At 39.7% G+C, this 1,153,433-nt stretch overlaps 5 protein-coding genes and 1 long non-coding RNA gene across 45 annotated transcripts; 2 read left to right on the forward strand and 4 right to left on the reverse strand.

The window, feature by feature from the left end:
- Positions 1–267: 267 nt before the first annotated feature.
- LOC109444706 (carbonic anhydrase 13) lies at positions 268–29,570 on the reverse strand. 5 transcript variants are annotated; one of them, XM_074318782.1, is made up of 8 exons: positions 29,372–29,570; positions 27,135–27,281; positions 20,129–20,326; positions 15,769–15,887; positions 11,868–11,963; positions 10,766–10,828; positions 10,047–10,202; positions 268–2,299 (listed from the first exon to the last, which is right to left on the reverse strand). In XM_074318782.1, exons 2-8 carry the CDS (start codon positions 27,172–27,174, stop codon positions 2,180–2,182), a joined length of 792 nt encoding a protein of 263 aa, XP_074174883.1. In that variant the 5' UTR covers positions 27,175–27,281; positions 29,372–29,570; the 3' UTR covers positions 268–2,179. The 5 variants fall into 5 exon arrangements, with proteins under 5 accessions (XP_074174883.1, XP_019581829.1, XP_019581826.1 ...); XM_019726270.2 differs by lacking the exon at positions 27,135–27,281 and having other exon boundaries at positions 29,372–29,566; XM_019726267.2 differs by lacking the exon at positions 29,372–29,570 and having other exon boundaries at positions 27,135–28,840.
- A 201-nt stretch (positions 29,571–29,771) lies between these two features.
- Positions 29,772–37,381, forward strand: RBIS (ribosomal biogenesis factor). Of its 10 annotated transcripts, none has more exons than XR_012491706.1 (6): positions 29,772–29,920; positions 31,736–31,852; positions 33,432–33,548; positions 33,841–33,952; positions 34,055–34,250; positions 36,872–37,381. XR_012491706.1 is itself a non-coding variant. In XM_019726276.2 (5 exons), exons 2-4 carry the CDS (start codon positions 31,739–31,741, stop codon positions 33,910–33,912), a joined length of 303 nt encoding a protein of 100 aa, XP_019581835.2. In that variant the 5' UTR covers positions 29,772–29,920; positions 31,736–31,738; the 3' UTR covers positions 33,913–33,952; positions 34,037–34,249. The 10 variants fall into 10 exon arrangements, 8 of the variants coding, with proteins under 8 accessions (XP_019581835.2, XP_019581836.2, XP_019581837.2 ...); XR_012491705.1 differs by lacking the exon at positions 29,772–29,920 and adding an exon at positions 30,263–30,390 and having other exon boundaries at positions 34,037–34,250; XM_019726276.2 differs by lacking the exon at positions 36,872–37,381 and having other exon boundaries at positions 34,037–34,249.
- E2F5 (E2F transcription factor 5) lies at positions 33,954–48,741 on the reverse strand. The gene is made up of 8 exons (XM_074318781.1): positions 48,436–48,741; positions 42,203–42,312; positions 41,184–41,345; positions 39,916–39,962; positions 38,944–39,008; positions 37,596–37,863; positions 35,684–35,731; positions 33,954–34,689 (listed from the first exon to the last, which is right to left on the reverse strand). The coding sequence occupies exons 1-8, from the start codon at positions 48,622–48,624 to the stop codon at positions 34,580–34,582; spliced, it is 999 nt and encodes a 332-aa protein (XP_074174882.1). The 5' UTR covers positions 48,625–48,741; the 3' UTR covers positions 33,954–34,579.
- Positions 48,742–50,928: 2,187 nt separating this feature from the next.
- On the reverse strand, positions 50,929–79,743 carry LRRCC1 (leucine rich repeat and coiled-coil centrosomal protein 1). Of its 5 annotated transcripts, none has more exons than XM_074318778.1 (20): positions 79,522–79,743; positions 79,033–79,206; positions 77,414–77,619; positions 77,032–77,097; positions 73,113–73,280; positions 70,974–71,149; positions 70,678–70,884; positions 67,621–67,817; positions 67,212–67,359; positions 66,115–66,263; positions 65,306–65,510; positions 64,664–64,803; positions 63,175–63,376; positions 62,466–62,651; positions 61,511–61,685; positions 60,509–60,672; positions 56,857–57,065; positions 56,636–56,773; positions 54,594–54,729; positions 50,929–51,614 (listed from the first exon to the last, which is right to left on the reverse strand). In XM_074318778.1, exons 1-20 carry the CDS (start codon positions 79,608–79,610, stop codon positions 51,492–51,494), a joined length of 3,258 nt encoding a protein of 1,085 aa, XP_074174879.1. In that variant the 5' UTR covers positions 79,611–79,743; the 3' UTR covers positions 50,929–51,491. The 5 variants fall into 5 exon arrangements, with proteins under 5 accessions (XP_074174879.1, XP_074174880.1, XP_019581831.2 ...); XM_074318779.1 differs by lacking the exon at positions 79,033–79,206 and adding an exon at positions 78,702–78,909 and having other exon boundaries at positions 79,522–79,735; XM_019726272.2 differs by lacking the exon at positions 79,033–79,206.
- Positions 79,744–79,892: 149 nt separating this feature from the next.
- Positions 79,893–94,308, forward strand: LOC141568555 (uncharacterized). Of its 2 annotated transcripts, XR_012491708.1 has the most exons (4): positions 79,893–83,421; positions 87,944–88,071; positions 88,834–90,965; positions 92,732–94,308. It is a non-coding gene; the product is annotated as an uncharacterized LOC141568555 (long non-coding RNA). The 2 variants fall into 2 exon arrangements; XR_012491707.1 differs by lacking the exon at positions 79,893–83,421 and having other exon boundaries at positions 85,738–88,071.
- A 23,591-nt stretch (positions 94,309–117,899) lies between these two features.
- Positions 117,900–964,079, reverse strand: RALYL (RALY RNA binding protein like). Of its 22 annotated transcripts, XM_074318480.1 has the most exons (11): positions 597,855–597,986; positions 596,992–597,080; positions 555,473–555,549; positions 359,140–359,418; positions 214,384–214,459; positions 193,782–193,814; positions 175,751–175,798; positions 164,826–164,989; positions 153,303–153,416; positions 140,788–140,960; positions 117,900–118,881 (listed from the first exon to the last, which is right to left on the reverse strand). In XM_074318480.1, the coding sequence occupies exons 4-11, from the start codon at positions 359,393–359,395 to the stop codon at positions 118,864–118,866; spliced, it is 882 nt and encodes a 293-aa protein (XP_074174581.1). In that variant the 5' UTR covers positions 359,396–359,418; positions 555,473–555,549; positions 596,992–597,080; positions 597,855–597,986; the 3' UTR covers positions 117,900–118,863. The 22 variants fall into 22 exon arrangements, with proteins under 22 accessions (XP_074174581.1, XP_074174590.1, XP_074174580.1 ...); XM_074318489.1 differs by lacking the exons at positions 555,473–555,549; positions 596,992–597,080; positions 597,855–597,986 and adding exons at positions 871,370–871,455; positions 964,013–964,079; XM_074318479.1 differs by lacking the exon at positions 555,473–555,549 and having other exon boundaries at positions 597,855–598,044.
- Between the last annotated feature and the right edge of the window lie 189,354 nt (positions 964,080–1,153,433).

Below are 1,153,433 nucleotides of genomic sequence, written 5' to 3' on the forward strand. Positions count from 1 at the left end.
CTGAAGGAAATGTGACCCCTGACTGAGCGAGTCGCTCTCGAGAGGGGTGAGTGGGAATAAGGCGATGGCAATCCCGCTGTGTGAGCTGTGCCACGGTCACGTAGGGAAACGTCCTGGCTTGTGGGACACAGACCTGCAAGTGTGCAGGACCCTCAGATGAGTCAGGACAAAAATGGTTTTTGCGGTGAGTTTGAAATCATTTGCTAAAGAAGAAGTGTGAAAACGCCATCTCATCCTGTGTCTCGCATATACAAGTCCCTGATACGGTTCAACACTTGTCTCATTTTCTTTATTGTGGTTGAATCCAATTTAAATTAAAATACAAAATGCTTAACAAACATACATCCAACCCGTGTTGTGGGAAGCAAAAGAGATACTGGTACTTACAGCTCCTTAATCTTCTCAACAGATAACACGTTAACACACACTTAGACCTTTGCCTCCAAGAGAGAAATAAATTAGCAATCTTCAAGGAAATCAGGGCTGTGGACAAGTTTTTAGTCTCCCGGAGTCCAATGTGTAATGGAAAGCACACCTTCCCATTGCAACACTGGTGTTTTTAAAGCCATTACAACTTCTGGTCACACAGGTAGATTTGGTAAGTATTCATTTAAGAAGAAACAATTTTTAAGAGATAACTTCCATCTTACTTGTAACGTTAACGTATAGTACATTTGATCACAAGTGGCAGGATAATTACCGAAGATAATTTTTTTACATACTCAGTTCATTAACTATTTACTATGTGCCAATCTCCTGCGAGGCCTGAAGCTGTATCTTGTGAGGAGAAAGTGAAAATGACCTAAGTATCCGCTTCAGTCTTTGGAAGCTCATCTTATGCAATTATATGCAGCACTGTTACACAATTTCCTGATACTCAGTTATCCTGTCAAGAAAACTATCACAGGATAATTCAATTCTTAAACTCTCCATCCAGAGGAAGAGCGGTGTCTGAAACAAACCCTCACAATCAAGGAACCTCAGTTACACGTCACTAGAAGTTGGCAGGCGTGTTAACACGTGGCCAAGTCTTAAAGGTGGTTACTAAGTTAACACTTAGAGACACTTCTTGTACCAGAAAAAGCAAAAGGACCCCCGTCCCATCCTTCTTCACCAAAAACAGAACCAAAACATGCCAGAGGAATAGGTTAAAGGGAATATCGAGAGCCACCTCACACATGACCTAAGACATCGAGGGACAAGTGTAAAGAGGAGACAAGCTTTGCCGTGGAAATGGGTGGGTTTGTGGGCAGCTCGTATGTTCATAGGAGGCTCAAATAACTTCCCCCCAGTCGGCAGAACACTGACCTGCCCGGGGCTGCTCCCTGCTCTGCTGCCAACACACAGGGCAGAAGTAGGCGACCCTTCCGCATGCCCGTGGGCCGCTCTGCTAGACCTTGTGGTCTGTGGGTTTCAAGCCACGTTAGTGCCATAAATTGGTGAGGAGCACGTCTGATCGATCATTAGCCAGTTTATCATTGACGTTACGTGAGGGTAACACACGGCACAATTCATTGGAGCTTAAGTAGCCATTTCTAACCCGAGGATGTTCTCGCCGAAACTGCGGGGGCTATTTGTGAGCAGTGCAGTAGCTCTACCCCCCTCCTCCCACCCCCCGGCTCATTCGATCAAACGCATCGGGAAGGAGAGTCAGCAGCATAATCAAGACAAAGCTGTGCTTTGAAAGGAAACATGGTCAACTTGTTATAACCGGCAATGATATCAAGACACGAAGCAGAGTCACTTGATTAGAAAAGGTATCACAGTTGTATCCTTCTAGAAAGGGGTTTAGTTTTCTCACCAAACACCACAGAGAGACGTGACTGACTCAGTCCCGACGACAGGGGAGCGTGCTTACTATGTTCTGAGGTTTGTGATGGCGTCATGCCTGCCCACAGAGGGAAGCAGACGGAGGGAAGCAGACGAATTTCACGGGTTTTGATGCAGAGCAAATGCTGTTTACTGCCCGACTGCCCGTGAGTGCAAAGCTGAGACACAGGAGTCCAGTCAGTGTGATGACAGAGATCCAGTTTTCTTTGTGGTGCTGAAGCTGAGAGCAAAATGGTACCGCAAGCTGGAATTCTAGGGAAGAACTGTAAGGAGAGATTCTTGCATTCGGTTTGGTGTTGTCCCCTCTCCGCAGACATGTTGGGGGGAAGGGGTCCGCTGGTGACAACTTTTAATGGAAAGAGGCTCTCACTCTTCGGCCCTTCAGAGGCTGTGGAGGACGATGGTTGCTCAGCAGAAAGGCGGCAGCTTCGCCCTCGGCTGTACAGAGCAGCGTGCGGAAGGTGGCCAGCTGTCGAAGAAAGGGGAAGACCACGTCTCAACACACAGAGTCATGTCAGCGTTTACGAAGCGCCCTGGGTAGGACGCTGACAAGCGTATAACCTTCCCTCTACAGGAAACTAAAAATATTGCACTGCGATTTTCCTAAGTTATGGGTCACACGTAGTAAAGCAGCTCCTTTGCTCAGTTCTCACCACTATACAAATACCTACGGCTGCGACAACTAAGTGTTTGAAGAGCAAAATAATGAGAGGAAACAACATTTGGAGTGTGGTTTAAAGAGTATAGTTTGTAAAAATCAGAGAACATCGCCTACACAGGCACAATGGAACGCTGGCTTCCAGAATGAGGTCTCGTTCCTGGTTCTGCCACGACCCACCATGTGACCTGGGCCAAATCACCCACTGTCTCCAGTCCTCAGTTTCCTCAACTAGGAAAGGAAGCGTTGGGTTTGATCACCTCAGTAGGGGTCGTCGGCTCCTGGAAGCACACTGACCATGCACAAGCACCCCGATATCACACGGCCCAAGTCTCCTGGGAGCCACGTGGTGTGCAGCCTGCAGAATTCTGATTGCCTTCCTTTAGCTAGAAATGCTCTTGTTCTCACCATACTTGTACCTGGTAAACAACCACCCATGGAAAAAGCCCAAGGTCATCAACCTCTGATAACGTTCCAATACAATTTAAGTCGTACAGACATATTTCTGTATGTCTTCATCTACATGGCTTAATTTTTCTTATTACAACAAATACCTATCCTGCAAACTTCAGACAATACTAAAGTACTAAGAAGAAAACGGAAAATACTAGTGATTATACCACAACGTATAAGCACTATTAATATTATAGCGTATAGCCTTCCAGATATTATTCTGTATATAAACATACACACATACACTTGAGATATTTTATTGCAAAAATGAGCTCAATTATGCATCTCTTTTGAAACCTTATTTTTTAAATAGGTAAATGTGTATATATATGTATATATATAATATATATTAGACATCTTTGCATGTCAATAAATATAAATACATGTCATGATTTTTCATTGCTAAAAAGTTTTCTGTTGTAAGTGTGTTTTCTAAATTATTTAGCAATTCCGTGGGGATTTAATATTAATAAGATTTAGCGCAAGTCTACAGTAGTAAAATAAAGATCGAGTAAATTACTGGTATAATTCGACTGTCTCAAAAACATTCACCCAAACTATATAGCCTATTAACACGAGTAAGTTTTTTGGTGTTTGTTCTGCTGTTTTGAGTGAGGACAAAATTCTTAAATTTTGGGGAATGACAGCCTGCATTCTCTAAACTTTGCTGGTCCCTTAAGAGCAGAGCCACGCGAATTCAGATTGCGACACGGCCATCGGGACTCCATCACCACCACGAAGCTGCTCTGCTTCCCGCACAGGCTGGGGGTTGGGGGTCTGGGGGGTCGTCAGAGCCAACAGGCAGCAGCTTACACCCACGCTCTGTGGAGATGGACGAGCAGCCCTGAAATTCCACAAGTGATGCTTCGATGTCTTTCAAAGGGGCATAGATATGGGGAAGGGAAGACGAAGATTTCCAGCGTGCTACCACCCCCGGTTCACTAGACCAGGTCATTGTAGCTAAAGCCAGAGGAGACTGAGGTGATTCTCTGGACATGTCAACCCTCTAAGCTCTGGGACCACAGGGAAGACACCCAGCCCTGAGGGGGTCCCCTGGAGAGCTCACTTTATTGATCCCTCTACCCCCTGTTGCCCCCTGCCTCTGCAACACCTTAGCCTCCTGGGTCTACAGCTGGAACTCACTCTAGAGCTTTCTCTGACCAGCCTGCTCATTTCAGCAAGACTCCCTCAACCCATCCTGATGTGTCATGGAGCCCCTTCCCTTCTTCCCTTCATGGCTCCAAGCTTCCTCCCAGTCACTGAGCCCAGGGAGGCAGACCTCACACGCGCCAGTCCCCACTCGGGTTTGCTTCTCCAGCTGCGGTGTCCTCTGCCACTGCCCTGGCCTCACAATGCACAGCCTGCTGCACCCCCAGTGTCCTCGCCTCACCAGCCACTGGCTGCGTTCAGGCAGAGAATCTGTCCCTCTGTCACTAGGGCTGACTCAGCACCCACTCAGCTACGGGCAGGGGTCTCCCAAGTCAGCCTGGAAGCCCAGGTGGCTGGGACCTGCTTTGCTGTTTTCTTTGGCTCTAATCCTGAGATTTTCTTGAGTAGTAATCCCAGTAAGCAGAATCACCCTTTTCCAGTGTTTTGTAAACAGTGACATTATGTCACTCTGGTGCTCAAATGTCTCCAGTAGCACTCCACTGCCTGCCAAAGTTGAGAAATCATAAAACAGGTCGTCTCCTATGGGACATGGGGGGCCAGGCACTGGGCGAGGGGCTTTGTGCTACATGAGCTCAGTTTCCCCCTAAGGCGGCCCCATTATGATCAGCAGTATACAATCGTCCCCATGGAAAGATGAAGAACGTGAGGGATGGCCAGGGAGCTTCAAATAAGTCATGAGAAACCACACACTCCAGTGCATCTCTAACTTTGTCTTGCCATTTTCCCCAATCTCTTTTTATTTCCTTTTTGTTATGGAAACCTCCAAATGTACACAAAGATAGAATAACAAACCAATTTGAACCCACCACCAGCTTCAGCAGTCATCGACACACAGCCGAGTTCGTTTCATCCTGACTCTCACCCATTCTGTGTCCCCACCTCCCATCCTGTCCAACCTGAATTATTTGTCTGCGAATTCCAAGGATCATTTCATCCCAGGTGCAAACACTGGAAAATAGATCTCTAAAATAGGTAACATTTCTAACCCTAGGAAGGCCCCCCAACAAACTTGTTAGTGTGGCTTCTGAGCGACACCCCGCTCGGTCCACCACTCCTTTCTAGATGCTCTCCTGTCAGCTCCACACACTGCTCCACTCTCAGCCACGTCTGGGAAGGGCAGGCCCCGAGCTTCTGAATGAAGAGACGCTGATTGGGTGCTTCTAAAAAATTCTGGTCCCTGGGCCCTACCTACCGCAGAGCTTCTGAATGGGAATTTCTGATAAGGCCCAGGGACCCACATCTGGGCACGCTTCCTCGGGCGGCTCTTGTACCGCGGGTACTGGGTCACCACATACTCTGTACTTCCCTTTCCTGCCTTCACTTGTGCCCTTCCGTCTTGAAGCTCCCCCGTCCTTGGTTGCCGCCAACCCGTCTCCCTCTCTTGACCAGCCCACGTGTCAGCTCCTTCAAGAAGTCTTTTTCTGATTTCTCCAATAAAAACTAGTCTCTCTCCTTCCAAAGCTCCCTTACACCGTAGGTTCTCCTGCAGCCACATTACAGCTTCCATGCATTTATTTTATCCCCTCTGTTAGATTATACATCACTGGAGGACAAGGGCCACTCGTAACACTTCTTTGTCTCTTGCCTAGGCCTCGCGAGAAGTGGCAATTTTTAAACGATTCTAGAATTGGCTTGCACAGTCTCTCCTACAGCTTAGACCTTCGATTTCAAAACAAATTATACAGTTCTATGGATTGAGTCAAAATTAACGTTCAAGTGAATGAATTATTTCCTCGTTTCACAAATAGTCTAAAGATGCAGAAGTAGAGGAAAACATTTTTAGATTGTTAATCATCACGAATTACAAACTACAAAATTTTACTATGAGAAAAGGATATTAGAGTTTTGCTTCCAGATGTGCTGGACCGAGACCCTGCAGACAACAACTCTAAAAGCAGACATAATACAAACACAGCTGGCTACAGGTACTGGGGACAGGGAAGGGGGCGGGGAGCATTCACGGTCACGTGAAGCGGAGACGGGACCTGTACAGGTCAGGTTTGTCGCTCCAGTTTTTCACCTGGAACCACAGCTCACCTGGGACAGAAAAAGCCAGAGAGGGGATCCCCAAACTCGGTACCCAAGAATCACACACGAACATCTCTGAACTAAGACCAGAGATGCTGCACAAGAAAGAGAATTTGCAGTTCGAGTCCAGGCAAGAAAGTTACCTGCTAACACCAAGGAAACAATACTCATCAGAGAAAAATAACAGAATCCAGAATCTTCACAACGTAATGTTTATAGCATCTAGAATACAATTAAAAACATGTCAACATACAAAGAATCAAGAAAATGGGACACATTCTCCAAGAAAGAAACATCAACAGAATCAGATGCAAGATGAACCAAATTTGGAAGTTACAAGGATTTTAAAGTGGCTTCTGTAACGATTGAGGGTTATGTGAAGTTAAACAAAGCGTCTTTTTAACGCCCGAGAAACCTCAGCAGAATAAGGTAAACACTCAGCAGAAAACTAGAAATAACGAAAGTCCTAGGCACTGTCACAATATATGAAAATGTGTCCACACAAAAGTGTGTATGGCAGCTATTCCTAACATTCAAATATGGATAACTATGTTCCTAACAGCTCAAAATTAGAAGCCACCCACATGCCCATCAATTAGTAAAGAAGGTCTTTTTAAACAGTGGTATATCCGTACAACAGAATATTACTCAGTAACAATACATACATAAAATGGGTGAATCTTAAAAACATTAGGCTGAGCAAAAGAAGTCAAACACAGAAGTCTTATAGTGTACTATTCCACTGAAATAAAAATCCTAGAAAAGGCAAAATTCGAGCGACAGCATCTCAGTGGCTGCCCGGGGCCGTGGGTGAGAAGAATGGAGAGCGCAAAGGGGCATGAGGACCCCGTGTCGGCCGGGGATCTATTGTCCATCTTGATTCTAGCGGCAGTAGTTGGTTTCCTTCTGTGTTGTACGGTTATACACGATAACCCAAATCATCAACTGTTCACCAAAATTCATGAATTTTATTGTATGCAATTTCATAAGAAAGGAAAAAATGGAATTTCAAAAAGAGCATAGCACGAAAGCCAAGTATTCTGCACACTGAGTTTCAGCAGATGAGTAAGCCCTTTTAGACAATTCAGGATAACCCAGAGATACTTGGCAAGAAACAGTCAGCCTTCCAAAGACAATGACAGATCTGTAACCCAAAGCATCAGAAATAGTATATCTGGCCTGGCAGTTAAATCAAGCATTTCAGTAAGTGACTCTGGGGAGAAAAATGGACTTAAATCAAGAAAAAGAAAATGAAAACCATCTGATTTACCCTTTCGGTCAAACAGTGACTTGGCAAGAAATAGCAGTAGAAAAAAAAAATTGGCACCGACTTACTAAAAAGAGGATTTAATCTTCACAGCTAGTGACATTATAGGGTGGGATTGGAAAATAAATAAGACTGACGTTTTCCAGCAACTTCAAAAATAAAGAGCTGCCAAAACTGAGATTAAAAACCATCTTTTGGAAAGCAGCTCTGAAGTTGGTGGTACACACAAAAGATGTTTTCATTTCACTTTGCATGAAAGAGCTAAGCAACTGAATAATCTTATCAACCCTCTTGTGTTTTGAATTTTTTTAAATAAACTTTTTATTTTACAAGATTTTCAGGTTTGCAGAATTATTGCAAATTATTGCAAACAGTTCTTGAGCACCCCACACTCAGTTTCCTCTACTACAGGCATCTTACATTAGTGTGGTCCATCTGTTACCACTAATGAGCAAATATTGATATGTTATCACTAACTGAAATCCATTCTTCACTCAGATTTCCTTTGTTTTTCCCTAGTGTCTTTCTCTGCTCCAGGATCACCCCAGGAAACGGCCTTTCACTTAGTAGTCACGTCTCCTTGAGCATTTCTGGATGATGACAGCATCTCAGACTTACCAAGGTTTTTGATCACCTTGACAGTTTGGTGGGTAGTGATTAGGTATTTTGCAAAATGCCCCTCACTTGGGCTTTGTCTGATGCTTTTCTCATGGTTAGACTGGGATTAGACTTTTAAAATATCTTTTGCTTCATTCTTTAACTCTTAAAAATCACCATCACATCATATTATAATAATGTAGATTACCATTCATTATCATTTCAATCTGGTTTAAAATGAAAATGTCTCCAAGTGTTCCTGCTACAGTAGATTTAAGGGGATGCTTCAAAGTGAATTACCAATCACACTAAAGCTTTAAAATACAGCTAGTATTTTATATACTCTCCTGCACAAAAAAACCCCAAAACCCACATTAATAATTAATATTAATAAATTGAGCCTCAGATAAGATAAGGTAGTGACTGCACAGCGAGGCAGTCATAATTCCTAGAATTACAGGGAGATATTTTGGATTAGGTTAATGTCATGCGTTTTAAGGAACTAACACATAGTTTGATATATTCTCATCCAAATCACAGGCAAATTTTTAAACAGTTCTCTTCCAAGTGGTTTTATGGAACACAGATACCCTTGAACTAGGAGGAAAAACATGACGCACTTATTGCTACTTCCTCGTTATAATGTATTAACTCTTACTATTACTCTAACATGTAACAACCGCTGCAAACACTTCAGCACATGAAGGGGAGAAAAGGAACTCCCCTAAAAAGCCACTGACTCAGTGACAAGTCATTGTTCTCATGACACAACTCACCTCATTTGTGATGGAAAAAAATCCACAGGCCTTTTCATGTCAGCCAACCTCTGGATTTGTAACCAGACCTTTACAAAAATTTAATCAGTATGCCCCGGGTTATGATTTGGCTTTCATCGTAAGGACAAGGTCAACAGAGGTGGCACGTGTTCCGCAGAACAAGGGGAAACACTCCCTGACGTGACCTTGGTGCACGGGAACCCACTCTAGTCTCTCACTGGGGGGAAAACAAAGAACGAAGCAGACGGGCCCGCCCAGAACACAAGGGCTTTAGTAGCTGCAAAAATTATTAGACTGTGTTCTTGCTAAGATTTTCACAACACCTGATTCAAAGGGAAACCAAACCAAACTGAGTAAGCACTGCATCCCAGAACACACACCGAGCGCCTGTCACAATATCCAGTCACAGGGTTCCTGGCTCTGAGCAGAGCTTCTGGGCAAACAGCCTGAGCCTGCAGACAGCCTGAGCCTGCGGGAAGCTCTCCAACCACAAATCAGAACAATGAGTGGGGAACCAACTGACTTCTGAGAAGAGCACAGGGGCCACCCACAGCCTCTAGCAAAGAAACTGAAAGCCCCTCAGGCAGCCCCACCAAAGCCCAAAGCTGACAGACAGACGTGGTAACCTCGGCAGGCAGCGCGTTTCTCAGGGCTGCCACTTTCTGAACGTGAGATCTGTAGAAGCAGCACATGTAGGACTGAGGAAACAGGGGAAGGCCCATCTTGATGCAGCCTGGTTCCTGATTTTCCCGTGTGTGGCCCAGCCGTTTATAGCTCAGACAGAACGAAACAGAAGCAAACGGCGATGGGGACTTCACTTCCATGAGTGACTACACGCACGTTACATTTCGAAGCCGTGGGGAAGAGATCGTCTAGTCCTACAAGGTCAACTAAGAAAGGGACCTGTGTCTCCTCTGGGCCAACCACACACCTGACTAATGAAGGGGAAACAGCAGAAATTAAGGGCACGGTTGTTTTGTTGTTTGTTTGTGCTTTTTTAAAAGATTCAGCTCTTCCTAAACTAGCTGAAAATTGCACATTCTCACTTCTGAAATCCACATTCCCCCCACTTTCTCCTTTGTTCAAAATTATCATCTATGCCCAATGTTGCCTCACTGTCTTTGGAACTTTCATGCTTATGTGAATCCCCCACGCGCACATATTAAACATTTGGTTTTCGCCCGTTAAAAGTAAATACATAAAAATAAAAAAGATCCAGCCCAGTTTCCTCTAAGCTATCAGGACCAACCCGGAGGGAGTGACGTACCTGCTGAGAGCTGATATTTATAGGTTGTTTTAAAACGATCCATGTGACGCTTTCAAGAAGAGGTGGGACTGTCAGAGAACCAGGGTACGTCCAGTAATCCCACGACGGAGGAAGCAGCGACAATGGGTCAAAATTCGTGAATCGAGTTTGTTTCCCCTGGGGAAGAAAAGAGAATGCCACAAATCACAATCAGAAAGCTCTACACAGACTTCGAAGAAAACATAAATCCCACGAAATATTTCTTCACTGGAATGTATTCATTCATGGAATTATTTAGTACCTGCTTTGTGTATTTTTAAAAACGTATCTGAAAAAAAAAAAAAGAAAAAAAAACAAAAACGTATCTGCCTTAATCTAAAACTTTTATAGGAAGTAGGACATCGCTTAGATTTGTTTAGGAATCACGAGATTTGTTTTCATATAAGTGGTCTTTCAAATGCATTGCCACTGAAGGCTTATTCTGCGAAACTCCAATAACAGAAACTAATCACGCATAAATAGATGTGTCAGTGATCATTTCAGGTAATGGGAGACAACTCCCAATTTTCAGGAGATAAGTGGTAACCAGTTACTTCTGCTCCATTGGTGAAGGTCCTTGAAACCCACTCCACACAAGGGAGAACATGCTATGTCTCAGGCCTCCGCTGGCAAAAGATGGCAAGAGAACTCGGGAAAAACCAGGAACGTCTGAGTCATTAGTAAAGCAGGATTAATTTTACCTTTTCTTTAATGGAATCCAAAATGTCAGTAATCTTTTGCAGTTGAGGATTAAGTTCACCAACCTGAAAACATGAAATTTCAAAAGAAATGATTACTGTTCCCGATCAGGTCTGAATCACCCCATTTCAGTCACTGTTTTAAAATTCTTTTTTTAAAAAAACAAAAAACAAAACAAAACAAAAAAACCACAAACCAAAGACCTATGCCAGCCCAGAACAAACAGTGATTGTCCCACAATGCAGCTCTGTTCCTCGGGCCTTATCATGCCTGAGGAATCTGAACAAGATAACATTACAGGGCAGCTTGATCCCCAAACCAGGAGCGATAGCTTCCCATTTCTTTAGCTTCAGGAATGTTTAAGATACAGGTTTTGTGAAAGAAACCCTGCTTAGGATGCTTCCAGAATACCTGCGTTATTAAACCAGATGAGACCGTCAGAACCTAGATCCAAACTATTGTGAACATGAGAGGGAAACAGCTCCCACTCTCAGCCTAAAATGATTTGAGGTCTGCCTTAAGGCAATCTAACACTGTGAGCAGAAATCTTCAGAATAGTGCCGGTAGCTTTTTTCCTTAGTGGAATGGGTGGCAAAACAAAGGTGCACACCCTCCAGGAATGTGGTCGCAGTGGGAGCTGAGCGGCCCCACCCACCCACAGGTGTGATGACAGCGATACCTGCCTCGCCACATGTGAAGGCAAGACTAAAAAAAAGGCCGCTTCATGTAGGACACCGAACCATTGTGGTCCAACTCATGCCTGAAGCTTCAGGAAGTTAAACTTGACTCTGCCTCGTATCTGTAAATATTGCGTAACTGGGAAGAGCTGAGAATACAGACTCCCTTCTCAGGGCCTCAGTTGTTATTTCAGCTGCTGCTGCTCTTCAGGGAGAACGACCAGGGGACAAGAGACAACAGTGCTCCTGGGGCATTCTGGGCCCTTGTGAAAACCATGAACATGCAAATGTTTAACGTTTGTTCCCAAAGGAAAGCGTCAAACCTAGAACCAGTTTGTTATTAAGACGGTGGAGTGTCTGCTCCGTGACTGAAACTCTACCCAACATGGCTGATTCCTTATTTCAAATGAACCCAGTGGGTCCTGACCTGTAAAAATACTCCCAGGACAGCCAGTCCGTCGGGCTCATGAGCTGCCTCCACGAAGCTGGGGTATTTGTCTGAATTCCAATGAACGACGTGGAGCTGAAAAGGAGGGACACACGTAAGGCAAACGCTCTTTTTCCAAACACTCTCAAAACCCTCAGTGTGAGTAAAGCATGTATGTATTAGGTTGGCACAAAAATAATTGCGGTTTAAAAGGTTAAAAATAATTGCAAAAACCACAATTATTTTTGCACCAACCTAATAGATGTGCTGGCACTGCGTACTTTAATGTGTAACATGTTCGTTGCCAGAATCCGGGACAGAAACTGCCTCTTTAGTCCAAAAACTACGGTATAGGAAGGGAAGGCCCACGCCACTCACTAGTCCGTGCCCAGCTATGTTGAGGCATAATGGCTGCTTAGAAGGTTCTGGAGCACCCCCGTCACGGCCCTCTAGCCCTAAAAATCTCCAGCCACCATTCTCTAAGGACCTGGTTTTTGGCCTTCTGCAAAACCCAAAGGTGTCCCAAACGTCCTGCCATCATCAACAGTGCAGTGTCCCAAACATACAGACAACTGGACGAGGCTGTAGAATAACAGTCATGCAGAAAACCACCCCGGAGGGTCTTCGTTCCTGGTGAAGGGAAGAACAAACTGAGCTGGGAGCTACAGGGCAACGTGACGTACCGAATGGCTAGGCCAAGACCACAGCCAAGGAGGCCGTGCTATGTGAGGCACTGGCTTCAGGTAAGATCTTCAAGTGACCCCCTTAGTCCCTCAGGGAGGAAACCTGTGTGAAGGGTTTCATGCACAATCACCTTTCTCGCTGACTGATACACAGACGGTTTCGTCCATTGAAACACATTTTTATCCCATCCTTTGAACACAACTGCATCTTACAGGCAATAGTATGGGGGCATTTCTGGATAAAGAAGGATGACCATAAACCGTGAACTGTAAAACTACAAACCAGTGCACCGCCGACCAACACTGCGCAAGATGGTGGGCTCCAGACGGCCGTGGTCGCCGTGTTCCTCCCTAACTATGCAGGTGTGACACAGTCGGGGAGGAACGAAACCTGACAGCACTGCATGATGAAACAGACCTTGCTCAGCCCACAGGAGATGCAGATGTTCCACAGGGAGGGGCTGAAAAGGACGTTAAAGTCGATTCACATGGCTCCCTGCCAACTCACCACTTCCCTTAGGGAGAGGTGACACCACAGCCACAGAGAGATGTGAAATGACTTCACGTCACAACCACAACTGAAACCACTGTGACACTACAGACGCTATATATCCTTCTGCTGGTTAAAAAACAACTGTTTGAAGTATGATGGGAAACCAGAGCAAGAGAAAACTTTTGCTTGCTTTAAACACGGCCTTCTCTCAGCCACACACCCTGTTTAACTGGCAGCGGCAGCTTCTGAGGAACTGATATCACTTTTATTAGCACTTGTATTTGAACTAAAACTCAAACAAAGAAACGACAGTCACCTTTCCTGACTACCAATGACAGATGCAGTGATTTGAGCTGAATGTCAAGAAGTGATTGCAGCCACTGCAAAAGTGGAGATAAGATTCTTCGTCACTGGAAAACGATGGCTGAATAATAATATTACTCAACTTCAGCATTTAAAACTGCATCCACTCACACATAAAATATGCTGAGTATGTCCCAAATTGCTGTTAATTTTGAAATCATAGGTTTACATCACCTACACTTTTAATACACATACTAAAATGTGGCATAGACTGTAACCAGATAAAGTTCCCAATACGGAGCGGACTATTAGTGTACGTTTTGTATATGCACACATCTTGTTAAGATTTAGATCACTTTTCTCTCTCTCTTGTCATACATCATCAGATTTGGCCCCCAAATTAAATTGTTATGTAACTTTCAATGTTTTTTTTCCTGTCATTTCTTTTTTCTTCGTTTTTAAAATTTTTTTTAAGAGATCATAAGGTGATGACAGTCCTGAGGTTAGGGACAAAAGTGGCTGGAAAAACCAGCACTGTCCAGGTCAGCCACTTCCAGAACCTTCTAACTTGTGTCCCGGCTTTCGCATTCACCCGACCTCTTCCCCACCAGCAGCTAGTTGTCGCTCATACTATCCACAGCAGGGCGGGCACGTCGTCACCCCGCTCAGAACCTCCAACTGTCTTCCTCCCACTGCATTAAGGACGGGCTCGGAACCGATCGCCGGGCCCCACATGGGGTGTGGCCCCGGCTGCGTCCCTAGGACGTGGCTTCTAACTTCCCCTCTGTCATGACTCCCACTCCTAACGCCCACACCTGTCACCTGGAACAGGCCAGTCTCGTTCCTCCATGGGCATCTGGACTTGCTCTTCCCACCTGCTGGGAAGCTCTCTCCAGACTTTCTCGTGGTGGCTTCTTCTAGTCATTCAGGCTCAAGTCACGTATCATCTCGAACAGGCCCTTCCTCACCACCCAGTAACTCTCGGATCATGTGCTATCACTTTACCGAAGAACTTACCACCTGCCACTTGTCCCTGTCTACCTCGAACAGGCTGGACTTGCTCTCTCTCCAGCAGCATTCCTACCTCAACCCAGAAACACAGCCCCTTCCCCTCCCTCAGCCTCAAGCCCAAGTCGCCAGCAAACCCCACGGAGGCTGCACCTCCCACCAGCCCTCCAAACGCCCATCCTCTGTTACCTGGAACCTCCCAAAGCCTCCTCACTGACCCCCGTTATCTACTCCACTTCACTCCAATCTATTCTCCAGTTGTAGCCTGAATGGTGTTTTCAAATGAAACAACAGCCCCTTTCCAGTTCAAAGCCAGTCAGCGCTTCCCACTGCACCTGCAGGCAACTTCACAGTCCTACCAGGACTCCCCGGCCGCCAGCCTCTCCCACCGGGGCCTCCAGCAACTCCCCCTGTGGGGCCTGGGCTCTGATCACACTGGCCGTTCTCTCCTTCCAGTGTGCGAGGCTCGTTCCCACCCCTAGTCCCCACGCACGATTCCAGGCAGGACCACTGCTGTCCCTTCCCTTTGCTCCTCCACAGAGAAGCACCCCCGAACTGTCCTTTGTCCCTTCGGGACGAGAAGGAGTAAGCTGAGCAAAGACTGAGGACCTGGTGGGAGCTCAGCGAATTCTTAAAGAGGGAATGAAGGAGGCAGGCATTCAGGGACAAGTGACAAACGAAACGAGAACCAGCCTGAAATACATATTAAATAACGGTTCCCGTCGAAACTCTGCCCACTGCAAGGAGGACCGTCCACTTGCGAGTCAGGACGGCGAGGCTCTGGCACGTTTCAGGATCTGAGCATCCTTTTCAGGAAGCCACAGGCCAGCTAGCAGGAACCCTCTCTGAGCGTCTATATTCAAGTCTGCCGAAGGTGTAGCCATCAAACAATGGACCAGTTTTCCTGAGCTGCTGTGAGAAGTGACAAGGCAGTGACCCAAAGCCTGTGTCTCATGCCCACAGCGCTTCCGAGATGTGGGGTATGGTAGGTTTAGAGCACAAAACTCTAGAAGCAAACATGGGGACTGTTCAGACCAGACCGACTGAGGTGGCCTTTCAGAAACATGACAGGTTTTGTAGAAAGAGTTTGTAATTCAGTGTCAGGCAGACCTGGTTCAAACCCATCTGTACCCTCCCGAGGGTCTCAGCTGCCTTAGTCTCCAAGTGCCCGGCTGGCTCCCTGGCACAGTGGGCATATAACCCTCCCACTTACAGTCGCGTCAAGGCTCAGCGGGGCCACTTCTGTAGCTGTTCCCCGGATAACAATAGTCTCATACGGATGACGAAAGCAGTGTCATACACTGTGACACCTAACTGGCTCGGGACCCATTTGGGCTCCAGGAAGATGTCATCTGTGTTTTCCCTCCCACCAGCGAGGACACCTCTGAGCCAGGGATCCCGCCTGCTGGCTTACCTCGGCCGCATACCTCACGCCGTCCACCATGTGCTCAGAGCCGTGGTCATCAGCGGCCCCCCAGTGCAGGTGGAACTGTCGCAGCCTGTAGGTTCCGGTGAGCGGACCCCCACGCAGAACTAAACACGGACACATTGTAGATCGTTAGCAGAAAACATGATCACGCGTGCTGCCCCACCCACAGCACCTCCCCGAGTCACTCTACACGTCAGGTCCTCCAAGGAAGTTTTACAAGCGTGTGGTTGAGCTTGCTCACAGGAATCCAATGTTTAGGTGTGTAAGGAGCAAACATGAACATTTTCAAAGGTGAGAGGCCCCATCACACAGATCTGCGTGGAACAGCTGGGGAATCACCACAGGCACACTGGTTAGAAAGCTGGAGAACTCAGAAGTCAGAGTTCTTGGAGATAAGCACTCCTCTGCTTAAAGGAGGATGGCACCCTGTGTGAAACAGGACGTGATGTGCGGGGTCCGTCCTGGGCTCCGCAGAGCAGCCAGCATCTGGCTAGAAAACAGCCGTCAGCATTCCTAGACCTGGGCTCACTCTCTCTTCACCAACCCTGGTCTTACACCGACCCCCTAACTGAATGAAGCTTCAGCTTTCCTGTCTCCAAGCTCAACGTAATAACGCCACCTCCTCCCAATGCCGCTGTGAAAACAAGAAAAACTGAACACAAAGCGCTCCCGTCTGCCCCGCACACAGTCAACAAATATGACCTCTAAAACGACGGCAACAGAATCACATCTTAGGGATGTAGTAGAAAAGCTTCTTAATGGAAAACGTGGTCCTAAAGTATCTCGTCCAAAGTAGTCTTTATTGGGCAGGCTTTGGAGGACATGGGAGGTGAGGAAGCAGTGGGTGTGCAACACACACACACACACACACACACGGCCAGCAAGATTCATCTCCCAACAAGGCCCAACAGGAGTAAGTGTTGGACTGGTGAGGTGCAGTCTTAACAATGGTTTGATTTAAATTGCCCTGCTCTTCAGAGATTATATATATACATTCACAATTTGTCACGAATGACCCACCTACATAAGAAGGAAAAGGTGGTAAGAGGTTTCACATGCACTTTTCTACAAGCAGCAAGAAAGAAAAGGCAAAGAATATATTTCCCACGGCACACCCCTCCGAGCTATACTGTCGGAGAAGGGAAGATCCAGACCGCTGTCCGTATCCACCAGCACAGCTGGACTCATTTTTCCCAGAGCTGAAGCTGGACAGTGGGGACTAAGAGCTGGTGTCCTGGTTGGATCAGCAGAGATGGGAATAATCCCAGCTCAGCCACTAAATTCTGTGGTCTTCCAAAACTCACTTAAGCCTCTGTGGGCTCTGGCCTTCTTGTCTATATTTGTGTTTGTCTATTTTTAATAGGACATTGGACGGGGTGTTCCTGAACTTCTACAATTCTCAAAAGTGCACGAGGAAGAAAATTGGGAGCATACATAATAAAACATCTTGGAAGGTTGAATGGTTGGGGCTTCTTTTAGATTCATTTGGATCCAGATTTCTTCACAATAAATAAAGATAGCTATTTTAAAAGCCTTCTAAAGAGTGAGAAAAAAAAAAGAAGAGAGAACCACTCACACCAGACTCTAAAGGTGTTCTTCTGTGACCCTGTTGCAAACAGAATCATGTCGTTGGTTCTTCTCCCCTATACAATGTCCAGAGGGCAGAGCTGGCTTGTGTCCCTGCTGTACCCGTCACCTAGCACAGACTGTCATGAAGGAGATGCACGGTACGTATTTGATGAACGAATGAAGAAAATATCTGATGTGTCTCTAGACAAAGTTTCAGAGACGTCTCCCAGGTAAACTAACTTCAGAGGCCCCGTCACTAAGTGACTCCACGCAGCACGGGTGGAAGGTTCCAGATGACATCGACGTCTCTGTTGTCCTTGCTGTTGCACAATAAGACCTGAGCTGAGCCATGAAGTCTTCCCTTCAGAGCTAAAGAGCAGGTTGGAGACCTGGAGTAACCCGTGCGGCACTGAGTTTGGGAAGAGACACACACAGGCTGGCTCAGGAGAAAGCCCGTGGTCCCCAAACACACACCGCCAGGGACAGGCCCCAGAATCATGGCTGATCTGTGGAAAGCCTGCTCACAATCCCGGGTTTAAAGCCAGATTAGCATAGCTCTGCTTGGTTAAGCAGCAAAGCTTGCTTTCACTCCACACAGCTGGCTCCACATTTGGGAGTTTCCACTAAAATACCCAACCTGGGGCTACGGTCAGCAAATGTCTAATTGTGGAGACCATCCTCTCAGAGGAGCGCTGTACACAGGCTGGGCAAAATGAGTCAAATATCAAGGTTAACGTAACAGTGACTTTGAAATAGTCTAGAGCAAAACAGCAAAACTGTGTATAAAATGAACAGTGGCAGCAAGGTATTTTTCATGAGTGACTTAGTGTTTTCAAGTGTCAAGTTATTCACCTCATTTTCCAGCCTCGATGAGTAAATCAATATTATTGTCTCCATGTGAAGTCTGAAAACAAGTGATTGTTGCTCCAAAATCTCACTACATACATGGAGTCCATTTATCATTTCATTCAGGACTTTTTAAAACAATCTATTGCTGACACCTGCTATACGCTGCAAAGCCCAACGATGCTGTGAAAGTGGAAAGAAAGATACATGCTTTTCTATTGCCTTTGACTTTTAACATTGTTCGCCATTTGCCAGCCCCACACATTTTCTGAAACTACTCTATAGTTGGCTGCCTTGAATAATGAGCACGGATGGCAATGAAATCAAGAAAACAAATTTAATTAAAAAGTCACCACAGTGGTTCAGGCACTTCCTGTCTATCCCACTGGGACACAGAGTCCTTTAAGGCAGATCGGTCTTTTCCTTTTGGTCCCCAGGACCAAGGAGAGTGCCTGGGTCAATTAACAATACTGACATGAAATAAGAAGGAGACCTCACCTGGAGAAGCACTCCCCCACATACGTCAGTGTGCAAGGCTGCTACTGACGTGCCCTGGAAATCCCTAACGGGCATATTCCTAGGACCAGTGAACGTGATGGAGTGACGGCCTACCCACTGTGTGACACATGTCCTCGGAAGGAAAGCTAGGTGAACAGCACCCCTGTGGTTTGCCTGGAATCTACGCAAAGAGCACAGATCTGCCAGGGTTAGACCATGAGAGAGAGGGAGTGAAGACATGGGCGTTCCCAGGCGCTGGGGCCGGAATTCTTTATGGAGCCTGGAGAACCTTCCTGAAGCCTGGGTTTTTTGTGCTCTGAGAAGATGCACACCGAGTTACTCTCCGGTCGATCACTCATTCAGTCAACAATTCCTAAGAGCTTACTATGGGCTGGCAACTGTGCTCAATGCCAGGTCTGCAATGGTGAGAGGAAGAGAGAAAGGAAGAGGAAGATGAGGAAGAGGGGAGAGAGGGGACCTGGGCCGTCACAGAGCAAATCAGAGCAGGAATTGGTTCTGACCAAGGGTGCCGTGTTACAAGGAAAACACAGCTTCAGGGGAAGAACAATCTAATCGGTTCTTATTCTAAAGCTAGGAGTGTAGCCTCAGTGTTTGTACACCTGAGGCGTTATAAACAGTATCCAAGTGCGACTGTGGGTGCTGGACGCTTTGTACCTGCAAGCCCTGGGCTGCGACAGCGCCCATTCCATCAACCGTATCTACTGACTCAGATTCACGACACTGAGGGCGTGGAGGGAAGGCAACTGAATATACGTAAAAAGCGAGGCCCCTCCTTCCCCCAAACGTTGAACATAAAGATAAGAGTGTTAATCTTTCTCTGTTCAATTTTTGCAATGCTCTGAATAATATGAATCACTTTTATGAATTTGACGGATATGAGGAAGAACTTTTATGGGTTATAATTCTTGCTAACGATACAGCTGAGCTTAATGAGTAAGTGAAAACTTTTTTACAGTTTAAGGGTTTTTAAAGTTTAACTCTCTTTATCATTAATACGGCAAACACAGCGTCACCCTAATATTAGACAGACATTTAAAAAAATTAGTCAAAGTCTTAAAATCTGATTCTAATCTTCTGTCTCATCTTACTTTTAAACTTGACACCATCTACTCCTTGGGGTGGACGTGAGCTTGAAGAAGGACTCCATGCTCATGCTAAGGAAATACTTTTTCTGCTTTATTTGGTTAATTCATTATATATAAATGATACTAAAGTTTAACTTGGTCGGTCCCTTATTTATCGACGGTGTGAAAGACACTCTCCCCTGAACTAATCAAACACAACTTTTATCCCAAGTTCTAGCACAGTAGTAACGCACAATGCATAGATGTTTCAGATACCGGAGAAGAGAGTGTCACTGAGTCAGTCACCCAAGTCCCGCACCCCCGACCAAAAAAAAAGAAAAGCCAACCTGATTTGTCCTCCGTGTCATCAAAGTCCACGCTGAAGGAATGGCCATTGTTACTGATGATTTTCGCTGAGCTTGGGTCATACTTGATGCTCAGAGGCCGGAGGGAAGAGTCATACTTCACTTCTTTGGTTTTAATCTCAATCGGCGATTGCTGATCTCCGTCAGCAATGGGGAAGAACTGGTTCCAATGAACAGGACCTTGAAAACACAGGGCCGAGAAAAGAACAAGTGAGTTATTTCATCCAAAATACTTGTTGAGAGCAACAGACTGTGCTGGAGATTGAAGAGGAAACTAAGATTAATAAAATAAGATCTTCATCCTCAGAACCTCAGCATCTAGCTGGGTTTGTTTTTTTTCTTTACAAGCCTAGTTGCTTTTCTTACAAGTATGGAAGCCTTCTGGTTTGCCTTCATTCACATTCAGAATTAAACTAACCCTTGTAGACAAAGAGCATGTAAGTTGTATAAGGGACTTTCTGAAGGAACTCTTCTACCAAACTAAAAACAACAGTACAATTCACTATGGAAAACAATGAGGTTCAGTGTCAAGTCCAAGAAGGAGCCGGGGTAGCTGTGGAGGTCGTGAAGTTTAAGGGCTGAAAGAACTGATGGAGCTGAGAGCTGTGAGGTGCAAAAAGGCTGTGGTCCTACTTCTTTCTTCTATCGCTCACTGGTGTCGAAGGGGGTCTCCCAGGCCTCAACTCAGCTGTGGGGAGCAACAGGCATATTGAGGAAATACAGAAAAGTCCCACGTAGGAGAACCCAAACGAAATGGCTGCACCATGTCAGGAAACGTAATAGTGCTGATTAGCGGCAGTGGAGTCAGGCAGCAATTTATTTCTCTTTCTACATTTCAGAAAGTCATTCTGTGCTTACTTTGCCAATGCTACATTTGAATTCCAGAGTGGATCACGACAATCCTCACCCTGATCCTCTATTAAATGAGCCCAAAGTGCATCAAGTTCCCAATCAGACACGCGTTTGGTAACCGGATGTGGACCAATACGTCGGCAGTTCTCTTGTCTTGTCTCTTCACGTCTCTGGGAGACTTGATTCAAATTCTGCCTGTCAAAAGCAGCCGTGAGGTGGCAGCTCCAGGTACGTGCCAATTCCTTCTGCAGACTTGAGTCACTGTCTGGGTCACAGGTTCTTCTTGTCTCCTCCACTGTACCTGCAACTTACACAGTCACCACTGGACAAGGAGACAGAGCCACCACCGGGGAAGGAGACAGAGCCACCACCGGAAACACAGCCATCCCCAGGCAAGGACATGTCAGGGCGACTGACTAAACCTTTCCCTGCTTCACTAACCAGCTGACCTAATTTCTCTAAAACTCAAGTACTTATAAAAATGCTACAGCATGACAATTAACTACACATTAGTGATTAACAGCAAGTATTTTTAAAAGATTTAGAATGAAATTTCATGAAATGCAAATATATCACAATCATCTACAGCTTCCTTCCCTAAATCTAATAGCCCCTTTTCACTCTTCATTTGTGCAAAGGAGAAAGCATAAATTTCTTCCTTCACATACGTATGCTTCGGGTACAAAAAGTCATGGCATGTACACCTAACCACACACAGAACTTAAAAGTTGTTCTCTTGTGCATCTGACACTTGGGACTTCAAAGCAACTTGACACATCAAAAGTCCTGGCTTACAACGTATTACAGGAAAGGCCTTACATTTCCTTACATAGTACTCTCATTTACCTTTCTAGTCGTCTTTCCGAATACAACCGAATCCAATTTTATGTGAAAAAAAGAGTTTTCTGCCTCCCTGCCACCACGTATGAGCTAACCTAAAGATAATTAGATTTCAAAAATGCAGTGCATGTGTCACAGATGTTGTTGACTTTTTTCCAATCAGGAGTTTTTTTCTTCTCCTAATTCATGTACTCTCCTAGTTCCAGTCCTTTATAACCATGAGTATTTTTTAAAACAGAGGCAAACTAAAATGAAATACAAATAATACCCCTTTACATCCAATACTCAATATTATATATATTAAACACTATGGCAGGTTCATTTCCCTGCCTCTTAAGAGCCCCCCCCTTTACATTTTCCAAACATCCAACTTTAAACCCATTTAAACACAGTTCCTAAATAGAGAGAGATGACGTTTCTTCCATTGCTTCAAGAACTTTTGAATGGCCACAGTGATACGCAGTTTTCAGTTTTGGACACATTCCCTAAACTAAACCCATAAAACTATGGAAGGTTCGCGGAAGCAGTTACAGGTCATTTGTGAAGGTGCTACCCCCTTCCAAAGCCTCTTATCTGCTCATTCACCGCCTTTGGCCGTAGAAACAGAAAACACGCAGGAGTGGCCAGCCCAGTGAGGACACATTTCCAAGGGGATTTTGCCACAGTTGATCCACTTAAACGTGTGGTCCTCAGGGTGTTATTGCTGCTTTGAGCAGGGAGCCAGTGAATGGCCCCGCAGTTCTTCGAAGAACTGCAAAATCACTCCTCCTTAATGGCTTGCTTTCCTGAGATGGAGTTTTTAGATTTCTGAAGAGGAGCTTCGATGTTTTCTAACACATTGAAGAGAAAACAGTACTCAGGGATCGGAAACACCCTCCTACCTAACCGTAGTTATTGGCACGCAGTAACTATTAATTAACAATAATGCCCATTATTCCAGCAGAGAAGGACATTGAACGAAATTTATGTCAGAAATTAGCAAAACGTACTCAGTCAAAAATAAGCCCACCTAACTTATACTTTGCATTACTGAATTCCTAAATTTCACCAGCTCCCACTTTTAAACTGGTAATTTAACTGTAATCTCAAAGGGCTACAATTAGAAATGAAACTTTCTTGTTTCTTTGTGAAAGTAAACTCTCTATAAAACTCGACAATGCTGTTCCATAATATACACATTAACCCCAAAACCATCACCACCATCATCATTATTCCCAGACTTAATGTTGACAGTGATTCACTATGGGCTTTCTTGGGGCCACTCCAATTAGTTCAAATAATCTGCATTTGAAATAAGTCCAGCTTAATGAAAAGAAAATGGTTTACTTTTGATAAGTTAGAATATACAAGAAGAAAAGTATATATCTTATTACTGTTGCTTCCGTCAGTAAATACATGTTGGCGACGTGCTATAGTCTAGCCGTCCTTTCTAATCATGTGCGCCTGCACGGATGAGTGTGGAAGGAGAGGCAGAAAGAGTGAACAGGGGCCCCAAGTCCAGCTTCACTTTCCAGTGAGAAGCTAAAGCCTTTGTAAAGCCCGCATGTCAGCCAGCCAACCGCACGCTGTGTGGGAACAGTCCATCGTTAGGAAGACATTCGCGGTCTTTTGGTTGCCAAGAAGGCACCCTGAATTTTCCGTTGCAATGCAAGGCATTCAAACTTCTCCAATGCAGTTGCAAATATTTTCCACGACTGGGTTCCCCTGAGTGATGAGCTTAAAAGCCTGAAAGGGAAGTTGTCCTCAACTCATTAAAAGTGTGTCCTTAGCCTGCCCTTAACTGAGAAGTGCGGCCGCCAGGGAGTCCCGGGCTTTCCAAGGGCGGTGCAGGGCGGGACAGGACGCCTGGGGTCTGGGGGCCCCACTGCCCACACCCCAGGGGCGGCTCTCCGAGTGCACACGAGGCTGCCTCCCGCACGCCGCTCCCGGGCGGCTCGGTGGAGGGGACCAGGTCCCCGGAGTGGGATCGCGCGCGCTCAGCGGACCCCGACCACCCGCCCCAACCCACCCGCGGGGGGCGCTCACCGTTGTGCTCCGCGTACCCCCAGCTGAGTCGAGACATGATCCTGGCGGCAGGCGCGGAGGGAGAGGAAGGAGCTCGGGCGGTGGCGGGCGGGCTGGGCGGGACAGCGGCGGCACAGGCGGTGGCACAGGCGGCCCGGAGCCCGCGGGATGCTCGCCGGCCGCCAGGGGGCGCGCACGGGACAGTCCCCGCAGAAGCGCTGCCCGCAGGCCGTCCCGGGAGTAGTGAGTCACCGGCCCGGGCCGGCCCGGCTAGAAGGGCGCCGGGGGCTGGCAGCGGTGGCGATGGTTACAAGCTCCAAACAATGAGGAGCCACAGAAGGAACTGCGCTGCGACTCATTAAGGCTTGGCCAACCCGCGTGCCCACGTTTTCCATTAGGTCCTCCGGGCATCCCAGGGTGGAAGCTGCTCCGAGTACCCAGAGTTAGAAATGGGGAGCTGAGAGCGCACCCCACATTGCACAGAAGGTAGGGCCTGGAGGCCCCTCCCGCGCCGCGTCCCGCTCCTCTGGCACCCTCTGCAGGCTATGGCTCGGGAGTGAGGGCACCCAGGCTGGGGACTGATCCTGGGTCCCCAAGTTATGCCGCCCTGTGCGCCCCGCGGGCAGGAGGGTACTCGGGCCCTTTTCCTGGATGCTCGCCGGGCTTGCTGCTGTGGACTGGCTACGGGGCCGTGACTTTCCTTCCCGGAGGAGGGGGTATGCTGGGCTCCCAGGGAAAACAGAAGGTGTGTGACCCGCTGGGAGTATAATTACTGTCCCGGCTGTGTAAGACTTTGATTTGGGTCAATCTGAAATCTAGAATTGAACTGCGCAGTGTTACTTATGGACAAAATGATGCAAAGAGCTTCTTAATGAGCACGAACCTTCCGTAAAAGGCCCAGGTGTGGCCGTTTCACTGTGGTCTCTCAGCTGCTCTTGCGGTCCACACAGCAGCACATAAGGTGGTAATCGCAAGTCCCGTTTAGGGACCACTAAATAAGGTTCAAATTGAACTAGTCTTTAGATGTGGCCCAAATACCCCCTGGTGCATGCAGCCCGTACCTTCTGCTTCTGCAGTCCTTAATGAGGCTGGAATCCCGCGGGAGAAATGGTCCCTACAGCACTGACCACAGTGCGCTTTATGCTCCTGCATCTCAAGGAAAGGCCCGGCCTCCCTCATCCACGTTCTCTAGCACGTTTGGGTCCATTTATGCCAATATAAAATAATAGGAGCCAAACTTTTAAGAATAAGGTCTGATCTGTAATCACTTTCATCACAGAAGATAATGTACATACATATTTATATTTAAATACACACATATAATAAAGGACTGTTATCCAAAATATATAAAAAGCTCTTAAAACTCAACAAGAAAACAAACAACCTGATTACAAAATGGCCCAAAGACCTTCACAGACACCTCACCAAGGAGGATAGAAAGACAGCAAATAAACACATGAAGATACTCTCGGCATCACGTCATCAGGGAAATGCAAACTGAAATGACAGTGAGACCCCACTGCACACCCACTGGAATGGCCCAAATCCAGCCACTGACACCACCAAATGCTGGGAGGACATGGAGCCACAGGAAGTCTCACTCACTGCTGGTGGGAATCAAATGGTGCAGCCTCTCTGGAGGGCCGTTTAGTGGTTTCTTACAAACCTAAACATACTTGTACCATATGATCCAGCAGTCACTCTCCTTGGTATTTACCCAAAGGTGTTGAGAACTTACGTCCACACAAAAACCTACATGCATATGTTTATATTTATTATTACTCAGAATTGCCAAATTTTGGCAGCAAGCAAGATGTCCTTCACAAGGTGATGGATAAATAAACTGGGGTCCATCCAGACAGTGGCATGTCATTCCGCACTAGACAGAAATGAGCTATCAAGTCATGAAAAGACACGGAGGAAACTTAGATGCATATGACTAAGTGAGAGAAGCCAATCTGAAAAGTCTGCACACTGCATGCTTCCAACTCTGTGACATCCTGGAAAAGGCAGAACTGTGGAGACAGCGACAGACAGATGGTTGTCAGGGATTGGGGGTCGGGGGGCGACTGAACAGGGGCAGCACAGAGGATGTTTGGGCAGTGAGACGACTCTGTGTGATGCCATAATGGTGGATCCATGTCGTTACACATCTGTCCAAACCCACAGAACGTACGACACCAAGAGTGACCCCAGTGGAAACCGTGGACTCTGGGGGATGATGACGTGTCCGTGTAGTGTCATTATTGTAAGAAATGTACCACTGGTGGGGGGTGATGATAATGGGGAGACAGTGCATGGGTGGGGGCAGGGGTGCTTGGGGATCTCTGTACCCTCCTCTCAGTTTTGCTGTGAACCTAAATTTACTCTTAAAAAATAGTGTTTTTTAAAAAACAAAGTAAACCCACAAAAACTAATAAGATTATGTCAGATACACAACACACCCATGAGCTAGCTTGTAGGGTCCCGTACAAATTTGGGACAGTTTGGCCATCAAAAAGAATAGTAATTGTAATAGAGTATAACTTCCTTCCCCCCAAATATCCATGAGTCGGGAGAGAGCGAGAGCGAGAGCAAGAGCGAGAGATGGAGAGAAAGAGAAAGAGAGAGAGAGAGAGCTTCTCTATGAGAGAATGCCAGCTACTGAATACAGATGAAATGATGGAATTTTAAAAGAACCATTTTTTTGCAAGGCCAATGTAATATTTGGTTCAGACAAGGATCAGTAATGGGAGCTAGAACTTCTGGGTGAAAGGTTATTGGGGGGCAGGATATTCACAGTTTAGGATTAAGAGACAAAAGATATGTAAAAACCAAACGCCATGTGCGGCCCCCAAGCTCCTACTTTGGGGAAAAAAGCTGGAATAGATGCTTTGGGATCAGTTGGAGAAATGTGGACAGACGCAGCATGTAGGTGATCTTAGTGAAGTGATGGTGACCTTTGTACGTGTGGTGACGTGCTGGGAAGATGAGGAGATGAACGCTGAAGCCATTGGGCGGCAGTACTGAAGGCCGTGATGGACCCTCAGATGTCTCAGTCAGCAACTGGGGCATTGAGTCGAGGGATGTTTCTGTGCTTGTGATGCTATCTTTACATTTTATTTTCTGTACATTTTACTTTTGTTTTTTCAAAAATTGGAGGGACAGAAATCATGCACTTTCTCAAATCAGTAAATCCTTTTACTCGCTAAATAACCCTTTATCACTATTTGTGGGTTTTCTCCTTAACAAGGAATCTCTGTCTCCATGTTCACAACCATCAAGTACAAACAAGTCAAAGATGAGCACTGACCAGAGAACACAGGAATTCTGACCAAAGATACGGAGCTCATGTCCACTTCTCCTGAACGAGTTCAATCCAGCTCGAGCTTCCTTTGTAGCAAAGCATGCTTCATGGGCTCTCCTCTCAATGCCTTAGACAGTGTGCTAAGAGCAGCATCTGTAAGTTATAACTCCAGCCATAAAAATACTAGTTTAGTAACATGTTAAGGAAGAATCGAAGTATGAATTGATACTGTTTTATTAGGGCACATGCACAGACTCTGTCTGAAAGGCACATTTCCCCAAGTCTTCTTAGAAAGTCTAAATGTCAACTCAACCCAAGTGGCTACTTTCACCTAATTTTCACTGGGCAGGAAACTGAGATGAACAAGATTTCCAGTTACCTAGCAAGGCAAGCCACACAAAGGGGACACAGCCCCAGTCTGCAGAGTCCCAAGTCCGAGGTGCTCTCCAGGTGAGCCCCACTTCCTTCATTCATCACGTCCTGTGATTTGTACAGCTGGGACTTACTAACCACAGGAATGTACCATTTGATAACTTGTGGAAAGTGTTGATTTTACAGAGCTGATACCATATGGGGTTGGATTGCTGTACCTTCCCATTCCTAAGGTTACCTTAAGGTGGGGGTTGCATAATGCAAACTGCCCAGACGAGATCGCCCCAGAGATTACACGAAGGCCGAAAGGGGCTGACCGACTTGCTCAATGCCCTGGATTGCAAGCCAGGAGGAGAATTCTCAGACCAAAATTGAAAGGCTAATTCCAGTGAATCACCTCTCAAGTCATGTCTCAGATTACAGCTTTCAGAAACCGGAGCCACACATTTTGTCCCTTATATTGTCAGATAAGAAGACATCACCAAAACCCTACGTTCCACATTTTTGTTCTGTTTACTCTGATCCCATTTTCTAATAATTTATCCAGCTTTTAAGGTGGCAAACATTTGTGAGGACTGAGTTCTCAGCATGTTAGGTTGTACTCGTCATAGTAATTCTTAGCAAAATTTCAGCACAACAGCATTCTTATAAGACAGCACTAAGAAGAGAGTCAAAAACTGGCGACTTTGGTCTGTGTAGACTCTGAACATAACAATTTCAACGGAAAAACAGAATCATTGTTGAGCTTTAGACAGACAGCTTGACTGTTTACTTATGAAGTACACTTGATAATTACAAAGCACAGCAGCCCTTCCTTTTTTTTTTGCTCTAAACACTGTTGAAGTTTGGGGTGTCAAATCCTAACATAGTAAAACACTGCCTCCTCCACCTTTGCCAAGTTTTAAACATGCACCTGCTAAATATTTCACAATTCCTGCAATTTTTAACCATTACTTGCATTTTAACCAAGCCTCATAAAAGATGTGAAAGGACGTCATGTACCCTTTGAATATTTTTATGGCCTTTGTGATATGTATTTGACCGTTCTTAACCTTCAGTGATTTCACACGCAAGCCCTCCTTTGTGACTGTCATTAGTTCAAGTTCAGAATGTCTAGGCATTTGGCCAGGGGATTACTCTGGATAAAACCTGCTTCCTTAAACTGAAAACATCTGTCAAGCACCTATCCCTTTAAGGAGCAGAGCTGCAGGCAGATAAACAAAAAGGGTTCCTTTAGGTATTTATCAGTCGTGCTCAAGATGATACAGCCTTACAGCCATTTTTGATGGACTGGCTACCATCCATTGCCTACTTTTTACACTTGAGGGACTGTCACTCAGCAAATGTTTATTTCACATGCGCTGGACACATACGTGACTGAATCAGGGACCCGGCCCCTGAAGGGTGTGTGGATTCGTTGAGAGACAAGCGAGCACACATGCAAGTCATCTGATGTTTGAATTACAGAAAATACAGACTGAACAGCTAAAGCCCGTGACCCACATCTTGCGGAAATGAGTCATTTTCCCTTCACTACAAAGGGTTAACCATCTGCATCCTCAACATAAAATGCCACGGAAACCTCTCAGGACTCCTACGTTTGCTTAAAACCTGGCTTTTCCTCTGAGCTCCACAGACTGAGCAGAGACACCTGTGCAAACCACGTTACAGCAGAGAGCCTCTGGGAAGAGCTGAGTCAGTTTTCTAGGAAACTGCAATGCACGCCCAGACACGCAACCGGAAGGCAAGCACGTTTTCCCTAAGTTTTCTCAGTTCCTTGACACTTGTCTGCCAACGTTCGTCCCTGTCCCTGCGCCCCTGCCACGCGGTCAGAACCTGCTTTGGAAGCAAGGAAAGGAACAACATTTCACCCTGAGAAAAACGTTTCAGCTCCTCGCCTGCTGGTCACCGTCGCGAGGTGCGAGGGCACAGCCGGAGCAGCGACCGAGGGCGACAGCTCGTCTCCCATCTTCCTGGGTGGATGACAAGGCGGCATCTCTAACAACCCCCGCTCCCTGGAGCCCTGCGGACCGCAAGCCCGCGCCAGCCAGGGATGCTGGGGGCGGGACTTCCCTGGTGGGCGGGGCGTCACTCGGTGGGCGGGGCGTCGCTGTGATTCGGGGACGGGCTCGGCCAGGAGTGGGTCCTGTGGGCGGGACTACGTTAGGGGGCGGAAACCGACTCGTGGGCGGAACTACGTTTATTACGACGTCCAGTGGGCGGGGTTCGTGTGTCTCCGAGCCGAGCTCTTGAATGGGACTCCGTCTTGTGGGCGGGGCTCTGCTCGGTGGGCGGAACCACGACATGGGTGAGGACGTTTAATTGGCTGCCTCCGCGGAACTTCCGGGATCCTGCGCGTGCAAGTGGCGTCACGAGCAGAAGCGGCTGCACGGGTTGTACCTACGTCGGCCTGGGGAGAGGTTAGTAGGACGTTTTGGGGGCTGGGGCCGGCCTGGCGGGCCTCGCGCCGCTGCGTTCTGGGCTCGGGGCTGCCGCTCGCTGCCTCCGGCCGCGCCCGGGACCAGGCTTCGGTCGAGTCTGTTTTCCTCCCAGTGTCCTCTGCCCCACTAGGGCATTGCCTTCTCCACGACCCTTCCTCGGGTCCCCACTCGCACGCTGCCCGCAACAGCTGTCACTCTGCGTCTCGTGTCGGTGCTTATGTCACGTGCGTGTAGCTATCACTCCTTTACCGCAGGTGGTAATTGATTCGTGAATAGGTGTGTGGCTGGGTTGTGATCACTGCTGGGAGGATTAGGTTATTTAATTAAAGCAGGGGTCCCGCGTCGGGGCAGAAAAGCGTTGCTCTCCGCTAAGTGGTCGCCAGAGGCTAGACATGGAGGGAGGATGTCGTTCCGCCAAGAGCTGCACTGTGAGCAGAGGGAGAAAGGAGGCAGGTGCCCGCCCAGAGCCGTGGGTGGCCGGGCTGGGGGTGGGGAGGGCGCGGGAGGTGGGACGGCGGTGCCCGCAGCGCACCCGGGCAAAGCGCGGTGCCCCCGAGTCGGGAAGCTGGGCAGGTTCGCCGCAAAGCACCGTGTGGGCTAAACCGGATTGCAGGCGGCTCGAGACAGGGTGGCGGTCTTTCTGAAAGGACTGGGTAGAAATCGCGTAGTCTTTGCCGACCAGTTGTAGCAGGAAAGCACCCAGAAAGTGCATAATGAAGTGGACACAGCTGTGTTCTAATAAAACTTTATTTACAAAGGCAGGCGCCTGACCTGATTTGGCCCATGGGTGTAGTGTGCCGCGTAGACCTAGGGACTGGAGCAGAAACCTGAGCCTGAACTGGGCAGCACTACGTCATGTGTTGTATTGCACTGGTATTTGTACCTGAGGTGCCACGTCACGTAACGGGGTCTAGCTCTGGATCTAGTTCTCCTGGCTTTGAATCCTGGCATTCCGTGATTACCAACAGTGTGACAGTGGGCTAATGAATTTATCTTTGCGTCAGTTTTTTTTTTAAATCTGTAAAATGGGGAGACAACAGTATCACACCAGTGTTGTTGTGATAGTAAATTAAGCACATAGGATGTTAGCATAGTGCTTGTACATATAGTGAAAGCTCAATAAATCCTAGCTATTGATATTTTAAAAACTTTTTCACATGCATCGTTAAAAACAAATTTGAGATGTGTCTAAGGTGCAATTTACAGGCTTAGTGCATGTTTAGCTACAGGACAAAGAGTATCTAAAGGTTCACACAGAGCTGATATGAAAGTTGTGAAGGTAACTTCAGGGAGGGGGAAAGTAGAAAGTAGGATTAAGGACTGATTTGGAGGAGGTACACACAGGAGAGAACGTGGGGCAAGGAAAAAAGAATGAAAAAGGAAGGAGACAGGAGTCAGTGCTAGTGTGTGACGGAACCGGAATGGCATGTGAACTAGCAGGATGGACGGTGATGGTTCCATTGTCAGCAGAGAGCTAGAAAAACAAGTGTGTTGATAATATTAATGGGTTCACCAGCAGAAGTTAATGTGGCGCTTCTGTGGACCAGGTGCTGGCGATGCATTAGAGTTAGAGCCCTACTCTGCACAGCAGAAAACCTAGGCGGGCCAAAGACATGGGGCAACTGGTCATACACGCAGCCACATTAAAAAGAATCAGCAGTTAGAAGTTCTTAGAAATTTCTTAGATTCACTTGGTATCTTTACTCTGAAAACTTGAATTGATGTACAGTTCATAAACCTGGGCAGCTTAACTTTCTTTCTTTCCCAGACCATGGCCTTTTCTTTCCTTCCCAGACCATGGCCAAGAACAAACGGAGAGGGCCCAAGTCCAGGAACGTGTTTCACATAGCCAGCCAAAAACACTTTAAGGTGAAAAGCAAAGCAAAACCAGTCACCACAAACCTTAAGAAGGTGAGTACTATTAGTGAAGCACTCTGACTTTCTATCTTACAGGCAAAGCGCAGTGGTGAAGCTGCTGGAAAACTGAATGCTATTACTTAAAACAGGTCCTTAGCCTTTTCTACAAAGGCAAGAGGATTTTAAACATTGGATTAAAAAAATGGAGAGAAGTAACATCCCTTTCTTGATCCAAATGTACAAAAAGAAAATTAACTGCAAATGTGTGAGGCTCCACATTACGAGTTTTATCGGTTTATCAGAGCACAAAAATCATAAAAAACATGGTAGGAGAACCAGTTCTTATCTCTGAAGTCAAATATATTCAAGAACCTCTCAACAGAGCCAGGACGTGGAATGTCAGGCAGCACCCATTTTTCTCCTCAGTACCTTATTTCTCTGAAAATGTGGAATGCAAACAAAAACCTGTGAAATGAAAATACAGTATTTTGTTTCGTAAATGCAAAATTTATAAAAGCGTTTATCTTCTTTGTTTTCACTTCAAAATAATTGGGAAATTTCTTCATCAAGGTTAAGTAGGTTCTTTAAGAAAATGTTTGGAAGTTTATGTAGCAGGTGGAGTCAGCTCTCCAAGACTTAGTAATGATCATCATCGTCCATAGACAAACAACGTTTTATTTTTCAGTTTGTGTCGCCTCAGTGATTGAGCAGTTTTATGACTTTGGAAAAGCCGTAAAGGGACTCAAACTAGGTGCTAGATGGGGGTGTGGGGTAAGTATTCCATGGAATTGTCTCCGAAGTTGACACTGAGTGATGAGGCGCTCGGAATGCAGAGCTGGAATGTGCTGGGAGCGGCCTGTTCCAGGCAGAGCCAGTGCGAAGGCCCCTGGGGTCCGGGCAGTGATGGCAGGAGGAGGAAGTGAAGTCCCAGCAGAGAGCACCTGAAGCCATCCCGAGGCCGTAGGATTAGACTTTTGTTGAAGCTACTGAGCAGTGACTCCAGGCATAAGAGAGGTCAGCGAGCTGAGGTTTGAGGTCTTGCACGAAAGAGCAAGTCCTCACGGTGTTGGCAGGTGACAGCGATGAGGAAAGGGCTGTCAGAACGTCCTGGTCGGGAGTGCACGGAGGCTGAGAGATTTGGAGGAGACATGGTTTGGGAGCAGCAGCGAGGAACAGGACCACCACCCCACGGCGTAGATGCAAGAGAGGGAGCTGCCTGGGGGGGGGGGGGGGGGCTGTTCTGAGATTGCCAGGGGCTGCCATCAAGGCAAGAAAGTCAAGGACGGGCGCAGAGAGGTACTGTTAGCGCAACACTAAAGGCATCGGACGCAGGTTGCTCGTCTCACAGGTATGATGGCTCTGTCTCCTAGAAAGACTGGTGCCCACTTCGGCCTCCATACCCGTCAAGTCAGCATATGGGGCGTGGCCACATGATTTTTAAGTTTTAAAAACCAGGACCTCTAGTCTAAAATGTCCGCATAAGACTACAAGAGTTACTGTGAATCATTCCCGCATATTGGTACGGTGACGTTGTTTTAGATTTCTAGGTTTAATAAGGTTCAATTAAGGTGGAATGTATTCTATCCTGAATGGCTATGCGATCGTGAATTACTGCTTTGTTTTTTTTTTCAAGATAAACATTGCGAATGATGACCAAGTTAAGAGAGTGAATAAAGCTTTTATAGATATCCAAAAGGAACTCGCACACTTCTCAAAAGGCCTTTCCCTTGAACCTCTGCAGAAACAGCTGGTGAGTAGAAATCCTTTCTTTCTGTTATGGGTAATGAATTAAACTCCAGCTTTTCAAAGCCTGTGAGTTGAGTGTCATTTTAGTACTTGCCTGTCTGCTGTACGTGGCTGTGCAGTGTGTACAGCAAGTTCAGTCATATTCAGACTCTAAAACACGGAGTCTAAAATCAGAATTTAATATTCTAGCTGCAAAGGGCTGACTGGAAGTTAAACTGGGTAATAGATCATCTTTGTCCCTGTTCACTATTGTTACTCGAGTTTCACAGACCCGTCTCATACTTTCCTCCCTCCAGATTCCTCAGCCGTGCCAGGAAAACGAAGCCGTTAATGTTGACGAGGCCACAAGGTTAATGGCTCAGTTGTAACACGCTGGTGACGCGTCAAGTCCCACGAAAGACCAATAAAGTAAATGTTTTATACAACTTTATTTTTAAAAATCTTGTTAATGTACAGGCATTGGCACATTTTAAAAACCAACTACATAAACAGGTCTTTCCTAAAATCAAGGAAAGTGGAATGTCAGAAGTCAACCGAATGTGAGCAACTTAAAGTGCGGAAACAGAAGGCACTTCACCAAGTGTTCACTGAGAGTTAACAGATCCTGTCCCCACCCGTCCCTGTGTACGTGGCAGTGAGCGGGTCTGCACTGGAGCAACACACACACATGGGCAGTTTCGTGGCAGTAAAAACGTAAGACAAGCAGGTGAGGCGTCCTTGGCCAACCGTTTTGTTTTTTGGCGACCTTAAGTCTATTTTAACTTTCCTCTCTAAGAGGAAAAATCAGAAGGATTCAGACTTGGAAAAATCCAGAATGCAATTACTTGGGAGTGGGGGTGGGAACTAAATCACTTTTTCCCCTTTGTTTTTATGGTTGAAATTTTGTGAAGTGAAAAAAGAAAGTACTAGGGAAGAACACTTCAGAATCAGTGAACTAAAAAGGTGTTACATTCATTATTTTAAATACTTAGGTTATTAAAAGTCTAAAATGTTACATAGTTAGAGGTAGATAACAGTCCCGGGTCTCCATGGAATCTAATAATTTAGTATCTGGACGTCAAAGAGATCACAAACTCCTTCATTATCATCTAAATTAAAGTTGTAGTCGTCTGCTGGGGTAGGAGAAAGCCGTAAGAGAGGAAACACTGCAAGCAAAACAAAGGTTCAATGTTAGCGATGGTTTCTCCATACGTGTAATGATGCTTAACATAAAACACCCTCCAGTATATCCATCCAGTTAAATTCTTCCTGTGTTACACAAGAACGAAAAAATACATGATAGGAAATGTAATGATCAAATTAATGACTTGTGTTGAGTGTATAATTTGAAAGACTTGTTTAAAAGACAATTTCTGCATTGACTATAGTGATTGCAGGTATTAGCTTGAGAAATAGAGGTTAAAAGTTTTATTGGCTGAACTTCTCACTGAAATACATGATTCAAAAACACAGGTCAAAGTACTTCCTCTGTTCTGCTATACAAGCCACTATGAAAAGAGTAGGAATTAGATGTATGTTGATAAATTTGTTGCTGGTCTCTGCTACTTCAGCAACCCAAGTGGTGACCGTACGGTTTGCTAACTGAACATCTGCCACTAGGTCCCGGCCATATCAGAAGCCAGGACTCTGAGCCCCAGAACTCACAGAAAGGTGAAGCTGGGGGAGATACTGTCAGAGCAGTCACAGTATTGCAGCTGCATTTCAGGTGCGATGATGACACAGCTAATGTTAGGGAGAGTTAAGTGACTTCACTCTGGCAACTGGAAAGTGGCCGTGGGGGTAATTTACAGAGCTGGGTTTTCAGATGACCTGTTGTTGACTTAGATTATTTTACTCTTCTTGGCCCAGTTCTTCAAGAGTGAAAAGAGCTAGTGTGCTAACAGCTTAGAAGTTTATTCTTCTGTGCGGGGCCAGTGCCCCCGTATGGGTTCTTCTCCCCCGAAATGCAGGTAAAGTAAAATGCTGCAGGAGGCCTATGATTTACTACAGTTACTAAAGGAGATTTTTTTTAAGAACTGTTATAGTACATTAAGCAGTTAAAAAGTATAGGTTCTTCAGTGTGTTCTGTGCCACTTACAATTCTAGAAAAGCACTGCTGATGTACAATGAAGGCAGTTAGTCAAATTTTAAACTACTCACCATCAGAAGACATTAACTCATCAATGATATCTCCACTAATAGATGCCGCTGGACACAGAAACGTGAGAAGGTTTTGTTACATTTCTGTTCATAGATTTTAACAGTAAAAGGCACTTCTATTTAAACACAGTTATATGTAAACATTAGCTTGGTTAACACAGTTATATGTAAACATTAGCTTGGTTAACAGTACACAGTTAAAGCCCTAGGATTTGTGGCCAGGTCGTTTTCACCAGCACCTGCTCTGTGCTTGGCGTTACTTTTCAGCTTCCAAAGGCAACATGCAGACCAACGCACACATCCTCCCAAAACTCCGCCCTTGGTTTTATGGTCAGTGGGACAGTTCTCTTAGTCCGCCAACCTTACACTTCCACCCGCGGTCCAGTCCTGGGAACTTCACCTCTGCGTCTCACACGTCAGGTGTTACTCAGGGTGCTGCCCCAGTATTTCTCACAGGTGTTCTTTGTTTCTCCTTCCAACCCCCTTTTCCTCACCCATCTTAGCCTTAATGTTCTCTCCGAAGCGCGTAACTGCAGACACCTAGCCGCCAGCCTCCGCGGCCTTGCCACCTGCTCCCCGGGCACCTTTCCCGTCGTGCAGCGCGTGTCACTGCCCGGCCACAAGCCCTCACTGGTGTCAGCTAAGCCCCAACTAGCCCGACATCCACTGCTCTCTCTAATGTGGCTCCAAATTCCTTCCCTTACTATTTCCAAATACAAAACCATATACAGAAACCTTTTTAGTGCTTAGAGGGGCCGATGTACTGAGTTAGACCACAGAGAGCTCTGCGCTGCACGCACCCCCTACATCAGCCTGGGCTGCTCGCTCGCTGCGTGTCCGCAGGGCCCCTGGGATGGAGTGCGTCCAGGGGCGCAGAGGCGGAAGGACAGGGGCGCAGGAGGTGCACGAGCCTCCGTGCACAGCTAGGCCTTGACAGTCTGTCTCTGCTGGTGTCAGCTCCCCGACATCCCGAATGGCAATGGGAAGCTGCACCACGACAGACATCTGCAGCGTGACTGTCACCACTGACCAGCCACCGCACAAGCCCTGCTATGGCACCAGGGAGGGGTCGCCAGGGACCCAGCGTGTGACCAGTGGGAAAGACGGGACAAGGACGCTTATACATCCAGGAGGTGGCCCTGACCCCGACGTCCGGTTTTCAGAGTTTGAGCTATTTTCACTCCACAGGGAAACTGAGATGGCCGCGCTCCCTAAACTGGAGCTGAGACTTGTCAACTCTATAAAACTCAGCTTTCCAAGTCAAAAGCAGAGCAACGAAGACTGAAGGAAGGGGAGGCAGGCGTCACCGGGTGACTGTCTAAAGGCTTAGCACACATCTCCGTGATCCGCCCTGCAGCTACGAAGAGGTAACCTTACGAAGTACACCTGGATAAAAAGCTGACGTGCAAATAGTGAACGTGGGGGGTGGGGGCAAAGGAACACACGTGGCTCGCTTCTGAAAATGGAACCTCAGGGAAAACGGTGCATCGGCCCCATTAAATCCTGTCCCCTTGCTCCACTCACGGTTCCACACATGGTCTTAACCACACGTTCTGCCGCCCCCGGTATGTTTCTGAATATACAGTCAGATTATGTGTGCCTGAAAACTACATACCTTAAGAAATCTGCAGCAATAAACATACTTAGATATATAATTACAATCACATAATATGCAACAATAAAGAATGTAAGAAGACAGATCTGTTTTTAACTTTTCCTTATCAAACCTATCCCAGGGCCGGGCACACAGAGACACTAAATGAACAAGTGTTCATTAAACTCAGCTTACTGTTTTGCCTCTGGTGTCAGATAACAGTCCCAGCACAACCACACATTCAGAACAGCTCCCCAGCTTGTTTACCACGGCTGCCACACTTCCCCCCTCGACTCTAAACCCAGGCTCAGGACCCACCTGCAGGTAAGTCTGTGGCTGCTGTCTGCTGCAGACTCTGGCTTCTTTCCGAGGCGTGCTGCTCAGGCAGACTCTGAGTGGCCGCGCTGGCCTTCTGTGGACTCAAGGGCGTGGAGGGCTGAGAGGAAGGCTGTGTGAGGTCGTCGGGTGGGGGCACAGGAAAAACCACAGGCTTGGACGAACTGGACTCTTTATTTATAAGCAGCACGTGGATGGGTCCCGAATGACTCTTTAGATTGATCTGGTATTTCTTTTGTCCATTCTGACCCTTTGAAGTTATTGGGTATAATAAGCAAATGAATAGACTAATATTAAAAATAAGGCAGAGCTACCAGAGACTAACTAAATCCACAGAAAATAAAGGCATTATGGCAAAACACAAGAGTAGAGACAAAGAGCAGTGTGGGATATTCAGGGCTCTAGCCACTTGCCCCTAAAAGTAAGCTCTTTTCAAATACTGATCGTGAAAAACTCAGTTGTAGAACCCTGGCAGCCGTCCATGTTTAATGCAACCAGACATGTGGGCACGTCCGTCACGCTGTCTCCATCTGTGTGGACCCGACCCAGGCATGGGTGTGGTCATCTCAACATGCCATCTTAAATGGCAACTATTTCACAAGTCAAAACTCCTCTACCCCATTCAGGAGGCACAAAGACAACTCATTTCTCCTACAGAGATTCCAGGGTCAAGTCCCTGCATTTCAGAAAGTTATTTGTACCCTAAGGCGTCAGAAGCCCATCATGCAATGCATAAGTACAAACTTCTACAGCAGCTGGGGGCAGGAGGTGGATGATAACAGCAATCTTTTCCTACCCCCCCTTTTTGGTTGGTATAGCTTTCAAATCAGTTTTAGGAACTCTGAATCCAACAACTACACTCATGAAACTTACACACGCACACGGCAGAGTCAAAAAGCCAGAATGTTTTTAAAAAGACCTAATTTAAAGCAAGACATTGTTGATAATTTAAATTGAGCTTTTTCCTCAGTCAGGACTGTCCTATCAGTTATACAGTCGAATTGATTTTTTAAGATTATGGACTATTATCATTGACTATATCGACCATTTTGACAACTACCCAAAATGAAAAGGAGCTAAATATTCCAAAAAAAGCCACTGTAGATTTCATATCCTCTAGCTCAAATTAAATCAAATAAAAAAAAGTAAAATATTCAATAATTCAGTTACAGCTGCAATTTTACCAAAGTACTGAATACACAATTTCAGTAATACTCTTCTCAAATGGACTCCTTGAAAGTGTTTACACACAATTAGCTCATTTCAGCTAAAGAAAATACATCTGTCCCTCTTGGACAGCAGACCCATTTTAACAGGTCACCACACATACCATTTCCGGAATAGGTACCTCCAGCTGTGTTCCCGAAGGTGCTTGAATGGCCAAAAGTGTATCACCTGGTCAAAATAATTAAGAAAGAAAGATTTTTAAATTTGAGAAAACACTACCAATCCTAGAACACAGTGGGCTCTGGAATCAGATGCTTGGGTTTGAACGCCAGGCTTGGTGATTGTGGCCTGTGGGTCTTACTTCTGTAAAATGGGGCACTATAACTAACTGCGTAGGTTTGTTCTGGAGATAAATAAAGTAAAAGATGTATTAGTAGATCTTAGAACAGGGTAAATACCCAGTGTTAGACTTGTTATTCTTATTAACACATTTAGCTCAAGTTAATTTTGCTTTCACTCAGTTTCATGTAATGTCTGAGATTCTCGAAACCGTTTAGCTTTAATTCAAAGAATACTGTTTACTTGACATATTTAAGCTACTTAAATGACTGGCGACACTAGAGGTCAGGTATGACGCATTGAAATCTTGAGCTGAAGTGAGCTATTGTAGCTTACTTGGGAAGCCATTTCCACAGCACTCTCTGCTGAAGGTGAACACTTCCCAAACCTTTTCGGAGAAGTAGGGCCCCAGGCACGCATGTCACCAACAGCCTCAGGGGATGAGTCAGAGTCCACTTGGCGAGGTGCCTGGTTGACTTTTCTGTATGTGCACCACACACCTTTTACTAGGTCACACAGAATTAAATATAAATGCGTACGCACAATTTCATGTTGTGCTACACATAATTACGGGAATGCAGCCCCAGTCTTTTAATTATTAACACGTTATATTGTTATCTCAAGGGGGGAACATGGAGCAGGGGACAGAACGGGGTTCTGCACGGCAGATGGAGACGAACTGTCCACATTCCTGAGAATAATGATGCAGGGCGAGTGCAGGGGGCTTCTGGGTCACTCTGTGCCCAACGCACTGATCAGAGGAGGGACGCAAGAAAAAATGTGTCGCGGTACTCACCATGAAAGCAATTGCAGATGTCCTCATGAGTCACATAGGAAAACGTACTGTCGTAAGAGTTAAAGAACGTGTATCAAGGCATTTCCAATGAGCTATTACATCTGAGGCCAAATAAGCAGTGACCAAATGCTTGGGGGAGGGGGGAGCGACTGTCACACATGGTTAGATAAAAAAGAAGTCTAGTCTGAAAAGGTCAAGACAATCAAATAAGGTCCCTCAGAGGGTCCATCCTGTGCTCTAAGAAGCCACTCTGATTTTTGTGATATCTGAGGTCCCTTGGGAGACAGATGTAAACACGTTTGTCAAGGAGACGGACTTTGAGGGGAAGGATCCTGATGGGGAAAAGGGTGCTACAGCATGTGAGCCTCCCCCACCCTGAGAACCATCCTGGCCATGTTTGGGGAACCGGGAGGGGCCGACTCTGGAGAGCCGCGCAGCAAGGCCCAAGGCCAGTTGGTTCACTGGTTTGACTCTTGGGGCTCCACAGGGCAGTCTGGAAACCCCGGGTCCCAACATTAGGGAGCTCTGATCCACGGCGAGGAAAGAACGATGAGACAGTGGCCTTGTGCACCAAAGACAACATGAACACTAGATCGTAGCCACTAATCAAAGCCCATGAGGGTGCAAGATAAGGTGCAGTTTACAAGTTCCCCAGGAGTACAGGTAAGTTCACAAATCGAGAGCATCACCAGAATCTAAGGAAACAGTGACTAAGAAACACGGAGTAGCTCACTTCTGTTTTTCCTCCCCCATATGATATGGTAGGTACCCCACCTGGGAACCCCACCTTCCAGTAAGTACCATCTTTGGGTTGCTATCAGGCAGAAAAGTGTCCAGGACTGATGACAGGCCCGTGATATTTCATTTTGAAACCAAAGTTCAAAACGTGGCGAGTTGCTGGAGTTTTATGACGTCAGAACACGGAACGCAGTGACGTGAGTGCACTCACGCACTGCACAGTGACCTGGAGTGGCCGCAGGGCCCTGAGCACGTGGGCTGGCACGTTACCGCCCATCAGGATGGGCTGGAAGTAGATGGACCTGCTTTTCTCAATGCACCACCTAACTTAAAAAGGGAACATTTGTAAATATTCATAGAAATGATTAGGAACGTATTATAAAATTAAAACGTTACATCCACTTGCAAAACTGAAATCTCTAAAAGCAGCAGAATCAGGTGCCCGGCCTGCAGCCTGCAGGAACGTGCCACGTAGACACACACCCTGCAGCTACCCGCCCGGGGCCGGCACCGCTTGTGTCAAAGGATACCTATTGCTGACGGAGGCGTCCATCACATTCCGGACGCTCTGCTGTAGCCACAGCTTGTGCTGGTCAAGCTCTCTTTCCTTCCGTTCCAGATCTTCAATTTCAGCTTTGAGGCATCTCAGTCTATCTATGACCTCTTTAGTGTTACAACCAGCACCTACACCTCTTCAAACAGAGGAGAATTAGTGCCCTGGGGTCAGGCCCAGCTTCATGTCACCTGATCTTCACAGTAACAGAAACCTTTACACGCTTCTAAAAACCAAGGATTCAAATGCTTAGAAAATTCCCACACCATACCTCTGAACAGTCCCGCTGACAAAACTTCTTGGCAAGAACAGTCAAATTACAAAAATTCTCGGTATGTTTTAGAGTGTTTTTTGTCACCTGGAAGGTCGGGCTGGTGACTGAGGCACCAAAACGAGGTCACAGCCAAAGAGTCACACCTGGGAGTCTCACAGGCAGACCGAGATGCAGGTAAAATAAATTATAACCTTTCAATATTTTGGTGGGATTTTGGCGACAAAAAGAGAAAAAACTCAGGCCAAAGGGGACAAATGCAAAGAATAGACAGTATCTGTCACATTCAAACACACAGCCATACAACAGTTACCAAACGACAGCATGCATTTCAATCAACTATGATGTGGGAAGTACATTAAGACGTAGTTCCTGTTCTCAAGTTTATATTAGTTAATCGGCAGATAAACAGAGAGGGGTTACAGAGGGGTTAATAATACAAAGCAGGGTGCAGGGTGTGCCACATGAGTGGCTTGAGGGAGAACATAAGTTTTGCATTTTAAGAGTGTCAATTAAATGGCAGAGAGAGCAAACGACTGAAGGCAGCAGTGACATCTAGGGACCTACACAGAAGCCCAGAGGCAGGTCCAGGGAAAAGTGACTCCAGTGGGGGCTGAAACAGAGGACTTGGGAGAGATATGAATACAAAGCAGAAAGGTCAGAATTCACAGAGCACTGGGGAGAAAAATAAAGGATTCAGAAGAGAGTCCTGGTTTGTAACTTACTTCCATTGGATACTGTTTTTTGACTTTTTTTCAATCAAGTCAATTCCTTCCAAGACATTGGTGATATCATAAATTCTTCTCTTTTGCCGCACAGCCAAAGTGTCTGCAGCCTGTTTTAAACAAGGGTGGGGTGGGGGAGAACAAAGAACAGTGGACTAGATTACAATTCATATGTGAAAGCCAAAAAGGGCTGGTGATGAAGTTCACAGCATGAGAACCCACCCCAAATCTGGCCCAGTCAGCTGCTGGGGAACAATAGCTGGGTACATTCAAAGCAGCTCTCAAACCCTGCGAATACCAAAGAAATTATTCCAGCTAAACGCCAGCAGATGTTGGGACGCAAAAAAAATGAAGAGGTCACGACACATAGCAGCTCCCCCGCACCCCCCCCCACACACACACTAAGAATACTTCATGTCACCTTCTGGACTAACCCTGGCGGGGGCCGTGAATCACTTGCCCATGTCACTTCCCATCTAATGTCTCTGTTTATTAAGTCTTGTCTAAAGACCACGCCTTAATTCTCTTCTGAAATGTTGAAAATTATATATCAGCGATTTCTGAATAATTAAGTCAAGACAGCTGGGGAGAAATTCTGAATTATACACCCAGTGTCCCACGTTGAAATACACTACCTGCACTTTTTAAACTCGCAATGAACATGACGAATGGATCACGCCGACCCACCCACGGCATCAAATCCACAGGAACGCCAGCGAGGAGGGGGTGCTGGCCAACGGCCTGCAGGAGCGCGGTCGCCTCATTCACATGAGGTAAGATCCACAAAGACACTTCAAGTCACCGTCTGAGTGAATGCAGGAATGCTGCACAGTCCCTCTAACTGGTTCCCGCTCCCATGTCTGACATTTGTTCCCCACTAGAACAAACAGAGCCTCAGCAAACAGGGCACCCGAAGGCTCTCCTTCAGAGGGGATGAGACCACAGAAGCCACATCGTACGATTCCGGGCCACCACGAGAAAGCACCTTTACGTCCTCACTGACTAGCTGCTGAGATTACTTAACAGCATTTAGCTTCACATCAGTGGTGACCAGCCATCCCGGGGCATCACTACCTCATTGATTCTGGACCCGCCTGCCACAGGGGCAAGTGCGACCAACAGCTACTGCTCACCTCACTGCACTGGGCAGGCACCTGAAGTGAAATGTCGGTTCCAGCATCCAAAAATACCGGGTGACTACTGGGCAGTCACTCGATTGTTAGGAAGGGGACCTGTGCCTCAGAGGCGGACCGGAGAGTAAGTGGCATGTGGCAGAGAGAAGGAAGACACGGAAAGTGAGGCCACGTCTGAGAGAAGGGACAACGGCTAAAGAGACGGCTGGAGGCGGGCAGGGGGTGACCTGGCCACGCCGAGGGCCGGACACGGGCAAGGCCAGCAGCGTGCCGGGCGGTGCAGACGCGGTCGCAGACAGGCAGGGGAGGGCCAAGGCATCTCCTTCTGCTTTTTATTTTCTCCTCAGTGGGCGTGGGGGGCAGTGAAGGGACAGGGGGTGTACTTGGCGGAGAGGAGAGGAGGACTGTGAGGGTCTCCTCCAGGACAGCGGGAGGAAGCACTGGACCCCAGGCCGGTCCTTTGCAGGGGCAGGCAGCGCACAGAGGGCACGTCCTCACCGCACGCTGCCACAGCGGCTGGTGAATAAAACACACATGCAGACGCATCAAGTTTACGGGAAAAGGTTCTATTTGCTGTTAGAGGCCTTGCCCTATACAGCCATAAAGGAAACCTCTAACGGTACCACACCAGCTCAGCTGTTCAGGAAAACTAAAGCACAGCTCGCCCCAGAACACATCTTCCTCTTCTAGCAACACGTCACCATTGATGAGCAACGTGATGAGTACAGGGAACAAAGTGAAGGTGGGCAGGACAAACCAGGAGCGCTGAGAGGGCGCATACCCGGGCTGCCGCGGGCGGGCTTTCCTGACTGTCCTGGCCCCCACCCGGCACTTGAACAAGTGCGTGTGAGCTCCGGGAGGAAGCGGCGGCCGTGAGCTTTGTTTGGTTAGGATTAGTTGCAGCCCTTTGCTCATGGATGGTCTTTGATGGGGCATGAGGCTGCACAGAACGTGGGAACACCACCTCCCAGGTTTTCCACATGCACAGCGGCTCCCTGCCTCTCTACCAGGACCCCCTGCTCTTAGGGTTTGAACTGCTGGGCTTCAGAAACCAACTCGCCTGCATCCCAAACCAGTGTGCAAGAGCACCACACATTGATCCATAAGTTACAAACACACACACACATACAGTGACGGGTCCTGAGATTAAGATAGAAGGACCCCAAGTGACATAGGAAGATTGCCTGTGAAATAGTGGGAACTAAAAAGAGCAGCATGAACCCACTTTCCACTGTGCCCCTGACATGCTCTGTCTATCTGTCTCACGGGAAGGTTTACACTAATTTTAGCTCATTTCAAACACTGTTAAAGATAATTAAAATGTAGAATGCTTGATGTCAACCCACAGCTCAGAACCTTTCATTAGGCAGTAACGGGGCAGCTAACTGTGTTGTCGGGTCTCCCACAAACGTCACCTAATTGAACGCTCCCTGCCGCTTTGGAAAGTCAGTGTCCTTCTTCCGGTTTCATAGGAAACAGAGTCAGAAAGCTAATGAAGAATGAGGTGTAATTTGGGATTAATTACATAGTCATGAAATAAATTTGTGGCAAAACATTTTCAAATGTGTTTCTGTTAACTTCAAAAGTTTAAACAAATGGGTCAAAAGTTCCCAAGGATATACTGCACTGCAAAAGCTATTCAAGTACTAGTGGTCCAAAGGTGGTTTCATCAAGAGCGTATAAAATGATCTGAAAAGCAATCTTCATTTCCATTTATTTACTGATTAAAAAACAATAAACAGTAACCAAAACATTATATATACAGGGTCCAACAATTAAGTTTGCAAACTCATCCTAGTGAAAGTGCTACAGACCTCATTGCTGAATATCATACGGTCACCTTCAAAGTACTCCCCTTGGGGAGCTATGCACCAATGCCAGTGCCTGGTCCACCCTTCAAAGCAATTTTGGAACTCTTTTTCTGGAATGGCCAACAGAACTGTCATTGTATTACCCTTGATGTCCTGAATGTCATCAAAATGTCTTTCTTCCAATATTTCCTTTCTCTTCGGGTAAAAAAATAAGTCGTTGGGGGCCAGATCAGGTGAGTAGGGAGAGTGTTCCAATGCAGTTATTTGTTTACTGGCTAAAAAGTCCCTCACAGACAGTGCCCTGTGAGCTGGTGCATTGTCGTGATGCAAGAGCCATGAATTGTTGGCAAAAAATTCAGGTTGTTTTCATCTAACTTTTTCATGCATCCTTTCCAGCACTTCCAAATAGTAAACTTGGTTAATTGTCCAGTTGGTACAAATTCATAATGAATAATCCCTCTGATATCAAAAAAGGTTAGCAACATGCTTGCAACGAGTTCGCGAACTTAATTGTCAGACATCGTATGTCTAAGGCTTTGGGACTGTGGCTGACAAGCTGTAGAACAAGGTTTAAAAAATGAAAGCCCCACAGGGCAGAGATAAAGTGTACTAAGAGGTTCAAACAAGAGAGATTACCTAAGGTGGGGGCCAAGGGGAAACAGTGCTTGCATTGGGGCTGGAGAGGACATTGAAGCAGCAAGGAAATTAAAAACCAAGGAATAAATAACTTACTTCAAGGATACAAAGGAAGCAGCATGTAAGTGCTTTAATTCCCACTCAGCATTCTGCCCCAAAGTTCTCTACCCTAAAAACACCTCCACGCTTTCACTGCCCCAAACTATACTCAGTATGTCTGCAATGCACAGGCTTTCTATTTGTTCTAGTTTTGATTTTTTGATTTTTAATAAACTCTGCATAAGCTTTTAAAATGGAACTTCACTTTTATTGTCTTACTCAAGAAATGCATCACTACGATACAGCCATTATGTTCGTATATAATACGAATATGTAGCATTTATATATAATATATAGAATAAATAGCATTTATGTGGTCTTGGATATTTTATGGATTTCCAAGACATTTGGATGTGAAGGCTGATATAATTTTTTATATTCATGATATTCACAAAAGTGATGTTCCATTAACTGCTTCTTAAAATATATCAAGTGTATAACTCAAAAGTATCAATAACTTATGCTGAAATAACCTCCCCCCCCCAAGTAGGAATATAAGAAACAATATGATTTGATAATTTCACATTAGAGGAAATTGTAATTGTCAGGGTTAGTCCATCCTCAACATGTAATGGCAAGTGTCAGAACAACCTTTTACTATGCTACACCAGAAGAAACATCATTGGAAAGATTTCAATGTAAGACTTTTACATAAGATTTTATATGTATATATGCAAATACATGAAAAGTATATGTAAATAAGAAAACATTGTTTTCCACATATACGTGAAAAAGAATGATAAACTGTCCTCTAGGGGTAAAACATCATTAATATAATGACATAATATTATCGCAGACACCTCTGCACTTTTAGGAAAGTTCCAGGATGAATGAGTCAATGCGGAGAGGAAATAGGAAACCGACTTCCTGCGCAGGGCCCATGACTTCCCACAGATGACACAGGAAGCCAAAGGACATAAGGGCACAGGGCGCGGTACTCCAGGCAGGTGAGGGTGAAGCCCTCCGAGCCAGCCCTCAGGGTTCAGTTCTATCTGGAAAACCCCAAACTTGCCTGATTGCTTTTACTGAAGTCACAGGCGAAGGTCGGATTTCTAGGTTTTGAATCATGGTTTGCAAGCTGTGTGTGGAACACCCTTTCTCTGATGACCTCATGACTTCCTGGCATTCCTTAAACAGAATCCATTTTGGCTCAAGACGGTTTAAATACTATCTGTATGTGCTATACAGCAGCTTAGGGAGGGAGGAAGGGGCTGTGGGGAGAAGCAGAGAACAAGGAATTTCCAAAGGTGGGGGAAATACCAGGGATAACACTTCGAAAAGAAGATCATAGACTCCACTTCCCTGAATGCAAAACAGGCGGCTCATGCCTCATTTGTATCAAGCAGGACAATTCAGGCAACTCAGCATCACTTACTCCGCACCTCCTACGTCCAGGACTAGGAGTGGGCCTTCAAGGCCCCCAGCCCTGGGCGGGTCCGAGGCCCTGCGCTCAGGGGGGTGCAGGATGCTTCGGGCTCTGCAGACCCAGCCCAGGTGGCTGCAGCCAGTCTGCAGCCAGGCAGGGTCCTGCGACCACCCCCAGCGGAGGCCCAGGTTCAGGGGCACGGCCCGTCCGGGGGGCGTGTGCAGTGATTACGCCCTCCTCCGCACTTTTGTTCTTTGGCTGGTTTTTAAAGCTTGGGTTCTTACAGAAACTTGGTGCGCCACTTGACTTGATTCAAGTGACCGACCACCCTGGGTTCCTGGGCGCTGTGCATCTTTCCGACTCCTGCCTGAAACCGCCAAGTCACTTTGTGGACGTAACAGCAGCCCCTGCACTGGAGCCAAAGGCGAAGCGCGCGCGCAGGGAGCCTGGGGAGCCACGGAGCTGGACAGCTTGCGGGCGCGCCCACGGCCTCGCGTGAACGTGACAAAACGCGCTCTTTGCGTGGGACGGCAAACCTGCATCAGGTGCCAAATGCAGCCCCACCGAATAGCCCCTCGCGACCACCGGAACGACGACAAGTGGGCGAGGAAGGGGTTTTGCTGCTACTGGCGCTTTAGCGCGGAGGGGCTGCCGAGCCCAGGCGTCCCCGTGCTTCCTGCGAAGCAGGCGGATCCGCCGCTGCTGTTTAGTCTTTCGGCAGCGGGACACGCCGTTCCCCGGCGCAGGCCCCGGGCCCCGCCAGCCCCGACCCGAGGGCCCGCGGCGCGCGGCCTTTGTGGAGCGCGGCGTCCGCCGGCCCAGCGGTCACGCGGCGGGGCGGCGCCCGGCCCCGCGTCCTCCCTGCCCGGCCCCGCGTCCGGCCCCGCGTCCTCCCCGCCCGGCCCCGCGTCCTCCCGCGCCCGGCCCCGCGTCCTCCCGGCGCCGGGCCCCGCGTCCTCCCCGCGCCCGGCCCCGCGTCCTCCCGGCGCCCGGCCCCGCGTCCTCCCGGCGCCCGGCCCCGCGTCCTCCCGGCGCCCGGCCCCGCGTCCTCCCGCGCCCGGCCCCGCGTCCTCCCGGCGCCCGGCCCCGCGTCCTCCCCGCGCCCGGCCCCGCGTCCTCCCGGCGCCCGGCCCCGCGTCCTCCCCGCCCGGCCCCGCGTCCTCCCCGCGCCCGGCCGCTCGCGCTCACCGCCTTGAGGTCCAGCACGCCGTCCTTGGCCTCCTGCAGCAGCGACACGAACTTGCTGGTGAGCAGCCCCAGGCTCTTCTCGTGCCGGCTGCTGCCGCCCGCCGGGCCCCCGAGCTGCGCCGGCCGCGGGCCCTGAGCCTGGCCCGGCGGCGCCGGCTGCCCGGAGCTCGCGGACTCGGCCGCCGCCATCGCCCCGAGTCCGGCCCGCAGCCGACCGACGCCGCGGCTTCGCCGAGCCCGAGCGCCGACGAGCCCGCGGCGGGACGCGGGACACGGCGACGCCGGCGGGGACCGGAGTTTAAATGGCAGGAAGTGACGCCGCGGCCGCCGTTGCCGGGAGACGCGTTTCCCGCGGGAGGGGCGCCGCCTGCGGCCCCGGCGGCCCCGCGGCCTCCCCGGCTGGCTCCCTGCTCGGTCCCCTTGGCCTGTGTGCCCACCATGGTGCCAGTGTCTTCATGGCTGGTTTCTGCAGGCTTTGAAATCAGGGGTGTGGGCTGCCCAACTTCCTTTTTCTTTTTCAATATTGTTTTGGCTGCTTTAGGTCCCTGGAGTTTCTTTATGAATTGTAGGATCACCTGGTCAACTTCCACAGACCAGCTGGCTGGGATTTTTATAGGGGCTGCATTTAATAGATGAATTCGGGGACAATGACCATCTTAACAATAGTGTCTTTCAATCCATGGATATTAGGTCTTTTTGCTTTCTTTCTATGTCTTGTAGTTGTCAGAGTGTAAGATCCGCACTGCTTTTGTTAACTTTAACCCAAGAATTTTACTTTTTGATGCTGCTGCCGTGGATTGTTTTTAAAGCCGTAGGTGTAATTCACATGTAAGAGATGCACATTTAACTTACATGAGTTGATGAGGGGGCCTGAGTACACTCCCAGGAGGTCACCATCAAGGCCATAAGCATTCCCATCACCTCGTTCCCTCCCGGCCCCATTGCGTCCCTGCCCCTAGTCCTGATTTCAGTAATCTGAGCTTTCATGGTGGGTCCAGCTCAAGGTTGAATTTCATCTCTGCTGCTCAGCTGGTGGGGATGAGAGGCTGTGGCCTGCCCACCCCGAGGAGGCTGGAGGCGGAGGGGAATGGAGGAGAGGGAACGGACTTATCTTCCCGGCCACAGCCATTCATCCTGGGCTTCCCATCCGCTGACCTGGAGGCAAGGGGGACCCGGCCATGGCTTAGTGCCACAGGCTGTTGCTACTGAGACTGAGTGCACTTGGAACAAATGAAGAAACACTGAGTAAATGTTTCATTTGCTCAATGTTCTCGGGCCGAATCTCAGAGACTTGACTGGGTGTTCTGAAATCCTTTTTGCCGGTTGTGGTGGCTTTGGCAGGAGACAGGTCCACAGTTCTTGTGCTGCCTGCCATTCCAGAAGTGGGGCCACCTCTGACGTTCTAACTATACTATTGGGGTGTTTTCCTAGTGGCTGTTCTAGGGACTATAATGTGCACTTTGTCAGTCTCCCTTAGCTTAGTGTTAACTTAATTTGGTAACATAAGCTACTAGGCTATAGCTGTTACTTCCTTCCCCCAACTTTCTACTTTTGTCACACATTACATCCATCTATATACACTGTGAATTCAAGTGTTATCATTGCTTTGTCTCTTACAATAGAAGACACATATATTCCTAGTCTCATATAAAAACGTACCATCTGTTTCCAGTGAATTTGAGTGATTGGTGTCATTTCCTTTCAGCCTCTAGGACTGTCTCTGAACCTTTTTCAGATAGCTGGCTAGCAGTAAGCTTTCTGTCTTTGTCTGGGAATGCCTTTACTTTGAAGGGTAGTTTTGCTGGATATAGAATCCTTGAGTGACAGCTCCTTTTCTTCCCAGACTTCAAATATGTCATCCACTGCCTCTGGGCGCCATTGTTTCTGATTTGAAGTCAACTTAATTATATTGCTCCTCTATGAGATAAGCCCTATTTTCTTGTTGCTTTCAAGATTTTCCCAACAGTTTGACTGTAAAATGTCTAGGTGTCGTTCTCGTTTTTTATCCTGGGTTTTACTGAAGTTGTTGGATCTGTAGGTTCTTTTTCATCAAATTTCGCAAGTATTCAGCTATTATTTTTCCATATATATACATATATATATCTTATGTCCCCCTCCTCCATCACACGTATTGGTATGCTCAATGCTCTCCAGCAGATTTCAGTATGAAGCTTGCCTATTATGAAATGCAGCCCTCATTTAGAAGCATTTACATTTTTCCTGATTCCATTTAATTTTTAAAACTTAGTTCACTGGCTATTAGTTAAAACCATGGTATTATATTCTTTTAGAAACGAGAATAGTATTTGTTTTTGTTCTGCATACATGGGAACATAAGAGATGACAAAAGTGAAATAGTAATAAATGACCTGATATGAAAGAAAACTGTTGCCAGTTGCAAGTAAGAATTCTCTATACATATAGTGATTAAAAAGGAAAATGAAAAGAGGATGAAACAGCACTGTTCCTCTTGAGGAACATACGATGTTTACATAACTTTAAATGTAATCTTTAATGAAGTCGTATGCTTTATAAAAAAGGGCCATTATAAGTGGGGTGGAGATGGCTACATATGCTTTCTTAAGAATGCCCCATCTCTTATCATACAGATTTCAAATACTTTCTGGCTATACTTATGAGCATTTTAAAAGAATGGAGCTACATCAACTAAAGGACAACCAATAAACATAATTAGTTCTTCATCAAGACAATAACAACAATCATTAAAATACTTTCCCCACTATAGTCAAATGCTAAATTTTCATTTACATATTCATAGGCAAATGTGTAATTACCAAACAATGTATAGCACAGAAACAAGAAAGTGTCTTAAGTCTAGTTATTTTGATAGGTTTTTCTAATACACATAATTATCAACAATTTATTATAAAAACCTACATATACAATTACTTTATCAAAAGTCTTTTAAATATAATTAGAATGAAATGTGTACAAAGAGACATTTCAAAGTCGTAGCAGTTACTACTATTACAATATTTAATCATTTTTACAATAGGTCTGCTGGTCCATTTCAATTAAATTCGTTCTTAGAACCATCACATATCTTGCTGAATTTCATTTAGAGCAAAAGCAAGTTGCTTAATTTTTGTTTCCATTGCTTTTTTGTTCTTACATGTTTCTTGCAGAAGTCCACGCATTTCTTCTTCAACTTGATAAACCTAAATCAACATGTAAATTTTAGACTTAAATTTCTTAAATAAAATTATTTTAAAAATGCATTTTGAAAGAGTCAAAAATTTATTCTTATGCGATTTGTAATTTCTGACATTTATTTAAAGCAAAGAAGTTAGTAAAGTGTCACCTATTCAAGCGCTAATTGGGAAAACATCGTTTCTGCTGTATACAAAGTACTTACATGCATATGATTTGTTTCTTTCTTAAAGGTAATTGTGGTGAACACATGGCAATTCATTTAAACTGTTTAGAGCTCAAAAAATCTGGTCAGGGCTGCGCCGCTTCTCAGGAGCACATGTGGACAGAAACCGTCTTCTGACTTCAGCCTTCTACTGTCCTGTGCTGCCGTGAGTTCACCTTCAGCACCAGGCGCTTCCAGACTGGAGATGCCCTCGCTTCCCAAAGGGACCCTTTACTAGAGCCCCCTACTGCATTTCTCAAGTTGCTGCTGGTGGTTGTACTGTGTTTTCCCGAAAATAAGACCTAGCCAGACAATAAGCTCTATTGCGCCTCTTGGAGCAGAAATTAATATAAGACCTGGTCTTATTCTATTATAAGACCAGGTATAATATAATATAGTAATATAATATAGCAATATAATATAACGAATATAATAATATAATACCGGGTCTTATATTAATTTTTGCTCCAAAAGATGCACTAAAGCTGATGGTCCGGCTAGGTCTTATTTTCGGGGAGACACGGTACATTACCATCTTTTTGAGAGATCATTTCATCATTGACTGCTAGTCCAGGATTCTGTGTCTGATGTTAACTTCTGCTTGAAACTGTCCTACGATACAGCACTCCTGACAGTGCTGTCAAACCATCTCTTTGGTTACTTCCCTCTTCCCAATCTCTGAGACAGGTTTCCTAATCTTTCTCCCTCAGAAAGCTAACATTACTCCGAATGTAGACTGTTGTCTCTGTGTTATGCCTGTTTTTTTCTTGACCATATTTAAGCTCTGATGCCATTTCTCTAACTCCCGACAGATATTACATCACATAGGCAGGAGTTTCAAAACTGAACTCAGGATTTCCTTTCAGCTAAGGGCCTAATCGTATACTTTATTTAGTAGTACCTGATGGACTCTGGAAAAAAACTCGGAAGATTTTAAATAAAACAACTGAAACATCTGTGGACCTGAAATAAAGAACTGAATTTTGAACAAGTTATACTTCCTTATTCTTTGTAATTATTTCCACTGCCCTTATCCGTCTTTCTCCTGAGGGTAATCAAACGACCTTGATTATAATCACATGGAGTATTACTTTCCCTTTATGTTGCTGAGCTCTTCCAGCTGATTCTGAATCTCCAGTCTTAAAGATAACAGTGGTCCCCCCCTGACCTGCAGGGGACACATTCCAAGACCCCCAGTGGAGGCCTGAAACTGCGGTGGTACCAAGCCCTATGCTATGTCTTTCCTGTACATACACACCTATGGTAATGTTTAATTTATAAACCAGGCTCAGTAAGAGACTGACAACAGTAACTCATAATAAAATAGAATGATTGTAATAACATACTGTAATAAGGTATGTGGTCTCGCTCTCTGTACTCACCCTTCTGATTCCTGTGATGACGTGAGACGATAAAAGGCCAAACCTACTCCTGAGTCTGTGTAACTGTCCCTCACTTGCAGTAAATGCTCTGGTGTCACTCGTTTCAGGGAGTCCCTTGCTGAAGTCCCCGTAGAGGCTCCATGGTTTCTGGAGCCGCACTTTGCCGTCAATGGAACACGTTTTCTGGTCACGTCTTCCACCCAGTTTTAATGCCTTTTCCATCTTAACTAGCACTCATCACACACTGGGGCTGTACCTTCTGCATTTTGAGGTACGACGGCAAAGCTAGCACGGATTTCTTTTTCCTTCACAATTTCACAATAGAAGATTCTTTCTTACCGTAGATTTTAGCAACCTCAGCATACGATTTTTTCTTTCTTATTAAGTCCAGAATGTTCACCTTTCCACTCAAAGGAAGCCCTGAATGGCTCCTCTATGGCATCTCCGAATTGCCAGCACCACTACTCTGATGCTTTGGGACCGTTAGGAAGTGGAGTAAATGTTACTTGAACACAAGCCCTGCGGTAGATAGTCGATCTGATAACCAAGGAAGCTACTAAGGGACAGACGGGCAAAGTGATGCGCCCCGTTCTGGGCAGGACAGGTGGGCGGATTCCATCACGCTACTAAGAATGCTGTGCAATTTAAAGCTTACGAATCATTTCTGGAATTCTCCATGTAATATGTTTGAACTGCGGCCAACTGCAGGTGACTGAAACCTCGGAAAGCAAACCTGTGCGTGTGTGTTGGGAGGGTTACTGTATCTGTTTATGCCACGTCAAAATCAAGGAAAAATGGAATTTCGCAACTGTCCCCTCAGCTAGTGGATCACAATAGAGGGGTCACATCAGAATCACCTGCTGAGCTTTAAAAATACCTGGGTCTGACCCCAGCATTAGTGAGTGAAAATTTCAGGGCAAGTTCACGCATGTGTACCATCAAAAAGCCCCACAGGTGGTTCTGATGTCTGCCTCTGAGTTAGCATCACTCTAAGCTTGTTCCTTTGTCAATATGAAAATGACGAACTTGACAGTCCTGAGCCCTAATTATTAACAAAACACTGCTCCTGAGAACTTCCCCAGGCAGTGATGGGTCGTATTGGGTACGTTCACAGTCTCGCCCCGCCTGTGTGTAGCCAAGGGCCTCCGTCTGAGCCTGGCCAGGGAGATGGCAGGTTGTACCCAGAGATCACGCGGCAGGTCACACCAGGATCCAACAATCCAGCTTTGGGTTTTGTTAGAATTACACTCTGCACCAATCTAAGTATTACCAATATTATGACACAGCTTCTGAGAGTTTTGGCAACATTCTTCATACCGAATGGTCATTAAATCACACTGACTTTCCTCTTTATAATTCTCAATTTATTTAGCTGATAAAGTGCATTTTACTTACAGTACCTTCAAGTTTGCAGAATCGATGTACTTCTGCTTTTCACTTGCCAGTTGCATGATTTCAGTTTGATGAGCGAGAACGATGGCGTCGACCTGCTTTTTGAAGGCATCATCCATGCTGTGAAGCTTTTCCATCGCATCCCTTCAAAACAGAAAGCAAAGCCACGTATCTGTGTGAAAAGGGTGCTTTTTTCCTCTCGTTCATATATAATGGAGACGTAAGTCCACCAAAGAGCAAAGGGCTGTGCTGGGTAACTCAAGATGCAAGCAGTTCAGCCTCTAGCAGCTCCGATAGGGGAGGGTAACGCCAATGGCAGTCTGTTACACTTCCACCCGTGGAAAGGTCAAGTTCTCTGAGTCTCGCTTGTTCTGCGTTGCAGGACATGGTTTATAAGCCCCTCACAGATGAGCACCGTCAGTGCTTCTTTCCTCCATGTCCCTGCAGTGTGATACTTGAGAAATGCACACTACAGGCAGGTTGAAGTTTATAAACAGTGTGTCTGCTGACTCCCCTGTGCTAATGCTCAACGGATAAAACTCTGTTAATACACACATTAAGCCATACTCACAAAATTTTAGTGCTAAGTTTCTTAGAGGCAAAATCCCAATTCCTTTATATTAAATAGGAATAATTTTATTCAAAAAGTTTAAGTCCCTAACGCACACATTTCCCAGTTTTGGCCTCACCCACAGTAACAGTGGGCGGAGCTTTGCGGCCACGAGTCAAAGCCTTCCTTTTATTCCTGTCACAACACGCAGTGAGCACCTGAGTCAGTCCAAGTCAAACTCTAACGTGTTCCAGTAACATATTCCTGCCTGTTCTGCCAACCGCACAGAATTACTGCTGGGTGCAAAATAAAATGTAAGAAAAAAATCAATTTATACATTATTAAAAGCCTACACAAATAAAATCTGTTTTATTAATAATTTGCTTATGTTATTAAAATTTCATTAAATTAAAAATCACATACCCCAATCTTAGTCATAAAGCATCAAATCAGGTCTTTAATGCTTTGCTATTAATGACATTCTCAACAGTGCAATATAAGCGGTTCTAAAACTTGGCAGGTTTTCTGATTTTTAGTAAGTTTAGGAATTGCTATTTATAGGAAATGCCTGTTTCGGATAGGAGCTGAGGACCTCCAAATAACCAAGCTGTGACCAGCAGGAGAGACAGTTGCAGCAGGTTCCAAGCCATGCCCTGTATTAGTGCTTGGCTGACATGAAAGTCAAGTGCAACAGGATTGGTTACAGACAAACGAGTAGCCACTCTCCATCAAAACCTCCTGTGGAGTATAACCACTCCCTTCCATTTACATGGAGTTAAAATATAAGAAGGCACGTCCAGCTTCTATCAGATTTGCCCTAAGGGGAACCCACCCCTATGGGGTTTCTGGGCTACCCACGTGCCATGTTGTTTATACCACCCTGCATCGACATGAGACTGACCAGCAAACTGCACTACCTATTTTCCAAGGCACTAAACTTAAAAATATTTTAACAATGTAGTTATATAGTTTCCAAGGTAAAGCCCTCATTTGCCCTAGAGTGTTTGACAAAATCTAGGAACACGTTCTCTTCCCTCTGTTTACAATCAGCTCTCACCGTCAGCATGTGCAGGTCAGCTGCGGCCAGAGCTCACTGCCCCCAGCAGTCAGTCACTTACTCCTCTAGCGCCCACGCAGCAGCACAAACACCACGAGCCACTGTCAATGCAACAGTGTGCAAACGATCACAGTAACAACAGCTTCACACAGCAGCTACTGTGTGTCAGGCTCTCTCCTCATACACAGACACACACACACACACAAGTTAAATCCTCACATCCAACACTGAAGGTGGGAGCTGTTCTCTTCATCTTAGAGATGGGATGAAAGAACGGAAATCAAGTATTTGGCTGAGCTGTGTCCAGCACGTTTTGAGCCCTCCTTCCTCCTTTCCTCTGCCTCCCCCCTCCCTTCCTCGCTCCTTTTCTGTACACACCTCACCCACCCCACTCAGTGTTTCTGTTTAGAGATAGCCCACATGCTTCAGGACTTAATGCTTACTTTTGTAGTTCAATACTTTTGTCTCTTTCCGCTTTAAGTTTCCTTTCCTTGTTTTCAAATTTTTCTTTCACTTCTTTTACTTGCATTTCAAGATTACATAGAAGTTCTCCTTTATCATGCCACTTCTGATTAAGTGTACTAATATGAGAAGAAATGATGTTAGAAATCAAATATGAAATTATTAAGCCATTTCATTTCTCAACAGGAGTACCGTATAATACCTGTAAGCTTTTCTGATTTCTTCAAGCTCTAATTCCTTTACTTGCAACTGCTGTTTTAGTTTTTCTTTCCTTTCATTGTGTCTTTCTAGTTTCTCAATTATGTTATCCAGTTCTGAGGATTTTTCATCAAGTTGTTCCTGAGCACATTTCTGTATTTCAGTGATCTTTTCCTGTAACGTTTTGATTTGTTCCTCTCTCTCCTGTGAACACTTCAAGAAAATAATCCATATTTTATTAATCCTAAGTGTCTCATTTCCTAATGGATTCACTATGGTTTAAAATTATTAGAAAAACTACAAATTAAAAAATAAATTGATCATCAGGGAAATGCAAATAAAAACCACAATGAGATATCACCTCACCCCAGTCAGAATGGCCGTCATCAACAAGACAAATAATAACAAGTGTTGGAGAGGCTGTGGAGAAAAAGGAACCCTCATACACTGTTGGTGGGAATGCAGACTGGTGCAGCCATTATGGAAGGCATTGTGGAGGTTCCTCAAAAAATTACGAATAGAATTGCCATATGACCCAGCAATCCCTCTCCTGGGTATCTACCCAAAAATCTGAAAACATTTACCCATAGAGACATATGTACTCCAATGTTCATTGCAGTTTTATTTACGGTGGCAAAGACATAGAAACAACCAAAATGTCCTTTGATAGATGAATGGATAAAGAAGTTGTGGTATATATACACAATGGAATACTATTCGGCAGTAAGAAAAGATGAAATAGGAACATTTGTGACAACATGGATGGATCTTGAGATTATAATGCTAAGTGAAGTAAGTCAGACAGAAAAAGCAGAGAACCATATATGATTTCACTGATATGTGGTATATAAACCAAAAGCAACTAAAGAACAAGACAAACAAATGAGAAACAAAAACTCATAGACACAGGCAATAGTTTAGTGGTTACCAGAGGGTAAGGGGGGTGGGGGGTGGTAGATGAGGGTAAAGGGGATGAAATATATGGTGATGGAAGGAGAACTGACTCTGGGTGGTGAACACACTATGTGATTTATAGATGACGTAATACAGAATTGTACACCTGAAATCTATGTAATTTTACTAACAACTGTCACCCCAATAAACTTTAATAAAGAAACTAAAATAAAAAAGTAAATTGGACTAAATAAATAGACAGAATGTACAGTTGAGTGTTTCAGTCAAGATTTACAGGACACTGTGTCTCGCTCCACAAGCATCACTACTACTTACAGTGCTAGTAAGAAACCAACAAATTTTGTCCTATTTACAATTTTACTTCAGTAAGTTAGTAATCATTAACCACACAGAGGGACTAGAAGGGAAGGAAAGAAAGAGCACAATGAAATGTCAATTACCACAATTTTGCATTGGAAAGGATCTGTTTTCTTGATAGAACAAAGAATACGGGGCTGACAGCAACACAGCAGGGGCTGGTGTCCCCGTGGGTGTGAGGGCACATTTAACTACCTCCACTGTGCCAACCTGAAGTGTCTTCTGCAGGGGAGGAGCAGATTCTTCCACATAAAGTGTGATTCCATCACTATCAAAGTGCCCGTGAAAATAGGCTTTACCCCCCCAACTCCCCTTTATTCCTCTGTACTGAGTCAGACTAGCCTCTATCCTCTCCATACCGCTGGTCAGAAAGGTCAGAACCCGCCGGGTGCTGCTAAATGTTTGCAGGCTCCGAGGTTTCAGGCCCGTGAACGTGTGTTTGCTCTCTGGGGTCTGCCCGGATGTCTGGAATAGCCCTGCTGCAAGTGACAGAAGGTGACACTGGGGGTTCTTACTTTTGCCCACCTTGCCTTTTTTTTTCCTTTTGGGAAGGAGATGGAGGCAAACAAATAGTGGGCAAGTGTGGATTCTTACGTATCAGACAGAATGTGGGTCAGTTCCTCAAAAATGTTTAGGTCTAAACATTCTAAGCAAAGCCATTCCGGTAGTCTTCTAGTCGTGGCCAATATTTGCATAAAAGTCATGAATTATTTATTTTCTCCCACAACGCCCTGAAGTACTTACGAGGGGGCAAACTTGACACATAGCATCAGGAATCCACAAAGGCTATAAAAGATCCTTATGAAATAACCCTATTAGTAGAAAATAACACTGCAGCATGAGAGTCCTGCGGCCTGCATGTACTGAAAAGTTTGTCAAAATCATACATGGGGAGGAAACAGCATTTCAAAAAAATTCCTGTGTCTGACTTCCATAGTCAGAAGCTAACTATAGAATCTACTTAACTGAAAACTTCAAATTCCAAATTGTGCAGATTAAAAGGTCATTACCCCTTTAAGTTACTTATTAGCTATGTTGAATTTACTGCTGAAAGAAGTTATGTCTGGCTATCACTGTTACATGATTAGTTGGAAATCACCATTAATGCCCATAACTTTGAGGCACATACAACATCCCTTAAAGTAAATGTATTAAACTTGGGGAAAAAATGTTGGGTTGAAAAACTAAAAACTTTTTATATTTTTTACCAAAAATCTGAAACTAAAATCTGTCTCTTTTGGCTCCACTCTGTCATTCATTCAGTCCTTTCTGCCAAAACTCTGCCCAGGTTGGTCAGAAGGCAGCAGCCTTACTGTGAAAGCCCTTAAGCCAAACATAATGCATCTTTCCAAATGTATCATCTGCTCTGCCCTGTGAATTAAAATGCAAATCACTGTCTTTCTGTTTCATATTGACCTTAACTCAAATGAAAGTAAGCTTGGGTGGGTTTTTTAAAAAACAAAAAAGGCTTTCTGCTGAAGAATTTCAGTAATTTTCAGTGCAGACTGGCACGTATGATAGACTTTAAACTGAAGCCAAATTTCTATCGCAGAAGCACCAGTGTTGTGGTTCAGGGCGACAAGCACTGACAACTGTGGACAGCGCCACGTGGCAATGCTGATTTTCTGTACTTGACGAAGTTAAGTTCTCAAGGAGTTTTGTCAAAATGACTAGGAAAAAGAAATCTTACTAGTTAAAATTTTTCTAAAGAATGAGTTCCTAACTTTATAGCTGGTAATCCCATTTAGAAGTTTCTTAAAAACCTTTTTCTCAGTTATTTTTACACTTTAAGATAACCTCTGTAAGAAAGTTTTGGAATTCAAATTGGATTCAGAGCTGAAGACAATTTTCAGAAAATCTGTCTGGAGCATTTTCATGTGAGATGCTTTGGAACAAGCCATCCTGTCAGTATTCTTGCAAGAGAGGCCACATCCAGGAGGAGGGTCAAAATGGTGTCCCCTGGGGACGAGCATGAATTGTTTAGTCTGTTCATGTACCTTTAAGGAGACGATAGTAGGTTTTGCCATTTGTTGAGAAGCGATTTAGCAATATTGGGAGATACTAAACAATGCTTTTAAAGGACATTTTAAACATATAAAAACGTTAATTTTTTTGATTCCTAACCCTTCATTGACACTATTGCCAGTTATTTTAAGGGCCATAACATTCTCCATAAAATTCTGAAGTAATAGCAATTTTTAGTTAGTAAATGTCACATACCACTTTTCAAAGCAGAGGGACAACTACTGGAAAAGGAAACACATGATAATCTGTCCTAAACTTTACAACCGTTGGGATTTGAGACAAACATTTACTGGATACTCTGAGTCACAGATTTCTAACCTACCATATGCTCTTTTTCCAAAACAAAATGTCAAACTTACAACTTTCAGTTTTCTGATGGTTTCAGTCTGGTCTTCTATGATTTTGCACTTAATTCTTAATGCATCATTGTCACGCTCGTTGGCCTTCCGCAGACATTCGTTCTCTTTACGTAAATTTTCAATTTCAGCCTCTAGTTTACCACGATTTTGGGCTAGACAAGATCCTAAGAAACAAAATCACCAGTCACAAATTTAAAAGAGCGTGGGTGGGGGATCTGTATTTGAAGAACATTTCATTTATAATGTGTGCTACAGTACAGAAAAAGACAAAAACTGAATAAAGAAATACAGAAGAGCACATGACAAGGAAAGGGGAAGAGACAGAAAGGCCTTCTAAACACCTGTGGCTGTTTGAAAACCTAAGACCACAAACCAAGAACAAGTAACCCCGACACGTACTAAGTCTGTGGTCAGGTTAAGGGATCCAAGCAAACAAAGCTGTGTGAAGTGGTCCTGCGTGGAATGACAGATGAGCAGAGCTCCATAAGCCCACACCTAGCTGTTCACAACTTGTCAAGTGTCGGCCAGGGCCACACGGTGCTGGTGCTGGCCTCCCGCTTCACAGGGATGGGGGGGGGGAGCGACTGAGGGAAGCCCACCGAAACCTGAAGTTGTTTCATCCACACACTACTGCACATTTCTCCATGCACAACCAGATCAATGCCGCCAGCATTTTTAGAAAAAACCTGAATGCTGCACACTGAACAAACAACTTAAAATCACTGCATAAGAAAGAATTATTTTCAACGTCTTCAGCTGTAGCTTTGGAAAGGTATACTGGTTCAGAAAAGCAACCAAATTAAACTGACAACAAAGAATCAGACCCATAACTTCACAACTGAGGTAACAAACTTTCCCGTTTCCCAAGAGGCATTTCATTCCTGCGTGGCACAGAGGGTCACATACGTGGAGGCAGGGAGGCCCTTCCTTTTCTCTCCAATATACAAATTTGTTGGTTTAGAAAAATGGGCTCCTTTCCCTTTGAAAATTTGAGAATTTTACCCTGTTGTGCCAGCTCCTGTCCCCATACTTTTCTTTCTGTCCTTAAACCGTAAATTAGCGACTCCTTGGCTGCTAGCTCGGAAATGAGCTGGACTTTTTCATGCTTGAGGAGCTCAATTTGAATACTCTTCTGCTTGTCATCTTCAATCAAAATTTCAAGGGTGTTCATCTGATTCTGTATGCTCCCAAAAAAACATTGAAAAACATGCAAAATAATTAGTATATTTAAGTGCTTCTTTATTTTCTACTTTTCGTATTTTATGAAAAGAAATGTTCTTTAAGCAAATACAAAGTAAATGTTGATCAACTGTACGTCAGAAAAAGTTTTAATTTTGTTAACTACAGATAAACATAGGTCAGGAAATAGAAAGTCCAACTGGAAGAGGCTACTCCATCAAACACTGGATTTTATTCTAATATTCTACAGCAGCAACTGCACATGTAATACTCAGAAGTTCTCACCAAACGTTTATGTCAGTAGTCTAAAGGTCACTCACTTGAAGTAGGTTCCCTTGGCCACTATATCACTAACGTTTGAAAATGAGACAACAGCAATAAAGACATTCATTGAAAAATTATTACAGGGAGGTATATTTAAAAGACCACCACTACCACAAAGCTAGCACCGGCAATTCACATGCTAGTTCCCAAACTTCAGCGATTTGAGTATCGCTGTCACAATTTTTGCTCTATCAACTGTGCAACTGCCATCTATTTCTGTAGTACGTTTCTTAAAATTAATTCATTTATTTTATTTAAATACAATTTTAGTGAAAGTAACGCAACCTGGGAAATCAGTTTAATCTCCTAGTTATACTGCTTTTCTCACACACATCAAATATGTAACTTGTACTGTTTAAAAGTCCATCACTGTGAACTTCCTAAAATCATTACAATGCACTTGAGAAAACGATGTAAGAAGTTAAAAAGGAAATATAATGTAACAATGTCTTACCTGTAAATTTGTGGCTGTTTCCTGTTTTAATTTGGAGACTTCCGCCAGCTTTGTTTTTTGTTCCTTCACCATACAGGTCAGATCTTTAATTAAAGAGGAAGATTCGTTTTCTTTTCGTTGGGCCCAAACAAGAGCGTGCTTGCTCTTTGCTAACTCAGTGGCAATGTTTTCAAAAGCTTCTTTAACCTATATTTCAAAAGTGCATTATAAATAGCAGTTCTCCAAACACGTAGAAAACATTTTGGAAAGAGCTTACTTCTTTCATTTTTAGTGTCACAGAGGTCTAGCAAAAGAAAATGCCCAGAGAACTGGTTTTGCAGGCTGGGCCATATGGTTTGTGCTGCAAGTCCCCAGGCCTGCTGCGGTGACAAAGGCCACCACCTACAGTAGGTACACAGTGAGCATGGCGGTGGTGACAGAACTTGACAGGGACGGGGGCTGGGTCTGTGGCTCCCTGTCCCACGGCAAGGACTGCAGCCAGCTTCCCAAACCTGTTCTGGCACCATTTACGGGGCCGCCTCGCTTTCCAGCAGCACCGGCCAGCAGCTACTGTTGCAGGGAAGACACCAAGGCTCTGGGAACTTCAGCAATCTGTTTAAGACCACAGAGCCAACACGTCCTCAGCACTACAACTCTACAATGTGCTCCGTTCATCACAGCACATCTTGCTGATTCTGTTTTCAATAGAAAGCTAGAGGCCAATTCTTACATCTTTGAATCTCCTGGCTTCCACGGTTAAAGCGATACGAAACTCATTTTCCAAGTCCAGGTACTGCTGGTTCAAGGTGTCAATCTTCCCTTGGTGCTCTTTCAGCTCTTGCTCGTGCCTTGACTCTGCTTTAGCGACCTCTTTGGCTACGGCTTCCTGGAACTCAGCATCACTGAGAAACTCCCTGGTTTCAAGTTCTTTCCTGGAAAGACAAACAAATGCAGATCATAGACACTGTTCACCTGGAAAGAGAAACTTTAAAGGCCTTTAAATAGTCGTTAAATGGTCTATATTCCCTAATGTTAATTTCAGATGCGCTCCACACTTTCAAACACAGAAACTGGGTCCAGGACGAAGAAAGTCTGAGTTTAGTGGGCAGTGGTGGTGGGGATCAGAGGGGTGAGCCGTCTCCTAACTTCACCGACAGTTCTGGGTTGTTCTAGGCTCTGGGTCCACCTGCAGATTCTGTCTGACTGTGTTTTCTACTCCGGCTGAGCCTTTGACACATAGCTAACAGTCTGACTGGTACTGGTGGTTGGTTAGTGGAAAAAAGTCAATTAAAGTGTGAAATTATTCACCCATCTTTTCATATAGGGCCAGTTTTTACTTAAATGTGAGCTCATGTCTTAGAGTTTTCCACTATTTTTCTTGAATAAATCAAGTCCATAATACAAACTCCATTATTTCCAGTTTTTGCTTTTTAAACTAGAACACAAAGTTAAAAGATATCTATCTGTATAGGACACTAAGTACAAAATTTTACATTTTTGTGATTTTTCTCCCTCAGTTTTTTACACTTATACCGCCTACACATATGGTGACAACTTTCCCCAGGGCATCAACATTTCATTTATACATTACGAATTTAATTTATGTAAGGATGAAACAAAAAGGTTTGGGAACAAACACAACTAACCCGTGGCAATCTCATACCCCATCTGGCAGGGCAGTGAGGAAGCAAGCAGCCCAATGGGCGCCAGAGCCAGTGGGCAAACTCCAGCCGCACACCATGCCTGGCCCGCTGACCTTTTTGGAGATAAATTCTTATTGGAGCACAGCCGCCTATGGTCCTCTGGTGCCACAAAGCCATAGTCAGCTGCGGCCTGCAAAGCCTGCCATCTGGCCCTTCACAGGAGTTTATGGGCACTTGCTTCACAGGGATGAAGCATCCCGACTGACTGACCTAACAAGCAATTACTGGGAGGTCAATTAAAACAGTTTTCTGTATAGTACAATGGATTTGCAGAACTGCAAAACGAGTTTCACTGTTGTAAGCCAGCACCTCAGGAAGTCACGGCTTTGTTTTCAAGCTGCCAGTTCTACCTAAGGCTGCCTCTAGTGCACACAGCGTGGCACCTCCCGTGCGCTAACGCCGCCAGACCTCAGGCGCAGCGACAGGCTCATTTATTTTTGAAGTGGAGCGTGGGGAGGAGTCGAGTCGCGTGTTCTGTTGTTAGAGGTCCATTTTTCTGATCTGTTCTCCATCTACCTGTGTTCCTGTTCTTTCAGTGTCAGAAGCTCATGAAGCTGCTGCACCTGCTCCTTCTCCTGGTGAAGGGAGGTTCTCAGTAAGTTTATTTCTCTGTCGGCAGCTGCAGCTTTGAGCTCCACCTCCTGGACAAGCCGCATCTGAGGAAAACACAGACAACTACAGTATTCAGGTATTCATCTGCCGGCCTCTATTTCAACACCAGCTCCCCGAAACGTGCCTTCTACATAAGGAGCGCCGTGACTAGGCTGATTTCCAAGTTCGCCATATCCCATGCGGCACTGCCGGGAAGCATTGGACACATCGGCATGCTCTGCTACTTACTGGCATCGCAGACCTTAGAGACTCCCACTCAGAAAGAAAGCGCGAGAATGAAAGCCCTTCCAGCTCCCCCGAGACTGTGCACCTGGCTCTGAGGACACGGGCCTACCACCCTGCGGTATTCCCAGCATGCCCTCTTATAACTGCTCGGAGGGCCAGCAGCCTGAACTCAGAAATAATCGCACAGGTTCCATCAGTTGATACTTAAATCCATGTTTGCAGACAGCCTGGCACCTCTGCGTTTACTGCAGCCAATACCATGTGCTTCAGGACAGAAGCTCTGAGTGTGTTGGCTCATGTGACTGACAGAGGAAGACACACCTGTGCCGCTTGCTGCTGCCCCTTCTGACTCTCCATTTTCTCCAAGGCTCTTTCCAGGGTTCTTAAATGTCTAATGTGGTCGTCTTGTTGATCTCTTGCTTTAATTAACTCAATAGTTAGTTTTTTAATTTCATTTTGAAGTTTGTGAACCATAATTTCAAGTTGAACTTTGGAATTTCTCTCTTTAAAAATAATTTCCTTTAGCCTAAAGCAGAAATAAAATGTGGCTTTAAAGTATATTTTGCATAAGAAAGGATAAAAGTTGCAGTCAACATCACAGGTTATAGTAGAGAGGATTAGAAGTATGTTTCGAACTCTCATTAGATTAAAAGATGGCCGAAAACCAGAATACTATGTCTCTTGCCAACCTCTGAAACTGTCATGTGCCCAAGAGGGAAGACATTCCACCTAAGTGAGAGAGATCTCGTCCTACGCGAGCTTCACTATTGCCACCGCCCACCTGACTGAGCTCACAGCCTGATTTCGGCATCGTGCTGGGTGTGGGCTGAGAAGCCAGCAGGATGAATAAGGCCCGGCCCATGCCTTCCAGGAGCTCAGGCCCCCCTTCTCTCGGATACTTATTCATCTGTCTGACACCTGCCAGCTTCAGGGCCCCAAAAAACGTAGCCTAAATTCTTTGTTTATGCAACAAGCTAATAATTCACAAAACCTTTAGATAAAATTAGTTCAGCTCGAACTCAAACCACACAGTTTGCGCACATGTTAGCTGCTTTAAGTGAAGGTGTTCCAGCTCCAAGTTCATACCTGTGTGCTGCAGGTAGCCGCAGGTTTCCAGACTTTCCCCTTACCTGTCTGTGGTAAGCAGAGCCAGGCACTGGATATCTTTTTTTTCATTTGCTTGTTTACGCAGCTCATCGATGTAATCCAAAAGCTTCTTTTCAGCTTGTTCAGCTTTCCATCTCTTCTCTCTCTCCTGGTCTAATTGTTCAACAAGTATCTGAAAGAAAACAATAGTGTCATGTGAACTTGGAAAAGTTACCTCGCCTGTCACTGCCTGAATTTTCTCATTTATAACATGGGAATAACAGAATCTTATTCAAAGAGCTGTGATGAGAATTAAACAAGTTAATGGAAATATACAGAACGGTGCCTGGCGTATCATGACTACTCGGCAAATGTTAGCTGCTATTATTGTCACCATCGTCATAATCACTGTTATTTTTCTCCATGTTCAAGCCTCTATACTGAAGAATAAGAGGAGAAAGCCAATGGCATGAAAGGTGTGAAAGCAGTTTAAAAAGCAATTATATATTTTTGGAACAGCAGTGCATAGTACACTCAAAACTAGTACTTCACAAGTAAAATAAGGGCAAGTTATTAAAAATAAATCAATAAATCAATAAATCAGACCTAAATATTCTGAACAACATGAGAATGATTAAGGCAAACAGTGAAGAAGTTTTAAATTCTTAAATGCCTCTTGATCTGGAATCCATGGGTCCAAAGCTGGGTTTCAGAAGTCCATGAAAACCATGACATTACAACATCTTGTGCGTGTGTATAAAAGTAGAATTATCTGAGAAGACGCAGAGATTTCCTTAGATGATTAAAGGGTTCTGAGACCCAAAAGGTGGGAGCCATTGCTTTAAGAAATAAGAATTTGAAAAGGTAGGCCTGTTTCCTCCTCCGCAAGTATTTAAAATGATTTCACTGAAATCTGATCTTAAATAAACGTGTAATTTCCATTCTTTTAAAAATTATAAAAAGAGTAACATCACATAAAATCTGGAAACCAGGAAGGTAAAAATAAACCAATCTCATCATTCCAATAAAAATACACACCAATATTTCTTGCTCATAAAGAGACGCATTATTTTTCTGGGACCCGCTATGAACTTCAGAGCTAAGTTAGTCACATTCCTTGTTTCTTAATCTTCAATCCTACCCGGTAAGTGTTGTCTTCTGAGCTGCTGTTGTCTACTTTCATTAGTTCAGTCTTCTGCTCTTCTGATTCTTCTAGTATATTACAGTTCGCTAAAGATGACCTTACATATAAGTCTTTAAAGAAAGGATGTTTCATTTTACGATTACAACTGCAAAGAATAAAACACAGGAAGTGACCGAAAGACATGTACAGTGTTTATGTTTTTCACAATTTAGGTAATCACACTCTACCAGCGATAGGGATCCAGCTGCACACATTTCTATAAATGTACTAAGTCTGAGCCGGCAAGGCTGGAAAGTCACACTGCTGACATCAGAAAGGAAATCACTACGAGATAGCTTTAATCAGGGAGGAAGCCAGCAGCACTAAGTGTGTGCCGTATCTGAGTGTGTAAAACCGAGACAAGTACCTTAGAACAGGGTTGCTGTTCTTACTGTGGTGCTTAATAGTCTGAATAGTTTTGGAATAATAAGGGATTTTGGACCTCCGAGGAATTTTTCTATTACATTCTTTCCTGTTTCCATAGTCACTTTCAGAAGTCACATCTGTGTCTCTTTTTGGTCTGAGGTCTTTCTCGGGAACATTATCCATTAAAGAACTAGAAGTCTAGAATAAAAATACCAACAAAGTTTGTCAAAAGTTAGATTCAGCATAAAAGATTAAAATTTGAAATTTTGTAAAGTATTATGACTTTTAACAAGAGTAAGTCTGAAATTAAACACAGGATTCAGCTTTGGTATGGGTAAGTAAGCTCCTACGTGGTTGACTCTCTCAAGATAAGTATAAACTGGGAAAAATACAAATAAAAGAACAAACAAAACGTATTTGGAAGCCCTAGAAAATGAACAAAAGCAGGCTAATTCTAGAGGAGACTTGACACTTGAAAAAATAACCAAAATAGGGTGTTTCCATCCTTATGGTTTTTAACCTGAGAGTATATCACAATGAACACAATGTCAGGAGTATTAAAATTCAGGCAGAAAAACCAGGCTTTTGGGCCTGGAGAATCAGAGGCCAGTACACAGTAGAAGGCAAGTAGCCAAGTGAAGGACAAAAGAAACGGACTGCTGGCCATGGGACAAGTGACAGTTTAAGTCAAAGCAAGTGAACTGCTTGGTACAACAAAAATATCAACACTTCTTGAAAGCCCAGAACAGCATCTCGAGTCTCCACCACATAACACTCACAATGTCCACCATAAAACCCAAAATACTCAGCACCAGAAGAGCCAGGGAATGTGAGCTACTCTCAAGAGAAAAGGCAATTGGTGGAGACCTAACCCAAGGACCCAAATGTTCACGTTAGCAGACCAGGACTTTCAATTACTGATCACAGCTATGATCACTGATATAAAAACATGCTTGTCATGAACAAAAACAGAAGAAAATTCAGCTGAGAAACAAATTATTTTTAAAGAAGAGGAAATTGTACAACTGAAAAATATGAGGTATGAAGTAAAAATTGACTAGCTGGGCTTAACAGAAGAATGAGGCGATAAAAGAAAGAATAAGTGAACTTGAAGACAGAGTAGTGGAAATTATTCAATTTGAAGAATAGAGATAAAAAAGTTGATAAATGTATAGAGAGTCTCAAGGAACAGTGGGACAATATCAAAAGGTCTAAGTGGAATCTGAAAAGAGAGAGGGAAGAGAGAGTGGGAAGAAATACACTGGAGAAGTGATGTCCAAATTATCCCCAAATAGGTAAAGACATAAATTTATAGATGTAAAGCTCAGAGAAAGCTTAAGCAGGATAAAGATGAAGAAAACCATCCTTCCCACAATGTAGCCAAACTGCTGAAAACCTAAATTGAGAAAATTAAAGGGAGAAACAGACAAATCCGCAATCACAGCTGGACATTTTAACACCTCACATGCACCTGAAAGAACTAGGAAACGAATCAGCAAGGATATGAATCATCTGAAAATACTATCGACCATTCCATCCTGACATAACAAGTGCAGGGCACACAAGAACATTCCCAAGACAGACTGTACATTGGGCTATAAAATAAGTCTCAGCAAAGTTACAAAGACAGAAATTACCCAGAATACGTTCTCTGAGAAAAACAGAAGTCGATTAGAAACTACGAACAATAACATATCTAGGAAACCACAAATACTTGAAAATTAAATAAACAAGATACTTCTAAATAATCTTTGGATGAAGGAAGAAATCACAGAGTAAGAAAATATTTCTAGCTAAATAATAATGAAAACAAAACAAAAATTTATGGAATGTGGTTAAAGCAGTGCTTAAAAGAATACACCTAGAGAAGGGCTGATGAGAGGAGCCCCTGAAAGAGGACGGCCACTGCAGCGTTTGGTGGGGTGATGGAAACAAAAGGGGGCCCATCTACTTTCTCACTATTTAAAAAGAAAAAAAAAAAAAAGAATATTCATTGCTTCAAATGATTAAATTAGAAGATAGGTCTAAAATCAGTAACTTAAGCATTTACATTAAGAACCAGAAAATGAAGAGTAAATTCAAAGTAAGTAGAGAAAAATAATAAAACATAGAAATTGACATCGTGGAAAACAAAAAGCAGATAAAATTAACAAAACTGATCTCTGGAAAAATCAACAAAACCCATAGCTTAACTGACCAAGGGAAAAAAAAAAAGTTGCCTTATAATTATTAAAGAAATTGAATTCATTATCAAGAACCTTCCAGGCCCAGATGATTTCACTGGTAAACTCTCAAACATTTAAGGAAGAAATAATTCCAATCCCACAAAAACTCTTTTAGAAAATAGAGAATGAGGGGGATGTTTCTCAACTCACTTCCGCAGCCAGCATCAATCCTCGTATCAATCTTAGTATTAACCGTGATACACAGGCTGCAGATCAGAGCAAGAACGAGAGAACAAGGGCTGGAGACGCCAACAGCAGTCAATTATAGGAACTATAGCTCATGGAACAGTTCAAGGACTCTCAAAGCGAGCGTACCAGCATCAGGGGTACTGAAGGAGAACCAGTATCTCAGGAAGTAGAGGTTCACTTGACGAAGGTCTGCTGAAAACGGAAGTCGAAGCAGGAACTATGGAAACTAACTTGCCATTCAGCTGGAAGGCCTAGGAGTGCTTCCGACCATCCAACACCTGAAGAGACAGCAGAGGCCAGGAATGACTCATGGGTCCCCTGTGTGAACAGACAGAGCCCACGGAGTTCTGTTTACGTTGACTTTGAAAGAGTAGGCGGGTCGGTGGCCATAACGTGCAGTGCCACAGAAGAAATCATATTGTGAAGATCGGAAGATGACAAAGGAAACGAGCGGGAAAAGCACGCTTCCTTCTACCACTACTTCTGTGACAGAATCCTATTCCTGTACAAGACAAACACACAGACACACCGATGCACTAAGTATAGGCTCCTTCTGGTAGGTCAGCTAGGACGCAGTTTTTATTTTAAAATCTCTTAACTACTTTTCTTTAGCACATTGCTTAGAAAGATTAAGAAATAGTTACCTCATTGAGAAGCTGTAAAAATTGATCATCTAATTTCTGAAGTTTCATCTCATTCTGAAAATCATTTTCATGATTCACTTTCTCTGGCTGAGAAGATGGACACGCAGACATGAAGGGCAAACCAGTATCCGCGGGTGCGCTTGCAAACTGGCCCAAGGCAGCCACGTCATCGATGGGCGGTGTCACCACTGGTACACTGTCGACGATCTACGGCAGACACAAACCCAAGTCCTTACACTTCACATCTACTAAGTAAACTTAAGTGTCTTGGTGTTAGGAAAAAAAACATACTATACCTCATCTTCACTTATATTTAGGGGAGAATCAGATGAAACTAAATTATCCAAAAGGCCTTCAAAGCACTGCAGACGTGACGAATTCATTTCTGATGGATTTACTGGTTCCCCAAATATATTCTTGCAATCTAGGATTCGAAGCTGTGGCAAAGTCTGGAGCATAACTGCTCTGTACCCTTGGAACAAATCATTCAAAACGAAAACTCACACACTAAAAACAGTTGGGCAACTTATTTCTACTAGAATAAACTAAATGTATCAGCTACCAGGTATATCACCTGAATGATGAAATTAGTCCTGGAATGCAACTAATAAGTGTGTCCTAAAAGCTACTTGTTCCTTGCTACGTAGTCATTAAATACAAAACGAGCACAATGCACCCTACTGAGGTCAGAAAGTTAAATTCATCACTGCTGGATTTATCTTCCGTAAAACTGCTTTAAAGCCGTAAATGCACGGAACAGCTGCGATGTATTCTGGACAGGAAGCCCGACACGCCTTCTGTCTGAGTGTGATTGGTACACACACGAGTCAGGAGGGTGTGGTTCCAGAGAGCCAGGATTTGGCTAGTGAGGCCTCAAGCATCAGTGGAATTAAAGACCCATTTTTCCCCCCTTAAATTACATAAAACTAAGGTTTGGACAGGCAATCTATCAAGTATTCAAGAATATGTTTATTTTCCTTGAGAACAATTAAATATGAGAAATCTGGCAACTTAATATTAATTTGGTGCTTAGGCTAGAAACACTAATTTTGCTTGGCTGTAATTTTAAAACCAAGCAGTATTTCTTACAAAGACCAATAAAGTGTTTGGAAGAACTCCAAAAGAAAGAAACATGTCTGGCAAATTAGTGTTACACATTTTGAGGAGAGAAAACTAACTTTGGTAGTAAGTATCTCTTCAATTCTGGGGGGAGGGCAGCTGTGTTGAGAGAAACACCTCATCTAGGAAAGAAAGTGAAAAAACAAAGATTCTAGGAACAAAAACTATAGGAACTAGAGGTTCTTGAGGCAAAATTCTCAGAAAAAACATCCAACTTGTGGGACAGCAGAGAAAAAAACTAGGGTTGTTTTAGAAATAAGGTTTTCTTCTATGAAAATGGTTTCCCCAGAAAACTGAAATCTGCCGATTTTCAGGGAGACTCTCATCATTAAACGGCCTTAGGAAAACAGCTGATTTCAAGACCATTATACTCTTCCGTGAAATAAAATGATCCAAACAGGTTTGCATTCTGGGAAAAGCCTTCCCACAGCTGCGCATTAATGATGGAAAGACGCCTGCGCAGCCGACTTCTACCCCAGCAGACCTTTAGGACGTAGTGTATTCTCACTCTCCACCTGTGTCTCATGCTGGGCCGAGCGACTCCACTGAGTGATTCTAGGAATGGCAGGCGGGGCTGCTTTATCTTTGTCAGCTTCAGTGATTCTCAGATCAAATGACATGTCAGCAGCATTTTCTACAAATCGTTAACTTCTTCAAAAATTAATTCGTTTACTAATTAAAAACTACTGACTCGATCCATTCACATGGTGGACAATTCAAAGGGTATATACGCAGTGAAAAGTTTTCCTAACATTTCCTAATTCCCAGCTCCCCTTGCCATCCTCTGTGTATTTCCTGACCCCTGGCTATGTAGGAGGGGGGTTGGCCGTTATCACCAGGATTCTGTGCATCCTCCTAGATGTTTTATGTATGTATATACATATGTACATATGTGTGTCTATTTTTATATACACACACACTCAGCATAGACAGACACACACACACATTACACTATGAAATGTTTTTGTAAGTTGCTTGCTTTTCTTTCTCTTACCAGTGTATCTTGGAGATCACTGCATATCGGTAGTTAAAGCAATTCTTTATTCTTTTTCCATGGCTGCATAGTGTTATACTATAAGAATTTATCATGACAACTTCATTTTGAGGCATTCACTCATCAAATATAAAACTGTTTTGTCAGAATTCCTTACCTGTTCACCTGTGTTCTTAACAGCAATTTGGTTTGCTTTGTCTTCATAAAATAATGTACTTGCCATTAGGTTTTCCCAAAGCCACCCTAACACGCTGCAAAGCTTAAGACAAAGCAGCGCAGGTCCCCAGCAGCCGCGGGAGCCCTGCAGACTGGCGGCTCCTACCTGGTGCCCGACACACGGGGTTATCCTGCCCATCCTTGTCCAGAACGAGGTTGGTGAGGAAGTGCAGCCCCACCACGCACTGAATCAGGTGGTGAATGCTGTCGATGCAGTTGCGGTGCAGGTCAATGTATCGGAGTTTGTGCCTGATTCCGTGAAGGGGCATCAGACCTGCAGGACGAAAGAACCCGCTGGAGGCCACAGCAGCCACTTCCCAGCAGCGCCTTCCAGGTGCTCCTCGGGAGGTCTGTCTGGAGGAGCGAAGGCGCGGCGCGGCGGAGGGCTGGCTGTGGGCAGCCACGTCTCCTGACAGGGGTTCAGTAACGTCAACAGCTGTTTGGAAGCAATGCAGGTGGCATGTGAGAGGTGGTTCCCCGGGGTTCCCGGTCTCGGGTCCTTGTCAGACAGAACACACGGGCCTCGCAGGCCACGCGTGTACTTCATGAGGAAAGGCATAAAGCAATGGCTCGAGGCTCCCAGCCTCCCGTCCTTTCTGATGGCAGACGTAAGCGGACACTGGGGTCTGAGCACAAACACAAACGGCCCCCATCCGATTCCGTTCCCTGGAATGTTTCCTGCCGGAGCTTATCGAGAGCACAACAATGTCAGGACGCAGGTTTGCGGCAGATGCTAGTGGTGCGTGGCACACCTCCGGGCAGCCTGCCGACCGCTGCGGTGGGCCGGGGCCACACACGGCGCTGGAGTGCCCCCAGCACTGGCTGCTTCTTTTCCTGCCTCAGAACGTTCTCCAAATGGAACCTGAGCAAAGCGCAGCCTGCTTTGGATGGAGCTGATGGAGTGTGAGGAAATTAACACCCCACCCACCGTGGGCTCCTCCCAACCACAGCGGAAGTGTCAGCAGATGAATGCCCTAGCCTCCCTCTGGTGGAAGGACCATCTGAGATGCCCCCTGCACTGAAAAAGTCCCTGTCCCATGACACTGCTTTTCCTCTTCCGTTTCAGGTTCGAGTGCCACAGGCCTCATTCTGGGTGCCCGCTATCCACGTGCTTTCCAGAACCTCCTATCGTTTCACGGCTTCAAATACCACTGATGTGCCACAGCTCCAACCCCAACCAGGCTTCCTCCCCAAACACGCAGGTCACACACACACACACACACGTGCACAGGGCCCTCAGGGTTTAGACAGAGCCCTCAGTTCTCATCCCCTCATCTCTACGTCGGGTCCTCCCCAATCTGTACCACGTCAGGAAACAGTACCGTCATGCACCTGCTACTACAGCGAGAACGCGTGTTAATTATGATTCCTCTTTCCTTCATTTCATCTTAATCCATCAGCAAGTCCTATGAGCACCACCTGCGAAGGTATCTATTTACTTCTCTACACACTTTCTGCCTCAACCCAAGTCTCCATCGTCTCATCTAGACTGCTGGAGTAGCTTCCTAACTGGTTGCCTGACTTCCAGTCGTCCTCCTAGAATCCATTTTTCCTCACTCAGCCAAAGTGGCCCTTTACACACATTCTGCCACTCACTTGTTTAGAGCCCTCCAATGGCCTCCTACGAACCTGTAACAATACGCACACCTGAGCCTTCTGACGAAGCCCTCTGGGACCTGGCCTGGCCCGCCTCATCTCTCCGTGCACACTCACCACACTCCTGCTGTGCTCCAGCCACATAAGCCTCCTTTGTGGTCCTTCATCGTGGCAAGCCTGATCGTGCCTGAGTGTCTTTGTGTGCTCTTATCACATCTATCGAGGTGTTTCTGAACATGTGTAACATTATCCTTTTAACAATTATCTATTAGCACTTGCAGGACTACCTATATTTTCTCCATATTTCTTATCATTATCTGATATTGTCACTAAAATTCACCCTTTCTAGGTTTCGAGTTCAAAGCGTTTTACCAACACACACAGTGTGTGACCGCTACTCCACCTGACCTATAGGACACCTCCCCAGCCCAATCTGTGTCCTCATGCAGCCAATCTCCCCATCATCAAACCCTTGCAACTGGTGACTTGACTTCCGCCCCTGTACTTTTGCCTTTGCTAGCACGTCATATAAATGGAACCACACAGTGCAGGCGCTTGTGTCTGGCTCCTTTCACTGAGCACAAGTTTTTGATGTACCCAGGTTGCTGCATGTATCAGTGGTGCATTCCTTTCACTGCCGGGTGGTACTACTCCACAGTGTGGGTGTGTGACACTTTATGTGCTTTCCAGCTGAGACACACATGGGTGGCTTCCAGGTTTTGGAAATTAAGAATAATTGTATATACATGATTATATAAAAAGCTATATAATCACATACACACTGTGTACAGGTCTTTGACAGACACGTTTTCATTTCCCCCAGGTAAATTCCTAGAGTGGACTACATGATAGAAGTTTATACCGAACATGACAAGAGAACTTCACACTGATTTCCAAAGCAGCTGCACCCTTCCGCAAGCTCTGCTAGCTCCCCACCTCCCGGCACTGTGCACGGGGGTGCTTACAGCTAGTGCGCACTGGGTCTCAGCATGCGTTCATGTGCATTTCCTCAGTTACTAAGGAGGGTCAACATTCTTCTTCATGCGCTTATTTAACACTCAGATATCCTCTTGGAAGTCTGCTCAAAGCTTGAGCTTATTTTCAGGGGGTGGACCTGATCTTATTTGTTTTTCTTCCCACTACAATGTAAGCCCTGCAACAAGAACCTTACCTGTTTGTTGGTGTTTTTCATCACTACAGAACACTGGATGGCACAGTCATCTTCAATAAATATTTATCGAGTAAATAAATGACCTCGCTTACCCAAGATTCATTTCTTCAGATAAGGAAATTGCATCCAGAAAGTAATACACTTTGCTCAACAGCACACAGCAGGTAGAGACCTAGAGTTAATACTCAATTCTAATATGGTCGTATCTTTGGGAAAAAAGTTTGAAAAAAACTAAAATATGCTTGCTCCTTCAGCTTAAGGGTAGGAACTACCGTGTTTCCCCGAAAATAAGACCTAGCCGGACAGTCAGCTCTAATGTGTCTTGTGGAGCAAAAGTTAATAGAAGACCCGATACTTATTATATTATATTATACTATACTATATTATATTATAAGACCGGGTCTTCTATTAATTTTTGCTCCAAAAGACGCATTAGAGCTGGCTGTCCGGCTAGGTCTTATTTTCGGGGAAACACAGATCATTTCATTTTAAGTTTTTTATATACTAAATACCTGGCATAGCGTAGTATTTTTCTAGTAGGAGAGAAAACAAACAAATGAATAAGGCTGTTTCAAATATTGATAAAGATTATGAAGCTAATTAGAAGAATTCTGCTGGTTCCAATCAATAATTCTAAGAAAAATTATGAAATTGTTCATTTTATCAGTGTATTGGTTTAATCTGGTAAAAAGTAGGTAACAGTTTTTAACCATCTTAGACTTTAGGCTAAAGTCCAAAAGAAAAACCACATATTTGATCCTCAATGTGCAAAGCCTTTGGGATGCTGTGCACCCCAAATACACCCATACTGACCAACATGCTCCCACTATCACAGGTGGCTTTGTAAGTTTAAAACTAAAATTAAAATTACAATTCAGTTCCTTGGTGCACTCGGCACATTTCAGTGCTCAAAGGCTGTATCTGGCCATGGGTTGCCATACCAGGCAGCACAAATGTAGAATATTTTCATCATGGTAAAAAATTCTATTGGAACTCTTCCTCTCTATATAATAGTATATTGATTATCTAGGATTAAAATGTGATTCTCCCAGAGTAGGACCTTCCAATCTAAGTTTTTTCTGTTATGGATCACCCTAGCTTTTATTCCTATTTTTCACTTGGTTGTAGCTTTGGCACCAACATACTCTTTATAAGATTGTTGGTCAACAATTGGATTATTCAGTTTTCAACTTAACTCAGCCTAAATCATCACATGTGCAAATATTCAGCATTACAAAAATTAAGCCCATCTACTTACCACTAAGATCATTTATGTGGTTGTAAGATAAATTCAGTCTAGTCAGATTAATCAGTGCTTCAAGTCCTAAAATAAAATAAAATAAAATAAAATACGGCTGTTACAGGATTCAAATAATCAATTAATTAGACCTATACAGTATTGCAATACTATTTCAGACTGTTTTGAAGCAAATCTACTGTCTGAAAACAGTGAAATCCATTTTATTGGTACTTTGCAAAATACTTGACAAAGATTGATAACTTTTCTAGAAGAAAAGTTTTTATATCGTAAGTTTCAGGGTCAGGTTGCAAAAATTCATATTTATTCCATTCTTTAGGGAAGAAGATGGACTTAAATCATCTTCCTTATTCAAAGTATTACATGAAAATCACTTACAAACCTTCTACTCTTGTGATCAAATTGCAGGATAAATTTAAAGTGCGGAGTTTTGTGAGTGTGCTTAGGCCTTCGATTTGACTGATTTGATTAGACGACAGGTCTAAATGTTTCAAGTTCCAAATGTGATCAATGGCTTCGATCTTCGAGATGTTATTGCAGTGAAGGTTGATGGCATGAAGGCTTGAGTCTAAGGATAACTCTGATATGCTAGAAAGAAAATATATATTATGAAAAACAAGTAAAAAATAGATTTTGAAATCACGACCGAGTAATTAAAATGAACCCAACAGCATGCAGATAATAAGTACGTGCTCTACTCCTTCTGTAACAAAATCCTGCCTACTTGTGGTAGCCTTGAAATGTCTCAGTGCTTCTTACCAGTGACCAGCATTTTGGACCATTTATGTAAACAAGAAAGCCACTCAACAGAGGCAAGTGACCCTGAGCCTTGCTAGCTTGTACATGCAAACTCATCAGCATATAGTGAAGGCAGTAACTGGAAATAGTGCAAATCTGCACTCTTGCACTTTTCTGTAAAAAGCGTCTCTCAGCTTCTGTTTCGTTTCATTTAATCCTCACAACTCGAGCAGTAGGCATCATAGGACACTGAAGTTTACAGAAATTAAGCAACTTGTCCAAGCGCTGGTAGTTATTACCTAACTGAGCTGGTATAAACCCGGGTCTGGCGCTGGAGTTTATAACCTTACGTTCTCCACTGTTTGCAGGGCTACTTCATACAGAATGTAGTCGATTTCAAATAAACCAGTGGGTATTGCTATTTCTAGTGAAAAAGTGCCTGTCCTCCCTCATTGAAATCTGGAATGCGCCTCCTGTAAAAAGAACTCCTGTCTTTGTTCTCAGTCACTGCTTGTTCAGTTCACATTTAAACTGAACCTTTCCTGAAGACTGACGTCCCAGGAATCCAAACTACAGGGCACACAGTTCAGAGGACTGGCGGGGGGTACAGTCAGGAACTGGGACACCATGTCCCCAGCATCTGTTCCATGCTCTGTGTACCCCTGGCAGAAAAAGATAAAGCATTTCTAGATCTCAAACTAGCAAATTCTAAACGTGACTGAAATATTTCCCAATCATCTAGCTTCTTTCATTGACTGAGCTGTCAGTCCACACCTTATACTATTAACACGTGCTCTTAAATGACACACATTTATTTTCTGAAACAGTTCTGCTTCTGGAAATCAATACTGTGCAAATAACGTGGCATGGTGGAAAAAGCAGAGCGTGAAGTTAGACCGAAATGGGTATGAATCCGGACTTCGATCGCTCACCAGCTGCATGAAGTTGGGCAAGTTCTTTAGATGCTCCCGAGTCTCAGCTTTGTCACTTGTAAACTCACTCCCTTGCACAGTTGTGAGGATCAGTGATAACACATGTGGCGTGCACACAGACAGCACTCAGGAAACGACAGCTACTATTACATTACACAGAACTGTCAACAGCCCTCTGAAAAACATCTTCCTGGAGCCTCGGGCAAACCTGGGACCAGGGTCCAGAACACGATGCCTCAGTCGGCAGTAGCAAGGCTGGCACCACGCAGAGGCAGCACGACAAAGGCACAGGGACGCCTGGGCTGGAACTGCCACAGCTCAGCACGCTCACCCGCGTGCAACTGCAGCAAAGGCAAGAGGAACGACGGACAAGGCGCGCAGGGACCCGGGGACGCAGGGCCAAGGGCCCGGCTGCCGTGCACACGCCGGGGCTGCCCGCAGAGGGAGCGGTGAGCTGCACAGGACCATGTCAGTGCTTTGCAAAGCACAGGCGTGTGTCAGTGGCCTGCAAAGGAGGAATCAGAACGGCGGTGAAGGCACCTGAGGCGGAGCACACGCAGAGCAGCCAAGCCTCGCTGCACCCACTGTGTCAGGGGAGGAGCAGCAGAGGGACCCGACAGGACCCGCGACGGCCAGTGATGACGGGCAAGCGGAGGAATAGCCGCCGCGGAGCAAGGAGACCCAGCAGAGGAGGGGGGCGCGCGGCGGTCGGCAGGGAAGCAGCCTGCAGGCGACTCAGACGTCCGGGGGCGAGGGGACGCGGGACCGGGGACGGGGTCCCTGCGGGGTGCACCGCCCACCCCCGCGGAGCGCCCTTCACCTCCTCAGGCCTTTGTCCATGAAGCACACGTCCCCGAAGCTGCTGTCACCGTCCTCATTCTCGACTTCCGCCGCCTCCGGGGCCTCCATGGCACCTGCGACCGGGAACGAGGGGTCTCAACCGGCAGCGGGCGCTGGGTCCGAGGGCCCGGCACACGCCCCCCGCTGAGCGGAAGTGCGGCCCGAGGGGCGGGGCCAAGGCGCCCTCCAACCGCCGGCCGGCACTTTCCCGCCCGGCCGGCGTCGCAAAAGCCGGAAGCCGGGCCCTCGCGGCCTCCCTTTTACGGCATCGCTGGCGCCGCCGCGGGCACTGCCGTAAAGCGCACACCTGTGCGCGGCGAGCTCGTGCGGAAGGCGCGGGACTCGCTGCGGCGCTGCTGTGGGGCGTTTGCGTGGTGGGCGCCTGGCTCCTGAAGGCGGTGTCACAGCAGCTGGTGCGGACACTCCTGCACCTGACACACGCATAGTGGCCCCGCGCCGGCCCCTGCGACGGCTCGGTCCACACGGTGGGCGGCCTGCCTGGCCGGGCGCTTCCCTCTGCCACGAGCGGGGAAGCCCGTGCTGCTTCCCGGAAGCGCTCACAGTGCGCGGGAGGAAACGGTCGCCGTGCAGCACAGCAGCATGGAAGCCACGTGTGCCTTGCCGTGGGCAGTGGGGACGGTTTCCGACAGGAAGCTGGTGGTGACAGCAGGGTCCTGCGGGGTCAGGGCGACGTCTGGGAGGGAAGGGCCCTGCAGAAGGAGAACAGTGCTCGGCTGAGGTCAAGACACCGCCTCCTTAGATTGCGCCTCGAGTTGCGGGAGTGTTTAAAATTGGAGACACGAGGTCTAGCTCAGCTCTGAACCTGTCCCTACTGAACTGAAACCGAATGTGGCCTTTCCTTGGTCATCAAAGGCCCAAGTTTCTAATCGTAGGTTGAAGGTGTTTCCAGGCTTCACTGCCATTGGTCTACTGTTTAGCTCTATGTGTCGTATTCTGAGACTTGTAACCACCAAGTGCTGTTTCCTGTAAACATGCTTTTGCGATGTGTCTGCAGCTACTTCCGACAAGGGGTGGAGTAGAAACTCTACTGGTTTCTTGATTCTGGGCTTGCTTGTGACTTTTTTTTAACGAATGGTTGTGACCTCCGTCCTGCCCCCCCCCCCCAATAGAATTGATTGGGATTCTAGTCTAGTCCCAAGACAGCTAGTGCTAAGCCTCAAGCCATCGTGCACGCTTCTGCTCCCCTTGGAAGGCTGTCCAAGCTGCTATTTGAACAAGCCCGGGCTAACCTCCTGGGTCAAGAGAGACTGCGTGGAGCAGAAACAAGTCACCCAGCTGAGGACACACAGACGCACGCATGAGCCCAGAACTGCGTAGCTGAACCCAGCTCAAATGGCCACACAACAGAAATAGGAGCTAAATAAAAGGTTTTGTTTTAAGCCAGTAAATTCTGGAGATGTATTATGTAGAATTGGATGGCTGATACGGTCCTTAATACTATAACTGAATATCAATTAAAATAGAGATTTTTCAATGGGGTAAGTACTATACTAGAGTCTTACCTAAGACATATCACTGATAATAATAAGCAAACTGTAATGATATTAAGTGTACTGGATCTTTCCTCCAAAATTATGTGCATTATGATTAATCAATATGTTGACTATGGTTAGTGGAGTTCAAAAACTAGGTTGTATCTGAGTTGCCTCAGCGCTTAAGGATTGTCTTTTTAAAATGAATAGTTTGGTGAAGTAATATTTATTGTTTGCCTGGTGGTGGTTGTTTTTTGTTTGTTTTGTCACACATGCTTGGAAACTTGCAGTTTGGTGCCTATTCTTTTGAAGATAGTTTTATGCTGCTACAAAGTTGCAGCTCTGATCTTGTCCATATACCCATTTTCATGGAGGACACTGAGGACAAGGGTTGTCCATTTACCCTAGTAACCATTTACCAAGTCGTATAAAAACATTTCAATGGACTGGTGTGTGCTGGCCGAGATTGAGACCTTCTTATGGGAACAGTCTCTCTCTGAGGAATGCCGTGCTGGGAATGTATGTGGATGTACCATACTGGTTCCGGAACCCTCTCCTCTTGCCCATTTGTGCACTCATGCAAGATCGGGTCTTGGATTTGCTGTTCAGAGTCAGATATCACCGTGACGTGATCTTATGTTGCCTCTACCCTGCACCTCATGTTTTAGGCGTTGGTGGATCAGCTGTCTCTGCTATTCCAGGTGATTGACCTCAGTTTATTGCTTGATCACTTTGCTATAATTTTGGCGGCTCAAAGGATGCTACTACACTATACAATGTAAGGCAAGGAAAATATAGAAGTAGCATTGGGGCCTTAGAAAGTTAAAAGAGAGCTGCTTTAGATGCAATTGGTATTTTTACTCTGGAAAATACTTAAATCTGGGAGACAATAAGTGGTCATAAATTTTGACATACACACACACACACACACACACACACACACACAAAGACTTGCTAAGTCTCCTGCTCGAATAAAAGTTTAATTAAGGGTGGTTTAATTAATTTAAGGATACTCAAAATTGTAGTTATATTATTTTCAGTCTTGCTTTGATTAAACACTTCCCAAGTTACCTGATCATAAAATCATGTACTTATTATATAATCAGGTGCTTATTAAAAAATATGTATATCCAGGTCCCTTTCCATACTTAATGAGAATTTCCAGGGAAAGACCTCCTGACAATGTGAATCTTAAAAAGCACCTTGGATTTAATCTTATGAACAAATGTGGAAGACACTGTTCTGCTTTGTAGATCATGTCGTTCTAAGCCAATATTGAAGAACAACCAGAATATTTAGTAGGGTACCCAGGAAAAATACTTGCTACTAAATTTACAGAAGTAATATTTTATGGAAAATGCACTAGTTCTTTAATATGTCAATGCATTAGAATGATATTCTATAGGAATTTTATAGGAAAAATTGTAAAACTTAGAAATGGGCAAAAAATTATTGGGTGTCCTCAGTGGAAAACTAAGCTTTGTCTAACACACATTTGTAGGTTACGTATTGTAGATCTAATGCTCTTTTACAGGTAGCAGGATACTGGTAACTGTGTGACTGGGTCTTTTCCATAGAAAGGTAAATTGTGTTCCCTGGAGATACCATTCATTATTGTCCTATTGATATTGGCCAATTTTTCATGTTTTAAGCAAATTTATTATTTTAACCTATCTATCGATCTATCATCTATCTATCTATATCCATCTATATCCATCTACTAATCATCTATCTCTGCTCTTTGCATTATCATTCAAATGGTTTAACCTCTCACTGATTTTTTAAGAATTGAGTCAAATAATATCTTTGACATGTTCATTTAATATTTATATGACTTCCATATAAATGCCCTCTTTTAGAAATTACCAGTGAACAAGATGCTATCCACATTACTTTTATCCTCCACGAGGACAATAACCGAGGTATCAGTTTCTCTAATGCTGCTTTCCCACAGGTGTCACATACCCAAAGAGTCCACATAGTGCCTAATTGAAATTAAGCAGTAGAATCTCCATATGACCCAACAATCCCTCTCCTGGGTATTTACCCAAAAAATCTGAAAACATCCATAAAGATTTATGTGCTCCAATGTTCACCGCAGCTTTATTTACGGCAGCCAAGACATGGCAACAACCAAAGTGTCCTTCCATAGATGATTGGATAAAGAAGATGTGGTATATATACACAATGGAATACTACTACTCCTCTATAAGAAAAGATGAAATACCATTTGTGACAACATGGATGGATTTTGAGATTATTATGCTAAGCGAAGTAAGTCAGAAAAGTTGAGAACCATATGATTTCACTCGTGTGGGATATAAAACTGAAAGCAACGAACAAGACAAAAACTCATAGACACAGACAACAGTTTAATGGTTAAGGAGGTAAGTGAGGAAGGGGTTGGTAGATGAGGGTAAACGGGGTCAAATATATGGTGATGGAAGGAGAACTGACTCTGGGTGGTGAGCACACATGTGATATATAGATGATGTATTACAGAATTTTACACTTGAAACCTATGTAACTTGACTAACAATTGTCATCCCAATAAATTGAATAAAAAAAATCAAGCCCCTCAGAACCAGCCTTTAAAAAAAGCCACACCTGATCGGAACTAGGTAGGCGATGTGGCAAGTCACTGAACCATTTTGTGACGTCATCTCCTTTTCTGTAGAGTGAGGTGCTCGCTCCAGCTAATTTCTAGGGTCCATCTCAACCTGACAAGTCTACGGCTCTTCATAAGTGTCACTGGACAGTATGTTGGGCGGAGTCATAGCGCACGGGAGGCTATTCATCATTTCCGTTTTAATCTGAGATGTGATGAATGTCTTTTCTCTGTTTCTTGGGCATTACCCATGGTCCTTTAACACAGGACAGTACACTGTGGTTGCTTCCAGGTGATACTGAAAAATACCTCGTAACCGCGTTGGCACACGCACTGACATAGCAGGAAGGACACTGCTGTCACAGGTGGAGAGGTCACCTGGTACACACTAGCCAAGCAGCAGCCCTGGTTGCCTGCACGTCCAGCCCTCCTCTAGACTGACTGAGCTAACTGAGTATCTTTCTAATTTGGGGTCCAAGTGCCAAAGCTGTGCTTGCCTCATAGTAGGTGCCCAATCAGTATTTGTTAGAAGGACACACAATTTCCAATGCCTGCTTGGTGTTTGACAGGCACCTGTGCTCTATGCATGAGCTTGGAATGAGAGAAAAGGCTGCCCGCCTAGCCCCGCGTTTAATAGGAAGCTGTGAACCCGGGGCAAGCAGTCCCAGAAATACCCAAGCTCCTGGACACTCACTAATTCCCAGTGAGCTCCTCCTTCCTTAGAGAGTCAATTATATCATAACATTTGAACTACTTACGTTTTATCTTTTTTCATTAAAAAAAAGTATTTCAAGGGCAAAAAACACATTACGTCTTCAAATTCACTGTATAAGCTGTGGCATTTTCCCAGTTACAGTTAAAAAAGTGCCACTGTAGGTTTAAGTCTTATCAGTGTGTCAGGGCTCTCCTTGCTTAATCTCTCCTGACAGTTTGTCCCTTCCCTGATTATCGAATCATGTTACAATGAGATCGGGAGACTTCCACGGCCCAGGATGGCTGAGGTATCATTCTGAATTTATCTTGGAAGCAGCTTTAAGATAAAAAAGAAGAAAAAAACCCTTGGCCGGCACATTTAAACTCCTCTTATTTGTACCATGAATTGTATAATGTCCAGTGCCCTTGTTTCCAGACGGCCCTGGGCCAGACTGGTCAAACAGCTGCACTGAAGACGTGGAGCTCCAAACGGGTGCTCAGGAAACACATTTTCAAAGCTCTAAGGACGCCACGTGGTTTTTTCCCCCCTGGTTTTTAATTCTACAGAATAGAGTCACTGCCCATTTCTCCTCTGTATTCCAATATTTAGATTTCCCCTAATGTAAACACTTGTGAATTTTTAAACAGGACTTGAATGTTCTCCAATTGTACATGTCAGTATCTGTTACAGACTTTTCTCCAAATAGATTTAGGTCTTCTGTGCCTTGAATTAATGGCATGCTTGTGAGCTGAAATGTGATGACGGACGTGTGACGAGTGAAACAGAAGGATACAGTGTGTCTCTAGCTCTCACGCACGATTCACTTCTCTCTGTCTTGGCCATTTTGGCTATTATCCCAAGGGCTTTATTTTTCTAAACACATTTTTCTCCTTAAGAGAAAAATCGGCCTCCGGCTTTAAAATAATATTCCCTTATCACCCTTAACTCCAAGATGAATAAGCTGTAATTCTTGCTCTTATAGCCACAGTTTATTCTCAACAGAGTAATACTTAAAAATGTGCGTCAGTTCACTCCAGCCCTCTGCGCACAACTCTGCCCGGCTTCCCAACTCTCTCGGAGTCAGACTCAGGGTCTTCGCAACGTCTGCAGGGCCTCAGGACCTGCCTGGTTGTCTGTCTCGTTCCACAATGCCCGGCTCTCCTCTTCCCTTATTCTTCTCTAGCAGCACTGGCCTCTTTGCTGTTCCTCGAACCCGAAATCTCCAGTCACCAAACATATTTCTACCCCAGGGTCTTTGCACTCACCATTCCTTCCATCTGGGAAGCTGTTCACTGCAAAGCTCTCCAGAGACGCAGCAGTATGTGGAAATGCATGAGTGTGAGGTGCTTTTTTTTTTTTTTTTTTTTTTTTTAACGTGGTGGAACTGTCAGTTCTGTGTGGACGCAGGCCAGCATGGCTCCAAGTAGCGGCCACGCACCTGGGGCCCTGGTACAGGTTTGTGGATAAATGAGCAAAGCTCTCGCTTCCTCACATGCACGAACTCCTTTCAAGGACTCGGGACAGGCCTTATCAATGCGTTTAGAAGGTTGTGTGTTTTCATAAAATTTGCAAAAGTAAGGTATTTTAACCACAATCAATTAAAACGGTGGTGTCTTCATTCTGCCTCACCTTTGTCACTCTTCTCACGTTGGGTGGAGTTGGAAGAGTCGCAGGCAGTTTCGGGATCTGGCGTCAGAGAAGGTGAGCTGGGGACTCTTATTTGACTTCAGTGGAATGACATTGTGTGCCACAGTGACTTCTGTGTGTGGCTGAGTGTTTGCAGCTGTCTCTGAGTGACATGCAGGAACGCTGCGCCCCCTGTACCAGCTCACTGAGCATCGGGAGGTGACCACGGATGCAGGCCCAGGAGTCACACGGTGGTGTGAGTGTGTCCTTCGGACAAGCAAGACATCCTCAGACCTCAAAAACTCAAGATTACATTTCTCCATCTTGAATTCCTTTCCCCGAAGCCAAGTTTGATCGATGGTCAGACCTCATGCAGTCTGACTCAGAAAGCTGTCTTGTACCTGTGTTTTGATTTTAAATCCAGCCCTCCTGCTCCCAGCACCCTGGGTTAGGTCCTCATGACATCAGACTAACCTCCGCCCCAGCCAATATTCCTGCTTCTGCTTGTCTGCACTCTGCTTGCTTAGATGGACTTTCGAGCTGCTCTAGCACATGACCCTCAACTACGTTTTAAAACCTTCCTCCTACAGTGTTTCCCTGAAAATAAGACCTAACCGGAAAAGAAGCCCTAGCATGATTTTTCAGGAGGACGTCCCCTGAATATACGCCCTAATGCGTTGCGTCTTTTGGAGCAGAAATTAATATGAGACCCGGGCTTATTTTCGGGAAACGCGGTGGCAGTGAGCTGAGCATACCTGCACTCCTCTGCAAGCAGCCCTCCAGCAACTGCTCACGTCTCCGCAGAATTAGCGTCCTGCCCTTGCCCCAGTTTTCCTCTCCACGTGGAGTGACGTTCTCCCATCAGACTGTGACATTTCATGTGGATAACACATCTGATAGCTTCCAAATCCCTCATTGCTGGAGCCTCTGGCCGTTTGCTTCTCTTTCTTTATTTTGTCATCCTCAGATGGTACACACCATAAGACATCCTCATGAAAATAAAATTCGGAGATGGCTGAGAGTGCTTCAGACACTTTCCTCTGCTGTTTATAGTGACAGGTGCCCAGCTGAGGCTCAGTCAGCGTTTGCTGAAACACATTTACTTTTTTTAAACTGTGTGTGTTCCAGACCTGAACCATTATTTCAGAAGCTTATAGAATTACACAGGTTCCTATTTGATTAGAACGAGGCAGCAGCTTAGCGAAGCAAACAGTCACCAGGTGGCAGTGTGACAGAGCTGTTCCCGACCTGCCACATTCTCAGGTGAGCTGGATAGAAATAACTCACGAGGACGTTTTCTGTCCTGGTCTATACAAAAATCACAGCATCAGAGCTGTGAGCATGGGAGGGGCCTGATGACGCTTCACTCCTAATCCTCATTTCAAAGACGAGGAAACTGAGGCCCCAGGGTGTAGAAATATGTATATGTACAATAACATATTTGCACTTATATTCATTTATATTTAGAGCCAGAAAGGATATTCAAGGTCATTTAGGTTTTTTACAGGTAAGGAAATGAAGTCATCAACATAGACATGATATTAGTTGGAACACTTCCGACTGTGTCATAAATTCAGCACAAGTTGGTTTTTAACATAAAAAAAGAAAGGAAAGTGGTCATTAGTTCAAGTGTCTGAAGAGTCCAGGGATAGACTCAGCTTCAGGCAAGGCTGGATCCAGAAGGCTAGTCTCTTCTCTAGCTCTTTATTCTGCTTTTCTTTTGTGGTGGCTTTGTTTCAAGTTTTGAAATAAAGAGTGGCCCCAGCCACTCTCGCCTTACCCTATCTTTTTACTGCTAGAACTATCTGCAAAGAAAGTCATTTCTTTTTCTACCAGTTTCAGCAAGAACTCTGGCACCGAGTCTCATTAGGCAGACCTGGGTCATGTTGCAGCTGGAGCAAGGGGAGGGGGGGCCCCATTCACATCTCTGAGGAGCGGAGTGGCCTGGGCAAAGGTTGACATGTGTAGTTTCTCATTTCAGGATGGTGCCCAGCTGCGGTGGTGACTGGGGACTGAATTCCAGCCTGGACTGCACTTGCCGATGTCTGATACTTCGAGACTTCATCTGCTTAGAGGGGAAAGTTGTACTAATTTGCCTCCAGGCACTGGGTTAGTACCAGCTCAGCTTATGAGAAGAATGAATGAATGCTGGGGTGACCTAGACAAAAATGTGCACATCTGGTGGCAATTAAAAAAAAATCATTACTAAATATGATTTTGTTTTTCTTTATTTCTTGCTCTCTATTTTTAAACAGGAGGCTTATGTCACACAGGTGTGGGGATTTACAGCTGTAATTCTTAGGCTGGAAGCTTGGCTTTGCCTCATGCTGGCCGTGTGAATCTGGGAAGAGTCTGAATATTTCTCAGCCACAGTTTACTTGTATAGAGTAACCACATTTCAGGGAGGTTGGAGGATTAAGTGAAACATGTAAAGGCTCATCACAGAGCCTGGGACATAGTAGCAGCTCGACGAATGTTAATTAATTGTGGCAGTTTTGAAACACGGGCCTGAATTCCTTGACAATCCTCTCAGAGAGAGATGGGTTCTGTTCCCCCTCTCCTAAATGAGGAGATGCTTGTGACATAGGCATCCGCCAGTGGAATATAGAGAGGTGATACCACATGATCCCTGATCCTAGGTCATAAAATGTCACCTTGCTTCCTCCTGGACTGCAGCTTGAAATGCTGCCCAGAAGCTCCCTAGTGGGACATCTCCTCTGAATGGAGCCCTCAGGCTGGGAGGCTCAAGTCACGTGGAAAGATAGACTTCCCTGTCGCCTCTCAGTGGAGTAATGTCACGGAATTTCAGGGCCATGTTTTTAAAACGCCCCATGTTGTGGAAACACTACCATGAGTGTGATTTTCCTGCAGGTACTTATTTTCTCGATGATCGGAAGGACGTCTATAACTGTCATTGTCACATTTATGTGTCCATTTGGCTAGGTGATCAGGCCGAGCTGTTTGGCTAAACACCAATCTAGATGTTGCTGTGAAGGTATGTTTTTAGATGCAGTTAACATTCACACCAGTGGACTTCATGTAAAGCAGAGTGCCCTCCGTCACGTGGGTGGGCCTCGTCCAATCAGAAGAAGGTGTTAAGATCAAAGAGTACTGCGCTGAATTGGAACTCAGAACAACCTCAGCTCTGAGGACCTGAATCTCCTGTTGGCCTGCTCTGTGAATTCCAGGCTTGCCAGCCCTGCAACTGCATGAGGCACTTCCTCGTTTCTCATTCTTTAACATCTCTTCATTTTCTCCAGGGAACCTGCACTGATACAATCACTAAGTAATAGTAACAGAGACACAGCCATCTTTCTAACATGGAATAATTTCATTTCTGTACTTAGGTGATTTGGGTACTTGATACCAGAACCCCTCTTTAGAATTTGGAGAGTACTTATGCAATCCTCAAATGATGCTACACGTATTGGGCTCTGCAGCCCCAGGAAGCACGTAAGCCCCATGTGTCCTCATGCCCATCTTCTCTCTCCCAGAACTCCCAGAGGACGGAATTCAGCTCAGAAAACCGCTGGCGGTTATCCCTCCTCGGCGTGTGTGACAAACTTGCCACGAGGAGAGTGAAGCTGTCATTGTGAGCACGTGTGCCTGCCAATCACATTCCTACCTGACATTGTTTGTTGCACTTTCTCACTGAGTCATTATGCAAATGCCATTAATGTGCAGTTAGTATTTGCAGGTATGTGTGGGATAATAGTCTCTCCAGTTTCCAGAGAGACTTGTGATCTGATGAGTGGAGGTGTATGGTGATTCATTTGCAGATGTTCTCGCAGGCGTGTGTACCAAGTATGCAGCTTCGTGATTTCACGCATCGGCAGAATGCATCCATTCTTTCCCACCCTCTTGACCTTTCCGCTCCTGGGTCTAGCTGCCTTCGTTTGTCTCATCTGAGTCTAGCAGATGGAATCAAAATAATTTTCCCCCCAAGTTTCTGTGTAACCCTGTTAAAAAACACTCTACACTTTGTTAAATTATTCTGAACCTTTAAGAGGAGAAGCATATGGCATGATGCAAAGCAATGTGCAGATTTAATGCAATTCCCATCGAAATCCCAGTGGCATTTTTTCAAGACATAGAACAGAAAGAAGTCATCAGATTTATATGGAGCCACAAAACACCCCAAATAGCCAAAGCAATCCTGAGAAAAAAACAAGGCTGGAGGTACCATACTTCAATTTATATTACAAAGCGACAATAATCAAAACAGCATGGTATGTCAGATAAACAGACACATAGACCAATGAAATACAATTGAAAACCCAGAAATAAACCCACATATTCATGGACAGATAATTTTCGACAAAGGAGCCAAAATCTTACCATAGAGAAAAAAAAGAAAGCCTTTTCAAGAAATGGTGCTGGGAAAATTGGCAAGCCACATGCAAAAGAGTAAAACTACACTGCTGTGTCACTATGTGTATTAAAATTAACTAAAAATGGATCAAAGATGTAAAAATAAGACCTGAAACAATAAACTGCATAGAAGAAAGCTTAAGTACTAAACTTATGGACCTTAGGTTCAAAGAGGATTTTATGAATTTGCCCTCAAAGTTAAGGGAAGTAAAAGCAAAAATAAAGGAATGGGACTATATCAAACGAAAAAGCTACACAGCAAAAGAAACCATCAACAAAACAAAGAGGCCACCAACTTAATGGAAAAAGATACTTGCAAACAACACCTCTGGTAAGCAGATAATATCCAAAATATATGAAGAACTCATACAACTCAACAACAACAAAAACCAATGCAATTAAAAATGCTCAGAGAACCTGAACAGCCACTTCTCCCAAGAAGACTACAAACGGTCAACAGATATATGAAAAAATGCTCAACTCCACTAGCTATTAGGGAAATGCAAATCAAAACCACAATGAGACACCACCTCACACCTGTTAGAATGGCTATCATCAACAAGACAAGTAATAACAAGTGTTGGAGAGGCTGTGGAGAAAAAGGAACCCTCATACACAGGTAACATACACAGGTAATTCTGCAATGACTAAATTAAAAATTGTAACATTGGCCTTTGAGATCCTTGTTTCATTAGAAAATGTGTTTACCTGGGCTAGAACTTTTAAGGCTAAAGTTTTGATAGACTCCAAAAGGTACAACTGGAGAGCAAGTACTTGGCCTAAAGAGTGACTTTGTAATAAAAATCACTTCATGCCTGAGAGACATTTATATATAAGATATTTTGCAATTTTAAATGTTCAATATACCTAATGAACAAAGCACCTCTCTCTCCCCATTCAACTGTGAAGGGAGCTCATATATGTTATCTCTAGTTTTCTGGAAGAATCACTTAACATCTGATTCTGACAAACAGAGTGAAACTATTCAAATAACTGTCTCTAAAATGATCATTTGTATATTCATGGTACTTTTTGAGTATGACTGCCATATTCTCATGTGATGGCTTGGATTGACAACATGGAGAAACTCGTTTTCCCCCTGATTTACTTTTCATGGTAGATTTGGTTCCAAACGGATCTGTTTACCTGAGTGTTGAAAGGTACCGTTGAAATGATGTGAGAAAAATCCCATTTTAAGAACTATGTTGTCAGCATACTTTACTTTTCTCCCAATGTGTTAATAAAATGCAGAGCTGGAATGAAGCCTTTTTTGTGCTCAAGGCAAATTTTCTCTAGAGCTTTCCTCTTCCTCTGCTTTGCCTAATGCACTGTCCAAGGGTCGAGCTCTTTGAAGCAGGACTTTTTTTGCTCACCCTTGAATACGCAGGTGACGTGGCCATCTGTCTTGCTCGAGAGATCTTACTTTTGATCATCTTTCCGCTAATAACTGCTGTGGGCAGGTATTGTGTGCGTCATTTTTCAGCGTTATCATAGCCCTGTGAGGTAGGTATGTTGTTACCCTCATTTTGTAGAAAAGAAACCTAAGAATCAGAGGTGGTGAGGACTTGCCAGACTTCAGGCAGCTGGAAAGTGGTGGGCTTTTAACCTCTGTGCACCGCTGTCACCCAGGGCCGTGCGCCGCTGTGTTTCTTCACAGGTCTGTTGAACTCAAGTCTCCCTTCCTGAGACTTGCAAGAATGATTTTACATTTTCTTTGTGGTACTTCTTACATTTTTGCTTATAAAATGATGCTACTTTCTTAGTTGCTTCTCTCTCTCTCTCTCTCTCTCTCTCTCTCTCCAATCTGAAAGAGTGTTTAGTATTCAGAATTAATTTTAGGGTTTTTACAAATATTTTGTTTGAGCTTTTACACACCATGTTCTTGGCCTGAGTACTTTGTCTTCTGTGACTATTTCTTATATGTTTATCCCTGACTCACTGAGCAGGCAAATACAGTTACCGAATTGAAAAATAATACTAAAGGCATAAAACGTAATGAGTTAATTTAGATTTTTTTTTTTGTTTGTTTCAGTCAAACGTTTAGAAAATTTTAGTTATTTCTGCAAAAAAAGTTTCATATGATAAGAGAAGTGAATGAGCTATTACATAAAGTATGAAGTCAGAAGTCATCAGCCTCGGGCTCTCATCTGAACTTTCCTCTGCAGGCACTTACTGTTATACCTGTTTGACGAAACAAGCCAACCAACCAATAAAAAACTTACCTCATGTTCTCGGGTTAGTCTTTTAATAACACAGCAGCATTCATAACTCTATTATTGAGTATGTTGTTAAATAATTGCCATATGTCAGACAGCACGACAGGTACTTTGTGTGCAATACCTCACTTAATTTACAGCAATTATGCAAGCTAGGCAGTGATGTTCCTTGTATTTTACAGATGGAGAAACAGAGGCTCAGCCCAGAAGGTTGGGTGATGGAAGTTCCCGTACATGTCAGTGGCACAGCCTGGACGGGAACCCATGTCTGTGCAGCACCCGACGGCCTTCTTCCTCTGCCCGCTCTCCATCAGGGCCATCACAGCAGCCTGGAGGAAAACCGGGACATCCTAAAGTTAGCCCGTTTCCTTTCGTGGGCTTAAAGATACACTCGGAAGTGAGGGCTATAGACCAGGAGAGGAAAGTCTTTTAAGGTGTTAGAAATACATTTCATCGAAGAGCTCGTTAATATGGGAAACTAATAAGCATTCAACTATGTTGACTTAAAAATGTTTTTGAGATGTCCACAAGGAAGAATTAAGCCAAAGCTAATCTTTTTCACTTAAGTGCTTAATCTTTTCACACTCTAAACAATCTATTTCCTTAATGTGCATTTGTACATGCAAGTGGAATGTGTGGTTATGTGGTCTCCCGGTGGAAGGTGACGTTTGTTTTCTTGGAAATAGTATTAATATATTGTTTTTGTCTGTGGCAGCAGTTAAGATGAGCTTGGGGCTTGTAGCTCAATTCGTCGGGAGATACGTTTATCTTGAGTGTCTCTGTCTTGTTCATACAAAAATCATTTATTTTTGTCTTTGATAGATTGTCTTCCTTCTGAATACTTTGGGTTTTGATGAATATAACTTCGTCGGTTGTTGCTTAGCCACACTGGACCTCCCATTTTTCGTGTAAAATGAGACTAACAGTAGTTGCTTCCTCAGAGGCTGTTGTTTGCATGAAATGTATTAATACATAGAAAGCTCTTGGAACAGAGGCTGGTCCAGAGTGAATCAGTGCAGGCTTTATAACTGTTAGTGGAAGTGGCCGGTGGAAATGCTGCCACAACAGAGCACCAGTCGAAATAACGAGAACCACTCAATAGGCCTGATTTCTTCTTACAGAATCTATAGCAACAAATGGTCATTTTGCTGACATAGAATAACAGTTGGGTGATCTTTCTTCCCCTCTCTGTTCCATGAAGACTCCTGGGTGAAGTAAACGTTCAACCTCGGTGGACAAAAGTGTTTGAATGAAAGCCATACCAACAAGGAAAAATTTGCTCAGCCAGTGGAAGCATATTAAAAGTAGAGGAATTATATTAAAATCTTACTTTTCTCATATATTTACTTTCATTTTTTTAATCATGTCATTAACATTCTTATTTTTCTCAACTGCGTGGAATTCTATCTCAAGTCATACAACATCCTGACCTGTTGGTCGGTGCTGTTGAATGAAAGAGCATTTTCTAGAGCTACTGTGCTAAAACCAATCACAGAGAGGCTGAGCAATTCTACTTGGGGCCGAATCAGTAACATGGTGATTTATTTAGAAAGGAATGAAGACTCTTCACACTGCAAAGACATCTAATATTAAAGTCCCAGAAACTTTCCACATAGACTGAAAAGCCAAGATAATATCACCTTTTTAGAAAAAAGAGTTTGTTTACTCTAGTAAGGATCTAATATACAATGTAATCCATCTACTATTAACTGTAATGAATGGGTGATTTAATTCTAAATAAAATGGAACTGTAAACAGAGATGATATTTTTTTTTTTCCCTTGGCTTAGGCTATCAGAGTCTTCATAACCACTTTACAAAATATCACACGTCCTGACTTAGGGAAGAGTCACCAGAAGATTTTAGGTGCATGCATGGATTTAAGAAATGTTTATTGAGAAACTCCCTGATAGGTCCCAGAAAATCCACTTGTTGCCTGTCTCCCAGAGTTTATTATTGTGACGGAGAATGATATTTGTGCTTTACAAGCCTGACCACAGAAATCAGATAGGAAATGTCTGTATATTTGAATAGCTTTTGTTCTTTGGACAGAACTGCCCCCCCCCCCACCGCCCCAACCGACACACATACACACACACACACACACACACACACACAACAAAACAAAACAAAACTTATAGCTGTCAGGACTAGCATTCTGTTGAAGACTTAGTTTTCTTAACTCTTGAGTTGAGATGCCTTTGATTCTGAGGAATAGACTCTAAATATAACTCAATAGACTTCCCATTCTTACTAGACTTGGACACAAATGAGTTTTTTATTGTTCCGCAGATAAAAGACTGCCAAATGGATGAGCACTTGCCATCACTATACTCATTTAAAAGAATGTGCTAGACTTTGAAAGTAATTCTAAAGGGGGAATAGAAACAGCTTGAACAATGGAAGTGTTACAGGATTGAGTGTGGTGGGCTGACATCCACTTTTCATTTGTGCGTTTTGATTCCACCTTATTTCCAAAAGGTTTGAGAAAGGCTAACACTTATTTGGAAATACAAGTTCTGATATTTTAGAAAAGATGGTCACATAACCTTATTACACTATCACCACAACTAAGAATTTTTGCCACTCCATATTAATAAGAAAAATGCAACAAATTCTTCCAATATATTACTCTTCCTTTTATTGTTTTGCCTATGGATTTATGGAAGAAACATTTTTTGGTACTTTAAATGATTATTTTGGGAGATAATTTGATGAAGGGATTCATCCTTTTTGCTTGCTTGCTTTCATCTAAGCCAAAACGATACATTCATAGAAACATCACTTGCAAAGAAACAAGAGTACAGTCTCTGTTAAAATATTGTTTACCGTAGTTTTACTGATAACATTCCTTAAAGAAAACCCTTTGAAAGAAGACTGTATTTCAGTCATGACTCAAAGATGTTCTTTTAGGAAATTCGGCGGCTGTGCTGTTGTGAAAGCAATGCCGTAGCCCCGTTTTAGCAGCGCTGTTCCTTGTTTTCCTGTGATCAGTAAGAGCAGAGCTGTAATTAATGAGCTTCTTCTCCTGCTCTTTATCTCACCTGTGACACGACATAGTACATTTTGCCATTTCTCCAGCCCTCCCAAGCTCAATGACTAACAGACGAAATTTCTGTGACTGCTTCAAAACAATTGAGGCAGAGAGGAGTCAAAATTCTGGGCCACTTCCCAGATCATAAATGTATATTCATTGACCAGCATTAAGACACCATCTCCACTGACACCCTCCTTGGATTTTTAAGGAATATAGGTCCCTCAAATCTTGGAGGGATAGCTAGAAAACCTATTTGTAAGCCCTGCTATGCTTGCTGCTTACCTTTGTGACTGTGGAGGATGTTTCTCCAAATCTTTTGTGTCCCAATTTCATTAATTTTGAAACAGAAGTGCTAATAGGCAAGTGACCCCATCGGCAGCTGAGCTTGGGATTGTGAACATGCTTTGTAACTGGAAGGCACCGTGAGTTGCTCCTGATGTCACTGGATAGAACAACTCTGTTTCTTATTTGAAAAGAAATATGAACCCCTTGGGTTCACAAGTTTTCATTTACAATCTGCTATGACTGACTCAAAAGGGCTGATCTTGTGCCCCTAGAAGGCAAATGCATAGTGACACAGATGATCTACTGAGCTCGTGAGAGGAATCACATTCCTGACTGTTCTCAGTTCCTAGACTTTGGGAAAAGTTGACAGGACCTCCCCTCCTCAACTTCAGTATTAGTACCTGAAGAGGTGGTGAAACTGGCTGCAGCTTAGGTCTGCAGATCTGAGTCAGAGGGTTTTACATCTTTTGGGGTCAACATGCTGGCTTTTCTTAGATTGGGTCCCCGAAGAAAGAAGAAGGTACCAAAAATTGTGGTTTGAGTTCAAAGAAGGATTATTGGCTAACTTCAGGAAGATGTTGAAACGAATGACCAATTTTTATAAAACACACCTGAAAAATGTGCTGGTTAATGACAGCATTGCTCTCCAGAGGGGGACATCTCTTTCCAAAATTTGTTATCTTGGAGGCTTGGACGTCTGTGCTCACGAATTTCCAGGTACGGTTGTAGCAACACCTATTTATATGCCACTTGTCATCTGAGACTCTCAGAGTGGTAAACAGTTGATGTTGGGAAGCTGCCTGTCGTGTGAGTACCAAAATGGCGGCACAGTCCCAACTTCATTGCCCACCTGAAATCTACGTCTTATTCACTGTTGGAACGTTCTAAGCTCCATTTTCATGATAACAGCAGCTAAAGGGAGTGCTATGTTCTTTACTGACTGGCAGAGCTGCATTCACAACCCAAACCCCCTTTTTATAAAGAAAATCGAAGAGTGATAGGATCATTGTTGCTTTTTCGTCCATAGTTTTAGCAACTACAGAGAAGCTACTATGAATTTGGGTATTTACTTTCTTCTCTTTTCTTCTTTATTTTTATCATGCTCAACATTGCTTATTTTTATAATTTGTTAGTCTCTAAATCTAGAAGGAAAGGGACTATCTTTATATTTCCCCTCCTGAAAACAATAATCAGATATCTCAATTACGTCCAGTTTTTCAAGATGACAGTGATATGCTGGTAGAATGATTAGAATAATTGTATTGTCTTCTTCGGGGTAAGGGAGAAGAGAATTCTATACCAAACAGTGGAAAGGGAGGTGAGTGGGAGTGTGTGTGTTTGTGGGCAGGAGCTGCCAGCAAATCTAAGATGATCGAGCAATAATCCTGTACGAAGGCTTAAAAAAATCCTGCCTCACTGAATTTATCTATGTTCACCTAGCAGTATCTAGTGGGTTATTTTTGTATGTGTGTGTCCGTAATTTTTTTCTTTTTGTAAATGTCATGAAATGAGTGATTCAGTTTTTAAAATCTACATTGTCTAAGAAGTGATGTGCAAGGAGAAATAAAGTGACTGACTGCGATTGTACTGTACTATTCCCAAGCTTCCTTATCTACCCACAAGATAGGTTAGCAACTCAATTTTCAAAAGAATGTTAAAAAAGGTGGTGAATGTTACATAATGATATGACAATAAGAAAAATTGAGCAAAGACGGTAATATTTGTCATTTTAAAGTCTTCACTGCGAAATGGAGTAAGGAATGACTACTACTACCATCTAATTTTTCTAAAACCAAATGTGGAATAAAACAATCAGAAACAGAGTTGGCAGTGGGCTACAAAAAGGATGATCGTTTTCTTTTAAATATAACAGGTCACTCACTATTTATGATATGTGAGCTACTCCTGCTTTGCCTGAGAACAGAATATAGAGTTAGAAGAATGTAGGTAGCAATGAATGATCCCTCTGAGGTTCTGTATTTCCCCCTGGGAGCTGAATTCTGCATTCCTGAGGTTTAGTTCCCCTAGAAAGTAACTTTGAGGAGACCTTCTTATTCTCTTAAAATACTGAGGACCCTAAAGAGCTTTTCTTTATGTGGGTTATATAGACTGATATTTATTCTACCAGGAATTAAGAGCCGTGTTGAAAATATTTACATAATAATTCATTTGAAAGTAGAATAATACATCCATGGCACTTCACATTTTTATTAAAAACTAACTATATTTTCCCAAACAAAAGAATTTTAGTGAGAATGGCGGCAGTACACATTCTCACACATTGTTTAAATGTCTGGTTTAATAGAAGACCATGAATTTCCATTTCTGCCTCTACAGTCAAGCTGTTGCAATGTTATGACTGGTTGAACAACAGGAAGACATTCTGGGTGGAGTTTATGAAATATAGGTATTTGAAGAAGTTTATGAAGAAAGTATTGTGCTCTGGAATGGGCACCATCAATTCTGCTATAATGGCACACATGCGTTTCTAGAAAGTACTCAGCAATGTACTACTGAGTTATAAAAACCACAGGGTTTTGATAAGAAAATCAGGTTATAAGAAAATGAGATTAGGGACATAACACTTCAAAACTCAATGACACCAAAAAAACTGGATAGGAATCTAATTGAAAACGGATGGAATCTAATAAAAATCATAGCACAGTTTTACACGTGAAATATTTAAAAATGAACAAATACTACAATCAATGTAGACCTTTACCTGGAAAGAGACCTGACGTTTGAGGAACTTGATACCTGCAATCCCCCAGACCCACCCACCCAGCTCCCATCTCCACCACCCTCTGGGTGAGAAGAAGAGAGCAAAGGAGAGAGAGAAAAAGAGTGAGAGAAGGGACACAAAAAGAGAAAAGAGAACACAGAGGAAAAATACAAAATAGGCTGAGTGGAAACAGGGAAAATGAAAGAGAGGAGAGTGTGGGGGCCACATGTCCTTGGTAGTTGGCAGGGTTGCCCCTGGTGTTGCGGTGTCAGCATGGAGATGTGAAGCGGAATGGAACATGGCGACACTGGATGAGAACAGGGCATCTCGGTGTCCCTGGGAGATTTCTTGTGCATCCTGCACCGCTCACTCTGGCTGCATGGTTTTCTGCATTCACCTCGGGGTTCTTGCTGGAATAAATCCCGATTTTTCAACACAAGCGTTAAAATAGAACTGACTGTATTTTTATAGCCTTTTTAGATCACTGTGGATAGTTTTTGATTTTACACTGAAATTCAGCAAGTGGTAGGTTCTTAAAGGTCCCTTGCAGTGTGGGATGTAAACCCACGTCAGTGCGTTTCCCTGCTCTTCCATTAAAATCCACAGACTGTGTTACACGTGGGAATTTTTTACCCATGTGTGATTTTGTGACGTCATCTTTTGGTCATTTGGAAAATATTGGTTCACTGAGTTATGCAGCTCTTTCAAATGGCAATACATTTCACTGTACTGTATTAAAAGAATCACATTTGTTAATATCACCACTAAAACGCAGTTCATCAGACAAGTCATTAAGGGAGAGCCGCATGGTGGCAGACCAGTTTCTCTGAATTCCCAATATTTAATAAAATTAGTGTTACTGCTTCATCAAGGACATTCTAAAGTGAATTTTTTTTTTTTTTTTTTTTTTAACTGAGCCTATATGGAGGTGAAGAAAACAACAACTACTGGTTCAGCTTGTGCCACTGCCTTGACTCAAGCTGAAGCATCAGAATCCTCACCCACCGTGGCTTTTTCACCATCCGAGCGCAAATGTCAAGGTGGTGAAAAGGATCAGTAATGCCTTAGTAGTTCCACGAAAATATTTTTGACCTTTCAGAGCCGGAGAAAGCCTCTCAGAGTTTGCAGACCACAGTTTGAGGGCTGATGTTCTGTACAAAGGAGTCTACCATCCTTTATCTCTAATCTTATCGACGATGGGAGGAAGCTCTGAAATGACAGCACTTCTTAACGAGCTTTAAATACCCACAGGAAATTCTTAGGGTGGTTCTCGATCAATGCTTTCCAATAAACTGTCTTGGAAAACGGAAAGGAGGATAATAGAATTTTTTTTTTTCCTTCCAATTAAAATAAATAGTTCCAGGATTTTAAAAAATACATGTAGGAAAAGTGTTATCTGTGCCCATTTTTTTATTTGACCTGAACATTACATTTTAACGGTCTAAAGAAAGTATTTTATCACTCTGTTGAGTTATATCTGTTAAAGCTGTTTCAGAAGGTCTTACAGTCTGACAAAGAGGACCCTGAATGGTGTTTCGAAGTATCACTTTCTCCCCATCACCCCAAGACCAATGGTTATTGTGACAATGGACTTCCCAGAAACACTGTACTGAAGCTGGAAAAAGTAGGAGAAAGTGGCCCAGGGATTCTTACATGTAGGAAGAAGAACGACGAGAAAGAAAATATTTCGGCAATCTTCACTTTCTCTTAACTGGTACTTAATTAAAAGTGAGGCAGGAGAGCCAACAACGCATCCTTGGTAATTTCCACCCACATCCAACACTGGGAAGGCAGGATTGATTATCTTGGTTCCCATAGTTTGTCACACAGGTTTGTGTGCATCTGTGTCAAGAAGTGAGCATCTGAAGAACATCCCAGGACTTCTCTGCAGGCATAGGGCTGGTTGAGGCATGAGGACACAGTTGCAGTTAGGTAGGCGAAGACCCATCAGTCTGTGGCAGACATACAGGCTCAGCAAAGGACAGACATACAGATTCCAGGCGGCTGGCCGTGGGCATCTCGGGGGGCTGCTGCTCAGCCCACCACAACACCTAACGTTTGCAAGTCTGTGTGGAAATGTGTTTATAGGCTAATACCCAGCAGATGTGTATGGTATGGATATACTGTCGATGGATGGGCTGCATTTATGAGTAAAAAGAAAACCAAAAAACAAAAACAGCCAGAAGGAGACTGGGTGTGGAATGAGACTGGAGTAGGGCCTGCTGGGCCCGTCTGCAACTCTGAAGACTGACTTCACCTTCCGAAATGTGCCCAAGTTCCTCTTTTGGCTAATTCTAACCTTGAAACGTAATTCTCATCTTTAACGACGTGCCACAAGAGAAGGATAAAGTTCTGCAGGGATGTACAAATTGGACATGAAACAGAAGTGAAACTTTATTACAAAATTAATCGAATGACAAGAAGGAGACCTAAGGAAGTCGCACCAAAGGGACTAGGTTGTTTTATTTCCTAGACAAGGAAAGTTAATAAAATGATCTATAGCCACACAAGGCTTATGAGAAAGGAAATAAGCACTGCCTGGGACCTGAGAATAAAGACTAACTTCCTCTTTTGGAAATTGAATGTAAAATTTAGGAGAACCAAATTATGGCTTTCATATACTGAGACACTGATTAGCTCAGAATAATTCAACTTATATTTTTGTGTGTCAGATTTTATATCTGACTAAAGATTCTTAACCAAGTCTTCCCCTTTTCTCTTCGCTGCTTTCTCATCCCCAAAGACCAGGACTAGGTCACTGTATTAATCAGAGTTCTCCATAGAAACAGGACCAATAGGATCTATCATCTATATCTATCTGTCTGTCTGTCTGTCTGTCTATCATCTCTATCTATCTTTCTATCATCTATCATCATCGTCATCATCAATCATCTATCATCTATTGCTATATCCTAACATTATTGCTGTTAAGAAAGCCTGCCCTATAATCCAAGGGAGAATTGAATATCAGTGTCAGCCTACTGAAAGGGTTCTCTTTGTTCACAGAATAAACACAAAAGTGGAGAGACTAAATGGTTTCAGGAGCTGAAAATTAAAACAAAAATAGACCAGGCAGGACATTTTCATCAAGGAAGAATCCTGATAAAGATGACCAGGGGCAGTCAGCGCTTTCTGAAGGACATTTTCCCGCCAATGCTTGGCTGGCTTCCATTCCCAGCTGGTTTACCAGGTCTTAGTTCCTTCGCTCAGGGTGAAAGCCCACAGATTGCATGAGCCTTGAACAGGGGATGCTTCACTCCTAAGCCAGTGCTTTAGGGGAAGGGGATCCACTCATACCAGTGTCAGGTAGCTGCAGCACTCATGTGTGACTTTTCAGCAGTGGTGATGGCCTGCCATCTTTTGAGTGATACTTGAACCAAGCACGTTATAGTGGGGTTGTGTAACGTTGTCTTGTGTGTCCTCCAAATGATTTCAGGGGGAGGTACTAGAACAATGGCCACTTCAGAGGCCTGGAAGCTATTTTTGTGGGGTGTCTCAGGGCAGGTGTGAGAGGAGGGTGTGCTATGGGGATGCTGTTACATTTCCTGTCCACACTGCGTTTCACCATAGCCTCCACTACACATGCACACACACATACACACACACACACACACACACACACACACACACACGCTGAGAGCAGGGCTTACATTGTGAATGTCTAGTTTCAGAACCAAATGGAAAGTAAGAACATTCGTTTGTAGAGGAAAAAGTAGTCCTTTATAGAATAATAAGACTTTTAATGACCTTTCTATTTTGGGGATGCATATAAGCTATTCTTTGCTTGTAATGCAAAGAACTAGCTCATTAGAAAAGTTGATCAATTTACTTTGTACAGCACAGGTAGAGTTTCCTCTTGTCACTTTGGAGGCTCTAATGACCTAATTTGATAAGTTGGAGAGATATCAAGGTTATCATCTAAGTATTTCATTTATGTTAGTAAAGGGTTTCTATTCTAAATTTCATCTAAAATTGAAAGGTTTGTATTTATGTTTTGATAGTACAGCATCGTATTTATGGAAATGGCTGTATTGTAGATTTCTATTCTTGGAATTGGAAATACAGATAGGCAAGTCATAAAAACAGCAGAGCATTTATTTCACGAGATACCCTGAATATGGTAATCGGTCACTAAAAAGATAAGGTTATAATTGAGGCTTTTCCGAGAAATGAGAACCTGAGGATTTTATAATGAGATCATTTCTTCTACTGTCTGGCAGGCTTCATTTTCACAAATTCTGTTTTAATGTACATATGGATTATTTCATTCTAGGTTATTTTATTTCTACTATCTAGGGGACTATAGTCTTTCTTTCACCTATGAAAGTAACTGTACAATATCCTGATAAATTTATTATACTCTTTATATTATGGTGGTAGCCATGCAGAAAAGCACATAAATAATTGAAATATCTTCCCACTAAAAGGAGACATTGTATTATAATTAGATCATTAACTGCAGTGAATTGCTTATATTTGCAGGAGAAGAAAATAATCTTTGTCTTGGTCATGAACTCTTAGCTTTTACCAAAAAAAAAAAAAGAAATTGGACTTCATAAAAATTTTCTGACCATCTTGATGAGAAATTTGGTTCTGTGTTCTTCTACTTCTATTTAATTCCAATGAGTAAACATTAAATAGTTGTCTGCAGGTCACCTTTCTGGGAGGCCAGCCCCTTTAAGATGCTTTTTTCCACCATGAATTTCTTCACATTTTGGGGCTGAGTCGATGTAGAAGGCATTCATGTAATGTTTTTTCTCCTTAATATTACTTTCTTGTTCTATCAGCATAGTATTTTACAGTGACAAGCTCCAACAGGTGCCAGAAACTCAAAGAAAAAAACCATTTCTAGGACCTTAAACAAACTATTTACAGTCACTTTTAAACAGGTTCAGCTCTTTGAGCTTAAACTCATGACTGTCATTCCTGGAGGCCGGAGTGTCACAACTAAGTTTTCTCGGATGTTTTTCTACGTAGAACGCAGTGTTCATAGGATTTTGTGCTTTAGTATTTTTAAATGGTGAGTTATATTTTGCATTTTAAAACTTCTCTTGCAATACTGAGAAATACTCTATGTGGTCATGCTAGATTTTGTGTGATTTAATTTTTAAAAATTTTAGTTATGCCCTGCTTCTACTCCTGTTCTAGAGATAGCTAACTTTCCATGAAAAATGTGTGCTTTCTTTTCCATAGTGTGGAATTTTCACTGGAAGGGACCTCTTTTATGTCCCTTTATTATCTACCCAGTGTCCTGGTGGGACTACTAGTTCTCCTTAGTGGAATTTAAACAAAAATGATGCAAGTCACCTATCAGTCAAGCTAGTTAAAAGTACCTGTCTTTTTTCACTTTCTGTCTTCCATCCTGTAGGCAAACTATGGCCTGTGTGCCAAATCTGGTCGTTGGCCTGTTTTTACAGTTTGTGAATTAAGGATGGTTTTTACATTTTCAAGAGTTATTATTTATGTATGTATGTATGTATTTATTTATTTTTAAAAGAAATATGCAGCAGATGCCATATGTAGGCTCAAAACCTGAAATATTTACTATTTGGCCTTTTGCAGAAAAAGTTTAGTCTAGATGAAGAAGATTCGTAAGCCCTAGGGGGTGTTTGGGCTCCAAGATGGAGGAAGTCTGGCTTTGAAGAATATCTACACACAGCTAGGAGACACTTTTCTTTGTTAAGTCACTGACATTTTGAAGTTGATTAGCAGGCTAGCATTACCTAAACACTAAGTTTGTCATTGCTAATATTGCTAATTTATCTGTTCTCCGTTTTTGCATTGTTCAATTATGTCAGAGATTTGTCTGTTTTATTAATATTTTCAAGAAACATCTTCCGTGTTTGATACTATTCCCTGTCATCCCTTTGCTTTCCATTTCATTAATTTACACTGCCTTCAAAATGTCTTTCCTTTTATTTGGGGTGAGTCTTTGTTCTTCTTCTAAGTCCTTGAGTTGCTTATGTAGATCGCAATTTACGATATTGGTTATATTTTAGTATATGCATTCAAGCTTATACATCAGCCTCTAGGTATTAATTGAGCTGCATTTTACAAGTAGTTCTAATTATTTAATAATATTTATTATGATTTTTTTTAACCCATGATTTATTCATGTGTGTGCTTTATTATTTTTCTAATGTATGAGCTTTGGCGGCCCAGTTTTGTCATTGCTTTCTACTTATACTGTGTTATGAAAAATAAGTTTTTCAGTAGTTTTGTTGAGGTTTGTTTTGTGGTCTAAGCCCTAGTCAGCTTAAAAATGTTTTATGATTGCTTCCAAAGCGTGAATGTGTCCTGATTTCTTGGTGAAGGTGTACATATATATATTTCTTAAGTCCTTTGTTTCTGACCCAGGAGTCTTGTATCTTCTGTCAGTATCAATAAAATAATAACAGGCTAACTCATTAGAGTAAAATTGGAGACTGCAGTTCTTGACAACGATGATTCATTCTGCCGTTTGCTCTAAATAAATTCTTTAATAAGTCATGTTTTTATTAACATGAATTTGCATTTTTCTTTTTTGAAGTGTGCTTTGAAGGTAGTATATTTTAAGATTGCAGTTGAAATTGGTAAATAGTACTAAATTTATTGCGAGTTAATTAACAACTTGATGTACGTAGTTAAGTACTTGAGCTTGTGCAGCAAGTAGCAATGACTCAGTAGCAAATAATCAAAAACTTTGGGTTTACGTAGTGATATAAATAATTCTGTCCCGTTTCTTTCCTTCTGCAGTCATCCAAGGTACAGCAGATGGTTTTAAGTCCATTTAGTGGTTTAAAAGGAGAGATTTATTTCACCCTTGTGTGGCATTGTTCTCCCCAGTGAATTGTTCACTTCAATGAGTTGTTCACTTTTCTGTCATTACTCATTGCAGAATATCTTCTATAACTCTATTCTAAATACATTTGCTTTTCTATTATTTAAGATAAAAAATAAGTAATTTATTGAGGCGTATATCAATTTTATATAGGCCTGTTGACAAAAATTGCTTTTTAAAAATTGATGTTTATGGGAAAGAAAATAACTATGAGAGTGCAGGATTTGGAGATAAAAGATACTCTATTCACTATGACATACAGTGTCCCTTGTTATCATTTTCTTGTTTTGAATTTGGTTTGGGAATAAATATCTAATCCAAATCTTAAGGATAACAGTATTAATTAGTTAAATTAATAAAATAGGGATAGTTTTTAGACCTCAGTGAGACTATGGATAGAACTGAAATCAAATGAATAACACACATTCATGTAGAGTTGACTATTTGACAGATCGGTCAGACACCAATGAGAAAACTAAGGCACAGAGAAGTCAAGCAACTTGCTTCAGGTCACACAGCTAGCAAACGGACCAGAGGCGTTTTGACCCTAGTGTCCACATTTTTCTCCACCTCACATGTTGCCTCTCTGGAATTTCCTTCTTTTTCCACACAAGAAACACAGAAATCCAATCCGTTTCTATCTTTCTGTCACCCTGTCTTAAAGTATCCTGTTATTATCCACCTCGATCTACTTCCCCTTCCTCAACAAACTGTGTCTTTTATGTCAATTACTCAGTGTCATATAACTGAACACAAAACTACAAAGGGTATATTCATGCAAGACTTTGACAAAGCATATGGCACAGCAGAAGAAAGATAACACAGAGAAATATTGAAGTGCGATGAAACTCCCAGGCACAGCTTATGGGGCTCTTTCTTTGCACAAGGTGTGCTTCCAGACTGTAAACCACCGAGAGAGGGCACGAATCCTTGGTCCCAGGGGAGCCAAGGCACACTGTTACTGTGGGGTCTTTGCAAGTCACTGGTCACCTAGCTAAAGCAGGACGGCATAACTGGTTAAACCAGGTACACACTATTAATGCTTTGTAATAATATATGAAAATATTGAAGCAGGGTAGCTTCAATTGATATGTATTCCAATTCACTAATCTTTTCTTCTGCCACGCCTAATTTGCTGTTAATCCCATTTTCATCTCGGACATTGTATTTCTTTCATTTCCAGAAGTTTGATTTGGGTATTTTAAAAAAACCTCCCATGTCTCTGCTTAGAACATTCAAATTTCTTCTAGCTTCTTGAACATGAGGATACAACATAATAACTCTTATGCTGTCCTTGCTTACTAATTCTATCACCTGTCTCATTTTTGGGTAAGTTTCATTTGATTCACTTTTCTCCACATTATGGGTCATCACTTTTGTATTTTTCATGCCTGATGGTTTTTGATGTACTGCCAGAAAACAGTTCGATCTTTTGGGTCTTAGTTAAGCTTTGTTAGGTGGTGCCAGGGCAGCATATAGTCTAGGGCTATCTTTTCGCCACTATTGAGGCAAGAGCCATTCCAATACTGCAACCAATATCCAGTGGATGATGATGTTTCCCCCTGCCACTGTGGGGTGCTGGCGCCATTCGGCACTAGGGAGATTACCAGGCCCCAATTCCCATTTTGGGTGGTTCTTCACACTCAGGTGGCTCCCTCATAGGCAAATGCTGATCGGCACTCAACTCCAGGAAGAACCTCTGGTGGTCTCTGGGGTCCTCTCATTCACGTTGTATCATTGCATTTGTCATATTCTATTATAATTGGGTGTGTCTATGTCTATCTCCCTATCTGACCACAGGACCCGTGCGTGCAGAGACTATATATATCTGTAGCGTCAGTGCCTGGTACTCTTTTGGTGCTTCATAATTATACCTTGAATGAATTAATGAATGAAATGAATGAATATTTGAATACAAATTATTTTGACCAATGATTTAGCATAGAGATATTTGGAAATTAATATTAGAACTGTCACACGGAATTTTTAAGTTGTTGCATGCAGTTATGTTTAGAAGAGCCATATTGTATGGACAGATAATTTTTATTCCATTAAATTTTTCCCTTGCTCACCAAATCATTTTACAGTTTCAAGAAATATGGCCTAAGAGAACCCTTCCAGGTATTTTATATTTCAGAGACTGGACTGGGTGAATCTTCTCTGATCTTAAGATTCTTCTACACAAAGTGGACATATTAGATATTACTGTCACAGTGTTTGTCGTTTTGACAGATCATAAGTCAGGTGAAAAATAGGATTTTATTTTATAACTAAACACATATATATATATATATATATATATATATATATATATATATATATATATATATATTTCTCCTTGTGTCCCTATTTCTCCTTAGCAGCAGAAAATTAATCTTTCAACTCTCTGGTACTTAGTCCAATCCACAAGTTCTTCTGCCATATTTAAACATTATTTAAGTCAGTTGGTTTCACAAATGTCAGCTGGTTTGCTCTCCCTTTCTCATCCTCTGAGTTGCTCACAAGCCAGGCAGAACACAGACAACAGAATACAGATTATGGATAAGCCTTAGATGAGTTGGGGAGGGACAGAAAATGGAGGAGGCATTTTGGATTTGCTTGTTGGTATCTCTGTGTGACTTCAAATGTCCATTAAATTATTCTCTTGGCATGGGCCGAATGTCATGCTGGCTGTACTTGATGGCGTCTGGGTAACCTACTGATGGTCTGTGCAGCTTTCTAACAGAAGATTCTGTGAAGCTTCACACAAAGGGGGCCCTTCCCTGTGCGTACTGAGCTGGTCTTGGCTGTAATTTGGCTCATGCCCCCAGCTGACACCTACCGCTTTTTCTGGGAGAATGCTGTGCTGACAGCAGTCTCATTAGGAAGATGTCTCAAAAAGCTTGTAGGATGGGACAACTTTTTCCTGATCACGGACATGCTTACACTTCTTAGAAGAGCTCATTGGGGACTGTCCCCGGAGAGGGTGGGAGCTGGGCAGGAAAGGGAAAACACCAGCCTGCTTTGCTCTCATGCTGCCCCAGAATTCCCGTTCTCGTTACCCTTCCTCTCCAGGCGTCGTGTACCCGCAAGTACAGGCTCTGTGAGCACGCATGCCTTTTCAGATCTCTGTTTTCTGTTCTCACACTGCCTGTCAGACTTGTGTTGGTGTGGACGGACTAGCAAAGCTGCTTCTTGGAACCAGGAAAGAAAGGAGAGTAGTAACCACTAAACTATTGTCTGAGGGGGCAGGGGGATGGTAGATGAGGGCAAAAGGGATCCAATAGCCGGTGATGGAAGGAGAACTGACTCTGGGTGGTGAACACACAACGTGATATATAGATGATGTATTACAGAATTGTACACCTGAAATCTATGTAACTTTAGTAATAAGTGTCACCCAAATAAAATTAAAAATAAAGTAATGCCTGGCATGTACTCAACCACCTTATGACTGTGAATTCTTAAAACACACAATGTGATACCTAGATGATGTATTACAGAACTGTACACTTGAAACCTATGTAACTTTACTAACTATTGTCACCCCAATAAATTAAAAAAAACACACAAACCAACCAAAAAATCAGAAACAGTCTTGGCCTTACCAGCCTTTGTGTCTGCTGGATGTACTCGATAAATGTATATTGAATCAATGAGTGAGTGAATAATAAGCAATTATAAACAGTACCCACCTTAAATCCTAATAAAATGGGGTATATGTGAATGCATGTGTACACACAGAATTTTATTAAATAAAGGGGGGGGGGGGATAAGAGCATTGACAGCTGTCAGAGCAGAGAGCTTTCTAGCCAGAACAATATAGTTAGAATGGACATAATATGAATATTTAAAATATTTAATTCTAACATGTGTTGGTCTTTGCCAAGACCATGGAGGGAAGTAGGAAAAGAGAAGCCCAGGTGTGTATGTTGATTCCAGATTATTCTGGACCATTAATGCTGGGTTGAGTATTGAGATAATGGCAAGTCATCCAGGTTTTGAAATGTATTTTTGTTTTTAAAAGGAAAGTGATGTAATCATACCTGCATGATGGAGAGATTTAGATGGCAAGAATCTGTATTCTATTTAATGGAGAAGGCTGCCGATGAATAAACTGAAAATGTCCTGAAATGATAAATAGGCCTTTTTACGTGCCTTGCCAGGCTGAGTAACTTCCACAGCACTACCAGGTAGCAAAGGTGGTAAACTAAAAAGTATCAACATGAATAAGCGTCAGTAAAAATACATTTGGTTTCTGGGAGTTTTGATAATAATTTTGAAACTTTTTAGAAGATAAACCTTTTTATATTAAGTACAATGAACTAATCTCATTTGAATTGCTTTGAATTCTACAGTTGTCAAGAAGGAACTTAATGCATTAGCAAGAATAATTCAGGAATGCTAAAGAGAAAGACAGTCTTCGTGGTAGATGTAGGACAATGTGTCAAAAGACAGTGGCGATGGTGTCATGATTTTTCTTTGTTTTTTTTTCTTTTTCATTTGTCTATAAAGAATAGGTGCTTTCGGCCTTAGCGCCTGATAAACAAAAATCATTAAACAGTTACTACTACTTTCTCCCAAGTGTAAGGCTGAAGCTAGCATTTTCAAGATATCTACAAATAACATAAACAGAACACAATCATGAAGGAGAATTATGACTCCACAGAGGATTTTTACATCAAAGCTGCTTTTGCCGGAACACAAAATTGACAGCAAAGCCAATTGTGGAGAGACGCTCTCTTTGTTTGCCTGTTTGGAGGTGATCAGAGAGACGTGAAGTCACAGGGCTGAGTGGCTCAGAATGGGGCGTTCTTTCTCAACTTTTTAAATGAGTCAGACTTAAATAGTAGTGGTGCTGTACAGTAGGGGTCAGAGGGCGTGAAACCCAGGAGCGGCTCCAGCCGCCCCCTGGAGAGGAGCTGTCCAGTAGGTTCCTGGGGTGTGGGACAGGGCGTGGGTAGGATGGTATTTAGAGGACATAGTCTGAGCAGATTTCAGGTCATCCGGCATTTCATTAATGACCAAAATAGGCAGAGAAAATACGTTTTTCATTGGGCTAGTTTTACCTGCAGACCAGACCCTCTAGGAGGTATGTAATCTGGTTATGTACCTGGGACAAGCTGATAAGTTTGGACATTTGCTAATAGATGATCATTAATGATTTCTTTGTCACAATTGTGTGTGTGTGTGTGTGTGTTGATGTGAAGGTGAATGAGGGAAGGACGGAGAAGGATATTTGGAGGCTGAACCCTCGTTTAAATCCTCCTTGAACAAAACATCTCCATCAGTAGGATGCCAGCTCCCTCTTCTTTATTACTGCTCTTACTCTATCCAGTTGTCTTTCTAAGAGAAGTCATGGTAAATAAAATTCTATCCTTCTTCCATTTCCTGTAAGTCAATTTAGCACATTTAAAGGAATTTTGCCTTGTTCTCTTGACCTCGTCTCCGCACCCCCCCCCCACCTTAATTCAGCCCCGATCACCAGAGAATAAGGTCTTCTTTTTCTGCACAAGGTTACCTTGGGTGTTGAATGGGTCATCCTAGACAGGGTGTGAGCTGACGGGTAGTCAGTGCCCTGCCATCTATACTAATTGGAAACATTGCTTGTGATGTCTCTAACCCAAGAAGACATTCATCGCAAACGTTTAGGAATTATTGCAACAGTTTATAACAAACTGTTGAAGTCTGCTGATTATTCTTCCCGACAGATCACTTATCCCAATTGCACGGATATTATACAATGACAGTCTGTGGGTTCAATACAAAGGTTTTCAGTTCAGTGAAACCAACTCGTCCCACTAATACAGGCGGTTAAGGGTACTGCAGGTATATCTTTGTATTTTGATCACCAACTTTTCTACCTTCTCCATTCCTTCCAGTAAGATTTCTAGCCCCCTGGCCCTCTCTGTTCCTAATTCATTGGGGGGTTTTGTTTATTCTTTCATCTTCTTCATCTCTGTGGATGGTTTTTAAAATAGGGCTTTCAGTCCTGGTCACTTTATGTATAATATTCAGTCCTGGATATTTAGTCTACTTCATGCTAGGAAATTTCACATTGGCTGTGTTATTGATAGTCTCTAAAATACAACAAGTCTAAAATCAGATACACTACCTGTCTCCCAATCGCTTCTTGATTCACCCATTTCTGTAAACAATCCCACCTTGCAGTTACCAAGACCTGAATGATATTTTCAAAGTGCAAGAAATTGTACAGATAGAGAAAAAATCATTTATTATTCTACACATTTTTTTTCTCAATGCATTTTTTTTTCTTTATGAGGGGGAAGTAATCTTGTACATACAATTTTTATCCTTCTTTAATCCTAAACTTTCCACCATGTCATTAAAAAGTCTACGTAATTATACTTGTAATGGTTACATAATTTGTTGCACTTGAAACATCCTGTCAGATTCATCTCCAGAAAGTTTGCCAATTACTACTCCCACTAGCATTTTATGGGAGTGATTAAATATAAGACTGTAAGAGTTTAACCCCCACGGCCTCCTAATCACAAGGGGATATTACTGTGCATTAATATTTCCTATTTGTATAGTTGTAAAATGGAATCTCAATGTTACTTTAATTTGCTCTTATGTTTATTAGCTATTTAGTCATTGCAGTATTGCAGTTGTGCTAGGGGGAAGTCAGCAGAGAGGACAAACACATTGCTATAAAATCCCAGTCTGGCAAGGGTATAGAATGTACCAGAAAAGAGATGGCTACACAGGACAGAAGGAAATGAGATGGATCGTCACGCAATGTTTCATTACTCCTCATGCTTTTGTCACTGGGCTATCATCAAACAGACGCTAACATTTCTCAACACCTAAACGGTATCATGACCTATGCGCTGATAGGAACTGAAAAGGATTCCGACCACAAAACGAAGAAGGCCGAATGCAGAGACCAAGGTGGTGATGGGCCATCATGTGCGAAAGGGACCGTGTGCAACAGAAGAATAATTACACGTAAAAAGAATTTAATCACCCCACGCCGCAGCCTCTAAATAGAGCAGGCTTCTCCGAGCTGGGAGAATGAGCCCTCAGAGCATGGGCTCACCCTTCTCCTTTCCTTGATCAAAAATCAGTGTCTGCTCTGCTTTACCGAACTATTGGCACCAACAACACTGGGCAGAAGGACCTGGAAAGGTCAGGAGCAGCCTGTGGGGCTGCTGGTTGTAGGGTTTTTCATACACTCGCGGATAACTGTAGGGTTTTTCCAAAGCTGAGAAAGCCACAGAATTATCACTTCACCAGTTTCTCTTATACTCAGGATGACACCACCATTGCTAATGAATCATACTAACAACTTTTCTATAGCGTCATGTAGACAAATGCCAAGATTTTAAACTCTACCCCGGTGAAGGGTTTCATCTCTTTTGTTCACTGATGTAGCCTAAGGACGTAGATCAGTGCCTGACACATAGTGGGCGCTCAATCACTAGCTGTTAGATGAATGGACCCGTATAGGAGGAGGCCTTTGACAAATTCCCTTCCCGTGTCCTTGCTAACCAATTGTACTAATTCAATGGAAACGATAAAAGCAGGTTGTTGTCTACCAGCAAGTATACTTACATATAAATCTTGTTTTGAAGAATGTTTTTGTTTGCTATTTTTATATTCCATTTTATAAGTATCACTGCAACAATTATGAATATGCAGTTTTCTGATTTACTGAATTCAATAGTTGTCATTAGATAGTTTTCCTATAAGTGCCTCTTGCATTTTTGTTTTTAATCATGCAAGGTATAATATTTAATCATGTGGTGTAATATTTCAGGTACATTGTCCCAGAATGTTTTTAGGAATTCAGTATGAATAGCATATGGTCTGAGTATATAGCTGGTGCTTTTACACACTAAGGCAGGTTTGCTGGGTGTAGCACTTTTGAACATAATTTTCCTATCAGAACCTCAGCTTTCCCTATTTTGGAGAGACTGTAACCTATACTTAGTTTCATTAAACCTTAACATTTGATATTTGTTTGATTCAAAACATCGATTCAAATATTTTTTCCTAATAAATTAAATATTACAGATGCTGTTGAATACCTCTATTGCGTTCTCCCTTTTCCTCACCAGAGATCATATGGAATTTGTTATTTCTCATTATTGTGAGTTTGCTTTTTTAAGTTTTACAACTATTAAATCCTGGATATAAATCACAGATGTGGTTTCATTCACCTTCAGATTCATATTAAAACAAAACAACTCCAGTTAAGATGGCGGAGTAGGGAAATGTGGTACTCACCTCCTCTCAGGACCACATCAATTACAACCGAAGCACAGAACAACCATCATTGAGACTCACCTGAAGTCTAGTTTAACCAAAGCCCTACAACTAAGGATATGGAGAAGCCAACTCGAGACTGGTAGGAGGGACAGAGATGTAGAAACGGCTGGTCCCACACCCACGTGTGACCATTAAAAATCAGGAGGGATATCTCAGCTTCAGAGGATCCCCCCACCACCCCACAGAGCAAGGGGTCCCAAACCCACACATAGCTCCCCAGCCCAGGGGTTCAGTGCCAGGGAGAGAAGTCCCCATAACTCTGGTTGTGAAAACCAGCTGAGTGAGACGGAGAGAAGCCGGAGTCCCAGGTAATTGTAAAGGGCCCACGCATGGACTTACCCTCTGATGGATTCACTTGCTCTGAGCTCCAGTGCGGGGGCAGCAGCTCGAAAGGTGCCAGGGACATAAGGGCAGGAACTCAATTGTCTGCCTTCAGGGTGAGGACTGGAGAGGCAGCTTTCTCCTGGGTGGAGGAGCTGGTGGAAGCAATTGCTTCTTTGTTGAGCCCGCCCCCTCCCTAGTGCAGACATAGGTGAGCGTCATATCTGAGTCTCCTTCAAACTGGCCATCACCTTTTGCTGGCCTGGCCCTAGTGATTCTCTGAGTTCCCTCCCCCCACTCCCCACTCTCAGGCCCAGCCAAGCCACTTTCAGTGGCTTTTCTGCATAAATGACCAGCTTTGGCTCATGCTGCAGACTTTCCTAAAATCTCTCAAAGATTCACAAAACGCAAACAAGCAGCCTCTGTCTTCAGCCTGGCCCATACCTCTGGCTGGGTAGCTCTAAGCCCAGCACTAGCGAATGCCAGCCTTGGTTCATGGCTTGGCCTCTTGAGGCACGTCTAAGCCCAGGGCAGGTGGTGGCCATCTGCGGATTGCTTTGTGACTCATGCCAGGTGGTCCTGAGCAGGTCGGTTGATTTCTCAACACCAACTTTGCAGGTCAGAGGGGACTGGCACAAAATATTCAAAGTGATGAAAAGCAAGGCTATACAACCAAGATTATTCTACCCAGCAAAGCTATTATTCAGAACAGAAGGAAAGCTAAGGGGCTTCCCAGACAAGAAGCAGCTAAAGAAGTTCATCACCACCAAACCAGTATTACAAGGAATCTTAGAGGGACTCCTTTAAGAAAAAAAGTAATAATAATAAAAATATGAATAATAAAGTGGCAATAACTACATACCTATCAACAATTACTTTCATTGTAAGTGAATTAAATGCTCCAATCAATTTGGCTGAATGGATAAGAAAACAAGATCTTTACATATGCTTCCTATAAGAGACTCATTTCAGATCAAAAGACACACACAGACTGAAAGTAAAGGAATGGGAAAAATGATATTTCATGAAAATGGAAACAAACAAACAGAAGTTGTAGTGGCAATACTTATACCAGACAAAATAGACTTTAAAACAAAGGCTTTAAGAACAGACAATAAAGGACACAGTAATTCCACTTCAGGGTATTTATCTGAAGAAATCCAAAACGCTACTTGGAGGGGATGCTCATCCATATGTTCATTGCAGCTCTGTTTACCATGGCTAAGATGTGGAAGCAGCGTGCATTTACCATGGCTAAGACGGATGAATGGATGAAACGGAGGTGGAACATACGTACAATGGGATATTGCTCGGCCATGGAACAGAATGGGGCCTTGCCATCTGCGGCGTCATGGATGGACCTGAGGGGTACTGTGCTGAGTGGAGTGTCACACACAGAAAGACAGATGCAATGTGATTTCACTTATATGTGGAATCTAAAGAACAAAGTAAACAAACAAAACAGAGACAAACTCAAAGGTACAGCGACATTTTGATGGTTGCCAGACAGGAGGAAGGTTGGGAGTGTGGGTAAAAAAGGGGAAGGGATTAGAAATACAAATTAGCTGTTACAAAGTAGTCATGGGGATGTAGTGTTTCCATAGGGAATATAGTCAGTAATATTGTAATAACTATGTGTGATGTCAAGTGGGTATTAGATTGGGGTGATAGATGGAAGGGGGTTCAGAGGCAGGGTGAAAAAGGAAGGGCTAAGAAGTACAAATTAGTAGTTACAAAATAGTCATGTGGATGTAAAGTAAAGCACAGGGAATATAGTCAATGATATGGTAATAACTACATATATTGCCTGGTGGGTACTAGTCAGGGGGATCACTTCTTAAATTATACATATGTCTAACCACTGTGCTGTAAACCTGAAATTAATGCAAAATAATATTAAATGTCAACTGTAATAGAAAAATTACAAAAGGGGTTGGGGAAAGAGGTTCAAATTTCCAGGTATGAAACAAACAAAGCACAGGGAATATACTCACTAATATTGTGATAGCATGGTACGGTGTCAGACGGTTGCTGGATTTATCATGGTGATCACTTCTTTAGGTCTATAAATGTTGAATAACTATGGTGTATCCTGAAACTAATATAATATTGTATGCTAGCTATATATTAATATAAATCTTTAAAAAAACAAGCAGATAAAACAAAGTAGGATATCTCATTTAGAAGTCTGGACCTCTACCTTGTCTGGAAGAATCAAGAAACCTGGCCCGTTGGGACTGCGTTTCTGAATCAGGAGACGCTGGAGCTGGGAGATGGCAATCTCGTCGTGGACAGTCGCATTCGAGGTCCTCTAACTTACTTCAGGCCTGTTTCTTGCATTTATATTTCTTATCAGGCCTCCACAGGCATTTGCATTTGTAATTCCTGTTCTCTTAACATCAAGCCGTTTAAAATAGTTTCCTCTTCATTTCTATCTTAATTTATTGTGAATGTCTGCTCTGCAACTGTCCTTTTGTTGAAGATGATGGAAGCAGAATTGGTCCTTTCCCCTTCACATTGTCATCAGTGACTAGTTTATATCCCTGCCCATGCAGTGGGCCTATTTTCCCATATTTTTCTTGAATTGAACACAGTAAGTAATGTCCCTTTTCTTTCCCTTACCATTTCTTTTATGGGACTGATTTTATTTGGACTCAGAAGTCTACACTCTTCTCCTCATCTCTTAAAAGCTTCCTTTTAACGTTTAAAACAAATCCTTCAGGGATTATAATCCCAAGTAATCTATATTTTATTTCTCTGATATATATTTTCTCCATCTTTGACATCAAAAGACATCTTGAAGCCAGGAATGTGTAACAAATAAAGGGAGAGACCCATGGTGTGAAATGAACTCCAATAACAGAATTATTTTATACATTTTAATTGTTCATCTTACTTTGAGAACAGTTCATGAATGTCTGGGGAAGGGGGATATTCTTAACTTATGAAAACGCCAGATTATAAAAGCGATACCATTTTTGGACAATGAGGACAGACAAATAACCAGTTGGGAGAAGTGTTCACACGTGTATTTCCTGACACTCAGCACTTGGAACACTTCCTTTCGGGAGCATTAGTCCAGCCAATGTGTCTGTTTGGCAGCAAAAAAAGGAATCACTTTGCTGAATTTATTGCCTTACGGAACCACAGACAAGTTCTCTTCAGTTTCAGAGTCTAATCACGACCGTCACAAACGTTCCACTTCTCACTATGACCCCAAACTGCACACATGATGGTTTTCAGGTTTCCCCAAGTGGGAAGAACAGTCCTGATCTGGGTCCCAGGGTCTGGTGTGCACAGTTTTAGTTTTTGTTTTCACATTTTTGGTTTTTGGTAATAACCTTCGTTTGGATGAAATCATGTAATTCTCATAATTTATATTTGAAAGGCATACAGGGGATACATTATCTTAAAGACATTCAAATAGAAAAATAAAACATACCAAGGTGATTTTAGACTCTTGGTTTCTTTGAAAAAAGGAGGCCTTGATCCCACAAAGTGTTTTGGTGACATGACACGTTTTCTCTCTGCTCTGTAATGAGGAGCTTGCACATTTAGTGGGAAAGTTCTAGTCGGGCACAAATGCCGATGAGGACACAGTTTTGCTTTTTCTCCTGAAATAGTTTCTTAAAATTCTGTATTTGGAGAGAAAACATGCTCTTAGAAACGTAACCCAGAGTGCGGCTTCCGTCAAGGTCTGAGGGCCACCTGGCTTTCCACCACATGGCAAAGTCACGTGTTCCAGGACACACGTCCCCCAACCAAGAGTGTGGGCACACAGGGCACATGACATACCCTGCAGTAAAGTTTGTCTACTTTCATCAGTGCACCGATTCTGTGGCAATACGGTGACTTAAAACTCAGGGCACCCCAAAGCAAAGGCACACACCAATTTTGTTTTAAAAGAAACAGAATTTATTAAGAAATTATATGCTGAATTCTCCTACAGTCTGTGAAGATGGTGTCTTCCATTTCCATAGCACAAGACAACAGCTAAGAGCTTCTGGAGAACACTTGCGATGTTCAGGAATGGAGAATTCCTAGGAGAGGAAATGAAGGGGTGTACGCACAAATTCAAACTTGTGGATCCAAAGACAAGACAATCGTTTCCCTGCAAATCTCATTCTCACCTGTACCGGCACTAAAACCTGTCCAACTCCCACCGGGCTGAAGTATTGGGTAATAATTGGGTCACTTCAGTTCTATAGAGCTGAAAATGCTGAATTTAACCACAGGTCAAACCAACAGTCCTTTATCTACTTAATACCATCTGGAATATTCGCTTTCTATATTAATAAAAATGGTGCTTATAGAGGGCAGAAATATAACCTTTTCAAGTATTTTATCCTTATGGTCTGAAGTACTTTCAACTATAAATTATAAATAAATTACAAAAACTAGCCTATGATGTATCTTTTCTTACATGATGTTTTTGGAAATAAGCTTTAAACATAGAATTGCAATATCACCTGACTTTATATATGATCAATGGTAAAACATGCTAATCATAAAAATAGCTTTTACAAATATACATTTGTATACAGTGTCTCCCTTACCATTCATAAATATTCTTCACATTTTAAGACTTTTAAGACAAAAAACAAACCAAAAACTAAAACATAATTAGCAAAGGGAAAAACACATTTACAATTCAAACCATAAAAATCTGACAGTTATACAGCTTAGAACATAAAAGAAATGGAATTTCTAAAATTGAACAATATAGTCCATTTATTTGGGTTTTTATAGAAGTTGCACCAGAGCTGTTGCTATCTGGTACGAAACCTCCTGTCGTATTTCTGGGGGTTGTGACAGTTTCTCTTTTCTGCCTTGCTGGCGTCACTCGTTACTTCAGATCACTTTATCTGTAGAAACTGAGAAGAAGAAAAAAAAAGCGTTTTAAAATACGGAGATTTGTGTTTCATTGTCGATAGCAGGCACGAGTGTAAGTCAGATTTGTCGATAGCAGGCACCAGTGTAAGTTAGATTTGTCGATAGCAGGCACCAGTGTAAGTTAGATTTGAAGGCTTACCAGGACAAGGAAAAAGAGGAGTTAGGTTTTTAGGGCAGACACCTCTGAGAACTTGAGGTGCTGAGCTCCTCTGCTGCAGGGCTACCCTGGTGTTACTCACATTTATAGCGTGCTGGGTTTTTACGGCCAGCTCATTCACGACGCAGGCTGTGTGGGATTTCTTAGAAGTGCCCCAGGCCCAGCGCCCATTCGGAAGAGGCTGAGGGAGGGGACAGTGTGCACATTTGCTGGCTCCTGGGAGTAGCCAGGGGATTAGGTAACTTGACCTTTCATTACAGTTTTGAAGACCATAATACAGAGATTAACAAAAACATTGAGTGTGGCAGTTGGGGTGGTGAGATATCTGCAGTTCCAGACCTCACGCTGGGCCAAGATCTCAGGTAGAAAGGACCTCAGTGAGCCTGGATGGTTCTTTCCCTTCCTTCATGGGTGTGCCCATTTCGCCCACAAGAATGTACAGCTCTCAGTAATTTTAATTAACTGGGATATCGTCTCCCTTAAGGGGGCACGTGTCTTTTAATTCTAGAAAGATTTAGAATTGCATATAAAATGTTTACAAGAATAGAAACCAGAATACTAAAATTTTTGTGTTAAGAAAAAAAATATGTGAACATTTGGTAAATACTTGTGTTATTTAAGAGAATTTGGCCTATTAGTGTGTCAGTCTAATGATTTCAGTTTAGAGCATGCAATTAAAAATTGATTGAGATATAGGATTTCAGTTTTATGATTTGAAATCTTATGTTCAAATCTTATGTTTGTACATATTTGAAAGCCTAAGAAAACTTTAGGTCATCATATTGATACATTGAACTTATTAGATTTTAAGAATTATTTCATTTTCAGAAAGATTTTGTTAAACCACACACAATATACCATTTACAAGTTCCATATACAATATTTGCTTAACCTGGGACAGTTTTCAAAGTACTCTTAGAAGCACTTTGTAAAATTTGCTATACTTTTAAATAGAGTCCTAATAATGAAAGCCTAACAATTTTAATTTTAAAACTTTCATACATCAAACAACTAAAAATAAACAAAATATACACCCTTAGTCTTTCCTCCAGTTGTAAGCATTAAAAAAACGTATATCCCTAGGAAAGAAACTTTCATGGATAAGACCTAAGTACATTTTCATATTTTGATATTGTCTCTCTCAGTGTTTGCTTCTCTCCTCTGTCTCTTCCTCCTCACCTCTCTACTATGCTATATACTGAGCACACATATGCGTATTTTTAAAAATGAAAACAGTGTTCAAATATGTTCTCCATGCAGTTCCAGGCTGTGTTCCCAACTGTGGGAAGAGTTGATTCACCTGTAAAGAACGAAGTTTTGGACTCACAGTCCAAAGTCAGTGTGCTACTTTTTGTTTGGTGTAAAGAAGTGTTGTACATTTCCTGTATGCACAGACCCCAGATTATCCATTATCCATGTGCAAATGAATACTTTAACAAATGAAATTACATTTTGAATGATGCTGACATGTAAAGGTAAGGCATTGTGACTTTTGGGTTTTGATTGATGACACTTGTGTGCAGGAAGGAAGTAAAGCTCTTTTTATGATGGCAACTGCACTCAGTATTCCAAGCCCGTTGAATGCTTTCTTATTACAGATGGAAGATGCTTAAAATGCTGCAGCAGCTGTGTATGTAAAGTTTCCTAATCATTGTGTTTCTTCAGGTTAAGTCATGGCAGATGACATTAATTTAGTATATTCTTACAGCATTCTGATCATCTCAAAAGAGGTAATGAGAGGTTGTTTAGCAACTGCCCATTTTCTTAAGAAGAAAAAAATAGCCTGCAGATTTTTTTGTGCATATTCCATTCCCCGTAGTGTGATTTTTCCCTTACCCTTTCCTGTGCTTCTCGATTGTAAATGATTACATGCAATAATTATCCTGGGAAGGAAAAAGGTAGGTTTGAAAATAATTCATCCAAGTCTTATTTCCTTGCCATAAAGCTTCCAAGTATTTGCCCGTCATGAGTACAAAACAAAAGCGTCATTAACTGCACTGTGAAGTAGGTTTTACTAACCACATGGATATAAGTCATCATTATAATTCTCCTTATCTAAAAGTCAGCAAATATATTCACCAAGCTGCGCATAGAATTTTTAGTTTGAGAAAAGGCTTGCCGTTTGCTTCTAAGGTGTGGGCGAAAGGGGACGGCTATGACATTCTTGCTGGCTTTTTCTCAGGAACGACGTCACTGCAGGAGCCAATTGGTTTAGTATAATGTGAAACTAATTGTGCTTTCCTTCTCTTGAATAGTGGGTAATTTATTTACTGACTGTGTGGCTGCGTGGATGCTTTTAAAACAAATTTTCCTGATGATGAATGCTTTTTCAACTCTCACTCCCTCCCGTTTCTGAAAAACCACAGAAAGAGCCACTCAGATGAGTCTGGGTTGTACTGAACCAAGCAATTTACTTCTATTTGACAAAGATGAAAAGGACGGTACTAATCTCCAGGGTAAGCACATTTAATAGTAAACCTTGTGAATTAATCTATTGGAAGTAAAATAATAGGTACAGCAATACGTGAAATAAATATACCTTCTTTACAGCTGTACTGAAAATCATGCTTTGTAAGTTTCGTGACTTCTTTATCAAAAATGCTTCTGTTACCTTTTTCCTAATTGAAATTTATAACTCATAGTTAGACAAATACAGATAACCTACATTTTTAAGTAGCATCGATAAAAGGAAAGAAGGTGAAAGAAAAATATGTGGATAATACGGGGTGTGTAACATTTTATAGAAGAACAGAGACTCATGAGCAGGAATTATCTATTTTTGTCGTCACCACTATTGCCCTTAAACAAATAGACAGATATTTCTCCAGCAAAATGGGTTCATTCAGGAACAACAAAGAATTGCAATTAGGGGCATGTAGTCTACTGGCGAGCCACGTGCAAGCCCTAAGAAACAAAGGCGAGGAAACACTTTTAAGGAGGAGAAGAGGAAGTTGGGGGGGCTTTGATAAACAGCTCTCCGTGTTGGGCTCCATCAACAACGTGGGCTGTGAGAGCGCCCCCTACAGGCCCTCCCAACTCCAATTTAAACGACGCTTCTATTTATTCATTATAACATCACTGATCATTTTTACTGAGTAGTTAATTGTTCAGCCGTTCATTTTTTATAAACAATGTGAATTCAGTTGGCTTTTACAAATCCCTCATTACAAATGAGACGCAATGCAAATTTCTAAACAATGTAAACAGATTCCCAGAAGCTGCTGTGCATTATAAGTTTAACACTTACCTTCTATTAAAAAACTATTGAGGCCAAAATTGCACTATATTTTTTGGCTAAAAGAGTCACACCAACAAAACTGTGACGGAATGAAAATCAAGGTGGCTAGTGACTCTCTGGAATGGTTACACAGGAAGGCAACTACTCCATGTAGCTTAATACTCTCCATTCCTGAGATGACAGCCATTTAGGGTGTGAGGGGGAGGGGACAGGAAATGCAGGAGAAAACAAAAATATAGTAACCTGCCAGAAACTTGGAAATAACACCATCAGGTTTTCTTCCGAGATTTTAACTCTAAAATCAAGATTTACACAATCAGGGCAGAGAATGTGCAATGGGCCAAAAATTAATGGGTCTTTGAGGCTTGCCTAGAACACAATGGAAGTTTATTAAATCAGCCAATGAAAAAATGTGTTGATCTGAAAAAGATGTGTTTGGCACTGCAGGTACAGAAAAACACTAGAGTCCTGGAGGGCAAGGTGACCTAGGATTGTTGGGTGATGTTGTCTAACCTCCCAACCAAAGCAGCGGTGCCTTATATAGTTATTACTGTTGATGGCTCTGGAGCTTTGGCTTGATTATTTCAAGAGATACACAACTTTTTACCTCACAAGACATCGTGCTCTGCTTGTAGATAATCTAGGCTACAAGAGAATTTGCTACCTCAAGTCTACATCTGCTAAATGGCTGAACTCTATATATATTGAGCCCAAGTCTGGGGAGCATGGAGACAAGCCAAGCAGCCTGGCAGAATGTGGAAGGAATGGAAAGACCAAGAGAGTCCCGTCTATGCAACATGGTCTCAGGTCAGAGCTTCTAAGGTGATGGGAGAAAGGAAGGCAGAGATCGTCCAGATGGAGGCGGATTGGTATTAGAACACTGAAGCAGGAATCTGAAGAATAAGACTTGTTTTGATTTACTTTCTGGGACCCTATTTGTTCCCAGGAATAAAGCAAGAGCCAGTTATTAAAACAAAGCTAGAGCAACAGTCATATGCTTACAGCAAGAGAAACAGCAAGAATGTCTTCGAGGCCGAGGCATCTGAATTACTCACTAAGGCTTATGTTGGCTCGAAGTAGAGACTGGGTTTGGGCTCTTCTCCGAATCTGGGCTAAGACTGTGGGCATGGATCACAATGATCAGAACTCTTATTGGCACAGTGTGTGGATGCTTATAAGACACTTTATATGTGTATCCTCATTTGATTTTCATTACAAACCAATGAGGTAGGTTGTTGGGCAAGAACCATGTTCATAGCATTCTTTAACCCTGGATCTGAGAGTGAGTGTCTTGCCTAAATCCAACCTGGGCTGCCTTATTTAAGACCAGTGATTTCCTTAATATTCCTTTCTGCCCACTTGTGGGAATTGGGGACAGTAGGGAGGCAGACTGGGATGTGAAAATACACGGTGCCCTGATGACAAGTGAGAATAAAGAGACGGAATTACTGTGAACGTACTAGGATTTGCACATAATTTATCACCTGCCTTTCTCTGACTTACCTGATTTTTGTTTTTTTAAATTACATCTTGAACTAAGTCAAAACTATTTCAATTAAAAAGTTGTTTTTGGAATCTGTCTAAAGGAGACCTTTTATGTTGTAAAAATACATTTGATTAAGGAAAAAAAATTTAGTAAAATTATCTAATGTGGTTTATATAATTTTATTTAAATTGTGTAAAAATTTAATTAATACTGAAAAAATTTAATCACATTGCTCAATTATATGATTAGCAGAACTTGGATAATCTGTTACACATACATTAACATTTCTTTTATTGTCTCCCAAAATGTTCCGATACTTTCTGAAGATAATTATGGTTGCGTTCAAGTGTTTTGGGCTCACTGACAATCTTATTTGACCAGCTGAATTGATAAATTATAGTAATTGCATTTGGTGCATGACTTATGTTTGATCAGGCATCGATTTCTGATTTGTCAGTGCCTAGCAACCTTTAGTTACTCCCAATGCTGGAAATGCTAATGATAATTTTTGGATAATACTCCGAATTGCTTAAGTTAATTCCAGCCAAATGCTGAGTAACGCTAAGGTTATCATGAACTTTGAAATTTCACACATTTTACTACTCTCTACAGTTCTTTGGGTAATTACTTTTTGCACTGCAAGAAGAAATATTTTAAAAATCGTTTCACATCTAACAGAAAAATGGGATTTAGGATTGTTTAATTTAAAAAGTGCATGGACGTTGTGTAGTTAATTCATGATCATTCAGAATATCTGGGAAAGGTTGTCATGGTTATTTAATAATTCTCATTTAATTTAATTCAAATTACTGTATGCACCAGTCAAAAAATTAGAATATAATAAAATAGCTTCAACTTTAAAATTGAGTAAAATTAATCCAAGAGAGCAAGTGAAATAGTCTAACGGGATTTTGGTAGGTGAGTGTTGGGGTGCCGATAGGGAGGGTTAACCCATGACACTATTTTGGAGATTTGATTTTGCTGCTAATAATATAGGCAAGGGAATTAGTCTCTGGCTCACAAAGAAGAATTGCAAATATTTCCTTGTGTATGTGCTCATAGCCTTAATACATTTTAAATAAACTTCATTAATTTATTTTCAGGGGGTGATGGACAATGCTATTTTATAACTGGATTTCTATCTTGTTCTTTCCCCAGATAGCTCTATGGATGCCTATGGGCCTAAAGCACTAATAATTGCTAACAGTTAGTACATTTCTTAGTATAATCACTTCACTGGCCAAATTCATCTGGGCTATGAAAAGGAATAACCAATTTCATCGCTTTATATACCATAAAAAAAAAATGCCATACCTCACATGGGAAAAAAAATCAATTAACTTTCCAACCTAATTTACCTCCCAATATAGTTACTCAATTTTGTTTACAGAAATAGTGCAAAGAAAAACGTCCTTGCTTATCATCAGTACAGGAATTTTCTCCTGAATATACCTGCTTCTTTATATAGTTTGGTCACTGTTTTTTTTTTTTTTTTTTTTCCCTCAACAGTCAAACGTTTAGGCTTGATTTATCTGATTAAAAATGAACACGTACTGAGGCCTTACTCTGTGCCAAGCACTCTTTTAAGTACCTTAAATGTGTTATCTTATTCATTATTCACACCCACATCAGGAGGAAAGTGCCGTTATTATCCCCATTTACAGATGAGAACTCTGAGGCACAGAGAGGTCACTCACTTGCTCAGGTCGCATCGCTCTTCACATGTGGCAGACCCTAACCCACAGCTCTGTCTGTACGTCTTACTCCTCTACTCTGGGCTCCGTCCACTCTCTCCTACTCTGTGCAAAGTAATTCGGGGTGCGTGTAAGCTCTCAGCCTCATCGTTGCCTGAACAGCATTATATCTTAGCAGCTAATGCTCAACTATGTCTGTACAATATCAGTCTTCTGTGTGTCAGTATTTCTGGAGTCATTTTTCCCATCCCTTTGGACATGTCTATGATGTCCTGGGAAAGCTGAGACTTCACATGTGTGCAAAGGCCATCAGAATGGCCTCTGAGGAAGGTATTCGGGGAGCAATGCAGGAGCCTTTGGACGCCAGGCTGGCAGCTACTCCGTGGGCAATTACCTGTTCTACGGCAGCAGGAAATGTTTACATCTCTACTGTTTTCAAGTATTGTTTTCATTGTAGTGCCATAAACTTTCTCTGTGAGAAGAGCTGAGAGGGCAAGGCCCTATTTTGATGGATATTATTTGGCATTTCCTTAAAACATGTTCTAGAAAGTGGCAAGGTGAGGGCTTCCCAGCTGCCAGCAGTGGGCAGTGACCCAGAGGGCAGCTGCCACCTGAGAGCATCTGGGCATGAAAACACGGCTTCGTTCTTACAAACTGTGAGGTCTCCAATTCTGTAAAAGTCGGGGCACTTTCTGAATGCGACCTAACAAGCCAATCTGCAAGCAGAGCTTCCCGCAACTTCAAAGAGGAAGTTGTTTCAGGCGTGTGGCAGCAGGAGGGTGGTGCCCATCAGATGTAATCAGGACCAGCCTCCTCATCAAGTGTGAAGCAGGATGGAACTGTGTGTTCCCACAGGCGTGTGCAAACTGCCAGAGGTGCTAGTGCTAGTCAGATATTGCCTTTGTTTTGTTTTTTTTAAATGAGAAAGACAAGCAGAAACAGGTTTCTTTTTCGTTTGTTTGCTTTTTGTCATACAATAATACTAAGCTAAGTTAAAAAAAAATTTGTCTTTCGTTATATTTAGTTTAACTCTACTGTCCACTTATGAAAAAGGATATGTGGTTTTTCATCTATTGGCATGAACTGAAGTTTAGTTTAAAGATACATTTAAGTAAAAAAAAAAAAGTTCATTTATCAATTTAAGTTAAAAATACTACCAGTGGTGTATAGATATGGCAGAAATCATAAGGACACAACACAAATGAAAATGAATAAAGTTTATAAACAATAATATGTGAACATATTAAGATTTCAGGGTTCTGGAATCCTATAGACACTGTTGAATCTTGATTCTGCCTTTTATGAGCAGCATGACCTTGGGGAAATTATTGTATTTAGCCTTTCTAAAATCAGTTATTTGTAAAATACCTACTCCCCAAAGTTATTTAGATAACAAATGAAATGATGTATATAAAGAGAACTTCCTGGAAGGTAATGAAAATGGAAGAAGTACTATTTTCTTTTCCCCCTTTTAGTTTTGTCCTAGAATGAAATTGGAATCTTCTCCGTCTCTCCCACTACATGCGTGTGTATATTATGTCCTACTCTCTCAGCTGTCTGCCTTTTTAAAGATAAGCCGTTTTTCCACATTCTTGAGACAACAAAGGCCCAAAGAGATCCCACAGCTTGTCCAGTTCACCCACTGTAAATGGCAGGGGGAGATAGTACTTCCAGTAGACCAGCAGACCCCAGGCTAGCTAAGCCTGCTTTTAGGAAATGGTACTGATTATTAAAACGTATTTCTAAAAATGCGGTGAGAGAGAAAATATCAAATGTGCGGATGGTATCCAGGATACTTACCTGGTTCCTGTTGATAAGAGTTCTTATCAGGTTTCCAAAGCCCTGAACTGTTTCATCTCAGGCTTGTGACTTTTCCATATTCAGAGCCATTCTAAAGACAGTGAAGGTGAATGAGGGATGATGGTTAAGTGGAGTGCAGCTGATAGGGCCCTGGGGTGCACCTGTGACAGGTTCAGTGCATGGGGAAATGGTAGGCCCCGACTTCTGGGGGGCAAAGGCCCACAGTGCAGCTGGGTGAAATGAAAGAAGCCTCTTTGCAGCTCAGATGCTGCCTGGATAGAAAACTTTGTGCCATCCCATGAAAACGCATTATTATTATTATTATTTTTTAAGGAATTAACTTCCAGAATACGGACAAGCATTGCAAAATGGTAGCACCATTTAGTCCCCTTTCCACTGTGATCCTGCTAAGCTATGAATAAAATTGAAAAAAAGAAGTCACTTTTTCCTTTCTTTCAATTTCTGATTTAATGAAATGCTTTTGTACCTTTTCCCATTTCTCTGTCACAGATTATGAGTCTCAGTGCAGTGTGAGCCGGTGTCACATTAGCTTCATCGGAAATACTGCTGTTAACGACGTTTGCAGCTCAACTACAGATTTCCTGCACTGATATTTATCAAGCGAACATAGTCTTTTATCTATTCATTTATTTTTATTCTGAAGACTTTTTAAAGTTCTTCATGCTCAATATTTTTAAAAGTAGCTAGGAAAAAAAGATCAATCAAGTCCTATGCATAAAACACACTTGGTAATGGATCAGCTATATTTGAAGCATTAAAAAAAATCTGAAACTTGAAAAAAAAAATCATTGGTAGTTTGGTGGATAAAATGCTTTGGCACTAAGTTCAATGGCCCCTGGAAAGGCATTGGGAGATCGGGTTCGATAACCAACTAACGCTTCCATAAAAAGTTTATTAATCTATCCAGTAAATCCAATGATGGAAAACCGTCTCGTGTAATTTGAATACACGTTAACATGTTAGATGAAAGAACTGTCTGATGTATTTAAGAAATCGCTTCTGATATTTTCCTATAGAACACTACTTGTGCCTAACATTTTAGAGCTAGAATAAAGAAAACATAACTAAAGGTTCCAGTGTTTTTATAGATTCAATAGTAGAGAAAATAGGAAGTATGACTAACATGCAGATCTGAAAGAATAAAATGGTACTTTAAAATCGAATGGTAATCTTAGTGTTCATATAACGTGAGCACCAGAAAATTCAAGGGATACGTCACATTGTGTCAGGGGTGTCACATCACTTAACAGGATGAGGGGATGACTTCTATGTGATTCTCTGACTATAATGATAGGTAGAAAGGTCTAAGACACTGATTTCCACCTGGTGAAACTAATGGGGGAACATGGTCACCTGAGCTGTGTCTCTGGAGTTTTCTCTGACACCCCATCGTCCATTCAAAAACAGTAAACAATGAAAAGCTCCTGAGAATTTAATGGCATATGCATACGACATGCCTCAGTGCATCCAGGCAGCGTTAGAAACCAGGAAGCGAATACAGACAAAGTGTGGTTAAAATTTTATGATTCTAAATGATGTTTCCATGGTTACAGAGCCTTTTTTTTTTTTAAATGCCCTTTTAACCAATGCAATTTGTAGAGTCTTTACGTTTCCCCATAAACTGGAGGTAATTCTAGTTAAAATGATCCTTTAAAAGTCAAATGAAGCAAATCTACACCTACTAGGCAATCAGTGAATTCTTTCTTTCTCTTGAGTGGCTGACAGAAAAATGGAAACCTTTACAAAAATATGTAATGAGTTTTGCTAAGGACACCCACACGTGTTCACACAGTACAGAATTATTTTCTTGTAGAAATAAAATTCTTTATTTTGGTTTTCTTATGCTTTACATTATTTGCTCAAACTATTTTTACTTCTTAAAAATACTGTGCAAATGTCAGCATTTTTTTAACATCACATATTGTTTAAATTCCTTAAATCTACAAATTTAGAAGTCACTCATTAACTATAGGTGGTTAACAAAAAAATCACCTACCCTTAACAGGCCCTCTGTTTAACATATCTGTCATATTATTTTCTTCAGTGAATTCCAAATAGACCTTTTAATTGGCAAGTTCAAATCTGAGTAACAGTGAAGGGTATTTAACAATGAAATAATACTCTAGTCGTTGAATTAATTTTATGCAACCTGTTCAGATTGAGGACTGTTTTAGAATGTAAGCCTCTAACTCAAATGTAAGCTTCCCTCTGAGAAGGATGAGCCTTCCACCCCCCAAAGAGCCTTTTTCTTTCTTATCCACCACCTCCCACTGCTGCTTAGTATGGCGTCTGCACACAATAATCATTTACTAAGTATCTGATGGCTGACTGAATAAACATGGCGCGAATGGAAAGACACATATCTAGGTTAAATTGCTTCTGTTGCCTAAAACTCTAACCATCACTAAGACCCTCTTTCCAATAGTTTTTGCCCTTTGGGATTTGGGGATAATGTGCAGGGAGAGAAAGCGGAGTTTGCCTCTCAGAATCTTGGAAGAGTTTATTGATTTGGTGTTGCTTGGCTAGGCAACGTCAGAACTACGGTTGGGTTTTGTTCATCTGCGCAGAAAGAGGCGTTCTGAGCAAACCACATGCTTGGGTAGTTTTAAGAACTGAGTGCAGCATATAGTTATTGGTATGTGGCATCTTACTCATCCTTAAGGGAACAATGGCAGTGACCTCCTAGGCAGCCGCAATATGACAGTTCTAACCCACAGAGCTCCTTATGTTGTGTGTGTTGGTATTTGATCAGTTGGATGGGAATCCCTCCCCACAAATGGTCCAGTCTCAGGGTTCAGATCAACCAAGGTGAGGGGACCAAGGTTCCAATGGTGAGAGTTGGGGGTGGGGATGCAGTGAGATCCAAAAAGGAAAACACGAAAAGCTAGAATTTGTTACGTCGGATTAGGAATGGTGAAGTAACTGATCAATCCTTCTCCCTAAGTCGGACGATCACTTCTCCACCAGTTCAGTTCTTAGTATCCCCATCGAAATGAAAATAAATTTCTCCAAATCTGAAACCACTGTAGCTTTTCTCAAAGGTTTCAAACGGTTCTGCATTCACCTGCAAACCCTGGTACTGCAGCTCAACAGAGATGATCTCAGAAGAGTGTCTTGAGGTGTGAGATGCTGTTGCTAACAAAATATGCCGGAATGTGAGGAACCTGACATTCAGAAGGGAAGTGTATAAAGAGTGTAACCAAATCATTTAATTTTTTTCCTTTCAAAGTTATTAAAATTTCCTGCAATTGGCATTTTCACTAAGTTTTGTTACTGGAGGGGAGAGATTACGTTTGCCATTCACATACTTACAGCAGAGATTTTTTTTATAAACCTGAGCTTATTTCATCCTCTCAATAACTTGCTAAAACTTCCTTTAACAGATGTGGAAGCAAGCCTCAGAGACTCGTGATTTGCGTAAGTCTATTAAAAGATTTGTCCATCCGAATCTAAAACCCAAATGACCTTTCTTTGAACTGAATGCTACACTATATCTGCACTTTGTAAGAGCAAATGAAAGTGCTTTTCTCCATAAAAAAGGCAAGAGACCATTTCCCCTTAGTGTGTCTCTTTGGAGGTCAAGTGAATCTGGCTCCTTCTTCGTACTTTTGACATAGAGATAAACCCCAGGAGGGATTCAACCCATTCTCCAGTGTTTACGTGTAGACATGTCTCCATGATTTTGGGCCAAATAACCTCTAGATATATGATAACGTTGAATTTTCCTTGCCCTGTTATCCTGAAAAAAACAGTGAAGGTTAAGTCCGCCCCCCCTACTTCCCCCCACCTTTTTATTCTGGGCAATGTCTTACTGCAAAGAACCGCCCTTTGCAGATGATGTATGTAAGACTCACTGATCCCCGCTTGTTCTGCTGTGACACAGCCAGACACAGACCCTCCACATGCGCACACTTGGTCCCATAAATGATTAGCTGAGCTGTTTATCCCTGCTGATCAATGAGCATAACATGCTTGTGAACCAACGTTTGCTGTAGCGTCTCTCTTTCTTCCAGGACAACGAACTTTGGCCCACCATCAGCCTGAGCCAGTACACAGCCCTCCAGAGGGGTCTTCCTGGAAAACAGGCTGGCCCCGGAGTAAACCATGACCTGATGCACTAGCCACGTGGCACCCGTCCACCCTTGTCCCCACATGCAATTCGTTCTAGCCTTCTTTTCGCCTCGACACACAAGGAAAAACCCCTTTAGCCTAACTCTTGAGACGCATGCAGACCCCATGGTCAAGGCTGTCTGCTGTCATAGTCCCATCTTCCTTTGCCATAATCCTGTCCAGCGAAGCATCTCCTAAGTTCATATTTGTGTTTAATCCGACACACGCAAAAGCATAGCTCTCGGATCTCTTAGGAGCTGTAAGAGAGTGTTGTGAGGTTCATTTAGCCTTTTAGCTTAAGGGGATGTATGCCTCCTGCTTTGCTGTATAAAATGTGGGAGATTTTGTCCGAATGACCCAGGCGCCTTAAAATTCTCCTCAGCTTGACTAAACTTCAGAGAGGTTTCCTCCTGACTATTGGTCTGCTGTTCCCTAGAGCACTGACTTTCTTTCTTTCTTTCTTTTTTTTAAGGAGGGCACAGCTCACAGTGGCCCATGCAGGTATCGAACCCACAACCTTGGTGTTATTAGCACCATGTTCTAACCAACTGAGCTAACCGGCCACCCATAGAGCACTGACTTTACACAACAACAACTGTTACAAGAATATGGAGAACAGGGAACCCTCACATACTGTTGGTGGGATTGCAGATGGGTGCAGCCGCTGTGGGAGACAGTATGGAAGGTCCTCAAAAGCTTACACATAGAACTGCCCTATGACCCAGCAATTCCACTCCTGGGTATTTATCCAAAGAAATAAAAAACACTAATCAAAAAAATATATGCACCCCTATGTTTATTGCAGCACTATACACAATAGCCAAGACATAGAAACAACCAAAATGCCCATTGGTAGACGACTGAATAAAGAAACGGTGGTACGTTTATACAATAGAGTGTTACTCTGCCATAAAAAAGAATGAAATCTCACCATTTGCAACAACATGGATGGACCTAGAGAACATTACGCAAAGTGAAATAAGTCAGACAGAGAAAGACAAATACCATATGATCTCACTTATGTGTGGAATGTACAGAACAGAATAAACGAGCAAACAAAACAGAAATAGACTCATAGATACGCAGAGAAAACTGATGGTTGCTAGACGGGAAGGGGGTTGCGGGGTAGGGGAGAAGGTGAAGGGATTAGAAAGTACAAATTGCTAGTCACAAAGTCACAAAATAGACACGGGGATGTGAAATACAGTGTGGAGAATATATTCAGTGATGTTGTGAAGATTATGTAGGGTGTCAGATGGGCACTGGACTTATCAGGGGGATCACTTCATAGACTCTGTAGACACTTGACTAATAGGCTATACACCTGAAGCTGGCGTAAAATAGTACTGAATGTCAACTATAATTACATATATATATATATATTCATGGGATATAAAGTACAGCATAGGGAATACAGTCAATGGTAGAGCAACAGCTATCTACGATGTCAGAGGGGTAGTAGATTGGGGGAGGAGGGTTATCACTTTTTGAGGGGTATAAATGTCTAACCATTATGTTGTTTTGTACACCTGAAACTAATATACAGAGGGTGCCAAAAAATGTAGACACATTTTAAGAAAGAAAAAAAAAAAAACTATTAAGACTGTAATACTCCATATATACCAATAACAAAAGATGAGTACACGTCATGTGTATACATTTTTTTGGCACACCCGGTCTATATAAAAGAACTTGCAAGCGTAAATTCTGTCTCTGACCCTTTGAGATGTAAATCTTCTTCCAGCCTCTTGACAGTTTCACAGCTTGGGTACTGTTCTCTCAAGGACCTGGGAGCCACCCCTTTGAAATGTAACCATTGAAGGAGATGGTGTCCCTCGCTCCCAGTCTCTATGAGAAGGTAGGAGTCCACTTTAGGTAAGTGACAATGAGCAAATCTGGACATTCGAATCACCTTGACCAGCCTCCCCTTTAATGCCCCAGTACTTTTGCACCAGCTCACCCTAGGGCTTATAAACTGTGCTGCCTTTTACTTCAATGGAGTTGAGTTCACTCTGTCTCCCATTGCAATAGTCTTGAATAAAGTCTTCCTTGCTTGTTTAACTCCATCCAGTCCGATTTTCATTTGACATGGTGGTCACTTTGGTGTCACCTGACATGCATGGAAATCTGTGAATGTTTACTCAAGAAGCGTATTTCTGTTCTATATTGGTAGGAAAGGGTCTTTGTTGGCACAATTGCTTTAATTCTCCAACAACTACCATCACTAGCTGTTTGAAATCTGACAGCATTAATACTTCGGGTTGCTCTATTTTCCTCTAGCACATTATAGCATTTCTAGAAAAGTGGCTCTTTCCCTGTTTTTGTATATTTAAGGCTTATTTTTGGACTGCCTCTCATTTACAAAAGACGTGGAGCCTTTCTGTTCTCCTTTTTTGTTTCTCTCTGTATAGAAACTCTGGGATAGTGAAATATTTTATTTTGCTTGGATTTATACTCTAGACTTACAATTCCACTTTTTAACATCATTCGAAGCAGTTTGGAAATTGCATGTTAAACAGTACTTTTCACATCTCCACACCCCATAGCTCTAAAATGTATTTCCTAACGACCTCCTCACTGCAGCTGGGATCACAGCCTCTGTGCTACGTCTCTGGGCAGATTTTACTTCTGAATTCTCTGAAGATTATTTTATTATGACCTTGTGACTTTCAGCTTTTTCTGTACTGTTTGGGCTTAACCACTGCAGATCGGGGGTGAGAGAGAGGCTTATTTTCTGGTTTGTTTCACACGTTGGCGATCTAGCTTTGCTAACTACATTCAGGTTACTTCAAATTTGCATTTTTATCACTCATGGAAGGCAATAACCAGCAAAGCAGAGTGGAGACTGCTGTGTTGACTTTGACGTTTGGTTTTAAGTCTCCTGTCACTCCTCCTCAGTGCCTCCTGGACGCAGGGAAACAAGTTATAATGAAAACCCTTTCCATCTCTGCTTTGGACAATAATCCTTTAAATCACGGAGAGCAGGCATACAGGAGGAATGTTTAGAACACAACCCGGTTACAATACACAATAAAAGGGGCTTCCAAACGATGAGGGGCCCAGAGTTGGGGGTAATCTGAGGATGTTTTCCTCTCTTTCTTTAACAAATATTCATTAACATGTGCTAAGCACCGCACGAAGAAAAAATACCAAATAAAATAAGCCCTGAGAAATTCACAGATCAGTGAGCCAGAGAGAAGGGAAATCACTAATCAAAACAGAATAAGTTAAGTGTGATGAAATAAGGAGTGTGGTCTAAAGACAGAAGCAAACCCACAGTGTCCAGGACAGGTTGGGGGCCTTGCTTGGGATGGATTCATGACAGGTGACAATGGTCTTGAGACATGGGATGTGTTGACCAGTCAGACAAGATAATGACTGGGAAGGAACAGCACGCACGCACACACACACACACACACACACACACACACGACACAGTGTGTCAAAGACCGCCGATACTCCAGCAACCCTCCACATACTCCCCTCGTCCATCCCCGTATGCCCCACCATATGCTGGGCACTGTGCTTTGCAGGAGGGATCCCACCCCAAGAGATCACACAGCCTGCAAGGGGTTCCCAGCCTAGCTGGACAGACAGACATTTGTATGTTTAAGTGTACAATTCTATAACACATCATCTGTATATTGCATTGTGTGCTCACCACCCAAAGTCTAGTCTCCTTCTGTCATCCTATATCTGACCCCCTTTACCCTTTTCATCCCTCCCCACTCCCTTCCCCTTGGGTAACCACCATACTGTTGTCCTTGTCTATAAATGTGTTTGTCTTGTTCGTTTGCTGCTTTCTGTTTTATATCCCATCTATGCGTGAAATCATAGGGTTCTTGCAAGACAGACATTGTTAAAAAAATAGTAGCAGCAAGGAAGTGAGTGTCCCAAGAGGGTCTGTGTGAGTTCTGGAGAACACACCTAACTGTAACAGACTCTCAGGGTGAGGCCAGATGGCATTCCAGCAAAGTTCATCCCTGCCCCTGACTCTCACCCTCCAGGTTACCTCTGTTCCTTTGGGGGCAATTGTACAATACTGTCCTCTTTTGTACAAAACCTCTTCATGCAGCACAGTGTTTTTAAGGTGTGCCCAGACTGTTGCAGGGAATAGCTTGCTGCCTTTTATTGCTGAGTGGTCTCTCTTGCATGACTATATCCACCTCTGTATATCCATTTTCCAGCAGATGGATGGTTTCCAGTTTTTGGAAACTGCGAGTAAAGCTGCTGAAACATTCTTACATAAGTACTTTCGAGATGTACATTCTCTTGAAGGCTTAGGAGTTGAATTGCTGGTTCATTATGTCCAGTTCTATAAGAAATTGCCAGCTATTTCTAAATGGCTGGAGCATTGTACCTGCCTACAAACCATGGTGGAGTGTCGGCACTCACATCCTGCCAACATTTGATTCTAACAGTTCAGTTTGGCCATTCTGGAGGATGTGCTGTGTTACCTTATTGTAATTTAATTTGTACTTTCCTGAAGACTAATGATTGTGGGTGACTTTTCACGTGCTCACTTCCTCTTTGGGGATGTGTCCACTTCCCCTCTTCCTCATGGACCGTGAGCTCCACCTCAAGGGCTCTCAAACATCTCTGGGCCTTTGCTGGGACGCCACCCCACACACTCTGATGTAATGGTTTAGGCGGATGCCCCATCCTTGGTATTTACAACAAAGCACCTCGATGAGTCTGTGGGCTTCGGGCTGGAAGCCCTGTTGCCGTAGTCAGGGTCACAAGGTGTCAGGATCACCAGGAGGCCTTGTTAAAACACAGAATGTTGAGGTCTACACCCAGAGTTTCTGATTCAGTGAGTCTGGGTTAGAGCCTGAGAATTTGGTATTTTCTGAGCATTTGCATTTCCAACAAGTTTCCACACATGATATGATGCTGCTGGTTCTGGGACCACCCTGTGAGAACCACTGCTTTAGCCAAACCAACCAACCAACTTTTCAGCAGACGCTGAGTTCTTTCTTCCTGGTGCATTCTATTACCTGTTGGTGACCCCACCTAACACTTTGGTTCCCTCACACACGCTGCTTCATTCTTTAAGAACAAGCTCAAATGTCACAACCTTTGAAAAGTCTGTTCTGCTTCATATGCTTTGTCATTTCACTTCCCACTCTGTTGTCATGATTCATGTGATAATTGCACGTATCGCACGGCTTTGTTCATATCTGTTTATTTGTTCTGGCTGCAGTATCCCCTTTCCTACCCAGGAATGTGACATAAAATCAGATACCACCATGCCTCGTTCTTTGAATCTTTAGTGACTGACTAATGATATCTGGCACATTACTGAGTTGCCACTATTTTATTTAAATTTTTGGTGGTTGTGTTCATCAATGTATGGCTGGATGATTATAGAAAATGTGACATATACAAGGCTTCTTACACATGCAGATTCTTTAAAACCATGATCGACCACTTGTTCCTGCACTGGCGGCCACATCACATGAGCCAGAGAGCAAAAACTAAAAGAAAAACCATATATCATCACAGGCTAGAGTTAGCAATATTACTGTTTTTTTATTTTTTTTAAATATCACATGAAGGGGACTTGAAAAGGAATTCATTTGAATTGAGTCAGCCAGCAAGCATAAAATTGAAGAAAAATTGAACAAGATGAAAGTGAAGCATGATTCTTCTCAGAATATGGCATTTGTTTCCTGAAGCCTTTCTTATCAATAAGAAGTGCTTCTTAAGAAATCTGAATCTCTACAGACTTGAAAGACACAAAATTCCATGTGAAGATTGTGTGGCTGCAAATGTTGGAAGGGTTTATTGAAAGGTTCGCATGCAAAACGAGATGATGACGATAATTGCAAGACTGATAACAATGGTAGCAACTTCCTTGCTCACGCTGGGACAGAGTCTTGGCTCAGCGAAGTTCACGGGTATCTCATTGAGTCCTTCCAAGAGCCCTACAAGGAGGGTGTGTTTATTCCAGTTTCACAGATGACAACACAGAAGCTGAATAATCTGTTTAAGGCCAGTGTCCAAGCCCATTTCTGTGGAGCGTTGACAAATGAATTACAGGACGTTCAGATTGAATTTCAGATAAACAACAAATAATATTTTGTTGTCAGAAAGATGTCCCGTGTAATAGTTGCGGCATGATTATATTAGGAACTTACTCATTGCTGATCTGAAATTCAGATTTACTTGGGAGTCCTGTATTTTTATTTGTTAAACCTGGAAACCCTGCTTCTATCTCATTCCAGAACAATCAGTCTGCCTCAGACCACTCGGTTGCATTGCATCTTAATTCTCTCTTCTGTCCAGGCAATTTCCAATTCACTTATTTGAAGTTAAGGAGGTAAACTTTAAACATTTAGCAGGACATCAACGCTATTTACGATGTTGGCCCCACCATCCAGTTCTGCACATTCAGGGGTCCAGCAAGTGCAAAGGCCCTGGGGCAGCCGCTGAGCACTGTGCCTGGAGGCCCTGTCGCTGCTGCTGGGGGAGTGGGAGGGAAGCGGAGCCTGGTCCAAGAGGGAGCAGGGAAGGTCTGAGAGGGAGCAGGGAAGGTCTCAGGGGAGCAGGGAAGGTCTGAGAGGGAGCAGGAAGGGTCTCAGAGGGAGCAGGGCTCCGGAGACCACGGCAAGGACATGTCTCTACTCTGTGTGAGGCTGGCGGCTGTTGGAGTTTAAACAGATGACGTGCCCTGGCTTGGTTTTAACGGGATGGCCCTGACTGCTGTTTGGAGACCGATGCGCAGAGGGACAAGGGTAAAAACAGGGAAGAATTACAAATATTCCGGCAGCAGCTCCTGGGAAGCTTTTCCTGATGGCTCACGCTGTGTCCTGGGTTCTGGCGGACAGTCTCCAGGTTGGAGCGGGGGACAGGGGTCGGCATCATTCTTTCAGTGGTCATGTGGACCCGGGCTGTCATGGTTTCACACTGACACCTGAAGGGACCCTGTCCCAGGTGTGCCTTGTGGGTGCTGCATCTCTGGGTGTGGAAGAGGCAGAGAGCGTGTGGTCTTGCATGAAGTGTGGCAAGACCCTCCAGGGGAGAGCAGGTGGCTGGCAGGCAGTGGGGTACATAGTCAGACATGTTCCTGACATAGTTGAGACACTTCCTGGGACCCCCAGAAACAGCTGGAAGAGGTTGAGGGTGGGGGTGGCAAGGTACTGCCACTAGGCAGGGGTTCATATGAAGCTGGGGCAGGCATTTTTGTTAGTATCATGCGGCCTGATTTACACCTTCCCGAGCAGGCACAGAGAATTAACTGAATGTCTCCGCTGCGCCAGGCTTGTGCTTCTTGGACACACTGCAGCTCCTCCTAGCAGCAGTCCTGGGTCAGGTATATGCCGTTATCAATCCCCTTTCTCTCTTCACCAAGTTGTCTCTCTACCAGCATCTTGCACCCCACGTCATTGCAATTTACAGTCACACACTTGCGATCCTGATTCTAAGTGGGATGAAAAGCACCGTAGAGTCTTAAGCAGGGGAGTCGCATTATCTGATATACATCCTTCTTGTGTGGAACATGGATTGTCTGGGCTGAAGGGGGGATGGGACTAGCTTCGGGCTCTGATGGGGAGGTAGAATTAGTGGGGAGGGTGGAGGGGACCAAAGGTTATCTTCGTCTTTTTGGTTTTAACAACTGTGCGTGAGGATGCTGTTTGCCAGAATGAGGATGACAGGGAAGAAATGAGATGGATGGAAAACAGTCAAGACTATTGCTGGCAAGTTACATTGCAGTTGTTGGTTGGAGATCTATGAGGAGATGGGCATTTCTTAGGTTGGTGCAAAAGTAATTATAGTTTAAAAATTGCAAAAACCACAATTACACCAACCTAATAAAAACCACAATTGTACCAACCTAATAAATGCTCGAGTCTAGAATTGCAGAAGGACATCAGGAGTAGAAACATCAATTTAGGAATCTCTGGCCTATAGATAATATTTGATGCTCTGGTATTTGATGAAGTCGCCTTGGGAGAGTCTGCAGGAAGTGGAAGGAACCTAAGCAAAACCCTGGGTGGCCACAGTATTTAAAATGGGAGTGTGGAGGGAGTGTGGAGGTAACCAATCCTCAGCCAAATTCTGCTGAGAGATTAAAATAAAAATGGAGAAGTTTCCATTGGACTTGGCGGCATGCAGAGCCCTGGGTGAGAGCAGTCACACTGCACGGTGACAACACTAGTCTGATCAGAAAAGGTGATGGAAATCAACGCGGTTGAATGAAAGCCCTGCCTGAGGAGAAGCGGAGAAACTTGGTCCTTCATTCATGCTAGTCCGTGCTTAACAGATTCCTACAATCCAAACAATTCCAGACACAGGTGCTTCAGTCCTTCAAACCAACGCAGACTTCTGTAGACATAAAAGTGATTGTTCAAAGCTCACCTTGGAAAGTTTAAGGTGCCATGCAATTTAATCAGTGCTGGAGAGTTAAAAACCAATGTAGGGTTCCATAAATATAACTATGATCGGGTGGCCACCACAACAGAACCGCCACCATGACCACACAACTGGTAAGTAGCAAGAGGTCTCACAACAAACTGGGGTCTGATATTACCTTGGATAAGTCAAGTTAAATAGGATTATTCCCCAGATGCTTGAGACTTGGCAAAACAGACACACACACACACACACACACACACACACACACACACCCATACCCTTTCATCATTTTTCGTAGTCAATCCCTTAAGACAGAATATTTAATTTCATGGCTGATAAAATATGAGAAAAAGCACTGTCATCAGCATATCTTTACCAAGCCCCTGTTGTGGTTACACAGGAAAGGATATCTGCAAATGAGCAGTATAATGATTACAGCACGGGGAAAATAACACCCATAAAGAATGAAGTCTCAGCTAAGTACCGAGTCATAAAAACAGACTTTCCAGAAGCACAGGTACAGAGGAAGTGAGCTGGCCACACAGCAAAGGGTCGTCTTAGTGAGCAGACCTTAGGAAGGACCGTTGGCCACGCAACTAGTATAGACAACGAACCTCAGCGAATGACACTAAGACATAAGGGGGGCACTAGGGATCTTCCCGCAAATGGTCATTGTTACCGCAATATTATATCCATGTGCTGTTCACACATATCTACACAGGCAAGATTCCTTTCATGATGGAGTATTTGAGGAAAACCATCGGGTTTTCATTTGGGACTTTCAATATAGCTCATCTCGTATATAGTACATCTGTTCATTCATCTCCTCACTTCTATTTCACATTAGCCAAAAAACGTATTGAGCACTTATTATGTGCAAAGCACTGTATGGATGCTGCCTTAAATATATGCACATAAGAAAGACATCAGCTCCCAACACACCATCTTTCTTCTAGAATGAACAAGCTGCTGACATGCGGTGCTGTTCCCACAGGGTGTGGGCACCAAACACTGAGTTCCTACCAGCTCACGACCCCCATCTTCAGTGAAGGCCGCCTCTACCCCGTCAGCCATCTCCTCTCCGTCCGCGTCCGGCCCTCCTTCTGTGAGCTCCTCTGTCGAGTGATCTGCGTTCTCTGACACACACTCATCTTGGATCAGCTCTATACTCGCCTCCAACTGCTTCTTCTGAGCTTCTGGGGGGGAAAAAGCAAATGACTACCTTGGGTTGCTCATGAGCCATTTGGATAAACCACGAAAACACAGCCTACGAAAGGTTTAAACTCTGTGGACTATTAAGGGTGTGAGGAAGACACGGACCAACTTAGTCATGTCAATCGTGTACTTCGTACATTTACATGTAAGCATGTTTGTCTTTTAATGCAATTCGAGAAAATAGGGAATCCAGATGACACTAGTACGGAGACAAATAAACACTCACACAAACAGATTGATCTTTCTGGCTATATATAGTCCTTTATAATAAGGATGTTCTCTTTGAGGAGAAAATACAGCAAAAAAAGGGGAGAGGGTGAAGCAAAAAGCAGATAAAACACAGAACTTGTTCACTCAAAGGAGGAGGGGGAAGAAAGCTCATTGACAAATTCCAACTAAGTGAAAAAGACAAAAACTCACAAAAAAAGCACAAAAGCAGGTATGTTGTCTTTTAGACATGTTTATATACGAACAATCCTTTGAAATTTTAGGATACGTTCTGTTGGCAGATGTGGTTCACTGCCATGGTTAAGAATAAAATTCTGGTGTTACACGGCCTGGGTTCAACACCAAGCATCCTCCCTTACGAGCTTTGTGGTGATGTGCAAAGTGAAATGTTAGCCCCCCCGTGAGCCTGGGTTTTCTCATCCACACAATTAGGATCACTACTGCTTAACTTGCAAGATTTGGAGTCGTAAAGTGAAGTGTCTGGGATAGTGATTTGCCAATAATAAGTGCTCAACAAATGAAGCATAGAAAGTCCTATGCAGGCTATACAGAAGTTATTGTAAAACTTAACCCAGATTTTTTTTTCTAAATCTAGAAAATTACCATCCAATTTAAATAGGGAAATAGGGAGTCAAAGAAAAAAAAAAAAAAAGGTTTAATCTAAAGATGCCCCAAGTATCTGGATTAAAAGATAGGCAAATTAGGCAAAAGATACAGAGCCCTACACCCTGAATTTAACTGTTACGGAGCACATCATACTAAATGAGCTAAGTCCCACCGAGAAGGACAAGTGCTGCATGTGGAAGCTACAAACCATACTTGTGAAAACAGAGAGTACAGTGGTGTTTTCCAGGGGGTGGGTGGGGGAGGGCGAGATAGGAGAAGTTTAAGGGTACGAACTTGCAACAAGCCCTAGAGCCCCGATGCCTGTGAATACAGACAACAGCCAGATTGTATTCTAAGCATCAAACTTGCTAGGAGACTGGATCTTAATGATTTCAACCACTAAAAAGAAAAGATCCTGGTGTAAGCTGATACAGGTGCTAACTGACACTACAATGGAAATCATATTACAATGTACAGAGGTACCCAATTAACATGTTGTATACCTTCAATTTATACAATGTCATATGTCGAATATATTTCAATAACAAACAAACAAAACCCCCAAAACAAACCGACAGAATTGCTAGGTTTATTCATCTCATCTTCCTTCCACACGTCACTTCCACAGTTCTAGACCTTGAGCCTAGGCTGGCCGACCTACACACTCATGACGGGCACCCACGGGACAAAGCTGGGACGGGCAGGCCAGCTGGGGCGCTGAAAGGCTGGGAATGCTCTGACGGGAGTCACGCCTCCCTCTCCCCCACTTCCTCTCCCACCCATCACTGAGGCTTTGGACCTCACAGTGGTCTGGCCACTTTGGTTCTGACCTCCCACGCTTTCTCCTCAGACTGTTTTCTGTACGTTTCGCCCAACTCCCTCACTTTTAGGCCTCTAGGTCACCGCGGTGCTCATTCAAAGGCTCTGCCTCTCGAAACCTGGTGTTGGTATTTCAAGAAAGAAAGGAATGGAGGTTTGGGATTGGACAATTATTATTCTATACCACTGACCTTGGAAAGCTGTGGGAGTGAACTGCGTGGGTCCACTTATACATGGATTTCTTTTTTCAATAAATACGTACAGTACTGTAAATGCATTTCCTGTCCTTAGCATTTTCTTAACAACATTTTATTGTCTCTAGTTTTTTTTACTGCAAGAATACAGTATATAATACATGTAGCATATGTATGCAGGGGGGTTGGCGCTTTAAACCCCCTCATTGTTCAAGGGTCAACTGTACCTTGAAAACTTTCCCAAATCTTACAACTTTTCCTGTTGTCACACAACAGCCTAGCCGATTGTCCCCCCGTGTCTTTCCTTGAGGAAAGAAGAGTCTGTGAGACTGTGCCTCTTTGGGACTTTGCTTATCTCAATATTTTTCACCTCATGTCTCTCTGTCTGGTCCCCAAAAGATGGTTTGCAGCCAAAGACTAGTAAGATTTCCACGTGGGAAACAACTCAAGCCAGGCGGAACCGAGCGGGGACCCCCAAAAAGAGCTGCCTTAGAAAGATTTGGGAAGAGGCCTTGCCTCCCCTTTCCCCTGCCTGGAAAAAGCCGCTACTGGTTCTGGCTTTCCCCTCTCACTTAATTGTGAGAAGAGTCTTTAGAGCGATAAGATTAAGCTCTCTCTGCTCAGCTCTGCAAAACAATTTCAACATGTGATATTTGTCCCTCAAGGGAGTCACATATCTCACCTCAAGGACTTCCTGCTTCGGCTGTTTAAAGATCAACATAATTGGTTTGGGTTATTTCTAAAACGTGATAAATGAGTCTCACAGACTGTATCAAAAACAATAACATTCCCTTGTGTACTTACCAATAAAAACCATCATTTTGCTCAAATCTGGGCTCCAGTCTTTCATGACTGTGAGACTCCTGGCCTTCTGAGATTTAAACTGCATTAAGTCTCTGTTTCTTTCTTTCTTAAAAACTTAACCCAAAGCTGCCCCTTCTCGCACCCTCACTGCCCGTGTTGCACTGGACGCAACATTTTCCTAAAGCCAAACTTTCTCAATTTTAGGCCATTGTGTTTATTCTTTTGTTATAACACATAAATGGACTTTTGCTTAAAATTGACACTATACTGGAAACCCATTTGGTCTGGCATATCCATTTCTTCTCTAATGATTACAGAAATATTTTTTCTCTGAGGACCATCCGTTTTTGATGTTGAAAGTAATATTCTTTTTTTTTTTTTTTTTTTCTCTAGAAACATCTCCGGCAGAAGCAGCATAGTGGATTTTCAGAGAATCCATGTAGGACCAGACCTAAAAGATTCCTAGCCCTCCTTCGACTCTGAGGAGGAGTCTGTTTCCGTTATCTCTGGGATGCAAGCTGACTTTTCCGAGCTTCCTAGCTGAACGTGGTGTCTCTTCCTTTGATCAACTGAAGCCCATATCAAATGCCATAGGTAGTTCCACTGTAGTTTTCCCTTTTCTCATTAGTGTTTAAGTTTCCTGGAAACTTGAGCAATTGCCTTCTGAGTTCATACTGTCACACTCACAGGGGATAACACAGATGTTGACCTTTTGTGAAGTGAAACGTACAAGTCAATTTTCAAGAAATATTTTGATGTGCTGTGTACCCCTTACTGAATGCCTGATCCAGAGAAGAGATAACATAAGGTATTAGAGGGATATACGAGTTGAGATCCATACTTTTGCTAATGACTAGTCCTATTAACTGTAATTTTCTTCTCTGCAAGATGAATATAAAAAAAAAAAATCACAGAGTTTCTGTCTGCTCAAATGAGGAAAAAGAGGTAAATGTTTCTTAAATTATAGAGGCCACACAAACATGTTATCGTAAAAGACTCAAAATAGTTCTTGAGTTGAATCTGTAGTGATTACTTGTCCAGAGAACTTGTGGACAAAATAATTCATCACTATTAATCATTAAGGATCATATAATCTAAAAACAATGTTGGCTTTGACGTGGCCCCTGAATTTCGGTTTGGACAGACACAGTGTTTTAAGTTACTCTCCGGTTTTTATATTAATATACAGCTTACATGTAATTCCTCTCAGGGCCTATTTCAAAAGCAATGGTGTTTTAATATAGTTCATTGCAAAAAACTCTATAACTTATGCTCATGCATCCATTCATTAACTTAAAAGCTAAATGCATGGAAGACATTATCTGGGTTGAGAAAAAAGGCTTTAATTACAATGGTAATCAATTCATAAAAGTTCAATGGCACACAATCAGCATGTGCTTTAGTCATTTGTGACGATCACAGATTTTTGTCACCGCCGCAGTGGGAAGTGCTAAACAATGGAAGCTTCCATGAATAAAATCACACTTGTTTATTAAACTGCTGGTTCACAGTGTAACAAGCAGTTTTGATCCAGTAATTATCTTGTTGAAATAGAAAGAAGCAAAGCAACTTGTTCTATTTTTATGAGTATCTCATTTTACTTCTACTAGAAATGAGCATTTTTCAGATTCTTCTTAACTTTCTAACAGTCTCTTTGCCTGTGTAATTCTTTTCCTACCATCACTTTTACTTCTCATTGTGAGTGTGGATGTGTTGTGTGTGTGGATGTGTGAGCGTGCACGTACACACACATTTATGGCTCTGCTACTAAAGCTCCTTTGGGGCAGAAACATTTTTATTTATCTTTGTATCCCTGGTGAATAACTCAGGGTCTTCCATGCTGAATATATTCAGGGTCTTACTTGCTGAATATATTCACGAACTGTCGTGGAACTGAAACACGAAAATACATGTCTGGGTGTCAGAAGATCTTCATAATCAAAGCGGTTGTTGAATTTGGCACCATGGTAACAAGGAGAGGAATCTGAACAGAAGTTGGAAGAAACCTCTCTGCCACATTCTACACCGCAGCCCCACACCCGGGCCAAGGCAAATGTGGGGTCTGAGAGTTTCCTAGAAGACAATCCTTTCTGTCTACAGGGACGAGTCTCCAGGAGAAGAATGAAACATGAATTCTCCCACCGCTTACGGGAGGCAGCTGCCTGTGAACCCCACATCATTTGGAGTCTCTGTTGACTGAAGTGAGAGTGACGGGTGACCACAGATTTCTTTTGTGAGCAAAGTGAGCTAGTTGTAGAATTTTTAAAAAGAGTGTATCAGGAACCAACAGGCCAGCAGCTCATGCCTAAAAGAGCTCTCTAATCTTATGTAAGTCATGGATTTTGGCAGAAAGAAAGGTTTCTGTTATTATGGCTGCAAGTAAGCAAGTCTTACACAATGCTGACCGTGCAATATTCACTAACTTTAGACCTTGAAACACCATGCAGGGGAGGCTTGTTATCATTTTACAGGTGGAGAAACTGAGGCACACATCCACCCAGTAAGGTGTCCACGGTCATTCAGCTAGTAAGTGTGAGAAATGGAATTCCCACTTCAGGTTTTCTTGATTCCGTAGCCTGGGCTGCTTTCGAATATACCGGGGTGCCAAAAAAATGTATACACATGACTTGTATTCATCTTTTGTTATCGGTATATATTGAGTATGACAATTTTAATACAGTTTTTTCCTTTCTTAAAATGTGTATACATTTTTCTGGCACCCTCGGTATCTTTAGACAAAAGACCTAATTGGACACACTGAGAGTGCTTTGGTTCTCTTCAGTAACCAGACCACTTTAAATTAAAAAATGAAGGAGTCTGTTTAGTTTGGGGTATGTGCTGGAGCTGAACAATGGTCATCAAAGGTGAGACGTGCAAGTGACAGGTGAATGCTCTATGTAAGGGGAAATGCCCCAGGCTCCCAGAAGCCACGCCGGTAAGAATGTGATTTTCAGTTTCAATCCTCACATTCGACTATTTTTTCTGCACATCTCATTTCAATTTCAGAAGCTACACATGATTCAGAAAACAAGTTAGAATTGTTGGAATTTATGTTCAAAGCATTTTTATTCCATTCAGTGTGCTGCATAGCTATTATCATTAATAGAACTCCGAGAATTGGTTGTGTTGGTAATTCAGTTTTTTGACATGCTGGTTTAATTGCAAGCTAATTGCCAGCTGAATTGTACTTAGCAGATGGTTGGAAGGTGTTGACAGGAAAACATCACATTATTCGTCAGAGCCAAGCTAGTATCCTGTAACCATTATATCAACTGTTTAAAAATTCTACATTTCAGCTCTCTCTCTCTTTCTCTCTCTCTCTCTCTCTCTCTCTCTCTCTCTCTCTCTCTCCCTTTCTTTCATTAGTTTCAAGTGTACAAAACAATGTAATCGACATTTATACCCCTCACAAAGTGATAACCCCCTGTCCCCCAATCTACCTGACTTCCTTTTACTTACAGCACCGACTTCAGAAAACTTGCAATTGTAAATTCTTTCTATGCCCCTTTGAAATGTGAATATTTTACAATTCAGAAGTATTTTTCTCAAGATCTAGAAGCCATTCCCTTGAAATGTAATCATCAAGAAAGATAGGACCCACTAAACTATTGTCTGTGAGTTTTTGTTTCATTTGTTTGTTTTGTTCCTTTGTTGTTTTCAGTTTTATATCCCATGTATCAGTGAAATCATATGGTTCTCTACTTTTTCTGTCTGACTTATTTCGCTTAGCATTACGTATAATCTCAAGATCCATCCATGTTGTTGCAAATGGCATTATTTCATCTTTTCTTATGGCAGAGTAGTAGTCCATTGTATATATATATATATATATATATATATATATATATATATATATCTCACATCTTCTTTATCCCATCAAGTACTGACTCTGGGTGGTCAACACACAATGTGATATATAGATGATGTATTACAGAATTATAAACCTGAAACCTATGTAACTTTACTAACAATTGTCACCCCAATAAACTTTAATTAAAAAATAGAAAGAAAGAAAGGAAGAAAGACAGGACCCCCGTCTCCCAGTATCAGTGGGAGCCTAACTTCCATTCGGGTCAATTAGCAAACACAAATGACAGAATCCTACTGACCCACCTCCCCACTCACGTCCTCCGGTACTTTACAACTAGCTTACTTCAGCATTTAGACATTCTCCTGTCTTCTGTGTTAATAGTTGAGTCCTGTTTCCATCCATCGCAATAGTCTTGAATAAAGTCTTCCTTGCCATGTGTTCATGGGCCCATCGCAAATTTTCTTTTCCCATTATCTGAGGAATAGCAGCCACAGAAAGCTCGCCACAAGCACTGGTGGAACTTTTGATCCAGTCGCTGAAGACAACTCAATCTCTTTTTCCTCCAAATTTTGCTTCTTTTAAACATTTAATCTTTGCAGTCCTACATGGCTACAAGATATGTTGTGAAAAACAGCACTCTTCTGTTCCTACCTGCTCCTCATTTTCAGCTCCTTAAGGCTTTCCTCTCACTTAGCTGATTCTTTTAAATAAATGCCGCATATTTCTAAACAACACGTTTATATAATCAGTTCTTGGCCAGTGTTATGCTGTATCTGCTGGCACTGTAGTTAGGGACCTGAGGCTCACACAGCCCCGACTCACTTTCCCTCCTGTTTTCCATCTCGGTTTTCTTCTGCATTTTCCGGGAGAATTTCTCCAATTTCTCTTCCAATCCCACACTGTTATTTATTCGTGTCATCACATGTTATTTTCTAAAAGCTCTTTTACCTGCCCTCAGATGACTCAGTTTTAGTTTCATGTGCTTATTTCATGAGTGCAAGATCGTCTTTTTCTGGAGGGTATCCATCAGTGGTTTTATTCATTTATTTATTAAGTTTTACTCTTCCTGCATAAGCTCTGTTTCCTCTAATTTCTTTTTCTTTCCTTCTTGGTGTTTGCTTTTTACATTACACCTTTTCTACTCTCTGGGGATCCTTGTCAGTTCACATAAACAGTAGGGTTTTAAAGGACTGATGGGAGGTTTGTAAGCACTGGGGATACTGTCTCTGCAGGGTTATTATCTAGTTGGCTATTTCGTTGGGTGGCACCCATGCCAGCATCTTTAAATCTTCCCTCTTAGGCTGCTCACATTTCCAATGAAGACCTCTTCTGTGCCTGACAGTAGTCTGGGTACCAGGGGTGGGGTGGGGTGAGAACACTTGGAATTTCTACAGTCATTGTATATATTTACCCTTCTCTCCCTGTTTTCAGCTGTTCTCCAATGACCAGCCCTGAGATCTGCCATTTTAGCTATTCTAGAGGAAACTTCTCCAGGCTTCTACTGGGTCAGGAGCTGTTGGGAGGACAGTACAGGAATCTGTTTCTTCAACAGACTTTCAGCCACTTACACCCTCTTTTCTGGAGGAAGATGAGGCCTTCAATTCTAAGCCCTTTGAGAGTTCTGTGGTTAAAACTGCACTCAGATTTCCAGGATGAGCTCAGCTGGCTTCACTTCTCTAGCCGCTGTCCAGCGCCTACGATTTTGGCCCCATTCTCTTTAAGACTAGGGGTTTTCACTTTTACATCCATCTTTACTTTCATACAATTTCAGGAGGGAGCAGAGCTCAATTCATATGTTTAACCCAACATCTTGGCAGAAACATCAGCAATTTGACCCAAAGTGTAAACAATAGTAAGATTTTCAGAGCAGAAACCGTCCTGTTACAGACGGCAGCTGGAGCAACGTTTTCCACTCAGAGTATCATAGTCTGTGGTTGACAAACAGCAGGATGAGCAGGGTTCAAGATGCAAAACCCAATTACAGGAGAAGCACATGAAGGCATACAGATATTTATGTGACGAAAAGGAGGCCTCCCACATACTATGACCACAACTGGACTGCAGTCAAGTTCAACATCTGTGGGCCAATTACATCGAGTCCCCGTTCAAAGACCTGGGGAGGGTGAAACTATTATAGCTCCTTTTACGTATTTTATTGGCTGTAACATTCACAAGGGACTAGATGTCAAGCTTGGTCTCAGGGGACATAAAAAGGATAACTGAACCAAGTGAAAGCAAAATACATTTGGCTCAGGGAGAGGAGAACCTATGTCCTAGGAGCCTGAGACACAAGTGTGGCAGGGACCAAGTGAATCGCATCCGTGTGTGTGTATGTGACTGTACAAAGGTGTCAGCACACTGAGACCTGCCCGCCATGGGTACAGTGAGTAGCAATACTGAACCTTCAATTTCTGAAAAGAAGAAGTATTTGTAATATTCCATTTACTTGTAATAGTCCAACTCTTGGACATTAATGTACGGGAAAAAAATCTGTATCTTTTACCAGTCATATGGGCAGGACAAATTTATCCTCGGGGACTGTGGTTTGAGACCTTTTAATGCTTAGGTCTGACATTATCGTTATCATTATCTACTGTCATTGGAATTGCCTCAGTGAGACTGGCTGGTCATGTGTTAGACATACCCCTGAAAACAAAGTGGAACGAAATAATGTCTAATCGCCTTTTCACAGCAGAGACTCTATGCCTGAAATTTGATTTTTTTAAAAATATGGTTGCCCATGGAGGGAATGTACTCATTGTATGACATCTGGTCTTTCGTTTTGCTTGTTTCTCCCTTCACCCTTTTGGGTCATTTAATATCACTGTGTAACCCACACATAAATTGTGCTATCCACATGTGGCAATTTGTATGGGGTTCTTTTGAACGAACTGTCTAGGAATGAGGCACAATTATAGGGTAAACTGATAAGAAGTTGGTCTGTTGTTTTCAATAATCTACATAGTTACTCTACCCCAAAGTTGTGTTATTTGAATTAGCCTATGGGAAACAGTAACGTAAGCATGGTGGATCCATACTAGTCATAATCTAAAAGCTGGGAATACATTTGAGGCCGTAATCCATTCCTCTAGTTTACAGTGTGGGGGCTTGAGCTGGAGAGAAGTGAAAGACGTGCCCAGTGGAGCCCGGGGCAGTGCATGGTGGGGGGAGGGGGTTACAAAGGAAGAGAAAACATGACCTTGTCCTGGGAAATTTCCAGTCTCAAAGGAAGAGTCAGGAGACCACACAAATATCTATTCAAAGCAATCTAAGGTACAGAGACTCCAAAATGATGTCATTACACATCATTACAATGACTTCTGATAGCTTAAAAATTCACTTCCAATAAGATGGAGAAAACAGGTGATACTGTGAAATGGACTCGGGACAAGCTTCGTACCGGGCGGCTTTCCCCAACTTTTGTTTGTTATCCTCCATCTCTTCCTTGCCACTACTTTTATGCTGGACACTTTCATTGTCAAATAACTATGAGTAAATTGGGAATGAGATGCCTGTAACAGTGATAATGAACAGTCAATGTTAGCTACTAAATAATTACCTTGCAAGCAAATATGCATTGATGTGAGTGCCCCATACATTTAATAAGGAGATACTGAGTATTTTAAAGAATTTTATTATATCTCTATAATGTAGTGTTGACTCTTTCCATACAACCCTGATTTCTTTTCATAAGGAAATTATAGAAAAGGACCACCTGTCTCCATGAAGGCAAATACCGTTCAGGAGACAATTACTAAGAGAATGCAATTACAAATTAAATAATTCCATTTTCTTCCTAACATGTGAAAGTAAGAAAGACACAAATATCAAAAGCCTAAGCCTAGCATTTGAAAAATAACTGTCTCATGCCTGGGAAAGTTGACGCACGTACAAAAATAAGGTGACAGCCTTTCACGAAAAGAAAACGCAAGCCCTGAATTGTAGTGTTACATTTACAAAGGGTCTTCTAAGAAGAGACTGTGGAAGGTCTTATCCATTGCAGGAAACTGGGAGGTATAATATGATGGAGTAAGTATCACATTTTTCTCTTTGAGGTGATTTATATTTAAATGAGTCCTCCACAATCCTTTAAACTGAAGTGCAAATTGGTTATCAAAGTCCTTTGCTGGAAGGGTTGTTTTACATAATAATGAATTTCACAGAAGTTCCTCAAAGGAAAATATTGATTTAGGCACAACACAGGCTATTTCAGCTACAGTAACACTTTAGATTAGTGCCACAGACAGCATATGAAAACCTTTCTAAAGTCTGCATTTCTCTAGTAGGAAGTGTGGGCAGCCTGTCTTTCCCCAGCAGAAAATGTATTTAAAAGAGAAATTTCTCAATAAGAATGATGGTATCCTTTATCGTGTCTCATCCATATTAACTGAAAACATGCTCGGGAGAGGCTGCCAGGTGCTGGGTCCATGCACAGGCTGCAGGAAAGGAGTAAGAAACGCCATGTGCCTGTATGTCTGTGGCACGGACCCCAGAGCTGTCTGATCACTGAGCGTCCCCTCGTGTGATGGCTGTGCTACAGGACTGCCCCAGGCTGCCTTCCCACGCCCTTTGGTGCAACGTCTCCTAAACCAGAAAGCTGAGGTGAAGGCTGTGGTGGGTGACACTGGAACCCGATTTATTTCTGTCACCCCCACGCGATGCGGCCACCTCCCAGCTGTCTTCCTGCACCCTAGAGCCCCACATGCCTAGTCACAGAAGGGAAGCTCGGGTCGTCCCCGCAGGGACAGGACGGTCACCAGGGCCCTCGTCCCAACGGGAGCTCCTCAGTGAGGAGCTACCCAGGCAGCCAGCCCTGCCTCAGGGACATTCTGGGCCAGGACCTGGGGATCCTGAGACTGAGGCTATAAACGGCCTTGGGTCACTCACAGACCTGGGCTTCGGACCTAATCTCTCACTAACTAGTTATGTGGCCCTTTGCCTCTTTGAAACTTTGTTTTCTCATCTGGGAAGTGAGGAGGTTGGGTTTGATAATGGCTTTTGAAACAGTTATGTTTTTTAAAGTGACACGTTTAGCAAGCAAAGTCTTACGCTGAATCCCAGGGGACAAAATAGACGTAGGCCATGCCACCCAGCGGGGAGCAAAGGCTGGTTTGCAGGAGGACGAGTTCATCCACCCCCGGGGTCCCTTCTCAGCTTATATCATCGCCAAGGAACCCGGTGGCACCTGGGGCCTGCAGGGCACACTTGTCAGACTGTCCACTAGCTCATCTCTAAGACCATCCCATTTCTCCTAGTCTGTGATTTAAAACAAAACATCTGCTGCCACAGAAAATAGACATTAGAATGGGACGAGAGTCCGGGTTGATAACGCAGAGAGAGGACGTCACGTTGTAAAGAACGCAATCAGTAACTTGGCCGGGGGTGGTGCCCCGGTGGGGACGTTCCGCAACTGGGTCCTGAAGTTCCTTCCACAGGGCTTGGGCTTTGTAATCATGGGTTTGAAATCTGTTAAATGTCACTGCAGTTAATTTAATGAAATGTGAATATTACTTTAGCCTGACAGTGTTATTTCATCAGTTCATTTTCTTAAAGGCTACTTGATTGTGCCGTATGAACTTTCAATTATGATCCAACTATGACTTATTATTAGCATCAAAATCCTTTTTGTTTTTTTCTTCCTTTTGTTAAAATATGAATTTTAGAGAAATTGCTTCCTGTTCTCTAAAAGGCCACAGATCAGACACGGTTGCCATGCTAGGCTTACATCCAGGCTTCCCTGGCGGGTCTGCAGCAAACTCGATGAAGCTCAGCCCGAGCCCCAGGCCCTGCCTGCCTCGGGGATTGACAGCATCTCTGGATGAATTCCGACCTGTCTGTGGCCGCAGAGCCTTTTCACTTACCTGCCTCGGCCTTCTGCTGCTTCTCAATCTTCTCCAGGCGCCCTAGCAAGGAGTCAATCTTAGTTTTGATCTGGGTTAATTCCTTCTTGATGGTCTGTAACTCGTCTGATTTCACTGGAAAAGGGGGGAAAGGACAGAAAGCAACAGAAAGTCAAAGGCTCCATGACTCGCTTAGAACACACCTCGTAGACACCCCGCGTTTTCCCAAGACGGCGCCAAATCACATTGGATGCTCCCAGTCCCTCGTGACTTCCAGCGACCCTGGGCTCCCCCACGATGGGGCCAGGTACAGCTGTTCTCCGTTAGGCGAGCATTTGATATTGTGTCTTTTCACTGAAGGTTATGAGAAGGGATAGAGGGGCCTCAAAATAGTTCATAAATGATCCTAACCTCAGTTTTGGCAAGCGGGAGAGTAAGTCTGTACCACCGTGGAGTCAGACTGAGGCCCGGTTTAATCATGACAGTTGTGTGAACACTGATTTCCGGACGATGTTATAATATATGCTTTCAGGCAGTGATAGTTTCAGTCCGGTTCTTTGGTCATTGACTGAAACCAGGATACAACATTTGTCTTCTAAAGAAATCTCTTAGATGCTAGAGAACTTTCTCCAACTCATAGAACTTTGGGGTTCTCCTGGGCTGGGCATGCTCCTCCTGAAGCCCTGGGGCTGGAGGGAAAATAAAGTCATTCAAGTTCCCATTGATGTTTTCTACAGCAATGGTTCCCACTCCAGGTTTTCACTGCTTAGCATGGTTTTAAAGATCAAACAATGGGACTGACATAAGATTGACCACTTTTCATTTTGTTAAGTAAGGATGTTTAAAACACCAACATCCTGTTATCAACTAGAATAACTATGGAGAAAAGGGCTTAAGAAAAGGACAATCTCATATTTTCAAAACAATAATTTAAATGAAATATGTTTACAAAAAATTCACCGCACGGTTCTTATTTTCTCATTTGGATGAGCGCCGTTGGAGACGTTGTCACAGACGCCCCAATGACAGAGCCTGAAGGTGCCACCATGCAACAGCTACACCTGCCTGTGCACTTTCATTAGATGGGTTTGGGGTGTCCGTGCCTCAGCGAGAGCTGTGCTCAGAGCACAGGACACAACTGTTCACATCAGCGATTACTCTTCTCAATCCCTTTTCCTTTCAAGTTTATAACGATCTCAGCTTGGATAGTCCCCAGAAATTTTGGAAGAAATTGAGGATTTAACTTGATTCTTTAGTTTTCAGGAAATTTATTATAAATAATAAAAACAAACTAAATGCAATCTATGCTTGCTTGAAACAGAGCTACTTGTCAACTAAGATATATGATACAATATATGTGATAAATTATGCAACAATATACACTAATTGCTCAAAGGAAGAACAGATTTTTTTTCCAATAGAAAAATGAGAAAACATTTTCCATTATAAAATCAAACATTTTTCATATATTTTTTTTTTTACTTATAATGCAAAGTAGTTTGCAAAATAAAAACTGTAAGAATCGGGCATCCCATGGAGTGTTCCCATTATGAACCCAACAGCCAACAGAGCACAGTTTAAACTAGAGAATTGCTCCTCATGTCAATTATTTCAGACATAAAAGTGTCATTGCTGAACTGCAGCTAAATTTGCAAAACATCATCTGTCACAACTGCAAATTGATTCTGCTTTGAAGAATGATTTCCATTCCTTTTGATGAAAGCATGTCATGTAGTTTTACTAAAACCTATCAAATTTAATAGAAAATATCTTATCGTATAACATGAGTTTTCAGTGCAGGAAAAATGGGACCGTGGCTGGAAAGTCACAGAATAGATTTCTTAGGAAGTGGAACCAACCCTCCATCCAGGGACGCAGCTGACTAATTGAAATTTATTTATCACCTTCAAAAACATAAACAAATAAGCCCCAGATGCCTCATTGTATAGAAACTACATTACAAACCAACCAGAAATCTGGATTCACCGAGTAGGAACATCTAGGTGTCCAGGGCTCCAACGTTTCCTTTATATATCTAGACTCGTCTAGCACTGTAGGAATGCTCAAGGTCAAAGCAAGGTCGTTATAAAATAGGGGTCTCATTAATGAATTCTCTCCAGGCTCAGAGACAACCAGCATGGGAGCGGACAGGTTCTGTCCCTATGTCCCGGCCCACCAGGACACGGTGGGCCTGTCTGCAGCCCTGAGCAGGTTGCCGGCCCCTTTCTTGGAGCAGGTCCCGGAGAGCACTCAGATGGGCTAGACGGCTCTGTGTTTTCCTGCCTGGCGTCCAGGTGGAACTCCTGGGATGAGTGAGCCACCTCTGTATCTGACAGGCTTCTCTCTCTCCCCTCTGCCTTTTTGCTACTTTTTGGGCCCTGTTAATGTCTCTCCTGCTTGGCGGGTTACAGCAATTCCCTGTCTGTTTTTACTGACTCTATCCAACTAGATGTATATATTTATAACGACACATTTCTCAACTTAGAACTTTCAAAATCTTAGCAACTTTGATTTCTGATATTTTCCCCCAAACAAAAGTTACTTCAGGCTTAAGATGAGCCTTAAGTTCCAAGGAGCCCGTCCATTTTCTGTTCACTGGGCTCTTGCTTTCCGTCTGCCTGGCCTCTTGTTGTGCCCTCAAAGTAATATTTCTCAGCCATCAGCCTTCCTACTGACACTTCCAGAATGTCCCCATATCTACGAAAAAAACCCAGAAACCCTCGCACATGCACAAACCGACTCTTTAAACTGGAATTCAGGGCCTGCTCCAAAGTATAGCTCTAGGTATGTATTCCCTTTCTTTTCAAAGCAAAGTCTTCACTTGCACAGAACAGTTAGTGCTAATCAAACAGTGTGTGGAACCTGAGAAGCTCTGGTTCTGGGAGTCACTTGTCACCGCTAAGATTCAGGCTTGTCATCTGTGTCACTTCCATCCTCTACCTGAGGCCTCTTCTAAGAACTGACTGAGGCAAAGCCCACAAGGCCCCACGCTCACAACACCCTCAGGCCCCACCAGTCTTAGGAGCAGGAGACACTAGTGTTGCTAGGAGATGATTTTTGTTCTTTACATGTTTACCCCAGCGAAACCTCCCTCCTTCCCCCGAATATGTCTATCAAAACACCACATGTTTTTTGGGGCTCGTTAGAAGACTTGCCTCTTTTATGAGCTCTTCCTCCGCCCAGCAGGCGAGGCATGTCTCAGCTGTCACCCACCTGAGGGCACCGCACGCTTCCTGCCTCACACACACACTACTTGTGGATGTTTCCTTTCGTGTCTACTCTTCATATTCAGCTGTAAGCTCCTGGTGAGGGGCGATCTGATCAGGCATTGACTTGCAGGGGCCATGCTTTCGAATGTTTTCTGTGTTTGAATAAGCGCCGTTTCTTCCTGATGAGGCCCCTGTAGCATGAAGGCCTGGGCTTGAGGGTCTGCCCTCCTTAATTAACAATGACAGTCACATGTTTAAGAGGAGACCCTGACTCAGGTTAGTACTTAACGGAAACTCTGTCATCTCATCCTAGACCAGACCCATGAAACATTCGTCAGATTCACGATTAATAAGCTATTCTGGTCTCTGATAATCCCACAAAAGAAGGACTATTGGACAGTTGTCTGGAGCGAGACATATTAATGGATTTACCCCATCATAGGCTCTCTACAAGGAAGCTCTGGAATGGAGAGAGGGCATCAATTCTTGTTTTCTCTCCCTCCTTCCTTGCCTCCCCCCCTTCTCCTCCCTTCTCCCTCTCTCTGCATTCTTAATAGAACTTAGCTCAGTGTCTTACACATAGTAAGACGTTAGAAAAGCCAGAAAATGTGTAGGGATATTGTCACACAGGGTGTCATGCGGGGTCTCTGGTCCTGCTCCCCACATAAGAACACAGGATATGGTGAGGCCCAAAAAGGAACACCCACGGAGCCATAGGTAGGGGAGTCATACCACTATATTCTTGCTGGCGGTTGGGTTGGAGACACAGGAGCCACAATGTCCGCAACCCGCCGTCCTAACTGCAATCCGTGCTTGCCAGCCACCATCTTCTTGCTAGCCCCCATTTGCTGCTAGCGTAGCCACAGCAGTTATATTAGTGGCCAATGGCTCACTGGTTACAGCTGACAGCCAACTAGCCACAGCTGATGGCCATCCAACCACAGTTGATGGCCATTTACTACCTGAGCCACCACCTTTCTATGTGAGGCCGAGAGCCTGGAAACTGCTTTCTGGGGCTCTGTCCCCACAGATGTGTACATGTTGATATGCTCAGTGCCCACCCATTTCTGCCAGACCAACAACACAGCTTATTGAAAGCCATGGTGTGCCGGGCACCAAACTGGAGCTGACTGTCTAATGCTGAGAGAGAGAAGCAAGCGGGAAGGAAAGAAAATTCGTGTGGAAATACGCCTCAGGCAGAAGCACTTTGATAACAGAATAGGGAAGAACACATGCCTCTGGCAACAAGCTTTTGCATTTTTTCCCAATTCTCCCTCAATTCTTCAAACTCTATCCTCCTCTTTAAAGACACATCCGAGTTAATGCCTTTGTTTACATAGCACATTAGATAGCGAGAGTGAGGAGTGTCTGTTTCCCTAAGAATAGTACTGAATACTTTTAATCAACTTGCTGTTATACAATTGTTATGTAAAAGTCCCCCAGGAGCTTGGGAAAATTAGATCTAATTACTGAAGACTATGAGATTGGCAATTTGCAGTTGTGAGTGTTAGAATCAGAGAAAACCACTTCAGTTCCTGGGGGCCCCCAGCCACCTCCCTTCACCTCCCGTTCTGCTGTGTTCTGGATGCTCTGCGGCCTGGTCACCGAGCTCGTCAGCCCTCTTCAGGCACCCACACCTCTGCCCATCTCCTCCACCTGGTCATGCCCTTTAGTCCCTTCGATGCCCAGCTCAAATGCTGCCAAACTGAGAAGTCACCCTCAGCCCTGGGGCCGTCTGCTCAGCAGACACATCCTCCTTCCACAATTTCATCCGATGACCCTGAAGGAATGTTCATTCCAGCGTCTCTCTCCTTGACACGAGCAGGAACTGCTCTGGGTTTTGAACGCAAGTGTCTAACTTCTTTACTCAACAATAATTATGGAGACCCAGGAGCAGGGCATACATTAGCAGAGGAGAGAGACGACGTCCCTGAAACCATGGAATGCCCACCGAGGGGTGGGAGATGACAATACACAAAAGTATAAACTAGATAGCGCCAAAGAAATATACACATATTTTAAGAAAGGCAAAAGTTGTATTAAACTTGTAATATTCAATATATGCTGATAACAAAAGATGAAGACAAGTCATGTGTATGCATTACTTTTTTTGGCATGCCGGTCTATCTATCTATCTATCTATCTATCTATCTATCTATCTATCTATCTATATCTATCTATCCATCCATCCATCCATCCATCCATCCATCTATCTATCTATATAACTTTTAAGGTTTGCAACTATTTTATTTATAAGTGTACATTTAACACCAATAAACACCGATATATCAAAGCCTAGTGAATAGTAGTGTAACAATATGTAGCATTTGGTGGTTATAGTGTTTTAAACAACACACTACACTGTTTCAAACTGTAATGAACAGATCCACACACACCCACACACATGGATGGAGAAAATAATGCAGACAAAAGGTTAGAGAAGATCTGACTAGGGAGTGAGACCTGTCATCTTATAGGGTGGACAGGGACAGTTTCACTGATAAGGTGACATTTGAGCAAAGTCTCAGTATGGGGGGGGGGCTGGGGCACGAGTGATGGGACGGCCTGCGGGTAGTGGGAGGGACACGGTGTGAGGCAGAGGAGCCATAAGCACAAAGGCCAGAGACGGCGTGTGCGTGGGGTGTCCCGGGACAGCAGGGAGGCCGGGGTGGCGGGAGCGGGACGAGTAAGTGGGAGAGGAGCTCAGGCCGGCAGAGAGAAGGGCGCAGGGGTGTGGAGAAGACTGCGCAGAGTCTGGTGCTGAAGTAACTACTGTGGCTTTGCCTCTGGGTGACATGGGGGCCACATTTGTAGAGCATCCTCTGACTGTGAGCATGAAAAGACAGGAGCGGGCAAGGGTGGAGTCAGCGAGATCCCTAAGAAGGCCGTGGAAGTACCTCAGGGACAGATGATGGGAGGCTGGATGGGACCAAGGCAGTGGCGGGTGGGTGATGAGAGGTAGATGGGACCCGCGGATATTTTAAAGATTGAGGGCCAAGGCTTCCAAGGGGCTCAGGTTGAGGGGAAGGTTGGAGTTTTTAGACTTGTTAACTGTGAGATGCCAAATACAGGTGATAAGCAGGCCGTTGGGTACAGGAGTCTGGAGTTTACGGGACAGATCAAAGGTAGGAAAATAAATGTGGGAGTAATGAGTTAGAGATGGTTTTTTTAAGTTAATACAGAGGATGAGTTTGTCCGAATACACAGCTGAGGCTCCACGCATCACAGGTGTTTTAGTCACACTATTTTCAAAAGATAAAATGTCGTGTACCCCTTTCCTCTACATAAATTCTACAACAAAAAACTGCAAACAAATTACAGACCAAAAAAAAGCACACTGTCATAATAAAAATCTGTGGCTGTCCAGTTGAATATAAGAATTCATTTTTCTATGAGTGGTTATAGGGCTTGAATTTAGAATTATTCTTCAAGACCAGCAAAATGAGAAATGGGGAAAAAAAATAAAAAACTAACAAAGTTCCTAAGATAAATTACTTCAGCTTGTTTTCAGACACAAGGAGAAGCTAGGAGTCAGGTTACATCATACAGATAATCTTAAACATTTTTCCTAAACTGTCACTGTAGTATTTCAGTTAGGAAAAAAGAAAAAGAAGTCGTATTAAACCATTTCAGACTGTCTCTCTCTAAATAGTTCATCGATTTGGTGACACATATTATCATATTCCGGTACAGTCAACAAAGTCACGTCTGTGCCTCTTGCTGTGACATGAGATATAGTCTGAAAAGGAGTTGACGCACACGGGATGATACCATCTGCCGATATGGAAAAACATGTGCCTCTCAGATTTACGTGGTGGAAAATATTCCGATTCATTTTAATCATCCGCAGGTCAAGTGTCTTCACAGACAAATAAAGGCTCCTCAGCTCCCTGTCCCTATCAGTGATTCTTAACAGAGGGTAACAGAGCCCTGGAGGGGACATTTTCAATGTCTGGAGACAATTAGGATTGTCATGTCTCAGAGAGGGCGGTGCTCCTGGCATCTAGCAGGCATCTGGCCTAAGTGTCCTACAAGGTCCAGGTCAGCCTCCAACGCCACGCCAGAGACTCATCCGATGCAAACGGTTGCAGTGCCACGTCTTAGAAACTGTGCTCTAAATAATCGCCTGCCATCCCTCACCAGCACCCTGCTCACTCTGAGCTATTTAGAAAACTTAAAAAATGTTTGCAACCATGTGGACTTCAGCAATGATAGGACTCTTTTTATTTATTTCCTCCAGCCTTTGATAACTTATTTACATAAAAAATAAAGGAATACTATAATTTGCATAGACCTTAATTCATCAATCACTTTTACATACCCTACGTCATCAGTAAGAAACCTGAGAACCTGACAATCTACACGACATTCTCAGAGCCCTATAATGACTTCACATAATGACTTTATGAGATAGAATAGTCTGAACAGGTAGAGTTCAGGTTCAAATGTAGGTGGGCCTTTGTAGTATAAACTCAAGATAGTCTATAACTAGCTTTCTTTTAGTTACAGCGTTTCTAAAGATGTAGCTCACAGCCAACAGTGAAATGGGTGAAAAACACAAAGTAAAATGCGAAAAGCAAAAATAATATTGGTGACACATATTCCATAAATATGTAAGATTAGATGTGCATACAAATAAGTACATGAGGCAGATGGCCTTACGTCCCACAGAGGGAAGACAGATGAGCAATGGGAAGACGAACGATTGGTTCGCTTTAGAGGACAGATGACGCCCTTGTAGCAGAGAAGAGTGAAACTTGTTTCATCAGACGGGCATGACCTGAGTGGGACTTGGAGAGACCCTGTCCCGGCAAGCCAGGACGAGCGTCGGGCGTGGGGAATTGGGAATGGAAGTACCACACCTGGTATACCTTGGGAAGTGCACGGAAGAGCGTGGATTCTTACCTGGTAAACGGTAGTCATTTTTAATTTTGAATGAGGGATTGACAATGCAGTTAGTTTAGAATAATCCTGCAGCTGGATGTGGGATTAATGGGGTTTGGGGAGGACGTAGGGTGAAGACAATGAGGTAAGAGGCTACGAGGGTGGCTGAGGCTCTGCTGATTAGGACCCGAGCTCGGCAAAGAGCGGAGAAGCAGCAGCACAGGTAAGAAACGTGACTAAGATTTGTCGACAGGACGTATTGCTTACACGCTTTTATAATCCCACAGAGGAAAGATTTGACCCTTCCTGGAGCTGTCAGTGGAGCACAAAGGAAAAGGTAGGACTGAGAAAACCATCTTCGATGATAGATATTGTTGGACATTTTGTTATTTGCCTTTCTTCTATGTTAAAATCTGGTTTTATTACGGAGCCACATAAAACCCTGGTGAAAAGGCCCAGCAGAGAGGCTCACAAATGCATGTATTTATTATAGATACATTATAAATGTTTTGGTTGGGCTGCTGTGTATCTAATACCAGGTTGGGATTTGAGCAGGGTTCACCTTTCTCTTTATAAAATTTCCCACAACAACCTATTGGATCCACAGTATTATTGTTTCCATTTTCCAGATAGAAAATAGAGGCAGATAGGGGGTTAAAGGATCTCTCCAGGGCCACAGTAACACTACGCTGTGCAACATGGATTCATCCCAGGCCTCAGCGATTCTCCACCTCCATTCAGTCTCCCGGAAGCAGCAGCCTCTCTGCTTCCTTCCTTCCAAATCCACCCGCCCTTCTCAAGTCAATTGAGTACCCTCGGTGAAGACTTGTCTGATCCCTCTGGCCAGCGGGAATTCCCTTAGGACCTGAGAGCAGAATATACACTTTGCTCAGGATAATGGATGCTGATATTAGCATTGCTTCTCTGAATGATGCTTTCACTCCATATTTAAATCACAGGCTATTTTGGGGGAGAAAAACCCAACACAACACCATTTCCTTAGAGTTGGGGTAGGTTTTCAACAACTATGTCATAAATTCAATTGAACTGTCTTTAATTTCCTGTTTGGTGTCACCTATTCTGTTATTGAAGGGCATTAACAGGACCCCAAAGGCATTGAAACCTACCAAAGTTTTCCTTGTGAAACATTAGAATTTAAATTCATTATTTAAAGACATTGATTGAATCGGTTATCTTTCCCAGAGGGCACTGATGTCTTTCCCACTAAGAAACAATAGCTAAAGCTCACAGGTAGGCACGTCTTCTCTGCTGTAAAATGTCTCCTCGCAGCATCACTTCTCTTGATCTTATGATGCCACGATGTGGGATGGGACAAGCTGATGACAGCACTAGTTCACGTGGATTTGAAAAGGGACAGAAATGGCGAGTGGCAATCTAACTTTTAAAAGAGTCATCCGTTTTAGACACTGGTCACTCTTTAACATTGGAAAATTATCGCATTCGTATATTTTTTCCTGACATGGTTTTCCTCCTCAGTGGAATTTAGTCATATTAAAAATTCTGAAAGAAGAATGGAGAATTGTCCAAGCTGTACCGTGGACTAGGGTGTTTCTAGTTGCTACAAAGACTGAGGAGTGCTTCTGGCGCTTCCGGGAGGCCAAGTGCTCTCACAGCTCAGAACACTCACGCCACGTGGCATTGCTGTGGCCAAGGGCCCAGCATCGCTCCCACGGATAAACTTTGTTTTAAAAGTGACCACAGGGCAAAGAGGCCATAGATGCTTAAAGCATTTCTATTTCAAATTAAGTTAATATTATTATGTGGGAAGAGTCTCCTATAAGCCAAGCAGGCCATTCGATGTTCAATTTTCCACAGCAAGAACCAAATTCGAGAACTTTCTTAGCTTTAGGCAATAACATGAGAGGACATTGGACTCTGTTTAGAGATTCCCTCAGCAACTCATTTTCTTTTATTACTAACACTCAAAAAGGGAATTCCTGTTTGTCTATTCACGCACTAGATGGATAAATGGGTAAGTAAGGACACAGGGACCTGCAAATTCTATTTAACTTGCTATTTAGGAATATTAGGTAAGTCTAATTCTCAGTCACAGTCTGAGCACGCCATACTTTTGTCAGTCACCAGAAGCCTCAGTGCGTTTCTGCTTCCCCAGCTACTGTCTGCACCTTCTCGTGTCAAATTATTTCCACAGTGATTCCGTCTTAGTATGTCTGACGGTGCTAAAAAGTAAAGGGCAGTGTTCCAGTAAATAGAGCAAACGGCGTTGAGAATGAGGTGGTCTGAGTTGCATTCTCGGCTCTACCATTTACTAGTTTAGTTACATGACTTTGCATTGACTCATCAATAAAATCGGGTGAGAGTATTTGCCTTACTTCCCTTAAAGGGTTGGGGTGCAGAGTAGCTACAAAGCCGCTATGATGGCCTGGCAAATTGCACTGGCTTCTCTCTCCTCCTCTCTGGTCTTGTTCCAGCCACATTTCCCTCCCTTGCTTGGCGCACCTTGCTGGCTTCCTTGTTGTTCCCTGACTTCAAATTTTAACGTGTCCGTGGTGGTCATGCCCTCTGCCATGCCAGCTGCAGAGCGCACCCTCTCACCTCTGCATTTCCTCCAGGTCTCTGCTCAAATGCCACATCCTCTGAGACATGGTTATAGGACTATCCTGAGAAATAGGTCACTCCCACTTTCTCTGTCACTTCATTGTACCTTATTCTTTGACACAGTGACAATCTGCCGTGTAACATCTCACATTTTCATTTGTTTGCTTACTGCCTGTCTCTCCTCTGCTAGAATGCAATCTCCAAGCATGCAGCAAACATTGCTCTCCTTTCCTTATGAATAATATTCTAATAACAAAATTCAGGTTTTTCCTGAGTCCATCTATGTAAAGATTTAGAAGCGGGTTTAGTTGGAAAGTTTGTGTCTCTGCTTTTTACTAATGTAACATTACGTGAATACTGTTTTATTTTTTTATGACATTAGTATGTTTTCAGACATAACAATAATGACTTAGAACAGTATGTCAAGTTGTGCTTTTAGCATCTCTACTATATCCTTTGCCTATCTTAATTATCCCAGTGCATTTTCAAATATTCAAGCATGCACTAATTTTGCCTATGTGTCTCTGAAAAGACAGTAGGTTCCACTTCTTCAGAAGTGGAACTGTTTATTCACATTTCAAGACTGTAACATGTCACACGGTAAGTGGGCCAAGAGTTCATTATTTGTGCTGATGAAAGAGCTTTCAAACTGGTCCTGGGTTTTTGCCCGTCATGTTTGTGTCTCTCTCCCCCTACAGTGTATTGTTGTGGAAAGCAGATGCCCTTTCTCATCCATGTTATATGTCTCTAGTCCTTAGTACACAGCAGACACTCCATAATTATTTGATTAGTTTATTGTCCGTAGGTATTCGTGCAATGACATGCATCCCCACCCTTCTTTAAAAGGGAACAAAATCAAGAAGTGACTTACATTTAGTGCCGGATGAAGAAGACCCACTGACGGTTGGTCTCGATCCCCCTTTCATGGAAAACACTCCTTTTCCCCGGCGAGTCGTGGTGACAGCCACTCTGGGGCGTTTCAGCGGGATTACTGCCCGGGGAGGTGGGGGCACGCGGCCATGGTAATCGAATAACCTTCACAAGACACAAACACCGTGAGAGTTGGCTTATGCCCCATGTGCCATCAAATGTGTGAAATGATTAAGAGAATGGTCTTGTACAAAATTCCAGTAAAGGGCTTTCTGTTATCGTGGCTGTTCTCTCATATTCAGAAACAGGTATTTATTGGAAAATTCATTTTTCAAAAGAAATGAAAATCTAGTCTATGTGGACAATAGCATGTGACTCTCCTGTGTGAACTCATTTGGAAGGTGTGACAGGACCAGGGGCTTTGCTCCCAGGGTGCCATGCGACCCACTGAAGTCACGCTGACCTTCCTGCTCAAGGCTCCTGCTTTGCAAGCAAAGTTGAACAGCTTTACCCTTCTTAGGAACAGAAATCTTCCTCTCACATATCACACTCATTAGCACACTAGTCTGAAGAGAGGAAAAGATCACGCAGAATCGGGAACAAGGCAAAAGATTGTTGTCTGATCAGAAAACAGTTCATAGGAAAAAAAAAAAGAAATTAGAAGTGAGACTCAGGTAGAGAAAAAGCCGTGAGAGACAGATGAGCACAGTGCCACCCCATTATCTCAGGACTTCCTAAGTAAGGGAAGGCTCCTCTGACTATAGGAAAAGGGAGACTGAGTTGGACTGAAATGGCGTGAAGACCAAACTCTGTTGGGTAAAGTACTGGTGGGCAATATCCATCAGGGTATCTTTTGATTATTCTGACCATCTGCTAGATGTGCACATTGAGACCAGAGGTATTTGTGTAGTCAGCTACTGAAAATTTCTCCAACCAAGAGGAATACCAATGAAACTCTTAGACGCTTTTGCTAAAAAGTGAAAAATGATATTCACCACAATCAATGCATTTCCATTAAACAATGAGAGGAATACAAGTATAAGAGTATTTACTCATGTATATAAATATGCAATTCACTGGTTCAAAAGCTTCATTTTATATGGTGTACACACAGATGACAACATTTTGTGTGATTGAGCACATTTGAGAAGCATAAAAATGCAGAGAAAAAATATGAGGGTATATATACTCATTTATTTTCAAAACGATTTGCCAGTGAACCAGATGTGTTATTATGTTATCCATTATAAAGAAAACAGTATTATTGACTTAGAAGGATGATAGTTACATATTTTTCTGTGACACCATTACACAGATTACGTTCTCATAATTGCTTTAAAGCGGTCAATAAAAATAACCCAATGCGAAAGTCAGAAATGAGAAAACCAGAACAGAAAGAAAATGCAAAAACCATTTATAATAGGTTATTCCATAATTACATCTTATTTACACATACAGATGAAAGTGGGTCAATTCCTTTGTGGAAAGTAAGATATGAAATACCATAACAATTAAGATAGGCTGGTTTCCAAATATTCATTCATTCATTTTGGGAAAAAGTAGTGTATAAACCACATTTAAAGCAGAACTTAGTACAGGAATGTCTCTAGCATTAGAAAGCCAAAGTGGTCAAAAATGTTTTGGAAACATGCTGGGGAAAATCTAAGAGATGTCTGGGAAACAGAAAGAAATGAAATGAGAGAGTTCAAGGGAGATACCATGCTCTGCGAATAAGCCAAGTCCATTAGAGCCGAAGAACTCGCAAAGAACAGGTCGAGGATATCACCACATACTCCTATTTCAAAGACTGTAGGCAGGGTGAGGCTGGCAAGGGTTATAAACACCACCTGCACCACCAGGGGCGGGAAGATGAAAAAGGTCAACTACACCTGCTGCTCATTTCCATCACAAAACAAGGTCTACGTTACTTATTTATAAGTTGAATTCACAGAGCACCTTCAGTCAGTGAACCAAAACACGAAGGTACTTTTCCTGAGCTACAACACCCAAAGCTATTGCGGGAGAAAGAAATACGGCCACTGACTCATCTCTTCCAGGGTGGACGATGCGGCTTGAGATGAAAGGCAAGGTGTGTTGGAAGGACCCTTCCCAGGCTGTGAAAGTGCAATTTAGCAGGTTCATTCCATAAGCTAATCTATAAATTGGGTTAAGAAAATACCTAAAGTACACTAAAATACGTAACAATGTAAGAACGCAATAATGAAACTGCAGGCCAAATAAAGCCACCGCATTCATTCTACTTCAGTTACAAGGCAATTCAATAATATTTTATAGGGAAAATAAATGTCTATCAATATCTCTATTGCTTCCCCCAGCCCAGGTTGCAAAGCCTCCAGGGTTGGCCAGGCCTGATACGATGTTGAGAAAAGACAGTTGTGTTTGTGACATACTTTTTGTAGGTGACATACATTTTAGTAACATACTCAGTATGTATTGTGTCCTTTGTTGGCAATTCCTACAGAGGCTAGCACCTTTTCTCTGGGTATTTTGGTGAGCTGCTTCAAAGGAGGGGCGTGACTCCTTTCTCACCAAGGAATCCGGAAAGGTTTTACCAATTCTTTCTGCCATTCTGATGGGAGGATAACACAGGACCAGAACTTAACATTTTAAAAGTGATATGTAATTTACAAAACAAAGCTAAAGAAAGGTATGGGAACTTCGCATGAGGGCATAATATTTAATTTTACAAAATTTAATGGCGTTGGGGAGTTTCTTAATTTTCATTGGGCACACTCGAGTTGACCAGAAATCAAAGTTAGGAAGACTGGATATTATCCTAATGCATAAAAACATAACAAGGTAAGGACGGGAAGGGGCAGGGTTTCTGGGATTACAAAATGAGATGTCGGGGTTCTTCTAAATGCAGGGGGAAGTGGTTGAGAGACAGCTTGTGAAGGAGACCCAAGCATTAGTTTTCTCATCAGAATTCTGTGTATCGCAACCCAAAGAAATCTTTCCTTTACAAAGTATTAGATTGGGAAATAGTGTTGAGACAAAGGAAACGGTCCATTTAGGATTATAGAAGGACAACAGAGATTGCACTCCAATTGAATTAAATGGAATCCACATCTCAAAGGCCACTTAAAAACTTGACATTTCTTCCTTCCTCCTCTCTTTTTGTACATTCCTCTCTTAGAATTATATACCCTCTCCTTCTCTTTAATGGTTCTTCATTTTCCCTAATATTGCTTCGTCAGAGCACTGTTTTCCTCTGTATTTATGGGTCAGATAGCTAATGATTTATAATGAAGCCAAACACATAATTGTTCCTTCCCCAAGGTCTATTTTAAAGTGAAAACTCTAAAAGACCCAAGAGTACTGTTTTTCCTTTAATATTTACCAATCAAGTAGATAATTGTTTATAATGAAGCCAAACATGATTCTGCATTCTCTAAGGTCTATTTTAAAATAAGAACTCTAAATACCTTCTCTCAAACAGTAAATAAAATCAACATAGTCAGGTTTTAATAAGAGCGACCCATTGAGGAAATTTGAGGATTTAAGTTGTTTCATTTAATGAGCACATCGTGTGCCCATTTCTTGTTTGGAATTTTGTTTGCTTTAATAATATCTGAGACATGTAATTTTATTAAATACCAAGGGCTGAAAACTGGTAAATAATTTTAATATATTAATTTATTCGATAAAAATAGACGTAACTTGCCTCTAGGAAGAATAAAGATATTAGCTATCCAATAATAGCTACTTTTTGGACAAAGGCAATTTAATGGCATACAAAATGAATATAATTGACATACAAAATGAATATAATTTTGAATCCTTGTTTTTTGTAAAGCTTGGTATTATTAAGCTTTAACAATAATAAAGCAACATTTTAAGGAAAAATACATGAAAAAAACACAAAAAGCAAAAAATCCACACTCCCAGTCTCACACTCTAAAACAACTGCTACCATTCTCTAATCTTTTTTCCACAAGTTATCCACATTTTTCACATAATTGAAAAAATAATATATGTACAGTCGTGTATTCTGGCTAATTCTCTTTGGTGTATATTAGAACCACTCTTAAGCCACTCTTAATGTTTACTTGCTGTGGTGCATTTTCTCACGTAGACGCCGCACCTTTTAATAAATCATTGCCTGACGGACTTTCGACTCAACACCTGTTTTTCACTGTCAACTCATGTGATTTTAAAATTCAAGAAACATTTTTGAAGATGTAATATTTACATAGTCTTTTGTCACTGAATACTAAATGTTCGTTTTAGAGAAACTGATTTCAAGAATTGGCAATTATCTTTTTTCTTTTAAATTTCCCTCAGCAAAAGAGTTCTTCATTTTTCTTACTGATGAATCAACACTTATAGTCACTGGTGGTTTAATGCTAACAAAAAATGTGGTGTGGACTAGAGGCTACGTCACTGGGCTACCCAGAGCCAAACCTTGAGAACAAATACATGGCCATGTTCTCTGGGCCCATCAGCAGGGGTATGAAAATCAATAACCAGAAGACCAGAGAAGTTCTTCCCCTGTGTCATGATTCAAACTTGAACTCTCCTCTTTGGTTTGCTTAACTTCTGACAGACTAGGAAACCAAATTAAGGTGCCTAATTATTTTTAAAAATTATTTGAAATCCACATGAATGATAGCTTCCCACTCTATCTGTTTTCTATACTGTTTGAACTAGTCAAAAATTCATAAAAATCTGTCTATAATTTCCACCCTGACTTCAGATAAGCTTTGGTGACAACTGATTCAAAACATAATTTTTAAAGGCCCACTTCACTTGAGACCAGTAAATGAATAATTTCTTTTTCTGTTTTTTTTTTTTTTTTTGGTCACTAAACTGTTCCAAGATTTTCAGGGAGGTCCCCTCTGCTCCTCAGACCTTGTGTAAATATTTCCTGAACACGCTTTTAAAGGCAAGCTGATTGAAATCTTGAATGATCTTTTTCTTGCAATATGTTGACCTTACTAGAACCTTTCTACTTTGTTTTATACAACTTTGCTATCTGCTATTGTTTATATACAGCTTTGAGTGATGAAAAACATACATTTGAATAGCAATGAAATGATTCTTTAATTCTTATAATTCTGCAACGTGGGTATTGAGAAGCCATTTTGACCATGAAGGAAACCTGTGAAAAAGGGCGGAGGTGACTTGCCCAAATTTCACCAGTCAACTCATGAACCTAGACCTCAAATTCACATCTTCTGCCTCCAAATCAAGCCCTTTGTCAACGGTGCCATGCTGCTATCTCCAAATGTTTTAAGTGGACTAGCACTCTACCAGATGGTCATTTAAATTTACATAATGAAACAGACGTTGCCTTTTGCTAATACGGTTCACTAAGACATACGGTGCTCTGTAATCAACGACCAGAAACAACCGCAACTGGACCTAGAGTTTTTGCAGCAATGTATTCCTAGCAGCTTCTCTTCTGTTAATTTACAGGAGGTTAAAGCATTCCAGAGTGGAACCATGTCCATTTGAATTATTTACGAGGGACACGTTTTCTATGCGACAATGTGCCTACGGCATGTCTTCTTCTTTCCATTAGCAGAAGTTTCCTAGTTCCTGGAGGTGATCAACTGATACTGTGGAAAAACCAATGGCTTAAAACTGCTAATATCTCAGAAATGGAAAATACTCCCTGGGGGGACTCAATATAATTTTAGGCACACATCTCCTTTTACTTTACTGGGAAGAGTATAAATATTTACGTTTCGTTTTAATAACACGTAATACTCTTCATTCAGAGCCATACTTGACCTTTTCGAAGAAAATGCCATCGAATGCTGTAAATTAATTACTGGGCAATGCTTTGTATAATATAAAAAGATAAAAGTTTAGAATAACCGCACGGAGTCTATTATTTAGTGATACGCTTCATGACCCCTGAAATTATGGATATAAAATTAGCCTTTGGAAAAGTTACTGCAGGGCTAATGTGTATCTAAGCAACCACAATAAGATGGAAGACGTTTTCTTAATGTTTAAAACTAGCTAAGCATTGGAAATCCCCAGTTATGCACATTAGAATCCCCAAATGAAGCAGAGAGCTGATGGCAACACTGAAGACGCAGAAAAGGGTTAATAAAAGTGAGCCTGAAGGGGGACTGCCCAGGCCTGCATCCCCTCCCCAGACATCGCCCAGGCTCATGCCCTAGAAATAAGTCTAAGATGTCTAAACCCTCATAAAGAGGAGGTAACACCGAACTGCCTTATTATAATGCAATTAGAATGGAATGAACATTAACGCTTGTCCCCCCTCCCCCATGGGTTTTTTCTCTATGCATTCTGGGTAAGAGCCTGCACAGAAAGAAACCAGTTATTTAACCAACATATGTCAATCAAATGACCCCAGTCTATGCATCACATCTCCTGCCATAAGGAAATTTGCCTACACTTTCCTATATAAGGAAAAGCTAACCTAAAGTTAGGTGCAGTCCTCTGCCTCAGCAACGTCTAGGTCACCTTCTTTCTTCTTGAATAAACTTACTTCCTTGCTCTCCTCATTTCAGGCTGAGTCTGTGAACTTTTTTTGCCTTTTGCGAATGACCAGAGGTTAATTCCAATGACACAACAAACACGATGTGCATGTGTGTCAGTTCCTGAGCTCTTATCTGTCAGCTTCAGTCCCACCTTGAGCCACAGCGGGGTCAGGAGGCTGCAAACCACACACTTCTGAGGGACCACCGGCTCCTGCCTGGGCGCAGCCTATCAGGGACGTGAGGGGACACTGCCACACGGAGCCAGAAGAGACTGCTGGGTCCTTCCTGTCGGCTCCCTGCTTCAGTTTTGGCTCCTGCTTCCTGTCACCATCACGCCTGCCTTGTTGCCTCCCCCTGGTAGCAGCAATTCTTTCTAGTAGCAGCAGCTAAATCCAGTTTGAGGCACTAGGCAACCCCCGCAAAACAGCCTCTCCTTTCCCTCGCAGAGGTGAGGGTTCCAGCCCCACAGATGCCCGCCCTGGGCTCAGACACAGCAGGCACCAGGTGAGCAGAAGCTCCTACTCACTGCCAGTTCTCCAAGTCCCTTTTCGACCTTAAAATTTGATAGTCCCAGCCTCTCTCTCAGTGTCCCCAGCCGCAGAGCGGGCTGGCCATTTCCTGCAGCTGCTGGCTGTACTGGGTCATGGTTTTCAGTTCCTAACTACCTAGTTAGATTTCCACACACGGTTGCCCCTGTGAAATACAACTATGCGATTTATGTTTTCCTGACCCAAAACGAAAGAGCTTGGGGTTAAAGGAAATAGCTGAATGCTCTCTCTCTCTCTCTCTCTCTCTCTCTCTCTCTCTCTTTCTCTTTCGCTCTGCAGGTCACTTGCATGTGGAGTGCTCTGGGAGCAGGAGAAGGAAAACAATAAACACAGAACAATCCAGAGGCATTACAATGGACTATTATGGAAGGACAGCTGGCCATCCAGCTTACTTCTCAGTCACAGGGACACTGCCACACGGGTAGAAGACACCCACTCACCGTCACTGTCAGTGGCCACTGTTACTGGTCTGAGAGGCTAACAGTGATTAAGCACTGGAAACATTCCAGGCATAACCCAGCCTATGAGGCAGGAATTCATTTCATGCTCACTGCATGGATGAGACAACAAGGTTTGTGGTATTAAATAACTTGCCCAAGTTTGCACCACTAGTTAAAAAAAAAAAAAGAAAGAAGAAAGGAAATTAATCGTGAATATACGCAGTGTTACCGAAGAGGAATCACTGCAGATAAACTGCCAGCACAACTCAGCTGTTTATCTGGTCCGGCCTCTCCACTCACGGGAACCCACACTCACAGGGCACTCCCAACTACACCGCTAGTGGCGGGTGCTTGGGTCTTTCTCCGCCAAATGCAAGAAAAGGGGAAACAAACGGATGAGAGCACAGACTGCTCAGACAGTCCGGTAGTGAGACAACCACACTCATCTGTACACTTACGTGCCAAGCAGATTTTATGTAAGACAAAGCAGTGATTTGGAAATTGTTCAGAGCTAGCTTCTTTGTGTAGTGGAGACTCATCTAAAAACTTCGGGCTCTGTAATTATTTGGTGATTAAAGCTCTTGCTCTTTGGTGGATAAGATCTATCACCTGTCTATTTATCTATCTATCAATCTATCATCATTTATCTATATCCTATATCTATCTATCTATATCTAGCTATAATCTATTTATCTTATCTATCTAATATCTAATCTAATTAATGATTTTATTGAGTTACAATTTATACACAGTAAAAAAATATGTAGATTTTGGCCTCCCTTTAAAGATGATAAAACTGAAACCTGATTACTTGCCCAGAAGTTGGGTCTTTTGCCATCTAGACCAAACTCCATTTTAGCTAGAAATTCTTTAGGCGTGAAAGGGAGACACATGTTAGAAAATATTTAAGAGATTATAATGCTAAAACAGTTTCCTACTGACAGACTAAGAAACAACGTATATTAATTGAAAACTTCATTCATAGCAATGAAGACAGTGATCTGCAACTTGCAACAAAAGCTGTATTAGAGAAGGTCTTCAGCATTGTCAAAAACTAAAATGTTCAAATAGTTTGAAGACTGTCTAAATGTTGTCTTTTCTTAATAGTAAATGGGGTTATGTTAAGGCTGCCAGAACTTCATGTCATTTTTAGGATAAGTGATTGCAAGCTACTTAATATTTAAAATAATATACTTTGTAGAAATGATGGAAATGACTTGAGAAAATCACCCTTAAAGGTTCATATTCAGAGTAACCAGTGGAGTGACTGGCTAACTCCGCAGGTGACCACAGCAGGGAAGGGATGGGTGTGGGCCACCCCGGGACATTCAGGAAGGCTGCTTCCTTTATGTTTAACCTCGGAGCCTGAGATCGCTGCCCTGTTGTGCATGTTCACACAGCTGGTATTGAATCTAAATAAGGAGGGTACGATTGTCACTAATTAACTGTGGGATCTCAGGAAACCCCGCATCTTTCTGACTGTAAGGAGATGAACTGATAATAACACAATTGAGTGTCCACTCTGTGTGAGACATAAGGAACGTGCCGAGGAAGCACAAATGAACGAAACTGAGCACGTTCCCTGCCCCCCCGACAGGAAGGAAGGGGGAGGCGAATCAAAGACTGTCATCGCAGAAGGAGACATGGCAGAAGGGTCAAAAAGAAGTGCAGAAGAAACAGGGGTGCTGAGAGAAGGGACTAGAAGGCCTAGTTGAGTGTGAGAGTGGTGCTTGTGCTGAGAGCTGCAGCATGCAGTTAGGTGGAAGGAGGGGTGAGGAGAGGGGCACCTCAGAGGAAGGTCCTGCGGCAGGAGGGGACCTGGTGTCCTTGTGGGACTTGGGAAGGACCCGTGTGGCTGGAGCAGAGGACCAGACCCTGACAAGGGGTCACAGAGTATTTTCCCTATTTAAATGTCTACAAGCTCTTTCCCCAAGTTTGACTGTTTACACCCTGGGATTTTTTTCTTTGTTTGACTAGAACTTATAATGAAAAGCTTCAAAGATCCAGCCTAATGATCTATGTCTAGTCAGCCCTCTCTTTGCCCATGTCTGAATTTCCACTGCCACTGTTTATTTAAATAACACAAGTCCCCCACCCGCAGAAATCAAGTGTCAGTTGCGACAATAATGGTGAGTCATTTCATAAAGTCCAACATTGGCTGCTAGGTTTTTAGTCCACAAATCACTATGCAAATAACAGACATGCCCTACGGTCAGCCATCAGTCACCACTTCCTTCGAAGTCCCTCAGGGACCGGTGGCTGTGCCTCTGTCACTCAGGTCACAAAAGACTGCAATATGGACATTGCAGTGTCCCCTCAAGGTGAACCATGTGGCACTTTACAAAAATGGATAACCCAAAGAGGGAATTGGTCAACAAAGATGAAAGTGCAGCAGAGAATGGAAGATAACACTGGAACCGAAATTAAAGTGAAACGTAATGGATTATGGGAGAGATAGCTGGCTGTGGAATTGCTGACACACTTCCGTTTGAGACTCCAGATATGGAGCCGGAGGAATCTAATAAAAGCAAACATAGTGACATAAATATGGAAAGTGGTTGTGACGTGATGAAAAGGGCTAGAGGTGTCCCAGAAGGAGGAGCTGGCAAAGCGCTACGCACCGACGACCTCTGGGACAGACTGCTCAACAGTGATAAACCACCCAAGTTGATCCAACCTCGCAAGGGGTCCAACAACTCACCAAACATCAAAACACACTAGCTCTGTACCTTAAGTTACACCAGAAGAAAGAGAGCACCGCTCAAAATACTCCTGATAAGTCTTTTTCACAAAGAAGTAAAACACATTAATTCTCAATACTTTTACTGCTTTACCTTACAGTGTACTAAATAATGATTAGTTTTACTGTAATTCCCTTATATTTACCAACAGTAAGAGAGTTTTTGATGTTATGACAAACATTTTCAAAGATCATGGAAAAATCCCACTCCCCCCTCCCACTGATGACATCACTTTGCATGGTTTCCTTTTATGGTCTCACAGTACTAGGCAAAGCAAGAGCTGTCCATAGTTTTTACTGAATCTAACCAATCTGGCATTTTCAATGTGTCATATGAGTGCAGATGCATTTTAGAAGGTTACAGTCATTTTCTGAGTTTATAAAACTCTCAGTCTTGAAGAATTCTAAGTCAACAACAGACCTGGAAAATAATATTGGTTCATGAAACCTCTGGAATCTTATCCAAACATCAGAAACCAAATTTGAGGCTTAAGCACCATCCAAGTCTGAAAAGTCCAAGAAGCCCTATACTTCAGTAATTTTAATGAAAATAGGAAACTCTGTCTAGATTGTATTTTTGGAGACTTAGCATTTTATTTTATTTTGACGATAAAATATTATTTTAAACATGTCCATCAAGAATGCCTGTGAATAAAATGTACAAAATAGTTAAAAAGTCATTTAAATCCAAGGGAAACGAAGATGAAAAGTTGACCTACCGATTGTAGAAATCATCTCTGTAGTAATCATAGTCAAAGACGTAACCACTAGGGGAGGGGCAAAGAAAAAATTAGTTGACATTTGTTTCCACCACACTGATGTTGGTATTAATTTATGATGTGATAGCAAGAAAGTTAGGTTACTTTAAAAATATTTCTTTTCCAACGTAATTATGTATCCCAAGAATTTTACAAGATAACGTTGCTTTGGATACAGCACCATGTCAAACAACTGCGAGATCCCTGACGAGGAGGTTTGACGAGGGTTTTTGTGGTTTGGACTGGAATATGACAGCAGGTAGCAGATCACATTTTTTAATACCCGAAGCCCATTTTTTTTAGACAGGGTATAATATTGTTAATCTTTCTTCCTCAGGTAAGTACAATGAAGCGAAATAATGAATAGAAGGCATAGAAATAACATAAATGGAAAGGATTACTGACCCATTCACTATCAGAATGGTACACAGAAATATGGTGTCCTCAGAAATTCAGCTTTTTTTAATTCTAAAAATGTATGATTCAATACTTTACATAGAGAAACATTTTTTTAAAAAGCCATTTTGGCTGAATCTCACCAACAATAACTTCATATTTTCAGTTATATAAATAGGAATTAATAATTGCATTTCCGTGATAAGATTGTTATGATTGATCTCTTTAAAGGAATATGTAATAAAATTTGCCCCCATTCAATCATATAGTTGTTGGATTTTACAAAACACTTTATAGGCATTATTTCTTTTTAATATTAGTCCTCAAAACAACTCTGTTGGATACTGTAACTGGAAGAAACTAAAGTGCAAAGGACCTCAGTGACTTGCTTAAAATTTTATCACTAGTAAGTGACAGAGCTGAGACTGGAGAAAACATACTCTGAACCCATGCCTGGGGCTTTTTTCATGACACAGTGTCACCCTCCCCAAGCTGGAAGAAATTTAATCTCATTGTGAATGGACTAGCTGTACTACAAGAAAGTAATTATTTTTAAAGTTCAGTCATTTATTTTTATATTGTCATAAAATTGACTATCCTAGTCCTTTTAAAGTATATAATTCGGTGGCATTAAGCACATTCACAATGTTGTGGAAACAGCACCGCTATCCGTTCCCAGAATTTTTCACCATCCCAAACAGAAGTTCTGCACCCGATAAACAGTAACTCTCTATTCTCCTTGCCCCCAGCCCCTGGTAACCTGCATTCTACTTTCTATTTCTATGAATTTGCCTGTTCTTGGTACCTCATCTAAGTGGAATCCTACTGTATTTGTCCTTTCAGTCTGGTTTAACTCAGTTATAATGTTTTCAAGGTTTATCCATGTTATAGCACATAATGGAATTTCATTCCTTTTTATGACTGAAGAATATAACACTACATATATATATATATACACACACATATATATACATATATACACACACATATATGTACATATGTGTGCATATATGTGTGTGTATATATGTATATATACATATATACATATACATATATATGTGTGTGTGTGTGTGTATATATATATATATATATATATATATATATATATATATATTATACTGGGGTGCCCAAAAAATGCATACAAGTGGACACTTTGGTCAGTGTTGCCCAAGCACTATTTTGCCGTCATCAGAAGTGTCTGGACACCAATGGTAACCACTTTGAGCACCTCTTGTAATTGCAGAAGTTAAATGTGACTTGTACTCATCTTTTGTTATCAGTATATATTGAGTATTACAATTTTAATACAGTTTTTTCCTTTCTTAAAATGTGTATACATTTTTTGGCACCCTCTGTACATAACCACCTTTTGTTTAAATTTATGCTACTTTTACTCACATTCATCATGAGTAATCCCCATTTTATCTTCTGTTCAATGATTTTAAAGTATATGTTCATCTTATAACTGGAAGTTTGTACCTGTTGACCCACATGGCCCTTCCCCATTTCCCCACCACTGGTGACCACCTTTCTACTCTCTGTTCCTGAGTTTGCTTTTTCAGATTCCACCTGTAGGAAGCATCATACGGTATCTGTCTTTGTCTCACTGACTTGTCTCACTTTGGCTGATACCCTCAAGGTCCATCCATGATGTTGCAAATGGCAGGACGGTCTTTCTCCTAGCTGAATTACAGTCTTTTGTATGTGTACCATATCTCCTTTATTCATTCATCTGTTGACAGACACTTGAGAAATGGTAATTATGTTTTATGATCTTTTCGCTGAGACTTTTTTAAAAAAAATTATAATGTTAGACAGCAGAGCTTAATAGCAAGAAGAAAATATGACACATGGACCAATTAATACATGTGTTGCTAATGTAAATGGCAGCAATGATTCCAGATGTGTCTGATACTATTAGGGAATACTTCAAACGTTTAAAAGCCTTCCAGAAATTTAAAAATGCATGAGAAAAAAAGAACTCATTTTTATTTTTCTCAGTGGCTGCGTAAACCCTCTTGTCCAGCCTGCTTATTTTTCATTCGATCCTGACTGCTAAGGCGTATTTACAAGAAAGAGCAGGTAGCTCAGCATACCGAGTGGTCTGACCTCCAGGTCCCACTGTCAGCCATCAGGAACTCAACTTCACCTGCCGAGTTAAAAAGGTAATGACATGCACAAGCAGCCTTTGGTAATCATGGCAAGCCTGCTTTTGTCTCCCTGGTCTAGACTGTTAGTAGACAAGTCGTCACGGCTGTCATTGGCTCAGGTCATGAGCTGGAAAATCAAGCTGGGTTTCCACGGAAGGAAGAAGAGATTCAAGTTGATGAAGAGACATCACCGTAGGCCAAGTCTGATTCATACCACTTAGGCTTTCCTCCATGTTCCTGCTGCCCTCCTCAATCGTTTTCCTTTTTTTTTTCCTCCCACAGATTCTATCGCTGTCATAAAAATCCCTCCCTTTTCTGTCTGAGTGAACCTCTATCAGAAAGGAGCTGTCAAAAATGGCATTTCCAGGAGTCCTACTCAGGTTTCTAAGGTATTTTATGGATCCTAGAATTTTACTGCCAAAAAAAAGCTTGTCTTTCTCATTTAAAAAGATCCCCCTCTCTGCCCTCACAAGCCCAGACTGGTGCTATTATGTGGAGGGGCTAATCTATTTTGTTTTTTAAGGAGGAACTTTTGCAGTTTTCATTCAGTAGTTTTGTAAGACAATCTGGTTCTTAGGCCACTAAAAACAAAATGACAATACATTAGATGTTCAGGGCATTGTCTAGTAAATGTCAAAGTTTTTGTCGTTTGGGGGCATGATTAGTGGCTAGGGGTAGGTACTTGACTTTGTAGAACAGTGAAACAATAGTTTTGAATATTTAACACAAACGAATACTTTGTATTTTCATTTTTGTATCTGGTATACGCTATGACTTTTATTCTACTTTTCAATGTACCTTTACTCTGCTCGGATTCTCTCAAAATTTAATGAGATATCAGAATTGGTAAAGTAATTGCTTAGAGACACACACACATTCTCTTTATTACTGAAGATCAAATGAGACCGAGTAAGTTGCCTGGAATTTCATTTAAACTTTTTCATTTATGGAAGAAGAAATCACAACTCATTGGGTTTTGCGATATATGAGATCAATTTTATCTAATCCCTTTGAATTCATAAAACTGGCTTCATATGAGTAGACTAACACACAAAAGCATTTCTTGTTATTTTCTATCACAAAACTTCATTAAAATATAATCTGAAGAATATTAATAAACTTCTTAGCTCCAGGAGGGAGAATTTTAATGGTTTCTTAACAGACATCCTGCCTTCCAAATTACTGTATCTGGCTCTCTAAATTAAACTGAATAATCAATTATTGAGCACTTACTGTACGCACAGTCCTGGGAGTTGTGGGGAATATTGGCAGAACACAGCTTCGACCCTAAAGGAATGTCAGTCTAAGCATAAGGGACCAGACAAATGTGCGTAGGACCATAATTCAAAGCAGAATTTGATAAATGCCAGGATAAAAATGAAAACTGCTATGAGAGCTTATGGGTGAGAGAAGTAGGAGTGGCTAATTGAGCGCTGGTATCAAACACGGCCTGGGTCCTTGTGAAAGAAGGGGGATTTGACAAGTAAGTGTTCACCAGGTAGCCCACGATGGTCAAGGACTAGTGGTGGGAAAATGTGGAGCAAGTATGGTGGACCGTGCCTCCCCACGTTGATTCCCTCCCTTTGGCACCGCTATTCTTCAGCATACCTAGGGGAGTCAGGAAGGCAGGAGTTAGAGCACGGGCCAACCGTCCGAATGTCCAGAGCGGACCTCTCCATGGTGACGGAAGTGTCCTCAGAGACATCTACAGATCCTGGTTCTGACTCATCATAGATGAAGTGTAGGTTTCCAACTGTCAGTGTATGTACATACAGTAGAACAGATTTATAAACTTTGCTAAGATACTATGTGCACAGAACTGTCCATTTTCACTGTAGGGAAAATTACTTTGGAGTTGTGTGTGCATGTGTGTGTGTGGTAGATACAAGTAGACACATAGATTCAAAATTCAAAACCAGTGAAATAAGTTAGTCTAAATTTCATTGACAAAGTATTATTTACTACTAAGGACTTTTGGAATGGCGGAGGTGGCTAGCAGGAACCTAAAGGATTTATAAAATTCCAGGCTACCATGAGAGTGAAATTTTATTTTTTATAAACATCCTGATGCACTGGGCAAGAGAACTATAAGTATAAAAGCAGGAGAACCAAATATCTAGCTGTTTTGAAGACTGGCCTAAAGATACACAGTCTTGCCTGGACCAGTGAAATTGTCTCCCAACCGGTATTCCTGGTCCCAAGTATCTCCACATCGCCTATCCATCATATATGCAGCTAACAATCATTAGCATTATTTCTACCAAATATCCAAAATAATCAAATAACAGCAAATTCTCCAGTTACTCTCCGAGGCTTACAAGGTGATGTTCAGATTCTTCGACCTTCAGTGTTCTCCAAAATGCATCTCCTGAAATCATTCAGCATTGTCCAGCTCCTACTCTCTGTGTGGCACAGAAAAACCCCTTGCTCTCAGAGGGAGAGGTATTCTTGCATCTCTGCACAGTCTTTTTTCATCAGCCCAACTGGTTGCCCAACAGAAGTTTCCTGTTAGGGGGCTTTGCTGAAGGTCTCCATCTGTCCACATGTGTCGTATGTTCTTTCTGTTGAATATGCATCCATTCTTACAGGCCCAACTCAAGCTCCACATCTTCCCCAACTAAAAAGTTTGTTGAGTTAGTCTAAATTCCACTTGCTATTCATTGATTGTGGTCTTTTTGTACTTGTATTGGACTCATGCTCGTCAGCTCCCTGATCTTCTTGGCTCATAGCTAATCATATAGATTGATTTCTGTTAGCCTTTCCCTTCACAAACCGATCTCTCGATTCCATTAATCATTCCTGTCTTCCTTCTTTGGACTTAATCTGCCCGAATTTCTTGATGCTGGAGTTTTTATTGTAAGGTACTCCAGGAGGATTCATGTCAGAATCCGGTAATGTATAATTAATCTCTTTGTTTTAACTGAGTTTAGCCGTAAGTGTATAGAGCTCATTCATATTGCTTCCTGTGCATACTTCTGTCTGAACATATTATACTGTCATTGACCACTTAGGAGTCTATCTCACTACATTGTGAGCTCTGAAAAGAAATGGTGTTTGTGGGCACCCAGGAGATATTTTTTTGAATTGAATGTTACACGTCTGTGGAACTTTCTGCTGTAATATTTATCATTACTTTTTTTGTAAGAAAACAACATGTCTGTATTAGAATTTTCAAACACCTGATGGTTAATATTAGAATTTTACACCATTATAATTGCCATGTTGGGTTGACCCCTTCTGCCAGAAATGATCAATTCATTGCCTTTGAGTTCTCAATCTATCTTTTTTTCCTCTCTTGCTTTGTGATAATGGAGCTGGATCTCATAAACTTGCTCTTTTGCCATTGCCAATGTTAGTGTCTGCCAATAGGGGGCGTTGCAGGAAAATTGAAAGGCAGAGAAGGGGCTTCCTTTTCCAGGTATCCCGTGCTTTTCTTCTTGCTCTTCTTGCACAGGGTTTAGGTGGTGGTGGAGGGTGTCAGCACCATGTGGGGGGATCACTGATGCTCACTGGCGCCCCAGCAGGAGGGTGCCATTATCCCCAGCCCACCAACACCCAACACCCTCCTCTGCCACGCAGCTGGCTGCAGCCACACCCGCTGCAAGGAGCTGTGATTCTCAGCCTAGGAAGCCAGGCACGTCCAGATGCTTTCTTCCTTGGACTGTCTCCCTCAACCACAGCAACAGTAGTGCTTCCCGGCATTTTCGACTCTAATAGTCCGTTGTAGTCTCTTTTACCCTTTAAAAGTAGTTAACCACATTTTCTAGTTCATAGTTCCTCATATGACATTTTCCTGTGCAAACCACTGGTGTAGTGCTGTCTGTCTCCTGTCTCCTGACAACCTTGACTGATACGAGCCATGCAGGCATTCTTGCAGCCTCCAAGTTGGAGACTGACCGTGTGTGACATGCAGTCAAAGGGTGCATGCTGCCTATTTCTCAGGAAACCTTTCGTAGTCGGTGCAGTTGACATTATTATTATTATTATTATTATTATTATTATTATTATTTAACTTACTGGACTATGATGATTTTTCTAAAGAGTTTTCCTTCAAAGGTAAAGATATCAACTGCCCATGCTCTTCTTCCTGGTGGAGACTAGCTTACGAAGGTATGAGACTGAGGTCAGAAGGAATAATAATAATAATGATGATGCTAACAGTTGACATTCACTGAATGCTTAGCATGTATCAGTCACTGTTCTAGGTGCTATCCATATACCAAATTATTTAACTGCCTTAAAAATCCTGAGTTAGTATGACTATTATACTGATTTTATAAATTGGAGAACCAAGGCACTGATATGACCAATTAAAGTCCAGAGCAGAACGCACAGTGTCTATGACTTACCAGATATCAGTGTAAGAAATATTTAGGTATTTTTGTCCATATTCACTACTAAGGTTTCACTGCCATAAAGCTAATGAAATGAACTGTAGCATCTTTGAGAAAAGGAGGTTAAGAATTCCACTGGACTTTCACTTTTGAGACACCCTTAGAAATAGATTAGTGTGTTTCAGGGAAGTTTCAGAAGAGTTTTAACCAACTGGAATGCATACAAATGAAGGAAATTAGAGCGGCAAGAAGCCTCAAAACAATGAAAATGGCTGAATTAAATAAGGATGTTTGGTCTAGAGAAAAAAGCTTTGGGGAGGAAGCCAGCTAGTTGTAGAAATATTTGAAAGGCCGTCTAGTGTTAGAGGCATTGAATTTATTCATCTTGGCTCCAGAAGCAGAACAAGTATTGAAGAGTAGTAATTACAAGGAAGAACGTTCCTGCTAAATGTAACAAAGAAAGAGAACAGGAGTTTCAAATACCTTGGGCTGCTTGTAATTTGGGAAAGACAATAGAATCGTAAGAGGGAAGATAGCATGACAAAGCATTGTATGAGCGACAGACAAACACAGATGTCTCAAGAAGAGCCTGAAAACCTTCTGCTAGGGATTTTGCAGAGGAAAGAATTAATGCCTTCCATAGTTCTGGGCGATCTTCCAAGTTGAAATTTCATGATCTTATTCAAGTCAAACTGCATGGTCAAAACATAACATTTAGCTTTCCTACGCGGGTTTTGGGAAGGAGGCCACCTGCCCTGGGCTGTGTTTTCCTTCATCACCAGTGGCAGTCTCTTGGTCTCTCGCTGTTCACGCTGATGCAGGATTGAAGAGGAAATCAGAATTGAACTTTCCTATTATCTAGGAAGAAATATGAACGCTTCTTCCAAAACTCATGGGGCACAGTGAGAACGCGACTCAGAAAAAGGTCGAGCTTTAGATGCTTTCCTTGTTAAAGAGGAAAGATGAAAAAGAAAGGAACTCGGCCTTCATCTCATTTGAAAAAGAACAACACAACAAGCCAATGGAAACAACAGAGAGGAAATTAATATCAGGTCAAAGTCTGCAGAGAAGGAAAAGGAGGTGGGGAATGGGGGGATGGGTAGAGGGGAGCTGAAGAAATGTTCAAATATAGTTAGGGCTTTCCAGTTTCTCTCAATGTGGTTAGTGTTTAATTTTTCAGTTATGTCCCGCAGTGTCTCTCCTAAGACACCCTTCCGTGCAGCCCAATGGAACTACCGTCCTCCCAAAGAGAAACGCATCCCATCACGTAGTAATAGCCCCAGAACTCTCTGTTCATAGCATGTCTCTCAAGAGTTATCAGGTTATACCTTATAGTACAGATTTTTGCCTCTTTAAGCTTTGTCTTTAGCAGACTGGAGTTACCAAGCAGTGCCCTGTGTGACAGATGCCAGCTTCTTTGCTTTTCTTCTCTTCGTTAGCTGAGAATGTCCTTAAACACAATGGCTTAGTCTTGTCCAAGGCTTCTCAGTTTACTATGTTGAAGGATCAGTTTTTATTTTTAAAATTTCCAATCCATCACAGGCTGATAACGTCCTAAGATACAAAACTGCACACTTAGGTGTCATAGCAACATCGAAATGCTACGAAGTTTCTACATGCTTACTCTTCCTTTTGTATTTCACTAGTCACAGACCAGTAAAAGATAGTTCACGGACTGGCACCATTTTACTGAAGCCGCTATGGGAAGCAGTTTGGTATCTTGCTTTGCACCCAGCGATAGGACTCGTATAGCATTTTGCACTGAATAAATCTCACACAGATATAATTGACACAGAGAAATAAAGATAAAGATCCTGGGAACGAAGCCTTGATGAAAACAAAATGGCATTATAAATCCCCTTTCTGTTTTTACCCCTTGGTTTGTACTTTGAAGGTTTAAACGTCAATCAATTGACAGTGTTCTCAAACATAACATGAACTGCAGAACTTTCCTCAACATATGAGATATTTAAGTCTAAATAATTGGGTACTGCCCTCTTCATCTGTCAATGTCAAAAATAAATGTCTAAATACCTTACTAAACTCCCCAGCAATGATAATTCGGAGTTACGATCTTTGGAATGTGGGAGGAAGCTCCCTATTCAGACACACGCCCTGTGTAATAGGCTGGTTTAGAGCAGCAGCTGACATTATCATATCATACTTTGCACTCCCTCACCAAACCCTTCAAACAGTGAACTGACGCACTTCATGGAATTAGAGAGCGGCTCCCTGCAGAAAGGGAAGCAGCGCTAGTGCATTCTTTCTCCAGAGCTGCAGCCCCCAACCTGGAGACTCAAGACAATTAGGGACAAATGCTTTGAGTCCCTGTGCAATCCCTGATCTGTGACTTGGTGGTCTTTCACGAAATTTGGAGGACTCAGCCTGCCCCGGGCCTACTGCGATTACTGTGGTTAACCAGGGGCCTAGGATAAAGGAACACATTTTAAACAGGACTTCTCTGGTGAGCCTCACTTTCTGAAAGGCTTTCAGGAGTTTTAGTATCCAACTGGGTATAACACACACTCCATTGAAATGCTGCCTGCTTGTCAGGATAATTTAGCCAATATCTGGGACAAATGTCTCCTCAAGCATTCCATCTTTGCTGTGTTTCTCACTGAAGCCAATGAAAAGCTAGAGTCAAGGGTTTCCTATTGTTGAGTCGAACCTGTTAGGTCATTTGAAGTTCAATGAGGCCTGTAGGTAAGTTCTAATGGTAAGTTCTGAAGGTGAGCCTCTAAAAATTTCACCAAAGAAACAATAAGGTTTCTAAAAACATGAAACATTTGGGGGGGAGGGGTGATTTTTTTTTTTTTTTTTTTTTTAAGCATCTACCTTAGCATGCCAAAATATAGCTGCTCAAAGCATTTTTTCCCCCTGATAAGCTCTTGAAGCGTAAGTCATGCCTGGCTTTTGCTAATATTTGGCAGTGATCGGTTATACTGTGATAACTGATTTGTTCTGCAGAGTTAAGTAGGAAATCTTTTGAATCAAAAAGTATTCTGGACTTGGAAAAGATCATATTTTCAGATAGATAAAATAAAGATCAGTCATTCTTGGCTGGATGGAGTTTAATTGGGAACAGAGGCTTTAAAACTTTGCCAAGACTTTTATATGCCAGTCTGGGATTCACAATTCTTCTAAAAGCAACAAATAACTTTTTTATGTACATAACTATTTTCCTCAATAATTAGAGCTATTATTTAGATGTTCGTGATGATTCAAATAAATATGAACTCTAAAGAGAGGGTGTAAAGTGTTAGTATGCATGAAATTGGCATCTTTTTCAGCAAAAGCCTCAGGCTGGATTGTATTATGGCTGCTAATATGCTGTGTGTCTTTATGGAGGTTACACTACATCTCTGTCTCTGTTTTCCAGTATTAAAAAAAACTTATAATATTTGTTTTCTCTACATGAGACTCAGTAAAGATTCATTGAACAACAGAAAATAAAGGCTCATCAATACTTTGAACCCTCTCAGGAGAGTGTGCTGTTTGCATGGCCAGGAAATTACTTAGTGAAGTATGATTCCATGGGAAAGTCAGGTTTAGGTATGTTTTATTAAGTTAGAAAAAGGAGACGGGATTTACTCTCTTCAAGGAAGCTAAGTTTTCCTTCCTTAGAGGTGGGTTGATTTCAAATGAATGACATCAAAGCCCTTTCTTTATTTTGCATACTTATTTCTAGTGAGTGACTGTTCTCAGGACAGATTTTAAAAGTATCGGAGACCAAGACCTTATTTCAAATAGGATAGCAGCATCTTCATGCAGTATTTCTACATACGACATTGAAATAATCTGAGCCACCATTTCTATTTTCCTCATGTAGACACTCACTATGTTTCTTTCATCAGTCAGACTGTACGCTCACCTTTTGCAAGCGGACCTGACACTTCACAAAACTCATTTTTGAAAATGGCACTTGTAGGAAACACTGGTAGTTGTCTGAGTTGATACACCCGTCAAAGCTGCGATGGCTGGAAAATTGATTCCATAATGTCACTTACGATCAGCTCCTCTCAGAAGTCAGAGTTTAGACATGCCAAGCGCAGTTATTTATTTTCTCATGCAAGGGTATTTGATGACTATACATTCATTTAGCTAATTCTGAATTGTGTGATAGGAAAGGACCACAAATCCTCCAGATTTTCAAGGACTTCTCACTAGACTTGCCTTTTTAAAATAATTAAGTGGTGAGGGCTGCTATGGGTAAGAGGTGACACGGTACAGTTATTTGGCCCATATTACTCAAGTTACAATCGTAACAGCATTTTATCTTGAGTATACATGCAGCCTGTATGACACCAGGTTTGTTAGTGGGTTGAATTAATGATTGAATAGGTGTTATATGTACATCTCAAATGACAGACTGAATTTTAAGCACCTTATTTCATGACGATTAAGCTGTCATCCAGATTTGGGACAGAGGCTGCTATGATACATAATGATACCAGTTCTCAAAATAAAACGGATACGGACTGTGACATTTGGCTTAACACGACACTTTGTTATACGAATGAATTGGATCGTAGCAGAAATGCTGATAACCCTCTTTTGAAGTATCATCAGCAACAAAATCCTGTATCACGGCGTTCTTTATAAGCAGAACTTAAATAAATCTATTTAATGATCCCATGTATTTTCTTCCTTCCAAGTAAGACTCTCTTCCTGCCCGCTGTAATCTACAATTACTTGCCTTTCCCCGAGGAGAACGTTTCACCGAAGAAATAACAGTTGTTTCGGTCACGTTCAGCGCCTCTGCTTCCTGCGACGTTTGTACATTGTCAGGACTGAGGAAGACTGTTTTTGATGACTCTCCTGTATTTCACGACTGAAGAGCGATGAGTTCCTCTTTCTGGAAAGAGCGTTCTGGAACCCATGCATCCAAGGCACCACTGTCGAACTATGTACATACATGATTGATGACCCAATTTATCGGTGATACGGTCTATGCCATCAAGGGCAGTTTAAATGATTTGGACGCGTACAGAAGAGTGTCATTGACAGGTCTGGCAGTAAGCGATGGCTTTCAGCTTTCATGTTTTACCAGCATTTTGCTGAGTGGCAGGTTGATAAATTAAAATGGCAATTGTAGCGTCAGGCCTGAAAGCAGGGCTGCTTTCGATTACAGAAACGCCTGTGGCAGCCTTGTGCCCTCTCCAGAGAAGGCGCCTGCAGGCCTTGCAAAACATAAAACAAGCACAATTGCAAACGCAGTCATTAACTTGGCAGTAGCACTGAGTCTAAAAAATAAAAGAACAGGCTTCTAGAAGGGGGACATTGGCTCTATTTCCTTATCCCTATTTCCCTAGAGACTTAAAGAAACTGAAACCACATCACCAAATGACAGGCATTCAACTGGCCTCAGTGGTTCCATGGTGTCAGAGGGGTGTGTTTAAAGCTCGGGGTCAGTTTCTTGTTCGCATTACCTCAGTTCTGACACTGTACCTAGGTTTTAGCTCATCAAACCGTCACCACGATTCCACAGAGTTCAGTGGATAAACCTCAAGACGTCACTGCATCACTCACGAAATCTGATATTCTTAAAGAAAATGATCTTTTCACCAGGCATTTCCTTTCCATTCTTTGCTCTTCTTTCACAGATCTTATTTTTTTGGCAAATGAAAACTGTGTTACTTAGTGTGTACCCTGGGGTATTTTGGTCCGGTTGCATCCTGTGACACGACTACCATGTTCAAGCTGATTAACCTATGCGTCCCCTAACATAGTTACTTTTTGTGTGTGTGGTGAGAACACTTAATATCTACTTTTTTGAAGTAGCAAATTGCAAGTACACAACACATACTATTAGCTACAGTCACCAGGCTTAGATTCCCAGAGCGCACGCCTCCTGAATAACTGAAACTTTGCCTCCTCACTTCCCCTCCACCATCCTACTCTCTGTTTCTGAGTTCAGCTATTTCAGCTTCCATGTGTAAGTGACATCATGTAGGATTTGTCTTTTTATGTCTGGCATCTGATTTATTTCATGCAGCATAATGTCCTCCAGATGGATTCATGTCATCACAAATGGCAGGGTTTCCTTCTTTATAAAGGCTGAATACTATTATATATGTAGATATATAGATCATGTCTCACATCACATTTTTCTCTATCCATTCATCCATCTAGGGACACGTAGGCTGACAGTGTATTAACGCCTTCTGAGTAGAACAGGTCCAGTACAACTCAGGCATTGGAGGTCCAGGTTTGTCAGCCTCAGCTCACGCACAGAGTCTGTGCCTCAACGGAGATAAATATAATAATTGGGATTTTTATCCTTGATGTGTTTTTGAATGTCTTTCAGCCAAGCTTGAAAAATAATATATCTTGAGCTATATCAATATAATTTCCAAATTAGTCTGAGTTATTTAAATTATTCTAGTACAGTGAAAAATTGTGAAACTTTTTTGACCCATGTAATAAATAACCATTCTCATAATAAAGCCATTCATGCAAAAATTCATCAATTGAAAAACCCAGTTCCAAAATACAAGCGATTCGTATGAAAATTCTTCTTTTAAAAAGGTCAGCTTCACGCTGAAGAAGTAAAAAGAAATAAGTCACATGGAAATTTTCATTTGGTGCCTTGAGTATAGCTTTAAAGCGGCTCAGAGTCTGCAAAGTGTCACCCGCCACGTGTACTTGCAGGGAACTCACTCATACCCTGCCTTGCGATGTCCTTTACACGGCGTCTCTCAAGCGTCAAAAGAACAGACTTCCTTTTCCCTCCTCCGTGCTTTTTATTAAAAAGCGGTGCAGAGCTTTTTCAAGGCACGACTGCTTTTCCGCCAAGATTTCTAGCTCTGAATCTTGACTGAAATGACCACTCTGTTCTTGTGTATTTTCCTTAATGCAAACTCGATGCCTGTTTTCTGCCAGTTTCCTTCCCAAGTCAGAATCTATCTGACGCTGTGTACAAGGAATCGTTTGCCAAGAGAGATTTTTAATTGCTTTAACATGTAACGTTTGGAGGAGGAGGAGATTGTCAGCCATATAGCACTCACGCAGCGCTCAAGCATAAGTCCATGTTGAAAATCAGGTTGTTGAACCGATATTTTTTACTGTTTGGTGAGTGAGATGGGGGGAAAAATGTAGTTTTTAAATCTATCATTTAAATTTATATTTGTAATAAAACATATTTTATATTGTATATTTGCAATAAATTATACATATAATACATATTACACATAAATAATACATTTATGTGAGCTACCTTTATAATAATAATTTAACATAGAAAACATTGTTATTAATATTTAATAAAATAACTTATTAAATATTTAAATGGTATCATTTAATAATTTAACATTTAAAATTTAGTGTGATCCCAGGCTCAGGTCTGGGACGACATCTGAATGAGTTTTATGCATCTGAGCACGGGCCGTGTGTGTCCCGGCCACGCCGCAGACACCAGGTCACACCTGCTCTCTTTACCTCTGTCCTGTTCTCACAAGAGTGACCTCCAAGGCGGTTCTAGGTCAATGAGTCCGCCTCCACCACGTGCACCCCAACGGGAGACTATGGGAAGTTACGTGGCAGCGATTTTCCGAGGAGATGCAAGAGACCAACGTCTGTAAGGGCAGCCTGCGCGTGGGTAAGGAAAGGATTGGGGAGGCAGCAAGCATGGCGTAGATAGCGGCTTCCGGAACCGGTGTCAGCATTGCTAGGTGGCCGTGGAAAACACTGCATCTATTGACCCAACCTGGGTGAACAGCATCAGACTGTGGGATGAGCCTTCAGGCCTCCCGCTAGGCTATATAGTTCATTATTTAGTTTTCCTATTGACCTTATTTTATCAATCACTGGCTGGTGCATATGAAAGAAAGTTCCTCTGATATCGATGTAGAGTTGGATGTCTGAGAACTGAGGTTTCACTTAACTTCCTTTCACAATTCCTCGATCTTTTCCCATAAGCAAATACTTCCTTGTGTTGTCACTTTCTTTGACAACTTTTTTCTATTGGCATAGTCAAATTGAGTTTATGTTGTGACATTTAAAAATGTTATTTCGTGATTCCTGCAGCACATTTGTCAAAGGAGAAATGCTGCCCCCATATTTATATTGAGACAAGATGCACATTCAAATGTATCAATATTTCTTCTCATTTAAAAATTTATCTGACAATTACTAGTGTTCATCATTGAAATATGAAACAGAATGGCTAATCATCTCTTTGATAGCTTATTCCATTCACACTTTTTATTTTTTTCTATCCATTATAAAAGCTTCTCTTGGCTTCCACATGTAACTCAAAGCACATCCTATAAAAGTGGAGTTTTATCCTTGGATTGAATTTTTTAGAGCTTTATACATGAACATGCTTTCTAGAACTATGACAACAGCGAACATTTACGAGCAATTCCTATGTGCCAAGAACAGTGCTAAATGCTTGATCTAATTTACCTTCTTTAATCTCCATTTCATAATTAACAACGTGACGCTTGGAAATTTAAGAAATTGCCTAAACTAATGCAGCTAGTTTGTAAGTGTCAGGGGCTAGGAGGGTGAAAGCAATTTCTAGAAGCACATATGAACAAGTACTTTAAGACACTGGCTGGCAATGGACCCATGTATGTGATAGCACTGATTTATTCATTAATATAATTTTTTATTCAACAAAGAGTTAAAATTTATGTATAGGAGATGTGCAGGGTCCTAGAAAAATTCAATGTGTCAACCACGTGTCCACTAATACCACAGACCACACATTCTATGCATTTAATCCCTCTGGCAAGTGACTGACATAAAAGTCACAAATTTGAACAATGGTTCTTACAGATTACCCATTGCCTGGTAGGCTCATGTGTGGCCCTTACGTTCACTGTCACCCTGGTTTCTTACTGAACAGGGTCAGGAGAGAGATTCATACATACTTTTGGACAATTTCCTTTAAAATCATTTTCATGGAGGGGGATGGAGAAATTTAGCGATAACATAAAATATCCAGTCAGCAGAACCATTTGGGTTGCATGTTTCACCCCTTTTAAGTCTGTCTAAGGAGTAACAATATTTTCTTCCCGCCAGGTTAGTCTTCCCATTGTGCTGAGTTATAAATCATTTTTCTTTGGAAACTTTTCCTCCAGAACTCTCTGCTAGTGAGCTCTAAACTCCTGGTATGTTTAAAACAGAGATTACTTATGGTCTGCCCTGGTGAAACAGAGCAATGCAATAAAATGTGACTCCCATCTCAGAGCAGTCGGAGGACAGGAAATGCCTCGGAGAAGCTGCACTAAGTGAGGCATGAAGAGAAACCATTTCAGCCTTCACGACTTGAGGGCAGGACTTGAGCTCATGCTGCATTCCAAATAAAAGATTTCTTCAGCCTGAAAGGTTTTTAACAATAGCAGCTGATGATCGAGGAAGGAAAGAAGCATGCTCTAACGATTTCTGTGGACCAGATCAACACGACCTTTCATCTTTCACGACGTCCTCCACTAAATGCACCTACTCCATTTTCCCTTCCCAGCGTCCCGAACAATTATTTTGATTCCTGTGGTTCAGACGCCTTCTGAAATGCTTTTATGAGGACTGGACGGGGAGAGGGAACCATGACGCTCAATGAGTGACAGACATATACAAAGGCCACGAACAAAGTAATAAAAAAAAAAATGATGTGATTGTTTAAAAATGTAACCTCATTTCGTTTCTGGCCATTAACCATGGGAATAATGGCTGCCTAGACATGACTTTTTTTTTTTTTTTTTTGTCATCAACTACAGCATGACTTCCTGTAAGCCAGACATCACATCTTCCAACAATTTCTTCTACTTTACAGTATCAACCGTAATGCTGAGAGTGCAAATGTCCCTTAACCAGATGTTTTAATGTATCAGTCCAAGGGCTGTTTGATAGATCAGTTAAAAATGACTTTGGTCATTCTTAATTAGTTCTAAATGCCTGGAAAGAGGCCTGAAAACAGTACATGTATATTCTTGTCAACCGTGTATTATTAGTAGAAGAGAACAACACCAACAGAGGAGGACGGGTACTCTTACTTAATCTGCTTCAGCTTTGTGGTCAGAGAAGCTGTCAGTACGAATGTAGTGGAGAAATAAACGTGAAAAGAGAAAAAAGCAGAAATGATACACATAGATTTTGGAGACAAATTTGGAGAAAACAGGGAAAGAAACATTAAATAGAGTAGACTGAAAGGAAACAGTACAAAAAATGAGGAGACAGACTAGGAAATAGTGGTGCAGGTGAAGTTTTATTTTATTTTATTGTTAGTTTCAGGTGTACAAAACAATGCACTGGAAACCTGCACAGACACATGCAAAAAAATGAAGCTGGACCACTTCCTTACACCTTACACAAGAATAAATTCAAAATGGATTAAAGACTGAAATGTAAGATCTGAAACCATAAAACTCCTAGAAGAAAACATAGGGAGAAAATTTGCAGACAATACCCTTAGTAATATAATTACTGCTATATCCCCTCGGGCAAGGGAAGTAAGAGAAAAAATAAACCAATAGGACTACATCAACCTAAAAAGTTTTTCCACAGCAAAGGAAACCATCAATAAAACAAAAAGGCATCCCACTGAATGAGAGAAGATATTTGTCAATGAGACATCTGATAAAACATCCAAAATTTATAAAAAGCTCATTGATCTCTCCACCAAAAAAGCAAACAACCCAATTAAAAAATGGGCAGAGGACATGAAGAGACAATTTTCTAAAGAGGACATACAGATGGCAAACAGACATATGAAAAAATGCTCAACCTCACTAATCATTAGAGAAATGCAAATAAAAACCACAATGAGATACCACCAGGTGAAGTTTCAAAACCATCTGAGCATATGTTTACGTGATGAGACCATAAATAAATACTGCCTAACCTATTTGGCATTTACTGAGGGCACAGGATTTCATATACATTCTTTAGCTGAATTTCTGAGGTCACTGAACAGCTTAGCGTGCATTTTACTTAAGCTTTTATAAAACATAGCTAGCAATGTTGCCTAAGAAATGATGTATTCAATCACACATTATGACTTTGAACATGGGATTAAATGGCTGAAAATACCATCTCAGAAGACCTTGTTAATTGGAATTCAAAATCGATTAAAGAAGCGAGATTTAAAATATTTAGACATATACTCACCCAACAGACAGGAAAGGCTCCTTTGACTCAAGTCTATGAAAAAAAAATATGAAAAAAAATTAATATAATAATATGTTATACACTTAAAAATGCTTTTGTATAAATCTGACAGAATTATTATAGTTGTTTGGATGAAAATTTAGCACCAGTAAAAAGCTATAAATAATACATTAAGCCCTAATGTGGACTAATTCAAATTCTGGCTGGATTAATGCAGAGGCTAAAACAAGTGAGAGAGACTTGGTGTGGGGATGCAGCATGTAAACAATACATTAAGATAATAATATTGCTAGTCTAATTCTGATTTGCACTGTCTAATTATTTTCTGCTTTTTATAGTAATTTGTGGGAGCTTCTATATAGCTATTTGTGGTTGTTATAGTAGTAAAACGTTACCATGTGTTGGTTAAATGTTAACTGAATAATTTATTTCCAGTAAATCTTCTGGAAGGAAGAGAGAAGCAGCACATCAGCCGTGGTCATTTAGTGGGGCAGGGGGAGTGAGGTGACAGACCAGGGTCTCCTCTAAGAACCAGGTATGTCTGTACTTCCTCCCATGTTGAAGTAAAATTCTAATGTTGCAGCCACTGCTTGGTTGTGGCATTTAGAGCAAGCCACTCAAGAAACATGCTGGAGTTTACTTTTCTCATGATAAAATAGGCTAGGATTGCATCCAGCTAATTTTCTAATTTCATAAATTAACTGTATATTCTTTGCCAAGGGTAAGTCAGTCAGGAACGAATCCCCTTCTAAACATTCCCTAATTAATAATTAAGGAGACCAGTTAGTAGGTGTATCTTAGCCACTTTAATTTCATGTAACTTTCCTATCATGTGATCATGGATTGAATGTAGGCAAATATCGAAGACATTTTAACCTAAATCCTGGTGCTTAAGATTTTTAAGAAGCCTCCTTGTTGCAAAGCACTTTAGTGTCTTGTATGTCACCACCTTTCCTGACAGTTTCGACAGCCACAGGATGATGCCCATTTAGTCATGATAAACACCAGCTTTCCACGTCGTTCTTCACCAACCACTTTATTGCAGGGAACTTGTCTACTTATTGCCAAATCTGCTTTAGCTCTGCTTTGGTGCCCTAAGTTTCCGTTTCTATACCAGAATACTGTTTCTTTTCCCTTCCATTCCCCGTGCACGGTCTATGTATCTTTTGAGGTTCTCTATGCCTTCAGAAAGCCAATCTTGACACCTTCATCTTAGGGGGGCAGTCTTGTTGCTGCTTCTATTTGGTATCTCCATCATCGTGATATATCCTCAGGACAACAGTCCTCGGTGAAAAGGTGAACCTGGAGTCCCCTAAGACTGGTAGGAAAATGAAAATCACATCTTTGCTGAAACAAGGAGCTCCTGATGGTTCTATTTCAAGCCTTCGAATGGGCCCAGGTGGGAGCAGGTTGGTGCTCTGTGAGCCGAGCAAAAGGGAAAGGCAATTGTCCGTAGGTCAATCGAAGCCACTCAGTACCAGGGCTCCCAAGCATTTTCAGCCCTGGACATCTAGGCGGGGAGCCACCACAGGCCATCTGACCTCATGTCTCATCCTCCAAAGGGTGGCCCACTGCAGACGAAAGTGACAACTGGCCCCCATGGAACAGTGCTCGCTTTGTGACCAGCTGCTCAGCTGTAGTTCACGACATGGAGTAAGCGTGCCTTCCCTGGAGATCATTCAGAGGGTCCTACATTTCCTTTCTTGTTCCCCAATTAATTTTTTTAACATTTATTGGGGTGACAATTGTTAGTAAAGTTACATAGATTTCAGGTGTACAATTCTGTATTACATCATCTATAAATCCCATTGTGTGTTCACCACCCAGAGTCAGTTTTCCTTCCATCACCATATATTTGGCCCCATTTACCCTCATCTACCACCCCCCTCCCAGAGGGTCCTACATTTTTCTCATTAATTATATAGCAAGTGTCGTAACCAACTCAGGGGGATGCTGTGAAGAACGTGAGACTGTGTATTTGGAGCAAATTGCACGGTTCCTGGCACAGAGTGTGCCGAAGATGGGCTGTTTCTCTAAGGGCCGGAATGGCTGGAACACATGAAAAACTCACTTTTGTACTTTTAGTCTTGAAAGGTGAAATGGAAAAGCAAAAGAAGAACATTGCTAGGAGAAACATCCATTTGGAGAAAACTGTTTATGAGTTTAAACCTTAGAGACAGATGGTTACATTGAAGTATGCCCAGAGATAACTTTTCTGAGGATTAAAAAAAAAAAAAAAATTTTATTAGGTAATTGTTTTGTGAAGAAAACAATTGATTTTATCTTTCCTAAGATTTACTTTTAACAAGACATAGGTAGTGAATTTAATAATGTTTCTTTCCGGACCCACTAGAATTAGGAGTAGAATAAGATAAACAAACCATAGCCTTCAGAAAAAATAGGCACAGTAGAGAAATGAAATAGAATGCAAAATTAAGATCAATATTTGGGGCCAAAGCATTTTTAATACTTTGTATTTAATGACAAAAACAACAAAAAACTAAGCTGTATTGACTGGGGGCCAGGTATTATTCAAGACGCCTTCTAAACAGTGATTTATTTAAGCATCATACCCTCTGAGGGGGACCTAATTTTACAGCTGAGGAAGCTGACACCCAGAGATGCTAAGGAGCTCGCCCAAGGTCGGTCTGAAACATGCCTGAGCCAGGCATTGAGGTTAGGCACTGGGGTCCCAGAGTTCACGTGCTCCCCTCGTGTGGTGAGCTGCGTCTCCTCAGTCTACGTTGTTTGTTGTGTTTTGTTTCCGTGTGCCTTGCTTCCTGCTTTCTGGAGCCTCCTGAGAGATCCTGTCTGATGTCAGATGTCGTGGACGTGCCGGGTGTTCCCAGACTTCATCTCCAGTGTGACCCCAGTTACGATGCCCGCCACCCCCCGCCCCATGGCAGGCACCTATAACTCAACACCCCCGGACTAAATGCACTGTCTTGTCCGCGCGTTCTTTATCCCTCCGTCAGCGGCATACTCAGCCACTCCGGGGACCAAAGCAGCACTGAGACACTGTGTCTTGAACGCCATTTCAGCAACACTCCTGTGCAGTGGACGCTCCCAGCTCTGCTATTTCTACGGCCAGCGTCCTCTTCAATGCGTTCTTATCTCTCAGTTCTTATTATGCCCATTCCCACGGTCACTGGCTTTCATGTGGGCTGTTGGAGAGCTCTCAGGACCCCCTTCTGCTGTGTCACCTTGAAACAGCCACACCGACTCGCAGAACCATCCTTGTCAGCCAAAGCTATGACCACGCAAGTCCTCTGCGTGCCTCTGGGTGGCTTCCTCATAAGGTGCCTCGGTTGGTTAGGGGGGCTTCAGAATGGTCTCAGGGCACCAGCAACGCGTAACAACTGCCAGTGCATTTTCTAAGCTCCCCATGAAGAGTGTGTGTTCCCTGAAGATGGGACATGCCCGCATCACAGGAGGTGCCGTCATGATGCTGTCCGATGAGCTTCCCCTGCCTCACGCCCCGACCCCCACTTCCGTTATTTGCCTACAGAGTGAAGTCCAAACCCTCCAGCAGAACTAAACGTCCACTCCCATGGGGCTCCAGTGCACCCTCCCAGCCTTTGTCTTCTGCATGTCAGCCCATGACGCCTGTGCCCCATGGCTCAGGGTCTGGGGGCATCGCATGTACTCCGTTTTCACAGAAATGACTTCCACTACCTTGTTTTTGGAAGTCCGGTGGTGTTTTATGACTCCAAAGGACATATAATTCTACTTCCTTGCAATGTTTACAGATTTTTGGCATTAAAACGGCTGATCAACAACACCGCTCACTGCCATCTGATCTGTCACTTTCAGCAATGATGAGTCAAACCTGACCTACATTCAAGATGGATGCACCAAAGGGCTGAAGGGTGGAGTCTAGACGCAGACAGCCTGACAGTCCTGACTGTACCACCTCCTGGCTGTGTGGCCTGGGAAAAGGGAGGGATTCTTCTTTGTGTCTCAATGATCCCATCTGCAAAATGGAGGTAATGGTAGACCTAACTCTTAAGGCTGTTGTGAAAATTGGATAACAAAATTAATGAATTATCAGATAACATCTAATGATTGTTAGTGTCACTGTTATTATTTTTGATCGGTGAGTCCTCTGGTTCTCGCTCCTGGTTCATGGCCAGGTACAGACAGAGGAAGTGCTGGTTGGGAAACAGGTTGGTGTAGAGGTGACATGCCAATGAACCCAGTTGGGCCATGCTGGTGAAGATATGCAGGAAGAAACAGATGGAAACGATGGCCTGGAATTCAGGCACGTTGTCTGGGCTGGAAATATGGATGTAGGAGTCATGTGGTGAATGCAGAATTAGTATGTGACACCCTATGAGAGAAGAAGGCCCCAGAGAGAGCCCGTCGAATGGTCAAACAAGGTTGAGGAGAGACTCCCTGGGATCACGAACAGGTGTCTGGTGTGGAGATGAAAGTTCTGAGAGCTTTAGTCCTTGTATGGACCTGTGGCTGACACAGCACCCAGCAGGGAGTGGAAGCCCCCCATGGGGCTGACTGAGCAATCTGCCTACATCAGTGTCGCCAGCCTTCCTTCCATCTGTTCTGTAGGACACGAGTAACTGGAGGAGGTTCTCTCCAGAGCAGCTCACGTGTGCTGAGCCAGAACGGAGGAGGTTGGAGGAGGCTCGTTTCTCAGATGGAGGCCAGAGCATCCACAGGCCAAAGCCAGCGTTGGGATCTAGTGACGTCAACACACAAATGAGTGACTTCGTGCATTAAAGGGGTGGAGGACCTTTATTACTGCCCACTTGTTTTCTCAGAAAGGGGTGGTCTTCCTCTGCATTTCAGATAGTGTCCTGAAGACATAGCAGGTGTGAACATTTTAAGTAGAGTATTGTCTCACCACTCTGTTCACAAATGCCGAGAGAGTCTAACAATCATCGCTGTAGTCAGAGCAATGTCAAGCCCTCGAGTACATGTAATGTTGATCATAGCAGGTGAGAAAACCAAAGACCAAGTCATTTGCTCAAAGTCACACAGCAAAGTGATGGAGTCTGAGTTCAATCGCAGGCCTGACTCCGCCCTCTACACTCTTAGCCTCTGCTCTGTACTCTAGGAAAGGGCAGAGAACATAATGCACTCTGCAATGGCAGGGCGTTGGGTCTACCTGGCCCCACCAGGGGCATGGTGGGGTCCAGGCCACTGTACGTTAACGCTTAGCTAACCAGTTGTTTGTTACAGGACTATAGGAACCTTATTTTGATATATAAAATTCCATCTCCATTTCATCACTGACCATTGATAGTCTAAACATACCCACATGACATTTTCATCACTCCAAGGCCTTCTGATTTAAACAGACTTTTTTGTCCCCCAAGGTAAGTGACGAAATGTGTGCACAAGAAAATTTTGATCAATGATAAGCACTAGTAAGGCATGCTCAGATGTCTTCCTTTACTGAACACTGTGCGTTTTAAAATAGAACACGTCTGTTAGTATTCTTAAAAATTCACCTGTTGGTAAAAGATTGAAAACAACAACACACCAGACTAGAGTCTTCCTTCTGTAATAGGGACAGAATATTCAGAGGTAACTGCGGGTGAATTCTTTGCCATCCAGTGACAGTCAGAATCTGTCTCAGTCTCTTGAAGAAACAAAAGGAAACGCAGCCCAGGCTCTGATCTGGCCAATAGGGCCTGGTGCCCAGGAGCTTGGGCTGTGGGAGCGAGGGGCTTGCTGGGAAGAACAAACTTCTTGGGGTTCGGCGTGGGGAGAATCACTGGCTGTCACAGGCACCCTCTCCTCACCTCCGCATGACAAGGGAACTCTGAGTGCGACTCTTCCAACAAGAGTTCCAGATGCTGTAGCCCACTGCCAAGTGCAGGCGCCCGCAGGGACCCTGGTGCCAACCAGAGCCCTCTTACACGTTTGGCCATGAACACGGTGTGGTGCTATGACAGACACATAAGCCTCTGATGGTGGCCTGTCAACCACACTGAGCCTGTATGACAAAGCAGGGCTCTGGGCAAGACTGTCAGAGCAATTATTTCCCTAAAAGCTCGTATGCTCCAAAGCTGAGAGGTCAAATAAGTTTTAGCTTTCGTGCCAGTTCTGACTAATTGATGGTGGCTGCTGGGAACAACGTGTGGACAAGACATCTAAAACCTACCCAGGCCTCGGGGTGTAAGAGGGCTGCAATTAACCCACATCTGCCACAAAATGGGAAAGGACAGATCAAGAACGGTGTCCAAATGTCTGTTTGCCACCTCGGTGCTAACAGAAGGTACAGAAATGCTCCACGTTACAAAGGAATAAGGTATTAAGTCTGCAGCGGAAGCCAGATCTCTAGACATACAGTCCATCTGCCAATGTACACAAATAATGCTGTGTATTTAATGCCCCGTATATGGTTAGTAGTTGGTATTTGGAATCTGACACTGTCCTAAGCACCTTAGCATGTTTAACCCTCACTGCCTGCCTGTGAACTTGGTGCCAGTATCATTTCCATTTCATAGGAAACTGGGCAGGGATGGATGGAGTCACTTTCCCAAGATCTTTAAGCAAGAACGTCTGGGAGCAGGGTGATCACTCAGGCTGTCTGATTGAGACCTTGCGTTCTTAGCAGCATAGTACATTTGTATCATATCCCTATGAGCTGCTTGCTGGCCAGTAGAAGACCATCGGATTCACCTCAAAGCTGAGGAAAGGCTCCTTCACCCCTCTGGTGGAAAGTGCCCATGATGAGTCCATTTCTCTGGAGTAAAAAGCAGCTTTCCCGATCGTTCCTGTGATGCCCCCTTCACGGGCATTCACACCCAGTGGAAATCTCTGGCAGGCTGTCATCGGTCCCCTGGTAAGACCCGTTTCCAGTTAGTACCCCTCCGTGTGCCTCATCCCAGGGACAGGTTAGTTAATGACGGCTGCGGTATCAGCCAGAATCTTGGCAGCAGTTTTGACACTCACAGTCGTGACTTGTGCCACACTGGAAATGCAGGCTGTAGTGTCCGTCTCCCAGGGACAGGCTGTAATCTTGCACCTCTCCCAGAAGGACAGAAATGCGGCAGGAGGCATGGAAGAGCCTCCTGGCAAGAAAGGTCATGGGCAGCTTTTCCTGGGAGACCTGCAACACTTAGTCTGACCGCCCTGGGGGCATGGCCAGGGGTAGGGGTGGCCAAAGCGGAGAATAGGGTCATGCTTCCTCCACGATGATTCCAGAATTAACCTCATCATGCATCACATGGGAAGGCAGTGCACACGACGCTGTGGATCTTTCCACTAAAATCAGAAAAACGATTTTCTGAAAAGATACTGTCAAACTCAATTCTCCCCTGTTGGCAGATTTGCTCATGTCAGTTCCAAACCTGTGCAGCGAGAGGAAGTCAACAGACGAAAAGCCAGGGCGTGGCTGCTCCGAGGTCCCTTCCCATTGTCCTACTTAGTTACTGGCTGACAGCTGTTAAATCCCGCAGAGCAAACGCACGTGCCCACAGTGCAGACCGAGGAAGCGGGTCATCAGTCACTCACCCAGCTTCGGGGCTCAGTCTGCAGTCCTGCCTTTGCAGAATTCTGATGTCATTTCTCTTGCTTCCCTCCATTTTAAATAAAGAGCTCTGTCAGTACACTCCTGTGCAGTCTTCTGAGGGCCAGTGACAGTAGTTGTCAGTGAGAACGCTGCTAAGTGACATAACACACGTGGTCACAGGGCAGCCCTGGTAGGTTGACAAGAGCAGGTGACTGTCCTCACCCTGTCACACCCGTTTAGGTGCCAGGTGCCACCGCCCTCTCCCCCACCTCCTCTTAGGGAAACAACTGGAAAGTCCTCAGTCTATGTTGTAGCCGATGTCTGATACAGGCGTGGGGGGCGACTCGTCTTGGCAAACGTTCTGCTTGAGGGAGCTCCTGTGGTCTTCCCGGTGACACGCTTGTCAGGCAGATGGATCTCCTGCCCCGGTTCCCGTCTTGGTAACCTCAGCCCCCTTCAGAGCCGGCTTCTTTCCCTCTTCACATCTTTGTAAAAATGAAATCCTGGCACGAATGCCCTCAACGGCCACACACTGACAGAGTGGTGTGATGCCAATCGCCGGCCGGGATCAATCATGTTCCTTCCTCCCGGACATGTTGAAAGCGCCGCCTGACTGGTAGGGCTGCCTGGGACAGTCCCTCTAATGCGGCAGCTACAGGCTTCTCACAAGGGCATGAGTTTGTGATTCCAGGTGCCATCTCTGGCTGGGCTGCCCCCGAGTTCACTGAGCAGGTGGGGCCATGACCCAGACCTGACAGATGCAGTCTCGTCTGTCTCCACATCTCCACCATGCTGAGCGTGCACTCACTGCTCTCTCTGCCTACCTGAATCGTTAGTAAACAGGAACTCCGAAGAACACTTGCCCTGATGAATTACTTCCTCCTGCAAATACTGCCATCACTGGTCTCCTGCCACGTAGCCTAACTACCTCCCTAGTCGTTTCCTGGAAAGTCGCCTCTGCCACTTCCTGACTTCAAATACCAGCATGTTCTGGAGCTCAGTTCTTGGAATTCTTCTATTTCTATCTTTAATGACTCCATTTGCATTCATTCTCTTCCAGCCTCATGGCTGTGAACACCACCCACGAGCCGGTGACTCATCAGGGAGCACATCCGTCCAGCCCTGTCCCTGAACCCCAGGCTGTCTTCAGCTGCCCGCACGGCATCGCCCCTCAGCCGTCTAACACACAGCTCAACTCTAACATGTCCCCACGCGAAACTCCTCATCTCTACTGTGGCCCACCCCAACCCGTGACATGAGTCACGCTCGTCTCACCTCCTGCAAGTTCCCGTGCTCCGACACGGGTCTAAAAGCCTCGGAGATGACCTGTAGTGGACAGCCTGGCCACCATCAGTGCCTCCCTCCACCCATCCATCCACAGGTGGAGTCCAGGTGCCCCCCTTCTTGGACATGGACTGGCCTTGTAACTCGCTTTCCTAATGTAAACTTGTGGAACTTCCAACCTACACTTTCGAGGGCATGGGCAGCTTTTTCCTCTTTGAACTCAGTCACTATGTAAAGCTCTGATTATCTGAGACCTCTGTGCTGTGACAAAACCTGAGCTTGCTACATGGAGAGGCCATGTGGAGAAAGATGTTGGGCCCTGCAGCTGTTCCCGCCACCCCACTCAGGCACCAGCTGTGGGACGCACAAGCCATCACAAACACTGCACAGAGTAGGACCGCTCGAGCCACCCCAGCTCAGGTGTGCATAGGACGCACAGTAAGTTTTTTCTAAGCCGGTACATTTTATCTAGCAGAACAGAGGAAGACTCTGTTCTTCCTCTCACTGTCCACACCCAATCTGTCAGCAAGTGTGTTGGCTCTACTTCCAAATCCATCGGTGCCCATCACCTTCTCCGGGTCTGTGTTCAAGGGTCTTCTCAGCCAGGTCTTCACCGACCCCCAACTCAAAGCAGCCGCACTTTGATCTTCCCACTCCCCCTGCCTCTTCCCTTGTTTTACTTTTTCTGTGACACCTCCCACTTTCTCACATATGGTTAGTTTAATTGGTTATTTTTGTTTATTACCGTGTTTCCCTGAAAATAAGACCTAGTCGGACAATCAGCTCTAACACGTCTTTTGGAACAAAAATTAATATAAGACCCGGTCTTATTTTACTATAAGACTTGGTATAATATAATATAATGTAATATAATACCGGGTCTTATATTAATTTTTGCTCCGAAAGATGCATTAGAGCTGACGGTCCGGCTAGGAAACACGATACCACTTGCTTCATGCTTGAAGGCAAGGTCTGGGATTCTTGTCCATTTGCTTAACCAGTGTGTACTCAGAGCCCAGAACAATGTCCAGTGGTGTTAATTGCTGGTGAGTGACTCAGTTAGTGAGTCTCTGTTTCTTTGTCCTCCACCAGACCCATGGAGAATCTCTAATACAGGCAGAGTTTGGTCAATCCTTGAGCCAGCTCTGTTAACGGAGGCTTTGAGGTAAGTTATCCTTGCAGGCTGGACACCGAGTGGTCCACTCAAAATTGCTGAGATCAGAAACTCTTCTCCGAGTCTCCTCCTGCTCCACAGGGCTGACCCCATGAGACCCTCTCATTCTGGCCTTCGTTTCTCCACCAATTTGTGTTGCTTCTGTCTTGGCTCCTAGTAAGTTCCAATGTCTGCCGTCCCCAGATCCCTCATGGAGACCAGCTGACTGGGTTGCCCAGCTGCCTTTCCAGCCTTTTCCACTGACATTCCGCCTGGACCTTTGCTCTCGAGCTCCTCCGGCCAGATTGTCCGTCTGTAACTGACTGTCCCTCCCATGCCCCACCCACGCTAGACCTGGTTTTTGCTTCTTCCGCATTACATTTGAAAATATATTTGATTTTTCAGTCGAAATGGATGCTGATATTACTTCTTTCACAATGTCTCTGTGTACTGTCTGTCAAGTGTTTTAACTTTCTTACACTCAATTGAGTTCATAGTTTCAGATATTGGTTGTACAATATTTCTTTTGTCAACCCTCTAACCGTGTGATTTGTTAACCTGAGTTTATATAATAAAGAGTAAAAAAATATGAGAAAAAGACAATCTTCAGCAAACCAAGAAATTAGAAGTCACAATGCAACTAAACTTCTAGAATTCTCATGCTATCACAGTGCCATCTCCACCCCGTTGGCATGGTTTTAGTAAGAAAAGAACTTAAAGTTCCTATCTCAGCTGCTCAGCAATCCAGTCCAATCCAATCCAAAATGCTCTTTCACACATGATTTATGTATTTTGTGGGTCATCCTCTATTCCTTTTTGAACTCAGCTATCCGTTGGTGGATCATGTCTTAAAACAGCGCATTCTGACACATCCTTATGCTCAGACTCATGAGCACAGCTGCCCTGCACTGAGCATGTCACTGCTGAGAGTTGGGGATGCAGAACCTGTCCGTCTTTCAATCCCGTCCCGTCCGTGCACTAACTAAGCCTCTCCCCTGGGCTTAACAGAAACTATTCTGTGACTACTTGTCACTCACATACACTATGCCCTTTCAAAGCAGCAGCAGCAGCAGCCATGTGACTGAATTACGGCTCTAAACACAACGGGGGATAGTTGCTGTCAGACAGGCGCCATTGCCTTGGTACTGGCTCACTAATCTGTAGTCAGAACAATGGCCATCACCTGATTACTTATTTCATGGCACACTTAAGGGCTCATCAATTTTGACTTTTTCATTTCTGAAAATGCGATGGCTTCCGTGGCCCTCCCTGGCACCCTGCTCCTTCTGCCTGCCACCCTGCAGCCTGAGGGCCTGAGCTGCTGTGCAGTGACGGACCGGCCACTCCCGCAGCTGGCCCTGGCTGTGGCTTCCTCTCCACATGGGCTGCTGGCCGGCGTAGACCTGTGAGACAGATGTTAATGGAGTCACCCTCCTAGGAAATGGAGGTTTCTAATAACCGTGGTGACTAAAGGAGTGCAGTTCTGAGGAAGGAGGGCTGTGTCTGTTAAGCACCTTTGCACAACACCAAACACAAAATGACTTCACTGCTGCCTGCTTTCGGGGGAGAGCTACCAGCTGCCACTGGAAAAATCTGACTTTCAAGGAGCCTTCTCATTCTTGTTTTCTTTTTTGGTTACAAAATTCTCATTAAAGAAAATCTGCATTAGGCATTAAGGTTACCCCCGAAAATATCATCTACATTCTCACTAACAACAATGACAGTTAGTTAATACTTTGTTCTCTATTTTGTTTTTTCAGCATGTTTGTTTCACTTACTAAATAGTTTTGGTTCTCTGTTTATATGATGTATACTGTTCATGTAACAAATGCTGCTACACAGTATGCTATTTACATAATTTTACTTTTTTTTCACTGCTCAATCTGGACTGTTTTCCCATGTCATAACGAACACTGTGAACATTCCATCTAATCATGTGCCATATGCATTATTGTGTAATATTTTGGTCAGTTCAGATTACTCAGTAGTATAAATAAAACTGCAAAGAACATCTGGGGAATAATTTCATTTTTTTCTTTTTTTACATTTAAAAAAATATTTAGGATTATTTTCTTAGATATACTTTCAGAAATAGAATTACTTAGTCAAAAGAGATAAATATGTTAAAATACTGGATAGAGTTTGAAGAAAAAAAAAAGGAATAAGCTTGATAAAGTACCTATGCCTCACATTAGTCTCTGAATTAGGAAGGAAATAGCAGAATCCCAGAATGTTATAAATGGGACTACACTAAGAAATGGTTTACCTCAACTCCTTCATGTTTTGTGAGAAAACTGGGCTTAAAAGAGGCTGGCTGCTTCTAATCACCTAGATGGGGTGGGCAGATGGTAGCAGACCCACCCTGGGACTGCAAGTTTCCTGGCTTCCAGTCCAGCTCCTTCTAGAAGATGACTCTGCCGTCTTTCAGGACTGAGCAGTTCTGACACATCAGCAGAGATTTTCCCCGAGAGATCAAACAAACATTAGCGAGCAAACTACGTAGCCTCTAGCTTCATTTGCAGTGTAACAAATATGGTTGGCTCCAACGAGCCCCTGGTCCTTTGGTCCCACAGGGGCTCGTTTTGTCCCACAAGGACCGTCAAGGAACTCAGTGTCAGTGCTAGGAATTGGAAGGAGAGCCTTTTGACTCGGAGTATTCTGGTTTGTAGCAGTCCCAAAAAGGATGGATGATTAATCGTGCTATCATTCCACTAGAAAGAAAATTTGAAAGTTTAATACAGTTAATTAATTTCCAAAAGAACGAATTTTGGGGAGAAGCATTCATCATGCGTGGCTGACATAACCTAGTGGGGTTTTGCTGCTCTGGTTCCCTCATTTGTCTAGACATCGAAAAAGGAGCCATTTTTGCTTCCCTTTTAGTACTTTCAGTTCAATCAGAAAAATTATTCTTGCAAAGACACCAACCAGTTTATATGATTTTTACCATAAACTTGTGGACTGCCTTTTAATTAATATTTTTAAAGACAACCGTAGTTAATGAACTTATAATCTTTACTTTTTTACTGGGTAGAAGTTACTCATCATCAAAACTTCAAAAAAATCTCTCTAGAACTCAACATATTCTCTTAGCTTATAATTTGTCATTGGTATTTTCACACTTGAACTCACCAGGAGAAATACAGTTTTATAAAGATAATGGAACCACAGCATTTTATGAAGTACTTATAATGGGGTTAAAAAAGTCATTCACATTGCAAAGGTGAGACAAGATGACAGAGGAAACGAGCTGTCTGATTTCTCATTAACCCATCACACCCATCTATATGATAGATATTCACTCTATCTTTTCTCCTCTCATGTTCTGTTTGGGCTCAGACATTCTTCCACGTCGTGACGCATTTCTTATCACTATTTTTGTCTAGTTGTTAGAAGATAAGAGGTGAGCCAGGTCACAGAGCACCCTGGGTGCATGATGGGCGCTCACAGGGCAAGCCTGCATCAGAGGAGCGGACAGTGAGGTTGTACGAACCCTCACCCTCTGCGGATGCGACTTTATAAAAGGGATCGCCTCTAAGTCTTTCGCAAGCCAGTCCTTACCACTGTTAACTGCACTTAAAAAAAAAAAATTAAGGCAAAAACCTAAAAACTTAAAACTCAGTACTCCCTCTTGAAAATAAGGCTTTTTCTTTGAGCATTTACTTTAGAAAATTTGTCATTTTAAGGACTTTCTTCTCTCTTTGAAGATACATAAATCCTTTTTGAAGATTAGCTAGGCCTTTAAGATGACCTAGGCATATCTATTCTTGAGAACCTGGGGACCATCTCTTCGAAATGTGAGCATCAAGGAGATGGTTCCCCCCCCCCCCATCTCCCAGTTTCTGTGGGAGGGTAGGGCCTCACTTTGGTGGACACCTGGCTCCAAGTTGCAAAACTACCACCTGTCCTAAAGGTATGAGAAGTTCAATCTTCCTCTGGATAAATCCAGCTGCCAGTTGGTTAACACAGATGAATCTAGGATGAACTGCGAGTGACAAATGGTGCTGTCCCACCCTCTTACTTGAGGCTCACTTGGTTATTGTTTATCTCGAGAACACGTATGGGATAAAACCTATCTGCTTCACTATTTCAAAGGGTGAGGTTTCTTTCTGTCTTGGCATCTCCAAGTAGATTACCTATGATATGTGTCACATCCTGGGTTAGTGTTTCCCTAATACCAAAGGTGTTTTCTTTCTCGACTATCTTTGTGGAGAGGATTTCTGGGCTGGGAGAAGATTGTTTTTAATTATATTGAAAGCAGTGTAAAGAGAGGGTACCACTCCCACACGAATAGTTTTTTTAGTCTTTACTCTAGTTTGATTCAGTTAAAAATAGGACTTTAGACACATTTTGGTTTCTTCACAGTCCCTTCCATGTAGCCTCATGGAATGAGAAACATATCCTGGACTTTGAACATAATGTGTGGACTGAGAAGACAGAAGGGATAGGAGTGCCTGGTGCATAAAAAAGGACTAAAGTAACTCTTCAACATCAAAAAGAACCAACTTATAAATACATCTTAGGTTGGAAGCTCAAGGCCCTAAATTCTCTACCAGGGGCTGTCCTAAAATAACAGGTCACTGGATCTAAAGATAATGACAAAAAAAAAAAAAAAAAAAAAAAAGTATGGAAACAAACTAAACCAGCACTGACAATGAAGACACTCCATGTTGTGAACCAGCAAGGGCAGTGTCATTTGGAAGATAAAGTCCCTTCTTCCCAGGCAGGAACCCGGGACAACGATCTAGAGATAGGAGATGCCTGACCCTAGGACCTCCCCTCCCCATCCCCGTCCCAGTTTCCACCTAATTCTTGGCGCTTATTATTTACCTCTTTTTAAAAATTAGTGCATGGTTTTGCTTTCTTTGATTTTATCATAAATTATCTCCACTGAAACAAACAGAGCTGTTGTCTTTCAAAAAGCCTTAGGAAAGGGTTCTCTGCATTAAGGAATTGTATGTACCACCATCCAGTCTCCTTTTACTGCCACCATGCTCTTGCCATATTCGAGAAGGTATTTGTGGATGTTTATGCATAAAAATATAACAGAAGATTGCAAATAGGCCATTTTTTAACCTACCAGAGAACTGCCTGCAGGAGAACTATTTTAATGGATATTGTGTCAGCATTTCTTCAAACATTTTAAATTAAAAGGTTTATAAATTACATTTGCTTAGTGTGAAATGAGTGACATACTATAACTGAACATAATCTTTTCTAAAAAATTTTCTTCTTTAGGCAATTATAGGAAATGTTAATGTGTTTAGTTGACTGTAAATTTTAGCAGCATTATCATAGCTCAAGGCTCATTTAAAATAACTTCTTTAAATATTTTATTATAGACCTTTTGCTTTGAATAATCATAATAAGAATAACTAAAATTTGTGGAGTGCCTGTAACAGTTCCAGGTTCCTTAAATATATCATCTTTCAGGGAACTTTTATTCTTCCTTTCGGAGCCAGTCCTGTCTAACACTTTTTTTCCACCGAACATACTCATATAAAACAGTTGCACAATTTTAAACCATCCACAAAGTGAAAGAGTGGGACCTTTTCTGATTCAACAGCAGTTCAGGTTCTATTGGGAAGCGTTAAGTTAATGAGCGCTCACCCTCAATTACCCAGATGTGTGGATATTCAGCTTCGAGTGTTACAAGTGGACAATTTTGGGTATTTTCTCTTGTGGATACTGGAAACCACACTTTTTCATGCAATAATTTGGTTGGAAAGATTGGTTCAGGGGCAAAAAGACTGTGATGGCCACACAGACCCCACAACAAGCCCCTCTGGAGCTGACCCTCGTAGGCGTGTCAACGCTGGGGCTTGTGTCCACCTCAGAAGGACAGGATGCAGTGCAGGGCAAGGATGACCTTGGCCCTGACCCCTCACACAGAGCCCACTCCTGGATGGCTTTCTCAGTGGCCCACTTGACAGGGTAGGCAAAATGGAAGCCTCTACCAGTGCAGACGGAGCCATCGACATGGGAAGAAATGGAATGTGTGTTATCCTTGAAATTATAAAAGGAGACAGAAAATACATAAAACAATCAATAACTAATTGGTAAACACTTCTCAGCACACAGGGCGCGTCAATGCAGCCATGGCCGGGAGACTTTTCCTCCATATTGATTTTTGCTATTTAGCATTAGCGGAAATTAGCTTCTATTGCTTTCGTTTCTATTCAAGGCTCTAGGGGACATTTTGGGTCCTCTGAGGGTCCCCCTTTCCCATGATATGACAGAGTCACCATGAACGATGCTGACAGGACTCCTGCGGGTCAACGAGTAAACAAATCACCGGTGAGATTTTGCTGCAGAACCACGTTACCTGGCCCATCTCGGCAAGGTTTCTGATCACTGAGGTTCCTATCATGGCACCCACATCCATGGCTACCGCCACTGATTGCGGTGACCTTAACATGGTGTACTACAGGTTATCTTGTGACAGTCTTACAGTTTTGACGTTACTTGCAGTGACAGTCTTGCTTCCCACAGTTACCTTTGTGGAGTGGAGTGGGAAGTTTGCTATGAAAGGCATCTATGGAAGAGCCGTAGAGCATAGTTCGGAATGATACCCAGTAAGAGCCATGCAATGAGCGGGGTGAAACGCTCTGCTTTCCGGGTCCTCCTGTACCATGCTCCCTGTGACCGGGACGGCTGCCATTAAGTGAAAGGAGGCCTGGACTTGGTCAGCTCTGATCAAGTGTCAGCTCTACTCACCTCAGAGAAGAAAGGTCTGTCTCCCCTACAAGCGGAAGCAACACCATCACACCTTTCCTCTCGTTGAGCAGTGATTTAGCACTACTTGGAACTTGGCATGCTGGGAAACTCACTTCCTGGGGGAGGATAACTATTTCGGAGCACCACAGATGCTGTGTGATGTGTACCACACATCTGAAGCAGCGATTTATTAAAACTTACAGGATTTTCACCAAGAGAATGCATCTGCTATCCACCATTTGGACTAAGTCCAATATTTATGGAATGCTTACAAATGACTAATTGTGGTTTATATACAAAGAGCTTCTAATGGGAGACATTTTTATTACAAGTGCTACTTTAATGAATTGTCTGCCTTTATGAATTCATGTCCAAGATGGAAATCATTTCTTTTTGCTTCCTTCCGCCAACCCTGAGCCTGTGATGTCTTTCCAGTTTCTTCCACCAGTCATGGGATCATTCCCCCCATTGTCTAAGCTGGAAACCTTGGATGTACCTGGACGCTCAGCCCTCCTATACCCCATTTCCAATCACTCACCATAGGCGAATGGCTCTTTGGTGCCTGCAGACTACAGACCGATGGTCTTAATCTGATAAGCAGGCCTGTGGGAGCCTGACAGCCAGGGCCACTGTCACCTCCCAGTGTCCATCTTCACAAGTGGATTTTCCTAGCTCCCACCATGATGTGCTCTTCCTGATCTGCGTGCCTGTGACACACATGTGTTTCTGTGCCTGGCATGCCCTTCTCCCTCTGTCGGCTGAGTGAATGCCTGCTTGTTCAGAAGACAGCTCACGTGTCATCCAGACATCCCACCCTTCTCAGCAGAATCAGTAACACTCTCCCTTCCTTTCTTCTAGAACCGGATGCATACTTCATTTATGTCCCTTATGTATATGTCCATCCGATTAATGTATAAGACAGTAACTACGTTGCAGCTTCACTGTGTTTTTAAACCATTTTTGTGTCCTCCGCGTACACCCTGTCAGTTTAGTGCACGACAGGCTTCGTGCAGGCTGTTTGGCCGCATCAAAATCCTCTTATAAGAAGTAACAAAGCAAGTGATGCCGCAATGGGCCCTCCGTGCAGACACCGCTTTGCGATGGACAATGTAGAGAAAATGGACCTAGGTGAGGAGGAAAGCTTGACAGCACACCATTTACCTCTCCAACTGAATAAATGATCCAGAGACACAGCAGGTTAGGGCACGAAGGAAAGTCAGAGGTTACCGAGACCCAGACCCATTAATTACTTTTACTGTCTTCTGCTCGCTCCTTGCCCTGCAGCCTTGGCATTTTCTGTCATTTGCCAAGAAGACCACCTAACGTAGAGCCCAGACTACAGTAAACACACAATAAGCATGTCTTGAATGAATGAATGAATGAATGAATGAATGGAATTATTCCAGCTCTTTCCTTTCACAGAGAAGGAAGTGCCCAAAGATGCAAGCAGGAAAGCAGAAACCACCCCCTTGCAAGCGGCTGCTATATTCATACTCCCCACACCCTCATTTTTACCCTATAAAGAAAGTGATACAACTATTATGTTAGATAAAGCACTTGAAGCTCCGAGCTTGTCCCCTATGATCATGCGAATCAGAGGTAGTGCTTGTTCTCATGTGATGCACAGTGTACAGTCTTTCCATTGCCGCCTGCGAGTCACAGACAGAAATATACCTGGTTATGGGTCTCTGCCTCCATAATCGTACTGTTTAGATGGTGGCAGGTGAACAACTAGGGGCGCTGTGATCTAGTGGTGAGATCTCCAGACTTGACGGCTGGAAAGCAGAGATCAGTTGCTAATCTTGTTACCTTACTGCAGGCAAACCCTAGCCTGTCCCAGGAGCATAGTTTTCTCATCTGGAAAGGCAGCCTCGGGGATTTGTATGCTGAGCAGACGAGTAATGACTATGAAAACACAGCTGGTCTACACCTAGGTCAGGCGTCATTATTATTACTAAGCTTATGTAAGAAGGAGAAAGCATGCAGAAAAGGCTTTCTCAGAGGCACGTTCACTCTTTTGTTCCCTTTGTTACTGCTTGGCAATTGCAGTGCATCCCGGCCTTCATTTGTATAAACAGATGAAACTAGGATAAATAAGCATTTCCCCAGTAATGTTAGTCGTGTACAATATATCAGATTTAAATGAACTTCTGCTTCTAAATCTTTTGAATTCATAATTCAACATAACTTAGTAATAGAGAAATAACAGTTTAAAAGACATTTGTTTCTTGTCACAAGCTTCTGTTTTCATAAGCAAATCAAAACACTCCCAGAACAGGGAAAACAGGAAAATTAGCATCACTGCACAGACAGTGGTAACTCTTTGATAAGAAATGAGGCCATCGGCAGTTTGTTCTGTTAATAACTGAAACAGGACTTTTCAGATGTTCTGTATTAGCTGCAGCTCTGTGCATACATTTACAAATGAATCTGATCAGAAATAATTTGCATTTCTTAGTCGTATAAACACTGTCTTTTACTTCAAAGTACAGAGAGGACCATTTGCCTTTTGTTGGGGATTTTATCTCTACCTTTTTGTATCAATACTGCCTATGATCAATTAACATTTGCTAAGTCCCACAGATTTCCAGTTTTAGGCAAAAATTGAGATTCTAATGAAATAAATTCACGCTGCCAAAATAATAAGAGCAATTAAGACACATTCCCAATACATCTTTAAAGAGCTATGACGGTCATTCGTTAGAGAGCGTTGGGGCAGCAGGTGGGAATGAGACCTCAGAAACAATCTCAGCGAGGCGGTGAGTGGCTGGAAAGGAGACAGGCTAGTTTTCAGAGAACACAGTCAAGGACACAGCTCCCCGCTACCTTCTGAGCACTCTTCTTCTACATAGTGTCAGAACATAATCAATTTTGACGTGTATAACTCAATTCTCCTTCATCCAAATGAGATCAGGAAAAAAGGGGACTAGCTGGATGTGGAGAGCGCCGAGTGGCGATAAGGATCTGGGGCCGGGCCGGATAAATTGGCTGATAGGACCTCGCAACCGGCTGCAAGCGGCTGGCTAAGCCTTAACAAGACGGAACTTAGCCGAGAGATGCCCCGTCAGCACTTACGAACACCGAGGGCAAAAGTATATGAAGTAGGACACACGGCTTAACAGCAGAATGTGATTTCCTCCCCCCCCCCCCAAAGTGGCTGTTTTTAAAAAACTGAAGTTCCTTAGTTTTCTTTTATCTTCCCCAAATCGACTGAATTCGACCTAACCTAATAGAAGTACATACAGAACAATAAAGATGCTACCTACAGTCTACTCTCTCCGCTCGGAACTGAGATGGTCGGTGCAGACAGTGGGGCATGAAGAACGGGGCGACCAGAACGTGAAATGGGTGTGTTAAAGGCAGTGGAGGTGTCTCTGTCGTAAGAGGAAGACTGTACTGCTGTTTTAGAGAAATGGAGGTGAAATGAATGTGTACTTTGCAAAACGAAAGAAAGAAGCTGCTTAATCCAGTAGAAGGAATTTGGGGTCTGACCTCAGAAAGCGTGAGTCTGACTGAGTACTGTGCCATCATCTATGTCCCAGTGGCGGGACCCCTCAGACTCTGCGTATCAGGTTCTCGGTCTGTGAGGTGAGAGTAGCGCTACCTACATTGCAGGATTGTTGGGAAAATCAAATTAAATTAAACACCATGTGGAAAACACCTACATGGTATGCAGTAGTCAACACACAGACCTTTCCACCATGTCAGGTAGAGTCATGAGAGATTTTGATCAGATTTTGTTAGAGGACGCTCTTGGAGAAGGGCTGTTTACGCAGAGACAAGCTTAGGCATCTGAGATGCCAGCGGATGCGGTGCGATATATTTGTATGTCGGCCACCAGCGTTTTCTTGTACTTTTTACACCAATAGGACTGCTCCTTACTTGACTCCTTGTAGTTTACATGTATTGCCTTTTGAAGTTGCAAGAAATTTTCACTACTATATATCATAAAATAGTGCTCGCTTACTTACCTATAAAGTGCAGAAAGGGGCCTCTTATTTCCAGGTTTTGGTCTGTAGGGTTTGGGTTCTCCGGCCATGTTGATATCTGAAAGCATAAAATAAAACGGCACTGATTAAGAAAATATTACACCATTTGAGGGAAGTAAATCATAAGGTTTTATTTTTCTTCCTGCCATGCGTCTATGCAAAGGTCCTATGTCATTCATTCATTCAACAAGAATTTCTGGAGCACCTACTCTAGGCCAGGCACTGTTTGAGATGCGTCATGTACCAAGAAGGTTAGATCCAAGGCCTTGTGGAATTTACCTTCTACTAGGGGGAGACAGACTGCAGTCAACAAACATAATACTTAAGAAAAATACAGAACATATTTGAAGGTGGCAAGTAGTATGAAGACAGAAAATGTTGAATAAGCTGGGGGAATCAGGAATGCCAACTAAAAATGAAAGAGAGAGAGAGAGAGACAGAGAGAGAGAGAGAGAAGAGAGAGAACGCACATCCTTTCCCTTCATTAACTAGACCTATGATCCAGTCTCTAAGATAAAGCAAGAAGAAGCTCAAGTGTATGACAAAGGAGTATTTGCACAGAATTGACCAAACTCAAGCTTAAAAAAAAATGTGTAAACCCGTTAAGAAATTGGAATGCTGGGTGGCAAAGGTTTGGGAGACAATATAAACAACTTGATGTAAACAACTAGATTTAATAAAGTTGAAATTTCCAAAGGGTGATAGAAAGGAAAATCTAAAGGAGGAAGACTTCAAGACACATTTGAAAGACGTGAGGGACATTATTCTGAAAGGAAAGTCCGTTTCTTGGAGAACGGACTTAATAGACCATATTAAGGATGGATGAGCCACCCATCGGTGAAAACAACCAAAACTTTTAGATAAAGTATAACGTATCTCTTTTTAAAAAAGTACATTGAGTTAGCAAGAAAGGTCCTTATAGAAACTAAAGAGTGTTCAGGTGCGTAATTTTCCTGTGAGTGTACAGAAATTTAGACTGAAATATGCACGTGTATAGATTCTACCTGCTAAGGTGAAGTTCATCTAAAACCTGGTGGCAGTGGTCAGGGATGAGGATGGAAGGGGCCGGGCATAGTTAAGGGAAGGCACAGTAGGCAGGGAGCTGAGCTCATCAGTGAACATCAAGACTTGCCAACGCCTGGATGAAAGGGCATTCTCCTTGCACTGAACCGTAAAAATGCAAGATGTAATTGTGTCCTCAGAACAACTCAGCTTCCTTGGAGACCAAGGCTCAGGTTGTCATGTCTCAAGAGCTGTTGGCTTTGAAAGGAACAAACAAACTGGGGAATTGGCGTCTGAACTCCGTGGTCAGTGAGAGAGACCCCTCTGGGCCTTTCTTCCCAACTGTCCTGGCGATGCGTTAGTGACCCACAGGTAGGGAGAGGAAGAATGGCCAGGGGTTCACTTTCTGCCACTATCATAAGAAAGAGGCTTTGGAGTAAAACATTGAGATGGAGAAAACAAAGCGTCATTTCTTAAATTCGCAAGTTTGCAAACGGATTCATACCAAATACTAATATTTGGAAATCTCATGTTATCCTCAAGAACGGATATAGGTTAAATCCTATATCTTTACTTGGCCAATTCTCGTTCGTGCATTACCACAGGAGACAGCAACTGCGTTTCGGTTTTCACGCCTCTGACTCTGGGGAGGACACCTCCAATTCTACACCCAAACAGATGTGACTTCTCTCTGCTCCCCCGTTTTACTTTATTCCATCGTCTCCATGCCGCCGATGACTGACTGCCCCCTGTGACTTGGGACTTCCAAAGGTCTGTCATCACTTCACTTAGGCCCTTCTGTATCCTGCCCAGTGTTGTTTATCCAACACTCAGTGGGTCTTTCAGTCAGTCAAGTTTCGACAGAGCGGCAGGTGTATCCTTGCATGGCTTGTTGTGTGTCTAGCCAAACACACTTGGTCGGCACTTTCCCAAAATGGTGTTTACCTAAACAATCTTTTGGAAGATGGTGACAGATATGTTACCAAACAAATAAATGACAGTAAAATAAGTTTGGTAAAAATGCCATCATATATCCATTTGTTGAATATTTGTATGGCACAGTAAAGGAAAAAAACATCAGCTGTAGTTTGCTCAAATAAATAAATATACACTTGTATGTGTGTGTGTGTGTGTGTGTGTGTGTGTGTACATATCTTTTAGATGGCACACCAGGTCACATCCAACCAAACAGCTCCCCCCATCACCCCAGAACACTGGTTTATGAGATACCCTGAAATATTTAGAGCAATATTTTACATTTATTTCTTTGCCATGTGTTCAGTCAGGAATATCCTCATTTAAAAAGATACTTTAGTCTTGTCAATCACATATGATTGACAGTGCTACAATAACTGGACACTTGCTACCCACCTCTACCACCCGTGGTCTCCGCTGGCATTAAGTCACGCCCACAGAAATTTAACCTTGCTATCAAAGTGATGTCTTCCTGATAGTATAATGAGGCATCCACGTTACCAACTTGATTATTTTAGATGGAGAAAAAAAAAGAAAAGAAAAAAACTTTCCTAAAGGAATTAGTGAAAACTGATATCGTTATTCTTGGGATATTTTTGTTTTGTTTCCTTCCCCAGGATTAAATAAAAGTTTAAATAATTCAGCCATGGCATAGAGACTGCCAGGAAAAGTCATTCAGAGTCTTTTATTGTTCACATTTGGAAGATTTAGGGATTCATTACTGTTCCGTTGAATAAAAATTCAGGAGATAAAGGAAACAGTCTGTTACGTTTGACAAGCGAATGCATAAAACCATACATTACCCTAGTATAAGCACCATACCATTAAAATGTGTTTTTTGTGGTTATTATTAGCGTAGATCCTCAAAACAACCCCGGGAACTGAGTAGAACAGGAATCATGATTCCCATGTCATGTATTTAGATGCGTGAGAGACTGAGATATTAAGTATGTCATTAGCTCAGTTCACAGCTGTCTGTATTCCTGAGCCCGGTCCGTTGCCAGGCACTGAACTAGTGGGACAGGGGATCCCTGCCTCACAGGAGGACAGTCTGAGCGTCAGCCGCAGCCAGGACCTGGAGCTGCACCGATTCACAGTCTAGAACTTTCTCTACTGTTTCATTGCTCTCACCCAGATTTCGGACGTCACATTTTCTATGCCACTCAAACTTGGCTTGGCTGTGGAAAGCACCATGTAAAGTGATGCACTCAGTACCCAGGAGATTTGGCATCACGAGGGAGGGTGTATGATTAAAGAAGAGCTGTGGTGACATTGGTCTGGCAGCGATGGGAAAACGCATTCAGCCCTCACCTGGGCTACCTGACAGGTGTTGGCCAGGTAGGTTCAAAACCCTGAGGTTTGATGGGGCTGCTGGGAATGCTCTTCTCTAAGGAAAAAATGCACCCGACCTGCCAATGCAAGCCTAGCCCACCCTGGCCTCTAAAATAGGACATTTGAAGCATTTTGAGCCTAAAGCTGAGAGTGGAGCCCATTTCGTACAAAAGTAAATGGCTTTCTAATGTTGTTTTTCCTTTCCCAGAACCAAAGCTAGTTTTAACATCTGAAATATGTCCTTAATAGAATGTTAAAATATTCACTGTTATGGGACTGAAACTATAGTCTCATTTTACTGGGCAGTCACTGAATTGTGACCATTTTAATGAGCCTTTGGACCTCGTTTCATAAATTAGTTCTGACACAGCACTATAGCACGTTGGCCTCTGGTTATTAGAATGCTAATGGAAAGATCCCTGGATGGCCGGACTCCCATTTGTTAGCAGAGAACATGCTATGCTCCAGACTCTGTCTGCAAGGACAAATAAAAGTGGGAACCTGAGCTTCCTGCTAATTACCTGGTACGCGGATCCCTCACTGTCTGTGACTTATTTACATTCAAACTTTCTCCCCCAAAGAAACGGAAGTGAACAAGTGGGCACGCCTACTCGGACGTCCTTTTTCACTGCCTGTCTAGTGTGTTCAATGGTCCTATTAAGAAGAAAATAAAAATGCCGCAAATCGTTAATTTCCATTGATCACAGAGTTATGGAACATGCAGAACGCGCCACGAACTGTGCTCAGTACTTGGGAAATGGACACACACCTAATTTGTTCTCTGGGAAATCACGGGGAAGACACACCTGCAGCTAACTACAGCCAGTGTGACAGCGTCACAAGAAGGATGCTCTGGGGGCATGGTGCTCATACTTTATTGCTGAGAATGCCCTTACGGGCCCGTTCCTCGTGTGTGACGGCGTGGTTAGCAGTTTCATAGACCCACGCCCACCAGCAAACTCTGCGATTGCCTCTGCTCTATCCATTGAGCTAAGAGACCGGCTTCTTTTCATTTGTTTGCTTTATTTTTCCCACCCACACTCCATTAGCTAACTGTCAAAATACCTTTGATTTGCCTTGACACATACGTGGCCATGAAACTTGATAAAACTGTAAATCAATGTGCAGTTTACAGTTATTTAGAAGAGGGCAGAAGTGCACAGGTGCAAAGCTAACACCAAATAGGAATAGTTACCAAATGGGAATTGACTTAATTCCTAAAACTTGTATCATTTTTCTCCCATCATGTTCTCTCTTATTTCATCTTGGATAAACTTTTAGAAGAATGTTTTTCTCTATTCCATGAACATCTCTCAAATCTCTCCAAAGGTCAAAGTGAAAGACATGTCTTTTTGAGATAAAACCTCCAGAAACCGAATGAGTCAAATACGGAATGCGGATAAGTGTTCGCCAGCAGCTCCATGAATGTGTTTAGGACCTTGCTTGACAATTTTAGAAATACTCTTACTGCTGTATTGACATCAACAGTGGAGACAACCGTTACGATAATTAACGAAAAATACCTGGTGAAAAATAATCGTAGTCGCATGTTCATTATTAATGCATAGCCTTGCCATCATTAATTTCTTTGCATCCCAAGGCTCTTAGTTTCATATTTGAGGACAAAATATTCTGTAAGAAGAGTGCAATTCAACCACAGAGAGTCTGGGTTCTGTATCCATGAGAATTGTCAGAGTCCCATCAGCGAAGTGAAGCAGAGCCCAGGTTTGGGTATGGCTTCTCTCTGTTCCCGCTCTTTTCTAATTTCTCACTTTTCATATATGTATAGATGGACTTACTTTCTCAGGTCCTTTTTGTTCTGACTTTGTATTCAGTGTCTAAAATACCAAAGCTACTGTGCTGGGTATATTATAAGCCATAAGTACAATGAATGCTAATGAAATGCCAAAGCTAACGTCAGGTGGCTGAGGGCATTTTGTATGGAGAGTAGAGTACAACTTGAACATGCAACGTTTGGTTGGCAGACAAGCAGTGTCTGTATCATGTAGGAACTGTCAGAAATAAATGCCAAACCCGGGTTCCATCCCAGACTTAGCAAATCTGAATCTGCGTTTTAACAAGGCACCAGGTGACTGCAACACCCATTCACGTTTCAGAAGCACTGACATTTGACACGTCTAGCTAAAATCCCTCCCTTCAATTATTTTTAAGGATTTTAGTTTTTAAACTGTTTTGTAAAGAAAATAGTGAGAATTCTGAGCAGAAAAAGAAAGCTATTAGGGAAGAAACTCGGAAAATTGAAGTTTAAATGGAAGTTTTAGTTTAAAGGCTTAGTTTAAAGAATGAAATAATGCTATGTTAACACCATCTTGATGATAACAGTTGCGAGCATGTATATCACTTAACAGTTAATCACATTTTCACACATACTAAAAAGTAATTTTCACAATAATCTCATATGGATATCTTTTTGAATTAATGTTTTTGCTTCCTTTGGGTAAATACGGAGAAGTGGAAATGCTGGGTCGTGTGGTAGTTTTACTCTCAAAAGGAGTTCTTGATGTCTGGGACAGGAACCTGTTTTAGGTGCTCAGAGGCACAAATCACTGGTAAAAAGTCAAGGATATGACTTTAAAGAAATATTGTTTATTAGTGACTTATGGGCATTAGAGGAGAAAGGTAATATCGCAGGTATGTAGTGATGTTAAAAGTCAGCGTTTTATAAAAGTATAGTAGACCTCACACAACAGAGAAGACTGACCAACTAATGACTTTCTGAGGTATAAACTGATCTGCACGTCCACGCAATATCAATATCACTGTCCCGGTTTTACAGGTGGCAAAACCTTACACAACAGAGATGGTAGCCTGCGCAAAGCCATCCAGTGAGTATTCTGGCAGGATTCACATTGGAACCAGACTCCTCTGATCCCAGAGGCACATTCCTCCAACTATACCCAGTTACCTGCTCCTGCTTAAAGGGAGACATTTCATCCTATTGCTCTTGGCAACCACATGTGCCTGAGAAAGAGAAAGGCTGGGATGTTTGTCTGCCCTGGACATTGAATGATGCAGCAGTAGCACTAGAGACAGGAAGTAGAGAAGGCGGGAGTGATGCAATGTGAGGACTCAGCTCACCACTGATGGCTTCAGAGGTGGAAGAAGATGGCCATGAGCAAAGGACCTTGGAAGATTCTAGAAGCCGGAAAAGACACGGACGCATCTTCCCTGGAGCCTCCAGAACAAAATGCGGCCCTGCTCACACCTAGCTTTCGTCCAGTGAGTCCTGTGTCAGACTCATGACCTACGGGATTCCAAGGCACCAAATTTGTACTGTTTCGAGTCACTACGTTTATGGGAGTTCATTACAGCAGCAATAGAAAACTAACACAATATTCTTTCCTGCAAGGTAGAGCAGAATTGAGCTCTTCTTGAGTGTGGGTTGGACTTAGTGACTCACTTCTAATTAACAGAATATGGCAGAAATGGGATGTCACTTTCAGGGTTAGGTTATGACAAGACTGGGTCTGTGTCTTAGGTGAACTCTCACTTTCTCTTGGAGTTGTCCCTCATTCTGAGGGGGCTGCTGCCGTGTCATCAGGCACCTGTGGGGCAGCCCCATGGTGAGGAACGCAGCCCTGCCAGCAACCACATGGGTGAACTTGAAAGAACAGCCTCCCCAGGCAAACGTTTGCATAGTTGTAGCCCCACCTGACACTGATGGCATCGTTGGGAGGAAGACTAAACTGGAGCCACCTAGGTGAGCTACCTCAGATTCCTGACCTACGGAAATGGTGAAATAATCAATGTTATTTGAGGCTGTGAGGTTTTGGGATAACGTGTTACGCAGCAATAGATATCACATACGATTATTCTAAGGTTTTTACTTCCTGACCCAAAGAAAGAAAATAATCAGAAAGGAAAAATGTTAATTAGAGTGATAGTGCTGCAAATACACTTTGATGTAAATGGCATATTCCAGTGGGAAGGTATGAGAAAATATTCCAGTATTTTTAGTGTAACAATGAGCACATATAAAAGCTGACACTTCTGTCAATATAATTTAGTCAGCTTTTATTCAGATTATAAATGGAATTACAGCCTCAATGTTCAGAATAAAATTTCTCGAAACACACCATCTTACTAAGAATACATTCATCCATTTTTACACATATTTTAATGCAGCAGAGCTGTCAGAAGTATTGTGAGATCAACAAAGGCAATTAACCTCTAATTTTTTCCTCTGTTCTTTCTTCTCTTATATTTTTGCTTTTTCCTGTGAAGTTTATACTTGGTGGAACAAAGCAAGTCATACACAGGGTGCAATTAACGGGTTTTCTACTTTGCTACATAAAAATATTCTCTCGACTGCAATTTACAAAGTTGAATGACTTGCATATATTTGCATGTCTACTAAATAAAGAAAATAACCATTCCCTTCATGAGGCTTTGACGTTGAATTTCAACTTGAATATGATTATTGAATTAAAGCATCATTTCCTTTTTTCCTTTATGAGTGTAATTTGTCTCAGCTGAGCAAATACATGTCCAAGCCACACTGTAGTACATGACAAGCAGCCAGGTTCGCCCCGCCCTCTTCTTAAAATTCCGCTGACATTCAGATCACAAATTCAGTGCTCACAGCTTCTTTCACGAGGAAGTGTTAATCAAATCCATTGCTCCTGAATTGCTAAAATATAATCCCCCAAATCTGGCTTAATACTGACTGGTATACAAATCACCTCTGTGTACCAATACAGAAGAGGTGGGCACCCTGGCGGGTGTTTTTTCTCCATCCGGTTGAATGAATTTCCTCAGTAAATGATGCAGTAGAGGAAATTGTATATTTGTATAAATTCACATCTGTTCTTATTTTCTCTGTGAAATCAGAACTGATTTTACCTTTGAAACTAACTGCTAAGGAATTTTTCAGTGGATAGAGATGATGTATTTTTACTTTGTAATGGCCTTTTTTGCTACAGAGACAGTTGATATCACATCTGATCTGAGCTTAATTAATAGCATATAGTCCACTATTCATAAGTTATCAAACATATCTCTAAATTCTACTTAGAATTCAGCAATAACAGATTAGGTCCTTCTTTCTACACAGAGGATAGAGAATTCTACTCCTCAAAGGAACTTTTTCTCTTTCATTTATATTTTCCCTTGTTAGTGTGGCAATACGCACATCATCACTGCTTAATTAAGGGGTGGGAGAGGTAGATAGAGCATCACAAAATTTCAAATAAGAATGGTTGCGTTCACATTCATTGTCCCTTAATCAAGTAAGAAATTGGTAAAGAAAAAAATAATCTTTGTACATTTGAAAGAGAGAAAAGTAACTGATTTTATTCAGAGTAATCCAAATACGCTGCCGTTATGTAACTGAAAATGTGCTCATCTACAAATCAATTAGTTCTGCTAATGAAAAGCTCGAACAGCCTTTTATAATGTGTCTGTTATAATGTCTTTGCTGTGCATATGAAGCTTAGATAATAAATCATGACAAGAAAACATCATCAGCAATATGAATATTAAAAATAGGAACATAACTAATCATGCACAACTTCTCCTCTCCTCAGAGGGGCTCCAGGATCAGCAGGGGATGCTGTATAAGTTACGTTAGTGTCCGACTATTGTATTACTAGTAGGTTCCTAAAATATTAGGTGGGTGCAAAAGTAATTGCGGCTTAAAAGGTTAAAAATTGCAAAAACCGCAATTATTTTTGCACCCACCTAAGATGCACATCACGTGGCATTCATGCATCAATATTTATTCTTAGAAAGGTGACAATTCAAAGATGGCAAAGCAAGCCCTTTTTTCAATTGGAGCTGTGATTTGTGACTAGGATTTGACTGTCATGAGAAAGTTTTAACATGTGTTAGCTTCTCTCTGTGGGAAAGGAAGGGAGACTGCCCTTGAAGGACTGCCCCACACAGTTCCCAGAAGCTGTCAGGGCCATTTTGGGTGCTGACCCCATCATCCTCTTCCTTCGTTTCCAGGGCCATCGATGGATACAATAAATTTGTGTCCCCCTTCCTCAAACCTCGGTTCCTTACTTTATTGTTTCTTTTCTCCTTTAGTAGAAATTAGGCATCTGAAAATATGTCTGAATCATTTTATCTCTCATTTCAAATATTCCTACTGGCTTTTTTTTTGGGGGGGGGGGAGTTGCAGACACTGTCAAGGTAATAAAATCCATGGCATATTGATCCAGATAACACATGTCCCTTACGCTTTACGGGTAGGTTACTAATCTCAAACATTCAGAAAAATGTACGTTGCCTCTATTTGTTCACGGCAACAAATTATAACAAATTACCTGTAAACCTTTTTGGAAAAGCCCACCTGAAGCACAGCTCTGACGATTTAAAATTCTATCTTTAGTACTGTTAGCATAATGGTATTGTCAAATGTCAAGAACACTCAGTAAGAGGCTATTTCTTTCTTTTACAATATGCCATATTTTACCTCTTTATAAAGCTGTCAAGTCAGAAAATATTTGCAGGAAAGCATGAGTAAACTAAATGGATTACACTTTTAGTCACAATATTATACAGCTAGAATCTTCTTGGATTTCTACTGTGGCCACATAAGGCTATTATTGTTTTTGTATTAATACTTAAGCTATATGTGGTTCGCTACTATAAAATAATTTAAGACTGACAGATTATTTACTGTTTTTTAAAGAGGCAGTTCACAGAAACAACACTCATACCCACACTCACTGATTCAACCAAAATCTACTAATTCCTTAAACACAACAGTTTGCCAGTTCTATGTAGAAAATATTTATGTTTTAGTTTGACGTCACAAGACTGAACTAATATGCAGTTTATTTACAGTGACAGCATTTGTCAGCTACGTGGACACAGTGATCCAGGAAACATAAAAGGGGGACCACTGAGATTTAGAGGACCCGATACACATCAGCGTCTTTGACGCCTTGAGAAAGTGCTTCGGTTGACAGCATGTTAGACACACGTATAGCTGTGACAGAAAAGACTGACGTGACTTCCACGGCATGTCTATACCCAAAGGCTGTAGTCAGTGTGGGAGACAGCACGTGTTTGCAGGAGACGTGACGGCTCTGTATCTGAGGGGCCCACCAGCATTCTGTTGCGACCCAGCCCCTCTCTCGTGGCTTGGAGCACACTTGCGTAGCTTTGGTTGGCCTGACAGCTCCTTCACACGGCACACCTCTGCTCTCCCTGTGGCATGTTGACAGTTGGACTTCAGTGTCCCCTGGTGCCTAAGTATCGGTATCTTCACAGCTGGTCTTAGAACCAAGCCCAGGACACAGACTGCCTGTGATCAAATCCTAGCTCCTATACTGACTAGGCTGGAAACTTGGGCAAATTACGTCACCATTTAAAAAACTGTGCTATCCCAAGTAATGCTTGGGGGAGGAATGAAATGACATAAAGTGCGTGAGGCAGTTGGCGAGAGCCCGGCATGTAATGTACTCCATGTTTAGCTGGTGTTGTGCTTCTTCCCCTCCTTTAACTCACTGTCACTGGCCTCCCATGCCCACTGGGTGGTTCCCTGCACGCGTCTTTCCTCCTCTTCTCTCTGTCCCCCATTCAGTAGAGGAGCTGTGGGAGGGGGACAGTTGCCTTTTGGGTGGTGTGCCGTGTGATCCATCTCCTGCTTTCATCTTCCCAGTGAGAAAGGAGAGAGCAGTACCCAACTGGTGTACGTCTCTGCACCCAAGGGCGGGAGACACCAAGAAAATTGCGCACAAAGTGTGATGATTTCGACATGAAAGGAAGACTGATACCCAGCTGCACGCTTGGATGACTACACGGTCACTCTGCTTGTGTCAGCTTCCTGGTGCTTCCTGCAGAGCAGAAAGGGGAGGGGGAGAAGCTAGGTGGGATGGCCAAGTTGAGACGGCCAAGAATCAATGACCTCTTTGAACTCGTAATTCAAATCCAGGTTCTGCACGGGCCCACCGATACCGAGTACGAGCAACCTATGAAGAGCGATGGGGTGTGTGGCCACAGCCTTGCCTAAAGTTGTTTCAACCTGGGGGGCAAAAGGGGCACACATCAGAACACTTTGCAATGGTGCACCAACTGGGTCTCAGACCAAAGGCCTGGTCTCACCACACACCAAACTCCTTGTCAAAAGAGCCTTTTCAGGCCGTCACTCATATTTCTCCTGATCTCATAAAACAGGCTGAAAAAGCAGAATGATGCAAACACTTTTCCAAGGTCAGATATGTAAGAAGACTCTGTCCTTAGTCCTGTGGTCTCCTCTTCTCCCCACACAATCAAAGTAAGAGCAGGGGAGAGAGACGAGGCACGGCGGGCAGGTGGGTCATGGGCCCACCGCTGCCGGAAGGCCTGGTAGGCCGTCTTCAGCCACGGGCAGAGGCTAACACTGCCGGTAAAGGCACAGCAAGAGACAAAGTGCCTGCATCACCACACAAGCTACCACCTCAGTCCAGGAAGCCTGTGTTCAGACTTTCACGTGTGAAGGTAATTTCTGTCTCGTTAAAACTACTGCATTTTGTTATAGTTGCCTAATCGCTACCTAACTAATACAGTATGGATGTGTCATTTTAAAAATGATTCTTCTTCTCTTTATTTAACCAAAAACTGGTCCCGATAACGTTGAATTAAGAGGCTTTCAGTGTGTTGTAGATGCTCTGCAGATACCCAAATATGCTAAGTCCTTTCTCTTGCTAATATATGCCCTGCGATTTTTTGCCTGACTAGTTCAAAGTGCAGTTTAGCTCTCGTTTCTTGTGGACCATTTTCCCCGATTCCTTGGTAAGGGTCCTTTGACTGTTCTGTTTGGATTTCCCTCTTTCCTTATATTAGAACATTATATTTATTAGTCATGTTCCATAAGAGACAAAGCTTAACAGTTTTACAGTACATAGTAATAGGTGTTCAAAACTGATTAGTGAAATAAGTAAATACATGACTCAAAAAGAAGGTGAATAGATTCAGAATTGTTTAAAGTGATACAGCCATGGGACTAGAGGAAAAGTGTTATAAGCGATGAATTACGCAGAGACGTCAGTTGAGACACTAATAAAATAATGTGGATGAAAGTGAGAAGGTTTTAAACAATGGCAGTATCTGGGATAAGGACACTGGACAAGGTCGCGACACAAGTTCTTTCAACTCCCATGACCTGCTAGCAAAGACTTACTCTGTCTAGAGTTCACCCTACATTTCTTTGAACATTTGGTACATAATTTTGTTTAACTTCACTGTCTCGCCTAACTAGTTATTGGACAATGGGGAGCTTAATGTATTGTGGAGTTCAAGTCTCAGGATAGCACTTCTCCCACTACAGAGAATTTTCTTGTCAGAACGTAGCAAGAACAAAAATGATTTTCAAGCTAATTGCAGGGAGTCAGGCGCTAGGGCAACTGAGGATTACCGAGGGAATAGAAAGGAGACGGAGGACAGTAAGGACGTCCTGTGCGATGACACTTCACACCGGAATCAAACCAATATCAAAATACAATCAACAGGTTAAAAAGTAATATTTTGTATTAATAACAATATGTGGAAAATTTTGATTATGGTTAGATAGGTCCATATTATGGAACAAATATTAATTAAGCATTTGCATTCAACCTGGGGCAGATTCCAGATTCTGATGAAAGGATTCAATACTGGCATAGTTTGCGGACAAGATTCAAAGTAGATCTACTTGAAGGGATTCATTCATCCAGAATGCTAACATGACAGACATGTTTCACTCTTAGCTACACTTGTTTGCTACCGGTTTCAAAACCATTCAAGAAAATACATTACTTCCTTTGCTTTTATGTCACTCAAAAAACTGCAGATATGGGGACACCAGGCAGGATTATAAGAGGTCATTTTGTTCTTAGAGATTTTTGCAAAGATTAAAAAGCAGAGGGAGACTAGACCTCGATAACATCAAATTTCATCTGAGCTGTTCCTTTCTTATCTTACTTGTCTGCCATCCATATTATTCAAATATTATTCCAGCTCACACTGTCATGCCGGAACACTGCACATTTTATTTGACAATTAGGTAAATTGTGCTGAACATTCCACTCTTCCTACCTGCAAAAATATGCTTGTGTTAATGAACACTCTGTTGAGTCGTGGCCAAGACTTAGAAGAGAAAAAAAATGTGAAAAGAATGCAGAATCCTCTCCAGAAGTAAGAAGCTGAGGTGAACTCATTCAAGCAGCACTGGAATTTACCTGAAACTTAAATGGGGTTACAGAATCATACTCCCCTATCTGATCAGCTGAAAACAGTCTAAAGGGATTCAGATACAATGGGACAAGTTTTCTCTAAGTGGCAAAACTAGCTCTCAGCTGAGATACGTAGACTTTGCTTTTGACTTAGCATACAGAAATTAACGCTAAGGAAACTTTCAGGGTGTTTGCTTGTGATTTGGTTAGAAGCTGAAAGAGTGTAGGGTCCATGGATTTTCTCTTTGCCCTCAGATATATGATTAAGGGAGAAATACCTGTATCATCATCTTGGATTTTGTCTGCCTACAATGATAACTGTTCTCCTTACCTAACCATTTTTAAAACCCTGAAAAGATGAAAAAATAAGTAGAGAAATAACTAATTAAATCAAGACATTACTACTATTTTTCTGTTAAATTTAAATATTCAGTGTAATCTGTTAAACTGGTTATTTAAGGTATTTGAAACAATGATTATACTTTAATAATATTTATAAGAACTGCTTAGGAAAAATTTGCATGCCACGTTTATAAGTCTTCCTTTTGATACATTTAAAATATTGAGAGAAACAGAGGTACTCGAGTTATATATTTAGTGTCATAAATGTTCAAATGAACATAATTAACTGTTTGTAAATGGGATTAACTTTATAGGGGAATTCAATCTCTTAAAAGAATGAATTTAAACATTAATCAAAGAACATGTAATCATTATTTTAATATAATTACCAAATGTATAAATTGAATTTAAAAGTATGTAAGAAGAATGAACCTAAATTATTAAGAAAATTAAGACTTAAATGTGTAACTTTAATAAATTGCATATTAATTTAAATAAAAAATAACTTAAAAATATCTACATTCAAAATTCAAGTTAAACATTAAGTATCTTAAATTGTAGCCTATTTTTTGGTTACTGAGTACATTTTACTAATTGTTTTAAGTGACTCTATTATTGCTGAGTGTATGAGATTCAGGATCGAGGTATATTCTGACAGATTAGATTTCTCTGTATTTCTTCGACTTTATGCATTGAGCTCATTTCTTGTTGAGCTAATTTGGGGCTACCCTATACCATTTTTATGTCATTTCTTATCAGGGAATAAATATAATTTCCTTTTCTACCTATAAGCTACACGAGAGCTGTGTCTAGTGGCTTAATCTGATAGAATAACAGAATTGAAGGGCCACTGTTTATGGATCGGCACTGATCCCCTTATTTTCTTTTCACTGAATGCCATGCTTGGCTTATGATTTGATGAAGAAACTGCGGTGCCCTTTCTGGAATAGGTAATTATTCTTAGCAAAATGATCGGAGTTCACTCTGAGAATTTGAGAAAGGTAAGATATTGCTCAGCGTGCTCAAAGAAAGCATTACTAAAATTTCAGAGTTCTCTGTTTTTCAACATTCTCATTTTTATTTCTGATATAAGATACTGCACCTATGCCAACCTGAAGAGAAGGTCATATAGTTGAATTAGCACTAATATTTGTTGGGAAAAGTTAATAGTATCATTATTTTACATTTTCTTTTGGGTGACTTCCCCCATCCTGTGAGAGATGTCTACTATCTTCAGAGACGATTCTATTTGCGATTGCAAAATGCAGAGAGAAAGACAGTCTACTTGTAAATTTTGGTATCTAGAGTAGCCATTTTGAAATTGCAGCCAGAAAATAATCTTGAAAACCAGGCTTTGTCGAGAGATAAAAGGATTTCCTCTACTAGTAAATATCAAGAGACACCTGCAGACTCACCTAGGTTCTTCCGTAGCTGGAGTGGCTATGGTTCCACTGATCTGCTGAAGCATGAGGCTGCTTGCCTCTGGAAGAGGAGTGATAGGTAAGAGAATTGCCTTCCAGAAAACACAGAAGTGCAAATCACACTCTGTGAGCCCCAAGAGGCATAGGAAGGATGACACAGGGACAGAAGTAGGATGAGGGCAGTGACATACAGACATCGTAAACCCAATAGCTGGCTTGAAGGAAAAAACAACATGAAAGAGTTTTTGCTCAGTTTCACGGAGATTCTGGAAGGAGAGAGCCTAGGAGGGTATTCCTTGCTTAAATGAGATGCCTCACCGGAGTCCAATTCTATATTCCCACTAGCAAGTGGGAACCTCACGAAGAAAACTGAAGAGTTGTAGAAAACTAAAGAAGCCATGTGTTCTTTGCCCTGCTGAGCCGTGGAGAGTAAATCTGCGATGCCAACTTATACAATATGGCACTTGGTCACAGCACACGTGTGTCCCTAAAAATGAGTGTACTTGCCACATTACACTACAAAACACAGGATTTATGGGAAAAATCATGTTGTTGCACAGCACTCAAAACTTCCTGAGGGACACATTAAAACAAACAGAATCCTGACAAAACGTAGCACGGTGTCATACATGCGAAACCATGAAGAGATACGTACGCATTACAGTCAACAGGGCACTTTATCAGAAGATGTGACCCTTGCATGGGGTAGGTGGCCTTGGTGCGTGACATTCAAGAGGTGGAGGAGGGATCTGAAATCACACTGACCATTGTCACACCAGATATGGTGGGTCTGAGGTGGCCGGTAACTGAAGAAGTGGTAGGTGTGTAAGGGATGTGTGTGTTTGAGGTGTGTGTGTGTGTGTGTGTGTGTGTGTGTGTGTGTACATATGTTTGCGGAGGGGGTGTGTTCCTACCTGGCTAGGCTCAGCTGGGTGAGTTTTCTATGTTCACCTCATGCTTCTCCAAATGCACTAACTGGGGAAGTTCCCGCCATGCGAATACTCCTTACTGCCCCACTTACTTTGGAGCAGAGACACTGTCTCTGAACAAGCATTGTGACAGAACCGCCCACACGACACGGTTCTGGCAGCATCCTCCATTTTTCCCCATCTCTCTGAACCCCGAGCACCACCCCACGCCCACCCGCATCTTGGCTTCTCCACGTGGAATGCTCCGCTCCAATTTCAGCATCTGCAGAACAGAAGGCAATTCTGGACCAGGGTTAGGGACCCTGCTGGAATGACCTTGACCTTGTTGTGTGTGGTTTAGGTGGGCGACTGTCAAAGTGTGGGTCATGAATAGCACTCGACTGCCTCACTGGCTGGGGGCTGTTCTTGATGACTCGGGGGCACAGCCACGTGGTTCTGGTTCCTTCCCTCCAGGTGGGCAGCTGAGCAGAGGGAGCCAGTGCAGACACTCTGTTCCTGAAGTGAGGCTTCCTGCTTTGCCTGCGTGCGGCCTCCAGGGAGAGGCCGTGCAAGACAAAGCCTCAATCCAGCAGCACTTTTAAGCCAAAGAAGCGACCCTTGGTTTGTGTCTGGGTGGCACACCGTTGTGCTCAGACTGGCTGGAGTGGGGACCTGTGGGGTCAGGGTGTTTCCAGGGCTTGGAGCTTAGAGCAACGGAGCTGCGGAGTGAGCCATGACCAGGAAAGGTCCACTTGGTCTCCCCTCATTCTCATAAGTCTCCAGTCTCTCTCTCTCCTCATTTACTTCTATTTTTACGTTTTAAATTGTGATACTATACTATACATACATAATACATACATACATATGTAATAAAACTTTGCCATTTTAAATGTCCGTTTCCATGGCATTATGTATATTCACATTATTGTGCAATCATTCCCATCATCATGTCCAGAACTTTCCACCTTCCCAACTGAAACCCCACATCCATTAAACGCTCATTCCCCACTCCCTGCCTCCCTCCCCACCCCCCAGCCCCTGACAACCACCCTCCTACTTTCTGTTTCTCCATGTTTGGCCACTCAAGGCACCTTGTCATCCTGGCATCATACGACACTTGTCTGTCATCCTGGCTCATCTGTGTACGAGCCTGGGTCACGACTTCTTTTTAAGACTGAGTAACAGTCCCCTCTCTCATCTTCCTCTAATGTTGACTAAAATGGTCCACACTGCTTTCTAGACGTTCTACGTCTTCGTCTTCTGGGTTGCAGCATGGACGTAGGTATTGTCTTAATAAACTTCCAGCCCTGCAGGTGGCCTTCAGGCTTTTCTTCCACAGCTTCTCCGACATGTGCAGCGACTCTCCAGCTGTGACTAAAACTGGTGACTGAGATGCCGGAACCCTTTCCTTAGACCAATATATTTTCAAATATGGAGCATGAACTGACAGTGTTTCCACAAGAGGCACGTTTAGCCTGGTGCTGGGAAGACAACCAGCAATAAAGCTAAAGGACATTTCCTCCGTCGTCGTTGCTTTCATCTTCTCACACTCACTGTGATGAAATTGCTTCCCATGAAGGAGCAAGGAGGAAGGAGAACCCCAATGCAAAGTGACCTTTGAAGCGGAGGGAAGAGCAGAGTGAAAAATGTCTCCATTTAGCTTTATCCTGTGTCGGGAACCACTATCTTATTTTAGAATGCTGTCATTTTAAAGCTTTGAAATGCTTTCTATAGAAATGATGACATTAATCCCGCAGTCAATTTGTCTGAAGTTAGCAAGTGCTACAGCTATCAAATGTGCTCCAAAAATAATTGAATACATTTTTAAAACTAGTCGATACTGTGACTGTAATTTCTTTTTCTCGGGATTGCCATGAAATAGCAGAAGAGAAATCACTCTATCAGGCACCAGAAAAGGGATGGAGAAACGGAGTGACGCCAAGCTTAATGTAAATTGACGCCCTCACTTGGTTAATAAGTAGCTTTAACCTCTGCTTTCAATGATTTTGCACCCTGGGAGCATGTGGAGTTTAGGACAGCCAGCTATTGTTTCCTGACTCAAATTGTGTGCACCAGTCGCGTGATGGATAACCTATCCTGATGGCTGAAGCCCACCCGAGCCCCTGTAACACTTCCCCAGGACCCACGTGTGATGCATTGTCCTGGAAAGAAGATTCTCCCCCGGGAGCCGTTCCATTATACCTGCATGTCCTCTCTTTTAATGCTTGGTGCATATCAGTCATCACCTGACCTGGAGGTTTGGTGTCCACCTCTCCCAATTTTCTCTAGATCTTTCCTACTCCCTGGAGCCTCAGTTGTGACCCACGTGAGGAAGGCAGAGACTGAAACAACTTGAAAAAAGAGGTAATGGATTATGTGGATGGATTCCTCTCTCTCTCTCTCTCTCTCTCTCTCTCTCTTTGGCATATAGTTAACTTCTTAGGATTAACCTTTTTTTAAACAACATATATTTTTGTTCCGATTAACTTCCCGGACTATACGAATAATTACATTTTAAAAATGTATTGGTCCTTTATTCCACGCTTGTAATTGTATATTATTTGCTAAGGACATTTCTCCAGAAAAGAAAAAAAACACACTAATGATAGTTTGAAATGTCTCAAAAAAAAAAAAAGCACTGTGTGATCTGGACAGCTGACTCCTTTTGTTGGCAGCAGCTTTGGCTATTATATATAAAAATGCTAAGCAATTGTCCATGAAGGTATCCGCTGCTGTGCTGTGTATTTATCCGTTAAAACCATCAGGCTGTGGTCTAATGCCTTGCCAGGGTTTCTCTATCTCAATGTGCAATAGACAAGGTTGTCAAGGACATTAGAGCTCTTCACAATAATTAATCCTTATCTGACTCTCAACGTCTTGTTTGCATCTTTTCGCCTCTTCTTTATCGACCCACCTTAATTGTCCCTCATCTTCAGCAAACCCCCACCCCACCCACTACCCCACCTCAGGCTCAGGAGAAAGGGAACCCACATGAAAAAGAAAATATGGCCTTGGATAGCCTAGGACAGTCTAATTTCCCAACCTGGGATGATACCGGCCCACGTTCGTAGTCAGCTAGCAACTAAAAGAATATGCAGTAGTAAAGGTTGTAAAAATGAAATCTCATTAAACTAAGTATTTCCTTTGACAATGAAGGACTGTGGGAGGGGTTGCTTTCTGTGGCACAAATTTTGTTTCTTTTCAAAGTGGCATTTTCTTCTGTAGGTGACAAAGGCACTCTGGGTGACACCACTGCGGGAGCCACCATGGGAATGGAGAGATGGGTCATAGCCTGGAGGGGATACAACAGGCAGTGCCCCAAGAGGGGCTGATGGGACAGCCACCACCGTCTTTCCACCTCCTACCTGAGACAGGATGGCCTTGCTTTTCCAGGCCTTGTCTAAGCCTCGTCCAGGGTATGGTACTAACTATTCCTGTAAATAACCGCTCTTCCAAGTCCATTCTGGGGACTATGGCTCAGTGAACCAAAGCTCCTTTTCTGATGGCCCCTTCATTAAAAACAAAATAAAAAACAAAAACGCTCTCTCTCCTTCCTTGTTTCTTTCCCTTCCTCCTTCTTTTATTCTCCTTGCAAGACACTTCAGGCCTCAGAGGACATAATGTGTTAGCATATAAATTATCACAACAACCCAAACAGGTGTCCTCTGGCACTTCAGTTATGTTAGGAACACAATCCTCTCATCACCTACGTTTTTACAGGAACTTGTCATCTCTGAACCATCTAGGTGAGACTAGGCTGGCTTTTGCTTACGAAGCTTGTGCCAGAACAAAACAGAAACTTCTTGGCATTTATGCAGAGCCATCAACCTTACACAACACGGGACTCAGTTTTTGTGATTCATTTTTTTTAACCTCTGGAGTTATAATACAAGTACGAAAATGTGTTCATGGGTTGTGGGCATATCACTGAAACCTGAAAGTGTTTCCTTTAAGTTACTCACTTTTTTTTTTTTTTAAAGAATAAATTATACTCTGTTGGGTAAGTCCTTTGCACCTTTAACAATGACCCTCAGGTACTTAGTCTTTTGTCCTTTCTCAGCGCTTCGGCCTGCAGAGTGTAACCGACGCTCCAAGTTTCAAAACTCTCATCCCACAGATGATGAATCTAGATTGTTCAAAATCTTTCACTTAGTTTGTAAAGTGTCCTGTTGCCAGAGGGACACTGTGCACAGCTAGCGTACAAGGTGGAAAGCTGGTATCTTCCTGCCCTAAAGACACCTTTTCGTCAGTATTAGCACTAAGGTCCTCCCCAAAGGTCTCCACTCTGTTAGACCACGACTCTTTGACTCATTTTTCATCTCTTTATTTTCCACATTTATGTTGGAACTCAGCCCTGATGACACAACCCTTCTCTATTGCTCTAGACCCCACTCTCAAACCTTCACAACACACACACCTGAGCTATGTAATACTTGGATTTCCTCTTCTGTGCATCTTATTTATGTTTATTTTGATCCCTTTTTAATATCATTTCATTCTTTTTATTAAGGCATCCCAGTTCGTTTCGACCGTCTTTTGTACCAAAGTTGAATCTTAAAGAGTCCCATTGAATCATTCTCAACCGATAGTTCTCAGCCACATTTTCCCAAGGTGATCTTTTCATTATTATTAAAAATGACTCAGCGAAATAAGTCAGACCGAAAAAGTCAAGAACCATATGACTTCATCCATATGTGGGATATAAAAAAGCAACAAATGAGTAAGACAAACAAAGAAACAATAACTCATAGACACAGACAACAATTTAGTGGTTACCAGAGGGTGGTGGGGAGGGGGGACGGTAGAAGAGGGTAAAGGGAGTTAAATATATGGTGATGGAAGGAGAACTGACTTTGGGTGGTGAGCACTGCAATATACAGATGATGCATTACAGAAATATACACCTGAAACCTATGCAATTTTACTAACCATTGTCACCTCAATAAATTTAATAAAAAAAGAAAAAAAAATGACTCATTTGCTTCCTTCAAGTGAACCACTTTAATCCATCCTCTAAACATACTGCTAATTGTTCCAGTCAGGATTTTGCTCAGTCTCTTCTACCTGAAATGCCACTCTCTCCTGCTCAATAATTTCCATTATTTTCTTCAAGACACAGATCAAAACACTTCTCCTTTAACAAGGCCCTTTCATTCATATTTATACTCATTTTCTTGGCATTTACTTAGTTATTTCCTTATTTTATTTTACATGTTTCTATTTGATCTTCATTTTTCCTAGCTTCTTTTGTACTAAACTATAAGCTCTTTAATTCAATTGATTAATTAATATCTGAGACAGTTCTCTTTCCAGTGATAACACAATGGGAAGCATTTGCTAATTGTTTATGAATCCACAAAAGAAAAACATAGCATAAGACCTGAATATATTCAGCCAAGTGTAATAACATCCCAATGAGCTGAATTCTCAGTGGGAACTATGGAAGAAGTAATATACAAATTTAAACTTTCGCAGTAAAAATTGTATCTTAATAGTGGACTCAAAAATTATTTGTAAAATTTCCATTATTTAATTTTAGATCTTTGCTGGTAATTCCAAAATCGTCTTCAAAATATGGTATGTATTCATATATTAACAAGATAGTTCCAATCTTATGGGCCTTTCATCTCTTACTCAGCTTCATACTGACTGGTGAGTTTAGGAATAAATGCTTAATCTTACAATTAAGTTCCATCAGTTAAGAAAATAATCAATCCTAAATCCCTCAAAACTTACAAAGATTAAACACTTATTAATAAGTTTGCACAGTTACTATAGACCACTCAATTTAGTTTCACATTTATCACAGTACTATAGTTATTTCTAAGACCTTATGCACACACATGATTAGAGTTGTGATTCTGAGTTATGGTTCACAGTACACTAAACTATGTCCAATTCCTATAGAGAAATATGTTATTATCTATGACACTCACGTTAATCACTGTACATAACTGTTTGTGTTCAAGACGTAGCTATGAAGTTAATATCATTTATGCTTCCCAAAATGATTTTCCCACTTAGGGAGGTGATTAAAAATATAAAACAAGGGAGGGCATGAAAAGTATCTGTAAGAATATTGCTGACAAGGATGCAAGTTCAAGTTTGAACTGTGTCTGTACGTTCTATCCCCACTTGCTGCTAACAGGTCTGCAATGACTCAGGGATTTCAGGGGAGCGTTGCAATGTTCAGGTTGGTACGCAGATGAATTGCAGCCTGGCTCCTGCTTACATCTCTTGAGGACTTCTTGTTTATGCGTCTCCTCTATTTTCTCCAGGAATGCCCTCCCCCTCTGCTGTTTCTTCTGAATTCCTACTCTTCAAAACACAACTCAGCAGCAACCCCCAGCCTTCCTTGAGGTCACTATCTGATTGGGATGGTGTCCCTCTGGCCCCCATAGCACTCTTGGTTTCCCTCTATCACAGCACTTAGTACAATTATTGATTCACATATCTGAATATTTTATTTGGCTGCACGTTCAACAAAGGAAGAAATTATAGTTAGTTGACCACGTATCATCCATCACCTAGCACGATGCTTCCACAGAGTAAGCAACCAATACAATTGTTAATGAAAATATGTGACTTATTTTCATAAACCAGATTTGAAAATTAGTCTAATTATCTTTGAATTATACTATGCACATTTCATATGGGCATGTTTTTTATTAGCTATGTGTTCCCTCTGATGGCACTAGTCTTCGTATATTATACAAAAGTCTGAAATGACCTTTGGTTCTATAGGGAAATCTGCTAGATGTAGATTATTCCAATTGAAAGGAAAGGAAATGTTATAAAGTATCTCCCTTAAAAGCTTGACTATTAATTATACATAGGGTAATATTGAGCAACACTGCATAAAGGTCAATATGATATTAATATGATATTTATATTTGTTGACATACTTTGAGTTAAAATGAAATCAAGCATTTATTTACTTTTAACAAAAAGTTAAGTTCAACTGTTAATGATAATAACTAATAGTTCTCAGTGATTCAGAGTTTTAAAAATATTTCTGCCTAAACGTGTGGTGATTTATACCATGGCATTTAGAATCAGACAGAAATTCCATGTCTTGGCCTTTTCACAGTTACCTCTTTGAGCTACTTAACCTCTTAACCTTACGTCACAATTTCCTCATCTGTAAAATGAGAATTGCCGAGTATAGAACCTGGCAGGTAAGTATCCCATGAATGTAGCACTATTTTAGTACTAATCTTAAGACCTCTCTGTCTTTCAAAACCTGTAGAAGAGCTGGATAGCACTCAAGAAAACACAATGACATACTAATTGTAAAGATGTTTTCATATTAGGGGTTGGTGAAGGGATGTATGATATCTACCATGAAGGAGATAACAATAAGAACAATAATTGCTCTAAATAGTAGGTTAAAAAGCTTTAGCTATGTATAGCAAGCAAGTCTGAACACTAAGAGATAATAAAAAAATGGTTCACTGTTTCCTTAGAAGGCATAAAATTCCAAATCAGCAATCAAAGTCAATTGTAAATTACTTGAGGATGGACTGTGAAGCATTTTGTTTGGAGGAATTATAGCTCAATGGAAATGGAACTGTTTACCTAATGATATTCACACATGGTAGAAATTATGAAAATCTGATGTTTCAAGTGCCTAAGCTATTCTTACATATTTTGCATGTATATTTCATATTTTGTGTGTCTCATAAAACTTATTCAATCTCTCAGTTTCTATAACACGGAAATACTACTAAAATTCTCAGGGGGCTATATTCTGTCTTATACTGCCCTTTACTTTGTTTTAGTTATTCCTCAAATTGTACTTTCTTGAAGATGAGCTTTTATATTATCTTCTTATCATAAAGATGCAAAAATTTAACTGATGTATCAAACACCTTGCCCAGAATTGGCTGTCAAGACACTTAACACATACTTTTGTGCTGATGTGGAATTCAGGTGTGCAAACAACACTAACTCATCCCAGTATATTCACTGCACTGAAAAAAATAATCAATTGGAATAGTGTGCTCATTATTGTAATTTTTTGCTCCCGGTGAAATTAAAATGATCTGGTCTCAAATCTTCCTCTTACATCTCTCACACTGCTAGGAAAGTCTGGCTATAGTTTCTGTTTGAGTATTGCAATTTTGGAAGAGACTATTTTGAGGAAATAATGTGTCATAACTGCATGTGTTTGACTTTGTAGTATTTTAGGACTGACTGGCAAGGCTTGGCTCAGGTCAGAAATAAAAATTGGAATGTTTGAGGAGACACACTCAATGACATCTCTGAAACTGTATCTTTCTGTCTCAGTGCTTGGGTCTTAAGGAAAGGAGCATGATTTTTACTCACAGTTGGGTAGTAGCGTCCTCCTTTTAGGGAGATTAATTCAAATTCAACCTGAAGCTTAATTCCTGGTTGCAGAGCACCTCAGCATGTGAGTGTCCTGATAAAAAGAGTCGATAGTCAGTGTTCCAGTCAAGTGGACTGGGTTTCAGGCTAGCACACCAGCCTAAGGAAGAGAACGGAACACTCAGGAACAAACAGGTTAGAATCTCAGTCACTTAGACTGAGGACACACAGATGGGGTGAGGCTCAGCTGGCTGCTGGCACATGGAAAACTCCTGCCAGGGTACAGGGGTGGACTGATACGTGGCTAAACTGGGCTCCCTTTGGTTTTAGGAGCCTTGCCTGGTAGAGTTCGTAGACTCTATTGAGAGGAAACTGTAAATTCTTTGTCTATAAGTTGTACTGCTTTTTAACTCAAGAAACTGTATTATGAGTTGCTAGGATTTTTCTCCTGTCCTTTATTAATTTTTATTGCATGACTTCTTTGTGGCAGACTCTGTTCTAGGTCCTGGGGCTACAGATGAAGAACCTGAAACAGCAATGCAGGTAAAAGTGCTGAGAATTCATGATTCAAGGTGCTGACATGCCGGCTAATTTTGGGGGGTATTGTTCCTTTCAGTACTGAGAGGTGTCTGACGTGGTAATGGAGAGTCCATCAATATGACAAGCGAACTCTGCTTCTGTCCATCTGTGGCAAGAGCGTCACTGAACTTCCTGATAAATGACGATTATATATATACATATGTACCGTGTTTCCCCAAAAATAAGACCGAGCTGGACGATCAGCTCTAGTGCGTCTTTTGGAGCAAAAACTAATGTAAGACCCGGTATTATTTTAATATAAGACCGGGTCTTATATAATAATATAATATAATATAATATAATATAATATAATATAATATAATATAATATAATACTGGGTCTTATAGTAATTTATTATATTAATTTGTGCTCCAAAAGATTCATTAGAGCTGAGCTGACGATCTGGCTAGGTCTTATTTTCAGAGAAACATGGTGTGAAACTCATATAAAAGAGAAACTCATATAAAAACATATGTATTTATATGAGTATATACACACACACACACACACACACACACACACACACACATATATATATATATATATATATATATATCTCACATTTATATATTTATTGTGCTGTAAGCCATGACTTACAACAGCAAATTAACATTAGTCTTTTCCAGCCCATATGTTTAACTTGAAATTCATTTATCGAATGTTGGCTCTTACCATTTTTATCCCTGGGTACCTTGGTGTAACTTATCATGATCCCTTTACTGTGATAGCTCCCACACTATCCATGTTCTTACACTTATCTGTACCTTCAGCATTCACGTTACCGAATCCCCATGCATCATTTTCCCGTTTCACAGACAGCATTATTTTCAGTTAGAACAGCCCAAATACAGGTATCTCTGATCAGATTGCTCTTATAAGAATAATCAACACTGCCTTAGTGGCTGACAAGAACAGAAGACCACGAAAAAATGAGGCGCATTTTGGCATCCTAGGACTAGCTATATTACTTCTAAAATCCTATTTATAAGTGGTGCATGCTATACAATTCTTTGCTTTTGCAACTGGATAGTTCAATCCACAATACACAAAATATAACTCAGTTACATTATGCAATTTTAACAATAAAAAATAGCCAGGGAAAGATGTTTCTAATGCTATGCCTTAAAAATGAAAGAAAAATTCACCTTTGTCATGAACATTCTCTTAAGGTCAAACTAATAAACACAAACTATTGTCAAGTTTGTTGCTTTAGCCAATTATAATTTTTTTAAGGATAATTTTTTTCACTCTAAAAACTATTTGTTTGCCAGAAATTTAAATGACGTGGTACAACAGGAACAGAAAATGGAAATAATAACTGAAGTGATTCAAGGGTAGGCGGAAATAAACCTGGCTGCCCATTCGCTCATTCAAATAGACTGTGGAAGTTGTATGGTACAATCTGTGTACATAAATCATACAGTTCGCACACAGAGAGTAAGACTTCTTTGCAACACAACCCCAAATAAAATAACTGCATACCGTGTTTTCCTGAAAATAAGACCTAGCCCGACACTCAGCTCTAATGTGTCTTTTGGAGCAAAAATTAATATAAGACCTGGTATTATATTATATTATATTATATTATATTATATTATATTATATTATATTACATGACCTGGTCTTATATTATAGTAAAATAAGACTGGGTCTTATATTGATTTCTGCTCCAAAAGACGCATTAGAGCTGATTGTCCAGCTAGGTCTTATATTCCGGGAAAGATGGTATACTTCAAACAAAAAATACTTTCTACATAGGTCAAAACTCCCATTTATTTTGTAGCAACAGCAAACGATCGTCCTGCCTTTTTAATCTGTTTCTTAGTCTCCTTTGAACATGTGGTCCCAAGGTGGGTGACGCTTACGTTGAGCGCAGGCCAATCATCGTATCTCCAGGTGTTTTGGTGCTGACCACCGTTTGACACGTGACAGCTGTGGGCATGCGCAGTGCTAAGAGTTTTTACCAACACTCCCCGTTTAACAAAACAACCATACGCTGCATATCCTGTTGCCATCCCTAATATACAGACAAGCAAACAGGCTAGTGGGGATAGAGAGGCATTCCACCTTTGGGCTGCTTGGTGCCAAGACCAGCACGTTGAAGCTCAGGCTAAAATGTGGATTTTTTTCTTATAAATGCAACTGTGTTATTTCCCTACTTCTTGTATCTTTAGGACTCATTGCATCCTTCTGTTTCCAGTAGTAATACTAATGTTATATACTTTTGACATCATAGGTCCTCACATAGACCATCAGGCTGATAAACTCCACTTGACAGGATAGAAAGATCAGGAATAAAACCACGGACTGTCAAAATGGAAGGGAACCCTGCGGCTAGATGAATTTCTGAATTTGATGCCATGAGGAAACCTGGGGATGGGCTAAGTGAATGAGAATGTGTATCGTAGGGGTGTGACAGATGACACACATGACAGATGACAGGCCAAGGGCTGGGTACAACACTAGGGTGATTGCCTCTACCTGCCTCCTGAGCCATAAGCTGGTGATTCACCTGATTTTTCCTCAGTTTCCATTTACCCCATAGCAGGAAGCATCAATACGGGCCAAAGGTAACTTAGCAGGATGGTGGGCCACCGCTGCCATTTTTATTGGTCATTCTGACTTTCCCTCCACTCATATCTGACTCTGGGCCCCAAAAAGACCAGGATACAAGTAGATGAATTTTCAAAAGAGGCATTTAAAAATCATGATTATTAAGTTGTCAAGTAAATTATACCTTACACCCTTTTTAGGTGCTACCTAAACATTGAAACGAATTTTATTTTTATTGATTTATACGACAAGACATTCCCCTTTCAATAAATGTTCATTTTATTTTTTGAGATTGCTGATATGTTTGTAGTATAATGATAGGTTTCTTTTTTTTTTTGTACTCTCTCTGTGTTAAATGTTTTACAAGAATAATTTCACTCGCTATATTGTGACTATGCATTTTTATCTGATGGGGAAAGAGAAGCTTGTGGAGTTTAAGGAAATGACCCAAGGCCTTGCACTTAGTCAGTGGAGGGGCTGGAATTTAAACACAGACAGGGCTATTACTCATTCACGGTCCACTCCACAAATATTTACTGAACACCGACTTGCTCCTCCGTGCAGATTCTAGGAACAAAACACGATTCCTTTGTCCTGGAGCTAGACACACAGGAGGGGCAGATACGAAGCATGAAAACACACTTGTGAATACACATGTCCCCAGAGGTCAGGGCTACACAGGGAAAGCCAGAGCTGTGACAGCCAATCAAAGGGACACCTCCTCTGCCCTGGGGCTCAGGGAAGGTACCCGAGGCAGGTACTTCTGCCTGAGGTCTGAATGTGTGGCAGACAAAAACAGCATGGAGAGTGGGGGTGGGGACTGGGGAGCGTGTTCCAAAGGTCAAGGCATGAATGAAGTCCCAGCCTGCAGAAGGACCAAAAAGAGCATCCCTGTGACTGAAGTGCAAGTGCCAGCAGGACACAGGCGGAAGGTGCACAGGTGGACGCGTCTGCCTGTAGGGTACCTTCTAAGTTGTTCAAGGATGTTGGTCTTGTTCTGAGGGCTGTAGAAAGCCACTGAAGGTTGTTCTGTCAGCATTTTAGTTTTGTTTTGAGGAGCTGTGTGTGAAGAAGAGGTGTGGGTTTGCAAAACATCACTGGCCAGAGTACGAGATGCATGAGCTCCGGTGTCAACTCTGCTTCCTGTCCTATGGGCTGGGCCGCCACAGGCCAGCCAGGCTTTCCAAGCCGTCATCTCCCCTTTACAAATTAGAGATGACAATAACACCTAACACAGAGGGCGGCCATAAAAAGTAAAGTATTCCGTGTAGGCTTACTTTCAATCAGATGGGACTTTCAACAGATCAATACTCCCTCTCCCCCTCCTCACTTTCTCTTCTCGTCTGGCCCCGATTTCTTCCGTCTGTCTCCTCCTGAATCACCTCCTTTTTCTCCTCCTCCCGGTCCAAGCACCCACCGTCATGAGCACCCTGCTCCTCTTCCTCCTCCTCTTCCTTCGTTTTGGTTTGTTGACATATTCATCCATCTCAACATGATTTTTGTCACTCCTTCCTTTGTATCAGCCATTCTCTTTTCCAGTCCCATCACCACCACTGACTACTAGCCTTTGTGATTTTTCTCCTCTGTGAAGAACTGTGTGGTTGCCTCTAGTCTCGCCACCTCCAAATCAAGGAGGACGCTCCTGTCAAATGACTGTTCCTGGACTACTACTAGATCGGGCCCCGCCGACCTGCTCAGAGCCTGTTGCAGCTGCTCATGGATGAAACGTGGGCTGGGCACGGGGTGAGGGGCGAGGCCTCTGGAGCTCCAAGCATTGCCTTTGGCTCAGGCACCTGTCAGTTTGGGCGCCTTCTCAGCATGGAGGTCCTACCTCCTCGAGGCTTCTCGTGAGCATCAGCTGAGATGTCGCGTCCGGTGCTCAGCAGTGTGGCTCACGCGTGTCAGGAGACACTCACTGTCATTATAGAACGTCTGTCTTGTAAGTTTACCACTGAAGACCTTCTACTCTGATGTCTAGTTATGTTCACATCTCATAAACCCCCTTCAGTGGAGCTATTCAACAGGAATGCTAGCTTGGGAACAGACTTAAGCCCTCCTCATTCTCCAAACACACCTCAGACCTTCCAAGTCTCCTTTTCTGTTTCATTCTGTACCTTCCCCCCCCACTTCTAGGGACCGCAGCCTACCTGTCCTTCAAGCTTTAACCATGGCAGAAAGAACCTCATCTCCTCAGGACTGCGAGGGAGTTGTATACCACCATGTGCTGTGTTTCTGCAAACTTCTTGAGGATGGAGACCATCTCGTGTATATGTACAGTCCCTACCAGGCCTAGCATTTCTCAGTGAATAAATGTTTGCTAAACACATGAATGAATTTAATGCTTTTATCACTTAAGAGCTGAAAGTAACTTGGGCTGGCGCCATGAGAAAGACCTGGTAAAATCTGGCAAGGTCAGAAAAAAAAAAGAACAATTTTTTTGGCATGTGGCTGTCTTATACCAAGAGTAATAAAGTAGATTATTTCTAGATCATATTTTTTTTTGGGGGTATTTTATATAATATGGCATGTTTTGCTTTCAAATATGGATTTAAGCTGATTTCTGTTTTATATACACTGTTGTTAGATATGGAATGGCGCTGTTTTATTTCTCTCTTTTGAAAGTCTAAACAGGGTTTAAATCATCTTAGGTTAATGATTATCCTTTAGTTATGGTTCACAAAAATCAAGTAAACTGCTATGTAGTAATTAAAACACCTCTTCTGGACTTTCCCTAGTTTTTCACCCATTGTCCCTAAGAAAGACATTACAAAGGACCACACCTCCCACGAGTAAGTTACGTAGATTAGTTACGTCACCAGTGAGCAGGCTTGTCAATCTACAAAGTTATTCAAAACGAAGGTTGTTCAAGGATTTCTTGATTTTACATATTCCCGTGGCTCTAAGGCCATTTTACATATGTGGGTTTACCTGTATAACAAAGGCAGCCTTCAGTTGTCTTAACATCTAATGCAGTGGCCATATTTTATTGTTCTATATCCAATGAAAATATAAGCCTACTTGCGTGGAAAGCATAATTATTTTCAGAATACTCATTTTAAATTTAAAGGAAACTGATGATTTCAAACTAAGATTGCTTGGTGTTATTAAATGTGTTTGCTACTCCTATATGCATCCAGGAAAAAAAAAACAACCCATAAAATATATTTATGCAGGTTGTTTACAACTAGATTAAGCTTTTCATCATTTGCAATGTTTATGAGCAGAATATATAGGAATCTGTATCATTCCCTACGAGCTTCACTTATCTGGGTTCTGGCAGTTTTATTATCTCTCATAGCAACTCATATTTCTAAATTGAAGGACCTGTAGACGTATCCTACATAATGCTCACACTCAGCGAGGACGTGGTGAGTGTAAAAATTATGGTTGCTGAAGGAACTGAAAATTAAAATTTTTAAAGAAACATCATTCTTTTACGTGTGAACAGATGTATTATCTACCAAAGGACATGACAACACAGCTTTGATTAAAGTGCGCCTCCAACTAATGAATGTATTTTAGTAGTCCGTTCCGATCTCATCGAGGTTCTTGTGTAATGCCATCCTTTCTCCTTGGTGAACGGACTAGATTGATTTGGTTCATTGTTCAAAATAATTAACTACCATTATCACTAATCACATTTCTACAGTAATGGGAAAAGAAACAAGTGTGGCCCATATCCACTCTTGGCTGGTCTTTTGACATACCAATGTATCTTCATATATTATTTAATGACCTTGGTAATTATGTTATATATAGAAGGAAAAAAAAAACTGTGCTTAAGCCCCTTACTGAAAGATGAAAATGACATTTTTGACAAAACACACTTAAATAACATCAGTACTCAGATGACTGAAAAATAGAACTGATTTAAGCAGATCTTAGGCAGTGGGGAAATTATAGAATATTCATTAAATACATACAATTAAAGAATATATAACTAGCTTACCTGCCATAAAATTTAGACCATGATAAATCGCAGGTTGATTGCACATTAAGAAAAAAAATGAAGGAAGGAAGCTGTGCTTCATAATTAGTAGGTGATTTCAAAACAAAATATTCTTAGGTCTAATAATACTCTTCCCATGAAGAAAACAGCATTGAAGTGTTCCATTGGGAAAGATTAATTAAGCATTATAAAATATACAGGGTATTTCTTCTCAGAGTTTCATTATGGACTATTGATTTGATAGTTATCTGGTGAACTTCCAAGCATAAATTCCAGAAAAATGAGGGGCTTGTCTATAAAATCTTAAAACTACAGAATGTGCATAGTGTGGGGGAAGTGAGGAAATAAGATCCAAAGGAATAATGGAGAATTTTAACCAATGTAATTGGTTATTGCATTGATAAAATATGGAGGAGGATTTTTAATTTATTTGGCTTGGTTTTAAAAAGATTTGGCAAGTATCAGACTAGAGGCCAGACACGTTGCTTTATTAGTCCTCAGTCAAAGCCCGTGACGCTGGGCTTTGAGTCAGAGGATGAGGAGATGGACCCCACATAAGTGTGAAAGATGGTACCTTTGAAGTTAGTCAGAAACTGGAATAATAGGTCAAGACATTTTCCCTGCAACATAGACAAATAGATGGCTGAGTGAATACCTTTAAGAAATGTGCTTAGCACTCTAAAGGGGTAATAAATGATGAGGAATTACTTGGAATTCAGATATGCAACCTGTCTTTTACAAACAATGCATTTGCAACAGTTACTAGATTGCCAACCATGCCGATGAGTATAGGTTTAAACTTTTGTAGTCATGCACCTTTTTGGAAACTGCCTAGAATACCAAGGGATAATTTTATTAGAGGTAAATATATGTGTTAATTTATTTGTCTTACTGAATGTGAGCACAATAAGTTTAGAAGTGTAATAAAATAGAAGATAAAAACTAAACCCAAAGACTCAACAATATTAGTGAATTCATTCATTTACTCATCCACCAAATGCTCACAGATCCACCAGGGGCTGGGTGCAGAGTCAGGTAAGATGATACAAAGATTTTTGAAAAATGTGATTCTAGTTTTCATAGTTGACGGGAGAGAGCTTTGCAAAGAAAGAAACATGATTTACAGTATGGCACGCACTTTACTAGAGATGATAAAGGAAGATGGGAAACTATGTAGGAAAAGGCTGTGTGGGGGAATTGTATAGAAAAGGTGGCTGTAAATAGGAAGACAGAACATCGCGATAATAAAGAGAACTACTAGAAAATTGATGCTAGTTATTTAAACATAAGACAAGAATGTTTTCATGTGGATTTCTATTAAGCCTTCCTTTACCAGTAATGAGATTATTATTATTTTTTTAGAATGACATTACGAGTGCTAAGTAAGCTCCTAGGCCCCCAAAGAAAGAGGGGGGCAGGTACATTGCTCATCGCTTCGGGTGGGCAATATAACAAACCCTGTCCTCCTCCACGAAGAGAAGTTAGTCTAGGCCACGCTGCAGTCTGTTAGAGTCTCTGTCATTGTTTGGTTGCATTTATAGAAAATAGAGCATAGCATCAAATGAATGTCTGGACAATTCTGTCCAATCAGATCCAGGTCTACAAAACACCGTGATTACGTGTGACGAATGTGATAACTTTAGGTCCAAACTGGAAGTACATGGCTAGGTTTGTGCTTTGCACTGTACGTGGAGGTGTAACATACATGCGTAATAAAAAGCATAAATAAAAAATAAAAAAGTAAAAAAGTACTGTCATCCTAGCTCGACAAAACTGGAAAATTCTCTACTAATTTAACTCATAGCAGTATCTTAATGCATGCTAAGTCTTCCGCAATGAAACAAGTCTTAGATTCGTTCATGGCAAGCAAATAACGTTTCTTACAGAAGTTCTGTCACACTTATTCTGCTGTCTTGAGGGAAAAGACAACACACATTCTTAGATCAGGGTCCTTTAAATTAAGATTTAACTTGTGTCTGATAAAAGGAAAAGGAGATAATGAAAAATATTAATTGAGACCAACTTCACATCCTCCAGGACGCCTTTTATGAAATTGGTGATATTTTGTATTCTGTGAAATTCTAAGTGTGTAAACTTGACACTTGATCAAAAAGAAAACTAAACTGGTTAAATTGTATTGCCTTTCTAAAAGAAAATGAAAACAAATAATGGTTTACTGAAATATAGGTGCGTTCCCTTTTGTATATGAAGATGTCAGAAGCAGTACCGCACAAATTCTATATGCATAGACATATAAATACATAAAATAAATAAACATAGCAATATGTCCACTTTCAGATGCTGTAGCTCGGATGGCAGTGTAATGGCCCTGCTCTGGTCTATCATCCAGTGTGAGCTTGCAACCAGGTCCTTCTCTGAAGGAAGGCTGGTCAGGGTGACCACAGGGGTCCACGATCCAGAATAAGGACAAACCACCAGAGCCACGGTGGAGCCATAGATCTCAAATCTATGACCTGGGTGCTCTAACCAACTCCGGTAAGAAGCTTGAAATAAACTTACGCAGCACTTATTTGGCTCTCAATTCTTTACTTTGCTCCTCTAACAATTTTATTTATTTATTTTCATTCATTCATTCATTCATTCATTCATTCATTTATTTTCGTTTAATTACCAAGTCCAGAAGGTAAAATGACTCTTCAGTAAAAATTCTTGGAAATCTCAATTATACTCCAAAAAGAAAAAAGTGTAGCATGAAGAGAGATCCTTTCAGCATCTCCGCATTATTCTAATGGCTTTTTGTCAACCGTTCCCTTCTAAGCTTTTATGTCAGAAATTGGCCAGTGCTGAGAGGAAAGTTTGTGCTCTAAGCATTCAGGTCAATGTAACAGCCAGGATTCATTACTGACACAGACAGTGCATATTGGAAACACTGAAAGCCCTTCAGAGAGCTTTCACCTGCAATGCCTTTCAACGTTCTGGAAATGAGGTCACTTTTAGTTACAATCCAAGAAATTCCCATTGATACCAGTACTGAGTCGCAGGAATAATGGAAAGGAGGATGAAAGGGGAGTAAGAAGGTGGGCAGTGAGGTTACTGTATGTGACCGTTCTACTTACATCCCCAGATTTAAAAGTGGCACAACAAATTAGTGACACAGATGTATTGTACATGACACGAGGTCTTCATTTTCATAGATTCAGCCAGTATATCCTGGACGTGAGTCAAGTTACTCATTCTATGTCTTCGTGATGTTGAGGTCGAAAAAAAAAAATCAATCACTGAGTTACTGCTGAGATTAATAGCTACAGATCGGTGGAGAAACAAACAATTTGTTCCTCTAAGTGATGCAAAATTGATTTAAGGAATCATGAAACCTAGCAGCACAGCCAACCCTGGAGAGGGGGATAAACTGAGACTGGAGAGAGGCAAGTTTTAATTCTGAATGTGTTACCACCCAAAAGTCTTCAGTTCTCAAAACATAATGACACAGCATCTTTAAGCTTTCAATCTACTAGAAATCAGCATAGTTGCTCAATGATTAGTGCAACAGAAGTCCTTGGGAGAAAGCCACCATATGCATTTCATGTCGCTTCCAAAGTGTGCCTTCAATTTTGGGTAAATACTGTTAAAGTACCCAGGACATAATATAAGTATTTTTAGGTTCTTTTTACCACCTCTTATGAAATAAGTAAATTAGCGCTGTCAGTAGACAAAATAACTCCAACAATTGAGACCAAAAATGTCTTGGCAGATGAATATCACTTATGGACATTTATGAATCTAAAAAGGCAAATGATATTTTATCAATAGACTATGTCAGAGTGATTTATTTGGGGCAAATGACTGCCATTTCTAGTTGCTGAAAGAGGTGCCTAAGTTAAGCCACCTGTTCCTTTTAACCTTCAGCAACTATTGATCAGCGGCTCCCTAGGGCCAAACCACAGTGGGGACACTAATGAAAAAAGGGATCTGGTCTCTGTCGTCCAGGGATGTTACAGTCAAATGACTGACGCATTATAATTTCCACACAGTGCACATGTGGGATACAAAGGAACACATAAAAAGATCAACTCTACTAGCCATGAGGAGCTTAGAGAGATTAGTCAGTAGGAGGCGACTGTCTAAGCCTGCGCCAAAGGATGAGAAGGAATTAACTAAGCTAGGAGGGGTGAGTGTTCTAAACAGAATAAGCAACATAAGGGGTTAGTGATGGAGAGAATGCCTCAGAGAACAGAAAGAAAATTCAGTAGCATACATACACTCAACTGGAATATACATACGGAGTAAGATGGCAAGAAATGAATCCACAAAGTAAGATAATATCCAATCAAGAAATGCCTTGAAAGTCTTTTTAAAGTCATAAAATTAGACAATGCTTTCTTAACATATGTTTTTGTGCAATGGTTGAAAAGAACCAGTGAACGGATTTTCTAATCATTGCACAAAAACATATGTTAAGAAAGCATTGTCTGACTCTGGGTGGAGAACCTCACATAATGCAATAGATGGGTGATGTATTATAGAATTGTACACTTGAAACCTATGTGATTTTACTAACCAATGTCACCCCAATACATTTAATAAAGATACTAAAAAAAAACACAACCCCACCAAGTAATAAAGTCTACATGGATAAGTAATATTCGGACTTCCAGTTAATACTGACGTAGGAGCCGACCCAGAATAACTCAAAGGAACAACCAATAAAACTTTTAGTCCCTAACACAGGGATGATGCTCCCTTGTCAACTGAAATCACCTTTAGACATATTTGGTTTTTCAGGAAATCTGGTAGCTGAAGTTTATTTAAATTAGGACAGATAATGGAGATACACCCTGCCATTCAATAAGTACAACAAAATCTGAACGATTACATAATAACCTGATTGGAGATCTGTACTGTGTTACATTTCTAGATGGAAGTTAATAAAATATCCAAGGCAAAACAACCAAAAGAGTTCTACGAATGTCAGTCATGACAAATAAACACAGCGGAGAAGTTTATCATTTTTCTTAAGTCATACCATTTTGTAATGGTCATAAAAAGCTCAATACGACTGAGAGCCATAAATAACTTCATAGAATACCTTAAACTAACCTTTTTACCACATCAATATGGAAATGGTTAAATATTTGTTCTAAACCTATGCTGTTACTAAGTACATGAAAATCTACGACGACGTACAAAAAAAGTGTCCCCTAGAAAATCTCCAAAGACAAAACTTCCTTGACAGTCTTATTTCAGGTATGCCTCCACGGGTGATGAATGACAGTTACAAAGATTAATGGGCTGGAGTAATCAGTGCGGCGTGCGTCATGCATTCCCAGGTTTGATCCCCCTCCCCAAATGAAGTTATAGTATCATAACTTATGTGATTCCACTGAATTACAATATTTGGAACACGGCTTTGGAAAAAGACAACACAACAGATATTCCCTATATCCTGCAACCCATTCCTAAGATAATATGGGTAAAAATTAATAATGCAGGTAACGTACTGAGAATTTCAAGCCCCAAACCACTTGATCTCTTAACACCCAAATAAGCAAGGCAGGACTTACTTAATTGGGCTTGAAGTATATGGCAAATCACCGCAACTGTTAATTACTGTCAATTGTAATCTAGGAGAAATGGTATTACTAACGATTGGTGTCTTCCCAAACAACTGAATAGGTGAGCTGTCTGTTTCCACAGGACAAAATCAACTTACAGTGTCTTTAACCTGATGGACAACTGTTTTTAGCATGGTTCCAATGTCTACGGACTCATTTCCATAGACCCGAAATAAATCTTCAGCAACCAACATCTGTGATCTTCATGGCACAGTTTTTTGCATCTTATTCCCGTGCTGGCTTACTAACTTCTTTCTTAAATATCCAAGCAACAAAGAGTATTTTTAAAGTAGAATTTTAAATGGTTTGTTTTTCTTTCAATTTTAAATAAAATTTTCATGTCCATTTCAGTAGAATCCCCTCTCAAAATCTAGCTCGGGTTCTGGTGAATAATTTGAAAAATATTTCTGTCTAAATAGTGAATAAACAAACACATGTAGAACTTTCATAGAGGGTCACTGCCACAGCCTTTTGGGGAGATTCTGTGCCCATTCATCAAACCTGAGTGTGTCATCTGTGCTAGAAATGATCATTAGGAAAAGGCGAGTTTCATATAAATAGCTCTAGGAGGACAAATTCAGTGCTGAGGAAAAATTTTACGACCACTTATTAAATTCAAGTGACCATTTTTCTCCTGTTACCTTAGCAAAGCCAGAAGTGAAAAAAAGTAAATGCAATTTTCCTTGCACTCCAATTAAAAAACGTTTTCTGATTTTTGTATGTTTTTATTTAATTGTGAATCCACCCCTCATTAATTACTGACACTATAAATTAGATAGAACTCAACGTTCCAGGTGGCCTGCAGGCATTTACAGGTGGTGTCGTGTGTGGTATTTTATTTTATGTTCCATTTCATGATCATATAAAATACCTAAACTGTCATAATCTGAGAGTACAGATAAGGGGTCAGTTATGACTATATGCTGTATAATTAAAGACAAATGAGTTGAAAGAAGCTGTTCAAGTACGGAAGGAAAAAGGGCATAAACTAGTCAGCCGGCTACGTGAACCCAGCAGAGGTGACCCCAAAGTCAAGATTCCCACTGCCTGCGGAGCCTGTTAAGAAGACAGACAGGAGCAATTTGAAGAACAATGTGTGTTTGTTTAAGGAAATACATCCAGCTGTTCCTCTAAGGCAGTTTCAAGTTCATTAGGGGTCAAAAGAATCATATAACATAAAATACACTTATAGCGCTTTCTGATAATAAGCAGCTGGAGGCATGACATATATGCCACACTCTCCAGAAGGGGTTTAAAGAAATAGATGTGGATTTTATCTTTATTTTCAACACACATGAAGTTCTGGGGTTTACACACCGTCAATGATAAGGGGGCGATTGAAACCTTGACTCAATATTAACACATATATACTGCAGCCCTATATAACGAAAGGTGTCAGGAATTCCAGCGTCAGAATAAAAGTGCAATTCAGAAAATAATGCCAAGAAAATCAATAACTACAAAAAGGAAAACGAATCAAAAGGTTACGTCCCCCTAGTTTAGCTGTTCTAGACCAAGATGGGTAGAGTGAGTCATTCTGAACTAGTCAATGCCAGCAGAGTCCCCCGCTTTTCTAAGTTCTGGAAACCTCCATCCTTTTGCAGAAGGACAGAACAGCAAGCAGATGCATTCATATGTGACTCTTTCATCTGCATATATGGATGGAAAACATCCCCTCAGGATATGGCTTCTGTTTTTGTGTGATTCAAAGAATAGCGATACTAGTCGAACAATATATTTTGAGTTCTAAAGTTAATTCCCTCATTTCCTCAAGGGACTTAGAAGCTGATTCTTGCACCCTAGCCAATATACATATTTTCATCTAACTTTATGTGTTCAATTTCCTAGAGATTAGATATCAAAACTATAGATAACATTTTGAAATTGCAATGAAAATTGAAAGTGCCATAGGTTACTAGATTCTTGTTTTTACATATCCTATTAATTCTGTTACAGAAAATACATTAGTCATGTATAACAAAATGCTTAAAACAGTACCTGGTATATACCAGAATTCAAGAAATGTCAAATACTATTTTCATCATTTTTGGGTTTACAATTAATTCATTTACAGCTGCCCCATTTTCCTACTTGGATGAAAGCAAAGTTCTAATAATAAAACCATGTAAAATTGGAATTCAAATTTTTACAGTAACCATTTTAAGTTTGGTGGACGGTAGGCAATTTCTAAACTTTGGTGATATTTAAAGCCTAGTTAGATGTGTCACTTGCAGAAAAGCTCATCTAATTAATCTATGTTGACAAGCCTGAATATACTTTTTATTTCTCTGTGGCAGATTTAACCGATACACTCGTACCCTGAAAAACAACAGTTAACCCACTCCCTTATTTAATTATATTCTTTTAGTACATGAAATACTCAGCTTCAGCTTAACTATAAATGCCCTTGACTTTTAATGCCAAATTGTGTTGGTGCAATGACGTTTCATTGGCTTCCCCACCCCTTGGCAGACTTCTGCGATAGCTGGTACTCAGATTTCACGATACAGCACTACCAATTCTGACTTACAAAAATGACAATCGAATGTGGCTCAACCAAATAGGCAGACTGTCCAAGAAGCATACTTATACCAGATCAAGGTTTTAAAGAAGTTACTTTCTAAGCTTCCAAAGGCAGGGCACATTCGACCATACAAGCCCACTTCTTACCCCATCCCACTTTCCAGCAGTGCTTTTCCATGGCCATTTTTTCTTATCAGCATGCAAAAATCTGTACATTCAGGACAGGATTTTACAAAGGTACATTGATATCTACTTTAACACCAATTGTATTTGGCTAAGAGCCTAGTTGCTTTACGTGTATCATTTGTTCTCAATAAATACAAAGACACAATATTTTAACTCTAACATACTTTGAGAGGGAACTACCATTCTGTAGAGAGCATTAACCTGAAGAACTGGGGAGGTGGGAGGTCAATGCCATGGTTTCTATGTAGGTCTAGACATAAATGTTGCAGAGTCTTAGAAGGGAGGAACTCAAAGAGAAGGTGATGTGTGACATTCAAGTTAAAAGACAATGCACAAATCATCACCTTCCACAAAAGTGACCTTTGCCTTTGGGGAGCATTGTGAACTAGAAGTATGCATGAGATAGACAGACAGATAAGTGATAGGTCGATGGATGATAGATAGATGATGGATAGACAGATAGACAGATAGATGACAGATAGATGCTGGGTGATAGATATATAGATATATAGATACATAGGTGATTTATAGATGACAGATAATAGGTAGATGATACATGACAGATAAATGATATAGATGATAGATAGATGATAGGTAGGAAGATAACAGACAGATAGATGACAGATAAATAGATGATAGATAGGTAACAGATAGATGATAGAGACACAGCATGAGGATGAGAATGACTAAGTGTTCCCGCAGGCAGAACCGGTCACAGGAGGCGCCGGTAACAGCAAAGCAAATGATGAAGGCTGTGAGGCAGACCAAGGTGTATCAGCGGTGTTACCTGTCAGCCCTTGTGCACCTCTGCTCCCGAACTGGCAACTACGGTCCCGTGGAGTGTGCTCAACCAGACCATCCTGACTGTCTGTGCAGACATGGTGCCGTGGAGGAATGCGTAAAGAAACCCATTCTCAGTCCAGACCAGTACAGACGTCACATAGGGAAGCTCCTCTATATAAGGAACTTCATATCAGGACGGGAGAAACTGCAGATGTCAGATCAGAATTCCCGACAGGCGTTCATCACAGAGAAATCACGATGGACTTTAACAGTGTGCTCCAGAGAGCCTCGCCTATTAAGCCTCAGATCATTTTATTCAGTGTAAACCACAAAAAAAATATTTTAAACCTAGGACGTATGGCGCTTCAACTGGTTCTGTAGAAAACAATGTCAACATTTGAGATGTGACATAATTTGGGAATTAAAGAGTCCAGCTACTTTCATCTTCACAGTTACATAGGGTATCAATATAAATATGTATTTTGAATAATAATCCATTTTTATCATTGCTATTCAATTTGCAATAATTTCAAAAAATAACTTCAGTAAAGATTTGTATAAGAAAGAATGTAGTAACGAAGATGTGTGTGACAGCTAAGACAACTCATGTTCCAACAATCATAGGACATCAAGCCAATTATCCATCTTGACCACTAAAACACAAATGCTACCTTGTTAAGACTGGCAGCAGGCTTGTTCCTTCCTGCCAATGCCGTAAGAAGCCTTACAACAATTCTATCTAACTATACATTTATTTTTTCTCATAGCAAAAATTTTAAAGACAGAGAGGGTTAATAGACACGAAATAAGGATATTTATAAGAAGATAAATAAAAAATATTCTCAATTAAATAACTTTCTGGCCTCTGGATGACCACAGTTTGATTCTTTTTCAATTAATGATTGGCTGCCTTCGCTAGTATGAAGTGTAATGATTTTAAAACATCATTCTTATAGTTTTCATTTGAATAAAAATATTTCATGAGTCAGAAGTATAGATAATATTCCTCAATAGTAGACACATATTGGATATGAATTCAGTTACAAATACAATGTACTGTTCCATTTAATTATATGTCTTATTCTACACATCCAATGCCCCTGAGGCTCTTTTGATCTTGTATCTTTTCATTAACTCTACTTGTTGCCTCCTTTGTGGTCCTCCAATATCTCATGCACCCCAGGGACTTTGCACATGCTGTTTATGCCTGGAGCTATCCAGAAAAAAGCAGAACTTTCCCTCATTTCCTCTGGGTGCCTGATCAGATATCTCCTTACTCCCAGTGGCTTTTCCTATCTTCCCAATAGAAAATAGCGATTCCCCACTCCTCCTTCCCAAACTCCCTTTCCCTCTTGATTGCTTTGTTTCTCTCCATAGTACTTAGCATCACATGGCATATTATACTATTTATTTGCATTTCACCTTCCCTTCCCCAGTAGAACTTTGTTTGGTACATTGCTGTAGTCACAGTTCTAGAGCCATGTCTGGAAAGTAATATGCCAGGTGATCAATAAATCTTTCATTAAGTGAATAAACTTCATTAGATGGTTATGGATTGCTCTGGGCAAAGCATTGTGTTATGCTCTGGGAATGCTTCAAACAAGAAGAAAAGGTACCCCAAACGAAAAAAAAATACTGAGAGATTAGTGTAATAAACAGATCATCTTCAATGTCTAGGACAGAACATAGAAAGTAAAAGAGAAATTACAATATATTTTTTTGAAAAGAGAGAAGAAGAGGAAGAAGGCACATTTGAGTGGAGAAGACTTTTATGGAGGACGTGACCTTTGAGTGACACCGTGCATGACGAGAGACGATTTCGATCCTCGCAGATGCTGGTGAAGGCACCCGTCTCCAGGAAGACATGTGGGCAAAGGCAGGAGAGAAGAGAGTAGGTGAGTTGTGGGGACACCCCAGTGGCCTGAGAGAGCCCAGGACACAGGTGACATCCGATAGGAAGCTTCAGTCAGTGACAACGATGTCTGTGTGGCAAGGTCATGTTTGTGTCTCATTGTCCAGATCAGTGATTCCCAACATTCGGGAATCTGAGAACCCTTTCCTCAAGCATTGAAACATAATGAGAGCCTGTGTGATACAGTTTTTAAAATAAAATATAAAATATATGGCAAAAGTTACTACTAATTTAGTACCACATTTAAATACATTTTAAAATTAAACATACCATTTTAGAACCAAAAGATGTCTATGTGTATACATACCTGCATATCTGATATACATACGGGTGTGTATACTTTTTTTTTTAATCACCATACAGGCAATGATATATTCATATGGGCTCAGGGGCCACTGGCAGTAAACCCACGGCCACATGGCTCTGAGCATGTGAGCTCAGGGCCACAGTCTACGCCATGGGAACCATCCAATGTCTTCGGGGAGGAGAATGATACAACGAGAGCTATGCTTGGGGAGTGCTGACAGCTACAGGTGGAAGCCACCTTAGAGAACACAGTCTGTGCAAGTCACAGAGGAGACGCTGGGACCCACAGAGATGACACGCATTGGCCAAGATTACAGGTCGGGACGATGGCTAGGATTCACGTGCATGAAGTGATGTCTTCAAGTGTTCCCATAATAAGATGGATAAGGTCACCCAAACGTATCATTAGCAATCAGAAGGGAATATCTGCTCCCTTTTAGTGAAGTGACATAAGCGTTACACATCTCAACTTAGATGTCCACTGTTTTCTTTGCTGGGCCATGGGGATTGTAGTATTTTCAAAATTCGTCGTCTAGTATCACATGGATCCTATGCCAGTTTTTTTCTAAGCAATATATTCAACTTTAAGAATTTATCTCTATGTACTTTTCAAAAAAAAAAGATGTTTTCTCAAGGTCGTCTGGACCTTTAGCAAGGGAGTTGAAGGTATACCTTGTTTTATACACAGTAGCAGTTTTTGAAAATGTAAACATCGACTGCACACTTTACTAAAGAGAATGATGCAGTATGCGGGGGGAAAAAATCTATATTGCAACTCTAAAGGGAAAAGTTGTTCAGACTCAGGATGATTGAGCCGCAAGCTTAATTTGTAAAAACAGGTTTCCTTATATTAGAGTTCCGTAGCGTGGTTTCTACCTGTTTGGCTCTTTGGCTCTGGCCAATTCAGCGTCTGACGAAGGCAAACATTTTTTAATACCACTTCACAAATGCTGTACGAAATTGACAGTCATTATGCAGCTAATGCGCCGGTAAGATCTGCGATGGGAATGAACACTCAAGTTGCTTCGTCTTCCATAGCGATTGCTCTATCTTCCGCCCCTCTCCTCCTTCTCTTCAGGGAATTACACATCACCAGGCTAGACAGGAGTGAGGAATGGATTTCAAAATCCCGAATGAACTTCCAGGGGCTTCGTGCAATGCACACTTTAAGATGGGTTTACAAGTCGATTTGCTCTCCCTCTGCCTCCCGTTAGCCCCCGACAGACCTATAGGAACCCTTCCCTGTCCTCTTGTCGGGTTCTCTAAAAGAAAGTTGCATTATTTTTACGAGAGGATATTATATGAAATCTTTATGGAATGAGAAAATTGGAAAGTCTATTCATGGACGTTTTCAAAAGAATCATAAGAATGCTTTCCTTCTTTCCCACATTGAGATTTTAAGTGTGCAATTATTACTTTAATTGGATTACAATTGCCTCTAGGTTAGTTGATGCCTTTACATGATCAAAACACACATAAGAGATAGGATTGAAAATGGAAATGCACTGGATTTTGGTGATGGGATAATTCAGACACTTTTATATCCCCATTGGAGAGCAAACAATTGTATTACCTTTCACTTCTGCAAATGTTATTAGTGTAAGATAGAAATTCACATAAGGACTATTTGCTTTTAGTACTAAGCTTTCTTTATACTTTAATTTTATTACATTCCTGCTCTCCAATATTTTATCTGCTTAGCATAGAGAAACAGCTAATGCAATATAATACAGCCAAGTAACACAATTAAACGTAAGCGACACAGTAGATTTTTAAAACTGGACCGTTTTGTACACCCTATTGTGTTCATGGCTGTTTAATTACACCTCTCCTGACTCACCTCACGCAGTTCACCAGCTCTTCCTGCTTGCTTCATCGCAGACTTCAGCAAGCACGTTTTAGGAAGAGAGACTCAGTACAATTTTTCTATGACTCTTTTATTTGCCGTGTACATGGAGGGGATGATGACCCATGTGAAAAAGAAATGAGGGGTTATAGAAAGACACGGGAGCAAAGGAGCAAGATGGTTTCAAGTACATGCATGCATCATTTACATTCATTCTTGGAGAAGGAAATAATCAGCACTAGATGTGTAGGCTTTGTACCAATCATTTTCACAGGAAAAAGGAGCAGTTATCATACGTTGTTTCTGAACCACAAGAAAGAAAGGGCATGAAAAGGCAATCGGACATTTAAGGATGACTGGCCGTCCTAGCCCTCAGAGTGTTCCGTGGCGCATAGAACTTCTCTGAAGGAGAGAAATGTTAGTGTGCAAGCTGTAAGTGACAACAGGGACCAAAGAATTCATGACTGCACTCAAAGCAGACTGTATTCTATCATCCTTTGGCCTTTGAGAGCGGAACTGCCGCTGATAGCCTTTCTGTGTTTTAAAACAGTGGATAACATCTCAAGACATCAGAAAGCATAATAAAAGTGCTGACTCTGACTACAGAACAAGTTGTAGCTGCCTGTCCACGATGGGGGACAGAGCCCGTGATAGCACACACTGGACTAAACACGGCGGTATTTCCGTCAGACAGCAGGAGAGAGAGAAAGTGAGAAAGAGTTGGGCTTCCCAGGCAGATGTGTGTTGGAGAGCTTTTCACGACAGGCACATTGCTTTGCCATAAAACAGCTTTATTCTAAGACGCTTTGATTTTTCACTAAATCCTAATGGCTTTCAATCCCCTCATCATCTTTGTTGTGGACTTTCACCCAGGGTCACCGTGCTGATCCTTTTCTGAGAATCAGTTCCTCTCGGATGGATTACAGATGACTCCTTTTAACCCTTTGAAATGGTGCCTGTAGTGAATTATGTTACAAACACGCTCTGGACCAAGAAGTTTGGCAATGAATTTCCTGTGAAATACTCTGCTTGCCCTGCACAATTACCTCTCTCCCCTCCATTCTGAACTGTTTTATTTCCTCTGAGGGTTATAATTGAGATTGGATGAATAAATAGAAGAGTTAGGCTTGCTTCCCAAACCTTTCGGTAGACTTCCAGGAAAGAAAATCTATCAGTCTTAGAAGAGAGAGAGAGAGAGAGAGAGAGAGAGAGAGAGAGAATCCAGTAATCGTGCCTGAATGAAGGACGCTGAGCTAGACTGAAATTACATTTGATCTGTTTCTCTGTTGATTTTGTCAACCTTTCTGAGGGTTTCCATAGTAACAAGTGAATTAGCCCCTCTCCCCCCACAACATCTTGCAAGCATGTCACAGGGATAAACGTAAAGGTTAGGGTGAGAAAAACTACAGTATCTTTTCCTCTCCTTGCAGGGTCTAGCTGAAGAAGTCATAGCTAGCCTTGTAAGAAACCAAGGAGGTTTCCCCCACCACCGTCCTATGAAAAAGTTGGGTCAGAATTTACTCACATCTCTGCTGTCTGCGTTTGCTCCTGCACATGGTCATTCTGAAAACCGCCGACTTTCTATGAAGTGACTGCTGAGACCCAGGGAGACAAAGAGAGGGGTGGTGCGCCCGCGTTGCAGGGACTGCTGCTCGCTGACAGAAGGTAAGCAGCGATCACACAGTGAAAGCAGGGTAATACCATTCTCCGGAAATTACAGGGGAGACGCCACAGCCTGTCACTACTCTGCGGGAGGCAAATCTGCCGGAGAAAACTGTATTCCCTTCACTGCTTCCAACCGCCATCAGGGGAGTTCTCCAGTGAAGCCTGCACGACTCACGAGCTGTGCTTGCGTCTACGTGGAATTAACAACGGGCTCATCTATTCAGCAAGAACACCAACACTGAAAAACCTGAACCTGAAAGATAAACAGAACGCTGGTCCAATAGTGACAGGTATTAAACTCTGTCCTTTAGGTTCTTATGTCTTTTAGCCACTCTAAAACATGGAGGGGTGTGTTTTAATTTTGCAAACCAGCTAAATTCTTTCCTTCTCTGAGATCCCACTGCACTTTGTTCAATTATTAGAGCTGTGATCACTCTGAGTTTTGCCTATTTCTCTGGAGCCACGGCTTCTCAGGCAAAGCAGGAATTGCCTGTTTACCTGCGATACCCCCAAGCCTCATCAGGGAGGGGAACACACTGAGGTCTCAGGCTCCGAGCGTGCCCACTATGTGCCCAGGGCCCGTCCTCAGAGAAGCCTTTCACGCAGCCTTCTCCCACCTTCACCCCTGGGGCCTTGCTGGAGTCCTCACACCTCTCTTCACAGTATTTGGGGCACATGCTGATCCGCACGTGTTTGCCTGTGTCACCTCAAACGGATGGGGGACAAGGTCTTCTGCAGTTTGGCCCTCTCCTCTCTGACAGCGGTGCCAGGCACTCAAACACTCCCAGAGTGCCTGCTTTCAAATCTCCTTTATGTGCAATTACGGTGTCTGAGCTGCAGATTTTCCTTGAAATACAGAAGGATTTACACACCAGTGGAGAATTTCTCTGCCCTCAGACTGCCCGATCATGCCCCGAGTCTCACTGTCCAGCCCAAAGCAGGAGACATTTTCCGCTGTCCAAATCCTTTTTGAGTGTGAACGCACTCAGGATCCTTACTGACAGCAGGATGGATCGTCCCCACAAGTCTTAACAGAAGGATTATTTCAGTGTCGAGGGTATTTTTAGACTTAAGTAATTACTACATTTCATAATCACAGAGACAAGAAGTTTTCAGCAGGATTCCTGTCCAGCTGCCTTGACTTTTCTCTAACGAACTGTTTAGTGAGACTGCGTCGTTTATAGCTCACTGTACTTATCTGCACATAACTCGAAACACTAGCGAGGTTTCCTTGTGTTTTCTCTAACAGTGAGAGTAAAATGTTTCAATACTGAAAATAAGGAAGCTGTTTCTGACCGATATGGAATACACATCACATTCCACTTGCCCTCCCTGCTTCCTTTCTCTCCCTTGCACTTTATAATCACCTGAAACACGCAGTCCGTATTTGCTTGCTTGTTTTTCTCCCGTTGGTCTCTGCCTACTAGAACAGAAGTTTTCTGAGGACAGGGCTATCTTTTTTTTAGTGATGTCTGTCCAAGTTCAGATCAGCTCCTTGCACAAAGTAGCCTCTTGGCAAATATAATATTTGCTTGAAGAAGTGACTTTTTATAACTAAATGTAAATTATAAAGACAATACAACCACAGACTATTTTTCAATGAATTCAGCCAACAGCCAAATTCACGCTCATTGACTAAAGTTATTTTCTTACTTAATGCAAACACTTGTCATTTTAGGTCTATCTTTTGGTCTTAAGGTTAATTTGAATGAGTTCACTGATTTGAATGAAATTATACATAGTCACAGGTGTGGAGATATATTTTAAATTTACCAAAACAAAGTCAAAACCAATAAGCAAATTCCCCTCATTAAAAGGTACCTACGCCCTAAGACCAATAAACCATAAAGCCTATTATAATGAAACATTTCACACAGTGTTTGTGTTACACATGTGGGGTATATATTTAAGACATGAATAAATACGTCATTGATGATTATTAGGCTGAAACATCCTAGTGGCATAATGACACAAATGATATTAATGTGATTATTACAAAGTACAATTAAATTTGTACTTTTTTACATCGTTATTTTTTATTCTAATTCACACCAATCTGAACAATTTTTGCAAAGACCATGCAACAATTTGACTTCGTTCACTGTAAACAACCCCCCACAGAGCCTCACCAATCATCACACATTGACAGACACACATCAAAGCAAACATCCTGACTCCTACTCATCAGTGTAAATTTGTCCTGGGAGTCTTGTACCAGAGTTGACTTTCTGAGGGTCCATATAGGAATTTCCATCTTATCAACCCCTTTCTACGTTATTTTTCTCACCTCAGGGCATATAAAGCATTCACGCTTGAATTTTTACATCTGGGACTAGTTGCTTGAGTCCTGAGGGCTTTAAATCATCAAAACTGGGGACCGCAAATACACCTGACGAATTAGGGCCAACTTCCCGGGTACCTTCTGCAGGACGGGTAGGGAGATGAGAGGAAAGCGGGGCTAGTGGCAGAAGGAGAGAAGGCTTTGGTAAAAACGGAACCTGAGAAAACTGTAGCCAAGTAAATATGGAGGCAGAAATACTTATATAAGGGACAGAAGGGCAGCTGAAGAGAGAGGACAGCTCCAGGCAGCCCAGCCTTCTTTTTTCTACCTTCCTCAAGAACCTGGTGGAACCACAAAAGACTCTCAATAGCCACAGAAATCTTGAGAAAGAAGAACAAAGTTGGAGGTATCCTGTTTCCCCGAAAATAAGACCTGGCTGGACAATCAGCTCTAATACGTCTTTTGCAGCAAAAATTAATATAAGACCCGGTATTATATTATATTATTTTATATAAGACCAGATCTTGTATTGTAGTAAAATAAGACAGGGTCTTATATTAATTTTTGCTCCAAAAGACACATTAAGAGCTTACTGTTCGGCTAGGTCTTACTTTCGGGAAACACGGTATCACACAACCTGATATCAAACTATATATGCTACAAGGTTATAGTAATCAAAACAGCATGGTACTGGCATAAAAACAGACACATAGTTCAGTGGAACAGAATAAAGAGTCCAGAAATAAACCCATGCTTATATGGTCATTTAATCTATGGCAAAGGAGGCTGGAATCTACAACGAGGAAAGGGCAGTCCCTTCAATACATGGTGCTGGGAAAACTGGACAGTCACATGCACAAGAATGAAACTAGACCTCTCTCTTACACCATACACAAAATTAGCTCAAAATGGATTAAAGACTTGAACGTTTAAGACTTGAAATCATAAAACTTCTGGAAGACAACACAGGCAGTAAGCTCCGTGACATCAGTCTTGGCAGGGATATTTTGGATTTGACACAAAGAACAGAGGCAGCAAGAGCAAAAATAAACAAGCAGGACTTTATCGAACTAAAAAGCTTCTGCACAGCCAAGGAAACCACCGTCGAAATGAGAAGGCAGCCTGCAGAATGGGAGAAGATATTGGCAAGCCATCGTATCTGATTAATATCCTAACTACATGAGGAACTCATACAGCTCAATAGCAAAACACTGACAAACAATCTGATTAAAAGATGGCAGAGGATCTAAACAGACATTTTTCTAAAGAAGACATACAGATGGCCAGCAGGCACATGAAAAGATGCTAAACATCAGGGAAATGCAAATCCATACCTCAGTGAGACACCACCTCACACCTGTCAGAATGGCTGTCATCAAAAAGACAGGCGATAACAAGTGCTGGCGAGGACATGGCATGGCTGACATCGTTCTGTTGCGAGTGTTGTATTTCCTTGGGAACTAGGGCAGTATGACTTCAGGGCCTTGTGAAGAGGCACTGCACTGGGGGGGCACTGGAGAAGACTCAATAAAGGGACAGGACCATGCCATTCGTGATGTACTGCAATCGAGGAAAGGATGTCTCCTGGAGCTCGTCCCAGGGAGGGGAGACTGCGTGGTTTAAGAAGAGCTGAAATGAGAGCGAACGTTATGTAGGGGGTCACATGGGGTGCCAGGCTTTCATCAAAGAGTTTTATGCGGACCATTCACTGAATACTGAAAGCGATCCCATGATGGGTGTGTGTATTATTATCATTGTCATTTTATTGTTCTTCTTCTTCTTCTTCTTCTTGTCCTCATTGTATGTTTCAGTAAAATGAGGCTGAGAGATGAAGGGTTCTCAGGATAGTTTCACAGGGAGCAAGTGGCAGGGCCCTGCTTCAGGCCAGCTGATCTTTCTCCAGAGCCAGGGGCCATAAAATGCCATGGGGCCACTTCCGCAACAGGAGGTGGGGACCCATGGGGACATGCTTCTATAACAATGAGTGCTGCCAAACTAACTTCTCAGGGGTGGATGCAACGAAATACAAGGCTTTGGCAGGTTGGAAGGACATTCAAGTTCAAGACCACAGCAGGTCGCTCAGCTCTGCAGTGGTGACGTCCCTCCCTCACCCATGTCACCTGGCCTGCCTCGCCTCCCTGCCCCAGCCCTCACGCTTTCCTCCAAATAAACCTCTAAAAGGACATTTCAGGAATACCCAGGAGTACCCAACTAGTTAACTTGAACGGTGTGATACTCACATTTCAGAGAATGACTGGAATAACAGAACACTAACACTGAAACGGTGTGAAGAAGTGAAGCTGCCCAGATTCCTCACTCACTGATGTCTGCGCACAGCAGACGGCTCTCACACGTCTGCCATTTGCCAGACGGGAACCTGGAGGCATCTGGAAGGCCGGACCTCAGGAAACCTGAACCAAGCACCTCCCGCGGGTCTAAAATGCGGGGCTCCCCGGAGTTAGCCCAGAGAACACGTGATCCCCAGCGTGATTTCCTTCCCTGGTTCCTACAAGCGGTACCTCCACAGTCCTTGCGTTAGCTTTTCTCAGGTTGGATAGAAAGTGGCCCGTGAAGGCGTCTCTGACGTCCTTCTCATCACTCTCCAGTGCAGGGTACACAGTGGGCCTTCTCTACCCTCTTCTCGCGTCAGGCCAGCTGTCCCTGTGGTCACTCTGCCTTTTCTCCTCTCAAATACGAACTCTGTCTTCTTTCTTAAAACATCTCCTTGCTAGTACAGGCCCCATCCATTCCTCACAAAAGGCCTGCCATCAGGTCCTTTCAGGGATAACAACCAAGCCATGTCCAACCCCGGAACAATCTCCAATCCACATTCCCAACAATTTAAAAAAACAAAACACATCTATATCTTTTTACCTGTCTATGTGAAGTGAGCTGCTGTCTTGCCAAATGCCTCTGGAACTGGACCCACACCTATTAGTGGGTGATCTAAAAACAGTTATTAATTAAAATATCCAGCGGCTATCATATTAACATAACAAATTAATGTTGAAATGAAAGCTATTTTATTTTAAAAGATACAAGTTTTCTTGTCATTTCATTTACTACGTCAGTTTATTAGTATATTTGTGATTGCTCTTTTTTAAATCTCAGGAAACATAAATTTCCTAACATTTGCTCCAAGTTACATTTATAATAATGGTCCAAACCAGGGAATTAAGCATCATTCTAAATTTTTTTCCCCTAACTGGTGGATTAAATGGTTTTATGTATGTGCAGAAGACTTTTCTAAGGTTTTTTTTTTTTTTTTTTTGTAAACTGTAATTAGATTTTATTATTAAGACTTTATTCATTTCTTTGGATTTTCTCTAGTTCCTTAGACTCTAATCTGAAAGAAGTCTTGGACATCATTAAGTTTTTGAAATATTTAAAACTTGTAAGCATTAAACTCAGTTGACATATTTCTCCTTTATCACTCACATTACAATGGACTATATTTTCACTGAGTCTGCTCAGTGGTAATTATTTCTGCGCGTCCTCACTTTTGCTGATCCCTCTTCTTTGTATGGTTTCCTTTCCATCTTACTTTCATCTTTTCTTTTAGCCTCACTTTGATTATTCAGACAGCTTTTTCTTCTTGGAGGTCTTATGTTCCCATTTACAGCTGGATAAATTTGCATTGTGCCAAAGATAACGGCATTCTATCTTTTTTTAAATCTTTTTTTATTTTTTAATGACATCCTCTGGATAGGTCTAAATATTTAATGGTTACTAAGACAATTTCTGAAAAAAGAAGAGTAAAGCATATACAATGAAGTTAACCTTGAATTTCCTAAAGATCATAATTAAAAGTATAAACTGAATTATTTATGCCTATTTAAAGAGTTTTCCTCCCTTCATCATATTTTAACAAACATTCGTCCTTACACACTAACAACGAAGCAATCCAAAACCTAAAGAAGCACGAAATGTCTTTGGGATGACAGTCACATAAAAGGTACTATATCTGTTAGAAGTGACCTCACAGACACGTGAACACAATAGTAAAGGTTACTGGAGGTGGGCATGATGTGGGCAACTGCTGAGCCATGTCCCCTGCAGGTGTTTTATTCATGAAAAACACTTCCTCAGTCGCTCATACCTGTATCTCAGACCCAGCATTTGGACTGTGTCTTGAGATGGAGGGATACCACTGAGGTTACAAGGAATCATGGTGAGAAATTAAAGCCCCCTTGAAGTCTCAGTGGTTTCCGTGATTATGAAAATTATGTGCAGAATTTCACTATACCAGAATTTACAAAATAAGAAAGATATACTTTATTATTCATTCATCTATCCATTCCTCCCATCCCATCCATCCCATCCATCCATCCATCCATCCATCCATCCATCCATCCATCCATCCATCCATCCATTTTATCACTTTATCCCTCCCTCCCGCCCTCCCTCCACCTATCTATCCTAAAACCCACAGAGTTGTGAGCTGTAGCACTACCCAGCAAAGCCATGTCAGATGCATGGGGGACGCATCCTACTCCAGTAGCCAGACTGCAGCTGGAGAGATGCTTAAAAGAGCAGAGAAGATGCAGGGCAGGGGTGCTGACCGGCAAGTGGTATCTGAATCGGATAAAGGCAAAATGCAGCCGATTGTCACGGAGAAACGAAGCGTGGGCAGCCCTATTGCACAAATTGCTGATTCCCAGGGTGCTGCCTTGCTTTTTTTCTGGCTGATTCTATCTTTGTTAACTTCTTCCACCAACTTGCCCTGACTCTCTTCTTTCTCGCCTCTGAACTAGAGCATCTGGTTTTATATTTCTATTCTATTAGTTTTTTCCTTTTCTGTCTTCTAGCTGTATAAAATTATACTTGAGTGTAGCTATGTGGTCGTGGAGTGTAAGTAGGGGGTAAGTCACCTCAGGTTCCTATGGTGTGAGGCAGGGAAAAGGTACATGATGCTAAAAAAAGGCTGGACCACAAGATCTAGCACTACTGTTTGATGCTTGCATTTTCTGCTTTAAAGAAGTATACTTTCTCATGCTGAGGACCCAATGTTATTATTTTACATTATCAACCCTTGTGTCCACCAACATGAGCTTTGTGATGTAAGCAAGGTAAACACATATGAGATATTTGACTTAAAAACAAACTCCCCTGATTAATGAAAGAAGGTCAATGGACCCACATAAGCAATTATTTAGTGTTTACTTTGTGCCACGGATTTTACTTGTGTGACTGTATTTGGTCTCAAAGCAGCTATGAGAGGAAGGAGTCATTATCTCATTTTACAAGGGGACTAAGGTTTAAATGTCAAGTTCACAAGGCTGACAAGAAGCAGAGCTGAAAATCGAATCCAGGCCTGTGAACTGCACACGTCACGCCCAATCCATGATACCACTATCTGTGGATTGAACAAGCTGACGTCAGACAACGAAACCAAATTCAGAAAACAGTAGAGAACAGAGAACACGATTTGGATTTCATTCCAGTTTGAACTGCTGGGATTCCTTCCATCACTTTGGAAAATACACCTGCTTTTAATGTGTGAGACAATGGGAGCGTAAATGTGCTACCTGGGATTTCAATAGAGAATGCGTTCTGATACTGCCCCATCCCACTGCTCCAAATAGCGGATTCTAGAGATGGCTTTACAAGGATTCTAAAGAAACTTATGTAACGGCAGAATAGGAGCCTACTCGATGCATATGATATGTGGTACCAACCTAAAGTCCACTGTGGACTTAGAGAATGTTGCTCAGGGATATGAATGAAGTGGGTTAGAATGACCTGGAGAGAGCTTCCAATTAAAAATAGATAAAATTAAGTCAGAAAGTTAAGGGCACGCCACACACACACACACACACACACACTCACACAATCTTGCACATATTGGCCTAGACTTGTGATGGTTTGTGCATAGTTCAAAATGGTACAATTTAAAGTGGACAAAGCCCAGTACCATCCACTGTGTGATTCCTCACGGACTTTTAAAACGAACTACTAGCTAACTGTAAATTTCCATTTATGGATCATAGTCAGCATATTTTGTTTTCTAATGATAATATCAAAATCGTTACTCCAAAACTTCTCATCATTTCTATGTAAAATGTGCATAAAATTTCCATTAGTCATACATACAGAGGGTGCCAAAAATATATACACATTTTAAGAAAGGAAAAATCTACTGAAATTGCAATACTCAATATATACCGATAACAAAAAATGAATACAAGTCACGTTTGACGTCTGCAATTACAAGAGGTGCTCAGAGTGGTTCCCATCAGCGTCCAGACACTTCTGATGATGGCGAACCACAGTGCCCACATGTACATATATTTTTGGCCTCCCTGGTATTAACAATATTCCTTTCATCCTGTTTGCAACGTGGGACCCACAGCAGTCCTGGTCCCCTAATTCCTTTCCTGTTCATATTTCCTTGTTATCATCACACCAATGAACTTCTGCAGCCTGCGGAGTTGAACAAACTGAGTTTTCAGGTATAATTTAGCATTACACAGCCCGAGGGCATTTCCGAATCCAGCTTCTATCCTTACTTTGTGTGTGTGTGTGAGTGTGTGTGTGAGTGTGTGTGCGCGCGTGCTAATGGGCTTACAACCACCTGGATGGTCTCTGACCTCAAATGTGGTCAAACACAACTATTTGAGTAAACCCTGCTTGCCATCAGCAGACCTCCTATGTGGACAGGACCCATGTGAAGGCAATTCCTGATTCTCTCACCATTGTAAAAACCACTTTCAGATGTTTCCTTAAATGGCCATGGATGCAGAAACCGGAGCTCTAAGGTGGAAAAAGGAGTCTCACCATGTATTTTCCAAACTGCCTCCTTTAGTTGGGTGAACACCACATCGCGTGCTATCCTTAATCACGCCTTGGAAAGCTTCAGAAAGCCCACGTGGACTACTGTGCAATAAATATTCAAAGGTGTTACTAGGGGGCTCACAAAACATGAACACAAATACGGCATGTTGAAAAGGTGATTGTTCAATTAAAGTAGGTTCCCAACTTCTAAGACGACAAAAATAAATGTTCGTAAGAAAATACTCTAACAGAGAGGGAACTGAGATATCAGCTTGGACCTATCTGATTTTGATTCAATGAGAAACACTATTTCTGTTTGACTTTTGATGTTTTCTGGAGGCGTAGATGGTACGTGTCTCCATAAAAACCTATGTTTTCCCCTGGATTGAATTAACTTTACTCTTCACTATAAAATTTAGGACGCCATCAATGATCCTTCATTGAAATGAAATTTAACTTTAATTCTTTTTATATATCCAATACATACACTTTGTGCACTCACATTGTGCCGCTTGGATGAGGAATCATGTAGTTTTTATTTTAGTGGGGAATACAGACATCAGATGAGTGCTAACAGGAGAGAACCTATTCTTTAAATCCATAATAGGGGCTCTGGAATTATACGTGTGGCCCTGTGACAGGGTATAAGCAGCAGCCCTGGACAGTAAGTTGGAACAGTCTTCTCAGAGGCTACGTGACAGTGCTGTGCAAGGAGCGTTGAAAGAGTCACAGGTGACCACAAAGTATCAGTGAGAGTTACTGAGATCGGCGGACAGCTTATAGGAGTCTGTTGATGTAGGAACGGACGATGGTGCACCATTGGCATTGGACAAATAACGCTGATAGAAGTTATTCTTAGGTTGTTTGCTACCAATGTGTAATCCTACTCCAAACAACTGTTCATTACTCAAATTGAGACAATAATATTATAGTTAATAGAATTCTAATAAGATAGAAACTGCCCAGGTCCTTGCAACTGTTGATACACTAGCACAGGGCGAATACATTGACCTGTCGTGATGAGCAAAAGGCAGAGGGTAAGTCACACCTGCAAGGACTCACTACTTATGGGACAGTGACACTTACTGGGTGCCTTTCTCATGCAGACGTGGAGGATGCTACTGGACGTAATAAAGGCAGAGCCGGTGGTCTGAAAGTTTTCAAGAGTGGAGATGGAATTGAACTGACAAAATTAGTTTCAGTTTCTATTCTGCACAGATAAGTGTGCCAGGACTAAACTCTAATTACAGGACAGGATAAACGTCATTTATCCACTGGGTTCAAAGCCTTGACCCTCATACAGAATGCTGACCATGTTCTTTCCTATCAGTTAGGAATCAGTTGCAGAGAGCAGACTCACTTCTAGGTACTTTATACAGAAAGGGATTTACTCCAAGGCACAAAAGAGCTTACAGACTCACTGAGAGGAATGAGGAAACCGGCTTTCCATGGAGCTTTCCTCAAAGTCTCTCAAAGCCACACCACACGACTGATCAGCCAGATGGGCCGCTGCCATCTGGAGGCTAAGGACCCATTTTGGGAGGGTGCAGTAGGCTGTGTCGTTGTGTTAGACGCATGCCCCACTGCCACCCATTGCTACAGCTCACATGCCTTGAGACTAGGAAACAATAGTTAGCTCTGGAACCAGGCTGTGCCACTTACAACCTACATCAGCAAAAGAAATGGCTCGTGCTTTGCATTTTTAACTTCCCAGTCTCTGAAGCAGAGCAAGAGACTGAGATGGATACTGTATGCCTGTCTATTAGACTCACCATCTGTGGGGAGCAGCATAAAGGAAATGTCATATCACGTCCACTTAATGCATTACTTTGCCTCAACAGAATAAAGCAGAGAAAATTATGAAACTTCTCTGAATAACAGTGATAACAGTTTTTAAACAAAAACCTTGTCATGTTTCTCTCCATTCTCTCCACTTAAAAATGTCTAATGGCTTCCATTCAGTTAATGAAATCCATGGGAATAGTAGCGATGGATTCACAAGAGGGACAAGTTAGTCCCTGCTCATACAAAAGCGAGGGGAACAAGAGCGACAAACCCTCAGTTATAAAAGAAAGAAACCATGGAGATGAAGTCCACAGTGCAGGGCACACAGGCCACAATATCAGAATAACTCTGCAGGGTGACGGATGGGTATCAGACTTACCGTGGTTACCACACCTTAAGGTACAAGGCGTATAAATGTGGAACCACTATGTGGTTCACCTGAAACCAACATAATGGAATATGCCAACTATTCTTTAATGAAACATTTTTAAAAAGTTTACAACTTATGTGGGGCAGACAATAACTGACAACACGATTCCCCAAGCCCAGAATGATACTTCTGTATATGTGAAATTCATGTGCGTAAAACTGATACCGTGAAATAAATTCACAGAGAAGTGTACAGAGGACCAACGTGGGGCTCGATACAGTCACAAAGTGAACACACTATTTAATCAGTACCCAGGTCAAGAAGCTGTCCCCTTCCTGTCTCTTCCCAGTCACCTCTTCCCAAAGTTTGCCACCATATTAACTGCTAACACCATATATTAGTGGTATCTGTTTTTGAACGGTATATACATAGAATCATACCCTGTGTACCTGTGGCTTCTTGTGCTCAAAATTATGTTTGGGCATTTGGTGGGGACCACAGTTGTCTGTCCATATTTATTGCTGCATACTATTTGATTGGATCAACACACCACACCATTTTTTTGTGTGTGGACATTTTTACTGTTGGACTTTTGGGTGGTTTCGAGTTTGCAGCTATTAGAAATAACACTCTTATGAATATATTTGTGAAAACATATATATTTGCTTTTAGGGTATATATATTTAGATCTAGGCGCAGAATTACTAATTCATAAGGTAATGGATGATCAGCCTTCACAGGTATAACCAAAACCCTGCTTTAATTATTGTAGAAATATGTTTTCTAAAGTGCATCTATCAAATGGCTCTCTCACTGGCAATTCATGGGTGTTCCAGACATTCCTCATCCTTGCTGACGTTTGTCAGTGTGTTTATTTTAGTCATTTTGGTGGGTGTATTCTGGGATATCACCATAGTTTTCAGTTGCATTTCCCTAGTGACTAATGAGGTTGAAAACCAGTGTGTGTTTGTTCATTTGTATATCCTCTTTTCAAAGAGCTATTTCAAGTTTTTCCACATTTCTCTTTTGTCAGTGTTTTTTTTTTTTTTTTTTTTTTTTCAATTTGATTTGTAGAAATTCTTTACAAATTCTGGATAGGAGTTCCTTGTCATACGTGTGTGTGTGTGTGTGTGTGTGTGTGTGTGTACACACATACATGTATACAGAGGGTGCCAAAAAATGTATACACATCTTAAGGAAAAAAGTGTATTAAAATTGTAATACTCAATATATACTGATGAATACAAGTCACATTTGACTTCTGCAAGTACAAGCGGTGCTCAAAGTGGTTACCATCAGCGTAATTTTAATACAGTTTTTTCATCTCTTAAAACATGTATACAATTTTTTGGCACCCTCTGTATATGTATATATGTATCTATATATGTATGTATGCACGTACACATGTGTATGTTCTTCTATACTATCTGTGGCTTGCTGTTCACTCGCTAAATAATGTACCTGATAAACACAAGTTCTTATTTTTAATGAGCTCCAATTTTTCAAGCTTTTTCCTATTGTGGTTATTATTTTCTGTTGTCTTTAAGAAACCTTTGCACCCACCAAGATAATGAAAATATGCTCTTACAATTACTTATGAAAGTTTTATTATTTTCACATGTTGATATCCAATTGAAATTAATTTTTTTATACGGTGTGAGATGCGGGGGGTCAAGATCAGTGTTTCTATCTATCTATCTATCTATCTATCTATCTATCTATCTATCTAATCTATCTCTCTCTATATATATATATATTAATTCCTGTTGCAATGCCTTGGACCACCAGTGAATTACTGGATATGGATGGTGAGTGGGGGCATCCTTTTCTCTCTTTTGATTTCAGGGCTAAAAATTGTAATAATTTACCACTAAGTATGAGTTTGCTCTTGTATGCATAATTTTTATTTTTAGAACCTCCTCACTGCATTAAAGACTTTAATTCACTTCTATTTCCAAGAGTTTTTCACATGATTAGATGTTGAATTTGGTTAAAATCTTTTTCTGCATCTACTGGTGCATACAATTTTTCTCAGTTATTCTAAAATGTTTGAGTTGATCTATAAATGCTATACCAGGCCTGCATTTCTAGAAGAAACCCAGTGGGACCCTGACATGCCATCCTTCCTATGGCTCCCGGTATTTGATTTGCTAGCGTTTTGTCCTATTTAGATTTTTGCATCTATGCTCAGGACAAAGCTTAGAGCATATCTGAGGTCACCTCTCCGCTTGTGCTTGCTTTCTGTGTGGCATCTCTCTCTCCTGCCTTTCCTCTAGGAGAGTCAGAGCCTCTCTCGTCTGTGGTTTGCACAGCACCTGGGGCACCCGGCTGTTCCAGGCCGCTCCATCTCCACGCTAGACTGCGAGGGGAGAAGAACGCCGTATGTGTAGCTTAGGAGGTACACTGTTAATCTTTCTTAAATTAAATGGGGCTGCACCTAATTCCTTAGGGATATCATCAGATAATCATTTGGAGGTCTTACTCTTCACTTTTGAATCTTATTATACCCTTGTTCAATTCACTCTCACTTCAACTACCTAACAATGAATATAAACTGTTCGTATTAAAATGCACAATTTAATTTTCCTCCAGCAAAGAGATTCAGAAAGATCAAGCATAATCTATACTTTCAGTTATTCAGAGCTGGCTAGAATATCCTCAATTTGCTCTCGAGAGAGATGGGAAGAGAAAGATAACCCTTATTGTAATCCAGAATACCATACTTTATAGGTGACAGAAACCAAAATCCCTTTGGCTTTCCTCCATCACAAGCACATTTATCATTTCTAGATCTTTTATAAAGTTATCCTGACAAACAATACAAAGTGTGTGTACACCAATAAAACTGAAGAAAGTGATTTTAACTTTTAGGTTTAATAAATACCGGCCATGTGGAAATTCTCCGAACAATGCTTTCACTTGCCTATTAAATGTTATAACTACAAAATGCTTACAGATGCGAGATTGCTTTACCTTTTAATCTCCAAGATCACTTTTACAAAGATAAGAATTTTGTTTAAAGCAGTTATGTCTTCCCCCCTGCCCCCCATAGATTCGCTTTTCTCTGACTTAGCTTCACTGATAAATTTACAAAAATATATGAAATAACAGACGCTAGTTCCCAAAATTGAGTCCTATGTCATCCATGTTTCCTCTTCATTTTCCTGGATTTGTTTTAATTATTTAGTATTTGGCTGTAGAACTTAAAGACTGATTCCAGTTTCTGTGTTATTTGTACATGATAATGACACATAAGTAAAAATATATATATAATTATTCTTACATTAGGAATTTCTGATTTACTCTATTTGCATCTTATCCTGGGACATATATTTGACTTTATTATTTTGTCAACTAACATTCTTAGATCATAAGATTCCAAGGTCTCTTCCAGATAAATTCTACACTAATGAACAACATATTATTTGAAACATGAAGGCAACTTTTATCCAGAACTGTCTTCTCTTATAAATATTCACTCTAAAATTAGAGGAAAAAAACTATGAGGATTTAACGAATCCAAGTAATATAAGAATATATGAGGAATGGAGAAGTAACTGAATTAATCAATGGTCTTTGGAGAGAAGAGCTGATTAAAAGAAACACTTAAGAGTTCTCATTTATCCATTTTAACTCCTTTTCTTTGATGTGACCCAATAAAGAGTAGCAGGATAAACTGATAGGAATTTCTTGTCTTTCTCACGTTGTTTCCAGGTGTCAAGTACCAAAATGAGTAAAGTGAGGAATGTGAAAACAGCCAAAGGGCAGGTGGGAGAGTGGAAAGGAAGAATCCCAGGGTCTCCATAACAGTCCTGAAGAATGAGTGTCTCCAGCAACCGTCTCAGAGACCCGCGTGAAACACGTGCCCTCAACATGTAGCTGCAGTTAGTGCACACCCAGAACGCAATGATATTACAGGATGTTTGCAGAGAATGAGAAGGATTTAGCATGCTTCTGCAGAACACTTCACAGACCCTGCAGGACAGCGTGTGCCACAGGGAGTGTGAATAGCTTCCGTGCTTCGGCTGATTGTGCAACGCATGTGTTTTATTACTACAATGCGCTGGATCTCCAGTGACAGCTCCATCTCAAAAAGATATAAAGATATTTATCACTCTGAAGCAGGAAGTTACGGAAAAACTTAGGCTGCAGGGTCCTCAAAGGAGCAGACTGTAAAATACATTCGATCATCCATGTGGAACAACACGGCCCGTGTCTGTCAGGAATGCATTTAACACAATCACCTGAGTGTGTTAAATAACACTATTGTTTCTCAGTGAAGTGTTTTCCTGTTCTGTGTGCCACCGCGGGGACTGTTCTGAGTCCCCACCCTCCCTACCCAGCAAAGGAGGGCACACTGGAAATGATAAGGTATGACCTGCAACGGAACAAAACTCACAGACCCAAATATCATAGTATACAGATGGAAGGCTTTTCATAAGTGGGTGTGAATTGATTTAATGACTCCATGTGATATAAGAACACAGCTTCTATTTTATTAACTATTAGTAGAGTAAGTTAAATTAAACCCCTAGGAACAGTATTTCTTTAGCTGAATTAAAAGTTCTAACTAAGATTAATTTTAGCCTTTAGTTTGTAATATTTCAGAATACCGATAAAATGAAAACACGATTATCCCCGGATTAGAATTCATCAAGTTGCCGGTTTAGTCATTTCAGGTATGTGAATGTTGTTTCCTTCTTTCAGGACCCGGTAGGACTATTTGTAATATTTCACATCAAGGCAAAGGCAATTCAGTTTTAGGAATAAAGGCATTTTTACAGTTCGCAATGTTGTCCTGTTGTCTGGTGAATTATACAAAAACAAAAGCACATGCATAAAATGAAGATTTTAGACGTTTAAATGAAGGGAAACCACTTTCCCCCAAATAATGAGAAATGAAGACTCGAGTGCCAGAAAAGGGGGCCAATTAGGACAATTACTATGAAGAAAATAATTTTCAAAAAAGAAAAACAAAACAAAAACAATATAATGAATTAATACAGGAAAGTCACACATGGGGCAGCTTGCCAAACATGACATTCTCCTGCACACCTGGTCGTCCTTTCTGCCTGGTTCCTTCCCTCTTTGCTGCTGGCACACACTTTGTCATGTTTCAGGACCCGGGCCACGTTCCCACACTTGTGATGCTTTCCCAACAGCTCCAGGCACAATTATATTCGGCTCTGCTATCATGCTTGTTTTGAAAATGTGAATTTGTTCCAAAGCAATCGATAGATGGGAACAACTGGAGATTGCTTGCTTACGTGTGATTTCCTTGGTGAGGAACATGAGGTGCATGCAAAGAAACAGCACCAGCCGAGTCAGAGCTGAGTGGAAAGATACAACCTGGGCCCACACAGCTCAAACACGCTCCCTCAGTTCACATGTGCGTTACATCCATCCACGTCTGCTGCAAACTCCCTCCGGTTTCAGCTCACCATCCTCCCTTTTCTCATAGCCAGTCCCAGCTGCAATCCTCCAATGCCAAAAGCAAATTTCAGATTTTCAGGTAAAAATACCCGACTGTATTATTTATGTACTTCTTTAACTATTAACATATATATAAACAACGCTACCATTTTCGTATGGTTGTTATCATTTAAAAACAAAAACATGTCACTAATGCAATTTTTGAATGCTGTGCTCCAAACCCTGATTTTCTCATTAGTGCTGTGGGTTTTTGTTTCATTGCACAATTTTGCACAGTGTGGTGATTTTGAGGAAAGCACATATTCTGTGATAGCAGAACTGACCGTACTGCCATTAGTTGCTGCCTCTTCTGTGATTCAGTTGGATTGGCATGTTGGGGTGCATTTCTAGCTTCTCCACTAGAATGTGGAAATGCCCTAAGTGGAGAACAATCAGGGAATTGAGAGAAACTGCTGAGGAGGGTGCAGGGGGACAGGCTGCAGTGTAGAAACGGGGTGAGCTGGGTGAAGTGTAGGGAAGGAACCTGGTTCAAGGTTAAGGCCGTAGCCTTGCCTAGTGGCTTGGAGTTGCTGCCGTGTTTCTCCCAAAATAAGACCTAACCGCAAAAGAAGCCCTAACATGATTTTTCAGGATGACATCCCCTGAACATATGCCCTAATGCGTCTTTTGGAGCAAAAATTAATATAAGACCTGGTCTTATTTTGGGGGAAATACGGTAGGGCTTATTTTATATGACGAGTATCCTGAAAAATCATGCTAGGGCTTATTTTCCGGTCTTATTTTCGGGGAAGCATGGTAAGTGACCATGGAGATGGGGAAAAAAAAAAGTGCTGAATTTTCTTCCTCAGTTCCCAACAGTCAGTCACCCAAACTCATTGATTTCACCTTGTAACTGTTCCTTTGTTCCTTTCTCCATGTATCTCAAGGCTTCACTCTCCCTCCCCTTTATTATGACAACAGCCTTTTTCTCTCCTGTTAAGGACTGAATGTTTGTGCCCTGCCCCCCAAATTCACATGTTGGAGCCTTAACCCCCAATGTGATGGCATTTGGAGGTGGGGCCTTTGGGAGGTGATTAAGGTTAGATGAGTCAGGAGGGTGGGGCCGTGTGACAGGATTAGGGTCCTTATAAGAAGAGACACCAGAGGGCTTGCTTTTCCCAAGCTTGGCTGCACAGACGAGGCCCCATGAGCACGCAGCCAGATGGTGTCCACCTAGAAGCCAAAAGCCAAGGGAAGAGCCCTCAGGATGGACCCTGGCCTCCCAGGGCCTTGATCTTGGACTTCTCAGCAGCCAGAGTGTGAGAAGGAAATGTCTACTTTTATGCCTCCCTTCCCCAGCCTACGGTAATTTATTTGGGCAGCCCTAGCGAATATGTCCCCACACATACAAACTCTACCCTGACACGTATATAAGATATGTGCATAAGCTACGCAGAAACTTGAAAACTCTTGGTTGGCTTCCCAAAGCTATAGGATCAAGTTTATGTATCTTAACATATCACGCCAGTTTGCTCATGATTTGACCCCTACGTAGCTTCCCAGCCTTAAGTCTTACCGGTCCCCACCTTCCCAACGCCAAATTCTCTGTTGCTCCGTCAACACACAGACTATTTTCCCATCAGGGCGTACGTTCACACATGTGCAAATCGTCTCATCGTTTCTACTGCGCAGCTCAGTTCTCAACTTCCCCAGAAAGCCTCGCTTTTCTATGTCACAGCGTACGAGTACGTCTTTATTGTGGCCTCGGAAACACCGCTTCTCATTTCTGATCATAAGCTCCTTGAGGACAGTGACCACCACCTGTCCCTGCTTCCTTCTGTCCTACCAGGTGTATAGCGGGGACCCAATGAATAGGGATTGACTAAACAAATGCGTGTGCCAGCATGGGACTTGGCACAGTGTCATGTATTCATGCATGACAGTCATTATCATTACCGCTTTTATGTGCTAACGCTACTGTGCTTCCTCGAAAATAAGACCTAGCCGGACAGTCTGCTCTAATGCAGCTTTTGGAGCAAAAATTAATATAAGACCCAGTCTTAACTGGGTATAATGTAATGTAATGTAATGTAATGTAATGTAATGTAATGTAATGTAATGTAATATAATATAATAAATATAATAATATAATACCGGGTCTTATACTGATTTTTGCTCCAAAAGATGCATTAGAGCTGATTGTCCAGCTAGGTCTTATTTTTGGGAAAACATGGCAGTTCTACATTAGCTTTCATCAGGAAGTGTGAAAATAAGAAGGGGACTCAGGAAAGAAGTCCATGTGCAAGTAGATCCAAATGATTTTTCTGACCTTTTGTGGCCTCCTTAAATTCTTTACCGCACACCTATTGTTGGTTGTATTAAAAAAATACTACACAGATGTGTTCCTTTGTGTCAGAGGCACTCCATAACGCTAACAGTGCAGCCGTAACAATTAGGGGGTGCCCTTTCTCATCCAGACAATGTTAAAAAAAAAAAAAAAGTGAAAAAGCAAAGTGCTCATGTGTAACTTATAATAGAGCTGGAATTTGGAACTAATGATTTTTTTTTTTTTTTTGCAGTTGGCTGGCAATTTGAGAGAAAAGTCCTATCACTTGACTTCGCTCTGAAGCACACATTCTGAAAAATCTATAGCTCTGACAATCCGAAGAAGTTCAACGTCCCATAAATGGAGAAACAGCAAGCAGTTTTATTTTTCTACTTGTGCTGTACGTGTTTATTTCTTGCAAAATGCTATCTGAAGTGGGTAACGGGAAGGTAGTGCAAGCTAATAATTTAGACTGGAAGTACATGAACTGAAGGGACATTGAAATGTCATAAAAAAGTCATCTTGTGTGGGGGCCCGGTCAGCCATTGCTCTGAGCAGTTTTCCTTACAAACAGCTTTAACTGAGAAAGCAGCTGAAGTAATTGCATCTTTTATTTTCTTTTATTGCACAAAATATCAATAAATACTGCTGGTTTTAAGCATTTTCCATTCAGAAGCAATCTTTATTCTTTTCTATTTCCAGGTTTATCGCCACTTTAAATTGTTAGGCAGAACATGTTGTAGGTACACTTTTCTGACTCAAAAAGTCTCTGAAAAACACATTTGGTTGTGATCATTAAGGGATAGGCAAATTATTTATTCTTGATATTACAAAATGCTATTTCTTGGTAGGTAATCTCTTCTTATTCCTACTTACCACGGTTTCTTTTATTTCCTTCTAAGGTTGTAAGTAGTACCCTGACCAGGTTTAATTGTTTATGTCATTTCCAATCTATGCTTAGTACTGTCTGAAAATAACTGAACCATGTTATTTATAACGCATTTTACTAATGTAACAACTTTAACTCCTTGTTAGCCTATTTCATAAAATCTGATTTTATCCAGGACACTGCCAGCTAGAGGAAAAACAAATTAAGTCTTCGAGGCTTAACTTAAACCTACATGAAATTTTCTGCTTCTTCATTACTTTAATTCCTCATTTCTTCCTCCAAGTGTGAGAGTCCATTACACTTATCCACAAATGTAATGAAGACTAAGTAACTGACGCCATTTGAGAGGGTTACAACTTCTGCATCATTTTTGTGTCCCTGTAACTCACCTGGGGCCTCACCGCGGCATAACTGGCTGCCACTTAGCTCTATAGAACCCACAGCCTTGTTTTTTGGGGGGAGGCGGGGGCTTAAATAATCATCTGTTACTACACACAACACAGTGAAATCCATGGGAACAGATTCAGGTATCTCATGGATTCACTGTCAAGTCAGTTTGCTCACCTGAGAAAATGCTATTTAGGACATGGAGCACACTAGGTGGAGGGGGGTTGAGGTGTGAGGACATGGGTTTGATTGCAATATCTTCATAAAAAATCCAAGGAAAAAAGATATTATGTCTGCAATCAAGCTTTGTATATTTACATGCAAGCAACAAACTAAGACCTATTTCTGACATAGGGACATCCACAGAATCTCACAGCCTACATGGAGGAAGGAACAAACTGCACTTCTAATGTCATCATAGTATAAGAACCCAAATTTAATATCCATCATTCTAAACCAATGATTCCTTGACTTTGGGATTTCATGGACCGGAAAAACTCCAAAAGGGCAAATAAGAACATTAAAATAACAATATTGCCTATCATTTCATTTTGTAAAGAAAAGATCATCCAATGTCTATAAATTATGATGAAAAGGCATAGATAGTGTGACATCTGTGGAAAATGGGGGCTAGGAAGGCAGACATTTCATAAGTGTCCATAACCTTGAAAAATAAGGGGATTCAACAGAGAAGACAAAATTGGTCTTTCAGAAGAAAAGCTATGTTTGAATTTGATAATATTTGTATTTGAGGCATGGATAGCATCAAATATTTGTTCCATAAGTCAAATACCAAGTTCTAAGATGTTAATTCATAATTTAGTTTTGAAAATATTCCCTAAATTTTGAGTGGTAATTTTGGAAGTTATGAAGTGAATTTTAAATTAATATTTGGGGAATCAGGCAATTCCATTCAGTTCACCTCAATACTACATTTAAGGGTTATTTTGTAAGCCTCCAGTAAGACAAATTAGTTTTAAAAAATTTGTGGAAAAACAATAGAATTGGCAAATGGTTCTATTTGAATACTTATTTTAAAAAAAAATAAATCCCTTAAAGCAATCTCTGAAACCACCTAAATTATTAAAAGTTACGTTATAATTAAAAAACAAAAAAATGTTTAAAAAACATATCTAAGAAGGTTCGTGGCAAAATGCAAGTTAATTTTCAACGGAAATATTTGCTAAACTTTCAGAATAACGTATATTTCTCAAACAGTTCAGATCTGGCAGTACAATAAATCTCATTTGTTATAGGTTTTACTTTTTTAAAATCCTTCATTTTAAATATTTAACAAAACATATTTATGTTTTAAGAACTCAAGGCTACTTAAAAATAGATAGAACTAAACTTTGTCTTCTTTTTTCCCCCTTCTAAAACATTGGCATATACCTTCTTATAATCAAATTTTAAGCACAAATAAAGACTAACTCTAAGGAACAAGCTAAGTCAAACTGTCTTTCCTTTAAGAAAATCTTCTAACATATTCAGCCATCTTAAATTGTTCCAGTAAGCAAGAACGAACCACACCAGCAGGCAGACAGGGGTCATTAAAGACCTATGTATTGAGTACCCAGTATAAGCTAAAAATAAATAAATAAATTAATGGCAGGGATAAAAGATAAATTGTCCTGTCTGCCAGGCTTATTTAGTCTTAAATCTCTATAACGACAATAAGAACTAACTTTTTAGTATTTCCAAGTCCTTTGTAATCATCCCAACTGTACAGTTGACCCGTGGGAGACGTCGGAGGCCAGAGAGAACTACAGAGGAGGTGGCATTTGGACCATGTTGGAGAATGTGGGGGGCAGAGAGAGCAGTGGGCAGGGACGAGGAAACCAGGTCTCCACCCAGCCCTCCCCTGGAACCTGCACAGTCGAGCCGCGTCCCCTTTCTGTAGGCCTCAGTGGTGTCATCTGAGAAATGAGAGGCGTGAACTGTCACACGTCGGAGATGTCTCCCTCATTCTCCCAATCTGTAACTCCCTGTTTATACCATCATTACACTGGTGAGGCAAGGTCTTCGCAAACTGAGTCCGACGGCATTAGATGAAGACATTTCCAGAAACCAGAACTTCTGGGTGAGAAGACATTATGAGGGCCCTCACATTGTTTGCAGTCACGTCTCTAAGAATGGTGAACCCCCTGACGTTTCCTTCCTAAACCCCCTCCCAAAGGGATAGTCCAATCTGAAATCGTTCACTGCTTTATAAGCACTGTTCAATGCCAGGCCGAAGGAGCTATGAATAATTCTTTAAATCAGAAAAGTATAAATATAAAACAAAGACTTTTTGACATCCTTTACGAGTCTTTTCAGGAGAAAAAAGTCAGAACTGATTCCGGGCAGAAATCCATAACCGGGACCCTAATAGTGGTGGGCAGTCAGGGCAAGAGATGGAAGAAGCCGGGCTTATTGTTTTTCGTCAGTGGGAAAGAGTTAGAGAAGATGCCTGAAAGTGACAAAATTAAACCCCGCTGCAGAAAAACAAGCTCTCAGAAATTTTGACGTCAAGTAAGCAAGAGCCACCACCAACCGCCTGGGGGTGTTTGTTAGGGAAGATGAATACAGAAAGAGTAAAAGGCCTCACCGTCTGGCTCAGTGCACACTGCTGGTGGGGGAACTGCTCTGTTTACAGAGACGTATTGAGAAGCAAAATATTTAAAGCTAGTGTTTGATGGAAAATCAAACACTAGCTTTAAAAGATATGCTTATTTAATAACACACTGTTTTTTTAAAATTCGTCGTTTCCTAATCTATGGTATGAAGTCAGGGCAAGAGCTGCATACACCTACTGCATTTTAGAGGCTGGACGGTAGAGGTGAGCTGTCCACTATACTGAACTGGTATTATGCGTCCTCGACATTCGCTTTGGGCAGAGATGATCAGAAGCACCTTCTGAAATGGGAGTGCCCGAACGGCCCTGCCCACGCACAGAGATTATTCATGTCCCACTATAAAGCCAACCTGTAGCAAAAGCGGGCAACTGGCATGCTACCTTTGGTTTAAGATACAGAGTCACTGCGTGAGGAGCGGGTCTGGTAAGATGCGTCAGAGGAGGGGTGTTGTGACAAATCCTGCACAGAGCCGAGCGCTGGCTTCTCATCCACGCGTTCTGCCCCTGCCAGCTGTGGTTTACCACCTCGTCAGAGCGCCAGGCAGGACCAAGTTTATTTTTCTGTGTGTTTCTTGCCCATAGCACAGTACCACGGACACTGCAATGGTTACAACACTGAAAGAGTAGTGGATGCCGTGTCTGTCGTACAAAGTCCCCCGGGTGGGAGTGTGAATATGACGCTAAGACTGATGCTGGATGCACAGGTGTGAAGGAATGAATGTCATGCTTCATTCACGTGAATGCATTCGATTCATTCAAACCATTTCCTATAACAAATAAGCTAATAAGGAAAAAGACTCCGAAACATAGTAAGGCATGGAACAGGAAGGAGGATTGTGTGGATGTCACACGCATGCTTTCATGTGCACAGACAATTTCTGGGAACATACACAAGAAATGCTTAAAATTACTTTACATATGTAAATGTGTAGGGATTTAACTAGTATGAAAAGCTTATGAATAAAAGCGGTCATTCTGTGTCTCCCTCCTGTCTACTTGGTATTGTTCCTCACGGATAACCACTTTTGAAGAGCTTCTCAAAATCCTCCAGGTAGTTCCTTAGGTGTCTCTACATGACGTGATTCTACGGCTGCTCTGGATTTAGCTCCTTTCCACTGTATCTTTTCACTTCCTGCTCTCACAAAACAAAGTAGGTCCGCAATGCCATCATCGTTTCTCACTTGTCCTTCCCTTCACATCGTCTTGTCTCTTTGTTTGTTTCTCTCCTGGAACCATGTAAATATGAATAATTTACTTAAAGCTCCATATCTTGTCCTATGAATATAGACGTCCTAATACTATAGAGAATACACTTGCTTTCCCACTTTACCTTGTATCTCTACCCTCTCTGTCGTTCCTCTCCCCCTGCTAACCCCGCACTTTACTTATCTATAGTTTCAAGTTTTAACCATCACTGGGGGAGCGAATGCATTTGGTCTTGTAACCACAAATCTTCTGAATTTCAAGAGGTTGAATGTAAAAGCCCAAAGCAATACACAATGTTTATATTGCTGTGACTGTAAAGCCAGATGGTTGTAAGATTTTCTTTCAGACAAAGGGGTTTGCTCTCCCAGCAGACGTGATATCAGCTCTGGGTGGTCAGCTCTCCACTTGGGCCATTTGCATGACCCATCACCTAGCACACGCTGTCGGAGCCTCTGGCTATGTGACAGACGCCCTGTCTGTCCTTGGCACACTTCCTGCTGTTCTTGAAACTATGTGGCTTGTCCCCAATTTCCTGTGTGAACACTTACACTTTCAAAAGTACTGAGAGAGAGGGAAAAAGAGTGAAGAGAAAGATGACCTCTTACAGGGAAATGCTATCTGTACTTTAAAAACAGACACACTGAGGGCAGCCATCAGTAGAGGAAAGCCTTTCTGTTGCCCGAAAGCTCGCTAACATACATTGTACTCTTTAAGCCTGTTACTGACGTAGTACATTGAGAGAAACGGGACCTGTGTGGGTATGCTGCCAGCTTGAAGTCTTCCAGGAAACATGGATCCTAGGCGGGAACCGTCCTTCTAATTGCAATTCTTTTGAGCTGTTGGAAATTTTTATTGTCAGAACACCTTTTTTTGTTCGTCAATAAAAGTAAACCAATTGGACAAATGGACAAACATTACTAAGCAATTACTATGTACCAGACATGGTTCTAGACAGTTTTTGAGGGTACAGGAGACTGAGGAAAACCCAACACCCATTATCCAATTTGAAAAAGAAGCTGTCATCGACATAGCACAGCAGTTTCTGGGTTTGTTGCTATATGCTGTGTCGGTAGAAGCTTATAGATTTTTAGTACGCTTTGAAAGCACAGTGAAAACAATCTTTCCAGTGGAGGCAACTGAAACTTCTTGCACTCTCATAATGTGGCCTCAGAAATAATCTTTAGCGTTATGTAAAATCTGAGTCAGTACCCTTAAAGGAACCGTGTTTGCCACGTAAAGCATTTTCCCATTGTCCTATGCATTTTAGAATGATTTCAAGCTATAAAATTGTAATCAGAGTCCAGGAAAATGGAGGAGAAACCCTTCCAGGCTACTTTAGATATTCAGTGGGAAAATGGTCAATTGACGAATCTCATGTGGTTCCTGAAAGTGAATGCATTTGAAGACATAATGAGTTTCATTTATTTTATGCACATTTAAGGCACATTAAAAATACACAGGTACTGCCTTCTTTAATTTTTACAAGTTACAGGAAATTCACACTCAATGTTGCATAAGGTTATATGTTCACATTCATGTTTCCAGTGCAACAGAATGCGGGAACTCTAGGTGGGCAGGTACGCCATGAAGGCACTAACACCTTTTGAATGCTTACTTGTTACCAAGCACTGGGGAGCCAGTTCCTGTGACTTCACGTAGAAGCCACATTTCTAGCTTTGCAGAGAACTGAAGCCATGTCTGAATCTTGATTACATAGCTCTGGTTTCTTCGTGTGATCTCGAGTGACCTTACGATTTATTACCCAGAGTAGGACACTTTGGTGGAAGACAGATGCTCAAGTGGGAGGACGTAAGTCAGAACTGTGTCCCAGACACCAGAAGAGATGGGAGAGGGTTCGGGAGTCGGGCATATCTAGAATTGCATCACACCCTTAACTCCTGCTGCCTTTATGGATTTCAGCACATAACGCTGTCTTTTAGACCCATAATGTGGAGGCATGAAACCTAACTCATGGACACTGGGGACCATGTATTCAGATGAAAACATGTACACGGCCAGTACAGAGCCATTTCAGGAATGAGATCTAAGCAAAGGTGGGGAGGTGAGGAGAATGATGCTCACTTCCTGCAGAAGTAACTGAAAAGGGATTCTGGTATACCTTCCCTGGGCTAAGTTAGTCTAAGGCCATAATGTAGACCTAGTTACTCAGTGACCATCAAAGCAACAGCAGTGGCTCTGAGCATACCCCGGCATACACAGGAGTGTGGTCCTTATTTCTTTAACTAAAATCATGATAATTGAGGTGATGCAATCCTGAACTATAGCAGCCATTAGTCCTAATGTTAGAACAATGCACTGTATAACAGAGAAATGATTTCTAAGTTCTTAGGTATCTGATTGATTGCTTTAAAGTGGTAACTTTTGACAACAAAAGTTTCTTTGGTAGAGAGACTTAAACTTTTTCCTTCTTCTTAAAATTATAGACCCAGGTCATATCTCCTTGTAGAAACACACTTGACACCGAATCCCCTCAGCCTGCAGATGGACACAGGTCATCACGGGAAACCTCACGGGCACTCAAGGTTCTTGACGTTTAAGAAGGTTGTCACGTTACGTACAAATGGGAGGGTGCTGGCAAGGATTCTAAGATGCTTTCTATACAGAGACGTGTTGACCCAGTCTCCGCTTCTGAGAGGCAGTGCATGCAGGCTCTCTCGGCACTTTTACGTTACTGTAACCCAGGCCACCTGCTCTCCTTCCCAGGCCTTATCCACACCCTTTGTTCCCCCGCTCGCTCTCAGCGACACCTGGCTCAGTGCATCACCTACTTTGCTCCCCAAATCTACTTCAGTGGGTGCCTTTATTTCCCCATCTTTCTACTAAAATGCCTCTTTCTACTTTGAACTAGTTTTCCTATAACAACGTTTAATGAAATTGTCATAATTTTCAACAGTGATCTTAATTTTTGTCAACTTATATAGTCTCTAATGTATTTCAAATGACAAATTTGCATATCCTATTGCTTATTTTTGAGGCTGAAGGCTTAGCGATGACATAACTTCAAATACTCTATTACATGGAAAGCATTTGCTTCTATCGCTAAACTTAACTGCTGCCAAAACTTGGAGTTTGAAGTAAATTTCTGCATTTCTATAAATTTTCCTATTTGCCTTATAAGTAGAATGTATTTAATGCAACATATTTTTTTATGTATTGCCTATTGTGCATAGAAATAAGGGATCTGATATGGTGTTCGGTATACATTATTAATCACATTACAACTATTAACAATATCAATGATATTAACTATATTAATAAGACTAATAACACCATTTATATTGTATTCTCCATGTTGCCTGGCATTGTTCTAAGTGAATTTCAAGGTTTTTAGAAATTCATGTACTAGATTTGTAAAAATATATGCCATCACTATGGATAGCTAAGAAAAGGTTGAATATTTTTAATTATTCAACTGTTTTATAAAAAATACTAGAAAGGGTGAGAGGTCTTGAAGACAAAGTATCACTGTAAAAGGATTTAATTCGACAAACATTTACTGAGTGAATGGACACCACGCTGTGCGATTACACCTGACGGGCTGGTGGACGCACCACCAGGATGATTTCCACACGGGACACACTCCAATGAGGAAGGATTCAGTGACGAACCCCCCCAGAAGGTACTAGACCCACCATGCGTGCTCTGCTTAGCTTTTGTGAAGCTATTCCAATATTATGAAAATATGTGCGTGTGTATACCTGTGCATACAAATACACACCTGTGGCATCACAACTCAGTCAAATACACTGGATATATATTCCAATAATAGGTATGTAATATTTTTTACTAAATTATTGAGGGTGTTTATCTGATGATTATAAAGCATTAGAATTAAACTTGTTCCTTTCTGACTCGTTTGAAATTTGAAGTGTTTACATACACTTTTTGAAGAGATTTGTTAAGTATTTATTCCACGGATGGCAATGTGAATCTAACAAAGTGTTAGATTTTTCTTATGCTAATAATTCACCAAGTATGAGAAAAGTTTACCAGGGTCAGAGAAAAGGAAGCAGAATCCCTGCACAAGACATTATCCAACAAACTGACTCTGACCTCGCAGTAAGACCAACCCTCTGGCTCCATCTACTGACTGCATGGCTTTACTTTCTAATCAACCCACATGCAAATTCGCGCTGAATGAATAAAACATAAACGTTTCTTCCTCATTTTCCCCATAATGATGACTCCTCTGAGCCATCAATACTGACAACAGTCGAGGGTTCTAGATACATCTGAACGGGGTACATTTATGCGGCACCCTGGGAGTCTGATGTCACCTTCTACTCACTAATGACAACTCGCTTTAATGTTTGTGCAGGAACCCTCCTCCACAGGTGACATTCACGCTGAAACGTCTAATCAGAGGCCAGAATCATCTTCTCATCTTCGACAGGATTAACAGGCTCGGTCACATGTCTGTTTTCTTAAGCATTTAAACTCTGCTGGGGAGCCACTGACACAATCCTCTGTGGTTCTGACTTTGAACGTGGGCATCAAAAAGACAACTATGCAAACAGCAGCAGTTAGGAAGCATTACTCCACTAGATATATTCAATTTAGCCCTTCTTCAAATTACAGGCGGGAAAACTAAGTGCAGAAAGACTCCACATCTTAGCATTAAGCCCTCACATACCTCAGGGTTTTAATTTAAAGGCCACTTTTTTGGTAAACCCTTCCCAAGCTACTGTGCCCCAACTTTTTAACACACGCCCTCAATACTTTTGATCCCCTGTCACTGTTTAGTGATTGTCACTATAACATACTATATTTTACACATATGTCTTGTTTCCTGTCTCTGTCTCTCCATAACATGACGACCAGGAGTTTTATCTGTTTTGGTCCTGTCTGCCACCCTAGCACCAGAACAGTGGTTGGCATGGAGGAGACACTCAATAAACTCTTGTGAATGAATGAATGAGTAAATGAAATAACATTTAGTCCGTGGTGAAGCTAGGATTCGAACCCAGGACTCTTGAAGTGCTCTTTCTACAGCCACAAACTATGACACTTTCATCCTCTGCACCATGTCTCCCGCTAACTGAAGTCACTCAGGAGAACCAAGTTCTCTTTTCTTTCAATTCTCCTGGATTAACTAGAAAAAGGAAGCAGCTGAAGTGCTCCTTTGTGACCACTCATTTCTCCACATTTAAGACGGTTCTGCTGTAGAACCATCTAGTAACATGCGCCCGGGGCAATGGTCCCTGCCACCGGTGCCCTCAGTACGTGAGGGCGTGCCCCTGTGTAAGCACCTGGTTCTTTGACGGTTTTCTGTAATGTCTTCTCGCAGGACACAGAGGGAGACCCACAGCACAATATTCCACCGATATAATATGGGGAGAGGGAGGTCCAGGACACAGCAGCCTGACTCGTCTGACCTAGAGAACGGGGGTCCCGTCTGTGCCCCTGTGTCCAATCACAGCACACACACTGCCATCAAAGGAAACTCTTAGTCTCTCACACGTGGTAGAATCATAGCTCATACAATGTAGGAACCTGCAAGACAGAAACCTTTAATTCTATGATTAAATTTACCGAGCATACACTTAGCTCCACGCATATTTTCTGAAGGTTAAAGTTGTTTGACTGTCTTCGCATTTTAATTTTCAGATGTGACAGTAAACTCCAGCTTTTCATGGATGAAGACGAGGCACGACAGAATAGTTAGAAAGTCAGGATAACAGCCATCACCGTGGGGTGAGAGGCTGTGAAATAAGCAATGAGGGTTTTTTTTTCCAGATGGAGCCTATGATAATATCTTATTTTTAAATAGGTTTGAAGATGCATTTTAATTCTGCTATATACGTCTTCTTCTCACTCTGCATGACAGACTTTTATGGTAGTGGAAGGATTTTCTTCATGAAAGAGAAACTAATTCACAAACTAAGTGTGGGATCGCTCTGTTTGTCAACAAGACAAATGCTTGTAACACATGCCAAGAACCAGCAGATGGAAAAAGTTGACGAGCATTCAGGTGACAAGGAAAGGAAGAACTGAAGGGGTCCTCTTGTGGGGACGTGCTGCCAGCTGGCCGGATGTGGTGACACTGCCCCACTACATGTCGCCTGACTGACAGGACTGAGATGCCCCAAGAGGAGAGCTACTATGGGGCTTTCTTCTGGACACCTTTGCTCTGACTGATGGAACGTGTCCTGTGTATATCACATCTCTCAAGGGAGGGTTCCCCCGTGACCCTGAGGCGACTTGGTGGCACTTAACCAACTACAGGGAGAAACATATGCTTCTGACTTGGAATTTCTATCATCTACAAAGGGATCACAGATAAAGGTGACGATTTCACATCTTAGGGGAGTACATGGCAGACATTTCAGAGCAAATATAAGAATACTAACTTTAGACAGGGTTGTGGAAAAGGAAGGTGGCTTTTGGTGGATATGTGCAAAGCTAAGTGCTGGTAAAACAGCCAGATCAATCCTGATAAAGCGATGCATAAATCATTAATGCATCGGCCTTGGAAAGGCAGACACGAGATGGGGAGGGGATGGGAGGCAGGCAGACAGAGCGTGCCGGTCCAAAGCCTGGAGAAAGAGGCTTTGGATACGTGAAGAGGGTGTGTTTAGGAACAGCTTCTAATCTGTGTGACGCGAGCATGCGATGGCAGTGTTCATACGTGTCCTCTCACTTTGGTTTGGAAATCATGCACGCAAGAAGATCTATTAATCAGCACCTCTAACCTAGTCGAATCTAAGTTCACATTGAACTTGTCTTACTCGATTTTCAGTAATTAAGGAAGAAAATCGGTTGCATTTTGCTGAAACGCAGACATACCATGAAGGCACTTATCTGAGCTACCAATCCAGTGACACCATAAGAAAAGGAAACGGAGCGTGGGGCTTGCGAATGGTTTCATGCTGCCCTCTCGTGATCCCCACTTTTCTTCCAGGATGTTCCTAACACAAGTATATGCCTGCTAGAATTTCACTTGGATCAGTGTTCATTTTTCTTTGAATTGTGGTAGGAACATGTAACATGAGGTCTACCCTCTTAACAAAGTTTTAACTGTGCAATACAGTGTGGTTCACTCTCAACATGATGGAGGCCAGCAGAGCTCTAGAACGTCCACCATTGAATGGAAACCCCCACTGCCCCTTCCCCCGACCCCTGGTAACCACCACTCTCCTCTCCCTAGCTGGACCGTTTCGGCTTCTTCGTCTCAGTGGAATCCTGCAGTATTTGTCCTTCTGTGACTGGCTGATTTCACGTAGCGTAATGTCCTCCAGGTTCATCCATGTTGTCACATGTGGCCGGATGTCTTTCGTTTTACCCCTGACTAATATTCCTCTCCATGTGTACGGCAAATTTTCTTTACCCATGCACCCACCGACGGACGTTTAGGTTGTTGCCACATGTGGCCGCCGTGAATAACGCTGCAGTGAACACGGGAGTGGAAATGTCTGTTCGAGATGGTGATTTCACCTCCTTTGGATAAACACCCAGGAGTGGGACTGCTGGGTCATATGGCAGCTCTAGTTTTAATTTTTTAAGGACCCTTTATATGTGTTCCATAGTGGTGGCACCATTTTACATTTCCACCAGTGGTGTATAAGGGTTCTCACTTCTGCACGTCACCAACAATTGCCATCTTTTGTTTGTCTGGTAACAGCCATCCTAACAGGTGTGAGGTGCTCTCTCACTGGTACTTTGCTTTTCCTGACTAGTGATGCTGAGTGCTTTTCCATGTGCTGTTGGCCATTTGTATGTCATCTTTGGAGATCTGTTTATTCAAGTCCTTTGCTATTTTGTAATTGGGTTACGACTTTTTTCTGTTGAAGGAGTTCCTTATATTTTTTCAACATTAACCCTTATCAGATACATGATTTGCAAATAGTTTCTCCCATTCTGTAGGCTGCCTTTTCACTTTGCTGATTATTTCCTTTGCCGTGCAGAAGCGTTTTAGTTTGATACAGTCCAACTTGTCTATTTTTGCTGTTGTTGCCTGTGCTAATTTTTCCCCCCAGAGGAAGATTCTGATAGGTTAATTGTCTTTATTTACATCCAGTCTTTACCAGGATGGATATTAAAAGAAAACCCAGAATAAGGAAATGTGGAGAAAGGGCTCCCTCGTGTGGTCAGTAACTAGTAACACAACAGCGGTAGGGAAAGGGCGTCAATTTTCTCTGTGTTCTTTTTACATCAGGCCTTTCACTGACAAATCTCTCAGAGGAAAAGGAGGCGGGAAGACACAGCCCTGGACTCCTACGTGCTCTGTGCTGCTGTGCTCACCAGGGCCTTGGTTTCTGCCCTCCTGTGTTCTCGAACGTGCGACGCCAAAATCCCTCTAAAGAGCCATCTGTAGTTCCTGTCCTGCGAAAGGCATATCATAATTTTTAAAAAAAGGTATTTTCCCCCCCTGTACATTATTATATGGGATCAACAGAGATCTGTAAGTGGTAAGAAAACAGTATGGATACGGTAAGATGAAGAAAGTAAAGCTCAGCGAAGGTTAGAAACCCCTGCAGATGTCCAAAGAAAGAAGAGATTAAACCAGATGCAGTGGCTTCTCCGTGGCAAGCGCAGCAGCTGCATGAACCTGACCCCAGTGCTGCCATCATTATGACAGTGTGAGCTCACCACTGCCCCTTACAGCTTCTACAGTGACTGACAAGGACGTCCAGGGGCTGAGAGCCTTGCCCATCTCGCTCTCAAACACATGACCACTGTATTTTAACGGAGAGGGTTTATCTAACGCCCGCTCGTCTTGTTTACACCTGACTTTCCTCTCGCCCTTTCTAGTAAGACAGATCCCTCTTTCATTTGTAGAGAGAGTGCAAGCAGTTTCCCAACAGGGCATCAGTTCTCTCTGTGAGAGGGCCCCAGGAAACACACCTGCCTAGGCCACCTGCAGAAAACCCACCCGAGGGCTGGGACCCCCAAGCCAGCTAACTCAGACCTCTAGTGATGTGGCCCTGGAAACCTAATTTTACCAGTATTCTTATCCGGGAATTCTTTTATATAATACAGTGAAGGAAAACCATCACTCTAGGGGTGTCTCTATTTATTAAAGTGCAGTTTCAATAAATCAGAAAAAATAACTGATGAGCTAGGAGGAAACTTTTATAACTTTTTTCTTCTTTTTTGGATTGCACTCATCAGTGGCCCAGGTATACTCTCTTTTTATTCTTTCCCAGTCTTATAAATTATACAGATTAGTTTATTGGCACCAGTCACCAACTACCTACACTGTCAACTTGTTACTCTGCAACCTCAGGTAGGTCACTTAACCTCTCTGTGTCAACATCGCCTCATCTAACGAGGGGGTGACATTAGCAGCTCCTTCACACAACTGTCACCAGGAGTCAGTCAGTCACTGCATGAGAGTCAGTGTCTTGCATGTAGCAAGTACTCCGTATGTTCTCTCACTGCCATGATCATCATCATCAAAGGTCAGGAAGATGCCACAGGAGCTTCCTGACAAAACTGTGATTTCATTTAGGATCCATGAGTTCTTGAGAGAGTCAATTCCCAGTAGAATGTTCAGAAGTATAATTTTTAAGGAAGTACAAGGTCTGGCAATTAAGTTCGCGAACTCACCCTAGAAAAAGTGCAACATTCCTCATTGCTGAATATTACTACTGTCACCTTCCAAGTTCACCCCTTGGGAAGCTGTGCACTGATGCCAGTGCCTAGTCTACCCTTCAAAGCAATTTTGGAACTCTTTTTCTGGAATGGCCATCAGAGCTGTTGTTGTATTACCCTTGATGTCCTGAATGTCATCAAAATGTCTTTATTTCAATATCTCCTTTATCTTTGGGTGAAGAAAGAAGTCACTGGGGGCCAGATAGGGTGAGTAGGGAGAATGTTCCAATACAGTTATTTGTTTACTGGCTAAAAACTCCCTCACAGACAGAGCCGTGTGAGCTGGTACATTGTTGTGAGGCAAGAGCCATGAATTGTTGGCGAAAAGTTCAGGTCGTCTAACTTTTTCATGCAGCCTTTTCAGCACTTCCAAATAGTAAACTTGGTTAACTGTCCAGTTGGTGCAAATTCATAATGAATAATCCCTCTGATACCTAAAAATGTTAGTGACATCTCTGCAACGAGTTCATGAACTTAATTGTCAGACCTCATGTATCTTTTTCTGTCTCTCCTCTGCTCCCAAATAAGACTTTACTGTGCTAAACTCGGCTTTTTTTTTTTCAAGGATTCATTTTTAGTTATTATGAAAATAGAAGCTTTAGGGCAGCTGACAGTAATTCTGTAAGACAAGCATGACTATGCCCGTTTGAAACCTTTTATATTGAAATTCAGTGTTTATTCCAATATTTTCTATTTTCCAGGCTTTGATGGTCTTCTTTACCTAAAGCAGCTCATAAGCCCCTAATCTCTTTGAGAGCCCTGCACTCTGTGAACTCGGCCCACAAGCAAACACACTTTGCAGACACCTTCAAAGGAAAGCATGAACATAATCCATTTTGTACAGTAAAACTTACTACCATGGAAAAGACAAGCAATTTACACACAGTGACATGTTTTTTTCTGTACAGTGTCACTCTGGATTCATAAGCATGCATTTGAAAATGACACGAGCACCACTGCTCCAAGCATATTGCACACAAATTGCCTGATGCTTTGTATACCTCATTTATTAAGAGGACATCTAAATGATTTCTGTCATTCTCCATTTCACACACCAAACCACACAAACCAGTCCTCCCAGTAGCACAGGCTGTGCATTTTCCAAAAGGTTTTATATTGTTGTCACATAAAGAAAATTAGATACCCCAAGTAAAAGAACCAGTCTCTCAAAAAGGAACAGTGAAGCATAGTAATTTTCAGAGTCCCTTTATGTCCCCTTCTGGAGGACAAAAAAAGCAGGATCCTGTCACAGCTGCTTAGCAGCTCTCTGAAATGCACTAATGGTCCTGTGCTGGCCCATGGATCACACATGGGACATGTCATCACACGGGCTATGCCTGTCTCTGATTCTGTGCCGTTTGCCATTCTGGTAACTGACACTCCGGGTACTCACGACTTGGGTAACCACAGTCAGCCACCCGGGCCATTTGGATACTGTGTTTGCAACAGGTAACATTATTTTAAAGTCTCACAAACAACACCAGAGGTAGAAATCATAAAGAAATCATAAATATATATATGGCTGGTAGGAATAAACAAAAGCACAGCCCCACAGCACCTGCCAACACCAGTTCTGAGGTGGCCTGTCGGCCGAGGGCTTCCTTCGCCCCTAGAATGAACCTGGAGGAGAAGTTCCAGGCCCTCCGAGCTGGCTTGGGGTTTTGGAGAGGGAATTCGTGGGTTCCAAATATTGGGGTTGTAGTTTAGAACAGTGCTCCCCAGTTTCAGTCAACTGGTACTGGAACTCAAGGAGATTGCTCCAAAAATGGAGAGTAAGAGTTTAGAAACTTCACAGAAACTTGACAGAGTAATTTTATGCCGAAGCGAAGACTAAAAATTTGCAAGTCTGTAATTTATATCTCTCTCTCTTTAAATAAATTTTATCTCTCTAGGAATTATTTTTTTATCAGTATTTTATCAAAGTGATGTCCCTCCTCAGAGTGAGGGACAAAGACTGGTCCTTCCCCTTAGAGAGTCTGAGGAACACCTGCTGAGAAGACAGGTGCAGGCTCCGAGCACGTACAGTGTTTTCACCAGGTGGAGAGAAAAGCAGCCAGTGGGGGACGCATGGGGTTCTAACACTCAGGGTTCACGGCAGGTGAGCCAGTCAGTTCAACATTTACAGATGTTCCAGAAGTTAGCATCAGAGGGACTGCAAATCACGTCTATACTCTGGCCAGAGCGGGGCCAAAGGAAGTTAAGCAACTGGTCTATAAGCATGTAAAGCGTATGCTTCTTTTCCACATTCTGCTGCTTTTTAGGAGAAAGAGAGGCAGGAAAGAGAGGCAGAGAAGAAGGAGAAAGAAAACAACTGGAAGAGACATCGGAAGGGAGAAAAAAGTCAGAAATGATGCTTTTGTCTTATTCAATTGAGTTAAAAATTTAAAAACAATCATTGTAGAACAAATATATTGTAGCAGTTGTGGGCACGACACTTTAGATCCATCATCTTCAGTCACACACACATGCACACACGTGTAGACACACACACATGCACACATACACACCACATGGACACACACGCATGGACACACACACGGACACACACACACACACACACACACCACATGGTCACACACACACACACACTTCCAGAAGAAGAGCGTTACTGTCCCAATTCACATAAAATGTTCTTTCTGAGAGAAAATGCTGGAAGTCCTGAATACGTGCAGAGCAGGATTAGAACTCGCTCCTGTGACTACACACCTCCCCCCACCGCGCACTGAGTCCCCTGTGTAACACCCTGACACCTGTGTACGAGCATTAGCGTGTACCTGTCCTTAATGACTAGACTTTGTTGTATCTCCTCGCGAAACAAGGACCATTATCACAAGATGACACATCTTCACAGTATGAAAGCAGGGCCACGCGTGAGTCGCTGCCCCTGTGACGGCAGGTCGGCTGAACACGAGAAGAACCCACCAGCCATGTGCTTGATGTGAGTGTGGGGGGGAAAGGCCTCCTACTTCTGTGCAGGAAGCTCAGATGGTGTCGGAACCCTCAAGGGAGAATTAAAATAAATAATACTCAACCAAATTACTCAGGATTTTACATGACTTTCTTTATACGTAGAATGATGCTAGGCTCTAAAGCTACCGTACGTTCTTGTGTTTTATTTTTTAACTAAAACAACATTAAAAAACAACAAAAAGCAACAACACCCTCAGTCTTTCTCAATTCCAAGATTTCAGACACACACGCAACAAAGCACTAAATTAGGGGTTATTCTCAAGACAGGGTCACTGGTACATGTGGCACGGTCCTGCCCAAATGATGACGGGATTTTAGCTCAGCGACACATCCCATGTCCTGTGACTGAAGCAACTTGGTCCATTGTCCACGTCGGACCAGGTCACCGGCTCCGTGAAAGACGAGCCAACCAGGCACACGCCTTAAAGGACGGGAGCTGTCCGACGTGTGCGCGTGCAGTGTCCTCGTGGGGACAGAGATCTCCTCTCGCAGGGCAGGGGCGGTGACCTTCTCTGGTCACAGGGGCCCACAGGGTGCGAAAGCTACTGTGATTCCCCAGCACGTGCTGAGGAGCAGTCGGGGGGCGGCGGGGGCCAGACCGGACCCACGTGGGGCTGGCGGGTGCAGGGAGCCTGCAGACTAACGAAGCCTGCGGGGGCGCTGGCTACGTGAGCTCCAGCTCGGCTCTGGGAGCTTCCGTCTGGTCGCGGGGACATGTCAATGGAAAGAGGCACGTCAACTGACCAGACATCCTGGTTCGGCCTTTCAGAGGAGGTCAGAATCTTGCGTGGGTTCTTCCCAGTGGGGGAGGGGTGTGCTCGGTGACCCTGGTAGGGAGGGGGTCCATGCTGGTTGGGCCAACGACTCAGCGAGGGGACTAGGTCAGCCAGTTGTCCCCGGTACCACAGCATCTAGGTTTGGGGCAACAGGACTAGTGACGGGTCCCAAGCACAGAGTGACACCATGACCGCCGACGAGGACGCTGACCACCCCAGGCAAGTCACCGAAACCACCCAACTGGGCTGGCCTGCAGGTTGAGCATTAGTGTGCGTGGGAGGCCAGCTGAGAGGCTGGCAGGCCGAGCAGCAGGTGAACCCGGGCCACGTGCGGGGGTGGGTGCGGGTGCGATGAAGGGCGCTGCAGAGACTGAGCTTAAGTGCGTGGAATGGGGGTGTGTTCCAGCACCTACCGCCAGGGGTCGCAAGGGGACCACATGCCAGTTTCGGTGGCTTCCTTAGGACAATGCCTCGTTCTCAGGTAGCCACCTTACTGTCTGTAAGGAAAACAGCCAGAGGGACGCCCTTTCGGTGAGAGCGCAGATACGGGCGCCTCAGGCTGTGAACTATGGTGGAAATCTAAGCCAAAGGTGATTTACTGTGTAATAAAAATTGACCTTTTCAAGGGTAATGGGAAGCTGGAGTCTAGGAAGGTAATGGAACCAAAATTGTGTGCAAGCAGAATGTCAGAACAGGCGAGTCTCACGATGGTTTCGGAAATACCCAAAGGTGACCACACGGTGGCGCCAGAGTGCTGCTCGAGGAGTCACCTTTGGGCCTCTATGCTGCACTCACTGTTCCTTCATCCATCACGGATAACAAGGAAACGCTACAGCCAGCGTTCTTCACGCTCTAAAAGGGAACAGGAAACCCGGTCAGCTCCTCTTGGTAACGAATCCCGAATGGGACACGATGGATATATAATTGACATGAGGTCTAGGTAGGGAACAAGAAGAGATGGACAATAACCGTGTAAAAACGATTACATTGTTTTGTACACCTGAAACTAATAAAACAAACAAACAAAAAACCCTTAAGCTTAAAAAACAAACAAACGAAAAGAAAACATGCTACAATTCCAGAGACGATAACCCGCTAGAGGGTGTGTGGTAAGTCTCCATGTGGAGAAACACCACAAATGCTTCTCAGAAATTCAAATAAGAAGGATGAGACATCCTTGCAGGGAAGCATACAGGGCTGGCAGAAGTGGGGACACAGGGCTGTATTTTGGGCACTAGGGGTACAGGCGGCCTCGGGGCACCTCACATCTGCACGGAGGGGACTCTGTCATTCACCTCCTGCACCGGTCAACATGTGCCCTTTGTTAGGCAGCAAAGGTCTGAGATAAAGGTGGTGGAGATAAACAAAGGCAGCGGAAATGGAGATGCTTTATGGACAAACAGCCTCCTGTATGGACAAACAGCCTCCTGTATGGACAAACAGCCTCATGCTACTTAGTATATTTTCCCAGCTTACGAGCAACCCCCCAAAAAACAACAACAACACTGGAGTAAGAAGGACATGGGAATTCACCATCAGAGGTTTGAATAGATCAGTCTACACCTGTGCTGTCAGGAGAAGGGCACTGTTTTATAGGCGGAGAAATAGCCATCTTAGCTACAGCTGGTCCGGGAAAACCTTGTGGGGGGAGGAGCTGTGTGTTGGCTTTTCCTCATTCACGTCACTGGCTCCATAAAGAGACAGAGTCCCAGGTCTGCTCTTATAAGACCTAGGTGAGTGAATAGACAGTGACAGGTAAGGATGAGTGTTATGGGGGGGAAAAAAGGCTGGAAAAGAGGGTCCAGAGCGGGGATGGTGGGCTTCTCCTTACTGTGGGCTCAGGGAGAGCATTTCTCAAGAGGTGACATTTTAGCAAAGACCTGAATGATGTGACACTGAGACACCCAGCTACTAGACTTAATCAAATTATAGCAAGAACAGCCTATCTGTAGGTCAGAGTGCAAACGTCCCAGTGTGTCAGACACAATGTGACTTAGTATGCAAGTCTAGTTTTCTAAAATGAGGGTGGCACTGGCTTGCAGCCAGCCAGGCTGGGGGGTCAAATCTCGCTCTCACTCGCTCAGGCCAGTGGGGTGGGCAGAGTGGTAGCCCCGCCCCGCAGCCCGACTGAACTCTCACACCTACAGCAGAGGCGCCCCCCCCCCCAGATTCTTTTACTGTTTTCTCAACTTGCATGCGGTAGGCAGATTAGTACAATGTCAATTATTCATCATTCATCCGTTTACCCCACATGCACGTACCAGGTTCTAACTATATCCTGGGTTCTCTGCTAGACACCTGGGGCCTGGGATAAGCCCAAAGGAGGTTAGTCTAATGGGGGAACAAACACATCATCACATTTGAACGAGGTGATTACTATCCGAGTTATTCACAGTGTGACCCAAGTCAAAGGAGGGGTGCTTAATGCCCATCCCAGAGGCATTTGAAACTGCCTCTCCTGTAAAATGGGGTAACTTGTTATAAGGTCAAATTTAGATAATATATCAAACACTGTAGTGAAATAATAATCTATAGTACTAAGATGTAAGTGGTATCAATGCTAGTAGGATGCGACTTGCATGTACCAAATGCAATTATATGATTCTCTGAACACGTCTTAGCTCTGCCACGCCTAGTATGGAACCTTTTTAAGGGAAAAAGACACATCTGAGATTTTCCATAACATTGCTTGATACATTATAGGAACTCCCTAAAACTTTCCTGAACCTGTCGTTGAATTTAATTGAATTCTTGATGATAACATCACCATGATGGCGAAAGAACCAGGATGCAAATTGTTGAGCAGAGGCACATAAAACATTAAATCTAACACCTTCCCAACATAAGTGGACATTTCAGCAGGTTCTGCTTGGTGTTTATTTCTAAAGCCATGTGGTCAGATTGCTCAGGATGGCAGAGTCGTGCTCGCTCTGACCATGAGGCTTCGCCGTAAAAGCAGAAACGATTATGGAAGAAATTTTTCACACGCCCTCTCGTTTCTCTGAGTCATATCCAAAACTGCTTGGCACCGGTCTCCCCCAACAGAAGTGGGGCCCCAGGGGCCGCCAATTCAGACAGTGGGACTGGGAAAGAAAGCAAATGTCAGCAGTGAGGACCCTCCTAGGAAAACAGTTTGCCTCAAATACCAACCTCTCTTTGCCTATTAACTTCTTAAAGAGCAGACATTGCCACACAGCGTGTGCTCAGCAGGCAGACAGCAGAGAGCAGATGACGACCAGGTAAACACGGCAGCCGAGGGTGGGGCCCTGGCAGGACCTGACAGGTAGGGGAAGACCTTGCCCTCGGTCCATGGTGTGTCTGAGCCAAAAGAAACCAGAGGCTTCAGCTCAGCCCTGGAGGCGTGTTGTGATCTCAAGAGGTTAAAAAAAAAGAATCACATGTGACAAACTTTGGACGAGTCCTACGGAAGCTACAGCGGGCACATACAGGCTGCACTGGCTGCTTCCTTTTTAGACAAAAAGAGAAAAACAATAAAGCCAACATGTAAGCAAAATCGTCATGGCAAGTTTTCAAATGAAGAGTCTCAGGAATAAGCATGCATATTTCTTGCTGCAATGTCCCCAAAGGGCAAAATCACATATTTTTGTGTTGTTTTATCAGAAGTAAATGTTTGACAATAATTTTATGTTACCTTCTTGATAGACCATCACTAAAAGATTTTGAGCAGGGGAAAGAAGGGGCCGTCTCTATGCTTTAGAGCAGAAGTGTACAGACTTTCTTCAAAGGGCCAGATAGTAACTATTTTAGACTTCGGGGACCCTCTGGTCCCGGCCACAGATACCCACCGGCTGTCCCACTTCAGGCGGAACAGAAACAATAACGCAGGTAAGGCCAAGGAGTGTGGGGTTACGTAATCGGCAAGAGGCACAACTTAAAAAAATGCATGAGGGAAGGAGGTGTGGCCCAGACTGCTTCTCCTAACCCTGGAAAACGGATGTCCCCAGCCCAGGCTCCCCTGAGAATTCAGAACCAGGTGTCAGAGGGGCATCCACGAGACTGCCAGGGAGACGAGAGACACGGTTTCAAATCACTATGTCACTGAAAAACCACCACCTAAGCCCCCACAACTGAAAGAGCTAAAGTGTGGACCCACAAAGTACAGCACGTGACGTGAGCAGAAAGCAACAGGAAACTGCCAACAACAATGAAGGCACAAGGACAGTGGGACAGTAATTGCAGAAAGTGACAGTATATTTGAGCTGAACCACAACGCCTGTGCTTCCCTCCCTTTTCACACGGAGCCCATGTAAGCAGAGTTGTGATTTAGGTGTTGTCACAACCATGTGGCTGATGTTTTGTCCATTTAATCGCAAACTAATGGGGTGCCGAGGAAATTCTTAGCTGAGCACCTTCTAATGTCATGTCTAAGGAACATGTGTGTCACTTGCAATGTGGAGATGAGGAGGAAAGGAGAGGTCTGAGTGTCCCCTGTCCTTTCCCCGGGAAGGGTTACCCTCGCTTAACATCCCTGCCCAGTTTCCATGAACATTATTTTCTGTTTGGGAGATGCACGCCTAAGACACGAGGCTCGCAGTGCAAATCCCTCTTGCTGATTTCCTGGGCACGAAAAAACAAACAAAGAGACAAACAAACAAACCCCCAAAACTTCTGATTTTAATTTCACTCCCTGTGCTTTTCTACAGAGGGAAAAATGCCGTTGCCAGAAGATGGGAGATCCCCCCGCCCTTGGCAGTTACGCTTCGTGTTTTATTGCCACTGTGTACAGAGCGGCTCCATTTTGGAAAGCACAGTCACAAATGTTCTAAGATTCAGACCCATGAGCCCTCAGGTCATCCACACTTCCAAGGGCGAATGGAGGTTAAGAAACTTACCCAAACACACATCATCTCAAGCGCTGCCGCCAGGTTCAAGACTCTTCCTGACAGGCTCCCAGTCGTCATTCCAGCTTCTCCACGTGTAAACCAATCAGTTTGCCTTCTGCTAGGTATTCCAGAACTCTGTGCTGCTAAGACCGAGAGCCGCCCCATGTCCAGTTAGTGCTGAGCGCCAAACCCTGCAGACCCAGGGCAGTCAAATGCCAACCGTGCCCTCTTCTCAGTGAGCTAAGAGGCTACACTCGTAATCAGTTGCTTGTTTCAACTCTTCATAAACACGATTCAGCAATTTATTAACCAGAGATGTAATAACTTGGTGAAAAAAAAGTAACCATTGGGGAATTACTGTTTCGACTGCCGTTTTTTTCTTTTCTGTTTTAGATACCAGTATGCACTGTGCCCTGGTAGCTTCTCAAGGGCACTCACTTCCTACTTCCTGCTCTGCATGTTATCAGCTCACGTATTGAGATGTGTGCATTGTTCATTTTGCTTGTGCGTGGGGAGGTTACGTGACACAAAGTTGCTAGCACCATGGCCCATACTCCAGCTCATCCATGATATAAATGGTTACTCGGGATGCTCTCTCTCTCTCTCTCTCTCTCTCTCTCTCAAAAGCCACCATACTCTAAAAGCCCAAGGTTAATAAAAACATGATGAGAAGATCAATTTTCTAAATGGAGGTGGTTCATTCAGGCTGAAATCCCAACCTGACAGACGTCCTTGGTTTGAATATGCCATTTAATGAAATAAATCAATTTTACTTGGAGATTTGGATCTAAGATCAATAGGATGGAATCATTTAAGGTTAAAAAAATATCAGGGCTGTGAACACGGAAAGTCTCCTCTCCTATGTCAGCCAAGAGCATATTTGGTTTTAAGTGAAGGAATGATGGAGGCAGACCAGAGAAATAGTAATTTGTGCTATGACAGAAAAATTATTCTCTATTCAAATTGTCAGGGTGATTGTTGTTGGCACAGTTTTTAAGGTAAAGTAGGAAATTAGAAGCCTGGTACTTAAACAGAATGAGGATTGCACTTGAGCTGTGGATATGAAGGCAGCTAAGAGGAAAATGTTGAAATGTGTAGGAAAACATGATACGAATTGAGGTAGAAAGAGCTCCAAGGGGCATTGAAATGGGCACAGATGCAACTGCAAACGAGACCATGCAGAACAGTGAGGCGTGACATGCAGCCTCACGGAGGAGGAGGAAAGCGAGCAGGACAGAAGGTTTAAGGGAGATGCTACATGTGAGGGTGTGTTCAATCTAGGAGAAGGCAGGGAGACTAACGCTGTACTCAGGCAGCTGTGAAGGAAGACACCCACTTTGCAGAGGAAACGTGACATCTCAAAGCAAAGAAAGACGTGCACTACGCCACCAGGCTTCAGAGAAAGATGCAGAGGCTATTCTGGCCTCTGCCTGAAATGAGGGAGTTTGGAGACAATACATTCCAAGCTATGAAATGACAAATGATCTGTGTACAGAGGTTTACACTGGATACATACAACTACAAATGCGATATGTGAAGCTTGCCTTCTGACCTGTCTGTGACCTCTGCTCTGTGAGAAAGCATATTGGCCACATATTGTTCAATATACTAAGTGTTCACATTCCGTTTCTTATCATTTCCTATTGCAGGGTACATGCACAGAGTGAGTGCCTTTAGTGGAGAAAAGCCAGTTGATAGGCTGCCAGGGACCTTTTCAAAAGCTCTGCCCAAATGGAGATCGCAGTGTTTGGTGTCAGCCAGATTTTGCTTTTCAGGACTCTGAATTGGAGAGTGAAGATGAATGAGAAAGTTTATCATTTGATAGGATAGAACCCAAGGATCCTTAAGACAGAACACAGACAATATGAAACCGCTAAAAGCTGGAGTTTACAGAAACTGTGAGCAATTGGGAATGACTAGTGAGCAGAATCCATGATGCAGAGATCAGATACATAGGGGAGAGTGAGAATTAGGTTGCTGGTAAAGTAAGAACTATAGAAGAAGACTGCATTTGGACCCCTACCTCACACCAGATACAAAAAATAACTAAAATTGGAGCAAAGAACAAAATGTCAGAGCTCAAACTATGAAACTCGTAGAAGAAAACATAGGTGTAAATCTTCACGATCTTGGATTAGGCAATGTTTTCTTAGATGTGACTAATGAAAAAATAGATAATTTGGACTACATAAAAAAAAAATGTTCTTTGAAGAACACCATCAAGAAAGTAAAAAGTCAACCCACAGAATGAGGGAAAATATTTATAAATAGTGTATCTGATAAAAGCAAGCATTTTCCAAAGGGGATATGCAAATGGCCAATAGGGGCATTAAAAGATGTTCAACATCATTCGCCAGCCAGAAGGGAAATGCAAATTAACATAATAAGGATATACTATTTCACGTCCACCAGGATGGCTATACTCACAGTAAGACAATAATAAGTGTTGGCATGGATCTGGAGAACTTGGAACACTTACACGTTGCTGGTGGGAATGCAATATGGTAGCACTTTGGAACACAGTCTGGGACATCCTCCAAAGACTAAACAAAGTTACCATTTGACTCAGTTCAATTCCTGAGTGTATACCCAAGAGCAATGAAAACTAGTTGTACACAAATACATGTTCATAGCAACATTATTCAAATAGCCAAATAATAGACAAACCCAAATTGACATCAACTGATGACGGGATAAATAAAATGTAGTATAACCACATGGTCCCTCACAGGTGAACCCTGAAAATATTATGCTAAGGGGGAAATGCTTGTCACAAAGACCACGTGTTGTATGATTTCATCTATATGGAATGTCCAGAAAGTGGGCTGCTAAAAGGTATGGGCTTCTTTGGATGGTGACAATGTTCTAATACTGACTATAATGAGAGCTGCACAACCGTGTGTCTATACTAAGAAATCACTGCATTGTATACTTTAAAGGGATATAATACACAGTACACGAATTATCTCTCAAAAAGCTGTCATCAGCAGCAACGAGTAAAAACTGGATCTATTGGTTTCTTAATGACAATTTTAAGTGTCCATAAATTATAGCGATGTGCCTTTCCCTGTTCTCTTGAATTCTGGCTTTGTGACACGGATACCTGTCTGCCCCATTTCCACCTCTTCCATTACAAGAATCGCCCTTGTTACCACAATTATGGTAATTAATATATTTATTTCTAGTACATGCATCTGGCAGGTGCCTGGGATTCAGAAGGGTTTGCATGAAGCTATCTGCAGTTTCCCAGTCAACACCATCTTATTGTGTTATGGAGCTTTGTTATTATGCAGAAAGATTGATCCTAACAATTAAAGGGAGAAATCACAAAGTGTAAGGAGAGGAAACCACTCTTTCCTTGGGTGTTAGTGGTGGATGTCCAACAGTGGTGGATATCGTACAGACTTTACCTCGGTTAAAGTGGAGATTTCATTATTGTTATGTCATTTCAAAATTTTACGTGTTAAGGAAGAATCAGTGTGTCAATATGTATTATAGGCATTTTCCTGGACTTCTTTTTGAACAGATTATAGAAGGGGTGAAGAAACTCGCCTGGGTTTCCTTATTCATATCATCAAGAGCCTCTTGTACTGAAAATCAACGACTAGACCTCATGTTCCACTATCTTCCTATAAAACCCATTAATTCATTTAAGAGTTTTCTTTGTTTGTTTAGAATGCATGCTATACCCAGCTGTTTTTCTAATATACAATGGATATACCACACACAGAGACAAAGGCCCTGAAACGCCAACAGTGTGTGTTACTATAGTTACAGCTGTGATCCCCAAACAGGGTCTGTCTGTTTTTCCGGTGCAGGAGTTACAAACACTGACTCACCTTTTAGTGGTGCCTGTTAGGGCTTTTTGTGTTCTAAACACACATGTTTTGAATGCACATGTGTTTGACACATTCCTGTGACTGTGACCAAATTTGCAAATAGGTTCTTTGGAGATGAACATGAGGTAAAAAGGAGATCCTTGGGTGAGCCCTGACCCGATGTGACTGGTGACCTTGTACGAAGGAGAGGCAGAGACTCGCAGGGAGGTCATGTGAGAACAAGGCACAGGCTGGAGTGACGTATCTACATGCCAAGGAACGCCAAGGCCTTTCGGCCCCCGCCGGAAGCTGAGAAGGAACCGACCCTGTTCACACCTTAATTTCAGAATTCTAACCTCCAGAACTGTGAGAAAATACATTTCTTTTGTTTTAAGCCACCCAGTCTGTGGTGATTAGCAAACTAATACAGTGCCCAAAGCTGACGTGTCCGACATAAAGTAAATCCACTGTGGCCTTAACTTTCTTTCAATGGATCCTATTTGATCTCAGGAACCCTGAGATTTATAGCTACACGGTTTTTCAAGTATGGTATTAAAGATATCATGGGAAGAAGTCTATTGTATAATTTTAATTTATGTCAGCATTTTCAAAGTCCCCAAGTCCCAAAATAGAAAACGTCTGGTCAGTGTATGCTTTCCCTGTCTTTACTATACAAATCATTTAAGATGAAGAGATACATTTTTATGTGTTTGGCATGGTAAAGGATAAGTGTTTTGAGAAGCAGATATATTCTATAACCTCATGGTGGTAACAATGCATTGATTCTGAGAAGAGCAAACACAATTCTTTCCCTTGGGAATAATACAGGGGAATGTTATCAGAGGGGCTGATTCTTTGCACACAATATTTTGTAGGTCATAATTTTTCAAGTACTCTATTGTGTTCATTGTCATTTGGGCTGGATGCAAGTGAGCCTAAGAGAGCCTGTGGCTTGTTTGTCCCTTGTCCTCCCAGTGATATGCTAATTCCAGGGCGCAGGAGGGGACCCTCACTCTGACAACCATGAGGTGTCAGTAGTTGGCTGAATGAGGTGATCCACAGTCTGATAAGGGAGACAAAGATAACAGACTGGAATACAAATGGATGACTGCTTAGAAGACACTGTTAGCTTAGATGGGACATTCCAACTAAGTGGTCTGGGGCAGCAGGAGAGCCTCACGGAGGAAGGGGCATGTCATGAAGTTTTTGGAGCAGGCAGGTGCATTCTCCATGTCATGGAAGGGGCGAGGTGGACCAGCTTACTTCTGACATAACACAGAGCAGCTGACACAGAAAGTACTGGTGGTATTCTGACTACAAGCAAGGAAGAAAGACTCAGTACTGTTCAAATGCACCCACAGGGCCCAACCTCAGTGGGAAGACCCCTGGAGATGCTTTGGAGAACCCAGACCAGCCCTTCTGTGAGCAAAAGTGAACGTCAGATTCGTGAAGATATTGTAAGAGACACTAAGATATTAATAAGAGATGTTAAGACGACTTTTGAAATTTCTAGATCAAGAGAGAAAATCCATGTTGGACTTTACCTGGTTTAGCACACACTTTCTCAGGGGCATGGAGGTGGGGTTTTATGTGTTCTGCTTATATCGATGATGGAGCCATCACTCTAGTCACTTAGGATCTAGGAAAGCAAGAGGAACATATCGACAATGATCTAACATAAGTCCCGACAGTGTAACTACATTGGGAGGCAAGAGAAAAAGCCATCGGGACTTCTGTAAAGCACAGTGGCCGTGAGTCCACTGATAACTATTTATGTGCACGCGTGGGGTTCTCCCTTCTAAAACATATCTGCAGTGATGACCTCGAAGAAAATGCACATCATTTTTTTATGAAAATAGGTAATTATTGCATCGTTTCCCACCCCTATCAATTCCAAATGACCTCTCTGGCACTTTACTCATGAAAGGTCTTAGAGACACCACTAATTGCTATTTCTCATGCTGAAAAAGAGTCTGTAAACTACTCTAAGTGCCCAGAGTAGACATCAAATAATGTCTAGACTTTGGGAGACGACTGAGTAGTAACATTTGCTCAATTGACCTTGGGAAACACGGGGCTCTTTCGTCACGTCAGGAGCTGCTTTGAGTGCAAACAGGGTCTGTATCCCAGGACTTCAATTCTGTCAGATGCCCGTGGCTCCTGTCCAGCCCTTTCCCTCCTTCTTTGAAGTCGGAACCTCGGTGGTGCCTGGTGGTGAACCCACAGGGTACTCAGTCTCTCTCTCTGGTTCTCATCACTGGTTTAGTTATCCACAGTGAATCAGAGCCAGGAGGGTGGCAAGAATGGATGAAAAGTCTGCATGGGCCCTGCCTGGATACTGGATGTGTGCCATGAGGGCATGATACACGTTTGTGGTCATAGCTTTGGGTTCTGGCCCTTAGGTCCTACACACTCAGTGGATGAAAAGATAGCAGAACAGAGCCTGAGATGATAGCAAGTGAGGAGCCCTACGTAAGTGTCCAAGGAGCACGGTTCGTACATGAACTCAGAGTGGAAAGGCCTGAGAGATCGCATGGTCTATTCTTACTTTTGGAGTGAAGGAAATGAGATGCAGAAAAGCGGAATCATATAGTTGAATGTATGCGAGCGCCTGTGCCCCGTCCGTGTATATATGGTCTCCTGTGACCTGTGACCCTAGTGTGGTTGTCATTATCAGTAGTAACAGGAGGAAACAGGACTGAACTGGGGTAAGTCATCCTCCCAAGGTCACACAAAGAGCCAGGGGGTAGTGTCAGGACCCAAAGAGCTGTCTTCTCCAAAGCCTATGCTCAGAACCACCCTGTTACACTGAAAGGATAAGAGACTGTCTGAAGCTCTCTGGGACAATGTCTAGCCTTTAAATACACCACTTGCTTTTTCTGAAATAAATAAGATATTCACTGAATTATATTTACTGGAAAGTAAAAGAATAAGATGCAAACAAATACATCAGAAAATCTACTGTAAGGAGATGCTGTGAGAAAGCAGTCGCACGTGACAATATCATATGGAGTCTAGTATTGGTGCTCTCAACGGAGTGCTGGCGCTCACCCACGCAGCCCACTCACCCACGAGCGCTCAGTGATTTCCAAACAGCCTTTAGGCTAAAACGTATCTATTAGATGAAACCATGTTTATCTGTTAGTGGACAATATCCTTATCCTGGTGCTCAAATCACAGAGTGATGAAGGCAGAAATGATAAATTTCATAAACCAAATAGGAGAGTCAGTTCTTCATATGATTACTGGACCATTTTATGACAGCTGTAATTTTTATTGTTTCTCCTCAGAAACCCAGTCTGCTCAGCTCAACCGTAAGTCGTTGGGTATTTCCTCTGTTCCAAGCACTACTGTGGGGTAATAGATCCCACTATAATCATCTGCTTGATTCTGGTAAGCGTTCATTACCTGTGTTCAATACCATTCAAAGGCCCACCTTTAATTACATATTGCATAAATAGCATTTGATGTTAATGCTGAAAACAGGTTCAGGGAGGTTAAAATTATTTATAAAGTATTTATAGCAAAAAGTTCCACAGTGTTTAAAGGAATTTAAACCACGCATTTCAGGCAGCCTACATACACAGATCTGTGTCAATTTACAAACCTTGCCTATCTACAGCGGAAGAAAAGGGAAGAGGGACAATGGAAGCCTTGGTTGTTTCTGAATAGAGTGAACATCGTTATTTATTTTTAAAAGGAACTAACTATCTCTCAAACTTTTAAAGCAAAAAAAAAAAAAGGTCTTGTTCCTGTATATTTCCATAATAATATCTACTATCATCTTTCCACAGCTTTTAAATAGATTTGCTGGTCTCCGAGGTATGGGAACCAACCAACTTACAGGAATGTTTCTAGAGGACTTGGCTTTCTGAAAATTGTGTTTTACAGGCCAGTTTTTTTTTAAGTCTCCCATTCTGATTTTGATCACCATTCCCCCAAATGCAGTGCTTAGCTGCTCATGTGCGTAGCCAGTAAAAAAAGAGCTACAGTACAGATGAACAAAGGTACAGAAGTAACAACTGAACAACAAAGAAGAAACAAACTATTGTGAAGATAGAATCAAAGGTGTCCTAACAATAAATAAAAGCCACCAACATCATGAAAGGGAATCGATAGCTACTATCTAACACTATGAAGATTATTTATCTAAAGGGAATTCTTTGTCTTGAGGTCACTTCTAACACACCGGACCTGTAAATTTCACTTTCCATGTTCTTTGTTTTCCCACCTTGTTATCACAGTGCCATATGGAAGTCTGGCCTCTTTCATTCACAACAGAGAAACATTTTTTGAGAAATATTGTTGGGAGGCGATTCTCCGTGGGTCTTTCGTGTTTCTGCATGTCTTGTGTGAGGCACTAACTAAACCTTTGAACTATCTTTTCAAAGATATTTGTATAGCAAACCATCTAGGATGATGGAGATATTTTCTCCATCTGGAGGAGAGGAAAAACATGGTTACTACTCATTATAAAAAATTTGGGGTTATCTATGCAAGCTCCAGTTTCTTTCCTGTAATGCAACCCACTGGGCATGAAAAGTGCACCACCTTGGCCCACCTGCATGACCCCCTGAGATCTGGTGGCAAGGGGCACTGACACATCTCCTGATGCTCACACTCTTGGCGTGTTGTGTAAACTACTTTGTCTCTAACCCAGGATTCTTGGGTCTCCTATTGACATTCATGCTCCTGGGGTCTTCCCTGACCCAGAAATCTTGGGTCCTCAGTCGGCATCCATACAACTGAGGTAGGCTGACCTGTTAGCATGCAACACTCGCCACAGTTCTCGAAAGCTATCCCTCATGAAAATGTTCTTTTAACACTATAGGAAAGACTTCCCTTCTATGTTGTTCAAGGAAGTACTGTCACATATTGGTTTCATAACATACTCAAATATTTTTGGCACGTGTATATGTTTAAGGCTTCTAGATCTACAGGAGATAAAAATATAAGTAACATGCAGTTCCGAACCTTACAGAATTCACTGTACAGGAAAACGTCTAGCAAGGGACTACACACGTACATAAATGCCTATAATTCACAAGAAATTATAAATGCCAGTGAGAGAGCTGATGGATTATATAAGCAAACAAAAATACAGTCTAGAAATCTGAACCTAGGAAGGGACCTCAGAATCATTTATTTCTGATTTGATGGCAGAAATGCCTTTTATACAATCTACTTTTCGGACCTACTTATATCATCATTGCTTAGAAACATCCAAAGACAGCAGGGGCAAAGGACTCACCACCCTGCCAGGGCGCCATCTCCATATTTGATAGTTCTGGTTGTACACATGTGATTTCTTGAATTAAAAAGCGTCTAAAAATCCATTCCATAGTTTCACCTGACTAAAGCTCGAATCATCCTTCCCTACGAACATCCTTCAAATGTCCACCATTTTCACTTCCCCCCGAGCTCCTGTCCAAGCCATTCATGCATCAGCATATGTCTCCCTGAGCCTCATTTGCACCAATGACCATTTAAGCCCAAATGCACACAGTTTTATGTCCCTTGCTAAATTTCATCTTACTGACTTCAACCTTGAATCCCAGCCTTAAATTGAAATAATTTCGAATCTTGACTCTGTTTTATGGCTACAGCAGGTTACAACATAATTCCATGATCACAAGCTATGCTACTGAAATTACTAAAGGAGTTTTACATTTATACAAACTTAATGTTTGTTACTTCTGGAAGGTTAGCAAGGACTTTAAAAAAAAATGGAATAGAACACCTTCGATCACCATTGAATGGATTTCATGAGATATCCCACTTTTGGTAGGAGGATGATAAATGAATTATCTGATCTCTTTCTAAAGAAATGAATTAGGACGGTTGTGAGCTCCAAAATGTAGAGAACGGAGGAACGAAGCCACAGAGGTTCAGTGTTCTTAATGATAATGTATGGCCATTGGAGCTAAAGAGCGTCCAGATGTCTTCGCCATTCATCTAAATAATGACATCCTCTCATTAGAACAAAATCAATTTATCATGGTCAATGTACAGATAAGACAATGATTGATGTATTTGCCACCAGCAACATGATATAGAAACATTATATATGACTTTTTAATAATTTTGCAAAACAGTGTCTGAGTTTATTTCATAGTCGTATGTTTCTTTTCCCCCTTTGGCATTCGTACTGTTCCTCTCTTAAAATTTAACACAGATGGTTCATTTAAGTTGCCATTAGCCTTCTGGTTGTGAGATTACTAGATATGGTCCGTTAAATATGATGCGTATAATAATTGGGCTTTTCGCTATGAATTGGGATAATAAAATATGATATTAGCTGTTTAAAACTATTTTCCTGACAGGTAGTCTGATATTCGAGAATATGTATTCTCACAATGAATTATGTTCATCCATGTTTCATAAGCTATTATATATAAATTATACACCTGTACGTGAAACACACTCATATGCTACTTCTAAGTTTGTGGTACAATTAACCTCATCTGAAGTTAGGAAATTTGTATTATTGTAATTAATTAATACAACAACTTGATAATTCAACATAAAATTAATTATGAGGAAGCTAAACCTAACATCTGTAACTGGCATATTGGACAGGCTGAATCAAATGGGACACAATTAGAAAAGGACATTATTTTTCCCGAATCTGTGTGCTCAGTACGGCCCTTGGGACGGATCGCAGACCTTCACAGTCACTGTCGACGAGCAGAACAAATTCGAGGTCAGGGGATGATGGCAGCACCAAACAAAAGCAACTCTTCGTTATTAATAACTCCAGTCCTAAACGATACAATAATCCGCGTTTACATCTGGTTGCATGCTCTGCTTTCCCTTCATTTGAAGCCTGCCCTTTGGTCTGGAACCCCAGTGGGGACAGGAGTGTGGCACATTTGGGATTTTTCGGTGACACTGCATATGACCTAGGGCCTGTGCCCAGTACTGCAAAGTTCCCTTAAGTGAGGTGGGTACACCTGACGCTCCTCTCGCCCTCAGCCACCACCCCAGGGCACACCTGACAGCCTCTTTCTGCCTCAGCAGGTGGCCCGTGTGCATAAACCATCCAGAGGAGCACTTGTACCACCTGGCCCTGTAAACTCGTACATCCAACATAGGCTGGAAATGCAGAAACACAGACCTCGTGTCTTATCCTCCCCCACCCCACCCCGGTGTTTTCCCAGAACTGCCCATAGCTTGGAAAATCTGAGGCATGAGGGTCAGGTGCTAGTTAGTCCCTATGTTCACGGGTGTTCCTGACTTAAGGACCTCGATCGAGCTCCCAGGAATTTCCTTGTCATGTGTCCCTCCAGCGCACATGTCAATCCTGACGTTTCTCCAGCTCAGCATTTCATCAGTTCAGGAAACCAGAGCTGCCCTGGACCTCTGAGCAGAACTCCACGTTGGAAAGCAGTTCCCTTGGCTGAGGGGAGGGAGCCACTGTGCCCTTGTGTGTGTGTGTGTGTTACCAGAGGGGAACAGAAGTGTGCCCATGAAATGGCATAATATTCCTCATGAGGCTGACAAGTCTACTTCCATGGTGTTTGGCCAGCATCGTGTTGAATTTCTGGCCTTCTCATATGTGGATTATAGGAGAATTCAAAAGTGCTGAGCACATCTCTCATGTCCTCAGCTATTACGAACGTGTTTAGCAACTCTTGGTAGACTGTGAACCAGTCATAATCTATTCTTAGTTTGAATATTTGGCATTAGTCTGAGACATCTAGAAAGTCCCATTCAACTGGTCCTTATGTTGTATATGTTTTATATACAAATAAGTATGTAATTTAAAATTTCAGTTAATAACTACAATATATTATGCATATCATAGTGCTTTGCCTGGGAAGTCCTTAATTTTGGTTTTTAATCAAAAAAGTTTCCCCAGTCAAATCAGTTTGGAAATGCTGGATACTACAACTCTTCCCTGGCAGATAAAAAAAATTCCAAAAATGTGTTATACAAAAAAATGTACTTATTTAATTTTGTTTACGCAATGCAACATTTTTCTACATACACTACCATTATGTCTATGGAAGAAGTGCCTCTGGAACACAACTCGGGGAACAGTTAATTTAACATATCATTTAAAAAGAAATATAAAGCATCCTGAAATTCAGCAGGCTTACTCTGAAGCAGGAAGGGGCTGTAGGTTAAAGCAGCTTAGCAATGACTTTAGTACTGAGTGACGGTCCAGGACTCACTCTCCTGCTAGTCTTTCTCAACAAAGCTTGCAACCTCAAGTAAATCTAGAAATTAAGAGAAAACCTAATCTGATGCACTAACATGTAGCTGAAAATGCTGTATCTCAGTTTTGCCATCAGAATCGGTGAAGAGAAGGTCCGTTTGTAATGCATCGCTATTCCAGAACCCTATGTGCTCTGGGTAGATCAAACGCAACCTCAGGTAAAAACAAATGTGCAGTTGACTGGGCTATAGCTGTGCTTTTTTTCTCCTCCAGTGTGAATACAGCTACTTGCAGCCTGTGCTGAAGTAACTGACTGCTGTGTGTAATGATACGTTCAGTAACAATCCATTTTCCAGCCTTGGACAGCTGAGACACCAATGTCGCCCTTTCACCCAGACAAAGTGAACCAAAATGAGTCATATAATTTTCTTACAGTGATGTAGGGATCATAAAACTACATTATGTGGCACTCTAACAACACTGGGTCACAGCAGAAGAAAAGAACAGGCCTCTCCTGTAAGTCCAGAGTGTTATCAGGTCAGAAGATCTATTTTTTTAAAATAAGAAGAATATGAGATTTACCTCTAGCCCTGGGATTATACAGAAACACGCAATGGACAGGTTTTTTGTTTTTCTTTTTAGAAAAGAACATATTACTCAGTATGATTTCTGAGCTCCATTTTACCACATGAGCTTTAGACTAAACATCTAAATACTACTCGCTATTCTTCTATGGATAGTAACTCTCAATACTTCAAATTGTAGGTCCATTATTCATCCATTAATATATCAAATGAGGGGGAGACTCCTAATTGATCACTTGGATCTTAAGCCTTAGCCTTGGGCATGGCAGACAGACGTGGATTCAACTCTCGTCTCTGTGCCCTGGACAGGTAGTCACCAATTCCCCTAAGTTTCAGCGTTTTCACACGATAATGGAAATCAAATGCCTCCTGAGATTTTTGAAGATTAAGTTTGGCTAGTACAGAGTCATGCTCCACAAGGCGAGTTCCCTTCTGGAATCAGGAAAGCATCCTAAAATGCAAATTTCCTACGGGATTCCTGCACACCGTTCCCCCTTCCTCACCAGACCCGGCTCAGCAGTCAGCAGCCTGGACAGCAGGTGCCTGCTTGCACGTGTTGGGCAATCGGAAGACCTGGGCTTCTTGCCTCTCCTTTGTCTCCAATATGCAGCAGACTACTTCCTGCACTTGGCATATATGCTGATATATAAACAAAGGCATTTCTGAATTAACTCAAGTGTCAATGTAAATCACATTTAGAAGTTATTTTGCCTATTTTCATGATTATTTTCAAGTACACTTATAGGCAGTGTAAAATGTTTGTCCAATATATATTGTCTACAGCAACGTGAGCATGAAAAATAATAATATGTGTATGCGTGTGCTTTTATATACGATGTACACATATATGTATAAACACACACATTAACTGTATTCCCTCATTAAAGAAACTTAGGTCTAGTTACCTCCTTCCCGCAATAACGCTTACCATCACTACTGTGAATCCATACTATCCGCTACTAATTTTGCCAATTCTATTCATTAATAAATATTTACAGAGCTCATACAATGACTTTAGAGTGTGCACAGCACTGAATTAGACTTTTCCCAGAGGGCTTTTATCCCAAATTAGACAGACCAGACACAAGCACAGAGAATGAAGGTTAATGCATTCAGTGGAGGAATGAGTGACATCATGGCACGTCCATAATACCTGACACTGAGGAGCCAAGTGAGATATTCTGAACTGCTTAATGCAGTTTCATCACCGTCATCAAACATACCTGTAACCACCACAAGGTCTCAACCTCATTCTAAGGAAACATTGAGTTGACTGTCTCAAGTCAAGGAAGGACCAGAGATATTAATCACAGAACAACTAGCGAGGCAGAAACAAGGGCTAAAGTGAACAGGGGGGTCTGGAGGAAGCCATTCATAGAAAGCTTTTAGGGAGTGAAAAATCATCTGTCTAGAGTTTCTTTACGATCCTAAGAAGATGTGAGGGCATGGAAAGGAGACGTGTTTTGTGATCTATTAGCTCTATGCGATTGTTCTTTTCTTTCTTTCTTCTTCATTTTTTTTCAACTCAGGGATCTCAGATCTTTAAACGAGCTTTAATCAAGTTGTTTTGCTTCAGCACACCTCAGGTGATTACAAAATGATATTATTTCATGGAAAAAGAAACTTGAAAGAAAATATACTTGAATATTAATAACTTTTAAAAATAACAACAAATAATAAAAGTGATTAAATCCCTATTAAATATATTTAATCCCTAAAGAAATTTGTTAAATATTAAATCTCTAAAGACATTAAAGAAAGGCGAGCAATTCTGTGAATGTGACACATTTGTTTCCATTAATTCCTGTGTGTGTGTTCTCCCATATAATCTGTTCTGATATCATCCTGATTTTTTCTAATTAAAAATATATCCATTTTCATCCAATACATGGGTGAGCTAAACTTCGCAATCATAGGTTATATTCAAGCTCTAAACCTTTCCAGCTGAATAACCGTGACCAATAACCCCCATTTCTAAGCCTCTGTCCAATAACTTACTTTTCAATAACTTACATCACAACTTGTTGCAGGGATTTAATAATGTAAGATATTTTAACCTCCAAGTAATGTCTGGCATATACTATGTCATTGAAAATGCTAGCTTTTTTTGTTTTGTTTTGTTTTGTTTTTGTTTTTTTGTTTTGGAATAAATTTTACAATGATGCAGGGATGTTTCTTTTACTGTTTCAGAAATAAAAAACAATTTAGAGATGATTATAAGATTTGAAAGTAGATAGGGAGAAAATTCACTATGTATACACATAGCTTTCATCAATTAATTTCATTACTCATATTCAGGAATTCAACAATTTGGAAAACCATCGAACTCAACAGTCTGGAGCCATTCCTAGCCTAGCCAGCCACGGGCCTGATAACAGTAAGTTCACGTGTGAACTGAAGGACCAACAGTCTATAAAGTTATTTTATTTCAAGAAAAGAACATTGTGGTTTGTCAGAAGACCATGAAAATGTTGGATCAGGCTTTACCAGAAAAACAGAATACGGAGCAAGTAAGTCAAAGGCCAAATCACTATCACTGATCTTTGTTACTAAGGCGAAAGATGGAACCAGGAAATGAGTCAAGAATGTCACTGATTATTTAGGAATAAAGGAAATTTAAATTAGCGTCTCATAGCATTCCAAACACTATTTAGCTTTTAGTCTTTGAAAATTGTGTATTTAATATTGGGCATTACAATGAGACACAATGCTGTAGCAGATTTTATGAAATCAATGATATTTGTAGGTAAATGCCATTATAGATTCTAGGCCATGCCGACTATTAGATACCAAACCAGCCTGGAGGGCTGGGGACCTGCTCAAAATCGGCTACTTTGCTCACAGCTGAGGGAAGACTAGGAGTCAGATCTCCAGTCTCTTTCCTCAGCGATGTTTTCACTGAACAGCTTCATCTAGACCTTTAGATAGTTTTCTTAGCATCATCTGTGAACTATAAACAGGAAGCTAATAACAATGTTCCAGAAAACCTTATGGACTTGTAGAAATACATATCAAGTGGGTCACATGAAAAAATGATGGGCGAGAGACCCTTTAACATGTGCCAGACATGACGTTTTTTTTCATTGGCATTGTAGAGTCAGGAAACAGCACCAGTCTGATCGACCATTTCCATGATGGCACGACTCATTTTTGACCTACGTCTTTGCACTGTTCAGAAAAAAAAAAGTAAACTTTGTACAAAAGTCCAAGTTACATGCACTCTGACTGTACTCATCATTACAATTCTAGCACCCCTCAGTGTTAGCTGGTAAAATCAACCCATTTTAAACTCTGAGAGTCATCCCTGGCGTACGAAGTTATGCTTAAACATATATGAACAGCAAAACCATCAGCGATGTCTTAGCCACTTCGAGAGGACGCGGAGATACTGAAATATGTAGATTGGGAAATCACAGGAAGGCATTGTGGGGTGTGTGGAACTCTTTTTTTCTTAATGTTCTATACGAGGTAAGAACCAGTCATGTAAGAAGATACCTAATTATCCTAATTGTATTAATTATAAAAGTTGTCAATAAATGCCCAATGATTATTAATAGCAATATGGAAATGTACTTGATTTGATTAGTCTTAAACTATTTCAAGAACACAAATGATCTTACATAATAAAATAAATCTTAATTAAACTGCTTCAGAATTGTTCTCTCTCTGTTGATTGAAACAGAAAACTAACTCTTCCTCTGCATTGTTGATTGAAAGCCCATTCTCCACGGAAGAATAATCCATGGAGAAATTCGTCAGCGTTAAGATTTCTGGACAGATTTTCATAAAATACTTGGCTGACTGTGTACCAGACACTATAATAAGCATTTTATATGGATTATTCCATTTAATACTATTAATTGCCTATAAAATAGACTATTATTACCTTCATTTTACAAAAGGGAAACAGAGGCTTGGAGAATTCAAGTATCTCAGTCAAGGCTAAACATGTTGCAAATGCTGGAGCTGGAGCTTAAGCAAAGATGGGTCATAGCGACAGCTGTCTGAGAGCCTACAGCCACCGGCACTGAGCACACACTGTGCCCAGCCTCTGCAGGCACCACCGGTTACGGTGACTGCAATCCTCACAGCTCTAGATTGTATGTGCGATAGGCGGCGTTATGTCACATGGGGCATTCAGAAATGAGAGGTCCAAGGGCCAGTCAAGTCTGCACGTGCAGCAGATAAAGACCAAGGAGAAGTCATCGGTGACACGTAACCGTGGACATGGGGAAGCAAAGTCTCAGAAAGCGAAATTATGCAGTGCTTTCAACGCACGCTGTCAAGGGCTCTGACACCCAAAATGGAGACGTGAGCTCTCTGTCACCTCCATTTGAATGACCTCAACCGACAGAGTGGAAATGACACTGTGGGACTTCTGAGGCTGAGTCCTACAAGGCAATGCAACGTGGGTGGTGTCTGCTGGACATCTGGAGCCCTGAGCCCCTGAGAAAAGCCTAAGCCCCCTGGCGTCCTGCTGCGAGGAGCCAGGCTCCATGGAGAGGCCGTGCTGAGACGCTGAGGCTGGCAGCTCGTGTCTGGGCACCGGACGTGGGAGTGGACCAAGAGTCTAGACACCTCCAGCTCCCATACCCCGAGCCATTGTCCAGTCTGCCAGTCTCATATTCAAGGCCCTAGAACTCGTGTGTCAGACAGAAGCCATTCCTGCTCTGCCTTTGAAAATACTGACCACGTGACCTGTGGGCATAAAAATGGTGGTCTTAGCCTGATAAAATTGGGGGTCATTTTTTATGCAGTAACAACAATTGGAGCATTTTTTAACAACCTTAACAATATTCAAGAGGATAAGCTACACCTGAGATATACCTCTAACAGTGGACATTTTGTAGCTGGGAAAGAGAATGTTACCAAAAAGAACTTGATAATATAGTTTAGTACGTAATAAAGACCATAGAAACACATCTGCCATTGATTCATATTTCATTATGGGTTTCAAGCACACAATAATGAAGGAATGGAATGGAGGTGAAATTATTGAGATCTGTGTGGTTGGTTGTGATGGTTAGCTGCTACTGATCAAATTGAGAGGTGCTCTAAGTGTAAAACAAACAAGCTTAGCAAGAAAAAAGATTTTTAAACAATTCTCATTAATAATTTTATATTGACGAGCCAGAGAGTAACATTCTGGATATCACCTCAATAGTTTTTATATTGATTACATGTTGAAATGGTAGTAATTTGGGTAGCAGTTTAAATAGAATACATTACAAAGTAATTTCACCTTATTTTTACTTATTTGTGTTAGATTGACTCCTAGAAAATTTAAAATTTAACGGTAGTTCACAAGGTATAGCTATTGGGCAGAACTGGACTAAACTATGATTTTTTTTCTTGAAAAATGGTTAAATACTTATTAATGAAAGAAATCAGCTCAGAATCTAATTCATAATTCCCATCTTGCCACAATATCCACCAATTCTGGAAAGCAAGATGAGTGATTTTAGTCTATGATTTCTATGAATTAAATCATATGTATAACCCAAGTCACTAAAGTATGAATTTTAATTGCTATTATTCTAAAATAAGGGGAGAAAAAGACTTGGTGTTAGAAGCACACGTACTAAAGCTAATTGTGTCACGTGAGATGCTGAATTTTATTAAAAGATGCTTCTTTTACTATTTTGTTGTACTACTTAGAAGCATGATTATTTTAAATTATTTTGTAATTTTCACAGTAAAATACCATGAATCGTAACTTTTCACACATTTTCTCATTAACTTTAAATTTATTTTCTCTACTCTCTGAGTTCTTATCAATACAATGCATTTACATTTTCTTGGATTTTCACACCTCTTAAAGTGGAGACTGGAGCGATAAAATTTTAATAAATAAAAACACCTTCAAACAAAATCTCAATTATCTTGGGAACTGTTGGTTAAAACAAAGCGGGGGGTGGGGTGGGGATTCATGTGAACATTTCAAACGTAAGGAGATTTAAAGTTTTTATTTTAGAAAACTCCAAGAAGTTTTTCTTTTCAGTGATTAAATAATTGTGCAAACATAAATCAGTATACGTCTTAGGCTTTCTACCCCAATCAAAACCCATGTATACCCACACCACCGCCCACTTCCCTTTCTCTGGCTGACACAGGCTTCTCTTTACCACGTGCCCCTCCTCTGTCACTCTGAATTCTAGACTTCACTCGGTCTGCCAGGCTGCTAGAGAGCTGCCGGCGGCTTCATCTGAGAAGCCCGACATTTAGCCTTTCCTCCTCAGCTTCAGTCAATCAGCTATTTGAACTTCGCGAAAGAACCTTGCAGAAGAGGTGGCTCGTGTCAGCCTGACTCCAACCTGTGAGATTGACTAGATCCCTCCCCTTGAGAAGCATGTAATTATGCCAAGTACCTCTGTTGGCCTGCTTGTCTGATGGCCTTGCCATCACGCGCTCTCCTCAGAAAGACCTGGGAGCTGTCAGATAACAGCTGCAGGAAGCAGTTGCTGTCACCTCTGGGAAAACACCTGTCAGCTTTTACGTACAGTCAGACGTTGAGTGAACAAGTAGACAGTCAAGGTGGGGGGATCATGAAAGAAGTTCTAGAAACCTGACTCAGGTGCAGAGCTTCTGCCACAAATTCAAAGGTCTTCAGGAGCCAGGCGGGGAAAAGAGCCTTGCAGGGAGACCGACACGACTATCACAGTGGTTAGTGCTGTCACAGGTGCTGCCAGCTTCCCACCTGCTCACCACAGGTATGGTTTCAAGCCATAGTCACACATCCATTTAACCTTTACGAAGACACTGTGAGGGGAATACTGTGCTTCTCTTCAGCGGACAGACTGAGAAACGACGGCCGAGACCAGTATGCCAAGGTCACACGGTGAGTCAATTTCAAGTTGTCTCACCTCAGGCCACACTACTCCCAGGACCCATGGCACCCATGTCAGTTGGAAGAGCACACGTATAGCCTGAAGGCATTCAACACTGCTCACAAAATCACACACGCATTTGCCATCCAGTTCAGCCTGTGATTTGTCTCCAGTTATAGGCAAAAGAAAAGGTGGCACCGTTTTCTAAATTCCAGCCATGCCTTCTCATGCAATCTGAAATTAAGTACAAACATATAGCTCTAAAACGGAGTTTTATCTACAGCAATCAACCCACTTGCTTTATGAAGTCTTCTCTATGCTTAGGACTCCTTCACTGTATTCCTTACTACGGAAGTTCACTGCCTGCTTGATCGATACGTCCACAGGGTATATAAGAAACTAGGAAAATTTCACATGTAACTTACTCACATTCCCAGCCAAAAATACAGAGTTTTAAGGAGCCTTTTTTCCCAAGCACACAAGTAAATGATTGACAAAAAAGTACACTGATGGCCCCTTATGGGCAACCATTTTATGATCAAATGTGTGACGATGACACTTTGCTTTTTAATGACAACTACTGGATACACTACTATAAAATACTCTTTCTGTTTTATAATACAGGAAGGGTGTGATGGGCCCATCACACTCGTTCTGCATCTGGTAGTCCCATCTCTGATGACCGTAGGTGACAGAGCTGGGGTTGCCTTCAGTCACTTGCTGTCTCAGAAGCAGGGGTGCTGACACCACTTACCTTAACTGGCCGATATGCAATGAGGGGATCTCTCCCATCAGATGGACTCGGCTGATTAAGGAGAAAGGGCTGTCTCTGCCTGTCCCTTGGGCATGTGTGTGCTCACTGACGTAGCTGAGCTTTTGCTGTATCAGCACGACAAGCCCCAAAGAGTGATCCTGTATTGACTGAACTGTCCCCCTCCATCCGGGAGGCGGGGAACACTTTCCAGGCTCACTAGACAATTATTGACCAGCACTGATGCCTGAACGTGTAAACTCAGCTGTGTCCTGGAATAATGCATTCTCAAACCAAAGTAAAGCAAAACAATTGTCTCCCTTCTGGGATTCTAAGGAAGGAAGCAAGTCTTTCAAACTACCTTTAGTTACATGTTAAAGGATTTTTAAAAAATGAGCTTTCACTGTTTCATATAAAGACATATATTTCAAACACTCCTATTTTGTGTTTATATTTGATTATAAACAAACAACAGGCACATTTCTAGTTTATTTATAATCAAGTATAAACACAAAATAGTGTGTTTAGTTTGGACACAACAAGTAGGAGGCATCCGTGAGATTTTCATGGGAGATGAACTGCCAGCTTCAGAGGCACTGAAATGAAAAGAGTGTTAATTTCTACTGCAGAGTCAAAATGTAATGCTATTATTTTAAACCACAGCCAATTTTTTCTTTTTTAATTTGCAGATCTGAGGTCAAACACTTCTGTATCATCAAGGGAGTGAAATGAAAGCAAAATGTCATTATGATTATTGTGACACTGGGTAAAAATAACCAAACTTTTCTCCATTCGAGGAACTTTTATCTTATGTCGCATAAACCACTATGGTTCAGCTATGGACGCAAAAGAAAATGATACGATGAGACTCTTTAATCAAGTTTTAGTATGATGACAGAAAAATGAAGACACACCCAAATACGTAGGCTTGCTGACGGTTTTAAAAACGCAAACAAAGTGTTATTTACTCCCATTTTCAGCCATTGGCCGTTACTAACATCACCCTGCCCTATCGCCATAACAACTGAACACCTGAACAATACATGTGGAAAGCGCAGGTTCAGACGTTGACCAGTACAGGGCACGGCGCTGAGTGTACAGAGGAAAGAAACAAGGACAGGCTCCTACCACGCCATCCCAGGGTTCTCCCAGGAGGCACGTTCCAGACCATCACACAGGAAAGGTAGGACGGGTGCAGCTAAGCAGAGACAGTGGGTTTTCCGAGTTGAGGAGGCAGACGTTTACGAGGTCTAACAATTAACATCATGAACTTGTTGCAACCATGTTGTAACCTCTTTTGATATCAGAGGGATTATTCATTATGAATTTATACCAGCTGGACAGTTAACCAAATTTACTATTTGGAAGTGCTGAAAAGTCTGTGTGAGAAAGTTAGACGACCTGAACTTTTCACCAACAATTCATGGCTCTTGCATCACGACAATGCACCAGCTCACAGGGCACTGCCTGTGAGGGAGTTTTTAGCCAGTAAACAAATAACTGTATTGGAACACCCTCCCTACTCACCTGATCTGGCCCCAATGACTTCTTTCTTTACCGGAAGATAAAGGAAGTAGTGAAAGGAAGACATTTGGATGACATTCAGGACATCAAGGGTAATACGACGACAGCTCTGATGGCCATTCCAGAAAAAGAGTTCCTAAATTGCTTTGAAGGGTGGACTAGGTGCTGGCGTCAGTGCATAGCTTCCCAAGGGGAGGACTTTGAAGGTGACCATAGTGATATTCAGCAATGAAATATGTAGCACTTTTTCTAGGATGAGTTCGCGAACTTAATTGTCTGACCTCGTATGTTTGGGAAGACTGAGGCAGCTGGCATATCAGGGCAAAGACTGGAGGACCTGGAGCTATGTGGACAAAGAGACCCAGAAACCTGCATGTGGGGGGTCCCCGAGACTGCTGGCCACTCTCATAGACGTGTGGTGGGGACATCGCATCGGTATTTTACTTTGCATTTCCCTGAAGACACGTGATGTGCGGCATCTTTTCATGCATTTATTTGCCATCTGTATCTCTTCTTTGCTGAGGTATCTGTGAAGGTCTTTAGCCATTTTTTAATCAGGTTGGTTGTTTTTGGCATGGGCTTTTAAAGAAATGTTACAGGTAGGTTCAAGATGGAAAGGAAAACATGAATATAATGAAGAAGGAATGAAAGGTGTATAAAAGAGCGAACTTGAACTCCTATGGATTAGAAACACATACCAGAAATGAAGAACTCAATAGATGATTTGACATCGTTATGAGCTGATTTGACACTCTTCTAAAATACTGTATCAGTGAAGACACAGAAATATCAAATATCCAAATTGAATCACAGAGAAAAACAAATGAAAAAAAATGACAAGTACTTCAGAAACCAGCTAAAAAGATGAAAATGTTTAACATACATGAATTGGAATTCAAGAAGGCAGGGAAAGCAGAAAATAGGTTTGAAAAATATTCCAAATTTCATGAAAGCAATACACTTACAGATCCAAGGCCCGCCAAAACCCTGAGGTCGATAAATTGGAATGGAGGAGGTAGAAGTTTGAGGAAAATATTACATAGTTTGAAACACCTATGTAAACTGATTTAAAAAGAAGTTTACCTCCTTTTTACACAAGAGGAAAAAAGTTTCCCGATTCTCTCTTCAAGAAGTTTCACTATTTTGAGTTTTGGGAGGTCCTATACAAAAGGTTATGTATTAAGTGTTGGTTTATTTGAGAAGTCCTGTTTTATGCCTTTCATCACTCAAATGAGCCCCAATTTACAGAATATATGTTCCGTCTAATTAAGTGGAATGATGTGCCAATATTTAGGCTATAAATATTCATTTATGGCAACGGGTAAATTTTGATGCATCAGAATCTTCTAGGCAGCCTGTGAAAAATACAGCTGTCTCGAACCCCCCAGCCCCTTTGTCCCCCAATCCCCTCGCTGACCCCAGGAAGTCTGGGTCAGGACTTGGGCCTTTAACAATTTAAGATATTATTTGACACAACTCAAATTTTGAGAACTACTAACCTCTCTATTACAAAAACCTTTTTTCAGTTAATTCTTAGGCTGATGATTTGATGTACTCTAAGATGTAATTCTGTCCACATTCAATGAAAATGAGGAATGGGGAGACGTTGTTCTAGAGCATGGGAGAATTTTGAAAAGAAGTCATAAATGAGACAATTAGAGTCAAATATATGAACACAGTCACTTTGAAAAACCTGCTCTCATCACAGACAGCCAAGGATGTCAGTGCTAGAAAATAGCGTTAAATCTCTTATTTTAAAGAGTTGGGGACACTGAGGTCCAGTGAGTTTCAGTAACTTACATGACTTAACCCAAACATAATTACTGGTTTTAGAAAAAAACTATGTCTATGTTGCCTGGCTCTTATTTCAGTTTTCTAAAAATCCTATATTACCCAGTAAATCTTGGATGCCCTCCCCTTGAGATTAGCTGCCTGATTCCGCTTGTTCATTACCGCGGAGAAGTGAACCATAACGGCCTGCAACCACTGAAAACATCATGGCCAGCGTGTCTCATTTAGTTACGGAATTTCTGAGCAGACATCCAGAGGGTGAATATGCATTTACTGCACAGGAAGGAAGTGGCTGTGCAAAGCACAAGTGCCTATGGTATGCAGGAAGCATAATGGAATCCAGGCAAACATTAGGGGATCCAGCAAATATAGAGAAGGAAACGAACTCCTTGGCTGTGCCATCGCTTTCGAAAGTCTCAGTCAATTCAGTATTTAACTCAGTGTCTAATTCAGGTGCGTACCCACTGGTTTGCTTGTTTCTGTCTTTGCACACTCCCCAGCGCTGCCCCACCATTTTTCCACAGTGTGAATGCATTTGGGTATTTGCCTTGTTGTTTGTTTGTTAGTTTCCAATGTAGCAGGATACCATCAGGATAGAGTTTTAAATTTCTCTTGTTGCTGAAGGACTTTCTGTTAAACAGGCAAGGAATAAAGGCTAGAGCATGAGAAAGCACGAAATGTTCTATGCAATTCGGCATCATCAGTCTTTCCCCTAAAGACACCCAAATGGCTTCCAGTCTAATGGCCCCTGTGAAAAAATACACACCGTGATAGTCCATTATGGATGGGCACGAGGAGCGAAATGACCGGACTTTTGCCTGACCTAATTCAAATGGATCGGTTTTGTGTTCAATGTACTAAGGCACAAGGCAATTAATCCTTTTCATCGTCCGTTATTGGGGGCGGGATGGGATAAGGAACAAAAGAGAGCTAGTGATTTTGTGCTGTTCTATGGACGTTCTATCCATTACTTTGGTGGATATCTTACTAATCCTCTGAGATGGGTGGTATTGCCCAGGTTTTACAGATGAGGAAATTGACGCAGCTCGGAAAGGTGGTGTGAAGTATCCAGGATTCAGAGCGAGTACACAGCAAAGGTAAAATTGGAAACCAAGGCAACGTGAGTCTCAGTTCCCTGACCGCATCCGGCCAGAAATAAAGGGACCTCGTCCCTAGGTACTGCAAGGTTCAGAGGTTCCTATGTCCTTAGAAAGGGCTGTGCTTCAGCTAGCCTTACAAATACTTAGTTAGGATTGTTCCATGGCTCATGTCAAAGGAGCCTGAAACACGTATTCTTGCAAATCACCATACCTTCCAGAAGCTCCTGGATCTGCCCACTCAATCATCCTGTTGACACCATTTGCATTTCACGGCAGCCTTCTGGCTAAGTGGGTCAGACGAGGCCCACCTCACGCATGGACCCTGGATGTCTCCTGCTTAGGTGTTCAGTGTATGCCACAGCCCCGTTGCAGTCCAGGAGCTTCCTCAGAAGGAGGGGGTCGTAATCTCAGAAGAAGCCATCTGTCTGTCCAAATCCTCGAGCTCTTCTCCCAGAGGCCCACAGAGCAATCCTTTGCCATGGACACATCAGTACTGTTATTTCTGCCGCATCATGAGGCCTTTAAGGGATTGAACCTCATACCGCAGCCTGAACTTTCTGTGGAGTCTTCTCTTTTTCTGGTCCCTCCCCAAAGCCTGATGGGATGCTTTGTAAGCCTGAAGTTACACACTCAAATGCGGTATTTGTAATTGGTCCACGTCCCTCTGGGGAAGTGCTGGAGGGAGATTTATGGTGGTACTTTCACCGTGGTGCCACGTACTTCCTCAAAGGGCCATGGCCTCCCCTAAATCAGGGACTCTGGGTCTGTGCCTGACCGAGGTCTGGGAAGGGACTGAGAAGCCGTGACTCCTCACTCTGGAGACTTGAGTCAGGTTTGTGGCTCTGAGACCCAGAGCTTTCAAGTTAAATAGATCAAGTCCTGCCTAGGCGTCTGCCAGTATATTTTGCTCCTAGGGACACCATGACAAATTACTACCTGCAAAGATCTCCAGGGCCAAGGGCTTCTGAATGCCTGTATGTCCCGCCCTTCAGAGTAGATGTCCCCACCTGTCGTTGGCAATTAAATGCTGCCACCAGCTTCTACTACTCTGGGTCCTGTAATTCCCACTGAATCACTTTTATGGCAGTGTGGCGGGCTGTATAATGCCCTCCCCCCCATCCCTCCCTGCAAAGATGCCCATATCCTCATGTGGGGAACCTGCGAAGTGTCACACTACACAGTAAAACGGACTTTGCAGATGTGATTAAGGAACCTGCGGTGGAGAGATTATCCTGGGGTATCTGGGCGGGTCCAACAGGGTAACAAGGGTTCTTTGAAGAGAGAGACAGGAAGTCCGAAGGAGGAGATGCTACATGGCCTCTGAATATGGGGAAAGAGGCCATGAGCTGTCCCTAAAAGCGCAAAGAGACAAGGAACAGATTTTCTGCTGGAGTCTCCAGAAGGAGGCACTTCTGCTGACACCTTGGTTTTGGGCCTGGAAGACTTACGTCAGACTTCCGACTTCCAGAAATGTAGGAGAATAAATCCATGTTGTTTAAACCACTAAATATCTGATAATTTGTTACAGCTGTGGTAGGAAACTAATACGTATAGGCATCACCCTGCAGAACAGTGGCTAAGCCAGGATTAATTTGGTTCCCTCCAGGGCCCGTATGACAGTATCTGAACTTGGGGGAGGGTACTACCAGCATCTAGAGGGCAGAGACCAGAAATGCGGTTAAACACCTCACAATGCACAGAACAGTCTGTCAGAACAAAGCACCATCCTGGGCAAAATGTCAGCAGTGCCCCGGTTAAAACTCCCGGCCTAAAGACCTGGCCATGACAGGGCAGTAACCACAGAGCCTTGCAGGAATGCAGGATTTCCTGCACTGAGGTGCTCTCGGCGCCTTACGGAGGGCCACGTCTCCTGGGCCTTGTCACAGAACATACCACACATGGTAAACCCAGTCCACGCTCCACCCTCCTGCTCTTTGGATCCCTTCCTCCTCATGTTCGGGTGGCTTCAGCGGCTTAACCTCACTAGCTGTGGGCTGGTGCTATGGGGTCCAACTCCCAGTCGATGGGCCAGGGAACGTGTCGGAACCTGCTGCACAAGCTCGCACTTGAAAACCAGACTCTCCTTAACTGTCCGCACCCAACACACACACACATTTATGTGATGCGACAGAGTGGCTAGCTAACACAACACGATAATTTTAGTGTAACATATAAATGTTGTACACCTCAAACTTACACAATGTTATCTGTCAATTATATTTTAATTAAAAAGAAATCAAATGTAAACCCCAGAATCTCCTGCAGGTACACCTGTATCAATGGATTCCGCCAGATTTGGGTTGTTATTCTGCTCTCCGTGGTCTAACATCCTTAGAATCCATTCCCACTCATCGCCCAGTTTTCTGCTGAGAATATCTTTGCAAAGACTTGCAATTCTTTTGGTGCATACGTTAAGTCTCCCCAGGTAATATTATGTGCCCGTCCACCTGAGAACATACTGGGATTTGATCTTAGTTGTCTGTCTAGTAGCAACAGGAAGTGGTAGGGCTTGAAAATTGGCATCTTTTTTCAAGATGCTCACCCCAGAAGAGGCTATCAGAGGGTTTTCAAGCAGAGGGAAGGTAGTCTCCTCAGATCTGGAGGGAAAGGTATGTCCAATGGGAGGGGAGTGTCAAAGTGATTTGTCAGCTTAGGATTGTCAGTCTCCTCTGCGTCCAACAACAGATGTACCCATCCTAAGAATCAGAGTCCTGTTCGTCACCACTCAGTGCCCTGACTTTCACAGGAGAAATTTGCTGAAACTGAATTCAACTAGCATCCCACACGATTACCTTTTGTGTTTGCATTTCAGCTCTATCAACCCTGCAGCTCCCAGAACCAAGGCCTTGGCTGAGGGCTGTTAGGGAAGTTCTCCGCTTCTCAGACAGCGATTTCAGTTAGAGTGAGGAGACCTGAGCTTCCATTTACTCTTTGCTGCCCCCTAAGGGACTCAGAGGACGCCACCCCACACCAGTCCTGGTACTGCTCCTTGGTGCCACCCTGACCAGTTAGAAGCCACCTGGACGCCCGCAACACATGCTTCTGTTGGCATTTCATTATAATCAATTATAGGCATTTGTTCATGCATCAATTCCATCCATATTTATGGAGATTTATTGTTTACTAGTTCTTTTCCTAGGAGTTGTTGGCAATTAGAAAAACTCCTGATCAGCATGTTTACTGCTGTTTTGAGAAAAATTTGAGCACAGTTTATTAATACACAGATCTTATTTTCAACCCTTTGTAATCCTGTATAATGCACAGTGGTTATAAAATGCATATACCTTTTCCATATACAGCATAATGTTATTTGTTTTCAGAGTGCCCTCGAGAAACCAGCAGGAGTTTAGGAAGGCTAAATGACATTAAAGTAAATATTTCTTGTTTTGATACGAGAAATGGTCTATAACTTAAGTGCTACAGAAATTAGAAACCTTGATTTGGGCAAGATATTTCATGATTTTCCTATGCTCACCAAACAGGCAGCATTAAAGAAATTTGGCTACATAAACATACGGTTTGGCGGATTTACAAGTCTTGAAATTCTATGCTCAAACAGGATTAATTAGCTTATTCTATCATCATCTACCTGTACAATTTATATAGTCCTGGAGAGAGATTTTCTAGGATGTGATTTAATATGGTCCCATTCATTAATCACCGGAGGTAGGTGGCTCACACCTGGGGGAGGCTGCTAGTATATTAGAAAATAGAATAAAAATGTTAAAATAATTTTCTAAGGGGACATTATGAAACAAAACTAACAAAATAAATGTCAGCAGTGATAAATATAAAGCCATGGTTTTACCTCCAGATAAATGAATTATATGAACACAACATGAAAGGGCGCTTGCCTAAATAGTATTTTCTATGAATGAGATTTTAATACTTTTTTGATGGAAAAATCACTGCAATGTAAAATAAAAGCGTCGCTAAGTTAGGCGTCCATTAAACTTGGGTCATATTAATATAAATACGATAAAGTACAGCTTGAGAGATTCAGGGCCCAGGAAAACCTTCCTTTCTAGCATTCTGATAATAACTAGACAAGTTTTTATATATTTAAAATCCCCACTGTTCACAAAAGTCACCAACAATTTGGGGGAATCCAGGCCAGGGTACGCAGCAAGACAATAAAAGGTCCAGAAACCATTTGGGAAGAATGGTGAAAGGGATCGGGGCTGTTTCACAGACAGAAAAAAATGTAAGACTTTCACAGGACAATGATGGTGGCATTTAAATACCTGAACAGATATTTTATGGATAAAGTGTTAGGCTTCTCTAAAGATACAGATGGCAAGCTTGGGACAATAGGAAACATTACAAAAATACAGAATTGCGTTTAGTCCAAGGATATATTTGACAATAATAGTATGCATCCTTGAAAGTGTCAAAGAAAAGTGAAATTACCATTTGTAACAGATCAGATGCTCTACACCGAGTACTAGATCACGCTAGGGCTAGCTAACGTCCTGCTGCTTTCTAAGGTGCATTATTCTGAGTACATGACAGAATCTACTAAAAGGAGATTCATATCAAGAGATGACTGAGAAAGGGAAAGCTGTTTAACTTGTATCTTTGGACCACTTTCCCCATCAATTATATTGATCTTAAGGCTGGGATTGATAGAACAAACATGGTTAGAAGAAATAAATCTGAGAGAGAAGATGGTTATAAGATAATACCATCAACTGAGAGTAATTTATGTGAAGACATTTTTTTCTTTTTGCATTGTATAGATATATCCTCAATTTTCTAGAGAAATTTTCAAATACACATTTACATAAATGTAAAAATTTAGGAACTTATGAATTCATATGGAATTTTTTTATATTGTTAAAATTATGACCCTCAAATATAGGAAAAAAAAGGACTTAATGTAACATTTGGCAAACCTATAATAAAATGTATCTCCCAAATATAGTGCACAGAATCATAAAATAAGCAACAGATTCATAATATCATAAGCCTAAAAAGTGAAATAACAGAGAGACATCCCTTTAAAACATTATTTTTAACCCAAGTTTAAGGGAAAACAAAAAATGTTTATTTTTAGTGAAGCAATTTCCTGAACATAAAAACAAGAAAGAAAAGTTCTAAGCTCACTATAACACACTGGCGGCTGGGAATTAGAAAAAAAAAAAGAAGTTACCCAATTTAATCACTCAGCTTTTGTTTACAAGAAAGGCTCTAAATTTGTCCCAAACTACTGGTGTTTCTAAGATAAAGCAGAGCGTTTTCCCTCAGGTTCCCTTGGAACCTGAAGTTACATCTCTGCACAAAATAGTTCCAGGACACTCAGATTAAACACACACACAGAGTGCACCTCTCCATATGCGTAACAGCTATTTAAAAGACACCAAATTAGAGAACAAATAATGGTACTAATCACATATAATTATTTTCCATTTGTAACATCATTTTCCATGAGCTGTTGACACCTGTATTTTCTATGTTAAGGGACCCAAGTTGACACATGATTGTGTGGGGTTGCTGGATACAATGGCTGGCTGATTATGTGAACTGTAGAGTAAGGAAAATATTTCCGCTTTTGATCAGCCACCCCCCATCCCTACCCCAGGCCTTCCATGTGGTTGTGTGATTTGTGGTAAATCTGTGGGTAAATGGATTCCTTCCCATTCTTGAGTTTTCTCCAAAAAAGGCATCTCTTCTTGTTCCTCTTTTTGAAGATATGCACTTCCTGCATTCCTGCAGCAGACTTGGTCAGGGCTTAAGATGATGAAATGAGCCTGACACAGCCCTACTGAAAAAAATGCCTTATCTTTTCGGCCACTGGGGCCTTGGAGAAAGTGACAGAGCAGCTGGAGGCAGCAGACTCTGAAGCGAGGAGGCAGATTGACTTAGATTGCCCAGAGCTCTTCACACTTAAGCCATTATTCCCATTTCACAGATGAGGCAATGAGGCTTAGATAAAGAAATGTGTTCATATATATTATATCCCATTGGAAAGTGCACACTTGATTTCCTGAGAAATAAACTTGACTGGAGAAGTTAAGCGTCAGAAGATTTGCATCGAGAAGACGGACAACCATGGAAAATAAGAGGTTACCATTGGACAAAGAAATCTGAACAAACCCATGAAGAGTTTGGAATCATTTCAGATGTGTTCAAAGATTCCAACCAGAGATACGAACCATAATCTCTTGCACATAAGTCATCTGATAACCTTCACTCTGAAAAAGGGCATGGCGTCGCTGGGGGCCTCAGTGACGTGACGGTAGACAAAACCATCTCAGCTCCTGAAAGCAGAGGGTGACTCTTGGGGAGGGGGAATCTGGAAGGTCCAGGTGGGAACAGTGCATAGACACAGGCTTCCGTAACACTTCAACGTACCTGGATGCCTTGCTAACGAACTTGGCCAAGGTAGCAGTTCCTTTAGTAATTAACTTTGCAAAGAAACAGAGAATGAAACACAATTTCTATGTTTGCTAAATTTTTCTCTACCAGAGTCATTACCTAGACATTCTGTTTTAGATATTCTTTAGGCATTTGTATACTTAATTCTAATTAGCCAGTACAATTAAAAATTTAGATAAACTGATATTCATTAACTTTGGTATTTTTGAGGAGAGGTTTTCATAGCTTTTTTGGTACCACAGCCATTGAACAAAAAATGCAAGAGGCAACATATTCAACTAAATACTGCCATTATTGGGACCTGACATAAAAAGGATGTGATTCCCAGAGACTGGCATTAATTGACACAATGCCTGATCTACTATGAGCATTGAATAGAGACTTATTAAAGAAAAAACACAGAATCTTCTGAAAAAAATACAATAACACGTCTAAGATTTGGGAATTCCCTCTATTGCACTCAGCCCCCAAATTATTCCTTTGCTGCATAAGCACAAAATCTGGCAGAAAAGAGAAGGCACCATTTAATAATTAGAGATGATCAGAAAAAGAGAACAGCTGATTAGGCCAAGAGCACTGAATCGGAAAGTTCTCAGACTGACCTGAAAGCACCTCGTGGAATTCTCACCCCCCACCCCCAAGAGATGAGCTGAACCATAGCTGCCTATCTGTGAAGACCCCCCCCAGACATCTGTGCCTATCTTACCCTCTCCTCTTGACTTAGGGATTTGGTGTCCAGTCTCAGGTACCACGGAGTTACAGTGATTTACCTGGATCTGTATCACCCTGAACCACAACTTTGGTAATTCTCTGGCACAGAAAAGCATCTGGTTTTAGGGGAAGAAAAGCCGCAAAGAGTAATGACAATGAAGAAATGGAACTAGCAATGAATTAGTGAGTGAATGAACACAGGATGGAATCCTACCAAATACACCTTACTCTACTGTTGTATGAGTCCTCCAGAAGTGGTCAGGTAGCTACAGAATTATCCACGGCTCCAGGCCGTTTCTACCTTTTGCTGCAAATGCTATTATTATTTGTTGCTATTAGTGTTTAGCATCCATTTCACCCACTTTGGTATCTTCTTCTTTGGAGAAATCCTCTCTTCTCTTGCTTGCAGCCCGGGAGAGCTTCACTCAGGAGGAGCTGCCCTTTGGTAGCCAAGAGGCGGATGGGTAGGCCGAGCCTGGCATGGGGACCCTCTCTCCTTATATCCTGAATTGGACGTGAGAAGGAAAATTGAAGCAGTCATACTTTTCCAACCCTGGAGTCGTTCTGGATTTAGTGTTTTCCATGTCTGGGTCTCCAGCCTTCTCATGGAAACTGTAAGCTCCCTTGCAGCCTCTCGCCACGTCCTGTGTTTGTTTAGATTAGCCAGAGTTAGTATCTGTTTCTGGCAATGAAAGAAAACCCTACTGTGCTGCTCCTACACGCCTGGAGTTCCGAGTTCTCGCTCACGATGCCTCTATGGTGCCCTTGGAACTCACTGCCTGACCCTCAACGTTTCCTGGCAGCCTTCCTTCCTCCATCTCTGCGTCTTCATAGCTGACCTATGTCACCGCCCTGGTCTGACCTGATTTTATCTAAATACCTGACTGCAGCCTGGTCACATCCTGAGATGTCTAACTTTCCCCACCCGAGACCCCATATTCTGAAGTTATCACTGCCATTCACAGTATTTCCATTTTCATCGGCCACACCTTTGCCTTATTACTCTTTATTTGGTAATCATTTTTAGTTTTCCCATTTCATTACGTCACTCCGAATGCTCCCAGGAGTAACCAAAATAATACTCCAATTAAATCAGGTAAAGTCACAATCGTTTACATGAAAAATGGATCAGCATGAAACGCTATTTCAATTCCGTCAGAAGATTATAGCAAAGGCTTTGTGGATGGCTTAAAAAAAAAAAAAAAAAAAAAAGCACGGGTCTCGTTTCTCCGTTTTGAGATTGTCCTTACATGTATTTAGTGGTTGCATAGGAGGTTAAACAAAATTCCTGTCCATTTCTGTGTCTTTATACTGTGGGCTTTTATGGTCTTAATAATTCTTACATTAAATACTTATAAACTCTCTACAAAAACACTTCATTAATCAAAAGACCAATATAAAGATAAAACTACAATTTAACATAATTTTTCCAAATAAATCGAAAAAATAGGCTCAGTAATTTCAACAAAAATGTTAGATGAATGATCACCCAAGTGAATGAAAAGTGCTATTTTGGCTCTTTGGTAACGAAGATTCAACTGTTGTTCAGAAAAAATAAAAAAAAAATCTGATGCTAACGACCTGAAAATGTGATTAATGTTTAATGTGATTTTATTGTATTATTTAGAGTCTAACGTTAGTGCTGATTGCTTTGTGCTCTCTCGCAGTCTCATCACAGAGCAGAGAGTACAGCCTAGTGACCTGCTCCAGAGAGAAGAGAATGATGTTTCGTGTGCCGCTGGACTCAAAGCCAAGGACAAAATCAGAAAGTGCTAAAGCAATTACAGAGGACAACCCTCACTGAATTTACACCACATATTGAAAAACTCCAGCCATACTTTCTAATTACCTCTGTAGGAGAACTTTCATCTCCAGCGACCAGAAATTTTCAATTCAAATATATATGTACACATAGGTCAACATAAACCCGGGGGTGGCGGTGGGGGGTGGGGAAACCAATAATTGCAAAACTGGGAACTAAATTAAACCCACAGAAGTGAGTTCAGCTAGAAGAAATAGTACAGAAGTGATGCAGCCACCAGGAACAGCAACTATCATTACAAAACAAATTTTTAAAAACGATTCTTACATGGAACACAAGAAACCCTGCAATCTTGTACAGCTGCCGGAAAGTCTATAAAAGAAACAGCCAGCCCAGCTCACGAACTGTGACTTCTCCCCTTTTAAATGTCAGTTTTGCAGGGCCGTGTCTTTTCACAAAGGAAATGAAAGGCTCAAATGAATCATAAAGGTCATTTGAAAGAAGAGAAAAAGGAGTTGAGGCGTTTTTCTCTTTTCAGGGGAGAAAGGTTTGGTTCCCTTGTGATGAGAAGGAATTTGGCCAGGGACACAGGTGCACTGGCTGGATCAGTTTCAAGAAAGAAATTTCCGTGCATGAAATTCCTGGACTAGTAACACTTTGGAGAACAGTTTAAAGTGGTCATAGCAAGAACCTGGGCTAGTTTACTCCCTAAATACTCAGACACTCCACGAAACAATTCCCACAAATCCAGGGGGAAGAGGGCATTGCAAGGGACTGTCACTCACCGAGCTATGCAGGGGCCTGGGTTGTAGTTCAGAGTGTCACAGAACACCTCATGGGTCCCAGCTGTGCAGGACAACCCCGGACAAAGCCAGCCTGGGTTGATGGGTGCAGCAGTGGACGGACTGGACCTCAGACAAGTAACTCTCCTCAGCACTAGAGACTAAGCACTTTGAGTGCATGCCCATAGTCTCAGAGTGTGGAATAAAGATGCTGGTGTGTGTGACGAAGCCTTTTATTGCTGCCATTGCATCAAACTGAATGATGATGGCCGTTAAGGGATTCTGAGTTTCATCAGGAGAGACTTCAGACAAACAAAAAAAGAGTCATTTATCATTAGGTTAGCTGCTATTATTCGATATCATATGTCACGTAAAATGAAAACAGGGCTTTCTGAGAGCGGGCTGCGTCACCACCACTCCCCACACTTCCTGGAACTGCAGTGGGTGATGGACCCAGGACGCCCAATCTCATGGTCTCTAAAATGTTCACGACCCAACACACACTCTCCACCCCAGGGCCTTCTTCCAAGAAGACAGCCAATTTATAAAGTAATCACCTGAGAATCTCAGCTGGAATTTCACAGTTTGCTCTCTTTGTAAGTTGAAGGCTATATATGCCTTGAGAATAGTATTTTTGGTAACAAGAACTCTATAAAAGCCAAAGCAAAATTCTTGCAGACCTCAGTGTTGAGTTAATTACATTTGTCACATTATTACACTATTCAAAACTACATAACATGAAGCTTGGTATAAGACTCTTGATGCTTACAACCTACACATACAAAACTGACTTATAAATTAAATAAAAATAAAAGCATGTCAATAAACTCAAACTATCTACATTAATTTATTACGATGGATAATGTATCATGAAACTAAGTCGCAGTGCACAAAATGAACATATGACTTAACCATATGGTGTCGCGTCTTTAGAGCCCAATTATTGTCCTAAACCCCAGAGCTATGCTCCTAGGGACAGCATTTTATGGTTTTTCCTGTTAAACTATGACAAAAATCTTCCTCTGGGCAGTGGGACTTGAAGTCTTATAACTTTTCATGTCACTCAAATGTTATCAATGGCCTATTCCTTCAGCATTTGGCCCTTTCTCACTAGCCCAGGAAGTTCTAGCTGTGACACTTGGTGCCACTCCACCGTAAACAACAGACTTCTGCAACGTGGCACCGAATCTGTGTGATATACCCACTGAAAAGGTGGTCATTCACAAGCTTCGGATTATGCAGGCATCATTCTTATTCCCATAGCATAGCAAATAAAATGCTCACAAAGCCTGCGAAAGCTCTGAGAATGTATTTGCTGACTCCAGACTGATATACAGGGACCACAGTGACATAAAGGAATACGTCACCACAGCCCTTTTGCTCCTCTGCCTTTAGAGTCCTGTCCTGTCCCTTCCGTCCAGTGACTACTCATTGCTCTGGGTCCATGCCAAGCCTGTCCCACCAGGGAGAAAATTCCTCTGATGCACACATGTGTAGTAAACATTGCTTACGTCATCGGGAACCGCTCCCAGGATAATCATAAAAGCTGCCTGCAAGGGCACGCCACGCTTAAACGAAGTGAATGACTTTCCACCTCCTGGCATCGTGAGGACGTATATTTCCATAGAAGCCCTTTCTTGGGATCAGGGCAAACAAACCAGGCTTAAAAAGTGTTCGGTCTCTGTAGAATAAATATCTACTTTTTTTAGAGCAACATTCTGCTTTCCACACACATTAGAAGAGAACTGTGACAAGTTGGGCTTTCTATTTGAAATGCTACCAATTACCAGTTTAGATCTGAGACTCTTTCCTACGTGCTTGGTAAATGAGTTTGATGTCTCTAAGCTTTGGTGTCTTTCAACGAAACCTCAAATATTTGTGTGCCACTCAGATTACATGCTCTGTGCCTGTGTTTCAGGCTGTGATCAGTAGGTCTGTTCACGTCTGCGCCATGGTCTTCTCAGAGACTCAGGTGGAAGGGCAGCCCTACCCAAGATGTGCTGCTGAACTAACAAAGTCAGGGACAGAAGCAGCAGAATCAGAGCCTAGGGGCACATTCAAAGCTTTTCCTTCAAAGTAGCATGTATTGTGTCCACTCGTGCTCTGCTCGTTAAAACGAGTTTCATCGGCAATCCTAACACCAGAGTGCAGACACAGTCTGTCTACAGGGAGTCAGGGCAAAGGCACGGAAGAAGTCAAAATGCGAGCCCAAAGTTGCAAAAATTACCCCGTAAGTAGTATGTCAAGGATGTGATGAGGCAATAAAGATAACGGGCCTGTCTTTTACAAATCCATCACGGCGGCCAGAACTCCGTCCTTGGAGCCAACCGGCCTTGAAAAGACTGCCACTCGGGCAGGCACTCATTTTGGATTTGGGGCAAAGCCTCTCTGCCTCACTTTTCTCATCTGAAAAGATAAACCAATAGTCTCTGTCTCACAGCTTTATGCCGAGTATTAAATGAGGTTGTAATGTACAACCCTCGAATATCCTTTCGGAACTTCTAAACTACCTTTCACATTGATATGCTTCTCACCTCTCTGTCATCCATCATCTCTACACAGCACTTTGTTTTAATTCTGAAAAGGATAGGCAATGTGCAAATCAAATAATCATTTTTAATATTATTTTGCATAAATCACTCTTGTCCTTAATCAAATAAAATGACCTTATTTTGTTTTGATCATTTGTCACATTGTTCCTGCAAGTGAATATGATATGAAAGCAATTAACCTGGGAAGGGAATGCCAAAATTCTGCAAAAGAACCTGCTAGAAAGGCAAGCCCAAGCGAGCTGGTCATTTTACGTTCTAACATTGTCTAATCCTCATGATTGTTTACAAAAGCAAATTATTCCGAACAGTGAAAATTATGTGTTACCTTTGACCTGTTCTTTCTAGTACAAGTCTCTCCTTGTTATATTTGTTTCACTCTGAACTGTCAGCCAGTAGTTTGATTGCTATGTCTACACTGTTATATCTCAATGACGAAAATGTCATATGAGCTACAATAACCCTCACACACGTAGGAGATGGTCTACATGTTGGGCATGAGCATGGGACTGACCCCAGAAAATCAGAGGCCAGATTTTAAAAGCTAAACTCATTGAAAAACAAAACAAAGAAACAACAACAAAGAAAAAAACAAACAAACAAAAAACCTAAAAGAAACCTTAGAACATATTATTAAATAGAAATTTCTAACCTAAACCTTAGCATTACATTTACTCATTCAAATGTTCAATGGCTAGAAAAATGGTCCCTGGAATATAGTTGTACCAGTCAGTGGAAGAAAGGGGGAGATTTTCCCCAATGAGTCAGTGACACGGGACAGCCTTGTGAGGTTCTACAGGGTCCAAGGAGAGCCCCCCGAATGAACATGGATGCACAGCGGCTACAGTCTGACAATTAAGTTTGTGAGCTCAACCTAGGAAAAGTGCTACATACCTCATTACTGAATATCACTACAGTCACCTTAAAAGTACTCTCCTTGGGAATCTATGCACCAACACCAGTGCCTAGTCCACCCTTCAAAGCAATTTTGGAACTCTTTCTCTGGAATGGCCATCAGAGCTGTCATCATATTACCCTTGATGTCCTGAATGTCACCAAACTGTCTTCCTTTCAATATGTCGTTTATCTTCAGGTAAAGAAAGAAGTCATTGGGGGCCAGATCAGGTGAGTAGGGAGGGTGTTCCAATACAGTTATTTGTTTACTGCCTAAAAACTCCCTCACAGACAGTGCTGTGTGAGCTGGTGCATTGTCGTGATGCAAGAGCCATGAATGGTTGGTGAAAAGTTCACGTTGTCTAACTTTTTCACGCAGCCTTTTCAGCCCTTCCAAATAATAAACTCGATTAACTGTTTGTCCAGTTGGTACTAATTCATAATGAATGTTCCCGCTGATGCCTAAAAAAGGTCAGCAACATCGTTGCAACAAGTTCACGAACTTCACTGTCAGACCTCGTATGTGCTAGCCATCAGGAATGGGGGGCTGTACAGGACACAGAACCCTACTGCCAAGGAAACTACTGTCTCGATGAGGAGGGGACTGCGGAGGCCGTGATTACAGGGCCGGGGACCTGTGTACAGAGTGAGGATTGGAGACAGACCGCACAGAAAGGCAAAAAATGCCATAGACTCCAAACTATCCTTGAAAAATTCCTTAAGTACACCAACACATAGCACTCCCCTTAGGAACGCCGACACTCTCCCATACTCTTTATTTTTGTGGAAGAAATAATAGATCAGAAATTCTGTGGTAGGCCTAAAGAATGCTTCACACATTTCGCTTCTATGGACTGATTTGGACTTATCCATCCAGGGGGGAGGCCCAGCTGTCTGTGAGGACTTGTGACAAAGGAATTCATAAGATGGGGTGGAAATGATTGTGAGTCTGTTTGTGAGAGGGAAATGGACTACGTCGTGGGCAAAAGGCTTCTCCTGAGACAGGAGAGTGAGACGCCCAGGAACTACCAGATGCTGGGGGAAATCCAGAGGACCAAAGGGTTGTAGTTTTTACCAGAAATATGTGTCGAGAGTCTCTTTGGCATCTGATCAACAGCAAAAGTGAGTGGAGTGTTTTGGAATGTTTTATATTTCTGCTTCTTTGGACTGTGTTTATTTGATAATAATCCTCGCATAGACAAATACATGTGGTAACTGGGTTTGTAATATTTATATTTATGTAAAATAGAAACACTGGACAGTAATTAACACAGTCATTTTAATATTGTTGTCTCTTCAAAAGATACACACTCACATTTGAGTGAACATATTCTGGCTGAAAAGCAAACTGCAATGAATTGCCAGAAATTGCAATAACTCGTTATATTTCCAGGTTCTTAAATGTGTGATAGTCTAATCAAGTTAAACTGAAAAATACTGAGATGATTTCAGCTAATGATAAAATATTGTTGCCTATAAACACGAATAAATGTCCTTCAGCCACGATTACTTAATTTTGCAAGGAATTTTGTTATTATAAAACCGCGACTGCATCACGATAATCAAGTTTCTAAAAGAAACCTATTAAGTTTCAATTCAGTAGGAGAATTAAAAGAATATGAGAAAATAAAACTCTATTAAGAATGTGATTATGTCACATTAACTCTGTTTTAGAGGTTTTTTTTAGAGTTTAATTTCGGAGTCTAAAGTATTTTAAAATAGTTCTATGTGTGGAAAGATGCCACATCTCACAACCAATGTTTGTACAACAGTTACTTTTTCTGCCTCCACCACTTCCTATTGCTAGGCTAATAGTATATAAATACCTACTAACAAGATACACACATAAAGGGCAAGCACATTCATTTTCCTAAAGGTCCCCTGTCACCTCTGCCTTGATTTTTTTACTTGGCTTTATGACCTGGTTTTCATTCAATTCTCATGCATTTTTTCCCTTCCCAGGTACAGAGTCTAGGAAACAACTCACTTTCATGCTGTTCTAAACAGCTCAAAGAAAGATTATGCTAGTTCCTTTCGGAGGTTACGAAATCATTTATTAAATACTCTTTTAGGAACACTTCTAATGTTTAGTTTTGCTATTTTTACCTTGAAACGATTTGAGGTACAGCGTTCAGTCCCCACCACAGGCCACACCCGAGGGGTGGTGTGAGGCCCGTGGGTGACAGCTGCAAGGAGCCATGCCCTCAGCACCACCCGTGCCACCGGCCTTTCCTCCACGCTTGGCAACCAGGAGTGGTATCTTTTCCTCTGCAAATTCTAAAGATTTGGCTTATGGGAATCTGAAATTGTTTGAAGTCTATATATGCTAACATTTAATTATTTTTCCCATGATGCATAAGACTCCTTTTTTCCTCACGCAGCCCATTTGTGTGTGTATATGTGTGTGTGTGTGTGTGTGTGTGCGCGTGTGCATGTACCTGTGTGCATGTTTTTCTCTGTCCTGCCCTCTGACCCCTACCCCTACTCCAGCATGTTTCAGCACTTTATTCGCTAGCCACTCCCCTGTTAGCCCTCTGTCTTATGTTGAGGATGCTTTAACTATAAAAACTTGCAGATTTACAATTCTACTTCTTAAAGATTTATGCAAATACTGTAAATGGGAGGCTGGTGAAGTGGGTTGAATCAACATGAGTGCCCTGATACAGGAAGCTGCAACAAGATGTCAACAGTGTGGGGTATGAAGAAGAAAGTGGGTCTAATGAGGCAGCCAAAGTCAAAACCAAAACCCCCAATCACAGTACCAGGCTAGACCAAGAGCCAAGATTGTGCGACCAAGCAGCGTCAAGAAATCGGACTAGGACGGTTTGTTTAGCTAATGAGTGGTAGCACTCTCATCTGGAGAACTGGGCTGGTTTGCTTTATCTTATAAGAACAGGATGTTATATGGGGGTGGGGGGGCTTATTGGGAGACAGACGGACCTAGTTAGTCAGCCCTCAACAATGACCTCACTTTGACACAGCTACTACTGCTGTATCCCCATTTCCCAAACAAATACATATCTCATTGTAGTTTGCATGAAAGGTATTTTTTTTTTTAAGTTCTACATGTCATTAGAAGTCTAACCATCTTATTTCTGCTTCCCCAGAACTTTTCTGAAATCACATTGCTCCTAGGTCTACACAGCTTTGGAGTGATTTTCAAACTCCTTCCTCTCACTTTTTTTTTCTTTTCTTCCCCATTCTGTATCTAATAAAACTTTCTCTCCTACAACTTCTGACAGTTACTCCTTCTACATTAGTCATCACTCTAATTTTTATCTTATCAAAATGCACTGAAATTGTATGTATTCCTGTCAGTCTGCAGCCTCCAGGAAAACATGAAGATCTGCAGAACGGGCCATGTTTTATTCCCTTTGCAATGGGCATCAAAGCAGAGCTGAAAATAAATGAGTGATGAAATGTTTCCTCTTCATTTACACAGTGACCATCTTGGTCCAATCCTGGAAGAAATGCCATGGATTTATCTCAATATTTACTCAACAGTGAGCAGTGTCCCAGGAGATGGGATTACGGCCATGAGCAACGTAGATGTGGCCCTCTGTCCCCAACAGGTCCCACTCTCTCTAGAACTCTCTCCTTGTTCTCTAGTGGAATCTCTCACTGACACTCAGTACCTCCATGTGAAATAACCTATTCATCCCAGGACTGTGACTAGGTCTGAATTTAAATGATACTGAGTACAAATTAGATCTTATCTTATTCCCATCTTCAAACCAGCAACCACTAAGCTGATCAACAAATAATTTTTTAAACAAGCTTGTTAATTGAAACAATGAAAAATTATAGTGTCAAGAAAAGCCTGATGTTTCTGTTATAATTATTTAAAAAGGCTGATGTCATATACCATTTGTATTCTTCTCTAGATCTTATCAGGTGTAAATCTAAATTTCAATAAGAAATCAAATAACACAGGAAATTATAACAAACATAATAATTTAATTGTAATACAATTTCTCTTTTGACAAAAAAACAGTCATTCAGTGGACAACCTGGGAAAACATTGCCATGTTCTCTTTTCTAGGAATCTATCCCAGAGTATACTGAGTAAAATATGAAAGAACATCTCACAAGGCTATTTGCTGTAGCATTGTTTATAATAGGAAAAGACTGGGAAAACACAAATACCCATTTTAGAGGTCTGACTGAATAAACTGCACTACATGGAATGTGTGCAAGACCGAGGACTATGCAGGTCATGGGTAATTTCCAATCTTGGTTGTGGTGATGGTATCACTGATGTACACACATGTCCAAACTCATGATTTACTTTTCAAGAGTGTGCAATTGTTTTATATCTATTATACTTCAATAAAGCTAAATAAAGAACAGAAATGCAGTCCCTAATAATCAAACATTATCATCGTGTGTCTACTTGGTGATGTAATCTGACAGAGAAGAACCACCTCAAGTGACTTTAAAACATAATAATTTTGTTTTTCTTATGTAGTAGAATATTCTTATGGAAAGAAAAAAAATGGGCAAAGTAATGAAAATATTTAACTATTTTCAGAAATTATAATGGGTTGGTATTGTCAGCAATGATTTTCTGAGATTCTTATATGTGTATTGTTGGGTGATGAGATGAATACAGATAGATGAGAGAGATTTCTGATAATACTGAAAGGAAATGTAGATAAAAGATGGATGAGATTGACTACAATTTCTGTAGTTCTGACTGTTCATAGAAGTATCAGTATAAACTTGGAATGATGTTTTTTCTTGTGTGCATGTGTGTATGCGTGTGTGCATTTGTGTGCGTCCTGGCTCTGACAACTGAAGCAACTGAGAAACAATAATAAATAAAAAAAATCAGTAGCAATGAGCCTCCTTAGCACTCAGAATGTTAGATCCAATAACATTTCCCACTACGTGGCCCAGAGCTCTATGGAGAACTGGCTGATTCCCAGTATGGGGCAAGAAATTAAGATCCTGGAACATTTTGTCATATCTGAAATAAAAGCAACTATCCAAGACGACTAGCGTTATGTCAAAATGACCCGGGTGACAACATGAAAATGGCACCACAAGGCAAAGTCAGGATAATCCAATCACTAATTCAAACTATAACTGCAGGGATGGAAACATATCAACTATGTTTAATTCTTGAACTCAAAAAACTATGAAACATTTTTTAAAACTTATTTTTAATCTTTAGTGAATTAGGGAACAACTTTGCTAATTCACTAAACCAAATCTATGATGAAAGAAGTATCTCTTTGTAGAATAATTACAGCTAATAAGCAAAGAGAAAATGATAGAAATAGATTACCCTATTCAGTGGCGATGACGATGACAAAAGAAGAGAAAACCACATTTGTACCTTTTGACGGAAGTGCTTACAATCACATATGAAGAAATCTTTAAAATTTCTACCTGAATCTGGTCAAGCCTCTGGATATGACTAACAATTTGGAGGAAATATAAGGAACAGAGAAGCATGTCAAATGCTACCACGGGGATGTAATCACCAATAACAGGACCAGTGAAACTTTATAGGACCAATGAGCCAGTTCTTCCAATAGATGAAATGCAGGGGTAGATGGGAATATATTAGGAAAGCTTATGGACTAGGGATATATCAATGAGTCTCAATCTTGGTATCTTCTTTGAATTCCAATTCAAAGAAATTAATTTTAAATAAAACTATAAGACAGGGGATTGTGAAAACAGGGAATTATTACTAGATTGGTATTAAAGAACTGTAGCAATTATATTTGGTGAGAACATGGTTATGTTTCCTTTAAAAAAGTCGTATTTTATATATTCAGACTGAAATATTTGTAGATTAAACGATATGTCAAGGATTAGCTTCAAAATAATACAGCAGTAGAAAGGAATGGTTGAGGTATAGAAAAAATAATATGCTTGTAAATTGCTAATTACTAAGAGGGGGTTCGGGGGACATCTAGTTCATTATACTATTCTCTCTACTTTTATGTATGTTTGACAATCTCCAAAATAAAAACGTTAAAAAATGAAGTGAAAATATATGCAAAATGAAAATTCATGACAATTACAACCTGAAAGTTGAGGAGGGATGTAAGCATTGAAAGTATTCCCTGAGCGTCGGGTTGTCAGGGAAGCACTGTGAAGGGTTATATGCATTAAACTAAGAAATCACAGATACCTGCTACCATTTCTAGGGTAATACTGAAAGAAAAATTAACAAGCAACCCACAGAAGAGAGAGAAAAATATAGTAAACTTGTAGATATAAATTCAAATATATAACTAAGTGCAAATGGGTTATCACAAGTAAGACAAAGGCTGTCCGACTGCATTTTTAAAAGATTATATTTTGCTTGCAAGAAGTCTTTAAATATTAAAAAACAGAATCGTTGAAATTAAAATAGATGAAAAATGGCATACCAGAAAATATTAATCAAAAGGAAGTGAGTTCAGCTATATTAAGATTGGACACTTTTTTCCCTTAAGACAAAAATAATTACTAGAGATAGAGATATCGCCTACTAATAAAAGGATGAATCCATTAGAAAGATACTCTAATTTCAAGTGTGCCTTTATCAAATATTGCATCAAGTATGTAAAGCAAAAAACTCAAAGAACTAAAAAGATACACAGATGAATCTATAAGCATAACGCACCTCTCTTACTAACTGATGGAAAATAAGACAAAAATCAATAATGATAGAGAAGGTAGAGGATGTCAATTAGCGATTTTTGCCTGCTCAACATATTATAGAAGGTGGCATAGAATAACAGCCGACTACACATGCTGTCTGCCAACTGCATAGGGGATACATCAAAACTGACCACACACAGAGCTAGTATATAAAAGGTCTCTGTGAATTTCAGTTCATGTATTCTCTGGTCACAGTGAAATTTAGACTACAGTCAATTTTTAAAATTATCAATTCAGTAACAAATTTTGAAAGAACCAATAGACTAAAGAAGAAATACCAACGTGAATTACAAAATACTTATCGACGAATTGATTCTGAACGCGTGATGTGTTAGAATGTGTGGTACGAAGTGGAAGCTGTGCTCAGAATTACGGAATGAAACGCGGTTTTAGAAAACACGAAAAGCTGAAAATAATCTGTCTTCACCCACGAAGTCATAGAACGAGTAGCAAACTAAACCAAACAGATGAGAATGAAAGAAATAATAAAGAAGATTACCAAAACAAAAAGAGCATTAGAGAAAATACACAGAGCCATAATTTGGGTATGTAAGTGGATGAGTAAACTGACTATGGAAGAAAGTGGTAAGCCCAACATTACAAACATTAGCATTAGAAAACCGACATCGCTGAAAGTTCCTAATGATAATAAAATATGAGAATACTACAAACAGCTTTATGCCAATACATTTGAAAATGTGTGTCAAATTAGCACATGCCTTGCAAAACTTATCTTTCCCAAATTGGCACAAGATTAAATTTAAAAATCTGAAGAGTCCTACGTCTATTAAAACAACTGATCTTTGTTAATGTTCTTTCCACAAAATATTCCTGGCTCAAATGGCTCACTGGTGAATTCTCTAAATATCTATGAAAGCGATAACATCAATCATACACAAACTTCTAGAGAACAGAAAAAGAAGGAACTCTTCCCAGTTTGTTTAACGTGGCCAACATCTCCTCAATGGGCAAACGGGTAAGACATTACAAGAAAATGAATTTGCAGGCCAACCTCCAAATCTCTACTATGAACACAGAAGTTAAAACGAAAACCAAACCAAACCAAAAGATAATACTTTATTACCATGTTGTGTTGATTCCAGGCATGCAACATTGATTTAATGTTCAAAGATCAATTGCAGTTCTTCATATTAAAAAAAATAAAGGAGACAAATCAAATATTCATTTCCATATATACAGGAAAAGTATTGGATAAAACTCAATAAAAATAAATAGCCAACTAGAAATATAAGGAGAAATTGCTTAGTATGATAGGGACTTTCGTACAAAAATAAAATAAAATCCTGTGGAAAACGATAATAGCAAATATTGACAGCTCTCTCATGAAATGAAAAATAACATATCTGCTACCACTACTACACGACTACACTTCAGTATTATTCTAGAGGTGCTAGCCAATGTGATAAGGCAGGGAAAGAAATGTATACATAGTGGAAGGTGAGAAATAAAACTGTCATTATTTGCAAGAGACATGGTTGTACATAAAGAATACGAGAGAGAGAGAGAGAGAGAGAGAGAGAAAACTGTTAGAATTAATAAGTGAATTTAGAAAATATGTGAGTATATTAATAAGTATACCAATAATGAACAATTAGAAAATGAAATGTCCCCAAAGGTCCTATTTATTTATAGTAGTATCAGTACTATATACAGTATAATATTTATACCACATATGTAATTATATACATCAATTGACATTAAATAAAATTTTATATATAATTACATATAAAATGTTACACACACACACACACACACACATACACACGGTATATTAATTAAAAATGAGCCCCCAGAAGGTGGTGCCATCCTGACATATGGAATATTTTGAGCTGAAGACAACTGAGGCCCAAAAGGCTCAGGGAGAACTTTTTACCTCTCCATTAATTGCCTAAAAGAATTTAACTAAAGGGCCTGGTCCAGGAAGATCACTCTCCCATCACAAGAGATAACTACTGAGAATGTGGGTAGGTGTGGGGGTGGGGGGAGACCTGGCAGGGCTCTGAGAGCAAGGTCCTCTCTATGTCCCACTGTCTCTGCATGACATGGCAAACATTTGTTTTTCCCTCTCCATGGGAATTGCCCTCCTCTCCTTGGAAGTCCCAGGCCCCTCCCCATTCTCCTAGGTTCACAAAGGCATATAAGCCCCAACCACCTGACTGCCATGGGCCCTCATACACTTATGCAGCCCCTCTATGTACAAAATTAAATGTGCTTTTTCCTCCTGTTAATCTGTCTTATGTTAAATATGATTGCTAGACTAGCTGAAGAACCTCGAAGGGTAGAAGGAAACAATTTTCCTCCCCAACAATATAAATATATATATAACATACCACTTGTTCTATGTCCAAACCGACATTTCAAGGCAATGAGGAAAGAATAGTTTTCTCAAAAAAATGGAGCTCATTGGCTATTCAAATGGAAATAAGTGAGGATGTTCCTTAACACACACCATACAAAGAATCCAATTCCAGGAGTATTAAAATCGAAATGTAAACGGTAAAATAAAACAAAACAAAAAGCCCTTGGGAAGGAAACATAAAAGAATGTCTTCAGGACCACAGAGTAGGCAGATTTCCTCCACAGGACAGAAAAAGCACAAACCGTGATGCTCACTTACGAGGAGAAGCAGCGCCCAGAAAGGATAAACTCTTGTCCAGGACCTACTCCTCCAGGAAGCTGGGAATGTAAGGGTAAGACCCCAGCTTTCTGAATTCCCTTGTAGAGACACCGAGGGCCTCCAACAACAGCACTTAACAGGATGCTGCATCCTTTCACCTCCCTTTGGTTTTTACAGCAGTTTATGGGTCCCAGGTGACGTCTGAAGCATTTTACACGTACTGATGCATTTAATCTTCACGACAACTCGACAAGGTAGGTCCTTATACGATTATCTCTATTTTACAGACAAGGGAACAGCACCGAGACTTTAGTAACTTGCCCCACATCACACAGCCAGTAAGAGGGGAGTTAGGCTTCTATCTGAGGAAACCCGAGTCCAGAGCCTACAGTCTTAGCTGCCATCTTTCGCAAACATTGGCCAACATTTTCAATTTCTCTGTTTTAGTTTCAATTCTAGTAAATTAGGCATCTATGGGTTTTCTTGAAGATTGACATTGTAATTTTTTTTTTTTTTTTTTGCCTACTATTGTCGATTAACTGTTTCTGAGTTCTTAAAACTGAAATCTACAGTTCCCAAAAGAACTTCTCCAAACAACCTTACAAGACAGTATCCCTTTTTAAAATTCAGGTAGCACTGGAGGGTGTGTGTGACAACGTGCTTTGTCTTGTATTTCCCACCTCCTAGTGTATATTATTTCATACGTGCATGTGTCACTCCACAATTGTGTGGATAAACTTACAATATTTTATCCTTTTATGGCACTTGACCTGCATTGTATCACGTTTTTTCTTGTATCTGCCATCTCCATTTGCATAGTATTTTACATATACATATTTTACTCCACAATTAGAATATTTTCCAAGGGCAGTCATCTATTTTACTTTACTGTATTATTTTACTTTACTTTAGATAAGGCTTTGTGTTTCGATGCCCCTTCAGAGCTGAGATGTTTTGGCAAGCATCTAACACAATACCACACATGCTGTCAACAGAATAAATGTTCCTATTAGTGCAGTATTCTAAAATCCGTTTACAAGTGACTTTCGGACACTTCTTAGTAGGATGAAAGGGTAACTTGAGGTACTGGGTTTTACCTGTTATTAAGTCCAGATTTGTTCTAGGGGAAATGTTAGAACAAGTTAGAACTAACGAGACCCTTCTGAACGCTGCTTGGACCCTCCCAGGGACGGGATTAGTGAAGAAACTGCTCACGGACAGTAGCAGCCGCCAAATGAGGTGTTCACTCATTTAGGTTCAGCCTCTGAGGCAAGGAACCAGTTTCAGAGGCATGAAGAAAATCCGCAGGCTTTCTGTCACACGCGAGGACGTGTATCTCCTTCGCTGACAGACCGTTAGCTCTGGAATTCACTCTCTCAGGGAAGTTTGCTAATTAGCATTTGTCTATGGCATATTAAGTAGCTCCGTTTAATTACTGAAAACCTGAAACGTGTACGGTGCCTGGCAGCCCACAGAGTGTTGTTTTTAATACTTATTTTCTGACGACAGTGGAAGAAGGCAAGAAAGACTTCTGAATCAACTCCCACATAGCAGATGGATGCTTTCACAGTAGAATCAAGGGGAATCCACAGTAATGGTGAAAAATGTTAGAAGGAAGTTCCGAGCATTTTGTCCCCATGAAACATGCTCTCTTTAATATTCAGGACATTATTTGTAAGATGGGAGCAATGAAATCCATTATCTAGTTTCATGAAGGATGCTGGAAAGATAATTTTTAAAATGTAGTAGAGTGTATATTAAATGTCTTTGGGAAGTTTGATAGCTGAACATAATATATAAATAAAAGTATTATGACTAAAATCTGTTTTAGGATGGTGACCTATTTCTGTCAACCACCAGAAGGCAGGAGTATAAGTGACTTCTAGCAAATATCATCTTCTTAGTAATTCTTCACACCTCCGCTCATGTATACCATTCGACACCCTTCACAGCCTTGTGAATAGATTTAGAAAACAAACATAATGGCCATTTACATATAATATTTTGCCATTGATAACCACTTTGAATATCCGTATAACACAACATATGTTGCAAAATTGGTTGTTTAAAAAACAGGGATGTGTTCTTGGGCATTTCTTTAGTGGAGAAAGAAAGCTGGAATGGTAAATAGCTTCAGAGGAAGAAAAATTCAAATATTTAGTAATTCAAAATTCACATTCTCATTACAGCTAATGTTGAAATGAGCTGAGCAATGAACTTGTGCTTTATATCTTGGGAACTGACTGCTTTGTCAAACTATCAAGTTGAGAAAATATGAGGACAATGCATTCTTTAGACATAGAGGCAGCAGCTACATTTTGTTTTTCTTCTTTTTTTAAAATTTTTATCAGTACCAGTGGTAATAAGTTTCCCTAATGGTGCCTCGCTAACAGTGGTTTTCATTATCTGCAGCATTCTTGGGCTGTTTTCTACAAGACTGTTAAGACCCAGAAGCCCCCACAAAATCTGTGCACTTCTTAAGGGGGGTTCTGCCCCAGACCGTGTGGTCCAAATTGATGGCCGGTGCTCGTCCCTGCAGCCCAGGCTCTAGGTCAGCGTGCTCTCCTGCAATGCAGACACTGCATCTCTCTCGTACCTGACGGCACGTGCAGGAGAGATACCCACCCAAATGGAGCAGGACAGGCGTAACGGAATATCTATTGTGTCTGTTAGAGAAAACCCCAGTGAGGGATGCCGCGCTTCCTTCTTCCTGTGCGCTACCAAGTTTTCAGTGGCCTTGTTGAAAAATACATATTTGAACACCGTTCTGAGCATCTGAGTCGTCTCAGAACTCAGTATTTTTCACTTAACACTTTCACAAGGCTTTCTTTTTCTTCATAATTTCTAGGGGTGCTCTGAAATGTCTGGAATGGAAGGATTTAATGAAGAAATGATCTGAATGAAAGGATTTAATGGAAAAAAAAGCACATCTCTAAAAGGCACTATATTGAAAGATGTGGAGAAAGAGGGTTTTTTTAAAAAAAAAAACACACAAAAATGTTTTTCTATTTAAAATCAGTAAACACAAAAACATGTCAACTATATAGACAGATCAATTTGTCTCTGGTGTTTGTGTTTTTAAGGATTAAAACAAACTGGTGATACAAGTCGTAAACTACAGTTATAAACACATTCTGGTAATTGCTCTGAAGTGCATATACTGCGTTTTGTTTTGTGGACAAATGGAAAAGATCTCTCCTTATTATAAATTATGAGTTTGTCAAAAGAACACAAAGCACTGTTTTCATATACTTTATCTTGATTAAAACTATTATAACAGTTCTGAATTAAAGGTGTTTATTTCGTTATGATTATTCTAAAGCGGTGATTCTTAACCAGTGGTGATTTTATCCCTTTGGGCATTGGGGACCATCTGGACACAGTTTTGGTTGTCACTACTGGCAGGGGGGAAGCAGAAGTCAGAGATGCTGCTAACCACCCTACAAACCACAGGACTGGCCCCCAAAACAAAAGCCCCAAATTCCAACACTGCCACGGTTAGGAATCGCTGCTCTAAAGACACGTATTGCTAGATACAGCTCACCAGAAAATGCAAACTATAGGCACCATTTTACTTAACGACAGAAAATTATATTTTAATAACAAAAAATAAATAAAAAAATCAGCAAATAACTTGTAAGAACCCACTAAAGGTTTCCATTCTTCCTGCTTCCAGGGTTACCAGTGGGAATGGCCGCCCAGCCCCACGTGCCTCCAGGTGTGGTCAGCAGAACGTGAGCACCTGGGATAGGCACCACTTGTGCTGGAAGCGCACACCTGCCAGAGTACCATACTCCCGCTCTTGGCACCCGTCTGCGGGTCGGACGTCTTTCCAAGTCCCTGGTGGCGACTCACTGAAAGATGTCAGAACTTACTACAGTCTGGTTCCTGGATGAGAGGGGAGGACAGAATCTCCACCCCGCCCCATCCACTCCTTGGGTATGGGTTATGTTTACGTGATGAGGAACTCCATTTCTATCACATTGGCTACTGAAATGTCAGGGTTTATGGGACACTGAGGATGGCCTACTTTAACTAATATACTCTGAGAAAGACCAACAAAGTTGACAAGTCTGCTTTAAGTGCACGTGTCTAGATAAGAAGGACCATGCTTTCCAGTTTGCCCAGCGTCATCTGGTTTAAGCGTGACATCGTGGCATTACCTATTATCGCACCCCTCCTCACTCTCAGAGGTATCCTGGGTTAGATGATAAAGTGTACAGTCCCTCTACTGACACATGGATATGAAAAGAATTGCTGGTAAAAATCAAAAGTGAAAATAATTAGGGTCAGACTATGTGAGGTGGGCATCCCACACCACCATTTGTGTGACGTAAGGTGAGCCAATTCCTGAGCTTCAGTTCCGAGCCAGCAGAACAGGCGTTCAAACTCATGCTACTTACCTCTCAGGATTGTGAAGATCAGAGAAGATAAGCAGTGCTTGAAAGAGCTGCGACAATGAGGAAGTGCTGTGCAAATACCTCTCCATTAATAACAAAACTATGAAAGGAAGCCATTTCAAGGAACACAGCGGAAGGTTTTCACAATGAAAACCTTTCTTTAAACCAACGTATCAGTTACCCTAACGTTGGGATACAATATAGATATGGTGACATCTGATGCTTATTAAAGACTGGGTTACATTTAGAGAAAAATGAAATCAGGCCTATTAAATAGCTATCTCTGTGGTGCTGATTTTAGAGGGACTGAGTACCTGGTCACCCCACAAGGAGACCACAGTGCCTTCTCTTTAAAGGGACCCCAAACTGTAGCCACTCGCTTTCTAAAGAACTTCCAGCTGCCCCATCTCCTCCCGTCCTCCCCTTTTCCTCCTCCCTCTCTCCAGCTTCCTCTCTGTCTTCCTCTTCTTGTGATGGAAGGGATGGGGGAGAGCCCTTTAGCGAAGTCCATCCACCCCACTGACCATCCCACTGAAGTCTATCCACTCCATTGACCATTCCTCCAAAGGCCATCCACCCAGCAACCATCCCACCGAATCTATAAACTCCACTGACCACCCCACCAAAGTCCATCCACTCCACCGACCACCCCACCAAAGTCCATCCACTCCACTGACCGTCCCACCGTGCGCCCAGCACACACACACTGAGCATCTGCCATATAAGTATCAGCACCCTGCTGGTGCTGGAGTCACTTCCGCAGGCACAGTCTCCAGGACTGTGCTCAGAGGGGGAAGGAGCAGAACCAACTACAACAGCAAACACGGAAATGTAAGTAGAGAGATACATGCTTGAAAGGGAAGCAAAGCATTCCCACGAGGTCTGAGGGATCGGAGGAGGCTCCCTTAAAGTGATGACATTTGATCTGAGAGCTGAAGGATGAACAGTCAGGTGAAGGGGGAGAGCGGTGAGGGGGTGAGGAGCTTGGTGGGGAAGGACATTCCACACAGTCAACCAGCAAAGGTCCTGGTGAGGGACAAAAGAGAACCGTTCAAAGAACTGAGAGAAGTCAAATTAGATGGGGACTGAGCAAGGCTGAGAGGGTGGTGATCTAAAGGTGCAGATGAGCAAGGAACAAGTCATAGGAAGATGTCTTGGTCCCAGCAAGGGTTTCAGTCTTTTTTTCTGAGAACAGTGAGAAATCACTAAACATTTTTATCAGAGGGTGACCTCATTAGATTTGTATGTTGAAAAGACCGCTCTGGATGCACAATGGTAGCTGAGGATAAAAACACACTTGAAGCCCACTATTCTTTGGGCTGATGGACAGCGACAAGCATTTGTTTGTTCCCTTATTTGCCCTCAGTCAGGACTGCGCTCCAGAATCTTCCTTCCTACCAGTGCATTCCCATCGCTTCCTTCATGATCAGGATTAAGAACAGCACCAGATTCATTTTAAAATTATTATAACGACCTCAACTCATCACGCTCCTCCTTTGAATTCCTTCACCATCTCTAAAACGCCTATAAAGTAGTGAAACTAATTTAATTCTGTATTTTATGTATTCTTTTTCTAAGCTAGACTTTACTTTTCAAGAACGAATGGGGACCTGTATACAGGTTTTAGAGCGTCAGGGCCCAGGGCAGACTATACCCAAATATCGCAAAATGGCATATTGATTACTTTGTATTAAAGGTACTTGACAAACAGCAAGTGCAAGAAGGGCACACTGACCCTCCTCTGTCTCCTTGAATGAAAGAAATAAATCTCCACTGTGAAAGGTACCTCTTTGCTGCACCCTTATCATGAGAATTCAGAAACAGAGGGCCAAAAAGCCTGTATAAACAAAGCTTGTTACTCCTTTACTAATTTACGAGCCTCAAGCCCTCTGTCTGTTTAGATTCCTCACCAATGTGCACCCCAACCTAACCTCCTTTGTCCAGTCAAATCGTCACAAATGTATTGTTTCTTTGTCTCAAAAGCATTAAAAACTGCAGCTTTGATCATTTCTCTGAGCACCATTTATGCTCTCCCATGTGCACATAGTAAACTGAGTTTTCTCCTGTTAGTCTTGTCTTACGTTATTATTAGCCCAGCCATAGAACGGAAGAGGGGTAGAGGGGGGATTTCTTTACTGATGCGAGCAAGGGGAGTGATTTTTATACGTAAGTTATTTTTCAGAGTTGAGTTCCTCCCACTATTAATAACTGATTCCTGAAGTTCATAAATTGTGTCTTTTGCAAGTATCATAACAGTGAAAGAATCTAGAAATAAACATATAATAGACGATTCTTTAAAACATGTGTGTAATCAAGCCAGTATAATCAGTAGAAATTGGACTGATCTAGACTTAGTCTCCAACCTCTCTGCATGATATTTTGGTACAAATGGGCATTTTATATGTGAACTGTCATATAAAAATTGTTAGTATTAGACAGTAAAAATGTTTGTTTCACCTTTCACATAATGTGTTTGAGAAGAAAACATTCCAATGATGAAATTTAGATGTAAGACGATACAATAAACATTTTTAATATTAACAAAAATTAAATCCAAATTCAATAAAAGAGTAAGAAGAGGATACGTTAATATTTCACCTTTTTAAATTTAATTGCATATCCGAATTGCGATACATTTTTGTTAGGAGAGTCCCATGATAGAAATTGTGATTTGAAGGAAAAAAAATGTTTTTAAACTTCAGAATAATTTCACAGCTAGATTCTGATTTTTTAGGAATCTCCAAATAATGCAGACAAATGCAATCAGCTGTTCTTTCCCACAGAGAGTTGAGGGACCCCCAAAGGCAGAAAGCCAGGGACAAATTGCAATATCCCTTCTCTGCTGTGGTACCAAAGGAATACCAAGGAATGCACATGTATAAAAGCCACTAAATTAATTTAAGGCCAAGATCCCTTTTCTGTCTTATGTCCACAGGGCATGTTATTCCATTTTAGACAGGTTGGTCAGGATGTGACTCTCTGGGGAAGTAAAATTGGAGTGCAGCCCACAATAAGCAGGGCACAAATAATTAGCCAAGACCTGTCTTGTAAGCAGAGGGACGGCAAACCCAACGCCTCTGAGAAAGGAACGATCTGGGAATGTGTGAGCCATCACAAGTTCGCTGGTACTACCGCCATGGCCCAGAAGGTACAGAGACAATGCAGATAGAGCTGAGGACATGGGAGTGAGGGGCACAGTAGGTGGGACAGAATGTGCAGGTGAGACGGAAGGTATTGGAGGTATAAGAGCAGATCAGCAGCATAACCTCATTTATGTTTTTAAAGGGACACTGTGACAAGAGGGGAAAGAACTAGGCCAGTTACAGGGTTACTTCAGTTGTCCACTGGAGATATAATGGTGGCCGTTGTGAGATGGTTATCGGTAGAGATTTAACCCGTGATTGGGTTTCGGACATATTGATGGCAATACATTGATGATGAATTATTCATGGATTGCGGTGGAGAAAGAAGAATCAGGGTTGACCCCTGGGTTTTTGTTTGGAAAACTGGACAAATAAGTGTTCCCATTATTGTGATAGAGACCATGGGGGTGGAGCAGGTTGGGGGTACAGGAAATTGAGTTTTTTCTGGGCATATGCTGCTGAGATGCCTATATCTATCCAAGAGAAGATGTCATATATTTAGTTTGATATATGAATCTGAACATAAATTAGGGAATCACTGATGTATTAATTATATATTTTCCTCATGTAGAAAAATAGATTTTATTTTTTATCTATATATTAGTTACAAAATATTTTCTCCTGAACATTTTCATTTTACTTCGACTATATTCTTCTCCTTTGTTTGAACAAAACATATTTATTCCTTGACTATTAAGCATAATTCTGATTATTGTACAAGACTGAACAGGCATGACACACAAGATTGCTTAGTAGATAAGAAAGAGTGGGTTATATTCCCTTCTAGTTCTCAAAATTTATTTCCTTTTGCTATTTTTCTAGCCTTTCTCCCAGAAAAGTGGAAACAAGAAATGAGGAAAATACATTAACCTATCAGAGCAAATGCTGTAGGTATGTAGGTGAAAAAGGGGCTCTGAAATAAGTCTGACAAGTTCAGTGACCGATAGTAAGCTCACGGTGAGATCTGATCATATTCCTGCCTGGGCAGGTCATGGTGGGTAGTCACGCCCCAGACACACAACTTCTTTAGTAAGCCCTGTCCATTGTTCTGCATCTAGGTGAACACACCTTTGAGATGCCACAGTGATCCTCTTCTCCAGACCCCTCAAAGGCATAACCACCCCCAAGGAGCACATAATCTTGTTACCTATCCTGTACTAGGCTTTCTCCCACCTTAGTCCCCTCCCTAATTCCAAACATATTAAAGAAACTCCAAAGCTGTCATTCTCTGGAGCATTTGAGATCTTGTTTTTCTTTTCCTTCCTTCCTTCCTTCCTTCCTTCCTTCCTTCCTTCCTTCCTTCCTTCCTTTTTCTTTTTTTTCTTTTTTTGCATACCATAGTGTTTACTGGAATATAGACACCATTTCAAATCAAATCAAGTTAAACATAATGCCTATTTTTTTTATTTGCCTGGCTCGGTTAGGGTTGGTGGAGGTAACACGTATTACAAAGCAGACTTGATTTCAAGCTTAAAAATTTGTTGAGAAAATAAAGACACTTATATGTAAAAGGACATGGAAATAATGCAAATTATAAGTAGACAAGCACTATACTTGGTTAAACAAGAGATAGCTATATTATGGCTGTGACGGCTTTTAAACAGTAAGTCCATACTCAATACGTGCAGATTTTAACACCAGTGTGAAAACCAAAACTGAGCATCACTCACCGAGGGGCTGGCCTGCGATAACCCGGGCATTTTCTCCGGCCACTGCTGCACGTGCGTGTCGCTCACTCATGTACTGGACAAACGCGTAACCTTTGTGAACCGAGCATCCGACGATTTTTCCATACTTTGAAAAGATGGCTTCGATGTCAACTTTCTTGACAATGGCTGTGTTTAGATTGCCAATGAACACGCGGGAGTTGATGGACTTGGGGTCATTCTTATTGGTGACGTTGCTGGTCTGTGTTTTTCCAGTCATGGTTGGGTCACCTTGTTTTAATCCTGAAACAAAGAAACAAACAAACAAAGACAATCCAAAGGTGAATGATCAGACGGAATGGATATCACTGGCTTTTAACAGTTCTTCAATGCCTTCCCAGGTATTCACAAATGCCTAAGTATGACTGATTTTCTTGAGGAAAAAAAACATTAGTAAGATATAAAGTGAACACTGCACAGCAGAATGTGGTAGAAAAATACTTATAATCATTTAAGGTATAGTTATAAATAACTTCTTGATTTATTTATCCAAAATTTAGTGCTGCATAATGACTAAAGCTTTTGTAGTTGTTTTTATTTTTATGTCTATCAATTTGTCACAAGCAAGTGCAAGGAATAAACCACCTTATTCTATCAATGACAAGAAAAATCCAAAATGGCTAAGGTCTGATGGTGGGATACGGGAATGTAACCTCCATCTATTGTTGAGAGCATGCATTTTTATTTCTACATTTTCTAGAATGGGTAGATGCACTGTCTAGTTCATTCCCAGAAGCCTCCTCCCAGAAAGTAACAATTCATTCCATTAAATGCTGTAGAAGAGGGAAACAAGGAATTAAAAATAAAAAATTCAATTAGAGAACATAAGAAAAACATGTTTCGGAAAATAAATGAAGTAGCATAAATTCTGTACATTGTCTTTAACTGAACTGATATCAAATCTCAGTTTTAAAAAACACAAAAAACAAAAAAAAAAGAACAGCATGTGTAGCCAGTTTTCATCAATAATCAGAAAATTAGAGGACTAGGTATCTGTGCCGAAATTCCTATTCTCAGCCTCATTTTTAATTATTTAACTAACAATTCCTACGCTACTGATGCCTAAGGAATGCTAATATTTCCAAACACTGTTTTCCGAGCTTGGCACCGTGTTTAATTAAGCTCAATGAAACTTTCATTTCTAAGTAGTCCAGCACTTACAGATTTATTTTTTAAGGCATTAAAAAGTCACTCATTCATTCATTCATTCATTCAACAATATTTATTAAGCAACTATTTTTTACTGCCAGATATTATCTTCTAAAGTGCCTAACAATGAAAGACACCAATATGGTGAAACTGAAATTCCAACAAGGGCACAGTCTCTGATATTGATGACCATTGCTGAACATTACCTAACTGATGCATTGTTTATCAGTGACTGTATTTTTACAGGAAGAATCTCTTTTAAAATCTTACAGCTTATAAAAATACTAAGTGCATCTTATTTTTAAAAATCATTTAAAATGACATTTCTCAATTGAGTATTAAATGGTGGAAGTCTTAATTAAAGACGTAAACTGGATATGCTTGAAGACTTACTATGCATCTAACCCAGTGACTTCGGAAATCAGGAGCCACCAAGTAACATAAAAATGTTTCAATTGAGACTTAATTATTACATCTTGGATTATTAAATTTTTAGTAAATATTGGACCCTCAACATTATTTGGATCGCCTTATAATGAAGGTGGATTTCAGAAACATGTTACTCACATAAAAATTAAGAATCTGGCATCATTAAAAACAAGGATTATATTTTGCCTTGCTTTGTTTCAGCTTAGCTACATTTAAGCAGTTTCTTTATGAATTATTTAAGGTTATGGTTGAAGGAAAGCTGATAATTTTTTTTTAATTTTGCAATTTGAGCTATTTCATACCTCAGGACAAATCACTGAGAATCAATTGAAACAAGCAAAATCAAGGTGTATATATGTATTTTAAACAAACATTTAGCTTCTTCATATAATCTAGTATACTTTAATCACACTGAGGGAGGAAATAAACTACAAGATCCACTTTTTGGCTCTGGAATGGATTGACGGTTATATTTCTTACCACTCTAGGCCAACATCAGTAATATAATCCACAGAAATAATATTATTTTCTTTTTGGCCTTATGTGATCGTTTTAGAAATATTGTAGAGTTACTTTCAAGAATAAACAATTCTTATGGCTGACATTTTATTTCCTGGACAGGGATAGTTGGTTATAATGCAAACAGAAGAATAGTTAGATTATGTTAGATCCATGGTCACAGAACCCAGTGGCGTGTCTTTGACAGGGACCCTGTGTCAAATTTAATCCTCTGAATTTTCACTGTAAATGTCAACACACTCTCCCTGATGCCACGCTTTTCCTCTTCGTGGGTGCCTCTCATAACTCCAACCTGCGAGGGAGTAATTCTGCTTCATGACTCTTCATCCCCTTAAAATCTATATGCATCTACGCTCTCACACACAGACTGCCCTGCCACCTTCCGTCACTGTTTACAGTGATGGAGAGTTCTGTCCTAGTGTTGTTCATTATCGTTTCACACTCTCTGCAAAACGAGGCCTCAGCGCAGTGTAATATGTAGCTTGTGCTTCTCTGTCATCTGACTCTTCAGCCCATTGCAGAAGGACATCCACTTTCAGCCGTGAGGAGCAACAGGGGTTAAAGTAACCCTCAGGACGCAAACAACTAGGAAACCAGGCTAATGGAGATGAAACAACTGTTTCTCAGACATTAAACCACAGGCAGTGTGGAGCCATTCTGTGTGAGAGGAAAGAAACAAAGGATGGTCCACTCTCTGCCAGGAAAGCGTTTCAGGTCACAGAGCTGGTGTGTGTGTGTGTGTGTGTGTGTGTGTGTGTGTGGGCGTGTGTGTGTGTGTGTGTGACTCAAAGTTAAGTGACCTTACTGAGCGAGGAGACACAGGTCAGGGTCCAGGGTATCTGAGGACACAGGCATTTGTGAGGTTTCTAGAGAAGAGAGCTATGCAGAAAAGGAACCAGACATCATCTCAGGGGTCCCTTGACGCCAGTCCTAGGATATGCATGCAAAGGGGAGACTTATCTGAGGTTGGTGGAAGTCCTGGAAAGTTGGGAGCTGAATGGTTCCTGACCCACAGAAGGCAGAGAATCACTCGAGTTCCCACTAGCAACAGTGGGGAGTCCCAGCTGCCTCTCTGGATCATGAAGTGAGAACCAGGAGGACCAGGCCTTAGCAATGAGGAGCAGTGGTCCCTGCAGTGGAAGGACCCTCACAAAACCTCCAAATAAGTCTTGCGATGATCACACTCAACCCCAAACACCCTGAATATCTAGAAGCAAAGCACGATGCTTCTTTAAACAAATTATAACTGAGACACTTGACAACATGAAACATAAAATCTTTAGCATCCAATCAAAACCTCCTAGAGATCCCAAGAATCAGAAAATACGACCCCAAATCAGGAAATTAAAGATATATAAAATAATCAGATGGAACACCTAGAGATGAAAACTGTACTATCGAAAATAAAAAAATACACTAGATAAATATTATAAGTGATCAGACTCTGACATAGAGCAGATTTATGAATCTGAAGTTGTAGAAATAGAGAGTATCCAAACTGTGTGGAGAGATGAAACACTGGGAAAAATAATAAACAGAGCATCAGTAACCTAAGTGATGAGTATCAAGCCATGTAACATACATATGTAGGGAGTCACAGAGCAGCAAAAATAGTATTAAAAAAAATACTGCCCAAGAATCTTCCAAATCTGATGAAAATTATGATCTCTCAAATCCAAGAATCTCATTGAACCCCAATCAGAATAAGCATAAAGAAAAGCACATCCAGACACATTATAGTTAAATTGCTGAAAACCAGTGATAAAGAAGAAAATCAGGGAGCTCTCTGACATTGGAAAAATGCTTACATTCTAAAAAAGAGAGAGAGAGAGACAGAGAGAGAGAGAAAGCAACAGTTCAGGAAACGTTACAACTACAAAACAAATAACAAATGACAAGGGAAAAGTGCAACTAAACCCAGAACTTGTCAGTTTTTAAATTAGAAGTTAGGGTCACATGTCTGTGAAAGCCGCTGTATAATAAAAGATAAACTGTGATCACTGCTGTTCCACAGAAATTTCTGTAACAACGGAAACATTTTATATCTCCACCCGAAAAGGAAGTCATAACCCCAGGTGACTCTGAAGACTGGAAATGTGGCTAGTGTGGTTGAGGTACTGAACTTTTAATTCTACTTAATTAAAATTAAGGCAACATTTCACTGGAGTGCTCTACCTAAAATGCTAAGAGGGCTCTGGCCCTTTAAAAATAGGGTAAATGTAAATCAGAAATAATTTGGCTATTTATGGATGTTTTTGGTCTCCGGAACTTAGGAAAGATATGATGGTATTAGATACATTTCAGAAGAATAACAAATAAAAATTTCAAGTAGCTGCCAAGTGAGGACTAATTTACAAGTAGGGTTTTCCATTTCAGAAATATCAGACTGAGATGATAAATGCTCTGTAAAATCAAAAAGAATGTTTTTTGAATACATATAGCCTTTTTCTTTGTGTTTGAAGGAGATTTCTACCCCTGAATCTAAAAGGGACACATAAATTATGAATTAAAGGTAAAGTTAAAATATGTTTTAGAGAAAACATTTTTGGAGCAGACAAAATTCTACCCTTCTCTTGCTTTCAGTGGTCCTGAACTGCCAATCTAAATTTGAGATTCATCCAGAAACTTGTACTAAATAAGTAATGAGCAACAAAAACAATAATAACACAGTCAAGAAATATGTAGTCAAGAAAATCAACCAATGACAGGAGTACATACCACATTCAAGAACCTGATGAAATATTAAAGGGATAAAAAATGAGTAAGGAAGAACAGATTGTACCCGAGAAGTGATCAACTGCTGAGGTCTGCATCTAATACTCAAATAAATGCTGTAAAAAAGGTGAAACCTGGCAAAGGCTGCAAGATGGATGGCATCACAATTTCTGAGAGTGAAGGAGAGAGATCATGTCCATTTCAAAAGACCAGATGAAACTTCTTGAAGCAGATGAGGTTTGGGTTAATCATTAAAGGATGTGGTAACAAATCAATGGGCATACAGTTACTGATGTATTGAAGCATCTGTTTTTGGACAAAATAAACTAAGAATCTCAAAAAAGTCTGAATTGATTCTTGAGAAAAATCATCCACAATTTAGAAAGATACCTTATCTCCACCAGGGCCATGACAATCCTTTAATAGATCTTCAGCACCATAAACACTATTTTGTGAAAATTCTAATGTCCAATTTTTTCATGGGGAAATCACCAAGTATATTTGGTGATAGAATAAAGACAAATATTATAGCTTTCATGAAGATTCAATTCTTAGGCCTCAGCGTGCTTCCTGAAATAAGCCAAATTTAGCTTTTTAAAAGTCAAGATTTTAGGGAATATGTATATACGTACTCTAATATACACACACGAAGAAGGGAAAAATGTAATGCCAATTACAGATAATTACTATTACATTTTTTTTGGTATATTTTCTTTGTCATTTCTTTCTAGTACTTAGTAAAAAGGTTGCACATTAGAAAAAAAGTCACTATAATCTACAAAGTGCTGTTACTTATGATTTGAACACCCACTTTACTATGTTGTTAAATAATCTTATTGGCTATAACTTCAACAGTCGCATAATAATAAAGCTATACCATCATTTTCTTCATGAGCATTTAGCTTGTCTCCAACTTTTTTTCAGATTGCAAAAATATCACAGATGAACACTACTAGACTTAGTACGGCTACATTCCATGCACTATAATTCCTGGGTCAAATAAGAAGGGAAAAGTTTCTAGTTTAGTGATCAATCCCCACCTATTTTCCAGGAGGGCCGAACACCCTTCGTCTTCCACCAGCAGAGAACAAACACACTGTCTGTTGTAGCTTACTCAACGTGGCAGTTTCCAGGCCTGCCAGGCCTTCCCTCAGTACTGCATTCCAAGTGTTCTCTGATTCATTAGTTTGAACAGGAGGAGTGGGCAGACCGTAAACTAAGTAGGAAAGGGATGCTCTGATCTACAGCAGTGAAAGAAGTTGGTTTATGAGGTTAGCTCGGCTGGTGTGAATAACAGATACTGCCTAACGCCTTTGTCCTCCGAGAAAAATCAATTAGTGTTCGGAGCTTCTCAGGCATATCACTAGAGTCATTATTATTTCAACAGATAATAAAAATTACTCTGGTTTCCTTTGTTAACTGTACACTTAGTTAAATCTACAGATTGTATTTTAATATATTGGGGTGTTACAATAGCATGTGTTCAATGTTTATTAAATTTTTTTAAAATAGATGAAGTTTATTATGAGAATTCCAGACACCTCCTGTCTGCCCTCTCTTCTACCCAAACCAAGGACGATGTTTATTAAAATTTTAATGGTTGATTATAAAGAAATTAAAAACACTGCACGCATATTAAAATTGTCTTTTAGCAGCCCTTTTATCTTAGTATTGTAATTCAGTGACTACAACTAAGAATAACATCAGAGCAAAATGTGAGGTTTCCCACATGGAAAGTTTTGGAAAATATATTAATTATATTCACATCAAATTATTTGTTTTACTTTTTTAAAACTATGTGCCTCAGACACTGAGTACAGTATTGTGGCAACAGCACCATGTGAGAACCTAGAAACCCAATTTTCATTTTCCTTTCGAATTACTCGTTTATGTGTAAAAAAATATAAATATATAAAATATTTCCTTTTAATAAGTATCCACTGATAATAGCGGTGATATGATCAGTTTCACAGAAAATTGATTAATATGAGAGGTTTCAGAAAGAAAAATGGTTTAAAATATGATTTATTAGGATGTGGAAATTTTTTTAAAAATTAGGCAAATGATAGTATTTTATTCAACAGCTCAAGGTAGAACACAAAAATGTAATAATGTTATTTAAGCAATAGAAAATATTACTATATAAAAAATAAGACTAGTAATCATTTTGTGAAGCAAATAGTACTATCTAAAATATCTTAACAGCAGTGATTAGTTTTGAATAGAACTAGTAGCTACAAAGAAATAAGTATTTTCTATCTGGAAATTGAGATTAAGTTGTTGACTGGAGAGCAAAAATAAATAAATAAATAGTTATGGACAACGATACATGTAACAGCTATAGTTACAAAAAGATGATTTGCACTGGTTGTCGTAAGTATAAAACTGGACATCAATGGACATTGGTAAGTCAACACTTCAAAATGAAGAATCTGGAATATTAATAAACTTGTGTTACACTTCATTAAAGTTATTCTGGAGGCTATAAATTAGTAATGGACTGAAATTTTGTAAACAGGAGTCATGACGTGTGTTAAACCGTGTTTTGGGAAATGTGTACTGAGGTCCTGCAGCTCCAGCCACTGTCTGGCAGAGAGTATGGTCTACAAGGGACCATCACCGAGGTTCGTGAGGGGTCAGACACAGCCATGTGGAAACTGACCAGTCGGAAAGAACGCTGGCTGGGACAGGCCAAGTGTCCAGAGTAAAGTAAGGAACAAATAATCAGCAACTGCTTCCTTTTCTCATGCATTAGTCAACTCAGGCTGTTGTAACAAAATATTAGGCTGGTGCAACGGTAACTGCATTTTTTATAATTATTTTTCACCTTTTAAACTGCACGTCCTTTTGCACCAACCTAATACCGCAGCCTGGGGGACTTAAACCACAGACACTTATTTCTCACTCTTCTGGAGGCTGGAAGTCCACGATGAAGGTGCCAGCTGGTTGAGTTCCTACTGACAGCTCTCTCCCTGCCTTGCAGATGGCCTCATCTAAATGACAAAGTCTGTGCAGTTTGTGGCTGATCCTTTCAGTACAACATGACTAGTTCTCTCAGTGAAGAACCCTTGGGCTCTGTAGGGAACTGCGGTCTTCCTTGAGTAACCTGGAACACTTTTCTGGAAATATTCCAGATCCCAGAGGAAATTGAAGCAAAAGGTGGAATCCTCTTTTGGCTGCTGTAAGTGAATGAATATTTAACAAGCAATTGAATTAATGGCAGGTTGATAATAAGTGATCCGTGCTTGTTAAATACAAAGTAAGAGTTGCAGAACTGCTTTTGGGATGGTTTGAATAATTTATAGACTGTCTTTTAAAATTCAAAGTCTCCTAACTGGAACCCCTTTTAGCAATGTTTACAACAGGTACTAAAAAAGCATTATGTGACAAAGAATGAAGTGGCACTGATCGCTTGTTCCCTCCTTTATTTTCACTGCCTCGCCCAGCCCTGTGAGGGATCTTTCCAGATAGGTCTTGGTTTCTGCATGGATATGGGTGACCAGTCACAGACCGAGGAAATGGTGCCTCACTGTCCATGGCCTTCTGCCAAATAATGACTCAAGTAGCAGATGATGCCACATGGTTGTGTCTGCCCCTGGGGCACAATCACCCGATAGGACACCATCATAGTGTCCCCAGCGACTCAGAGAAAGTCAGCTTCTTAATTGCTCCGTTCCCCACGACCCTTATATCATAAGTGGGTACTAACCCTGAGTGATCCATCCCCCAGGTCAAGTAGGAAGACTTGAATTGTCGTTGATTTGACTTCTCTACACGACACAAAACATGCCCCTGCCTAAGTCACGCTGACCTGTGTAAAGTTATCTCGGAAGCGCAAAGACAGGCAGCGTCTCAAAGGAGAAAGCTTTTATGAATTCCGCATGCAGTAAACTTCCTAGAATTATATCAATTTGCTCAGATTATAGAGAATGTGACTGTACCTCAGGATAACCCCATGGAATGAATACTTTTGAGTTATATTACCATTTGGTTTTTATCTCTTTGAATCGTTTTGCTTCTAATTTAAAGTTGATAATTTTCCTTGTTTGTAAAAATACCACTGGAATCTTTTAAATTGAACTCAGTTGTCCGATAAACAGATAATGCTCTCATGATTCCTGATAGAATAGATATGGCACCGTCACGATGTCTACGGGCTCAGAGGAAGCTTGCTCCATTTCCCAAAACTCCAAACCACGTGTGTTCTTAGCCTTGGGTGATGTGAACGTCCGTGGACTAAATGATACCTCCTCACACATCCTACGTTGAAGGCCTCACCCCCAAGGTGATGGTATTTGGAGGCAGGGCCTCTGGGAAGTAACGAGGTTTAGGTGAGGAGCTGAGGGTGGGGCTCCCATGAGGGATCAGGGTCCTTACATGAAAGGAAGGGAGGCCAGAGGTCTTGCTCTGCCCCCACATGAGGGCACATAGTTCATGTTGTAAAAGTGTAGCAAGGTGACTAGGGACATGCAGGAAAAGAGCGTCCTGATGTTCATGTCTGATGGTGCAGGGAGGGAGGCCAGCCATGCAGAAACAGGAAGAGCATGCTCCCTGGGTTTTCACTGGAATAAAGCTCGGCTCCAGCCTCCCGAGGCCTCTCCTGAAGAAAACACCTCCCTCCATTTCCAAACTCTCAGGTCCCTTAAAGCTCAGCAGCGGGAGCTACACATGGCCACACCCGCGGGACAAATGCCCTCCCTCCTAGTTAATAGGCCCATTCCATCCCGTCTTCTCTGTTCAAACTGTCAATCAGGGCAGTTCCTTCAGGAGTTAAGTTCAGCCTGCTAAGTGATTTCAGGGAGGCGACCAACTGCCCGCGGAGATGAGCAGACTTTCAATCATTATTGATCCGGCTTGGAGAAGACTGGCCCTCGAGTGAAAGGTCTTAAATCCCACAACCAATCCCCTGAAATGTCTGGACTCTCTAAAATATAAATCAATGCCCTCCAATCGGCGCAATGGTGAATTTCTTTCCACACACCGGAATGTTCGGGGTTGTATTAAGTAGCAATAACAATGATATAGTGGAAATGCCTATTGTATGTCTAGATCAGATAAAATTCCTGTTTACCAATTCCTCAAATTCAACGGCCATGAATGCAGATGCAGTGTTATAAATGATAGCATCTACCCACCCATGCACTGCAAATAACACGCTCACAACATCATTTCTCTTTGCTGGAACAAATCCTATCTCCGTTGACACTATTCGCTATGACGATATCCAAGACTTTCTAACTCTCTTCTCCCCTTGGAGATAGAAGGCAGAATCTCCACAAAACGGTACAAAATACCAGGGAAGTAGACATTTAAAATTATAGGTATGGAATTATTATTCATGACCACCCGTTTATAAGCTTAGGAAACAATAAGATTTGTTAAGGTCTTATCCCAGAAATAATAGTAAGGAGAAGGGTGACTGTAGGTATCAGATAACGACACCACTCAAACGTCTTAATTCACTCGATATTTGTAGTCCCCACACAGACTTTCCACTAGGTTTTACTGTATTAGTGTCATTGGTATGATTTATCAGACCTGGGGAAGAAACGTACGTTTGATTTAAAGAATACTGCTGTTACAGTTACACAAACAAGGATTCCCATCGTCTCAGCTCTGCCTCTTCCTAGATGAGTGAGGAACTGTGCAGTTGTTTAATCTCTGTGATGCTCCATTTTCTATTTGCAATTTAGGAATACTAATAGCAACTCCTGGCGATGACTCTTAGGAGGCTTAATGAAACACAGGGAAGCACGAAGCACAGTGTTTGGCACAGAGGGACCAATTCTAAAATGTCAGCTTAGCTATCTTTCCGAATACATGGATAGGTTAGAAAATCCTGCCCTCGACGGTTTTCCTCCTGCAAAAGTTACATTTCTCTCTATACAGGTACACTGAGTGGAGCCAAGGAGCATTTACGAGTACATCTCCCTCAGGCAGTTCTTGGGTCATCAGATAACTTCTCTGGATTTGGACACTGATTTCTAGAGCTTTCCCGGGGCCCTCTGTAGACAGGACATAGCTTCTAGTAATGTTGTATCTGAGACCACTGCTACTGTGAAGTGAGTAAGTTGTTCTCAACAGGGTTCTCGTGACTCCACATCCTGGTGAGGTTTTCACTACCAAGTGACTTATCACAGCCCCGGGTGAGATTTGCCTTGCACTCAGGAGCAATGGGAATCCTACAGTACCTGCCCTTTGTGTCCTGACCTAGTCCTTGAGTGTCACCTGCACACTCGTGTTAAGGAGCTGATGTTACAGAAGTCCCGTGTCTGGATCTGCGCCTGCACCTCAGAAATGACCTTTGTGTTTTCTGCATCTTCTCTCTGAGGCTTCGGTTTTGCGACAGTCGAGGTCAGGAGATCACACGGGTCTCGGCTTCAGCTAAGGTGACAGGGTAGTCCAGGCTCTGTTTGAACATTTACCTTAGAAATAGCTCCCACCAGGATATGCTGCGACAAATAATGTGCTAATTTCTGCTACAAATAATGAGGGAATCTGTGGGGTGATACCCCAGGAGGTCAGATTCTGAAGATGGGCGAATTCTATGCAGACTGCTTTCTTGACTCAGAAACATGCTGTATTGGGCTATTAGCTTCCCAGCTGGTGAGACAGACAGAGATTAATATTCACGTGGTAAATTGCACACACACTAATAGAAATGGCTTTCAGTTTACAAATGTCAGCACTAGACCCACAGGACAGGATGTAGCCACAACTGCACCATGTCTCAGAGTCCTAGGAAACCTGGCTCGGCAGCTGGAGGGAACGCCACCGGCCCAGGGTCCAGCGTACAGTGGGACACGCTCTTGGGGACTTGGTGAAGGGCAGCTTGCACCTGAGACGGGGCAATGGTGTCCCAGTGTTATCCAGCCTTGTCTCGCAGGTAAGGCCGTTTATCCTTTCTTCCCAGGAAACAGACTCTTAACCCTTGCTTGGCTTGTTGATGTCAACTTTGGTACAAGACAGTTGTCACTGCAGAGCTTCACATGCAAATTCTTCTCAGAGCGTGTTATGATTTAAAATGTCTGAAATAGTAGTGCTGAGATAATGCAGTTCCAAAATCTAAAGCAACAAAACAGCTTCTTTCAGCTGGTTTCATTTAAGATATTTAAAGACTGGTCCATGAATTACAGACAACATTGCAAGCAGGGAGAAACTGCTTTCACATTAGACTTTTATAGGAACTTTTAGGAAACATATGTAGGAACAGAGTGAACTACTTAGGGTCTGTATCTCTCCTTTCAGAAATCTCTTATCTGCATTGTATTTTTTTACTAAGTTAAATGCAGGGGTGACGTATATTCTATCTTATATGTGTATATGTAACATACGTTGTCACGCTTCCTTATATAATTCAGCTCAGGATTTTGAACAAATTAGGTACTTACATCATTCCAATGAGTTCATTTAAATTTGTAATAACCATTAAAAGTGACCGAGGTGCACAGAAGTTTATCAGTGTTTTTAGTTCTTACTGATGACAGTGTTTGAGTTCAGTATATACAGCGGCATTGACTGTACCACGCCAACGCCCCAAACAGGCAAACAGCAACTGGGTTATTTTCTTTTTATAATTTTGAGATAATTTTATAAGGCAGTGTGCATTGAGCAATCCACTGCTTTCAATGACTGGTATGATGAATTTTGTCGAGAGTTAAAATTTCCGGTAGAAGCAGTCAGAGATTCTGCTGGAGAAAATCTTTTTGATATGCTAACCTCTGTAAGAGGTTCTGTCATCTCGCAGGGGCAAGAAATGTTTATTTTGCCTTGTTGTGTCAACTGAAAATTGATTCTCTCTCTGTGTGTCCTCTACATGCAAAGATGGTGATCACTGCCCTTCTGGCGTGACCATCCATCTACATCAAATAGGAGCGCCTATGGAAAGTAATTACAAACGTAAATTAAATAGGTTAAGGTCAATAGTCTGGCAGGGATTGCCATATTTCTAAAAAGAGCAGAAGCACAATTTTGAGAATCAGAAATTGTAAACAATTCTTTTGACTACTGTTGTCAGCGGTGCAATTTTAAACCTCTTCGCAACTTTTGTGAACAGCGTTGAAAGGCACAGATGCTCAGAACTGAATTAAGGACAGACAATTCTACATTGGGAATGGATCTCATTATTTTTAAATGGCGTATAAAAACACTTCTCTCTACGAAAACATTTTAGCCCCCACGAAGCACAATAGATTCAAACAGGAAAGAACTATTAAAAAAATTGGATGAGGAGTGTTTCCCTCCATTTATAATAAAAAAGCTGTATTTTACTAAAGTATACTTAGGAATAATAGCTCTCACTGTGTAGCTATTATTTAGTTGATAGTGGTGTAGTTTATTCGGGAAAATAAAACTGAGTATCGTTTAGGGTCATAAACACAAACAGTAATGACCTCCACACTGCAAAGATTTATACAGAAACGCGCAATAGTGCAGCTACATAAGCAGGTTTTATAGGCTTAAGTGTCCGGAAGCCAAAGTGATTTTTGAAAGAGTGCTGATACTTTTCTTACCTGCTGCGTATTCAGCAGGCATTAATTATAGCGTTATCTGATTATCTCTACGTTTCCATAAAACACTTTAGCTATACCAGCCAGGTTCAGGGGACCATCTGCCAGAACTCTAAGCCTCTCCACAGGACTTACTCATCTGAGTGACACCGGCACCTGCAAAGGCCTCTCTCTTTCAGGGAAAGCCCACATCGCTGGCCACTCAATCCACACAGAACACAAAGGCTGCTCAGAATCATGGCTGACACACCCAGTGCCTGTTCTCAGATGGAGTCGAAACTGATGCCCATTGTTAAATTTCTGAATGTCAACTATAATTAAAATGTGTGTGTATATATATATATATATATATATATATATATATATATATATATATATTTACAGGATATAAACACAACATAGGAAATATAGTCAATGGTATTGTAATAGCTATGTACGGCGTTAGATGGGTAGTAGACATATTGGGGTTATCTCTTCATGAGGGGTATAAATGTCTAATCATTATGTTTTATACACCTGAAACTAATAATAAAAATAACAAACACTGGAGATCAAACAAAATGTAACATTCGAAAGATCTTAACACATTAACATTCTCATGACGCTTCCATGGCAGCAAATTGCTAAGTATGCTGCTGTTTTTAGAAGCAGTGTTGTCTTTCCTTACTCTGTAAAGGTAGAGTCAGAAGCGCTAGGTGAGGCCACACACCGGTGGTTCCTGTCTCCAAAGAAGGTGTTTATACCAGATAAGTTTCCATTAGCATTGAGTTTCTTCCCTATTTTCTATCTTATGGGATAATGTATTTGTATCTATTATAGTGATTAACAAGAAAGTTAATTATAGAATATATGCACAGTTAAAATAACTAAACCACTGAAACTTTTTCTAAATGTAACAGCATATTACTCTTTCTGATATCAAATCTCAAAGAAAGGTGTTCAAAAAATGGCGCAAGCTCATGAGCTCGTGCTCTGCAGAATAGAAACCTTGGTGACCCGCAACCGCCACGTCTCCCCTGGACACTGGGCATTTGTTAAATATTGTCTTTAGGCTGGTAAGTTACTTCACTGAAGCGTTAAGGTGAGAACTGCAAGATGCTGGAAAACTAATCCTTATCACCTATAGTCATTCCATATACTTTAAACACTTAAAAAAGTGGTATCTCAACAATGTTGGGGCTTACAGATGCGTGGCTTTGCATGTGTGCTAGGACAGAGAAGAGGCAATCTAAGTTGGATGTGTTGGTCACAAGTTAGAACCTGTAAGCAGAGAAATGAGTGAGAGACGAGGCTTAAACTAAAATGAACAACAACAATAAAACCCGAAAATACCAGAAGTAAGAAAACCTTTTAGATATCTGAAAAGTAGGAAGAGGAAAAAAACAAACAAACAAAACAGCCAAGGGGAAAAACAAAGCAAAACAAACAAACAAACAAACAGAAAACCAAGAGAACTATCAAGGTTGTAGCTCAACTTTATCACGTTGCCTCTCCATTTTGTTATTCAGAGCTGCCCCGTGTCAGGCCCCAACGTTTGTCAAATTCTGTTCCAGATAGACCATAAGTGGTCACTGAATTCAAAAGCACAGCGAGCAAGGTGGTATTCACAGTCTACAGATCCACAAAAGGATATACACCGAGGCTAACTTGTCCAAGGTGACACAACTGTAAAATAGTGGAGTCTAGATGCAGACCAACGCCTGCCTCATCCGTTCTATCATGCCCTTTACTGTAGCACAACTCATGGCAAAACGTCATTATTGGAGGATGTGACAAGGAAGCAGAGCAACTCAAATGCACATAATCTCAGGTTATTCCTTCTCTTTCTAAAAAGACCCCCTTCTTCAGGCACTGATTGACACATTAGCATCACACCTGGTGATCCGCACATCAAAAGATGGTCCATTTTAATGGTGTCAATTCTTCCAACCCATGAACACGAAATATCTTTCCATTTCTTTGTGTCTTCTTCAATTTATTTTAATAATGTCTTGTAGTTTTCAGTGTATAAATCCTTCACATCCTTTGTTAAGTTTATTCCTAGATGTTTTATTCTCTTTATTGCAATTGCAAAATAATTTTTTTCATTTCTTTTTTTGAAATTTCATTTTTAGTACATAGGAATGCAATAGACTTTTGTACTTGATTTTTAATCCTGCAACTTTGCTGTATTTGTTTATTGTTTCTGATAGTTTTTTGGTGAAGTCTCAACTTCACTAGCTATTAGGGAAATGCAAATCAAAACCACAATGAGATATCACCTCACCCCAGTCAGAATGGCTATCATCAACAGACAATAACAAGTGTTGGAGAGGCTGCGGAGAAAAAGGAACCCTCATATACTGTTGGTGGGAATGTAAATTGGTACGGCCACTATGGAAAACAGTATGGAGTCTCCTCAAAAAATTAAGAATAGAATTATCATATGAGCCAGCAATTCCTCTCCTGTGTATCTACCCCAAAAATCTGAAAACATTTATCCGTAAAGGTATATATGTTATGATGCTCATTGCAGCATTATTCACGGCGGCCAAGACATGGAAACAACCAAAGCGTCCTTTGATAAATGACTGAATAAAGAAGATGTGGTACATATACACAATGGAATACTATTCTGCCATAAGAAAAGATGAAATAGTGCCATTTGCTGCAACATGGATAGCTGTTGAGAGTATCATGCTATATGAAATAAGTGAGGCAGAAAAAGTCAAGAACCATATGATTTCACTCATATCTGGGATATAAAACTGAAGGCAACAAACGAATAAGCCAAACAAAGAAACAAAAACTCAGACCCAGACAACAGTTTAGTGGTTCCCAGAAGGAAAGCGGGAAAAGGGGATAATAGAATAGGTGAAAGGGGGGTCAAATATAAGGTGATGGAAGGAGAACTGACTCTAGGTGTGAACACACAGTGCAATGGACAGATGATGTATTCAGAATTGTACACTGAAATCTATATAATTTTACTAACCAATGTCACCCCAGTAAACTTAATAAAAAAATTGCCAGTCCAGGCAGATAACTCCTACCTGTATAGGCTGTAGCAGACAATGAATTGTATTATGTTTAGGAATTTCTCTTTCTCCAACCAAATACCTTTTATGTAATCAAGATGTTATGGACTTTTTTTCCCCTAAAAGTATTTAGGCGAGCAAATATGTAAGTAGCCAAATATTTTTTGAATTCCCAAGTTTGCACAGTACTTAGCATATTTTACTAGTTTAATACATGGTAATAATCAGTATATCTGTCACACTACAGTTCTTTGCAATATTTTTCAATTCAAGTTGTTTTGTATTTATATAGCAATTTGAAGCTCTTAAAATGCTTTGTTATTATTGTCTTGATTCTTGCAATAACCTTGTGAAGCAGATGGGATTTGTATCATCGGTCCTGGTTGTACATCAAGCATCTCATGCTCAAATGTCCAGTGACGTTCATCACAGAGCTACAGGGATGAGTCCCAGAGCAGCTGACTCCTAACTCAGCAATTCCCTTACTTGACTCTCCATCTATTTGTGACGCATGTTAGTATACACCGCTGGATTCCTGTTAGTGCAGTTCTCAAGCACTTAGAAAGCTGGTCCCTTGTTCATGAATTAGAGGATCTCACTTCCTTTTCAGACTGTGCAAACTTGAACATCACGTGGCATTGGAATTCTATTCTGAGGGATAATAATCTCACAAAACAGTCTTTCCAAAGCACATAAGACATGCTCAGGTGACTAACACATTTTCCTTCCTTTTTTCTCTGAATCATTTCCCTTTACAATGCAGAGAGCAAGAGCACATTGACTCTGATACATCAAGTTAACAAATTTATTGAAATTCTCGGACTCAGACGATGCAGAGTCTTAGAAACGTCAGTCATTACTCTACTTCCAGGTGTCAACTCGTGAAGTGTGCCCTTACTTTTCTTCCTCCAGAAAGGGTCTGCATGGTACAAAAGGCTCGCTACAATTCTACAAAACCTACAATTCTCTTTCAGCTAATTGTGAAACAGTCATAAGGACTTAATAATTACTGTGCAAAATGTAAACTCAAGCCCACAGTTTGTAATTGTCTACAAAACGTTCAAAGTCAGTGGCGAGAGCCACCTGTATGAATACAGCATGAGACCGTCTCTGTGCCAAATACCTGCCCTGCTAATGGAGGGAAAAATAAACCTCCAGTAGCTATAAAGTCACTGGCCTTATCTCCTGTGTCACAGAGCAACAAAGGGGCAAACAAAAAACCTACATGCTTAATGAGACTTGACAACCCATCCTTGATAGCAAATTAACACACTCTGTACTTAGGTAGACCTTTTTAATTTCCTCCTAATTGCAAGATCCTAACTGATGCCACAGCCTGCATTTCAGGCTGGCAGCCTATTAGTTCATCCCACCCAGCCACGATTTCTGCACATTGATTCACTGTAGAACTGCACACTTGGAGGATCCATAATTACATCTCGGTATCTGATAACTAAATTATTAATTAGAATAAGATGGATCACGTGTGGACCAATGATACCTGTGCCTCACGAAGTGAGAATTATTCTTAATTCAATTCTGTGCACCTGCAGTTAATGAGGTTAACTCAAAGCAGCATGTTACATGCAAATAATTCTAGATCTGATGGATAGATAGGCTCTGGGGACAGCAGCCTAGCAAATGTTCTTTTTTTTTTTTTTTTTTTAAGAAAGGGACATGGGTCAGGGGAAGTAAACACAGCAGAGGATAATGCAAACCCCAACACCATTACTTTACCTGGTTAAAAAAAAAAACACTAAAAAACACACACACACAAAAAAAAAACAACAAAAAAAAACAACCCCAAAAAACTAGTTCTATAGTATGTTCTAGACACTTTTGTCAAATACAGTGGTTTCTAGATAAATACCAGCTAGATGACAGCTTTTGTCTGGTTTCATAAGTATATACAATTTTAGGTTAAATTGAGCTCTGCCTTGTGACAGGTTTGAGATGTAGAAATTTATATTACCATTGTTACCTTTAGAAGAGAGCAAAATACTTGGTATCATGAAAATTGAAAGAGCAGATTGATTTAGGCTGAAAGGATTCAATCTGAAAATGATATTTCCACCAGGTAAAGTTTTACTTGCATTTTAGCTCAACTAAACGTAACACACAGTGTGGAGATCCTATAAATGTAGATTCATTTCTTTACCTGCTGAATAACTTAAACCACATTTTTGGATAAAATAAAGATTAACTGGAAATTAGTTGACTGAGACCTAATATATTATTTTACTTAAGTTTCAAAGCCATTTTTAATTCTAATGGGATTCGGAAAGCCTAAATACTTAACTTCCTTCTCACATGAAAAATCAGTATTTCATTTAGCATAGCTAAATATATTTCCAAACCTAAAAAAAAAATCTAAAAACATAATACTTCACAAAATAAGTTTGATTATTAGTGTTTTAGAAAACAGTAATTTGAATTGTAAACTTTGTAATAATGACAGAGATAAGAACTTAGAAAAATCCAATTTTCTTATTTCACTTAGCATAATAATCTCAAGATCCATCCAGGTCATTGCACATGGCACTATTTCATCTTTTCTTATGGCAGAGTAGTATTCCATTGTGTATGTATGTACCACATCTTCTTTATCTAATCATCTATCGAAGGACACTTTGGTTGTTTCCATGTCTTGGCCACCGTAAATAAAGCTACAATGAACATCGGAGCACATATATCTTTACTTATAAACATTTTCAGATTTTTTGGGTAGATACCTAGGAGAGGGATTGCTGGGTCATATGGTAATTCTATTCTTAATTTTTTGAGGAACCTCCACACTGCCTTCCATAGTGGCTACACCAGTTTGCATTTCCATTATTATGCTAAGTGAATACGTCAGACAAGAAAAGTGGAGAATCATATGATTTCACTAATATTTGGGATATAAAACTGAAAACAATAAAGGAACAAGACAAATAAAGAAACTCACAGACACAGACAACAGTTTAGTGGTTACCAGAGGGTAAGGGGGGAGGGGGGTGGGAGATGAGGGTAAAAGGGACCAAATATATGGTGATGGAAGGAGAACTGACTCTGGGTGGTGAACACACAATGGGATTTATGAAGATGATATATTACAGAATTGTACACCTGAAACCTATATAACTTTACTAACCAGTGTCACCCCAATAAAGTTTAATTAAAACAAATAATTAAAAGGAAAAGTATACATTAATGTTATCTTCCCAAATGGCAAAATTTTCAAAGCCATTTCTTTAGTAATATGATATTCAGTGAAATTTTATCATAGTCAGTGACATTTAAAGTTTTTGTGAATAAATTAACTTCCATAAATAATATTTGATATAATTTGTTATTTTTTTTGACTTGTGATAAACTCATGTGTGTTTAAAAACATATGGAAACTGAGAAAACCAAAAACCCACAGGAATAAAAGTAGCCCCCAAATGTATATTTAATTTCTGTCATATTTCCTTCCAATTTTACTCTTAATCATATTTTACAGATAAAATTTTGATATTCTATTTTTACACTTTATTCTGTATCATAAAAATTAATTATTATTGGAATTTAATAGTTGCTTATTTTTTACTATTACAAATAGTAATTAAGTCTCCATCTTTGTGCATTTAATTTTTAGCTTTCTTACGGATTCTTAGAATAAACATGACTTGGTCAGGAGATATATGGGATTTCTAGATTTTTATCACATTGAGTGATCTGATATTTTTGAGCAAAATTCCAATATATTTTTTAATACAGATTAACAAGTTCCAATCTTAGCTGTACAAAAGAACCATCTAAGGATTTTTAAAAATTTCTTTTTATGACACCTGAGAGCCATCCCCCAAGACTTTGATTTTATGAGACAGAGAAAGACAGAGAAAGAGAAATGTAGATTTAAAAATAGACATAGATCAATATAATCTGACTTTCTTGAACACTCATATTTATTCTAGTCATTTTTCAGTTTGTATATTGGTTTTCATGTAGTCTGCAGGAATCGATCATTCTGAAAAATACTATTATGTTTATGTCTTATTGCATGGACCATAGACTTACAGAATAATATTAAATAGGGAGCATTTTGACAATTTTAATTGAAATATCACCAGTTTCACAGTTTTATGAAGAATTATGTTGGCTAATAAATAAAATGTGTGCATGTGAGAGTGTACATTAATACATGATTCATTATTTCTAGTGATCTGAAACATTTATGAAGAAAGTTCAATTGGATGTGTAATGACATTTGAAGGACAAACAGAACGTATTTTTAAAACATTATCTAACTTTGGAGGGCAAAATAAACATGCCAGTATGCATAACTGTACCATCTTGAAGAACTTCAGAAAATAGATTAAAATTTGAATACTGGCTTAGAACTTACCTCCTGGTGAACTGCAGTGTTTTATAACAGCACTAACACTTCACACCCCCCCCACACACACACCACACATCACACACACCGCATTCAATGATTACAGTAAGTATTCCACATATAAAGGGCATCATAAATAATAACTGATACGTCTCCTTCAAGGTTATTCACATGAATCTCAGAAGTACCAAAAGAAATGATCAGACCAAGTTTGACAGCCAGAATTGAAGATTATTGTTTCATATCATCTTGTCATTCCAAATAATTATAATATATGTGAGGGCGGTTGCATAGCTCAACGTAGTCCTGTCAACAAAATTAATTTTTTGACAGAACTAATTATTTTGAGAATCAAAATTTGCTCAGCGGGGATAGAAACTACAACGTTACATGCAAACCTGGCTCTCAGGCCACACTGCCAGAACACCTAGCATCACGCTGAATTTCCATTAGTGAAGCCAGTCATTATTTTAATATGATTACACAGTGTTATAAAATGTCCTTTTTTTATGAAAAGCAGTTAATTTTCACTTAGTAATGTTTAGGACGCCAAGTATTTAGAAGTGACTCCTTAGAATGCAGTTTTCCCTGCAAATACCTGTATTAACCCCCAAAGCAGTATCAGATTGAATATGAGAAAGAAAACAGAACATAAAGACCTGGGTTTGAATTGCCATCATTAATCCATTAATTCTGAATCTCCCATTTATACCAGGGCATCAATATACAAAGAACTTTCCTAGTTCTCTAGCTCCATGACACAACGTTAAATAGCATCATTTAAAAGTAGTTCATTAAACACACACACACACACACACACACACACACACACAAACACACACACATATAGGAATGAAATAAGCATGTGTAAATGTGTTTTTCATCAGATTTGATTACATACTGATTGTAGATGTTATAAATTATTCAGCCTTGATTATCAGCAAAGTTTACCAGATGTCATAAGGAAAAGGCCACAAAAAAAGGTTGCAAAAGAAACACTGCAGCTCTAAAAGACCCTGAAAGCAACCATTTGCACCCTTTAGAAAACTAGGTTTTTCAGTTCTAGAAAGTTGTTTTACATGTTACATACATGGTGATAAATGGACACTGCTTCAGAGCATCCCAGATGTAAGAGAAAATAAATTATTTAAAAATCTTATCTGTAAACTCTCAAATCGGGAGGATTGGTTATTCCTTGAGAAACTCCAATGGGCTTTATGAGTCCTCAATTAATTCCAAGGTTAGACCCTTTCCCTGGATACGCAAAGAAACACCACCCTTTCTTCTGATTGTCTGCCTGCCTGCGAGCTCCTCAAATCACATGGTGGGAGCAGAAGCCACAAGAGTCTCCACTGTCTGTGTTGAATGCTTAAAACACACAGCTGCTTAACTGCTTAAAAGGTACTAATATGGGTAAGTACAATTTAAATAAAAAATAATTCTCCAATCATATTATGATTTTTAATGTCTCTCAATTTGTTTCCTTTTTTCAGTGTTACTGGGGTGTAATTGACAAATAAAAACTAGATATGTAAGGTGTACAACTTGATGTTTTCATGTATGTATACGAGTGATTCTCACTGATATATGGAATCTTAAACAGTCGGACACCTAGAAGCAGAGAGCAGAGTGGTGGTGGCCAACGGCTTGGAGGGAGGACAAAATGGGGAGATGCTGCTGAAGAGGTACCAAGTTCCAGGTATGAAGATGAATAAGTTCTGAAGAGCTAAAGAACAGCCTGGTGACTATAGTTAACAAAATTGGGTTCTAGAGTTGAAATTTGCTAAGAGGGTAGGTGAGCATTCTCATGGGTGGAGGATGGTAACTAAGTGAGGTGAGGCATATGTGAATTTCTTGAATGTGGTGATCGCTTTGTTTTGTTCAGATTTGCTAATAAACTTCACAATTGTCTAACTTAATTTAACTCCTATTTTCCGTAAACCAGTATTCTATTGATAACAAGGAGGGGCATTTAGTTTGAAGAAGAGATTTTTAAAAACTACTATTAACGATCTCCTCCACCACTGTTTAAGCTACTGAAGAAAGCTGGTTGCATATTCTCCATACTGCATTTCCACCTTTTACTCACAAAACTGTTCACACAGTGAATACTAATAAAGTTTTTCCTAATAAAGCATTCATTGATAAAGTAGCATAAAAGGAGAAAAACATCAGTTTTTCTGATAAAAAACACTTTTATCCCCTGAATAAGTAATAATTCAGTAATCATAGGTAAAAGAAAAAAGCTATGGATATAATTCTCATGGTTATATATTAATATATTTTGGACTTGTTCTTTTGGAATTATACAAAGTTTTTCCTATCCTCAGGAAATGTAACAATTCAACTTTCTTAGTCTTGTGCCTATGGTTTGCTTTCACATCTTTGATGAAAAGTATGTCATCATTACCCTGTTCCTCTTAAAATAATATATGTGTTTCCCCAGCTTGGTGAAAATTTGTGTTATTTGACTTTGCTTTTACAAAAGAACTACATTAGCACCTATTTTTGCTGACTGAAATATAGCCAAAGAGGACTTCTATGAAAAAAAGCAAAAAAAAAAAAAATGAAAATAGTATTTAGAGTTGGTTTTGCAGCAAGCAAAAGAGAGCTGTAAGCGTGTTAACAGTTAACAGAAGATTGATCATTTCGGTTGTGGGGAACGAAATGAAGACACTACGTGTGCTGAAGTTTGTGTCTGGGCATACTTGAACATCATTCCATGTAAATTCAGGGTAACTGCTTCTTCAGTTTATGCATTTCTGCTTACAAAAGATTTCAGAGGGACACTCGACTTTCGGAGAGCGGCGGAAATCTGTACTGGAAAAAGGCAGTTTCATTGGATGTGAATAAACACAAAACTTATAGAGCTTTACGAAAGTTTTGTTGATTAAACGTAAGTAGACAGTGATTCCAGTATCTCCTACTTTTCTCACTAGAGGTTAAAAGTGTTGCTGATGGGTATACCCAACCTTACGAGGGTGAGGCATCCTTCTGGCTACCAGACACTGAGGGCTTTATAGGAGGTGCCTTGTTAACAAGCCCTAAAAGGGGATCCATTAGCGGCTGCAATGAGGCTCTTTAGTCAAAGTAATTAACGGATATTATTCCATTCAATCACAGAAAATGGCATTAAACATGAAAAGAAGGATTTGATACTACTCAATAAAGTAGCCAGGCTTTTGAAGAGCTAATCATATAATGGAAATAATATCCTAGGGTGAAGATACTCAAGTCTACAAGACAGAAACTCGAGAGAGCTTACTAATTTAGAGCATAATACTGTTTCATGAATTTCTAATTTATAAATCTGGGTATTAGGTGGTACTAGCTTCTACAGGACATGTTGTGAAAATCATGTGGCTCTTGGGAATTGATAATTACAACGGAGTTATGTTGGCTTCCAGCACATAGAAATGGGATGATTTGCTTACCGGTCAAGAGTAAAAGTGAACTAAGTCATTCATTTCCTCTTTTGAGATTGTGTGTATGACACAGATGAAAGAAAACCCTGTTTATCTATGTGTTATCCTGACTCACACAATCATAAGAGTTCAGTATACTATGAAAGGGTAGAAAGTTAACTTCCTTACCCAAATCCCACTCTTTCCATATTCCATATATGTACAGATCAGGACGGAGTAGTTAAGTCTATTGGGGTTGACTAGGAGCCATCTGACAAACCACTGTTACTGGTAGGTGTCCTCACCATGTTGTGAAAGGTATATAATCCCATACTTTGCTCCCTTCGGGAATTCCAGTGAGAATGAGAGGGAGGGCTTTGTTTTTTTGGACTCCAAGACCATAATATCATGGAAAAATATATCAAAACTCTCCTAACATTACACCGATTCCTTATAATAGTTACAGTACTTTGGTTTAGAGAATTTCCAAATGCCATACACCTTTTATGAGTAAATTAGTTATATGTCCCTAAGAGCACCCATTTGCCACGTAAATAAGGAAATTTATGAAATTGTACATTTTTATTTCAAGGCATATTTCTTTAAAATATTGTATTTGAGCATGTTGCCATCCACAATTTCCAAACATACAGAATAATGAGTACTAAAAACAGGAAATAAAAATGTTTTAATCGAGAGAGTTTTTAAAAAACAATCATGATTTCAAAATGGTGTCTTTTCAAATTGATGTCTCAAAATATTTTACACCCCTCTGACAGTGTTCCAGTTACTGTGGAAAGAGACAGAACCATGTACTCTATTAGGGACATTTAACAAAGGCATGTAAAGTAGGCACCATTTGCTAATTTGTGGGTCAGTTTTTTGTTTTTTTTTTAACAGAAACTTGTTCCCCAAGAAAGAGCTGGAGTGAGGATATCAGTCTGTATTATGTATTTCAAGGATGAATGTACATTGTCTCTAATCTAAGTATGTGTTCTGGTGTGGAAAATATATAATAATTGGACCCCTCTGAACGTTTGGAATCTATTTAGGGGCAAATGTAACCATAAATACAAATGTAACTATAAAACAAGAAACTATATTTTGCATAATACCTTATTAAAAATGTTCATGCATTAATATAATGTGTACACATTTGCATTATGGGTATTCCTATGGGAGAAAAAGACAATCCTTCTGGTATCCAGTGTACTTTATAGAGATGGAGGCATTTGAATGGTGAGTTAAAGAGACAGGATTTCAGCAGATTAAAAATACATGAGTAGCTTCATAGAATATTCAGTTTGATGACTGCACTACATACATATAAAGAAGCCGTTTGGAGAGCTGCTGAAAAGATAAATTGAGGTCGGACTGGAGATTTTGAATGCTAAGCAAAGGAAGTTTGAATGTAATTCAGAGAGCAAGGAAAATTTACTGAATTTTTTGCTTGCTTTTGGAGCATGGCTATAGCATTATACCTAAATATTTGCAAAGGTATTTTGTAATCAAATTTCTTTAAAAGCTCTGCTACAGCTATACAATTGAAATATATATATAAGTTAGGTTTCCTAAGAGTGGTTGCTTCTAAGTACAGGGCTTGTTGTTCTGGGCTTGGAATGGAAAGTTACTTTTTATTATATACCATTGATTTTTATTTTTTTAAAACATGGGTCTGTAATTACCTTTGTAGTTAAAAAAATAACATGGGAAAGAAAGGGAAAAAAGCTTTCCTATATTATACAGTGTATATTTGAATCTTGAATTCTCTCAAACTAATTATTTGTTTTTGTCAAGTAGCAATGTTAGAATACTAAAAAAAAAAAAGTTGGCTATATTTCTAAGTTAAATACTGATTCTCAAATAGAATTTTTGTGTGATTTCTAGAAAATTTCTTCATTTCTATGAAAAATTTTGCATCTAAAACTTGTATAATGCAAATTGCCATACTTATTACTTGCCATAATTTTATTAAAAATAGTAAAATGATGAGGATTTAGGGAGTAAAAATCAAGGATTGACTAAAACTCCAAAAGAAACCCCCCGAAACAAACAAAAAAACAAACAAAATAAAACCCCCCACAGAACAGGAAAGAAATCTACAAGTGCTATGAGACTAATTGCTTCCCAATGTAGGAATTGATTCTATGGCATACATGAGACATAGTCAAAAATATGTACGACTACACACCGGTTAGAATGACCAAAATCCAGAACACAGACAACACCGAACGCTGGGAAGACAGGAACTCTCAGAGCAACAGGAACTCTCACTCGTTGCTGCCGGAAATCAAGTGGTCCAGCTATTATGGAAGACGGTTTGGTGTTTTCTTAGACACCTAAACATTGTCTTACCATACCATCCAGCCATCATGCTCCTTGGCATATACCCAAAGGAGTTGAAACTCATGACCACACAAAAATTTCACATGTATGTTTATAGCAACTTGATTCAGAATTGCCAAACTTGGAAGCAATCAAGACGCCCTTCAGTAGGTGACGGATAAACAATCTGGCCCATCCAGACAGTGGCATGTCATTCAGAACTAAAAAGAAATGACCAGCAAGCCATGAAAAGACATGGAGGAACATTAAATGCATGTGAACTAAGTGAGAGAAGCTAATCTGAAAAGGCCACACACTGTATGCTTCCCGCTGTATGACATTCTGGAAAAGGCACAACTATGGAGACAGTGAAAGATGACAGGTCGCTAGGGGTTGGGAACGTGGTGAATATATGGATCACAGATGATGTTTAGATCAGTGAAACTGCTCTGTAGGATATTTTAATGGTGGGTACATGTCATTATTCATTTGTCAGGACTCACAGAATTTAAAGACTCTAAGGAACCTCCTGGGAGGAAAGGGAACGAGGCTGAGGTTCTCCCCAGGGTCCAGAGAAGATGCAGCTTCTCTACTCAGGAGCAGTTTATGGCAGTAGGAACCAGGGGCATTTGCAAACAGAAACATTTTGGGTACCAATTGGGCTCCCCAATTATCCATCTTTAAACTCGGAAAGCCTCTGAAACCATAGAATTCTGGATGTTGAGGAGGCCTTAAAAATCTGACATTAAGCTTTTGCTAAAATGGATAGGTGATAACTCATGCAATTAATTGGACAAGTACAATATTCAACCACATTTGCGCCACCGAGTTTGTGAAGCAGGTCACACCACTTATGCTGAAGGGAAAAAGATCCCATTTGCTACAGTCATTTCCAGATATGAAGTATTTGTACCATGAAAATAACTGTCTCCATAAAGTGACGCTATAAATCATCTCGTGATAAATTATTTCACGTTACTCCACCTTGCATGGGTACTAGCACTTCAATCATTCTTTCCCTATAAATGCTATTTTGCTTCCAATATTAATGCAAACACAGAGTTAATGTTTCATAATCTCATGCCATGGATATAAACATTTTTCCTCTGTTGACTTCACAGTCATGTTAAAAAACACTGTTGCCTCAATAACACTTTCCTCCAATAGTAAATCACTTACTGCATATATCCTAGCGAAACTACATCACTATTTTTGCTTTTCTGTTTCTCATTAACCCAGTTCAATAAATTCATTCTAAAGGAAACTTTAACATCTAATTCTTTGTATATGAATGTAATAAATAAGATGTTTGCAAATTTTTTCTTTTTTTATGTGAAGGGGCAGAGAGTAAACATTTTAGGCTTTACAGGCCATTTGACACATATTTCAACTACCCAATTTTATGCTTGAAGCTTAAATGCACAGTAGAAAATATGTAAATAAATGAGTCTGGCTTTGTTCCCATAAAATTTTACCTATAAAACTGGTGCAGGCACATTTGACCTATGGGCCACAGTTTGTTGACTCCTGCTCTATGTTAAAAGACAGAAAAATAATTTCACACTTTTAAGAACTTTTTCTGTTAACCATCAGTCCAGAGTATATTGGATATGAAAGATTCAGCCAAAGTAGAATGTGACTCCTGCAAATGTGTCTAAAGAATTCTATTAAATAAAGTCTATTTATCTTAGTTTTCTATTTATCCTGTATCCTATATCCTACCTAGGGTAGAAAAGTGGGTGCAGTCCACCAGGGTGCAGGCAATTCTAACCAATGTCACTGAAAAATCCTTTCTTTGAAAAGATTCTTTGTTGGCCTAAACTTTAAACAATTGCTTTCATCATTTTTAAAAATGTAATGCTTTATTTGTAAGTTTCTAATTGTCATGTTTTATAACTTATTCTTAAAAGGAAAAAAAAAAAAAAAAAAAACCTGACAATCTTTTTTATTTTTTAGTGGTTTTTCCCTTTTTTTTTTTTTTTTTATTTGACTCCAAAAGCAAAGGCAAGAAAAGCAAAACCAAAAAGTGGGACTACATCAAACTAAAAAGGTTCTACTCAGAAAAGGAAACCATCAACAAAATGAAAAGGAAACTTACAGAAAGGGAGAAAATATTTGCCAATCATATAGCTAATAAGGGGTTAATACCCAAAATATACAAAGAACTCATACAACTCAACAGAAAAAAATCTAATTAAAAAATGGGCAAAAGATCTAAATAAAAATTTTTCCAAAAAAGACATGCAATGGCCAACAGATACATGAAAAGGTGCTCAACATCACTCATCATCAGGGAAATGCAAATCAAAACCACACTGAGGTATCACCTCACACCTGTCAGCGTGGCTGTCATCCAAAAGACAGATAACAAGTGCTGGCGAGGATGCAAAGAAAAGGGAGCCCTCGTGCACTGTTGCTGGGATTGCAAATTGGTGCAGCAACTATGGGAACAGTATGGAGAATCCTCAAAAAATTAAAAATAAAACTAACTTATGATCCAGCAATTCCACTTCTGGGTATCTATCTGAAGGAAATAAAATCACTATTTCTAAAAGATATCTGTACCTCCATGTTCATTGCAGCGTTATTTACAATAGCCAAGACATAGGGATGATGTCAGTGTCCACCACGGATGAACAGATAAAGAAATTGCGGTATATATACACACACAGCAGGATAGTATTCAACCATGAAAAGAAGGAAATCCTGCCATTTTCAAAAACATAGACGGACCCTGAGGGCATTATGTTAAATGAAGTAAATCAGACAGAGAAAGACAAATACATATGATCTCACTTATATTGTGTTTTTCCAAAAATAAGACCTAGCCAGAAAACCAGCTCTAATGCGTCTTTTGAAGCAAAAATTAATGTAAACCCAGTCTTATTTTACTATAAGACCCAGTCTTATAATATAATATAATATAATATAATATAATATAATATAACATAACATAACACTGGGTCTTATATTAATTTTTGCTCCAAAAGATGCATTAGAGCTGATTGTCTGGCTAGGTCTTATTTTCAGGGAAATGGTATGTAGGACCTAACAAAAAAACCAAAACACAAAAAACTCATAGATACAGAGAAGTGACCACTCATAGACTGGTGGTGCCGGAGGAGAGGAGTGAGAGGGTGAGTGAAATGGGTGAAGGTGGTCAAAAAAGAAATAAAACATTGGACTTTACATGGGTGTTAATTCAGACAACTCCATTATATAGTCAGTCTCTGAGACACCTACGAGAATACCTTTCAAGAGTACATTTGTGAAGTTCTGGGTCTCGTGAACCTACTTGAGGCACAGCCCATTTCTCCAATCCCAGGGGCCCCACATGGTGCTGCACTGAACAGTAGGTCAGCTGTACGCAGGAATGACACTGTTCCGAGAGAGGAAGAGACCAAGTGTGAGGTACCTCACTTCCAGCTTGATGAAACTCCTGATATTTTTATGTATTTGTAACTTTTCTGGAGTTTATTGCGCACCTCTTTCACAATTAGTCTGATGTTAAGAATTTTTTCTAACTTTGTGCATGTCATTTCATGTGAAAGAAATTTTTCGAAATTAAAACTCATCAAATGTGTTCCTTGAGCAACTACGAGCATACACAAAGAATATTAATTTGGACAAAGTCATTGATGATTTACAGAATTAACACTGGAAAACAGAATGTTACTATTTATTGATTCAACCACTAAAATGTAGGTAGAAGTTTTTCTTTTTCTTTTTTTTAATATATGAATAACTTAGAAGTATTAAGCATCATGTTTTGCTTTTCTGTACTGAATAATTGCTTTATTTTTAAATATTCTTTATACTCACTGGCATGAAGATATACACGAAGTTGAAAAGTAAAAATTCACTGTTTGGGTTTCTTTTCCGGCTATAATTCCTTGTTTCATTTCATGGTTATTACTAAACATATTTTGTTGTACTGAGGAGGGGTGTTTGAATAATGCCCTATGTGCAGCAAATAAACTAGATACACTGCTGCCGAACTCCACAATATGGAGAGTTACGGGACGGGTCAGGTGGAGCCCTCTAAGCTGTCGTCAAAACGTTCACTCTTACTCAGAAAAAGAAAAAAGTAAGCTTTCTTTTTATTTTTTACATTGGAAGAGTGACATTAAATAACATACACGATGAAATCACCACTCTGGTAGCTTTCTTGAGACTGTATTGTAATAGATTAGCGAGTACGCGTGGAAGCATAGAGCCTGATTACGAGGAGACATGATGGTGACGTGAATGACAGTCACAAGGGCAGAGGCTGCGAGAGCAGGCTTCCTTCTCAATATGTTTTGAAGGCAAACCTGTTTCATTTTCTGGAAGATTTCAGATTGGAGATGAGAGGAAAAAAATAAGTCAACAAAACCTCCAAGTGTCTTGTGTCTGGAATGACTTGAAGAATAGAATTGCCGTCTACTGAGAGGATGAACACTGTCAAAGGAGCAGGTCTGGCGAAAAGATCAGGGATTCAACTTTAGATGTGCTGAGAATGAGGTGTCCATTTGCCACCCAAGGGGCAATGTCCAGCAGGTAGGGTACATAGGAGTCTGGAGTTTGGCAGAGAAGTCTGCATTGCATTGGGAAATGGGATGGTCTCTAGGAGACAGGGACATGGAATCCATGGGACCCAATCAGACCAACCCACCGAGACACAAAACTTAGGCTGAGTTTCTGGAGCACTGCAACATTAGCAACTTAGAAGAAAAAGGTACCTCAGCAAAGGGGCCTGAGGAGTAAGGAAAAATCCAATGGACGACTTACGTACGATGTATGGAAAGCTGCTTGAAAACATCTCTGCAAGAACAATACGGAAAACATGCCTGGAAAAAAAAGTAGGTATAGGGCTGGAAACATAATTAGGACTCAATAACACTAGCCATTTTTAGTCATAATTAGAATGATATCATATTTTGAGATATACGTAAATTGACTGGCCTACCCAATTCACACACCATTGAGTGAGCCAGTTAAAAAACGCGTTTGTGGCTTAGTTGGAGCTCGCTGTGCTCCAAAATAACACTGGCAGATCACTTTAAATTCATGTTGATAATTTGATTTGAATCGGTTTTGTAATTTTGTTCCTATTTATGGAATAAATATGTTTTGCGCTTTTTACTGTTGTAGACTAGGAGAAATACCACATATATAAAAGTAACAGTAAGAATCATTTGAGTCCACCCTCAACATTGGGAAGGTATTTCTTTCCTGGTGAAGGGTTCTGGTTATGGTTCATGCTCAGAGATGCTGCACGCGGACTAGCTGAGCAATCGCTCCCTGTACACGCCTGACCTTTCACACGTCCTGCCTTTGCTTATGTTCTCACCTGCCTGGTACCCTGAAACTGGATGAGTTCTTTCTCCTCTGAATAGCACATCCAGAATTATGGACTCCCTCTTTGGTTAGCCTACAGCATTTTAAATATGTCTGCATTATGCTGCTGTGGTCATTCACTAGATTTTATTCTATTCAATTGTTTTTAGACTTATTTTACCTGTACGAACTCTAAGAAGGTTGAAACTGTCTGTCCTTACTGCATCTTTCTTAACCCTCTAGCCTTATCCTGGCAGAGCAGGGGCTCAATAAATATTTGTCAAATGAACGAGTTTACTGAATAATCTTTTTTTCTTGATTTCTAAGGTGTGATCTATTTCAAAAAACACAACAAACAAACAAAACAACAAAACCTGCCGATTCAATGAAAGTTGTTCTCGAAAGAGAAGCTGCATTAAACATGTGCCAATATAAAATGCATCTTAATTTCAGAGACATTAAAATAGAAAAAGTATTTACATCTCTGAACTGATGTCATTCAGTAATATCTATCCAAAAGGAGACATAAACAGTAAAACAGAAACAGAAAACACCTAAAATGAGTGAATGAAAAATGCTATGAAATATTCCAAAATGAAACTGTCTATTCTGTTTCGGAAAATGACACTGCATATAAAAACAGCAAGCTTTTGTTCAGAAATGGCTTTCAATTCCAGTGCAGACTGTTCTGTCTCTTAACGGCTTTCCAAGGGTATAATAGCTTCTATCTCCCTGTTCTTCCTTGATGATAACTGCCCTCCCAATTAATCATCTCATCCTTCATCAATTATTCCCTTCCCTACCCTCGAGCTGATGACGCCCTTGCTTGGTTGCATATAGGCTGAATCAAGCTTCAGGGCAAAGTCACATCATTTAAGCGATTTCCAATCATTTCTGTGATTATTAAATAGAGAGCAGAGGATTTTTAAGGTGACGTTGAAATTTTCAGAGTATTAGCATCCTAAGAAAGTGATTAACCAGGCTCAGTGTCACGGCCTGATGGACCATAAGCACTCAGAGGTCTTTGGTGGTTTCAGTCTCCACTGCAGCAGGAGCTAACACTACATCTCAAGGAGATGCTCAGAGGAGAGTGATGGACCCACTCCAGTGTTTAAAAATCTCATGTCTAATCTCCAGAGGAAACAACTTAAGATCTACCTTTTTAGAGTATCAGCAAAGAATCATACCGTGTTTTGTAGCTATGTACACTGGAGGAAAATAAAATCACCTTCAGAGGTAACACTGACATCTGCAATTTGGAATTGGAAGAAATAATTTTATCTTTATCTTAAATGCTATATCTCCACAAATACTGAATTTCATGTTGATTGTAATTTGAATTCTCTGGTTTGTGTATTTTCAAGATCTTTAGAAATTATCCCAGACAGAAAAGAGTCACAAAATCGTAATCTTTTACATGCGGAAGTTAATGTAGATACAACACAGAAAAATAATTTCAAATATAGTTCATACATTAAGTGTCTTACTGATCTAGGCACAAAAATCACAGGTGCTATTTTTTTCACTGCATATCTACTTAGGACTTTGATTTATCAACAGTGAATCAGGGATTTGTGAGGGTGTCATTATTTCTGATAAAAGTGCTGATACTATTACACTTCTGCCATGGCACACCAAATTCTCTGGTTATAATGCAATGCTTGTAATCATAAGTGATTAGTGGTAATCATCTTACATCTACAAGTGCAGGAGATGAAAGAGACATACAGCTGCCTACAGCTATTGTAAAAATGAAAGCAGGTACTGTAAACCACTACTAAAAACACACACACAGCTCTGTGTGCGGGTCTGTGTTCTGTAGCTCTCTTTTCATGAGCATTTTCAGCAATGTGAGTGTCGCCAGTCACAGACTGATGGAGATTTCTGAGGTTGCTAAACAGTGAATGAAATTTAAAAGTGGCTAGTTGCTTGCAGATAGGTACAGAGAAACAGTTTAATTGTTAAGTAGCAAAAAACAAAACTATTCTTTGAGCATAAACGAACACACAAATATGTCACAAACAAAACTGGTTGTGCTAAATATTCATTATCACCAGGCCAGAAAAAACACTTTTGCTACCGACCATAAGATTAAAGACGGAAATAACTTTGTCACACAGGATACTTTCTCAAAAATGCTATCTAATATGGGAAACTACCTGTATCCTCATTTGAAAAATCAGAAAAAGAAAAAAAAAAAGTCATTTCTCTGTTTTCAGTAATGTGGTCCTACCAGTTGATTCTGGTTTTGTCAAGTACTAAAGGACCAGGGCAGCGTATAGTAATTGAAAAACAATCCACTACTGAATAAACTGAGCAATTTTCCTTATACAGGGTTAGATATCAATATAGGAAGAACAATATTAGAACACACTTTCTTTTTAAATTTTCAGGGTTTTTTTCCTTTTTATAACTAGGCATTAGTCACATACAGTAAAATTAGCCCTTCCTTCCTTGCTCCCTTCACTTCCTTCTTTTTTTTAATGGAAACCTCCAAGGAACTACCTGTGCCCAGTATCTCCATTCTTGGCGGGGAAGTACGTGCTTCCAGGTCCTGAAACAACCATGGAAGAGTCGATTGTGGGGCTTCTGGTCTCTGCTGTGAGAAGTCTGCCTCAGCTGACATTAAATGTTTGTTGTCTCCGGATACGGAATGACAAAGCAGTTCTTGGGTAGACTGTGGCCCCTTTTGAGTCAAAGGGACATTTTGATTTAATGAGCTCATTTTGTTGATAATCTATTCAGAGCAAAGATTTTAAGTTTTAAAGTCAAACTTCATCATTTTGGCTAATGCTCAGGAATTTAAAAAAAAAAAAAGTAAACTAGAGATTATTTGAGGACATAGTATTGTGTTGGTTTCAATTTCAAACATCAACACATTGAACTAATAATGCAGTGAATTCAGGTTCTTAAATTTTTTTAAGCATATTTGTACTTAGAACCTGAAACTTTGCAAAGGTTCTGAGAATTAGAACGTAACCTGGGTATCACTGGAAATTTGTATCTATCAAGCGATGCTCAGTCATGTTCTTATTTTATTTATTTGTTTAGGAGGTCACTGACATTATTATTCTTTTTTCAATCAATTTATTTAAACTGAAAAATAAAAACAAAAAGAAAAACAGTTCTCCCATTTCTTCTCTTGTCAGTTCCCAGTCATATCCTTGTACCTGGCCTCAGGCAATTATCTGTTTAACTTCTAACTCCATGAATTAGTTTTACTTTTCCAGGTCATTATACAAATGCAAAGGAACATGAACTTTTTTCTATCTAGCTTCTTATGCTTTGCATGATGTCTGCAAGGTTTAAGATTTATTCATGTGGCTACAGGTACCAGTGGTTCCTTTTTTATTTCTGAGCATTCTATGGTATGAATATACCATTATTTTTATCCACTCATTTTTTTTTTACTAGTTCTCTTATAGGTGAACATTTCGTTTTGCTGATTAGAAATAGCACTTCTGTGAACAATGATGAAAATATATTTTTGATAAAATGCAAAATAGGAACAGAGAGGAAGCCCCTCAATCTGGTACAGGGCACCTATGAAAATCCTAATGTTACCAGACGTAATGGTGAAATATCTGTCCTTGTTCCCCTAAGAGAAGGAACCAGGAAAAGATGTCTGATATTGTCACTTCTATGTCAACACTGAAATTTGTAGCCAGTGCAGTACTCTGAGAAAAAGAAATAGGAGGCATCGAGATTGGAAAGGAAAATAATGGTCAGTATTCATAGACAAACATCATCACTGTTTATGGAAACTGTTCTTATTCGTGTTACTAAAACCCAGAAAATTAACACATCAATTTTTTTAACGTTATAGGTCAACATGCAAAAAGCAATTGCATTTCTATGTAATCTATTATAGTGAACTAGAAAATGAGATTTAGAAAAATACACTTGCAATAGCCATAAATCCCTTCTTTTAAAACCACTTTGTTGAGGCATAATTGGCACAAAAAGCTGCACATACTGAGTGTATATAACTTAATGAGCTTGGAATTAAGTATAACAAATAAGATAGGGAGGAGGGAATTTTTAGAGGTGATGGATATGTTTATGGTGCAAATCACATCTTAAAAATGGACTGTTCTCAACTTCTAATTGTTTTTGACACCTTGCTCCAGCCAAGATTTCTACACTTCCTCCTGTTAACACAAGGAACCCCATGTCTGCCCTTCATAACTGGCTATGGTAACAAAGCATCTATTGTGCAGCAAACATACTTAGAGATCTGTAAACTCAGGTGATACTAAACATTATCCTAATATTAAGAAAAACAACAGAAAAAACATGATAGGAATATGGAAGTATTCAATTTCCTTTAAACCTTTTTCACCGAGCACCTTTCTTTTACTAACTCCTCACTTTATAAAGTGAGGTCATCATTAGTTGCAAATGAAACTAATCACAGCCAAGGTTATTACATCCACCTCGGGCACACTTTCACGGCTGTGCTTTATTGGTCGGAATCAGCAATCTGTCAGGATATAAAAGTCATTTCTGCTCTTACAGGTCCTTCTGTCTCCTCCTAGGCTCCCTGGAAACCGGTGTCTGTTTTTAGGCCAGAAGATTCTGAACTCTAGCCTATTACTGCATCTCTCAACTGTCTTCTCCCCACCGCCTCCTGACTCACTTGCCCCCACCCTCCAAAATCCCCTGTATATTTTGCTGCAGAGTAAGTTCTCCCATCAAGCTTTTAGTGGTCTGCTTTTCTTCATAATCCAACAGAAGTCCTCACAAAGCCAAGGGCACTCATTAAGGGGTGTTCCTAAACAAAGACAGTTGTTTTCCTACGGGAATCCTATAGACAGCACTTAAAGGAAGCATTTTTCCCCCTCACTGAGGCAAGATCATTAGCAGCACAAATGTACAGTTGAACTCAAGATCATTAACCCATTTTAGCTTCCTTTGGATACTGGTGAGTCACAGTCATGTTCCTCAGAACTCAAGTGCACCTTCCTATTTTCTCTTTTCCAGTTATTCTTCACCATGTTCCAAATTTGAAATATGCATTAGATGGACATCTCTTGAATAGTTCAGAATCGCTTTACTGTCTATATTCAACTTTGAATATAATGAATTAACAATCAAAGCCTATTTGTTTGAAAACAATTCTTATTTCAAGGGGTCAACAGTCAGGCCCCACTGATCTACTTGTTCATGTCTGTTAGATGATTAAATAAAAAAAAAACACATTAGGAACTATTTCAGGCACGACAGCACATCCTAAGGACTCAGTAAATATCTGTGATTTAATTACGACAATTCCTTTGGAAACAAAAATAGTTCCCAGCATGCTCTCTCTCTCCATCTCTTTTCAGTAAGATTCCTCTTTTCAGTAAGTTTCAGTAAGTATCATGGGATCACAATCCATTTGATCAAGTCAGCTGTGACTTCCAAATCTCAGGATGTGATTTCCAACTTCAATCACATTTAGTCTCCACGCACTGCTGGACATTACATGGTGCCCTGATGATCTAAGTGGTTAAAATTGCCCAATTCTCAGCAGATTCAGTAATCTACTCTGGGGAGACTGGCTCAACTGGGAAACAGCTGGATTGTCATTCAGGGAACACTCGAGGATCAGGATACACATTTTTAATGTTTAGAAATGAGACCTGGCAGGCGGCCGTCAGTATAGTCCGTCGCCAGGTGATCTGAAAAAGAGCAGGCATACTTCTTCCCACCTCCATTTTCCCTCTCCTGTCAGAACCATCGTTAACTATACAAACAATACCCTGGCTTCCAGACAAAGACACCAAAAACTCTCAACCGATCGACCATTTTAAAAATATGAAATAAAGTGATTTGAAAATAGCTATGCTCATTGCTTCCCAAGGTGAAAATGATCATTAAGTTTGGAATGTCAGACACTCTTTGAGTCCTAATCGCAGGTTCTAGTCATTTTGGGAAAATAACCTTGGGCCATTTTGGTGGTTAATGAAAAAGGTGGCCCACATTCTCCTTGTGGTCTTTGCTACGTGGCCCATCTTTGATTACAGTGTCTATGGGCAGAAGCGGGGGTGGGGGGAGACTGATCTGTGCATTCAAGTCAGGAAACTTCTTTTAAGCATCTGGTCATCACATGACCTTTATGTGGAATGATAAGGAGAAGTCAAGGTCAGCAGGAAAAGGAAGGCACACTTACTGTGGCACAGTTTGAGAGATTTTGATAAAGGGATTGTTTACCAAGCTTTATGAGGGAGCCACAAGGTACATGCCGAGCCCAGAGTGCAGTGTATGAAGACATTGGGACATAGGGACATGGCGGTAACAGCCTGAGGACACAGACAGAAGGGGCGGGGGGAGGGGGGCAGGGAGAGCGCTAACACTCTCCTGGACCAGCAGGATGCATGAGCATGTACTTAGAGACCTTGTTAAAACAGAGGAACAGTTTCCACCCCAGGAATTCAGACTCACTAAGACAGGGATGGTTACCTGTATTTTTTAAAGCAAAAATAGATGTCTCTGATAGTTAGACCCTATGGGTAGACTGCTTAGTAGTTTTGCTTGTGCAAAAACTGAGTCTCAAAGGAAAACTTCGTGTTACAGTGATTTTCATTTGGATGTTTGATTAGATTTCCTTTCCTACCTGCCTCTGCCGCTCAATTGCTTGCCCCCTTCAGAGCACAGGCTATACTGCTTTGTACCTTTCAATTTATTTGTCTATTTGTCTCTCCTGCACTTGGCGGTAGATTCTCACCACTGAGGGCAATACTTTCACCTCTCTAACCAGGACACATTGGGGTCTGAACGGTGTCCCTTGGTATCTTCTCGATGGACGTGGGGTGGATTGTGTTAAGGAAGAAAGTCTTACAAAGAAGAGATATGCATACCAACGTCTATAACATTCTTGGGTTTTCAATCGTATTAGTAATCCACGACATTAATGCATATTCTGGACCATGAAGGCTTTTCTTCTAGCAATCGTTTCCTAAGGCTTTATGCACAAAAGAAACAAGAATGGAGCTTAAAGCAGAAAAAGAAATGTTGCTTTATCCATGACATGTTTAGACACTTCTTTTATTTGACAAATGTTGTCATTGGAGACGTTAAAAATGAGCTGATATGGTTCCTCACCGATGCAGAAATGCAGTGTCTACTGCGATATCCTCCTGTTGGACTGGTGTGGGCCACGGCAATTACCACTTCAGCCGTGCTGACAGGTGTCATGTCTCCCTCGGAATCGTGAAGGCATTTCGGGATATCTCTGGTCATCAATTTATGAGAAATAGTGCTGGCACTATTACTGTCTTGGTTCTGAGAGTCAAAATGAAATGTTAAATGTCACTTTCTGTGAGGCTGTTGATCTAATTCTTTCCACCGAAATTCAACTTTCAAACACTCCTGAGTACTTCTGCCATCGGAAAAAGGGGTCATGTGAGGGGATGGCAGAGCACCAGTATTGATTTGAGACATGTCTAGAGAGTGCTTGTGGTGAGAAAGGCACAGGGTGACTTGCGAATAATGGAGACAGTGTCTCCTGCAGTTCGAATTTGGTGAACACAAACCGGACCTGGGTGCATGAAGCAAAGAAGCAGAAGGTCGTCTGTGAGTTAGGTCACAATGCCTAATACAGCCATCGTGTCGACAATAAGAACCAAAAGAATTGGGATTTCATCTGGAATATAAAGTCTGAGTGAGATTTGGTCTTTACAAAGGGCTATGGGAATCGGACGGAAGCAGGGAAATGGCATCGTGGGACCCCAAAACTTTTCTCACAGTGTTTGTGGCCTGTGTCAAAAGCACCAAGGACCCCTTGTGTTTCTTCTATTCTAAGTTTTCTCTCTAAATCACGCCATCTTCCAAAAGCATGCCTTAAGTACCACGTGAAAATCTGAGGCTGCAGAATCGGCTTTGCTACACACATGGGCTGGAAGAGACAGTAGATGTGAGATAAGAACCTTCTGGTATCAGGAGGAATGACGTTGGTTCAAAACCTTCAGAGATTTCTTAGCAAGTAAACCTCTCTTGTTAACCTCAAGGGAGGAAAGATAAAAGTCGAAGGCACAGCAATTTGATGAGATTAAAAATAAACCATGAAGACTCAAACACTGCCAACTTTCTTTTGATCTTTTCGGGAAGCAAGACAGATTTTGCACAGAAGAGTTTAGCCATTGTGCATGGAAGTGGAAACTTGAAAAGTGTTTTGACTATTTAATAGGATGTGCGTGGAACAGAAAAGTGTTATTGAGAAGTGACTCAATGCTAACTTTCCCTTGACATGTATCGTCAATTGGACATATGAAGTAGGATGACCATCATTTCACATTTAATGAGCATAGCCTCTGACCACCCACCTAGGTCAGAAACCCCCACCGCAGGCTCCCCTAGTACCACATGCATACCTCTCATTGGCAATTTTCCATATGGACTATTCCATATGCTTGCCTGTCTCCCCCTCTACTACCTCCATCTCAGACTGTAAGACGCAGGAAGCCAGGGGCTTGTGTCCAATTTCATCCGCCATTTCATCCCCGACGCGTAGTAACAGTAACACAAATAATTGTTGAATGAATGCCTGTCATGAGTCTAATCTTTCTGACCTCTTAAACTGATGTATAGCTCACCTCATATCACTTAATAACCTTAATGCCAAATTGAAACTCTTCTCTGTTGCAGTTTCTCGGACAAAACAGTTATCACTTTGATATATCATATCATGCATTCAACCTAGAATATGCCAACCTATTCTGCTTTCTGGAAAGTGTTCATTGAATAACGCAAGAGACTTGACCCACCCCAAAGTAATGAGACAACAGCAACCAGAGTAGGTTTTTAAAAAAAAAAAAAATCCTGGAGACCATACCTCCAATAATTTCTTTAGCCACTGTGTACAAAAAATACTTCTTCCAGAAACTTCTTTGAACACTATTTGTCTAATTTATCAGCTAACAATTTACCACAATTCACAATCCTCATAAAATATAAAAAAAAAACCAACTGCCATGCCCTCTCTTTAGTGTATGTTGAAGCAATTTTTCCATCTCTGTAGCCCTTTACTAAGCTAGAGCTAGTTTCCTTGAAAAGTTATATTTTGGACATTTTTCCAATCTGTTTAACCTCCTTTTATACATTTCGACATGTCTTTAAAATGCAATTACCTCTACATGAGTGTTTTCTTTTTTCTATTTCATCATTTTAAAGAAATAGATAGCAGAGTATAGTACGTATGACACTCACCACACAGAACTTGGTGTAAGTGAATAAAAATACTTCCAAAAACCAAGGTTTCCTCGGCAAAACCCCTTGCAGGAAGTACATTTGCAGAGAAGTCTCTTTACAATGCCATGAGCCTTAACTTTCACCTTCAAATTCAAGAGAAAGCCTGAGAAATCATTATACATGAAAACTGCAAAGGTACTTCCTAGGCCGTCACCTACAGAGATTGAAATTCCATCGGAGGAACGTACTCCACGTACACAATGCTTTAAAGAGCTGGAAAATATACCGCAGTACCACATCATTGGCTCGTAAATGTGGAATTACCCCATTTCTTGGTTATAATAATAGTTTACATCTAATTAACACACATTTTTAGTAGGGAAAATAATCGCAAATTTACTTTTCCTTGAGGGGTTCTTACTACTTTTATTAAAAAGATTTTTTTTTTAATTCAAACAGTTCCAAATATTTCCACAATTTTGGGCAAATAACAAAAAAACCTTTTACAGGCAGAAGCATGAAACTCCTGAAGTGGAACGTAGGCAATGGCATAATTTTGTTCCCAGCTGATTTAACCTTCCTACTTTGAAATCATCTTTTTTTGTTGTTCTTTTTTACTACTAAATTTTACGACTAAACCTCCACTTGTTTCCCATTTCCCAAGGTAAAGATGGAGCCTACAGTGGTGAAACTGGCAATAAATCACTTATTGAAACAGCAAATAAACCCATCTTTTATTTTAGTTTATACCTCATTATAGACACTACTTAATGCGTCAGAAACAAAAACTCCCAGTTAGAAATCACTTTAACTAATATTAAACCACATTCATACCAATAAACCAAATTCCATTTTATTCTTAGGGCAGAGATTTTTAAAAAATTAGTCTTCTCATGCTTAATAGTAGAACAGTATTTATAATATTAAAACCAATAACCCAAACACTTTATACAAAAGGAACTTGTTTGAATAATATGCAGGTATCACATGCTAGATCAAGGTAATACACACGTCGGATAAATAACAATGGCTTAAAATGCATAAAAATTTCATTTCTTGAAATGGCACTGATTTTATCTAATTGATTGAAATGTTTGCATTTCATCAACTTACAAGGGTTTTCCAGTAGTTAATTAATGAAAACTCAAATGACATTGTCTAAAGAAGAAACATACATAAAATGAACAGATACGAAAACATTGCATACACAGAATGTTGCCTACGTGTATTACATTGAAAATACTTTACTACATGAGGACTATTTTTCTTAAAGCAAAAAGATTAATTAAGGTAGCTTTCATTCTGTAAAACATCCAAATTTTGAAAAATAATCTAAAAGAGTTTGATTAGTAAAAGTAACAAATAAATTGAATGTGTACTTGAGTATTTTGTACTAAATGTTGCTGACTGCATAAATTCACTTTTACTTTTTAATTTAGCTCCTGATGAAAGTATTTTAAAGATTATTAAGCATTATTATGACACTGTTAGCTTTTAAAATCTAACCCGTCCCTTCTAGAAGAAGCAAAGGTACTCTAATGTCGTTGACCTAACTGGATTACCTGTTGAATGTGAATTTGTCCTTTGACATTCTTTTGTTTTTAAGTATTTAAATATGAGTCTTCTTAAAAATTTGTAGCACAAATATTACACTACAGATTGAGAGTTTAATTCTTAAAAGAAATCTGAAGAAAGCAGTTTCACGAGGCAAAAATAAACCAAACTATGAATATACAGAGTGTGCTAAAGGAACCTAAAAACTGACTCTCTCTTATCTCCATAGATAAGCACACAAATGTGAAAGATTACAAGAAATTCATTTCAACCTTCCTATTGTTTTTCCTCATTTTTGGCTGAGAGATTCCTAAAGCTGTGACTCCCCAACGTCAAGGAGTTTGTTCTCACAGATGCCACAAGAAAGATTTTGCATCACAGTTTCAAAGACAATTCCATCTCACGGACCCCTGGTAAGTGAGCAAGCTAGTTGGCCATCCACATAAAACAGCTCCCCGAGGAAAATATTTTTGGAATAGTTAGAGACTTTGGGAAAGTAAGAAGATATTTTTGATCCTCATTCAAGCTCCAAATGCTGGTCATGTTGATTTCGCTAAAACAGCTGAACACTGACTTTTCTTTCCAGATTCGAGTGTACAGTCTAGGAAGACCCACCTGTGTCCACTGAATAAAGCCAAGTCCTCACTTGCTTTCAAGGCTGTTACCATCTGACCTATGTTTCCCATCTGACTCCCCCCAGCCCTTCTTCACGTACTTTATGTATTCCAGTCAAATTTCCAAACACTAAGAGCCTATTCGTGACTTCTGATTTCTCAGGTTCTCTTGGCCTGGGATTCTCTGCCAGACCTTCCATTTCTTCAGCTCGATTTAAAGCTGCCCCATCCCTGAGAGAGAAATACTTTTCTGAACTCCCTTGGGGCTCGTCTCTTCATCTTTTTCCCACCATCAGACATTTTCTTTTCCCTTTTATCATAAAAAAAATCATGTATTTGCGTCCCTTAAAAGAGGACATGAGAGGCAGCAAATCTTACACACAATGACGTGCAGAGACAAGGCTGCGTGCGATTGGCTCTGAATGACTGAACGCATGATGAATGAATGAAGGATAAAACGAAGGAACGGACTGGACAAAGCTATAATATTTCCCCACGTCGTCTGTGAGTGCTTGGCTGCTGCATGAGCCGTGGATGAGAAATGAGATGATCTGGGGTAAACCATTAGAATATTCTGTATAAAAGGACAAAGACTAAAGCACCCATCATGAGTAAACCCAAAACAGTGCTGCTGTGAGAAGGGTGTGGTTCTGTGCCATGGACATCCTGAGCCTCTTTTGTCCAATCCAGGATCATCAGATGATTTCTTTCATAAAACACACACACCGCAGTGTCTTTTACAAGCCAAGTAAATATCTCAAGAACTTTACTAACAGATAATTCACTGGACCCTCACAAATTCCTTGAGGTTTGTATCTGTGTTTTACAGCTGCAGAGCTGACGCTCACAAAGGTTAAGAAATTTGCCCAAGGTCACACAGTCAGGATAAGTACCATCTATGCTGCATCTTTCAAATACTTTACAAAATGGTTTGCTTTAAAAAATGCTTATTTGTTTATTTTCATAGAACGTTGGCTGTATTACAATCCTATATGTCCTAATTTATGGTCATATAACATGGGCCACTGAGAAATGTTTAGTCTTTGTTATTGTTTTCCGTCTTACCTTAAAAAGCCTCCAATTAAAAATTTTATTTAAAAAATCCATACTTCTGTTTATAGCAATAACTTTGCAATATACTAATTCAATATATTTTACACCAGGTATGGTGTCATTTGATTTTCTACATAAACAGAAATGAGGAAATCACCACAATTTTTCGGAGAAATCATACATTCTGATATCATGCCCCTGTGTATATCCCAGTTTTACAAAACGATCTTAAAGCCAAAAGACGATGCCCAGTGTCACAGAAAAGTAGCCATGATGGAAAGGACACCAAAAGCCTATTTCTGGACCATCTACAGGGTCTGATGTGAGGACCTCTATGATAGGAACGTGGTACCTGCATTTCAGGGAGGGTGAGCTCCCACGGAAATGCCGGCAATTACCAACCAAAGCTTGAGATCCTCACAAGCCAAGTTGGATTCTAATTCTTGGCTATGCAATCATCCCTCTAACATCTGATTAGATACAATGGCTCGGGAATTAGGCACAAACAAACAGAAAGGCACGGAGTCACCCTCGGCTTTAAGAGGCCGGCTCTGGAACAAGCTGGCACTGTGCCTGCACTCTGCTGGTGTCTTAAGAGCTACTCCAAGCTCACGCAGACACTCACGGGGGGAAAAATAAGCCGCCTTCACATCTGACGCACCTCATCACAGGCTGTCGGGCCACCATGTCAGTACAACATCAAATTGCCAGCAAGATGTCACATTGCTACTAAAACGTGAAGTGTGCAATTACTTTTAATTTATACCTTTCTTGTTCAGCACAAAAAGGCTTTTTTCTTTTCTTTTTGGCAACAGGAAACAAACAAAAATCCTACACAATCAATCACACTTTGACCTTTCAATCCCACACATTTCAAGAAAACAACCTCCTGTTTTTAATTTCATCTCAAACTATGTGACTACAAACATTATCAAGTTATATTTTTTTGAAAGCTATGCTGTTGGGAATTCACTTTTCATATGGGGGGAAAAAAAGATCAGTATTTCCAAAATCACGGTGCAGGGTTTAAGAGAACTATGCAAATGCCACTGACTATATGCTATGCTAATGGATGTATATCTTCACTGAATCAAGTCACTTAATATTCATTTATGTTACAAAAGAAATAATTATAATTTTTCTCAAAATAAATTGGATTTCAATACAATTAAAAACATCGCTTCTTCAGATATCAATAAAAAGGAACAAAGTATTGATGAATCTAACAGCATGGATGAGTCTCCAAGGATATTATGAAAACCGATGGAAGCCACGCCCAGTATGGTTTCACTTATACACTATTCTGCAAAGGCGAAATATAGGAACACAAAGCAGGTTGGTGGTTGCTGAGGGGGGACTGTAAAGAGGCTGGTGGGGCTATGTGAGGTGGTGGGAATGGTTCTCCACTTTCGCGGGGGTGGGGCCTACAAAGCTATAGGATGTGTCCAAACGAATAGAACTCGACATTAAAAAGAGTGGTCTTTACTGCATGCAAATTATTCCCTGGGGAATCTTACTTAACACATACTTTCATATGTGTTTCCATATTCATTTCTGCAAACTCACTAGACGATAGATTGGGAAAATACTGTTATCTTGAGTATTTTACAGAGGAGTAACGTGATGTTCAAAGAAGTGAACTAACTTACTTGAGGGCAACCAGTCCATATGCATCAGATATCGCCCAAGTCTGGGCCTCCCAAGGCCAAACCCAGCATATCTCCTCTTATAGCACAATGCCTTTTGGGATACCTTATTGTAATGTGCAATTCAATTAAAATTAGCCAATTAAAGTTGTCCCCCATTTGCTCACGGCACCTCGCATTGAGATTTTCCATACTTAAAAAGCAATATTGAATATGACCACCAGGCATATGTGAATTTCATCATGAATTTAATATGATAGTACATTATGCCATCTTGGCAGATAAAGTACCAATGATTTAAGGTTTAATTAATAGAGGATGTTTTCCAGGTCGCAGAAAGTAAAGAGACCAGATGGATGACTTCTAGTCAAATACTTCTAATAAATATGATTCCAAAAATCATAAAGAATGAAAGTATATATGAGGAAATCGCTATGCAAGTTCCGTCTCCATTTCTGTTCTTCAAATTCTGTTCTCAACTGCAATTAACAACCTTATTGTCTTATAAATGTATCTGAAAATAATTAATGCATATACATGTAAATATATGCACAGACTTTCCCTTTTTATATACAGAGATGGCATTATATCACATACTCTGTTCTGAACCTTGTTTCTCTTTTTAAATTAACAATGTATCTTGGAGAACAATTCACATCAGTAAAGAGTTTTCACATTAGTTTTTTTTTTTCCTCGGCCTGGCTCTAGATGTATTTTCTCTTGAGGTACCAGTAGGCAAAGCAGCCCATCCCACTCAGGGAGCCCATGAGGAAATTCTGGAAGGCAAAACGTTTCTGGACCCTCTAGAAGGAAGACTGCAGGTTGGGCCAGCTGCCGTCTTCGCAGTATTTCTTGGACAGTCCTAGGAACCTGAGGCGGTGCAGGGTGGCTCCCAGAAGGACATCAGCCAGGGTGGAGGCACAGCCACGGGAGGGGACAGTTCACATTTCTGTCCCTCCCTCTCGAGCTTCCTCTTCTCCAGCTCAGCCTCGACCTGGTCCAGCACCACGGCCAGCTCCCCGAGGACCTTCTTCAGAAGGGGAGCTCACATCCTCGAGCTCCAGGCTTCTTCTGCTCAGAGGGGCAGGGCTCTGGCAGCTGGGGTTCCTCTTCAGGGTCGTTTCACGAGGTCAGTGGTGGCGCTGGCTAAACGTCCTTTGGTGTCACATTAGCTTGTACAGCTTTATAGTATCCCATTTAATGGATGTACCATAATGTACCAGGCAGTTCCCTCCCTACTGATGGGCATTTCACTCTTACAGGCAATGCAACAACAAAGTACGTGGTGCAGTCTTCATTTTGCCCATGGATAAATATACCTGAAGGGTGAATTTCTAGAAATGGAATTGCTGATTGAATGGCATTTACATTTAAGTTGGATGGACAGGGCCGCACTGCTTCCATGAAGGTTCTACCAATTTATACTTCCACAAATATTTTGATTTATCAAATTTAGGGCTTTGAAGCAGGAATTGCTTCCTGCCCATTCTGGGGAATGTTTTTTGCTTTCCTGTTCCCGAATCCTGAGAAAAGTTGGTTGGGAAATCTGGAAAATTGGCTCCTTGAACCCAGTAATACCCACAATGGGAAATAAACGTACTATCACAACGTATCTCTTAGATATTTTTCCTATTTATCGCTATCTAAAGTTAGAATGTTACACGCCATCAGACATGCACATGCGACACCAGAATCACATATCACATGACCAGCTAATTTTAGCTCTTGTAAATCCAGCACATTTGATCATGGAGGACAGAAAAGTTTGTATTTACAGAGAGAAATATTTATTTTCATGACCAGGATTTGATTACAAAGTCATCTTCAGGTGAACTAACTAAGGAAATCTAAGGTAGTTTACCTTAATATGACATTGTAGTCACATCCTGGGTTGTGAGAATAAATATTTCTCTGTGTAAATACAAACTATTTTCTGTTCCTACGATGAATCATTTCCACAAAGTGACGGCCATAATACCAACCACATTTGATCAGTTTGTTTGGCTGACGATTGTGATGTATGTGTGTTCTTGGCTCTCTCAGCTGCTGTGGGTAAGTCAGTCTTTTTAAAAACAACTTGCACTGCTAATATTTTATTCCAATATTACAATAATTCCCAATCTCATATCATAATGTTTTGTGGCACTTTTTAGCTATAAATATTTGCTGCACGATATAGGTCTTTCTTAATTTTTTCTTAATGCTTTCAGAGGTTTCGAGATACTCCTATATGTAAAAAGTCGGCACTAAACTTGAGTAAATAAAATTTTCTAAATGGAGGTCAACCAGAATTTCATGACTAGAGCATCTCTTGCCCTGAGCGCTAAACAGGGTTCACTATGGTATCATTCTGGCTAGGTTTCTGTTATATTTCAGGTTTTCTCAAACAATGTAATTAATACAAACTTTATTTAACCAAACCAAAAAGGAAATAAAATTTGAATTGGTTAAACGTAGAAATAGAGAACTTGTGTCGCTCACAAAGTACTTGAGCAACATTAGTTGTCTATGTGAGATGGAAGGGGATGAATTTTTTGCCTTGTCAAGTAAGAATGAAATTGCACGGTTGGCAAAGTCATTAATGGAAAGAACTTTTAAAGGAACATTTCCAGCAGAAGAAGTTCCAAGAGAAGAAATAAAGGAAGTCCTTACAGAGAGTTCTGCCATTAAATCAGAATCTGATCTGAAGTGTGAATTGACTAAAGCAATATCAATTTTGACATCAAAGCCTAGCCCTATGCATGGAGACAAAACATTTGCTTCCCTAAGGAAGGAAATGAGCTTATATGAAGCAACACATTCTCTCACTCCCAACTTGAAGATGCTTTTAGATGCACTCAAAACAATTCGACCAACGTCTACAGAAAAGGAAAGACATTTTTCCACATCGAGTATATTTGTTACAAAGCGAACATCACGCTTGTCTGATCGGGCAATTAATGCTCTATGTTTCTTACAGTTTCATTTTAAAAATGGCAAAAAACTATTTGAAGTATTCTTTAAATTTTCAAGCAAATGATATTTGCTTTTGTTTTCTATTAATATTTAATTTAATAAATAAAATATTTAAATGAAATTGGGAATGTTAATACATTGTGTGATATATGTAAAAACTCACTGTATACTATAAGGTTTGGTTAAATACAGTTTGTATTAATTACATTGTTTATATTTTGAGAAAACCTGAAATACAACAGAAACCTAGCCAAAATGATACCATAGTGACCCCTGTTTAGCGCTCAGGGCAAGAGATGCTCTAGTCATGAAATTCTGGTCGACCTCCATTTAGGAAATTTTATTTACTCAAGTTTTGTGTCGACCTTTTACATATAGGAGTGTCTCGAAACCTCTGAAAGACTGTGCCAGGGCCACGAACCTCAGTTGCCCCATCTTCTTTACCACTTTTCTGTTTATTAACATTTACTGCTACAGCCATTATTACAGATGATCAACGGAAATTAGATAAAAAAGATTATTTCGGGAATTCTTGGGAAATACGATTTCCCATTCTTGATTCCCGAAGGTTCCAAAATGTCGGAAATTTGGAAACCCTAATCATACTTTATTTAAGCGCTCCTCTGTTACTGCACTTCTGAGCTGTCTGCAATCACTTGCTATTGTTTACGAGGCTTTGATGAACACCCTAGCTTTTTAATAATGTTGGTGCTACCCTAAATTATTTCCTGGTGAATAAATCGTAGAAGTTAAAATGACAGGATTCTTTCAGACTACTGATTGTTTAAATTAATTTTCACTGTGTTCTTTTATGGAATTTTAACACTGTTTCTAGTAGTTTTCCAGATGAATCTCTTGGGCTTTTCCAGAATTTCTACACCTTTAAGAAATTTTAAACTCCAATATTCTACACTTTCAACACATCGGTCTGTCCTTTCAAGATTCTCATGCTCCTGTTCCTTCCACACACGCTCTGGGCGACTTGGCTTTAGATATCTAATGCCGAATCTGCTTCTTTTTATCTTCACTCCCTCCTGTATCTCGTCAGGACCCCAGAGTTCATCACTTTCACTGCTTGCCAACCTCCTTAACCCTTGTTCATGTTTCCTATATCTGGGGAAAACTAAATTTCAGATCGACCTAATAGTCTAGATTTCTGTGCTTTAGGGACCTGGTGCCATGGATACCTGAAGAGAAAGGTCTGCATTGTACCAGGGTCATGTGTTGTAGTTCCCCCAGTCAGTTCTCTGTCCCATTTCCCCATAGGTGGGATTTTAAGGCTTCACCACATTCCGTAAGCACACTATTACGCCCCTTTCTTCCTCTCTCACAGGAGATGATTCCAGCAAGTTATTTATAGAGAGAACAGAAGCCATCAAAGTGGAGGGCGTCCTCTCCCTTCTCTCCAGGATCCCCTTTGCCTTAGTTACAATTGCCTCCATGCCTCCAGTGAAAAGGGTGTGAGATGGACATGGGCACTTGACTTTGACCTCTTTCAGAGACTCCCACTGCTTTTAGGAGGAAGTCCTTAAGGTTTGTACCCTGGCTACCTCATTTTCATGTCTCTTCACTACCATTACAGCTTGTACTCCCAGCAAGTCCCTGATTTGCCATGCTTTAACCTTTTGTTTTAACCTTTTTTTCCTATTCACCTAGTTCTGCCTCCTACTTTCTTGAAGACTCAACTCAGATGCAACATTTTCCCTAGACCTCTCAATCTTGGTTAGGTGTTCCTTATAGGGGGTGCCCTGGACCCTTTTGTAGACTTTAATCATAGAATTTATCACAGCAGATGCAATCCCCTTTATGTAGGCATCCATTCCATTGTATATTACATACAGAGTGGAAGCTTGATCAATATGTTATAAACTATTATATTTACGAACATATTGGCTTGGAGTTTTTTGGCTTTATTATCCTTTTTTTAACCTCCTATTCTCACTATGTCTCAAGAGTTTCTAATACCAGATGCTTCAATTTGAAAACAATCAAATTAATTTCATCCTAACACTTCATTTGGGATGGAGAACAATCTGCTAAAAATCATCCGCTTACAATATTAGATAGCTTTACAAATAGTCATTTATCAACACTAATGTTTTATGATTTTCTATTTTAATGTTATAATAAAATTGAATCCTATTATTTTTTCAACTTAACTTAAATACTCTGCACATGATACATCATTCTTCTGATCAGTTATAAACTTAAAGACGAGTAACTTCCAACTTTGACCGACCTTTTATTTTTTATTTTATTTTATTTTAATTAAAATTGATTGGGGTGACAATTGTTCATAAAGTTACATAATTACAGGTGTACAATTCTGTATTACATCATCTATATATCACATTGTGTGTTCACCACCCAGAGTCAGTTCTCCTTCCATCACCACATATTTTTATAAATTTGTGAAACATTTCATGTTTGCAATCTTTTTTTCTTCAAAAGAAAGAAAAGATAATGGAGCATCTCTATATTAGGACAAAGCATAAAATAGTGTCATGTGATTACACATTTGAAAAGAGAAATGAATTTCCATTACAAGATTCAAGATTTGACATAATCAACAATAAACATAAGAATAATTTTAGATATATAGAATAATTTTAGAGGTATAGAAACTTAACAGTGTCCTTTGAAATGAGTGGTGAAAAGACTTCATTCTGAGTCATTGTTGGAAAGGTAGATTTGTACTTTTGTGATTCATGGGTTTACCTATATGGAAATTTCCTTAACACCCTATACTTGACTAGGATATGAAGATGTAGGACTACTCATTTATATCATCTTTGACAATTGTGATATCATTTAAATAGCAAAAATGTCAATTATCACATGCAAGAAATTATTGGATAAAAAAGATTACTTCAAACAATTCAAATGTTATTTCCTGAAGAATGAAAAGATTACATTGAGGTTAACAGGAAATTAATTTATTTGGCTATAAAAATTAATTTTTGAGCAAATGCCTAAGGTCTTTTATGCAATTTACAATGCAAGCTTTAAAAAAAGAAAACTTACTGAAGACATGCTATATGCCAGACACTATCCTTGGCACTGGGGCTAAAACATAAATAAGATAGAGTTTGACATTTTGTGGACATCAGCGTGTACTTCTGAAGACAGATATCTAAATAAGTTCAATACCACATGGTAAGTGGTAATAATATAAGAAAGCAGCAAGAGTTATAGAAACAACAAGGAAAGATAATCTAACTTTGTCTTACTTACAATTCAATTTAAGAGGGTGATTCATTAGTTCTAGATAAACGGAAAGGAGGAAGACATGTTCAAATGAAGAGACAGGCTTAAGAATAAGATTTAGGTACCCAAGACACTGTCATTCAACATGACCCATAGATAGAAAGATAGATGGATGGATAGATAGATGATAGACAGACGGATGGATCTGAGAGGCTTAAAGGAGTTAAGTAACTTCTAATCAACACCCAAACACACATATCGATCATATTTGCAACAGTAACAATCTGAACAAAGCATTCAATCTCACCTATTACCTTGCTAGCTGCCACTCATAATCGCAAAATGTAAGCTTATGATTGTCATGAATAAGCGTTTCCATGTAGGATTTAAAAGAGTATATGGATACAGTCAAGGCTCTCTTTTAGAGGATTTACTTTAAAAATAATTTCTTAAAATATTGCCTAAGTAGTAAATTAGTAAAGAATTATAATTGCACTTTGGCACAAAATTGTGTGTCATCAATACAAACTGAAAGGATGGGATTAATGCTGAGAGAAAAAGATATTAGGAATAAGAATAGCTGAGTGATTCCCATAACTGGGGTAATGAAATAAGATGAGGCACAAAAACAGAAGAGAACGCAGGAAGTACACAAGCTACAAAGTTTCATAAATCTATAATGATGTCATGCCATGTACAATCTTAAGGAGATTCTGTTCCTGGGGGAAAAAGTGTTTCTAAACATGGAAATGTTAATGTGTCCCTTTCCTGCCATGCTGTAGGGTGAGTCACACATTATATGCAGTTAGATCTGAGGACATTTGGTAAAGAGTGAAACGGCTACTAGATTAAAGCTAACTTAAGAAAGGAAAATGCTACCAATCAAAACAAAAACAAAAGCCACTCCAGCCATCAAGGAGAGTGTAAAAATTTAAAAGTATGCTGCAATGTTTATATTAAGTTTAGAAAAGTGGCCACGAAAAGGGCATCTTGTAATATCTCTTATCTGCTCTATGAGTCATCGCTACTACATTTACGGATGGGGCGGGATGGCTTTTACTGCTTTTATTAATGCAGAGTAAATACAACTTCCAAATCCTGGATTCCATTTAGTCTTCAGAATGACTACTGGAAAGGAAACAAAGATTCTAGAAGTGTCACAGTTGTGCTTGGCTGTGAAAAGGGACTAAAATAAGATTTTTTAGGTAACATTTGCATTGTCAATATAAATAAAATGGAGATATTTAATTTTAGATTAGTCCTTCTATTTTTCTGATAGTTTTATAAACTCTGTGCATTGCAGAGAAATGTATGAATGCTCAAAGCAACTCCTAAAATTGAGCATCTATGGAGGGCAATTATGATAATTCACCACAAAATGTACTTTAAAATCTTTGTCAGCATCAAATGCCTAAATGACACAGAGTGAAATTTTAAAACTGTTTTCTGAGTAATATCATTGTAGTTCTTCTGAGATGATGTAATATACATCAAAAGTTCCCATGATGCAAAGTTAACACAATGCGGAATGTTAGTGTGTTTTGCCCTCATGGATGTCAGTCACCTGCAGTGAATTTGTCTTATTCATTTGTATATTCCCAGTGCCTGGCTCATAGTAGGGATGCAATAAAGAGTTACTGAATTAATGACTGGAAAGAGGTTAATCAATACTTAACACATGCATAATAGGCAATGACTCGGCCCTTCAGTGTTCTCTTTGGAACAAGGTCACTAACCCTGTACTGTCACTGTCAAAGATGCAATCGGGTCAAAGAATGGCACAGAACATGCCAGATGCCGAGGGTTGGCACTGTGAGTGTGCCAGTGACGAGCTGTCTGACCTCAGGAAAGCAGCATAACCTCTCTGAACCCCAGTAGCCTCTGGCTTCCTCTCGGGTGTAACAGTGACAACAAGTTCAGACAGATGCTGGATCACATGAGTTAAGAAATGTCAAGGGCTTAGAAGAGGCATAAGATTGGAGCTGGTGCCTGAGGAGGTTTGAGAACCTACAATGGTCCAACATCTGTGCTCGGCACGGCACTCGGGAGTAACCCCTCGCACAGGCTCTGTCTCAAGGAGCCCATGGGGGGCAGAGGCATTCAGAGTTGTCTACATTTGGCTCAAGGACAGAGAGGAGATACATCTCAATACCCTGAGGGAGGAGAACCGGGACACTTGAGCTGAGTTCTGAAGGAGGAGTAAGGGCGGGATGATTATCGGACCAGGTAAGGGAGGGTTGAAGTTAGGGTTCTAAGCAGAGGAAACACACAGTGGGAACTGAGATGCCACTGGGACGATTTGAAGCAATCAGACTGGATTAATTGACCATGTGTGGCCTCTCATGTAAATTGTTTTGGGGACTAATAAGTTTCTAAGACCACAAGTCTGAGTAAAAGAGACGTGGAGGTTTATGCAGAAACTGACTAAGGATGAGTTCAGCCCAGGTAGCTTAGAGTTCCGAAAAGCAAGAGATTGGGTAACTGAAGCAACTTATTAATGTTTGAGAAAATAAGCAAATATAATGAAGCATTTGGTATTTGGTGGTCATGGTTTTTTGTGATTGGGTTTGTCTTCTATGAGGTTTAGGTTCAATCTATTTTGTTGAGATTTAAATCCTAAATGGTGTTATGCTTTGATATAAAGGAATTCTATAAAATACTCTTATATTCTCTGACATTCAAATCTGAGAATTTGGGGTACTACTTTGAGCAAAAATCAGTACTTTGGAAAGATGGCTAAGTTGCAGATTTATTCTATTTGGAATTGTTTTTCCTTACTCTGATTAAAGACTTCTTTCCTCATAATAAATGTGTGTTTTTTTTTTCCCTATTGGAAGAAAATAATCCCATTTTTCTGGTTTCATATTCCCCAGTGAATGCCTTATCTTTTATACCAGACTTCAGGTACACCTTATCCAGTCCTGACATTCCGGACAATTTCAATAAGAAAAAAAGGTTAACGTGCAAAAAGCACAATCTGTTTTGAAGTGACATTAGCGAAACAATGAGGGGAGACTGATGAACTCAGCCTGAGATTTACTCCCATAATACTCCTCCATTTCAGAGCTGTTCCCAAGTTCTGTGCCATGCGTAGCTCATTTTGTTCCCTCTGCATACAGTGCCGTTTATATGATACTTTGTAGTTATTCCAGCTCAATCCCTATAAAGTAACTTATTTCAGATGGTAAGAACCTTTAATGCATTGAGTTGGTCTTTCTGAAGCTGTGAAGGGTGTCCTAGCAATTTCCAGCCCAGAGCAAACAAACCCTCCTGGACATACCTGTTGGCTTTGATTTATCAGATAAAGATTTCCTGACTACCTCCCATGTGCCTGGCCCTGTGCTGGGGACAGGGGTTGAGAAATGAATGACAGCCCTTTCTCCAAAAACGCTGTGGCTGTATCCTGGGAGAGAATTATGGGATAAAACGGTACCGACGCTGACTGTTCAGGGAGTTTCCTGGAGGATTCCACGTGTGATGAGTTCTTAAACTACACGCGGAGGACTCGCCAAGTGATCCCCAAAGGGTGCCGCCAAAGATTCAGCGGGGCCTGTGGCCAGACCCACGTGCTGACCGGGGCCTCAGCTCAGGGTTCCCCCCCCCCACACCCGGTTCCATCGGGGGACCCATCGCACCCTGAACACCTGATGGGAGCGCTGAGGCTCGTTACCCAGTAAAGGAGGCCGCCCTCCTTCCGCGCCGCTGCCTCCCCTAAGCCACCGGTGCCTGATGTGTTCAAGCTTCCAGGGGCCTGAGCAGCCCGTGCAGCTGACACAGCCGTTTGCACGCGCGTTTTCTGGGGAGACTTCACAAGCTCACTTCTGGTTTTCACAGAGTTGGGCCCCACGGCCCCAGACAACCCAGGACTGCCACATCCAAGCCTGCCTCTGCCTGAGGCCGGCCCCACTCTGCGTCCCTCGAACACGACCCTGGACTGGCCGGGCATTCTGTCCACCCACACCGCCCGCCTTACGGGGGTTCCGCCTCCTTCTCCGGGTACCACCCGGGGCACGACCCTCACAGGACAGCACGCGCACGACTGTCAGCGGGAAACACGCAGCCAGCCTGGCCCGGAGCTGTGCCCCCGCTGACCCTGGACGTTCACGCAGCGCGTTTATCTGGTCCTCCGCGTGGCGTTATTCCCCATCGCGACCTCCGCCAGCCTTTCATGTCTCAGACTGAGTTCCCTTACACCTGCGTTTGGCCCAAACACATGCGCACCCAACATGGTGCAAAAGTCTGCGAAGAGAAAAGCAGTCAAGTCTCACGCCCACGTGAGGCTCTAGAAGGTTCCCCTTGTCTGCTTATACCCCTGGGCTTTTTTGAAGCCAACGCAATGCATTGGAGATAATATTAATGAGACGATCGGGCTTATTTATTCATTTCTGAACAAGGGACGCCCCTGTCGCTGACCCTGCTGGCTGAGGACAGGGTCGGCGTCAGTCCCAGGAGCTGTCCGGAGCCGGCCTTTCTCTGCGCTGTCCGAGCACTGAGTCCTTTGCTCCAACGGCTGCTTCTTATGCCCCTGTGTGCAAAGCACACGCGTTCACTTTTCTCTCGCTGGATTCTAAACTCTCTGTGGGCGCACCCTCTGACTTTTTCTGGTTTATGCTCCTTGCCCCTCAAATGCATTCTTGGTGTGCAGCTCAACATACTGACCGGGACAGATAATAAAGAGAAGGATGCAATGTTGCTTCATCACCGATCATTACACCCATATTCACTCCGCCATCAGCGCCTTGCTGTCACAGGGAGCATGTTTGAGCGGACAAGTCTCTAGCTCAGGGAATCATAAATGTGGATGGTGAACTTTTAAACCAAGCACACTAATCGTATACTCATTTGCACACACACACGGATGTGAGTGTGTGTGTGTAAAACTATTACTCATACAAGCACGTAACATTTGAAGGAATTATGAGGAGAATTCTTAGCACTCAGAAGCATCAAACTGTATATCAGTCTAATTAATTCCATAAAGGCACGATGAGATGCGGCATGAACACTGGACTTCATCTATTTAAAGCACTGTACTCAAATTAGATAAAGGTGGTCCCTGTAAGTCAAATTGATAAGCTCAGGAAATGGACTAACTTTTCTTCTGCTGAAAAATGTATATCTCTATATGTTACTATATATTAAATAAACACACACACAGAAATGCAAAGAATAAATTTTCCCCTTTTCTTTTAGGTATTTTAATCTAATGATTTATGCAATTTTATATTTAGAAAAATAAAGGTCAAGAAAGAAGTGGAGAAAAATACATGAACATTTCAACACCACATACAGTAATGTTCTGTGAAAAATGCAATTGTCAGAGCCATGCCAATATTTCTTTCACCCTTGAAAAAATTTTCTGCTGGCCAAGACTTATAATGGAAACACAAGATCTATTCTAAAGAGCTCTATCAACGACTAATTTTTATTTTTTAACATACAATGTCTCTTGATAACAAATGTTTATTTATTTATTTATGTTCTGCTAATGGAAGGAGGACCGAAATAGTTTCATAATATAGACAAAAGATAACATATACTATTACTGGGCTTTATAACACTGGCAAAAGTCTAACCACATGTAACTTTTATCTCTAACTTATTGCTGATACATTTATTCACTTTGTAACAGCCGCTTTTTAGTTTAGAAGATGAAGCATTTGTTTTGAAACAAGTGAAGAGGACTGAACTACACATCTGAAGACAGTTGAGGGGCCTCAGATTGGCAGCAGAAAATTCTGTTAGCTCTAGTTAGCACTTCGGGGAAAAACAGCACAACCAGCCAAGTGGTGCCCGCACAAAGTTGGAAAGGTCAATATGATGCTTTGATGAAGAGACAGACTGCCTTATGGGTAAGAAACTTTAAAAAAAAAGGCATCTGTAGAAAAAAGGAAGAGGTGCAGTGCCCTGTCTGTGGGAACCATTTGTTAAATGGGTCAAGGAACACATATTTCATGTAAGACTGGTGGCAATAAAGGGCATAGACTCCATCGTAATAAACACAGCCTGGCGTTTGCTGAAATAACACTGTCAGGGCTGGCCTTTAGAGCATCGATCGAAAACTGGTGAGTATCAGGAACAGCAGCAACACAGCAAGTCCAAACCCGGGCTTTCTGTAACCGTGTTACAGTGAAAACCACACTGCCACGCCGAACACCAACGGCAGTGACCGGTCATGCCAAATCGTCTTGATTTTAGATGCCAGCTAAAACCTCTTAGCCCTAAGGGAATTGTGACTGGTGGTGTCAGCTATTATTAAAGGCGCTCATTTGCATAGAGTAGGGATGGCAAAACCAAATCATCCAGCATCTCTTCCTGACGAAATCTGACTTTTAAATGTTGTTGTTTTAAACACGTCGCTGCTCCCTCTCGTTGGGGAAGTTAGCCAGTCTTAATTACATTGACCACAGAGTCACAACTTTTCTCCCAGCCACATAGAATTCATAACCCAAAATCTAAATATAGCATATTTTAAAGTCCAGTCTTTATTCATAATATCAATAGACAATTTGGCAAATGTGTCCACCAGGTACACAAATGAAGAAAATAAACACATGATTAAATTGAAGTTGTCATTTGAATTTAATCAATTAAGTTTTGGGCAGCAGATCTGAAATTATATTGGAATAATCAGATATCATGATACCAACTTCCCCCTCCCTCCTCCTCCTCCTCCCTCCTCCTCCCTCCCTCCTCCTCCTCCCTCCCTCTCACCATTATCTGTAGGACATAACCTAAAGGTTAATGGGAATGATGAACTAAAAGCAAGTGTTTATAAAAGACAACACAATATTGTAAGACAACCCTATTATCTCACTATAAAACCCAGCAAGGGAGCTGGAATTCTGGAGAATAGCAAAAGGATTCAAGAGAGACTGACCCAAAGGCCGAATGCTCTCTGACTAGAATGAATCATATCTACTCAAATACAAATAGAAGATAATATTAGAGTCTTCCTACTATCGGAAGTTCTTGACCTGTTCGTACACCACACCAACCCGGTGGCAGGGAGTAGGGCACAGCTGTCCCCAGATGGCTACTCCGAGGTATAGAGAAGAGATATCCAGGCATAAACAGAACTCAGCTGTGGAGTAGAAATGCATAAAATGGGAAGGTGGATTACCAAATGTTCACTGTCTTTCTGGAACATGAAATTTGGCAGCTGTTGAATTGAGTCATTTGACAGATTCTTTTTAAAAAAATTCACCCCTTTTGCCCATGACATTAAAAATAAAAATTAAGCATAATGAAACAGGACTTAATAAGATGTTATTTTCCTGCAGTTGGAAGTTAAGTAAAATTTCATGAAGTGCCTAACTTTTGCATGAAATACGCGTGGAAAAAAAAAACACAAGGAGTTTTGCTCCTTTGTAAGCTTCCAAAAAAGTAATTTAACATTGAATAAAAGAGAAAGCTAGGCTGGGAACTGTAGGTATTGTGAAAATTGGGCTGCGAAAATTAAAATACTAGTTTGTGCCACAGCCATAAATTACTCAACTAATTATCTAGTAGCAGGCATAACCGAATCATTCAAAGGGGTAATTAGCAATCAGACGTAATGAGCACTGCTACTATTTCCTGTCATACTGTATTTAGCTCCCATGCAGCCTGGGGGACTGACGTATTTCCCATCCTTCTCAGAGGGCATTATGGCTGCATTGAGTGCATCGGCCCATGTTATTACTCGCGGTGGTTTAAGTCGTGTCTGAACAGCACGGTTCTGACTGCCCCTGTCAAAAGTGGCCCGGTTCTCCCAGACCCTATAGAACAGTCAGCTCAAGTCATAATACCTCAATATCTATGTAAACTGCACCAGAACCGAATTATACATTTCCTTCAGCACCTTTACTGAACCCTGGTCATTGATGCTGTATCATTTTGAATGGTATTTTCCGGAGTGAAAGTTTTAATTGTACGTATACATTAAAATATTTCTAGAACTGTTCATATATATGTTAAACCAAAATCTGGACAGTGATATAACTCATCCATTCATACTTTTTTTCCCTCTTTTTGTTTACTGAATACATACAAGTTCTGACGGAAGCCTATATCCTAGGATGTGGAAAAGAGTAGGACGTGGGCCCTCCATCAAGGATCAGACAGATGCTGCAGGATGTAGGCACTTATTTTCCCTCCGATGTGGTAAAAGTGATAATGAAGCAAGTAAGAGATGCTGTATCACCACGCTACCCTCCCCCACGTCCCCTCTGTCTCTCGTCTCATCAGGAGCAGATTCAAAAGATTAGATGGAAGAATCATAGTAACAATGCAAATCCGTTAGGGGAGAGAGATGTTTGAGAAAAATAAATAAATTCAGTCCGTTTTTGTAATCAGTTGAGATTTATGAGATTTATGCACTGGTTCCGAACCGTAGCTTCCAGAGGCCATGGTTCCGAGTGAGACTGACAGTCAGGTGGGGTGCCAGGAAGGGAACCAGCGCCCAGAGCTGCAGATCCCTTGCTCAGCCCTAGCTTGAGCCAAAGAGCATGTGGGGACCTTTACGGTGGGAGATGGAAGAAGGAAAGGGTGCCGAGCAGCGGGACAGAGCTTTGCAAAAGCGCTCCAAGAGGGTCACGTGCTTTTTCCTTCCGGAAACCATCAAGGAGCCTGACAGCCTTGTCCCCCTGCTGGGGGGTGCCAAGTGCTTCAAAGCATCGGGGACAGGACCGCACTGCCTGCTGTCCTGCCGTCCTGAACCAAAACTGCCATTAATGAAAACGGAGAGATCGATGGACAGGCAGACGCGTTTTAGGACAGACGCAGTTCTGTTCTTTGAGGACTTATTCCTGAACCTGCTGAGGGGCGATCGTCCTGCAGTTAGCACAGGAACAGTGATGCCAGGACGCACAGCACACAGTGTACAGCCCTGTACTCTGAGCACAGGCTCCACCATATTCTGGCCGTGTCATCAGGATAGGACGGGGTGCCATGCTTGCTGGGTACTGCGAAGTATCATTACACTCGAGGGTAAAATTCCCCTTCACAGCACTTCAGTTCTGAACATCTTTTGGAGGAACACAGAGCAGAGTGGAAGGGGAGGGGACGATCGTGAGCCCACCATCCAGTCTGCGCCAAGCACGATGCTAAGATTTCAGACGTGGACGGTGAGAGGCCGAGCACGAAGGTCACATGTCCTGTGTACCCTACGCGCGTCACCTGTGATGAGATGCTCAGTCCATGCTCACAGCTCCGCTGCTCACTGCTGGGCCCCACAGAAGCTGCAGGCTGGGCGAGGCGAGCCCCAAATAGTAACTGGACGTACAAGCCCCAGGACGCAGGAAAGGCATGCTAGGTGCTCCCCGGCTCTGCATTTGGGGCTTTTTACCTAAGCAGCGTCAACGATTCCCCAACTGCAAGTCACAGAGGCAATACTCTGAAGTTATTTCCCCACTGCAGACAAACAAAACCAAACCAAACCACAGCCTCTAGCAGCGCTCTGTTAGGTGAGAACAAATTCGAGGGTGTGAATAATCCTCTGCAAAGGTTGCCCATCATCTCTCTCCACAAATTGATTCTGCTCTGCGCAGGGAGCCAGAAACGGACGGGAGGCAAACACAAATCTATTTTTCTTAATTGACATTATTTTTAACAAGTTATCAAATGGAAACTGCATGAATTCAAATATATCAACAACCAAACCAGAAAACCTCTAAGCTCTCTGCCTAATACGCGCACACACACACACACACACACTCACACTCACATATGCACACACACTCAAGCACACTCACACACACGTGTGCACACACACAATGCTTAGAATAAGAAATTAGGTGCGTGTGGTGGGGAGGGCGGGCTGCAGGGTGGTTGCTTGGAAACGGACATCTCCTCCTTCCATGAGTGGCCCCTCCCAAGTAATTTATTCTAACAACCACAACAGCTAAACCTTGACTTGGACTCTGGCTCTTTCTGTGGAAACTCACATACCGAGCCACACAGACCCTTCCCGAGTGCAGGAGCTGCCAGGCAGACCGCAGGCTCTCGAGCTGCCCACTCACTGGCCTGGACTGGTTCTGCGACCACTACTCACCATGGAACGTCAGTGATGACCAACGCACTTCCTCCGTGTCTGTCTTTCTCAGTGGAACCTGAAAACAGTACTCAACACACAGAGGGCAACTGGCAGCTGCTCTTGAATGAACAGAAACACCCGTGTATGTGGAGCTCTGCTTGTCCCCACTCATCCACCACGTGTGTCTTCTTTTTCATCCCCCTGGACAGTGAGAACAGGCTCTGGTCCCCAGCGTCCCACCAAGGGCCTTCGGGCCCCACTCTCTTCCTGACCTAGAACAGTCAGCACACTGGAGCCACTCAGCTCAGGATTCTTAGGCCAACTGAGGACCGAATGGTGCCAGCGTTATACCACACATGGCTACGGCTCGTCATTGGCTGGCCATCTACCCTTGGAGATGAATTAGGACTTGGATAAAGTACAGGACAGAGAAGCACTGGTCGACAGGCCACAGACCACGCATGCTGACATGTGGTGTCCAGAAGGAAACTCAGGGCAAGGCAAGGGGTCCCCCAGGCAACAGCACAAGAGAGGGAGGACCAGGGTCCACAGAAGAGCGAGTGCCCAGGACGTCCCTGAGATACGATGCCCACGCTCTCCCTGCAGGACCCTGGGCTCACGCTGAGCAGGTCCGGGTGACACAAAGGGCTCGGGCCAATGCCAGGGACACAGGCCATGGAAACCATCACTGACTGCCCATTAGGGCCACACAGGGAAATGGCCCCTGGTGTCACACAGTAACACACACAACTGAAGAAGGTGCGTGTGTTACCTGCGTGTGGCACTCCTGGCGGGACTTGGGGTAATGGCGCTCGGCAAAATGCCTGACCATGTGTGAATTACAGAAATAAAAATCGTCACATAAGTAGGAGAGTAAAATCCCGGTCCTGGGCTCATACTGACTGCCAGTCTGGCTTTGCTGAAATGAGTCAGCCTTTTATAGACTTGTGGAAAATAAAACAGGGTCCCAGTGTGTTTGTGATGCATCAGTGGGGAGCAGCCCTTACAGGGCACCCCGTCTGCCCCCCAACATCAGGCTGTGACTGCACAGCCCTCATCCCCGAGCCTTCACATTCACCACCATGGTCCCTACCCACAGACACAGCCTCAATAATTAATTGAGTGAGCCACGGAAACACGGCATTTCCCTCTGATACGTTCTTGCAGAGAATAAGTTGAAAAGCACAGATTTAGTCCAATTATCTTATTATACAGAGGACCAAACAGACATTCCGAGGAGGACACGACTTGCCCAAGTCCGTGTGTGTAGTGCACGAGACAGCCAGCAGGCTCTCGGTCCTCACCTGGTATTGGGGTGCCCTCAAAAGACCCTCAGAGCTCAGCCCCAGATGTAACTATTATGTTTCTTTCTTGTTTTTTTCTTTTTTTTCCCACTACACACTCTCTCACATACATCCCCCACACACACACACACAGGCACAAAGCGTATAATCTTCATTTTCAAAAATAACTGCAATTTGTATTCTTTCTTGGTTAGACCTCCCCATTGCGGGCAACCCCCATAGGTCGGCGTGCATGCTGCTTGCTGAGGACTGCAAACAAAAACACACAATAGTTTGCAGAGCAAGACAAACACCATGCATGTGGGGAAAGACGAGCAGACCTACAAAATATCAAGTAAACCACGTTCATGGCTGGGGGTGCCAGGCACTCGACGTTTTACAAGGATCCACTTATTTCTCCAAAGAGTTTCAGAAATATCCAACAGCACGTGGGACATACAAAAGAAGGGAAGCCCAATTTGGTCTTTCTCTGATATCCTCAACACAATTTTGAAATTCAATATTTGAAAATATTATGTACATTCTAAGCACTAGTGACAGTCAAATGTTGGTACACATTTTTAAAACTGGAAAATTAATTACCAGAGATAAGAATGACATTAAATATTTAAATAATTTTGTACATGATAATATTGAAAAACAATTAAATGGGCATAGATAGGTGATTTGGTTTGGCACCAAAAGAAAAAAAAATATTTCAAATCATTGATTTTGTCACAAGAGGGAGCCCATGTTTTTCAATGAATTCAAATACATTGTGAATGAATGAAATGAGGGTAATTTGATCTTGACTGTATGTGAAGCTGTAGATTTTATAGCATAATCCATTATTGATAACAAAATACAAATTTATATTAAATATCAGCAGTCATCTCTCCTCTATTTTGGTTTATTTAGCTAGAAGAGGGAAAAAATAATTTTTTAATGATTTATTTCCCAAACAAAACTAGAACTATATGAAGGACGCAAACAAAACATGCAACACAGTTTAATACAAATGTAAAACTCATATATATTGTTCTAGTAATGTGTTATAAAGGAAAGAGTAGAGACTGGTTATCCCCTGACTCATAATCTACTAAATGTCCTTCTACATTATCCTGTGTTTCCCCGAAAATAAGACTGGGTCTTATATTAATTTTTGCTCCAAAAGACACATTAGGGTTTCTGTTCAGGGGATGTCATCTTGAAAAATCATGCTAGGACTTATTTTCTGGTTAGGTCTTATTTTCAGGGAATCACAGTCTTAACTTTTTCTGGACAGCTGTTGGGTGGATAGCAAACAAAAGGAAAAAAAAAAAAAACTCATCCCAAAATAATGTAACTTTCTGTAAGACAGTTAACATCTAGAAAACTGTATCCCACATCTATAATAGACGGATGTTTAGTAACCTTGCGGCAGAATTGTGAAAATGAACGAAAAGACATTTACAAATGGAATTTGGTAATTGTTAATAAAAGACAGTCTCCTTCTACTTTTTGATTAAACATTATAGAAATTTCCCTGGTAAAAAAACACTCTTAAGTCTCATTCATAAAAATAAACCCTTTCCAGATACCAAATGCCTCTCTTACTCACTGACTTAAATACTTATTCTTCTTTCCTTTGTAATCTCAGCTTCTTAAAACAATAACACATACAGAAGGTGCCAAAAAAAGTATACATATTTTAAGAAAGGAAAAAACTGTATTAAAACTGTAATACTCAATATATACTGATAACAAAAGATGAATACAAGTCACGTGTAACTTCTGTAATTACAAGCGGTGCTCAAAGTGGTTACCATCGGCGTCCAGGCATTTCTGATTATGGTGAACTACTGTTTGAGCAACGTTGACCAAAGTGTCCACTTGTACACAATTTTTTGCCCCCCCCGGTATTGGCCACTACAATTCTTCCACTCAACCAAGCGCCTTGCATTAATTTTTCAATATAGTCAAGCTCCAAAACTGAAGAATGTTTTTCAGTCCTTATCTTACTGGGCCTTTCTGAAGTTTACGATGCGTCTTCCTTCTTAAGCGTATGTCTTGTTTGATCCTTCCTTGTGTTCCTTCCATGGTCTCTTCTTGAATTGCTGGTTGTGCCCAGGGTGCAACCACAGACTCCTGATGTGTTCCACTGTATCTAAGTCTCTGGAAATCTTATCTTCTATCCTGGTTTCACTACCACTTTTGGATAACACAGCTAGAAAAATGGGTCTGCTAGAATGATCTATGTAGCATGCAAATCTAACCATTTCTCTTTTTCTGCAGAAAATGTTCCTGCTAGTATTCTCCTTGCTTAGCTAGAGGTGTGCATCCAACGATGTGTTTGTTTTGGGTGAGTCACACGCTGTTGGTCCACGCAATGTTTTGTTTTGTGTTTTTAAAAATTATTTATCCTCATAAAGGAAAACTAAAATAAAACATGAATTCCACTCCTCTGGCTTTCATTGGAAAATGGAGAAAGTGAAAATACTAGGTTCCCATCCATTGGCAACGAGGCAGAAGTACCCAGTAGGTTGTGTAGCTGTGGCGTGTCTTCCCAGGCCATCGGCACCCGCACCATATACTTCATCACCACACTGGCTGGCATCGGAGTGACTTTCACCACCCACTTTGTGTTATTTTATTTATTGGGATAGAATTAAGGAAAAAAAGTGAAGCACTTTTTATAACCACGGCAATCTCAAAAGTGGGGAAATTAAAGCTAAACACAGGGGCTATGCACTTCAAAAAAAATAAATAAATAAAAAATAAAAGACACTCTTGTCCAAAGAACCAATTTAGGAAAGTTATGAATGAAGCCTGGGCATCACTGTTGGCCTGGCTCCTAGGGGCACTGAGAGTGTGGTCACAGGGCATGACCCGAGCACCCACTCTGCCCCATGCAGGAAACAAAGGGTTTCCATGCGGATGGTGAGTGAACATGAGAGAAGCTCATCCATCTCAAGCTTTCATCTGTGATGAGGTGCTTAGTCCATGTTAACCCCACGAGGCACCCGGCCAGCTGCACTGCTCACTGACAGGTCAGACAGAAGCTGCAGGCTGGGAGAGGCGAGCACCAAACATTAACTGAAAGTGAAAATACCCAGGACGTGCTAGCTGTGCTCCTCGTCTTAATTTTGGGTGTTTTTTTTTTTTTTTACCTAACCAGGGTCAGTGATTCTCAGATTCAGAGAGTTGTAGGGACAATAGCATCTTAAGTTATTTTCCTATTGCAGAGAAAGATGGCCTCTAATGGTGCTTAGTTAGGGGCACCATTACTTCTGGTGAGATGCGGGATTGTCAGGTAACCTCCCTGCGTACGAGTTTCTCTTCCATAAAGTCGAGCACTAACACTCAGCTCATCAACATTGTGGGGAGAGTTCACTGACCAGGGCAGGGATGTGATGATGGGAGATGGTTTGTGCTAAGTCCTAAGGATGCGTCCACCATCTTCTCATCCTTACAGGTGTTAGCACAGTTAGCCCTCAGGCCACCTGGTCAGGTAGGTCTGGGCGGCCACCTCCCTTTACGGAGGCGGAAACTGACAGGCAAAGGGGCGAGTCACACAGCAGAGAAGCGTCAGGACCAGCGTCAGAAGCCAGGCATTTGACCACAAACCAAGGTCCCAGCCACGGGACCAACATAGCGTGCTGAGCTCCACTGAGCAATGTGGGTAGACAGGCATGTATGTAGCATGACATACAAGCTGTTTCATGACCTAACCCTGGCTGTTTTCTGTTAATCCCTGCCTTGATAGTCACAGTCCACAAACACGCATGGAATATCGCCTCCCCAAACATGCACCCACCCACACATGCCACTCAACACATGTTCGCCTCTTCACGTGCTGTCTCCTGCACAGAAATGTCTTTCGGTGCATCCTTCAACACAACCCAGAACCTAGCATCAGCTTCTGTCTCTCCTTCCATGAGGCCCCCATGGAAACCTACCCCACACTTAACAGTGATACCTTGGGGTCAGGAACGAGGGATCTTAGATACAAGGTAACCAAAAGCGGTCACTGCATGAGGAATAAGGGAATGGGCACATAATAAAAGCCCTGCAAAGGCTGTTGTGACACTGAGGTAAACAGATTTTATATGCAGCATTTAAATTTAAAACATTGATTAGAACTCAATTGCCAATGCTAAAATAAACTGATCCTAATTTAAAAACAGGATCCATTAACTATTTTGTTACCACTTAAAATTAGCTGTGATGTATATTGATAGCCTTTTTTCACATTTATACATCAATGAGTATGGCAAGACAATTTAAATTTTGGAAGAGTTTAAAAAGTAAAACCGGGTTGCCTCCATCTTGACTATTCCACGGTGTCATATGGGCACTAGATTTACTGACGTGATCACTTTGTAAGTTATATAAATGTCTAGTCACTATGTTGTACATCTCAAAATAATATAGTGTATGTCAAATATAACTGAAAGAAAATATTTAAACAAGAAATATGAAAAGTAAAACATGCAAATCCACATAGGAGAGCAACAGACATCTGAAATGCATCCCCATAGCTTTTCCTGCTTTTCTTTCTTTTTATCTTTTTTTCTACTGTGTAAAGTCTAAATGTTCAGTCATATGCCTTTATGTTTTAAAAGGGCATTAGTTTTAGAAAGTACTTCTTTTCCCTCATATTTTCACTTAATGTTTGTGATCAGTTCATTTTAAATGGTGGTTAGAGGAGCACACATATCTGACTATGAGTCAAACCTTGGCGCGCACTTTGACCCAGAGCAGAACCTTGAAAAGCCAGTTGGAAGTTGCTGCTTGTGACTTAGCGAATCAAGAACCCACATAAATGACTGCAGGACAATTCTAAGGACAAAGGTCAACAGCTTAAGCACCGCAGTCACAAGTGAAAGCCACCGATCCTGCAAAAGTCCCCAATGGTTATCATGGGATATGAACCGTGCTGAGCAGTGAGCTGAGCAGTCGAATTAGAAGACATTATAAAACAACAGAAACCCTTAATTTTTGAATTCAGATAAATACTCAGCATCACTAATCACCAGGGAAATGCAAACAAAAACCTCAATGAGATACCACCCCACTCCTGTCAGAATGGCCGTCATCCATAAATCAACAACCAGTGCTGATGAGAATGTGGAGAAAAGGGAACCCTCATCACTGCTGATGGGATCGCAGATTGGTGCAGCCACTATGGGAAATGGTTTGGAAGGTCCTCAAAAAATAAAAAATGGAATTACCTTACGACCCAGCAATTCCCTTTCTGGGTACTTATCTGAAGGAATCCTAAACATTGACTCGAAAAGATATTTGCATCCCTGTGTTCATTGTAGCATTACTTACAACAGCCCAGACATGGGGAAAAACCTGCGTCCATCAATAGATGACTGGATGAAGAAGAGGTGGCATATTTATGCAATGGAACATTACTCTGCCATAAAAAGAATGAAATCTGGCCTTTGTCACATGGATGGACTGTGAAATAAGTGAAATAAGTCAGACAAAGACAAATACCACATGACTTCACATATATGTGGAATCTAAAAAGCAAAATGAACAAAACAGAAACAGCCTCATAGATACAGAGAGCGCACTGATGGTTGCCAGGGGAAGCAGGGCTGGGGGAATGGTGAAAAAAGTGAAGGGATTAAGATGTGCGAGTTGGTAGTTACAAAATAGTCCTGAGAATGTAAAGTAAAGCATTTATGTAGAGCTAGGCGAATATAGTCAATCATATTCTAATAACGAGGTATAGTGCCAGGTGGGTACTCGACTAATTGGGGATCACTTTGTAGGTTACAGAAATGTCTAACCATTATGCTGTACACCTGAAACCAATGTGATATTACATATCAACTGTCATTTAAAAATAGAATAAAGATGATGAAAAAGAGTGTTCACCTAAAAATAGATACCGATAGTGGCTCTGTTCCAAATCACCCTAAAATGGGAACTCAAATACCCCTTCGTCAGGAATGGACAGCCTGTGGCCTAGCACATGATGGAACATGACTGAGCATAAAAAGCAACGGATTATTGATACATGGAACCAAGTGGATGAAGCTCAAATTCTAAGTGAAAGAAGAAGCAAGACTTCAAGACGATGGCACGCCGTATCCTGTGTCTATGCGACATTCTTGCAAACGTGAAACTACAAGGACAGGAAACGGGGTTGGCTTTGCAGGCACTGGAGAGCACGGCCGGAGCATTATAAGAGCAGCTGCATTCCTGAGAGCTGGCCGGGTGCCCCGTCTTATTCCATCCCCCAGCACAACCCCAGACGAAGTAGAAACTCTATCTCCTTTTCTCAGAAGACACTGAAGTTTTAGAAAAGCCAGAGTTTGCATTCAGGCTCTTGCTGTTAATCGCTTGGCGATTCGATCTGTCAGAGAGTGAGGGACATGACAGTGCCCTAGATGTCACTGTGACCACTAACAAACAGGTCTTTTTCTCGGTCCTTGAAGAAAGTATGCAGGCAAAGTCATGAAAATAAATTTCGCTAGTGTTGGCCAATTAAATACTCCAGGTTGTTGCCCACCTAAAACTCTAATATCTAAAGTCACTTGTATATGAAATGCTCTAAGCATTTTCTCTCTCATTAAATTTCATACTAAGTTCCTACATTCTGCCTTAATTAGAATGATTTACGAATGCAGAATAACATAGCTTGGAGATATTATAAGTTAATATTGATTCTATTACATGACTGTACTGATTTAAAATTTGTTTCTGAAAGTAATTACGACTGCATATGGCATTATGTGTTGCTTTAAAATACTTGAAACTTGGGGTACACAGTGAAGATTATTGGTATGGATGAATAAAGAAAGGATTACCAAGTATATACCCAGCACAGCCAATGAAATGATTTTTTTAATTGTGAAGAAATCCAAATATTAACACACTTCCAAACACATTTGTTTTAAATATGACTATAACAATCTGACACATTATTAAATTCAGTTGAAGAAAATACTAGCTAGTATGATCATTCATGTTTTAATTATTAAAATCAGAACTATAAATCAAATGGAATCTATGATTAAAATAAAATCACATATATATGAAAAATAACAAAATACCAATCACAATTAATCCAGCCTCCATGATGCAGAAAAAAAAAATGCTGAAGACAAGACTACAGATGACACAGTGGCTTATGGGAACCAGAACCCCTCAAAAGGGATGAAATGAAACCCAACTAAAGCCACGATTACAAGAAAGTCCATATGGAGAAAACCTTATATCACAGCACAACTGCTTGTATTTTGTAGAGCTAGGCTTGAAATGATCATTTCATTGAGTCAGAACCTCCATGCACATCCCCTGTGTCATATAAAACAGGGACATCCCTACCAGGTCGGTGGGGAAGTCACATCAGAGAACAGGGGGCACGCGCAAATGAAAAGTCCTCCTAGTACTGCTGGGAAGACATGCACACAACCACGTTTCCAGAGATGAAAGCATCCTTCCTGTCCAATCCTGCATCTCCATCAGCTCTCAGGGCATGAGTCTGGGGGACGCTGTGCCCAGAAGATGCAGGGAAGACTGGACTTAACACACAGATCAATGCCTGGTTTTCAGGAGTGAACGCAAGGCCAGTTGTAAAACTGAGGGTGGACAGGCTTCAGGGAGTCAGGCTGGCCTCACTCTCTGGTAAGCATGGCAGTGACTGCCTTGAATATTTGATTCCTGGGAACAAGGAAAATGAGGGTCTAGGATATGCTTAGATAAAAATGACAAAATCTAAGTGAAGTGCTTCAGATGACCCAATCCTGTTATACTGAGGGTAGCGTAAAATAATTGTGGCACGTGACTAATTTTGTTATATTAACATATATACCTGGAATCAACTAAAAAGTCCCTTTTGAGAATAAGATATTTTCTTCTATTTTTTTCTGAAAAGTACAATTATTTAATATTCTTCTCAGATAATATCGGAAGTAAATCGATAAACTCAGCACCATAAATTTGCACTCTGCCAATAAAAAAATGATAAGGTTATGTCTACACTAGCCATTTTTTTTTTAGAGATGGGAATCGCATCCCATCTCACATACAGAAATCAATTTCAGTTACATAGAGCCATGAATTCTGATATTTGTGTAGGCTACTAAGCCTTGGTACAGACAAGTAGTTCAGATCCTACACATCAAAGAATGTAAAAGCTTTCTTGTTTCCAAACTGTTTTTCTTCTTCGTCAAAGTTCCTCCGACTGAGACAGAGCGTCCTTTGAGAGACTAATGCATTTTCATTCCATCTAAAATCCAATTGAAGAGGTCATGTCATATCCTTGGAATAGCCGTGTTAGTGTCTTCAGAATATCAGTTGTCTCTTTCTCTCTTATTATTTTTCAGATATTATCACTTAAAAATAATAGAGATTACTACAATGAAATCACAACAGACATTGTCCGTTTGGTCAGGTATTTCGACAAAATAAACATCAACAAGAAGAAAATCTCACATCTCTCAAATAAGTTCAACAAACATATTCTTTTTGACCTCAAGACCATTACCAGGTGGAGAACTCATTCTGCTTCTAATATGGTTTGACTTTTGTTGGAATGGTACCAAACTTGCTTCTACAGAAAACTGTTAACTACCCACATCATTCTACATTCACATATTGCACTGGGTTTTCTAGTTACGTAGCTCGTCAGGTGAAAATCTGTACAGACAAACGCTATTTTATGCTTTCTGTTTTGGGCTGAAGTGTGTCCTCTGCCTCCCTGCCCCAAGTATACATATGACACAAGCTTAAGCCCCAGGACTTCAAAATGCTTCTGTGTCTGGACATAGGATTTTTAGGAGGTGATGAAATGAAAAAGAGGTCATTAGGGTGGGTCAATGTGATTGGTGTCCTTATAGGAGAAGAGTACGCCACTGGGATGCACAGAAGGCTGACCCTGTGAATACAGAGAAGACAGCCACCCTAAGCCAAGGAGAGGCCTCAGAAGAAACCAACCCTCCAGACACACCGACCTCAGACTCCCAGTTCCCGGAACTGGGAAGCAATACACTTCTGCTGCGTAACCCTCCCAGTCTGCGGTAATCTGCCATGGCGGCCTTAGTCTACTGATGCCCCTTCCTGCCATGTTCTCCTCAAGAACAGAAGGCACCGCTAAGCTGAACAGGGATGGCCCCTCATCCAAATACCGGATGTGAACATCACAGATTGAGAGAAAAGTTCTTGTCACAGTATGAAATTAGGGAAAAAAAAAAAAAAAAAAAAATATATATATATATATATATATATATATATACATACACACACACAGCATGTATGAACATCACCCTGTTTTAGGTGGTACATATTTTACAAAAGCATAAAATATAATTTCTGCTTGCTAAGAATTTATAATCTAAATGCAGACAGAAAAGAACATACGTGAAATAAAAAGAAATCCTATATGCCAGGACAGACCTTTGTGCTCACCTGAGAGCCACCAATGATGAGTGCTGTAGGAATTGTGATTGCAAGTCCTGCGTCCTGGGTACATGTGCTACTTGGCTGAAGGGGGGAAAAAAAGCTTGTGTCTACAGGGATATATATCTCTCTCCTGATGGAGTGTACAGGAATTCCAAGGTTTTATAGATCCGTTACCTTTAGAAAATGATATATAGGGAGACTGATTTTTAAAAGATTTCCCTACGCACAGATTTCTAGACTACTGACCTATAAAAAGGTAGGAAACAACATTTATTGAGTGATTATCATACCTGACCCGTTGCTCACAATTTGTGTTACGTTATTATGTTACATTATATCATATTACATCATGTATTATGTTGTTATACTACATTGGGTTAATATTAAGTAATTATTATATATGAGTTTCCTAGAGCTGCCAGAACAAAAGATCACAGAGTAACAAGCCAGGTGGCTTCCAACAACAGGAATCCATTGTCTCATGTGGAGTTGACAGTTTGAAATCCACACGTCAGCAGGCCCATTCTCCCCGAGGCTCTGGGGGGAGGCCTCCTGTGCTTCCTTTTACCTTCTGGTTCCTCCCTGGTGGCTTAATGACTCCATCTCTGCCTCCATCTTCTCCTGGTGTCTCCGTTCTGTGCTCACATTGTGTTCTCACAAGCACAGCAGTCCCCCTGCATCAGGGGCCCTGCCTACTCCAGGGTGAGCTCATCTCAGCTATGACATCTGCCATGACTCTCCAAAAATGAGGTCCCATTCTGAGGTCCCAGGGGTTAGGATTTCAACGGATCATTTTGGAAGGCATAATTCAACAATTACTGGATAGACTCATGTGTAGATACATAGATAATACAGAGAGAAATATTTTAAAAATGAATTTAGTGTGCTGGAGGTACTGGCCTAGCACGTTATGTTGGTCCCATGGCTGGGACCTTGGTTTGTGGAGTCAAATGCCTGGCTTCTGATGCTGGTCCTGACGCTTCTCTGCTGTGTGACTCGCCCCTCTGCCTGTCAGTTTCTGCCTCCGTAAAGGGAGATGGCCGCCCAGACCCTACCTGACCAGGTGGCCTGAGGGCTAACTGTGCTAACTCCTGTAAGGATGAGAAGATGGTGGACGCATCCTTAGGACTTAGCACAAACCATCTCCCATCATCACATCCCTGCCCTGGTCAGTGAACTCTCCCCGCAATGTTGATGAGCTGAGTGTTAGTGCTCGACTTTATGAAAGAGAAACTCGTACGCAGGGAGGTTACCTGACAATCCCGCATCTCACCAGAAGTAAGTGGGACAGCATGAACCCCAGCTGAGTGTCTCTGGAGTTCAGTGTCTGTAGTCACAAGCTGCCTTGACAGTGTGGCAGGCAAGGTCCCATCTCAGGGGACAGTGAGAAGTACAGGAAATTAACCCAATTATGGAAGGTTATGCTAGACACACCTCTTCATCACCACTGTGATCTGCTCTGAAAGTCAGTCATTCACATACATTTTACTCATTATTCTGAATCTATCTAATGAGGAGATTTTAAAGGAAATATTGCTCACGACACTAAAAATTCAAAACGAATATTCATGATTTTAGTGTAAAAAGTACATTTGTGTCTGCTGTGGTGTCATTTGATGAGTAACATGATTCTCTTCCATAGCCAAATGATTTTGATTTCATGTCCCAGAATACTTTTTTTTTTTTTGAGAAATAAGGAAGCACAAAAATATTCCTCAGGAAAAAGAGAAAATTGTATTTGAATGTTTTGCTTCGAATGGGCAACTAATGCTGGTTATTTATGCACTTAAACCCTCACTTGGAATGGCAATTCATGGATAAAACATGAAGCGTCTAATTTCTAAAATGTCCTTCCTGAAAATCCTTTTATAAAATAATTTCAAATTTGGCACCCGAGGAACCACTGCTCTCCTGGTTGTCTCACAGGTCCTCACTGAAGCTACACAGCCAGGTCTTGGGCACAATAAGCAGGCTTTTTAGCCCTCGCACGTGGCCACCACATAAGGGACTTTCTTTCGTCTCCCTGAACCGAAAGAGGAGTACATCTGCATTTCAACCTAACAACAGAGCATAGCAGTAAAAGGACTCTCCAGAAAGCAATGAATATTCCCCAAAGTAAAAAATGTCGCCAGATATAGCTGATGCTTAAAATATGCGACTGCATGATAGAGGGAAAATAATGCTTTTGAGTCAGATAGGATTGGCTTGAAATGCCAGCGATGGTGTCCCTGGGACATTTTTATCACTCTCTGGGTCTTCCACTCCCTCACTGCAAAATAAAGAAAAGGTTATTGTGAGGACTACATTCCATCTATGACGGTGGTGGCTTGCAAATTACCTAGCATAGGGTGTGCAGGCAACAAATGCTCCTTCTGTGGCAAATTGAACAAGAATAAGTAAAATTTATATTCGATAGCTCCATGAAAAATGGGACAATTTGTTTAGCAAACGCTCCTAGAAATTATGTTCTGTTGTCTCCTCCTGTTTCTTTCTGAGCAAAAGGCTTAAAGGTAGGGTGGGAGCAACACAATTAAGTTACCTGAAAGAAGAGTGTTGCCCTATTCACGACATTAAAGGACAAAGGTGGGTGGTGTTGAGAAGAGGGTTAGAGGACGTGTATTCAACGGTTGGCCTGGTGAACTCAATGCTTTCCTTACCGTGCCTGATGGAGAACCAAACCGGAGAGTTTAAGAGGTTAGTATGCAGCTTCTCCCCCACCTCCTGCATCTACACCTCCCGTAGCCCCCAAGAATAATTTTAAAATGCTGACTGTCCAGCCATTTACATGAAAGGTGGGGCAGAGGGGTTGTCTCACATTTTAAGAATGGTAATTTAACAGCCTCAGCAGTAAACACGTGAAGGAAACTAAAAATAGAGATGTACTCGTATACCTGTCCATATCTATTTTTCTTACAGAAATATAATGTAGGCTTTGGGGAGAAAAAAATGTAGTTTTTTTCCCCCTTTTTTTCTTTTTCTCTAAAAGCATTTAAAAGGTCTCATTTATTTCAGCTCTCTTTAAGATATTGGTCCAAAATGCATTGGGACTTTATTCAACAAAGGAATACAGATCAAAACTACAGCTACAATATCAAGTTTGTAAAGATGTCAAATCTCAACAGCACTAACCCCGGTCTCCATTGTTCCTTCCATTATTCTTATTTTGTAAGTACTCAAACGCCTGTGCAATTCTTCACTGCTTCTTTTCTGCAATGATTTCCTTTTCAATGATTTAAGCAGTCTATTCTCAAAAGCAGTGCTCAGAAATCCAATTACCATTCCAACACCACGCTTTTGTAAGCCTGGAGCATTAAACCACAGCACATGCTTCTTCTTGTCCCTCTCTTATACCTCTCACTCAGGCACTCTGCGTTCTCCTGTCAAAAAGGGTTTGGGGTTTGTTATGCTTTGCTTGGCTTTCCTTGGATAAGGAAAAGTGGCCATAAATTACCTTAAAACAAACAGAAAAAAACAACAACTATAAATCTTTCCTGTGAAAAGAAGTCCAAGAAAATGTATATAAGAAGAAAAATGGAAGGAGAGGCCATTTCTCCCTTAAAACAGAGTTTGTCTCTCCTACACGAAGGTGGTTTATGAATTATGAATCCCAGTGCTTTAGTGGGCAAATGCAACTCCTAAAATCTTTCACATTCAACTTTTGTTTGTCAGATAAATTAGGAGATTGAAAGTAGAGGGTGACTATGGCACACAAGGCACCTTCCTAGTTGTGCATGTTTTTTTCTGAGTTCCTTTATCTCATGAATATATAGTGTGTGTGTCTGTGTGCTTGGGAGCATGTCTGCAGGAGCCAATAAAAATAAAGGATGGAGAATGATGGAGATATTAAAGCAAATTTTCTAATTTAATTTCTGGAAGCTGTAGACAAAGACAAAGGGTCAAGGGAAGAGAGAATCTTTAACTGGATTAGGGCTGACTAAATCCATTTAGAACAAGAACTCTGCATTTAAGATTTTGTTTAACCCTGAGCCATTTCAGATCAACCATACTCTGAAAAAGACAAAAGAACTTAAGTCAGGTGAACCCTAAACCTGAATTGAGACCAATTTTTCAGAGCCCTTTTTCAGATGAAGCCAAGATATTGTAAAGAACTCCTTGGAAATGAAGGGCATTTTATGAATACAGAGTCAAAAGCACTTAGGATCAATGACCACCTGGCCACCTGAACACCTTTTTAGCCTAACGTTAACTTTGGGAAAGAAAAAGATGTTAAAAAATAAAAGGAAACTATTAGGAATACATCAAGAGTTTTTATGTCCCACAGAACTCTTCATTTTTAAAATAATTTCAATATAAACAAAATATACTGAACCATGTCATGTGCGTACGTGCGTATGTGTAAATACATACACATGTGCACAGATGTATACACAGTCGAGATAGAGCCTGGGAAGAGAAGTAATACATAAACAGAGGATATATAAAGGCGGTAGAAAGTAATATTAAAGAACCAACTTTGACAGGTCTCTTGTTTTATGTAAATATGTACGGACATCATACTGTAGGTCAACGTTTTCGCAAACTGTGATTTTTGCAGCAGCAGCAATGGAGACAGAAAATGCTTAATTAAAATGCAGATGACTGGGGCAAGCTCAGAATCTAATGCATTGTTTTACCAAATTCCTCAGATGCTTCTGTGGAAGTTTAAACTTGAGAGCCACTCAGAGATGATACAGGCATGGCATTCCATCTGGAACAAGAGACCCTGGAGTCAGTGAGGAGAACGGACTGGAGGGGTGGAGGTCAAAGGCCGGACGAGTAGGGGAGAGGCCATTGCACCAGTCAGGGAGCCAGGAGGGGCGCCGCTGTGTGAAAATGCCCAACACACTCCTCACCCCCGTACGCATTTGCTGTTTTCCATTCTGAATATCTGAAGTGAAATCCCTCTTTGGGTTGTATCTTAGTAAATAGGCCTTCAAAATTAGTAAAATGTTTGGCTCTCAGTTCTGGAAATATTTGGAGAGATTTTCAGCCAAAGATGAAGTGAAAGGATACAGTGTTATCCTGGATTTCTGTCCACTGTGCGTAACACACGTGCAGTTCATCTCCTAGTTTCAATACCCCGAGAGACACTATTCAGGTGTCACAATGGCAGCAACCAAACTCAGATTTCTTTCACTTCCAGTTCTGTTTATTTGCTGATGTGTTACTCTCCAAGCAACACACACAAACACACACACATACCCCTTGCTTCCTGATTGATGATGTGACTGGGTCCCACTGATGGGCTGACAAACTTCCAGTGGTGTCAGGATAGGATATCAAGTGTGATATGAGTTGGAAAGAAAGTTGGAATCAGTGCTTTGCATATTAGATGAGAAGGCGCTGAAGAACGTGGAAACGTTAGGATCATGTCGTGTTAGAACTTCTAACAGGCCTCTCAGTCCAGGATTAGACAAGCGACTTAGGAGATGGAGGCAAGTCTGAAGGATGATGGTGCAGAGGCAGCCTCGGGAAACGGCGGGACTGACAGGGAATTCCAGGCCAAACCCGGGAAGCAAAGTCAGGGTGCCAAGACGGAGTGAGTCTGCGAAAGCAGAATGGATATTAAAGGGGTCCAGGAAGTGACGGCATGACACATGGTGACAGTCCTGTGCTCCCTGATTCTGAATAAATAAAGATGCATGGCTACAGAGCATCCGCCATGGGGAAGGGGGCTAGATGAAAAGCTGGGACGCACGCAGCCGTGGGATGGAGTGGCTACAATAGCCCCTTTGCACAGAAGGTGTCCTGATGTGGGACTGGAGGGGAAGCAGAAACGCCGCTGAGGGCTGCAGAGGAAAGGATCTAGTGAGGGGCCAGGTTGCACCCGGCACAAGACAGTGTTGGAACCTGTCAAGTAGCCAGACAGACAACGCAAGGGAGGCCCGGAAGGAGGTGTCAGGCGGTACAACAGACGACACTGGAAGACGTCAGCCCTTTGAGACAGGTAAGGAGCAGAAGGACGCGAGAAGGTGGTTTCTGGAGGAGTCAGACACTGAATCAATGGAACTTATGGATCTTACTGGAACCGCATCAAAACTTGAAGCCTGAATTTGGAGTCCCCCTTATAGTCAAGTGAACATAAATTTTAGTTAAGTATGAAATTTGGAGTTTATAGACCCCTGACTGTATTCCCCACTGGAATTCATTTCCACTGGAGAGAGGGAGGTTTGCGGTCAGAACTGTCCCTTTCTGCTAAACTTGGTCTACTCAGACACGAGCAGTTCTGGGAGCCTGCAAATTACGCTGTCATTCCACATCTGCAGGACTAGCGAACGTTGACTGAGTGCTCAATATGTGCCAGGAACCGTGCTCTGTGTTTCACATGCATTACATCATTTCACCCCCTTCAGAAGTCTGTGGGAAGGGCTCTGTTAGTACCTGTACTGTATGGAAGCAGAAGCAGATGCAGACAGAGGCTAAACCACACGCTCAAAGTCCTATACTCAGTAACTAACTAGAGTCAGAGTTCAGACCCAAGTATTTCATTCCAGAGTCCACGTTGTAAGGCCAGCATCAGATGCAGTAGATCTTGTCAACAAGAGCCCTTTAATCAGGGAACTTTCATCAGAGTTTGAGGGGGTCCATGATTACTGCTTGCCGAAACCACCTGATGATGCATTGCAGCCTGAACTTCTACTCTTGTATTTCCTTTAGGCCGTTTGATCATCCCCTGTGCAACCACTTAGGGGGAAAAAATGCCACAATATCAGGAAGGCTTCCCTCCCCCTCGTCCATGCTCAGCCCTGCTCCTGCCAGACAAGTCAGCTCCCCGAGCCATGGCACTCGCCACAGGCTGAATTCTACATTTATTTGCGTTACATTTAATGTCTGTCCTGAGCAGTGCCTCTTACGTGTAATGAGGACCAACATGAGGCATAGTTTTGCTTATCTCTATATTCTCAGCTCTTAAGTTGCCTTTTGCTCAAATTAAATGCTCCACAAATACTGAGTGAATAAAAAGTCAGTGGACAGCAAAACACAGGAGACTCTTTCATTGCCAAAGGGGGATTATTAGGTAGGGAATCTCAAAGTGCCAAATGAGCACTACACTTACCTGATGCAAAGATAGCTACAAACTTTAACCCACCTTTAAATGATCTTTAATCACTTTTTTTGATGGCACTGACTCGTCTCACATTGGTATCTGAGAGTATAGAAATGTGTTAGAAGTTTAACTTTTCTTGAAAGAATGAATGAATGAATGAATGAATGAATGAATGAGAAGGGAATGTGTTAACAGAAAAATCAGTGCATAACTTATAAAAACAATATACACACAAAAATTTTATATACACACAAAAATTCTATATACCATACACACATTAAGATGAAGTAATTAACATTCCTAAGGCAACTCAGGAATTTGTTTTTGGTAACTACACAAAAAGCATCAGTCTTTCATTTCCTGATGTGTTCTGCACATGAGAGCAGTGCTCTGAGGGCACAGGCAAGTTTAATATTCAGTCAGAAGTGCACAATGGGCTGGTGGATCCAGGCAAGGACAGCGGTTACCAGGTTCCTGGTTTACGTAAAAATGTGTCTACAAAGAGAATACTTCTGTCCTTTTGAAAACAGAGATGGTTATTACAGTGAAGAGAGTATCAAGCCGCCTCATTCTAATTACAATTCTTCTAGTAAGAAATCACGTGACGCCTGTCTCCCGGAAGACGAAATGCGACATTAACTCCAGCTATTTTTTTAAACGATTAGATATTTAATTAATGTAAGTGTTGAAAGTTGAATCTTAAATATGTCTGCACATCAACCATATTCCAAATCATTTATTTAAAATGCAATAACATCGTAATAAAAGGGACAAAAATAACAGGTGGTCTAACTTCATTCCACAGCAATCGGTTGAAACGTCAGCTCTACCTCTTCATCCATTTCCCTTTCTGCCCTTGGGGACACCAAAGTGCGCAGTCATTTGAAACACAGATGCGAGTAAGTGCTCTAAGCCACAGTCCCGTACAGTAACAGAGGCTATTGTTAGCCAACTTTCTCCTAGGAAAGTCACATTAGTGAACTATGAATAAAATAGAAGTACTGACCATCAGAAAGAGGTCAAAAGTGAATAGGAAAATATTAACTTTTCTTTCTTAACTTATTAATTTTAGTACAAAATGGCCACTAATGTAAAATTTATATTATCAGAGATTAATATGATTTTTCAAGGAAAATTACAGATTAATAAAATGTTACGATGAAATTATGAGACAACAATAAACCTCATGGGGGAACACATGGGAGGAGGAATGTGAGACCAAGCATATATTTTTATTAATCCATATTTAGATTCCTCTATTTCAACAAAAAGGGTTTGAGGCTACATTAAAAAATAATGGGGAAAAAACAGCACACTCTAATGAGATTTTCAACAAATAGGAAACCCCTCTGACATATATTCCATACGGGAAAATTAAGAGTAGAAATAATAATGTATGCCAGCCAGCAAAATATATGCTACAGTCTTGATGTTGAAGAAATTGGTTCATAACTTAAAATAGGAAACAAGAAACTGATCTTGATTACATTAGGAGCTCCCTGTAATAACACTCATTCTGTATGCAAATCATTTGCAAAATGAAGATTATCTGTTCAATTCATAGAAAAGCTTATACCTTTTCCCGTCACTTTGGATGCATAAGAAGGAGCTTGGAACAATTCGCACCTCTATGTCTGTTCTAATTGAAGCTCAACTGTGTTTGGTAACTTTAAAAGGCTTTTCTACAACTCAAAATATATTCCAGTGAATCATTAAAAATAAGGCAAAGTGAAATAAGTTCCCTCTTTTCACATGCAAAATACATAGTGAAAGATGTTGAAATATCCCACTAAATTAAGTAGCTCACCCAAAAACATCTAAATATATAGAATTTGATTATCAATATAGCTGTGTCTGATGAGAGGAAGGAAATTTTTTTCTGCCATGTGTAAGCAGAGTCAGAATAACAACTTTTCCCTAAAAAACCGTAATCCTTCTAAATAAATATCCATAATATTCAGTTATAATTCTTTAAATTAATGGAAATGTTGCACAAGATATAAAAATATTGGTAAGTAGATAACTGAAAAAATATTAAAACTTTAACAAGTGTCAATTTTTTTTTTTTTAATTTTCAGAACTTGTTCCCAGGGGTCTTGAAAGTGTCCTATGGTTTGGTTGGAGGCTTCTAATATTGACAATGCATTTTGAAGTACTAGAAAAATTTCATTTCCAATATATATTTCATACTTATTAGTTATTCTATGATTAGGAGTATCAAATACCAGTGAGAAAGTAATTGTAGTAAATATTTGTTTAGCAACACCTGTATTACTCCTTTTTGCTTTGTCTTTTGTATTCTTCTCTCTTTTTGTTTCCTCTTCTCTCCTTTCTTTTCAGTGAGCTTCCATCTATCCTCCAAAATCTACAGAGCTTTTCTTTCATAAGCTCTTGTAAGTTCACTGACCACTGAGGACACCTTGGAATTTGGGGTTAAAATATTTTCACTTTGTACTATAAGCCTCTAGTTGAGCCAAATCCCTTGTACCATCAACTGTTAGGGGACCGCAATTACCTGGGCCCTTAACCACAAAGTATTCCTTGTACCTCTAAATCTTTTCTCTCTCTCCGGAGCCAAGAAAGTATCTCCCTAATTGCTTTTAGCATAAAAGTTATTTGAGAGAGATCACAGGTTACTTTTATCATTCATACCAAGGCTGAAATAAAAGGAAAGGGAATCTATAATTAGGAGGTTATTAAAGGAATAAAAATGGAACCTTAGTACCCCGACTACTAATATCATCTTAAAATGTAGAAAAGCTTTTGGGATTAGCAATTCCACTGGGACACACAAATGAAACCAAAGTAAAATCTCCCTAGACCAAAAATGTCCCATTTTCCTCAATAAACTACAATCCCAATCAATCTGAGAAGGAGAATCTGTGAACTTTCTGGTAAAGCACATAGGTAATACTTTGGCTTTTATGATATTCAGAAAATTAAACACTACCAACTGTCAGAAAAAACAAAACAATTCTAACGAGCGCCTCATCGGTAGGCTCTCAGACTTGCTTTACTTCCAAATTTGATGAGACCCCCTCAGTTCACTGGACACTTTCCTTCCTAGCTCTTAACACAGTTTGTACTCTTGTAATTATCTGATGAATACTTGTTCCTCTCTAGATAGAGCCTCAGAAATATATATTCCAATTGCCTTTGCACTCGAAAACCAATCATTAATGAACCAATTAGCTGATCAAGAATTCACAGGGTTTCAATAATTTTTGCTAAACCGATGAATGCTGAATACTGTGAAACTAGCGATAACTAATACTTTTGAGTGAAATGCAGGACAAAGTTTAAAACAAACGTAGAACTCACTGTTGCCCAGATTTGACCTGAGTTTTTAAGAGATAAATACTCATCACTTATAGAAAAGAGCGTTTTTGTGCATGAAACATCTCCATTTTATACGTTCATTATTGTGTAGTCTACGTTTTCCAGCGAGATATGCACCTTAAATTAATAGATTGGCATGCAATCCTAGTCAGATCAGGAATATTGCAGAGATTAAAACAAACAAACAAACAAACAAACAAACAAACAAACAAACACTCTTGATGGTAAATATCACCAATGTAGTGTTTTCCAGGAGGCCTGGCATTCATCAACCTGCTTAAAGATAGATTTGACTTGTTCACCTTTCTTGCTTTGTGAGGTCCCCCAGTGAGGCAGATGACACATGACTGCTTCTTTTCCAAGCCAGGTGTTGAGGGACGAGACTTAACCTGCCTGGGTGCCTGAGTGACTGAATGGATGAGAGCTGCCCAGACACCTGTCCACCCACCAGGCCAACAGAAGGAACAGGAAAGAGCTTTTGATTGTTTTGTGTCATAACATGTATCCAGATCTACTAGGATAGTAAGTGGTCTAGGCCAAAAAAAATAGTTTATAAAGTGGTATCATTACAGGCATAATTAAAATGATAAATACATCGAAAACTTTCTGTTTAAATAAGGTAATATTTCATAGCTTTCTGATTTCTGTATTATTAGACTAATGAATGTAAAATACTTTGAGCTACAGCATAGTGGTTCAGAGTGGTCTCTGGAGACAGCCCCAGATTTATAATATAGCCCTATCTCTTGTCTGGGACAATTTATCAACCAGGAATAAGCCTCAGTTTCTTTACCTATATGATGATAATTAGATACTCCTTAATAGGGTTGCTGTGAGAATTGAGATGATGCTGAGCCTGGTTTATAGTAAACAATCAATATTTACAGCTAACATTATGTTGAAAGACGTATCAACATGTTTTATTAATAGAATCAGTTTTGCAAACTGCACCAATTTTAAAAACCTATAATTTAAAATTCCATTTTCCAGTAAAAAGTTGATTCTGCATTCAGATAATTTATTTTCCCCATTCCCTTCTGTCTGAAAACAGAACAGTGGCAGTGAACATATTTCTTTGTGACAGAGACATAGGAAAGTTTATTACATCAAGGGACATAAAATGCATGAGACACTGAACTTGTGCAGGCTTGAGTCAAGATATAGTACAGTTGCCCCCCTTTATCTGTAGGGAATATGTCCCAAGACCCCCCATGGGTGTCTGAAACCGCAGGTAGTACCAAACCCTACAAATACTATGTTTTTTCCTATATGTACATACCTGTGACACAGTTCAATTTATAAATTAGGCACAGTGAGAGATTAACAACAAGAAACAATAATAAAACAGAAGCACTGCACGGCTTCTCTTTGGCGTATCTGAATCGCCAGCATCACTACTCTTGTGTTTTGGGGCCGTTATGAAGTAAAAGAAGGGTGACTTGCACACGAGCCCTGCAGGACCTGGACGATCCATTCGATAACCCAGAGGGCTAGTAGGTGGCTAAAAGGCAGGACCATGGAACGCTCACCACTTCTCGGGCATTCTTCCGCCAGACATTCACGCTGATTCCACCCTCACCCCAAACCTCCGCTGTGCGCTCATCCTCTTTCCACAGAAAAGGAAATGGAGGGACGGCGAGGTGACACGGCTCACCTGAGGCCACTGAGTGTGCGTCATGATTCTAAAACTAGCACTAGGCGTGTCAGAAAGAGAGAGTGACAGAGAGAGAGAGAGAAGGAAAAATACTGGCAATGTTCCTGGGTTACTATGCAAGCTTTCTTCTCTGTTTCCAGATGTTTCAAAGTCTAATAAAATTATTCTGTCTGCACCAGCAATCCTTTGAAGATTAGACTGAGAACTAGAAGCTTTGACAGTGTAATCACTCATCATCTCTTTTCAATGCCAAAAAGGACCCATTCCAGCAAATACTGAATACTGAGCCTCTCTAATGCTTCTAGAGACCGGTGGTATTTTATTTATTTCAATGGGCCTTAGACTCATAGGCCCATGGTCGTTGAAATGTTCCTGATCATACCAACTTAATTTAACAATTCGCTTTTGATGTTCCTGGGTAAGAGGTTATATGTATATATTTGTGTAAACAGCTTATCCAAAATGGTAATATGATAGCCAAAGAAAAGGCCCAGCACTGCCATCTTTCATTTTCCACTTACCCAGCACTTTCTGATCCAGAATATTTTTGAATATATTTACCTAATATTATATTCCCAAATGTGACTTAGTAAAGCAGCAAAAAGGAAGGGAAGAGTTTGTCATTGACTTTCATGGCCTCCCCTCACCCTCGTCACCCCTCCCGCATGACCTCATATCGCCAGATTGATTTTTGGAGTGGGTGTACAACCCAAGGGCTCCAGAAGAAATATAACTGGGCTTCCTAAATTCTGAACAATCACACTCTCACTGGAAAGCAGAAAGAGTCAACATCTAGATATACACACAATACTGAAATATACATACAGAATTCCAGAAGTGTTAATTCAGCCATTCAACAGTCATACCCTTTTGTAGCCATTTACAGATGTGGTAACAATCAATGTCCTGAAGATGCTTTCAGTAACCCAAACATATCCAATTGTCTCTTATGAAAGCAAAACACTGGGACCCAAATTCAGAGTCAAATAGGTGGTACAGTTAATTACACTTTTTCTTCTTTTTGTTTTATTCCTTTTTTTTTAGGACTTAAACAGAAGAGAATCCTCTTGTTTCTTTCATCTTAGCAAAAGCCTATAATTCTTGTGCATTGTGTTTCTAGCTTTGGGTCATTATCCATCAATCATGAAAACATACAACATCACTAACTAGCAGAGAAATGCAAATCAAAACCACAATGAGATATCACCTCAAACCTGTCAGCATGGTTATTATCAAAAAGACAAGAAAACACAAGTGTTTGCAAGGATGTGGAGAAAAGGGGACCCTCGTGCACTGTTGGTGGGAATGTAAATTGGTGCAGCCACTATGGAAATCAGTATGGAGGTTCCTCAAAAAATTAAAAATAGATATACCATTGATCTAGCAATTCCAATTCTGGGTATTTATCTTAAAAAACCCCACAACATTAATTTGAAAATATATATTGCACTCCCACGTTCATTACAGCATCATTTACAATAGCCAAGACATAGAAGCAAACTAGGTGTCCACTGATGGATGAACGGATAAAAAAATGGATGAACAGTTATACTCACGTAGGTATGTATATGAATATTATTCGGCCATAAAAGAGAAGGTAATCTTTCCCTTTGTGACAACATGGACAAACCCTGAAGGCATTATTCTAAGTGAGATAAGTCAGACAGAGAAAGTCAAATACTATGTGATTTCACTTATACATAAAATCTAAAAATAACAGAAAACAAAACAAATTAAAACAAACAAACAAAGAAAACAAGCTCATGGATTCAGAGAACAAACTGGTGGTTGGTGGGGGTGAACAAAATGGGTGAAGGGGGTTAAAAAGTACCAACTCCCAGTTGTCAAAGTAATAAGTTATAGGGATGTAATATACAGCATAGTGACTGTAGTTACAATGGCATATTATAAACTTGAAAGTTGCTAAGAGAGTAGATCTCATAGTAAGGGGGGAGGGGCGAGACAGAAGAGGATAAAGGGGATCAAATATATGATCATGGAAGGAGAGCTGACTCTGGGTGGTGAGCGCACAATGTGATATATAGGTGATGTATCATAGAATTGTGCATTTGAAACCTGTGTAACTTGACTAACCAATGTCAGCCCAATAAATTTAATAAAGATTTAAAAAATGATGATGAAACTATCAAAACAGAAAAGTAAAAAGTTCTCACAGCAAGACCAAAAATTTTGTCACTACCTGTGGTGATGGATGTTAACTAGACTTACTGTGGTGCTGATTTTTGCCATGTTATCAAATATCAAAACATTACGTTGTACACCTGAAACTAATGTTATATGTGAATTTTTATTTCAATAAAAAATAATGAAAGCATGTGTGAATCATCAAACTAACAAAATTAAAATAGTCTCATCATTATCTATAATTTTAAACAACACCCTACAAAAATAAATTAGTATAGTCAAATAAACGATTCTATTCTCTTATTAAATCTTTAAGATCAAAGTCATCTTTCAAACGGTAACTCACAGGAAACAGTTATCTTTTGGAGATGAGTTGAAAATATGCAAGAGCATGTAGTTTCCAGATGTGAGTCCTGAGAAAGACATTGGCAGCAGCTACTTGCAATGCCAACATCTGGCAGGAGTCAAGCACTTGCTCTTTCTTAAAGAAAACATCATGAGGCTATAGATGGCGTGGAGTCCGGTGCTGAGTGGAAACCCAGACAGTTGACCGATGATTCCTGGTCTTGTTTCGATCAACTGGTGGGTAGCTGATCGCATATTTTTAAAGTGTTTTAAGAGAAGCCCTGAAGGCTACCTTTATTTCTAGGAAAATCTTTACTACCATAGGATACTCCATATATTGAACTTTCTGGCATGAATTCAAGACATAACCAACAAGGAAGGCTATTAAAGAACAGGTTTCAGATTCCACTGTCCATGCAGCTCCTAAAGTGAATTACCCACAAGTGAATAAAGTTACGTCAGGCTCTCAGGCTTGTTTATCATCGGCAGCATGTTCCACAGGGTGATGTGTTTGTGGGTGAGGATGAATCATTATTATTTCATTACTTCTTGTCCAATTCTCTACAGGAGCATCGATTTCATACAAATAAAGCAAAACAAAATAAAGCCGTATCTCTTGACCATTTTTACAGGGCCCTTTGCCAAACCTGATGCGGAAAGCAGAAACGGAAAAGTGAGTGACATTTTTCTCAAGTTGCCCAGGTCTTTGGGGTTTATTCAAGCTTGCGTTCAAGAGAGAGATTACATAAGGGGCATTAAAAAGTAGAAAGAACTCTGAGAGGTTTACAAGTGACTTCCTAAAGGAGATGAGATCCGAAGCGAGCCTCGAAAAACAAACAGGATTTCCACAGGGTAACCAGGTGAGACGGTCAGAGACAGAGAGGTAACCCAAGAAATGGAAGCCCTGATCAGAAGAGAGATGCACTTTACCGCCCTGTGCTGCAAACTTCAAGGGCATGACCCATTACAATATTTCTCAGAAAGGGTGTAATCGGCCTTTTGGAGAAAATTGTCCTGTCTACAGTAAGATGTTTAATGTCTGGCTACTAAATGCTAGTAGCAACGTCCCCTTTATTCCTTTCGTTATGGAGAAAACCCCCACTTCCTTCGTATGGTTTCAAATGACCCCAAATGGTGAGTGAGCCTTCCCCACACCTAACCACTGAGTCAAGAATTCCACGAAATTCATTTTTCAATAGAATGCAATAGAATAGGGAGAAAATAGAGAGAAAAAAAGGCCTAAAGTGCACTATAGTAGAAACAGTGACACAGCAATGTGGCACCTGGTCCTAACTGTTGACCAGTTGCCTTTGAGAACCGGAGGGGATCTGATCAAACAGTGTCAGTGATTTTCAAATTTCCTATTACATCAGCACATTCCATGAAGAAAAGCTTATAAATCACACACCCAGCTTCATGAAAATTAAAGACCAGAGAACTTAAATAACTTATCAACTTAAGGATGCCTGCTGCAACTAAAATGAGAAACTATTAGAGATTTCTGAGAAGTGGTAACTTAATTAAATATATCTCTCCCAAAATGTGTTAATCCACAAACATTTATTTCTTGCTTAAATAATCCAACAGATACCAAATGTTTTCCCACCTGTCTTTGTTCATTGACACCTGGGCAATGCCAATCCCTTAAGTGGACACCACACCTAAGGAGACTCATGGGACCCACATGCTTTTCCTGAGAGAATCGCAACACCTTTTCACCCATCTTTATTTATGTGAAAAATTTACATGCACTTCATTCCATCTCCCTCAAAACTGACCCACGTGTGCCTTACACCACGGCTGCGACAACTGCCTACAAGATACAAAGCTGGCTTAGCAGTACTGCCTCAGTGCCCTGCATTCGCTGCCCTCATGCCCGTATTCACGGCCCTAAGACAGCTAGTGGTGCAGGCTAGAGCCTACCACTGTCTTCCAGCACCTTCCATGGACGTGCCCTCCTCAGAGCTCAACTTCTGTGCGGGGTTTTCACTCTGAACATTCCTCTGCTTCCAGAGTCTCCCCCAGGTTTGGATAAGAATCTCCTTCTTCTGTCCTGAGACCAGACAGACCCCAGGACTGGGCTAAAGGGGAGGCTTTGCCGTGAAAGGATAGTAGGACGATGTAGTTCTGCTCACATTCCCTGATAAACTGTGAGTGAGATCGAAATGAATAAAGGAAGGTTTATGCGTACAAATGTGTACTTTTGAAACTCTAGGGCTTTGTGTAGAGTTTAAAACTAGAGGCTAAAAGCTGAGTACAGCCCACGAGCATGTCCTGGCTGCCCAGTGTGTAGTTTAAATGTATATCCATTAAAACTGGGGATGTGTTGCCACAGTCTCTACCACTCCACGTTGTCTTACAGTGGGCAACTTCATACGGCTGTGTCCTAGTGCATGTCTGAATTTATGGTTGCTGGCAGAGAATTTAAGAGCATGGGTTTTGATGAAGAGTGTACTTCAAGCAACTTTCTAGCGACGAGATGCGATACAGAAATCACAGAGCCACGGTGAGTGCTACCTTGGAGAACGCATGTAAAGCAGATAGAACGCGCTCTAGCATCTATGTAGTAATTAATAAATGCTAGCTCTTATTATGCTTTAGTAAAACAAAGTGCTGCTGACGAAATTGGGTTAGAGCAGAGAATGTGAAGGAAACGCTTTGCCTAAAAGCAGTACCACCTGGCCATAATTTCACGAACACGATTTTATTGGAGGCACCTTTAACAAAAACTGACATCAGGGAAGTGAATCTTAGCAGATGACAGAACTATAATAAGATTTCCTTGGATTGGTTTTTAAATGTGCTACATTGCACTGAACCAATTCTGCCCATTAGTTCCAAAGCAATGTAATTTTCAGCCATGTTTTCCATATATTACTTTTTCAGGTCTGTAACGCCATGAGCTAAGTGTTCAAACAATTATAATGAGGACACAGAAGCCAAGGAAGAGATGACTACTATGAAAGAGGAAACTGGGCTTGCCTTGAGTTTCGTAAGCATGAAATGTTTCCTGGGTCCTCTTAGCTTTCACATTATGTGTTGAGAGAAGAACTCGAAATGTACCACCTAGTTTTATCCTGGGGAAACAGGCAGACGAAAAGTGTTTTGTTGCTTGGCCCATAATAACTGAGAAATAAAAGAGGTTAATACTGCTCTGGCAAGGTGCCATACAAAGGATAACGCCACCTTGTAAAGGCGAAAGGGGCTGCGCTGACTGAGAAGTGGGTTAGCATATGCAAGTGCTTGGGGACCAAGCATTCTGCAAAGTCTGATGTATACGGCGGCCACCGGAAGGCCTACCTACTTCAGAGTGACAAATAGGACCCAGCTCAAGTCGCAACAGCGACCCAGAGTGTCACCAGCAAACGTCTTCCATCTTAATAGCCCAGTCTGTGCTGCGCCACACACTGAGGCTGCGAGCATTTAACACTGCTCCGTGCATCTAAATCCAGACACAAAAACCCTCCAAGCAAACTATTTACCTCAGCTGAAATCTGTCTTGAATAATTCATAAGACGGAAGAAAGTGAAGAAAGGCAGAGAGTGTTAATGAACTCCAGAGTTTCCAAAATAATGGCATGGAAGCTTTTATGGCTTTTGTCTCTGGCAGGAAGTGCTCCCGGGAAGCAAGGGCAGGGCTAGGCTTCTTGTCCCCGCTGATACCCACACTCACCACACAGATCATGACCGAGAGAGGCTGTTCTGAATGGGGGGCAGTCCAAGAAACATGTAAAATATTCACATGCAAATGTTTTATTCCTCGGCGGTTTCCTAAAATTCCAGGGGTATCTGGAGACTCCCTTAGAAAGAAATGACAACGATAAAGGTGATGGCTCCAGCCCAGGTGACCCCAGCACCTGCCTTTATGTGGCTTTGGTGCCCTTCAAGACGTAGGTGGTGTGATGGGCCGAGTTAGCAGCCATCCTCCTTGGGTTTCCCTGGACATAACAAAAGGGCCCTCCATTCTGTGCTCATAAGCACCAGCATCTCACACTGATCCACCTGCACGGAGGTCCCTGGGAAGGTCATCACTGTGCAGGGGTGAATGTTTTCCATCGCTGCTGCACCAAATTCCCACACCCAGTCACGGAAAACAATGTGGAAGTATCCCCTACAGTTCTGGAGGGCGGAGTCCACATGGAGTCTCCCGGGCTGCTGTTAGGGTACAGCCGTGTCACACTTTCCTGGAGCCCCTGCACCAAGGATGCGACCCCTTCTGCAGTGCGTGAAGCACGTCACTCCTACCCTACTTCTTGCACCGTCCTCTCCTGCCCTTGACCTTCTCACTTCCCCCTTAGTGCCCTGTGATTACATTGGGCTCCACTGGGTCATGGGGATTGTCTCCCCATCTCAAGATCCTGAATCTAATCACATCAGCAGAGACCCTACTGTTCTCCTCACAAGTGCTGGAATTGGGGAGAACACCTTTGGGGGGCCTTTACTCTGTCTACAAGTTTGTAGCAACTAAGTTAACTGCTAAACAGAAATACATTTACACGTTAGAAAATGGGCCCCATATGGCTTGATTATAAACAACACTGGAAAACAATCTCAATAATTGCAACGTGACCAGCTTTTTTCAAAGGGATATTTTTAGAAAACCATATTTCACGAAACTTTAGAAAGCTTACAGCCTCCTAAAATATATAAATTTCTGAGTTGTTACACTCTGTTAATTAAGAATAACCAGACATTTCAAATGCAGGCAAGAGCAAAATATCTATAATCAAAGCAATTGTCTTTAATTATTTTTATTTTATTTTTGTGTGTCTGTCATTTCCCTTTCTGGTCTAGTGTTTGGATTCCCAGTGTCTGGAACAAAAACAAGTGCTTTTTAATGTTTATTGAATAAATGAATGAAACTATGGCTGCCTGTTAAAAGTAAAAAACCTACTTTTATCTTTCCAGACTTCTTAAAGCAAAATAACATTGCTGGTTGAAATATTAAAAGCAGACCTGATATTCACTCAACTTTTGAGAACTATATGAAGTTTTTACACAATGTTCATTTCAAAGATATGCTAGTATTCTCAAAGATGTTCTTAACAAAACAAGTCAATCAACTGAAGGAAAATTTTTCAAATAAAAATGATCTATAAACACTTGTACTTCCAGGTAACTCGAAAGCATCCTGCCCTGCCTGGGACCTAGCTAGATGCATAGGACATGCTCAGACATAACAGCTACCTCCGTCTGTGAGCAGTTAGTACAGTTTTTGCAAAAATTATTATCAAAACACAAGAGAAATATTTAAATTGATACATAATCTATGTATAACAAAGCAATATATTAAATGAAATAAGCACATTAAAAAGGTTTTAAACATACAATTACTTTTAAAACTGCTTGTCCAGTTTCCAAATTACAATGTAATCATATTAAGAATTGTATGCTTGTCTTAGATGCAAGTGCATCCTACCATGTTTCCCCGAAAATAAGACCTAGCCAGACCATCAGCTCTAATGTGTCCTTTGGAGCAAAAATTAACATAAGACACAGTCTTATTTTAATATAAGACTGGGTATAATATAATATAATATAATATAATATAATATAATACTGGGTCTTATATTAATTTTTGCTCCAAAAGACGCATTATAGTTGATAGTCCGGCTAGGTCTTATTTTCAGGGAAACACGGTAACAAGTGACCTATAAATTCAGATTAGTACACTTGAACTTACATCCTGGGAAAGGATTTATAAGGTAGTTTCCTTGCAGGTATATTTAATTTTTTAAGTATGTTATCCTTGATAGTTCTCATTTAGGAATTTTTACCAAGGACAGGGTACTTATTTCACAAACAATTTAAAAAACAAAAGAGAATGCATTTAAATAAAATAGTTTATTCTCATAGGAATGTTCTCTGTTACGAGATTCTACCTCAGGATATCACTGCACATTACATTTGATGATTATAAGGAACATTGGTGATCATGTTGATATTTGTACTACATTAAATGTTATTCAACTGAAAAATAATAAAAGGTCTTTGACCTGAACTTCTACTGTCACCAAAGGAAAGTGCCAATGTGGACGGTGACTTATTTCATTTACAGATTATATTGAAGAGCTTTTAGAACTAATTAAGTTAGCATTCCTTCTGACAAAAAAAAAAAAAATACATATAAGTATTTGATCACAGGAATTCAAGTAATTTCAACTCTAAATTCCAAGTTTTGAAAATGACTCCTGCCCAAAATTCATTAATAAAATACGTAGAAAACTATTTTAAAATAGTTTTACCCTATCTTCTTATTGGAAACAGAGCAGTGATCGCAGGAAAACAGTGCCTTACCCGTGACAACAAAAAGAGAACCAAAGAATGAATAAAGCTGAAATCTTCACTTTCTGCATGTGTACGTGTTTATATAGCAAAGGCATTTTTAGAAATCATTAAATACTAATATCCCAATAGAAAAAGTGGGCTCACCATAACTGTCTAAAAATATGCATTAAATGTGGACAGTGGCTGTCTTTGGGTTACGTTGATTTTCATTTCATCTTTACATAGTGGGTCTGTCTGAATGTTTTGCTTGAAATGTATTATTTTAACAAGCAGAATTAAACAATGTTGATCTTTCCATTGAAATATATATTTTGTGAGTCAAAATAAAAATGAACTTAGTTTCATTAAGTTTTCTAAGGTGAATAATTAGAAAACACTATGCCTTATTTCTTAAAAACTTTAATTTTTATGTGTATGTGAACTTGTAAGAATTATTCACTTATGGAAAAAATATTTAGATCTACTTTTATCGTGTTTGTGAAAATTCTCTGCACACAATGGTGAACTATCAAAGAAAGTATATTTTATTAAGTCATGATAAATCATTGTCAAAACATATAGATTTATCTTTAGTAAATAAGCATCATATATATATCTGGTAAAGATTTCATTATAGCACACTGATTGATACACATTGCATATTTATAAGAAAAATCTATCTGAGCAAGCTATTAAATGCTTTTACTCAACGACATATTTTATTCAAAAGAAATGTCTTTTCCTGTGTAGAAGGGAGTACATTACAATTCAACATCAGGAGTTGCTTTTAGGCTCATATTAATATTGGGCAATGGTAGAAATGGGGAATTTTACTGTAAGTATCCTGATTATGTTATTGCTAAATCATCTGACTTGTGTTAAATGAAATATAAAAGGAGAACCTTGAGGGACCAGAACTGTATTTCTGCACTTGCTTTCAGCTTCAGTTTCTTGCCTATTTTGACTAATCTTGGTGAAAATAAGGAAGGAGTTAAATAATATTAACACCCTCCATTGGAACATTTGTAAAGTACTATCATTTTCAAGAAGAACATTCATTGATATGCCATTTAAAATCTAACTACTTAAATTTGTTTGAAAATTACAGAATATCCATGCCCTATCTATCTATCTATCTATCTATCTATCTATCTATCTATCTATCTATCTATCTATTATCTATCATCTATCTATCTATCATCTATTATCTATATATCTATTTTTTTTAATTGAAATTTATTGGGTTGACAATGGTTAGTAAAGTTACATAGGTTTCAGGTGTACAATTCTGTAATACATCACCTATATATCACGTTGTGTGCTCACCAGCCAGAGTCAGTTCTCTTTCCATCACCATATATTTGACCCCGTTTACCCTCATCTACCAACCCCCGCTCCTTACCCCTGGTAACCACTATTATCTGTGTCTATGAGTTTTTGTTTTTTTGTCTTGTTTCTTTGTTGCTTTCAGTTTTATATGCCACATATCAGTGAAGGCATATAGTTCTCGACTTTTTCTATGTGACTTATTTCGCTTACATAATAATCTCAAGACCCATCCATGTTGTCGCAAATCGTACTATTTCATCTTTTCTTATAGAGGAGTAGTATTCCATTGTGTATATATACCACATCTTTTTTATCCAGTCATCTACTGAAGGACACTTTGTTTCCATGTCTTAGCCGCTGTAAATAAAGCTGCAATGAACATCAGAGCACATACATCTATGGATAAATGTTTTCAGATTTTTTTGGTATATATCTATTTAATAGCAATCCCTTTTGCATGGGCTAAATTATACCTGAAACTTATTATTCAGTGTTGTGTGATGACTTATAAATGGATTATAATCTAACAAGTGTGTGGAGAAAAGAGTGCCGGCATGAAATCACATTATGTAAGGACCGTTTGTAGAAATGGAGAAGCCTCGAGTGCTGGGAAAGGAGAAAGAGATGGCGACATATAAACTGTCTTCTCATTGAAGTTAAGGACGGGGCTAGCATTTGAAAGGGATGTGACCATTGCATGTTTTTGGTTCCTTTGTCGAAAAGTATCTGTTCATATTTATGTGGGTTTATTTCTGGGTTTTCAATTCTATTCTCTTGGTCTGTGTGTCTGTTTTTCTGCCAATACCATGCTGTTTTGATTATTGTAGCCCTGTAGTACAAGCTAAAGTCAGGGAGTGTGATACCTCCAGCAGTGTTCTTTTTTCTTAAGATTGCTTTGGTATTTTGGATCTTTTGTGGTTCCAAACAAATCTAATGATTTTTTGTTCTATTTCTTTAGAAAAAGCCATTGGGATTTCGATGGGGATTGCATTAAATCTGTATATTGCTTTGGGTAATATGGCCATTTTAACTATGTCGATTCTTCTAATCCATAAACACAGAACGTCTTTCCATTTCCTTGTGTGCTGTCTTCAATTTCTTTTAAAAATGTCTTGTAGTTTTCATCATATAGGTCTTTCACATCCTTGGTTAAGTTTATTCCTAGGTATTTTATTCTTTTTGTTGCAATTGCAAAAGGAATTGTTTTTTTATTTCTTTTTCTGAGATTTCATTGTTAGTACATAGGAATGCAATGGAGTTTTGTACGTTGATTTTGCAGCCAGCAACTTGACTGTATTCGTTGATTGTTTCTAATAGCTCTTTGGTGGAGTCTTTAGGGTTTTCCATATATAGCATCATGTCATCGGCAAAAAGTGACACTTTAACTTCTTCCTTCCCAATTCAGATGCCTTTTATTTCTTTCACTTGCCTGATTGCTCTGGCTAGGACTTCCAACACTATGTTGAAAAGCAGAGGTGATAGGGGACAGCCCTGTCTTACTCCTGAAAGTAGAGCGAAGGGCTTCAGTTTTTCATTGTTAATTATGATATTAGCTAAGGGCTTGTCATATATGGCCTTTACTATGTTAAGGTATTTTCCTTCTATACCCATTTTATTAAATGTTTTAATCATAAATCGATGTTGTATTTCATCAAATGCTTTTTCTGCATCGATTGATATAATCATATGATTTTTGTCCTTTATTTTGTGTATGTGGTGTATCACATTAATCGATTTGCGGATGTTGAACCATCCTTGTGCCCCTGGGATGAACCCCACTTGGTCGTGATGTATAATCTTTTTAATGCATTGTTGCTTTCAGTTTGCTAGAATGTCATTTAGAATTTTCTCATCTGTATTCATCAGAGATATTTGTCTGTAATTTTATTCTTTTTGTGCATGTTATCCTTACCAGGTTTTTGTATCAGGGTAATGTTGGCCTCATAAAATGAGTTAGGGAGTGTTGTCTCTTCAATAAATGGTGCTGGGAGATTTGGAAAGTCACATGCAAAAGAATGAAACTAGACTATCTGTCACCATGTACCAAAATTAACTCAAAATGGATCAAAGACCTAAATATAACACCTGAAACAATAAACTGCACAGAAGAAAACATAGGTACTAAACTTATGGACCTGGGGTTCAAAGACGATTTTATGAATTTGACCTCAAAGGCAAGGGAAGTAAAAGTTGAAATAAGTGAATTGGACTATAACAAACTAAAAAGCTTCTGCACAGCAAATGGAACCATCGACAAAATAAAGAGGCAACCAACTGAATGGGAGAAGATATTTGCAAACAATGCCTCTGACAAGGGGCTAATATCCAAAATATATAAGGAACTCATGCAACTCAACAGCAACAAAAAGAAACAATCCAACTGAAAAATCAGCAGAGGACTTGAATAGACATTTCTCCAAAGAGGACATACACATGGCAAATTGACTAATGAAAAAACACTCAACATCACTGATCATCAGAGAAATTCAATAAAAACCACAATGAGATATTACCTCACACCAGTCAGAATGGCTATCATCAACAAAACAAATAATAACAAGTGTTGGAGAGGCTGTGGAGAAAAAGGAACCCTCATACACTGTTGGTGGGAATGCAGATTGGTGCAGCCGCTATGGAAGGCAGTGTGGAGGTTCCTCAAAAAATTAAGAATAGAATTACCATATGACCCAGCAATCCCTCTCCTGTGTATCTACCCAAAAAATCTAAAAACATTTATCCATAAAGATACATATGCTCTGATGTTCACTGCAGCTTTATTTACAGTGGCCAAGATATGGAAAAAACCAAACTTTCCTTTGACAGATGATTGGATAAAGAATATGTGGTATATATACACAATGGAATACTATGTTGCCATAAGAAAAGATGAAATAGTGCCATTTGTGACAACATGGGTGGATCTTGAGATTATTATGCTAAGTGAAATAAGTCAGACAGAAAAAGTCGAGGTTGCTATGACTTCACCGATATGTGGGGTATAAAACTGAAAACAACAAAGGAACAAGACAAACAAACAAAGAAATAAAAACTCATAGACACAGACAATAGTTTAGTGGTTACCAGAGGGTAAGTGGGGAGGAAGACGGTAGACAATGGTAAAGGGGGTCAAATATATGGTGATGGAAGGAGAACTGACTCTGGGTGGTGAGCACACAATAAGATACTGTATTACAGAATCGTACACCTGAAACCTATGTAATTTTACTAACCATTGTCACCCCCAATAAATTTTAATTAAAGAAAAAACAAACTACCAAAAACCAAACAAACAAACAAAGTGAATATGAGTTGAGTAGTAAGTCCCAATTGTTTCAACTAAGTTAAACAGGAGGATGTTCCAGAGAACTAGATTTCAGGTCAGGAGTAAGATTTGTACAAGAACAAGAACAAAAACCACTTAGCATTTACCAAATGCTCACTATTTGCCAAGTACCATGCTCAGAGCTTTACGCTCACTACTGTGTTTAATTTTCCCAACAGGTTTATCAGGTGTGCACTCTTTTATGGTAAGTGAACTGATGCTTAAGTGATTATTAAATTTACAGACACATGGCTAGTGAGGGGTAGCACCAGAAGCAGAATGAAAGAGTGTGACGGCAAAGCCCCCACTCTCCCACACTATCTTACGAAGCACTAGCAGGATGTCTCCTGGACGGGTGAATCCCGGGCAGTGGAATCAATGAGGCTTCCTATGGTCGGCAGCCTTTATGATGCTGGCATCAGAGCCCCCCCTCCTGCTTGCATGTCCCTGTTCATTCCTGTCTCAACGAACTTGCTTCTAACCAAGATTATATGGTGACGTTAAGGCGTGTCATTTCTGTGACTGGGTTATAAAGACAGTGACTTCATTTTCCCATCTGACTCTGTCCTGCCTCTTCCAGCTAGCTCCTTGATGAAGGGGTCAGATGGGTGAAGGTCACACATCACGGAATTGAGTGCAGCGTCCAGTCAACAGCCACCCAAGAACAGAGGCCCAGGTCTGACAGCACTCAGGGTACGAGGTCTGTCAACAGCATGTAAGTGAGCTGGGGAGCAGAGCCTTTAGCAGCTGGGCTCTGCGATGAGATCCCACAGCGGCCAAAATGTTGAGTGCAGCCTCGCGAGACACCCCAAGACTGCACACCCAGGTACGAGTGTCTGGGTTGCTGCCTCACAGAAACTGAATGTGTTGTTTTAAGCCACTGAATTACAGGGTCATTTGTTACACAGCTACAGATGACTAACATACTTGGTTAAACATCCAGATTATCCAAGGCAGTCACGTCTTATTCAACTCACTGTGTCCAGCAACTACGTGAAAAGCAGCTCATGGAGGCCACTTGACTAAGTGAAGAGTGAATGAAGGAGGGATTAGAGTAAATGGTCTGTAAGAGCATCTGAAACTTGAGATTTTACTATTATGCCCCGTAGAATATAATTAAAGTAGATTGCCTGACACGGTCCTATCCATTTTATCTGAATAAAAGCTATCACAAGTAAACTGGCCTGAACTTGATAACATAGATGTGTTCTTTCCGTAAACCTCCCCAGGTTTGTTGAAGTAGAATATAGACGCAAAAGATTCGCTCTTTGTAAATGTACCATTGACATATTTTGGCAACTGGGTAACATTCATGTAACTCCCACTGCAGTGAACATTAGAGTGTTTGGAACTGCTGAAAGGTGTTCCAATGCCCTTGGCAACCAGGCACCTTCCCGACTTCCTCAGGCAACTACCGATTAGCTGTCTCTCACTACAATTTTACATTTTCTAGAATTTGCTATCCGGAGATGTGTTTTTAATGTTTGATGTGTGCTGCAAATGCACCAGGGGTAAAGATATCTGAATATATAAAGCAACTATAGTAGAATTTAATATTTTCATTTTTCACTCATAATTTTACATGCAAATCTCTTCAACAGATTCTCTCTACAAATGAATAATTTTATCTATAAGAAGTGAACATTTCCAATGGCATTTTTACTAACTGATCTCTTTAATAAACTAACCTGACAGAAAGAACCATTCTACACTTCCTTCAAAATTCCTGAGATTTATCCTGGTTTCTTTTCCCTCCGAGCATTGACAGAAAAAGTAAAAATAACTATTGTGCTATATCAAACTCTTCTTCAGTGGCCATTTATCAGCATTTTTTTTTTTTTAATTTAAAAGCTGAAAGAAAGTTGAGTGTATAGTGAAGCAGAAAAGGATTTTACATTTAAAGTTAGAACTGTCTAGATTTTGCTACAACTTGGCTCTTTTAAATTGGTCCTTGCTGGTTACATTTTCACCTGTGACACAATCAGGCTGTGTCCCAGGCCTGGTGTTTCTCCTGGTTGCTTGTAAGAGACATGCAGTCATCCACTAAAAGTGCTAAAAACATTTCCTTGAATGTCAGGGTTGATGATGGATGGATGGACAATATAATGAGAGCAGTGGAAAGACCTCCAGAGCAGTCACTCTGCCGGGAGTGGCTGCATGTACTGATTCTGAATTTGGGCAGCCTTTCATTTATCAAATATTTATTGAATTCTCACAGCGGGTAGGCCCTGCACTACCTCTTGTCGAATGTTCCTTCACTGACTGGGGGGAAAGACTAACAGTAGAACAAAGGCAGGAGTCAATTAAGTTGGATAAGCCCCGATATGCCTACAGCATCGAAGCTCTGTTTTATGTGGTATCTAAATGAAACCCAAAGAGTGCCTCTGCTGCCCACCGCCACGTGTGGGCACCCTGGGAACCACTTACAAGCGAACCGTCACACTGCAATGTAGATGACGCAGTGAACACAGCAGTCCAGGTGGGGCCAGACTCAGTGAGATGCAAATGGGGTTTTGACTTTTACTAAGTTTAGTGGCCACAGGAGAAAAATCACCCAGCTCTAGAGTCATGGTTTCCTCAGCCGTAAACGAGTGCTTTACGTCTAAGATGTGAAGCAGGACTTCTGTTTACTTCAAGCACTTCAGGTAAAACCCTAATCTGAGGACTATCAGAGGAAGGATTGTAAAGAATGGCTGCTAGCCACCTCTGCTGGGGTTTCCCAACAAGCAGCCAAACTGGGTCCCAACCTCATCTGGCCTCCCCAAAGCAGAATTACGGCATGAACTGGGAGAGAGAAGCTCATCAAGGCAATGAGACGTCATCCCAGGGAGGCGACGGGCTCATCTCCTCTCCTACTCACAGGCTCCACACACACACCCAAGCGTCAGCTCCGAGACATCTAAGGGTAGTGAGTGGGCCCTCTTGTGACAGAAAACTAGAGTCTCAATTCCGACCACAGGCCTGTAAGCTGAGAAATGCACAGGCCAATCTCCCAGTGACCACTGTGATAAAGATTCTGGAACGTGCCTCCTAGAGTTTGAGGGTACACGTGAACACTGAGCCCCTTTCCATCCTGGAGAGTTCAGAAGGCAGGATGCTGGCTAGAGCAGAGCAAATCGAGGCGAGAGGACAGCGGGGCCATGGCAAGAATGCCTGCATTTCCTATGTGCTAGGGGCATCCCACAGCCAGTAACTGGCTAACGTTACAGGATCCCACAGAAAAGAACTTCCTGCCAACGTAAGGGAACCCCGGCAGGAGGCGGTGGGACCGGCTGCTGCGGGCTGGAGCTGGGTGGTGCCCCTTGTCAGAGAGCTGAAAACCCAGCTAGCTGTGACATGGGAGGGAGAGGAAGCAGGGCTCGGAGACATCTACCAACACACCCCGCAAGGCCCTGGCTGCTTCGAGACACTAGAAAAACCCGTCAAGTCAAAACCTACCCCAAAAGGCAGGGTAAAAGCTAAGTGTCAGGCTCGAACTGAGGGGCAGGGAGACATTTTGAATTTTATTAGAATTCCCAACAGCCTCCAAATTTTAATAACTGAAAATCCATTTTAATTATTGAAACTGAGCTGTTGATGACGGAAGGCCCGAAAAATGATGGTGTTGGCTCAACGTGTATCAAAATCATGGGGTCAAAAGAGTGGAGAATGTGGCTGAAGAGAAAAAGGAAAAGTATTGTTGCTTCTATTAGCTTTGAGTTTAGGCCACAGAATAAAATCATTACATAAGGATTGCAGATAATACATGTTAACTGCCTACTGCAGTACCTGGCACACCGAAAATGGGTTTAATAAACATGAGTTATTGTTCATTTTATTACCATGTCGCTGGCACTGTTAGTTACTTGACTTACATACATTACCTCTACGTCTTCCAATAAATCTACACGGTAGCGATTATTATATTTAGTTTACAGATGAAGAAAAAGAGGACAGGAAAATGGTGGAGACAGTCTCCACTGGCAGAAGCTTTATCTAAGGGAACCACGGTGATACCTCGATGGTAGGATGGCCTGCAAGAGAGATTGTGCAGATGCCATCAGAGGCCAAGTCAGCCCACACTTGGGCTTTCTGGAGCGATCTGGCCCCCAAAGAAGGAGTCAGCTGTCCAGGTGAAAAGGAGGGTGCTCTGTGAGAGGTTCAGAATGGCTGAAGTGCAGGCAGAGCAAGGAGCAAACAGGAAGGGAGCTGCGGATGGATACACAGAATGCAATCTCCTCGGCTGTTTAACCTGGACACAGTGTGAAGCCCAGGAATGAGTTTAAACCAGGAGGTGGCCACTGCAATACAGGGACCTCTACAGGGGCCCAGAAGTAAGGTATTGCTGTCTGAGAGTCCCCAGTCACTGAATCAGGGACACAAGTGACTCCCTTGGATGTCCTCATTATAACACGGAGTAAAGGTACCACCTACCTCATGCAATGTACCAACGTGCCAAGTTACAAGCGCTACATAAGTCTCATACTATGAGCTCATTCACTGAAGATGACAGTCTCTTCTCCCCAATTATTTGTTAAAATGAACAATTAATTACAGTGCCACCCATTAAATTTCTCCTCTGCCCTTTGACGAATGTGAGATTAAAATATATTCTTTGCACTCACCTAAAAACCTTCAACTGGCCTTTAAAATGTCTATTTCTACTATCGATCCTAACAAAGGCAAAAGGAGGAAACTATGGTGGGGACGTCAGGATGGAGAGGGCTAAGGCTAACAGCGGAGGCTTCACGTGAAGTCCCCAGCCTGGTGACAGTAATTACAGGTTTGGAGCTTCTGGCAATTACAGCAAACCCCCAGGTGTAGCACTTCTCCTCTCTAAGTCTAAGTGACTTGGTGACCTCATCCAAGCATCAGAAAGACCCAGCTCTGACAGGATGCCCCCTTCCCTAAGTGGCTGTTTGTCCTTCTTTGTGTAATTGCCAAGAAAAGAGAGAGAGGGGGAGAGTGGAAGTTATCAGGGTGAAATAGAACGAGGCCATTCTGAGGCCGCAGAATGATACAGCGGGAAGAATGAGGTGCCCTGTCCTGAAGCCAACCCCTCCCTCACCAGGCCCTCTTAGGTGGGAAGCGTGGTGGGCCTGGCCGTGGGGTTTGGGGGAGGCGGAGGAGTGGTCAAGCTCATGGCTAGCCACAGAGCAGCATGCAGGGTGCTGCGGGCTGAGGGATGGCTGAGCTTTCTCCAACACCAAAGGCGGCCCCCACGCCCCAGGTGGGGCTAGGAAAGCCCTGGAGCAGAGTTCAAGGAGCTGCATAAAGTGAGAGATGGTTTAGTTAGGTTCTCGTACACAGAGCATCAATCGTGATTCCAAGACAGGATAAGGGATGTACGCAGAAGCTGTGTGACGGTCTGGGAAGTGGTGGCCATTCCTCCCTGGACCAGGAAGTGTGGAGGAAACCGGTCACAATGGAGGATGGAGAGCAGAGGGTGGGGAGTCAGAGACCATGTCCTGTCATTCTATCATCATCCCTTCACAGAGGACGCGAACTAAGAGTAATACCTAACGTTCATTTGCATTCCGGTTGTTTTCTCTCTTATGTTTAGATGGTTTTTAAGGACATCTTTGAAAAATAACAACGCATACCTAAAATTTGGCTTGTCCGAAAGCCCTATTTACGAAGCTCTTAGAAGCTGACAGAATTTAACCTCTTGCATTTCATAATCTAACTAGCAATGTTTTTATTCTCTAAAAGGTTTGAAAAGTAAAATTTGTCCGGCATTGTAACAATTACACATGCTAATCCTTCCTGCCCGCCCCACCAAACAGCAATTTTAAGACATTGAAATGGAGCACGTGTTTACTCATATCCATGTAAAATGCTCTTATACCAGGTACCTGGAGATTACTGCACTGTTCCCTTTACTTTCCTGGGTGTGTGTGTGTGTGTGTGTGTGTGTGTATGTGGGGGGAGGGCAGAAGGACTCAGTCTCCAGAAAGCCTGGGTTCACCCACAGGATTGGGCCACTCTTGTTGACCTTATTATGTCACTGGCCACAAAATGAACATTGCAAGCATTGGGGACGTACTGATTTGATGAAGAATGAGAGAGGCGTAGAGATGTAAGTAAAACTAGAATTGTCTCTGACAAGCACGGGAGCTTTTGGGTCTGGCTGGTACCAAGCCCACTTCCAAGTTGCACGAGACGAAGATGTAGACAGTGCTGAGTTCTTACACGTTCAATGTTAGGTTTAATTCCTTGGACAGGCGGGTGCCTGTGGGGAGAGCCCCAGACGAGGCTCATCAGAGAATTCCAAGTCAGAGACTGGAAAAAGGTGAAGTCCAGGGAAAGGAGGCTGGGACTGCCAGTTGGCATTTTTATATGGTGCTTTACCTGATGAAATCATTTCCCTGCACCCATGTAACACGAGGGAAAGGCAGCTATAAAATAAAAGAGATAGGAAAAAAAATTCTCAGAAGTATAATGGTCCTTGAAATGTGTATTACTCTTCATCCAGAGTTCAAAGAATATCTATTACAGACACAATATTATGCTTGCATGAAAATGCATTTGTGGTTGATTAAAACAGAGTCCTATGATAAAAATCTGGTGGGACATGCTCTACGGGAATGAGAAGAGTGGCATGATAGATGAAAACTGTGAATTGTTTCAGGTTCACACGGAGGGCACTGTCTAATCACGACGATGATAGCTTGCCTTTGTAGAGGAGTTTAGTTTTCAAAGTGCTTTCCCAGCTGTCATCTCTCCTGATCCTCACAACTATGCTGTGAGCTGCGTAGGGCAAGAATTATCATCCCCGTTTTAAAGGAAAGAAAACCTCATATCTTTCTCAAATAGGTAATTTTGTATTTAAAATGAGTGTATAACACCTCACCCTCCTTGATAGCCACACTAGCCTCCTGACATACTCATGGCATTTAGAACATAATTCATAAAAATGAGAGTTAGTGAAAACTAGTAAAATTTATAAGATGGAAATGTCCTAGAAGAAACAGGCACGATTAAAGAGAATAAGTTGTGTGAATATGTATGTAGGTTTGATATGGGCAGGGGGACAGGGAACTTACTGTGCAAAAAATAATTTACATACAAGCCTTATTCTTTGGGACACTTCCATTGAGCTATCTGGCTGCCATCTCCAATTTCATGTGTGGAAAAACTAACCCTTGTCTCTCAATTTTCCCATCTCCAACGACAGAACCTCAGTTCATTTCTTGATCCAAATTTGACAACTTGATTTTATTTCGGTCACCTCCTTTTTCTACAACTATTGGAAGTCAATCACCCCATCATTTCTTCTTTTCATTCCGGCCACGTCCACCTTAATCCAGGTCTTCATTCACTCAGTGCCATTCACTCTGTCCTTCAGCCTACAGTCTACCTCACATACAGTCCTCTATGTGAGGACATTCTCTTCCTCACAAATAGTCACTAGAGACCTATTTTCCTTCTCCCTGAGGTAAAAAGTACTTCCCTTGCCTGTGAGATTCCTTCCTTATCAACATGCAAATGACATCCATTTTCCAGCACCTTCTTTTCCTTTTCAATGAGCCCGGATCCCCCAGCCCCTCCCCCCAATGTTTTGTCATCTCTCTTTCCTCAAGTTCTCACGGTCTTGCTCCATTCACGTGGAAAGCAAAGTTTCCTTGTTTTACTGCAAACATTGCTTCTCCAAGGTTTACTCAACTGTCACTTCCATGATTCTGGTTCTCTGTGGAAGGCCCTCTTTGATGAATATCATTATGATTTATATGCTGTGATGTTCAGAGATAATCTTACTCATATAATGTCTTGTACTAACCCATACACATGCATTCATCTGCATCTTGTTACCCTGAAGGCCTCTGACAAAAGCAACACGTGTTCAAAGTCCCCAGACACCCTTGGGCACCAAGCAATGAGGAGGAAACAGGGGTGAGTCATTTTAAGTTATAACTATATCCAGAAAGATAAGAACAAAATGTTGGAAAATAAATGCGTTCCCTCATGTCAACCACACATTATGTTAAGTGCTAAGACTACAATTGTAAATAAGATAAACCTGTTGTCTAGTCTCATTTGGGCTCCTGGTCTCCATCATGGAGAAAGCAGAAAACACCCCCGATGGGGAATTCTGACTGTCGACCATCTTTTAAAGTCACAGAGAAAAATGAGAGAGGAGAGCTGACCAGTTTTATGATAAAAGCTCACAAATGAAATCACACCTTTTGCTTCAGGAAGCACAAAGGGTTGAGCAGTGTTGCTGCGTCCCATATGGCAGCACAGAACCCCCAAACGGTCCAACATCACATGAAATATGAAGATCAGTGAAATACTTGGCATTTCAAGTTGGCAGCTGGAGGCACGTGATTTCTAAGTCAATGATACATGTTTTCATATTCATCAAACACTGCATGTTTAACATCACTTAACTTTTAAATAAAAATGGGTCATTACAATGACCCTAATAAGCATATAAAACACATGAAGAACTTTAAAATTTTGGTTATTCACTGACAGAACAAATATATTATATGTTAATTTCAGTTAATTAATTCTTTCAATTTATACAGTAATATTGAATTTAACTTGCAAATGTTTGATAATCCAAGCCATCATAGAAAAATCTGCTTAGTTGATGCATTTTCTTTACTCATTAGTATGTATTATGTCCAGATTTTTTTGCAAGATGAAGACTTATTTGGGAATGTTAAAACATGGGGAAAAAATAAAGGCAACCTATGAATAATTATTTCAAAAGAGATATGTCAGTCATATTTCAATTAAAAACAACTTCATGGTAGTATTTTTTTATCTTAGTGCTGGTTTAATGTTGATAAAACACACATATTTAATTCTCATCTCAAATGTAAATATTTTCAGCAGCACATGTTCATTTCTTGACATTCTTATGTACAATCATTAGAGACAAAAAAGAATGAAAACATCTCTAATGCAAAAAGAGTTATAATATTAATTTGATCACATGATTCCTTTAAAATTTAATGGCATTCCACAGCCACATTAAACAGAGATTATATTTCCAATCGTCAGTGAAACTTGGGTAAGCAACAGACCTTTAATGTTTCAGAATATGATTTCTAGTTTTTTCTTGTGTACAAATTCATTAATATTTAGAGAGGAGAACAGCAAGGGGAAAAAAAAGCTACAGAACGAATGATCAGGTAGCGAGAAAGAAATCAAAGAACACCAGTGCCACAGAAACTAAAGAATAAAACCCTGTCAAGAAGACACAGGCCGTGTTAGATGCCATCAAGGTTAAATTGAATGAAGCATGAAAACAGGTTAACTGGCGAAGTAATGAGATCGCGGGTAGACACTGCAGTTGGCGTTCAATGAGAGGCGAGTAGGCGTCCTGAGCACTACGCCTTCTGCACTTCTTCAAAAGATTTGATGTTAAATACAGAAAACAGTGGACCACCTCGCCTCTACATGCAGCTCAAAGGAATTGCAGGGAACAGGAACGCCATCGTGTTTGGAGACAAAGAATATGGAAAGAATAGAGGAAAAAGCTATAGATCAAAAACAGAATAGAATAAGGAACGGAGCAAAATCTTGAAGATGGTGGAAAGATGGTGAAACAGAACAGGTGGAGGAGTTAGCATTAGGAAGGACCCTTCTTACTTCAAGTTAAGAAGGAAGGTTGGAAGAAGGAAGACAATGCACATGTAAATTTCCGAGTGTGGAAGACTATGTGTGCAAGGCCAACGGCTGAGAAACGGGGGGCCCGAAACAAGTTAAGCATAGTATGCCAATAATTACAGAGAAAGAGAATGTGCATGCAACAGATGATAAAGTAATATTGCAATTAGAGTATGATTCAACACGAGAAAATCTACTAAAGTAACATTTCATTTGATAGGTGAAGAAAGGAAACCCATGTAACAATCTCAATAAAAGGCAAAAATACTGAAAAAATATAACATCTAATGGATAAAAACACTCTTAGGAAAGAAAGGAAGTTAAATTCCTTAACTTGGTAACAAATAACTATAATACAGTTATTTAAATATAATCAAAAATATAATCACCATATTTAAAGGAAGCATATGAAGAAAATTCCCATAAAATCAGTAACATAATAAACATCCATCTATCTAAACTTATTAATATTAAAATTGTAAAGAAGAGACAACTCTATCTGTAAATTGTAAGTTTACTGACATATATGCAATACTCAGCCATAAAAAAATGATGAAATAGTGCCATTTGCGACAACATGGATGGATCTTGAGAGTATCATGCTAAATAAAGTAAGTTAGATGGAAAAGTATAAAAACTGTATGACTTCACTCATATGTAGGATATACAACAGAAAGCAACAAATAAACATAAAAATAGACAAACTCACAGACATAACCGACAGTATGGTGGTTACCAGTGGGGAAGGGGGTGGGGGAGGATGAAGAGGGTAAAGGGGGTCAAATATATGGTGACAGAATTAGACTAAACTTTGGGTTGTGAGCATACAGGGAATATGCAGATAATATATTATAAAATTATAGATCTGAAATTGATATAATGTTATTAACCAATGTCACCCCAATAAATTTAATTTTAGAAAAAGACTAGAAAGGAAGAAGTAAAAAAAAAACCAAACTAAAACATCCCAGAGAATTAGTAAAGTATCAGAACTCGTGAGATGCTTTGTACAATATCAACCTACAAAACCAGTAACGCGCAAAAATAACTGATTTGAAAGAATAAGTGGACAAAACCCCATTCTTTCACAATGGCAACAAAATAATAAGGTACCAGCAATGTCCAACAAGAGATGAGCGAGCTGTCCTTTGGAAAGTGAGAAAATACTACTGAGGGACTTTAGCAGACCACAGAGAGGCGAGTGTGGGAGTATCACGCCATGGCCTTGGACGGAGTAGGACACTCAGGACTGCACACATGCCTGCTGTCCCCAAATTTATCTACAAATTGACATCAATTTCAATCTAAATCTCAGCAAAGTTTCCCACGGAATTAGAAATCCTGACCCTAAAACTTATAAAAAAGCAAACCGCCGAGAAGAGTTGAGACATTTTTCAAGTTTGAAGAACAAAGTTAAGGCTCACTCTCTACAAGACACCAAGTTTAATTTTTAAACTGTGGCAATAAATAAAGAGGTGGAGTGAGTTACATAGAGGTGAACATAAGACCACTGGAGTAGATTTTAATCCGTAGACAGATTAGATAGATAAAATAGAAAGATGGTAGATAGATGATGGATAGAAAGATGACAGATGGATGATAGATGATTAGATAGATGATAGACAGATGATAGATAGAAAGACAGATGATAAATGACAGGTACATCGATGATGGATCATTTAGAGAGAGAAATACTGTTGGACAGTGGTCGCATTGCAATTCAATATGGAATCAAACACCCTTTTTCTGGAATATAAAGCTCTTTAAAGTACAGTTGACATATGCTATCATATAAGTTTCAAGCATACAACCCAGTGCTTTGACATTTATATACCTTATGACGTGATCACCATGAGAAGTCTAGTAACCATCTGTCACTGTACAAAGTTGCTGCGATATTGACTGCACTCCCTCTGCTGTACATTACATCGCCCTGACTTATTTATAACTATATTTTTGTACCTCTCCTACCCTACAATTCAGTTATTCTAGTTCTGAGCATTTATCTTGAGAAAATAAACAAAAACTAATTTGAAAACATATCTGCACCCCTCTGTTCACTGCAGCATTATTTACAATAGCCAAGATATGGAAGCAATCATATCATCAATAGACGAATGGCTTTAATTTGTTTTTATTCCAGGGGCTCTTCTTCAGCTTCCCTGTATTTCTCTCTATATCTGAGTCTACGGCTGCTACCATGACCCAGGCAGGTGAAAGGGACTGGCGTGGATGCTTCTCCCTGTCACACCAGTCTGTTCTCAGCCGCGGTCCATGATGTGGGGTCCATGACGTGGAGTGGCGGACTCTGGCTGGTCTCCCAGGGTAGAAACTAATGTGAACTTTAATCACAAAGACAGGAAGATGCTCTCGATGACTGCATGAAACGAAGTTCATGAACACGGGGGAAGAGAATCCACAGTGAGCTCTGCTCCAACCATTTCTCCACTGACTCAGCCATTCTGTAGCCACATTCCTGTAATTCAGTTTCTTTGTTACAGTCCACTGAGGCTCCCTGTTTCCTTCCTCACAGGGAAAGGCCAGACCTTATTTGTGTCGCACGCCATGACCTGTGCTTGTGTCACCATCTTACTTTCTGTCACTGGCCCACTGTGTGTGACTCCCTCTGAAGAGCTGGGCAGTCACCTTCTGGGCTTACAGGGTCAGACAACTGAGTTTGCAAACTCATCCTAGAAAAAATGCTACATACCTCATTGCTGAATGTCACTACAGTCACCTTAAAAGTACTCCCCTTGGGAAGCTGTGCACTGATGCCAGTGCCTAGTCCACTCTTCAAAGCAATTTTGGAACTTTTTCTGGAATGGCCATCAGAGCTGTCATTGTATTACCCTTGATGTCCTGAATGTCATCAAAATGTCTTCCTTTCAATATTCCCTTTATCTTCTTATGAAGAAAGAAGTCACTGGGGGCCAGGTCAGGTGAGTAGGGAGAATGTTCCAATACAGTTATTTGTTTACTGGCTAAAAACTCCCTCACAGACAGTGCCGTGTGAGCTGGTGCATTGTCGCGATGCAAGAGCCATGAATTGTTGGCCAAAAGTTCAGGTCATCTAACTTTTTCACGCAGCCTTTTCAGCACTTCCAACTAGTAAACTTGGTTACTATTTGCTCAGTTGGTACAAATTCATAATGAATAATCCCTCTGATATCAAAAAAGGCAGCAAAAGGGTTGCAAGAAGCTCGCAAACATAATTGTCAGACCTCGTACACATACTGCCTGCTTCCAAATCATGATCTTCTATTTGTTAACAATAAAACTCACATACAGTTTTATTTTATTCACTCACACCCTCTTGAAATATTTCTGGCTTACCTGGAAATCCTTGGTGTTACCTGCCAAATTACAAATTATACTGGGCACACACTCTGCCAGATGTTTTGAACAATGTAAAAGGAAACTATTCCCAGGACTAAGTTTTAGTTCACTTTTTTTTTTTCATGCGAAGAGGCACCAGTTTTATCCCTTGTTTCTTGCCCATAAGTCCATTCTGAACTCATGACAAAAGAAGCCATCTTACAGTGACTTCCATTTTCCATGATCTGCGCTGTGTGGCCTGCATAAAGGGGTTCTTAAATATATTATGTTCAGCACATCTGCCTTGTAAACACATTTACTTGTCCCTTCAAAGAGCTCTGGAAGCTTTCCCCTGGCTGAAACTGCTACCTTTCCTCAATCGATTCTGCTGGTTTTAGTCCACCAGTTTCCAGAATAAGAAAATGGAAATCGCTCGTCTTTTTGGCATCGAGATGAATGGCAGTCACTTTGCTTAACCAGCCAGCATATCCCTGTGCTAAGCCGTCGATGCCTCTGGGCTCAGCACCTCTTCACATCTCACCCCCACGTTTTCAGAGTCCTTTGTTGGATGACATCTTTACCAATGATGTCTATTCACTTTAGGAAACTGGGTGGAATGGTCGTTACTGTTTATTACAATATGTATTAGCAAACGATCCAAACTCACCAGCAATGGCAATCTGCAGGAAAGCACATGGAATCCACTACACACCGCTGTTCCACTGTTAACATCCCGATACCCCATTTTCACAAAGATCACATAACTCTCTCCAGTTTCCTGTCACGGGCTTCCATATGTCCTATCAAATGGCTTTTGGTCTTTGAATCTGTGTGGACAAACGTCCCCGGAATGATGTATATGATGCCGACTTCATTCTTTCACTCAAGGAGGATTTACTCAAGGTCACTCTGTGCTCTCGTCTAGGCTGCAAGCAGTAAACACAGGGTATGGTATCTTTCTAAACTTGACGAAGCTCGCAGGAACCAAGACTCAGAGATCTGGCTCCCAGTGGAGACCAGGGCAGTTTGTACGCACTGCAGTATTTGGGTCTTCTACCTGGATTGCAGTCAAGATTACTAATGACAAAGAAAAGAACATGATTCTGGATAGCTCGAGCAGAAAACGACTTTCATGGACAGGTGATGGGTGTTCAGAGAGTCAGTGGGAATGAGAACAATACAGGCTTGGGAATGTGCAACCGTCGAAGGATGCATAGCGGTCAGAGCCTCAGCCACGATGACCTCACAAAGATGGTTTTAGAACTACTTCTCTCTCCTCTGGGCCAGCTCCACTCCTGGACACAGGGAGCTGTTTCTGCTGCCATTTGCAGAAGGGATTTTAAACTGTCCCTGTTTCTTAATGATACATCCAGACTAAATAAACAGCAGGGTGTGCTTACGATCGGCTGAGTGTAGGTCAACGTCTCCCTCATCCTCCAGGTTCTCAGAAGGCAAATTCCTTTCTTTTTCTGTAGCGGTAGATTCTAGCCATCCACGGTCATGACAATGGGCCCAGCAATAAGTCTTCAATGTGGATCTGTCCAGGGACCCTGGGCTTCCTCCTCCAGCCACCGAGAATATCACGGCATTACTGTTATCCCTCGTCTTTAAATCTTGAAATTGCTAGCATGGTTTGTACATCAATCACTTCTGTTGCTGCAAGGACTTGAAACACCTTTCGGGTGGCTTTTGTGCACGTTTTTACGTTTTTAAAATTGATGGGGGAAGACTTGCCACACTCGCCAGGCTTTTCTTCTGGTGGTCACGACTAAGTGTCTTGTCAGCGGGAGGCATAAGGAGACATCATCACCTTCCACACACTGAATTGTCACGGACCGTGTGTGTCTGTTTCTCACGCCATCAAAATTCGCATTTGCCCATTTTTGCTGCTTTTTCAAGAATGTTGTCCATTAAGGGCTAACAACATCAAACTGTAAATACGTTGAGGCACAATTCTCCAAACTGCTGCTGAGTCTGAAGTTTTTCTCAACTCTAATGGTTTCTTTTCTTTTTTGGTTATTTGGGCCTTGGGTCTTAGTGTCCAGTAAGCTCACTTAAAGATGTCCAGAGTTTCCTTTGTATACATGTGTATGATTGCTACAAATTTATTCTCTGTTTTTCCTCAATTTGACTTCCAGAGGTTTTACATTGTTTTGCTTTCTCTATAGCTGCTGTCGAAATTACAGAAGAGCCAATGTAGACATATAATGAAGAACTAATAAATTATTTGTTTGTTTATTTGTATGTTTGGTGGGGAGGAAGAGCGAGAGGTACAGAATGCCAGTATCTTACACTAAAAATCTCAAAACATCTCCCTTCTCAGATATTGTTTCCAGATATGCTTCACAGTGAGGAAAAAAATAATGTCAATGCCTGTTGTCACAAATGTGTTATCATATAAAATTAAACACATTAGTGTGTTTATCCCAGCTCTTGGCACATAGTAAACATGGAGTAAATGGGAAGCAGAGAAGTTTCTTTTAACGGGACTAGAAGACAGTAGGTGTAGAGATTCTGGGAGACTTTCAGGAAAGTAAACATGGTGCGAAATCCACGGGCTTCTGTGCGGAGGCCTGAGGGAGATGGGTAAGGAGGAGCGGGGAGCAGCGCAACCAGCCCTGTCCTCCGCCTCACAGACCAGGCTGCGTTTGCCTCATTATTCAATCCTTCAGAGCTGGCGCTGTTTGGGATTCTCACCCAGAGATAATCATCATCACCTCATTAGAGAGACTCCCTTTCTCTCACTTGTCTGGAGTGAGGCAATTCTGCGACGTCTGACAATCTGAGGCTTTCTATGCCCACTGACCACACAGCGACCCTCACCTCTTACTCCCACAGACTGAAGACATTGTACTCCCCCATCCCACCTGCCAAGCTCCTGCAAGCTCGCTCATTTACACTATGGACGGTATTTCTGCCCATCTCTCCATCTGGAGTTTGTGGGTTATCAATTCACACAGGTGGAGGGAACCCCCCACGCCAGCCTGTACAGAAGACGCTACACGGAGTTAACTGCAGCACACTGAGCGTGTCACACTTTGGAACCTTCTTTGGTTTCCTCTGTTCCTGTTTCTGGCCTTTACCAGTCTAAACATGAATTTTACCAAGCAAGTCACATGGCTCCCCATTTACAAGACTCATGGTTGGAAGACACTCAGACACTTTAGGTGTATATGGCACTATGCGTGCAGTTGCCCATATCAGTTCTAACTACTCTGAAAACACTCATTTACGTGAAAACACTAATGTCTTCTTCCTGAGAACCCTGTTATTCCAGCAGTGGGTACAGAAGCTGAGGTAACTCATGTAGTCTTCTGACTTCCACAAACTTTTATTCCTAACCAAGTGGAATCCTGTGAAAGATATTTCCCTTATTCACAGAGAAATTCAATACTCATTGTCTTTAACACTGAATCCTTCTAATGCACACTGGGAGAAATACTGAGTCATTCATCCCAGCGAAAGAATGCAAACACACACCCTTAGAAACAAAATGATGACGTAGGCCAGATTCAGAACTTACAGGCCTGGTAAAGCATCACTGTTGGACGTTTTTGTGTCCAATTGCTGTTCACAGAAATTGAAATTGATGGAATTAAAATGAAGAAAGGCCAAATAGGACCCCCTAATGAAATCTCAGCTTGTGCTGTGAGTTTAGTATCTGAAGGTCTCCCACCCTCCTGGTTTGAAGCTGCCAGCAAAACAATGTTCTATTTTAATCCATTAGATGAATTGATTGGAAGCTTAACTAGTTTTCTTTGGGAAGAAAAGGATCCATTAGACATTTCTGTAATGGTTTGCTATAGGCTAATGTCGTTTAATAGAAGAGCACATTCCTATGGTGACATAAAGCACAGCATTATGTGAGAGACTGGCATTTTCCATTCCCTAGTGTCATTTGTTTTCCTTGTTCTTCCAGAATATAAAACTCAGCTAGTTCATGGGCAGTGCTAGAAGGTTCAAAATCAACAGACTTCCGATGTCAGAAAGTCTAAAGCAACACGCTTGACTGAAAGTAAACCAGTGATTAAAGGAAAGAGAAACCCTCCCGGAAATGTTTCCACAACCTGCTCCTTTCCCCCAAGTGCCCTTCATCTATCCTTTAAATCGAGATCAGAAGACCTTCAGGCTGTGCCAGAACAGGGCTGAGAGCAGCGTGCCCACTCAGGGAGGAGAAATAACGTGTGGATGCCGGCACTGCGGTCAGAAGTAATGACGGACGGAACGCGAGCGCACGGGCTGCCCTCGAGGCTGCTCTCTCACAAGCTCCTTTCCTCTGAACTCCATCAATTAATTCTTTTCAAAGAACCAAGTTTCGTCCATCACAATCACGTGTGAGGCCAGTCCCCCAAATCCAGCTCTTACTGAATCCCAAGAGAATGCAATGGACGTGGTCCCTACATTACTCAAACCTCCCTTTGCACTCAATCGAGTCCCTGCCTCCTTCTGGACAATAGGCTGGGCACACAAGTGAGGTGTCACACACGGCACAAGCACTGCAGTGCCAGTGCCTGATCCCTCAGTTCTCTCCTCCTGCCCACAGTGGTCAGGGGCCACATTCTCCAGATGGTGCGAGAAAGACATGGTGGAGCCTCTGCCAGCCTGGCCCGTGAGTGGCCATGGGAACCAGAGCTCTCTGCAAACTGACTGAGATGAACTGTAAGCAAGAAACCTCTGTTGTGTTAAGTGAAGGAGACGTCCCAGTTAATCTGTTAGCACAGCATTACCCATGATTACACAGACATGCCATTGAGAGGAGGAGGGCATTCACAGGCACCTGGGTTACTCCTCCAGGCTCTAAGAGAAATCCAAGTGCTCCACTATCAATACGGATATTTGCAGCCCAACCGAGGTATTTCCATTCTCAGGTGGAGCTCTTCTCAATGAATGCAACTGAAACCCAACTCAAACATTTATAGGTAAATGGAAATACAGTGGTTCATTAAATCCACAGGAAGCACAAAACCATTGGGAAGGTAAGGGTTGCCAACAGGTGCTTCAGGAACAAGAACCAGAGACGACGACACATGATGGACTTTCCATCTCTCCCCATTGCATCGCCACACAGGTTCCCTTCAGTCTCTCTCCAGGCAGCCAAGCAATTCCCATGAACCAAGGAGCATGGCTCCGGATGGCTTTCAAACCTCTGCCACCAGAGAGCCAGCGATGGATGTGCTCAGTTCTTCGGGCCCCAGTTTAGAACTCCCGAGGGAGGATGTTATTGTCCTAGCGGGAATGAGGTCCCAGGTGGGCCAAGCAACCATCCAGCAAAGGCTGTGCCCTGCAAACATCACTGAGCTTCAATAAAAACACAACGTCGGAACAGAAGCAAACCCTGGACTGTTTCCTAAATGAGGGGATTTCTGGACAAACATTCTTATACATGTTCAAAACCCTTATGCACATAACTGAAATCCAAAAGTCTCTCAAAATCATACGTTGTGTTTTCTGATTCCTTTGATGGCAACACTTGACCTGACCTGCACTAATTTGCAGACAAACTTGGCATGAAGTTGGTGTGAGGTTACGGGAGTTTAATTTTTAATTTGAAAACATGAAAGTTTTATTTTCTAAAGACAACATTCTGCTTTTTTTAAAAAATAGGATTTTGATTTTAAGAGTAACACATGCACATGGTAAAAATTCAAATGCAATAATATTTGGGAATATTAAATACATAACAATGTACCTAGAAATATTAATTTGTTTCATTATGGGTTACTATCCAAATGCTTCTGGCATTATATTACCTTTCTAATTATAAATTCCAGAACGTGTCTCTAAGGGTTTTAGATAAGGAACTGTGTATCAGAATTATAGGAGGACAAATATAAAAATCCATAAAAATCAATGATGTGTACCATAATTTAAGAAAACGACAGGAAGCACATATGTAGACAGCTACATGGATTTTTGTGTTTCTTGCACATTTCCATCCTGTTTTCAGCTACAAATTCTCAACAGGAAAGTTTAATTTGTCAAGAAATGGGAATTCGATGCAGCTATTTTTTGCACACGGTGCAGGTGTGTGACTGGCTGTAGTAGGAAGTGGTATGAGAGTCACGTAGGTTTAGAGGTGAGAGTGATCTCAGAGGTCACTTAGGACACTCCGTCATTGTCACTGAGGAAACAGAACAGGGAGGGAACAGCGACGTTTCTAGGATCAGAGTTGTTAACAGCGTGGGTCTGGAATCTTTTTTTCTAAAACTTTCCATCAATGAAACACAGTTTGTTAAAATTTGAGTCCATTGTGGTTCAAGTACTTTCAATATCAGTTATTTGCTTAGACACTTTGATGAGATAAAATGATGGGAGGAAATTATAATAAATCTGAAGTGGTCTGGGATAAAAGGTGCTATTAGCGTTACTTCGTACCAGAAGAAAAGTATGGGAGAAACTGTTATCTTTTGAAAAGCAATGCACTAAAAACCAAGATTCTGAAAAATACGCGAGTACTTCTATGCTGAATCTCATCTTTGGATTTCCCAAGGCATCTGAAAAATAGTAATTTTTCTGACGGATGTAAACTACATTGAAATACAGGAAATATTAGGAGACACCACATAACGATATTATGAGAAAATGAGATACATTTCTCTCAAATGACTAAGTAGGTGGCTTTGTTTCAAGAGAATTTCTACACAGTGATTTCCCTACAAACTCCACAATACAGTTTGCCCATTTTCTGTTGTGAATTACCAGGAAGACTACTCTGTTATGTCACATAGAGTCTGTTTCCTACTATTCTCCAATTCTCTCATCTTGTTCATCACTCTTGTGGAAATCTGCTCTAAAAGTAATAATATCAGGCTGTTTTTATGGGTGGAGTGAAGAGCACACATCATACAGATGCAGAGCTAACCACTTTCCACCCACGTTACCCTGGCTGGACATCCTGTAAACTTCTTCTTTCATCACTGATATTGCCAGTTATCAAATGGTGCAAAAATGTCCCTTACTCTCTACCATTTTCCATCCCCACGAGTTCAGCTCCTCATTCATTGCTGTTTATCTTTTTTAAATGAACTTGAAACCTGTGCCATTTTAAGGCAGAGCTGATCAATGCCTCAGTCTTTATTTTACTGGTCTGAACATTCCATCCAGAATGGAATGCTTTGCCCTCTTAGATCACAGGGTGTTTTAGTGGTGCAGGCGCTCATTCGTCATTTGAATACACACACACCTCCTTCTGATTTTGAAGACTCTGCCTTCCTACGTGATTGGTTAGAGGCTGGGTCTTTCTTCCTACAGCAGAACCTGAAAATTCCAGTTAATTGCTCTCTCTGGCGCCCTGCATCAGAGCATAAACATGTGACTCAGGTCGCCGCCTGGAGGACACCACCTGGGACTGTGTCCCCAGAGCCAGCGACACCATGAATTAAGGGCCGTTAATCCACGTGCGGTGACAGGGGCCACGGTGTCAGTGGGGTCAGCATGGGTCCAGAACCAGCAGCATGAACGTCCCAGCCACGATCCCAGAGGCATGACTTGGCCAAATAGATGGTTTGCGTTCTAACCATTTCTAAGTGTGTGGTTTCTGCCAATTTTCCAGCCTTCCATTCAATTCTATGAGCTAATCATTTGCTTCAAAAAAAAAAAAAAAAAAAAAAAGTTTAAAACCCATAATTGCTTCTGTCGTTTGCAACCAACAACCCTGATTAATATACCATCAGTACTGAGTCAGGACACAGGCTCATCCACCCTTACCAAGCTTTACTCATCTTCCACTGTATGTACCTCACTCCTTTCATAAAATGCAATTTATTGTAATTTTCTAGACACTATCAGTAGTAGGTTTCGCTGCCAGTAATGTCTTTTTAATTGTTCAATATTTTACTCTTTTATTTATGATATAAATTGGATTATAATTACTAACATCAATTTTTTTTGTATAGAAATGGCTTATAGACTGTAGGCAATATATTGATTTTTGTGGCCAACATTAATTTTGCAACACTGTAAATGTGTGTTATCCTACAGATGAGGATTGATTTATCGGTCATTAACACAACTTGCAAAGGAAAAACATGTAGTGTCTAGCTGCAAATGAGGAAAACGTTGGATGAATAGATGAGTGAAATATTTGTGTCTTCAATACATAAGAAAAGACGGGAGGAACCGCATGAAGTACAAAGTGCTTTACACACGTATATTTCAGAACTCCAGTCAGCTATTTATTTTAATAACTGACTAGTCAATAGTTTCCCATTAAATGGAAGACTAACTAAATAATCAAGGGGTAGGAATTGTTGCTTTATTTACTTAGTCATTTATTCACTGGTTCATCAGCAAACAATTCTGAAGCACCCACCAGGTGCCAGCTGTCACCCTTGGTTTATTACCAATAAAAGTGTAATAGTGCTTCTCCCTGCCAGAGGAGGTTTGTGCGTGGAAGTGCATGAGAACAAGATAAATAATTATTCAAAACTATGTATTTGGCTCTGAAAGTAAGATTTTCTCTAAATTTCTGTATCCCACCTATGGTAGAGTTTTCTGAATCCTACATCACTGTCTCTCAAAAGGTATTCAATTGATTTTCTGATGTAATACATCAACATTTGAAAAGCTTAAGCTGAACAACCAGAAAAAATTGTGCACTTAAGAACTAGTACAGAATATACTTTCCTAGTAAGTATTGTTTGTAAAATTAAAGAAAACCGCAATGCAGTATTTTATAGCTTAGCCTATGAAATGTAAGTTTTTATGACATAAATAATTTTTGCTAACAGAAGCAACTAATTCAGTATCATTTACTCTTTGAGTAACTTAATCTAATCATAATAGCAGGTGACATCTTATTCAGTCCCAAACCACAATCACACTTTCAATGGCATTAAACTCCTAATCTCATTAGTTTGGGGGAAAGAATAAACCAGTACACTTCTTATCCACCCCCAACTTATATCAATATATTTCCATAAAGGATTGTTTTAGTAGGCCACATGCTGCTTCACGGAAACGGCAGAATAGGTGTGTTTCCATTAGAGCGTTTTTGTCACAGCTGCATTTGGGGCCGCTCGCGAGCATCGTCTGCACAGCACAACCCACAATCATTCGCTCCTTAGTATATGTCAGATTCAGGGAACCTTGGATTCCCAGTAATAACAGTAAACTTCTTATGTGAAAATGGCAACCTCTGCCATCTTCTCAGAAGTGACGGTAGGTGGCATGTAGTGGCCTCCAGCTGCAACTAAACCAGGGGGTGGGGCAGGTGGTAGTGGCATATGCCTTTTACATGGCCGCGCCCCCTACAATCTCTGCCTCCCCTCCCTCACTGGAATGGCTGTACCTCAGGTAATACCTACTCTATCTAGTTCTGGCACTCAGCCCCACCATCCCTTTGTCTCCCATTGGTGGTGTGTGTGTGGCCCTTGCGGGCACCTCACCTTGGGAGCTGAGAGTCACTGAGGAACAAGACTACACCTACGAGTTGTAGGGGAGTATGGAGGGCAGCAGAAAAGCTACATATGAGCTCTTCCTGTCCGTAAGGAGCCAAGAATCCCTCAGCGGGAACAACTCCTACTACGGATACAGCCAGACGTGGTTCTCAGCTTCCTGCCACAGAGACAAGCCCGATGGAAGGAGCATGTCCCCAACAGTCTCAGTGACGTGCTAGGGGGTGTCTTTTCAGCACAACAGGGTGAGTTCTTGATCTGGAAATCAAAACCCATCGTGAAAATATCTGGGTGTTGCGAGGTGATGAAACAGAAGCCGAGGGGAGTTAGGAAATGCCCCCCAAGTGATTCTTGGGGGCTCCCTCATTCCCCTGGCTCTGCCCTTCCCAACCTCTCCTCATGCCTCCTCTGAGAAGCACTGGTACAGAAAGAGTTAAACAGGATCGTGCTGTACAGAGCTGGTCAGTGAGGATAATGATACCACAGGTCTTCTCTCTTCTCAGTGGTGGTCTGCGCTGGGCCCACCTAGGGAGGCGAGACCCCAACTGCCCAGCATTCCACTTCCTGGGTGGCCCTGGTGGGCTGGGCACACAGGGGTATGCATGCTGCTTGGAGGTAGACATCACTCAGCAGCCTCATGAGGTTTGCATGGGTCCCCGGGAGCCCCTGCATTTCTCCCACCAACTATGATTGGCAAGTGACAGCAGCTGGATGGCGCTTCATCACATGCACCCTTCTCATCCTCTTCCAGCGTCTCCGTGTCCTGGGGGACGTGTATCTGCAGTCTGTGGTGAAGGCCACCAGCCCTTCTGCACGTATCCAACGGCATTGACTTTAGATGGAGTCACAGACAGACATGGCTTCCGGTTCGTCCCAGTAGGTTGGAGCTTGTGCTTGTGGGTTCCAGGGTGTCCTCACGGGTCCCAGCTTGTCCTTGCTTTACATCCAGCTTCCAGCTGAGCTGCGATGACTTCCTGCCCAGGTAGCAGCTTTCCACAGAACTTCCTCACATTTGTGCTTTCTCCTGATCTTCCAACCATCCCTCGACAGCCCTTTCCTTTCCCAGTGTTTATACTACAGTTGTGTCATGTTTCTCAGTAATCAGTAAGTCCCTTAGGACAAATCGCTCATGGTCTCGGCTTTCCGACTCTAACTCTGATATGTCATGTGTATACGAAAGCCCCTAGACGCTCCTCTGCTCCTGGGATCAGCTAACATGATACCACAGGGAAGAAGAATTCCCTCCAGAAGGAAGGACTGGGAACACAGGAGATGGTGAGATGCCTGAGATCCTTGCAACCCCAGGATGAACAGGTACACAACTCAGCTGCGAGTGCTCTCTGGAAGTCACTCCATCTTGGTGCCTTCCTCTCCACAGCCGGTACCAGGCGAATACTTCACTACCCGTGATCATTTTCTAAGGAAAGTTTGACCATGGTCAGGCAACCAAAGAACGAATAAACTGTCCCCTGATTGTGTCGTCTGCCCCTGGCACTCCCTGGCATTCTGAGTATATGGGGCAATGAATGAATGAATGAATGAATGAATGAATGAATTGAATGAATGCTATAGGTAGCTCCCATCCCAGACGATCACATCCATTGGTTCCTTACCACCTTCCCAGGCACAGTAATGGCCCGACTTTAAATACACCAACCTGGACGATAAGGGCTATTACTGGGGTTTTGCAGGTGAAGCAGCAGAGATGAGGTAAGGGTCTCAGTCAGAGCGTCACAACCCGTGCGTCCTGCTCCGTCAGGCCACCTCTGAAGGACACTGTGGTGGAGCCCCAGACTCCCTCACTCAGCCGTCACCCTCCAGAGCGTTCTCCCTCCAGTGTCAGCTTCGTCACTTTTCTTCAGGCATTTGGTCAGCTATTCTCAAACACAGTTTCCGCAGATTTAGGAGGCTGTCTGCCTCCAGCCTCTGATCTCTGCTTCCCTGCATCTTGCCTTGTGAATATGACTCAGCCTGACCTGCTTCTGCTTTCCATTTTAAACCTGGCTAAGAATTACATCAATGGCTTAAAAAAAAAAAAAAGTCACAGGCTTTTCAGGCGAGTGGTGGCTTTAGATTTCTTTGATGTGCAGGACATGTGACCAGAGGTGCTCACACTGGTGCAGCCCTGCCATCCTCCAGGCCCCCTGTCACCAGGTCTCTAAGGATGCCTCCTTTCTGCGATACGTGGACCACTTCCCCCTTCCGGGTACCCTGTGGCTCTGCCCTGGGCACCCACCCTCCTTCCCAGCATGGCCACAAGCATGAACATTGGGGTGACTGGAACAGCAGATTGCTGCAATGCTGATGGGAGCTTTGGACACACAGTGGCAACGGGAGCTTATGGTGTGTGAAACAAATTTTGTCATTCAGATTAAAGGCCCACATCATTATTTCATATGTATTTTCAAGCCACAGGAAACACAATCTTCTTTGACTCAGGTGCAGAATAGGAATTGGAGTTTCCATCCTGGTGCTTACGCTAGGACCCAAATCATTTCCTTCTTAATTGGGGAGAGGAAATGCTAATCCACCTCAAAAAACACTGCTTCGTAAAATGGCAAAACACTGCCATTTCATATTTTTCAGGTTTTTTTTTTTTTTTTCTTCCTTTCTTGTATTTGAAAAGTTGTTGAATGTAAGGTAGGATTTTGGCACTGATTCACTGTTAGAATAAGCAGTCTGGAAACTGGACTCCCTGAAGAACACAGTGAGAATTATCCAATTTTATTGCCCTCTACAGATTCATAGAATGGTTGCTGGGAAGAAAAAAACCAAAAAAAAACCATGGCAATGAATCTGATCCATCCCCACACTCGACGCCTGCGGGCATATCACATACCCCCCTAGAGAGACCAAATGTATTCTATTTTTAAAGATTTCCCCAAATCCCACAACCTCACTCAATAAATCCTCCCAAAGCGCCATTACTTTCCACACCAGGAAACATTTCTCTACATCCAACTAAAACCTCTTGTTCTATAGTATTTTCATGCCCTCTGCTTCCTCTTGTCCTATTCATGGTCAGGATTAAGAATGGATGCTTACCGTATTGTCTTATTTACTGACCTTCAATCGACACTGGAATAATTAATAACAACTTGCTTGAACATTTCAGTGTCTCTTTCACTAGAGTTCCTGCATACTTCAAAGTCTCTTTACAAGTAAGGCGTTCTTAAGTGACTACAATGTCTTACAAGATTCCTAACAATATTAAGGCGATTAATGCAAAATGTTCACGTTTATCATCCAGCACATGTTTACCTGGGAGGGAAGGTCTCAGAAAATATTTCTTGATAGTTGATGAAGGTATGGGTTTTCAAATTCTAGCATTGGCTCCAATGAGTAAACTCTAAAAATATCAGAGTATTCAAATAACACTTGTGCTCCACACACGAGATGAAAGCAAACTATTTTAATTGCATTTAATTTTCATCAACTTAAGGGAAATCAGTCACCTGTAGCTGGTGGCTACTGGATTGCACAGTGCAGGTCTAGGAAATACACCCATAATATTGCACATTAGACATTTTATTTGGAAATGATTAAATTTTAGAAAAGTGAGGAGTCAATTTCTTTTTCTTTCAGAACAGATCTTTTCACTGCAAGAGTTAATTCAGATTCCAAAAGGGAGTTTGCTCTTTATTATACAATTATTTGAGTGAAATTAGCCTTTTCAGTCATTGGACATAATATGAAAATATACAGGCATGATTATGAGCTATGGCTAAAAACACTTCTATTTTAAAGTAAAGTAAAAAGAACAGTTCCTGGAGATAGTTAAGGACATTAAAGATTTAAATATTAAATCCATATGTAAAATAAGTGTATTATTAAAAAAAAGGGTTTCTTGCTTTCCTACAATAAATTTGTCTTTGAATCCACAAGTAAATCATTACTAATCTAGTAGCTAATTCAATTACTCCTTTTATTCCCATCAAAAGGATAAATGATTTATTTAACAAATGTGGTTTATGCTGATTCAGTACAAACCCCTAAGACAGTACTGCTCCGCAGTGGATTTTTTTTTTTTTTTTTTTTTTGAGTTTGCACTTTTAAAACTATGTCTCAAAATAATTTAAGGATTTTTACCTTATAATTCAGGGTCCTTCACTCCCATCCCTTTCCCTCCAAAAGGGTTAGGTACTGTGAAATGGTGGGGAGAAATCATATTTGCTTAAGTCAGGTTAAATAAAATCGATTAACATGTTTACATAGTATATACATGTATATATGCACACACATTTTTATTTTATTTTTTATTTTTTCGTTACCAGGCTCTACTTATATCATCTGTTTTGTTGCCAGCAGTCTCATTAGCTAGTCCTGGACACCTGACGAAACTACTTCAACACTGTCCCATTGGTCTGGCTCCTTCCAACGTGGCCCTTCTCTGATAACAGCCCGTAAAAACTACGGCACTTAGAGCTCTTGTCACCCCACCCTAGTAGCTACAGCATCTCTGGAAGCTCTGTACATTTTGTCATCTGAACCTAGGACACTAAGTCACCCACCTGCTCACTCGCTCAGCCTTCTTATTTGCAAGCATTTTCAGCTCCTCATTTTCACCGTTTCACCGATGGGGCCACGCCATTCTCACCTGTCCGGTTCAGGACCGCCTTGTTTTCTCCATATTTTCCCCAGCCTGCAGCATCATCTCTGTAGCCTCACCTTTGCACCCCCATTGTCTCCTTCAGGTCCTTGCAAAAAACCATGCTCATCGCTTGCTAAGCCATCATCCTCTAATCTCTTCTTTACTCCTTTGCTAATCAGGCCCACGTTACAGTTCCCTTCTCTCAAACCTCATAGCAATAAGCTACATAATGTCACATACTCATAACGGCACACTTTTTCTTATTTTATAGGCTGCACATGTGCACACACACACACACTTCTTTTCCTGTCAAAAAGCTCTGATTCTGGGCTATTCTCCAAATTCCACTACAGAGTCATGCTTCCACGGTGCTTCAGTTTTGCTTGATAAATTAATAAAATGGACATTTCTTATCTAAACTAAATTTTTAAATGGGATTAAACCATTTTAAGACCAATGGCTTCACTAAAAGATTCAAAATGAAAAACAATAAAATATGACTCACATTTAATTCATTCTTTGACATTTGTTTCTATTTGCTACTTGAAATTTCTTGACTTGGTGAAATAATTCAAATTTACCTTACATGCGAAATATAATTTGCATGGCTTCTAAGAATACAAATGTGTTTTTCAAAATTAGTCTCCCTTCTCTCAGTAGGCTGTTCATGCAGATGGAGAAGCAGATCATAGGGGAAAATTTCTTTCTCTCATGTTGCAGAGGAAGAAAAGTCAAACATCTAAACTTTAATGAAGGCAACCTTTATTATACTAACTAAAATTCTGTGGTTTCTTAGTTAACCATTTTCAAGATTAACTTTTGATTTCTAATGGCCAAATAGCCATCAGCAAAAATGTATGACAAGTTAGATTAGAATGAATAATAGCAGTCGAAGTCTGGCTCATTCAGTACAGAATAGTAAAGTATAAGAGCTAATAATTTAAAAGAAAACATTCTCAAATGTTGAAAAAATATTTTAGAGATCCAAAAAATATAATTTAGGTATTTCATTGAAAGTCCCTAGAAATGCATTAAAAGGTGGTTTTTTGTTTGTTTGTTTCTTTTTTTCTTTTCTTTCTTTTTCTTTTTTTTTTTTTTTTTTATGCATTTTGAAATCAGTGGCATATATTTTCCCAGTGCCTAAGGTACTGAGCAAGATTTCCCAAAGAAACCTTAACCTTACAATGAGTGTTATCCTGGATGGAATTAATCAGGCTCCTTCGGGCTAGAGTCATAATGAGAATTAGTGCAGGGTAACCTTTAATTTAACTTTGTGGTGAATGTCTGGAGCAGCTCCAGGCAGTGCGTGGGAGTGTAGGAGATGCCACTCAAAATCAGGGAAATCAATCTTTCTTTGCCTTCAGTTGATCTTATATTTCTATTTTGATCTACAGTGTGTCGATTACACTTTTTTCTTGGAAATTTGCCTGTCTCAATGACTAGGGGCCCTGTGGGCATAGGTTGGTGGAATCCAGCCTTCCTGCATCGTCAGGGGTAGCGACGTTTTATGCACTTCACACCCTTGTCACTGTGCCACGAGTACTGCAACTCAAATGTGCACCAAGAAAACAGTAGGGTTTGCTTTAGAGTCGCTGTTAGCAAGAACTGTTCAACGTTTATCAAAGGTAATGGCAGCAACATTCATTGTGTGTGTGACACCCACGCAGCACATGTCAATCCCCAGGACCATTGCTGGGCGGTCGCGAGTCAACGTATTGCTGCAAATATCATTTACTGCATTTTCTATATACAACAGCAAACATCCAATTACCTCATTTTGAATTTGGCCTGAACAGTCAGACATTCATGTATTCTTTTATTTTTCTATTTGATGAGGGAGTGTTCTTTTTTCTTGTGAGGTTGTATATGTAGGTAAATTCTATTGTCTATGAATGCCATTTCAGATGACTAAAAGGGGGCTTGGTGTTTCATAGGGTGGGGAGCAATGCTCAAAAGCCATCCTGATGAGCCCTTTCTTTTTTTTCCCCAAACACTAAAAACATCCTTTGCATTTAGAGGAGACCAAGGCCACTGGGAAACCTGAAGGAAGACTTTGGTGGTTGCTTCTTCTAGAAGAAGAAAGACCAGGAGGACCTTGGGGCTCCTCTCCCAGGCTTCTTGATATGGGGGTGGGGATTAGGAGACTGTACATGGTTTAAATGACTGTCATTCCGATTTTATGCGGCCTGAATCAGGTGCATTGGTGCAATACTGAATTTAGCATCGTAATGTCACACACGGTTTTTATCCATTGTCCCAGGCCACCATGTACCCAGGTGTTGATGGCAACAACTTTAGTCACTGTTATCACTATCTATCCCCCAGGTCTATTCAGTCTGAAATACTGTTGATCTGATCTCATTTACATGTGGAAATCTATTTACATTTCTCATTTTCCACTTTCAACACCTCATGTCAAATGACCATCACATTGTATCTGCACTTCGTGCTCCAGCCCTCTAATTGGCCTCACTGAGTTCCCCTCATGTTCTACCATATTCTATTTTAAAATACAAAGTTCATCGCATTAGTTCTCTCCAGAAAAGAAGCTTCCTCCAGCTGCAGCCCAAATCCCCAAATCATTAACCGGGCACATGACAGCAATCCCATGATCCATACACGAGCCCCGCTGTTCCTCTTGGCTGAAAAACTCTTTTTCCCACCATCACCACCAGCCCACACACAACCTCGATAATTCACAGTCACTTTCGGGTGAAGTCGGCTATAAACGTCACTTCCTTGGAAAAGCCCCTTTCTAACCCATATAGTCAGTCAGCCAGGAGTTATTCACTCTCACTGCACACTCTGATTTTCCTTTGAAATTAGTTTTTGTAATTCTTACTTTAGTGCTGCCTCCTCCACTAAACTCAGCAATACAAGGGCACTGATGTGTCATATTACCACCGAGGTCGTAGTTACCCTGTTGAGCCCTTTCTAACACTAAGTGATCAAATGATACCAGTAGAGTGGATGGAAGAATGAACTACGCGATCCGCCTTGTTCTGATTCTCCACATAGCCAACGATTTCCCTAGAGTAAAATTTGTCTCTCTCCCTAGATCTTCCTCAGGTTGGAAATGAACTAGGCACGTCAAACAAAGAGTCAGGTCGTCTTACAAACTGTATTTGCCAGAGCATGTTGACTATGCTGACTTTATTCATTGGTCTCATATAATGGTGCCTGAGTATGATAGAAGCACCCTTGGTATACTGACAAAAATCAGGCTTTATAAACTGAGGGCTTTTCCCTGGAAGGTGGTAAAATTATGCAAGTCAAGCCATCTTGTGAGGCCCTATTGGTGTGGCCATCCCAAAGGTCTATTAACCAAAAGTGAACGGAAATCTCAAACTCTCACTATGATAAGGACAAAAATACCAAAGTATAAACAGATCCGAGCTTTCGGCTATCCATACCTTCTAAGGAGGACATTTCCAGTGCTCAGCTTGGCTCCAAGGCCTCTTGTAGTGACAGAGGAATTCAACGCAGAGAGGAATCAGAAGCAGCTCTGAGAGGCTAAACCGATTTACACAAGAATGAATCACATGCCATAGAAAAAGAAAAGTTAAGAATGTGAGAAAGGGGGTCCAACTGGAAGGAGAGAGAGGCCTGGGTGGACAGCTGGGATTTTGAAAGAGATGGAAGAGAAATCGTGCAGACGTGGCTCTGGAGAGCTGTGGGATGAATCCGACTCTGGAGAGGAAGAGAATAGGAAAAAGGATCTTAGGAGCTTTGCTTTTTGGTGTATGTTGTATAATCCTACGCCCCCAACCAACACCAAAAGTATTAAGTCACAACTCATAAGAACTGTCCAGAGTTGGTTACATATTTTATTTTAAGGAAGACCATGTCTTAGGGCAGAAGTGTAGGATTACAAAGTTTGCCCAAATTTAGTAAAATGTCTTCTAGAAACCAGAAACTTTAGCAAACTGTCTACAGTCAGCATGGGTTTACCTGAGTTGAGTCAAAATTATCATTACATAGAAATATAATCCTTAATATTATTTCTAATAATTTTTAAGTAGCCCCAGTGAATTCTCTTTTAAAAAGGTATGTGATATAACAAAGATCAGAGCAGAAATAAATGAAGTACACAATAAAAGGAATAGAAGAGATTAACGAATCTAAGGCTTTCTTTTTTAGAAAAAATAAACAAAATAGACATACCTTTGGCTAGCTACCAAGAAAGAAGAGAGGAAGCAAAGAAATAAAATTAGATATAGAAAAGTAGACATTGCAGCTGATACTACACAAATACAAAGGATAATAAGAGACTACTATGAACAATTATGTGCCAAAAAAAATTGGATAATCTAAAAGAAATGGATAAAATCCTAGAAACATACAACCTCACAGGCTGAATCATGAAGAAATAGAAAATCTAAACAGACCAGTTACTAGTAAAGACAACTGAATCAGTATTTAAAAACTCCCAACAAAGAAAAGTCCAGGAAAAGATGGATTCAGTAATGATTTCTACCAAACATTAAAGAAGAATTGCTACCAATACTTCTTAACCTCTTCCAACAAACAGAAAAGGAAGGAAAGCTTCCAAACTCGTTTTATGAGGCTAGCTTTATCCTGAAACTAAAGTCAGAAAGTCACACTACTAGAAAATAAAATTAAAGGCCCATATCCCTGATATCATAGATGCAAATTCCTCAACAAAATATGAGCACACCGAACTCAACAATATATTCAAAGGATCACATTATGATCAAACTGTACTTATTCCAGAAGTACAAGGATATTTCAACATACACAAATCAATCAATATGACACAACACACACGCAAAATTAAGGCCACACATCATATGGTCCTCTCAACAGATGCAGAAAAAAACACTTGACAAAATTCAACATCCATTCATGATAAAAACTCAACTAAGTGGTATAGAGGAAACTTATCTAAACATAATAAAGGCCAATAATGACCAGCCCGTAGCTAACATTATACTCAATGGTGAAAAGCTTTTCCTCTAAGATCAGAAACAAGACAAGGGTACCCACTCTTGCCACCTTTTTTCAACCCAGTACGGGAAGACTTAGTTAGGCAACACAGAGCAATGAAAGGCATGTACTTGAAAAAGAAAAAAAAAATTCCCTATTTGCAAAGGACATGATCTTATATGTGGAAAACACTGAAGACTCCATAAAAGAAAACTGTTAGAACTAAAAAACAATTTGAGTAAAGTTGTAGGCTACAAATATCAATACACAAAAATCAGTTGCATTTCTGTACACCAACAAGGAACCATCAAAAAATAAATTAAGAATATTATCTTATTTAAAATTGCATCAAAAAGAATAAAACACTTAGAAATAAGTTTAACCAAGAAAGAGAAAGATCTGTACACTAAAAACTATAAGACACTGATAAACAAAATTGAAGGAGACACAGATAAATGGAAAGTTATACCATGTTCATGGAGTGGAAGAATTAATATTGTTAAAATGTCTATATTACTCAAAGCAATTTACAGATTCAATGGAATCCCTATCAAACTAATGTCATTGTTCACAGAAACAGAAAAACAAACAAAAAACAAACAAACAAACAAAACACCTAAAATTGGTATGGAACCACAAAAAACTAAAGCAATCTTGAGAAAGAATGACAATGCTGGAGGTATCACAGTTCCCGATTTCAAACTATAGTATGAAGCTGTGGTATCCACACACTATGGTGCTGGCATAAAAACAAACACATAGATCAATGCAACAGATTAAAGACCTAGAATTAAACTCATACATATGTGGTCAATTATTTTACAACAAAGGAACCAAGAATATACACTGGAAACAAAAATCTCTTCAACAAATGATGATAGGAAAACTGGACAGCCACATGCAAAAGAGTGAAACTGGACTCCATCTTACACCACACACAGAAATCAACGCAAATCATTACAGACTTGAACATGAGATCTGAAACCATAAAACTCCTAGAAGAAAACACAGGCAGTGAGTTTCTTGATATTGGTTCTGGCAATTATTATTATTATTATTATTATTATTATTATTATTTTTGGATTTTACACCCAAAGCAAAGGCAACAAAAGCAAAAGTCAGCAAGTGGAATGACATCACACTAAAAAACTTCTGCACAGGAAAAGAAACCATCAGCAAATGAAAAGATAACCTATAGAATGGGAGGAAATATTTGTAAATCATATATCCAACAAGTAAATAATATGCAAAATGTACAAAGACCTACAACTCAATAGCAAAACCCCAAACAACCCAATTAAAAAATAGGCATAAGGGTTAAATAGGCATTACTCTAAAGATATACAAATGTACAACAGGTGTATGAAAACACGTTCAACACCACTAATCATCAGGGAAATGCAAATCAAAACCCCAGTGAGATATCACCTCACACCTATTGGGATGGCTGTCATCCATAAGTCAACAAACAATTTTCAGTGAGGACGCGGAGAAAAGGAAACCCTTGTGTTGGAGGGATTGCAAATTGGTGCAGGCACTATGGAAAAAAGTTGGGAACTTCCTCACGAAATTAAAAACGGCACGACCATGTGATCCAACCATCCCACTTCTGAGTAGCAATCCAATGGACATGAAATCAGTATCTTGAAGAGATACACACACTCCCACGTTCACTGCAGCATTACTGACAATACTCAAGACATGGAAATAGCCTAAATGTCAGTGGACAGATGAATAAAGACAATGTGACACACACACACACACACACACACACACACACACACACACACACCCCAAAATAGTATTCAGCTGAAATGCTGTCGTTTGCAACAACATAGATGAACCTGGAGGGCATTATGCTAAGTGAAATAAGCCAGAAAGAGACAGACAAATACTGTGTGGTATCACTTACTGTGGAATCAAAAAGAAGGAAGGAAGGAAGGAAGGAAGGAAGGAAGGAAGGAAGGAAGGAAGGAAGGAAGGAAAGAAGGAAGGAAGGAAGAAAGAAAGAAGGAAAGCAAGCCAAACTCATAGAAACAGAGGGGAAAAGTGGTTATCAGGGACTGGGGTCGGGGAGGCTGGGCTGGGGGTGGAGGAAATAGGGAGAAGTTAAAGGGCCCAGCCCTTCAGCTGTAAGAGGAATAAGGTCTGAGGGTCTGATGTGTGACACGGTGACTGGAGCTGACAGCACTATTGTATAATGGAAATTTGCTTAGAGAGTAGAACTTAAATATTCCTACCAAACAAACCAAAAAAAAAAAAAAAAACACCCAAAAAATTGAGGTGATGGCTATGTTAATTAACTCCATGGAGAGAATCCTCTCCAATGTATCAAATATGCTGCCCACTTAAAATATCATAATTTTTCAACTATACCTCAATAAGCTTGAAAAAAAAATCCTGAAACGAAGGCCACTTGAAAAAATTTTATTTTTTAAAAATAGTAACTGCCTTAGGCACACACATAAAGACCTACATGGAAGTACTTTGCCATGGTTACTCAATAACTGCAGACTCCCAAACTTTCCTGGAATATTTAATACACTGAAAACCTTGGTGCAAAATAATTGTTTTGTAAGATAATAGCTTTTGAAGAGGAACAAAGATATTTTATGACACCATCAAATAGGGAGGAAAATATTTGATTTCATTTTAGAAGACGTTACTGAAAACACTAAAACATTTCCTCAGCACTGTTACCCCACTCCGAGGAGAAATCCCCAGGCAGGCCCCTCACACCTGCTCACAAACCCACTCTTTTCAGGTGACTAAATATTTCTCCTAAGTTAGAAAGTCAGCCAACGTTCAGTGTCACACCTTGTACCGAATCCCAGGGTGCCCTACACCAAAGGATGAATCATATGTCTGAGTGACTCATTAATTGCAAATTTGCATTTCTAAAAGTTGATATTCAACAAAATTTCAAGCAATAGACACATTATAAACATTGTCACAGCTGGAGTCTATTTAAGTGGAGGCGTGGATTTTATGAAACTGTGTGTTACATGCCTGTGACTGAAAAAAAAAACCCACAAAAAAACAAACATGTAAAAGAACGCGTGCGCTGGGAACCGCTGTGGTAGGTGTCTGCGGGAGATACAAAATGTAATAAAACACAGGGTCTGTCCCATGGGGCATACAATCTCGTAGGAGAGGGAATGAGTACACATAGAATCAAGACACTGGACAAGTGAGGGCAGTAAGAACAGCACAAACTCAAGGCCTAGCGTTTGGTCTTTATGTTCCCCAAAGCCTAGGACACGGCCTGGCACATAGTAGGTGCTCCCTAAATACATGTTGAGTCAATGACAGTTACACGGGAGGAATACACATGCATCAGTAAATATATGAATGTGCCTGGGACGTTATCTGTCATCGCAAGTCCTAACAGGCTGGGGTGGCCTGAAGCAGCCCGACCGTGTGCACTCAAATCCCTACCACCCCCCGGCGAAGTCTGGGACGGCCAAGGAACCAGGTGATGGGGACCTTACCTAACAGGGTTTCTGTGAAAAAGTTTATTCGAATAAGTATGTTCCCACTTAAAAGCCTTTGCAGTTCTTTTGCAGAGTGGAGGGCATGGGTTTTGCAGTCTGAGCTGCATGGTCTAATGCTGGCCTCACCCGCACCAAGTGGCACCGTGGGGGTACTGGCGGCCCCCCCACCCCCTGCCCGGCACCTCACTGTGTCCAAATGGAGATGAGGCGATCTAGTCCAAGGGCTGAGATGACACACAGCTGAGCATCCAACAACAGCAGACTGTCAGGGAGTCTTCACGCTACAGATATCAACAGCCTTTTCATTTCACTAGTAGGTTTTAAAAGCAGCCGAATTCCACATTCAATCTGATCGTTGAGTCTCGAATGCCTGCCAGTTGTGTGGCTCTGGGGAAATTGTCTCAACGGTCTGATCCTCAGTTTCCTCACGTACAAAATGGGAATCAAAGTAGCGCCCACCCAGAGGTACCACACGAGCACACCAACTGGCCTTTCAAGTGTCCTGGTATTATGTGACCTCTGCCTGTTGGGAGTTTTAAGGACTTGTTTCCTGTCAGTATTTATCATTCCTGTATCTCCTGTTGATTAGTTTTCGTTTCTCACTAATGCTGGTACAATTTATATAAATGAAAGGAATATACTCAGAATAGCAACGTGCTGAAGGGGCACCAGGTTTGCGGAGGTTCTGCGTTACTGAGGAGGACAACCAGAGACAGAACCAGGAAACAGTGAGGACAGGGGGGCTCTTTTCCTCCGGACTGAACACAGGAGGATTTGCACCAGCACAGGAATGGACCTCCACTAACAAAGCAACACTTAAGGTACGAGATATTGGCAGATACCACCTTCTTAAGTGGAAAGCTCTCCAGATCAACTTGCACTGAGGTCAAGAGAGCAGCGGTGTCCAGCTCCCTCTGCACGGCAGTCAGGCTCGCCCGAATGCGGCCCATAGAGCAATGAGCAATGACTGTATGCGGTGACCTTCCCATCTCTAGGTCACCTTGCAAACTCTCATTCCCATCCCACTCAGTCCCTACCAACGAAAATTCTTTTTTTTCCTTAAGTAAACTCAAAATGTAAATGACATATTAGAAATGCCCAAAGGTGTATTGTTATGAATACACAAGCACGTGTGTTTCAAGGTACTGTACAGTATCAGACGCCTTATCTACCCGCCAATAAAGTTGGGGAGCCACCACATCATGCCTCTAACAGCAAAACAACAGACACAAAAATTACTAATCTTAAGGGAACTAAGTAGGGCAAATGAGAAAGTGCTGCCAGGAGGAAAATAAAAAACGCTTATTAATGTCAGGAGAGTTTAGGACACAGCGAGAACAGCCGCAGGGGTAGCGCCACCGGGTGGGGATGGTGGCGCAGCGAGTCAATGACCCACCAGCCAGTGACGTCACAGCAGGAAATGACGTCAGCCCTGACAGGAGGGCCCCTCCCTCTGGGTCATGCGATTCAGCAACGCTAAGGACAAATACTACAGAGCTCTGTAGGCACCTTCCAAGACGGGTGCACAAGTACAAAATGCACATGCAAAGGAAATCACAGTCAGAAACAGCCTGAGGAATCGGCCCTGTTTCTACTGAGCAAGGTCGTAATCACTGTTAGGAGAGGAACGTGGGGAAACGAATTCAGGCATTACGCTTCCTCTTAGCTATTGATCAGTTTGGGACATTCTTAACAAAATATCTCCTCCGTCCGATTCAGGGTGACAGCACGTTATTATCCAGTATTGAACAGGTTTTCATCGGCTATTGTAAATAAACATTTCACTTGACTGTAATATTGTAAGATATTTAAAGTTCAAAGAAAGACTAAGCCAGACCACACAGCAGGGAATAAATGATTTACCATTATTCTTTCTGATGGTTTGTTTTGCTGCTTAACAACATGAATTCAACAAAACCCAGGCCTTAGCTCCCTTCCCCCAAAGACACGCTCCCCATCACAAGACAGTCTAAGGCCTTAGAGCCCAGGGTCATTTTCTACTCCAAAATAACTCCGTTTTACCACTGAACAAAGGTAGCTGAAACAGCTCTTCTGAGCAGAGAAAATAACTTCTATCGACCCTTCTCAGCACAGGGCTGCAAACCCTCCCTTCTAATTACAGCAGGTGAGAGTCCCCACAAAACTCCTCGTCTCTAATTGTTCTTAGTGTTTTCCCCTGGGGAGTTTCACTGGTTGTGGGGACAGAGCCCCAGAAAGCAGTTTCCAGCCTCTCGGCCTCACATAGAAAGGTGTTGGCTCAGGTAGTAAATGGCCATCAACTGTGATTGGATGGCCATCAGCTGTGGCTAGTTGGCCATCAGCTGTAACCAAGTGAGCCATTGGCCACTAATATAACTGCCGTGACTACGCCAGCAGAAAATGGGTGCTAGCAAGAAGATGGTGGCTGAGCTGGCAAGCGGGGATTTCAGTTAGGATGGCGGGTGTGGACGGTGTGGATCCAGCCTCCAGTAAGACTATAGTGCCACCAGCAAGAATATAGTAGTATGACTCCCCCTTCTACGGCTCTGTGGGTATTCGTTTTTGGCCTCACCATCTCCTGCATTCTTATGTGGGGAGCAGGAGCAGAGACCCCGCAGGCCACCCTGCACGACACATGGTGCAGCGAGCAGGGTCTCCTGCATGACACTGGTGTTTTGCTTATGTGGTTTTGCTGTCACAGTAACGAGAAGGGCCACTTGTTGTACCCGGTGCAGCACCCCCAGGGGTGTGCCTTTGGGACGTTTACTGGTGCCCTTTCTGGAGCAGTGTGCCAGGGCTCGTTCTTACCCCTCACCTTACCTGCCACACCCACTCACACTTCCTTAATGACTGACTTATTTCATCTGAGGGGGGCGTGTGGCATGGGTGAGCCAGGGACAATAAAGATGTCAAAAGAACATTATCAAAACAAGAAACATGTAAAGCTTGAATTCATAGGCAACTATTAGGAACCGATTTCTTCCTTTCACAAGAAGCCCTGCAACACAGCAGCACACAGCGTCTGCAGAGTGTGGCAGGATAGCAGGTGATTTTTACAGCTCGCACCGGGGCTGGCCTGCGTTTTACACCCCTGCGATGGGTCGACTGGAGGAGACATTGGGACTGAAGGGGTACACAGGGGGGTTAAGTCACAGGGCTGGCTAACTGCGGTGGAAGCCAGTCACACATGGGGTACACACACTCTTTTGAAAAGCCCTTTGGTGCTTGGAGAAATGTTCACAAGGCGAGCGTCCCCATCCCCATTTAGAAGCCCAAATGGCAGTTCCCCAGGTACCTGACATGAGGTGCAGGCGTGGGACACAGGCTCCGGCAGAAGTCAAGAGGCTGGCGTTCAAACGGGAATCATGTCAGGAAGAAACACCTACTCCCGCTGGGGGCTTGGGATTCTGCAGCGGTGTCTGGACATTCCTGGTGACAGCAGCAGGGACAATAAGGACCCAAATGACGCAAGGTGAAGGTCACGTCACGTTAGTGCCCAGCGGCCCTAACAATGCGTGTGTGGCTTTGCGGCCAGGCTTCTCTCCTGAAGCCGCAGCCTCAGGCCTGCTTCGCCAGGACGCTCGTGAACTCTGGGAGCTACTGGATCCTTTACAATGAACACCTGGCTACTGAAGTCTGCACCTATTGACGGCAAGGAACAGTGACTCTTACTGACCGAATACAAGACTGAGCTGGGGGCCGAGAACATGGCAAGGCAGACTCCAGCATCTGCAGCTCAGGTGACTGCACACGACTGCCCTGCTAACCACAGGTGAGCATCTGCTCAGGACGCCGCAGCAGCACACGTGCAGGGGCCCTACCGCACCACCCGAAACGAAGTCGGAGGCGGACATGGGCTGGGAGCTCAGCTCTGCTACTTGTTCCATGTCTTAAATTGTAACGTAACGTTCTAGTGAGAGCTGCCCATGAGCCATGGAAAGTGCTTAGTTAGCACAGTTTTCAGTGCAAGTTGTTACGCAGAAGAGAAAGGGGCACCCGTGTAGTTCTGCGTGAATCGTCCAGGAGGGGGCGGGTGGCAAGTACTCAGCAGAGTACCTGGAATCCTAACCAAATAAAATGGGTTTTAGGCCCTGGGCCTAGTTTCAGATGTGTCCCCAAAAGACGAAAAGAACAAAACCAAAACACATGGGTTAGCAGGCAATCCCAGGAGGAGTCAGGAAATGGGGTCTCTGAATGGTTGCCTCCTGGACCCGGGAGCACCCAGAGACTGACCAAGGCACAGAGCAGCCAACCTGCAGGGGGGCTGTCAGGCTGCCCTTGCTGGCCAGTCGGTGTCGGGGCTCAGCCGGCAGGTGAGGGCAACTTCAACCAGAGGTGAGTGGGCCACACACACGCGCCACAAACCTTCACCCTCACAACTTTGTATCATAGACCTGGTTTGCTCAATACCTGTTTGTAGGGCAGGTTTAAACGTTGTAATTGATTACGTTTGAGAAGCTGGTATAACATGGTTTTCCGGTTACTGTGAACTCCAGGACAATGATGAGGGTCGATCAAGCAGTAATAGTTCCTGGTGGTTAATTACCTGGCATTGTGTGATGATTTGATTGGCTCTACCCAGACGCTTCCGTACATGAAGGGACAGCTTGCTTGGGTAAGGGGACGGCTGTGTACAGTGACGCTCACAGCAACCTAGCGAAAATGGCCTTGGCGGAACAGGGGCCAGTACAACCTTCGAGGGGCTTTCTCAAGGTGAACTGAAACGGTGAACACAGGACAGAAGGGAAAAGGTAAGGAAGACAACATCACGCGCAGGGGTAGCTCCAGACACCAAACTCAGTTTCTGGAAGAGCCACAGCCTTTGACAAGCTGACACAAGACGGCCTGGCAGAAAGACACCAAACGGCGAGTTCTCTGCTCAGAAGTGACTGACGCACTGGAGCTGATAATGCTGCAGACATTGACCCTCTGCCGAGAAGCTGGATCTGTCCATTCCAGGCCGAGCGAGGCAGCAAGATGATCAGAAGACTCGAATATTCTTTCTGCTCGGAAAACAGACAGTCGGGACCTCTGCCCTTGCCTGGATTAGAATGAAGGAGGCCCTGGAGATCAAAAGGTCATTTTGGAGGAAAGAAGAATGTGCTAGATCGAAAGGAAACAGGAGCAGATTCTCACCAATCAAGTAGGGACGGGGTGTTCCCCGCAGAGAGGACGGAGAGGAAAGCTGCTGTGAGCCCCGGGAGCTCAGATGGAGGAGGCAGGACAGAAAACGGCAGGGGGGAAGAGACCTAACAGTTACTGTGAGATACCCCGCGGGTGTGACGTGGCCGGCCTGGCAGGGTATGGCCGGGTCTGGAATCTGCACAAGGAAGATGAAAAACTGGAAAAGACAGCACAGAAGACAGGAGCTTAGACGTGCTTCGTAATTAATTACAAAGAAGGGCCCCAAAACAGTGCCGTCGCAAACATGCTTCCTTCTTACGAGTATTTCATAAACGGTCAGCCCTTATTATTAGAATGTCTCCTTGTGCGTGCGCTTGTGTACTCTGACATTTGATTTTCAAGCTGTGACTGTGTTCATTTTCAAGTCTCCAATGAAATCAATATTTTGGCGTGAAAATTCCAGGCCTGAAAGGAGCATCAAAAACGTTCATTTATCCGTTTCCCTTACAACAACAACAACCATTCACTCACTCATGCGATACAAGTTTATTAAATCCGTACTATAAACATAAATATTGTCTCATGATGAACAGGAACCACTTGTAATACAAAATTAACATGACTAATAGAATTGTGGTCAAACAAAGGCCAGCCTGTCACTCCATCATTGCCACCATTACTAGGAGCATCTGAGGTTGTAAAATCGTCTGAATTGGGCAAATCTAGTCTGATACTGGGTGCTGATTTGTTTAAATATTTATTTTTATATTTTTGAAAATTAAACGATGCCGTATTTTGTGGCTCCAACATTCACTAACTACGGACCGTGGGACCGTGCAGCCAGGCACCTCACCAAAGGCTGTAGAAGATCAAACAGCTTACTCTTAACTAACACCTGTCTAGTGTGGAAACAACCACGCAAGGCAAGCACTGCGTTCAGAGTGATTATGGACAAGCAAACTAACAGACATGCACAGAAGGTGCAACGGGGGTCCCAGACAGGGGAAGACGGATGCAGGTGGGTGGTGAGAGCAGGCTTCCCAGAGGAGAAGGGCAGGTACCGGTAGTCACAGGAGGCCACACCTGGAGGGCCCCGACCTTTTCCACAGCCTGCCCCGATATTATCACGTCACCCTCACTGGCCTCTGGCAAGCTCCCCAAGAAGAGGAGGATTTTTCTGGGTCACTGAGGTCTCACACCTCCCCTAGCTTGGCACCTGGCTCATCGTTGGTGCTCTGTTGCCATCAGTGGAGAAGTGAATGGATGTGTTTCTAGATTCTAGAACAGAGAAGGAGGACAGAGAACAGGAAGTGGGGGTGACAGGGACTGGCTGGAGTTCAACTGCTTTTAAAAGGAGATTTTGGTCACATTCAGGAAGAGTTTAGACTTTTCTTGGAAGACGACATCATTTCAAGCAATTCAATGCATTAATGACGTAGGGAAGACGTGAAAGGACGCAGGTATCCAAAGGATAACACTGGGGTAAATGCAAATTGTGTATGAATCGGAAAGAAGAGACTTAGACACCTGTCAGTAGTGTAATTATGACAGTGTGTTATTTCTCTTCTTTGATGGTGCTTTTCCAAACTGCTTCTGTGAGAAGAGCTAATATTTCCAGTGAGAAGTACACAAGTACCATGGAACTAAGAGGCCCTAGTGACATCTTCCCAGTAGCATTAAGCAGGAAACACCAGTCGCTGGCTTTACCCAGCCCAGGACACACCATGGATACAGTCTCTGTGCGTCCCAAACAGCTGTGACAGTAAATATAATGAGGCACGTGCGACGCTGGCCAAGCTGCAGCCAGGTTGTGCTGTAACCTCCAATAAATGACCCCCCAGATGTCATTTATTCACTGGCAGGCCCCTGAACTATTTAAGTGTGTTATCCCATTTTACATAAATGACTCTTTAAAAAAAAAAAAAAGAAAGAAAAGGATACTGCAGAATTTAAGAAGTATGGTAACAGAGTATTTCTTTCCAACTTTTGTGTCACAGAAACTGTTTCTTCCTGATTAACTGTCAGAATTACATGCATTTCTTAACAGGTTAATTTGTATTATAGTTAATCATATACTTTGTTGCCTCTGTTTTATTTCCAATTGTAAAAAATGTCAGCTTGTGGTTAGTCACCTGTTTAGTCTCCTAGAGAGGGTGAATTAGGAAAAAGAAAAAGAAAAAGAATTACTCTGAGAGCAGAACTACTTAATTCCGTTGTACCCTTAAATATTTCGATTACAAAAATAGAAGACTGCTTATTCTATTTGGCCTTCCAGTTTTTCAATTTTATATTATGTAGACGATGCTTTGCTGAGCTAGGTAGAGAGGGATCAATGTCAGGATTGATAAATGGACGGACTTGATGTGCTTTTCTAAGTGCACGGAGGAAGTACCCGAAAGTCCGCACATGCACTGCTGGGTATTACCAGGGTCTGCAGAAGCTTCATCAATTTTAGGCAGCGGACAGAACTCACGTTTCATGCCACTGTGACTATAACTCAGTAAGTCTAAACCTATTGACAGTAAATATCTGCCGTCCCTTTCTGTGAGAGGATGTCCCCATGAATTTTCACTAAGAAGTAACCTATAGAACTAAATCTTTAAAATACACTCCTCTGATGGAAATTCTTCTTTATTGCCAGGAGGTGCAGCTGTCAGGTACCCACGTGAAGCACTCTGCACGTGGGCGATTGAACGCTTTACTTCTGTCATGTCTGCGAAGGCACTGATGGCGCAGCCCTTTATGTAACATTGCAGAGCTTCCGTGCATTTGAAAATGTGGGAGACTTATACTTCTGTTGTGACCCTCACTTCAAATTCTAAATAGCAGAAAAAGCTAGAGGCCTAACTGCTTGTCCACCCATTATAGACAACGACCACCGAGGGACAAAACACTGGTTTCATGAGATGTTTCCATCCGGACCATTTGTCTTCTCTGCAATATACCGATATACCCAAGGCAACAAAAGCGAAGCTCATGTTCACAAAACACAGTATCACCCAGGCCAGAGGGAGCCCTGAGGTGAAGCACCTGGGCAGCTGGAGCCCTCTGAGCCACGTCCAGGGTTTAGGGGTACAGGGAACCCAAGTCCCACAGCATCTATTCGGGAAGCAATTCCAGGAGCCACTGGCTTAGCCACCGTCATTCGGAAATAAACACCGACTCCCGTGTGGTTTCTTCAGATACGGGAAAGTTGCTCCTTTAAATGCCAAGGCTTTGGGTTTGCTTAATTTTCACCTTCTGTGAAATCTATGAAGTATGATTCCTCTGTTGTCTCTGCGGATGCCTTCACAGCAGTTACCGTGTGCAGGGCTGGCTGTTCTGCTAAATGCCGCAGGAGAACTGTGCTTTCTGAGATTTGTGTGCAATTTGTAAACACTGCACTGGACCCTCACTCACAACGTTTGCGACTGTGAATTAGCCTGACTTGAGAACAGACTCTTCTTCTCTCTTTGTCCTTTTTATTTTCTGAGTAATGGTTTCCTAAACAACAGTTTCATTCTCTTCAAGTCAAGTACATCAACTTCAGAGAGAGAGAGAGAGAGAGAGGCTAAAAAAATGTGGACACTTTGGTCCAAGTTGCTCAAGCAGTAGGTCGCCATCATCAGAAGTGTCTGGACACTGATGGTAACCACTCTGAGCACCTCTTGTAATTGCAGAAGTCAAATGGGACTTGTATTCATCTTTTGTTATCGGTATATATTGAGTATTACAATTTTAATACAGTTTTCCTTTCTCAAAATGTATATAATTTTTTGGCACTCTCTGTATATGTATACACACACACATATACATATAATTGTCTTAAGCAACAATTACCCCAATTTCAGAGTTAAGGCACTGGAGCCAGCACTTGAACACCCAAGTTTTCACAGAATAAACTGCATGATTGGCCCAGGTAAGAGGAAGGTAGTAACCATGCTTCTGTAACAGTAAAGACCATGCCACATAAAAATATTTAAAGAACATGGTAATGTTTAATCTAGAAAAAGATTAACCATGTACTTTGTTGCCTGCTTTATTTCCAATTGTAAAAACATCAGACTGTGGTTAGCAGAGACATGCTAAGTGTCCTCACCAAGCGATGGACCAGACTTACATTGGGTCTTCCCGCTGGCAGGGCCAGGAGTAGATTTCAGCTAACTGCAGGTTTCCTGGTCATTTCCCTGTGCTGATGAAGGAATTTTCTAGTCCATCTAGGTTGCAGCGTTTGGATGGTTCCAATTATGCAGCAGGACTAAGCTGCAGTTTTGTTCACATCAGCAAACAGGGCGTCACCAGCGCCTGGACTGAGGCTGTCCCTTAATTATTTGTGAGCTCACCTAGGCCTTTATAAATGATGTTTGTTTTATTTAGAATTTCTAGGCACTTGTTTTGGAAGAGATTTCAGGTTACCAATTCAGGGAGCCATACTGTGCTGGTTTTCATAGAAATCTTAATATATGTTCCCCCAGAGAATGAGTTGGCTTAATATCGGTAATAACACTCCGTCAGGTCTGAAGGTGTTTTGTAATTCTAGGACCACAGCCGATGTCTGCCTCTTGGATTGGCTCCAGCATACTTCCTGGTCCTTCGGTCTTAACATCTTTCGTTCCCTTTGGATAATTCTTACTCGACGTGCTTCCACGTTCCCAGTGCAGTTAGATGAATTCCTCTGCATCACTTAGGAGAACATTATATATTACAGCGAGTCGGCACTAACTCTGCTCACTCTGTAACGTCCCTCACCTACCTGGTGGGAATAGTGCATACACTTCCTATGTCACAGGATTGTTGAGGAGATTAGTGTTGCGAAGATATTCTTACAGTTTTATAGAAGTTGGAGGAATGTAAGGCATCTTTTACTCTCTAAAAATAGTTTACATTAAAAACAACGACAAAGAAAAGTATATCATATGGAAACACTTCCAGGAATTTGTCATTTCTTGCTGCATTCGTTTACTATTTTAGTCAAAGCAGTTTCCTGTTCTTTTTCCTTGGAGCTGATTTGAGCTGTAAAATTATCCAATGGATGGTATATATGGTGGTACCTAGAATGATGCTAGAGTTGATTAAAGGCTAGTGAATGCTAGCCTTTCTTTATATTATCTTCTTTTTTTTTTTTTTTACTTTTTGTTCTGTGGATGTTGAGATGATCGTTCTTTTTTTCTTTTTTCTTTTTTTAATTTATCTTCTCTTAAAGGAAACTTTGATGGTAAAACTTAGGGAGAGAAAGAGAAAAAAGAGAGTCCCACGTGCCTAACAGGTGAGCTGAGGATCTTTTACCAGTTTTTACAAGGTGTATCACAGGCCTATTTACAAAAGTGAGGAAACTGTCAATTTGATGAAGCACAACTCACAACTCATTAGGGATGAACACAGAAGAAGTATTCCACATCAAAAATGACTGCTGAAATATTCACAATTACCAGCTGCTCAGAAACCATTTTATATGGATAAAAAACATGTCACATTTAATTTATCAGAGGCTTTCCACTGTCATACTTCCCTTCAGTTCAATGTACTAAAAAGTTATAAAAACAACGTCAGTCTCGCTGTAGCCATGTATAGACATTAAGAATCACACAAATCCATTATCATCCACCACAAAATAATTGTATCTGCGTGGATGAATAATCTTCCTCAGCTTCTCTGCACTCAATTCTGAATTAAGTATTGCTTTAAAGATATTTGAGTACACAGCATTCAGTGTCTCTATTAGAAAACTACCATTTCAATACAAAGGAAAAAAAAAATTATTGCTGAAACTCTATTCCTTGAATGAGCTGGCATTATCAGCCCCATTTTTGTAGTGACTGCAATGGGAAATAGCATCAGAAAAATAATGCTGTATTAATTTTCTCGCAACATTGAAATGATTCAACTATGCACTCAGACATTTGTGAAAATAAAATAGCAATAGTCTAGCTTTCTATTGTGTGCCATCTTGTGATGCAGGGTTCAAATACAAACGTAACAGAGTTGTCCTTCGGTATCCTCGGGGCTGGGCTCCAGGGCCCCTGTGGATCCCAACATCCCCGGATGCTCAAGTCCCTTCCGTAAAATGGGGGAGGAGTGTCTGCCTGTCACCTACGCACATCCTTCCATGGACTTTAAATCATCTCTAGATCACTCATAATCTCTAACACCGCGTGAAGGCTCGGTACATAGAACAATGGCAAGAGTTCGTGTACGTGTTCAGTAGGGACCCAACCACCGGAGGCCTAACCACACTGCATGTCGGCAACAATGTAACTTGTTCTGTTTTGGAATATTTTCCACCTGAAGTTGGTTGAATCCATGAATGGAGAACCCTTGGCTATGGAGGACCGACTACACCTGAATTAACCCTTTTCTAAGATTACCAGACATCTGACATAGCCAATTGCGGTAACATTCTAACTCTACTTTGAAAAGCCCCACAGTAAGCAGACTAAAACAATCTCATACACATACACGCACACAAAATATAATTATCCCCCCAAAAAGCAGATAAGCAGGCAAACAAGCCATGTGCAGGTTTTGGTCTTACATTTCATCACTGTGAACGCAGAGTTGTTCAAACAAGTGTCTGGCTGGGTCCCGCTGTCCGGTACCCGCTAAGCGTGTGTGCCTATCCTTCCTGCTCTGCGGCCCTGACACCACGGGCAAGGTTCAGTTACGGACTCTTAACGGGTGGCCTTCACTTTGTGCTTTCTGTGTCAGCTGCAGTTAGGGTTATGGCTCTATTTAAACTGTCAGCAGACGCTGTTGAAAACCATGAAAAAGAAATAAGGCCTGTTTCCTTAGAGTCTGTCTTGTAAGGAAACATGAACATTTCCTAACAATTACAGATTTGTCTTGTGTTATTTTTAAATGATTCCCCAACCACTCTAAAAAGATATATATGAACATTTAGCTTTTTATATACTTTAAAAACATGCTCTCCTGTCCTGAATGTGAGTTCATTCCGTGAATGAAATAAAATATTAATACCTATCCTTCCAACAAATTTATGCATGCTTTCCTTTGTAGCAAAAATGATTTTTTTTTTTTTAATGCCAGGCTATAAGTGAAGAAAAACATTGAGGAAAACCAAAGAAAGAAAAAAGAAGGAAAAGGAAAACAAATCGAGCCTGGGCTGTATCTGTAGACATAACCTGTATCTTGCAGTTTTGCACAATTTCTGGAAGGGAACAAACATATTGGCGCCAGTGGACAGAGCACTCATCGCAAGCGAAAACCATTCAACTGTAGTGTCCGTATGTCAAAAAAAATTAGCTACTCAGGAGAAGTATAACTCTTCCTGGAACTGAAGACAGGGAGAAAATTCTCCGGGGTAATGGAACCAAACAATCTCTAAAAAATACAGAAGCTTCCGGGCTGTGTGTGTCCCCACGTCATGTCCACGCTGGTTACTGGCCAGACTGCCAGGATGGTTAGTCTTAGTCTTACTTCTGTCCAAGGCCTTCCCGCCAGAAAGCCAATTTCATGTCTGTTTTTCTCTCTGGAAGGACAGGAGCCAGAATGGTTTACTTCATTGCTTTGGAAGAACCAATCGCCATGCTAGGTATGACATGGGCCTTTTTCTGTATCCGTTTTGACTGAAGCCCCAGAAACAGAACAAAACCACAAGGCATGTGCTCCCACATTCCAAAATGGAGTGTTCGATCACCTCGGTGGGGCGACGAAGTATGGTGCAAAAGTGGGCACTGTGACACTCAGACCAACACTCCTTTCTCGGGTATAGTTACAAAGGTTAGAGGAAGAAGGATGTCAAGTGTGGAACCGCTGCTGTCTTTGGAGTAGTCAAAGTGCAGTGGTATTTTTGTGACCCCCTTGGGGACTGCTGCGCCTCGGCTCCAGTCAGGAGAGACAACTCGGTGAGGCACTCAGAAAGCGCGACGTTGTCCCTTGAAGTTTGGGGACAGGCTCCTGACACATAGCCCCAAAGGATTTTAAGAGAAATTGAATGAAACTGTCTGCTCAGCTGTAGAGGAAGAATAAGCAGCCATATTCGAAACCAGCTGCACTTCCAATGACATCGGGGAGAAGACGCTTATTTCCCGGGGACCCAATGCATGTCAGCCACACAGGATGATGCTGACCCAGACGTATTCCTCCAGCAGCAGGTCACATTATATGAGAAAGACAGAGAGCTTGGCTTGTTTTGTTTTTTTTAAGTTCCTTGGCTAGAAAAAGCTGAACTCTCCAATTCCACAAGTCAAACCAGATTGGAGGAGAGTTACACTAAAGGTACAATGAAGGTGAAAAGACCATGTTTTCCCAGGACCACAGTATCCGTTAGAGGACAGCACGAGGTAGAGAAGAGCTAATTAGTATACAATCAATGAAGTTGACTTCCAGGATAAAAATACTGTAAGAGTTTCTTCTACATTTATCCCCTATGCAAACCATTCATCAACGCCAGATTATTTAAATGTAAATCTAAAATGAAATTTTCTATTGTGATTAATGCCTTTAAGTAGAAGAATGACCTAATTTTTTTTTTCTTTCCTCAAAATCTCCATGCCCCAGTGTACCCAGAGCCAATGCAGAGATAATTAATTCTACAAAAGTGCACGTAGAACAAGTCAGACTTCCTGTACGTATCCAGATGTCTATACGAGTAGCACGGGATATATAAGGCAGAGGGTCGGCGTCCAAATGAAACAGTGTCAGCTTGACAGAAACCAAATGCAATCATGAAATGAGATTCCCCCACATCAATCCAGAGACCTCACCAGCCACTCTGCTGAGATGAACAGCAAGAAGGAAGCATGTTAGAGTCAACTTTCCACCTGCCAATACTGTTTTTTCTGATGATTAAATATATAAATGGTGTCAAATGTTGAACAAGGTGATTGAGAATGCTAAAATCTGTTTTCAAAAATGATAAAACATGGACTCCTGAGAGCGAGCATCTCTGATCAAATTCTTTATATATTATTGAGGTGTATGCTCTAGGAGATAAGCTCTATCTGAAAGGATACGACCACTGACTCTCCCAAAGCTAGCTATCACAGCCCCCAACTCCCACATAAGCTGTCTGACTCTATTCTAGGAAGTGAAATTCGTCAGATCCACACCAGAGCTTGTCAGAACTTTTTCTAGAAGTAAAGGTGTCAGCAAGCTTTTTGGACCAACCCATCTGCATTAGGGACGTGGTCATTGACCCAGCCAGATAAGGAAGATAAGGAAAATCCCGATGGGCTATTGTTAGGAAAAAGGGGGTAGACCAGGCGTGCTCATTCCAAGTCCAAGGCTTTATCTGAGTCCATCCTAATATTTTCCTACGTTAGGTATTTCTCATACGCAGGCAATATTAGTCCTCATTAGACTGCGAACTTTCTAAGGATAGACTTTGCTCTTAATTCATCTTAATAGTATCCACAATCCCTAACATGGGCTCTTTTACATGAGGAAACCAGTCAGTAGTAAAGCCCAGGCACCCGTGCCCTGTCTGGTCCTTCACTGGACGCTCTCAGATGTGGCCTCACGGATACTCATAAAAGGTCAAACAACTACAACAATGAAGTTAGGGGTCCAACATCAGTGTGCAGAAGGAAAGCCATGAACTGGTTATTGAATTGAAAGGGGCAGGAGACGTGGGAGTTATTCACCACTGGGCATGCAGTTTCGGTAGGTAAGATGAGTGAGCGCTCAAGATCTGTTGTACAACACGGCACCTATAGCCGACAACGATGCTTCGTACACGTAAGATCTGCAGAGAGGATAGGTCTCCCATTCGGTGTTCCTACCACGACTTTCAAAAGCTGTGTTAACTCAAAACCAGGCTTGAGACCATTATCTGGCAGGGGAAAAAACAAAAGCAAAAACAAAAGCACAAGGAGCACATCATTAACCAAAGGTAAAGCGAGTCTGAAGTACCTACGAGTCCTGACTGTTCTGTAAAATATTTAAGAGTATTTCTGTCTTCTTCTCTCCTTCTGGAAATTTTGCTCCTTCGTTCAGGAAGATACTAGAGTACTGTTTGCCTAAGTGGCTTGAAATAGCAGGACCACGGATATATTTTGAGGGGAATCACCCAGGGACCTTCTGTAAGATGTAAGTGTCTGGGTTCACTGCTAGATCTCAGCTTAGTTTCCAGGTCACCCCTCCTCTCCTCCTCTCTTCTCTGAATCCAAGGAACAGCCCCCAGGGACCCGTCCCTGCTGTCATCACCTGTGCAAATGTCCATTAGAGTCTCTCTAGGCTCTTCGACCCCCTTTTCGAGGTCCCTAAGAAGACAGACACAGCAGCCAACAATGATAGGGAAAGAGTTTCAAAAAAATGAACTAGGAGACATTTTAAGGGGAAATCCTTGAAAACCTAAAACACTATTACCTGTGATCTTCACTAAATCCTGTACAGTCACCAGGACCCTCCAGTAGCTTGTTTCTCCATTATTGTTTGGTTACTTGTTTTCAGTTCCTTCGATTTTATTTTTTTATAGGCTCAAACCTGATGCAATCCTTGTGTTTCCATTTCTCATGCTCCTAAGTGCCTTCCCCTTCCCGTTTGTCTTGTCTTGTCTTTTGAATCGGACGACGTACACATATTAAAATGGTGGCACTCGATGGAGCCTTGGGCAACCCTTTCCTCCCCTTTCTCAAGCTGCGGGCTCTTCCCCCTGCAATGTATCTTCTGTATTTTCTTCAGAATCAGACCCTGAAGATACTTTAAAAAAAAAGGTGTGTGATAGGCAACCAAACCCATAAGTCTTAAAATAAAGTGAGATGACACCTCTAACTGACATTTTAACAAAACGCTGTTCTGTTTTACACTCAGAAGTCATCGTCTTTTTCTCACAAGAAAAGGCATTATTTGAAAAAGCCACATTGCCTGAGCACTAAGAGAAAGTGAAAACCCATGAGGCACGGAAGGCAGAAAAACCTATAAAAAGTAGATTCAAGAATCCCAAATGTCGGAGGATGGTGAAGTTCAATATCGAGCAAAGTAGCTTGAACTCTTTTAAGACCTTCATGACATAAACACGTAATGTCACATGATTCAAGGAATATAACATATACCCGTCTGCTACAATGCATTCTATGAATTTAAGGAATTATTGTGATTGGCAGAACTATAATGGGGACGCTAAATCATCAAGAAAAGATGGAAGCTATGTGTTCGATTACAGAATAGTATTATTCTTACTAAGTCACGGCATGTGTAATACATTTTACAATTTATTCAGACATGGTCGCTGATCGGAGAAAATAAGACAATGATAAACCGACCAACTCTATTTCTGTACTACTCAGTCCTACCTAAATTTACTTCTATGACAAACATTTTGGGAGAAAATGAAGCAGCACAGGGTTTTCAGATAGGTTTTTCTTATTCAGCAAGCCTTCCCCCACCCCTGCCATGGACGCTGGCTACGTGCATAGTACCGACCCAAACCTCAGGATCCATCAGGAAAAACATTCGGGGGTTTCTGAAGATGGCATCCAGAAAAACGTGCACTTCAAGCTCACACTAGCCTAGAACCAGTCCAATATAATAACTTCTTTCAAAGGTAACACTGGGTTTTAGTTCATCTAAGTAATGTGAGGATGACCATCGTAAGTTGCTGCTGCGGCTTCTGAGTTCAGTGTAAGGTAAGATGAACACCATTCTTTCTGTGGCTCAGACACATGTGCTCCAGGCTACTGATTTAATAGTAAAGATCACAGAGAGTTGTTCTAAATGCATCAGCCCTGAAAACACAGTCACCTCAGACTGCTCGAGTGGGTCCTAATAAATTATTCACACAAGCTCAGTCTCATCAGACGTGTTACGGTGAACGTGCATGTCATCCTGGCCACCAGCATACGTTAGAGTCCTCGGAGTATTTCCAGTAAATGGAATAGGGAGGCACTGTTCTTCCTGCTTATAAAGAGAGTCAGCAGATTAAATTCCCCCGCAACAGCCAGCCTAAAACGTCAGTGTCTCTTCATCATTTTCACGATAAGACACTATCCGTTTTGCACAGCATGCAACGTCCTTCGTCACCAGCCTCAAGCCCTACAACTTGTCCAAGTGGACATAATGGTTTATTTGCACAGAACTTCTTGACATTCCCCAAACGTACCACCATTTCTGTACAACCCAGGCAGCCCCTTCGCAATGCATGTGTCACATGTTGGTTACTACTCATCATATTGATTTCATGCCTGGTGACTGGGTCACCACCCACAGTTTGGAAAAAAAATAATGTGATTGAAGGAGAGAATATGAGAGAGGAAGGGCATCTCGGGGAGAACTCTGTGAAATTCAAAATCGAGCGCCTAGTTCGAGGAGGCGTGTTCAAAGCGAGGCCGAATCCACGGCATTGGAGGTCAGTACAGACACACTGCGAAGGCAGCAGGGGGAAGAGCATTTAAAAAAGGAAGAAACTACTACTTGTACTCAGGACTTCTAGTACCTAAACGATGTCTATTTGATGAATGTACCACGTTCTGCCGACTCCCAGGAAATGATCGCTGTGGTTGTTTCCATCTGATTCCCAACCATGCTATGGCGACCAATCTTATGCACACATCCGCATTCCCGGTTTTACTCGCTCCCTAGCATCAGTCCCTGTGTACTTAGAAAAATGGGGATGCAAATAGCATAATGCTTAAAATGTGGCACATACAGCCAAACTCCTTCCAGAGAGGCTGGAGAACGTCCACCTGTGAACGGCCGGTTACGGTGCTCACATCTTCGTGTACTGAAGCGACGAGCAGACCTAACACCTTTTGTTCACCTTTACCATCATCAGGTAAGGACAAATGTCGGTATTTCATTATGTCTTTAACATGCATTTCTGTTACTCCAGGGAGGTTACGCATCTCTGCACATATTTGTTAGTGATTTGTATCAACGCTGTGAATGGAATGTCCATTGTGTACATTTAACTTCTATTGAGACCGTCTTTATTTATGATTTTTGTGAGTTTTAATTATGAAACAGCTTTAATAATACGTCTTGAGGGGACTGTCCCATATGGTTTCCAATCAGGCAGAGCGTCGTTGACATAGAAAAACTCAAGGCTGCATCCAAAGACATCAGATCAGTCCACCCCCTCACTACGCAGCACAGAAGGCAGATCTATGGATGGACAGGTGAAGAGAATTTTGGGAAATAAAATACTGGGAGGAAGCTGCTTCCTTTATCACAGGTCCCAGTGACTTATATTGCATTAATAAAAGAGGACATACTTTTGTTTACAAGGATAGTGTAGGAAAAAAAGACACAACTGACACTAAACCGTCAAACCTTATGAAATAAAGGATAGTAGCTAAAGCACCAGGGCTCGTGAAAGCATCACCACAGTCCAGTACACATATGTCAAGGCTAAGACTAGCAAATAGCCCACTCCAGAGGGATTACTGTTGACATGTGACATTACGCCCGCCAAAGACAAAGGTAAAGCAGGAGGCAGTAATTATTGAAGTGTAATGTCTGTCAGGTTAATGGAGACGTAATGAATGACACTCATTATGTACGAATACCGTATGACACCTTCATGAAGAGCCCTTAAAGAGATTCGAGTTGAAGGAAACCTGCGGTGCCATGGTTTTGAAAGAAGTCATTTGGAAAGCGGACAAATGTCTACATCTAGAGATGGTGAGCTGACCCAAATGTCTCTGCCATTCTTCAGTATTCGTCATGGCCCAGGACGGCTGTCTTGTAACCACTCCTACCGTGCTGGTGTGACAATAGTCCCCCAAAGGAACATCACTGTGAAAGTTCTAAACCAAAGATAGACTCAAGGATTCATGAAAACAGCAACCAAAGCTCATCCATTTTGTTCAATGTAAAAGTGTTGGCCCTTCTTGAGCAAACGCTAATACCTTTCTGGCAAGCTCTGTAATCCCTCTTTGAATTGCTTTTCCCAGTGGTGGTAAACAAACTATTTATCATGCATGCTCTTCTGATTCTTCTGTATTCTAATCTCTAAGCATAGCCTATATCCACAATAAAACAAAAACAAAGCAAAAGAAAAACTATTTTATCAAGATATCAAAAATAAGTATGTTGTTATTCACACTCTCTTTCTCTCTTTTTTAATTGAAGTTTATTGGGGTGACAATTGTTAACAAAGTTACATAGATTTCAGGTGTACAATTCTGTAACACATTATCTATATATCGCACTGTGTGATGACCACCCAGAGTCAGTTCTCCTTCCATCACCATGTATTTGATCCCGTTTATACACTCTCTTAAAAGAGTTCTCATTAATAGATTTCTACTGCTTTAAAACCTCCAAAGATAAATTGATGTCTACACCTTGGGGGGTTGACCAGTGAGAAACACTTTAGGCTGTGGTCTTTCCTGGATCTGACACAACCACTCACCTCTGCCACTGAGGCGTGAGGACCTGAGGTAGACATGTGGGTGTGACTGCGTTCCAATGAAACTTGACAAAAATGGGCCAGGTGGGATTTGGCCCACGGGACCCTCGTCTGTGGCCCCCTGACCTATATGATGGAATTCAGTTACCTGTGGCCCTTCACATCACACCACCAGGTACTTGTGCAGGCCCCCTCCCACCACAGCCTTCTGGAAACTCTCCATCCTGCCATACTGGACTCTGCCCTGTTCCCTACGTTCTACTACTCTGTGATGCAGCTTATTTCACAGTATATCTCACTACTATAGGAGAGGAAAACACATTTCCCTCTATACTTCTGAGTTCTTGTGTAAGACTCCTAGGATAAAAGACAGATTAACAAGGGGAAAAACACAGAAGTGTATTAATAGGTACACCTCATGTACACATGGGAGGCATTCAGACATAAATGAGTCCCCTAGGAGATGGGTTAGAAGCTGGGATTAAATACCATCTCGACAGGAAAAGGGGAGGGTTCTGAAGGCCTCTTAGGGGACAATAAAGGAGTTTTAGGAAAGATGAATGTGCATGACAGGTGACAGGTGTGACAGTTTGTGACAAAGTTTGTCTGGGGTACATGGGCGTCCAGTCTCCCCATAAACGTCCATCTTGCCTGGTGATTGAAACTCCCAGGGAAGGGACTGCTGACAAGTGATTTCTTTTTGGAGGATCTGTCTGTAGGCAGATAAGTGGTGTCCAGAGAGAGCCTCTCCCTCCATTGGCTGTTTATCAAGCATCTATACCTCAAGATAATCCATGTATACCTAAGTGGCATATTTTGAGGTAGCATCTTCTGGTACCCTGCGTCACCTCGAATGTCTCAGCCCACTCTTCACCTGATTATATGAAAATTCTTTACTAATGACCAATCCTCTCTGAAGTGTGTCCCATCCCCTCCCAGCCCACACTGAGGTCTAAACCACCCCCATTCCCGAGCAGACACTGCACTGAACTCCTGTGTGCTCTACATTCCCTGTCACAGCGACGTCTTACTGTCTTAGGGAAAGATGACAGCCGCTCATTTTTGAATCTTCTGGGTCTGGGATATGGTAGGCGAGCAACAATGTTTTTCTTTTTTTTCTTTTCTTTTCTTTTCTTTTTTTTTTTTATTAACATGGCTGGAGACATCTTATTAACATAGGAGGCTGAGATGACCAGTTTCTCCCAATATCCATGGACAGTACTCCCCAGTAGCAGCTCTATTTTAAGCCAAGCTCATGGTTGCCTAGAAAAATGACTCTTTAAAGTCTCCCTTGCAAGTAGGTTCTGTCCGATAGGATCAGCCCAGAAGTAATACATGCAAATTCTGCTCTTGTCTTCAAAGAGAAAGGACACAGATTTTTATGTGAGAAAAAATTATGTCTTTAAGTCACTCTCATTTTGGTGTCTGTCACCCATGATTACACGTTTATCTTAATTGTGGTAAACTTAATATAGTTGTAATTAATATATTTAGTGCCAATCTTTTGATCTTAAAATATGTTGTTACAGAAATCTGAAAACATTTATTGAGCTGGTATGTTATGTTAAATTTTTCCTTGCTATTATGATACTATTCCTAAATTTAAAAACAAAACAGCAAAATGTTTAGGCATCAACGAAAGAAATAGAAATTTCAACTGACTACCTAATGTACAGATTATTTCAATTAGGGAAAGGTAAGCAATTAGCTAAATACAACGAGAAAACACTGATTTTTATCTCCTAGAAAAGGAGTGAATGGTCCAACTAGGACAGTAAGCTATTAGAAAGAAGCAATCAGAAAGGCTAGAATCGGATGTAGTTCAAAATGAGACAATTATCTAAAACAGTAGATTCAGGATTAGGGTCCTATAGAAACAGAATTTTCATTGAATTCTAGACACCATAATTTGTGTAAACCTATGCAATTGTATATGTCTACTAAATTGTTAATATGAAATAAACCTAGGTGTTTATAATAAGTGTTTACCACTTATTGTTCTTAAATTAATAAAGGGCACCTATATAGTTGTTCTTTGGATTTTTCCCCCCCCCAAGAGATACAGACCAAAAGGTACCTGCAAACCTTGTAGAATGGTGCTAATGGCGCACAACTTCTGAAGGCTCAGCGGGAAGCCATCCTGAGATGCTAACTGGGCGATGGTGAGACCAATTAGCACCCTGTCTAGTGCAGGAATACAGGCAGATGAACGAAGAAGGGTATACAGGAGGATTAAATTCAGGCTCCGATTTGGCAGTTGTCCGTTCAATGTTTGTCAGTTGTCAAGAGAGCGACGACCTACTCAGTGGTCACTCTATCCCTTGGAGACTGTCACCTTGAAGGAGGAGTACGCCTGGGTGGTGTACTTTTCAAGACTCGGCATTGCCACCGGTGGGTCAAGTGAAGGAATGTCAAAAGCCAGAGGAGCTGAGGATATCAGGGGCCTATGAGTGTAGGATAGTTTACTGGTTATGAAGAGCGATTGTGCAGTCCCTCCAGAGGCTGTCAGCAGAACAGCACAACTACTGAATTCATCCAGGAAAGGGAAATCTGAAACTCAGGGAATGAAATTGAGTAGGACAGCAAGAATGTACCATGGGAGAATCATTTGGTGATTAAAAGACAATACATTGTTGGGTGACGATGAAATGATGCAGGTGGTGTTCCAGAGTGAGTTGTGAGGCCCTCCCTCCTTGTATCAGGGGATCTATAACTGGACCTGTTGACTCCACTGGAAGTTCCACAAACACAGATGTAGCGGATGTTAAGAGAATTGGCACTCTCTTGCCACAACGGTGACAATCCTCATGATAAGCGAGAACGGTTATCCAAAGGCTGGGCATAGAGGAAGTATGTGCAGACAACTAGACCCAAGCCTCACAGAAATAAGTCACATGTGGGAGGTGAAGAGGAAAGAGCCTTTGGTGACATGTTTAGGACAGTTCCTGATGAAAGCAGGGGTTATGCAGGAGGCACGTGTTTGTGACAGAACCGTCGATGGAACCTCCAGAATCCAGTCTGGAGGTCAAGTGGCTACAACGTGTTTCTCCCAAGTTAGAAATCTGGCAGTTCCCGTTCCCTGATCTGTGTGGTCGGAAGGAAGGAAGACCTGGGGAAGCAACAGTAACTCTCTAGCAGTGATAAGAAGTGATGTCCTGCCGAGGCATCGTACCAGTAACCAAAGTTATTTGTAAGTGCTTACTGAAAAACTATTATCTACTGGAAAAATTATACACAGAGACTTGAAAGATTCCAAAAGGAACATAATCCTTGCACGTAATGAAATTCCACTGAATTGGTTCTCAATCTATTGAGAGTTTTAATATATTTCAGGCGTTCTTCAAAAGAACTCAGTGAGGTTGCTGCTAAATGAGGAAACCGAGTCGTGAAGTGGCTAAGACAGAGCTCTAAACTTTACATTCTCACTCAAAATTCATCTTGTTTGAACTAATGTTGTCCACAATCACAGGAGAGAAGGAAGGAATGGGGAAGGCAGGGAGAAAAGTTAACTACATATGACATTAAAACGCTTGATTGATTCAATAAATAACCAAGATACTCAGTAGTCAAATAGCCCGTCCACATAGTTGAATAGCACAAAGCACAAATCGACTCATCTTAAACCAATCAGAGAAATAGAAAGACCTTTTCATTCATTAACATCCTTGTTTATTAAAGTATCATTATTCACAATCCACATACTATCACACACACACATGTGATACTTCAAAATTCACTGCTTCACTGTTCTATGGTTTCAAATATGCTATTAACTCTATTACGTAATCCAACTATATGACTCAAGAGATTCCAAAAGAAAATATTTTGAAATATGATTACATAACCGCTGCTGTGACACTCCCATCTCTCCTGCCACATGCTAGCATTCCAGCCCTGGGATTGTCAGAAGAATCGCTGCACGAAGTCACTTTGTAGCGCTCGTGTGCTGTAAGATGGAATGTTTAACACGTTAACCAACAAAACACTAGTGTGATGGTGAACGATGGAAATCCTGACACAGAGGAACTTCCTTTGATACTAAGTCCCTGGAATTGAGTATGTGTGGCCATATAGGCAGCCCACGATTTTCCTCATTTGGTTTATTAGAAGATATTTAACTTCGAACTACATTTCAAGTGCCTTTACGTACCAATATGCTGGTCTACCAATTTAACACGGTGCATTGAATTGCAAACAGGAAAACAGACTTATGTTTTTAGAGAGCTCAGCTTTAGGCCGAGAAATGGAATAACTGTTGAGGGACATATGTTGAAATCAAAGGAAACCATTATTCACAGTCCCAAGGACAGCCTTTTTACAGAATCCTATGTCATCGGAAACCTTCTAACAGAATTTTAAATTTAAAGAACCAAGAACATGGAAATGCTTTTTGTAGCTCTCTTGTTAGATTTAGGACAAATTTATGATACAAGAGTTATTTGTGTGTTGTATGAAGAGCATACTGCATTTCTTTGTATAGAATATATTTCATTTGTATGCCGTATATTTATATTTATGAGCATTTCCTAAGACTGGAGGCATGTTTCACTAGTTTAAATGATTACGGAGGATTATAATCAAACGCCAAGTTGGAGGAAACAAAGATGAATAAAGTCACGGTTCTGATCCTTGAGAATCGTGCCATGTACGTCAGTAAGTTTTTGCTTTGAGGGATGTTATGTCACAATTTAGGGGGAGGAAGCCTTTCTTATTTTAACCATCTCTTCTAGCTAGCTTCTACCCAATCTCAATGGGTCCCATTACCCAAGAATAACTGATACTTACAACACCTGTTTGCAAAGTCACCGATCTTATTATAAAAGTGTTTTCACTACTTTAATGAACCCAGTGAATGCACCCAGTCTACACTGGTGCCGTCTGCATCACCTCACAAAAAGTAGTCTTAACCCCATCTGCAGAATCAACAAAGACAAGTCTTGGGTGAAATAGGGTCTCTGGCTGTGGAGCTTGGCTCTGTCCCCCTGAGTCTCAGATGTGTCATCTGCCAATGGTGGCGGAAGCCCAGATCAGGGTGTGTGAGGGTTAAATGAGATAATGTGTCACCAGGTCTGCACAGACCCTCACATACAGGGCAAGCTCAGGAAGGGGCAGCTCTTGTTACAGATTTTTTCTCTTTGCCTGCTTTCTTCTTCTCCTCTCTGGCCTATAAATTTTCTTCCTGCTTAAATTATTTCCAGGCAGATTTCTTTCTGTACTATTTTCTTTGTTCATTTTGTGCCCGTCTTTTATGGGTCCAGGATGTGATCTGTCACGGAGAATGTTTCACATGAGCTTGAGAAGAATGTGTCTTCTGATGTTGTTTGATGGAGTGGTTTTATAATGTTAATTAGATCAAGCTGAATGATAGTGCTACCCAGGAAAGCTCCATCCTTGCTGATTCTGTCTGCTCAATCTGTCGGTTACTGAAAAAGGGGTGTTTAAAACTCCAACTGTAACAGTGAATTTGTCTATTTCTCCTTTGGGATCTATCAGTGTTTGTGTCACAAACATGTTTAAGATTGTTATGTCTCCTGATACAGTTGATCCGTTTATCGTTAAGCACCTTTATCTCTTTACTCCTGATAATTTTCCCTGTTCTGATGTCTGCTTTGTCTGAAATTCAAATAGCTACTTCTGCATTCTTTTGATCATGGCATATCTTTCCCTTTACATCCGAGTCTGTGTCTTGAAGCCCTTTAAGCTATAATCTATTTATCTATCCATCTATATGTCTATGTATCTATCTATTATCTATCATCTATCTATCTATCTATCTATCTATCTATCTATCTATCTATCTATCTATCTATCTATCATCTTTATCCATCCATCTACAGCTATACTGGATGGAGTGCCGTTGGCAAGTTGTGATGAAAGACAAGAGTTCTAAATGTCAAATATTTTCTAGAAAAAACCTTTACCATCTGAATTCACTACAGAGTGCCATGACAAAATACCGAGAAATTCTTTCCAGCTGTCTTAGTTAGCATCATAAATAAATCCCAGGATTTCTCCATTTGAAATATAAGTGGAACCAATCTCTTCTACGAATGCAGAGGGAGAAGAGCCTTCTTTAGGATACGCACTGGAACACTATGTCCCAGCTCCTGATGCCGCTGTATATTATAATTGGACAAGACTCCCACAGGGGGAGGCACGTGCCTCCCTCAGATCCACGTACGGCGATTACTTCTGGTCGAGTGTGAATGTGAAGAGTGTGTTACGTGCTTCAATTCATGGCCTACCCTGAGCAGGACGGTCTTATCCGTATCAGAGCCAATGCATGCAGGCAGGTTTCTCTATTCCTGCAGATAAAGCCCATAAGAATTCTACAAAGAGGAAAGGATGGATACACCATCCTTCATTGATTTAATTTAAAATGTTTAACATTTAACAGATAACGAAACCAATGTATGAGCTTCCTAAAATCTCACTGTTAGTTGTGCCTGTATTGTAAATATTACGACAGCAAAGGCTATACAAGTATTTGTCCTGTTTCCTGTTCTCCCCACCACCAAACTGCCACCCAATTGTTGAGTGTTTAGGGAGACCTTCCTGTATGTGTGGCCAGTGAGCCAGTGAGGTTTGAATCAACAAATGAACACACTGGATCTTCCTGACCCCATGGCCAGTAATGTGGTAAAAAGAAAATTAAAGAAGTGTGTCAAAACACAAAAAAGAATAAATGTATTTATAAATGTTGCGATTGCTATAGATAAAAGCACCCCAGGATGGAAGTTGCCACAGTTGTGACGTCGGTGAAGGTGTGAAGAGGGTGTGATGAATGAGCTGAGCTGAAAGAGAGAGAGCACGTGTAGGGCAGGCAGACCCGACGGCGTGTGCCAATGGCCGGTGGCACGGGAACCATAGGGGCAGTGAAAGAAACAACTATGGCTGAAGAGCAGAATGAAGATGGCGGGACTTGCATGTTGTAGATGCAGATGGAGAAGTAATTAGGTTGGTAACTCTTAGCTCCCATTTAGGACGTAGGTCCTCATGCTAAGAGCCATTGAAAAGATCTCCTTGGGGAGAGGCTAGAGGACAAACTCCGCAGCTGGGCAGCCTCACGGGCCTGTGGTCCGTGCAGCTCCCCTGGGCCACGTTCCTGCTCTCAGGCTTTGCTGGTGTAAGACTTTTTGAACAAAAGCCTTGCCATCTTCGTTTTGCACTCAGCCTCACAAATGACACATCTGTTCCCACTGTAGGGGGTTCATAGTGGACTAAGGTAGACATATTTTACGGCTATTTCACTTGTCTACAAAAGAAACAACGGTAACAGACTCGAGTGAAGATGGCGGGAAACAACATTTAAGAGGAGAAAAGAGGCAAGGCTTGGTCACAGATATAAATATGTAATAATTTAAATAATGGTTCATTGAAATAATAAAGAACAAAGGATGGGAAGGCAGAAGAGGAAGGAAAGCAGAGAAGCACAAAATAGCCAGCATCCGTGAAACCTGGAACTGGGCTTTTGCAGCCATACCAAGTTACATGTCACCTGCCAAGAGAAAACGCACGGCTCTGATCATGACACTTGTCTCCTCAAAAAATGGCAGACACAATACATTGATATACTTATCCAAACTAAGGAGCAGATAATGAGAGTCGCCTCAACGAAACCTACTCCTTCCCCTTCCCTCTGTGCGAGCAGAGGCCTGGCTCTGCTGCCTTGAGGACCCTCTCTACAGAACCACACATTTTAGAACACCCGGCAGGGCAAATCCACCCCCTTTGGTGGCTGTTAGTTTAGAAACAGGTGAGGGCCAATTCTGACCAATATGACGTGGTGAGAGGTCTGCCTGAGAGCTTCTGGAATGATTTTCTCATTAAGAAAGAAACACGTCTAGTGTGTCCTCCTTCCTGCCAACACTTGACTTTGCCACCTGGCCCCAGAAATAAGGCAGCCATCTTGACATCACAAGAAAAGAGACAAGCTCAGGGTAACAGAGCAGCAAGATGGGAAGCGCTCACATTTGGCTGCGGAATCATGGAGCCTCTAAGCACCGACTGTGGAAATTCAAACGTGCAACTGTACATTTCCTTTTGTTGCATCCTAGTAGATTGATAGCCTGGAGGTCAAGAGGTGGTTTAATTCATTTGATGTGTCCCGAGCACCTGACAGTGCTTTCAGTCTCAGAGCTGGATCTTATTTGATGAATTATGAGTTAATTGGGGAGCTAAGGATAATGTGCAGCTAAAATATCACAAAATAATAGTTTATGCTGATTCCCATGTGCTCCATCCCTGCTGTTCTCACCATATTCCATCTAACATGGGCTCATTACGTGGGACAAGAAGTGGCTATTTTTGCTTCTATGAATCATAAAATCTCGCTTTGGAGTGCTTTTGAGAATTCCTAACCTAATTAAATGAAGTGCTATTAAATTTTAATTAACATGTGCTATTCAAAATTAATCAGATCCATAACTAAAATCGTCCTTAGCAAATGATCTCTCTCTCTCTCTCTCTCTTTCTGTCTCTCACACACACAATGGAGTTCCTTAGTAACCAAGTTACAGTCTACTTAGAAAGCGTTTAGTATATAATTTTTTCTACTAAATAGGGAGTCTCTTACTTGTGCCTATGTTTTATCTGGTCAGAATAGAGACAGATAACGTCTAGATGTGAAAAAGGGTAGTCTCTTAAATTTCAAATTTTTGAGAGATGCTGAGTTTAAGTGATTGAATTTATAGGTATAGAATGAGAATAAACATTTGAACATGCTGAAATAAAATAAAATAAAATAAAATAAATGGATCTGCCAGGAATTCAACTACAGTTAAATTTAACAGTGTTTAAGCAAACAGTAGAAAAGATATAGGCAAAATAATAAATCACTAAGATTTTACTTTTGCTCTAACAAGTATGATCAGGATATACTAGTAATAGGTAAAAACTACCCATCCTAATTTTCAACCTAATTATCTTATCAACTAATAAAGCATGCTAATATAAGTATCAGTAATCACTTGACAAAACTTATGGAAATAAAATAACGTATCTTTCTACTTTTGAGCATGTGTTACACAAATACTTTTTGAGAGAAATCTAATGAATGATTTTGAGCACAAGGGATGTGCTTATCAAAAAGCACACCACCGGTAATCTTCCGTGTCTTAGCCAGAATTTCTGTAAATTGCAAATGTAAATTGCAAACCAGGCAATTAGGCAGATTTAGGATAGAGATGCTGAAGAGTAAGTGGATTAGCAAGAGAAGTAATGGTAATTTCTGGGAAATCAGAGTAAAAATGGCTTTGCTAAAATCGTGCTAAAAACATGAGTATAAAGGAATTTCTAAATGTACGATTATCTGGGTCTGAATTAACAGAAAGTGGAGGACACAGGTTTTATATATAGTGGTACCTCGGCTTTCGAACGTCTCCGTTGACGAACATTTCGGTTTACGACCGCGGTAAATTTTATGGATCTATGGTATCATTATATAGTAAAGTTCATGCTAAATTTGCAGTTTTAGGGGTTGGTTTTAAAGGTCTGGAAATGGATTAATCCATTTTGCATTACTTTCTATGGGGAAACCATGCCTCGGTTTTTGAACGTTTCAGAACTCGGGCTTCCGGAACGGATTACGTTTGAAAACCGAGGTACCACTGTACATTGGTAAATGTATGCATGTGCAATTCCCGAAACTGAAAATAATAATTTAACGAAGTATTAGATTCTTTGTATTGTAGTCAAGAAATGGGACCGAACATCAAGTCTTCCTCCAACTTTTAACTAATGATTGTTATCTAGGCAAACTGCAATTTTCATTAGGGTTAAAAATTCAAAGAGATATTCTGTACAATTTTAATATGTCTGTCCTTGAGTCAGAAAAAAAAAAAAAAATTGCCAGGCAGTGGGCTAGCAGAATGTAGGCAATTTCTCGCTCAGATTAGCTATTCAGAAATGGCTATAAACTACACAGCTCATGGGCTATCATTTGCTGTTGGGTTACATTCCATAAAAAGGCTACAAGAGTCCTCATTGAAGTTTAATATGCAAAGTCTATTTAACGGGGCTTAGATGAACAAGAAATTGGGCAGCTAATTCAACCCATTTTGATTGATGTGTAGATTCCTCCGAAATCAGTAATCTTCACTGATTTGTTTAAGGTAAAACAACAGCATGGTCCAGAATTCAGGAGGTACAAAAAAAAGGCCCCATCTGAAGTCTCTTAACATAAAGTTCTCCCTCAGACGGGCAGGTCCTCTCCCCACAAAATGCAAACTGCATTGCATCAGTGCTGCCGCATATATTTTTGCACATTCAACAAAGATGTAGAAATATTCTTTGTCTCCCTCTTATCGAGATGGTACAAAACTAGTGAACACACTGTTGACATATCATTTGATATACCTGGGCAATTATCCCACATTAGCACATAAAGACTTCCTCAACGCTTCTACAGATTCGCCTATTATTTTATAGTGTGGACAAATAAAATAATTTAACTGTGTTTTCCTTGTACCTATAGCGTGTACCTATAGAAAAATTCTTCAATGCCTTGGGTGAAGAGAATGTGATTTATTTAACCACTGTCTAATTAAAGGGCAGTTTCCAATGTTTTGTTGTAATTGACAATATGGATTGAATAAATTTTAATCTATAATCCCTTATACATATGGAAATGTATTTGTGGGGAAATTCCTAGATGTGCATGATAATTTCAACTTTGGCTGCCAAATTGCTTTCCAGCCATGCATGAGGGCACCTGCCTCTCCAAAGCCACACCCGTAGAGTGATTTCTGAAGCCATTTGATATGTTTCAGAGCTATTTATTTTTTGTGAACTGTTTGATCATATCTTTAGCCTATTTTTCTACTGAATTATTCATCTTTTCTTACCAACTTGTATGAGCTCTTTCTATATATCTTAGGAAAATATGTATCACAGTCTGTCATTTTGTTAACTTGCATTGTGATTATGGTAATGTGTCTGCAGATTTTTAAATGCTTTTATATATTATTTGTAAATTGGGTTCGAGTTTTGTATCCTACTTACAAAAGCCAGATACACACACACACACACACACACACACACACACACACACACACACGTTTTTTTGCTCAATTTGTAATGCTGAGGGTTTAGCATGTTACATATGGTCCCAAATTTATTTTTTGCCAGGTAGACACAAGATTATTTCACCATCATTTATTATTGTATGATCCATCAGACTGAAATGTCACTTTTACTTTATACCAAATTTCTGTGTGCATTTGCTGTATTTCTGCTTGTTGGGTTTTTCCCTCCCTTTGGTGTTGTTCCACCAATCTCTCTGTGTATATACAGTACCAGGTTCCTTAAATGACTGAAGCTTTATAATAAACTTCAATATCTAATAAGGCTAGTTTCCCCTCATTACTCTCATTCTCAATGTTTCATTTCAGCTACTTATTCTGGTTTCATTATTTAGAAATAATGCCATCAGTCATTAAAACAATCCCCATGGCATTTTGCTGGGACCACATGAATTTCAGAGATGAATTTACAGATAATCAATCTCTTTTTGGAAGTTCAATCTTCCAAGTACATACAATAACCTTCATGTCAGTCTTACCCATTTCTGTAAATTTATTTATAGTATTTTGGTTTTGCTAGTAGAATAAAAAGAAGTCTTTTATCATTTTATGCTAAAACAATGCTGTTTATGAATTTAAAAAGTTATTTATTTTACTGATTAAATTCTTTTATTGTTAATAAGAGCCTTTCTGTGTATTTTCTTGAGGTATTTTTCAATTAATTGGTTATTACTTGCAGAGATAATGATTATAACATGTGTAATACATGTAATATGTGAGCATATGTAAATAACATATGTACTGTGTTTCCCCGAAAATAAGACCGGGTCTTTTATTAAGGTTTGCTCCAAAGGACGCAATAGGGCTTATGTTCAGGGGATGTTGTCCTGAAAAATCATGCTAGGGTTTACTTTCCGGTTAGGTCTTATTTTCGGGGAAACACGATATGTATTAACATTTTCAGCCTTGTGATGATTATTTACCTCTAGTTATTTATTTGTCTATTTATTATTTATGTACTTCTTTATTTTTGGTCATAATACTTTCTTCTTTTTCCTTAATTAGCTCAGCCAAATTTTTTTCTTTAAAAAACAAACAAAAAACTAGCTCTGAAATTTCTCTTAAGAAGTTCTGTTGTTTTTGTTCTTTTTTCAATTCATTATTTTCCAATTTTACCTTTATCAATGCTTCCTGCTTTTATTACATCCATTCTGTTCATGAATTAGATGCCTTAATAATTATTTATTTTTTCTTTTTTATGAATATAAATGTTAAGGTCTGTGAATATGTGTGTGCTTTGCTGCCTGTATTCCAGCAATTTAGATTTGACCCAATTCCATTTTATTAAGTTGCTGGAATAGCTACAATGTTTCATTTTAGGATTACTTTTTCAAATAGCAGGGGTTTTCTTTGGGTTTTTTTTACAGGCTATTTTTTGTTTTTTAATACCCAAGTGATTAGACTCTTACTTTTTAATGTTATCAGTTTCTTTTTTGGTGTCATTAGAAATGCTTTCTGTTCTGCTTCTGCTTTGCCTAATTGATTCTGTCTTTACAATCTAAGATGATATTAGTCACTATTAATTTTACATTGATACTAAAAAAAGGTTGTAATACTGCAGCTACTTCCCGTGCTCTTCACTGACAAATGCAGGCACTTCCGTCACAGCCGTCCTGAACTGAGGCAAAGTGGCAAGACATTTTGCATGTGTCAGCTTGGCAGGGGTGGGGTGTCCCCGTGAAGGAGGTTCCATCTTGGCCCCCGCGGGCCCCTGAATTTGAAGTGAGGTATGGCTGCTGCTACCCCGGGTACTCAGGGGTGAAGAGGGACCCAGCAAGATTGTCACTGCAGGCCCCATGGCTGCAGGGCCTGACCTGTCCTCCAGGTAGACAGGGCTCCAGAATCAGTCCAGCTAGCAGACCCACCCCAAATCTAGCAAAGCTAACAATATTTCTCCTTTTTACTGATTATTTGAGTGTCCCCAAAACCTCATCACGATCAATATATTTGCATAAGAAATCCAATTTGGGGATAGTCATAGATATCTAAGATTCACGGTCAACACTGTTGGGATAATTTTTACCATTTGCAAAAGGTTACTAGTTTCTGCCAATCTCTCTGCCTTAGGACACTGGAGTCTCATGCTCCTCTTCTGTTTTCTTCCCTTTCTGATTGTGGAATGCCTTCCTTCACTTCACAATAACATTCTGCTTTACCTTCAGTTTTCTAATTCAAACCGTCCCCCTGGTGTTGAACTGCTCTGTAAAGGAGGTGACGTCACTTCCTGGAATGAATGCTCACTGTTATAATTCCATCACCAGCCCGTGAGGTTTCCCTACCATTCATGGAGGCAGAGTGGGAATGGCATTCAAAGGTGGAATATAAGATTTTTAAATAAACTAGATGACAAATGTCACATTGTGATTCCAATTTATGCTCCTAAATTAGCTATAAGTAATAGGAAATAAACCCATGCAATTCAAGGAACTTGGAAAACACGTACTTTTTTTTTTTTGCTTGTTTGTCATGCAATTTCTGTTCCTTTTCCTCGCATTTCACAGAATTAAATCTATGCAGATTTTTTCCCTAATTTTCCCATATATATTCCACTAAATTAAAGCTTATTCATATTATCTAATAACTCTGTATTTTTCATCTCTCCCAATTCCTGAACATATTGTTTCTTATTTTATGTAGATGAGCATCTGTTGCTGAATAAATACGCACCAAATGACTAGATGAATTACTAAAGGGAGGAATCAGTGAGAGCTGGAGGCACGGGAGAGTCTTTTATTATTCCATGTTAAGAATTTTTAAATGAAAATAATTTGCTCTCTGATTCAATTTTCACATGAGCAAACATTATATGCTTAATAAATATTGGTTATATGCTTGGATGAGAGAATGAATAAATGACTTTATTTTTTTCCCCTCAATTGTTCATATATTTCCCAGATTTTAAGCTTAAAACAGCAAGACAGAAGCTATTTTCTAGTTTTATCATCGCGGTTCATCACTGTTAGCTGCAAGTACTTTTCACAAGTCAGCTCTGTAACTTTTGTTTCCCAAAAGTCATATGAAAAGAGTTAAAAAAAAAAAAAAAAGTAACTTGACAATAGAAGCCGTCATCATGAGTACATAATAATTCCAAGACCAGAAACTGATTCATGAGGTTACTATAGTCAAGTAAGAATCTAGAATTTTCAAGAATAAATGTCATCCCAATGTTTATAACTCAAACCTCAAGATAGTCACATGCCATTATCATTCTGCTTTGATTATTGCACAATCCCTTCTATACTGATGTATCGTGAGAAACAAATTTTAAGAAAAAAGGGGCAGCAAACCATCTAACAAAATGTACAGTTATGTTGAACAAGCAAAGTAATCCTATGCCTTCTCTTTAAAAACTTGTGTGACTGTGAGAGAAGCAGAAAATTAGAAGTCAATCCTTTAATAAAAATTATGTAAAACATTTGTGGGAATTAGTTTCATGTAGAACAGAGAAGAATAAAATTTAAAGGTGCCAGTGGCTTTGAAATGATTTTAAAAAGAGGGAGAGAAGTAACTCATTTTCCAAAGAAGGTAACAGAAGTTAAAGAATTGCTAGGTAAAGGATTCCACTCATATCACATTATATTAGTGGCCAGTTGAACGAAACTCAAAATTGATTGAGATTTAAAAACACAGCATTAAAACATGATGACTTTTATATTTCATCAATATGTTTGTAATAAAAAGAGAGAGTGTCAGAACCGCAATGTGTTTAATACACACAGGTCATAGAAACGTGCATTTACTTCTGTTGATCTATTATACAATTTGGATGGAAACTGAAATACTCATACAAGCACAGATGTGGACACGTGATATCCTTCTCTACCCAACAGACCAAAAAAGAAAATACTGTTATTCTGAAGAAGCAAATAGAAATACTAGACTGTAACCATTTTCCTTATGATTGCGTATTCCATTGCATCCATCGTTCATTACGCGTTAGCTCCAGGCCACACATTTCTGTTTTAAATTTCTCAGTATAGTTCAATGACAGACTCCTAAACACCTGCATCTCTCCCTGATTAGCTATCTTGGGAAACTAATTAAGTAATCAATAAACGGAACAAGTATAAGGCAATAGAACCTCTGATAAGGTTGCATGATCTTCCACATACAACGCAGTTATCAGCAGTTACAGGGGACGCTGTAACTTAAAGTTCATTAAAACTCACTTGCACGGCTATTAAAAGTTATCTGGAGATGTTTCTGTACTATTTACAGTGCAGCTCTTCACTGCTACATTTTAACTCGCACAGTTTATTTTTCAGCAAGGTAAATACCAGACTGCACATTTTCTTCAATTTAAGGAGCGTAATCTGAGTAACAACTATATGTTGCGTCTGTAATTCATGCATTGAGCTAACATTTATTTATTTTGTTTCTAGCACGTGGCAGATGCTGTGCTGTTAGGACGATGACAGAGACAGTACACCACTGTATCTACCATCACTCACACTGCAGCTCAGAGAAACAGACAGACACATATGGAGAATAATTTACTGTCTTAGTCTAAGTGAAAGTACACCATTCATGTCCCTCACTGCAACAGAATTTTGGGATATTCACTTTCTCTGGCTCATAGACTCCTATCTATATAACCACGGGACTTAAGATGCCCCATCTGAAAGTCTCCTGAATCGTTTCTGGGGGTCCTCCAGGCATCCAACCACTTGTCACAGCACCTTAGGGGTGCTCCTGGCCTCAAGAGGACTTCCTTCGGGGGGCGTCCGCAGCCCGTGCTCTGTACAGAACACAGTGTCCCCTCCCTCCCGTGCTGTCGCCTGTTTTCCCAAAGCAGCCGAACGTGGCGATTTCACTGCCCGCTTTTATTTGGTACCGGGATGGTGAGAACACTGCTGGCCCAAGCTCTGGCCACCCATCGTCCGTCACCTGGGCATGGAAGCCTTGATATCTGTGTTATCTCGTCCCTCGTGGAAAAGCTCACTGACCTTCCCTACAGCCCTCCTTTTTTTTCTCTAAGGTTCTGACCTGGTTTTAGGGTGGAGTCAAGAAGCAGACACCATGTCTCTACATCATCCCTGACTCTCTGTGCATAAGAATCTCAGCAGAAAAACAGCCTCTTTCCAGAATTCCCAAACCCACCCCATTCACACACATCAGTACATGCTTATCAATATCCTATCAGGTTGGTGCAAAAGTAATTGTGGTTTAAAAGGTTAAAAATAATTGCAAAAACCGCAGTTACTTTTGTACCAACCTAATACAGTCATTTTGCTCCACAAACCTGCTGAGTTTCTTGCTTCAGTGCATAGCACGCAATCTACTCCACTGTCTAAGCCCTATATGTTGTATTCTTTATTCTTCTCCCCTTTCTCCTATCTCCCCCATTGGATTCATAATTAACGCCCCTTAGTCCGGACTCCAGTGCCCCTTAGTAACCCCATTTTATTTTCTAAAATGCTACACAGATATCTTTACAAAAATGAGAACTACGCTGCTTGTTTCTCTGCCTACATAGAACCCTTAAATAGCTTCCCATTGACCTGATAGTTCAGCCTCCAGCTTCCGTTAAAGAAATTCTCAGATACATTTGATGATCAGGCAGGTGCAGCAAATAAAATACCGGACCTGATGCAGCCTCAGAAGGAACATGACAATTTGTTGAGGCCTGGAGAAGGCGTGCACTCGGTATCATGAGCGATATGATGAGAACAGGAAGAAAGTACTGTGCGAACGGTAATTAATACGTCCTTTAAAAGAAATGACACTTGCTCCATGTTTCTAATATTTCAAATTACAGCATCTAAGGAAATGTCAGTTTTACCTTTTTTTTTTTTCTAAATCTCCATATACATTTACAATTTAGAATAAGAGAGGTTTTCATGCTCTGACAAAATTGTCAAGGTCCCAGACCAATCCGAATTTTCCCCATGGGGTTTTTAAGATCACTTTGCAGTTTCAGCTCGCACAGTCTTTTTTTGTGGTCTCACAGCACCATACAAAGTAAGTCTACTGGAAGTCTCTGAATTCTAATCTTGCCCCACATTAACCCACAAAGCCTTTCACTTTCTCCCACACTGTCCAGTGTAGGATCGAGGTCACATATTGATCCCTCCCATCCTGGGTGCACCTGTTCCATGACCTCATGGTGCCGACACTTCTAAGACCCATCACACAACAAACCAAGGAGAAAGTATCCCTTCTATTGTCCGCAGGACCAAACGAGGTCAAGTTCCAGATGGCACAAGGAGTCTTAGACCCACCTGGGAGACCTGAAGAGAGTGTTTGCAGAGAAAACCAGCTGAAATGGCCCACAGGGGCTACTGAACACGGCTATTGCCTATATTATGCAACCTTCAATACAGGACGATGGCATCTAAGGGAAACAAAGATGTGGTCCACATGAAAAGAGAGGACAGAAACTGTTCTCTCACTCTCAGCCTGCACAGAGAACCAGCACACACCTGGCTGTCATGACAACATGGATTTGCCAGTCCTTCGTCCCATACCTCTTTCTCCAGGAGTCTCCTGGCCCAGAAAATGGTTTGACTCTTCGTTACAGGAACTTCCCTAAAGATCTCTTCAGTGAAAACACCAGCAGGCAGCACAGTCATTCACTTCACATCCTTGCCGTGCTGTTAAACCAACGCTGGACTCTCTAAGTATCCTCATTCAATTCTAAGTTTTCTAAGTATCCTCATTCAATTTTAATCAACCCACCTCCCACTTTGAAAGACCAATCGAAATTCTAATTATGAGTCTAACTCCCCCCACCCCCAGAACAGGGTCAGAGCTCAGAGGCAGCATTCTCCTGACCCAGACAAGCAATGAACTCAGTCTGTCTTAGGCATAGGTTCTGTTGGTAATGTTTGGGGAGGGGGCCCCATGTATGACGGTAGAACCCTGACCCACAGCCTCTGCAGCGACCAGCTCAGATGGGTCTTTGACTGCCAGCTTCCCTAACTGGCCCTGCTTCTAAGTCAGGACCAACCAGATAGTCAAATAGGCTCCCCAACCAATCGCAAACGATGATTCCAGATAGCTCATTTCCGGCCTCTAGTCAGCACACTGACACCTCCGCAGACGTTTTTTTTCTGTGGGCTTTCCCACGCCCATCTGCTTCTGAGTGTCCGCCAAACACAGGTGACGGTGGCTGACTCCACTGCTGAAACAAGGTCTGACTGAATGGCCTCCACTTGTTCCCGTTTTGATGGCCCCCTTGCTCTCCACAGGAGCCAGCTTTTGATGACAGGATTTGAAAAGCACAGGGAAAGCTTTTAGAAGAATGAATTGGCAGCATGTTCTTCAGAACTATTCATTTTTCAGTCAAGTTTTTAACAAATGTTGGTGAGCTCCCTGCCTGTCCAAGGGTGTAAATATCAGGTGAGCTCTAAAATTCACCGTCAAATCCTGCCCCTCAAAAAATAAAATAAAATAAAAATAAACCTGTCTTCTACGCCCTCAATTTTTCATTCTTTAGTTCAACCCCTGGTTATCTAATCACAAGTCACTTTCACCTCCTTCAGCACCACTTACAATAAAGCTCAACTGCCCATGATTACTCTTAAACCTGAAATGAAAATGTCGGTGACATTTTCTAAGTGCCTATTTTTGAAAAAGGTACCAAAATAAATTAAAAAGTAGAATATAAAGGACTATATATATGTTTTTTTCTTATATAGAGTGGAGAGGGGGAAAATACCGTACAATCATACACTGCACCTTCCCAGCAAGGCACTTCCTTTTTCTCCAGGGTGGACGACTACTCAGCGAGGTAAGAGGACCAGGGGTTGTTTTTGTATAAATAGTCAGAGATTCCTGCCACAAGAAAAGCAGTGAATTTCATGCATAACAAAACGTGGGAACCAAACATGTGCGAGAAGAAGGTGGAACAGTGAGGAAGGTCCAGTGCTTGGAGGTTGGGGGTCTCGAATCTCAGCAACCATCACAGAAGTCCAGGAGATGAGGACACCAATGGCTGAGGACAGTGACAGCCCGTGAGAATTCCCGAGTGGGAGTGACTGGGGGACTGCTAAGACTGATATTCCAATAATCAGTTTGTTGTTTTCTGTGCTGTACTACCCACAGTGGTTTAGGAAAACTGTGCTAAATTCAAGAGTTTTGTGATCACAAATGATATGGAGAACCAAAGAGAGAAAAAAGAAGTGTGTTTACATCCACATAGAATGTATGAAAGACACCAGAAGATGGAGAATTCAGGCTTTTTTTAATAGTAAGTGGATGGACACTTACCTAAATTTGAATTACTTATGAAAGGAAGCAAAACCTCACAAAGCCAGAGAGTTTGGGAACCCCCCAGGAAACTGACCTTTAGGTGACATGGGATGCAATTATGTAATTATCACCATATATATGTTAATTCATAAGCAAATAAATGCACTGGTAATTGGAAATGTGATGTTCCATTTTTCACTTATAAATGGTCAAAATAAAAATAAAAGCTGTAAGTAGTCTACTTTAACAAACCATGTTGGCACACGTATAGGAGAATGGAAACCCTCACACTCTACTAGTGAGAATATAAATTTAAAACATTCTGATGGTAATTTTCTAATATGAATCAAATGTTTGAGAGACATTCTTGCACTTGCCTAGTAATTCACAACTCTTCCTCATGAAATATTTGGAGATGTGCACTGATCAGAGTGGCCTTAACCTTCTCAGCTGACTGCACTTGAGACAGGTTTCTGCCTGACTCAGGGCTCTAACCTCCCTTTCCTTAGAACTTTTACTGAAGAAAACCCACCATTGTAAATTCTCTCTCTCAGAATTTTGAGATATATGTCTTTTTTACAAGCCTCTTGCCAGTTTTACAACCCAGGAATGTCTTTCTCAAGGACCTAGAAGCCATCTCTTTGAAATGTAATCATCCAGGGAGTCAGCTCCCCATCTCTCAGTCTCAGTGGGAGGGTGCGAGCCTGACTTCTGCTGGAGCCTGGCTCCGAATCATAGAAATACCTCCTGTCACAAAGATAAGAGAAAGTTTACTTTTTCTTTGAGGAAAGACAATTTGTAAACACAGATGGCCTCTGGTCCCCCTCTCACTCAGGCTCCTCAAAGTCCTCTGCCCTTTGTTAGAACTGAATTCCATTCTGTTCTCTCTCCATTATTGCTATAGCTTCAATAAAGTCTGTCTTGCCTGTTTACCTTGGTCCAGGGCAATGTTTTCTGCAAAAGCACAAAAAGGTATGCATTATTATATGCATTAATGTGTAATTTGTGATAGCAAAAAGTAAATGTTTAATAATACTAATTGCTTTAAAATGATAAATATTGTGAAGCAAATAAAACACATCAGAGAAAAATACTTTCCTTTTACAAATCTCCACACCCAGGTCTCTAGGTGGGGAAGCAAACAGGTTTCAAAAGGGAAAGATCTTGCATCTATTCTCATTCTTGGGGCCAACATCTTTGTTGGCTAATTATGATTTCCCACAGGGCAATAGAACACATTAGAAGAACAATATGCAACTAAAATGCAAAAGGAGCACAGTATGACATTACAAAGCTCCCACAGATGCGGAAGTGCACGTAATGGATGAATGTGACTTTCCGCAACTATTTATATAGCACACTAAGCCATTGAGCAATGAGGCCTTGTCACAGTTTGAACAGGTAACAACTGAAGTAGAGAAAATCAGTGATAATGACATGACAGATGCTTTCAGTGATTTCAATATCACAGGATAAGAAGACACTGTACCACAATGGTCCTCAAACTTGGCTGTCCATCGGGTCCACTCAGAGAATATTAAAAAATACTGATGCCTGGGGTGTGGCCTGGCCTTGAGATTTTTTAAAGCTCCCAGATGTTTTTAACGTGCAGAAACATTACAGAATCACTGGTATATCTAATATTCTTGGTGTCCTGCACACCTCCCTCAACGCTCAGCTCATAATTTCCACACGCACACCCCCTGACTTCCCACCTGGGACTCAGCCCGAGGGCTGGAGCTACCCACTGGCGCCAAGTTGATCTCCTTATTCTGTATATGTCAGAATACCAGCGGGTCTCGCTCCGCACACGTCTGTAGTCACTGAACTTAGATGGTAACATGATTTGACCTCAGTAACCACAGAACAGGGTGAAGGGAGGGCTGCCTGCATCAGTCATCACAAGACGCCCAGGACCCACGTCAGCCCTCAACCGCGAAGGAATCTGCATCCCCGGCTTGTTCCCATCATCCCCTGCTCTCCCATCCTGAAACCACTGGACCTTCTAGAGTTCAGGCTCAATTACAGCTAAACCCGTTACCCACACACCCTCTTCTCTGAACACTCCTACCATCCTCTTACTCTAATGAAATCCTACCCACTCCTGAGAGTAATACTTCTTTTGTAATCCTATTTAGGTGGTGTTTTCTCTCCACATTCCTGGCAACAACAGTTGTTGTTTTTTTGTTTGTTTGTTTCTTTTTGCCACTTCCAGTCCATTTCTCTCCACTCTTCCAAAAACATCCACTTTTAAACACCATGGGATCAGATACCACCCACGACCTCCATCACTTGATTCATTTACCAATCACTTGGTGAACGGCCTTCTCTGCCAGAGGATCTCAGTGCCCGGCTGGCTGTCACTCTGTCCAGGACTAACTCACAACTGTTGGTTGTTCCCAAGACCTCCGCAGTCACCTGGTCTCACAGTTCCGTGACTGCTCTTTCTGCATGATGCAATCTCCACCCTACCCCATCTACTCCCAGTCCCACCATGTCTTCACTTTGTCACTTATCCAGATCAAATTGTTTGGTCCATTGCAATGATGTCTTTTAGGCACATTTACTCAGCTCCTTAACCTCTCACTCACATAGCAGTGGGTCAACCTTGGTCAGTGCTGACTCTCACCATACTTTGTTTCTATGTGCACATAGCCAAATGTGACCACAGAAGAAGACACAGCCATGCCATCTGATGGCACCTCCATCCTTTGAAGAATGCAAGTCAAAAAGAGTCAAGTCATCCTTACCTTCACTTTTTCTCTTAGTCCACAAACTCAGGTGTTAGCAAATCCTGCCGGTTAGACCCGCAATGCGTATCTGCAATCTGATCATTTCTCACCACTCCACTGCAGCCACTCTGGTCTAAACCATCACGATTTCTCACTTTTATTATTGCAATAACCTCCATGCTGGTCTCGCTGCTTCCATCAACAGAGCACCCATAGGTATTCTTTCAACTATCAGTCACACTGCTTTATTCCTCTACTAAAAACTCTCCAATAACTTCCATTCCCACTCAATAAATGTCTTCAACATTGCCTGCAATTGCCCCTAGGATTCTGTCTGACGTCATTTCCTCTGACTGTTCTTCTTTACTTACCCCCATCAGTCACACTTCTTGTTCCTCCAACACGTAAGACATGCTCTCACCCCAGGGCCTTTGCACTTGCTATGCTTTGAGATTAGGGTCCTCTTCCCAAGACAGCCCTAGAAGTCTGTCACCTCCTCTAGGTCTTTAACACAGGTCAGCTGCTCCGTCACTGCCTCATTTAAAATGACACCTCCCTACCCCAGCACTCCTGAGCCCCTTCCATGCTCCACAGCATTATAACCACCCATCACACGATGTGGTTTATTTTTGTTTACTAGTATCCTTGTACTTCGCTTTAGTCCCCTCACCTAAAAGAGTGGGTGAGTGTACATCTTTGGAACGCAGGTCATCTAACAGTTAGCCCTCTGTGCATTATTCGTGAATGCTCACTCTGAAATCACAAGGCATGTCTTCTAGTCTATGAAATCACAGTTAAACGGATATACTTAAATGACTTCTAAAGTCTTTGAACTCTTGTAAGAAGTGTTTCATTGTAGCATTAGAATGCATCGTTGCATTAATCAGAGGTACGGAAGGTTTGGTCAGAGCCCCTGGACTGTCAGAGGCAGAAGACAGAGCCAGGTTGGCAGTGCCACGGCCAGAGGGAGAATTAATGTGCTGTAATAAAAGACAAATGCACTCACCACGTGTTTGCTTTCCAATATCATATCATACACAGTATTTCTCTCCACTTATTTCTCCTCTCCTGTCCCGTTTAACTCTCCACTCCTCCATATTTCGCTTTATTTACTTATTTTGTTGATAGAGAAAGAAATTCATTTGAATATTTCCACTGAAATAACGACACCCAAGTAGGCCTGGTGTTGAATATGCTCCTCGCATTAGAAATGACACTAATTTTAGGTTTCCAAATGATCATCTCTTTCACTGTAATTAATATAATTCAAAGTAGATATTTTAAGATAATGGAAAAATACTAGTTAGAAATAAAGAGCTTGGCCTAACCATCTTTTGCCATTCCAGGGTCTATGAGGTTTAAGTGATTTTTCACCCATGCCCTGTTTCATCTAATGACTCTGCAGGCTGCCTTAATCCAACACTCTCTGGGGAACGTCCGGCCTGGCTGTGCTGAGCCAGCTGCTGTTAAAGACCCTGGAATCCCAAGCACTGCCAATCTCTCCCAGCAGCACAGCTGTCCTGGAACCATCCTGTATGGAGAGGCACAAACGCCTGTAAACAAGGAAAAACGGACAGCCACATAGCTGGTCCTTACACGTTTCTAAGTGCTGTCTTTAACAACCTAAACATTTCATTATTTCGCTGGCAAGGAACTGGCTTGTTGAACAAAACACCAATGTCACTACTATAAGAGAATAAAAATGAATTGTATATAGCCTGACATTATACGTTTCTCTAATGTTGAACTATAGATGACTTTCGAAGCTAAAAAACAATCGTTCAAACAGAGCAATTTTCTGCACTACTGCTTGACTTTCCGAGAATAACTAACCTTTTACATAATGGAAAATTGGAAGAAAACAATATTATGAAATAAGACATTTTCACACCTGGTAATCTGGGGAAGGAAAGACTTCATGCTTCTCACTGTAGTATTTCTTTACACACATTTTCTTATATTTTCTTATTTTTACAGAGGAATACAATTTATTTAATTATAATACAGGAATCATTCTCTAATGCCAACTTGGTTGACTATTTCTATTTAATTTGTAACTCTATCTGCGTTTTTTTTGTTGTTGTTTTTTTTTTAGCTAAGACAAAATTAGAGTGTTCACTATAGAATGATATCCTAATTTAATTGATGCCTTTAATTTTATGTTCTACCATCTCTTTTTAATTTTTTAACTGGTCTGAAAGTAATGCTCTGTTTAATGAATATAATCAACACCTATTATTATCCCAGTAGAATGTGTGTTCACTTCTGGGTACCAACCATTTCACTCACCATGACAATTACGTGACATTGCATGGGTTCCAAGCCTCCGCCTCTGAGGAAACTCCAAATCTCTCAGATATGTTACCCCCACCCATGTCTTGGGCAAGCGCAGAATCCTGAGTGATCAGGGCAACAAATCTGTAAGGGATGCTTTTAGCTACAAATAATAGCCAATCCAACTACCTGTGGCCTGGATCATAAGAACATTAACTGAAATGATGTCTGGGTGCAAGGTCCATTCAGTGATTGCACAAGGACCTGGCCTCTTTTCATTGGGTGGAACAACATGTTGGAATTTCTTCCTCAGGTCACAAGATGGATGCTCTCTCTCCAGGACCATGCCCTCACACCAGCATCCCACAAACAGAGAGGGAGCAGGGGAAACAGCTTTCCTTGTCACGAGACTATCTCTTAATATAAGAGGGAGCTTCTGCCTGTTTCTTCCACAACCCCATCTATGGGGGGGCTGCTGACAAGCAGAGCAGGAAGATGACTTGGATATGCAAGTACATGACTTTGCATATACTGACTTCACTAGAGTCAAGAGAAAAAGCAACAGGGTAGCAATGCCCAGGGAGAGTATCCAAGAGCGGGCTCAGGTTAACTCTTTCATGCACAAGCCAACACTGACACATCAACTTCTTATTCTTTGTGGCACAAATTCTTTCCAAATCCTTTCTCTAACCTCCCCCCACCTCCCCAAAAGAAAAAGCAGCTCCCTGGAATACCAATGGCTGCACTTCTAATTACTGTTTACCACTTTTCTCTGTGGATTTTCTTACAATGCCATTAAAATCGGTGAGGAGAGGTGTCTGACTTTTATGCCAACCAGGACGGAGGACACGATTTACATTTAGTTGAACGCTTTGCTCCATTTTGTCAAGCGCCAATGGTTTTCTTGGCTCACCTCACTTTTGCAAACTAAAAAAGAAAATTATAAACATTCTGTGATTTCCCTTCTGTATTTAGCTGAGCCCATAACGTCTGGGTGACCTACATAGTCCCCTGACTTTGGGGACCTCACACGTTTTATTTTTATCTCTTGCTTGAGTATCTGCTCAGACATGACAACAGCATCTTCCTTTGATCAATAGTGAAACCTCCACAGAAATGGCAAGAAAAAGAAATAAATGAGACCTTGCAAACTGCGGCTGAGTCTTTGTGCGTGGAAGGATGGGCCTTTTAGTTATAAGCCACCTCGCACCTTCCACCCTGATGCCTTTTTATTCCCAGCAGGCCCCAACATTTGCAGCACAAGAGGGATGCGATTACAGAGTAAGGAGAAAGAAAACAAAAATTAATACTGTTCCACTTACTAACTCACCCCAACACGCGTGAGCAGTTACCATGTGCCAGCCATACTTAGCCCGGGGGTGCATACAAGAGAAAAAGCGATAAGGTCCCTGACCTTGTGCAACTTACAGTCTGGTGAGAAAGAGGAGCTGTCATCAGCCTAACAAATCCATTTGCACATCGGTCATTTTTCCAGTGCTGTATACGCAGTCCAATAGGTCATACAGCACGTATAGAAGGTGGGGGGGGCACCCAGAAAAGTTTCCTAGGAGAGGAAGGTCTCTAGGAGAATGCACTTCGCAGACAAGGGCAGAGGGAGAGCAGGGAGGCAGACGCCTACCAAACGGGGGAGAGGTTTCCAAGGAGAAGAAACATCACTGTAATTCATGAGCCAGCAGAGGAGCTGGCATGCTCAAAGCCGGAAGGGCACGGCCACGGCCACAGCACAGGCCCCAAAAAAAGAGGACGCATGATGAAATGGGAGGGCCGGTGGTGGCCAGGTCCTGGGACAGCCGGTTTCCTCCACGCGCAGGGGACACCACCGGAGGCTTCCAAACGGGGGTGGAGGCCAGGGTACAATTGCCTGATATATGAGTATATCCCTGAATTTGTGCCTATGAGTCCTTTACTCAGGTGGGCAGATGAAAGAAGGAAAGTGGGGGGTGGAATTCAGGGCAGCACAGCACCCGCTGAGCATCCCCAAAATGGACAATTCAGACACTGGAGCTCTGAAGAGGGGAATCCAGCAGAGAAGGGCAGAATGAACACCAAGGGGGGGAAGTCCGAGTGGCACCCACTCAATGGAGGGCATCTGGCTCGCCATGTTCACGTTTTTCATTCATGTTGTAAAACCCTACAAGTGTTTTAGCCATTTTTTGAGGAAAAACAAAACACACACAACAAAATACTCAGATATCTTAGTGTTTCCAAGTGTAGAGACTTGAAATATCCCATCCCACTTTTCCCTGCCAGGGAAGATGATACTTAAGACACAGCAAAATTGGCATGGTTACCTCAATATTAGAAAAAAAGTTAAAATAACCTTGTGTGTGTGCCTATATCTAGAAATTCTCCAGGGATATTTGGGATATTCCAATGTCCCATGTGGTTTTCAGAAATCGTTCCGCTTCCGTCTTCAGCCCACAGTAACACTTAGTAAGCAAGTCAGGACTTTGCCTGTGTACACACACGTTAACATCCCTTTCCGTGGTGATGATTGACAGTGCTGCAGAGCTGTCATTGTGAACTTCACACACACACACGCGCGAGCACCTCTATCCTGGTGATAATGCACCCCCTTCTCAGGCACACAGGGTGTGAAACACGGGCTCACATCGCCCCAGAGTTTTCGCTGGAGAATAAACCTAAGTGAAAAAAAAAAGCCATTCATCTCCTCTCTGCGTCTTGAACCTCATGGGATCACAACAAAAAAAGATTCTCTCCTCCCCAAACCATATGTTTTCATTCAGACTCACCACTTATGGGAGGGAACACACCATTTCTCTTCTAGTTTAAAAGACATATAAATAGATACATGAAACCTCCCCCCAAATTTTCCCTAAGACGTGGTTGTGTGGCTCACCCTGCATGCAGCAGTGCCCGTGTGGGCAGGAGGAATTCACAGTGAAGATCTGATGTATGGAGGAAGCACGACCAGAGCAAGGATGCAGGAAGGGTTTCTGACACCTCCTGGGCCATTAGTGAACGATACAGTGGGCATCGTACGCATGGTGGGAAATGCACAGATAATACTTTCCTATAAGCCTTCCACTGGAAAATTTCCAACTCCTTAAATTAGGAACATAAACATATGTTGTTACGTAAACTTGGGAAGTAAGTAAAAAAAAATAATGATATGGCATTATACATTTTGGTGTTTGGGGGAAAGGAACTAGATATACTACTTGTTGGCTTTCAATGAAATTTTGAAAATCTCTAAATAATAATTCTATATGGAAAGTCTGGCATATTGTTTTCTGCCAACGACAATGTATCTCGCGATGACCTCAGCAATATCGTTTGTCACTGAGGTTAAAAGTAAACTTTTTACTGTGGAAAACTTTCAAGGGCAAATGAAGGGTACCCTACTGTGTATTCGTGAGACTCCAACATACTGTTTAGTCACAGGGGTACACACTGTCCTCTCACAGGTACCAATGATGCTTCTCAGAGAAGCCACCACGATGTGAGCACTGAACCTCCATAACTGACGACTCTCACGTCCCCGGTACAACCATTAGGGCTCAAGCCTTATTTCCTGATTCTACTATCAAAATGGTGGCCAAGTCCAGAGAACATATTTTTTCCTATGAAGAGTAGTTTACCATGCACAAAAGCTTTACATACATATCCTTTCAACATTTAGACCTCAGCTCAACTGTTGTCTCTTCAGATAAACCACCCATGATGCCCCTATCTCAAGGTGCCCGCCCATTCTGAATCATTCTCTCTGCTTCACCTGCTTGGCTGAACGAAGGGCCCCCACCCAACCTGTCCGTGACCTAATCCCAAGACTCTGTGAATGTTACTTTACTTGGAGAAAGGGACTTGAAAGATGAGATTAAGGTCAGGATTTTGAGCTAGGAGGTTATCCTGTATTATCCAGGTGGACCCCGGATATAATCACAGGGGTTTTTGCAAGAGGGAGGCAAGACATTCAAAATCAGTACTTGGAGATATAATGATGGAAGCAAGAGACGGGAGTGATGCAAGGAGGGGGCCGTGAGCTACGGGAGGCAGGTGACCTCTAGAAGTCGAGAAAGGCAGGGACACACACATGCCCCCGATGCCTCCAGAAATGACACAGTCCGACCACCATTTTGCCGCTGACCTCTAGACCTGCAAGACGATAAATGTGTGCTGCTTTCAGCCACTAAGAGCCAAAGAAAGGTCACACTCCTGATCGAGGACGCGGACACACTTCATTTTCATGTTCTGCCTGACACTTACCCCCATCTGAACCTGCCTCATTTCTGATCAATACAAGAGAAGCGGCCGGCACAGGTGGGGGCGATTACAGGGTCTAGATTCTCTGGACACAGGTGACATGTCCCAGGTGACTCCCGACCCGAACCTGACCTATCAGAGAATGTGTCTGGGATTTTCACTCCGGTGGTAGATCTAAATTCTAAAGCTTTGAAGACGGTCTCTCTCATACGCCATATGGTGAAAACCTACTGTGGGAAGAGATAAAACACAGAGAGTTCTGGCACGTTCTAGACATTCATGACGCTTTGCTTTTGAATCCTCTCTTCCATAATGTAGGAATCGCTCAAGTATCAATCATGCCTATGCTCCTTTGATTGGATTTCCATGACTTACTGACAAGCAATTCCTGAATTACACACAAAATATCAAGACCAAAGGAACAGTCAGCCCCTCATAGTATCAGCAAGTTTTATTAATATCGGGTGTGAGGTTTTGTTTTTCATGGTTTTGAAACTGCTCTGGTGTTCAAAAAAGAAATCTTAGTTATAAAATCTTGTGCTTTTAGTTTTACCTTAGAGAATAAAAATGCAATTCTTTCTCCTCGGCGACTTGATCAAATATTACCTAAGAGTGAGCGATCTGAGTTTCACTGTCCCATGTAGGATTTTGCAAAGTACTTAGTACAGAATATTTCTGAAGTTAACTGAGAGAAAACATCAGTGCATTTTCTCTCCCAATTCTTATATTTTAATAATACTCATATTAAGTGACAAAGCATAAAATGATAAATAAAATAGGACTAAAATTATTATGGGGAAGAAAGGGAAGGCCTTTTGCTCAGACTTGGAACGTGTATCAATGCTTGTGAACTAAGACACATACATGCACCCCCACCGATGCTACCACCACATTTAAGTACTAAGGTTTTCTTAAAAGTTCACATTTCGTTTTTATATTTGGGTAAAAATGTCATTTTTGGTATGTGATCATGACCCTGGATTTGAGGGGCTTTGCAACAGCTTGATGGGAAAAACATGTCTCTTGCCAATGAACTAATCAAAAAGTAGGTCTGAGTTTAGAATGAGAAAGGAGAAGGGAATTAAAGGACAGTAGACAAAAATATTTCTCTTTTATGGTTCCTTGTTCCTAGTTTTCTTATGTCTTTATCAGACTGACGATCAAGAAAAGACTAAAAACGTACATGGCGCAAGACACTTAAGCTATTTTGATAACCCTCTAGCTCTCATTCCCTTCCACCAAACAAAACAAACCTCCTGTCTTGAATGGGGATATGATGACTCATTTCTATTGAACGTGATGCAGCAGAGGCAACAAGGTTTACTTCTGAGATTAGTAACGGAGCGACAGTGGCTTCCGTACGAATGTCCTTTCTTGCTGAGGGAAGCCAGCCACCATATTGGGAGCTGCCGTCTGGAGAACCCACTGGGCAACTACCTGGCCTGAACAATGCAAATTCACCTGAGCAAGCTGCAAATGTGCTAGACTGCATCGATCCAGCAAGTGCATGTCACTGTTTCTGTGTGCCTCCGTCCACATCTGTATCTAAGCCTCTATCATCTGCCCGGTGGGCCCTGGAAAAGACCATCCCCACTGTGCAATGAACTGAGCAAGCCACTGGCACCTGACACCAGGAAACATCAACCTCACCTAATGAACTGCCCTAGTTCTGTGTCTGTCAAGCAATTTTCTGATTATGATGTAGCTTACGACCCATTCATACAGACTGAAATTCTGTTTTCTTTTTTATTTCCCAGGATACCCCAATATAGCGCCATGATAATTTATAAATGGAATTGTCATTCTCCTTGCTGTGCAGTTCTGGCTACAGCAGTAAATAAACTAATTGTGCGCAGACTAGTCTTCTAGCCCGTGTCGCAATGCGATTGCTCATTTTGCTGATGAAACCAGGTTTCCCTCAGCCAGATGTTGCATCACGGAACATCTGCCAAGTTAATGAACGTCCCTCTGAAGGCTTATAGGTAGTGGCCTCCTGCCGTCTCTCCAGATGGATGCTCCTGCCTTCAGCATCTCTCCTTTATACGTACACCTCCCCACTGATAATACTAGAAAATGACCCTAAAATCTCACTTTGGGGGTAGCCTACTAATTCTTAACAGCTCTACTCAGTTAATATGCAGCGTAATAAAATCCACCTATATTAGGTGCACAATTTGATTTTAGGGCATGTGTGTAGGTGTCCAACCATCACCATAATACAGATTTAAAATGCTTTCTTCATCCCCAAAGTGGCCTTGGGCTCATTTACAGGCCATTCCCACACCCACCCCAGCCCCAGACAACCACAGGTCTACTTCCTGCCTCTCCAGCTGTGCCTTTCCTAGAACGTCAGTATAAGTGACATAACATGATACGTGGTCTCTTGGAGCTGGCTTCTTTTAGTTAGAGTAGTGTTTTTGAGATTCATTCATGTATCAGTCATTCAGTTTATTACTGGGTAGTATTCCATTATTTACCCAAAGGAGTTGAAAGCTTACATCCTCACAGAAACCTGCACATGGATGTTTATCGTAGTTTATTCATACTAATTGCCAGAACTTGTGAACAACCAAGATGCCTTTCAGAAGGTGATGGATAAACTGTGGTCCATCCAGACAGTGGCATGTCATTCAGCCTTAAAAAGAAGTGAGCTGTCAAGTCATGAAAAGACATGGAGGAAACTTAGATGCATATGACTAAGTGAGAGAAGCCAATCTGAAAAGTCTGCACACCGTATGCTTCCAACTCTGTGACATTCTGGAAAAGGCAGAACTGTGGAGACAATAAACAGACCAGTTTTTGTCAGGGGAGGAACAGGCAGGTCACAGAGGGTTTTCAGGGCCGTGAAATGACTCTGTACAATTTATGATGGTGGATACACGTCATACTTCTTTACAAACCTGTAGAATGTACATCAAGTCTGAGCCCCATGGTAAACTAGGAACTTTGGGTGACAGTGATATATCCATATAGGTCCATGTTTGATTTGAAAACAAAGTACAATCTGGTCAGTGAGGTGGACAGTGGGAAAGGCTGTGCTGTGTTGGGGTAGGAGGCATATGGGAAATCACTGCACCTTCCTCTCAGGTTCACTGTCAGCCTAAAACTGCTGTCAACATTAAATCTTTAAAAAACTTCTTTATATAGTTTGGAATATAAGTCCCTTATCAGATACATGTTTTGAAAATATTTTCTTCCCCTCTCTAGCTTGTCTTTTTATTTTCTTGTCTCTTGAAGAGCAAACATTTTAAATTTTGGTAAAGTTCAATTTATCATTTTTTAATTTTGTCACACTAGAAAATTGTTGCCTAATCCCTTGGTTACAAGGATTCTCTCTGTTTTCTTTCAGAAGTTTCATAATTTTCCTTTTTACAAGTATATCTTTTAAATGCTACTGTAAACGAGATTCTTAATGATTTTTAATGTTATTTCTGGATTGTTTGTTTCTAGTTTCAGATATACTCATAGGTCTATGTGTGTGTATTCTGTGATCTAGTCTGACATAAATGTTTTTAATAGAAAGATACAACTGTTTGAACACAAATACAGCATACAAAAAAAGACAAAATTAAACACACTTATCTTTAATCATGCAAATCTACAGCAAAAAAAATGGATTTCTTGTAACATTACAAGAAAAAAAACTATGTAATTTGAAAAACAAAATTGAGTAAGGAAAGCTGTAAGGGAGAAAGGAGAGTGTCCCCAATCACACTGTGGGTTAATGGCAGTGTCTGCGAGGTCAGCTCCCTGAGACTGTTCACGCCGGCGTGGGAGTCCCTCACCGACCACCACGTTCTTCCTTCACTGTAATTTCTTAGAGTCAGCCAGGAAGAGTGACTTTTAAATTTAAACATGTTGAATTTCCTATCTTCAAAGCTTTAAGAAATGTGCAAGGAATTTCTTCTACTTTCCCATTTTAAAAACTAATAATTAAGAATAAAAAGTGTCGAATGTGACCGTCTATATGAATATTTTAGTAGTACAGCGTCATCCTAAGGCCAGTACATCACATATTTTATAGAAAGATATGTAAAATGATACACACACACCTGCACACACCTGCACACACGCGCAGACTTCATGTCACGTGTCGTCGGCTGAAAACTCCTAACGTCGCCCTCTTACTGCTCTTCAGGGCTGGTGTCCTCTCCTTTCTCCTCCGAACAATTATTTTAAAGACTTACGCTTTCACATGTTACCCTTTATTTTTTAAAATTTGAAATCTTAACCTCTATCCAATCTCTGTTTGCTTTCGTCTTGTGTGAGCCACGCAAACCCTTTCCAAGAGCATCTCTGACCCCTGTTGTTTCGGGATGGGTTCCCACGTCCCCACTCCCACTGCCTGTCCTTTGTGCCACTTCCTCCTCCCCAGAGAGTGACCCTCTCCTGCAGATGGTCACCAGGCAAATCAGAGAGGAGGTCTTGCGATGTGCAGCCGAGCAGACAGCCTGCTCTCCTGACGAGGTAAGAGCTGGGCTGTCATGCTTCGGGCCTTCACTGGGAGTGGCCAGCCCTGCCTTCACGGACTGTCACTGTCACACAATAAAGGCCAGTGTCAGCCTGCGGTCTGCTGTCAACACAGTGGGATATGGAAAAACGGTGACGTGCTGGTTATGACGAAGGCAACTTCACAGCACATTACACAACGCAAAACTCATTTACTTGCATCCTTACCCTCAAGAACGTCTGGAAATGACCAAGATAAACATTTCTGCTGTAATTTAAAAAGGTCATTGATCAAGAAAGTGTGCTTCAATTAAATGCCCACATTATTATTTTCTTTATAGTTTTCCAGCAATATACCTGGACATGTATTTCTATGATTCAAGTATTAAGACCTAGTTCTCCCAGCAAATATTTACAAAAATTGGGGAAAATAAATATAGAGTTGACTCACAAGCACTCAGAATTGATGGTCTTTCTTAAAATAATAATTAAGTTGTCGGCACACATTAAATATGTTACTGAAATCCCTTTTATACTGTTACTCAGCCATTGCTAATCAGTCTGAACTATTAATTCCACATAATGAGCTATATTTTCCTGTCCTCGATAACATGTGGTTTCTAATTCCTACAGAACTGAGATAACAGAATTGAAATGGAAAGGATGGAAATTCAAAACAAGTAGTTTTAATTCAGACCACAATTACATAAGACATGTCACAAGATGAGGTCATGCAAAAGCGACTGAAGAATACAGCTGCCTCTGACTCCATCTGTATCACGACAGGAGACCTGCAACCCCACCTCTGTTGGTCCCTGCCTGCAAGACCTCTGCTGAATAAGCCACTGCTTACCAAAGCTTGCACCATGCTGTGGCAGGAGTGGCTGCCAGCCATACGTTTCAAATTAATTGATCTTTAATTGACCTGCATTCACCACTATGCTCCCAGTCTCACCATGCAGCAGTCGTCTTTCCCTTACAGAGTATGAATGACGTCTTGCTCTGGAAAGAGCGAAGCATTTAGAGGAAGAGTTACCAAGTCACAGTCATCACCAGGGAAGCAGTGGGGTTGGCGGTTTCTTCCATTTGCCAATGCAATGCGACTCCACCATGTATGCCCAGCGCTAATTACTGGGTACTGTTTCATCTTCTGGATTTTTGTGCGTAGTAGTGAGAGTGTTTTAAGGACTTTTTAAAATGTCCCTAATTTAACTCTGTATGCTGACAGATTGCTTAACACTCAAGCCGTTCTTTTCCCTTCTGTGTTAATATGCTGCTCCTGCCTTACGAGAACGTCCATGCCAAAGCCACTGGGGGACATTCCCTGAGATGTGAGACAGCAAAGGACCCATCCCGTTTGTCCTCTCCTGGAGAAAGCTATGGCACATGACTGCTAGTGACAGTTTGCTACACTATTGCTCGGGTGGACTGGACAGAATGACCCACAGTGAAAGGAGTCCTGAGATGGCTTCTCTTCTGGATGTTTACTTCCTGTTTGCTTCTGCGGGTCCCAGGCGTATCCTGTCCTTCACTCTGGGGCCCCCATGGCCTGCAGTCAGACTGAATCAGACTGCACATTCACGCAGGGCCCAACTAGGGGCTGAAATGTCCCCCAGAATCCCTTTTACCTACTCTGAGCCTGTTCCAAGCCTCCTTCACTGGGGGCCCCGGCTTTATGAAGGAGGCTCAGCTTTCTGTTCCTGCCTCATGTAAGCCCATCACTTGTCCCCCTCCGGGCATTAAGCCAATGCACCCTGGGACACAGCATCACCCTCGCTTACTGTTCTGCCTGCGGTTTCCCGTAGCCCTTCTTGCACCTGGAGATTTCCTGTTTTTCCTTTGGAGCTTAGTTCTGTATTATGCGTTTCTATGTGTTAGGATGTGAAAGACTCACATACTACGCACACTGAACCTTGGGTGACGGATTGCTTTTAAGAGTGACGCCTCGTATGGAGGTGCTTATGATTGTAAGTATATGGTATGGCTGAAAAGGGCAGACGATGGCCGGCCTTCTAAGTAGCCGCTATAAATAAATGAAATGTCACCAGTTTATGATGACAGCTATTTGAAGAAACCCTCATGGTTATTTGTCTCCTAGAGTGCGAATGTCCTGAAGCATTTCCTAAAAAAGACGGACTCCTTTTCTGATCACTTCATTTCATGTAGGATTAGCCGTATGGTTCACAGTCACGGCTTAAGTTATTCTCAGGGATCCTCACAGTTTTCCCTCTAATCCTCCCTCGAAACCATCCTGCCTTTTATCCATGTTTTAACGACCTGAAAAGATGGCGCATTTGAGCCTGGTAACAAGCCTCTAGTAAAACAAATCAGCAGCAGGGTAGCCTACCACCCGATACGAACCTGAAATAGCCAGCATTCTCGGAGCTCTCTCTGCTCTGAGTTCAACTGCAGCAATGGTGTTTACATAAACCCTGGTGACAAACAGGCTCTCAACTGTTGAGCCTGAACTGGGCTATTTGGGGCCAATTAGGTGTATTATAGGGTGTTCTGGATCCAGCGCAAAGATGGCCGTGAGCATGCAAGGAACAATCGTTGTTTTGGCTGCAGGGTTCTGGGGCTGCCTTGTTGCTAACAGATATGTTTACACGGCACTGTAGAGATGAGAAAAAGAATGGAACATAGGCAAGATGTGGGTGTCCACAGGAACGCCTGATTCATAGTAAATGCCAGTAAATGCTATCTGAGTAAGAGCTCTGGGCGAGCGTCTCTGGAGATACAAGAAAAAATCAGGAACGGTGGCTACCTTCGGGGATCTTATCATTTGGTTAAGGAGGTGTGACAAAAAGTAGGTTAGAACTAAAACATGATATACAAGTTAGATAAGAGTGGAGGACTGAGAGATAACTAAGTCCCTCTGATTAATCACCAACACATGCTTTAGATATGACAGGCTTCACTCAAGGGTTCAGGAAATGTGAGGAAACAGAGCTCAAAGGATTTAGAACTAGAGCTGGATATCGTGCAGGAAGCTCAGGGAAAGAGTCGAACGGGCCCTGCCACTCATGGATGAGCATGGGCGAGTTTGTCTTTCCTGTGTGGAAGACGGAAGGGATGGATGCTGCTGCTTCGCCTTTATCAGCACGCCCGAGATCCCTGTGGGCTCCCGCGTGAGACCCGGCAGATCCACGCTGAGTGGGCGACTACGGGCACATCTGCTGCTTCCGGCCCCTGCTTACGCGCACTCTCACTACAAGTCCCCACACACTGATTAGGGCAACGGGGTGCCCTCTGTTCTCAGTGCCACCTGTAAGGACTGGCATTTACCTACTGAGGCTGCAATTTGATTTCACCAGGAACTCTCAACCTCCAGCCCTGGGAAAGCCATGCAACACAAAGGGTCAAAACACCGCTTGCGGGAAGGCCAGCCTGAGCTGGCTGACCCAGCTTTGAAGTCTGGAGTAGTCTGATATTTACAGATTGTAGTTCTCTGGATTACAGATGAAAGTGATATTGGAAAAATCCTAGTATTATCTGACGGTGCATTTGGTAGGGAGGGAAGGAAATCTGCTGTCACTGGTCTTGTTCTCCTGGAGCTCGGACGTGTCCTTTCCACTGTTGTTACAAGAATAGCAGCACAGGCTCTTCCAGAGGCAAAGCCTTTCCTGGTTTGAGAGGCGCTCAACAAAAAGGCCTAGGGCTTGAGCAGGCACAGAGTGCCAGGGTGCACACTGAAGGTGAGAGGACTGCGGCGGGCAAACACCCTGGCAACACACCAAGGGGTATATGTACGGGGATTGGAGTGAGCCAAGTTGGCTGGTGAAGACGTTTCTGTAGGAACATAATGGGGCACGAGGCATGATAAATGGAAGCTGGAACTGGGCGGCAGAGCCTTGAAAGCTGTACTCCCCAGGAGCCTATCAACGTCAGGGAACCATTTCAAGTTCTGAAAGGATTGTTGCGGGGTTCTATCTGGGTGAGACTAGATGGAAAGGATGAGGGAGTGGGGCCTCACGCAGCTGGCAATGAAGACACATCATCAGGCCAGGGTTAGGACTGCAGGCAAGAGAAAGGGAGAAAAGACTGAACACGGGAGCTGGCACTGCTCAGAGACAGAACCAGTACTGACAGGTGCTGGCAGAGGGCTGGCTCACCAGGGAAGAGGTGGTACCTATGAAAACCAATCGCAGCGCTAACATCAGCTACTGAACCATCAACTGACTGACGAAGCCACCAAGACCCGCAAACTGAAGACACCAGGAACAGAAACAATGGAGACTTTCTTCCTATAGAAGGACACTGGCCTGGGACAAGACACCCATCCCGAGTGCAATTTCTCCCAGTGCTTTCATACAGGGGGTCTTGGCCTTATTGGTTATCCTCCCACCTTGCTGTCTTTTTCCTTCTCCCTTTTGGGTCCAGTTTCCTCATTCTGGAGTCTCCACATTAAACCACTTAAACCTGCTTTGTTGATGACTACTCCTGCTCAGGTTCTATCGCAGCTCGTTGGGTTTTAAGCAAAGCAGACTCCCTTAAACGAGCTACAGGAAAAAGAGGTCTGTTGGAAGAACACAGTGGGAACCGGGACCGGGACAGACCCCTCTGCCCACCCCCGCATCCAGGACTGGGAGGTCTCTGCTGTTATCTGCATACCTGCCTCAATCGTCCCTCCCTCCTGACAACCAGCGCCTGGTGGCACCTCGTTTCCTGCTCTCCATGACGTCATCTTGCACCTGGACCATCATGGACCTCAGCTCGGACTTATCTCCTCCTGACGTTTCAGCCAAGCTTACATCTCAAATGACAAACATTTTTTCCTGCCCGTATTTACCAGTACAAAGGCCAGAGAAAGACACAGAGAGGATTTAGCTGGCCAAGTCTGTTTCTGAGCCAGGACAGGTTACGTGTCCCTGTGTGACCTAGAGTCTGTAGACCCCTGGCTGGCCTGGGGGTTGGATGCCTGTGGGTCAGGCCTCACTCTTGTTGCAGAGCTGCAAAAAGGGGTGAGGTGGTGTTCCCAAACATACCTTCACTGCGTTAGTCCATGCAGCTGTCACAAGCTACCACAAACTCACTGGTTATGTCACACCACTTACGTTAGAGCTCCTCCTGTACCAGAACTCTCATACAGGTCTCTCAGGGCCAACAATAAGGTGTCACGTGGCTGGGTCCCTTCCCAGAGACTCTACAGGACCCACTCTCCAGCTCATTCAGGCTGTTGACAATTTATTTCCATGTGATTGAAGATCTGAGGTCCCTGTCCCTTCCAGGCTGTCAGCTGAGGACTGATTCCAGTGTTTAGAAGCCACCCACATGCCTTGCCTCTTGGCCCCTTCCTCCAGGTTCAAAGCCAGTCATGGCAGGTCAAGTCTCCCTCGTAGTTTGAATCTTTCCTCCTTTTGTCAAAGCGCTTCTCTCTGACCATCGTCAGAAAAATGACCTGCTTCTACGGACTCGTGTGACTAGTTTGGGCCCATCTGCAGAGTCCAAAACTACTTCTGCATGTCAAGGTTTACGCCCCTAAACATATGTTCAAAGTCCCTTCTGTGGGTAAGGTGACAGTCACAGGTTCTGAGGATTGGCAGGAGACAACGTTAGAGCACTGCTATTCCCTGCTATTCCACCCACCACGGCCCCCTCCGTATCAGAGCCTCAGAGAAAGCTGCTTTCCTTTAGGGGAGAAGAGGTAGGAAAGGACACGCTTTACAGACACATCGCGTGTGTGACAGCAGTTCGGCTCATGGCATTCCCCCGCCCCCATCCCAGAACCCCCCCCTTTCAATCCTCTAAATCCACCTGTAGTCTGATCTCCTTCAGAACAACCTGAGCACATCCTTTCTCAAACACGCGTTAAACTCACAAGCAATGCCACAGTTTCCCCTGTATTATTTAAATTAATGTATTCATTCCTTCACTCATTCAGCCATTATTCTGAGGTGTTGGAAAAGGGACTCCCAAAGGTGGAACAGCACAGCGGTAAATAAGAATGGACACCATTTAACTTCAAGGTCAAACTGCAGGAGGATTTACTTTGTCTCCTCAACTAAAATGCTGGCCAGCGTCATGAAGGAAGAATCATACCTTTGGTGCCTCAGCAAAAGGTGAAAACCAAGGCACCAACACAGAATCTGAATGGCCAATTACCAAAGACAACTCGTCCGCCCTCAGCACCAAAGTGATCTATTAATCTTTAATTGACAACTACACACATGAAACTAGGGATCTGAATTGCCTGTGGAATGGGAGAAGTGGCGTTATGCACAACACAGATTTCTTATAGACATCATCTCATTTTGATAAAGTACCCTGTCAGTTCATGCTTATGTAAAATTAATAGAACCTTGCTATTTCTTAATATTACAACTCTTCTGTCCTGTAAATCAATATATTTACTCTTGTCCATGGGAAGTTTCCTGTCAAAATACTTCAGGAATGATTGACAATTGTCCTATGGTTAAGAAGAATGAATTGAAAACTTAGAGGTAAGTCAATAGACGAGTCCTAGGCATTTGAATATGAAAGATAAGCATTTAATACAAGAGGCCAACGTGGAATTAAAACTTGTAAGACCCAAATTTCACACTTTTTTGTGTGATTAAAAACAGCTCATCTTTAAAGTAATTTGTGGTTCATCAAAATACAGTTGGGGACCCTCAACGCAGTTCAATAGTAAGACAAATTTGTTGTTGAAGCAGTAAATAAGTTGCTTCTGAACAAGTGGCTTTCAATCTGATTTTACCAAGCAGTTAGAGGCATATTTAAACTGTAATCAACTACATACTCATATAAATACAGAAAACTGAAACAAAGCTTTTACGAAACATCTATTCTTTTTCTGTGCCTATACACTCTATTTTCTATTTAATCGATTTTACTCAATTCTATTCCACTGTTTTAAAAATGCTGAGTTTAACCTAAAAAAACACACTGATTTGATGACCCATTAATAGATCACCAATAGGTTGGAAAACTATAGTTCTAGAACATTCTATTAAATTCACTTAAGAACTTAGAAACTTTTTCTCATTATGAATTCAAAAATCTATAAAAATAATTTATGGTAGTTACTTCACAGAACAGGATAAGATGATTTGTTTAATTATATTTAAATGTATGCCTTTTCATTCTAAATCATAGTTATAGGAGCAAATAAACTATAGTTTTATTTACTTTTTATTTATAGAATTGCTCAAGAATCAGATTCAGACATTGTTCAATATTTATTATTTTGTGTCTGTCACCTGGAAAATAAATTATAAAAAAATTGATACACACTTTAAAAGACTGTTTTCAGTTTAGATTTGTAAATACTCTCTGCTCGTAAGTAAACTGGGAATATCGTTTTGAGTCTCCAGTGTGAATCAGAACATTCTTATGCATATAAAAGCCTCCATTACAAAAGTACACTACATGTTTCAACTAGTGAAATAACACAGTTGATGAAATGAAATGTAAAATCAGAAGCCGAGGCTTGAAACACTGGAATTAATAACATGTACAAACAGAAGACCTTATCAAAAACTTTTGATCTGGAACCACGACTTCTACAGTCACGGGTGTCATGCAAATTTCTATCAATAGAAAAGAACTGACTTTACTGCCGTGGAAATATTCTAAGTATGTTAGTGATGAAATAGAAAGATTTCTAAAATATAGCTTTAAGTTTACTAAATGATGACATAAAATCTCCTGCTTTATTATGTGAAATCTATTTCCAGTCAATTAATTTATAAACATATATTGATTTTATTTTTTAAACTTACAAAAACCTGAACTGATGCAATGAACTGTGAAAAAGCAATCTATATAACTTAAAATCACTAAGATGGTATCTTAATGCCATGTTATAGACAAAGCAGTAAAAAATATGTTAAGAATAAAATTTCCAAATATCAAATGCACAGAAAATTAAGGAGTTCATGTAGACTTCATGAAAGGAAAAAAAAAAAAAAAAGAAAAGAAAAGAAAGAAAAGGTCCAAACAATTTGGACTAATTGTAGAGCCACATTTTCAGGTTTCAAAATAGTACATAGAAAAAATTACACTTTCTGTTATTTACTGATCAGTAAGTGGTAAAGGAAACCAAGTATGACTCAGGATTTTGCTGAGATAACTTAGAAACAAGTCAGATATTTACTGAAGAATCTGATTTAAAATTCTGTTTAAAATTAATCCAATTCTATCTCAATAAAATTCAATAATCAATCAAAAAATGAAGCAATGCATTACAGTAATAATCAGTGAATGTATCGTGGTTACACAGAAGCTATTGGGACTGATCAATAGTTACACACAATTAAATTATCTTAAGGCAACGCAGTTACATAGTCAATATATGAATGATAAGAATTTGCGATCCCCAAATGATCATCTGCTGTATTTCCAAAAGTGTTTATCACACCCCAAAATTACAAAAAAAAAAAAAAAAAAAAAAAGCTAAACAGATGGAAAAAGCATCATCATAAATGACTGGATGAATGGTTACTCAGAAAGAATGGGGACTGTCAGGGCTTTTACTCGCTATAGAGGGAAGCGTCATCTGTATCACTTTTAGGTGATTGTGAATTTCACAGATGAGCAATTCCAGGGCTCACACCCCCGTCTGCATGTCACTATATTCCTGGCTGGTCACTGTAACAGGCTGCATGCAGTATGGTCGCCCCCCCACGGCCACCAGCCACCTGCCTTGCTACCCTTTTCACGGTTCCCACCACCAAGGGGTGCAGTCAGTTCTGCACCCCTTTCGTCTGCGCTGGCCTGTGAGCTGCTCTGACCAACGCAATGAAGCCACTATTTCTTCCATGGGCAGTGCCATTCCTGGACTTCCTCGGAGCCCACGGACCACCCTGCAGGCCCCACACGGGAAAACCAAGGGTCCAGACTGAAAGCCCAGCCCCACCACCAGCCGAATGCAGCTCAGTGAGTGGTCACAACAGGGACCAGCAGAGGGACAGTCAACACACAGAATCACGACGAAACAGAACTGCTATTGTATGAAGCCACTAGCTTTTCGGGTGGCTGGTTACACAGGAACAGGGAACTGAAATGACCACTTTACATTCCTCATACAGCCACAACCTCTCATCAGGAAAAATATAACTTTCAGCACAGCCCTTCTTGGTAGCCACCACACTAAGAACCCAGAGAGAACCTCACAAAATGAAATGCATAACACGTAGGCATTGAATGCAACCTGGAAAGACTCCTGTCCACGTCTAGCCTTCCCAGGGAAGCTAGATGCGGCCAGGAGCGTCTGCCAGATCCGATCACCCACCTGCACCAGCCCGGGCTCCCGCCTTGGGGTCCTGCCACGGGGCACAGTGTGTGTGCTCAAAGTCACACTTTGTCCCCGCCCAGACCTTTGCAACACGTGGTGTGTTGTCACTGCTTCCCCTGCACTGTTTCATGTTCCAGGTCTTTCAGTTTGTGTCCTAGCTGTTCAAAATCATGCTGTAAATACCCTGTTTCCCCGAAAATAAACCTAGCCCAACAATCAGCTCTAATGCGTCTTTTGGAGCAAAGACTAATATAAGACTCAGTCTTATATTTTGTATTATATTATGTTATATTATATTATATTATATTCGGTCTTACAGTAAAATAAGACCAGGTCTTATATTAATTTTTGCTCCAAAAGACACATTAGAGCTGATTGTCCAGCGAGGTCTTATTTTCGGGGAAACACAGTAGGACAGTGAAAAGTGGCCTGAGAAAGCCCAACAGTCGTTTGATCATTTGTAAAACATCCAGCAGGTATGGAAGGATAAGCAGGTCAAAGCATGGCTTCATGAGTAGTTGAATGACTATGTACCCACAATCTCCAAACCGGATCATTTCAGATATTCTCTCTCTAAAAAAATAAAAACACAAAACCACCACGAGGATGATCGTCTGGCCTCACAGTTCCTGCTGACGGAGGGAGTCTCTCTGTTCAAGCTGCTAACGTCTTCATGCCTCATTTTGCTGAACAATTAGAGTGATAATACCTGTCCTACATCCATCACGGGAAAGTTGTGCAAATAAATGAGATAATATATGTGAAAGTACTTCTAAAGGCTACCCAGGAGGGCAGTTAATGACACGTGAGGAACATGTGAGTCAGAGGACACAGCAGTTGGAGGGGCGTTTAGAGGTCAGGCTGGGCGACCTCTCCTCCGTCTGCTGTCACCTCGTGCTTGACCTACGTTGTACAGGCAGGTCATTTCATTTGCAGACAGCGCTAATTATTAGTCATGAGCTTAAATCATCTGTGTCCTTGTCACTTCTGCCCTTTGGCCCTATTTCTTTCCCCCAGAGCACCAGGGGACATTTCTATTCTCTCTCTAGTGCAATTCAATACAAAAGCACATTGTCAGACATTGAACTTGGGCTTCAGACATGAATGGCGCATTAGTGAGATGAGTTCTGTGCTCTCACGTCCCTCCCAGACTAGTGGAGACCAGCACACGTGTCAATAAGTCAATGGCCCTTCAATGTGGTGAAACTATAAGGGTGGGACAGGGACACAAGGACACAAAGAGGGAATGGACACCCACCTGGAGCATCAGGCAGGTCCCCATGGACAAGGTGTTTCTAGAACTGAGTCTTGAAAGGCGATTATGAGAATAAGTTTCTGGGGAAATATAAAAAAAAGGAAATTTGTGGGGAAAGAGAAACAGTAACAACCCCTCAAATACTTGCAGGTAGCTAAGATGTTCCCAGTAGCCCCTTGGTGAACATTTCTTAAACAGGTTTTGCATAACTTTACATAATTTACACATTCACTCGTCACCCAGTCAGACTGGGATCACTTTTCTGAATGTGTAGAAGAATTAGGAAGGGGTGACAGAAACAATAAACCAATTCCCAGACACAGACTTTACAGAGAATGTCTTTTGTTGAGAGACTCCAATACTGCAACTCGTTTATTTGGGTGGGAGAGAGGAGGGCAGCAGAGTTTCAGAAGGAAGTAGCCACTTGTGTACAGAAAAAATACCTACTCTACCTTCACACTAAGCCTCATAAAGCCTGGCTTTGCCATCCTTTCTGTATTTAATATTTCAACCTAAAGGTAAAATTCAATAATTATTCTTCTAAATTTTCATTTGGTTTTTAGACACCAATTCAAGTCAAATGAAAGTAACTGAATTCTCATTTTTTGCATCTAGTACATTAATTAGGCTCATTTTGATGATATCTGAAATCCTGACACACCCGCCCACCTTCTACGTGCTCATCAAAATCACTGATTTCAAAAATAGTGAAAAACAGCCATAAGCAAATCACATCACGATTCTCCACCTTCTTGAAAATCCAGTAAATGACATTTGAGTCTATCTACCTCAGCTCCCATACGTGAGGCACCAAAGCAGCTGGTGATTTTCAAACCAATGTTTAACATCACTACCTATCCTCTAAGTTCCAGAACTGTATGTCTGGTTGCCTTGCAGAAATTTTACACAGATACCCAATGAGACCTCTAACCTCAATGTTCCAAAACATTTGTCCTCTAAACCTCCCCCCCGTCCCAGAGTCTATTCAATTTGTTAAAGGCAGCGTCATCCTATGAGTTACATCTAGAAATGATGATTCATTAAAAAATGTTTGTCACAAAATATGTTGGTCCCCAAATAATAAATGAGCTTCAAATATCCACAAACCTGTATCCTTAGCAAATATTTCCTCCTCTTTTAAATTTGGACTGGGGAAATCAAGCCAATGCAAACTCGGGAAACGCATCTGTCCAGACTGAAAGCTATGGAATCACACAGAGAAGTGATGCTTCGGGTATAACGTGAGGTATTACCTTCTGCCCTGACTCTCACCTAGCCAGCCAATAACTGACCACCAACCAGGCGTGATGTAATGTCTGACCTGGTATTGGAAGAAATGTGTTAGTATCACCATGACGATGCTGATGAAAATCTATAACACCAAAATATTTGTCTGCTATGAACTTTTAGCATTTTATGGCTGTTCTTGGCATTTTGTGGTCCCATGGAATAATTAAGTGGGTCTTCATTTCTTCCAAGTGTCACTGCTCTAAGTGTGACCCTTTAAATCTAGGCATAGTCTTTGGTAATTGGAATTGAAATAAGAAAAAGACAATGAAATCCTGCATAAATTTCCCTCTATAATTAGAAAATCCAATCATCTGTGACCTAATGCTCCTTAAAGTAATTCAGGCTGAAAGCGGGGTTCCACCAGTCACCTGAATGCGTTCCAATCACCGTTACTGACCGGGTTGTTCACACGATATTTTTCCAACAAAGTTTTCTTTATTTTATTAAGAACCAAATTGTTTTTCGTTAAAAAATAACAACAACAAAAAGAACTCTTTTTTTAATCTCTACTTCCCAAAAGTTTATACTCAAAGTCAAAACCCATTTAGTAAATGCCTACTTTGTTCAGATATTACCTCATTTAATCCCCCAATAATCTTATGCAGGACTACTGGATAGGTACAGAAGTTAGAGGGCGAGGTTATATTAAAAGCTATGAGGGCGGCAACCTGCTTCAATTCTAGGCTTACATGCTATCCAACTGGGCAAATTAACCTCTGCACTTGACGTTCCTAATTTAGAAAGTGGGGAGGCTTATGATGACACCTACCACCTCTAGTGGTCTAAACATGAAATAAATAATTTACTTCAGTCCTTTAGAGCAAGGAAAGTTAATCGAGACACAGAAGTCAGATCGCTCGCTGAAAGTTGCACAGTCAGTAGTATTTCCCTGATTCAGAGTCCAGTTCTATTTCTCTACCACAGTTTTATGAAGATTCCATGGTTCTAAGAATGTGGACAAGATGGGACATCAAGGAGAGCCAAGATGACTAAATGGTTCTCTGTCAGAGACTGTCTTTTAATGTTCGTACTCCCCCGTGTTACATAGGTAGCCCTTTACCTGCTGTTCACGTTGAGAATGCACCCTGACTTAGCGAATACTGATATAGGTCAAAACACAGGTTTCTGCTGGGGGGAAACATCCTTTTTGGAAATGAGAAAAGTTCTGCTTTGTGGGAGAGCGTACATTCAGAGAAAAACCTGCACATACTTTTGCACACAACGTCACTCTTGCCTAGATCTTTGGAGGCTATTGTACGAAGGTAAAGACTGGAACAGAAAACATGGCACCCGAAACAGCTGACAGATGTTAGCAAATGAACCAACACCTCTGACCCTTTGCAACCTCAGAGATGCCTTTGGCATCTCTGGCCTCCGGTGGACCTCTGTCATGTGGAAAATAGCTGTCACGTCCCCTCCATTCCAGAACAGCACCTTACAAGGTACTCACTCATTCAGTAATTTTTGAATTAAGTTTCAAAAATAACTAAGACTTTCAGTTTAAGCATGCCACATTTTGTGATACAAAATTGATGTACCTTCACTTTTTCATTTCATTCAGCAGACCGACTTCAGAATTCCCCAAATCCAGACAACCCTCTAGCAACACAAGTTTGAAGTGAGTGGGTCCACTATATATCCGGATGATTTTAAGTAAATGCACTCTGGTGTGGGAGTCATAGCCGCTGATTCAACAAACCACCGGTCAAAAACAGTATTTTCCCATTTCCAGACAGATTCCCAACCGAAATACCATTTTCCACCAGCAGTTGGATGAATCTGTGGATGCTGAGGGACAACTGTAGTTAAGTTTCGGGGAGTCAAAAGTTACATGCGGATTTTCGACTGTGTGGGGCTCAGCACCCCTAACTCCCTATGTTGTTCAAGGGGTCATCTGTGCTGATATTCTAGAACTCAGGTTACCTTTTCAAAAGCCAATGGTAGGTGGAACCCTAGGAAAGACACAGGCTAGACCCAAATAAAGGAGAATTTACCCATCTCTCCCCCTGCCCAGGGCATGTACCAGTTTCAAAGGTGCAAGGGCTTCACTCATCACAGGGCCTGGAGATCCCCACAGACTTTTCTAGAACAACTCATTTAAAAGATTATAATAGTCAGGGATCTCCAAAGAAACAGAATCAACACACACATACACACACACATATGCGTGTGTGTGTGTATATGTATAAAAAATGCAGGGACTCAGCTCCTGCTCACCGCACAAGAACGCAGGACATGGTGAGGCCAAAAAGGAACACCCACGGAGCCATAGATAGGGGAGTCATACCACTATATTCTCGCTGGCGGCTGGGTTGGAGACACGGGAATCAAGAGTCACACGATCCACAATCTGCCGTCCGCTGCTCTGACAACCAACCAACCATCCAACCCCCTTGCCAGCATAGCCACAGCAGTTGTATTAGTGGCTAATGGCTAACCAGTAACAGCTAATGGCCATCTGATTACAGCTGATGGTCATCTACCACCCGAGCCAGCACCTTTCCACCTGAGGTCGAGAGCCTGGAAACTGCTCTCTGGGACTCGGTCCCCACACCAGGAAGCACTGAAGTCCAAGGACAGGAGCAAATGCATGTCGGGGCTCCCACAGAGAGTGAAATGGCACTCCACTTCCTCAGCAGGCCCTCAACAGACTGGGTGTGGGCCACCCGCACTGGGGAGGGCCATCTGCTTCGCTCAGTTCACCCACTCAAATGCTAATCTCTTCCCAAACACCCTCTCAGACACACCCAGAAATGACGTTTTACCTGCCAGCTTGGCATCCCTTAGTCCAGTCCAGCTGACAATAAAATCAACCCTCATAGGGACCAAATTCACCTTTCCATCCCTTCCATTTGTATTTGTCCATCTATGTCATTTGAGGGCAGGCTAGGCAAGCATCCCCATTGCCTGGGTTGGAAAGATACCCACAATTTGAATAGGTATATTCAATATGATGTATTAACCTTATATCTTTAATACAAAACACATAGTTCATTGATTTCAAAATATAAACAAAAGATAAAATCAACTTGGCCAATGTTGATATTAAAAGAATAAACAATTTTCAATGGAGTTAAAACAAACATGGTCCACTGGAAGTAGCAGAATCTCCAGAAAGTTTGGAATTTCATGTTTAATTAAAGTTGGCATAGCTTGCAAATAAAGTGACCGACCTTTCCAGTGTGCCTGGAATTGTGGGTGTCCCCAGGACATGACACTTGAGGTGCTGAAACCAGTCAAATCCTGGGTAAGTTGGGACGAATTGGTTTCCCTGGTTACAGAAGAATGAGCAACAATGCTGTCATCCATTCAAGTGTGTTACTTCCCCCAAAGACACTGCGGATTGGGCGGAAGTGGAGAAACAGCAGAGGGCTGGATCTTGGGACGAGGACATGCTTTTCTGAATCAATGATGTAAGAGAGAGAAGTACTGCTTTACATTATCCAGAGATAAATTCTACTTTACCTGGCCAGAAAGTGTGAGAGAGATTTCCCAGTTCACCTCCCAACTCTCCACTCTCTGAGTTTCTAAGCGTTCTTCTTCTCTTTTAGATTCCACATAGAAGAGGGATCAGATGATATTTGCCTTTCTCTGTCTGACTTAGCTCACTTAGCATAACGCCCTCAGTGTCCATCCATGTTGTCTCAAATGGCAGGATTTCCTTCTTTCTCTTGGCTGAATAATATTCCATTGTGTGTGTGTGTCTGTGTGAGTGTGTGTGTGTGTGTGTGTACCACATTCTTCACCTATTTACATTCCCACCAACAGTGCACGAGAGCAAACCCTTCATGGATGTGTTCCTGTTTCCGTTTTCCCAGTTCTGTAAAGACAATTGTATCGTCCTCATCTACATTTTTACGCGTGTGGTGAAATAAGAAAGGCATGCCAGGGACAATGACATGTAAACGTTACCTAGATCTTCCTTACAGTCATGTCGCCACTGTACACACTCTTTCAACAGGACTCCTCTTAGAGCTTTAGGACTGTATCTGGTATTGCAGAAGGGAGCAAACGGCTTTGTGAAGAAAGTATAAAACACACCTGACATCCTACAGCCTGAGCACAGGAGAAGAGCAGCTACTGCTCCAATGTAGAGCTTAAGAACAGGTACCTCCTAACATACTAAGGTGAGGAGCAGAAACCGGGCTGCTCCGTACTCTGTTTTCTACTCTTTACACCTTATTCTGCCGTCAACTTGCAGATAAATATGTAGTAAGAGTCTCTAAGAAAGCACATGACAGACTGTTTGAAAAAAATCACCTTTTGTACTAAGGAAAATCAGCACTGACTACAATATTAAATTTTGCATACGATTTTCTTCAAGCAATTCAACAGTGTGTATGTTACTTGTTTCCATGTTTTCTAAGCAAAATCCATATAATTCTGTGTTTCTATCTTACGATACCCTACGTTTAATATACTAAGCAAAATTTGTTCCATAATAATATCAAAAATAGCCATTATGTCTCTGGGCTAATAGGAAAAACTGGAACATAACATCGCCACACTAAATTTGCATATAAATTAAACAGATTATGTATGAAACATGAAGATAGGACACACCTGAAGTTCTGCTTTGTAACAACTGCTCACTTGCTTATCTGAAATTGGAGTTCAAGAAGAAATTATTTTTTTAATTCCAAAACAAGATGTTAACTGCTATTTGACTATCGTAATATTCAATTTTTTTGAGTGCCAAAAAGCCCGTTTCCCTAAAATTAAAGAGTATATATGCAGGTAAATTGATTTTTAGTTTCCTTTCTGTATTACCTTAGTGTTTAATGAAGCAAGACATTGCCCTTTATAATAAACTAATTTAAAATAAGAATAAAATCAGTTCTGGACAAATAGTTTTATAAAATTTTGGACTCGTTTTCAAAACATTTTCCTTACTGTAAAAAAATTAGCTTTTTACAGTTTCCTGTTATTGGATTAGCATCAGTATTGTATTATATCTGTTATGTGTGTATAATTGATCAAAAAGCTTGAACTAAAAATAATAAATTACCCAGGTTATACTATTTTTCATATTTTCTGTCTCTGGGAAACATTTTTTCAAGACTCAGAATCTTCTTCTAAATATGTAAGGAGCATAGTGGAAATACCGTCTCTAAGACATCCAGGATCCTGAGCTCAGGCCTGGCTTTGAAACAACCTAAAGGCATCCTTTGGTTTTCTAGAACTCAGTTTAGTTTACTATGAAATGCAGAATACTCAACTCTTTATCAATTTTAAGACTACAGGATTCCGCGTTCACCTTTTGTCACTTTCTCAAGTCATTGCCTCTTGAACTTTAAAATTAGAATTGTAAAAATAAAGTTGAACACTCACTTAGTATCTCAGAAATGTGTTGATAAAGTTATAAATTTTAATAGCATATTGATAAAATTTAAGTTGCTGGACTCTTAAAGAAAAATGCTTAAATGAGAGTTGGACTATGGTTTGTCCTGCTGGATGCAAATCTCAGATAATGGGGAATACATGTTTATGCAATCTCTTCTACCACTTCTGTCTCATTGCAAAATTTAGAGAAATCCTCACGGGTGTCAAATAACTGTGCCTGTTAACTGTAGTGAATTCTAGTTGGGCAAAGGAAGAACATAAGTAACTTTTTAATTTCTCAAATTCCAGCTATTCTTCTCAATTTGGTAATATCAGGCATTTTTAGTATCTTCTTTCTTACTATTTTTATATTGAGCCATCTCAATGTCCGTAAAGTTAATCACTGTTCATAGTCTCCCTTTTATCACAATGAATGAGTCCTTTTGTTCAAGAAATAGTCCCTCCCTGACTATGAAATAAACAAATATATAAAAAGAGAGACATGAATACAAAGTGACAATTCCTCCCCGCTCTTCTCTATTAATTCTCAACTCAAAATCTCCTATAATGTCGGAAGAGGTGAGAGGAAGAATTTTTCCCATGTGCAGCTTCACAGGGCCAATCTATAACCAGGAGAGAAAGTTTTGCAGGCCAACACACAAGGACCAAGAACTATGCGAAAGCATCTATTAACGGCAAGAGAAGAGAGGATCCAATCATTGCTGTTATCACTGGGGATAATGGTCCCAGAGTGACCACTGGTGATGTCCGAATTCTGACAACCAGAAGCTCCCGGGTGTGTTCAGAAGGAACCATCCGGTGTTGGCCCCAGGAAGGCATGGCGCTGCTCGCCTACCAGCAGACTGCTTGGTCCAGGCTTCATGATTGCTGAGTAGGGACCACTCCTGATTAATCTTTATGTTAATTACCCCCATGAACCCTTGAATCATTCCCTAAGCTGTAAGCCTAGACCAGGCCAGTCTCCTTTGGAATATCCTGAAAAGGTGTCTCCTGGCCTGGTGCAACCAACCACACTGGTCCCAGTGGGCGATTTCAGTACCCAGCATGCAAATGGGTGATCCTACGTTTCCCTCTTAGGTACGCCATGGATCCCCTCTGCCGACTAAGGGAGGAATGAAGCGCCACGTACCTTACAGATGATGATGATTGTGATTACTCAGATAATTGCAATTTATTAGTTCAGTAATCAGGAGCATAAAAAATCGTTCATATTTTGAAAAAAAGCTTTAATAAAATATATTCATTGGACATGACAATGCACAGAAGACCTGTTTCAATGTGAGCGTCCTTTTTAAGAGTTATAAATCGCTGCAAAGCAAGGACAGTCTGGGTTCCCCCATTTATTTTCTGTGTATCACTGAAAGGCTGGCAGACTGTTTTTCCCTGTGATTCCTGCCTAAATTGCAGAACTGTGAGCAGATGGTGCACTGCTTCACTATGTTTAGACATGTCTGGATTATTACACTTGACGGGGTCCTTTATTACAGGTTCTTGGAAAATAACAAAAGAAATTCCTTTTAAAAAACAGTTTTAGAATAACTAAACCACAGATTTATTTAAGAGTTCACTAATGCTTTTACTAATAATTAAAGTCTGAATTCTATTCTGTATTACAATTTTCCAGGTGTGGGCCAATCTTTTTATACCAATTACCTCACTGACTCATTGCACAGCTGCAGGAAGAAACTTGGAGCATCCCTGCATCTTTGAGCTGTTAAAGAACACACAGCTCATACGCTAACCCTGAAAAACATGTCATGATACACTGGGTGTGTTGGTCCCAGTTACACACACCTAAGTAGCAATATGTAAGTACTGGAACAAGACACAAGGCTTTAAGGCATCACAGAAGAAAGGCAGTCCACACGGAGAGAGATTTGATGGCCAGGTGGACGCTAGGGCACATCTGATCTACCCAATGCCATGGGACACTTGCTCCTCTATGGGGACAAGGGGAAAAGTCCTCTGCTTCGTACATGCATTACCACCCAATTAAGTTCTTGTCAACGTCCTACAATTAAAGAAACTTGTATATTTTGCCTTCGGTGTCTTTCCACAAAGTACCATCACCATTTTCACAACCTGGAAAAATGATAAAACAGGCACCTCTATGCAGCTCCTTTTACACATGAGGGACCTGGAGGCAAGACTCACCCACGTTCATGCAGCTAGAAAGTCGGAGAGGTGATGTGGACACAGCCTGTGTCACCCCAGAATCTGTGCTCTCAACTGTCATGCTTTCCGAGGGCCACATACAACTGACGGGAATTAGAAAACAATACAGGTGGATGGTCATCTTTCTTGAAGAATGGGTCAGTTCATCTACTCAGTGGTGTTGAAAAGCATCCACCATTGTCCCTTCTCCTCCAAGGCCAGCACTATGATCCATGCCACCCACATGGTCCTCCAAACTCAAAGGTCTCCTGCATCAGCTTTGCTCCAGCCACAGAGGAGGCCTTCCGGCAGCTTCTGAAGGTGCTAAGGTCGTTCCCATCACATCTGCTGTGACAGCCCCCCTTTCTTTACTGGGCAATCCCTTACTTATTTGGCTTTAGATCTCAGCCTCAACGGCACTTCCTCAGAGAAGCCTTTCCATTTTCCCAATCTCACTGAGCTCTGCCCTAGAAATCTCTTTCATGGCAGCCTGTTTCTTTCAGAGCACTTATGATTTGTGGTCGTCGAGTTGTGCTGTTTCTCTCACTACATTGGAGGTTTCCTGACAGTAAAGACACAGATTGTGTTCACTACTCTCCCCTTTGCTTGGAGCAGAGTGCCTGGCACAAAGTATTAATAGAAGTCTATTTATATGATGAAAGAAAAAATACAAGTAAGTGAGAAAGGGAGGGGAAAGAGATGGAGGGAGAGAGGAAGGGAAGGAGGAGGGAAAGGAGGGGAGGTGAGAGGAGGGGAGGGAAGGAGGACAGGAAGGGCTCACTTCTGAGTCAGCTCCAACTGCCCTCACTGCTGTGGTCCTTAGCCTCTCGGAGTCCACACCGGTCCTTGCAGTTAACTTCAGGACACTGGGCTTCTCGAGTGTGTCACATTTGAGCTGAAGCTGAATAAAAGCTCGCCACTCTCGCCAAGAGTGGTTCTAGGGCCTCGGCCCTGCTACCCTTTCACGCCCTTACTCTGGGTTCTGATCCCCGCCCTGGATGTCAGGGGATTCAGCTCGTGGTGCCTCATGCTCTCTGTTCTGTGATGCCCTCGGCCTCTGCCTTCAAAGCTGCACTCTCTCTTTGTCAATTAAGATTCCTCCCAGGCTGTGCCTGAATTATTGAACGGCTCTTCTCGGTAGGGAGAGGAAGGCTGCGTCCTGGATCCTCTGTGCACCGCGCTTGAGGCTGCCTTTGGGAGCTGTCCAGCCCCACACAGCACCCGTTCAGATCACGTACACGTGGCCCATGCTGGCCCCCGGCCTGCCTTCTGCAGGCTACACGTGTACTTCAATAGGAACAAGCACACTCAGGAAAACGACTCAGCCTGGTGGCTGTGGCCAGTGACACACATGCATTCCAGCAGCCAACGCCGATGAGAATGGCAGGAACAGCTGAGAGTGTGCAGGTTTCCTCGGTATCTACTTGGCTCCCTCCAAGCACCGTCTGTGTGTAACCTTCTCCGAGTCAAAGCCTACGAGCAGAACTTGCCAGATTCCCTTTAGGTCACCGACGGAAGAAGTCCAAATGCCTTTTGGTAAAATCGTCTGTTCATCACTCAGTCTGTCCTAACAGTGTGTCAGAAGCAGAAGCGATTCCCGTTGTCGTCTCCTTCCTTTGTGGAGAGGAGCTTCTCAGCGGGGCTGGGCTTCTGCACACCTTCCCAGCAGACACTGGCGGGCCTTGGCCCCAGACTCTCTTTACGAGGCTGTCAGTGCAGCACACACCTGGGCAGATGGAGCGTCCCTCGGAGCAAGGCCACACCTGTCACTGCTCCATCTGGTAATGCAGACTATGCTGCCCGTGGGACCACGTTCAGGCAGGTTTGCTTGCACCCCATGGAAAGATCGAGGTTTCCTGGGCTCGGGGACCCCCAGCTGTGACAGACACACTGTGCGTGCAGCATCCCCTCGAGTCTCTCCATGCCCCCCCCATGGGTCTTACGGAAGATGGGAACTTTATAAAGCAGCAGCTTTATTCTCGTGGCAACGAAATCACCTTGTAATAGTCCTTTCTCGTAATCGCCTTGTGACAGTCCTTTCATGTTGAAGAATGAAACTTCCAAACCATCGTGCATGTTCTGTGAGGACACCTTTCATAACAGTGTCGCACTTAGTATGTGCTCGATAATTATCCGCTGATGGGAATTGATTGTAGGGAAGAGGCCAGGACTTCCGATTGTCTAGCTCTCAGGAAATCACGGGGTCAGAATCAGCAATACCTCAGCTGACACTGGTCAGAATCTTGGAAGACAGCCTAACACACCAGATCAGAGCTCACACAACTCCAGACAGAACACTTTTCTGGACAATCCAAGTTTCACATTGTTTAGTTTCTAAATACACATAACTGATAAAAAAACAACTGCTGTTTAAGTGTATACTTTTGTTAAGTTAGTTAAAATCACAGACCAGGTAAAACACGTTTGTTATTCATTTGTCTCAATTCTGGTTCAGGACATATTTAACTTGAAATCAGTCTGTCTGCAATAACATCAACAAACACTGATAAATAATTTTAGAAACTTCATCATTACTGCTGGCGGTTCTTCAACAATGAGTCACAATATTGGCTTTCTAAGAGTCATCCTTCACTTTTTCGATGTAAAATCCATTTTGAGGAGAGGAACCAAGTATGACGTAGTATCCTGGCGCATATACAGCCAGGTTTGGCGTGAACCTTGGCGGCTATGAGCTGAATGATCCTGCATAAGTGAACTCACTGTGCCTCACTTTCCTCACCTGTAAAATGGGAACAATTACCATGTGAGACTGCCACGAGGACGTAGTGAGCTGACATGTGTCAAGGTTTTGAGCAGTGCCAGGCAGGCACATTATAAACACTATCTTTCTTATTATCTGGATAAAGTTCTCTCCAGGTGAGCACATTCTGCTTTGGTTTTGATACATGTACCGTGCTGATGGAATTACGTATGACGTGACTCACTGGTTCAACACATAGGGGGGATCAACTCCCGTGATCAAACATCAGAGTATGTTTTGAGTTGTTCCTGAGTGAGTTGTCAGCTTCATAAATGCTCGGGCGGTGAGAATCTGTCCTGCTCTCCATCATGAATGTGTCTTCATTTTTGAAAAGACACTAATTCTGAGCCACGACTTCTAACAGGAGAAACAAGACGCCGGCTATAGACGGGAGTTTTACTACATTGATTCCAGCTACGGAATTAATGGACTGAGAGCCAGCCGCTGGCCCTGTGCCTACCTTCTGCTTTCTGGCTGCTGCCACTATACCTATGAGCACGTGTCAGCCACACTAAGCGAGGTGGTAGGGGCTCTCAGCGCCCCCGTCCATCCTCTCTCACATCCTGGCACTGCCCCATCAGGCCTCCCCACTCTCCAGTCTGTCTCCCTGCTAAGGGCAGTGAACACCAGCTCTGGTCCCATTCACTGGGTTCGTCAGGCATTTCAAGACATAAGCAAAAGAAAAGCTCTCCTGTGCTGAAAACGGGATTCTTTCTGCTACACGGTAAGCAAGCAGCAGTGGTTGATCGGCGCTCTAGTTCATGTAACAAAAATTATCTGTGCACCTAGGATGCACATGGCATTGTGGAAAGTTCTGGAAACAGACACATGCCAGGACAGTCTGCCCTCAAGCCTTCGGAGAAACACACACACACACACACACACACACACACACTCAGATAAATATCACACAATGAAAATATCTGCAACAAAATAGTTCCTCTGGTATTATGCACATGATCAACCTACGGAAATCACCACAGAGATATTTTATAAATATTTCACAATGTTTCATTCTCTACCGAATGTCTGACTGTCTGAAAAAAACGTACCTGCATTTTTGGCTAAAAGGTCATTATAGTTTTATGAAGGAGAAAGGGTAGATCACACTGAGAAATATTTTAATCTTACTAAATGATGTTCACGCAATTTCAGTTTAACATCGTGATTATAATTAATGTCTTTCTAAAAGTTCACACTGTAATAGCTATTTTCCAACTACTTAAATTTTTGGAAGAAACTTTTTCCTCAGATGCTGTTACTTTTTCTTATATTTTCTGATTTTATCAACTCTTGTTTCATATGCTCTATTTTTTTGTCCACTTGTATTCTGAGTTTTGGAATTTCCAATTTTAAATGCTGTTTCACAGATGCACCTGCTTGTTTAACCATATTTATTTAATGTCACATTTTCTTCTGCATTGTGTGTGGTATTGGGGCGTGAAATCATCAGATAAAACGTCTTACTTTTTCTTCATATTAATGTAGTTTGCATACTGCCTGGTGTTGTCTATTCACTTAAAATTATCTTGGGATTTTGTGCATCAACAAGAAAATGGTTCTATCCAGTAGTGAAGGGTTTGAAATTTTGTATGACTGCCTCCTTTTTTGGTAAAATGAAGTGTATTTTTAAAAATTAACTATTAGACAGGAAGGAGGTGATGCAGCATATGGTTTCATGATGTTCTTTCTTCTCTCAAATATTCTTAATTTCTCCCTGCTGCTTCTTTCTGACCCTTCCCCTCGCACCTCTTGATGCATTCTCCCTCACTTCTTCTCCCCTAAAGGCAGTGCCGCCCCAAGGTGTCCGTCTGTGCGTCTCAGCACCTTTAAGATCTTTCTCGTGATTCACAGCCAGTGCTGTGACTGACCAGGGGAGACAGAACATTCTAGAAGGAACAATCTCTATGTCTATGAAAGAAGAACGCTAAAAGTATAAATATCCACAGTATAAATATCAATGTTATTATCTTGTGATGTTCTAATTATACTTGTTAGCCTCAGAGAAGAGAAAAGCAGTCCAGTGAGTCCATGCTAAAGGGCTGCAGCTGGGTGGGGCTCGGAGGCAGGGAGGTGGGAGGGAAGAAGAAGGATTATTTCTTAACCTGGGTCCTGGTAGATGAAGTGAAAATGGCAGACTCTGAGACTACACTGCAGGAGAGGGATGGCTGAGAATGGATTCCTATGTGTAAAGCAGTAAAGGTTCCCTAAACCACTTTGACTAAATGACTTCTTGTCCTGTATGTCACACTCTTCTGAATATTTTTCTATTAATAAAAATGTCTTTGAAAATTAAATTACATTAAAGTGGACTGAAAGTAAAATTTATGTTACAATGAAATAAAAATAAATACTGAAGAATGCAAACATCGAATGGAAATTTCCTAAAATAGAGAAATGGAAAAGCTCAAATAGAACAAAACAAATCATTTCTAATATTTCTAAGATGTTTCAAATTCGGCAAATTATTTAACAAAATTAGATCATGTGTCCTCTGAGAAAAACTGATTTTAAGATGGAGCAAATTTTATAAACTATCAACATAATGAAAAGGCAAAACCTATGGGATGGGAGAAAATATTTGCAAGTCCTATATCTGCCAAGGGGTTAATACTAAGAATATACAAAGAATTCCTACAAATCAGCAAAAAGAAAAAAAACAAAAAACACTCCGATTAAAAAATGAGCAGAACTAAAGAGACATTTTTTCCAAAGAAGACACACAATGGCCAACAGGTACATGAAAAGATGCTCAACATCACCAAGCATCAGGGAAATGCACATCAAAACCACAGTGAGCTACCACCTCACACCTGTCAGCTTGGCTGTTGTCAAAAAAAAAGACAAGACATAACTATTGCGAGGACGTGGAGAAAAGGGAAGCCCTGTGCACTGTTGGTTGGAATGTAAGTTGATGCAGATAAGGAAACAGTATGAAGGTTTCTCAAACAATTAAAAATAGAGCTACCACATGATGTCGCTTCTGGGTGTATTTCCAAAAGAAATGAAAACTGGACCTTGAAGAGACAGCTGCACCCCCATGTTCATTGCAGCGTTGTTCACGATAGCCAAGATACACACATGACACGAGGGTCTGTCAGGGGAGAGCTGAGAAAGAAGGTGTGCTCATACACAATGCAATTGTATTCAGCTACGAGAAAGAACTTCCGGCCATTCATGAGAACTGGGACGGACCCTGACGCATCCTGTCAAAGGAGGTAAGTCAGACAAAGACAAAGATGTCCTCACCGCACACCTGGAGTGTGAAGAAGCTGAGTTCATAGAAGGAGAGGGAATGGTGGTGACCAGGCCCTGAGTTTAGGGGAGATGTTGGTCAAAAGGTAAAAACTTCCGGTAACAAGGTGAGTAAGGTCTCGGACCTAATGTATAGCACGGTGATTATATAGTTAATAATACGATAGCGCACACTTGAAAGTTGCTAACAAAATAGATCTGAAATGTTCTCACCACAAAAAAGAAGTGGTAATTATGGGAGGGGATGTGGGTGTTGGGAAATGCTATGGGGGTCATTATTTTGCAATATGTAAGTGCATCAAATCAATACATAGTACACCATAAATTTACACAGAGCTGCTTGTCCATTATAGCTCAATAATACTGGAAAAAATAAATAAGAAATCTCACAAATCAATAACAAAAGGACGACTGCATTATAAGGATAAACAGGAACAAAAGAGAAAATTTACAAACTGAAGAAAAAAAAAATGTTGAAAAATGTAAAAAGCTTGACAGAAAAGACATTCCATATAAAGGCAAGAATCACTCAAGTGTTAGCTCTTTCCAGATGAGGAAAGTGAAGCTTAAAGAGGTGAAATGACTTGCCCCAAATCATCGGTGATCCATCTGGATCAGTGATGGCAGAGATATTTCTGGCTGTCAAATCTAGTAAATCAAGCTCTCCGTTATCGTCACAGGTCACATGTTTAATCCCTAAGTCACACTGGATCTTGGTCATCAGATGTTCACCTAGGCCTAGGGATATAGGTGAAGAAACCTGGCAGGATGACATATTTCTGTTAGAGATATGAGACAGAAGCATGTCAGGACCATGTCATTTGATTACATAAATTAGGAAAAAAAAAAAAGTTATATTTGATACTGCCCTTAGAAGCAAGAATTCATTTTTTTCAGGTGGATCAAAAGACAAATGGACAAATGGTATAACCTGCCAAAACTAAGAACCGGTGAAGTGTAAAGGGCTAATTAACAAAGACTAGACTCTTGAGACTATATGAGCAATTGAACCATGGAGTTTTTCCAACAATCCCTAATGCACTGAAAATTAAGGGAGCTATCTAGCTTTCTTTTATGATCTTTCTGTTTGTAATTTGTTCCACGGAGAGGTACAAAAAAGAAAAAAGCAAAAGAGCTGGAAAAAAAAAAAAAAAGAAAGAAAGGCAAGGTAATCAAAATGCAGCAGGATATTCCAGACAAATGACACTGGAAGCCAATGGTCCAATGGCTGCCATACCATTGGTCTAATGGCTGCCCAACTAAAAATTTCAGTCAACACACAAAAATGGAAGCCACTTTCCAGCAGGTAACAGAAAGCGACTAACAGTTTGAGCTGTATAATGACATTTTCCACATTATTTTCGTAGTGGTATATTAGAGCTGATGAGAGAGAGAGAGAGAGAGAGAGAGAGAGAGAGAGAGAGAGAGAGAGAGAGAGGGTTTGTACACCTGAAACTAATAAAAACATTCAGAAAAGTAAAAAAAGAACTAAATACAATACTGATATTCCAGCCACTTCCGGCGGTAAATACACGTTGCAGGGTTTTGCCAGCTCACACCCTTGGGCCCAGTGTCTGGCTTATGCTCCAGTTAGGTGCTCACTCAGCCGCCTCCTGTCACGTGCATGTGCATTGCTCTCAAAACCCAATGCTGACCATCTTGTATGTCCTGGATACGCTTCAAACCTCCCCGGTGGATCCATCTTGTGCCCATCCAAGCATTTGCCCCACTGTGAAACGGCATCTGCTTGCCAGTCCGTCTTTCCCACTTACCTGCATGTTCCCCAGGCTCTAGGAAGTTGTCTTTTAACTTGCACTGGCAGGCACAAAGTTCCTTGATTCACATTTGATATACGGACACACAAAGGTCCCATATGATACTAATTATAATTTAAAAAGTCAAAGAGGAAAAATTGTTTTCTAAATGACTATCACAGCAATAATGAAACTAATTTCTAAGACTTGACGCATGATGCCTAATGACCCATAGCTGTGGTGAACACAATTAATTCTTATCAACGTCACATCATCCCTTAACAGTAACAGGGGAGTCGGGGGGACAGCTAATTGGGGAAAATACCACCACAGAGTGTGGCTCGGATATGATCAAATGATTTTCAGATGAAAACATCAAAACACAAGTATTTGAAATACACTTAAAAATTATAATTGTGGAAAAGAAGACTATATAACTTTAGCTTGGTAAGTCCAGATTGATTATTATTTTCTAGTTATATCAGCAAACAAATATTTGTTGCATTCCCTCTTAATATAACTTTGCATAAGACTGAGCTAGCAAGAATTATATGTGAAGTTTTTAGAATGATAGCACCTAGAACAGCAGCTTTCAAACATTTTTTATCACAACGCTTTCAAGAAATACATTTTTTCTTGAGGCCCAACAGAGACAGATAACATAAATAGGCAGAAACACATAACGGGATCAGGTTTTATGAAACAATACCTAACCCGCTACAGGCAAGGTAATCTATTTTCTAACACAGCCCCTGCAAACATGCATGAATCATGATAGTTTCCTAACAGGTTTCTGAACAATCATTTCTCCCAAATTTAAAAGTTTAAGTTGGATGATTTTATGTTTCCTTTTAGTTTTATTCTTTGTATTTTGACCAATGAGTTGAATAACAGCTGCTTTGTTTTTAATGAGTCATAAGAACAGACTGAAATAATAAGGATAAATGCAACAAATATCCAAATAAAAGACTAAGCTCTAATCGATTAAACATATGAATTTTGTGAACATATAAAGATTGAGGTCGTACCCAAAGAAACGCAGCATGTCACTGACCTAAATACACAGGTAGTCTTCTTAGCCCGCTATGCATTAGTATTAAAATTATATTTTTGATACACTGCTGCCCTTATCAGACCAGCTCTTCTGCTCCTATTACTCTCACCACAAAACCTACTTCTCATTTCTTCTTAGTCATTCATTCTTCGAAAAGCATGAGTGTGCTAAAGGCCCCATTGGTGTGTCGGTCACAGCAGTCATACTTTTAAGTGTTCAGTAGCCACGTGTGGCCAGCGTACTGGGCAGTGCAGACAGAGACCACACCCCTCATCGCGGAAAGGTCCATTGGCCAGCAGGAGTTTAACTGAATGTGTCCCCAAAGCTCAGCATCTGTGCCTCCAGGCAGAGCAGGTGACCACAAAGCCCAGAAGGATTCGGCAATGCCTCACGCCCCCTTTACTGGCTTGGCTCAGCCGCTCAGTCGTGAAAGGTTTCCCAGGGCCTCTCCCTGACCTGCCTGCCTTTTGCTCATCTGGGTAACTCAGGGCATCACCCGGTCCTCACGCCACCTTGCACCTGCCCCACCAGCAGTTCTTCAGGTTAGTTCTTACCGTTGTGCTATCACTTCTCTATTTATCAGGAATTGTACATTACTGTTCAACTCTGCTGAGATTTTTACTAAAATCATGCTATTTTTCTTCATGATCTGGTGACATAGACGTCCAGCGCTGTCATCGTGGGTCCATTTTCCCCACGAGCCCTATACATTTTCACGCATTATGTAGCAAAATGTTACATTTTTCAGAAATGCAGGTACCGAAATGTCTGTGGAGCCTTTGGGAACAAACTCTGGGACCTGGCGTCCCTGCAAATTCCACAGGTGGAAGGCTGACTTCTACCTGGGCAGCAGGTGATGCGCCAGCAGGGGACCAGAGGGGTTGGGCCTCACAGACAGCGGTGCAAACACGTGGAGGTATTTACAGATGCAAGCACTGACCTTCAGCTGTTTGTCTGAGACTGTAAATTCTGATGCGTTTTTTTATGAGGCTGTGTCTTCATGTGGGAGACTAGACTTTCTCAGATAAGAAGCTGGAGATAGTTTTTTTCCAGGGAGGGGACACTATGATGAGAAGGGAGACCTAAATTTTAGTTTATACCTTTATTTATTTATTTATTTTTGCCTCATGCCTACATTATAGTTATTCAAATGGATCATTTCAAAAATATTATTTAAAGATCCTTTGTCTGTGCTTTGTGCACTTTGGGGACACCTGTGTCAATGTGGGTAAGAATGGCTGTAAAATCACAGAAGTCAACCAAACACCTCCAGAAGTTGGGAATACAGTATCGGTTGGCATACAGATGAAAGATAAACAAGCCGCTGCCTCTAAGGCAGGAAAGACTTATCTAAGCTAGCAAGAAAAAGTGAAGGCGCCATAGATTAAAAAATGAAAGAGCAAATTGCAGAGGTGATAAATTGAAAAATAAAGACCAGGATTTTTTTCCATAAATAATTAAAATTTCAGTTTATCTGTACTTAATATATTCACTCCCCTTAAAAGAGTAGCACCTTTTTAAATGTAAAAATCATTTACATTATTCAGAATCAATAAATAATAAGGTGCAAATATTTTCTTTATAAACAGAAAGCATCCATTTTAGTGCTGGTGACCATTTAGATAAAATGTCATTTGTTACTCAAATGGCAATGCCAGTTTTTGCATTTTATATGTCAAAAAATCATCATGGGCATGACATTTATCCAAATAGAGAGTTCTTCCAGTAACTCTAATAATATTAAACTTTGTATCATATTTTGATTATTCTTGGTATTTTTTGAGTCATGGGCCAGATAAATCAGTGCATTTTCAAATGAAAGATCAGTCTTCCCTCCACCCCTCCGCCCCCGACCCCAACGTGCTGTGGATTCTTAAAATACAAATTAATTACTAGGAAAATAAATAAAACAAGACGTACAAAAAGACAAGCCAAAATGTTTATCAGACTCAATCAGTAAAAATGACTGTCATTTTACTATAAAAATTCTTAAATGCTAATTTGGTTTCTATCTCCTGCAGACCCAAAACAAAGACTGATGGAGTAACTGTAGTCCCCACACCACTCTTTGAGTAGCACTGAGTTGATCATAGCACTTCTTTTTCTTTTTCCTGGGAAGAGGGCTAACATACAATTCAATGAAAATGTTTCAAGTAATTCCTGACTTGTGTGTATGTGAGAGAGAGAGAGAGAGAGAGAGAGAGAGAGAGAGAGATACTGTTATGGTAAGTAATATTAAATGACTTCTTTCACTATATTTGAAAATTTTAACACATAGCTAAAAAGGCAAAATAAATTATGATTGCTTATTTTAGAAAGATTCTGGTAAATGGGCTTTTTTGGGTAAATACATGATTGCATTTGTGCCACAATAAAGATGTATGCAAACATAGTATTTACTTAGTTTATATAAACTCGATAAAGCACAAAGACACTTTCCATATCAATCTGCACAAGTGCATCTACGTATTAGAAATAAAGTTTGACCATAAAAACATACGCACAACCTTACTACCTGCCTAGTTCATGTATATGAAATGATCCAAATTTCTTACATGCTACTTAACCAATTTTCATTATTCAAAGTTGATTACATGCTAATTATCTTGCCTTATCTTTTCCACCCAGGGGTAACAACTGTCATATGGCCTGATTTAGCACGTTCTGTAAATAATTGGCCCAAAATATTAGGCACAGGTGATGACAACTGGTAACAATGATGGACCACAGCCACAGCCAACGACATTAGCTAAAGGCAAAGAAAATTGAGGGGGACTTATAATTTAAAAATAAAACAGGGGAACTTTAACAACAACAGTGTTGTTTTAATTAAAACTGGTGAACATATTTTTCATTGAACTTCCAATGACATCAGTGAAAAGTCCATACTTGCATTTATAAGGAAATCATTCTTCCATTAACACGGAATGTGGAGGACATTTATGACACACGCATCCATAACCATTCTATACATAACTGCCCATCGTGTATGCGTGCCAATTTTGAACATTCAAATACATATTCTGAGGACGGACTCCAAATGTGAATATGCAATTATTATACTTCTCAAAGTGTAATTAATGGGAAACAGGACATTCATGGCAGGAATTTATTTTGCAAATAACAAACATGAATTCATGGAAGTTGATATTAATATGTATATTTTGTGTCAATCTTCAAGTGATTACTTTTATCTTGCACATACACATGCACAATTTCCTTTTGAGGAGAAATGTAACAGAGTTCTTCCAAATAAAATACATTTAAGAAAAGTGGGGCTGCTTCAAATGGAATCTGATGCATAGTTTCAAAATAATAATTAATTTACACATAAAATGACTTTTTATTGTATGCAGAAATCTGTTTTCACAACAATAAGACAGTTAGTTACCAATTATCTCTCTGTTCTGAGACTAACCCAGGAAGTAAGGAACAAGAACACAGATAATTCTTGAAGGACATTATACAGAACAATTTCTACAGGTTAAAATAAATCTACTTTGCTTGGTAAGTTGAAACAAATGGACAACACTATCTCATTACTTAATTACTCCTGAGATGTCTTACATACTAAATCTCTTATGAAACTCATCATGATAAAAATTGCCAATAAAACAGTTTGTTTGAACATATGAAAAGGCAATGGAAGAAAAGCCTGTTTAAGGGAAGACATAGCTGTACATTGACAGAGTGTATTTTTAGTGAAATACTAGAACTATGTCTTATTTGTGCAGTTCTCACATTCCCTCACCTCTGCTACCTGTACCCACTTGCGGCTGTACATCTTGCTCCTGAAACCTTGTTTCCTGAAGCCTCAGACTATCTCACCCACATTTACAGGACGCAATGGCCTTCGCTCCTTCAGCGAGCAAGCGTTTGTGCTCATCCCGAGCCTCAGATTCACTGGCTGGTGACTTCCTGCTACTCATTACATGTCCCTGCAATTCATTTCTTTAGTAACAGATGGAGGAAACAGCGGCTGCCCCCAGAACACAAAACTATTTCCAATGTGTAGCAAGATCACATCAACCTACACGTTGGAAGTAGTTTTGTCCATATAAACCAGAAAGAAACAGAAGACAAGGCCATTACGGCAGGACGGAGGGCTAGAATAGCACTTCTCATGTTAAAACTACAATGGGGCATAGATTCAACGTCCATGCATTTGTCAGGAAACTCTCATTCATGGAAAATCTCATTTTTACTCAAAATTTACATTCAGAATTAATCTCTGTGCTAGAAATCCTCAGGTAAATGAAGTTGGCAATATAGACTCAGCACTGAATTTACATCTACATGAGGTTTTCTGAAAGACAGATTTTACAGTGGTTAAGGACACAGCATCTTGGGGGATGGATATGTTAAATGGTTTGATTGAGGCGATCATTTTGTAATGACCACATATATCAACTATATGTACATCAAAAGATCAAGTTGTATACCTTAAATATATAAACTTTTATATGTCAATGGTGTCTCCATAAAGCTTACAAACATATGGAACACAGCATCTGGACTAAAAGTGTCTGAGCTGTAATTCTGGCTTTGCCCTCTGTCACCTGGGCTCACCTTCCCTGTACCCTACTTTGCTCACTGGATATGGTGATTATTAAAGGGGATCAGGCGTGCAGTGTGGTTACAACACCACTTGGCCATAGACAAGTACTAAATACGCTTCTGGTAATGTTTTCATTACTACCACACTGTCTCCATAGGTTTTTTTTCCGCCCTACGAATGGTCCTCCAGCTCCAAGAATTCTCCCTTCTAGAATTCTCAATCTATTTTCCCAGGCTTCTGATGAAGTGGAAACATGTACCCACAGCCGTATGAAATCACAGCATATCTTGATGTCCGCCAACAGAGCCATTGCCTGAATTTCATGGAATTGATCGCCATTCATCAGTGTATAATTTTGGATCAAGGTACAGACAGTTAGTGGATTAACCCGGCACCCATCTTCCAGTGTGGAAGAGAGAGTTTCTTATTGCTTAGAGTGGGGAAACTATGCATGCTAATCACCGACATTGTAATCCAATCACCAGATGATAAAAACATAACGGGAGGAAGCAAAATCTAAGTGCTGGGTCTAATTACATTACTATTCAGCAGCTTGATGGAGAAGATGGGCAACTTCTACAGTCATTTCCACAACCAGACACTGCACAGCCCGTTTCAGGCCCCAGTCCAAGCTGCGACTGGAAAGCTAGTCGCTGTGCATTTCAAATCGAGACGCGTTTTTAGAGAACGGACTCAGGGCTCCGGGAACTCTCCTTCTAAAGATGTTCAGAGCACAGTCAGCGCAGATGATGACGACGGAATAGTACGGTGTGTGAGAAAGAGGTCAGCAGAGAGCCAGACAGGCGTATTTTCAGATCTGCTCGGCCACTTGCTGAGTGACACGGACAAGTGACCTAAGTTTTCAGTTCCCTGATCTCCAAAACGGGGATACAACAAGATCAGTCTTTCAGGGCTGGTGTCAATACCTGACAATCACTACGGAATACCTGGCCCACAGCACGTATGCAGGAAGCCATGCTAGAACTACGTAAATGGTAGGGGACGATGCACACCGCGGGGAAGGGGACCGGCTATGCTGGGGAGGCAAAGTGTGGACGCAGAGTGAATGAATAATCCGTGTGCACCTGCCTCTCCTACAGGCATGACGGCGACCGACTCCCACTTTAGAGAATACAGTGTGTGAAGGTAAAACGGAATAAAAGGGTGTTCGGGAAACTGCAAAGGCATCTTTCAGTGGCCGGTGACCTGACCCCTTGGATTCTGCTCATGATTCATACAAACACAGTATGTTATGAACTCTTCTCCTTTCCCTGCACTGGTGGAGGGGGTGGCAGGTGATGCCGCCTCATTTCTATGTGGACTCTCGTGACTGCATGTTGTTGTTTTTTAAGTTTATTGAGGTGACAATTGTTAGTAAAGTTACATAGATTTCAGGTGTACAATTCTGTATTACATCATCTATAAATCCCATTGTGTGTTCACCACCCAGAGTCAGTTCTCCTTCCATCACCATATATTTGATCTCTTTTACCCTCATCTACCACCCTCCTTCCTCCTTACCCTCTGGTAACCACTAAACTATTGTCTGTGTCTGTGAGTTTTTCTTTGTTTGTCTTATTCCTTTGCTGCTTTCAGTTTTATATCCCACATATGCGTGAAATCATATGGTTCTTGTCTTTTTCTGTCTGACATATTTCACTTGGCTTGATAATCTCAAGATCTATCCATGTTGTCACAAATGGCACTATTTCATCGTTTCTTATGTTTTGTTTACAGTTGCAGTAGCCTTCTTGTGGTTCATGGAGGCTACGCGGGTACTGTCTTTGTGGATATGTCACTAACAGAGAAAGAGAAGAAGCTCATGGTGACAGTCACAATACTCAGGCCTGCCGTGATGGAAGGAGGCTGCTGAGAAACATCCATTCTGAGGAATCTGTAATGTCCTCAATCACATTTATCAGAATGTTAAACACAAGACCTAAAGGCTTAGCAGCTGTCAATGTAGAGATTGTATAGACATAATAAATAATTTGAAAATGTATATATGCATACATTTATGTGCCTTAACGATTTCTATAATTAATATACATGTGTATTTACATATGCATATATGCATTATACACATACACATATGTGTATTTATGATTAAGCTTATACAATTCTGAAGCTATAAAAGGACACAGCATATAAAGGAGTGAGACTCATGTTGAAAACCTATCAGAATATCTACCCCGAGGTGTATGTTATCAACCCAAAGTTGTCAGCCTCGGAGATACACACTTATTCCACTGATGTTGTCACCACTTGTCCTTAATAACTGCCTTTGTGTGGGTTTTGACATGAGAAAATTAGCTGCATCGATTCAGAATCACACTATATGAGCTGTCAGCCCAAAATAAGTGAGATAAGAAACACAAAGTAGCAGCATATTGTCCAAATAATGTCCAAATAATGAGTTGCCGTGTAAGAAGTGGTCATTACATTGCAGCGCAAACAGGCACACACACACACACACACACACACACACACACACACACAGTGGGTGCCAAGGTGATGGAACCCACACCAGAAGGTTCAATCTACTGTGTAAAGGTTTTGATTTAGCTGATGGGATGGTTCCCATCCCAACAGCACCTTCAGAGGAACTGGGGTACTTCTAACAGGCAGAATTCCAAGTTCCACACTAAATCCCATGAATCCGAGTCTCAGGCTGTGGGTAGGACACCGAGATTTTTTAAAACTCTCAGGTGACTCTAAATTGGATGGCAGGGCCACTGAGAGAAGAGAAAGAAGCCATCATCGCCTGAAAACACTGCCATGTGGAGGCTCGGTTTACTAACAGCAATCCTTCCAGCAGCCATTACGGTTAGAGTCATCGTCCCTTTTCCAGGTGACAAACGGGAGCTTGGGAGATTGGGGGGCAAAGCCAGTATCTGAGTCCAGATCTCTGATGTGAAAGGTGTGCATTTTACGCTACACCAGACTGACATCAAAAAGCTTTCACAGAGTTTACAGCTGGGGCCACAAAGTGGCCAATGAAAGAAAACTCACAAAGAGCCAGCGGTCATGTTCTGCTCGGTCAGCAGTTGCGAGCTTCTGAAAAGTGCATGCTACTCTGCTGGACATCGGGGAATGCTGAAAAGACAACAGCTCCTGAAACAACAGTCGCCCTGTAATATCTTGCATGCACAGCTTTTGGGGGACGAGGGGTGCAGCTCAATATCTGTTACTTGGACCCTTTTAAAGTTCCCATTTATTATTATCATCACCATTATTTGTATGTGTGCATGTACACACAAGCCCCTCCAACTCAGAATGAAAGCAGAGGTCTAAATAACTCTCAAAGCAATGGGAGCTGCACGCAGCCAGCGCAATCTACCAACTGAATGGCCTCCCTTCTCATTATTTATTCACCTTTTTGGCCCTGGGCGGCTACACCCAGTAGGGCTCACATTTAGAAAGGGCTGCTGCTCTCAGGTCGCTACACGTCAGAGAATCCTCTTCCACCACAAAGGAGCTGTTTCAGTCTTGTCTGTGACTCCTGCTCTAAAATGCCCGTTTTTTTCAAGTTAGAAAATTAAATAAGTAAGAATAATTTATGGGATAACACTATCTAAAGTGTTTCTTCCTGTCAACCATCCCAATAGTCAAACAGAGCAAAAGAATTTACCACTCCTTTCTACCGATGGGGAAACTGAGGCTCAGGCAAAGAAAGTGCGGAGCTCAAAAGTCTGCTGCGGCCCTCTCTACGGCTCTGCTTTCCCAAGGTGCTGAGAACCTTCTGGAGAGATTAGGAACCATGACAGCTACAGATAATAGGGCCAATCAACTGACCAGCTGAAAATTTCTCCGTACACAATTACACTCTCCAGCTCGGACAGTAAGTCCAAACAGGTTAAGTACTAATCAGATATTGAGGGGAAAAGGTTAACTCATGATCATTTTTCTAATTTGTTATGATACCCAATAGAAAGACAGAAAATCATGACATCTTAAACAAACAAACAAACAAAAAAACAACCCATAAGTGTTTTGTAAAGAGAATGGAAAAAATAATTGCAAACTTTAAAAGGTTTCAAGGCCCGTGGTGAAGACAACTTTCTCACGCAAATATGCTCATGATTTATTTCACGAAAAGTCGATATTGGACAGGGAAGAGCTTCCATAGCTCATCAATCCTCCGTGTTCCTAGATTAGTGTGGGGTATGTGCATCACCACACGGAGAAAACTCCCATGGGTGGTGGGAAGGGGGGAGCTTTGATCTGCACTCGCCAGTTGCTAGTAGGATTTTGTGGCTAAAACCTTCCCTCCCAATAACACTATAATAACCAATTAAGCGTATTTATAAACGTCTTAAACAGCCCCTTGCGATCTCGCTTTGACAGACCTCCTGTGCTTGGTAACGTCTTCCTCACAGGTTCCACAGGGGGAACGCCAGTCCTCCCAGCATCCTCACTGGCTGGCCTCGCTTTGGCTCACTACCATTGGGCATAACTGCTCTACCAGAAGCTCCTTCCTGCTCACCATTCCTTATTCTCCATCCACTTTCATCTCAGCTAGCACACAGCGCCTCCACTGAAGTAATGCCAAATCCCCTCTCTTTATGCCTGACCTCACCCCAAAGCACGCGATATTTCATCTAGGGACACCTGAGGTCGTCACTTGAAAAACTGCATTCCTATTGCCCTCTATATACCACTCACTCCACACTTAATCATGTCGGCCCACTGACCTGTGTCCCCAGCATCTCATGCATGTAGCCCTGATGAAATAATTACATTTTCTAATAAGAAAAGCGCCCTCTTGAAGACACGTACGTAGCTTTTCAGTGACTGAGGGAAGGATGCTTTCCCAGCTACTCAAATGAAGTCACCTGATTTTGGTGCCATGAGGCTGGACTTACGACCAGACCACCCACTCACTCACATCATGGCTATTTCACCCTGTCCCACCCAGAACTGCAAACTCCTTGAAAGCCAGAACTGTGATCCATTCCCCTGGTATTTCCCACAGTATTTAGAATAGTTGACAGATACCTGTTATGGACTGAATTGTGCCCTCCTGTCCCCCCCCCAAAAGTCATACATTAAAGTCCTAACCCCTAGTGCCCCAGCCTGTGACTATATTTGGAGAAGGGGTCTAGAGAGAGTGAATTAAGGCAAAATGAGGTCACATGGCTTGGCCCTTACCCAATATTATTGGTGTTCTTAGAAGAGATTGAGGTACCACGGATGTGTGCTTATAGAGGAAAGACCACGCGGAGACAGAGCAGGAAGGTAGCCGTCTGCAAGCCCAAGAGAGCGGCCTCTACACAACCAAACCTGCCCACACCTTGATCTTGGACTTCCGGCTTTCAGACTGTCTCACAGTCTGTAGTATTTTGTCATGGAAGCCTGGGCAAATTAGTCCAATACTCATCATTTATCAGAAGAATTGATTAGAACTTATAATTTGCTGTTTCTTTCTCCTTCTCAGACCATGCTTTTTAAGGCAGACACACAAAGATAAATTCTTTGAAACCATGGATTTTTCCTTTGTTCTTTTTATTGTTAATTAAGTGTTTTAGAAAAGCACTGCTATGTCCAGCACTAACCCTCAAAGATATATTGAATTTCAGTTACTTGTTCCTTCAAGTAACATACTTCCATTGGAAGTCAAGCAATATCGAAAAGACAAAACCTCCTGGTAAGAAGTGGCAGTGGCTTCTCCTTTTAATACTGTGCATACATGCTGGAAGGGGATCATGTAAATATAAATATTTCTGGTTATAATAGGTTTGAAATCCTTTGCAATTCAAGCTTAAACAGATCAATGCTGAATTCTTCAACAGGAAAGGGTTTCATGTGATGATATCCAGCCTATGGCCTCCTTCATCCTGTTTTGTGTATTTCAAAATAAACAAAAGCTATAAGGGGATCCTTGTACTTTACGCAGTATTGTCTCGTGAGCTGGCTGGAGCCAGGGTAGCAAGTGTTCGGTCACTGTCTATTGAGAACACCCTCTGAAGTCAGCAGCTTTGAAGACATTCTGAAGTGTCAGCGTACCTTTTGTTACCCAGAAAAAATTATCACCATCAAATGAAAGGGTGTTATGGTCTGAATGTTTGTGTACCCCCTATTTATATGCTGAAATCCCAACCGCCAGCCTGATGCTGGTAGGAGGTGGGGCCGCTGGGTGGTGATTAGATCCCGAAGATGGACTGCTCAGGAAGGACTGGGCCTTCATATACATGGGGCAGATGCTCTCATAGACCGTTTCCATGGAGATTGTGAACCCACTGAGGGGCGGTGTTTCATGCAATTCTGTGGCTCAGTAACTGACACTGTGTCAATTGATAAATGTTCATGAATGAATGAATGAATGAATGTTAGTTAATGACTGAACTACACAGTCTACTTTTAAGAGCCATGTAATCTGCAAAGGACTGAAAGCGCATAAGGCAATGTGCTGTGTTTTGTACCAGTGCTTGTCAAGCAATCTGTAGTGAAAGAGCTTTTAAAAAAAAACCCTCATGCACTGTTGGTGGGAATGCAGATTGGTGCAGCCACTATGGAAGGCAGTGTGGAGGTTCCTCAAAAAATTAAGAATAGAATTGCCATATGACCCAGCAATCCCTCTTCTGGGTATCTACCCCAACAATCTGAAAACATTTATCCATAAAGATATATGTGCTCTGATGTTCATTGCCGCTTTATTTATGGTGGCCAAGACATGGAAACAACTAAAATGTCCTTCCATAGATGATTAGATAAAGATGCAGTACATATACACAACAGAACACTATTCTGCCATAAGAAAATATGAAATACTGCCATTTGCAACAACATGGATGGATCTTGAGATTATTATGCTAAGCGAAATAAGTCAGACAGAAAAAGTAGAGAACCATATGACTTCACTGATATGTGAGATGTAAAACTCAAAATAACAAAGGAACAAGACAAACAAATGAAGAAACAAAAACTCATAGACACAGACAACAGGTTAGTGGTTACCAGAGGGTAAGGGGGGAGGGAGGTGGTAAATGAAGGTAAATGGGATAAAATATATGGATGGACGGAGAACTGACTCTGGATGGTGAACACACAATGTGATATATAGATGATGTAATACAGAATTGTAGACTTGAAACCTATGTAACTTTACTAACAATTGTCACCCCAATAAACTTTAATTAAAAAGAAAATTTGAACTAATAATTTATAAAATACAATAAAAATCAAGTACTAGGAAAAAACGAGTAAAACCCAGAAAGACATACAATGAGATGTAAAATGTTTCTGTGAAATTGCTAGGGAAGTCCCGATTTCTTGTCTCCAGCGAGCAATAGATAGGTGAGGAATTAAATTTCAAGTAGCACCATTGTTTACTACTGTTATCAATAAGGTGATGGGAGAAAGCTCTAGTTAACCCATGAGAAATGAAAGAAAAGCATTTGAAAACGTTCACTGAGTTCAGAAAAATCTTCTGGGAAGGTGATCATGATCTTCCTGTACTTTCCAGAACTCTGGGGTGATTCACACAACAGACAAAGCAAACAAACAAGCAAACGAAAACACACAGGACACCAAAGGCTTCTTTTCAGCAAACTCTAGCCATCCCAGGATGCAGAAGGAGGGTATGCATGTAATGCAATGTGTGTACACCGTCTCTTCTCTACAAAAGATTCATCACACCAGGCACGCTCCTTAAGGCAGGTAAGAAACCCAATTCACCCGAGTGATGGATGGTAACTACCACACGCATCGTTCTCGTTTCCATTTTGTTTCTTTTTGGAAAGGACCAGGCCTTGGTCATGTTGCTCGAAATCATTAATTTATAGCTGCAGTAAGTACTGATGTCTCTACCCTTTTCCCACGTGATACTGTCCTCTTAAGTTAATACACACATATGGTGCAAAAATATTAAGAAATCATTTAACACAGTCAATTTAAATTCTAAAATATTTGGCAGTTGTTTAAATTAAATGTTCAGAATGCCATTTCCTGTGCAAGAAAAGAGTTCCACCAAATGCAATTGCATTGCGCAGGCTTCCTGGTGCTTAGTTTCTCAAGTCATCATTAAAGGTCTGTAAAAACTGCTCCCGGAATACCTTCAGTAGCTCACATCGTACTTATGCATGATTTTGTGTTTTTTATAGCATCTGTAAGTCCAACCCAATCAGCTTTCCTACCAATATTGGACAAGAGGACAAATTCCTTGGTTGAACACAGGGTGAAAACCTAGGCATGTGTTTTCACCAAAAATATAACCAAAAGATGTCTGGATTCATGTAAATTAAAAGTATATATAACGCTACAACACTGGAATAAAACTAATACAGAAAGATGGTCAGTATGGAAACACCACCCAGAGTCCACCAATCCAAAGAAAGAACCAGCTAAAATATTAACAATGGGGTACAGCAAAGTACATTACTATAATGAAATACGATGTAACCATTAAAATTATATTGCAAATATAATAATAGTTAATATGAAAAATTTTCAAGTGGAAAATTTTGACTATATGTAATATATATTATACATATTTATATGCATGTGATTATTATATATATAAGCTATATATTATATTAAGCTATATAAATTACATGATGTATTATATAATTACAAGTGTTTATTATAAAGTTATATCATTATTTACTTAAACAAAAATCAAGACACTATATATCAAATAATATAAATGAAGGATGTGTAATTTTGAATCTTCTCACTAGCATGTGATTATGATTTCCACATCTACACTACCCTGTGTTCCCCTTTAAGACTTTTTTGAGAATTCTTTAGCATTTTCATTTCATTTTTTAAAAGGCATGCATTTACTTAGAATATATGCATCAATTTAGTTGTTTGGAGAAAAGTCATCTAATAAAGTATAAAATTTAAAAAAAAATGTTTTTGGAGAATGAATACAATTCCGTATCTAAGTTCCTGTTTCTTACAGTGAAGGAAATCACAAACCCAAAACTGTCTGTCTCCCAGGTGTGTTGTAAACCTAATCTGAGAGGCTGGAACTTCAATATCTGCTGGACACATTAAACTGTTTCTCCTTTACCAGACAAAATCCAAAGGGACTAAGGAATACTCCCCAACTGAAGACCTGATACACCAATGCCACACTCACTAGATTACTCATGGTACCAAGTTCATGATGACGTTTTTGACACGAAGGAAAAATACAAAGTATGACTGGCTCATTCATATTTTGAAACAAATTAGTCTTGTAGTTAGTTCCACAACTGAATCAAAACTGAGGCACATTCGGTCAAACGCTCGGAATCCAAAACCCGGAATTAACATGCTTTGAGTATTTCCAGCTCTCTTCCAAAACAGAAAATCCATCTCGCAGTAAAGTTTGTTTATATTACATGTATGTCATGCATCTTTTTGGCACAGACACATGGTATCAAAAATGTGAGGGAAAAAAAGAGAACAGACTTTATGTGGCAACTAGATTCCTAACACCATTTTGTAAGGCTGTTTATAAGTAATTAATTCCCTCCCTTGCCCCCTCGCTCACACTCACAGGTCAGGGTTCCCTCACTCACACACGACACACCCTGAAACACCTATACAGGGAACATGGACACATGCTAGCTCTGAAACCACCGGATGATAAAACATAATGGATCAAAATTCAATGCTTATATTCCCCCATCAAATTCTTGATGATTCCCAAATTTTAACCAAAGATACTAAATCACTTTAATCTTGGAGATGACACAAATTGTTTAATATTCTATAAACTTGAGGTCTTTCCTTCCATTAATGTGTCATTTTCAACATAATCCTCCAAAAGTGGCTTGACTTTTTTTACTTTATAATGAGTCATATTTTGTGAGTGAAATTACACAGGGAAATTAACCCTCTGATTTAAGACAAAACAAGATACCATTTTAACCCTGAATTTTATTTTCAGCTCTTACGGGGTTTGTCACTGTATCCTTTCTACCCTGAAAGCTCCATTCTCGTCACACACAGAATGATGAAAAAGCACATTTTCAAGAAATACTTATTGCATAAGTATTAATATTTTTCAGCCAGCTGATCAAACTTGGGGATCACATTTAAGGAAAAAATGAACTTCAGTGGATGTCAGTTTAGATTCTTAATAAAAAGTGAAAGCTAAAACTGAGACAACCAGAGAGTACTTTGGAGCTATTTCTTGCCTAATTTCTAGTAAGGAACAAGATGCCAAAAAGAATTTAAAAACATGGCATCATCCCGAGAGTATGACCCGTCTGGACCTGCGTTTCCCTATGTGGTTACCACTAGCCTGTGTGGTTACTGAGCATTTGAAAGCTGACTAGGCCTACTGTACCGTAAAATGCAGACCGGATTTCAAAGCCTTACTACAAAAAGTTACAGAATATTAAAAAAAAAAGAATTTTATATTGACTACATGTTGAAGTGCTCATGTGTGATAGACTGGGCTCCATAAAACATTATGAAAATGAATTTCACCTGTTTCTGTTTACTTTTGTGCTGTATTTTCTAGAAGATTTAAAATTGCATATGGTGGTCTGCTCACTCCATCCCTCCTGAGCCATGAATCGTCTCTTATCCAGTGTGTCCCCACTGTGTCTGCTCAGACAAGTCACCTGTCTCATCACCGGACATTCGTCACTTAGTAGGGGTCCTGGTTATAATGTCGCCTGTTGCAGTATTGGTCCTTGTGTTCCAGTCACTCTTACTTTACTTCCTAATGGCCCTAAAGCCGTTCACAACACTTTTGTTGCAGTGTATTGTTATAACTGTCCTATTTAATTCTCAGTTATTCTTGTTAATCTCTTACTGTGCCCAATTTATAAATTAAACTTTATGATGGGTAGGTAGGCATAGAGAAATCATAGTATATACATGGGGTTCAGTACTATCTGTGTTTTCAGGCACTCATTGGGCATCTTGGAATGTGTCCCCCACAGATAAGAGAGGACAGTTGTATATATCATTGTCCACCATCCCCCAAAATAAAATCTAAAAGCAAAGACAGCTCTGAACTCATTTTATATGTTTGTATAATATTGAAGAGTGTCTCAGAAGACATTTTCATTTGAAATTTTGAGTAACCTCAATATATTCCAAAACAAAATTCATTTTCCCAAACAATGGACTCTATTTTAGGGCATAAAGTACATATGAATACAAAGTCACACAGTCATATTCACTGCACCTTTTTACTGTTGTACCTCTTTTTTTTTCCCCTCCAAAAGTTTTCATTCCTTTTCATCTCTTACTTTTCTTTGAGTTCGCCCTCCCGACATCTTCTGGTTGCTTTTGTCATCTTCCTTGGCCCTTTGAGTTTTCCTGCTACGCATGTGCCCTGTCTGTTCTCATATAGTCCTCACTTTGGAACGCAACACGCAGACAGCACGGTCAAGTTCCCCTCCTAAGGACCTTTCCACATCACTGGGAAAGAGAGGCCTTGCATTCCAAAATTATAAAGTGCCTTAGGAATCTAAGTAACCCTAAATGACCATCTCTACTTCCCTGACTTCTGAAAGCTGTATCCATTGTCACTTTTCATGTGTACCTTTTCCTTCCCCGAGTAGACTGTCAGTTCATGAAGGTGCATCCAGTGTCTTGTTTGGTTTTCAAACATTTTTAAATGTCCTAAAACTCAGTGACTTAGATATAGGAGAATCCCCAACATACAGAGGTGGAATGAACGCACACGTGTTGGGAATTTCACCATCGTGCCCAGAGCAGAAACACCACAGACGACTCAGAAGGACAAGAGCTGGAGCCTCCTGCGTCTTGCAGCGTGGTTCTAGATGAAGGCATTGGCAAGCCACGTGTTTGAACCTCTTTCCTCCCCCGTGTTACCATCTGGGATAATAACACACTCTTGCAGGGTGTGACGAAGATGGGGCGCTCGAGGACCACACGTTTAGAAGTCAGTCTGGCCCAGGGGATGGTTTATAAATACAGGGGCAGTCACAGCCACCCCAGAAGCAGCAGGAACTGTGGCTGCTACCTGCCAGTTACCGGGACTTGGTTATGGCAGTGTTCATCCTAAACCTCCAGGGACGTCACTGATACTTTAGCACATGCTTTAAAGTCTGCCTTCCCGCCTTTTCCCGGGTCATCCCATTATGGATTTAAAAAAATCCCTTTTCTCTAAATTACACTTGAACACTCAGCCTCTCCTCACAACACCAACTTCTCAGCATCAGCAGTGGCTGCCCCACGCCTTCCCAAGCTCGAAAGTGTGTTCATTGTTTCAGTCTGCTCCACGTTCAAAATCAGGAAATACAATATTCTCCTCGGATCAAAACCATCCATCTCGTTCCGTGAAGCACAGTGACCTTGCTCTTCACATTCGTCATGACCTCCGGGCTCCTCTCATCTGTTCCTCGGTCCCATCCCCGGGCACAGCCCTTGGCCCCTTCCCAGCCCAGGCTGAGGGTCCCTCTATCCTACCGCACTCACTGTCTCAAGAAAACCCAGCGCTTCCATTCCCAGGATGCATGCCTTGCTAATCTCCAAAGTTCTGTGCCGGCCCAGCCAGATCACAGACTTAGGTGTCACCCGAGAAAGGGATGAAACTGTGTCCACTCACGCATGTGACAACAAACAGTTGTTAACTTTGCCAAGTTTCCCCTTATGGCTGCAGAATCTTTTCATAGACTTCTTGCGTATTCTCTGCTATGTCCCCAAGCTGCTACTCCCATGGAGTTCACCCCAATCTATTACGACCTTGCACTTATCTGAGGAGACTAAACTCACAGTCAGAGGGCAACCCCCTGCAGGCAGGGTCCTCACTGGTGGCATGTACCCCAAGTCCTCTCCAGCACAGGGCTGAACCAATAATGAACTCAGTTAACTAAGGAACCGATCCCATTTCCTTCCTCTTCTAAAAGGTCAGCGATGTTCTTCTTTGCAACTACTGATCACAGCAACCCTTCTTAGAACATTCTGAAATTTGCTCCTGAGAATTACATTCAGTGGTTACCCTCCTCCTTTTTTTATTCTGCCTTTAAGTAGCTCCTTTCACATCCACTCAGAAAAATGCAGGTGTTTCCCTGCCTTTTTTTTACCTTTCGATGAGTTACTGCCTTCAGAAGTTTTAATGCAGATGATTTCCTAATATCTCTTTCTAGCTTGCAGTGTGTTTTTCAGCTCTAGACCTGAATTTCCATCGCACATCAGTCATCTCATCCAGAAGCTAATGCTGGAACTTTAAATGCGTGACCTGTCCCAAAATGAGCCATTCTCCCACCGTCAACCACACAAGGCTCTCCTCTAGGTATTTTCATTATCGCTTGTGTTGTTTTATACCACTCGTTTTCTAGATATCCAGATTCCAAACCTCAAAGGCTGCATTTCATAGTCCCCCGTCGTGACCCCCCACACCCGCTGACTGTATAGACTTGCAGAGCTCCGACTGTCTTTGAAATCCATTTCATCACATTCACTCACATTGCCTCCACTTCATGTTTCCCACTCTTTGTTGAAAAATATCCCCTTTTTCAAGTTGCGAGGAAACTATTTAGTAAAGGAATACGTTTTCACGCATATGAAGAGGCCTTTAGAAGTAGCACCCTAAAATAACATCTTGCGGTTAGATGTGTTTCGTGCTATTTGCAAACAGATAAAACGAGCTTGGAAAAAGTGTCACGTCCCAGTATGTGCAATGGTGAGATTCTGAAGTGGAGGTGATGCTGGCAGCAGGGAGCTGGGAGACAGAGGTGACACCTGTGTTTATGGACTTGCTGGGAGAGGAGAGAATAGACTGCTCAGTGTGTTCCTTGTCAAAAGACTGACTTTCCACATCGCACTGCAAAACCTGCCCAAGTAGAGAAGGCGTTTTGTACTCAGGAGGCGAGTATTTGTTGAATGCTCTGGCCAGAGCCTCTGTAAAGCCACTGTGGACACGGAATCATGTCCTTTCCCCAACCACTGAGCACCCGTGGCCTCTCCCTGATTTCCACTTGTTGGGCTCTCTTCAGAAGCCCTGGATTCCTGGGGGAGAAGTGCGATGGCACAGTTACCCAAAGTGTCTGTCAAGGCCTCCCAGTAAATGCTGCCATGTCCTGTCGTGTGGCCACAGCATCACTAGTGACAACCTGCCAAAACACAGTCATTTTCAATAATGGACCAAGAATAAAGATAGTGTAGTTGTTTTGCATGAAGTGAAACAAATGAACAATTTCCTCTCCACAAATGGAACGTCGCTATACAGAAGGAGACACGTGACGTGTGGATTCACACATTCCTGTCACTTGTCCCTGGACTGCCTGTGGAGCTCTGAGCACATTACATCTCTCTCCCAGTCTCAGTTTCCTCAAAAACATAAAATAATGGTGACACCACTTACTTATGGAGGGAAGAACAATAGATGTGTATTTACTTGGCCTATCGATAAACAGTAGTCCTGCTTTTCTTTCCCTTTCACCATGACTTAATGAGAAAATAGCCTTTCCCTTCTCCAGCCTGTTAACAATTTCCAAACGGACTCAAAAATAGGGTGCCCCTGTTATAATTTAGCATATGGCTCTCAGAATGTGTATAAATATTTTCTCCTAACACATGGGTTATATAAGAATGCAATTAATTTCGGCTGTTCAAGTTAGACAAACTATTCAACTACAGTATTCTAAGCAAAGAGAATATGTTTTGATGGGTTAAATGTAATTTTGTGAAACACATTTATGCAGCTAAAACCTCTAGGTTTCTTTAGAATGAAGGTGCTTAGTGATGCCTTCCATGCATCTTCCAGACAACAGGACGGAATTCCCATGTTCTCACTGTAGTTCTCCTCTCCTTTCCGACTCACACGTGGCCCAGGAAATCAATCTCACAGCCTTGACCCACCTGAGGAATCTCCAAGGTCAGTCCAAAAGGCACTTATCCTGAACTCTAACTCAGGTTTTCCCACTGCCCTATCTGTGACTAGAAGTGCTTAGAAAAAAGTAAACCAACAGCTCTATGTTTTCCAGGACTCAGTCCCAGAAAAAGAGCAAGCTAATGTGAAACAGACAGCCAAAATCTTTAAATTTATGGGAGAATTTAAAAAACACAAAATCAATTTTCCACAGTGTAAGTTTGCGATATAATGTAAGTCTAACAAAGCAAATGAATGACAACAAACATTCCCCAATATTTTCTTGCAAACTGAAAAGCTATGAGAAAAAGCGAAACTATAAAAAGGTGCCAAAAGCTAGGTTACATACATGTATTCCACAAGTCAAAATGTAATAGTAAAAAGAAAAGTAGAACACTTGCTAAATGTGTAACTAGCTTTCATTCAGAAATTACCTATTACTTACATTTTATTTAACAATTATTATGCTCAAAAACATGGTGTAGCAAAATTAATTGTCCTCCTTGTCACGAATGGGAAAGTTTATGTTGGCCACTGTCAATCACTGAGAGAAATTTGTTGTTTTTAAAAATCATACTATTTATGACAATGGAATTATAAAGGCATTTTTGCAAGTCACTAGAAGTAGCAAATAACAATAACAAAACAATAAGAAAATAATAACAATAACATCAGATCAGTGAAGTTTTTTTTTTTTTAAATTTGTTCTTGATTACTTTCCAGAGGTCCAGAAGCAGTTTGAATAAAAATTCATTACTCCCTCAGTTTTTTATATACACAAAATAGTATTTGCTTCATGGCAATGTGATCAAATAAGCGAAAAAAAATAATCACTGTAGTTTTTAAAGTCACCACTAATCACCATTGAAAAATAAAAGTTTTCAAAGTCAGAGAGGAGAATGAATTCATTAAATGGTAATTAAAATGTTTTCTTCAATTTCCTTTTCATCATGCAAACAATTCCAAATATCCACTCACTTCTCTTCTACTTCCAATGAGTTGTATTTGATTTGATGCACAGAATAATTAGTTACAGTGCTAGTGAGCAGTAAGCAAAGTAGGTCCACCCTGACTCAGGAAAAAAAAAAAAAGAAGACTATTTTACTTAAGAAACAGTTATCTACATAGCACATAATTCTTTTAACTAGGATAACATATTTTTTGGTGTATCAAATGTATGTGTATTATTTTTATAGCCCATTATTTTTATAGCCCAAAGGTGTCATTGATTTGCATAAATACAGTAGCTCTTTTAACCACTTGCCTTTCGTAAAAGTTCGAGAAAATAAACCCACCATATTTTTTAAAAAAGTAATCTGTCTTCTTTAGTTAAGAATATAAAAGAGTGCCTTTATGAATACGGGGTCGAAAGTTCCCCCCTTAAATATAACATCACTATTGTGACTGCTTTATGCAGATAAGTTGGAAATCTGTGTGCTGCTTGCTTGCTTATAACCAGGGAAGGATATATATATATATATATATATATATATATATATATATATACACATACATATATATACACATATATATACACATATATATATACATATATATACATATATATATATATATATATATATATATATATGTGACATGATTAAATGTTTACTTTTCATGATGAAAAGTTCTTCATTTAAATATTCTTGGACAGACCACATCACTCAGGACAGAAATCCAACTAAGGTTTTCTTTGTCTACCATGTTCAAGACTGGGACAGAAATTGTGAAATTAATTCAGTAATCCAGGATTTTTCAAAATGTCCAAATTTTGGCATCCTGTAGAAAACTTCTAGGGTACTTAACAGGTTGCTTTAACTTTGTGATGATTTCTTTGTTGAAATTCACATAAAATATTTGATTAAATGAAATACTTGAGGCATTTTATTTAATCAGTTAGTGGTCCAATAGCCAATTTAATTTATGTGTTCTTTCCCTCACACAACCCCCACCACCCCACCTTCACCTCCCAGACCCTCTCTACTTGCAACATTTTTTTTCCTCACTCTTGCTCTCAGTAAGCAGCTGAAAATTATTTGCATGATTAAGTTGTTCAGACTATGGGTGGGTTGCTTGCTGAAAGAAGGAACAAGGTTATTTTCCATGATAAACCAGTAGGCGGTGCTAACTATAGGATACTACATTTAAAGACTTTTACCACAAAAACTAATAGGTGATCTGTTTAAAGAGTTGCAGAATCACCAACATGACGCATGGAGGAGAAAATTTCAAAAATTTGGATGCAATAGATAGAAATTCACCAAAAGCATGAACATACTGAACAATGAATATTAAGTGAAAACCTAAGATGACGACAGCTTCTTACTATGATCTTTATTTACAGAATTGGAAGCACAGCTATGTATTTGTTCCCACATCAAAACCCTATGAACATCTTCTGCCCCATTACAGTTTCAATCTCATTTGGATACATCACACAGTACAGGTCTGGCTGTGCCCCAGTCTTAAGACACAAGCACCCCCAGCTTAAGGCAGGAACTGGTCCTCAATGAAAACTGGTTTGGTTACTCAAGTTTCTTTTCCTTTCTTTTTTTTTCCTCTCGTTTTTTTTTTTGTTTGTTTGTTTTGTTTTGTTTTTTCCTTTCTCACTCAGTCTCTCTCTTTGCAAAGAACTAAATGACTTATGTGGCATACAACCTGCAATGAAATATTATGTGCAGGCATTATCTTGCATTTTTTAAATAAATGAACATTTCTACTTACAGACTTTAATTATGGTAAAAAATGATTTAGAAAAACCAGAATGTTGCAAGTGGCTCTTTAAATGTTTCTGTTAGCTGTGTAAACTATAGGACAGGCAACATTTTAGCAATGTGCTCACAAAATCACTATTTAAGTTCAGTAACATAGTATCTGAGTTAAATCTCAGAACTGCACCCTTTACCACACCAGGTCTGCTGTTCCACAAACAGGACCTAAACTATCTTCTTTACGTAAATGCAACAGGACCCTCTAAACAGAGAAAAGCCACCCTGACTACAAAAATAACTCCCATTGCAACTTCCAAAGACCTCTGATGAGAAAGCACACCATGAATAAAAAATGCACATCGCTTTCTAGTTATTACAATAAAATTTAATCTTCTACAGATAAGCAGTCATTTGCACTCCCATCTCTATTAATGCAAAGAGTAAAGAAATACAGGCATAAAGTGCATTCTAGATTGAGGTTACAGGCTTGGAAACACCACAGTGTGTTATTAACCTGTGTGTTATGGGCCCTCCGTGTGCTGGAATTCGTTTTTATGTCTATGGGTAGCCTAGAAGAAAACTTAATCTGAGAAATAAAAAGTTATTTCATTTGCTTTGTATTCATTTTAACAGACTCCAAATTACATATGCACGATAAATTTAAGGCTGGACTTTCCATGTAAGGAAAAGAAAGAAAATCAAAGCTTTCAAAATCAAATCATTTCAACAATAGTTACCCTCCAGATTTTAAGATTTGTAGTACGACAAGAAATGTTTGGGCAGCAAGTTTTCCAGCAGATTCTGTCACTATGTTCAGTTCAGAAAAGGCTTTTTTTTTTTTTTTAATTACCAACCGGTTCGTCTCCAAAAAAGTAAATCAAAGTAGACTGTACTGGAAACATGTAACAGGACAATCATACAATATCACAAACTCCATAGAAACATGCAACACTGTACTGTAATGCTACCCGCACAGAAAATCAACACCATCACCAATCCCTGAGCCCAGTGGTCAGGGTGAAAACCTTTGGAACCACTATCAGGTGGTTAAAAAGAGGGGAAACGCTATCCCTTTAAAACTCAAGTAAAAAGCTATTTTGCACCTTTGGGCGGTATAGGCTCAGGAACGGAAACTAACGGTTTCGTTCTCAACATGATATCCAGGTGCCCATCGTAGAGAGTAACTATCCCCCCATTCCCTGGAAGATGTCAGCAAGCCCTTAAAGCCGAGCAACACACCAAGGAAAGAAAAGATCCAAAAACAGCGCCACTAAGACAGCAAAACCCTTCGAAGGAGCTCCCAGGCTGGGAAAGACCTACTGCGTTGTTTACTCCGGGCACAGCCAAGGAGACAGAGTTGGGGTGCGGGGGCTGGTGCCATCCTCAGGGATCTGGCAAAGGTCTCCAGCTCCCGGCCCCCGTGGCCAGCGGCCAGCGCCCGGGGAAGCCGCTGCCCTGCCGCGCGTCCCCATCTCCCCGGCGCTCCGAGGGGCCGCCCCACCGGCCCGCGCGGCGTCCTCGGCCCTCGCCCCTCAGGCTCTGCAAGTGGCCCTCGGAGAACTTACAGGGCCCGCGGGTGCGGCGTCCCCGGCCACCGCCCGCCCGCGGCGCAGACGCCGCCGGCCGCCGACCCGATCTGGGCGCAGCCAAGGCGGGGCTGTATTTTGCGCACATTCAAAACCGATCGGAAGCAGGGGACTTTCCCCAGCGCCCGGCACGGCTGTCCCCACCGCGGGCGCGAGCTCACACACACACACACACACACACACACACACACACACACACACACACTTCCTCACCAGGGCCGGCGTTGCCATTGCAAACCCGGGAGACGCCTCCAAGGGGACCAAGTACCTGCTCTCTGCAAGCTGCTCAGCTGTTCACTTCATCCTCCGTTGACAAGGAAACCAAACCGCACTTCATTTTTTTTTTTCCAGAAAAACCTTCCATTGCCATCACATTTGAAAATTGATTTACGGGGAGGGGAGGGGGAAGAAGAAGGGATAATATAGATATAGATATCAGGATATCTATCATAAAATTATCTCCGTTTCTTTTTTTAAAAAGTCAAATGTGCAAAAGTCATCGTTAATTTAAAGGAGAAAAAAAGTGTTTTGCTTAAAAATAATCCCAGTAACCAGCTGCAAGAAAAGTTTCATGTTATCAATGGGTATCAAAAAACAGGAGGGAGAAAAACGAATTTGTTCTCACCGGCTCCAAAAAGGGCACCAAAAAATTAGAAAATAAATGTCTTTGCTCAGTGGTTTGTACCAGTATCGCAAAACCACAAACTTGTAAACACTGCGTAAAATCCCACCTATCCAAAAATCTTATCAGAAAAAGAGTATGCCAAAAACAAAAAGGAGTTAGAAACATGCTTTTTATATTTTACAAAGGAAAAAAAAATAGGCACCATACTTCACATCGCTTTCTCCATAAAACCAGTTGCACATTTCGGTGGGAGTCGCTCCCGCGGGCACGGCCGCCACGGACTCCCGGACACAGCGCCTCGTCTACGGAACCATCGCACGCTAGAAAAACTTGGATTCAGGAAATGGCTCAAAACCATGCTCCTCCAGCTTTCCCAAATACAAACAATAATCAAAGAAGTGGAAAAAAAAAAGAAGAAGAAAAAAAACAAAAACAAAAAAACAAAAAAAAAGGACAAAAAAAAAAAAAAAAGAATAGGACAAGAATGGCACTGAGAAGGTACTCACCGAGCGGGAGTAAAATGTTGGAATAAAAATGAGATTTGGTATAAAATACAGTATGGCGGTGGAAGAAGGAACGGAGCGCGTTTTTCTCTCGGTCTCGGCCTCGGGCACTGACACGTGACAGCAGCGTCTCCGGCCGGGAGGACCCGCTGCCGGGGGCGCCCACGGAGCCGCTGCGCCCGCGAGGCCGGCTGGGCGCTGCGCGCAGACGAGCAGGGGCCCCGCGCGGGACCGAGCGCGCGCGCGCACCCCGGCAGGGCGCACACGCACGCGGGCGGGCGGGCGCGGGCGGGCCGCGCCGGGAGGGGAGCGGCGCGGGTGCCGGAGGCGCGGTCACTGCGGCCGCTGCTGCCGCCGCCTGGCCGGGGGGCGCGATGGCCGCGCGGCGCGGCGCGGGGTGCTGCCCACGCGCCCGGGAGGCGGGAACAACTTGCTGCTCCCCGCGAACTTGCGGTGGCTGCCGCTCCCTCGCGCGTGCACCTGTTTCCCGTCGCAAGGTAGTTACCTTAGGAGGGGCCCGTCCCCGGCTCTCCCGAAGTTTCACTGTCCACCCACCCGCTTTCCCGTCTTCCCTCCCAAGCGGCCTCTCCTTCCCCCCAGATCTGCGCTCCCCCTCGCGAAGCTCGGGCAGCCGGGTCGGCGCGACGCTGGGGGCGTTGTCGCGGGCCGGGCCACCGGCAGTGTGTGTCACCGTGAGAACGCATGGCGTCGCGTTTGCCGTCCGCGGAGAGGAACGTCGGTCCTGGGAGAGACGCAACAGCCTCTCCTGCAGAACCCGCGTCCCAGGTGCCTCTCGGAGGGCTGCACAGCCGTGGGCGGGCGCGTGGGGCGCGAATGCATTCCTTCGTGGGCCAGGCATTGTTTGTTTGGGCTGCGCGCGCGCGCGCACCGGCTTCCAGGCCGGTCTGGAAAGCTCCATGGCAGCGGTTCCTGCCTGACTCCTGCTCAAGTTGTGGGCTGGGGCTGCAAGTGGAAGAACAGGGGCCGGGAAACAAGTGGGTCCGCGGTGAGTCCCTCCGGCGGGGAGCGAGCGCGCGGCGATCGCGAGGGGGAGACGTGCACCCGGAGAGACGCGCGCAGCCCAGGTGGCCGGCCGCGCGTTCTGGACGCGGGGCCCCGGGGAATTCTCCACCTGGCAGATGCCTGAGGATGCCTGCGCCTGAACAAAGATTCCATCAGCCAATCGCTGGATGCCTTGGGATCTTTCTACTGCTGCTTGTCCAAGCATCAGCTTTCTGGGCGCCGGAACGCATCTCTCTCTCTCTTCATTTTTGTGCAGTACCAACATCGGGGCCATTTCCCTGTGCTGCTTCGCTCTGGGTTGTGTGGAATTCACGGGCATCTCTGTGTTTGAGCAGGAGCGATTAGCACAGCCCTGCAGTTCCCAGATTGCCGCCCCTGATCTTTATCTGCAGGTTTCTAGTTGACATTTAAGATAAAATGCCTCCCAGAGATGACCTAACCTGGACAGTTCTGAAAATGAAGTACACGTCCACTAGAGAGAGCTTCAACAGCAAATCGGTTTCTCAAACATTCTGGTCAGCATTCATTCACCAAGGAAAGTAGTAATCCACAATTTAAATAAGAGATTTAAAGTAACTGTAGAAATATCCTTAAATATTTATTATACATACTTTGGCATGAGCACTGCTGATGAGAAATAGTGGTTACAAAGACAAATGCATCCAAGTGGATTTGGTAACTCTGAAGCCATGCTGAATAGAACTCAGAAATCATAGGATTTTAAGCTGGATGATACAGTGATCAAATAAATGTGCTTTTCACTGTAAAACACACTGTTTTTTTGTTTGTTTTATTGTTTTGCTATAAGATCTCTTCAAATGTGGTCTTTTCTTTTCTGAGTCATGAGTCAATTTTGTCTACCATTAAACCTTAGTTTGCTAAATTTTCCAATTTTTTCTTTCCATGTCAAAAAATATCCGATTCTAATCATTTAAGAAGAAAATACTCTGTTAGTACATGTTTTCCATCACTTCTGTCATAGCGGTAGTCAAATGTGAGAATCATCCCTTTAATAATCCGTTTTGAACCTTTCAGGAGGGCTGGGCAAGGCCAGGGTTCTAGAGTTATCCAAGAAGAACTTTGAAAAACAAGCTGTTTGGAATTGCACTGCAGCAGTGGCTGTCAGCCAGTCTCAGTGATTGTCAGTCTTTTATTATTCAATAAAGTGACTTCCCTTTATGTTAAATGCAGTTCTGTGGAAGAAAGAGCAAGGCATCCCCTCCCTGCACTTTCCCCATCTACTTACATAATCACAGTACAGTGCTCAAAATACTGTTTATTTTTTTCCAATGTGCCATTTTCATCTTTCAGGTTGCACCACCACATTGAAATCAAGAATAAACCGAATTAGGGTAAGGGAACTCATATGTACTGAGCAGTGCCTCACCGTTCACCTCTCTGTTCCTACTTGTAACTGCTCTGTCACATTGTGTTATACTCATTTTACAGATTAGGAAAATAAAGTCAGAGAACTTAAGTAATGTGCCAAGGATTCCATCGTTAGTACATGTTAGAGGTGGGATTGGATCCAAAATTTCTCTGGCTTTATAGTTAGAATAAAATATCGCAAGATACTAAGTATTTTCAAATACTACTGCTACTGAGGCCCATTAATAAATGCACAATAATCTACATGAAGTAAGTAGATCTACAGTAAATTTGTGGGAATTGATTTGGCCAGATTAGTCACCACAAATAACAGTAGTAGTACACATATTTTCACTCACATTTTTGATTCCATAAAACACAAGCAGAAGAAAATAAACCTTCAAAAGCACAGATGGAGGGGTTAACTTTTTTCTTTACCAAAAATCTGCATAAGAGATGTGATCACATACATCCTGGTCATATCCTCAGAAGTTAAGCATAGGAATCTGTAAAGCCAAGTTGCAATTGTCAACTCCTTTTGATGTACATTCTAAAGTAAACCATGCAGAATTCATAATTGAGAACTATACTGAATTTAAGATGAGATAAATAATGATTGAAGAAAAGTCTACTTTGAAATCTATGCTCCAGGATCCCAACGTCTTCCCATTAGAAAACATTGAAGGTACATGAATTATAGGTGCATGTAGTTTTTGCATATGAATATATACATAGAAACCATGTGTTGTGATATCACGGTTTCAATGTACACTTTTACATCCAGTGCCCTCAAATGATTTTTCTCTTGTTTTGCTTGTTATTTTTTTTCAAATTTAGTCATTTTAAACTTTTGGTTATTTTTTCATTATATGTCCTATCCCTACCTAGAAACATACTTTACTTATAATTCTCTTTTTAGTTTGATGGGTTTCCTTTACTTTTTCCAATATTTCTTTTGGAGGAATTGCAAATACCAAAACTCATCAGATAATTTGTACAAATGATCAAAGAAAATGATGAGAAGATATGAAAATACATAGTAACACTATAATATGGTCTGAGTAAAATAAGGAAGAACTATCAAAAGGTCCGTGTAATTTAAATTTTAACATTTCTTATTTCACTCTTCACATGGTATATTTTAGGGAATCCCAAAAATTCAGCTATATAGAATAAAATGTACAATGCATTTCTTATGACTTACGTACATTCATATTTATGTCCATATAAAATTAATAAGATATGTGTATTGCTAAGAAAATAAATTTAAAGCCAATTACTATGTCTACTAATATTCTTGCTTTGAATGTGTTCGTTTTTTTTTTTTTTTTTTTGCGTTAATTAGGTTGAATGTGGTTCTGTGGTAATGTGACCTCAGTGACAGTGACAGAGGGTACACACCGGGAGCCCTGATGAGTTTCCTGATGGACACTTCAGGAGCAGGAAAGGGGAGGTGTGACGTGTGCAGGTTCTGCATCATTTGTTATTACTCATCGATTACTGCTCTGACAATCATCCGTCCTAAAGAGGATATCAAATATGTCAGTTTATAAATTTAGAAGCTGCGGATTCATCCAAGATGTCTCTTTACATCAGAAGAGTTAAAGACGAACATGTGGCAACGCTAGAGCCACAAATAGGCCCCTGGAAAGGTACTAAAGGTTAAAAGTATGAAGGTAATTTTAAACCATTTTATTACGTATGAATATGAACATAGAAGAAACCTGACATGAGCAAGAAAGAAAGGGGATTCAGGTCAAACAAAATGCAAGTGAGAAGCATCACAAAGGACAAACCCGCGCTATTTCATAGCTACTTCCTGTGTCTTAGATCCTGATACACGGACTGTTACAAAGGCCCCATCATCAGAAACATTGTAAAAGCCTCTGCCCAGCGACATGGGACTGGAAAATGGAAGGCGAAAGGGCGTTCACATCTAGTGAAACAAAGACCATCTAGCACGGAAAGTAACTTTAATGACAAAGAGCTGTCATTATAGCCACAAAACAGAGAAAATGATACTGTTTGGAAGGGAAGAGAATACAGAGGATGGAGAGGACTGGGGAGGGGGATGAACAGAAAGGAGGAGAGGAAAGAAAGATGGAAAGAAAGGAGGAGGGAGGGCCAGAAATTGCAAGACCAAGACATTGGCGTTGCATGAATGTGTGATTTTTTTTTTTTTTTTTTTTTTTTTTTTTTAATGTGAGACAGGTGCTGCCACCGGACAGATGAGGGTCATACAGATGAGCCCTAGAAGACGCGACTGAAAGTACTTTTGAAAAACATCGCAGACTTGACAGTGTTTCTTTTGTGAAACCAAACGTTGCCTGAAAATTCCAGAAAACATTGTTGCTCGGTTTAACAAAACTCTGCACAAGAGCAAGTAACGTTTCTCAAAAGAGAAAAACAGAAAGAGGTATTTTCATTTGTGTTTAAAAATCAAGAGATTTGTTTATCCTAAAGACTCAGAGTGGTAACAGAAGGCAGTGAGGTTCCACTGGAAAAGTAATTTTGTGTAAGAAGAATGGAGGAGAAAACTGGCCTTTTTGTCCTACCCCGAGGTCTCAGACGCAGCGGTATGAACTAACTCCTTTATAAGCAGTGATTTGTGTAGAGTTATAGTTGATTCTCCTGTTGAGTTTGTCTCCGTTTATTTGTTTCAATTTTAAAAGACTGGGGTTTAGAGGCCATATGGATTTTAAGTATCACTATTCATTTAATTCAACTCTGGATTTTTATTTTTTTTTTAAATCAGAGGTATTCATTTATTTTGTTTAAAGGTTACAGCATTCAAGAGATGCATGAATAAAATTAGTTGGTTATTATCAAGTTTTGGATTCCTGTCAACAAGAGTCTCTTCTAATTGCCATGGAATTTAGTAAGTTATTTATTTTTATTATTATGAAGCTCACATTTTGAAAATAAAATTTCTTTTCCAGAGTTTTCAAAAGCCAGATAAGCATGGTAGAATGATTTTAAGCTGATAAATCATGTGACAGTGTATCGGCAAGCCTCTTAACCACAGAGTTGAACACTTAAATAATCAATATTTTCTTAGTACATCCTTTGTACTAACTAATGTGTGACCTGACATTTGGTTAAAAATGATTATAGGAAGTAGTTAAATCTGATTTGTGGTATATATAGATCTGTGTGCTCCAGATTCCTTTTTCGGTCTTGTTGAAACAATAAATAGGTTGCTTTTATATCACTTTCTGTTTTATATTCTATGTTTCTCTGATATCCTCTACTCTGTGTTTTCTCTGTACCTCAGAACTCAGACCTTTTATATCTTCCCATACATATTCAGGAGATGCCATCGTAATACATTAATTCTTTGACTTTGAGTTTTATCAAATTAATAGAAATCTTTTGTACTAGTAAATGTGGGGGTAGACATTTGGGAAAAATGATTTTTAAGCAAGAATTATGTATGTGATATATGTGTATGTATGTGCGTGTGTATGTATCTCTATCTATGTCTATATCTATCTATATCTATTTCTATTACATCTATCTCCCCAGATTCTTTTCTTCCCCCTCTGCTCTCCCTTCGCATTGAAGAAAGAGGGGTCAACCTTGTTAAGATCTGAAAAGATCACAGCTCTTGGCTGTTTGGCTTCAGGGTAGTAAATTATTTGTTATTTTATTCATCTAAAGCTCCAGAGAAAACAAGAGCAAAGATCAAACACAGTCGTTCCAAATAAAAAATATAATGAACAACTAGTAGGCCACTGGGGGAACTATGAATATTTCAAGCTGCAAACTTATAAATACACAAGCATGCCAGTTCAGTCTCATGTTGCAGGAAAGCAGGACGCCATTCATTACAAGCCATCACTTGTTCTTGCCTGACTGCCAGTTTGTGACGCATTTATCTTAACAAACAGTGTAAAATCAAATGCAGGACTTCATTGTCACATAACTAGAGAACGACTTCACTAAGATTTGATCTACCTCACTTTTTTGCTTGCTTTGAAAAAGAATTGGTAACTAATTAAAAAAATAAACAACATGTTGTATGTATAGTCCCTAATTCAACTGTGTTCAAAGTTCAGCAGATAAAAATGTGTGCATTCCAGACAAAATGTCATCTTCAAATGTAATACTTGTTTCTCGTACAAATAAAGGTAATCTGTAATTTTTTTCTTGTCATTTGTGCAACAGAAGATATAACATGTTTTCAGGCTTAGAAGAAGAAATCAACAAACATTCTTCAGACATTTATGGGAGGCATGAGTAATTTAAAAAGCTAGTATCAAAATATTATAGTACAATAAATTAAAGTTTACAAAGAGGAAAGAAAGCAAATTAAAATTTAAATGCCTGATTCTAGAATGTACTATTTTTTTGGGGGAAGTTGGATTTTGTAGATAAAATTTTGCCAGAAAGTGAAACCTCTCCTAATTTTTGTCCAGCAGTGGAGATACACAAAAACTCGGTTGCTTCCTGAGGAGCGTTACTGATACAGCTAGAATCTCTTCTACTCAGGTTAAGGACCTTTATTAGAATCCTAAAGCATAATACATCATACTTCTATGCTGACTTAAAAGTTATTTATAATGTATTTTTCTCATCATCAATAACAAAAACCCAGTAGCTATGACAGTGAATTGAGAAGTCTAACACTCAAGTGATGAGTATAAAACTCATACATGTCCTATAAGTCATGTACAATTTAAATAATAATTCTAAAGGTATTCATTGGTTATTATGAAGTAAATGTACTCTGTGTGAGAGAAATGCTACTTTGGTACTCTAAACCATGTGAATATTGGCAAATTCCGTTTCCCCCAAAATAAGACCTAGCTGGACCATCCACTCTAATGCGTCTTTTGGAGCAAAAATTAATATAAGACCCGGTCTTATTTTAATATAAGGCTGGGTATAATATAATATAATACAATATAATACTGGGTATAATATAATAATATAATATACAATATAATACTGGGTATAATATAATATAATATAATATAATATAATATAATATAATATAATATAATATAATACAATGCTGGGTATAATATAATAATATAATACAATATAATATAATACCGGGTCATTATATTAACTTTTGCTCCACAAGACACATTAGAGCTGATGGTCTGAATAGGTCTTATTTTCAGGGAAACACGGTTATTCATCCATATGTAGAATTACTTTTTAACCCATTCAAGCCAGGTTGGGGAGGCAGAATAGGTAAACACTGATGAAACAGTCTCATAGTTGAATCTTTGTTAATAAGACTGAAAATCTGCTCCAAGAAACTTGTGCTTCAGTGTGTTCTCCAGGAGACACTGACAATATGGGTCATAAAAAGACAGTCAAAAACTCAGATTCGGATTTTTTTTTTAAATTCAAGTCTCAAATTTAAAATGGTGTCAATGCATATCATACGTAAAAATGCTCAGTATTTTAAATTTAGACTAAAATATTAACTACACTTCTGTTTATTAATCTCATTTCATTCACCTTTTTAAAAAACAATACATGTTAAAAAGTTGTGTATTTTTTTTTAATAAAATAAAATTTCTTTAAAAGTTGCACAGAAATTAGTGGGCAGCCCTCTGGCTTGAGTTAGTTTCCTTACCAAGTTCACCAGGAAGGATTCACTTTATTTTAATGCTGAGATCTCAAAGGAGTTTATTTCTTATATCTTTGTAATGATTCTTTTGTAAGAAATACAGAATAGTGCTATTTGTGACGACATGGATAGATCTTGAGATTATTATACTACACGAATAAGTCAGACAGAAAAAGTCAAGAACCATATGATTTCACTGATATGTGTGATATAAAAGTGAAAACAACAAAGGAACAAGACAAATAAAGAAACAAAAACTCATAGACACAGACAACAATTTAGTGGTTACCAGAGGGTAAGGGGGGAGAGGAGCAGTAGATGAGGGTAAACGGCATCCAATATCCGGTGATGGAAGGAGAACTGACTCTGGGTGGTGAGAACACAATGTGATATATAGATGATGTATTACAGAAGTGTATGCTTTAAACCTATGTAACTTTTTACTAACCATTGTCACCCCAATAAACTTTAATTTTAAAAAATATTGAAGGAAAATAAATACAGAATAATTTTTAAATCAATATTTTATATTGTCTTTCTATAAAAATTGAGGACCTAACATGAAACTTCAACTCAGCGACAGCATTTCTACCGGACTCCGTTTTCTCTCTATGCTGGAGCCCTGCAGGGACAGGCTTTGGAGAACCTGGGGCAATGGATAGTTGAGGCGTACCCTACACATCCCCCTGTATCAGATTTTCAGGCAAGCTTTGCCCAAGTTCTGGATCACGGGCGAATCATGGCCAAGTTCTTTGACAAGTGCCTGAGGTGCCGACAGTAGGTGATGCAGGATACATACCCATGAGCTTTAGGTAGCAGGCGTGCAGGCAGCACAAATAGATTTTCTGTGCACGTTTGGGGCCTGGTAGGTGGATTTCACTCCGGTGGTGAACCAGGACACTTCTCAGCATGGTGTGCTCGCTCAACGCTAGGTACCGCAGACAGGTACACCTTTCTTTGCTTCAAAAAGGCACTTGGTGATTTGGCTATGCATTCTATGAAGCCGTAGAATTCTGCCAAGAAGGGAGGAAAAAAAAACAAAAAAAAAACAAAACAAGGGAAAAAGAGCAACAAGGGCCTGAATATTTTTAAGGACAATTATTTTAGGAAGTAGCCCAAACAGAAAACAGCTCTGATTTTGAGTAGATCTGCAGAGTCCACGACCTGCCAGGGTGTCAAGCATAAAAGGATTCCTGGGAGTGTCCAAATCCCCGTGCCTATCACACCGGATGCTTGTCGTTACTCTTTTAACCAAGCCTGATGCCTGTCCCAAATCGCATGTCAGCAATACACCGAAACTTGTCCTTCTGGCAACAGTCACCCGAGGCTGGCTCGCTCTTATAGACGCCGCTAGCCTGTGCCCTGTGGAGTGCCGGGGAGCAAACACTTTCAGAGGCATGGGTATCATTGTTTCTTCATCCATTTATTTCTTGGTTCATCCATGTGTTTCTTTCAGTCATGGAAGTGAGCTCTATGTCGGACGTGCAATGCTGTCCTCACTGTGCTTGATGCTGGGAAGACGGAGGTAGGGGAGGCAAACTGCTGTGCTCAGTGCCTGATCCCTGGAAGGCTGTCCCATCGCAGCTGCGTGGTCTCCAATAAGTCCTCTCTGTCTCTGCCAGGATTCTGCTTCTCCCATTAACTCCAGTCCAGTGCCCTCCTCTCTCTCAGCCCAGATCGTATCTCCTGCATTGTGGTTACAGCCAAGCTAGACCTTGTGGTTTAAAATAAGGGGATGGGAGTTAGTTGGTGTTAGAACTTGTGTTGGGAAAAGTTATTTTGTTTGGGGACGTATTGTGCTAGTCATGACAACAAGGTATACAAGTGGAATTCCTCAGTAGGTAATAAGGAGAATGTGCTTTGCATAACCTACATTTCCCAGTCGTCTCTGCAGAGGCTTGCGAGTAATGGGCATAGATTTTGAGAGCTGAGTCTCTGAATGGAATGAGCTCAGCAGAGGAGATACCTGGAGAGGTAGCAGAGACCGCAGTTTCCGGACCTGGGAGTTAAAAACCAGAGGAAAAGAAGGAGCCAATGACAAAGCTGTTACAGGCTTTCAGCAGAGAGCACGGACAGGTCAATAGATTTGTTTTCCAACGTGAGGACCTATCAACTCAGTATAAAGGTATTATTACCGTATGTCTTTGATTATAAGAAGCACATTCTCATGTTACCATATTTCAAGTGGCCAATCCTTCACAACAGATGTGTATACTTAATATAGAGGGTTTCCCCCCATTCTTGAGAAGTTTTTACTAAAAACATGTTCCATCTTCTCTTTTACATAGTATCTTAGCACTTAAAAATATATTTTACTGGTACTCATTGGCTTTCAATTATGATGTGTAGATATTTTATTACTGCGAAGGCGACAGCTCTGTCATCCTTCACGTTAACTCGGTTTATGTCAAGAATGGGAGCAGATGATACATTTAAGAATTGAAGAGGCACTGACAGTCTCATCAGGGCTCCAATGGTGGGGTGTGAGCATGGATGCCAAGGGTCAGAGCAATAAGCTTGTTTTTGTAATGCCCCAGTTTGCTGCTATGCAAATATCTAGGAGCACTGAGAAGATGGCATGCAGGTATCTGCTACATATATTGTTAATACTGTCTACATTTCTAATGTGGACAAGTGACGGGGAATAATGATGATAACGAAGCCGGTTTCAGCAGGTTCAGGAAGAATCAGCCATAAGGAAAAGCACTGCTGAGATACTTATGAAAGCTATGGTGCTGTCCCTTGTGAAGTGCTTTGTCAGGCAGAACTAATTATCTGCGGATGATAAGAGAAAATATGGTGAAAAACAGCAGCCATTTCCCATCACGGGAGTATCCATTTAAAACCCAACAACTCCCTGAACCATGAGATAATTGAAACAGGTCCAGAGCTGGCAGGAATAACAAGGCCTGCACTGTCTGTCGTGGGCGGGGAGTGGGGGCACAGGCAGTGAAAATAACCTCAAACCCATATTGGAAAAATTTAATTTCAACTGGTTGACATGATCCAATTAGAATATGGAGGGAATTATTAAATGCACCCAAATTAAGGTTTCTAATCAGAAAATTAACTTAGCTGGCTGAAGGTGACAGATGGCATAATCTGATGTCTCTAAACTTCATACATTTTGCAGTTTTAACATGAAAGTAAATGTGAAAGAGTATATTTAGTATGTCTTGGCCTATATGTACTCAGTTACCAAAATTAATACTTAAGGGTCTTAATGAATGTGTGTTCCGAGTTAAAAGAGAAAGTGCCAAAGAAAACTTACATGTTGTAACCAAAGTTTCAGAATCTCTAATCAAAAAGGAAGTTATTTTCGTGCCTGGAGTCAGTTCAGAGCAGCAAAGAATGATTGACAGGTTTGATTGCTGCCAAGTCCGTCTCCACACTGTTGTGCTTCAATGTCCCAATTTTCCAGGGCTGGGCATTTTCTGAAGAATTCTTCAAGGACCCAATCCCTCCCTTGCGTCTTTTCTGCTGTGCTGAGACTACGGCTGCCTTTATCCTGGTCCCAAGATGGCTGCTCCTGCTCCAGCCATCATGTCCAGTCAGGAGGGAGAAGGCAAGGTCAGAGGGCAGAAAGGGAAGGGAAGCCAGGAAGGTGACTACGTTCAACTAGCACTTTAGGACAATAAGGAGAATAGGTATTACTGTGTTTCCCCGAAAATAAGACCTAGCTGGATAATCAGCTCTAATGCGTCTTTTGGAGCAAAAATTAATATTAGCCCTGGTCGTATTTTACTATAATATAAGACCAGGTCTTTAACATAAAATATAATATAATATATAATATAATATAATGTAATATAATATAACATAATATAATATGATATAATATAAGACTGAGTGTTTATAATATAATATATAATAATATAATACCCAGTCTTATTTTAATATAAGACCCGGTCATAATATAATATAATATAATATAATATCATATAATATAATATCATATAATACCGTGTTTTACATTAAGTTTTTGCTCCAAAAGACACATTAGAACTGATGGTCCAGCTAGGTCTTATTTTCGGGGAAACACGGTATGAAGGCACCTAGTAGTATTTGTAAATGCACAAGTCCATTTATCTGATACCAAGAGGAAAAACAGAACAGAATGTGACGTTTAGAATTTTTAACTAGATTCAAGATGGATGGCCCGGGAACTTCAAGAGTAGCACTGGTAATTGTTTATTCAACAAACAAGTGGTCTGACAGTTGCAGAAAATTAGGCGGAAGACATTTTTTGAAATTCAGCCAAATTACTGAAAGCATTGTCTTTTTTTTTGTCAAACATGAAATAAGAATGGTGAATAAAAGTGGATATTTGAATGTTTTCAACTTTTATCTCTGTTTTATATTAATTTTCCATTACCAAGGATAAACTGAAGTTAACTATAAATAAAAAAATGTGGTAAGCTTGATTATTTACAAAAATTTTAAAATGATAGAAAATTTCTTCTATGATTATTAGAAAAATGTAAGATTTTTTTTTTTCCTGTAAATTTAAAATAATGACCTAAGTAAGGTTTTTGGATTTTGCTTTAAAACGCTCCTTTCCTTGTTCCTACTGAATTTCTACAGGAATATAAGTTATTCTGAATGCTTTTCTATTCATGCATTCCTTTCTTTCTACTGCCTGTCTCACCATCTCTTCAAAAAGGCAGCATGTGCTTTGAGTTTATAATGATACCAATATTCAGTTTAAATGCAACCTGCAAGAAGCCATATAAAATCAAGTTAAAAATCAGTAGATTTATTACATCACTTCTTTAAATGGGAGGTTCTTTTTTCAAAAAGAAGAGTACACATGCTAAGAATGAACTTATTTGCAAATAGTAGTGATGGTGACACATTCAGAAGGTATAGTCATTAGAGTATAAAATCATTGATGCTGACTAACATTATAATTAGAATATAACTTCACATAATTTCCTAAAAGAAGCAAATCTACTCTTCTCAAGTGTGATGCTCATTTATCAAAAGAGAAAACTATTTCCACCACCCCTGTCAGCTGAAATGAATTGTCAACATATTCAAGATAAAATAGCTAGATAGAAAGGATAATTATAAACTTTCCTACAGTATAAAAAAATAATAAAGATGTCTTACAAAAAGTCATCTCTTTAGTTAGAAGAGTCATCTTTTGTTATCAGTGTATATTATTACAATTTGAATACAGTTTTTTCCTTTCTTAAAATGTGTATGCATTTTTGGCATCCTCTGTATATAACATAATACAATATAACATAATATAATATAATACATGTATATATTATTCATATATGTATATTATATGTAATTATTAATATTATGTTTTTAAAGAAATAAACAAAATAAATTCATCTCTCCTTGTCAAGACATGCAGTGATCAGTCATTAAATATCAGGCTTCTTCTGTTCTCCAGATGATGAGGTCAGACCCAGTGATCTGGGATTTGCTGGGTGAATCCATGATCTGTGGTATTTACTGGAGATATAAAATCTCCAAGTCCCTCCGGACCCGAGGAGAACAATGCCAGGAAGTCAGGATTGAAACACACTGAGCGGTGCAATTATTTTCTGCTTTTTAGAAAATTATTCTATCCTTTGCAAGACCTGGTTTTAATCTCTAATTGAAGAGAACTATCTTACATAATTTTAGCTAATTAGTTTGGACTACATAGTACATTTCTGGATTCCCATAGCTCGTCATCCCCATGTGGTAAAAAGTCCTAGAAAACATTGCACGTTCATTTGACGCTTGCCTGGCATTTCCCTTTACCTCTAATATTACTTAAGTGCTCACAGATTTATCACTCATAGTATTTAAAAGAAATGCTCTGTTTTGTGACTTGGATTTCAGCCTGCTTCCTACATATTTCATATCATCGCATTTGTCTCAATATGACATATTGCACTAAGCTTGCTGCTACTGACATAGACAAGTTTCCCATCCTGATTCTCAGAAAGGTGAAAAAGCCCTCCTTTGCCACATTTGTTTCATTGTTGAGTGCTATGAAAGAAGCCCGTGGTCATGGCTATTACATAAATCCCCAGGGACATCATGGTCAGCTATCTGAGAGATCAAATTCTGGGCATGCAGTTATTACGGTCTAAAGACTTCAAAAGAAAACATGGCTGGAAGATGTGTCCTGTGTTTACTCTGCAAAGGTACAATTCGTAAGTTTATCATGATCAGAAAATGGATTACTTTTCACATCTCTCTCTGCATGCTCTGGTTAAGATTTGCACTTGGGGGACCCAAAGCCCAGGGGAAACCTGTGAGGACATCGTTGGAAGCCAGTACACCCAGACATCATGCTGGATGGCCCAGAACCGTGAGGGGAGAGGGGAGCAGCATGGTGGGAATGGTACGGGGGAATTGGAGGCAAGACGGCCTAAATTGTCTCAGGATAAACAGGTTCCACAAAGCGATGGCATGATGAGAAATGATCATGTGCTACCTTTTTTCTCATGGTGGGAAACAGGAAATTAGCTAGCAATGACACATGTGATAATAAAGAACAGGAAGAAATGGTTTCCAGACATTAACAGGTTTCCAGGCACCAGGAAGGAGCCTCCCCTGCACAGACTGAAAGATGAACAAATATGTCAGCCCTTTCCTCTGCCCACTCGTCTGAGTATTCATCAACAGTTACACATCAGGCAGACCCATCAGTTTTATGTAACATCTTTCAGTTAAAGTGTTCACATTGGCAGGGACCCACTAAAAGATGTCCCCAGAACCCTGTAGATCTCTTGGGAGGCACTGCTCTCTAAATACTGAGAGAGATAATGTAAATTGTTTTTCTGTATGTCAGACTGATATGTCATTTACCAGCAACACCAGGTTCACGAATGAGAAAATTCAGACAGAAGAAGTGATTATCCAGACATGCCCTGATAACAAAGAGAGCATCGTGGGTTTGAGTCCCAGCGTGTCGGATTCCAAAATCACTGTCTCTGCTACAGACACCCTGTTCTCCCTGTGGGGGGAAGGTGACTCAGGCTGTCCAGTGTGGGTGACAGTGGCACTTAGAATTGTCCTATCCCTTTTGCTTTACCGTGGTATCAGAACAATCTCCATTGATTTGATTGCTTACGTCAAATAATTGACAATAAAATCACAAAGATCATTAGATCAGATGTTCTCAGCAGTTGTCTTACAAATCAATAATTATTTGCTTGTCGTAGGTTTGACTGGGGGTACATATTCTCTTAGAGTCGGGCCATTGTCTCAAAATGACACAACTGAGTTTCTCATTTATATACGCTTCCCTCCTCTCAAGTGTCTGGGTCCTCAGGGAAACCTGACAATATAGCCATCTTTCTTTTTCTCACCTTACTTTCAGCATAGGTAGTTCCCGCCAGTCTCTTGACCGCATGTGATTCAATAAATACATGTTGAATGAAGGAAGGAAGGAAAGAATGATTGAAACAGTTGATTTACATAGCTATCTGAAGATTTTGCTTCAATACTCTGACTTGTAATGAGACGAAACTTTATTGAGTAATTTTCATATCCTAAACTTAAGTGCCAGATATTATTATATCAAAAAACATTCAATGCACATTTTAAAGTGAATATTCTGCTGGAACTGTAAAGATTCAGTAGAATATAAATTAGTAAAGTATACTATTATGGCACAAAATTATAAAAATATTACCGTGTTTCCCCAAAAGTAAGACCTAGCTAGACAATCAGCTCTAATGTGTCTTTTGGAACAAAAATTAATATAAGACGGTCTTATTTTACTATAAGACTGGGTCTTATATAATATGATATAATATAAGACCAGGTATAATATAATATAATATAATATAATATAATATAATATAATATAATATATATAATACAATACAATACAATACTATACAATACAATACAATACAATATAATATAATATCGGCTCTTATATAATATAAGACCAGGTCTTATATTAATTTTTGCTCCAAAAGATGCATTTGAGCTGATTGCCCGGCTAGGTCTTATTTTCGGGGAAACATGGTACAAGGAAATATGTACCTTCGATACAGGGAACAAAACCTTTGAAGCTAAAATAATCAAAAGCCTCTGATACATCACTGCTCAAAGATGATATAGAAACTTACGCTGAAATCTAATACAAGAATGTCTTATAGTTACATAGTATTGTTATTTGTAAAAATATTTGAATTAAGTATTGCATTCCATTTTTAAATAATGCTTAACCATTGATAGAGCAAAATAAAAACAAACAAACATGCAATCTAATATTAATTCTGCTAGGAAAGGAATATATTTTTTAGAATTTATTTTTATGTACTTATTTATTTTTATTGAATTGGATTTATTCCAGAGAAGCCAGCCTCTGGGGTTCCTGGGATCTGGCTTTCATTTGTTAATGAATCATTTTACTTCTCAAAGCTGTTGGTGAGTATTCTGGGAGCCAGGCTAAACCCTGGTTGACCCAGCCTGCAGACCGATCCATGAGAAAGCAGACATTGGTTCTGCCAGTATTGATGGTCTTGTTTATTATCTCCAAAAACACACCGTTGGCATTTCAAAGGTTGTAACGTGGGGAAGCAGGAAGAGGAGGAATCGCTCCGTGCCAGAGGCTGATGTTAGAATCTGGTCAAATAAACATGTTCAGGTCAGTCTGTATCTCTCCAGGCCAAGGCTATTCCTGGCCACACTGGTGAATGGAGAGGAGATGTAGACACCCAGTATTTAATATTCTCAGGGGCTTTAGAAAATTCTAGTTTACTGCAGGGTGTCCTATACAGGGAGCAGAGTGAGGATGACCATCCATTAGTCACTCAAATAAAACTTCGGTGAATGAATCGATTAATTGATGGATAAAACATTTTGCGACTGACATCATAATGGTTACTTTACTGATTTATTTGTGTCATTCCACCTTTAGAATATTAATTACCCATGATGCTCAGCTGGATGCCTAATTGGAAGGATGAAAATGTTTTCTCATTTAAGTTTTTCATCACTTGAAAGTATTCTGAGACATTTCCTACCTCTCTTTATATATTGCTTGATGCTTTATAAATGCCAAATACATACTCAAGAAATTGAAAAGAATTCCTGGTTCATAATAACTAGAGAGTATCCCTGCTGTACCAGACCTTGTTGTGAATGAATTATTTATATCCCCTGATTTAATGCCATCCTGATACTACATACACGTTTTCTCAGTTCACTGGTATTCTGGGGGAAATAAAAGCAAAATCTTCTCCCAACCCCAGGGAAAGTTCTCCACAAGCGTAATAGAGAAAGAAAACAGTTTTACTATTAACTAAGCATTAAATCGGAAAACAATGCACATTCACAGGGAATCTGCTAAGAGACTGCAAAGACAGAAAGAAATCTCACCCTTTTACACAGCCAGATACAAGGAGACAAGGTATGCATGCTGCATGCCTGTTCCCAAGATAAACGACAGCTCGTCTGCAAGTCGGAGGTTTTGTCATGCCTCCTCCATGCTAGATTCACCTGGAAACTGGGTTGCTGTATCAGAGAAATACAAACATCCCACATGCTTATGACAGGAGTTATACACCCACTTGGAGCCCAGTGTTCACCAAAGTCAGCCCCCTCCCCGCCTGCAGAGACTGGGGGATGGGACCACTATTTCCTTCTATGTTTATAGTCAGAGATGGTTCCCACATCCTTGGGAAACACTTTCTTAGATCCTAATGCTGACAAAAGGCCTCTGTCACTTCGAAAGAATTTATATGCATTTTGAAGATGGGAAAAGGTACTTACAAATTTTTTAAATTAAATACTCGAAGCAAAAGGAGGGGTGGGAAATCTGTTTCTTTTCAACATTTTCACTTCTATCTACAAGGCCTTACCTGGCCTGCAACCCTTTTGCTTTCTGACCTCATTTCTTTCTAAACTGTCTTCCTTGCTTTCTCTGCTCAGGCTAACTGAACTCAGGACCTGCTGTTCTTGGAACAGGAGAGCTCTAATCCCGTCCCCAAACCTATGCAACTGATGCCGCCTCTCTTGGACCTTTGGACCTACGGACTGCACTTCCCCGAGCTCTTTGCTCATATGTCACTTCACCTTTTGGGTTTCCTGTTGTCATCTTACCAAAAATGGTGCTTCCCCTCCCAACACTTCCTAGTCCTCTTGCAGGCTTTGTTTTCCTCCATAACACCTCTCACCATTTAATACAGGCTGTCATCTACGTGTTTATGTTTGTTGATGGTCTTCCCCACTAGAATATAAACACCCTGATGGCAGGACTTGCTGTCTGTTTTGTTCACTGTCATGAACCACATCCAACAAGAGGCTGGTATTCAGAAGACACTCAATAACCAGATGGCAGTATAAATTGTATGAGCCCCAAAAAGTAAGCACCCATAATTATTAGAGTGTGGATAAAAGAAGTATGAGCACCATGTGTCAGAATATGCTGGCTGGTGTTCTGATGAGGGAGATGGGAGGTGTATCTGCTAAAGATGTGTATAATTTGGACAATGGAAGAGGAACCACTTGGGAAGAAAATAAAGTTAACTTATCTCATCACTGACTATATTCATTGTTTATCACTTATTTTAAGTAATCGGTACCTAGGTATTTAACAAACAGACCGATAGTATCATTGGTCTTAGTTGGTTTGCTGTATCATACTGCCCACCTTCTATCAACCAGAAATGCCCCGTAAGACATGAATGCAAGAAACAAATTGTGTTCTCTAGATTCCCAAGGAGTGGTTCTGTCTGAGAAACCCTTTACGCAAGATCATATACACTTACAGGTAATAAGTAAGTTCTAATTTTGAATGAAGCAGATGCCACATGACTGGAGAATCCTACCGACTTTTTCTACCTCATCTGTTAACATGAAATTAAAATTTAAAAAACCCAAACTGCAGAAACGGTTCTCTTTGCATTTGTTAACTGAAATGTGAGTCTGTTTTGTGATGCTCCGATTTATACAAAAATTGTTTGAGTGATGTGGTCACTCTCTTCTATGAAATGTAGTTACCAATTTGTGACATCACATCTCACTGTTACAGTCGTATGTCTAAAGAAAACTATTGCCCACAAAAATGAATTCTCCTAAACAAATATGTGGTGTACAAAACAAAACAAAACAAAACAAAACAAAAAACAAAAAACTTGTGCATTTTACTTGACTAACTTCATTTCTGTATTTACGTTTTAGGCATTGGGTGCATCAAATGAAAAACTGTTATTGGTCTTAGACGGTTTCATTGCTATTGATTAGACTCTGCATATTCGTCAGGGACTTACATTTTCTGTGGCATTGCCAAATGATTCTTGCATTTGATAAAATGCATAAAGTATTATAGTCTGATTGAATTAAAAGTCGTGCTTGTTTCAAATACTGAGACCACATTCGGAAGCATTCTGTGCATTTGTGTCTTTGTTTTCATTGTTCTCAACTCAAGGTTTTCTCTAAGTAAATTAGTGATGAGCCAAGAGATGTTTATGAAGCGCTTATATCGTTAAGTAGTTGAGGGAGTTTAACAAATTATTTTCAATTTTATTATTTCAATTTTTCATAATAATGTGCAAGCTGAAATTTTTATGATTTTTGTAAATTAGTCAGCTTTATTGAGAGCTTGTAAAACTGCTTATCTTTAATCTGAAATGCATTAAATTCTTCTTCAATTGTAGAACTAATCACACATGTTTGCCCTTGTCTGTGAAGGCAGGAATTAGATATAATTTTTCTCCTGGCACAGAATATTTGACTGTTCCCAGTCCATAGTACCTGCTTAGCAAATACTTGTTAATTAAACAGCTAATAATCACATACTCAAATTTTTCTCTGATTGGTATTTTGAAAGGAATTGCAATATTAAAACCCACAAAACCAGGTGCATTATTAACCTCCAGAAACTTACAGTCTGATAATAACTTCAACCCTTTTAAACTTTCTGTTTTCCCTGAGATGTCCTAAAATATTCTCTTTTCATTTCCATGTGAACTGATACTCAGCTCAGCTCAGGACGGCATACCAGTGTGTGGAGAGGTGTCGACGCAGGCGGGTAAACTGGAGGGACCAGTGTGCAGATCCCTTTTGTGGCTCACGTTACTACTGTGTTTCCCTGAAAATAAGACCTAGTCGGACCATCAGCTCTAATGTGTCTTCTGGAGCAAAAATTAATATAAGATCCGGTATTATATTTTGTTATTTTATATTATATTATATTATTATAGCATAATAAGACCGGGTCTTATATTATTTTTTGCTCTAAAAGACACATTAGAGCTGATTGTCCGGCTAGGTCTTATTCTCGGGGAAACACGATAGGAGCTGGCCTGGAATGACACACTGGTTTCCCTCGGCAAGTCCTAGCTACGACCTGCTGTGTTGGAGTCCATACACTTTCAGCAGTTTTGCTGTAAACCGTGTTCCCAATGACTTACTAAACTGTATGGTCACCCTACCTATGGCTGCCTCCTGCCATGACCACCATCTAAATTTTCAAAGTCCATCCCACCATAACTATTCATAATGTGCAAGGACATTTAGAAAGCTGACCCGAGTTTGAGAAGTTCTAAAATTAAGCAAAATTAAACCAGGAACCATACAAACTGCCATCCCTTGGTTCCTTCAATAAGCGTGCCTACATAGCAGTGCCTGGGATCTAATTCATGAATTATTAGGGAAATCCGGACGCTTCAGTCCAAATGTACCAGATGCTTCGTGCCCATCACCAACAGAAGCAATTCTATTAGCATCATAATTAGACATCAAAAGAATGGCTGTTGTTTCCTCTCACTAAATTAGAGAAATTGCCAAACATTTAAATTTGTATTGAAAACTTTGCTTCTTTTAGGGAAGCTGGATATTGACCCAACTCTACTTTTCCTTAATTTGCAAAATAACTCAGTACATAAACGTCTCAGTATGTGCACACGTTTTAATGATATCATCACGTCTTCAAAATATTTTATCTTTTTATCTGTTACAATTTGAATTTATACATAATATAAATGACTTTGTTTCTGGCCTTTTGATACCCCAACCTTTGTTTTGTCCCCAAAAATCAGAATAACAGTGATAATTATTCAAACCAACCAATCTCATTTTGGCAGAAAGGAGACCGTAAACTGTGAAATCCAACTGCCTACATTTCAATTTCCCATATATTCAATCACCATGAGGACATCAGGATCATTTAGGATTTGATGCATTTTTTTTTTTCAAATGTGTACCTTAATGGAGAAAGGATGAGTTTTAGATGCGAACAGATCTGGGCTCCAATCCCAAGTCAGTGAATTACTAGCTTTGTGAGTCGGGCAAGTTATTTGGTCCTTTCCAGCTTCATTATCTTTGTAAAATGAAGATAGCCATGTCCCTTTCGGGAGGTTACAGACTTATGTGAGATGATTCACTTAATGTGCCGGCACACTGCCCATCCCAGAAGGATGTATCCTTTTTTGTCCCCCAACAAAATTACAGTGGGTTGAAGGAAGAACGGTACTTACTATTCTTTTCACATCCCTTCCTAACTCTTGTATCCTGGCTTCTTCACAGTGCCGCCGATCTGGTCCTCAATGGATGTGTACAGCCTTCATGTACTCATTTCTCGGCCTTGACTATCAACCTGGCATTTCTGAAGGTTGGTCTGACAGTACCTGTACTTTACTGTGGTCTAAATCCCGTCTTCTCTGGTCTCCTCCAACAATCTCAAGTCACAAACATTCCCTCTCTCATCTTCACTTTCGACTGGTCCATGCTCGGGCACTAACCTTTTAATTGGTAAATGCTCTCACACTAATTGTTCCAACCAGAAGGAGCAGGAGAAGAGACCCCTTTATCCCACCCTAACCTAGGCTCCCACTGTTCTTCTCTCTAGAACCAGGCTCTCTGCACTAACAGTGGCTTTATTACTTATCTTTGTCACCCGCCATTGTTTCCTCAACTCCTAGCACCCAGGTATCTGACTCACTCTTCAGTACTTGTGTTCTCTTCAAAAGCACCAGGAGCCCACTATTCGCCAAATCCAGAGATACTGATCAGCCCTTATCCTACTTTGTCTCTTCACCAGATCTGCCTACTGATTTGCCTTTATGTCTAATGCTTAATAGAACCAACTCGAGTCACACATAAAACTCAACTTTCCATTCATTAGTTAACCCAACCAGTTATAGATGGAAAATAAACCTAAATTTGTTTGATTATTGCATTTTCATCTGTTATAATTATATATTTACTTAAATTAACATTGTGCATTAAACTATTTGCAACTCAAGCATGGATTTTTCGATAATTTTCTATTGATAGCTATTATTCAACATTATCTCACTTGACAAATTATACAAAATTTGCATTTGAAGATACTTGTTGGAAAATATGCATACAGTTATTTGATGCTATCAGAAATGTACTCTCCAGTTTCAGCATTATGTATTTCTGGATAATTGTTCTGCTTCTTAAGTGATCATATTGGTTCATTTAGCCAACTCTCTTTAACCACAGAAAATAAGAATTTCCCTTAAATGTATATCAAAACAATTTCTTATGCATATTATTGTCTTGATGATGGCTCTTTATTGGAGAAAGGACTAAGTATTGTTCTGAAAGGACAGTAGGAGTTAAGTGGACAGAGGGCTGAGCTGGGGCTGCAGGAGGCACTCAGGTTCTGAGGCAGAAGGGAACATGGGAATTTCTAGGGCCTGAAAGAAGGCCAGTGGTTGCAGGGGATTGGGAGAAGTAGGTGGAGACAAGGTTCAGATGGGCTTTGGAGCATTTAGAGATTTAGCTCTTTATCTCACAAAATAATGTAAACCCTCAGTAATACCTGAAGCTTGATGGGGGGCAGGGTGAGGGGCTAGATGAACTTCATAAAAATATCATTTTGGCTGCAGATTGGAAGGGAAGCAGAGTGAGTGCAGCAAGGCTGTTTGTATCCTGCAGAGGAGGTCCGGGAAGGAGATGGTGACATTCTGGAGCGCTAGAATTAGGGACAGATTGAAGACATTTTTAGAAAGGACAACTTGAAGTGAAAGGAGTTGGTGGAAGTGGCTATAAAGGGTTATGAAGGTATGAACAGAATAAAGTGTGTCTTCAAAATGTTTAATTGAGCAGCTACAGTGCAGACGGTTGACTCAGTAATGTGGAGGAGACCAGATTGTGATCAGAAAAAATGGTAGAGTAGAGATGGCAGAGTGAGACAATAAGGATGCTGGGAAGAGGAGGAATCAAAGGGGGGCAAGATGCTGAAGGGTCAGAGGGGGGATCGGCCATGTGTTGCAACACTCTAGTCACCTCAGAACTGGAAACTCTCTTCAACATTTTTTTTTCTCTTTTTCTTCTTTAATGACACAAGTTTAACCTTGCTGGCAAACCCAGAAGATAGCAATATGAAAATGAAACATTACAGGCTAATCTCTCATGTGTAAGATGTAAACATCTTACCGAAAATAGTAGTAAACCAAATATAGTAAGATAACAGCAAAATCAAGTTGGTTTATTCTAGAAATGCCAGGCTAGCTCAACATTAGAAAATGTATTAATGCAATTTATTGCATTTACAGCTTAAAGGTAAAAATAGAATCACAATTGCTACATAAAATAATCGTTCGTCAATTAAAAATATACTTAGTAACATAAGAATAGAAGGAAACTTTTTAATGTGATAAAATCTGGAAAAAATTAATAACATTTTACAGTAAAATGTTAAAAGCATTTCTCTTTTAAATAAATAATATGGCAAGGATATCCACTGTCCTAATTTCTATTGAATATTGTTCCAAAGGGATTAGCCATAACAAGAAGAAAGAAAAAGGCATACTGTTTGGAAAAAAACAAAGATATCAGCATTCACAGATGCATGATTTCCAACACAGAAGCCCTAGAAGAACCTACAGACAGAGTTAATAAGAGACATGAGGGTAATTTCTAGATATAAGATGAACTCAATGACATTTCTCCGCATCAGAAAACCAGAGAAATTTTATTTAAGAATATATATTATCTATGAGTACAACCAAAAATATAAGGTACTAAAAATAAATCTCACAAGCTATGTAAAAGCTCTTTCTCAGAAAATCATAGCACTTTATTAAAAGACATTAATAATCTAAATAAATTGCATTATATGCAAGGATACAAAGATCCAGGAATGTGAAGCTATAAACTCTCCAAAAATAATGTAAAAATTCAACGCAATTCCAATTGAAATTTCCACAGATTCTTCTCATGGAGCTTGACAAGCTGATTCTCAGATAGGTATGAACAATTAAACAGCAAGGAAAGACAAGACAATTTTGAAGGACAAGTTGTGACACTTCCCCTAACAGAAGTCAAGATTTGATAGAAATCTCTAGACATGGAGGCAGTGTGATACTGTCATGGGGAAGAATACAATAAAGGTGAATATCCAATCATAGATGACAATGCACTATATGAGAGATACTAGAAATGGAAAAATCGTTTTCAATAATTGAAGGTAGAAAACTGGTTAGGCTTATGCACAACCAAGAGAAAGGCAGAGGAAAATAATGCAGAAATAAATACGCCACATGTCAAGTGGTGCTGAGGGTTACGAAGAAAAACAAATCAGGGTGAGGAGTTGAATAGTGACAAGAAGAAAGCACTAGGCAGAGAGGGTGGTCCGGGATGCTTCTCTCTCTTTGAGCATCAAGCTGCAATGAGAGGACGAGTTCTGTAAATATCTCGGGAAACATCAAGTGTGAGAGACCTGAGGGAGAAGGGTTTTTCCCCAGCTCATGCAACAGCTAAAACACGGCAGAATGAGACAGAAAGTCATAGAAGGTCAGACGTGGGTGATGAGTAGGGGAGGGATGCGGACCATCTGAAGCCTGGAAGTTTCTGGGAAGAATTTGGGTCTTATTCTGAGTGAGGACGAAGTCTGTCGGTCGGTTTGAAGACGATCTGACTTTTTGAGTGTGTTGAGTCATTTTAACATATTTTGATGGAATCAGATTATTCACTCCCCATTAAGAAAGCGTGATTAGAAAACATGTCATTGAAAACCATGTAATTAAGATGAATGGGTTTCGAGAAAGTAAAAATGACAATGTTTGGGTTTATCTGATAATGGAAAATGGTTTTACCAACGGAACCAGAACACTGGAAGCTTTTAGGTGAAATGCTCTCAGCCCTGCACAGATGAGTACGCTGAGGTCTCGACTGCTGTTCTCTCTCAAGTTTCCATAGGTTACCAACCCCTTTCTGTTTGACACATAGTTTTTCAATATATGAATGCTCTCAGTTTTGTCAAAGAATGTCTTGACTTCAGAGTGCAGTTTCCTATGGAGAGTGCATAACTGTTCTGTGGATCATTATGAGTTCATCTCAACTATAACTCTTCCACAGTGATGTCAATTTCTTTAAAAATAATGGTACAATAATTACTTAGTTTTGGAAGAGGGCCTTATTTTTATCCCCATAGACTGACAGCAAGTAGCATTTGATAACAAGCATTATTAAGCAACTCCTCAAAATGTAAATAAACAGGAATTGAAAATTGCCAGACTAGTAATCTTTATTAACTTGTGGGACAGAAATAATATTTAAACTTGTGCTAAATATTACAGAATTGAATGTTTTTTGATGATGCCATTTTGTCAAGAAAATGTTAACTAGACTAGGTTTGGTAATTTTAAGTTTCTTCTTTTGCCAGTTATAAAGGTACCACTTAAATGTAGTTTTTGCTCTGAAATTCCTGAGTTTAATAAAAACGTTTAAATATTGGAATGAAATATCAGTAAAGGTTGAATGAATTTGTATGGATCAAACAATAGATCAAACAATATAAAGATTAAAAAAAAATCTGGGTCACATAAATAACTCTGTTCCTAAATGTATTTTACTTGTTTGTTCGAATTTTCTCCACTCCTAAAAAAAAAAATGATCACTCTAAAAATAGAGTTGTTTCTTATGCTTATTCTGGCAATGCCTTTCATATTACAAGGTTATCTCACAATTACTTTATTTTAAGCAAGAGAAGACTATTTGGATAAGATACAGTCTTCGAAAATGACCTCATTTAAAACTGATGTTCATTTTCAATAAGATCGTCCGTTGTAAATAGAAACAAACAAATCAACAACAACAACAAAAAATCAAAGGAATTTAACAAGTTTGAATACGCTTTTCCTAAACTATCAATGTCTCCATTGCAAACAGGTGCCTGGTGCTTTAATTTAGTTTTTTAAAGAATACTCTGTAGAAACGTATTAGGATTTATCACAGGATAATAAGTGATTTATAGTTTGAGATCACATAGTCACACTTACAAGACATTTTTCAAAGAATGGTCTTCATATTACATATATGGGATCGACTCTCCAAGGACAGTATGAGACCTAAATAGAAAAGGTGCTGGTTTTCACAACTCAGAAGTGAAGATGATATGCTCTTAAGGTGTCAGATGGCTCGAAAAATCGCCCTCATTGTGACAAAGCCAGTGACATTACAGATGCATTTGCAAAGACTGCCGACAATTTTTAATGAAATGCAGTGGTAGGTAGAAAAGACATCTTTTAATATGGATATATTTGAAAGTACTTCCCACAATTATGGTGAAACAAACTGTTTCCAATGGCCTATAAAGCCCTTTCATCCCTGGCCCATCTCCCAACCATCTGCTCAAAGGCTCTCTGGTGGGCTTTCTGGAGGAAGCTGCTCTCCCCTCACCAGACAGTTTTCTCCACCCTGTCTCAGTGTTCAGTTCTTTCCCACTCTTAGCCCTTGCTCTTCCCTCTCCCTCTGGTCCCTGAGTCCATAAAAGGTTCCAGACCCCCTTGGCGGTGAAAGGCTCCTGCATCAATGCTCATCCACCTAACACTGTTCCCTGGGGAAGAAAGGCCCCTGTGGGAGTTGGCATTGCCTCGCTTTCAGCTCCCCACTTATACCGTTGCAGGAAGGGACTCAAGGCCTGGCTGTTACTTCATTGTGGTGTGTTGTCTGGATGGATTACTCCAACCCCGGCAGTTCAGCCCTCTCCAGCTCAGCTGGGAGGGAAATTATTCTGATTTGGGACATCGGTTTTAGGAAAACTAGTTAACTGCAGATGGTACATTCCTAGCGATGATCACAATATGTCTTACTTTTCTTTCTTCTTTGGCTTAGAACTCAAGTGAGGAAGAGAGGAGTGCCAGTACTGACCCCCTCAACCCCTCACCTCTGCTGCTTTGGGCTGAAATCTGGAAGAATAAACAAGAGTGAAATTTGGGGAACAAAATGATATTTGAACAGCAAGGTTTTGTTGGGCTGGGCACGCAGGCTTAGGACTCTGACTGTTTGTGGCAGCTGCATTCCAGCTTTTACAGTAGTATGATAATTAGTTTTTAACTGGCATGGCCTGACAAACACGTTTTAGCCTTGGGTCACCCGTGACTTTCTTTGGCGTGTCACTTCAGCTTAAGGCAGCCTGAAGTACAGGCAAGGGTTTTTTTCCCCCAAAGTATGAGACAGTACATAGATGTTATTGGACGTTATATATATAAAAAATAAGCTTATTATTGTCATATGTTTAAGGATCATTTTTTTTATGGCAAAATTGATCAGTAAACGGATTTAATGGGTAACACATGTTTTTGAGATGGGAAAAGTGTAGTCCAAACTCTCAGAGCACAGAGGTTTTGTTCCTCTCCTCCCCATCTCAATGTCTGTGGTATTTCTTAGTCACAGACAGTTTGAAAAAAGACCTATGGAATTGACCATTTGCAAAATCTGTGGCTAAACCCCAATCCAGGGAATTGGGGTGTATAACTTAGTATATAGCCTAGGGTCAGAAATAAAAAAGACATGGCAATTAAGATTGGTCTATAGCTATACTTTCCAATAGAAGTTTTTCTGATGACGAAAGTGCCATCCATCTGTGTGGCAGACATTAGTCACCTCTGCCCGTCAAACACTTGAGATGTGATTACAGTGAGTGAAGAACTAACTTTTAAATTTTATTATTTTAAATTAATTTCAATTTAAATAGTCATATGGGGCTAGTAACTCCCTATGTGACCAGTGGCTACTTGGTCAAAATATTTTAATTTGAACAAGAGTTGTTATTCTATTGAGGGTATTGAGCATATAATTATGAAGACAAATATAATTGACAATTACAATGACATTCCCTGAGTTCACAGAGTCTACCTACCGCAAGCATAGATATGAAACCACAGTGTTTACTTTCTACTCAAGAGATTCGATTAAAATATTGCTCCATGGCTCTACAAAAATAAATGAAAATAATCTTTACATTTGATTTGAACTTCCCAGGAATCACTTAAAAAGCTCAGGAATCAATGATTCCCAGTATTTGTGTGGCACATAGTAGGTGTTCAATATATGTTGAATCAGTGTATGAAGAACTCACTGTTCATGTCTGTTACCCAGAACGACAGAAGGCAATTGCTGCCAGAAATACTATTTCTAAGGTTGTGCAACCATGTGAACTGACAGTAAGCGACGTGTAAATGAAATAATCTTGCTGCAGGTATTTACAGGGCTCCAAAGAACTGAAAGCTTGCTCTGTCTTTGAATATATATATATTTTATTATCCATATTACAATTGGGCATTTAATTTGGTATTTTAGATTTTCTAAATTAGTGGTTTTATACAATTTTGATCACTCATTATGTAAATACATAATTATTTAAACATCCCTGCATGTATGCCTTTTTGCGCCAGATGACGTGTTACGTTTTTTTAGGCAAACAATGTTTTTTGAACTTATTTTTTATTCCCGCTCACCAGAATAGAGCTTTACATGTCGTTAGTACTCTGCTAGGTTTTTCTTTTAATTTGATGTCCAGCAGGACACAAAGTTTTGCATAATATGCATGTTTGCATTTTGGGAGTGATTTCTACAGGAATAAGAAATGAGATGAAAATCATTAATAATGTTGGAAAAACAACTGTTACTGTTTACATACATTTCCAACCCCAGGTGTAGGAATCTCCACAGTTGTTGGATAAACTCAGTTTCAATCCAGTAAATGTTCACTAACATGGCAAGAATCCTTATTAATAGCCAAACAAAAAGTTGCAAGAATTATTTTTTTTCTGGTAAAATATTTTATACATGTATGTATGGAATTTATGCATAGAAGATTATTTTATACAAAATGTATTACTCAACAACTATATTCTCCATAATAAACTTTATGGGTTGGTGAAGCATATTTTGTGTTTATAATTCCTTTCCTTTTATACCATTAAAAAGAAAAATGCCAATCTGAGATTAGTGAAGCCATCTTTGAGGCGTTAGGTAGGCAGAATACGTGATTGTTGGGGTTTTGTTTCATCGGCAGCCACGTGAAAACTTACAAAGTGACTGCTAAGAATCAACTGAGTATTTCATCCACTCTTCTTTTCAACCTGCATCTAAAGCTTAGCCCTCCACCCGGGTGAACATTTACCAAGGCACTGCCTCCAGAATAGACAGTGATTTCTTGTTCTTGACACCGGAATCTACCCCGCCCTTTCCTTCACAAAGCTTCACAATGTGCCTTGTAGAAGTTCCACAGCTTAAGACTTTCCTATAATGTCAACTCTCCTCTCAGTGTACTCCCCTCTTTTTGATAATTGGTACCTGTGTCTTCCCTGAAGACATCACTCTTTGCTCTCCACTGTTTGTTTTTCATCTCATACTCCATGCATTGCAGGAGGAAGAGGTGGAGTTTGTGTCATGTATTCCCACCTCTCTCAACTAATGGTTCAGATCTCTTACTTTCCCATATGGTAGAGGGAAAAAAAGAGTTTTGAGGACCAAGCCAATCAGATTCCCTTTTTGGGCCCTTGATTTTATTCTCAGTCTTCATGCCAAGTCCTGCCTTTATTCAGGAAAACACTGAGATAGACGGATGGATGGATGGATGGATGGATGGATGGATGGATGGATGGATGGATGGATGGATGGAGATGGGTGGATGGGTGAATAATGGCCCTGTTTTCTCCCTCCACTCCCTTTCTTTCACCACAGCCCTCTCAGCCCCTTGGTGCTCTGTTACCATGTATAACTGCCTCGGTGATAACATGGCAGTCTCTAATCTTTTGACCTTTCTACATGTATTTCTTCCAGTTCGTTAGCATAGTCGTTATTCACCCATCTCCTCATCCACATTACATACATGGTTCCACACTGTTCCCTTACTGTGGTTCACAGTCTTTTGCCTTGGTGTCCATGACACAGCTAGTTCTTCTGTTTTCAGCCGTACAGCTCATTTGTTAATTCTCAATCTCCTTTCAGCATTACTGTCCTCTAATTTTTGTGCAAATTGCTGTTCATCTTAAGGTTTTTATTTTCTTCTCACTTCATATTTTTTCTTTACCTGCTTTCACTCATGATGTCATGTATTGCCCTATGAAGATGACGTTCATGTTGATATTTTCAATCTGATTTTTTCTTTTATGGACAGACCTTTACAACTAGCTTCTCAGGGAATATTTTGAATAACTGAACAACACCTTGTGATCAATAATTCCCCAGAAAATTTTGCTTCTGTTTCCTATCCTGTGAATGTCATCACCATCCATCCAATCACGCAAGGTGGAGAGTAGGAAATCCCCCTTCTATACTCACTATTTTCTATCTCTGACAACTTACCCTGAATTCATTAACTTTTTACATTTTCTCTGATATGACATTCTGTCTGTCCTAACTGGTATGTTTCCTAAATAAAAAGCACATGTATTCTGATAGAATCTTGCCCAAGATCAGGGATGTGAACTGGAGGAATAAGTAAGTGGAATCCCTTCTTTCTTCCTTAAAAAAACTCAGGTAATTGGGATCTTTCTTTTTCGGAAAGATTAGAGAAAAATGCCAAGCTTAACAGTGCAGATGGGCTAGAGGACATTTGGGGGTCAGTGAGATAATTTCCAAAGGTACACCAGGGGGAGTCTTTCCATATTCATGTGTAAGAACATATATATTATATATGTGTATCACATATTATATACGTGTGTCACATATTATATATGTATCATATGTTAGGTACGTATGTCATATCATGTATAGAATACCAATATTTTTTCTGTGAGTTTAACATCATTATCCTGCATAATTTTCTAACAAATTAAATCACAACACATGGAAATTTTAAAATTTACTCATTAATATAATATTTCTTATATATAATAAATTTACCAACCTTAGGCAGTGAAATACTAAGTATACCAGCATGATTTCTAATGATAAATTTAAGAAAATTGATGCTATAAATATTACGTATTTAAACACACTGAGGAGATAATTATTGGGCTGAAAAGAAATCACAAGCTATATATTTATAACAGAGACCTTATTAACTGTTGAATGTGATATATTAAGTACATTCTTTTTAAAAATATGTTTACATTTATGTGTTGAGCCTTAGTTAAAGTACACTGAAGTCTGAATAATGACTGGAAAAATGTAGTTTTAACAGAAGGCAATTTCTGATCCCAGTGGCCCTGGAAATTACACCCAGCAAGGTGATTCTGTGATGTTCTAAATCTGATCCTCAGGTTTGTAAACTCTGTCATTAATTTTTTTGATTAAAACACAATCCAGCTGTAAACCTGTTCTGCGCCACAAGTGCACAGTTCAATGTGGCTGGAGAAGAACGTAACCTCGTGACTTCTACACTCGCGCCCACTAACCTTACATGAGAGTGGGGGTCTAATGCTGCCCAGAAGTTGCTTAATCAGTCCTATCTGCTGACTTTCCCCTGATTTCTCTGAGCAAACGAGGACCAATAGAAGCAGATGACGGCCCCCGTCACCAAGCAGCATCTGTGACTATGCCTTCTTCTCACCTTTGCCCTTTGCCTTATAAATGGCCTCAGCGCCTACCTAAGGCCCAGCCTTTGTGCATTACGTTCTGTCTATGTTCACGCACTCAGAATGCCTCTCCAACACGTCTTCTCTGTCTCCCCTGTTCTTCATTCATTCCCATTTCTCCCTGACACATTTATCTGTAAATTCTACAAAAACATACATTGAGATTACACTCAGAATTCAGCCACTGCTCACCACCACCAGGGTCACCATCATGGTGAAAGCTACCACCCTTTCTCATTTGATTTTAGAAACACACCCCTCACTTTCATCCCTTGTTAAAAAAAAAAAAATCAAATTGGCTTTACTCGATGGTTCATGAATCAGGCAGCATCCCATCGAGTTGTGAAAACGGAGCTCTGAAGAGCTGCACGGAATGAAAGCCTTTCACAGGTGGAGGCGCAGGGCAAGGAAAACGTGGATCACCCCATCTTTCTTGGGGGCATGGAAAGGGCCTCTAAGGAGAATTACCTCACTACTGCTGACCGGGAAATTCCAGACTCACCCATTAAGATTACATTCCTGGGGAAAGTGGAGACTGCCATGAAGTGAGGTTTTAAGTCTTGGTTTGGTGATTTGGGCTTTAGCACAAGTGACTCCGTTTTGGGCTCTCTCTCTCTCTCTCTCTCTCTCAATCTTAAACGCCCTGCTTCAGCGCTCCTCAGTGTAATCTAAAAACAGAAGCCACAATGCTACTTTTAAAATGTAAGTCTGAACATGTTAAACCTTTTGGCAAAATCTTCTAATGGTTTTCTAACTCACTCAAAGTCAGAATCATCACAGTGGCTGATAACGCTCAACGCTGTGTTCTTGTTAATTCTCCAAATTCATATCTTATCTATATCCTCCCCGTATCTTTTTTTCCATAATCATTACCCTCTCTCCTATTTCTGAAACATGCCAAAACTTCTTTCACCTTAAAGACATTACATTGACTGTTTCATCTTTCTATAAATCCCTTTGCTCACTTTCTTACTTCCTTTAGGTCTGTACACACCTGCTACTTCTTCAGTGAGACCTTCCGTGAGCACCACTTTAAAACTGCAACCTCTGCCACCTAATGCTAAATATTCCTTTCCTTGCTAATTTTCCCCCATGGCAGTCATTGCCACCAACTATAGCCTAGTTTTCCTTGTTTATATGTTGCCATGTTCATTAACTGGAATGTAAACTCAAGGAAAGCAGAGACTTTTTTTGTTGTTGTTGTTTACTACTGAGTCCCGAGTCCTTAGAATAATACTTCGCACATAGGAGGTGCTCAACAACCACAATAAAAAGTATGTTAAATAAATGCATACATTAATGTATCTATTTAAAGTACCTCTAGTCAAGTTAAGATACAAAATTCAGCAAAGATTCACTTAGTGTTTAGTAGGTCCAATCTTTTAAATTCTCCTGAAACAGGACAGGAACCTTTAATCTCTACATTCGAATTCAAATACAGCCTAATAAGAGCTACCCTGGGAACTATAATTCTTGGCCACAAACATGACACTTGAACCTCAACTCTGCCCTCCACACTCACCAGAAATAAGCCCCTCAGACCTTTCTCACAATAATCTTTCTGATTTGCAGCCTCAGATGACAAACTAGACGTGGAAATATGATACCTGGCTTTTGTCTGCAGGTGTGCACCTCCAGGCCAGACTAGGATGTACTGGTTACGAAGGTGATACGCCTTTACCCACAGCTGTATTTGCTTTAAAGATAATTAGTTTTCCACCTGGCATTTCAGGGAGTGCACTACATTTGCTTTAGGGAGGAAACAGAGAAACCATCACAACTGTGTAACCAAGCAAATTCTTCCAATGTGCACGGTGGAGAAATGACACATAGCACTTACTGTATCGTGTCTTAGCAGTTAAAGTGATAAATGGGCGAACTAATTCTGTTTATTTGTGCAAAGATCTGTGCAGAAAAATCTCAGTAAACAACTACTCCTGTATTTGGCAACCTGTTTCATTGTGCATTAATTTACTATGCGTATTAATGGGGCGATTCCTGAATTCAGTTTGAAAACCAATTTAACACGCGTGAGTTTATAATGAAAAACTTAAACTGATAAGACGCTTACCTATTTAGGTGGAAGTAAGAGCTCTAAGAAATGAAAGGCATGCATTCTCATCACGTCTTTCAAGAATAAAATGCAATATGGCTTGCGCTGTCATTAAGCCACCCCTACGTAAACACCCCAAAAACAACGGATACAAGAAAGAATATTGTGATACCCATGGTACCATTGTTAAAAATAAAGCTGCTAATAACCGCTTATGAAAAAAATGCAGCCAGTAATGGCATCAAAGTTATGGAGAAATCCTTGCGTGAGGAAGGGGCCTGATAACTGAGGCTCAATGTTGGCAGAGGGAACGTTACTGCAGGCTGCAGTAGGTCTCTCTCTTCTGCCTGTTCCATCAGGTGGTATCTCAACAACTCACCACCATGAGGAAGCTTTATTGCGTTTTCCTTCAGTCAGAGTGTCCCATAGTAACTAGAGTGGTAAGTAGGCAGTCTGATATTTGAATCTGGCTTGTTCCAGTTATTTTAAAACAAGGTCCTTTGACATCCCAAATGGAGGCAAACAAGGAAAGGTAATATATCCATAACCATCACTTCGGTTTGAAGGATCAGGATGCATTTCTCAGCCATTAGTTAGGAATACATTTGCTTTGGGGAGGAAACGGGGAAATGTCGAAAATTTCAACCTAGGAGCTTTTTTTCTTTTGATGTGGCTCAGAATTCAGGCTTCAGTTCTGAATTGCATATCCGATAATGCTTTACAGTATTGTCACTCAAATCCTAAAGTTGGGAAGCCAAGAGGAGGCAAACACGGGTAGAAGATGGTGGTAAACTAATATAAGAAATGAGATCACTGTGTTCATTTTCTGTTGCGTATTCATTTAGAGGTGATATTTCTAGTACTTTCCCTTTGGATAAACAGGATAATAAATTTCACAGAATAAATTTTGTGGACCATCTTGGTTAAGGTAGCTTTCAATATTCAAAGAGTAAGCTAAAGAGAAGAACTCTTTGAAAGCATCGAATGAGAAAATAAAGGCCCAGATCAATAATATTGTAACTGAAAATGATGTGAGATTTGGTGCTTTCGTAGAAATATTAAGTCTATGTTGCCAGGACTGCAATTTGGATGCACACATTTGAAACAATAAATAACCACAGGATTCGGAATTTAATAAATATACTCAAAACTTAGGTCAGTGAGGGAGCTTCCGGGGCAAAGTATAGGCTTCCATTTATTTCCCCATTACTATTAAAAACTCAACGTTCTCTCCACTACATGGTTGGCAGTTCTGATGTTTTCCAAAAACTCTGGCCATAAAAATATTGCCCTGAGATCCATACCACGTGTCCCCACCTGGTTCAAGTATTAAATACAAATTAGGACAAGACCAGGGTCCTGCACCATCTCTGATTCTTAGAGCTTGTAAGTGGAAAATGAGACTTCAAATTTTCAATCAAATTATCATATTGATTTTAATGAGACAAGCACTCTGTAATCTTAATCAATTTTCTCAAATCCTTTGAATTTCATTAAAAAATATCCTCCCTCATTCAGTAGCATAATTCAACTGTTTAAAGATGATTTATGTTTGTTTTTAATGAAATGAATGTTTGTTTTCTCAAAACTCGGTCTGTTGAGTTTACACTTTCCCGAAGGTCCTCGACGGGTCTGTCACACCTGGTGATGGCAAACTGTGAAGAGACATGTGTCTTTATTATGATTTCAAAAGTCTAATCAGAGTTCTTGCAGCCTGAATAAAGACTGAGAAACGTGGTTGCATCCTGTTGTTTCACAGGCTGAAGGGCTCTCGGCATAGCTAAGGAGTGGTCAGGATTTCCACACTGGAAAATGACCTTAAATACAAGACATCGAAACACAAATTTGCCGTTATTCTTCCTCCATTGCAATGAAGGGGCTCGACCTTGTCTGCCTTCTTTCTGCCTCAGACATACCACTGACCTGCCCAGGGGAGCAAAGCAATACATCGCCCTCCCATCTCAGCCGCCTCATCTCCCCTCTGACCTGTGCACGGCCTACTTCCCTCCAGTGTCCCTACAGGTCCTTCCATTCAGACCCTTGGCTGGTCGTTTCTCCCACAGACGGCTGTGGGGACCCACTGACTGTCTTGTCTGCTTTTCATCTCTAGCCAGTGTCATCTTTCCAAACCACAGTAGGAGAATATCCCTATATTAGTTAAAAATCTTAAGCGGCTCCCCATTCAACACCCGGGTAAAACCGGAAGCCCCAAGGGGACCACAGAAGCAAACCTTCACCTGCTCCCTCCTTCATTTCTGGTTTCATCTTTCGGCCATGCTGGCCACACTCCATCTTCCAATCACGACTGCAAATTATTTGCAGTTGTCAAAATAATGAGACTCTCTTGACTCTGGGCCTTTAAATCGTTGTCTCTTCCTGGAAGATTCATATGTTCATTTTATTAGTACTTAATCTTTGTACATCACAGCTTTCCCAGCTAGCAGTGTTGGTGTCCCTCCAATGATGAGTCAGATTCCCTTGGAAAGTTTAAATAGAGAGCCCCATGTATTATTATAGCGTAGTTGTGTTTTCACATTGTTTTTTCTTAAGTTAACTTTTTCAGTGAACAGATTCTGAGTTGTTTCATTTCCTAGCATATTACAGTTTCATAATACCCATTTACTGAACAGTGCAGTCTAGTTTATTTCACAAATACTGGCTACCACTTATGTATTCCTATTACGTATGCTGCATCTAGCATTTTAAAGCCACCGGTCCATACATTAAGGTGTACGTATGATTTGGCACCACTTATTTTTTGTCAATTACAACTCTTTGATAATAGTCTTTATTTTGCTATTTTTACAGATAAATAAGAGTTTAGCAAGCGCATAATATGCTGAAAAGAGAGAGCTAGTAATTGACTGAATCAGAAAGTCCTTTAGGTTGTATATTAAATACTAAGAAATTTCTCTTATTCTACTTCCAACCTTTTGTACAGTCTCTCACTGATTTTGCCATGTAGAGTTTAGCTACTTAACCAACTGCATACTTTGAATATGGTAAAATACATAGTTGGGTGAATGAATGAGAAAATTAAGGCATCTAAATTATGTTCTGTTCATATATCCTATCATTACATCATCGTTAAAGGAGATAATTTTAAACAGCATTTCAGAATTCCATCTTACTATCTAAAGTGGTAGCTACTTCTAGAATAAGATTTATTTCCAGTGTGAGATGACGATTTCTAAGGCAAGAAGTTAATAACTTTGCAAATTTATTTTCATGGGAAGCCAATTTTTTATTTCTTATAATGAATTATAAGCAGGAGTTGTTAAAAAATTGTAATGTCATTTTGTCGAAACAAATCAGGACCCAGATTATATATAGACATGAGTGTGTTTACTGTATTTCCACTTTGATATAACATATATAGTCACATTTATGTGGTATGTGATCACATCTGCTTAAATACAGTGTCTAATTTCACTTTTAATGTTTTTTATATAAACACTAATTTTAAAGTGTTTCAAGTCTGCATTTGCATAATGCAACTAAACCCATAACAGGGAAAAATAAAACAGGTGAAATGCACAGAACAGGAAATCTCTGCAGAATGAAATTGCTACCTGACATTCCAGAAACGTATTAAAACTGGGCACCTGGTTAAGGCATCTGGGTGACATACTTCCTCTCAATTCTTCTATTTATGCTCATAAAATTTAAGAATTATGTCCAGTTGACAAAAATCACACAGCTTGGTATTTAATTTACAAAACTAAGCAGCAGGTGATAAAATGTAACATGGAGATGGCACGTTAAGTAGAAAAAAACTAAGCATAATGGAAACCCAAAACTATACTAAAGTTATGCATTTGCTCCAATGACTCTAAAAAATCATATTCCTCTGCACAGCACCCCCCCATAACAGAAAGCAGAGGAAAACAAAATATTCTGACATTTGAGTAAATACCACAAAGGTAAGAGATCCCCTGACATCTGAATGCTTAAACTAGTGTAGTTCTGCTAATTTGCAATGCAAAGTATTCAATCAGATTTTCAAAGAATGAATGAGAATTCAGTAAAACTTCAAAATGTCTAGGACTGAGGTAATCTTGATAGAAGAGCTCATGGTAAGTCTTCTTTACACACACACACAAAAACAACAACAAACAAACAAACAAACAAATAAAAAAACTACTGTAAAACAAACAATCAAAAACCCATAGACAAAGACAATAGTTTAGTGGTCACCAGAGGGTAAAAGGGGAGGGGGGTCGTAGATGAGGGTAAAGGGGGTCAAATACATGGTGATGGAAGGAGAACTGACTCTGGGTGGTGAGCACACAATGTGACACACAGATGATGTAATACAGAATTGTACACCTGAAACCTATGTAACTTTACTAAGTAACGTCACCCCTATACGTTTAATAAAATTAAAAGAAAAACAGAACAGCAAAGGGACACAAGGGAAGTCTGGGAGGCATTGGATTGGTGTATCACCTTGATGATGGTGATGCTTTCACGGTTGTTTGCATATGTGCAGTTCTTTATATATCAATTATACCTCACTAAAACTGTTTTAAAAAGTAGCAGAAAAACAAAGTCCTTTAGAGATCCACAGTTTCATGTTCGTTCAGTAAAACTCAACTTCAGGAAGGCCCTGCACTGATTTCTACAGGTCTGAGCTGGGGCGCAGGATTCTGCTTATGAGTAGCATTTTTATACACAGTTGAAGATATTAATACATTTGAATGCACACCTCAAGTTTTCTGACTTTTAGTCTTTGAAAGGATCATATTATTATATTCCATCAAATGGAGCTAACAAGGCCAGAGCCTACATTAAATTTAGGGCCAAATGGCTTGATGGGACTTTGAAGGGAAATGCAGACACCATAAAATGAAGTATCAACAAAATGAAGTATCAACAAAATGAAGTATCAACAAAGTGGAGGAAAGAGAGCGTGCTGAGTGGTTGATAGTTTCCAGTACAGGGAGGTGAAACAATGGGAAGGAACAGGAGAGATGCCTTGCATTCCATAGATATAGGGTCCCCGATATGTTTGAAGTTAATGTTTTGGTAAATAAGTTGAAGGCAAGGGATGGTTATTGGCCATAAGGAAGCAGAGTCACCAGGAAAGTGTCTAGCTCTCAGTTTCTTGTCCGTGGGAAGGCTGATATGCCGACAGTAGACTGACAGATGTCCCTCTCTTCCTGCTCCTTGGTTCCATCTTCGTTTTCACATTGATAGTTGGATGGCACCATTGTGGGAATAGTTACATCACAGCAATTTGCAGATGACACACATCTGTACTTTTTGTGCATTCCCTGGAGAGGCTATTGTGAAACTTTCCCAGCACAACATTCCCTTTCCGACTTCCGATTGTTACATATGCATGTGTGTGTGCTTGTAGGGTCATTTTTGAAATGTATAAAAACAATCTGGAAGTTGCTTAAATCACTTGAAGCTTGATATGTAAAATATATCTACATTTTTCATTTCACTATATTTAGTCTTCGCTAGGCTGTAATGTTCTGTGCATGGGTATACCACACTTAATTTCTCAGTTATCTAGCCTCATTCCCATTTTTTTCACTACTGCTAACGATGCTAAACAGATTTTTGTACCTCTTTCTTGCTTTGAATGCACAGTATTTTGCCTTGCATGTATAGCTAGAAATGGAAATGGCTCCGGACAGTTCTGAATTTTTTAAGTAATACCAATTTTTGTCCAAAGTTGTTCTAATAATTTACGTGCCTACCAGAAAAGAAATTGATTCATATTATTCATGTCTTTTCTATCATTTGATTATTATCACAGGTTCTAATTCTTTCCAGGAACATGGGTAGAAAGTCTCATTTTGATCTAAATGTGCACTTTTCTGATGAATTGTTTGTTAGGGATTTTCTATGCATGCGAGTGTGTGAGTGTGTGAGTGTGTGTGTGTGTGTGTGTGTGTGTGTGTGTGAAGCCATACAAATGTCATTTTCTATAAATTGTCAGATGATGTCATTTCCCCTTGTTTTATGCATGGTTTCTTTGTTTATTAGTGGGTAGTAGTTATTAACATATTCTTGATACTACCCCTCTGTTTACTATACAGTTGATATGAACAGGTACGTACCACCTGATTATTTACAAATGCTTTCTGTTCATATAGATCTGTGTCCAAGCTTTATTGGTTACTGAAACTTTTGGATAGTAGTCTTAGAATCTATATTACAATGACCTACTTCTAGTTTATAGCTTTCTTTCACTTAAGATCTTGTAATAAACAGAATTTATGTATCTTAATTCATATTCATACATATTATATTGACATTGGGTAGGAAGAGGTTAAGAAATCCTTTTGTAAATCACTACTGTCAAATATTTACCTATACTTTTTTCTAAGAGGTTTGCATGTATTTCCTTCCTTGCTTCTTCCCTCCCATTCTTACTTCTTCTTTTCTTTCTTTCTTTTTTTATGAGGATTAACATTTTTTTCTTGTTGCCTAATTCTTGAATGTTTTTTATTCTTGATGATCTGCTATGCTTTGTCAGATACCAAAAATGCCTCTATAGGTATGTCTGTTCCAAAACTTTTATTTTATGGCCTTCAATCAGTCTGTCTTTTCTAAGCAGAGCAACACTGCTGCGTTTATTATAGATTTATAATGAGTCTTGATATATTTTAGACTAAGTCCCTCTCCCTTTTCTTCAGAGAGTTTTGATGTTTCTTTGATCTTTGCTCTCTCATGTTCAGTTTGGAATTAAGTAGGCAATGCCATACAAGCTCTATTTGGAATTTTATTAGGATACCATTAGTTTTTTTCATTTTTTTATTAAAAATTATTGGGGTGGCAATGGGTAGTCAAATTAAATAGGTTTCAAGCGTACAGTTCTATATAATACATCGTCTATATCTATATATCACATTGTGTGTTCATCACCCAGAGTCAGTTCTTCTTCCATCACCATCTATTTGACCCCCTTTACCCAATTTTACTATTCACCCCTTCCCCCTTACCATCTGGTAACCACTGAACTGTTGTCTGTGTCTATGTATTTTTGTTTCTTTATTTATTTGTCTCGTTCCTTTGTTGCTTTCAGTTTTATATCCCACATATGAGTGAAGTCATATGGTTCTCAACTTTTCTGACTTACTTCGCTTAGCATGATTTAAACAATTATTAAAATGGCTACAGAAGGAAAATATTGTAACATAATAAAGGTTATATATGACAGATCTTCAGCTAATATAATAATGATCAGTAAAAACTGAAGCCCTTTGTTCTACATTCAGGAACACAACAGGGCTGTCCCTTATCACTGCTGTTATTCAACACAGCATTGGAAGTCCTTGCCAGAGCAATCAGGCAAGACAAAGAAATAAAAGGCATCCAAATTGGGAATGAAGAGGTGAAATTGTCACTTTTTGCAGATGACATGATGTTTTATATAGAAAACCCTAACGACTCCACCAAAAAGACTTAATCAAAAAATAAATATAGAAAGTTGCCAGCTACAAAATCAATGTACAAAAATCCATTGCAGTCCTATATACTAATAATAAAATCTCAGAAAAAGAAAAAAACAAAAACAAACAACAATTCCTTTTGCAATTGCAACAAAAAAGAATAAAAATACTTAGGAATAAGTTTAACCAAGGATGTGAAGGACCTATACACTGAAAACTATGACATTTTTAAAAGAAATTGAAGAAGACACAAAGAAATGGAAAGACCTTCCATGTTCATGGATTGGAAGAATCAATATAGTTAAAATGGCCATATTACCCAGAGCAATATACAGATTTAATGCAATCCCCATCAAAATCCCAAAGGCATTCTTTAAAGAAATAGAGCTAAATATCACCAGATTTGCAGGGAACCACATAAGACCCCGAACAGCCACATCAATTGTGAGAAAAAAAGAACGATGCTGGAGGTATCACACTCTCTGACTTCAGCTTGTACTGCAGGGCAACATTAATCAAAATAGCATGGTATTGGCAGAATACCATTAAATTTCTTGAACCACTTTGAGAGGATGATGTTCTCATGGTAATAAATCTTTCTATGCACCAACTATGCAACTAATTTTGTAGGTCCTGTCTAATGTCTTTCGTTACAGTTTTCTAAATTTTAATGCATAGGTTTTGCACACAGTTTTGTTGTATTTTTCTAAATTTGCAGAATTTTTTTTTAATTTAAATAATATATTTTATAATTTTGCTTTTAATTGTTTTTTGATTGTATATAGAAATACCGATAATATATACACTGATGATTTTGCAACCACTTTGCTAAACTTTCTAGTTAATTTTATTAATTTGTCTATAATCCTGAACTCAATTTAGAATTCCTGGTACTTTAAAGAAACATCTAGGCAATCCATTTAGTCTATTTGTTGATTCTTGTAGACATGATGTAGAGGAAAACAACCACATATTGTACTGAAAATACTAGGATAAGTATTTTACAGTGCTGCAATATTTAATCTTTATAAATTCAGAGGTGAAAAATATTATCCTTATTAATAGTATAGGGAATATCTGGTATGCAAAATTACTGTCACAGATTTCTGGTGAAACATTTGAGTTTCCATTCTGAGTCTTTTACACCAGTGTTTCTCCAGTCATGTTCCTTAGAATTTTTCACCTCTGAATTTATAAAGATTAAATATTGTAGCACTGTAAAATATTAGATGTACTAGGAATTCTAAATTGAGTTCAGGATTATGATTTCTGATACGACTGTGCATTCTAACCTGGCCTTAGCTAAAACAATTTTCTTGAATAAAATTTGGGGATGGGTGATGGTAGGAATTAACCCAACCTTTCAATGGTAGCATCAGTAATAATCAAAGGATGATATACAATTTTTTTTGTATTAAAGCTAAGAATCACAATTATGTGGAAAAGCATCAAAGGGCCATAGAGACCAGACAATGGGCAAACTAGGCATATAGCTCACAAATGGTTTTGCAACAGTTTATGTTACTGTTTCTCATCAATCCCAAAATCTATTAAAAGCACATTGAATATAGCCTATAGGTTGCACTCAGGCTATTGCATGTTTTTCAGTAGAAGTCACCAGATTTAAAACCATATGAAACACAAGTTTTGCCTAATTTCCCCCTTGAGATTGGAAAGCATAATTGGCCAATTTATCACAAACATCAAGAGAACCGACTGACTAAAACAAATAAATCTGGCTCCATATTTCTTTCTAAAATGACGGAAAGGGATTTATTTTTATATCATTAAAGCCTGTGTATGAATACACAGGTTAGAATCACCTTCTTGCTTTATGAAACTGCCTAATTAATTTTCAGTCCTCTCACTTGAGGATAGAAGTTAATTTGTTGCTGGCTCATTCTGCCTATATATGTAGTAAATCATCAAGCTAGAAGAACAACAAACCATTGGAAAATAGCAATTCTATTCTATTTACTAGATTAGGGAGAAAGTACTATAAACTTAATTAAATTGCTGTATGTTTCAGGAACTATTAGTTATAAGGATGATACAAATAATGCCATTATCACGGTACTCCATGGAGGTATACAGATTTAGTTCTTGAGAAAATATTATGCTGTCGTTGGACTAGGTGAACCAGGGTCTTGATCTGAGAATATTATTTGATTTAATAAGAAGTAAGATCTGTCATCTGTGGTAACCCCAGTATGTGCCTCTTGCATCTTGGAACCAGTAATTTAATCTACTACCTTTGAAACTTTTCCTAGTAAGGAATCTTGCAAATATAATATTTTATAATACTGTTAAAATACAAACACACTTGTCAATCAGAAGATGCGACAGCATTAACTAACAAATTGACCAGGATGTGTTAAGTAGGCACTTAAGTACAAATAGGTCGTTAGTACTGAGCTGAGCTAGTGGAATGTACGTTCACTTTCCAAACTCTGGTAGCTGTAGCATGTTTGTCAGTAGCAGTGTGGGGGTTTTTAATGAATTGCTGCCACATCCCCCCCAAAATATATAACAAATTAAAATAACAACAATAATATTTTTAACAATTTTTGCTGCATCAGAACACAATAATTGCTCCACACCCATAATCAAATGAATTAGCGTATGTATACATGTTTTAATCAAATATGCATTTAACAATTCCTGAGTGAATTCAATTTGCAGAGTGCTAACCTAACAGAATGAGGAAAGAAAACACCTGGATTCCCACTCTGTCAATACAGAGCTTCTGTCTGACCTTTGACACGTTGCTTTGTCCTTCCAAGGGAAACTCCCTCAACTGCCCCATAGGAATGATGGCTCCTAGACACCTGCCAAGCCAATATTCTGTGAGCATCAAACAAGACAGTGGATGTGAAAGGTTGCTGTTTGTTTCTTTCTGTTTTTCATAAAATGCTATTACAAAGACCTGTAAATATATGCAATGAGCCTTCTGTATTGCTGATAAACATAATAAAGACTCAACAGACATTGTTTCAGTTCCCTGAAAACATTTCTGTAGCAGGGAGAGCTCAGAAATAATGCTCCATGTGTAGAACAAAGACAGAACCAAGTCTTAAAATTGGATGAAATCTTGACACTTCTAAAGTTGAAATAGTTAAGTAAATGGCTTGTATTAATTTTGAATATCGAGGATGTCTTGCCTCTAACTTCGGTTAAACATTTGGGGCATCATATATATATATATATATATAATATATATATATATATATATATGTTAAAGCGTGTGTGTGTGTGTATGTGTGTGTAATTTTCCTTGTATTGTGGGAAAGTGCTAAATAAGGTAGCCATACAATTTGCTTTCCTATCTCTTATAATTTGAAAAATGAGTAACAATTCAAATCAATCTATTTCTGAGAAGCTTGCCCCTTTGATATTCTTTTGTTAAATATTTGATTCAAATGATTCACAGGCACCTCCTATATACAATAGCTACAAAAACAACCAAAGTTCTGGTAAGAAGGCAGTGAAACTTTCCAGGATTTTTTTCTTTCCTCAATTTATGTGTAATCATGTTTTAGAGAGGGAAGGTTAAGGAATGTGTTCTATTTCTATCCTCCATCTTCCCCTTTACTTAAGAGATTGAACTTTAATCTAGATATTCTGAACCTGACCTTGCTTGTAGATTACATGCTGGAAAAATTACATGCTTCAAAAGGAAGAATAATTGCAGGATCTGTCTTGCTTTCGAGAGAAAGAAGAAAGCGGGGCTGGGGATTGTTTTCATAGTGGGATTCCATATTGGTTTGTGTTTGTTTGTACCCATTCACTACCTTTGCTAGAAACTTCCCCTTCTTCAAAGAACACTCTTTATTCTTGCCTATTCTCATCCCACAGACTTCCAGAAATGTGACACACTTATAGAATTATAGTGAATTAGAAAGCTACCATTGGCCTGGAGACACAGGTTTTTCTTTAAAAAACAAAAATCCATATCATCTGGGAGACTCTGACTAGGAATAAGAAGCTAGACTTTTTTTCCCTTAGATTATGATTTATTTTTAACTTTGAGTTTGATAGGATTATGATTTTACATTTAACCTCGAGTCTTTGATCTGAATGTCATAAAGAAGCTGAGCACCAAAGTTTCAGATTTTATTTTAAAACAATCAATGAAATTATAAAATGAAATCTGTCTTATTAAAGGTTAAAAATCCAAGGTAATGATTTCTCATTTTGCTTACAAAATACACAAAGTATGACTTTGAATTCTAATGATCCAAGATTAGATCATTAAGTTCACATTAGAATTAAATAACATGTATATCAATAGTAATTCTTTGGTAAAAATCAACAAGTACTAGTCGATTTTTGTATTATGTTTACATTCAACATAAAGATTAATTTTATTAACTAGGCTGATATTTTATGCTCTTTAAGGAAATGTAGTGACATTTTATATTTCCAGTTACATTATTTGATATGCAAAATCACTTTTAATAAACTATATTATATTTAAGTACTTTGGAAGACTGATTATTTAGATAAATAATAAAGTGAGCCTGTATTTTTAAAAAAAGGATGTTTGTTATACAAATGATTGAACTGTTTTTACAAACTCAAATGCATGTTTTTTTTATGCTTTGAAAATAACAGCTGTGAACACAACAGTTCACTTTAAGTCTGAAAAGAGCTCAGCTCTGATGCACTGATAGCCTCCTATGAGACAAAGACCCACAAAAGGTGATGGGCATGGATTCACCTAACTCTCCTTTCCTGTCTGTCATTAGCCCCATGCCTGTCCTCACGGTAAGAAGAAGGGGACATCGGCACCTCGAGACCTGGAACATGAGAGGCATCAACTTAGTCCTTGAAGAGATGCGCCCCCCCCCTTTCTTCTACCCAGACTATGGTAAGTAAGACTTATGGGAGAACCAGATCTGTCTGAGAGTCAAAAGAATTCTAAAATAGACATGTCAGCATGAGAGGGTTGTGTGTTTTTTTTTTGTTGTTTTTGTTTCTGACAGAAGTACAAAGATGACAGCAGAATCTACTTGTTCCTGAGGTAAGACACCAGTCTGAACTTGACAGTGTTGGCATTTGTGACGTCCTGGGTTAGAGTCCCGTGGATGAGGGGGTCACAGAGAGACGGATCCCGGGTCTCCGATTTGAGCCACCAGAGGGTGAGTGCGTCCTGAGGGCAGCTGCAGTAGGAAACTGAAGGCCCTGGTGAAGAGGGCGGACTCCTCTAATCTCTGCTCCCACCTTTCCCGTCCCTTTCAGTCACCTCCTCTCTGCTCTGCTCTTGTCCTCTATCTTCATTCTCTAGAGAATAACACAAAAAGCAAACCCCTGACTTTTTGGAGCTTACATGATGGTGGAGGGAAATAAACAATAAAAGTAAACATAATAAGTGCATTATATTGTACGTCCAACAAGAGAAGTGAATTCAAAAAAATAAATAAATAAAACAGCTGAGTGAGGGGATCAGGTTTGCACTTGGAAGTGGTTTGAAGTTTAAAAAGAGTGGGCAAGGTTGGCACCGTTGTGAAGACAGCATTTGAGCAGCTGATTGAAACAAGCAAGGTAATAGGTCACGTGTGTGCCTGTCCAGTGGCCTCAACAGCAGAAGTGGCCCTTGCCAAGGCTCTCAGGACAGCCTTGAGCCTGGCAAGGATAAGATAATTCCAGAATGTCTGGAGCTGATGACAGCTCGAAGACCAGGAGGCAGGCAGGAGCTAAAGTTAGGGGTGGGAAGCTTGGGCAAATCCCCTGGAAACTTACAGATCATTGTAAGGATTTTAGTTTTCACTGTGAGAGAAATCAGAGTCTCTGGAGACGTGTGTGTGTGTGTGTGTGTGTGTGTGTGTGTGTGTGTGTGTGTGTGTAATCTCTCAGGCATGTTTCGTAGAAAATTTCAAAGCAAATCCGCTAAAACACAACCTCCTCACTTCCCCCGTCCCTCAGAGCCTAAAACACTTATCTTGTCCCCAGAGGATTTCTGAGGGCGACGAGCTGGCTACACTGAGCACCTTCCTGTACGAAGCTACCCAGAAATCGCTAGAAGTACAAGCACATTTTCCCAGAAAGCTCACTTCTCTTTTGCTGTCCCGCCGTCATTTAACTCACAAGACTATTGCTAAGGCAATGAGCCTGAAAAGGGTGGAAGAAACGTGGAAAAATACAGTTTTCAGAACACATTACGGAGATTCATTCTAAATGGGATGAAATTGGAAATCATGGGTGGTTATTTTGTCTGACTTGCTCCTCTGTTGTATCCCACATCTCTTTTCCACATACATACTCCTAATTGTATATAGGTTTTGCAGCGATCAGAAAGACCTACGCTTACAGTCAAGAAGCATGACTGGGGTGTTGGCCAATTTTTTATCTGATTGTCACAGTCTTCTGTCCCCTGGTAATTTTGCCACAAGTTGATTCTCTCACTTGGAAAGGCAACTCGGACAGAAAAAAATAAATGTATCAAGATAGCCTTAGTTGCTTGTTCATCTTACGTAGGCTTGTGTTGCCCTTATGTTATCCTTAGTTAGTAAATATAAACGGCAACTGCTCAGTGAGCTTCAGATAGAAAGACAAGTAGCATTAGTAAAACCCAGAGGGAAACTATAATTGTGGAGGAAGGTAGGGTGACATCCAAATTGATGCCTGCGCTCTCCCTTGAGGAAAGGGAATTCATACGTTCTCTGGGTCTCGGGCTCTGTGGGACACTATGTGAGTGGACGAAGCATAGATTGGAAGAAAGACTGACCCCTTCAACGGGTCATTTAAAAGGTCTCTACTTTAATAGAAAGATAATGAATGAAAATATTTTTTTTAATGTTCTATAAATTTTTTGAGTATGTTGGCTAATGGGTGATTAAACTATTAAACTATTTCTATAAAAAACTATAAAAAACTATTTCTATAAAAAGAACCATCTATCAATTAGCACATTTCTTATCATCGCTAAGCCTCAATATTTTCATCTGTGAATTTTAAGTATAATGTGAATAGCTGGGAAATGTGATATTTTGTTTTGATAAATTTAAATCACTGCACTTTTAAATGCTAGTTTCTGCCTTAAAGTTACCCAGAAAATATGTATCTTAAGAAAAATAATAAAGAATGGAAAAAAGAATCAGAACACAAGCCCTAGTCCCACATTTTGAATATATTGCATAATTCTAGTCTGGCCCATCACTGTCTTCTTAGTACTAATTGTTTATGAGTTTTTCTTTCTGAAATTCCCAATCCCGTATTTGGGTCATGTCCAGTGCATCGCAGAACAGTGGGTATTGAACAGTATGTACTGAATGGTGGCTATTTAGCACAGAGAAGACACACAGTATATATACCACGTGGGCAGGTGATGTGCATACAGGGAAAACTAAACTCACACCAGCAAGTCTTGTGCTGTTAGGATGCTAAGAATTAATCCCACACTGTAGAATTCTGTAACTATCTAGCCAGTGAAAGGATGTGCGTGTGTTGTGTAACAGGCGTCCTCCAGAGTTGAAACGGCTGCTGACTGGAGAGTAACTCTAACAGCACCATTTCAGCTCTGACTAGTTATAAAGATGTGCGTGTGCTGAAAAGAGAGGCTCAGACTCCTACTTGTACAGCAAACACCACAGGGGAGCGTTATTCACAGTAGTCAGAGGTGGAAACATCCCAGGTGTTCATCAGCTGATGAATGGATAAACAAAGTGCGGTATAGAAAATGTGGATTATTATTCAGCCTTAAAAATGAATGACATTATCGTTTATGCTACAACATGGATGGACCTTGAAAATACGAAATAAGTGATTCCACTTATATGAAATAGCTAGAACAGGCAAATTCAAAGATCCAGGAGATAGATCGGAGGTCTCCAGGCCCGGGGTAGAGGGAATCAGAACCTACTGCTGAATCGTACAGATTTGCTGCTTGCGGTGATGACAAGTTTTGGAAGTAGGTAACGATGACGGCTGCCAAACACTGTGACTGGAATTAATGCCTCTGCGTTTTATACCAAAAATGGTAAAATGTCAAATTTAAATGGTAATATATTTTATCACTATATGCAATATAATTAGCATTACTTCATTTAGGTTTTAATAAGTTTTCTCACGTTATTTAAAAATGGAAATGGTAGCTGTTTTTCTTTTCTTTGCATTCTAGTAGTTTCAGAACCATTATTTTACTTAATAACCAGATTACTAACCTACTCAACCTACTTTTTTTCATGCTCTTCCTTCCTAAGACCTGCATCAGTTCAGTACACCAGTGGGTGGCTGAATGTGAACCACACTTTACCACATAACTTTACTACCCTGGAAATAAGAAATGTGTTGCACTGAGTTGTGTAATAACCAAGGTAACTTTTCAATGTGAAGAGCAATGATATCTCAACGGTCACTTTCTCCATTCGGTTTCAGATCCTCCTGCTGTTGATTTGAACAGGGGGTTTCTGTCCATTTCAAAAAGGCTGTGTACAGAGACGGGCTGTGACAGGGTGGAGAACCCCGACGAAAGCAGCATGGAGACCAGATGGCCTGGAATCTGCCTGGGTGGATTCTCTCCTTCGTGCACGCTTATGGTAATAGCCATTTGTGTCTACTTTGATCTTCAGTTTTCTAGAAAGTTGTCCTAGAGAACTTGCAATGAGGGGCCTCAAAAAGTCCATCTTAGTACTTTGGAATACATGGATGACATTTTAGTTAATGTTTTGAGATTATGCTTTAAAATTCACTTTTAAATTTCATATTTCCTTACAATTCTTGATAGTAGAAAGCTGGTACCTGTGTAAAGTCAGAATTCTTTCTTATCATAAATATAACTTTCTCTTAGTTTACTCAGACATTATACTTTGTGTTTTCACACAAAAATAACTTTTATAGTATTATGAATAATGAGAAGCTATTTGAGCAGCAGTGGCTGAGTTTACAACTAAAATATTTACTGATCTGAACGTATTTCTCAATAATACACAATTCACGTCATATTAAATCAACATTATGTTTACATAACATGAGGCTGGTCGGTGCCAAAAGTTCTTGCATTACATGTACAATGTGTTATACAATTTGTTGCATGACACACCAAAGCACTAGACCTGAGCCTCAGAAATTAATTAGAAATGCTAAACAATTGTGGAAGCAAGGCAGTGATTTGTCCTAGAGAGAGCGTCAAATGTCAAACCAATCCAGTGCATTTCCCCGTCTTCTTATACAACTCTAGTACTGGTCAATATATATATATATATATAAAATAGCACTTTATAGATATGTGTATGTGTATATGTATATATGTATACATATATAGACAGAGCAGTATTTATATATTAGCATAGTAAGTATAAATAAATAAATAAATAAATAAATAAATAAATATTATTAAATATATATATATAAATTAAATTAAATATATATATAATCCCCCCCCTTCTGCTTCGATCCTTATTAGACGTGACAGGAGCTCAGTGCAGCTCACATTGCCTTTAAATCTCCAAAGTTATAATAGAAAGTACATAAACTTAATTTATTGTATTTATTCACACTTTGATTCCCCAGAAATTGCCATAATATTATGTGTGAAGGAATACATATCTTTCCTCTTCATTGCCTGAAGTTCACGATTTGGGGATATAAATGAATTCTGGTGGCATATCTTACAAAACAGAGTCACGACGGCCAGAGTCTCTACAAATGATGCACCATTCGTGTCCTTCAAACAATGATGTCCTTGCAGGAATTTTGTTTACCTAGGTTGAAAATGGCATTTATTTCCCAATAAATGCCATTCATAGAATCTCAGGGCTACATATTCAGATAAAATGCTTGTGTTAAGTGGGATACATGTGGATGCAACAGACCTGTGTGCTACTGTGATTCTCCATTGCCTCCATGTGCTCCGAAGTCATGTTTCTGCCTGCAAATCATTTCAAGATCTGTACGGCTGGCTAGCCCGCTAGCTAGGTTGACGGACAATAGGTACTGATTAGAGAGACTTAGAAAGACATGATTATTCCTGATCGACCTGAGTGAATCACAAAACACTCAACTTGGTATTAAACTTTACTGTCCTCAGAGTGTGCTTTAGAATTCTCTCTCAGAGGCCAGTGTGATGCATTCGATTTGTACCCATATTGGCATTAAACTGCCTGAGACGGCCTAATATGCAGAATTTGAATGCAAAATATTAGCTATTAATAAATAACTTCATTTCTAGTGTATTGGATGTTGTATTGCTGGCAATAAGGGGATTCATTCACAGTTTATATTTTTGTAGTCACATCCTGCGTGCTAGGACAACTCAGACACAGGGTAATATGCATACTTGGGTGCAATGTGGCAAGTTTATAAGTTTTTATGATGTACAGACTATAAATGATGTCAGATAATGCTGGTCCCCTTTAATTATGTATACTAGAAAATTAATTTTAACAAATGGCTTCATATTTTTAGAGAAAATTGTTGAAAATGACTTAGGAGAATGCTTAATATTTAAAGACAAATTCTGCATGTTTTATTTATATAGGCCTAAATTTCAAAATGTCAGCTTGTGTTAAACAGCAATAGAGCACATGGAAATTCCTACCTGGAAAGGAGATACCAGATGGTGTTACGGTCTGTGACTAGACAATGGGATGATTGAACTCACTTAGTCAAAGTCTGAGGAAAACAGTGTCTGAAACTGGGACACATCTAATATTGGTGGGGGTTTCAGCAGTGTACATAGCAGAACACTGGAAAGTTTGAATAATCGTTGAACTGAAAGAGACCTTGAGAAATTGTGCTCTTCCACCTTCCTTCAGAAAATTATGCATCATGAAGCAATTTTATTCACCTTTGCTTTTTCTTTTAGAATTGTCCCCAAAACCTCCTAGAATTTATCACAAAATGTAAAATTCCTTATTACCCATGCAGCTGTGTCTCTTACGTTTTGAGCCATTTTTAAATATCAACTGGAAGAATCCCCCTTATTTAGATACCAGCAAACTTTGGGGGTAAATTCTCAAGATGGCTCACCAAAAGTTTCACAAAGTTTTGAACTCCCCCCCCCCCATTTCTTCAAGTGTAAAGGGATCAAATATATGGTGATGGAAGGAGAACTGACTCTGGGTGGTGAGCACACAGTGCAATATGTAGCTGATGTATTATTACAGAATTGTATGCTTGAAACCTACGTAACTTTACTAACCATTGTCACCCCAATAAACTTTAATTGAAACAAAAAAGATTAATCTTCTCAGGAAAAAATTGGAATGACTTCTTCCTAACTGCCATGCGGTTACATTCTATTTTATTCTGGCCTCTGGTCTATTACTGAGGCAAATAAATAAATTAATAAACATCAATCAGTCAATCCAGAAAAGAGAGTCGCTCCACCCGGCCCCTGAAATGAAGGACCCCAGGGCTGTTCTCCAAGTCACTCTTCCCTTTTTATGGAACATGCAGGTGATTTTCATTCGATAAGCATTTCCAACAATGAGAACGAGGACCCAAGCTGCTGACATTGGAACAGAGGGAGCCACACGTTCACATGTAGCACAAAGTTGGCACGGTGCTGATGTCTGTGGATAGCCAGTGCTAATGTCCTGGGGCCGCTGTGCTCAGGCTGAGTCTCCCGGAGCCCGAGGCCAGGGGACTCTGCTCTGATGTGCTGCCCACCACACCTTACAGTGCTGGACTTCAGGGGGCAAGCAGTGAGCACACGCAGGGGGAGATTCCCTTTTGATTAAGGTATGAACACAACAGCTGCCCTCTGTGGAGCCAGCTCAGCAACATCTAAGTTGAACAGTTATCTCAGTTTGTAGTCTGGGCCAGAAACCACCCTGTTTAACGCATGTAAAGAGAACAGGGAGTAGGAGAAAGGCAGACTGACTGTTTGCAGACCTTGGCTTTGCCATTACTGATAAATGTAAATGAGGGAGCCTCCAGTTTCTCATCGGTAAGGTGCTGATAATATGATTAATGAACAGTAACCAGAATTTACGCCCCACACTTCCCAGTTTGCTGCCCTGTGAGTCCGGCACTCCCCACAGAGGTGGAGAGAGTGGCACCCCTTACCCATATGATGGGGGGAAATACCAGAGACAAGCTGAGCTTTGGGGAAACTAGACCACAACGATAACTGAAATCAGAGATGGGCGGATTGACTACGTCAGGTGGCACAATAACTCCTGCAACAACCACACTGTGAACTTGACACCTTTTGAAGAAGTGACAGCTGCTCTCAGTGGACATGGGTTTGAGAGTGGAAGCTCTTTACACAGGACACACGGTCTGCCCAAACCTTTGAGGTCAGGTCATGACAGAGCTGTTGGAGACTTTAAAACAAGTAGGACAGGATTTGCTCTCGGAAGCAGATAAAAGGGCCTTTCTTTGGAGAAGGCATAACTTGCCTGCTGATCTGAAGTAAGAGCTGCCTTTCACAGCTCCAGGCGGTTCACAGCCCACACAGGGAGAGTCAGATAGTGAACACATAGGGACTGCTGCTGTGCAGTGTCATACTAACTGGACATCGCTGAGCTCGGAACGCCCAGCTCCTACTTACAGCCCCCATTTATCCTGCCTTTACTCAGACATACGCAAATTGTTACGTTGGACTTGGGCTCGCAAGACAAGGTGTATACAATTTTGGCTGTGGAATTGGTAAACATAGACATATTAGGTGACACTGGATCCCAAACTCAGTAATTGACTTTTTTTTTTTATATACATGCGTGATTAAGTATACAATTTGGAAGGATGTGAACTCAGATAATTGGGGCACAACACACCTGTCCCTACTGCATTCCAACCACCATCACTCACTGTGATTCAGCAATTCAGATAGTAGATGTGTGGTCAATTACACATATACAAAGTTGATTCAAAAAGCCCTACCTTATGATGGAAAGTCATGTTTTTGGACCTGTTAGAATTTAACCCACTTAAGACAACTTGTAATAAGCTCTTACAGTTGATATACTCAGAGCATAGAAATTGGATATTCTAAAAAAAAATCTCAAGGGAAAAGAGAGTTATAAAAAAGAAAAACAAAACACAAACAAACTGAAAGCAAAAACAATACCCATACAAATGGGTTTCACCTTTTTAACTCAGAATGGAAATTGGAGCCCAAGAGGCATACATATAGATCTTGGTGGCCAGCCTAAACAAAAAAGAAAACTGAAATAGTCACATATCTAAATATTCTAAATGGTTAGATTAGAAAAGAGGGCTATTTTCACTGTTACAAAAACCCAAAAGTGGACTAGGTTACAAACAAATCTCCATCAACAAGAAAAGGACGGTTTGTGTGTCTCTGAGGAACCTTGGGTTCGAGAAATTATTGCGACACCTTCATAGAAGACATGGGGAAATATACATACCCCAGCCTTTGACGAATGAAAAATCTATACTGGTGGTTATGCAATAATTTAGACCGGAGGAGGAAGAGATGACCTGTTAGAGCACATGATATACTTTAAGCAGTGTGAGATGGGTTTTGAGATGACACAGGTGTGACAGGAGGAAGAGAGCAGAACACGGCATATTCCCTAAGGGAACGTGTCTGAGAAATTTATTGAGTTCAGACTCTGAGGAAAGGAGTAGTTGAGAAAAACCAAAGGGGAGATAAGCAGGAGAACAAGAACTGCAATCCAGACATGTGTTTGACTGTGGTCTGAAGGAATAGAACCAAGTGTGTGTAATAATACTATTTATGTGGAGAGGGTGTCTGTGAATAATAGATCTTTTTGCAGACCCCAAGTTATTGACTCCTTATCTCGCTCTGTGAAATAATGAATGGTTATTGTTTTGAGTTGCTACGTCTGTGGTGATTTTAGGGCAACAGCAGAAAATACAGCATGCATGTAGTTTCACAAATAATAAAAAAATAGAGAAGTACATTTTAAGTTAAATAGGGATAATGCAGGAAGCTGAAACGTTAGAATGCTTCCAGAAAACATAATTTTCCTCTTGATTGACCCTAGATTTTATTTTACAGCTAAGGGGAAATTTGGACCTGAATCCACACATGAAATTATAGTACTAAGTTTTACTTTAGCTCCTTTAACTCGGGCCCTTGTACATGAGAACAATAGCTCAGGCGAAAGGAGACAGCGTACTTTCTACACTACAATGATTAGTCAGTATCAAATGGTGAGGATGATACTGCTCTCCGAGGATACAAATTATGTTTGTGAAAGTGTTTTTGCACTTTTCGTTTTTACTAGTCAGCCGAGCATATTTTTTTTTCCCAATGAATATCACGTCCATCAAAGATTCCTGCCATGTAAACATCCCTTTTCTGCAGCCAAAATGCTCAGGTGTAATAAAAAAAAAAAGTTTTAAATAAAAGCATTTGTATAAAGTACTTTGGAAATGGTTATATTTACTAGTGTTATCCTTACAGATGAGTTGATGTGTGTGTGTGCATGTGCATGTGTGTAAAAGTGGTCATGATATTGCTATTGAAAGGATTTAAAAAATAGGAACTTATCCCAGAAGTCACAGAAGGAAATCTGGCAATTGCCAGGGATGCTACTCAAGGTAGATGGGAGAGAGACAGAGAGAGAGATACACACACAATGAGATGCAGGGACACAGAGAGACGTGTTGTGGCCTTTCTCCTAACATATAATTGGAAAGGTACTGGCTGAGTCCAGCTGCAAACCTACTGACAGGACAGCCTAGGGTTACAGCCAGTAAGAGTCAGTTGGCCATGCTACTGAGCAGACAAGGTAAGAGCAAGAAACAGATTTAAGACAAAACAGCCCAAGCTTGGAACAAATGATCAATTAGCTTTTGGCCAGCTGCTTTCAGGAAATCAGCTAATTCGCATTTTAAACAAAGGACTGCCTATAAAATCCTGGCATCGAGGTATCGTTCCTAAGCAATAGGATATACACAATGGGATTGATACACACACAGTACAACTGTATAGGTTTCGAATCTGGCTTGCGGGTATTATCATTTACGTTATTAAAATTACACATTATCGTAGAATTTTAGAGGCATTATTTACGAGATCGTCCAATTTCCCATTTAATAGATGAGAAATCTGAAGCCAGTAGGTCCTGACTGACAGGTACCAACCTCTTACTTGCAAGCATGCGCTGTCCATGGTACTGCACCCTCCCTTTTAACATTCTGATTAAATCGCTCACTTTATGATAAATGACACATGGGTCTTACCTGTAGTATTATAACAATCTCCATACAAAGTGCACATGCAATTACAATTTGGGAGCATCATGACTATGATCTAAAACCTATATTATGCCACATATGCCGACAAAACATCTAGAAAGTGACGGTTATGGGTTTTAAAAGGCTTGTCCTTGGTGGCTGTAATAACTCCGTTGTCCTGGCATGGTGCACAGGAAACTTAATTACCATTTTGTTTCTTTTTTCCTATTGATAATGTTTTCTGTGCAAATTAGAAAGGATAAAAAAAAATCATTGTCTTTATACAATTTTGGTCACTTAATTGCAAGCAATAGAAACTCTATTGGATTAAAACAATAAAAGCAATTCAATGGCAGAGTACTGTGCAGCTTAAAGAATTTTGAGGAAACCTGCTGTACAAAGTTTGGAAAATAAGAACCAGAGAAAGGAGATTATGGAGCCAGAGTCACTGCCAAATTAGGATGCACAATTAGGATGGCAGCACATGCTGACTCTGAAGCCACAGCTGAGCCCTGCAATCTACTGCTAGCTTGGGGCTCTTGGCTCTCAACGGCTACTTTACCAGCAATGCTGGGCTGAGAGAGAAATTGAGAGAGAGAGAGAGAGAGAGAGAGAGAGAGAGAGAGAGAGAGAGATCCTGCTGCTACTGCCTCATTTAGACAGTGGTGTCTGCTAGCCGTTTATTTGCATCCTTGGTCATGACTCAAAGCAGGCAGCAGGCACATCTGATTGGCTCAGCCTAGTTTAGCTGTGACTGAATGTGGGTTGCTCAATGTCAAACCCAAATTACCTTCTGTCAGGGTTGTTTGGATTAAAGGACTGGAGAGATTAAAAAAAGTGCATTTCTGATATTTGCTTTGCGGAAAGGGTGCCTGATTGAATTCTGACAACCAATCCAGTTCTGTAAGGCTTGCATTCGGCACAGGGTGACCTGGGGTTGTGGGACATCCCCTTTGCTGGGGCACATCATGTATGGTGTGTGGCTGTAGAAGGCAGCGGCTCGGCTCCGCCATTGCCTGATGGTGGTGAGAGGTATAGCAGCTCTGTCCTCCACTCACCATGGCTCAGAGTTTCTCTCTGCCAAGCCTGGCGTCAGGAGTGAGTGAGTCCTCCATCCTTGACCGTCTTCCATGGACCCTCGCCTCCCCGGCTTCTCCCACACGCCTGCCTGTCCTATCAAACATTGTTAGTCTGTAACAGGCAGAGTGACTTTGTTTTCCTGACTGAACCTTCACTGACATGTCTTGACACAGGACGTGAATTTCCTTTAGGTTTCATGGTGACAAACTCTCATTCCCAGTCCAGAGCCTACTGTCACCCCATGAATCATTAAAGTCAATTTCAGAGGAAGATTTTTGAATATCAAAAGAACTTTAGATTTTTTAAATTCACATTGTCAAAATTCCGGGCAATACGAGTAGCTGTGGACACTGTAGATGCTGCACGAAACAGAGAGGAAAGGAATTTCAGATCAGCTTGGAATTACCGATATGCGTGTTCTTAAAAATGAATTCCAATGCTTTGTGCGAGGTTGATTAATGGGCAATGGTTCAAATTGTTTGCTTGATTAAATCATAAACTCCACCTTGGTCTGTCTTGAAGGGAGACTGAAAGACACTTCATTAACCTATTCATTAATTAAGTCCATTGCATGGGTCAAAAGATTCTCCCTGAATAACGACATTGATACATATATTGAGCACTGTCCAAAACCTTGAAAAGTACTTTAGTAACTCTGATAGCGACGAGCAGCTAAGGATACATAGTGGCTAAATATAGGGTGGGATCCCTGATGGGATCCTGGATAAAAACACATCAGGTAAAACTAAGGAAATATGAATAAAACATGGACCTGAGCTAGCAATCATATACCGATATTGGTGCGTTAATCGTGAGAAATGCACGAGACCAGTGTCAGACAATAACGACAAGAGGAGAAGTGAGTGTGGACTATGTGAATAGGACTCTGCTTTCTCTTCCCAACTGTTCTGTAAATCTACAACCATTCTAAACTAAAAATTGTACTTAATAAAAGAAGTACGCTGATTAGTTTTCCCTGAAGTCCGGGGGTAAATATGGGAGAGCCTGCCATTCCAAGGGATTCCCTGATGTTAGTGAGATCGACGAGCTGCTGCTTGCAGAGGCCACCTTTCGGCCCCTAGCTACCAGAGGTAATGGGCGTTGTGACACCCAGTAGGGCTGACACAATAAGGAAAGGGCTTTGACATGCAGGGATCTGTGAAGGGGGCAAATTGCTCACTGCATCCCCGATTTGGTGGACAACCCTTATACATCCACAAAACACAAACAGCAAAAGAGCAGTAGCTCTGGCTAACAGGAGGTCATCTGTGGTCCACATGAGAGGCTGCGTGTGTCACCGACTCACTCACGCCGGAACCAGTTCAGGTGCCCAGAGCTTCCTGGAGGAAGCCCTTTGATATTCTTGTGGAAACACCCAGAAACAGCACTGAAATCTCCTGCCAACAAGGCCAGTGATTATGGGAAGCTGACTTTAGAAAACACTAATCCCTGGATCACAGTGAGAACCTCTAGGGCTCAGGTGGTAAATGGAGTTTGGCCTGAGTCCATCCACAGTAGACTGGCGACTCCATGAACCCATCCTGTGCTGGTAGCAGACATTCAGGAGCTACATGAACTCAAACCCCTGGACCACCCTGCCACAGCTGATCCCATCACCATCGCTGCTGTCCCCTCTGCCTTCTGCAGAATCCAATGTCAATACTAAAAACACATCATAACTGCGGGGGAAGAAATGAGTAGGGGACAGTCAGCTACTTGACTGTATTTTGATTTTATTGAATAACTTCTATCATGAAGGAAACAAGTTGTTCACATTGGAATAGATACTTATTCTGGGAATGGATCTGCCTTCCCTACTTACCATCCTTCCTTTGTAATGGTAAGCACGTAATTATTAAAAACCTCATTCTAAAGTATGCCATCTCTTAGAGTATCGCTTCTGAGCAGGTAAGTCATTTCCTAGCAAAAAAGATACCCCATCATTCATAAACAGCTGGTCACCAGAAAGACAGAATAACGTATTTAGGACTCATTTTTGGTACCAGCTAGGAGACAAAACCATATGAGTTTAGGTTTCTGTCATAGCAGGAGGTGTATACTATTCTGGGCCAATGAACAGAAGACGATGCCATATCCTTTGTAGTCAGAGGATTCTGTACGTGAGAGTCGGAGAGCTGCCCCTGAGCCTTGTGTCTGATGAGCTATTTCTCAGCTTTTTGACTCCTGTACTAAGAGCGCATGAAAAGAGTTACACTGAACTGGGATTTGAGACTGACATTTGACAATATTCGGTCCATTGAACTCTTCAGTAGACTGAAGAGTACGATAAAGTGCCCATTGGGATGGTTGGTGAGGGTGACCGAGAGAGAGTGAGGTCGCTGCTATGTGCTGGGGTGAGGGAAGAGAGTACATGGAACCTAAAGAACTCCCAGCGTGTCTCCCAGTATTTTGGTATGTGTCTTGGCAAACTACAATCAAAGGGATGAGCAGTCTAGTACAGGTAGCAACAACAGGTATGAACTGCCTCAGGAAAGATTTGCGTTATTTACCAGTGGAGGTGCAAGCTCAAAAAACACTGTCAGCATGAAGAAAGCTGTGGGGTTATAATATGTTCATATATATATATATGGCAAGAGTAAAAGGGAATTCCGGTAGTCGGGTTCTCAGTACGAAACCCACAGCAGTTAGCTCTAAGAAAGCAATTACTGAACACTTATTGAAAGAATGAAAAAACATGAACTCGCTTATCGAGTTGTAGAACATAGCACCTTTGGTGAAACCATCAAATTTCAAAGAAAGGATTCCTTAAAACAAATTTAAGGACAATGACAAAGAGAGTGATGCAGTAAATGATGAACTTGGGTCCCGTTTTCCAAACAAGTTACAATAGGGTCAAACAGGAATAGATGCATAAAGCACTTAAATGTTTTTTCATGTTAGAGATAAAAATGTACACAGGTTAAGGTGAGAAGCTCAGGTAACTGTAGGTAGAATATGTCTCACATTGCTGACGATCATTATCAAAATTTTATTGTAAGAAAGAGTTAGCTATTTCTGGACCAATATGGAATAGCTTATATTATCAATATCAAGGAAAGATGAGAATTATTACCACGCAGTCATAAATCTTACAAGAAAAGTTTTAAAAAAAGACAATCTGACAGGTGTATCAGAGAGTGTGAATTAAGTGCAGTGATTAAGATAGTAGTTTCAGACCTGGGTTATTATATTACCAGAGTTTAGTTGTAATATGACAGTAACAATTTACTTAATTTCTCCAAATCTCTAAGTCTCAGTGTCCATATTAGTAAAATGTAGCTACGTAATAACATTATGTCTGTCATAGGGATATGATGAGTACGACATAAAATAATCCATGTTAAAATACAAACAAATCAATATTTGCCCTTTTATTGTTGTTATTGCTTTTATTATAATGAGTCACCATAAAATTATATCAAATATCCTATCTTCAGTTCAATAGCTAAGGGATTGCATCATGTTTGAGAACACAAAATCACTTACTTGCAACTTATTAATAATATTATTAATATCATATTGTAATTTTTTAATTAAAGAGAGATTATTATATGGTAGAATGATCACATATATAATCCTTGTTGCCTCTGGGTCTCCCCAACATGAGGAATCCAACATAAAACAGGCAGTTACACAATTTATCTATTGCTGCCCTTGGCCTCTGCCCGTGTGACAACTGGAGATTAATAGGAGTTCTGTTTCTCACAGTGCATTTGCTTCCAGCAGGAAACTTTATTTTGCAGGGCCAGCTTCCTCCAGCATGTTTATTAGCGTAAGAGGCATCATTTATCCCTCGGATTATTTTTACAGACATAAAACTGATTCCATTTTGCTAACAGTATGGAACTTGAGGTATTTTGTATCCCCCAGAGGTTTAAAGGAAGAAAAAATGGTCCCCAACTGATTCATATGTCTTCTCATTATTTTTATTATGTTTAATGGGAAACTGAAATAAATTTCCATCATATTGAATTATTAGAAAATGAAAGGAAAATCTGTGTCTATGTTGTTTGGTAAGGACATATAAAAAGCATACGGAAAAGTGTGCAGTTTTACTGTTTTACTAACCTTTAACTGGCTTACGGTAAAAACTTAAGTAGCTTTAAGTTTCTGCTTAATTTTTTTTTTCTTGTCTTACCTCAGGCCACACAAAACCATTTGTAGTTAATGTTTTATAATGTTGTTTTGGAAATCATTAAATGTAAATTATTCATGATGAATTCTTATTGCTCAGTCTTTCCCTAAAACTCTTTATTCTGTAATATATGATAAATGCTATGGCTGTTCAAAAATAGTGCAAGAGCAGAGATATTGTAAATACAAGGTGAGGAATGGAAGCCATTAGATAAATTTTGAAGAAGTTATGCAGGGGCAACAGCCAGCAGGAAAAATGAAACAGCAGCTGTAACGATGTGTATACATACACATTAGCTGCTTACTGTTTTTCTATCGGGCTCTGACTGTAAAAATTGCATTAATAAATCACGTGGATTTGAGTTCTTAAAATAATTTTGTGTATTTAACAAAACTTTAGACAGAACTAAGAAAATATACTTACACACTTGGAAGAAACTTTGTGGTAATATATGCCCTTTCACTTTTTTAAAGACTACCAGAAGCAACACAAGTTTTACTGACAATCTTAAAAAAATAAATAAAAAAAATTCAGATAATGAACAGTTGGAGTTGGATCCTAAGAAGAAAAGCACTTTCTTTTACATTCTGATCAAAAATGTTTTTTATACACTTAAAAATTTTCTTCATATGCTTACATTCTTTTATATATATATATAATATAAATATAAATTTTAACTCTACCTTTACCTTTCATGTGCTAGAACACACAATATATTTCCAGGACTAACTGCATTTCCAGATCCCTTGAAAATGGATGCCAATTTCTTTAAAATTATTTATTTTTTTGTTATTTCCTCTCTTTCCCATTGGGTACACCAATATGCATTTCAATATCTGAGGTCTGTTATGAAACAAGCTTTGGTAACTCTGAAGCCCCTCAGCCAGAACGTTACTTCCTTCCTCATTACAGTCATCTCTAGAGACAGAGATTATCTATAGCCATTTCTTAAAGATTCTGACATCTACTTCACTGTTGAGCTCTCTACTCTGTTTCTTTTCCAATTGCCTGGACTTCGAAGCCCTCTGTCCCAAAGGTTTTGTCCCCTAACCTAGTCTGGCCGTCCACTCCATTCATCTTAGCCCACACCCATAAACTTGGAATCCCTCAAAAATCTCCATTCCAGACCTCCCATGCCATTCCACCATCTCCTCAACTTCAAGCCTCTATTAACCTGACTGCTGCAATTCTCAACCTCCCACATGTGCTAGGAGCACCCACTGCTCAGTTTCTAAGTGCCCCCGCCCCCAACACTCACCCTTCCTTCCTTCTTTACGCAGGATGTAATGTCCCTGGTGACAGCCATTCCCCGGCAAACCTCTTAGACCTCCTCGTCCCTCGCTCCCTCTTCCCTTCAAATGGCAAAAATACCAGCCCTTGTTCCATTCAACCTTTGGCCTACCCTGGCCCTGTCCACAGGCAGCTCAACAGCAACAGAGGGAACCCTTCCGTGCTTCCTGGGAACTCGGTGTAAGTCTCTACTCCACTGAATCTCCATCTAGTCTCAATAAGTCTTTCATAGCCCTCCCTCCCGCTCCTCATATCACACAGTCTTGTCCCCATGCTTTGCATAATTCCCCTTTTGCATACACAGCCAGGCTCTCATTGGGTGTCCTAGCTTCTACCCCTTTAATCAACGTGAAGTTACAGCTCAAGTGATTGTTCCCACTATCTGCTGTAATACACATCCGCCTTCTAGTGTATCACTCCCATTAGCATAGAAACGTGCTGCAATATCCCTCATACTTAAACAACCTCCTACGATTACATATTACGTATTCCGTCTGCCTCTATGTTTCTCAGCTAACTTTGCAGAAGAGTTTCCCCCGATAGTTACCTCTTCTTGTGATGTGTACATCTTTCTTGGTCATTCTCAAAACTACTGCATTTGGGTTTTCCTGCTTTGCCTCTTAAGTAGTGGGCTAATAGAAATATTTTTTTCAGTGTTGAATTCTCAACCCCTAGACAAATTATACTTTCAAAAATGTTTGTAAAGTTGATGACAAAAATGTAACAATTATTTATTCTCATATGTATGTCTTTCCAGAACCTTGTAAGTTATTTCTTTTATCACCTCTTAGAACTAAGGCCTAAGTGAAATTCGAAATGGCCTTGTAATGAAGTTAATTTGAACCCAGACCTACATATCATCTGATGTGTCCAGGATTTATATTTTCTAGTACATTTTATTTATTGGTCATTATGGAAAGAAAAATTATATATGTTTTACTTCTAAATATGAGTTTTAGAAACAGCAATATAAATCCCAGTAAAATGTGTCATGATTCAGTGAATATGTAAATGTAAAAAATACTAAGAAAAAATGTTTAATTAAGAAAATGCAATCAGTCTTCATGTACCGAAAATAATTAGCACAGCAGGCTGCTATTCAGTTGTTGATTAAAAGTATATATTAATATATTTATAATAATTATATTTGCTACTATGTTCCACTGTGCAATGAAACCAGAGGAGATATTTTCTGAGTTTTAAAAACTTTTTTATGTGATAAAGGCTAAGAATTAACATTCAAAGATGTCTTGTTAGTGAAAATCAATGAGATACTGGCTAAACAGACACATTTATTGGTTTATTGAATAACTTTTCAGTGAAGTAAATGTCAAATATAAACATTTCTGGATAAATATGACATTTTAAGAGTAGCTGTTCTCAAACTGGTACAAAAACCAAAAAAATAGAAAAACCATAAACTTACTAAAAAATAAGTATAATGGATAATGCTTCGAGAATTAAAAAGAAGATAACAGACATAGAAGGCCCATTCACTGTAAAATTATTTGTAACACATTAAAATGTAAAAGCACTTACAGATGTTTTACCCTATGAAAGGAAATATTATGAAAAAAGGTGGCAAATTGTTTGTGCATTCCTTATTCTCTGACCTCTGTCTGAGAACAGTTATTCCTAAAAACTGAAGACATTGATATACATATCTTTTCCAGGTGAGCCATGCTTCAGATGTTGGCAGAATTTTTCTTTTCCCTATGTCTTTCCATGTCCAGTCAGAAATTAGAAAGAAAACAGAGAGAGGGAGGTGGTTGCTGCAAAAGTTTTTTGTTTGTTTGTTTTGGGGAGGAGAATGGAAGTTTCCCCTCTATGTATTAGGAAATATACTAGGAATACATAAAATTTTGGATTCAGGATTCAAAACTGGAAAAATATTTCATAATAGCAATGTTTGCTGGATGCCAGAAAAATGGGGGAAATAAACCTGAAAAGAGTAAATGCATCTGGAACTTAAAGTGAGCTGGTTTCTGTTCACAACAACTTGTAGCCATAGATTTGAGAAACTTTTGTCATCCATATTGTCCCCAACGCAATACACACAGTTACACAGATGTTTACACACAGATGTTTACCAATTGGCAAAGAAATAATTAAATGAAGTCTGCTTTCTTGGAAGATGATTAAATGAAAAATAGAAACAAATACAACGACTTGTATTCTATGTAATAGCCAGCGTGGCAAGGAAAGGTTAATAGGAATTTAAGGACTCAAAGTCTTTCAAAATTACATCGACAAAAATCCATACTTGAGGACACAGAGGAAAATGCTATGAACTCATGCAGTATCTCAGGAGTGCAGAAAAACATACTTTGAAAAAGGAGCAGAATGCTAGAAAAACACTGTAACCTGGAATAAGTGCCCAGAATAAGCAGGAAGAAGAGTAAAATAAATAAGGTTTTCAAAGAAAAATATCAAAATAGCTAGATTAAAATACACTGGAGGCAGTGAAGTATAACACAGGCAATGCTAGGAATCAAGTGATTAACAAATAAATTTGGGTAAGTCACCTAAAAAAGCAGTGAAAGGGGATACAAAATACAAGTATTGCCGAACAAGTTTCCATGTATGTAGAGAGAGGCAAAAAATAGAGATACATTTGTGGATACTAGATTTTCCTTTAAGAAATGGACTGGAAGTGTCACCACACAAAGTAACGAAAGGTGAATAACAGGAGAGAAGAGATCAGCGAGCAGGAAACACATTGGAAATATTTGATGTTAAAGCACAGGGAAATTCCTGAGGACAAGGAAAGTCCCAAATCTTCTGAGACCCTTTGTCTGCAGTGACGTAGACCTCATGACATGCTATTTAAAAGGTGGGGATTTAAACCGCCTGCGAATGCAAAACGTGTCAGAGGTTCCAGATAACACCTCACAAACAGTGGATGGCGAATTTGTGGACCTCAAGGAAAGGAAGCTCTGAATAGCTTTTTATATCAAGACCATGTAGCTCTAGAGAGATAATAAAGTCTGGGGATTATTTTCTAAAAGACACTACAAGAAAATACAAAAGACAGCGATGGAAGCAAGATCTGTAGAAACGATGTCAAATGATGATTGACAGTGAGCATCAGATAGTAGAGGAGAGAAAAGGTAAAGGAAAGATAGACCCTGAGATCTGGAGGTTCCCGTGCTGCTCTCGGCTACGGTGGGACAGGTCCCCCGAACCTCAAGGCCCAGGGCCCCCTCAGCACATTTGCAGCCCAGACACCTGAAGACACGAGTGCACCTGCTGAAATCCACCCACCAGCATCATTCCTTACTGTCCAGCCATTCACCATCAAATACGATGACCAACTAGGGCAAGACATAGGGTTTCCACCCATTTGAAGATGCAAACTAGAAAATTAGAGCATTGAACTGCCAGGAAGAATCACAGACACCTTAGCCAGATGAATTATTGTTCACGCAATTTCAGTACCAAATGCTACCTACGCTTGTGACTGCAGTAATCTCATTGTTCTTCAGCGAGTCTCAATCTCTCACACTCTTAAGAATGGGTATTAATAACTTTGTACATTTGTGTATATGTGAAGGTAAAATACATATTCTAGTGTACTTTTAAATATAATTTAAATATAAGACTGCCAAAATAGCGACTATATATATACATGTGCCCGCATTTTGAGTGATTTCATTTACTCATCTACGTGAAGGTGAGGTTAGCGAGCTGCAGGGAAAGCCAAGGAATGGACGTAAGATGTGACACACTAGGGCTACAAAGGTAATATAAGAAGCATGACCAGAATCACCCACAAGACCACTGTCACTGTGGGCAATACCAAAGGTGAATAAAGAAGCCAGATTGTTCTGTGTGGGCAAAGGTGTGAGGAGAAATAGTACATCCATATTCTCACATACATATATTGCCCAAGGTAGCTAGTAAATACCAACGCCCAGGTCATAACCTTGCAGCTGAGTAACCCAGCAGACACCAAGTTAACAACGCGATCAATAAAATATCTCCAGAAACAAGACATATTGGCATCATTCCAATCATGGAAAACATCTGACATATCAAATCCAAGGGGAGGATACTCTAAAAATAACCGATCAGTACTCCTCCAAGTGCCAGAACTACAAACGACAAGGAAAGATTGAAGAAGTGCTATGATCTGGAACCAATTATGGAGGAATCATAATGCAAGGAAAAACGACAGCCTCCATAGGTTCCTGGGACAGAAACAGAAAAATAACAGCAGTAGAAAAAAATGGTGAAATTAGAATGGAGCATATAGTTTAGTCAGTAATATTGTTCAAGTGTTAATTTCTTGTGCTTGATAATTGCATTTTTATCTCATGTTATTAATATTAGGAGAAAATGATGGGGAATATATGGAAACTGTACTATTTATGCAACTTTTCTTTAAGTCTAAAATTACTTCAGAAATAAATGTTTTGGAAAAATAAATATATTGTTTTCATCTGCACATTGATGTTACTAAATTATGTTGTGAAACTAGAACCCGGAAGATTTTACTCTTTACCCCCATTTGTGTATGTATTGAATATTGATTATAAATTCTAATTCTAGCAATTTATTTACCATACTTCATTACTTTTAGCCTCTCTTTTCAGCATAGGAGATTCATTCAGTTTTATAAAATGATCTATTTTATGCTTATTTATATGTATCAGCGTTGCACATTAAAATGTCACTTCCTTTTTAATGTAATAAACTACAAATATACCAACAATACATTCAAAAATAGGCAATAGAAAAACTTTAAAAAAAAAAGACTTCTGTAAAAGATTGAATTCCCAGATAACCAATTAAGTGAACAATCTCAATTATGGCTTTGTAACCTAACTTTAATTAGTTTTAACTTGAAACTCTGGGAATTTTGGACTTCTGAGAACTACATGTGATATAATTTTGCAGAACATGTCAAGAAAAATACCTAATTAAAACGTGTAAATTATGATCATTGAAATTGGCATTTTTGTCTCAATTAAAATATGCACATTGAGTGCATCTTTTGAGAATTACAAATATTTGCACCATTTTTTTATGTTCTAAAATATACAAAGAACTGGTATAACTCAAGAATAAGAAAACAAACAGCCCGATTAAAATGTGGGCCAAGCACCTTCACAGACGTCTCACCAGGGAAGAAAGACAGATGGCAAATAAGCACATAAAGATACGCTCAGCATCACGTGTCATCAGGGAAACGCAAACTGAAACGACAGTGAGACCCCGCTGCTCACCCACTGGAATGGCCCAAATCCAGACACTGACACCACCTAATGCAGGGAGGACGTGGAGCCACAGGAACTCTCACTCACTGCTGGTGGGAATCAAATGGTGCAGCCGCTCTGGAGGGCCGTTTGGTGGTTTCTTACAAACCTAAACATACTTGTACCATATGATCCAGCAGTCACTCTCCTTGGCATTTACCCAAAGGTCTTGAGAACTTAGGTCCACACAAAAACCTGCACACGAATGTTTACAGCAGCTTTATCTAGAATTATCAAAACTTGGAAGGAAGCAAGATGTCCTTCAGTGGGTGATATTATTCAATGCTGAAAAGAGATGAGCTACCGAGCCCTGAAAAGACCTGTAGAAAACTGAAATCCATGTTCCCAAGGGAGAAGCCAGTCTGAGAGGCCACATGCCGTATGATTCTAACGCTATGACACTCTGGAAAAGGCGCAACTCTGGAAACAGTAAAGAAATCAGTGGTTGCTGAGACTTGGGAGGCAGGGCGAAAGGGCAGAGCACAGAGGATTTCCAGGGACGTTAAAACACTTCAGGATACTATATTGATTGATGTGTACCATTACACATTTTTTCCAAAACCATGGAACGTAGACCAGGGGTGAACTGTTACGTAAACGATGGACCCTGGGTGATTAAGGAGGGTCAATGTAGGTTCATCAATTGTAACTAACGTGCCGCTCAGGTGTGGGACGTTGGTAATGAGAAGCCCTGTGACTTGGTGGGGTGTACCTGGGGAATCTCCACCATACTATGAAGAAGTTTTGCTGTGAGCCTAAAACTGCTCTAAAAAAATAAACTCTCAAAGGGACAGTCTCATGTCTTAATAGGTGCAGCTCTTAGCTGTACAATTTCAATACCTTTTAAGTTTACATATAAAATGACAAAGACTTTTACAAAATATATTTAAAACAATGACATTTAAACATTTTATTTGACCTATTGGAGTTATTTGAAGAATTGTGATTTTTCTATTTTCTTTACATTTAGTCTTTTGAACTTAGTGTTAGAACCCACAGATGAATGTTCCAAAGAAATAAAAAAGGCAGACTATATTAAAACCCTTTTCAGAATTTCTAAAATGAGTTCATATAGTATTATGTTTAATTTTTTTGCAATTTCAATTTAGATTAGAAATTCAAGAACACAGTGCATTAAAGATCGTTTACTGACTTTTTATCACCGCAGGATTAATCAGAATAGTAGGACCGCAGTGAGGGAGACTCGCTACTTGTTGCGAGATTTAAACAGTCTGGTAGCAACAGATCACACCTTTCCCTAAAATTTTAGATAATCCATCAGCTGAATCTGACTCCCAGCTAGGGATAAGTCTACGTTCTATAATTTTCCTCAGTAAAATAAGTTTCCCAAACCCATCTTAAATCTGTATTTTATACAACAAAGTTGTGGTGGGTTTCAATATCTCAATTTTTATATTCACTTTTAAACTTTATATCTCATAGTGAGACTTGCCATTGATATTTTATATTCTCTAATAATGTATAAATTATTTAGGTTTTAATCATTTACATCGGAGCTATTTCCATATTCTGCTGTCTTGTGATTTCTGCTACATTTTCTTTTCCTGCTCACATAAAACTCAGGTTCAAACAGAAAGATCTCAGGTTTCATGCATCTATCTTCTTTTGTCAAATCTTTTTTTGGACAGGTCCCTAAATTGAACCTCCTTTCATAAAAACGAAGTTGAGAGCTAGGGCTCTGAGGCTTAGAAACTACCACTTAAGAAGATTAAAAGGAAAATTATTGTTTGTCCTGAAGTATGTACCCTTGAGAAGAATTCAGTACAAAGCTGGCTTCCTTCCATACCTGAGATACTTTAGTCCACAAATGTGAAGATGTGTTCAAAGTGAAACCCAAATGAAAAAGTTTGTTAATTAATTTTCTCACTGCTTCCACTGCTGCTCAGGTGTCACTAGCTCAAAGATGCCCCCCCCCATAATCACTTTATTTTAAATTATAAATCTTCCCACATTGCCAGCACTCAGGGTCCTCTCACGCATTCATGTATATATACAGAGGATGCCAAAAAAATGTATACATCTTTTAAGAAAGGAAAACTGTACTCAAATTGTAATACTCAATATATTCCGATAACAAAGGATGAACACAAGTCATATTTGACTTCTGCAATTACAAGAGGTGTTCAAAGTGGTGACATCAGCACCCAGACACTTCTGATTATGGCAAACTACTACTTGAGCAACGTTGACCAAAGTATCCACATGTATACGTTTTTTTGGCACCCCGGATATTCCATTCGTCATTTGCTATGTACTCTTGGAGGGCTTGAATAAATGGCAGTTTCATGTTTCAGACAGTGATTTTGCTTTACCTCTTTGAAGTAGACAAGTTCTACCACCACAATTACTCTCTCCCTCCCAGCCCCCTCCCAGCCCCCAGAGAAACAGCAGTCCTCGCTCAGTGCTCGGACCTCAGGCCATGGATTATCTGTTTTCCACCGGGGGTTTCAGCTCACCGTTCCCTACTCGGATTCATGTCACGTCATCCAACTCTGGACACTGGGGATCAGGCTCTTAATTTAATCCCATTTATAGTGTAACTCTAGCATGCAGATAAGTTTGGGTTCATGGGGGAGAAGATCACATACCAACACCCAGGATTATCACCTCACATACTTAGTCACAGCATTTAAGGCGACTACGTTAATACAGCTGCCATTACCAGCATGTGTGCAACGCATCTTAGTAATATTTTTTCCCCCTTTTCCTTTGGATTTCTAATGCAGTGAGTGTCAGTTGGTGACACTTTTTGAACCGATAGATTATGGTCAGAATTGTAAAAATAAATCAGTTTGGACTATGCCACTGCCCTTTTATCTCTGGGTCTAAACGCCTATGTCCATAAGAATTTAACCTTCTAGTTAGTATATGATATTTGTGTGCATAGTTATTTTTTGAAGGGACTATTCAAAATTTGGCTCTCATTGCTTAAATCACATGAGTACCCAAAAATCACATTCTCATCTAGGAACGTAAAGCAGATTGAGAGTGCCTGGGGGCTCCTGGGTAAGATATTATGGAAAATGCAGACGAGCTACATAAGAGAAGCAAAGATGTTAAATCTAATCCTAGATTGTACATATGCAAATTGAAATAACAGGTGCTTGCCCTCTGTCTCATTCCAGTAAAGATGAGAAGAAACACTGGTTTCCTCTTAGAGAGTATAGGATAAGTCTATTTGCAGAAAAGGGAATATTAATTTTAAAAAAAAAGAATCCTGAGATTAATTTGGAGTGGTTAAGAGAGAAGCGTCCCAGTTTATTTTCTGAAAATAGATTTAAAGGGAAAGCACTTAAAGGAGGGATTTTGGCATATGTGTTGTAGCTGGCACCGATCCCTGGGAAATGGAGACGTGGATATATTTATGAATTACATAGCTGAGAAAAGCACAGGCCATAGGCATTTTGCTTCAAACTGTCATGCACTGGAGAATGGCAGACTGGGAACAAGCAATGGAGAATCCTGTGTGAATCAAAGAGTAGTCACGCTAGCATACAACATCACGATTTCTGTTTACTAATAGTCTCTAAATAATAAAATGAGTATGTGTCAGTCTGGACCCATAAAGAGAAATCACATAATACAAATTTCATTTCTGTTTTCCATTATATAATATTCGTCCCAAATATAGATTATGAAATTATATCAAATTTCAGGTATTTTAAAAAATAATCCATTTATCCCATAAACGACATGGCTGAGATATGTAGATAATCACTATAGAATCATGAAGCAAAAATACCAACATTTTTTATCAGAAAACCAACTCAAACCCATTAAAATTAAAATTTCCAAGAAACTTAGATTAAAACTCTAGAATTACTACATCAAGATTTAACTCTTCATTTTGTAAGAGCATAAAATATTCCATCAAGAATTTAAGATGTTATCAATAATATTTTATAACGAACAAACTATTTTGTAACATGGATAAATAAATTGATTGGGCATAGAAGGAAGTGTTAAAGAGTAAAACAATTCAAACAAAAGTGGGTATAGAATCGATTTCTGTTCATTCTTCATAAAAAGGATTTGTCATCAGTGTAGTTAAGACTTTACAGGTGATGCAGAGAAAATGGTCCTTGTATGCTCTCTCTCAATGTGTAATGGATGGACTTTGAAGAAATTCATTTGGATGGACCCCAGAGGGCTGTTACAATGATAAAATACCCTCAAGCTATGTTGACAGTCAGAATAGGAATAATGTGCTGTTACGTGGGCTTGGCAAAAATTCATCAACGGTATCAACAGCTTCCCATCAAGGTAGAGATAAAGTAGTAATATTTTATAGATATACATTAATCACAGTCAAAATAGGTTATGTATAAGTTCACTTTGGTTGTATATCATGTTGTTTCAGAAGTCTGATGATCACATTCCTGATATTTGTCAATTGTGGTACTTCACATATACCTTTTTTGATAATTAAAATGCGATTGCAAAATTACTTCTCCAATTTATTTTAAATTGAACATTGACAGAAACCAAGAGGCCTCCGAAGCCTCCTTATGCTTATTTTTCAAAGGCAATAGCATCCATTTGCAAAATATACATCTTTTCTGTGTATTTCTACTATTGTTAATCAGGTCTCAAAGAAACATGTAGGAAAAAGGATGAATAAAGTTGAATGCATAAAGTAAACACTAAAGAATATCTCAAAGTATTTTGATTAACTTAGAGAATGTTTCTAAGAGCAATATACACCAGGCTTGGTGTAACATTACCTGCTATTAATATGGATTCCCTGATGCAGCTGGTTTCTTTCTCTCTGAATTCACACTGCAGTGGTAAAGAGTAATGCTGGTTCTCTTTTCTAACTCTTTCAAGTGGTTTATAGATATGTATGACCTTAAGCAAATATAAATCTCTAGGTCATTTTTTAAGGAAAACAAAAGTAATAGACATACAAGTATGTTTTGTTCCATTAATCCTTTAGACTACAATTTGTCTGGGACATGGAGCTCACTAGCACACAATGGTTTTTTCTTCAGGGGTTCCAGCCAGTGCCTGAGAAGAAGCAGCTTCCTAAGTTGTATCTTGGGGCATTGTAATTCACCTTCCATGGGTGAACATCTTACTTCGGGAGGGTCGTTATTCATGGCAAGATCAAATCTATCCAGTTCTCTTTGGCAATGACAATGGTCACTTGTGTAAGAATAACAATTACAGTGTAGAATCTACTCTTTTTTTGTAGTTCTTCAGCCCCTTAAAATGTGAGTCTCCTTTTTAGCACCTTCTTAATCGATTTTCTCTCTGTGACTGTAACCTTAACAATGTGGCATAATTTAAAAAAGAATCGGTGTAGAATTTTGTGTGTGTGTGTGTGTGTGTGTGTGTGAGTTCTACCTCTGCAGTAAAGCTTTCTCTTGACATCATAGGATGACACTGATCTCCATTTATACTTTGTCTAAAGCCACTAATAGTACCGTGTTTCCCCGAAAATAAGACCTATCCAGACCATCAGTTCTAATGCGTCTTTTGGAGCAAAACCTAATATAAGACCAGGTCTGATTTTACTATAAGATCTGGTCTTTACAATATGATATGATACGATACGATACGATACGATACAATATGATATAAAATAATATAATACCAGGTCTTATATTAATTTTTGCTTCAAAAGAAGCATTAGAGCTGATGGTCTGGCTAGGTCTTAATTTTCAGGGAAATACTGTATGTACCATTCAAGATACATTTAATGAAGTACTAAACTATATTATTCTCGTTATTTGATCAGGGACTTTAAAATAGAATGATTACAACAAAATTGTACTGCATAGCTCCAGAATTAAAACAAAGTTACATTGCAAAAGGGAAGAGCAGAGACAATAACTTGGTAAAACTAAGGGGTATGCAACGTTTTAAATTAAACATAAATAAATGTGGATACAACTCAAGGGCAGCCGCAAGCATGATGAGAGAGACAGAATGTCATCATAGTTTCCACTGAAAATAGGTCTACATTTTCACAGATGGCTTTTACTTTTAGGAAGTATTTAGTTGTCATTCATATTATATTTGATACAGTTTGGAATGAATCAAATATGATTTTCTTCCATATGTCTACCAGATCAAGCCCATTTATAGATACTGGCCACATCCATTTCAATCTGGTTCCCCCAAATATAACTCCCCAGAGATAAATGAATCTTCCATAAACGTATCAGATGACAGTAATGTTATACTTTAGTTATAATTTCCCTGGAAAATAGCACAATATCCTTCATTATATTGGTTCTTATGAGCTAGAAAAATAATTGTCAGCAATTTGAGGTATATTTATTTTATTCGCTGGTATTAGTTAAGAAACAAGTGTGTCCTTTAGTTGAGCCTCAAATGAATGTCAATGAACATTTGTACTAACAACATTTTGAAGTAAGGGAAGGAAAAAAGTAGATGAGCTTTTATCTTCAGAAAATATTTTAACCTAAGATTTGAAAGTCAGTTAGAGGTCGTTTAGTTCAACCTCGTAGCCTATTCAAGTCACTGCACTGTAACTTAGGCAAGTAGTTTGAATATGCTTGTAGACCTCTACAAGTTACGTCACTTCCTTATACTGAGCCCCTGGGGAATCCCTCTTAAGATTCATTTGACCCATTGCTGACTAAGTGGTATTTTGACTCATGAATGTGGCAGAAGCAAGACTTTTGTTGAGGAAACCAAGCGTTCTGAGACTTTACCATTGTCCCCTCACCACAGACATTAGTTCAGTGTTTTTATGTTGCCATTTGTTAAACTCCAACCGCAACTAAAAGATCTGTTATTTCTGTTTGCTTTTATATATACATTTTAAATCACCTTTAGGATTATTGAACATTTTCCATTGAATTTTATCCCTCCTTGCACTGCTCATTACAAATATATATCAATCCACTATTCTCTTACTACTGCATATCCTTTTTAAAATGAAAGCTTAATATAGACATCTCCGTGCAACCAACAGCAATACGTTGGGCACGCACCATGTTTTACCTAACTCATAAGAAGCATTTGTGATTATCACATTATTTGAGAGCCCGGTGAATTCTTGAATTATCTTTTATTGAAGAAAGTTATTCATAATTAATTTCAACAGCTATGTGCAGTTGTCACCACTGTCTACTCGCACTCAAGGAAGTAAATGGGAGATCTTTGTGTGTGCCTCACAATTTGTATTATAGACCAAATTACCAAATTACGCGCTAGTCGATTTCAAAGATTTCTGAATATAGACACAGAGTTTATCACTTATAAACCACAAGGAGTAAAAACAAAAACAAAACAACGATCTCTTGTTGAAACAGTCCTTATACTGCCAAGAATTGTTGCGTTGAAACTGCTCTACAGGAAATGAGGACACTGGAATACGAGGCCCAGAAGGAACGTTAAGTCACCACTTACAAAGGAAGCCTGTCAGTGGGGATGCTGCTACAGGTGTCTGAAGGTGCCTGCCACCTCTGTGCAGCAACATCAGGCGTGTTTCTAAAGCACTTCGTGAGTATGTTTCCTTTAGATATATTGCCATCGTTTTGTTCTAAGAGACATGCCACTGAGCCTGCAAGATCTCCAAGACAACCAATAAAATAGAGTGAGTTCAAAGGTTTCCCGGTGTTTTCTCCCTCATGCCTTCTCTCCATTTCTAATTCTCTCTGTCTTGGTACCTTCCTCAGACCCAGGGAAGAGGTCACAAAGAGCAGGGACCTGCACCTGAGGGCATCTTGAACTTTAAGGAGACCCACTCTTGGCTCTTTATGGGTGAACCCCTTTCCATGGGGTCAGGGGTCACAGGGCCAGGGGAGCTTCCCGACTAAAGCACAACACCCTCCATATAACTGGAATTTTACAAAGGCCCTGAGCCTGATTCTGGCTCGTCTTCCCTCATATCTTCTTTCCAAAGCAGACCACAGAGCTGTGTGTCGGGGTCTGGGGCGGGGTGGGGGCGGGGAAGGGCGTCAGAGCGGCCATTTAGAAGGGTGGGGCAGGATGGAGCAGGTTCCTGGGCCTGTTGTCCCTTTGCTCTCATGGAAAGGCCAGAGAGGAGGGAGGGCTCGTGGGCTGGACGCCAGCTGGCAGTGGCCAGCTCGCCCTCTGCTGCCATGCTCTGCTGTGGACACATGAGGAACAGATGATTCTAAATTTGAACCTGATATTCCAGGCCATCATGAAGATAATGTGCCAGGATATGAAACAAGATATATTTTATTTAAAAGCTTGATGGCTTAATTTAAATGTTAAGCTTTTTATATGTATGGTGAGTCTTCATTTGTACTGAAAATATAAGGGGCAAACTGAATTAAGTTTTGAAGCTACTGTTAGCTGAGCATTACAGGCCAACTCTAACGAATTGTTTTAAGTAAGCCTATGTTTTCAGTGAACCTTTGCTAGGCTATTATCCAAGACTGAGGCTAGCGTCTCCATACAAAGGAGGCTGAGGAGAAAATGATCTGATTCTCTCTTCCTGGGTTTGCTTCCTAGCAGTGAGATGGGGAGAGAGGGTGTACATTGTTTCCTTGTGTTTTAATAAGACGGTGTTTCTTTCTATTCCAGTCACATAACCAGTTACTTATAATAGCGATGGCTCTTTATCTGTTTCAAGTAATCACACTTCTTATCTTTTTATTGTTGCCGTCATTATGTGATTTTTGTTAGGTTTTTTTGAAAAAAAAATTCAAACACTAGAAAAACAACAAAAAAGTTCACTCTTTCCCATGAATTTAAATGAAATGTGTTGGTAAAATGCTAACAAATTTAGAAAAGATGAAACGTATAGGGAAATTTCTATTTTAAGAATAGAAAGTCTTACACAAAGAGTTTTATAAAGATATACATATAATCTATGCAAGCACCTAACACAATATTATAGATTTGACACTATACATTTAAAACTGTATGCCAAAAAAATCAAAAGGAAATAAAATGTTTATAATAGAGGAATCAAATTTGTTATATGTTAGTTATAAAGCAGCATTATAAGGAATAATAAAAAATATAAACAATTTCAGCAATAATTGGCAAGGGGCAAGAATGAACAACCAGAAAAGTAATAAAATGGCTAAAAATATGCAAAATGTTATTCAACTTGTTTGCTAGTAATCAAAAATGAGAAAAGAGAAAAAATAATGACAACAATTTTTAAATTATTCAAATTACATAATATGTTAAGATGAAAAAATGCTCAGTGTTTGAAATTGTGCATTCAGATTGGCATTGCCATATTCTGTTGTTTGGTTTGTTAATTCATTAAAAATTGATTTAGCAACATATGGCAAGAAACACATCTAGGTAATAAGGTGAAATTATGCTATATGATGAACTAAAATGAAGGTATGAGAGGACAGAATAATTGTGTAAAGTAACTGCATAACATCACTAAAAGTTAAAGAAACTAAAAGTTAAGGAAGATATTCCTCTCAAGGAAAAAAAACAAAACAAAAAATCTTGAAATATTCTTATCCTCTGAAAATTTATATCATTTTGTATTTTAGTTAGAAAAATAAATGATTAAATAAAAGAGCAGTTTTTATTAACTCTTATATAAGAAAATAGTAAAGTTTAAGCATATACTCCAGTAAGGAAAATAATGCTAATTAATTATTACCTAATATTCCTCTCCTTCCTGTTATAGGAATGCATATAATATTTATTTATTTCACTGTGCAAAATTATCACACACACACAGTCACACACTGTGCCAAAAAAATGTATACACATTTTAAGGAAGGAAAAAACTGCATTAATTGTAATAATATATACCGATAACAAAAGACGAATACAAGTCATGTTTGACTTCTGCAATTACAAGAGGTGCTCAAAGTGGTTACCATCAGCATCCAGACACTTCTGATTATGGCGAACTACTGCTTGAGCATAGATAATATCTCTTAAAATGTGTATGCATTTTTTTGGTACCCTTGGCATATATTTATTTATTAAATTCTTTGGAGTGACATTGGTTAGTAAAATTACATAGGCTTCAAGTGTACAATTCTGTAACACATCATCTATCTATTGCATTGTGTGTTCATCGCCCAGAGTCAGTTCTCTTTCCTTAAATATATTTATCGTGATGGTGAAGGCAGGAGAAGTGACTCTTGGTGGTGAACACATGAAATATTTAAAAAGATGACTATACACTAAATGTTAATCCATGCATCTTATAAAAGCTGTATAATTTCTAACCCGTTACAGTCTCCTGACAGATCTTTGGCTCACTGTGGCATTTAGAGATCTGTGGATCAGATACCAGAGTCAGGAAACATTCTTTTTGGGTTTTTTTGTTATTTATGTTTATTACTAGCCTTACCAACTACTTTTTGCATGTTTTCTAATGTGTGCACATTCCATTCATAAACTTCCGCAGAAGAATGCCTCAAAGATGCAGAAATTTTATTTATGAAAGAAATTCAATTTTGTCTCATTTTCCATCAACAACTTCAAAATCCTTTGTTTCATTTATAGAGGAACACAAAGTGGTTGACCCAGGACTCAGTGTTTCCTCTGCCATTTCTCTTACAAAGCATCATAAGCTATCAGAGCCAAATAATGTTCAAATAATATTTGGTGAACTAACATAAAAGGTTCTATTATTGAAAAAGAATCTTGTTTTTTGACATATTTGGAATAATTTTAGGTCATGTGATAAGCAATCATCATTCCCTCCAAAACTGTATTGACCTCTGCTATACTTTTCTGATTTCGAAGTGGGAAAGTGGAACCTAGTAAAGAAGCCTAAATCTTTTCTTCCATAAAGATGTCAGCATATGTGAAAAACACCCACAAAAATAATGGTCACATTTTCTCGTGCAATGGGAAGTATCACTGACAAACTATTTTCCATATTGTTCCCATGTAGACCTAAAAATAGCAACACTGATATTGAATTGAAACTCTAGCATTTGGAATTAATGGCTTCATTGCTTTGGAAATCTTAAACGCTACACCTACGCAGTCCCTTTTATTCATATTCAATGGGGAATTGGAAATTAGGAATATAAAAGAGGGAAAATGCATACTTAACATTGTGTGAAATGAAATATTATAAGAAAAAAATCAACCCTCTGTGTCGCTCTAGTTTGCATTGTCTACAAAAATATCACAGTGATTTTAAGAATATGTAAATTTTAATAGTTTCCATCTCTGTTTTCTTTCTCACAAGATGAAATTTAAAACCCTGCTATTAAACCCTGGTCACACAGACAAGAAAAAAACACAAACAAAAACAAAGAAAAAGAATAAGAAATGAAGACGCTAAGAAAAGGGATGGAAAACATCCTAATTACACAGCACAGGACTAGAGATTTGCCCTTGAACCGCTGGGTCCTTGTGAGCTGGATTTTTGTGTTAATTAGGACCATCCTTCATTAAGTATGTCTGTAACGCATTTAAATTCTTTCCAAGTCAGCACTTAGTGTTCAGAAACAAAACAAACAAAAAAAGAGAGCTCTGTCCCACCTCAAAAAAATTCCAAGATAAAGATAAAACGGTTACTAGAAATATAAGTTCAAAACTTTTATGAATGTATACAATTATATTATTTATTTGGTTAGGGAAGGTACTGTTTGTTGAGCTCTTATTTTTTTTTTTTTTTCTTGAGAGTTAAATACAAATCAACTTTGGGAAGTTCAGGATAATATTTTTGGAGCAAATATTATTTTCTGTACTGTTTGGGAATAGCAAATAGGAACCTAAAAGCCTTCAAATCATCTAGACATGAAAGAATATGTGGTACCCCAACATTCAGGAGCTCATAATACATGGTACTTCATTCCTCAACAAAGCTACATTGAGTATTCATAATTGAAAAATTTCAGACTTTCAAACACATGTGGTTACAAACTTTCACATTTTCCTTTGAAGACCCATAACGCAACCCTTAATCTCACATGGCAAAACACCACAAGACTGTCATTAAACTTTTAAATTTCAAGATTGTTGGTCTGGCGATATCCTTACAAATTGTTAACAATATCAGTTCCTTAAAGTGATTAAACATGATATCATCGAGCACATTTTTATTGAAGGCATTATTGAGGATATTCAATTATTTTAAATGAGCACTGTATGTGGAGACACACAGCGCGAGGGAGAGATGAAGGAGGGAAGAAGAGGGCGAATACTTCCTGACGTAATCGTTGTCAAGTCTGAGTGAAGTTTTGAATGTAAAGATTACTAACCACAAAAAGAAAAGAATAATGCACTGAAATGACAATTCTAAGAAACATAGAACTGTGGCATTTAAAATGTTGAGCTTATTATCAGATATGTCAGAGAATACTCATTGTTAAAATACTGAAATGGAAGGTGGAGACATAACGAACAGAGAACATCTCCAATGTGTAAATAAAACACACGAACTGAGTATCTGTCGGAGACGTTCAATTAATGGTGTGCTTGTACCAGCCATCTAATGTGAAGTGCAAGCTTGACACACACGAGGTCTGCTTCTCATTAATCGTCTCCGATCGGCGCCTGTAAGACTAGCACTGCTGCTTATAACATTCGTGATTTTTAAAGATTACTTCACTTTATTTCTTAGAGCAGTTTTAGGTTTATGGAAAACTAGAAAAGAAAGCACAGAGCATTTCCACATGCTGCATTCTTCTCCAACTCACGGTCTCACCCAGCCCTCCACCATTGCAATGTGGCTCTGAGGTGGTGCTTTTGTTACAAGTGACGAATCAGTGTTTGCACATTGTTTTAACTAAATCTATGGTTTCTATTGGGGTCTGCTCTGTGTTGTACAGGTGTATGGATTGAGATAAATGCATAGTATCGTCCATCTACTATTAAGGTTTAGCTTTACTTCCCTAAAAATACCCTGTGTTCCATCTACTGTGTTTCCCCGAAAACAAGACCTAGCTGGACAGTCAGCTCTAATGCACCTTTTTGGAGCAAAAATTAATATGAGACCAGTATTATTTTACTATAATTTAAGACCCAGTCTTATATAATATAATATGATATAAATATAATATCAGGTCTTATATTAAGTTTTGCTCCAAAAGACGCCTTTCTCTGTCCTGCCCACTTCCTCGCTGACGTGTCACTAGAACATCAGACTTTTGTCTGTCACAGCCATCTCACGCCCTGAGCACTCACATAGATGCACTCAAGGTCAGGCAGCAAGGTCTGGGGCCTTGATGATGTCACTGAGCCACTACACCAGCCCTGGAACAGCCCCCTGCACGCAGACCCTTATGTTTTGAGATAATAAACAGTGTTTGTCTCTCGCAGCCCAAACCATCGTCACCGATGCCGTGCCCATCACACCTGCCCCGTCATCCTGACATTACCTTTTCACACTATAGTCTAACCACACTCTCCTTGCCACCCAAATCATTCCTTACCAGGCCCATTGGAAGACCTAGTTCAAATGTCTCTTACTCTTTAGAGCCGTAATAAATGAGGAGCTAAATACACTCTTCTCAGGCCTCATACATCTCCATGAACATGACAGCCCTGATGACAGTAAATCGCAAATACGTCATCATATTAATAGATTAGGGACAGCGTGGAGGCTACATCTCTGAGTTATTTATTGTATTTCTCAGCATCCAGACTACAGCTTAGAACATAATACATATTTAATACATGCATGTTGGCTAAATGAAATGTAAATAGATAAAAATTCAATTAAAGAAATTTAAAAGTCTAAGCTTCCTTGGAATTCATATTGTAAAAAGGATGGAAAACGTATCAAAATCCTCTGTCAATGGCACTTTTAACAGGTCCAGTGGCCTGTGTGGAATACGAATCCCTGACTCAGTCAACGTGCTCAGGGTCAGGCTGGGATGAACGTTATAATTACAGAGTATTTATCAAATATGGGAGAGCATCCCAACTACGGAATGGTATAGTGCAGACATTTCCTAAACAGAACTGTACAAATACCACAGAGTTCCAATAATAAGAGTCGTGGTGACTGGTGTTGTGTTTTAATTTTTCAGTTGAGATGAATGCTGAAAACTATTTAGAACGCAAGAGCTTTGTGGCTCTAGAGTAGCCAAGACACAGTTCACACTGAGAGAAGACAGCAAGAGTTGGCAGAACGTACCAGGGAGACTGGATATTATATGTCACTCAGAATAGCAGCCGTTGTCTTCACAGTGTGAAAGAAAGAGTGCTCATGCCAGTATCTAATACACTAGAAACAGAGCTTGTTCTAGAATATGGAGAAAGTCACCGGCTCCCAGCACTACAGACGCCTGGCTGTGTTTGCCGGAAGCTGTTTTGTGTTTCAGGAAAATTCAGCAGAGCTCCGTGTACATTTACCTTCGAAATGTCTGACAAACATATGCATAAAGGAAATTAATAGTGCACACAAAAATGAGACAAGGGACGTTTTCCCACTTGTAAAAATAAAATTTATGAAAGATATTTAGATGAAGTCATTTGGCTAGTTATTTATGAACTGCTTATTTATTATAGGAGACGAAGAACCCTTCAATGTACCAGCAAGTCATTAGCATTAGATCAAATTATCTTACCTGCTATGCATTTGCCTATGCATGTTAGTCATATATTGACTTTGAAACTTCATAAAATAGCTGTTCATTAATGGATACTGGTCCTCTCCCTAATTAATTTAAAAGAACATGTTTTACTATGACAAGTTACACGAAAGGGAATTATACAGATAAACTCATTATTTTTGTATTTTTTTAACAGAGAAACCAAGAATGGGAACTAGGACCCAAGAAATGAAAAGCTCAATACGCGTCTTTTGCTAATGAGCATCTGGCTCACACAGTCGTGATAGTTTAATTATGGGAACACTTTGCATAAAGGTAGATCACAACTATTAGTCTGTTTATTACATATTTGCTGTAAAACTCTCGCATAAAGATTTTAGCAAATAAAAATGTGGCAGCAGATGGATGGATGTAACTGATGCAAATGTAAGATATATTCATATCTATTATCTCTCCATAAAATATCCACTGAACAGAAAATTTCTGTCTAGTATTTTTACCCAATTAATATTCTCATACACATTTTTGGGGGAGTGATAATACAGGTAAGAATAAATTAGATGGTAATTTATGAACAATTAAGAAGCTGATGAAGACACGGTTTGAGGGTTGTCAGATTTGTTGTAATTAAGTGCTCTCAAAAGCATGACTTTTTTTAAACTGAAAATTATTTTAAAGTAACTATTAGAAACAGTAAAAAAAAGTTTTCTCTTTTCCCACAAAGCACCATTGATATGGGTTAGTTTATACAATTGCAATAAGGCTAAATTAAGAATTAGATAATGTAAAACATAAAAGAAGGTAAAAGATATTTGAAAGCAGCGTGGGTGAACTGATATTACTCTTAGCTAATTAACATGACTGACATGCGTAGCAAAAAGGAAGACATGAAGAAACAAAAGGAGACTGATTTGGAACAGTGCAGAACAGTGTTAAAAGTCTGGAAGTTCCCTAACACGTTTAGAAAGACAACCTATCCTGGTAACATAGGCCTGTCAACCGCTATGCAAAACAGGATTTTGGGTGGCTTAGTGGAAAGCAGTTCTAACCAGGAGATATAAAGAAGGGAAGAGGTGATCCTAGGAAGCTGCAAACTCTAGTGCAGACCACTATTTGAATGTAGAGGCTTTCGAATGGATAAGTATCGAAGACCATGCGTAAGATAAGTGATGACAGACTCGTGAATGAACGAACAAGGAAAGTGAGCTGATGCCCAGAGGAGTACATTGGGGGTGGGATGGGGGTGGGGGTGTCACGTGGGGAGACTTGTGTTTTATGCAGCTGTACATACAGGAGGCAGTAAGCTTTGGTTTGATTTTCGCCTGGCTCATAGCCACTAACCACTGATTTCTGTTTCCATTTTTATTCGGTATTCCTTGGTTTGCGCAGATTGTATTGTCATTCCTTGCTGTACCTTCAAGAAACTGTTCCTTTTATCAAAACCCGAACCGTTGGCCTGCTCTTAAATCTGTTATAGATGGAATACTTTAGGAAAATAAACACAGAAGAAATGTCGTTATTTGTCTTTTGAAATACAATTAAATTGAACTAGGGCAAAGAAAAGAAGATAAGATTGAGATGAATTTTTTTAAAAAAAGCATTTCCTCCGAGAGCCTGACTTGGCATTGGTACACAGAATAGATTCTTGTTATTAATTTTTGTTTAATAAAGCGAGTATGCTTTCAATGTCATTAAATATGTGAGTGTTCTCTTTCGGGAGACAATATAGAATTTTACAATTACAGGAGAACACTGGGCATTCTATCGGTCTACACGCACCTTCCCTCCAATTTTTGCCTCATTTTCACCAGGAAAATGTCCAGTCTTGGTGCTTCTCCTTACAATCACCCTGGCTGTGAAACCGAGCATCTTAATGAGATTTAGTTGTGTTCTTTCTCCAAGACTACTATTTGAGTCATAGTTTTAATGAGTGTGCCTTTAATTAAAGTTTAAATAACATCGGTGGCTCTAGTTGTTTTTTTCACTCCTCAGGGATTTTTATTCAATTTCAAGAGTGTGTTTTGGGTGCTGACACAAGTCTTCGGTGAACAGCAACTGTTTCATCATGTAGAACAAGGGATTTTAAGCATCAATTTTGCCAGTTCAATTTTCACTAAATTTATATGGCTGTTTATGTGTGTGTGTGTGTGTGTGTGTGTGTGTGCACGCACATGAGTGTGATTTTCAATGTAGATTCCCAACACCTTTTCATTCATTGTTTTGTTTTAATTTCCTTCCCTGGTTGTTTAAAGTATGGGGTGAAGATTAATTTTATACCTTCCTGCCTAAAGCTAGTGCTTTATCTCAAATTAATAATTCACTCTCTTACCAAGCTCCGAATAACTGCAGCTCATGTCAGCATTTGGGACACAATTCACCTCAGCTAATGGGGATGGAACTATGTTTTAGGTGCTGGGGTAAACAAAACATCTCCAGAGAGTGTATGGTTGGTCTGCTCCTCACACACCATTTTCCTGCTTTTAGAAACATTCCCTTTTCATGTGACTTAATTTAAAATATTTTGCCTCTGGCAATGCTTTTTGACCGTTTATAGCTTTTAAAGTGCAAAACTGTCAGATACATGCTAAGCCTCTCTGGTGGATGCTTCCTTGGTAGGTGAGGAGATTAACATGGCTGTCTGGTATCCATCTTGAAAATGACCTGAAACTCGTTATCTTCCTCGGGGAGGATGAGTTGAGATAAGTCCAGTGAGTACAGGTCTGCCATCCAGCACAGGGGGTGCCTAGGAAAGGGCCTGGAGCAGACGTAGCTTTAGTAAGTATTGGTTTCCAATAGATGCATAAGGCTTCTTGATTTCTATAACTCAGAGGCTCTGCCCTCTGCCCTGTGTTTATTAATCCACACATGTGCTTTCAATGATGTGGACTGCTGACAGATGCCAGAGAGAGAAGGGTGAACATGACTCCTCTTTCTAACATCTGAGCAAGGGGACACGTCTGAAGGCAGTGAGTTGAGCTGGAATCACCACGGCAAAGACCAAAAGGCAGAACAGGGCTCATCCCGGAACCAGTAAGGCTTGCATTTAAGATGAACTCAAGACCATGTTACAGTGAAATCGTTCGGAACTGGGGAGACTCATGTGTTAGAAGGTATGTTCGGGACGTGTTTGGCAGTTTGGCAAATCGGTTCATGAAAGGCAACATGGCGCTAGAGGAAACAAGGGGAGTGGGCTGGGCTGTGACAATGCCATGGGTATAATCTCAAACCATGACTCACGTGGGCTTCTGCCAAAGTAGGCCAAAGCGGACATTTAACTGGGAAAAGCAATCAGAACACAGAGAGAATTAGAAGTATATAGATTCTTGTATGTCTCAAATTCTGTGGAAATTAGCAGTATCTTAATTAGGGAAAATAAAATTAATCCATGTGCTCAGTGTCCGTGATCAATAGTTTATGAACTATTATCTCCAAGGCCAACATGTTGACGGATTAACATGCTGAGTTTCTTATAAGCTGTGATTCAAAGTGACTGACTAAACACAGAAAGGATCAAAGTCAAGATTGTCAGTGTCATCAGAAAGTGTCACAGATAAGTATAAGCACGGTTTCAGATATTTTAAGATGCTCCTAGAATGCAAAGTGATTAGCCAATGACTTGGAATCAACAATGCTCAGTGGAATTCCTGGGTGATTTTCCCAGGAGAAGATAAGCAACCCTTGAATCATCAGGGTTCCAGTGTTTATGACCAAGCCCTCTCCCATTGGCTGCCCCTATTTCCTTCTTCCTGTTTCATTAATAAACATACATCTATTATTTGTTTAGGAAACCTGATTTCATCAGAAAACAGCCTTTGAACACCTGAATTCTATCATTATATATGACTTCGTACTTATATAATTTATGTATGCTCATGAATTAAGCTTAACATTTGTTATAATAGTTACCTTAAATATTTTTAATATAAAATAAAACCTCACTCTATACTTTTTTTTAGACCTTTAAGAATATAGAGACATATTTCCAGGTAGTCAAAAGTTATAGTTTTCTAATCATACTTTATCACATACCATAAAATAGAAATAATTTAATGGAAGCAAAATTTGACTTATGTAAGAGAACTTTGGACAAATCATTGTAAGATCAAATTGTCTGCATTTCCCTTTGCCTTCTCATAAATTTCTGTTTAGAATACACTGTTTTCAATGATTGAATGACAGATCTAGTTCTCAAAATTCTAGGAGCATCATAAAATATCTAAAAGTATGCTTATACTTATTTGTGAAACTTTCTGATGACGCTGCAAAAACCTTGACTTACTCTGATAATTTCTGTGTGCTCCTAATAGCATTGATTCTCAAATAGTGTGTTGATTTTCACATTTTCATCACTGAGGTAGATTTGTGTTTCTGAGTTTTAATACAGTGCTTAGCACATAGTAGGCATGCAATACACGTATTAAACTAATGAATAAAACTGAGAGATGGTCTAAGAGAGAACTAACTACAGAAAGCCTAACAGGAAAGCCGGAAGGTGAGAAATGTGCTGAAGGACACATCTGTATAAACAAATTTAGTGCTGGAAAATGCAGCTGCCCACTTGTGAAACCAACATTTAATTAAATACAGTGGTCTCATGACATACTCAGTAGCTGGGCTTCCTTATAGCTGAACTGACATTGTTTCAATAAAATGAGACTCATTAACTTTTCTAATTGTTGTTTGCGTGAAGGCTTGAACTTTGCTTTTCAAAAGAAACGGTTCCATCTGCAACCGTGAAAAGTATCAGCTGGTAATGTTCAACCCTCCGGAATCATCACTTATTCTTTACCCACACTAGGGAGCGTCAGGGAGAGGAGCTTCTTTAAAAAAAAAAAAAAAAACCCGAAGAGTGTTTCGGGAACTTTATTATGTGCCTGTCTTCTGAGCTCATGCACAGCAGAAGGATGAGTTTGCCTAGTTTGTGCAAAGGCAGGAGGGCACCCACCGCGCAAGGGAACAGCTGCACAACTCCAGCCGTTCTCAGTTGTCAATAGAGAGGAAACACATCATCAACACTTGAATGCTTCATTTTCGGTGCTTTGGATTGTACAGCTTTTAAATGGCAAGTGTCTCTCTCTTGCTGCTGGCCTGTCACAAGCACATATTTCTCCTTGAAAGAAGTCAAATATGTGAGCCTCAATTTGAGTTTTGGCATTTTAAGATTAGGGCAAATAATGATAAAAAGATAGAGGGAATCTTCCTACTATGTGTTGAAATGCTACAGGAAACAATATTTGTTTCATGCCAAGTCTATTTGATAGACTTTTCAGGAGAGCAATCTATAGTATCCAATGCTCTTTTGTACTTCATTCATACTGACGTCAGAGTAAACATTTTATGGCAACGTGTGTTAAGGAATGCCAATATCTTCCCTGCATATTGCAAATGAAAAATTCTTGACTATACTTGTTTTTTTGGAATTCAACACTTTCTAACATGTATTTTAACAATGCCTGGAAGACTTTCTTCAATTGAGGCATTCTGCATTATTCAGGAGATTTTCATGGCAAGTGACAGAAACCCAACTGAATTGAGGCAAAAAGGAAAATTTATAGGCTAACGGAATTTTGCCAAAAGAAGAACAGCAGTGCCACCCCCCACCCCCCAACATTTACAGTATTTGATGTCTCTGAATCTCTGCTTCCTTCTTACAAACTGTCTTTTGAAAGGAACAGGCTGGACAATTAGTGTGAGCAGCCCAGCTTTATTACAGCGAAGTCCCTCACATCTGAATCTTTGGTAGACCTGTGTCACACACCCTTCAGCATTTCAGTGACCTAACTCCTTTATGAAACAATTACTGCGTTCTGAACACCAAGCATACATGAGACATTTGGAAAACAGGATGAAACTCTTCTTAGGAAGTCTATTACTAAAAGGAGAAATAAATATGTGCCTCAGTGACCGTGAACTACCGAGTTTGTGTATTAGCAGTACTGGTAGGGTACAGAGCTATAAACTGTTAGATCTCAGTGAGAAGTCCTTGAGTATGTCACTCATAGAAATATTTATCTTTAAAGAGTCTGACTCAGATATTTAGAGGTTAATGAAGAAGAGATAGAAAACTGAAAGCAACAAACGAACAAGACAAAAAAAAAACCACCAACAACAAAGAAACAAAAACTCATAGACACAGACAATAGTTTAGTGGTTATCAGAGGGTAAGTGGGGAGGGGGTGGTAGATGAGGGTAAGGGGGTCAAATATATGGTGATGGAAGGAGAACTATCTGGGTGGTGAGCACACAATGTGATGTATAGATGACGTATTACAGAATTGTACACCTGAAATCTATGTGATTTTACTAACCGCTGTCACCCAAAAAAATGTAATTAAAAAAAGGAGTGTAAAACAAATAAATAACCCATTACTGCACATGCCATATTATAAAATAGGCATTTAAAAATATAAAAGGCTTCTTTCTAACAACCATACTTAATGTGTTATTAAGAGTCTAAAAGCTTGTACATTTACAAATACCCGTATCTGATTTAATCCACAGCTCTATAAGTCAGTTGCAATTGATATGGCTCATGAAAGAAAAAAAAAAGTACAGTCAGTTTGCTTTTACCTGTGACATTCAATATTAGAGTGGTCTTATCCAAGTTTGAAACTTGACCTGTGCTGCTCATTTTATTTCATGTGTCTTTTTTAAAATATCCTTCAAAAAAGTATGCACCTCCACTCCCAACTATTCATCCCAATAGTTTCAGTCTTTGTCCTGCCATTATTCTGTGCTTTCTGCTTTATATCTGGAGTGAAAAATAACGAATATTCCAGTCAATGTCCGTTTTAGACGCACCCTTGCTTGGTCTCCCAGACAAGACTGAAACTCACACAGCTCATCACTTTAATTACTCTCTTATGAGCATGCTCTGCTTCCTGCCTCTGTGTCTTTTAACACTGTTATTTACCCTGGGTAATAATGTTAAGTCTTCATCCCACACATCTGCATAGAAAATACGCAACTTTTATGCTTACCTTTACTCCCATTTCTGAGGGAAAGGTGATCCATTTCCCTCGCCCATGGCTCTCCGATCTTTCTTTAATGTATCCCTTCCATTTTGTCTCCCCTTTTCTTTACTTGTTCAAGGCTGTTAATAATCCCACCTGCATCCAAAAAAACCTCTTCTGGCCTCCATCCCTCAGCAGTTTGTCCATCCTGCACACTCTTTAGTTTATCTGCGCTGTAGATATTTTATTGTATTAGCTGAGTGCCATATGTCACAAAAGTATGTGTTTTATGAGATAAATAGCTTCTCTCAGAAATTGCCCACTTTATTAGGTCAAAGATTGTTTCAATAATGTTAAATATTGCTTGGGTTATTGTCAGAGTACACTGTACTTCTCAACCCGTGACACAAAGGATATTCTTGATTTCATAAGAATCCGGCCTCCACTCCTTCCAGAGCACGCCCTTGGACCTCCCAGGGTCTGTCCACACAGAACCCAAGGGAGTGATAACATAGCAAACATACTGTATAAATCTTAATGCTCCCCGACTGTCAACAGGGTCTCATTACACGGCCTGATGAGAAACAAAGAACTCTGAACGTACAGTGCTACTGAAAATCTTCTCCAAAACATATTAGGCTTTCGCAGCAAGGTCCAAAAAGAGAAATGGAGAGAAGGGAGTGGAATCCCTAACATGGCTTTTAGTGTGACTGGCCTCCCTGGCAGAGACAACGCTGTGTTTTAAAAAGCAAAACATGGTTGCGTTATACGCCTCGTTTATGTTGAACCATTCCTCAGAGTTCCTGCAGAGGTCATTCTGACTGAACCCACTAGATTTATTCCAGAATTGAGGATCCACATATTAAAATCCTAATTCCCTTATGGGTTTGAGGCCAATCATAATCCATTTAAAAATCTTTTCAGTATGTTAAAATTATTTTTCTTGCTCCTTTTATGGCTGAGATGGGAAATTTGCTTTGGGAGAAAAACAAGCACCAGGCAAGTGATGTCCTACTTAATGATTTCTTAGGATGTTAGGATGTGAGGGAAGATGTCTACACCAACTCCGCAGAGGTTCTTTCATTCTGTACGAAAAGCATGGATGCTATTGGTAAAGAGAAGAGCATTTCTAATTAGGACCTTACCTCTCATAGACCTAGGACAGCACTTACTATCAGGGAGCTCACAGAGACCTAAAAGATATACAGAGGGTACCAAAAAAACGTATACAAGTGCATGCTTTGGTCAGTGTTGCTCAAGCAGTCGTTCACCGTCATCAGAAGTGTCTGGACGCTGATGGGAACCACTTTGAGTACCTCTTGTAATTGCACAAGTCAAACGTGACTTGCATTCAACTTTTGTTATTGGTATATATTGAATATTACCATTTTAAAACAGTTTTCCTTTCTTAAAATGTGTATACATTTTTGGCACCCTCTGTATATACATTAAATATCATATACTAACATGGTACATCTTAAAGGGAATTAATGCTCTATTTTTGAAACTTTACTGTGAATAGAGGCCAATGATGATATTGTATAAGAATTGCAAACTATGAGTCCAGTGATTTAAGCCAACACAATAGGGAAAACAAACTATGAGAATAACTGTAGGTCAATAAGAAATACATATTGCTGTTGGAAACTGTGACACTTTCTGGGCAGTGCCAAGGAGGTGCTTTTCTTTGAAGTTTTCTAAATACAGAAGTAATTTAAAGTCAAAAAGACAAACCCACAGAGGTTATCTGCTTCAGCTTCTGAATGTTCTCAGAAAAGTCACCCTTTACGCACTCTCAGGAATAACAATGCACTGTGATCTTTGCTTTCCTTGCTGGTCCTCCAAGGGGAAACTACTCTTAAGAATTTAAAAACCTGGGTTACCTATTGTGTCGATTGCAGAGTGTTCACTCAAGAAGGAGACTTAACGATCAATTAGGAAACAATCATTTAGTCCCCAAAGAATGGCGATGCTGTGAAAATTAGCTAGCAAGGAAATTTACTCAGCTCCATAGAAATACAATTATTCCAGTAAGATTCAATTGGGTAATAAGAGTAATGATTTGTTTTTATGTCGTAGATAGCCTCTAAGAAATGACACTGAAATGTTCTCTATAGATTTTTTTTTACAATAACTTAATTCTCACAACATGCTTCCTTTATGAAGATATTACAGATTGGAAAGTTATTTTCTAACTCTCCTCTTTGAATGGGAGAATGGCATTCATGGAGAGCGTGAGGCTTTGTGAGAGAAACTTGAAGACAAATACGTACTCTGTCCCTTCAAAACTTCCATCTTGTGGCAAACTTCTTACAACGGTCGTGACCGCCTACCACCTGGGAGAATTTGTTTGTTTGTTTGTCTGTTTTGTACAATTTCCTTTCATCCTTTTCAGTGACCCTTTGCCTGGCCTGGGGCCGTTTCTTGGTGGTCACAGTGGATCAGGACTTTGCTGGATGCTTTCTGCCTCCCTCCTGAATCCCCGTGTGTGCACTCTTCTCCTCTCCAGCAATCTGTCCTGTGACCTCTGTTCTTCTGTTCTGTTTGTTTGTTTTATTGATGGTAACCATCCTAATGGATGTGAGGTGGCTTCTCCACATGGTTTTGATTGGCATTTTCCTAAGGATTAGTGACGTTGAGCATCTTTTCATGTGCTTGTTGACCATTTGTGCGTTTTGTTTTTGTTTTTTGAGAAAGGTCTATACTAATTCTTAGTCCATTTTTAATCCTGCCTATTTATTTATTTATTTATTTTTTCTGTTGTTGAGGGGTAGAATATCTGTATATATTCTGGATGGTACCCCTTTATAAGATAAATAACTTGAAAATATTTCTCCCATTCTGTGGGTTGCCTATTCACTCTGTTGTTTGTGTCCTGTGATGCAGAGTTTATAATTTTGATGAAAACTCACTTTTCTATTTTTTTGTTTGTTTTTATTGCCTGTGCTTTTGGAGTCGTGTCTAAGAAGCCTTTGCCAAATCGAATGTTATGAAGCTTTAACTGTATGTTTTCTTCTGAGAGATTTATAATTTTATTTCTCACAATTAGGTTTTGATTCATGAGTTGATTTTTCTTTTTTCATGAGTTGATTTTTGTAGATGGTGTAAGGTAAGGTAAGGATCCCACTTTACTTTTTCACATGTGGAATAAGTCATTTTAAAGACAGTGTGTGGTTATAAAGCACTGTCAATGTCTCAGTTGTTAACTGACAACTCTCACTGTTGTCAAGCGAAACAAACAAAAAACAATACACAATTATTGTTTTGTGGAAGCCATGTTTTCATGGCTTCTTTTAAATTTACATCCGACACCTTTTCGAACTCTTCCTATATTTGTAAAACTCCTAATCTTAAGAGTCCCGCCTCCCAAGGACAGGAGTCAGAAACCAACTTTCCGAGTCTCTCTTGAAGCTGGAACACACCAAACAGATGAACCCACGCGAGGACCTGATATGTAAGTGAGTAAAGGAGGGAAATCTGTGCGACACGTTTTAGTGTGGTGGAGGGAAGGCATACGGAGACATCTGGCTGTAAGGGCTGCAGAGGTTCTAGTGACAGTATCTCTTCCCAGGTCAGAAGTGTGGGTATCACACAGCAGGTCCTTGTCACGTAAGTTCTAAGCCTGCTCAAACTAGCCAGAGTGACTTCTGCTCCTGTCAAATAAGAATACACATTGATTCTGGAAGGGCCACTGCTCACTGATAAAGTGAAGGAAATAAACTTTGAGGTGACTGAACTCAGAGTAATAGAATTACAGAAAGGGGAACTGCAGCCCAGGATGCAAAGGATGGTAAATTGGGCTTGTGAGGTTGCTGCGTGCTTTCTCTTCTCACATTTAATTCTTTGTACACTTCATTGTCACATTGTCGCATCTCCTTTGATTAAGGAGATGCACTTGGTTGATCTTAAGCAAACAGAGGGCCAGATATTTCTCCAGCAAGATGGGTTTATTTGGGAACAACAAAGAATTGCAATTTGGGCCATGTGGTCTAATGGTGAACCAGGCACAAGCGCAGAGAAACAAAGGAGAGAAACACCCTTTTATGGATGTGGGAGGGGCTGTTGTAAAGGAAGAGTCCATTGGAGGAAACTTGAAAGTTGGACATATAGTGACTTCTCATTGGCTGAGTTATGGCAGCCTCCCATTGGCTGAGCTGTTACAGGGCCTGGAGGAATCTTTTCTTCCCCCTGCTGAGGTGGCAGTAAAGATATCCAGATTGGAAAGGAAGAAATAAAACTCTTTCCATTTGCAGATGGCATGAACTTGCATTTAGAAAAATTCTAAAAATTCACAAAAATGGAAAAAAAAATAGACAAATCCCTAGAGTTAGAAACTATATTAATGTTTTCCAGGGACTGGGGAGTGGGGAGATATTGGGAGTGCCTGCTAATTGATATGAGGTTTCTTTTAGGGCTAAAGCCAATGTTCTAGAATTAGATAGGGTCTATGGTTGCATGGCTCCATGAGTATATTAAAACCCACTGAATTGTATACTGTGAAAGGGTGACTTTTATATGTTAATTATATATGAGCGAAGCTGCCATCAAAAAATACACAAGGGCGTAGTTAGGAAAAGAAAGTGATTTGGGCCTACATCTAAAATCATGTTCTTTTTATCATAAAGATTGGTTATGAGGAAGGTAGTACGCTCATTAATGAGCGACACTGGGCCTGAGATTTAGAATGATTAAAAAATCTGAGCACATTCACAAAAAAGAAGGCGTGGAAGTTGTTTTCAAAATGAGACCTGCCTGCCCTCACAAAAGTTGTTTACTTCCCTAAGTACCTTCTGCAGGATAAACAAATTAAGAGAACAGACTCTGAATTTGTATCAGGTAATATCCGTTTACACAGTTCTCTCCTTTTCTGAATTTATTATAACAAGCAATACAGGGTAACTTTTGTTCTCAGGACTCTGAGTCATCATTGCTGATTCTCTGACCAAATTGAATTTGATTCAGTTTCCTATTACTTTGCATTCTTTAGAAATGCTCTACTTAATTTTCATTTCTATAATCCATCCACTCAACATTTGCATATTGGGCACCCACTACATGTCAGGAGTTATTCTTGGCACTGGGTAAAATGAAGTATTTTACTTTTACTTCCTTTTTCTCAAGTGTTTCTAGAAGACAGTTACTACGTATGACCCCTGTACAATTTTCTTATAATTGATGGCACTAGAGTTGTTTTCCTGTGTTTAGAAATATTTACACATTCTCAGTGTCTTGTCCATCTGTGAATACATAGTGGAAAGGTACTGCAACACACAAACACTAGAGCTGTTAAAGGGATTTCATTGCTATTTTGAAGAAGTTTTAACTGTAAATGAGTAAAGTAAGCATATATATGTATATCTGTAAACACACACACACACACACACACACACACACACGCTGCAAGCATGTGGGTACAACAAAACGAAGATCAATTACAAAGTATTTTATCGCAGGGAGTTCTCCAGTGGCCCGAGTGCTGAACTGATTAATTATTGGAGATGGAAGCCACACTCTCCTGGATTCTTCAGCACTCAGTCTTGATTCGGCTTCATTTCCTTTTGAAGGTTCATCGCAATTAAAGATGCACCTCATTTCACACAACAAAAGAATTCTAAGTCTCTGTAAATTCAGAGTTTGTTCTCTTGGGAATTCAGTTGCCCAGGTAACTAGGTAGCCTTGAAATACGCTAGTGTTTGGTGGATGACAGAGGCCAAAAGAAAAGGTCCTCGTAGGACTACTTTAAATGAGCTATATTTTCTAGATATTTAGCTTAATCTCAGCATTAGACTTCCAAGTGTGTTAAGAGAAGCCTTTGGATATGCATGTCAGTGCTCAGTTATCTCCGCTGGTGGAGAGGAGCAGCAGCGTATATAATGCAAAATGGGGGACCACATACCCAGGCTTGACTTAGAGGACACCTGTGTCATATGCTCTGAGCGTAAGTAAAACTCAAACCATGTGATTGGGTTGAAAGACCCTTTCCATTAAGCTGTTTTCATCATCGCAGAATAGCCCACAGTTCTGCTAAAACTTCTCCCCATATTCTCTCTGCGATGGTAATGTGCAGCATTGCCAGCTCTCTGATTTAAATAATCGAGCACACCTAAAAAGTACAAAGCCTCCTTTCAGTGTTTTTTATCTAAATGGCTTCTGCCTCCTTAAGTAGTTGAGAGCCAGGCAGGGAGGGAGGGAGGTGGGAGGGAGGAGAGAGAGAGAGAGAGAGAGAGAGAGAGAGAGAGAGAGAGAGAGAGAGAGAGAGACACAGAGACAGAGAATGATACTGTTTTATAAAAAGCCTTTTATTACGTTCACAGAACACAAGGGGTAAAGACCCCTGGAGAATCAAGATAAAAACGTCGGAATTGGAGAATATACTGGGGACCTATTAAGGACCGTTTTCTTAGCAGAATGATTGCTAATGACTAATCACTTGTAAAACAATAACTCAGACGCCCACTAAGTGCAAAATAAGACACTAGAGGTGGCGATTCTCTGGGGACCTTAATGTGGAGTAGGAAACACCTATGTCAAAAGAGTAATCAAGAAGTTTGTAATCTATTACTCCTTTTTGAAAGGCAAATACTGAGGATTGTAGAAACATATGGAGAGTTCTTACCTAGTATAAACCGAAAGGAGATCAGAGAAGACCCCTGATTAAGTGATAGTTCACTTGTGACCACACTATCTGACAAGATGAAAAAAGAAATTATAGGATTCTATGGGGGAGACGAGGCAGAAAAGCAATACAGGTGACAATCTAGAGTCAAGATGGTAAGCCATATTCGAGTAACTTAAATAACTAATTTTAATATTAGCTATCAGCAGAAGTAAACACACTGCAAATCGGATAGAGACTTTGGTTCACAGGTGCTCACTTCCAGGGCCACCGGAGATCTTTGTACTGAGCGTGGCATCTCAGGCTAGAAGGCAGGGCCACTTGTCAACCCCAGTCCTTCTTCTATGGTCCAAAATTTTCTTAAGGGTTCTGAACTCCAAGGAAAGACATCTGATCTCCAAGTCTCCTGTGATTGGATGTGATTTCTTTTCTCCTACTCCTAAGTATTTACGTTGGCACCGAACTTTCTGTGTGTGTGTGTTTTGATTGACAAGGACTTCCAAAAATGGTCTAAGCTTCAGGCTCCCCACGCTTGCCTGTCTGCCCTGGCTTTAGGTGAGCAGAGAGTCAGCTGAGCGTGAGAAGATGGCACAGCGCTGAGGACACCACCAGTGTGGCCAGTGGGACGCCGCCCACTTCGCTCTTTCCGATTTTGAAGATTGTTGAGATGATTACATTACGTTTTCTCTACAGTGTGAGTTATTCTAGTCCTTGTTGATAAATTTAAGATAAACAGCACCACAATAACCACAATTTTAAAGGTAACAAAGAGGGTTCTATTAGAACATTGGGATTTAAAACGGGTTTTTCTCTTCCAGAAGAGCTTATTTACGATGCAAGGTCCTGAATGGTCTCCCAGACCTTGTGAATTACAGTGTCAGAGAAACTGACTTGGAGAGAACATTGGGCTCTAAAACAGTGGTGCTGACTAAATGGGGAGGGGAAAGAAAGAAGAAAAAACTTCCCATTAAAGAAATAGGAAACTCGACTCTAGCTATTTTGAAATCTTACTTACTTGGTTTCTCTTCAGGGGGAAATAAAATAAAGTTATCGTTATAAATACAAGCTTTTTTCTCCCATGATTTCTCAAAATTTTTTCTTTTGTCTTTTTTTTTAAAAAGTTGTTGTTATTGTGAAATCTATCAATAAGAAAAAACATAAAGAATGAAATAGAAAAATAGGAAGTGGATCTTATAATTAGAGGGATACCCTGACAACAAAATGATGAGAGTGGGCTCCAGAGCTAAGGAGCTTGGGTTTCACTTTGCGTTCAACTGTGTAACCTTGTAAGATTTCTTTCTACCAGTTTCCCAGTTTGTCAAGAGGAGGTTGCACTAGCAGCTACTCACAGGGCTGTTAAGAGAATGAAGAGTTGTGCAGTTTCTAGCTCCTAACATGGTCTAGGAAGCCCATGAAAATAAGCTGCAGCTGTATTAGCAAGAAATTCACAGAAAATAGAATAGTTACACACAGTTTCATTATCCGTGATCAATGAAATGTACGTCAAAACACTGGCAACTGTTTTCTTTTTCTCTCATATTTGCAAAAAATGAAAAATGTTACAGTCAAAATTGTTGATAATATTGGGGAAACTTTCTCATCCACAGCTTGTAGCATCATAAAAGGATGGCTAATGTTATAGTGACTCTTAAGTTTCAAAATTAAAATTTATATTAAATGTAAATCCTCTCATCCTAGCAACAACACCTTTCTTAAAACAATAATTTAAGTAACAAGAGTAAATATACAAGGATAGGTAGTTGGGTACATTGGTAGCAGTTTTTTTTTTTTTAAGAAAAATATAGAGATAATCTAAACAGTTATCAGTATGATAAGTCCAAATTATACCACATGTAGCCTCAGAAACATTTAACTTATCTTGACTGTTCATGAAAACACACTGGCAACTTAGATTTATAAGATAGAATCGATACGATATCAAAGTCAGGCTTATTTTGTTCTGGAGGTAAACGTTTTTAGTAGCCATGTAAATAAGTCATCATGAGTAGGAGAAAGAAGCATAGAGATACTGTTCCTTCCATAAACTTTAGAACTACAGAATAAGACCTGTTAACCTGAAACACAATCACAGTTTTGAAAAGGTTAAAAAACACTGAATTACTAAAGTGAAAACAAAAATCATTTGTATTATTTTTCTGCGATGTATCATCAATATGCAATTTTCTGTACTAGAATACTTGAATTGGTGCCAAAATTTAAGTATTTTGTATAGTATAATACGACTTGCTTTGGGGAAATAAAAAAAGTACCCACCTATAGGACACTGACGACATATTAATGTCTGTGTTATTTGTCTTCGCTCTTTTAACAAATTAGGTGCTATTATGTGCCAGAAACTATTACCACCCGAAACAAGACACACGATAAGCTTTTCCTATGGCACAGCATTCATGTTGTAGAGGGATGGAAGTGAACAAAATGCATTCATTACACATTTAGCGGATGAGGAGAGACAGAACTACATGACGCTCTCTGGTTCTCCTGCAAGCAAAGCCTGAGACATGGGTTTGGTGCCGCCGTCGGTTTGGCAGGTGGCATAAGGAATCAGGAATGATGAAGCAGGGAAGCCATGCAATGACATGAGAAGCCAGTACAGTGTTGGTTCCCGAGGTGGCACATATGAACCCAAGAGGCTTGAGTCCACAGAAGCTTCCGGAATATGAATAGACAGGCTCCCAGAAATGTCATCCATAGAAGCACGGCTGGGACATGTGTCCACTGCCTCCATTCTCCATTGTTTGAGGAACACCAAGGGGACATGGCACAGGCTGAAGCTGGGGCCTCACAGCAGGTGAGCAGAGCGGATGTGCCAGCAGACAGAAGCCTCCCCCCGGCTCAGTGGAGAGCCAGGCCATCAAGGGCGGGCTCAGCCTGGTTGGTTCAGAGAACAGGAGGCCCACTTAGTACGTCGGAGCCATTGCTGAGCTGCCAAGAGCAAGTGGAAAGGCACGAGCGAAATCCTGGTGGACTGGCCAAGGGGAAACCTGAGAGAAGACACACTGGCCCTGACAGCCCTTTCACAGAGATTTTCCATCAAGGGAAAAGAAAAATGGCACCATCGAAAGAGGAGTTTTTCTCTTGTGTTTTTCAAAGACTGTGGCCAGAACTCCACTCTTACGTATATGCTGAGGGGACTATCCTTGTAGGAGGGTGGAAACTCGACCACAAGGAAAACAAAGGGAATTGCTGAGGGGATGTCCTGAGAAAGCAACATGGTACTAAAGCTGATGACACATTGGTTACTGAGTGCGGACTGAGAAGTGTGAGATTTGCCGTGTAGATGTCACAATAGGGCAGGAAGCTTACATATGGTACATACTGTTTTTGCTTAATTTCCCACAGTGCCTGTTGGAGTAGAGGGTACAGAACGCCCCCTGCAAACTACACTTGGTGCTTCCATTGAGTAGAAGCTCAGCGCTGGGACCTTTCTTCTCCCAAAGCACCAGAAAGATTAATATTCAAATTCTACTGGTCAATAACAACTGAGGATAAAACTAAATTGAAGTACGTCTTCTCTGGGTGTACTCAAACTTACGCTGTTCTATTGTATGACACCTTATGCTATTTAATGAAACATACACACACAGAATTACTATTATAATTCATGGATAATGCTTCTGGGTCTTTTTAGTACGTGGGTAATTAACATATTTTAAAAAAGAACTATTGTTAAGTCAAATAAAAGAAAATCACCTTAGGAAAAATACAGTTTGGATGAATTATTTGTCATTTTTTCCAATTATCTTTATTTCAGTTCCTCCATCACATTGCATATGATTGCATTCACAGACACAATAGTGAATGTTTTAAAGGTCACATTTATTTTAAACCACAACAAGGATGTGTGGAAATATTGTTAGTACTTTCTGGCTCGCGTTAGGCCACCAGATAGTTATTGAAAATATCAGTTTGTTTATTAACATCAGACACATTCATTTATGTATTCCACAAGGATTATTTCTTTAGTCACCATGTGACAGATGTTACTTTTAATCCTAAAGCTCCATGTCCCACTCTCATTTCTTAATGAGCTTAAAAATATAAGTGTGTGTTGAGGAATTGATGGAGATGAGGAAATCAGACACATGCAGAGGTCTAAACTGAAATGGAAGAATCTAGAAAACGGAAGTGGAATGTAATTAAATATCAACTGCTGTGATCGGCCAACTGACAACCGACCACCGACGACCTACTGCCAAAGCTGGGGGGAGCGCAAGGCTCATAATACCAGCCTGGGCCAGGGAGCTGTGTCCTACACAACTAGACTGAGAAACAACAGCTTGAACTGGAGTGGGGGGGGGTGCGGAAAAAGGGGGAAAAAGTATCCAATGACCTCTGATCTGTTAGAGTTTATTCATATTTTAAATGGAGTTTTGATATCCACTTTGTGTTTGCACCTGTTTCATTTATCCTGATGCAAATGATTAAGAAATGACAATATTACAGGTAGGAAACCGTTGAAAAGTTTGTATAAATCAGTTTCTATTGATTATTCATTAACTTGCACAATTAATATAGTAATGATATTCACAGACTTTAATCTTTTATTTTTCTTTAAAAAACAAACTCATTTATTACTGTGCATCTATCTAACAATGCATTTTTTTTTTTGTATCAACAAATAAGAATGTATAACTTGCACTGATAAAATGCCACAGGTAACTAGACATATTATAGGATCATAAAATGTATTTCTACTTTTAAGCACCTTTATGTAATAACATCAAAATTTATTATATAAGCTCACTATAAATAATTTCTCCTATAAGATTATGCGCCACTCCCTAAAAAATCATGCAGAATAAACATGAGATGTATTTTTAATAAAGAACAAAATAGTTTCCTCTTGATTTTAATTTCATGTTGCTAATCTTATCAATCGTGTTTTAAAATTGTATCGATTGCACATTACGCAAAGTTTTTAAAGTCATTCTTTCAATTCTTAACTGGTCAGTTTTACTTGATCTCTGTAATTAGTTCAAGAATAAATGTTTCTCTTTCCTGACAGACACAATTGGATATGAAAACAATATATTCAAGGCTTAATAATAAACTAAGAAAAAATAAATATTACATGGCAAGATATAAGTGAACACATTTAAGGAAGGGACACTACACACAAAAGGCTGTAAAGAAAATCCTTATTTTAAGAGACAGGCAACTTTAATCAACAATGCTTTAAATGTTGAAGGCGGGGGAGAAAAGTATTAAACTGAGTACTATGCTTTTCCTGAGACTTAGAAGAAACAGAATCAGACATGAAAAGCACAGTAATTCTGAAGATTGAATATCAAGTCGTGACACCTACGATGCTTAGAATTCTAAAATGAGTGTCTTCTTTTCCTTGTCCTCCAGTTTTTGGCTATTAAGGAACGGCACGAACCCACCCTGATCCCCTTGGCATCATGATCCCGAATGTGTGTAGTCAGGAGTAGGTCACAGATATGTGGTTCTTCTGAACCTGGAAAGGCTGTGTATGATGCACGTATTTACAACATCACCCAAAGCTCTAAGTGGGTACCTTTCAGGGAGCACCGGGTTCCAACGTTAGCCCTTGACTTTAAATAGAATTTGGCGAGCCCTCACCTAGGTGCGTGCCTGATGATGAAAGCCCAGTTCTAGCACTCACTTTCTGTCTAAACCACTCAAGGTCAGCGACAGCCCTGGGTTGGCCGACGGATCAAGCACTAGCTCTCTATTACTCCCAAGTTACTGCATTTCTTCCCAGGCCCTTTAAGCTAATGTTTCCCATTGGTTTCCTAAGTCAAAAGGAAAATATAAGTACCTCCACAAACAAATAAACAAAGACAAAAATTCATGAGAACGAGTCATGCCCGTGGGGGTGTATAGAATATATCAAGGCAGGATTAGTCATCTATAGCGCTAGGTAGATGTACAACTTTTCTTGGGAAGAAGACTGGCAAGAAGAGACTTCACCTACTACCAACTAAAAGCTAAATTAAACTCTCAATTTAGGTAGGCAAGCGTAAAGAACTGTAGTAGATGGGTGACCTGTATAGGGCAGGAACCAATACAACGTATTTCTGCTCATGCATTCTGGGTTCTCTGAAGCCCCTCATGGAAATACGTGGTGCTAGTCTACCTATAATCTGTTTCCCACAGAGCCTAGAACCCCGCTGTCCTCTCTGTCCTCCAGTGTTATGCCGAACGTGGCATTCCACAATGACAGAGGCTAGATGGCATGTCAGTGGCCAGGTGGCTATCCTCACCATGAGAGAAGTCACAGAAGAGTGGAAACTGCAGCTATGTAGGGTGTGAGGGCTAACAGAGCATGGTGACGGCAGGGGCAAGACAGAGTATTGATCTTACTGCAAGCACACACAGTAAATAATCTGAATTTTACATAAAGGAATCTACGGTCATTTGTGCCAAGGAAGGAAGAATACCTGTATGTTTAATATATCTTCGATAAAAGTTCTGAGCTGTCACTAATAATGACTCAAAAGTCCGATACAATCTTTGAGTTAAATAGGAGCTTACAGAGACCAGGAGATAAATGGAGAACAAACCCAAAGCTACCTCATGGCTAATCTATCCTGTGAATATTTCTCCAGTTTACACATATAAAATGTGACAATATATACTTAAATGTTGTTGTACCCCTCACTTGTGGAGTGAGGATTAGCTCCCTGAATGGGAGTTAGCAGCCATGATGGTAGAGGAGACAAAGGGGAGTCTCCTTTGACTTCCTTCACATAAGTGAGATAGTAAAGCAGAAGAAATACCACATTCCACGAAACACTGGAGATATTGACTCTATCCACAAAGACGTGAAGAACGCAGCTATCCAGGCTCCATGAGACCACCTCACCTCCGTGATATTGTCAAAGCCACGTGGGTCATGGCAGATGACTACAGAGTCCCAAGGCTCTCAGTAGGTGACAGCTTCACACAGGTAACGTCATCAGCTGTTGCAACGGAGAAACTAGACCGTTGGTGCTTTAGATACTGTGTCTGATTTGGCAAATGCTTTTTCTTGATGGCAATAGGAAGAGCGAATCCAAAGCAGGGAAACTTGAATTGGAAAGAAGAGTCACTACTCCTTCATGGAAGTGCTTCCGGGTTCTGTTAACTTGCCTTTGTCACGTAGAGTCACAGAAATCTTGGTCATCTTAACAGTCACCACTTTCAGTCAGTCCATTATTTAATGATATTAGGTAATTGAATCCCTTGAGCAGAAAGTATAAAATACACTAGATGCTCTAGTAGGAAATGATGACACCGACCATCATCATTACGACCTACAGGAGATGGTCATTGAGCTTGAAGGACCGGCTACACTCTTTTAGGAGTTAAGCGGCTGTAGCATGCCAGGAACTTCCCTCTGAAACAAGGGACAAGTTGATTCACTCCACCCTTTCACCAGCTAAGGAAGAGTAACAGGTATGATAGGCTTCTTTGGACTTTGTAAGCAGAGTGCACAACCCCTGGGAGTGCTGCTCTGACTTAACTGACAAGCGAGACTACCTGCCAAATGCGACGCTGGGCAAGAGAGTTACACGGCAGGTGTGGGATACAAGCATATCTTCAGCCTGTGTGAAGGTGCCAAATGCATCTGGGGTAGACATGGGTGTTATATGGAGTAAACACCGACAGGTGACCTGCAGAGTGTTACCTTTGAGATTCTGGAGGAGTGTGATTTTCCATATGCAAAAGAGTTCTTATTATGTGACTTGGGCCCAGAAGAGACCAGTTGCGAATCTTAGGGAATAACGAAGATTCTCAACATTTTGTATGACTGGATGGGTACAGAAAAAACCCACTGTGCATTGGAAAGGTGTATGAGAATCAGGCCCAAGCAGACCCAGAAGGCATGAATAAAGACATTGAGAGAAACACAGATTCCTATGTCATCTCTCTATTGTCACTGGTAAATTTCCAGTTCAGCCTTATGGTCCAATGTGAGGTTTCTTTTGAGTAAATGACAGAGAAGAAAAGGACGCCAGCTTAGTTCACAGACATGTCCTTACCCTGTTATTGACAATAGCCAGAAATAGTCTGCTACCCCATTACATCCCTTGACCTAACCCTGACACTAACTCTTCAAACACAATACGTACAGATGGAAATACCACGCCACCCCAGGCCCCTAGAGGTCAGTGTTGAAGGAAAACCTCCCACAAGCAATAATCATGGTCAGATAAACAGGGAGGATGAGCCAACAGCAAAACAACCAGCACAACGGAGGCTTCTCACACGCCAAGACGTCCTTTATCATCTAATTTAGGTGTCAAATCAATGATGATATATTAAGATCGGATGAGATGTCAGACAATCCAATCCAAATTAGTATAAAGACAATTGGAAATAAACTTTTACGTCTTCTATTAAAAATGCAAAACCTCGCCTTGAGCTGTTAGATAATTATAATGTAAAGGTGTCGTGATTAACACTGTATGTTTATAAGTAAACAAGCTAAATATAGAGATAACGTCCAAACTTTTAAATGCATTGAAAGCCATTTGATTGCATTGTTTTATTACCTTATAAGAACTACTTACCTATAAAAACTACTTACATACTTTATACTGCTTTTGAGTTTGTGAGAGAGTTAAAGTAGAGTTGGGAGTTTGGAATTTTAGGGAATTTGTTGGTGCTTTTTCAATATTGAAACGAGTGAGCTCCTTTTTCCATGTCCCTTGAAAGGAAAGCTACACTGGAAAAAGGATTTATTCAGTTGAAAAGCACTTTTTGATGAAAACTAGATTCTAGGGAGAGACTGAAAAATGGAAACCGTTAAGAGGGCTGCTATTTGGTCTGGAATTCAGGAAAAGGAAGACTAGAAAACAAACCAACAATAAAGGATTCTACTGTAAGTTTTCAGAGCTAAGAGCACCAGTGAAATGCAATTACCAATCCTTCACAGGCCAGCTGCTGTGGAATCACACACACATGGATTTTGGTATAATTATTAGAGGGTAAACGAGTTCCATTTTAAAGCTTACTTCAGGTGAATTTATCTATATTTGTGAAATGTCTTCTCCAGTCATTAGAAATGCTAAGATCAACTATCAGAATACGCTTAATATAGAGCCATATTTTTAAAATAATGAAACACTCAATTACATTACTTTTATAACTAACAAATATTGACATTATCTTGGAGAAGACAAATTTTCCCATTAATAAAGAGACTGATATAGTTAAGCTTTTCTTTTAAGCGCATACTTCAATATTTCTGTTTTGTGTATTTTATTCTATACATATTAAAACATTAAACTACATTTATACCATTTGTGTGTAAACATACACATAGGAGAGGTGTGCAGAAGGAAAGTGTGGTTATAGAAATTTGAAAATTCCTACTTTTCTCATTGTAGGTTAACTTTGATTTACACTGCTAAATAAGGTTAAAAATAACTGCCTCTCTAATATAGGGCTCTGCATAGTGCCAAGGACTTAAAAGAGAAAGAAACACATTTCTCAGATTATTTCCGCAATGCATTTTAAATATGCATAACATTTGGCGCTGTGCAGATTGATCTTAAGAAAAAAAACGAGGTAGCGTGCTTTAGCATAACAAAGTATTCACAAACTCAATGGTTCAGCTCCATTAGCAGGTCTCAGTGTTTAGACATTATTCGTATTCAGTCTTCTTTAGCAAGACATCCTGGCCACTAGGAATTTCACATGGCCCCACTTATGAACAAGACTGTGAAGTGTAGAGACCGGACAGAGGAAGCATATTATATTAAAATAGGGATGAAGAGGGTCAGTGCTCTAGAAACTCAAAGCCAGTAGAGAGACCTTCACTAATGAGGCCAGGTCTGACAAATGTGCTGAGTTAGCTAAGCTCATTACTTCCACCGGTCATATTTCCCTGTTACTAGCTGGGTTTTCCCATCCAGACACCAACTCTTTGGTGTCTAGTTCACCCCAGGGTCCCTTAGCCAATTGGGATCCCCTCTGGGGTACTCTGCCTACGTTCAGTGCCTACGATGCCATGTCACAAACCAAAATGATCTTTGCTGGGCTTTGGTCTTACTGTGGGGTAACGCTCTCCCTTAGTGAACCGAGTTTTAATGGGGCAGCTCCATCCTCAGGCAGGACACCATCAAGACATGCAAACCCATGGGTCTCCAACCGTCTCTCACTCCTGCTGTGCACTCTCGTCTTCACCAGAGTTCCCCTTGGTAGTGCTTCAGGCGAGCGGAGTCCATGACTTGGGAGTTCATGGCTGTGTGCCATTGGATGGCACCTTGGGCACGGCTGCCCTTGGAGGCTCCAGGCTGCGCTCATGCTGAGAAGGACAAGTTTACACGAGCTACACAGAACGGACGCGTGGTCCAGCCTGTGAGCGAGGCAGCTTCCCTACACCAGCTGTTTGGGGAGGGGCTCTCATTACACCCCCATTGACTTCATATTCTTTCAATATGCTTTCCATATCCTCATTACAGGTCACTATCCCTCTGGAAAAGGAAAATCGCATTGATCACGTCTTAGTAAGTTTGAGCTCCTCAGAAGAAATGGTCCATATAAATGGAAGGTTTTGTTATGAACATTACATGCACGATAGAAATGCATAGATTTAAGCAGTGAAGTCCTGGAAATTGTCAGCATTTAGCTTAGACTGAGCAACAAACAATCAATAATTATATGCAAATGAGTCTTTTATTCAATATAACCAACCTACATAACATTTTCCGTGCAAATCAGCAAGTACTGTGGAATTAAAAGCCCTTAGGGTAGCTAGTGGCCAGAACATTACTTGCATGCATGATGGCTCAAGAAAGTACATTTAACCTGGTTACAGCAGCAATTTCTATTTCGTACAAACTGCCTTCCCTTCCCCACCAAAAAAATAAAATCCACCCAATCACACTACACTTAATTTCACTTAATTTAAATCACAGTGTACTTGCATGGACAGGTTTCTTTCAAACACTGATTTATTCTCTAAATGGAGAGGCATGGTTGTTATTTAAGACCTAATGTTTCCCGCTGGTCACATTTGGAATGCTTTCCAACAGCAGGCACGATTGTATTTAAGATCTAACGTGCCCCACTGGTCACATTTGGGAGCTGTTTCTGTCTGCACTGGCTCTTGCTTGCCTGGCAAATAATGTGCCAGCACCAGAAAAATTACATAAATTCCTTGATATCTCTGTGGACTCTTCCAGAATTAAGCTAAGCTCTTGTTTTCTTCTTGTTCTAATGAAAATGCTGAAAGAAAGCGGTAACATTTTTATACACCTAGATTTTTTTTTTTTTTTTTTGGTGCAAACAAGTGTACATTGGCCCTTTATGTGGGCCATATGTGAAAAATTAATAGAATTCTGAATAGCAAAATCAAGTTAGTCGTGAGGCACCGATTATTTGGGCAAAGTGGTACTTGAGTTATAGGTTTGCCTATGAATGGAATATTGACAGGCACAGACTCCAGAGTAAGAGAGTGACATCCCAGGCTCTGGGGGCCATGTTTACCTGGACAGTGCACAGAATGACACCTACTGTACTTCATCTGTTTTAATAAAGTCGCCCCTTTGCAGCTAAGGCTCCAGAGATGTTTTCATTTCTACCTCTCTTCCTACAGCTGCTAAACTATGCCCTGGGCTCTAGGCTAGCGTTTGAATAAAAACATAGGAGAAGATGTTGACGCTGCTACTTGATTTTGGTAAAACACTGAGTGATAATTTTTGTGCAGTAAAATGCACAGATCGGAGGTGATCGACTGGATGAGCTTTGACCATACTACAAAGCCATGCAACTGCCACTCAATAAAAGATACAATCATTTCTGTCACTTAGAAATGTCCCTTGGACCCCATTCCAGTCAATGCTCACTCACGTTTAACCCAAGGGGTAATCACTTTATGAATTTTGCCACACAGATTAATTTTGTTGTTGTTCTTAGAATTTGAAACACAATTGGGTAGGATGTATTATGGTCTGACTTCTTTCACTTGATATAATAATTTTGAGATTAATTCGTGCTGTTGTTATATTATCTTATATTATTATATGAATATATGAAAATATATATTTATCCAATATCCTGCTGATGGCTTTTTTTTTATTTTCCTTTTTGTATTTTATGAATAAGGGTAACTATAAACATTCTTGTTGGCATATGTTTTATTTCTCTTGGGAAAATAGTTAAAATAAAATTACTGAATCATTGGTCAGATGGATGTTGAACTTTTTAAAATCAAAGTTCTTTCTTAAAAAGTTCAACATATATCTGACCACAAAGTTCTTCAAGTTGGTTTATTATCTTATGTTCCCACCAGCAACATCTAAATATTCAAATGGCTTCAAATCTTTGCCAATATTTGGTAATGTCAGATTTTTTTTTTAAATTTCATTTGAACTATTCTAAGGTTTATGAACTGGTACCTCACTCTGCTTTTGCTTTCCATTTCACTGGCGACCACTGTTACTGAACACATTGTTATGTAGTTGTGTGAAGAATGGGAGAATAACTACAACAGTGAGTGATGACTTGATAAAGTTCCAGGAAAATTTTTCCTGTTGGTAAACAGTTCAAAAACATGGAAGATCTTCCTATACATTGTTTCCGGCAGGTTCTGTGCCATTGGGCTTTGATCAGATCAGCGTGTTAGATCACAGTGGTGGCTGCCACGCCAGGAAGACCACTAGGCATGATGGAGCATTACTGGAAAGCATCCCAGGTCATCCAGGAGCAGCCAAACAAGGTGATGAAGAGAAAGGGGTCCAGACATGGCATACATTCTCCTGCCCAAGGCTTGGAGCCCATGGCCAGTCACATACAGAGCCCCTGGCCCACTGCCTCCCAAGTGCTTTGTCACAGCATGTAGACAAATGCTAGGGGCACAGTGACATTGAAGATGAGTGCCTCAGCCAGCCCACGTAGAGCAACCACTGGCCCGAGTCACACAGCTGTCCCGTTACCTTGTATCATGGTCCTCCTGTTGGCCACCCCTGGCCCCTCAGGAGTTCCAGGACATTAGCCTGAATTCTCTGGCCACCGGAAGAGGCAGGCATGGGTCAGGCTGAATATGATGAAGGTTTATCTTGATTTTTGTTAGTTTGTTTGTCTTTTTATTGCTGATATGAAGAACTTCTTTATGGATTCAGGCTCTGAATCCTTAATCAAATATGCAATAGAAGCATTTTCTCTCATTCATTGGGCAGCCTCTTTATTTGTCAAAGTGACATCGGCAGATATTTTCATTCTGATGCTTTCCAGGTTTCATTTTTTTCTTCTTAATTGTTAGTGATTTTGTGAGGCAAAGAAATCTAACTTCAAGGTCACAAACATGTTTAATTATGTTACCTTGTGGAAGCTCTAACATGTTAGCTTTATTTAGGTTAATGGTTCCCCATGAATTATTTTTTTGCCTCTGAAGTTAGAATCTGATATTCTTTTTCCTTTCTATGCAGACATCCAGGTTTTCCAGACCTAGTTTTTGTAAAGATGTTCTTTTCACTGTTGAATTGCCTTAGCAACTTTTATAAAAATCATGTGTATGCTTGAGGCTATTTCTGTATTCCACATTCTGTTCCATTGATACGTTTTTTTCCCTTACTCTAATACATAATATCTCTATTACTCTAGTTCTAAATCAACTACTTCGATTCTCTCAATTCTGTTTAAATTCAAGATTATTTTGGCTATTCTAGGATATTCACATTTAAAGATAGCTTTTAAAAGTAATTTGCCGATTTCTGTAAAGAAGCTTCCTGAGCTTTGAGCGAGACTGTGTTGAATCCTTCTGGGAGAAAACAAACAACAGTACACAATCTTCCAAGTCCATAACCATCGTGTATTTGCCGATTTATTTAGGTTTTTCCTTAATTTCTCTTAATAGTTCTATTTTCTTTGTTGTATTTGCTAGTGAATATTAGGGGACATGATTGGCCGTTTCATATCTTACAAGAAAAACACTAATGCTACACCATGAAGTAGAAAGCTATATTAGCAAGGACACGGAGTCCAAATTGACCCCAAAACAGAAAGTCTAGGACAATTCCATCATCTGTAACAATCCAGGACAAATAGTGTTTCTTTTTATGCCAAAGTTCACCCAAGTTTGCTTGTAGCTTATTATTAAAACAAAAAAACAAACAAACGAACGAACAAAACACATCCTTTCTGCTAGGCGAAATGCAGAGACGTTTTATAGATGAAGCCTGAATTGTAACTACAGCAGCACCAGCAATCGTGCCCTATCGACAAGTAGCCCCGACAGGTAGAACCCTCTGCTAGGTACTAACCAGAGAGACATCCTTAGTGCTTCTGGTTTAAGCTGTATACATATGTGGGGCTGACTAAGATGCCTGAAATGGTTCGGCAAGGAATAGCCAGCAAGGTGGGTTGGTTTCCAAAGCTGAATCTCTCTTAATCCCTAGTCACACAGAGGGCTATATATTACATTTATTATATTATATTATATTATATTATATTATATTATATTATATTATATTATATTATATTATATTATATTACGTTACGTTATATTCATTATATTATATTCATTATATTATATATTATATACTATATATTATATATGTAATCTATATATATATAATATATCTATATATTAATGTATTTAGTGGGGATATTTATAATTATTTTTTCCAATCCATTTAGTAGTTTCAGTCAAAAGTGTGATGCTAGGATTTTGAAGAGAAGCAATTATGTAAATATACAAATTGGGTCCTGAAAATGCCAGAGAACATAGCACAGTGATGCCTGTCATCCATATTGTCTGTAAGTCTAAAGGAAAAACAAGCTTTGGAAATCTGAAGTAGCAAGTGAGTGGCTTGTGAAAACAAAACGGCATGACGTGAGTTAGTTAATGATTAGGATACAGGCAGATATTAAGGAAAACCGGAAGACAAAATGTAAACCAGAAATCAAGAAATTCTAGACACCTCAAAGCATCAGGAACCATTAACCTGTTCTCAGAAGCATGAAAATACTCAGCAATGCCGTAACCCCCCACAAAATTAAGCAGCGTGTTCCTAGGAGAAGGATTGAATTAAATCAACCCTGAGAACCGGGGAACACCCATTCTGCTCTGCCATTACCTGTTATGTGTTACTTGATAGCCCATCTGTTTGTAACAGATGCCTAATCCCACCACAGAGAATGCTGGGTTCTGCCGTCATCTGCAACAGACCAGGGAAAGAAACAGGGGCCCGGTTCTTCAGAAGTAGATTGCGGTTACCAGGAAAGCATCAGGAAAAGGAGGCAGCTTCCATTAGTTCACAGCAGGGTTTTCAGAACATGACGGGTGTCACCCTCTCCATCTCCCTTGGTGCTGTGCGGACCCATCCGGCCTTTGAATAGCATCTTTTTAAGGCAGATACAAGGAATGACGCAGTACATTGTATGCTGGATCTGATGCTGCTGTTGAAACACTCCAGCTGCGTTTGACACGAAGAATCAATATTCTATATAAGCTCATTCTGTTCATGGCAAAAATGCTTTCATGACTCTCTTGACTGTGCAAGATGCTTTTATGAAAATTACTAATATTGACTCAGTAGAAAAGGATAGAAAAAGCCATTTGCTTAAGCATTATGGCAACATGCCCACGAAACATTTTGAAGAATACTATTAAGTCCTTCCATTCTATTCTTATTGCATTACAATTCAAAAATATACACATATGCTCCCTGCTGGTTTATCAAGAATATGTGTTTATAACCATTTTACGGACGGTTGTTTAAAGATCTGTATGGAACACCTAGGGAGGGATTACCATTCAAAATATTTTGAACTTTTCCATTAAATGACTCTGTGCTTTCAAATTGTCCTCAAAAGAGACAGGATGAATAGACCAAAGTAAACTGAGTTTGGAAAGATGAAGTACGGCATGTGTTCAGGTTGATAATCTAGCAGGGGAGAGAAAAAAATATATAAACTGAAGAAATCACTGAAAGGTCAAAAAGCTTTGAAAGTTAAAGATCAATGTTCAAAGGCCATTTATCCAACAACAACAACAAAATTTGAACACCTACTATGTGCCTATAAATAGCCTAGAAATTGGGTACCAACTCATGAAGGCATCAGCTTCTGACCTCCTCAAGCTTGCAATCTAGCTGGGAAGTTGACGCGAACAAGTCACTGTGAGAGAATCACAGAAGAAGCAAGGCTGCAAGAGCATGTGATGTGCATTGCAGCTGAGGAAACAAACATTAATCATTAATTCTCAATTTGATTACTTTAGAAGTTTTATTGACTATAGAGCTAGTTTTTTTGTTTGTTTGTTTTGTTTTTGTTTTTTTTCTAGATAACTTTGACTTCACTTAACATGTTTCCTAAATACATGGTATAACAGAAATATATTGCACTTGCATACCTCCACAACACTTCCATCTATTACTGGGGGCATAATTAAAAAAACAAACAAACAAAAAAAACATGACTATTTCAAAGCCACAGCCTGACAACTTTTCATTGAGGTCCACATTCTGGTCTGTGATTACGCCTGGCTCACTCTGGATACTACGTGAACTACTAGCAGAACAGATTTATAATTTGCATATTCTAGAAAACAAAAACGGTGCCACAATAAAATTAGAATGCAATATGATTTTGTATGTCAAAAAATCCTCAAGAAAGTTCCTGATCATTTCCTTTGTCCCAGATCACATTACCCTACGTGTATTTGAAGACCATGCTGACAAAGTGAAAGAATACTTTCATTTAGGATAGAACGTCGTCCCCTTCTGCTTATTTCAATATAATAACAACAAAATAAGGTAGGGAGAGGGGTTATGTGCAACTCGGCTATCATGTAGGTGAGAGAAGATCTACAGGCATGTCTGTAACTCTGAGCTGAGAGCCGTCCATAGAGGTGGCTTCTCTTCGGTCCCTTGTTGTTTGATCTTATGGCCTGAGGTGGGTATAATGTGACAAACTAAAAGGGAAGCAGGCGCTTAAACCAATACTCCCAGCTATTGGTTGGTTTTCATGCCCTTAATAATCAAATGCAAGATGGAAATGTGTGTTGGCATCCTGTATTAAAATTTTTTTGAGTGCTGAGTGGGCCTTTATTTCCAAAAGCCCAGGGACCATGGATTCACAGAAGAGAAAATCCAGAGGAGGTAAAAGAACTGTATAAACTTAAATAGTTAAACAGTGGAAGAAATAGTGGAAGACTCAACTCTCTTAATTTTCCAACAGTTATCTTTGAATCATGAGATTTTAAAGCACAATCCAATGATACGAAATATGAACAAAAGCCACCCTCCCAGAAATGCATGTGCTCTGAGGACACCTGCAGGGAAAGCGTCACTCGTGGACACCCATTTGTATGTAACAATCCATACGCAGAAAAGTTGCTTCAGGCTCCCGAGGGGAAAAGGAGATGGGATTCTGGTGACACTTTCCGAGTCTGTGTGCCAATTCCTTCCTTGACTTTCTGTTTCTACGGAGCTCATCCTCAGATATGCTGAAGTATTGACATTGCAACAGCTAGACTCCTTCTGGAAGCACCTGCGCCTTCCTGACAACGTTGGTCTTTGTTCCTGTGTCTGCTCATACCCACGTGTTCCATCTAGTGTTGACATCCGTTAGGTGGCTCTTCTCAAGCTGCTGTTAGCGTTGTCCAGAGACCGAAAAAACAAGGTGTTCATTCATTAGCACGAAAAATTTTCCACTAAACGCAGGCAAGATGTTCTTTCATGTGTTAGCTCTTTTGATAAAGAACACCCCAAGGCAGGCTCAAAGAAAATTTAGTTTGCCTTGGATGAAGCATCGTGTTTTGGAACGGATAAGACACATTTGAAAACCTGAAATGGGAAGATTTTCCCAAGGGAAGGGTACTGAAACATCAATTGGCTAATTCACGCTGAGACTGTATTAACAAATGCATCATAAGAGGTAGAGTTTTAAAATCATGTAGCAAAGACTCTGTGTGTGTGTGTGTGTGTGTGTGTGTGTGTGTATGTGTGTGTATGTGTGTGTGAGTGTGCATCTGCGAGGCACACGGGTATATATTAGCTTTATCAGTCCTTCCATCCAGTTATGGAAACATCCTACTACGACCTCAGCCTCGCCCAGGATGTGTAACAGTTCTGTCTAGTTTGCCATCTTCTCAGTAAGCCATACCTGAAGTTATTTTCCCATCATGCTTCTGATGTCAAAGGTACCCAGAAGTGTCCCAGACTTTCTTATACGATACAAACATCCCTTTCCCGTTTTCTCTTCTTCAACTGTTTTGACTGACACGATTCCTTAGTGGATATTTAGCCAGCCCCCCACCCCCACCCCCTCCAGAGTCCTGCTGTGAATCAGGGGTTCTTTGGCCTGGAACACAAACACCTGAGTTCTTGAAAGCTTCTCATGTGAAGGAATGGATCCTTTCTCAGTATCCACAGCCACTGACTAGAATCCACCTACGGATTATCTATGGCCAGATTACAATATAAAGCCACAGGTACATCTGATTTTGACTAATGTCCAATATAACCAGCTGTGTCCCACCCACTGTATAGAAAGTTCTACATTCGACTTTCACTGAAGGGGACAGTGTGGGAATATGTTTCTTCCTCTTTGTCTCCATGCTAGGAAGCTGCCCAATTATTTTATTTTATGTAGAATTGGAATTAAGGGGATTGAGTGCTTGTAAAGAGATGCATTTCTTACACACACATTTTTAACGAAGAGTTAAGTCTTCTGCCACTCGAAGCAGACAGTCATGTTTGTTTGCAAACACAACTTCTCTTCTGAAGCAATTTCACATTTTAATTTTATGTCTGAAGAGTCATTTTACACTTCATATAGACCTGCTATTTCTAAGGTTTATAATGTTATTCCATTTGAATATATTTAAGCCATCCACATGCGAAGTTGCAAATGTGAATGGTAATGTAACTGAATTATTCCAGCAGACCTCAGGACATGGCAGTGATTGCAATCAGAGGTAGACAGTTCCCTGACCTTGAAGTTTTAACAAGGTGCCCAGCAGCCAAGGAACCCTGCAGATAAGAGTGAGGATCTTTCAGCTCTTTGAAGACTTGGGGCTTGTCCAATATTTCTGGAAACTCTGGCTAACTTCCTGCTTTTTTTAATATCAGGGGCAAATAATTGGTAATGACCTTAGAAGCTTCGTGAGCACTTACTGTAAAATGGAAAGATCTACCTGGCATGGCACCCCTCAGCAGGCCAGGGGTTCCTGCCTTTGGTATATCCTTATATCTTAATAATAACATTTTTATGAACTTTTTATAGAAGTATGGCCTGCAGAGAACAAGAGCACACAGATCATAATAACTGTACAAATCAATTAAATGCCACAAAGTAACCGTCTCTGGAAGAGCACGTGGATAAAGAGGTCGAGTATCTCCAGAACTCCTGAAGGGGCTCTTCCCTTCACCACCCATAGGAGGGGATGGTTACCTAAGAAAAACACTACCTTATCTGAGCCTCAGATTCACTTACTCTGACCTCCACTCAGGGAAGACAGATCAACGTTTCTAAGTCCTTTGAAGAAAAATGGGAGGATTTGCCAGATTAGGAAACAATAGAGGGAAGTGATGGAAAGACTAAATGTAGAATCTTTTTCTGACAAATGGTTGGTTTTTGAGTATGTAGCAAGAATTTGGAATTATCTACACATTCTGCAGATACGCTGAAAAAGGAGTCACACAAACCCATTTCCATGCAGAATCGCAAAGAGAAGGAAGACCTCAAAGGAAGATTTTCCCTGGGGGAGTTTTACCTTAGATCTCAGGACTTTGGGTCTCAGTAGAACGCACACACCCAGTGAACACAGGCTATGAGACGTCTTACCTTTTAGGACCATGTTGGCTTATACAGTTAGCGCATCAATAGGACTGATACACAGAGCCCTCACCAAATAGCCTAGGCTGAAATACCTCACTGGAAGTTCTCACGACCTTTAGGTCTGGCTCCATACCTAACCTATGGGGGGGGTTCCCCACCATTTTAACTTAAGTGAGGGGAAAAAAAGAGTACTATAACATATTTGTTTATATTTCATTTCCATAGTTGAGTAATATTCACACACTGTTACACCCATTCCTGGACAAATAGATAGATGATAGGTAAATAGAAGGGTCAATGACTTAGAATATATATGAATAATTGGTAGGTAGATGAGCTGTTAGCTGTTCAGGGAAATTTAAATAGACGGATGGATAGATAAATTGATAAGAAAATATGGACTATGCAGTTGGATAATTTTCCTTATTATAGATATTTTAAAACCCCATGTAATGATTAGAAGAATAAAAACACAATCCTTGGGCATCACTTCACCCATCACTAAATAGTGTTATTTCAGGGGTGTCTATTTGATTTAGGACTCCTTTTAGGGAAAGCTACAAAACATATTTAACCAAATGAAGCTTCAGGCCAGATTTGGGCAGGGAGTTCATAATTATACAAATCAAAAAGAGGCCCAAATGGTCAGGTCAATGACTCTCCCAGATGAAAAATAAAGTCAGTGAACTCCCATAAACTAGAAAATGGCTAACCTGCTAATTAACAATAGTCTTAAAATGTCTTTGATGCTGAAGGCTCATTTAAGTCTTACTGAGTGACTCTGGTTACATCAAGTCATTTCTGCGAACACTAGGAAAAATGCAATGATTAAGAAGACGTGATTTCTTCTCTTATCAATTGCTCAGCCTCAAAGAATAGGAAATGTGTGTCCACATACCCTTTTGCTATAATGCCGAATATAATCCAGGATTAATATAATCACAAATTGAATTACACAGAGCACCCAGTATAAATATTGACTGGTGGCTGAGAACTATTGCAGGTAATGTGGCCTAAGAATGCTCACAGACTTTGACAATGAATTTAGACGCTATGATTTCAGGCAAGTTACCGACTCTGTAAGCCGTAACTTTCTCGTCATGGATATGGTTTTAGGCAGGCCATCTATCCCATGCGGTCTCAGGGAGGATTTAAAAAGAAACTCTGCGTAAAGCATTTACTTTTTAAGTTGAGTTAATGCCATCAGGTTTTGCATGGCTGTACGTTAGACTACTTACCAAAACTGGAAGACATTTTGACAAAAGAAATATTTTAAGGCAAGAACTCTTGATTGTTCCATTGGGAAAATAAGAGGGTATACATTCTATTTTAAAAGTGTCGTTGGAAATATAATGGAATGTGCTAGAACTTGTCAGTGTTATCTCTATTTGAGGCAATTTATGGGGAAGAAAGAAACACTGCAGAACAACAACAAAAACAAAAGACAATTACAAAGTGGTGTAAACTTCCACAGAGAAGGTATAGGCACATTACATTCTTCCATCCATAAATTGCACCACAAGTTTGTTTGTTTGTTTGTTTGTTTGTTTTTTAATAGATAACATACATTGAGGTTGAAGAAAGCCTTTTTTTCTTTTTCTTGGCCAAGTTACATATATTAAGATTGAAGGAAGGGTAAAATTATAACCTCACACTAGAAAAGTATTGTAAGTTTATTTGTGAGATTTTCCTCTCTTCTCTATACAGGGCATGTCAAAAATATCTAATAAATGAGCAAATTAAAAGGCATGCAACTCTACTGAAAGTTGAATAAATGACTCCAATGGAATAGAAGCAGAATATTACTTGAGGATGAATTTACTTGACTGCTGGGCCATGGGACTGGAATTGCATCCAGCTGGATAATAGCAATGAAATGTTTCATGAAGTAGACAAAACAGAACCAGAAAAGCTTTAGGAAACTGGGGCATAGAATGAGTCCCCACATCCACAAAAAAGATGAATAAAATACTGGCATTGACCTCTGCCTGGAAGCTCTGAAGTGAGAGCGAGGGAAAATAGATTCTTTAATGAAAACTTGAGTTAAATTTCCTATGAGCATTTGGTCTTTCTCTCTCTCTCTCTCTCTCTCTCTCTCTCTCTCTCTCCCTTCTTTCTTTCTTTTTCTAAATCAGACATATTAATAAGGTACAGAAACCATAATCCACCCATACAATACCTGCTTTGGGACTCTCTCTTATGAAAGGACAAAAGGTAGTCAATAAAATTTCCTCTATATATAAATTCAAGAGAAACAAAAGGAGAGGAAGAGGGAGAGGTAAAGGTATGGGGAAGGAAGGAGAGAGGGATGAGGGATGAGGGGAGAGAGAGAGAGAGAGAGAGAGAGAGAGAGAGAGAGAGAGAGAGAGAGAGAGAAACACTATCAAAACACCATTCATGAAGATTAATTTCCAGTATGTCAGCATGAGGAGTTCTCATGACTGGCTTCCCAGGGAAACTACTATAAATGCTAGGAAAACAATAATTTAAGCTTCCTGAAATGGTTCTAAGGGCAAATAGTGAATGAGGAAACATCTAATCAAGAAAAATCTATGAACATTTGTTAAGAAAGATGAGGATCTGTGGTATTTGAAAAGACTGATTTCTTCCTCCCACCGCCTGGGCCAGATTCTGCATCTGAGAAAAGGTCTCCCCATCTCCTCACTGCCCAGGTGCCCCACCAGTTACTGAGGCTGAATCCCAGGAGGTGCCACTGCAAAGCAGGGCTCAGCTGAGGCCAGGCCCCACTCAGCATGGACGCCCTCTTCTGGGCATTTCACCACTGCAGACAAACCATTATCCTTGGGTCAGAGTAAAATACTATTTGTCTATAGGATCAAAAACAATGTCTGTTTTAAAATATTTACCCTATATCTTCTTCTGAGAGCATGAACATCAGTATAAGAAAAAAATAAACATTGTATTTTTAAATTAAAACGTTCTTGTCAAATTTAATTTATCTAACCATTTTAAATAGAAGTGATTATAATAAAAGTGTGTTAAAATTAATAGGATGTTAATAGTAAAAAAGTAATGTTGGAAAACATGTGCTTAATGAGAAGGTTTCCCATGATATTGAATACGCCATACCATCTAAAAATTAAAGTCATATAATGCTAAATACTATAAAAATCTTCTCACTGTCATAGTTGGCAATGGCTTATTTTGTAAAGCCCTGAATAATCGTGGAACTGGATTTACAGAGCTAGACTGACTTGGAAAGTGAAGTTATTACATGCTAACATTTGAATGATCTGCAATCAAGTTTGCTAAAAGGCTGTTGTATTGAGTGGTCCACACAGTATCCTTATTAGAGAGGATTCTAATCTTTCCATGTTTAGCCATCATGATGTTAGGAAATACCTATAAAATGAAGCTGCCTTCTCACTTCCAAAAGCTCACAGGCCGGTAATATGGCTTCAGTGGACTATTTCTGCCATTGTGAACCGTGTGGCTTGTTAACAAAGACATGGACTGATCTGTATTCAAAGGCAGAACGGTATTTCATAAAGGAAGAGACATCTTGTTTGTATCATACTATTCAGAACAGAGACCACTGCATGGCTGGCTGTTTATCTGAGAATCAGGCTTTAGTTAACGTCTCATTCTTCACATGTGGCAGAAGAGCTTTGATTTTTTAATGGTCATATCCAGACATTAAAACCTCTGAAAAACCTCTATGGCTATTGGTTAAAGCAAACTATATAAATGACTGCTTATTTATTTACGCTTTGATTTGTTTATTAAGCATCCAAACTGGCCTGGTCACTTGTGATAATTATAAGAGAGGGAAAGGTAGACCAAGTGACCAGCAAGAACGAAGAGGCAATGAATGAAAGAGAGATAAAGGAAATGAAGCAATAAAACTAAGTCTATGGCCATTAATTTTGAAAAATTCACTTTTTTTTTTTTTTTTTTTTTAACAAACTAAAAACCCACATTCATTATGCTATTCCATACTTTTAAATTCTGATGATAGATGGTGAGACACTTATCAGGACTTGAGAAAATGTAAGATAGATAATCAAGATAATCAAATAAAACGTTTCTTACTACATCACCACATTGAGAATAATATTAGTTTATTTTCTTTTAGTCAATATATAACATGTATCGAGACAAACTTATGTTGACCTTAGATATTGTAATATATTTCCAGGAAATACAATTATAATTTGATTTCTTATGCTCTTGGAATAAAAGCACAAAAATCCATACCTAAGGAGAAGCGAATATTTCTTCAAAAATATATGGAATAATGCTAAGTTTTTTAAAAGACTTAGTCCACATATGTATGTATTGTTTGGAAACATAAGTGATAGCTTTGAGAGGATACCTATTCTTCTATGCAATCTTGAAAGTAGACAAGATTCACAATGGAAGAGAAAGAAAAGAGCTAGGGAGTTAGATCCTAGGTGTGAAAGAAACAGTTGCACCAGAAAGTTAAAGGGGCAAGGAAGACTTTTTCAAGGCTACTGCAATAGGGGAGAGGGAATAGAATGAAGTCTGAACTCACTCTGCTAAAAGGACAAAGGGCCGGAGGGCTTGTAAACTCTGAGATGAGAAGGAGACTAATTGGCTTTACCCAAAGGAATAGTAAACCTTCATCTACTGTGATGACAGATGGCAGTTTTACAAGTTGGAACAAGGCTCTAAATGAAACTGGACTCCTAGCCTCCCAGAGAGACCTGGAAATAGGGGAGTGAGGTCCCTGGAAGCTGATCTTTCTCAGAGAAGGCTCCGGAGCCCTTGAAAGACATTCTTGGGCTGTAAAACTGGCAAGAGGCTTTTGAAAAGATTTACATTTCAAAGACACAGAGAAAGAACTGACAAGCTTTCTAAAGTAAATCTCTAAAAAAAGGAGAGTCAAGGGGTCTAGAGTCAGAAAGAAAACAGTCTAAAGTTTAGTCAATCGAGGGGACCTTCAGGGTCCTCTTGGTCACAGGGCAGATGAATATCTGAGGAGTATTGATAATTCAATGTCTTTTAACAGAGAGATGACAACGGCCATTTTGATTCCAATATTGATTCTCTACATAATTACCTTTGTATCCTGTTAAACCTGCCGTCCCTGTGTGCATTTCACTGCCTATCTCTACATCTATATTTGGACTGCCCACAGTTTAGCCACTTGGAAAAAAGAGGTTTCCAACAGCAATCATTATTTTTGCGAAAAACTTTGTGCATTGAATCAGTGTTTTAAATTATTTTGTTTACTATATTTTGTTTACTATATTTACTGATGCTTTATTTTAATATAAGTCTATTTTATGTGATATGGTATTAACTATGCAGGAAATAAAATGTATTGCCAAAAGGGAAACTGTGGGAAATGAAGTATTTAAAAAAAAAAAAAAAGGAAATGACACTGAATCATATCATTGTGGTGGAATTTAAATGATGTCTAGTTAGCTATCCATCTACCGCAGGTGGGATCTAAAGTATTGTTTACAAAATGTGTGTGCATGTAACGCTGAAGACACCAGCAGTGCTGCTCAGCGGTCTTTCCGGGTTTCCTACTTCAAGACACAACATAAAATCGAGTTTCCTTGCACCTTTAAAGGTGGACATGGCCATGTGACTTGCTTTGGCCAATGGCGTATGTGTGTAAGTGATGTGTGTCATTTCCAGTGAAGGCACGGAAGAGGTGCATAATTTTCCATCACTTCATTCCTTTGAGGAGGAAATCATCACAGCATGTGTTGATATGAGCCTTTATCGGCCTGTCCTTTAAGTGGTCAAGATAAGCAGACATCCCTACCCCCTACCATTGTCTATGCAGCCACAAAACATATTTGACGCAATGGAAATTCTGTGATGCTGGTGATTGCATCATCATCCAATCTACCTTAGTTCGTAACTTTATCATATGACACTTAGATAGATTCCATCTAATTTGGTATTCCTGAAAGCCAGATATAATGCCACAATGTCTGTGTCCTGAATGGAACAAGCCACCTCACAGGTCCAATCAAAACCTCCATAATCAACCCTTAGTTACATGTGCCAAGCCTTTCTGGTTGTCAGGTCAGAACACGGCTTTTTTCCTGATCAGTCACAGTTTAGAGTTTCAGCTGTTCCTTCTTTCTAGAAGAATGTGATCACAAACACTCAGGTTTCTTCTGACAGGTTTATTTCTAACTTCAAAACCTAGAAAGCAAGGTTTGCGTGAGCAGCCCTTTCTCAGAAGGCCATTGCTTTCCTTATTTAAATAATCTATTGTCTTTGTAATTCAGTGGGTCATAGAGAATGACAGCTTGAAAACACTACAAAAGACTGAATCTTTGAATATCATGATGGAATAGTCTCTTATTTCACTTTTGCCTGAGTAAGAGCAACATGACATGACTCTCCTGTAGGAAAGAAAACCTGTCCCAACGTGGGTTTCTCCCTCTCTGCATGTACTCCACAGCAGTGAGAATTTTTGTTCAATCCATCACCAAATAGCTGGAAGATAGCACTCATCTAGCCACAGATATTGACAAGGGTATTTTGGAGCAAATTTTGCATTATATCATCCAGGTTTATTCCAGACGAGTACCTTGGAAAAAAATCATGAAGATAGTGATGTTGGATCTGCCGGCAGTTTCTGGGTGCGGGCTGGGATTGTGTCTCGTGAAGCCAAAGAATGGAAACGGACCAGGGAGAGGCAAAAAGTTTTAAAAAGAGGATAGTTTATTAGAGACAGGAGAAGAGGTTGCAGCTCCTGAGCAGGAGGGGGTCTCGAATGGGGGTGCCATTACTGAGGCAAAAGCTCTTTTATGCCTTCCCTTGCCTGCTTGGGGAAGGGGAGCTGTTTGAAGAAGGGAACTTGTTTGAAGAAGGGAACTGGCACCTTCTAATGAAATTCGTCTACCAGGTTTGTTCTGCTTGCCCATCCTAAAAGAATTAGCAAAATAACCCACTCTTATCTATCAGATCAGCTCCGTTTGTCAGGCCAAAAGGAATTTTATGATTAACCTCAAGGGCTTGTTACATTATGGCCTGGAGCAAAGGAGTGATTTCAAAACCTGAAGTTTTAGGATATGGCTGTCTTTTGTTTATTCCACCAGGGGCCTCCCTGTCTACCTAGGGACATGCTAACTCTCCTGTATCAATAGTATATGTGTGTCCTAAAAAATCCTTTTCAAAATTACTATAGCAAGTGTTTCCATGAGAGACAGCTCAGTTCCTCATAAGACCATCTTTTTTAAGTCTGATTTTAGACCATGTGGATTATTTACTATAAATTACACTAATCGATGACAACAGAAAAAACACCAATAGGGTCACGGCATGTTACCATTAGGAAAATACAGACAAGAAAAAAGAAAAAAAGCCGCAAAGCAAAAACAGGAAAGAAAATAATACAGAACAAATTTTGATATTATGACTTGAACACGTCAGAAGTTTAGAAAAAACAGAAGCAAAACCAATGAATTATGGAAGTAGTAATTAGTAGAAGGTTTGTGCAAACACCAAAAAGACATTCTGCAAATCGGGAGCGCTCAGTCCAAATATGGACAGAGGCTCAGGGTATTGTTGGAATATGGGAGATGGAATATGCGAGAAAACAGTGACTTGGTGATTCACATAAACAAACTACACCACTGTCAGGTATGGAGAAACTATGTGTGAAAATTGATCTGGCCTTGAAAGCATCGCCCTGACTGGTGCACGTAAGAAACATTGCAGACTATTCCAAACAACATTGAAAGGAAGAAAAATTTTGAGTAAGTACATTACACTTTTGGTTAAGGTCATACAATGACGTATCCCGACTCCACTGCTCAGCACATCAGCTGTCTTTTCACATTCAATGGTCCAAAGGGGTCAGAATGAAAAAGACAGGAAAGGATTCTCCTAAGAATCTTACACCGTTTTCACCCACAGAGGCTCAGTAGGAAAAGGAGATTTTGTAGCTGTGACCGTCGGAGGGTAACAGAGAACCTGTGGTCAAGTTCAGAGCTAATAAGAGCACCACCCAAGGAATAACAGAAACATTGGAGAGAATATTTAATACATGTAGTACATGAGTCAGGTAAGATGGGGCGAAAGCCATCTTAATTATATAGTCATGAACATTTAAAACACAGACGAAAAGGGCCTTATTATAAAATTGGGGATAGCTTAGAAGACAGTTTGAAGGAGAAAACGTTAGCAAAAAGAAGGAGGAAACAAAAAGCAAAACCATGAAAGATAATAACACAATGAATGTTGGTATTAGCAGTTTAACCTGCAATCCAGCAGTTCCAATTTTATCGGACGTTATTTGGTGTCTCTTCCACCAAACTTCTCCAGCAATGCTGATGAGGATTGAAACCATGGTGTCACAAGAGAAAATGGGGGGAAAGAAAAGTGTAAAGATGTTTAGAACCGCTCATCTCTCTTTGCCTATGCTGAAAACCAAGTACAAAGTGAGAAGGCTGCTATAGGGAGAACTGTTACACGACAGACTATACAAAGGAGGAGAAAAACGTTATGATGACAGTGACAAAGTACAGTAGAAGCCAAATAGTCAAGCTCTCGGGGGAATAACACAAGGAATTTTCCAAAGACGTGTCACTGAAAGTTATACCTAAAGACTAGGTATTGATTGCCTGGAGAAGAAGTATATTCAGATCATCTTGAAGTGATTGGAAGACATACAAAAACTAGAACCAAGCTACAGAGTGTCTTGAAAAATAAATGACAGACATCTCAGGTCAGAGATTCATGGCCTGTGCAAGAGAAGTGTATGGAGAGGACCCCGATGTCTCTGAATGGAAATAATAGGACATTTGGGGGTCAATGACAACTACAGGAGGGAAAGCAGTTGGTGATCTACAGTTTGAAAAAAAGAAATTCTGATATATAATCAAAGGGAAAGGGCGAGACACAACACTGCCTTAAGGAAAATGTTCTTCTAGAAAGGTAGAAATATTGGAGAATCTATAGGTACCTTAAAAAGACCAGAAAACTTGTCTGTAGAAGAAAATACGTTTCATACAAGAGAATAACGAAATAATTGAATTGAAAGCAATGACATTGGAGACTCCTGGGTTTATTAGAATAACTTGTGGAGGAAGAAAAATTATAACACATAAAAATATTTTATAATAGAAATATGAGGATAAAACATTTGTTTGACATGAAAATGCTTTTAAAGTTATAAAACCCTGTTCAAATACAAGATTTTATTATTGTCACAAATGGATTCTTTTTAAATTACGGTCTAGCAGTGGAGATGTCAAATGTTTTGGAGAATGAAAATGAATAATAAAACAAAATGAAAAAGCTTAAGGAAAAATATAATATTCCAGACAAGTTTTATAAGAAATTAGTTGGCATGTAACGTCAAAAATAATTGAAATACAAAAACAGCCAATACATTGCAGAATAAAAAGATTAAATGAAATGGAATCCTATGTATTTATTTCTGGAAATGTTTAAATGACAGATACTAACATCATATTTTACAAGCCCCATGAAAATGAAAACAAATTGAGATTTTCAACTGGCAAACCTGTTTCCTGTCTTTTGATTCTGTACTAATGTTACCATTAATTTGAAAAAAAAAAACAAACCACGAAAACAAAAACCAAAAACTTACTAAAATCCCTCAACCCTAATACTGTTTTTGAGTGTGTGTGTGTTTGTGTATGTGTGTGTGATGGCCGTCTTACGTCTATATTTTATAAAAACTAAGTTGCCTTAAATCATTATAGTCAGATTAAAAAATAAAAAAAAAAATCTAGTGCACTTACTTCATTAGATCCAGAAAGAAATATCTTAATACTATTGTTTTATGCCACAATAGTCCATTTGGGCCTCCTGATTTTAAGTTCACGACAAGGTGTGATTATGAGGTGTTGATCTAAGGTCTTGAAGCTGTTTAATACAGAACAAGGACTGTTACCCAAGGTCCGAGTGTCCTGACTCACTGTTGTGTCACACTGTTGTGTGAACCAGAATGTCGTTCACCCCTTGGTTTCAGTCATATCCAGCTACAGATTTAGTAACTTCTGGGTAAGATGCAATATTTGTAAATGAACTTGACATTGAGATACAGCAATATATCAACCAGACAAAACGAGTTTGAGTGATGTGTAATTTTCCCTGCGAAGAATGGGAAAAACAATTCAAAGGCTGTCTATCTTTGATACACTTGCTGATGGGTTAATGTACTTAATTCTTAATGGTGCTCCCATGTATTGAAATCAGACTCTATTCCTATTTTTCACTCTGGTGGCGGATTTGGGTGAAGTCAGTGATGCAATGAGCATTTGACCTATTTCACCTCGTTCAATTTTGACCTTAAAATAACAAAACCTAGATACAACTTTTGTCTCACTTTTAAAAAGAAGTGAAATGGAACGGAATTATTTTAGTGGAGGTCTGAAAACTGGTTAAGGATAAGTAAAGAGAAATACAGGGCACCCCGGATACCTGGAAACTTACTCTGGCCTTTGCAGCAGAGCACACAGAGCTCTTTACAGCAGAAGCAGTGAGGCCATGAGTGCATCTGAGCCGACTGGAACTCCGCTTTACCCTCAAGACCCCTCTCCATCCTTCCCTCCCCTGCTGTGTGCCATGAGGCTGGTCCACGTGGATTCTTTGTCCTCGGGCTCTTCAGTGGGTTTAACCTAGGCCATGAAGGGGCAGGGGGAGGTCGGGTCTGGTACCATCCTCTGATTCACCCTGGGGGGGTGAGCAAAGCCCTGCCCTGCAGCCCTCAGCACACAGCCGTCTCTGACTGTGGCGTCCAGCGGGTTAAGGACTTCCTGTTTTTACAGCATTCCTTCTGTGGATGCTCCCCCTCCCCCGCCCAAACCTGTGAAAACAGTAAATCTTAAATTTCCCTCAAAAATAACCATTTTAGCATATACCAGCAGGAGGACCCTGTCACACACAATACAAGAAAGATGACAAAAATGTTGTAGGCCCTTCAGTCATCTATAATCTCCTTAAGGACAGAAAGTACGCATTCCTTTTGTCTTTGAGGTCCAGCCTACATGAGGACTGGACACAAAAGCAATATGTACTTTCCTGTTCAAAGTCACACCTCTAATTGGGATCTGCTTTCGGTTTAAGTGGGATGCTTAGAAGTTCAAAGGATACTGAGTAAACTTGTTAAAAGCAAGTTCATTAATAAGCAAGTCCAGTACAGTTAGCTGTATCTGCAATACTTCCTAATACCACAATACCATTGTAATCATTAAGTAAATAATACAAAAAATGGACATCTTACAACGACGCATATTAAGTTTCCAAATAACACAGTTAAGCATCTTACCAACATTATAGTTGCATCATCGCATAAATATAATTAGATAATTATCATGAGGTTCATTATTAAATCACTATTTAAAAATACAATCTTGCCCAGGCACTAACAGTTTGGGGAATAAAATGGGATAAAATACTCAATTTAAAATCGTTTTGAATGCATAACGACCTGGCCATAAAATTGAATGAGAACCAGGAAGCAAGTTGGGGGAAGGACAGCTTTCCAGCTCTACTGAGGGAAGTGGAGTCAAACTTGAGTAAATGGAAAACTAGCCCCATGTAGTTAATATGTAGGAAACATTCTCTGGACCAGTAATTTATCCTCATGTTGATCAATATATTGAGTGAAAGGCCTCCGGCTCGCCTGACGAGACGGTGATTTATCATGTGTCCATGGCTCCCAAGTCCAGGGAAACAATGAAGAAAGGGTTGTTGGAGCCGAGATTGATGGAGCTGAGACACTGATTGGAAGCTGTGAACAGCCCTGAAGAGATGGAAGCGGGTGGTTCCCAGTGCGGCAGAGGGCGGGCATGTTTGCCTCTGGGTGGAGACGTATGGAAGAGAAGGAGTCAGGCATCGTTGCCATCGTTTAGTGTTTCTCCCGTTTGTTGATTATGAAAAACCATGTGTGTATGACTCTCCAATTGTAAATAAAACTTAGGTAAACATTCCAAAACCTAATTTTTGTGACCTGATTTTGCACAAGTCCGAAACTTTCTTATCTTTCTAGACTCAGATCCCTCCTTATGTTTCATTCTCTGCCAGGTATCTCTCTCCGACTTTGATCATTTCATTGAAAATCAGAGATTTCTCAGTGGGGGCATCTTTGCTTGCTCAGGAGAGCATGACTTTCTGTCCTCACTGGAGATATTTGAAAATCAGGTTTTAATTTTACATTTTCTCATGTATCTTGACGCAAATTTCCTTAAGTGATCTAAATATTTAAAATAACAATCACTAGCCCAATATTAATTTTTACCATCTTAAGAGCCTGTCAATTTTACCCTTTGAACAGTCAACACACCAGACAAAATTTTTCCTGATATCTGGAAATGACGGTGAAGTCCCCTGATGAAGGTAGAACACATTCTGATGTCTGCCTCAAACTGTAGCCATTTTCATGAAAAATCATTTTCCCCCCTAAGAAATATAGTATTTTCTTTAGGAAAGACCCTTATGGACATCAATAACTAACTTGTAAGTAACATGGCACCCCCTATGACACGTGGATGAACAGAACAGCAAGCCACATCCGAGCCCTGAGACTCCCGCATTGTATGGGACTGAGGCTATTTCACTCACTCTCCAAGTTTTTGCAGAATCTGCATTATTTCAGAATTGCTGGTGAGTTATCTTTCAAGCCCTGCAAAAGTCTTTGTTAGCATAGCAACACTGTCCATTGTCACTGTCGGGTTTGTATTATGAAGACTCAAAAGTCACAATTACAGCTGTCTGAAACTCTAGCAATGATGGCAAAAGAGAAGTTACAACTTCATACATTACACTGGTAATATATGCAGCCAACTATAAAAACTAAGTCAAAGCCATTTTATAATGTGGCCTTGTTTTCCAGTACAGTTAGCTGTATCTGCAATACTTCCTAATATTAAGCAAATGAGAAATTCATTAGTGTGCATCAACTCATTTTTTCCCAGTAGAAATCAGCCATGCTGTAAACTCAGTTAAAACAAGACACACTCAAGACAAATAATCACATGTCAAACATTAGCTACCTTATTTCAATAAAATGTTTGCTGGCTTACTATTACCATAACCACCACTGCATCCACTCACATAAATATGAGATCGTTTGTGTATACTATACATGTACCTCCATATATCTGTGAACTAATTTTGTGTCATATACTTTCTGAAGCATCATTCCTTTACATATAGTAAGGTAAATTATAAGTTGCAGAGCAAACTTAAAAAGAGAGCTCTAATCAGCCATAAAAGAACAGTAGAGGAAAAGAGAATTGGATTTAGAGAGAAAGAACAGATTTGCCTTTGGCTTCATAATTTGCTTTACATTCTTTTTTTAAGACAATTTTTTAGAACAGTTTTGGGTTTACAATAAAATTGAGAGGAAGGTGCAAAGATTTCCAATGCACCCCCCCACATACACACACAAATGCACAGCCTCCTCTGCTGTCAACATCACTCATCAGAATGCATATAAATATGGATCTTTAATCTAAGATGAACCTGAATTAGCAATCACAGTTGAGTAAAGCCCACAGTTTACATTACGTTTCACTCTTGGTGTTGCATATTCTATGGGTCTGCAAAAATGTATAATGACAGGTATCTGTCATCATAATACCACACAGAATATCTTCTCTGTCCTAAAAATACGTGTGCTCCACCAATTTATTCCCTCCTTCCCAGCCCAACAACCAGGGATCTTTTATAGTCTCCATAGCTTTGCCTTTCCCAGAATGTTATGCAGTTGAAATCACACAGCATGTAGCCTTTTCAGATTAACTTCTTTTACTTCATGATGTGCATTTAAGGTTCCTCTTTTTATGGCTTGACAGCTCATTTCTTTTTAGTGCTGAATGACAGTCCATTGTCTGGATGGACCACAGTTTGTTTATCCATCACCTACTGAAGGACATTTTGGTTGCTTCCAAATTTTCACAATTATGAATGAAGCTGCTATAAACATGTGTGTGCAGGTTTTTGTGTGGGCATAAATTTTCAGCTCCCTTCGGTAAACACCAAGGAGTGTGATTGTTGGATCCCATGGTAAGAGTATATTTAGTTTTCTAAGAAACCACCAGGTGGTCTTACAGAGCGGCTGCACCATTTTGATTCTGATCAGCAGTGAGTGAGAGTTCCTGTTCCTCCACGTCCTCTCCAACATTTGGTGGTGTCAGTGTCTGGATTTGGGCCATTCCAGTGGGTGTGCAGTGGTGTCTCACTGTTGGTTTAACTTGCATTTCCCTAATGACAAATGATGTGTTCCATTTTTCATATGCTTTTGACATCTGTATATCTTCTTTGGTGAGGTAAAATATTGATTTGACATTTGAGGTCATGCATTTACAATATTCTTGCTTCATTTTGAAAGTATTTATAATGAACTTTAACTGAACTCCATATGCTTTATGGAAAGTGATTAAGTTTCCCCATTTTCTAAACATTTAGAATGTTGAAATGTTCTAATTTAAACCAGTTTTAATTTTTGTGATATAAAAGTGAATTTAGAAACTATTCTTAAAATCCTAAATGCTGGGGTATTTGCATTATAAGTTTTGAATATTTTCATAGAATCCTAGAAAGTTTACCTCCTATTTGTAATTTTATATTTTATATTTTATCGATGTATGCTTTTATTAGGGATTATCTGTAAAACTTCAAATGAACTAATCAGCATCTAATAATCAATGTCAATATTAATAGCAATAGAAATTTCATAATAACAATATAATCCAGACCCTACACCAGGTTTAGTCACTTACGTAAGTTTTATTGTTTATTTAGACTATTTTAAAATGATAGTCAAGTCATAAATCCATATATCTCTTTTCTAAGATGATATTTCTAAGTTGTTATCTCTAGATCCAACCAAATTCCCATCTTTAGAAATAAGTTTTCATCTCCCTTTATTCGCATGGAACTATTATGAATTTTCCTAAAAAAATCAAGGGTAGAGCAGTTCACCGGAATCACTGGACTTTAACTCAGCATACGTGTTCCTTATTCCAGACAGCGCAAAATGCTTTATGAGTTCAATTGCTAGTACTGGCTAGATGTACAACCATTCAATAGACTGCGTATAGGCCCACAGGTTTAGACAGAAATAAACTACAGATGTACGGCAGGGAGAACTCTGCTTACATGATAACAGAACAAATGCCTGATGCTCACGTGGCCTCCCTCCATGGACCAGTGTACTGGATGGCAATGTGCCCCCATCCTGGGCTCCCTGGCCTCAGGTTTTCAGTGAACTCTGGCCCCACTAACCCTTGACTTTGCCTGCGGCTCACTAAGAAAATACCGGAGGCTTCCGAAAGCTGCTTTCACTACATGCATTCTTGCTCTCCAGTGAGTCCTCTGCAGAGTTTGTGTCAGGGCACATCAGTAAAACTAAGTGAAAAGAACCTTAATCAATTTTGAGTTCTCACTCTAGTCAATCTTCAAATTTAGCGTAGTGAATTTGGTACGGCTTGATTTTTATGTTCCTGATTTTTGTAAGAAATTTTACATTTTCTAACTTTCTATTCCTTTGGGTTTACTTTAAAGATTACATACAATTGTTTTTAAAATAACATTAAGCAATAGTTACTCCAATCTCCTAACAATCTAAAATTGCAGTGAAGAAATCAACATTGTCAAACACTTACATAGTGCTTAAAATACAGTATGCATTGTTCTGTGCCTGCGGCCTGTGTTAACACACATCAGTATACTACCTCTGTGATTTACACATCGTGCTGAAATGCTCTTTCTACAGATGACAAAATGGAGGCACAGAAAGGTTCAGCATTTTGCCAAAGTCACACAGCTAGCAAGTGACGGAGGTGAGATTTAAAGTCAGTCCATGTGGTCCCAGACGTCAAGCTCGTAATGAACATACCATATACCTAAGCAAAGGGACAGCGGACGTCCCAGGGACAGCAGATGGTTACTCTTGCAGGACAAGGCAGAACTGATCAGAAATGGAAGAGTCTGTCAAGAGGCATGTTATCCCTTCCAATGTCTCTTTTATTCAGACTTTGAAATCAATAACTACTTTATTCCCTTCATTCCAGTTTTTGCCCTTGCTCACCTCCCTGGAATGGAGACCACACTTTCCCTTCCTGGCACTGGAGTTCTGATTCCTGGTTCAGAGCTGTGGTTGTGAGGCCCAGGAAGGCCTGGAGACCTGAGCAGCACTGAAACCTAGGGTCCCCCCACCCTGAGTGCATCTAAAGTCCAATAACAGCTGGCCACGGTTAAGGAGAATTTTTCTCAGGGAACAATGTTCAGAAGCCTGCATCCTGTAAGTCTCCCATTATTTGGCATATAAATAATAGCACTTAGAGTGAATTTTTATTTTTTCCATTCAAATAGATCTCTTTACTTATTCTTCTGTTTGAATCCTTTTTTCTATAAAATACATCACTGAGTTAAAAAAAATCGTGTTTCTACAAAGTATTCTATTAATATTCACAGTAGTCATAGAGAGAGCCGCTCACACGCAGTGCAATCGCTTTGTGGAGAACATTAGAATATTTTATCATAATTATATCAAGTGAAGGAAAAAGAGAATTGTGAGATTCACTTCCACTGATTGATTTTGTTTGTTGGTGATCACACCAATTATCAGCTCCGGGTTGTTTCACTGGAGTGAGACTTATTAGCAGGCCTTGAATGATTCAGCACCTGCCCTGCATGGGGACGTGAAAATACTGTCGGGTCACGTGACACTCAAGTCTCTGAACGTCCACGCCAATCACTGACAGTGCATTAGAATTCACTGTGCACTTTGTAAATCTGAACCTTTAAGATGTTAATTGAACTTTGTTGGATTCCATTGTAATTTAATTGTTGACACAAATCAAAAATGTTTACTTAAATCTAAGTATTCGAGATATCTAACAGTCAAGTAATTGAGTCTACTTAAGTCCATCAATCAGGCATAAATCCCTAATTTCTAGGGACTAAAATTCTATTCAGAATACAATTCCACTGAATACATTTGAAAATAGTTTTCCTAGTCTGGTCTGTGAAATCATTTTGTTCATTAAAATAGTGCTGTTCAATGAAAAATAATCACAAGGAAAGTTAAAATTACACTAGTCTAGCTATTTTATACAACCATCCCCCAAAAATTAAGAATTAAAAACAAAGGAAAACTTAGTTATTTAATTCCCATAAGGTCTTTTTTTCTGACTACATAATATTCAGTCTTATTCAAATAGCTATAAGACTTTGCCTCTCATCTCTCTTTTTTTCTCCTTTTTAACCCAAGAATTTATATTTGCAATCTTATTAACAAATTTTTGGAAGGTAGTAAGTGACTTATTGGGTAGCCTGCTTCATTAAGCCACTTTATTTAAAACAATACATAATGTGAATTTACATATTTAGATCTTATCCCTTAAATCAACTTCCTTATTTTGCATAATGTATTCAACTCTTAGTTATAATTGAGAAACTCACCTAAGAATTTCAAAGTATAAACTATTCCAGCCACAAAATTACTTCCCTTTGAACACATTTTTTTGTAATATTAAAACCTCCCCAGAATAATCGGCCCCCAAATTCATAAAGAGGATGTTATAATTAGGAACCCATCATTGTGTTATTAAGGACAATTAAAGTCATAATTTCAACAACATGGTTCTGAAAATAGTATTTTCCTTATTTTATAGATGAGAAAACTGAGGCTACAATAAAGGTTGCAACTGTCTAAGATTAGGAAGCGGATGCAATTACTACCCCGTCGTTCCTGGCTCTGGGCCCCGGGGTACCTGCGTTTTATCATGTGGATCTAACAAGGAAGAATGTTTCCTGATGAATCATGAATGATTCCATATAAGGAACAGAAACTACCAGTAAGTTGTACCATAAACTGAAGCTCCCAGTGTTGGGAGGTTACATTGCTGTTTCAGCGTTTGGGGATTGTTTCCTTCCTTCTAGTAACTTCCAGGCTCCGGCTGCATTCCTCAGGTTTGAAAGGATGACTGTTTTTATGATCTGTGCTCCTGGGGTGGGGGCGTAGGGCCTGAGCAAGGTGGGAAGGTCGTGGGAGAGATCCGGCTGCAGCTGGCATTTCACTGGTGGCTTCATTCTGACGCCAAGGTTTGCTGCGTCCTCTCCTAACCGCCAGTCTCACCATCAAATGCTATCAACCATGCAGGAGTCTACTGACAAGAGGGCACCTCTACTCTTCTCACCTCCTGTCACCTGTTCACTGAAAACATGACACGTGACACACTTGCTTGCCTCCTCACACAGTATATTTACATCTTTCACTATTGTTTATTGAAACAATCCTAGGTCTTCAGATTCTATAAAAAAAAAAAAAAAAAAAAAAAAAAAAAAAAAGTTGGGGATATCCTGCAAAGTAGAAAGTTTGAAACTTTGCGTCATCTAACGTGTGTAACCATAGTAGTGATTCATTTGCCCTGCTGTAAGGCTGTGATGGGGGAAAAAAGCAAACAGACAAAAACTATTATAAAAGATACCCCATCCTAGATAACATACTAACATGTATACCCTGATTAGCTTTTGAAAGAAGAGGTGTAAAGGTGTACCCTATGAAAATGCACAAGCACGCTGTGCATGCAAAAACATAACCTCTCGGATATTTTTATGCGTTGCGTCTTAAGCTCCCATTCTGCCTGGTTGTGAATCACTCAATGTCCAGGCTCTTGTGGAGGAATTGCCAGTCATTTCAGTCATGTGAAGATTTCCCTGCCACTGTTCCCTGTGTCATCTTCTGTGACACTGGCCATGATGTACGACCGTCTTCTCTGGTTCTGCTGATCAGAACATACTCACGTTGGAAGCTGCAGGCGTCAGAATCTCCGTATACTGATGTTCGGCCATCTGACGAGGTCATCTTGTTCTCATCAGCTCGCATGTCCCATTTGCACGCTGGGACACCTTCTGTCTCTAGCTAACTTCTTTGCCTTTGTTGGGGGCCCAAGGACGATGGCAGAGCAGTGGCGTAGGAACAGACGTTTCTGTGGCGCTGCCTCCAGCCTCTCCACCTGAATGACGCTGTGGTAGTGGTTATGGAGTTTTCTGGAACAGAGCTGGGCCCATGGGGTCCTCAGTGGGCTTCTTTTCCCTGGATCTCCAGTGGGGAAACAGGACCAAGTCCTAAAATTTACTGAGTGTTCCAACCCAATCCCCTGCCTGCCTAGGGGACAACCAAATAGCCCCATCTTAGGCATGAAAAACGATGCATGCCTCTGACAGCTCTCTTACTGACCTCCCTCCATCTCCAAGGGAACTCACAGACTTTCAGAATGTCAGGAGCCAGGATTCTAGCTCTTCTGCAGTCCGCTTAGGTGCGGCTCAGGCACGGATACTCAGAGTGCTTTCACTCAACAGCAACTGTGATGCACTGAACTGTGTTCCCCCAAATATAACTGAAACCGTAACCGCCAGCGTCTCAAAATGGGACTGTATTTGGAGAAAGGGCCTGAGAAATATCTAAACTGTGGGCGCTAATCCAATCTGACTGGGGCCCTGATGAGAGGAGGCGATTCCACAGACAAGATTCACACACATAGAGGGGCGCCCACGGGAGGACACAGTGAGAAGGCAGCCACATACCGGCCAAGGAGAGAGGCCTCAGGAGAAACCAAAGTGCCAACACCTTGACCTTGGACTTCAGCCTCCAGAGCTGAGAGAAAGTATGTTTCTGTTGTTTAACCTACAAGACTGTGGTATTTTGTTAGGGTTCCCCTGGCAAACTGATACACTAATATTTCAGACTCGGATTTCCTGAGTCGATTTTGAACCTGACAAACTGAGCAATGGCTGTTTCTTTTCTCTAAATATCTGCTATATCTTTCTTAATCCTCTACAAATCAGTGAATTCTTCTAAATAAATACGGCATAGATTATATATTATGAAATAGGGGAATATATATATATATATATATATATACCTACCTCATTTAATGTTTTGATATTTCAACATGTTCAGGTTCTATACAATATAATTTTTATAAGTAAAAAAATTGCAATTGACTGTTGAACTATAAACATTAAGTCTAAACATTAAGTCACCAAACATGAAAATTCCGTTTACAGGACTAAAGTTACAACAGGATCAGAAACTCAATAGGATTTAAGTCAGTAATAGAGGATTTTAGCTACTAAATAAAATTGACTACTAATCCAGCCCACTGCGCCTCGTTAAGGTTATAAAACGGTATATTGTATCCTCTTTCTACCTCTATGGCACCCCAACCGACACAGAAAGTAAGCAGAAAGGTGAGAGGCAGCTGTCAGACACAACTCAACACAGGGGCAGATGGACTCGTGAGGATTAGACTCTAGGGAAACAGGTTATACTGAGGAGATTGAAATCTGGCTGATTTTAGAAGGAGGCTTCACACATTATAGGATCTCTCCAGGGTTCTTCACGATTACTTTCCTGATTCGTGAGTTCAGCGCTTGTGTTCTCACCACGTGAACTGCATCTCAAACACACTAGGTTTGGCAACTTCAACAGACCACATCTGGTTGGCGTCTGTGGGCGTGTGGATGCAGAGCACATGACTCTGTGCCCTCAGTAATGGCTCTGGCCACCACACTGGGGTTTTGTGTTCCAATTGGGAAGCACAGAGGAAGCAAGTGAAGTGCAAACATAGCCATGCACTTTGCCTGGGTGTGTCCCAGTCACGGAGGAAGGACAGCCCTCAGTGAGGGTCGGAGACTATCGAAAAGCAGCCCCGACAGAGTCATCTGTCATTAACAGGGAGGGGATAGCTATTGGGTCAAATATGAGCGTTTACAGGGAGCATTGCACCATTAATACAGAACCAGAACAACTATTGTAAATAGCAACTGCGATTTAAAATGTTTCTCCGAGAGGAATGCTTTCCTTTCATTTCATGTTTGATTTCATTATACCCTAAACATGGCTAATCTCAAATGAAACAAGAGGTCAAATCATTTTCAGTCTAAATAAGGAACAATACATAACAAAGTGAGTCAATGCAGGATAGGAGATACACACACACACACACACACACACACACACACACACACACACACAGGTGCCTGGTTTAAAACAGAAGGATACAAGGATGATTTTTCACGATTGAATGCGCTAAGAAAGTGGAGTGATTTTGCATTACTAAAATTAAAAACAATTTAGAAAATGATACCCATGGCACACTTACAATTCTATTTTTCTGCACAAAGAATATTTAACATAGGGATAATATGACGCTATTTTAGATAAATCCTTGATTTTCAATTACCACAAGAATTATCCTGAAACCAAATGACGTGACATATAGTAAAACCCTGGCATACAGGCACTCAAGGTTCATTATTAAAATCTAAAGAAGCTTGAAACAGAGATTCAGTTCCTACTTCTGCACAATTTATGGAAAAGGTTGAATAGGAAGGCGCTTATGGATTTTCAGCAAAAAAAGTGACTTGTAAAATAATTTGTGAGATTTATGGAACACTTTGAAAAGACAAAAAGCAATAATTATGTTGGTGATATTGTGGACACCGTTTTTCAATAGAGTCACCTTACCTCTATTACCTAATCTAGGGTGTATTCAATTTCTTATGTATACATATACATATACCAGAAGTGCCAGAAGAATGGATACACATTTTAAGAGCTGTCATTTTAAAATGTGTATCCATTTTTTGGTACCCTCTGTATGCATATGTACGTGTGTATACATAATGGCTCTTTTGGAACAAAATTAATATAAGACCCGGTCTTATTTTAAGATGGGGTCTTATAATATAATGTAATGTAATATAATGTAATATAGTATAGCATAATATAATATAATATAATATAATATAATATAATATAATATAATATAATACAATACAATACTGGGTCCTATATTAATTTTTGCACCAAATGACGCATTAGAGCTGATGGCCCGGCTGGGTCTTATTTTCGGGGAAACACGGTATATGGTCTTCAGAGCTCAAGATAGGATGGGTTGAACATGAGCAAACCAAGAGTAGAAACCAAAGGAAACCCCCAGATTTGGGTAAAAACCATGCATCTGAAAACAAACCATAACAGTGCTCCGAGACACGTGATGATGGAGGAAAGTACGGGTGTCATGGAAAGCTGAGGACGGACATAGACCAAAAGAACCTAGACCAAAACCTAGACCAAAGGAAGCCAAAACTGCTGGGGAAAAGCAAGTTCTGGAGACGTGTTGGGTTAACTATACAGACAGGGGAGAAGCAGGCCACGTGGATAGCAGCTCAGGAAAACTCAGAGGCCAGAGGAGTGGGAACTGTAGGCCAGGAGGTCCTTGGGCTTTAAATAGTTAATGCTTACAGTTTGACGAGAGCGTGGTTTTGAGCAACCCCAAAGATCCCCAAATGAAAAACCCTTCAGAGGAGCTAATGCTACAGATTCGCTTTCCCTGCTGTTGGAACTGACATGAATGGAGTCACAAGACACCCAGCCTTTTCGACCTGGGTCCTTTAGCTCAGCTCTGGTTTGGGATTTATCTGTGTGTCATGTGGAGCAGATTGTTAGTTCAGTACCGTGTGGATCCCATTGAGTGAACACATTAGCTTATCAATCCTTTCTACTGTTGGTGGGCAGTTGGGTTATTTTCAGATTTGGGCTGTTATAAATCATAATATAAACATTCTTGTACATTTATAACACGGACATGATAGAGTGCTTTTTAAAGGAGAGTACATTCTGGGATATAATTCATGAAAGTGCCTACTATTCATTTTAATATCACATTATGACCCAGGTGAGCCAGACCTAATGTATAGACCTATTGTCAGGAAACTTTTTCTCTGTTAGTGATATCGGAGAATTCAAGATTAGCAAATATTTCTATGTCATAGCGCTCAAGCTGGAAGGTCTAATCTAGTCCTACGTGACTTACAAATTAAACTAAATGGGGATAAACCAAGAGGATACATAAAAATGGGAGCAAAATTGTAAAGATCTGTATTCACTGTACGAAGGCGTCGGGCCGCATCCTCAGTGATTGGCGGTGTCTCTCTGGACAGTGCCATAAACAAACATACTTTTCAAAACTATCATGTTCTCGATGTGGGAGATGAACCTACTGATGCTACGCAGAGAAGAGCAATTTGAGGTGGTTCACTGATTCTCGACAGAACTGAATGACGGCTGGCAGGGAAAAGAGAACAAATATCTACCAGTGGTTCAGAACAACATGTGGGTCTCTGAGTAATCTGACAATTAGCTGATGCTACAAACACTCATCCATAGAAACTCACAGCCTTGTACTTTAACAGTGTACATATGAGGTCTGACAATCAAGTTCTCGAACTCATCCTAGAAAAAGTGCTGCATCCCTCACTGCTGAATATCACTATGGTCACCTTTGAAGGACTCCCCTTGGGAAGCTATGCACTGACGCCAGCGCCTAGGCCACCCTTCAAAGCAATTTGGGGACTTTTTCTCGAATGGCCATCAGAGCTGTCATCGTATTACCCTTGATGTCCTGAATGCCATCAAAATGTCTTCCTTTCACTATTTCCTTTATCTTCAGGTAAAGAAAGAAGTCATTGGGGCCAGATCAGGTGAGTAGGGAGGGTGTTCCAATACAGTTATTTGTTTACTGGCTAAAATCTCCCTCACAGACAGTGCCCTGTGAGCTGGTGTATTGTCGTGATGCAAGAGCCATGAATTGTTGGCCAAAAGTTCAGGTCGTCTTACTTTTTCACGCAGCCTTTCCAGCACTTCCAAATAGTAAACGTGGTTAACTGTTTGTCCAGTTGGTACAAATTCATAATGAGCAATCCCTCTGATATAAGAAAAGGTTAGCAATATGGTTGCCATGAGTTCGCGAACTTAATGGTACAAATTTGTACAGTCAAGGGGATCGTAGATCTTGTGAAATCCACCAACTAACCGTAGATTTAGAACCGCTAGATTCCATCAGCAAAAACTAATATTGAGAGGATTTATAGAAAGGCAGGAGAGAGGGGTGTGTCAATATGCTACTTGAGTTTAGAAAAAATAATTATTCATACCTCTCTTTCTCTTCTCTGGCTTCAAAACTACTAGAAAAATAAAACATGAGGAGCATAAGTGAGATTTAAATGTCAAGGATTTGCGAATAAAGCTGCTTGGGAAGTGAAGCTTGGATAACAGCCACACACGTGGGCTCCTGAGTCCTTCCACTGAATTAAACCTAACTCCTTGGTCCCAGGAAAAACTCAGACTTTTCATAAGGATGGAAAGCATCATTTTGCCCCATTTTGCACATGAGGTAGCTGTATGTTTTACTGACCATTGCCTCTGGAAAAAAGAAATTCTAGAAAGAGCTCAACTGAAACATGTTTAGTTCTTCCATTCAAACTCAGAAATCAGATTTTTTTTTTTTTGGGGGGGGGTGGAGAGTCTGTTCTATCTAGTCCTTAGAAAGGACAGTACTTTATTCTGTTTATTCTAGAATCCCTTCTTTCTGTCATCCAGCAACCTGCCTTTCTTTTCTTCTCCTTGTCTGTCTTCCAGCCAATCAATATCAGAACTTAAAATAGGAAACAACATTGCTGACGACTCAAGGCCATGGTGGACAGCCTGTCCCAGGCCTCTGCATCCCCCAAAGTCTTCAGAACCCAATCAGCAGACTGTGACCAGGACTGAGAATGCCCGTCCCCCACGTGACACGCAGCAGGAGCCCTCAGCTCCAAGAGACCTGCCTTGCTTACTTCCCACTTTGCAAGTACATTCTGTCCTCCAAACCTGCTTTTTCCACATCCATGTAGATAACCGTCGCTTCGCTGCCTGCCTTCTCACGGTTGCTGGCTTTCGTTCCAGATAATGGTTCCCTCCTCTCCCACCTCATCTCACCCCACAGTGTCTTGCCAGTAGGTGCCATGACGTGGTCCCCCCCTATCCCATTGTTAACATCACTCTAATCATCATATCATGGGGCTGTTCTCCCCCTTATAGTTTTCTGTCTTCATTCTCGTCATTATCATCGACTGTTCCGTCTATTTATAAATATATGGAGGTTTTCTTTATCAAAAATTAATTAAGCACACGACATTTCTTCCTCTTATAAAGCCATGCACTCATGTTACCGATCAATACCTTTCAATTATAGCCAAAGTTCTCACAAATATCGATGAGTATTGATTGATGAGCTCACACTAGTTAATTTATTTCCATCCCACCATCCGGCCCAGTGATTCATTAGTTGTATGTACAAAAAAACCTACAATCTCATTCTCATCCTATCCAGCCCCCAAAACTGTTTAAATGACCATCTCTTCCTCTGACTTTGCAATTCATTGTATACTTATTACTTAGCTATATCCATTAAAACGTCAGATGTTTTAAAAATTATATTATAAATACATTTAAATATTCGAACAAGCTGAATCATGTTAACATAAATGTGAGCAATATAGACTAGAATGTTTTATTTAAATTTATTACAGTGACATATTAAAAAATGTCTACCAAGAGACGTCTAGGTAAGTTTTCTCCATATTTTCTTTGTGTAAATCTTATACAACATACAGTATCACTTAGTTAACAAAATCAACCCACTGCCTACCACGTTATAAAAGCACATTACATAGCAGTGCTCTGAAACTGTCACATGCCGAACTCAAACATCCATAGAAAAGCTGATGGACAGATTGAATTATCCCACGGTGATAATGCTTTGCAGGCAATATTGTAATTGATTTTACTTATGTTTGGCTGTCCAACAGTGCTTATAAATTATATGCATGTTACATTGCATTTTGGCTTTATCATTTTACGCTAATGAGCGAAGAAATGGAAGGCAGTAAGATGTGTAGGTCTCATTCTATTAGAAAGATTAAGAAAATGGTAGGTAGTCACCAAGCAATGAATGATATTTTAGCCCCAAGCTGATGGTCATTGGGCCTTAGCAAGATTTCCATGTGTTCTATTTTCAGGTAAAATAAAATATTGAGTACCATGTCCCAAATCCCACAAATACACTACTGAATATTAAATCTGAACATGAAACATAAAAATGAATGCTGTAAGTTGTATATTTCTGCAAATGTTAAGTCCTTCTTCTAACTTCTCAGGTGTTATAAGACAACATGTTTTCACTTTCAATATATTTATAATTAGGAAGTCACTATATGTTCCAGATTAGGACTTCCCTCAACCTGCATTTACAAAAAGATGTTTTCATTCTTCTAATAAATAGGCTTGATACAAGTGAAAATTAAAGTGTTTTCAGTGCATGTTATTTTATAATAATGTTAGAAGTAGAAAATTATGTGGAAGCATTAATATAATCATCATTTTAAACACAATGATTATGCTATTCAACTACCATTCTACAAATGATGAAATGGAGATTGATTTTATTTCATTCTTCAAAATTTAATACACAACAATTTTAATCTCATCAGCACCACCGTTTTTTGATGCCTAACAGCTCCAAGATAGTTTTAATGCCCTATTACTGAAAATGTCCCATATTTTAGGGAATGTGAGAAATAATGTATTCATTTTCAATTATTTAAGATTATATTTTGGATTATCTCAAAATGTAATCTGAAGCATATCAGGATGTTAGGGGCTTTTTACTGCTCAAACTTAAAGTGGGAAGAGAACCGTACCAATTCAGAGCTTTCAAAATGCCCCTTTGTTTGCAAAAGAATCAGTTTCATAAATAGTGATGCAACTTCAATTTTGTCAGATCACCATAGGTTTTGAAGAATAATGTAAAAATGAAACTGTCCAATATTACATTTTGATTACGCAGAGGCAGAAATCAAACTTATTCATAAATGAAACCCACACCACCAAAATGCAATTTTATATTCTCACAGGCTTTTTGAGAAGCATAAATGAAGTAATGCTTGAGAAGTCACGCTGTAAACCGTAAAATGCTATCCTAATAAAAAACATTATTAGTAATCTCTGGGAATCGATACCTACTTACTGAAGTGCTAGAATGATTTTGAGTTTTGTAACTGAAAATTGCATTAAAGACATACAACTGTTATTAAATTGTCTTGTAAGATTTTAATATCTGTTACACTTTATATGCTCCTCAGACTGCTTTCAGTTGCAATTGTTTTCCAAATAGAATACAAGGGACATTCTGTAGTTTGAGGACATTTTGTCATCATCTTTTTATGATTTGTCAATTATTAAATTGGGGAGTTTGGCTGGCCAGTTCATATATATATATAGCACATATATACACATATATACATATATCTAGCAAATGAAGTCTGCCATGTTTAAAAATAAAATGCACATAAAAACAAACAAATAAGTAACCTTAATCATAAAACTTTTACAAATGCAAAGCGTCTCTGTTGCCCTGGGAGCCTGCCCACCCTGAGTGTTGGGGAATGCCAGGCATGAGAGTTAAGGAATTATCAGCCCACCTTCTGAGTCCCTAATACAAAGGTACACATTCTACTTCACATGACCCCCGGACGCAGTGAGCCCCAATGTCCACAGGGGACACCAGGTCATTCATGCACCCTTTCTTGGTCTTTCTCCCCACCCTGTCTCTTTTTCTCTGCTCCCTCCTTTGTGATTTCTGGGACCAACTCCCTGATCAATGACCAACACTTGCTCTTTGCCTCAGGGGACCTCAAACCAAGACCAACCAACGAAAGTCCAGGAGTTTGTAACAAGTTTATGTTAGAAATGATGCCTCTGTGTTAACTTATCAATATGCTAAGTATGTGGTTATACATGAAATGCTGATAAGCCTGCCCCCAACTCAAGCCAAATCCTACAGAGGTGAAATTTCTTGCAGTGTTGTTTCTTCTCTTCCTGCTGAAGCAATTCTGTCACACTTGTCACCAGGAACTCAGTGGTTATGACTTAGGCTCATGTCAGGACCCATGGAGCCTTGTAATGAATACACTAAAAATAATGATTTCTGTGTAAACTTTTATTCCCTTCAATAATAGTTTTATTATTTTTCTATCAAATGTGTTGGTCCTACATTTTCTCTAGCACTAAGTGATATAAAATTTTTCTAAGCAATTTTTCTTTTTTATGAAAACAGACTTTTAGTAGTAAAAAAAAAAAATACTTGTTTATATTTTCAAATCAATTATTTGCCAGGGTAATAGGATTCTTGCTAAGATTTACTTTCTAATTTAAAAAAAAATCTTAACTCTCAATGTTCTCAGGTATTGATTTTCATTAATATATACTAGAAAAAGAAGTGAGAACATAACGGTGTTAGTGGACAAATTTTAATCAAAAGAAGAGAGGAAAAAGTACAGTGAATATAACAATAGTTCTTCCATTTAGTATGAAAAAAATTGGCTCAACTTTTATGTGACTTTAGCATGAAAAATTTGGCTCAATTTTTTATATGGCTTTTTTTCTACATGAATTATGGAAGGGAGAAAATACAGATGTCTTGATTTAAATCAAAGTAAAGCACGCACTGACATAAAAAATTGTTATAATTTCTAATTCACTATCATTTATCCTTAACTACTGAAATTATACATATCCAATTGTTTAAATTGACTACGTTTAGTCCATGATAATACATATAAATCTGGAGATAAGATATAGGAAAATTTTCCTTTGGCAGAAACTGGTGAGAGCCTTCAGATTTTAAACTCTTCCTCCAAGAAAACATGGACAAAAGTGAAAAGCTTCCAGTCAGTACTAAAGCTTTCCACCAAACTGCATGACCATTGCCAAGAATTATCAGTGATGAATCTGAGATGGACATTATAAATTACCTTCGACTATCAAGGGAAAAAGAAAATTTGATGATACCATAATCAAAATTTCCTCTTCTATTATGGATGGAAAATATTAGCATTTTGCTAGTTTCCTTTTTTTTTTCTTCCTTGACAGAAAAGTAGGAGAGATGGAGAGGGTGAGAGGATCAAAGCTTTACATATCCCTTAATTAATATAAAGGGAAAAATATTGCATCTTTCTCTCATTTTCTCTCATAAATTTTAAAGCTAAGTTGTAAGTGAAATTCTAATCACCACTGTTGAGATTTTACAGTATACTCTGCCAAGCTGTATTTATATTATGGGGAAAACTGAAAATATGTTTTTAAGAACTGAATCTTACACCCTTACTCAGACTGTTTCGTTTTTCCAAACATCCATTCTTTACATAGTCAGCCCATTTTTCAACCTTCAGATTGAGAAATTGAATGATGAATATTTTGGAATGTCACTTAAAAACGCAACTACTCTAGTGATATAATTTCATATATTTAAAAATGCTGCCAAAATCTATATATTATTTCAATATCATGACAGATTTTCTCCCCAAAATAAAAATGGACCACCAACAACCGCGAAGCACAAGAAACAAACAACTATTGCTTATAATATGCTGGAGACTGTGGTCGTAACAGGGCAGGATTTCATGAACGATTTAATTCCCCAGTGCCACCCACTTATGTGATTCACCAGGCTAGAAGCAGCACTGGGAAATTAAGGATGAAATTCACTGCCATTCCTCAACTCCTGACACGTGGGTGAAAGGGAAATAGTGGCTTCAGCACCAGTGAGTTTGAAAAATGCACTTAGCCTGACTGAGAAGTGAATGATTGTGAGAAAGAGTAAATAAAAGAGAGAGAAAATGGAATTTGGTAGAAAGGACACTAAAAAAATACTCGGTCACTAAAGGGAAAAGTTGTTTCTCAGATTCTAAAGCTACAAAAATACCTCCAAACCATGCAAAGTAGAAACACAGTGTAATTACAGTATAATTAATAGCACAGTGTAACACAGTGTAATTAATAGCACAGTTGTTCAAAGGTCACATGGGATCTGGTCCATTCATAACTTTTGTTTGTAAGGCTTTTTCTATCACCTTTAAAAATAGATATTCTTATATCACCTTTAAGTTTCCTGATAAAGGGATTACATCTTCCACATGAAAAAACAAAGGAAACCTTGCTACGTGTACCCAATTTGCAAAACTTGATAATACAATTTTCCATAGTATTGAATTCAACATTTTAAGCAGCATTTGAATAAACATGACCCATGCATCCCTCATGAGCTTCTTAAGACAGTGACCTACACTTACTGCCTATTTATTTTCATCCTGCATTTACTCCATCAAAACGTACCTGTGGAGGGGGTGCCTATATCACACCAGGCGACAGGGTTTGCCGGTGGGGTTATTGCCGCGGGGACTAACACTCCAGCTTCCAAGGCAGGTGGCCATACAGCAAAAGTAACGGTCCAGAATGAAACAGCACTTCCCCAGCTCAGCGTGGTCTCCATGGGAGGACCATTTTTATTTCCTCCCCTCCCCTCCCCTCCTCCTCCCCTTCCTTTTTCTGTTTCTCTCTTCTATCGGGGTCCCACCTCATGACAACAGAGACCTAGGCTTTACTTTTTCTGATGTAGTTGGAAGAACTTTTGAGATGTTATATAGAGAGTCAGATATTGTTTTCTACCCGTAGAAACCAGAATAATTACTTGCCATTTTAATAACTCCGGGAGTTGTGTACCTATTCGATAGTAATCATATAAAACGAAGGAATCTAGTCTCTATACTTAGACAAAAACGGTGTCTTAAGCCTAAAGAAATACAAAATCTAATCATGTGATGTAGCCATTTTTATGGGGATTTAAAAAACAAAAAGCAAAAAACAAAAAAACCACAACGGTGATTTGATCTGTGAGCACAGCTGGTGCACACACGTTGCTGTGTGTTTGTTGCTGGAAGAAGATGTTTTGTGCTTGTTGTGCATTTTGTGCTTCCTGCTGCTTGTGGGAGTGAGAGAACATGAGGAAATCTCCACAGAGATTCTCCAGGCGGCACCTCCCCTTTGCTCGTAGGATCTGTGTGTGTGTCCTTAAAAATCTAGTCATGGGGACCCTTGACGTGATGAGATGTGAACAATTTTAAAACCCACCATCTCATTTTATATCAAGAAGAACACATTCATTTTTGTTTTTTATCACATGGAATACAAAATACCTACTAGTTTTATAGCCGTTTCAATGAATACTTAGAATTTTGTCAAAATTTTTGGTTACATTCTATTGCTATATGTCTGTAAGTTCTCTGTGTCCCATCTTTTATTTTCTAATGACAATGTAACCTGAATAAAGCTTAATTAAAATAAGTATAGTTAATATTTGATTGCTACTAAGAATATCTTTTAAAGTCTCTCTCTTTCTCTCTCTCTCTCTCTCTCTCTAATCAACAATAGCAAAAATTAACCATATAATGGTAGTAAATTATATTTGTGGAGGATAAAATTGCATTCCAAAGAAAATCATATTAAAACTAGTACAAAGATAATATTTTCTCAAAAGCCCCACAAGTAAAAGTTGCTTAAAAAGGACGCACGGAGGCCTATTCCATTACAAAGGCATCCATGACTCCTCTCTCTCATGGCCACTGTTTCACAGGTGATGCCGGCTGCAATCTCAAACACTCTCAGAGGATATAAATCCCTTTGTTTTGTACCCCCGTCAACACCCTTGTCAGGTCCTTTTGCCCCTTCCCCTCTCCATCCCAATCCCACCTTCAGTCCAAACACTGTAAACTATACCTGTACCCTGAAGATTTTAAAATGACTCCATTAATTTATTGCTCACCTCTACCACGTTGATGATGGTTTCACCGTTTCCTCAGCTAGCACCTCATTTTAACTTTTCAGCTTATCAGATGTTTTTCTCATGTAGGGTAATATTATTTTTTTCCTGGATACCAACTGTTGGGGCTGGAATAAAACAATGAGCTTCCGATCAAAAACAAGTAATTTCCTTTTTGGGTATAATGAAAGTCTGAAGTGGTGACCTTTCCGGAATGATACTGCACATGCCACTTTAAAAATACCTACATATATTAGCAAGTGAAAAGCACAGAAGAGAATCTGGCACAGCCATGATCGGAGGCTATGCTCCCTAATTATTTACTTTACTATTGCTTGATGAGAGGTGAAATCAATGAGAGATGTTCGCTTTATTTTTAATAAAAATATCACAGTGAGAACATTATTCTGGGGATTACTGCAGACAGTCATGGTAAAATAACTGGACTGTAAGCTCCTTAATGGCAGACACTGCTTTGATTGCCTTTATGTGGTATGTATTTACAGCCTATTATCCCAACAGTGCGTTAACGCTCATTCTGTAGATTTTATTTCTAAAAGGCTAATAAACTTAAGAAAGTATTTCTATGTATGATAATAATGAAGGTGATGTATCGAGTATTTGAAAGTGTAAATTACAAGTTTCCTAGTCCTATTACTGCAATTTCATATTAGAGTAAGTTTTGTTTAAACGTAATGATGAGTACACAAATCTGAATTAAATTATACATTAAAAATATATTTCTGATATACAATTTCAACCAAGCGTGCTTATTTTGTCTCCAAGTCAGATTTCACTCCAACACTACCACCTACACAGAGGCATATAATATTAATTTGTGTACGATAATATATAACTTCTAAAAAAATTTTTGTTTCTTATGTTTCATCATCACCTTGACATGCTTAAATATTTTTCAGGTGTTATTTAGAAATTTATACATTAATAGTCTTCCTGAAATTCTTGGACTTTAATTATTTGAAGGTAATTTACAAACAGTATATGGAACAAGTCTCTTTTCATTTGAATTAGTTAATCAGAGAATTTCATTCCACACATAAGTGTGCATTATATAATATTTCTGTATCGAGCATCACTTGAAGAATTTAATATATTCCTAGATAAATCTTACAAAATATTATGGCCAACTGAATTTGGATCGTGTATGTTAGGTTATACATCTGTTATTTACATCAAACAACATTTTTTGAGGTGCCATTTGATGAAAGCACTTGAGTCAGGAGCTTTCAATAGAAATTCAGAAGTAGAAAAAAGAAATAAAAACCACTGAATGCATTTTCAACTCATAGATTTAGAATCTAAAGATTAATTATTTTCTCATTAAGTTATTACATATTTGGGATATTTTTTGGAAGGTGACAGATGTGAGTTATGCATTTATGCTGTTGATCAGGTCCACTGAAAATCCTGATGATGGCATCTTTAGTTTTATGAAGACCAAGCAAACAAAATTGGTTCTATCAAGTACGTAGTTAAATCTAAAGTTTTAAAAGAAATTGAAGAAGACACAGAGAAATGGAAAGACATTCCATGTTCATGAATTGGAAGAGTCAACATGGTTAGAATGGCCATATGACCCAAAGCAATATAGAGTATGTTTTGTGGTAGATGAAGGTGGTAATTTCAGAGCTTAGGTCAGGGTCTATTCTTGTACCCAAGGAGGAGTGATACATATTCTCTGAAAATACAAGAATATCATTAAAAAAAAAAAGGATATAGAAAGGAATTTCCAAAGAATGTTAATTCTAGTCTGATCACAGGCCTTAACAGTTTGTTCAGAAAATACAGTTGTCACAGACACGGCTCAATGGGGTGAAACATCCCCAAAACATAGTTTAAAAGTTCCCATGATTTGATACAGTGACATATTTAAAAGCTAAGTAGTGAAGTCGGGCAGACCTGGATTTGAATAGTGGCTCGGGAAGCATGTGTGCTTAGACAAGTAGATTTTCCTTGTTTGCACAATTAAGATAAAATATGCACTGCACACAGATGTTACGGACGTTAGAAATACGCTTCCTTTGTAAACACAGTGGTTGTACATAGTAGCAACTAAGTACGTGGTTTTATGACAGTTCATTTCTAGATAAACAGGATGTGTTGGTAATCATATCTGTATCTTCTGGCCACACTTAACATGTTTCCAGCATCTTCCTAGTTCAGTGGTCTCTTGACTCCCACTCCACTTTCTACCTTCCTCAGACATAAGGAATTCTCACTGGTCTTCCTTGCTGAGGTGAGGTGGTATCTGAATGTTCTTAAAGAGATCAAAGGACCATCCTTCCTATCCACCCTACAATTTATTTTAAACAATGCTTTATTTAGAATAATCCGAAATTGTTCCTCTCCCTACCCACTTCTTTGCACTTACACAGCTTCTCCAGTAGAGATTAATCAGAGATTTGGTCCCTCACCTAAAAGTACATCCTCTTCCCAATTCTGCTATTATTGATGTTTATTTAAAAAATTAAAATAAATAGAATATCAATTGTATATTAATATTTAACTTACCAAATCCTTTATCTAATGAGAATTATTATTTAAGATCATGTTTTGACTACTTCTATATGACACACACTATTTTGAAGAGTTTTCTAAGTGGTCAAATTCCCTCTAAAAATCATTTTTCTCACATTAATCTTGTAGTTTCAATAATCTATAAAACTTTTACTGAAATGATGGAGAGTCCTACATACATATATAATTGTGTGTCATATCTAACTACCCCTATAATAAAAAACAAACAAAACAACAACAACAACAAAAAGAACCCATTTCTTTTAGTATTAGATGTCACTCCTACGAGATAGTAAGCGACCAGTAGTCAGGAGATATTTCCCGTTTTTGTTTATCCAGGTCTTCCTCAAATGCCAAACAAATACTAAACAATTAAAGTCTTTGAATGAGGTACCAGACTTAGTACTTTTTTTAATGCTTCGATTGGGTTAATTTAATTATGTTTCCCATATGGATATTGTCTGAAGTTTTCTCTTTCTTTGCCTCCTCTGTGCACCATTGTGTAAACCAAATACAAATCATTGTTTCTTTCTTTTTGTTACCTGACCTTTTGTATTTTATCATTTATATGTCATAATATATTTTTAAAATGAAGCTAAAGACTGAAAGAGGGACGAGTGTTTGAAAATGAAAAAAATCAGGAGTAGAAGGCGAAAACTGCTAAGGGGTGCATTTTATTACGAGCCCAATCACTATCTAAAACATATGTGGACAGTTACTCAACTTGTTCACTCTGGTATTCATTGTACATGAAACTTTGTTTATCTGAATTCAGTAAAACGCATCAAAATGACAGTGGAGATACAGGAATTTAACTTCTAATTTTGTAGAACATTCTTCTTTGGAAACTTCTTTGGGGAACACAATAGTTATCCTTCGTGAGTGTGGGGGAACTGCAAAACTTCCAGAAACTTGATGAAAAGCACATAAAGTTTCATAGTGTGGGACATGATTTCTATTCAACTCCCTCTGCGAACTGGAGGAAACTTAGCCAGTTTCCTATATCTGAAAACAGAAAAATAATGCTACTTCTTGTTAAGGTCAAAGGAAGTAATATTTGTCATAATGCTTACAAAACAAAACAAAACAACAACAACAACAACAACAAAAAGAACCCATTTCTTTTAGTATTAGATGTCACTCCTACGAGATAGTAAGTGACCAGTAGTCAGGAGATATTTCCCGTTTTTGTTTATCCAGGTCTTCCTCAAATGCCAAACAAATACTAAACAATTAAAGTCTTTGAATGAGGTACCAGACTTAGTACTTTTTTTAATGCTTCGATTGGGTTAATTTAATTATGTTTCCCATATGGATATTGTCTGAAGTTTTCTCTTTCTTTGCCTCCTCTGTGCACCATTGTGTAAACCAAATACAAATCATTGTTTCTTTCTTTTTGTTACCTGACCTTTTGTATTTTATCATTTATATGTCATAATATATTTTTAAAATGAAGCTAAAGACTGAAAGAGGGACGAGTGTTTGAAAATGAAAAAAATCAGGAGTAGAAGGCGAAAACTGCTAAGGGGTGCATTTTATTACGAGCCCAATCACTATCTAAAACATATGTGGACAGTTACTCAACTTGTTCACTCTGGTATTCATTGTACATGAAACTTTGTTTATCTGAATTCAGTAAAACGCATCAAAATGACAGTGGAGATACAGGAATTTAACTTCTAATTTTGTAGAACATTCTTCTTTGGAAACTTCTTTGGGGAACACAATAGTTATCCTTCGTGAGTGTGGGGGAACTGCAAAACTTCCAGAAACATGATGAAAAGCACATAAAGTTTCATAGTGTGGGACATGATTTCTATTCAACTCCCTCTGCGAACTGGAGGAAACTTAGCCAGTTTCCTATATCTGAAAACAGAAAAATAATGCTACTTCTTGTTAAGGTCAAAGGAAGTAATATTTGTCATAATGCTTAAAAAACAAAACAAAACAACAACAACAACAACAAAAAACTGTGACTATATGCCCACATATCTATATCTGTATCTGCTTTTCACATATGAGGACATTATCGTCTACTTACATTTCCACAGTTACAGGGTAGACAGGGATGCTTTCATTTGTCCTGATGCATCAAGATGGAAGGAAACCATGGTAAGGCTATTCTTCCCTCTACTGCATAGTCCCTATAGAGACAAATGGGTTCCCTTTCTCTTACTGCAAACCTTGATGCTCACAGCTCACTAACACATCACCCCTGAGGCCTGGTATACATTAAACACCAAGATAGCAAAGGGCCAATCCCTTCGTGTCTTCCTCTATTCGCTCTAATTTCTCAGAGATAATTGCACTCTGCCTGGCACTCTTGCTTCTAGAGTTATCACTAATATCGATAGCCGATTGTTTGTATAGGTTGAATGTGTAATCCCCAGGGCCTTTTTTAGACTATCTTCCTGAGGCAGAAACTCTTACTTTCTTATAGTTTCCGCATCGGATACTTAAAATTCTGAAAACAGAAAATAAAACAAAAAAAGCTACTGGCATATGAAAGGGTCCCTTGGCTTGAAACAATGATCCAATTATTGCAATTTAGAAATAGAACTGTTGTGATTAGAAGCATTAGATTCAACTTTAGCAAAGATTCCTCCATAAACAATCATTGAAAATTAAAGAGGTTTGAAAGTTAACAACAAAACCCATCTTTATTGCTAATTGGTAGCATAATTTGGAGAAATCAAGACAGCTGATTCATTCTGAATAGCAATGCTGTCATCTCAATGCTAGAAAACTGCTTTGACAGCTGAAAACAACAACATTCCCTTTTCAAATCTGTTCAAATAAGATTGTCAAAAATCAATGATAATATAAAATGCACATCCCATAAATGTGCACAATATTAATAACTATCAAATTTAAAATGCAAGAGAGATGTCAGAATGTGTTTGTAAAGTTAAAAAACGGGTGGGGTGTTGTGTAATAATGTTGACCTTGGTTTTTGGAAATGTCAGCAGCTAACCTCGATAGCTAGATGGATTTTCATATGGATTGTATCATTTGATACACCAAAAACAAATCAGGGTCACCTAAAAGTTATGATTTGGCAGTTATAGGCATTTATCATATCAATCAATTGAGTTTTATTCCAGTATATAATTTAACTTTATGTTACTTCCGTTCTCTTTTCTAGAATTAGGCTTTCTGAAAATACGGTCTACGTATAATATTACTATGAATTGGATGACAATGTTTGTAATATTTTCAACTTACATCTACTTAAACTTACATCTCACTGAAGTTATACACAGAAGTCAAGAGCATTTAACTGAGTCATCTTTGGGATAAAAAAATCTATCTTTTCACTCTGAAAGGCCATAAGTCAGTCCATTTCTCAACTGCGGTGTTTTATTGATGTTTGGAGCTTTACTTGTTTTGCAATATTTCAAAATATGTTTATATTCTCAGAGACTTAATCGCCTGCAATTCAATCTGTACAAGTCCTCAGAGGTAATTTTTGGAAGAAAATCTTAAAGGAATTGCTGCCAGTAAGAGGGAAAATTTTCCATCCAGAGAAAAACACCAGGATAATATATTTTCTTTACATATCCAATAACATTTTATGGGACAGCTTTGTGAAAGCAGATATTGCCAATTTTTTTTTAACAGCCATTGGGATAAGCAGGGTGTCCTTACTGAAATGTAAATTTATAATTGGAGTTTCGTGTGTAGGGACTCTATTAACTTCTTATTTAATAGCTTCTGAACAGAGAATAAATATTCATTTAGTGAATACATTTATGAAATCTTTTCAACTCCATGTATTTGATAATTTGAAGACATGCTGCAGTCCTGTTTTGGGTTGCACAAAAGTTGTAATATGCATCTTTCAGTGGACGCTCCATAGGGTCTCCCCAGAGAAGGGAGGCTGAACTCAGCTGGCTGTTTTCCTAGCCTGGCTAGAGGCTGTTCTGCGGTGGGCTGGGCGGGGAAAGGGGCTGCTGCAGAGACAAGAGTCAGGCGGGGCTATGCTAAATGCAAAGACGATACTTAGCTCTTGCTTGTCGGGGCTCAGGTCAAAGAAAAGAGGATTCTATAAGTGGTGCTGCCCTAAAGTTGTGTTACTGAAGGAGTTTCAAAAAATGTTTCCATTGTTGACACACAGATACACACATTATATAGTGTATAGACTAACCACATGTACTAAACAACGTTGTATTTACTATGTGCATATATACCAGATAGATAGATGATAGACAGATAGATACACACGCTATATACAAGTATAGTATACATACTGTATGGTATATATATTATATACATACTAAATAAGTATGTGTACTGTAGATACAAAAGCATATACATACACTAAATAAAAAGTTGTTTAGCATCTATATACATATACAGACCAAATGTGAGAATGTGAGTATAGTATACATACTCTAAGGCATATATATATATATATATTCACCCAGTATACTATGTATAGTATATAAATATATGAGGTCAGATAATTAAGTTTGCAAACTTGTTGCAACGATGTTGCTAACCTTTATTTTTTTGATATCAGAGGGATTATTCATTGTGAATTTGCATCAACTGGACAGTTAACCAAGCTTACTGTTTGGAAGTGCTGAAAAGGCTGCGTGAAAAAATTAGACAACCTGAACTTTTGGCCAACATCTCATGGCTCTTGCATCACAACAATGCACCAGCTCACACGGCACTGTCTGTGAGGGAGGTTTTAGCCAGTAAACAAATAACTGTATTGGAACACCCTCCCTAACCACCTGATCTGGGCCCCAGTGACTTCTTTTTTTACCCAAAGATAAAGGAAATATTGAAAGGAAGACATTTTGATGACATTCAGGAAATCAAGGGTAATATGACAACAGCTCTGATGGCAATTCCAGAAAAAGAGTTCCAAAATTGCTTTGAAAGGTGGACTAGGCACTGGCATTGGTGCATAGCTTCCCAAGGGAAGTACTTCGAAAGTAACCATAATGATATTCAGCAATGAGGTATGTAGCACTTTTTCTAGGATGAGTTCACAAAATTAATTGTCAGACCTCGTACAGTTGGATAGGTAATCATATCCACATATCTTTAAACTCTGACACTTGATACAACTATACCTAATTTCTCTACTTAACTGGTTACCATCGCATAATATTTGTACCCCCTTTTGAATTCGAGAATCGAAACATGGCATGATGACAGAAGCCTGTACTAAATCTCGCATCTGGGAATGCACTGTGCTAGGGACCTTGCATACACACATTTACAGAATCCTCAGAACAAAATGCAAGACACACATTATCATTATTTAAATATTTTAGAATAAAACAAACCAACATTTTAAAATGTTTAAGAAATTTAGCAACTTTATTCAGCTAGGAACTGTTGGAACCAAGATTCCCCCTTGGGTCTCTGTGATCACACAGAACATCTTTGTATGCCGTCGTGTTTTAAATGTGATTCTCAGAAAGCAGAGCTAATGGAAAGCTGGGCCAGATTTACCATTTGGCTCAGCAACGCATGTATCCTTGGTGTGGGCATTTAACGTTTGCTTCTCTTCCTAGACTTTCAGTTTCTTTGCATGTGACAGAAGTATCATTAATTTACCTTACATGGTGCTTGCATAATCATTATTAAAAGTTATTAAAAGGACTTTTAATAATTAGTGTAAATTTTCAAGAAATATTACAGTGTTTCACATTAAGACTATGCTCATGTGAATGTTTGCTTACACAGATTACATGGTGAATGATTATTCATACAGTGAAAGAAGAGGGAAGAAACAAAGAATCATTAAAGAACGAGGGGAAAATGGTTCAAACTGTGCTTTCAATGTAAGTAGTGAAGACCAGAGCCAAACACCGTATGCTGTCGACTTCACTAAAATTCTGCTTTTCTGCATTATCATCATTCCTGTGTAGCAGGATAGACATAGATTTCAAAGGGAAAATAATTGTGTGTGGTAGTTGAAGTAGCTTTTCAAATAAATTATGCAGTGGGCCTGAATTCCCATTTCTTTTTGCAGTAATTTCTTATTAGCCTATTTTAATGATTGAGGTCATGGGATTTTGAAGGCAGATATGAGAATAACAGTGAGAGTAATTCAATCTGTATCAGTCACTCCTTTCTTCTAGGTAACAAGACATGGAAGTTGGACCATGGGTCTTAGGACTTGCTTTCGTCAGTTTGATCTGATGGCTGTCACATTGTATAGAAATAACTATCAGTGGTATTGGTTTTTACCACTTTGTTGTTGCTACATTTTTCTTTTTTACTCTTATGTGATGCTTTTCATTTTAAATATGTTTATCTGTTATTTCATTATATATAGTTTATGCTTAAATAGTCATAAGTACCTTTTGCATTGATTTTGAAAAGAAACACATTTCCATAGAAAAAGGAAAGCAAAAACTATCTCAAGTTTTTGGTTTTTTCCCCCAATAAATACATGCATTTATTCAGTAGGAGTTTGGGACACTGGGAACTGGAGTGTTGGTTGATATGACACTGAGAGTCAGCTACTCCCTCTTCTCAATCTTCCTTCCTTGCCGATAGAATTATATTTCAGTATCCCGCGCCAATGAGTATTTGGCATGCAACTGTCTCCTCAGCGTCCATGTCTAGGGAATTCATAGTAAGACAATAGGCTTGAAAAATTCTGTCACATCTAATCTGCCTGTTGTCATTCTTTAAAAAACAAACAGAGCGCTACTTTCTCTAATCTGCATCTTACTACATCAAACCAAGGGAAGGTGCCTGTTCTAAAATCCATGTGCTCTTCTGATATATGTCTGTGTATTTTCTGGTTGCCGTTCTCAACTTGCAAGGTCCCCATTTGTTTGTAAAGGTGGTTTTAAAAATTAAGGATAGTTTCCTCCAGAAATTATCTATCGCTTAGGACACTTCTCACTATGTAAAAGTGTTTCTTAATGAACGAAGAATTAACTACAATAGTTTCCTTTTATCAGGAAAGGGCCAACAGCTCTAATGAACTCCTTAAAGCATTCAGGAAGAAAACATATGAAAGATTTAGGGCAGCTCAGTGTGGCATTATTTATTACTCAATAATGAAAATACATGTATCCCTTTAAAGTTAAGCGATAGGGAAAAAAAGATCTCTATAGCTGGAAGATAGGAAAGCAAATATACATACATATATACGTACATTTATATATTCCAAGCTTCTCTTAAGTAAAATGTCGAGGTGTATTTCAATATCCTGATCAATTGTGAATTCCCAGCACATGGGTCCTTCATATTCTTTTGTAAGTACAAAAATGTATTTCATTGCTTCAGTAATAAATTACTTTAAATTATCCACAGAGTCCATTAGCATAAATAATTGAGTCTTCACTAGATGTGTAATGAGAAATATGGATGGCATGAGTCCAAAATCAAACTAGAGTTGGTGTCTCTTCCCTTTATTAGTTATTAAAAAGCTTTTCCTTGGGCTGTCAGCTGCTTGCCAACTCATTCTGCCTTTATCAATCCAGCACAACAATGCCCTTTACCAGTTTTTCTCTTAGTCTGTGTCATTCATTCATTCATTCAACATTCAACTGTCTACTATAATTTTAGAAATGATATAGGTTTGGGGGCTATACTTTAAGAAAAATACAAAGTATCTCACTTTTAGAAACTGGAAACAATCAAAATTCTTAGAAGATGAAAAAAATACGGTAACAGCATAGATGCAGAATCATTTACAACTTGAGCTATGGAATTACCTACTATACACGTACCTGGCTAGATTTACAGAGAATTTGATATGTTATCATGAGAGAAATGACACTGTTAGAAATGTGTACTTCACATTGTGTGTTCACCACCCAGAGTCAGTTCTCCTTCCGTCACCATATATTTGATCCCCTTTACCCTCATCTACCACCTCCACCCCCATTACCCTCTGGTAACCACTAAACTATTGTCTGTGTCTATGAGTTTTTGTTTCTTCATTTGTTTGTCTTGTTCTTTTGTTGTTTTCAGTTTTATACCCCACATATCAGTGAAATCATATGGTTCTCGACTTTTTCTATCTGACTCATTTCCCTTAACATACTATACTAACCATTGTCACCCCAATAAACTTTAATTTAAAAAAAAGAAAGAAATATTTGTTCATTGTACAAAATTTAAAAATATAAAAAATATGTACTTCATCTGCTTTTATGATTGTATACTTGAGGGCAGCTATTTTTTAATATGGGTATTGCCTGAGGAATTAATATTTAAGCCTTCAATAATTCCCAAATTAGTTGAAGTGTATGGGCGATGGGGTCCCCCAGCTACTGGCAAAGGGATTTGATAAGAATTCCATATTTTAAATAATTTTTTATTTACTGTCTTCTCATATACAAGATGCCCTGACACAATTGTGTAACACACAATAGATTTTAATTACTGAATAATAAAATACATGTTTAGAAAGGATGAAAACAACATTCCAGACAAAATGAATTCGTGAATGTTCTTGACTGTGTTACAGAGTCAAGAAATTCTTATCTTGTACTTCTTGCCTGGAATTCGAATGGGATAGAATAAAAATTACACTATAAGCAAAAATAATAAAAGATGCTCTCAGGGAATTATAATACTAATCATAAACAATTTATTCTTCCCCAGAATTTACTGTTCCTTTTAAGTAGTTCTAATGGTCATCCCTGAAATAAGGACAATATTTTCTTTCAGATTATGAGAAGGTAGCATCAGATATACAAGATTCAGAATACAATTTTTCTAGGAAAATGAACTAGTTAAAAGAAAAACACAGTCATCTTAGGTAGAGTTTTAAATATTTCCATTCACATATATCCCATAGTTTGATGACATGATAATTAAATGCTTAGAACAACAACAAAAGAGTAAAAATCACAAAATTCTAACTCTAAAATTATTTTTAAGTATTTCTCATATCACCCTAAAATGGTTAATATCTTTTAAGAAAAGCCACACAAGTAGAAAAAGACAAAAATCCAAGAGAATACATGATAAATATACCTTTAAAAAAGTTTATAGTATGGAAGAGGGAAAGAGGTAGAAACAGGAATTAAGTACATTGCACAATGCCATTTATATAAAGTAAACGTCATGCATAAAAATACTTTATGATTTCTAAGGATTTCTACAATGGTGTTTTATGATGAGGACTAGACACAAGAGTAGGAAATATTGTTAAAACAAAACAAAACGATAGAGCTATAAATTAGATTGATAAATTAATATGACATCATTTGAGGTATATGATTAATTTAATTCACTTGAACCTGAGAACCATTAAAAAATAAAACAAAAAATATGTGAGCAAATAATTTACTCAATGACACCAATTGCTAAAAACTTGTGAAAATATTCTCTGTTTCTTAAAAAGATCATGAAATTCAGTTATTTGTCTAGAGGATTGGAAAGTTTAGTTAATCCTGGCAAGTGAATGATTAAGTGGATAATTATGTAAGGCGAAGGGAACTTAATTTTTGTAATCCTTTTAAAATGAATTTTGCCATATAGACCAAGAGTCTTAATAAACTTCATTACCAAAAGTTCCTATTTTAACTTATGATCTAAGAAAACAGATTTCTTGAGAAAAATGAGTATAGAAATTTCCACCTCAAAAATTAATAATATTAACCTCAGAATAATGAGTATATTTGATTATGTGTGACTATGTATACATCATATGTACATATTTATATATGCTTATACATAAGTGAAATGAATGACAGCAATGGTACAGGTGACAGGAGGGAGAAATTAGGATTATTTTGTTATTAGAAGGTACTCACACTACCTATACAATGGTATATGTGTTATTTGAAAGTAGACTTGGATTAATTGTAAATGTTATGTTGCAAAGCTTAGGTCAACCACAAAAAATAAAGTTAATAGAGAAATATAACTGATATGCTGAGAAAGGAAAAATGGAATCATATAAAATGCTTAATTAAAACCATAAAAGGCAGAAAAGAGAAGACAAAAATAGGAACCAAGAACAAGGGCGACAAATAGAAAACAGTAACACATACAGTATTTATTCAGCTATATCAATCATCGCTGAATGTCAGTGGTCTAAGTGCAGGAATTAAATGATGAAGACTGTCCAAGTGGCTCAAGACAAGACCCAACTACGTGTTGTCCACAAGAAACCACTTTAAAATATAAGACACAAGCAAATGGATAAAGAAAAATATACCATGCTAACACCAATCCACCAAAAAAGCAAGAGTAGCTTTATTAATTTCAAACAGAATGGACTTCAAAGTAAGGAATGTTATGTGGGATAAAGAAGTCCATTCCACAAGGATAAAGGGTCCTTCTCCAAGAAGACCTGACAATCCTTAGTTGGCGACTTCATCACCCTTCTCTCGGAAATGGACAGACCCAGCAGACTGAACATCAGGAAAGACACAGTGGCACTCAATGTCACCATCAATCGACTGGATGTAAAGAACATCTACAGACTAATCACCCAGCAACAGCAGAAAACACATTCTGCCCAAGCTCACAGGGAGCATTCCCCCGAATAGACCACATTCTGAGCCACAAAACACACCTCTCCAAATTACAAAGGACAGAAGTCATGCAGTAACTGCTGTCAGACCACAGTGGAATTAACTAGAAATCAATGACAGAAAGATAACTGGAAAATTCCAAAATATGTGGAGATTAAACAACCACTTCTAAATAACACATGTATCAAAGAAGAAATCTCTCCAGAGTAATTATTATTAAGTAAACCAAAATAAAAATATGAATGATAACAAATGTACCCCACTCGTGGGGGAGACATTGATAGTGGGGGAGGCTACGCATGCTTGGGGACAGGGGGGTTATGGGAAATCTCTGTACATCCCCGCCCCCTGCAATTTTCCTGCGAACCTTACACTGCTTAAAAAAAAAAAAAAAAAAATTCTTAATAAAAAAGTAATTGGAATGTTCTAGGAGGACCAAAGGATCAAATTGAAGTTCTGACAAAAGCAATACGGTTCATGAAACATATTTACCAAGAAAGAACAGAAAAATAAAAAGTGGCCTCGCAATATCATAGAGAAAATTTCGGCCACGAATTAGCACAAAAATGAAAGCTTTCTTTCCGGCACTGAACCAGGCTCCATGCGACAGAGGCTGTTGGAGAGCGAAAGAATACAGGGTACTCAGGCGCCCTCACTGCCCTCTGATGAGCTGCTGTGTGACGTTGGGAGTGACACTGGAGGTGTGAGATCCACGAATCCCTCAGATGGACAGCTGGCCAGGTTGACTTACCTGGCCTGGGCTGTGCGGCCTGAAGGACCTGACAAAGGGAAGCGGCCCTGAGCTGGCTTGCCAGAGAGCAGGCTTTCAAAAAATCCCACCTATTTGTGCGGGGATCTCCCCCTCGATAATTTGATACAGCATATGATGAGGACTTTTTAAAAGTGGACTTTGCAAATGTCTGTGGATGTTGTTCAGTAAAGTCTCAGGTGTGTCGCCATCTTTCATTTCACTATCTGCTAGGAGATATCATGGCAAAACGAACTAAAATGTTCATGTTCTTCTTCTTTATTAGAAAGGAGTCATTCATACATAACTTAGCTAGGCATCTGGATATACTTTAAAGTACATTGCAGAACCCTTGGAATACAGCATTAATATTCTTTGCACATAAGCACCCTCTATCTTCTTCTCTGCAGTTCCTTAGAAAAATCAGATAGCTAAAGTGGTAGCAGAAATAGATTGCCAATACATAAAAGGTTTCTTTTCTCTTTAATTGCTGCATGACATTTTAGTTTACAGGTAATATGTATCTTTAATCTGAGCAGCACAGTCTTTAACTTGCTAGAGTTAAATGCTCAAAAAAAAAAAAAAAAAAAAGGAACGACCTTACATTTACAAAATGTAAACTCAGAAGCTCAAAGCTGAAGCGTTCATCTTGATAATAGCCAAGAAGTCAATTGAATTTCTTTTCCAAAGAAGAACTGAGTCACACTGAGCTATTTTCAGTAATTTTATGTGTATTCACTCAAGCCAAGCTCTCAGAGAGAATTGTTTACATATTGTAAACACTCAGCCAAAGTACATTTAGTTGAGAACACCAGAATTACTGCATTTTTTTAAATGTGACCTGGCGATCTTCAAGGAAAATATTTTTATTCTTTAATAAGTTTCCAGCACAAATGACATGCTCCCGTATGCATCATAATGAAAGCCATATTAGTTTTATTGTTTTGTGGATAAATTTAGAGCTGATTAATGTTTACAATTTGTTTTGTTTTCTTCAGCCCTGCCTTCTATATTTGACAATATATTTTTTAAATGAGTGACGTGATGCTTTTATTGGGTTTCCCTCGGGCAAAGGGTACTTTGAAGTGAGATACAGTAAGTATCACACAGAAGGATTCCTGAAAGAGGCAATCCTAAAAATTGTGAGCAGGACACAGATGGAACAGACTCCAAAAGGGAGCAGCATCCCCTTCCATTGGTTCCATTTGTGAGACTTTCGTTACTGAACAGCAGTGAATCATTCTGCTGGGTTCTTTTCAAGTTACAAGGTCAGCCAGGACTTCAGGCGCAGTGACGAGAGGGTAAAGGAATGTATCATCAAGTTGTCAGAGTCCTGCCTGCTGTTTAGTGCTACTTGGCAGCCACTTCCATCTGTCACAACCTAGAACTAGGTGTGTATTCGACCCTTCAGAATATACAGTCCATATAAACAAGATGAAAAGGAGCATTGTTGCTAGAATCATGGCGAATGGCTGAGAGTCCTGATGATGTAAGCAAGTACTGTGTGTCTTTTAAACCTCAAATCTCCCTTTGACAATATTAGACTATTATGATTTTATTACTAGGGAATATAGGTTTAGAGAAGTCAAAGCCGTCAAAAACCTGTTTGTTTCTTGGGCTGAGATTCGAATTTACACTTCCCTATTTGCATGACAACATAGTGTACCTGGGTTCAATCACAGGTAGAGTCAATCAAACGGAAACATTTTGTTTTTCAAAGTTGCTCCATTTGCCCTTACAACGCTGACCTGGGAAGGTCATATCATAAAGAGTGAGACTTTGATAAATGTCATTTGTGAGGTGCCAGGACTTTTATGGTGCAGGTTGCTCTCACCAGGTTCTGGCTAGTCGGCGGGGGAAGGAAGACGAGCTAGGCTGGATGACCTCCTCAGGTGCAAGATGCTCGGGAGGGTCCTGCCTCACAGTGGGGATAATTAGCTCCAGGCTGCACATGCCTTTGGTCCTGCCTAACAGATTGTGAAAGCAAGATGCAACAGGATCAGGATCCAACTGCTTCCAGTATCGGACACGCGTCCCATAAAAACAATATAAAATTTAAAATACCTGGCGTTCAATGATAACCAATGTAACTCATGACTACAACGAGAATAAAAATAAGTCAATGGAACCTGACATCCTGCTTTGTCCTGTTGTCACTAAACACTATATTTTAGGGATTTAGCCATGTTGCTCTCCCATGTCTATCCCCTTGCTTCTAGCTGTTGGATACTATTTCCTGGCAGTCTTTCCCACGTTGTATGTACCATTCATCTGGGTGACGGAGAACAGCTTGTTGCCATGTCACCACCATCCCAGTCTGGGCTGCATTTAGCATCATTGTGTGTATTTCCCTGTTCACCTGTTCCACAACTGCTTCTTGCTCCCTAATCTGTTGCCACGTAGAAGTCATTCTTCACGTGTATTTCTTCAATGCATTCACCTTATACCCTTCTCTTTAGAGCTGTGCTCACGCAGTGTCTTAAATCACTCAGTTTATAATCACTGCTTAGAACCGCATAAGGGTACTATGAGACTTTGAGAATTTCCTCACTAAAAATAGATTTTGAGTAACTATACTACAGATCTCATTTTCTCCAGCAGTTTTGTCAAAATCCAAAGAAAAACATGAGTCCCAAAAGTGACACATGGTAAATGAACTTGAAATAGGTCATTTAGAAAGAAGCCAGTAAATTCAATCAAAATATTACAAGAACAACTAATGTGTGGTGTGAAAATGCTTAAATAATCTGTGGGAAAGAGGGTAATACTGAAACTTATCTTTGTGAGGGCTACTTTAAACTTGGGTTCTGCAGTTAAATTTAGATTTCTGTTATGCTTCATATTTTTAATATCTTTTATGATAAAAGACATTTAAAAAAAGTATTCCCAATCTTCATAGAGACTATCATACATATTCTCGTCATCGTGTAAATGTTTCTTACAATTATGGGAGTTGCCTTCAAAATTCATTTAATATTCAGATTGGAACACAGCATCTGTTGAGGCAGATGGGGCAAATGACATCAAGTTCAGCTGTTTAAATAACCCTTAAGGATCAATGTGGAGTTTACAAAAATAATTTGTAATTCATTTTGGATGAATTGATTTGAATTTATAGTGTTCCATACAGGCATCCTGCAGCTGCCCCAGCCCTGAATTAGGGCCAACTGGTTACTACCTTAAAACCTGCATTTGACAGGGACAAGAACATACTCCCCATTACTCAGTCTTTATGTTTTTACAATGAACAGGATCTTCCAACAAATCTGAAGAGAAAGCTACCTGAATTTGACAAGGTATTTACATAAATATCTAGAGATTTACATTTCTTTACTCTGAAATTTCATCAATTCCAGTGCCGTATAAATACATACAGATACAAGTGAGTTTATTCAAATATTTCTGAATACATATTTTGTTTTGTTCTTTCCTTCCTCGTTGACCTCTATCCCTCTACAAAATATGGAGAAAAATAAATGTGTATTTTGCACTCACAATAAAGAGACTTGGGGCAATTCAATTCTATATTTTGGATGAGGTTTAAGAGAAATGATAGCTGTAATTAGCCCAAGATTTATAAGCATTAAGTGCAATCATATGTAAAATGACACTTTGCTCTTGTGACAATTCATTATTAGAGACACTTTTCAATCTCTGTTGGCAGAGGAAAAAACATTCAGAAGATTCACTGACAACTATTCTCACGTGCAATTTAAATTTTTAAAAGAGTTCTTAATGCATAAAATAAATAATTTGACTTTTGATTGAATGTTTAATAATAATAATTATTGGTTGGATTTTGCAATGATATTTTTTACATTTTTATTATACATTTTTGAGCAGCTTTTCATCCCTCCTTTTTTTCTCCCCCATCTTGTATTTTTATCTAAAACATAGAAACATTTCAGTTAAATCCATTTCATACTTGCAATAAATACATGTTTCAATTTCTACCAGTATTAAAGTTCACCTCCTATAATTCTCTTGCTAGGATCTCCCCAGCATATTCCAAGTGGACCACAATCATCAATGCAGGAGAGGATACGAATGGCTCACACAATTGCACAAAACTTCCTATTTTAAGGGGGAAAAAAGGTTCGCCAAACCAGTATTATCACCATTGTTTAAACAAGGTCAGTCTGGTTACCCCCGAAAGCCCATGGGGCTTCTAGAAGCCTGGGGGTGACTTTTGTTTTGGAATGATGCAATTCCTAGTTGCCTGAGAGGCCCTTTCAGAGAATCCTAGTCCCTTTATCACAAACCAGCACAAGAAAAGGACTCCCAGCGCCTTGTAGCCAAACTTACTTACTTAATCACGCAGCCCTCGTTTTCCTCCCAGGATTTTGTTTTTAGTGTAGGTGTTTTTATTAGAGAATAAGATACTAGGATCAGTATCCTAATAAGCAATAAACCAGCACTGCCTCTGACTTGTTCTAGAAGGATGTGAAGCTTACCTATATCTTGATCATAACTGCCCAGTTGCAGTTGTCCAGTGGCTGGGTTACTGCCATTCCATACGTTAATCACATCTGAGATTGTGAAGTCCCGTGCCCAGACACACACGCTTCCACAGGCCTTCTCTGACTAGGCCTTTGCTTATGGGTCTCAAGCACTACACACCCTGGGGGTGGGTTCAGATCTTAAATCCTGCCCGAAAACCTTCTCTAGTCCTCATTGTTTCTTCTATCATTCCCAACAGCTAATTTTCTACATTTTCACTACTCTCCAAGAGTTTTGAAATCAAGTTCTCTCAAAGACCACCATTAGTCTTACTTAGTAAGAAAAAAAAAATATATATATATGAATTATATAAATTATATGTATATGTATACACACACACACACACACACATATATATATATGTGTGTGTGTGTGTAAAATGTGGCTGTAAACTTCATTTAGCAGAACATGGTATTTGCCGATAAACATAGTCTTTCTGTTCAATACACAGGAATCACACATGAACCAAATTTTGTTATATTTTAGGTCACAAAGTACATCTAACAAAAGTCCAAAATCTAGTCAATATACACACAATGTTCATTTACAACAGTTCAATGAAATGTCCATATTGATAAGACAAAATGAGCAAAGATCAGGAGCAGACAATTTAAAAAGAGGGAACTACAAATGCCTAAAAAGAAGATGTGTATGTTTTCAATCTCCATAGTCATCTGGAAAGTTAAACGCACAAAGAAACATTTTCACCCATCAGATTGGTAGTGATTTAAAATAAAAATCGTAGATCAGTCACATTCAAGATTGGTGAGACTGTGAAGAGATGGGAATCCTATGCACATTGGTAGAAGCAAAAATGTATGGGTCTGAAAAGATAGTTTGGCAGTATCTACTGTATGTGTCCCTAAACGCAGCAGTCCCATGATGTATCCCTTTTCTATGGCAATATGTGTTCAAGCACATCGTCACTTCCCATAAAATGTTCCTTATAGACATGTGGATACTAATAAGTGAATGGAAATAACCTAATGATCATTAATAGAAGAATTATTAAAGTAGTACATGGATTGAAATGGAATGATGTCCATGGCATATTTTTACATAAGAAACTCTTGGAACCATACATATGACTTCATCCTACTCATGAAAAATAATACAAATACATAATGAAAAATTATACCGATATACGCAAGCACATTTTTGTTGTACATGTATATAAGTGTGCACATATACATGATAGATAAATAAATGCATTGCAAAAAACTATCTGAAAGATAAACACTAAACTGACAATTTCCTTCTTGGGGAATGAAGAGTATGAATTTGGCCAATAGGGGAAAAAGTGGGTAGTGGTTCAGAAAAGGCTATCTTTTATTTTACCTGTTTTATGAAAGTATAATTTTAAAATAAACATTAAAATGGAAATAATGGAGCATTAACTCAGCAAGAGATATAAAAATATGAGAGTGATTGATTGTTTCCTTGTAAGTAGCCAAGTGCCATTCTTAACAGCAATTTCCTAATCCTGAAGAGACTATAAAACTCGTGTGTGTAAAACAAGATAAATCATTTTTTGTTGTTGTTTGAAATAAAATAACCAGGTTGAAATAAGCCTACATCGGCTACATCAATTTGTTTCTTCCTACAGAACACGAGCTCAGTGCACAGAACATCTGCCTCTCGTTTCTCTTTCTTGCCTGTTTCAGATGTCAGCAGATCAGTGAGGGTCCCTTACTGAAGTAACAGTGGGATTACTTTAGCTGGTCCCCCGTATTTTACCAAGTAGTCAGTAGGAAGCTTTGCCTCGTACCTGTGGTACAGCCATTGTGTCTCTGGGTTAAGAGCTACCATCTTCTTAAGTGCCTGCTGGTTGGGATGGCTGCTTTTGGTTTGGAAAACTAGTAAACAAGAAGACACAGCCCCTGTGGTGTAAAGGAGCGGGATTGAGTCAAACACTGAAACCAAATCGTGACCCTCAGTGACTGGCTAGAAATCAGACAGGCAGTTCTCGCTGTTGAGTCATTTAATGTTTCCTGGGAGGATTGTGTGTTTAACTTGAACTCTTACCCATGTTTGCGACAAAGGCCCTTGGCTTGAATGCTAAAAACAAAACAAAACAAAACCAAAACCAAAACCAAAACAAAACTAGCTACAAACCGCATTGTTTCCAGAGGTCAGATACAATAGAGAATACACAGTCACTGTCGGTGCTCTGAACTTCACTACACACACAAACATTTTGGAGCCGTAGGATTTAGGATGACGTAACTCCTCTATTATATATCGATTGCAAAGCAGCTCTCTATGTGTCAAGACTCATTCCTTCGACCAAATGCCAATGCTACTGCAGGAAAGTACTCTCCAGCCAATGCTGGTGATATTTAACCAGCACATCTACCAGCATTGTCATCGGAGTATTAGAAATGCCTGCATCATCATGGCTGTGAGAATTTGACACAAGCGAGGGTCATCTTTGCATAAATAGTCACCACTGCTGAACTCTACTTTTGCTTCTCTAAATTCGAATACCCTGGAACACCTCACAACCACCTACTGTTTGACCTTTCCTTGAGGAAAATAAATATTTTGAATTCGTTTCCCATTCTAATCTTTTCCACATATGCAAAGCGTTGGTTTTTTTTTTTGTTGCTGTTGTTTTTTAATGTGACTGTCCTTTGTCCTAGACATTAAAGTCAACTGCCTTACTCTTAGATACAAATCTCTCAAAGGAAAGTCATTTGTAGGGGGGAGGGTGGATTTCCAAGATTCTTCAACCAAATAACTGCTAAATTTCCTTAGCGGTACTCCTGTATGGACAAGGCACTACTGTGCAATGATCTCCTCAGGAGACCCAAAGGTTGGGTACAAGTATTCACCATTTACTCATCCTTCTTAATGACAACTTTGTTCTTAGGATTTAAAAAAATAATTCAAAACACATTTTTATTTCCAGTTTGAGAAACAAATTTCTTCTCCAGTATATTTAATCTTCTCTTTTTTCACATTGTCTCCATATGTGTATGAGGTTGGACAACTAAGTTCGCGAACTTGTTGCATTGATGTTACTAACCTTCTTCGATATCAGAGGGATTATTCATTATGAAGTTGTACCACCTGGACAAATAGTTAACCAAGTTTACTCTTTGGAAGTGCTGAAAAGGACGCATGAAAAAGTTAAACGACCTGAACTTTTCTCCAACAATTCATGGCTCTTACATCACAACAATGCACCAGCTCACACAGCACTGTCTATGAGGGAGTTTTTAATAAACAAATAACTGTATTGGAACACCCTCCCTAATCATTTGATGTGGCCCCCAATGACTTCTTTCTTTTTTTCCCCCACAGACAAAGGAAATATTGAAAGGAAGGTATTTGGATGACATTCAGGACATCAAGGGTAATACAATGACAGCTCTGATGGCCATTCCAGAAAAAGAGTTCCAAAATTGCTTTGAAGGGTGGACTAGGCGCTGGTGTCGGTGCATAGCTTCCCAAGGGGAGTTCTTTGAAGGTGACCGTAATGATATTCAGCAATGAGGTGTGTAGCACTTTTTCTAGGATGAGTTCGCAAACTTAATTGTCAAAACTTGTACACATTTCAATAGAGTCCCACTTAGTTGTATATTCTCAGTCATTAATACAGTGAAACACCCACTTACAAGACATAGTCTAGGCTGGGATTTTTTACCAGGCTTATTTTCTCTAAAGATTGTGAGAAAATGAAGAAAAAGCCATATTATTAAAAGGATGAAGTTTGAAACATTTTCATTATTCTCATCATATATCAGTTACTTCAAACATCCTAAAATCACCACTCTACAGCTTACTTTGTACTTTGTAGAAATCAGTGTTCCATTTACAGTTTCCTTTCTATCTAGTCTTTTCATCAGAAAAAAATTCAACTATCTAATGTCGGTATATTTTAATCTTCTAATTGCTTATCAAAATTTCTAGCCCTCAATTTAATATACTAAAATGTAATTATAGAAGAGCTGTATCTTATCAGCTTTCTGTTGCCATATATGCATTCACTTATTATAAAGTACGTGTATTAAAATAATATTCATTATTTCATAGATATTACTGTTTTGTTCATTGGGGAACAGCATTTACTTTCGTGGTATAACCTTACTTTGACATATTCTCAGTTGCTCACCAACTCGTGGGAAGTAAACTGGGGCAGCTTTCCTTTCCACTTAAGTTGTCTCTTGTGGTTCCTTAGTTGTTCTTAAGCTTCTTTTAGATTTCTACCATCAATAATCTCTTAACATGCTGACAGAGGAAGCAATCGAGTGGTTTTTTTATCTGTCCTTATATGATTCCATTTATTATGTGCTGTGACATAGCTGCAGTAATATGCTTGTGCATCAGCTCAACTTTGTACTGAATGAAAAAAAACAACTCACAACCTGTGGAAATATTTCTACATTCCATTTCATTACCTACGAAGACATGAAGTATAGAAGTCCTACACTGTTTAAGAGACGGATGTGCCTGCCGCATGACACAGATGGAGCAGAACACGATGTCACTCTAATGCACTCTTCGGGTGGGAAATGTGCCTGTTTCCTTCAACACATTGAAACGAAACCCCAAAATCTGGATTCTAATAAATATTTAAGAAGAAATTTCCAGACTCATACAAATAGAGTTTAATGACATCATAACCCCAGGTTTTATAATTATGAATTTTTGTCTTGCAAACGCTCATACAATAGTCCTGTCACACATACAAGCGCTCTCTCTCTCTCTCTCTCTCTCTCTCTCTCTCTCTTTCTCACTTTCTTTCTTTTGATAAGCTGAAGCTTGATAAAATAATTTCTCTTGTCTTATATGTATAGGGACAGTGGCATGGATCATGGTCACAGTTTCAAAGTGGTGGTAATTTACACTTACATGGATGAGTGTTTGTCAAAGCATTGGAGAACATGTTCATGTGTTACAAATAACAAACTGCATTTAAAAAACACACTGTAGTTTGTCTACATAAACTAGTTTAAATATAAAGACATAGATTCAAATTACAAGCACTGAACAAGATATGTCATGCAAACACTAATGAAAAGGAAACTGAAGTGGTTATATCCATATTAGGCAAAGTTCTCTTCAGAACAAGGAGTGTTTTCAGGGATAAAGCGGGATATCACATATTGTTATAAAGGTAAATCAAGGATAAGAAATAGCCATTCTAAGCCATTTGCACCTGACCACAGAGCTTTAAAACATATAAACAACTGATAAAACTAAAAGAGAAATAGACAAGTCCAAACTGGAAGACCTGAGCAACACTGTCTCCCCGTGTCACATATCGGACGTTTATGGAACACACCACCCAACAGGAGCAGAATGTACTTCCTTTTCCAGTTTATATCAACATTCACCAATATGAACTATATTCTGTACTTTAGAATTTACAGTACTGTTTGCTTGCATTATCGCTGAAGAAAGTTCTCAAATCAGTGATAGTTTTCATTTTAAGGAACTGAAAAAGAGAAGGCCAAATTAAATCCAAAATGAGAAAATGATCAAGATAAGAGGAGATGAGATGTCACTGAAAATAAAAAGAACAAAAACAAAAGTGATATATACATGATGTATTACAGAATTGTATACCTGAAACCTATGTAACTTTACTAACGATTTCACCCCAATAAACTTTAATTAAAAAAAAGAAAAGAGCAAACAATAGAGAAAATCAATGAAATCAAAACGGCTTTTTTTGAAAAGTATAATAAATTTGATAAACCATTATCCAGAGATATCAAGAAAAATAAAGAATACCAATTACCAAAATCAGTAAATAGGAAATAACTATAGACACTACAGATAATAAAAATATATAGTATAAATTAAAAAAAAAAAAGACTTTGGATAATTTATACCCTTGAACTTGATAAATTAGATAAAATGGGCCTAATTTGCCAAATACTCAAACTAAGAAAGCTCACTGAAAAAGAAATAAACTGAACAGATGTATTTACCAAAGGAAACTTAATATGTATTTTAGGATATTCAAGGAAAATATCAGGCCTAGATGGCTCCACTGGCAAATTCTACCAAAAATTTAAGGGGGGAATAACACTAATTTTACAAATATGAAAAGTTTCTCAGAAAATAGAAGAGGAAGGACCACTTAACCAACTGATTTTATGAGGCTAGCATTGAACTGAAATTAAAAAACGCCAAAATATTATAAGAAAATTATAGACAACTATGATCATAAAAATAGTGCAAAAGTGTTCAAGAAAAGATTATCCAATCAAATACTATGCGTAAAACCTACCATTTAACAGAGAAAGAGTGAATGCTGTTCCTTAAATTAGGGAACAAGTCGAGAGTGTGTGCTGCTTCCATTTCTACTTGTGTTGCATTGGAGGTCCCAGCCAGTGCAACGTGGCGAGACAAGGTGTGACGTACAGATTACATGTGTATACATGCCACACGGAACTGTGAAGAGGGAAGTGTGAATAAGACAAACTAAAACTACACAGAGCTCACTGTTATTACAGAGAATCAGCCATTTTCTTTCTGAAATCGTTCTTGGATTGTATCAAATCTGGTTACTTTCCAGAGTGCTTAAAAAGTTGATTTAAAAATAGTTGCCAGTGTTTTTCACTGTTTTTATTTTAAACGATCTTTACTCCACCATTCCAGAAGTTCTTGTGCTCAATTAATTTTTGAATAACTTGAAAAAAGAATCAGAGGAGTCAGTCCAGTTTTGAAAAATGGCTCTGTGACATTTGGGTACGTTAGGCATGAAACGAATCTCCAAGTCACACACCACTTAACGTCACTTCACCCAACTTACAGACTCACTCAGCGATACGTATTGTTGGTAGTTGTGATGAGGGTAAACTTATTCCTCCCACTGGAATGCAAGGTCTGTGCATCCTTCTTTTAACCTTTCCTTACATTTTTTCAAGTGAAGTTTAGACTGAAGAATTGCCAAAAGTAGAAACTGTAACTACTGACATTTCTTGAGTGATTTCCGTCTGTGAAGCACCATGATACATGCTTCACATACATGACCTATTCGATACTCAGGTATTCTCATGCCACCGATACCATCAGTTTCCTCACTTTATAAAGGAAGTTTAGAAAGCTTATGTAAATAGCGCTTGTCAGTTGCTTTAGTGTGAAATGCTCTTAAAAATGGTGCATACTGCGTCACTAAGCTTAACATTAAAACACATATTCTCACATGTCACAGATACAGACAGTTTTGCAAATTCCTGTTGCTTTGCTGAGTGAGGTCTGGTCAAGCAGTTATGCATTATCTATAAATAATCTATACCTACAAAGTGAATTTCCAGAAGCACTTTTTATCCTTATCATCAAAGTTTTTTTTCTGCAAAACAAACTAAATGAGATGGCTTTGTATCTAGAAGACAGTGCCAGAACTGTGTTCTATTATCAGAGGAACTTTGATTTCATGACAGTAGAGGACTTCATCCTTCACTTGTGAAACCTGAACTTCTAGCAAATTTTGTGAATAAAATAATTTTGAATAGCAATCTCAAATTTCTAAGAAAGACATAGGAGACTGTTGCCTCACTGAATTGTGGTGGCTGCCTTCGAATAGCATCTACTAACTGAAGTCGTTAAACTGAGAATGAAATATACAATGAATACCAACCTACCCACCTGCGGCATTTCATGGGAGAAAATGCATGTCAACACTAATCGCCGAACTCAGTATCATTTTTATTCCTCAGGACCTTGTACTGATGGTGCTTCTGAAGTGTTCGTTTGCTTTAAATCAGGACTTTTGTCTTTTAACCTCTCTCGGCACTGTTATCATCATCCTGAGAGCAAGGAATCAATAGGTGATGTCTAATGAGAGCCCCTAGCTTGCTGGCTTCATACACAGATCATTAAATTGGCTAGCAAGTTTGCTATGCTTTCATGGGGGGCGGGGTCAGCTTAAAGGTCATTTGTCTTTTTTTAACATAAAGATCAAATGGAAGATTCCCTGATTTAAGTGAGCGATAGGCACAGATAAGCACCCTTCATTATAGATCTATTCTGTGTTACGTTCATAGTTACATTTCCTCTTATGTGTTTGCAGCCTATTTCAATTACATGGGGCTTTTCTTTCATTTTCAAATTCCTTAATGCAGGACAGTCTATAACATTTTATTCTTGTGCTATATAGGATGCTTTCCACCCCTTAATTTATTATTTTAGTTGCCCAATCAAATTAATTTTACGCTTCAGTCCTGTTTCTTCGCATGTTTGGATAACCTAGTTCTGATGAGCTCTCCCACCTAAGTTTGATAAGCACATAAAAAGTTGAAAAATCTTAATTCGGCTGATTTTCATATCAAGCCAGAGCCAAGTTTCCATGTCTGGCACCCATGTGTCTGCTAGCGACAAAGGTAACGTGCTAGACAAAGAATATTAATTCCTAAGCATGAACTGGTTTGAACCAGTTAACCAAGTTTAATTCAGGTCACATGCTTCAGCTTCACTACTTGCCTTTATTAGCCATAGTCTTAATTACAAACAAAAAACAGAGGCTGTGAGATCTTTCCTACACGGTCTGAATTGTATTCTACTGTCACATTTCCTTTAAGAAAAGTGACTCAAAGAATAAGGAAAAAAAAATAAATAAAAGGATATTCTCTATGAGGATTGCCATTTTACCAAAGCAGTGAATATATTATTTTTCTCTGAAAATTTAAGCAAGTAAGATGGACAAGGTACTTTGTGGTTTGATTTATTCAGACTATCTGCTTTTATCTCATTACTGCACAGGTGTTCTTTCTTCCAATCCTCCATTTATTTTATATTGTTTTGCAGGCTCTGGGGGAAACAAATGCCCTGCTGTAGGAAGCTGGTGAAAGCTAACATACCATGGGAATAGAGATAGAAAGCGAGAGGTATGAAAGACCAGTTTTCATAAGGCCAATGAATTTGGTATAGCGAGTTAAGAATTGCATGACAAAATCATTTTTTGAGCTATTTAAAATAGAACTGCAAACAGAGGAAATGTCACTGCCAAGGGCGGGGAAAACCTCTAAATTAATAGGAATATATATTTTCTGCTGCTCGAGATTTCGTATACGTGTCAGTGTGTTTATTTTATTCATTTATTCGTTCCTTTGAGGTACATGAATAGTAGGGATTTTGTCACATGACTTCCCGACGACACTGTTCACTGGTAATCAGCCAACTGAGCATTCTCATTGTGTTACTTTGATTTAGCTGATTATTTTGTGAGGCATAAACAATTAAATACCACAAACTATTCATATAAGTGAGCTTTTGATTATTATTAAACTAGTTGTGTGCACCATATAATGCTATTAGTATACAATCTTTCAGTGCATGGATTTTACCGCTGGTACAGTTTAACCTGAGCAGGATGCTTTGGTGTGTACTAGGGCGTTCCCCACTCACACCTTGTGCTTTAAGCCACGTCTCTCATTTTTGCTAAAACTACTGTCACATAAACTAAATTGAACATACTCCTTAAAACAATTCCTAAAAGTTAGCTGCGGTGTTCCCACTTCTTCTAATACTTTACTTCAACATTATATGCTATTATTATCTTATGTAATTTACAACATAATCAGATCACCCTGAATGGTTACATTGCTTTCATTCTCTGCATCCCCATCTGGATGCTCGTTTATTTTATATAATTTCTGCAAAGTGGTTCTTCTCAAACATGAATATGATGGATTTTCTGTTGCTGAAAACTCTGCTTGCTCTCACGATAATGCCCACGGAGATAACATGGCCTGTGAAACCTAGAATGTCAGTCACTTTTTCATCTTCCCAGTTTTCAATCCATCTATGCATATCTCCCACACTTTACTATGTATTATAAGACAAGGCATATTTAACATTTACTTTCCTAAGACATCTCATTTCTAAACTGACTTTGTTTCTTCCACCAGGAATGCTATTATTCTATTCCAGGTAAGATGCCTGCACACCTGCTTCCCACTGTCATATCTCCAATTTGAAAACTCTTCTTCCAGAAGACTGCGATAGTCCTCTTTTTATAACTTCTGCTACAGGCGTCTTGGGGTTAGATCATTGAATTGCAGCTTCCTTCTCTTCCGTTCTACTCCCTTCTTACCTTGCGACGTTCTCAAGGTGGCAGGTATGTGCTACACTGGTGGGAAGCTGGAAAGTAAATGATCCCTCTGGACAAGTCTCCTTTCTTTCTGATTCACCCAGATTGCTGCTCTAAACCCTTCCTGCATTAGAATTCTGGATTCATCACTGCCCTAGGTCCTGGGGCTGTAACTCATTTACTTTCTAAAGCAAACACAGTAGATGCTGAGTTATATTTGTTGACTAAATTATAAAGGAATTGATAACGATGAACCTTGCTTGTACATTTACAATGGAAATTCAGTGCAATTAATGGTGAAGTACTATAACCTTGTATTCTCTAACAAGGTTAGAGAGTACTTTCGATAATTAACGTACATAATATCATGACCCATCATAATTAACAGAAACAGCAGATGCTACGGACATAATGTGTCCTGTACCCTGGAAATCAGGTTCCATATCCTCTTATCGAGTATCTCAGAGCCATGAAATTATTCTGTGGGACCCTTTGATAGCTATTGACTGAATTGCAATTACAGGTGTGAAAACTAAAGACATATCTGCTATGTAAAGCAGAAGTTAATTTTCCTCCAAATAACATTTTCTATGAATTTAAGTGTCCCTCAGAATAAGCCAGGCTTTATAATGGTGTAGACTAGTAACAAAAAGGTGAACATCCTACAAGCTCACTCCATTTAAAGACCATGTGAGGATGCAATGAGCTAAAAATAAAACTATCAGGCTGCTGTACAATTTTTACTTGCAATTTTAATTTCTTTTTTAATTCTGGCAGGAAACTTCAAAAAATAATGATCAATACAGTGATTGAAACTAATCAAGAGACTACTGATGTTTTATGTGCGAGTGTGAAAAAGCCAAGACTTACTCAGATTGGATATGTCACTTTTTCCCCCTTCGAATTAGTTTCCTGAAGCCTATGTGTGAAGCATTGTCTTTATAATCACCGATCGGAAAATCCAGAACATGTCATTATTATTTTGAATATCATGGTTCTTTGAAATCCCAAAGAATGTCTATCGTTAGAGAAAAGAATGACGATGAGTAAAGAGTTCACACAATAACAACCTCCACAGGGTGAATCTTATACATTTCGCAATAAAACCACATAGAACAAAAAGAACATATATTATTACAAACATTTTAGGTGTAACCATGAGACAGAGAATAATCCAAGCTTCAAATTACTTGTAAGTAGAAAAATAAACCCAAATTCCACAGAGCCAACTCCAGTCACCTGGAGCTGGGCTTGGACGGTCTTAAGTAACTTCAGAGGAGTCTGAAATTCTAGATGACAGTGTGGGCAGAGTGTTATTCTTTGAAAAAGTGGCACAATCTGCAAGAGGAAGCAGACCATTGGACACTGTGCAGGAAAGAGAAAGGAGGAAAACAGAGAAGGAAGTTAAGAGGCTTAGAACACAGATCATAGCCCAAGGAGAATAACACTGATTAGACCAACAAAAGAGAAAAGTCATCAACCAAGAACTACAACCTCAAACGCTCACACCTGCCTGAGGACAGCCATCACTGACGGTCCTAGAAAATACAAAATTTGAAAATAAAACAAAATAGTAACTATGCAAAGATTGTAAGTAGAGAAAATAGAAAAAAATCTTGAAACACTTTGGAGAGTAAAAATTCTTCCTATAACCAAACATGAAGTCGATAAAATTGTTATACAATGCCCTGACCTGATTAAATATTGTTCAAAAAGCATTTACAGGTATTAAAATAGTGTTCTCATCTATGTAACTTTATTAACAATTGTCACCCCAATAAACTTTAATTAAAAAATAATAATAATGCTCTCAAATTAGGAATGCAAAAACTTAAAGCAAAAGTAGACATCATTTGACCAAAAAACAAACAAAAACAACTTTACATTGGAGAAACTGGCATCAGACAATGCAATGACCAAACAGTCAAGGTTCACATCACCAGCAATATGACATGTAATTATGTACCGCTTCACGCAATGTGATAAAAAGGGCATTCAGCTCTTTGCTATTGTTCTGAAAAATCTATAGCACCAGTAGGGTCATGAGAACACATCAGGCAAAACCAAACTGAGAGATATTCTAAAAATACCTGACTGATACGCTTCAAAAGTGTTAAGGTTGGTGGGAATGTAACATGGTACAGCCTCTATAGAAAACACTATGGAGGTTCCTCAAAAACGTGAAAATAATACTGCCGTATGAGCTAGTAATCCCACTACTAGGTATTTATCCAGAATAATTGAAAGATTATTCAATTATGAACAGAGATCTCTGCACTCCTGTTAATTGCAGCTTTATTCACCACAGCCAAGACATGGAAACAACCCAAACGCCCATCGACAGATGAATTGATAAACTTCGTAATACAGCTATGAAATGAAATACTAACCAGCAATAAAAAATATTGATACATTCAACAATATGAATAACTCCCAAAATAACTGTAAGTTTAAAAATCCAGACCCAAAAAAAAAGTACATACTGTATGTTTCTATTTCTATCACAATCTCAGGACATTCAAATTAAACTGAGATGAAGAAGGCCAGTGTCCACCCGAGGATGGGAGCAGTGGGATTTGAAAAAGGGCATGAGGAAAGAATTCCAATAGGCACTGGGAAAGTTTTGCAGGTGAAAAATATGTTAATTTTTATGACTGCGGTGACAGTTCCACTACAGATTTATAAATGTACACTCTATACTCATGCATATGATAGTATGTCAGTTATAACTCAAGAAAGCTGATTAAAAGTATACTAAGAGGCGATGGATTTCTGGCATCACTCAGCACAAATATATGGTGTTTTGTGATTTCTTTGTTTACTTGAAAATCATAAAGACAACTGAGGTATTCAGGATGATTGTAATTAATTTATAAGCATATGTAATATGCACCAGTTTAAAATGAAATTTAGCAATGTTGAAATGCCGTCGTTTATACCACATTTTGCCAATTACATTTCATGAAAAAAAAAGTGACTCAGAATATCAGGGTGCTGTTTCTAAATGCAACTAACTATTGCCAGAACCTAAGGGGGATCTCTAAACTACTTTATTTCTCGTTTTTTCGATGATTATCTAATAATGCTTCTAACTGAAAGTGCAGAATGAAGACATAGAATATGCGTTTTAACTTGAACTAAATGCCATATTATTCTTACAATACCCCCAAAGACACAGAATTAATGAACTGTATATTTAACAACTAATTAATGATTAATTATTGGGACACGCCCAAAGTATTGGTTTGTATTCAACGTACCTGCCAGGTTATTGCTCAAACCTTGTAGATATTTAGTTTAGTGATGTGAAGTCATTCACATGTAAAGGAATTAGCTTAATTTCATGTTGAAAAAAACGCCTTTAAATACATTAAAGTCAAATCTAAGTAAATGACTAATGAACCGTAAACTTGTTCTTTTTTATTTGAAGGAAATAAGTGCATGCTTTGTTTGAAAAAAGTTAGCAGCCCAATTCAATGTGTATCTTGCAAGAAGATCAGCATACCTATTTCCCAAAGATGGTTTCACTGTAGCCCTGCTACTTCTGACTGCTTGATGCTGGTTTCCAGCCTTTCTGGTTGCTGTAGCAACAGCCAGCAGCTAAGAACAGAGCGTGTATCCATGTGAAGTTTCACATTTGAGAGAGAATGCTGCTGGAAATGAATCTCCAACCTTTATTGCAAGCAAAATGGATTCAGTTAAATATTAATAGGCACAGTCCTTAACATTCTCCCAATTAATTGAGTTAGAGGTTATGAAATTCTGGATATTCACTTTGAATATCAATTCACACAATTTAAGGAGTTCTATGTTACCTTATTTGAACATATTAGTATGCTAGATTCCTTGAAATTGTTGCATGATTCTAAATTAATTTTTCAATGACTTAAAAGTTAGCTCTAAAAAGCTACCATGACCATTAGAATTTTGTTTTTTTTACCGATGTATCAATTAGTTATTTTGTGCATTATTGTGTGTTTGTGGCAGACTAAGCAATTTTTTGATAATACATGTACAAAATGTAATTCAGGCATTATGAAAATACATCCCACACAATTTCTAAGAGATTATTAACATTTCTTATTTATACATTCTTATTTAAAACAAATACAGATATAGATACAGAAAAAAGAAATATATATATACAACATATATACACATATGTTATATTATATATATGTGTATTATATAATATATATATAATGTATATAATATAATATGTGTATTATATAATATATATGATATATATAATACACATATTTTATATTATATATATGTGTATTATATAATATATATATAATGTATATAATATAATATGTGTATTATATAATATATATGATATATATAATACACATATTTTATATTATATATAATATAATATATGTATATTATATATATATATAATATATATAAAACACAGAAAGTATTAACCAATATATAGATAGCTACACTTAGAAAACAATGTACTTATAGTTTCTTCCATAAAGAAATTAAACATGAGATGGAAATAGTCATGATTTTGAGTCTTATTTAGACTTCATTTTTAAGTCAACCTATTCCACATTGCAAATATAGGTTACCAATGTTTTCAAAGTATACCCACTATAGTTTACTGGTACATGTGGTATTTAATATAGCTTTCACTGTCCAATCAGACAACGACTTCAAAACCTCAGGCACTTGACCCACATATTCTATAGCAGCATAATCAAGTCCGTCTCCCCTCCTTTCTTTTAATCTTCTGAGAATTTTGACGAATGTATCGTTTCTTTAAATACCCTGAGCTTACAACTGCTGAAATGCATGTGCTATTTAAATCACGTGGCGCCTAGCGCCTTCATTTCCAAAGTGAAGAATGCAGTCTACACCGCCTGACTTAGTGGGGCGTGGTTCTTCCTGATGCAATATGACAGGGCAGGTTTCTGATCGTGACCAGTCAGGTATTCATGGTTTTAGAACAGAATTCATGTTTGAGGGACCTTTCTGCCAGTGTCACCATTGTTTTCTATACTTATCCTTTCTTCTGCTTCTGACATTCTTGTCCTATTAGGAGAGAGTGGGACAGAGAAAGTGACAAAGAGTACCAAGGAGGACAGTTGTGAGACATACGTCCATTAGGCACTAACAGCTTTGAAGACATACAACAACTATTCAGACAGGAAATAGGATTCTCATTAATAAAATGATCCCTCATGTATCCCCTGTTCTCTGCACAGTACATAAGCTTAAGTGACTGCTTCATGGCTGTTTCTTTAAGAAACTACAATTAAATTAGCATGAGGCAACATCTTTATAGGCACAGGTGTAAAATAGATGATAGATAGATATAGACAGATAGATAATTGGTGTTTAGAACTCTTCTTGCCTGAACATTATTTCAGCTAGTAGTGTGACTTTCAATGCAGCTCTTAACAAGTATAAATAATAATAATAATAATAATAATAATAAATAATAACAAGAGAAATTATAGAGGTTACAAATAATAAAAGAGAAAATCTAATCTCAGATGCTTCTTATGTGATACTGAACAATACATTTAAAATTTCCCAACTTCTATTTTCTCAAATGCAATGTGGTAAATACTGACATCATGTTTTATGGGTTAACATATAATGTGTATCAAGCATGTAAGAGTCTGGGACATGGGACAATTACTACTTGGTAAGTGCTTTATGATGATGATCTTGAAAAAGATAATTTTAGGGGTTAACATAATCTTTAATTCCCAGAATATGGATTTTTGTGGTGTGTGGATAAAGAGTCAATCCATGCCACATGACTACCTTTTATGTTTTTTAAGTGGGAAGAACTTTTAAAAATTAAAATCTACATCAATACACACAATGTGATATATAGATGATGTATTACAGAATTGTACATTTGAAGCCTATGTAATTTTACTAACCACTGTCACCCCAATAAATGTTAATTTAAAAAAATCTACATCAATATTTAATTTAAGTAAGACATATATGGTCATTCCCAATAAATGCAAACACAATCTCACAATAACGATATATCCCTTATTAGTTACTAGGATTGATTTCTGCATGATTAGTACATAACAGTTTTTACTCTTGTGCATTTACATTTGTTTGTGGGAGTGTTGGACAAATGGATGCCTCTCCCAGGAGTCTGTAACTTAATTTGGGTAAGGAGATTTTGCTTGTCTCTTTTATTTCACAGAATATTACCAAGCCAAGTAACCTGGGATATATTAACAAATCAATAATTGTTGAAAAGTAAATTGTTGATAAGAAAATGAATAATACTAAAATAAAAATAAATCATAAAATGATAAAAATAGACTATAATAAAATGACTATGAGGCACGACTTAAAAATTATATTTTAAATTCTTGGAAAAAATAGAGTTTTATAAGACAATAGGACATTTCTCTAATAAAAGAAGAGAAATAGAGAAGTTTCAGAATAAGGAAATAATTCAAAATAAACTGAGAATATTTATGTGTTTAGTATTGCATAACAAACAACTTTACATTTTAAATGTGTACTTATATTACAGCGTGCTTAACATTGTATCCATTAACTAAAGGCATGTTATTTAATAAGCAAAACAAAGCTAATAGTAATAACAAATAGAAATAAATTAAATATCTAGCTGATTTAAATGTTTATCATTGTCATTATTTACTGAAATATATTTCACTGACCACAGTGGAAATGAATTGGATATTTTCAGTGTTGTATTTGAGCGCTCTAATCTCCACTAAATCATTTTCCCCAGGTGTCACTCCCAAGGCAATGATTAATGACACACTAATAAAACTCACTTTGCCAGTTTGAAACTAAAATGTCATTTGTATGGGTAAGAATAATTTTCCGCTAAATAGAGCTTTGTATCAGTAATGAGATGCTCATTGAAGTATTTTAAGCATTTTTAAAAGCAATCAAAAGCAAAAACGTTATATGTTGGAATTATGTAGATGACAGAGTGATTCAGGTTTAGTTTAGTTTTGTTTTGGTTTTGGTTTTGCTTAAGTCTTACCTTCCTCTTGGTTTAGAAGTGTCAGGGGAAATGACTATTATCAATCACCATCTATAATCAGATTTATACATTGCCAAAGGGAAGCCAAACAATCATATTGGTGCCACGTATATCTCTCAAGAGATTATTTTCCTCTAAAGGGCTTATTTCTTATTTCTCTCTTTTTTTTTATTTTTCCTTAAGAAATGTACCTTTATATAAACCAAAATGACCTTTTTTTCCCACTAGACATTTTCAGTCTAATGGACTGAAATTGATTTTATTCACATTAGTGATACCAGCTTTAATTAAAATAATTTGTCTTGGCTTTCATATAATTTTTAAAGCATAAAAAACACATTACCGTATATTCAATTTCCAAATAACATGATCTTTTTAGAACAAACTGATACACATATTATTTATCATATAGAAAGTCTAGACAGCTTGTAACATGTTAGAAAATTTTATAAACCTTAAAAATCAAGATTGAATACTGAGGATTTAATCATCTTTTTTTTATTGCCAATCGAACTGAATGAAGTATTTTATATTAGGTCTCTAATTTACATAATGTTTTTCTATTTATTTTTTTACATGTGTGAAATATTGCAATAAAAACATTGACCCATTAAAGATTTAATGTCATATTCAGTAATTATTTTGAAAATATTAGCTTCAGTTTTACTGCCACCCATGCAAACACCCTCGCTAGTGTGCAGGATTAATTAGATCAGTCTAATTAGTTGAAATAAACTGTATTGCCAATGATTGGTTTCTTGAAATCCTATCCTTCACCTTAAAATATAACTGATTTCGTTTAAACATACAGCTACCAATCCCTGACAGACACAGTTGTCTTTTCAATAAAATCCCTATGTAGAAAACAAATATTAGTACAACAACATGGAAAACTATGACAGTCATTTACTTGTTTTTAAGATGTGAGATTATTTTCCAATAATGACTAGAACTGATGACATTTGATTGAAAAATATAATTGTTGACTGAACTGCTTTAACCTCTGAAAGCAGGTAAGAATCACTTTGACTTCCTCACTATAAATTTTCCATTCAGAAATGTAGGATCCGAACCAACCCAAATGCAGGTTGCAATCTTTTTCTGGTCAACTGCTGCATATTATTACAGAAAAAATAGTGCAAACCACTTCAGCTTCCTACTTTCAACATTCACTTAGAAACTAATGCAGGAAATTTAGTTTTTTAGTAGTGGCAATAGATTATTTGGGGAGTTGTCTTAACTGAGACACAATGGATAGCAGAAAATAAAAATAAAAATAATAATAATACCTGAAATTTTCCTATTTCAAGAAAATTTAGATTAGAAAAATATGATATATGATAATTACGCATTAAGAAGCATCAAATAGAACTAAAATATTATCAAGGATAAATAATTTTTTAAAATACCACAGCAAAAGACGTTGTAAAGTAAAGATGTACAAAGGGATCTCATCCAAACCAATGGATGTGAACACAGGAGAAAGATAAGCTCAAATTAATAATAGAAAGAACTGAAAAAAAAATAGAATTTTACACCTGGCTAAAATATCATTCACTATTTTTCACCACAGTTTTAAAATCTACTCTCTTAGAAACTTTCAAGTATACAATATCATTAAATATAGTCACCATGCTAAACATACATCCCCAGGACTTTTTTTTATCTGATATTTGAGAGTTTGTACATTTTGACCAGTCACCCATTTCCCCCCTCCCCCCAACCTCTGCCTCTGGCAATGACTGATCTGTTCCCTTATCTATGAGTTCATCCCCCCCCCCCAGATTTCATATATAAGGGAGGTCATACAGTATTTGTCTTTCTCTGACTTATCTCACTTAACATAATGCCCTCAAGGGATATCCATGTTGTCCCAAATGGCAGGATTTCCTTCTTTCTAATGGCTGAACAATATTCCATTGGCTAGAGACATCACACCTTCTTTACCATTCATTCATTGGTGGACACAAGATGTTTTCCCTGCCCTGGTTATTGTATTGCTGCAGTGAACATGGGGGTGCAGACACAGCTTCCGGCTCCCTTAGCCTCTCAGTCTCCTCCTACTCAGCATGCTTTCCTTCATTCCAGCACCTTGGCTGTCCCTGTCCTGACTGCCTTGGCAAACAACAACTATCTTGTCTTTTTCCCTAATCATGAGAATGCAGTGGGACCACAGAATCTCTTAGCTCCTATAAACAGCTCTCTTGACCAGTCTCTCCACCCCAACCGACTTGACAGTATGGAATCCCACGGAAAGATGCAGAAGATGGCCATGCATCCTTCTTATATCCCCCTTCTCTCTTGGATCTTAACACTTTAAGTCTTAGCCGCCTTGTTTGCTTTCTAATGCTTTCAAATCGATGCTCGTGAATTTTTGTCTGGTACACTGAATTGCTTTGTCTGCGATGGACAAGATCAGCATTACTAAAAAAGGACTTTCACAGACGTGACTGTTGAGTAGTAGGAAACAAAGGTATGCGCCACTGGACACTGGAAACAGGACTGCTCTCTCTCAGAAAACTGGGATCCTGAGAAAACACATTCTCCACCTGAGGGTAATCTAGAAAAATAAATAAATCCTGCCATTATCAAAGGCACATAAAAAAGTAATGTGACTGTTGATTCTGGTACCAGATGTGGGGGACCTGAGAGTATATACCCAAATCTCTGCCCTCACTGTGGATAAGGGTCGAGTGAACTAAAAGCTGACAAGTTAACCAAAAGTTGTCTAAGTTTGGTAGTTTTTTTCTTCATGGTTCAACACCAGCTCCTTAGGTGACATACTTATTCAATAAGACCATATTTCCATATGGAAGAGAAATGTGTTTATTCGTCATTCAATAGTAAATATTTATAGTTTATTAGGCTCAAACAGAAAATCACTTACTTTTCCTATGTACAAGCAGAAAATTCATCTAACAGCCATAGTTAAAATTGCTAAATTTAACTCATGTTACATACTGAATAAATTTCCTAAGATTACTCAGAGCCCATTTCTATTTAAGAAACAAATGCAAGATAGTTATCATGGTTCCCAAACTAAAAAGTTTAGAAGATGAACGTTTAATGGGAAAAGGGAAGTTATGAGAGGTTAAGAAAGAAGGGCTAATGAATCTGACAGCGAGGAATGAAACTCAAGAACTTTGGTTGTTATGTAACATACGGGTTAATCCACCATTAACCTGTTCAATTAGCATGAGGCTGGCATGACTATCATTAACAGTGTGAGCACAGTCCAACAAGAAACAATGGCATAGATCTGTTACAGGTTAAGAGTGAGGAAGATTAAATGTACTAAGAATTCTATTCTTAGGGTCCACACTGAAACGAGAGTATGGGCTTAAAATTGTTGTCAAATTCAGCAATGCAAAAATATTTTTTAAAAAAATCTGACTCCAGAGTGTACTATGATGTTCCACTGTGAAATTTTACTTCAGTCATTCTTGGGATGAGCAACACCCCCTCCCCCAGCCCAGGGGTTGTGCTGTGGTGGCAGGAACCTCCATGGACCCAGATATCAGGAGGAAGGAGCGGGCCTATTAAGGCTCCTGGTGTCATCACTCTACATAGAAGTTTTCTGAGGCTTCTGCAGGTGTTCAGGTGCCCCAGCAGGTGCTGTTTCTCTGTGACTCCTGTTGGTGTCTGGTGCACAAGTCGGGTGAGGGAACTCGAGGCCCTCTCTCCATGTGTGCCTACACACTCATTTGTCTCTAATAAAATTCACTCTCAAGTCCCCTTTGTTCTTTCTGCATTGTCCACACTGAAAATCCATTGTTTAGCCGGAAATCTTCAACAGTTATCTTGTGGATAATTGGTTGCAGCTTCTCCACCAGCACTTGCTGCTTCACCTCACACTTTCATATTATGGAGACGGCTGCTTTTCTTAAATCTCATGAACCAACCTCCACCAGCTTCAGACTTTCCTTCTGCAGCTTCCTCCCCTCTCTCAGCCTTCAGGGAATTGAAGAGAGCCAGAGCCTTGCTCGGGATGAGGCTTGGGCTAAGGGAATGCTGTGCCTGGTTTGATCGTCTATCCAGACCACTAAGACTTTCTCCATATTGCCATTTGTGTGTTCACTGGAATAGCACTTTTAATTTCTCTCAAGAATGTTTCCTCTGCGTACACAACTTGGCTAAGCAGTGCAAGAGGCCTAGCTTTCAGTCTGTCTCACTGAGCTTAATCATTTCCAGCTTTTCATTTTCAAGTGAGAGAAGTCTGGCTCTTTCTTGCATTTGAATACTTAGAGCCAATGTAGGGTTATTAATTAGCCTAAATTTAATATTGTTGTGTCTCAGGGAATAGGGAATAGAAGAGGGAACGGGGGAACGGCTGGTGAGCGGAGCAGTCAGAACACACACAACATTTATCAATAAAGATCACCATCTTATATGGGTGTGGTTCATAGCGCCGTGACACAATCACAAAGGTAACATCAAGACTCACCAATCACAGGAAAAATTTGAAATACCGTGAGAATGACCAGCACGTGACTCAGAGGCACAAGTGAGCAAATGCTGTTGGAAAAATGGCACTGGTACACTTGTGAGATGCAGGGTTGCCACAGACCTTCAATTTGTAAAACGAAAAACAAAAAACTCACTACTATCTGTGAAGCACAGTAAAATGAGATGTGCCCGTATTTGTAATATGGAATTATCCATATGGAAAACATGGTTGACCAACCCAGGAAACTAACAGACTTTTGAAACAGGAGCTGTTCCTTTGCTCTAAAAACACCTTACTGCATGTTGCTTTGAGCTGTTTGGAATCTATGCACCATGCAAATGTGGACTTATTTAATATAAAGGTAAATTTTAAAATTTGAAAATAAATTGCATCTAATTATCTTCACTACAAATTTCAGTCTTTTTTTTTTTTTAATGGTGGGCAGTGAAAAAGCAGGGTATCTACAATAAGAAGTATGATATTTCTTGAAAAGTAGTTTCCCCATTTAGTTATTTTCTTCATAAAATAATTTTGACAACAAAATTACTATGTTTCCATTAGTTTTTATTTTCCTATTTGGCCAAGCATATTTTTACCCATGCTTTTACTTTAAACATTTCTGTATTTAATTGTATGCGATTATCTTGTAAAGAAGATCTAATTATTTTAGTTTTGCTTTTCAACTTACCTAAAATTTATTTTCATTAGCATATTATTTTACTATTAACAATTTCTGTGAATTATAATGGTTTAAATGGGTGGATAAATAATTTTAAATAAATATATAATATATGATCCTCTACACAACATACCAGAATTTTAAACTTGCATATTTTATAATACATGGTTTGATTCCCAATAGGGAATCAAATATCTAGAATCAAATCTAATATCTAGAAAACTTTACTAGACAGTCAATAAATAAAAAAGCACCACAATCCTGCTGAGTTTGCTCCCCTCCCTCCACCACCTGATTTTCTCTGCCTGTGGTTCCCCCCACACACCCCACCGTCTGAATGCAAGGCGGCTTCAAAAGCAGAAGTGGGCCTGAGCCTGAGCAGACAGCTTCAGAAGAACTTGCAATTCTGACACAAAAAAGCGGAGAAGAAAACACCTAATTCTGAGAGAATTTACAAATCCCCTTTTCCCCTGTGTACTCATTTTCAGGTGTATTATTAAGGGAGTCATAATAACACTGTCAACCAGAGACCCCAGAAGTCCCTCAGGCTCCTAATATTTCCAAAGCGTGTATTTCCATTTTACAGATATGGACATGAAGACATGGAGAATTTCAGATGCAAGACACAGAAGGGGCTATTGAGGGATTTGTATCTTCAATCTGTGTCTTCTGAATCTATATTTTTATCTTTTCTCATTTTTTGTTTTAAATTCTATGAGGCTGTTTTCATTTTTACAACTGGAACTTGAGATTTTACTGTTTTCTATTTGTATTATTTTCAAGGGCGAGGAAAGAGTGATGATTAACACTATCCCTTTTACCTCATTGTTGAAAGGAACTAAAAACGTCCCTCCCATAAAAAGTGTCGTGGGTGGTAGACGGGGCTATGGAATAAAGGTTAAGCTTCTCTGACACCTCTATAACACATTTAGTTAGAGTCAGTGGTAGCGACTGTCTGGTTCAAACACTAATTGGTTCATTAAGAGACTATACCAGAATTTTTGGAGTAAATGAAATAAAGCATTTTGGAATTTCTTTAAAAGACTATTCTAGTCATGGATTGTTGATTTCATATGCATTTAAATAAGTAGAAGTATTTGCAAATTAAGTTAGGTCTGTGGAAGAATTACATTAAACACATTATTCCTCATGTGATGCTGTTGTATTTTGATCAATATCTTTCAGGAAGTTGTGTCTGAATCATTAATTTTTGTAAGCATATGTGTGATTTTTAAAAATGTGTAGTTATAATTGCGATATTTAGCTTCTTATTGTCATGTCTCTATTCTTGCTCTTTCATGGGGCTTAAACATTGCTCTGTTGTTTATATTTAAATTAGACAGATGTGAAAATTATTTCACACATTGACTTTGGTAAAAATGTAATTTTGTGAAATTTTCAAGTATCCTTGTACTATCAATAATGATACCCTTTGAATCCTGTTCTAGATCTCAATTATCAGCACCGTTTGTTTTAGTATCCATAAGTTACACATGACTAATAATATTCAGCATCATGGCTTGAGGTGTTATTATGGTGTAATGCTCAAATTTATTGTATTTTCCTGATATACTCAATACAACACAGTATAGTTGACAGAAATTACATTACTGATGCTTTAAAATTTTTTATCTCAACTCATCTCTGATAAGATTGAAAATTTATTCTTGCTTCTGAACATTAGTTTAATATACCTTCCATGTCTATGATTTTTCTTAGAAGGACATAAAATCGTTCTTTCAACTCTGCTATAAAAGGTTTGAGGTCATGCTTGACTCCATTCATCCTTGGAAGAGCTATAAACATTCTACATAAAATATTTATGAAGATGGTATTCAAAGCAGGCTTGTGAGCAAGCTTAGGGCATTTGGGAAAATATCCCTATGACTTGTCCACTTGCCTTTCTCATCTCAACACTCAGATTTTGAATTGGATATTTGCTAAATTATTGTCCTCCCCCTAGGAAAAAACACTTAGCTTCAACACTTACTACATTCATTTATAAATCACTACATAAATTCTATCTGGTAAACCCAAAATGAAGTGAATATGATTATTCAGTGTATGTGTGTTAACCTGAAAATAAAAACCGAAGTAGAGGCACCAAGAGTTTATTTGCGATCACAGAATTGCAATTTGGTGGTGCCACAGTTTCAGGCAGAAAGCCATATTGTGCGCAATTATAGGGTAAAGACCAGGACTTTCATGAGGAAAGGGAATGATTACATGCATTGAGGAAAGGTCTTTGTATTGGTGCTAACAAGTGAGTCATCCCTGAGTTGTACAGGACTTATTACTGATTCTGTCTTCACATTGAACATCCATATTCTGCAGTCCCTATGATCAGGATGTGTGCTTTCCTGTTAGTTTTACAAGCAGTTGTTGGTTTGGCCCCGTCCAAAGGTCATTTCATCCAGTCTGAACATTTTAACGTTTTGAGGAGTAAGACGTGCAAGGCAGTTCCTCTGGGATGGCAGCTCCAACTCCACTTAGAAGTGGCTCCGTTTATATTATTTTTCACAGTGGTAATATGTTGTCTGTCAAATGTAGCAAATTTCTTTATAAATGTGAACTATATATATGTTTTTCCAGTCATATATAAACGTTTATGTGTGTTTCACGATCATCTGCCAACCCCACGTGGCCATGTTGTGCTGTAATCTGGGGTTTTCTTGGTTCTGAGACACTGTAGTCATTTCAGTTTCCAGCAGCTGGTTTAACTCCTCACATCAAATGAATTGGAAGTTTTAAACAACCTCTCCAACCCAAAAGCTAGCCTCATTCATATCTGTGTGTACAGGTATTATGCACGTATGTATACTCACAGGTGTAAATACACACCACCACAGAAACCGCAATAAAAAGGCAGGTTTAACAGTAAGTTGTAGATGAGGAGAAATTGTGTCTCTCATGGGCTCCTTATGGCGTGTGAACGTGTACAACTGCTTTGGGTAATTATTTTACATTATTTACTTTGGATAATGATTTTGCACTATTTATAAAGCTAAGTATATCTATCTATATATACATATAATCATTCAGCAATTCTACTCTTAGTAAAAATCTTCTGAAAAAAAAATATACACACGGCAAAATCCATATGCAACATTGCTCGTAGAAGTATTTATAATAGCCAAAAGTTGAAAACCAGCAGCATGCTCACCTAAACTAAAACGGGTTAATTCTGTTACATTACACAATGGAATTCTGTGCAACAAGGAGAATGAAGTATAAATACACAGTAAAGTTAATATAGCTCAGAAACTGAAGGTGTGAAAGAAGCCAGTCCAAAAAACGTATATACCCGGTGGGGGTGTCAAAAAAAGGTGTACACATGACTTATATTCATTTTTTGTTATCTGTATATATTGAGTATTACAACTTTAATAGTTTTTTTTTTTCTTTCTTTCTTAAAATGTGTATACAGTTTTTTTGGCACCCTCTGTATAGTATGATGCTATTTAGGTAGAGTTCCTAAACTGTCAAACTAATTATTGCCAATCAACGTCAGTATTCAAGTTACTCTTGGCGGGTATTGACTGAAATGGGAATGATGGGAGACTCTGGGTGGGCTTCATTTAATATATTTCTATATGTATTATCTTTTATGAAAATTTAATGTATTTCTTGATCTGGAGGCAGTTTAAATGGGTAGGTTGATTATGTGTACTTTTCTGTATGTTTGTTATTTTTCTTAAAAAGTAAGTGAATAAAAGTAACTCTATGTTTCCGTGAACCCACACAACAAACTTCCCAATTATATTAGTGTGTTGCATGTGGGCCTGGGCAAGGAAACGAAAAATTTGATTAAATGAGGTAAACAATTAATAAAACTTGCAAAAGTATTTAAAATGAATAATCAACAAAGGAAACAACCGCCATGTAAGTAGTTCGGTGAACAACTCTCTGTTCAGGAGATTAAAAACCAACCAATCAACACAAAACAAGGAGAAAGAACAAAATAGAGAAAGAGAAATGACCAAAAATTCTGAGTTGGGCTGACCATGAAAATTAAAAGGAATACATTCAAGGAAGCAGAGTAAATGCTCTTTCCTGTCCTCCAAATTTGATCATCTGTATTTTTGTCATTTATTTACTTTTAATCAAATTTTATTGTGATGACAATTGTCAGTAAAGTTACATAAGTTTCAAGTGTACAATTCTGTATATTACACCATCTATATATCACATTGTGTGCTTTCAATGTGTCTAATTTAGGACTGTTAAGATGTGCTAAACGTCTTAAGACTGTATTCTTGCTAAGATACAATTTATTACTGGTTGAACGTCTCTTTTCATATTCTTTAATAAAAATTTGCTCTCAAATGGCTTCTTCTCTGACATGTGTAACCTTCTTAACATCACTTATGAATTAGGCTATATTGTTTTCAGAAGCAAAAGGTAGACGTCCTGAAAACACACTCTAAGGTAAGCTCTGAATGCTGGCTCTGAAGAGGTGAGTGACAGGAAAATATACTTTCAAGAACACCCCAAATCTCTCCTGGTGGCTGGAAAGGAGGAGAAGAGTTATTTATCCCTGTAGTGAAGCTATTTTCATATGTTTCACAGTAAATATTTAGGGTAATGCTAGGAAAACAGTATAAGCACAGTCATAAATAATGGGTTTAAATGGAGCACAGACGTGACTAATGGGGGGAATCGTTTAATTTATTTTAGAAGCCTTCATGTATACAAACTTTCTAAACATGAAATGATAAGTGGGAACGTCTAACAACTGTGCAGCTTGCTATTTTCCTCCAGGAAGGGGTGCGTTCAGCGCTCACTGGAGAATTACTACCTTATGGAGTGGTTGCAAAACAGCCTTGTTAAATCCACAGCGTGTCAATGTCTCATAAACCTGGGATAAAAACCCCGATTACCACAAAGGAAAAAGGACTGTGAAATATTTTTTGTGAAATTAAATGACAAGAGAAGAATCAACAAATATAAGTGAGGGGCAAACTATTTTATGATGAAGTTCTGTTCGTGTCACAGTCTTCCTGGAAAGAATGAAGACAGCAGGTGAATGGGGCGCTCCCTCCGTCATCGATTTGCTACTGAACAACCATAGAGAGCATTCATTCAAATCTTGGTTGACCTATAAACTATATATATGTATGTGCATTTAGCATGATGGTCTATTTTCTAGCAAAACCAAAAATAAATAAATAAATAAATAAATAAATAAATAAATAAATAAATAAAACATCAATCATATGACATTGACAATATACAACATACTGGTGTTTTGTTTTTATGATTAGGGGGTCTCTAGTTTCCATTTCAGCTCCATTTATAAGGTTTTATGAGTTTTATTATTGAATACATATCTAATATAATGTACATTATCATTTAAGATAGTGACATAAAAGTGTATTTATTAGCAAAAAAATAGAGGTGTGTGGAAATCAAGTAGATTTTAATCCACTTACTACTAAATTAAAAAAAAGATTGGGGGAAGGCATTATCACTTTATGAGGGGTGTAACTATCTAACTATTACATTGTTTTGTACACCGGAAACTAATAAAGTATACACACATGCATAATCCATTTTACAAAGTTACTGAATAGATGGTCCATGACTACACTGGGTGTTGCAATTCCTAAGTACATACTTAATTTAGGAATATTTTGTAAAGAACCTATAATAGAATCATAGCAGCCCAAACACGAATTATCATCTGGGTGATTATTTTTTAATTGACTGAAAAATAGAGTTTCAGAAGAAAATGTGAAGTGTTCAAGGTAACTCTAGAAATGTTACATCTGGAAATGCGTGTCATTCACCAGTGATTCAAAAATGAGGCCTCATTGTAGTCAGTATTGAGAAAATGTACTAATGGTTTTAGAACTCTTTGAGTTTTGTATTCCCTGATCATGTTCTGAAAAGACATTTAATTTTTAAAATGGATGTAATAACGGAGTGAAAATCTAAGAGGCCTTTTTTTAGTATGCTACCACAGCTTTCATTTCAGAGGAAAACTAGGTCTCCTTGAGTTGCAGCAAATGATGGGGTACCTTGTTTCCTCCCTTCAGTTGATCATTAATACGCAAAACACAAAATAAAATGCACTCGACTTCCCTTGTGTCATCATCCAAGCTAATAGTTTCCCCTGAATTCTAATAACCTGGATATATGATATTCAGTCAGGTTTGAACATTTCCCTACCTACTGTATTTTCCCGAAAATAAGACCAGGTCTTATATTAATTTGTGCACCAAGATACTCATTAGGGCATATTTTCAGGGGATGTCTTATTTTTTAATGGACAACAATCTACATTTATTCAAATACAGTTATGTCATCTTCTTGTGGAACATCGTCATAACGTACTAAAGGCGTCTGTCTGGCTGAGGATCTTAACTGGGGCTTATTTTCAGGGTGGGCCTTATTTTCGGGGAAACACAGTAGTGTGTATAAAGGATCTCATGGGGAAAATGTCCAAATTAACTAGTTTACTAGTCAGCATTACTGTTTTGCTGTGTGATATTACAGTCTCTTTCATTTGTATCAGCAATTGTAAAAAATACATACTTTTACTTCTTTTTTTGCCAAATGAACTATTTGGGGGAGAAATTACGACTTCAGAATTTATTTTTCTCTGAAGAACACTAAGGACACCAAATCAAAACATGCAAATGAAAAATTAAGTTCAGTATTAAGTCCTATATTGCTCTAATGTTGTTTCTTTGCAGAATGTGTGCTCTATTAGTGTTTTAAAAAAGTTGACATCGTGAACATGCCATATTTATATACGCTAAAACTTTTTTATTTTCCAAATTGGGCAAATAAGTGACAGATTCTAAAATTCAATTTACATAAACAGTCACCCAGAAGTACTGAGTCTTCAGTTCCATTCTAACCAAAGACCTCAGGCCAAGGGGTGGATAGAGTTATTCAACAAAGGAAATTTTCAACTTTCAAAGACCTCATCCTCTACTGGGGAAGATGAGATTATCAATAACCCTAATAGAACATGTTGGTGGTACAGAACTCTGTGTCAGCTACATGTTGTGCTTGAATCATAGCACTAAACACCTGAATTTCATGTCCTCTTTAGGATATTTCTTGTGCATGTAGAAATATTTAAAAGATCAACTATAGGACATGGCAGCCACACATACATTTGTATTGCCCTACGAGCATTTTATCCAAATCCCTGTCAGTTTTGTACCTCGACAAACCAAAATAATGCATCTTTAATCTGTACTCTTAAAGTCTTCAAGTCATTTCTGGGCAATGACCTCAGACACACGGTGTCTTCTGAAATGTGTATCTTTCAAACACAAAAACATGGTACATGGTCAATAAAAAACTGTTCTGTAGAACGTGACAAAACAAACAAACAAAAATCTTTTGTATATATAAAAACCCTCATTTTCTAAACCTTGGGTAAGGATTCTTTTCCTACCAGAAACTCCACTGAAGATTTCATAATTAAACGGATGATTTTTCTTCCTGTCTGGCCACCTTGAAAAGCCCGAGTAAACGGCAGAAGGCTAGACAGGGAATGGAGGTCCCCTCTTCAGATCGTCTCCTCAGGGCTTCCCTGCCACAGTGTGCAAGGACAGTTGTCTCTTCTGTAGGTGTTACTGATACAAACTACATTTCTGCCTGATGTTCCAACGAGCAAGGACGGATTTACAACAATCTCCCCTAGCCCATCTATGGGAGTCTGTTGAAGCCAGAAATCCATCCAGGCCTGATTTTTATGTAAAGATTGAGCTTGTTTTCTTTTAGAAACACCAAACCAACATTTGATGGGTACAGTAGTATATGTCACTTTATCAGAAGGAAAATAGCTATAACACAATTTTGGACTCACATTCTGATACTAATTTTTAAAAAAAATCACAAATTTAATTACAGTATAATTATTTTGAAGTTTCACATAAATTTGATTGGAAACCATAAAATGCAAAAGCAATGATTAAACATAGTAATCTGTGGTAGTCCAATATATAGCAATGCTTAAGTGGTTACAATTAGCTTTTCTGGAGGTATTTTTTTCCCCAGCCACTAGCAGTGTTCAACTAAGAATGGAAGGTAAGCCTAGTAACTAGGAAGAAAGGACTCCAGCAGTGGGTGTGACTGTACTAGATGGTGTTCAACACCCTTACAACAGTAATATTGTATAATGCTAGCAATTGCATGGAGAGTAGTGATGGATTTCCTTTATCAGTGCAAAACATTAGAGTACTGTCAGTGTTTTCAGTGTGTTTTTGTTGTTGGTGTTTTGTTTTTTTAAGGGTATCTTCACTTTTCTGATGGAGGAACACAATTTTAGCCCAAGAACTATCCTTAAGTCTTTAAGATGAGTTGATGATATTGGACAGACCTTAATTACGGGAGAGAAAACTGATGGTACCGGTGCAGCTGACGGATATAGGTGCTAAAATTTAGCAATTAGGTTTTGGTTTAAGATCAGTATTGAAGAGTGCATAAAATTTGTAATAATTTTCTCTCAATTACTCGAGACAAAAATCAATAGAAACTAAGTTGAGGAAAAAGGCTAATGAGAAAAAGCTGCATAATTTTAATTACCCCATAATGATAAATGGCTTTCACTGCAAATTACCATCTGTGATTTTTTTTTCTCCCTTTCACGCTCTAAATTGTATTTAAGTTGCTAAAAATAACTAGTTTCTGAGTGAAAAGTTTAGGAAAAAACGATTATTTGACATCATGACCTACCAAAACAAAAAGAATGAGTTTGTGTTTAAGCACCAGTGTGTTACTTTACATTATTTTTGGCCTTCCTGAAGTCACAGAAACATCAATCAGAGCCATTTGACACAGATTAGGTTGTGACTGTTTGTCCAAGTCCACATGAGGCACTTTGGGAAATGGACAAGGATTCTGCTCTCTTGAAAACTCACAATTTATTCAAAAGTATGAAATACAAAAAAAAAACAACACTAAATTGTCAACTGTTGAGTGACATATTATTCACTTTAATTTTCATACGGCGACGCCAGCGGATAATGAATGCAACGGTAGTGTGGGAAGGGAGCCTGTGGAATGTGAAACAAAGGGTAGAGTTTGAAATCAGAAAGAAGTGGCTTCAGTTTGTGTCTGTTAAGCAGAACTTAATGTCTGTCTGAGTTCACATTTCCCCGCTGTACAATAGTGGTGCTAATTCCAATTTCAGGTATTGTGGGAGTGACTGCAATAAAAAATACCAGACGTCGATCACACAGGTGTGTTCTAAGTATTTACACCTACCAAAAAAAAAAAAAAGAAAAAGAAAAAGACTTCTATCTTACGAGGCAAGGGCTATCACGCTCAAGGATCAGATACGTATGAAATACACTTGCTTTTTTCCAATGAGAGTTCAAACTACGTGAATGCTTACAATATAGTCCCAGGTGGTCAGTGCATTTTCTCCGTGTAAGAGAATATACTACATGACAAGCGATATTCAGAAAGTTTATTACATGGCATCAAATCAGAATAAAGGAAACAAATTGTGTCATCTTTCATATGAAGTTACCATCGCCTGATGTGGCAATGTTATTTAAGGCAGAGTGGAAAGGGACGGTTTCTTTAGAAATCTTTACAGACAGCCTATCCTTGGTGATGCCAGAGATAGAAAGGGTTCTTGATCTTTTTTTAAAAATTATTATTAATTTTTATTAAATTTATTGGGGTCACATTGGTTCGTAAAATTATATGCCAAACAACCAAAGTGCCCTTCGATAAATGATTGGTAAAGAAGACGTGCTGTATATGCACAATGGGAGGGTGCTTGATCTTTCACCCCCCCATTTATGATCTACCTAACTATTATCTCTTTCCTTTCCAACGTTACTTCTCTAGCAATTATTGTCCATCACTGAGAAAGTTTTAGTCACCTAGTTCCTCCCCGGTATCTTTGACAGGATGTGACAATTCCTCTGACTCACTGTCACTGTGTGTGGATTCGGGGAGGGCTGTTGACGTGCTTGGTGCTTGTGCTTTCTTGATTTCTTTCCACCAAAATAATCAATTCCAAATTCTGCATGTATCCTTCTGTCATGTCCTATAAAGTATTAACAAATAAATACTCCCCAAATCTTATCATCTGTACTTCCAATAAATAAACTGTTGTTTATTTCAGCAAGTTTCAGAGTAAAACACTACTTTATTTGGATCTGTGTGATATGTGAAAAAAAATATTATACTTGTCTAAAGTCTATAAAGTCCTAAATACTTTTTTCCCCCTTACAGATTATATTTGCCATCATTGTTTAGAAAAAAAAATTCCAAATGAGCAGGGCTATTTGAAGGCATCTCCCTTCCCCACAAAATGACCTAAAATGGCAACAAATTCTTTGGCTGGTAATGCAAATGCTGGTCTGTGACAATTGTGTCCTTCATTTTCTGCCTTTCTTCTCTTCTTCACTCTCCTTCTCCTCTTTTCCCTTCTCACTCTTCTTCTTTGAATTGACTATGTGATTTGCTTTTAATAGTGCGACCTAATAAGAGGAAATCTAGTAATTATATTACACACTCATATTTTTTTTGAAATCCCAAACTCTGAGAACTGTTGTCCTGTACCATTCCCTCAATAGCTTTTAAACTGTTATACAAAGAAAGAAATATGAGGGGGAAAACATAATTTATTATTGTGAGAATAGAAATGTGATTTATTTTATCACATCACCACGGGACTTCATAGGCAAATAGTTTTGTTTTCACATAATGAGAGGATAAAGGGGGTCAAATATATGGTGATGGAAGGAGAACTGACTCTGGGTGGTGAACACACAATGTGACCTGTAGATGATGTAATACAGAATTGTACACCTGAAATCTATGTAATTTTACTAACCATTGTCACCCCAATACATTTAATAAAGAGGAAAATAAAAGATACAATACATGTTTGTTCTTATCTAAAAATATCTAAGTTCATAAATGAGACTATTTTGGCCATTACAACTTATCGACTTATTTAAAATATACTGCTTGTGTTAAATATGAAAATAGATATGTAAAAGTATGTCTAAGGAATAAAAAAAATATGAATTCTTTTTTTAAAATGTTGATTTTAGTCCATTTTCCCTTTGCGGGAGGAAAATATCCACAGAATAAAAGAATATGCAATAAAGAGGATGATTTCAATTTCTGTCTTAGAACAAAAAAGAGCTGCCATTAAACACTGATTTCTTTTTTTTTTTTTTTTGAGAATTCTGAGTGTAATGAAGACTATTTCTCCAGCATGTATCTCAGCTCACTACAGTGCTGAGGTAATTAGGTGTACTCCATCATTTTAATTTTTCTAGTTAACACTGACTTGACTAATTAAAAAAAAAAAATGATTGTTAGACATTCTGAAGGTAGAGGTATTTGCTTCCTTTTCATAACTTCAAAGGCAAAAAAAAATTCCAGTTAATTACTGTATTTATAACATGTGAGTGCATGCTATTTTTGATGCATACAATTCTGCATATTTATGTGTATATGTGCATATTAAACTTCCATTATAAATACAATGTAAATTATTCCAGGAAGTGAAGCTATCCCAAAATTCTAAAAAACAACAACTAAACAACTCTAATCATTTTTAGAATACGGGAACTGGTGTGTTGTTCAGGTTGGATGAGAACAAACAAACAGATGAGGGAGTCTCACGAATGTGTATTGAAATTGCAATACACTGAGATTACAAGGGGTCTCTGGATACAGAATCGTGGTTTATCTGATGCAGCAAAGGGCTGATGTGGAGCGTTTCCAGACATCTCTATCCTGTCGGTCCTCATGGTATACAAACATCTTACTATAAAAATAACAATGACTTTTACTTGTCCCTTCCCCGTCGTGCTTGCCACACATACCGACCATGACCAATGTAAGAAAAATGTAGCATGAGAGACACACAAAATTTAGCTAACTCGTTGTATGCAACAGGTTTGCAGCGGGAGCTGTTATGACCAATCTCCTTTTTAGTATTTCAAAATATAAAGGTCAGTATGTATCAATCACTTTACAAGGTAAAACTGTATCTACAGTTAAAGAAAACAGTTTTGTATACATTAAACTGTACCCTATAAACACAGAGTAAAATGGGGGGAAATGTAGAAATTTCCAGTAGGAGATTTTCTCACCATGCATTAATTCAATCATTCATATTCAATATATATTCCGGACACTCTGTTGGGAGATGAGTGGATCAAAATCATTAAACAGTAAGTGAAGCCATGAGATGCTCACAATTTGGTATAAGAAAAGAAAAGAGAAAGAAAAAGCGCATGACCTTAGACTAATAATGAGACCAAACCTTCCTTCGAAGGTGGTCAAGGTCAGGAAGATTCACTGTGAGAGACCACAAGATGGACAGTTAATCCATTATGTGGTCACCAAGGACGACCTCTTAGACCTTGAAATCATTTCAGTAAATAGGCCAAGAAATGATCTAAAAAAGGATATTGACATGCAAAGGACAGCTTGTGTTTAGGTACCACTGCTTGCTTATCTAACAGTCAACATTTCCCTTTTCACTGTACAGATTCTCAGTGTTGTTTCGATTCCACTGGAGCATCCAGCCCAGAGAAATCATCCTTCCGCTCGGACCACCTTGGGCATAATTCAGTTTGGTTCTCGCCTGCTGTTGGTAAAAGTACTGGTGAAACAGCTGATTGGGTCATGGCCAGCATTAAAATTAGATGGAATAAAATATACAGATTAGATGATTTATGAAATTAGAACATGCAAGTTATATATACATATATATATATATGCACATAAAGTATATAATCATTATAGCATATGAAATATAATATTAACATAAAGTATATTGCACTCATACTATATATTATACTGATATTCTACATTAATATATATTCTATATATCAATATTACTATATATAATATATAAATATATTATGTATATATGTATATATAACATATATATACATATATATAATAGAATCTCTTAGATGCTTTAGTAATATAACAATAAGGCATTTTCTTCATGCATGACAGAAAATAAATTGTCTGCTGAAGTTTGTGACCAGCAGTTTTTGACAGTCTTTATTTAAGCAAATGTTTGTAATCTTGACCTTCGGTATATGGGATTTCTCTACATACAGGCATGTGATGAGACGAGAGAAGAAGCTACACATCTACTAGGAAAGATGACCGATCCTGATAAGATGAGGAGAGGCTCGGATTTCTCCAGCTCCCTTTTCCGCCCCTGTAAAGTATTTTCATGGAGATGTGGAGACTGTCTTCCCTGCACGAGGAGCCTGACTCAGACCGAAAAGCCAGGGTGCTGAGGATGATGAAGCAGAAATCTGGAAAATCCCCGGGTCATGGTCGGTATTTTTGAGCTGCTGCACAAAACTTGGAATTGTCCATCTTTGAATTTTTATCATGAGAGATAATCAGATGTTTAGCTTTTAATCTGCATTTGGCTGTTATTCTGTTTCTTGTTGCCAAAACAAACAAACAAAAAGGTAAAAAAGAAGAACCAATGCACCATGAGAATACATATTCTTTTCAGGGAAAAATAAATGATTTAGCAAGATGCGAAATTTGGGTTGATGTGGGTTTCAAGAAGGAGAATAAAAAGAGTCAACATGCTCAGTGAAAATTTGGTTCTGTTCGTAGAGGAAGAATTAGTAAAGGTTTGAATTCAAGATGAAATGGAGCAGCTAGAACATCTTTAATCCATCAGAGTTACGAGAATCAAAGTTACCGATAAAACTCTGGGATTGAAGACAGCGTGGAGATGATTGGAAAGGTAGTAATGATGCCCCTGGGACAACTACCAGCTTTCTGGTTAGCTGTGTGCATTTTTAATACACAGGGGGTCTGAAAGGAGACACATGTGTGAAAAGTTGATCATGGGAGAGAATTTGGACAAGTAATTTGTGTGATTTCTACATGGCTATAAATGCTAGTGGTTAAATGGATGGGTTTAAGTGTCAGGAGAGAGGTTTCAAATAATATGAATATAAGAATCATCATCACAGAGTAATAAACCCAAGCCAGGGGCATCATTCATGTTGTAATTACTTATTGGGTGCCTAAACTATGCCAGGAAACAGTCCTACGCGCTTGAAATATAGCAGTGATAAAACAAAAACAAAAAGAAAGACATTTCCCTAGTTAGCTTCCATTTTTTCAGAGGAATACAGTAAATGTATAAAGAGTGCTTCCCTGGGCCATGTGTGTGCGTGTGTGTGTTTCTCACTAGTATATCCCTTAATGACGTATTAAATAGTTTCCTCCAGGCCTTCCTGAAAACATAGTCAGAAGATGGGCTTTCCTCTCTTTCCCATTCTGTGTACAATACCATGACTTCTCTAAGCCTTTTGTCCCCATTTCCAATGTTTCTACAGTAGGTCTGACTTTTCTTCCTTCCACAGGGAGGTGATCATTTCAGAAGTCATTCTAGGAGTGTATTAGCATCACTTCCTCAGGGTCTCGCCAGAGCATTTATTCCCGTGTAGCAGAACACTGCCCCCCAGTTGCTCGTCTCCTGTGTCCAGTTTTGCGATGTGTGTCCTTCGGCTTGGCACGGCCAGCATATACACACAGCTTACAGGCCAGACTGGATTTAATAATTAAGAGATCATGGTGGCTCAGGTGAGTGACATTTAGGGAGGGGCCTTGGAGATGGGGGTGTGTGCTGAAGAGCAGCGAGAGGTGAGAAATTTGAGAAGGAAGTGAGCTAGAGTAGGCTATTGAACCCTGGTCTTCTTATTTTTCGTTTTTTCAATCTTTTGGAAGAGGCTCGAGTACGTTTGTCTGCTGAAAAGACCAAGCAACTGAAGAGTGGAGACTTGAATAAGAAGCGACAGAACAGTAGCTGAGTGGCCTGATATCCAAATCTGGAGTCCACTCTACAGCGGTGGAAGAAATGGAACCAGCCTGGAAAAGAAAGGGAAGGGAAGGCGAAAGTGAAATCAAACAGAAGTGCAAAGTGAAAGGGTGTGGTGCTTGCTGGTCTCAGTGAAAATAAAACAAAAACAAGAAAGTGAGAAAGGTGTTTGTCATCAGAATGGAAAGCACTACAATGAAAGATTTTAGACATGGGATATTTCTGAACAAGACAGCGTTATAAAGGTGAGTCTGAAAATAACTGTTTAATAGTTGAGTGAGGAAAGAAGTCACTGGTTTGAGGATGACATGCAGTCGTGGCCAGCCTTCTGAACCAGACCCCCCAGATCAAAGCCAGCACGAGTTTCCCTGTCAGCAAGAATGCAGCCCACCTCAGAGCCATCTTGCAAACAACAGGAGGAGAAGCCAGAGTGTTGGTAGATCATACTATCCCAAAACGGTAACATGATGGGATAGATTTGGAGGTACACCTGAGCCTCAAAGCAGGGAATTCATAGCACAATAAAGCAACCTCCGAGTGACAATTCAGAGGACCTGCCAGAAATACATCTTTTCTCAAGTTGGAGTTGGGCACCAGTGAAACAAGGAAGTGGCAGACATGTTTTCAAGGTGTGGGGAATTTGCATAACTTTATTTAAAGTGGAAGAAAAAGAAGGCTGACAGATTGAGGGACTGCACAGTTGACATTTCAGACCTGGATGCTTTTGTAAGGACAGGTGTTGGTAACTGTGCAGCAGCAACAGGGAAAACGTGGACCGGCACTAGGAAACCCAGGGATGGAGCCACCTTACGTATAGAAGATGCCGTGAAAAATAGTTTAGAGAGATGTTGAGGATAAAAGCTAAGTCCAATAGGAGGGAATATGATGCTGCATAAGGACTTGGAAGGGGAAAGAAACTACTATGTGCACATTGGAGAGAGAGAGGGAGGAAGAGGACGAATGGTGGGCTTCTACATGGATTTTCAAATATTGAAGAAGCAAGCAGCATTGCCATGAACGTTTTTTTTTTTTTTCCCACACAAATACAAAGCCACACACAAATACAGCCAATGGCATTCATAGAAAAGTATGATTTTATGTTATTAGCTAGAAGGATGTTGGAGATGACCTTGCCTCAAATTGCCATTTTCTGACCCAAGGGAACGAGATGCAGACAGGTCACCATTCTGGTGGGTTGTCCCATAGTCAGCTGGTCAAGGAGAATGAAAGCTGTGAAAACGTCTTCCACCAGTGTTCACAAAAATATAATATTCAGATGTACAGCTCATGGCAAAAATAATTTGTAAATTGTGTAAGGTGATTTTAAAAAATAGGTTCTATCTTATATATGAAGTAGAAAAGAGATGCACATATGCGAGGCAAATGTTGAACCCATGTGTGGGACCGGATCCCAGCATGCCTTCCCCTGTGATATTACATAGACTGCTGTGTAATGGGGAAGCTTGTTAACATGTTATATCTGTCCCTCTATCCTTCTCTGTGTCTCTGCCCACAAGTGTATCTGTAACTGTATCAACATGTATGTCCATACCTGTAGCTACACTTACCCGCACACCTACACGCACAGCTATCACTGTACCGTATCTACATATCCACCTAACGGACATTATAATGACGTCTGATGTCTCATGTTCTCTGTAGTATAAACCAGGCTCGTTGACAATTATAAAGTAACTCTTTGTAACCGATGATGTAGTTCACATTTCAAAGTGTTTTGCCCGACAGTGCAATCACTGAATAATGCAAAATTTAACATCATTCTTTCTTTCTTTGACAGTTTCCAAATTTCCTTGGTCCTGGCCCATCATACACCTTATGCGGGGACTCTCTACCCAACAAATTAATTACAAATAATTACGATGAAATAAAAAATAAATACAACATGTTCAAGTTAAAAAAAACAAGCCCTTTTGGCAAAAAAAAAAAAAAAGTATTTTAAATGGCAGTGATTTATTTTAAATGTCAAAGCTTTAAGTTTAAATTGTAAGCAAACACGTATAAGCTAGTAATGTGTTAATGTCCATGGATAGCCAGCAGTTTTGCATAGTCTGATTGGATTTTGACAGATCCAGTTCTATTAAGCTGATTCATGTAGTATTTCAAGTACTTTGAATGCCGTAAATGGAAAGAAGATATTCGCGTTCAGCTTTAACTCATATAAATAAGAATTTCTAAGAAACATGTTCTAGAAGGTCTTACCTTGTGATGGTATTAGACGACATTTGTGCGTGTGTGTATTTGTGTGTGTGTGTCTGAGAGAGAAAGCGAGTTATGAATTTGGTTTATCTTCTATATAGACAATGACAGCAAGGAACAAAGCAGTTGGTAATTTGATAACAGGAGCTCCAACACACGTGTAAATCAAACGCTTTCGTTCATTTTCTGTATTTTTTCCATAGGAAAAACGAGCTGACTATCTTTATAGGCTGAGCTATAAATGAATCTATGAATATATATTTAGTTATAAACAGATACAAAATAATGAACTGGTTTTCTATTCTAATTCTGGATAGACAGGTATAGTGTATCTGACTTCTTCCCTTGTTTTGGAAGCATATTCATACTATTAGAAGCTGTGGGTTGAATTATCTCCACTGACTGCTCTCAGTAGAGTAACATTATAGTCTTTCCCTGGATATTCTATGTATTTCTCTTTTAATTATTGCTTTTGTCTTTCTAAGGGCTTAAAAATATTTTATAGAATTATTTTCAGTGACAAGAGATTTGAATTATTAACAATGAAGTCATATATATGTATATATATATATATACACACACATATATATATACAGATAGATATCTATAGCTATATATCTATCTATCTGTATATCTATGTATCGATGTGTCTATCTATCTATCTATCTATCTATCTATCTATCTATCTATCTATCTATCTATAAATGAGCTGTGATATTGTACCTTCTTTTGGCATTTAGCACTCCTGGAATCACACACTGGATTTTGGCAGTCACGGTAACCCCTGTTCTCACTTCTTCCCCCCATGTGATCCACTTTAGACCTTCTACTATATTAAAAGTCATATAAGTATGCGGTTTAGGCATGAGTAACTGGGTTGAAGAGAATAAATATAATTAAGGGCTACCATTCCAATGGGTTATTCAATCAATTTAGTCCCATTAATAAACTTTGCACTGTACTAAATGCTAGGAATACAAATAAATATATGGTCTAACCAGTCTTTCAAAGACCTTACATTTTAACGGGGAAAACAAAATAAATGCCTGTAAGATAGTTATGATAGTTCACAGAGGCTGTACACTGTACAAGACTGGACGAGCTATGCATATAAGCATCTATATATCACTCATACTGGTACATACAGTTCGGTGCATGGGCCACATTTGTTGAGTAAAAGGCTGAATGAAAGAGCATGTGTATAGAGTAACTGATGTGCTGAGTGTAAGAGATGCCCCAAGGAAGCCAGTACTTGACTTGCTTGACTGACCCTGGAAGAGTCAACAGTAGAAGGGAGGGTCATGTTCCTGCAGCCCAGACAGAAGCTGGCCAACCTGATCCCCTCAGGGCGGGGATTCCAACCAGAAGGGAGAACCTGGGAAAGCTCAGGTCGCAGAAAGGGAGGGGCTCACTGAAGCGCTGAGTGTACCCACTGCTGTGGGGCTAAGGCTGAAAGCTTTGCCAGAGAGATGCCAACTAGAGATTTATGTCCCTTCGAAAGCTATTCAGACTTCCTGCTCCATTCTGTGTGACAGATACTATTCCACAAAATGGCACTTTTTCTCCTGTTTATGCTGTCCACGGCCCAAGGGTTCTTCTCAACGCATCTCTCCAAGGAACCACTAATTCTATTTTCGAGTGGTCATAAGAGAAGATGCCTAATCGGCAACTCCATCATTCTAAATAATAATGATGACATTAGCATTTTGGAAAGATTCCTTTGGGGCAACCTAGATAGAATTTCTCTTTACATATTAAAACTTAGATCTTGTCAGCCCAGTGTTTATCTGCTTAGTCAGAAAATGTCCTGAGTACTGAAAAGATTATATTTTTTTCAAGAGTAGATTTAAGTAGCTGAGAGAATATTATTAGGTGCACTTGGGGCTCACAACTGCTGAATTGCCAAAGGGCATATTTTAAATATCTTTAAATTAGATTTCTGTGTTTTCTCTCCAAGGTAACATTTGCATTTTCAAACTGCAGGAGTGGAGAATAAAATTGGTTCTCATCTCCCCAGCTCACCTTTACCTACCACTCTAATCCCTCACAGCCAGGGGAAATGCACTGTGCCAGGGGGGCAGATAGATGACAGCGTGTGACAGTAATCACAAAAGTCATCTTCCCAGAATCTGAACCACCTAAGGAAATCAGCCCTGAAGTCTTAGAAAGCTTAGTGAAATAAATCCATACTCCTTCCTGCTCCCATTATGTTCTTATTATTTCTTCTTAAATGGAATTTCATCTGAACCGAATTTCGAGTATCCACGTGCCGGTGTTTCATTTTATCGATGTGAAGAGGAGCAAACAATTCATATGCAGCGTGAGTTGTGGCTGAGGGTCCGGCAAGTGCCCTCTGCCCCTTATAGTTTGTTATCCCTTGGGTATCATAGCAGAGTCAGAACACGTGAACAATTTTACACGTGACTCACCATGTGACCCACTAAGGAAGCACAACTCAGTGTCAGCTCTAACACTATTAAGATCAATCCCACATACAGATTAAAATATTTGCAGTTAGAGTATATTGCGTTCAGAGCACAGGCTTTGAATGCTATATAACTCACGTGTGTACTCACAGATAGTATATGTCTTAACGGCAAAGCATGAATTAGCAGAGGAGCGCGATTGAAAACTGCACCTTTCAGTTCATATAGGGTTTCCCAGAAATGTCATTAAGTGAATGGATGGCAAACAAAGAGTGTATGATTGGAAGGCAAGCGAACAGGTTTCTGAGTCAGTTTCTAACACTGTACTGTTCAAGCTGTAATATTGTAGGCACAGAATGCAAACTCCAAAGCTCCAGGTCTCTCTGCTTTAAAACTGCCATCAAATACGATAACGCTGGTGACGGTTCTACTAGCTCTGGGTAACAAAACATATTCGCTGTGCTGTGGCCAATGGCTGCAGTTGACTCCAATTAAGAAACCAACTAATGGAAAGTTTCCTATTTCCCGTCCAACCACAATTTAGAGAATTCTCCATGACTGAGTCACTCTGTCAATATGCTGGAATTAAAAATAGAACCTTGGTGTTAGTGGCATAGATATTTGCCATTTCAACGTTTCATGAGTAAGCACAGAGATCCATGGGTGTAGTAACACGTCCATGGTACGCACACAATTATAATTTTTCTGGAACTCACATTTGAATTACGGGTGTTTAGATCGGTCCCATCTATATAACCAGAGTGAGTGATATTAGTCACCTTAGAAAACACATTCCCAAGTTTTAGTCTGGCGTGTCCGGAAAACAGAGCCTGAGACAATGGCATGGATACAGACAATGTATCCGGGACGTGACCACAGGCATCAGGGGTCTGGGAGGGGAGAGAGGAGGATTGTGAACTCGGGGAAGTGGAATGAACGAGGGAGGGAAGTCAACAGAAGGGTGTGTTGTCAAGTTAGCTACCAATCCAGTCCCCTGATACCAACCCTGTGAAATCTTTAGAGAAACCAACCCAGGAACAGTATTTTCAGACTTTGTACCCAGGGCAAATAGAGGGTGGTATGTATGGGCTGATTCCAAGTCCCCAGGGGCCAGGTGTGAGCACTGACTCGGGTGCGTGTGGGGGGGAGGGGTGTGGATTGGTGCAGAGCTGCTCTCGTTCGCCATCGCCTGGGCCAGCATCACAGAGCCCGGCACAAGGGGCGAGCGGTACCTGGATCAGACAGGAGCATGGCCAGATGGCACCTGCACGAAGCCAGTGGAAGTCTTTGCACAACTGGTTGTCACAACAGTGGGTGAAATGGCAGGGAGGCAAGAAGTGTCCAATATATGTAACAACTTTTCTCCTCTGCAAAGGAGTTATTTCTTACCCCTGACATATTTGATGAGAATGTGAGGCTCTACTGTACCTAGCAGCTTCTGCCTGGAGTGGAGGACGAGTGTCAATGTGAACCTTTATGAAGGACCGTGAAATTTGGGAAGAAAACTGTTCTGTATGAGGGGCTGCCTTCTGTCAAGTTCCTCGTGTGGCAAATGGAATTGATCGGTGCAAATAGTCAGTTTACTGTCATTTCTTACATCGCCATATTGTGATTTAAAAACCCTGAAGCAATTGATTATGTTTGATAAAAGAGCAAATGTGAGTAATATTAAACTTGAGAAGACAAATTGGCACATTTACAATATAATCATTACTCCAATATTTTGTGATTAGCGATCTAATGTCTATGTAATGCTTCTCACACTAGTCTTCATTTTAATTCAATTTAATCATTTAAACAAATACTCACTGAATGAATAACATTATGTTTTCAGTTCTCCAGGAGGTATACAGGTAAAATGTTAATGATTAAGAATGAGAAAATACATTTGGACTTGATTTTTTTTTTTCCCCATGTACTTTGTGACTTTGGGAAATTAATTTGGCTTTTGGCAGATTTCATTTTCTCACCTTAAAATGGGAGATCGAATCAAATGCACTCTGATGCTTCTTTAGTTTATATACTTCTCTGAGTCTTATTGACATGGGGACTCTAGGATGCTCATCCCGACACGAAACAAATCTCATGTTGCGTAAGGCTTTTCCCCATGCCCCGTACCGCATATTCTTTTAAAACAATCTTTCTAAGCATAGCGACTGAGTCAGTCATTACAGGAATGTAACTGCTTGTGTTGTTGTAACTATTACGAGCACACGTTTGCCTTTTCTAGCTGACATTTTACTGTCCAAACAATTATGGTTGAATATGAACCACAAATGGGTTCAAATACTTTCACGGTTTTCCTTAAAAGCACATGGAAGCGACCATGACTTCCTTCAGCTTATCATTATCAATGGTGACCATAGAATAAAGCCTTATAGGTTTTTGTTCTATAGTTAGCCAAAGACAATTAAAACTGCTGGTTTATATCATTTATTTGAGTCAAGGGATTTATTTTTGTATCATTTAAAAAAAAAATCCCTTTAAATCATGGAAGTAAAACATTGTTCGGCTCCTTATTGCTTGCTGTCATTTTGAGAGACATAGTTTTATAAAATATTGAATTAAGTTCAGAAAGAGCATTAGCAATGCAGTTTTCTGTGCCTGGATGACAGCTAGCAGCAAATTTACTTGTACTTAAAGATTGTTCTATGTGCTGTCAGGTTTATTGGTTAATTTTTAACTGTTACATTGCTCAAAACTGAGCTATTATAACTTCATCCTGTTAGAAATTCAGCCTTTGCAAAATGGCAGGCTTTTACGTTTTCATTATTATTTTTTTTTCTTATTTAAAGTAGAAATCTTTAAAAGACTAGGCAAGTATGACACTGGCAAAGAAGAAGCAAGCACAGAGCATGCCAGAAGGATGACTAAACCCACCAGACTTTCTAGGGGTGATGACACAGCATTTTATGCGTCACTTCCAAGACTCCACACGGAGGGCTTGGGCACCACACATCACTGCCCTCCTCGCCTTTGGCCGCTGTTAGTACGATGAGCCTTGATATGGTGACACTAGCTCTCCGGATACTCCTGTTGGCCCAGTGTGAGCAGAGCCAGGGTAGTGCCCTGGGAGTAAGCCAGGGTGGAATTCGCTTACTGATGGAAAGATGTGTAATACCGACCACAACTGAAAGGCATGGAAATAAGAACAATTTAAAATGCTGTACACCCAGTATTTCCTCTTCCTGTTACTGCTTAATATTATAGAAGAAAATACGTGGGTCCTTAACATTAAAAATGAGAAAAATAAACTGGGTCAGATCCCAATTTTCCTCAAATTCAGTTTGCTAATAGTGGGAATAGGTACAACTGACTTCCCAGAATCGCTGAGTTGTGAAGATCAAAATTCAAACAAGGTATTGTAATGGGAACGTGTATAAACCACATGTTTTTATAAATATATTGACCAAGTTCATTGTAGATTATTTATCTATCTATCTATCTATCTATCTATCTATCTATCTATCTATCTATCATCTGCCTGTCTGTCTGTCTGTCTATCCATTTATCTAATCTACCTAAAAATTACGTGCTTAAGAAAAAAAAAATTAGACTTTTCAAGTCAGAGACTGATTGCTGAAAAATCAGTCAGCTTTAACCTAAAGCATGAATTGAAAAACTACTGACGTTTGTCAACGGTTTGAAGACTTAATATAAAGTGCACATAAACAGAATACCTAAGATGAAACCGAAAGAGTTTTTAAGGTCAATTCAGTGTCTGTTTTTACACACTGAATTATACTCCGCGTGCAGGAAATTAAGTGCCTGCTGTCATCCTGTGTATAGGACTCTGAAGCCAGAACACCTGGCCAAATCCCCCAGGTCTGGGGTTCTTCTTCTTCCCGCATGCATTTAAGAGGGACCGATATTCAGTTTCCTTGAGAAAGCTTATTGATCAGAATCCTAACGAAGCATATATACTTGTCTTCTTTACAGTCTATGCAAAATGTTGGAAACGCTTTGTGCTTCGTAAATATTTATTAGGGGAACTGGTGAATGCTCTAAGTCTATGTAAAGGCCGTGTGTTTCTTCACAGTGTTGGTCCCTATACCTCTGCCGGAGCCGAACAGCTTTCCAGGAGGAATGATGAAATACGAAGCACTAACAAAAGTGCTGTCATGAACGTAAAGGTTTTGTTTCATTGCTTACATGGATGGTTTTAAGGACACACTTTTATACAAATGTTCAAAGCCTTGGTTTCTGCATGCCATTCATTTTAACATTTTTCTTCCATTAACATAATAGAGGATGGAATTTATAATATAATTAACTTGGGGTTTTACCAAAATGTATGAAATTCTGGGATTATCAGCCTAATCATATACTACTACACTGTTAAAAAAGAAAACAAAACAAATATATATACATATACATACATATATACATATGCATATATTTTATGAAGATTGCTTTATTTTCTCATACTTAAATGTGGGTGTGATTATATGCATAATGTTCGTATGTAATATTAACATGAATAATATGCATGTCGTTCATATATGCAAATAAATATATTGTTTCTTTCACTCTCTATGTATATATCAGAGAACTGGAGAATTTACAGATATGGAAGGAGGCTTTAGAAAATGTGGTGGCTAATAGCCCTTTGTCAGGACTTTAAAAGATAAGAAACAAACTATCATAAGCCTGTAGGTTCTTTAGAGTCTAGATACCTAACACACCAGGATGCAAAAATGGAAGGCAATGGACTTGACTAGGGAAACCCCCCAGTGGTACCTAGGAAGGTGACATTGGGGGGGCCATTAGATAAATGGTTACTATAGGGTGAAACCCCCAGGTTCTGCTCTGCTTGCCAATAGTCACATCTGGGACAGGTGCTTCCACAGTTAGTAGTTCAGAGTGTACCCATCATTTTTCCTCCTGGCCATCCTACCCCCTTCATTCATGATATTCTTGTCTGACGTGTCACCTTGAGGAAATTGTACCCTAGGCAGATAGGCAGCTTTGTAGGTAAAGAAAAAGAGTAAAGGGCTAAGAAAATATTCTGATGTGTAGTAATTACAGCTTCTGGCTCATAGTCTTTCCGCATGAGTATTAGGATTTTATCAACAGAATGCTAAGGTGGAAATGTTATTTGCTGTGAAGGATTTAATAACATAGGAAGATCACATTTATCATTTTTTTCTGTTCAACCCAATGCGACTCCACCAGTTTTAGTCAGTTACTATAAAGAGAGAGAAGATAAAACGACATAATTCTGAATCAAAATATAGACAGATAAGTATCATGCATACAATACAAGTGAGCCTCATGCAGGTGTTAACTGCTAAAATGTTCAAAATGTGTCAATCTGGGTCAAAACATATCTAATATAGTCCCCTTACGCTGTGTAAAATTTGACAGTAGGAACAGGTTTTCAAAAATTGCCCTAGATTATCCTTAGGACCCTCTGAGGTTAAAGCCTTAATTGTGCTTGGGGTAGAGGGAGGGAGAAATGAGCTGGCCTCCAAGCCTTGGGGGGGGGGGGGGAGAGAGAGAGAGAGAGAGAGAAAGAGAGAGAAATCTATATTTAGATGGATGGATGGATGGATAGATAGATAGATAGATAGATAGATAGATAGACAGACAGACAGACAGACAGATAAACAGCTCTATTTTCAGCCTCACTGCTAAACACGCTTGATTCTCCTGGTTTAGTTTTTAAGCCACAATGATATTTAGAGGGCAACCAATGCATCTTTCAAAGCTGTAGCGGGCTATTGTTGGGAGTACTTTCCTTTCTGATTGATGTATTTTCATTCAAGAAGTTCACTTACAATGAACAAAACTGCCTATGGTGCAGTCAGAAACAATGGTGATGTTTTAAAATTATACCTTTTTGCACACTTTCTCCAAGGAAAGTGAGCATTAGAGTGTTAGCGTCTGAGTGCATGTTAGACGCGTTAAGGCATGACGACCTTGTCAGGATGTTGACAAAAGCTGGCAGGTAAGAATACTGTGCATGGGTCGCTGAGCTCAGGGCTCATCAGAAACACGGTGCACTGCTGGGCCTACCTTCTTTGCTCAGCAGGAGACTCTCTGAAGTTTTAATACAAGAAAATGCACAAAAAGGTGGGGGAAAATAAAGATAAATCGACAAAGGAACACCTCTAAGCTATCTTACTGCTCAGGTATCCTATACTAAGTGGCACTGTAAACATCTGAGTGCAGATACGAGCCAGAACTGATGCTGAGGCCTGGTCAGCCACCATGCACCAGGGCGATTTCTGCTTTGGTTTTCCAGGTGGCTCTTCTCTGAGCATGACATTACTCCAACGCATTCTTGTCATGCAATGAAGTCCATGTGTTTTCATTATGTTGTGCTGCGCAGCTAATTCCGCGGCTAATGATATAAACAAGCTCCTTGTGTGTGTAGTGCAAACCCTACATTCCCATCATGAACATACCTCACAGTGAATCCAACCTGCCCTAGCTCCCCGGCGCTGCTACTGAGAACAAATGGGACTGTGTGGGGGCAGAGGGGCACTGTCACTGCTGCCCAGGTGCCCCTTCAGTACCAAAACCGCTTCTCTGCCCTTGGCAATTGTTGCTTCTGGAGAGACCTCGCTGTCAGCTTTGGAACTGATTTGGCCAGAGATTCCACAGGTGCCGCAGCTGCATGGCCCCACCCCCCTGCAGGGCACTGTGCGTCCAGCTCCCAGTTGTCACAGGTATACAAAGGCCTGGCCCCTCTCCCTGACCCAGGACAATTCCAGAGGCCCTGATGGCATTTGGTTGGAGGCATATCAGACTAAATGACACCCTAGCTGCCTTCTGCCCAATCCTGCTTCCTGACTTACCATTCGCAGATGCATTCACGGCACACTTCAAATGGTGAAAATGCTAAATTTTATGTTACGTATCTTTTACCACGATTAAAAACAAAACTATTGATCAGTGAGTGATAATGTGTTTTAATTTCAAATGTGTGTTAGGCACACAGGTTCCACTTCATAAAGTGAACTAAAGAAGCTTAGCTAATACAAGTTTTGTTACACTGGATGCTTTAAACCAACACATTAACAACTCTCCCCAAATAAAACTATTAACCAATTTGAATTTATGAATTTGGGCAATCCTTCCTCTTGCTAATTATAACCTTTAATCCCTTCTTTTACATATATATATATAAAATCATACGGCATATTATATATATAAATGTAGAGTTCACTGATATTCAAAGTCACATATGCAAAGTAAATAAACACCAGGACATCATCTGGGGGGAAGAAAAAGTGCCATGCAAAGTACCCTCTGAGCAAATGTCCTTCTGAGTCTCTAAACCTTCCTTTAATTTCCCACTTCTCCCTACCCCCATAATTCATTAAGATATCTATTTTTAAAAATGCCTATTTTACCCAAATACAGATGGGAGGCAGCTGATGCAAAGGTAAAATGTAAGTGCCCACACAGGCGTGCACGTACACATGTACACACACACACACACACACACACACACACACACAGGTAGACACACACAAATAACCCTCCTGTATTTATACCACAAATTTGAAATTGAAACCCTGAGCATGAATTTACCATGAGTGGTGGTCACTTGAATATTCCCATTTGGAATGTCAACCAAAATCTACAACATCTCACAGCTGTAGGAAAAAGAATATCTCATTAAACTCCCATCAAGTATTATTTCATTTATGTCGTGATGTCACTCTTTCCCATTTCCTAATAGTCTACCAGGTTTGTACTATATATAACATCATGAACACCGTTGGTATTTGCAGCAATGAGCTATCAGGCATAGTTTCACTATTTTTGAAATAATTTCATGGTTATGAACCCAAGGGATGGTTTTGACTGGGGGGAGAAAATATTTGGAATAATTACTGAAAGACAACGATAATTCTGTAGAAGCAGTTACACCCCCAAAATTGACTTACAGTGGAATGTCAATATGAAATTACATCAATTAATTTAGATCTACCATACAATGGAACTAATTACAACAACGTAGCCACTCATGAATTGATTACCTCAAGGAAATACTGAAACAAAGACTGTAATCGAATCCTTAGAAAGATTATCTTATCTTTGAATTGTCATATATTGTGTTGAAATTTGTTGAAAACTACATTCAAGATTGTGTTATTAAACAAGTTATCATTTTCTAAGGGAAATGTGGATGAACTCAAACCCTCGAATTGTAAGTGGTCGTTCTGACAGTCAATATAGTTTTTCAAGGTTCCCCTGCACTTGACAATATTCAGGAACTAGAATTCCCAATCGGGACAGGAAGAGGGGGAGAGAGTGAATCAGAGCGACTTCCTTCGGTAATTTCCATCTCTTTATGCAATATGCAGTCAGGCAATTCTGACACACCAGTCTGAACTACCTGGAAACAGACACACCACATTTCAGGATGAACAGGGAGGTTCGTTAGTTTTCACCGCTTCTTCAAAACAAAATAAAACTATACAATTTGGAAGCAATAGTTAAATTCCGCCTAACAAGAAAAGCAACAAAATGCCCGAGCAGAACAACAGAACTCTCCGGAGGGCCCTGAGTTCCAGATACTTAGAAAGATAAGACAGGATTGAAAGCTTCTCCCTGGTCCGCTCCTGGCCAAGATCCTGCACACAGGGGTGTGACTGGCGTGGACGTCGGCCTGACTGAAGGGTGAGGCGGAGAGAGCAGAACAGGGAGATGAGACAATGAAAGGGGGCAGGAGGGCGGTCGGGGAGGCGGGGAACCAGGGGATATTGAAGGGTGGACTGAGAAAGAATGAGAGGAAAAGAACAAGAAGGGGAATAGAGTAAGAGAGAAGAGGGCAAGTAGGAAGGCACGAGTGAGAGGGAGGGTGGAGACAGAAATATTAAAGCAAAAAAGAAAACAGTTAAGAACGTTTAAGTACAGTATGTGAGATCAGAGGTTGAAAAGACAAAAAAAAATCCATGAAATAGAGATAAAATACAGGTTCGCCACCAGGCTCCCAGGGGCTCCTGAACCCAGGGTCCTGGACCACCTGGGAGCTGGCTGACTGGGTCCCACATCCAGCACCAGCCAGCTCCAGCAGCCCGATCAAGGAGACATGACACCACCACACACACACACACATACAACACATTGTTATTAAAAGGCAGGAAACCCTGCCATTTTCAAAAACAAGGATGGTTCTCGATAGCCTCGCGCTGAGTGAAATAAGCCAGCCAGCCAGAGACGCATACTGTGTGTTCTCACTTATATATGGAACACAGAAAGAAATAAAGCAGAGAAGTGGGGAGATGGTGGTGCAAGTGCCAAACTGCCAGTTAGAAGATAAAAAAAATTCTGGGGGTGGCCGGCCCGGTGGCTCAGGCAGTTAGAGCTCCATGCTAATGTTTCTTGGAAGGTTTCTTCAAGACAGAAACCGGTTTCCAACTGGGTTTCATTCGCGTTTGCAGATAATTGTTAGTACACAAAAGTATGACTTTAATGTCGCTAGAGCTCAGCTGAAACATTCTTGCAAAAGGCAACGGGCTCTTTCTCCCTCAGAACTGCACAGCTGGCCAGATGTAGGACAGCTGGCCACGGGCCACAGTTCCCAGAGCCTCTGCAGGCTGCGTGACCAGCCGGCCTTCCTCTGACAGGTCTCCACCACTGCGGATGGAGTAAATATGGGCTGTAGGACATACACTGGGGGACGGAAGCGGGGTTCTCTACCCTCTTGCTTTCATCCACACACCTAAAACAGCAGAGCGTGGTAACTTCACGATGCCATTTTTTTAATTAAAGAGGGAACAAATGAGACCGTAAAAGATTCAGACTGGGCTCCAGAAGCTGCGTCCTCAGCCTTGAGTGATTGACTTTTCTAGAGAAAGGGATGCCATCCAGTTTTCTGGAAGCAGCCACTTATCAACTGGTGCCCCCGACATGCTAATTTCCATCTAATTGATAAGCATTTTACCCTCTGAAAAACTCCCTTGCATTTGCCAGAGTGACATTTCTTTTTGACAATGAAATCTTACTCTGATAATGAAATGTCCTCCTCGGAGTCATGCTACACAGACCAGTGTGGCATGTCCCTTCCAAGGATTTTGAATTCATTTCTATTAATTTGGCTTGTGACAGATACCCACTACTTAGTGTTAATTACAGAGAATGGCTCATGTAATTTACATGGACAGGTTTCAATGATCGCTTTAAAATTCTTTCTCTCATATCCAGATGCCCAACTGTCACAGAGTTTACCAAATAAACCCTAGAAAAAGTGTTTGCTCTTCTGCATTCAGAGTTTGAACACCGGCCATTGCTATGTGGCTGCCTTTACAAGGCTTGCTTCTGAGCAGTGGGATGTCAGCCCGGCCATCTGCTCCTGTTGGAAGGTCCAATGGCTTCAGTCTCTGCCACCGCCACTCGCATGCGATTAAAGTAAAAGCTCCCTAAACCGGTCATATACAGAACCCATAACTTTGATGTTCTAAAAGTCGATTGTAATTAAAAGACAACATTAAAACACTTTAAAATATTTGAAAATAATTATTAGTTCAGAATTGTGGAATGCATAATTGAACTATTTTTCTTCTCCTTTCCCATCAATTTTCCACTGAAGTGAATGTCTTCAGCAAGTATTGTTTTTACATCATGATGATGGTATGTCTGCTGTGAGATACATTCATCATCTGTGGTTACATATTTGCTCATACAAGCAGGCCTGTGATTCCTGAATCAAGGACCTTGCCAGTAATGGAACTATAAACAAAACAAAAACTGTAGAAGAAAGAATATTATTACAATGCCAATTCCTTAATCACTCTCTAATTAGATCTAGTGAGGAAAATGTTTATTTACATTATTTGCATAAATAAACTTGTATCCCAACCTGATTTGACCTGAGGAGATTATTTGACCCTTTTGTTCTTAATCGCCCTGTTTGTAAAATGTAAATGTACAATTTAAATGTGTGTATAGAATCTACAAAATGTGGGCATTAGAGTATTTATATTTCAATTATGTGTATATTAAATGATATACATATAGACACAAATGTAGGTACAAGTCAATTGTGCAATTTGCTAAGCATAGTCTGTCAAATATCTAAGAAGTCTTGTTTATCTAGCTTTAGCGGGCAATTTATAAACAAGCCTGTCTATCAAATTATGTTTCCCTCTCTGCAGCATAGTTTTGCCACGTGGAGGTGAATTTCTCAGTTGTAAACTGTTAGAAGAAACACTTGGTACACGGAACTGCCCTAGTTCTCTACCTGTCCTTGCACTGGACATGGGACGCTTACGTGACACCAGCAGCGTTCCTGTCACCTCTGTAAGATCAACACGCAGCACAAAGCCCACATACTCTCACTGAATACACGCTTATGGAATCAACAGTAGTTAAAACAAAGACACAAGCAAACACCTCGGATGTCACCTGCAAAGGGTCCACAGGCTCAATAAAATGGGAGAAAGACTGACTTGGGAAGAGAAGAATTTAAGTCTGAACTCCCAATACCTAATAATCAAAGAGGGCAGGACTTCCCGAACATGGACGTGTGTTAGAATCACCTGGGGAGGGGGGTCTCCCGAAACTGCCCACTCTGACTCAGGGCGCACGAGGCCCAGCCTGAGATTCTGCACTTTGCACATCTCTAAGGTCATCCAGTCCTGATCTGAGAACCACACTTAGCGTAACAAGTAACTAGACCATAACCGTACCAAAATCACAGGACTTAGCTGGAGCATTCCCGCACCTTCCAAACAACCTGAGCCACTGTATACTTTGAAGAACACTTGTTTTAAGCTTTTTTCTCCGATGTGTAAGTTCCACATTATTTTATTAACAAAACTCTGGTCCATAACCAAGCACCATGTAGATATGGATGATGGAAGATACGACTAGATTTGAAGTTCATGGTAAGCTTCAACAAGCTGGATTTTGAGCTGTTTTTAATGTCTAGTGTGTCCCTGCTGTTACACGACAGTGCTGTCCATTTCCCCAGTTGAGACAGTCAGAAAATGAAGCAGCTTTTTAACAGTCGAAAGTGACACGCCAGGTGGGGGTGTGTATCTATGAATCCTTTAAAAGGAATTCAGTTTGGGTAACTGCTTGAGTGTTTATCTAAACAAAGCAATAAGATAGAAAATGTAAATGGATTTGTTTTCGGCAATGATTGTATTTTAGCTTGAGCAACCCCTCTTTGAAATGTGAACAGCTATTTAGAGCAAATCAATCGGCTTGGGAGACATCTATTCATCTCAATCACCATAAGCCCCACATTTGAGTCGATATTCAGATTCAAGAATGTCACAATATAATTAGATGTTCATCTTGTGACCAGACAAGTACATATATGGCTCAAAGTTCGAAATACAGTGACATTTATTTTGATGAAATAAAACAGTGAAAAGTTTGAAGAAAATTGAGATGATTAAAAATTGTCATTTAGGAAAGAACATCCAACTGGCTTGCTTTTCTTTCGTACAGAGATGGAGATGTGTAAGGAAAGCCCTCATGTGACAATCAGAGGGCACCTCGTATGGCAGAGGCATCCAGAGGCCGTTCTCTACACTTTCCTGAGAAACCTCACTCTCTGTGCTTCTAGAATTTCTTATACGTTCTATTTTTACATCCCAAAATGAATACAATTGACAAGTTATGTGTAAAAAGGATCTAATTAAAGCTTAAAAGTCAGTACTTTGGACATGCCTAATAATGTCTACGTCTGCATTCTAGTATCATAAATACGAAGACTTATTAAGTCAAATACATATATATATATATATATATATATATACACACACACACACATACACACATATATACATATAACTTTTTTTCCTGCAAGATAACAGAAGCAAACTAGAAAACGCAAACACCAGTACAAACACCGACGCTTACGCCAAGGGAAAAACTGATAAACTCACACAACTGAAGTACGGCTTCAGGCACACGTAGGACGCCCAAAAGCCAGCTGATAACCTCAATTCCCCACTGAACACACACAGGTTGTGCTAAGAGGTGTCTTCATGTACCATGTGCATGTTTACATTTTACAAGTATTGAGCACACAGAATGTGGAACTTCTGTTTAAGTCTCCATGGAAACAAAAGCCTGAATGCATTGTCGACAAAGCTACACAAATACTGATACTTGATGGGGAATGGAGCTACAGATGAGGGCCTAGCCCTCCACGGAGCCCACAAATGATCCACCCCCTTCCTCCAAGGTGCAGTCCCCTGGTGCTTTGACACATTACTTAGAGTCATTCAGTGTCACCATTTAACTAAGGACCATTGCTTAAACAGATTCTTTGTTTTGAACAAAGCATAATTGACTTGTTGAAACCGGATCATACATTTATGAAAAAATTAATTTTTAAAAGTCCATGGATACATTTGCAGTCTTTTATGTCTGTTGTACAAGGTCAGAATTATTATGATTCTTTTGAAAACATCGGACCAAATATAGTGCAATTAAAATGGGAAAGATGAGGTTTTTTCACACACACACACACACACACACACACACACACCAAAAATGAAACTTTAGGTCTCCAGAAAAACTCTCTGCGAACATTGGCTGTGAAACAATCTCCTTTGCCCTAAATCAGTGGGAGACAGGTTTGAATTGAGGGGAAGAAAATTGAGTGGTAAACTATTCATAGATTTAATTAATATAGCCTGTTTCTCAAACCAGGTAAGCTGTCATGTAATCATGTCCAGAGAAAGTTGTTTGCTCTATGTGTGTGTATTTTAACACTTAATTGGATTGTACATTGAGCACAACTTAGCAAACAACTTCTGAGCTAGCAGGGGAAAAAATGAGGGGAAGGAATTCTGGGTCGTGCAGACTCAAAACTGAGCCCTAGGTCTACCTCACTCTTATCAGAACTCCACTGAGTTCTAGTCTCTGGAAAACACAGGCGAGTCAAGGTTAATTCGTGGGTGGATTTCAAAACCTTCTGAGCAGTTGGAGAAGAACAGCAGCCAAACATTGTCCATACAGAGACCTGGGGGAAAGGCCGCCCTAGGGGTGATTCTGCTGGTTATTGGATGGGACAGAGCCTGAGCCAATCACTGCACAGAAGCTGGATGGGGCATCAGAACGACTTGGATAAATGACAAGCACGGGCAGCTCAGTGGCTTTTGAAATTGAATGTGCAGAAATAAAAACTAATGAAGCTGGGGACATAAAAAGAATATGAAAAAGGAATCCTCCTTCAAAGGCGATGTTACCAATTTTGCAAAGTAGAAGATTTAGAAACTGGATCACAGTGCGTCGTGCATTTCACGGGGTACATTTCTAGTTTTGCCCTTTTCTACTCACCCTCCGTCCCCCTTCCCCCAACACTTCCTGGATGGGGGAGTTATATGAAAAGTTCAGTGCTAAGCATTTTAACTCAAACGAGACAAAAATAGGAATGAAGAAGCAAATTAAGGGCAACGGTAAGAAGGTGCCTAAGATGGGCACAGATATGTTGAGAAGTGTGTTGCAGCCAGGTTTGCAAAATGACCTGAACGAGAGGGCTGATTTCAGGGCTGTGGACACAGAACCAGTTAGAAAGGTCATTGAACGGAGCGCTCATTTACTCAATTTGACTAATGCAGTTGAATACATGATTTAAATGTGTGTGTTTTAATTGTATATTTGAATTTATGGTATTAAACATTTGTATCCATTAAAAAAAAAGCCAGTCATAGTCTCAAAATCAATACAATGAATATTTTCAAACTATTTTAGTTTAGGTTACTCAGAGAATTTATGAACTGAATTTTAGACTATCATTACTTGCTGATAAAAAAAACAAAAAATAAGTGGGAAAAAGAAATACGTGGAAATACAATGTATTCCCAGAGAGAACCCATGCATTGTCTAATGTGCAAACTCGCTCAATTAAACCTAAATACAAAGGGGGCCACACATCCAGACTTAACCTGTCATTTTTTCAAAGTTTCATTCCATATCAAAGCACCTACTGAAGATCACAATTTAGATGTCCTATTGACAATTAGCATCAGATTAGGTCAGGGAGGAAATCAAGACCGCCTGGGAAACATTCTGTCTCCCTAACGAGGTCCCCGCGTGACTGTCCCCAAGGAGAGAGCCACTCTGAAGCAAAAAGCACAAACAGCAAAGCTCTCATTATCTACCACATTCTGGATCTCGGAGTTATCATCATAAAAACAGTTGGTGAACAGCGACAGGGGAGCGCTACCTAGTCTTTAGAAAGAATTCCAGGTCTCATTATGTTAAATAAACATTTTTGTAAAGCTTACAAAATGTGAGTTTATATTTGGACAGGTGCAAGAAATAAATGCTCTCTATCTTGGGATTAAAAAAAAATCGACTCTCATCTAAAAATGTATCTAATACTTTAAAATATTAAATGTACATATCCAAAGGTAAGTAAAACCAAACTCAGAACTCTTCAATTTCCTCATTTCAGTCAATGTTTTCATGAAGCCCCCTCTTTTTTGGGGGTATTTACAGTGTGAGATATAATCATCCTTTTTTAGTAAACATATGTACATATTTCTTTCTCAGATTTCTTATATTCACTGTCCAATAGCTGCCCCTCCCAACCAATCAACACACACACACACACACACACACACACACACACACACACTCATCTCCTAACTTAATTTAAACAAACTATATCTGTCCATATTTGTTGAAATCTTATCTGTGGTGACTCTACATATAGATGCAAATATCTGTCTATCTTAATATGTCTTTTGTAGAGTTTTGCCCAAACATTTAAATATTGAACACATACTAAGTTCACTGCAATTAGCTTTTGTTGTATTTCTCGCTTGTTTTTCAGTTCTATTTGTTTTTAAAGTATATTTCTAGATAGATTATACTATTGTGAATTTAATTTCGAGAGTGAAGATGGAATTTTAAAACTGTATATCATAAAATATGATGTGTTAGCATTACCTGGGATGAAAACTTATGCTGTCCAATAAATCAACCCCTGAACTAGATTCTCTAATTTGAGATGGGCGAAGAACTAATAAATAAATCCAGACTCTCAGGCTCTGTTGGGAGCAACTTATACTTCAATAAAATATTGTATTTCTTTTCAGAATCAATGATGATCCAGTGTGTCATATTCAAATAAATGATTTTCAAGAGAAAATAAAATTTTAAGTGTCAGAAGGAAAGGTTCAGACTGTTGTACCAAATAAATAAAGATTTTTTTGTTTGTTTTTTTGTTTTTAGGAGAGACTCAATAGTTGCAAAAAGTTTAGCACAGAATTGTACACTTGAAACCTGTATAATTTTGCTACCTAATGTCACCTCAACAAATATAATAAAAAAACAAAAATAAAACTAAAGAGGGCTGTACAAGTTTGCAGTCTTCTGTTCACCATCTGGACTAATTTAAACCCCTCCCCGCATGCTATCCTCTTATTTCACCCCAAATGATGGACCCATGAAAAATCCAATTAGAAAAGTAAGTTGTCAGAAACATTAAAAAGCAGAAAGTGGCTAGAAACATAGTAGGTACGTTAATAAAATCAAACACTGAAACAGTACAGCCCTTCAGGCAGTGGGTCCCTTTTTCCTTCATGTTCTTATCTGTATCACGCAGGCATCAGTATACAAGGTACTCGAGATGAAATAGAATCACAGGTATTATTTCTCAGGCTACTCATGCACACACTTTAGAAAACATTATGATTCACGACAAATATATTTTTAACCTGCTTGAATGCTTTCCTTTTGCTTTGATGTCTTTAAGTGTAATCTCATTCAAACGATATTCTGTATTTTTTAGCGTTTTGTCAATATAACTTGATTTAGATCCCACTGCTATAATTGCTAGTTCCACGCACACCTAATATTTTATTTGCTTCCTTGCAAAGTGTACACTTGAAACTTGTTCTAGTTGAAATTCCAATTCATTATCATAGTCCTCATTTTTTAAATCATTTAGTCACATTGCTAATAAATCATTCTAGAAGTCTGAAAGAGCTTCGACTATGGGAATAGTCACAGTATTATTGATTTTTCTGTGTATCTTAAGACGAGCAAGCATAATAATCTCAGCTTCGTTGACAAATAATATTTTTTTTTCTAATTATATATGAAGTCCATAGATTTTGACCTTACAAGGAAGGTATCTTTATTGTTGCAGACCATAGTTTTATTACACCACAATATTTTTAAACCCATATCTACCCATCAAAATCTTTATGTTTAAAAAACACAATTAACTTGGAATTTACAATGCTACATGTCTTCTTAAATCTTAATTACTGGGACAGAAGAAGCATTTATTTGAGAAGTATAATTGATTAATCCTCATGCAAAAATCACCTATTCTGGTCAAGAGTCATGATGGAGAGAGAGAGAGAGAAAGACAGAGACAGAGACAGAGACAGAGAGAAGTACTGTAACAACCTCATAAAATATTACTGCAAAGAGATGAGATTTGTAAAAGATATGCAGAACAAATTGGCAACTATGGATGTTATTATCAGATTAATATTAAGACTAACAATACACTTTCAGAAGTTTTACTGTTCACCTTTTTCGGTCACATTTTAAAATGTGGGATGTATGGACTGACTATCCTGTCACTTGATTTAAACTCATCTATTTAGAAAATACTAAAGTGATTTTCAGGAAATAAACAGATTTTTAATGAAGTTTTATAACATATTTTAATGGGACAAAATTGATAAAAATATGCAAATATACTAAGGAAGGTAACTGTTTTCAATGACTATGTCATCTGTGGAAATGGAAGATGCTGAATGAGTTAACCGATATTGCCAATATGCACGTTATTGTCCATATTTGTGAAATTATATTAAAGAGTAGTCACAGACATTAGTTCAATGTCCAAGTTTTTTCCCCTGACATTCTAATTCCTTTCCAACAGAATATTCAAACACTGCATTCATTCAAAGGATTCCTTCTCCAAATAACAAAGTGAGAATATCTCAGATTCATTAAAATTTACTATGCTATAGGTGAGAAATATAAATTGGATGTGGTTACATTAGTAAAAGTATTCCCAGAAAAAGCAATTGAATTCATGAATTCATTGGATGAACTTAAAATATGAGCATAGATATCCCCTAATTAGCATTTAAATAGTTACCTTCCTATCTTTCCCCCCAAATTGAATGTAATTACTCTTTTCTGGGTGTCACCTGATAACACACCACCTTTGTAATCCCTCAGGCTAACACCTGGCCTCACAAACTACTCTCTGTCTCATATAAAGTAGTGTGAACAGTAGCACAGTGACCTGTGGGACCCTCTATGTTGCACCCTTGAAAATTTATTGGAATTATATTATTACAAAAATATTTTTCTGTTCCATTGTTCATATCCTTCTTTCAGGAAAATTCTCTTGCAGGGTATTACTCAGCCCTTTATAATTATAATTTCCTTTAATAGTCCCCAACTCCTTATCATTTTCTTTTCTTGATTTTTCTTATCTGTATCCTCTATGTTCTTGAACAGTTTCAGGAAAGCGTATTTGTTTTCAGTTATACTGTTATTATTTTTGGATCTCCTCACATGATGCTTTTCTTCCACTTTATCAGCTTACGTTTTACCTACTTTGCCTCAAACTATCTTGTCTTTGCTCTTGTAATTCTGTTTTATGCTACTACTTTATGTAGGCAATGGCTTTGATACACACTCTGCACTTAGCTTTTGGAGGAATGTTTGTTTATGATTTTTTATAAGCTCTATGGTAGGGTTGAGCAAACCACATTCGGCAAGCCCAACCCCACCATATCCTGTTTGTGGATAGTCTATGAGCTAACAAGATCTTAAACAGTTAAAATATTCAAAAGAACGATAACATTCCATGATATGTGCAATTTATACAAATCAAATTTCAGAGTCCATAAATACAATTCAAGTGGGAAGAGCCATGCTCATTCATCCACTCAAGGTCTGTGAGTGCTTTTATACAAGAGCAAAACTGAGAAGTTGCAACAGAGACCACCTGACCTCCAAAGTTGGAATACTACCTGGTCCGCCAGAGAACAGCATCAACCTCTCCTTTGTGGGAACATTCTTGATACTTGCTTACATTCTACTTGACATTTAGTTACTTTTCCTTTATAATGTCCTGTAGTTTTAAAATTGAGTGTCATTAGCCAACAGTGATAGAAACTTGCGTGAAGGTTCCCACTGTAATGTCTGCCTTCTCCTCCATATACATACAATACGCACTGGTCACCTTTCTCTCTACGATGGACTGCCTGCATCCCTGCATACCTTTCCCGTCATCACTGCCGTCTGCCTCATAGACAGAGGAGCTCATATGCCCAGTACCTGTCCCTCCCCATGGCAGTGTTGGTTCTGGTCCCACTCCTGCGTCCCTCACCTGTGAAATGTGTGTTATATTGGAGCTTTCTGAGGTCAGCGGCCATTGGCCTTTTTCTCCTCCTCTTTCCTTAATAATCTCTGCTGTTCACACATCTCTTTTCCTGACTTGTGGTTTAGGGCTTTAGGTCTCTACGGATTTCTCTGAAGATAAAGTTTGCATGTCTATTTCTGATTCTTCTTGTTGCTTTGGGAGTTCTGAGAGGCAAAGGGAAAAACACCCACTTTGTAGAACTATCTCCACATTGGAAGTCTGATGAAAAAATCCTGTTAAATACTCTACAGAATGAAAAGGAATTTGCTAACATTTTCCACCATTCTTGTTTCCTCCATGATTCAGAAAATTATGGTTCATCAGTAATACCTTATGTTTAAGCAAAACAACAAAACACTCCAAAATTAACTAGTACGTTTCTAGCATGTATTATTCCATGACTGCACAGCAGACACCTTATGAACATACATTAAGGAAACACACACACACACACACACACACACACACACAACCTAAGTGACTGTTTTTTTGTTGTTTCTTTTTTTGTTAGCTTCACATAATTCAAGCCCAAAGTGACTCTATATTTCACATAATCCTTAAAGGTTCCAATTGGTTAGAGTGAAATATTGCATGGGGTCTTGGGAAAAACAAACAAACAAAAAAACAAATAAAAAACAACACTAATTCATAAATGTAAAATTAGTTGATTTATTATTGAGCAACCAAGTACCCTGAGTGTATGTGGATAGTGAGAAAGTGGCCACCAAACTGCTTTGGATTTCCAGCTCTCTTTATGTAGAATTTAAACTCCTCTTACATGATATGATACTTATAGCAAATAGTAGTTACATTGGTCAGTGCTTACATTGAGCTTACTCTGACATTCTTTATCTGATTTCCTCTCACTTTTTGTTTTTAGTTCTTTATCAGTCACCAAGGAAGACTGCCCTGATAGTTTATCTCTATATACGATTGGTCACATCTTTCAACATTTCACCGGAGAATTAGATTAAGTCCAGTTTCTTCACAGGAGACATATTTCTTTCAACTCACTAGAATATCATAATTTTTCTTTTTGTTGTTGTTTGAAAATGCTGAGCTTGCATGCAAATAGGTATCTTTAAAAATATATTTTTAAGGGGGGGGATGGTAGATGAGGGTAAAGGGGGTCAAATATATGGTGATGGAAGGAGAACTGACTCTGGGTGATGAGCACACAACATGATATATAGATGAGATATCAGAACCACATATATTCTTGAAACCTATATAGTTTTACTAGCCATTGTCACCCCAATAAATTTAATTAAAAAGTATTTTATAAAGAACAACTAGGTATCTGGAGAAGCTACATATTAGAAAAGACATTATTGAAAGTATAATAAAGCAAACATGGAACATGGTTGAGATCTATGAAACTTCTCATTCATTCATTCATTCATTCGAGTACTCAACCAGTTTTCTGGCCATAACATGAAAGGCATAAAAGTTATGAAAATGGACAAACTTTTTTCTTTGCAATAAAATAGAAGATTCTTCATGCTTTCTTTCTCACAATCCTTTAGTTGTACATCAATTAAAACAAACAATAGCAACAAGGAAAAGGAAACCTACTCAGATTTTCTGCACTGAATTAATTATTTAGCCACCACCATCTTCTGCTCTACATTCACTGAACTCAGCAGGGAGACTCCAAAGCAGGAATAACGTTACCTCCTGAAATGACAGCTATCCACTAAGTTCTGCAGTTACTACTGTTCAGTCACTTCCAGATAAAGTCTAGAGAAACCTGAGTGTGACAGGCATAGGTGGAAGAAACTCACGCTCCCCTCCTTTGAAGCTTTCACAGTAAAATATAGCCCCAGACTGGAAATCTAATCTCAGCATCTCAGTCAAACCTTTTAAGATTGTTTTCTTAGGAAAACAAAACTAAAGAAAACTATTCTTCTATCTGGTAGATCTATGCTGACGAAAATGATTTAAAGATTTTCTAGGAGTTATATTTAGTCAAGATTTGTTTCCCTGTCTGTTTTTGCTTTATTGATTGTTTAATGTAATTCAGATATTTAATAACTTACTGAGAGCATAAGGACTTATATTTTGATGATAATTTTGTATCTCCAACATCTTGGAAATCATTACTGGAGATACTATTACATATATGACAATCAACTGCAAATATTAAAATGTATAGAAGGTAGCTTGGATAAGGCCCCACTTGCCAAACCAGGGAAAAACTGAGTATTAAAAGCAATATTTACATTAATGGATTTAAACCATTGAATTGTTATGAATCCATGAATCCATACTGATATAATCAAATACATAAATAGAGACAGAGAAGAGAATAAACATTCCTCATCAAAAAAATTGCAAAACATTGAAGGAATAATGGAATTAGACAATCACCCTATGGTAACCACCATAGTAATAAAAGTTTCAAGTAAAAAAAATCATTAATGGATGCTAACACTGGTAAATGGACATTTAGTTATAAATTGCACAATGGTATCGTCTTAAATTACATGGTACTTTTTAACTACAGAGAAAAACAGTAAATTTACAGTTGAGAAATATAACAGACAAGACCTTAACGAAGTGATTGGAATGAATATCACCACTAAAGCAACAAATATCGTCTGGATAAAATGCATCACTTCTATGCTAGTCTTGCCAAAAATGTTAACCCAAATTGGGCAATATCCCTCAAAGTAAAAGCTCATCTACTTCAGAAATAAAAAGGTCATTAAAGACAAACAAACAAACAAACAAACAAAACAGGGAAACTCTACAGATTTAAGTTTACTAACAAAAATGATGACAATGAATGACCCTCGATTAGATCCTGACTCAAGAAATATCACTTGATTTTGTTGTAAAGATATTAAAGAAACAATGGACTTGTGACTGACATTTGTAGATTAAGTAGTGGTATTTTTCAGTTCAAATAAAAACGTAATATTTATTTTGAGGAATATTATAAAATATATTGAGAAATAAATCACACAAGTTGTTGGACAGATTATTAAAACATTGTAGAGAGGGAGAGAGAGAGACAGAGAGGAGAGGAGAGGAGAGGAAGAATGAATGATAAAGCATAGCAACATTATAAAATATAAACATTTTTGGGAATGTGGCCTGCTACTAAAACTGGAGTACAAAACATAGAAGATAAGCCTTAATTATTTTGTAATGGCAGAAAACAAGGAAGTGCTAAAACACAAAACAAATTACTGATGTGTTATGTCAGAGGAACACAGGAAAGAACTGCAAAGGTTCCCATGGTCAAAGCTGGGAAAATTGGAGCAATGAAATGAAATAATGCTGGATTAAACTCAAATTTTAAAATAGATATCCGTAAGTTGATACTGATATAAATACATGATTTAATAAATAAATTAATTAATTGGGTGAAGAGACAAATCACCTGTATAGAAAAATTCCGAAGAATCAGCATAAATATTCTACCCTGGAGGACTCAAAGCATAAGTCCCCACTTGCTAAGTGTGGGCTCTGCAGAGTGGCCTCCTTTCAAGAGTGTAATACACAAAGGGGGTAAAAAAGTGTATCGGTAGAGAAATCTGACATGCACCACCTCAGACAGGTGGTTAAGTTTATCATCAATGGTGACAGGACATGTTGATAGCAAGTTCACTTAATATTTTGTGATGACAATGGCCCTGCCCTCTGTGTTCTGCCTCCCAAAAAACACGTGACTCCAGGCTCATCATGAGAAAAATATCAGACAAATCCCAATTGGGGGACATTCTACAAAACAGCGGAACATGAATCCTCCAACCTGTCAAAGTCAACAAAAGCAAAAGAAGTCTGGTCATTTGTCACAGCCAAGCGGAGGCTGAAGAGATACGATGACTAGATGGAATGCATTTTTTCGGGGGTGGGAGGGTACTGAAACAGAAAGAGTATATTAGGTAAAAACTAAGGACATCTGAATAAAGGCTGGACCTCACTTAAAAAGAATGCATCAATATTGGTTCCTTCATTACAACAGATGCACCATACTGATGTAAGGTATTAATATTGGGGGAAGTTAGTCAACGGATATATGGGCGATCTCTGTAGTATCTTAGCAACTTTTCTGTAACCTAAAACTGTTCTAAAAAATGAAATCTATTTTAAAAGTAAATATATGTAATTATTTGTATTATATATAATTTCAACTTTCAGTAAGCTTAAAATTATTTCAAAATAAAAGGTTGAAAAAGAGTTGACTTATCATCAGAGATAAAATGGCTTGTTGGTCTGGGTATGAAAAAACACACACTGTCATCCTGCCTCTGGAAACAATTGTATTTTTTAGCGTTTGGCTATAATGAATTAGTATCTAAGTATTTTATTGCACTCATTTGTGAAATGGTGATATTACCTTCATTATCTACAAACCAGCCTGGTATCAAAACTATACAAGACAAGACAAATCAGTGCTATACACTTGGAAACAATATATTTTTTTTTTTTTTTTTTAGAAAAAGTAAATAGTGTTAACAACTAATTTTTGAAGATAAAATTTAAACTTCAAGGAGATGCTCTATTGTCATTAGTTAAATATTTTCTATTAAAATATGTAACAGATATTGATAGATTTGTTAACACAGTGCCTTACACAACAACCAGGAGAAAGCCTGATTTTGATAGCTTTCTCCTTTTACTTGGTGATGCAATGATCTCTGCTTTCATATACTGAATATTCCATATCATTTGCCCACCTGAAGGTAAAGGTTCTGAGGGTAAATCAGACTTCATTGGTACATAGGACTTTGTAAAAGAAAGGCAGGGGGAGGGAATAAATGAAGGAAAAACGAATAAACTCATCTCACTTTATCTCTCATATTTGTGCTTTTTATGTGACGATCTCAACTTTGCCTTAATGGTTAGTTTTACATTTAAATTCAGTCAAAATGGTCATATTAAATTTGAAAAGGAATGCATACAATTATGACCTATAAAGGAAAAAATGGTACTTAGGAGACCAAAAATAAATGGAACACACAAAAGAAACGTCATTAACTTGAATAATCACAGTGGGGCGAAGTGCAAAGGTTCAGGCACATGAGTCCAAGGAGATGATTCAAGCACAGACACAGGCCTGGAACTACTGAGAGCAAAAGCGGCACTTATCTTGGCATCAGCCCATTTTAATCAGCAAGCTGGCCAGCCATTACGGGGAAATTTTAATAAAACCAGAAGTTATTGAGAAAAACAATTTTCTTGTGTAATATAGACTTGAGTCCATTTTAATCAACTATACAAACATCTAACATCCTATCAGTTTTTCCTCAAATAGTTTTGTGTTTGGGGAAATAAGGGCAGAATATATATAGCATAGTGTTTTCTAATGTGTACATGTTTGTGTGTTTGTTTTGTTTGTTTGTTTGTTTGTTTGTTTTTAAGAATGTCATGATGTGGTCAAGTTTATTTCCCTAACTTAGAAGAAAATCACATGATTACAATTACAATCTCATAATAATAATGGGATAACTGGTCCATCAGCTCAGTCCTTTACATAGGGAAGACAGAAATTCATTAGTTTTAAAAATTAGTTGCAATGAATAAGCAATCAAGGTACAAGACCTTTATTGAATAGATTTTAACAAGATTTTTGAAACTGCAAAATGAAGATGTGATAATCTGATGTGTTTCGGGAAATGCTATTAAATACCATTTAGGGCTTCGGATGTCCTAAATTATAGACCAATTACTTTTCACATTGATTTTTATCTTTTAATTTCTTGCTCTTCTCTGGGAGCTGTTCTTTAGAATCTCATAAGTTAAAAAAATAAAGAAAGAAAGAAAAACAAAATACTCTCATTCTAGCAAACATTGTGGTATCTATTGGGCTCAAAGAAGTTCAATTGCATACTATAAACATAAACAAATATGGCCCCTTTCTTTATGAAATTTAATTAAGTGAAAAAAATAGAGGTCAGATGTCTCAAAGAACAAAGAAAGATACCATAGAATAAGTGTGATTTTTGTTCTGACAGAACATTTAGCATTTTGAGTTAAGACTAGAATGAGAGGAAATTATATTTTAAGGTCACTCTTTGAAAATGCTAACCATATTATTTAATTTCAGGGCATATTAGCCATTTGGAAAGTGGATAGCACATTTAATTAGATTTAAACCAACTTTTTTCTGTCTTAACCAGAGCTACTTCAATGTAATAGAAATTATAGCAATTTAAATAACACTATCAACATCTTAAAAAGAACTAATGCATGCCTTTGCATTATATTTAGCCAATTGAGTAAGCTAATTTTGCATTTTTTCCATAGGTTTCATTTTTGCTTTCAGTTTTGCTCCATTTTTTTAAAGGTATTTCTGACAGAATAATAGACTGGTACCACACATTTATAGGCATATAAAATGAAAACCGATGTGAATGGCTCATAACAGCTGGTAAAACATCTCTGGTTGACTCTGCTTGACCTGAATTACACTAAAACATTTTTAATAATTATCACACAGGATACTTGTTTTCTTGTTAATATAAAGACACCCATCCTAACTAAACTATTAATCAGACTAGAGAGGATTTTCCTAAATTTAATTTTCCAGTCTGAAACAGAAAGTAAACGACAATCAAAAGCTAAACTTAGCTAGTAAGCACACATACGAGGAAAGTGAAATTTTCTGTCACTTAAAACACTACATAGCTCGAACTTAAAAACAGGATCAGTATAAGCACATTAGATACACTGCTTGCAAATCCAAATATGAAATTGTTTGCAGCAATTTCTCCTCTTGCCATTTGCCTCTAAATTTATGATTGAATCAATCAAGTTAGAAAACTACGCCATAGTCTCCTGATGGCCTGCCTGCACCTTGGAGGGCAGCTGAAGAATACCCAGGAGATTTTGATCGTTTTAAAGTAATCAGCGCCATCATTAACTTCTGTATGAACTCTTCCTATAATTGATCTGCCTGAGGCTGTGCCCTTGAGGCATTCTTCAAATTCTTCTTCCCCATCATTCGTTTTCTTCTTCCCTCTTTAAAAAAGAAAGCCGTGACCCTCACCACACCTGAACCTCGGTGCCCTGCATTGCCTCAGCGTGTAAAACTCTCTTTGGGCACCAAAAAGACCACCTGAAATGTTTGTTCATGGGGGACCGTCCTTAATGACAGACCAAGGCCGCAGCGTGCACTGAAACTAACACCGCAGATACCGAAGCAGGTGGCCTGGCTGGACATCCCTGCCCTGGCACGTTGCCATGCCTTCATTTGACCATCTGTCAGATGGAGATGTGGCGAGCACTCACTTCATAGGGCTGACATAAGGATTAAAAAACCTGAATCATGTGAAGACACTTAAAATAATGCCCAACGTATAATAAATGTTCTGTCTTTGGAATTGACCCCTGGTTGTTCGCAAAAGGTGAAAGGATTCACAGCATCAGAAAAGCAGAAGAGCAAGGAAAGTTTTATTCAAGAAGAAAGACGCTGGCATAAAAATTGCCGGGGGCAGAGTCTTAGAGTGGACAAGTGGACCTCACTTTAGGTTGGCGTTTTCTTATGTAGGAAAGGGTAGGTAAATTTCCTTACAGCAGGAGACGTGACATATAGACTGAGGTCATTTGATTGACATATGCTTCCATAACTAGTTTCTGTCTGTGTGTGCTCTTACCCAGAATGCATACAGAAATGGTGGGGGGGAGAGGGAGAGGCAAGCCTTAATGTTGACTTTATTTTAATTGTATTATAATTAGGCTAGAGATCAGATAACTGCCAGGTTTCAGCAGTTTGCGCCTGTGTTAGGAACCAGCTAAATCCAGTTGGGTTTTCTGGCCTCTTTTTAGGGGTGTTTGGACAACCTGATTGATGGCTAAGGGGTGAGCCCAGTTGGCTCCTGGGGAAGGGGATGCAGGCCTGGGCCATCCCCTTTCAGGCTCACTTTCAGTAAGTCTTTGTGCCTCCTAAGCAAATGCTATGCAGATTTTCTTAAAATAATAAAGGCACTACAAGCGCTTCCAAAGTCTTTAATTTTCTCTCCTCTACATTTCTGAGAAGAGGAAAGCACCACCTTTGGAAAGAATACGCTAGACGGCTTGTTCCACCATGCCAGGTGTCCCACACCCTAGCTGCTTACAAGGAATGGGGGCTCTTGTGGGAAAGTGGTGGAAGCGGAGATATCATCGCCAGCTTTAGGAAACACTCTGGACACCAGGGCTGCCTCCCCCTCCCCCGCATACCCATTTAACTTGGAACTTGATTTTATGAATTCTCAGAACTCATCGCTAGGGTATGGCATTTTCTGGAAAGGAAGTAGCGCTTTATAGCCACGCAGTAGAGGTGAATGAAGATGATGCTTTAAACTAATCTAAAACTTGCATATTTTCTAGGACTACCAAACATCTAAAAATGACTGCATACAACAAATGGATGAAGTTTCCTATTATTTCTTTCAGATTCGGTTTAAAGGAAAAAAGATATAATATATATATATATATATATATATATATATATATATATATATATAGAGAGAGAGAGAGAGAGAGAGAGAGAGAGAGAATGATAGTTGAGTTAGAACCTATTTTATAAAATCCTTTCAAGAAATATTTATTTAAATGTGTATCTATCCACATCAAATTTCATCCTTTAAAACCTTCTGATGGTTTATTTCCTACTTACAATAAGCACATGACATTATATACTTACATGTACTGATTAGTTGTACAGTATATAATTTATTTCTTAAGCACATATGAAACATTCAGTCACAATGCCTGATAAAAATTTTTAGAGTTATATATAACATTTATTAATAATTCTTACTTAAAATTACCAAAAGTTTTATATCAGTTTGATACTTGCACTCACATAGGGTGAATGAAAGAAAATTCTCCCTTTTGTCATAATTCTCACTTGATATATAACATAACTTTAGCTGTATAATACATTGAACCGTTTTTTTAAAAAGCCATAAGAATCAGCTTATTAACGTTTTGGTCCTTCTTAAATTTGTCTTAAAATTTAATAAATCGTCATATGGCTTAGTTTAATCAGAACAGTTCTGTTTCAAACCAGTTTTTCGTATCACTTTATATCACTTCACATCCATGTTTCATATCATTTATTTAAAATGTCCCTTTTCTTAAAATTGTTCTCATTTGGATGATAAATTATATGGTCAGTCTGATTTTGTAATCATATTCATCTTCGCTTCAGTGCTTTTATTAATATGTCACAAAAACTTCTTTAATTTATTTTCAATACATTTTATAATAGTCCTTAAAATAAATATTAACATACCTATTTGAATTGAAAAATGGTGTTGGGAGTTTTCCTGACTGAATAAGACTAGTCTGACAGCAAGGATTGGCTTTGCAAACATATTTATATGATGGGCATTTTTCATGAACAAAATGGGCTGAATACACATTTCTAAATACATGATACACATGTTTTTAATAACATCCATTTATGTAAAAACTTGTATTAGTCAATGCGTGTTGAAATTAATAATATTTCGATGTTGCCAACTAGATCTGAACTTCTTGGGTTAAACAGGGTGATTCTTAAGTAAAGTAGTAACAGGTAGGCAAATCCAGCCGTTGGACAAGGTGCCGTGGATGCTCTCCAGCAACTAAGACCCTCAGTGAATCCATGAATACGTCCTCTGGCAGTTCTCCAACCTTTAGTGTTCAAGTAAAATTGGCTTAAGTCAAGTCTATGTGGATATTATAAAAAAATACTCTCTTCTCCTCGATGTCTTTCCTTTAGTCTATCTTTCCGTGACTCTTCCACCAGTAGCGTGGCCATGCTGGTAGAGCCCAGATTACTGGGAAGGAATAAGAGAACAAACATCAACTTCTAGGGTTGATTTTTAACCCATACAGCCAAAGGGGTGTAAGAGGCTCGGATGCAGTAAATCCCAGGTAATGAGGGTGAATCTGCAAATATGCACTAAAATTCACCCTATCCATTTCAGCCATTGTGTACAGAAGAAAGACGAGGCTCTGTGTGAGAAAACTACACTTTGAAATGTCGTTAAACTAGCAGTTCTGCCCAACGGTTTTGTTCATGAAGTGGAATGGAGACAAACGGGGTTTTATAAAAATGCTGCTGTCTAAGGTCCACCACAGGTTCACGGAGTTTCCTTAATGAATGTTCTTAGTATTCATGCTATGTACTTAGAACACCATTTTATATGCTAATTTGTATCAAAAACAAAACAAAACAAAACAAAAAACACCTCAGGTTGGTTATATGTTATACATCAAGCTTTTCCTCCAATTATAAAAATCAGATTAAACACTCACTGTGTTCTTTGAAATGAGACTTACTACAATTAGAAAACTTTTTCCCCAAATATTTTGGAAATGCCTTTATTAGTCTCTCTAGCATGCACAGAAGCTACCAGATCTTATCAGTTACACGAGTCTCGTCATGAACTCTCAACCAGGCTTTTACATTTGAAAATTAGCAGGAATGAGTTAATCACAGCCATCTTTAGTCTCTGTCACTTCCAGATAGGTTTGTTTTCCCCTCACACTTCTTTGGAGCATCTGCAGCCGATCAGGGGTCGTGTCTTAAACTAAGAACTGTCCCCGAGCCCTGTGGGAAAGGACTGCACTCGGTACTTCAGCATATGAACACATCAAAGAATAGATGCTGGAAGAGACGACTGATGACGTCACATGGGACACTTGCACTCTGTTCCAGCAGACAAATTCAGGATTTCTACACTTTCTATTAAAGAAAGCCACAGCTTCATTAGACCACTCACCCAAGAGCCAGCTGAGCGATGGTTAATCCCACGGGACTGGCTGTACTGATAAGGGGTGATCATACCCATTTACTTGGAATACTGCTAATGTTACTTTAATGTTCTATTTTCCAAATATACAAGGAAATCCTTTTGCTTCTTAAACTGTTGGGAAATCATAACAACTTCGAGACAGACTTTTAAATTGAAATAGGACATCTTTCAATGATACCTTTTGCTAACTGACCACCCCTTTCCCAAATCAAAATTCTCCTTGAATTTCTGTGCTTTCCGTGGTGATATATCTATTAATAATCTCTCTTCTTTTTATCAGAATATAGTGAAGGAATTGGTTATGCAATGAAGGCCTTGCCCGTAATGTCATATTTGAGAATGACGCTCATTTAATCAGATGGGACAACTATTATTGTATGAAGCCAGTACTTAAAATCCCCCTCAGAGAAACCCGCCCGGCTTCCAAAGTCTGTTTTATAAGTGATGGCAAAAGTCACTCCAACCAGGCAAGAACCTCAGAGTAATCCAGGGATTTTGAGAAGAAAGGAATTCCCCTGAATTCATGGGTACCACAGATCAAAATCCAGTGGAGAGATTTTTCTTAGATTTGCTGCCCTACAGCCAAGAGAGAAAATAATGGAGGCTTTATAAGTGCACTCTGTTTCCTTAAAAAAGACTTCCAGCACAGAAAATTTGAGAAGACTCAGCAGTGAATAAATACTCTGCCTCCATCTATGTAAATAAATGAGCCCAAACCGAATGAGACCAGGTAAACTTTGGAGCAAGAATAACCTTTCACTGAAATAATTTTTGAACCACAAAGGGGACACTGCAATATAAGTTGAAATAAGACAAAAAAATGTTACTAGATAGCGTTAATGGAAACAGGGAGTGTTTACAACACATCTTTACAGGTGATGCCATCCTTTGTACATCCACATGTGGGGTACTTTACAGTCCTTTATGGTACTGATCCCTCAGAGCAATGCAAAAGGATTCCCATCTACGGACAGGCAAATACACTATTTCTCATGGGCTTTCAATTGTCTTTTCCTCCCTGCACCGAGAAAGTCAGCTTTATGTCCATTTATATATACATCATCTCAACTTTACCACATAGAAATCTATTCTTCTTGACTTCTCCTTTGAGCTCATTGCTTCATCTGCCTATTTTCCCCACTAAAATAGAGTTAAATAAAATCTTTAATACTTGAGCAAAAATGTGTGAAGTCATTTTATGTTTCCGCGTACAAATTAGAAACTAAAATTGATAAATGGTTCGATGACTCAGCCTTCAAGTGCTCTATTCTTCTGAGTGTAGCAGAGATGCCTCAGATTTCAATGAGCCTAATTACCATAAACGTGTTTCCTTTGCGACAACTTAAAATCCAGTCTGTGATCTTATTTACCAAGCTCACACTTTCAAATCATCACTGTATTCTAAAGGATGCATTACTGTAAGCCCACTGCTGCGTGGCTACTCCCCTGGGTCTGTCACCTCCCTGGGAGTTGTCAAGTGATGCTGTTTGAACGTCTGAGGACAAGGCTTCATTGGTGGTCATAAGACTCGGCCATGGGGACTCACTCATTTAGGTTCAGTCCCATGTCAGACTCTAAAACATTGTTTATCAAATTCTAAGAAAAGAATCCAACTTCAGCTAGGTGAGACCACTCAATCAGCAAGAGTGAAAGCTTGACAGTACACGGCATATGCCACAGAGGACTAGGAGACGTATGCGAGGCAGGCAAGACATGAGTTGAAAGGTAGATTATGAAATGTATGCAAAGCTTTTCTTGCCTTTCAGAATCAAAATATATCCACTTCATTTTAATGGTTATCTCAACATTCGCCTTTCATCATATTTTAGAATGCCAGAAATCTCTAGCTAAATTACTAGAGTATATTTAGCAATAGAAAGCTGGTCCTCAAGCCACTGAGTGGGCATATACATTCTGTAAGTGTTTTGTTTGCTTATTTTACTGACTTGAAAAAAACAAAAGTCTAGCTTTTTAGACTAGTAAACTTTCCTCTATAATAAAATACCTTTTACTTCCCGTATACATAAATGCTAAATAAGCCTATTTACTTTCTAGGCCTTGTGAATATTACTATGCGTCTAAATATAGCTTGTTCTTAAAGTGTTTGTTCAAATCTAAATTTAACCTAAAAGTGATGTGTAAGATTTCACAGGATATTCTGAATAACTTTGCACCTCAGCCAGACCTAATGTCATTTTCCTGTTTTGCATTGTTTTTATATTTTAAATGACTCATTTCTTGAAGTTCTGCTCAATAATTTCTAAAAGAGTTCAATCAAATTTTCACAGCTTACATTCTTAGTGTTCCAGTTACTTTTTCTTCAGCAATTTACAATTTCTTAACACTCACAGCAAAGAGTTAGATTGAATTGATCTGTGTTGTTTGACACAGAAAAGTTGAATGCTTTGTCTTTCTGTTGCTTGTTTAATTCTATTTTTGGCCAGGGAAGTACTTCTGTGTCATCAGAAAATAACAACATTTCAAGAAAGCATCTATCAATTTGCAAATTGTCCAGGCGTCCCGGTTGTTGGAGTGTGAAGGTGGATGGAAGGAGGAAGGCTGATTGCTGGTTACAGTTTTGTTCAACACAATTTTCATATTGAGACCTGTAGCTGAAAGTACCAGCCTGTTAACTTACTGAACTTGACTCTAGCCTTTGGGTTCAGTCATGGAGATAGAGTTGTTGAATGTTTACATTGATTCTATGGTTTTGATTAGACTTGGGGCCATTTTCTAGAGTCCCTGATTAAGAAGTGGTGGTCCAAGTCAAAGACCATATGCTTGGTATGATTTCCTCATAATTATCCAACGTGAGCTAATCCTGGAGCCTCTGTTATTTCATTTCTTTATTATAAAGCAGAATTATGGCATAGCAGTGAATTTCCTTTGTTTTAGAATGCATGATGCCTGCCATTCACTTAAAAACAGAAGTGCATTTACTCTAATTTATTTTTGTCTGAGAAACTTTATGTAAGCCATAGGGGAGAAATCAAGAAATACTCATGCACTAAGAATTAGCGGCTATTCTACACTGATGAGATCTTATTTATTTATTTATTTATTTATTTATTTATTTATTTATTTATTTATTTTGGTGATGCAATCTCAGAAAAAAGGAAGCACTTGTAAAATGCATGGCTGATAAAAGAGTGTCTTTTATAAATTTTGTTTAAAAAATACCTGCAATGACTTCTGACAGCAACTACCCAGAATCAGGCCAAACTTTACAGGTTAAGGGCACAGTACCTACAGCACTGCCCTCACTTCACACACCAGCTGTCAGTCTGGGGGTTCCCAGGGCCATTCTCAGGTCTAACCAACTGGCTCCAAATTGGGGGTTTCCCACTACCTGCTCAGGTATGTTAGTGCAGGAGCACAACTTACACAATACAGGAAAGCACTATGCTTACCAATACAGGTGTAATATAGCAAAAGGAAACAAAGCAGAACCAGCCAGAAGAAGAGATGCACAAGGCAAGGCCAAGGAGGGATCCAAGCATCTTTCTGTGGAGTCAGGATGTGTCGCCACCCTGGCTTATCGGTGGGTGACAATAGGCAGAGGACTGCCACGCCGGGAAGCTCGCTCAAGCGTCATGTTCCGAGTTTTGATTGGGCTGGAGTTTGGTTACGTAGGGGTGCTTCACTGAATCACTGGCCACTCAGTGGAATTTGATCTCCAGATTCTTCACCTCTCACCAGAGTCAAGCTGGTATCACTTCTTGAGTCACCTTGTTGGCACAAGCTACTGAGGGACACACCAGGAGTCACTTTGCTTGCAGAAAGCAGTCTGAATAAGCAAGACACTCTTATCATCAAGAAATTCCCAGGGATCTAGAGGCCACTTCCCAGGAACCCGGGACAATGATCTTTCTACATTAATTACATCTGAAGGGATTTTTGGAACCACAAAAGTCCCCAATAGCCTATACAATCTTGAGAAAGAAGAACAAAGCTGGAGGCTTCACCTTCCTAACTGCAAACTATATCACAAACCTGTATTAATCAAAAGACTATGGTATTGGCATAAAAACAGACACATAGACCAGTACACATCCTAAAACCCTCAGAGAAAATACTAAACAGAGCCTTACAGACCAATAAATGTGAGAAAGTACTTAATGGAAAATCTAACGTAAATAAACATCAAAGGATCCACACCAGAAAGCACTAAGGTACTAAATAAATCAGAGTATTTAGTACAGAAAAAAAAAAAAATGGAAAAAAAAAACAAAGCCAAAACTATTAGATAATTATATGTTCATATGTTTCAATTCAGCAAAGAGGTGGGTGTGTAGACAGGTATAATTATATTAAATACATACTTTTTTACACTGACAATAATATTTATGATTGTTTGACAAGTAAGTGCCACTGTTATTTCAAAAAACATTCCATCTCTTTTCAGGAATGAAAAATAAAATACAGTTATACTTAAGAATTTTATCTTACATTATGAAATGATGACATTCTACTTTTTTATGAGTTTAATGGACATGATCTGATGTTGCCCTATACCTGACAAGCTCTCTTGAATGAATATCACTGCATTTGGCTTATTTTACTAGATCCAGTAATGAGGAGTTGCTAATTGTTATGCCAAGTGATTCTGCAACATCGAAAATTAGTGGGTTGTTTCTAAAACTGAAGTGTAGGCCTGTAGAAGTCAAGCACAGAAATATAACAGCATGAATTGAAATCAGCTAAAAATATCCTGCCTTAGAATTTAATAACACAGCTACGTGTGAACCTTGACTATTTCCATTCATAAGATATCTGTAGAAACTTTCCCCCGATTCATGAGGAATAGAAGTCTTGAAATTCTGATTTAATTTCAAGCTTCAGTTAGAATCCAAACAAAGTATGAAATTCAAGTGACATCTTTCGTACTGCTGAGATTCTCTCCATGTTAATAGACTTTATATGCCTAACTATTATTGGGAACAAAAGCATGCAGTCTATATTCTCTTCACTGTAGTATCTGTAGTGACCAGGTGCTCTTTAGATTTCTGATGGCTTTCATTATGAGGATTCAGCCCCAAGAACTTTTATTCATGAGATCCCTGAGTTCTAGCTCACCATTAATGGTTTGAAGTTATAACCAGCTAATTGTAAGCTTTTCATAATTGTCCACAACATAGTAAGCACTCAATTCAAACCCTCTGAAAGAATAAATGAATGTGTGTCTAGATATGAATGGAAGAGAAGGTACTCATCCCAGCTGCTCCCAAATAAGCGGTTAGGAGATGTGATTCTGAGATGAGATTGGAAGGTATAGAGTGTCCATGCAGGTGAAACCTTGGGTTTCTGGGTGATTCTGTTCGAGGAATTAAAAAACTCATGGACTCCATGAAAGGAGGGTATGTAGTGCCTTGATGGATTCTGGAAGTTATTGGATTGAAATACTATCCAAAATATTATGAGTATACATGATTTTTATACAAAAACAAAAACAAAAAAACATACATGGCTTTTATCAGATTCTGAAACAGATACATGAAACATACAAAATGGATTAAGAACCACAGATCTAGGAACATGTCTAAACTTCTTCAGTTCAATTATATTATTTTATAAACATCAGTTAGAGATTTTGTTTTTGGTTGGAGAGGAAAAAACGTGATAGTAGACAGAACATAAAATGGGGGAGGTTAAAAATAAAATTTGTGTTTTCCAAAAACATAATTATTTCCTCTGAAACCCAATCTTAATTTTGCAAACTGACTACATTTTTTTGAGGGGGGTGGGGAGTTGACATTCTTTTTTTTCCAATTAAAGTTATTGTGGTGACATTGGTTAGTAAAATTATATAGGTTTTGAGTGTACAATCCTATAATACATCATCTGTCCATTGCATTGTTAGACACCACCCAGTAGCTCTCCTTCCATCACAGATTTAGCTTTTTTTCTTGGAACTTTTTATTCTGATAGTCTATAATCTTAACATTGGCAAATTTTTAATAGTAAATTAAAAGATTGGAAGGACATTATAGAGTTAATAAACAAATATTACAATAGTTGTTTTCAGTGTATTCACATAACATTTGCCACTGTCTCCTAACATGAAATAACCATGGCAATTAATGTTCATCTACATATGCCCGGCTTCTGTTTATTTCTGGAAATATCCAGTGCGTGTACTACACAACTGCTCTTGAAACATCAGGAAAATATGGCTAATAACCCAGACAAATTATTTTCATGCTATGCACTGATGTCAGATTTTTTTAAATGCTGTAATTAACAGAGTGGTGCTGAAAAATAATCTAATTTCAAAAATGAAGCAAATTTAAAAACTCATAAGATCATGTCAAATTGTTTGGTGAAATGTTATATTTTTCTACATAATGTAAACACAGTAAGTAACCTATATGATTTTCAAGAATGTTTTGAAATCTCAGAATCATGCACATGTTTAAAATTTCTCAAGATTCTGAACACTTTATTTCCTTTGTGTAGATATTTATAATTTTAAATCTATAAATTTGATTATTACAAAAATCTATGAGTTAAACAGCAGGGGAATTAGTTCCCTCATACTTTTTACCCCAATTTATTGGTCAGGAGATCAAGATTCAAAGAAAATATATGATCTTCCTACTGTCAAATGGTGATGGAGCTAGCATTTAAATTAGGCTTTTTTAACTTTTCAAGTTGAAAAATATAGGAAATTAGCTTGGGTTTTTGAGTAATTATGAAAAATACTATCCAGGACATAATTATCAATCAGATCAACAGTTTCCAAATTTCACATATTTTACCCTATTTTCCTTCATCAGTGATTGGGCCAGGGAATCTTTGTAAGTCATAGATTCCCAAAGATGTGCATTCTTCACCTGTTTTTTGTGTATCCTCTCTTTTTCTTTGACTTTGGATTATCTATGACAAAGTGACATGGCGATGGCTTTATTATCATTAGTTAATTCTGAATGGTGGTCATGCTTTCTTGCATAGCTTTTATCAAGATTTGCTTCCAGAAAGGACCGGGGTGAGGAGCTTGAGCAAGGAGTTACTGCTCTCATGTGTTATTATTTTTGTGAATTCCTCAGCACGTTTTGTCCTGGAGGTTTGACTGTGTTGGCTAGCTGGCTATCTTCCTACTTCACAACATAACCCCTTTGTCAAAATTCCCTTATGTAGGGTCTTTTCTTCAGGTGTTTTCTTCAATTAGCAGCTAAAGCATGCTTTTCTACTCCACACCGCCTCCTTTGCACCCTGTCACCACATTTGAACTGAGGGGCTCAGCAAACAGAGGGGCCCACACAGAACAGCCGGTGTATGTGCTTCTGTCTTCACTTACGGAGAAACCTGACGGCTCCATACAGCCTTCAGACTCAGCAGTGTCCTGTCCTTTTGTCTGAACAAAAGTGTATCGAAAAGCTAGTTTTATGCCACAAGAGTATTTCATTGCGTGTATGTACCTCATCCTCTTTATCCAATCACCTATCCAAGGACACTTGGGCTGTTTCCATGTCTTGGCCACCATAAATAAAGATGCAATGAACACTGGATCGCATATGTCTTTATGGGTAAATTGGGTAGATACCGGGGAAGGACTCCTGGGTCATATGATAATTCTAGTCTTAATTTTTTTGAGGACCCTCCACACTGACATGTGGTACATAAAACTGAAAACAACAAAAGAAAAAAACAAACAAATGAAGAAACAAAAACTTACAGACACAGACAATAGTTTAGTGGTTACCAGAGGGTAAGGGGGGAGGGAGGCGGTAGATGAGGGTAAAAGTGGTCAAATATATGGTGATGGAAGGAGAACTGACTCTGGGTGGTGAACACACAATGGGATTTATAGATGATACATTACAGAAATGTTCACCTGAAACCTATGTAGCTTTACTAACAATTGTCACCCCAATAATTTTAATTTAAAAAGCTAGTTTTATTAGAGTTTGACATTGTGGTGGGTTCCTAGTTTTATTGACTATTTAAATTTTCTTTACTTTTCCTCTCTCCATTTTATTCACCTTATTATTTGCTTGGTATTCAGAGTGGTGAAATAATAAAACTGCTTATATACTAAAATGCTAAGCACATTTGTTTCTGTGTGGGGGTGTATTTTAAACTTGTTCTTATTTTTCATTTGGTGTATATGTACTAAAATGTAGAAATGGAAGGGTTTGCAACGGCATTGACAATTCTCTCTCCTCTTAAAATTTGCTGGGCTCTTTTATAGAAATAGAGATGTACCTGTAGACTAACTTATGAAATTATTGTATGTTCTTTATTTTATCTTCCCTGCCAACTATCATGATGTGGTGTGTTTTTTTTATGTCTATGAATATAGCATTAAATTTTGTGTACTTGAGGAAAATCAGCAAAGAAATTGACCAGTGTTTAAAATTTGTTGCTGAGGATAAGTAAGCTCTTTTGTTCTGTAAAATGCCACCTGGATTTGTGGGGGACAGTGACATCCAGTCATGATTGTCATGGCTACAATCATGATTTTAAATAGGACCCTCACAGTAGTGAAGAATCTGAGAACAGTATCCAACCTGACCAATGCCCTAAAAGGATTTTCAACTTAGAGCCAAAAACAATTGGTGTCAGGAATCAGTCTAGACAGATTCTGAGAAATCCAAGAGCACCAAGAGACAGACCCACGGGACTCAGACTGGCACTTCAAAATGCGTCCCCAGCAATGCTCATGATTCCCCAGGACAACCCTTGTCTCTCTCACCTACACAAACCGGAACCTTATCTCGTGACATATTGTGGGCTTTATTGTTCACGTAAAATTTTACTTAAGTCTTTTAATCCACAGCCATTCACTCATTTAAAATATATTTATAGAGTATTACTATGTGTCCAGTCCTATTCTGGGCGAAGTGAACTGAACAAAATTCCACCAATCATAGAATTTATAACCTGATAGGGAGGGTAAAGTAGACAATAAGCAACCAAATACGTGGTATTTCTGATGATAAATGCTGTGAACCACAAACATTGTGATTAAGGGTGAAGAAAGTGCAGAGAGTCTAATTTTCAAGAGTGTTCAGGGAAGACCTCTCTGATAAGGTACCACCTGAGCAAAGATCTGGAGGAATTGAAGGTGTCAGTGGTGAGGATATCTAGGGATGACCTTTAAAGATAAAAACAACAGAAATGAAAAGTCCTTGAGAGCTTAGTATATTGAGTAACACCAAGAAATCTGTGACTGGTGCAGAGGGAACACATTATGTCCTGCCAGGAGATGAAATCAGTAGCATCAAAGAGCTGAGCATAGTAAGGTCTTCAGATTTTATTGAGGGGAAAGCAATGGAGATTGTAGCAGAGATTTCCTAAGGTGTGCCAGGACGTAGCTACTGAGAGTGAGGCATAGAAAATACTGTGTATGTGTGAGCAGTTAGAAGGCTATGGCTATTTCAGCTCCATTTGAATCCACATTACGTACCGGGGGCAACTTATTTTCAATCAGTAAATATATTAATAACATTGACATAGTTTTCTTAAATCTTAGTTCAGAAGATTGACTAGAGGTATTAAATTTTAGGAAGATGGTCAGAACACGAGAGATTCTTTTTCTCTTTCGATAGATAGATAGATAGATAGATAGATAGATAGATAGATAGATAGATAGATAGAGAGATACACACACACACACGGTCCCAGTTTTTGCAAAAAAACATGTTCAATATCTGAGAGATAAAATATCCTATATTAGTGATTATTAATATAACTTTCCAGTTTTCAAGATCTTTTTTTCTAATGTGAACAAGCATATCTTAATAATTCCAATGAGTAAAGAGAAAACCATCTAGATTTTAAAAATATTATAAATGATCGTCTGAAGTGGATGTGTTTGAATATGTCTTTTCAAATTGGTTAAATTGCACATTCAGAAAATAAATTATTAGCACCAAGAGCAAATAAAATGAGTATGTTTTCCTCAATAAGATGGATATCAGTTAAATATGAAATTAATGTTATTTCTGTTAATAGAATCTTGGGAGCTGATGATATTTAACAATGAAATACTTATTGCAGCAGCTTCTGTATTTATGGATATGTTTAATTCTATGTCAAGAATAAGATCAGATCAAAATTTGTTTTAGACGTTTCATGTGGTTTCTGGTTGTGGCTTGGTGGGGCAGAATAAAGAATAGCTTTTAAATTTGGTTTTGTTCTATTTTTAGTCTTGTGATGTTCATTAGGACCATTTCATATTTTTAATAATCAAATTTTTAAATTAATAGCTTGGGTCTTTCCTTTCTGACAGCATCCGATTCAGTGGAAGCTAGCCAATTCCAAATTGTTATAACTGCTGGAAATGGATACTTAAAATATAGAAGGTACTTACTAAGGAGAAAGGCGTGGATGTATCTTTTAAGTATATTTGTTTGTGTGACAACAAAAGCTGGAACCACAATTTAATTATTTTGAGATTCAACTGCAAAATTAATTCAGTAATGATGTAATAGGTAACTTGCTTATGGAAAAGCTCTTCGATTGTTACAAACACATGGCTTTCTATAGAATTCACCGTGTCTGCCACTTTACATGGTAAATGGATTAGAAAATGAGCTTCACAGTGTGATGTCAATTTCCAAATTCCTTGACAGTTTCAGCAACATAAATTTCCTTCTTTGCATAAAATCATATTCTTTGCATAATCATATTCCAAGTAACAAGAACTCCCAATTAATTCTGTTTTTTCTTGTAAAGCCGTTAAGAAAATGAAACCTTCCTCCGTCTTTCGGGTTTTATTATTGTCTATCCAAAAATTAACATATTTCAATTATTTTTAAATTGATGCACTATATAGAGGTTTAAGAGGGAAGGTAATTTCCATATTCTGGTTTTATTCCATTTTGATCACTGAAATAACATGTGGGCCGTCCCAGGACAGAGGTGTTTTTGGTTGTTAGAGAAAATGAAGGGCTTTCTTGGTGTCTGTGTAAGACCCAAGTTAATGTACAAATGTGCATGTTTAGAGAAAGAACCTAGGTCCTGGGACTGCAGGCCTCACTCCATAAATGACTAATTTCAGTTAAACACCACACAGTACTATTACAGATTAAATAATGAAAACACATTGTATTTTCTTGCTCTTAAAAAAGTATTAAAAGACATTGAATCAATTTATTTGTTCTACCTGATGTGTCCTATCTGGTTTAAGTATATCTATCATACAAATGCTGCTCTGTAAATTATCTTCCTTTTTTTCCATAATATTCTGTGAGGTATGTACAAAATATTTATTTAAATTAAGAAGTTGTCACGTTTTTCTGATAGAATACATGCATTGATGATTAATTTGACAATGAGCCTGGTTTTATCCAACATACATTTTTCATGATTTATAGTGTGTACAAATGGCATAGGAAGACTTACAATTGATATTTATTTTCCCTGAACTGATCCACCTTCTTAAAGGTGGTTATAACTGAATTTATAGCTTCAAGATTTTGTTGAATTAAAAGTATGAGATAAAGCAAAAATCACGTAAGCAAACAATATTGTATTTAATGTGTACATTAAAATTTAAAATGCTTTTAAAACATTTTTTCTATCACTTTCTGATTATATCAAGTTAAATAAATATAATGCATTATCATTGAAAAGTGTGCCTAAGTATTTTTGATATATTTTACAGATACACAATGGAAAACGCTAAGATATATACATATATATAAATATATATATACACATATATATAGATCCAAGATACATTATATATGTGTATCTTATCTATCTATCTATCTGTCTATCTATCTATCTATCTATCTATCCAAAATATATATATACGTTTTAAGAAAGGAAAAACTGTGTTAGAATTGTAACACTGTAAACTCAATATATACCAATAACAAAAGATGAATACAAGTCTTGTGTATACATTGTTTTGTCACCCCTGGTATGTGTGTGTGTCTGTATATCTATATATCTATATGTCTATAGCTATCTATTATATGTATCTATCTATATATTCAAAATAAGGATGGTTTTAGATCTTCTGTTTCAAGAACAAAAAAACAAAAAGATTTATTTTTGTTGTCAGCTTATCATTAAACAAATAATAAACTTGAACTTAATATAACTCTGATTTTTCGGGGTGAGGAGGAAAGCATGAATTGAAATGTGTTCAAAACACTGAGTGCCACTGCTGTCACCGAAAATCTTTAGATCCTATTTACTGATACAAATAAATTAAAGTTCTAAGTAATGATTTCTAACAAAAACAAAAAATGATTCTATTGAATGTTTTATTCTAGCAATAGACAGTGATCCATAAATAATCTAATCATCTCCTTTAGAGATGCATTTATAGTAAAATTTATATTTTATATTTAATACTTATATATCAATATTTATTGTATCTTATACTTGGTTCAAATATTTACTAATAATAATATCAATAATAACTCAGTCCAGAAGAAATTCCTTAAAAACTAAAGCTATATACTAATAACAAGCATTAAACATTTTTTAAATTAATAAATACACTCCTATCCCTTTACAGGTTTTCTTGCAAAGAAATATGACAGGTAACCAAATTAATAATTCACATACCATCCTAAAAATATATGAAATTAGTGTGAATTTCTATTCAGTAAGTGAAATGGAAATAAGATTTAAAGAGAAATGAGAGTTTTGCATGATAAAACTCATTTCTTTATCGTTAATGATAAAGATATTGTTTTTAATAAGTTATAGTGTTGAAATAATTATTGTAAAAAGGGGTCAAACATATGGTGATGGAAAGAGAACTGACTCTGGGTGGTGCACACACAATGTGAGCTATAGATGATGTATTACAGAATTGTACACCTGAAACCTATGTAACTTTACTAACAATTGTCTCCCCAATAAACTTTAATTAAAAAAAAAGAAATAGTTACTGTACATGTATATCAACTGCAGTATTATTTAAAAAGTTAATATTAATGAAATGTGTATCAGGTATAACACTTTTTCCAATGATATGATTAACTATTTTAGATATTAATTTAAAGCCTTCAAAACTACTTTCAAGCTCATACAAGTAAAGAAAATTTGAAAACAACAGGATTAACATGACCAATTTGATCAGCTATCTACTTCTGGCAGTGATAAAAAATTAAGTGAAGTGATGGTTTCAAATGAGAGAATGTGAGCCCAGCTTTGACAAATGCTGCTGCTAATTGGTCAAGAAAAAATGAAAGCTGTTCAGTTCCTGGTGATCTTGACATGTTACCATTGAGAAGAGCTTGGCATCCTTGGTGAGATGATGCAGCAAAAAAGTCCTGTTGGAATATGTGGAAGAGGGAAAGAGAGAACTAAGGGACAGCACTATAGACTGATATTGCAATGGTTAATACCAACTTTACTAAGAGAGAAGGGGACTTACTGAAAATTGGATGTGGGACACAACGAACTCCATATATATTAATGTGGGAGAAATAGCAGTCCATCTCTAGTCTGGGGGGGATACTCCATTAGAGAGAGAAAATTAAGATGCATAGGAGATGTAAAAACAAAAGAAAACAAACAAACAAAGAAATGAAGCCATTTCCAGCACTCCTTGAAGTCTCGAGCACAAGGAGTGGCCTTCACCAGGGCCTGCGAAGTTTACAGAGACAGTACAAGCAACATGGCCACAGAGGACGGGGTTTGTGGAATCACTAGCATAGACTTCAAACTCGATTTCCATTTTAAAATACCATAATCCTTAAATATTTGACTCTGGAGTAAATATTTTCACACATTTTTCCCCGTATGGAAGACAATTAAAATAACTCACAGAAGCTCCAAAGGGAAAAACTGGAAGCAGAAGGTGTGTGGAAAAATTCCAGTAAACCATGAAAAAGCATATTATAATAATTGCAACTGACGTAGAATGGTCTTTGGAAACACTTTAAGACTCTACATTACAGTGACATCTGTGCTTGGAGATCTCGGTAATTCCTTCCTGTGCACTAAACGCTTTCTGTGAGTCTGACACGTTGGCAATATTTTATAATTGAGACACATTCCAAGGGATTTTTGTCTGGACTGTCACCGCGTCTTATTGCCTCCTTTAATGCTACCTTCCCCTTTCTATAGTCCTCTTGTGTTCTCTATTGAAATATCTGGGGGTGTCAGCTATTCTCTGTCAGGACCTTCCCAGGTACATCCATATCTCCTAATTTTAAAGATGTTTCAAGTCCTGTAACTTCCTTCCTTCTTTCTTTGGTCTTTCCAATAGCATCATACAGTAACGAACAGAGACCATTATTGGATATTGTAGCTCCATCTACAGAGCATGTCATGAGGATGGAGCCTCTGGGATACTGACCGTCACCAGCTCGTAGCACAACAAATGACACCACACAACCACCCAACTTCTATACACTCTCCTCTGCACATTCAAATGACAGCGCTCATCAAAGACTTTTGTCACTGACATTTGGATTCATAGGATCCAAGGAATATGTTTTACCTAAAAATTTCACCGAGGCAATAATTTAGATCATGGTTTGTACGCAATCTCAAATTCTTCTTTTTTTTTCCTCACTTAAAAAGAGATTTGAGATTCCAAACATTCTACTGTTTACCTGCATAGTATCAGAAATAATGAAGCATAGGAAAAAGTACATGCCACTGGATCCTGCAAAGGCTTCTGTCTGTGTGAGAGGGAAAACAACTGGGATTCCAGCCATACAGTCTTCAAGTCCAGTTCTGAACTTGCACCTGGTGAACTGGAATTCATGTTTGAGGGTCATATATCCTCTGACGCTAAAGCAGAAAAGTCACCTCCAACTCAGGGCTCCTTCTATCTCGGACACATAGTTTTCACTCCTAAGGCATTCAGTCCAGAAACATTAGTGTGAAGAAATGGTAATAAGCATAAAATGAAGATTTTTGTATGTTTCACCTGACACAGGAAGGGTGAGAAACTGTATTCCTAGTGACGAGGCTAAAAAATCCAGTCCTTTCCACCTCTGGAAACAGTAGATAGGCAGAAAAAATATAGACTCTATACAACGAAGAAAATAAGAGTAAATGAGCTAGTGGAAAAGTAATTGCCAGGAAGTTTGGGAAAAGGGAGGTTAACAAGAAAAATAACCAAGTAATATCACAGAGAGCCGAAAGAAAGAATTGAATAAATTCAATGAAAACCTTCAATCAGCCAATAAACCCTACAATGAAAAATGAAAATGAAATTAAAAACGAGTCTGTTTCACACAGAGCTTGTGAGCAGCCTCCAAAATGTCTAATTTCTGAGACAGAATCACTTGAGGTCGTCTCGCAAGACGGGGTCATCAGGAACCGTCTGAACGTGGCTTTGGAAGAAGAGGATTAAACCAAGAACAAGACAGAGAAACAGATTGGCGGGATAGATTTATTCCGTGCTCTGGAATGAAATAATAATCAGCTCGCTCTTGAGATAGACCTAGAGGTTACCAATCACATAAATATTTATAAGCTATCCTTAGCATTCTGGAAATTAGGTTTATGCTTAATCAGCTTAGGACAATTTGGTTATGTTTTATCAATATTGTGCATATTACATAATTTTGAAAATGCCATTTTGAGCACATTTCCAGTGAGGGAATAAAATAACAGTCGATAACAATATTATCTGTTTCAGAATCTCTGAAAACAGTGTGGCCGTTATCTTTTCTTGCCCATTGGCCTAGCTCAGGCAGGATTCCTTCATTACCTAATAGATGATCCTTACAGAAAACCTTAATTACCTCAGAGAAAGAAATCATCAATTACCTAATTATCCAGGAGGTAGGGGACAGAGAAGTTGGGAGTCCTCCCGGATGTAAGAATATTAACTCTGCATTATCAGTATATATTAAATCAAAGGGGAAATGGACCAAATCCATCTGTGATATCATGCAGTTTTATTCTGGAATCTTATTGCAAATAATAGTTAATAAAGCCCAGGGACCCCCCAAACTGGGTAATATGAGGATTTCTTTTAATTGAAAATAAAAATCTCATTTCTATGTCCTCTCTGTTCTATGAACTCTTTCAGAGTTCTCTCTGAAAGCATGTTTCTGAGACTCTGTGGAGTACAGATTCCATATATCTCAGTTTGACACAAATTGAGCTGTAATAAATTGAACCTTTAATAACTTTTATTTATAGAAATCTTAGGACTGCCATACAAATAAATATAAAGCAATGCAAGCATTTATTCTACACTTTCATCATCAAGATAGGAAATAATAATTGACTTTCATATTTATGTATATGTTATGTTCATTATATGAATTATATCAATGAGTGAATGCAAAATTAATAAATCCCACCTTGGGTTTTATATATTAGTCTCTGGGATCTTAAATAAACATAACTTTCCCTCTAAGAGAAGGCTTCATTCTCAATCTGTCGGTAAACAAAGTTTCTGTGCCTCAAAGAATGACCCAGACCGTGGATGTTAGTTATTTCAACAGTGTGATGCCAACCTGGGTGACTTTTTGAAGGCCAGCCAGCTCTGTGTCCTGGAGGCCCTCCCCTGGACATCGTTTCAATTTAACTAGTTACCCAAAGTCACACCAAATTAGTCATGAAAAAATAGGGATGGAATTATTTGTATTACTATTTGCCTATGTATCCTACTCCTTTTTTTAAAAAAAACATTCTTGTTCTATTTTTTCTCACTCATTCTATGTATCTATTGCCTATTAAACAAAACAATAATTTTAAACAGATGCATTTGGTGACTTGAGCTGGGTTAGATTTGCATTTTATATAACATGGTGGAGGAATTTTTTATAATACAACAAAGGATGAAACCTGATTCCTTTTCTTTAGTGGGTTTACAATTCGCTAACACTGCGATTTCTTCCCTCACAGCTACTCCAGAAATCTCATATATGCAGAGCTAGCAAACCAATCTGACAATATCGTGACAGGAAACTTTGGAACATAGTTTTCATTCATAGAGAGACATTCTTTTGCTCCATTAAATTATTCTTCAATGAAAAATAATACTTTGCCTTCATATACAAGCAAGGGGGAGGTACTTAATTCTGTTTGCATCTCTAGCAATACTGATCAGAATGCAGTCAAAACCTGCGAGGAAGCTATTTAGCTGAAACATGTAAAGCAAAGTCAACTGTCTTTTGTCTGTGTTCTCCAAAGTTCACCAAAGACCCTCAAGGCCTTTGAAATGGAATTCATTAAACCTCAGTTGATCCCACGGGAAGGTGATGTAGACTCAAATTCAGAGAGACACAAACTTGTAGGGATCGGTTTTCTTCCAGTTACAGGATGAATCCTCTGGGAAGATTTCAAGTCAATATGAATCTAAGAATTGCAAAGTTTCAGATTTCAAAACAGGTATGTATAAGCGAAATAAAATGTTCCACAATCCTATCCTGTTAGCTTTGGAAATCAAATCTCACTAAAAAAAGGGGGAGGGGTAGTCATTACTCATTTACTAGATTAATCAAGGCTTCAGCAGAAGGTAGGTTGCAGAATGCAAGGATAGTTAGCTCTTCTCCCAGTGAAAGGTCCTCTATGGAAACTTGAGCGGCATCAAGATTTGATTGATTATCTTTCATCAGAATGACCATCTCACCAGAAAATACCCATGATTCTTTAAGGGCGTTTTACCCATTCTAGGAAGTTCTGTTTGAGCGCTATCCTGAAGTTTTTCTGGTGTTTGTTTTTGTTTTTCCACAGAATTCATAGGTAGGAGGGTCTTCTGGACAACTACCCACAAGGAAGCATGTGTGTAAGGAGGAGGAAAGGAGTGACAGAGGGAACTGTGTTAATTTTGCATTTTCATATCAGACATAATATTTAGGGATCTTGACAGGGGCAGATGGAAATTTTTTTTTTACCACATAAGTGGGAAGTGAAAAGCCTTTCTGCCATTCCTTGGGGACACCATGGCTTCTGTACGGCTTCTTTTATAATCCTACAGCTTAGCATTTCCAACTCTCTAAAGACCAAGGACCATGTATGTGAAGAGTTCAGATGGTGTTAGCTTGCACATGTCTAGCAAATTATAAACCGGGTGACTTAAAAACAAGCAGACCTGAAGGTTGGGGAGCGTATAACCAAGGTTCTGGCAGATCTGGTGTCTGGTGAGTGTTCTCTCCCTGGCATGCAGAAGGCCATCTGCTCCTTGTATCCTCATATTTGGGGGGTGGGGGAAGAGAGAACACCATCCCATTCATGAGGGCTCCAGCCTCATAACCTAAATACCTCCCAAAGGCCTCACCTCCTAATACTAGCACACGGGGGATTAGGCTTTCAACACATGTATTGGGGTGGGGGAATGGGGGGTGTACAGACACTCAGACCACAAGAGACGATAGGCAAATTAAAAACTTTCATTATTAATGCAAGCTGTAAGATTTTTCTACAACCATGGAGAAATTTGTCCCCAAGACAATTATGACAATTTTCAATCGTGTGAGTATGTAGGCATGTTACAATTAAAAAGTTGGTAATTTTCGAATTCTGATTTCACCCCTTGTTTAGAGCCCAGAGAATGCTGCAGTTTCCCCTGTGTCTTCAGATATCTAAAAATAAGTTGATATGAACCATTTTTAAGACCCTGACTGCAGAGTGAGTTTCTTTGAAATCATCAAATCAGCTTCAGTGCAGTCTAGTCTTTGTTCACTATAAGGCTGGGAAGAAAGTAACATTAATAAGAGAAGATCGAAGGAAAGCAAGAGTAGTTTACGAATTGAAAACCTTTCCTTGTTAAAATATAAATATCTACATTTAAACAGATACTGCAATGTATATAGTTTCATGAACTGGGGCCTATGGGGGCGAATACTGGATTTGAATCTGGAGTCATAAACTCTGTGTTTACATCCTTGGGGTAGAACATTCTCTTTGTAGAGCCTTAATCTTTCTGGCCTTAGCTGAAGAATGAACAGTTTCTCTACTGTCATCACAGAGATGTTTTGCAGAGAAAAGGAAATGGTGCATGGAAAAATGAAATTCTGGGAAATCACTGCATTTTCCTAATGTCTTTAAATTGTTTAACAGTTTAATTACCGAAAATTTTTGAGTGGCTGCTATTCACCATGCACTTGAAGAATACAGTTTAGGGAAGATTATGAAACACGAGTGAATAAAATTGTGGTTCTTAAGTGTTAAAATGGATCCTAAAAACAGTAATGGGATTTAAGGAAGGTAAAAAAAAATGTCATGCAATACATCATCTATATATCATATTGTGTAATACATAGTTGATGTATTACATGACATTTATTCTTGAAACCTCCATAATTTTACTAAACATTGTCACCCCAATAAATTTTAATTTACAAAAAGTAAAAAAAAAAAAAAAATGTCATGAGAAAGAGATACTCAACCCAATTGACAGGGTTTTGTCAGCAATAGGAATTTCAGGGAACTTGTAATGAGAGGAAGATAGCATTGCCTCCAAAAGACTACACAATTTTTTTAAAAGTTCCAAGGTTTAGATTGTATTCACAATCCCTCAGCAGCATATGTTTGCTTAGTCACTGCTGTGTTTCAGCTACATTCTCAGAATTGACTTCTCACTGTTTCTGCCCAGTGTCACTCCACGATCAGCTGTACAGCTCTCTCCCATTTCTCCAGTTCAGATTTGGAGAGAATCAGATTGGCACAGTGACGGCTATGATACCTATTTCGCAAAGCCACTGCCAAGCCCACAGATTGTGTACCTTGGGTTGATTGACAATTTCAGATTCAGTCAGCCATTACCATGGTGGTTGGCTCATCTGATTAAAAACATAACTATCCATTCCCAGGGAACACTCTAAGCCATCCCTTTAATCAAAGCTATGAGTTGGCAATTTCCTTACATCCTTGCTGTCACCAGAATTGACCTGCCTCCAACCAGTGTAGTCAAGTGAACTATTTAAGAAACAGTAAAAGACTGCCAGCTAAAATTAGGAATTACTAACCTGTCCCAGCTTTCCCACTGAGTAGCTATCTTGACCTTTGAAACATGGCTGGCCATAGTTGATGTGTAATATTATTATTTAGCTATCCAATTATTGAAAGATAAACTTGAGAAACATTGTGTGGAGTGATACTTTTCCATGTCTAAGAAAATGTGTTTGGTAATTAAGATTATTACTTCATATAAACATATCTTTCTTTGTGCATTCCTAATACAAGTCTATTTAAAAGTGTGCTATGTTGAAGAGCCTGTGATTGTAGTTTCTTTCATCCAAATACACATTAAAATTTAACTTCATTATACATTCTGGTTCATCTTTGACTGTTAAAGACCTAGAATTTGCCCAAAGCCTTTATTCTACAAGAGACTTGCCCTGTCTGAATGCTGTCTCTCTCTGCTGTACTGTCTCTCCCTCTGTCTTTTTCCAGTAGGTTACAGGTCCGCTCAGCATAATGCCCAAATATTGTTCAGTGGATCTTAAAGTTTGGCTGTCTGCCTGCCCTGCCCGTGACCACACCCTTTCACTTGACTAAATAGTGGGTACAGTGTTGATCATGCATAATTTCTATCCAATATTGTTATTATAATAAAACAATATACCCAGTCAACACAATGTTACATGCTAAATATAATAGTTTTTAAGGCTTTTATTGAGATTTCAAAGACTTCTTTTCAAAGGCATTGTGAAGTTAGGAATTGAAGGTCAAAATAGTTTTTATTCTGAGCATCAATCTTTTAAAACCCTGATATCAGCAAGGTCTCCTCTAAAAATGTATTATATATAAATGTTTCAATCATAGTTCATTTTAAAAAATAAAGATGGAAGGTCACACATGTTTTATCTGATTGTCCTTGGAAATGTAGAACTGTGAATGAGATTAGGAAATTGTTTCCTTCTTCATTGCAGTTTGATACACTTGGTGTCTCTGAAGACATGTTCCCACAAGATATAAACAGCCATTGCTCCAAGGCCATTCAAACAATATTTAGTCTTTGGTAATGAAAACAAAAGAAATATACACAAAGACAGAAACATATTTCAAAATAATGATACGATCACATTCAACTACTTGTATTGCATAGCAAGCTACACTTATTGTTGAAAAAGCTAATATCCACTATTATCAAAAGGGAAAGCTTGTTCACACTTTCATAGGTCCTTTCACATAGTACCCTTACAATATAAGAACTGCAGCATCTCACTTTTATCCATGTCAATTTTTAGTGAGGAATATTGATGGCTAGAAATGTTACTAAAATTTCCCACCATTATTTTGACTCCAAAATTTAAATTCTGACTAATTATAAAATTAGTAATGCAACAAAACCATGAATGAAGTATAAACTTCCAGTTATAAAATAAGTTATGGGATGTAACGTACAGCACAGGGAATTGAATCAGTAATATTGTAATAGCTATGTATGGTGACAGATGGTTAGTACACTTACTGTGGTGATCACGCTGTAAGGTACATAAATGTTGAACTGCTAATATTTTTCATATGCAATAACATTTTAAACTAATGTGTACCCGAGGCAATTGTCTTAATCAAATTAAGAATTTCATCTGAGCAATAAGAAAATGTTATTTAATATGTTTAAGTGAAATAAAAGAAACACATACAAAACAAAAGGCCACATCTTCCAAAGAATTTCAAATCTGAAAGTCTTTCATCATTTAAATTTTCTACTACACTCCACTGCCTTTTATCTCTCTAACCCAAAATAACACAATAAATATTACTGAAGTGAAACTCCATTTCCTGACATCTGGTAATTTGGAATGAACTGCTTAAAAAGTTGATCTATTCAACTAGTATTTGCTCAGTGGAAGACATATTTCTCTTCAGTGGGAGCAGATTCTGAGATATTAAAACAACACACTGTTCAGGGGATGATGATAAATACTTCATAAGAAAGGACTGAAATTAAATTGTAAAGTAAGTTAGGACAATTTCTCCTCACTCATTCGTTCATATCATCAACATTTACTGGGCTTTGATGTGCTACTCATGGTGTTTTTGTGGGGGACACAAAGATAGATCAATAAAAGTTCCCTATCATGAAAGCTGAGAATCCAATGAAAGAGAAATACATATGAATCAATAAGACTAACGCAGTGCGGCATCTGTATGTCGTTATGGGTGAAAGAAGAGTGAGGACAACTTGACAGTGTTGGAGACGCTTCAAAAATGGAACAGTTGGATCGTGAAACATGAGTGGATGTTTTTCATGCTGAGAATAGGTCACTTCTAGTTTCTAGAGCCCATTCTTAGGTACCAAATAAAGTACAACGTGTTAAACCCAATTTGAGCAAGGTCGGCTATAGGCAGAGATGGGGAAGAGAGACGACAAAATCGCACACCTCTTTAACTCGCCATATTTGAGCCTGAACTGTCACAGCAACAAACTCCTCTGGGAGGGGTGTGGTAAGAAAGACAGCAACACTGGTGGCCCTGCCCATGATTTGCTTGCTCCCAAGATCTGCTTCTGGACACAGCTTTGCAATGAAATCAGAGAAAATCTGAGTTATATCTTGAAGCCCATCTAAATTAGCAATTATAACTGGCCCCACCCACTTATGCCACAACACCTTCTGCGTTTACCAATCCGACACACGCACATCGAGACAGCCTAATTTCTCCCAAGATTTGCACCTGAGAATTGGGGCTTATCTCCTCCTAACACCCAGTTAAGGAAGTGAGGGTAATATTTTTATTAATCAATATTTACAAAGATAGATTGTGGTTTATTTGAAATCAAACCATTCTTCCAGGGGACCTACTCACAAGCTATCAAATTCTAAACAGTCAATATCCTCTCATCTCTTCTTGTGATGGGGATAATCGTATCAATAATCTGTAGAGATATTCCCAGGAGGCAGCTTATTTTTCCTTTCCTTTATTCCCCACAACCCTCACTCAAAGAAAAATGATCACAAGGAAAACACTGGAACATTATAATTTATCCTTGACAATCATGGTAAGAAATATGGAGTTTATCCTACAACAAAAAGAGTGAGAATCAGTGCAGGCTTTGTCCTGCAGTCATCAGAGATGCAGTTATTAATTTTCACTTAGCTCAGAAACTGATCTATCATCAAAGAACACCTGATGGATGTCTCAAATAATGTAAGTCCCCATTTCTAGGACACTCACTCAAAAACGACGTCCAAGTCCTGGTAATACACTGATGCCTGCAAGCAAAGTCTTGATGCATACGCAGAAGCCTGGGGAGTTGATGAGCCAGAGGGGTCATCTCTACTGCTGAGTGCTGACGACGGATGGGCCAATATAATGATGAGTCATTCTTCCATCCTCTTACCCAAAATTCTCATGGTCATCATCATCTTAACAATCATAATATTAACTTACAGATGATGACAATTTTATATCAATAATAGACAACTCTTTTTGCAACACCCCAGCTATTCGTCAGCTTGGATTTGACCAATAACTGAATAACTCTTTTGTCCTCTGATGTTGTAGAAGAATCCATGAGTTTTGGCATTAGATGAATGTAATTCAAATCATGACACACAACTTACTAAGTCTGTAAATATGTAAAAAATATCCACCTGTAAAATGATAGGAACAATACAGAACATGTAAAGTGGTTGTAAAGATGAGTGTTGAGAGAGACATATAGCATCTTTATTGTGTTGATCACAATGAACGTTCAAAACTTACTGTACCTACCAGTCTCACTTAACTAACTAAATCATCAACCTCAGGTGAGCTCCTAATTGTGCCTACCAAATGGGCCGTATTCTCCTAGTCCAATTTTTGTATTCTCAGCTCCTACTTTCCTTCCTCTTTCACCCACAGCACCTCTCCCCACCCTCAGAGTTGATTGCCACATTTTCTATTACACGGAGGAAACATAAGCAGTCCAAATATTTCCCACGACTTTTCACGATATATCTTCACATATTTCTACATCAGTACACACACACACTCCACACATTGTCTTGTTACCACAGATGAAACAATCATGCTCTGAGAAAAGACAAAACTTTCTAAGTGTGCACTAGTTCCCTCTCGGCAATTCAAAGACACCACTACAATAATTGTGCTTTCTCTCCTATATCATCCTTTGTCCTGTTCCTGGAATCTTCCAAACAGCAAACAAGCATGCTAAATGTACGTGTATTAAAAAGAAATACTCTCTTGACACTACTTCTCTTTTTATTGTTTGTTGTCTGATATATTTTCTTGCCTTCATGGCAACAGTTATGAAAAAGTTCTCTACACTCGCTTGCTCTCCAACCATATTATCTTGAAATCAATGGATGAGTCCTTTGCCATTTCCTCTCCACTGAAACTGCTCTTCTCCAGCCAGGGTTGATCCCTCTTTGGTGAATAAAATGGTCACTTCTCATTCTTCACCTTCCATCATCTTCAGCAGCACACCGCTGATCAAAAACTTTTTGAAACACCATCTTCACGTGGCTTTGGAATTTCCTATTTGGGGGAGTATTTTGTTTTGTTCTGTTTTGTTTTTACCCAACAACTTCTCCGCCTCCATTGGTGGTTCTCAGTCCCAGATCAAGATATGGAGAAGACCTCATCCTTAAATATTTGATCCCATGAACTACAGAATCCTGTACACAACTGCCTGCTGACACCTCCATTTCAACTTCTGTCACCTGTAATTCATCCTAGTCCGAACCAACATTCTGAGCTGCCCACAAGCCCCTAATCTGTTTCTCACGCAGTCTGTAACATTTTAGTAATGACAAATCTATCGTTCCAACTGCTCAGTCCCAACATATTAGAGCCATATTAACTCCTTTCACAACATCGTCCACTCCGAGAGCAAATTCTGTTGGCTCTACATTTAAAACATAAGCCATCGACACTGAGGACATTAACTTAAGTAAAATAAGTCCAAAGATAAGGACAAATACTGTATGATTCCACTTATATGTGGAATTTTCAAGAAAAACTGAACTCATTAATCAACAATTAAAGATCAACAATTAATCTGGAAAAGAGAACAGATTAATTGTTGCCAGGGTGGGAGTGGGGGAAACTGGGTACAAACTTTCGACTGCAAGACAATATACAGCATGACTATAATTAACAATACTGTACTATATATTTGAAGTTTCTAAAAGGGTATATTTTAAAAGTTCTCACACATACAAAAAGGCATAACTGTGTGAAATTAACTAACCTTATTATGGTAATCATTTTGTCATATATGCATATATCAAATTACTATGTGGCACACATTAATCTTACACAATGTTGTATCAATTATATCTCAATAAAGCTGGAAATGTATCTTTAAAAAAGAAAATAAATAAAACCTGAACTCTTGCTCGCACGTGCTCAGTAAGAGTGGATCAGTCTGAAAGCTTCCCTACTGGTCTCTATAACTTGTCTTTCTGCCTTAAAATAGCTTTCCAGCACAGAAGTTGGCTGGGCCTTGTTAAGATAGGAGTGAGAGTGTATCATTCTCTTTATCAAATTCTTCCAAGAGGTTCTCATCTCATTGCAAGTCAAAACAAAATCACACAAAGGCCTATAAGCCCCTTCACCGCCTGACTCCTTATTTCATCTTCCCCTTCCACTGCTTACATGAATCAACGTCTCCCCTCCATTTGTATTTGTTCTCTCTGCTGAAATTTCCTTCCCTCAATTGCTCCAAGCTCACCCTCTCATGCTTTCTGGTCTTCACTTAAATGTCAGTCTCCCAGTGAGGGGGGCCTTTTCTGAAAACTATTGAAAATTCCATTCCACCTAACTACCCTCCATCACCCCTGGCCCATTTATGTTTCTCTAGAGCAATTGTCATTATCCTACCTGCTATGCATTTCATTTACTCCCTTGATCAGCTAGAGTCCCAGCAGCATTGAAACCGCAAGAGGGTAGTGATTTGTGCCTATTAAGTTCACCGATGTCACCCATGGCCTAGAACACACGCTAGCTGATAGCAGATCCACAACAGATATGCACCGAATTATTTAAATATAGAATGTTAGTCCTTCATGAAGTTCAGTAAGGAAATCACTAATCACTATATGATTTAAAAACGCATGGTGTCAGAAGGGTTTATAGATTTTCTGCTTTGTGAGAGAGATCAGATATTCCCTCCAAGACCACAGTGCAAGTAAGTGGCTGTTAGAGCAGCACAAACTGAGGAAGACGTGGATATAATAACCGTCTACTGCCCAAGTCACAACTGGGAAGTGCCAGATTCTTAAAACTGACAGAAAATGAGTTGGGAAAACTAGTATAAAAATAAAACCACAGAAGTGAAGAGAGGCATCAATCATTCTAAAATAATAGACACAAATAAAAATAGAAGCCGATTATTATTTAACATACTCATAAAAACTCTGCAAAACTGACAGTCAGATAGATGTCGTGCCCTTAATTATTGATAGACCTGTTATCTAGGATTGAAAATTCGAGAGCCTTGGCCATTCTTGACAGTAGATCCAGTTAGTACAAGAATTCATAGAGCTGGACCTAATGCACCAGCTGCTTTAAGATTATCCCAGCAAGTGTCACAATAAACAATTGTTTTATATTTTAATTGTTATACATAAACAACTTGTTTCATGAAGAAAAGGTACTTAATATTCTTCCCATGTGGGATACAGAGAGTTCATCTGACAAGGTTATTAGGGTTTTAAAATTCATTTTTAAATTTGGGAACAATCTGAAAAATATTCCAGATTCACAGTCTATTTTTGGGCGAATAATACAACATGGCAATTGATTTAAAACTTCTATTGCCACGGACACTCTTATTCTGCCTCACTCCCCCATGCATCATTAAAATGATATAACCCTGCAAAAAAAGTTTTTAAAAAATTTTCCTATTAAATTATGTAATGTCATAATTTCTAGGCCAAAGTTTAATATAGTTCATTTTTATTAGAATTACAATAAGATACTTAAAATTGGAATAAGTGTGAAAGAGCTGCAATCCACTATTTTATTCCTTAATGTTAAATACTACCCAGTTTTCAGTTATTAAAAAGGCAGCTAATTCTTTCAACATAAATAACATTGCTAACATTTTCTATACAAAACTATTCAAATTTAATACCCCTTTATTTCTTAGAATCCTAATGTAATAATAGAATGTGGTACAAGTATTTTTATTAGTAAAATCTGACTAAAGTGTAGGTGAAAACAATTATAAAGCTGCAAGCAGACATTTGGCAATTATTTGCCTCTGAACTGGAAACAAATGTACCAATTACCATGTTTGCTTATTTAAACTATTTATCTAGGTCTCAGACTATTTCCAAATTTATTTAAATGTATAATTTGCTTCTTTTTTAGTAGCTCTCATAAACATCACATTCATTTTTGTTGTTTCATGGTAACATATCACATATATTTGGATGTATTTGTTTGGAAAATCAAATACTTACACTGACGCAATTTAATAATATATATTTTTACATGAAGATCACATTTATAAGAGCATAGCAGTGTTTTGATTCACTTGTGTAGTTGTTTGGTTTACAACAAAAATATGTGTGTGCATGTGTGTGTGTGTGCATTTCCGTGCTCTATAGAGAAAACACACAGTTGTACAGATGGAGCGAGGAAAAGGTGAATTATATTCCTTGTTACTTCCTTGAACAAAGAGAAATAAATCAAGTAACATCTGCCAGTTTGGTGGAAACTATACTTTATAGACTGCAATGGTCACACTTTAATTAATGGCTGCGCCCTCCATTCACTAGCAGGACTGGGGATTTATATATACTACATCCATCATGCTTTCATGGAAAAAGACAGTCACAAGATAGTATAGAGAACACGGTATGTTCTGAGGAGCCAGGTAATTTTTCGACAAAGGGTGAACAGTAGGTTGTGCACCAGAGCTCAAACTTCTGCAAATGGCGTTGCTTCAATTACCACGAACGGCTCTTCCTGTGATCCATCTTTGTGTCATTTAATTGTCCAAAGTATAAACCGCAGATTTTTAACAAAACACAATTACATAAGTGGACTAGGGAGAGAACAAGCTGATTGCATGATTTGGGGAATAGAACCAAGCCTTAAAAATTGTTCATTGACATTTTCAATGAATGATTGGAACTATTGGAACAGTGGTTTTAATGATTTCATGACTAAGATTAGGAAAAAAATAAGCTACAACCAATTTACAACTTTTTTAAAAAAATGCAACTGAATTTTAAGCATATTTTTAATAACCTCTCAAACTCCTCACTAGCCATTTTCAGCCTTCATCCCCACTCTATTTAGGTAAAAGGAGGCATGTTAAGAGTCTGGGGAAAAGAAAAATCTTAACCAAACTTGAGTTAAATGTATTATTTTGAATCAATCAGCGGGTACAAAAAAGTTCAGCGAATCATTTATGAATCAAAAAATGGGAATTTGGATGGTCCTCATCTGGCTTCGTTACAAGTAAAGAAGTCAAGAGTGTGTTACCTAAGTGTTCGCAGTGAATAGTGAGAAAAATGGAACTGCCACCCATTTTAATAGGGAATATCAGGCATGCTTCTCAATGGCCTATCAGAAGGTGAACTTGAAGTAAGGAAAGGATATTAAGGTTGAGATTTAATTTGGTCAAGTAGACACACATAATAGATTCTTACATATACAAATCTACATGTAAAGTGAGAATACAAAATTACTGATGTATATATTTGGGAGTTTTTGTCATGCAGATGGTATTTAGAGCCAAGAAATTGCATGAGATTACTAAGCCACGTAAATGTAGATAGAAAAGACACCTAAAGTATTCTTGTACTAACAGTTCTTAAACATGAGGGTACTGATAAAGGAAAATGAGAAGAAATGACCGGTGAATTTGTAGGGGGGAAAGAAAAGAAAGAAACACAGATTATGGTGTCCTGACAACCAAGTAAAGGAGAAACATTTCATGGAAGTAGTTCAACCAGACAAAAGGTTCGCACAGGTAGAGTAGGATGTAAAATTCAAACTCACCATTGGATTCCAAAGCATACAGGTCATTAGTGATCTTACGGGGAGCGGGGAATGGTTTTATTGCAGTGGGTTTAGAAAACCACGGAAGAAGAGAATCGTATATATGGATAATTCTTTTGAGGAGTTTTGCTATGAGATGAAAGACAGAAATAAGGCAAGTCGAGAGAGGTTTTTGTTGTTGCTGTTTTATTATATATATATATGACAAATAGTAGCATTTTTGTATGCTGAGGGACAAGATTCCATCAGTAGAGGGAGAAGAATTGATGGTATAAATAGCTGGATCCAGTGTATGCTCGGCAATTCTATTGTAAACAACTACCTCTAGTAAATTCGTCTAACCATAGAAGTAAACAGCAGTGATTTTAAAATGTGAATTACGTTACTCTTTTCCCTTACCTGATACTTTATAGTTTGTTTATTGTAGTTATCTTCACCCATCCACTTCACCATTTCCCCATGTGGCAAGAGTTACTTGTTTGGGTGATACACCAGCAAATAAAATCCCATTCCCCTTACCACAGTGATGGTACCAAAGGAACCAAACCTACAATAATTAGTGCACGGTCTCTCCCTGGCCAAGGGGTTAAATCCAGTCATGGCTCATTCAGTGCAAAGCCCGCTCTGCACAAGACGATCTGTTAATTGGAGACCTGTGATTGCTGGAGCCATTCGCTCAAGTAGGAGAAGCCAATTTGAAGAGGAAGTTGATACAGGCAGATCATAAGCTTAGAGAATTTTGAACAAATCATGGCAGAACCTTGAGCAAACTGTCCCTAGGAATTTTCATTAAATGAGTCAATACATTCTGTTTATTGTTTAAATAAATTTGGATTGAGTTTTCTATTTCTTGGAATTAAAATTGTCGTAAGTCAGTGATGGGATGAAAAACAAACCCCAATTTACATACTGGGCTCTTACTAATTATACAGTGATGGTGATTCATAGAAACTCTTTTCTTTGGCTGAAGACAAAACACAGGAACAAAAAGAAGCATGTTGTCTAGTACAGAAAGCATGAGCTGCCCTGGAAGGATGGAGCTACAGGTCAGAAGCCCCACTTCCCCATTCCATTTTGTAAGGCTTCCTTTGGTATAACTTTCACGTGAAAAATTCAACTAGACGACTTTTTTATTTGCATTCAAATTTAACAGCTTTTGATACTGAGTAGGATGTGGTTAAATATCACCATTGATTTTCATAACAAGGCACTGCTTTTATCCAATTCTTCTGCTTGTTAGCATAGTCCAAAAACTTCTACATGATCTAAGAAAGTACTGGGTTTCCCTGAAAATAAGACCCAGCCAACTATCAGCTCTAATGTGTCTTTTGGAGCAAAAATTAATATAACACCTGGTCTTATTTTACTATAAGAGTGGGTTATTAATATAATATAAGACCGGGTCTTATATTAATTTTTGCTCCAAAAGACGAATTAGAGCTGGTAATTGCTTGCAAATGTGCAGAGAGATCTCAGAAGACTGTCACCCAAAAACTTGTTAATTTAAAGGATATCGTGAAGCACCTACCATGTGCTCAAATCTACATAGTAGATGGAATGAAAAAAAAAAAAAAAAGGAAAGATTTCTTGACTTGGTGAAACTTACAGCCTAATGGAATAATGGACACCCAAACATATGAATGCAACATTCCAAATGCTGGGTGCTCTGGATGCATTGAAAAGAAGTGTGTTGGTAATCACAGAATAAAACAGTTACTTCTGCCTGGAAAGGTCACATTAACCTACTAAGTAAGTAAGAGATGGACACTTTGAAGATGAAACTTATAACGTAAGTAAAAGTTCATTAGGTATAAAATCAGGAGAAACTGTACACTCCTCCAAAGCATGAGGTCTAGCATTGCAAAGATTACAAAGTAGACACCTCATAGATGTTGCTTGAAGAGTGCATGGAAGGTGCTGGAAAATGCTAGAAAGAGTGGAATGAAGCAGGGAAATGCACAGGAACTTAGGAAGCATTGAGCAAGAACCATGGACTGTTGTGTGTGTTGCTGGCAGGGTAAATGGAGACCCGAGTGTACTAAATGAGAATATTGCTTTATTAATGAAAAAGTATGGCGACGCCTAATCATGACTAGAACATGAGGTCACACCATGAAGAGTTTCATTACTGTTGATTTTACCACTTCAGTAATGAGTACCATTGATGAACTTTGAAGAAAGATGAAATGAACAAAATGCTTGTTACAACAACCACATGAACAGCACTCTGGAGAGTGGATTAGAAGGCAGGAAGGTGAAGGAAGAATGTTTAGGAAACTGTTGCAAAAGTCTGTGGAAGGATCTTCCTGCCTAAGCTGTGGCAGTGGTAGTGGGTCTCTATAGAAGGAAAGAGAGCCTGAAGTGTATAGTGGGTAGTAAGACAGATTGTGGACAATGATTTATTAGTTGCAGTGCACGAAAGAGACAAAGGCTTCAAGATGGCTTCCAGATAAGCAGCTTGTACAATCGAGTTGATAGCAGTTACTTTTAGACACTGTACGTATAGGAAGGGATGCATGAATTCACATGAATGAGAACCAAAATTCTGTTTGGAGTTGAGGACATACATCAACAATCTAAAAGATGTCAGGATATAGATTTTACAAAGTACAGATGCTTTTATAGGTCCTGGGATTCTTTCAACAGTGAAATGTTTCTCGCAAGGGAAGAGAGACAAAGTCAGAATGAAGTCCTGTGTTCAAACTGGACCATCCATGCCTCTGGAAAGCTGTTAGGGCAAAGGGTACACACCAGTTTTAACTTTGCCCATCTTCATATCTTTTCAATATGCACCCATTCATGAAAAATCTGTCCGTCATCAGAAAACATGCAGGGACCTCCCTTACATACTCTAATTTCTTTCACATTTACCAAAGGGAAAAAATTAGTAAGTTGTCATCTGCCCCTAATCATACAACAGTGCCATTACAATAGGGATTCCGGAGTGAACAAAACGGGCAAAAATCCTCTTGCCTTACAGAGCTTATGTTTTAGTAACTAAAAGGCTAATGTGAAATGTGAGTGTCAGGTTTGAGAAAGTCAATGATACTTAGTAACAGTTGTTTTGACAACTTGTGGTTCCCGATTATTTGCATTCAAAAGAATTCAAGTAATATACATGTATGAAATTTGGGGCATATAACAGAAAGAGATCAAATGATTGCATGATATTGTCAGAACAAAACTTTTGAATTGTTTCTACTTATTACTCTCAGCCACATTTCTTTGCAACGATGCTACAAAAATGAAAACAGCTGACGCTGCTGCATCGGGTCTGATTCTTACAGGAGGCAACAGTGTCTATATCTGTGATATAATATGAAAAAGAGACCTGCTCGTCTCAATAATGTGCAGGTTCGTAATTTTATTTTTATATTCAATAATTACTTATGAAAAATGTAATCAGTTGGTGTACTAATTCCAGTTTTAAGGATTTCTAATTCCACAAGTTGCTTTTAAACTGCACTTAGACACTTCTAGTCAGACAATTTTTAAGTATTTTCAGTTTACATTTATATATAGAAAGGAAGAGATGGTACAGATGCAGAGATAGACATATAGTCGAAGATTATAATAAAATGATTCAACAAACTTTAAAGTATAAGAGTATATTATATCAGAACACAATTATTTGTAGAAATATGATTAAATGTTCAAGATAAACGTTCAAGATAAAAACGTAATATGATTAAATGTTCAAGATAAAACCAACATGACGTAAAACACCCCATTTTAAAAGAAGAACTTGATTAAGTAATAGGAGTGCTATGGATCGGGCATTTAAAATTGAATTTGTCTTTCCAAAACTACAAATGACCATATTGTGAATCACCTTTCCTAAAGGTCTAAGAGCATCTCGAGGGTAGTGTTACCAGCCAGGTCATTGTACCCCCAACACAATACTCACTGAGAGTACTGAGTTATTTATTACACATAACAAATTATCGCCACGCTAAATGTCTTAAATTAACCACAGTTACAATTTCACAGGTGCTGTGGGTCAGGGGTCTAACTACATCATCACTGAGCCTTCAGACTGCATCTCTCACCAACAGAAGTCAATCCTGGCGTGACTGGGAGGGATCAGCTCTTTTGCTGACTCCTGTGTTAGTGGGCAGCATTTAGGGTTTTGGGGGTTGTGGGACTGAGACCTCAGTTGTCTGCCCTTGTGTTATGAGCCACGTGGGCTCTGTATGGAGCTTCTCACAACATGATGACTTGCTTCATCTGACTAAGCAAGCACGAATGCACAAGATGGTGACAGAGGGAGAGAGAGAGAGAAAGACACAGAGAGAGAGAGAGAGAGAGAGAGAGAGAGAGAGAGAGAGAGAGAGGCCTAACAAGAAAGCCACAGTCTTTTGCAGCCTCATCATGGAAGTGACAGCGCATCATTTTTGGTGTATCCTATTGGTTATAAGCAAGTCACTAGGTCCAACCCACACTTAAAGGGCGAGAACAAGCATGACTATCGGGGGGATCATGAGGCGCCATGTCAGAAGCTGCCTACCACACTAAGCACGCATGCTTTTCATTGACAGATGTTTAAATGAAGTAAACTCAGTAAACATCGATTGGACATCCACCGAGCACCAAGATGGAAAGAAACAGAAATTACACATAGTTTTATTCCTAAACCAAATGCAATCTCTACGTTGATTTAGTGTGAAAAATGCATCTATTTGGTCCTAGACATGTATGTACTAAAACTCATAGAAAAATAAACAGTACAATTGGTTTAGAGACATCACATTATATGATTCAAATTACCTTTGCCAAAGAGGTTGGAGAATCTTCATGGTTGCAGTGCTTCGGGGAAATTTGAAATCCATAAGAGATAGCCATAGTGGTATCAAACATCAGGTTTTAAGAGAAGAATTATCCACAATTATGCATTTAACCAATTATATTTCAGTGTCTTACTCAATGGTTTTCTGGTCCTAAAAGTGTGGCTCAAGCACCCTTAAAAAGGTATCTGCCTACCTAAAATGATTTCCATAGTAATATGAAGACATAATTTGTCTTTTTACTCTCATTCGTTTGGTATACAATAGAATTTCCCTGAGGTTACATTAACTGTGATCTTACAATAGATAGAATGAAAAAGTGGATAAGAAAATCCAGTTGATGTGTATTACGACTAACTTTCAAGAGAACAGACAAAGTATTTTGGGAAATATAATTAGTTATCCTTCACAAAATATTATTTGTGCTAATATAGAATGTGTTTAAGTTATTTTTAAATGATATAATAAATACGTTAACTTCCCCAGTTTTAACTTTTAATATGATAACTGTTGATAAATACAGCTCTTCAGGGTTCTCAGTCATTTTTAAGAGTGTGAAGTGATTCTAAGACCAAAAGTTTGGGAAAACAAAATCAGACAATTCCGAAAGCACCAGTGGGTTTTATAGGGACCCTAAGCATCCGGGAATGTGCCATTATGTCATGCAGGTGATTTCCAGCAGAAAACAGTTAAAGCCCAACAAACTCAGGAAGACAATTTTTACCTTCCCATTTCATTCTTAAAGAGATTCAGACAGGAAACCTGCTTTAGGAAGGGAACTTGAGCATAATACATGTTGTACGTTCACTTCAGCACAAAAGAATTAAGTACGGCAGACAGGAAGGATGCATGGACAACCTGTTCATGAGGCTTCCCCGTCCCATTGTTCTGAGCGGCCGAGAAAAACATGTCTAGCTGTGAATTGTCTTATTTCCCCTTTCTCCTTTGACGATAATGACATATGTATCTCGTTTTGCCTCACAGTGTTTGCAATGTCCATGCTTATGTGAATCTCCTGCGTGCACGTATTAAAAGTTGATTGTCGCCTGTTCATCTTCTGTATGTTGTTTGAATTATTTAACCAGCCAGAAGAACAACTGGATAAAGGGTAAGTTTCCCAAGCCCCATCAGTTTCTAAACAACTTAGATGAAGGTGTATATTTTAATAAGGCTTATACTTTACCTTGTAAAAAAATGTAAGGACTGACAGTGGAATACAGTATAATTCCACTGTTCTACTGATATGCAGATACGCTACTTCTCCATAATATACAGAGAAAACCTCTAGTATATCTAGCAATATTATTTGGCAGATCCATTCCTTTAATAATTAATTTTAACGATAGGCTATGGTAAAACATTATCATCAAGCGGTATTTTAAAAGCAGGAGCAGGAAAGGTTATTACTTGAGGCAGAACAGTGGGCTCCATTGATGGACTGTAATGAAAAAGCCCCAATGACAGATAAAAAAACCCAAGTTTTATTTCATTTTATTAAGAGCCGGTGTATTTAAAATGGGAGAAGGGCCAGCAACAGATTACTAATTTCGGCTCAAATAAATTTAATTGTTAACTTCACATTTCTCTAATCAAAGATTCATTCAAAATTGTTCGCATCTGCTGTATCCCAGGGACAGCATCTAAAATTTCATTATGTATCACAAACGTGGGGCTACTATTTATTTGTGTGAAAAATCTAGCTTAATAATAGAGGAACCTATAAAATAATAAGTCGCCTCCTGCAAGCATTAATGCATAAAGCAAAAACTACATAAGGTAAAACTCATACCATTTGGCTTCCCATTCTGATTAGAATATGCAAATTTCCAAGAGCCCATCTCGGCTACAATAACAGTGAAGACAAGATTCCTAATTAAGATGAAAAAAATAAAAATAAAAACTCAAAAATCACTGAGCTGAACCGGCAAAGAAACTCCAATTCCAGGACAGAAACAGGCCCGTTGCGACAGCTGGGAGCCCAGCACAGGTAGGAGCCCACAGTGCACAGATGCTGGTGAGAACCAGCCAGTGGAGCCTCCACAAACGCTCACCGCCCAGGTCAGGCCCGGCCTGGCCGACGACAACCGCGAGGAACCGCAGGCACAGTCATCCACCGGCCACTGCTGCCCGAGGGGCCTTCCCAGGACACGCAGAGGCAAGTGAGTAGGACACAGGAAAAACCCTGGGAACGTAAAGAGTTTTGCAAAACTGCAGGTGGGCAGGTGGCCAAGGGCAGGACTGCAGAGAGAAATGACCTGCGGTCGACCTGGCTGGACTTTGCCAGAGCAAGGAATGCACCACCACATCACTCAAAGCTGGGGTGGTCCAGGGAAACTGAAACTAATTACCCACCACGCGACGGCCCACGCGGAGTGCGCGGCAGGGTCCTGAAAGTGGCAGTAGCGACCAACAACCAAGAGAGAGCCCCCAAATCAACACAGGGGCGCTGCTGAGCGCAGGGCTCGACCCCCAGAAGCCACACGATGGCCAGAGAGCGGAGAGAAATCCGGGGTACGCACCGTCCCCCCCAACTGAAATCCATCAGAGCTGGGCAACCGCAATGCGACTCAGAGCGACGTCGCGAAGGACGCCAAGTAAATACCTGTGCAAATCCAGACGGTGGTGACTGCGTTGTAGAGAAGCGACAGACCACGGGAGCCTTGCCAGGACCCACATTCCGATCCCTGCCTGAAAAAAGGGAAAAAAAATCCATTTCAAGACATTTGAAGCCACAGATTTACTGAATCAAAATAAATACAGACAGCAACCCAACACAGAACTAGCTCAACTCTGAGTGAAACGGACTTATTCTTCTACCGAAATTGCCTGACACAGAAAGAGCAGGAATTATAAATATTTCTTATTTCAGTCTCTACAATTCTTTTACAAGCACAGAACATGTGGGGAAGTGGAAAAAGGAGGCCCCGTTACAAGAGAAAAAATACCAACACAAGCCAGCATGCAGAAATGGGAATTAGCAGAAAAGGACTTTAAAAAAAAAGATACAAAATGTTCAGTAACCCAGTGGACGACTTGTACAACATGTGTAAACAGATGGGAGACGTTCAAAAGGAAATCAAACTAGGAGAAGGAATAAAAAAATAACGGAAGAATTCATTGATGGGCCTCCTCAATCTGATAAAAGCCGTACACAAATATTTATAGTTATCATCATGCTTAACTGAAAACTTTCTCCTGATTAGGAAAAAAAATGGATGTCTACTTTCATCATATGCATTAAGTAGTTCACTGGTATTCTTATCTAGTGTAACAAAAGACAAATAAATGAAAGGCATAAAGGTGAGAAAGGAGTAGGAAAAGGTTTTAAAATACAATTCAACTGAATATGTATGTGTATGTATATGTGTTAAAAACCTCAGATATTTACAAACTAATAAATGAATTCTGCAAAATCTCAGGATCCAAGGTCAATATTAAAACATTAATTGTATTACTACATACCAAAAGCAAACAATTGGACGTTGAAATTTTAAAAATAGTGCTACAAAAGCCTCAAAACATCAAAATTTTATTTAAAAAAATCTTAACAAAAGAAATGCAAGACTTTCACACTAAAGGGAAATAATAATCATGGATAAGAGAGAAATATTTTAAAACTCTATTAAGAAATGGAGAAGCATGCTGTGCTCCTGGATTTCAGGTATAAATATTGTTAAGGTAGCTAGCCTCTCAAAATGATTTGTAGCTTGCACAAAGCCCCATAAAATATTCAAGTAAGCTTGTGTGTGTGTGTTTTTTTGTGTGTGTGTGTTTGTTTTTGGTCAAAGTTAGCAAGCTGATTCTAAATTTTATATAGAAATGCAGAGAATCTCTAATAGCCCAAATAAGCTTAAAAAGCAAGAGCAAATTTGGCAGACTGCAATTTATTTTATATATTACTGTAAAGTAACAGCAATTGAGATAGCATTTTATTAGCATAAGTATAGACAAATTGATCAATGGAACACAATGAAAATTCAGAAATAGACTCACTCATATATTATCAATTGATTTTAGACATATGCGGTAATGCAATTTGGTGGGGAAAGAAAAATCAATTCAACAAATGGTGTTAGACCAACTGGATATACACATGCAGAAATAAACCTTGATCCTATCTTAATACTAAAAATTTACACAATAATAATATGTCAAGATGGATCATGGACTGAACCAAACTAGAGTCATAAACCTTCTAAAGAATACACAGAAGAAGAACTTTGTGATCTTGAAATAAGCAACTATGTTTTCTGTACAAATACCCAAAGCCATTAAACGTAGAAAAAAAAATGATAAATTTTACTTAAGCAAGATAATCATTTCTAATCAAAGATATTAAAAATAGAACAGGTAAATTCTATCATCAGAGAAAATATCCTTAATACCCATATTTCACAAAGGATTCATATCCACAACATATAAAGAATCCTACAAGTAAATGCTACAAGCACATGCACATACAAAATTATAAATGGCAAAAAGATCTAAAAAGGCAATCCACAAAAGAAGGTACACCCATGACCAATACACACATGAAAGTGTGCGCAATAATCATTACATGATGAAATTGTAAATTACAATATATTATAATGTCAATTCCTAGAATAGGAAAAAAGTAAAATATTAACAATACTAAATATCACCAACTTTTAGAACAACCGATACTGTCATGGATTTCTGATGGGAGTATACAGTGGTACAAACATATTACAAAGTTGTTTGACAGTCTCATAAAGTTAAAAATAAATCTACTATATTACCCAGCAATCCCACTCCTATATAGTTACATATTTCAAATTTATATATATATATATATATATATATATATATATATATATATACAGAAAGACTTGCATAAATAAGTTCCTAACAGTTTTATTTATAGTAGCCAAAAGTTGGAAAGAAACAAATGTCAAATTGTCATATATTCATATGTTCATGCAATGTAATACTACGCAGCAATACAAGGTACAAATATGGGCACCAGCCACAGCATTGCTACAGCGTTAAAAATGAAAGAAAGAAAAAAGAAAAAATGCTGAGCAAAAGAAGCTAGATGCAGAAGAGCACATTGTGCATGATTCAGTTATATTAATTCAAGAATACAATTAAGAGACACGAGAGAACATTCTAGTACGAAGGTAATATTCTGTCTCGATTTAGATAGTGGTTACATGAGCGTATATAGAATTGTCAAAATCATTTATCCTCTTATGTAGTATCTATGCATTTTATTTTATTCATTCCTAAATAAAAACCACATACTTCTATGACATTTTCATATATGACTTCAAATTGTTGAAGAATTTATATATGACCGGGATGAACTATTAAAAGTAACTCCAGACCATGGCAGCCCCATTGGGGCAGGATTAAAGAGAACATCCTTCTTACCATTTGTGTAACGGCCTGGATATTGTTTTGGTATTTACATCATAACAATTATATTTCATTAATCAGTATTCTGAGCACCTACTATGTGACAAATACCGTCCTGTTTGTCAGGGGTATAGCAGTGATTATGAAATGATTCCTATGGCTTTTGGATTATAGTAACGAGGCGACTCAAACCAATAATGCTTAAGGGGAATAAGATACTCAGTCTAAAAAAACAATTATTGGCAAAATTGAGGCAATTCATTCCCATGTTTTAAAATGTATTTTAAATTATGCTAAATTTATTTTTTTTCTTTCTGTGAACTTATATTATTGAGTTTTACATTTCCTTTCTAAGGCATTGAAAGTTTACATGTACCTTAAACAATTTAAAATCACTAATTAATTGACCTTCACATGACATTTAAAAAAAATCAATCCAAAAGGGATTGATTAGCAAATCATGAAAAATTTGAGAGAAAGACCCTCATAAGCAGGTGGATAAGAACTTAATTATCTCCTAGATGAATTCACATAAGCATTACATTAACATTAATTAATAACATTAATTAAGTATAAACTCTGATAAAAATAGTTATTATTATTATAAAAAATGGATGACGTTTTGGATTTGGGCTAGGATCTGTCTGAATGCATATTAGCTAAGATCCTCTAACCACTCTCTACACAAGTTTTGACAATGTTCTAGAGTCTCATTGCTGAAACATTTAATTTGTACCAAAGTGCTGGTCCGAAATGTTTATTTTGGCATTACAAAATTAGTCTCACTCACAACACATTTCATTACAAACCCACAAAACCTAATGTGTAAAAACAAACTATATCAAGTTTACCAAAGTAATTCAAATTCCGTCAGGTTTTTGTTACGAGATTTTTGGGTCCAGTTGTTAAAAAGTGCTAATTTGAAAATATAGAATGCTGACACAGGTTTAATTCCTTGTAGTAACACCCAGATTCCATTTAAATGCCAGGCAAGAAGGAAGCCAGGAAAAACTGTTGAAACCATGATTGACATTCTACTTTCAGTAGGAAGTAACAGGAAGTAATCGCTTTGTATTTGTATCAGCCTGTATTAGTTTCCTGTGGCTGCTGTAACACATTACCAGAAACTTGGTTGCTTTGAACAATAGAAATGCATTCTCTCACAGTTCCAAGGCCAACAGTCTGACGTCGGGACCACTGAACCGAAATCCGGTCCAGAGGCTGTGGGGCAGAACCCATCCCTCTTCCAGCTTCCGCTGAACACGGGCTTTATGGGACTTGGGTCTGCATCCCTGCCCCTCCAGTCGTGGTCTCCAGGTCATACTGCTTTTCCTCTTCTTGGTGCTAATAGCCTTGTCTCTCTTCTAAGGTCACTTGTGATGTCACTGAGGACCTGCCTAGATAATCCAAGATAACCTCATCTCAAAATTCTGAACTTAATCACACCTGCAAGACATTATTCCCAAATGCAGTAATGTTTGCAGGTTCCAGGCATCAGAATGTGGACACCTTTGGAGAAGACCCGCCCCCTATCCCCCACTCATATTCCCCGTGTGCACCAGCTTTGTATCTTAGCATCATCTCCAGAGTAAACTGCCTCGAAGTGAATCTTGTTTCAGGGTCTGTTTAGGGGAGAAACCCACCTAAGAAAGCTAGTCTGACTCTAATGAAGAGTATGGACAGTCTCGACGTTTAACTGGAGACTACGCAGACTGCAGATTCAGACGCGACTTCCTAGTCTGGGGTGGGGGCAGAGGCTGTGGTACTTCGCATCTCATTGTTTCTGTTTTCTCATTGAAATAGGAAGCAAGTGATGCCTGAGTCTGGAGATACGCTGGAGTTCAGAGGAGAATATTCAAAATGGCCAACCAGAACAGCAACACACAAATGGGCTGGTAAACATGGTGTGCTTTCTCGGAAGCATGGGGGGGCCTCCTGGCGTCAGTGATCATTAAGCATGCACAGCATGTGCATGCTGCTTTCTTTACATCTGAGCTGCTTCCTGGGGCACCTACCATTCATTCCTTTTCTAACACGTACCTTTAAACGTCCTTTTTTGTACTTATGTATGTCACAATGTGTGTGACTGATGAGGTAGGATGTGTCACACCCACACATCTCTGATTGCAAGGAAGAGGCAGCAGGAAACTGCTTACAGGCTGTTTGCACCAACCCTAACCCTCTTACGCCTATTATTGTGCTAGAACCAGTACAGGAGAAGTAATGCGGACATGTGGAATTTTTTAAGACCATTTTTTGAACAGCGGTAGTGTGTGTGGGTGGGGAGGTAAATCTACCACAAGGCCTAGCCCCTCATGAACTCAATTTACTTTCTATTTTGCTTTGTTTTTTCCTGTTATTTTACTCATGGTCTCCTTATACCTCCAGAAAGGCTCATGGGAGACTATCCAATGACAAATTCCATGAGAGCAAGTCTCTCACAATTCGGAGTCTTTCAATTTGCTGATAGTATAATACCAGTATTTTAAAGGCAATATACTTGGTTAAAACAGCGTGTTCCAAAAATAAGAAGAAAATAAATATTAATTTGATATCCCATCAGTTATTACACCATCACCGCTTACCATCAAGTGCTACATCCCACACACTACATACATATAAAAATAAATACGACGAGGTCATCTTGCTGATGTCTTAATACCAGGAAAGGGCAGAGGATATAGGAGATGGAATACACCTCCCACCACAGCTCTGTGAAGTCATATACTATTACGACTTCCTCTTTGGTCCAGGATATCCCAGAACTGTACACATGCTTTGTTGGACGTTCTATATATTATATATATATATATATATATATATATATATATATATATATATATATATATATATATGTATAATATAAATAATGTAAGGCAGGGAGTGTCAGTACATTTGGTTAATCATTCATTGTAGAATAAGACTGTCTTTAGAAGTGATACATGCTTCCCACATTTGCTTCTAATCTGCATCACCTCTTTCCCTTCATATTCAAACATAGTTTTAGAGAAGGTTTTGGATTCCTCAGAAAACGTGGAAACAGGCATTGTCTCGCTGCACACTGAATCAGTATCACTGGTGTGATGATTTCTGTAGGTTCAACCAGTGAAAGACTTTCATATGTTCTTAGCTGTTCCTGAGATGGAAGATAGGTTGCTAAGAAAGTCTTCTTAGCTTAAATGCTTCCCAACCAAAGGGTTTGATTAAAATAAGAAACCACAAAATCTTTTGTTATAGAGACTTGATGCTCTTTTCGTAGCTTCTCTGTTTATACATTTTTATTAATAGAGACTATTGTACCAACTCTTGTTTAGGACTTGCTTGCCAAGTTATGCCGATGATACTATGGCATATCTCAAATAATCCTATTGGCAGGAAGTGGCACTAGAAAGAAATTCGAGAATACTGAGGTTAATTCTAACAGTGATGTGAAAATAAAGCACAGAAGATGTCATCTGCTCAGAAGAGCATGTATGTGTGATGCTAGTAGAGAGCGCTACATTTGAAAATCATATTTGAAACACTGGGTTTTCTGTTAGGTTTTTAAATAACTACGTTGTCTTTTACATTTTGTTCATGGTCTTAGTATGCGGAATCAAATACTCCATCCCGTGATGCTCATAAAGAGTTAATTATTCAGGAAGAATGTAGTTTGGGCCTTATATTTATCTTCTTAACAAAATCTATTCTTGTTACGCTTTTAGAAAGCCAATTGAATTTAAATAATCATTTCAGGGTTCCAGTTTTTGCAAACGTTAAGTGGAGAATTACTGCCAGAACACAAATTATGCACAGAGATAGATGGGTCTGCAATTAGCTGCATTAACTTGGAGAGGGTTCATTGTCCCCACGGTGGTTTCATGTTCGAAGGTGGCTCTGGAGCCATTGCTATTAGACCTCCATGTCCTAAGAAAATCTAAGTTCAAAAGATAAATCTGACTCCCTTGAGCTCACTGAATTGTCCTTCCACATTTGTGAGTGTTTAAAACTCCAAGGTACATCTATTTACTGTGTTCTAATCTTTTTCAGATAAACTCCCTAAACATTAATAATTTCAAGCAGCCACATTACAATAATTTCATAATTACACAGTTATAAATTATTTTGTGTGATGTTAAGACTCGGTTTTAATATTTAGCATCACAATTAATTGTTCAAGGTTCATTGCCCCACAAAATAATAATTTTAGTCACATAAAAGGAAGTATAGATTTAGATAATTGTGCAAATGGATTTCATTTAATTATTTCTATAACAGTTCAAATTCACAGCTCAATTAAAAGGTGATGGATTGCACATAATTTGTTCCCTTTTTATGGATTATAGATTAGAGATAAAATTACCTCAGGGGACCTTTTTTTTTTTCCCCCACCCATGGCTATGCAATCTGTTATTCTAAATGTAAACTGATTAAACCCACAATTCCCTATTGTCACAGCAGGTTTCAGGCTTTCAGTGTTTTTTTCTGCTTGTATAATTACATATTTTAGGAAGATATGTTAATTAGTACCCATATTTGGAAGTCTCTGGGGATCTAGCAGAAATGTGTTGCCGATAATATGTTTTAGCCATCCTAAAGTCAGTATTCATAGTTACAAACTAAGGTTACTTATTTGGTACAAAGGCCGGTCCACAAAATCTCAGATTTGCTCATTCACAATCATCTAGTCCTATATAATCCCACATAGAATTGAGGCCGGACATGTAGCCCAGGAAACTGACAACCCCCACCAGGGTTTGATGGGAGGTGCTTCACTGGTTAAACCAGTAACAAAGTGACTGTATCAGGTACCTGCAGCTGGAGAAAAACAAGAACCAGTTTATTCCAGCTAGGCTGATCCTATGACCTGGACCTGACCTTAGTAATTATAATGTCATTATAATCTCATTTACATTGTTGTGACTACAATAGCACATTAACAAAACCTGCCCCGAGGAGGTAGAAATAACCGTGGTCAGGACTTCCTAGGGACAACTCTTCTCTGAGTTACCTGCACTTTCCTCTCAAGTATGTACTTTCATTTTCTTTCTTTTTTTTTATTTTTCTCTTTCTTTCTTTCTTTCTTTCTTTCTTTCTTTCTTTCTTTCTTTCTTTCTTTCTTTCTTTCAATTAAAATTTATTGGGGTGACAATTGTCAGTAAAGTTACATAGGTTTCAGGTGTACAATTTTGTAATTCATCATCTATATATCACATTGTGTATTCACCACCCAGAGTCAGTTCTCCTTCCATCACCATATATTGGATCCCTTTTACCCTCATCTACCACCCCCCTCCCCCCTTACCCTCTGGCAAGCACTAAACGATTGTCTGTGTCTATGAGTTTTTGTTTCTTCATTTGTTTGTCTTGTTCTTTTGTTGTTTTTAGTTTTATATACCACATATCTGAGAAATCATATGGTTCTCAACTTTTTCTGTCAGACTTATTTCGCTTTACATAATAATCTCAAGATCCATCCATGTTGTGGAAAATGGTCCTATTTCATCTTTTCTTATGGCAGAATAGTATTCCATTGTGTATATATTCCTTTTCAAGACATCACTTTCACCTTCCTGCGTCTTTTTTTTCGTGCAAACAAGAACGCTGTCATTGCTGCGCCTGGTTGAGTCCTCTTAGGGACATCCCCGTGACTCTCTGGTGACAGAACCATACACCGTTTCAGTTGTAATAGACGTCAGAAATCAGGTATCATCACCAACTCATCGTAAGTTCCAGGAAACTGAGACTCGGGTTGAGATGAAGGAGCAATTGTCCTGATAGAAGTTTTTATTTCACATCCTACATTTATCGCTGACTCAGTAGGTACCCTAATGGCTTGTTATTGTTGCTGTAACAAAGAACAGCAAATTGAGTGGATTAAAACCACACAGAAGTATTCACTAGGGGTCTGGAGGCCAGGAATCTAAACTCAGGGTGTTCTTCTTGGAGACATCCCGGGGAGAAACCTCCACCCTCTGGGGACCTTTGTCAACAGGTAGGTGCTCAGGTGCAGAGGAAAGGATTTGCAACACGGGAGACGGGAAAGAGATGCCATGTCTTCAGAATAGTGTGTGTGTGTGTGTGTGTGTGTGATTAAAAGAGCTTTGCTATCTTCCTTTGTTAATATTTACCTGGTAACATTTGTTCCGCCCTTTTGGGTTAAATTACTTAGACCTATGTTTCCACCACTTGAAATCAAAAACAGGCACTCTACTTCATCTACTTGTGAATTTTGTTGTGAAAAATTCTAGGTTAATTACATAATTAAATATATATTTCACTTAAAATATAGTTTTAAAACTGTATCTGTGATCTGTTTTTAACTGTGATATCAATAGTTAAAATATATCATTCTCTCTCAGATATACAAATGTTTATAGATTGATAAGATAACTTTTCATCTCTGACAGTGGAGTGGTTTTAGATCTGCACTTGTCTCTTCACAATCTCACTGGCTTCATATACTGCACTGTCACTAGACAGAAGGGCTGCTACCTAACAGTGGTTGGTGGCCCAGGGGCTAATGCTGCTCTCAAATTTTTCTTTAGAAACTCTTTCCAAAAGATCTACTTCCTGGAATTTAGAATTCACTGTCTAGAGACAATACTTTGGAGACTGACATATCCCATGTAAAAGTGTAAAGAATAGGTAATTATAATAAATGAACTTTCTTTGCCAAAGACATAAATAGCCGAAGGATAACATTTCTTGAGCTATTTTTAGCTTGTGAATTATTGGTAAATTCTGTAGTACTGCAGTTTGCAACTTGAACTGCTTGCCACAAATCTTTAAAAAGAAAGTGTTTGTCTTCCCTCAGCTGACAATTGAATGAATATGAAAGAGAAAATGCAATTATATTTTGCAAATTTAAGGAAGGGATTGCTCAGTAAAACTTTCCACGTTAGAGTCAATTAGGTAGAAGTACTTCTGGCTGTATCAAATTCTACTGACAACTAGCTTCGATAGAAGAAGCTAATGTACCTGTGTATTAGAGTTTATTCTACAGAGTCAGGCTAACGGGACTGAACCTTCTTGGATTGTGGATTAAAATGAATGATCTGTATGTTTGTAGGAACTTTGTCCAGTGTTTCTGTACCCACTGTGGTCAAGAGGACGTCAGCGCTCTCTCGGCTTCACAAAAACCATACACAGTCTTCTTCGTGGATGAGCCCCTGACCTCCCTTTTCTTACAGCATTTCCTTTAAAAACTTGCAATTGCAAATTCTTTCTCTTATCCTTTGAGATAGAATTTGTGTCCCAGCCTTAGGCCAGCTTAACAACCCAGGAATGTCTTTCTGAAGGCTCTTGAAGCCAGCCATCCCTCAGATATGTAATCCTCTAAGGAGACAGTGCCTCATGCCCAGTCTCTGGGGGAGGGTAACAGCCAGTAAGGACAATCAGCAAACACTGATGATCTGATCACCTTGACTGACCAAGTCTCTCACGTACTGCGATCCTTGGCCTGCAATACTCACTCCAGGATTTAAAAATTGTGCAGCCATTTGTTTCATGGGAATTGAGTTCAATCTCTCTCCCCTGTTGCAATAGTTTTGAATAAAGATGCCTTGCCTGTTTAACTCTTTACAGGGCAATTTTTCTCTGACAACGGAAGAAGCCTTACCAATTCGACTTCAACAAATGCCTGGCATGTCTAATGGTCTTTAAATTTGATTTGATTTCCAATTGCATTTACATCAATAACCTAGTCAACAGTTCAAAATTTTATTTTAGAGATTTCGAAGAGTTTAAAAAAAAGGTTACTGCTTTGGGTTCATCAAAATGTCCATTGTTATGGATGCAGATAACCCGAAGGAAACATCCCACGTTGACTTGTGTTCAAGAAGTTCAAAACTTAAACTTCATCCAAGGGTATTTATGCGGCGGTACACTGCCAAAAGTCATCCACACCGAATGCCAGCCCTGAGTACAAACATATGCTTGGCTGATTTGAATTTTTAAATTTATTTCATGCCCTCAGTTCACCTTCTAGCTGAAAGTGCTAATGAATAAGGGAAGTCCAAAATGCAGGCATTAAGATGAGAAAGAAAGCAAGAAGTGTGGGAAAAAAATAATTTTCACATAATAGAAGTTCACCACATTTAAAGAGAAGGAAAAAAAAGTGAAAATGAAAATCAATATCAGTTTTAATTTCACTTATTATTTTACTTGTTACTTTTCTGTATCTTTAGTTAAACAGAAGTATATGCTTTGATGGATGCTTTTAAAAGTTAAAATAGATTAAACCAGTTTATTTGAGGAAAGAGAATGTCTTGGAATTTAATTAAACATATGAGTGATTTTTTGTTGTTTTTGTTTAATTGAAAAATCCATATTTAATTGCTACATAGTCTGGCTTGTAATGAGAATTCAATAAATATTCTAAAAGTATTACTGTTTCTTTTATCATTATTAATTACAGCATTGAGTTGTCAAAGAAAAATAGAATTTGAGTTTGACTTTGGCTCTACTAATTACTTGCTTGGGCAAGTTGCATAACCCGTGTGACTTTGCTTTCCTCTTCTACAAAAACATGTCGTCTTTCCCCATCTCTGTATCCAATGTAGGAGCAGCAGTGAACTCCTTAGTGTTTGGTAAGGGAGTTAAAAATGAAAATTATTACTATGAAGAGCTCCTGGAATTTCCTTGGCTTCCACTTGGGCAGATGTGCTTTAACACATCCAAGTGTCTTTCTCAGTTCTTGCCATATGTGCTCAGTGTGGTGCTGAGGCCTCTGCAACGGCCAGGCTGGCCCGAGATTCAATCCTTATCTCTCTTAACCATAAATAGCCATTCAACTTCTTACATAACGAGGCAGAGTCAGAGAGAAAGCGACAGAGAGAGAAGGAAATAGAGAAACTATGTGTAACATACTTTATCGTCAAAATTTATATGAATTAGTTACTATATTGTAGTGTTTCCATCTAGGAGAAAAGGAATTATCTGGATTTACACACACACACACACTTTGTAAATAAAATGGCAAAAGGAGTAGTTTTAGTTTAAGACATGTGTCGGTGTGAGATTTGGGACAGGAATTATTTGCTATCCTGGAGGTGGGACTCTTGGAGAACTGAGAGAAGGAGAAATGAGCTAACTGTGTATTTCATGCGTTAAGCACATTTTAAAGATTTGAAGCTGAACTCTGCAGAATTTAACGATATTAGGATTTATGTTCCAAGGTTGAAAAATGATTGCTTAAATGCAGCAGAAACTTTGAAAAAGGAAAGAAATGTTAGCAAAATAAAATGTGAAATATACAAATATCAGTTTCATTTATACGTATTGACTGGATCTAGCCCTAAGCAGAGAAGGAAAAATATACTGAAAAAGTGGTGTTCTATAATTCACATCCTTGCTATGACACATACGGATGCAAAATCAATTTTTTATTAATATTCTTGGCTTCCAGGGCTTGTATGAGATAAAGTTCTTTCAATGAATGTCAAATAAGTATTACTTTAATATATGTGCAAATTAGTCAAATAAGCAGTGCTAGTCCACTTTGTCCTTTTGGGAAGCAACATTTCTATAGAGAAATTTCACATTTTAAAAAAAAATTATATCTAATACACACTTAAACATTTCAATGGTGGAAATGGGGGCGGAAACAGTGGGACACAGACCCAGGACACAGATTTCCACCTTTATCCAGGTCAGTTCAGTTAGGGATAAGTGGGTCTCCGCCGTTTGGTACGTGCAATATTTTTGCTGCATATATTAATAGTTTCAAAAATAGGTGGCACTGTTGCTGGAGCTGCCCACACAACAAGACGAGTCCAAGAAAGTTCATTGTTCAGAAATAAATGAACAAACAAGTGAGTCCGGTGCTTTTGAAATAGTAGATTATGTAAAGAACTCAAGTGAGAGTTACTACGTATTTCATTCACCCTGTGCTTCTGTATATTCCTTGTGGGTGCTTTTTTATTGCTGCGGGAAAGACACTGGTGACAGGAAAGTTGTGGAAAGAAATGAAACCCTTCCACCACTGATCAAAAGCAGTACATCCAGCCCGAAAGCTAAGTTAAATGAGAAGTGGGCAGGAGGCTATGGGTAGCATGCTTTGGTCAGTTTAGAAGTTTTTACTACAAAGAAAACAAAAGAAAAACAGAACAAATACAAATAAGGATGAACAGTCTAGAAAAACTACTTTTCTAAGGCAAGTCGTATCAAAGGACCAACTATAGCTGTGTACTGCTGTGTAAAGAAGGGTTAAATGAGGTCAGTTGAAAGCACAAAAATTCTAACTTGAAAAACCTCAACAATATTTATAATGGATTATGGGAAATGTGTCAACAACCAGAAATGCACCATTTGCAAAATAAAGAAACTGGATCACCTAAACAATAAATGCTACCCAATGCACGTGCCATTACTATATGGATATGTGGCTATCAAATACTTAGTCAAAAGCATAACGCAAAAGAAAACATAAATATTTAAAAGGTAGAACATACTACATTTAATGATACATTGATTTTTAAAAGCCATGCATGAACTAATCAGAATGATGGTATGGATGGATATACTAGACATTTCGCTGGCCCATCCATCACAAAAACTAGATTCTAAACATACATGTCCAGTTAATGAGTTGTATGACTGAGTAATCACTTAATTTGTATTAAATTTTGCTTTTGATTTGCCTGTAAAAGTACCTTGCATATATCCAGTGTTCAATCGATTTGTGGGTCATAAACAATGGGTGAAGAAGCCCTGTGGCACCTCAGAAAACTTCTGAAGTCACCATGGTATAGATACATTTTTAGGGAAAAACAGCTACATCTTTTGCATACCAGACACATTAATATTTTTCAGTCCTTTGGACATTACCACGTTAAAAAGAGAGTTCTTAGATATTTCTGTTGGCCAGAAGGACTGTGAAAAAAAAATAGAACATAGAAGGTTTGGAAATTTGGGGAATATACAATCTTTGCAGTCCTGTTCAGATCCCAACCTGTAGGACTAATTAAAAGTGGATTTAGTTGTTTGAAATGCAGTATGTTCACTTTCAGCGGGAAATCTGCATGTATGCCTGAAGTTCGGTAATTAACACCTTGGCTATACTTCCTCAAGAAACAAGATTAGAGTAGTTTTTTTGTTTGTTTTTTTGGTTGTTTGTTTGTTTGTTTGTTTTTTAATTATTAACATAAATTAAGAAAATGTGTTTCAGGTAATTAAGATTTAAGGCATGTATATAGACAAAGAATCATTACAATTAGGCCATTTGTTATAGTGCACCAAATGTCATTGGGCCTGGGATTTCTAGCGCAGATAAAAGTTACCACCTTATTTTAAATAAAATTGTACAATGAAAGGGGAAATGCTAACTTGTAGAACAGTGTATTTATTTTTGTTGTTCCACATATGTCTTTAATATGAAATATCTCTAACCAGTTTTGTTCAGTATCTGTCCACCAGTGATGCAGGATTCCTGTGGGTGACACAGCACCAGCTAATTATGGGGTTGAAAGTCATGTGATTCCTTTTACCTCGATGTTGCTTTGATTTTTTTTTTACTTTGTTTTTAATTAAGAATTTATTTTATTTCCAACTTTATTGCCATATAGTTGATATATGACATTGTGTAAGTTTCAAGTAAACAATGGTGATGATCTGATACACACGTCTTGTGGAATGATTACCACAAAAGGGTTCGCTAACACCTCCATCATCTCACATAATGACTATTTTTATTGCAGTGAGAACAGGTGAGATTTACTTTCTTAGCATTCTTCAAGTATACAACACAGTATAGTTACCTATAGTCACCATCCTGTAATTAGAACCTGGGAACGTAATCATCGCATAGCTGGAAATCTGTACCCTTTGATCAACACCCCCCATTTCGTCCCCTGGTCACTACCAGTTCTATTAGGTCTGTATGAGTTCAGCTACAAGACTGAAAGATAAAAATATTAATGAATGATTACAGAATCTGGGTAATACATAACAAAGAGAAATATCCCCTTTGCCACCCTATAACTCAACCACACCTCCAGGAAGCCAGCTCCACACCAATGCCATATAAGAAATATTTTCTCAAAGAGTTGTTTTTTTCCATGTTCCCAAGGAACACTTCTATGTTTATATTAACTCAGGGGCTCAGAGAAGAAGATGGGCATGAGCACATGGCATCTCAGATAGAAATCCGCCAGCACAGTGACAGCCGCGATGACACAGTTGGAGACTCCAGCCTGTACCCCCACAAAGATTGACAAGGAGACAGCCATCTACAAACAGAAACAGTGCCGGAAAAGTTCCGGAGTTCACTTAGGAAATGTCCGCAACCTAGTGGAACAAAAAACTTGAGAATGGCTACACAAAAAGGGAAGGCAGGTGCTGCATCCCTCAAACTGGCACTCATCAGTGCCAAGATGCCAAGAGGGCTGTCCCCCATTGGACACAGTTTCCCTCCCGGAGAATGAGAGAGAGGGGTGAGTGACCAGCTTCCCAGCCTTTGGGGATAGCACTTGGAGGTCCCTCTTCCGGTTCACCTACCCAGAGCAGGCAGAGCCCAGACGGCTGGAGACGGCTAAGAACAGGGAAGAAGAGCGGGGGCTTCCGGGAGCAGCCACACGTTGGGAGCCCCGCAGTGCCCAGGGACCCGCTCTGCAGTCAAGCCCAGCGCTTTCCCCACTGAAGGAAGCACCTGCCAGCAGACCCCCTGCCCATCCCACTGCTTTTCACCCATCAGGACCTGGACATTTTCCCCAAGGAGACAGGCAAATGGCCAACAAGTCATGAAAAGGTGCTCAAAAGTCACTCATCAGGGAAATGCAAATCAAAACCACGGTGAAGAGCCACCTCACACCTGTGAGAGTGGCTGTTATCTTAAAGACAAGAGATAGCAGGTGTTGGGGAGAATTCTTTCAGTGACAACATACGAATACTAAGAAAACTAGTGAATTGAATAGTAGCCCCATTTTTAACCTTAGTAACTGGGAACTAGTAATCCACAATGGGCACGCTCTCTGCTTGCTTGGTCAAGAGGCATGGAGGCTTTGCCATAGAAACTTCTCATGTTAGCTTCAAGAGGGATTTGGATCAGTTACAACTGATCCAAAGGTAAATGATGAGGTCGGAATTATCTCATCATTTACCTCTTGAGTTAATACAAAACACAATCTAATTTTCCTTTAAAGTAAATTTCAAGCTGTGTGGCAGTGTCAGAGAGGTAATTCTAAGAAATAAATAATTCAAGAAAATATAACAACTTTGTCTGAAATTCTTTAAAAATTACATATTTCTTGAAAAATTCTATTTGTGATAAGTCACAGTTTTCATTAGCAAGGATTTTCTTGTATTTTACTAGAGTTGGTTTCTTTGAACATCATTCTACTAATTAACAGCATTTCTATCTGAATGTTAATGACGTGTGAAAAAAATAAACACGCTTATTATTTTTCCTCTTAGAAGTAAATTACCTAAAATTGTATTTCAGCTAGTTATTTCTACTAATGACAGTCTCCCAAAAATCTGATGCAATTTTAATTTACTTACAAACTTACAGAAGTAGTTATTGAATATTCTCCAAGGCTAGCAAAGCAATCCATTATTCAAGCAAATGACTGAGGTTGAATCAAATTATAAACAATAACAAAATGAGCCTCATTTCTGAATTCTTTGCATCTACTTTAGCATGCATTTTCCTTCTCCCCACTTCTTTTCTTTTAGATGGGGTTTAGAACTTATCAGTCTTTTTCTTCTCATAACGCACACACGTACGGACAAAAGGCTACTTTACACTTCACATGGTGCCGACTATACTACAAGCAATTCCTGTTTTTCAACTACCAGATTCTTTTGTGTAAGTAACTACTTTATGTATGTTTTCTTAATACGTTAAAACAGAATAAAATAAATGCCAAATTTTACTATACCACTGGTGCATCTAAAGAATGTATGAATTTTTATCAGCAACTCAATGTCTGCTAATAAAAGATACAGTTGGTACTCAAGATGGCAAAATCAAGATGGAAGGGAAGCTGATGGAAAGAAAGAAAACTGTTATTTATTTGGTATATACTAAGGGCCAGACCTTACCAGTCCCATGAAATTCTCACAGTCATCCAATTAAATGACTCCATTAGAGAATAAACATGCTTTCCGTGCTCACACAGTCAGTAGGAGATAGAACTGAGGTTCCAACCTGACTTTATCAAATTTCATACTCTCGCTCTCTCATCGTATATATGTATATACTAGATTCCAAACAAATGCAATTTACCTAGACCATAAATAATAATTATTTATGTAGTATGGCTGGTTAATACTTTGTTTTTAAAATTCTGCACTATTAACCAAATGTGTTTTACAGAAACTTGTTTGAGCCTCACTTAGAATTGTTAGTACACATGTTCATCAGTGTGTACACTGACCTTGGAGCACATTTCCCAAGTTTCTCATTTGCTATTAGAACGACTGTAAAATATATTCTCCTCGGATTGGTGAAGCGGTTTCTATTCGCCCTAATTCATTGTTTGGATGGCTAAAGCCTTATCACGGTCTCTAACAGCGTCAGCGTTCTCAATGGAAGGATCCTAATTCTGGTTTGCTCCATTTTGAGTCTTATCATCTCAGAACGAGTTCACAGCACTGGAGAGACTATTTTCGTACATCAGCCAGCATCTTGGTGGGCCGGTGTCCTTATTCAGACAACATGACCTGTGGCTCTGAGGCAGCGTGGTATTGGGTATTGGGTAATGCACGCCACTAACCAAAAGGAAAACCCTGGAAGTGTCTGAAATCCCAGAACCCAAACCTCAACTTAAAGTGATATATGTCCATAAATGAGAATTCTGACACCTTCCTAACACTGCAGATTTGACCTTATTCTATTGACAATCAGACATTTTTCTATGATGATGAATTGTACCAAATATAACATATTATTGGATTCGCTGTCACGTATGTCAAAGGATAGCCTGAAAACCAAAACCAAAGGATAGACTTTTTATGCAGTGAACTATCATTGTTTTCTTATGTAATTGGCTTCACGTGCAAACCCACATTCTGAATTTTAGACTTGACGAGAGGTTACTTTTTCACCAGAAAATGTGATTTCATTTGCTTCGGGAAGACTTTCAACTTCAAGAAACATATATTTTTATAGAAACTGCCCTTGGTTTAAAGATATTTATGCATCTGTAACAAATATATAAAATAATGACAAAATATTCTATGAAAAGGACCCAATATAAAAAATCCACCAAGAAACATAAGGCAAGAAAGAGATGTTGGGAGTGAAAGGGAGGATGCAGTTGAAATAAAGACCGTAATGACCTCTTCCACCAGCTAACACTCGAGCAGACAGTGACACAGGGGAAAAAGGGTGTCACGTGGTTCCCCAGAAAACAAGCATTCCAGGGAGAAGAAACAAAATGCTAAGCTTCAATTGAATTTGGCGTCTTCTGGTCATTTTAAATTGTACTTTCTATTTCTCTTTAGAATCATTTGAGAAATATTAACCACCTGTACACCAAATATCAAAACAACACTAAGAATAACTGAATTTCAGTTAACCCTGACTTTCGGTCTGTATTATCTCCTCAGTAGGGGAATATGTGAGCTAAGTGAGCCAGGCTTGGGACTCGGTACAGACACTCCCGTTCCCGCGGTCACTGAATGGGCAGAATTTGATCAGAGCTCATAGGCCTACATGCCCACATATCTACACGTCTCAGGTTACATGTCATAGCCCTGCCCACGAACCATGACAGGTAATATACTGGAATTGTAAGCCACTCTGATCCCCGAGACTGGGAATACTGTGAGTCTGTTCCAGGCTCTGTGAGTGAGGAAGGCCTCGTACATCAGCCTCTGATCTCAAGACATGACACGAAGCACAAATCTGATGCCATTCATTAAAACTGTTCCTTGTGACAAGCTCATTTCCATAATCTTGAAGCAAGCCCATGGCACTTTGTCCAAATAAAAAGAAGTGATTGCATTGTAGAAATCGGAATCTTTAAGAAGCTGATTTCCCCCCCAGTTGCTCTGACTTATTCTGCTGAGTTCAGATAACTTTGGACTCTTTATTTTAAAAATTATATTACATCAATTTAAATACTAGGATTGATCATGCCTATTTTCCCACACTTTGTTTTCCTTATAAGCAATTAAATGCACATTCAGCAAGACACTAAACAATATACAGACAGAAACAATAGAAAACAATTATCAGAAGTCAAGAATTTATAAATATATTTATAATCTTTTCTATTTCAAGTTATATTTGTTAATATTTTATATCATATATTTTAACCATAGGTAGCTAAGAAAATTGCAAGGAAATGACAGTAAAGATTATTAGGAGGTCCTAATTATTGTCATCTTTCAGCACAAATTCAAAACATTATTTATCAATAAAACCATGGCTTATGATCTTAAGAATATTCATTTAAGAAAATGGAAACAAAATATTTTCTACAGTTCCCTTTCCCAGGTACAGTAAGGTTTGGATCTTATTTACAAAACCAGTTATGTTAAACATCTGAGAACAAGACTTTAACCATCAATTTAAATACATTCTTTAGAGCCCTAGTGAAAAGCCCCTGAGGTTTCCGAGCTTCAGCTGTGGTAGGAGTCACCACATGCTACACTGGATGAGAGCCTCCCTGTGGAATAGTGGGGCATGGTCATAGACGTAAATATAGAGTTTTTGTTTTTTTAATGCTGTGAGTCCCTGGTAAAGGCCTGTACTTTCAGTACCTGTACTTGAACAGCAGACGAAATCCACATCCAGTGACTGCCCGTATCCTGATAACACATGCCAGACTATTACATGCCAACCCTAGTCACCCTGGAGGCTGGCATCTGACATCTGGAAACAGCTCAGAAGCCCTGGAGCCATCAAACAAGCCAGGAAACCAAGCTGGCCCCACGTGGCTTGCCATCCATAAATTGCCTCTCACAGGTCCAGCTTGCTGTTACTCTGTCCCCAGGTGCCACCCCCTGTGTGGCCTGGCGGGCAGCCTTCTCTCAGCGTTGTGCCTTTCATCTATTCAAGTACCATAGTGTTCATCCTGCCATCAAAAGAATCTTCAGCTCTTACTAATCACTAGACACCTTGCTGGAAGGTTTGGACGATTAACAGTTGTGAGACGTTGGTTACGTTATGTAATTTTTTAATATCTCTTTTTCAAAATACCTTTTCTGAGAAAGATTAAATAAGGCCTTTCTTAAAATCTGCCACCCTTCTACTCTTTATGAAATCATTTTATGTTGAATAAGGGCTTCTGATGTTTCTATCGCAGCAATTGTATGATTCTAACACTCGAGGAAAAAGAACAAAGAAACATACAGTCTTGCCCCACATCAAAAAAAGCCTTGGAATAAAAATTTCAAAACAAGAACAATTTACCTCATCCCTCCATTACGTAATGGACATTCTGTTTCCAGAGTCATATAAAATTGACCCCTCATAAAACAGCCCCAGTGGAAGCTAGGACTTTGATTAGCCGCCACGAATGTTCCATAGGCCTGTCAGAGGTACACATTTGCTTTGTTAAACAAGGTACTTGGTGGGTCCTCTTACTTTCCAGTTAAAGTATCTTGCATTGTTATCGTCAGCATCAAACCAACAAAGATATGGAGGATAGACACACTTTGTTATTTTAAGCATTCAAGGAGTTAGTATGCAAAGAAAGGCTTTGGTACTCAAAACTTGGTTATCCATATTTCCAGTGAGCTCCGACAGAACAACGCTTTGTTGTGCACTGAATTGCAAGGAAGGCAATACAGGTTTATTGGAAACCTTAATTTACTCACCCATAGTGCCTTGTGCTTTGGGATCATGTTTTATAGATATAGCTATATATCTATCTGTTTAGGTTTGGCTTCTGTAGTCTTTACTGCCTATCTTTGAATGGTAATCTAATACCAAAGCCTGAACGAAGTTTTATGTTTAAGTCCTTTAAATTAAAATACACTGTTTTATATAACCATGCCCTTCGGTTTCCAAGAACTCATTACCTAAAGTATTGACAGATGATGGGAGGTAGAATAAAATTGATGCAACTAAGAGAAGATTCTGAACCTCAAACTGGCTTATAGAAAGAGAGGTGGCCAGAACCCAGCGCTATGTCAGTGCTATGCAATATTTCCCCTGAAGAGCTTGGATGCCTAACATAAAAAGAAATAAAGCCATCAGCACTACTAGCAGGGTATCCAATCCGTGTGTGCACACGCACGTGCACGCGCACACACACACACACAAACACACAATGCAAAACAGGAATGTTATATGGGTGAAGGATGTACAATAGGATATGCAGTCACATTACAACCTATTTTTCTTTTGAGGGTTTTTTTCTTTTCTTTTTAAGGAGGGCACAGCTCACAGTGGCCCATGCAGGGATTAAACCAGCAACTTGGTATTACCAGCACCCTGCTCTAATCAACTGAGCTAATCAGCCACCCGGGGATTTTTTTAAATAATAATTTAGAAAATCAAAATTTGAACTATTTACTAAAATTTATTGCAAAAACCTTCAGAATATGAGATTACTACATTTTTTTTTCTTTTATGAAATTATTTCAATGGTTTTCAGGAATGTACAGACAAGGTTGGAAAGTTTTAATATTTAAGGCTCCATTCCAACCTTTTGTTCCTGAAAATCCCCACTGAAAATCACATCGGACAACATGATTTTTCCTAAGGATCTCCACAGATGTCACATGATGCCATATCCCTAACTTTCCCACCAATCCCTGCACCCCGTCCCCTCACTCTGCAAAGCATATGTCATCCCTCTCATTCCTGCCTGATGAAACGCTAGTCACCTTTTCTTTGCAAAACATCATCTTCCACGCAAAGCCCCTTCCATCCCGTAGGATGATCTGTAGAAACGGCCCTGGTCTCAGGTACACGGTGCTCACCGGGTAAATGACTGTTGAATCAATGAATCAATTCATCCCATGGACTTTTATTGTGATTTAAAGTATATCGATGGTGTCTCCACTGTACGTGAATATCGAGGACTGAGGCTGTGACTATTCAGTTTGTTTCTTCCATGTTTATTATTGCCATTAGGACGTTAGTAACACTAGGCTCTGAGTCTCAGTAGATTTGCTTTACAGCAACTGGCATTTCGTTTTAACGACATGGAGCTTCAGTGTCCCCCAGCTTTGGTCACAGCCTGACATATAAGGAGGTAATCTTTAAATGGCTATCCTGTTCCAAATATCTGTGAATTTATGTTGTCATGATTTATTTGCTTTTAAGTTTGAAAACTCAGTATGAGTGATAAAAGGAATTATGTTAATAATTAAAGTGACTGGAATGTGGTCAAATGATCTTTCTTCTTCTTTCCTACTGTAAAATTTTGAAATTTTTACGTAAACATGTCAGTTGGTATAATTACCTTGTACTCAAATTCCTGTTGAGAATAATCAACAAACTATGAGTTGTTGACCTATGTAGTATTTATTTTTAGCAAGTCTATGATGAAATGGATTAACCTGAAATATTGAATATTACCACATTATTACTGGTCAAATGTCCTGTTGAAATTATGGCTGTTCCAAATACAAAGTTATGTCAGAATGCTCTATCTAATATCTATCTATCTATCTATCTATCTATCTATCTATCTATCTATTGATCGATCGATCTATCACTAATCTATACTCTAGCTGTCTATCTACCATCTATCATATAATGTCCATTTATACCTTAATTTTTAACTGTTTCAGGACATACGTTATAGGGAAAACATTTTATCAGTTTTGTCTCAATATTAGTGTTATCAAAGAATGATGTAATTTCCAATATTTCTTAATAATCTCTGAAAGACTACAACCAACTTCGATTACATTTTTCTCTGTTCTATGTGTCTGTCATGAATTTGTATTTCCTTAGGTAAATGCTTTTACATAGCACATTGTGCACATATATTAAAACAAACATATCAAGTGTTCATTATAAATTATTCAGTAGGAAAAATGTTTGTATTAGAACTGTAGTCTTTAGGGTCTGGTGAAATATTTAATGTGCATCAAATTAAACAGTTTACTATTAAAATTCATGTTGTATTTCTCTGAAATATTTATAATTCAACATTTCACATCTTGCATTATTTATTCTCCCTTTTGATTTTCATAAATTCCTATATCTTTTTATATTATCCTGTGTAACGCATTCCTGTCATTTCTTTTCTTTTATATATTTGCATATGTACTGCTTTCAGTTCATTTCCTACACCTCTTTCTATTATAAGAAAAAATGTCTAACCTAGAAGCTTCATACTGTCTCATATCCTTTGTTTATATGTCTTTTACAATGGGTATCCTTTAATTAGTTATTCACAAAATGACAAGATTGAGCAATTTAAAATATTTTAATATTTCCCATATTTCATCTGGACATATTGTAAACTTTATTTTCTACATATAACCCATGTTATTCCAGAAGAGTTATCAATATTTAGATAATTGATGAATTGCAACTCTTTTGCTATACTAAAGAAAAAACTTATCAATTTTTCAATGCAGTCAAATCCATACCAGAATAAAACAAATATTCAAATGTCTACTAATGTAATGATTTCAATAGTCCAATCTTGGAGTAGCAGTGAGGCAAATCATTGCATGATAAAATAAACTATAAAAAAGTATGTAAAGGGACACTAGTAAGAGAACAAATGTCAAACAAATCATAAAGTATAAAGTTTTCCCTTTAATGAAATAGTTACCTCATTCCATTCATTACAATTTATATAATCCCATCAGTATCAAGCTATTTGAGAAATCAAAACCCAGGGTGTGAATTTGGGAGGTATTTTGAAGATTATGATAAAATATCACTTAATCACCTCAAAGAGCACTTCTTTAATAAAAAAAGAGTCTTTGTACCTAATATTCATAAGTTGTTCCCTCAGACAGTCCTGGCCACGTGATATGCACCCTAATTTTGAATCTGTAACCCAAGAATTTTTAGGTGGATCACTCTTTAGTAACACTTTTTTTTCTCTAAAGTCTTTAAACTTAGTTAAGAATAAACAGTCTTACATATTACAAGAACTCCATTTTTAATTACAGTTTAGTATCTATTCCCTCATCCAGGGTTCAATAAATCTGCGTATTTCACCTATTTCTTACACTTTATAACCTTCTTTCCTATCAAACCTTTTATCCCCTATGTTTGTAAATAGATGGAGCAAGAAGAGCCTCTAATTGTTTCTTTTTAAACAACAGTGGCCCCACCCCCCCCCATGGAGTGAAATAAATTGAAAGGGTGTTATCAGTTCTTAGTTAATCCTCTAATTATTTGAAAAACCTTAATTGAGGTTGTTAGTATTCCTAACATTGACTTGAAAGAACAGCTAACAGGATCAGTACCTTCTTTAATTACATTAATTGATCATTTAAAATATATCCATTGATGCTGAACAATGACATAAATTGTGCTGATATTTCTCTCCTTTTACTTTCTTTAGGGTTTCTTTTCCCAACTTTTTATTTACTATTCAGTAAGTACTTCTTTTAAAATCTCAATGTGGCACATTTAAAACTACTTAGCATATTTATCAGTGTATTATCTTTCATTCATGAAGCTATGTAAATCATACTATTTATGCCCCATGGCATAAATAGTTTTCAGTATTCCTTACTTTCAAAGCATATTTTCTGTTTTCAGGTTACGATTTGATGGAGTGTAGAAACATTCATGGTTTACAAAACAGGATACATTGTGACTAGGAAACTGTTGGCCTATTTTTAATAATTGCCTAAAACCCTGATAACAAAACTTTACATTATAAGGGCAAAAGAAAAAAAAAAAATCAAAGCTAGTAAATATGTGTCTCTCTAAGAGATAGTTGGCTTTTTTTTTTTTTTTTTTTTGAATTGTTTTCTCCTTTAGGAGAAATAATGCAGATAAGAAAGAATCAGAAATTTTTGCAAATAAATACAAATGTTTGGGAAAAAACAGTTGGTTTTCTGATTTTATTACTGTATTAAGGTCAATAAGTAACATGTGCTTTGGTGCTACATTTGATAAGCCTTTTGCAAAAGTGGATAAGAACAACCATTTTTTGATATGTATTATAAAAGGGATTATGGTTCTTGAAATTTAGCTTCTTTTGTCAAAAATATGAGATTTTTATATTAAATGTATACTATTTTTTTCTAATACTAGAGCCTGACATAAATGTCCCTGAAATATCCCCCAAAATGTCCCCTCTTAAATACCTTGATTACTGAGAATAAGAGCTCATGGCAACTTATACCAAAAAAAGTAAGTCAGTGCTTGAGAGAAGGTTGTAGAGTAAGGGTTTTGTACGACGCCGAACACTACCCATTAAAGTAGGCAATCTGGTGAGGTGAGAGGTGCTTCTCGTTGTAATAATTTTGCAATATATACATGCATCGGCTCATCACATTGTACCCCTTAAACTTACAGTGGATTATGCCAATTACAGTTTTCAGGAGTCCTAAGCCAGAGGGGCTCTGGGGCCTAAGCATGAACAGGCCAGAGCAGATGTGCGAGCTCCCACACACAGCTCTGCCCGAGGTTTCCTTCCAACCTCAGGTCCAGGGCTCTAGACCACGGGCAGTCCAGGGCCCGGCCATCCTCTGTGTGACATGAACGAGTCATTGGGAATCAGTGTATCAGATTCCTCCAGCAGCCTTATATCCCGTGATCCCAGAACAAAATACCACATCAGCTGGCAAGAATGAGCACCCTGTACCCCTGTGCAGCCTTAGGGACTGGGATTACCTTGTCGCCACGAGTCCCGAACTTTGGGACATCTGAGTGACTAGACACAAATGCAGGTTAGCAAGAACCTTGAAGAGGGAAGTGTCCACTTGAGACCTGGTGCTGGCTTGCGCTGCCCCACCTTCCCACCTGCACAGCGCTGCAGGCTCAGGTGAGTCCTTGGCAGAGGGAAAGCACTGAGACCCTGCCACCAACAGAGGTACAGGGTCCAAGCCAGTGTCTCGCTGTCCTGTGTCGAGGAGCAACGCTCTAAGAAAGCTGCACCCTCAGCTTCAGAACGAGACATGTAAAGACAACAAGTAAAAGCGAAAAATAAACATCCTTAAGTAGTAACATCACATGTGATTTAGAAATATCAGATAAACAGCATAACAAGCAACTGAACGGCATGGGAGGGAGACACGTGTTAGAAGTAGGAAGTGGAGGAAGAAAGAATATGGGTGCACGGTGCTCCTTTTCTTAGGTTTAGTTTTTTACTTTTACTTTTTTAATATACATTGGATAAAAGTTAAATGGCTTTTCAAAAGCTTTAATGTTCACATGGATATGAGTTTAATGAATAATCAGTGGCTTAAACATAAGAAATGTTATTGGTTTGCTTGTGTGTCTAGTTTTTGTAAGGGAAAAAGGAAATGATTCTAAGATGGTATATGAATCTGTATTTTGATAAGGACGGACAGATGATCAAAGTTTCTTGCAAAGGCCAGATCCTTATTTACATATGAAATTGAAATGTGTGAAAATTTGATTTTGTATCCAAGGGTAAGATAACTCTACGTATTGTAAATTAATAATTAAAAGGTCAATAATCAATAGATGGGCAAGTGGTGAGGAAACGGATGAAAGAGTCAAGCAAAAGTCTGAATTTCTATATCCTGAAAAAGGAGTGTATGCTTGTATTATAAGTAGTCCAAACTCTGACTGAAATGGAAGTACTTGATGTGGTCGGGCGCGGATAGGGAAAAATCCCACATAAAGTAGTTTTAAAAATGTAAGAGGCATCACATTTTGAGAAGTATTTCTCTTGTTATTCACAAAGTCGTTTGATTTGTGAAACATTCATCCAGCTTCCCCACATCTCTCTTAGTTCTCATGCTCCATAAAACCTCTGCCATATTTGAGACGACTGTTTATTCCAGTCTCTTCAATCTCCTCTGGCTTTGGTAAGAATGCATTCTTTTGTACTTCGCCTACTTCTTTTTGCATCTTCCATTGTGTTTTTATTACTTGACTCTAAGTGCTCTATTTTTATTTTGTTTTCTTCTCTCTGTATTTCTTGCTTCAGTGATCCCATCCTTTCCTTTTTTTAATGGTCATCTCTTCTGACAAATGACTCCCACAAAGTTTGACTAAAATCTCTAACATACACACAAGTGTTCGATGAAATTGCAGACCAAATTATTTAATGGATACAAACTAGTGAAGACTGTGGATATTAGGGCTAAGAGACGTAGAATTCATGTCGTGGGCAGAACTGATTCTGGGGGAATCATTTTCTTCCTATTCCAAAAGCTCACATCTTACACAAGGAGATTACTATCTGTAAGTTCCCACTTGCCAATATTGATTTTGGGGGGAGATGGTTTTTCTAAAAAATTAATTTGATTCATAATTATAATTATTACTGAGAAAGTGAGACATAAAAAGAATGTACGTACTTTTAATCACTGAATGTCTATTGGGCTAGGGGGGTTACGTTGATCGAATTACCGAAACCTTACAAAAACAGTGAAAGATAGATATTTCTAACTCAATTTTTGTATGTGAATTCTAGGTACTGAGAGGGGACTTTCTTGTCCAAATTTGCAGCATTTGAACGCAATCAAGACAAGAGGAAGGCCATACTAAATTTTTTTATCTATAGCATATTACTTCCTCAGATCTAAAAAGAACAAGTTTCAAAAAGGCTATTTATATGAATAATGTACTAATTATCATTTTGAACTGTGAAATTTAATTACTTAATGTAATTATAGGCATATAGCAATGTGGACAATTCTTATTCTTAAAATTAATCACAAATCAGATATTTAATGTATAATTATGTAAAAAGTATTAACCTCGCTTTTCAATGTCTTCCCTTTTAGGAAAACCTCTGAATATTGATGAAACAAACATATCAGGAAAATCGATGATGGAAAATAAAAATACAGTAACTGGCTTTTCTATAAAAGTTTATAGTTAAAGCACAAGTCTAGTTGTTGAGATAATGGAAGCTGCTAAAAAGGAATATATTCATGAGGATAGGTTAATATCTGTAACATGCGGTTCCAACTTCACAGTAGCTTCACGCATGTCACCAGGCAGATAACAAAGAATTTCAGCTGCTTGCACTCACGGACAAGGTGCTTTCCATCTTGTGGCACCATCAGCTTTTATGTAGCAGCTAAGCTCAACCATGAAGTGGAAGAGAAAATCATGGGCAAGTGGAGGTTGGCGCTCTTCATGAATCAGAGAAAGAAATAAGTTGATCTAGCACCAGCCATCTCTGCCAGTCTAGTCTGGGGCCACCAAATAGCCACTCCATTCTTTATTCCACGTATAGAGGACAGGCACTCCCCAGGGAGAAGACCCAGAATACCACATTCAGTAACTGCGTTCAGCCATCGTCCAGCATCTCTAGGACAACTTGCCGTGCCTCCTACTGCTAAGTCAGAATGTGGTTCCTCTCGGTTTGATCAACCTGGAATCTAAAAGTCTCCCCAAACCTCACCATTACACTACAACTATGGCATAGTTGGCAGGGATAGACAGCTGTCACGAAATCTTCCACCATACAGAGGAGCTGGGAGGACTTTCAGGAGTTCCACAGAATTGCTGGATCTCAAGGGGTGGCCACGTCACGTCGACCTGCACTGGACATGGGGGAATGTTCTCTGATTAGTTCTGCCTCCCTTCTTTCAAAGGAAGTATTTCTTTTCATTTTTTTCATGAACCTCAGTGCTGTCCTTTATGGACGAGAGTGAGTTTTCTTTGACCACCTTTGAAATGGGGCTTGGATTTTTTATTTTTTTTTAAATAGTCAGGACTTTAGAAATTGGGCTCATCTTTCCTTTGACAATACAGTTCCTCCACAAGTTAATGAGCTTCTGATCTATTTGTTCTCGTTTTGTTCCTGGGGCCAGTAACTGCACGTAAATACTTCTGTAGCCATCTTTCTTAAGTCTGCCTCATTTCTTTGTATCCCTGCTCAGCATTTATCTCTATTCACTTAATGGCTGCTACCTTGAGGCTAATCTAGTTTGAGTGGAAAACTAAAAGCCTGGATCTTAATAGGCCTTTGCTGTTTTCTCAAATTTATGTCCCTTTTCTTGTGCTTAAAAGCACACATTTTCTAAGACTTCAATGCCACAGTCACAGACTATTTTATCCTTGGCGTTCCTTTCTCTTTCTTATTGCATCGTGTCCAATGGTCTCTGAACTTACCTCCTTCTTGCCAAATATACCTAATAATGGTTGACACACGCTAAGGTTTTAATTCTTTCCAGTCACGTCCCCTAGAGTTTCTGACATGGGCTTTCTTCCAGGTCATTGCAGGTGACAGTGTCACCAAGAGTTCTGTCCCTATACCATATGGATCACCGATTTTCTATTGGAAAATGAAGTCTCCTCACTGTCCGGTCTCTGATCGTAATGTCGATGTCACGGATTCAGGGTTTTGCTACAGTGGGACTCCATTCCTGGTACCAAAACTGGATCACTTAGGGTATGTTAACCACTTAAAACAACCCACAAATCTCAACAGTTTAGCCCAGGTACTTGCTCATGTGACAACCCCTGCTGTTGGCCAGGGGGCTTCTTCTCCTAGAGTCATTCCGGTTGTCTGGCTCCTTCGGTCCTCGGGATGATTACCTGTCATGTTTGATGTTCCAGGCCACCATGAATGTGAAGAGAGGGAGGGGTCAGGCCTGCACTCCATACATTACTACCCTGATGTAAAATAATTCAACTTGCCATTGTTTGACTTTACGCAGGTTTAAAAGTGATACACGTTTGGTAGAAACCACTTCGGATTCTGGATGTTCATCTTTTCCCAGTGAGTGGTACGAGACACGCTGACCTGTCATGGAGCTGGCAGGGTAGCGAGCACAGTACCTGGTCAGCTGCGTGGTCACCAGGTCAGCACCTGACTCCCCACACTGTTCATGATGTCAGATGATTCTGCCCACCTGTGGGCTTGTGCAAATGATCTGATCCCATCTCAGGTGGGTGAGGCTAAGCTGTGACGTTCAGTAGGCTATGGGTATTAAATGCGTGAATTTATGATATTTTCAACTTAGGATGGGTTTATCGGGATGCCACCCCATCGTAAGTTGAGAGCATCTGTTCCTCATGTTTGCCAATATTTCATTGGCCAGGGCTCTGTCATATGACACTGATCTCATTTAGGAAAGAGGGGAAATACAATCACCCTCTGTGCACTGGAAGACAAAGGAAAAACAAAGGGGGATATCCGTGAACACTAGCAGTCTTTCCCATGAAGTCTCAGAATCTGTTCCATAGCAGTTCCGAGAAAGTTATTTGCTGGATTCAGAGCATAAAGTAAAACTAAAGCAAAATGAATAATTTTATGCTGGGAGTTGTTCTTGGCCGTTTTCACAACGTCTCTGCTTCTCTGGCATTTTAGTGGGGTATGTCCGCGTCCACAGGCCCCTGCGATCCGGGTCAGAGTCCTCTGGCCTGTGGGGCTCTCCTCTTCCCAGGATTCCTGTGACACCCACCTTCCGTCTCAGAGGAAGCTCCGCCAGCTGCTCAAATGCCCACGAGGACGCTCGGCTTCTTCCTTGGCTCTTTCTGCTCAGAGGTGCCAAATCTCACTGATCGTGAAATCCTTTTCATTGCTCCTCACTTGCAGCTCTTGAAACCACACTCCTGTCCTATCCTCATGGCCTCGTCCTCCCCACTGGCCTCCAGGCCTGTAGCCTCCACTCCTGGCAAATATGCAAATAGGACCCCTTCGCTCCTGAAATGACTCCCGTTCACCTCAAGATGACATGCAGACTGCTCAGCCTCGCATCACGTATCGTCACGTGTCCAGCACCCCAGTGAGCCCTCCTTGCTTCTTCCTGATTGCCCCCCCAGACTACATGCTACCCTCTGGCGGTTGCTCCTGGAGGCTGAGCTTTCTGTCTCTGTTTTCTAGTTTTTAAGAATCAGATTCTTAGCTCAGTTTGAGAGATGAGATAGGAAACTTCTCTCACCCCAAAACTGAATTCCTACTCTAAACGGATGAGGAGGCATGGGTTTCTGAGCCAGAGCAAACTGGTTAATAGAACCTATTGTTTAGTATCTATGGAGAGATACTCATTGCTTTCACACAGATTTACAAAATAATACTCTGAGGATAACTACCTTCTCATGATTTTCTCCCCAAAAGAATTTTGGTCTTAAATACATCTGGAGGCGGTGACCATGCCCAGGGATTTGGAAGGCCCTAGAAGATACACTAGAAGAAAAGTAACTAAAGATCATGGAGAGGCCCTTCATCAGAACTCTCCAGATGAAAAGCTGGCAGGTGCAATAGATACAGAATCACCAGCTGGCCTAAGATAAAGCAAGGGGGAAATGCCCTTTTGTTCCTTTCCTTACTATCCCTGCCCACGTCTTTGTGATACTCCTGTCAGCGACCCTTGACAGTGGTTAATTTGGCTATAACTTTAAAAAAACGAAGTGGCAGCACGCAGTAAACTCACACTGGAATCTCTAAGACTGCCATGTACTTGACCTGTAACATGTTGGAAGGTGCTCAATGTCAAGCAAATGTTAGGGTTTTGTTTGTTTGTTTGTTTTTGTTTTTGATGTATTTGTTTGTCTAATAGTAATTCTAAATTTTAAGGATTTCTGATCGTTACCCTGAGAGGAATAGAATTATAAATACTAAGCATGAATAAATCTCGGATTATTCTCAGTTCACAGAACATAAACTGTTTCTGCCAAAAATAATCACGGATGCTATAGAATTATCATTAAGTGTGTTTGGACTTCAAAACTAAGAAAAACAGGGCTTTAAGTCTTTAAGTGGGAGTATATTAGTTAAACAGTTAAATTTGCAGTTGGATATTTTTAGCAGTATCTTCTGATTGTTATTTATTAGAGCTACAGGATCCACCAAAGGCTTTTAGGGCAGGCAGTGTGATACAAGTCTGACAATACGTAATTTATACAGAAAAGACTTCTGGAGAAAACAAGGAGAATGATGTTTTTAGAGGTGATCTTGTGTAACAGAAATCTATCTTAAAATATTGGAGATTCATGGCAGTTTTCTTCCCATTCATAAACTCCATTTCCACTCGAATGCCAGTTTTTAAAAATCATAAAGCTTTTCTGTGCTTGAAAAAGTGAAAGGCTACTAAATGTGAAACTGGAGTAGCTCAGAAAACATAACTTATGATGCAAACGATCGTGTTATCCGCAAAGCATGGCACAAAGGAAAATTAATAATGTCCAGATAAAATTCCGCTTTCCTGTTGTGAGATGAAAGCAGCAAAGTGAATTCCAGAAAATACGACCTATTCACAGTGAGCACTGATAAATTAATCCAGGACTGACTAAGGGAAACTGCATCAATTAAGTGACCTGGAAGGTACTCAGGTACTCGCTAGGAACAAAACCCTCTTATATAACCTACTGAGTTAATACGATTTCCATTAACTATGAGGAAATTATTTTATCTTTAAGAAACAGGTTTGAAACAAGCTTGCATTTTTCTGGAATTAAATAGTTCAAATTCAGTAAGTTATTTTTTTTTGGTCGTTGACTCTAATATCTTTTCAAGAATTGTACAGGTGCCCTGAAAACCACACACTTGGAAGGCGTCCTCGAGGCCTCTTGCAGAATTAGTCACTTTCCTGGATTGTGGTTAAATGTGACTGATACTGACACGAGTTGTCACAGGTTTTCTGGGACCCTCCCTGTGGCATGTAATGCTTTCCTCGTGTTGAATTGTTCTCCATTACACGGCACAGATTCCGCCTCATTAGAATCCACGAGAATGATTCCTTGAAGAGTCAAGAAGAGGGGTGATTGCTCTGCTGAACACCTTATTATGTTTTTCTATTTTGGATTCTGTGGGTGTTGCAAGTGTAAAGTGACTTGGTAACTTGTAAATTGCAAGGATAGCATTCTCTAGAAAGGTAAAATAAAACGAAAAGGGCGAGTTTATAAAAAATGCAAGAGAGACATCTCTGCCAACTGTACACAGAAGGAGAGACAAAACACTGTGGGGGAGAAGCCACCGGCCTTCCAGGCACGAGACTAGACACGTGGGTCTCTTGGTGATAATGGTCGTCAGGGGACCAGGTCCCAGCTCACTATCTGAAGAAAAGAGAACAGATGGTGGAGAAACTACTAGAAAACCACTGCCTTGGATATGCAGCTGCCAGAAGCCAACAACACAGACACAGCTTTACAATGAAAAACTAAGCCAGGTCACCCTCTGGACCACGGGTCCCATTGTGGTATCACATGATCGCTGTGGCCTGAGTCCCAAACTGACTTTATAAGGTGTGGTTCTGGTCCCAGACCGGAAGCCCAAACCCTGGGCAGAAGGAACCCTACGTCCATAACAGGCCAATCCTGGAAAATCACCAGGAGGCTGATGATAAAAAACTTCCATACAATTAGCCACAGCACACCAGCCACGTAGCACCAATAATAATAAATAATAGCAACAATTAAGATGGTAAGGACTATGAGTTCTGAAAAACACAGGACTATATTATGTCGGTCTGGACAGAAAGCGGTTCATTCCTGAGGCAACCCAAGTCTGATTCAGTTATTTTTATTTTTACCCAAACACCTTTGGGTTTTCCATTTTTTGGTTTTATGACATGAACTGTTGTCCCAGGATGGAACATTCGAGTCAAGGATTTCTGAAGTGGAACAGCTCCCAGGGACGGCAAGCCTCCAAATGTGTCTCTGACAATGGGTGGGGCAGCTGAATGAAGGTGGGAGTGCTAACAGCAGCAGGTCAGAGATTAAGGAGTGTGAGCTGTGGGGTGAATCATCTCGGATGATGATGAGCTTGCTCATAATGAGGACAGAAATGTGGCTGGAGGGGAAACAATGCACAAGCTACCACACTCCCAACGACTAAGCTTGATTTGCGGAGGTCAGACAGGGCGGTGGTGAGGGAGGAGAAGCAAGCACTCCCTGGTTTCGAAGTCAAATCCACGATCTGTGTTCAGGACTTTCTTTCTTCATTCATTTACTCAAATTCTATAGTGCGAACCCTCTAAGGGTGGTTCGCTTTTCTATTTTTGCCTCCTCTGTAGACCGTTTCCTCTGTACCGTAGCAATTCCTTGCGGTCTTCCACACTTGACAGCGTGGCCCAGAATGCTCATCTCCCCTCTGTTCTCTCCCAGTCACATTCACCGTTTTCTGTCATCTCCTCTGTTGAATGTCCGTAAACACCATCGCTATACTGACGTCCTCTGAAATGCAGGCTTATGTGCCCATCTGGTTATTTGATGCTAAAACATATTATTTAAATACTGATTAATAATATTTAAGATAAATTCATTGTTAACATGTGATAAACTAGTCTTGATCACCTCCCAAAAACTTCTTCCTCTGTCCTCTCCATATCAATAGACGGTGATTCTGTTCTTGGAATCCGAAGAAATATGCACAGTGATTACAGTTAGGTAGCTTCACAGATGCTTCAATGACCCAACAATGTTGAAAAACAGAACTGTATTTCATACTGAAATCATGATTTCTCTTCCCACACATACAAATTTTCTCTGCGCAATCCCAGTTACTCACGTTCTATGTTATTTCTAGGTAAAGAAACATAAAGCTGCCAAAGGTCATGATGATAAATGGCCTCAGGCCTAATTAGACGGCAGTCATTCTGTCCCCTTATTCAAATTTTTAAAGGATACCATTAGGATTTCAGAGAAAAGCTCAAATTCCTTATCAGTTAAATTTACCTGTCAGACTCACTTCTGTAACTTCCTGTTTTTCTCCATTAAACTGCCCCTTAATCTTGCTGATGTTGCCAATTTTCTGCTGGCACGCAATGATGTAAAAGTGTGGGATTTTCTGTAGCAGCATTCCAGAAGCATATCCCTTCCTCTTTGAGGGGTCAAATGTCGTCGAAAGACGTTTCCGGCTGTATAGATTACAACCAACTCAATGTGGCAAGAGAATAACGTATTTATTTTTAAATATTTCTCAGTACCCAGTGCAATGTTTTGCATGTAGTATTTTATAAATCCATATTGATTTAAAGATTTTTTCTATTTTCTAAAACAGATGTCCCCCCCTTATTATTTATAGACCTAAAAAAACAATTGGATGGAAACATTGACATCGCAAGGTCAGACGTATGCCTCCTGTTTTTGAAAATACTGCCTAATTAATAGTTCCATAGACTTACACATTTTTATAATAACAACAACAACAACAAAAAGACAATTACAACCAGGCTCTAAAGGATTTTGTAAATCCTTTAAGATGGGGAAATGTGTTATGGCTGATGGTTGGCAGACATAACTGGTAGCTCCAAGCCAGACAATCCGTCATGTCAGAGACCCTTCAGGAAGCAGGCAACAAAATCAGCAATCGCTCTTATGTGTACAATCCTTTATCATTCAAAGACATCTCCTAAAGCACCTTACGAGACTGCACAATGGCTGAAGAAATGGCTAGCGGTACCAAGCCAGCAACTGAAAGCCTAATGGGGGTGGGGGTTGGGGGCTGATCCTCATGGATTTAAACCAGAGAACACAACATCTTTCAGCTGATTTGGAGAAAAAGACATTAACTAGTGAAGACATAAAGCCTCATGATGGGGTGATTGTTCAATGATCACTTCACGTGAACTATGCAAATAATACCAGGAAATACTTAGGTCTGAGCAGACATTGGCAGTTCAGAGAAACACGCTGAAGAAAAACTTCCAAAACTTTTTTTTTTTTTTTCCAAAGTCAGAGAGAAGGTATAAAGTCAATGAATCACCAAAACTCTTTATGACAACTCTAAATTTGTTCTTCTGGAAGGAGCCACACGCTGGAATCTGGAAGGGTAGCAGACAAAACTAAACCAAACCCCTGCCTGTGCCTTTATTTATATTTAGAGCTAAAAACAAGCTGGCCAAAGGGCATCTATTAAAATAAGTCCTGTTCCCATGAGGCATAGAGTCATCGTACATCTCACTGGCGACAAAGAACGTAGTACCTGTTTCCACAGACCCAAACTGAGCAACTTGAATTCAAAGCTACCCCAAAAGAGCCAATCAAGGTCCCAAGCCTCAGATTTGTGTAGACTTGCCTACGTGCAAGATTTCTCAATCTAGATATCATTAGCCTTTTAAAGACAAAAACTGTTGGGGCGTTGGAGGCTCTCCTTTACTGTGGATGATGTTTAGCAAAATCTCCGGTCTCTTCCCATGAGACGGCCGTATGAACTCTTGGATCATGAGAGACAAAATTGCCTGCAGATACTGGGCAGCATTTCCCTCTGCTGAGAACCAGTGTGTTAGTGTCCTCGGACATCGGTCTTCAGACACCCAATTGTCAGAGTGGCCGTTGACTTGCCCAGGCCTTGAACAAGATCCGTTTTATCAGCACATTTAACTTATCACACACGTGGTGACAGCCAGTTTCCAAGAGTGCTGACCTTTCTGACCTCAGGGACTGTGCAGACAGAACCTACACCTCATGCTGACTGTGAATCCCCCAGGACAGCACAGGGCTTGGCACCTAGGACTTGAGTCATAAGCAATAAGCATATATTTAATTACCTCCTTTGCTACATATAATGAATTCAACTACAAAAATTAAGAGCACAGCACGGACAGAATAGTTTGTACATGCACAATATAGGGTATTGGTTTCTTGGAGAAATAGCTTCGGCCTCTGATAAGCAATATAGCAACCAGGAAGGTAACGCACGGTTTTGCAAAGGCTGAGTCTAATGGCTAAATTTATCATCTCTGGTCCCTAAACATAAACATTGTATTATCCTCCTGAGGCCAGGAGGTATTAACTCAGGCCTCCACAATTAAATAATTTCAATAAAAATAGATTAGTCATACGCATGCTATTAGAGAATGCAGAAGTATACTGTGCTGGGCATATTAACCTGTTTTATAGTGAAATTCACAGCATCACTGAGGGGCCATTCAAATCATTTTATCCAGATTATAAAACATAGTCCAGAGGGAAGTGTTATCAGTTTAATGTAAGCTTGCAAATAAGAAATTATAGAACTATATGTCCTCTGTGAGGTCTTAATTTCTGGGGTTTGTTTGTAGGATAAGAAATAGATGAATGGATTGCACATATTTATTCTTCTAAAATTAAAAAATATAGCTAAACAATATAATGCTTTATTCCAAAATTTCTCTCTCAGTACAAAAGCTAATGTCTATGACCTCCTTATTTTTCTACAGACCTATTTTTCTATAGACCTTTTTCTGGATTGAATAAAATCTTCAAGAAAGAAAAAATAACTTCTTTTTTTGTCTTTTGACGATAAGTGAAAAAGATTTCCTTTGCCCAGTGTATGGATTCTCAGGTAAATTCATGCTCTGTATTATTTTCTTCCTCCCAATAGTTCTTCTAGGGATGTATGGCTAACCATATCATTAAAACAATATACTTTCCCTGTAATATTTGTGAGCCATCTCTCTCTCTCTCTCTCTCTCTCTCTCTCTCTCTCTCTCTCTATATATATATATATATATATATATATATGTATATGTATATGTATATGTATATGTATATGTATATGTATATGTATATATGTATATGTATACATACATATATATATATATATATATATATATATATATATATATTCTCCTTATCTTTACATTTTTAAGAAGCAGTTACACCATTTGCAATGACATGGATGGACCTAGAGAACACTATGCGAAGTGAAATAAGTCAGACAGAGAAAGACAAATACCATGATCTCACTTATATGTGGAATCCAAAGGATAGAATAAGTGAACAAACTAATGAAAAACAGTCTCAGAGACATAGAGGAAAAATTGAGGGTTGCTAGATGGGAGGGGGGGTGGGGATGAGGGAGAAGGTGAGGGGATTAGAAAGCACAATCTGTAACCACAAGATGGCCACAGGGATATGAAAGACAGTTTGGGGAATGTAATCAATAATGTTGTAAAGATTTTGTAGAGTATCTGATGGACACTTGTCCCATTTGGGAGACCACCTCAGGGATGATGTAGATGCCTGATCACTGCACTGTACACCTGAAGCTGAAGCTGAACAATAATGAATGTCAGCCATAACTTAGTATATACATATATATATATATATATATATATATATATATATATATATTTACAAGAAGTGGAGTAGAGCATTAGAAATAGAGACAGTGGGAATGTAACGGCTGTATGTGATATCAGAGGGGTAGCAGATTTGGGGAGGGGGGTTTTCACTTTGTGAGGGGTGTAAATGATAAAGTCTAACTATTACAGTGTTTTGTACCCATGAAACTAACAAAACAAAACAAAAAAAGCAATTGAAAAACTGCTTTAGGTTGGCTAAAATAACCAAACATATTTTTTAAAACAATTTTGTATAGTAGTAAATAATTCACTTATATGTTTTTCTTTTAATTCTTATTTAGTTATAGTTATCACTAAAAAACCCTTGTTTGCCTTTATACCATTTTATAGCTAAGAAAAATTTAGATGGATGTTTTCTCATTTAGTATAATTCAGAAAGATGCCTTGTATTTTTTTTTTTTTCTCAAGAGGTAATTTGTGAACACCTACTATGGCGTTACGTTGTTTTGTACTAAGATACATTAAATACAGTCTTTGCCTTCTAGGTGCTCCTAGCTACCAGTTCAGCAAATAATAAAAGTATCAATGTAGCAGCTTGTTTTGATTAAGCTTCCAAAAAGAGTGAGGCACTTCTGTGGACCTTTCACATATGTTAACAGACGTGGGACAGGCTACAGCTGCTATAGCTGTATCTTTCTCCTGCATTAATAGACTAGAATTACTTATAATGATCACACATCATTCGACTTGGGTCAGCCCGAAAGTTTTAGCCACTCTGGTCTATAATGAATCTTTGTAACTTCATAAGAGCAACCATTAAATATCACTAGCTGGCTTTCATCCACAGTCTAACACATTACCTGCCGCTGCCACCATCTCTGAAGGGCCACAGAGAATGAAGTGAGGTTAGGCATCATTGGCTATCTAGAAAATGTAATGTCTACTTGTGTATTCAAGTGTTTTATCCTAAGGTAATTATATATGCCAAGGAGAAATTGTAATGTTATGTTTTAAGCAACTAGAATACATGGATACAAATTATGTACAAGCAAACCCATATTAGAAAAACAACAAAGGTGGGAGCCACAACAGAACTATATGGAAGAAAAACAATATGGAAACACAAAGGGAGGGATGCTGTTGAAAGTCCAGGAAGACTTCACAGAGGTGGTGATATTGGAGATAGACATAAAAATACAGGAAGGAAAGAGAAAGAAGCATGAAGATACGGTGTGAACACAATCTTGGGGAGGTGAGATTTCATGGCCAGGTTCAGTGAGGGAAAGGCAGTGCCCAGGGGCAGTTACAGGACATAAAACCCTGAAACACAGCAGAGTCTCAGTGGGAAAGGTTGTTTGAATTTCACTCTATTGACGATGGGAAATTATGTACAACTTCAAACAAAGAAGTGACATGATCAGATTAGTGATTTAGATGGATAAAATTCGTGGTAGGATTTTTGGAAACCAAAGGGGTTGGACAAAAAAGTTAAAGATAGATGACCGTTAGCAGGTGAAACGGGCATTTGTTGCTTGCTTGCCAAGCACCCCTGCTCCCCCATTCCTAACAGTCAGTCCACTGTTGGTGCACTAAGGGACCCCCTTCTCCACCTTGGTGACCTCAGCAGGTGCATGGAATTTATCGCTGCTGGCTCCTCCATCCGACGAGGGAAGCCCCAAATCCCATGTACAACTATGTTTCCAAGAAGTCCTATGTTCCAGGCCCAAATTGGTAAGGCCAGTGCACGCCCTAACCTCAGTGCTTGGTTATTCACTCAAATCCAAAGAAACTCAGGACTTCGCATAATTACTGGGTGAAGCAGGTTTTCTATCTATCTATCTATCTATCTATCTATCTATCTATCTATCTATCTACCTACCTACCTACCTACCTACCATGCATCCATCCATCCATCATCCATCCATCCATCCATCCATCCATCCATCCATCCATCCATCCATCTATCCATCTCTATGCAATCCTTCAGCTTGAGTACGAATTTTATACCTATGTGAGCTCAGGACCATAAGAACTACAGAGAAACTGAATCAAAGGCTTCATCAACCTCTATCTGAAGCATGATATTCGGGAACTAATCTGTGAGCCATTATTTGTAATTATAGCACCATGGTGATGTAAAGAACGTCACGGCAGCAGCGCTGAGACAAATTACGACTGCATGGGCAAGACCAACAGTGCACCAATTCAAAATTCCGTTTGGAGACAAACTATCTGGGCCAGATGCCTGAAGGTATAATAGTCAAATAGTGAGTTTCTGAATAAACATCGATAGAAATATTTTCTTGTTAGCTCAAATATTTTCACCGAATTAAGACTTTTAGTGACTGAACTGACTAAAGGAAGTACATCTCACAAAATATTTTTAAAGTCATAGAAATCCATTGGAATACCCAATATCCCTAGATATATGTGTGGGTGTGTACATACGTATATTCACAATATAAATATATACATATAGAAAGCGATGCCTAGAATTACATGTGGACCCATCAATGAAACTTAAAAGTTACTTTCAAAGGAAAAGGTTTAAGTCAAGAGATGAATACCATGATATCATTTATATACACTGAAAATATACAAGCACCACCTTATGGATCTTTTAAAGGAAATATCGAGGTTGAATTGACAGGACACACATTACATACTTGGAAACGGACGTCTCAGTGGGACAAGGGATGGAAGTTCCGATGGATGGACGACAACGAAAACGATAAACATCAAGTGTCCAGTGTGGTTACATCATGTGTGTGTACATTAACCCAAGTGCTAAAAATAAAGCAAAGCCAAAGTCAAAACCAAAGCTGACGGTAAAATCCAAGAGCTGTGAGTGCTTAGAAAAAGAAAAAAATAATAATAATGAACTTCATGGACTCATGACCTAGAGAAGGGTTTCCTTCATTTTTGGACCTTCTTGTGAGTAAGTAGGAAAGGGCTGTGGAGCCTTAATAAAAGAGAGAGGTTATATGCCACGAGATGGAGTCCCAGGGGCCATGTGTCTCTGAAGGTCCCGATGTTAGTGCTGACAATATTTCAGTGCTAAGCATAGAGAGTTAGCACAGACTCACAGGTTTACAGGCAGAGCCCCAGCAAAACTGCCTTCCCTTCAGTGGACACTCGAAAGTTCATCCTCATGCCACCTACACTTCTAACCAAGTGGCTACAAATCCAGGGGTCCCCATGAACCCTTCAGGTTCGCTAAAATAACACTCAGAACTCAGGAAAGTGCTATCCTTACAATTAGTTTTCTTATAAAAGATGCATGAAGAGACAGTGAGCCGTGACAGATCTTTCCAAGCAGAATTGTGACGTGATTGGTGCATGTCTTAGGAAGGTGTTTGCTTGGAGGGCAGAAGTGGGAAGAGACTGGGAGATGGGTGGTGCACCTGCCCCTTTGTGGAGCATCAGTACAATGAAGGTGAGATCATACGGCACCGTGAGAGCCATCAGATTAAGAGGCTGAACACCAGAGACATCTAAGGAAAAGACCCACGGACATGTGCTGATTTGAGGGTACTGCTGCAATTGCTAGCTTCCGAACATCCGTGTGTAGTTCTGTTCTAAAAAGAGATTTACGTATAGGTCAGAAGAAAACATTTGTTTCATAAGCATATGGAGAAAATTAAACACCTTGTATTCTAGATTTAAAACTACATCCTGATGGATTTTGGAGTTAACCAGCCAAAAGATTTATCCCGGTGCTGTGGGAAGAGCCACGCACAGGACAGCCCATCTGCCAATGAGCTTTTCCCCATCCTTGTGATCAGGACCCCACTGAGGGCACCTCCCCTTGGCATCCTGCTTTGTGTTCTGACAGCTTTAGCTTCTCCCAGGTGCCAACTTATGTAAAGGGACAGGCTTTATGGGCAACAGGACATCATATACCAAACATAAGTGACGGACGGATCCTAATGCAACCATTTTTGAGTGGGTCCTTCAGATTCTTTCGAGCTGCTTACAGACATGAAAGTGTGAGGCTGGGTCTCAGAATTCGTCTTGCAACCACACCTGCACTGCCCTGCAGAACATGCAATGCAGGGAGTTAGCTCTTCCTGGACTAAAAGGAGCATCTAGGATTTGAGTAATTTTTGAGGGACCATGTGAGCCCTGGAAAGCAAGTCTTCTTTCTCAGAAGTGTTGAGCACAGGAATAACCCCCTTGGGAATAACAGCCGCATGGCCCATGGTGAGTGAGAGTGGCAGCTGCAGGCAGCTTTGGAGTACAAACGCCTGTTTCTCACAGATCAGTCAAACACTGAAATGTTCCCAGAGCCAGACAGCTGGCAGGAGCCCTGCGAGAAAGGGTAAGGTTTCCTTCAGGAGGGAACTGATTGAAAATTGGTGGTGAGGGCGGGGACAGCTCACATTAATATGCTTAAAAATATGCCGTCATGCTAAGACTGCAAATAAGTGAATCAGATCTCGTGCTCGTTTCATTTCACAATATCCAGACTTTCTGTACATGAAAAAAGAGAGAGCCTATCACATAGCATTTGAACTCAAAAATCAATGATTAAAGCCATTTTTATGGAGAGCCTTTATAGCACAGGGCAGGTTTTCAGATGTCTTTCTGAAGGCTTGACTTGTTCTTGAGATTTTAACGGTGCTCGAAGAAACACAGATTCTTGCTCAGAGGCTTCAGCCGTCTCCCCCTGGAGATGGTTTCCAGGACACAGGCAATAACAGAAGCCCCAGCTCGCCTGCTTCCGTCTTCCTGCCTTTCCATCCTGAGCCCTGAAAGTGCCCTGCTGATGCACTGGTCACCCACGCGCTGTGAAAACGTCCTTTTCCAGGACTGAACCACAGATTGTAGCAATGGAGGCAAAACGGAATTTTCAATATGAGTCCAGTGTGGGGTGTGACTGTGCCAAGCCACAGAAGCCATTTGTCATGATTTATATTACAGGGCGAAGCACTACCAAACCGAATCTTTATGTTAACTAAAAATAGACACATATAAAAATTACATTTCCTGCTTAACAACATATGATGCAAGTAGAAATTCTGACTGCCGAAATATAACTAACTTAAGATGATACAAGCTAACACTCAGTGACTTCAACCTTCCCCAGACGCTCTCAGGCAGCATATAACTCCAAAATCATTTGGTCCAAATCACTACCTTACTTCACTTAACCAATCTGTTAAATCCATCCATCCATCCATCCATCCATCCATCCATCCATCCATGCATGCGTGCATACATACATACATTCATACTTACGTGCATACATGCATACACACATAACAAAACCAGTCCAGTGGTGCGAAACTGTAGCACCCTTTGGGCCATATATGGAAATATGGCCCATGGCCATGCTTATTTATCTGTTGTCTACAGCTGCTTTCTTACTACAACACAGAGTCAAGTACTTATAACAGAGACTGCATGGTCCAAAGTCTAAAAGTCCTGTATCATCTGGCCCCTGGCAGTAGAATATTTTCTGAATGCCAACCTGGTCACCCAGCAGATACTAGCTGACTCAGCATTGAAGTCTTCACTTTCACCTGGTGACTCATTCTGTCCCTGGTAAGAGAAGTATGTAGAGATGTAGTTTCAAACCTCAATGCCAGTGTCTGTGCTTCCTAGGTTGGCAATCATTTCACTTCTTTAGGTAGCCTCTAAAATATTTTCTGCATTCTAACTTTACAACTTTAGCTGTGAGAACTTTAAAACAAAATTCTACAATTGCCCTAGAATACGGTGATCTCCCCCAAACTGTTGCTCTGCCTTTGATGACCCATCCTATGAACTCGGGAAGGAGGGTTGGAGCATCAGGTGGTCCCAAGCAGACAGCACAGATCTAGTGAACAACCGTCTAGTGAACAGTTACAGAATTTTTTCTTGAGATGAGAACTGTTCAGGTCTACTTTCTTAGCAACTTTCCAATATGCAATATGGTTTATTAATGATAGTTTAATAATGATAGTTTATTAATGACGACTTACTAACTTTATTACTTGAAGTTCGTATCTTTTTATGTCCTTCACCCATTTCACCCACCCCTGACCCAAATGTGAAATATTTAATAAGGTAAAATCTCGGAGGAATTTCTAGCTAAGGAAATTTTGTGGTGCTCCACAGGAAGTATCATCACGCTATGCAAGAGCAGTGGGTAAGGAGATGATGGCACCCTGGGTGTCTGCAGCCTCTCTACCTTTGTATATAAAGCTATAAAATGGAGACACTCTAGAGAGCCACCTGTGCATTTGGGGATGCAGAAAGACATGGAAAAATACTTCATTCGCCAATTTTTGGCTCTGTGGTCCATTTCATACTTTTCTCCACACTATTATCTCAAGGCTGAATGGAGGCAATATCATAATACATCTTTCCCCTAGACGATCTAGGATTGTGTGTGTGTGTGTGTGTGTGTGTGTGTGTGTGTACGAGGTAGGTTTGGGAATTTAAGACAAGTAGGTATTCAATGCTCTAGTAATATAATCTATACTCTACCCAATTGCTATATGATAATATGGAATTTTAGATCTTAAGAGAATCATGCACAATTTTCCATATTAGCTTGGTTGATTCTCATAAATCCAAGTAATTTTGACAAAATTCAGTTAAAATGCTTCATTTAATATATTATTTATTTCACCATCAGGGCAATACTTTCATATTTAATTATATGCATTGTTTAATGAAAAAAAACCATTCTGTTGCCTTTACAAATACATGTAAGCGGCTTACTGTCACTTTGCATTTTACTACTTAGTGCCTCTTAATATGCACATTTTCTGATTTCCATGAATACCCAGATAAAAATAAATAAGGCTGCTAATTTCCCATCACTTGCTCGTGTTTAGACAAGCCAACTTCACGATCCCATAAGACCCCAAGTCAGACGTGAGGAAGGCCAGCTGTGCAGATGGTGTGATATTTTACATGTTAGGATAATCTCCACAGCCAAGAGGAACTAAAGTGTTAATGCAATTAAATTCCTAATTTCAAGTTCAAATATTTTACTTCCCCATAGTAAATCCTGCTTATTAAGTATGCAGCTCATATGGGCAGAAATAATCCTCTTTAATCCAGGGTTCTCTAGGGTCCTTATTTGACCTTTTCTATTCTGATCATCAAAATGCTGTAACAGTAAAAACAGTGCATTTCTATATTATTATAACTGGGGTGGCTCAATAATTAGTAACTTCACAAGACTTATCAACATCATAAAATAAGTATTAATCATTATTGAACTAAGGCATGTGCTCTGAAATGACACACACATATATGCATGCACACACAAGCACACACACATACTATACATTATAGATCTAGTATGTACACACATACACACTAACTTATATATTAGTATCTATTACTTACAGATTTACTGTATGGTCTGATGCCAATTTACTAACTGGTCCAATCAAAAGAACAGTTTATTTAGGTGAGGGGTGGAGGTGGTTGGCGTTTAAGGCTGGATTCTCTTAACTCTAGAATCTGGGATTCTAATGTGACTGTTCTATCATGCTCTGGCCTCACCTCTCTAAGGTTATTCGCACTTAATGTGAACTGCTGAGTACTCATTAGCCTCTTTCTTATTCACTTGTAAAGAAAATGTGATCATGTGTGATACTGAGGTTCTCTGTCTCTTCCTTTAACCTGTTTCTACGTATGTCATTTGTGGCAACTGAACTATTGTCACCATGGTTAAGTAACTGAAACCTCATTTAGAAATAAAAATCAAAACTTGTTTTGGATCTGAACAATAAAACATATCATTTTAGCAAGTGAATGTGGCTGAAATGATCCATGTGGTATTGGATTAGAATTGGAAGCATCAGTACGAACTCATGTTAGCTTAATGGAGACACAAGCTGATTACTTACAGACATACATACAACACATTATACACACAGGTTAGTAAAAAATACACATATACAGAGGGTGCAAAAAATGTATACACATTTTAAGAAAGGAAAACTGTATTAAAATTGTAAAACCCAATATATACCAATAACAAAAGATGAATATAAGTCACATTTGACTTCTGCAATGACAAGAGGTGCTCAGAGTGGTTCCCATCAGCATCCAGACACTTCTGATGACGGCGAACTACTGCTTGAGCAACGTTGAACAAAGGTCCACTTGTATACATTTTTTTGGCACTCCCAGTATTTCTTCTCTCTTAGTTGAGAGTTAGTAAAAAAACAATGGCCTTAAAGCAATAAGCACATCTAACATGAACTTATTGGTTTGTAATATAATACCATTCACCAATAGAAGGAACTATCCTCCTTGGAGAAATGGCTAATTCCAGTGCCTGCGTAAGCAATACATAGGAACCTGGAGCATGTTTTAGTGTCAGAAAATAAGGAGAACACACACGTATAGAAATGTGAGTACCCCAAAGGCACACTGTAGCCAACAGAAAAATCTCCTAAAGGACAGAGCTGTACCAATTTGAGAAACAATACAAAGGAAGTAATATTGGATTATAACCCAAAAGGTAAATACCAGGGAGCCGATACTGATATAAATAATCAAATAAACAAACAAATGTGGAGAGGAGACAATTCTGCCATCCAGAAGGATTTCTAGTAATTGATATAGAAAACCTGTGCTCCAGGAGGGGGCGGGCATCACTCCCATTTCTTAGGTGTGGGCTGTGCACGGCAACTTCCTTCCAAAACACAACAACATTCACAAGGAGCAAAAGGAACAACTTTACAGTGTGGAAACCTGATCGACCTTACCTCAGCCACGTGACCACGGCCATTATCAAACCATGAATCCCGCTGATAGTACCTGCTGACATTGACATTACATGTTGAAATTGTTACTTTAACGCTGGGGTTCTCCCAAGAACACACAACTGTAGTCATATCTTAACAAAAGCATCGGAAATCCCAACATGGGGCATGATCAGTACTCCTCAAATTGTCAAGACCATAAAGAATAAAGTCTGAGGCAAACTGACTGGCACAGGAAAGAGGACTAAGGGAACGTGACCACTAAATGTAAAGTGGTGTCCTGACGGGATCCTCGGACAGAAAAAGGACATTGGGCGAGAACCAAAGGGATAGAAGTAAACCATGTACTTTAGTTAATAACAATGCATTAATGTTCCTTCATTGATTGTAACAAATATACCATACTAATGTAAAATGACATTAATAGGGGGAATGGGCTGCTGGGTATATAAGGACTCTCTGTACCTCTAAATTTTTTGTAAACATAAAACGAAAATTCTATTTAAAACAAACAACCACCACAACAAAGAAAAACAAACAAATCTTTCCCTCAAGCCCACCCTTAACAAGGCATCCTGTCCTCATCTACTGCTTTTGCATAGCATCACGATACTTCCTGTGGAGCATCACAGCACTTCCTGTGGAGCATCACAGCACTTCCTGTGGAGCATCACAGCACTTCCTGTGGAGCATCACAGCACTTCCTGCGGAGCATCACAGCACTTCCTGTGGAGCATCACAGCACTTCCTGCGGAGCATCACAGCACTTCCTGGGGAGCATCCTCATACTCCCTGTGGAGCATCCTGACACTCCCTGTGGAGCATCACAGCACTTCCTGTAGAGCATCACAGCACTTCCTGTGGAGCATCACAGCACTTCCTGTGGAGCATCACAGCACTTCCTGTGGAGCATCACAGCACTTCCTGCAGAGCATCACAGCACTTCCTGGGGAGCATCCTCATGCTCCCTGGGGAGCATCCTGACACTTCCTGTGGAGCATCACAGCACTTCCTGTGGAGCATCACAATACTCCCTGTGGAGCATCCTGACATTACCTGTGGAGCATCACAGTACTTCCTGTGGAACAATATGATACTTCCTGTGGAGCATCACAGTATTTGCTGTGGAGCATCATGATACTACCTGTGGTGCATCCTTATACTTCCTGTGCAGCATCATATACTTCCTGTGCAATGTTGTGCAATTTCCTGAATGGGCCATGCAGGTGAGAACAACATATACTATTAACATTTGGGAAATAAATGGAAAGTGAGGAGTTTTGACTTTTTGGCATCACCATTTTCAATATAACTTATTTTATTTAAATTTTAATGATAGCTGTGCTTAACAACTACCCCACAAAGTATCTGAAAATATGACAAATGGCTCAGATTTGTATATGTTAGTACAAGTTGGCTCCAGCACATCACTGCGTGTGTGTGTGTGTGTTTGGCATTTGATTATGTTGTTGATAAATAATTTTTAAATAAACAACTCAATATTGTGGTGTAAAACTTTAATTTTAAGGTGTTTCTGAGATTAAAATTCCTCTTTTAAAAAGCCCACAATGATTAATCAATGTAATTCCAAAATAATTGCCAGGCACTACCCTTTGGAAGGTCTTTGGAGGTGGTCAAGTTAAGAAGAGGAGGGCCTCAGTACCGTGTTTCCCTGAAAATAAGCCCTAGCATGGTTGTTCAGGAGCACATCCCCTGAACATAAGCTCTAATGCGTCTTTTGGAGCAAAACATAATAAATACCCGGTCTTATTTCCAGGGAAACATGGTAGGGTGGGCCTCCATCCAACATGACTGTGTCCTTATTAAAAAGGGGACATTTAGACTCAGAGAGAGACAGTGCACAGGAGGAGGCCACGGGCAAATGAAGGCAGGGGTTGGCGTGATGCAGCCACAGCCCAAGATTGCCAGAAGCTGGGAGTGAGGCCTGGAACAGACTCGCCTCAGAGCCCCAAGAAGGAACCAACCCCCCACACCTTGATCTCAGCCTTCCAGCCTCCCAGACTGTGAGGATATACATTTCTGTTGTGTAAGCCGCCCAGTTCATGGTCATTGGTTATGTCAGCCCTGGGAAACCAATACACGTATAGATAAAGTATAAATATTAGGTTGGTGCAAAAGTAATTGCAGTTTAAAAGGTTAAAAATAATTGCAAAAACCATAATTGCTTTTGCACCAGCTTAATACAAACCAGGAAAGAAAATGTAAAATAAATAAAAAAGACTTTGAGGAAGTACATATGATGACCTAAGCAATGGTCCTACAAAATTGGATTCCAGAGTCATGCAGCATGTACTCACAATTCGTTATTCATTCATTCATTCAACAGCTGTTCATTAATAACATGCCTACTACATGCGAGCTACTAGCTAAGTGTTGTGGATACACCTGAGGGACAGGGGTTGTCAGGAGACGAGGTTGGGGAGAGATGCACATTCAAATTTACCTGGAACATACATTAATTATGTTACATCCTCATAATTTTTAATGGGCTTCTTTGCTCCCAAAAATACCCTGGTATGAATGATACATTATATGGTTGCCCTACATTAATTCATAATAGGAAGTGTAGATCATTATACATGAAGTCAGAAGTCAGAATATGTTATTATTATTATTATTATTATTATTATTATTATTATTTAGAAAGACAGTGGAATGACGCATTCATGTGTTGAAAGACTTATTCCACGTGCCATATGGAGACCAGGTTACAGGAGGAAGAGTGGAAACAGGGAGAAGACTTAGAAGGCTGCAAAAGAAATTGAAAACACTATGGTGGATTCTTCTAGAAGCAGACACCTCCTCTCTGCCTTGTGGGAGTGAATAGTGCGCTCACTGAAACACAACAACATTTTTACCAAGTAAGTTTAAATGTGATATAACAGAACTATTAGCACACATTTCTGCCACGGTAAGAAGTTAGATGGAAACATGATGTTTTCTAAATCTGTTTGGCAGCTCATGCAGATATTTCCCATCTTGATTTATGAAGTTGGTGGTTGCTCTCCCTTTGTGGGAACTCACCCATGTCAATCTAATGCCTGTTAGCATCTGATTAACTGTCCTCATTACAGATCCTAACGACTCTGGAGTAGTATCTCATCATCGTAGTGACTCCGCAGTGACTCTGAGACCCAAAGTGACCTGTGCCTTTACTGCTGCAGTAGAATTTGTATCAGCAAGGATGGCTACCTCCTGGAGCACCCAGGGTCCTTCCCCCAAACTCCCCCCAGACTCTTCCTCAATCACTGCTTGACAGTTGGGCACAGCAAGCTGGAGCCACCTTCTTTCCCTCTGCCAGTGGCAAAAAGTCTTTTAAGCCATCATCTTGTTAGGCCGGTTCCATCCCTGGCTTTCTTTTTTAATTAAATTTATTGGGACAACAATGGTTAATGAAATATAGACTTCAAGTGTACAGTTCTATAATACATAATCCACAAGGTCGGAAAATTAAATCCGCGAACTTTTCCACGGTGGAAAAGTTTGTGAACTTAACTGTCCGACCTTGTCTATATTGCATTGTGTGTTCACCACCCCAAAGTCAAATCTCCTTCTGTCCCCACATATTTGTCCCCTTTTTCCCTTTTCTACAACCCTCCCCCCCTTACCCTCTGGGAACCCCTAACCTGTTGTTTGTGTCTATGAGCTTTTGTTTGTTTGCTTTAGCTTTCAGATCACTAGTCTTAGACAATCAGCCTGTGTTTTCAGCGGTCTCAGCTCACATCTGTGCAGAACTCTACACCAAATATTTGACCCAGTTGTACATTTTTTTCCCACTCAAATTATTTCCCTGTCTGAAATGAAGCAGAGCATGAGAGCAATGGACCTTCCCTATCTGTACGTGAATCACATCATGTTCGAGCAATCGATCTCAGCACATATAGAAGAGCAAAGTAGCTACCTTTAAAAATCCAACGCGAAAATGTTCAAAGTTAGTATTGAAGATGATGATAAAAAAAAATGGAACAGGACTCAAAAAATTCTATTTGTAGAAGGAGATGCTGACAGTGAAATCTACTTCAATCGACTTTCCATTTAGTGATTAATAATCCCCTTAATTACCTTTCCCAATAGACTGCCATCTACTGTGGGATGGAACTCTATATACCACAAATCACCTACCCCAGAAGTTGGACTATAGCAAGACCTGGATACATATGGGTTAAATGAAAGACAGAAAAGTAAGCGGAGAGGAAAGCGGATCACTGCTGACACTCGATTTCCCTGCGCTTTCGTAGCCTCTGTCCTGTAAAGTTCCTATCAACCAGACTCTACTGTGGAGTTGCCATTAGGCTGCAATGAGGAGCAAGGACCATGTCTCTTTTAATCGTGATCACACCTCCTCCTAACACAAGACATGTGCACAACAAATATTTAGGGAATAAACGAATCCAGTATAGGTTAGTAGAGTGGGGAATATAAAAATATGAATTCTCATGAAAAACCAGTCAGAGGAAAAGAAAGGATCAAATTAGATTCACTTTATTTTCACTGAGTTCTTAAAGTAGAACGCATTTTTTTCCAGGACAATTTTTAGCATATAGACTAAGATCATTGTTTTGCTCGCTTAATAAAATGTTTTATTGATAATTTTTGACAGACCTGACTTTCATTCCATCTTGTATAATTTAAAAATCATAATCAACTATAGCTGTACAGACCAATAAGAGTGATGGGCTCAGTCTACAGTTTTAACATTTTAATATATTTTAAAAATGGAAGCTATTTATAGACGGTCTATCCCCTTAAAATACACCACTCTTTAAATATGACTTTGGAAACTAATTAGACTTTTTTGCTCTTGCAAAGAGAAAAACAGCTTACCATTGATTACAATTATGGGATGGCAACCACTGATGAGCTAGCTATATAAAGAAAGCATATTCAAAGTTCTTTGAGGGAAGAGTGTGTTCCTTGTACATGAAAACACATGGTCTCCCACAATTTTCAACATGTATTCCCTTTGGAGCTCAATGCCATTGTGATGGTGTTCAACTGAAGTCAATGAGATAAGCAAAGGTACCCAGCAAATACATGTCAGATTCATAAATTTCAACTTCGTCTCTCCCACGTTGGACTACAAGCCCCGGTCTTCATGGGAGTCAGACACAGGCTAAAGTTGATTAGAGATCCTACATCTGCATTTTCTTTGGAAAATGTTAATTGTAATTAAATCGACTTTAATCTGGAACAGTTCCTTGGTCGTCATTGCTTTTCAAGACATTATGATTTTTAGAGATTACAGCACAGTACTGTGGTGGAATCTCCTTCAATTTGGGGATGTCTGGTGTTTCTTCATCATTTGATTCAGATTCTACATTAAGCGACATCAAAATGGTATTTGATCCTTCTCAGGGCCTCATTCAGGGGAATCCTGATGCCAGTTGGTGTTATTCCTACTGAGGTTACATTTGATCTATTGGCTAAAGTAGTGTCTGCCAGATTTCTTCTCTGTGAAGTTACTATTTTCCCTTGGAAATCAATAATCAATTTATGAGTGGATGGATTACACAGTCATCCTGCTCATCTCATCAAACTTTCACCTACATATTTTAGTATGCATTAATGATTACTGACATAAATTGACTGTGCAAACCTTTACTATATTTGTGTACCAGGAATACAACTGTGTTTGCAAGCTTAAGAAAATAGTAAGGATTTAGTATAGTGATAAGTACTATAAATAACATATAATGGCGATTCTTTAAAACTGTCAAAGGATGCTGGGAGGTGAAGTTAAGTTGGGCATGTGAGCCAGTAACAGATGAGCTGACGACTAAGTGGACAAAATCACACAAAATCTGGGAGTAGCTATTTCCAAGCAGGGAGAAGAGTAAGACCAAAGTGACGGAAGGAAAGATACTGGCGTGTTCAGCCCACAGAAAGAAGGTCATGGAGGAACCTTAGAAATTGAGGAGAAGTGTGGAGGAAGCCATCACTGGAGATGTGGACAGGCCCGATCGTGGGAGGCGGGCGTTGTAGGTCTTGGTAATAATTGTTAATTTTATGCTAAATGAGCATGGGAGCAGAGAAATGATAAACTGCTTCTCCTTGGAGATACATACACATATGTAATGTATTACTATGTATTTATTTGGGAGGTTTTCCCCTCAACTGCTCCTAAATACCTATTTTACTATTGGATGTAACTTAACTTTAGAAAAATATTTAAATTTATATATCAGCACCATACATGGTGACTAACGACAGGCAAGTTTGTGTATTACGTTTTGACCTATAAAAATATCAATGATATTTTGGAAAATCAATGTGTTCATCAATAAAATAATCAACGATGCAGATATAGGTAATGACAAACACAGGTAAAGACATATACTGTAAATAAAGAGAGAAAAAGACAATCTTCCAAGCAATCATTTAAAAAAAAACAACAACAAAAAAACTTTTCTCGTCTAGATTTGACAGTGTCTGGTAATTTTACTGTTCTTTTTTGAACTTTCTCCACAGACCCATATATTACATGTTAATTAATATGTGATACGGAATGACAGGTTCCCATATATCCTAACAGCCATCATGCTTTGCTGAGTCAGCTAAGGTGAGTCTTTTCTCATCCATCACACGCTTCACAAATCTAGGCCATATTAACTTCACTGCACTTTTGGTTTTCTCTCTTGTCTGGTGATCAGATATTTCACAATTAATTGGAGAAATATTATCAGCTTACGTGAAATTTTAGAATTTCTGGTCTCGTGCCCCATCCCAGGAGACTAGAAAGCTTGTCACATTGTACAGATAACTGCGTAATTATTTCAATTTACCATAGCACAGTCTTTACAGCATGTAGCAATTACTGAACATGACCACGAAATAGTGTCCGCTTTCCCCACAGTTCCTCCAGCATAAATCAGACCAGAAAGATGAGTTATCATAACTTAGCGTATCAATTAAATAAGGTCTGGTATCAAATTTCCATAAAATTACATGGCACAGAATGATGTTTTGTATATTCAAAAAACTTTCCAAACCAAGGTCAATCTTCAGGGATTTTTGCTCTTTTCTCTTTAGCATATAACCTGCTATTATACAAGAGCGAAAATCACAGAGCTCAGCAGGATAATTTAGCTTTTACATCCCAAGAGAAAATAGTCCATTGATTGTTCACATTTATGAAAGCTGTTTGTTTTTCTAACTAGGTATTCTGAATGGTTTATTGAAATTTGACTCCTAAGAAGAAAAAAGAAGGAAACATTGAGAAGCTTTTATGATTTGACTTACGTTTACTGAACAGGGTAGGTGATTCTGTGAATGGGCAATCGTGCCTTAACAGCAAAGCAAGCTGAGAGAGGCAGGCAAACCCAATTTGAAAAGACAAGTCTCACTTTCTGACCTTGAAGTTGGAAAGCTGACTTACTTACATCTGCAAATGAAAGTCATCCTTTTAGCACAAGTAAGAACAACGGCACTGCAGGGAGAGACCACCACGCGCGCCCCCCAAGCACAATGCTCTCCCACATTTCCTCCAAGTGTCAGTTACCTCAAAGGGGAATAAAAGTTTCTGGAGCTTCCATCAGCTGCAGCATAGAGACAGAAACATGCCGGGGAGGCAAAGAAACCCTTCAAATCCTACACATTTGTGTAGACCAGTTGGAAAACTATTAGATTTCTCATCAAACAAGCCTGGGTAAAGATCCTGACTCTTCCAAAAGCCAAATGTGGTAGTTGAAGCAAAGGACTCATCGCATGAGGTGAGGTCTAAAATAACCACCTCACTGTGTGAGGGCCGGACTGTGAACGTGCTTGCAATTATTAGGTGTCTGGTTGCATGTTGCATCATGTCTCCTTCATTGTGGTAGGCGTTTCTCCCACAGCCGAAAAGAGGGGAAGCAGCACACCGGGACCTGATTTGATTCAAGCACATTTATTGAGTCTCACGGTCCTTACTTAACTCTGAACATAGAAAGAAATGGAAAGTGTAATAAGTAGAATTTCATTCTGAAAGAGATTGAAATACTACACTCAAAGTAAATGTGATACACCGTGTTTTTTATTTCCGGCCTTTCTCAATTTGATGGATAAAGCAGTAGGGCCCCTTTAATTTGGCATGTGTGTCCGTGAAATTTGAATGATCATATTTCAATTCCATTAAACATATGTGTATCTTCCACTATAATTTTAAGTACAGGGATTCCAGAGTCAGGACTGACCTTAAATTAAATCCTACCTCTTAAGGGCTGATGACCTAGGGCAATATAAACTCTCTAAGCCTCAATTTCTGCTTCTATAAATTGGGGAGTACTTGTGTAATTTTTGTATTAATCAAGATGCTATACACAAAGCCTTTAGAAAAGTGTGAACACATAGTAAGTGTTCGATAAATATCAGCTACTGTTATCATTACTACTACTATTCTCTATAAGGACATAATAAAGAACAGAAATGTATAAATATAGCATAATCTCCAGAGAAGATTTTCAATATGAGCTCCATTTATATTTCACAAGAATTTGGATAAAAATTCTTGAATTTGCCAAGTTGACCACTGCGTTATTTGGAGGGGGAAGCATTCAGAAGAATAGCACAGGTAATTCTGTACAAGGATGTCTTCCCTAGAAATTTCCCAGTAGTATTAACAGAATTTCATAAAAATAGTGCTTACCCAACTAATGAAAAGTTCATATCATAGAAACAGAGGAGTACAAATAGAAATAAAAACCTTCTAAATGTGACAGTTGTAACAAAAGCCCCCAAATTTTTTAATCAATAGTAAAGTTTTGCATATCAATATCTATTTTTATGACCAGTAGAACACATTGGTTTGGACTATAGAAGAAAGGAAAACAGTAATATTATAAGGAATTGGATAACAGACATTTAAAATTTCTTCGCCACCTAGAAAATGTTTGCTAATAGTAATTACATTTTTATATTTTGTTGTTATTGAAAAGCACTTCCAGGCTCTATTACAGCAATCCTGTGATAAGAAATCAATGATAGGAAATTGTATTCTTCAACATGGTGGATTAGCACTGGAATCCAAGCCTTCTAGTCATAATTTCTTTTTCCCCCCTGCTAAGGCCCCTGCCTCCTGCATTTCCTATCCTAGGAAAATAAGACGTAGAATACAAGAAGAGTTTTTGATTCCTGTTCTAATAACTATGCGGAACACTCCTGGATATTTAAAACATTGTGTAATATTTTCTCGAATTAATATAGAGGAGGTTTTCTGCAGAGTTTAAGGGAGTTTAAAGGAATAGAAGTGGATGACAAGCAATTTAAAAGTATTCACTGTATTTTAAAATAATTCTCTATGTTAGAATAAAAATACACAGCTTTTCATTGGTGGGCTAATTCACTGGTAGGGGTAAGCAAGAAAAAACATTTTGACTCTGAGAATATAGGAATAATTGTTGGCTGGTTTCATTAGTCTGGTCTTGCAATGCTTGCCCTTGGAACACGAAGCAAAATATGGCTTTTCTCCCAGAAATTTCCATCCATTCTACAACATACCAGAACTATCCCTGATACTCTGTGATTAAAAACCTTAAACATTTAGATAAAAAAAAAAAAAAAGACCTCTTATCTATATTTTATCCTGGTTCATTTAAACTCAGAAGTTACAGCATAACAAAGCTCTCTGGAACTAAACTGTGGGTCAGAGTCTCAGTTCTGTACATTTCCCTGCGGCCTAGGTGACGGTCCAGTAGAACAATTATGAGTCCACTTTTCTCAGCTCTAATCAGCCTGCATGGAGACAGAGTTTCTGGCACCACTAACTGTATCTAAGCTCCAAAAATACTCTTTTGGAGTATTCAGCACAGCTGGAAGTAATGTCACAATATCCGAAAAGTCATAAGAGGGCCTATTCGAAAACGAGTGCCAGGTCAGGACTCAAGTTAAAGGGACCGGAAGTTTGGAACCATTCTTCACAGAGCTCGATCCCTTTTCAGTGACATTATCTGCCATCAGCTTTTCTCACGCACAAAGAAAAGTGAGCTGTGCCACTCACCTTTCAGTGACACTGCTCCCCTGCGGAGCCACCCTAATGCGTGTGTGTAAGAAGCACCACTGTTCTCATGGGACAGGGTCTCCCAATCGTCCAAACTCTCATTCCCCATGTGATTATCCGGTTTTTTATTTTTTCCATCAGCTTTGGGGCATTTTACACGGCACGGAGTAGAATCAAAGACTTAACAAATTTATATTTTCTTTTTTTCTTCCCAAGTATCACATTAAAAGGACCGACGGATGGATGAGGAGAAGACGGGGGTCTGGCTGAGTAAGTTTGTCTGGTGACCTGTGACAAGTTTTTCAGGACTGCAGAGTCCCTTTCTGCCCAGAGGAACAGAAATGTTCCTTATACAACTAAGGGTCATTTTCTGTATCTGAAAAGGAAAACCTCTCTGCCCTCAGGCTCACCTGGGAAGATAACAAAATTTAAATTAGCTTCATCATGCGCCGTATGCAGTGACGTTTCGGCACAGAAACATACAATATTCTCATTTGGTCATCTTTAATACAGAATTATACCATTTAATCTCTTCTTATCTACTTTTAACATGTAAAAAATTGGACACTGAATTCAAGAGAGCAAGACGAGGTAATGATAACCGATAAGATGGCAGGATTATCAATGTGTGGCCGTTAGTAATTATAACTGAGCTAAAATATACCTGCATTTCACCTGCAACCACAGTATCAAATTCCACCGTATGTCCCACAGATATTTAAACTTAACAAACCAAAAGTATTCTTTACTGATGAATCCCATCTCCTTGTAGTTTCCATTTCAAATAATAGCACTCTTATCCATCCTAATAGTCAATTGAGAAATGCGAAAGCCATTCTTTGTCCTTAACTCTACCTTACTTTTCACATTTGACACTGACTGATGCCGATGAATTTACAAAAAAAAAAAAAATCTTCAGAAATTAACCTTCTTTCGTCCCCTTTGCAGTAACTCTGAGTTTTACTACTCACCCACTTAACTATTCTCTTTGCTTTAAATTTTGGTCCCCTCAAACCATTTTTCATAGAATCCAGAAACGTCTACCTAAAATGCACATGTAATGTGTCATTCTCCCTCAAACGAGGCTTACAAGATGACTCACTGCCAAAAAGCAAATTACATTCCCAATGTCCCTCTCGTCTAGACTCAGGCTTCAGCATGTGTCCTCAGAACAAGTCAAGCTCTGCAGAGAAGGCGCTTTTAGCCACCCCTTCCTGGTTGCAAACAACCAGCGAAGTAATGTTCGCATGCGGTAGCAGAGCGAGAGAAATTTACAGGAGTGGAGGCTGGGTGGCGGTAGAAAGCTGAGAGGTGTCTGTCCCTTTGGACTGCTATCACAAGATATTACAGACTGCGTATAAACAAAGACACGTTCTGGAGGCTGGAAGCCCACGATCTGGGAGTCATCAAGTCAGGTAAATGCTAGAGCTCACGGACAGATGGATACAGTGTTCTCATCAGCCAGAGCAGAGAGAGCTCAGAACTCAGGGGATATCGCCTACACTTCCTAAAAGGATATCACCTTATTAGTAGAGCTAAACGAGTCCCAGAAAATGCGCTGCTCTGGATGGGCCACACTAAAAGTTAGAAGCCAAGTTTAAAACGACCCACTGATTCTGAGTCACTTAACTGCACATCAAACGAAAGCTTAGTGCTTTTTATGGAAATGTCTCAAAATCCAGTATGCAAGAGCAAAAAGTGCACAATTTCTGGCACCCCGTAATATCTTGTGAGTTGCTCTTTAGCCCGCCGAAGCTGCAGTGGGCGTGTGCCCCTTCTGGTGGTCTGGGTAATGCAGTATGGCCACATAGCGATCTCGGTGTCATGAGACGCCCATAACAAGTGAAATAAACAACAGTGACCGAGCGCCACATCCTTGGCTCCAGGTAGGAGGTCAGAGCTGTATGAGGTCTAACAATTAAGTTTGCAAACTTGTTGCAACGATGTTGCTAACCTTTTTTCGATATAAGAGGGACTATTCAAGATTAATTTGTACCAACTGGACAAATAGTTAACCAAGATAACTATTTGGAAGCGCTGAAAAGACTGCATGAAAAAGTTAGACGACCTGAACTTTTCACCAATTCATGTCTCTTGCATCACGACAATGCACCAGCTCACAGGGCACTGCCTGTGAGGGAGTTTTTAGCCAGTAAACAAATAACAGTATTGGAACACCCTCCCTACTCACCTGATCTGGCCCCCAATGACTTCTTTCTTTACCACCGAAGGTAAAGGAAATATTGAAAGGAAGGCATTTGGATGACATTCAGGACATCAAGGGTAATATGACAACAGCTCTGACGGCCATTCCAGAAAAATAATTCCACAATTGCTTTGAAGGGTGGACTAGGCACTGGCGTCGGTGCATAGCTTCCCAAGGGGAGGACTTCGCAGGTGACTGTAGTGATATCCAGCAATGAGGTGTGTAGCACTTTTTCTAGGATGAATTCACACATTTAATTGTCTGACCTCATGTATAAACCTATTGCTTTGTGTGCCCTCTCTGCCCCTGGTATCATGAATTTGAGATCACCTAGAAGTGAGGAGAGGAAAACCATTTGACCCATGGTATATTGTGTATGGTAGTCAGAACTTCTTTATAAAACTGTTTCTAAAACAAATGAAACTAAAAATATAGATGAGTGAATGCAGTGTGTTTGCTAGCTTTCTCTCAAACACATCCCACCAATTAATTACTTTTTACTGATGAAAATAATCCAAGTTCCAATAAGGGACTATTGCAAACCTCAGGGAAATAAGAGAAAGTCTTCTATTTGTAAGTGATACAATTTGGAGCATGATAGCAAGTGAGAGCATTGGGGATTCTACTTAACTAAATTATTTTCTTTCAATGCAGGTAAGAGTTTATTAAGCTGAATCCCAAACCCATCTACCATAAATCAAAATTCAGTTACAAATGAAGAGTTTATTTTAAATTTATATAAACTTGAAGGTTATTGAAGTAGTTGAACAGGCTTCACTTTGTGAAAGAACCTAAGCATTAAGTTTGTATTTTCAGTGTGCGCAGCAAACATTACAAAAATACTTTCTGACATAAATAGGTGGCATGGGAAGACATTCACTCAGCCTTTTTTTCTTTTCTTTTCTTTTTTTTAATAGCTTTCAGTCGGCTTGTGTTAGGAAATAACAATTTAAGCTGTGTGTACCATTTATTATGGGTCAATCACTACCCAGTGTGCGAAAAATGTTCTCCCATAAAATGAAATCTGAACATTACTTCCATTCCCTTTGTGGAAAGATGAATCAATTTTTAAAAAACATATATGTTTCATTTGGATAACTTTTACCTCAAATAAAAATAAACCATTTGTCATCAGTCAAATATGATAAATTAACAGAAAACTTTTCACAGTTCTAGTACAATGGTTCATGTTTGTTCTTTGAAAAAAACAAAAAATGTTTTCCTAAATCAAAGGTGAGACTTGCATGTATAGCTAACCCCTGTATAACATGGTTGTTAGGTTCCTAAAAATGCCTTGTTATGCGAATCTGTGTTATACAAAACAAAAAACTAGTACAAAAAAGGGGGTTAGGTTCCAAAAATTAAAAAAAACACATAAAACATACTATTATATTTTTATAATTAAGAGACATATCTTTATTAAAGTAATGTTCACTAAATGTATAATATATTAATATGTATTAAATAATGTTTTCTTCGTTATCACTATACTAAGCTTTTATTTCGTTCCGTGTTGTTCGGGGATTTCTCTAATTCTCAAACCATCTTAGAACAAAACTGTGTTATAGAAGTGCTGTGTAATATGGGGGTTATCTGTATGAAATTTGACAGTATCCTAATATTTTACGTTATATCCAAGATTCTTCTGAAGTCACTATAAATTATGTAGAAACATTCTGAGCAGAAACACACAAACACACAAATACACGTGCATTTTTAGACTACACTATTTTCTGTACACATTTCCCCTACTAACAAGTGCATATGCTTTTTATTAACTTCATCCATTGTCTATGGGGGAGTGAAGAGTGAAGTTTAGAAATTTATGAACTTATTTTGAGGTTTAATTTTTGTAAATCCAAGCAATTAAATAACATGTCCATACACTACTACCTTCTTCCTCTCACCTCGTAGCTTACAAAACAGTGCAAACTCCCCAAGTAAAAATCTGGCATCACTCAATGCTATGCTGTCTTCAAGACTGACTTACCCACTACTTTCACCTCCAAATTTATTGAAGTAATATGTGTTCATTCCTTCTATGTCCTCATCTTTCAATTGCTTCCATATCAGCGAAGTCCCTGCCTCTCTCCTGAAATGTCTCTCTTATCGTCTGACACAAAGTCCTCCTTTCGTGTTCCCACCTTCCCTGACCTTTAAGTGGCAAGTGACAGGCCCTTCTGGATCAACCATTGTTTGGCCTCAGTGACAACACCGTCCTTCCTGGTTTTCCTGTTACTCTCCAGAACAGTTACTATACTTATAGGTTTATTTGTGTGTGTTCATCTCAAATGATCTGGCCTCTCTTTCTGACACACTTGACTTTCCACCATAGCACACCCCGGCCTCACACTTCGTTAGCAGATCTCTGAGTAGTGCTTTGTGCCATGCGGACAGACAGGCTTCCACACGTCCACTCCAGTGCTAAAGCCCCACGCCCCTTCCCTCTGTTAGGACCCAAACAGAAAGCCAGGCTTCTTGGCTCAGGAACGGCAAATGATGGAACTGAGAGGGGAGGAAACCGTTAGGTATCGTGTGCCCAGAAGCTTCACTCACTTTTCTCTTTTCTACCTCTCAACTCATCCTCCGTCTTCACAGGGCTGTTAGGAATCAGTTACTGGAAGAAGAAGAAGAAGAAGAAAGAGAGGGAGGAAGAGGAAGAGGAGGCAGAGGAGGAAGGGGAGGAAAGGATCATGAGAAACTGCCCTCCTGTCTTCCACTTCTCAAAGCTCTGAATTGCCACTGAGGAAAGAATAGGGAAAACAAATGGCCATTAAGGCTCAAGGTGAACTCTATAAAAGAAAAATTAAGGAAAGTCACTGTCACATCACTATACTGTCAGTGCAAGGATTACTTAGAAACAAATAGCTCTTGTGGTTCTTATTCGTGTCTGTTGTCATTATGTAACTCTTTCTCTCTCTTTTGTGGACTGCATATGGTACCCATCAAAAGGCCACTAAGCTTTCAATGTACGTTTGTTTCTTCATGGGCCAGATATCACTAAACACAGTCTGCACTGAGAGAATTGCAAAAGTTAGGTAAAAGAAAAAATCAGTATAGAACATATTCAAAGAATAAGAAGAGTCATTATCAAATATTAAGGCAGGAAGAAGTAAGAATATGAAACGCAACTGTGCCTTGTATGTTCTTCAGGGCAAATCTTACCTCTTCCTGAAAATGACTTGTCTTGTTATATAGTGATTATTCATTTTAATAAAACATGGCACACCCGTAGGTCATAAATCTCAATTTACATATGCCATTTTGAAATTTAAACTATTTTAAGCAAAGTAAGTTAGGGAAAATTATGAGTCAAGACAAAGATATGATCTAATTTAGTTTATATGTTCATAAGCTGTTAAAATATATTAAGTAAAATTGTGTGCTATCTCAATGTGCACAATTCTTTCCAGAAGCCAATGGGATTTGGGAAGTATATCGTTCCAAGCAAGTGATAAAATAAAATACAGACGTGGTGCTTCTGGAGAGATGATACAGCCCCAGCCTCATAGACACAAAGGGAAATAAATAGAGAAAAGGGTAAAACAAGCTGGTGGGGCACGGGGGTAGAACTACAGTTATGTCACCACCCCCCAAAATAAGCACAGCCGACACTGACAGCCACATTCTACTCTTGTGAAGACCCGCCATGCTGAGTACAGCTCCGAGTGCAGACACCATGCTTTTTAGATACTTGTTAGATGGAAGACTTGCTCATTATAGGGTTCAGGCTATTGATACTGAAATATAAGTATCCTTTTGTTAATACCGATACATGTTAAAAACTGCATACATATGTTTGTAAAATATATACCTGGTCAATATTATTCACAGTTGTAATTATGTAATAACATAGCTAGAACCACATCGAGTAAGTGGCTATACACAAAGCCACCAAGAAGAATAGAAAAATATGTTTTGGTTAGAGCCAAAATGTGGACCACCCACTCTGAAGAAATGTCCAAGGTTTAAATGAAGGGCATCAAACACTGTCTTAACCAATTGATATCTTCCAGTTTAAATAAACTTGAGTAAAATTTGAAATATTGTTTATCATTACACTGTTTATTCCCACTGATAGCACTGATAAGACATTAACAGGCTATCATGAAACATAATCAAATAACTCTAACCAGAATAGAGAACTATGAAATAAAATGGAAAACACTTTTGGGACCCCAACTGTATTAAGCTTTTAATTTGTTCATTTTTTGAAATGAAAAAGTTTGTCTTTGATAGCTTTCCAAATCGTGAAGTCAGGTGCATTTCAAAGGTCATGTTTTACATTTGCAGAAAGCATTTTGACAGGACAAGTTAAATATGTTTACTACATATATTTACAATGCAGAATTTTGCAAAGTACTAAAGGGTTAAGTAAAAACCATGTAAAGTCATATAGCTGTCTTATCTAAAGTGCCTGTTCTGCTCTGATTTGTTATTTACACTTTCAATAAACCCTTCCATATTTTGAAGCAGCATCCTAGGTTTTACTTCATTAAACAAAAATAAGGATATCACTGGAATATTTAGCTTTGTTAGAAAAAATGGTGGAGGAGGGCAGAAATAAATTCTAAACTACACACCTTTCACCATATTGAATATATACACCCTTTCAATTATACCAGTCAAAACACTACCTTGGGTGTTAAGGATTGCACATCTGTATTGAAACTCACAGAATCACCTTTGCAGTAATGGTCAAACCACAGACATGCCAAAGGATTGACCTTACGTATTTTACCTATGGGCGTGTATGCATATAGGTTTCCAAGGTTTCATGAGAGTCCCCTGGACCAAGCTCGACTGGAAAACTCCCTGTCATCTCTCTCACAAGAATATCAACTGCAAAGGGTGGACATTGAGTTTGCAGAAACCACCATCTTCCTATTTCACATGAATGAGACGTTTAGCATCAGGGCCTGTGGGAATCACATTTATTGCTTTGACTGAGGTTGCAGGCCCGTGTGAATGATTTGGTGTTTCCTCTGGATGCCGAGGGCCTTATTTAAACTCAGGCTCTCTTGTTGCCTTCATGCAATTTAACATGCAGTCTTTGAGGAAGGCCAGGAAAATTAATTATGTTTGGATTGTTAAGGGCACTAAAATTTAAAAAAATAAAAATAAATAAATAAAAATAAAAAATGCCAAGGAGTATTATTTACTTTAGTTCATTTCAACTTGCAGCAAATGGGAATGGTTGTCTTGTAATTTATCGATTTGAAGGGACTCATTCCCATGAGCACAAATCAGGTTTTGATTATCTTATATATCAGGCCTGGGGTACTTTCAAATCTGCAGCAAGGAAGAACTTTGTTTGTCAGGTTTGGCTGCCTTGTTTTTTTTAATTTATTTCCTACAACATTTTGCAAGTCAGGACTTTAGAATGCATCAGTTTAAACCCTCTGAGACAAAGGATTAGGGCCAGCAGTTCGAACAGTATATATAGGACTAACATTTCTCCACGAAAGGTATAAGGATCAAACAATATATTAAATTTCCTTAACAGAAACCTAGTTGGATTAAATTCTGTCCTATAATAAATAACAACACTTTACTCAAAATTGATTTTTTTATATATTTTCACTTAAAGGTAAATTTAACTCTACTTTTTCAGCTGACTTTGCTTCTGTTTCTGAAACAGCACAGCTTTCAAGAATACTTTTAAGGGGAAATTAATGCTTTTAGCTGTGTGTGTTTTGATGACTCAGCAAAAATATTGCTGAGTTGATGACACCTCCTGGAGCTCAAATCCACTATTTAATGAAGTCTTTCCTAATCTCTTGGCAAGAGAAAGACTAACTGAATGTTCTCCTAAGTTAACAATGTATGAAAATGGAAGATCGTCCTTCCATTATTGTGATTTCTAACTCAGATATATTTTTCTGTGCAAAACCCCAACATATTTTAAAAGGTTTTAAAATCTACCTACAATGATCAGATATTGATGAAAAGTTTTCCTCACCAGCAATATTATATACCTATGAAAAATTCTTATTTCATTTCACAAGTAGATCAATTATGTAAAATAATGGTTAGTGCTATAAGGATGACTGTTTACCGCAAATTTCAATTCACAGTACACAAAAATTGCTTGAAAGTTGAGCATAAATGCTTAAATATTTTGTCAAATTCTTAGCACCTTGCGAAGCCTGAACTGGTGTAAGGACAGCAAAACAACATTCTTTCCACCGTTCTAAGTTCATCTGGCGGGACTAGTAAATTAGCATGAGATGACTAATAGGAGAAGATGACCAAGGCTATTACATACGTACATATGGGGCTGCCATAAGAATGTGAAACCCAAGGACACAGTGGGCAGGATAGGGGCAGCTTATATGCTATTCTCGACAAAGGAGAGGGCCAGGGATCTGGGATTGCAAGGAGAAAGTGGTCAGTTCACACGTAGGTGACATGAACTCTTGCTTTGCCACTCAGAAACAGTGGGACACCAAAGGGAACCTAATAAAGGTCTTCAACATCACTAACCACGAGAAAACCCGAATTAATACCACAATGATATGTTACATCACATCTGTTCGGGTGGCTATTACTAATAGAAAAAAGAGAGAAGGCTAAGACGCATTGCCAAGGATGTGAAGTAACGTGAACTCTTCATACTGTAAGTGGAAAGGTAACTTATTATAACCATTATGGAAAACGGTATGGATGTTCAGCACAAAACTGAAAATAGACTACCTTATGATCCAACAATTCCACTTCTGGGTATTTATCCGAAGGTGAAATCAGGATCTTGAAAAGATATCTGTCTCCCATATCTAACCCTCATGTTTATGGAAGCATTATTCACAACGGCCAAGATACGATAAATGCTTATCAACAAATGAATAAGGAAAATGTAATACAATTTAAAATATGGCCTTGAAAGATGAAGGCAATCCTGCCATTTGCAACATTTGTGGAATTGGAGGATATCATGCTAAAGAAAATAACCCAGACACAGAAAGATAAACACAGGATGGTCTGTTACATGTGGAATCTAAAATAGTGAAACTCAGAGAAGCAGAGACTACAATGGTGGTTGCTAGGGGCAAGGGGATGGGGACATGGAGAGGTAATGGCCAAAGGTTGCAAATTTTAGTTACGCAAGATAAACAAGTTCAAGAGGCCCGCTATACTGCACAGCACCTATAGCTAACAATACTGTATTGTACGAGGTCTGACAATTAAGTTTGAGAACTTGTTGCAACAATGTTGTTCACCTTTTTTGACATCAGAGAGATATCAGAGGGATATGAATTTGTACCAAATGGACAAACAGTTAACGAAGTTTACTATTTGGAAGTGCTGAAAAGGATGCATGAAAAAGTTAGATGACCTGAACTTTTCACCAACATTTCGTGGCCCTTGCATCACGACAATGCACCAGCTCACACGGCACTGTCTGTGAGGGAGTTTTTAGCCAGTAAACAAATAACTGTATTGGAACACCCTCCCTACTCACCTGGTCTGGCCCCCAATGACTTCTTTCTTTACCCAAAGATAAAGAAAATATTGAAAGGAAGACATTTTGATGACATTCAGGACATCAAGGGTAATATAACAACAGCTCTGATGGTTATTCCAGAAAAAGAGTTCCAAAACTGTTCTGAAGGGTGGACTAGGTGCTGGCATCAGTGCATAGCTTCCCAAGGGGAGGACTTCGAAGGTGACCATCGTGATATTCAGCAATGAGGTATGTTTCACTTTTTTTAGGATGAGTTCACGAACTTAATTGTCCGACTTCATATATTTAAATTTTGCTAAGAGGGTTGATCTTATGTTAACTGTACTTAACACACACACACACACACACACAAATATAATAAAAGGGGTGAAAGGAACCTTTGGGAGGTAATGCATATATTTATGACCTTGATGGTGGTGACAGTTCCACATATGCCTACTTATCTCAAAACTCAGTGTGTTGTACACATTAAATACATACAGCTTTTGCATGTTAATCATACTTCAATAGTGTTTCCTAGAAAAATTCAATCAATATTATTCACCATATCAAAAAATAACTTGTCACCATCTGAACAGATGCAGAAAAAAAGCATTTGACGCAATTTGATACACAATTAAAAAAAAAAAAAATCACAGCTAACCAGAATCAGAGAAGAACTTTCTCAATATGATGAAGGGCAACTAGAAAAATGACAGTGCTATCAGTACTTACTGTTGTAAGTTGTAACACTTGCTCCCTAGGACTGATAAGATGGACAGCATGTACAGTGCCCCACTTCCCCTCAGCACTGGAATGGAGGTCCATGCCAGTGAAAGAGGGCTCAAAGAGCAGCACATTTTATAGGGACTGGAACCAAATGTGTGTCATCATACACAGACAATGTAACTGTTAGAAAGTCTTCAGGCATCAATTAAAAAACATAGTAAATGACTATAATAAGTCCCAGGTTGAAAGATCAATAAATGTCACTAGTAAGTGGAGAAAACAAAATACCCTTAGAACAGTATCTGAAAATATATAGTGACATAAATTTAACATAAGCAATGAAGAGACAAACTATGAGAATTTCAATAAAGAAGAGAAATAACATGGTTTGCATAGAAAGACTCAATTGTGTTAAGATGAAACTTCCCCAGAATTTAAAATACAGATTCACAATCAAAATAAACTATATTTTTAAATTTTTTGTAGGAATTGAGAAGAAAAAAAAAAAAAAAAACATATTCTAAGGTGAAGATGGAAATTAAAAAAGCCAAAACTATTTTGAAAACGAGATGAAATGTGGACACATTTGATAACTGTATTCCAGAGTTAATATAAAGCTACAGAAATCAAGAAATGAGGTTTTGCCAAAGATCAATGTGAACCAATAGAAAGAAATGCAAACCCCAGAAAAAAATGATGAACATATACATATATACAAATATACATATATTCAACTGATACACACACACATATATACACATATATGTGTATATATACACACACATACATATATGACATACATACATGATATGCAGGTGTTTGCGTGCATGTGTGTGTCTGTGTGTATGTAGTGTGAGTGTGAGATTTTTGGAAAAATAGATTTTTGACAAAGTTGTCAAAGAAATTCAATGAGAGAAAAAAAGACTTCAATGAAGAATGGTGCAAACAGTGGATAAAACTATGGGAAAACTGATACTTTATTCCTCATAACATTTGCGGGTATCATTTTGAAATGGGTCACAGCTTGAAAGTTAAAAGCTAAACCTGTAAGGCCTTTTCAAAGCATGGAGGAAAATATCTTCACCAGCTTGAGATAGGCAGACATTTCTCCGAGATGACATATGAAACACCCACCATAAAAGAAAAAAAAAAAATGATAAATTGTCTTTCTCAAACTTTTTAAGAAGAAGAAAGGACAGTCGTCTTAAGAGCCATTAGCAGAATAAAAAGACAAGCCACAAACTGGGAGAAAAATATTCGCGATGCACGTTTATGACAGCGGACTTCCATCCAACCTAAGGACACTTACAACTTGATAGGAAGATAGACTGGGGTGGCCGAAGGGCAAACGTTTGACACTTGTCATTGAAAGAAATGACACTTTCCAAAAGGAAATGTGTGCATGACAAACAAGCACAGTAAAAGACGTATAAAATCTCTAATGTTATTTCAATCAAAATAAACCACTCAACACACACCTGACTGGCTAAAATGAAAGAGACTGATAACAGCAAAATTTGATGAAACTTTGGAGCAATTGGAACTTGTATATTGGTGGTACTATGTTGGAGAAGTTTGGTGCTTTCTTCTAAAGCTAGACATCACCTGGCTTATGACCCAGAAATTCCATCCCTAGATATTTGTCTAAGATACATGAACACGCATGTCCCCCAAAACCAGTGGTACGTGAAAACACTGCATTCGCAATTGCTACCGTGTTTCACCAAACATAAGACCTAGCCGGACAATCAGCTCTACTGCGTCTTTTGGAGCAAAAATTAATATAAGACCCAGTCTTATTTTACTATAATATAAGACAGGGTCTTATAATATAATATATAATAATAATATAATATAATATAATATAATATAATATAATATAATATAATATAATATAATATAATATAATATAATAATACCGGGTCTTATATTAGTTTTTGCTTCAAAAGACGCATTAGAGCTGATGGTCCCGCTAGGTCTTATGTTCGGGGGAAACATGGTACAAACTGTACTCAGTACAGATGGCCACCAGCAGGAACCAGACGAGCCTATGGCGGCACCTTCAATGGACTGCTACCCAGCAGGGAAAAAACAATGATGCAAAACTGAGGCATGCAACCATACGAATGAGATCAAAATGCATGATTCTGAGTAAAAATGTCAGACACACAAGACACATATCTCCGGTCATATGTGCTATGGAACAGGCCTCGCTGATCGATGGTGATAGAAGTTGGAATCGTGACAGACCATGAGGCAGGAGATGCCTGAAGGTTTCATGGAAAGGCTATGATCAAAGCATTTGGGCTGATGGTAATTTTCTGTACCTTCATAGAAGTGTTGGTCACACAAGTGCATTTATTTGTCAAAACACACCATTTTACATTCAACATGAATGCACGACACTATATCTACTTTTCATCTATAAAAAATGAGAAGAAAAAGGAGAGAAATAAAAAACAAAACATTTATTGAATGATTTGCTATTTGCCAGATATTACAATGATATGAAAAATACCAGCACGAATAGAAACAGGAAAGATTGGCCTCATTCATGGAGCTTATGATAAAACAAAAATCAGTTATCCAATTTTCCCTATGACCAGAAAAAACTCACAAGAAATAATTTCAAAAGCACAGTTCAAATTTAAATAAAATTATAATTACATTTAAGTGGAAATTATTTAAGTAAATATAGGTTTTTAGGTAGAAATATTTTCTAAAATCAACATGCTTAATGGGTATGAGTTTGAAATAATTTTCAATTAATTGATATTAAAAATCATGCTTACAAAAATCATTTCTTCTCTTAAGACATGAAGTTAATACTAACCCACTATTACTCGGTGGGGTTTCTGAGGATTTTTATCCAAAGATCTTTCAATCTTAATGTAGTATAACTTTTCTTTATAGCTTTAGTGAATGGGTCTTCAAACATTATCAGATGTAATGCATAACATTCATTTTGGGAGAAAATGTTCCATGAGTAGTTTTTTGTTGCTGTTGTTGTTTTTTTACACAGTCAAAAATGTTGCTGAGTAGAGTGCTGGCATCCTGGGCGAAAGAATGAATAAAAGGCAATGGCCTTGGGAGTTAATGGCAGAGATTCCTGGAGAGATTTGCAGATTGATGTCCCTGAGCCATTTATTTAAATTCCAGAGAGTAGAGGACTTACAGACTTCTCCCTCCTCTTCCCAGAGAGGGTTTATTTACATTAGAACAATGAGCGCTTTCTGCATCACTTTGTCCCTTTCTCACTCTAGGAGATTCTGCTGCTCTGACTTACTAAAAAGCTTCTACTACACCTCCTCTGTGTTTTGTGTACATTTAGCCTAGAGAGGAATATTCCTTTTGTGCCTAAGAAGGGGGGAAATTACTTCATTTTGGGGCAACTGAGTTTTGCTTCTGGTTTTTAAAGTAGAAAGGAGTGATGTCCTTATCTTCTATGCCAGTGACAGTATGTTAAAGTGTGATGGCCATTATCTTGAAGGTTCAAAAGTAGATATTTTTGAGGGCTTTGAAGCATCGGAACCGCAAGACAATGAAGGCACACAGACTTAATTATAGTTCTGAGTGACTGGCTTTTGAAAATACCTTATTCAGTATAAATGATTGACCCCTCGAATAAGCAAACTCTATCAAACAACTAAACGTTCAAAACTTCAATTATATTTCTAATAGTTCGTGTTGTATTATGTCAATATTAAAACCTCCAACGGCCCATGTTTGAGTTCAATATTAATTTCCACATATTTGTTCTCCACTCATTCATGTCTTTACATTTACTTTCAGCAGGCAAATTTTTACCTCTCAAATAGAAAAATAGAATATTCACACTGCAAAATTGTTAGTAAAGAAAACTTTAACCCTTTAAGTGAAAAAAAGTGGTGCCCTGAAGTTCAGGATGCTATTTAGGTTCCAGTTTGTTTGTTTGTTTGGTTTTTTTTTTCAATCAGTACTTTGAAGGCAAAATTAAAAATAGCAATTTAAATTTTTTTTAACTTTATTTCACTTAAAGAAGAAACATTTTCTTGACTCATCGTACATCAGATGGTGTAAGCTATGTTTCACTTCATGTTTTATTTATCAAGCACTAAAAATGTGTTCCTTGATTCTGCAAAGAAAACAGAATGTTTTTTGTTGTTTTAATGAGATGAGTCACCATGAATATTAAAATTAAATAAATACGTTGTAAAAAATGGGTGCGAATAATTTTGGGGGGAGACATAGGGCTCTTGTTTTGAGTTAAGATCATTCTGCATAGAAATCCCAGCTTTTTCATTTGAATACTTAGAAAGGTTACCTTACCTAGATCTTAGGGTATTTGTTTGTGAAATGAGGACACAACATCATTCCTTAAGGTTCTTTTCAGGTCCACTTTGAGGAAAATAAATGTGAAGTGCCTGGGACAATCACAGACATGGTGTAGATGCTAAGTGGTCAACAGAAGTAGGACAGTCGTAATATTAAAGTCATGACGATTAAAATAACAACTGTGTTGCTTTGCCCAAGTTTATAAACATGAACTATAAATTAAGAAAATCTTAATCATACCTAATGCTTGTGTTATTGTTCATGCTGCTTTTTATTCTGAATACCTCTTCTCCAATCCCTCCGATATTTCTATGTCATAAAATGTAACAGCCCTTCAGCAGTAAAACATTTCTGGACTCACATTGAACATTTCTTTTTTCTAGACTTTCACCCACATTATTTACAGCCCCTTGCATACACGTCTGCCTCACTTGTAAGATTATAAAACATTCTCGTTGGAAATTAGTATTGAGCCCAAACACAGGTCACTGGGATTTTATAATATTGACACAACACAACATAAACTATTAAGAGTATAGTTGAAATTTCTAAGTCTAGATTTGTTTGGTTGAGTCTGATTATTTAAGAGGTCAATAATTTACATTGAAAATGTGTTTTCAAAAGCCAATTACTCGAAACTATAATTAAGTCTGTCTGGCTTCATTCTCTTGCAAGTCCAATGATTCAAAGCTTTCAAAAATACCTGACTTTTGAACCTTTGGGATAATGGCCAAAAGTCTTTAACATACTGTCACTGACATAAATAAAATAAGGACCCAGTTCATCTTTCCCAGTAGAACCTAATTTGGCTCAGATGTTTGTATCTCTCCCGCTAAGGGAGACAAGACATGTCTCCAGCTCCTGGAACAGATGCTGACTAGTTTTAGCCAATTAGTATATGGTATTTGCCAGGTGACTGTTAAAGCTCAAAGTGCGGAAATGCAACATGAATAAGTCCAGGTTAAAGGGAGATATTACATTACAATTTGGGCAAAACACCCTCTCTTTCTTTCTCTCCTGTCTTTCCTGGTTTGACAGGAAAAAGGAAGACTCCTACCCGGACCACCACTGCTAAACCATCTTATGATCATGAGAAAGCAAACATCACAGCTCCTCACGCTGACACCATCACCAGAGCTGAGGGAGGGACTGAGTGAATCTGACCCCTGATGACATCGCGAGTCACCTACCAAACAATGCCACGGTGTAACTTTACCTTTGGACTTCCAATGTGGTAAACTAATACATGTCTTTCTCCTACAAGAAAGGTTGTGTCATGGTTTTAACTTCTTTCAGCCAAAAACATTGTTCCAGAGACAGGCCACGTTAATACTATCATTTTCCAGAAGAGAACAGAACCCTCCTTGTCTTCAATACACTAGAACTGGATATCTTCTCCTCACTACAGAGATCCGTGGTCAGGCGGCTTAGGGCAGCTCCGTGGTATCATCAGTGACCCCTTCGGTCTAGTGGATGCTCTACGTTCTGTGTGTGATTTTGTCTTCAAGGTTATGTGATGACCGAGCTACAAGCACTCACACAGCCCAGGCCACAGGCTAAGGAGGCCGGTGGGAGACATGGGCACCACTCCCAGCTGAATTCTCTCTCTAGACAGCTCCTGAGGTCTAGTAAAATATGTTCTTCAAAAAAAAGTTCTTAATGAGCCAGCCATTGGTTATCCACTGATAACCTTACTGTAACTACCTGTAAATGAGGAAAGATGTGGTCTTTATCCTATACACAATTGTCCTTAACTAAATCACATAGTTCTTTCATTAGGGAAGGAAAGAAGAACGGGTACTGACAGACAGGCAGCCACTCTGCGTGCAGATGGAGATAACGAAATTGTAGGACAACTCCTAACATGTTGTTTTTGATCACCAGGAATACTTTTTAATATTGAATAGTTTAATAAGTGCAACATGACGTAAATAGCTACTGAGAATGGGGGCAAATTAATTTGTGAATACTTCTGAGGAAAGCCTCAACTCCCTGAGCATCTAAAATTAACAGTGGAGTCATTCAATACACTAAAAAGAAGGTAGCAATGTTCCACTGTATCAGTGACGTTCAAAATAGGTCCTGTTTTAATTAATGTGATTAAGCTAAAGAATAATGATATTGACTAGGGGATAAAACACACTTTTTTAGGTGGTAGGACACCCTTTGCCATCAGCCCACAACACAGCAGAAGTTTTTACAAAGACAGCCAGAGGGTCAGGCTAAGAATCCCAATGGAAAAAAAGGTGGTATCTGCATAGTTTAAAGAAGATGTGTCTGAGCTATAATCTCCCTAATTCAAGCCCTAAATGGAATCAACATTTTCACGAGGCTTTAGTCCTGCTGATATGGTTTTAGAATAGCTGGCCCCGGGACTGGTATTGAAAATAAATCCTGATTATGTTACATTTGTTTGCATTGCATTGATTTACATATTTCAAAAACAAAAAGTACTGTATGTCCATGTGTTTTTACTGCCACTGGATTTTCTAAAGAAATGTATTCCACACTGCTACAAAAATTCAGGCTGCTCTTTCATTTGCCAGGCATGAAATGTTATCAATGAACTGATAAGTCAACAATTGTAAAAATAAAAATGTTTCTTCCAAGTAAAAGAAAAGCTGGTAAGTAGTCCTGACCACTACAATCACTATCATTCACAAGAAATCCATTTTTGTTTTGCCACCATCTTTCAACCAGTGTTTTCTTACTACTTGACCACAAGGGACGGATGCTGAAAGTGAAAATTCTGCTCCCCATTTCAGAGGCGGAGTTCATGAACTCTGAGGGCTGCCCTCAATCGATTCAGCTTATTACTTTCTGTGGTATTTAAGTTCCTTCATGCAACTGGAATCTAATAAACAAGATGTCAGTCACAGTGCATTTCTCTTATGATAGCACAGCATTTGGAATTGCCAAGTACAGTCGATGCAATGACATATTTAAGGAACTTAAGGCTTTTCCTAGAGAAGAAAATTACTTTTGATTTATGTTCTGGATAGATCAAGAATAATAAAAATCAAACTGCCTCACCCACAGGCCATAGTAGGTCTGATAATTAGAAAAACACTCTGGGTTGGAAAAGAGTGTGTGCGGTATGGAGAACCACGTATCGATTTACCACGTTATCTACCAATCAAACAATAAATTACACTCATCTCTCCTAATGAAGGTCTCTCAAACCAGTGCTCTTCCCTCATCTTCCTGAAAAACACATTAGTTATTGCTACTATGGACTTTTGCTGGATTTCTGGATTAACCCCTGAATTTGATCACTTCCTACTTGAAATCCATTCCATCTCTAACCAGAAGGACCGTCACACAGCATGAATCTGAGCTTGCTTTTCTCCTGAATAAAACTTCAATGGTTTCATTTTCAGAATTCAGTCAAAACTCTCTCGCGTGTCACTAGACTATGCCTAGGGTCCTGACTGCACCTTCGGTCTCATCACCCACACTTCCCTCTGGCCACCCCCAAACCTTGCAATGTGTGTAATACACAACTTCTAAGTTCTCAGCTTTGCGTTCACTGCTTCCTGTGCTGTGGATACATCACAGTACGAATTGGACCAACTCACAAGGAGTGGGCATCACAGGACTGTTTGGTTTATGAGTGAAAGAAGGACTTTCGTCATTTGTGATCTGGATTTACTAGGGGAAAACACCTGTTAATTTGCATCCATTTGAGAGGCTAGGACTTGAGATACCATAATTTTCTCTCTGTATGTTTTAAGATTAGAACGGGAAGTGAAAACCTCAAAGAAAATTAAAGGCCTGAAATAGTTACAAATTTTATTCCTCAAAGATGTCTCTAAATTTAGCCTACACCTTAAATATTCTGTGTTGAAGGGAAAATCCATCTATTCTGTGAGTGAGTGATGAATGTCCAATTGGTTTAACCTGCTGCCCAGAGTATCCCAGTTGTCCTGTGTAACCATGAGGTCCTGGTGACCTGGCAGGAGGGAATCAGCAGGTCAGAGACCCAGGAGACATGTGACATAAGTGGTGTGACTACCAGCTTTACAGAAATACTCTTCTCACAAAGCCACACTGAAGACTACAGCCACCTTAGAACTGACCCTGTCTGGAGTTCCCGTTTGATGACTGCAAGTTAAGCTGCAGACCTTCCACAGAAGCCTCCCCTCCAGGTGGTGAATGCACTAACCCAAAGGAAGACGGCTGAGCTGTGGACTCACTGACCATTCTGGACAATGGTGCCGATAATGTGTGTTTATGGTCTCCTCTGCCATCTGTTTAGTCATACTTGAAGCCCAGGACCTCGTGGCGATGGCAATCTTTCCACAGAATCTCAGTTAATCATTGACTTACACTGTCTCACAAACACATGCACTTTGTTTTCTGTCTTCAGGTCATTGGAAACCTGAATTCTCCCCATCATCTGACTGCCTCACAATGAAGTCTTTCTTAGATATTAAAATTTGGAAATGACTCACTGGACGGCTATTGCCAGCAAAGGAAGAGAAAACACACTCAACCACAAAAACAGCAACTTAAATAGACAACCAGTTTGTGCAGAACCTATATGTCCGTAGGTAATGTTATGTTTAAATTCCGTATCACCCGTTGTCTCACATCCATCTGCCAGCTAAGCTGTAATTGAGTATATACGTACGTATATATGAGGATACTGATTAATTATATAAATCGTTTTAAGATTTAAACACTCCACATGTGTATTAACAGAGATACTCTTCTATGCACATAAATATATGGATATATTAATACTTATATTAAGCATGCACAAAAATGAGGCAAAGTGTTGGAAGATTACAGGGGTTGTTGTTAGGAAAAACAAGTTATAAAACAATATGTATGCAACTATATATTTTCTTTAATAAAGGGAATACATATTATGCATAGAAACACACACGTACATTTATAATGTGTGTAGAAAAAAAGTGTGCAATGAAAAACAAACCCCCCAAAAACCTAGAGAAAGATACATACACCAGACAGATTATAAATGACAGTGATATTGAAAGGGAGAATAAAAGAGGACAGCTATATTTCATTCTTTACAGCTCTTTATTATTTTAATTTTAGCCATGGCAACGTATTTATGGTGTACTTGGGCAATTAGAAACAGAAAATATGTGTGTGTATCACCATATATCATATTTCCCAAGCCAAAGTTACAAATAAATCAGCTTTCAAATTATGCTTATGCTTGAACTTTGGAAAGTATCGCTAGAAGAGTTCTGGGTGTATTATTTAAATTCTATAGCCAGACTTCTCATTTGCATTTTCCTTTAAGGGAATAAATACACAGATTTAGCCCCTGAAGAGGAGACCAGTATCACTAAGCCCCAGGTAACAACGGCAGGAAGGGGGACTACATCCTGGCTGGGTCCATTCCTGCTGCGTTCGTTTTACACATGTCAGTTCTTGGCAAATGGAAATTTTATGGTATCTCTTATCATATGCTTATCATTACAAGCCTTGCCTTATTTTAGAAAAATCTGGACCAATATCAACATAGCTTATGTGAGATGTGATACACATGAAAGGATATATTTCTTTTATATTTAATGCAAATAGATGAAAATTCATTATGAAGAATACCCATATAGATTTTTTTTTTTTTTTTTTTTTTGGCAAGGTGATTATAAATCTCAGTTTTAGGCTGACATTTCGTGTATTTCATCTGTTCATGGTGTTCAATCAACATTAGAGCTCGTGCTTATTTGCCAAACCAGATATATCCCCAACAAAATTTTAAGGAAAACAAAAACTGTTTAAAAAGTAGACATGGAGATGTCAGCAAAGGAACAATTTTAAGACTAGAACCAGAAATTAAAATAAAAAGTGTTGAAAACGAACGATCAGACACATACCTGCCAAACTTTTGGTGTCTGAAAATGGTATATTTAAGTGAAGAAATATCAATCCACGTACACTTTCTGATGCTCCTTTCTCTTATCCAGTGGTAACTGAATACAAGAAGCGTATTCTCAGCTCTTTCAGTCTGACCACCATATTTTCACTCTGAGAGTCACTGCAATGATCATAGAAATCCATCTCTCGGCAATCACCACGAACATGACTGAGCACTGCACATAGCCTAAAGCAAATGCGATTCATCACGTTCACTTAAAAATGCCAACTAGTCTTGGTTTCACTGCACTGGTGAATTTCTCGGCCATTCCTTTACTTACAAAACGGGGGACGGTGGGTAAGAAGCCTCAGAGAATGTGACCTCTACAAGGGCCGGCTAAATTCCTCTCCATCCTATATCGGATGCCTGTATGTGCTGTCCAAAATACAGTATTAATCGGATTCAACAAACACTTATTGCTGAATAAAACATGGGAATCGCAGAACCAATTCATCCACCTCTTTCACAAAGTAAGTTAGAACACAAATTAATTCTGTTCCAGGGGAGAGCAGTGATGTAATGGTAAGAATACCAGGTACAGATATTCAGAGTGTTTCAAAGGTGATATGGTGGACAGTTAGCTACTCAAATATTATAATGAATGAAGGTCTTAAAACATGCAGCTTGGAACAGCAAATCCTCTGTTCAATTATGCAAGATGTGTGAGTTCCATAGGTCTGTTGTACCCTATTGTTCACTTAAATATTTGGTAACAGGGTAAATCTCATCTTGAGTTCTTACCATAATTAAACAAAAAAGTGCTTTTAGTATTTACCAGTTGTTCTCCGTTGTTTACATTAGATTAGACAAATCATTTAACTTTTAAAATAGTATAAATAAAAGGGTAGCTTTGAAAAGAACGCATAGTGGAGTAAAGAATGAAGAGAGAAACCACACAGTGTCTTTTTCTGGTGATATTACTGATCCATCATTACATTCATGGTGCTTTGAGTTACAACATTGTGAATTGAAGATACGAGTATATGTACTTAGTAATTAAAACAATACACTTTGCTTGTCTCCGATATGGGACTGACAATGAAAACCAGAACTTTGAGATATGAGTGTCTTGTACCTTTTAAGGCATCTTCTGTAACTAGGTTATTTTAATCATGGAAAACGTATTGATCTAGATCAATGTAAACAATCTCTTTTCAGGAAAGACATGGCGAGTATACACTATATCAAGTGACTCATTTGATTCATAAGAAAGTTAAAATAAAATTACGCTGACATAGGTGATTTTAACTTTTTAATATACTATTCTCTCTTGAAGACTCAGTCTGTTGATTCTATAAATATTCCAGGATGGATTGGACTTTGGGGTGAATTAATCAGGACGGCAAAAGGAATCTATCCCATCAAAAGCAGTCTACATGAATTTGTTGACTAATCTCATTTAGCGTAATATGTTCAAGGTCCATCCATGTTGTTGCAAATGGCAGGATGTGTTCTTTCTCATGGTTGAGTAGTATCCCATTATATATGTATATAGTATATTACATACACATATATGTATATATACATGTGTATCTATGTACCACTCACAAAGTCTACACACATTATTCTAAATAATTGTTCATTATTCCGAGTAATGAGTGTCACCTCCCTTTTGCAGAAAAAGAACAAAAAAAAAAGACAAAAAACAACCTAAGCCTCAGAGAAGTTATGCAAAGTTCATTGTTGTGTCAAAGACTCAACAATTAAATTCAAAATTTCAGACACTAAATCTTAGGAGCAAAATATGATTTGTGCTGTCTGAGGCTTCACTGTTCTTGCATGATATTTTTTTAAATTAATTTTTATTAAATTTATTGGAGTGACAATGGTTAGTAAAATTACATAGGTCTCAAGTATACAATTCTGTATTACATCATCTATATCTCACATTGTATGTTCACCACCCAGTCAGTTCTCCTTCCATCACTGTATATTGGATCCTTTTACCCTCATCTACCACCAGCACCCCTTACCTTCTGGTAACCACTAAATTATTGTCTGTGTCTATGAGTTATTATTTCTTTGTTTATCTTTTTTGTTTGTTGCTGACAGTTTTATTTCCCACATATGAGTGAAGTCATATGGTTCTCAACTTTTTCTTTCTGACTTAATTTGCTTAGTGTGATAATCTCAACATCCATCCATGTTGTCACAAATGGCATTATTTTATCTTTACTTATGGCTGAGGAATATCTATATCTATATATATCTACATATATATATCTATATGTAATATCTATCTATCTATCTATCTATCTATCTATCTATCTATATATATATATCTCACACACATACCACATTTTCTTTATCCAATCATCTATCAAAGAACAATTCAGGTGTTTCCATGTCTTGGCCACCGTGAATAATGTTGCAATGAACATAGGGGTACATATATCTCTATGGATAAATGTTTTCAGATTATTTTGGGTAGATACTCAGAAGAGGGATTGCTGGGTCACGTGGTAATTCTACTCTCAGTGTTTTGAGTAACCTCCCTACGAAAGCCATGTGCAAAAGAATGAAACTAGACTGCTATCTGTCACCATGTACCAAAATTAACTCAGAATGGATCAAAGACCTAAACATAAGACCTGAAACAATGAACTGCATACAAGAAAACATAGGTACTAAACTTACGGACCTTGGGTTCAGAGAGGATTTTATGAATTTGATCTCAAAGGCAAGGGAAGTAAAAGCAAAAACAAATGAATGGGACTATGTCAAACTAAAATGCTTCTGCACAGCAAAAGAAACCATCGACAAAATAAAGAGGCAACCAACTAATTGGGAAAAGATAGTTGCAAACAATGCCTCTGATAAGGGGCTAATATCCAAAATATATTAAAAATTCATACAACTGAATAACAACAAAAACAAGCAATACAATTAAAAATTGGGCAGAGGACCTTCCCCCAAGAAGACATACAAATGGCCAACGGATATGTGAAAAAATGCTCAACTTGCATGATCTTTTGAATCCCAAGCCACATAGCCTGAGCCTTAATGTAACAAGACAGGGGAAATCTTTTTACAATAATTGTGCTACAAAGATACTGTCAGGTATTTCCACAGAGGCTGAGAGATCACAGAAGGTTAGCATAGCCATTAATTACAGCTACTGTGCTGAGAGAAAGTGCAGAGAAAGACACAGCTGCCGCTGAAGCGTGGAAACTCAGAAATGAGTGAATCACATCCTCACCCCTCACTCTGCACCCATGCCTTAGGAAAAGTCAGTTGGCCTGTCGGAGCCTTTTGTTTCGTTGGGTGGTGTTATGAGCAACAGGAGGAGGATGTCATTCACTTGGCAAAACTATGTAAGGATTCCATTTAATAGACATACATTCAGAAATTACAGGAAGGCATAACCTCACTTCCTGAAACTCTCTCGATCTCAGACTTCCATGTTCACTAATGGCAGAAATGTTTTTTTGTTTTTTTTTTCTTTCTTTCCAGTTAAATGCATTTGTGACTTAAAACAAAGTCTTCTTTGAGTGCTTCCTCCTTTCATGAGGTCTGCCCTGTCTGTCCCTCTTTCCTTGGTGGTAGCACAGGAGGCAGCTTTCATCTCCACGTGGGTCTTGGCTGATGTGTATTGGTTTTCCCGAGCTTGAGAAAGGGTGTAATTCAACTTGGCCTACTTTTTTTCTTTGGCCTCTGTTTTGTTGTTTGTTTGTTTATTCATTTTTTCATTCTGGGAGAGCTTGGGCCATCTAATTAGCACCTTCCTTAGCCATCGAAACTCCATCATAAACACATCCCGGTAGAGTGAAGACAAAACTAACTATGAACATTTTTGGGAAACCTCGCAAGCTTTCAAGACATTGAAATTCACTACCTAAGCTCATAAATCTCTCTGGATATTTCTTATCATATACTCTTAACCTTTATCCTGAGAGGTGGCAAAAGCCATGAGTCTAATGTTTTGACATCCTGGGTCTTGTCCCTTAGATCTTTTTCCCAGAACTGTTCCAGTGAGGCAGAAATATCTTTGGCATAAAATATATATATATATTTAGCACTCCTACGTTAAGGGATATCTTGATCCTCTTTTATGTTCTGATTCTTGATATTAACATGTGAATGAGGAATTCTATGAAAACATTATTTTCTCTCTTTCTTGAAATTTTCAGGGTATTATTTTACTAAGGTGAATCCCCCCCCCAAAAAAAAAAAAATGTATGTGGAAATAAAACAAACAAAAAAAAAGGCATTTTTACTCCAAATACCATTTCTCCTTCCAATTCCCATGGGAATAAATCTCAGCTTAATGAATGGCCTTATCTCAACAGCAAAGGTACTGAAATGGAGGAAAAAATTACCCAGAATGAAAAATAATGCACATGTTATTTACAAATACTCCTTTGTTATACAGTATATCTGGCATATTTCTCATGCCTAAGAAGTTCAGTTAAAATTATTCTGAGCTATAATTTTGATATATATCATCATATATAATTTTATATGATTAATATAGTTTAGATATAATGGTTTAGGTTGTGCTCACAAAATACAGTCATTACCACCTCTTGTTGTTACAGAGGTTCTAGGATATTTCTCAAGGAGTTAAAAGAGTGTTGTGCACTTTCCTTCAAACATACGTACCCACATTTAAGTGGACTATGCTTAAAAACTGTATTAATATAGCACATTTTTGAATGGGCTTTCACAACGTTTTATTATAGGTACTTGACCACACCTGGCTGCTGTGACCTGTTGTGTCCTTAAAGTGCCAAGTGTTCTTTAACACTCCTTCGAAATTTCAGTCATTGCAATAAGCACATTATACACCATCAGAGACTCCACCTCTATTTATTCGCTGAAATGTTATGCGACTATTTGTTGCCAGGAAATTTTCTAGACATAGAAAGGTGGGTGAAATATTTTTCTTTCTTTAAAAGGACAATATAGCAGAGGCCAAATAATATTTTTTTTTTTCCAAAAGAGTAAAGTAAATATAAATACTCTAACAGAGCTATGTGTGGGTTACAACCTGAGTACAAGAAATAGGGGATGGGCTGGTAAGCAATGCAACATGAAATAGGTCAATTGTTACAACAAAAACACTGTTATCGAGGTGAATATACATAAAATTAAATTACCAATTCTAATGATTTTATGACTTTTGACAAATAGACTCAGTCATGTAAACATGACCTCAGTCATGAAAGAGAATATTTACATCACCTCCCTCACAAAAACATGCACCCATTTCAGTCCACCCTTCCCCTCAACCCGCAAGAACACTGATCTGCTTTTTTTCAGTATCTTTGTCTTTTCCAGCACATCATATAAATGGAATCAGATAGTTGTTTTTTGTAGCTAGCTTCTTTTACTTAGCATAATTCCTTTGAAATATATCCGTGTTACTACACACACAAGAAGTTCACTTTTCTACTCCTGAATAGTATTTCATCCTGTGATACATGTTTATCCTAATATTTTTATCCTTTCGCAAGCTGATGGACAGTTGGATTATGTCCAGTTTGAAGATTTTATGAGTGAACCATTCAGTCGTTGATATTCATTTAACTGGTATTAATAATCATTGAATTATTTTTGTTCACATTTATTTGATGAATTTTATCTATATTTTAATTTTTATTATTTCATTGTATATGAGATATACAATCAATACTCTCTTGAGCAATTTCTCTGGAGAAATTCTTACAAAATAATGTTAAATTGAGAAGGAAGGTTGTAAAACTACTAAATATCCATATAGATATATATAAAATATTAATAGTTATGAATATTTTTGTATTTAAATATGATTGCGGGTGTGAGTTTGGGTGTTCATGATGACAAGAATAAAATTAAAGTTTACTGGCTTTTTTCTAAGTGGTATAATGTGCAATTATTTTTCCAAATTATAGTTTTCCATTTTGTTTTGCACTAACATGTGAATTGATACATAAAAATATAAGCAAAACTACCAAGTATTTAAAATTGAAAACAACAGCCTTATACTTATTACATTGCATTCAATTCTACCATTTCTTCAAGTTGAATTCACACAGCAATATTCAGGAAATGTCTTTTTCCAACTAAAGTTTATGATACATTGAATGCCTTGTTACTATTTTGAGATCTACAATGTAAATTAGCATATTAAACATTCTGAGAACTTCTATAGAACTGCAAATCAGTATTCTCAAAACTTATTTTGTAATTGAGCCTTCTTCCAATTGCATGTAGTAAATATAATTGGGACAGGATGCCTTGTCCTGTAGGTACATGGATCCACTACGGACGCAACGTAGAATTGGCTCTTGCACAAATAATGAGCGAGACTAAGTTGTGTGAAAAATGAGTGAAAAAAGGATGTATTAATACTATTTACTACTGTGATAATAAATATTTTGGGAATTTGTCATTTGGGTTTTCAAAGTTATTTCAACATTGATCATAAAAGGAAGGTCTACAAGTATCTCCATACTATTCTTACCTTTTCATCGTCCTTTGTTAAGGAACATTAAACTAACTTAGATCTGAAATAAATTCACCAATGTAATTTGGTGTATATGTTCCCAAGCTTCAAGAGAAAAAAGAAAATAAATAAAATGAATAAAACTCTAAGTCTAGATTTTGTAATGCTGAGCCGCAAAGACCATACATTCAAAGCAGTAAGTGTGTAGATACTAAGTTCTAATAGTGTAATAAAAAAATTTAAGTATGAGGCAAACAGGAAGACAAAGTGTGTCTATAACATACTGTTTATTTTCTAATCAATTTTAATTTGCCTCAACATATATCAGATGAAATTAAACGCTTCCCATATTTATTCCGCTGAAAACCCTATCAATCTATTGTACGAGTCCCTCAGAGGAGGAGGATTTGCTTTGGTTTTATCAAAACTCTCAAAATGTTGCTCATTGATCTAGGCAGTTATTTATGCCTCAGTTTCTAAGATGGATTAAACTACATCTCAGGAGTTTAATGTTAGCTGAATAAAATGCAAAATGGCTCTTGCTGCACTCTGTGGTTTTACCCAGAGCCATCCTTTAAGTTATAAGTGCTGTTTCAGCAAGTTTCTCACTCCTCGGAGGCTTTTAGAGACTGAATGAAAAAACCCCAAATTGTCACTGGTGACATCCATCACCATTACCAACCACATATCACTAATAAGGAAACTTATCTATTAATTTAAAATCTGAGCGGAGCATAAGGGACCAATTGTCCCTTGTAGCAAATGAGTGTCATTTGGTTCAAGGATTACGCAAACTAGTCTAGTCTTACAGATCTCACAGTCCCAAGTACTGCCAACAGTGATCTTTATGTCATCCCCTGATCATTAGGACAGTTCATGGATTAAAAAGTAGGCATTGTCAGTGTGTACACACATATATGAATCAATAAAAATGATGTTGCGTTAATGTACTTGAAATAAGTTCCAAATGGTTTCTGCTGTATAATAGCTTCTTGTATAAAATGGAACGATCTCTGTGTCACACGAAAGATCACAGGTAGGTGGCTCTGGTCAGATGCGAGGCTCTGAGGTCTTCTGGAGGCCAGGTTCCTTTCCTCCCCTGCTATGACCAGTTGCATCTCCGTGGGTCAGGGTGTCTTCAGAGGCTCTGGTCATCACTTTCTCACCCAGAAATGATCTCTCAGAACAATGCTGTTTGCATTTCACAGCTCTGGTGTGAGCGACATGGCAAGCTGAGAAAAACAGGCTTTAAGCTGGATACGTGATCACTTTCCATAAAACGACTTTGCCGTTACTAAAGATAAAGGAAAAGTTGGCTATTTGGTGGCAACCAGCAATTTCTGCTAAACCACACCACTGCATTTCAGTGCTTTGACGTAAGAGTCCCATTTGATGCCCCAAGTCTTTAAAAAAAGGCTCCTTCAATTAATCTTCTGAGTTTTACAAACAGTGTATACTCTAGTTGCAGACAGCATCTTTGTGCTTGCTGCCTTTGAACCTCTGTGGATGACTTAGTTTTGTTTTGTTTTTTTCTTTTTCCCCTGGACTTGACCTGCTCTGGTGGTTAGTGGCATTTTCCGAGAGTTCTGCTTGGCCTCTCCTGTCCACTTACATATGTGAGTTTTCTTTGGGGTTTGGGTAGAGTAGCTCTAGTACCTCAGGTTTCAAAAGCCCTACAAAGAGTCTGCGCTCCAACGATCTCTCCCTCATGGCTTCACCCTTACATTACTCGTGACGCCTTAATCAAGTCTGCAGAGACCAGGAGGAAGGGAATCTCCCCTCAGGCTCATTCCTCAAAGGCGGGGCCACTTCTGGCCTAGCTGTTTGCTTCCTCCCTCCTTTCTGTGAGCCGAGGAGACCAGATTCACTTCAGAGGGAAACGGTCCCTCTTCTCTAGTGACATCTGTAAGGCTTGCGGCGAGACAATGAGGCTCAGAGAGTCAGGCGGGTTGAGCACAGTGAGCGCTTTATTCTGCGCCCCCGGTGAAGTCGCGCCCAGGGCAGAGGGAGGGGGACATATATGCGATCTTCCAAAAATGTGGGAGGTGATTTCAATCTATTTATTTTCTTTCTTCTCCTTCTTCTTCTTCTTCTTTTTTTTTTTTTTTTTTTTCCATTAGGTGATTCCTTTCTTCAGCGTGATCTTCTATGGGATTCTACATCAAAACTGAAGTTCACAAGCAGTAGGACAACTTGAAACCCCACCCACCCCCTTTGCACTTCATGCAAATCACCCATGATATCATTGCTGCCCCAACCCTGGCTTCCCAGGAAGGTGGTTTTAATAACCACTATTTGACGTCCATTGAAAAAGAGTCAGAACTCTTATTTGAAGTAAATCTTTGTGTCCAGCAGGTATTTCTTCTACCTATTCCTGTGCAGACACGGAATGGCATCTATTGTTGAATTTGTTGTGTTTTTCTGCTTGTTTGTTTTAACAAGAGGAAGTAAAAATTTCCTTTTACTATGATAAATGTCAAATGGGTCTATCTTTAGCAAAATACACAGAAAGAACACATGTAGACCTCCTCTGTAGTAATGGCGGGCAGTGTTAGTGGGACGAACACTCATACTGAAAATAATTTATAAATTTGGACATAAATATTAAAAACCATCAGCTAAAAATCATTGAAGAGCTGACAAGATATTAAGTAACTGACTTAAATCGAAATTTCAAGATAATAGTTACCAAGGGTTTTTGTAACTTCACTATTATCAAAATTCTAGTTGTAAGAAAAAAAAATAATGTGTTTTGTAGTGACAGTTTTATTTTCCCCTTCGCAATCTTTGGAGCCAGATGCCTGATTTTATATCCTATCTGACAGCATGCTATCTGGGTGATAGTAGGTAAATTTCATCTATACTCTAGGTCTTAGTTTCTACATCTGTAAAGTATTCCTAAAGAAATCACTTGCCTCATAGAGTTTCGGGATAATTAAATGAATTCATTGACATAAAAAATGATGTCTTGCATTTGGTAAGTTTGCTCAATACTTTTTTTTTTTTTTGTAGCTACTAATCAATTTTGGGAGGATTCATATACCATATAATTTTTAAAGTGACCTCAAATTACTTTGGAATGACACAGTATACATACATTCCAACATCCATGTCTACTGGCATACTCATGTAAATGAAATATTTTCTCTGAAAAATAATAACATGGCTAAAATCCCACAGGGTCCTGCCTTTTGCCCTCACCCCACCCCCAGCTTCCAAGTCCATAACGCCCAGAGTTCACCTTCTCAGGAAGAACTGAGCCCCCCAAGCCCCAGTCTCACTCTGTGTAACTTGCAGGCTGGAGTCTCTGCCACGGGAAACACACACTACCTTAAACTTAGGAAACAGACGTGCTTTTATGCTGTGGCCAAATACTTGTATACTCCATTAAAATCAATGACTGTCGTATAACAGAAACAATAAATAGATAAATTTTGACGTACCATCTTTTTGACTGGTAAAGCAAAGAGAACAAGAAATTCAGCTAATCATGAAAAAAACTGATAACATTATTTAAAACATGCTTCTGGCTTAGAGAGTGATTTTATTGCTTCTATACAGCTGTGTGTTCAGCGGATTTTGAAGCGTGACATTTGGAGCATATGATGAAGTAGAATAAGAACATCACATAGTAAATTTCTATCTGCTTTTTGATTTGATGCAAATGTTGTAACACCAGTTGACATCATCTCTAGAATAAGAAACTCATGAAGGCAAGAAGAGGTCTGCTTTGAAACGGGCTGGCCTTGATTTAGTGTTACATTACTACCTTGCTTTATGAGTTCTGTAATATCAGCCTATTTGGTTCCTGATGAATAAACGATGAATAATTCATAACATGTAAAATTGAATCAGGGAAATCTGATTTTAGAGAACTTATTCTGAAAGAGACAAAGCCTCTACATAGATCATGAGGCACATATTTAAAATAACATCAAGTTTTGGGTTACAATTAAGCCTAAAACGCAATATATTCTGTAAGATCAAAAGCAAACCCTCTAAGTAAAAACATTCACCTGAATGGGCACATTGTAGTGATGAGTAGATTTATGCACAAAACCCAGGGCAATCAGGGATGGGCAAACAATCTTACCCGCCTTCGTTTTTCTGTCTAATTTTAAATCACACTGAATAATAAATCAGTTGAACTGATAACTTGTGTAAGGTATTGAGTTCTTTGGAGAAATAACACTGCTTCTTGTAAATGCTGTAACCTTGGAAATGTGCAATTGTGATCTGTAATGTGGGTATTTATGAGTATATTGTGACAGCACTGAAAATCCCCAATCTTTAAGACTGAGGCAAATGTCTACCTCACGAGTTATCTAGATATCACATCGTCACAAAAGTTACATCCCCACAAGGAACCTAACTAGACACGGGGATGTAGCACTTTGCTCCTGTTGCCTCTTTGCTCTTACACTGTTTCATTCCAACCTCAGTTGAAACTGGCTTTGCAAGGCCCAGATTCTTTAATTTTGTACTGAGTTCAGCAAAGGCATGGCTCCTGTTCACGTGGTACATATAGATCGTTCCAGTTGCTGAGGTAATCTTCGGGGCTTTTCATCTATAACTGGAAATGCCGCATTAATGCGGGACATAAACAGAATTCACTGCTGCGTCAGTCTCCTATCTACTCTGGAGGAGATGAAACAGAAAATGGAGCACAAAGAGGTGGACATGTCCACAGTGACAGACTCTAAAAGCGGCGTGGCCCGTGGTGGACCCGGGGAGAGGGAAGTGCACCCAGGACAATGCCCAGGCAGGTGACTCTGCTGATGCCAAGTTTTACAGATTGTCCAGGCATATTTTCTTTACGTATTGGTGCTTTGCTAATTTCCATACCAAAGTCTTTGAATCAGAATCGTTCCTGTTATTGCCTCAACAGTAACTGGAAGGACTAAAGTTGAGTACTTTTCAGATAACTGTAGGAGGCATCACTCAGTCTACAGAGTCACTAGGACAACAAATAATGCATTGCTTAACTGTGTTTAAATAATTTATATCCAACCCAGAAGCCACATTAAGCTGGACTGACAGAACACCCAGCTCAGGCCTTGTGACCCGCTATGCCCTCTCCAGGGACCTGCCGACGTCCAGGGAGTTTACCTCTCTGCCTGGAAAGCGAATCAAGGGTGTCTAATACATGAGGTGACACACTCATTGGGACTCTTCTTGTCTAAGCCCTCCCAGCCTCTTGTCCTGTGGCTTCTGTCTACTCCTGCATCACAGATGGAAGACAGAAATTATCACCAAGAATGGAAGTCTGACGCTTGAATTCTGGCCTCCAAAGTGCCACCATATGGCCACTCCCCTTGAAGTCTATCCCATCTGACCACACCCAGGGCACCGCCCAAGAGCACTCAGAGTCCCTCAAAACCACTGTCAGGGATCCATGTCACACTCTGGGAGAGAAATCTCCTCTCATCTTTCTGCTCCAAGTAGCAAACCGAGGCATTATGGTTTGAGCAGTCACAGATGTTAGCTGTTAAGCAATGGATAGTCACAGCCTCCTCTGAAGGTTAACAAGTACATGCGTCACCATCATCCAACCCTCTGATCAGCCATCAGTCAACCAGCAAACAGCCTATCTATTCACACAGGTGACGTCAACTCAAATTCAGCACAAATCTTAAGGCTCATCACAGTATGTGATTATATAGCTGATTTCTGAACAATGTAGGTGTTGAGGGCATGACCCCTGTGCAGGCAAAATTCTGCACATAATTTGTGACTCCCAAAACACTTAACTATTAATAGCAGCCTATTGTTGACTGGAAGCTTTACTGATAATATAAACAGTCGATTAACACATACTTTGTATGATACACTCAAACACATACACACACGAAGGACACAGTGGAAAGTTCACGAACTTAATTGCCCAACCTCATATATAAAATATACTGTATTGCTACAATAAACTAGATAGAAGAAAATGCTATTGAAAATCATTAGGAGGAGAGAATACATTTACAGTGTTTATTGAAAAAAATTAACATATAAGTGAACCCGCACAGTTTAAACCCATACTGTTAAAGGGTCAACTGCCCGTTGTATTATGCAGGATGTTAATAACTGTCTGTGGTTTTGACAGCTACATTTTAATAATCTCTTCTCTGACTATGCTTTCTAGAGGTTAAACCACATGTCTCAGGATGACACCCTGGAACTAGACTAAAGGTTTTGCTTTTGTGTGAATCACCCAGAAGTCTCACAGTCTATAATTCATTAGCCTAAGGGCACAGTGTGGGGAAAAAACCCTGGTCACTCAACAAAAAGCCTCATGACTTATTGCATAGATTTTTTTTTTAATGTTATTCATCTGTTCCTATGCTATTTGCTCTTTCTGGACCACACACCAATTCCTTACGTATTACTGGAAAATCATACAAGACATGTAACCAGGACCACCTCTCCAGGGCAATCCTTTAAGTGATTTCTTTCCCCAATTTACCACAGAAGTGTATTTGCCAAACTCAGGGTTCTGTCTGACATGCAACCTTTATATAAACACATTGGAACCTGCTTTAACTGTTTTTGACCACAGCAATGCCACTTGGAGTAATAAAATGGTTTCCTGTCCTTCGGTAATTTTTAGGTCGGTAGGTTAACATTCCTGTTTAGCATATTAAAAAAAACATGTAGATTCTGACCACTTTAACAGTCTTAGACCATGGTTTTTGCTTTCAGTGAAACAGAGGCCACCTATGTAACGTTGGCATTTGCTTTTCGTTTGTGTGCGGGTTTGTTTGCATTATCCCTGAGCAGTTAGGAGACAGCCTGACTGTAAATACCAAATGCTCCATTAACAAGTGACCAAAAGGGAATCTACCACCAGGAAAAAGTGCTGAGGTCAAAACTTGCTTTCGTTATTTGCTGAGTTCATTAGGTATACATTGAAAGTTGTATAAAGGATGTTAATTTTACCATGTATTTGTAATATATCATTATAGTCGCCTACGTGAAAAATGAGGTATTTTCATTATAATTGTAATTATAATAAATTGTAATTATAAAAGAATTTTTACCATCATAAAATGGAATAGGTGAACTGGATGGGATAAGAGGTCCCACGTAGCTAATTCAAGAGCAAATTTATTAACAGTATTAAGAGTTAACGTGGAAGATGAGCCGCCATCATCCTTCCAAAGGGTTTGTTCAGATAAACGTTAATAAATATATCGTAGTGAAGGAAAGATGATTCCTCTGAAACAAATCAGATCAATCAAACTATAAACCATTAGAGTTTTCCGAAGGGGGAAAAATGTAGGAAGGGAAAGGAAATCTAAACATATTTATAGTTAAATACATACATCACTATATTCTACAACAAAGACTTTAAAAAATAAATTAGTGGAGCTGTAGAGTACTGTTTTTTAACTGACAGGGGCAAGGTTTAAACACAAGGCTTGAGATAGGAATAAATGGATAATTGGTTTCATTTCCTAAAGAAGAATAAATTGACCAGGAAGGGTGGATGTGAACAAAACTCATTCAGGCTGTAATTTATCAGAGCACTTCATATGTATATGTACACATACGTATATGCTTTTATAAAAACATTAGGGGGTGTCTTCAAATATTGGTTTTTGAAGTTTAAATGGTGTCTGAGCACTTCACTGTGTCATTTATTAACGTTCCACTCGGTTCCAAGTGGAGACAGAGCCCATGACAAAATCTGCATCACGACCAATAGCCAGGGGTGACAGACATCCCAAAATAATCATTGGAGTAAAATTGTCTGATGAGCACTAAGACCTGTGAAGCTAGGCTAATAAAGACTTATCCTAGCTGTAGCCTAAGGGTTGTTTTGAAAACATGAAATGAAGACAAATTGTTTTGAGCACTTACTAACATTCATCTGAACATATAAAGGAAAAACTGAATATTAAAAAAAATACAACCATTACGAAACAGCAGAAGACAGTAAGATATTTTTCAGTACTTGATAGAAAAACCAGAGCTAAAGTATCAACAATGTGAATATGATTTTTAAATATAACTGGATCTACAATTATTAGTTATTTTGTTACAATAATTATAAAATACAATAAAATATTCTATAGCCCATATACCATTTTTATAATAAGGCCATTTTTCCATGGATTTCTTAGAGAAAAGACTGCAGGTTCTAACATTTTACCAGAGTACAATGACTGATGATAAATTGCTAAATAAAGGAATACTCAACGTCATTTACCCTAAAATGGGAACTAAATACACTCTCACTTCAGGACATAAGAGCAGCCTTTTCAGCTTAGATTAGAAATGGCTGTGTGCCGTATCTAACCGAAGGATTTGGGATGTCTTGCAGAATTCCTGTGTGCCCAGAGGGTTTGGGAATAGTAGACTAGCAAATCCCTAGACCAGGTCAACATTATTAATCTAATGTGGATAAAGGACAATGATTCAGTTCGGCTACACCATCAACCCCCCTACAATGACTGGCAGTAGTGTAAGGCTGTGAAAATTCAAAGCAAGCAGAGGAAAAGGGGATGAAAAGAAGGGGATCCTAAACTGAAAACATTGCCCATATTGACTGCATTACATTTCAGCTGAACAAGGTGACAAAACGAAAGCTTGAGAGGGAAATCAAATCCAATTATATCTTAAAGTAAGTGGTCAATCTTGCCCTGAGGAATAAATCCATACTTAAATTATAGACAGTAGTAGAAAATGACCCAACAGGAGTCACTAAACATATAGGATGCATTTTTTAGAAGACATGCTTAAAAATAAATAGAAAAATCTCAGTTTTTACTATTAAACAAGTAATCATCAATAAGTACTGAATTGAATAATTCAGATAATATTACTAAATGATTATAATTCTAAGAAATACCAAAATAAAGAAAGCAAATGGAATTGAACTCAAAGTTGTATTTAGATGGCAGGAGAGTAATATGATTATGAATAGTGTAATATGTAATTAAGTGTAAACAATTATGATTCCAATTCTTGCAAAGCTGGTCAAGAAAATGTGATAAAATGACAATAAATGACCTGAGATGAGAATGAAGAATGCAACCATTCTAGGAATAAAGGTAAGTTAACGTGTGAGAAAATGTGGTCTAATAACATGGCAGCTTGGAATACTGTGCACCAGTCTTCAGTTCCTCCTGATAATATAATTACACATCCATTCCTTTGGCCCTATTGGTTAGCAGTACTTACCACTCCGGAGTTTGGTGTGTTTCTCCATCCCAGTGATGTGGAGTTTGGGCATACCACTTGCTTCCGTCAATGAAATGTTGCCTGAAATATGAACAGAGGCCTTAAATATCCTTGCATGACTTGGCTAGGTCGCTTCTGTATATATTTTTTTTTTACAAAATGATTACATCTGTCTTACAGAACAATAATTCTTTACCATTATCTCATATCCATTTATATCAAAACGTATCGTTGTCCTCAAAATGAAACATTGTTTATTCCAGGAAATTTTTAGTTATCAAAATTCACTCAAAGAGCAAATAAATTCTACAGCATGTATGAAAGAGGAAAACAACATTTTTCAAGATGATACCTCTATAGAAATAATCACATTTAGGCATTTTAAGAGGTGAGGGTTTGCAAAATTTATTGAACATCACCACCAGGCTATTCACACATTTTCAGAATGCAGAACACATGTCACTTATTTCTTGGGGCTGGCCATGTTTGAGCATTAAAGTCTGACAACATAGATTCACTTTCCATACACACTGTAACAAAACCTCCACATAATTCCAATTATGGAGATTCTTGAAAAATTATAAACAAAATATGAAGGCACTGGGCTTTGTGAAGGAATAGAAACCATCACCTGTAAACGTTTATTCCACAAATCCAATAATAAATTAACATGAGGGAATCTAGGCAACCTGTTAGGATATATCATAAGTGAATAATTAAAATGAAGAAAGTCCTACAGGATGTTCAGTTAGTTTACTGTGAAAGATGTTCTCCCAAAATAGTCAAAAATGTATTCTTTCCCCTGCAACAATCCAGACGGAAGCATCTCAGGGCTATGTGTGTGGCTCTGCTCAACAGGGTTTCACTATGGGGTCACTTTCAGGTGGGACTCTTAGCCAAGATGGGGGCGGTATTATTTCCTGATCCTACACAGTTAGAAGGGGCTGGGGAAACATGCAGCGTGCCCACCTCAGGAAGGACGAGTTCTGGGTGCCGTGCGTGTTTCACCTCACACGTGGATGACCTACACTTAGTCACGTGGTCACACACGCGCAGAGCAGTGCTACGATGTATAACTCTTACCCTAAAAAGCTATGTCCCCAAAGAATCAAGGGTTTTATTACTGTGAGGGAGAACTGATATTATGGACGACTGCAGGCTCTGAAAAACCATCTTAACCATCTTTCTATAATCGATAGTCTTTTCCGATAAAACATCTTCAATACTGAGAAGCAGAGGATACTTCATCCACAAAATGATAATGAATATAATTTAGTACATAAAAGACACTTCTCATAGGCTACTCACCCTATTGTACGTTTAGATTTAATCTAAAAATAAAACAATTAAGGCAGTGATACTGGTACATGGATATAGAAATCAAGAAAACAAAAAAGGGAGAAAAAAATCCATGCACACATGGAATTTTAATACATGGAAACAGTGACATGGGGTCTGTATGAAGAAAGGAGGGAGTAAGTGAGTAATAGGAAGGCTCATTATCCATAAAGAAAAAAGAGAGCATGAAAATTGATCTCTGTCTCCCATATGCACAGAATTCAAACCCAGATCACTTAAAGATTTAATAATCTAATGGGAAACTTTAATAACTTAGAAGAAAATAAAGAAAAAGAAAATCAGACCTTGGTATAAGATTTCTTAAACAGGGTACAAAAACAATACCACCAACAAAATATGGGTCTTAAAAGATGGCTAAATTTAACTACATTAAAATTAGGATCTTGTGGGAAAAAATGAGCTATACTTGGGAGAAAATACCTGCCATACAGACGTCTGAGAAAAGATTGGTGTGTAAAGAATATAAACTACAAATCAACAATTAAAAAAAAAAATAAGCTCACGAAACTATAGAAACTGCACACAGGACATGAAAACCTTTGGCTAATGTTTAGCCAGTACACAAACATACGGGGTCACCATGCTTTATACCCAACTTTTTTCTGCTGGCCTGGTATCTGTTTACAGTGGTTGCTGCCTTTTCTGTACCATTTGCTAACTGTTTAGACTATCACTCCGTGCACAGGCATTCCACACACGAGGAAACACATGTGGCCAATACACATATAAGAAAACAAGTAATGAGGGACACACAAATCATGGCTGTAATGAGGCCATTTACAACCAATGGATTCGAAAACTACGAGTTGTAACAATACCAAATGGTGAAGAGAATGCATGCCAATGGGTTCTTTTACAGGCGGCTTATGTGAATTTAGATCCATAGAACAACTCTGGAAAACAATTGGGAATTTTCATTACAAGTTGACTCCCACTGTGTTCCACAGCCCCACTATTCAACTCCTAGAAATATATCTGAGAGAAATGCTTGCATATGGAGAGCAGAAATACAGTCCTCCCTTTCTTTAATGTGTCCTGATCTTAGAGAATCTTTTTCTTCATCTTGTCTTTGAGGACACCTGTCTCTTCAAGTCTACTAAACTCATCCAAAAATGGAGGTAATGTGAAAACAACTTCTGCATGTAGTGCTAGTACACAAAGAAAATACAAATATGCAGCTAACATGATTAAGCCAGAGTAAGAAAAATAGAATGAGAAAGAAAAATAACAAGTTAATATCTAAACAATATTTGCTGGTCTGTAGTGATGACAACATTAGGCATCGCTGTTCACTGTATGCGGACATTTTACAAGCCATCTGCCATGAGCAATTTAGTTAATTTCCACAATAGCTCCATGCAGCTTGAGCTATTATTATCCCTTCGCATAACTTAGGAAACTGAGGCACAGAAAGGAGAAAGGAGTGGGTCCCCATCTGACAGCTTGAGAGCAGCCGAGTCAGGAAACCAACCCCGACGATGGGACTTGACAGCCCCAACTCTGACCTGCTTGTCAAGCTCTAGTACCACCTCCCTGGCCTACATCAGTGGCCACTGCAAGTCATGCAAACATGACCTCAGCCCAGACAGGGCTAATTCGATTCACACTGGGGAGCTTAGCAGTGTGAGTCAGCCGGTGACTCTTCCTTGGGACTCTGGAGTTTCTCCTGACAGCGGGATCTAGGAGTGGAGACCTGGGGAGAAGAGATGCAGAGAAACAGGGCGTGGCTTATAACAAGACAAACGCCACCAAGAGCTCTAGCTCATCAACAAGTTAGTTACTAAAATTAGCAGGATCATTTGCTTGGAAATAGATAACACGTTTATCGTGAGATTTGGATTTGACCTCTCAAGCATATGACATACTATTAACAAGCTAAATTAATTCTCAGATGATATCTAATACAGTATTGTAATGGTGGCCTATTACTTCTGTTGCTTCATTTTAACCTGATTTTCTTAAAGATAATAATTAAATATCAGTAAATAAGTAAAATATTAGTAAATGAGAAAAAAACACACACAGATAATAAGAAAGTAAACCGAGGGTCAGAGAATTGAAATAATTATCCAAAATCACTCTAATCGTTACTTTTGAGTTCATTGCTAACTCAACATCTTCAAATTACTGCCTTTGAAAGTAAACATTATCTTATCCTTGTATTTTCCTATAAGTTATATTTTTTTAATCTAAATAAAATGTACTGTATTCACACTCTTTCCACTCCCATCAAAATGTCTTCCCTCTTGATTTCATTACTATAAGCTTTAGGTGACTGTATTTTCTTTCTTCACATTCACTATAAAAATATTTTTTTAAGAAATCAAAATGACTGAATAGAGAATATGACCTCAGGTGGCCTGTCACTAAGCTAATGTACAATACAGGGGAGTTAGGCCTGGGAGAGTGTTTTCAGGAGGACCTCATTCAACCACGGCTCTCAGGCACAGTTCAGACTTCACAGCATGTTCTAAATGCATCGCATTTCCACAGTGAGAAGGGAAGATGAAAAACATTAAGAATTATTTTGTTATTGTTGCTGGAGCTGCATGAAAATGCAGTCAAGAGTAAAATGTAAGATGTTAAAAGATACAAACGATTATATTAGAGTGTATATTGGTTTAACTCTGCCATAATTTAATTTGGAAACTGTCATAGGTAAATATAGCTCTCGAGCTCCCACACAGATTAAAGTAAGAAAAAAAAAGTCTGTTTAAAAAGGCGTGGGGATCAAATAACCTAAAACCAAATGAAAGAGAACAGAACTTTGTTCACTAGCTTAATTAGGGTTAAAAAGAGTCAGCACATATCTACCTTTATTTTAGCACATTCACCAAAATTTCCAAGGGTTATACGGTTTGCAGGAAACAGATTTTATTCCAGCGTTTTGAAATATTTTAGAATCACCATAAACACTTTAAATGTTTGATGCAACATTTTATTCAAAATTATAATTGTTTCATAAAAGCTCTATGATCTGGAAGTAGCACATAAATTTTCTTGGATGTGCTCTAAATGTTTATAAGTTCTCTCATCTAGAGACCACTACAAAAACACATTACTGATAAATTGTCTTTGTAGAATTTTCTAGAAAACATCCAGTCTTCCAGAAGAGTAACTTACTTTACACAGATGTGTTCTCCTTTATCCAAATATTCTTAACAGACAGAACAGAAGGGGACAAAAAATAAATTCAGAGGAAATGTTTTGCAATTCATTCTCCTGTATGTTCTATTTAATAAAGAATAAAGTTACCGATGATTTGGTACCTCAAAGTCTAGTCTGTCCAGTCTAGTCTGAAACTTGTACGTCCAGTCTAGTCTGAAACTACCTCCCGGCGACATTGTAACCTTTATCAATACTGGAAATAAGTCAAATGAATTAACAGTGACCATATTGGCTTCTGGCAGTCAGCTGAGTCAAATGTGAGGTAACAAGCACAATATTTGTAAGATATTTGGGAATATGTAGTGCAGACAAATGACGAAGGCAATGAAACCACGGAAGTTAGAGATGTGGCAATTCACCAAGGAAGGTGGGCAGATACAGAAGTTGGAAAAAACAGGAAATGGATTCTTTCCCTTGAGTGTCCAGAAGGAACACAGTTCTGCTGACTCCTTCTAGACTTCTGACTTTTGTAACATAAGACATTTGTGCTGCTTTAGCTACTGAGTTTGTGGTAATTTGTTATAGCACCAATAGCAGACTAATACATCAGCTATCCAGTCATGGCCTGAAGTGGAAATCATCATACATTTTTCACTGTGTCTAGCACTTAGAGATGGTGTGTTATATATAGCTTCTCAATTTTTTTTTTTTGTTTAAATAAATTGAATGTAAGTTTTTGCTGACTAACTGAAAAGTTTACCATAGATACAGACTAGAATAGAATATAAAGTTTTTACTAAAACTAACAGGTCAAACACAACTGCATTATTTTAATAAAAAAGTTTTTAGATGGAGTTATACTAAGAATAACTTACTGACATATTTTTTAAGTAGCACTCAGATCTACATCCACTATAAAATTTCACTGACAGAGTTGTATTTAAGTATCTCAAAATGCTTCTGAATGCCTTCACTTCAAGAAATGTGTTTAACCAATTTAAGTACAATACAGAATAATAATTTTGTAGGACTTTTGGACAGAAAATAATGGCCTTAACCATAAGTTTCAACAATCTGAAAAATGTGTCTTACACACTTCGAGGCATTTATCCAATCGTGCCTCCTTCATCTCAGTGTGAAGCCTGTACATCTTGTATCCAACTTTACTGTAACAGAATTTACACTTTGTCTAGATGACGTCCACCAAAAAAGTAAGTTTCAAAGCTTCTTCTAGACAATTTATTAAAGTTGAAGACCTCGTCCTGCACAAAAATTTTGAAATCATCTACGTGTATATGGATTTATTTAATCAAAAAGTAGGATGAGAAAATTTAGCTATTTATGATTGGTAAGTCATACCACAAAATACTTGTTCTTAGACCAAAAATTAAAAACATCAGAGGATTCTTTTAATCAGTGTGCAAGTAGAAGTTAAAAGGTAGATGTATATACTTAAAACTTTACCAATTGGAATTCTGTAAAAAAACAAATATGCATATATATATATATATGTCAAAGTTCTTGATAGCAATAAATATCACCTTTCAAAGTGACTCTCAGGAGCAAAAAAAACTTATTATCAAGAGGTTCTCTGCATATTTATGAGCTAAATCATAAATAAAATAAATACATACTATATATATCAACAAAATGTACAGATTTAAATATGTATTTAACAAAAATCCTTAGGATCTCTTAAAATACTTTATTATTAAACAGTTTTGAAGATCAGTATCTCAGCAAAATGTCTAATTCCAATGACATTAATTCTATGGTAAGAATTATGGGCGGCTGATTGGTGTTTGCTAAATTTTTCATTGATTTAATGTCATCACACTAAAATAGTTAAAGAACCCATTTCAGCCTGAGGGTCCTCATTGATACAATAAAACATTAAAACAAGCTTCCCATGTGGACATTGGTATCGAGAGGCTTATGCATGCTTGCAAGCTGTGTTCATTTTAAGACAGGCTCAAAACCCACTATGCCAATTCACTATAAAACTGATGATAAATGGGAGAAAATGGGCCTTATAGACCAGGGTTTATTCATCTTAATAATCAATGTATTATAAAATATCATTTATAAATTGATAATGTAGTTTGCTAATGTCCAATGTTTTCTAATGTAGTGCTTCATAAATACTGGTACATCTTTAAGTTTAGATTTTTTTAATTCTAATGGATAGTAGTGAACTAGACAATAAGGAATTTATGTTAGGACGCGCAGAGGGAGAAAATATGAAGTGAGGCTGGGGGGAGTGATAAAGTGAAACAAACAAACAAACAAACAAACAAACAAAATGGATAATCCGAGAGAGAAAAAAAGGAACTACTAAATTGCTTTGGTTAAATTTAAAATTATATTTGGGACTACTAGAGAAAAGATTTGCCTTTGAGGAGGGAAATGAGAAGACGTAGATCAATTTTGTGGAAGAAGCACTGTTTCTTCTTGGCTAATTAAACTCAAAATAATAGCAGGATTCAGTGAGAAGGCTAACAAACATATGTTTGCAACATTTATCTGATCATAAACAATTATATTATTCTCATACCATGAAATTAATCCTTTATCAGGAAGAAAGAGAACAATAATTGTATCTGGAAACTAAATCATAGCTCTCTCAAACTGCTCAACTTTCTCTGAAAATCGCATTAGTTACTCACCAGGACTTCTGAAAGTATCATATGTTTAGCAATGAAAATGATCACTGTGAAACTGCAGGGGCATTTTTCTTCCCACTTACAGCCCATGTTTCCTGATAACTTTCACAGGCACATAGTTGGGGCTGCTTTCCACCTGCTGCTGTGGGCAGTGCACATAAAGGGACGTGGGAACGACTGCTCATCTTGAGACAAGCACAGAGCACCTTTCCCAGGTAGGAATGGACAAGGTGATGCAACTGTTCTTCCCATTCTCATTGTGTTCGCCCCCCAGGTGTGTGCTCAGGGTGCAATCAGCCCACGAAGCCAAAAGGGAAGTACAGCTCGGAGGGCTGGCCCAGGAGAGGGTCTCTATCTGGCAGCTCTGAGTCTATCTAACCACTGCGAGTAGAAAGGTTATGAACTGATTATTTTAACGGTCTTCCAACCATTAACTACGAATGCCTACATTCTTAGACAAGATATATGATTTCGGGAATCTGTAGTACCTCTCTGCATTTCAGCTCCTGTAAGTTGAAAAGAGAAATGTTGAAATCCACCCAGTCCTGTTTTCTTGAAGATTAAATCACATGACACATCGGAAACAGCTAGCACATCTAACAAATATTGAGAGCTCCATAATAAACGGATTTTTCCTAACTTTTCTATAGTAGCTGTAGAAGCTCATGCTTTCTCTTTTGATCTCAAGTCAAATCTCACTCCAGAAATGAGCCTTCCCAGCCCCTCCCGTCTCCTCCTACCCATCTTGCCATTCGGTATCTCCCTTCACCACTACCATTAACAACGACAACAATATTTTAGAACATCCTTTTGAAGGCAAACTGATTTCCACCACTAATTAAGCATTATTCCAAGACCCGTGGAGTCAGCCCACTTGGGTTTAAATGACTATAATATTGATGGCTGTGTGGTCTCATGAATTGTCATATAACTGTCATATAGACGACAGCACTTTTACCAGCTCTATTTCCTTACCTGCAAAAGGGACTTGGCAGTATATGTTCTCTATCCATTTAAAAAAGATAAAATCAATTAATGAAGGAGAGAGCCTGGCATAATTTAAATCTGCAGTAAACAGTCTCTTCACTTTACCAATCCGAAGTTGACAATAGTCAGATCTATGAAGAATATTTGAATGTTAAGTAATGTTCACAAATATGGAAGCTTATACCTAAAATAACTCAGGGTTTCTGTGTTGTTACTTGATGTGTATTTAGACAAAAAACTGACATCCTGCTCAAATATCCTTTACTTACTAACTGAAGTTTTGTTTGAAAGTCTTATGTCAACAAAATTGGCAGGTTGGTCTCAGAAGGAAACGGGCTGTTACTAAGTTTATATGTGTGGTTTGATGGATATAACTCACAGTCACTAAAATGAGATGTGTTAGTGGAAAATACAAAATCATCGTTTGCTATAAAGTTAAGTTTTTCTCTCAAAACAGGTACAATCCGCTTTCAAAATTTACCTAAGAACCCTCTATCTAGTAAGACTCCTTGGTTCCTGGTCTCCCAATTCTAACCTCAAAATTCTCCCATGCCAGATTTCTATTTGCTGAATATATTGATAATGTCTGCCATCTATTCAAATGTTCCTGGCTTTCTTATGGTCTATGTGTTGTAAACTCCGATGGTGGTGAACAATTTTCATTTCATTGAATTGTATACCGATGGAGATAAAATGAATTCTTACATTTTCCAGAGAGGAAAAAGTATACAGAAATTTAAGAATCAAAAGGACAGCTGTGTCTACAATAGCAACACTAAAAGGCAGAAGAAATGGGGAGAAAAAGTCTTCAAACCTATAAGTTAAAATAGTTTGCAAACTGGAATTCAAATCCAGTAGACCAGCATTCAAGTACTATGAGGTGGAATAATTACAGTGCTAGAGAGGCAAAGTGTAAAAATCAGTGAACCTACCATTTCCCATGTCTCAAGAAGCTACTGAAGTGTTTCCAAAACAAACAAAAGTAAATAAATGAAGAAAAAGTAAAAGTCAGACATCTAGGAAAGAGGATATTCAACACATTAAACAGGAAAAGGGAATTCCAAGACGACAGCTGCACAACACACCTAGAGAGCAATCTGAGAGAACTCCAAATTCCAGGAAATTCTGGACAAACAGGACAAAGGAACTAATAGGTTCTTTGATCAATCTGACCTTCTGGAGCATGACATTAATTGAAAGTATCCAAAAAGTTTTCTGAGCTTATAAACTGTAGGATGGTTTAGCCAAAGATTTTAAGAAAAGCAAGTACATTTTTAAACAGAGTCAATTATTAACCCCAGGAAAATGGAAAATATATACAAGAAAGGGAATGTGCCCATAGCATGCTACTTAGAACAGCAGTTTGTGACATCTTAAAAGTCAGAAAAACCAAAACACTGAATATGCATTTATTCAAATTTGCCATATAGCTATTTTTGGACTGTGGGTTCAGTGTAGTTCCGGTTGAAGAGTGCTGAGATAATAAATAAAATGCTGAATCAATAGATAGCAAAATGCTAGTTAGAAACACCAAGAAGAACACATTGGATATAGCCAAAAGACAATAAAGTAGTTTGCTGTGCACTGAAAAACAGGTTAAGTGTGGCAATGTGGTGACCAGAGATTGTTGGGTTTATATTGGTGCTATGTTTACAAGGTATTATCATTTGTCTTCTTTACACTATATGTATGTATGCAATTAGGTAGGAATAATATTTAAATTCATAATAGCAACATATTGACCAAATATCAAAAATAAGATTCGCCAATTTCATTCAACCACAAGTAACAGGCTATATAATCACAGCTCACTGAAATGTCATATCTGCTCCCCTCTTTTTTCCTATTGCTAAAGTACAAATGAAGTCAGAGAAAAAAAATGTGATGCAGTGATAACCATCCTGGAAATTAAGGATCCAAAATTCGTGAATCTTTGGAATGAATTTCCACTGACTTAAGTCCAGGAGGAGCCAAGTTTTCCAATCTCTAGTGGCCCGCTCAAAGACCATTGAGGCACAGAGAGAAAGGAAATACGGTAACAAGTGGAACCATGCTCAGCAGTAACCCCAACGGTGGAATCCATGTCTCTGAGCTGGAGCCAGGCTTTTCTTTACACATCTCAGTGTTTCTCTGCCAGATAAATACCCAGCGTTATATACCAGGATGTAATGGCACAGGCAGGAGACGTCGGAAGAATGATGGGAAGATACACACTCTATAAGGATGTTGGAGATTTTATGTTTAATACACCCTTACAGGAAATAGGAAAGCTCTGAATATCCCCAAAGCACTTAGAAACATACTCACCTTCTCACAGACAGAAAAATTAACAGTCACTTTTCAACCTCAGTCTATCAGAATCTCAGAAAACTGTCACCTGACATTTTTACGAGCATACGGCACACCTTGTAATCCAGCTTCATACCTGAAAGGAGAATGCTGGAAACAGCTGTAGGTGAAGCATGAACTGTTTCGCAGGAGGAGGAGACAAGTAAAAATAATAATAAAGGTGCCGATGCAGACTCTATTCATTTTGGATGGAAACATTAAAAGAAACCAGCAACAGACAATGACAAACTTACAGGGGCCCGAGTATATTAGAGGACTCTGGGATGTCTAGGAAGGACTACTCAGAAAATGCACAGAAATGACAGTAGACCTTTCCAGTAGATCCATTCCGGTCCTCACTTAGTCACACAACAGCCCTGTAATGAGTACCAGGCATGTGCTGGGCGTGATTCTTGGAGCTGGAGACACAGTAGTGACCAAAACAGACAAAAATCCATGACTTCGTGGAAAACGTTTCCAAGCATTGTAGTTGGACAATCACCAAGATACTAAGAAAAGTATATAGTATGTGAGATGGTGATAGATGCTAAGGAGATTATAGAAAGAGTAGAAGAATACTAAGTGTCAGAGAAGGAGAGTTCTGGAATTTTAAATAGAGTGTCAGGAGAGACTCCACGAGGTGAGTGACATGTAAGTAAGTAACAGTTGTGCGATGTTTTGGAGGCAAACTCTCCAGGAAGAGAAAACACTAAGGACAAAACCCTGAGGTAGGAAGTGTCACCTGGGCTGTGTGAGGAAGAGAGCCGAGACCAGGGTGGCCGGGCAAAGCGAAGAGGACACAAATGGAAGAACTGTCAGACCTTGTAGTAACTGGGGCCAAAGTTGTGGCAGTGGGGTGGTAAATATGGTCAACTTCTGGATATACATTGGAGATTGAGCTGGAAAACGTTTATTGGTGGCTTAACTGTGAAGTACTGGAAGTGACAGAGATGTAAAAGGCACGGCCTGAGCGGTTAGAAGGATATACTTCCCGTACACTGAGACACCCAGGGGTTTGGCAGGCGCTGGTGTGGGGAAGATCAGTAGCTAGGATTTACACATCTTAAGTTCAAGGAGACTCTAGATAGAGACTCAAGTGGAAATGTCAACAGGCAATTAAATGGATGAGTCCTGAGTTCAAGGAGGGGCCTGGGGCTGGCTGTAGAGTCAATGAAAATATTACAACATCTGAGTCCTGTGAAACCAGATACAAAATTATATCAACAAACTCCTAAGTCATATGCACACTAAAATAATGAGAGTTACAAGATAAGCAGTCAATAAAATAATGCAGACAACCCACTTTTTAAAAAAAAATGAGTAGGACCTTTGCATGGGCCCTTGACACAAAAGGGCATCCAAATGACCAAATATGAAAATGTACACAACATCATTAGTTATCAAAGCAATTAAAACTGCAATGTTATAGCAATCACCATGCACCCGAGTAATAAAATTAAGATTGACAAAAGCAAGCCTGGTGAGAATGTGCAACAAATAAAACTATCATATAACATATGATTCTATTCACATAAAGACCAAACCAAGGAAAACTGATACATGGCATTAGAAATCGGGAGAGTGTTTACTTTCAGGGGGAAGAAGAAGGTAACAATTAGGGATGGCCATGAAAATGGGGGCTGCCCAGCTGCGGATCATTCATTTGGTCAGTGTCATTGTCACATGAGAGTGTGTATGTTGTGATAATTCGTTGAACTTTACTCTTCTGTATGCACTTTTTTGTCTGTGTATCGTATACTTCCATAAAAATGTTTATGTCAAAATACAGAGGGTGCCAAAAAATATATATATACACATTTTCAGAAAGGAAAACTGTATTAAAATTGTAATACTCAATATATACCAATAACAAAAGATGAACGCAAGTCACGTTTGACTTCTGCAATTACAAGAGGTGCTCAAAGTGGTTCCCATCAGCATCCAGACACTTCTGATTACGGCGAACTACTGCTTGAGCAACGCTGACCAAAGTGTCCACTTGTACACAACTTTGTGGCACCTCCAGTATATACAGAAATGGAGGGAAGAAGAGCTACAGGAAGACAGGAAGGACTGGTGATTACAAAGGCCTTCTCTCAGCTTCAGAATGCTGACAGTATCCTATGTTTTCATGTGGACAGTGGTTATACCACGGAGTTCTTCATAATTTTTGGTAATTTATTAACCATTATATTTATTCTTTATGCCTCTGATGGATCTACATCAGATGGGAAAATAAAAAAGCTTTTAAAAGTTTATATTTCTTTATAGATGTATGTGTTAGGTAACAATCAATTTCCATCATACCACCTAAATGATATCATTTAAGGAAAATACAAAGTCACAAGTTTACTCATCTCTAATCTAGAAAATCAAAGTCAAACTACTGCAGTGTGGAGCATAACATCACTTAAGACTTTTTGGAGGTCATGCCATTTTTTCTCACATCAAAGAAGAAGGCTTGCTGTAGTCTCACTTGTTTATCTTTACTGTTATTGCCTGTGCTTCTGGTATCATAGTCAAAAATCATTGCCAAGACCACCGTCAAAGAGTTTTCCACCTATGTTTCCATCTAGTTGTGTGATTTCAGGTTGTGCATTTAAGTAATTCATTTCAAGTTAATTTTTGTGCATGGTATAAGATAAGGATTTGAAAAACAATGAGGTTTCCCATTTTAGAACTAAAGAGGGCAGGCATGGAGGTAGCGGGAAGAAACATGCCTGGAACTATGAGAAGGTGCCCTCGCCTTTCCCGTTCTCGCTCTCCCAATTCTGTAAATTCCCCTAACATCTTCAACTAAACATTTTTCCCAAATTTCACCAAAACCTACTTTATATAAAGCAGACCCCTTCCATGTAGTCTTCACCAAGCACAACAGCACCTAATTGTGGATTATTGGGTGGTGATAAGTATCAACCTGCAAATGATTTGGGAAAAGTAAGATCAATTCTTCGTTTCCCACTAGAGGTAATGAGAAAGCAGCTAACAAAGCAGGCAGCTGACACAGAGCTAACAAGCATCTAGAAGTTTCTCACCAGTTACGTCTACAAAGTTCAAGAATGCATAGAAAATATGTTTACTTGTGCTGTTTTAAATATTTGCTCATATTTCAGTCATGATTGTTAACAGTGTACTTCTGGTAATTTCTCTGGCATGACTTCATGGGTTGGAATGCCTTTCAAAAGCAATAGTAAATATGACTTTAAATAAAGATGTTTTGAAGTTTAAAAACAAAAGTGCAAGACTAGACAAGAGTGTTCATTTTTATCAAAAAGTAATAGGCATTAAATGTCAGTGCATGGATAGCCAAGAAGAAAATGGTTCAGGCTGTAAACACTGCTGGAAAGTTTTCTGTTATATCTTCTTAAATTGGGTAATACTGATATGAACAATACCAAATTACATTCAAAATTCCTTGGCCGTTTGTCCGAATTTGCAACTGGCAAAAATGCACACACAAAAGGATATTAGCTTATGTAACTGAAATAAAATCAGGGATAAAAACAAGTTGTATTCCACTTAGCAAATACATTTATTATGAGACCTCTGAGCGTGGTGGGTTCCACTTGAACCTGGTGAATCTTGGGTGTCCTGTCAAGCCTAAAACTAACAGAGGGAATGTGTGTATTTGCTAATCTGACTTAGAAATACAATTTTTTATATCAAAGTATGATATTGATGATATAGAGTAAGGAGTTCTCTATATACAAAAGAGTTATTTAATTTTTTTCTTTTTTTTCTTTTTTTGTTTTTTCACTACCAGTATAAATCTAAGCTTTTGCTACAACTTCTCTTTGGCGAGGTTCTTTAACTGGGAAGAGGATTTCTAGATGTCACGTCTCCTCACTTTCACTGGACAGACCCTATCGTCTGCCAATGTCAATGACAATTAGTGCCAGTCTTCACACCAGTGAGCGGTGTAGAAAGCTGGCAGGAATCAGATAACAGCTCGTGCAATATGAAACACCAGACTGTAGTCAGACATCTTGACTGATGATTTCCACCTAGTTCCATTCATTCTAGAATCAGGCAGTATGTACAGGTTGTATATCAAATGATGAAGTCAAATCAATGTTACAAAAATAAACAGCATATATCCAAACGGCTGTGGGATCACTAAAAGTCACTAATATAAACGAATAATAAAGCAACAATTAAATACAACTCCTTCACCAAAACACCTCGATATGTATTCACTTAGGCCATCAATACACATGTGCGCACACACACACATCAGAGGCTGACAGAATGAACACACACACACAATGAAAACTGTGCCTTCCCTATTCTGAGCTTCTCCCTTTCCCACACGATTTACTGATGACTATTTTCTACAATGGAGAGAATTAGACTTTGGCAGTCAGAAGGGGACAAATTGAGGATTCTAGTCGTTGGGAACATAGCCACATGATTTAAAAAAAAAAAAAAAAGAAGGGTCTTTTACTTTGTTGGGGAAAAAAAATCCAATTACAAGTTGATTGAGTTAAAATGTTTCAGTTCTGAAAGGAATCCCAAGACTATTCAAGTTTGTAGCTAGATGAAAATTTGGAACTGAAGAAAGGTCACTTTAAATTTATCAAAAAAGGTTATTTTGTTAAAGGTTATTTTGTGAAAGGCTGGTTCAGTCTGGAATATATATAGTCAATGATATTGTAATAACTATGTATGGTGTCAGATGGGGTCTAGATTTATCGGGGTGATCACTTCATAAAGTATATAAATGTCTAATCGCTATGTTGTACACATGAAACTACTGTAATATTGTATGTCAACTGAAAACGACTTTTGTAGCAATACACGAGCCATTTGCTGACATCCCCAGGCAGGAAGAGGTATTTAACAGAACCTCAGATAATCCATTTATACTTGCAAAAGCAGAAAAGTAGAAGAAGAAGAAAGGAATATATTTGTGAAGTCTATAACCGAGTTAGCTTCTATAATACTTAATCACTAAAATTATTATTAAAGTAACATCTAGATAGCACATATCCTTGTAACACTGAGTACCACTGTAAGTATTAGAAAGTATTATATAGGATTTATTCTGTGGTGTGGAAATGAGAATGAGAAATCTTGATATGGTTCATATATTTTCCCCATCATTTCTTGTATCTGTAGTTTATTGACCCAATTGGTGAGATTAACACAATTAGACAACTTACAACAAAGGGAGGTACTGAGCCCCTAGACATGTTAGTGGAAAGAGAACATACACAGTTATCTAGCAAAGAAATATGCTCATCAACTGAAAATAGAACTTTAAAGAAGAAATCTGAGAATTTGAAAAATCAACTATTCCAAATTCAAGTGGCTCAGATAATGAAGCAGACAGTATGCTGAGAAAAACCAATGCCCTTTTCTTGAAAAGCTAAATGCTATACATACACACGCGTCCTGAATATCTGTCTTTCAGATATGCTGAATTTGCATTCCATTCTGCACTCACAATGTCACTCCATCTCTATTTTTACACGAAGGCTCACCCTCACCTCAGTATCTAGGGTGATGTTTAACAAATTAAATGGGAATGAAAATAGGTGACGCAGTCCATATTTGATACTTCAGCTGTGGCAAAATGTCTTCTCATCAAAAAGAGAATATTAAGATGTTCTCATGAAAGAATGGAATCAAAGTGACCACTTCAAATGTTAGAACATGTCACTGTCTACAGGTCACTGTCAATAACTTTCACTGGGTGCATATGTTTCTTCTGCTCACTACCAACTTTTGTATTTTGAACCCAGAAGTTGGTGTCTAGTTGAGAGAGTAACCTATAAAACATTAAAATGTAACAAATGACTGCCCAAAATATGTGGTTTTTAAAAGTCAGACGTTCTTGGGTTTCAACACTTACTTCTGTTTTAAATGTTATTTGTTTTTCACATCCCGTTACCAATTTACACAACTGGAAAACAAACAAGGACAAATGACCTGCACTAAAAACCTGTATTGAAAGATGCTTCACTGTACAGCTTACAACTCTACAACCAAACCTCATTAACAACCAGAACTCTTAGTGGTGACTTCTGGCTGGTGATGTGCCCAAAACTGATTGCAATAGTCTGTCTTTGGAGCCAACAGGGCTGTAGGTACAACAGAATAGCTATGTGTCTTTGAAAGTTCTACGTGTGACAATAACGTGTGAGATTAAAAAAAAAAAAAAAAACACTTTTAAACAACAGAGAGGACTAGGCATAGGCATTTTTCAATAAAAGTCTGAACTTTTACTATGCAATGTTTATTTTGTTTGTCCTTATTAAAAACATAGACATTATACCGTGATATGTATACGTGTCATATAAAGCCCTATTGTTGCTTGGATTTCTTGATTACCTTGAACTTGCTATAGCTTACAAACTACAGGTCACACAAGAAATTTTAACAGACCAAGTTTAGCATGTCATTCTACACAAAAAGAGAAGCCCCCTAAATGTAGCTTCTTTCAAGTTGAAGAAGACTCAAGACACTGAATGTGCTTTGGAGGGACACTCAGAAGTAACGGAGACAGCGGGTGCCTGAATGTCTACATGGCTTAGCTCCCTTTCCCAAGCACAAAAGTAACTTCAGACAGAATATAAAAGACCTGTGACAGGTCACTTTAAATAACCGATACAGAAAACTAATGGGATGCCCTGTGGGGGTAAAACTGATCAAACTCTCTCTGAACAAAATCATCAAGGATCTAGACAACTGAGACCAACCTGAGCCAATCCTGGAAGGTACGTTGCTAAATCTGCCAAATAATGAAGAACTAAATAATAGTGCTGGCAGCATTCCCTCTTTAAGGGATTGAAAAACAAAAAAGTTGTCAGATCACTACCTGTACACAAAGCCAGGGCTGGGTTGATTCACCTAGTCCGAGAGGGTTTATGGCGTCGTGGTTACTGTTACACAGATAAGTGAGACCCTCTTGGGCTTTCCACATCATTAAAGGACCCATCAGCTTCACTCCAGCCACCAATCCCACAGTTAAAATTCTCTGACTACGTGTCTGGTCTTGTTTCCTGTGATGGACATCATACCCATTGGGAGTCTAGATGACATCTGCCGCACTTGGACCTGCTTGAGTAGGAGCCCACACTCCCCACCGAAACAGGGCTCTCAGTGCGGCCCACATTGCACCATGTCCCCTCCTCTAATGCACACGTATTGTGAACGCCAGGATCACGGCGGTGTCCTTCCACTTGTTCCACGACGCAGCCAGGGGTTAAGTTAACATGTCCAGAATGATAAATCGACTCTACTGTTCCCATCTCCCAAACACAATGGGTTCTTTGCTCCTTAGCATACCAAGAATGATCTGGAATCTCAGCTTCATTTAGCAAGGGCCACTGATGAGTCCAAGAATCACTCAAATAGGCAAATGCTCATGAAGTCTCCCTAGAGTTCTGTTGGTAGGTCAAGTCCAAACTCTGTGTTGTATCCAGGAGCAGTGGGAAGATGAGTCCCCCTGTATCTGTTAAAAGAAGAATGGGAACCACGTACAGCGGCTTTGTGACTAGACCCCTGTAGTCATGTATTTCACTGTAACAGCTTGATGGGAAATGCGCAGAATTGCATAGACCAAAAGCGAACAATTTGACAGAACCCTTCCCTTAAAATATGCATGCTGAAATACAGTCATTTTTTTTTTGCTTTAACTATAATTAAGTTGAAGTAACATATTTTATAAAGCTAAATAGCTGTTTCCCTTCTCCATTTTATTCTGTGACTCTACACATGATGCAAGGTGGGGTGCTGTCCCCTCCCTTCTCAATGTAATTAGTTGGTGAAGTTTGATAACCGGACATAAAAAGCTTCATAAAAAATTTCCAGGCACATTTCACTGTGCTGTATTTCTTTACAGCTTTCTGAAGGGCATAAATAGATGTATTACCTTATTTACATAATGGAACCGTGAAGGCAGCATAGCAATATAGCAATAGCGTAGGCTATCACATCAGTGAGAGCTTTGGAGACTCAGCTCAGGCTTAAGAAGATATTCCAAATATTCCAATACGCATTCAAATCAGTCTGGTGTATATTTGTGTGTGTGTGTGTGTGTGTGTGTGTGTGTGTGTGTGTGTGTATAATTTTAAACAAGAACCTAGGAATGGGTGAACTAAATTGATTTCTAGCCTAAGCAAACTCATTCAAAATCATATACTAGCAAGTTTTGAAAGATAGTATGATAAAGATTTTGATATTAATCTAGCACGATGTAAAATCCTTCAGTAAATTTAAAGTTACCATTTTCAATATCTCTATTCGTGCTAGAAAATGCTCCAATTTCGTAAGTAAAACAATGCATACGTTAGGGAAAAGAGAATCCGTAAGTGATCAGTTATAAACACGTGCATTTAACAACCTTTTCAGATAGTCCTACATTAGAAAAAACAAGGTCTTTTACTTATAACCCAAGCAATTTAGTTTTACAGATCATATTTTAATAGTAAAACGTTCAATTCTTTGATTGATTAGATGATTTCTTATAGGACTGACTTGCTAAAACTAACAAAAAATAAGGTGACCCGGCCTTAGTAAATGGCTGTGTTCTCATGATAATTTCTAAAAAAGACCAGAGTGACTTTCAATACTGCAGATGCACTGTGGTCTGTCACTGATCTAAGGGATATTCTGTAAAAACTTGCAAACAATCACAGAATCATGGAATGCTAGAGGTGGAAGACCCTTTCACCTCATTGGACTGAACCCTTTCACTTTAGAAGGGAAGTAGGGCGGTGAGGGCAGGCAGATGCTGGCGGCAGAAGATAACGGATTTGACTGACAGCACTGATAAAACAATGAGAACATCCCCACAATGATGAGCTATGAATTATCAAGCCGGTATCTGCTTTAATTCATATAATCTATACTTGACCTCCCAGTGGTGACTATATTTCATGATCCAGTGAGAGCCAAGCATCCTTTTGTGTGTTTTTCTCTTCTGATTTCTCTCTAAAAGAAAATTAAGAGGAAATAATGTTGTCTACCTAGGACCACTGCCATGATAATCTTTTCTTTTTTCTTCCCCACTCAAATGGGAACGAGGTTCATCTCTATCGGCAAATTTGCGTTCTCCTTCCTTAATGTACAGTAGGACTTAGCAGATTTACAGCTGACTCTCCACCTCTAGCTCCGGCCAGTGTTAGCATAACCCCTTTTAACACACACAACTCCTTAATTTTCAAGGCTCCACTTATTTTAAGCCATGTAAGTCTTGACCTATCACACAAGATACAAATTAGCAGATGCAATAGAAATTGTCTTGATTGTAATAAAATTTAAATAAAATGTGTCTAAATTGTACTTTTATAAATAGTTAGGAAGGTTTTGTAAAGTTATTTTATTCTGTGCTTTAGAATGAGGTAAAGCGGAATTAGTCCAGATTCTAATTTGTGCTTCTGAAGAACTGAAGATAAGGAGATTTTACTGGACGACAAAGGCAAGGCCATCTCTGACTTAACGCAAATTATTTGGGTCTCAGTTCAAATATGTAACATGAAAATAGGTAGTAATCCTCACCTTGTGTTCTTTGAAAGAATAACAGAACTTATCTAAATATTTCTAGCACATTTTCTGAAAATTTGTATCATTAAATAAAATGTATTTCCAGTTCTTTCTTCATCGATAATTGCATTTTCCTGCTTAGAATTTTTTGGGTCAACTTTTTATATTTTTTTTAATAATTGCTAGTTTCAGTTTCAAAACTTACTTTAGTTAGTTACTTTCAGTTTCGAAAGTGATTTCTTAGAGAACTCTCTTGTCAATTACTTTCTACAGTAATTATTTTCATCAAATAGATGTTTTAACCAAATCTGTCAATATATTTGCCATGTATATTAAACTGGTTTTTAACAAAGCAAGTAATTATAAATCATATAATTCAATTATTTACAAAATTATTTGTGTTTTTTGATAAATTCATATTTCAATGTAAACTAAGAACTCGTAAATAGAAACATATCAGACATGGCGGTATTCCTTAATATATTTTATAAAAACAATTCATATCAATATGAATATTCATATCACTACAAATAATAAAGGTCAGAATTTCAAACATAAGCCTTTAAAATGACTTCCTTGGTCCCAAATCCTATAGGTGCTCTTGTTCTATTTATTTCCAGACATTGCATAGTCACAAAAGTGGGTCCATTGCATAAAATGTAGTAGGATATATGTTATTGCAGACTTGAGAATTCACAGATAAAGACGTGTAGGTTTTAGTGATTCCTGGGTCCTGATTCAAGGACAAAGAGTAACTACAAAAGCGGAGGAACTTTACTTGATACCCTTTGTATAAACTCCATTTACCTTTCTGAGAGCAGCAGCTCTAAGAGAAACGGTCAGCGCCTGCCAGGGGAACTGTCTTCTTAATACGAAGTGTCCTTAGTTTTAGTTTATCCTACGAGTTCCTTTTTCATTTTTTACACCACTTTACTTAGGTATGATTGCCATATGAAAAAAGCTGCAGATAGTTAAGGTATGCAACTTGATGAGTTTGGAGATAAGTGCACATTTGTGAAACTATCACCACAATCAATGTCATCAATATATCCATCACTTTAAAGGTTTTCATTATTTTTTAGTCATAAGATCTACCCTCTTAGCAAATTTTGAAGTATACAATATTGTTTACCACAGGCCCTATGTGTGGGGTGCATCTCTAGGACTTCATTTCACAGAAGTGAAGTCGACAGCATTTAGTGCTTGCTGTACTACGTCCCATTTTCCATTCCCACAGCCCAGGTACCACCATTCTACTCTCTGCTTCTATGAATTTGACTATTTTAGGTTCTTCACATCAGTGGGACTATGCAGTAATTGTTCTGTGTCTGGTGTATTCCATTCAGCATAATGTCCTCCAAGTTCATCCATGGTGTCACAAATAGCAGGACTGCCTTCATTTTTAAGACCGAGTAATATGTCACTGTATGTAAATGCCACATTTTTTAATCCATTCATCTGTCAATAGGCATTTATGTAACTTCCTGTCTTGGCTATTGTGTATAATTCTGCATTGAACATGGGGTTGCAACTATCTCAGAGATCTTGATTTCAGTTCCTTTGGATAAGAGTATGCATCCCGACGTGTGATGGCTGCATCATGTGGTAGTTCTATTTATGTATTTATCTATGTATTTATTTTGGAGCCTCTATACTGTTCTCCGTACTGTCTGCACCAATTTGCATTCCCAACAGTATACTCGTTCGCTCTTTTTCCACATCTTCGTTAATACTAGTTATTTTATTTAAAAATAATGTCTGTTCTAACAGGCATGGGATGATATCTCACTGTAGTTTTAACTTGCATTTCCCTAATGATTAGTGATGTTAAACATCTTTTTGGAGAATTTATAGATTCAGATCCTTTACAAATTTAAAAATTTTTCTTTTTTCCTTTTTTTTTTTTTTTTTTGTAATGAGTTGTAAGAATTCCTTATGTACTTTAGATAGTAACCCTTTAGTAGATACATAGTTTGGAAATACCTTCTCCCATTCTGCAGGCTGCCTTTTCACTTTATTGAGTGTTTCCTTTGCTGTACAAAAGCTTTGTAGTTTGATATAATTCCATTTGTCCATTTTTTGCTTTTGTTGCCTGTACATTTGGTGTCATAGCCAATAAACCATTGCCAAGGCCAATGTCAAGGAAATTTTCCTGTATGTTTTCTTTTATGGGCTTGTAGTTTCCAGTATGACTCTTAAGTTTTTAATCCATTTTGAGTTGATTTTAGTGTATGGAATAAGATAGAAACGTATAACCTACCAAGACTGAATCAAGATGAAACTGAAAGCTTCAACAGACCAATAACAAATAAGGAGATTAAATCAATAATTAAAACCTTCACAACAACAAATAAATCCCAGAACTACATGGCTTCATAGGTGAACTCTTCCAAACATTTAAGATGAATTAACACCAATCTTTTCTAAACACTTCCAAAAAACAAAAGAAGAAACACTTTCAAGCTCATTTTATGAACCAGCATCACACTGATACCAAAGCCAGACAAAGACACCACAAAGAAAAGAAAACTACAGGCCAATACCCCCGATGAATACAGATGCAAAAATTCTAGACAGAATTTTAGCAAAACGAATTCAACAGCACATTAAAATGATCATACACCATGAATGGGTGGATTTAGTTCTGGCGTGCAATGGTTCAACACATACAAATGGATCAATCGGACACTCCACATTAACAAAAGGAAGGATAAAAACCCCACGATAACCTCAGCACATGTAGAAAAAACATTTCAGAAAATTCAACACCACTGCATGATGAAAAACTATCAACAAATTATATATAGAAGGAATTTACTTCAATACAATAAAAGACACATATAAAATACCCACAGCCAACAAATGATCGATGTGGAAAAACTGAGAGCTTTTTCTTGCCACTTATATTCGATCTAATACTAGAAGCCCTAGCCAGAGCCATTGCACAAGAAAATTAATAAAATGCATCCAAGTAAAAAAAAGATGAAGTAATATGATCACTGCTTCCAAGTGATACGATCTTATCACTTGTACTTGTTCGAAGTAATAAACTAATTCATTCAAGTTAGACGATTCAAAATCAACATGGAAAAATTATTTGTATTTTTATACATTCACAACAAAGTATCTAAAAAGTAATCACAAATATAGTACTATTTACATGGCATCAAAAAGAATAAAATATTTAGGTATAAACTTAACCAAGGAGGTGAAAGATTTGTTCAATGAAAACTGTACAACATTGATGAAAATAATTTTAAAAGACACGTATAAATTAAAAGACACCCTGTGTCCATGGACTGGAAGAACCAATATTGTAAAAATGTCCACACTATTCAAAGTGATGTATAGATTCATTGCAATCCTATCAAGATCCTAACAGCATTTTTCACAGAAATGTCCCTCCCTCCACCCCCAAAAAAGAAAACACAAGTGTTACTCATTAAGAATTGCTGAATATAAAATCCTTGAATAAACCAACTTTCATTTGACTGTTTTTGATTATTAATGAGACCAATGCTTTCCAAAATTCAGTAAGTGACTACCTGATGGTATTAGTAATGATTTGGGTGTCATGTGGAATTTATTATTCTCTTCAATAATATTTACAATTAATACAAAGAAAGAGTAACTGTCCAAGTACACCTAAGATTTAATTTATGCTATTGCCTCAAATTAGGATATTTAACAATGTAATATTTATAAAGTATAAATAAAATATTAAGTGAATGAAAACCACTGGTGTTCAGACATGACAGAAGTACAGAAGCTGGTAAACAAATGATGATTGTTGGGGAACACTGAAGTTGGTGTTTGTGTGTGATTTAGTAACCCAAGTTTAATGAACATAGTGATATAAATACTTGCACCACCCCAAATGAAAACGTTATTTTCCCATGGAAGTGCACACTCTCCTACACACATACATTAAGGAGAAATAATAGATCTCCAAGGCTGTTGATGTAGCAAACACACTTCACAGTTCAATGGTTGGTAAAAGTCAAGTGTGAAAACACGACTTTATCACTATCTAGTAAATGTCCTGTAGCTCTTTACCCCTCTTTTTATTTATGGTTAAAACTTTAGCCTTGGCCATTGTGTCTTTTTCGGACAATACCTGATCAAAGTGCAGCACTGTCCTCTCACTGCTCACATTCCTTCTGCTCAGGGGTCCCTGACACTGCAAGGGGACTCAGCCTGGCCCCCAAGGGCACCGCTTTCTGTCCCTCTCCCGTCTCTGCTGCCCCCTGCTGGTGGGAAGCCTCCTCGTGCTCCGAGCGCAGCGGCCCGTCTGCTAAGATACCCGGTTACCACGCGGCCTTTGCTCACCCGGTGCAGGCGGTCGGCTCCTCCTAACACTGACCACACACGTGCCGGCTTATCCCTCCTCTGACCGTCGCTGGAGAGGAAGCACCTCTAGCTCCTCGGCCTGAACCTGTCTGTGGCGCCCACTCTTCTGGGAAGCTGCTCTGAGTCTCTCTTGTCAGATACCTCACTCCGCCCTCACTGCCCTTGTGCAATGTCATCCTTAGATGACTAGCGGTGTCTGAATGTCTTGCTCACATGCAAAGGCGAGGCCGGAGTCCGCTCATTTCTTGTCATCCCCTAACACGTCTGTAACCTGTTGTGAAGCGCCATCCCCCACCCCCAACTTTCCACAGGGAAGGAAAAGGCAAGAGCAGGGCTCCCCCCACCCAAACCCACAGCTACACTCTGGCTCTCAATCCTCTTCAAAGTTCCTTTCCCTGGTTTAGAAATTGTCCACATTTTTTTCTTCTGCACAAACGGATAACTTTGCTGTATTAGCTTTCATTTTTCTACACTCTGTGCTTTCAGAAACAACGTTTGCTGAACTTGATAGATAGATAGATAGATAGATATAGATAGATATATAGAGATATATAGAGAGAGCTATATATATATATATATCATTGCAAATGTATGGCTCTTGTTATCAAAATCCAAACTGAAGTTAAAACAGGTTTGGAACTCAAAGCCAGTAATTAAACCCAATTTTCTAATTGGGTTCCTTTGGAATTCTCTTTCCCCTGCAGCAATAAGGGTTCACCCATGGTCAAATCTTGTATAAAGGAATACATTTGCCAAGAAGAAAACATATGTTTTGTTTTAATTCAGAACATCCCATTGCTGTAATCAAAATCAAAGATATTTTACCAAAAAAACATCAAACATGCTCATTCTTTTCTTACACAATGAAGAAATGTTCTCCATGTCAATGGAAAGAGAAGTGATAAAGTGGATGAAGGAAACAACATCCTGAGATCTCTGCTATAATAAGTAACAACATGAAAGGTATAAGACTTCAGGGATGACAGTAACCCTACCTATGGCACGCCCAACTCAGGGCTTAGTAAATTCGAGGCTTTTTTTCTCCCCCTCACTCTCCATCACATGGCTGGTTCTGTTATCAATGTATTCCGTGTCCCGGGCTAAAACTTGTAAGTGTTCTTTTCAGAACTTTGGAGAGGGTCTCTAGGTCTAAACAGCACTGACACAGTTACTTTGGTCCTCCTTCAATGTATCCATATGTGGGGCTCCCAGAGCCTTTCAATGTTTTTAAGCTATAAGCCTGCTTTCTTAATACTTAGATCGACAGATCTAAATATTCAAATCCATCCATCCATCCATCCATCCATCCATCCATCCATCCCTACCTACCTACATACATACATACATAATAACATCCTAAAGGGTGATTCAATGTGTACCCCTTCATGTAATAACACAATTCAAAAAATAATGCTCTTGCTCAAGGTCCAACTGTCTGGTGTTCTCCCGATTCCTGCATAATTCCAGGAGTGGTTCTGTTACAAAGCAATTTCTGTTCCTGGAAATGCGATTCCAGTAAGCAGAACTCCAGTTACGTTCCACTAATAACTACTGAAATCTAAGCCAATAAATTAACCTTTTGACCTTACTTCTCTGCATTGAAAATCTCTTCTACAAATATGATTAGTAAAGTTAATTTCATCATTTCACAGTAGTTTAAACCCAATGTAGTGACTGGGAATGACCAAAACCCATGTAGAAACTAGTGTCTGTAAATACAGCACATTTTGCTCTAGTAATTGTTATTACGAGGAAGAGGTTTTCACATATTTTGGTACGTTCCCAACAAGTGGGTCTATTTTATTCCTTGTGGATCGTATAAGCTATAAGCCTCTGTTGACATATTTAAAACTGTTTTTCTGCAGTGAACTTAATGTTTTGCTCAAAGTGATCTGCAGCTTTCAGCTATTCAAAAGAAAAAATGGCTTGACCACTTTAAGATTTGAAAGACTTAATGAAAGATAATTTAAAAATATGATGTTACAGTTATCTTAAAACATAGACTGGCATCATGTGAACCCTCTGACCTGGGAAAACCGATGACCTCCTAACAGCACAATGACAACAGTATTTTTTGCCTGCCTGGCACTAGAAGTTTCTGTGGGTGAAATGAGATTATACCTTCTACAGCACTTTGGACATAAATACTCTTTGTACCTCACAGGTCTTATTAGATAAAGAAGTCTACAAATATACGGTGATGGAACGAGAACTGACTCTGGGTGATGAACACACAATGTGATATATAGATGATGGATTACAGAATTGTACGCCTGAAATCTATGTAACTTTACTAACAATTGTCACCTCAATAAACTTCAATTTAAAAAAAAAGTCTTAACGTCATCTTCTTATAAAGTAGCATAGACCACATTCCCTGATCAAAAGCCTTTGGAGCCTCCTAGAACCTTCCACATCCAGTTCCGATGCCTCATACTGGTCTTCACAGTCCACCAAATGGTTTCAGCCCACTTTCCCGACACACACGTACTATGACATACACGAATGCCGTAAGGTCACATTCGTCATTCTCACAAGGACATGGCTCATGATTTTGCATCTCGGAATCTTCTCTCATTAGCATACCTTTTTCCTGGACTGTATCTCCCATTTCTACCCATAGGAGCTACCGCATTTTCAATTCTCTCCTGAGCATCTAGGAAAAGGGCAGGCAAATAGCAGAGTCTCAGCAAATAGCAATTGAATCAAACATATTGCTAACAACAGCCAGTCTGACAGCACACCAACATCTACTTGATGTCTAGGTTCCAAAAAAATGATAAGTGCTTCAATCAAAATTATTTTCCCTTCTGAAATAAAGTCACGTTTGCCAAGTTATAGAGTTGTGAAGGACAGAACGATGAAATAAACCCAGATCTTTTTGCCATCACGCTCACTTCGAAAAATATTTCTGAATCTACGGATCCAAGTGAGTGCTTTCACTACGACTGATTCCAGTACCTTGCCTCATTCTTCATTATCTTTAAATTGGACCTCTTTTATTGTACTAACCTGCATAGCCAGTGTGTACACCACAGAAACACAACCAGGTTTCTTGCTCTGTACCTTGTTTTGGGGTTTTTTTGTACAATTAAAAATCTAGGAGGAGTTTGGCTGAACTCTACCCTGTGACGGGACAACAGTCATCTTCCTTTGTCTAAAGCCCAGCCTCGCGGAGCATTGAGCCAACAAGTCTCAAATGGACAGACTACAGAAAGTGGGGAGGGAAGGGACAAGCCCTAATTTTTTGATAACGTGTCGTATAGCTTGATATTGAACCTTCTGCAGTATAAATCTTAACGTAAAATTTAAAATGGAAATGTGGTCTGTTGTCAGCTTCTTTTGCTCAGGCTGTGAAGCTATATGAATAAGCTGCTGGCAAGCCAATGCACTTGAAAAAGACTTTGTTTCAGAACTGAGTGAATTTTTAAAAAGCAAAGCAAAGTGTGGGCATACATTTGTTCCTGGTGCAGATTGGGACAGAGGCAGGGTGGGTCTGGAGTTGGCGGATTCCTCATCCCAGACGGGGCCAGAGTGCCCTCGGTCTTAATGTGCACCAGGTCACCATTTCACAGCTCGTCTTGGAGTCCTTTCCCTCAGGCACCCCCACATTTCTCTATGTCTCACCTTCACTTCTACTTACACTACGGGGCCTGACAATGAAGTTCGCAACCTCGTGGAAATTATCTTGTAACCATTTTTTGATGTCAGAGGGATGATTCATTATGAATTTGTACCAACTGGACAAGCAGTTAACCAAGTTTACTATTTGGAAGGTCTGAAAATGCTGTGTGAAAAAGTTAGGCAACCTGAACTTTTTGCCAACAATTCATGGCTCTTGCATCACGACAATGCACCAGCTCACAGGGCACTGTCTGTGAGGGAGTTTTTAGCCAGTAAACAAATAACTGTATTGGAACACCCTCCCTACTCACCTGATCTGGACCCCCAATGACATCTTTATTTATCTGAAAATAAAGAAAATATCGAAAGGAAGACATTTTGATGACATTCAGGACATCAAGGGTAATATGATGACAGCTCTGATGGTGGACTAGGCACTGGCGTCAGTGCACAGCTTCCCAAGGGGAGCACTTCGAAGGTGACCGTAGTGATATTCAGCAATGAGGCATGTAGCACTTTTTCTAGGATGAGTTCGTGAACTTAATTGTGAGACCTCGTATACTCAAGATTCTACTCAAGATTCTACCAACATTTCTATTTGAATTTGTGTATATTTCCACAGAAATATAAAGATAACATGAAACGAGTGCCCCTGCCCATCAGAAAAGCTCCTTGAACCAGAAATCTTCCCAATCAGTAACTGCAGCCTCTCCCTCCTTTGTTGGGGCCTCAAGCCTCATTGATTAGTTCTTTCCTGTCACTTTCCACATTCCATCTGTCAGCCCCTCCTATTTATTCTAACTCAAATCACTTCCCAACTTATCTAAAAACATCACCTCTCTCCTGGCTTATCAAGAGCTTGCTATTTGGTCTCTTTGTTTCATCTCTTCCCTCTTTTCAATGGATTCCATAGCTTTCCCTTTTTATACACAGTAAAAACTAGTCATTAAAATAACCTACATGACCTTGACCACACTGGATTTTGACCTCAAGTCCAACAACTCTCTACTTTATTCACATCACTGTAGCTTGCTGGCGTCTGCACAAATTCTCAATACCTCAGGCACTCTCCATTCGTTCATGGTCCTTTCTTCCTGGAGCGATCTTTCCCATGTCTGCATGTCTGGTTCCTTCAATTTCTTCATGTTCTGGCTTAAATGCTATTGTCCAACTGAAGCCTTAATGACCATATTTCAGTTAATACAGCAAGAGCACCTTCCATCCTCCTTTCTTGATTTATACATTTTCTCAGCACATACGTAGTGCATGTAACGTCTACGTGACATATGCACTTCTCTTAACAACTCCTTTTTGTCTAAATTAGAAAAACGTGTACACTGTTACCTACCACTAAGTGTACTGCCCATTACATAGGGGCCTCTTATGTGCCCAAACAAGACAGGAAAACAGATGATTGCAATCAGAAGTGTGACAGACAGAACCTTCATTCAGCACATAACGGATTTAACTATGGATAAGTACTGTCACCCTGAAAGCGCCATTAAATTTCACAGCAGAAGGCAAAAGAAAGTTCTCAAATCATTCCACAACCCTTAAGGGTTTCGTTAGTGACTTGCTATAACTTGAGTAGTATTATATTATAAACCTTAGAAAATGATTTTTTTCATATTTCCTGTTCCTTCCAGATATAGAGAAACAAGATAGAGAATCTGTTAAGAAAGTAGCATCCCACGGTGAAGCCACAGCTCTGATCAATAAGCTTTCTCCCCCAAAAGAGGAGAGGATAGATGATTCTACTTCCTAAATAAGTCATTAGTAACTTCCCATTCTACATTGCAGTTATTTCTACAACTGGATTCCTGTTTTGTTTTAAGATAGAATATTCCCACTGCGGCATACCATACTCTTTGGAATAGATTTCTCTTGGATCTAATTGTTTTGTCATGATATGTGACTATCATTATAAATATAATTTTATTTTAAGTATTGAGCCAATGAAATAAGAAAACTAAATTAAAAAGTATACATTCTGAATACCAAGTCCTTTAATGTTCCACTAGAGTTCAGAAATGCTCATGTGTTTATTCAGTGGTAATCTGCTTGAAAAGCCTGTAGAACACTGCACGAGACTAAATCCCTTTGGGTTGTTTGTTTTCCAGTGATTAAATATTAGTATTTTAGCTCTGCTATAGTTACATATATCCATTCACCCTTAAAATGAAAGTATTTGTTCATATAAGTTTCCAAAGAATGAAAACCATGTAGAAGGATGCAAACACTGTATAAAAAGTATTGTATAACAATAAAGTACTTTGACACTGAGCTGTTTTTTTGTAGGAATGCCCACCACCCAGTTCCGCTTTAGCAATCTGCTCAGACCTTTATTTTAATACTGACTCCATTCCATTGAAATCATCTACTTACTTACATTTATCGGCCACCTGCTCTAGAACACAAGTTCCTTCAGAGTGAAGACTGTGGGTCTTACATATCTTTGTGTCACTAACGTTTAGCCAAATACCTTCTAGTCACATTATGAGCACCTGAAAAATATGTTACAAAAACGAATGAATGAGTGAATGCATGAATGTTTTTGATACTGTGAGTTAGCGTACTGTATAAAAACTATGACCTAGATAAGTACAGCCCTTTCTCCTGACCACGGGAGACACTGAAACAGAACCATCAGACGGGGGTATGGATTGGCTGTGACTTTGCTTTCACTACCACTTCCCTTTTGCAACTTGGTGGTATTGTGCCCTCGAGCTGCCTTCACTCTACTTGTAAAGTAACCCCAGGCAAGATGAAGTTCGGGGGTGTTTATCCTTCCTCCCTTCCTTCTAGTTAAAATGAAATGTCCTGAGGTCCTTTCCCCTGGGTGCTTCTGTGAAGGAGAGTCCACTTTTTTTTGCCGTATCTTAGAGTGTAGCATTCTGTCCTCCCTAACCCCAAACATACGGATCTTACGGAACATTCTAGTCACTCTGCTCCCAAGTCACACAAGGGTCGTGATGGAGCATCTTCACAGAGTGCTGGGCATTTGATTCGCCATGACTCAGCATCCACACCAGGTCTCGCTCATGGAGTTTGTTAAAAACTGACAGACAAGTTCTCCACGCAAAGGCAGATCAAGAATATAGCATGCAAATAATATATTAAAACATATTAAAACGGCTTGAATTAGGTTTTCTTCCAATCAACTCAGTCTTTCCTCTTTTTACTTGGATAAGATCTCTCCTGTATTAGTCCATCTCAAGTTGATCCTCATTCGCTCGTCACCTGAAGTGTTTTGTTAGTGACTGGCTGTAACTTGAGAAGTATTATACTATAAACCTTAGAAAATGAATTTTTTTCATATTTCCCATTCCTTCCAGACACAGAGAAACAAGGTGGAGAGTTTGTTAAGAAAGTGGCATCCCAGGGTGAAGCTCCAGTTCCGATCAATAAGCTCATCAACTCTTCCACATCTTGAAATTGAGTTTCCTGCAGAGTAGTTTTCCGTCAGTTTTGTGCACCAGCGTCAAGTTCCTTGAAAATTCCTGCCGTTTTTCAAATTCTGATAAAAGACGTTTCATCATCTGGGGAATTGAGTCATTTATTGATCATCTTTGGGAAACATGTCAGACAGGGAACAGAAGGTTCAAGAAATTATCCACTGTGAAAATTCACTGAAGATTGAGAACGTACTGAAATTTGTATCTAAAACAATTTATATCACTTTAAAAATGCCACATAGTTGAAATATTTTAGACTGCATATTTAATATGCATTGACTATTTTTAATGAAAAGCCTAGCTTTAACATTATATTATGCATATTAACTGCTGTAACATTGGATGTGGCAGGGTTAGTGTGTGTGTGTGTGTGTGTGTGTGTGTGTGTGTGTGTGTGTCATCAGTAGTGCAATCCCACTTCCTGGGAAAGTAGATGGAATACGATTTAGCATTTCATGGCTGAGGAAACACGGAGAGCCTTTCAGCAAAGTACAGGAGATATGATCCAAAGAGATGATAATAATGGTATTTGAAGGAAACTTCCCTCCTGCTCAATGGAGCAAGGAGATATGTGGACAAATGGACAAATGCTGGGGACCCAAAGATGAAGAGAATGAATAACAAAGATTCACATGGAGGTTCCAGAGGAAAGACAGACTCCAAGGAGCCTATCGTGAAAGAGGGACACCCCTGAGACTCAGAGATGGAAGTGACAAGTCCAAACCAGTGGAAGCCCCGCCAATGTTAGTGGATAAGCCATGCCATTGGCTCTCTGGTTGACTCAGTACGATTTGGAAGAAAGAATTTCCACCTAATGTAAATTGCACACATTCTTCATGACTTCACGAGTGTGCTGGATTGGTAGGGCTTGTACACAATGGCGCACGCCACCCTCTCCTAAGATGACGAGCATAAAAGCAGTGCAAAAATCAGCTTCTTCACCAGTCCTGACGATCTAAACAACTACATCTTTTGTTACACAGATAAAATGAAAGCACAGGTAGATTTTTAAGAAAGCGGTTAATTAAAAGAATAAGAAATTGAATTCAAGTCTCTCTGGTTCCAAGATAATGCTTTCAAAAGCTGCTTCACAGTGATATTTTCCATTTAATTTTTGGTGTCTATGTATCCGACTCCCTCACTACACTGAGCTTTAGAAAACAGGACATGTGCGTATATGTTAGTTTCCCAGGGCTGCTGTAACACAAACTCGGTGGCTTCTAACATGAGAAAATTATTCTCTAACAATTCTTGAGGGCAGATGTCCAAAATCAAGGTGTCAGCAGCGCCCTGTTCCCTCTAAAGGCCCTGGGGAGGGGTGTGGGGGGAGGTCTGTCCCCGGTGTTTCCAGCTACTGGCTGATGGCTGTTTGACTCCAGTTTCTGCCTTTCTTCATCGTGCCTCCTCACCTGTCTGTGTCTGACTGCCCTTTGTCTTTCTCCTACACAGTCACGTATCACTATGCCCTACCTGCAAAATCCAGCATGGCTTCCTCTGGAGAGCCTTCACTTAATCACATCTGCAAAGGCCTTTTTCCAAATATGGTTCCATGCATAGCTCCTGGGAGTGAGAATGTGTACACACGAGGTCAGGCAATTCAGTTCGCAAACTCAGCCTAGAGAAAGTGCTCCATACCTCACTGCTGAATATCCCTACGGTCACCTGCGAAGTCCTCCCCTTGGGAAGCTGTGCACCGACGCCAGCGCCTAGTCCACCCTTCAAAGCAATTTGGGAACTCTTTTTCTGCAATGGCCATCAGAGCTGTCGTTGTATCACCCTTGATGTCCCGAATGTCATCAAAATGTGTTCCTTTCAATTTTTCCTTTCTCTTTGGGTAAAGAAAGAAGTCCTTGGGGGCCAGATCAGGTGAGTAGGGAGGGTGTTCCAATACAGTTATTTGTTTACTGGCTAAAAACTCCCTCACAGACAGTGCTGTGTGAGCTGGTGCATTGTCGTGATGCAAGAGCCATGAATTGTTGGTGAAAAGTTCGGATCATCTAACTTTTTCACGCAGCCTTTTCAGCACTTCCAACTAGTTAACTTGGTTAACTATTTGTCCAGTTGGTACAAATCTATAATGAATAATCCCTCTGATATCAAAAAAGGTTAGCAACATCGGTGCAACAAGTTCTCAAATTTAATTGTCAGACCTCATATCTCTTAGGGGTGCCACCATTCAACCCAGGACACATGGGTAGACCAGGAACCATGCCTTCCTCACTGAATAGTATAAGCACAGATAGAAGGGCACATAAACTCTCAAATTTCACTGCAACAAATGACAAATTACTAGCTCATCGAATTAGTGTCAGATTATGGACTTGGCATTACTGTAACTTCAATGCCACAGGGTTTTTTTATGCCCACATAAGAAAATCATAGTGACCTGACATATACTTTGATGTAGTGATTATGACAAAAGGTCTCAAGATAATTCCACCAAGATGCAGAAAAACTGTAGATCAGGGAAAGTGTTTTTAACTTAATTCAATAATGAAAACTCTGAAGTCAATGGGTTTGGAGAAAGAGTTAGACACTCTTAAATAATAATAACAATTATAATGACAATGATAACAATCATGGAGATGAAAACGCTGATTATTCTTCTCAGTGATCATAACCGGTATTACCAGCATCACCATCAGCAGTGGTGGTAGTAGCTCTTCAATCTTCAGATGGGAAGAACTTTACAAGCATAGCACCAAACACATGGTGAAGACATGTATTCACCACACTTTTCTCAGCTTCCCTGGAAATGAAGTCTGGGATCATGTGACTTATTTCTGCCAATGGAATGTGAAATGTAAGCCGCTTGTAAACATGGCCTTGAGGAAATGTCCTTGCATTTCTGCAGGGTCTCTTGTCCCTTCCCCAGCCACCTCACATTCATGAGTTATAGACAGTATCATAACTTTATGGAAAGAGTATGGGGGTTAGAGAGACTATTTGGAGATTTGCAGGTAGGCCAAGGAGTGTACTCACCTGCTTGTGACACAAATGAGAGACCGATTTTTCTTGTTTTAAGCTACTGAGATATTGGGATTTCTTTATTACCATATAGAATCTTACTTATCCTAATTAAAGGAAATCCTTCAATAGAAAAACGCTTCAAAGTATATAGAGGTATTTCACAAGAGGTCAAAGCAATGCCAGCCAACATTAAGCTCTATCATCCCTGTTAGAAAACTTTATAATTTGTATTGTTAATTGCTTCCATGTTTCCTCGTCTTCATCCATGAGAATGCAAAATCCACGAGGGTTACAAACACCCCCATCCCCTTCACCCAGGTAACCCTGACACCTAGCACTGTGTTTCATACGATGTTTTAGTAAATATCGAGGGAAAGCGACATCAGAGTAGATTTTTCTAACACACTAGATCACAACAAATGCTCTGAAATTTTTTCTAGTATTTATACGAGCTTTCTTCCAAAAATCTTGTGTAGCAATTACTTAAATGAAAACACTTCTCCACGTCTTAGTTTGGCCAGTCTTAGTATGGGTGTGCAGGGTTTTAGCTGGAAGCTAATTATTGTAGCTAATCATTGGCCAATTATTATTATGCATGATCTGTAGAACTCATTTGCGGTCTAGGAAATTGGACAGTTATAACCCACCTTTGCACAGATTGGCTGGGTTGTCTTTCCTGATCCCCTGATTAAAAAACAAACTTTATTTCAGGTACATGACATATGAGAAAAATATCTGGCTTCATCTGAATTTGTAGTAAAAAAGAAATGTCTACAAACACTATTTTGCTCTTACACCAAAAGGCAAATTAGTTGTACTCTAGAGATTCTGAGGTTTCACCTATGCCCCATTTTAATTTCTGATATAATTGACATTATGGCAACATGGAGATATTAGTACTCTATATAAAATAATTATATGAATCTAGATTTATACAAATGGATTTGTTCTAACTCTTGTTATTAGAATAAAATCATATACAAAGCAATGAAGTAGTTACAGAAAAAAGTGTTTCATTGTTCATTGTAAAGATTAATCCTCTTTTTAAAAATCCATTTATTAAACCCATCATATGTCTTCATAGTTTAAGTAAAATAACTTGAATACCAGTTTGTTATGCTAATAAAAATACCTCAGGGAAGACCTGTAGATTAACACCACTGAATTTTAAAATGAAGATGGCCTCCAAAGTGCTGAATCTTTAATCAAAACACGCTTTTTGCAAAGGTGTGCTCTTATTAATACCAATGGGGAAATAAAATATTAACTCAGGCCAGAAAAGTGAATGATTGTGATCACAATTCAAAGGAAATAAATGAAAATCAGGCACTAGAAGTTAGACAACCATAAGAAAAATTACCTAGTTCATTCCCAAGAATAGCTAGAGACATACAGGCATTTGGATCCTTAGAAGAAATATGCAATGCAAGCATGAAATACTGGGGTCTGCCATGTATTCAGACCATTATGGACAGTGTTTTTATCTGTGAATCAGTCCTAATTGGTATGTTCCATACAGATTACCTCATAAAATAAAGTACTTGCCTCTTTTCTCCTTCGATAAATGAACTTTAAAAAGCCCACCTCAACCTAGTTTTTACATATTCCTTCAATTAATGCACATTATTGATTTTTCCAGTGCTCAAATATTTATATTTTCTTCACTATAAAATGTCACATAAAATTACAAAATGTTACCAATCATTTAGGTTGATAGTCCTTCAATATTTTACATTTATCATCAACTCTCAACATAATGGTTTCTGGTATACTTTTTAAAAGCTACTCAAGACCTAAGTTATGTACATTAGACACAATAGAAAAATTTGCACTGCAATATATTTGCAAACTCTCTTCAAAGGTAAACATACTCAGTGTCCATTAGGACCTGCCCCTGGATCCCAAAATAAAAGTGTCAATCATTATCAAGATAACAACATTTATACAATATGTATACTACCCATAACAAGGTACACATAACATTTATTTCTATTGAATTTAAGCTATGTAATTTAAATCTTTTTTTTTCCAATTAAAGTTTATTGGGGTGACAATTGTTAATAAAGTTACAGATTTCAGGTGTACAGTTCTGCAATATATCATCTATATATCACATTGTATGTCCACCACACAGTGTGATATATACACAATGGAATACTATTCTGCCGTAAGAAAAGATGAAACAGTGCCATGTGCGACAACATGGATGGATCTTGAAATTACTATGGAATTTAAATCTTGAACAGACTTCAAATTCTACAATGACACCGCCATGCATCCAGGTGCTCAGAATAGAAACTACAGCCATTCCTGGTGACTTTCTTTCTTTAGTCACCTATGCAAGGCACCGAGAATTTTGGTTCCCTTTATCCACAAAACACAACTCAAACCTGACCACTACTCAACTTCTACCGTTCTTAGCCACAGTTCCAGACCAACTCTATTTGTCATTTGCCCGACTCAAAATTCTCCTAACTGGTCTCTCCTCTTCCACACTTACCACATTACAATCCACTCTCCACCTTGTAGGCAGCATGACCTTAAACACAAAATCTTAAAATTGCACAGGATCATTTCACTCCGATGATTAAAACATGTCAATACCTTGTTTCGAAAATTGTGACGAAATTGAAAAATTTTATAAGTACTCTACAGTACTCAACATAACCTGGTGCTTCCTTATCCCTCTAGGCTCACTTCTTAGTCTCCCTTTTTCTGTCAAGATACTCCAGTCCTGGGTGTCTTCTTTCTGTTCTGGGACTGACAGTGCTTTACTTTTTATTCCCTTCACCACAGATGCTGGTCTCTGGTGTTTTGCAGTTACTTTATTATGTATATCTGGTCTCAAAGGTTACCTCTTCACAAAAGCTTTCCCTGACCACCCCAACTAAAATAACTCTAAGGGCATCCCTCATTACAGTCATTTTGCAAAGCCACTATTGCAGTCTGAAAGGGTGATATTTTTGTTTTCATTTTGACCATATGTTTTCTCCTCCATGAGGATAGGACTATTGCATTAGTTTATCACTATATTTGTACAGCTTAAAGCATAGCCTGCTGTGCTGTAAGCATGCAATAGCTGTTTATTGAATAAGTAAATTTGCTAATAGAAGCATCTTATATGCTAATGAATTTCTCTGTGATTAGTAAACACATAACTTGAAACTATTCTTCTTGTGGAAATTTACTCAGATGAATAGGCAGATTCTGTGTCAATCCATGCATATCAGGAGACATCCACCCTCACTATTCAGGAGTCTGACTAAATGTGTAATCAGTATGTGCAGAATTGCCCTTAACTTGACTTTAGTGTTAGCACGCACACACTGTGTTTGTGTTGTAATTTACTGTGTCTCATTACCCTGCTTTATGGCTTCTCCCCGAGTCAAAACAGTGTCAAATTCAATGACGGCATGTTACTAAGAACCAAAACCCCTACTTGCACATGATAGATTTTTTTTAAATTTTAATAAACAGACTGTTTTGTTTTAAACAACAATCAGAAGGGAATGATTGATAAAAATAGGTCATATCTTAAAAGTGGAAAGGAAGAGTTATTAATATTTCATTGAGCCACACTCATTTCCTGAACGGGAGATTAAGAGAGCAGTAACAGTGCTGACCCACAGTTCTGAGCAACAATAAAGAAACTTATTAAAGTGCATGCAAAGCATCCGTTGTTCCCCATGATGACTTATCTTCATAACAGCAAGACAATAAAAGCTCCACATTGATATGCTCAGAAAAACCCAACACCATCATTTGCATCTCTAGTGTCTACTCACATGGGTGAGCATTAATATCTGACCTTGAACTACTGAGTTTGCCATTTTAATTTCCTCCTTTGCAAAGTCCACCACAAGCACTACAAACGACGATGAATTTAATCAGCCAGACTCAGAAAAATTCCACTATCTACATAGAAATGGAAGAAAGGGAAAGAGAAGAAGTAAATAGGGAAAGAGGGCAAAGAAACAAAAGTACAAAATCAAAAGGAATGATAGAAACACAAGAAAAAAAAGTGATGATGAATCAGGATTTGTCTTGTGATAATTAAAATTAGATCATTAAATATTTAACCACATTTTCCTGTTCAATTTTTAAAGTACTATTTGAAGACTATTGGATTCAAAAAGCTGTGCAAACATCGTTCAGTATCATTCATTAAAAAAATACCACGCACTTTTATGTTCACTGTTCTAGATTCTGGGGACACCCTGATCAAAAGACGGACAAAGTTCCTGTTTCAGTGTAGTGTATAATCTAGTGGGAGGAGACAGATTAAAAACAAACCAAAGAAAATAATTCCTGGTAACTAAGTCTTTGGGGTTAAATGATTTATATATATATATATATATATATATATATATATACACACACACACACACACACACACACACACACACACACACACTGGGGGTGCCAAAAAATGCACACACATTTTATGAGATTTTAACACTTTGGTCAGCATTGCTCAAGCAGTAGTTCACCATAATCAGATGTGTCTGGACGCTGATGGTAACCACTTTGAGCACCTCTTGCAATTGCAGAAGTCAAATGTGACTTGTATTCATCTTTTGTTATCAGTATATATTAATACAATATTTTCCTTGCTTAAAATGTTTATACATTGCTTGGCCCCTCTGTAAATATAAAATTATAAAATAGAATGATGTGGCAGAGTTTTGGATGGGTAATTATTAGATTGGGCAGTCAGGGAAATTATATGAAGAGGTGACATTTCAGCAGATAACTGAATTAGAAGAAATTGTCAGCCAAGGAAAGATGAGAGAAGAATTAAGCAAATATGAGAAACCCTTCAATGAGTACTCTGTAAGTTGCTTTTAAAGTAATCATATAATTGTATTGCCTATGGGTACTTATAATCTAATACGTACAATGTGGCTAAATATAAAATGGAGCAAAACATCTTAGCAGTAAAATTATCACAGGATGGAGCATTTGATAATAATATAGGTGTCTGTATTAGTTTGCTTGAGTATTGATTTTGTCAATCAACAACCCTCAGTAACTAATAGCTCAAGCAAAATTAATAGTAATGATAATAATAACATATGAATAACATAAACAATTTATCAGAAGCAACAATATGGCAGATACTCTGTCAACCACATAGGGAATATCTATAAAACCTGACCATAAAATGGGGCTATAAAATATGTCTTACATTTTCTAACCATAATTCAATTATGTTAGAAAGTAATGTTCCCCTCAAAACTAGAAAAAAAATCTCATATTTTACAAATTAGTAAATATACTGATAACGCACTGATTAAACAAGTAATCACATAGAAATATGAAATAATTATACTCATACTTCATATAAAAAGTAATGAAACAAAATAAAATGAAATACAAATAGAAAATAGAAAAAAATGAATAAAGACAAAAGTAGCTATTTGAAAGGTCAACACTTAAAACATTTTTGATGAGAGGTGACCTAAAAATAAAACAGAGAAGGTTCAAATAAAATGACATTGTAAAGGAAAATACAGAAATATCTACAGATGTCACAGAGATAAAATTATGACAATATAAAGAGTTTCCTGCCAACATTTTTAAATCATAGAAGTAAATAAATTACTGGGAAAATATTATTTTAACACTTACTGAAAAAGAAATAGAAAACATAAGTGGTCCAAAGATTTAATAAAGACAAACATTTTAACAGAGTTTTAATAACTCAAATTATTAAGTACCTTGAAGATACTATAGTAAAAATACTTCAAGCTTCTGGGTCAACTAACTTAGTTTCATGTCCCAGAGCTGCAGGTTTTCCAGATGGATATGACCTTACAGAAATTATGCCACTTTTCTGCCTCTCAGTTTCCTCGTCTTCAAGACGTGGGTAACATAACAATTTCACAAGTAGTTGTTCAGTTGAATGAGACAATATAGCAAAAGTGGAGTCCAGAAGATGCTGTGGCCTCGTAATAAACTTCAGAGCTCACACCCCTTCCCTGACATACTACTGATACAATTAATTATATTACAGGAGGCTTTTTGCAGAAATTTCATATATAGAAAGGAAAACTGACACTAGAATTAGCAATTAGTAGATTCCAATCTGAAGCCCTTAGTTTTCAATAACTAGGCAAACTTGCGTAATTTAATTTCCGCCTCTGGGACTCAGTATGGTCATCTTCAGAAGAACAACAATAATTGGGACCTAGGGTTGTCATTCAATTAAACATGATCATATATCTACAATACTTAGCATATACTGTTTCAAAACGATGTAACAACTCTGTACAATAATATTTAGTATGTCAATGCCTACAGGAAACCTAATAAAGTTCAAAGTTCAGTCTCAACTGCATCTCGGAGGAGATAAAAATCTGTTAATCAGAAAGAATCACCAACTAAAAATAGAGCTGCAAGTTTCACTTGATGAATTAGTGGGGCTTGGGTACCTTTTTATTCGTTGCTTATTTGTTTGTTTGTTTGAATTAGAGGCACTAATTGGTTAAGTACAGTAATCCTTAATTAGAAATTGTTCTGTGTGCAATATAGTGCTGCATTGTTCCCCACTCTGTAAGATAACAGATTGAAACTGGGCAGGTAGGTTGCGTAAGTCAGATAAGGGGGACGTCATAGGTTTGGAAATGCATTCTGGTTTCACTCCGGCATCGCCCTTCCTAGCTGTGTCATCTATGGGGAGCAATGTTACTTCTCTAAGCCTGTTTCCTGAAACAGAAATAAAAAGTATAAAATAAACCACTTTTTCAGGTTATTTTGAGATAGTGTTGTGTACAACTAGTTCAGTGTTTGGAAGACGGTAAAAGTACACGTATGAACTGTTGTTGTTATTATTATTATAATTACCAATTTAGTGAATATTCCCTTCATTCAGCATGTGGTAGGATCTGTACTGAGAGCAAACTCACGTGACATGGGGCACAGGCACGTCATTTTGTACAGCCTCCTCAACTGTACCTGTGTTTGTATGTTCCCGCTGTGGATGGAGTGGACCACTGCACACTGACTAAATTCTAGGCATGATTTTAAAGAACTAATGCTTCCACTGTGAAGAGCATTACAATGGAAGTGAAGTTCTTTGATAAACCGCTGCTCTTTTGATTAACAGAGTTACAAACGGAGAGATGATCAGTAGAAAAACAAAATGTCACCTTTACTTCCAGAGTGCGGTGAGTTACACACTCTGATCTTCCCAGAGTCATAGCCGCTAAGCCCTGAAGTTGGAACCACATGTAATAATCAACTTGATGTTTGGATAAGCCTGTGGAACTAAAGGTTAAATGTGCCACCCAGGGAGCTTAAGGACAGAGTCAAAAATGCAGGAGAGCTTTCTTTCCTCCACGCTGAGGTCTGGGCCATGGTACCTTCGTCTCTCCAAGTGGTGGCATCAAGACAATCCCATACGTTCCCATTGTTTTACCTGCCTTTATTCCAGACTCTTCCTGCCTCTATTCTTTCCGATGTTCTGTCGTTAACTTTCACAGGCCACTGCTTCTTTGCATCCCCAAAAGCTGCTTTGCAGGGAGAACGTCTATGCAAGGAATCTTGAACACCTGAATCTAATTTCTCTTTTCTGATTCTCTCCATGGCGGACGACGACCACCGCCCCAGACAAGTTGGAAGAGTCTGTGTCTTGAAAGCGACAGTTGCTGTTTCTTAGCAGCACTGGTAGGTTGGCAGAACCAGACCTGCCTCTGACTCTGCCAGGGACGACCTAGACAGAGGTGGCAGAAGCAGCAACCACAGCTTCCTGTCCTATGGACTCCCTCACCCTCAGTCCCCCTCTCGTTCTGGTCCCTCCTGCTCGAGGAAGAGCACACTTTTCAAGCTGCACAGACATGACACACTCTGTGGGCTAAATCCATCAAGTGGTCCTGTTTCATAACACTGGTTACTTCAAGGTGTTTCTTTGAAAACCCCCTAGGAATTTCTTGGCGGCTTTTGATGACAGTGGTATCTATTTAGGAACATAATCAAATTTCCTGGAGCTTTACTTAGAGAACATGCTTTTAGGTGAGAGCTGAGTAATGAAAAATCATAGCTGTCTCCAGACAATTCAGCTAGTTTCCCTTGTCAGCTATAAAGAGATATTGTTCTGGGGTAGGACGGCCAGCAAGAGCCATTAAGGCTAACGATTTTAGTCACAGTTGTACGCACGAGAATAAAGCACACTGAAGACTCCGAGAAGATATCCAAAAGTGTTTAGAAGTTAAACATCTATCCAACTGGGAAAAAAAGATTTTCAAAACTACCAAATTTAAGACTGTAGAAGATGGATGGCATTTAATCTAACCAAATCTGTAAACAAGCCATGGGGAACACTTATTACAGGAGAAGATAAAGAATCTATTTAAAATTATTAGATATATTTTTTAAAAGGTGAGAGGTCCTAAAACTTTTAAACTCAAGGTTTCATCATACATTAGACATTTTCGATGAATTATGCATCAATGAGAATTGACTACATTCTGTTATCTGAAGTGACTCCACTGAAAGAATCAAGAGAATAAACCTATACTGAAGTTCCTGTCACGGCAAGACGATATGAAAAATGTCAGCTTTCTTTCTGAGTCCCTTATACACGCCTTTCAGGAGTTATGAAAAGGATAAATCTGGAAGCAAGAGAAGAATGAAATATTCATTTACACAGAGCCACAGCTATAAACCACCATGTTTATGCAAAAGGATATAATAAATTAAGAATATATCTGTTATGGATGGCATGGTCACCTGGATATAGAAGAGTTTATTTTAAAAGAGTTAATATTTATTTAGTACTTAGATTTGCTTTATGTTGTTTAATTCTTAAGATTATGGGGTAGTTACTGTTACCAACTGCATTTTAGAAAGGAAAAATTAAAACTTATAGGGGACTGAATAGATATATGAATTTACTAAATGTTTTTTCAAACATTAATATTAAAATTCAAAATAACCTTCTGAAGTGGCTGATATTGTTTCTAGCATTTTGGTGGATGAGAAAGATGACATTTAAAAAATGTAAGTAACTTGTTTACCTTCAAATAGTGGTGGAGTTGAAAACCTATGTTGTTAACGATTACAATGTCCTACCTCTCACAATTTAATTTTTAGAGCACTAAGGACCACATCCAGATTACACTAAATGGTTAAGAAATAGATCAAGAATTCCAAAGCAATATACTGAAACCTGGGCAATATCACCTCTGGATTTAATATCCGTATTTTCTATCTGTATTAATCACAGGTGATCTCCCCTGTCCCATGACTGACAGCTCCAGAGTTTACATCTATAGCTCAAACATTTCCTTTGAAATCAAGATACATATACCCAACTATCTGCTAAGTATCAGTACTTGGATGTATACGGTATCCAATAACATTGATTTTATGGTTGTTGAGTTACATTTATAAATAACGAGTCGGAATACTAGTTAAGCTTCCCTTAGCTTTGGAATTATGTTGGACAAGGTAGTTAAACTTGCTAAATACCAGTTTTCTCATCTGTAAGATAAGACTGAAAATCACATTTGTCTCTTACTATTACGTGGCTCAAATAGATTACTATAAGAAAAAAAAAGAAAATAGTACTTTTTAAAGCTTGTACAGAGATCAACAAAAAAGTGAAGAGAGGGAAAGCCAAAAAGAAAAGGAGAGAGAAACAGAAAGGAAAATGAGACGCACCTAGGAAGCAGGGAAGGGCTGTGTTCACGTGGCTGGGGGCTGGGTCTCGGGCATTAACCAAAGGAGTCCAGATGGTTTGTCAGACGATGTGAACGGTTTGAGAGTGTGTGTGTCAGAGTGAATGTCATGGGCAGAAGTGTTCTTTGGGGATTTTAGTGTCGATGACACATAGATGCCATGTGAGAATGGGAAGGACTCAGGGCCACTGAACACACGGAGGATTTCTGCCACATGTGTGTGCAGAGAGGTGTTTGATGTTTTGGTCTAGGATTTATGTCATGTTGGCTGCAGGCTACAACTGTCCACTCTGTCCTCTCTGACCTACGTCCACCTGCTACCTCTCACCGCCCCCCCACACCCAACAGCAGACTTGCCCAGCTGTTTCTCTCCTATGACCAGAAGTGAAACGGGGAAAGCAAAGGAATTTTCCATTTTTCTAAAAAACTTTTTTTGGGTCTGTTTTCCCCCACCCCTCTCTCTTCCTAAATAGAACCTTGGATCTAAAACCTCGGGTCTGATTCGAGAAAAGAGAAGTCTTTGGAGTGAGAGGAAATTGCACACCAGGAGGCCATCAACAAACTTGTGATAGAAAGGCCAAGAAGAAGAAAACACTGTCTTTAGAATCAAAATCTCAGCTGGCTTTCTCCTCTACTATGACAGGCACAGAGGGAGCTTGGCCAGACACAATAAATTGGAAAGACTGGAGTTTCTAAATACGTTGCCGGGGTGAGGTGAGTGCTGTGGGCGATCCATCGATTCTCTCCTGTGTTCTCAGGTTCAGGAGCTCTTTGTGCAGCCATAATGTTAGATCTTTTGAGGAGTGGCCTCATCCCAGCACAAATCACCAGAAGAACAGCAGGTCCCAGGTCCATGCAGAGGCGGTCACAGTTCTCCTTCCTGTCCCTGCAAACACGCCTCTTGCCAAACACCACCTGGCGGTGGGTGAGGCAGAACGTGAAAACTCTATTGTGAAAGGAACAAAGCCAAAGGCAGCGCGAGTCTCTGTTAGGAGGATGTGTTTAAGTGTCCATGTGCTTAACATGGCTTCAAGTGACAGGGGATGGGAGGGGAGGTCTAAGATCCGAAGGCACTCACAAAGTTACCTGAAAAAGTATCCACAGATGTGGTGAGAATTAGGAACTAAACCGCCCTCATTTCTAATGGGTTCGGTGGAAACCTAGGGCAGATTGGTAAGAATGCCTACGGCACTGTGAGTGCAGAAGCTCACAGCACCTAGCACTGCTCATCCTGAGAAAGTGGGGACCATACCAGATGGAAACAGCAAACTGCCTTAACCAGACGAACTAAACCCGTGGGGGTGGGGGGTAAAGGATACAACACACCTAGTCTCAGATCAAAATTAAGTCCTCCCATCACCAGAACACAGCATTTCACATTTTATGGCGTTGCCTGCCTTCCACTGTTACTGATACTATCTACGTTCACACACTAATGAGAGATGCAGTTATGTTTGTCCGGATTTTCACGTCTGCCCTGAGCCTGGAGACTCTGGAGGAGTGGAGAATATATGGGATTCACACAGTACGGAGGGCGATATTCAGATATTGTTAAGAGATGGGGACATGAGATGGCAGCAGGGTCCCACACTACGTGGGAACAAGGAGGGCCAGGCAAGGGGGGTGGGGACAAGGGGCCCCGATGCCTACGTTCCTCCTTTCCAACTTCTGTGCCAAGACAGGAAGATACAGGTGTGGAAAGGTTTAAACAGCAGCCCTGCGGCTTTGAAAATGACAATCCCATTGATGGCGATGGCAATAGTAACAACTAACATCTACTGAAGACTCACTATGTACCAGATACGGGGCTAGTTAATCCACACTATTTTATTTCATGGTAAAGCATACGTATCAAGTAAGAAGTAGTATTGTCCCCTTTATACAAACGGGCACTGATTTTTCAAGACGATCACATGGGGTGAGTACTGCTGAAAATAGCATTCAAACCCAAGCAGCTGGACTTCCAAAGTTTCAACCGCTTTGCTTGTCTCACCAACTGGATGCAAAACCTTCACATTATTGCACTAAAATTAGACCACCCAAATTTTGCAGACAGCATGTGAATAATGAGGGGTAGTGAATTCACAGAGATAGAAAACAGTCTGCCTAGGAGTCAGTCTTTGAATTGCAAACCAGTCAATTCTGGGTCCAGCCCCCCACCTGCCTCCTTTACCAGGCTCCTGCGGTAAGAGCAGTGACCCCCTGCCCTGAGTCACCCCAGGGCCAGGTACAGAACAACTAGGGACAACCCCTTGAGCCCAGTGGGCTGGAATGATTGAAACCATCCGATTCTCAGCCTGCCCAGGTTGGTCACCCTCATCCAGCCCACAGCACAAAGCAGCCTCTCCATGACTTCTCATTCCCTTGGCCTCCTGACTGACCCTGCTGCTTAGCTGTGCGGTCCCGGGGGGGATGGTACACCCCACCTCCTGGGGGCAGTGTGACAAGCTGTCTTCTCAATGCCGGTTGTCTCTTGATCTGCTCGCCTCACCATCCCCGAATAAAAACAAAATGCCAGACACGTCTCAAAATACAGAGATAGATGGCTTGAAGATACATTTTCATCATCTTTTTAAAGTTAGTTAGCCTATATTTATCCACACATTACCCTCATCCTTGTCTTAACACACCTTCTCACCCAGAATGGTGGCACACAGCAACAGAATCAGAACATCCATCCAGTAGTTTAGTATTTTATATTGCTTTGTTTCTTCCTTACAACAAGCTAATGAATTGGGTAATATTATATAATTAGAGTGATAAGGACACTAATTACATTATCACATCTTAAAAAATGGTTTAAGAAATGGTGTCATTACTTTGAGACTTTTAAACCCGAAGCTGCTCCCTTGTTTATTGTCATTGATGAAGCAAGTCACGGTGTTGGGAGGCCCACACGGCATGGTCCTGAGGGGGTGCTCCAGCCAACCGCCTACTAGAAACCACGACCCTCATTCGAGTGGCCCCGGGGACCTACAGTCCTGTTCACAACCCACGTGAGCTTGGCAGCTGCCCTTCCTCAGTCCAGCCTTCAGATGAGATCCAGCCCGGGTCAACCCGCGTTTCCTCTTCGTGACAGACCCTGGAGACGCAGACCCAGCTAAGCCATGTCTGGAGTCCTAACTACAGTAACTAGGAGATCAACACATGTTGTTTTAAGCTGCCACGTTTGTGTTCATGTGTTAATTCAACAACGGGTACCAAGTGCAGGGCCTACCCCAGAAAGACTCGGCTTTATCTCTCCAGCCCCATTAAGCCACCATCTTCATGGAAGGGACAGAGCTCCAGAAGCTGGAGTTGACAAGTACCTGCATTGCCCAAGAAAGGTGTAGTAACGGAGAGACAAACCAGTACTGAAGGGAGTCCATGCCATAACGAAGACAGATGTAACCAAAATGCAAAAGAGTGGACAAATCAAATCCAGGATGACATTACAAGAAAACAAATATTGTTTTGTGAAGACATAGCCTTTATTCTGTACTTTGCAATGGCTGCTCTAGGAGGCCACAGCCTTCGAAGGACACTGGCCACAAAAGTGTCTGGCGGCCAATTTCTGTTTCAGTGATCATCCATGTTTCACTTCATAAAATTGTTCTTTAGTGTCTGTAGTTTCTGTTCCCAGCAATTGCCTCTAACCACATCATCCATGAAGGTGCACAAATCCAAAGTCCCCATAAACAGATTCCTCGAAACCCAAGCCCAGCTCTCGGCAACGCTTTCCCAGTGGCAGAACCAGTACAATGGCCAGTCAAAGCTAGAATTGCACTGGCCAAAGCTAAGCAGGCAAGGAAGATTGTATTCAAGGCTATTGCAGTAGAGGAGAGAGGCAGACCTCAAGTCTGAACTCAACTCTGCTGAGAAAAAGGCAGGAGGGCTTTTGAAGACTGAAGTGAGAGACAGTTTTTGCTTTCTGGTTTTTGGGGGTGTTTTTCTTTGTTTGCTTTTTCCTATGAATTAGCAGCACTCCAAAGCAGCACTCCATTATTGTTTCTATTGCTGCACTCGGTCACCTGTCCTTGTCACATGGATTAATGTAACCTCTTCCTAACTGATCTTCCCACCACTGTAGACAGAAAAAATTTTAAAAGTTTACCCAGGATTAAAAAAATTAAGGAATAACCTCCACCATAATGTTTCATCTTCCCACATTAGTTTCTTATATGATAGGGGTTTATATTGGGTTTTATAAGTGGAGAAAAAGGAATATGAATCCAAAGAGAGGGGGTCGATGGTGACTGTTTAACCTAACCCAGGCCTTTTGGCTTATGACTGCTTTTTGGATGATGTATTAGAATGTTCTTATCTGAAGAGAGTTGCATACCACCATGGCGAGTTTTAGGCACCAACAGAGGAAAACATTCAGTCCTAAAAAATTATGCATTTAAAGAACATTTAGCGAAACTAAAATAATAATAATGAAAAAAACTACAGTTGGAAGAGTAGGAAGGATAGGTATACAAATACATACATACATGCACATATATCTGTGTGTGTATGTGAGCATATGTGTGTGTTATGTCAAATTTTAAAAGTCAGTAAAACTATTTATTGAGTCTGAATATTATAGGTACAAAAATAACCATTTGTTCAATAAAACGAATGGATAACTAAACCATATCAGGGCCATTAACCAGGAATTTATATAACTTACACTGCGCACTTATGTTTAGAAGCCTAACTATACCAGTCAAGTATTTTTCACTAATCTCTATCCTGTCTCTGAGTGGAGAAAACTCACACATGGAGATAAAAAGCACAGACTCTTGTCACTGACCGAGGGCCCACTGTGCAGCAAGCATCACACAAATGCCCAGTCAGATCTAGGCTTGAATGCTTCTTCTTACACGTTCCAGAAGTATGAATGGAACCATTCTACTTATTCCTGCTTAAATTTCCAGATATATTTTGAGGATTTCACTATTACTGGAGTTAGGAAAATTCAAAAGAAATAACCACTATTTTTAACAACCTACTTCCTACCTAAGGGGCTTAGGAAAATCTAAGGGGTTCACATTTCAAACAAATATAAAATTTCATAAATTGTTGTCATTTGAATAATAGATCATTAATATTCATCACATTTTATAGAGAATGCAATGACAATCATGAGTTTTATTTTATTTTAAAATTGATGGAAAGCAGAGAAGTATTTTTAATAAAATTAAAAATTGAAACGATTATGCACCTGTCACGTAATTGTTTAAACCATGTGTCCACTTCTATAATTTCAAACATTTTATACAATAGATATATAAGACTATTACTACTGTAATTATACAGTCACAGTTTACGTAGGTTTAAAACAATAATTTCTAATTTGGTTAAATATTATAGTCTGCTACATATCTGCATTTGGAAATAATCCTTTATAAAGGTTGAGAAAATTAATTTTTTTCCATAGCAGGAATGGAGTGTCATTTCCACTCTGAAGATTAAAGAAACACATCATACTCCTTGTCACATGAAGAGAAATAACTCAGATTCAGTGATTTCATCACCCTCAGTAGATTACTGTACAAAAACATTATGGGTCCAAACATGTCTTTCCTTGCATTGAAAGGATTTAGATAGAAAACTGTGACAATTATACTAGCGTTCAGCATTTAGTCCTTATGTTATTCGAACACTCAGTGTGAAAGGGATCGAAAAATGACACTGGAGCTTGCCTCCAAAGCCATGAAAAATAGTGTAAAACAACCCTTATCCATTACTCTGTCACTGTAATTAATGAGGTCATCCCAATATCAATACATGCCGTTGAATAGCACATGAGAATCAGAATATTGCAATGAATTCTAGCAAAATCGTGTTTGAAAAGTGCAATTGTTTCTGTTGTATTTCATAGTTATGTGGATCTTTATCTCAGTGATGGAGAATAAGGTGTCTGTGTGCACTTAAATGTGTCGTAAGTTGAGTACTGAGTAATTTCTACAAGCTTATTATTACTGAGAGTTGGATAGTCTAAAGGTCTTGCAGTTATATGGGGGATTACAAGGTATTAATTAGATTGACCGATGAAGTCTTCGGCAGTGAAAATGTCTGCTCCCAGAGTAATAACAGTCATCAACTTCAGTGAAATAACATGTGTTTTATTACAGCCTGAAATTCTTTTAAGAGTCAACGTGGAATCTTCCAGTCTTTCTGTTTCATGACAAGGGAGAAAATACTGTCTAACGAAAAAGTAATAATTCCCATCTTAGCCCCAAAGAAGTCTCCAAGTTATTTACTGTTTGATAATCTTCTGCTAAAGAATATTGTGTCTCTAAATTTCTGGCTCTCTCCTTGACCCCTCATTAAAAGTCGAGATTCGTCCCACAAAGGATAGTTTCAGAAGTTTGGATCAAAAAAATAATGACACACTTCTTTGCAGAAACGAAGTTTGAAAGAGTCCTAACATGATTTAGAATGTATTCAAAACTCTTTTGATTAAAAACTCCTACGAAAAAATTCAAACTTTCAAGTTATACATTGAATTTCCAAGTTTCTCCTATTGAATCTCAGCAAAAAATGTTAAAATAGGAACTACTGTAAAGTTTTCTGTACTTTAACTTCTATTTAGTAGAGATATAGACCAATAATGGAGGTTAGAATATTCAATTACATTTTGGGAAGCCAAATGTAAGCTAAATTTGGGAAGCCAGACTTGAATTAAATAGCAGAAGCAGCTTGAATATTTTTCTAAATAGCTCTCAGAATCAAGATGGTTATTCACTTTATTCTGTCTTAAAAAAAAAAAAAAAGAAAGAAAATATTTTATGCTGATATTTAACCCAGCAATAAAAACAATGAATGTTCTTTTGATTTTTGTCACCATCAAGAAACCTATATTAAATAACTGTTATGCAAGTAAAATGGGCATTTACAAATGAGGAGTCTTTGTGCTGAAAATATTAATATATATTAGTTTTTCCAAGTATCTTTAAAAACTATGTGAAATATCATTTAGCTAACAAGCAGTGACTGACTATAATTTTATCTCAGCAAACAATAAAGCAAACTATAACTGATACACTTTTTTAAAAATATGGGAGAAAATTATACCTATAAAATTTTTTAAAGCCTCCTGGTTATGAGATGATCACTTATTTTTAAAAGTATCTGTAAGTCAAATAAATGTAAATGTAAATATTTTTGTAATTATTTTCCCTTACATTTTTTTTAACTTTAACATTTGTACATGTGATATTTGAAGGAGAAAAGTGTGGAATCAAATTTTTATGTTCGTTATGCCACACTAGAATGCCATTTCATTTTGGACTGAATTGAGTGACTTTATATTGTATCTGCACTTGGTCACTATATGTCCTTACTTGCTGAGTAAATGTGAGATCCTCTTATCCTGGATCATCCAAATTCCAACACTTGTCCCCAAACACATACCTGTACCAACATAAATTCCTTCTTTAGCTGTATTAGAATTATTGATAATTTATGAAATGAAATGATAGCTTCTTGCCAGAAAAAAATGCATATATACACAACTGTGTGTATTTTATAGGGAATTTACTGACACAAAGGACGCAAAGTTAATAGCCCTTGTCCAAGAAAATTGATATGAACTGTTATTGGTTTTGATATGAATGGCTAGGACCGCACAGGAGCTACGGAAAATTAAATGTGCTTAAACCTAAGGAGACAGGGCTTTTGCAATCAATGTGTGGAAGGAGTCAGACACAAAATTTGTATTTGACCCTGAAAATGTTCTAAAATCTCCTGCTCCTTCAGACAAAAACCAATACAACCTTTGGTTAATACATCAGTCTTTCCCAGATGAGCTCCTATAGCCAATCAATTATCAATTTTTAATTCTAATTTTTTTAAAAAAAGTATCATAAAAAATGCTCATTATAGCTTTCAAGTTACATTTATTTAAGCAGGAACTAAATATATCTGTCCAACAAACAAAGACGTTAACACAAGTATTTAAAAGCTATCAAACATGTTCTTTTAATGATTGATTATGACTACCCTTTTATTGTATAAAAATTTCTTATTTTGTCAATTGACTTACTGAAGCATTTGTTTTTGTTTTACTGAACTTTCACATCCATGTGTGTAGTTCACTTCCTTTTTTTTTAACATTAGGGACTTATATTTAAAACGGATTTATGTGATTGCAGAAGTCAGAATCCTAAGTATTAAAAACTTTCAAGAAACCCGCCATGTTGAATCTTAAAAATATGGAGGAACTTCTAACATTTTAATAGTGACTGGACGGCTACTTGAAAGCTAAAGAATGAAATGGAAAGTAAAGGTTGGCAATTGATTATACTTGATCTTAGCCGAAAGGCCGAGAAGCGATGGCAGTTGATTATTGATGGAATGCTTCCTGGTATTCTTTACCAAGTCCATTCTCTCTTATTTTTACTATTTATTATTTATATTATGGGTGTGTCGTCAAAAGTCTTAACTATTGAGAAATACAAATCTCTTGTTTACACAAGAAAATACATCTCTAGATTAACACATCTCTTAATTTAGTACTTCCTCTGTCATATTGTATCCTTTCTGTCCATGTTAATCCTTTACATAGTGAAATCAAGAACTTTGTTGAACTTTCATTTCAACCCTCAAAAACCAAAACATTTTCTGGCTCATAATGGATGCTCATAAAATATTTGTGGATCGTTTAATTAATGTGTGCATCATAAGTATAAAACCAGATAAAACTTGCTGGAAAATGAAAGTTCATAGACAAAAATCACATGAGCAATGAATAAACAAAAATATTTCCTTTGTATCACCACATGAATCATACGACGAAGTTCTCAAAATATTGCAAAGTACTTATAGAATATTAGGAAATGCTATCTTTAAATTTTAGAAGTTAAACACAAATCTGGTTTGTATTTATACAGGTTTTTGTTTGTTTGTTTGTTTGTTTGTTTTTAAGTGAAAATCTTTTAGGAGCAGATGCCAGGACAAAAATGATACTCAATAATATTTGGGAACAATTGTAAGTGGTGACTTTGGCAAATATAAACTTAGAATTAGGTCACTATGGGATCTCTGTATGATTGTCACAGGAGAGAATTCAAAATTAAACTTCCACATCTTCTGGCCTTGGGACTTACTTTATAAAATATCTTCATATTATTATAAGACGATGTTGCCTTAATGGCTTAATTGTGAGTTATTATCATTTATCATTTAGTTTTCTGAATTGTGATGGATGAGAGAAACCAAGAAGAGAATCATAAAAATGCAATGAACGCAAGCAATAAAAAATAACATGATAGATTATCTTGGTCCCACCCAGTCTTATCTTAGAACTATTAATGAGCCATGCTAGTAAATAGTCTTTTTCTCTGCATTTTTATCCAAGCAAAATGAAGTGAGGAGTTCACATCATATTTTAGATGGATTCTGGCATATTGTTGGATGTTTGAATGAGATGACCTACCTACTGTTCATATTATTGCTCATTTCTATTTACATTTGCCACTTTGAACTTCTTAGTTCACTTGAAATACCCTTGAATACATTTGTATATACAGAGGCTTAGGACCTGAACACAAATCAATAGGCCACTTGAGAAATTAAAGTAGGCAGGGAGTACGTATGAATTTAATGCGAATAGAAAAATGAGTTTGGCTATGGATTTTCCCTGACAAGGAGTCTCCATGAGAACAGAAATGGTAGTCAGTTTTGTTTATCTCTGCATTCCCGGTGCCAACCACTGAATATGGCACTTAAAAGAACTCAGTAGATACGTATTGAATTAGTTTTGAGAGCTGTCAGCACAGTAGAAAGAGCTGGATCAGTCACGGGCTGGGAAAGCCATCTGTGAGCCATCTTCTGATACAAATCAAAGAGAATGTATTAGATACTTTCACAATATATGCTCTACAGAAATCTCTGGAATGTAGAGAAGAAATGCATTCATTGTGTTATGGGAAAGGGAACACTTTCTTTTTAAGTCAAAAGAAAATCAAAGGAATGTGACGTGAAAACAAGAATGTAGGGTGGAAGAGCACACAGACCACCTGGTCTTTCATCGCCTCCACTCCTCAACCTCTCTTATCCCTTTTCCTGTTCATTCATGAGCCTTGTCAAACTTTACTGGTCGGAAAATGTCTTCCTTCTATTTCGATCAGGGACCAGGCTCTTGAGTGCCCATTTCTGGAGTATTGCATTTAATTCCCAACTTTCTCAAGTGTCTCTTGCCCTTTTCTAACTTACGTCACCACCAGCTTATTTTCATAAATCACTGTAGTCACCAGGTTCTATCCCTAATGAAGCCTCTTCAGAACTTTCCCACTGCCTTCTGTACAGCATTTTTCATTTGTAGTACCTATTAAATAATGATCTATTTTTGTTGTATTTAAATTTCCCATACATAGATAGTTGTTACTACACCTTAATTTTAGCTCCTTAAAAACAGGAACTACTATTTGTTAGATATTTTTATTGGCCCACTATGCTGACGAATGAGCTCATCACTTATCACAAAACTGCTATTCCACGATTATTTTGCCAAAAGAATAACATGGGTAAATTATCCTAATGCATTTATTTATAATATTTGAAGATCAGCTAAATGGAAATTGTCAGAGATAGTCTGCATTACATTTTTATTTCTCAGAGAGAAGGAAAAAAGTGAAACACATTTCTCTGGGCTATAACAATTGGAAGGGAACCCTTGTTAAACATACACACTTCAGAACTCACTTTCGAATTATCTATGTCTTCGCTAGCTTATCTACGTCTTAACCTAATCAGCGTCTTGTTACCAATTATCTTCAAAAGTGACTCTAGTCCTTCAGACAAAACTCCTGGACTGTTACTGTTTTTGTCACTGGATGCCGGAATCATCCAATCTGTACTCATGTTATCCAAGACAAGCCACGTCTTTCTCCTTGGGACCCCTCAGCCCCCCTAGGCCCATGGTTGTTGTCAATGCCGACCGTGTCCTTCCTAGTCCCAGCACTGAGATGAGGGACACATCCTTGCAGCTGCACAGAGATCAGCCTCCCGGCTACTGCTGCTGCCGTGTTATCTCCTAATCGTGGCCTGTAACACGGGCTCCCTCTGGAACCTGCTCCCTCCGCCGTTCTCCCATGCCTCCATTTTTGGCCTCTGCTGACTCTAACTTGTTCTCCACACAGCTGCTCAGGCCAGTTTTCCTAGATTTTTAATGAATTTCTCTAGGAATCTATCAAAAATGGAAAGTCCTGAAATCCACCAAGACGATTCTGATACAGCTACTCCACACAACACATCTAAAGAGAAAAAGCAGTAACAGCTTAGCATGACCGGTCTGGCTAACTGACTTTATGACATAAATCACAGGTAAACATATCTTCAACTAGCCCAACAGACACGGGATCACATTATATTGTGTAGACTTCATCTCACTGTCAGTTAATGGAGCTGCATAATCGTTTACTTATGTTCTAAGAAAACACAACTGTCGAACATGAATAACTGAAGAGCCAACGCAAAACTATACTTTTTAAGGATCAGTGACATTAAAACTTTCGAAACTATGGAAATTTCGAAAGAAATATGTAAATAAAAACTGTCATGAATTCTTACAGCACGGGCGACACAGGACACCGCTTTCTTCTAATGTCACTACAGCATTCCTCAGTGTCAACAGCTATAGTTTAAAAGTACTTTAACTGTGGTCGTTTAGGAGGGAAAGCATATGGTTTCTTATTTAATGTTGACACAATTACTAACCAGAATATTTTTTTTAGAAAAAAATGCATCGATTACTTTACCAAGATGAAAGAACATGCAGCTGCAAGAAATATAATTAAAATTTGATAAATAGAGTTATTGATAGTAGCTGAAATTTGTTATACTTTTCACTATGAATCATTAGAGTCTAACACTCACATTCCTCATATCACAATCCCAGTAGTTCCATTTTTCAAAAAGCCAATATTTAATTTTTGTTACTTAATAAGTCGTTAGATAGAACTTAGTCTGTGTTAATTAACAACTACTTATTCTAAGCAACACTGTTCAAATATCTGAGAAGCATCCTTACTCTCAAATATATTTAAAATATTAATTGAGCATTCTACACATAGTAAAAAGCAACTGTTCTCCCCTCCAAAAAACATGCATTTTAGAGGACATTTTAGGTGGGCTCTTCTAGATATTTCTCTAGATTTAGCGTCTTCAGAGTACTACCCAACTTGAGTATTTTTTCTGTTGAGTGTCTTTTCCTTCCCCCTGCCACTTTTTCTATATATGACCACATTATCTTGTTCATCTGTATTTATGGACATTTTGAGTTAAAAATGGATATTTGAAATACCGTAATGTCGAGACTCTGGAAAAATAATGCACCTCCCTGGCTTTGCTAATGTTGCTGCTTTTGTTGCCGTGGCTTGTTATTGGTTTGATGACAGTTGAACCAGTTCTGTGAAATCAGTATTTATTGTACGAGGCCACGGAAGTCGACTCAGTGAGCTTGGTGGTCACTTAACAACTGGATTCATAGTAGTTCCTTAAATGCCTTGAAACAATGAGCTGTCCTGTGGCCTGGGCAGCTCACTGCTGCGGCTTAGCTCTCTGCTTGCACAGACTCGGTGTCAGCCAGGAGTCAGATCTCAGGGCCTTCAGGGGTCTTTCCTGGTCACGCACACAGCCCCGCATACATGCATGGTCTGCTCGATCTCCACAAGTATTCTGGAGCTTTTCCAAGCCTATGTGGACATTTTTCTCCTAGAGTTTCCTCTTTAGTTTTGTGGCAATCCTCTTATTTGTTCCAACTGGTAGCACTGCCATAGGCAGCTTGTTAAACACAGAGCCTTGGGGAAAGATCTTTCCTCACTGAGCACGATTTCAGTCAAGCAAAATAAAGACGAGCCCTGGGAATGGGGTTTTTCCTGAGACTCATCAGATGGGTCAGTCTGTGATGAATGTCTGGGCAGGGGGCATTGTGTGCTGCCCCAAACCCTCTGACCCCTCCCGAGGCTGCCAGCTGCTGGTGATCACATGGCAGAACTGGTGCCTGCCAAGAGGAAGGCAATTTAAACATCACAAGCTCACTGTTCTTACTGAGATTTGGCCATTTGTATTGAATAATCTCTCCTCCGACTTTTGCAAGCCATTGGTTAATTTCAAAACCAATTTTCAAAACCTTCTGGTGTTCGTTTTGACTTTATGGAAGAGAGAGGATTTTAGGAGGTCATGCCAACTCCTCCCGGAAGTGCTGCTCCCTCTATTACTCTTCCTGACTTAGGAGATTCCTTCTTACTGAAGAGTAAAGGTAGTAGATTTTAATCCGTATGAGGAAACCCTGAACAATATAGAACTTCGTGGAGCTCGCTCGCAGGCTGTGAAAGGATTCATGAGGCACAAAGGAATAGAAGTTAGAAAGTTTATTTAAGAAGAGAAACACCAGCAGGAGAATTGCCAGGGGAAGAGTCTAAACAGCTGCTGAGGGTCTCTGTTTAGCTGGGTTTTATATTCTCTAGCTAGGATGTAGCTGCTTCAGCCTGTAGTGGGATCTTCTGTTGAAGATTCAGCTCTGTCCCTTGGGGTGGGGGAAGGTGTGGCTAAATTGGTTAAACTTGTTATAGAAACCTTTGCATATGTTATGCACATATAAGTTTAAATTAAAATGTATTGGGGTGACAATGGTTAGTAAAGTTACCTAGGTTTCAGGTGTACAATTCTGTAGTACATCATCTACGTATCACATCATGTGCTCACCAACCAGAGTCAGTTCTCCTTCTGTCACCAAATATTTGACCCCGTTTATTCTCATCTTCCATCCCCTCCCCCCCTTACCCTCTGGTAACCACTAAACTATCATCTGTGTCTGTGAGTTTTTGTTTCCTTATTTGTTTTGTTCTTTTGTTGCTTTCAGTTTTATATCCCACATATCAGTGAAATCATATGGTTCTTGACTTTTTCTGTCTAACTTATTTCACTTAGCATAATAATCTCAAGATCCAAGTTGCAAATGGCACTATTTCATCTTTTCTTACTGCTGAATAGTATTCCATTGTGTATATATACCACAACTTCTTTATCCATTCATCTATCAGAGGACGCTTTGGTTGTTTCCATGTCTTGGCCACCGTAAATAAAGCTGCAATGAATATCAGAGCACACATGTCTTCATGGATAAATGTTTTCAGATTTTTTGGGTAGATACCCAGGAGTGGGATTGCTGGGTCATACGGTAATTCTATTTGTAATTTTTTGAGGAACCTCCACACTGCCTTCCATAGCGGCTGCACCAGTCTGCATTCCCACCAACAGTGTATGAGGGTTCCTTTTTCTCCACAGCCTCTCCAACACTTGTTACTATTTGTCTTGTTGATGATAGCCATTCTGACTGGGGTGAGATGATATCTCATTGTGGTTTTTATCTGCATTTCTCTGATGATTAGTGATGTTGAGCATTTTTTCATATGTCTATCGGCCATTTGCATGTCCTCTTTGGAGAAATGTCTATTCAGGTCCTCTGCTCATTTGTAATTAGATTGTTTGTCTTTTTGTCATTGAGTTGCACCAGTTCCTTATATATTTTGGATATTAGCCCCTTACCGGAGGCATTGTTTACAAATATCTTTTCCCTTAGGTAGGTATTGATATTCATGTTTTTCTATATCCAGCTCCGTTTGTTCAAAAAGCTTCTTTCTCCATTCAACTTCTTTGTAGTATGAGTATTAGCTGAAAATCATTTGAACATACCGCATTTTGCCATATATAATACACATTTTGCCCAAATTCGTGAGGGAAAAATAAGGATGCACTTACACAGGCGTAGTGCTAATTCCATATCTACATAAATGTTTTTAATTCTTTTATTTATGCCTGTGAGTTAAAAGTGTAACTCTAGAAATCAATAATGATATCCATATGCAAAATAATACCCTCCAATAGGATACTCGGTTTCGTTGAACTTACTATGAAGTTGGAATGATGAAGAGTTCTTGGCCTTCTTTGATGTGTAAATATTGTAAATTTGTTACCGGTACATGACATTTCTTGTACCTTGTATCTGTTCTTGTGTTTTGTAACTATTTGTTACATAAAATTTCTTGTACCGAGATATGTTAAAAAAATGAATGCTAAAATTTCTTTATAATACAAAAAACAAGTACCTAAACGTAAACAAATAAAATTTTGATTTAAGAAATTAAAACAAAAGATTTTTCTCCCTGAAAGTTTGGGCCAAAAACGTGGGTGCACATTATACACAGCAAAATACAGTATGTATTTGAGATGTGTCAGCATTTTCTCCTCTGGTCAAGTGATCTATTAATAATTCCTAACCCTCAGATCCCTCCCTAAAGGTATTTTAGCTCTAAAGTTACTAGGCAGGAAAAAAGAAGAGTTATGCAAGAAATATAGTATTGAGACACCTCCTGTGCTATGTTGATGAAAACCCAAAACGTTGAAGTAATGGTTTCTCTCTAGATTTGTGTTCTATGTTCCGCCAAGAAGATGTAGCATCTGTTTTGCTTTTACTTCGGTTAGGTATTTGTTTGAAAATTTTCTAGATTTTCCTATAACAGACCCCTAATTCTTACTCAGTAGCATTCTGAAGTATTCTTCTACAGATACTCTGTTTAATATACCATGTATCCACTGTGTTTCCTACATGCTTTAACAGCTTCCATACACACGTGGCTATGTGTTACACACTTGGTTTGACAGTGGTATTGGGGCTTTTATAGTATTAACTGAATCTCAGGATAATATCCTCTGCCTATGTCTTTTTACTCAGTGTACCATTATTGTTTTTATTTCACCCTCTCCCCTTCTTTTCTTTTCTTTTTTCTGAGACTAGCTTTTCTACCTAAATTACTAGTCCTCCCAGCACGAAATTACTTTGCAGCCTGATTTCTGAGTCACTGGGGTAGAAATCTGAAGCCTAGATTATTTATATAGTAAATTAATATAGTAAAATAAGACCTAAATCAGAAGTCAGGAGACCTGGTGGACATCAGAATTGCGACAGGTTTTTGTTATATGATTTCAGAAAAATTAACTGAAACTTATTGAATCTCAGCTTCTTTCAGGTATAAAATGGGGCCACTCTGGGAAATAAGTGCTCTACCTACTCAGTGATACACAGACCATCAGATGGTATGATATGAACGAGAACAATTTGCTAAACTAAATAGCACTTGAATTGCTTCTCTCTGTGAAAGCACTTATCACAATGTCTGATAATTATCTGTTAACTTGTCTGTCACTGTCCTCCCTGCAAAAAATTCTTTCCTCCTGGAAGGAAAGATGAATGAATGGAAATGAAAATTACAAGTTCCAGAGCCAATTAGAATATTATTGTACTAGAAATCTGAAAAAATTTTACCACTTGCTGGGCTTTTACAATCTTGGTGTTTCTTGCTGAAATTTAGAACCAATTTATATAAACCTGACTCCTACTGTCTTTTCCTTGTTTTCTTATTTTCTTAAATATAAAATGGGAAAGAGTTAATGAGAGAGTATGTGGTTATAAAAAACTTTGCTGTGTAGACTACGGCACCGTATCTAAGAGAACATGTTGTAGGTATTGAGAAATGGAAAGCAAAGTTTGCTTCTTATTTAATTAAAACTGTGATTTTTTTATATTCAACTCATCTTATAAATATTAACTAATTTGCCCCTGTAGAATTTTGGAGGATATATGAATACAATAATTCTCATCATTACAATTAGAGACAATAGGGCAAAAAAAGGCAATTCTGTGATTTACAATGGCAGAGATGGACTCATTTCTGTAATCTTGGTTAAAATTCTTATTTCTGTGATCATGTTTTAAAAGTGTGTTGAAATCACTTACCACATGATGTATAGAATACATGCTATTTTTAATTGGTGATGTTAATGAACAAGTCATTACCTAATTTATTTTTAGATTAAGTAGCGATTTATTCCAGAACCTGGTAGGAAAATTCATTCACATTGTAATGAATAAAGTTAACAGAAATATAATTACTCTAATTCTTCCCTTTTGCTTCGGGCCAGGACTAAGAAGAAAGAACCCTGGGAAGAGGTGCTGTCATTGAAACTATTTCTGTTTTTTGTGTGGCATAAACTAGGTATTGTATTTCACTGCAAATTGTAACTTTAACAAAAGTGCCTACTGTGTACCCACAGAGACCTTAGCTGGCAGAAGTGAATAAACAAGGAAACAGATAATTACAGGGACACATAGGGAGTAAATCAGCTTCCTGGCCTTTCATTCATCACATATGCTTTGAATATACCCACCGTGTTTCCCCGAAAACAAAGCCTAACCAGACCATCAGCTCTAATGTGTCTTTCGGAGCAAAAATTAATACAGTAATTTTTATAGCAAATATGTTACTAAAAATATAGTATTATACCAAAAATTAATATAGTAAAATAAGACCGGGACTTATATAATGTAAAACCAGGTCTGGCTAAGTCTTATTTTGGGGGAAACACGTTATTTTGTACTAAATACTGTGTTAGAGTTCTAAGGTGAGCATGACTATTCTGAGGGCGTCTCATGGATGCTGAGAATTGAATGAAGTTGGGAGTCGGGGTGAGACAAACACAGCAGGGTCCCGTGGAGAAGCAGTTTGCAGCTTGCACACCAGAGCTCTGATTGAAAGCTGCACCTCTTTTACTGGCAAGTCTTCTGGTGTTAGGGAAGCCATTTTACCTCTCTGGATTTTCCTTATCAGCAAATTACAGACAAAAACATGATATTCCTCATGAGTATACTGGTGACATCATTTGAAATAAGGTAGGTGAAAACTGAGTACCACGACAGGTTAGTACTGTGTTTCCCCAAAAGTCAGACCCAGCCAGACCATCAGCTCTAATGCATCTTTGGAGCAAAAATGAATATAAGACCCGGTCTTATTTTAATATAAGATTGGATTTTATATAATATGATATGATATGATATGATATGATATGATATGACATATGATATGATATGATATGATATGATATGATATGATATGATATGATACCCGGTCTTATATAATATGATATGATATGATATAATATAGTAAATATAATATATTATTTTTATATTAATATCAATATACTATTAAGTTAATATTATATTAATTTTTGCTCCAAAATACGCATTAGACCTGGTGGTCCGGCTAGGTCTCATTTTCGGGGAAACACGGTACTGCCACAGAAAAGGAATTTGGTATCGTACATTCTAGGTCACAGAATCTGAGTCATCAACACGTCAAAAATTCAGTCCTGGAAAAACAAATCCTTTTACTTATATAAAGTATATTTCAAAGTACAGTCCACCACTTTTAACATACATGGAATTCTATTTTTTATGGCGAGCAGATAGGTCATTGAAAACATCAGTTAATTTTAAATTGGGCTCCACTCTGTCCACATATTGGTCAGAAATATAGTCAGGGGGAGTAATATGCTCCAGTCCCACAGCCTAGGTCACAGAATGAGATGGATTTTTGGATCCCACACTTTGAATTGAATACCCTCTCATCTCAGTTTTCTCATCCACCAAACAGGTTTAATATTGTGCCTTACTTCACAGCAGTTTTCGTTTTCTTGTGTGTTTGGTGGTTTTATTCAATGAGACGTTTTTTCATTCAATGCATATTTATTCAATACGCATCTCCCCGCAGAGCGTCTGCATGGAGTAGACATTCCAGGAATGTGAGCCGCCAGTCGACTCCGGCTGCTCCTATGAATATTCTTACTCAGGGCACAAGCGGACTGGCGGCCTCATCCTCCAGCCTGGCTCTGTCCTCCCACTGTCACCACAGGAAGGTAAGTAAGAAGAAGAGTCAGCAGGAAACCCACGGAATACAGCGTCCGTGCACAGGTAATTGGAGTGGTTACATTAACAAACAACCCTCGCACATGTGGCTCACTAAGAACACCAGCTGGCACCCTACCAACCGAGCAGGCACCATGTCTGCACAGCGTACTTTCCAGAATCCTCCCCACCAGGTGCCTTTGAATCGGATGCTCTTCGTTGACATTGCACAGCAATGCAGAACCCTGAGACCATGAGCGTAAAGAGGAAAAAGCCCAGGCTGTTTCAAGTTGGGCACAGAATCTGGTGAAATGACTCAGAAGCAGCGTAACTTAATGTTCTAGCAATATTATTTGCAATTTCCAGTTAGAATTCCGCTGGTGAGATTTTCCCCTACACTCAGACAATGTCCCTCATCAGACTGCTCCTACTTTCACAACTCAAAGCAAAGAGAGAGACAATTTGCAAGTCAGAAGTGGCCACAAGTCCTTTCCCAGGCCCTCCTGGAAGGATTGGGAGCAGAACTGACTTCCTCAGGCAGCAGGCAGGTACGTTTCTAATGTTTAGTGGCAACGCAGAGATGGTAGAACTTGAAACAGAAATGAACGTAGGGGCTGTGTACTCGGAGACTCAACACTGACAAAAGTCAGCATTTTTTCCCCCAAAGAAGCACTCAGTTCTCCTCGGCGGTGGCGACCATCAGGAGGCCCGCTGGAATGGACAGACAGCAAGCTCTCTGGGAGACAGCACAGGTGATAGGGGCAGAAGCGGGACAAAGGGGTCGCCGAGGTATAATTTCCGTACAGGAAAAGTCACTGATCTTAAAGGCACTGCTCCACGATGTACCCGGTATGTCCCAGCGACACCACTGCTCGGTTCCAGAGGTGAAATACAGCCTTTACCCCAGAAGCTTTACCGCTCGCGTTTGCTACATCTTCCAGAGGTGACCACCGTTCTAATTTCTTCCCTCAGAGCTGGACTGTGCTCATCACTGAACTCCCTAAGATTGTACGGACATATCATTAAGTGGAGATTTTAAATCATGGCACATTTGCACGTTAGATGTACCAGTTGCTTGTTTCAAAGCATTTGCTCACATAATGGTATGGTTTCAGTTCCTTCCCATGCACACATCCTTTCTGCTGGAATTGGAAACACTATGCTCACTGTGGATTTGTGCGTCGCTAATCCATACCGTGTGGATCCAGCGACAACCGCAGGCGGGAACGTGCTGTGTCCCTGAGGGACAAGGTATGCAGCGGTCTTCACGGCACGGAGGCCTGCTCCTTGAATAAAGTCTGTGCATGCGCCATGCTACTTTTCAGTTCCCAGAGTTCCTTTGTATGATTGTCTCATGTGATACTTGATGCAACCATGTAAAGTAAGGTGAGGACATGGAAAGCTTTCTGCATTTTATTGGCAACAATGGTGGTAAGGTTCAAAGAGATAGATTTGGCCTCCCGAACGAGTCTGATTGCTTTCTGTTAGACTCCACTCTTCCTCCGTGCTTGTCACGATTGTGATCACACTATGTAGGTGGTTTATTCTAGTCCTTGTACGTGAGATGCCCATGCTTTTAGCTCCAGGTTGCACACTGGCACAGTTTTTGTTTCGTTTTTTCTCTCCTTAAAGGTACTGTTATTGGTGGGTGAGCAAAGCTAAGGAATCTGTTCTTCCCAGAGGAAAATGAAGCCATCATAGCATTAGAAGGAAAAGAAAAAGTGAAGAAGGAAGGTGAGGCTTAGAAACCTGAGCGAGTGATTTCATTCAACCACGGGGTTTGAGTCCTAGTTCCCGAGGATCATCTCAGGATGAGCGTCAGCGGACCTGTCACGGAGTCCTTTACCACGCTGGCAGGACTCTGTCAGAGTTCAGAGCCTTGGGTTTAGGACACGTGTGGGTTAGACCCATCTCTTACAGGAGTTTTATGTTCCGCCAGTCTTCGTAGGAGTTGAGAACGGACTGTATTACATTTTACAATTTCTTCTAGCTCAGGGTTTTACGATCCTTTAGAGATTCATAATTTCCAGTATCTGTGACATTCCTTGGTATTAAGCTGAGTTTTTCTAATTTACTGCCCCACGCTGAATGGTGCCCTAGTGGTCTGAGAAACGAACGTGTGCGCCCAACCCTAACGACGGTGTTTAGTGCACTTGGCAACACTCCTGTCCCTTTGCATAATTCCATCCAGGATCAGGTCTGTGCACAGGAAGAAACCGCGCTCAAAACGCAGTACCGCCTGAGGCCTGTGTTCACTGCCTATCAGCTACAGAAGCTGAGGCCTCAGCTTCCTCATTACAGAAGGAGGGAGAGTCACACATACCTGCCAGGTGCAAAATGACCGCAGGTACATAAAACTTCTGACAAGACATCTTGAATATATGACAAGAATTTCTAAGTACTAATTTTATATTTTATAATATATGCATTGTAATAATTAACATATAATTAAATGTATTAATTATATTATAATTATTTCAAAAAATTAAATTTAATTATTTTAACTTTAATTATTTAATTAACTATTAATTTAATTTTAATTATATTATGTATTAATTCTATATTATATTAATTATAATTATACACACACACACACTGCAGGTGCCAAAAAATGTGTAAAAGTAGACATTTTGGCCAACGTTGCTCAAGCAGTAATTCGCCGTAATCAGAAGTGTCTGGACGCTGATGGTAACCACTCTGAGCACCTCTTGTAATTGCAGAAGTCAAACGTGACTTGTATTTATATTTCGTTGTTGGTATATATTGAGTATTACAATTTTAACACAATTTTTTTTTTCCTTTCTTAAAATGTGTACACATTTTTTGGCACTGTGTGTGTGTGTGTGTATATATATATATATATATATATATATATATATATATATATATGTGGTTTCTCTTGTCAAATGAATTTCAGTTCAGAACTGCCTTCATACTAATGTCCCTGTTTTATATCCTTTCCTCATTTTCCTCACCTGGCATAATATAATCTCCTCCTAATTGGATTTATTCTTCAATCTGTGAGTCACACTGCCAGTGCAAAGTAAAAAGGCAACTGCCCTGTCTCAGTATCTTCGATCCCTACCGAAGAAGCCTACAAGGTTAAACCCAACTTGCTTTAGCATCACAATCTCACCCATCACCCGCCCCCTGCTCATGGCCTGGGTCATGGCACATCACCACTCATACTCTGTCCTGCAAACGTCTTTGATGGTCTTGACAAGTGCAGGGCACCATGACTTCCTATGCATGACATGCTCCACCACTTTCCCACATCAGCATCTCTGAGATGTCCCTCAAGTTTAGATAAACTATTACCCTCCGGAAACTCTCAGGCAGGCCTTCTCTCTGGGGTCCTATGGAGTGCTGCCAATTTTGCGGGTGTTATCGAATTACATAACAATTCATCGTGTGTGGCGCACAGCTCAATAGTGAGGGACAGATGACATCTTCCTCGGAAAATAGCGCGTAGGGTCAGCCATGTGTCAGATGTCAGTCTGTCCTCTGTGCACACAAGACACACTGAATATACTTTTTCTGTAACACTGAACTAATTTCATTCCTGGTTGGCTCTTTTGTCCCTTAATTTCCTTCCTAGTTCCAGGTCTTCCTACCCATCCACAAACCTAGTGACTGACACAGAGGAAACATACCATTAGTGTTTGGTATTTTTCATTTTCACCTGCAAATTCCAGACATGATATTGTGTACCTCTAACTGAGCTCACGGCAATACCCATTTCAGTTGGTCTGGCACAAAAAAGAACGAGAACGGAGGGAAATACCACCTCAGCACCGCCCTGCAGAAATCCAAACAAGGTAGCTGGGATTTTAATTTCACTCACTGCCTTGCGTGTGGAACATCTGCCTGTCACTGGAGCATGTACACTGCCGGACTCTGTACTCACACACATTGTCCTCATGGCCTATTTGACATTCAATATGACTTACTCAGCTTGCCTGACGTGGTGGCCACGTTTGTGTCATTGTCATTGCCAGCTTATCATTAGCATGTCCTGTGAGGCATTCTGAGTGGGGCAGGGGATGGAATCAGTACATTTCTACCTCGGCCTGTACTTTTATCCCTTTCAAACTCGTGGATGGCGCACGGCTTATTATCTGTGTCATTCCATACATTACACAGGCCCCACGTCCTCACTTCCTTTCTGGTTGCTGTCTATGGCACTTACACTGTTCTCACTCAGAGACAGTGAACTAAAATGCTACAGCAGTCATTGTGTTAGTTCAATTTGTACCATGTGTGGAAGCTGAAGTACAATGGCTTACCCACACCAGCTCCTCTTGGCCAGCTAATGGGGATCCAGAAAGGAAGTGTGACATTTTGAACAGAAATAGCGACACTGGAACAGCGGCCTGGAATTAGCAAACCCCGTTGTCATTCTCACTCCTGCTATCACGCTCACATTGTGAGGGAGCGCCAAACAGATCCCATCTGTTTTCACAGGAATAATGGAGATTGCATTTTAAATTTATATCATGTAATGTATATTCCAGAGTCAGCGAAGTGACAGAATAGTCATTGTTCCTCAAAAACAGGCCATGCGTTTCTGTTTTTCTTCTTTTCTTTCTTCTTTCCTTCCTCCCTGCCTCCATTCTTTTGTCCTCCTCTTTATTTTTATTCGTGTCCTTTCATTTTCTGTCTTTCATTTCTATATCAAGTATTTAATAATACCCTTTTTGGTGAATAATGTCAGACTATTACCTGTAGGAAATACTGATGTAAACAAACTTAACCAACAAACAGAAAAGCTTTGTCTTTCAAGAATAGCTGCCCCGTCCATGTTCATATGAGTATATGTGGCTCCCAGGTGGTTTTCATGGGAGGATGCGGGAGACAGAACAGAAAATAGAGCTGTTTCAAGAATTTTAACAGGTAACAGCCAACAGAGGCTTACGAGGCAGCAGGAAGTGTTCGGAGCACCGCACACGTACGGCGTATTTAATCATCTCCGTAAAAGGTTTGTGTTAGAGCCATGAAAGAGACACACAGGGTTGCATGGCCTTAGATAGGAAGGAATGACATTTACTTAGGGATAAGGTTGTGAGATGTTTCAGCAAATATATCACACCTGAGTCCAGAATTAAGGGGTGGACAATTTTGTGCTGGTAGAGAAGGGTAGGCAAGGAACTTGTTCCCACACTATATAGTCCATACTTATCGCTTGGGAGTTTCTTATAGAGATTCAGATACTTCGGAAACAGAATCTTAGGGTGATTCAGTAGTGAGGAGAAATGAATGGATCTCTATAAAATACATTACTGAGGGTTGATATTATATTTAGATGATTACTTTTGGGATGATATTAATACTGTAGAGTGTAGGGAAGGTACTAGAAAAGTCTGGCTGAAATTTCTTTGCTGCAGCTAAAGTAATAAAGTCCTTTCCCCAAGCAAATGATCCTAGGATTGGACAAAAGATTGACAGCATTTTGAGAGATATTCTGGAGACGGCACTGACAGAACTTGACAAATGAGTAACGTGAGTTACCAAGGTAAAGAGAAAGGTCAAAACTGGATTCGAAATGGTAAGTAGGTGTGATGCTATGTAAGAGTGCTGCCATGCTCACAGATGAGGATATTTGGAAAGGTAAGCCTAACGGAGAGGCAGTCACAAACACTGTTCTCGTTATGTTAAGCTCACCCTGTGAGCATGGAAACGATGCCTTCTACTGTTTAGGTGAGTTATTTACAACTTGCTTTAGTTCAGAGAAATTATTTAATATGCAAGCCTGATTAGATAAATATCATTCATTTTGCCTGGATACCATCTTCATCTGGCTTTGCTTTTATTTGACTGAAAAATGTACTGACTTGGAAGGTTTGAAGCCCTACATTCTTGATATGTTTCTAGCTCTAACTGTGCAATCTTGAGCAAGTCTTTTTTCAGACATTCAATTTTCTGATTAAAAAGGAAGGGATGAACCATAAGTCTCAGTTTATTCCAGCTCTAAACATTTACAATTTTATTATTGTTTTGATATTTCAGTTAACCTACACAAAGGTTTTTTTAAAAATGCTCTTCACATGAGTATAAATTAATTACTTTTTCTAAAGCATGCATTTACTCTCTATCCTAAGTGATTAAATACTCTCCACAATGTCCAAAGACATAAAACTAAAAATTGGTACTAATGACCAGGGAAGAGATACTCACGTGGTGATTCATAGACATTTTGAATATTTAAAAAATATTTTGATTAATATGTAATAAACTTTCATCACAGGCAATCAGTGGAGTTACAATGTATAATCAATATCAGTGTTATATGTCAATGCTTTATACAGGCTGCTTGTTCTTTCCTCACATATTTAAATCAATACTCATTCCTTCTGGTTCTATATATTCAATGTTTGTGTTTCCCCAAATGCATGTTAAACCTAATCCCTAATGTGACGGAATTAGGAGGTGGGGCCGTTGGAGGTGATGAGGGCACGAGGGTGGGGCCTTTATGAATGAGGTTAGTGCCCACAGTTATAAGACAGACCCCAGAGAACTCCCGCTCCTGTTCCCTGAGGAGGTCGCAGGGAGAAGACAGTGTTCTAGGAACCAGGAAGTGGGCCCTCACCAGACACTGAGCCTATCAGCCTTAAACTTGAACCAGCCTCCAGAACTATGAGAAATAAACTTCTGTTGTTTGTCAGACACACTGATTGTGGTCTTCTGTTACAGCAGCTCGAACAGACTAAGACGTCTGGTTATACGCTTCTTGCAGGTATCATTAGATTGAGGTAAAACTATTTTAAAAATTGATTCATACCTTGAAAATATTGGAAGAAACTATTACGTAATAGTCTGAGATCAAGACAGGATGTCAAAAACACTTTGATTTGCTTTTAACTTGAGGCTCCAAGTAGCAAAATGTGTGTGTGCTGACACAAGACACAGAATAACTTCTGTGAGTTAGAAAGTTGAGGTTAACTCTAAATTCTGCCAAATACCTTGGGCAAAGCATTCATGTGAAAGCATTTCATTCTCCTTACGGGTAAAGTAAGGATCATTGTACCTGTCCCCTACCAACTGCACAGTAAAATTAAGCGGATTAATGAGTCAGGCTAGTGCTTTGAGGTCCTCAGAGCATGGCTGGCTGTGGTAAGGAGAATGTGCTATCATTAATCGGGGCCTGGGGCATGTATCTGGACCTACCTTACCTTTGCTCCCTCATCTGTAAAATGGGGATTAGTGACCCTCTGCTTATCTAACCACTTTCTATGTGGATTACTTAGTAAATAATGGCTTTATACCCTGATGGGGGAACCCCAGTACTAACTGAAGGAGGCACAGTAGGCTACAGTTTTGTGAGTAAAGGCTCCGCTCACTCATTTCATAAAGTAGGTGTGCCCTATACTTCCACAGTTTACGACTATACTGCTTAGCACAGAGGCATTTAATCACTAAGCACTTAACATGTCCAATTCTTAGAAGAAACCTCTTGAAAACACGTCTCTAACTCTTTATTCTGTATGAATGAAGCAGTCCTTCCTTAGCGTCAACATATCTTTCAACAGGAAAACTGCAAGTTAAACACTTTTTAAAGGTTCTTATCACAAGAAAAAACAATTGTGTGGAGTGATGAATTTTAAACTAGACTTATTATGGCCATCATTGTGCAATACATACAAATATTGAATCACTGTGTTGTACACCTGAAACTAATATAATGTTAAATGTCAATTATACCTCAACTAAAAAACGATTTTCTGCATTTTATAGTACGAATAATATTTAAAAACTTTTTGCTTGTTACCTCGATTCAGAAACTACATTACTAAACTGCATTTTCTAAAACATTAGTAAATTGCATTGCATGTTTATATTCATTAATATAAACCCAAGAGTAATAATACTAAAAATAATAATAAACGTGGGGAAGCTGTATGTATTAGCACAACATGTTATTATTGAACAACATATTTTAATTTTAGTTATGAAACATCAAGCAAACGAAAGCAGAGAACCAATAGTCACTCTGGATGTAACTAGCTACTCAGATGAAGTAACAGTTTAGTTGGCCGTGGTCAAGGAATATTTTTTCTCCTACATCCTTAAATACACCAGGTGTAAATGCACGCTTCTTCCACACATTAAAATGACAAAAGCAAAAGCTCCCTCATTTCCCAATCTCACTTCAAGGTAAATAGACATGTGCATTCTTGAAAAGGTCATTGTAATTTAATACTACTATTTAGTACACAGGGTACCTGTTTCTCTGTTTTCCTGAGACTATAAACGTACAGGAATGTGAATTTACACTAAATTATCTAGTATAATATCCAGAAAGAAGGTTTTATAATTGGATTCATCTTAAGTAGCATTTAACCTTGCTTTTTTTTATTTTTTCCTTTCTGCCTATAAAGAAAACAGCTTACTTTTGTTTTCTTTCTTTCACATTCTCATTGTATATGTAAAAATTAGTTACATTTCATGGATATTATGTTGTGAATCTTTTGTTTGGCCAGAGCATGAAATTGTTGGTTTCTGTTAAGGTTTTAGTTAAACATCATAAGGCGAGATTTCCCTGGGATGAAATTTGGTTCTGCAAGTGTCCTGTTGTTTCGACACTCACGATTAAACCATTCCACACCACCCTAATGACATTACATTGGCTACACAGAGTAAGATTCCTCCTCCCCCCATTTTCAGAGTCCAACTGGCACAGTAATTAGACAAATTTGCGAGGCAGGGAGTCCTCCGTGTTACATATGTCCTTCAATTATTCTTACGACAGTTTTCCGCGGACTACAAGAATGTTTACCTGAGGGAAAGAACTGTAGTTCCAGTTTTCTACCTGCTCCGTATCCCACAGGGCACATCAAGGCAACTTTCCCTGAGTCAGTCCAACAGATTTGGAATCAGGTAAGAAACAGTCCCTAGGACAGCAAACTACACAGTACAGACATTTCCTTTTGAATTTTGTATTTCATCCAATAAGTACTAGAACAATACTGCTATATAAAAGAAGAAGACAAAATCAACATTGCTGTCTAGGTCAGAGATATACTTCTATTTAATATTCAACAAATAATGCTAAAGACGATATTTCATTCAATTTTAAGATTGCTTTTTGCTTCCAAGAACTAGTCAAAGTTTTTTTATAAAGTCAGGATACTAAAATAATTTGTTTACAAGAAACAGAAAATGATTCTGGTTAGCTTAGTCAGTGTGTGTGTGTGTGTGTGTGTGTGTGTGTGTGTGTGTGTGTGTCCCATACCAGGTGGAGAGTTACACACTCTAGGAATCGTTGAACAATGAAGTATTGGCAAAAGCTTAGCAGCCACTCAAAAAATATTATGCTACAGAACAAGAGCATGTGAATGGGGGGTGGGGGGGGGGTGCTTCCCAATGAGCACAATTTCAGATGTCTACTCAGTATCTACTTGCCTATGTGAGGGGTTATTGTTTCTTCATGTCTTAAACGGAAGACTGCATTTTTGCCCAAGTTTATTTGTTCAGTTAAAATCTGCAGAGGTTAAGCTCAGTGTCAAATAGCCAAAGTGAACTGGTTTTCAGGACATCGGATCCCATTGATTTGATTTGTCAGCCATCTCCAAAATCCGATGGGTGCACAACCGCATCAGAGCCCAGCAACGGGAAGTGAACCCCACTCGGGTTATCTATAATGCAGACATATTTAGATATAGCTGCTGTTTTCTGTTTTATTACTAACATGAGCTCCAACTGATCAATACCGTATTTTTAATGCTAAGTGGAGATTCTCTTTGGAAAATGGTATTACTCTTCTTTGTTATTTTGGGAGGTATATTTTATTAGAAGCATAAACATCAGAATCAGAATGACCCAGGCTCTCTTAAAGCAATGCTCCAGGCAGTCCCTCTCGTGTCTGCTTGTGGATCCCTGTTACACCTTGTTTAGTCCATCAGAAACAGCAGATGCCCTGCAATCTCTCACACATTGCTGCATTTCTCCTGCAGATTTGACACTGGTTTCCACTGGAATTTTTATTTTGTGTATCTAATGCTGTCTTCCATCCAACTCCAGAAAGTCCAAATAATTTCTTGTAGCAGGCTTTCTTGTGTTCTAGCATTGCTAAAATTCTCTCTTTCTCACACACATGCACCTCACACTTACGTCTTTACCCCCGGGATTTGGGGTGGGGGTACAGACAGGAGTGATGAGGAAGATGCATATTTAGTCTCTCGTGTTATTCAATTTTCTGTGGACTATTTTTTTGTGTCATCGTGAAAACTTGACTTTCAGACTTTCAGGTACTTGAAAGTCACGGAGAAATTAAGTGTCAAATAGCATGCTCTCGTGTATAATTGAAAGATAAATCTGGCAAACTTAGAAGGTTAGTATAGAAAGCTTCATGACCGGAGGAAGAGAAATAAATGGAAGCTCTTTAAATACTGAAACGAGAATTATTAGGGAAAAATTAAGGTACTGTCTTTTATAAAGAAGAGACATACAGAAGAGATGGTAGGTGGTTTGAAGGTACACAGCTCCTTAACTGGATGCAGCAATGGAGGGAGAGGGGGGTGTTTGGGATCCTTCTGAGCTTCTGTTTAGGTGGGGCAGTGATTAGAGCTGCCATTCACTAAGGTAGTAAATATTAAAAAAAAAATAAAAAAAAAATAAAAAAGGATTAGTTTGGGGGGAAATTAAACTTTACTTTCGCCCTTGAGTAATTCGTGTAGAGCTCAGAACCAATCATTGGGATGGAGCTTTAGATTGAAGGGTCATCGGGACGTAGGCGGGAGTTGATGTCAGAGGAAGCGATGGAGCAGCAGGGAATTCAGGTGGCGTCAAAAGAGAAGTGAGGGCAAAATGCTGGAGGAAAAGCAGTAACAGTGAGATAAAGAAGAGGACAGGGAACAGACCATCATTAAGGTGAAAGGAAACAAAAAGAATGTGAGGGAATGAAGTCACGGAATGAAAAGACAAGAAAATTCCCCCCGGGAGTAGAAAGCTCTGTCCAATCATGTAGAAAACAACAACAAAATCGCCAACCATAATGAATGCTCGGGATTTGGGAATTAGAAGGGTGACTTTTTTAGTAGAACATTTGAATTTCATGGAAGAGTCAGGTAAAAGAATGAGTAGGGGAGAGCATATAAAGATATAACTCAAAACTAATCTGAGGAGTTTGAAACGTGAAACAAAAAGAGAGAGGCATTGACAACACCAAATTAATGTAGACATATTTCTATGATATTATATATAGATATATATATATAATTATCATTATCACTACTTATAAATATATAGATTTATCACTACAAAAATAAATACCAAGTAGAGATATAAATCGATATAAAATTGAAAAAATAAAAAGCAGAATTTCTAATGGGCATTTCTGAAAAGAGCACTCCAAATTTAAAAATCAAATGTTAATAATATTTTTACTGGATTTTGAATTATTTCCCAGAATGGAGTTTGTTTTCGAGGTTTTTTTTTTTTTTTTAGAATTGAAATCTCTACAGAGAAATGCTGTCTCCAGTACTACTAGCCGTACAGAAAGACCACCCTGCACTATATGAGATGAGGGATTTGGGGAGAAATATAGAATATCTATTAAAACAAAACCACAGTGTACTTTGACTGGCTTTGTCTATTCTTAATTTGACTAGTGTATCAGTTATGTATTAATAATAACAAACAACCACATCTGCATAACAAACAACCACAGATTTAATAGCTCATGAGATAAACATTCCTTTCTGCATAGGAGTCTATAGATTCTGCTGATATGGGCTTGGCTTGACTGATCTTAGTGGGGCTGCTCAAATCGCCCACCTTTCATCAACAGGTGAGTCACGTGGGTAGTGGCTGGTCTAGAAGGGCCTCGAATGTGTCATTGCAATCTCCCCCCTGCAGCCATCATATTATTCAACAGACTAATGCAGACATTTCCCATGGCAGTCACATGGACGGAAGCAAAGTCAAAATGCATGAGCTTTTCAAATCTCTATTTCAGTCAACCTTGTGAACTGTAATATTGACCAATGCACATGTTGGGTTAGGAGTCAGTGTGAGAGGACACGAGCAAATGTCATGGAAACCAGGGCGTGTGAAGAACTGGGGGAGTTAGTATAATAAATCTACCACCCACACATGACCTTGCATATACAAGCTATAATACAAATAAAGTCTGTAGATGATCAAATAATCCGTTTTAACAAACATAATGTGCAAGAATGAAGCTGTTACCGCCATCTGTACAAGAAAAAAAAAGTTGTACATAGTGCATTAAAAAATGGTATATACCTGTTTGACCTGGGCCCCCTTCTCATGAATACTTATTTTGATTAATAAAGCCTAATAAAATCGGTAGAGGGTACAAAGACTTAGCTAGGAAAACTCATCTTCACCTTGGTTTTAAGTCCTTAAATGAGAAAAGTAATATCCACAATAGTGGCTTGGTTTCTGTTTTGCTGTTTTGATTCAATACATTATGGTACATACATTATAAAATACCCTAAAGGACTAGAAGTCTTCCACTCTGATCCTTGAAAGACCTCACTCCCCAACTGTTCTTCCCAACGCACTTGTTACACCTCAACTGACCAACCGACAGCTGGTACCCTATGAGCCTGGGATTACCGGTCCCAAATCCTATCTCATAATTAATGCCACTTTGCGGTTCATCAATGTGTCTTACAAAATCTTTCAACTCCTCATTTCTCCACAACACTCACCTCACAGCTCTTCTCAAATTGGCACACGTCACTAATGGCATCAAATAATGTTCTGGGTTGTTTGAGTCTTCTACACCATACAAGGAAAGAACACATATCTATTTTAAATGTTACCACAGATGATAAATAATACCTTAGAAGACTTTGTATAAGACATTATTTGAGAAACAAAGGTTACAAACAGGCCAAATAATACAAAATGAAATATACAAAGTATGATCTCATTGCATTTTGAAATTGGTTTGTAAGAATACTTAAATATGTAAAACTATATAGTGGCACATGTGTATATGAATATATGACAGATATCTGTAAGACCATGTATCAGAAAGGTAGCAGTAATCATCTGAAGGATAACAGGTGATGTTTTTCATTGGTGGAATTTCTGTTTCCTCAAGAACATACAATGCTTTCTATGGTTTTTCTCTCTCTCTGTCTCTCTCTCTCTCTCTCTCTCTCTCTCTCTCTCTCTCTCTCTCTCTATCTCACACACACACACACACACAGAGAGACTAAATGCATAAGTGTTTTAATTTAAAAACTCTACTCACTCCAGACTATCAGGTTTTTGTTGATCAGATATTTATACTTACATCGATGTTTAAAACATAATTTATAAATGAATGATTGAAAGTATTAAAAATCAAACAAAAAATTAATAGTCTGAAATACTAAAGATATAAGTATTATATTATAATAACTAATTGCATGACTTGATATCCCTAAGCTTGATATTCAGTCCTGTCTTTTATTTATTTATTTTTTTTATGGTAGGGGCCAAGCTCCAAATGCCTTTTGCATGATGTTGCGTGATATCACATTTGATATCAAATATATGTTTTTCCTTTTAGACCTAAGCCAGTATGTTAAAACATTGTATTCTATTTTATTGAACTAGTGGAAGAAAATACTGTTTTTGTATTTCTCAAGACAACCAATCTCAGCACTGGTTACAATTTTTACAATGAGAAAAATTATGATCAACAATTGTTGACTGAGACACTTAATGAGCAGCCACAACTCCAAACTCATCAACTTCTAATATAACCTATTACAGACTCCTGCATTCGTATCTAATCTGATGTAAAATGATGCATTCATAAAATTTCTATGACCAACAAATCACTAATTAGCAGTATTCTACAAGACCACGCTTGGCCAAATTTCTAGAGTCAAAATGAATACGTGGAGATAAAAGCTAAGTCTTTCATTTCAGGCTTACGAAGACATAATATAAGCATGTAAATTAATGAAATAAAATAATTTAACCATCTATAAGTACATGCTGCATGCCCAATAAGATGGTCTTAATTTGATGGACATGGTCTGTATCTGCCCTGCTCAATACGGGGACCACTAGTGACATGTGGCGATGGAAAGCTTGAAATATTCTTATATGATGGAGGATCAGAATGCTCAATTAAAAAAAAATAGCTAAATGTCAGTAGTCCTGTGGGCTAGTCCTATATTACGACAGCAGTCCTGTATTACACTTCTAGCTGCTGGGTGAGAGTCTACACTCCCAACTCAACCTATTTCTTGACTTGGCAGTCCATTTGGTTAAAAGGAAATGAGTGATGTTGCGTTTTCTGCTGTGCTCCCTTGTTCAGTCATGGAGTGATGTGAGCGAGTGTCAGCTACGTTTCTTAACTGCCTTGGAGTCACTCAGATCAAAGCAAACCTGGGGAGCGCAAGAAGCTGGAGAACTAGCAAAGCCGGCTCGGCTGGATGAAAAGCACCGCACCCATGAGTGATGCCTGACTCCCTTCCACTCTCTGGCTGGTGCGCTGCTGCTGAAGTCCCAGACTCTTTGGGTATGTTTATGAGGATATCCCTACTTGAATACTGCATTTGAAACAGTTTCAATTGAAGGCAGAAATTATGTTGTCTTGTTTACTCTTAAATTATTATCCCACAACTCTTGGACTGGGATGACCTAGGGTCAGAGCTCTGCCCTAAGAAATGTGTCTTTATTGGGCAGCACACAGAGCAGGTCTTGGTGACAGACAGCTGGATACAAGGTCTACTGACATCCCTGCTGTGTTCAGATTTACAAATTGAAACAGCATTCAGATGTTTCCCAAACAAGCTGTCTCCATGTGCTCAGGGCCCTTGCTGCATCTCGCAGGAGACAGACGAGCAAAGTTGAGCTGGGTGATTCTCCCTCATTCACACCTTGGACTCCTTGGCACTGACTAGCTGATCTAAGGGGGGAAATAATTAGATTATGCTAAATATTTAGTTAACTTTTTATTTCCTTTGACAGTTTATTTTTCTCAACCTGCTATCTCATTCACTAATATACGAAGACAGTTTAAAATGACACTGAGTCCAACCTTTGGTCAAGTTGCTGAGAAACCTCTCAGGCTTTCCCCATGGAATGCAATGTGTGGGCTGTATTTCCATTAAGCCATGACACACTTGGATTATAAATGCATTTAGTTCTCTTGTGAGCCTTTCCAATTCATTCTTTACTCTGGACGTGAAAATAGCCCCTCCAAAGAATCATGGCTTCACGTCTGAACAGTTACCGCATGGTTAACGTTTTCCTTTCTCTCAAAACCACCTCCAAACCTGAGAAATGCACACTCGTCCGCTTCATTTCCTGCCTTCCCATTCACTTCTGGGTTTTCTTTTTGTTGTTATTAGTCTACGTTCAGGTTTCATTTGCTATCGTCATCACACTATTGCTATGTCACTGTACTCTCCAAAGGTCAGCTGATGGCCAAATCTCATCAGCTGGGACTTGATAGCTTCACACGTAAGAAAACTATTGCGCAAAAAACAAAATCATGACAAATATTACAATTTCAAAATAAATGTTAATACAATTATGTGAATTTGTATCTATAGTAGATATTATGTTATATGCATTATGATATCATATTGAGGGTATTGATTCAGTTATTTATGATAAAGGAATTGGTATAGAAGGTACAGTCTTAGTTACCTACGAAATTTACACATTAACAATAAAACATGTGGACTACTGTATTAAATGCATTAAAACTTGCATCAGCCAAATGTAGGAAATGTGTTTATCAATTAGATAAAATGCTAAGCCCTGGCATACAGTTACATGATAAACACATTATTGATAGAAAAGAGAACTGAGTAGCTGTATAAATGCATCACAAACAGCTTCCTGCAGGGGCTGAGGTTCATACCTGGACTGATGTGTGAGAGAATCGCTTCCGTTTGATGGCTAGCGTAAACAGTGCTGGAATGGATTACACGATGTCAGTCCTGAGCTGTGTTCATATCAGTCTTACCTCCATGTAAAAGGGGTCCCTATTTAGATGACAAGTTTAGGTGAACCCGAGGACCGAAGAATGAATGGATATGTCCAGAACGCCCTCTTAACACTGTCAACAGCTTAGAGAGGTTTATATAGGCTGATTTCAAATATCTTCTTTGGGAATGCTATGGGTATAACGTGAGACCAAGCAGTAATATTTGCGTCTTGCATCGTCATTCAGACCAGATCTTCCACCTTCCTTGTAGCTCAGGAAAGACTAGCGGCAGTTTAAATTGGAAAGCCTACAACGCTGTTCTTGAGTGTTTAAATATGGATATTTCTATTGTAGACATGTCTACATCAGCCAACAGGGGCTAATCTTAGATAAAATATTTTCTGTTACAAGAACAAAAGATAGAATAACAAATACCCTAAATGGTTCAGACACAGGGACCTATCCATCAATTTAAAAATACAGCTTAATCTGAGAAAAAGATCCTGAAAAGTACTGAACACATTATTTGTTTGCTCAGCAATGGTGCACAAGCCAGGCAGGTTCCTCTTTATCTGGAATGGCATCTGTGTTCCTATGGCCACATGGGGAGTTATCTCCAGTAATTAGCCGGTCATTAAAGCACTCAGAGAATTAGTCTAAGAATCAGCCATCCTGCAACTTTCTAGCCTTACACCCTCCTCCTAACGCAAGTCTGGGTGCTTAGTCACTCAGCCATAACCCTGTTTCTCTATTTATAAATGGGAAATAGCCCAACTGTCTCCCTGTCCCTTCATCCAAAGCACATCTGTGGTAACAATTTCATAGCCCTCTCCATTCACACAACCACAGAGCTCTTCTACACTCTGTCTCACCGTATTTCATGAAAACCCAGCTTGCCCAGCACAGGCTTCATTACACCTGCTAACTAAGTGCAATTATTATCAGTGTCACATTTCAATTTCTAAAAGTGTCCTGATCTGAATGATGAACTGTGTAGTCTGGTCCCCTTACTATAGGGTGAAACGAAAAAGATGGAGATTATCCTCCCATTTTACAGTGATGACATTTAAGCTCAAAGTTATTAAATCAAATACGTTTAGTAACATTTCAACACAGTCAATGCTCTTCCTACCTCAACTGTTTGTTCATGGTCACATGCACCTGTTCTTTGGGGATACTCGGGCACAATGACATGTCTACTGTCGAGTGTAAAGAGACAACATGGCTGTCTGTCTCCATTCCAAAGCCAGTAACTGGGACATGGGCTGGAGAAACGGCGACAGGTCTGACAGCAGCAAAGGCCTACTTAGCATCTGTGGCGTGGAGGAAAAGCTTGGTGAAAGGTACATCTTACAAGCAAAGAAGGGTGTGCTGGTCGTTCAGGGTAGTCAAAACTTTCTTAGTTTTACTAGAATTAAAAAATTGCAATCTACATGGTTTGTTTGAAAAATGGAGTTTACCAAAGAAAAATAAACTGTCCATGCTTAACATGGCAGCATGAGTTTATCATAATGTGTAATATAAAAGCATGTAATCATAGAATATCTGTGATGCAAGGGACATAGAAATCTGAAAATGCATCTCCCCAAGCTCCTAATTGTAGAAATGAGGAAACTAGGCTGCAAAAGTCACACAGTCCTATGTAGGAGCAGAGAAAAGCACCGTGGCAATACATACTTTAAAATATGAGATTGTGAAATGACAGGTTTCCACATTTGACAACCATTGTCTTCCAAAGCCAGTCTGACAAAAGGCTTTATGTAGAATGATCCTTTGGTCAAGTGGATTTGTGGAATGTTTCATACATAGAACATAAGTAGGTTAAGAGCTCAGTACAGTTTAGCAGCTAAGAGTCCAATTTTCAATCACGTCACTGAGCATTTCTAGAAGTGACTGTCTATATTTTCTTATTTCGTTTCTGTGCATTTTTTGAAGAAGACCTAGTAGGAAATGCCGACCCACAGAAATAGCTATTGATCTTTCAAATATGAAGACATTCCTTTTATTCAATAATCTCATGTAATTTTAGGAATCTACATGTAACTTTAATAATTTACATGTAATCTCATGTAGGTTCATCAAGAGATAAACAACTAAAAAGTTATTAAGAATTTGGTGACTAGCAACATGTTTATATAAAAATTATTATTAATATTTACATGTTTTTGTTGAAATTACAAACATCGCTGGGGATGATAAATGGGATGGACAGATAGATAGACAGACAGACAGACAGATAGATAGATGACAGACAGATGATAGAAGATAGATAGCTAGATACATAGATACATAGATATATAAATGATAGATAGATGATGGATGGGTAGATAGATGACATTCCCATTCCCTTAGATCACATGTTCTACAAAGAAATAAATGTAGAACAATCTTCAAACTAAACAGACATACACAGAGCACTAGATGGGATAAAATACATGAATAGGGAATTGAAAACCTAAGAGAGAAGTAATCAAGACAAGGATTCTTAAAGTGCAGTGAGTTCTGAGTGGCACAGAACATATCATGTGCAGCTACCTGAGTTCTGAATATCAGATGCCACAGTTTTGGAGCCTGAGAAAAAGTCCTACCGGCCAAGCTCTGCGTTGAGAGAACACTGAGGCTGAGAAGCACAGCTAAATCCACCGCTTTCCAATGGATCCAGCATTGCTTGCTAGGTCATTCATGATCAGAGAAGGGATCCACGGAGTCGGCCAGCCATCTAAGACCCCTCGCTGCTGGTATAAGTACTTAAGATATTGTTGCCAAAACTTTAATTCCTCCTTCGGCAAAATGAGACAGGACCAGCACTAGCAGACCTCCTGGCTATCAAGATGAGTTGCAAACCAATCTGAAAGTCTATGTTAGGAAGGAGAATATTCTGTTTTAACTTCAACCTTCAAACTAGAAATTTAATCTTTCATCAGACTAAATTGAGAAATAAATTAAGATTACTTGAGTGTATACATTGGCAAACAAACACCATTAGGTGTTTTGCATTTTATCATTTCATTTAGTACTCAGTTTAAAACCTTTAAAGTGATGTGGTTACCTTAAATTTAAGATGAGAAAACTGGGGCTCGGAGAGATTGGGTGATTTACCAGGGTTCACATAACTAGCTAAACTGCAGTGTCGGCATTGCAGTGAAATTGCAGTGAAAGCAACTACAGGGATTCAATGCCCCGGTCTTCCCACTCTACGGATATTCTTCCATAAATCCAACATCTAAACTCCGGGACATAAGCAAGACAAACTGAAAACAAGAATCACCTCTCAACATAAAGTGTTCCCTATGTTTCCCCAGGCTCCTTCACGCTGAAGATTTAAACAGAGGCTCAGAACAATTAGAACAAGCACGCTCTCTCTGATTCTGCTCCTAATTATGGTTTGGATCCCACAGTTCCAGAAGGTCAGGAACTTTACATTCTTAATTATCTCTTCCTTCTCTTAAATGCTTCATCTGACTTAACTAATTTTTTAAAAGCTTCATGTTTGCTCAAGTTCCTTGCATCAAAACAAGATAAAAAAATGAAAAATGTTTCTTCTTCCCGTGCCCTCCATCTACTTTCTCTAGCTATCATTTTGTTTTCTTTTTTTGCAACAGTGTTCTTTTGAGTCCATGCTCTTGAAAAGGCTGTCATCTTTGCAATTATGTCTTCATATTCCACTCATTCTACAACTACTGCTGCTCTGGCATGTGCCTCTATCACTCCACAAGAGCAGATTTTGACAACGTCATCAAGGTCTTATATATTATTAAATACCAAGCACATTTTTTTTTTCTGTCTTGCTCATAAACACTCAGTAGCTTCTTACAGTATTTCTGACCTCCTTGTTCACACACCTTCTGTTCATGGTTTCTGTGAACATACCTCTTTTTGATTGTGGTCTTACCGAGTCTCTCGTCCTACGTGGCTCTTCCTTCCACCTACCAGATATCAATTACAGAAGTTCTTCAAGGCTCAGCACTACCAATGCAGTATCTTTTCTCAGCTAACTCTAGCCCTCGAGGACCCTAAAGTTTTATCACATCTCCGGACAGCCATTCAAGCCTCAGAGCTACGTCTCCAAATGCCTTTTGATATTGTTTATTGGATAATCTTATAGATCATGCAAATTCAACATGCCCAAATTTGAACTAACGTTCTTTCTCTCCCTACTCCCAAATCAGCTGTCTTTCTATGTCTTTTACCTAAAAATGTAGTGGCACACGGTATCCTATTGTGTCAGGACAAAAGCTAAGACATCCTTCTTGCCAGCTCCTTCTTCATCCCCAATATCCATTTGGTCACCACAACTTGCTGACTTGAATTTCTAAACACCTTGACACACACCAAAAAAACCCCACACAACTCGGTGTTAAACTATCCACTGATGCACTGCTTTGATCAATGTCTCTCAGACATCTTTATGAAAAAGAAACAAAAATATCTGTGAAATTTTCCTGTAGTATCTTACTCCATGGCTGGGGAGAAATCATTTTGTTTCAGTGTCTCTAGTTCTGCCTCTCAGGCCATTAAAAAAAATAAATAAAAAAAAAAGGCTGTCACAAAAATCAACTTAATAAAAATATATTGTTCAAAACTGGTGCCCTGTATTTTTTTTTTAAGTCTTGTGTTTTGGCTCAAATTAGGAGACTTCAACATAGGTATAACAGACACTGCCCCCAAAATATCAGTTTAAAGGTAGAATAGTGAAGGTGTTGATGAATAGAAAAGGGTATTTTGCACCCGGTCTTCCCATATTCTTTGTCTCTGGTTCAAAAATGTAGAGACATTACTGGGCTCTAGAACATTCAGTGACTGACCTGCTTTTGCATACCTGCATGGAGGTTATCACAAGACCTGCCCCAGCCCACCCCCCATGGGTGTGTGAAATGCACTTCTTGTGTCTTCAAAAGGAAGGCGTTTGACTCCCTGATGTATCCATATGAATGCTTTTAAATAGGCACCTCTTCAAAATCATTGACACTCAGGTCATTTTATCCTGGGGTTTCTTTCCTCTCTGACACAATGGAAAAGCATTGGCTAAAAGTGTTTTTTGTTTGTTTTTCTTCTCTTCTTGGTGGAATCTTGCTTGTATCTCAGTTGAAAAAGTCCAGCACAGCATGTTTAACATGGAGTTCAGCTCTCTTTTCTCTGGATGGCAGGGTCAATTCAGCGGTTTGTGATTGCCTGGGGCAAATGCACACACAATTCATACAAATCACTGCTTTCTTCTCATTAGAGATATATTCGTGCGACAAAGGACAGGAGGAATAATTTTACTTTACGTTTCAGACCTCATTCTAGTACTGAATAATTGGAGGTAATTCTCATTGATCTGTAAACGTCTATTTCTCTCTACAACAAAATCAAACCACTGTCATATCGCAAACTTTGTCCTGTGTTTATAGAGAGGAAAGAGTTTAGCAGTCATCAGAAAAGCAAATGTAGACAACTGACCTAGATATTGTGGGGTTTTGTTTGTTTGTTTTTTTGTTTACACTGTCAAAACTAACCTAGCCTCATGTTCAACCCGTAATTTATTTTGACTGCTGAAGTCAGACTCACCGCTCCGGGGCCCGAGCCCCACAGCTACCAGGTACTCCATCCAGGTGACATGACTACACTGTGGCAGCCTTTGCTGCAGAGTTCACGTTCACCTCCACCCAAGCAGAACTTCCCCCCATCACTGTGAAGAGTGCCATTCGGTACACCTGTCAGCTACCCTCCGGTCTGTCCTGGCAGCAGTTCAGACTGCTGCATTTGCAGACGTACGACGCCATGCGTGAGGCCCGGCGAATCACTCTTTACTGTAATAATCACATCTAGCCTTGGCTCTCAGTCCCAGCTCATTCTTCCCTGGTGAACAAATCAAACAATTGGGGGAAAGTGATTCTTGGCAACAGCTTGAACTTCAATGGTGACAACAGCTGGCAGAGCAGATGTTCTTCAGGTGATATAACACCTGTGTTCTGGAGATAAGGCATGGACCAAACACATGCCTCTGGATGTCTTAATAACCATGTTAACAGAATTTTGCAAGCTTTAATAAGAAACAATAAATAAAACCTAGAACACTGACATAAAAGTAATATTCATTTATGTACCTTTGTAGCCATTTATCTCCAAATTTTACTGCCTTTCTGTATCATAACCCAGAAGTCCCATTCAGGAGGACAACTGGTTACATCCTACAGACTTGCTGATGTAGAAATGGCTTCTACAAAATGAGGGCTACACAACTAAATGAGCGCTTAATTTTAAACCATGATGACTTTAGCGTTTGGATCTGCTTCAAGTAGCTTTTTAAATTGTGACATCATTCTCTTCTGAAACTAGTTTTTATCCTAGAAAATCAAATGACTCAACAAGTACCAGTGATGGCAAGTTGTTCCCATCCTCACCCGAAGGAGGCGATGCAGGTGAGATCTCAGGAAGAAGGGAATTAGAGGGAGTGAGTCTTTCAACCTGTACAGGAAGTCCTGTGCAGATCCCACACTGACTACAAGTGACAGTCTACAGTCAACACACAAAGGTTTGAGAACTGAACCCCAGTGTCGAGTGGCACCCAGATTCGCTGTATCACATCCCATCACCATACAACTGAGGCAGATCACAACGGTCCTGCAAGGGCTCCAGGAAGTAAATTGTTAGAAGCACAGCCCACAACACCAGTCCAGGTGCTGTGCATGAAACCTAAACAAGGGGACTGCTGGCTAAAATCAAGTATTTAAAGAAAATATACTCTCATAATATTATACCCAAAATAGAATGCAACTGAAATCACTCACTGATCATACAAAGAACCAGGAAAATCAAATTTGAATAAGGGAAGATAATCAATAGATGTAGGACTGATATAACTCCGACGCTGGAATTATCTTCCAAAGAGTTTGATACAGCAATCACAAAAGTGCTTCAGTGAAACAAACAGAAACAAATAATAAAACAGGGAAATAATCCCTAGTACATCAATAATTATCTTAAGTGAAAATGGTCTAAATAAACCAACTAAAATGTTTACAGTATAGATTTTTAAAATAATCCAACTATATGTTGTCTTTAAGAAACTCATATCAAACATAAAGATATAGCATAGGTAGGTTAAATGTGCAAAATGAAAAAAAGACATACTATGCAAACATTAATTTTATAAAGCAGAAGTTAATAACAGATAAATTAGAATTCAATGCAAAGAAAATGAGCAGGGACAAGTATTATATTACATGATAATATTTCAATCCTCCAGGAACACCTAGTGGTCCTAAATGTGTATGCATTAAAATGAATAAATAAATAAAAGTCTTAAACATGTGAAGTGAAAACTGATAAAACTACAAGGAGAAAGAAAAATCTACCAATGTAGTGGGTAACTACACTGTCCACTGACAGAAGTATGTGACAAAAAATCTACAAGGATAAAGAGGAAAAAACACCATCATCAACATCATAATCAAATAGATATGTACAGAACAATCCATTAAACAACAACAGAATGAATCTTAAGCTCACGTGGAATACTCACAAAGATAGATGACACTCTGGGTCATAAAATGCAGTTTAACAAATTAAAAAGAATTAAAATCATACAAAATATGTTCTCAAAAAGTGGATAATGCCAGATTAGGTAAAAAAAAAAAAAACAAAAAAAAACACAAACAAAGCAAAACAAAACTAAGAACAGCTGAATGATATCTGATAAGACTGAGAATTACTAGCCATACTAATCAGGCAAAAAAATGAAAAATACACCAATTATCAAAATAAAGAATGGGAGAGGTGATATGATCACAGATTCTGAACAATATAAAAGGATAATAAAGGAATCTTTTGAATGATTTGAGGTGATGAAATGGATACAACCTTGAAAAACACAAATTACCCAAATAATAGCTCTATATGTATTAAATGAATTAACTTTGCAATTAAAACTGTTTTCACAATGAAAATTCCAGCCCCAAATGTTTTGACTGAGGAATCCTACTAAACATTTCCAGAAAACGGATGAGGATATAATAATGCCCAACTAATTATATGAGACCAGTATTGCTCTAATACCAAAACCAAACAAAAACATACAGCCTGACATACTTCTATGAATTAATGAAAAAATTCTTAACAAAACTTCACCAACTCAAGTACTGTACAAAAAAAAGCAAGTACATCATGGCAAATTGGAATTTACTAAAGGGTGGGAGGTTGTTTTACAATTAAAAACTCAACAAAATTAATTTGCTATATTAACAATCCCCCCCAAAATATGGTCACCGCAATAGATGCAAAACAGAAAAAGAAAAAGACAAAATCCAACATCTATTCCTTAAAAAACAATTATTGGAATATGAGAAAAGCAGGGAATTTTCTCCCTGAAAAAGGCCATCAATGAAAGAGCCTATAGTTAATATTGTGCCTCCGTGTGATTTCCTCCTAAAATCAAAAAAGATCACAGGTGTCCGTTCTCATCACTTCTAGTCAACATTATGTTGGCCATTCTAGGTGGTCCAGCTGGGCAAGAAATTAAAAAGGATGAAGTAAAATGTTCTTATTTGCTGAACTCATGATTATCTATAAAGAATATTCAACAAAACCTTCAAAACAGCTCTTAGGACTAGAAATTGAACTTAGTGAGGCTGAAAGATATAAGACTAACGAACACAAATCAGTTGCATTTTTATATAGTACTAATAGTCAATCAGAAATTGAAATTAAGACAGCAATGTCATTTAAAATGACATTAAAAATAGTCAACCATGTATGACCTGTCTGTGAAGTATAAGGACTGCAACTGCTTTTCATTGCAAGAAACTAGGGAATATTGTTACTATGAGTCCTTCTAGAGAAAGCTTACAGAGGACACACTCAGCCAACGGGAAGATGGTGAGGAAAACCACAGGCAAAGGACCTAGGGCTGAGCGCTGAATATATTTAATCATAAAATAAGACAAAAACAAATGTATGGACTAGGGTCGCAGGGCACAAGTGAATGCTACATGCCAGGACAATGGAGAAAGGACATAAAAACAAAACCTGGGGGAAGAGAGGGTGAGAAGCTTAAAGACAGAGTAAGTTTGCCGAGTGTCGCATGTGTGTGAATGAAAAAGACAACAGAAGTCATTGAGGCTGACAGATCAAGTGGTGAAAGTAAAAACCTATCTACCTTACCAGGATAAATACTAAGACACAGGGTATATCACTGACTTACACTGAGTGGTAGGGGACGGAGAAAAGAAATTAAACAAATATATAAGCCACTAACTGAAAGAAGACATTTGCAAATTACAAATCCGATAAAGATGTATCCTGAATATATAAAGAATGCTTAGAACTCAATAATAAGAAAACAAACAACCTAAATTTTAAACTTATCAAAATATTGGAATAGATACTTCATTGTTAATCAACATAGATGGCACATGAGCACAGGAAAAAGATGCTCAGCATCACTAGTCATTAGGTAAATGCAAACGGAAACCACAGGAAGGTGCTGCAGCACACCTATCAGAATGGCTAACAGAAAGGCTGCACAGAGCAGCCCTGGCGAAGACAGAGAGCAAGTGACACTCTCACACACAACTGATGGGAACGTAAAATGCCAATCACTTTGGAACATGGTCTGAGTCTGGCCAGCCATTAAAATGTTGAACAAATACCTACCGTATCGCCCAGAAAGTCTACTTTTACCCAGGAAAAATGGACGTATATGGCCTTACAAAGTTTGAACATGAATGTTCATGGCAGCTTTCTATGTAATAACGAAAAACCTGGAAGCCATTCAAATCTCCATCAAAACTTAATGGATAAGCAAAATGTGATCTGAAACTCATAGGATGGAATTCTACCCAGAAATACCATGTTCCCCTGAAAATAAGACCTAGCCAGACAATCAGCTCTAATGCGTCTTTTGGAGCAAAAATTAGTGTAAGACCCGGTATTATGTTACATTATTATTATTATTATTATTATTATTATTATTATACAAGACAGGGTATTATATTATATTATATTATATTATATTATATTATATTATATTAAATTATATTATATTATATTATATTATATTATATTGACCCGGTCTTATAGTAAAAGAAGACCAGGTCTTATATTAACTTTTGCTCCAAAAGACGCATGAGAGCTGATTGTCCAGTTAGGTCTTATTTTCTAGGAAACATGGTATAAAAGAACGTGTGCTTGATATACTTATCAACAACAAGCGAATCTCAAAAATATTCTGAGTGAAATAGTTGAGACAAGAAAGAGGAAATAGTTCTGATTACGCTTATGTAAGATTCTAAACAATGCAAACAAATATAGAGACAGAAAGCAGATTAGTGACGTGACAGGAAGGTGTGGGGAGTCAGCGATTTCCAAGGGGCAGAAGGGGCCTCATGGAGGTTATAGAATCTGCCACCTTGATGGTGGTGTTGATTTCACAGGGGCACATATGTAGAAATGAATCAAAGGTTACACTCTAAATAGGTGTAGTTTATTATACGTCAATTATACGCCAATCAAATGTAAAGAAAAAGTAAATTAAAAGGTAAGATTTCATGTCTGTATAGATCAAATTAAGGCAGATTAATTTGATATGTAATAGATGGTACTCATCTTTCCACACAGATCTAAAATTCACTGTCAATGGATCAATGGAACAATATTAAAATAGAAGTGCTGTGGAATGCCAGTGTCACTCAGGTACGCAGATCACAACAGTGGGTCCCGGGGAGAGCAGCTGAGGCCCTGAGGCTGGTAAGGCCAGGGTGTGGGGTCTGGTGAAAAGCTTGAGTTCGATCATCAGTGTTTTCATTATCAAGCTTGAAAGACCTCAGATCCGGTCCCCACCCACCCACTTATCACTTATCACCGCTGAACAATTATAAAGTCTCTACTAGGAAGGATTTACTTTTATAGCTCCTGAGTTAATTTTTTTTTTTTTTAAATTATGCCCTTTAATGAATGTGGTTACTATTTTTGAAAATAAATATTTTATTTTAATTGATAAATATTCATTCCAAGCTCAACAAAATGTGTATATAATAAACTTGTTTTCAAGAAAAAAAAAATAAGGTGTTTTTTTTTTTAGAGATGTTACTCTTGGCGCTTACGCTGAGAAAGAACTTCACACATGAGAAATGACATAACAGTTTTAGGAAAAGTTACAGACCGGTCAAACGCTTTTAAAATGATAAGGCCTTAACCCCATTCAAAATTGATTCTTTGAAAGACAGGTGCTTTGAGAATACGTAAGAACCTTCGGGTGACAGAACTGCTGTCTTAGACACTTGCCTTCCATCTGAGCATACTGGAGATGTATTGATTGCCCTTTGCCATCTATATTTCTGATGACCTCTCTGCCACCAACAGGATGGGACAGTGTCACTTTCAACACTGCTCTCAGCAGCAGCATTAAATCAGCTCGCAAAACAGGCATGGGTCCTGGGAGAGAGGCTGACTGCATCGGAAAAGACAACAGTAACTCAGAGACACGACTTCAAATGCTGGAATGTGTGCTTCAAAGACAGGACAGCAAGTATCCTAAGGAAATACCCTCTTTCATAGCCTTTTCACTATCACCAACTTGCTTGGAAATCGTAATTATGCATTTCAACTTATCTTCCTGGATTCTGAGAATTTTCGAGTAAAACTGAAAAACGCACCCTAGGTCAAAGGTATGATGGAGGAAAAAAAATTTAATAAAAATTAAAACAAGAAATGAAGAATAAGAGCCAAGCTAAGTGGAAGAAAGTGGGATGGCAAATTAGAGAAGAGAGGTGACCCTCAGCTCAGTGTGGGGACAGCATTCCCAGACTCCAGATGGACCTGCATCCAGCTGTATCCCGTAAGTATGCTGACCCCTAAGCTTCTCATTTGTGAAATGGAAAACGTGTGTGCATAATGCATTATGCTTTTATGCAGATCAAAATAAGATAAATGTGAAATATGTAAGTACTGCTCAGTTTTATAGATATAAGGTATTGCTGTGTGACAAATACTGACTATTTATAATCGTGCATATCACCAATCTTGATATAGCATGATGCAACTGTCTCTATAAATCTCTAGTTTATTAGTAATGAAAAGTTCAAATATTATCTTTCCACGGAAAGAATATAAGATGACAAGCTCCTCTTTGCCTGGAAATCAGTGAGGACCAGTAGTTGCTTTCAGATTTCCATACAACAGATGTTTAGTGGAGGGAATCGGGTGGAAGGCAGGGGCCAGATGACTTGTCTTGTTCCGAAATCTGCATCGCGCAAAGTACATTGATCTTAATTAAGCTGTATGTTTATTTACACAGACCCCACAGACTCCCTGGCGAGACCACTGCACAAAAGTCCCGTTTCCACACGGGGCACAGATACAAAAGCCACAGTGGCACAGCCTTCGGGACGCTATTTTTTTGTTCTTTCACACCAGTATTCCTTTCAAAAATCCTCGATTTTATGTGTCTACGCTCCATTCTTCTAACAACATCGCTTTAGTTTGACTTTAGTGAGGATGGAAAACTCCGATTAATAACAAGCTCTGCTTCAGATGCGGCACCGTCCTCACAAGGCGTGTCGTCTGTCAGTCAAATACAATTAGAATTATTACTCACGCTCAGTTTTTCTAAAGACTTCAATTATCCCCTAGATTATCCTCTAAAAAAAAAAGAAAGAAAAAAAAAACCAAACGCTCTCATTTGACTGGCAGCCTGCCTTAAGTGATTCAATCAATGGAACAAATCATTAGTGGTGATTACGATAACCCATAATTTAGAACACCAAGTTGAGGAACAACTTTCTACAAGTTCCCAGACAATAGAATGTGATACAATACAACTGTATGACATTTTCATGTGTCATTTTATTTGTCTGCTAACTATATACAATGTGGGGGGGGGCTTGGGGGGGTGAAGCATAGCACGCAGCATAAAGAATAATGGTTCAGTTATGTGGAGCTGTAATTTGAAGTACATTATATAATCTGTTGATGGTGGCAAGTATATCCTGATGTTTAGGTTTTGATAGGATGATGATAAATAGGGTTTTATTCCATGAGTCTATTCTATGCAATGCTTAGAAACTAATATGCAAATTGCATTTCTTTTGGGACCAAGTATGGCAGAATGACCCAATGATTGTCATCCCTTGCCTGTCTGGGCACGAGCTCAGGGAGAAGGTGACCTCTGGGGACTGCTGGCATTTGGGAATGCCCCCTTAGAGATTCGAACTAGTACTTAAAACCAGTATTCTCTGTGGCAAACACCTAACTTCATCTTTGGAAAACCTAGATCTTAATCTGCTAAATGTCTGACTTGACACAACTATGAGCTGACCTACACCCCCCGGTCAACTCTGCCTTCCGCTCTTTTCTTATCTAGGGGTTAAGATTCCTGTGACTTCAGCTTCAGGAACCTTCACTCTCAGGGCCGTTTCCCCAGGATGAGGGCTGCCTAGGACAAACATGCGAGGAGGCAGCTGCGGTCCGAGCCCGGCTGGTGGTTCCAGGCTGCGGCCGGCATTCACCCACTGCCCGCGACAACCCGCCCCTTATGCTCCTCATGGAGCCGCAGGTGTTTGAACCCCAGGAGAAGTTGGCTGCAGACCTCACTGTGCGCCCTGCTTTGGGCAGAAAGGAGGCCCTGGTCCTGGTTCCTAGCACCTCACGCTGTATCCACACTCCCTCCACCCATGGCAGCTGGACAGCCCAGGGAACCTGGGAAATGAGCGCCCGGTGGCAGGGCCCAAGAGAGCTTGCAGGCGGGCGTTTCTGTGGTGTGGAAATCCAGGCTTTATTGGTCCCAAGGGCCATTGAGCCCAGTACCCGAGCTTCGCCCACAGTCTCCTGAATGCGTTCTTTCCTGAACTCCTTCATGCTGCTCCCTCCCCTACACACTTCCTCTTTCTGGAGTGATCCTTACCACAGCGTCTTGCTGCTCTTCTGGGTTCCGCTCTTTTTCTCACATGCTCTTCTCCTGCTTTACTTACACGCTCATCCCCTGACCCTGTTCTCCCCTCCCACGCTCTGCTGTGCTTTCATTTTGTCCCCCCTCCACAAACGTGTAGTCTACATCCATATTTTTCAGCTCTTTGTCCGCTAAGATGAGAATGAGGATATTGAGTTGCTGGAATACCTTTATGAAAATCACTTAGTTCTTTTCAGAGACATAAGAAACTAGGGTGTCTGAAGGCACGGGGCCAGTGTGCATTTTAACAAGCCTCCCAAGTGACCCCTGAGCACACTTCCATGCTAGACACACGGCCGATGGGCTTGAACGTCACGCCCTCCTCCCCAGGCTGTGTTTCCCACTCGCCCCAGGACAGCTGGTAGAGTGGGGTTTCCTGCTTTCTCTCTTCCCTCATGCGAGGCTCCTCAAACAGAAGGAAGCAGCCCAGAGGTCTCCCTTCCCACGAATGCTAACGATACGATCCTTCACATTCAGATCTTCGGAGGCTACCAAAACTAAAATTCACTTTGGTTTCAAATGCATAAAAATGTTCACATACCTAAATTTCTAAAAACTGGTCTCAATTACTACCCCCCCAAAAAAGCAAATAAGGTAACTTTATATAATATGTTCCTTTAAAAAAAAAAAAGGCAATTCAGGCTACGTTGCATATTGAAAAGAGATGGACTCAGTATGTTCCCAAATTGAATCTATTTCCTCCTAAAGGATCTGGCTCCCACGCACCCACCTCTGTAATGGCAGCCTCATCTGTACAGAGTGTTGCCATTTCCCAAACAAGCCACACACTTGCCAGTTTTGCCCAAAGCTACTTCTCATTTCTTCCTTCTTTGTTTTTATTACTGCAACTGCTCTTACATTTGTATCACAGTTTATAGGTTACTGAATTCTTCCACATTTATTTAATCCTTACAACAATCTCATTAAGATAGGAGGAAGTGAGGGATCAGAGACATTACATAAATTTCTCAGAATTCCAGTGTTGGCAGAATCAGTCCCATTAACACACAACTTCATTGTTTGGGTTTTAATTCCAATCCAGTAAATCGGAAGTCAGTACATCCATTTTCCAAGAACTACCCCCATCGCCTGCCATGGGAATGGGTCTCCTTTGACTTTTCAATGCGTAAGGGTAGGTCAAGCAAGTTGACTTGGTTTACTTGTAAGGGCTAGTGAAAGAATTAAAATACATAATTGCAAAAACAGAGAAAGCTAACTTGTGGTTAAAAATTAAGACAATGGACACCCTTGGTGGGGGGCGAGGTTTCATGACAGGGTGACAGGAAGGGGTCACGTTAGAGCTTCTGGTTTTCCAGTAATAACTAGTCCCTTGATCTGGGTGCATGTTACACCGACGTTCTCAATCTGCCAATTTCATTCGAGTTGCACAATTATAACTCACATTTTTTTTATATGGATGATCGACATCATTTTTTAAAAAGGCATGGAGACTGAAAAGCTCTCAACAGAGAGCTTGGCGATAAAAACAAACAAACAAACAAACAAACAAAAAAAAAAACACATTCCATTCCCATAAGTTGATAATAAGAGAAATGCTATCGTTATCGCTGTGAAAATCCTTGTTGGGTAGGGATGGGCATTTTATTGCACAGATAAGGAAAGGGATACTTTGAGAGGGTAAACACGTTTCACCAACTAGTGACTCACAGAGCAGAGGCCGAGGCCAAGGAGAATCCCTTGGCAATTCTCTTCTACTGCAAACGAGCCTGCGAGCAGGGTGCTGGCCACGGGCCACCTACGTGAGTGTTCTCTAGAAACCTATCCGTGCTTTGCTAAGACTTGGACCCTTGAACCAGGCTGTTTTAGTCATCTTTCTGCTCCTAATAGCTTTCAAGTTTTGTATATTGTACTGGCCTCGGAAAACCATGTGTGAGCACACGCATGTCCTCTCCGCCCCTCCTCCTCTTAAAACAATGTACATTTCTGAGGTGAAACAACACAGAGTTCTTGGATTGAGGCCAGGCATGTTGCCACACCTTCAATGCATTTTTGTATTATCAAGCAAATAGCTACTTTAAAAATTAAATTAAAATTTTAAAATAAACTCTTTAGTAGCTGACTGCCAATGCCTGCAAAGTATATAACCTACCTAATCATCCATTCTCCTTGAATTAAAATGTCTGTCTATATGATATTTTAATAAAATGCCCTTTTCAATATGCAGTTGGAAAGAAGTATAGCATTATTCACTGAACATCCAGCTTTGGAAAGATGGTGAGGCAAAAATCATGAATAAATTATTGTTCTACGTGTTCGATCATGTTAAGAAGCAGAGAAATTTACAAGAGCTTGGAAATCTTTCCAAAAAGCTGTGTGCTTTTATTTCATAAGGATAAATAGGTTAAAAATATTTCATTGTTCTTACTAGAACAATAAAGATTCATATAGGTTCTTTACTTGGTGTTTCCCATGTAGTGGTTTAATTGAGTCTAGTTGTTGAAAAATGTTCTCTGTTTAAATTTGAAATATCTTATTCTAGAGGGATGAAAAACTAGGGAAATAAGAAGATTTCTCCTCTTTTATTACCACAAGCACAATGAAGCCACACCATTCAGTTTAACTAGAGATACTAAGCTGATTTACAAAGACTTTGCTATCAAGGCCAGTGAAGCCTCAATATTATTGTCATAATATCCAGGATGCTTAATACTCTGCGAAGCCTCGGCATTTCTATGTAGCTTGTACAGCTCTTACAAGAAATAAGCTATCTGTTCTCCAAATCTTTATCTTTGTCAGCCATAAAAAGCAAGATTTAGGATGATTAAACACACACACACACACACACACACACCAGTCCAATGTGCTCCTGGGTTGTATCTCTTGACTTCATAAAAATATATTTTAAAAAGGTATATAGATTTCTTTAAGAATACTTTTGTATGACCATTGGAACAAGAGTGAGAGAGTTAAGTCACAGAAAAGATATGAGAGATAGGAAGAAGGTTTCAAGGGACGTAGACAAGTATTTAAAATGGCAGGTCCTATAACATCAGTTCACACAAAAAAATGTCCAAGAAGCCTAAAGAATAATGATAGCTAATACTTATTTTTAAGTCACTTTTTACTATTTCCTTGGCCGTGTGCATCCACTTCCAAAGACCAAACTCTGTATTTTTCATCAAGAAGCTTAGAACAATTTGTTTCAAAAGGAATAAAATGTGTGAATGATGAAAAGATGAAAGAGTAGCTAATAGATTGTGAGATGATGAAAGGAAATTGAAAATGAAAAAGTAAACACATTCCAGTAAGAATTTAGAGCGGCCAAAGGAATGCAAAACTCCCCACCCCTTCTCAGTCCTCTCAGGTGGATTCAGAACAGTTCTGAATTCCCCAAAGACCTGCAATGAAGTTTGAGTATTTCCATTAAAACAGACCCAAGTGGCCTGAGAGACAGGTAGAGACCTTAAGAAGATTTAAATTATGGGAATGGAGCGTGGGTTTTGGAAGCTCATAGATCAGCGTTTAATTCCTCGCTCTCATGGTTCCTGGCTTGAACTCTATGTGATCTCATAGCAATAATTATTCCCACCATTCAGTAAGAATATTATCTACCATATACGTAAAATGTTCCAATTACTGCTTTAAATATTTTACGTGATTTACTCATTTAATCTTCACAACAAACTGACGACACAGAGAACATTCTTTTCTCCATCAGATAGATGAGAAAATTTAAGTCACAGAGAGTCCAGAAACAAGATTACAAAGCTAGCAGGGGAAAGCCTGTGTTAAAACTTCTTCACCTGAACGCATCTGAACGCATGTACTTAACTAGTGTACCACTACTAATGTACTAACAATGGATGAATAATTTAAAAATAGTAGAAGCTAAATAAATCATGGCTAGTTTTATTACATGCCAGGCAATATCTTAATTTTGATCACTTAGAAAAGTATCTGACATATGATAGGCCCTCCTACGTATTCAACACACAGAGGAATGAATGTGTTATGAATTTGTTTCAACTCAATGCTGAACCTAATATCTTAATTTTGATAATCTTAGAAGAATTTTTAGTGAAAAAAATATTAGTGGCTTATAATTAAAATGTGAATTCTGTATAACGAAAAAAGCATTTTACAATATTTTAGGGCTCTGGAATTGTTTGAAGTAAATTGGAACATTTCTGTTGCAATATCATAAACATTAACGTACATGGGCAATACCCAACTTCACGTATTGCACAAAAGTCAGCGTCAGCCAACTTTCAAGAAAATGATAAATTGGACCTGATGGCCTCAAAATGAAAGAATCCCACTTATAATTGCAAGCTACGCATTTGTGGTACAGACAGATACACAACATGTATGCATATATACACAAAAAGCGCATGGGCATTTTGTAAAACATCAGCAGTTCACATCAATTTTACTTCTTCCCCTAATACCCCGAGGGATTGCTTGGCTGAAAGTGCAATTAGTTTGAAGAAAACATTTTGCTTTTTGAGTTTCCTTTTCTGCTCTTGGAGCGAGCAGAGTTACTCTGGAATTAGAGATAAACACTAGCCTTATCGTACACAAGCCATAACAAGAGAAGGGAAGAAATGTTTCTTGCATCTTCATCATCTGAGCTCTAACTTGCTTGTTGTGCTATTTTAATTAACTAAAAACGAATGGCCTTTTTCAAGTAACTAAAGCTGAAAACTTTATGATTGCCTTTAAGAAGAAATCTTGTACTTAAAATATTTGGATATGCCCAAGTTTACTGGATTGAAACAAAAATTAATATACATATATATTACATATATAACATACATGATATAATATGCATAATATATATTATATTATATATATATAAAACCTAATCTCTCATCATATATTTATTTTAACTGCATGCATTATTACAACATACTTGCAGTAATAAAAGCTAAATGCACTTGTCAATTTTCAACTTTTTAGTAAAAATGTAAAAATCATTCATTTCAGCACGCTTCCCCCCAACTTGAAAGAACATTTTAGTAAATTGTGACAGTAAATGAACCGATGTCTGTATGCTGCGTAATGCTAGGCTGATCTGCTACATCACAAGTGAGGGTGATGCTTATGTTGGAAACACGCTGGTCTGAACCACTCCAGTCGGTCTCATCACCGTCTCAGGGAGCCCCCCCAGCCCCCCCCCTTGAAACCTCTTAGCCGTCGCCAACTAACACATCATAATCAACTGCCCATCTGTGAGCGCCACCCAAGGAAGCCCAAGTCCACTTCTGCAGACTTATCCTCAGCTCATGAAAATCACTGGGAGTGTTTATGAACAACCATCTATTACTTTCCCTGGGGCCCATATAATTAAAATTGTCTGTCTCACTGATTTGCCGTTGAGTGAGATTTAGAAGAAGAGTGATATTACTATAAAATGCCACAGTCACAGATTTCATTACTGCCCTCACAGGGAACCATTCGTCTTTCTCCAGTATCCGCTTATGGTCTCTCATCTGTAACTGATCTGGTGTTGAGTTCCAGAAAGAAGGCTTAATCCCTACAGATGCACGTCATACTGATCATAATTATCAGTACTTGTAGCATGGCTTTTATGCACCAGCCACTATGGTGAAGGAATTGTAATGGCTGTCAGTAGGGCTTTCTACACAGCTACCTGTATATGTGGATTGGGCAGTGGCTGAAGCAGATTTTAAAGACATTATATGAACAGGTCACGGTCAACTAGTGACTCTGCAGAGATGGGAACTCAGGACTCTGTAGAACCACAGGCTCTGACATTTTTCTGCTCTTTGTGCCAGGCCGAAGGGTCCGTGATCTTTCTAGAAAGAATAAATAGATTGCTACCCTTTCCAACTTTCAAAGCTAATGACACGCTTTAACTAGATGACATGGTCATTTAATAAAATACTGCAGAAATAATGTTGACCAAAGCAATCCGGGACGAACACATGTATGTAACTTGTAATAAGATGATAACCCAAAATGAGTCAGAGATGAGCATATTCTCTGTGCAGCTGACAGGCAACTCATTCTCAGAAACAGAGCCAGCGTTAGATGACACAAGTCATGGTTGCACAGATAAGACCAGGGGCATATGCGTAACCTATTTTTGGCCACTGCTTACAAACACACACACACACAAAGAAACACAGCATCTGATGTGATCTTTGAATCCAAGACGAAAAACAAATTCTGCATAACATGGTGCAAACGCCTGTGATAACCACCTTAGAACAGATTCCCTGGCACAGTGGGTGTGTGGTATGACTACAACGTGGAATGTTAGGCTGTCATTTCGGTATATTTTAGAACAAAAAAAATCAATGACTTTAAAAAATACTCATTGCATGTAATCCTAAATCTAAAACTTCTCGATATAAAACTAAATCTATGTTTACACTTAGATAAAACATGAATAAATATACTCACATGTTCATTTACTAAAAAAATTATATTGAAGAAAACACAAAAATACATTTAATGACTGTCAGAGGTTTAAAGAATTAGAGATAATGTTTGTTTTATTTTTATGCATTCTATATTTTTTCAAGTTATATATGTTGACAACTATAAAATTCACTATAAAAAATTCCTCATAACATTTTCAAGATCCTAAAATTCACATGGTATATGTATTTCAACTATCATGGTTTGTTCTTAATACTTTTCCTCAAATCATCAGAGTCTAATAACTTCATTATTTATTTTACATTTTTGTTATGAATATTTCAAACCCAAATATAACTTGCTTTTCTTTTCTACTTTATGAACATGGCAATGGTTTACCCAAGTAATATTGTGATTTATTTTACCTTCTTCTTAGGCAGAATTTCTACAATGATTGGAATTAAATGAACAGCTTGCACCAAGGCAAAATGTGGTTGTTTAAATGATCAAATTTTAACCACTCACAGGCGATAAAATTTGAATCAAATGTGAGCTCAATTAAAAACCTTCAAGGTAAAATAAGACAAAATAAAAAATAAATTATAGAAATCGGATCTCCAAAATCAGTCTGATTCTTACTCTTGTTTTAAAACCACAAACAGTATATATTTGTTTTATATGTAAGATTCAAGAGGACAGAGATTGTCTCGACATCTCAATTTATTCCCACTGCCTAATACAGTAGATGTTCAAAAAACATGGAATTAATAATTGGATAAATTAGCAGCAAAATGACTGGCAGATATATTCAGATATCTTGAATTTAAGGAGCTCTAAAATAAGTAGAACACATTTTCCAATTTTATTAAGAAAATATTCTGCTTTGGAAATAATGTACTCGTATTTCATGATTTTAGAATAAAATATCATAAATCCAAAATAAGTATTAAATGAATATTTTTTCAATAACATTTTAAACATCTTTTCAATAAAAAAAAAAGTTACCGCCCTTTGGATAACAGGGTAATATTCTAGAATACTTATTTTAGTTAGCATTTATGGCAGTCAAAATTCAAGTTCTGACTCCAAACAATTCTACTTTTTATCTCATCCCCATTCCTGGCTGCATTCCCATGAATTATAAAAGATAATCATTACTGCATGGAGGCATCTTGGATTATTTATCGGGATAGTATATGCGTCTCCTGATCTGTTTCCCTTTGTCTTGCATCTGCTTCTTCCAAGTAATTATTTCCACTTTGCCAACCAAATACGTATATGGATGTTCTTTAGGTTTATGGTAGTCCTTGTATAAAAATTCAGAGAAGATACCATAAAACCTCAGCTAATTCTGTCGTTCTACAGACAGTTTTTTGAAATCTTGCCCAATTCTATCTCTATGTATGATTCATCTCTTCAAAAGTAATTTCCTAAATTCTTCTCAGCCCCTTGGTATTGTGCAAAGACCTTTGGAGTCCAGTAAGAAAATACACAGCTGGAATTAATATTCCCAACACAAATGGTGTTGATAACAGGAAACGTACATCGTAGTTGAAAAGAGTGACAAAAGGCAGAATTATGAAACTTATGCTTCTCTGAACGGGACGGAATTACACATGAAGCCTCAGGGCACAGCTGCCCCCTCAGCGCCATAAAATCACGCCCACATCTCCGTGATTAGGTGCCTCACAAAATACTGAAGGAAACATTGCATGTCACCACAACAAATGTTTGCTCACCCTTCCCTAAAACAGAACTGTCGCTCAGAGTTTAGTGTACCGCCATCGCTACTCAAAGCTGCAGGCTCACCAAATCATCTGTTCCCATTTCAACACACAGCTCCATGATTTGGCCACATTCCCTAATCCCACCCAATCCTCCACCTCCTCTTCTTCCACTCAAGCTTTCCAAGGTGTCCCCACGAGTTTCCTTCACCTCCTTGTCTTAAATAAAAATGTGTCCCTTGATGACACTACCTCCCCTGTAATTTTCTCAAATGGAGGCTCTTTGGCTCTTTTTGTCTTGCTTTGTTCCCCGCCCCCAAATTTCCCCTGATCTCAACACCAGAGGGTCAGCTCCATCAAGATAAGTCCGTCTCATTTCAAGACCATCATTCCCCGTCCCCCCCACTTCCTGTCCTCCAATAAACACCTGACATTCTTTCCTGCACTGACTCCCTGTCCATGCTCCTCACCTCTCTGAAGTAGGAGCTTTGAGCATCAATCTTTCTATCACCAACTTGTTTGTCATCTCTTTTACTTAAGTCACCCCAAGTCTACAAGCATTTATCCTCACTCTCCTTGAGATCTGACTCCTCCTGATGGAGTCTCTAAATGTCTTAATTTTGCCACATGATCTGTTTGGATTTTTTTCTTTTAATTCCTGGAAGATTTCCTCTACTTTGGGTTCAGTACTTCTTGTGAATTTTTCATTTCTACTCTCATATTAAAGCTATTTTTAATTGCATTCCTGTACGATTTTCTTGGACGAACCATATTTCCTTATTTCTCCAGAGACACTACTAGGGATAGTTTATTTTTGTTTGTTTGTGGGGTTTTTTTTGTTTTTTGTTTTTTTCAATTTAACCTTGCATGATCTTTGTCTTGTTCAATTTTTCTCTGTGCATTCTGGGACACTCACTTGTCTGCCCCCATTGAAGAGTGTGTTAATAAAAAAAAAAAAAAAACTAACAGGAAGTTCTGAACGTGTGAGGTGAATGGTATATTTCACTTCCGCCTTCACCATAGGAGTAATTGGCTGGTTGGTGTTTAGAAAACCCAGACCTGCAGGTGTTTCCTTTGCATCCGATCAGATCCCTGGAGGCCACACAACTGGATGCCAGTGTTCTCAGAGCTAAGTGACTGAAAAGTCTGGAGAGTACTGGACTTCAGTATGTGAATACTCACGCAATCCTTTATTTTCAGCAAGGCTCCCTGACCTCAGCTGTATCTGATCGGTCTTAGTCCAGAGGCCCTTTGCATTACCATCTCTACAGAATAAAGGCTCAGGCCTCACAGCTGTTGTGAGACATAATTCAAATACCTTTATTATTCACCCACCCACAGCACACAAACCAATGTTCTTAGCAGGTTCCCATGAGTGTGCATCCACTAACACCATCTAAATTTAGAGCATCTCTGCCTCCCTCCCAAGAAACCCCATATGGATTAGCAATTCCTTCCCATCAGCCAGGTCTCCACCCTCAGCCCTGGCACATGCTAATCAGCTTCCTGTCTCTATAGATGAGCCTGTTCTGCACATTTCTCATCAGTGGACGTGTACAGCATGTGGTCTCCTGGGACTGGCTTCTTTCCGTTAGGGCAGTGCTTCCGGGGCCCATCCGTGCTGGAGCTGGTATCATTACTCCACTCCAGTTTATCACCAAGTAATAATCTACTGTCTGAATATTTTGTTTATTCGTTAAAGCAGGACAGAAAAAAGGCAGTTGCCTGAGAAGGTAAAAAGGCTATTCTGGTGTCCAGCTGTTCCTTATTCAGACTTCCAGACCATAATCCCAATTCCAAAATTAGGTAGTACTACCAATTTCTGAACCTTCTAAAAGTTCTGTGGAGTAATTGGGGTCAGTTTTCAGCTTTCACCATACCACCTTAAGATACTGCTTTCTTACTTCTTGTGACTCAGGGATCACTTTTCTTAGCTGAACTTAAGGTTCCATAATTTTATTGTTGTTATTTTCTACCTCCCTCATTTTGCCCTTATTGATTTATGTCTCTTAAAAATCCCTTTATCATCCTGTTAGTGGTTTTCCGGAGAAAGCAATATATGTGTCCTTCTTCTGTACATGATCTTTTCTCACAAATCCAGCCTGGGTACATTTCACTGCACATTGTTCTCTATATACAGAATCACTATATAAAGTGAATATGCATATACACCCACAAACAGTATAAAGCATTATCTGTGCCTATCTATCTACACAATCTATTGCTTGTATCGCTCTGATCCCACCAAATCACTTCCTCAATGCTAAAATAAAGGTATTCTCTGCTACATAACTGGTCTTATCATTCATACAAAAATTAAAACGACTTTTGGTAAAAGTGGCTGGCTATTCACCTGCCATCAATTGGATACTGTGCACGCTTCAAAACATAGCATATTTTATTAATTATCAAAGGTACACTTTGCCACCAAGTTGAAAACAGCGAACGGAGGACTCCCTGCTGTTAGTATCTCTCCTTTGGTAAAACCAACCACACGAGGCTCATGTGACAAAAAGATACAGTGTATTTCTTTAAGAAGATGCCTAGAGGTCAGGACTCCACAGATCCGCTCTCCGCATAGCAATCTCCTTTTGTAAATACATGACTTAACCTCTAAGTTTCAATTTCATCCTCCATGGAATTTGTATTGATTTACCAATAAACTCAGTGCAGAGCTTCCAAAAGAGGAAAACGTTGCTGACTTCCACTCTGCATATGAAGCAAGGCTGACCATTGAGCCAACATTCCCTAGCGTGGTGCTGGACACACAACAGTTAAGGTCATGCACAAAAGGGAGTTTTCCCTGGGACACAACTGTGGACACGGGCTCTGGCCCCGGAGCGGGTCATGTCCCGACTCGGCTCACAGCTGATCTGGGCAATGCCCACTTCCTCTCTGCCAGCGCTTCCAGCTGCTGAGATTATTTGGGTGTTAATATTATCTACTCCGTAAGGTTTTGTGGAGGTTTAAATAAACATATTTGTGTAAAGACATCAGACAATGCTTAGGTCAATAAATATTAAGTATTAACATTAAGAATAATTGAACATGTCATAATTGCCATGTTCCTTAAGGGAACCTTAAGATAAAAGGCATCTGTATTTAAACCCCATGAAAGTGTTGTGGGCTTGAAGAAAAGTGCTAGGAAAAAAGCATCCAATTATATCCCTTACTAATTATATGATCACGACCAAGTTTCTTAACATTTTTGAACCAAAATACTGAAACTGGGTCAGTCATTCATTAATTCATTCATTCACCAATCAATGATTTGATAACTATGATATGCGAGTGACTGCACTGGACAGGCTACAAAAGGGGCAGCAAACAAGTATACTCTTACTAATTTCACGCATTGTTTTGAAAATTAAATAAACTAATTGATGAAAAAGCACATTAATAGCATCATTTCCCATTTCTCTCTCTCTCTCTCTCTCTCTCTCTCTCTCTCTCTCCACATTTGTATTACAGCAGGTCTCATGCTTAAACCTGGTCATATTATTATGAAATCATATGAGCCCCAAAAGATATAAAAGAAGTAATCTAGTTCACCTCCCTGTTCTTTGAACAGCTAATATAAATAAATGAGAAATAATTTAGGTAATAGGATTTTTAAACAGCAGCAGATATATCAAAGCACTGACAGCAAGAGCAATAAAAACTCAGAATATAAGTAGCCAAACATTTTTAAAAGCACATCAATTATCATTATTATTCTAGGGAACATTTACGAAGATGGCATATTACTTGTCTTTATAGAACAGGGGCCCATAAACCATTTCTGTAGAGTAGTAAATGCAGATAGCAAATACTTTAGGATTTGTGGGACACATAAAGTTGCACTGTGTGTGTGTGTGTGTATATATATATATATATATATATATATATATATATATATATATTTTTTTTTTTTTTTTTTTTTTTTTTTTTTTTTTTTACCCCCCAACTCTTTAAACCTGTGAAATCCATTCTTAGCTCACAGGCCATATAAAAGTCAAACACATGCCAGATTGGCCTGAGGCTACCAACCCCTATTATTTAACAAAAACAAAAACAAATTGGAACTGGTTCAATTTACACCTCAAACCTCAGGTAAGGCGCTTGTCGAGTAGCCAAGCCCTCACTGCTCAACAAGCACAGTCATTCCACCAACCATCCTTCCATCCATCCCTGCAAGGCCCATACAATATGGCCGTCAATGAAGGTACTGGAAATGCGAGGCAGTGTGCACACTCAGAAGTCCACTGCATTTGTTTCTGTTCTTGCACGTTAGTGAAGGGTTCAAATATGAGTGCAAATGTGTAATTCTGGGTGCAAGTGCTAAGATGTGGATAAAAGCAAGATGTCGCAAAGAGAGAAGCTGCAAATTTAGCCTTAATATGGATGGAAAAGGAAGGCTTCCAGAGGAAATTATGTTAAAATGAAGACGGAAGAATAAGAAAAGGACTGGGGTATTCAGAGAAGGAACAAAAGTCAAGTGCAACGTTTGACAAGTGACAGAGAACTTGGCATGTCTGCAGAAAGGAAAGGAATCTCTTCTGGCTAAAGCATTCCTCGTGAAAGAGAGAGCGAGGGTTGGCACAGAAGGAGCTGAGGACCGAGAATTAAGCGAGAGACCACTCATAGGTCTTGAGTCACATTAGGGACAATACACTTTGTCCTCAGGCCGTGCAGAGAGCATGAAAGGGCATCAAGAAAATGACAACTCCTGTCAGACACGCGCTTTCGAAAAACAATTCAGAAGATTTCGAGAGCTATTCAGCAAACAGAATTGACCAGCCTTTGTGATTATGTGACACCAAGATCAACATCCAGTTATGTAAACCTGGCTTCACTCACACCAACGTAAGGGGTCACACACAAACTGTGTCCCTGTGACTCTTGCACGTTTACCCAGGGTGTTTCCCCAAACAGAATGCTTGGGCCGTCGCATTAACCTCTTTAAATGGATCATTCCGTGCTCAGTTCAACCCCTACTCCTTAAACATTAAACCATTCTTGCCCAAAAGTGATTAGACTTTGTTTTTTTCTCAACTTTTATATTCTAGAAATCAACAAAAAATAGTCATTGACTTTCTTTCCTGCATATTGTTCTCTTTCCGTCAAACACAGTGCTGGTGGCACAGCATGGGTGTGAACTCACTGACAGACGGACAGCTCTGCAGGGCCGTGTGCACTAGCCTGGCCAGCGGCTGTCTACTCATGGTGGTTTGTCAAGCGCTCAACAGAGAGGCGTTCCCAAACACCCCTAGAGACGACACTACTATCCGACAAAACGTTCACTCAGAAATTTCTTCCTTAGCTGACTCTCAAAATCCTGCATGTATTTTTGATATGGCTAATTATTGTGACCCTGCAACACAGGAGGGGTACAATCTCCCCTCTCAGGGGCAATGATAATACTACCCTCCCTACTTCACATTTCCCACACTGACTTTTGTCCCAGCCCCATTTTTTCTTCACATGAAGTCAGAGTATTTATGGTGGATCATGTCACCCCCTCCTTCAAATCTCTCAGTGGGTTGGGCGTGCGGTACGTGCCGTAATTCACAAGTTTCTCCTATGCTCTGCCTTCTCATGCTAGTCAACCTCACCTAGAATTTCTGTTGGCGACCGGCCCTAGGAACGTCTGTGAGTCACTGCCCTTTCCACCTCAGGGACAGTGCCTACGTCACTGTTCCCAGTGAAGTATTAACTCCCATGTGTCCTGAATTCTGAGACACGTTCAGATATGTTTGACATCTAGACTCATCATCCAAATGGCACGTACGTGCAATGTAACATTATTCCTTTTTCAAGACTTTTTGAATATTAATTAATCAACGGTCAATCAGAGACTTTTTGACTACTTACAACTAAAGAAATATGGTGGGTCCTTAGAGGACTCTGCAGTTGGCCTCCTATGACAGCTATTGTCATTGTCTTTGCTTTCTGGTCACCCAAAAAGCTGACCGTGCCTGTCTCAGTCACCACCCCTCCTCTAGCACTTAGCACAATGCTGGGGCTTCACAGTGGAGAGTCAGTCAATAGCCGGTGCTTACAGAATGTCCCCACTGCTGTTCATTCTCTCTGGAGGCAAATAAATGGTGTCGGTGATGCAAGAAACATATTGGAGGCTCTTGGGAGCTTTGATGACTCAGAGACTCTTGTTTCAAATCCACATTTTCAAACCCTAGGTGAGTCTAGCACATTCCAGTATCTTCACTCACAGTATCTGCAACTGCATTGGCTCAGACGACTCAGACGGTTCTAGTCGTGTTAAAATGTGCCCACAGCAACATGCTGTCCAACTCAACCAACCTAATGCTCCCAGCAGGAATTCATTCCCACCCAATGCGTCCTGGTTTGATCCTCTGGGTTTGGTTACAAGTCGATGTCGCCGAGGAGAAGAGTCGTCACATTGTTCGCCACACCACTGTGCCATTAAACAAGCTATGATACCAGGAGCCGCCTCAGACACTCCGGTCCTGTCTTGATTCTGGACCTGCAGAGAATGAATTTCCCCTCTGCTGGGAGAGATGGGGAAAGTCTTAGGGGGATGGCGCAAAGGGCTTGGGCTGAGCAGTGAAACAGAGCCGAGTTTTCCTTCAAGGTCTGCCATTTACTCGTTTTGCAACCTTGGGCAAGTTACTAATGTGTTCACACATCAGCTTCTTCAAATGTCAAATGACATGGAAACTCTTAGCACCTAAGTTGTTGTAAGAATTAAACAGGTGATATAGGGAGCCAGCCAAGTGTGGTGGCAGCCACATGGCCGCCCTTTAATGCTATTATAGCTATGAATGTACATGCTGGGAAATGGTATGCTGAACTACCAAAAAACAAAAAAAATAACAATTTCAGGGTAAAAAGTATGGGTGGGAAAATGTTTAATCAGCAGAAAGAAGGCTCTTCCATTCTTCATACACTACCCCATCCCCACCCCGATTATCTGTGAATAGTGGTGTTTACCTTCAATAATAGTGGACAATTATAGCCTCGTGTCACGATATTCAGCCATGTTTCAAAAATAAAAGTTGAGAATTAGTGCTATAATTGTAAGTCATTAGCTATTCTGTTTAAATAATAGCTACTGGTTTTCTTATTATATTTCAATAATAACGTGCCAGTAATCCTCTTACATATAAAAAAAATTATGGGTTTCCTTAACAAATTAGGCAATGCAAGAAAATGAAATCAGTCTTGCATTATCATTATATTTCACAGCACGGAGCTGTGTTGCAAATAGTCTTGTGTGGGTATCTAGCCTCCAGTTTAAGAACTTGTCTGATAAGCCCACTCTGAACAGAATCAAGCTTTCAAAGCCTAAAGGATAAGTTTCTCCTGAGATGGATTAAGATACAGTTTTCGAAATGATGGATAATAAAACTTACTTTAATTATAGAGGTTTTGCTTAATCATTTCAAGTGTCCTTAGTATTTCAAGACGCCATAAAGTGTAAAAGAGTGAGATTTGTACAGAATTTAAAGCACCTTTGATTGGTGAGACTCCTTGAGCAGAGACCTACTCAACTAGTCCAGAATGTCTGCTGAGTCCTTACATGCCACACCTTTCCTGGGGATTTTAAATCAGCACTGAACACAACAGTCACCATCCCTGTTATTACAGCTAAGGAGGGTAGAACCTGGGCAACCAAAGTGAAAGACACACAAAGACATGCAACCAGATGGCATAAAAGTAGCATCACGTATTACCTAAAATCTTTAAAATTCCATATTGCAAAAGATGCCATAAAAAATTTAAAAGGCAAATGTAAGACTTGGGGAAACAGAAAACACAGAGACATGTGGAAAGTACACACTTAAAATGTAGGCCAGTGACCGCATTTTGTGTTGATTGGTGTCTGTATTTGACAGTGCATCTAGAAAAAGCGTGGAGGGACACCCACTCTTAACATGGTTGCCTCTTGGGTCTTGCACTAGGTTAATGGAGAAAGAAGACCTGAGTGGCTTCCTCACTTTCCACAGGAATACTTCTCAATGGTGTCTGAATTACTCAGGCAAACTTACATTACTTTGTAATTTAAAAGATATGTACTAGCAACATCCATAGCAAGACAACACAAGTGATGTCACAATCATCTTACCTATGTCATATTCCTTCAGGGTAAAGCTTGAATCATGGGGGTTCATTCCTTATAGGAGAGAACCCAATGTTTGACCAGAATTCCTTACACTAAAAGAATACGTATGTTGAAGAAATAACAGATGATCAAATCATACCCCAGTTATAAGAAAATGAACAATTACATTATGCTTAGAAATGTATGTCTTTAAAAAAAGTAACATTCATTAATTTGCACATAAAAGCAATTACTGACCACCCAGGCATTGTACTAAGTCCCAGGAAGGCACTGACAATTCCAGATCTTTAAGCGAGGAGTAATTTCTTGGGGCGGAAGATGAATACACACAGAGTCACAACCCAGTGCCATCACCCCGCTGAAGCTGCACTGGTGTTACAGACACATACACATGAGAACAACTGGCTCCGACCAGGGTCCCAGCTGGCTCAGCAGAGGAGCGTGTGCTGAACCCAGCCCTAATGAGATGGGTGAAATAAAGGGACAGGAAAACCTCCATTGCAGGTGGAAAGGATGGTGTGAACAACAGGCTGTACATTGGGGTGAAGAGTTCAGTCTAGAAATCAGAGGATCTGGGCTAAAACTTGACATGAATTTAACAAATGCACCCGGTATTGTGCTCACATACGAATATGAATACAAGTCCCTGAGCTGAAATGCAGATTGTGACTCCATGGGGCTCAGACGTGCGCTCAGTCTGGGAGTCTGACAAGCTCCCAGGTGGGTCCACCCCACTGCCCCATCCACAGACATCCCTGGGTCACAGAAATGCCGTGATTTGTCAGATGGCGTCAGGAAGCCCATCGACCTCACCCGGGACCTGTGCTTCAATAAAACCATCACAACAAGTCACGTGGTTTGTTACTCCATAGTGACACTCTCTCTGAGATTTCCATCTCCAGAGGAACACAAATCGCTTCTACTTTCTGTCTGTTAGTTGCTTTGTCTTTTATCGAGGTTGGGTTTGTTGGTGTGTTTTGCATTTTTCCTTATAGTCTTTACGTCCTGGTTCTAACACTGAGCTTGCTCAGGCCTCTGCAGTGTCTGCCAATCGTCTTCATAACCGCCTCCATGGCCATTAAAGAAAACACTGAGTGTTCCACTCCATGCTTGCTTACCGGGTCTCACCGTTCCACACAGTGAACATCACACATGTGATGTTAATGTGTTACATCACACATATTCCAGGCCGAGGACAGCTGACTGTGACATCTCTCCTTCTACTGTTGGGCAAGGTGATGGGTCTCACTGATTCGGGTGAGGCAGTGTCCTCTTTTCCTTGTCCTCGGTACATCACTAAAGCTATGTTTTCATAATAATTAAGAATTCAAAATCAGTTTTTTGAGGATCGTGCCTGAACATCTGAATTACAGATCCAGCGACAGCAGACAGGGACGCCAGTGTCCTCCTCTGTAAATTGCTGACTATTCTAACTAGCCTATCACAATGAAATGAATCGTGTATGTAAACATTGACCGTGTGTGGTGAGAGGGAGGGGCCAAGCTGGTGACACAGGACACTCCTGCGTTTCTCCCTCCGTGGACACACGCAGTGCACAGCTACACTCGGAGCAATTCCCTCGGCAAGAAGTCCAGACACCTGTGGAGAGACCCCTGCACATCAGGTACATGAGAAAATGTCCACATCAAACTGGGTACGAGGCGCCGACGGGCGCTCCCACACAACCCCACCCCAGCATGGCACCATCCAGCTGCGAGGGAACGCCCCACTCTCAGCTTCTCCACGAGGAGAGCAGGGGTTGGACCACACATCTAGCACCCCAACTTTTAGGCTCCCTAACCAAGGGAGGGCCCCCAAAACACCTAGCTCTGAAAGCTACTGGGGATCACATCCACGGGACTCACAGAACTCCAGCTAACAAAGCAGCCGCTCCTAACAAGTGCTGTGGCCATCTCCCCAAGGCCCATCCAGAGGGAGCGGCCGGCCAGCAAGGCCCATTTCTGTCCTGAAAGAAGTGTGCACACTTCCGAGCTGCTGCCTGAAGGCCCAGCGTCTGATGTAACCTACTCCCACCAGGGGCTGGCTGCAATCCTTCCCAGACATGGGGGAGCTGGGGGGGGGGGGCACTGGGGCCACGCTCTCCCACTGGCTCACGCCCACAGCAAAGCGAGATCACTGGTCTCTCTGGAAGGAGCTTCTACACACGTGTGGTGCCGCAGCTCCTGGGCTGCCCCCGAGGGATGGGCACCCCGTCACCAGGCTCTGACAATCAAGGGGACTTGCACTTGCAAGTCCCACAGAGTGGCAGCAAACGAAGCAGTAACTCTTAACAGGCACGAACAGGACAGCAGTGGCTGCGGCTGCCCCAGGGCTCAGGCCCATCAGCAGACTAACACCGACTGTCCCGTCCCCCAGGCTTTCCCTGACGGGCAGCGAGGTGTCCCCTGAATGCTGTTGCCTGAGGTCAGGCTTCTCAGTCAGCTCACTTCCACGCACTTTCACTCGCCAGCCTAAAACCCCTTCCTGAAGACCCGCTCTGTGCTCACAAAGGATGTACCCGTCATGTCTCCTATTAAGTCTTTGTGTATCTGCCACCACCTCTGGGCTGAAGTCAAGGACTCCCTGCATTCCTAGACCTGGCACCGCGGCACAAAGTAAGTTCTCCACAAATAGTGGTGGACTGAGCAAATAAGCACTTCCCTGTTGGACGGCAAAACGTGATGGAATAAGGAGGCAAAGGACAGTGACACCCGAGGTGGCCCATGTTCTAAAACCTCACAGCCAGCACCAGCTCATTTCTCCTCCCACAATGTGAGAGCGACTTGTTCATAAGCTTAGCTCTTTCCAGGACACTGATCACTTGGGAGACATTGTAAATCAAATAACGTCGACTTAAAGAAAAATTGGTTTCTTTTAATTTTCTAAGTATTTGTAAAAGGAAAGCATTGCACCTTCCAGTCAGATATATTTGTCAGATTAATCATGAGGGTCCTCCATTCCATGGGAGTTGTGAGAGTGTAGGTAGGTAGGCATTGCTTTGCTTAATGACCTCTGCTCTCCGTGTTGGAGGCTACAAAAAATCACACTCTGCCTGCGTTTCAGTCACAGACCCGTGGGGATCCTCTCATTTCTTGTGTTCCAAATCAAAGGGTTTCCTGAAGTATATAGTAGGGAAACGGATGGAAGTGATGGGAGCATGGAGAAGAAAAGGGACAACAAACAAGGGGAAAAAAGTGGGAAAAAGTAGGAGAGAAAGATGATATGGAAAACAAGCCAAGGAAATAAATACAATCAATAGAAAAAAGAGCACACTGGAAACAAAACATGGCAAAAAGTAAAGAAAGCCCTACAGAAGTCAGATCCTCGACGGTCTTGTGAACCTACCCATAACTTGAACTTACTACTTTTTTTTTTTAAACCACTAAGCAGTATAGCATCACTGGATATAATTTTACTGTTTCTTACAAGCAATATATTGATCTCTGAATAGTCGTTAATGTGACCTAAAATAGAATAGAATACGCACTGATTTCTTCATTCAAAAATGTAAAACTGTTTGAAAACGTATCAGTAAATGACCATCTTACTATGTAAGTAGTGACGATTATACTATGTTTTTGTGGTTGAAGAAACTGAGACTGAGAGTTATGCTAACTTACTGTGTTAACTGGGGTGGGCTAAACACCTGTAACATAGACTCTGAAAATGTAAGCACTAAAAATGATGGAAGTTTACCACTTGCCCACATAACAGCAGCGCAGGACACTCACTGCAGGGTTGCTTGTACCTCTCCTCCATATGGTGATTCACTGACCCGGCTTCTTCCATTTTGGGACAGTCAGACCTCTGGGACCGTGTCAGCTTTTGCACTATATTTAAGAACAAGAGTGTGGCTGAGACATAGGAGTTCTCTTTAAAGCTCTGTCCTGGAAATTACTCATGTTCCCGTGTGAAGAACGTAGCTAAATGGACACCCCGTTTTCTATTTGTGTTCTATTCATCCACTAGGGTCTCACTGTCATTTGTGTCCAGGAGGCAGAAGAGAAAGGAAGCACAAAGAAGACATACGCTCTCTCTTAAAGTCCTTTGGCCTAGAAATGATTCCCAACAGATGTGCTCACGTTGTAATGAAGAGAACCTGGTCCACACCGACTGCAAGGGAGGCTTGGACAGTCCGTCCATCACGACTATCCCATGAAATAGAAGAGGGAAAGATGAGTTTTAGTAGAGAGCCAGCCATCACTGCCACCGTGATCAATTAGAGCCCTGATTCTGAGACATTAAGAAGAAATACAAATCCAATGTCTCACTTGACATACTTGTAATAGTTTTGCTTAAAATAAGCATAGCACAAAATTCTAAATTTATAAAGTAAATGGACAAATAGATAAAATGTCAATCAGAGAGAAAGTATAGAATAAGTTTAGGTATTGAAGTCCTTAGGGGGCAAATAGGCTAAAAAATTATATTATTAAATTACCTCTTAAACTATAATCTTATAATCTTATAAGAGTTATGGTAATAATTTGGAAACCATAGGAAGAAGGATGGGAATTAAATCCCAATTTTAATAATACATTGACTCAGAAATTAAAATAATTTAAAACATTCTGATAGGTGGATTTTCCATTTGTGGACTACAGTAGGCTATTTCTAATAATAAATTATGTTCACAGAAAATTGAGTGGTTCTTAAGACTCCCATAAATTATTGGTACTATATATTTTCTAAATATGAATATTTAAGCTAGAGTAAAATAATGTCTCCTTTTTAATTTAAAGAATTTTTCTTAGACACAAAGTGGGTCGATTTGAGATATAAATAGAACTCAAGAAGTTTATGTTATTTTGCCCTCGTGTAGAGAGGAGACATTTCATTAGATGAAATGGAGAAAAGTAAATGGAATGTATTTTATATCATTGCTACAGTGAGACTCTAGATGAGATTCTCTTCTATAAAGAATCCTCAGTGAAAATGTACATATCGTTGAAAATCAGGCCTTCTGATGGAGGAAATGATGACGCTATAATCACATCAGTGAACTCAAGTTGTACTGAAGTTTGCAGGTTCATCTAACTTCATTAAGTTTTCCCCCGTTATTATTGCTGAAACAGAAAGATGGCAGGTGAATGTAGAAATTAATCCATTAGAGTGAACATGTTTGCATTTCAAAGTATGTTAATTTCATTTCTACTTTGTCAGCTTTAATTTGTCACTGAACCTAAAATGGGATAATTGTGCCAGCGCTGAAGTTCTCATAGGTAGTCAAGGTTTTTCTTAGTTTTATGAAATTACATTTAGATTCCGTTGACACTGCTTAATGTATTACAACGTAACGTGTTGAGACTTGTCTCCCAACGTGTCAAGTTAAATCAAAATATAAATACATTCAATGCCAACTCTGTGTTGATATTTGTTCATTATGCTGTGAACAGATAATATGTGGGATCCCTGCAATTTGACCTAAGATTATACAAAGTACCTTAATCATAAAAGCATCATTTGTTTTTAATACCTTGGATGTTCACTGTACCAAATGACAAGTACAAGATGCCTTATTTTTTTGGAGAGGGGAGGGAAAGCTATGCACAAATAGAGAAATAAAGACACCTGCTAAGTACCGGGACTAATTTCAAGGATTCTGTCTTCTGCTAACTCACTTTGAACAGTCAAGATTGAATGAAACTGCTTTCAAAATTAAGAGCATAGAAATGTTAATACTCAAAATATCTACTTTTCCTATAGCTCGATTTCTAAGTTGTTTCAACAAAAGACCCTTATTCTCAGGAATGAACTTTTTTTTATCAGTCACACTTTAGTGTAAATGAATATATCTCACAGATAAAGTAGACTGTTATGATAAGCAGGAAAAGAAGGAAAATGAAACCAGAAGAGCTGTGATTTGAACACATACATGTCTTTATAGAGAATGAATGAATGACAGTAAGAGTAAATAAATGCCGACAGTTCGGAATCCTACTCACCCCTTCCCCCTCCTATTATGTCATCTATCATATTAAACCATTTACTTAGAATAATTTAGTAACTACTTTCCATTAAAGAATATCGTTGACACCGCCCCAGAACGCCAAGCCATTACAGAATTTAGGGGAAAAGAATCATCTACTTAATATCTAACAACAACAACAAAAAATCTCTTGAAAATATTTTACACTATATAAATTTTTAGGGTATTTGCTTAAAATACATTTTAATACACCTATTGTGTTTATATCCATGACTATAATTAAATACTAAATGTCTATAACATTTTATGGATCTTTATTTTCTTTCTAAATAGCTCATCAAAATAATACAAACTAATTAGATTTCCTTTATTACAGCTGTTACAATAAATTAGTACATTTTATTGACACTGATGTGTAAAATTTCAAGTTTATTGGAAAAAAGTATTCTTCTTCTAAACACGTTTAGTTTCTCATACATGTATAATTCTTCCCCGTTTTCATCCCTTGTAACAATTTGTGACTTTCTTCTCTTGCTTATTATTTTCCTTGATTAATTTGAGCTGGTTGTGTGTCTTTTATTAGTTGTTTTAAAGATACAACTTTTGTTTTGAATGTATTCATTTTACAGTATGTCTGCTTTCAATCTCATTAATATTTATGTCGATTATTTCAATTATTTTATAGTTTTTACTTTGGCTGTTGTTCTTTTTCTTACTCTTAAATTAAAGGCTTGGCTCATTATTTTTCAACGCTCATTTTTAATACGGCTATTTAATATTATACATTTTCCCTCTAAAAATCACTTTGATAGTATCACCCATATTCGATATGTGGTATTGTAACAACTGTCTAACATCTTCTAATATCAGCTGTATTGTTTAACTCAAATTATTTTAAAAAGTTTTTTTTTCCCCCAAACATTTTCTTGTACTTTGTTTACTGTGGATTTTTAAATAAATTATTTTAAGCTCAGGAAATCTGAAATCTGTTATAGCTAGCTTAATGATTTGGAATGTGTTCAGTTTTAATGAGAAGTGCCATGAGTGATTAAATCAAATGAGAACTCTCCTAATTTTGACTGCAATGTTCTTTATGTGTCTATTGTAAATACAAGCACAATTATTCATAAATGAAGATAAATTAACTTTTTTCTCGTCAATTCCTTATTTTTGAGTTCTTTCTCACCTGCAGATTAAAACAACCCTAATAAATGTAATCACAAAGTGATGATAATGGAAAAAGAAAAAGGTATCTTTCTCTGTGGGTGGCACCAGAATTAATGATTCAACAATTTTACATAATATACGAGGTCTGACAATTCAGTCTGCAAACTTGTTGCAATGATGTTGCTACCTTTTTCGATATCAGAGGGATTATTCATTATGAATGTGTACCAACTGGCAGTTAACCAAGATACTGTTAATATAATAGTAACCAAGTTACTATTTGGAAGTGTTGAAAAGTCTGCATGAAAGGTAGAAGACCTGAAACTTTTTGCCAACAATTCATGGCTCTTGCATCACGACAATGCACCAGCTCACACGACACTGTCTGTGAGGGAGTTTTTAGCCAGTAAACAAATCACTGTATTGGAACACCCTCCCTCCTCACCTGATCTGGCCCCCAATGACTTCTTTCTTTACCAAAGATAAAGGAAATATTGAAAGGAAGACACTTTGATGACATTCAGGACATCAAGGGTAATACGACAACAGGTCTGATGGCCATTCCAGAAAAAGAGTTCCAAAACTGCTTTGAAGCGTGGACTAGGCACTGGCATTGATGCATAGCTTCCCAAGGGGAGTACTTCGAAGGTGACTGTAGTGATATTCAGCAATGAGGTGTGTAGCACTTTTCCTAGGATGAGTTCACGAACTTAATTGTCCTACCGTGTATAATAATAACCCTTCATGTCAAAATTTCTCTATTGAGTTTCAATCTCTGCATATTTAAAATGTTTTTATACTTCACTTAGGTCCAAAAGAGCAACTGTGTGTCAAGTTAAGTGATAGCTGAGATCTTTAAGATAAAATATGTGCTTCTCAAAACATGTCAGCTTTGTGAAACAAATGTGTTTAGCTAATATCCGTGACTGTTATTTTTTTTTATCATAATCTACTGGAAACACAGAGCTAGCATCCAAAGCCAAGTGTAGTATTTGTAGACATTATTCAAATATCTCTCATAAATTCATTTTCACTTTGAGAACATTTGTTACCAAAACCGGTTTAAGTATTTGAACTATATTGTATATTAAGTCTAACTCATGTTAGTTTCACTTTGAGTAGATACTATTATTAGAGATCAAACGCGGAACTACAAATACTTGTAATAGCAGAGTCACAGAATGATTCTCACCGTTTCTGTTACTAGTGAGTACTGTAGTTCATTGTGGTATCTAATCTACTGGATACTCAGTAAATAGCAATTATTCTCCTCATTCTGCTTACCAGACAGGCTAGTGATCAGGGGGACAGAAAACCATGGTGCAAACAATTCAGAGCAATCATCTGTCATTACATAGGAATTTATCAAATACCAAGCAAATTCACCGATGACTCCCATTTCTATACGGGCTTAGTCTTCACATTCTCACCAATGTTACAAGTGAAATCGACATAAAAAATAAACTTAGGTTTGTTGGAACAATAGGAATAACTCATTTTGGCAAGCCACATTCTATTCTTGCACATCTTATTGTGTATGACATACGTGAGTGTCTCTGTGAGGGAAGGCAGAGAATAAAAGAAGAAGCTGATTTTAATTAGATAATACAGAGCGACTATAAGTAATGGAGGCATCTCATCTGGGACAAAGGTATTATTCTTGTAATTGTCACATGTATCAAAGAAGGCAGGAAACTCACAAAGAAATGTACTAGAGACAACTGGATATATTTTGTTAAGATTTTCCCCCACCTAAAGGAAACTAGCCTGTGCCATATACTATATTGAGAAACTAGATAGTGTAGCTCTTTCTCTGGTCTGTGTGTTTAACACACATACATTTACACAACTCTCCCAGTGCACCTGGATTAGCTTTAGGCTAGTTTAATGTAGTAGACTATAATATTTTTCAAAATATCTTCTACCTACTCCTGAGCTCTAGAAGTCAGTTTGGATGAAGTGACTTTCCTAGGACAACAAAATGTGACTGGCAGTCATCAGTGTGTTCCCAGGAAGCACTTTAAGAGTCACTGTGTGTCCATCGTGCCCTTTACTCTTTCTTCTCAAGCTCAGCCATGCCCAGGAAGAGACCAATCTATCTGCCTGAGTCCCAGAGTGAAAACGCATGTTGCTGAGCTGCAGCTGGACCTCACTGAATGTGTAACCAGGAGGTGGGGGCCAGGCCCCTGCCATTCTTCCCTATTTTAAAGGGAATGTTTATTGCAGTTCCCCTTTCCCATTCAACACCATAAATTGAGTGTGTGGGTGATATAACTTGTCATGTTAGTTCAGACATTTCTAGGTCAGGACAATGAACATTCAAGACCAATGCAAAGGTCATCCTGAGACCCTGGGCTTTATGTCTGGTGCTGGGATGGGTGAGACTTTGAAATTATCAGTCTCAGGAAGAAAGTATAGGTATTTTGCCTGCAGAGGAAGGTAAAGGAATATAAATGATGTCAGGAATGAACTGAGGAAGGACACATTGTTGTTCAGTTTTACTAAACATTGTCACCCCAATACATTTTAATTAAAAAATATATGTATTCACTGTCCTTTCCTAGTGGAGGATCGATCACGGATTTGCTTCAGTCCCTGAAATGCGCACAGGTACACACACCACTTGCAAACAGAAGGGCAGACATCCATCACCCAGTCCCATCGTGCTCTCTGCTACTTCTGCCACCACAAGCATACTTTCCCCCTTGGAGACTGATCCGACAGCTCAGGGCCAGGAGAGAAACATGTGTGGATGCACGCATCACAGGTAGCGTGTGATCGAAACGTCACATGAGTGAAAAATAAAGATTTGCTGTTGTAAGACATTAAGATTCTGGGGCCATTTATTATTTGCAGCACATTTTAAACTGCGCTGAGGTAAGAGTACATGAAGTAACAAAAACCAGTGTTCTGGGAGGGGAGATCCCTTGCTGGTTGAAACTGAGGACTCAGCGTCAGGAAGAACACAGATAAGCATGTGCAGATGCTACAAAAAAGTGACTGGTGAAAACCAGCTTTAACTAATCAGCAGCCGTTTTTTAAGAGACACCTAAAATGAGATTTCCTTGATGAATGTGTTGTTTTGCTAACCTAAGAGTGGAATCCATTTAAACATAGTAACAGGCATAGTTCCTAGAGGGATATTTTTAGGATATCTCAATCAGCTAACACAGAGTAAGCTTCTAATAACCAGTAATGTTTACCTGTTAACCTAATTTCTCCTAGTACTTGATGATAGAGTCACATGTATGTGAGAAAATCATTCTTCATAAAAAGTCAGTGCTTTACTACAGTTCTCTAAGTGTATAAATTATGTGGGGGGGAAAAAAGGTAAAATGCATTCTCCAGAGATTTCTTTTATTTCTCTCATCAAAAACTAGATTGTGAATTTAGTATGTGTAGGACCCACCACTGTTAGATGCTCGAAATGGGAAGAGGCATAAGATACATTCTATTCTTAAGGAATCCTTCTGGTGCGTAAGACAAAGCATTTTTAAAGGGGAGAAACAAAGTTACAGCCTAACATCTGAACAGATTAAATGCCAAGTAAGTGGTGTGGATAGAAAGTTGTACAGATTTCAGAAGAGCGAAAAGTACAGGCAGAGCGAGTCAAGAGTTTTGGAGGAAATGGGATCAAGCTCTATTTGAAGATTGGGGAGGATGGAGGCAATGGAGTGAAGAGATAACAGGTTTTGTGCAAGAAAAACAAACTAGGGATAAAAAGGCCCATGTTAGCTGTGACCAAGCATTTGTGAAGGAGAAGAATGAAAGATAAGGAGCCACTGACGGTTTTTCTAAAAGGGATGGCGTCTAAAATACTGCGCAGACTAAAGGGTTGGGGAGCCTCATTTTGAAGACATTACAAAGGCAGGGTCAAGATGGATGGGAGACTGAAAGAAGGTACTCAGTGATCACCCCAGAGTGTAGTTTTCCCTCAATAGAGGTAAAATAATTAGATAGCAGGACTATTTCAAGAGGGTCAGTACATTGATGGAATGGAACGGGTGGAGGGAGACTGGTTGTGAGTTCATGACAGTTTGAGTTTCAGGTGCTAGTGAGTTGTGCAAACAGAGGTGTACAGTATAGTTATCACATGTAGAGTAAATGGGTAAGAGATCAGACTTTAAATGTAGATTTGGGCGTCATTATATAAAGCCGTGCTTACACAACAGCACACCGGGAGGACTGCATGGAAAGACAGAGAGCTGGGACCTGAAATGAAGACCAAGAGAGCCCATTAGAGAGACGGAAAAGAGACTGTGAAAAGGTGTAAGAGGAATGAGGAGACATCCTGACAAGAATACAAGGGAACACGATTTCCAAGAGTGAGTCATCAACAGCGTCAGCAATTCTACCACTGCATAGCGGGCAGGGTGAATACAAAAAAAGGCAATTGAGTGATGATGTACTTAGAAAATCAGTAACAGCTAGAAATCTGATGAGTGAGGTGCAGCCGGGATGACGGGTGGACTGAATAAACTGAGTGTGAAGCTCCTTAGATTTGAAAGGTTGCAAGATGGTCAGACGGTCCTTATTCCCGATGGCAGCGGCCATCTGGCTATCACCAAAAACTACAGCGGAGCGCTGCTGCCCTAATAAGTTCCGTAACTGCACAGGATACATCTCAGTTTATATTTGGAGTTTGTATCTGTTTATTAAAGTAATTTATGAACTTGATTACGTAAAAACCAAATACGATTGTTAACAATCAAATATAACCTGATCTTGCCCCATCCCTCCCCACGCCGACCTCTTATAACTGCTTCTCTAGGTGATTACACTCATGTTTTTCATATTTTTAAATAACATATTTATGTTGCTATTTCTCCTTTCATCATCTTAGTAAATGAGGTTGGATTATTTTGGTTCTGATGGATTCAAACAAACCCACTTTACAGCTTTGAGCTTCAACATCGTCCTACCACAAACTCAGATGCTCCATCATTTAGTTTTGGGACATTTAAATAATGGTACATGTTGTTGTTGTTTTGTATTTCTTACTCCACAGCATAGATACAGTTGTGTTGACATGAAACATTAAAACATCAGCTTATGGATACTATTACCCTTCTGATTTTCTTCCTTTTTTCTGTCTTCACTAATTCTGTCATGTATACTTTTACAGCCACATTGTCAAGAGGGAGGCCATCAGGTCAGCATAATTAGGCTCCCTGCTCTTTGGCTGTAAGTTGACTTTAAAATTTGAAAGAATGCGTTTTATTTTTATGTTACTAGGAGTATCAAAATATTGATTAGTCATGTTGAAAATTCTATTATAATTCAATTCTTAGAAGGTTTCTTTCTGTTTCGTTTGTTTGTTTGTTTGTTTGTTGAAGTTTAATTGTCCCTAAGAAAAACTTAATCTATTTGCTTTTCCCATGGACAGTAGTTTCAAACTTATGCTATTGAAATCTATGGAGACCATTTTCCCGAGAATTTCCCTTTCTGCCCCAATCTTAACATTAAACCTGTGCACCAGTTTCATTCTGGACTTGCTGTCATTGCTTTAATAGTTTAAATCCACTTTTTGAGTTCTGTTTAATCCTTCATCTTGCTAAAGGACCTCTTAAAACTGCACGCTAAGATAGATTGCCTGACCAATACTTACGCGGATGTCCTCTGACCCTCTCTGTCTCCCAGTCTCTGCGCTTTTCTCTGTAGGTCCTTACATCATGGTGAGTATCTGCTTCTGTGTATCCCAGCCTCCCCTTTTAGACTATAAGACAGTGGGTCTGATAGGAGAGGCACATTAAAATCAACTGCAGAGCTTGTAACAATTACGCAAATCACCATCTCCTGGGATGGGCCCAGTATGATTTGAAAGCCCCCCAAGGGAGTTAGTGTGCACACAGGGCGGAAAACCCCTGCTGTCAGACCTCACGGAGAGGAACAGGTTTCCCTGGCCTTTGGAACTTCTGTCCCCAATACAGCCTAACACAGAGAGATTAAGATCTGAAAAGGAGAAACAGCAGCGCACCGAATTTCCTTAATCACAAGTCAATGACTTCAAAGTAGACTTTAAACTTCTAATATTGCAAAACATGGAAAATGAACATTATATTTTATCAAGCAACTTGGGTTCATATTGGAAAATACTTCTAAAGATCATTTACTAATGATCCACATAAGTTAATTCATGGAGAAAACATTATACGAAAATAAGTATACCTAAGTTCATATGCGTCTATTGCTTTACGGGTAACTCTCGATACACAAAGCCAGACACACACACACACACACACACACACACACACACACACACACTGACAGAGCTAGAGGGTATATCACATTCTGGTATTTTGGGTTCTCAGTAAGCAGGGACTAAAATGATTTGCAGAAATTAAATGGGGCTGCCGTGAAACGTGATTTTTTAAAAAGCTGATGGAAACTAAGTTGATATTAGAGCATGCTGTCATCAGGGGATTAGTTATCTTTTTCCATCACATTGTTAAAATAAAAATATTGAGAAGGACAGAAGAGAGACAGAAAGGAAATAAGTACCAAACAAAGTAAATCTCATCCTGCATTTAAAGCTAGAGAATAGCACTGCAGGTAGAAAAAGGTTTTGTCAAAGAAACCATTTGGATTCTATGCCTGACGCTGGCTTTGAAAGGAAAATACATCTGGGTAAACTGATGGACTGATAGCTTTATTTCACACAGAAAGCCATCTCCAGGAATAGATTCTAATTCAAAAAAATGGGAAAGTGTTGTATTTCGTTTTTGTTGCTGCTGTCAGCACCCATTTCAAAGCTGTCTGGATAATGGAGATCATTATAAAATGTTTTAGGCTGTAAGATAAGCCTCTAGCACCCTAGCATATAGAATATTTTGTAAAAGTCCATTTATAGTATATTTAGTCACAAATTCCATTTTAGAATATATATAGATATAGACATATAGATAGATATATATATAAATATATATAAAATGCCGGTAAGCGCAGCATGAATCACCTTAGAACTCAGTACGATAACTTGACTGTGACAACAGTTTGTGACATAACCTAAGTGTCACGCGTGTGCATCCTCCTTTTAAAAAGGCAGCCATGTTTGTCCCCACCCATGTCTTCATAGTGACATCTTGTGATGTGCTAGTTTAGCCAAGGGAAGACCCACTCTGTGTGTCCCATTAAAACAAAAAAATGTCCTCAGAGGGGGCCCCTCCCACATCAGGAATGGGAGAGTAGCTTTGATTGGCTAACCTATAGGCTATTTTTACAACTGCAGTTCCCTCTAATCTTGTAGGGAAAAGAGGCACTTGAAAGTGTTTGTAATATCGGGTATGCACATTCCATTTGTCAGCATGCAGGGCTATCTGGGCATGAGACATGCCCAAGAAGAATTGCACTGGAGAACAGACGGAATACTCCGCTCAACATTACGGTGATAAGGGCGAGAGACGGGCTCGGTGCTACTGACATAAAGACAGGAGGCCTTTTCAGCCCTGGGTGAGTGAAAGTAAAGGCTTTGGGGATGGTTTGGTGGGAGGCCAGTCATGTGATCAGACCTGCTGTGTTCACTAACTGTCCCTTCTCAGGGGCTCCCCCTTCTCATGGAACCTGGGCAACAAGGGTGCTCTCTCCTTCAGTGCCTGCCCTGCAAAGGGCTGCCAGGTCCTAGGGAAGCAAAGGACTGGATGAAGATTGACGTCTCTGTCAGGCTGAGGGGACCTTACAGGCCATCTTGGTTAGACTTGGTTGGCAAAAAGATTAGCTCTCAGCGTGCTGAGGGGTCTGTCACGGTCACGTACCATAAACAAGCATTTGCACCGTGACTCCACCACGTGTGGGGACTGCCTGGGTTCAGTCGTTTGAGCCTGTGAGAGCATGGGGAAAATAAATAGATAAATAAATGAAAGGGCAGATGGGCAGCATTTTTCTCTAAGAGAGAGCCTTGTCTTATTAAACCAAGTGACCTGATGGATGATTAGAGATGGTAGATAAAGGCCAAGGTGGGCAGACGTTAATAAGAAGCAATCAAAAGCAGACATAGTGTGTATAATGAAATAAGACACATAGGATGTCTCCTTCACGGGACAGAGGGTGGGAGCGAAGTCCTGAAAGGAGGAAAAGAAGCCAAACGGGTAGGAGATGGAGGCAGGTCCAGAACCCTGGCAGGAGCCTGGAGCCTCAGAGAACAGAGCGCAGTGAGGGGGTGCTGGGCAGAGAGGACAGGGGGCCCCGAAGTCCAGGCAGGTCTCTCAGTGACCTTGAAACTGTTTGCAGGGCAGGAAGGAACCTCTTCTTAGCCTCTCCCTGGAGCCTACAGGAAATACCTGCTACTCACAGCTGTCCTGTGAGGCGGGGCTTTGCGGAAAGCAGTGAGATGGAGGTAAAAGAATGGTCAGACTACAGGAAAGGAAAGAGAGAGGAAACTCAGTCCCAGTGGGGGTTTGGAAGCGCAGGTGTCCTGATACCAACACAGCCTCCCTCCCCACCCTCAGAAATACCTGAGCCTGGGATGATAAAATGGGATGTGAAGGCATAAAACTGACAATTAACTCAAAGGCAATAGCGAAAAGACAGTTGGGCGATTGACGCGAGTTAGATGGAGACGGTAGCAGGAATCTACAGGGCAGGATTAATAGACAGTTTTATAAAGGTGATGCAGCAATATGACCCATCACTGCTGTTACTAGCTACAGTAAGTGTGTAATTGCTGGAAACAAAGCAGGATCCATTAACGAGCTAGCTACTCAAGACTGGGAATGCAACCTCTTGAAGTAAAATCAGAAACGGGGTTTTTGTACATTTCTGCAGAAGTTGGCAGCAGACGTCTGAATTCCAATAGGCACATGGAGGAGCAGGCTAAGGCTTTTGCAGACACACGTGCAGAGTGCAGTTTCTACCCTGGTAAGTGCACGTCAAAAGGCAATTCTTTACTCTCAGTTTTTGAGCAGTTATCATATGCATTAGGGTATGTTCCAGTCAACGGCCAACGTTCAGGAGTCACATATATTATTATACCTTAGCTCCTGCAGAGGCAAAGGAGCTCGGGCTCACTCCCCAGTCTTCCTTTTGAACATTTTGGACTCTTGGTTTTGCAGATGTTTTCAGCTGCCCTTAACATAAGTGATGAGTACAGTACAGTTTATAGATTTCTTCATAATAAGCATTATGGGTACATCTACATACGTAATTTTGGATTAATTTACTCATTATTTCAATAAATAATTATTGAGAACTAACTGTATTAAATAGGGGCAGGGGGAGATAATACCTATCCTCAAGAAGTCTGTATTAGCAGGAAAAACTATCACATAAATGATGTTTTTAAAATAGCATTTACTGTCTTTTGGGAAATATATATTTGTTTAGCTGTTTGTTTTCGAGGAAAATGTAAAATGCCTCTAGCTTTTCTCTCAAGAAGGCATCGATTCATGTCGTGTTGCTTGCTGCTTCTGTCTTGAGAGACTCAGTTTAACACTCTTCCTGGATTTTAAGAAGAACTTCTCGCTCAGAGTAAGAGAACTCTTAGGAACAGCGTGGATACGTATTTTCAGGCCATAAAAATGAGTTACAAAAGCCCTCATTTCACCACACAAAATTTACCGTTGAGATGGTTTAAAAGGCAAGCATTTTAGAAAAGATGAGGTGCCAGTTCCCAGAAGGTTCCTGCTATTCAAGGAATAATTATGGGCTTCCTGGTTTCGTCTGATCGATGGCCCACTACAATCTAAACTGACGAGGAAGGCCCGTACTGCCGAACTCCAGTAATTCTAATTTAGTGATATTCATCGAAAAAAATGAACACGAGGGGGCCCATATTTCAATTAAATGTTTGCAGAAGACAGGGGGAAGCCTCACTCCAGCATGCGTCTTCTATTTGTTCTTATCTCAAGGTTCTGAACATAGGAGGTCTTGAATATTAATTTGTGTGAGTGAACATACGCACAAATGGCAAGCAAGAAAGTTAATATTTTGCATACCAATTAGAGGGGTATTTTCTTCGCAAGGGAAAAAAAATTAAGTTTCTTTTTTAGACCTCGTGGTGAACGTCTGCATTTGTTAAAGATGTCGTTAAATGAGTTCCCCTGTTTCTTGCGGCCTCTAGCTACTTGGCAGTGTTTGAGGAAAGAGTGTGTTTTAAGCTTAATAGCACTAGGGTTAGCAGAGAGTATGCTAAGGAAAGTGAATGCAGGAACACAGAAAAGCCATAAGGTGCAGAAGCGAAGATAAAATAGCTATCTCTTTCTGGAAAGAAAGAAAAAAAAAAAGGCAAACTAATTGAAAGAGGCCTAGTAGGGAGCAGGAACAGCCAGCTCCAGATTAAAAATGCAGTGAATCCTGCATATAAATGTGTGGATCAAAAAGGGGACGGCAGGACTCCTGAATGCTCCATCGTCAGAAACAGTGAAAAGGAAATGAAATGTTAAAAGGGAAGGAATACAATAGTTTGCTTTACATCACATGCTCATTTAAATCATCTGCTGGCTGTGTTCTCCAGCTCCAGGTTTTCTGGGGATATTACCTCTTTAAAAAATTATGAGGTCTCTCGCTCAGTCTGTTGTCCAGAATTTCCAGAATTTTTGAGAAACGTTGTGAGATGGTTGAATTGATTTTTTTTATTGTTGTTTTAATTATAGATCTAGGCACATGAGTATGTGTGTGTTGAGGGTTTGTGTATGATAAATTTCAAATTGCCCCGAAGAGACTCATTCTGAAGTATTTATACTTTTTAATTTTAAAAACAACTCTGTAAGACAGGTGCTTGTCTGCCTATTTTAAAAATTAAAAGTCTCAGGAAGAGAACCATCAAGTAAATTGGTCAAGTTCAACAGCCAGCAGTTCACAGCCAGGGGCTGTCATCTGAATGCACATGATCTGACTTCAGAACACCCCCTCTCTCATTCCTGCTTAAACAGACTCAAAGAAAAGACCAGTAATGGTCTCTGCAAACCATTCTCGACATATGCATGGCTTGTCAATTTTATTGGATCTTAAAACTTCAGTTAAATATTTTAAGTATTTTTCTCTCTTGCGAGATTCCTAAAAACGTTTGCATGTTACTGCTCCATTTTTTTTTGTTGTTAAAAGAAGCATTATTTCAAGAGTGTTTCACTCTATGTCAAAATAAAATTAATATTGCAAATAATACATCAATGCTCCCTGCATTCTATATAGTCTCAGCAAAGGAATATGAGACTTTAAAATAGCTGTAAAATTCCAGTCACCGAATTGTCAATGTTCATATCTGATGACACGATCTCTTGAGACATAAAACTGAATTCATTACTCTCTGGACTATGAAATAATTTCTTATGATAATGAAACACATTATCTCTTCATTGGAACCCATCAATAAAGCAAAACCTGGGCACTGACCCCTAAAGAGATTAAATTGTTAACTATAGAAAAATAAATTCGCTATGAAAAAAATATTGTATCCACTCGTGCAAATTGATAGCAATACTTGCATCCTGTTTAAAGCAAATATTCTTACTGAGAAACTTTGTTTCCTATGGTGTTCATCGTTCACTCAAAAGGGTACATCATTCATTCATGATAGGTGATTTGTAGCTGAAATGACTTTACTTAGAATGTGGTTTTCTGGAGGAAAAAGTACCCACATTTTGGAGACCCTTTGAAATGGCAAACTGTAGCTAAAAGCAGAAAACATAAGTTTAGACTTTATCATGGGAAATAAAGAATATTCCAGGAAACAGCACACAACATGCAGTTAGTCAACCATAGCCTATTACATCGGATGTGAAATACACTGTTACCAAACAAGAAACTGGCGGTTTTAAATTCAGGGCTGACAACAATTGTGTCCAGCGAAAATTCAGTATTTTCTCTCCTTAAACTGAAACACCACAAAAGACCATGTATTTCTAATTTGGTTCCGCATCTTAAGTGATAAGAGGAAAACTGTGAATGCTTTCTATATGCTAGGAACTATGCACACATATTACCTTATTCAGCCCTCACAGAAATCCCATAAGGTAGGTGTTTTCAACATTACCCTTAGAGGAAGACTTGAGCTTGTAGAGATATTATGCAACACAAACAAAAGCACTCAAGGTGGGGAGGAGTGTAAATTACAGAGTTAGAGGTACAGCCTTGCGGAAAAGTCTGGCTCAGCCAAGATCTATTAGCATCGGGAAGTCAGTGGGTCCAGAGATGCACAGGTGACACCATCCATCCTAGTAAATGGTGGGAAATGTGTTCCTCACGGTCCATCAGACCTTTTACTAATTCTCTTACTCCTCTGTCACCCTGACTCCTCAGACAGCATGATCATTCCTGGTAAGACAATTACCTTTATTGGAGGGTCGCTAAACTAAAGGGAGAATCTTGGTTTTGTTGAAATAATGAGGTAGTAGGTTCACTCATAAAACTCATCATAGATTGCTGGTGCGGTACACATGGCTCACAGAGGGCGTGGGTAAGGCTGTTGAATGTAATTATGCGCTGAGGTGTGCCTGCCTCTTACTCATGGGGCATGTTATTGGCGCCCATTACATTGTGGTTAATGCCCATGGAACAAAAAATGGCACAGAGAGCTTTCCTTCCATTTTGTTTTCAAATAAGAAAATCATAAGAGGAGCATGAAAGGAAGGTGTCCCCACTTCAAATTAGGAATCACATATTGCCCTTAAAAAGGAGGGTATAAAAACTGCTTTCATATTGAAAATTGGTTTATTTCTGGCCCAAAAATATGACTTTTTTTGTGAGATTCTAGGATATTTCACACAGTAAACAGAAGATTGTTTTTTTTTTTCTACTTTGTGACCTATATGCCAATTGTAAAGGATTAACATCTTCAAATTTTACCGACTTGCTTTAATTCTTTGTGACTCTCAAAGGAGAAGTTTGTTCAACAAATCGTAAATGACAGAAATGTCATGTGGTTACGAAAAAGAACACCAAAAATGAGATAAGTATGCATAAAATGGAAAGTATAATAGGAATTTTGTCTGAATAAAAACAATATAAATTCCATTACCTGTTACATTTAAGGATATGAAAAGATGCACTGTGATAAAAACATATAATTTAATTGTGCAGTGAGGTAGCAGTGTTTCTTCGTATGTAGTCAAACAGACAAACCAATAAAAAGCTGCTTAGGTCCTAAGGAATTAATCAGTAACTGATGAGAAGGAAACCAGAGCATCTGTGCACAGTAGGACGACTGAATTAGTGTCACAAGATTCTTTATAACCAAAGGGCTGCTATTTCCTTAAGTAAGGTTTACAAAGTGGGCAAGCAGGATCAAGCAGTACATGAAAACAGAGGAAATAAACAGATGCTGCCCCGAGGATTATTAAAAATGGATGAGGCACTAGAGGAACAAGATTCCATGTGAGCCACGGACTTACCTGTGGGATTTCACTTCATTTGAATACAGCTTTGTCAGTCAGTGAGTCCTACAAAGACAAGAAATAAAATACATCAAACATTAAAAAGACAGGACGACACTCTACGTCAGCAGTGCCAGCCAATAACAGAGACAGGACTTACTTCCCAGTGACGCATATAATAAATCAGTCTAAGGAGTTTCATCTTAAAATGAAACTTCTTCTAAAAATTGCCACTTAGATTTCATTACGAGCTTTAAGCAACATAATGCAATTCTTTTTAGTGTTACAATGCAACACATTATTTTTTCCAAGTAGGAGACAGCAACTGAGAACTGAGAACTACTTAAAATTATTAGCTTGTTAATATTTATCCGAATATAAAATATACTTTGTCATCATTTTATTGGTTTCTGTCACTAGGTGAGGACCCTTAGGGGGACAAGTGCCTTACTAATTAAGTCATACTTTCTCAATTTTCCTTTTTAATGGAGCTTATTCCTAACATTTTTTTTTCATCTGAAGAAAGGTAAGAGGTATTGTGTTCTAATTGGAGCTTATATAGAGTCAGCAGCTGAATGGTTTTACAAGTTACGGTTCTCTCCCCCTTAAGAAAATCAGTTATGGTTAAGCTTAAAGATAAAAAAAAAAAAGAATCATGATGAGACTGTTAAATAAAAGTTACAGTAAACGGGTCAGTTCAGTAGAAAAGTGATACCACCTCACTCAGTAAGTACACATTGTTTGCACTTTAGGAAAAAGAATCAAACTAACAATAAATATGTCATGTCACACTGTTAATGACTGTACATATTGTTATAACCAAATTTGCAACAGCCGAAATAATCAACCAACTAAAACGACAGCTTGACAAATGTAAGCATCTGCACTAGGAAAAAACAAAAAAATCATGTAAGCCAATCTTTTTCACAAGGTGGTTCAGTTTGAACCAGAGCACGTGAGCTGCGGCGGAAAGCTCCGAGGCTGTGATGCTTTGCCTCGCTGCTGCAGTGAGTACAAAAACCGTCAAACAGCAATGGGAACAAGTGACAGCTCGCAGATTAGGAGGGAGTCTGCAACAGCTGGCTCATTTTACCTTCGGCTGCACTTGACTTCATGAGGTTTGGATTCAGAATAATATATTTTTATTAAATATTCTCCTTGTGGAAATGACTGTCATCCTAAAAGCTGAAGAAACGGATAAAAGGAAGATATGATTTTGCCTCCAAAAACTGTCAGGGTTTTAGAAGCACAGTGGTACCTGAGTAGGCAAAGGCAAAGTGAAAGTTAAGAAAACCGAAGGGAAACGGAAACATTCCCACAAGAATGATTTAGACTAAATGTCTCTATTGTCTAGAGAGATGCATCTCCCCACACCTGGTAAACACAGTGTTTGTTTTATTAGCCTTATTATATTTAGTACACATCCCATTAAAATTAAAACTTAAAGTGCTCCAGGTGTTTGTCACGCCTCCACAATAGATGCGTCACTCATTTTTCAGTGGTAGAAAGGTTTGGGGAAGCGCTTTTGAGGATTATTTTGGGACTAGTTGCCTATCCAGGTGAGCAGAAATCTGAATACTGGGCTTTAGAATGTGACGCTCTGGCCTCTCTCATACATGATGGGAAGATGGTATGAGGGGTTCCTGGAGGATGGTGCAGCAGAGTGGAGCACCGCTCTGGTGAAACCGAAACAGTCGCCATGTCCTGCCATGCTGGGGCTTGCTGCAGGTCTGCCACCATGCAGGGGTGGCGCTAACAGGAAACCATCTTAGGCCTCAGTGTCCCGTGAATGATGCGTCTACTATCGACACAAGAACAGCCCAACGGGTTTCCTTCTTAGACTCAGCTCGCACATCAACATTTGCAAAGAGCCTACTTTATTATCTGGTAAAGAACAGTCACTTGAAGGATAGCAGAAATTCATAGAATTGTCTCGCTTGTTTTTCTTCCCCACTGCACCATATTGGAACAGTAAGTTCCATTGCATGGAATGTGGTACATGCTTAATAAGTATTCTTATGTAAAAGAGTGGTAACTGTGTGTTTTTCTTTTGGTTTATATGACAAAGACAAATGAAAGAAGGGAGGATGGGAAGGAGGGAGGGAGGAAAGTAGGGAGGAAAGAAGGAAGGAAAGAAGGAAGGAAAGAAGGGAGGAAAGTAGGAAGGTTCACTTCCCCAAACACTAGCACTGTCCATTGTCTGTGTAGTAAAGCTTATTCAAGTGGACAAGCGTAGCAACACAATACTCAGGACTACGCAAATACTTCTCTGAAGGAAAAGACTTAGCTCCTCGCCCACAGAGCAGCTCTGCAGTGCACCAGTGTAATTAGAGCAGCAAGGAGCAATGTGTGCAATTGCTCTGGGAGTCACTGGTGCCATCAGTGGGTTTAAACCTTCCAAACAAGAGAGCGGCTTAGCTGGATCTAGCTGGTCCCTCTGGGTCTAGCTGGAGGTGGGCTTTTTGTCTTTGGCACCGTCTCTCTACTAGAGCAGAAGGATGTTAAATTAATTTTGTAGAGTAAATGTCATTTAGAGTGAATTGGTTTGCATGTGTGCCCTCAAAGGATTTCAGAGAAGGAACTTGTTTAATAAGTAGAAGTATAAGTAAATAAAATGAACAATTTCATTTCCACCCTTCAGCTAAGAATTTATACATCTGTCCCTAACCAGCCACAGAAATGAAATAATTAGCTCATTAATGAAGTACTGTGGTAACATAGATAAATTATAGATTAAGATGAGGTCCAATTATAACCATGTGGAAGCTTAGTATTTAAAGCAATATGCATTAAATGTGTAAAAGACCCTGTACATTTCTGAAATTAACCAACATGTCATGAGTTATCCAAAGTAGGGCATTTGCCTGGGTCCTAAATGCAGACATTAGAGTAACATATACAAAGATCAAAATTAAAATAATATCTTATAAATTATTAAGTGGATAACACCTTGAATTTTCAATATTCAAAATTATCATAATTTTCCTATGAACACTAGGTAAAACTCCATCAAAGTTCCACTTTTTTATTTTAGCGTTATTAAATGAATACTTGTTTCAACAATGCTCTTAGTATTGTTGTTTGGAAACACACTGCAGTCACTAAAAAAAGATTTGAGTTGGCTGGATTTTTACCAGAAGTGAATATGCAAGCATTCTTTTTAAATGTAATTATACATTCTAAAGTGCAAAATAATAGCAACCAACCAAACGCATACGAAGGCAAGTTTTTATTTAAACCCAAAGGGAAATTAACCGGAGCTTGTTCTGAGCCAAATTACACAGAAACAAGGAAGAGTGTGACCGAGAGTGGTTCGAAGGCTCAGAGCCATGAGAGGGGTCTACACCCCCGTGACTGGCTGTGCCACCTCGGGGACAGAGGTCCGCGTGGGAGAGGTGGTGCAGGAAGCTACAGGGAGCTAGAAACAGGGTCCTGCAACCTGGAGCAAGAAAAACACTGGTCTTACAGAGGGAAGGAAAAATAAATGTTTTCTCTCTTTCTGTTGTAGGTCTAGTAACACATTTGTCATCACACCACCAATACTCTCACCCCATCCAAGTGGTGGTAACACACAATTAACAGACAAAATCAGCTCTTCGTATTTTCCCGTGAGTCAGGTTTAGTGATTTAATTCCTCCTTTCTACAAATGACAATCAGTCAAAATTTCAGAACAATTCCTGATGCCCATTTCTTAAACCCAGTGAAATGCCAGTTTAGCCAGTCGGCCATAGGTGTTCCCATCCCAATGGTCTGCTTCATAATAAACTTCTTGACAGCACAGCGTGTTTTGAAAACACTTAGATATTCCTCCAGTGAGTAGGATGAAAATCCCAGCACAACTGCATGACTTTAATGTAGCCCTTTACTGATGAGTGTGCCTATTTTCTTTTCCTTACACATGCAAGTGACACCAGAGTGACTCTGGAAACTTTAGGACAAATTAAGACATGCTTTTCCTTATGGAAAAGTCAGTCAGCTTCTTGCTGCCAACACTGTCACCCACTCCGCTCCACCGGGCAAGGCACACACCTGTGCATTCCACTACCACATACCTCGCACCTAGCGACATGCCCGATACAAACTAGGTAACCAGCAGTACGTAACTAATAAATATTCACTGAACGCCTAGGGAATTAAAGTCACTTACTCACTCTGACCCTCAGCCCCCTCATGCATAAAACAAGAATCATAGAAATCCTGCAAACACGTTATTAGAATTAGACATACTACATGCATAAGTTGTCATATATCAAGTACCCAATTAACGGCGGTTGTAATTATTAAGCATATGTTAAGAAAAGTGGCAGTTGATTTACTCCATTGTGATCTCTAATGACCAATTTCGCTCCCAGGGATTAATTATGGTTAACCTGTAAAATCCAGAGAGAATTATTTTTTCCATGTAGATGTGACATATAAATGTCGCAGCCACATGTTGCAACAAAAAGTGATGTTTATAATTGACACAGGAAGTAAACAAAGGGTGAATTGGACTTTATTGTCCTTGTTTGTCTTGTTTTGCATAATGGGTGAAGATCCTTTAAATACCACCCAAGTCAGGAATTGTCTTCCCTGCAACAAATGATAACTGATTTAGCCCTTGCACGGAGGTGAAGCCGAGACCCGCAGACGTCCCCAGCAGTGGCGGCACACACAATTGACATGCACGCATGATGGATGCCAGTCTGCATCTTCCTAACCCCCAGCATTTCCATGTGTCTGTTTTTAACAAGCACGTAGAAATAATAAACTATTGCTAAATAAATACACTGAAAAACACTCTAAACCGGAATTTTTAAGTATTCAGCAATCACAGCTGGACGTACTGAGGACCCCTTAGATAACCTATCAGATCTCACGGAAGGAAAGGGTCACTCCAAGATGAACAGGACAGGTCAACGTGGGCTAGAAGACAGGGCACAGAGGACACAGAGCCAGCGTGAGGAAGCACGAGCAAGACCCCAATGGCAGTGGGAGAGAGACATGTCTTCTGTCCTGTCTGGATAAGGAAACAACCACCGTGTTTCCCCGAAAATAAGACCCAGCCGGACCACCAGCTCTAATGTATCTTTTGGAGCAAAAAATAATATAAGACCCGGTCTTATTTTTCTATATTATATAATTAATATAATATAATAAATATAATATAATATAATATAATATAATATAATATAATATAATATAATATAATATAATATAATATAATATAATATAATATAATATAATACCGGGTCTTACATTAAGTTTTGCTTCAAAAGACGCATTAGAGCTGATGGTCTGACTAAGCCTTATTTTCGGCGAAACACAGTATCTGCCTAATGGAAAGGAACTGGGTAAATAACAAAACTCCTCTCGAACGATTTGTACAGTGAAGACTTATGTTCACTGTACTGCAGCCCACCCTATAACGGGAGCTCAGTACTTCTCACGAAAGGAAAAAACAACACTAGTTTTGCCCCCATAGAGACTGTGGAATGGCCCTTTCAAGAGGTTCCCTAACAACGAGTAACTCGTTATCGTCATTACAATTCCGTTAAGTTCTAGAGATTCAATGTACAACGTGGTGACTATAGTTAATAATACACCAGAAATTTGCTAAGAGGGTAGATCTAAGGCGCTCTCACCACACACACACACACAATTTCACACACACACACACACACACACACACACACACGGTAACTAAGTGAGGAGACGGACGTGTCAATTAGCTTGACTGTAGTCACTATTTCACTTATTTACATGTATATCAAAACAGGTACACCTTGAATATATACAATTTTTATTTAAAAATAAATAAAATTTTAAAAAGAAGAGTCTACTAACTATATGGGAATGTACTATATTTAAAAATATCCTAATAAATGGTGACTAAAAGGCCCTGCTAAGTTTGGAGTTCTCTTTCTTGGTGGAGGTATGGGACATTTCCGGTTCCAAATAGAAACACATAACAAAAGCGAGACCTAACTTATACATGCAAACAAATATTTGGGAGTCATTATTTGGTATTTGTTTTTAAAATCACTGTCTGGATAAGCAATCGGTAAATCTATAGGCTATAGTCCTATAAAATTAATACTGTAAAAACAAGGGAGCAATTTAGCAGTTCGTTAGCATAATATTGTAGGTCCAGTATTTCCTTACATAGCAGGTATCATGCATCATTTCTGTCTCTATTTCTTGCTACAGACTTTATAACTATTTTGGGATATAGTCCTATTTCAGTCAGATTTAAACTCATTACTCCATGCACTTGGTGGAAGAGAAATTATCTGTCATCTTCCATTTGACAGGATGTTCTCCTGGGCTGTGTATTTTAGGTTCAAATATAGACCCTGCCTCCTCCTGTCGTTTTGAGTCTTGTCCCATTGGAATGAGTAACGAGGTGGAGAATGTTGGGTTTTTATGATGTCAATCCCATCACTATTGCTAAGCTAACACAGTATTGACGTATTTTCTTTACGTCAATATGTTACATTTCCTCACTATTTTTCACACTAGCTTCAATTGGTACCTAAATCTTAAACGCACACTAATCTTGCTTAGGAAGTAGAATCCAGATGTGTCATGTCACCATGAGAACTGGGCATGCGAGCTGGGACAGCTATGTTTTGGACTGCACACCCCATGACTGGTTCTGATACTGGTGAGAGCTACTATTCCTGAAAGCATCGTATGAAAGAAAGATCATTACATGGCAAGATGATGAAGTCATTTCAAACTACAAGGTAGGAAGAAAAGTTATCTTTCCCTGGAACCCAATTTACAATGGGGCAACTGAATGACTTTGGACCAAACAGTATAGTCTTAATACTAGTAGGGTTGATAATAATCACTACTGTCATTGGCTATAAAATCAAATCTATTTCCTATTGTTTTGTTCTCAGTACTGCTTTTAATTTTAAAAAGAAATTCTATTATTAAAATTTGACATCTCTTCTGTTCTTTGATCACATTATTCCCCATTTGTTCTTAAAATTAATGTAAATTATAAAATTCACACCCTTTACTAATGAAACTTCTGACCTGCTTCATTCTACCACTGTGGTATCTTTCTGTTCAATAATTATTGAGTTCTGCCATTTCTCAGACAGCAAATACCTCTCTCTTATAGTTTCTAGGACAATATCATGAAAACAAAAGACACTGACCCTAGAATGATCAATTCATCTTAAAATGTGATTCAGGTCATAATTATAAATTATTTTTTCAAATATATTACTTAGCAAACTAATTATATAGCATAAAATATCTAAATATATCATATATCTATATACATATAGACATGTATATCTAGATATCTCTAGATAGATAGATGATAGATAGATAGATAGATAGATAGATAGATAGATAGATAAATATGTATATGGTGAAAATACAAAAATTTTAAAATGACAGCATCAAATCCAGATTCGTTTTCAAGGAAAAATATTTGCAAGGCTATTTTAAGATTATAAAATAATCTCAAATTTTCAGCAAGAATTGAAATCGTACCCTGAAATAGTATCCAGGGCCACATATCAACAATATGTGTGGGTATATTTCAAAATATGTACATATCTGTAAAGCTATACTTGCAATGTCAGTGTTTTTTCCTGGTCGGTAATAAGGAAGAAATTTCTGCAAAGCTGTCAGACAACATTACAAAGACATAGGAAAATGACATTGGCTCAAAAGTTCTGGAGAGAAAAAAAAAATCTGTGGATAAATATTTAAGAAGTCAACTGTCAAGGAGAAATACAGTAAAATTGGGTATTGACTGAGTGGGAAGTTACTGACTGGAGGTTTCTGTTTCACTAGAGAGACCGAGTGAGTATCGTCCAAATGCAGCCACTGTTAACAATCACACCCCGGCAATGAGGGCACACGTACACCGTCCCGGTGACCAGGGATGCAGACCACCAAAGCTGGATGGACAACCTGCAGAAATACCAGTGAAAAGCAGCAACTGGGAAAGGCTAGCCAGGCACTGTGTGTGTCCCTCTCCTGAAAGGAAAACATTTTTTAAGGAAGATAGAACCCATTCCAAAAATTAGTTAAAGATCTCACTCCGTTATCATTTAGAACGCATCTACTGATTTCAACTCCATGATACGTGGTTCCTGGATGTTCCCCTTCCATTTTCATTGACCCCTTCCTTCGCTCCACACGAAATGGCCAACGAGAAGCTAAGGAGAAAATATGGCTGAAAGGGACACCCATAGTTCTGACTATCAATGTCAACCAGAGACGCTACAGATTCATAGCTGGGTCTGCAAGGACACAGCGCCACACGAGGCATTCTAAGAGTGTGACAACGGGGTGACTGTTTGGATCAGACACTTAAATACTAGTAGTTAATGATCACTAGTATTCATTAATAATAATAAGTAACACAGGAAGCACGTACCAGAAACCCTTCTAAACACATCACATGTAGAACTACTTCAAATCACATAACAACCTTAGGAGGTAGAGATGACTATTACCCCATCCGCAGATGGAAAAGCTGAAGCACAGTGAGGTTATGAAGGTTACAAGGTCACACAACTAGTTGGCCCTTGATTTGAGATTGGATCTAGAATGCCTGCCATGAAATGCCACACAACAGAATCATGGTTGTAGAGTCAGACTTATCCAAAGATAGAACAAGCCTCCTCCAGAGGTAGAGAAATTCCAGCAAGGAAAGATGTGAGTAGCAGTCCTACTATGAATAGACAGATGGGACAATACTTTTATAAGGTGCTGTCATGGCCTCTAGGATTTGAGAGTTGCAAGAGACATTGCTCAACATTAAAGTAAATATACGTGTGTGTGTGTGTGTGTGTGTGTGTGTGTGTACATATATATGTGTATATATATATATATATATATATACACACCATGTTTCCCCAAAAATAAGACCTAACTGGACAATCAGCTCTAATGCATCTTTTGGAGCAAAAATTAATGTAAGACTGGGTCTTATATTATATTATATATTATAAAAAACCCAGTCTTATAGTAAAATAAGATAGGTTATTATATTATATTATATTATATTATATTATATTATATTATACCCAGACTTATAGTAAAATAAGACCCAGTATTCTATTATATATTATATTATATTATATTATATTATATTATATTATATTATACCCAGTCTTATACTACATTAAAATAAGACTGGGTCTTATATTAACTTTTGCTCCAAAAGACGCATTAGAGCTGATGGTCCAGATAGGTCTCATTTTGGGGGAAACACGGTGTGTGTGTGTGTGTGTGTGTGTGTGTGTGTATATATATATATATTATGAAAATATTAATATTAGATATTCCTATACTTATACTACAGGCTAGGGACCAGAAGTTAGTTCTGATTATTAGCATTTTTCTTTTTCTGTCAAAATAGAAAACTATACTGCAACCTTTACTTTTAGATGATATTGGCATATAGAAACTTAATATTAGTTATTTAATACCAACCAGTTAAACAAATAATTTTTTTTAAATTTAATTTCATTAAATTTATTGGGGTGACAATTGTTAGTAAAATTACATAGATTTCAGGTGTACAATTCTGTATTACATCATCTAAACAAATAATTTAATATTTCTGTTTCTAATTTCCTTATTTGTAAAATGAATATAATATCTCAACCTATCTCAAAGCAAAATTTCATATATAAAAAGTGCTACATTAATGTTTTTTAATATTCCTTTTGTACTGTGGAACGTAATATACATATAGTGAGGGCACAGAATATGAATGTGCAACTCAATATAATTATCACAAAGCCAGCACCCATGGAACCACCACCCAACTCAAGAAACAGAATATTCCAGCAGCTCAGAACCCTCCTTGCTCTCCACTCCCACTCACGGCCCTCTCACGGCCCAACAGAACTGCCACGCCAACCTCTAACCAAGGAGTTTACAGCCCGAGTTTGAACTTGATAGGAATGGCACTGTACAATATGGCTTCCTGGACTGCCTTCCTTGGTCAACAATGTCACCTAGTTTGCCTCCCTTTCTCTCCACTTTCTCACTGAATGAATAAACCATAATTTATTTACCCATCATAATCTTCACAGACCTGTGGGGTTTTTTCTGGGACTTTATAAATAATGCTGCCATGAACATTCTTCTTCTTATTCCTTTCTCTCCTTTGCACTAATTAGGAATCATTGGTCATAGTGCATCTGCTGTTCAAATTTAGGTGAGAATGCCAAATTCTAGAGAATTTTTGAGTTCTTGGGGTAACTCTTTCAGTTTTAGATCCCACACATGAGCGAAGTCATATGGTTTTCGACTTTTTTCTGTCTGGCTTATTTTGTTCAGCATAATAATCTCAAGATCCATCCAGGTTGTCGCAAATGGCACTATTTCATCTTTTTTATGACAGAATAGATTCCACTGTGTATCTATACCACATCTTCTTTATACAACCATCTATGGAAGGACACTTTGGTTGTTTCCATGTCTTGGCCACCGTAAACAAAGCTGCAGTGAACATTGGAGCTCATATATCTTTACAGATAAATGTTTTCAGATGTTTTTGGTATATACCCAGGAGGGATTGCTGGTCATATGGTAATTCTATTCTAATTTTTTAGGAAACTCCATATTGTTTTCCATAGTAGCTGCACCAATTTACATTTCCACCAACAGTGTGTGAGGGTTCCTTTTTCGCTACAACCTCTCCACATGTGTTATTTGTCTTGTTGATGATAGCCATTCTAACAGGTGTGAGATAATATCTCATAGTGGTTTTGATTTGTATTTCCCTAATAGCTAGTGAGGTTGAACAATCAATCACACTTAATTTTTAACATACTTTTCTTTAATGTCAGCAGAATGTTTATCCAAACTAGCCAGCATAACACTAAGAGAAGTGGGACTCTTGAAGAAATCATATTTAACGGCAGCAGTGATATTGAATATCAGAAGTAACATGGCAGAAAAAAATCAAACCAATAAAAATGTAAGATACTGTATAAAGTGCTACGGTAGCCATTCAAAGAAACCAAAGAAAAAGTACAAAAACACAAAGCCAAAATGACAAAAGAAGACAGCTGAAATAAAAGAAAAATGGAGAGTCAATGCATGCTATGAATATGCCAAAGTATCAGGCAATTGGAAATATACATATAGTTAAAATATAAACGTATCTGTGAAAGAAGCATGTGCTTTTTATAGGCAGATGGAAATGGTGCATCACACTCCAAAGTCAATCAATTACAAGAAATCTGCATCTATGCACATATTAGCATAGTCAATTATAGCTTGCTAATCACAATACGCAAAGCAATATGTTTAAAATACGTGCAATAAAGCTTGAAATGAATAAAAGATACCCCCCAAAAAAATCAGCTTATTTCTTTCAAGTAAAGTTGTCAGCCTTCCTAATGTTAAGTAGAAATCAAAAATACAATTAGTCACTAACTCCCACCCCATGGCACACATATAACAGCTGATGGCACGTAACCAAAGACATACTCAGAGGAATACTGCCTGCTCTGACATTAGCACTGCTAGCAGGGAGTAATGAAAAGAAATTGTGCCTTCACGACAGGGAGACTATGATGGAAAAACAAGGCAACAAGAAGCTACGGAGAGTGAGCAATTCGGAAATGGGAAAGCAAAAGATAGGGTTAAAAATCAACGATTATAGAAGTATTTGTAAGGGAGTTAACAGTAAAGCATGTCTTTTTCGGAATTACCAAGTAATTCCTGCATTTGTGACCAAAAAATGTACATTTAGTAGGTAACAAATCAGGGGATACACTCACAGAAGCCTCATTTCTGTGAAGGGGTGCTACTGTTTTGTTGTTGTTGCTGTTTTCAGAATTGAGACTTTAAACTTAAAAAAAAAAAAAAAAAAAAAAAAGGAGGTCCTCAAAAGCCCAATCTTCTGGTAATCACACGTCTTAAGATAGTGAGTTCAAGAGGAAAACTGCATTTCAAAGGGACATTTTTTTCTTTCCTGAGTCTTGATTCCAATCACAAGACCACAGGCCAGAGCAGGACTTAAAAGGTCGTCTTAACAGTCCCTTCTAGAACACCTGGCAGGTCAGGGGGAAAGCCCTCAGCTGTACCTAGCCAACCCAGCAACCCGTGCCTATATGAAACACTCATGCATGGGGACAGCTAGTCCTAACACATCTGCTGTTTGAAAATACATAAAGTACAAAAAGGGATGAAATAAATGGTTTAAATCTCCCTCTGAAGGCACTTTCTCTGTTAAACGTTCTAAGGCAGCTGTTCTAACTGATTCAACTGGTTTCCTTTTCATTTTTCTTACATTTTAATTGGGTTTGTTTCATGAGCTTTTCCCCTGTAAAACCTGGCATACTTTTTCTGATGACTTCTTTGTTGTTACCGATGCCATATGTTGGTGTCATTAAGATATCAGTCGATAAAAAGGCAAAGTAAGGCATTCTTTAATTTAGAATTAAACATGTCCACAAATATTTCCAGAGAAAAAAGAAACACTTTTAAGAGATACATTATCTGCTTTAACAATGTGAAATCTATTGGTTAAAAATGCAAGAATAAGATACTGTGGGTTAAAAGAGAAAATACATATTTTTGTAACACTCCATAGTCCTCAATTTTATTTCTAATATTATGTAAGTCTACCCCACAAACTGCTCCTTGCTTTAGAACTAAAGAAACTAATAATATATTTCAATGCCCAAGTCTCTTTCCTGTGTCATGTGCTGCTTCTTTTCACGGATCTTAAAGTATCATAACATTTCTTCATCTTTGTATTACACTAGAGCTCTATAAAAAAAAAACAAAAAACCTCTGATCTCAAATAGATGCATCCAAATTCAGCTGTGCTACCTGCTCATACTCCTATGAGTCCTATAATTCTTATTATCCCCCACGTTATAGTGGGAGTAACAATGCCTTTCTTTACTGGTGACATGATCTTATTTACATATAGAAAACATCTTAAGATCCCACTAAAAATAATTTTGAACTAATAAAGAAGGGATGCAGGATACAAGACCAATATGCAAAAATCAATTGCATTTCTACACACTATCAATGAACCATAAAAACATGAAATCAAGGTATAAGTCCGTCTATAATGGCATCAAAAATAAAGGACTTAGAAATAAATATAACACAAGTGCAAAGGTTATAAGCTGAAAACTAGAAGACATTGCTGAAAGAAGTTAAAGAAGACTAAATAAATGGAAGAAGAGAGAGAGAGAGGGAGGGAGGGAGAGAGGGACGGGAAGAGAGAGAGAGAGAGAGACCAAGATTTATGGATCACAAAACTTAACATTGTTAAGATAGCAATATCTCTCCTACTGATCTATAAAGTAAATGCATTCTTTCAAAAATCTCAGCAGGCTTCTTTGCAGAGATTGAAAAGCTGACTCTAAGACCCATACAGAAATGCAAACAATCTGTATAAAGGCAGAATAATATTGAAAAAGAACAAAATGGATTCACACTTCTGAGTTTGAAAAGTTACAGCAAAGACACAGTAATCAAAACTGTGACATTGGCATAAGGACAGACATACGTATCAGTGGAATGGAACGAAGAGTTCAGAAATAAACTGGTACATTAATGGTCAGTTGAATTTTGAGCAGAATTTGAGACAATTCAATAGGAAAAAAAAAATGTTCTTCACAACAAATGGCGCTAGAACCAGACGTTGATGTGCAAAGCAATCAAGTCGGACCCTTCCCTCCTGCCTTACATAAAAATGAACTCAACGTGAATCACAGACCTAAATATAAGGATGAAACTGTAACAGTCTTAGAAGAAAATCTAATACAGTTTTGTGCTCTTGAGTCAAACAAACCCTTCTTAGATAACACTAAATGCAGAAGGAACAAATGAAGATAGGTTGGACTTCATCAAAGTTAAAAACTGTTGTGCTTCAAAGGATGCCATCCGAAAAGGGACAAGACAACCCAGAGGAATGGGAGAATATACTTTCAAATCATAACTCCAGCAAGACACTGGTATTTATAATAAAAATAATTCTTCCAACTCAACAATGAAAAGATAGATAACCCAAATAAAAAGAAATGGATAAAGGATCTGAGTAGACATTTCTCCAAAGAAGATACACAAATGACTAATAAGCACATAGAAAATGTGCTCAATAACATTATTACACTCCTGCAAATGAAAACCACCACGAGATGCTGCTTCACACCCACTGCGGGTGTTATAAGCAAACAGACAATAACAAACGTGAACAAGGAATGTAAAACGATACAGCCCGTTTGGAAAAACGTGCCTGGCAGTTCCTCGATAGGTTAAACATGCAGAAACTATATGAAACAGCATTTGCTCTCCCAGGAACATACCCAAGAGAAATAAAACCAAACCTGTGCACCAATGTACGGAGCAGCATTATTCATACGGTAATAGTCAAAAAGTGGTAACAGACTAACTATCCACAGACTGATGAAAGAATTAATACAACATGGTGTGTTTATACAATGGAGTTTTGACGGTGTTTACTGACTTAGTTCCAGGCAATAGAATATGGAAAAAGGAAATAAATGGAGAAACCTGTAAATACCACCAGGTGCTCAGGTTGAACATCATAAGTGACAAATAATGTTCATAGCATGTACTTCTGTTACGTTATGAGACGGTGCTTCGCTTCTGTGGAATTCTCACTAACCGCCTATAACCCTGGGGAAAGCACCAAACCAACCCAAGTGAGGAACATTTTACAAAAAGGCTGTTGGCTAGTCCATAAACTGTCAAGGTTATAGAAAAGAAAAAAGAAATTCTGAGAAACTTTCACAATGAAAATAATCCTAAGGACACATGGCAACGAATTGTAATGTGGTGCCTCAGATGGAACCCTGGAAGTGGTTACGTTAGGTCAAGCATAAGGGATCTGAATGAAAGATGGACTTTACTTAACACCAGCATATCAATATTGGTTCATCAATGCCATCAAACGGACCATACAAATGTAAGATACTAATAATATAGGAATTGAATATGCTATACAATAAAATCTCAAATTTTCTGTAAATCTATGAAGTTCTAAAAAAACTTTATTAAAAAAGCTTTTATAATTGAGTAAATTACCTAATAATAAGTCCAACCAAAATAACTATGAAGCTCATGGAAAAAATGTTTACATTTATGGAATAAATGGTGAGTTTTCTATAATGCTTGTAGATGAAAATACTCAATATCTCGGTTGTCTCAAAATTATTCTATTAATTCAATGCAATCCAATAAAGTTCAAGCAGTGTTTTTCACAAAATTTGAAAAGCATCTGCCTAAAATTTATGTGACAGTGCCAGTAATAGTTAAAAGACATCTTCAAGAACAAAAATTGCCTATTGTATTTCAAGACAAAAGACATTGTATTTCAAACAGTGTATAAGGGATAATTAGAGCAATGAAACTGAATAAACAGATACAAATCCACACTTTAATGAAAACTTTGTGTATGACAGCAGAAGCATTATACATTGGTGGAAAAAAAGATGGACTATACAATAAATTGTGCTTGTTTAATTGGAGGTCCATATGGCAAGAGATTAAAATATATCTTTATCTTATATCATGTAAAACATAAACTCCATAAACTCCATTTTGTTAATTTTAAAACAAAAATGAAAAACCAAAATTTTTAGATGGAATTATGATATTATCTCCATAATATTATTAGTGCTCAGCATAAGGTCTTTGCGCTAAGGTAGATTAGCTTTTATTTTATCTACCCTACCACCAAAATTAGAGAAAAGCCAGAAGTGTGTGTGTGTGTGTGTGTGTGTGTGTGTGTGTGTATCGTTATATATGAGTGAAGGCATCCAAGAGAACCAATTTCCCTGTGTCCAAAAATGTCAAGCTCTTGAAGAGAGGGGAATTATAGATTTGTGGGACCACTATTTGGTGTTACCTTTTCACTCAAGGGGGTTGCCAATGTACAAATGGCGGAGAGATACCTCAGAATCTGAGCAGCGCTTGCAGCCATGTCACAGAGTGGGAGAAACACAAGTTAGAGCTCAGGACCCATTAAGGTGGAAGCACCCCATAATGAGCCCTGGATATCTGTCTTTGCCTTCCCTGCGGCTGAGGCCCTGACCAGTGTTTGCCAACCCCACATGTCTAAAGCATAAAGGACAGCCTTGGCAGAACTCCATTTTTTCCTGTGAAACCAACACAGGACTCAACAGAGGATTAAGAGTGAAGTGGAAAAAGAGAAAATTGTTAATAGAAACAGTTAAAATGTAGCAACCTAAAGAGTACTATGTTTGACTCCTGATATTAAATCAATATTGGATAAAAAAAAGAATCTTCTAAAGGGAGATTTGACAATCTGTAAAATTGTTCGTACGTGTTACTGTCTCTTATTGAGCATAACCAGTAAGTTAATAAGTGATCAAACTTTAAAAGGCTATGGAAGTTAATTCAATCTTGGTTAAGTAAACAGATATTGTGATGAAAACAGGGTACAGTCCTAATTAGTTTCCTGCAACTTGACTTCAGATTCAGTAAAATTTCTCTTTTACCCAGAAATACCACCTCAGGGCATTTCCAGTGACACAGCTGGGTTTGCTGTGATTAGAAAAAGCTACTTCATCTCACTGAGCTCCTGTTAAATTGCAATCGGGAGATTTTTTTAAGCCTTACTCTGGGAATAGGCAGCTACTGGAAATCGGAAGTTTAGGACTTTGATAAGAGGCCACATTCATTCATTATTTTAAAACATTCATATATATATAAATATTTGGCCTGATATTTAGGCCTGATTCCCAAAGTGTACAATTTCTTGGTACATTTTGGAAGATCTTGTTGGACATACACGTGGAAAGAACGTACCACAGCATTTTCAACCTAAATGACTTCTAAATAGTGTACTCTGATCATGTTTCTGTTTTTCTCTTACTCTCAAACAGAAACCCGAATGTGATATATTATGCAGCAATAATATGAATGCCTTCAACTTAGTCCACAATAGTTTATGGTACTTGCATTAACTAGCTTTATTGCACAGAAACACCTTTTCACCTGACGTACGTAATAGTGGGTCAGGTGAACCGTGTTGATTTGCATTTTTGCTTTTAATTGGCTAAGTGATTTTAAGCATATTTACTTTTTTTTTAAATTCTCTATATTGAATATGTGTTAACAATAGAATGAATAAAATCATCTTCAAAATTAGTCCACACCCCTTCACACTGCTTAGGACGGTGGTTAGCAAAAGCCAAAAAATAATAAATGTCCGCAAGGATATGGAGAAATCAGAGTCCTTGGGCCTTCACTGCTGGTGGAAATGTAGTGATTCAGCCTCTGTGGAAAACAGCGTAGCTGGTCTTCAAAAAAATCACACATGAAATTACCACATAATCCAGCAATTCCTCTTCTGGGTACTCGTATACACCCCAAAGAACTGAAGGCAGGGACTCAAACACAGATTTGAAGGCCCATGGCATAACAGCATTAGTCACAGTAGCCAAAACTGGGAGCAGCCTACGTGTCCGTCACTGGATGGACAGATAAAGAACGTGGTCTGTGCAAACAACAGACCGTCATTCAGCCTTAACAGGGAAGGCACTTCTAACACCTGCTGCAACTGAGGACGTGATGCTGAGTGAAGTAAGATGTTCATAAAAGAGCAACTGCCGTAGGATTCCCGTGCATGAAGGACCCAAGCCGTCCAGTGCACACTCGTGGAGCCAGAAGGGAGAATGGCGGTTGCCAGGGGCTGGGAAAGGAGAGATGGGCAGTTTATGTTTAATGGATACGGAGTTTCAGTTTGGAAAGATAAAAGGTTCTGGGGAGGGATGGGTGGTGGTTGCACCACAATGTGAATGTACTAATGCCTCTGAACTACACACTTAAAAATTACTGAAATGGTACATTTTATGTTATGTATACTTTACCACCAATAAAAACCTCTTTCCATTATCATATGAAAAAGGATGAGACAGCCAAGACAGAAGAAAATGCCTAAGTCTTACATTAGGCAGCTGATACACGTCCTCTGGTTGCTTATTTTTAAATGACAAATAAGCAGGGATGGTCTCATGGGTCTCAGGTCTGTGAAAAGGACAATTTCTGCAGATGGATAAATAGCCAAATTACGGATACAAGTACATGCGATTTTTCCAGCTGACATCTTCACTAAACAAAAGCCACTAACTACATTTTAGGGCCGTATGCTGACGGCAATGGAAGGACATGAGACCGTCCTCCCAGCAGTGAGCAGACGCTGCCAATCGGCATGTGCATCTTCTAACACAACGTGCCCAGGTGAGGTCCTTGGAGTGTGGCTGGGGTCAGGAGGCTACCTCTGTGGTTTTCCTTACAAGTTTGGGAATATCTAGGGTGAGGCTTTACTTTGCAAAGCCCCATGTTTTCTGCTAAGTACTTTACTGTTCTGTTCACTGGGAATCGTTCTGAGGCCTCACATGGTGGCAGCCATGGTGCTTTGAGTTGGGACCTTTCCCACAAAACTTCAGACCACCAGATACTGCGGAAAAGAGGAATAAACCTTCATTAAGTAGAAGACAATTCTGTCCTGAAGGCGAATTCAAAAATGTGTCAAATGCTTTGGCATCAGTGGGACTCAATTCTGGGAAGGAGCGTAAGGTACTACTATAAATTATTTAGTTTCCTGTGACATAAAGACTTCAATGCATATTCACTGAGGTCAGTCACAGACTAAATTAAAAGAAAAGAGGACATTTAGGCCAGAAAGTCAAAAAGCATCTTGCAAATAAATGATTAAATAAAAATATGCCACTAGTTCAGGAAAAAAAAAATCAAAAAAAATTGTTTATTAACAAATGAAATTTACTTAATGATGCAAAAATTAATTTTCACGAGACATCAAAACATCAAAATCTATAAAAGAATCATACAATCATGATGTAAAAATAGCTCATGTTTTATATAATTTTAACATTTTTATTGTGGGTTGTGCTTAAAACGGTTGTGATGATTGGTTAAAGATGAAGCATTTGTATAAATGTTCAAGCAACGAAGTTCTAATTCTGAAAAACACTAGAGTATGTGATTACCAATGTTCAGTGAGGCTTCCTGCTGCAGCTGAGGCATGCACGTGTTTCCGTATGTAGCAGTGACACTGCCATATGTTCAATACTGAGAGTGACAGTCACCCCTAAATGTTGTGACTTTTTTTAAAGAATTAAAAGTCACTATTATCCTCATATATTTTGTATTGCCTTTGAATGACTGTCAGGAAAACAGTTTAGTCTTCTAGAAAGTGTTTCTAATTATAGACGAAAGTGGTGAATTCCGTACCTAGTGCACCTGATATTATTTTGCCCTAGAACTTACACTGTGTCATTAGGGGATTGTTATGATTGTTATCTTGACCTCGTTTAATTGGGAAAAGAACTATCTTTTGGGGCAATGTCATTTTATAAACAGTTTCAAACTTTGACAGCTAATCAAACTGATAGTTCAGAAAATCGTTCCATTTCTTAAGAGCCCAGATTAAATCAAGGTACAAATTAAAGGGGAGGGGACAATCAGATAGCAATCCAGAACGTTTTAAAAATGATTATGTCTTAAGTGTCCTAAGGAAAAAAAACAAACTGAAAATGAGTTCTGTCTCCCGAGCAGAGGCTGCACTCCTCGCCCTGCATGGGGTCTGCGGCGTGTGGCAGCTTGTGTGGCCTCTGGCTGTCTCGACTGAAGGCTAACGTGAGACTCGCTGGGGCATATTTCAGATGTAGGACCCATATTGCCTTATGCTCCAGCACTGTGGAGCTCCCGCTTTATTAGAAAATGACTAAAATGTTCAAAATTAGGTTGGAGCGAGGCCAACCTTCCCATGGTACTTAATGGCCGATGATTTGATCACATTTGTAACTACGGACACGTTACAGAGAAAGATGCCCAAAAGATGCACTTACATTCTCTGTAAAAATAAATCCTAAGTGTAATTACACACATAAAAAGTTTTTATAGTTTGAAAGACCTTCGAAATAGGAAACTAATTATAAAACAAACTTAATGCAAGATAATTCAATGCACGTATTTAGCTCCAATATGGTTGAACTTGAGATTTTGTTGTTGTTGTTGACTTGCCACAAATATCTCACACATTTTTCTAAAGTAAAGAAAATTGATAATAATTTTTTGATGGTCAGAATGATATGAGAATTTAATTTTAAACTGAAATCAGGAGGAAATTCTAATGTACCTTATACAAACAAATGTATATTGATTATTAAAATAACATCATATAAAATGTTAATCACATCCTGTATTCTTTGAAGTTTCACAGCCTGTTGCTGTGCTTCCTTCCATATATTCTTAATAACATTACATGTGTGAGTATTATTGTTAAGGAAATCATAAATTTGTTTACTTCTCAGTGGCCTGAGTCAAATCCAAAACACCCTGGCTTTTGACAAAGATGATATAACATGTACAGAATATAAAATTTTAAACATTAGAAGGACATCAAATAATATATTTAATTAAATGATACTTCCCCTGCCATCACCATAAACGACAGGATATAGTTAAGGATTATACAACTATGAACCAGTGTTTTAAAACAGATGTTAAAGTTACAGATAACTATTTAGTACTGTCATAACTCATCCTTTATGAACTTTGAGGACTTATGGATAATAAAACACTTGCTAAAAAATTGGAATTTGACCAACATCTTTACCAAAGAATACAGATCTGTTGACATGATGTGAGGGCCTGAATACGTTAGACCACGCTGCTAAATTCATTTCGTCTTCTGCATAGTTTCTAATCAAATAGTTAGAGTGAAAAGATGAGCGTCGATGACCACTGGTCAGTAACCAGCACAACAACTCACAGAGATTCTGTGCTCACCCCTACGTGTGTGTGTGTGAGCGTGTGAGCATATGTGCTGAACCCCAATACCATTTGAGCTTTGCTATTATCACAGAGATGTTCAACTTTCCCAAATGTAATTAAAATAATCTTCTTCTCTGATTTGAAATAATTGGTCAAGAAAAAAAGTGGCTGGTTATTTTTAAGTTTAGAGATCTTTTCCCATGTAATTGACTATATATAAGGACAAAGTATATATATAATTGTGGACAAAGACCAGATTTTGATATTGGAGGTCTCCATCATGATGGAAAGCAAATATCAGATAAGCAAGAATGATTTAATGAATTGAATGAATGAACTATCATGCTTGACCAAAACAGTTTACTTTTCTAGGGGGAAGATACGAGATGGAGATAAGGGTTAAAAAGTGTTTAGCATAAAACTGGAATTGAATAGAGTAGTTTAGTTTTCGCATGCTAGATTTGTAAGAAACATACGGAGGAGTACAGACAAGGAAATTGTGTTGATTAGTAACTCGTTAAACAATCTCGTAGCAAGATGAAGATTAATTAATACAATTTTTCAGCCCAGAGGAGAGGTCTTTGGATTGATCACCTTAATACTCTTTTCTTGATCCTGTCCAGTTCAATATTTTTTATGAAAAAGAAGGATTTCTGGTTTCCAGTTCCATGACTAAGGAGCTTGGAAGTCACCACTCCACCCTAACAACGTGCAGAAACCTGAACAGACTGAAAAGTCAGTAAGTCTTCTTGGATCCTGAACAGAGGGGAGGGCAGAGGGCAACCCCCTGCCCCCCAGGATCGGATGGAGAGACAGACAAGGAAATACAGGGGTTTATCAAAGCTGAGGTTCCTGAGCTCAAACTGCACTGGGAATCAGTGCAGGGGTCCATACAGCAGAACTGTAACTGACCAGTGGCTGGAGGCTCAGTGTGGACAAGGCTGAGAGTTAAAAACCCCAGGGGACTCAGTCATAGAGGAGGGGAGGTCCCCACAATATGTTGAGATTTACCTCCAGGAGTTAGAAGAGATTCCCAAAGGAAACACCAGAGAAAACTCCCCTTGTGTTTTCAGCTCGCGTAAAAGGAAAGTTACCTTGTGAAGTTCACCAGAGCACACTGTGTTTCTAAGCCAAGGCCTGCTTGCAGGGGGAGCTAGTTAGCCAGAGTCTAACGTACTGGGGTAGCATCACAGCCTAACTGACCTGGGAAAAGGGAAACACCCAATCCCACCCCCCTGCAGCCATCCTGTCCCTCTCGGAGGAGAGAAAACCACTGAGAAGGCCTCATGAAGTTCCCAGTCCAGAAGCGGGCTTCCTGAAGTCTGAGTATGGAACGTGTCCCTGTCCCCACAGCTCACTGCCACCAAAGGCCCATTGGCAGCAGTTCTTTCACACACTACGACATGTTTGGAGATTAAGAAAAAATTACAGGACATACCAAGAGACAAAAAACACAAGTGAAAGAGGCGGAGAAAGCATCAGAACCAGACATGGCAGGGATGTTGGAATATTCAGACCAGGTAATTAAAATGACTATGAATCATAGGCTAAGGGCTCGCTGGATAAAGGGAACAGCTTCCATTTGTCTAGTTTTTCAGACAGAACAGCATCCATGTGGAGTCAGTATTTACTGAGTACATGTTATGGCTGAGAAAACTAAGTTCAAAATAAAGGTTGAACAAATATTGAGAGTTTTCTCTGAATCAGGCACTGAGCATGATGCTGGGATACTGGAGAACAGAATCTGTGCTATTTATGTCCAAAGAGGTTTAGGGAGACAGACAGGAAGTCCAGTAATTCCAATACCACGAGGATCCTGCTGTGATAGAAACATGCACAGCACATTTTATTATAGCAAAATGCAGAACACACCATCCTAGACTGCCTGCAGGAGGTTAGCAAAGGTGATTCCTGTTTCACTGAAGGCTGAGGAGGACTAAACCAAGCAAATGAACAAAAACATCCTCCCACCTTTTCTCAAAGAAAAGACAGTATTGGAAGCACAATGTTTGAAACGCCATCGTGTGTGTGTGTGTGTGTGTGTGTGTGTGTGTATATATACACATACATGCATATATGGTACTATATATATAGTACCAAAAAAAGTATACACATTTTAAGAAAGGAAAACTGCATTAAAACTGTAATAGTCAATATTACCGGTAACAAAAGATGAATACAAGTCACGTTTGATGTCTGCAATTACAAGAGGTGCTCAAAGTAGTTCCCACCAGCGTTCAGACACTTCTGGTTACAGCAAATTACTGCTTGAGCAACACTGACCAAAGTGTCCACGTGTCTACATTTTTTGGTATGTATGCATGTATATATGTATATGTGTATCTGTGTGTATGTATGTGTATATATACACACACACACACACACACACACACACACACACACAGTTCAATAATTCTCATGTAGAAATGTCATGGACGTGAACATAGAGGCCTGATATGGAGACAGTAAGTTGGGTGGGTTGTCACGGGTCAAATTGAAGGGTTCTGTGCATCATGCTAATGGATTAAATTTTATTTTATAGATGAAGTGAGAGATAGAGACTTAGTCAAAGTTTTAATTTGGTTATATTACCAAGCAGTAAAAATTCGAGTAGGCCTGAGAGTAAAGCCAGTGAAACCAGTCAGCAGGTTGTTGTTAATTGTCCAGACATGAGATGCCAAGGTCTGAGTGAGAAGCAGTAGTGATGGAAGAGAGGGAGAGACTCAGGAAGTACTTAATGGTTAGACTTACACTGGGAGATCAATTAGATGAGGGTGCTGAGGAAAATCAGGACTTGAGAATGACCCATAGGTACTAGGGTTGGGTTACGGGGTTGGGGGGGGTTGTGGTGCCAACACATCAATTAGAAAGCACATGGTATAGTTCAGTTTTTAGAGGTTTTGAATTAGAGGTAATTGTGAGACATTATATTATTGATATTAATTGAAATTTGGATTTATGGCTTCGTGACCCCCAAGAGAGGTTAGAGCTGAAAAATAAATGTGTGGATTATAAACATAAAAAATATAGTTACAACACTGAAAGGTTATTCGGGGATGGTTGAAAATGGGAAGAGAAATTAGCAACAGCATGAATTCTGGTGTCTCACTTTATTGCTATGTGTAAAACCATTCCCAAACTTAATGGATTAAAGCAAAAAATGACAAGGTACTTTTCAAATCTTTGGGAGTCGATTACTTTTTTCCTCCTGGCAGTCTTGCCTGGGCTCACTCGTGTGGCTATATTTCACTTCCAGGTCACCTGGAAGCTGGCCTCAGGGGAGAGCCGTGGGCTGACTGGGCTCTATCTCTATGCCTTTTTTCCCCAGCATGCTTTTCAACATCCCAAGATAGCAAGATAGTGAAGGCTGAGCCTCTAGGCTCCAGATATCAACAATATCACTTCTACCGCATTCTGCTGGTGTAAGCAAGACCCGAGGCCAGCTCAGACTGGGGAGTGGAGACACACTCCATCGCCCATGGGAAGGAGCTGCCAAATATTGTGGTCATATTTTCCAACCCACCACATCTGGAAAGAGATGAAGGGAAAGACATAGACGAGGCTGGAAAAACACACACACAATTATAGTAAGTGTAGAAGACCCAGAAGAGAGTTATGTCATGGAAGCCAGAGGAAGAGAGAACATGAAAAAGGAAAGATTAACAGGGTCGAATTTTCTAGAGAGTTAAAGTACCGTTTGACCGAATCAATAGGTATAATTACATCATCAGCAGAGGGCCAGCACCCACCGCCAGGCTCAGTGAGCCCTGAAGAACGATGGCCATTATCACTATTATCAATAACGACCAGAGCCAACACTGAGACACAGCTTTTCCAAATATACCAAGAGGTTTCCTTCCCCACCTCAGAACTACCCCCAGCCTGACCACCTCCTGATGGAGAATGAACTTCCGCCCTCAGCTCAGCAAGTGGCTGAGAGCTGCTAACATACGATCTTGTGTGTCTGTACAACACTCTTAACACAGGAACCTCTCGGATGGATGGAGGATGGGGATGGCCCAGCTCTCCCAGGGAGCCCTGTCTCCCTGCCCTCTCCCTAACTGCCACTGTCACAACCACAGTGACCTCAGGGCAGCACCTCTGACCTCAGTCTCACCTGGGTGAACACAGGCCAGCGGGAATAGTGTCTTCTATAAGCTGGGGCACACGTTACCTCACATCTCAGAGCGTGACCAGTGGTCCACAAGCCTGGCGTGCATCAGGGTCTTGGGGGGACTTGAGTTCTGACACTAGTGAGGACAGCCATGCTCACCCCCAGTACACTCCTCGGGAGAGCACGTCCTCATGTCACCAGCCTGCATGGGGTCTGAGCACCAACGAGGAAAGACACGCCATACCTTCATGCTTTGCAAACACGCAAATCCTACAGACCACCTGAAAATGGTGGTTACTGAAACTAAAAAATGGCTCTCCAGGTCCTTTTCCTGAAAAGCATTATTTAAGTACATTGGACATTGGAAGTGGGATCCATGTGTATGAAAAGCCCCAGTGAGGCTCATGATGGAGCTGGGAAAACTCTGTGTGAACATCCTGGGCTCAGATTGTCCCCTCCTTGGCCAGTAACCTTCATGGTTCCCCAAGGCACGCTAGAATTTCAGAAATTCAGACTGTTGCCCCACCCCCCACTAGTGGATCAGAATGTGCATTTTAGTGAAACCACCAAGGGATTAACAGGAACTTCCTGAGAGGTGGAGGTTGAGAGCCTCCTGCCCAGAAGCTGTGCAGACACGTGCCCATCAATATTTGACACAACCAAACTAAGAAGTGTCCCTGGACGGCTGAAGGAGGCATCAGAGAGTGACTCGGAGATGTACTTCAGAGGAAACCCCAAGGAATAGGCTAGAAGATCTGGCAGCTTGCTGCAGAAGTTTCCGGAAACTAATATAAGGTTGTAAGTTCTTACTTGGAGAAGCCCTGACAGTCATGACATCTGATGCTTATAAATATAAATATGTAATAGTTTCATATCTGACAATAAAGGTTGTCCTTCATATCCTTTTTTATTTTCCCAAGTGTGTGCTACATTTGTGTTTGTGCAATGTTACGTTTACAAGTACGCGATAGTCAAGTGTGTTTGAGCACCAGTCACTGAACTAACACGTCCTCATTAATGGCGGTGCCTCTCACTGTGTGAGCGTCCCTTTTGACCTTCCAAGAGGAAGACACAGAATGAAGTGTTTTCCAACATTATTGGACCATAGATTACTCGTTTTTACAGAACTTCTCATAAATGTCTATTCTGTGAAACACAACTTGGGAAATAAAAATACATAAAGTGAGTGTTCGAATGTATGAAATCCAGTAAGAGTCGTGCTGGGTGTTTTCTCCCCAACATCACATCTACACGCTCTGCCACCTTACGGGGAAAACGATGCTGCAAATAAACATATGTCACCACAGCCCTGGAGTCAGTGACATTTTAACGTCCACATCTTTCAAAATATAAGGTGTTCCTCCAGTTCTATTAATAATCTTACTATTTCCTCAGCCAAGCTTCACTGCATTTGACATGCTTGAAACACTGTAAAATGATAAACATCAGCATTTTCTCCCGTTTTATTTCCAAAATGGAATTATTTAGGATATACAAACATGTTTTTAGTTGTTGCCATAGTCCCAGATGGTATCACCTGATTTGATTTTACTTTTGTAAGTCTGCATGTTTATTGATGGCATTAAGTGGTTACCAAAACTGTAGACAAAAAAATGTACTTCAGGTGTAGAATCTTCCTGGAGATAACTGGACTGATTCATTCACATCTGGAAAAATCTGCCTGTTTCTCAAATTCTGCTGTTGGTGTAATAATTCACCATAAATCTGTTGCTTGGCCAACACTCAGATTGTCCCACTGACCTGCACTCCACATCTGATGACAGCAAACCAACTATGTAATGTGTAAGTACATACACACTGCCTCCCGCCCACACAGACAGGCCTGAACACACACTACTACGCCCAGAGGTGGTGTCACCAACCCAATCGCCCGGCTGTCCCAGTGACAGGGGTTGGTTGCACCATTCCCCAGCAGCAGCCATTGCATCCACGACTGAGCTGGCTAAGGTGGTCATGTGGGTTTCATTGCGTTCTGGGCTTCCCAGGTTCACAGCTCAGCCTTTGCAAAGTCATTTTAAGTAGATTTGAAAGAGAAGCATTTCTTAAATCAGGCTGCATGACAAGTCCCATACTGATGCAATAAAACTATTGTCATTTTTCCCTTTTGCACCTCAAGAATGAAATATAAACATTCTGATATTGTAATAATTTATCATCTGGAAAAAAATGATATCCCAATATTACTCTGAAAGAGATGGAGAACTGCCAATGTCAACAGTCAGAGAGAATTCTCACTGGGCTGCCTTAGATGCATCTGAGGCCAGTTGGTGTTTTTTGGTCCACATTTTACAGTGTAAACATACACTTAAAATGGTTGGGATGGAAAACCAAAATATATAATTTTGAATGATCAACACATTATATGTTGTTTTTTTCTTTTCAATCTATTTCTAACTTGAAAAATCTATTGGGAAGAAATTTTAGACATTCCTTTAAAATGAATTAGCTAAAATGATTTCAGTAGCAAAACAGTAATTTAGAAATGTCTTCTGATAACAATTGAATACTTGATAAGTCCACTGTGCAGTTTCCTGGGAAACAGAATCATAGTTCAAATAACAAGAAGTATAGGAAAGCTGAGTTACATCTGAGGGAAAAAAAAATACATACACACAGACACACACACACACACACACACACACACACTATTTATGAGACCAAGGTTTGGTACACTGAGTGGTGCTGTCTGTACATAAGCTATGCATATTGATAAGTTTACCTTTTATTAATCATGTCTGTGGCATGGATCCAGCCCTTTCCGTTACCCAGAGATAAAAGTAAGTCCACAGAACATCAGTTGCCTGAAGATGCCCTAAGTTGCCCGCCTACTGCACCTTTGTCTTTCCCATACCTAGTGCCTTGACCTGTATGAGTGTCTAGGTAAGATCGGATTGTTTACCCCATACTTTCTCCTGTTTCCGCAGGTCCAACCTTGTGCTTCTAAGCAGAGAACTAATTATCAATATAGGATAATACCTGGGGCTGAATATCTATGTCCCCTCAGAACTCACATGCTGCAGCACTAATGCTCAACGCAACAATATTTGGAGGAGGGTGTTTTAGGGTACAGTTAGGCTTAACTGAGGTCTTGACGGTGGGGCCATCACGATGTCAGCTGTGCTCTTATCAGAAGACATGCCAGAGAGTTGTTGTCTCTCTCCCTCCCTCCCCTCCCCCTCCCACCTCCCCCTCCCCCTCCCCCCCTTCCCCCAAACACTCTCACCAAGAATGATACCAGCCAGCACCTTGATCTTGGACTTCCCAGAATTGTGACAAATGCATTTCTGTTGTGCAAGCCACCCACTGTGCAGTATTTTGCTATAGTGGCCCTGAGCTAAGACAGATAATGAGGAGGAGAAAACATGAGCTTTGAGGTCAACAGTCCTGGCTTTAAACTTAGCTGGTCCACGTCCTCTTCTGCCATTCACAGCCTGCTTTATTCTGCTCAACCTCAGCTGCTGTGTTTGTAAAATACTAATAATAGCTGGCAAGGCTGTTGTGAGAATCAAGATAAATAAATCACCCGACACATATGAAGGGCTCAGATGTGGCAGTTGCCTTCAGGATGGTTTTGCTATTTGTTTTTCTTTATCTAATAATGTTTAACCTGTCTTGTATTTATAATTTTATGTGTTATATTTTTGAAGTATCTCTCTAAGCAGCTTTAGTTGGACATTTTAAAAATCAATATAAAATTCTTTGCCTTCTAACATAAGAAATGCATCATTTAAGCATCATTTAAACATTATTTTATTATTTGCAAATTATACATTTTGTTTTCATTATCTATGTTTTCCAAAATGGACTATGCTTTCTTTACCTATTTGTTTGCCAGTGTTTTAAATCCCTCATATTTTAAATCACTTTTCATTATTATCAGGTTTTCAGCAATATATTTACACCATTAAGTACAGAATATCACCAAACAAAGTACAGTATATTAAAACCAGACTTCATTCCAGGAGAGGAGAATTCTGCTTTAAAAAAATCAGTATTGGATGTCACTGCTTTATAGTTTTAAGGAAGAAGAAATTATACAGACATCTTGATGATGCAAGCAACATTTTAGACAAAAAATGAACATATTTCCTTGGTAGGAGAAAACTTAAAGAATTTGAAAAAGGAGGAACTATCTTTAACTTGATAAAGGCTTCTATTAGAAAATTATGGCAAATACTATAGTTAATATAAAGCAATTCCTTAAAAATCAGGAGCAAAATGAAAGCAACCACTAGTTCACAATGATCTTAAAGTTCAACTTAATGTAATCAGGCAAGAAAAGTAGCAGATGGTATGAATACAGGAACAAAAGAAACAAACACCACTATCATGTGCAAATGATATATCTGTGCACCTAGGAACTCAAAGACAACTAACTGGAAATTATTAGATGTAGTAAGAGCGTGAAAATGGCTGCCTTTAAGATCAATGTGAAAAATAAGTTATTTTCTGCTATCAGTAAAATAGAGATAAACAATTATAAACTGTAATGGGTAAAGGTCAAATTTACAATAAGAAATAAGACAGTGAAAAACTTCAATAGTCCTTACTTATATAAAGTTATTAAACGTGAGGCTAAAGAAGGCATGAATAAATGGAAATACTGCGATCCTGCTTGAGAAGACTCAATGTATCAAATCATAAAGAAATGTCAACCCCAAACCACATAGAAATATCCACCAAATGTTCCAGGTGCACAGCCTTTGCTCCAGCTCACCCCTTCTAAGACTCATCAGAACAACGTCTGCACACCTACATACCAGAGCATTCAACTTTATGAACTGATGTTACCCCAATAACTTTAATTAAAAAAAGAAATTCGTGCCTGTCTCAGAGATGTATCCTCTGTCACTGTGGAAGAAACTGCTGTTAGATGACTGGCCTGACCCAAGTATGTACCATCACTACATAGAGGATATTTAGGGGAAGGATGGATGCAGGGAGGGGTGGACGCAGGGGAAGGATGGATGCAGGGAGGGGTGGACGCAGGGGAAGGATGGATGCAGGGAGGGGTGGACGCAGGGGAAGGATGGATGCAGGGAGGGGTGGACGCAGGGGAAGGATGGATGCAGGGAGGGGTGGACGCAGGGAAGGATGGATGCAGGGAGGGGTGGACGCAGGGGAAGGATGGATGCAGGGAGGGGTGGACGCAGGGGAAGGATGGATGCAGGGAGGGGTGGATGCAGGGGAAGGATGGATGCAGGGAGGGGTGGACTCAGGAAAGGGTGGATGCAGGGTAAGTGTGTCCCACGACTCTGGCCCTTACTCTGTGCCTCTGTGATCCCACAATAGTACTTTTTAAAAATATTTATTAAATTGATTGGGGTGACAATGGTTAAAGTTACATAGGTTTCAGGTGTACAATTCTGTAATACATCATCTATATATCATATTGTATGCTCACCACCCAAAGTCAGTTCTTTTTTACAGCCACCAGTCAGGGGCCACCTGGGAGGACATTAACGATTCTCCTGGAAAGAGATGATTTTCTGCCTCTACAACCATAAAAACATATCCGAGAGGTAGCTGAACATTTTTGGAAGAAATATGTGTCCAATTTACATTTTGCTGCAGAAATTTATAAGTCCACATTACTAGTGACTAGTAAATAAAAATTCATCCAGAAGTAAATTTGCTAAGCCTAACTTGTTCTTTGGGAATCATATTTTTTTTTTTTTTTTTTACTTTTTTGTTGTTGTTGTTCTTCCAAATGCTCACACATTACAGCACCCATAATGCAGTGTAGTATTAGGCAGTTTGACTTATAAAAAGCAGTGTGCTTTTTTTTTCCATTTTAAAAGACTCACTCGCTTCCCTTTCCTTAGAAAATGCCCTTTATGAGTCGTAATGAACCACAGCCACCCCTAAGTTATTAAGTGTAATTGTCTGCTTTGTGGAGCAGCTGACCCATTGTATCGCCTTCTGATTCCTCAGCGTATCTTCCATTTTGGCAAATTTCACTATTCATTCAAAACTACCCCAGTGGGTGAGCAGAGAAATAAAAAGATAAAATAGCCGTGATTTAATTAGCTCCTTTTTCACAGTATAGGAACAGTTTGATGGGGCTTGAATAGAGTTGTTGAAACGAAATTTGAAAGCCATCTATGAGCAACACAACACTTTCTATATTCAAATGCGTTACAACACGTGATTCAGGTTTGACTGCGCTGAATTATGATTAGGTCTCTGCTTTAAATCAGGACTTTACCATACATCATTCTTAGCCGGAATTTTTTAAAAGTCTGATAGTCTCCAAAGATGGACCTACCACCTTTATCTTTTAGGCACTAAAGAGCTGTCCCCAAATCAGTAATTTATTCTGGTAAATTTACTAGTAATCAGACCAAGAAAGGAATCAATTCTCTCAGGACTGATACCTGCCTTCTGTGTTCATTGAAAACAGCCAAGGGCACATTCTGTTTTGTTGCTCCTTATTTTGGAATAACTCAACACTTCTCCCCAAGGAATATTTTTATTTTCCTGACACTATGCTTCACTTTTAAAAATTTACTAATATGGAACTGAAATTTGTTTTTTTTAAAGTCAACTCCCACTCTGCTGCATAACACCTAAAAACTACTATTAAAAATGGCCTCCTCTAAGAATATGGAAATTTGTAGTCAGCAGCCATTGCCTTCTGCCTCGTTATTTCAGGAAACTATGCATATTCAGTTATTTTAATTTTTCCTCTTAACTCAACCCCTCCAGCTACTTCGCATGTATTGCTCTTTTCTAATTCCCATCCGAGTTTTTCTCTTCTTTCAGAAACAAGGAGTCAGCGGGAATATTGTAAGAATCTCCCTGAAGCTCTTCAAAAAGGCTCCCTGACCTTCCGGTTCTTTCCTGAAGTGATAGCTCCCCACCACTTCCTATGAGGGCCTTTAATAAAGCACCGAGAATTCAATAGAAACTCATTCTAGATGAGAAAACAAAGAGGGAATGGGGCAAAAGGCAATTTATTTCACAACAGTCATTGAGAACTCCTATTTCCCCCAAAGAATTGCAAATGTGAGAAACAATCTGATCTATTGGGAAATATCACCGAAGAAAAGCATTAAGGAATATTTCTAAGACTTTTGTGTAAAGTTACTAAATTTGTTCTTAGGATGAAAAATGGTCTCTATTCCTTTCTTCATCTTTACCTAAAATGTAAGTATTTAACAAATTTTACTAGTTAAGATAATATCTAAAGATACAGTGCATGTAATATAATTGTGGCTGGAGTTGGCGAACTCCTTTGAAAGTCTGTCTTTTTATTGACGTCATTGTCACATCTGCAATACCTTTTTACCCTTGTCCTGCCTCTCACAGTAACACCACACACACACACACACACACACACACACTCACACACACACACTCACACACACTTCCATCACTTATCTCTAATGCAAACTACGAGTGAGCTCCCTGATAATAAAGACTTTTTATTCAGAGTTGTAGTCCTTAAACCCAAATAGTTACGTAAATATATGCTTGTTGAATCAACCAATTAATTAGGAAGTGAGAATAAATCAGGTGTGAGAGTATAGATGACCAATACGAGGAAAGGAAGGAAATTATAAAGTGTTTTTTAAAAAGTCAACATACATGTTCAAAGCTCTCATCTAGAAACAGTATTTCTCATTGTCTTTTGTCTTTCATTTTTATTCTGAAACACATGAAACCCAAAAATTTACATATCATTATAGTCTTCTGTCTTTAAAGAGCCCTCCCCCCCTCATTTAACCTCTGACCTGTTGACATATTAGCTGCTCAAAGCAACACAAACAGAAGATAGTTATTGACAGCTTATTGTAGAACATGCCATTTTCCTCCCTAAGTAGCACCTGGACTCTGTCATTTGTTGTGAACAGTCTGATAAACCTCTCGTGTGTGGAAAAAAACCTGGCAACCTAGAATTAAAATAAAATACACTATCAAAATGTTCTAGAGGCTTAATTGAAAAAAAATGATTAAATCTCTGCTATGTAGGAGATGACTGACTGATCCATTTAAACAGTGATATCTATAAAACAGTGGATGATGGATTTCTCAGAATAAAATGAATTTCTTTTGCAAACCCTCATTCGTGCAGACCTTCACCGTCTTTCAGTGTTTTAATAAAGAAGAGAATTCATTCCTCTTACCTCTCTGATTATTCTCCTTTATAAAACATTCAGAGTGCTACAATTAATTGCCATCAAACTCAGGTGACTATATATTTTGGACGAATTTATGGATGTATTTCCCTGAAATTTTGGACACAGATTCCCAACCTTATACAAGATAATGAGTTTTTTATATAATTATGCAACGATCGCCTATGGTCCCTAAATGCTTTCTCTTGTAATTGGGCAAACTCCCGTTCTTGAGCCTGCAGGCCTTCCCACCACACCCTTCTCTCTCACTCCCCATCCTAGTCAGTCTCGCTCAATGGCCAAAGCTTCCTTGGCCCTTGTTTCAGGTATAACTTGCAGTGTACATTTCACACAGACTGGGATTTTCTGTCTTTTAAATGCTCAAACCACAGAGTTTTAATTAAATCCCATAAGTTTGTCCCCCAAAAAGCCCTCCTGCTTATGGTAAAGAGGGGTAAACAGTTCCCCTTCTGGTCCTAGACTCTTGACTTGGGAAGTCAAACAAGTACAATGTAGGGAATAGATCAGTGGTACTGTAACAGCTGTATAGGACGTCAGAGGAGCAGTAGATGGGGGGAGGTTATCATTTTGTCAGGGGGTAAATGTCTAACTAGTATGCTGCTTTGTACACCTGAAACCAATAAAAATAAAAAGTGAAGCAGGAGAAACTCCAAGCTTTGTGGCTTGATTCTGAGCTGAAATGGGCTTGATGTGGTGACACGAGTCAGAGAGGGGGCAATGATGCCCTTGAGCGTGCCCGCTGGCCATGACCTGCACGTGGATTTCACTGTAGACACCAGGATGAAGTCGGCTAAGAAAGCTCATGGGATCACAAGATTTGTGGACTGATTTTTCAAATACGTGTTGTTTCCCCAGGTTAATAAGTATTAAATTACAATCCTGTACGTTTATTTTACATTTTTAGTAATGGAAAATGAAATAGATGCATGTAAAATAGGTTATGATTTACTGTAAAATATTATAAGTATCAAATTAATAAAAGTGTAATAAATATCACAGATTTTTCTTACATTTTCAAAAAGCAAAAAGCTAGTTGACAGGAAGATGTCCCTTGATAATACATCTCTTCCCATTTCTGAGATTACGGTTTTAATGAAAGCTGTGATCTTTATCCATTGGTGTCTGTGGGGGATTGGTACAGGTACCACCACCTCCAAATCCACAGATGCTCAACTCCCTTCCTCTAAAACGGCATGGAATAACACATACAGTCGGCCCTCCATATGGGCGGGAGGGAACCCACAGATGGAACATACTGTTTTCCATGCCAGGTTGGTTGAAGCTGCAGATGCGAAACTTGTGACCACAAAGGGCCAACTGTATATTTACTGAAAGAAATTCACCTCTAAGTTGATACACACAGCTCACTCCGGTTTTGCTCAAGAGTTAACTGTAATTATAAACGATGCTATACTTCATGAAAAAAGGAAACAAGGACTAGAGAACGGGAGCAACTCACAATTACTTACTGGAACAACTTAAATATGGACGGACAAAATAAAATTGTAATATCATGGCTATTGGCAAATAGCTAATATTTAAATGTACCAAATGATTTCTGGTACGTATGACAACCAGACATGTTGAACAAGTGGCATCACCATCACTATAGGCTCTCGTGAGACAAGACCTAATATTAATGTTGGAAACCCCTGTGATCCCTACACGGCGTATTGGTACCCATAATCCTTATACCTAGTGCACTAAGGAGTTTGCAATCTTCAAATTAGTTTTGGCAAGAAAATGTATGAAAATCATTTCAAACTGTATGCTTCGCATAAGCGAATATAAAATGATCAACCTGAATCTGAGCCGAATTTTATATCTATGATGTAAATCAAAACAATTTGACCTAATTTACCAATTATATAACTTATGTTTTGTGCTTCAAGAGGCACCACGTTTATAAAGATTGTATCTGTCCGTTCACACACTATGGGAATATTGATGCTAATACTTAGAGGCAACCATTCCGAATGTGTAAGAACACAGTTAGGATTTGCTCCGTGTGTTACATGATCTGGACTACATTCAACGTCAATGTTTTATTTCATTGCCTAATAGTTCTTATTTGTATCAGTAAAATTTATATTAAGCATTCAAAAAGGAGCTTATGGAAAAATAAACCAAAAAGAGAAGGAGGAGGAAACAAACAAACAAAAAGGTTAATTTCCAATCTATGAATTAGTTGATAATATCAATATGAAAAAAAGAGAAACATATAGGACATAAAATAAAGAAATGCTTCAGTTAGAACATATTTTAGCATATGTAGTTCATGGAAATTATGTCAAAATGTCACTTTTTCCTATTTTATAATTAGAAACTTAAGAATATATAATTCAGAATTATTTAGCCTATACAGTGGTTGCCCCTTATCTGCAGTTTCACTCTCTGCAGTTTCAGTTACCCAAGGTCACCTGCAGTCCAAAAATATTAAATGGAAAATTCCAGAAATAAACAACTCATCAGTTTTAAAGCGTGTGCCATTCTGAGTATCATAATGAAATCTCACATCACCCGGCTCCGTCCGACCTGGGACATGAACCATCTCTTCGTCCTGTGGACCCACGCTGTATCCACAGCCCACCCATTGGTCACTTAGCAGCCAGCTGGGTTATTAGAGCGACTCTCATGGTATTATGGTGCTTATGTTCAAGTAACGCTTATTTTACTTAATAATGCCACATTCACGTAACTTTTATGACTGAGTATAATCTCTTACTGTGTCTAATTTACACACTAAACTTTAGCCTATGTATGCATGATAATGTATAGGAAAATACATGGTACATATGGAGTTCAGTACTATCCACTGGGTCTTGGAACATCTCCTGTGCACAGAAGGGGTGGCTACTGTATACATACAAATGTATGAGTGATACTACTAACCTGCTATCTTATTAAGTCTTTTAATACTTAAAATTATCCCTCACATTGACATAAAAATTATATTGCTATAGATTTTTGGTATGCTGCCCTAGTAAATTTTGATTGCTTCCTCTGTCCATTCATGTATGACAGTTTTATTCATTAGTTGGATGATTCTCTGTTGCAATTCTTGTTTAGTTTTACCCAATATTCCATTTAAAATGTTGTCTTAGCACACGTGTATATAGATGCGCTGAAAACTCCACAGGAAGGAAATGCTCGTATTTCTCTGTGCCTGAAGCTCTAATTGTTTTTCACCGGGAACTGTTGAGCAATCATGTGAAGTCTTAGACACCAGTGGCGTGTCACTGCCACAAAGTTCTCAATGCATCTACCTAGAAATTGCAGAAGGTCACTGCTGTCGTGGGGGTCCCTTTCACACACGTAAGTCGGCAAAACCAAAAGGTAGAAGAGACACCCTTGTTTTCTGTCTCCTTTATTTGAAGAGTGGACATTTTCACAAGGGCCCACAACATACTTCTCATATCTTATGGACTGAAGTAGGTCACATACTCATTACTCTACCCCCAGGTTCCTAAGGCTGGTGGGGCTGGTGGTGGAGAAGGGGAGATGGGGTGGAGGGAAGGCATGGGGACACCTTTCGAAGGCGGGTTTCCACTGAGAAGGAGGAAGTGAGGAGAGCTGCAGGGTAGACCACGGGGGTGCAACCTCCTGTGGTAAATATGTGAGCACATCGCTTTGCAGTCATAGTGCCTACGGGCATATCCTGCATTTGCTCAGAGCTCAGGAAATATTACTAACATAGATGCTGCTGAGGTTGAAATGTTTGAAATAATACACAAGTTCCGGTTAGCCCCAGAATGTCCAATTCTTCATTTTGTAGAATATTTGATACTATTCTAATTAGACATCGATTTTTTTAACTTCACTGTGTCAGATTCCTTACAAAAAAACACGAATCTTTAGAGAGCTTCTTTCTTACCAATTAAATATGCTGTTAAAAAAAGAGATGGCGAGAACTACACAGCACTAGCGTAACACACAGGTTTACGGTTTACAGCCTCCATTTCACCTCAAGCCACTATGGCTCCTTTCTGCCTCTCCTTCCTTCACCATTACACATAAAACATACAATCTTCAATTAATTGATTGACTTGATTTTATACACATTTCAAAGTTGAGAGGAAAAATTACCCAATGGGAAAAATAGTTTTCTCGTTCACACCTTTCCCCAAACAATGGGCAGCCCTTCCTTCCCCCTTCATTCCTCTTAGTGAGACGCTCGTGAGGTCCAAGTGGAATGTGCTCCCCTTAAATTCCAGTCAATTCACTCTTCCCAACAGAGAGCTCGGCGTGGAGCTTTATGCCTTCCTCTGATCCTTTCCTATCGGCAGTATTTTTAGTAGAAATTCCTGGGGAAAATGCTATGTACCAGGCACCGTACCACGGGCTGCAAGAAATATAAATGTGGTATGTATGATACATACTCCTGGTTCTTAAGCAGATGACAGTGTTATCACGGAAGCATCATGGACATACATATAAGTAACTTAGAAAACATTTATGAGCATATATAATGTTGTATTAAATAGATGGTACCAAATGTACACCTCCTGAGAGTCCAAAAAAGGTAGAAATGATTGTGACTTATACAAACTGGAAGAGGTGGGAATCAGAATCCATTGCTCTAATATTTTCAGTCCTTAAATTATTTCATATGAACTAATACAAACTGCAATAAATACTGCAATAAGATTTTTAGATTTTCATAATTCATTGGGTTACATGAAAGAACCACATTATATGGCTAATTTCAAAAGAGGTATCAGGTTGGACAGTCCAACCTGATACTAAATTAATACAATATTAAAATGATTATTAAGAATGAATCCAGAGGTGTTGAATTTGAATGATTAACCATTACCCGTGCAAATGAGACTCGGGAATAAGCGAAGACGATGCAAAAATAGAAATCAGTTAAATATAGTACTTTGAAATCCCCAAATCCAATAAAATCATCAATTATCTGTATTTGGCAAAGGAAAACAGTAACAGTAAAATGCATAGTGGCACCAACTGTGATGTGGAATTTAAAGCCCGAAAACCCCATCAAAACCAGCCTGGTAATGATGGACCATATGTGCTGATCTGCCATTGCCCGAGGAGCCCCAACCTGTGGCTTCTTTGCTTTCTGTCACAGTACCTTGTTAAATAAGAGTGAGTTGAGAGTGTTTGCTAAGCATTTGTGAGACTGTACATAATATAAAGGCTGACAGTTTTCGCAATGTGTGTTTTTTTTCTTCTGGCTTTATGATATACATTCTATATCTGTTTGCCATATATGCTTGTTCCAAAGCAAATTTTCACTACAATGTAACAAAGCTATTCATGTGCAGTGAGACAAATCAGTCATCCTGACTACAAATGTATGTATGCCTTCTGGTAAGGGAGCTGGTTTAAGCTGATGAGTAGGAGGCCGATTTGTCAAAGCACTGATCAGAAGTCATAAAGAAAACGATCCATATTTCATCACCGTCCCCCAAGGCAGTCAGTTCTCTACTGTTCGCATTTATAAATAATTCAGCGTCTATTCTCTGTTCCATACACCCGCATCTCTCTCATTAACGCCTGTGAATGCTGAGATTGTGTACCCCATGTAGGGAAACTTTCGGCTGTAATGGAGCACCTCTATTTTTCAGCTCAGAGAAATTATTAATAAATAATCCCTGTGTCTATGCGATAAGTAAAATAACACTTTTATTTACATGTTCCTGACAAATTGGTTGTTCACATTATTTTGCCTTTCCAGCCTTACAGCTTTGTCCTGGACCACCGTGTTTCCCCGAAAATAAGACCTAACCGGACCATCAGCTCTAATGCATCTTTTAGAGCAAAAATTAACATAAGACCCGGTCTTATTTTACTATAAGACCAAGTCATATAATATAATATAATATAATATAATATAATATAATATAATATAATATAATATATATAATACCGGGTCTTCTATTAATTTTTGCTCCAAAAGATGCATTAGAACTGATGGTCCAGCTAGGCCTTATTTTCGGGGAAACACAGTAATACAGATGCTGTCACCAGACTTTCACAGAAGGAGAGAACTATCTCTGAAGTAATCACACAGCTACACATGAAATTTTTAAGGCTGCACGTATGAAATTTCATCCCCACCAAGTTGACTGACCAATCATCCGTATTGTAAAATACGTTACACATTTTTAGGAGTTTGGCACTGCTTACTTTCAGAATTAATCCATTAAAATTCTCTGCTATCAGTGATGTAATCATAGAAACCTTAAATTGTATTACTTGACATTAAAAGTCAAATATTCTGTTCTCACATGAATCTGTCTCTCTCTCTCTCTCTCTCTCTCCCCCCCACCCCCCGCCCTTTCTTCCTTTGAGAAAATAAAGGTATTCAGTTATGTATTTAGCATCTCATGCTTGGGTAAGAGGAAAATGGATTTGAATCAATACAGACGTCCTCCCACTTCCTACCCACCTGTTTGCTCAGTCCCCCATTATTTTTTGCATTTCTGAAAGGACCAAGGTCTAATGAATTACTTGAGGTAAAACAAAAGCTTGTTTTTGTTATATTATTTGCATACACGATAATGTATCATACACGTCAACACATTTTCTCTGTACAGGACCAGCTAGTAACCATTTTCCACTTCCTGAGCCGTACACTGTTGTTGTTCCAAGTTATTTCTGTCATGTTAGCAGAAAAGCACCCTTACACTATAGTCTTAACTTGAGGAAATTAATATCTAAAAAATATCTAAAAATATTAAAACCAGTCTTAGCTCTTCGTACCCAGATAGGTGACTGGCCAGACCTGGCTCCCTGGTGTGTAATTCCTGGTGTATAATAACACATATAATGGCTTCTACTTATCTTATAATTAAGGTGAAGAGGAATGAGTACACATAATATTGTTCAATTCTCAAAATGTTTTCATCGATCCCCAAAATACACAGGTATATGCAAAGTCAAATATCTTATTTCCATGTGCTTTATATTGTCTCTTAAGGCAATCACTTTGTTTCTGTGTGTGTGTGTGTGTGTGTTCCTTTCTGATATTATAATTAAAATGCAATTATATTAGTATTTTTTCAAACCATAATCATAATGGATGTATCAACTTTGCCAAGACATCTACAATCAATCATATACTTTGTAAATAACTTGGAAATGTTCTTGGAACACAATTGAAACAATCCCTGAAAATTCCCTCATCCCTAGCTCCTGACCCTTCTATTTGAAAGTACAAATTCTATTAATCGTGTGCATTTAGAGGTGCTGGCATTGTTATATGCCCAAATCAGTCCATTTGTCTGTCCCACCTACAGACCCTAGAAAGGCTGGACAACTATCTTGCGATTTTTCCTGCCTGGACACAAGCAAAGCACCACCGCTGGACATATGACCTCATTAGAAATGTTTCCTCAATGATGTTTTTAAAAACAAACTTACAGCCATGAGTAAAATTCCTTTTAAAGAGTTTGTTTTACACTTGCAAATAAGCTAACTTACTTTGGGGGTTCAGGTTATATATTTTGAACCACCATTTCTTGTTTCTGGCTTTGATTTTTTTCCATTTATTTAAAATGTATGTAGTTTTTAAAAATGTGTTCATTAAGAGTCAAAGAAGCTGCAATCTTTAGGATATTGTTTTTTAGGGGACCACGATTTGGTATATTATATGTTACAGCAATTTTGCTCCCCAACACCCAAAAGATGACATATATGAAGATATTGTTCAAAGCACTGCTTTGTGGGGGTAGGGGAACAGTTTCAGTTATGTCATGTGACCTCGGTAGTTTGGAACAGAATAAATAGGCTTCATTTACTGTGTGGCCTGATTTCTATATATTTTAGGTCAGCAATAGTTTCGACAAGGGCAAACATCTACGACTAAACTTAGGATGGTAGCTACATATAATCAAACAATGAGGAATAAGTTCTCTCCCAGACTTTGACAAGTTCTGTTCTTTTTATAGGTCGGTTTGATTATAATACCAAGCCAGAGCATGGACAATTTATAACGGCTTCAAAAAATACACAGAGTTTTTGCTTAACACAGATTTGGCCTCAGGCACATGCTATTCGGGTGCCTCTCACCAGTCATGCAGTAAAGTAACTATTAATTGAACCTCACAACTGACGGCCGTTCTATTCTGGAAAGAATATGACTGACGTTACTATAGAGAAATGTAAGTGTTTACTTTATTATACAGATGGATCTGAAGTAAACGCATCTTCTACCTAAATTTCTAGGTGGTTCAATAGTATCCCCACTATTAATTTGTCTTCTTTCGATGGCATCAGAATGCTCTTTTCTTTATGTTTTGTGAGATGCTTATGATGTTTTGCAATATAACTACTGGGAAAAGTGCCATTGGCCATGACTTTAGTACATACGAAATAAGGCATCTTTGAGCAGAAATGCACATGAAACAAGGGTACGTAAGTATCGTCGGGTTGGTGAAAACGTCTCCTGAGGCTCCCAGGAGTCTATCCCTGCACTTCCCTGCATTTCCCTGGGAACGGTGTCTGTGATGACTAACTCAGTGTTTGGCGTGACTGTGAAACGTGACCGCCACACACAAAAGGCATCCACAGGGCATGGCGAGTGAGGACCCAGGTAATCCTCTGATGCATGAAAATCATATGCTCGCTGAGGTTGCTGCATGTTGCAGAAATGCTGAATGACCAGAAAAGACTCTCTTATCCCAAATGGTCTGCAGCTAGTATGCAGAGGGCAGAAGGGACAGAGGCACTAAAGAAACCCAACTGAAGAAGAGACAGTGAGGCTGGGTATGACTTTCCAGGTCTCCTTCCAGCACTATTTCCATATGATTCCTGACCAACAAGTCCCTCGTATTCCCCTCAGCCTGACTGAACTTTAGATGGTTTCTTCCTGACCACAAGCCCTGGACCGCCCATTTCTTAGAGTACTGACTCTGAAAAACTTGCACTTTAAATTTTTTTCTGGCCCCTTTGAGATATAAATCTTGTCGCAGCCTCTTACCAGTTTTACAACCCAGGAAAATCTTTCTCCAGGCCCTGGGAGCCATCCTGGTCAAACGGAATGAGCAGGAGAGATAGCACCTCTATCTCCCAGGCTCTGTGAGAAGGTCAGAGTTTAACTTCTATCAAGATCTTACCATTTGCAACAATATAGATGGACCTAGAGAACATTATGCTAAGTGAAATAAGTCAGATGGAGAAAGACAAATACCATATGATCTCATATGTGGAATCTAAAGAATAAATGAACTAATCATAAACAGTCTAAGAGACATAGAGGAAAAACTGAGGGTTGCTAGATGGGAGGGGGCGTGGGGATAAGGGGGAAGGTGAGGGGATTAGAAAACAGTCGGTAACCACAAGATGGCCATGGGGATACGAAAGTTAATTTGGGGAATGTAATCAATAATGTTGTAAAGATTTTGTAGGGTGTCAGATGGACACTTGTCCTATTAGGGAGACCCCCTTGGGGATAATGTAGATGCCTGATCACTGCCCTGTACACCTGAAGCTGAAGCTGAACAATAATGAATGTCAACTACAATTATATATATATATTCACAAGAAGTGGAGCACAGCATTAGGAATAGAGACAGTGGAAATGTTACGGCTCTATGTGATGTCAGAGGGGTAGTAGATTGGGGGGAAGGGGGTTATCACTGTGTGAGGGATGTAAATGATAAATGTCTAACTATTACATTGTTTTGTACACTTGAAACCAATAAAAAATAAATTAAAAGGCCAGAAACATTAAAAAATATTTAAAAATTTAAAATTAAATTAAATTAAATTTCAAAAAGATCGCAGCCAATTAGCAAACATCCACCCTCATCACACTGACCAACCTCCCCAGTCACGTCTCCACCACCTTTCCAACAGCTCACAGCACTTACAAATTCTCCCATCTTTTGTTTCAGCAGATTTGAGTCCAATCCCTCTCCCTCATTTAAATAGTGTTGAATAAAATTTGTCTTGTCTCTTTAATTTGTTTTCTGCCATTTTTCTTTGACACCCCTGCATCTGATTTACCCAAAGTAAATATGAGTGCTTATCGTGGCAGCTGCATAGATGCACACACGTGTACACATGTGCACGCACACAGACACGGTAGGAGTTGCACAGTAATAAATCATTCCTTGATAGAATACAGGTGCTATTAAAGCTATTCCTTGTTTTTTTCTGGGGGTGGGGATAAAGTAACAACAACAAAAATCATCCATGATTTCAAAGATAAGTGGATTTGGTGGAAAGAGATCAGGACCATCCATTCAATCAGATCTACAATATTTCCGTCTCCTCTCCATATGCAATGCCACGTGATTCCATTTGGAAATACCTGCCGGTGGGTGTATTTTGCTTCTTACTGCCCCACGCAGGTGCACCATTTATCTATTGAGATAATAATGCCCAGTGACAGAAGGAAAATGCGTCAGCAGCGTGAACAGAGCACATGCCTTTGACTCACGAGTTGACAGAATGCAGCTGATTTGTACCAGACTCAGCCAATCTGGGCTGCTCCCACTCACGCTCTGTAAGGTCAACCAGCAGCTCTAAGGGCCTGTCTGGCTCATTTACAAAACGCAGGATGTGCAAAGGATGTGCTGGGCTGAACACTCGGACCGTTTGGCTCTGTTCCACCTATCTGTCTCCCCCAGTAGACGAACGCAGACACGTTCTCTGGTGAAGGAACAAATGGCAGGTGGAAACACACAAATGCAATCCCAAGTCCCTACTTGTGTCCCACCTACTGGCATAACATCTGATAACCCCACCAAGCAGAGCAAGTCCCAGGCGACTCCTGGTTCACGGCGGTGGAGGTGGGGGTGTGAGGGCAGGGAAGATGGTGGGAGACCCTGCAAGTCACCTGGGAAAGACAGGTGCAGAATGCGTTCTTTAATACTTGATGGACTGCAGTCGAAGTTTGCTGTCTCGTTCACAGCTCTACATTTCTTTTTACATTCACAATGGCCCACTTGATCCCCAGGGTTTGGAAGGAAACAAGCTAATCGTTTTGCAAATAAATTTGTGCGCGTGTGAATTCTAGCATGTGGTTTCCGTGTGAATTCTATGACCCAAACTACCATGTGCTGTGTGATAATGGCGAAATGCTACTCATGTATTTCCAGTATATGATCCTCATGAGTTTGGGAACGATGACTTCTTTCAGACTTGGCTGAAACTTTTCAATGTGCTGGGAATCTTTACTAGAAGAAGGGAGTTAAATATTCATAAACTTCTCCTTTTGAAGCAATTTAATTAAATGTTGGGTGGTTTTACATTTCCCTTTCTCCTCTTGCGTTATCTCATGATTTGGGGGGACATTAATGAAAAGGACACACTGTTCATGTTTTATTAAAAGGTGCAGGCAAACTCGGTTGAAATACATGGCCAACTTTGCAGCCCTGTTACGTGAGTACAACGTACAGATGCCTGAGGCCAGCTCCCACTTTTGTAAACGCACCAGCTCATCTCATTTTAGGCACGGCTCTGCTGTTTTCTGTATTCACAAACAAAGATACTGCAGTCTTGTTCCTGGAGCAGCTAAAATTATGCAGATGTTTGATTCATTGTACTCCCTGATTTTCTTTGCCATCTTGTATTCTTGAGGGACCAGCTAGGGGGTAATGCTTCCTACTGTAATCTTCCTAGGCAGCCACAAGCAGCTGGTGGGGGGAAAAACATCATTTTGGAATCTTTGCATTTCTCACTCTTTTAGTTGAGTTTACTTCAAAGCACGGTGGCGGTCATGCTAATAGGAAAACTTGCATGAAGCAGGCAGTTTCCCCAAAACTCCTGGTGCATGACTAGGAAGGTAAAAATTTAGAGACTCCACAGTTCAAAATATACACTAATCTACATTTTATTTTTTCTCTAAGAAAGGACTTGCAAAGAATCAATTTACATGTTATCAAGGAGAAGTACATGTGGACGTCACTCAGGATTTTCAAATACTTTTGCATTGCTGCCGAAAGGAGCCACTTGGTCCACTAATTCAATAATTACATCTCCTAAAAAGCATGCATGACAAACCTAATTGCCATCTCTATACTATCTGGGATTTGGGAAGAGACAGTCTTGCTTTCCTATCATCACTAATCATACGATTGGGCAGAAGTCAGTCTCTGAGTCCCAGTCTATCTGTAAAGTAAGTTAATGCCCTACCTCCCAGGGTGCTGTTGGGTTACAGGGAAAGAGCACGCAGGTCCCAACTCAGTGCACGACACACTATTAGCATAATTATCATCATTATTAGACTCTTCAGAGGTCAAGAATATCTGTTCGACACTAACAACAAATCCAACTCTCTAATTACTGAAAGGTAAGCTGTACAATGGCTCGTCCGAGATTCTACTTTCCATGTGCAGTGGGCTGGGTGTTTGGGGGGCTGAAATGGGTATATATAAGTCATTTGATAAATTAATAATCTGGATAATTTACACAAATAAATAGCCAGGCCTAATTAAATGGTGGTTTAAAATTGGCAGCTTTAATAAAACTGATAAAATGAGTAGAGAATGGCCTTAGAATCTGCCCCATTGAAAAGCATTGGGTTTAAAACTGAGTTCTCTATGGCGGAAGTCCCTTGCAGCCTGAAGTTTTAACTAACAAAGCTAATTTTGGTTATATTCACAATGACATTTCAAGATATATGAAGTTTGTATAGACTCAAGTTGATGGAAAATGGTATGTCCTGATGAATGTGGAAAACATTAAACCATTTTCTCTAGTCATACATGTACTGTTCATAAGGAAAACTATAATATTAGATTAGATGGTGCAGTGACAGAACAAATCTGGCACCAGTTTGTATTACTGGGCTGTAACAATGTGAAAAAATATCAATTGTTTTTGCATGTTTGTGGGGTAGTTATAAACTCTTGTAGAATTTGGAATTGTGTTTAAGTACAGTAATACGAAGTTGGACAAATATGCGAACTTTCCACAGTGTAAGTGCATGGTGGAAAGTTCACGAACTTAATCGTCTGACGGGGCATGTGCCAGTTGTAAATATAATGTCATCCCCTCTACTCAGGAGGTACTATGACAGGGACACCTTCACACACATTCTCTCCTGGGTGGGATGGTGAGGCTACTCTGTGAGTTTACCAAAACAAACAAACAAACAAAACACAGTTTCTATCGGTAATATCTTTGCTGAACAGCAGCATTTTTCGAGTCAGATGGCAGAGCAGCTCACTTGCTGTAGAGCTTTTATTTGCAAATATTCAAATATATGTGTATAGAACTGAAGAGGCATTTAATAACATGCAGTACACCCATAAGAGAGAATACTGTGTAAACAGCAAAATGGGAGTGTAATACAGTCATGAAAAGATGGTTTTAACCAATTTTTAAGTAAAAAATACATTATAAAACCGCACAGTAAGAACAATCCACTTTTTGTTGTTTTTGTCTAAAATAGACGATTGAATATGCAATAAAAAAGTGAGGAAAAGCAAATTTCACCACTCTAAAGAAAATTATTTTTCATTATCATGATATGTTATACATATTTTAGCTCTTCTTACCGAATGTTCCTACTATATGTATGTACTTTAATTTGCTATCTATCCATTTTACATTTATACAAAAGTGAAGACAGTGAATTAAAAAGATTGTTCTAAGTAAAAGATATACTTGACGGCAGTAATCATTTTGTCTACACAGACATAGGCAGCAATCACAAATAATGTCACTAAGATTCAGGTTCCTTCTGTGAATACCTATTTGATGTGAATGAACACAGTGAAAGAGGATACCATGTTCTGCCCCAAGGGAAGCATGGATGGTGTTAGATGCAGCTCGGAAAGAAAAGCTCTGCAAACAGCATGTTTACACTTGGACGAATGACTCACTGAGTGACTAACTGACTGAATGAACGAATAAACCCTTTTCCTCTGTTGCAAGTATTCCAACAAGCATGTAAACATGTGAACGCACCACAGTACAAGTGTCTCTTTTGAGCTCAGCAAGTATGTTTGGAGTTTAGTTCACCTACCAGGAGGTAAGTTCTTGCCCCTTCGTCTGTGGAATCTCCTAATTCTCCTAGAAACTGACCCCATGATAGTACAAAATGTGTAGCTCAGTGGTTCTATGGTTAGAGTTTATCCATCTGTGTCAGATGTAACTTGTTTCTTAAACTTTTCCTCCTGTTTTCCTGCTAGTTTTATAGGGTGACTGACCTCAATAGTTAGGCACCTCAAATTTATTTCATTTCAACAAAATCAGCATTTGCTCCTGAAATTTTGCCATGAGGTTAGCCTGTGATTTGGGGTAAGTAAACTGTATTTTTTTTTTTTTTAAGGAGCCAAACCGACTTTTGCAGTAGTGTTCACATTTTAAAAACATATCGAACATGTTAACGGAATTTGGAAAAGTCGACACACAAGGGTTTCTAGATAAAAAATATATTTTAATTAAATAAAACCCTGTTCATTTTTCATTGTGTTTTCACAGACGAGACAGAGAATGGCTCATATGCACAGCAAAAGAGCTTTCCAGTACTCTTATAGAAAGCGCATCAACCATGTTATACACAGAACACCTCCACGGGGGAGACGCTGCCTCAGTGAAGCTGTGGATTAGGTCTGTTGCACCCACAGAGACTGCCAACGAGGGTACCACTTGCCAACTGGCACCTATTACAGTAGCATTTTCCCTTTATGATAATTGCTTATCAACTGGGAATTTCATTTATTTGTTGCCACTATAAACATAACTTCAGTTTCTGAAGCAATTTCTAATACCTCCAGCCTTCTTATCAATACATTTTTTTTCAGATTTTTCATTAGCCCAGTGTTTGACAACACGGCATTGTTGGCGGATTTGGCTTCTCGTCACTGCACTAATTGTTTATAAAAATTACATTCCATAAGCTTTTTTAGGAAACAAGTGCTTTAATGAGCACAGCATTTTAAAAATGGAGGATCATTTACGTGACGAAGAAGCCCCAGCACTAGGAAGTTACCTCAAATTATTGTCAACACAACACCCAGCAATCATTATTTCACTAACTTAGTCATAAGTAAAATTTAGAACAGTTATGATTTGATTTATGTCTACTCACATGTGCTTAAAGGATTTCCGAGGGGGTGGCAGGAAGCTTGCCTGTCCTTCCCCCTCCCCACACGGACTAATACACACTGAGGAATTCTGCTACATGTACTGCATGAGAGGGAACAAAACCCAGCTTAGATCCAGGCTCCTGCACTGATAGGAAGCACATTCTGCTACCACTGTAGAAAGCGTGAGACCACTGAGAATACGCCACCGCAGAGGCACAGGTGCAAAGCACCACAAAATGCAAGAGCCTCCAGGCCTCTCGTTCTCCACAAGACAGTAGTCACAAACAGCCCAAGAACTCGAAGCCGTTGGTGCACTGAGGATGAGTAAGGCAACCACAAACCCAATTTAACTCAGCTGCAGGGGGTTAACACAATGCTGACCCTCTCCCACGAATGGCAACAAAGAACAGGTGTGCCTATTTCTAGATGTAGATATTACTTTCCTCAGCTCTACAGTTCTTTTACTTACAATGTCTAGCATTACCTCAAAAATGATGAAACATTCACAAAAGCAAAGCACAGGAGTATAACCCATGGCCAGAAGAAAACAGTAAACAAAATAAACAAAACACACAACAACGAACAAGCAGACCCACAGACAAACCAAAACGTTGAAAATATTAGATAGAAACTTTAATAGAACCATTATTACTATGTTAAAACATGTAGGGTACAAGGTGCGTGGACAAATGGAGAATTCAAGCCGAGAGACGAAACCTTTTATAAAGAGTTGAAGGAAAAGCTAGAAAATAAAAGCACCATATAAGAAGTTAAGAATATCTTTGATGGGATTATGATACAATGGAGCTGAGGAAAGAGTCAGTGACCCGAAAGAAAGTTCAATGGACTGTACCAAAACTGTAACAAAAAGAGAGAAAATAAAAAAAAATAAAATAACAACAACAAAATAGAGCATTCACGAGCTGATGAATATATAAACAAGTATGCTGGTAGTTAATATATTGTAGAATATTCAACACTACAACCAATCAAATTATTCTAATTGACATTAATGAAGTTAAAATAAAAAATCATCACCATTTTCAAATTATTTGTAACATTCCTAAGATAGTTTGAACATGAAATGAATCTCAATACATTTAAAAGGTTGAAATCATTCAAAGTACGTTCTCTGAGAATAAAGGCATTCAGCAACAAATTTTTAAAAACACAGTCATTTTCCAGAAAGTACCTAGAAAACTCTGCAATGTTTAAAAATTAAACAATGCATTTCTAAAATCTCCATAGTCAACAAAGAAATTACACAGTGAAAAAAACATTCTAGCCAGATGGATACAAGAAAAATGAAGAGAATACGTAAGCCACCAATATTGGGCATTATAGAGGGAATGCGACTACAGAGTTTACAGACATTAATGCATAATTAGGTTATATTAGGAACAATTTAATACCAATCAAGTCAATAACTTAGGAAAATAATCAGATTTCTCCGAAGACACAAACTATGTAAGCTTATTTAAGAAAATATAAATAAGCTGCATAGCCTTATATTTATTAACTAAATTAAATATTTATTTTAAAAGTAATTTACAACAGACAAAATTTCAGTCCCAATGGCTTCACCGGGAAATTCTACCAAAGATTTAAGTAAGATAAAAATACCAATTTCACACAAACTCTCCTGAGAAACAGAAGAATAAGGACAAGTTTCCAGTGCATTTCATGACGCCAGCCTCACACTGGTGCCAAAACACAGGCCACCCCAGAAAAGAAAACTCTAGACTCTTTTTTTCTCATGAACATTAACACAAAATCATTAAATAAACTACAGCAAATGACAATTACCAGTATATAAAGTAATACACCTTGACCAAGTAAAATTTATCCCAAGAATATAAGGTTGACTCAAATTTGAAAGTTATTTTACGCATGTAACCGTATTAAAACACTTCAAATTGAAAACGTTAGGGACATTATAAAAGATGTCAAAAAAACTTAATACCAATTTACGTTAAGAACACTAAGCAAACTATTAATAAATCAGAACTGCCCCCAACTGATAAGAGGCATCTAAGAAAAACACATAGCTAACGTCACACTTAACGACATGGTCATCTGCATAGAAAATACTCAGGAACGTGCAAAAGAAGCTAATAGAGGTAATAAGCAAGTTTACCAATTTCACACGACAGGTCAAAGTACAAAACTAAACTATATTTTTATATGGCCACAAGAAGTTCCCGGAAATTTAAATATGAAAATAATACCATGTAGAAGAGCATAGAAATATGAAGTCAGTTTAAAAATTTGACCAAATATGTTCAACACCAGGAAAGGGAAATTGCAAAACATTGCCGAGAGACATGAAATAAGAGCAAAATATATACAGATCTACTCTATGTTCATGATAACAAAAAGCATATTAAAATGCACCACCAGTTCTCTATCCTGCATATAAGGAAATTGGAAATTAACGCTCTGTTCTAACAACAAATAAAAAGCTGAATACCTATTCATGGGCCCTTACAGAGGGGAGGCATAGCGTAAACCACTGCCCTCAAGATGAGGGGGATAAGTAAATGGAGGGTGTTACAGCTTAAAGGAGCAGAGATTTAGGAAAAGAACTACCACAGGGTTCAGTGCCCGGGTAGGAAAAACGAACCTGTTCTCAATGAATTGCTGGAGGATAAGTATGAATAAGTCTAAAAGTGAAAAACTCCAGAAGAACCCAGTCACAGGAGCTCCCACACAATAGTGCCAGACTCACCCACAGGATCTTGACCAAGTTGCCACAGAAATTCCGGAGAAAAATCCTCTCTTCTTCCATCAGGAGGAGGGAGAAAGGAACCACCTTGAAACACAGCAGAGCACTCTGCTCTTCTTAACAAGGAAGCCCTCACAGTAAACTAATTAACAGAGTGTCACCTGTAGACTATTAGCAGAGCCCGAATGACCTGGAGGAAGACAAATACCAGACTCCCAGCTGTGGCCATCCTATCCCACCTAAGGGGAGAGAAAAAACTAAAAAGCGTTTATGAAGTTCTCAGTCCGGAGTCATGAGCTCAGTAAAAGATTGACCTAATCATATAAACAGAGAACCTTTCTCTCACCCACACCTCACCATCATATCACTAAATGCCTGTTTACAGCAGTTCCTTTTACCCAGTACATTATGTTCAGCTGCCAAGAACAAAATTACAAGGCATATACCAAAAGGCAACAACACAATTTGAAGAGAAAAAAAAAAAAAAATCATCAGACCCAAACAAGGAACAGATACTGGAAATATCAGACCATAAATGTAAAACAAATATGAATAATGAGCAAAATATTCTAATGGATAAAGTAGACAGCATGCAAGAACAGTTGGGCAATATAAGCAGAGAAATGGAAATCCTAAGAAAGAACCAAAAGGAAATACTAGAGATAAAAAATCTGTAATTACCAGAAAAGAAGAATGCTTTTGATGGGCATTTAATGTCTGCACATGGCTGAGGAAAGAATCTCTGAATTAGAGGAGAGAGCAATAGAATCCTCAAAAAGCACAAAGCAATGAAGACAACGACTGAAAAAAACACAACAGAATATCTAAGGACTATGGGACAACTACAAAAGGTGTATATGCATAATGGGAATACCAGAAAAAGAAAAAGAAGAGAGAAACAGAAGAAATATCTGAAATAATAATGACTAAGCATTTCCCCCAAAATTAATGCCAAACGCTACCCTGTAGACCCAGGAGCTTATAAGAAACCAAGCACTATAGGTATAATGAATACTACACCTGGGCATATTATTTTCAAGCTACAGAGAATCAAAGGTAAAGAAAAAACCCTGAAAGAAGCTGGGGGTGGGGGTGAAACACCTACGGAAGAGCAAAGGTAAGTGTTATATCTGACTCCTCCTCAGAAACTGTGGGAGCAAGAAGAAAGCCGAATGAAACAGTTAACGTGTTGGGAGAGAAAAAAAAAAAAAAACATAACAAAAAACTAGAATTTTGAATTATCCTTCAAAAGTGAAGGAGAAATAAAGAGTTTTCAGACAAACAAAAATTAAGGGACTGTTTTTCCAGTAGACACACTTTGCAAGAAATGTTAAAAGAAGTTCTTTAGAGAAAATAAAAGTGATACAGGTCACAAACTCAAATCTACATAAAGCACTTCAGAAAAGAAATAAGTAAAAGTAAAAACAAAAACTTTTAATTTTCTTATTCTTAATTGACCTAACAGATAAAAGTATGTTCAAAATAACAATACCTACAGTGTGTTTCATTAGTTATGCTTGTGTGTGTGTTTGTGTGTGTGTACACATATATATGCCTATGTATGCTTATAAATCAGCGAAAAGAATGACACTGGTTATACAAAGAATGGGAGGGAATCTTATAAAATGCTCCAATAAAACCACAACAGGCAGAGAGAGTAGAAGACAAAATTCTCAACCGAGAACAAGAGCAGCAAATAGCAAAGAGTAACAAATATGGTAGATATGAATCCACTTCTATCAATAATCACTTTGAACATTGACAATTTAAGTGAATCAATTAAATCACAACGATTGTCAGAGTGGATCAAAAAACAAGACCCAACTATCTGTTGTCTACAAGACACCTGCTTTAAATAGTTAAAAAAAAAACATATCTATTAGGTTGGTACAAAAGTAACTGCTGTTTAAAAGTTTGAAAATAATTGCAAAAACCACAATTACTTTTGCACCAACCTAACAGATGAAAAGTAAATGGATGAAGAAAAGTATACCATGCAAGTACTAATCAAAAGAAGGCAGATGTAGTTATGTTAATTTCAAACAGAGCCGACTTCAAAGCAAAGAAACTTCAAGACGTGCTATAAAGCTCCAGTCATCAACACACTGTAGAATTGGTAGCAGAACAGATAAATAGATCAATGAAATACAGTAGAGCCCAGAATTACACCCACATAAATATAGTCAACTGACCTTTGACAAAGGAGCAAAGGCAACGTAATGCAGCAAAGAGATTCTTTTCAACAAATGGTGCTGAGACAACTAAACATCCACATTAAAAAAAAACAAAATTAATCTAGACACAGACCCAGTTATGCCTGTCACAAAAATTAACTCAAAACGGAGCCTAGAAATGGATTATAAAACACAAAACTATAAAACTCCTAGAAGATAACACAGGAGAAAACCTAGATGATTTTGGGTTTGGCGATGACTTTTTAGATAAAACACCAAATGCAGGATCCATAAAAGAAATAATGAATAAACTGGAATTCATTGAAATTAAACACTTTTGCTGTGCAAAAGACAATGTCAAAAGAATGAGAAGAAAAGCCACAGACTGCGAGAAAACATTTGCAACAGCCCATCTAACAAAGAACTGCTATACCAAATACACAAAGAACTCAACAATAAACAAACCTACAACTGGTTAAAAAATGGCCCGAAGACCTTCACAGACACCTCACCAGGGAAGACACACAGATGGCACATACGCACATCAAGTTACGCTCAGCATCACGTGTCATCAGGGAAACGCAAACTGAAACGACAGTGAGACCCCACTGCACACCCACTGGAATGGCCCAAATCCAGACACTGACACCACCTAATGCAGGGAGGACGTGGAGCCACAGGAAGTCTCACTCACTGCTGGTGGGAATCAAATGGTGCAGCCGCTCTGGAGGACCGTTTGGTGTTCTGTTTGTTTTGTTTTGTTTTGTTTTGTTTTTTAGAAAACTAAGCATGTACAACACCAAGCGTGAACCCTCTTATCAACTATGGACTTTGGGTGAAAACAATGTGTCAATACAGATTCATTAAATTAAAAAAGTGCACCCTCTGGTGGAGTGGTGCTGCAATGGGGGCTGTGCATGCGTGGGGTGGGGGTTATGGGAATCTCTGCACCTTCCTCTCAGTTTTGCTGTGAACATAAAACCGCTGTTTAAAAACAAAAATACTAAAGTGTTTAAAAATGTGTATCTCTTTTTGCACTGAAAATCTGGGTCCCTAAAGACTAACTTTTTGATTTATTTATCTTATGTTTCTAATAGTTTCATATAAAATACTAACACTATTGCTAATGATAACTACTGAACGCAATTGAGAACATTTTTGCAGTTTAGTTTTTGTCCTTTTAATATATAGCCTATTAGGTGTCCTCAATTAAAATATGATGTTACAGAGGTACCTGAATTAATTTTCTTGTGTGGTAATGTATATATTAATATATAATATTGTAATACAATTATCCTTGACATTTGTACATTTGTTTAGTATTTGTTCTCAAATGTTTTCAAAGGTATTTTTATAGCAGACATACTTGGAAGATAGAGATAAAATATCTATCCAAGCCAGAGGGTACATTTCTTTCCTGACTGGGATAATGAAGGTGATACTTCATTCTCCAGGCAAAGTTGGAGCAGGGCTGCTAGCAGCCCTCTTAGAAAACTTGGGGTTTCCTCAGTTGGGACAGACACCGACGTGCACCCGGACCCGTCTGCACCAGCTTCACGGGGCAGGGAGGCAAGAAGAACTGACATAAACACGAGGCTCATGGGCCTTGCTCTGCCAAGATTCCTAACATCCTTTGTCTCTGTCTTGGGACTGTCATCTCTTCATCCACCATCTGTGAAACTGGACGAGTCCAATTTGGCTAACAGCTCAGGTCCTTCACAGTTCCTATCCACTCGTGTCCTGGTTCTACGAATGCTCACTTAAAGAAATAAATATACAAAATCTGAGAGGCCCGCACAGTGGTATAGTAATAAACGAGATCTCTGGGAAAGAAGAAAAAGAAAGGAAAAAGGCCTGATTAGTGTTTGCTAATTGCCCTGGTGCAAATACGCCTACCAAGGGGGAAATTTCAAGCTGCTAACACATCACTGAACCTGGAGTTAGATGCCTTGTTGTGTTTAGTGAACACCCAGCCCTGGTGGGAATGGAGCCGGCAAAGTGTTGGTTCTCTGGGGGACACGGTACGTGACCACTCCAGTCCAGCCAGGTCACTGGTGATATGTGGACTCTAAATTCTGGGCCCAAAACAGCCATCAGGTCCTGAGTTTGTCACGCATGCCTCTCACGACGTTTCATGGAGCTTTATTTTTGTTTTGTTCTCATTCACCTTATTGCCAACAGAATTCCTCTAATGGCCAGGCTCTTTTTTTATGACCCTCTCACTGCCTACCCATTTCAAAATCGCCCAAGATGTCTTTTTCCCCAGATCACATCTTTCTGTGTTCTTCTTTTTAAACCATACCCAGGCTTATACTGTCATGCAAACCTCCTGTATTTTATCTTTTTTTGTCAGTATCCACCGTTAGACCATAATTTATGCCACCCAATGATCGACGCATTTCTCTTTGCACCTACTACTTCTTCGAGCATGCCACCCTGCCTGTCAGTAGCTGCCACGGGAAGGGGCCGCCTCCCCTCGGATTGCTGCTTCCCATCCCCCATCAGCATCTGCATCTGTGACCTCCCCTGACAAGGACACCATTCCCATCTGGCTCTGAGGAGTCACATCCCTTGACTCACCATCAGCCAAAGCAAGTTTATCCCCCAGAGCCTGTTCTCTGCATGGCGGGGCCTTCAGCCAATCTCCCTTTGACTTCCCTTTGGCTGTTGGCACAATTCAGACGTTTGTCTCCTGAGCCTCCCAAACTCCCAGGGGCACAGGCCACCTCTCACAGCAGTGTCCGCCTGAGGCTGGGGCGGGGGGTGGGGTGGGGGGGGGTGATTAGGAAGCTCTTCTCCACAGGGGCGGGAGGCGGGGGCCCCACGGCATCTGACAACTTTTCTAAAGAAATCTGCTCCCTGACGCCCAGGCCACTGAGTTTCCATTCCTTGAAACCTCAAGTGCTCACCAGACAGTCTCCACGCAGCTCCTTGTTTGGAGTCTGGGAGTCTTATCACCTGCAGCTCTGACTTGTTCCTCCAGAACTAAGACAAGAATAGGCCATGTTAGCACCCCGTCTAGTTAATCAGTGAGACACAGATGCTTTTCTTCCTGTGCCTGTGAAACCCACTTCCCTCAGGGATGCCAGAAAATCACCTCTGAAATGAATCCATGATGATAATGACAGGGAAACCTGTAAGTTGAACTAGTCCCTTCAAAATATACACACACATACATACACATGCCTGGTGAAATAATAAATCATCTCATTAGTAAGCTTAATTTTAATAAACAAACAAATACAATAAAGATTGTAGAGCAAAAATTAAATTAATTGAGCAACTATGTCCCTGACAACAGATTACAGTATTCTCCAAAACTTACCTCTCTCTCTCTCTCTCTCAGACACACACACACTCACACACACACTCACACTCACACACACACACACTCACACTCACACACACTCACACACACACACACACACAGCACAGACTAAACTGATGGTTGTCACTTGTGATGTGAAAACGAGTGAGAGCACATGAAGGTTCTGTGTCTCTTAAGATTTGCATAATGACTGGTACTCAGGATGCCACAGTGAAACAAACCACACACAATGTACTTATAGAAACAAAAGTGAAGTGGATAATTGAAACAATTACCTTGAGCGTTCATGCCTAATTTGCTAAAATAACCCCAGAAATACCCACATAACCATTACAGGCTGTGAGCGTAAGGTGTCTAGAGGGAGGCGTCCTCGCCAACCCATCCTCCACGGTCAGGCAATGAAGTGCTCTCGTTTTTGTGGGGAAACAGGCTTTTTTATTTTCTGTCTACCATATGGTTGTAGGTCTCTTCCTCCAGGAGGAAACACTAATGAGCAGACGCTATTGGAGCTGAAATCGGGTGGAAGATTTGAAGGACACAGTGCAATCTGACCCTGAGTTACCCCTTGATAATGGGAACATATTTTAAACTTTCTGAAAAATTTCCCTCCAGGTATTGACTTCTCTATTGTTTATCCCTCCCTCCCTCCCTTCCTGTGTTTTCTAGTCAGTTGATTAAATACAGGATGTCAGAACACAGTTTTGAAAAAGACTTAAAACAAATTTAGGTGAGTTTTAGATTCCCAGAGAAGTTCAGAAACAATTTCCCTTCTATCCTCACCCAGTTATGCGATGACATACATTTGAAAGGACTAAGAAACCAACATCAGCATATGATTATCAACCCAGACACACTAGCTTTCCCACTGAGCTGGCCCCAGATCCCACATTACCGGGCACCATCTTACATCAGTAGACAGGTCTCCTGCCTCCTCTGGTCTGCGACAGTCCCTCCGATTTGCCTCAGTTTTCATGACCTTGACTGTCTTGAATACCCACCCCTAAGGCATCATGTCTGAGGGCTCTCCATTTGGATGCGTCTGATGCTTTTCCCATGGCAAGGTTAGGGTTAAGGATTTTTCGGGAGAGTTTCACAGGCGTGAAATGTTCCTCCCATAGCATAACCTGAGTACATGTTAGGGACATGGCTCTTCGCTGTGACCTTAACCTCGATCACCAGCCAAGGTGCTGTTGGCCAGGCTTCTCCACTGTACGCTGTTTCCTCTTTGCATGCTCTGCTCCTGGCAAGCAGTCACTAGGGCGGCTGACACGTGGGGGTGAGGAAGGCCGGCAAACCACGTTTCACTGTCCTTACTTACAAGGGACCTGCAGTCTCGTCCACCACTGGACACAAAATCCATAAATGCAACTGAAGCATATTTGGAGAGGAAAGCAGAGCCATTCCACATAAATTTTTGTATTGTTAAAATTCAGACAGTTTTGCCTTGTTACTGGTGGGTACTGTGTGTGTGTGTGTGTGTGTGTGTGTACAAATGTGTGTGGGGGTGTGTTTTGTGTCTACACACACATGCGAGAAATTAAGTTAAATATTTCAAATATATATGTATATATACATATATGCATATATATAATATTTAAAGGAAGCAGTGTACATTTACAAATGCACAGCACCTAATATCTGACAGTAATTTGGCAGGATACCAATGGTTTTAGCCTTTATTTTTTATTGCATTGTTATTAGTTAATATCAGTCCTTTGTAGAAAAACAATGGACAATAAAATAAATATCAGAAAAAATTAATTTGCCCATGATCTAAATACATACATTTATAATTGCCTGGTCATCAAATATATATACTCATTAATCTTTCTATTCAAAATGCTTTTCAGAAAGGTTGTGCCAATTTACATCTTCTCCTGCCATATAGCGAGTGGACTTTTCTTTAATGATGCTATAAAAATCAGTACTGTGTTCAAACCTTAGGTCAATCTGTCAAAATAATTGGAGGGTTGTGCTCAAGCTTACATTTGTATAAAGGATGCTGCACACGCGGTCTGACAATTACATTCGCAAACTCATCCTAAAAAGTCCTACACACCTCATTGTTGAATATCACCACAGTCACCTTTGAAGCACTCTCGAAAAGTACTTCGCGAAAAGTTTAGGTCGTTTTTGTCTAACTTTTTCACGCAGCCTTTTCAGCACTTCCAAATAAATAGTAAGCTTGGTTAACTGTTTGTCCAGTTGGTACAAATTCGTAATGAATAATCTCTCTGATATTAAAAAAAGGTTAGCAACATCGGTGCAATAAGTTCGCGAACTTCATTGCCAAAACTCATATATTTGGCACAGGATTTTCTCTTGCCAAGATAATTTTCTCATAGCCCATGACTCATCTGTTGGACTGTGTTCCAAAAACTAGCCATATTGGCTGAGGAACATGGTAGTAAGACTGGGAGCTGGAGAAAGAAACCATTAAGGTGGACATCAAGATCATATTAGAGTGTAGTGTCTAACAGGAACCCCAGGACTATCCAATTGTTAAGCAAATGTACCTTTGTTTGACCTACTATTGACTGTTGACTAGAGCTCAGGTTCTGTGAAATTACTTGGTACTTGTAGATTTGTGTCCAGTAGAAATTCAGATGATTTTTTTTTCTGATAGACATGTAATCCCAGCTTTATATTGTATTGCCCTATAATACATTAACCAGCTTTGTTTCTAAGTTATCAACATTAGTCCTAACACACTCAGTTTCTCAAATGTGTTTTACCAGTTTTATCACTAATCGCCCTTGTTTTAACGAGCTGGATAAATCTTTACCACGTTGTTTACTCAGTGCCGTATGGGAGTCATTTCACTTTGACATGAGGACGCATTAGTGAACAAAACAGTCAGAAAACTCCTTTTGCTCTTGTAAACTACACTCTGATGAGACAAACAATACAAGAATATTTGACATACATCATGCTAGCAACTGATAATTATACAGAGGAATAAAGTAAGAAAATAGGATAGGAAATACAGAAACGGAAATTGTAATTTTAAATAGAGTGGCAAGGCCTCACTTTGAAAGTGATATTTTTTTCTATTATTATTTCCTTTTTTTTAAAATTAAAGTTGATTGGGGTGACAATGGTTAGTAAAGTTACATAGATTTCAGGTGTATAGTTATGTTATACATCATCTATATATCACACTGTGTGCTCACCACCCAGAGTCAGTTCTCTTTCCATCACCATGTATTTGATCCCCTTTACCCTCAGCTACCACCTCTCTCCCCCCTTACCCTCTGGTAACCACTAAACTATTGTCTGTGTCTATGAGTTTTTGTTTCTTCATTTGCATGTCTTGTTCTTTGTTGCTTCAGTTTCATACACCACATATTAGTCATCCTTTCTTATCAATAAGGTTTCGTTCCACTTAATATTCTTCTCCCTTTCTGTTCTAGCCATAAAACTGCCATCTCTTCATATGATAACATATGGGACACTCTGCACGTACACACACACACACACACACACACACACACACACATTCAGAGTAGACACAAACACCTTCTCAAGCAGCCTTATCTCCTGTATGCATCTCTTTGCACAAGTCTGCAAAGTGAAAAAAAATGATAATTAAAAAAAAAATTTAATTAATGTTAACGGACCCTTCTAAGGACCTACCTTTAATACATGGTGGTGGTTATTACTAATATTTAAGATTTACTATCTTGTCCCTGTCACATATATTCAACAAAAATAAAACCACGCAGCATATTTTTAACCCCCCCTCCTCGCTGTAATTAGGTTATTTCCCCATATAATTAAACATGTTTCAACATCATCATGTGAATGGCTACCTATCGTTTGCCATTTATGTTGTCTCCAATTTTCTCTGATAGTCAAAGATCCCTATGTGTTCCTCCATTTAGTCAAATATCTGATAACATCCATGATTTCTGAGAAACTATTCCTAGAACATAAATTTTAGGGCCAAAGCACATGAATATGTTTAAGGCTGTTAATATACTTTACCAGCATTCCCTTTGAGACGTT

This window comes from Rhinolophus sinicus, linkage group LG14 (genome assembly GCF_036562045.2).
Source record: "Rhinolophus sinicus isolate RSC01 linkage group LG14, ASM3656204v1, whole genome shotgun sequence".
Lineage (NCBI taxonomy): Eukaryota > Metazoa > Chordata > Mammalia > Chiroptera > Rhinolophidae > Rhinolophus > Rhinolophus sinicus.

Bases quoted from the DNA above. Each gene is read 5' to 3' on its own strand.
- LOC109444706 (XM_074318782.1), bottom strand. From the start codon at position 27,174: ATGAGCTCCGTATCTTTGGTCAGAATTCCTGTGTTCTCTG. The intron at 15,888-20,128 runs GTTGGCTTTTCT...GTCCGTGTTTAG, and splicing joins TGACACGGAGGACAAATCAG to TTCTGCGTGGGGGTCCGCTC. The intron at 10,203-10,765 runs GTAAAATTAATC...TTTCTTCCCCAG, and splicing joins TGGATTCCATTAAAGAAAAG to GGGAAACAAACTCGATTCAC.
- RBIS (XM_074318784.1), top strand. From the start codon at position 30,334: ATGGAGGGAGGATGTCGTTCCGCCAAGAGCTGCACTGTGAGCAGAGGG. The intron at 30,391-31,735 runs GCAGGTGCCCGC...TTTCCTTCCCAG, and splicing joins TGAGCAGAGGGAGAAAGGAG to ACCATGGCCAAGAACAAACG. The intron at 31,853-33,431 runs GTGAGTACTATT...TTTTTTTTCAAG, and splicing joins TCACCACAAACCTTAAGAAG to ATAAACATTGCGAATGATGA.
- E2F5 (XM_074318781.1), bottom strand. From the start codon at position 48,624: ATGGCGGCGGCCGAGTCCGCGAGCTCCGGGCAGCCGGCGCCGCCGGGC. The intron at 37,864-38,943 runs GTATGTGTGGTG...ATAACTTCAAAG, and splicing joins AGGTACCTATTCCGGAAATG to GGTCAGAATGGACAAAAGAA. The intron at 35,732-37,595 runs GTGGGTCCTGAG...TTCTGTGTCCAG, and splicing joins AGCCACAGACTTACCTGCAG to CGGCATCTATTAGTGGAGAT.
- LRRCC1 (XM_074318778.1), bottom strand. From the start codon at position 79,610: ATGGAGGCCCCGGAGGCGGCGGAAGTCGAGAATGAGGACGGTGACAGC. The intron at 62,652-63,174 runs GTAAGAATTGGC...TTTGAAATATAG, and splicing joins AAGCCAGGAGATTCAAAGAT to GTTAAAGAAGCTTTTGAAAA. The intron at 61,686-62,465 runs GTAAGACATTGT...GGGAGCATACAG, and splicing joins AAACAGCCACAAATTTACAG to AATCAGATGAACACCCTTGA.
- RALYL (XM_019726280.2), bottom strand. From the start codon at position 596,518: ATGGCACCAGCCCCCGCACCCCAACTCTGTCTCCTTGGCTGTGCCCGG. The intron at 359,419-596,457 runs GTAGGTCTTTCC...TCTTTGTTTCAG, and splicing joins TGCCCGGAGTAAACAACGCA to GATTAAAACAAGGTGACCCA. The intron at 193,815-214,383 runs GTAAGTAAGCGA...TTTTTTTCATAG, and splicing joins CCCCTTTCTGCACTTTATAG to ACTTGAGTCAAAGGAGCCTT.